The sequence below is a fragment of the Haliotis rufescens genome, unplaced genomic scaffold (genome assembly GCF_023055435.1).
Source record: "Haliotis rufescens isolate VD_foot unplaced genomic scaffold, xgHalRufe1.0.p SCAF_9, whole genome shotgun sequence".
Classification (NCBI taxonomy): Eukaryota; Metazoa; Mollusca; class Gastropoda; order Lepetellida; family Haliotidae; genus Haliotis; species Haliotis rufescens.
This window is the reverse complement of record NW_025964383.1, coordinates 31,375,861-32,371,579: the sequence shown is the minus strand read 5'-3', so window position 1 is coordinate 32,371,579 and position 995,719 is coordinate 31,375,861. Positions and strand designations below refer to the sequence as shown.

Sequence of the window (995,719 nt, the reverse complement as noted above, 5' to 3'; positions counted from 1 at the left end):
AACATTACGTACAGTCTCTTTGAGGGTGTTAAATTATATTTACCCGTACTTAAATTATGATGACTTCCTGAATAGAAGCCGACCGCGTCATTGCCAGATAAATCGATTTTATGAACAGGAGGGTTTGAATTTGCTCTTTCCCGCATATTCGCACACTTTTCTCGTCGATTATATGTACCTTTTCTTCCAATACCGATTGTCATATCGCTCTCACTTTCGGATGCGATTGTTCCGGCTGTGCATTTATCTACCTTCCCAAGCTACATCTATTGGGAACAACTCACTAGCTACTTCCCTCTCACAAATAACGTCAAATTTACGACGTCCTCAAGTTGCGAGTGCATGTGCGAATCTCCATAAATGACGTCATGATAAAACAATGTTTTATCGTGAAATATATATCGCTTCCTTCTTCTTTGTTCTTTGCGATTTATCGCGTAGCTGTCTTGGGTTTTGGACAAGCATAGTCGCCTATAACGGCAAGCATGGGTTGCCGAAGACCTATTCTAACTCAGATCTTCAAAGGTCAAGTGGGATTCAACTGATATATTAAGATGAAAGTTTGTAAAATTGTTACAAAATGTTTGGCCACAGCAAGGCTACCTATTCACAACTTATTGTGGTAGGCACAGTATAACTCATGCTTGTGGGCTGAGGGAGGGCCTTATTACTTCTTGTGGGTCACCTGCTTGGCAATATGGGACGGGAAAACTGCAGGAGGTGAGGGCAGTTAAGTTGATGGTACAGACAGATAACAGAGATCCTTTTACAAATGTGAAACCTCATTCCACAAAGGAAGAGGCGAAAGCTGAAACTTGGTGAGATTTACAGAACAAAGGCAGTTATTTCTAGTTTTTTACTGACTCTCGAGGATACATTAAATAAAACGATTGTGTGTGTGAGTGAGTGAGTGTCTGAGTGTGTGTCTGAGTGTGTGTGTGTGTGTGTGTGTGTGTGTGTGTGTGTGTGTGTGTGTGTGTGTGTGTGTGTGTGTGTGTGTGTGTGTGTGTGTGTGTGTGTGTGTGTGTGTGTGTGTGTGTGTGTGTGTGTGTGTGTGTGTGTGTGCGGGGAGCGGGGGCGGTGCAACGCGGTGGGGGGAGTCAAGGGGGAGCGCACTTTTTAACTGAGGACTTTCGAAATCAGTTGGCCTGTACCTGGCATACTGGTGCGCTCCTCGTTGAAACCGCCCACGGCCGTGCTCCGCGCCTGCACCACGAGGTATGTATTTATGTATATGTGTCTATGGATGTATGTATATGTGCGGTGTATGTTTAGTTCTCTCTCTCTCTCTCTCTCTCTCTCTCTCTCTCTCTCTCTCTCTCTCTCTCTCTCTCTCTGAAAAATGGGACTAGTCGACTAATATTTCTTTCTTAAACACTCTCCGTTACAGGCATTCTAATGATTATATTATAATTTGTTTAGTTTAAAAGTTGAGAAATATTGCATTTCAAATAATGGCAAATTGTGTATCTTTCTACATTATGAATTCATTATAATTTCTGCAATAGAACCTTAACATCAGATAGTGATCTATACTGTGATAAATGAATCTGACCACCCGATTACGTTAGTCGCCTTCGCACAAGCATGGGTTGTTGAAGGCCTATTCTAACCCGGATCTTCACTGGTATTTTTTTTTTATAATAAGGTACAATGGAATTCTGTATATTTCCATAATAAGTGTGTATAAGAAAATGGATAATATGTCCATACACGCGAATTAAATGGGTTAGACTGCATATGGTTCATTGATGAACTCTTTTACAAGTCTATATTTCAAGACATGTATTTGATATTCATAATAACTCCACAATGGCGACAAAACGGTGCCAGCATCACAGATACCTATAATACATTTTTAAACATGAGATAATATAAATACTTTAAAGTTAAGTCATGTATCTAAATAGTAAATTAGAAGGATTAAAAATATACACCCGACATGTTTCGTATTTATTTTCGTTTGGAGAGAGAAGTAGTGACAGTAGTGACTGGTACCTGATGTGTGCAAACAGGTGTCGAGTCGCTGTCTCAGATGTCTCTACTTTCGTAGCTCCAAAGATCACGACGGCGATACAGGCCGTGAAGTAGTTTGTGTCACACTCCCTGAACAATATTATTTTCCCTTCCGCCCAGGCCTTACTGCAATGCTATAGCCCCAAATGAGTGAGTGAGTGAGTATTGTTTTACGCCGCTTCGGCTGTATTGGACATATTTGTTTCGGGGTCTGTATGACAGATAAACCTAATGCTTTTAAGTATAAAGATAAGCCAGTATAGCTGTTGCATACATTCAAATATGTTTGTGATTATCCCGACCTTAAATATATTGAAGGTTGAGTGGTAACTATTTATGTCATTATTTCAAATTAGAATGATAGCACATCAGGAAAGCATGGCACTTCAATATACGTATCTTGTTAGCCCAATAGTGTTTTAAGTAAGAGCAACATGTATATCGAGAATATAGGTTTTGTGCGTGACTTATCACACATTACTGTCAGAAAGTGTGCATATTCTATTTATCGGCAATAAATGACATAGGGCGATTCATGCGGGTAAATACGATTTACTTCAGAAATAGTATAGATTACTTTAGGTTAGGGGAAAATGTATGTTATAAACAGAACTTTGGATTTCGGCAAGCTTCGTGCTCAGGGGTTTGCTTGGGCGGGTTCAAAGGATTCGGGTCCTGGCTTTGGCTTTGTGCTGGACGTGTAGACGGCATTTGGCCAGGTTTGACGTATCAATGACCAAACTGATGTCTGATGTCTGATGTCCGACCACGACTCGCTTATTTCTTATATGAGATATCAACATTACGTACAGTCTCTTTGAGGGTGTTAAATTATATTTACCCGTACTTAAATTATGATGACTTCCTGAATAGAAGCCGACCGCGTCATTGCCAGATAAATCGATTTTATGAACAGGAGGGTTTGAATTTGCTCTTTCCCGCATATTCGCACACTTTTCTCGTCGATTATATGTACCTTTTCTTCCAATACCGATTGTCATATCGCTCTCACTTTCGGATGCGATTGTTCCGGCTGTGCATTTATCTACCTTCCCAAGCTACATCTATTGGGAACAACTCACTAGATACTTCCCTCTCACAAATAACGTCAAATTTACGACGTCCTCAAGTTGCGAGTGCATGTGCGAATCTCCATAAATGACGTCATGATAAAACAATGTTTTATCGTGAAATATATATCGCTTCCTTCTTCTTTGTTCTTTGCGATTTATCGCGTAGCTGTCTTGGGTTTTGGACAAGCATAGTCGCCTATAACGGCAAGCATGGGTTGCCGAAGACCTATTCTAACTCAGATCTTCAAAGGTCAAGTGGGATTCAACTGATATATTAAGATGAAAGTTTGTAAAATTGTTACAAAATGTTTGGCCACAGCAAGGCTACCTATTCACAACTTATTGTGGTAGGCACAGTATAACTCATGCTTGTGGGCTGAGGGAGGGCCTTATTACTTCTTGTGGGTCACCTGCTTGGCAATATGGGACGGGAAAACTGCAGGAGGTGAGGGCAGTTAAGTTGATGGTACAGACAGATAACAGAGATCCTTTTACAAATGTGAAACCTCATTCCACAAAGGAAGAGGCGAAAGCTGAAACTTGGTGAGATTTACAGAACAAAGGCAGTTATTTCTAGTTTTTTACTGACTCTCGAGGATACATTAAATAAAACGATTGTGTGTGTGAGTGAGTGAGTGTCTGAGTGAGTGTCTGAGTGTGTGTGTGTGTGTGTGTGTGTGTGTGTGTGTGTGCGGGGAGCGGGGGCGGCGCAACGCGGTGGGGGGAGTCAAGGGGGAGCGCACTTTTTAACTGAGGACTTTCGAAATCAGTTGGCCTGTACCTGGCATACTGGTGCGCTCCTCGTTGAAACCGCCCACGGCCGTGCTCCGCGCCTGCACCACGAGGTATGTATTTATGTATATGTGTCTATGGATGTATGTATATGTGCGGTGTATGTTTAGTTCTCTCTCTCTCTCTCTCTCTCTCTCTCTCTCTCTCTCTCTCTCTCTCTCTCTCTCTCTCTCTCTCTCTCTCTCTCTGAAAAATGGGACTAGTCGACTAATATTTCTTTCTTAAACACTCTCCGTTACAGGCATTCTAATGATTATATTATAATTTGTTTAGTTTAAAAGTTGAGAAATATTGCATTTCAAATAATGGCAAATTGTGTATCTTTCTACATTATGAATTCATTATAATTTCTGCAATAGAACCTTAACATCAGATAGTGATCTATACTGTGATAAATGAATCTGACCACCCGATTACGTTAGTCGCCTTCGCACAAGCATGGGTTGTTGAAGGCCTATTCTAACCCGGATCTTCACTGGTATTTTTTTTTTATAATAAGGTACAATGGAATTCTGTATATTTCCATAATAAGTGTGTATAAGAAAATGGATAATATGTCCATACACGCGAATTAAATGGGTTAGACTGCATATGGTTCATTGATGAACTCTTTTACAAGTCTATATTTCAAGACATGTATTTGATATTCATAATAACTCCACAATGGCGACAAAACGGTGCCAGCATCACAGATACCTATAATACATTTTTAAACATGAGATAATATAAATACTTTAAAGTTAAGTCATGTATCTAAATAGTAAATTAGAAGGATTAAAAATATACACCCGACATGTTTCGTATTTATTTTCGTTTGGAGAGAGAAGTAGTGACAGTAGTGACTGGTACCTGATGTGTGCAAACAGGTGTCGAGTCGCTGTCTCAGATGTCTCTACTTTCGTAGCTCCAAAGATCACGACGGCGATACAGGCCGTGAAGTAGTTTGTGTCACACTCCCTGAACAATATTATTTTCCCTTCCGCCCAGGCCTTACTGCAATGCTATAGCCCCAAATGAGTGAGTGAGTGAGTATTGTTTTACGCCGCTTCGGCTGTATTGGACATATTTGTTTCGGGGTCTGTATGACAGATAAACCTAATGCTTTTAAGTATAAAGATAAGCCAGTATAGCTGTTGCATACATTCAAATATGTTTGTGATTATCCCGACCTTAAATATATTGAAGGTTGAGTGGTAACTATTTATGTCATTATTTCAAATTAGAATGATAGCACATCAGGAAAGCATGGCACTTCAATATACGTATCTTGTTAGCCCAATAGTGTTTTAAGTAAGAGCAACATGTATATCGAGAATATAGGTTTTGTGCGTGACTTATCACACATTACTGTCAGAAAGTGTGCATATTCTATTTATCGGCAATAAATGACATAGGGCGATTCATGCGGGTAAATACGATTTACTTCAGAAATAGTATAGATTACTTTAGGTTAGGGGAAAATGTATGTTATAAACAGAACTTTGGATTTCGGCAAGCTTCGTGCTCAGGGGTTTGCTTGGGCGGGTTCAAAGGATTCGGGTCCTGGCTTTGGCTTTGTGCTGGACGTGTAGACGGCATTTGGCCAGGTTTGACGTATCAATGACCAAACTGATGTCTGATGTCTGATGTCCGACCACGACTCGCTTATTTCTTATATGAGATATCAACATTACGTACAGTCTCTTTGAGGGTGTTAAATTATATTTACCCGTACTTAAATTATGATGACTTCCTGAATAGAAGCCGACCGCGTCATTGCCAGATAAATCGATTTTATGAACAGGAGGGTTTGAATTTGCTCTTTCCCGCATATTCGCACACTTTTCTCGTCGATTATATGTACCTTTTCTTCCAATACCGATTGTCATATCGCTCTCACTTTCGGATGCGATTGTTCCGGCTGTGCATTTATCTACCTTCCCAAGCTACATCTATTGGGAACAACTCACTAGATACTTCCCTCTCACAAATAACGTCAAATTTACGACGTCCTCAAGTTGCGAGTGCATGTGCGAATCTCCATAAATGACGTCATGATAAAACAATGTTTTATCGTGAAATATATATCGCTTCCTTCTTCTTTGTTCTTTGCGATTTATCGCGTAGCTGTCTTGGGTTTTGGACAAGCATAGTCGCCTATAACGGCAAGCATGGGTTGCCGAAGACCTATTCTAACTCAGATCTTCAAAGGTCAAGTGGGATTCAACTGATATATTAAGATGAAAGTTTGTAAAATTGTTACAAAATGTTTGGCCACAGCAAGGCTACCTATTCACAACTTATTGTGGTAGGCACAGTATAACTCATGCTTGTGGGCTGAGGGAGGGCCTTATTACTTCTTGTGGGTCACCTGCTTGGCAATATGGGACGGGAAAACTGCAGGAGGTGAGGGCAGTTAAGTTGATGGTACAGACAGATAACAGAGATCCTTTTACAAATGTGAAACCTCATTCCACAAAGGAAGAGGCGAAAGCTGAAACTTGGTGAGATTTACAGAACAAAGGCAGTTATTTCTAGTTTTTTACTGACTCTCGAGGATACATTAAATAAAACGATTGTGTGTGTGAGTGAGTGAGTGTCTGAGTGTGTGTGTGTGTGTGTGTGTGTGTGTGTGTGTGTGTGTGTGTGTGTGTGTGTGTGTGTGTGTGTGTGTGTGTGTGTGTGTGTGTGTGTGTGTGTGTGTGTGTGTGTGTGTTTGTGAAGAAGAATTGTACAGCATAAAAATGGCTACGTAGTTCGGGTAGATATGTAGAATGCCCGGCAAGTATGACCTTTGAGACACCACATTTTCAGTCATTAAAATGCGTAAACGATTTATTGAGAAAAAGAAAACGTTATAAGTGAGTGAAACAAAAGACATCAGTACAGGCACATCCCCAAGTCTGCATGTATCAATACTCATACCTGCCATACCCTCAAGCACTTAACTTACTTACACAATCATCTCACTACATGTTCGCCAACCCTCGTATCACAACGCACGCACGCACGCACGCGCACACACATCGCATTCATCTTTCCCCTTTATCCCTACAACCATCTCATTATGTCTACGTCAGCCATCATGGATACATGCGCATGCTTACATACATAATCCATCCTCCCACCATCCCCAACATCCATCGACCTATAACTATATCCGCCCTCATGTATCGGTATTCTAGCTTACATACATACACCCTCCTACCATTCCTATAACTATAACTATAACCGCTTTCATGCATCCGCACTCATGTTCACATTGCATTGCATGCATCGAATTACACGTTTAAAATATCGTAAATATTTTACAATATGTACATATTAAATATCAGCAAACAGAGAGTATTATAACGCAATTGATTTCATCCGTCAAAACATCACAGAAAGAAGGGCAGCCTGGAATTTTACAATGGCATCGGAATGCACTAAGTCGTTCAGCTGGTCAGGAAGTGAGAGTTGCGGAAAATTACTACAAACTTCCGTTACAGATCTCCATTACGAATATCTTAAGTGTGAATAAAGATCAAAGCTTGCTATAAATTGTACTTCATCCCTGCAGATTTAGCAATTTCCTTAGCTGTATAATTTAATGCTAAATGCTCATGTAGACAAAGACCCAAATATTTATAGGCATGATCATATTAAATTCCACGCAAATATCTCCACATTTAAAAACGAAGCTAGATTGAGGCTTTGAAGGCGTTTAGAAGCGATACATGAAAATGTATCGATGTCAACGTCTTTTTGTTATGAGGAACACAACGTTTCGGACTCAAAACTTACTCCTTCATCAGGTGAATTAAAGCTATGAGGCAGAGAAGATATATATGTACCTGTAAGAACAACAAAGTAAAAAGATAGCAAAGGAGGAAACGTAACAAGGGAAGCCAACATGTAATTGGCGCTAATTACTCCGGCCTTCCGTTTGCCCATTATCCATTGCCCATTACCCAATAATTCATAAGTTAAGTTTTGGCTTTAATTTTTCCATGGATAATCAACCCATCATCGTCTATTATCTCAACCCTAAAAAGTACGAGAATCTGTACTTTATTGAGAAAGTGTTATCCAAATATAACATTTGTTACATTTGACCACGTTCTCAATGGCATTGTATGTTCGAAGCTTTCGGCCATGGAAGCCGTGCCATTTTTCACTTGTCAGAGGGGTACACAAAGTACGTGATCTGGACTAACAGTTGTCTGACTTTTATTTTTGGTGGAAGCATCGGTGGCTGGGTTAGATCGCTGACTTTGTGTGCTGGTGATTAGGTGCCTCACTCACAGTGTAGGTTCAAATCCCGGACGGGACTCAACCCAAAAACGTACGAGCATCTGTACTTTACTAAGAAGGGGTTATCCCAATTATAACATTTGTTGTCAAGAAAGCACAATAAATGTATATTCGTCTCTCTCTCTCTCTCTCTCTCTCTCTCTATCTCTCTCTCTCTCTCTCTCTCTCTCTGTGTGTGTGTGTGTGTGTGTGTGTGTGTGTGTGTGTGTGTGTGTGTTCATGCACTTGTGCTCCCTAACTCAAGTTACAAACACACCCTGTTTACACACGTACAAGATATATGTTACGCTGAGGAGAATTTACGAATATACGTTGATACGTCTAACCGCTGGCCTGGTTTGTTTGTTTTGTTTGTTGTTTAACGCCGCACTCAGCAATATTCCGCCGGTCTGTAAATATTCGAGTTTGGACCAGACAATCCAGTGATTGATATCATGAGCATCGATCCACGCGATTGGGATCGATGAAATCCATCAACCAAGTCAGCGAGCCTGACCACCCGATCCCGTTAGTCGCCTTTTACGAGAAGCATAATCGCCATCTACGTCAAGCATGGGTTCCTGAAGACCTATTATGCAATGCCATATTTCTTATCGCCAGGGATCACTGGTGTGATGCCAGTCTCCCTCAAGGAGACGTCTGATTAAACTTTTTGCTTCGTCAATGGTTCGTCTCGCCCAAACTGGTAACTGGTACCACTAGCAACGATACAATGGCGTACAAAGACTTACAATGAGTCAAGCATTCGTCACTCGATTTCCATTTTCTTGCATTTAGAAAGCATGATTGATTGTTTGATTGATAGGTTGTTTGAGTTAATTGATTGGTAGATTGATTGAGTTAGCTGATTGAGTTGTTTTATTAAATTGATTTACTTGTTATATTGATTGTATTGACATACTCTGGTGCCATCTGCAGAACCTTGGTTAGCAATGGCATAGCAATTTATGAGAGTTTGTGAGTGAGTGGGATTTTACGCCGCCTTAGCAATATTCCAACAATATAGGGGGGATTCCCTATGATATGCAGATAATGGAGCCTGGACTTTCGGCACGAGGAGCGAACACTTTAACCACTAGGCAACGCCAGTTGCCTTGATCATATGATCAACTATATGTGTTTCATTTTTCAAATGTTTAAGTTTGCAATCACAGATAATGATAACCACTGTATAATGCAAGGATATCAGCATATCATCACCATCACCATCATCATCATCATCATCACCATCATCATCGTCGTCACCATCATTATCATCACCCCCACCATCAGCATCAGCATCGCCACCGGTATCGTTATCACAGGTATTAACGAAGGGCATCTTTTTGATCAGGGGTTATTTAAATATCTATAATAGCCGTGTGTCAGTATATCCGGTTTCTGTCAGTGAAGAAAAATACCAAGTCGGTCAGCTGTGACATACGGTTCTTCAGCATCGGGGATCAGCTGATTTTCTTACGTCCTTGACACACAAAGACCTCTTGACATAATGTAACTTACCAGGGAGAAGGGGTAGTCGGATTGCAGACACGAGGGGGATGTCGTCCAATGAGTGCTACGAACTACAAGAAAACGTTCCATAGATCATGATTTCTGTCTAGGAAACTATTCATTACTGCTGTACAGTATCACATATATTAGAACAGTAAAAAAAAATAATGACACCAATTCTCAAACTGTTTAAAATTATATTCCCAGGATATTTAATTATATATATACACAACCGGGCAAAAGAAAATGCCTGCCATTCTAATATCACTCCTGTGTACAGTGAATTTGCGACCCCCGTGTTCCTTAAGACGTCATGTGCACGTCACCTGTTGTGAGACACTCATTGATATGATGCATGTAGTATCGCCCAAGATACCCGAAGCAAATATATCTCCATCGAATAACCATTTCTTGTTTGTTTCATTTTTAACCACCATCGAACATGGGTGTATACTTACTTTTGCCCGGCAGTTTACACAAGTTACAATTACTTCCCAATCGTTCGATCACTGAGACGATTTGAACATGGTGGCCGCAATTACAAATAGCACAGTGAGGTGAGGTGAGGTGAAACGTCGCGTCCACGATTATTGCACTTTTATAGCGATGTGCATGCGTGTGTGTGTGTTTATGTCTGTTCTATGTGTGTTTTGTGTGTGTTTTGTGTTTTGTGTGTGTGTTTTGTGTTTTGTGTGTGTGTGTGTTTTGTGTGTGTGTGTGTGTGTGTGTGTGTGTGTGTGTGTGTGTGTGTGTGTGTGTGTGTGTGTGTGTGTGTGTGTGTGTTTGTGTGTATGTGTGTGTGTGTGTGTGTGTGTTGGATATTACATAAAACACTCATCTTGATGGTAGTTCGAGTTGGATAAGCATGTTAACTATGATCTTCTTAAGGTAGAGAATGCCGCGCATGAATGTATCAATGAGATTCCCAGGACATGGGGGTTTTCGGCAGGAATATCCACACAGAGGAGACTTAAATGGGGATCGGGTGAACATAATGTGCTACCTGGTAGATTGTGTGTCATCAAACCGGACAACTTTGGTCTTTGACTGATTGTGGCATAAAACACACTTATTCATTTACTTGTATCAGAAATTGAATGTTCATCTTAATTGTTATTGATGAACACGTAATATATTTTTAAAGAAATAAAACAGTGACATAATAACTACAATTTTATGTGAGAACGAGTAGCTCTATTGGAGATGGAGATGAATAAGTGTTATAAAGCTTCTTCACAACCGTGTAACCATGCATTGACTTTATTGGGTAATCCAAAAAGACATATCGACCTAATATAGCCAAATATCATACGATTTCACTTGTCCACCATCTTGGATGCAAGGCGAAAACATTTCAGCGCGTTTGAAGCTACTGAGAATGCCCCCTCAGATTGGACGAACATTCTGTGGTAGCGCGGCGTGGTTGACCAATATTGGTGAGCGCATTTTCTTATTTGTTGATTAATTACTGATTTACGATCAACGTTCAGTTTGTAGATCCTGCTATATAAGAAGGTTAATTTTCAGTTCATTCACTGCAAAATGGCAAATGCACAGGTGGATATTCAGTTCATTCCCAACAGTCGTGGTGGCAGAAGCCTTGTATATCAAGGTTATAAGTATCGTGTGAAGAGGACCAGAGGTACCAGCATCCACTGGAAGTGTTGCTTATCAACATGCCCAGCTACCATCAACACATCGAACGACTGCATCACCACAGTCAACAACATCCACAACCATGACGCAAACCATACCAAAATTGCTGTTGATAAGTTTGTCGCCTCAGTGAAGAACATGGTTAAGAAGGACAGCAGATCCATTCCTTCAATTTACCTCTCAGAGTTAAATGGTATGCATGAGTTGAGCTTACCTCTTATTATAATGTCCATAATTTTATTTACTAAATATTTCAAAGATTTCAAACATTTGTAATGTGTATTTGTGTCTTAAAAATTATTGTCTTATTGAACTTAATCTGGGTTTTGTCTGATTTTAGAACTGCGGAGAGATGAAGCAGATGTGATGGCAGAAGCGCCAACCTTCTACAGCGTCCAATCCAGTCTCTATCGTGCCAGGGCCAAGGAACTTCCAAAACATCCATTGAGTATGCCGATTCAGTGTCACATCTCATTGGACTGTAAATATGTGTATGAATGTATCAAAATGCTAAATGTAATGTTATTTAATGCTATGATATGAAGTGATATATAGAATAAAATAATGAAATAATGAAATACACTGTAAATATGTGTATGAATGTATCAAAATGCTAAATGTAATGTCAGATTATTTGCTGTGCAATGTATGAATGTATGAATTCTTAAAACAATCTGTATAACATGCAGTATAACATGTGTCTGCAGTATAACATGTGTAGTTATCTACTAATGTGCAATAAAATGTTGAGATGAGCCCTTGTGACTCTTATTGTTCTACCAATCACCACACATGACTGCATCACCTATTCCAAACAATAGGTGGTGGCAAAGTGAGGAGGCCCCGTTCGACTTGGTAGAAGTGTGTAATCAAACCGCACAGCATTGGTCTTTGATTGAATGTGGCGTCAAAACAAACTCATTCATGTACTTGACCTGATTGTTCATCTTAATTGTTATGGATAGTCACGGAGCCGTGATCCAGAGAACAGGGTGTCGTTAGATAAACAAAATAAAGTAATAATAGGATTACCAGAAAAACGATGTATAACACCCAAGCCAATGAGCTTCGCTCAAGAACACCAGAGCAAGTCAGTACAAGATTGAAAACTGCCAATTATTATGTATGACAGGCTAGTCGGGTATTGCTACTTGTATATGTGAAAACAAAGTTATTAAAATGAATAGCAAAACTGAAGAAAGTCACCAATAAACGTGTATAAGTGTTATATCGTCACTGCAAAAATAATGAGTGTTTGTCTTTAGTATTAACATTCAAATACTCGATATCTTTATTAGCGATATCATCTACGTTCCACCGGTGAGTAAGCGTTAGGCTTACTATCTCGTAGTATAAAGGTTGCAAGAAATTGCATTTCTGAAGACATCCCGATACAGTTTTTACGATGCATCACGTCCCGCACTAGTGCTTGATAACAGCCTTGCGTTTGGGTGTTTCAGTAGTTTAAATTGCTGCTCTTGATATTGTTGATTAAACTTTGATACTATGAACAATATATGGTCATATGAGAGTATGACTTTAGAACGGTAACATGCGTTAATGTATATCTATAGGATGACATAAATAGAACAATGAGTAGTACGTCCAGATTAGTGTATAGACAACATCTAATAATTAAATTTAACAACTCTCCTTTTAAGTCTTTTTTCCTGACTTATAAGTAAATGAAAGAACACAATCGTCCGGACTACAAAGTATAATTCTGGTGCACTTCCATGTGACTATAGAGCATACAATAAGTCAATAAGCTTTCGGGTCCCGTTTGGATCGGTTTGGGTGGCAGCTTAGATATCCATAAAATAGGTTCACCTCGGAATCTCCCATATAACGGGGGCTCCTCTTCAATTTAAATGGAGTTACTTGTTTCTTTCAAAACTATACAGTTTTAGAGACTAAGCATTAGTCTGAATAGACATTACCAGTTTGGAATTTGAAACTAATCTGTTTACAGTAACAGGACTTTAAACGCTATGAGTGCAAAACCATACCCGTGGATTTCCTAATGGATGAAAATTCACTTCCCCTAATCGAGCGTACTATACGCAGGATAAATCAATCCCTGACAGATACAAGTGATATAAATCAAATGTATGATGACTTTGTGGATCTGATTCATAAGGAAATGGACCTCAAACTGCCAGTGTTGCAAGACAAGAAACCAAATCGTGGAAACAAGAAGTCTTTCAGGAAGCCTTATTGGTGTGAGGAGCTTCAGCAACAGTGGGGCATTATGTCAAAGTGTGAACGGGACTGGCTGCAGTGCAAAGACAGTACAAATGCCAAGGCCAAATTGAAGCAAACGTATTGTGCTGAGAGGAAAGTTTTTGACAGACTGAATAGAAAGCTGAAGCGGCGTCACCAAGTGGATAAACAGCATAGCTTACTTGACAAGCTTAACCAAGCCGATGGGGACTTTTGGAAGGTTATTGGTAATATTGGACTAGTGAATGACAGAAAGCCTAAGATTCCTATGGAAGTAAAACTGCACGATGGCACGATTGTCAGTGATATAAACTCTGTACTGGATAGGTGGCAAAGTGACTTCGAGGAACTATACTCGGGAACAAATGCTGCTCATTATGATAGCGGCTACCTTCCTGACGTTCAGCGAGAGCTAACACTGTTAACTAACGGTAACGCCATGCAGCATGAGGCGAGTGCGCTTAACAGTCCAATTACGCAAGAGGAAGTTCGCGACGCGGTTAATAGAGCTAAAATCCGTAAGGCGGGGGGAATTGACAATATAAAAGCTGAAGTTTTAAAAAATGACAGTTGTGTAGATATTCTGTTCAGATTATTCACCGTATGTTTTGAGAAAGGTAAAATACCTAGTGCATGGAAGCAGTCGATCATAAACCCTATAGTTAAAATTGACACTGACTTGCGACTGCCTAAAGGTAGGAAAGTTTCCTTTGCCAGTAGTGTTTTCAAACTAGGTGGACAATTACAGATAATGGATATTCTGATATCACCCGCATCCATCAAGAGAATTGTGTCCCAAATTAAACACCGCCTCTACAGACTGGATGAAGAAAAATGGTTTACAGAATTGTGGAATGACCGGAGAAATCCCAATGGTAACAAACTTCGCACTTACAGGCTGTTTAAGAAGGATTGTCGACCGGAGCCCTATCTGCAAACCATTATATCAAGAAATAAGCGACGAAATCTCACTAAATTACGTTGTGGTAATCTACCCCTCCACATTGAGACTGGTCGCTATAACAAACCGCCCGCGCCACTTAATGAGAGACGTTGCCCTTTTTGTAATCATCTAGAATCTGAAGTTCATTTTCTTTTCTATTGTAGCTTTTATGATGATCTTAGGTTTGAACTTGTTAATCTTTTAGATTTTAAATCATCTGATAAGACTTTTACTGTATTAACTGACGTCATGTCAAGCTCTGACGCCTCGTTAATCAAACGAATGAGAAAGTGGAATCCCGTTAATTAGGCGGGGGAACCTTAAAACTATTAATAAACATTAAAATAAGCAATATCGTAAACATGTATTGCATATAATATCTGGCAATATACACCAAGATAACCTTCTACAAAAATAAGTTTTAAAAGCCCGTTGATATTCGTTTGCGTATTTGACGATTATATAACTTTCGAAAGTATAAATCCTTTTCCTATACTCAGACATTCCTGAGCCTTGAGCTTTCCTAATTATTTTGACTAAAATTATTACCGTTATCATTGTATTAGTTAATGGGAAACGGGTGCCGATCAAGTACGTGCCATAAATTAAAGCGACATTGTACGATTCCGAACTTATCACGAGACTTTATGAAATAGTGGTGACATAGTGGAAACAATACGCGAAATCGCGCATACACAGAACGGAAAATTTGGACAAGGCAGTAAACAATCCGCATGCGCAGAACGATTGATTTCAGTACTTCCGCTAAGTGCTTCGAGTACAACGTCAAACTCGGTCCTGTAATCTAACACGCGAGAATTGACCAATGAAATCTGAGAAGTAGGACTACCGGTAGACGCTGTTGCTTGATTGACAATGTCAATCAAGAAAGGGAGGAACTTGATAATATCGTTCTCTCCCAGGAAATTCCGATGTCAAATAACGACGTTATTTGGACGGAAAAACGATGGTTTGAAAGCGTCCAAACAACGTCGTTTTGACCATATACGGAAAAAACGACGTTTCGTGTTTGCAGTGTTTGCTGATGTTGCCAATTCCTTAACAAAGTAAGTAATATCCAAATTATATAGCCTGCACCTTGTTGCCTTTGAGAGAGTCTGTGTCTGTCGAGCTGGTTTTGTCCTTGCCTATTTGGTATTCACTCGCTGGAACACAAATATTGGATATTAGCATGGTATTGTGATGTTGAGCATCCGGGTGCATATATGACATGTAAATATGTTTCCGATTATAGTACTTGTTGTTCATGCATATGTCCCTGGCAATAATCAATTTCATAAATATTCGGTTTGCTTAATTTCTACTTTGAGTGAGTGAGTGAGTGAGCATGGTTTTACGCCGCTTTTAGCAATATTCCAGCAATATCACGGCGGGGGACACCACAAATGGGCTTCACACATTGTACCCATGTCGGGAATCGAACCGGGGTCTTCGGCGTGACGAGCGAACGCTTTAACCACTAGGCTACCCGACCGCCCCTAATTTCTACTTTGAAAAGCTTCGTTGGTCTGTATAATTCAGCACGCGCACGGTTGGGTGCAAACCAAATTATGTTTATGTCTCATAAATTAAACCACCAGCGGCGGTACTGGAGTATATATCTAATACAGAATAGTACATCTAGGATGCAATTTCCATGTAAAGATTATGTATTTCTGAAGCTTGAGTACATGAACTGGTTGAGTGACGTATTTTACGTGATTTACATCATTAATATATAAAAGAATCTACACAGTGATACAGGTATAAATGGCGAGTTGTGATATAATGTTGGTCATGTTTGTTAAGTTCTACATTTCATTGTTATTGGTAATCTGAGGATGTTGTAATTACACAAGGGTTCTGGTCTTCTTTGACGTAGAATACATGAAATGGTTGAGTGACTTCTGCCATCAACGTGAGAGGATTACCCACACATATACCCACAATCCTTTGACAAAGAGCAAAAAAGGTTCATAAATCGTACAGATATCATATCTACCTGGTACTAAAAGTTCACTATCCATCTACTCTGACAACAAACTGTTACATTTTATATCCCCAAGCACCAATACTCAGTATGCTCATGGAGTAATTGTCAAAATCAGAAACCCGAATGAAATCCTGTCTACATGGTCACACCCGGTGATAGTTAAGATCTACAGATCTACTCTGACAACATGGCAGTCTGTATTCATTCATCCCAAATGTTCCCCACCAAACTTCCTCTTATTAATTCTTACAAAAACAAAAAAGTGGTATTTTGGGAGATGTCCTACTGTAAATTGGAAATTGTTCATGCTGGTAAAATATTTTTTATTCAGTAAATGAATCGGGATTGCTAAAATCTGCCCCAGAAACAAAGTTATAGTTATCAAGTGATATTGATATGTGTTGGTTAATATATATATATATATATATATATATATATATATTAACCAACACATATCAATATCAATAAAATTAAAAAATATAATACATATATACATTAAACAGAACACAAACGAGTGGCCAACAGTTTGGTGCGGTTGATGGACAAATATTCAATTAGTCACAAAAGCTATTTAAGTCTTTAATACTTAATACATATCTTAAAATATGAATTAATTCTTATGAACGTAGGATGTACATAGGGACTAAATTCAAAATAGCTAAATTGACAGATTTTGTTCCCTATAAAGAACTGAATTCAAACTCTAACCTTTCGAATAGTAAGATGAATCGTTTCTTAAAATATTGTAGTTAGGGCATGTGAAAAAAATGCAGTATATGTGATAGCCACATGCGTTATCTGAGATGTGTCTTTCAAGCCGATGGAAGTTTATCACTACAGCCGAGTCCGGGGCGATAAAGGATTATGTGACAAAATCTGGTATAACTGAATATTAGTAACATTGTCCAATTATAATAATAGTTTAATAATCCTCAGGTGACTATTCCAATTATTAATGATATCAGGAAGGAATGACTTGGCATAGCATTCTGTTCAGCAACTTTTAGCCTGTAAATTGGTTTGATTTCTTTAAAAGTAATCACTAACAGAACATATGTTTTCAATCTTGTGAAATAGTGTTTTCTTGACCCCTTGTCGCCCCACAAATAGTCCGTAATGAATCTAAGTGTAAACTTTCTAGGATTGATTCTTGTTCTTTGGTACAATTATCCCAGATATGGGAGCAAACACATGGACAATATATGCTTGTATATAACTTCTAACGATTTTAACTTGAAATTGATTAGTTTATGTTTTCTTTGGATTAAATTTTACTTGCTTTAATCCAATTGGTAATTATCTCCAAATTGGCACTATTATTGTACGCAGTAGTATTTGGAGTTGTCCATTTAGGGAATTGTCTGGACCCCATCGCAAACACAGTAAACATAAATTCTAAGGGTGAAAATATATACACTAGTTTGTTGGCTCGACATTCTAAGCTCCATAGTTTTAGTTATAATGTAAAAATAATAGTGATTTTGAATTATATTAATTTTATTTATACATTTATGTATTTGACGTGAAAGGGGTAGCGACACACATATATAAACATGCTTTATTTTATGATAATTGTTCTGAAGACATGTCTGTTCATTAAAAATGTGCTCTAAAACGCACCCGGAGCCTATAGATCGCGCTTTACGTGCACTCGTGTTAGTTTTAAATAAAGAATATGTTCCCCAAAACACACCCGATGCATACCGATCGCATCGCCTGAACACACCAACGTACGGCTGTGACTGCACGTGAAATGTGAGGGTTGTGAGCAAATAGGAGTAGTATTTAGTTTCTATCATTTGAGGTGATTCATCTTTCCTTCACATTATAACAGGTAATCACGTTTAGTTCCTTATAGATCTTCATCGTTTTATAATAGGTTATCACGTTTAGTTCCTGGTTTCATTCAAAAAAGGTAAGTCATACAAATTTTAGATTAGTTTTCATTTTAAGTTAAACCACGCTCAAATATTCAGTTCCACTGCGCAACAATAATGATTGTACAATTTGGGTTGCTTTAAACCTGTTTCGTCAAACAAATATAGGATTTGATGTTGTCATATCGTGAATCAATTTATTTAATATTCACTTGATGACTTTGTTGTGTACTAGTCTTGCAGGGAAATTTTATTTCTTCCAAATATTCTATTGCGAACACATATAGAGTCAGCGCTCATGATTGTCATATCTATTGCACGAATGAGTGAACATATCATCATAAATAAACTTCACTGTGTGTTCTGAAGTCAAATCTCTGTAAGACACAAACACATTTCGATATTAAATGTACTTGATTAACTGATTCTTGTATCATTTTGCTTTGCTAATTAAATCTGAAACGTTTTCATTCTAAACAATTCCGAAAGAAGCTTAGGATACAAACATATTTAGGCATAAAACCCCGTTTAACTCATCGGGCAAGGATTCAACACTATCTACAACGTTGTTACCTATTAGACGTCTTCTACGGATGGAAGTGCCCACTACTATTATAAAGACAGAGATCATTAGATTATTTTATGCTATTTGAGTATCCCAATATCTTCAAAAGTCATTTCACAGACATTGAAAAATAATCATCGTTATTCCAATACAAAATTTACATGAAATGAAGGATACGAGAAAAACGTTTTCTGTTGTGAGCGAAGACTCAACAAGAATGCCAAATTATATGGAACTTTAACTTGAATGATAAAGGAAAACATTACACATCCATTCTGTGAAAGAGTATTCTTAGTTGTACAGATCTGAGTTTGACGGTGAATAAGGTGAGACTGTTGCATGCTAGTAAGTGTGACCTAGAGGATTAAATTGAAACAACACTTGTAATATTGTTACTGTGAGGTACGATGTTACAAATTCACTTATAAGGACATATGCCTCTTTTAAGAATGCATGTAGTTCCCCCGGATAGTACGATACACGTGTGGATTTCAGGTTTGTGCATGTTGTCAGAATGTTTAAAAAGCTGTAATTCTGTACAAACTCCAGAAAAGTCATAGAATGAAACTTTAGGCTTGGTTGGATATTCAACTGAATTTATTCTGAATATCTACCATCCTTTAAAAAGCTTGCATATCATTGTATCGTTCACGGCGGCAATTCCAGCAGATGGTGAAAGACTATGAATTTCCTTTGTAAACACAGACTAGATCTAAAACAAACTATTTGTCCACCGCAAATGAAAATTCATAACCTCGAATTTACTCGGGAATTAAGTTTTAAATATTCTGAGGGTAGCGTATGTCGGGGCGAGGATTATTTATATATTTATGGAAACGTAATTATGTGAAGCATTTCCTTTAAACAAACATATCTGTTCATAACACAACAGTATAGTCATTAGATTATATATAAAGCTTCAACACATAACCAGCATGCATATAAACGTGTGAGGGAGTTAACCCACAAGTTTAAGCATGTTTATAGTTTCAGTTAATCGTTAATAGTATCAGTTAAAAAATAAAGTATGTCATTCCGCTTGGATGGCCAGTCCCTGGTATGTTGTTTGTTTGTCATGCCCATTCTGCTTGAAAAATCAGGACTACCCTTAAGCTTCTTCAAGGTGTACAGCTACATGTAAGAATGTACGTTTTGACTCATTCACATTCACACATTGAGCATGGGAGTTCGAACAAGTGCTTTAGATTAAAGAACGTTTATGATATATATACAATTATATGTACTTCACATTTGTTGATGTGCACTCATGTCCTCCATTACTTAGTATCATAAGCAGCATGTAGTTGTCATATTATAATTATCCTGACAGCCAATATGCACTTATTGTAAGGTGATATGACGTCAAACCAATGGGGCGACTACAACAGACGTCATGTTTGGCTATTTCATAATTTTTTTAAAACAAATGATATTTCATCTTTACCTGGTTATAAGTTTACATAAACTCTCGACTGTATTTTTTACCGAAAACAAACCTCAAAAAGTATTCGAATAATTAAAACAGTGGCATAGATCCACATCTGACACCAAAACAAGTATTGTTGATAAATAGTGTGGGGCGGTCTGGTAGTCTAGTGGTTAAAGCGTTCGCTCGTCACGCCGAAAATCCGGGTTCGATTCCCGACATGGGTACAATGTGTGAAGCCCATTTCTTGTGTCCCTCGCCGTGATATTCCTGGAATATTGCTAAATGCGGCGTAAAACCATACTCACTCGCTATTCATGTACAACGCGTCTGTTAAAATAATATTATGTATGTCCGTTTATATACAGGATTTCTCTTTTACGATTCGTTGTCGGAAGTGACAAGATCAAAGTGGGAGCTTGCGGTAAGTACATTTTTTTGGTTCCCTAAAGTACAAGTAGATATCTTCAAAAAGCACTATGTACTATGGGGGAACAGCGTAAAATAAATTCTCAACAATGATCGGGCTGTTTTTCTTTCCAACTCTTTCTCTTTCATGTTTTATTTCCTGAATGATGAGAATACTTCTCCTGCCTTTTGATTTCACAGAAGTAAGATCAACAGTTACACATGTTGTATGCAGTCTAGCATTGTCGTGTTGAAGGATAACTTGATGGAAACAACATGCGGCTGAAGAGTTTCATCACGATAGCGTTGGGTCGTTCAGTTGCCTGGCACTAGGTATATTCTACCTGTGTGAGAGAAATTTGCCTACATTATTTTGCTGCCAAAGCCAAATCTGTCGATCTGCCGATGTCGGTGCACCCTAGCTTACCCATATTCTCAGTGCGGCATAAATCGCTTACCCAGATGTCGCTGAACAATGTTCCATCGCTGTTTGGGGCATATACTGCTTGCGGCTCAGTTGAGAATTTGAGAATTGCAAATAACGTTGCCGTATGAAGCGGACCTTGGAAGCCATTGTAACACGGGGACGGCTTGACCTGGGTCAGTCAATTGACGTGCCATGCTTTTTGTATCGATACCAGAGGAATTGATGGTGTCTTGGCACACATTTCAACATCCTGGCTACAACTGACTGCAAGTCTCCTGTTTCCTATCGACCTACGAGGCTGCTCCGTTGAGCTTCAGTGAGACGTGGCACGACGTCACAGGTAAAACAGTTGCTACCAGTCAAAACCATCCTACCATGAACGTACATTGATCCTATTGTAATGTGGTGTTACCATTCTTACTTTTGCAATATGCATGTGGTCGTTGTTGCGCTTTGAACGATTAAAATAATGACAATTTAATTATTAAGTATGTATGTGAAGACAACAAGGTATGAAATATATCATGTATATTGTTATAGTTCGGGTAATGATGTCGCTCTGACACTACTTTGGGTCATTTCCATATTATGCTCAATGCATTTGCAATTGGCCAATCAGCCTCAGTTTCAGTTAAAAGTGTTGTCATGTCGTCACATTGTCATACCGCAATTACACAATATCGGTCTGTTGTCATACCATCATATTGTCATATCAAAATATTACTCTATTACCATCTTGTTCTTTTGCCGTATGATCGTATCGCGTGGCCTTTTTGCTTCGAATTCATTGTGATAACATGTCATTTTATCACAATAACATGTCATTCTATCCCTATGTCGTGTCACGCTATCAACTTGTCGTGTCGTACTATCGCTCCATCGTCTAATTCTATTGTTTTGTCATTGTGTTTCGTATTATCGCTTTGTCGCGCGATATTGTGTGGATTTCTCGGAGCGATTTGGCGAGGACCCCTCTCAGTGACCATCTTCTTATAACATGTTGAACAAAATGCAGGAGTGCATGAGAACTACCACAACAGGAATACTTCTGTCACACTGCTACGATTCGATTCCTGATCCGGCTTAAACGTTGTTGACTGCGTTGTCAAAACACTCACTCGCAGGGATGAAATAGAACTTCCTTGTAGCCATCTGACACAAACATGGACTCTGAAACATTCTTTCTGATATATTCTCACTAACAAAACAAGGATCCTGTAAAACAAGAATGTAAAATCTTGGTGTACATGTATATGTAGGCCTTATCAGTGACGGGATGTTCTCTCCCTCAGATGCGGAATGATTTTCCCACCAGCCATCTCCGTAGACATTTAGGATCTTCATCCTTTGTTGTGATAGGAACCAGGAACGGACTATGGAGAGGATAATTTACAAGCTCTTCATTTTTGTGGTTCTTTTGACGGTACTGCAGAGTGGCATGGGAAAGTATCTCTGTTGTGCTTTTATTACCCCAGTATCTGCAATAAAAAAACATGTATCATCCATATGATACGGATTCTTTACCAGAGTAAATATCGTTTTGGAATTTATAGATTAACTGTATTAGTACAAAGAATGACATGCCCTTTAAATCAGCTTTTCACTCAGCATCGAATTTCACACAGTGGGGGATGTCAAGTGAGTGAGTGAGTATGGTTTTTGCCGCTTTTAGCAATTTTCCAGCAATATCACGACGGGGGACACCAGAAATGGGCTCCATACATTATACCCAGTTCGGGAATCGAACCCGGGTCTTCGGCGTGACGAGCCACGAGTCTACCCGACCGCCTCAGGGGACGTCAAGAAACATACGTTGGAGATAATGTTATTAAATAAAATGGAGATGACCAGATAATTGTCAATGTAATATTTCTAACACATTACTGAATGATACGCGAATCTGCATAACTCGTGAGGATCACAATGACTTGATTATTTGTGATTAGTATTTAATATACATATCTTGAATCTAACAATATGCATTTAATTATGTTAAGAGATAACACTTTTACTTTACCAGCTATCAGGTAAATGATACATATATTGTAAATGTTTGTCACATGGGCCTGGGAGTAAGCACAGAGGCTAACGTGGGTGGACTTGGGGGGAAATTCAAAAGCCATGACCAAGCCTGTGACTACTTCAAAATATGTTTGTCATATGTTAGACTTTATCGCAGTATAAAAGGGACCCAAAGCCATGCTCATATTTAAATATCAGAAAAACGCTTGCTGAAAACATTGTATGGATTCACATATACAGTTGATCAAAATATTGAAGAGTAATGAAGTAACAAAACTATTTCGTAGCAAACGTATGTTGTGTAACACAGATAGTTGTCAACGGTATGTTTACCATTTCATCTTCGCATATCCCAGGAATTGGCGTTGTTTCAGTTTTGACGTATAATCTCGCTCTGAAGGCATCGGCGTGCAGAATGAATGGAATCTCTGTGAGGTTGTGAGTATTATCGTCTGTTAGGGTGTACAGTTAGCATTTCGAATCACCAACCTTCCAGAATGGAAACTTCATGTATGTTTTGATATTAACTTTTAGGGGAAAGGACATTTCTTATGAATATGGAAAGTGTTTTGTCTCTTTTATTTACAAGTTGAAACACGCAGACGGTACAAATTATAAGATGGTGTAAGGATGTGTGTGTAATTTATGCAAGCAGCATCACTTTGATTATGAGTATTAGTATTTTAAGCAAAGGGATTTCTTGGAAGGGGAAAGAATGTCGTTAACCATGGCAACATTTAGAATAGCCAGGAATAGAACACGAGCTTTAAAAGAAGATTGTGTTAAGACATCTTAAGAGCAGAAAAACAAATATTGTTTACAGGATACACAATTAACAGATGATATGGAGACACAAATATATTAATGACACTCAAATGAGTGCAGAACTAGTTCATATTCAAAGAAAATTTTGACTTCGATCTCGCAGAGAGAATAACTACGTTGGTAAGGAAAGTTTTCACGAACGCCAGACTTAATTTTCTCACAAAACACCTTCGCTCACACACCACATAATACATAAAGTGCGGTCCAAACCATGAATCTGTCTAGTTTCTGTTGTCGAGGACGTCAGAAACTTTTCTTGTCGAAAGTCCACCCCAAGCTATAGATTAGATCATTCAGATATCGATTTACACTACAACAGACTGATACTGAATACGCAAAACTGCTAAAAAAGTAATTACGGAAGCTGAAATGCAATATACCAAATACATTGACAGTGATAGCATTACTGTATTAAACTTAAATGGAAAACTGTCTTGGGAAACACTTTTACCAATGTTAAAAGTAAAAGTATTAAATCATAATATCACAAAATGAAAACGAAATAAACCAACAAAGATGCACAATGTTTGCTAAATGAACGTGGACTAATTGTTATTTGCTAATTTAAACGCAAGAAATCCCAGACATAAATATAACAAAAACTAAATTAGATGAAATCACTAACACAAATATCGAAGGTTTTAGCATTAGATCAAAAAGGCAATTGGACTGAAAATTGGAGAAACCAACTAAAACCTTTTGCCCCTGAGAGAAAGACTGTTGAAACTTGCGACGTATTAACTTTGAAAAGTATTTGATTCTTTTAAGTGGAAGTCTATAGATAAAGTCCTAAACGTCATTAATGTCGACCGTCCTGTAAAAAGATGGTTAAATACGTTCTAAATAAATAACAGCTCTTCCGAATTTTGGTCAGTAGATATATTACCGACTTATGCATACTGACACATTAGTGACCAAAATTATGTCCGATGCAATTCCATATATTTATTTCTTATTATGGAATGGGTGGTATTGTCACTTTTAGTAATTATGCAGATCTTTTCAGTTACATGATATGAATAATAGAGCTTAAAATATCAATGTAGTTCTCGTTCTGTGCATATCATTAACTGTTACATTAATAGCCAACAATGTTGACTTAACGTAATACCTTATGCTTACGGTTTTACACAATATAATGGAGCCAAAGTGAAAACACATACTAGTGTACAGTGCTACAAAGTTGCATGCCTAGACAGATTCATGTACAATGTAAGCAATTATAGAACAAATTCGGAACAGTTAAATAACAATGACTGCAGACTGATAGCAGACCAGATAAGAAGGGTGTATATTCAATGAGTCAGACCTTAAACACTTGACAGTTGTAAGAGGTGGTATATGCGTCAGGAAATTAAAACAGTTCACAGCCATGCTATTTATTTTCGTAGAAAAAGTCTCAATTATTTACAGAGTTTTTTATCGTCCCAATTACAGCAAAGATTTGTCAATATATATTTTCAATGTTCTGAATATGATTTTTTTCAATGTTTAACTGGGGAGTTGAGAATAGAAATGAGTGAACCCTCCAGATATCAAGGGTTGCTTACGATGTAGTTTACATGTTGAGCAAATGATATATATTCAAGTTTTATATTCTAAGAGAGTAAGCACAAGCATGGATATTTACGACCCAACAAGCAGATAAGACGCCGTACTTTGCAATAATGTTGACAGATTTGTCTCCCTTTCAATCGAGAAATTACAGCCACAAGCAGTGTGTGTGTTGACTGTCGACTGGAGGCCGCTCTCTCTCGCACCTGCTCACTGTCCCGCAGCAGGCGACGGCGTACAATGCAACAGTGTGACGGGGAAATCAATGGATGACGTTTGACCCTTGTTTTACGGACTTCGTTGGAGGATATAATTTTATTAGAGCAACGGAAAGAGGCGGTAATGTGTTGACTGCAAGAGAAGTGACATCCCGACATATTGCTCTCAGCTACAACTGAAGGCTATATATCTGCCTACAGGTCAAATCACTGCTTACTTACACCTGCAGGGTAAACTACAATTGACGATGATTGTCTTGTCTATTAGATAACTACACTTGATGGTGATTCTCCTGTCTATAAGATAACTACACTTGACGGTGATGCTTCTGTCTATTAGATAACTACACTTGACGGTGATTCTCTTGTCTACAAGATAACTACACTTGATGGTGATTCTCATGTCTACAAGATAACTACACTTGATGGTGATTCTCATGTCTACAAGATAACTACACTTGACGGTGATTCTCCTGTCTATTAGATAACTACCCTTGACTACATCAGAACGTCACCTCAATTGTAATTAAGAAGTTGTTTGTTCTTGTTTACAACACCAGCTACTAAATACCACTCAAAGAAAATGTTCACATTCACTGCAAACGAGAGACACAATGTTGTCATAGTTAATAGATGTGTATCATCCTGGGATCCTCCAATGCCCTTAAACTTAGAACATGCTAATCATACGTATTCATTGTATTTTCTTTCCGAAATGATTTCATCAAAATATGAACATCTTTCCTTTGAATAATCATATCAACTCTACTCGTACATACCGCATGCTGACATATTGAATAAAAGAGTAAACACAAGCATGGGTACATCCATCCGAAGAGCAGAGTAGACGCCGTACTGTACAGTAGTGTAGACAGATTTGTCTCCCTTTACACTGAGGATAACAACCACTAGCGGTGTGTGTTGACTGTCGATTCGAGGCCCTTCTCTCTCCCACCTGCTCATTGTCCCAGACGACTGTGTTCAATGCTTCAGTCGGGCGTTGTAGTGAATGCTTGACTTTTGATCCTTATTTTCAGTCAGTGCAATTATACAGAGGATATAGAAGGATATAACTATGTTCAAACAACGAGGTGTGTGAGGTGAAATTGAATGATTTTTGTTTGTTTGTTGTTAAACGCCTCGAGTCTGACCACCCGATCCCGTTAGTCGCAAGTGCCCAAACAGCAAGTATGGGTTGCTGAAGACCTGTTCCACCCCGGAATCTTCACGGGTTTGAAATTGTATGAAACGTCGCATTCAAAGTTATTGCACTTACGTAGCTACGTGCATTCATGTGTGTGCGCGCGTGGGAGTGCGCATGTGTGTTTGCATGGCTGCTTGTTTGTTTGTTGTTTAACGTCGCACTCAGCAATATTCTAGCTATATGACGACGGTCTATCAACAATCGAATCGGGACCAGACAATCCAGTGATTGACATCATGAGCATCGATCCACGCCATTGGGACCGATGCTCATGCATCAATCAAGTCAGCCAGCCTGGCCACCCGATCCCGTTAGTCGTCTTTTACGACAAACATAGTCGCCTTTTACGGCAAGCATGGGTTGCTGAAGACCTATTCTAACCCGGATCTTCACGATTATGGGTGTTTGTACTAGTCCGAAGAGACCTGCACTATGACTGTTCTGCAGCATATATAGAAAATAGAAGAGAGAATTGTATTGTGTAATAAAGGAATTCATAGAGAATATGTTAGTCTGTCATCCGGACCATCATTTACCATCATTTAACGTGTTTTGGTAGGACATCGTTTCCCGTTTTGCTCAATAGCGAATGTACCAACTTCAGAACGCAAAACAGGGCATACTCGACAGATGAAATTCAAATCCCCAGGTAATAATCAGTCTCGAATATCCGCCGAAACCATGCAGCGTAAAAGTCAAAATGGTGATGACAATTACATGTTTGGATCATTTTAATCAGTGGTCAGTGATCTATTCTGTAATACATGTATAGCGAACCAAATACTCCCATCGGCATACACATGTCGATGAATATCTTTGACACAAATCGGAGGGTGGGAAATTTGTTTGGATACACCTCTGTTTATTCTATTTTTAACTTGATTGTTGTCAGAATTATTAATAACAGTTTTAATGAGAATTTGGTGGTATCAAATATATGTTTAATGTGCCCTGAGATATACAGGGAGGAACAATTTTCAAAATGAATACAAATGTGTTTAGTTTTTACCTTGGCTACTTTACCACCAACAAAGAATCAGATTTTAATATCAGTATAGGAATAATTGTTCACTTATATCTCCGTGCACTTGAAGGTGATATTCCTGCCCACTGGTCAACTTCAAATGTAGGTGGGACCCGCGTCTTCTAGTAAATACACAATGCAGGTGATATGTCAATTCCAGAAACAGAGTGAGTGAGTGAGTGAGTGAGTGAGTATGGTTTAACGCCTTTTATGGGAATATTCCAGCAATATCACGGCGGGGGACACCAGAAATGGGCTTCACACATTGTACCAATGTCGGGAATCGAACCAGTAGGCCACCCGACCACTCCCTCCAGAAGCTGATGATTTTGTAGATAAGATCCTTGCCTAAAGGTCAACTTAACCTCCAGGTGAGACAGCTGCCTACCTCCTGTTATTTTAATGAAAATTGTGTGAGTGGCGAATGGTGCTACCAATGATGAAGGCCATGGTTTTACGACTGTTTTGCTTCTTACACGCTATGGGACCTGGTTCGGCATCTATTTGACATTTCTCTTGCATTGTCGTTTTGACTGTATACTACAATTGCAGATTACGAAGATTGTCAATGATATAAAGATATTTACATTCTCTGCGAACTTTGTGTACTTGGCAAACTTTGTTGTCACGTGTGTGTAAGATCCCCACCTTCAGGTCAACAAAATCAGATTCCGCCGACTGTCTTATTCCCGCCTGCTGTACTAAATATGACACGTCGGATGTCAACATGATGCGTGATGCCACTCTATGTTATGTCAGTTTAGTAACGTTTCTTTTGTTTGTCAGTTTACATCGAAGGTGATGCTAATTAACTCCGTCATCCACAATCTTAGTAATTGGAAAGTACATCCCCCCAGTAGCAGTGAGTACAAACATGTCAAGTAGACCAGTTTTCTGTCAATTTGGAGAAAACGTCACGCTTGGTTTTGCCACACATGGTGTTGTGAAACATGGACCCTTTTAAGAAGAAAAAGATCTTAGACCCTAAAATAGAAGAAGAAAAACATGACTCTACCCCCAAAACCCGCCCTCTCACCTAAATATCAAATGGTAAGACATTGTCTCAGCATCCTATATAGCTACATGGCACATGCCAACAAATATATATATATATATATATATATATATATAAGCATGTGACGGTGTTCAGCCATGCCATGTCACTAGCTGCAGCACACCTACTGAAATGTGACGACAACCTCATGACTAACCACATGACTTCATTACATGAAATCTTATACTAAATAACTCAATTTGTGCCTCATGTTGAGTTCCCAGTGTTGAAATAGAAATAGGTTTGTGATCACATGCAACCGCAACTGTTAGGATTGAAAGCCAATGAGAAGTGAATATTTCCTGACAGCTACAGTAAAAGTATGCTAAAACATTTAGTTTACCAGAGTAGACGTTTTGTTCAGGACCTACCTTACATGAAGGCTTACATTAGATCACATTAAAGTTACCCTAATTAACACAATGAGCTATCTGCTACAAACAGTCCAGTAGTCACTATTTGGCTTTCTCATTTCATGGAAGTAGTAGGATCTTTCACCTTGTTCAAAGGAAACAGACTAGGTCGTCTTTAATTGGAACCCAATGCCGCCCATACTTAAAAACAACATTAACCCTGAATGTTTAAATACATGAAATGAAGTATTTTGTTAAAAAAACTTCTCTTACCCGACACTTTGTGATGTTTTTGAACATCGGTGACTTGTCAGTAGGTAGTAAGTTGTCTATCATTATCATTGCTAAGTTTATTCAGACCAAATCGTGTGTGTCTTAGTATTTGATGTCATCTGTCAGATCTTCACATCACCATAGTAACTCAACACGAGGTAAATACCTCACTGGGTGAATGTGTGCTTGTCATCTCGGAGAGGTGAAGAGTGTCTTTGCTTGCAGACAGTAGTAGTCATGTCGTAGGACAAGAGTCATCATTATTTATTTTCCATTTTATTATAATGACTGAGTTTGTATTTATGTTAGGTTTTAAATGCCTATTGTGCAGATATGTTCTCAAATTAAACCGATGCAATAATTCTTGAGTGTTTGTCATTTCAAAGAAGACTAAAGAGGCTTTTCGTACTGGCACTACCCACTTCCATGTTCCCCTAAGTTGTCCGAATGGGGTTTCCAGGGCAGAATAGATCGGAAGTATCCTGAGCTTGTTAAAAGAGAACAATGAGGATTGGATGGTTACAAAGTGTGATTGTGCATCATCCTGCCCCAACTGCATGGATCATTGTTGAGTCCAGATTCCTTATTTACAGTTTGTCATGCATGATATAGCTGAAATATTGCTAATTTATTCACATGCAACATTTATTCATTATACACTTGACGAGGCCTATCAGACTGTGTTATTATCTACAACAGAGTTGCATCCCTTAGTTATTCAATGATCTGCTGACCATTTGTTTGAATACCCTTTTCGCCCTGATACCAACCCTTGGTTTGTCAGTTCATGGTTTCATCAAAGTGTCAGTCATTTCACTTCCCTCGCAAGCTGGTATAGCATATCACTGAAATAATTTTTAATTCACTGAAATGAAATATTCCATTATATTCAAAGGCTTGAATAGTCTCATTTCATTAGGTTTAAATATATATCTTTACATGTTTATAAAAAAACACCTTTCAGACATCTGTTAAAAACTGAAGAAAAAATACAATAATTATGGGAAATTAATTAATTTTACATGTCCTATGTATATAATCCTTCATTGTGATTCCTCGTTAGAATAGGTCCTAAGCAACATGTACTAGTCGGAGGAGGTGGCATGGTGGATTGGGTGGTGGGACGTTGTGACTCTTGATGGCGTGTCAATGTACGCGATAGCTTGGATTGTTGCTCACAATCACTGGATCGTTTGCTCCAGACTCGACATTTACAGGCTGCTAGAATATTGCTGTGTGCGGTATTAAACTGTTTATTTTTAATGTAATGTTCTGCTGTTTCAGTGGAACATGCCCAAATCCGTAACACGTACATGTGGAGTTCATTGTAGATGACATTGTGTCAGCTCTCTCTTTTCTTCGACCACTGCTGTGGTCTTGTGGTGGAGCGTCCAGCGTACAGGTTCAGGGTTCCCAGCCGCGTCATACCAAAAGACGTTACAAGATGGTACTTGTTATTACCCTGTCTGGCGCTCGGCATTAATGGGCTAAAACAAGGACTGGTCTGCTTAGAGTCAGTATACTGTGTCTGAGTCGGGTATTCATGTTAAACTGCAGCATCGTATCTCAGTGGGCTAGCACTATAAATCGGCAACAGTCTGGACTAGCACAAGCAGCCACAAATACACACATCACTATATCAGTGCAATAATCTTGAACGCGACGTTAAACCCCGTGTCCCCTCACCTCTCTTCTCGTCAAAAAGGACCCCTGAAGATCCGGGTTAGCATAGGTTTCAGCAACCCATGCTTGCTGAAAAGGGCAGCTATGCTTGATCAGGTGGTCAGGCTTGCTGACTTTGATGCATGTCATTGTATCTCAATTGTGTAGATAGATGCTCATGATTTCAATCACAGGGTAGTCTGGTACAGACTCGATTATGTACAGTCTGTCACCATAAAGCAGGAAAATTGCTGAATGCGGCGTTAAACAAACAAGCAAACAAATCTGTAAATAACAACATGTGTCCTTTTGGTGTGTCCATTTAACATGGTAAAGGAAACCCATTATGACCATGGACACAGCAGGTAAATGTACAACTGGCAAATGAATGGCGAGTGAATGAAGCACAACTTGGCTACCTTCCATTGAACTGACCTATCGGTTTTGTTTTTATTATATATGATGCTGGAAAATATAGAGTTTTTTTAATAAACAATGACTCTGATTTACACAAATACTGATGACTTCAGAAATGTTATCGAACGTAATTCTGTGTCTGAATGGGGTATTCATGTTAAACTGTGGCATGGAATCTCAGTGGGCAAGCACTATAAATCGGCATATGTCCGAACTAGTACAAGCAGCCACACATACACACACACGTGCTTGCACGTCGCTGTATTAGTGCAATAATCTGGGACGCGACGTTAAACCACATTACACCTCACCTCACCTCACCTCACCTCACCTCACCTCACCTCACCTCACCTCACCTCACCTCACCTCACCTCACCTCACCTCACCTCACCTCACCTCACCTCATAGAGATTCATGTTATGTTTGTTTGCATGGCACTGTAATCTTTACAATCTCCGAATTTATATCTAAGCCAATGTATTTCTTAGTCATACTACAAGTAAGTACATGATTATGAACAATGTAAAATACATCTGTAAGATATAAAAGAAAGACACCAAAATACTTTGAGATATTCACCAGATTTAATTTAAACAAACATTTTTTGTGCAGGTCAGTATTTTATATACCTCACTAAATAAATATTGACTATATAGATTAAATTAAATATGTGGTCTCAATATCTACATGTCACACATGTACATATACAATTGCCGGGGTAGAATATGCCATCAGCAACCCATGCTTGCCATAAAAAGCGACTATGCTTGTCGTAAAAGGCAACTAATAGGGATAGGGTGGTCAGGCTCGCTGACTTGGTTGATGCATGTCATTGATCCCAATTGCGTGGATTGATGCGCATGATGTCAATCACTGGATTGTCTGGTCCAGACTTGATTATTTACAGACCGCCGTCATACAGCTGGAATATTGCTGAGTGCGGCGTTAAACAACAAACAAACACACAAACAAAACAAACATATACAATTACACATATACGTGACTAGGTACAGAACACCACCAGGATCCCTGTATCAAGTACATCACAGTGGAATAATCATTTCTTGTTTGTTAAACATTTTGCCAGAATCAGACATTGAGGTTGACTTTCATTTTCTGTGGCAGTTTAGTTTCCACAACTACATCAACAATCCCATCTAAACAGTATAATGTGTGGTTTGGAAATAATTATGTTATGGCATTAAATCAATATATGCTGAAGAAATCTGTTTCGAAGCAACTTTTTATTTACATTTGGTCTGTGCTCATTTTTGTCTGGGCATAATTTCAGCAACTACAGCAATAATTTCATCGTAACAATAGTCATGTGGGGATTTAAAACACTAATTTTATAGTATTAAATCAATATAAGCAGAAGAAATCTTGTTTTGAAAGAAATTTTACAATTTGTCTGTGCACTCACTCCTGTGTCACATCACATTTCAGAAAGTTGTTGCTGTGACATAATTTCAGCAACTACAGCAATAGATTCATCATAACAATATTACTGTGAGTATTTAAAATGTATTTCAGTCCCATGAGAAACGAGGAAAGTAGTGAAACCAGACATGTGAAGAACTTGGTTGTATTTTGTACACAACAAACAGAACACAAACCGAACACTTCTATGTCCGCTTCACTCACTTTCCTCGCCTGTCATTGAAACAGTTGATAGAAATCTCTGAGTTACACAGACAACTTTACAGAACCAGTTTATTTCCTATCTCAGCGCTTGGTAGACGAGGGCCCTCTTGGTGTCTGTCATGTCGACATCCTCACCGCTGATCAGACTCATCGCCACAGAGCGGAGGGATGACAGCCGCCCAACACCAAACATGGGGACAAGAGGTTCCCGGAACACCTCATCATACTTGCCAAGAACAATCCCCCTGTCCAAGTCAATGAAGGCCACTCTCCCCCTCCCCACATCCAGCACCACGCCATAGTGGAGGGTGGCCTGTGTGCCTGGAGTGGTGGACATGGTGTTCTGGTGACACTCGCCCTGCTTCCTCTCCCGCCACACCGCGGTACAGGGACTCTCCCCGTGTCTGCCACAGCTCTCTACACTGACACACCAGGAGCGACGCTGTAGAGAAACACACGGCGCACTGTCCACCTGTCCTGCCTCGCACACCCCAATCTCCAGGACATACAACGGCACTCTCCCCACCACTCGCACCCTGGTCTCTGTTTCCCAGTATGTTGGTGTGGTGGGGAGGAGGTTGGAGGGGGGTGGAGGAAGGGGGATGGGGGAGCTACAGGTCCCCGGGTACTCCTGTAGCCTGTTCCGCCCCTCATCCCGTGTGTCGGGCGGCGAGTTGACCAGTTCACCGTCTGTAGTTACGTGGCACCATCTTTTGTTGGCCCGAGCCGCGTCCAGGTGAAGTTTAGGACCTGGAAATAAACATTGTATTTGTTGTGTAGCAAGTTTATTTCACTGTTTGTTACAAACTGAGACACAGAAAGAGATTTACTGAAAATATCGGCTGATTGTTTGCTTGTTTCCAAACAGCGCGCTGAATGTTCGTCTGTGTTTTTCATCAGTACAGAATATCTCCCACAACTGCGCTATATTAGCGCGCTAATTACAATGTAAAACTATTACTAAGAGAATTCAAAATGCATTTAATTAAGAAACAAATAGAATAATTCACAGAAAACGGCAATATAAAAGAATTTTTTATACATTTTTTATTTACCCCCATTGTACAGATATCTGCCAGACGTGGACGATGTTCGTGTATGAAATACGACCTCAGTGAGTGAATTTCTCAACAAAAGTGTTTGTGTGTGGATTCTCAACGAAAGAAGATAAAAATAAACCAAAAAATTCCATGTTTTAGGATATTTTTGACATTTTTGTGTTCAACATACACCGCGTGAACAGGTATATTCTATGTCCGCTTTAGTCACTTTCGCCGTTACCCCGCCAAAGTCTGTGTGTCGCGGAATGTTTACAAGCGCTGGTCAGTGATTGATGTCGCAAGTACGTCAACAACGTCAGCTTTCTGAGTTATTCCAGTGTAGAATGAATAATATCCATGATTGTATAATTGTACTTACACAGGAATCGGTTAAGAGATTCAGTCAAAGCTGACCATAGCCTATTGCAATAAAGAAGGGGTTTGTTGTTTAACGCCGCACTCAACAATATTACCGTTACATGGCGGCGGCCTGTAAATAATCGAGTCTGGACCAGACATTCCAGTGATTGCAATAATGAGCATCGGTCCTCGCATTTGGGTTATGATGACATGCACCAAGCATGTTAGAGAGCCTGACTCCCCGATCCCGTTAGTCACCTCTTACGACACGCATTGTCGCCTCTGACGACAAGCATGGGTTGCGGAAGACCTATTCTTATCAGGATCTTCACAGGTGTAAAGGTTTATTTAAATATAACACCTTTGTGAATAGTTCTAAATTCTCCATAATTTCAGGAATGTATCACTGGTAGTGTGAAATTGATAATATTTTTTTCAGATATTTGCTTGATCTTTCAGGCTAAAAGATGATGTAATACTATTGTCTTATCTATAACAAATGTCATGTAAAAGCAATTGAATAACCTTTGATTGAGAACATATATATATCTTTGTTCAGGGTTATATCGTTCTTACAATATCCATCAGTATGTCCTAAAATAATGTGCGACTGATAAAATACTGGTTTAGGGTCCAACGCTTTTTAAAGAGCCTTGCACAGTGCACTGTACAGATCAACTTTGGACAGAAAGATAATTTTTCTCACTCGCAGAAAGAATTTATCATGCATTCAAATTGCTTCTTTATACATTACCGAACGTTCAGAAGTTAAAAGTCAAGAATATTTGTAAATTTTCCCGCCTGGAATACAGTTGGAAACTTTTGTTTTAAGGAAAGATGTTGGCTAATAATTTACGTCCGTTTCAGTCATTACAAAGAATACCACAGGAAAAAGGAATCAGCCTGGAGCGGAGTTTTCAGTTGACCAAAAAAAAAACCTCCAAGGCTTACACCCCCGATAGGTTTGAGTAGAAATATTACACATTCAGTGTGTGAACGCAAAGCTCTCCAGCTACGCCACACGACTGTTAAAGTTGGTTGTTTGTTTGTTGTTTAACGCCGAGCGTAGCAATATTCCATCTATATGATGGCGGTCTGTAAATAATCGAGTCTGGACCAGACAATCCAGTGATTGATATCATGAGCATGGATCCACGCAATTGGGATCGATGACATGCATCAACCAAGTCAGACGGCCTGACCCCCCGATCCCGTTTGTCGCCTCTTACGAGGCATAGTCTCCCTTTTTACGGCAAGCATGGGTTGCTAAAGACCTATTCTAACCCCAGATCTTAACGGGACCGACCCTTAAAGAACCGTATCACACTTATGTATGTACAATCTAGGTTTTAACGATGGTTGGCTGTGCAGAATTGACTCGCCATGACATGACAGTGATGCATTAATCTCAGCCCAACATATTCTGGAAGAGACGAAGTACAATCCATCTTCTGTAAACAGGTAAAGCAATCAGGTATCCCTTTGAATTACACTGTGGTGCATATCGTGGATGTTAGGATCTGTGGATACCGAGCTCGGTCGCTATCAATGATTCCACTAATACAGATATTAGCAGCTATCAGAAGGGAGTCTATGAATACTGAGATCGGTGACTGTCAGTACTGAATCTATGAATACTGAGGTCATTGACTGTCAGTAGGGAGTCTATGAATACTGAGGTCAGTGACTGTCAGTACTGAATCTATGAATACTGAGGTGACTGTCAGTACTGAATCTATGAATACTGAGGTCAGTGACTGTCAGTAGGGAGTCTATGAATACTGAGATCGGTGACTGTCGGTAGCGTGTCTCGAATACGGAGATCGATGACTGTCGCTAGCGAGTCAATGAACACTGAGGTCAGTGACTGTCAGTACTGAATCTATGAATACTGAGGTGACTGTCAGTACTGAATCTATGAATACTGAGGTCAGTGACTGTCAGTAGGGAGTCTATGAATACTGAGATCGGTGACTGTCGGTAGCGTGTCTCAAATACGGAGATCGATGACTGTCGCTAGCGAGTCAATGAATACTGAGGTCAGTGACTGTCAGTACTGAATCTATGAATACTGAGGTCTGTGACTGTCAGTACTGAATCTATGAATACTGAGATCTGTGACTGTCAGTATTGAATCTATGAATACTGAGGTCTGTGACTGTCAGAAGGGAGTCTATGAGTACTGATATCGGTGACTGTTGGTAGCGAGTCTATGAATACTGAGTTCAGTGACTGTCAGTACTGAATATATGAATACTGAGATCGGTGACGGTAGCAAGTCTTTGAATACTGAGGTCAGTGACGGTAGCAAGTCTTTGAATACTGAGGTCAGTGACTGTCAGTACTGAATCTATGAATACTGAGGTCAGTGACTGTCAGTAGGGTGTCTATGAATACTGAGGTCAATGACTGTCAGTACTGAATCTGTGAATACTGAGGTCAGTGACTGTCAGTATTGAATCTATGAATACTGAGGTCAGTGACTGTCAGTGGCGAGTCAATGAATACTGAGGTCAGTGACTGTCAGTACTGATTCTATGAATACTGAGATCGTTGACTGTCAGTTTTGAACCTACGAATACTGAGGTCAGTGACTGTCAGTAGGGAGTCTATGAATACTGAGGTCAGTGACTGTCAGTATTGAATCTATGAATACTGAGGTCAGTGACTGTCAGTACTGAACCTATGAATACTGAGATCAGTGACTGTCAGTGGTCTGTCTATGAATACTGAGGTCAGTAACTGTCAGAAGGGAGTCTATGAATACTTAGATCGGTGACTGTCAGTATTGAATGTATGAATACTGAGGTCAGTGACTGTCAGTATTGAACCTACGAATACTGAGATCAGTGACTGCCAGTATTGAATCTATGAATACTGAGGTCAGTGACCGTTTCTCCTGAATCTTTGAATACTGAGGTCAGTGACTGTCAGTACTGAGTCTATGAATACTGAGATCAGTGATTGGCATCACTTACTCACTCACTCCAGGAAATACTTACATGAGATAGCTGCAGGCCGGCATTCAGCTCCGACAATATGTACAGTGCTTCCAAAATCTGAAAAGTAAATTACAATTTTATGAATTCCTCTTCAACAACTAAGAGAAGTAACCGATAAATCGAGCTTCACAAATTGGAACTTTTCTATGTGACATTAAGCATGAGATATGTTCCGTTATACATGTTTTCAAAGATTCCGACAAGCCGACGTTAAACAGCTCGACCCTTGAACAAAGACATCAATCAGCTTGCTGTGCTCGATAAAGCCCTGCATGCTACTTTATGAACGATCTACCATGCAACAGTGATCGGTAGGATAGCCAGGTGCTTATTTCTCTCCTCACGAAAACGAGCCGGGTTTGATTCCCCACATGGCGTTATCTGGCCCAACTGAGCTGGCGTTAACTGGCCCAACTGAGCTGGCGTTCCAACTGAGCTGGCGCTAACTGGCCCAAGTGAGCTGGAGTGAACCGGTGTGACATTGAAAATGGACCCGCGTTGAAAAGTGACCCGGGAGTCAGTATTCAACGTTGAAAATATACCCGGTCTCAGTTTTCAACAGACCAGGGTCAGTTTTCAACAGTTGAAAAGTGACCCTTTTAGCTTACCAAGTCGTTAAATAGTGACCCGGGCCTCGCGTTGAAAAGTGACTCCGTTGAATTATGACTTGTGGTTTATTCTGCTTCCCAGAAGACTTTGGCAACATGTCTAAATTGGTGCAAATATTTATCAGTGTGTTCGGGATGAGGGTTGGAGGTGACACGCATTTATAGGCATGTGTTAACGTACACATATACAAATTGCCATGGTTCCTGGCTTTAGAAATGGTCGTCACGATATGGCTGAAATATTGCCGATGTTACGTGAAGCATTAACTCACTCACTCACTCAGTCACTTTAGAAATGTCCAGTATTTCAACCATAACGCCACGGTGGTTACAATGGGGCTCCAGCCTTCGGGCTGAACGAAAGCGGTCCGGTGGGTGCATGTGTGTTAGAGCAAGTATTTGGTTGCAGGGTAGTATTATATATATATTATATTATATATATGTATGTGTGTGTGTGTGTGTGTGTGTGTGTGTGTGTGTGTGTGTGTGTGAGAGAGAGAGAGAGAGAGAGAGAGAGAGGGAGAGAGAGAGAGGGTGGGGGAGCAGTGTGTCTTGAATTGTTGAAGTTGATTATCCGAGGATATTATATCTACAATCTGGAAGCTAGATAGAAAGAGGTACACCGAAAACGTCCCCAACCTAAAACGTCCCCACGCATAAACTGTTCATGGGGGTGTTAGGAATAGCGTTTAATGATTATTTCTTTCGATGTGTTAACATGATGTCAAGTATATATCAGTACAAGCATATATAAATGTTGTGATTTGATGTCATTCTGATATTATATGGATGCAAATTTATATTGTGTTGGCACGCAGGTTTGTATATTTACATACAAACTTCAACCCCGTAATATTTAAAAATATGAAATCCCACTTCACAAACGAATAAACGATATTGTGAGAAGTAAGTATCAATAAGATTAGTTAAAAAAACACTGACATTAAAAGCACCTTTCGCATTCGATGTTTGGGGACGTTTTCGGTGGAACTCAATAGAAACCATTAATCTAATGCATGACAAAGGTCTGAAAGGGACTGCAAGTGTTACCAGCTAACAAAAGGACGTCCCCACAACGTTGTAAGAACGTTACTTTGTTTAGGCAAAGTGGCATCCAACGTTACCCTCAACGTGACGCTGTCGTAATATTGCTACAACGTAAAACAGCCAATAAGTCGAACGTTGCACAGACGTTGCATGGTTCCACAGGAACGTTCTTGTAACATTACTGGGAGTCTACATAGTAACCAAATAGTAATCTACGAATGCAACGTTGCCTGGACCCCCTGTGTTAACTGGGTTATTAGCATCTCTGATGGAAGGGTGGATCACATCATCATCATCGAATTAGGAATAACAACGGTTTATACAAGGCGGGTGAAGCAAATCGGAAATGCATAGTTTTGTATTATAAACCCTAGAAGTTTCTGATCACATATGCTACAATGACCACTACCATCATTTGCAACGTGAAACAAAAGTGCAGGCAGTACGAAGGACGTTACCAGACTCGCCAACAGCAAAATACCAAGTTTGTTTTCAAAAGATTAAACTTTTTTTACTATACTGAACAACAAAAATTCCTGTGACATTGAATAAAACTTAATGCAAAGTTATGATTTTTACAAAATCTGAAACAATCTCGGTTTACAGGAGATAAAAGACTCCTGTAAGTGTTCAAGTGTTTAATTTGCCATACTGACTTCAGAAAATGCGTGATTTCATGAAAAACATGAACATGCCAAAATGTCAATTTACAAATCAATAGAGTGTGTGTCAACCTCTGGTTGCGATGCAAGCAACACATCTTCGTCTCATGAAATGGACCAGGCGTCCTGTGGGATATCTGTTCATATCTGATGAAGCATGTTTCGAAGTTCCTGTAGTGTCTATGGAACACGTGGTTGACGTCGAATGCTCCGATCCATTTCATCCCACATGTGCTCGATTGGTGAGAGATCAGAGGAGCGAGCCGGCCAGGGGATGACATTCACGTTGTTTTGTTGAAGATATGCCTGAATAAGTCGAGCCATACGAGGCCAGGCGTTGTCATGTTGAAAGGTAATGCCTGGGCCATGACGACGCAAAAACGGTAGAACAACAGGGCGGTAGCGCTGTCAATTGAGATTTCCCTCTACCACTATCAAACGGGTCCTCTGTCTTGCTGTAATCCTACCCAACACCATAACGCTGGTTGTTGAGTATAGTTTTAAAAATGTCAAAGACGCAATAGATCACACAAATATAAGGCTCAAAGACATATATGCATACTATGGGTATTTCAAGACAAGAAAGCTGAAAACCTTTCAAAAGGGCAATGTTCTATTACGTCAGTGAACTGCTTCCGTATCGGTTTGGCAATGAAGGCAACTCTTCGAAAAACCATAAAAATCAGATTGAAAAAGAGATTGAACTCGTTTAAAAAAATGACAATGATGTAACACTTTACACAGTTCCTATAGAAGCCTGTTTTAATTGTGAAAAGTGGTATGCACAATTAAATGAAAAGAAACCAAACCAGCACTATTTCAAAAACTTCAGAAAACTGTAGTAACATCTGTGAATTTTGCCGAATTTCAAAAATGCACAATGAATTCTGGAAATGTGGACGTTATCAAATGCTTTGAGCCTAAAACAGCATTCTATACCACATTAAGCGACTCTATACAAAACAATGGAGAATACCCAAAAATAGTACCTGTTCTAGATTATCTAACAAAACCACGCACCAGTACGCGCCAGTTGTGTTAAGATGGATGCTGTTCGAGAATGTGGATTCGACCTGTGACCTACAGATTTCCACTTGTCCCCTAAATTGAAAAAGCACCAGATTTGAGGACGACAACAATTGACGGCTGGACTTTATATCGGGCATTAATGACTGACAAACCATATGGAACAAGTGTGTGAAACTGGAATGGGACTATGTTGAAAAAAAATTGTAACTTTAACCAGAATTTTAACTTTAAGTTAGTTAGGCTCAAAACGTTTTGATATCCTCTCGTAAAAGTACTTTGTTTATTAATTAAATCTTAACAAAAATGAAGATTGAAAGGTAGCTGGATTTTTGGTTGTATAGAGCTATAGGTTTGGCCAGGAAATCTTGAATCTGGATTATTCCCGTTTTAATAAAACATGAAACGACCCCATCCTTCTCTCTACCGCACTCAGAAAGACATACATGTACGTAAAACAACTGATGCAAGCTGACAGATACGCACTCAGAAATACCCGGATAAAGACACTAAAAAGATTTCATCGATTAAAACATTAGATCTTTCTATTTACACTAGAAGTCACAATTCAACGGAGTCACGTTTCAACATGAGGCCCGGGTCACTATTTAACGACTTGGTAAGCTGACAGTGTTACTTTTTAACTGTTGAAAATTGACCCTGGTCCGTTGAAAATTGAGACCGGGTATGTTTTCAACGTTGAATACTGACTCCTGGGTCACTTTTCAACGCGGGTCCATTTTCAATGTCACACAGGCCCACCCGAGTTGGCGTTAACTGGTCCAATTGAGCTGGCGTTAACACCTGGATCTGGTCCTGCCGTTGGTGTCGTTCAGTTTCATTTCATACATGTTAAATTGGCTTGAGATCTGGAGAAACAGCCAGCTATGGCAGCGCAGAAATGCTATGCCGCTTCAAAATGACCGTTGCGACACTGTAACATATTGGTGTGTATCATCCTTCTGCAAAGTGATATTACGTCCCTGCATTTGCGAAAAAAATGGAAGAGAATGGTCTCGAACGATGTCGTTCCGTAGGTTACGCAATTTGCCATTAACTATGATAAGTTGTGTTCTAACATAAGTTGTGATGGCAACCCATACCATTACACTTATGCCCCCCAACTGACGACGTTGAGTAACGCAAGCGTTACAAGCCTTGGACAGTATACTGTCCACATATCCGGGATTGATTTGGATAGTTTCCATGGTCGTGCACGGCGTCCAAGAGAAGTTTGTCCTCAGCTATTTTCCCTTTACGCCCAGTGGAATCTGTTTCGGCAGAAAATCTAGGCTAGTTATTCTCTTGCAATGACAATTTATAAATGTGAGTTACGCTTGCGTGCACGACCATCGGAGCTATCCAGATGTAACCTGGACTCATCTGTAAACAAGTATACTGTCCCAAGCCTGTCTTCTGAACCTCAGATGCTGTCTACACCAAGCTAGGCGTCCCTGACGGTGACGTGGAAACAAAAGTGGGCGTGTCGCTGGACGTCGGGGCCGGATGTTGTGCTCCCTCAAACGGTTGCTTTGATTTTCGGCAAACCGTGGCACTGGGCAAGGGTTATTTACGGTAAGATAAAAATGCTTTTTTATGAGCACTTGTTAGCTAACAATCAGTTTGTGCAGTTTTCATTGTGTGAGTAGCAGGCTTCCAACAAACACGCAAACATTCAAATCGTGCGCCGTGAATCTTAATGTTGAGGGGATGTTCATGAATATCTATTGAAAGATGCATTATTTAAATTTTGAATAAATTTAATTTGATTGAACTTTATATGAAGAACATTTACTATTGTTGCTTGCATATAAGCATTCGCGATTTACACGCCCTTTTGCTTAAAAGGGCGTAAAACATATCATTGCAATCCGTTTTTTATGATAGGATACTGTTCTATTTACATGTTTTGTGTGGGTATGGCGATATTAACATTTAAACTCCACATTTGACATACACGTAAATATATGGTTCAAGGTGCCATATAAAAGAATTATTCAAGGTATACTATGAATAATCTGAATGTACAGCTATATAGAATCTACAAACCTTTTTCCAAGGAGGCATTCTTTGCCGTCAGATCCGCGAGTCGTTGCTCGTCTTCTGTCATCACCTAGAAAACATTGAAGAGTACGTTAGGGCGTTCAGAGCCAGTGACAAGCTTCACAGTGTGACATCTCATACATATTTGGATGTTACAAATGCCCTGGCCTTGTTGGGCATCACCTGGTTCTATATCGCATCCACTGGACTTCAGACTCCACATTTGTCCTTTTCTCCTTGTTGTTGTCTAACCTTATCAAACCGCAGGTTATAATAACTTTGTAAATTAGTTTTTTCCATGATTGGTAAACAAATATTAACGCAAACAATTAAAGTCGAAACATGATTTTTTTCTATTTCCGACAGTATCTTTTCAGTAATGTTTTACCTTATGTCCCCATTTATACCTCAAATGTAAGTGTGGTCAAATCTCTTTCCTTCAGGGAGCCCTGCTGGTACCTCCTCAAAAGATGAATAAGACCTGTAGACCTGTAGGGACTGTGACGTTCATCTGTAGATTACACAGAACACAACTTGTTGAGAGAATGTGTTGATACATGTGTTAGATAGGATTATAGACTTTTTGCTGTACTTTTCCATGTTAAGAATGTGTTTAAATACAAGTAAATCACATCCAAATGAGGTTTCACTATACTGACAGGAGTGAGTGAGTTGGGTTTAAAGCTGCTTTTATCAGTATATCGCGGCCTGTCAGCTTAATGTGGGAGGAAAGCCCGAAGTGATGCAGGTCTCAGACGTTTACCACTTCGGTGAAACCCACGGGCACGGGTATGGTGCTGACAAACCTAGAAACATAATCAGGGCAAACCGGGATTCGAACCAACAATCATACGTTTCTAGCTTGCCCAAGGGACGCAACTCTGCACAGCGAATCCCGTAGACGACTGGGCCACCCGTGCCCCTATACTGACAGGAAGATGACATGATTTTGGTTATAATGCCTGCCAAGTCAGCTATGAAACTTATTCCAATCTTTGACAATGATCCATTCATACCTTTTGCAGTGTATCCAGCTTCCCTTTCCACTACAACCAATTTTGATGTTGCGCGAGAGAACTGTAAAAAAGTAGACAACATCTGAACAAATGCAAGGATAATTATTCGGGGTTTTGTTTTGTTATCATAAACGACGCTTCTCGCACATTGTACACATGTTCATACCTCTGCAATCTCTGTTCTGTATGTGAAGCATTTACACGTGGCATCGTGTATTTTCAATTTGTCACCATCAAAAATCTAGAGCTAACATAGCTCTACATTAAATGTTTTTATCTCAATTCTTCCATGACAATATTAACCATGTAGCCATCGGTTTTACTGATGAGAATGAGTGAGTGAGTGGATAAGTGAATATAGCTGAACACCGCCTTAAACAGTATTTATGTTGTATTACAGTCTGTCCGGTTGATGATGTGGGAGGAATGCTGGAACTGATGCAAGTCTTAGGCGTTTACCTGTTCACTGAAGCCCACGAACACAGGTATTGCGCTGACAAGCCAAGAAACTGATTATGAGTGAATTCACATCGGTTGAGTCTAATGTTTGGTATAGGTTGCCGTTAAAATCAGCTGTTGTTATTGTGTTGTGAAAAATCTGAGTAACCAATTATTGAATATACAATGTATCACTGGCTGGGTGATATATGTTCACATATTTTTGCCTACAGATGCAGCTAGAATAGTATAGCTGACACCAATACCCGATACAACTTAATCATAAGTGAGTGAGTGAGTTGGGTTTAACGCCGCTTTTAACAGTATTCCAGTCATATCACGGCGTGTCAGCTTAATGTGGGAGGAAAGCCCGAAGTGATGCAGGTCTCAGACGTTTACCACTTCGGTGAAACCCACGGGCACGGGTATGGTACTGACAAACCTAGAAACATAATCGGGTCGAACAGGGATTCGAACCCACAATCAAAGGTTTCTAGCGTACCCAAGGGACGCAACTCTGCACAGCGAATCGCGGCGCCTTAGACGACTGGGCCACCCGTGCCCCCTAATCATAAGTGACAAATCCTAAATAGCAGGACAGTCACATAGCCACTTTTAGACCCAGTTTGAACTCAGTTGGAATCTAAATATATGATCATATTCTGCTATCCTTAAAGACTGTTCTCAAACTTAACACATTGACCGTTCAGTTGGTTGATTGTGTGGCATCATACACTAACAAGCACCATGATAGAGTTGAAATATTTCTTACAGCAGCGAAAAACAACGAATATATAACCAATACACGTTAGCCTGTATATGAACATATTGTAGCGTATTAAAAGAAGGCAATTGTTACCTTCTGCTTTGAGTCTTTCATGGAGACTGTATTTTGTCTATGAGTCATTCTTCTTTGCAGGTTGCTTTTATCTTGGTCTTCTCGATGGAACATGCTGACACTGTCCAGTCCTGGCAGTTCCACATTAAACAGGGATAGAACTCCTGGGTACCTCATCAAGTAGTCAATAGAGTTCTGCCACTCAACTGGAGGATACAAGGTATTAATCATAACATGTGTTACTAGACACATGGCGCATCTTAAGCTGTTTTTTTCTCCTCAGATACATTTTTATTAAACTCAAGGAATATACAACCGGACTCAAGCTAATTCACCATTAGTATATTCATGTCGTTATCGCTCCGTACTTCATGACACAGTGCTAAATACATGTTCAGAATGTATCTCAATAGTATTTTGCGTTATATGAACAGACCGTCGTTTTCTAACTTGTACCAATATATAAGGGTAACACTTGGGGAAATTAGTCAGGTCCACTTGTGAAACATGTTGATGCATAGTATGAAAGACCTCTGTTAATATAATATAAAATAATAACGCCAGGGAATAACCAGTGTCGATTCGCGAATAGGAAAAGCATGTCCTGCCCTAAGTAAATTTACACTTGCCGTGTGTCAAACCATCAGTTTGTAGTTTGTCGAGTTGTCTCGTTTTGTGATCTCTGTTCTGAAACCAAATGAACTTGCATCATCGTTTCGATCAAGATTATAGGTTTAGTCTCATCATATTTCTCTGTTGAAGATGATGTAAAAGTTGATTATCAGTTAAAACATCTGACATAAATGTAGTTTGAACAATCGACCTAAAAATATTGTTTCTTGTATGGATGGGTAAGAGTGTAAAATTCTTAGAGTGTAGGAATATGGAAATGGTTACCGATTTTAAACTGCCCAATTCTTCATTTAGAGATTCAATCTCTTGCGTACCTGGAGAAGAAACAATTACTGTAATATATACAACCGTGGATATGTTGTCACGTGACTGACTGAATATTTCATGTTCTGTGTGCTGAAATTAAAACTAGAATTTGTATTAGAAAAGGTTTTACCACTAGTGTAGAGAAACAAAATCTTGATTTGTTGATAAATGATAATAAAATCTGATTTAGTTGGTTAATTGAAACTTACGACTCTCTGCCTCGCCAATATCTGTGTCCTGGAGCTCCGGCCTGTCCTCAGTATGGATATCGTTCAGCTTCTCCTGAAATAAGTTTCAATTTTAAACGTCTTTGCTTTGATCCGTGTCAGTATCAACCTCTATATGAACTGTCTATGTAATGCATCTTATCGTCATGATCAGTTTCATGTGTTCAACAAAGAATGTCAGCCGGTTGCAGTATCCAACAGTAACCCAGTGTGTTGTTGCTGTACCCAACAGTAACCCAGTGTGTTGTTGCATGAACCAACAGTGTGTTGTTGCAGTACGCAACAGTAACCCAGTGTGTTGTTGCAGTACGCAACAGTAACCCAGTGTGTTGTTGCAGTACCCAACTGTTACCCAGTGTGTTGTTGCAGTACCCAACAGTAACCAAGTGTGTTGTTGCAGTACCCAACAGTAAACCAGTGTTTTGTTGCAGTACCCGACAGTGTGTTGTTGCAGTACCCAACAGTAACCAAGTGTGTTGTTGCAGTACCAAACTGCAGCCCAGTGTGTTGTTGCAGTACCCAACAGTGTGTTGTTGCAGTACCAAACAGTAACCCAGTGTGTTGTTGCAGTACCAAACAGTGTGTTATTGCAGTACCCAACAGTAACCAAGTGTGTTGTTGCAGTACCAAACTGTAGCCCAGTGTGTTGTTGCAGTACCCAACAGTGTGTTGTTGCAGTACCCAACAGTGTGTTGTTACAGTACCCAGCAGTAACCCAGTGTGTTGGTGCAGTACCGAACAGTAGCCAAGTGTGTTCTGCAGTACCAAACAGTAACCCAGTTTGTTGTTGCAGTACCCAACAGTGTGTTGTTGCAGTACCAAAAAGTAACCCAGTGTGTTATTGCAGTACCCAACAGTAACCAAGTGTGTTGTTGCAGTACCCAACAGTGTGTAGTTGCAGTACCAAACAGTAACCCAGTGTGTAGTTGCAGTACCAAACAGTAACCAAGTGTGTTGTTGCAGTACCAAACAGTAACCAAGTGTGTTGTTGCAGTACCCAAAAGTGTGTTGTTGCAGTATCCAACAGTGACCCAGTGTTTTAATCTAGTAGTACCAAGGCAGTACTGGTGTTTGTTTCCGCACAAAATGTAACTGACTTCAATCAACTATAGATGTGAATTAACACAGCTTGCAGAATACAATGATACTACATATTCATATTTTGCTAACTTAACTGTTAAACCAAACTTCACATTATGCAATGAATGTGGACAGGCAGCAAGCTTATAACAACTAACATGGCACCTACCGTTGAAGAAGATCCTGTTTTATTTTCCGCCCTCGTTTCGGGGATCTTCTCGGGATCTAAAACAATAATATACGCGCACGTTCGTCTTTATCAATGACTGTTCACATTCCATCTTCCTTCGGAAGATATATCTTGAAAACATCCTTCATTTGTTGTAAAAAGGTGCAGAGATAGTTCTCTATTTTGGAAACATAAAAGACAACTAATAGTGTTGACAGATCATTTCCTTGAAAACATTGATTATAGTACCTTAGACGTGAGCTATTCGACGATTCACTGAATCTGAGTTGATCGTACGTTTACTACTCTAACATGATCATGCCTCGAATAAAAAGTAAATAGTAAAATGAGGTCTTTTTTTCAATCGAACATAATCGAACAATATCCCTTTGGATAATGGTTATTGCATATTTGTTCATCCAGTCAATGTGTTGAAAGTAGTGATGAAATGACAGGTACGTACGCCCCTCTGCCTCTACGTTATCTGGGTGCTGTAGCTCCCATCCATCTTTAGCATCGTCCGACGACTCCTGAAATGCACGTGCTGTGTTCTGTTGGTTCCAGAACTTAGATTCAGAACTCTGTGACGAGTCCTTCAGTTTCTCTTCTCCTTCTCTGGAGGCTGAAATTATTACAGTGACAATTTGTTAATTGAACTGGATCTTACACAGGAAGAAAAGTAATGATTTCCAAACTTATTCAAGTGGTACAAGCTTTTGATATATCAAAAATCCAAACTAAAATACCATACAATGGAGAGAAAATTGATGGATAACAATTACTTTATTTACTGTAAAGGTGACGTTTCGGTTTAAATCCTTAGTCCGTTGTCAACTTATGGTGTTGACTGCCACGTCTCAATGTAGACGACACATGAATTGTTTGATAGGCATTACTTAGAAGTGGGCGGATGACAAAGTAGAGAAAATGTATGGATAACAACTTCTTTACTTTAAAGGCGACGTTTCGGTATATATCCTTATACCTTATACCGTTCTTATACCCTCATACCGTTGTCAAGCTTGACAGTATGTATATGTCTGTATACACACACGTATATTGTTTATATTGTCCTATTTTATTGGCGCTGCCATTTTTGTACGTAAAACTATATATTGAATGTGCATTGACAGACAAATCATTACACTGTTTTTAAAGCATTTAGACATTGCTTCTAAACTAGTTGACAAAGGTTTGTAAAATGTACATTCAGCTTTGGATTTATCTGCAACTTACGCAGCATAACACATTGAATGAGCGCAATTTCAATCATCTCGCTAAATGAGCTTAATTGTCTATCTACTAAGATTTAATTCGGGTGGGTTTAGTCGGTGGAGCCTTCTTTCGAATACAGTTCATATCGTCTACATTTCGATTGAAGCAATTTGGGGAAGGTGGGGTGATTCAACTAAATTCAGTCTATCCCATCCCTTACTTCATTATGGGCAGGTCCAAGCACCATAACAACAGAGACAAAACTTAAAAACAACTTTAAAAGGATTTATAATATTCTGCTTAGGAATATCTTAATAGTAAAAAAGGGGAAGCACTCTTTGACGAATACAACAGTTTTTTTAAGAAGTTTAGCTGTCCCTTCTGAGTAGTTTCTCATAAGTCTTTCAGTTATTTTAGTATAAAAACATTAAACCACTGATTATGCCGGAAATGTGGCTTACTAATAACAACAAAAATTATTATTTATTTGCACTTATAGGGGTACATAGCCAAGGATTAAATAACTGCTTTCCTTTGAATAAGCAGAATTCTGAAAAACACACTGCTGAAAATCAATTAATTATCAGGAGATGTGTTTTCAATAACTTACTGTAACTAAAAGTATAAAAAGTCTAAGTGTTTTATTTACAATATGCATTAAGTTAAACCTGGTTGAAATGTTGAACTGTTGAACACTACGGAACACTAAGTATTAGGTTTCAAAATTACATTGATATTATGTACTGGTTGTTATTCTGCAGCTGCAGTAAAGAACAATTATTTCTCAGAAATATTTTTGCTGAAATGATAGATACTAGTGATAATTCTTGATGACACATGGCAATGTTATCTAGAGTTGCGTCCCTTAGCCTTTGTCGACCTGACTCTCGGCTTTCAATCGTTTTACCCGTGTACGTCGTTTCACCAATATGCTCAGTGTCTGCGGCCTGGGAGGAACTTTTATGTAGCCTAGTGGTTCAATACTAACACTTATTCACTTACTCTACGACCTGAGTCACTTTAGATTTTCTTTCCTAAGTTCAGTTTAACACATTGAGTAATATCATTGAAATACTGTTCCACTTTCCTTAAACCTGACTCTCACAGACACTTGTACCTTTAATGTAAGTCACAGTTAAATCCACTCAAAAACATGGACAAATACATGTAACTGATACATGTGTGTAAGAATCAAAACTGCACAGAAAAAAGTGTCTGTCGTCAACAAGATATTTCCACTCAGTTGTTGCAATTACCAAGAGACGAATAGAATTAGAAACATAACAAAACCAACTGATATTACTCTGAAACGCACGTTAGTCTGCAATATTCTGGAAAACGTGGTAAGATGATAATGTCTGCTTACCTAGGTGAGCCAGTTTAATGTCTTGATAGATGAGATTGGTTCTGTCCTTTACCATAACCTGGGACAAAGAAACAAAACATAAAAGGGTGGCAAATTAATTAAAATATTTGTACAAACCGCGTGTTATTGAAACATTATGTTTTGCTATTTGTTTCTCATACAGACTTGGACACTTACCGATCGTAGAAGAGGAAAAACATTCTTTTCTTGTTCCACTCGTTCTTGCCATGCAATCAGCTCCGCTTCTTGTACAACCGCTGAAAATAGTTTTGGAAATAATAAATATACATTGTATGTAACTGTAACAAAAATACATAATAATACGGAAGTAGTAATAGAATGTCTCCTAGATTATTATGCAAATTCTAGTGTTTTATCAATAACTTTAACAATGTTAATTGTATAAATATATGATATACAGTAATTAATATAATACTTGGGGCGTTCGAGTAGCCTAGTGGTTAAAGCGTTCGCTCGTCACGCCGAAGACCCGGGTTCGATACCCGATATGGTTACAATGTGTGAAGCCCATTTCTGGTGTCCCCCGCCGTGATATTGCTGGAATATTGCTAAAAGCGGCGTAAAACCATACTCACTTACTCACCCACTAATATAATATAATACTTATTCTAGAATAGCAATACAGGCAGACGTATGAAATCAAAGGAAGAAACAATACAAACACTATGTATACAGACATGGTCATTGCCACTGACCTGTTTATCGGTGTTACCAGATCCTGTATACAAAATATACGACGGCTCTTTGAGTTTCGACGAAATGTTTTCTGGTATCCAGCGTTTCATCTTTTTGTATAAGTTTGACAACCAAATCAAAGTAGAAAGTAAAGGACTGCAAATCATATTGGCTTTGAACTCCATACTATTTTGATCACATCACGGTATGGTTCAAGAACTAGACACGAAATGGTAAATGACGTTTGGAACCGAACATCTGTAATAACATCCTGGGATGTAGTAAATATTCAACAATACTCACGTCCTTGGTGAGTTTGTTTGCTTGTTGGTTCACGTGGCTTGTTTTCTGAACTGCACTTATTTTGATGAAGCTGAAAATACCAAATGAGAAGTGATTAGTAGAGGATGTTATTCTGTGAATTCTGTGAATTCTGTGAATTCTGTGAATTCTGAAGTTTATTCCTTACGTTCTCACGAGTGTAGCACAATTTTGTTTAGTTGTATCCGTTACGGTATCTGCATGAATGTAGAAAAAGGTATGTCAAAGCTATGTGGCACACGATAGCAGAGATGTCTAACTCTATTGTAATGAATGTTGCAGCGTGAGTGTTCACATTGTCTGAAATGCGAATTTTAACATTAATTTCGATTAATTACTCGTAATAGATTCACTTACAACAATGTTTTGTCTGAGCTTCCCCGACAGCAATATCAGCACATCAAAGTCTCCTTCTAGATATTTCATTCTTCGACTCCACTGATCTGAAGCATATTTATTATGTGATAAAATAACCCAAGGAACATGTTTAAAACGAACATACAATACTTCATACTGCGATCAGCACTGTCGTCATCATTGTCAACCACGTGTAAATTATATAAGTTCATATATATTATTTTACCGTTCGTGTGGTTACGTATACAAAATGTTACCATTAGTAAGTGCATCCATGAGTTTCTCCATTCTGTCAATTTCCTGAAAAAATCAAATTTAAACATGTTTTTGGCAATAAGATTGATAAAGCAACGGTTTATTTATGAAATAAAATATATTATTTATGTATTTATTGCAGAAATGCATTATGTTTATGACTTAATTTCGTTTGAAGAAACTTAAGAAGAACTTTAAAGACGTTTTATAGTAATAAGTACATTTCAATAATGAAACGTCAGTATACATTACCCTCTCTACAATCCACTTTCTGTACTTAAGCTCCTTGATATCAGTTAGATCTGAAGTTAAAAGGAATAACTGTTTTTCTTAAACAAAATTAGTAAAATTGTTTATGTAGTAACATTCAATAAAATGCGTCGTGCATGTTTAAGATACATCAGTGATTAGCTAATGTACCATGGATGTATGTTTTAAACATATTTATTCCCCAAATAAATTTGAAACTCGATTGGCAAACAACCCGCAGGCTTATTTGAATGCCTCTCCAGGAAACAAAATACAAAGATCAAAGCTGACATGGTTATTAGGCTCCGTAGTATAAAAAATAAAAATATTGTCTCTTATCAACATTTAGGCGTTTCATTGATATGCACATAATGCATATCAGAAGTCTGTCGAATGTCATCCATCATTATCATTCAATTATTTAAACATTTAAACTACATCGACCAGATTCCACAATAAAGTTATGGACTGATTCGACAATTTGAAGGTTTCAATTTGCAGACTTGTTAGAATTTCCATGTAAAACGGAGTGTAAGTTATGGTCTTTAGCAAAACAATGCTTACTTCTCTTTGCGTCTCTATAATTGGGGCATATAAAGAGATAACACATACAATGAGATGACATACATGCATACATTCTGGGTTTTTAAAAATTAAACTTTACCTGCCATGTTTCTGCCTAGTGTGATACTCTTTCAAGATCTCCATTTAATTGTGCCACTTTTATGTGGGGATCGTCAATAATAATGTACAAGGACGTATCGTCCGCAAATAATCTAATATTGCCATCAATATCAGCAACTAGATTTAAATAGACTAAGAACAGTAATGGCCCTAATACTGATATTGTGGAACGCCAGCACACACAGATTCTAAAACAGGGGTGTATCCATTGATCACTACACGCTGTACTCTATCCTTCAGGTAACTATTGAACCAGTCCAATGACCTACCACTTATCCCATGAGAGTGTAACTTACGTATCAAATCTTGCCATACTTTATCAAATGCCTGACTAATGTCTAAGAATCCAACTCTTAATTCTTTACCTTGATCCAGGGCTTTTGAAAATACGAGTTTCCGTATAGCACAGTTGGTAAAGAGTAACCATGTTGGTAAAAATACATTTCATTTCGAAGAACATAGTAATTTGTGCACACAAAAAGAAGTGGAAGTAATCTTCGGTATGATATCCACAGGAACAAATTTTTGCATACAAAATATATCTAGCACTCTGATCTGCGTTAAGATCGCTGCAGCCAAGCCTGAGGGGACTGTGAATAATTTGACATATTAACCTGTTTCCATAATTTCAATCCCAGTGCATACCATTATCTCCCATTCCAAAGTGGTGTTATAGCCGGTATAAATGAATATGCATTTGTTTTTACAATTCACTGTTTGAAGATTAGTTTTGTCAAATTTATAATGTGTGCTTTCAAAAACTGTATTAGGAATAAGCCTACAAATATATTCGGCTGAGAGATGATTATTTACTTTGTAAAACATTACCAATTTTGAAATATATTTTATGTCTTTTAATGACTTACATTTTTTATTGTAACGTTTCTGATAACTCGTACCTCAACAGCGCCAAATTGTTCTTAAGAGCATCTAAGTTTATCTTTTTCCAAGAAATTTGCTTGTTCATTAGTACAGTATGGCAACAATAAAAATATAAAAAAGTGGTAATAAAAATTATTTGTACACAGTTTCTAAGATATTTATAACTTCTTAAACAATCACCCATAGGACACCAGTTTGAAATAAACTATCATATCTATACAGATACATAATTCGAAATAGAAAATACACCATGTTAGGCTAACGTTTTTATTTTCTACAAATGAGTGCCACAAAACACCTGTTGCCTGCCTGTACTGTGCAATATCAAACCCATAGTTTTAAAATACAGTCACATACTAAATACTCTTGCAAGCATGCAGGAAAAAGCATGAAGGACAAATCGTGTATTTGTACAACTACTGATGGGTGAACATTGACAGAGTAAAAGTGAATTGTAAGTAGATAATTACAGTTTACCGTTTCTTATCAAAGTTATCAACAACTATTGTATTCAAATAATTACAAATAAGAAGAGCCGGCATTATGCCAGACCAAAGGCATGATGCAAAAATGATCTAAATGATCAAGCATGATCTAAAAATAATATAAAAGCAGGGGTCAGTATTGCCAAAAATATATACTCAACAACAAAAGTTCCTGTGACACCAATATTTTAGTGTATTTTTCAAACAAGTAAAGTTTGGTTTTCGATATTGTAGTACATGTATGGAATCAAGTCACAAAAGCGCAACTGCTACAGAAAACCATGCATTCCATGCAAAAGTTGACTTTTGTGCACGCCCCATGCATTTCACTACCAAAGAATCAAGGGTATAAAAATATGTGCGTTAACGGGATTCCATATGCATTCTTTAGCATCGTGCTGACAACAACCACTCAAATAAACAACAAAATTACGCAATTATTCAACATTACGAAAGGCCACGCCTGTCCGATAATGAGCGTCTGTGAGTCATTGGTATGCTTGAAGCAGGATCTAGTCAACGTGATGTTGCAAGACAATTTAACGTCCACAGAAACACTATTTGGTGTTTATGGCAACGTTGGCCACAGACGAATGCAGTCAGAGACCATCCTCGGAGTGGCAGGCCACGCGTAACCAATAATCGACAAGACAACTGGATTCGAACAACACACGTACGAAATCGATTCCTGCCAGCAACAGTGAGTGCAAGGAGCATCCCTGGCCTTCGACGAATATCTTCACAAACCGTACGTCGCCGCCTCAGTTGTGCAGGGATTGTCGCCAGAAGACCCGCCAGACGTCCCATTTTGACAGGAAACCAGCGTCAAGCATGTCTTCAGTGGTGCAGTGGTGCAGACAACATATACACTGGACGGTCATGCAGTGGGGACACGTTCTATTCACAGATGAGTCTCGTTTTCACCTCAGCCACAGCGATGGACGGATTCGAGGTGAACGCTACGTCAGTCATTGTGTCATGGAAGAAGATCGGTTCGGAGGGGGCAGCGTTATGGTATGGGTTTGGATTACAGCAAGACAGAGGACCCGTTTGATAGTGGTAGAGGGAAATCTCAATGGTCAGCGCCACGGCGACGAGATCATCGGCCCTGTTGTTGTACCGTTTTTGCGTCGTCATGGCCCAGGCATTACCTTTCAACATGACAACGCCCGGCCTCATATTTCTCGTCTTGTTCAGGACTCTCTTCAACAAAACAACGTGGATGTCATCTCTTTGGCGGCTCGCTCCCCTGATCTCTCACCAATCGAGCACATGTGGGATGAGATGGTTCGGCGCCTTCGACGTCAACCACGTGTTCCACAGACACTCCAGGAACTTCGAAGCATGCTTCAGCAGATATGGACATATATCCCACAGGACTTTGTGCGATCCCTGGTCCATTCCATGAGATGAAGACGTGTTGCTTGCATCGCAACTAGAGGTGGATATGCACGCTATTGATTTGTAAATTGACATTTTGGCATGTTCATGTTTGGTTTTTTATGAAATCAGGCATTTTCTTAAGTCAGTATGGCAAATTGAACCATTTGAACACTTACAGGAGTCTTTTATCTGTTGCAAACGGAAATTGTTTCAGATTTGGTAAAAAGAATAACTTTGCTTTAAATCTTATGCAATGTCACAGGAACTTTTGTTGTTCAGTATATTACGTATGCGAGTTTTGGAAGCCAAAGAAATAATGTTTGAGATACATACAAATTGCAAATTGCCAATGGTGACGTCTTGTTTCCGGTGTCACACTGTTTGTTTCATCAACAATGTTCACGTATGAGGACAGATCCAGTTTGCTGAGGTCATTCACTGATACCACTGATGCATATGCTGACCTGAAAGTATGATTGATTAAGTCATTGATTGAAACAAACAGAGATGATTAACTCAGTTCTGGTGTTCGTATTCTGAGGCATTCCAGTAAAAAGTGTGTTCATATTTTTTAATATAGCCCCTTTGATATCTACAAACCTGAGTCTGCGCTCCTCCTTCCGTGACCTACACACCAGTAGAGTGTCCCCCAGTCTGCTCAGTCTCCTGGCCACCTCCAGCATCAGAGTCGTTGCCCCGCTACCTGGCACACATCGGACCTGGACATACTTACTGTTGATGTTCTCTACCAGAATGATACATTGTTCTTTGGTGAGGAATCGTATACAGTTATCGCCTTCACCATTTTCTCGTAGCACTGACTTTGTCTCAGCAACACCCGCCCAAAACGCTGTAAGGACTCTATCATATGTGCTAGGATTCATTAACAATGAACGCATTGGAACAAAATGAGAAGAATCGTCAACCAAAACCTTCAGGCGAGTTTTGAATGCGACACTATCCTTGAGCGTCGACGTATTGATCACTCCATGTATTGAGTTCACATCTTCATCCATGAATCTGATGAGTTTATGTCTCACTCCTCTCGCCACAGACGTGTTGTATGCCAAAGCTTCCCTTGACTCTTCATCACCATCAACGAGTGACAGGACCACAGTTGGCTTAGTTGGGAAGACGATGAACACATCACACACGGAATTACCTGGACGAGGTGATGTGGTAAAATCCAGAGCAACTGATAAGGTTTCTGATAAGAACATGAAACATGGCTCAGTCTTTGGATGGTTCGTACTGTCTACATCTATATCAGTCCTGGTATCCAATCCTAAGACAAATGCATGGTTTTCTACAAGTTCCAAGAGACAGTCTTTCACTTTTGCTGAAGAGTTTTCAAGATTGCGTGGTGTTACCGTTCGGTCGTCTGAAAAAATACAAATATTTAAAGGAACTATTCTCATTTGTATCTAAACTTAAGCCTTCCTGGTGGGATAATAACTGAGTTCCCTGTTTTGTATACCTGTCGACTGAATTGTACTCGAGCATCTATGACTTGGAACAACGGTACCAGTTACACTGCAAACACGAAAACGTCGGGTTTTTTCCGTATATGGTCATTGGACGGAAAAACGACAAAAAAATCGTTAAAATTGATTAATTGGTGAGCGTCTAGAAAGTGTCCAGAAAAGGGTCGAGTTTTTCAAGCGTAAAATGGACGATGCTTTTTGCTCCGCCTTGTACAACTGTTAACGGCCAATCAGAAGGCGCTGGTCCCCCGACGCACGTGATTCCCCTAAGGATTCCTTTCGAAAACTTTAGGTTTCGTATTTCTGGCATGCCTTACTCTAGTATCTGTTGCGCGCAGTGCAGCGAGATTTGCTGATAAGCCAGTTTTAGGATATGTAACATTTCAATGGAAGTCAGGCACGCGCCAAGAAGTCAAACCAAACAATGTTACCAAGTTTATTGTGGTAACATATCCCTCGGCTATGAACAGCTACCCCTATCGGATAATGGGTTGTGTTTCATTTGGTTATAATAATAACTATTTTTTTAATGTGAAGATATACGGTTAGGACGAGAGGTCGGTCACATGACGTTCTTCACGTGACTGTATTCTTGAAATGGCGTAAACACTGATCATGACTAAATTGTTTGATAGGCATTACTTAGAAGTTGACGGATGACAAGATAGACACAATTTTATGGATAACAACTTCTTTAATACTTTCATACAGTATTAAAGAAGTTGTTATCCATAAAATTGTGTCTATCTTGATCATGACTACTTCCACATTCCTGCGGAAAACCCTTGGAATTCCCTCGTACGAATTCATACAGAAGCGTGGTTGCATGCCTGTTTAAGGATACCCTCGCTACAACCCATCCCAGAGAAAAAACAAACGAAAAAACATCCAAAGTATCGTAGTGACAATCTACAGCAATCTATGAATTTACCTTAGTATCTATTTGACACATCTTTACAATCACCTTTCAACGATCGGCCAATTGATCAGTGATGACAAAGGCTTGAAATAGCCACAGGTTGATTAACAACTTCGGAAATATCTCCCGTCACGTTTATTGTGTCGGCCATTTTCGCGTATTGTACTTGATGTAAATGTATTACGACGCTCTGTCATTGTAATTGACTTACTGAGGTAGTTCTGAAAAAAGATCTTCTCATCTAATGAGGATATTGTTTGGAATATATTTCTTGAAAACATACTAAAACATATGTTCCCGGGGTGTGTGGGGGGCGGGGGGGGGGGGGGGGGGAGTATTTTATTCCGGGATGGGCTATTAAAGCTAGCAGTAAGTCAAGGCACCATGCGTGTATATGATCTGTTATTATATGTGTTTAAATTACGGTTTGGGGCGTTACTAAAATACACTGACGCAAGTATATTCTATTCAAATCAATTGGATAATTGAATATGCTTTCTTTTACATATTATATAACAGCACTGCGCAACATTTGAACAGTTGCAGTAACACACTACGGTAATCGCATTAAACACCATTTTCAACTGTACAGTATTTCAGTATTTCAGTTATATCACGGTGTATCAGACTGATGTGGGATTAAAATCCGAATTGGTTCAGGCCATCCAACGGGTGTTCGGGAAAAGGTGAGCGTATCCTGCCACACAAGTGGCACCCGTCACAAACACATGCAAGGACAAGTCAATTGTTCACCTGAACAAAGCACGGAAACACACAATGATGCCCGTCCTCACTTTTACCAAGCATGTTAATTATATTGTCCGTCAAAAACATGGAGTATAAACAATATGTTCATTCCCGTAATACATGTCATTATACATTTTGACAAAATGTATTGACTCGGAGCATTATTTGTTAATCACAACGTATAGACTCGGCATGCAGTTGAACTCATCACCCATCCCATTATTGATAATCCTTCTTAAAGATCTATGAAATCAGAAGCTGTAACACTTTATCTTTTTAATTGGCATGCCAGACTTCTATTTCATAACTCAGTTTTATTTGCACGGATCACTATGGAAGAGACATTGTCGCGTTGTCGCATTGTCGCATTGACGCCCTTACAAAAACAAGCAAAACGTGTCAAAATTAATAAAAGCGCGACAATTGGCCATTTGTCGCATTTTCGCGTGTTTGCATTGTCGCTCTTTGAATAATCCTTTTCTTTATTTTACAAAAGGGCGACGATGCCGTAACGCGACCACCTTCACCCTTTTCGGAATGCAATAAATGGTCCGGCCAGGCCCGTGTGCGAAATACGCTACAGTCGGAAAGCGCACGTTAAATCTCCTATATCAGTCAGTCAGTAACGCGACATTTTCAAGGTCAAAATATGTCTCGTTGTCGCATTGTCGCCCCATCACAAATGTGTATAAAAGGCGTAAAGTTTAGTTAATGTTACAGTTAGGAAGCGGTAACCAAGTTACATCTGTCGTAGAAGTTCAACCTGACACATGTAAGTCTTGAAATGAAAACACAAGCCCGTCCGCGAGTCCATAACGTTTTATTGTGAGCTCTTCTCTAAAAGTGCTTAGTGTTCGACTTCCAGTTCCAAACACGTAGTACCTCATCAACAATCCATATACCTCTAGTGCAGTGGTCTTCCGGAAGATCTTACTCTTGACCGCATTAAAAAAACTGACGAGTGCACGCCTGACCTGTGACCTCGTTGCAACCCTCATGAGGTGTTTGCCGAAGGGAGAGGGGTAGGAAATGTGTGCCCAAGCCCAGCGACGAGCTCGCGACACACTGTATACTGCATGTTGTATACAGTATATTGCAGTTGATATACTGTATACTGCATGTGATACTTATTAGCGGAAATGTTACAACTTTCAAGATTCAAGATTCAATTTGCATGTATTTCATATACAACAGACCGCCGTCATATATCACTGGAATACTGCTGAGAGCGGCGTTAAAACAATTTGTTTTCATAATGGAGCGCTGCAGTCATTTCAAATAGAACCGTAAACATAAGTAGTACCAACTCACTCACTCTGTTTCGAATATTCAGCAGAAAACATGTTATTAACCAGGTCTTTGGGAAGAGATATCAGATTTTTATGAGCAGTCACATAGGGATGATAAAGGAGCCCCGCGCTGATTAGGTTCTTGTTTACTTAAGAGCCATGTTAGATGATATAACCAAAATCCAGGAGCTCTGGCGGGAGGCAATCTGGTCTTGTTAGTGTATGGTATGAGCTGTGGCGTTGACCCAAGAGAATAATGTAAAAAATGAGACCAACTCAAGTCTATCATGATTGCGAAAGTCTAGATTTCCACAGCCCTAGCCTGAAATTAAGAATTGTTCTAGGCTCCATTTTAATTGTATTATGTTCATTTTGTAGACATGGATGGACCAACCAGGAGAGAAATTGATGGAATATTAATATCACATGTTACCACTGATCCAGTTAAATTCATCACACAATAATATATTAGTATTTGACATTACGGCATTTGATTATTAGGGCATGATCATGTACATGTTCACTGTAGTAATGTACACACCAGTCAACTTGATTATAATATATATTATAGTGTAGCGCGGCATCAACGATTACTTTATGATATCCTCACTTGTCATCGATGTATTGACATCGAACAATGGACGACAATTCGAAATTCTTATACATAGCTTCAATAGGGACAGCGCCGGTGTCAGTACAATTTTCCTAGTTAAAAATATGTCTCTACAAAATATAATCTGAAGCAGACAAGAACAATATTTTTTTATTAATGCTTACTTTCATGGATAGAAATGAGTCAATCTAGGCTTGCCAAATCGTTCTAGACTTGAGCTGGATTCCTTTTAAATTTATTCTCTATGGTCTGGGAGACGTACAAGGGCGTCAGTATCGAAAGGAGAACTGGGGCAGCCTGGCTCAGTGTAATCGGATATGTTGTGGAATTTCGGGTTTGGGCTGTTTGCTGAATAGAACAAGGGCTCACGAACAAGGGCACAATGTAGAGATTAAATCATTACCACCTCTCTTTATATCGGATATGTTATTGTGATTTGAAATCTCTTTTGGAGAATTGCGAGTTATGTATACTCTGTATTCTTTCGTAATGGTAGCATATACATTTTCTATGTTGATTTTTTAATTATCCACAAATAATGAGAACTACAATGTAAACCTCTCTTTGGAGATATACAATACTACTACTGAAGGGCATATCTGAAAAATGGGACTTATCAACAAATATTTCTTTCTTATATACTACCTGTTACAGGCATTCTGATCATTATATTATACTTTGTACAGTTTAAAAGTCAAATAGTGGCAAATTGTGTATCTTTATACATTTTGAATCAAGTATAATTTCTGAAATAAAACCTTAGCATCAGATAGGGATATAAACGAATATGATCTATACTGTGATAAATGAATTACCAATTTCGTATTATGAATTAGATAAACAGAAATATGATAGTAAAACAAATTATTTTAATCTGTTCGTGTGAGTAGGTAACGAGAGATCTAGGCAACTCACTAACGTAGCCATTTGTGAAAAATGAAATATTAAAAGTTTAGGGTGTTGAACATGTAAATTGATTGACTGGGAAGAAAGCAACGCAATAATTAAATTATGAATCAAATTATGTTCTAAATATAACAGAATATATAGAAATATAAGTTTAATTTCTCATTGTTGGAAGGTGTTTAATAATAGATTTTGTTTGTTTGTTGTTTAACGCTATCTTTAAGGAGTTATATCTATATCATCCAAATGTCCATACATATATGTCCACATATATATGTATAAAACTTGTCGTCCTGCACTCTTCCTTGATAGTAGTTTTTGTTTGATTGTTTGTTGTTAAACGCCGCACTCAGCAATATACCAGCTATATGACGGTGGTATGTAAATAATCCAGTCTGGACCAGACAATCCAGTTATTTTCACCAAGAGCACCGATCTACGCAATTGGGATACGATGACATGCATCAACCAAGTCAGCGAGCCTAACCATATTTCAAGACATGTATTTGATATTCATGATAAATCCACAAAAGCTACACAATGGCGACAAAACGGTACCAGCATCACAGATTACTTTAATTAATATAATTACTTTAAAGTTAAAACATGTATCTAAATAGAAAATTGGAAGGATACACTTCCGACCTTTTTCGTATTTTGTTTTCGTTTGGAGAGAGAAGTTGTGATTGGTATCTGATGGGTGCAAACAGGTGTTCCCTTCCGCCAAGGCCTTACGGCAATGCTATAGCCCAAAATGAAACAAGCCTAGATGTTCAACAGGTTCAGGCTGAAATTTCCATCCCACCTGGGCTCCTTTTAAATTTAGATATAGTTTCTCGTGTCGATATGTGTCAAAAGAAATGAATTAAATATTACAGCACTGGTGAATAGGTTGTATGCGCATGTCAGCGTCGGTCCTACAATATCCTTTTATGCAAAATACATATATGCTGATGAATTAACGTAGTAATACTACGCAAATATATTTCAAGATGTGTACATCAGTGACATCTCGTGATCTTTATTCGTGCTTTAAGGTCTTTTTCTACCGGAGATTCTGGGGTGTTACATCACACCAGAAAGCCAGGTCCAAATTCAAGTCATAATTTCATGGTCCGTCTTGTATGTTGGAAACCAAAATCACAATATGGCTGAATATTGCTAAACGTGGTATTAACCCGATTACTCACATAATTATTCCATTTTCTACAGTCATCTACGAGCACTTAAGTAGGTATATCTATATCATCCAAATGTACATACATATATGTCCACATATATATGTATAAAGCAAGTCGTCCTGCACTCTTCCTTAATAGTAGTTTTTGTTTGATTTTTTGTTGTCAAACGCCGCACTCAGCAATATACCAGCTATATGACGGTGGTTTGTAAATAATCCAGTCTGGGCCAGACAATCCAGTTATTATCACCAAGAGCACCGATCTACGCAATTGGGATACGATGACATGCATCAACCAAGTCAGCGAGCCTGACCACCCGATTGCGTTAGTCGCCTTAGTACAAGCATGGGTTGTTGAAGGCCTATTCTCACCCGGATCTTCACGGGTAATGTTTTTAATAATAAGGTACAATGAAATTATGTATATGTCCATAATAGGTGTGCATAAGTAAATGGATAATATATCCATACACGCCAATTAAATGGCTGCATATGGTTCTTTGATGAACTCTTTTACAAGTCTATATTTCAAGACATGTATTTGATATTCATAATGACTCCACAATAGCTACACAATGGCGACATAACGGTTCCAGCATCACAGATATCTATATAATTACTTTTAAATCATGTATCTAAATAGCAAATTAGAAGGATTAAAAATATACACTTCTGACATTTTTCGGGTTTTTTTTCGTTTGGAGAGAGGAGTAGTGACAGTAGTGACTGGTATCTGATAGGTGCAAACAGGTGTCGAGTGGCTGTCTCAGATGGCTCTAATTTCGTAGCTCTAAAGATCACGACGGCGATACAGACCGTGATGTAGTTTGTCTTACAGTCCCTGAACCATATTATTTTCCCCTCCGCCCAGGCCTTACTGCAATGCTATAGCCCCAAATAAAACAAAGCCTAGATGTTCAGCGGGTTCAGGCTGAAATTTCCATCTCATAGGGCTCCTTTTGAATTTAAATATAGTTTCTCGTTTTAACCAAAATAATGTATTTTCAGAGACTAAGCGTTTGTCTAACCGTGAAGTACAACTATCCAAAAGATCCCATGCATGTCCATATGTTTTCAGACAGACTCTCCATGTTCCTATCTATATGTATCAAAAGACAAATGAATTAAATATTACAGCACTGGTGAATAGGTTATATGCGCATGTAAGCGTCTATCCTACAATATCCTTTGCGCAAAATACATATATACTGATGAATTAACGTAGTAATACTACGCAAATATATGCCCAGATGTATACATAAGTTTCATCTCGTGATCTTTATTCGTGCTTTTAGCTCTTTTTCTACATTAGATTATGGGGTGTTAAATCACACCAGAAAGCCAGGTCAGAATTCAAGTCATAATTTCATGGTCCGGCTTGTATGTTGGAAAACAATATCGCAACATGGTTGAATATTGCTAAACGTGATTCCATTTTCTTCGTGCATGTTCTACAATCATCTACGATCACTATCTATAAGGAGGTATATCTATATTCATCCAAATGTACATACATATATGTCCACATACATATGTATTAAGCAAGTCCCACATTCTTCCTTAAAAGATAAATGCTAAGCATGTCCAATGTAGTATTTATATAAGTAAAAATCGTTTTTATGTCAACGCTGATGCAGTGAACGTACCACAGACCTGATGCTAGAATAACATCTAATCTCTGAAATGAACATATTTTACAGAAAAAAAAGAAGTTGTTAAACAATAGTTATAAAATATAACAAAAAGGAGCCGAGAGACTTTCTTCATTTTGCCAAATTTTGGGCTGTATTGGACATATTTGTTTCGGGGTTTGTATGACAGACACACCTAATTCCTTAAAGTATAAAGATATGGACATGTAAGTATAGATGTGGTATATATTCAAATATGATTGTGATTAACCCGACCTTGAAAAATATTGAAGGGTGGGTGGTAACTATTAATGTCATTATTTCGAATGAGAATGATAGCACATCAGAAAAGCATGGCACTTTAATATACGTATCTTGTTAGCCCAATAGTGTTTTAAGTAAGAGCAACATGTATATCGAGAGTATACGTTTGGTGCATGACTTACCCCACATTATTGTGTGCATGCTCTGTTTATCGGGAATAAATGACAGAAGGCGATTCATGCGGGTAAATACGATTTACTTCAGAACTAGTATAGATTATGTTAGGTTAGAAGAAAATGTATGTAATTAACAGAACTTTTGATTTCGGCAAGCTTCGTGCTCAGGGAGTTGTTTGGGCGGGTTTAAAGGATTCGGGTCCTGGCTTGGTCTTTGTGTTGGACGTGTAGCTGGCATTTCCAGGTTTGACGTATCAATGACCAACATGATGTCTGATGCAATTCTCTATTTTGACTTGTACCGTGTGTTTCCGTGCCTTTTCGGGTGAACAATTGGCTTGCCTTTGCATGTGTTTGTAGCGGGTGCCACTTGTGGATCGGGATGAGCTCGCCTTTTTGCGATCACCCAGTGTCATCATTTTATAAGGTGAATAATGAAACATGCATGCTCCCGGTGTTGTCGGAATCGTGCAGTTGGCGCTACTTTTGGCAAGGGTTTCTTGTGATGATGGAAGGCCTTATGTCGTTTTTGTCAACTGATATAATCAACTGTGATATAATGTCAGGGTATATGGTCATGTAATTAGGAAACAAACCGCGAGTGGGATTTGTTTATTGTACGATAAACAACGACAACGACTCGTTTATTTCTTATATGAGATATCAACATTACGTACGACCGCGGCAATGCAAGATAAATCCATTTTATGAACAGGAGGGTTTGAATTTGGTCTTTCCGGCTTATTCTCACAATTTATTCGTCTGCACCTTTTCTCCCAATACCGATTAACATTTCGCTCTCACTTTCTGATTTGCATTGCATTTATCTACCTTCCCTAGCTACATCTATTGGGAACAACTCATTGGACACTTCCCTCTCACAAATAACATGAAAGTTACGAAGTCCTCAAGTTGCGAGTGCATGTTCGAATCTCCATAAATGACGTCATGATAGAACAAGGTTTTATCGTGAAATAAATATCGCTTCCTTCTTCTTTGTTCTTTGCAATAGCAAACACAAATAGAGTTGACTTAGAATAGAATAGTGTCGTGATATATAATTATCCTTTGGTGTGCAATATTTCCGGTTGATAAATCTAACATATGCTTACTTTTAAGAATAGCGACTATACATTTTTATATTACTTTATCAGGTCTCTGTAACATTTGCAAAATAAAACAGATTTAATAATACAACTGAACCTAAATGTATGTTGTTATATCCCTTAGTTGCTGAGAGCGGCATTAGACCATAAACAAAACATAATATCTTTAAGAATTGTGTTGATAATGTCGATGCTAAAAAATAATCTCCACAATATCCATACCTCTTTCTCTATGTTTAATGTGAAACATAATAACACTTTTTAATGATCTGAAGGAATAATAATGACAATAATATCAAAATAATATCATCATTATTTATGTTACTTATCCTCAACTGAAGTAGTCCTCAACACTATACGTTCAGAGAAGAAACCCATGAAGATATTATCAATGTAACATACATTAATGGAAATTAGATGAACAGTTGATTGAACAAATGATATTATTCGGTCGAACATCTATCAGCCAATACTACATTATTAAATTGTGAGACTACAGTGATTTTTGCAAGGCTACTCTCATAAATGTCATGACGCATTTGAGGCCAGGGTTCTTCTATACTCGCATTAATGTGCTGACTTATTATTGCGTTAATTTCATGATTTACAGTATTCATGAAGAACATTTCACGTGGGACCAACAGAGGGAAATATGACTATCGACTATTTTTTATTTTGATTTCAGTGGTTTGATTTATTGGTATGGTATCCACAAGTTGGATCCGTTTTTCCGTTTTTGTTGTTGTTTGTGCAACGCCGCGCGTAGCAATATTCCAGTTATATGACGGTTGTCTGTAAATAATCGAGTCTGGACCAGACAATCCAGTGATTGATATCACGAAAACCAATCCAAGCAATTGAGATACAATGACATGCATCAACCAAGTCAGCGAGCCTGACAACCCGATCCCTTTAGTCGCCTCTTACGACAAGCATAGTCGCCTATGACGGCAAGCATGGGTTGCTGTAAATCTATTCTTAACCGGATCTTCAAAGGTCAAGTGGGATTCAACTGATATGTTAAGATGAAATAAAACTGAATTATATGTGCTGTTTACATATCAAAGTTTGCCAAATTGTTACAAAATGTTTGGCCACAGCAAGGCTACGTATTCACAACTTATTGTGGTAGGCACAGTATAACTCATGAGTCGGGACTGAGGGGGGGGGGGGGGGAGGGGGGCGTATTCCTCCTTGTGGGTCACCTGCTTGGTAATATGGGACGGGAAAACTGCAGGGGGTGAGGGCAGTTAAGTTGATGGCACAGACAGATAACAGAGATCATTTTACAAATGTGAAACCTCATTCCACAAAGGAAGAGGCGAAAGCTGAAACTTGGTGAGATTTACAGAACAAAGGCAGTTATTTCTAGTTTCTTACTGACTCTCGAGGATACATTTAATAAAAATTCGTGTGTGCGACACGGCCACCAGTCACTAAATTTGGGTCACAATCATTCTGTCTTCTTTCATTTGTCATCTGAAATACCATCCCTTCGTGCACTTGTGCTTCCTACTCAAGTTACCAAACACATCCTGTTTACGTACACGTGCAAGATATATATTACGCCGAGGAGAATTGACGATTATACGTTGATACGTCTAACTGCTGGCCTGGTACGCAATGTCACATTTCTTATCCCCAGGGATCACAGGTGTGACACCAGTCTTCCTCAAGGAGACGTCTGATTAAACTCTTTGCTTCGTCAATGCTTCGTCTTGACCAAACCGGTAACTGGTACCAGTAGCAACGATACAATGGCGTACAAAGACTTACAATGAGTCAAGCATCCGTCACTCGATTTCCATTTTGATTGATTGTTTGATTGATAGATTGATAGATTGTGAGTGAGTGAGTGAGTGAGTGAGTGAGTGAGTGTTCCACTGGTATGTCCGGATCTTGGTACGGGTCACCGGCTTAGCGTCACCGATCTAGATATATCTATGCAGAAATAGGTCATCCATGCGGATAGCGTAATCTCGATTAATGTATTCAGGAACCTTTCGTGAACAACATTTATTGAAAATGCTACCGGAGAATCAAACGACTTGAATCAAACGATTTGGCTTCTGTGGTGGAATCATTCTAATATTTCACATAACCGTTAACGTACTTCTTGAATGTTGTCACGCCATTCATTCAGACAGATCTCGAAGATATGTTATTATCTATGCGAGGACAGCGGATTAGATATCGCGAGGCCGGTTCACAATCCGTAGAAGCCTGTGATATGCCATGAATAGCCCATTGCATCTCGTATATACGGTACTCCACACAGAGATTAACGAAGGGCATCTATTTGATTAGGGGTTATTTAAATATCTATAACAGCCGTGTGTCAGTATATCCAGTTTCTGTCAGTGCAGAAAAATACCAAGTCGGTCAGCTGTGAACACGGTTCTTCAGTATCGGACATCAGCTGTCCTTGACATGCACATTTCAGCGCTACTGGGAATGCCCCCTGCAGAGTTGGACGAACATTATGTGGTAGCGCTCGCGGCGGTGTTGACAAGAGGCTAACAACAAGTAAGGTCATCTTGAGCGAGACGGTTTTCGTAGGCAATAGATTGATTAGCATTATGAACTATGATTCTCTTTAGGTAGAAAAAGATCCACGATGTTCGACCTGGTAGAAGTGTGTAATCAAACCGCACAGCATTAGTCTTTGATTGACTGTGGCGTCAAAACAAACTCATTCATGTACTTGATCTGAATGTTCATCTTAATTCTTATGGATAGTCACGTAGCCGTGATCCAGAGAACAGGGTGTCATTAGATCAAAATGAAGTAATAACAGGATTACCAGAAAAACGATGTATAACACCCAAGCCATTAACCCCCCCTCAGGAACACCAGAGTAAGTCAGTACAAGATTGAAAACTGCCCTATAAGTATGTATGACAGGCTAGTCGGGTATTGCTACTTGTATATGTGAAAACAAAGTTATTAAAATAAATAGCAAAACTGATGAAAGTCACCAATAAACGTGTATAAGTGTTACATCGTCACTGCAAAAATAATGAGTGTTGTCTTTAGTATTAACATTCAAATATGTGATATCTATTTTAGCGATATTGTCTAAGTTCCGCCGGTGAGTAAGCGTTAGGCTTACTATCTCGTAGTATAAATGTTGCAAGAAATTGTATTTCTGAAGACATCACGATTCAGTTTTTTACGATGCATCACGTCTGCACCAGCGCTTGATAACAGCCTTGTGTTTGGGTGTTTCTGTAGTTTAAATTGCTGTTCTTGATGTTGTTGAATTAACTTTGATACTATGAACAATATAAGGTTATATGAGAGTATGACTTTAGAATGGTAACCTGCGCTAATGTCTATCTGATATATATGAGAAGTACAATGAGTAGTACGTCCAGATTAGTGTATAGGCAACATTTAAAAGTAGATGAAAGAACACAATCGTCCGGAATACAATGTATAATTCTAGTGCACTTCCATGTGACTATATAGCGTACAATAAACTATCGGGTCCCGTTTGGGTCGGTTTGGATGGCAGCTTAGATATCCATAGAGTAGGTTCATCTCGGAATCTCCCATATAACTAGGGCTCCTCTTCAATTTAAAGGTAGTTACTTGTTTCTTTCAAAACTATATAGTTTTCGAGACTTAGCATTAGTCTGAATAGATATCACCAGTTTGGAATTTGAAATTAATCAATCTGTTTACAGTAACAGAACACTGTTTAAGTGTCATGTACAAATGAGAAAGTGGAATCCCGTCAATTAGGCGGACGAACCTTTAAACTATTAATAAACATTAAAATAAGCAATATCGGGAAAACGTATATGCATATACTATCTGGCAATTAACATCAAGATCACCTTCTACAAAAATAAGTTTTAAATCCGGTTCATATTCTTTTGCGTATTTGACGATTATATAACTTTCGAAAGTATAAATCCTTTTCCTCTACTCAGACGTTCCTGAGCTTTGCGCTTTCCTAAATATTTTGACTAAAATTATTACCGTTATCATTGTATTAGTTAAAGGGAAATACGTGCCGATCAAGTACGTGCCATAAATTTAAGCGACATTGTACGATTACGAACTCATCACGAGACTGTGTTTGTTAGTCACTGTCAAATAGTGGTGACATATAGTGGAAACAATACGCGAAATCGCGCATGCACAGAACGGAAAATTTGGACAAGGCAGTAAGCATCCGCATGCGTAGAACGATTGATTTCAGTACTTCCTCTAAGCGCTTCGAGTACAGTGTCAAACTCGGGCCTGTAATCTAACACGCGAGAAATGACCAATGAAATCTGAGAAGTAGGATTACCGGTAGACAATGCCAATCAAGAAAGGGAGGAGCTTGATGATATCGTTCTCTCCCAGTAAATTCCGATGCCAAATAACGACGTTATTTGGACGGAAAAACGATGGTTTGAAAGCGTCCAAATAACGTCGTTTTTCCGTCCAATGACCATATACGGAAAAAAACGACATTTTCGTGTTTGCAGTGTTACAAGTCTCTCAACACATCAAGTTAGCTTCTCTTTCGGCATGAATAAAACTCGAAGTGTTAGAGTTCGCTGCTGTTTTTGGTGAATATTTGACATGACTTTGCATGTGTTTGTGACGGATGTCACAGGTAGGGGAGTATACATTCACGTTTTTGCGAGTTCAATGCTGTGTCAGATTTTAGTTTTATGTCACCAATCACTTCCTTTTAGAACATTACTCTGGCAATATACGCAAGTTAAATTGCTGTCCAATGACCAGAAACATCATCAAAACGATTGATCTTAGAGCATAGCTTGATTACCTTCAAAAATGAAGTGTCTCCTGATCTCAAATATGCTGTTTCCAATGTGCTTCAAGTCAGGTCGGAAGAAATCGTTTGTTGCTAAAGTAAAGTCAAGCTCTTCCTCTTTGGCGATTTGTTTCTAGAATATGGAATGAAAACATCGTAAAAAAGGAATTGTCATTTCAAAAATTCATTTTGAAGCTTGATAAGATATGATTTTAACTCTTGTGGTAGGATATGTGTTAATGGCAATTGGTATCATAAAAGTGTGAATCATTTTTTTGCTTTTGGAGAAAGAAGCCATACACACCAGCAGCTTCGACATTTTGACGAGGACATGGATTGGTCCTGGAAATACAAACCATGAATTTGAAAGCATCATAAGACTAAACACAGTGCTCTGTGCATAACATGGTTTATGGCAGACAATAAATAATAGTGACAAACCCATTTTCATAACAAGAAATATCTGACAAAAGCAGAGTCAATAGTACGATTCCGATTACACCATAAACATGTTTCCATGAATCACTATAATGAGTGAGTGAGTTGGGTTAAACGCCGCTTTTAACAGTATTCCAGTTATATCGCAGCGTGCCAGCTTAAAGTGGGAGGAAAGCCTGAAGTGATGCAGGTCTCAGACGTTTACCACTTCGGTGAAACCCATTAGCACGGGCATGGTGCTGACAAACCTAGCAACATAATCGGGGCGAACCGGGATTCGAACCCACAATCATAGGTTTCTGGCGTGCCCAAGTGACGCAACTCTGCACAGCGAATTGCGGCGCCTTAGACGAGTGGGCCACCCGTGCCCCCCGAATCACTATAATAGTGATGAAGTGTTCACGAAAAGGTGAACGTATCCTAGGCCACAGGTGGAACCCGTCACACACATATTCACCCGAACAAACATGGAAACATATGATAATGCAACTATTCAAGTAAATCCTTCGACATTTTCGAATTATATTGAGGAATATTAGGAATAAGGCGGTTGAAGGATAAGACGAATCTCGACTGTGAGATCACTGCATTTCTTGCCATCCCCTGGTTATTGACTGGTTATTCTAATGGCTCGACAATTATAATTCCATCAAAGTCACATACAAATCTTCTGCTTCAATGTATCCATTAGATGGTCTTGATTATCAATAATTTGATCATAAAACAACTGTCTTATCTTTACCATAAAGTATTGCACTTTTTGACAAAAAAGAACTTCAAAATACATTTTCTTCAGAAATTGGTCCTCATTAACATGGTTAGTCACCACTTTAATGATACAGTGTTTTCAGTTTACAAAGCCTTTGATGAAAGATTTTGTACATCGTATCTAACATATTGAGATTATGAAACATTATTGATTGATAATTGATGTTGATCTCAATTTATGCATTAGGGTTTTAAATAGCATGATTCTGAAGCTTCCGTTTAAAAGAAATCGAAAATAGAAGGTGGAACCATTAATAAACAAATAGGATTTGTTACCGTCTTTGTTGTCCACTGCATCAGCTACGCTTGGCTTTCAGGCAGCTTTGTGAAAGCATGGAACCATTCATGGATATCCATCCGGGTGACTGACTTGTTTGTGGGATCATATTTGTAAGCCAATGGTCCCTGTTGATCATAAAACACTATACCATTCACGTGTTTTACTAAAATATGAATAATAAACTGTTCACCTGTTTCAAACTTGTGATTTCTAAGTTCATCACTGCAACATGGCTCTGTAACATTTGGCGGGCAGGGGATAAAACGTATGTCTACTGTATGTGCATCAGTCACTTTCTTTCCATTAAAGTCACACACAAGAACAGTCTCGTAAATCTTCTGCTTCAACGTATCCTTTAGATAGTCTTGATCATCAACACAAACAGGCTGGAGACGGATTTCCTTAGACTCGTATCCATATTCCGTTTTAAAAACGCATTCCTCTTTTACACCATATAGGAAAGAACCACCCTTTTGAAGTTTGCTCATTGCACTTATGTACTCAGAAAGTTTAAGACTCTTAATAATGTAAGCAACTATATCATGATCTCCTTTCTTGTGAAGAAAGTGACTTTTCATTTGAACTGACCTGTTTTCATGTAAACTTGTAACATCATTTACAGTTTGTATTTCTGAAGGGAGTGAGCTGAATGTTCTTTCGAATTCTCCTTTTTTTCTGATAAATGTCCGCAGTGTATCCGCAGGAATGTCAACAATGCAGTCATCAAGTGCAACCTTTGTATTAAAGTCAGATGTTGTCAAGATGGAAGAAGCACTGACATAAAGAGCTAAGAAGTCATCGAAATTACGAAGCTCCCTGTTGTCACTTAGCTTTACCATCCGGTAAACATCAGTAAATAACTGACCATCATGAATCAAGTCGTAAAGCTTTGTATCCACAAACTCATGGAATGCGCCAGTAAAAGAATCCCCGGGTGCCAGACCTACAAGATGAATCAGTATATATCCAGCGTTTGAGTTGCGCAGCGCCGATACTTTTTTCAAAAAATGGTGGAGTTTGCGATCTCTCTTCTCCCTTTTCTTCTTTTTGTTATCTTCCCTTTGTCCAACACCATACAGGTATTTAACGTGGATCCCTATAGGCAAGATGTTTTCAGAGGAAGACACACACTGTAGAAATTCACAAACTGCTTTCTCGCACCGTGGAATATGTTCACTGAAAGGGAAACATACACAGACTAAGAAGTAAATAGCAGGAGTGTCAGAACTACAAAACAGTTCCTCGGACATCTTTGTGGTCAGTCGACAATACCGATAATTTACATTTTCATATAGTTATACATATTTGGAAATTGGTTGAGTTCCGTACGTGAAATGGAACAAATTCCAAATGCGGAATATAAATAACATAACTATACTCAACAGACAAGTTTCAACAGTGCATATCGTTCACATCAGATGTTTGAAATACTCACGTGAGACACGCTGTGTGAACGATCTATTTAGGTTTTGAATTCTTACTGCAGGATGCGAAATCATTCCTGGCATAAACAAATACAGGGACAAAACCAGTTGGGGCTGTACTTTCCTTAGAATATATTAATCCTTGTTCTTTGGCATAGACAGAGACAGATTCAAAACCTTTTGGTACGTTGCTTCCCTGTCTGGTATATATGACATTGCTTCCCTGTCTGGTATATATGACTTTGTTGCCATGTACCCACACAGTTACATGTTCATACGCTTCTGGTATATCACCACCCTGTGGTACATAACACACTTCCTCATCCTTGTGATACACAGTTACACGTTGTGAGTTTGATAGTATCTCATCCCCACAGTATTCACATAGTAACATGACATCGGGAAGCCTCAATGAAATGATCAAATGAAAATCACTCTAAACCTTCTGTAAGGCTGCATTTGTCAAACTGCGTAATAGCTTAGGTTGGGTTGTTATGTATACATTTGACGTGAAGCATGAAAACACATCATGTGATATTCAGCCAATCACTGCATTGAATGCATGTCTGCCAGTTGAACAACTACACTGTCGTCGCCTCTCACGACAGGTAATAGAGCCCCGGTGACCTATTTAAATCCGGATCCCTACGGAGGTCTAAGTCTAAAATTGCAAACTATTACCTCCAGTTAAGTTTCCTCTCTGAAGATCACGCTCAAAACAAATTTAGAAATAATCAAAACTCTTTTGGGTGAATAATTATTGTATGCAACGAATATATACACATGCACAAAAGTTAAGCGCCACCATATTCATAGTCTCTTGAATTCACGTGTGGGAATCAGAAATACGAAATATGATGATGTATGACTGAATTAGGCTTAAATAGTTTCATGAACCCAAATTTGGCCAGATACCACAAGGAAAGCATGCTTTACATGTTGCTGCAGATCCCCTACCCTATAAATATGGGAAATTCACGTTTCAGACACGTGGTTGCATTTTGCTCCTGTGTGAGATTCCCCTTCCAATAGAGGTTGAAAATCAGCCATGGTGAGGAACAAGTTAACGAACGCTGAAAGATGGCAAGTGATAGGCATGGAAACTGCTTGCATGTCATGCAGGGCCTTTGCAAGACAAATGGGTGGTCATCACAGTGTTATCACTCGTTTGATTGTCAAACATGGTCAAATCAATTATGTCAATGACAAGCATAGGTCTGGCCAACAATACCAAGATGCCGTTCTTCGTCCAGTGGTAGTCCCTCATTTTGACAACCATCCTCTTCAGACAAGACCTGTTTACATGGACGACAATGCTAGACCACACAGATCTCGGGCAGTTTTGGCTTATTTGCGTCAAGAAGCTATTGACACTCTTCCTTGGCCGGCCTGTAGTATCGACGACCCATAGATGCAATCAAGTTGTCAATAACATGCTGTTGGATGTGCTGCCTTTCATGCTGAAGTGTATCAAGCGCCGGAAGTGTTTGGGGTGGTGGATTCCTTCTGCGAACGCATCGATCCAACTCGTCCCACAGATGCTCAATCGAGGACAAATCTGGTGACCGGGCTGGCCAAGGTGACGTCTGGGTGTTGTTGTGCTGTAAGAAGTCCTGCAAACACGTGTAATATGCGGTCGAGCGTTGTCCTGCTGGAACTGTCTGCCATGAACGTTGAAGAACCTAAGGCTGTAGGATCAAGTCTCTGTAACGCACACCTGTCAATGCACCTGCCACATGCACGAGAGGCGTCCTACCACCGTGATGAATTCCGGTCCATACCATGACACTCCCGCCCCCAAATTGGACAACCTGCTGCACACAGTTGGGGGCGTAACGTTCGCCCCGACGTCTGTAGACACGTGCGCGCCCATCAGCACGTGTGAGTAGGAAACGGGACTCGTCAGTAAACAGTACATTTCTCCACCTTGCACGTGCCCATCTAACCCTCTGTTGGCACCAAAGCAGACAGTCTACTGCCGTTATAAGGATTGAATGAACAGCCGTTGATGTGGATTTTTATACCCATTCAGCAGGGGGTCTGCATGCCTAAATGCAGGATCCTGAGTGTGCTGCACGTTTTTTACAGGCGGTCGCTTTCATTTTGTCGTCTCACATCTCACAACCTTCACGGAATACTCCCCCAAAGCCCTGCTTAAGTTACAAATGCAGTGCGGCGATAAAGTAATGGTTAACAACTACGCAACACACACAGGACACCTCAGTCTTCTGTAGGTAGTAGCGGTCTGTGCAGAGCAAAGTGGATGTCATCTCCATGTTACTAATGACCTCATCTCAACACTGATGTGGTTGCTACACAAAAGAACGCGCCCGTTATATATCTGTCGTCAATTTCGAAATCTTCCTTTACCTATGATCGAAAATTTAAGTGCGCATACATCGCGCGATAAATCTTGACCTGGTCATACCAGATTTGAAGGGTAATGAAATCTGTGTCACAATATCTACAACTTTAACTATTATTTTGCACGATAAAAAATAAATGAAAACGATGACCTGTTCACTTACATACCTCTGTAGTATATGTTCATAGTAACTTAAATAGTTCAATACTCATTCGTTCCAGGCCTTAAAGTGTGTAATTAAAAAAGGCTTCATTTCCCTCCTATGAAACCATACAGAGGGCGTTGTCTACTTGCGTCAACAGTGCAGTTCGCCCACAAGGTCATCAAAACAGCTTTATGCATGACTTTATGCACCGGTGCGTCGTCTACATTCACCCACAGTGCATTTTGCACCAGTGATTTATGCTAATTAAAGTAACCCCTGCAGTTACATTGCGGACTCCCCAAGGCAGCCGGTAAAAATAGAGCACAATAAAATACCCCAAAAATGAATTCAAGCTCCATAATACCGAGAGGGTTAGAGCAAATATCGGAATATGAAGACACAAATACATTCCTACAGACGCATTTTAGTACCGCCCCCCCCCCCCCCCCCCCCCCTCCCTTTCAAACACAATGATACAATGAGATACAATGAGATACAAACGGCGAAAACATAAAATATTGAAACTCTTATAATTACAAGATGAGTTGATTTATTTGTGCTAATGTTCTTATTTCTCTCTTTTTAAAATCAAATATGCGTCGTCTGCTAGTCATCGTGTGGAAATAAACCATCTGCTATCATCATGTAAGGCCGAGAACAGGGCATGTAAATGGAACGTACTGTGGTAACTTGAAACTCTACAATCTCAGATCCCAACAGATTCCCACAACTAGAGGACACAGTTGTAAGTCAAAGCACCATGCGTGTATCTGATCTGTTATTATATGTGTTTAACAAATGCAGTTTTGGGTGTTAATAAAATACACTGACGCAAGTATATTCTAATTAAATAAACTTGATAATTGAATATGCTTTCTTGTACATATTACATCACTACAAGTAATTTTGACAGTTGCAGTAACGCATAATACCGTAAGAAAGTTAAACACTACTTTGAACAGTATTTCAGTTATATCACGTCGAAACAGATCTATGAATACAAACCCGATGTGGTTCAGGCCTTAATAACGGGTGTTCGCGAAAAGCTGAGCGTATCCTCCCACACCGCTGGCACCCGTCACAAACACCTGCAAGGACAAGTCAATTGTTCATCTGAACCAAACACGGAAACACAATGATTCCACTCCTCACTATTACCGAGCATGTAAAGCACTCTGTCCGTTAAACAGCACACACAATTTGCTTTCAAAATGGAGCGCTGCAGTCATTTAAAATAGAACCATGTACATATGTTGTACCAACTCACTAACTCTGTTTCGAAAATGCAGCACAGTGTATATATTAACCAGCTGTGAGGTAAGATATCAGACCTTTACAAGCAGTCGAATGAGGATGATACAGGACCCCTCAGTGATTAGGTTCGTGCTTACTTAAGAGCACAGTTGGACATGTTATATGATATAACCAAACCTAAGCTGCTATAACGTACGGGAGTTCCGGCGGGGGGCTTAACTGGACTTGTTATTGTGTGGTATGATCAGTGACGTAGACTGTCTCCCAGACCCAAGAGAATTAATTAAAAAAATGAGTCAAACTCAAGTCTAGAATGCTTTTGGAAAGTCTAGATTGCTCAGCACCAGCATGAAATATAGAATTTGTATGTCCTTCTTTTTAATTTTATTATTTTTATTGTTTAGACCAGGAAAGAAATTGATGTATCATTAATATCACATGTTATCACTGATCCAGTTAAACTCATCACACAATAAAATATTCGTATTTGATATTACGAAGTGAGTGACAATGTACATGTTCATTGTTGTAATGTACATACTAGCCAACTTGATTATAATTTTTATTATGGTGCAGCGCGACATCAACGAAAACTATATGATATCATTACTTGTCATCGATGTATTGACATCAGTGGACGACACTTCAGCCTGGGTCAGTGTTATCGGATATCGTGTGGAGTCTCCGGTTTGGGCTGTTTGTTGAATAGAACACACGAACAAGGGCACAATGTAGAGATTACAGCATTACCACCTCACTGAAATGAGTTAAAATCAGATATGTGTCATTGGATTTGAAACCTCTTTTTTTGAAAAAATGCGAGTTATTGTATACTATGCATTATTTCGTCATGGTAGAATAGTTCTTTTTATGTTGCTCGTTGAATTATCCACAAATGATGAGAGATACAATATAAACATCGACCTGGAGGTATTCAATAATGCTACTGAAGCGCATATCTGATAAATGGGACTAATCGACTAATATTCCCTTCTTAAACGCTGCCAGCTACAGGCATTCTAATCTTTATTTTTACAATTTATAGTTTAAAAGTTGGGAAATATTGCATTTCAAATAATGGCAAATTAACATATGCAGTGAAAACATTTTGATGAAAGAATGGTTGTTATAGGATATATTCACAATGTGAATGACACATATGGAAATTTAAAATGTCTGTTAACAGCACAATCATAATAGTCATCAAAACAGGAACCAATTCTGGACAAGCTAACAAACCACTTCAGGAATATTTACAACACTAAAACAAAGAGATATGCATATGTAACAACTAACCGTCTGCTTATTTGGTTAAACTGTTTAATGTCATTAGTAGTCACTTCCCACAGAGATTAGTCACGCACCATGACTGTGGAATATATTCATTTTATGAAAATGTCCCGGACCATCGGGTCGTACTGTCGTTTAAATATTCTCTTGGAAAGACGTTAAAATGTGATATATATTATCAGTATCCTATATTCTATAATTATACTAAAAGGAGTGAGTGAGTGAGTATGGTTTTACTCCGCGGGGGACACCAGAAATGAGCTTCACACATTGTGCCCATGTCGGGAATCGAACCCGGGTCTTCGGAGTGACGAGCGAACGCTTTAACCACTAGGCTACCCGACCGCCCCTATACTAAAAGGAACATTAGCAAAACAAAAATAGGGATATATTGCATGTTTGCCTCAAAGAGTTGAACCAAAACGATTTCTCAAAAAGTGGTAATAATTCACAATAATTCTTGTTAATGTCGCGTGTAAGTTAGGATCAACAAAAGGGAAAATATGGAAGCAGTGCCACCACTAGCACTTAATGAAGAACAGGAATTGTTTTTTATCGGATAGATATATAGGAAAATGAACTCGTCTTATATATGCCTTCATGGACCATATGGCCATGGAATGTAGGTACGAACTAGTAAATTTGCGACGTATTAATGTTGAAAAGGATTTGATTCAGTTGAGTGGAAGTCCATTGATGAAGTCCTAAACGTCATTAATGTCGGCCGTCCTGTAAAAGGATGGTTAAATACGTTCTAAATAAATAACAGCTCTTCTGAATTTTGGTCAGTGGATATATTGCCGACTTATGCGTACTAACACATAAGTGACCAAAATTATGTCCGATGCAATTCCCTATATATATTTCTTATTATGGAAAGGGTATTGTCGCTTTTAGTAGGACTTTTCAGTTACATGATATGAATACTTAGGGCTTAATCTGTTAATGTAGTTCTCATTCTGTGGATACCATTAACTGATACATAAATAGCCAACAATGTTCACTTAACGTACTATTTAATGCTTATGGTTTATAAACAATATGATATAGCCAAAGTCAAAACATATACTAGTATACAGTGCTACCTAGTTGCATTGCTAGACAAATTCATGTACAATGAAAGCAGTAAAAGAACAAATTCGGGCCAGTTAAATAACAGTGACTGCAGACGGAAAGGAGACCAGATATGAAGGGTGTATATTCAGTTAGTCAGACCTCAAACACTTGACAGTTGCATGAAATAGTATATTCCTTCGGAAATTTAAAAAGTTCACAGCCATTATAACATTTTTTGTTATGTCGTTCTTCTTCTGAACAATCTCATAAAGTGATGAAACAATATTTTATACTTCAATACTTGGATGTCTCATACAAACAACCGTCTGCTATTTATTTTCGTAGAAGTGTCTGATTTATTTACAGAGTAATCGTCCCAACTATAGCAAGTATGTGTCAATATAGATATACTGAACCAAATTAAAAACTTCACAATCCTAAAATTGTAACATTTTGACCAGTTATCATTGTGGTCCCTTATTGTGTATTTAAACAGTAATGGCCACGTATTGTCTTCAGATAACACCCGTTTTTGTGCAGGTGAATCGATCAAAATCATGTGCACAGCACTATAGTGGCAAAAGTGTTTTTTCACGCGCAACTGGTCACGTGGCCATAATACCGCACGTGTTTTCAGCCATACTTGTTAGCAGTCATTAACAAAAAAAAAGAATAATACAAGAAAACAAAAGTCTTTACGGCCATTTGTCATGCCACTCCTTTCAAATGTGCAACGTGAACGTGCCATCGGCAAGTTGCAGACGGGAACGTCCGTAGCTGAAGTCGCAAGGACGATGGGTTGAAGTCGACGGACTGTTTATGATTTACAGACGCGTCTACAGCAAACGGGTACCACCGCTGATCGCCCTCGGCCAGGTCGACCACGTATGACGTCACATGCAGAGGATCGTCAGATTGTCTTACTTCAACTCCGTAACCGATTTTTGACGGCTACATCAACCAGAAATGAACTGTTTAGGGGTAGACTGAGTGCGCAAACTGTTCGAAATCGTCTGAGAACTGCTCACCTTCAAGCACGACGGCCATACTGTAGGCCGATTCTGACTCAATTACACAGACGACAACGTCAATTGTGGGCACAGTGACATTTACGATGGACTCAGAGGAATTGGAATCAAGTCATCTTCAGTGATGAATCCTGATTTAATCTTCGATTTGCTGATGGTAGGGCGAGGGTGTTGAGGCGCAGTCATGAACGTTACGCCCAGTGTTGTGTACAGGAAGTTGACAGATTTCGAGGCGGAAGTGTCATGGTGTGGGGTGCTTTCTGTGGTAATGCAAGTTCCAGGCTTCTTGTCATCCGTGGCAACCTCAACGCTGCTGCTTACCGCGACCAGGTACTGGCACCATAACTTCTGCCTTTTATGGCAGCACATGGACTTCCAACACTGGCCGTCAAGGTCTCCCGACCTCAATCCCATCGAACACGTCTGCGATGCTCTTGGCAGAAGTCTGTGCACTCTCCAGAACCAACCACAGAATTTGCAAGATCTTGGCACCATTTTGCAGCAACAATGGCGTCGTCTTACCAATCACGTGTTCGCAAGCATCACAATGTCCATGCGGAGGTGTTGTGTGGCAGTTATCAACGCACATGGTGGCCATATACGCTACTGAACTTGCGTGCCATCAGATTCTCGTGCTTGGGACATATGATTTAAACTGTTGATGTTATTACTGAATACCGTAGGTGTTTGGAACAAATTATGGTTACCACCGTTAATTTAAATCCTTCTTTGGACATTAATGATTAAAAATTACCTTCTCTGATACATTTGTCCGTTGTCTATCATATATAGAATTACTTTTAAAAATGTGAAGTTTTTAATTTGACTCAGTATATTTTCAATGTTCTGAATATGATTTATTTCAATGTTTAACTGGGGAGTTGAGAATAGAAATGAGTGAACCCTCCAGAAATCAAGGGTTGCTTACGATGTAGTTTACATGTTGAGCAAATGATATATAGTTAAGTTTAATATTCTAAGAGAGTAAACACAAGCATGGATACTTACGACCCAACAAGCAGATAAGACGCTGTACTTTGCAGTGTTGGCAGATTTGTCTCCCTTTCCATCGAGGAATTACATCCACAAGCAGTGTGTGTGTTGACTGTCGACTGGAGGCCGCTCTCTCTCCCACCTGCCCATTGTCCCACAGCAGGCGACGGCTTACAATGCAACAGTGTGAAGGGGAAATCAAAAGATGGCTTTTGACCCTTGTTTTAAGGACTTCGTTGGAGGATATAATGTTATTAGAGCAACGGAAAGAGGCGGTAATGTGTTGACTGCAAGAGAGGTGACATCCCGACATGTTGCTCCCAACTACAACTGAAGGCTATATGTCTGCCTACAAGTCAAATCACTGCTTACCTACACCTGCAGGGTAAACTACATTTGACGGTGATTCTCCTGTCTATTAGATAACTACATTTGACGGTGATTCTCCTGTCTATTAGATAACTACACTTGACGGTGAATCTCCTGTCTATTAGATAACTACACTTGACGGTGATTCTCCTGTAAATTAAATAACTACACTTGATGGTGATTCTCCTGTCTATAAGATAACTACACTTGACGGTGATTATCCTGTCTATTAGATAACTACCCTTGACTACATCAGAACGTCACCTCAATTGTAATTAAGAAGTTGTTTGTTCTTGTTTACAACACCAGCTACTAAATACCACTCAAAGAAAATGTTCACATTCACTGCAAACGAGAGACACAATGTTGTCATACATCCTGGGATCCTCCAATGCCCTTAAACTTAGAACATGCTAATCATACGTATTCATTGTATTTTCTTTCCGAAATGATTTCATCAAAATATGAACATCTTTACTTTGAATAATCATATCAACTCTACTCGTACATACTGCATGCTGACATATTGAATAAAAGAGTAAACACAAGCATGGGTACATCCATCCGAACAGCAGAGTAGACGCCGTACTGTACAGTAGTGTAGACAGATTTGTCTCCCTTTACACTGAGGATAACAACCACTAGCGGTGTGTGTTGACTGTCGATTCTAGGCCCTTCTCTCTCCCACCTGCTCAATGTCCCAGGCGACTGTGTTCAATGCATCATTCGGGCGTTAATGTGAATGCTTGACTTTTGATCCTTATTTTCAGTCAGTGCAATTACACGGAGGCTGTAGAAGGATATAACTATGTACAAACAACGAGGTCAGTGACGTGAAATTGTATGATTTTTGTTTGTTTGTTGTTTAACGCCTCTAGTCTGACCACCCGATCCCGTTAGTCGCAAGTACCTATACAGCAAGTATGGGTTGCTGAAGACCTATTCTACCCCGGAATCTTCACGGGTTTGAAATTGTATGAAACGTCGCGTTCAAAGTTATTGCACTTACGCATGTGTGTTTGCATGGCTGCTTGTTTGTTTGTTTGTTTGTTGTTTAACGTCGCACTGAGCAATATTCCAGCTATATGACGGCGGTCTATAAACAATCGAATCGGGACCAGACAATCCAGTGATTGACATCATGAGCATCGATCCACGACATTCGGACAGATGACATGCATCAATCAAGTCAGAGAGCCTGGCCACCCGATCCCGTTAGTCGCCTTTTACGACAAACATAGTCGCCTTTTACGGCAAGCATGGGTTGCTGAAGACCTATTCTAACCCGGATCTTCACAGGTATCGGTGCTTTTACTGGTCCGAAGAGACCTACACTATGACTGAGAGGATTGTATTGTGTAATAAGGGATTTCATAGAGTATATGTTAGTCTGTCATCCGGACCATCATATACCATCATTTAACGTGTTTTGGTAAGACATGGTTTCCCGTTTTGTTCAATAGCGAATGTACCAACTTCAGAACGCAAAACAGGGCACAGTCGACAGATAAAATTCAAATCCCAAGGTAATAATCAGCCTTGATTATCTGTCGAAACCATGCAGCGTAACAGTCAAAATGGTGATGACAATTAAATGTTTGGATCATTTTAATCAGTGGTCAGTGATCAATTCTGTAATACATGTGTAGCGAACCAAATACTACCATCGGCATACACATGTCGATGAATATCTTTGACACAAATCGAGTGTGGGAAATTTGTTTGGATACACCTCTGTGTATTCTATTTTTAACTTGATTGTTGTCAGAATTATTAATAACAGTTATAATGAGAATTTGGTGGTACAAATGTATGTTTAATGTACCCTGAGATATACAGGGAGTAACAATTTTCAAAATGAATACAAATGTGTTTAGTTTTTACCATGGCTACTTTACCACCAACAAAGAATCAGATTTTAATATCAGTATAGAAATAATTGTTCGAGATGAATTCACTTATATCTTCGTGACACTTGTAGGTGATAGTCCTGCCCACTGGTCAACTTCAAATGTAGGTGGGAGCTGCGTCTTCTAGTAAATACACAATGTAGGTGATATGTCAGTTACAGAAGCAGATGATTTTGTAGATAGGATCCCTGCCTAAAGGTCAACTTAACCTCCAGGTGAGACAGCTGCCTACCTCCTGTAATTTTAATGAAAATTGTGTGAGTGGCGGATGGTGCTACCAATGATGCAGGACATGGTTTTACGACTGTTGTGCCTCTTACACGCTATGGGATCTGGGTCGGCATCTATTTGACATGTCTCTGGCATTGTCGTCTTGACTGTATACTACACTTGCAGATTACGAAGATTGACAATGTGTACTTTGTGTACTTGGCAAACTATGTTGTCACGTGTGTGTAAGATTCCCACCTTCAGGTCAACAAAGTCAGATTCCGCCGACAGTCTTATTCCCGCCTGCTGTACTAAATATGACACGTCGGATGTCAACATGATGCGTGATGCCACTCTATGTTATGTCAGTTTAGTAACGTTTCTTTTGTTTGTCAGTTTACATCGAAGGTGATGCTATTTAACTCCGTCATCCACAATCTTCGTAATTGGAAAGGACATTCCCCACAGTAGCAGTGAGTACAAACATGTCAAGTAGACCAGTTTTCTGTCAATTTGGAGAAAACGTCACGCTTGGTTTTGCCACAAATGGTGTTGTTAAACATGGACCCTTTTAAGAAGAAAAAAAATCTTAGACCCTAAAATAGAAGAAGAAAAACATGACTCTACCCCCAAAACCCACCCTCTCACCTAAATATCAAATGGTAAGACATTGTCTTAGCAGCCTACATGGCACATGCCAACAACAAATATATATATAAGCATGTGACGGTGTTCAGCCATGCCATGTCACTTGCTACGGCACACCTATGTGACGACAACCTCATGACTAACCACATGCCTTCATTACCTACCTTTCAGCCATTGACAGATGCCATCTTTTACTAAAAAACTCAATTTGTGCCTCATGTTGAATTCTCAGTGTTGAAATAGAAATGGATTTGTGATACAACAAATAGAACTGTTATGAATGAAAGCAAATGAGAAAACATGCTAAAACATTTAGTTTACCACAGTAGACGTTTTGTTCAGGACCTACTTGACCACTGATACTCAAGGTCATCTTCTTACATGAAGGGTTACATTGGATCACATTGAAGTTACCCTAATTAACACAATGAGCTATCTGCTACAAACAGTCCGGTAGTCACTTTCTCATTTCATGGAAGTAGTAAGATCTTTCACCTTGATCAAAGGAAACAGACTAGGTCGTCTTTAATTGGAACCTAATGCCGCCCATACTTAAAAACAACATTAATCCTGAATGTTTAAATACATGAAATGCAGTATTTAGTTAAAAAACTTCTCTTAACCAACATTTTGTGATGTTTTTGAACATTGGTGACTTGTCAGTAGCTAGTAAGTTGTCTATCATTATCATTGCTAAGTTTATTCTGACCAAATCGTGTGTGTCTTAGTATTTGATGTCATCTTTCAGATCTTCACACCTCCATAGTAACTCAACACGAGGTAAATACCTCACTGGGTGAACGTGTGCTTGTAATCTCAGAGAGGTGAAGAGTGTCTTTGCTTGCAGACAGTAGTAGTAATGTCGTAGGACAAGAGTCATCATTATTTATTTTCCATTTTATTCTTATGACTGAGTTTGTATTTATGTTAGGTTTTAAATGCCTATTGTGCAGATCTGTTCTCAAATTAAACCGATGCAATAATTCTTGAGTGTTTTGTCATTTCAAAGAAGACTAAAGAGGCTTTTCGTACTGGCACTACCCACTTCCATGTTCCCGTAAGTTGGCCGAATGAGGTTTCCAGGGCAGAATGGATCGGAAGTATCCTGAGCTTGTCAAAAGAGCAGACCAATGAGGATTGGATGGTTACAAAGTGTGATGGTGCATCATCCTGCCCCAACTGCATGGATCATTGTTTGGTCCAGATTCCTCATTTAAAGAGGGGCGGTCGGGTAGCCTAATGGTTAAAGCATTCGCTCATCACACCAAAGACCCGGGTTCGATTCCCGACATGGGTACAATGTGTGAAGCCCATTTATGGTGTCCCCGCCGTGATATTGCTTGAATATTGCTAAAACCGGCGTAAAACAATACTCACTCACCTTATTTACAGTTTGTCATGCATGATACAGCTGAAGTATTGCTAATTTACTCACATGCAACATTTATTTATTATACACTTGATGAGGCCTATCAGACTGTGTTATTATCTACAACAGAGTTGCATCCCTTAGTTATTCAATGATCTGCTGACCATTTGTTTGAATGTCCTTTTTGCCCTGATACCAACCCTGGGTTTGTCAGTTCATGGTTCCATCAAAGTGGCAGTCATTTCACTTCCCGCGCAAGCTGGTAAAGCATATCACTGAAATAATTTTTAATTCACTGAAATGAAATATTCCATTAGGTTTAAATATATATCTTTTCATGTTTATAAAAAGACACCTTTCAGAAATCTGTTAAAAACTGAAGAAACTATACAATAATTATGGGAAATTAATTAATTAATTTCTATGTCATATGTATATAATGCATCATTGTGATTCCTCGTTATAATAGGTCACATGTAATAGTTGTAGCTGACATGGTGGATTGGGTAGTGGGACGTTGTGACTCTTAATGGCGTGTCAATGTACGTGATAGCTTGGATTGTTGCTCACAATATCAATCACTTGATCGTTTGGTCCAGACTCGACATTTACAGGCTGTTAGAATATTGCTGCGTGCGGTACAAACTGTATAAACTGAGTTTTTTTAATGTAATGTTCTGCTGTTTCAGTGGAATATGCCCAAATCTGTAACACCTACATGTGGAGTTCCTTGTAGATGAAATTGTGTGTCAGCTCTCTCTTTTCTTCGACCACTGCTGTGGTCTTGTGGTAGAGCGTCCAGCGTAGAAGTTCAGGGTTCCCGGCCGCGTCATACCAAAAGACGTAACAAGATGGTACTTGTTGTTACCCTGTCTGGCGCTCGGCAATAAGGGGCTAAACAAGGACTTGTCGGCTTAGAGTCAGTGTGCTGTGTCGGAGTCGGAGGGTATTCATGTTAAACTGCAGCATCGTATCTCAGTGGGCTAGCACTATAAATTGGCATCAGTCCAGACTAGTACAAGCAGCCACAAATAAACACATCGCTATATAAGTGCAATAATCTTGAACACCATGTTAATTCCCATGTCACCTCACCTCTCTTCTCTTCAAAAAGGACCCCTGAAGATCCGGGTTAGAATAGGTTTCAGCAACCCATGCTTGCTGAAACGGGCGAGTTTGCTTCATCAGGTGGTCAGGCTTGCTGACTTTGATGCATGGCATTGTATCTCCATTGTGTAGATAGATGCTCATGATTCCAATCACAGGGTAGTCTGGTACAGACTCGATTATTTACAGTCTGTCGTCAGAAAGCAGGAAAATTGCTGAATGCGGCGTTAAACAAACAAGCAAACAAATCTGTCAACAACAACATGTGTCCTTTTGGTGTCTCCATTTAACATGGTAAAGGAAACCCATTATGACCATGGACACAGCAGGTAAATGTACAACTGGCAAATGAATGGCAAGGGAATGAAGCACAACTTGGCTACCTTCTATTTGAACTGACATATCTGTTTTTGTTTTTATTATATTATTTATTTATAAACAGACGACACTGATTTACACAACTACTGATGACTGGTTGCAACTTCACCATTATAATGATTAATCGATTAATGATTAAATAATAATGTATTCACATTCCAATTGTTGCTGTTACTAATGGTTTCAAAGGGATAAAGACCGCCTCCTGGTCTAGTAGAGCATCCGCCCAGAGAGCAGAAGGTGGTGGGCCCTGTCATACCTAACAACGTTAAAGTGGTACTTGTTGTTACCCTGTCTGGCGCTCGGCATTAAGGGGCTAAAACAAGGACTGGTCGGCTCGGAGTCGGTATACTGTGTCTGAGTGGGGTATTCATGTCAAACTGCAGCATGGTATCTCAGTTGGCAAGCACTATAAATCGGCATCAGTCCGGACTAGTACAAGCAGCCACACACACACACGTGCATGCATGTCGCTGTATTTGTGCAATAATCTTGGACGCGAATTAAACCACATTATACCTCACCTCACCTCATAGGGATTCATGTTATGTTTGTTTGCATGGCACTGTAATCTTTACAATCTCCGAAATTATATCTAAGCCAATGTATTTCTTAGTCATACTACAAGTAAGTACATGATTATGAACAATGTAAAATACATCAATAAGATATAAAAGAAAGACACCAATATACTTTGAGATATTCACCAGATTTAATTTGAAACAAACATTTTTTGCGCTGGTCAGTATTTTATATACCTCACTAAATAAATATTGACTATATAGATAAAATTAAATATGTGGTCTCAATATCTACATGTCACACATGTACATATACAATTACCTGGGTAGAATAGGTCATTAGCAACCCATGCTTGCCGTAAAAAGCGACTATGCTTGTCGTAAAAGGCAACTAACGGGATCGGGTGGTCAGGCTCGCTAACTTGGTTGATGCATGTCATCGATCCCAATTGCGTGGATCGATGCTTATGATGTCAATCACTGGATTGTCTGGTCCAGGCTTGATTATTTACAGACCGCCGTCATATAGCTGGAATATTGGAGTGCGGCGTTAAACAACAAACAAACACACAAACAAAACAAACATATACAATTACATATATACGTGACTAGGTACAGAACACCACTAGGATCCCTGTATAAAGTACATCACAGTGGAATACTCATTTCTTGTTTGTTAAACATTTTGCCAGCATCAGACATGGAGGTTGACTTTCATTTTCTGTGGCAGTTTAGTTTCCACAACTACATCAACAATCTCATCTAAACAACATAATGTGTGGTTTGGAAATAATTATATTATAGCGTTAAATCAATATAGGCTGAAGAAATCTGTTTGAAGCAACTTTATTTTTACATTTGGTCTGTGCTCATTTTTGTCTGGGCATAATTTCAGCAACTACAGCAATAATTTCATCATAACAAAAGTCATGTGGGGATTTAGAACACTAATTTTATAGTATTAAATCAATATAAGCAGAAGAAATCTTGTTTTGAAAGAAAACATTTTGTCTGTGCACTCACTTCTGTTTCACTTCATATTTCAGTAAGTTGTTGCTGTGGCATAATATCAGCAACTACAGCAATAATTTCATCATAACAATAGTCATGTGGGGATTTATAACACTATTTTTATAGTATTAAATCAATATAAGCAGAAAAAAATCTTGTTTTGAAAGAATTTTTACATTCTGTCTGTGCACAGTTCTGTTTGACATCACATTTCAGAAAGTTGTTGCTGTGGCATAATTTCAGCAACTACAGCAATAATTTCATCACAACAATATTTGTGTGAGTATTTAAAACAATTGTTTTATCATAATAAATCAATATTAGCAGAAAATCATGTTTTGAAACAATTTTTACATTTTGTCTATACACTCACTTCTGTTTGACATCACATTTCAGAAATTTGTTGCTGTGGCATAATTTCAGCAACTACAGCAATAATTTCATCACAACAATATTTGTGTGAGTATTTAAAACAATTGTTTTATCATAATAAATCAATATTAGCAGAAGAAATCATGTTTTGAAACAATTTTTACATTTTGTCTATACACTCACTTCTGTTTCACATCACATTTCAGAAAGTTGTTGCTGTGGCATAATTTCAGCAACTACAGCAATAACTTCAGCACAACAATATTACTGTGAGTATTTAAAATAATTCCCAACTCCAGGAGAAACCAGGAAAGAAGTGAAACCAGACATGTGAAGAACTTGGTTGTATTTTGTACACAACAAACAGAACACAAACCGAACACTTCTATGTCCGCTTCACTCACTTTCCCCGTCTGTCATCGAAACAGTTGATAGAAATCTCTCAGTTACACGGATAACTTTACAGAACCAGTTTATTTCCTATCTCAGTGCTCGGTAGACGAGGGCCCTCTTGGTGTCTGTCATGTCGACGTCCTCCCCGCTGATCAGACTCATGGACCTAGTGTTGACAAATGGCGACCACCCAACACTAAACACGGGGACAAGAGGTTCCCGGAACACCTCATCAAACTTGACAAGAACAATCCCCCTGTCCAAGTCAATGAAGGCCACTCTCCCCCTCCCCACATCCAGCACCACGCCATAGTGGAGGGTGGCCTGTGTGCCGGGAGTGCGGGACATGGTGTTCTGGTGACACACGCCCTGCTCCCCCTCCCGACACACCCTGGTACAGAGACCCTCCCTGTGTATGCCACATCTCTCTACACTGACACCCCAGGAGCGACGTTGTTCAGAAACCCACCGCTCACTGTCCACCTGTCCTGCCTCCACAACCCCCATCTCGAGGACTGGCCGCCACACTGGCCCCACCATCCGCACCCTGGTCTTTGTCTCCCAGTATGTAGGTGTGGTGGGGAGCGGGGTGAGGGTGGAGGTGGGTGGAGGAAGGGGGATGGGGGAGCTACAGGTCCCCGCGTACTCCTGTAGCCTGTTCTGTCCCTCATCCCGTATGTCGGGTGACGATTCGGCCAGCTCACCGTCTGTAGTTACGTGGCAGCAGAGTGTGTTGGTCCGAGCCGCGTCTAGGTGAAGTTTAGGACCTGGAAATAAACATTGTATTTGTTGTGTAGCAAGTTTATTTCACTGTTTGTTACAAACTGAGACACAGAAAGAGATTTACTGAAAATATCGGCTGATTGTTGGCTTGTTTCCAAACAGCGTGCTGAATGTTCGTCTCTGTTTTTCATCAGTACAGAATATCTCCCACAACTGCGCTATATTAGCGCGCTAATTACAAAGTAAAACTATTACCACGAGAATTCAAAATGCATTTCATAAAGAAACAAATAGAATAATTCACAGAAAAAGGCAATATAAAAGAATTTTTGATACATTTTTTATTTACTCCCATTGTGCAGATATCCAGACGTGGACGATGTTCGTGTATGAAATACGATCTCAGTGAGTGATTTTTTCAACAAAAGTGTTTGTGTGTGGATTCTATATGAATCTTTTACGAAAGAAGAAACAAATAAACCACAAAATTCCATGTTTTAGACATATTTTTGACATTTTTGTGTTCATCACACACCGCATGAACAGGTATATTCTATGTCCGTTTCAGTCACTTTCACCATTACACCGTCACAGTCTGTGTGTCGCGGAATGTTCACAAGCGCTGGTCAGTGATTGATGTCGCAAGTCCGTCAACAACGTCAGCTTTCTGAGTTATTCCAGTGTAGAATGAATAAGATTCATGATTGTATAATTATACTTACACAAGAATTGGTATAGAGATTCAGTCAAAGCTGACAAAAGCCTATTGCAATAAAGAAGGGGTGTGTTGTTTAAGGCCGCACACAAAGCCACAATATTACCACTAGATGGCGGCGGTCTGTAAATAATGATGACATGCAACAATCATGTTAGAGAGCCTGACTCCCCGATCCCGTTAGTCACCTCTTACGACACCGCCAGTTAGGTTAGGGGGAACTGTACACTTGTCACACATCGACAGGACACAGGTACACACTTGTTGATATTTATTGGCAACACTCGAAACGAACCGCGAAACCCAAGCGAGCCTCCCAAGACAGGCGAGCTACCAAGGGGAGCTAACTCTGCTTACATTTATACATGCCAAGCAAACCTGCGTTGGCGTGACTGTCTTTTTTTCTTCATGATAAAAGTTATCTTAACAAACCATAATAAAGGAAATAGGCGTGAAAAACAACTTGGTGAGTAAACAATGATGTAATAAAGATCCAATTTCTGGTTAACCAAGAAACCAATTGGTAAGTAAACCATCATAGGGTAGACTGCCCTCTGGTCGATGGGGATTATTCTGCCCCTCACAAACATAACATTTAATAAACCAACAATACTTCAAAAGTCCAAAACGTATTCATCAAATCGCTTTGGTCGTTGAGGTTGACGCGATGGCCTTGAAGTTGAAGATGACTGTATACCTGGGTCAAATAGGGGGTCAGATTGATCCGACGCAGAACTGATGTCGGTTGGGTGATTGTCATCAAACACAGCATCCTCAGGCAGTGGCAGAGGAGGAGTAGATATTTCTAGAGGAATGTGCGGAGTCTCCGGTGTCTGGTGAAGAGTCTCAGGTGGGTCATCATCGATGTCAGATGTGTCCTCACTGTTCGCTTCATGCACATGTGTCTTGTTCCAAAGGGGGACTTTAAAACATTCTGAGAGCTTAACTCTGTATGAAGTGTTCCGCAGTTGGGTCCAAACGAACTTGCGGACATTGCACCAGAGGCCATCTTTGGCGACTACTAGGTAACGATTCCGTGCACATGTTTTATTGCAATCGTTATGAAGGTACACCAGGTCACCAATCTCAATTTGATCAATTACAGGTCGATGACTCCGAGGAGCCTTGGATTTTTCACTGTGACCGTGGTTTTTTTGGCGATTAACATGTTGCTCTGTGATCAACTGCTTGTCGGACAGAGGCAACTGACAGTTTGTGAATTGGTCTCTCTGGGTCCACATCTCTCGAGAAGACAGGCCTCGTGAACGAATGCGTGTGTTTAGGCGGGCGACAGCGATGGCAAGAACTGTTGGTGTAGTGGGGTCTTGGCGCACAAGCTCGTCCTCTAATTCTTGTATGGCCTTTTCAGCAACTGGGTTCTTGTTCACATTCTTCACTCTGCCTATTTCTAGGGTAATTCTATGTTGCTGGAGACGTTCATCTGTGACTAGACTGATAAAGCCTGGAGCTGGGTCAGTGCGGATAACAGCGTGAGGACCATCAAGTGGACGGAATTCAATGCAAAGATGAATCAATGGAGCCACGCTCATCGGTAATGATGCACGCCGCAGTGTAGGATGTGACACATTCACGTAGAACGAGGATGAGTTGTTGTTCCCTGCGCATAACATCTGACGCAAATGCAAACCCAACAGTTTCAGGTGGATCACTGGTGCTTTGGTCTACAACAACATGAGGTGTCTTACGCAAGGAGGCGCACCGGTGACAAGATTTTGAAACACTGTTTATGGATCTGTCAAGGTCTAAAGCAAAGAAGTATCTATGGCATACTTGCTTGAGTTGGTGTGCAGATGGGTGATCCAGTTGTATGTGTAGGGCAGTCAGGACTCCGTCTAATACTTGTCTTGGGACAACAATGCACTCTCTTGGTGAACCGTGTGGCTCAGATTTTCGAACAACAAGCAATCCATCTTTGGAAATGGTTGCTGCATTTAGGTATCGTTTGACATCCCTGATGTTTGTTACCTTCTTGGATGGTCGGGTACCTTGGAGAAGATGAGCATGTGTTCGTCGAAGGTCCTGGCACTCCTCTTGCAAGGAACGCCAAGCAGACCTGCTTGTGAAAGGAAGGCGGGTAGTTCCATTCATGATGTCCTCTATAGACAGTTGTCGAACAACAGAGCTTTCAGTGCGCTCAATGAAGGAGCAGATTTGGCAAGAGGGATTGTCACATTCTGGTGCATTTCTGCTTGCAAAATCGGATGGCACATTTGCAGAACCAGCGAGGTGTTGTATCGTTGCTTGGTAGCGGCTAACTGTCGATAAGAAGGTAGACACCTGAGGACTAGCAGAATACTCCCCATGGCAGAACTTCTCAAATGCCAAAACACATGGTCTACTGTCGGTAAGGATACATGTTTTGTGTTTTGACTGGATAATGAAAGGACTGAAATGCTTGGTAGCGATAGCAATAGAAAGGGGCTTCCACTTCACATGGTAACCATGCGACCTGTTGTCGCCGAAGCTTGGCACTGAAGAATCCTGCTAGTCGTGGCGAGTCACTACGTGTTACATAGAGTGTTGCTCCAATTCCTGGCTTCCTGACAAGCACCATCAGTTACAATCAAGAGTTGGTCATCGGGGTGGGGCAGTACTATGGATTTGTTGGATGCGAGACCAGTCTGTGCTGTTTTGAAGGCATCGAGCAAAGAGTCAGACCACAGAAGCTTTTCACTGGACTGGCGACCGCCCACTTCAGCATCAAGTGGGGCAAGGAGTGTGGAACAACCAGGTATTACACAGGACAAGACCTTGTAAGCTCCTATAAATGACCATAAGCCAGTCACTGTTTCCGGAGGTGAACAAGAAGCCAGAGTTGATATGCGGTGTTGACTTGCCTGAGTGGATCCTTGGTGCCATTGCCATCCTAGGATGGTTGTTGTCCTGGGAGCAATGACTGTCTTGTTAGGAGATAATCTGAGATTGTTGTGTTTGAGTGCTTCAAGTACGCGTCTCCAATGACGAAGTAACTCATCCGGGCTATCAGCACCACAATAAAGGTCGTCCGCAAGCTTAGCAATCACCCCTTCCTCTAAAAGATCCCCTAGTATGCGGCACATGAGCTCCTCCAACGCAGTTTCAGAGCCCGGCATTCCCATTGCAGACCTCGCATATACTCTCACACCACGGAACGGGGTCACTACACCGCAGTATTTCATCGATTCCTTGGACAGAGGAATCTGATAAAAGGCATTGGTTAAATCTGTGGTTATAATGTACTTCCACTTGGCAATCTGTCTTAGAGTAGAATCGACATCAGGCATTAGGGAAGGTTGTGGCTTACTGTATCGTCCTACATCAGAGAAGGAGGTCACCAATCTGTAACCACCACTGGACTTCTTGATAAGGAAAGGGTTGAGGTATTCTACTTGGATACCTACATCTTCAGGTCGTACAAATACACCGATCCGCTCAAGTTCATCGAACTTTTGTTGGAGCTCAGACAGTTTATCTCGTGAGTATTGCGGGACACGACCCTTCCGTTGTGGAGGTTGTACAGGTCCCATGTTAACAAATGCTTGAAAGGGGCCTGAAGCACCATTATAGCCATCGATATGTTGGTTAAACACATCGTCGAACTCCGTAAGTAGTAACTCATACTGAGATTTGGTATCTTGCGGGAGGATATTGTCTGGGTCTACACAAACAGTGGATGAGAAACCAATGTCCTTAATTTGAGGGGACATAGTTGGTGGTAGCAGATGTGCCGGCTCAACATCATCATCAGGGTCGCAGTCAGATATAAAAACTGGGCGAATCTGGCAAAAGTGCTCATGTTTCTTGAGCATTTGTGGAGTGTCAGACAGATTCGGGATCCTGATTTTGCCTGAGACGCTTGAGATAATTCCTAATTCTGGCCAAGTTGATGACAAGGTAGAGTGTCCAGGTCTGGTATCTATGCGGGGTTCTATGGCAAATGTGAAATCCGCAGGAGCAAAGCTTTCAGGAACCGGCACCTCAATAAAGTCTCCAAGCCATATGGTAGTAGAAGTGTCTGGGGCTCAGAGTACACAAGCTCGTCTCACAGTACACAAGCTCGTCTCACAGTATGTTTGTCACCAGTTGTTTCTGTAGAACCGTATGTGTATGTCGTACCATCACCCAGTATGATCTGATGTTTTGCAGGGCGTACTGCCACATCGTTGGCCTCCAAAAATGGTATGCCTGCAAGGACTTCTACATCCAGGTTTTCCACCACAAGACCATTAAAATCGAACTCCTTGTTGTCGCGTGTGAAAAGGATTCTTGTCTCTCCAACGACCTTCAGTGGGGAAGAGCCATCTGCCTGATGGACTGACTGAGAGCTAGTCTTGATGTCAGCGCCGAAGCCTGTTGCTGTTGAGAGGCGGATCATATTACCAGTAGCTCCACTATCTACAGTGACTCATGCTGTCTGGTGGCCACAGAAACAGTACATATAGGGCGACTGACGGACTTGCACACGAAGAGTGGAGACAGGTTCAGTAGATGGCACTGCACACACATTTTCAACTGTATCCCTAGCATCGTCAGCAGGGTCATCAAGTATACTGGCAATTTGTCTTGCTTTGACCATGTATCTCCTGTCATGATCTGGAAGGAACTTACACTCGCTGAGATAATGAACATGATCGCTGCGTCCTGCAGCTTTACACAGTGGACATGATTTTGGAAACTTTCTACCCGTTTGTTGTGCTTTAGCAAAACGTGAGAATGACGAGTGCTGTTGTGAAGTGTTTGTCCTCATAACCTTAGCATCCTCTGCTGTGCGGATTTCATCTAAAAGTTAATCGAGAGCCTGCGAGATTTCAGGTTTCAAAGAGGAAATTGTTCGTGAGCGAAGATCTGTCCGATAACGTTGTTTGACGAGCTTTGGAAGTTCAACGTGTATTAGCCTCAGCCATGTGAGCACAACAAAATTTTCTAACGATGGTGACAATTCCTCGTCCTCTTCAGGTGCATTGCCATGGTGGGTTATTCCCCCTTCACGGGGGAGTAAATTGTCCTCCACAAAAGCCATTAATCTCTGATACAAATCTTCTGGTCTCTCGTCATTTTCAAGTTTGATTTCGGCAAAGTCAATGAAATGAGCGCCAATTGCTTGGAACCCGAAATGTAGGCGTATGGCATGCCATATGGCATCTACAGACGTTAGGGATTTTAGTATGGTGTTTCTGTGAAATTATCGGACAATAACTGGCAATCTGGCCGAGCATGAGCTCCAAACTGCTAACCTTTTGTCTTGCAGTTCTTCTAATAGCTTCACGGACGTCTTCCCCGTCGTCAGTCATGCCCCTGAGTGGCGTGGCCCTAGTTTTCTTATGCCAGACTGCCCCGTCGGCAAGAAATGGCGTAATATTTGTGTCCAAAGATAATGTAAACAGGAGATTTTGCCTCCAGTTCTCGAAAGAATTGACAGTCTCAATCTTACCGAGGCACCATTGCTTCGGGGCACGTTGAGAGTTGGCCATGACAGTCTTGTTTACTCTGCGTTATCCAGGCACTCTACCGCCTGACCTGTTGGTCACGTTCGGTGAAAGTATGCAAGTACTACAGTTCGTTGTGCCGCCTGCTTCGTTAGACGTGAGTTCAAACCCGCTGCCACCACGCCAGTTAGGTTAGGGGGAACTGTACACTTGTCACACATCGACAGGACACAGGTAAACACTTGATGATATTTATTGGCAACACTCGAAACGAACCGCGAAACCCAAGCGAGCCTCCCAAGACAGGCGAGCTACCAAGGGGAGCTAACTCTGCTTACATTAATACATGCCAAGCAAACCTGCGTTGGCGCACGCATTGTCGCCTCTGACGACGAGCATGGGTTGCGGAAGACCTATTCTAATCCGGATCTTCACTGGTGTAAAGGTTAAGCATATTTAATTATAACACCTTTGTGACATGGTTTTAAATTCTCCATAATTTCAGGAATGGATCACTGGTAGTGTGAAATTGATAATATTTTTTTCAGATATTTGATTGATCTTTCAGGCAAAAAGATGATGTAATACTTTTGTCTTATCTGTAACAAATGTCATGTTAAAGTAATTGAACAACCTTTGATTGAGAACATATATACATATTTGTTCAGGGTTATATCGTTCTTACAATATCCATCAGTATGTCCTAAAATAATGTGCGATTGATAAAATACTGGTTTAGGGTCCAACACTTTTTAAAGAGCCTTGTACAATGCACTGTACAGATCAACTTGGGACAGAAAGATAATTTTTCTCACTCACTGAAAGAATTTATCATGCATTCAAATTGCTTCTTTATACATTACCGAACGTTCACAAGTTACAAGTCAAGAATATTTGTAATTCCCCCCCCCCCCCCCTGGAATACAGTTGGAAACTTTTGTTTTTAGGAAAGTTGTTGGCTAATATTGTACGTCCGTTTCGGTCATTACAAAGAATACCACAAGAAAAAGAAATCCGCCTGGAGCGGAGTAGTCAGTTGACCAAAAAAACCCTCCAAGGCTTACACCCCCGATAGATTAGAGTAGAAATATTACACTTTGAGTGTGAACACAAAGCTCTCACTCAGGAATTAAAACACCAGCTACGCCGCACGACTGTTAAAGTTGGTTGTTTGTTTGTTGTTTAACGCCGAGCTCAGCAATATTCCAGCTATATGATGGCGGTCTGTAAATAATCGAGTCTGGACCAGACAATCTAGTGATTGATATCATGAGCATCGATCCACGCAATTGGGATCGATGACATGCATCAACCAAGTCAGCGAGCCTGACCACCCGATCCCGTTTGTCGCCTCTTACGAGGCATAGTCGCCCTTTTTACGGCAAGCATGGGTTGCCGAAGACCTATTCTAACCCCAGATCTTTACGGACCCGACCGTTAAAGAACCGCATCACACTTATGTATGTGCAATGGTTGGCTGTGCAGAATTGACTCGCTATGACATGACTGTGATGCATTAATCTCAGCCCAACATATTCTGGAAGAGACGAAGTACAACTCATCTCCTGTAAACAGGTAAAGCAATCAGGTATCCCTTCGAATTACACTGCGGTGCATATCGTGGATGTTAGGATCTCAGGATCCTGAGCTCGGTCGCTATAAATGATTTCACTAATACAGATATCAGCAGCTATCAGAAAGGGAGTCCATGAATACTGAGATCGGTGACTGTCGGTAGCGAATCTATGAATACTGAGGTCAGTGACTGTCAGTACTGAATCTATGAATACTGAGGTCAGTGACTGTCAGTACTGAATCCATGAATACTGAGGTCAGTGACTGTCTGTACTGCATCTATGAATACTGAGGTCAGTGACTGTCAGTATTGAACCTATGAATACTGAGATCAGTGACTGTCAGTACTGAATCTATGAATACTGAGATCGGTGACTGTCGGTAGCGAGTCTATGAATACAGAGATCGTTGACTGTCATCAGGAAGTCTATAAATACTGAGATGGGTGAATGTCAGAAGGGAGACTATGAATACTGAGGTCAGTGACTGTCAGTACTGAATCTATGAATACTGAGATCAGTGCCTGTCAGTGGCGAGTCTATGAATACTGAGGTCAGTGACTGTCAGTATTGAATCTATGAATACTGAGATGGGTGAATGTCAGAAGGGAGTCTATGAATACTGAAATCAGTGACTGTCAGTAGTGAATCTATGAATACTGAGGTCAGTGACTGTCAGTAGGGAGTCTATGAATACTGAGGTCTGTGACTTTCAGTACTGAATCCATGAAAACTGAGGTCAGTGACTGCCAGTATTGAATCTGTGAATACTGAGGTCAGTGACTGTCAGTATTGAACCTATGAATACTGAGATCAGTGACTGTCAGTAGGGAGTCTATGAATACTGAGGTCAGTGACTGTCAGTGGCGAGTCTATGCATACTGAGGTCAGTGACTGTCAATACGGGAGTTTCTGAATGCTGAGATCAGTGACTGTCAGTATTGAATCTATGAATACTGAGATCAGTGACTGTCAGTACTGAATCTATGAATATTGAGGTCAGTGACTGTCAGTATTGAATCTTTGAATACTGAGATGGGTGAATGTCAGAAGGGAGTCTATGAATACTGAAATCAGTGACTGTCAGTAGTGAATCTATGAATACTGAGGTCAGTGACTGTCAGTAGGGAGTCTATGAATACTGAGGTCTGTGACTTTCAGTACTGAATCCATGAAAACTGAGGTCAGTGACTGCCAGTATTGAATCTGTGAATACTGAGGTCAGTGACTGTCAGTATTGAACCTATGAATACTGAGATCAGTGACTGTCAGTAGGGAGTCTATGAATACTGAGGTCAGTGACTGTCAGTGGCGAGTCTATGCATACTGAGGTCAGTGACTGTCAATACGGGAGTTTCTGAATGCTGAGATCAGTGACTGTCAGTATTGAATCTATGAATACTGAGATCAGTGACTGTCAGTACTGAATCTATGAATATTGAGGTCAGTGACTGTCAGTATTGAATCTATGAATACTGAGGTCAGTGACTGTCAGTAGGGAGTCTATGAATACTGAGATCAGTGACTGTCAGCAGGGAGTCTATGAATACTGAAGTCAGTGACTGTCAGTGGCGAGTCTATGAATACTGTGATCAGTGACCGTTTCTGCTGAATCAATGAATACTGAGGTCAGTGACTGTCAGTACTGAATCTATGAATACTGAGATCAGTGACTGTCAGTACTGAATCTATGAATATTGAGGTCAGTGACTGTCAGTATTGAATATATGAATACTGAGATCAGTGACTGTCAGCAGGGGGTCTATGAATACTGAAGTCAGTGACTGTCAGTGGCGAGTCTATGAATACTGAGGTCAGTGACCGTTTCTACTGAATCTATGAATACTGAGGTCAGTGACTGTCAGTACTGAATCTATGAATATTGAGGTCAGTGACTGTCAGTATTGAATCTATGAATACTGAGATAAGTGACTGTCAGTAGGGAGTCTATGAATACTGAGATCAGTGATTGGCATCACTCACTCAGTCACTCCAGGAAATACTTACATGAGATAGTTAGAGGCCGGCTTTCATCTCCAACAATATGAACAGTGCTTCCAAAATCTGAAAAGTAAACAATTCCTCTTGAACAACTAAGAGAAGTAACCGATAAATAGAGCTTCACAAATTGGAACTTTTCTATGTGATATTAATCATGAGATATGTTCCGTTATACATGTTTAGCTATCCAGATGTAACCTGGACTCATCTGTAAACAAGTATACTGTCCCAAGCCTGTCTTCTGAACCTCATATGCTGTCTACACCAAGCTAGACCTGCATGACGGTGACGTGGAAACAAAAGTGGGCGTGTCGCTGGACGTCGGGCCGGATGTTGTGCTCCCTCAAACGGTTGCTTTGATTTTCGGCAAACCGTGGGACTGGGCAAGGGTTATTTACGGTAAGATAAAAGTGTTTTTTATGAGCACTTGTTAGCTAACAATCAGTGTGTGCTGTTTGCATTGTGTGAGTATCAGGCTCCCAACAAACACGCAAACATTCAATCGTGCGCCGTGCATCTTAATGTTGAGGGGATGTTCATGAATATCTTTTGAAAAATGCATTATTTAAATTTTGAATAAATTTAATTTTATTGAACTTTATATGAAGAGCAGTTACTATTATTGCTTGTATATAAGCATTCGCGATTTACACGTCCTTTTGCTTAAAACGGCGAAAAACATATCATTGCCATCCGTTTTTATGATAGGATACTGTTCTAATTACATGTTTTGGGTGGGTATTGCGATATTAACATTTAAACTCCACATTTGACATACACGTAAATATATGGTTCAAGGTGCCATATAAAAGATTTATTCAAGGTATACTATGAATAATCTGAATGTACAGCTATATAGAATCTACAAACCTCTTTCCAATGAGGCATTCTCCGCTAGTCGCTGCTCGTCTTCTGCCATCACCTAGAAAACATTGAAGAGTACGTTAGGGCGTTCAGAGCCAGTGACAAGCTTCACAGTGTGACATCGCATACATATTTGTTCGATACAAATACCCTGGCCTTGTTGGGCATCACCTGGTTCTATATCGCATCAACAACTGTCATTATTGCTTTGAATCAGAAATAATGGAATTGATGCGTAGTGGTAACAATATATCGTTTTTTTCGTTATGATCATAAAACTACATCTGCATTTGCATTAATGTCTCATTTATTCAAAAATATTTCAAATAAATGTCAGTATTTCAGCATTGTTCCACTGGACTTCAGACTCCACATTTGTCCTCTTCTCCTTGTTCAATCTTTATTTCACGTACTGAGGAGGCCACAGGCCTATAGTACAATTTGAAGAATAACAAATACAATGAGATAACATACATGCATACATTCTGGGTTTTTAAAAATTAAACTTTACTTGCCATGTTTCTGCCTAGTGTGATACTCTTTCAAGATCTTCATTTAATTGTGCCACTTTTATGTTGGGATCGTCAATAATAATGTACAAGGACTTATCGTCCGTAAATAATCTAATATTGCCATCAATATCAGCAACTAGATTTAAATAGACTAAGATTAGTAATGGCCCTAACACTGATATTGTGGACCGCCAGCACACACAGATTCTAAAGCAGGGGTGTATCCATTGATCACTACACGCTGTACTCTATCCTTCAGGTAACTATTGAACCATTCCAATGACCTACCACTTATCCCATGAGAGTGTAACTTACGTATCAAACCTTCATGCCATTCATTATTAAATGCCTGACTAATGTCACAGAATCCTACTCTTACTTCTTTACCTTGATCCAGAGCTTTTGAAAATACGAGTTTCCGTATAGCACCGTTTGTAAAGTGTAACTATGTTGGTAAAAATACATTTCATTTCGAAGAACATAGTAATTTGTGCACATAAAAAGAAGTGGAAGTAATCTTCGGTATGATATCCACAGGAACTAATTTTAGTATACAAAATATATCTACCACTCTGATCTGCGTTAGGATCGTGAATAATTTGACAAATTAACCTGTTTCCATAATTTCAATCCCAGTGTATACCATTATCTCCCCTTCCGTGTAGCAAATTGAATTGTGTAATGGCGTCCGTCCCCGTTAGGTTTTTTGGTAACATATTCCAAAGTGGTGTTATAGCCGGTATAAATGAATAAGCATTTGTTTTACACTTCACTGTTTGAAGATTAGTTTTGTTTAAGTTATAATCTGTGCTTTAAGAAACTGTATTAGGAATAAGCCTACAAAGATATTCGGCTGAGAGATGATTATTTATTTTGTAAAACATTACCAATTTTGAATTGTATCTTCTGTCTTTTAATGACATACAATTTGTTTCATGGTAAATTTTCTGATGACCCGTACCTTGGACATATGGTTCTAAGAGCATCTAAGTTTATTTTTTTCCAATTAATAAGCTTGTTCATTTGTACAGTATGACAACAATAAAAACAAATGGTAACATAAATGTTTTGTACATAGTTTCTAAGATATTAATAACTTCTTAAACAATTACCCATAGGACACCATATCTATACATACACATAATTTGAAATATACCATGTTCGTCGGAGAGACAATACTCAAGCTATATGACGGCGGTCTGTAAATAATCGAGTCTGGACAAGAACATCAAGTGATTAATATCATGAACATCGATCCACGCAATTGGGATCGATGACATGCAAGAACCAAGTCAGCGAACGTGACCACCCGATCCCGTTAGTCGCCTCTCGTGACAAACTGTCAGTTCAAGAAATACATTTTAAATCTGTGCTAGGATATGTTAAATGTTCTAGAAAGTCGTTTTAAATCTATGCTAGAATATGTTTAACGTACATGTGGCAGTCACACATTTTATGCAATTGTGTCACCTAAACCAGTGTAAGTATGTAATGTAATAAACATTTAGTTATTAGAATTCGTGTGTAGTATGGGTTTTACGGATTTTATTTAAGAGGTGATACTAAGTTGCGCGTGATAAGTCACAGCCCCATTTGTTTAGCCAGGCCAAATATCCCGGTTGATCGACTGCCCCTATTCTCCTCAGGGTTAGCCTTTTCACCCTCACCAGCACCCAAGTCACTGCACTGACAAATCATAGACAGCTGACATCAAGGTGACACATTTTGAAGACATTTCACTTTCAAGGTATTTGATGATGCCGCTAATTAGCTTTGGCTAAGTAGTCTTGGGAGTTTGATATGTAACCTATGCCTATGGACCATCGTCATCGCCTACACCGAGTACACACATCGGTTTTTACTGAGTCATTCAAAAACAGAATTTTATTAACAGAGATGAAAAATACCAGCATATTCCACATTTTAACGAGGCAACAGTTTCACCCTGGAAATACAATGCATGAATTGGAAAACTGTCATAAGATGACATGCATCAAGCTGAGCGTAGACGGGAACATGCCAGTAAGCGAGGTACCAGCAAAACTGGTTTTGTTCATGGGAGACATAAAACGACTGCTTAATCTTTACTTCTTCTATATGACAATAGGAAGACTGAAACGTATTTCATCAAAAATAGGTTCTCAATAACGTGGCTTGTCAACACTTAGCAGTTTAATAAAAATGTCTTTTCAGTTTAGAAACATATCAAATCTCACACTTAAGATTCTGACTTAAACATTCTTGATTGGTTATTAATTTCGATCTCAAATCATGAATTTGAACTTTTTACAGATTTTAAACTGGATTCTTAAAGTTGATTGAAAGAAATATAGCAGCATTTTACCAATCACATTAGAAGAGTAAAGAATAGTATATAACAATGAAATAAAGCATCAGAATATATCACCTACTTTTTAGTCCACAGCGTCAGCTATGCTTGATTTTACCTCTGGCTTTGTGAAAGCATGGAGCCATTCATTGATTTCCATCCGGGTTAGTGACTTGTTTTTGGGATCATATTTGTAAGCCAATGGTCCCAGTGGATCATAAAACATTACACTATTCACGTGTTTTACGAGAATATGAATAATGAACTTTTCCTCACTGCAGGGAATAAAACTAATGTCTACTGTATGTGCATCAGTCACTTTCTTCCCATCAAAGTCACACACAAGAACAGTCTCGAGAATCTTCTGCGTCAACGTATCCTTTAGATTTTCTTGATCATCTATACAAACAGGTTGACTTCGGATTTCTATAGATTCATATCCATATTCCGTTATAAAAACGACTTCCTCTCTGACACCATATAGGTAGGAACCACCATTTTTAAGTTTGCTAAATGCACTTATGTACTCAGTAAGTTTAAGATTCTTAATAATGTTAGTAACTATATCATGATCCCCTTTATTTTGGAGAAAGTGACTTTTCACTTGAATTGATCTGCTTTCGTGTACTCTCAGAGCATCATTTACAGTATGTATTTCTGTAGGTAGTGTGGGAAAGTGTCTTTGAATTCTCCTCTTTTTCTGACAAATGTCCGTAGTGTTTCCGCAGGAATGTCTACAATGCAGTAATCAAGTGCAATCTTTGTTTTGAAGTCAGATGTTGTCAAGATGGAAGAAGCACTAACGTAAAGAGCTATAAAGTCAGGGAAATCAGAAAGCTTCCTGTGTTCACTCAGCTTTTCCTCCCGGTAAACATTAGAAAATAATTGACCATCATGAATCAAGTCTTGAAGTTTTAAATCCACAAATTTATCAAATGCGCCAGTAAAATGATCCTCTGGTGCTAGACCAACAAGATGGATCAGTATATATCCCGAGTTGGAGTTGCGCAAAGCTGACACTTTTTCCGTCAGCTGGTTGAATTTACGATCTCTTTTCTCCTTTTTCTTCTCTTTCTTCTTTTTGCTGTCGTCCTTTCGCCCTACACCATACAGGTACTTAACGTGAATCCCAATAGGCAAGATGATTTTACTGGCAGATGCATACTGGAGGAATTTAGTAACTGCTTCCTCACACCGTGGAACATGGACACTGAAAGTGAAACATACACAGGCTAAGTAAACAAGTAAATAGCAAGAGTGTCAGAACTACAGAACAGTCCCTCGAGCATCTATGTGGTCAGTTCACAATACCGACAATATACATTTTCGTATAGTCATACATTTTTGGAAATCGGTAAAATAACATAACTATACATAATAGACTAAAGTTTCAACAGTGCATATCGTTCACATCAGATGTTTGAAATACTTACGTTAGACACGCTGTGTGAATGATCTGTTTAGGTTTAGATGAATTGATGCAGGATGCTGTATCGTTATCTTCTTTCTTGGCATAAACACGTACAGGGACAAAACCAGTTGGTGTTGTATCTTCTTTAGAATATATTAATCCTTGTTCTTTGACATAGACAGAAACGGATTCATAACCTCTTGGTACGTCGCTTCCCTGTCTAGTATATATGACATTGTCACCATGTACGCACACAGTTACATGTTCATACGCTTCTGGTATATCACCCTCCTGTGCAGGGGGTACATAAAAGACTTCCTCATCCTTGTGATACACAGTTACACGTTGTGTGTTTGATAGTATCTCATCCCCACAGTAATCACATAGTTACATGACATCTGGAAGCCTCAATCAAATGATCAAATGAAAATCACTCTAAACCTTCTGTAAGGCTGCATTTGTCAAACTGCGTAATAGCTAAGGTTGGGTTGTTATGTATACATTTGACTTCAAACATGGATACACATCATGTGATATTCAGCCAATCACTGCATTGAATGCGCGTCTGCCAGTTGAAAAACAACAACACTGTCGTCGCCCCTCACGACAGGTAATAGAGCCCCGGTGACCTATTGAAATCCGGATCCCTACGGAGGCCTAAGTCTAAAATTGCAAGCCATTACCCCCAGTTCGCTCTCTGAAGATCACGCCTTAAACAAATTTGGAAATTTTCAATACTCTTTTTGGATGAATAAGTACTGTATGCAACGAATGTATTTGTAACACATAATATTGAATACATCTGAAACGTAAGCATACAAATCAATAATAAGGATATTCTGTAAAGAGAAGAAGCCCAAAGGCACAAAATCTAAATAACAGTGGCAAACAAAGGGAGTGGGGCTAGGATTTTGCCTTGAGATTAGGTACTTTTTTAGCTTGAGCTGCGAAACCAGATAGTTTTTTATTTAAAACTATGAGCCTGCATATCTTTTACGCAAAACACCTCGCAACAATGTTATTGCTGTGGCAATAAGTTTTTTTTAAGCATAATTATCTTATCATCAATTTTCAGGCACAGTGTATTCTTTTCGATAAGATTACAAACCCCTGGAATAAAAACAGCAAAGATTCTTTACAATCTTGTGAGGTATTAATAGTAATGCTATTTCAAAACTATTGGAGTGATTATTTAATTATTCATTTATGGTTACCTGAAAGTAAACGTGGTTTTCGAGAGTTTCAAGGTAAACGAATCCTCACTTAACCAAATACCTCGTGCATTGATATGATAATCAAATACTGAACACGAAACTGAAGCCAAAGAAAGAAAATAGATATGCTGGATCAATGCATTCCGATCAGCCTCTATACGACACAGAGGTTATTGACCGAGTGTCCCAATCGTAAATGCAACATCTTCGATCATATTGTGTGATGATTGATAACAATCGAATTTTGTGACGTATTTTGTAGCCTTAAGTCATTTTAGGAACCGCGCATGAACACATTGCCTGATTACAACGAACAATGTACTATACAGTGCTAAATGATGTGGAGCCAGGTTTCCAGCACTCTCACATCGGGAAAATCCCTACCTTGTTTTATTGTGAAAGCTATGCACATCGATGTATTGAGGTCATTAAAAGCAGTTCCTGCAATGTGACTTCATTTGCACGTTAATCCTTTTGCGATTAGCAAGTTTATGGGATTAGATTTTGGCATCGATAATATAATTTATTACATGGCAAAAATGTTTATTAACAACTGTTGGATTTATTATCTCTTTTCTTCTTTTCCCTCTTCCCCTCCTCTCGTATTGAAAAACGTTCCCCCCAGGGGAAAAAGCAAGCATAGCAAACTGAGTTTTAAGGTACACACCACTATTCAAGTCTTCATTGCAGTTAAAGGCCACAGACATAGAGGAAAAAATATGTTTGTGTTGTAGATGATTTGTTTGATAATTTCTAAACGTCCTTGCATGAAATATGTTGTTGAGGACAATGATACATTGCTATTTACAGACGACATTAATACAACATTCTTACAGATATTTGGAAAGTGGTACACTGTACATTGTACAGACCATATGTTTATGAATGAATATCAAATATTGATGATACCATGTGTTCTGTGACAAAAATGATGCCTGATGCATTTTCTCATCTTGACTTGTACCATTTGTTCCATATTTATTCATAAACACGTGCTTTTGATATAGTCGGAATCGTATAATAGACTCTGTCCTCAGCGGAAATTATTTATGAGTGTAGAAATGTTTTTGTCTTTTTTTATTGCTTGTCTTTTCTTTAAGGCCACACTCAGCAATTGTCCACTTGTATGATGACACTCTGTCAATGATAGCATCTGGACAAGGTAATGTAATGATTGATATTATGAGGAGTGTCGGGGAAGGATGACACCAAGTCAGCCAAGTCATCAAGTCTGACCACCGGATCATTTTGCATAGCTTGCTAGGGCCCAGGTTAATCAAAAATTCCTAAAGAGTTTCCAAACAATGTACATATTGGCATTGTGTCAATGTACCACAGGAATAATATAGATCAACACGAAGACATCACACTCACCCCACCCCTATGATGTAACTACCCACACGTGGGTCTTCCCTGTGTGACATCTTGAGCCCAGGGTGTTTGCCCGCAGTATATGCTAGTATGTGTAATGATATATTATGTTTGTTGTATCAGATAAAAGAAATACGTGAAAAGTAACCGTGAAAATTAGTTGTCATTTACACACTCATGTTCGACAAAACATTCCATTCGCTCCTTTATTGGTACTCACAAATTAATTGATTTATACTGTTGTGTCATTGTAATATTTTGTTCAACAGTGGTACAATTGAATTCCATTGTATACCATTGTTTCTGCTTAGGTTCAGATGAACGTCATAACATTATGTCGACAAGTAACAATGCTATCATCTCTATTAGCTTTTCGCTATTTAGCCCCAAAACAGATTTCACGCATCAGTGACAAAAATTATGGTCGTTGCATTTCCCTTTCTTGACTTGACCATATCTTCCCGTGTTTTTTTCAGGTGATTAAATGACTTGATTTTGTATGTGTTCGCGACGGGCGGCAACGGAGGAGTAGGATACGCTCACGAGCATACGAACACCTGGTATCATCACTATTTGTAAGTGAATCATACAGTCGGAATTGTACAATCGACTCTGCCTTCAGCAGAGATTACTTGTGGCTATGAAAAAGGGTTTGTCCTTTTACTTTCATGCATGATTAAACAGCATACAAATAACTAATGGCAAGGCGTATGGATATGTGTCCGGGCTAACGCTACTTTGAAAGGTATTTCGGTCACAATCATAGCTGTCGTCTAAATATAGAAGCATTCTACAAGCACGGGCATAGTGCTGAAAGGCCAAGACGCATAACCGAGGCGAGTCTCAACCAATGAGTATAACATTCTGGCACACAAAGGACCTGACACTGCAGAGCAAAGGTGACACACAGAAAGAGAGAAAAATATTTCAATAAAATACTTATTTCTGCGACATCCTATTTCAAAAAGTCAATGTCTTAGTCATAATAATATCAATATTTATGAAGGAGAAACAAAATTTAAACAACATAAAAAATGATCCTCTCAAGTGAAACACACATCATGTGAAATCAACCACACAGCAGCACAAAACAATATACAGTGAAATAGAGACATTTTCCCGAATGGTCGGCCATATAGCTTCACTGTCTTCATTGTGACAAGTTAGGTTTCTGTCAAAGTGTTTATTCAGTATCCAAAGGTCTGGACAGACAGGGATGCATTTTCTTCACCGAGCTCAGGCTGCGCTGATCGCATTTGGTGACTTTCTAATCTCTATTAAGGAACAGGCAGTGGCAAGCTAGGCCTGACGGAAACTGGCCCTTGTTTGGCAGATAGGTTTGATTGATGGTGTAATGGTTGTTCTTGCTTGTTCTCGCAAGATTTGGTGAAACTTTATACGTATATAATTCGATGTTACCCGACTTATAATAATAATCCTTATATGCTCTTCAAAAAAGAAACGCATAGCCAGATGTGTATGAGGTAGGAACATACATTTATACGAGGAACCGTACAAGGTATTGAGCTAAAATGTTGTGGAGAGAACGGTTAGTTATTGTAGTCATCTCAGTTATCGGTACATAGGAAAGGTCCAAGGTGAAGGTCAGCTACTATCTATAACGCTATGTTCCCCGTTGTATGCGAATCACATCCTGGGGAATGGTAGCCCACTCGGCCTGCAACGAAAACACAAACGCCAACTGCTGCAACGTCGGGGGTTGTGGTTGACGTCTATCCAATTCATCCTAAAGGTGCTCTATCGGGTTCAAATCCGGGGATTTGGAGGACCAGGGGAGAACATCAACGTTGTTGTTGTGTAGACAGGCTCTTCTGATCCGTGCTTATGCGGTTGTCCTGCTGGAAAACACCGTTGCCGTTGTCTGCAATTGGGAGGACGTATGGTTGGAGAATTTCGTTGATGTATGTTAATCCGTAAGATTGCCCTGGATATGGACCAAACCTGTCCTGCCATGATGAGAGATTTAAGTCCACATCATAACGCTACCCCCATCAAACCTGTCCACTTCCTGTACGCAGTTTCCGGCTTAACGTTCTCCCCGACGTCTGAAGACCCTTGCTCTTCCATTGCCTCGACGGAGGAGAAATCTTGATTCGTCGCTGAATCAGACATCTCTACATCGCAGTTGAGGCCATACCCTGTCGTTGCAGCCATACACCAATGCAGTTGTTGTTGACGATGTTGTCGACTCAATATGACGCGTGGAACAGGACGTGTTGCTCGTAGACCTGCTGCTTATAAACGGGTTCTTACGGCCTGGTCGGAGATTCTGCTCAGTCGTGTTATTTGGGATGCGGTTGTGGTGGCTGTTGTCGTCCTTTCACATAGGTGGCGCAGTCGGATGTAACGACTTTTGGCGGGGGTGGTTACTCTCGTCCCGACCTTGTTGAAACCGATCCCATAGCCTTGTGATGGTGCTGGGGGCTACATTGAAAACCCTGGGTACAGCTGATCGGGATTCCTCTGCCTGCAAGCGGCCTATGACGTTGTTTCTTTGCATTTCTGTTAATCTTGACATGTTGTTGAACTGTCACTGTTCGACTGACGCAGATGCAAGGCACTCGTAGGCCCTGCACTTAAAAACCGTTCTTAGTGCTGCTGCGCGTGCAGTGCGTGCAGCTCCATGGCTCTTTTGTTAATTCACAGGGTGCGGTTTTTTTCGAATCGTACGTGTTTCCCGACTAATGGTTTGCATGTCCTTGTTGTGATCATTGTGCATATGGCAAAAATATTTCCGTTTACGTTTCATTTTTTGAAAGGGTATACCTTATGTTTATAACGTGTCACGTCAGGAAAGGACAACTATTTGTGACATACATATTATCTCACAATTTATTAATATTTGCACCTCTTTCCTTTCTCACAAGTCAATAGGCTTGAATCCCATTGACTTTTAAATGAACTATTTGGGTTCAACACATTCAGTTATTTTTGACGCTTTAAAAATATATAGAGATATGTGTATATAGATGTACATCGATTCATACATTAATGCCACACCTATATTTTTTACACAATTAACAGAAGCATTTATTTCCTTATTGATATCATATTTATTGCTTCTCTATTCTATGAACATTTACCTAGTCTATTTTCTGTGTTTAGCAGGGTTTATTTTCCGTACTGTTCGCACATTGTTACGTGTCGATTACAAATTGAAACAATAAGTAAACTGTCATAGAAATAACAATTGTATTATAAAATGAATTCGATTTAAAATTCAATACAAATTACTGCAATTTATTTGCAATAGCAATACACAATAGCCTGTCAATACAACATTTCATTAAACTATGCAGAATTTATATAAAATATGTTCCATGCATTAATTGTTATATGATGCAGACATTTCTGATGATTATTTTATGCCCTAACGCCGAGCGTCAGGCATATTATTATGTAGTTGAATGTGTGTCATCTTACCGCGACTGTAGTAGATCGTTCGTAATGCTGTCAATGACTCGTCTGTTTCTAATATTTACAAATCACAAGCTGTCGTAATAAACCTTGCTATTGCAAACTGTCACAAAACACAACATTCTATCACCCAACAATATACAGTAACGTTTCGTCATTCAGTGAAACGTCCGGCCTAGAAATTACTGACCAGCAAAGACTTCATACAGAACATAGATGGCAATGCAAGACAACTCTGTGACGTGGTTACTGACAACCACTCCTGGGATACTTCATATACTGTACCTTATTTTGCGTGACCACAAATGAAAGGTTGCTACCAGTGATATCGATCGAGGTGTAATTTTAACCGAGTTGTGTTTGGACTCCTGTTGGTTTGAATAAAATTACAATGCAGACAGGAGGTTTCTGGCCGCCTTAGGTAAACAGTCAATTCAGTAATATTACGGTTGTATATGAACGACACATAAACTATGTGCATTAACTAGCATGTTGAATAACATGACAGATATGGGTAGACGGCATTATGCAATCTAAACAGACCACTTTATGTTTCATTCAAATTTTGGCACCTGGAGTATTTAACTCATTACCTCTGAGCGTTATTTCTGAATTTAAAAATATATATGTTTTAAATTGTTTGAAAGGCATTACTTAGAAGTTGACGGATGACAAAGTAGACAGAATATATGTATAACAACTTCTTTAATACTGTAAAGGCGACGTTTCAGTATAGGTCCTTATACCATTGTCAAGCAAGACTGTCTACTGTGTCTACTGTGTTTATCAATAACTCGATTATAATATCGTATAACACATATCACTAGTTTGAAATATTGTATCGAACATACATATCCACCTCGAATGCCTTGGTATTCCAACAGCAATTATCACCTGTTTGAAACGTCCATATTGAAAGGGTAAATATCACTTCGCACAGTTCAGTGCAGGCGAGGGGAGCCCATGGGACGATTGATGCATTGTTATTTGATTGCATTTGAGACTGGATCTGCAAAAAAAATAATTCTTGTCTGTCTTATCAATGCAGTTACCATTGGCTACTGGCAAAACCTTAAAATAATGATAAGGGAACAAAGGAAGTTGCTATTGATTTACTCACAGCTTTGATAAAATAATTATGTTATTTTGAACGAACACTGCATGTGGAGAATTACACAATGAAGCGCATGGCTGAATAAGCAATTACTTAATCCATAAATCAAAACACCAAACGGTCGGATAATGGCTGTAAATAAAAAATATAAACTACGTCAAACTTGTCATGTGTGTGCACAGTGTTTAAATCGATATATCTTATACATAAATCAATACATTCAATGGTCTGACAACTATGGAATACTGTAAGGGACATTCTCGCGATCTCGCATTCTCGCCATCTCGACCTTTGGAAACTAGGTAAATATGCCCAAAACACGAGAATGGCCAAAATCTCGCGTTCTCGCGATCTCGCATTCTCGTGCGCATGCGTAATATCATAAGGTCAAGGCCCATGCGCACGTTAGTAATCCTTTGGTCATGCCTCTTTCATGCTCTTCTTACACTGATGTCATGGCTTTCTTGTGTGCCTCTTCTATTTGATGCTGTCTAAGTTGTTCCTACGGTTGAGAGCTCCGCCATTTCTCAGGAATCTGTATGTAACCAGTTCGGCACGACTTATTTTATCATATTTTGCTTCATGGGTAAATAGGTCATTCCCTCTGATCCGCAGCAGGAGAGGCTCATCGTTTTGACGTTGAGCTACTTCGATGACATGCTGCAATCCATCCCAACTGAAGTCTGTGAGGCCTTCTGTTGTCCAGCTTCCTTTTGACTTGAATTTCTTTCATGAATACGAAGTACAAAAGATGCAGTCAGGTTGGAAGATAACGGGCTCATAGGATGGACGCCGAAATGAGTGGCCAGCTAGTTCCAAAGATTCAATTTCAGGTTGTTTCAAACGGTCAAGGTTCATTGTAAACCGCTGATAATATTCTCTGTGATAGCCATGGGTTTGTTCCAGAACTGCCGGCAGGCTTGTACATGACACTTCCATTTGATTTGGCGTTTCTGGAGGTTCTGCCATCCTTCTACGCTTGATCTCTCCTTCAGCTTTTCCATCTTCTCATCAGGATCTTTGGCTTTGCACAGTCGTTGTAGTGGGCCATTCTTCAAGCCAGGTACGTGTATGATGCACACTGGCTCTGGATCACTGGGGATACATTTCCATTTAGGTTGAGATGTCAAAGCTGTCTTCGAGTTGTTCCCGGTTGTATAAGATGTTGGTCTCAGTCACAACAGTTCAACCTCAAAAGACACATAATCACGGTGATGACATTGTTACAAGGTGGGACATTTCCATATATATTAACTTGGGTATTCTGTAAGAGAATCTGAAGTATGTAATTGGAATATCATTTATTTCTGTGAATGCATGGTCCCTGTTCATTTCAAGCCATTCATATACGATTTGGACGATTCACATTTTCTGTAAATTGGAAACTCAAGTAGCTAAGTTATGTATGAATTAAATGTAAGTAAGTGAATTCGTCTTTACCTTTGGTGGTGCCCCCCTTCAAATACACCTTAACTAGTAGCTGTACTAAAGAATCTGAAACTCAACTTGAAATGGCAAAATTTGTCAAAATATCAAGCCTGCGTCCAAGAAATTGATTTGTATATTTGCTGAAATAAATAATATTTACGTCATGATCAGTTTTTTGGTACAGCTTTTTGGTTGCCATCTTGAATATGTTACACATGGGTCCATTTCATTCAAAGTTCTGAAGTGGACTCGAGCATTATACTGTGAACCTCTTATATGCATACAAAAGAGAGTGATATCAGTGTTGTCAAGAAGTATTCTGTATGATTGTCCACAAGAAGATCAATAATCAGCCCACATCAAATTATGGTGTTTATATCTGGTTTCCTATGGAATTTAACACATCGAGGTCGGTGAATAACACACAAGATGACAAGCCAAATCCTGAGCATACATCCAAGCGTTGTTCGGATGTATCTAAGCCGAAAATGCAATATTGGATATCCTACTCTGATATTATAAGAGTAAATTTATTCCAAATTGTGCAAAAGATTTTCACCTGATAACATCAAATGTTAAGAAGTACTTCAAAAGATGAACTGGAACATGTGTTTGAAGATGATAGTGGAATCAGGCACACGTAACTAGAACATATAGCGGATTAAAGGTTTCTGCGAGAAGAATTTGGTTTTGTCGGGATATATGACGTTCGATTTGCCATGGGTTGGTCCATATTCACTCAATACCAATTTTTGATAGCTCATTGGAGAGGTACTTATATATGGCTTCCAGTGGTATATCACACTTGAAGATCAGTGGATCACTAGTGAGATGACAACCCAAAACGTAATGATACCCCCAAGTGATATACGGCAAAACCGGGCGAAAACGCGATATAGGGTACCATTCTTTGAAAGGCTGTAACAACAAGTTCGTCCCAACTTTTTTCTTGTTAACATTCAAAATCATGTTTTGTATGTGTATGGGCTTTAATTAGTGGGGTTTGGATGTGGTGTGTGTGTGTGTGTGTGTGTAGCATATCTATAAATAATTGTTTATAAAAATGTGGATCATCATTATTAGGGCCATAAATATTAGCAATTACCATCAATATTTAATGAAACAATTATTAAATTCGCATTTTTATCCTTTTTATATGAATGTATATCGATTTCACAGTTATTGTTACAAAGAATGGCTACCACTCTAGGAAATTGCAAGCCACTGAAACCGTTTTTTAGTTTTTTAACACATGTACTTCCTTTCATCAGTCTTGTCCACCTATTGGATCTGAAACCTAAAATCCACCTATGAGTATCTGGATATTTAAATCAGGGAAAGGCCAAATCAAATTTACTGAGGCTTCGGTAAATATAGTTATTATGAATTAGCTTATATCTTCCTGCTAATCATGCTAATTATTCTGGGAAATCTACGTTAACTAACCTATTGTATAATAAATCGTTAAATTATAAGATCTAACTAAAGACTGATATGCTAGAATCAGCAGGTATCACTACGTATATTAGATCTAGATAATGATGATCAAAATACAATACCTCACTACAAAAAGGAGAGATTAGCATATATATTAATGCTAATTGTTAAATGCAAACTAAGTTTGACTAGCAAAATAAATCTTACTAAAGATTGACGAGATCTTTTCGTATTAGACCTAGACCTTAACGCCATGGTTGTCAAATTCAAAGCAAAATACGCAAAACACACATGTATTTTGTCATTGAAATAAGAGATGGTCTATGCAGTAATCTATCTTGATATTTTGCGGATTGTCATCAATACGTATATTAGATCTAGATAATGATAAACAAAATACAATACATCACTACAAAAAAGAGAGATTACCACATATATTAATGCTAATTGTAAAATGCAAACCCGGTTTGACTAGCAAAATAAATCTAACTAAAGATTGATGAGTATCTTTTCGTATTAGACCTAGACCTAGACCTAGATCCAAACGCCATGGTTATCAAAATCAAAGCAAAATACGCAAAATATACATGTATTTAGTCAAAGAAATAAGAGATGGTCTATGCAGTTATCTATCTTGATATTTTGCGGATTGTCATCAATACGTATATTAGATCTAGATAATGATAAACAAAATACAATACATCACTACAAAAAAGAGAGATTACCACATATATTAATGCTTATCATCACATTAATACTGATATAAGTTTTTATAAATAATACCGTTAGATCTGTTTGGATATAACTAAAATAATAACCTCATCCATATAAAAAATCCACACTCCATGAATATCGAACTCAAACATTTTCAACGTTAAATAATAAACGTTAATCAAACCTAGATCAGATCAGCGGCTAATCAGCTGTTAGCCTAATATAGTTCCATGCCTTCAGCTTTCAAGTCCAATAAGGATGTAGGATATAGCTTGTCAATCACGAATCACTTGCTATGTATATTCTTCGTTGAGACCCAGAGGTCTCCAGGGAGAGTCAGAATCCTCACGAATCTTGAGAATAACTTGGGCACCTACTACATCGATTCTAGTATGCACCTTACAGTCTTTTCTTAACTTGAAGGCTTTTACTGCAAGCAGACCTCTGTGCTTTTTCATCGTAACAGGTAGATCTGTCCGGATACTGACTTTATTCTCTTTCAGCGGTTTCCACTTCTTATAGCTGCGTTCCAGTGTTTTGTTCCTGTCTTTTAGGGAAGCGAACTTTGCAATAATCGACTTAGGTTGTTTTTCAGAATAGAGAAAAGTTGTCGTCTTCCGTTTGAGGCGATGCACCGCCGAAAATGCTATGTAACTCCGAATCGTTGTCGTCGCTAATCAAGGATAGTACTTCCCTAACTGCTGTCTCAGGTTCCTTATGATCCGGTATCCCATAGAATAAGAGGTTTGGCTTGCGTTGTTGAATTTCTAGGAGAAGATTTTTTTCTTCGAAAGGGCTTAATTCCTGGTCATGTTCGGTTACCACTTCTTGAATTTTTTTCTTGTTTTCTTCGATGCTGTTAGCGTTAAAGTTCAAACTTTCAAAAAGACCGTCCATTCTTGTTTGTAGTTTTTTGTTTTCCATTTTGATCATGTCAGTCAGGAGACTTGTATTGGCTTCGATCGTTTTCGTCATATGACTTTTCATCTCCGTAACAGCCTGTTGGATCAAGTCACTTTGAGCGGTCAGTTGTGTGTTAGTCTTGTCACCCGGCATGGCCGCCTCGTTGGTTTTTTTCAGTGGATTCGGAAGTCATTTATTTTTCGTTTTTGTCCATGATATATTTGTCCAGCGTTTCATCTGATTTACTTTTTTTTGTTTTTGAGAAAGACAGCTTTCGACCACTCCTTAAATTAGATGCCATCGTTGGCCATAACTTGTAGATGTGAGTGGATTTGAGAGAGCGATGTGTTGCAAGTCTCGCCTGTTCGTCGCCATAACCGGAAACTTTGTCTTTGTTGGATAAGGTTAACCAGATTGTTACGTGTGCAACCAACAAAATTAATGGAATGAACCAGGCTTAATAAATACAAATTACTGGAAAACAATTACAATTGCGGTACAAAATTCAATCACAGTACAAAACAGCACAGTATAAAATATAATGGCAGTTGTGTTAACATTCACCAAGCAGCAACAGTGGTCAAGCTTCCAAAATAGGATAAGGCTTGATATACAGGGTGAAAACATTAATAATATTTACGCATGTGGTCTTAGTGTAACGTGATATGTCATAGGCATGCGCTTGTCCAACTTAAAAAGAACAAACTCATTCTAGAAAATTACATCATATGCTAGACCAGTTAAGCTGTTCCAGATGATTAAAAACAAAGCAAGATTGAGTCTTTACAAGGATTACTCCTTCATTAGATGTATGAATGCTATGAGGCAGAGAACATATACTCAACAACAAAAGTTCCTGTGACACCAATATCTTAGTGTATTTTATCAAACAAGTAAAGTTTGGTTTTCAATATTGTAGTACATGTAAGGAATCAAGTCACAAAAACGCAACTGCTACAGAAAAGCATGCATTCCATGCAAAAGTTGACTTTTAATGCAAGCCCAATGCATTTCACTACCAAAACAAATGGGTATACACGTGCGTTAACGGGATTCCATATGTATTGTTAAGCATCGTGCTGACAACTACTCAGAAAAACAACAAAATTACGCAATTTATCAACATTACGAATTGCCACGCCTGTCCGAAAATGAGCGTCTGCGAGCCATTGGTATGCTTGAAGCAGGATCGAGTCAACGTGAAGACAATTTAACGTCCACAGAAACACCATTTGGTGTTCATGGCAACGTTGGCAACAGACGAATGCAGTCAGAGGCCATACTCGGAGTGGCAGGCCACGCGTAACCAATAATCGATAAGACAACTGGATTCGAACAACACACCTACGAAATCGATTCCAGCAAGCAACAGTGACTGCAAGAAGCATCCCTGGCCTTCGACGAATATTTTCACAAACCGTACGTCGTTGCCTCAGATGTGCAGGGATTGTCGCCAGAAGACCCGCCAGACGTCCAATTTTAACAGGAAACCACCGTGGTCAAGCACGTCTACAGTGGTGCAGACAGCGTCTACGCTGGACGGCCATGCAATGGGGACACGTTCTATTCACTGACGAGTCTCGTTTTCACCTCAGCCACTGCGATGGGCGGATTCGAGTGTACCGCCGTCGAGGTGAACGTTACATCAATCATTGTGTCATGGAAGAAGAACGGTTCGGGGGCGGCAGCGTTATGGTATGGGGTTGGACTACAGCAAGACAGAGGACCCATTTGATAGTAGTAGAGGGAAATCTCAATGGACAGCGCTACCGCGATTAGATCAGCCCTGTTGTACTACCGTTTTTTCGTCGTCATGGCCCAGGCATTACCTTTCAACATGACGCTTGGCCTCATATTGCTGGACTTGTTCAGGGTTCTCTTCAACAAAACAACGTGAATGTCATCCCCTGGCCGGCTCGCTCCCCTGATCTCTCACTTATCGAGCACATGTGGGATGAGATGGATCGGCGCCTTCGACGTCAACCACGTGTTCCACAGACACTCCAGGAACTTCGAAACATGCTCCAGCAGATATGGACAGATATCCCACAGGACTGGTCCATTCCATGAGACGAAGATGTGTTGCTTTCATCGCAACCAGAGGTGGATATGCACGCTATTGATTTGTAAATTGACATTTTGGCATGTTGATGTTGTTGTTTATATGAAATCACGCATTTTCTGAAGTCAGTATGGCAAATTAAACCATTTGAACACTTACAGGAGTCTTTTATCTGTTGCAAACCGAAATTGTTTCAGATTTGGTAAAAAACATAACTTTGCATTAAATCTTATTCAATGTCACAAGAACTTTTGTTGTTCAGTATATTTGCATCACATCTCTCTTAGTCCGTAACAGTAGGTCTGTTTATGTTCGTGATGTATCTTCACCATAGGTCAAATTATTGCTGTGAAACCAGATATTGGTTCAGTTAGTCAACTTGTGACGAAGTCACTCAGTATAGATTGTCTGACGGCTAACTCGTGGTATGACTGGATTGTGTGTCAGTTCTAAGTAAGGAAAGTTAGTATTCTGGAGGGACAATATTAAACATTTCAAGTCAAGATCGTTGTGTTTAGACAGTTCCCCTACCAGGTTTGTTTATAGCGATGCAAGTGGTGTAGGTTACGGTGTCTACTGTGTTCAGTTTGGTGGAAGGTTGGCACATGGTGTCTATGGTACTGACAAGTCTTTTCTTGGTTCTCACTCAGTCAAGTGGTTTACGGATAATACCAATGTATGTGCTATTATTAAGGGAAGACACACCTACAAAATTTTGCGTTAATTATCTGGGAATTGTGTTTGAGCTGCTGTATATGTTTGGAAGTAGACTGGATTCCCCGAGAACAAAATGATCAAGCAGATTATCTGAGCAAGCTTACTGATAGAGATGACTGGGCGGTTGCAGACTATGTTTTTCATGTACTTGATGAAACATGAGGACCACATTCAATAGATCGTTTTGCTTCTTACTACAACAAGAAGACCAATCGTTTTGATTCTAGGTACAAGAACCCTAATTCTGAGAATGTGTAATTTTACTTCAGATTTGAGTAATGAGGTGAACTGGATAATACCACCAGTGTATCTGGTCTCTCGTGTGTTGTGCTAAATGCGCGAATACAGAGCAAAGGGTACGTTGGTTGTACCTCAGTGGTACTCGGCGAGTTTCTGTCCTTTGCTATGCAAACAAGGTACATTTCTCAAAGAAGTAAAAGACTTTGTTTATTTGCCGTCTTGCAAAGAAGCTTATGTTCCCAGTCGTATTTGGAGAGCTGTATTTGTTTTCTTCGATCAGTTGAATTATTGCATATTGCACGTTCAGATATCATGTTTTGTGAACATTATATGTCTATACTTATTGAACAGTCCAAGACGGAGATGGTGCATGGGTAGTCATAGGTGTATCCGATTCACTGCTATGTCCTGTTATGCACTTGTAACGTTATTTAACGATGGCAGAGATTGCCGAGGATTCTCATGAAATATGTGTTCAGAGCACGAAGTACTGTTAATGGCAAATATGTTCTGAGGAAAGAAAACAAGCCACTGACTTTTACAAGACTCCGTGAAATATTTCGTATAACTTTGTCACCTTTTGTTGGTGATGTGTCAAGATATGGCCTGCACAGTTTTGAGGTCAGGTGGTACTTCAGCGGCAGCAAACAATGTTCATTGGGTTTGTAATAGGTTGTTTTCCTGAAATCCCTTTCTCTGTTTCTCATGCAGAGTAAATGCCTCTGCGAGTGCCACAGGGGAAGCCACATTGTGTGTTTGTTGTTTATATCTGGCTTGACAGGTTTTGGAAGAGAAATGAAATTTCATCGGTTGAATAGAGTGAATTAGACTGAAATTGATTTCTCTTGAAGGTAAAGCCAGATATAAAGAGAGATTATTCAAGGTATAGGGCGCAACCGTGAGGGGTATATATAGGAATTGTAAAGCCCGGTTAGTTTATCTCTCCTGTGATGTCGCCGTTACAGTGCGGTATGTTAATTTTATGTTTATTATGTCCCGTGCATTATGGTTGTGATCATTTTCTGTTGGCAGGTGTTGGGAGGCTTGCTGCAAGACAAATGTCGTCACAGTGACGAGTATGATTCTGAACCACAAAGCATGGATGGTACCTGGTACATGCATGTATCTTACAGTAAGATGTTACACTGTCGGTGACTGGCGTGGCTATGAAATTATATGGATCAAGGCTAGTGACGCTACTGAGTTTGTAAAAGGAAATTTCAATGCAGAGTAAATGCCTCGGCAAGTGCCACAGGGGAAGCCACATTGTGTTTGTTGTTTATATCTGGCTTGACGAGGTGTTGGAAGAGAACTATCACTGGAATGTTCCCGAGAGCGGCATTAAACAAAACATATATAAGTGTACCCTCGATATATAGTGTATGTCGATCCCAAGACGCCCAGAAACGACATGTTCTATAAATGTCTACAGCGTAGCTTTATATTTTGGCATTCGGAATTCCCGATTATATTTGTGCTCGAGATGACGTAATAAAACTCTGACTGACTGTGTTCCTGAAGCGTCCTCAGATCTGCAGGCAATGAGGTATTGAAAACTTTCCTTTTGGGGTTAATTAATGAAAACAGATACAGATACATATATCGTGGGAAAGTTTCAAATTCTACCATGTACAGCGATCAAATGTCAAATACCGATACAACAGCTAAAGAATTATTTGAAATGATTACATATTTGAAACATAACAGCGAGCGAGCGAGTATGGTTTTACGCCGCTTTTAGCAATATTCCAGCAATATCACGGCGGGGGACACCAGAAATGGGCTTCACACATTGTACCCATGTCGGGAATCGAACCCGGGTCTTCGGCGTGACGTTGAAACATAACAAGGCATAAGCGTCGTTATCGGAAATGAGTTTTTATCATGTGAAGTTCCTATATAAATATGTTGGCCTCTTCAATAAAGTCTTCACATCAGGTATCTCACAACAAGCATGACTCATGTCTTTATTTTAGCCAATATAAACAGCATGACAATTCACTTGATACAAATTCACGGAAGCCGATAACTATCATTAACTGTCCTTAGAAGCATACGGAATATACACGTCGCACACAGTTCGTTGAAACTAAAAATATCATTTTCAGTGAAAATCGTATCAATGTGAGACAACATAGTTAATGTGTATAAATATGTAAAATTTAAAACATTGCGTCGTGTATTAATATATTTGGCAAAGGCACTAGACACCGAATGGTGTGTAGGACAGGTGAGACAAACTTAATTAAATTAGAAAATAAAATATCGTTTTCAGTGAGAAAACAATGGACAACATATTTGTTGTTCATATGCAAATTTTAAAAGTTGGATATTACGTTGAAGCAGGATCACACAGAGTGGTAATACAGGGGGCGCATAACCGCCATGTACCCCGAGTGATCCTGCAACACCGACATGTTTTAATATGACATCGTAAAACAATTCAAACAAATTAAAAAACTGAAAGAAAACAGCTGTTCGGTTGAGGTGAGGTTAACATGCACTATGTCACATGACCTACACTGACTCGGGGGAAAAAGTGGGGCTTTTTGCTTTGAAGCGGGGAAAAGGGGTTTATATTTATTAAAGGAATTGCTCGTAGTGGGGTATAAGGGATTTATTCGGCCGCTGAACAAATTATTTCCTTCCAAGGCGGGATACATCGTCTTTCATTAAGATCACGTCGACCAACCAGATCTCGTCATTCTGACATGGAGGTATGATAACAAAAGCTTTAGTGTGCATTATTAGACTTAGATTATTAGACACATATTTGCAAGTTGGCAGATGTTAATGTTTGACAATCTGATATACCTAGGTGACCATTCAATATAATGACGCTGAGTATATTTCAATTCTATTACGATCAATCTCCAAAACACTTTCGCTAATTCACTTCGTATTGTGTGTAAAATAGACTAGGCTAAAAATAGCCCTCCAATGAAATAGACATTTTCAGGGCAGTTACTCATAAGAGGTATGGTGACGTCCCTTCCTAAACGAAGATATGGTAGCGAATGGGTCCAGGATATTGATCATGACCGAATTGAGATATATCACACTGGGTTATAGAGGATGGGTTGACATGGACGTGTCGACTGCTTTGAGCGCTTCTTGCTCCCCACGTATGTCGTCTATTGGTATATCCGTTGGTACATCTTCCGGAATGAATGCGTTCACCAATTTCTGGGTGGAGGGAAGAAATAAACAATACATTGTGCACTTTTTATTATTTAAACGTGAACTTTATATTAATTATAATTTGTTTCCATTGAATGTCGACGCCTGGGAATAACCAGTCTCGATTATCTGCCGACCTGTATTCTATTATGCGTAAAAGGTAAACTATTGGTGAAATTACCTGAATATTAATGAATCATTGAACATCAAATATTACATCAGGTGTTCGCGAAAAGAGCAGCATGTCCTGCTTATGTGTCTTGGGATGTAATAGGGTACTGTATGTTTTTATATAGGTTTGTAGGACTGAGGTTAATTTGTGTCAATCTCATTTGTACCTGGAGATTAAGATTAAGATATAAGATTATGTCTTATCTTATGAAAACATCATAACCCACTCCCACATATATAGTCACTCACTCACTCACTTAGGACTCAGCTTCAGTTACCTGTTTAAATGTGTCCCCTTCCGACTTCCATACACAGTACACCATCCAGCAAGGCGTAGGTGCAATCATGAAGAGAGATATAAGCCAGCCAATCACAGTAGCCCATTCAGGGTAGAAGTAGTCACCGTATTTTGGAGGACGGTACTCGTAGAAGGCGTACAGAAATATAGTCTGGAAATAGTGAATAGTACAACTGTGGCATATGAACATGAAATCATTGTGATCGTACCTTGAGCGAAGAATACAAGTATTTGGAATGAAAATGATACTTAAAAACAGCCACTCCAATGTGACCGGGATCTAGTAGGAAAACACTATGGGACAGCTCTGTTTAGCGACTAGTCAATATCATATTCGTAGGGAGCAACACAAAGATAGGGTTACCGCAACATTCACCTAACGTACTCAAATAATCACTTTGCTCTCCTGGCCCTGAGCATGATTTGGAATACTGCTATTCACCCATTCCTTGTAATAATAACGACCACAATAACCATTATCACAACAACAACAATAATTATAATATCATCTGAAACGTGGCACGGTAGAAGAAGGAGCATCAGTCAGTCTACTTGGGGAGGAGTTATTGACCATCTCATGGATGGCCAGGCCCACACGTACATGGGAATGCAAACTCCAGAATGCCATATCAAGTACAAATGACAAGGACAGAGGACAAATGTAGACTTTAGAAAATCTGGAACCGCTCGAAATACAGTCTAATTCAAAAATAGTTATGCTGTACCCGTCCTTTCGTATTCTTTTGGTGTTGATTGGACGAAACAAACAATTCAGGATATTGACACTCTCACACGAAGAATCATGGCGGACAATAGATCCCACCACCCTCGTTCTTCCCTAAATCGCTTATACTCGGCTTGATTAATGTGGAGCCTCTTTGTGATATAATATTGAGCACTTTTGCACATATGTATTTGTCTTGTGATCCTCTAATGAAGACATTCCACAGTTTTCTTAAACGAGCCAAGGATCTGGGACATTATCTCAATGTCGGACATAAACGGCCATCATCTCAATGACCCAGAATATGTAGAGGGCGTCGTCGAAAATTCTTTGGAATAGGCCCGTATACAGCCTCAGACGTATCCAGGCAAACAAACCTGATCTTGCCCTTTTTGATAAATCCAATGAAATCATTTATATCATTGAATTTTCTGTCCCTTTTGACACCAACGTGGTTGACAAGATTGAGGAAAAACATGGAAAATATGCGGACCTCGCTTTCGAAATGTCACGCTTGCATCCCAAGTACCAAGTTTTCCGACTCCCCATTGTTCTCGGTGACTTTGGTTTGGTACCTCCCAATCTGTTGACTGACACAGGGAGAGTCCCATTCGCTGTCTGGGCTGTAGAGGGGGAAAGGGTCCTGAGCTGATAATAGTTGCGCCCCCAAAGTGTTGCAGAATTAGGTGATGAAACGTTCAAATCCCACATTCGCTCCAAAAGTGATTCTTGATTTGTCATGATTATTGCCGTGCTCGTGTGATCACTTCGACCTTTCCAGCCACAATACCGTGAGACCAACTGACAAACTGGAAGCGACGTCACTCACTCACTCACTCACTAAACATTAAACATGGATGAACGTCCTACCGTGAGAAGCCCAGGTGTGATGTATTTCATGAGGAACGCCAGCCACTTTGGAATGGTCTGTCCATACATCTCCAACGTACACTTGTCCAGTCTCCTCACACCTGTAATGTACACGTCCTCGTCATACACAGATGCTTTCACAGGACATGAATTGTTTTCTTTTTGTGCTATTGTCAGAAATTTGAAGGTTCTCACTGAGTTTCTGGGTTGGAATAGGTATCTAGCAATCTTTGCTTGTGATCAGACTGGGTTTGTTCCTTTGTTTGATGTTTAACGCCGCACTCAGCAATATTTCAGCTACGTCACGGCAGTCTGTATGCATTTGGGTCTATCAGATTTGGTGACTTGGTTGAACCAGACTCGATTATTTAAAGCTGTGTGCCTGACCACCAGATCCATTTATTCCCCTCTTACGCCAAGCACAGGCTGCCGGAGACCAAGGGACTCCATGGGGGTGTCAAGAATTTCGAACGTCAAGAGGTGCGTGAGTGCCTGCGTGTATGTGTTATGTTTGTTGTTTAGTGCGGCACTGTAGATAATCGAGCCTGGACCAGACAATCCAGTGATTGATATCATGAGCATCGATCTTCGCAATTGGGAACGCTGATATCCAATCCACCAAGTCACCGATCCGGACTACCCTATCCATTTAGTCGCCTCATACGAGAAACACTTATCGCCGGGAATACCCATGCTACGACGAATATATTTACCAAACACCCAGGCCAGCACTAGACACTCCACCACCCCAAACAGCATCACGGGGGGCACCGATGAGTACCAGTCTACGAGGGTCAGGGCGTAGATACCACCCTACAGCGACAGCATGTGAACAAGAGACGTGCTTTAAAACCAATGGAAATACGTATGGTGAAAGAAATACAGGGTTCCATGTGAACACCAAGATCTGAGAAGAAGCCACAAACATACCATGATTTATAATGATATTATTCAAAGAATATTATTCAGATTGCTAATTTAACTATGAGAATGAACCTTCTGTTATATGATTAAGAAAATCCTATAAATTGAGTTTATTTAATATTGTTGACGGCATACACATGATCTCATATTTAACTATCCAAAACAATCCACTTTAACACATATTTGAATTGTTTGGGTCTCCATTCGACTCTTACAAATTATGGACTCATTCTGGTATGCAACATTGTATTTATCAACATTTTGTGGACACTTTCTCCGTATACCGGCATCTCTTCTACAGAGTGAGTATATCGGTTAAACGGGTCATTTATCAATATTCAAGCAACATCACGACGTGAGACACCAATATTAGGCTTCAAATAAGTTGGGAATTGAACTCGGCTCTTCGGCGCGACAAGGGAAAGCATTTACCACGAGGCTAACCCATAACCCGTTTTATGAAGAGAAGTTCTTGTGACACAAGCTCGTCATGAAGTAAATTCGATATGCGTGCCACAATAGTTGACAGCCTGTCCTATGAAAATCGGGATGCAAATACGCCACTGTTGGTTACCGCCGCAAACACTTGCAAAGTCAAGTCAAGTGTCAACCTGAAAACACTCGAACATATGGTACACGCTAAAATAAAGAATTCCATCAAACATAATTTTTGTTACAGATGTGTCAAATTTAGATGTTCGCTGCTTTTTTACAGAAGGCCAACCAACGGGTGGAATACCTAAAGTAGCACGCGACCAAAATAGGTCACAGTGAAATTCTCCTTCTGCTCACCGTCCAACTCCGTGGTGTAGTGGATAGACCGCCTGCCCGCAAGGTCTTTGGGTCGATCCCCGCTCGCGTCATACCAAAAGATGCCCAACGTCGGTACTTGTTACCCTGCCTGCCGTTCGGCATTAAGGGTTAGAATAAGGACAGGAAGGATCTGAGTCAGTATACTTTGTCTGAGTAGGGTATCCATGTTAAACTGCGGCATGGTGTCTCAGTGGGCGAGCTCGGCATTAGTGCGGACTGGTACAAGCAGCCATAACCACACACGCGCGCACGCAGGTCGCTATATAAGTGCAATAATACTGAACGCGACTTTAAAACTATTTCACTTCCCCCCAACTTCCTGCTCATGACGCCAGTGTAACAACTATCAATTTGTAGAAATACATAAGACGCTAAAAATAGACGATAATGTTATTCCACGCTCTTGGATGAAGCGGTGCCTGGCGATCCCTGATCCCTAGACGTTATTTCGTCCTACCTGAGTAGTATAGGGAAGAGCCAGAAGGAAGCAAGGAAGAAACACGATCAGGAGGAGAAGCCACCGCCGCTTGGCCAGTGAAGGGAACTGGTCAGCTAGTGTCTCCTGTGTTATCTCTAAACTCGGTACCTGCAACGAAGGGTTCGTTTTGAATTGTAATTGAATTTATACGTGAACAAGTAACAGGGTATATATCATTACACGCATGTCCATCATCACAATTGGAATCATTTTTTACTTATTGATGCAAAGCATACCACGTTCTTAGTTCATAATTTCTTCTCGTCGATATATGGATGAAACCATTCGTTAAGACCCGGCTTCGAAATGGTCTTCAGGAACCCATGCTTGTCGTAAGAGACAACTAACGGGATCGTGAGGTCAGGCTCGCTGACAAGGTTCATGCATATCATCGTATCCCAATTGCGTAGAACGATGCTCATGATGCCAATCACTGGAATGTCTGGTTCAGACTCGAGTATTTACAGACCGCCGTCATATAGCTTAAATATTATTGCCGAGTGCGACGCTAAAGAATAAATAAACAAGTATGGCTGAGCACTGATTTTGGGACGCATTTTCACTCACTTACGCTGACACTTACGGCACGCATGGGTTGCTGAGGACCAATTGTAACCATGAATCCCTATAGTCTTGTATGATTGCAATAAACTAGCTTCATATACCGTTGTATCAAGGCCTAACGTCATCATCATCAGGAAGACCAACACCGACCATAACTGGGGCACGGGGAGATAACTCACTGCTTCCGGTAACACCGAGAACGCCAGATTAAGACCTGCAGGCAGGAGTGAATTGGTTGCATACGCATATGTGTATGCATCGTACACTGAAGTTATACATTATATAGAGAAAGACATTTATCATCAAAAACTGGCCTGAACAGTTAATCTCTCTGTCACAGAAGCTGGTTAGCTGTACATTTTACACCTAAGACCCTGTTTATTACTGTTTACAAACTGATAAAGAAGAATGATGTTGGATGCTAAATAGAATCTCACCCAAGTGTCTTTTGATATTAAATATATCAACGCTAGGCGATGCAAGTTTAACACTCCTCAGCAAGCCTCGATTTTGATATATTTAATATCAAAAGACACGAGGATGAGATTCTCTATGCATATATGTCCTACATTAATAACAATCAAACAAATCCAACAAACGTATTTGTATAACAACATACAATGTACTTATGTACATGAAGATGCCCAAAGTGAGATGCCCAGAGTTTAACTTTCCAGATTATGGCACGTATATTACGATGTGCATGTGCAGTTCACTGTTATTATTCGTTAATCTGGTGTACCTGATGACTGGAAGTCGTCCATGTTAACCCCGGTCACGTAAGCCATGTGCCCCAACACCGTGAAGATAGACAGTCCACAGAAGATGGTGATCAGAGGGTCCACGATGCATAGAATCAGCGCAACTCTGGGAATTAGCAATACTCAATGACCACTTCTGTGTGTTATGACTTAAGTGAGCCGTGCACATTATAAATCATTGGGCAGTGAGCTTTCTCAGTAAGTAAGCAAAGCAAATGTAAAATGAAGATTTAAGGAGAGATTTTAAAAATCTTAGCTTATAATAATTGGTTATTATTTCTCTGTCTGATATCATCCTTGTTTCAAGGAAACGTTTTAGCAATTTAAAAGTGCTTCCTTCGACATTTCTGTCAATGTGTTTATTATTTGCTGTTAATCTTGAAACAAGGAAAACATCCATTTGCACACATGTTATATGCCTCTAAGATCGTAACATAAATATCGTTACCATTATGGTATAATGGAACAAAAATGTGTTGATATGAACTTATCCGCCAAACATAGGGGATGCAACCTCTCAGATCGTGATTCAAACTTATATCACCATTATGGTATAAGTCGGGGAACACATGTGTTAATATGAACTTACCAGCCAAACATAGGGGATGTATGCAACCTCTCAGAACGTGCACAATTATGTCAGTATTTTTCTGTAAAACTGTAGAACACGTGTATTAAAATGAATGGACCAGAAAAATATAGGCCATGAAAAGGAGAATCCGAACATTTGGTTCAAACACGTTTTTCAGGACATCTCCTGACAAACTAACAATTAATTTTGGTGAGTAAAAACCTTGTATCAATGTTTCCATTATTTTCTGGAACAGATTATTCAAACATACAGGCCACACTGGCATATTAAATATCCAACCTCTTACCTGTAGCAGTTACTGCTTCGCTGATTGTGACTGGAAATTGTGTTGGCGATCCCTGTACTGGTTCCCATCGAGTGAAGGGCATAGCCACATGCTTCGATCCATATCTACAACACATCAAGATCACAGATCATCGTAGTACCATGTCCTCCGTAATGCCATTATTGGTATATGAGTCATTTCAATGTCTGAAGTTTAACCCGCATTCTAATACCATACAATTATACTCTCAGAGAACAGAGGTTTTGTAAAACATGTAACATGGGCTATCTGGAGGACCAATATCACTTCTTGTTAATTTGTAATGTATGTGGTAACCTTCGCAAGCAGTATATTCCAGAAAAGTTTCATGTCCATCCAACGTTATCTGAGTTTAATATTCTAATGTCAAACCGAGAAAAATCTTTAATTAGAAATACATCCAAGTTTGTACATCGCCGTTTGGCCATACTGTTTTCTGAAGACCCTCAATCGTATCATGGGCCGTCGGCCTACACAAGTACAGAATAAAGAATTATTATTATTGTCATTATAAAATACCACACAACCTTCGGAGGGGGCACAAGTAGAAAGAACATTTTCTCCACACGCAATCATGAATAGTTTATGATGTAGCAGCTGATACGGTGAACTTTGCCATGGCACTCACTTTAGGGCTTTTAAGCTGTCCAAAGTCTGGTCTCATGAGATATAATATTCCATCTGTCGCCCCTGGCAACAAGGAACCCCGTATTAGGAAGACGGCACACACAAGCACGGGGCACATGAAGGTGACGTACACGATCTGGAAATGATATATATTTTTTATTTGCTTGTTTGCGTGTAGTTTAACGGCGCATTTATAAGATTTAGACCAGACTACACAGTAATTAACATCATGAGCATGGAACTGCGCAAGAGGGATGATACATGTAGGTTGCTGGGATGATACACGTAGGTTGCTGAAGACCCATGATAAACCTCTAATGACGTCATCCTATTATTTTCACGGGCCTTCTTTCCGAAGAGTTACCGCTCAGAGGGACTTCATCCGGATTATTCCTCTGTCCCGGGGATAGAGTCCCTCGCTAGAAATATTTTTTGCTGTATCTGTGTGCATTTGAGGGCTTTAAAACTTGCAGGAAACAGAAAATATTCATTTGGCAACAAGAATGAGCAGCTCTTTATATGTTTATTCCTCCCGCGATTCGAGTGTTTCCCCTCACAACTAAAAATATTGACCAAATCAGAAAGCTGCTTTCACACCCCTTCTTTACGGTCTGATGGCCATTTGTGCTCATTTGGATTCAAAGTGGCGAGGCGATGGTTTTCGGTCTGTATTATTTCATAGCAATAAAGAATTGGGAATGTCATGCATTGGAATTGATAGAATACTCACCCTAGACAAGGAAGATAGTAAGGTTTTGTGCAGAATTTCGATTTTATTTAAGAAAGGGCAATGCAAATCGAACGGTGTTGTACGGAGTGTCTGGCCTTGTGTAAAGATATAATCGAATAGTGCATGTCTGACATCTGTGATAGTAATTATTCTGAAATATTGAAGCAACGGCACAAGGGCCTGAGGTTCGTACCTCGTATACCGAGTATATCGGCCTGGGAGCAAATAAATATTTGTTTTGTTCCGTTCTGTTGACTATATGTGCAGAATGATGTAAAATCGAACGACAAAATGTCTTCTCTACATTTCAGTTAAAACTTGCAACCTTCGAATCTGTAGCCCATGGAGTGAACCACAGGGCCCTTAAGAATCTTGTTTTCAAGTGCATGTTTGCCAGCAAGGTTGTTTCAAACCTTTCCTTCGATGACATTAGTGAAGGGATGCGTTAAACTGACCGCGCGACCCACTCACAGTCAGTAGATAATATTTGATTTACAAACATTGTGCGGTGCAAGGCAACACTCGTATTTTCGTATTACATCCTTAGCCTTTTCGCGAACACCTGGTGTCATTACTGATTTTCATATAATTGCCATCGTTGTTTTTGCTTTTACACCTTGTGGAATCTGGTTCGTTGGGGTCTGTTTTTTCTCTGGCGTTTTATATGTACTGACGTATGCCTAAATTCGCACCATATACCTTGCCCGTAACACGAATGCCCTTAAACAGCATGATGTACATGGTGGCATAGGTGAAGAGTAGACATCCAAACAAAGGCCACCGAATGGAGCCCGTGTCTTCAAGTCCACTCGAGATGTCCAGTGCATTATACCTGAAACAGATGTGTTGCTTGTTAACAAGTTCTTGGTATCTTCAAGGATGGACTATCATCTTGGTAAATTTATGTTATCATTGCCTACCTTTCTACGTTCAACCACATCAGGAATACCTCGTGACTATCCAAACTGTTATCTTACCCCGATTAACACGAATCAACGTCCATTGTTTCTCACGTTGGTGGTGGCAGAAATGGAAATAATATCAGTTTATATCTTTAGCTTAAACCATTCCAGGAAAGAGTAGATATCCATAATGATCATTAACTTAAGGCATGTAGAAATAATAAGCATCTTTACAAATCACTGCAATATCGGTTTTAAATAATATTTACTCATTTAAATACTTGCCTCCAGAATTCTTCTGAGGCACTAGCAACATTCGCAGTGGACCCATTCAGGTGACCCCACTGTGTAGTGTTTATAGCACCTTGCAGAGGAACAGTGTCATTCTCTGTGGTGTTCATCCCTCCCTGTCCATGCAGCGTCGACTCCACGCAGCTGGGTGTGTTCCAGGGATTGCCACAGGTCGACCAGGGCAGGGGGTTGAAGAAGGAGTTGAAGAAGTAGTAGAGATACCAGGAGAAGTACATAGACGTGTACATGGCGTAAACCCACGACACCAACACCGTGCCTAGGCCAAGACCTGGTCAAAATACACACATGCATCATGTATTGAATACTATTAAGTTAACATACATTATACGCAATTGTATTGCTTCCATCAACCGTTTAAATTCATTTAAATGTACTTTCCATTTCGAATATATTTCCATGGCCATATAGCATATATAGATAGATGCGACCACTGTTTCGTCAGCACTTATGTTGGGAATATGCCTGCACAAACAGATGTAACTACACCTGCTAGGATGTCGATATTCAGCCCGAAGTCTGCAGCAAATGTCAGTGAAATTTATATTTTTGATCTTGTTATTCCCAATACAATGACTTTGTTGAGGTAACTTGCACTCATAAAACGATATCAGTATAGAGAGTCAGACATTAAATATTGCACCGAATTTCAGAAAATATAGATTTTAAACACAACTCTTATTTAAAACAAAATATTATTTATCCACAAGTTGTCAGTGAAAATTTCCAAAGCATTTGATACAGTTACCGTAATCGACGTAATAAGCGCCCCGCTCTAGTAAGCGCCCACGGTGATATTTGGGATCGGGTTGTCAGGCTCACTGACGTGGTTGATGCATGTCATCGTATCCCAATAGTGTGGATGCTCATGATGTCAATCACAGGACTGTCTTTTCCAGATTAGATTATTTACAGACCATCGTCATATAGCTGGAATATTGACGAGTGCGGCGTTAAGTAATAAACAAACAAAAAAATAGTATGGAATTCTGGATAAATCCCCGACAGATACATATATTGCATTTGTCACCTTTCATGGCTGGACAAAACTTCCACACCTCAACAGGGCCTCTCTGGTAGTATTGCCCAATGACGACCTCCAGAAAGTACAGGGGTACAGCACAAAGTCCCACAAACACCAGGTATGGGATCAAGAATGCTCCTGAAAAGAATAAACCAAAAATTCGTTGAGTCGTTGAGAGTATTTCTGAGAAATATAGTTTTTAACACTGTCCTATTTTGTAAGAGACAAACACTTTAAGGGGACTACACTCTTTTTCATAATATATATTATGAGGCAAAATTATTTTGTCCAGTATTTTGGGTGGACAAATGATTTATTTCAAGACGAAGTATACCAGATATATACTAGTAAATCACATAGTTCGTAAGTATTTGTAAAGAACATTATATTTGCAGTTTCATATATCTATATTCTTTTGTTGCAGACAAACAAACTGGTATATATTTACATAGTCAGTGTAGTACAAAAGTGTACGATTGAATCCTAATATAATGAAATAACTACAGAAAATATTCAGAAAATCTAATTTCATATATATTAGTACGGAAGCGTAGTAGGGCCACGGTGAAAATTGTTTTTGTCTAAGTATCTCCTACGTAGGACTTATTATCTTCTACGTAGGACTTAGTATCTCCTACGTAGGACTTAGTATCTCCTACTTAGGAGATAGGAAGTCATACGTTGGGGATACTAAGTCCTACGTAGGAGATAGTAAGTCCTACGTAGGAGATAATAAGTCTTAGGTAGAAGATGGTAAGTCCTACGTAGGAGATTTCTAAGCCCTACGTAGGAGATAGTAAGTCCTACGTAGGAGATAGTAAGTCCTACGTAGGAGATACTTAGACAAAAACAATTCACCGTGGCCCTACTACGCTTCCGTATATTAGCGATATGATGGTTTAAGGCCACTTTTAGCAATATTCAGTGTGGGCACAATTGCAAATCAGAACCTCTTGAACAAATCCAGGAGTATTGGAAGCGCAAAGATCACATGAGGATCAAACTATAAAATGTCGCGAAAAAAGATGTCTTGAGCCACACTAATAACTACACATATACCATATTAAATTACATTTTATTCAAACATGGCCAAGTAATAGTTACATATAGAGCCATATAAATTTTGCTGCCGTGGTGGAGATATTGAAAATCGGGTTTAAACCTCTTAAATAAATTAGGGTGTCAGTTTTGGTTGAAACAAGCTAATGTTTCAATAGTCAAGAGAGTGATGCTCACAGTTAGAAAAATGAATTTTGAGAGATTTTTTTTTGTTGTTAAACACCGCACTCAGCAAAATTACAGCCCGTGTGCGAAATACGTGTGCGAAAGTAAGTAAGTAAGTAATATTACAGCTATATGACGGCGGTCTGTAGATAATTTAGTCTGGACCAGACAATTCAGTGATTGATGTCATGGGCATTGATCAATTGGGATAGGATGACATGCATCAAACCAAGTCAGCGAGCTCGACCACCCGATACGGTTTGTCGCCTTTTATGACAAGCATAGTCGCCTTCTTCGACAAGCAGGGGTTGCTGAAGACCTAATCTAACCCGGAACAAAGGTCAAATACAGATCAAACTTTTAAATATCGCAAAAAACCGAACAATTTGGTTGTGTCCCAACTGCACATATACAACATTTCATTTCATCTTGTAAGACAATGGTTGAGTGATGGCTTTAGTATCATTACTGAGGTCAAAGCAAGGTAAAAAAAACAAATCTCGCAATATAACGGAACAGATATGTCGGGCCGGACTGACTAGAAAGTAGCACTTAATTTACACTGATCATAACAGCAAAAAAATATGCTTTAAAGTCTGAACAGGTGCCCATATTGGAATCAAACTTCTGTAACAAACTGGGGTGTGATATAATTGTCGTGGACAAATATGTTCAGTTTCGGCTTCATTGGTCCAGTACCTACTGATACTTAGATTCATCCACCTTCTGTGTTTTTGTGTCTTCATATTCATCATAATAACGCTTTTTACAGGAAATACAACCTGCAATGCCACGTGTTACCGAGCTACGTACAAGGTGGTGTTTTACTTGCATACATACCTTGGCGGAAACAAACATAAACAATTACTATTTTTTTACCATTTAATGTTGAGACTAGTTTCCCTTATAGAATATTAAACTTATATTTTGGGGTTGCTTTATCTTCTGCTTAAGGTGGCAATTCAACTCGTGTAGTGGATCATCTGGTTGTGTACCTCCGCCGTTTCTTGCGCAGAGATAAGGAAACTTGAGCAGAGTTCCCTCCCCGACACTGTATCCCAACAAGGTGACGATGCCATCCACTCGATGGCCCCATGTTTCTCTTGTTTCTGGAAATAAGGAACCAGTGGTATAATATACGTCCTAGCTCAGGCGTTAGAGGATATTAGAAGTTAAACACCAAATAGCAATGCCAATCGGAGTTGAGACAAGGCGAGGTGAAATGAGGTTTAACGTCAGGTTCAAGTTATTTTCATGTACATCGCGACGTGGATACCCGTCCTCGCGTTCTGATGATTACTGGAAGGGTTTATCCCCCCAAATGCCGAGCGCCAAAAACAGGATCGAACAAATAATCTTCCACTCTCCCTACAAACTTTCTATAGAATTCACCAAAGAATCAGTATCTTGGATAAGAACAGCCGAATTGTGTAGACCTGGTGTACCTGTTTTCTCAGTGTCCAGTTTCCCTTGCTTTGTCATGGTGGAATAGACGCCTCTATGTTAGGTTAGAAGTTCCACTGAGGAGGATGTACTATATATTGTGTTCACCTGTAAAGTAATCAAACACAAAATGTTTTCAAAATAATAACAATCCAAATATAAATAGCGACAAAACCCTTTCCACATTCGTTGGGCATGTCTGCTAAAACCCGAGCCCAAAGTAAGATTCATACACTATCAATAGCGTGTGTACATGAATCACAATAAAATAGTGATCATAATAAAAGTGTTCGCGAAAAGGTGACCGTATCTTGCCCTACCGGTGCACCCATCACAAATACATGCCAAGGCAAGTCAACTGTTCCTCTTAAAATAAACGAGTATATTTGGTAAAACAAACGTTTAGTTACATAGAAATAAAAACTCATACAGTAAAGTATTTATATTTTTCAACATGGTCATCATACCAAAACTGAAATTGTTGTGTATGTGGCTGAACATGAATTGGTGACAGGATAGTTTTGGTTTGGGGGAAGAATATGTTCGAAAGGATTTATGGATGTGTACATCGTAAATAAAAGCGACAAAACCCTTTCCAAAGCCACAAGAAATCTCTGCTGAAGACAGAGTCCACTGCATGATTCATGAGAAGGTGTTCATGAATAGCTTTCGAATAGTGATGATACCAGGCGCTCACGAAAAGGTGAGCGTATGATGACCCACTGGTGCCACCCTACACAAACACATGATCAGGCAAGTCAATTGTTTACCTGGATAAAAACTTCGGGAACATATTGTACAAGTCAAAATAGGGCATTGCAAAGGACATCATGCACGTGTGTGTTTGTGTGTGTGTGTTTGTGGCTGCTTGGTCTAGTCCGAACTGATGCCGATTTATAGTGCTAGCCCACTGAGATATCATGCCGCAGTGTAAAAGGAATATCCCACTCAAACACAGTATACTGACTCCGAGCCGACCAGTCCTTGTTTTAGCACACTGAGATACAATGCCGGATAACACTATTTACATATTTAACTTTCAGATAATGTAGAAACACGATTTGTTATAATACAGAACGGTAAACAGGGGCACCAAATCACACAACGGGCCATTCTCGGGCAATAATAACATCTAACTGAAAAACTATAGGCATTTCTTATAAATAAGGAAATGGTAGTTTTAGAAACTGAAATGTTAGACATATGCAATTTATCTGTGTTGAGAGATTAGCTAAATTGAAAATAGCATCTTTATATCGGGCTTCACAAAACCAGGGGATGATGTGAGGAGGTGTACTTTCATTTCTTTTGAGGCGACTCAGTTGATAGATAAACTAAAATAATATGAGACATTAATTACCTTTTCTGGCGTTGATAGTGTTAAATAAGATGTGCAGTCTGATTGACACAAACTAAAAATCCTGAGCAGTTCCCGACAATTATTGTACTGACTGCCCAGATACATGTGCAGATTACGTATGCCGCGGACATGTGACAGGAAGCGCGTCTCCTATTATTATGCATGTATACAAACGGAAGTCATCATGTATATTCAAACAGCGGATAATTTCGAATCTCTGTGACTAGAGTGTGGTTGGTGGAATGAATCCGGTAATTCCAAACCAAAATGAGCAATGTTATACACAGTGCGATGGGTTTTCAATATGGTTGCCATGTACGTGCATGGACTAATGTCACGTTTCACTTGAATATCGCTAGGTATGTCGTTAAACAAAAATAAAAAGATAGAAAGACGATACATTACAATCATACTTCGATTGTAACTTGTCTGTCCGATCATGTCTTTCTGTGAATCCATGTAGGGGGTTGTTTCGGCCAAGACAGTAATTTACAAACATCATTAAAAAATGTTCAGTAAACTTGGAGGACATTTCTCTTTCAAATCCATCTCTATGCAGTATTTCTTCATGTGGCACAAAAAATGCAAAGCTTGTCCTATTTAGATAACTGATACTGGATTCTTGGTGAATATTATTACCACTGATTTTTGCAGTGAAGATAAAAACACTAAATACACGTTTATTAGTTAATTTTATCAGTTGTTCTCTTCATTTTAAAAAACATTGCTTTCACATATACAATGTAGCACGAGCCGACTCGTCTGCCATACAGACCTATGTGACAGTTTTCAATCTTGTACTGAATTACTCTGGTGTTACTTAGCGAAGCTTATTGGCGAGGGTGTTATACCTCGTTTTTGTAAATAATCCTATTACCGCTGTTGCTGCTTGGTGAATATTATTACCACTGATATTATATTTTTTACTGCCATTGTAATTCTACTGTCTTTGAATTTTGTATTGCCACTCTATTTTGTACTGCCATTGTATTTGTTTTACAGTAATTCGTATGTATTTGTAAACCTGGTTCATTTCATTACACAATTGTTAATTTATACCATTTGTTGTTGATTGTTGGTTTCACACTGAATTCTTTCATGGGTAACTTATTGTTTCAATTTGGAAGTCGACACGTAACAATCTGGTTATTCTTATCCAACAAAGACAAAGTTTCAGTTTGTCACAAGTCACTAATGAAATGGACCAATCCAGAGCAGAAGATTAACACGAATGCTAAAATATGACTAGGTGGACAGTCAAAGTCGATTTTGAATTTCCCAAATCAAAACAGACTGAGACTGCCAATTCTTATGTGGTCTCAAACGGCCTTCAAGATATGTTGATTCTAAATATACACCAAACATCAGAACTATGGGAACTATAAATTACGGCTTGGAGTAATATATAATTGTCTGATTCAGAAACACGATTTAAAGGGTGCCAACGGTTGTGAAGGATACTTTCACTGTTGCGAGAACACCTGGTGTCATCGCAATTTGATAGTGATTCATAAACACATGATCATGATATTCGTTCAATAGAGTCTGCATTAAGATTTGTCTTTTCATTATGGAAAGTGTTTTTTCTGCTTTTATTGAACATCTCGGTTTTGGCCAGCATGAAATTGAACAAGTACCCATTTTTTAATAGCGTATACCATAACACTTTTTACATATTTAACTTTCAGATTATGTAGAAACACGATTTGTTAATATTTAACATACAGAACGGTAAACAGGGTCACCAACACACAATGGATGTCAAATTCGCGCCATTGTCGGGCAATAATAGCATATAATTGAAAAACTACACACACATTTTTCAAAGACATGCTTAAAATATGTTTTCAATCGTAAAAGTGTCTTACAAAATGAAATGAATAAGATATCTATTTCAGTTTGTTTAGAGATAATTGGGAGTCTAAAAAAAGTACATAGATGTAAAAATAGGTAGTGGAGAGGACATCTTACAACTTTTCGCCGCAGTCATGAAAAATGTGCAAGTAGTGAAAAGGGTTTCACAGGTAGTGCAGGATACGTTCGCCTTTTGGCGCGCATCTGTTGCAGTCACAAAAGGCAATATGAGACATTAATTACCTTTTCTGGCGTTGATAGTGATGAATAAGATTTGCAGTCTGATTGACACAAACTAAAAATCCTGAACAGGTCCCGACAATTATTGTGCTGACTGCCCAGATACATGTGCAGATTACGTATGCCGAGGACATGTGACAGGAAGCGCGTCACCTATTATTATGCATGTATACAAACGGAAGTCATCATGTATATTCAAACAGCAGATAATTTCGAATCTCCGTGACTAGAGTGTGGTTGGTGGAATGAATCCGGTAATTCCAAACCAAAATGAGCAATGTTATACACAGTGCGATGAGTTTTCAATATGGTTGCCATGTACGTGCATGGACTAATGTCACGTTTCACTTGAATATCGCTAGGTATGTCGTTAAGCAAAAATAAAAAGATAGAAAGACGATACATTACAATCATACTTCGATTGTGACTTGTCTGTCCGATCATGTCTTTCTGTGAATCCATGTAGGGGGTTGTTTCGGCCAAGACAGTAATTTACAAACATCATTAAAATATGTTCAGTAAACTTGGAGGACATTTCTCTCTCAAATCTATCTCTATGCAGTATTTCTTCACGTGGCACAAAAAATGCAAAGCTTGTCCTATTTAGATAACTGATACTGGATTCATATCTAATTTAACACCTAAAAGAAACTGCACAAAACGTTTTGAAGACCTATCATGTCTTACTAAAAACGTCATAAACGGCACTGAATGTACCTTTTGTGGATTGATATATGTTCGAGGGACACAACAGAAAGTATCGACACCAGTCAGCCAGCATAAATCGGGCATCAACAGAAATGTTTCCAATTGTGTCTACCAACATGTCCTGTTTCCTTTACACATAGATACTTGAGTGAGTGACTATGGTTTTTCGCCGCGTTTAGCTATATGCCAGCAATATCACGGCGGGGGACACCAGAAATGGTCTTCACACAGTGTACCCATGTCGGGAATCGAACCCGGGTCTTTGGCGTGACGAGCGAACGCTTTAAGCACTAGGCTACCCGACCGCCCCCATAGATACTTGAAGTACTTCTCATTGTTCTATTTATGTCATCTAATATATATCAGTTATACATTAACGGCTGTTACCGTGCTAAAGTCAACCTCTTATTTAGCCTTATATTGGTCATTGTATCAATTTTTTATCAAAAATATTAAGAGCAGCAAATTTAAAATATTTAAACATCCAAACACAAGGCTGATATCGAGCACTGTTCCAAACGTGATGGATCGTAAGACTGCATCGTGATCACTTCAGAAATACAATTTCTTGCAGGTGTTTTTACTACTAGTAAGTCTAGTCCTTACTCGCCGGTGGAGAGTAGACAATATCGCTGATGCAGATATCATGATTTTGAATGTTTTTACTAAAGACAAGCACACGTCATTATTTTTGCAGTGAAGATTAAAAACACTAAATACACGTTTATTAGTAAATTTTAACAGTTGTTCTCTTCATTTTAAAAAAACATTGCTTTCACATATACAATGTACATGTAGCACGAGCCGACTCGTCTGTCATACAGACGTATGTGACAGTTTTCAATCTTGTACTGAATTACTCTTGTGTTACTTAGCGAAGCTTATTGGCGAGGGTGTTATACCTCGGTTTTTTAAAATAATCCTATTACCACTGTTGCTGCTTGGTGAATATTATTACTACTGCTATTATATTTTATATTACCATTGTAATTGTACTGTCACTGAATTTTGTATTGCCACTCTATTGTGTACTGCCATTGTAATTGATTTGCAGTAATTTGTATTTATTTGTAAACCTGGTTCATTTCATTATACGATTGTTAATTTATGCCATTTGTTGCTGTTTGTTGGTTTTACACTGAAATCTTTTATGGTCAACTTATTATTTCAATTTGGAAGTCGACACGTAACATTCTGGTTAACCTTATCCAACAAAGACAAAGTTTCAGTTTGTCACAAGTCACTAATGACATAGACCATGCGAGAGCAGAAGATCGACATCAATGTTAAAATATGACTGGGTGGACAGTCAAAGTCGATTTTGAATTACCCAAATCAAAACAGACTGAGACTGCCAATTCTGATGTGGTCTCAAACGGCCTTCAAGATATGTTGATTCTAAATCTACCCCAAACATCAGACCTATGGGAACTATAAATTACGGCTTGGAGTAATATATAATTGTCTGATTTAGGAACACGATTTAAAGGGTGCCAACGGTTGTGTAGGATACTTTCACCGTTGCGAGAACACCCGGTTTCATCGCAATTTAATAGTGATTCATAAACACATGATCATGATATTCATACAATAGAGTCTGCATTAAGATTTGTCTTTTCATTATGGAAAGTGTTTTTTCTGCTTTTATTGAACATCTCGGTTTTGGCCAGCATGAAATTGAACAAGTACCCATTTTTAATAGCGTATACCATTACACTATTTTCATATTTAACTTTCAGATTATGTAGAAACACGATTTGTTAATATTTAACATACAGAATGGTAAACAGGGTCACCAAATCACACAACGGTTATCAAATTCGCGCCATTGTCGGGCAATAATAGCATATAATTGAAAAACTACACACACATTTTTCAATGACATGCTTAAAATCTGTTTTCAATCGTAAAAGTGTCTTACAAAATGAAATAAATAAGATATTTATTTCAGTTTGATTAGAGATAATTGGGAGGCTAAAAAAAGTACATAGATGTAAAAATAGGTAGTGAAGAGGACATCTTACAACTTTTCGCCGCAGTCATGAAAAATGTGCAAGTAGTGAAAAGGGTTTCACAGGTAGTGCAGGATACGCTCGCCTTTTGGCGCGCATCTGTTGCAGTCACAAAAGGCATTTCTTATAATTAAAGGGGCGGTCGGGTAGCCTAGTGGTTAAAGCGTTCGCTCGTCACGCCGAAGACCCGGGTTCGATTCCCGACATGGGTACACTGTGTGAAGACCATTTCTGGTGTCCCCCGCCGTGATATTGCTGGAATATTGCTAAAAGTGGCGTAAAACCATACTCACTCATTCACTCTTATAATTAAGGAAATGGTAGCTTTAATAACTGAAATGTAAGACATATGCAATATATCTGTGTTGAGAGATTAGCTTCACAAAACGAGGGGATGATGTGAGGAATTACGCACTTTCATTTCATATGAGGCGACTCAGTTGATAAATAAACTAAAATAATAAGAGACATCGATTACCTTTTCTGGCGTTGATAGTGATGAATAAGATGTGCAGTCTGATTGACACAAACTAAAAATCCTGAACAGTTCCCGACAATTAATGCACTGACTGTCCAATTACATGTGCAGATTACATATGCCGCAGACATGTGACAGGAAGCGCATCACCTATTATTGTGCATATATACAAACGGAAATCCTCATCTATATTCAAACAGCGGATAATTTCGAATGTCCGTGACTAGATTGTAGTAGGTAGAATGAATCCAGTAATTCCAAACCAAAATGAGCAATGTTATACATAATAACGAAACAAACGCGAGGGGTAGTCCATGTGGTTGCCATGTCCGTGCATGGACTAATGTCACTGGATTATTGCTGACATTAGTTTTTAGTTTGTGTCAATCAGACTGCACATCTTATTCATCACTATCAACGCCAGAAAAGGTAATCGGTGTCTCATATTATTTTAGTTTATTTATCAACTGAGTGTCCTCAAATGAAACATAATAAGGAACTTGTCTTCGTCATAAAATTGAGGACAGTTCCATTGCATTGTTTCAGCAATTGAAAAGCATAATTATCTGACATGGATACCCTTTAAAACCACGTGAATTGAATGCTGTATCATCGCAACAGACTGTACACGTTCTAAAACATTGGCATTAGGGCCATTTTTGTTGGAGGATATGTTTGTGGGGAGTCTGACAACACAGTAAATTTATCAATTCAAACCATCGTGGCCCAATTTTTGTGTTCCCAGTAATTCCTTCATGTGTCATTCTATTATAATCCATGTAACTATGATCAACCAGTGTTTTTAAGCAACCTCATTTCTGAGCATTTTTAAATATTGGCTAGTATTGCGCACAACCACCACTAGCTAAACTGATGGCGTAAATCCTGCTGGTGTATCATGCAGGAAGCCGAGGTACTGATCCCCATGATCCCCAGCGAGGTGGCATAGCTTTGGTTACTGGTGGCCTATAGCCCGTGTTTTAAAACTGTTTACATGATATTGTTATGCTTAAATATGTTTCATAAATTGTTTTTAAATATGTCGTTGCATACATAACTAAATTGTGAATATATTAACTTGGTCTCGTCGCTAAATGAATGAAGTAATGCCGATGCGACGTTTAATTTTAACCCACTCACTCCTTCATGTGTCATGACCACTTTTACTCATAATCAGTCATTGTGTTAACACTATCTACATCTTGGGTGAAAGGTCAATTTAAATGAGGCACATAATCACACATCTTGCGAAAACAGGATGGGGTATATTAGTATAACTTTGCGCTCTTTGGAAATGGTTTTCCTTATCTTCAATCAAAACAACAACATATATGTATGATGTTCACTCCATTTCCAACGTTGGACGCTGAAATAGTGAAATACTGCTATCATGAAAGTGGATATTTGCGGTTGTAATGATATATGTTATCTTTTGAGAGTGTTGGTGCGCATTCCTTCGACTTGATAAACTTCACAGCCTGTGTTAAACTTGTGAACTTTATATGGTATTTGATGTCGCTTTCGGTCGGTCAGATACCATAGCAAGTCCACTCGTTTCGTATTAAATGGTATCTAACGAGAATGAATGTAGTATTCTTTATATATGTACATGTAAGGACAGCAAAAGTAATTAGATAACAAAAGTAAGAAACTTAACAAAATAAGCCAACAGATGACTGGCCAAAGAAAACTACAATAAGCCCTTGACATCAGGAGACCTCAGCCAGCCATGAACCGTGACCAGGGAACATATCTGCCTAGTCCTTGGGTCTCATTGCTTTGATCTCTGTAAGTGCAAATTATTATAGCTTCCATTTGCCGATTTGCTATTTCTATTTCCTATACCTACCAGAGGTAATTACCCCCTGGCATTCCGTTTACCTATAAGTGCTAATTACGGCCGGCATCCCGTTTGCCCATTGTCCGTTGCCGAACGGACTGAAAAAAAGCAACCGTATCGATCAACATCGCAATGGACGCCAGGGACAGACATGGCATATTAGAAACTACTCTGCACAGTGTTATTACTGTCCATCTACACCTCAGGTATGACCATTGCAAACAATGCAAGCTACGTGTGTTCTGATCTGAGTATGTTTGACACCAGAATAAACATTCATATATATGAGTACAATCACACCCCTTTGTGAAGACTACTCTCGAAACAGCTGTATGTGTAATCCATGTGCAGGTATTCTTATATATTTGTCAGGAGCTATAGAGTTAAGCTCTGGGCCATTGAATAAGGATCTCAAATCAGCAATCATTTAGCAAATTAAAGATTCAGAGGATAAACTAACAAACGAGATCAGTTCAATGAGGAACCACATTCAGTTGTTACGTTGTGACATCACAGATCTTGAAAAACAACTCGAGACCAAAGAAGAAAACATCATGAGGTTAGATATTGATGCTGTTAATGATAATGTTGATGAGATCCATAATGGTTTTGATGCTATTGATTCACGCATACGGGATCTTGAGAGACGTAGCAGAAGGAACAACATTATTATCTATGGTATCCCTGGGAGTGCAAACGAATCATATTCGGTTTGCAGAAATAAAACATTGGATGTTCTGAACTCTGCCAGAACTGATGACAATGAACTATTAACACTGAGGGACATCGAGAGGGCACATAGGATAGGACGCATGTCGTCCGATAAACCACGCCCAGTTATTGCAAAAATGGTTCATTGGGACGATAAAATAAAGACTCTGAACTTGAGAAGTTCTCTTAAGTCCAGAGGCTACGGTATAGGAAACGACCTGACGATGACCCAGAGACAAGAGATAAAACAATGCAAAGAGATAGGCCCAAGCAAACATTATTTCTATAAAGGTGGTAAACTGTTGTCTGCTCCTGTACGTGATACGTACGCTGCGCGTGAAAATACCGAGGTGACTCGCCCCGAGTCACGTGACGGAAACAACCCACGTCGGGCCGACAGAGGTAACGCAGGCAGAGGTGGGAGACCGACTCAGAAGAGATAGAGGTGTGGCCAGGGCCCGGATATACAGGGGGCGTCGTTTGAACTACTTGTAGTACCATTAATGCTGTGAAACTCGTGTTTTTGGAATATATCAGGATTGCTCTCAAAGTTATCAGACTGTGAGTGTCTATCATTTTAAAAAAAAACATTTGACATAATTGGTTTGACAGAAACATGGACCCAGAAACTGATTTTTGATGATACGTTCTGCGAATATACCAACTTTATTAAGACAGGAGACAAGATAGTAAATTTTGGAAGACCTTAAGTTGGAATTTATGTTATCGTCAAAAGTAATCTTATAGCTTATGTTAAAAACTTTTGGATCACAGCAAATGGTGTATATCTTTTACTTGACAGGTCACTGTTTGGACTTGAGAAACACGTGTTATACTGCTGCGTGTATATTCGCCCAGAAGGATCTACATGGTACGACAGTAATGTTGGATCTAAAAACGGTATATTGCTATTTCAGGATGAACTGCTTGACAAACTAGGTGATGTTGATGACGTTTCGTGCATTTTAGGGGGCGACTTTAATGCAAGAACTAGCAAAGATTATGTAGAGGATGATATACTTTAATATCTCCATGGCCAGGATACCTCATACTGGGACTTTCTCTTAGACAGGTTTAATCTGCATAGATATGCAAACGATACTGTTCTTAATAACTTTGGAAAATGTTTATTTATTTATGTGCTGTTTTAAATGTACACATCATTATGAATGGCCGCTGTGGAAGTGATTCCGGGAAAGGTGATTTTACATATGTTGGCAATGCTGGGGCAAGTGTTATCGATTACATTATTAGCTCCATAGATATATTTGACTTGTGACAAAATGTTGGTACTGAGTCACGCCACGAATCACACAATCTGCCTATCACAATGTCTTTACGAGCGCTTCATTCATGTGGAAAACCATCATTCGATGACGCCCACCATAGTCATTCAATGCTTAAGTGGGATAACAGCAAAGCAGACATTTTCCAAGAAAGTCTGTTATCAGACACTTTAGCATGCCTCTTGAATTCTGTTTTTACAAATATTGATAAAAGTGAACCATTATTTACAGACGCTATTGTATATGCAGGGAATGTAATGAAAAGGGAAGTAACCCCCAACAGAGAAAGTGAAGAGTGATTTGACTGGGAATGTTAAGGGAGTCGTTAAATAAGGAAACCATTTCAGGAAATCAACGATAAAGATTCTCTTGCTAAATACACTGATTCCAAAAGTAAGTATAAAGCTACTTGCAGAAAATAAGAAACAAAATGTCATGGATTGAAGCAGGAAAAAACTTGAAAAGCATCAGCAAAAAGAAGCAAACAAAAAGTAACATAGTGAGTGAGTGAGTGAGTGAGTGAATATGGTTTTACGCCGATTTTAGCAATATTCCGGCAATATCACGGCGGGGGACACCAGAAATGGGTTTCACACATTGTACCCATGTCGGGAATCGAACCCGGGTCTTCGGCGTGACGAGCGAACGCTTTAACCACTAGGCTACCCGACCGCCCCAAAAAGTAACATAGAAATGCATGAGTGGTTTAGTTACTTCAAAAAGAACTTTTTGGCGGTGATGATTCCACAAATAACTAGCAGTTGAACTCTTTTGATATTAATGAAACCAACTTTGCAACGGAAATATTAGATTGCCCAATCTCAAAAGAAGAATTTAAATACTCGACTGAAAGTTAAAATATTTATTATTACACAAATTGAGACTGCATAAAAACTGTTTTTACGGAAGGAGTTTTTTTTGTTTTTTTTATAGGGACAAGCACATGTCTATGACAACTCACTTTACATCAAGATCAGTTGCGTAAAGATCACTGTTTTCATCTTGGATATCCAGCCTTGTCATGTTTGTTGCTGCTTGGTGAATATTATCACTTATGCCATTATATTTTATACTGCCATTGTAATTGTACTGTCATTGAAGTTTATATTGCCACTCTATTGTGTGTAATGTTTTCGGTCCATTGAGGTATGAATCGAAAAACCGATCTGCGTAGCAGATTCTTACAAAAGTTTGCACATCAGTTTATCGATTCATACCTCAATGAACCGTAAAAAATACACAGTTATGCACATATCTTGACACGCCAACAAAGTCTGTAGCCTATCAACGGAGGGTAAGATCAAAACAAAATTCGTAGAACCTGTCAATCAAGGCAGGAGGCAAGCAGAACAGTCAGACTGTAACAAACCGGAACAAATATGTCCGGGAGAATTAGGCGGCTGTTTTAAATGACATGGTCAGTTACCGCCAGATTCGAACATTAGTTCCCTGAGAACGGGAAGACACAGTTGGAAAAATGCTAGCTAGAAATGAAACCTAATGACTTGAGAGTTGTGGAACCGAGGTGAGTGAAAAACGGGCGAGTGAGCCTGCACGTTTGCTGTTTCATTCCTTCTCGGCCTTCGGTCTCAAAGGGTTGTTGGACAATGAATATGCATGCCCTGTGCATGACGATACACGTGAGCCAAAAGGGTATTCCCTCAACTGTAATATTGGGATTCTCCGACATTCTTTTGTGATAAAAGTAGTCCGCATCGGTGGGCGCGGCTTACATTTTTACATTCATCAATTCAGCTAATTAGAATGCAGGAATTTCAATGAACACAAGGAAAATTTAATCATACATTAGTTAAATGAATACCAGTGTTTGTTGCTTGTTGGTTTCAAACTGAATTCCTTTATGGTTGACTTATTGTTTCAATAAGAAAGACGAAACCTAACAATCGGGTTATCCTTATCAAACAAAGACCACTGCCATCGTAATTGTACTGTCACTGAATTTTGTATTGCCACTCTATTGTGTACTGCCATTGTAATTGTTTTGCAGTATTTTGTATATATTTGTATACTTGGTTCATTTAATTATACAATTGTTAATATATACCATTTGTTGTTTGTTGGTTTCACACTGACATCTTTTATGGTCAACTTATTATTTCAATTTGGAAGTCGACACGTAGCAATCTGGTTATCCTTATCCAACAAAGACAAAGTTTCAGTTTGTCACAAGACACAAATGACATGGACCATGCCAGAGCAGAAGATTAACATCCATGCTAATACATGACAAGGTGGACCGTCAAAGTCGATTTTGAATTACCCAAATTAAAACAGACTACGACTGCTAATTCTGATGTGGTCCCAAACGTCCTTCAAGATATGTTGATTCTAAATCTATCCCAAACATCAGAACTATGTGAACTATAAATGGAGGCATTAAGTGACATAAATTGTCTGATTTAGAAACACGATTTCGCACGGTTGTGCAGGATATTTTCACCGTTGTGAGAACACCCGGTATAATCGCAATTTGCTGGTGATCGAATACGATATTTATTTCAGTTTGTTTAGAAATAATTGGGTGCCTAATAAAAAAAGTACGTAGGTGTAAAAATAGGTAGTGGAGAGAACATTTTTACGGCTTTTCGTCGCAGGCATGAAAAATGTGCAAGAAGTGAAAAGGGTTTCACAGGTAGTGCAGGATACGTTCGCCTATTGGCGAGCATCTGTTGCAATCACAAAAGGCAATATGAGACATTAATTACCTTTTCTGGCGTTGATAGTGATGAATAAGATGTGCAGTCTGATTGACACAAACTAAAAATCCTGAACAGTTCCCGACAATTAGTGTGCTGACTGCCCAGTTACATGTGCAGATTACGTATGCCGCGGACATGTGACAGGAAGCGCATCACCTATTATTGTGCATGAATACAAACGGAAATCATGTGAAAAATGTGCAAGAAGTGAAAAGGGTTTCACAGGTAGTGCAGGATACGTTCACCTTGTGGCGAGAACCTGCTGCAATCACAAAAGGCATTTCTTATAATTATTGAAATGGTACTATTTATAACTGAAATGTTAGACAATCTAAAAATCATGAAAAGTTCTCAACAATTATTACGCTGCGGCCAAGTTACATGTGCAGATTACGTATGCCGCGGACATCCGAATGAAGCAAATCACCTTTTATTATGCATGTATGCAACCGAAAATCATCATCTATATTCAAACAGCAAAAGATTTCAAATCTCCGTGACTAGAATGTGGTAGGTAGAATAAAACCGAATAATTCAAAACAAAATGACCAATGTTAAACACAATGCGAGGGTGTTTCAATATGTTTGCCATGTACGTGCATTGACTAATTTCATATTTCAGTTGAATATCGCTAGGTGCGGCGTTAAACAAAAATAAAAAGATAGATAGACGATACATTACAATCATACTTAGATTGTGACTTGTCTTTCCGATCAGGTCTTTCTGTGAATCCATGTAGGGGGTTGTTTCGGCCGAGAAAGTAATTTACAAACATCATTTAAAAATGTTCAGTAAACTTGGAGGACATTTTTCTTTCAAACCCATCTCCATGCAGTATTTCTTCATGTGGCACAGAAAATGCAAAACTTGATGTGCAGTCTGATTGACACAAACTAATAATCCTGAGCAGTTCCCGACAATTATTGTACTGACTGCCCAGATACATGTGCAGATTACGTATGCCGCGGATATGCGCCAGGGAGCGCATCACCTATTATAATGAATGTATAAAAACGGAAATCATCATGTATATTCAAACAGCAAATAATTTCGAATCTCCGTGACTTAATTGTGGTAGGTAGAATGAATCCAGTAATTCCAAACCAAAATGAGCAATGTTATACACAATGCGATTGGTTTTCGATATGGTTGCCATGTACGTGCATGGACTAATGTCACGTTTCACTTGAATATCGCAGGGTGCGGCGTTAAACAAAAATAAAAAGATAGATAGATAGACGATTCATTTCAATCATACTTTGATTATGACTTGTCTGGCCGATCATGTCTTTCTGTGAATCCATGTGGGAGGTTGTTTCGGCCGAGACAGTAATTTACAAACATCATTAAACAATGTTCAGAAAAATTGGAGGACATTTTTCTTTCAAACCCATATCTATGCAGTTTTTCTTCATGTGGCACAACACATGCAAAGCTTGTCCTATTTAGATAACGGATCCTGAATTCAAATCTAACTTAGCACCTAAAACATACTGCACGTTTTGAAGACCTATCATGTCTAACTAAAACCGTCCTAAACGGCACTGAATGTACCCTTTGTGGATTGATATATGTTGGAGAGACACAAGTCACCTAGACAAGTTTGCAATTGTGTCTACCAACATGTCCTGTTTCCCTTACACATAGATACTGGAGTGAGTGATTATGTTTTTTTCGCAGCTTTTAGCAATATTCAAGCAATATCATGACGGGGGACACCAGAAATGGGCTTCACACATTGTACCCATGTCGGGAATCGAACCCGGGTCTTCGGCGTGACGAGCGAACGCTTTCACCACTAGGCTATCCGACCGGAAGTACTGCTTAATGTTCTATTATGTCATTTTATATATATATATATATACATTAACATATACATTAACGCGTGTTACCGTTCTAAAGTCATCCTCTCAATCAGTCTTATATTGTTCATTGTATCAAATTTTAATCAACAATATTAAGAGCAGCAATTTAAACTAAAACACCCACACACAAGGCTGCTATCGAGCGCTATTGCAAATGTGATGCATCGTAAGACTGTATCGTGATCACTTCAGAAATACAATTTCTTGCAGATTTATTTACTACTGGTCTCAAATGGCTTTCAAAATATGTTGATTCTTAATATACACCAAACATCAGAACTTTGGGAACTATAAATGAAGGCTTGGAGTAATATACAATTGTCTGAATTAGAAAATACGACTTCAAGGGTGCCATGGTTGTGCAGAATACTTTCACCATTTCTATAACACCCGGTATCATTACAATTTAATAGTGATTCATAAACACATGATCATGATATTTCTACAATAGATTCTGCATTTAGCTGATATTTCTTTTGACTATGGAAAGTGTTTTTTCTGCTTTTATTGAACATCTCGGTTAGTGCCAGCATGAAATTAAACAAGTACCCATTTTTTAAAAGCGTATACCATAACACTATTTTCATATTTAACTTTCAGATTCTGTGGAAACCATTTTTTAGAATTTGAAATACAGAATGGTAAATAGGGGCACTTAATCACACAACGGATATCAAATTCGCGCCATTTTGGGCAATAATAGCATATAATAGAAAAACTACAAAAAACAAATTTTCAATGATATGCCCAAATATGTTTTTCAATCGTAAAAGTGTCTTACAAAATGACACGAATAAGATATTTATTTCAGTTTGTTTAGAAATAATAGGGTGTCTAAAACAAAGTGCGTTGGTGGAAAACTACACTCTTCATAAAAAGAAATGCACAGGTTGTATATACTTCTTCGAGCCTGACTACACAAAATATCCGGTATATAAATTGGATATATGTGATTGGAAAATGTTGGTTGCCTGATATTCGACAAACAGTGCGTAAAAACGCAGCTATTGTCGATTTGCAATGTCTCAAAGCGCATTGTTTTCACACTTGTTAAAAAATGTCATGGAGGAAAACAGTAGAGCCAAATCCACGTGCAAGTTATGGCATTATAAGCCAATAATTTCTCATCCAATTCGAAAATGCGCACAGCGGTGCCGATCGGAACATCGCCACATGACGTATCGAAAGAGGGGAATCACAATCTTCTGTTGCACGCCACTTCAACGTCCGGCACAGCACAATTTGCCGCCTTTAGGACCAATTCACACAGTTCAATTCCACTGCAGACCGTTCGAGAACCGGCCGACCAAGAGTTACCACCCCTGAAGAGGATCGCCACATTTGACTGTTCCACCAACGTCATCGCAATGCCACAGCTACGGAAACTGCAGGACGTTTGAGGAGGATATCGGACCAGACTGTCAGAAACCATCTTCGCGAGGCTGGAATCCGACCCAGAAGACCACTTGCGTTGGCGCCATACCCTACAACATCCTTGGAATTTGAGAAACTGGAGACGCGTGTGGTTTAGTGATGAATCTCGGTTTCTTCTTCACCGGCGAGATGGAAGACAATGTGTTTATCGTCGTCGAAATGAGCGTTTTGCCCCACATACACCACGAGATCTGACTTGGTTGTGGTTCAGGGAAATATGACAGCAAATCGCTACATGAATCAAATTCTTCGACCTTACATTCATTCCAATCATTGACCGCCAAAGTAGCTGTTTCAACAGGACAACGCTCCAACGCACACAGCTGGTGTCAAAGTAGACTACCTTCACGGTGCCAACATCAACGTCGACGTGTACGTCAACGTCAGAACACGCCGAGGACACTCCCACAACTGGCCAACGCGTTACAAGCAGAATGGCGGAGTATTCCACGGGACAGAATTCGTACACTTATCCAGTCGGTGCCGAGGAGATCAGAGCCGTGATTGCTGCCCGGGTCAGCACAACGGGCAGTTCAGCGCAACTTCCTGGCCTCATGTGACATGACAATGAACAGTTTTCAATGCTTTTGTACAACGGCAATCGAGCTCCAAAATGTCATACTTGTATCTATGATATTAAATTCAATATATCGACTTTATTAGGTACAATACATTTACTGAACATCAACTATGCGTTTCTTTTTTTGAAGAGCGTAGATGGTGGAGAGGACATTTTACAGCTTTTTGTTGTAGTTATGAAAAATGAGAAAAGTGAAAAGGGTTTCACAGGTATTGCAGGATACGTTCACCTATTGGCGAGAACCTGTTGCAATCATCAAAGGCATTTCTTTTAATTAAGTATTTGGTAGTTTTAATAACTTCCTTTTATGGCGTTAATAGTGATGAATCTGATGTGCAGTCTGATTGAGACAATCTAAAATAATGAAACGTTCACGACAATTATTATACTGACTGCCCAGTTACATATTACATATTACATATTACGTATGCAGCGGACATCCCAGTGAAGCACATCACCTATTATTATGCATGTACACAAGCGAAAATCATCATCTATATTTATCTGGGCTTCACACAACTGGCGAATGATGTGAGGACATATGTTCTTTCTTTTCATATGAGGCAACTCAGTGGGTGATTGAGTTAGTGAGTGAGTGAGTGAGTTAATATTTAACGTCGCATCGGCATTATTTTAGCCATATAGCGAAGAGGCCAAGTGAATATATATTTACAATCTAGTTATTTATGGAAAGCCATATTTAAAAACAATTTATGAAATATATTTGAGCATAACAATATCATGTAAACAGTTTTAAAACACGGGCTATAGGCCACCAGTAACCAAAGCTATGCCACCTCGCTGGGGATCATGGGGATCAGTACCTCGGCTTCCTTCATGATACCCCAGCAGGATTTACGTCACCACCTTAGCTACTGTTGGTTGTGCGCAATACTAGTCAATATTTAAAAAATACTCAGAAATGAGTTGGCTTAAAAACACTGGTTGATAATGGTCACGGCGATTATGATAGGACTATGTGTCACACAGGACACAATAATTTTACGATACTTTAACCTCCTAGACAGAGTCTTCAATAATGTCAGTTGATAATAGCATCACACCAAATTTAAAAACAAGCATGTAATTATTCACATACATATTCAAAATGTATTAAACAGATCAATTTCGTTAAAGTAAATTTAGATGAGATGCCCGTTGACACGGGAAAAGAGATCTTTCACATTTACGCTTTGAATAATGTGAATCCCTTGCGATTGTAAAGTCCACACAGTCAAGCAATATATGCTTGATGGTGAACCTTTCACCACAAGGAATACACAAAGGAGTTTTTTAGTTGGGTTAGAGCGAGGTCTACCTCTAGCTTCACCATCTGCCAGAGAGGAGAAGACAGAAGTCGGGAGGGTGATATTATATTTAGATCTTTTTTAGCTGCCACGATGTATGGTATAATTCTGATTCAAAGTCGTGGAACCAGGTTTGACAGATTTCGAAACAGGTTTTCACACTGAGGGTGGAAAACGCAATTGTATGCTGGATTTGATTTTTTTGAGTGCAATTTTGTGATATATTGCAGTGAAAGGTGAATGCGGCTCTGTTCGAGTGAAGGTTCATCAGACTACACATGAAAACTGACCAGGGGAGAGGTCCTAAAAGCTCTAAGACAGATCATTAGGCCTTGATGGTGTTTTGTATCTAATTTGTCTAAATTGTATTGCAAGTTCCGCCAAAGACAATGGAACAATAGTCTAGTTTGGAGCGTATTAATGATCTGTACAAATGAAGGAGGGTTGTCTGATCCCCTCCACACTCGGAATTTGAAACGACCTTTAATAAGTCGAATGCCTTCAGGCGCTTTGCCTCTAGATATTTAATGTGTGGTAAGAAAGTGTGATGCCAGTCAAATATGAGACCCAGGAATTTGGCTTCCACTACTACCTTGATAGGAGCACCATATGAAAATGAATATAAATCTGGATCCTGGTTGGGTTTATATTTACGACAAAAGTTTGTTTTAGATTTAGAAAATTGGAAGCCGTTTTTGACCATTTCTGAATTTCGTTAAGACAGAGCTGTAGCTGTCTTCCCATTGTACTCATATTCTTACCACGACAAGAAATGTTCACAAAAAGTGAAACATCAACGCTATTGTTTAATACTTTAGTGAGACTATTAATTTTGATGCTAAAAAATGTGACTGATGGTATGCTGCTTTGAGGGACGCCCTGGTCTTGATCAAAATGACCAGACAGGTTAGAGCCCAATCGTACTTGAAATTGTTTAAGAATTAAGATATGAACTGAGGTAATATGTCCCTCAATCCAAATTCAAATCTTTTAAAATACCATGTTTCCACGTTGTATCATATGCCTTCGCTAGGTCGGAAAAGATTGATACAGTATGTTGTTTGTTGACAATGGAATTTTTATTAAATGATTCTAAACGCACCAAATGTTCAATGGTACTTCTGGGTTTTTTTTCTGAAACTACACTGGATGTCACTCGGGAGGTTATTGGTCTCCAAGAACCAGACTAATCAATTGTTGACCATGCGCCCCATGGTTTTACAAACTCAGCTAGTTAATGATATTGGACGGTAATTGGATGGACCTGTATGATCCCGTCCAGGCTTTGGAATAGGAGTAATAATATACTGAACAACAAAAGTTCCTGTGACATTGAATATGATTTAATGCAACGTTAAGTTTTTTACCAAATCTGAAACAATTTCGGTTTGCGACAGATAAAAGACTCCTGTAAGTGTTCAAATGGTTTAAATAGCCATACTGACTTCAGAAAATGCGTGATTTCATAAAAATCATGTACATGCCAAAATGTCAATTTACAGATCAATAGCGTATGTGTCCACCTCTGGTTGTGATGCAAGCAACACATCTTCGTTTCATGAAGTGTACCAGGCGTCGCCCAAAGTCCTGTTGGAAATCTGTCCATATCTGCTGGAGCATGTTTCGAAGTTCCTGGAGTGTCTGTGGAACACGTGGTTGACGTCGAAGGCGCTGATCCATCTCATCCTACATGTGCTCGATTGGTGAGAGATCAGGCGAGCTAGCCGGCCAGGGGATGGCATTCACGTTGTTTTGTTGAAGAGAATCCTGAACAAGTCGAGCATGTTGAAAGGTAATGCCTGGGCCATGACGACGCGCAAAAACGGTAGAACAACAGAGTCGAGGATCTCGTCGCGGTAGCGCTGTCCATTGAGATTTCCCTCTACCACTATCAAACGGGTCCACTGTCTTGCTGTAATCCCACCCAATACGATATCGCTGCCGCCCCCGAACCGATCTTCGTCCATGACACAATGATTGACGTAACGTTCACCTCGACGTCGGAACTCTCGAATCCGTCCATCGCTGTGGATGAGGTGAAAACGAGACTCGTCAGTGAATAGAACTTGCCCCCATTGCATGGCCGTCCAGCGTAGATGCTATCTGCACCACTGTAGACGTGCTTGACGGTGGTTTCCTGTCAAAATGGGACGTCTGGTGGGTCTCCTGGCGGCAATTCCTGCACATCTGGGGCTGCGACGTACGGTTTGTGAAGATATTCGTCGAAGTCCAGGGATGCTTCTTGCAGTCACTGTTGCTGGCTGGAATCGATATCGTAGATGTGTTGTTCGAATCCAGTTGTCTTGTCGGTTATTGGTTGCGCGTGGCCTGCCACTCCGAGGATGGTCTCTGACTTCATTCGTCTGTTGCCAACGTTGCCATAAACACCAAATGGTGTTTCTGTGGACGTTTAATTGTCTTGTAACATCACGTTGACTCGATCCTGCTTCAAGCATACTAATGGCTCGCAGACGCTCATTTTTCTGTAGCAGTTGCGTTTTTGTGACTTGATTCTATACATGTACTACAATATTTAAAACCAAACTTTACTTGTTTGAAAAATATACTAAAATATTGGTGTCACAGGAACTTTTGTCGTTGAGTATAGTATTGCGCCATGAAGGAGGGAAATTTCCGGTTGTCCATTTTTCTTCAATTATATTAAGTATAGTTTCCAAACATGTGTTTCAGGTGCTGATAATGTATGTTGTCGGCTCCTGCTGCAGTGTAATGAACTTGGCCTAGGGCAGTGTGTAATTCATGGAGTGAAAAGGTTCCGTTATAGTTCTCATCATTATCAGATCTAAAATTGACTTTTTTATTTCCTGCTGTTTTTGAAACCTCTGAAATTGAGGATTATAGTTTGATGACGAGGAATGGCTTGTAAAGTTTCACCAAGCTTGTTGGCAATTTCAGATTTACATGTGAAAAGTGTATGACCATCTTTGAGATGGTGCACAACAGATTTGGATCCTTTGCCCTTAATCTTTTGAATCATGTTCCACACCTTGGACATCGGTGTGCGGGAATTGATTTTTGAAACACAGTTCCTGCAGGATGGACGTTTAATCTGTTTCAAGTTACGTCTCGCTTTGGCGCCTGTGATTTTGACATTATTCAAGTTGTGGACAGTTTGATATCAGCGGAAATATTTCTCGGCTTTCTTCCTATTTTTCATAGCTTGTTTACAATCATTATCAAACCGTGGTTTACGTATTTGAGGTTTTGCAGGGGACTTAGGAATGCTTTTGTCTCCAATAGCATTTAATTGATCTGAAACAAGTTGTATAGGATCAGGAACATTCCTGAAACTGTCAGGTTTAAGCCTTTCTGTAGAACGTGTTTGGAATAAAGACCAATTGGCCTTTGTAAAGTTTCCACAAAGGTCATCATGGACCGACCATTCAAATGCGTCTAGAATATTTGAATCTCTCTGTGAAAGATCGAGGGCAGAGAATGTGCCAGTGACATGATGAAGATAGGTATTAGAACCATCATTGAAGATGCATAAATCATTATTTGAGATAAAATCTTTAAGGACTCTTCACTTATTATTTGTTTGAGTAGATCTAAAGATCTGATTGATGGATAGTTGAGGAAGGTGGGAGATACAGTGAACACAGTGTAAACACATGGACAGCAACAGCTTGTAGAGTAGTGTTGAGTGGAGCAGGGTTATGGATTATGTACTGATGGATATCAAATAGATCTGTGTTTTAAAATATATTTCTTGGAGACAAAATGCTGACGGTTTAAAATCTTGGATTAAATGTTGTATTTCATTAAAATTCTTCTTAAGACCTATGCAATTCCATTGTATACTAGCCACATAAAGAAACTGTGCACGGAGAAAATATATTCTGGATTAAAATACAACACAGCAAGAACAAAATGATGCAGACGCTGTAGCAGCTGAATGATGGGACCATAAGAAAATGTCAACGGGACCTGAACAACATCTGTTACGATGACGTCAGAAGATCAAAATTGAGTAGGGGGTCATACGACAAAGTCACAAAGTCAATAACGGGTGTGACCACCCTGTGCGTGAATCACAGCAGTGCATCGGCGACGCATGGAGTCCACCAAATGGACACGGAAGGCCTGGGGAATGGCCTGCCATATCCTCCTCAAACCCTGTGCCAAGTCACGGACGTTATCTGGAGGATGTGGAAGACGACGCATACGGCGCTCCATTTCATCCCACACATGCTCTATTGGGGAGAGATCTGGAGAAACTGCAGGCCATGGCAGTAACATGACATTGTAATGGTGAAGGAAATCCATTGCGACCCTAGCCGTATGAGGACGAGCGTTGTCCTGTTGAAATGTCAATCCCGGACCATGACGTTGCAGGAAAGGAATGACCACAGGCCTCAGAATCAGATCTCTGTAGCCAACACCGGTGAGATTGACCTGAACAACCACCAAAGGGGTTCGGTGCCGTGCTGTTATCCCACCCCAAATCATCACAGAGCCACCTCCAAAACGATTCCTCTCCAGAATACAGTTGCGTGCATAACGTTCTCCCAAACGCCGGTAGACACGTTGGCGCCTGTCACTGTGGGAAATGTTGAACCTCGATTCATCTGTAAAGACAACATTTCTCCACCATATTCGAGGTTGGCGAACATGATTTCGACACCATCTTACTGACGTAAACGATTGTTGTTGGGATGGATACGGCGCAGTCCAGGAATTGTCTGGGACGTCGTTACTGCCGTTTGGAACCTGTGTCGGAGTTGTGTAATTCGAATCCATCTGTGCTGTCTTGGCGTCGTTACTCGGGGACGTCCTGAACGTGGGTGGTCGGCAACGTCATTTGTGTTCTGATAACGCCTCACCAATGCCGATATCGTGTTACGATGGCATTTGAAATGTGTTGCCACCTGTTGTTGCCTCATTCCCGCTCGGATCATTCCAATGGCTTCATGACGCTGTGCAGCTGTCAATCTTGGCATGATTTGCTTGTGATATGCGTGTGTCTGCGCCTGAGAAGTTTTGAATTTTTGAATGACCACAGATCATGCTTTCCAAAGTGACAGCGAATTTTGAGTTGCACATGCTGTGTACAGCTGCACAGGATGCACGTGCAGTAACACATTGCACGTCCATAGGCCCCCATCAATGACGTCATATCGGATGGTACGTGCATGAGCGTTTGAATGTCTCCAATAATTGCTGTGTTCAAACCTATATTTCAGTTGTGGACGGTGTGCCCTTATATCTATATTTTCTCCGTGCACAGTTTCTTAATGTGGCTAGTATATTATGTTTTTTGTGGATTCATGGTGGTGCTTCCACAGGAGAAATGTCACGCGAACGTGAGGAAGACTGCTGCTTTTTTCAAAGACCTTCTTTCCTTGTTTGTAAGATTAACAGGTTCAGGTGCTGTTTTAGGAGTCTGAGACTCAAATTATTTTGACAGGTTTTGGTTTTGGAGGTGTTACAGACGAAGATGGCACAGCTGGTTTTTGGATTGAAGCTGCTGGAAGCGGGTGTACAGACTTGACCCATGTCAGATCAGTCTGGCTGTCGATAGAGGCAGTAGTGACGGGAGGACGAGAGACAGCAGCAGAGAAGGTGATGGTGGAAGTGCTTGAAGTGAGCCCTTAAACCCTCTTCTTTGCTTCGTTGTACGAGACATTTTGTTTGGTCTTGACTTTAATGATTCCGGTAGGTGTTGGTTAGTTCGACCACACCATTTTTGTTGAAAGTAAATTGTTGTCTCCGTGTCCATTCTACAAGAAGGGAGCCAGAACGAAGCTTTGTTACATTTTTAACCTCTCCGCAGAAATCATTGATACCTTTGGAGATGGATTCAGTTTGATTGGTTCTTTGTCTAAAGCTTCTATAACAAGAAACATTGTCGGGTCGAGTGGGCGTAGTATTTTCGTCAGTCTCTATATGTCGTCTTTTTGAACCAGGGTATTGGGAAGCCATGTCCAAAGGAAAATTATACTGCACCCCTTTTCCCAACCCGAGGATAAAGGGATGGTATACTCCAGTAACTTTGACGCGAAAAGCTATAACTATCCACCAAATTAGTTGGAGACGTACAGAATTCGGAGGGCAGCATCACCAGATTGGCCCAAGAGCTACCGCCTCCTAGGCATAGGGCTCTGAGCTAGTTTTAAAGATTGATACATATAGTCTAGTCATTTTGAATACCAAACGTTTGTGCGAGAAAACGTGTATGCACAGGGCATGACATGACCAGCCGATTGATAGAATCGGGCCCATTCTACCGCCCGTCTGGGCAAAGTTAGGGACGAAGTGGTGTGTTAGACTAAGGAGCACTATTGCCGAAATATTTTTGCCCCCAGAATAAAATCTCCCCCCGGCGAATTTATACCGGTACAGTTCCGCCCCTCTCGAAATAAACTCTCGACTACCCTACGAAATAAAATCTCCCCCCAGAATACATCCTCCCCCCGTCGTTTTATAAATACTTGCCATGCAGTTCAATAGGTGAGGGCATTGCCTAAAAGTCGGGCCGGGCCGGGCCAAGACGGGCCAAAGTGTTATTGGCTAATTACTTCATTATTGGCGACCATACCTACATATTATTGATGCAACATACACACATGACATTAGTGAACAATTACCAACCAAACACGTGCACTATAATTAAGTATTTCGGAGTAAATCGCTTGAAAACCAGAAAGTTGAGCTGTGTGTAAGCGTCGCTGATCTAGGTAACATTTAAAAGATCAATCGTTAAACGAAATAAGATTTGAAACGTATCAAATACTTCAAGCTATCGTGTACAAATTTCCATCTGTCGGCGTAGCGTTTATATTTATGGGAACGTACTATATCTAAGTAAATACCACTTTATAATGTCACTGTTCATCATATTTAAAGCAGACACTTTGGTTAAAGTAGACGTCTTCTCCTCATACTCTCAACAGTCTCACAAGTGTTCGGTCCGACTTGGCCCGGGCTGTCAATATCAACTTAAACCTCACAGATGTAACATGAAATGGATTCACACCTATAGATTAGTATTTTATCTACCTATATACCACTTTATAGTGTTTCAGATCGTGGTATTTAAAGAAAACAAGGTGCTCAAAAAGAAACCCTTTTCCCTCTACATTGCAACAAACCGAATAATCAGGGGGGAGACTTTATACTGAGGGGGGGGGGGGGGGGGGCGCGAAATATATCCGCCCGGGGGAGATTTTATTTCAGAACAGATGCTCCGGGGGAGAATCTGTACCGGTATAAAATCTCCGGGGGGAGAATTTGTACGGGGGAGAGTTTATACCGTCGGTTGCCTTTTACGACAAGCAATGGGGTGCTGAGGACACGGGTGAACGGGTCCCATCGATAGGGCATCTCAGTTGATATATAGACTAAAATAATATGAGACGCTGCTTACCTTTTCTGACGTTGATAGTGATGAATCTGATGTTATCTGATTGACACAAACTAAAATTCATGAACAGTTCTCGACAATTAGTGTTCTACCTGCGCAGATGCTTCATTATGTATGCACCGATCACCCGACATGAAGTAAATCACCTATTAGTATGCATGTATACAAACGAAAATCATTCAAATGGCGAATAAGTTGAAATATCCGTGACTGGAGTGTGGTAGGTTATAATGAATCCAGAAATTCCAAACCAAAATGACTAATTCATGTTTCACTGGAATATTGCTGAGTTCGGCGGCCTTAAGCAATCAAACAAACGAAGATAGATAGACGATACATTTCAATCATACTTTTATTATGACTTTCTGTGAATGCGTGTGGGAGGTTGTATGTTTTTGTAATTGTTTACTACTTACACTGCAACATTAAAGAAAGGTATTACCAAATATCACGGATGAATAGATTATTAACTAGGCAATGATGCGACTAAAGGCGTATTTCTAGGACATTGACAAATAGACATAAAAAATGTCCTGAAGATATACTTATAATTATATAGAAGAATGTCCTGATATATCTAGGTTTTCTCCCATTATACGAAATCGATCCACAAATAATAGAGAACCAGAATGATTGTATAATTATATTTCCCCTAATATTCGTTCATAGTAAAGATAATTTCGATAAAGAGAACAAAATATTAGGTTTCATCAGTAGAACAGCACCCAAACAGATACCCGCCTCAAGTCATGAATGTCAAGAAGGTCGTCCCTATAAACGCGCACCTGGTGCAACCTTTAGACATCAATGTTTCGCCAATGAAACAATAAAATACAAATGCAAAAAAATCATTTTGTTCACATTTTTGTATATATTAATAAGAAAGTAATGAGACGATTTTCCTTCAGGTATGCATTGACTTTAAATTAAAAATATGGTGGATTTTTTCTATTAACCTATATACGATTTATATATATATTATTTGCTATAATGAATATTTCACTATTCTCGAAAGGAAATATGTACATGTTGAAATGAGTTACACTTATTGGTTGTGCCTGTCAACGTGTAACAGTAACTATACATAAACTAATGCAGGTGTCATCGTTTATCTGTTTGTCAGGAGTAACGTGTGATCATAATCATAAAATAAGGGAGAGAGAGTATGTGAGAGGGATTACAAGTAATATGGCTCAATTCCACATTCTTCACAGGACACCTTTCATTGTTGTTTGGATACTGACTGACCTGTTGAATTGTTTTCTCTCCATATGTTGAATTAACACAGAGCCCCGTGGTTGTGTATTGCAATTAGTTGTACAAACTGAAGTTCTATACGATTCGGCACTCACACATTCGAGCTGCATACAACTTTGATCTCGTGAAATCTCTGACCAAAAGCTTGTGATTTACTGTATTACCGCGGGAGTACTGGGTACCCAGTGAATTTTCAGACCCATATTTTAAAAAAATGGCCACTGTGCTAGAATTGCCATCGCGCGGCACTGGGTCAGCCTCTGACTTTTACAGTTTCACGGAATTGTATTTTGTTGAATTTCCTACCCCACCGTGAAAAAGGAAAATGTTGTCCAAATTTCTGTTTCGCTTACGAAAAAACCTCCAAAATGTAGCCACTTGTTATTGTACATTGAATAAGTACTGTGCGAGGGTAAGTTTTATTTCACAGCATTATGTAAACTGTGAGCGAACAGAATACTGCCTCATATCTGAACGACATAATGGCATATATACTCTTCCAAAAAAGAAACTTGACATAGATGTAAAACCACTTTTTGCCAAATATCTAAAATAATTACATTAAATGAGAACCGAATAAGTCAAACAGAAAGATGATGTGTCTATAATTCGCGAAAATTCACGCAAAGCACATAAACGTAGCGTTTCGGGATCAATTTTACAGCTTCATCCAAACGCAACCGCCTGTAAGAAACGTGCAGCACAGGATCCTGCATTTAGGCATGCTGACCCCCCTGCTGGTGGGGTATAAAATTCCACATCAACGGCTGTTCATACAGTCCTTATAACGGCAGTAGAGGCGGTGACAGAATGCCAAGACTGAATGCAGCTCAACGGAACAACGCCATTGGGAGATTACAAGCTGGAGCAACTCAGCAAGAAGTGGCCAGGCACTTTGGCGTATCCAGACAGACAATCTCTGCACTGTGGACCCGATACAACAACACCAACAGAGTTGACGACAGACCAAGGTCAGGAAGACCAAGTGTGACAACCCAAGCACAAGATCGATACATACGGCTGCGACACCTCCGAGACCGCACTACCACAGCCACGTCTACAACCACACAGATCCCTGGGGTACGCAGAATATCAGATCAAACGGTACGCAACAGACTGAGGGAGGCTGGACTTTTTGCACGAAGACCTGTTCGACGTCATGTATTGACCCCACGTCATCTGGCGGACCGTCTGCTTTGGTGCTAACAGAGGGTTAGATGGGCACGTGCAAGGTGGAGAAATGTACTGTTTACTGACGAGTCCCGTTTCCTACTCACACGTGCTGATGGGCGCGCACGTGTCTACAGACGTCGGGGTGAACGTTACGCCCCCAACTGTGTGCAGCAGGTTGTCCCATTTGGCGGCGGGAGTGTCATGGTATGGGCCGGAATTCATCACGGTGGTAGGACGCCTCTCGTGCATGTGGCAGGTGCATTGACAGGTGTGCGTTACAGAGACTTGATCCTACAGCCTTACGTACTTCCTCACGTCAACGTTCATGGCGGACAGTTCCAGCAGGACAACGCTCGACCGCAGATTGCACGTGTTTGTCAGGACAACAACAACCAGACATTACCTTGGCCAGCCCGGTCACGAGAGTTGTCCCCGATTGAGCATCTGTGAGACGAGTTGGATCGACGCGTTCACAGGAGGAATCCACCGTCCCAAACACTTCCGGCGCTTCTTGATGCACTTCAGCATGAATGGCAGCACATCCAACAGCGTGTTATTGACAACTTGATTGCATCTGTGGGTCGTAGGTGTCAAGCGGAGATTGATGCACGTGGTGGGCACAACCGATACTGACATTCGTCTGTCTAGGTGACACGATTGATGTTTTGAACATTGTGTACATTGATCTTCAAACAGTGTTTCAATTATGGTTTCTGTGTCCTATTTTGAAACAATCGCATTATATTACATTTTGAAAGTCAGGGAGTGAGTGAGTGAGTGAGTGAGTATGGTTTTACGCCGCTTTTAGCAATATTCCAGCAATATCACGGCGGGGGACACCAGAAATGAGCTTCACACATTATAATCAAACCCGGGTCTTTGGCGTGACGAGGGAACGCTTTAACGACTGGTCTACCCGACCGCCCCTGAAAGTCAGTGTCAAGTTTCTTTTTTTGAAGAGTATATATTAGAATTGTATGGTTATGTTTAACGTGACACATTCGATACGAAAACAATCAATTTTCCGCTATGACGTCACAACACTACGGAAAGGTCAACTGATGTACAAATAAAGAGGGCCATAACTCCGCTATCCGTATCCGCCATATCGTGGTGAGAGTTTGCTGTGGCTCACGACAATATATTCTAGCATTTGTTTGTTCATATGTAACTAAAATGTTCCCACACATCTATGGATATTGATCAGCAGGGTTTTAAATCGATTTCGTTTCCAGGACATTGACAGATTGTCATCCAAAATGTCCTGAGGATATAGTTCTAATTTGATAATAATAAGGAAGAATGTCCTGATACCCAGGGTTTCAAATACTAGGGCATTGACCGATAGTCATCCAAAATTCGAAATATATATCTATAATAATATAGAAGATTGCCCTGATATACACAGGTTTTCTCCCATTTTACGAAATCGGAACCACATAAAGTAAAAAAATAGACTGAGTGTATAATCATATTTCGCCTGAAACACGTTCATTGTAAAGTAAAGTAAACTACGGTTATACCGAACTCAAAGGGACTACTAATTTTAGTTCGTTATAACCGTAGTTCGTTATAAGTACATATACAGCATAACTACAGCAAGTAGTCGGGACCAAAAAGTAAGTTCGTTATATCCGTCAGTTCGTTATAAGCGTGTTCGTTATAACAGTAGTTTACTGTATTTAGATTTAATCAACAGTTCATCAGTTATGTTGTTGTTCATTTTCAATCATGGGGTAACAATATTTTGTATCTCTCTCAAATACATTCATGCCTTAAGACCATGTACCTCACACGGTAAGATATTATTCAGTGACCGCTGGACCCGTGAAGATCCGGATGACAATGCATGTCGAAAGAGGCGACTAACGGGATCGGATGGTCAGGCTCGCTGACTTCGTTGATGCATGTCAACGATCCCAATTGCGTTGATCATTGTTCATGATGTCAATCACTGGACTATCTGGTCCAGAGTCGATTATTTACAGACCGTCGTCATATACCTGGAATATCCCTGAGTGCGGCGTTAAACAACAAACAACAACAGTGACCACTGTCCATTTTCAATTACAGTGTGAAATGATCCACAAAACATAAATATATGTAGCTTAATTACTAATTACCAGTAAACATTCAGATATACGAGAATTTGTAACATAATAAGTGTGCAAATATGTTTCACATTCTGCAGTATATAGCCACTACATATATGTGCAATGCGACTTTGCTTGTCGTAAGAGGCGACTAACGGGATCGTGTGGTCGGGCTCGTTGACTTTGCTCATGCATGTCATCGTATCTAAATTGCTTGGATCGATGCTCATGATGGCATTCACTACATTATCTGGTCCAGACTCAATTATTTACAGACCGCCGTCATACAGCTTGAATATCATATTGCTGAGTGCGGAGTTTCGCAATTCTTTCATTACATTTGCATAATACTGTCCATTGATTGTAGGTTTTGGTGGCATGTAATCAATCAGTAATATGCCCCTTGCATCCCCAAATATGGTGGCCATTATATTACCTTGCCAGCCGATGGTTGAGTGCGAAACTTCCTCGGAGGCTTAGAATTGGGGTGCTTCCATTGCATGGATTCCAATTTAGTTTCTGGATTCCAGTGGTGGATCCATGTTTCATCGCCTGTCACTAGACGAGAAAGAAATCCGGCTTCATCAGCAGTATAGAGATCTAGGAGGTCCTAACAACTTTCAGTTCTCTGATGGCGATCTTGAGCTCTGAGGTTTCTAGGTACCAATCTTGCAGATACCTTGGACATACCAAGATGCTCATGAATAATGGTTCCAACAGTTCCAACTAATAAACTGACGTCCAAAAGAAACTTTACCAACTGAAAATATAAATTTCAGACAAAGTATACATTTCTTTTTCGATGAAGTCTATCTAAAACACATAACCTAAATACAACAATAGTGTATGCAGAAAATGTTAATCGTCTGTTACATGTTTGCGAGATAACACGCGAAAAGTGAAAAACACGTGCACCACGGACAACTGCAAATGCACGTGCGGGTAAGGGTATGAAACGATTGCAACGGCAAGTCAGACATCAACAGTGATAAAAAAAACACACAAAAGAAATTCCACGACTCACAGTCGAACAACGTGAACGAGCCTTGGGTATGGTACAGATGGGAGCCACCCACGCCCATATTGCACGAACCTTCGGTTGCTCCCGTGTTGCCGTTACCAACTTGATGCAACGTTACAGACAGACAGGGCGGACCGCTGACAGGCCAAGAACAGGGAGACCCAGGGTGACCACGCACCATGATGACCGGTACTTGCGTACCTTGCACCTCTGAAATCGCTTCCTGACAGTGACGTCATCGGCGACAAATGCCTTAGGTCACAGGGTTAGTCGACAGACAGTGGCCAGGAGACTCAGGGCTCATGGAATCAGGGCTTTTAGACCATACAGAGGACAGCTATTAACAGCGCAACATCGTCGTCTGCGATTGAGATGGGCCCGGACTGTACGACGTTGGCAACGACGTGACTGGCAGAGGGTTGTCTTCACTGACGAAAGTCGATTCTGTATTTTTAGGGCTGATGGGGACAACGTGTTTAGCGCCGAAGGGGTGAACGAACGGCGGCGTGTTGCGTGCAGGAGGTCGTACCATATGATGGAGGGAGTGTCATGGTGTTGGGAGGGGTCTGTGGGCAGGAGAGGACACCGCTGGTCATCGTTGACGGAAACTTGACAGCTCAGCGTTACATGGATAACATTCTTCGTCCAGTTGTCCTACCATTTCTCCAACAGCAGCCACGTGGTGTCATTTATCAGCATGTAAACGCTAGAGCCCATACAGCCAGAATTGTCATTAACTTCCTCGCAGCCAACAACGTCAACGTCCTGCCGTGGCCTGCACGCTCACCCGACATGTCCCCCATAGAACACCTCTGGGACTTGATGGATCGTCGTGTTCGACAACGACCACACTCTCCAGCCAACCGGCAATAACTGATCTTGGCCCTCCAAGAAGAATGGCGTCAAATCCCACGTGACCTCATCAGACGACTGACTTTTTCTGTCCGTCGAAGAGTTTTTGCGTGTATTGAGGCATTTGGTGGTCACACACGCTACTAATGACTTGTTATTGAACGTGAGCGATTGTTTATGTACTCTGCCTATTGTCCATGATTCTGAAAGCTCGAGTTTTGTACCACACCCAACTTTGGGGGGCTCTGACGTCATTCTCGGTCGCGGTATGATTGTCATTTTCAGTGTTGATTATGTTGATATATTGATCTTCTCAATACACTTTACTTCATGCATGTATGTTTTGTTGTTTTTGAGCAAGTGAGATTTCAAACTCTGGTAAAGTTTCTCTTGGACGTCATTTTATTTGGAATTCCCTTGAAAGTTCAGATACTTTCACTCGTCGGTCAGACAAAATTCTTGTTTCTATAGCAGCAATGGTTTCCGGTTGGCTGGCATCTGAAGGCCTGCCATTACCTTGGGTCATCGTCTATGAGCTCCCTACCCCTTTTAAACTGTAGAGACCAACGGCAAACTGTCAGGAACATCCTTACCCATCACTTTACACATGCGATCATGGAATTCGTTTGCTTTGCATCCCTCCTTGGTAAGGAACTTTATTACAGCGCATGGTTATGTTAGAGAGAATCCATGATTGTGACTACCCTTAGTTGAATGAAGCCAGTGCATCTAACTTATTGTTGTACCTGGAACTTGTTATGACACGTGTCAACCTTATTTTATGACTAGTGTCACACCTGCCATAAGTTGAAATTGTTTGTGTAAACAGACATGCCCAAGTTGCAAAACGTATTTAACGCCCCTCGTATAGGGTCAGTGACAAATTTCCCGGATCAAAATGATCACAACAAGGACATGCAAACCATTGGTCGGGAAACACGTGCGATTCGGGAAAACGCACCCGGTGCATTAACGAAAGGGCCATGGAGCTGCACGTACTGCACGTGCAGAAGCACTATGAACGGTATTAACGAGTTTTTGATCGCCTGGCATCTGCGTCAATCGAACAGTGACAGTTCAACAACGTGCCAAGATTAACAGTTGTGCAAAGAAACAACGTCATTGGCCGCTTGCAGGCAGGGGAATCCGATCAGCTGCAGCCAGGGTTTTAAATGTAGTGCCCAGCACCATTACAAGGCTGTGGGATCGGTTTCAACAGCATGTGTCAACACGTGATCGGCCAAGGTCGGGAAGACCAAGAGTAACCACCCCCACCCAAGATGACTAAATCCCACTGCGCCAACTACGTGAAAGGACTACCACAGCCACCTCAACTGCATCCCAACTACCCGGACTGCGCAGAATCTCCGACCAGACCGTACGAAACCGTTTAAGAGCAGCAGGTCTACGAGCAGGACGTCCTGTTCGACGCGTCATATTGATTCGACAACATCGTCAACAACGACTGCATTTGTGAAGTCAACATGGTATGGCCTCAATTGCAATGGAGAGATGGCTGGTTCAGCGACGAATCAAGATTTCTCCTCCGTCGAGGGGATGAAAGAGCACGGGTCTACAGACGTCGGGGAGAACGTTACGCCAGAAACTGCATACAGGAAGTGGACAGGTTTGGTGGGGTAGCGTTATGATGTGGGCGGCTATTTCTCATCATGGCAGGACAGGTTTGGTCAATATCAAGGGCAATCTTACGCCTTAGCGATACATGAACGGAATTCTCCCACCAAAAGGCAGTACTTTTAACACTTAGGACACTGCTTATTACCGTCTACAAACTGAAAAAGTTGGAAGAATGATGTTGGATGATAAATAAAATCTTACCATCGTGTCTTTTGAAATCAAATATATGAACACTCGTTGATAAAAGTGGAAGAAATCCTCGGCAAACCTCGGAGTTTTCCCACTTTTATCAACTTGTGTTGATATATTTAATATCAAAAGACACTCGGCCGAGATTCTCCATTTACCAAGAACATCTTTTGAACCATTTTGAGCGATCAAAGTATAGTATTAAAAATTCATGATAGAATTTTGTTTTATGAAAAAATCAAAGCCTAAAATCATGGGAGATTTAAATAAGCACTAACTTCAAAACGTTGTTCTATTTAAAAGTCAACAACGGTGATGGGAACATCTGTCTTGAATAAGTATTCCTTTCCACAGACCTTAGTCATTGAAAACTTCAAGACTTAGAATACTAATAGTAGCGACTGAATCCACAGTTGATGAAATATCTATTTTCTCAAAATAACATGAATCCTATGCCAGGTTTTGGGGATGCATCTCTACCGTATAACAATACTTTGTGTACCTTTCTGACAAGTGTAAATTGGCATGGCTCCCATGGCCGAAAGCTATGAGCTCACAACGCCATTTAGAAAATGGTAAAAAAAGACGAGAATCTGTTTTCTACTGAGAAAGTGTTATCCCAAATATGACATTTGCTACATTTGACCACTTTCTAAATGGCGTTGTGTGCTCATACACTACTACTGTATGCCATCACCTGATATACTTCTGGGTTATACTTGTCATGTTTCCATTTGCTCGACCAGTCAACTGTTGATTTCTCTCTATTCATATCATATAGTTTGTACACTCAACCTAGAGAGTTATCCTAAAATGTACGCGTTTTGAGATTTAAGACAGGAACATTAATTTTTCTGAATGAAGAGTAAGCAAAATAATTTAGAAAATATATAGGGATTGGGTGTTGTGAGAAATTACATGAATATGTAAATAAGGAAATATTACAAACTAACCAAACTGTTCGAATATCACTCTTTGGCTCCCTATTAAACGCTTGTTTATTGACTAAGGTAATCAAGGTTGTCTAGCACTTACTATGTTAAATCTTAACTATATTTGGCAATAACTGCACGTTCGTGAGGTTATTTGAACTTATTTTAGATATGCACTAGATATGTAATATTGTTGTGAACATAGTATCATATGTCAGTCGTGTCGTGTTGTTTTGTTTTATGTTAAAATCCAATTATGATTAACATTTACTCTATCCTTTGTGAATGACTACTCGGGTAATGCATTCAAATAGAAGAGAGTGTATTGTGTGCAAATATTATTCAGTCATATAAAAGTGTCGTATTCAAATTATGATCGTGCTATGTATTATTCAATTTTTATGTCATCTTCAGTATGAATGTTCTCAGTTGATTGTAGACCTTTATGTACTCGTTCGCTGTCTAATAAACGCCTCTTTATTCACTCAGGTTTTGTGTTCATGTTTGCGTTGGGCGTGTTTTCAGTGGAACATCGGAGTAGGAAGTTGATCTCGAAATTCCTTTTTGTAAAAGAAATCATACAGAAGACTGGAACCCTGATATAGATGGATATACACTCTTCAAAAAAGAAACGCACAGGTAGTATGTAGTTCATTGAACCTGACTACACAAAACATCCGGTATATATACTCAACAACAAAAGTTCCTGCGTTAACAGGATTCCATATGCATTGTTTAGCATCGTGCTGACAACAACCACTCAGAAAAACAACAAAATTACGCAATTATTCAACTTTACGAAATGCCACGCCTGTCCGAAAATGAGCGTCTGCGAGCCATTGGTATGCTTGAACTAGGATCGAGTCAACGTGGTGTTGCATGACAATTTAACGTCCACAGAAACACCATTTGGTGTTTATGGCAACTTTGGCAACAGACGAATGCAGTCAGAGACCATCCTCGGAGTGGCAGGCCACGCGTTACCAATAATCGACAAAACAACTGGATTCGAACAACACACCTACGAAATCGATTCCAGCCAGCAACAGTGGCTGCAAGAAGCATCCCTGGCCTTCGACGAATATCTTCACAAACCGTACGTCGCCGCCTCAGATGTTCAGGGATTGTCGCCAGAAGACCCGCCAGACGTCCCATTTCGACAGGAAACCACCGTCAAGCACGTCTACAGTGATGCAGACAGCGTCTACGCTGGACGGCCATGCAATGGGGACAAGTTCTATTCACTGATGAGTCTAGTTTTCCCCTCAGCCACAGAGATGCACGGCTTCGAGTGTACCGACGTCGAGGTGGACGTTACGTCGATCATTGTGTCATGGAAGAAGATCGGTTCTGGGGCGGCAACGTTATGGTATGGATTGCAGCAAGACAGAGGACCCGTTTGATAGTGGTAGAGAGAAATCTCAATGGACAGCGCTACCGCGACGAGATCATCGGCGCTGTTGTTCTACCGTTCTTGCGTCGTCATGGCCCAGGTATCACCTTTCAACATGACAACGCCCGGCTTCATATTGCTCGGCTTGTTCAGGATTCTCTTCAACAAAACAGACCCGTGAAGATTCCGGGTTAGAATAGGTCTTCAGCAACCCATGCTTGCCGTAAAAGGTGACTATGCTTGTCGTAAAAGGCGACTAACGGGATCGGATAGTCAGGCTCGCTGACTTGGTTGATGCATGTCATCGATCCCAATTGCGTGGATAGATGCTCATGATATTAATCACTGGATTGTCTGGTCCAGACTCGATTATTTACAGACCGCCGTCATATAGCTGGAATATTGCTGAGTGCGGCGTTAAACAACAAACCAACCAACCAACCAACCAACAAACAAAACAACGTGAATGTCATCCCCTGGCCGGCTCGCTCCCCTGATCTCTCACCAATTGAGCACATGTGGGATGAGATGGATCGGCGCCTTCGACGTCAACCACGTGTTCCACAGACACTCCAGGAACTTCGAAACATGCTCCAGCAGATATGGACAGATAACCCACAGTACTTTGTGCGACGCCTGGTCCATTCCATGAAACGAAGATGTGTTGCTTGCATCGAAACCAGAGGTGGACACGCACGCTGTTGATTTGTAAAATTGACATTTTTATGAAATCACGCATTTCAGTATGGCAAATTAAACCATTTGAACACTTACAGGAGTCTTTTATCTGTTTCAAACCGAAATTGTTTCAGATTTGGTAAAAAACGTAACTTTGCATTAAATCATATTCAATGTCACAGGAACTTTTGTTGTTCAGTATTTAAATTGGATATAAGTTATTGGAAAACGTTGGTGGCCTGATATTCGACAAACGGTGCGTCAAAACGCAGCCATTGTCGATTTGCAATGTCTTAAACGGCATTGTTTTCACACTTGTTAAAAATGTCATGGAGGAATACAGTAAAGCCAAATGCACGTGCAAGTTATGGCATTCGTAACTCGTGGTAGTGGCTATAAAATATGTGGCTATATAATAATTTGTCATTCAATTGACAACATTTTAAAGTTCAAAAATGCCGAGATTCAGCGCTGCCGAACGGAACGTCGCCATTGGACGTATCCAAAGAGGGGAATCTTCTGTTGCACGCCACTTCAACGTCAACCATAGCACCATTTGCCGCCGTTGGGACCCATATCCACAGTTCAAATCCACTGTAGACCGTCCGAGTTACCACCCCTGCACAGGATCGCTTCATTCGACTGTTCCACCGCATCGCAATGCCACAGCTACGTATACGGAGACTACAGGACGCATCCCTGGTTTGAGGAGGACCAGACTGTCAGGAACCATCTTCGCGAGGCTGTAGTCCCTGTTATGCAACAGATCCATCGACAGCGACGGTTGCGTTGGTTGCCACACCTTACAGCCTTAAGAATTTGAGAAACCGGAGACGAGTGTCACGGTGTGAGGGGCCATATCCTACACCACGAGATCTGACTTGGTTGTGGTTCAGGGAAAATTGACAGCAAATCGCTACATGAAACAAATTCTTCAACCTCACCTTCTTCCAATCATTGACCGCCAGAGGGAGCTGTTTGAACAAGACAACGCTCCACCGCACATAGCTCGTGTCACGGTAGACTTCCTTCATAATGCCAACATCAACGCCTTGCCCTGGCCGTCGAGATCTCCAGGTCTCAACCAAATCGAACACCTCTGGGATGAACTCGATTGACGTGTACGTCAACGTCAGAACACGCCGCAGAAACTCCCACAACTAGCCAACGCGTTACAAGCTGAATGGCACAGTATTCCACAGGACAGAATTCGTAAACTTATCCAGTCAGTGATGAGGAGATGCAGAGCCGTGATTACTGCCCGGGGCGGTCACACTAGATACTGAATTCAACGCAACCTTCTGGCCTTATGTGACATGACAATGAACAGTTTTCAATGCCTTTGTACAACGACAACAATACGACTATCGAGCTCCAAAATTTCATATTTGTATCTATGATATTAAATTAAATTTATCGACTTAATTAGGTACAATAAATTTACTAAAAATCTGCCTGTGCGTTTCTTTTTTGAAGAGTGTATATGTAAGTGACATCATGGCGTATTATTAATTACTACAGAGGTTGAGATTTATTTAAAAAATGTGTGTTTTATGTCCTATTTGCTAAAATAAAGCATTCAATTCAATGTTGAAGGTTGCTAGTTCAAACAAACATTATCGATCCTGTACACATCATTACTTCCTGTATCCAGATATTTGAGGGTATTGAAATATTACACATCATGTTAAAACTAAATTTCAATACCCTTTTACAAATGTATTGACAAAGGTTATCTGATGTTTACTAAGGAAACAATATGTCAAAACACGTCCTCATTAATAACGTGCATATGTGTGAAATTTGGCGATAGGATATGTAGGCAACTGGGCACCCCAAGGGCACGACATGTGCTCCTCTCTTTAGCGATCTGTTTCATTATGCATACATTTCTGATCGGGTGACCAAATCAAAAACAGACAATTTGTGCAAGAAGTTTAACTTGAAACGTTTCAGGTACATCGATTATCTGTTGTCGTTCATTAATGGACATTAGCCCATTCACTTCAACTGATTTACTCACCTGGACTAGAAATACAAGAGACCCGTGAAACCCCCTCATCTTTTTCATATTTTGATCTATGCATAAAACACACCACCCACAAGGCCATATGACAAGAGGTATGACTTCAATTTTCGGGGAGCACGGGTGGCCCAGTCGTCAAAGGCGCCGCGATTCGCTGTGCAGAGCTACGTCCCTTGAGCACGCCCAAAACCTATGGTTGTGGGTGCGAATCCCGGTATGCCCCGATTATGTTTCTAGGTTTGTTAGCACCATACCCGTGTTCGTGGGTTTCACCGAAGTGGTAAACGTCTGAGAACTGCATCACTTCGGGCTTTCCTCCCACATTAAGCTGTCACGCGGTGATATAACTGGAATACTGTTAAAAGCGGCGTTAAAGCCAATTCACTCACTCACTCACACCCTTTTATATCGAGCAATATTCCAACAGTTCCAGCTTTTGGCGTGTGCTCTTCACTACTTTTGAGGCATAAACGAGCATGCTCTGCCCACGAAAATATTAAAGAGCGCTAAAGACTGTTGTTAAAATTGTCAAACAGTTTTATGGCAGACGTGTGTGTGTGTGTGTGTGTGTGTCGGGTGGGTTGGGGGGGTTGAGGGGGTTTGGGGGGGGGGGGGGGGGGGGGAGAGATTTCCCATTTGAGGCATTGGGGACCAATATGATGTTTGATGCAAATCCCTAAATTGATTTCGTTTTAGTATGGGAATAATGTTGTTGCTATTCGTCATTATGTAGGTCTTGCAATCACATGGTAGTTCTTTGGATATCAGTAGCTGTTGAATTAGTGACAGTCAACATTCTTGGCTGAACGTTATGCCGGCGTTTTGTAAATAATAAAATGTGGTCAAAGTCACAATACATTGACGATGCTTAGTTGCATGGGGAGACAAATGTGAAATGGCTGAAAACATGTTTCATGTTAAATGGATATGGTCATGGAACACATTTTTTAAATTCTGTCCAGGTTTAACAGTGACTGAAAACTAATAGCAGACACCTTGTATGTAAAAAATAGAATTTCTTTCGTTTGAGGGACGAATTAGAACGAAAATATTTTCTCTTAACGATTTATCAAAGGGAGGTAACTTGGTCTCGTATGGAGTATAATAGTAAAGGCGCGAAGTTGAAACTTCCTTCTCAGGTGTGGTGCAGTCGGGGCTGGCTATATTAAACATGTTCAGTTAAGCCTCAGTCACACAGACAATGCGACAGTGATGCAACCTCCTGGCGACCAAAATATTTGACATTCGCAATAAGGTTTCAGGGATCTCTGAAGGGTTTCACTGAGGTCGCTACAAGGGTTCAGAGCGGTCGCAAAACCTATTCGGTCGCAACCAGTCTTTTCAACATGCACAAAAGACTGGCTGCGACCGATTTGGTCGCTCGGAGGTTCCATTGGTCTCCTAGAGGTGCCCAAGTGGTGTTATTTTAATCGCAGATTGGTTTCCACTGTGCGGCGATCGATTTCGTCTACACAGGGGTGTTGACTCTTTTGCAACCTAGTGGCGACCTATCGGTGATTGATCAGTGATGAGGCGGTGATCGACCCACGCTTCATCGGTGACTGGTTGTCGATCGGTTGTAAAGTGGTTTCCAAGCGTGCGTCGATCTTTCGCCGTTAGTTTTTTAACATGTCACCGTCTATAAAAAGGCCTGTCTGTGCGTAACAGCATCATTTGGTCATACGTACTCAGAGAATTCCCATCAATTATTTCCATCCATCACTATGGTCCGTAAAGGCAGGAAAATTAAAGAACCAGAAATTTTAGCAGATACAATAGAGACAACTGCTGTGGTGCACAGTTTGCTACAATTGAGCCAGAGCCAACAACATCTCAACAAAGGGATAGTAGAGGGAGCCAGATTTACTGAGTGCTCTAATGGCGACATGCTTTCCATCTATGGCCCCAACTGCATGTGGAAAGTTACATCTTGACTCGAATTTGTCACTCATTTGGCGCCACTCTTCAGGTGTTGAAGGTGTCTTCACAATGCCACTCTGAAGGAGAAGGCCAAGCTGTGATAACTGTTTCCAGTTGCCAGGAACCGAAGGGTGACAGCAAGCTTCAGCCCAGGACTCAAAGATCTTCTCTAATTAGTGTCTTCTTTGGTCAGTCTGGGTGTGAGTCTTTGTACGAGTTCGTGAAACATGACAGGCTCAATTCTGAGGCAGCCCACGAAATCACAACTCTGCCATCAGATTCTGGTCTCCTAGCTGTGGCCTTCTTGCGATGCAAGGTCTCGGGCAATACTGCCTTCGCCTTGTCCTTATCATTCTTCTGTACACAATCATGGCATCACAGCATTTTGATTTATTCTTTGCAGGCGAGCAACTGCAACTGCTCTGCTGTTAACATCTTGACAACTTGCCAATACATGATTTGATTCAGAAAAGCACCCTTTTTATATGCATTATGTTTTTATCGGTGATCAATCGACAACTAGTCACCGACCAGTCCCCGATCAGTTGCAACAAGTCACTGAAGATTCGCTGACTAGTCACCGATCGGTCTCAACCAGTTGCAGACATTTCGGCGTATCTGCGGTGAGAGTTGCCGATCAATCAGTGACAAGTTGCAAAACCTATCCCTGATTGATCGGCGATCATACCCTAATTCCAAATATGGGCAGTAGTAGTTGCACCGGTCTCAGCGATCGCCAGTCGGTCGCAAAGGAAATCAGTCACCAACAGGTTGCATCGCGGTCGCATTTTCTGTGTGACTGTAGCTTTAGGTATGATGCCGATTGAAGTACAGGTCTGGTGAATCTTTCTTTTTATTTTTCTGCTGTTCATATGATGATCAAGATGTTATACGTTGTTTGCAAGTTGTGCTGGCGAGCCATGATAAGACGTTGTGAGATGGATCGGTATCCATGGTTTAAATCTCGAGTGAGTGAGTGTGGTTTCACGCCGCTTTTAGCAATATTCCAGCCATATTACGGCGGGGGACACCAGACATAGGCTTCACACATTGTACCCATGTCGGGAATCAAACCCGGGTCTTCGGCGTGACGAGCGAACGCTTTAACCACTCGGCTAGCCGACCGCCCCTTAAATCTCGAACACTCCAGTTGTGAGAGTATGGATTTGGGATATACTCTGAGTATGCGCTGACGAACCATTAGAATACGTGGTAAGGCGTCGATGCCTGTGAATTTTATTTACGTTGGAATATGCAGCATCGAGTGTATAAATTACGATGTGTTGACGGCCATGATGCTGGTGATGTTCGCGATGCGAACGATGCTGATAATCGAAGGTCTGATTCCCATAGCATGCTTAGTTTTTGGGTGCCATTGTACCAATCTTACAAACTAAGTTCACCATGTTTTTTAGCCTGCTTAAACCATTACCTAACATTATTTCTTGGTGTGCTCGTAAAAATTTACTGCGGTCACCCCGAAATCCAAAATGGCGTCCAAGATGGCCGCCCAAGTGGGAAAATTTCTCATGCACTCATGACAAAACAATAACAAGTCAGCTTTTTCAAAATCAGAAATGCATTTATAGGTTCACATATACATTTGTAATGCAAAATAATTCAGAATTCTGCAAAATAGTACTTTTATAAAGTTAAATAATAAATTTTGTAGAAAAAATGCAACATATTTACATATCTGAGATTAGACACAAACTCAAAGGATAATTGTTTTTAAATCAAGGTCCATTTACATGATGTCAAAATGTTTCACACTCACTAGTACTGTATTTGATTCTGTAAATGATGTTTGAAGAGCTTTAATGCATTCAGATGCATCATTTTCATTGGACAAAGTTGATTCAGATATCCCTGTCTGTGTCTGAAGATGAGTTTGACTCCATGTCTGAATCATGGATATTGCCATCAGGTATTTCAACTGAAGAATCTTCTGAAGGAAGTATGTCCTCTTCAGCACCAGTATTTCTTGACTTGTTCTGGCATCCTGAGACACAAGAACACAGTCCTGTAAATTTCAGACTGTTCTTTACACATCCACACCTCTTTGTTCGGCATTCACTTTTGCAGCTGCAGCAGGTCATTGCAAGGACTGATGACGGTGCTGGTTGTACATCCATCCATTTAATTTCCAACTTTTAATCTGCAACAAACCATCCATGTCCATTTGGAGAAGGTGGTTGCTGGTCCTGTTTCAGACAATTTCTGGAGAGGAATGCTTGGTAATTAGCACGCTGTACTTTCTTTCTCAGAACATTCTGGCATGGAGGCAGTTTCTCTGGATCTGATGTACCTGATCCAAACATGATTGTCCGCAGTGTATTTACACTGTATGTCAAAACCGGATTCAGATGTTTGGTTCTGGAATTGAAGCTGTAGAAGATGCAAGTTGCTGCTTCACACGATTTCAATAGATCGTCAGTTACTTCTGAGCTTTTTCCCAGTGAAGCCATTGCATTGCAGAAGATTGCATCATTTTCAAGAAGCCAGAGTATACCCATTTTTCCTTGCCCTTGAAGGCACTAGTACTATCGCAACCAGTGAAAGGATGAGCTCCTAAAAGACCTTCACATGCATCTTCTCCAAGAGTCCTTCCAATTCTTTTAAGATCCAGATAACGTGATTTGGATCCAGAACCAGTGAAGAAAAGGCACTTCGTTTTGATCCATTCCAGTCCACACGCAGCTGTTGCTAACACCATGACATCTGTGTCCGGTGAGTGAATGATAACAACATCAGGTTCGATGTGATGCATAGTGTGCGTGAAGAATAAGCCTCTGATCAGCTTCTTCCATCCTGTATATCAACTCTGGAATTTCTTGGCATTCCATCCGTCCAGAGGACACACTGAAGGCATAACATTTATTTGCTGTTGTTGCAAACAGAGTATGATCGCCAATTATGGATGCATACTTGTGACTCTTCCATTCTTCAGCTAAAAACTGTGTCAAAGATTCTTGGAATTGACCATCTCGTAGAGCTTTTTTAAGCTGTGTATCTACCTTCTGATCCCGGCTGTTTATTGTAGTTGCAAAGCTTTCTTCTGCAGACAGCAAGCGAGACTCATGTTCAGTATATTCTTAATTGACATTTCTGGATATGTATCTGCTACCCAATGCACAGATGCACTTCTGCTTGTTGAAACATGTCTCAGGATCATTGTCATTACAGCTTCAGCAAGGTCACCAAATGTGGCAATCTTAGCAAGTTTCAATCGCTGAATATGTGCCATAGCATCTACAATGATGGATTGGTGTGTCCTTCGGCAGGGAGTCTCTTCTTGTTGAGTCATCTTTTCTAGTTCGTGCATGAGTACAGACTTTGATGTCTTAGCCAATTTTCCTTCAGCAGTTGCTAGAGAATATGGCAAAGGCCCGAGTGGAAATGCCATAACTTCATCTATTGATAAACCTCTCTCCACAGCTGTCTCGAGTATTTCTGAGTCTTGTTGTTTGACTTTTTACTGTTGTTTTCTTTTTTTTGTCATTAAGGCAAAGTTCTGCAGACCAAGTTTTGGCCATGCATCATAGAAACTCTTCTTTACCTAAGTTGTAGGAGTCTGAATTGAACTCATCGTTTGAACGTCCTCATCTGATGAAGAAGTTGAAGAACAGGTTTCTTCTCATCTCTCTTTCACAAAGGTCACAAGCGCAGATTGTCCTTTATCATGGGCATGAAGCATATCTCTTGCAACTTCTTCAGTGGCTTGTCTACCAGATGAGATGTGACAAAGTGGTCCTTCACCTACAAATGGATTGTTCCATTTTGTTATTGTGTTCATGATGTGCTGCACTTTCTCTTCATCTTCTCTGACCCGTATCTTGCCTGCATCATCAGCAATGAAGGGTTTGTCTTTCTCATCCCCAGTCAGAGAAGTGCAACGTCTCATAAACTCAGCTCTCAGAGTTGACAGGATTTCCCATTTCCGTGTTGCTGCTGGTTTCATGCTGATATCTGCTACACCTCCTGGAGCCTTAGAATCTCTGTTAACACCCATTTCAGTTTCTTGGTCAGCAGGAACTCTGCCAAATGTTTGTTTTTTACTCTTCTGGATGGTGAAGAGGGATCCATTAAGAAGCTGCTCTTGGCAATCTGGGTGTGTGTTTTCAAGGTTCAGCATCATGAGCAGGTACAGAGGTTTGTATCGTCCATATACATTTCTTCCACAGGCAATAAACCAGGGGAGCATTTCAATTTCAGAGTGTAGACTTAGTTTCCAGTCACCTGTTCAAGCAGCTCGCACATGCCGCAAGAGTATCCCAACCATTTCGAGATACATTGACCAGAACTTTCCATTTGGTCCAAGAGATTAGATGTATGAGTTGTAGAGTGACAACACAAATCTGAAGGTGTCTGAGGTTGTTAGAGTGGCAAGTCTCTCAGGTGACATATCATGAGGAATACCATCAATTTCAGACTTCAAGATTTTAAGACATCTTCCATGATCAAGGTGTTTGACAAAAGCTTCAAAACGAAGTCTCTCACAAGCTTCAGCAACAAGGCATAGAACCCACGCTCCCAGTGCTCTCCTTGAAGGACCTTGTCAACTGATCCTTCTGCCAAAATTCCTGCCTCAATGAAGATGTCACGCAGTCCAGCACTACCAAAGAGGAAACCAGCACATGCCATGAACCGCATACTGGTATGAAATGGCCCCTGATGCAACACAATTCGGTTCATTTTAGGATCAGAATCCTGTTTGCTGTGGATAACTTCTATGGCCTTGGTCCTTATTCCCATATCAACTACAACTTGGACAGAACAAGAACCTCTGCCATGATCATCATCCATTGTTTTGTCAGTCATCTCAACTGATCTGGTCAGAAACTTATAGATCACACTATGATCAGGGGCTTTGTGGATGGTTTGGCAGTATCCAATTCTGTGAGGCTCCATTGGTGTACAGGGCTTGGTGGCGCCGTTAAATCCCTTCCATCCTGGGACAGCTTGCTCTGATGGTTCCACGTTTTCGCCTAAGTTGAAATCCATTCGGGACAGCTGCCATACCAAATAGACCTGCCTAGCCTTTTTTGCACTTTTTGAATCCAGTGTAGTCAGCAGTTGAGCAGCATTATTATATCGAGGAGGTTCGGGTCTTTTGCTGATGATGCATGATAGAGACAGAGACAGATACGGATTTGCGTTCAGTTCGGGGGTGATTCTCTGATTAACCTGTAGGAGGTTCTCGATTAGCATCATGTCCAGGTAATCTTGCTTGAGCCATGTATCCAGTTGTATCATGGCCCTGTAATGATCCTGAGAAATGACCTCTGTTTTTGTAGTCATTGTTGTCCCAACCAAACAAAGAAGGTACATTTGGAGCCATTCCCTGTGGCATATGGTTGCCAAGATTGTTCTGAGATGTCAGAATCTCTGCATTTGCACTATCCATCTCTTGAAGAAGTGATTTATTTATGCAGTGCTGATGTTTGTTTAACAGAGCTACGAAGACTCTTTTCTGTATTTTTGAATGCACAAATCTGTTGTGTACAATAACAAAGCAATGTACTTACCGACACGAAGATAATTTTGCAAAAATCAACACATTTTGTCCTCCAGTGGAGTCTGTTTGTCCTTGGCAACATTCTCTGAGACAGCACTTCCTGTACTACTTGCAAGACAACTGTTTATAGTAGTGATTATAAGCATAACCACTTTAAATGTTTTTGTTTTTTTATTTGTTTTTTTAACTGTTCAATGATGTTATTCATTGAATATACTGAATGCATGTATTCGTTTACAGTGCAGAAGATATTTTTATGATGCTATTCTTTGTAATTTCTCACCCTTATTGACAGATGAATTCCATATTTTTGGTCATTATTTGTAGTTTTAAGAAACATAATATACCTTTAATGAATATTTACTGAGCCAAAAGTGATTAATTTGTATTATCCTATTCCAAATTGAAGTTCTGATTGGTATATCCATACAAAAAATACCCTGTTTTCTATTAAAGAATATAATTAATTTGAACTTGGCATCCATTTTAAACTAGTAATTCCGTTCTAAAATGTTAAATTTGGTGCCCAAACAAAATATATATATATTACACATCAGCTGTTCATGGTCAGTAGTGATTTATGATTAATATTTGATAAACAAATAGGATATATAGTGAAGTTAATAGGTTAGGTAGAAAAGTGGCGGCCATATTGGCGGCCATCTTGGATTTCAGGATGACCGCAGTGAAAAAAATTGAGCACACCAAAAAATTATTCTTCCTCATCACATAATCTATCAATCTAAATAGGTAAACTTAGTTTGTAAAGCGGGTACAATGGGAGTGTCAGATATGAGAAACAGACCTTCGCTTATGATGATATTGTGGATATATATTGAAGAATAAACTGCGGTCATTCAGTGCACTTTACAGTATCCCAATATGTTGTAGATGTGTATTTCATTGTGTTAAGGGGGAGAAGGAGGAGAAAAGAAGCATATATTCAGTTTATCAAATCGTAAAACCTTGACAGTCGCATGAGATAATATATTCGTCCGGAAATAAACATTCCACATTCTGACATATATTAAGATGGCGTGCGTCTTCTGAATAATCTTCAAATCTGATAAACCATAGTCTTTATGTTTTTTGTAAAAAAAAGTCTTAAATATCTACTGTATTGTCTTCCCATTTATATCAACACATTCGGATTTGCTGTCCTGTGAAATATCAGAGCTTAGTCTCTGGAATATGTTTGCGATTATTTTACAGTTCGGCGAGAGAACAAAGGTATGCACGGTTTTGTTCAATGTTTTATTTGGGAAAAATGAGAATAGAAATTAGTGCAACCCCAAGAAGTCAAGGGTTTCATACCGATGTAGTTTACATATCACGAAAATGATATATCGACCTACTGCATTCGAAGGTAAGATCCCAACCTTCTGGTCAACTACACATGAAGTTGCTATGTCCTCTCACTGGTCAACTATACAGTCGTGCCTCGTTTATACGGACACTTGCGTCATTTCACAATTCGTCCGTATAAACGAATTTCCGTATAACTGAAACCAGCTACTTACTGGAAGAGTTACTTCGCTTCAATTATGCAACTCATGACAGATGACATGGAAATGATATATGCCGCTACTTTTCAACTGCAGATAATATTCACCTGACATCTACATTTGAAGGTGATATTCTGTCCTAACGCTAAACAATATTGTGGTTGTAACCCCCGCCTACTGGTCAACAACACCTGATGATAATATATCCCCATACTGGTCAACAACAACAAAGGATGATATACCCCCTACTGGTCAACACCTAAGGGTGATATACTCCCTACTGGTCAACAACACCTAAGGTAATATATCCCCTACTGGTCAACAACAACAAAGGATGATATACCCCATACTGGTCAACAACACCTAAGGTAATATATCCCCTACTGGTCAGCCACATCAAAGGATGATATACCCACTACTGGTCAACGCCTAAGGATAATATATCCCCTACTGGTGAACCACACCTAAGGATAATGTATGCCCTACTGGTCAACAACAACAAAGGATGATATACCGCCTACTGGTCAACCACACATAAGGACGTTATCCCCCCTACTGGTTATCTCCACATACGGATGATATACCGCCTACTGGTCAACTGCATTAGGATTATGTATCTCCTACTGGTCAACACCTGAGGATGATATACTCCGTACTGGTCAATAACACCTTAGGATAATATATCCCCTACTGGTCAACAAAACCTAAGGATAATGTATGCCCTACTGGTCAACAACACATAAGGATGATATACCGCCTACTGGTCAACCACACATAAGGATGATATATCCCCTACTGGTCAACCACACCAAAGGATGATATACCCCCTACTGGTCAACCACACCAAAGGATGATATACCCCCTACTGGTCAACCACACCAAAGGATGATATACCCCCTACTGGTTATCAACACATAAGGATGATATACCCCCTACTGGTTATCAACACATAAGGATGATATACCCCCTACTGGTCAACCACACCAAAGGATGATATACCCCCTACTGGTCAACCACACCAAAGGATGATATACCCTCTACTGGTTATCAACACATAAGGATGATATACCCCCTACTGGTTATCTACACATAAGGATGATATACCCCCTACTGGTCAACCACACATAAGGATGATATATCCGCTTATTGGTCAACAACACATTAAAATAATACTCCTGGCTACTGGCATGGTTCCATCGTTTGCAGGTGATACACCCGCTCACTGGCCAACAACACTTGTGGCTGTAATTACCGCCTACCGGTGTGAGATCTCACTTCCTGCCCAACAACACTTGCGAATAAGATACCTGCCGACTTCCTGAGAGTACAAAAATATTCACATTCATTAATATGCTTCATAAATGCCTTAGAATCTGCACCAAAACGTCAACCGTAATGAAGTGAGTGAGTATGGTTTTACGCCGCTTTTAGCAATATTCCTGCAATATCACGGCGGGGGACACCATAAATGGGCTTCACACATTGTACCCATGTCGGGAATCGAACCGGGGTCGGCGAGACGAGCGAACGCTTAAACCACTAGGCTACCCGACCGCCCCTCAACCGTAGTGAAGACAATGTTTGTCCAGAGGAGCTTGTTCTTGATCATAACAACATTTAAAGTGCACCCAAACACAATATTCATATCCACTGCTAACTTTGTGCACGCGAGACACACATGCTGCTATAGATTAAAGATGGATACAACCCTGAGATACTCCAATATCTTAAAATTAAATCATATTAATCGCACGCATTTACATTATTTCTTACAGAAATTATTTCATGAAAATATTTACATCTTTACTCTGAATAGCCATATCAACTCTATCCATACGTACCCTTATACCCAATATTATCTGAGAGATTGAATGCTCTGAGACAGTAAATACAAGCATGGATACTTGCGACCTCACTTTACTCAACTGTAGTGTAGACAGATGTGTCTCCCTTTCCATCTTGAGATAACAGCCACTGGCAATGTGTGTTGACTGTCGACTCGTGACCCCTCGTCTCCCGCCTGCTTATTGTCCCACAGCAGGCGCCAGTGTTCAGTGATACAGTGTGGAGGGGAAACAAGTTGTTGACTTTTGACCCTTGCCTTTGCTATCCATGCAATAAACACAGAGTCTGTCAAAGGATATGGGAAATTGTGTTTAACGTCGCGTTCAAGATTATTTCTCTTACGTGCGTGCGTACGTGTAAGCGTGCCTGCAGGGTCACAAGTGACATCTTTTAACGTGTTTTGCTATGACGCGGCCGAGGGGTTTATTTATTATGAATTGATCATTTAAATAAGTGGTCAGTGATCTATTTTGTAACAGTATCTTAACATATACTTCCATCAGCGTACACTTGTGGGTGAAAATCTGTGACACAAATCGGATTGTAGGAGGTTGTTGTTGGGATAATCCTCTGTGAATTATATTTACTTGAAAGAACATTGCTGAAGTCTTGTCAGAATTATTGTTAGTTGTTTGATAAGGATTTGATGGTACATATTTGCTGTACAATGCAATATACAAGGGGTAACACTTTTCAAACAGAATACAAATGTCCTTAGTTTTCACCACATTTATATTTATTTTCTTAGTACCAACATAGAAGCATATTTCAATGTCAAACAACTTTTTATATGCCCGTCACACCTGTATGCGATATTCCTTCCTACTGGTGAACTACAGTTGTAGATGTTGATCCTGCCAACTGGTCAACTGCACAGGTAAATAATGTTCTTGTAGGTGATTTTCCTGCCTTCTGCTCAACTACGCTCGAAGGAGGCGATATTCCTGCCCACTGGTCAACAACACGTAAAGGATGAGATACTCCTGCCTACTGGTCAGCAACACGTGAAGGATGAGATGCTCCTCCCTAATGGTCAACAACACTTGTAGGATGACATAATCCTGCCCACTGGTCAACTACACGTGTAGGATTAGATAATCCTGCCCACTGGTCAACTAGACGTGTAGGATGAGATACTCCTGCCCACTGGTCAACTACACGTGTAGCATGAGATACTCCTGCCCACTGGTCAACAACACGTGTAGGATGAGATACTCCTGCCCACTGGTCAACAACACTTGAAGGATGAGATACTCCTGCCTACCGGTCAACAACACTTGTAGGATGAGATAATCCTGCCCACTGGTCAACTACACTTGTAGGATGAGATACTCCTGCCCACTGGTCAACTACACGTGTAGGATGAGATACTCCTGCCCACTGGTCAACAACATGTGTAGGATGAGATACTCCTGCCCACTGGTCAGCAACACGTGAAGGATGAGATACTCCTGCCTTATGGTCAACAACACTTGTAGGATGAGATAATCCTGCCCACTGGTCAACTACACGTGAAGGATGACATACTCCTGCCCACTGGTCAACAACACGTGAAGGATGAGATACTCCTGCCTACTGGTCAGCAACACGTGAAGGATGAGATACTCCTACCTAATGGTCAACAGCACGTGTAGGATGAGATAATCCTGCCCACTGGTCAACTACACGTGTAGGATGAGATACTCCTGCCCACTGGTCAACAACACGTGTAGGATGAGATACTCCTGCCCACTGGTCAACAACACTTGAAGGATGAGATAATCCTTCCCACTGGTCAGCATCACGTGTAGGATGAGATACTCCTGCCTCCTGGTCAACAACACTTGTAGGATGAGATAATCCTGCCCACTGGTCAACAAAACGTGTAGGATGGGATACCCCTGCACATTGGTAAACTACATGTGTAGGATTAGATACTCCTGCCTCCTGGTCAGCAACACTTGTAGGATGAGATACTCCTGCCTACTGGTCAGCAACACGTGAAGGATGAGATGCTCCTCCCTAATGGTCAACAACACTTGTAGGATGACATAATCCTGCCCACTGGTCAACTACACGTGTAGGATTAGATAATCCTGCCCACTGGTCAACTAGACGTGTAGGATGAGATACTCCTGCCCACTGGTCAACTACACGTGTAGCATGAGATACTCCTGCCCACTGGTCAACAACACGTGTAGGATGAGATACTCCTGCCCACTGGTCAACAACACGTGAAGGATGAGATACTCCTGCCTACCGGTCAACAACACTTGTAGGATGAGATAATCCTGCCCACTGGTCAGCAACACGTGAAGGATGAGATACTCCTGCCTTATGGTCAACAACACTTGTAGGATGAGATAATCCTGCCTAATGGTCAACAACACGTGAAGGATGAGATACTCCTGCCTACTGGTCAGCAACACGTGAAGGATGAGATACTCCTACCTAATGGTCAACAGCACGTGTAGGATGAGATAATCCTGCCCACTGGTCAACTACACGTGTAGGATGAGATACTCCTGCCCACTGGTCAACAACACGTGTAGGATGAGATACTCCTGCCCACTGGTCAACAACACTTGAAGGATGAGATAATCCCTCCCACTGGTCAGCATCACGTGTAGGATGAGATACTCCTGCCCACTGGTCAACAACACTTGTAGGATGACATACTCCTGCCCACTGGTCAACAAAACGTGTAGGATGGGATACCCCTGCACATTGGTAAACTACATGTGTAGGATTAGATACTCCTGCCTCCTGGTCAGCAACACTTGTAGGATGAGATACTCCTGCCTACTGGTCAGCAACACTTGTAGGATGAGATACTCCTGCCTACTGGTCAGCAACACTTGTAGGATGAGATACTCCTGCCTACTTGTCAGCAACACTTGTAGGATGAGATACTCATGCCTACTTGTCAGCAACACTTGTAGGATGAGATACTCCTGCCTACTGGTCAGCAACACTTGTAGGATGAGATACTCCTGCCCACTGGTCAACAACACGTGTAGGATGAGATACCCCTGCACATTGGTAAACTACATGTGTAGGATGAGATACTGCTGCCTCCTGGTCAGCAACACTTGTAGGATGAGATACTCCTGCCTTCCGGTCAGCAACACGTTTAGGATAAGATACTCCTGCCCTTTGGTGAACAACACGTGAAGGATTAGATACTCCTGCCCACTGGTCAACAACAGTTGTAGGATGAGATACCCTTGCCCATTGGTCAACTACACGTGTAGGATGAGATACTCCTGCCCACTGGTCAACAACAGTTGTAGGATGAGATACCCCTGCCCATTGGTCAACTACACGTGTAGGATGAGATACTCCTGCCTACTGGTCAGCAACACTTGTAGGATGAGATACTCCTGCCTACTGGTCAACAACACTTGTAGGATGAGATACTCCTGCCTACCGGTCAACAACACGTTTAGGATAAGATACTCCTGCTCATTGGTCAACAACACTTGTAGGATGAGATAATCCTGCCTACAGGTCAACAACACGTGTATGATGAGATAATCCTGCCTACTGGTCAACAACACGTGTAGGATGAGATACTCCTGCCTAATAGTCAACAACACGTGTAGGATGAGATAATCCTGCCCACTGGTCAACAGCACGTGTAGGATGAGATAATCCTACCCACTTGTCAACAGCACGTGTAGGATGAGATAATCCTGTTTACTGGTCAACAACACGTTTAGGATAGGATACTCCTGCCCATTGGTCAACAACACGTGTAGGATGGGATACTCCAGCCTACTGGTCAACTACACGTGAAGGATGAGATAATCCTGCCTACAGGTTAACAACACGTGTAGGATGAGATAATCCTGCGTACTGGTCAACAACACGTTTAGGATAAGATACTCCTGCCCATTGGTCAACAACACGTGTATGATGAGATACTCCTGCCTACTGGTCAACTACACGTGAAGGATGAGATAATCCTGCCTACAGGTCAACAACACATGTAGGATGAGATACTCCTGCCCATTGGTCAACAACACGTGGGGGATGAGATAATCCTGCCTACTGGTCAACAACACATGTAGGATGAGATACTCCTGCCCATTGGTCAACAACACGTGAGGGATGAGATAATCCTGCCTACTGGTCAACAACAGTTGTAGGATGAGATACCCCTGCCCATTTGTCAACTACACTTGTAGGATGAGATACTCCTGCCTACCGGTCAATAACACATTTAGGATGAGATAATCCTGCCTACAGGCCAGCAACACTTGTAGGATGAGATATACTCCTGCTCATTGGTCAACAACACGTGTATGATGAGATAATCCTGCCTACTGGTCAACAACACGTGTAGGAAGAGATACTCCTGCCTAATAGTCAACAACACGTGAAGGATGAGATACTCCTGCCTACTGGTCAACAACACGTGAACTATGAGTTACTCCTGCCTACTAGTCAACAACACATGTAGATTGAGATACTCCTGCCTACTGGTCAACAACACTTGTTGGAAGAGATACTCCTGCCTACTGGTCAACAACACGTGAAGGATGAGATACTCCTGCCTACTGGTCAACAACACGTGAAGGATGAGTTACTCCTGCCTACTGGTCAACAACATATGTAGATTGAGATACTCCTTCCTACAGGTCAACAACACTTGTTGGAAGAGATATTCCTGCCTACTGGTCAACAACACGTGTAGGATGAGTTACTCCTGCCTACTGGTCAACAACACATGTAGATTGAGATACTCCTGCCTACTGGTCAACAACACTTGTTGGAAGAGATACTCCTGTCTACTGGTCAACAACACGTGAAGGATGAGATACTCCTGCCTACTGGTCAACAACATTTGAAGGATGAAATGCCCCTGCCCACTGGTCAACAAGACGTGTAGGGTGAGATACCCTTGCCCATTGGTCAACAACACTTGTAGTAGGAGATAGTACTGCCTTTTTATAATATAACTTTACATTCACTTGTGAATATATCAACTTGGTCTCGTCGCTCTCTGACGCTATTCCTGCGTGCTGATCAACTACACATGTTAGTAGTATTCCGGTCTACATCCCCGCTTAAATGTCAACCTAACCTGTAACCTATAAACATATTTACATTCATTGCATTCTTTGTGTACTGGACACAGTTTATTGTCACAGATAATGATGCATCAACGCACTGAATCATTCATTGAATATCAAGCGTTATAGTCGTTATCATCTGTTAAAGTAAAATGATCGTACGTATTCACTGTTAGTGATAGCTGACGAGTTAAATATTAATTGTGAGTAAATGCATTGACCGGAGAAATAAGACGAGACACCATGGTTGTGTTGAAAGATGTGTCTCCCTTTCCATCTTGATAACAGCCAATCGATATCCTTCTATGCACCACCGGCTGATCATTGTCCCATATTAAACAATGGCATGCACATCTTCCCGAGGCAAGGAGTTAACTGATTGTAAAAGTCCAGTTTCCGCCCTTTCCGAGATCCCCGTCTTTCGGTCAACTACACGTGCAGGTGAGATCCTCGCCTATAGGTCAACTACACGTGTAGGTGAGATCCCCGCCTATTGGTCAACTACACGGGTAGGTGAGATCCCCGCCTGTTGGTCAGCTACGCGTGTAGGTGAGATCCATGCCTATTGGTCAACTCCACGTGTATGTAAGATCACCCCTTTCGGTTAACTACACATTTAGGTGTGATCCCCGCCTATTTGTCAACTCCACGTGTAGGTGAGGCCCCCGCCTGTTGGTCAGCTACACGTGCAGGTGAGATCCCGCCTGTTGGTTAACTACACATTTAATTGAGATCCACGCCTGTTGGTCAACTACACGGTTTTTTCAAATAAGAGAATCAACTGGCACAGCCAATTTGGCCAAGACCAGCTGGTTATGCCACAATACCACATAAACCTGCCATGGAAACAGTTAAATTTCTGTTCGATGTGGCCTTTATTCAAACACGACCGCCTCAGTGGTCTAATAGTAGAGCGTCCGCCCGGAGAGCGGAATGTCCGAGGTTCGATCCCCGACCGCGTCATACGCAAAGCGTTAAGGGATTAAAACAAGGACTGGACGGCTCGGAGTCAGGATACGGTGTCTGAGTGGGGGCATTCATGTTAAACTGCGGCATGGTATCTCAGTGGGTTAAAACAAGGACTGGACGGCTCGGAGTCAGTATACAGTGTCTGAGTGGGGGTATTCATGTTAAACTGCGGCATGGTATCTCAGTGGGCAAATCGGCATCAGTCCGGACTGGTACAAGCAGCCATACAGGTACATGCACATCGCTATATAAGTGCAATAATCCTGAACGCGACGTTAACACAATTTCACCTCACCTCACCTCACCTCACCTCACCTCACCTCACCTCACCTCACCTCACCTCTCCTCACCTCACCTTAATCAAACTCCTGTACTCGAAGCTAAACATTGACAGATGTGTGTTTAGAACCTATATACTGGATGGCACTCCGTCAAACTTGTAAATCTTAATCCTTACCTCGAAATCAAGTCGAAATATCTCCGACTCTCTCTTTATATTTATTAGTTCCCATGTTTATCATAAGTCCGCGAGCAATCTATTCTGGGTCAACAAGCAAACCGTAATTGCATAATGTTACCAGTTATTTCGATACAGTTCCTATGCATGAAAGCACAATCAGTGATTCTCTTGTCAGGAATAGATCTAATTGGCAGTATACTCAGCGTACATTGAAGGTTAGCGTACATTTTTACGGCTGTTATTGTGGTATTTCCGCCATTTATGTACAATTACTGATACAGTAACACTGCAAATACTGTGCTACTCGCATGACTGTTTCAGTAAGCATGTTCACAAAGATTACTTTAAGAAAAAAAATTGTTTGTTTGTTTCAAAAGTGGTTGATATGAGCAAGGCCTCACACTCACAATCAACCAGGTCAGGAGGTACGGTCGGCTGTACAGAGTTGCGTCCCAGAAACACATGATTGTGGGTTCGAATCCCGGTTCGCCCCGATTATGTTTCTAGGTTTGTCAGCACCATACCCGTGCTCGTGGGTTTCACCGAAGTGGTAAACGTCTGAGACCTGCATCACATCAAACTGACACGCCGTGATGTAACTGGAATACTGTTCAAAGCGCCGTTAACCCAAACTCACTCACTCACTCACTCAACCTAATCACCACGCTTGACCACCCGATTCCAGTTTAAGAAGTGACACAAAGTGAGACACTGAATATCTTAAATCTCGTTTCTGTCCAATCCAACAATATCATCACCAAGAATGGAACAATGTGAGAATGAGTTGACGCCGCTGTTAGTAAATTTCCGGCAATATCAGGAGACACCAAGAGTTATGTTTATTTATGTGTCACATGTACAAGCATATACATTAAAATCGGTATATAATTTTAGACGTATACGTATGGAAATTAGTTCAGCAACACCCGTATAAATAAATTTGTGAAAAGAAAGGGTTGAGGAGAGACATAGCCAAGATTACAATGAAATAATGTGCTTTTTTTGGAAATGTTACTGATTTGGAAAGTGACTTAATTTCATCCCAAAAATTACGAATGTCACTTTTATTGCACAAACTTAACTGTCAGTACCATGCACACTTCTGGTTCATGGAATTGAGGAACAATGTCTTGCAAGTCAAAATATTGACTTCCATCAGTATCCTGTGTAACCTCCCTGAACCCGAACAACTGCTTCAAGACGCCTCCTCATTCTTTGGATCAATCTCTGGATTTGATTCTGAGGAATTCTGTTCCATTCCTCATGCAAAGCAGCAGTCAATTCATTGAGCGTATGGACCGGTGGGTCTCTTTGTCTAAAATGTCCCACAGATGCTCAATGGGATTGAAATCTAGACTCATAGCTGGCCATGAAATTCCTCATGGAAGATCTGAGTGACAGCACGTACTCTCTGAGGCCTGGCATTATCATCCAAGAAGATAGGTCTTGTGACTAGAGGATGATTATCAAAATGGGGGCAACAGCTCTCTCAAGGATCTCCTGTTGATAATGAGGCCCATTAAGGGTACCACGAATGGTGATGAGGTCCATCTTGCAAGACAAGGAAATGCATCCCCATACCATGACTGACCCTTCCCCAAAGGGAACCATCCACCTTATGCAAATAGGAACCGACTCTCATCAGAGAAGTGAGCCCTCCACCATGATGCAAGGTTCCAGCGAAGACGTTGCTTACACCAGCCAAGTCGTGCTAATTTGTGAGTAGGAAACAGTTTAATACGTTTGGTGGGTCTTCTGACACTGTATCCTGCAGTTTTCAGCCGATTTCTGACTGTCCTGGAGGAATGGGCTCTCTCGGGTAACCACTGTTTCCTTAAAGATTTTCTTGAGTCCAATGGACGGTGCCTAGCAAGTCTCAACAATGTTCTATCCTATATTCTTGTTATCTTTCGGGGTCTGCAATGCCTAGGACGATCTTTCACATTACTGGTAGCCATGTGTTTGTTCAAGAGTCTTGAAATGATGGAAGGATTGCGCCCAAGTTGACGTCCAATTTGTCTGAGGGACATTCCTACATTTTTCATGCCAATAATTTGTCACCTTGCAGCCTGTATCAATTTCCGACGTGCCATGTCAATTAGGGTACTGAATACGAAATACAAATTGAAAGAAGAGAGTGTGACGTGTCATGATTCCATCCTTGATTTCAACAATGTTGTCGGTTTGACATTGCCCGACATTGCGAGTCGTTGCACGAGCATTACATGTCTCAAAAAAGTCATGCTATACATCTAGATGCAATATGTCACATTGATCAATCGGTAAAATACTGTTTTCTTAATTCACAGAATTATAGGTCTATGAAGTAGGTTCTGCTTGATTAATTTCCATGTGCATGTAAAGCCTGCACATCCAGCCGGATTTGGCTTACGAGACACAATGACATCAAACACATTATAAAACTATTAAGTTTTACTGAGCCCTGTACTGTATATCTGTTACAGCCTGGGGTGTCTGAGAAAAGATGAAAGTGGTGCAGGTCGTAGATTTTTCTCATTTGGTGAAACAAATTATCCCGGGTATATGTGATGCTGAAAAACCTAGGATCATAAACAGGTCGTGTGAGGGATTCAAAAAGACGAATTAATTAGGCATGCTGCACTATACATTATGACACAGACATGACGCTTTAGACCACCGGGTCACGTTGTCCCTGTTAATGTATAGTCCTTGGTGTCAATACTATAGATATTCAAGAAATATCATTGTAATATTTCACGTGTAAAGAACAACGGGATATTCCCACGTGAAAGACACAACGACATTGACGGTAACGTCAGTCCCCTTTACGTCTTATGCCGATGTCCAAGGGCATACGTTTCGCCCTCGGATGGTAGCTCGGGGTAGAAAACACTCAGGGATGAAGTTTAAGATCTAGACGACAGCATGTTTAGGATGGAGCCGCACAACTCTGTATCTCCCTCCTGCTACATTTCAATCCGGAGTATATTCATAAATTCTATTGGTATGTCTTGTCCAAGCTTGGCTACTTACAGACTGTTTATTGTTGCAGGTTGAAATAGGCCGAAAAGGTACAGGCTGCTAATAACGTGACAGAACGCACACCGGGGCTGAGTGGCTAATGTTCCCGGTACGGAGATCCGCTTCTGTCGATGATCTGGCCCCGTCTCTTGACTGACCATGTCAGTCAGGTTTTCTACATACAGGTATTACGTCGGGCAAGCTCGGTGACCCACGCGTATGTACATACATATGATCCGGCGACGTGAGCAGGTGTAAACTGACATTTATAGATAACGCTTGAGATTAAGGGTTCTGCCCGGAGGGGGCCTATGATTAGGGTGAGTCAGTGAGTGAATGAGTGAGTGAGTGAGTATTGTTTTACGCCGCTTTTAGCAATATTCCAGCAATATCACGACGGAGGACACCAGAAATGTACCCATGTCGGAAATCGTACCCGGGTCTTCGGCGTGACGAGCGAACGCTTTAACAACTAGGGTAGCCGACCGCCCCCTATGATTAGAAGGGAAACGCCAAATGTATGCTGAATATATTAACAAGACAAGGGCATAGAATTTCGGTGCACTTGGAAACATATTGAACCAATTACGTATTTTAGATAAATGAAGTTTTAAATAAAAGTATTGAAATGGTTTGCACTATAACACTGACAACGTCATTGTCAGGAAACAGCAGCAACATTCATAAAGACGTTATGCACTTGTGTCCCACTGAGATGACTTGAGACACTTAACAGTTACTTCTTTCGATTTTTAGATTTTCCATAAGGAAACATTGGTTGTAGATATTTCTACAATTAGGTAAAAATAAATATCATGGATCGTTTAAACCAGAACTGGTTTGCGGTTAACAGCACTGAGGTATTTGGGAACAGTAACAGTCACTTGTTTCTATGTTGCAGTGTTAACGTTATGTCACGACAGTCTGTAAGTAGCTAAGCTTGGACAAGACATACCAATAGAATTTATGAATATACTCCGGATTAAAAAGTAGCAGGAAGGAGATACAGAGTTGTGCGGCTCCATCCTAGTTAAACTTTATGTCATGGAGTCATAGGCCGCGACAGTGTGAATGATTGCTCATAATATCAATCACTGGATAGTCTGGCTAAGACTCCATAATTTACAGGCCGACATCATAAAACTTGATTATTGCTGAATGCGTCGTTAAACAACAAACACAAACACACGCACAAACACACACACAACGACTGTCTCTCTCTCTCTCTCTCTCTCTCTCTCTCTCTCTCTCTCTCTCTCTCTCACACACACACACACACACACACACACACACACACACACACACGCACGCACATTAACCAAGAGTACGTGTTATGTTAAACTTAACAATTCTTGAAATCGTAACAAAGACAAAATCATAGCACAAAAGTTTCAGTGTAGTTACCAATGCTTGTCTCGCTAAACCACCGCTGCTTAGCACTAGAACGGAAAACAGCGACGGACTGTAGATGTTTGAAGTGAAATTATGTGACTATTAATACTTGTCGCTACCGAGACTTGTCCATTGGACTTTCACGATGAAGGGAGTGCTGCTTGTTCTTTGTGTGCTCGGTTTACTCGGTGAGTATTTGGTCATCGGTCATTCTCTGGCGTTAACGTTTTACATTTATTTGAACTGGGTCGATGTTTCTGCTGGTAGACTGAAGTCCTCCATTTTCGTCATAGGCTCAGTAGCATTTATCAAATATGCTGAGTCAACAAAATAAATGTTTGGGTCGAGACATTAAAACATCCCCTACTATGTTACAGAAGTGAACACATTTCTAAAACGTTTTTTAAAACTTATCAGCAGCACAATCTCTGCATTTGTACACAGCAGACATAATTCAAAATTATAATTATATATATTTTATTATCATTTTCACCGCTATTTTGCATTATTACGCCCAGTGGATTCCTACTCGTCGCATAATCGACATGGGTTATTCTCTTGCGTTGATGTTTTATAGAGAGTGAGTGAGTATGGTTTTACATCGTTTTAAGAAATATTCCAGCGATATCACGGCAGGGGACACCAGAAAAAGGCTGCACTCATTGTGCCAATGTGGGGAATCGACCAGGGTCTGAGGCGTGACGAGCGAATGTTTTAACCACAAGGCTACCCCACCGCCCGTTGACGTTTTTTATATTTGTTAATATGATTGAAAACATTATGTATTACAAGTACCCAGAATGACTTACCTTAAAGATAAACTGCTTGATCAAAAATAGAGTCTCAGGTGGATAATGATTTTGAAAAGAAATGTCTCAGTCGTTAGTATCATCGCCCTAAAACATTAGCAAATTAACCATATTTTTGTGCACGGTGCACATATTCAGGAACGCCTCCGTGGTCTACTGGGTAGATCCTTTGCCCGGAGAGCGGAAGGTCTCCGGTTCGATCGCAGCGTCATTCCAAAAGACGTGAAAAGATGGTACTCTAACAGTTACACAAACACAAACACAAGCTCGTTGCTGTATAACTCGACGTTCCTCACGTTACGTATTCAGAAAGAGGTTACTACAAAGTTTATAATCGCCTGCAAGAATACCTGAGTCACAGCACGGAGATAATTTGAAAGAGTGCCAATTGTGGCGCACTTCGTATAGGATCGCACTACGTCCATAAGTCCGATTGGTGCAGACCGACCAAGGATAATAATTCAGTTGAATCTGGATTCTAAGACATATACCCGCAATTTGACGCCGCTAACGAACAACTGCCCATGCGCAGTGAACCTGAGATGACAATATGCTTAAAAACGTCCGAATAGAAGATCACGGTATTAATGCGAGCAAGAGAGACACATTTTCCGCATCAATATCGTGCTCGCATTAATTTCGTGATTTAGGGTAATGATGATGATGATAATGTTGGATATTTAACGAGCGCTTCCGGCCGCGGTGTTGCCGATTTCGCACTCGATTTACGGTATGTTCTCATACAGAAATGTTCAGTAGTGTATTTAGTCTACTCGTGTGGACGCTATGGCCATAGAGAAACAAAGATTGTGCGCTTGATCAGTTTATCAGAATCCCGTGTGAGTATTCACTAAGCATGTTTCGTATCACCAGGTTCAGCGTTAAGCCAGTGTGACGAGCACCTTGCCACGCCCCTTGTAGCTCGTTGCCTGGACATGATGACGACCTGGGCACGAGCCAGAACAGCCCGACAGCTGCAGAGAGGATGCAGGTAGGAACAGATATATGCGTTTATTGTACGAGCTGGACATTAACTATTTAATTTATATAAATAAAAAACGAAGAAATTATGAAATTAATAAGGTTGATAACATAAGCATTGTATGTCCAACGCTGTCGATGTACGGTGACAGATGGACATGTCCACATTTTAGTCGACTCCTGCGATAAGCATAAGGTATTGGGGGCCTGCCTATATCAGGACTACAGTATGGTACCAGGCCATCAGTATAAAAGAACACCAGCGAATAACTTTGGGTCCGTTTGCAATTTGAACGTATGAACCGAGGGATCCAAGAACAATGGATTTAAGACGGTTATAGTGAGTGAGTGAGTGAGTGAGTATGGTTTTACGCCGCTTTTAGCAATATCACGGCGGGGGACACCAGAAATGGGCTTCACACATTGTACCCATGTCGGGAATCGAACCCGGGTCTTCGGCGTGGTGTGCGAACGCTTTAACCACTTGGCTACCCGACCGCCCCTAAGCCGGTTATAAATCGCCTTAGAACTGTTCCAGAAGGTACTGGAGAATGACATTTGCATCACCCCAAAATAGTTGGTCACTGGACATGATGGACATGAGATGAAATGGGTTTAACGTCGTGTCCAAGATTATCGCACTTATGTAGCGACGTACCTGCACCTGTTGTTGTTTTTTGTTGTTTTACACCGCACTCAGCGATATTCAAACTATATGACGGAGGTCTGTATCTAAAAGACAATCCAGTGATATAATGAGCATCAATATACGCAACTGGGATACGATGATATGCATTTACCAAGTCAGCGAGCCTGACTACCCGATCTGGTTTGTCGCCTCTTACCTGAGAGATACCATGCCGCAGTTTAACATGAATACCACATTCAGACACAGTGTACTAGCCGACCAGTCCTTGTTTAGCCAATTTATGCCGAGCGACAGGCAGGGTAACAATAAGTACCATCTTATTTCGTTCTTTTGGTATGACTCGATAGGGGATCGAAACCTCGAACTTCCGCTCTCCGGGCGGACGCTCTACCACTAGACCACGGAGGCGTTCACATGCTGCATGTTCTGAAGAAGATGTTTTGTTTGAAAGTCTAGTGTTTTCCTGAACGCACACGGGAAAATATGGGATTATTGTTTATTGTTTAAGTGTTTAGGTGGATATCAATTTTGTCACGGAAGCGTCATTCTTGGAAGTGTCCACCATACGTCTACCATAAATCGTTTTGAAAGCCTGTTCCATGTAACACATTGTAACCATACAATACTCATAATTTGCTCTTACGACAAACGCTGACCTTTCTACTCCAGAAAGTGTCTTGAATATTGAGTGAATATTGCTGGCTGGGGCTCAAAATACCATTAACACACTCACTCACTCACTCACTCACTCACTCAATCACTCAAGACTATAATATCCTACTTTCAGCGGGGCCTATGCTTATGTAGCGTGTATGGAGACGTACATCTTGGAGTGCAGGGAGCAGTTCTCGAGTCCAGCCAAAACGATAGAGTTGCTGGGAAAAATGAGGGGTCAGAGACTGAGAATTGATACATTCTGTAAGTGTTTTATTCATTTCAACATTTTCGTAATTAAAACAGTATACACTGTTAAAAAATGCGTTAGAATGTAAACATACAAGACATGTTTAGATATAATGGGCTGTCGGGTAGCCTAGTGGTCAAAGCATTTGCTTGTCACGCCGAAGACCCGGGTTCGTTTCCCGACATTGGAACAATGTGTGAAGCGCATTTCTGGTGTCCCCTCCGTGATGTTGCTGGATTATTGTATAAAGCGACGTAAAATTATATTCAATCACTCACTTACTTACATCTTTACATGTTTAGGACTGTGTTTAAATCATAAACGGAATGTACATTTTTGGTGTTCTATCTAAACACGTTTAGGGTTAAACTGACGAAATGAGTTATCGTTTTACAGCCTAAACACCACCAGAACACGTCTTAAACATGTTTACGTCAAAGTGCACGACATACACATATAGTGACATTCCACACACATATAGTAACATTCCACACATATACAGTTGCCTTCCACACATATATAGTGAACTTCCATACATATATAGTGGCCTTCCACACATATATACAGTCAAGTCACGTTAATCCGACATCGATGGTTGCATATGATTATGTCGGATTAACGGGTATGTCGGATAAACGAAATTTAGTAGTATCAACGTTCGTGATCGAAAATCGGACAACTACACGATAGATAAGGATTCAAACACGTAATAAAAAATATCAAATGAATATTCATATTGTTATGTTACATTGCCTTCCACACATATATAGTGACCTTCAACACACATATATAGTGGCCCCCCACACATATATAGTGACCTTTCATACATATATAGTAAACTTCCATACATATATAGTTGCCTTCCACTTATATTGTGACCTTCAACACACATATCGTGAAATTCTACACATATATAGTGACATTCAACACATATATATTGAACTTCCACACACATATAGTGACCATCAACGCACATTTAGTAGCCTTCCACTCATATATAGTGGCCTTCCACACATATATACTGAACTTCCACACATATATACTGAACTTCCACACATATATACTGAACTCCCACACACATACAGTGGCCTTCCACACACATACAGTGACCTTCCACACATATATACTGAACTTCCACACATATATACTGAACTTCCACACATATATACTGAACTCCCACACACATACAGTGACCTTCCACACACATATAGTGACCTTCCACACATATATACTGAACTTCCACACATACATACTGAACTCCCACACACATACAGTGACCTTCCACACATATTTACTGAACTTCCACACATATATACTGAACTTCCACACATATATACTGAACTCCCACACACACATATAGTGACCTTCCACACAAATACAGCTACCTTCCACACATGTTTAGTGAACTTGTTCTCTGCATCTTGTTCAAATATTCAAAGAATTAAAAGTTATTGAACTGTGTATTATTATTTTTTATGTTACAGGTCATCGTAGGCTTGCATCGTGTAAACGATAAACACCACCTTGATCGATGTTACCGGTCTCATCCGTCTGATGGAAAACCGCTATGTTGTCTGTACAATATACAACGATCCGTGTTCTTTCATTCAATATTAAACCTCTTCTTATGCAGTGTTCGTTACTTATTTCTGTGAACTCGTTATTTGGAATTCCCCATCCTCAATGCATATCTAATATATTACTATGAGACATGCAGAATAGGTTTAAGTGTCATTTTCAGTATAGACGCCATGAAGCCATATTTGAAACGTAGATCGAAATGTCCTTGTTCCTGGCATAGTGTCAGAACCACGTGTCAACATTTTTTGCCTTTTGGAGTCAGAAGTGATGACCACAACATACATGAATTACCACACTTAGACTCAGTGTTTGCTTCCTTATAAGTACTCTGCGGCGGAATAGGTATCTGGTAATACATGCTTGTAACAGCCCACTAGTGGGGATCGGGTGGTCACAGTCTATTGGTCTGGTTGATCGGGTGGTCACAGACTATTGGTCTGGGTGATCGGGTGGTCACAGTCTATTGGCCTGGTTGATCGGGTGGTCACAGACTATTCGTCTGAGTGATCGGGTGGTCACAGTCTATTGGTCTGGTTGATCGGGTAGTCACAGTCTATTGGTCTGGTTGATCGGGTGGTCGCAGTCTATTGGTCTGGTTGATCGGGTGGTCACAGTCTATTGGTCTGGTAGATCGGGTGGTCACAGTCTATTGGTATGGTTGATCGGGTGGTCACAGTCTATCGGTCTGGTTGATCGGGTGGTCACAGTCTATCGGTCTGGTTGATCGGGTGGTCACAGTCTATTGGCCTGGTTGATCTGGTGGCCACAGTCTATTGGTCTGGTTGAATGGGTGGTCACAGTCTATTGGCCTGGTTGATCTGGTGGTCACAGTCTATTGGTCTGGTTGATCGGGTGGTCACAGTCTATTGGTCTGGTTGATCGGGTGGTCACAGTCTATCGGTCTGATTGATCGCGTGGTCACAGTCTATTGGTCTGATTGATCAGGTGGCCACAGTCGATTGGTCTGATTGATGGAGTGGTCACAGAATATTGGTCTGGTTGATCGAGTGGTCACAGTCTATTGGTCCGGTTGATCGGGTGGTCACAGTCGATTGGTCTGGTTGATCGGGTGGTCACAGTCTATCGGTCTGGTTGATCGGGTGGTCACAGTCTTTTGGCCTGGTTGATCTGGTGGCCACAGTCTATTGGTCTGGTTGAATGGGTGGTCACAGTCTATTGGTCTGGTTGATCTGGTGGTCGCAGTCTATTGGTCTGGTTGATCGGGTGGTCACAGTCTATTGGTCTGGTTGATCGGGTGGTCACAGTCTATTGGTCTGGTTGATCGGGTGGTCACAGTCTATCGGTCTGGTTGATCGGGTGGTCACAGTCTATCGGTCTGGTTGATCGGGTGGTCACAGTCTATTGGCCTGGTTGATCTGGTGGCCACAGTCTATTGGTCTGGTTGAATGGGTGGTCACAGTCTATTGGCCTGGTTGATCTGGTGGTCACAGTCTATTGGTCTGGTTGATCGGGTGGTCACAGTCTATTGGTCTGGTTGATCGGGTGGTCACAGTCTATCGGTCTGATTGATCGCGTGGTCACAGTCTATTGGTCTGATTGATCAGGTGGCCACAGTCGATTGGTCTGATTGATGGAGTGGTCACAGAATATTGGTCTGGTTGATCGAGTGGTCACAGTCTATTGGTCCGGTTGATCGGGTGGTCACAGTCGATTGGTCTGGCAGATCAGGTGGTCACAGTCTATTGGTCTGGTTGATCGGGTGGTCACAGTCTATCGGTCTGGTTGATCGGGTGGTCACAGTCTATCGGTCTGGTTGATCGGGTGGTCACCGTCTATTGGCCTGGTTGATCTGGTGGCAACAGTCTATTGGTCTGGTTGAATGGGTGGTCACAGTCTATTGGCCTGGTTGATCTGGTGGTCACAGTCTATTGGTCTGGTTGAATGGGTGGTCACAGTCTATGGTCTGGTTGATCGGGTGGTCATGGTCTATTTGTCTGGTTGATCGTGTGGTCGCAGTCGATTGGTCTGGTTGATCGGGTGGTCAGAGTCTATCGGTCTGGTTGATCGGGTGGTCACAGTCTATCGGTCTGGTTGATCGCGTGGTCACAGTCTATTTGTCTGGTTGATCGGGTGGTCACAGTCTATTGATCTGGTTGAATGGGTGGTGGTCAAAGTCTATTGATTTGGTTGATCGGGTGGTCACAGTCTATCGGTCTGTTTGATCGCGTGGTCACAGTCTTTTTGTCTGGTTGATCGGGTGGTCATTGTCGATTGGTCTGGTTGATCGGGTGGTCACAGACTATTGGTCTAGTTGATCGGGTGGTCACAGACTATTGGTCTGGTTGATCGGGTGGTCAAAGACTATTGGTCTAGTTCATCGGGTGGTTACAGTCTATTGATCCGGCTGATCGAGTGGTCACAGTCCATTGATCTGGTTGATCGGGTGGTCACAGTCTGGTTGATCGGGTGGTCATAGTCTATTGGTCTGGTTGATAGGGTGATCACAGTCTGGTTGATCGGGTTGTCACAGTCTGTGGTCTGGTTGATCGGGTGGTCATAGTATATTGGTCTGGTTGATCGGGTGGTCACAGACTATTGGTCTGGTGGTCTAGACGATTCTGCTGATTCAACAAATAGACTGCTAAACCGTGTCCATGTTACAATATTGATATCATGAGTGATCGATTAAATGTTATTTGATATATTCCGTAGGCAATATTACGGATATACAGGTGAACGTATGACTTGCCTTTGTATGTGTTTGTGACGGGTGCCACCGGTGCCACAGACATGCCATCAACCAGGCTAAACACTGTTACCTCCCAACCCTCGTGTATGCCCACACCACATGGAATGCATTTGGTCTTTGAATGGCATTTAGAAGTGATAAACATAAGAGAGAGAATGTAGTGATGTCAACTTTAATATGACGAGCACCACGTTTCGGAGTATATGCTTACTCCTTTATCTGGTGACTGATGATACTCTGAAACGTTGTGTTCCTCATAATGCAAAGTTGACATCAATACAGCCACACATCCATCTGTCTATAATTTGCATTCGGTGCCTCTAGAACAGCTCTCATTCTCACCATCATTTATTAATTAGACGGCTATGTGTTGAGCTTGTTCACTAACCCGAAACGTACTCTATTGATTAACTGTTTCAAGTTGCGTCCTGTTTCTTTACTGAACAGGAACGAACCCATTGTCCTTTTAATGATTGGTGATTTTGCGTCGTGAACTTGGTAACAACCATAGTATGAACACTGCTTTTCCACAGCCTGTCTGAGGTAAGTGTTGTACATGTGTATTACGGTTGCCACATCCTAATAACGAAATTAAATATAAATCGTGGAATGTAGTCCCCATTCTTACTGTACTTACCGTATCCACTCATTCGCTCATCACAATCGGTTCTGTATGTCAATACCCTGTGGTGACCTGGTGCAGGGAAGTCAATGGCCGCCGCATAGTGTGTTCTAGAACTAGTCGTCCCGGTAGTGATGCTTAGTTTAATGATGGTATGCATGAGGTCTGGGGAATCCATATGGAAACTAGATTTACTAATTCCATGTGAGTCTACTTTCCATAAGCGCTTTCCAGATGACTATCACATAACACAACACAATAAGGCGACAACAGTACCCTTATAAGAATGATGATCTCTCTATTTATCACTGTAAATCTAATTTTAATTAACCATTTAAATGTCGCATGTACATAAGCAACATCACTACTGCTGTTGGTATTCTGTAGTTTACCGAATGAGTCAAAGTGGCATCGAAGGCATTGACATGATTTATCAACAGACAAATACCTCCGTCTTCTTCTAGCTTGAGGAAAACTAGTTGAACTCGCTTATCTCCATGAGGCAGTCAAATTTTGAACTGTTCATGATTGTTCACATATTTCGAATCAATGCCTTCAACTTTGCAAACCGTAATAATCATACTTTTATGCTTATCGTACCTTTGACTGATATGATATAAGCAATTCTTGACCACCCGTAGGATATATTTGTAAAGTCACCGTTATAGATGGTGTTCAGTCTATCGGTTATCGGGTTCCAATCTTGGTTTGCCGGAGTTACAGATCAGTGCAGAAATGTCAGTCATTACTTTGTGATTTATGTGCGCAATAAAGTAAGTGTGCGTGTGTGCGTGCGTGCGTGCGTGCGCGCGTGCATGCATGCGTGCGTGCGTGCGTGCGTGCGTGCGTGCGTGTGTGTGTGTGTGTGTGTGGCATGTGGAAATATATTGCATTTAACCAGGTATTTTTAAGGTTATAGCTTTTGACATGTTACAATACCTTTTATTTACTAGGTTTTCGGTGTTGCTTGGAATCAAATCATTGAATTTATGAAGCTTCAAAACATTTTGAGTAATTGATTCCTGAATATTGGAAATAATATCCGAGCCTATTACTTATCGATTCCCTGTGTCGTTATGACATTTGAAATTAAAAAACGCAGAACGTATGAGTAGGCCTATATCCAATGGTTTCTGAGGATGAAATATTTACAGAGAGCCACGACGGACAAGGATGCTATGATTATTAAGTTTTTGACTGAAATATAAAAAAACACGCCTTGCTACTCAATAGAATTGACTACGTGAATTAAAAAATAAAAGGTGTGTGGGTGGGTGTTTTAATTGAAAACATCTTGATTACTCGAAGAACAGATATGAGTTACAACATCTTTATTAATGGTGTCTAATGTTTACTAAACAATGATTCATATGTTTCAGTATCGTCATGGGAAAACTTATCAACATCTTAAAAGCGGGTTTTATGTGGTCAGGTATATTTCGAAAGGTGAGTGTTTCAGACACTATATTGAACTGAGATGCATCAGTATTGTGGCGATTTCTCCCATAACAGTATGCAGAAAAGAGATGAGTGGTTTTGTGTTTTATTGATTCTGATGTATTTCTATCTATTGGTAACCCAGGACCTCTTGATGTTGAGATTACATTCTTTGGGCTTTTATTGGGCCCCTTACATAAACCATTTGTTGGTATAGTGATTGGGCTTTAAAGGCAAAAGTAACGGTCAAAATTATATGATGGATAACTGCAACGATTTAGATCATTCTGATATAGTTTCATGAACATAGATTAAAATCATACTGCATAATACATATTGTCCGTGCGCACTATGAAAAACACTGACTCACCATTCTTTTATCCCTTCTGATCCAGCGCGATAGAAGACGATAATAATAATAATTACTATCATTAACATTAATACACATATTTTATATTGACATATTTTATATTGATATTAGGGGCGGTCGGGTAGCCAAGTGATTAAAGCGTTCGCTCGTCACGCCGAAGACCTGGGTTCGATTCCCGACATGGGTACAATGTGTGAAGCCCATTTCTGGTGTCCCCCGCCGTGATATTGCTGGAATATTGCTAAAAGCGGCGTATAACCATATTCACTCACTCACTTTTTTGATATTTCTAAATCTGTATCATTGTAATTTCATTTTGTTCACTTTGTTACAGACATTATGTCGTCACTGGATGATTTTCACATTAATGGCTGGTGTTATGGTTTGTTCCTACATGTATGCTACGCAATCAAGGACTGAAGGAAAATCAAAGAAAACAGAAGCCAGGAGCAGAGATAACACACATCTGCGTTTTACATTCAGAAAACAAGAAGAAAGGGGGACAATCGAAGACAAATATGTAATTTATACATGTAATACAAGTCACTGTGGAGGGTATGCAGCCAGACAAAAGGGGATGGTAACAGCGTATGTCTTGTCTGAAATGCTTGGACGCAAGTTTGGCATTAGTATGAAAAGGCCTTGTGACCTCTCTGAGTTTATGGTTCCAAAGAACGTTAATTGGACTATAGATATGAACTTATTTGAAGGCAGGAGAAAGGACTGGTTCGTTAGTTTTGGAAATCGCAAGCTTGTTTTATTCGAAAGAAGTGATTTGGAAGCATTGTTTCGGAAAGATGTATTGATGTACACGGGAAACATCGATTATGTCTATTCTCTTATGAAAAACCCTTTGTTTAAAAGAGTACTTTGGGCCAAGAAGTTAAGCCACCTCGATATATTCAAAAACGCACTGGAAAAATTGTTTAAGCTTTCACCTAAAACTCAAAATACACTTAATGGCATACTTGGAAGCATTGGCCCAAATAACCACAAACTGGTGTGTGCGCACATACGTATGGGTAAAAGTCGGACAATTCCAACAGATAGCATAAGGGCGAACCGTCCAAATCGAACAGCTCTGGTCAGGTTCTTCAAACAGAGGCTACACCTGGGTCGTGATAAGTTATTCATAGCAACGGATTCCGATGATGTCAGGGAACTATTTCGTAAATCTTTCCCTGACTCCTATCTAGAGGTAAAAGGGGATGTTCTTCATATTGATAAACCACCGGTGAAATATGAGTGTTCTTCAATGGAGAAGGTGATTCTGGATCAGTATATTCTGTCCATGTGCGACACTCTAGTCACGTCCGTCAGTAGCTTTAGCCGGCTTGCTGCCATTATGAGAGGGACGGATCACGAGTTGTATGTGGCTCGTGGAAATAACATATCACTCGGCCACAGATATGTTCTGACCGGAAAGTAAGTGTTTTCCTTACTTATCCCATACACATCCTTACTGTAATTAATATACATGTACTTCGATTACAAAACGAAAGGTTTATTGTTGAACCACTGCGAAAGCAAATCCTGGGACAGACAAGATGATAAATTTGCATTCACAAAAGGTGTTTTTCTACATTGATCGGCTAAGAAAAACCGGATAATACCCAAGCCGGATGAACTGGTTCTCACACATGTTAAGTGTAGGGTTAGCGTATTGTAATGTACAATATCGTCGAAGGCACACGTGTATCAATAATGTGCAAATTTAACATTTGAAAGTGGAGATGAGTGCATGTGATACAGATATACTGCAATATATATTACGAATCAGTATAAGGTACTATCAAAACAATATTGAGTTTGAGGTTATTTGTACGTTCAAAATTATATCGAATTTTGTTCACACTGTTACACCGACTCTAATTGAACGTAAGTGTTTTTGCTCCTAATGTAGAATAGTTGTTTGTTGTTTATCTCATCCCTATAAATTTGTAATCTGATATTGTAAACTGAGGCGGTGGGGTAGCCTAGTGGTTAAAGTGTTCGCTCGTCGCAAGGACCCGGGTTCGATTCCCGACATGGGTACAATATTTGAAGCCCGTTTCTGGTGTCCCCCGCCCTGATATTGCTGGAATATTGCTTTAAAACGGCATGGAACCATTCTCACTCACGCACTCACTCACTATTGTTAACTGTGTATATAGAGCGTGTTATTGGTTACCTGTTGCTAGACTATCAGGATAGACTACTCCAGTTACAATGTTATAAATATTCAGAATCAACACTAAAACATATATCACTTTCTTATTACGCTTGTATATAAACAAGACAAAGATATATTTTCTTCACAAGGAGTACACAAATCTATACAAAATTAATCCATTTGACCAAAGACCATAAAATAAATATTTCTTTTGGTTTCTGATTTCACCAATAAATGTTGATTGTACGTTAAGATGGTTGATAATGCTTTCAATTACTAGATCAAGATTCGCCTTGTTACATGTGTGTTTGTTATCGCCCTTGCTTTTTAACTTGTTCAGAAATGATTTATTATATACTCTCAACAGTCTTAATATTGGTGTAACTGTAGACAATTTTAATATTGCAGCATTAGCATATGCAGATGATTTAGCATTGCTAGCTGAGAATGAAGCTGATCTCAGTCTACTGTTAGATGTTTTACATACTTGGTGTTGCACAAATAAGATAGAGATAAATAAGGAAAAGTCTAAAATTGTCCATTTTAGAAATCCGTCTGTCATACAGACGAAGCATGTTTTTGATGTCGGAAATATGATTTTAGACATTGCTGCTAAGTATAATTATCTTGGTCTACTGTTCACAGACCACTTAGATTTTATTGCAATGGCACGTGCAGCAGCAAAGTCTGCTAATAGGGCTTTGGGTCTGTTGATATCCAAAGTTAAGACAATAGGCGGTATGCATTTCCAAACCTATTCCAAATTGTACGATAGTATGGTGCGGTCTGTTCTTGACTACGGGGCGGCTATAGCTATCTGGGGTAATTATGATGTGTCAGCAATAAATGCTGTACACCATAGAGCCATTAGATTTTATTTGGGACTCGGCAAATACGCCCCCAACGTCGCTATAAATGGGGACATGGGATGGATGCCGCCTGTTGTCAGACAGTGGAAAAGTGTAGCAAGACAATGGTGTCGCCTTAAGAATATGTCTACTAGGTTAAACAAACACGTGTTTAACTGGGCTGATAGATACGCTGTAAATGGTTGTAAAAATTGGAATGGTAGGGTAAGAAAGAAGTTTAGTAATATGGATTTAGGACATCTATTAAACGCAACAGGTTTTTTTTATAAATTTTCTGTTTGTACACAAGTGGACCAATGGTGTAAAAATGAATATTGGAGTGATATGTTAAGAAAGGAAGAGGGGCGAAATGGGCTTAATAAATTGAGAATGTATCGATGTTACAAACAAGTATATGGGACAGAATACTATGTTTTAAATAAGATGCCCAGAAACTATAGATCGGCACTAGCCAAGTTTAGATGTGGAGTGGCTCCTATTCGAGTGGAAACCGGTCGATACGAAGGTGTACCTGTCAATAATAGAAAATGTTTTCACTGTAATGACAGCGTAGAAGACGAGGTCCATGTTTTGTTTCACTGCGCATTATATGATGATATCAGGGCAACTCTTTTTAATGAATGTATTGCTAAATCTTATAATGTTTTAGATATGCCTGATATCGACAAACTTTGTTTTATTTTCAGTGACTCCAGTGTGTGTTTTATACTTGCCAAAGTCTGCTTTTTAATTCTTAATTGTAGAAAACATCTTTTATATGGATAACTTTTTACTATATCATCTTTATATCATTTATGTATAAATTCTGTGATAATTCGTCTCTAATAATTCTATTGAATGGTTCTGTACATTTTATCTAAGCTGTTTTATGTATGTACAGGAGTGAGACGTTAATAAACTATTGTCTGTGTACTGTTCTCAAACTCGCGCTCCGTCAGTACGTGATGACCTCATTGTGTACATACATCTCTTTGTAACTCATCCATGCAAAGCGTTAGCGTGCAGTTCCTTCGGATACGCTTGTTTATTCGACGATGTTAACAGCGTAGCGATTATCTGGGTCAGTCGGCCATCCCTTAGGTAATGTGCAGGTGTCACTAGGCTGGGTGAAACAGGCCACACGATCAAAGTACTGGCGCATCAACGACATACTTAACAGGTAACCTCCCTGCCAATGAAATTATTATTTGCTGTCTGACAAAAGCACAGTTGTTGCTACTACCTTCCTTTCTCTACTGCGGGGCATATATGAACTAATGGACACCTCAGCTTATAAGGTCACAGTGACCTAAACACAGTGACCCGGATGTTGCTTTGTGCGTTGGCAGTTTCAAAAAGGTGTTTCGTTCCAGGGAGTAATATCTCACGTACAAATTTCCAGTGGATTTTTTTGCCAAGGATATAATTACCATAGCCAGTATCTTACTAACACTGGACTATTTTCCCTTATGGATTTCTTTCCTCAGGAAACTATTTGACCCGGAAACATTAATCTTTTACATATACACCCTGTACGAGTCAGCGCGAAACAGTTTTCATATTATACTGTGTACATTACGAGGTGTTTCAGTGTCATGCTACTATGTGATTATTGTGGAAATGAAATACTACCAGGTTCTGATCGTGTAACTGTGTATGACAAAGACGAAGAAGTGCGTTATGTGGCACGTGGTGATCATATACCACCAGGATTCAAGTGTGTCACTGTCTGTATGAAAGACGGCTGTGTCAAATATCTCAGAGCAGGAAGCAGCGTACCAGTGGGTTTCGATATTGTTTCTGTTTATGAGAAACATCGGGATATACTGTTAACAAAGAGAAGGGATACTAGTCATATACAATCAGGAGTACAATGTGTCCACGTCTGTGTCAGATCGGACGCTGTGCCATACAGCAGGGAAGGTTACATTACAACATCAACTGATATGCGTCTAACAGCTGAACAAGTACTGCACACAGAGTGTCTGTTGTAAGTAGGACACACACTGCGAGGACTGAATACATGTACTTGAATATGGCGCTTAAACACTCCTATTGTGATAATATAAAATTATTATTGTTATTTTTATTTTTATTTTTTATTTTATCATAATTTATATTATAATTAAAATATTACTGTTTTACATTTCTATTTTTTTCTGATGAAATAGTTTGGGTAAATGTGCTATTGTATTAACTGGTGCGGAAAACAACAATAACTCTCTCCTTTGACTTACTTGTCCACTGTCTTGTGCAAGTACATTTACTACAGAATTAATTTTAGAAACCTTAAGCTAGTAAACCTATGCTTATGAATTTATGGTACAGGGTGAGAAAAGACGTTGATATTAATCACAAAATGATATTATATCAAAATATACTGACTTGCGCATCATAATCCCGTTATAGAATCCTAGCAACTGCTTATGATACAGAAATGCAATTCTATACAATATCTATCTTAAAAGAGTAGGGGGGGGGGGGGGGGGGGGGGGGGGGGGGGTAGGGTAGTCTATGGTTAAAGTGTTCGCTCGTCACACCGAATACCCGGGTTCCATTCCCCACATGGGTACAGTGTGCGAAGCCCCTTTTCTGGTGTCCAGTGATATCGGTTGAACATTGCTAAAAGCGGCGTAAAACGATATTCACTCACTCATTCTTGAAGGATTAGAAATATGGTAAGGAGAGAGGGTTTTTTCTTGTCAATATCACAAGTTATTGTTAATGGGTATTCGTTGTGTATGTCCTGCCTGAACTATGCTTCCTGTCATAATTATACTTTCTTATTGTTTACTAAGACTAAGACAGTTTAACTCTTACTTTTCAGTGAACATAGTTCCAGGTGTGAAGAAGCAGTTCGTACTTTTGTACAGCTTGTCTCTTCAGCAAGCAACGTCCTGTCGATGGGAATTGACGTTAGCTACCTGTACGGTGCCGCTGTACACGAGAAAGACGCTAGAAAGAAAAAGAGAGAGAAAAGGGAAAATAAAATTCAGGAACTGTCAAGAAACGTCTCGGCACTGCGTAATTCAAACGGGGGATACGTGCTGATTCATCTTGTTGGTTTAGTATCAGCGGATTTTTTCACTGGCGCATTTGATGAGTTTGTGGACATAAAACTAAATGGCTTGATTCAGGACGGCAACATGTTTAGTGATGTGTATAAGAAACAACGACTAAGCACTCACACAGAACTACAATGTTTTCATGACTTTCTGTCTCTTTTCGTCAGTGCCGCTTCCTCAGTGACAACTTCAAACTTCAATACAAAGATTGCACTTGATGATTGTATAATAGAACCGACGGCAGAAACACTTCGGAGCTTTTTGAGAACAAAAAGACGATTAAGTGAAACCTTCCACAGACTTTCAGGAATCGTAAGTGCGGATGACCTCAAGCATGTGCACGAAAGCAGATCAATTGAAATGAAGGGTCACTTTCTTTCAAAGGAAAGCGATGAGGAACTTGCTTGTTCCATACTTAATAGTTTTAAACTTGCAGAATATATAACCGCATTCACCAAACTTGAAGGTGGGGGTTCCTATTTATATGGAGTAAACGAGAGTTCTTCCACGGAACATGGGTATGCATCTAAAACATCCCGACCCGACCCTGTTGTAATCAATAATCAAGATTATTTAAAAAAGACTTTGGAGCAGAAGATTCGCGATACTATTCTCGTCTGTGACTATGATGGGAACACATTACCAGATGCTAATGTAGCTGAAGTTCACTTTATTCCTTGCATGTCACATTCTAAAGAAACAAAAGACAGACATAATGGTCAGCCTGTTATCATTCACGTTTCTGTCAGGTCAGTTAGTGGGATTGTGTTTTATGATAAAATGGGACCATTGGCCTACAAATATGACAACACACAAAGACTAGTCACCCAAATGGATATCAAGGAATGGATCCGTGCGTTTCTAAAGACGTCGGTGTAGGTGATATGGCAGGTAACCATTCCTGTGTCATCCGTCTCCCTTACAACCATGAGAGCAGTTTCTGTTACACATGTAACATGTACTTTACGGAATAGGTCACCTCACCTCACGGTGGCATCTCCAGGCCGAGTGTCCTGTCTTGTCGTGGAATTTGTTTCGGTGGATAATCGCGTTGGCGTTTTAAATTTAGTAGATGTCTATCTCCATGTATATAAAGTTGCAGCACATACATCGATGTTTGTTATTGTTTTCTTTTTGTCAGAATCTGCACCGTAAAGTCTTTACAAAAGTATTGATGCCTGGAATGACTCGTTTGATAATGAAACCGAACACTTGCTTCGAAATATATGTGTATCTCTTTATATTGATTTTAAGAGGGCTACCTATTGCTGATACGGTGCCGCACTGAGATGATGCTCACACTGTGATAGGTTTTATCACTGCCAGTAATCTCACTGATGTAACGCCTGGGCAAGATGTTAAATACAGTAGCATGATTATGGCTTTAGACAAGGAGACGCATACAAATTATCTAGAAGGGGTTGCAGGGATATCTACACTGTAGGGGTTATTTCAGAACGATAGTTTAAAATGCTTCAGTCTTACGAGTGTTCTCAAGAACCTGATTCGGAAATAGTTCCCACTGTCTCCGTATCAAGAAAAGACAATGTTTTCATAAACCTGTTTGTTTACTGAGTACAACAGCGGCAATATCGGCCATTATTTGAAGTCCTACGTCGCGTGGCTATTGTCTTGTAACATTTGTATGCTAAATATACTAAAATCGCTGAATATACTGACTAAAATATAATGATAATGTGAACTATTAACTAAAATGTATTGCCTAAAATATTATGATAATGTGAACTATTAACTAAAATGTATTGCCTAAAATATAATGATAATGTGAACTATTAACTAAAATGTATTGACTAAAATATAATGATAATGTGAACTATTAACTAAAATGTTTTGACTAAAATATAATGATAATGTGAACTATTAACTACAATTCCAGATGCATTTCTTGTGCTTAAAATCATACTCTGACAAGGATTAAATTTGAAAATGAAAAATTGAGAAGATTTGCTGAATTTATCTGAAGTAATGTCAGGTAGTTGGACCGAAAAGAGCATATTCATCATCACACAAACACGTTCGCCTCTTATTTAGATTCTCAAGCCTTTGTAACTTTACGGGGATGTCATCAAAGATATGTGGTATGACATTCTGAAATGTCACTACTCCCTTGCTTCCCGAGTAGGCCGTCGGTTAGTAAGGTGACAAATCCCTTTCAATTATCATAAGAAACGCCTGCTAAAAGCTCCGTCCATTTTCCTAATCCGAACTATATCATATTAAGCATGTGTCTATGAATCACTATCAAATAAGATGAAACATTGTTCTTTATTATATGAGGCGAAGTTTTACGCCATATCATTACCCTAAAAGCGGTTACGTGTCATTGAACAGAAGCGCATAATGACACAATGTTGTCTGACAATTTACGTCATCATATGCCTGGCAATGATATGAGGCATTTTGCATGATGGAGCCAACATGGATGCGGTCATTAAACAGGGGATGTAATAACCAGACCCGTATTACACCCCCTGTCGGGCTGATATGGCTTGTCAATGCATTTTGAATGGGCGATCGATATCAGCGCTGTGGTAACAAATTAGAGTTACGTCCCTTAGTGCGTCGTCTGCTCAGTTGGCTTTCCCGCGACAATGATTTCCAAACAAGGTGAAGATGTTTTGCATGCATTTGCAAATAGATACATTTTACAATTTTATGTCATGGTTTTATATGATAAAGAGGTTATTATATTGTAGTTTTGATATCATACCCCATTTCAACTCGAGACCCCAATATCAGCTCGAGGGCAGAAGGCGAGGGCGCACTGTATTAACACATATATGACAACAAAGTGCTAATTTAACATTTCAGCATGACAATCGGGGCCTATAGGATACAGGGATCCACTGAAGGATACATAATGTCATGATCTATATAGGGACGATACACCAACTGTGCGATTTGATACATAATTATCATGATAGACCCGTGAAGGACTGGGGTAGAATAGGTGTTCAGCAACCCATGCTTGCCGTAAAAGGCGACTATGCTTGTCGTAAGAGGCGACTAACGGGATCGGGTGGTCAGACTCGCTGACTGAGTTGATGCATGTAATCGATCCCAATTGCGTGGATTGATGTTCATGATGTCAATCACTGGATTGTCTGGTCCAGACTCGATTATTTGCAGACCGCCGTCATATAAATGTAATATTGCTGAGTGCGGCGTTTAACAAGAAACAAAACAAAACATATCATGACACCTTGATCAGATAGATATCACGGTACTTGCATGTGCACTTATCTGTAGTGCGTGAGCCATGTTTTTAATACACAGGATGGCCAAATACCTGCATACTAATGATTTACAGTTGGCAGTGTCAAGTATGGCACAATGGATGAAAATATTTATGTTTTCACTGCTCATTTTCTCCAGTAATAAGTGTTTGGTGTAACATTTATTAAAGAATACATTTAAGGTAAGAATCTAAAATTTTTTACTTAGTGTGCGATTGTGAATGATACTTGAAGGAGAAGTAAAACATCGTGCATCATCCTACTACTATGTTATATATATCTACTTCAGTATCATTAACAACCCTATCAAATTATGATTTGTTAGTTCTACGTTTGTACTAACACAGATAGAGAATCATTAGAATATCGGCTAGAATGTTCTTCTCGATAGGTGGTATGAGGCGATGTGAGGTGAATTTAATGTCTCATTCAAGAGTATTGCATTTATAGGGGAGAAACTGGGATTCAAACTAAGAATCGTCGGATTCTTGCACGTTTAAGGGAATCTGCAAACACTGGAAAGCGAATTATGACGACTGGACCTCCCTTTTACTGCATCTTGGAAACAGAAATAAGACCTGCGTGCATTTGTTGACATAATCACGCTATCGTAGCCCACGGGAGGTAACTCCTGTCACCATACCACAACAGTAAGTTCATACTCGCTGAAAGTGATGGTCATTGTATAACTTGCCGCATATAGGTCACCAGATAACCCATACCTGCGGTGTGAGATGATTACACTGGCCTCAACAAACAGTAGGGATAACCATACTCCGTGGTGTATGTTTGTTTGTTTGTTTGTTTGTTGTTTAACGCCGCACTCATCAATATTCTAGCTATATGACGGCGGTCTGTGAATAATCGTGTCTTGACCAGACGATTCAGTGACTGACATCATGAGCATCGATCCACGCAATTTTGATACGATGACATGCATCAACCAAGTCAGCGAGCCTGACTACCCGATCCCGTTAGTCGCCTCTCACGACAGTCATACTCCGTGGTGTATAGTACACCACATCACAGACCACTCTTATTTTATGTGATATGGTGACTTGTTTTATATATAGGTTATCGCCTGAAATGTCATGGTATATGAAATCTAATTGGTCATTTATTGAAAATCTGAGACCACATTAATCAGCTGTATCAAAACGCATGAGGCAGTGGTGTTGCCGACTCGACCGACTTTTGTTATACGTGCATACAACAGCTTCAACATAGCCGAGCCAACTGAAACGGAAAATTGTGGTAAAAGGGAAAATATACCGACGGAGTATATTAATCGAACAACAGATTAATTATGGCTATGTCTATGAAGTCAGTGACGACGATTGTTTGTGATGAGTGACATCGCGATTGAGATATTTCTGTTGATAAATAAATCATGTCCCTCATTTAAGCAATAAAACATGCATCGGTAAAGTATGTTTTGTTTGCTTTAATTGTACATCGATAACTACCCCGGGACGACATTCCTGCTGCCAAGAATCTTACTATCACATTGTGACCTTGTGAGAGGTACTACTTACAAGTGAGACATGCTCAGATATTTTACAGTTTGAATTGGAGGCCATATGCTTTTCAATTAACGTTTTCTAAACCTGCTTTGGGGTATGACATATGAATTGTAAGACCTAGGTTTTACAATTGAATTCTTAGTGACAGACCTTTTGATATGAATATAATGAATATTTTCTATTGGTTAAAGGTCACAATCGAATTCCTTTAATACCGCGACACACTGTATTGTTTCACTATACATACATACATACATACATACATACATACATACATACATACATACATACATACATACATACATACATACATACATACATACAATCATACATACATACATACATACATACATACATACATACATACATACATACATACATACATACATACATACATACATACATACAATCATACATACATACATACATACATACATACATACATACATACATACATACATACATACATACATACACACACACACACACACACACACACACACACACACACATACATACATACATACATACATGCATGCATACATACATACAATCATACATACATACATACATACATACATACATACATACACACACACACACACACACACATACATACATACATACATACATACATACATACATACATACATACATACATACATACATACATACAATCATACATACATACATACATACATACACACACACACATACATACATACATACATACATACATACATACATACATACATACATACATACATACATACATACATGCATGCATGCATACATACATACAATCATACATACATACATACATACATACACACACACACATACATACATACATACATACATACATACATACATACATACATACATACATACATACATACATACATACATACATACATGCATGCATGCATGCATGCATGCATACATACATACATACATACATACATACATACATACATACATACATACATACAATCATACATACATACATACATACATACATACATACATACATACATACATACATACAATCATACATACATACATACATACATACATACATACATACATACATACATATGAAGCAGTGGTACGAGCACACATTATATTGACATATATCTAAAATGTACAAGTAGGTTCTTAGTGCGGCGTTAAACAATAAGCAAACATTTTTGTTTTGAATCTAAACTTTAACGATAACTTCGATTCGGCAAAGAGACTGTTGAGGTACAATTATAATTGTAATAAACACATATACACCCAATTATACTTTCGATTATGGAATTTTACGACGACTACGATCGTCCAATCTTACATGTACACAATCAGTTTAAGTCTATCGACTCTTTGAATCACTCTTGAATCACAGCCCGACATCTTGAATAAATTAGACATACTCTTTCAACTTTTCTACATCACATTTTGTAAAAACAAGCTTTGATATCCTGGATTGATTTGAAGTTTGTTGTTTAACACTTTGAGTAAAGCAAAACATGTAATGAATTTGCGTCTCGACTCAAAGTCGACCCGTGGGTGGGGGTATGGGTTGGGAAGGTGTCATAACAACAGGTATGACATTTAGCTAAGGTAAATGAAGAAGAGGAAGAGACATCGTTGTGCAAAGCGCTGACCCTTGATACTGGCTTTATTTCAATCATCATGCATACGTTGGTGCGGATTTGGAAAGTGATCACCTATATTTGTTCGAGGTGGTGAGGTGAAATGGGGTTTAACGTCACGTCCAAGATAATTGCATTTATATAGCGACGTGCATGTACGTGTGTGTGGCTGCTTGTACTAGTCCGGACTGATGCCGATTTATAGTGCTAGCCCACTGAGATAACATGCTGCAGTTTAACATGAATACCCCACTCAGACACAGTATACTGACTCCGAGCCGACCAGTCCTTGTTTTAGCCCCTTAATGCCGAGCGCCAGACAGGGTAACAACAAGTACATTCGTTTAACGTCTTTTGGCATGACGCGGCCGGGGATCGAACCCCGGACCTTCCGCTCTTTCTGTTATGTCACGTCGTGTCAGCTTAATGTTTAGTTCGGAAATCCCGAACTGGTGCATCTCATTTACCACTCAGGTGAAACCAAAGAACACGGGTATGGGGCTGACGATTTAAGCGCGATGTTCGATCCCATGGGTAGATATATCTGTACAGCACATTCCGGCGCATTAGACCACTTGGCCACCCGCCCCTCCCCTCTATACAATATGTGAAGCGATTTTAGGTTTCAGAATACAAACATTGTTTAGGTAAAAGATGTTACAAGGCTTACACAGTTTAACTAAGTGGTATGCAGAGTTTGCGTAGCGGCCTGAGATCACAGTATACCGAATATATCCAAAATAGCGCTGTAAAATCAAAGAGTGTACGTCCTTAGAATGCTACAATAGTACAAAGAATGGTAGTGACTGAATGTTATACACCACAGTCAACGACACTCCAGCTTTATGAAGAAGGCACGTAAATTAGAGTCAGGCCCAGGCAGTCACTGGTTGACATCGTACTCTTCGGTACTATCCAGGTACATCAATAGCAAAGGGTACCATATATATTAGGTGTATTCTTAGAGAGACGAAGATACCGTTTACAGAAGGATATTTGGACATATTCAATTCATTTGTTGTACGATGTTCCCCAAACTTCAGCTCCGTAACATAAGATCGGAACGACAACACTGTAAAATATTCTAAGGGCATCTTGAAATGACAGGTATCCATTTTTCTTTTGACAGCAGTTAATGAATCTGAGTGATTTGTTTGCTTGAGCTGTTAGGCTACTGAGTGAGTGAGTTTGGTTAAACGCCGCTTTTAACAGTATTCCAGTTATATCGCGGCTTGTCAGCTTAATGTGGGAGGAAAGCCCGAAGTGATGCAGGTCTCAGACGTTTACCACTTCCGTGAAACCCACGAGAACCCTTAATATGAACACACAATGCCATTAAGAACGTGGTCAAATGTAACAAATGTTATCACTTTCGTAGTAAAGTACAGATTCTCGTACGTACGTTTACTAAGTTTGTCAGCACCATACCCATGCTCGTGGGTTTCACCGAAGTGGTAAACGTCTAAGACCTGCATCACTTCGGGCTTTCCTCCCACATTAAGTTGATACCCCGCGATATAACTGGAATACTGTTAAAGGCGGCGTTAAACCAAACTCCTTATTACTTCCCTTGCATATAGGACAGATTTTGCTCTTTCACCAACTCCTGAACAAAATCAAAAATTTAAACAAAATTAGCTTTAACGAAGATGTCACTTAGAGGCTGCTAAACAGAGAATCGCACCCGAGGGGTTCAATAGATATGGGCACCTTTGGTCAACCGAAGTATGACGTAAATGAGTTAACACTTGCAAACAGTGGTCAAGCATGGTTAACCTGGCGTACCCACTGTTGTTCAACACGTGTTCACCTGGGTCGTCCAGGGTATCGAAATCGACTGTAAGCACTGTGTTCTGAACGTTTAGTTAGAGGTGACGGAGGTGAAACATGACACTGCCATGGAATGAGTGCTTTCCTTTTTGGATTATCTGCATGTGACGCAAGAAGAAAGATTCAAGTCCATGAACAAGCTACACTCTGGGAGCGTGAGAGATTTAACGAAATGAATCACTATCAAACCGAGATGATACCAGGTGTTCGCGAAAAGGTGAACGTATCCTGCTCCATCGACGGCACCCATCACAAACACATGTATAGGCAAGTGAATTGTTCACCTGAAAGAAAACGGGAACATTATTATGATACAAGTCAAAATAGGGAATTGCATTTTCGTAACTGAAGGGTCAAATTACATCAGTTTCTTCGTTTCTGGACTATCTTTTATTCTCTGGCCAACACCAGAACAACGACATAAATATTTTGTTTAAAAATATCTCAAGATCTTTTTTCTTTTGGTAATTATCTAGATACGACAGTAGTGAATGTGTAAGTGATATGAGGTCACGGGCACGTATGTTACAGTAGTAGAAATTTAGCAGAAATTGTCATTGTCGCGGAAAGATTAAATTATATAGACTTTGAAAACGTATTGTTTTCCCCTAAAGTTGCTGGTATCCGTTGGTGAATAGTTTTGACAACCTAACATAACTTTGCTTGTATTTGTGGTGACTTTATTGTGTTGCTGTCAACCCGATGTGCCAGTTAGAATCTGTGAGTTATTCTTAGAGCTGTTCAGAATTGGGTTTACATGTGCATGGTTAAATTATGCTTGGAATTGTTTGTGGTCATTACTGTTCATTTGAATTCGGCAATAATGTTGGTTGACGTTAAAATATAAATTATAATATCTGAAAACAACGCTAATGATTCAACCACATCAACTAATAAGGATCTTAGCAGTGTCAATGTTACAATATTAATTTCATGAGTGATTGAGTGAATGTTATTTAATATATTCCGTCAGCAATATTCCAGATATACCACGGTGGCGTGTAAAGGAGGCAGGCCAGTGTTAAAAGCAATGATCTAAGGTGACAATTAACCAGGCCACATACTCTGTTACCTCCCAACCCTGTCTGAGGTAAGTTCTGTACATAGTGTAATGGTTGGGCCATCCTCAACTCGAAATCAATGTTAAATCTTGGATTGTATTCCTTAAGCCCCTATCTCACATTCACGAATCTGAGCACGACTGAACACGATTTAACGTTTCTCCTTAAATCGTGTTAGAACGTACGATGCAAAAATTTATAACACGATTTAAGCCGAGCTGAAAAGTCGTGTTCAGTCGTATGAAGGTCGCATGAGGGTCGTTTTTGGTCGTATGAGGGTCGTGTTTGGTTAAGAAATTTGCATAAACCACAAGGTCGAGCACGAATCATTTAAGCCGAGCTGAAAAGTCGTGTTCAGTCGTATGAAGGTCGCATGAGGGTCGTTTTTGGTCGTATGAGGGTCGTGTTTGGTTAAGAAATTTGCATAAACCACAAGGTCGAGCACGAATCATTTAAGCCGAGCTGAAAAGTCGTGTTCAGTCGTATGAAGGTCGCATGAGGGTCGTTTTTGGTCGTATGAGGGTCGTGTTTGGTTAAGAAATTTGCATAAACCACAAGGTCGAGCACGAATCAACACGATTTTTCAACTTTTCTTAAATCGTGTTCGCAATTTCTTAAATCGTGTATGCGAGATTGGGGCTTTAGTCTTCAGCTCTGATAGGCTGGTTATTCTCTTGCATTTATTACCACAATCTATATTTACCGTATGCCCTCATTCGCTCATTGTTATCATCAGCGCTTCTATTGTCACTACCCCGTAGTTACCTGGTAGCTTGTCACAGTGCTACCAGCTCAATGATTGACGGATGTTGTATCCTTGACTTGTAGTTCTAGACAGGGAAACCAGGGTCCATCGAGCATCTTAAATTATAATGTTATGTCATGAGGTAGGTCTGGAGAATCCATATGTAAACAAGATTCACTATTTATCTGCTATCCATAAGCGTTCTCCAGATGACTATCACACAACGCAACACAACGCAACACAACACAATAAGGCGGCAATATGAACCTTATATGAATGATGCTCGATTTGTAACTATAAACCTCCTTTCAATTAAAACTTTTAATGCTGTATGGAGAAAAAAAACTGCGGTACTATTTGGTTGAGAAAGACTGGTCATTGGTTATCTCCATGAGGCAGTCAATTCCACACTGTTCCTGATTGTTTACATATTTCGAATCAATGCCTTCAACATTGCAAACCATAAGGGTGTTATAAAATCATTTCTTGACTACTCGCTGGATATATTAGTTAAGTAATCGTTATTAATGGTGTTCCGTGCATCGGTTATAAGGTTCCAATCTTGGTTTACCACATTTATAGATCAATCCACAAATGTCAATCATTTCCTTGTAAGTGAGTTATCAGGTAATCATGTGTGTTGTATGTGCTATTATTTAACTAGGTTTTTTAATGTTTTTAATGTAAGGCTTTTGACTTTCTCACACAACCCTTCATGTACATTTACTGCATCTTCGATATTTGCTTTGAATCAAACCTCTGGATTTATGAAGCATTTTGAGTATATAATCCTTGAATATTGGTGCCTCTAAATTGCTTACATTATACTCATAAAGTTTTGAACATAATCGCAACTCCGGCCATATTGGAAATATTATCTGAGCCTATCACATAGTGATTCTCTGTATCGTCATGCAAAATGAGAATATGTATTACGCATGAGTATGCGCTATATCCAGTGATTTCTGGGGATGCAATATTTACAGCGCACCATGACGGACAAGGTTATTAAGCTTAAATGACTTTCGACTGAAATAATAAAACCAAATCTCGACTACTCAAAAAGATTTAAATGCGTAAATTAACAATATAAAAGGTTTGTTGTGGGTATTTTTTTTTATTCAAAAATGCTTGACTACTCATGGAATATATATTTGTTCAGTCATCCTTATTTATGGTGTCCAATGTTTACAACGATCTCATATTTTCAGTATTGTCAAGGAAAAACCTATCAGCATCAAACGAAAGACGTTGATGTGTTCAAATATATTTCGGTCGGTGAGTGCTTCAGAATCGTTTTATTTATTCTTATTTGTTTGTTTCTATTGGTAACCCATAGTTGATGAAGAGATTAAATTCTTTGAACTAAAATCGGCTTCTCACACTGATAATTGGTTGTCATGGCGACAGTGTGATATATGTTTTAAAACTCATATATTATCAGCCTTCGGTCAATTCAGGGGGATAGAGAATTTGAACCCTGAAGATTTTTCATTTTATGGACAGGGCCCCACTTTTTACATCAATGTCCAATTGCTGTCGTGTCAATGAAGTTTGATGGTTCTGTTGGTTTGTCCCAATCAACAATATTTATGTAAGTGGATTGGTGATGTACTGGGAGTAGATGGGCTAACTGAAGTTATTAGGAAGGGTCCTTGTGTGCGTTAGAGGATAAAATGTGTCTCTTACGAATTAACTACAAAGATACTACAATATTGTATTTAGTATGCATATGGACATATTAAAGTAAAGTGTAAGGATTTTCAAAACATATTTTATTCATCACTTAGCGAGGGTTGGCAGCCCAGATTTCTTCCACATACAGAAACCTGACTCCGTGGAAGTCCTTCATTGACGAACATACAGTGTATTGTGTTCAATGGTGTTTTTGTGTGTCATTGCTTGAATCACATAATGAATAATACACAGAAAATTAGTTACATATACGTAACGAGTAGCAGCACACAGTCAATGAAAGTATGTGTTACCCGACTTATGTTTGTTCCATCAGACAGAAATCTAGAATATGTGTATAGACAGCACTAACTACAGCACTAACTACAGCACACAGTACAATACATACAGCACTAACTACAGCATAGGCACCAAACACTACAGTATACACTACAGCACACACTACAGCATACACCACAGCACATACTACAGCACTAACTACAGGACACAGTACAACACATATATCATACACTACAGCATACACTACAGCATACACTACAGGACATAGTACAACACATACAGCACTACCTACAGCATAGGCATCATACACTACAGCACTAACTACAGCACTAACTACAGGACACATTTCAACACATACAACATACACTACAGCATACACTACAGGAAACATTTCAACACATACAGCACTAACTACAGCAAAGGCATCATACACTACAGCATACACTACAGCACAAACCACAGCATACACTACAGCACACACTGCAGCATATACTACAGGACACATTTCAACACATACATCATACACTACAGCACAAACTACAGCATACACTACAGCACACACTACAGCATACACTACAGCACACACTACAGTATACACTACAGCATACACTACAGCACACACTACAGCATACACTACAGCACACACTACAACATACACTACAGCATACACTACAGCACAAACTACAGCATACGCTACAGCATACGCTACAGCACACACTACAGCACAAACTACAGCACACACTACAGCACACACTACAGCATACACTACAGCATACACTACAGCATACACTACAGCACACACTACAGCACAAACTACAGCACACACTACAGCACACACTACAACATACACTACAGCATACACTACAGCATACACTACAGCACACACTACAGCACAAACTACAGCATACACTACAGCACACACTACAGTACACACTACAGCATACACTACAGCATACGCTACAGCATACACTACAGCATACACTACAGCACAAACTACAGCATACACTACAGCATACACTACAGCATACACTACAGCATACACTACAGCACACACTACAGCACAAACTACAGCATACACTACAGCATACACTACAGCATACACTACAGCATACACTACAGCATACACTACAGCACACACTACAGCACACACTACAGCACAAACTACAGCATACACTACAGCATACACTACAACATACACTACAGCATACACTACAACATACACTACAGCATACACTACAGCATACACTACAGCACACACTACAGAACAAACTACAGCATACACTACAGCATACACTACAGCATACACTACAGCATACACTACAGCACACACTACAGCACACACTACAGCACACACTACAGCACACACTACAGCACACACTACAGCACACACCACAGCATACACTACAGCATACACTACAGCACACACTACAGCATACACTACAGAACACACTACAGCACACACTACAGCACACACTACAGCATACACTACAGCATACACTACAGCATGCACTACAGCATACACTACAGCACTAACTGCAGCACTAACTACAGGACACAGTACAACACATACATCATACACTACAGCATACACTACAGCATACACTACAGGACATAGTACAACACATTCAGCACTACCTACAGCATACACTACAGCACTAACTACAGCACTAACTACAGGACACATTTCAACACATACAACATACACTACAGCATACACTACAGGAAACATTTCAACACATACAGCACTAACTACAGCAAAGTCATCATACACTACAGCATACACTACAGCACAAACTACAGCATACACTACAGCACACACTACAGCATATACTACAGCACACATTTCAACACATACATCATACACTACAGCACACACTACAGCATACACTACAGCACACACTTCAGCATACACTACAGCACACACTACAGTATACACAACAGCATACACTACAGCACACACTACAGCATACAGTACAGCACACACTACAACATACACTACAGCATACACTACAGCATACACTACAGCACAAACTACAGCATACACTACAGCACACACTACAGCACACACTACAGCACAAACTACAGCATACACTACAGTATACACTACAGCATACACTACAGCACACACTACAGCATACACTACAGTATACACTACAGCATACACTACAGCACACACTACAGCATACACTACAGCACATACTACAGTACACACTACAGCATACACTACAGCACATACTACAGTACACACTACAGCATACACTACAGCATACACTACAGCATACGCTACAGCACACACTACAGCACAAACTACAGCACACACTACAGCACACACTACAACATACACTACAGCATACACTACAGCATACACTACAGCACACACTACAGCACACACTACAGCATACACTACAGCATACGCTACAGCACACACTACAGCACACACTACAGCACACACCACAGCATACACTACAGCATACACTACAGCACACACTACAACATACACTACAGCATACACTACAGCACAAACTACAGCATACGCTACAGCATACGCTACAGCACACACTACAGCACAAACTACAGCACACACTACAGCACACACTACACCATACATTACAGCATACACTAAAGCATACACTACAGCACACACTACAGCACAAACTACAGCACACACTACAGCACACACTACAACATACACTACAGCATACACTACAGCATACACTACAGCACACACTACAGCACAAACTACAGCATACACTACAGCACACACTACAGTACACACTACAGCATACACTACAGCATACGCTACAGCATATGGTACAGCACACACTACAGCACAAACTACAGCACACACTACAGCACACACTACAACATACACTACAGCATACACTACAGCATACACTACAGCACACACTACAGCACACACTACAGCACAAACTACAGCATACGCTACAGCACACACTACAGCACATACTACAGTACACACTACAGCATACACTACAGTATACACTACAGCACACACTACAGCATACACTACAGCACACACTACAGCATACACTACAGCATACACTACAGCATACACTACAGCACACACTACAGCATACACATACAGCACACGCTACAGCACACACTACAGCACACGGTACAGCATACACTACAGCATACACTACAGCACACACTACAGCATACACTACAGCACACACTACAGCACACACTACAGCACAAACTACTGCATACGCTACAGCACTTACTTCAGGACACAGTACAACACATACATCCTACACTACAGCACAAACTACAGCTTACACTACAGCACACACAGCACACACTACAACACTACAGCATACCTACTGCATACCTACAGCATACTCTACAGCACACACTACAGTATACACTACAGCACACACTGTTTGATGACATTAATTAGCAGTGTCTTAAGCTTAAAAAGTAACCTTCAGTAACAGAGCCATTAGTGATGACATTTGATTGTGACGCCATGGTAACAATGACGTCACAATGGTCTGCAAAGCATGGGGGGGGGGGCGGCACGGGTGGCCCAGTCGTCAAAGGCGCCGCGATTCGCTGTTCAGAGTTGCATCCCTTGGGCACGCCAGAAACCTATGATTTTGGGTTTGAATCCCGGTTCGCCCCGATTATGTTTCTACGTTTGTCAGCACCTTATCCGTGCTCGTGGGTTTCACCGAAGTGGTAAACGTCTGAGACCTGCATCACTTCGGGCTTCCCTCCCACATTAAGCTGACACTCCGTGATATGACTGGAATACTGTTAAAAGCTGCGTTAAAACAATCTCACTCACTCACTCACTGCAAAGCATTGTGATGCAATTTCATTGCAGCGATATATTCAATGTAGACATTGCTTGATCTCACCCAAGCGGTATCTCCTGTGGGAGCCAGTTTTTTTATGATAAATAGTAACATCATACTGCATTTGACAGAATACTTATTGTCGCTGAGCACTATGGAATACACCGACCCATTTATCTTTTATCCATCCTGATTCTAGCGCTGTAGAAATCGATAGTTATTACTACCATTAACATTCTTACACATATTGTCTGTATATTATTAAATATATATCATAGTAATTTCATTTTGTTCATTTTGTTACAGACATTATGTCGTCACTGGATGATTTTCACATTAATGGCTGGTGTTGCGCTTTGTGCATACATGTATGTTATGCTACCGAGGACTGAAGGAATATCCAAGCAAACAGCAGCCAGAAGCAGACCTAACACTCCTTATCAGCAATTTTCATATAAAAAACAAGAAGAAAGGGGGACAATCGAAGACAAATATGTGATTTATACATGTAATATAAGTCACTGTGGGGGGTATGCTGACAGACAAAAGGGGATGGTAACAGCGTATGTCTTGTCTGAAATGCTTGGACGCAAGTTTGGCATTAGTATGATAAGGCCGTGTGATTTCTCTGAGTTTACTGCACCGCTTCCATCGCTCTTGAGTGTTCGGCTTCCGTCACCATTCGGCAATGTCTAGACTAACACTTAGTCACTGAAAGCTTATATTACACAATATCCTTCTTGACTCGAAAAATAATAAAAAAATCCCTGTGCTGATTTCAGAACTAGCTTGGGCTGGCTAGACTTGCTTTTGTAAGCGTTTCTAGATTACTATTTTTTCATAAAATACATATATTCCACAGTCATGGTGCAGGACAAGGCAATGTCTGGCGGTCGTCGTTGTCGAGTGTCTTTATGTACATTATTAGGGAATCGGTGAACTGTGAATTATATTTTCTTGCTGTATACTCACATACTTTTATCATGTATTGATTTTATATAAGTTATATCATATATGTTTGCTATCTTCTGGGTACTATTACCTACTATGGGTATTGAAAATGTTGTTGTAACTTTGTAACGTTGATTTTCACGCATTAGCGGGATTATCTAGTACTTGTAGATATTTCTCCTGTATGTATGGTCATTTCTTCCACCTCAAAAAGTGTACATATCTAGTTGTAAATCTTTAGTAGTACCGTTGAATAGCGTATGTTCAGCCCTTTATTTTAATACAGTAAACTACGGTTATAACGAACACGCTTATAACGAACTGACGGACGTGGCAGATGAGATATAGGGCTGATAGGAGCAGGAAGCAGATGCTCCTACTCATAGCTTGCGCGTTTTCAGAGCCCTACTTGGGCTATACTTCCATGTGCATACTTCCATACCAGGGAAGTTTGGGCTATACTTCCATGTGCATACTTCCATACCAGGGAAGTTAGGGTTATACTTCCATGTGCATACTTCCATACCAGGGAAGTTAGGGCTATACTTCCATGTGCATACTTCCATACCAGGGAAGTTAGGGCTATACTTCCATGTGCATACTTCCATACCAGGGAAGTTAAGGCTATACTTCCATGTGCATACTTCCATGCCAGGGAAGTTAGGGCTATACTTCCATGTGCATACTTCCATACCAGGGAAGTTAAGGCTATACTTCCATGTGCATACTTCCATACAAGGGAAGTTAGGGCTATACTTCCAAGTGCATACTTCCATGCCAGGGTAGTTAGGGCTATACTTCCATGTGCATTCTTCCATACAAGGGAAGTAAGGGATATACTTCCATGTGCATACTTCCATACCAGGGAAGTTAGGGCTATACTTCCATGTGCATACTTCCATACCAGGGAAGTTAGGGTTAACTTCCATGTGCATTCTTCCATACCAGGGAAGTTAGGGCTATAATTCCTAGTGCATACTTCCATACCAGGGAAGTTAGGGCTATACTTCCATGTGCAAACTTCAATAACAGGGAAGTTCAATTTGTACATAATGTGTTTATTGTAAATATCTTGTGGGTTTATTAAAAGGGTTGAATTTCCGTTTTCAGTTATAGTTTTCATTTGAGGGGTTTCTTCTCCTCGGGCAGTTTTAATCTAGTACTGACGTACTCTGGTTGTATTGAGCTAAACTTATACCTAAGGCTTTCATACTCTAGTTTTTTCTAGTTATCTGTGGATAACCAACCTTCCCAGCGATTGCCTAGTTTAGGCCTAGGCCCTAATATTCACCATTGGGAGTCAAGTTATTCTTTCAACCAAGTACCTTATTAATGATTGTGAGTCTACATACACTTTAGGTCAAATAACTTGTGGGAGTTTAGAATTTCCTTGCCCAGTCAAAGTGACTGAGTCTTTAGTCAATAAGACTAGTTTCATATTCAGGCGTTATCGTCTATTTTATTGTCCAAGAGACTTATTTTAGGGATAGGTCTTCTGTGTTTATTTTCCGCTATTTAACCCATCCGAGGTTATTCACTCATTAGAGTGTTGAATTAACTCTCAGGTGTTAATTTCTCACAGCCTACTTATTTGGCTGTCTTTGCACCTTGTAATATTATCTATGATATGATTTAGCTACTCTCTTTTATTACTGTTACACAGTTGCTTGGGGTCGGTGGGGTTTCCTAGTGGTTCGCTAGTCATGCCAATAGAAAAATACATTATATTCATATCAAAAGGTCAGTTACTAACAGTTCAATTGTAAAACCTAGGTCTTACAATCCATATGTAACACCCCAAAGCAGGTTTAAAAAACGTCAATTGAAAAACTTATGCCTTCCAATTCAAAATGTAAAATATCTCAGCATGTCTCACTTGTAAGAAGTAGTGGCGGTCGGGTAGCCTAGTGGTTAAAGCGTTCGATCGTCACGCCAAAGCCCCGGGTTCGATTCCCGACATGGGTACAATGTGTGAAGCCCATGTGTGGTGTGTCCCGCAGTGGTATTGCTGGAATATTGCTAAAGGTGGCGTAAAACCATACTCGCTGACTCACTATACAGTTGCTTGCCTAATCAGCTTGGGTATTTGCTCTGATTTAATTAATAAGTGATCATTGTCATTGTACATGGGTTTTTCATTCCTGATATTGTCGTCTATTGATACCATTAGCTGATAGTAATAAATTTTGTGAACCTATTACCACGTTTACAGTTATTACTTTCTTCTTGTTTGATGGCACCCTGGTCGCTGGAGCACAGCTCCGTGGCAGTTGAAAACGGTTGTCCAACAGTTACATGTTTTCCCACGCTGTGGACATTACAGGGTGTGTCAGCGTCATGCTACTATGTTTGGTTGGTTGATTTGTTGAAGGCCGCATTCAGTAATATTCCAGCTATATGATGGCGGTCTGTAAATAATCGAGTCTTGACCAGACAATCCAGTGATTAATATCATGAGCATCAATCCACGCAATTGGGATCGATGACATGCATAAACCAAGTCAGCGATCCTGACCACCCGATCCCGTTGGTCGCCTTTTACGACAAGCAAAGTCGCCTTTTACGGCAAGCATGGGTTGCTGAAGACCTATTCTAACCCGGATCTTCACGGGTCTATGCTACTATGTAGTTATTGTGGGAATAAAATACTACCAGGATTTAATACTGTTAACAAAGAGAAGGGATACTAAGCATATACCATCTGGAGCACAATGTGTCAACGTCTGTGTCAGATCGGACGCTGCACCATACAGCAGGGAAGATTACATTACAACATCAACTGATATGCGTCTAACTGCTGAACAAGTACTGCACACAGCGTAATCGATTACTTTATTGTTTCTAGTAATATTTTCCATTGTATTGCAGACCTTTCGGTCGATACTATTTCATGTTCTGATCATCTGCCAGTACTATGTTCCTTCGAAAATGTATTTTATGACACCACTACATTCATAACTGAAGAAATAAGATTTCAACCTGTCCCTAGAATCAGACAATTACGTGAGAACAAGGAACGACTTAAACTGATGGCTCAAGAGAGCTTCAACAAAATTGTGGATGACTTTACAACTGCTTTGGAAACCGATATTAATCTAGCTGTTACCAAGTTAAAGGACATTGTCCTGTTTTGTGCATCAAATATGGGAAAGATATCAACAGGTAACTCTAGACCTCGACAGCAACCTCAATGGTTCGACACACAGTGTGAAGATCTTAAGGTACAGAAAAGCCGGAAATTAACAAAGTTTAGAAAGTTTTCCTGCAGTGAAAATAGACTGGAATATATTGAAGCAAAGGACAAGTTCAAGAAATGTTGTAAAGAGAAAAAAAATCGCTCATGAGAAGAAAATAGCTTCTGATATTTCTGAGGCCGCTGTAGATAAAGACTGTAAAACATTTTGGACAGCATTGAAACATGCTCTCGGCAAACATTCTTTGAACTCAAACATTTCTCCAGACAAATGGTTGTCTTATTTAAAAAAATTATTGAATCCGGAATTAAGTCTAACATGTGAATTTGGGACTATAGTTGAAGACTTCATTGAAAATCACACTTGTGAAAACTGCGAACACTTCCCTTTTACTGACCAGTTGCTGTCAAGTGTTATCACAGATACAGAGATCACTGATGCTATCTCAGGCTTAAAACAAGGCAAAAGTCCAGGCGAAGATGGTATTTCTAACTCCTTCTATAAACTGTCACAGCCATATTTTACACCGTACTTGAACATTTTATTCAATAAGATATTTGATACAGGAATATTTCCTGAAATTTGGAACATAGGCATGATTATCCCGTTACATAAATCTGGAAATACGAAGGACACATCAAATTACAGAGGAATATCCCTTTTGAATACAACTGGCAAACTATTTACTACAATACTAGAGAATAGGCTAACATTATGGATGGAAATAAACAACTTGATATCTGAAGCGCAAGCCGGGTTCAGACAAGAATATTCAACTACAGACAACATTTTTACTTTGCAATCTCTTGTTACTAAATATCTCTCTGAACCAAAAGGAAGATTTTATGCTGCCTTCATAGACTTTAAAAGGGCCATTGACTATGTCGACAGAAAAAAACTACTATATGCCCTACTCCAGAAAGGCTGTCATGGTAATATGTATGTTATTCTTAAAAGTATGTTTAGCTCTGTGAAAGCATGTGTTAAAGTAGATTCTGGTAAAGCAGATGGTGGGTGTTAGACAGGGTTGTATGTTGAGCCAGATATTATTTATTTTCTTTATAAATGATCTTGTCACTGAAATGTACAAAAATTGTCAAAATGGTATATTTATTTCTCAAGATATTGAGGATTTGATGCTGTTGCTTTTTGCGGATGATGTTGTACTCTTTGCTGATAATGTTGTAAGTCTTCAGAGGCAATTAGATATTTTAGAAAGTTTTTGTTTAAAGTGGGGTTTCCAGATAAACTTTAAAAAATCAGAAATTGTAGTTTAAATTAGAAATGGGGGTATTTTAAATCGCTTTGAAAAATGGTACAATAATTAATTAAAAATAGTTCCATACTATAAATATCTGTGGGTAATATTTTCTTCTAAACTGATTTGGACGAAATCATGTGAGAACCTGGCAGCTCAGGCTGTTAAGGCATGCATTCCTGTTTATAAATTATTCCAAAAATATTCATTCTTATCATTCTCCACAGCTTGTAAAATATTTGATTGTAAAATAAGTCCTGTACTTTTATATGGTGCAGAAATTTGGGGGCTAAGGTATTTTGCATGTATAGAGAAAGTTCAAACCTGATATTTTAAATATTTTCTTGATGTAGGTAAATATGCCTCAAACACAGCTATCTTAGATCAGAGCTATAAAATATTGGATAAAATTATTCCACATGGGATCAAATAGATATCCTGTACAATGTTATTATTTCCATAAAAAGCTAGATGAGAAAGGTAAGCACAGTTAGGTGACAGATCTTAAAAAATGTTTATTATGTTAATGGTTTTTCATATGTCTGGGACTACCAAAATGTTGGTGATGTAAATATTTTTTTGTATCAATTTCAGGAAAGACTAAAAGATGTTGCCTCTCAAAATTGGTTTGCAAAATTGTCTGCTTCAAAATATTTATCTCATTATTCAAATGTTAAATCTCTGCTGAATGTAGAAATATATATTGATTCTTTGCAGGATAAATCTCTCAAAGAACCTTTTGTAAATTTAGGATTAGCTTACATAATTTTAATGTTCAGTTTCTACGTACAAAAAAACCTCAGATAATGAAAATAGTGTATGTAGATATTGTAACAAGGGTTGTATTGAAAATGAAAATCATGTCTTTTTCACTTGTGATTATTACCAGACTTAACGGAAACATTGTATTACCCAACTACAGGATATGTATGACGGTTACCTGTCACTTCCAAATATTCTTAACTGCAAAAATGTCAGTGTAATAAAACTGACTTCTGTATACCTGTATAAGATATAAACGTGACTAAATTTATATTGTACTGACACTGTAACATAGGCCATATGGCCCACATTACCGAATAAATCTGTCTGTCTGTCACACACTGTAAGGACTGAATACATGTTCTTGAATATGACGTTTGAACACTCCTTTTGTGATAATCTTGATATATTTTGGTAATTATTATTTTATCATTGTGTCATAATATCTACCATATATTTACATATACATTTCTTTCTGATGAAACAGTTTGGGTAAATCTGCAATCGTATTAACAACAGTTTTCAAAAGAGGGTGACATGCAAGACTGTCTGTTGTATACTGGTGCCTAAAACAACAATAACTCTCTTCTTTGACATACATGTCGACTTCCAAATTGAAACAATAAGTTAACCCAGAAATCTACACGTACAGGAATTCAGTGTGAAGCTAAGAAACAAGGAAGAAATAGTGTACAATTAGCAAGTGTATTCAAAAATAACTAGGTTTACAAATCGATACAAAATACTGCACAGCAATTACAATGGCAGTACACAATAGACTGGCAGTGGTTATAATATCCACATACCAGCAACAGTGGTCAAGCTTTAAAAATAGGCCCTGGCTGGATATCCGGGATGAAAACAATGCTCTTCACGCATCCGCTGGTCTTGATGTAATGTGAGATGAGAGAGGCACGCTCCAGTTATATAGTCTGAATACCTTCTGGAAGGTTCTTTATCATGCTGGTTTGTTCTGTAGCCGTTCTAGAAAATTCAAGGTTTCATTTGACCCCAAATTATCTAAATAGAGTAACATCTACACCACTGCTTACATTGGACAGCAATACATTCCTGACTACTAATTATTGTTAAAACACAATGTTATGAACACAAACATTTTTTTCACAATACATTACACTGCCATATAACACGTGTTAATTGTAGAAGCCTGAGGCTAGTAAACATATGCATTTCTGGTATAGTTGTCAAATGTAGGCTGAAAAAAGACATTGATCTTAATTACAAATTGATATTATATATAAAAAATAATAAAAGAATTTGACAATATATAAAATGAAAATATATTGAATTGCACATCCAAAGCTCTTTATAGATTCCTAAGATCTGCTTGTTTTATGAAACTACAATTCTTTAAAATATCTATATAATATTTCTAGTTGAAATATCAAAAATAAATTGTAACAGATTTTCGTTGTGTTTCTCATGGTTTGTAGGACCTCCTATCGTTGTTGTAGCTGACCTAGTTTAATATTTTGAGTCTGTGTTTGTCTCTTTATTATATAATAGAAAAAGTCATATAAAACCGATGACAAAGTATTGACCTCATATAAAGTCTACAATTGTATGAGATATGTTGTTCAATTAGGGTATCTCCATGAGGCAGTCACATATATTCTGTTCCCGATTGTTCACATATTTCGAGGCCTTCACGATGCAAAACATTAGCATTCCATCACCAACCTGACTCTCATAAGATTGCTGGTATCCTGAGAGAGAAAGTGATCGCTAATATTAAACGTTAAAGTAGGCTTTGTGCTTATGTTACTTGATTCTTACCTGTAATTGAAATTGGCTATTGGTTCGATAAGGCATCATCAGTAATGGTGTTCCGTGCATTCGTTATTAGGTTCCAATCTGGGCTTTCCTTCAGAATTCAAACACCTGACTATCAACACATATGCTATGCATCGGTCTAGATATTGTTATGAAATGGCATCGGAAAACCTATATCAAACATCAAAAGAAAGGCCAATTTCTGGTCAAGTATATTTCCCAAGGCGAGTGGTTCACATAGTATTGGGAACTTTACTGCATCAGCAAAGAGAAGTGCGGGTTGTGGATTCGGCACTGATACTGATTACTCCTCATCCATTAGTAACAATAATGGTTATACTACCCCAGTCAAAAGAATCATTATATTATCTACTAGAATGTTCTTCTTGCATAGGTCATGTGAAATGGAATTTAATGTCTCATTCAAGAGTATTGCACTTATATTGCGACGTGTATGTGTGTGTGGCTGCTTGTACTGCTAGTCCGGACTAATAAACTAAGCGGCAAAAGAAAGTATAGGTTGTCATTTTGTCATTTTCCTAAAAACAGCGATAATTAGTGGAAAGTGGGTATTGGGAATATGACTGCCCAGGAACAGGTACCAAAAACACCTCAACCGAACGCGCCACCTTTGACGGCGCTCGTGCGGTGACAGAACAAGTGGTGAAACAGGTTTCCCGCCTATGGCATAAACTGCACGTGCATGTGAGCTGTATAAGTGCGTTCGTCTGCAGGGTATAACCACACGTGATGAAAGCACACAAAAGAAATGCCACGACTGTCGCAGGAGCAGAGAGAGAGACATCGGTATGGCCGAAATGGGGGCAACACAGGTCCAAATTGCCAGAAGGTTTGGTTGTACACCACTGACAGTAGCCAGGCTGATTCAACGGTACAGCAGACAGGGAGGAAACAGGACAGGCCTAGGCCATGAGTTGACACACTTACGCAAAACAATCACTCTAATTGGAATGCCAGTGACTGGTGGGAAACTGGAATTCAAACCCAGAATCATCGGATACTTGCAAGTTTAAGGGAGTCAACTCTGCAAAGTGAATTATGGTAACGTGGACGACTCGACAACCATTCACACCCTCTCCTCGTTCTCCATACTCTCTGCTATCCCACCCTTTCCTCATTCTCCACCCTCGCCTTACTCTTCACCTTCTCCTCAGTCTAGGAAACAGAAATATGCACATGTCGTTGTTTTGGTAAAACCGTAAATCACAGCGACGATACGCCTTATATATAAGTAAAAGTGATAAAACCCTTTCCAAATCCTCAGAAACGTCATTTGTACGATTCAGAATGTTCGCGAAAAGGTGAGTGTATCACAAAAGGTGAGCGATCACAAACACATTGAAAGGAAAGTCAAATTTTCACCTGATGAAACAAGTCCAAATCGGGAATTTCTTAGAACTCAATGCTCCTGCACATGATTACATGCTAATTCATCTTGACTTTCCTTTAAAAATAAACTAGCCAATGTCGTACACGCCTTAGACATGTATGCGTTAGTTATTTTCGTTTGACATAATCACGCTATCGTAGTCCACGGGAGGTAACTCTTGTTACCATACCCCAACAGTGAGTTCATACTCGCTAATGGTGTCTGTCATTGTATAACTTACCGAATATAGGTCACCCGATAACCCATACATGCGGTGTGTGATGATTACCCGCATATATGGATAACCATACTCCGTACTGTATGTGATATGTAGTGAATAGTGAGTGACGCGGTAGACGTTAGACTCTTCGAGCCACCGCCAGCTGAATATTTGCTGTACACCACCATACCACAGCCAATCCTCCTACATGTGATATGATGACTTGTTTTTATTGCCTGAAAAGTCATGGCACATGCTCATACCTTGAGGTGCTGACTGTGACTACCACACACATTAAGTGTTAAGATATCTATATGTGTGCACATGCACCTTCTGAGAATCGGTTTTCCTTGTAGCGGGTCGAAGATCTCAAGTCAACGCTTTTAAACCCAATGATAGTGCGCGCCAATTTGGTTTCTATGAGTTTTTAAAATAAAATGAGAGTGACTTAATCAGGTTTTAACCAATCGCCTGTCACATTCTGAAAATGTTTAGGGGGAATATACACTCTTTCAAAAAAGAAACGCAACCCCAGTCTGAAAATGTGAGAAAACCCCAAGAAGAAAAAGTATTGATTGTAAATACAATTTTTTTCTGATATGCACTTATACCATATACACTGTTTATTAACGTAAGCACACCAAACACACCAATTTTCGTGCACAAGGGCATTGTATTGTTATTTTTATCATAGTGAGCAACATTTTCACGTGGCCCATGCCAAAAGCCTCATGCACGTGCAATTCATGGATAGAGCAGTAGAAGTATGGGTTTATAAAAGCACGTGTTGGTTAGTGATTCACTGTATCATTTTCACCGAAAGACAAGGTCGAATATGCCACGGTTGAGTGCTGCAGATCGAAATATCGCCATTGGACGTATTGAGGCCGGACAAAGCTTTGGAAACGTTGCCCGGCACCTCAATGTTCATAAAACAACGATTTCCCGACTTTGGAGCCGATACACCCAGTTTCATGCAACTGAAGATCGCCCCAGAAGTGGTAGGCCAAGGGTTACCACACCACCTCAGGATCGATTCATCCGGGTCACCCACCTATGTAATCGGCTAGCCACACCTACCGTCACTGCAACACAGGTGCCAGGTTTGAGAAGAGTGTCCGCACAAACAATTAGGAACCGTCTACGAGAGGCCGGTATACGTGCAATATGACTACTTATTAGACCTGTTGTACGCGACGAACATCGACGCCAAGGACTCAGGGGGTGAACCAACGTTCGGATATGGACCCTCAGAAACTGGAGGCGCGCCTGGTTTAGTGACGAATCACGTTTTCTCTTACAACGCCGTGACGGAAGACAGCGTGTCAATAGAAGAGGAAACAAACGTTTTGCCTCGAACCGTGTTCGGCAGGTCGACAGATTTGGAGGAGGGAGCGTCATGGTGTGGGGAGCCATGTCTTACGACCAAAGATCAGACTTGGTGATCATTCGTGGCAATTTGACAACCCAGCGCTATATCAATGACGTCTTACAGCCTCATCTTCTGCCGATTATCGACCAACAGAGGGAGCTCTATCAACACGACAACGCTCGGCCGCACACTGCTCATGCAACAGTGAATTTTCTCCAGAATTCTAACGTCAACGTGTTACCATGGCCCTCCCGATCACCAGACATTTACCCAATCGAACATCTTTGGGATTATCTGGACCGACGAGTACGTGCACGTACACCGCCGCCGCAGACGTTAGATGCACTAGCCGTTGCACTGCAGGAGGAGTGGAGAGCAATCCCTCAGGAAAGAATCCGGCGTCTAATCCGTTCTGTTCCTTGGAGGTGTAATGCTGTGATCGCAGCTCGTGGCGCTCATACGAGGTACTGAGAAAGACGCCCCCTTGCGTCAAGTGAATCTTAGTGAGAGAACTGTCGAAGACTGGACTTAAACTTGCATAACTGTACCGCCACCATGCTCAATTTCACATTGTTGTCTTCAATAATAAATGTGTTATAATAACTTGAATATTGAGATAAACATCTTGAAAATATAGGGGTTGCGTTTCTTTTTTGAGAGAGTGTATATCTCCTTTCACTAAAGTTAACCGGTCTTTAGTTTGTAAGAATAAACTATTGCGCATTGAGCGATTGTCTCCTTTAGCCACAGGCGTGGTACAGAGCTTCATCACGCACTGACCTTGAAATGCTGTACATCGTATTATATTCAAGCTTTATCAGTGAGAGTGAGTGGTTATCTCCATTACTCGAATAGCTCTACCTTTGCAATGTGTCGGATGTTATTCAGGCAGCCAGCGAGAGTGAGTGAGTGAAATTGGTTTTACGCCGCTTTTAACATTATTCCAATTATATACGGCGTGTCAGCTAAATGTGGGAGGAAAGCCCGAAGTGATGCAGATCACGGACGTTTACCACTTCGGTGAAACCGACGAGCACGGGTATGGTGCTGACAAACCTAGAAACATAATCGGGGCGAACCGGGATTCGAACCCAAAATCATAGGTTTCTGGCAACTCTGCACGGCGCCTTAGACGACTGGGCCACCCGTCACCCCCGGATGCCAGCGAGAAAGGTTCCAGGGAGGATACATACGAAATCAACAGGTTGATCTGTAGTTTGCAAAAAACATAATTCGGTTGCATGATATATTCACCATGTTTCCGGTTGAACATAGTCACATCCTTCTGAACATGCTTGAAATTTGAACCGGAAGTAATCACAACACACACCGAGTTGACCCAACGGAACCGTACACACGAGAGAGTGAGTGAGTTGGGTTTAACGCCACTTTGAATAGTATTATATTACTGATATCACGTCGTGTCAACTTGATGTGGGAGGAAAGCCCGAAGTGATGCAGGTCTAAGACGTTAACCACCTTGGTATCATGATTAAGGATTATTTGTGATTCTCTTCCTTGGTTGTATTTTTTACAAGCCAGTGCATAAGGTTGCTCATCTCCTGCGACATCATCACATGTTTCACAGAGACGTTGTTCCAGTGGGGTTGGTGCTTTTGTAGATCTACCTGTTTCAAGTTTTAGTTTGTGATTACTTAATGTGTCCCATGAGCATGTTTTTTACAATTTGTAAGATAATTCTCAACATTTATAGATAACTAGACCAACCTGTACGTTCTTAACTTGCTGTTAGATAACTGGGAATCCCTCAATGAATGCTTGAACATAGTTTTACATTTAGACTGAAGTGTATTTACAGTGGATTCATTATATTTATTAGTGTTTTACTATTTCAAAATTTGACCAGAAAGATTGATATTTGCTGCCAAAGCATGTTTAGGAATGACATGTGTTGTGTTATCTATATAGGACTCAATTATATTTTTATATTATTTGTACTAATAGTGGGTACATATGAAGTTCTGCCTGACAGGCCCAGTTTTGTATTGTCTTGCCTTGGGTTTCCTTGTGCTGACCATATAAAGACGCTAGTACTGTGTCTTTTATTGTGCTTTCCAAAGATAACTCCATTAATAACAACCAATTTGTACTTCACACCAATCCTCTCCTCTCATAGCTTACACTTCCTTCCTCTGCATATGACATTATATGGCGGGGAACAACTAATACACTGCAGTTGTCTCTATTTTACTTTATTTGGACAAGAATTTGACCCGATCATTTCCAATGGCGTCCACGTGACCACAACTGCAATCGTGTTACTGAATAAATATGGTACCCGAGGTGAAATAGACTAAGATATATTCCTGAAACCTACTCCATGGCAACTACTTACGTCAATCCTAAATAAGAGAATCATATTATGTACAGAAATGGGCCAGTTTTCGGAACGTGTATTCCACTGGAGATTATATATTCACGCCATAATCGACAGTCGAGAAATACATATTGCGACGAAAACATTGACACCAGATCCACGTGTGACTGTATGTCAGAGACGATGACATTAGGTGTCACTTAGAGATACTATACCAGCAGGCTTTGAATGTGTGGATGTAGGCAACTAAGGGGAGAGCGTCCCATATCTCAGACACGGAAGTAAGTTACCAGCTGGCTTTGTATGTGTGGATGTTGGCATCAAAGAGGAGAGAGTCCCATATCTCAGACACGGAAGTAAGTTACCAGCTGGCTTTGTATGTGTGGATGTTGGCATCAAAGAGGAGAGAGTCCCATATCTCAGACACGGAAGTAAGTTCAAGCTGGCTTTGAATATGCAGATGTTGGCATCAAAGGGGAGAGAGTCCAATATCTCAGACACGGAAGTAAGTTACTAGTTGGCTTTGAATGTGTGGATGTTGGCATCAAAGAGGAGAGAGTCCCATATCTCAGACACGGAAGTAAGTTACCAGTTGGCTTTGAATGTGTGGATGTTGGCATCAAAGGGGAGAGAGTCCCATATCTCAGACACGGAAGTAAGTTGCCAGCTGGCTTTGAATGTGCAGATGTTGGCATCAAAGGGGAGAGAGTCCCATATCTCAGACACGGAAGTAAGTTACCAGTTGGCTTTGAATGTGTGGATGTTTGCATCAAAGGGGAGAGAGTCCCATATCTCAGACACGGAAGTAAGTTGCCAGCTGGATTTGAATGTGCAGATGTTGGCATCAAAGGGGAGAGAGTCCCATATCTCAGACACGGAAGTAAGTTACCAGCTGGCTTTGAATGTGCAGATGTTGGCTTCAAAGGGGAGAGAGTCCCATATCTCAGACACGGAAGTAAGTTACCAGCTGGCTTTGAATGTGTGGATGTTTGCATCAAACGGGAGAGAGTCCAATATCTCAGACGTTGAATAGTTTGTTTTAATGCTGCCATAGCCTCAGACTTGTTCTTAAACCAGTGTGGGCTCTGGGATAAGATCGTATCCGATTCACCCCGTGGGTAGCCCACTATTGTCCACGAATAGACTTTCCTCCACCAATGGAATTGTTGACTGTTGGTCTGGCACGTCAGGCGGCTGCATCGAGACGATCTCTTCTTCAGTGCTCGGACTGTGACGGTGTGCGTGGCTTCGCTCTTTTTATAGGAGAGGCACTGACACCCTGCTTCCTGATTGGTCGAAAACGCATCTTGCTGATGAGTCCAATACATGGTCTGAGCCCCGGTTTTCTAAATCGGACCGGCCGTTGTTTTTCTTTTTTCATAAGAAATTGTATGGGTCATGGGGAAAAAAAAATTAGATGTAAGACAAAGGTCATGCTTGAATAGATCAGATGCCTGATGTCAGTCTGCCCGAACACAGGATGGCATCACATGATGATGAAGAGGTCATTATCACCCCTTTGACCCTACGCCATCCTTTTACGATGTTCATTGCAGGACCCACGGGATCAGGAAAAAATTCCTTTGGTGAAATCATGTATGGAACAAATGCATTGCCCCGAGGTGTTGGATACGCCACCCCATCGCATCGTGTGGGTGTACAGTGAATGGCAACCGCTTCATCATGAGCTGGAAGAGATGGCAGACCGCTTAGGTGTCGCTCTTGAACATCCGTGCTGTATCTCACTCAGAACTTGTTTGCTCAATCGCCGCAACATCGCCTGAATGCTCACTACATGGTCATCTTTAAAAATCCGAGAGATATCAACAGTCTGGCTCGCCAGGTGTTTCCAGGAAAAGTTCCTTTTCTGCGTGAAGCCTATGAAGACGCCACCCGAGAGCCTTACACTTACCTGTTCTTGGATTTGAAGCCCACCACGTTGCAAGACCATCGCGTACGTGCCCGCCTGTTTTCGAGATCTGAATTTCCCCTCGTGTATGTGCCAACCCTATGAGATGGAGAGACTTTCATAAAAGCAGGTGAACTCCCAGACCTTCCTTCAGTTGACCTACATCCATTATGGGGCAACAGGTTCATCCTACGAAGGGAAAGAACAAAGACAAAGAGATGATGAATTATGTCTATGACAGTATGGTCTCCCCCTCAACGCTACAGGGACTTGTGACCTCTGCATTTCACAAGACTCCTTCACCATCAGGATCGTCTCCCTCTTCAATGGTACCCGTGAACATGCATCGTCAGCAGCAGCCCCGACAGGGCCGTCTTACTCTTCGATGGTACCCTTGAACAAGCATAGTCAGGAACAACAACAACACCCTTCCTCATCAGCACCCTCGCCCCCACTCGATCTTCAACACTTTCAACATCTGCAGGAGTCCCCACGAAAGAAGAAGAAAAAAGACAAGAGACCGTCTATTTTGCCGACAAGGGATGCGACAACCCTTGCCGTCAAAAGAAGAAATTGTCTTTTGTAGTGGTTAGCGATTGTCGTGCGAAACCTGAGAGCAGGGCACATCCCATTGAAAGCTCAACATAAGACATGGTTGCAGAGAGACAATGACACCCTGACTAAAATTGTCGATCCACGTCTGCCTATGGATGAACGTCTTGGCTACCTGATGCAACGCAGTGGTAGTGGAACACTTGCAGGGGTCTTGACACGCATTCTGTTGCAATGGCAACACTATGTTCAAGCACCACTCCTTAAACAGGGTAACACCAGGCGCCACCGACTTACAACAACAACAACAACAACGATGTCTACAAATCCAAAAGTAAAGGCTCATGAACATCTCATGAATGCGTATCAAGCTGATGCTCTCAGACGATTGGTGTACATGCAGACCCAAATAAAGTCCAAGAGTGAGTGAGTGAGGTAATATTTAAAGTCACATCGGCAAAATTTCAGCCATATCGTGACTTGAACAAGGTAAAGCATATATAAAAAAACTGTCGTCAAAGGAAAGAACAACAACTAGCAATATATCACAGATTATAATTTAAAACTAGTTTAGAAAGTCCAAGAAGGCAGATCAACAGTTGCAACTCCCTCCTGCCACTGCCTGATAAAAGAGAGAAGTTGCAGATCAGGTGCCTCATTCAGGCTAACACCTCCATGCAGGAAAGATGTCTCAGTGCCTCAGGAAACAGAAACACTCTCTGTGTCATTTGTGTGGTGCTGAAGCAAGAAACGTAAACTTCTTCAACATGGAGGAGGATTATTAGGAGGACTCATCCATCTTATTAGTTCTGCCCTAGCCTCTTTGTTTGGAGGAAAGTATTAAATGGTCTGACACCAGGAAGGTTGGGATCAGTATGTGGTGTGCCACCATGAAGTACGCACGCAAGATGGTGTTGGTGCCTGAAGACACATGGCAAAGTCTACAGGCCACCAAACAACGTCATCGTCATACACTTCACACCCCTCTCTTGGAAAAGAAACGTCTCCAAAATTTGGAAGAGATGGACAGGTTGATGCAGAGGTCACAGCAGCCTTTTCACATGCGGGAACAAGAATACAACCAACTGCTGCAACGCATGCTAGAGTTGCAGCGCCAACAGCACAACAACAACAACAACAACAACAACAGCAACAACAACACCATCAAACCACTACTGCCCAAAGTGACGCTACCACTACTACCACCATCACCATCACCGACCCCTCATCAACAAGTGATAGACGAAGTGGTCATGAGTGTTCTTAAAGCCATGTCCAGTAAAGCCATGAATTTGATGACAAGGATTCAAAACAAATACCAACTTGAGTTGGACTCCAGAGGGAACCCTGACCGTGGAAGGGAAACCTGTACCTGGCACACACATGGTGGACTTTAGTGCGTCACCGGAAAACCAAAGAGGGGCCTGCAGGTCGGGCCATTTGGGTCACCATTTGGCCAACAGTCATGTCCCTCATGAAATGATTGGAAATCCTCAACGATGGCAATGAAGAAGAAGAAGAAGAACATGAGATGCCACCCCCACCTCCTTCGTGGCAACTGGATCCACCAGTGAAAGAAGGAAAAGATGAGATGCCAACCTCATGGTTGATGTGACTCCACCTCCATCTGATCCATCCAACAGGACAGATTCATCAACAGGTGAGGTTCATGGATACCCTTTAGCACCACCTAAGAGAAAAATTGAATAAAAATCTCTCCCCTCTCTATAAAAAGGTCATTCATGTACTGAGTGGCATCAGTCTGAGAGAAATGACGCGACAGACCAAGACGCGACAGCGCATTCTTCCCTCTGCTGCTGCTGCAGGGAAGCAAATCAAAGGATTTCCTACTTCCCTTTGGACGGCCTGGTTGGAAAAAAACCTACTTTGATCCTGAACATCCTGCAAGTTTTGGAGGCTGGCGACCTTTGTGGAAAGCAGCACACATCCACGCTCAAGATGCAAGAACCAGTAAAAGCAAGAAGAAAACCATGCCATCGCAAAGTCAAATCAAGCGTACCTACACCTTGCACAAACCAGCCAGACGCTCCTTTCCGAGACACCACTATCGTGTGGGAGGGGTCGATGAATTGTGGCAAGCAGACTTGAGTGACATGATTGCCTTTCAAGACGACAACCAAGGATTCAAATATCTGCTATATGTGATCAATGTGTTTTCAATGATGGTATAACGACTTCGAAAAGATGCTTGTATTTGTTTCTTTAATCATCATAAACCCGTAGTACAAAAAGGGTAAAAAACCTGTACATGTCAGCACTTGAGTTATGGTGATAAGACCTTTGAGTAGGCGTAGAAACCACTGATTTCAAACACGTGCCTTTTCCGGAAGAATGAAAAAAAGGTAAGAAAAGATAACTCTTATTGACTTAGATAGAAAGAGAAGAGTCCGTAAAATATTGCCTCGTAGGGGCAAGATAGAAGGCCAAGAGCAGTGCTGCTTTGACCGAAGGTTTTCAAACCTTGCTGATGCAACAAGCCAAAGGTCGACTCCCTGCTCAATTGCAAACAGACAAAGGCAGAGAATTTGTCAACCGTCCTTTCCAGGTCTCATGATGAAGCATGGCATTCATTTCTACACCAGTCAAAATCCTGAAACGAAAGCAGCCATGGTTGAACGATTTCAAAGGACTCTGAAAAATAGAATGTGGTGATACTTTACACAGCATGGGACCAGACACTATTTGAAAGTCTTACCCCAGTTGATCAAGTCGTACAACCGTCATGTGCATCGGACGATTGGCCTGCAACCTGTGGACGTCCTTCCAGGAGATCCCCTGTCAGAAATTCGGGTGTTAGACGACATGGAGGAACGACAACAACAACGGCTGCAGCGCAAAAAGAAAATAACAACACAAAGACCATCGTCCCCCAAGACAAGAATCCCCTCTCTTTTACTGCCGGGCACTCGTGAACGTCTGAACAAAACCAAAGGGACCTTTGAGAAAGGTTATCTCCCCAATTGGACCACTGAACTGTTTACGGTGGACCGGTTGGTGACAGGGAGAACACCTCCTGTGTATCGGATCAAAGATGATCATGGTGAAGTCCTCCAAGGAACCTTTTACCCTGAAGAAATACAACCCATCTTGAAAACAGACGATGTGTATGCCGTGGACAGCGTGCTGAAAAGACGTCCACGACGGAAACAGGGCCAAGAAGAGGTCCTGGTGAAATGGACTGGCTACACTGCCAGTTTTAATTTGTGGATCCCTGCAGATCATTTACAGATAAAATAAGGGTCATGCTGTCTCTCAGACTCATTCAGAGGCGGGGACACATGCGATGACAGAACCGCCACCACCACCACCGTCACCACCTCTGCAGAGAAGCCTCTCAGCATCCGTGGGTACCGATGAACCACCCCTTGCTGCTCCACCATGTCATCACCAGCGCCGACACTCACCTTGGTGTTGTTTTGGCATGACTTTACCACGCAGTGAAGTCGTGTTTTTTGCTCAGATTATTGTGAAATATGGTGTGATCATCATGAGCATGGTACAGTTGGCCTTGGATCACGGAGAGAAACAGTTGTGGACAGCCCTGCTCTCCAGTTGTTTGGGATACATACTTCCACCACCCACCTTGGCCGCCTCACCAGGCATACCCACGACGACCCCACCCACCAGAAGACTTCAACTTGATACCTCATCTACCCAGAGTTTTCTCCCCTAACTCATCATGGCTGCCACCTTTTTTTCGAAACAAGACTTTTACATGACCCTGTCCAGTGATGCCTCCATGGACATCTATCCAAACAACACCATCAATGCGTATGAAATCAAGTTGCCTTATCCTCTTCATCTGGACCACCAACAGTGGGAGGTGGGCGTCAGCAAAATTCACTTTCCGATGACATGGTACAACGTCACTCCACCCTTTGACTGGTTTGCGCTGAACCTCAAACTGAAAAAAGACACCCTTGTGTATGAAAGCGCAGGGAGGGCTATACCACAGCCACAGTATGGTGTCGTCCATTATGAAAGCAAGAAGATTCCTATCAAGAAAGGCGTCTATTCATCTGAAGATTTGGTGAAAACCCTCAACGGTTTGATTCAGGAACATATTACGGATGTCTTGAAAGAACAGCCCTCAGACAGCATCCAAAGTGATGGGAGACGATTTGTCATTGATGTCAAGTATCCCCAAGATAGTCTTCGATTTGACATGCTTGAAGATGGAAAGGTGCAACTCCGAGCCCCTCAAGAAGTAGCAATCAATCATCCTCTCATGGGAAATGTTGGTTGACCACTCTATTCCACGGAAGAGATCATTCAAAGTCCACTCTCGAGAATGCTCGGATTTGTTCAACTACCACTCCTCGGTGAGGAGGACTATAAATTCTACACAGAGACGCCCGTTCGCTGGAGTGCCTTGGCCCAGTGGCAAATGGGGGCTACTCCCATGACCGGTGGCTATGTGGAAATCACAGGGGACACAAAAGCGAATCGTCTGCCAGGATTTGACACTGTGTACATTTACACCAACCTGGTTGAAGATCAAATTGAGGGCAATATGATGGCTCCCTTGCTGATCTACGTGCCTGTGTCAAAGAAGATGATGCAAGACAGTGTGGTGATTAAAAGCCCTCAGCACATTCACTACCTTGGGCTGCATCATGGTTCCTTTGACGGTATTAAACTCTATGTCATGTGGCGATCCGTGCCATTTCAAATGGGGAAAGCCATCGTGACACTTCACTTCAGACGCCGTTACTAAAGCAGAAAGCAACATGTTGGGACACGCATTGGCACACCAGATGAATCGAGGACAGTTTACATCAAAGTATACAAAGGACGATATCATCAACGTGGCAGTGGTCTCGGAGGTATCTTGAAGATGGCATTACCTCTCCTTAAATCTGCCGGAACATTGGTGCTCAAGATGGGTAAAAAGATCCTGCCTGGGTTGGTGAGTGATGTGGTTGCAGGCAAACGCAAATGGTCAGAGAGTCTGGAACATCGTGGAACAGCAGCCCTGATGGATGTCTTGGAGGAACGTGAGGAGCAGAGACCCTGTAAAAGACGTAAAGTCGTCCCAACCACCACCATCACCCACCAGAAACAGTGTAAAAGGAAAAGAAAAATGGTTTAAAGGTCAGTCCTCATCAGACTTTCAACCTGACCAGATGTCCTTCAAGGCAGAGAAAAGGGAGGAACATCCATGATCATGATGCGCCAAGATGCTTGCGAATGTTCAAAGGCCCAGTTAGATCTCTTTACTGTACCCTCTGAGTCCACCTCGGTGCAAGAGGGTCAGTGGATTCGCTATAGTTCTTTGGCACCACCCTCTGTGGCAGGACCGCTCCAGTTTAACATTTCAAGTCCTGTGAACGCTTACATTGATTTGAAACAGTGCTACGTGAGAGTATGTCTACATGTACGTGCGACGTAAGATGAAGATGGCACAGATACTGTTCTAGCGAATAACCCCGTATCGACAGTCAACAATGTGATGCATTCCCTGTTTCGCGAAGTGCAGCTGCAAGTGGGACACAATCAGTTGGAGATCACGCCCTCCATGGGCACTTACCCTTACAGAGCCTACTTGAAAACCCTTCTGAGTTATGGTACAGGAGCCAAAACATCTCACCTTCAATGTCCTGGATAGTTCACCGATAGTGCTGGTAAAATGGACGCCTTCAATCCTGATGCAGAGGCAAACGCAAGAAACACAGGTGTCAGAACGCCACTCGGTCCTATCATGCCCACCAAAGAAGTGGAACTGACAGGACGTCTACACTGTGACCTGTTTCTTCAAGAACTCTATCTGTTGGATGGTGTCCCTATGAAACTGGAATTGCTACGAAGTCCCGATGAGTTCTTCTTCATGTGTGCTGCTGATGGTGTCTACAAACTAGCCCTGACCAAAGCCGAATTCTATGTCCATTAACTCAACATCGATCCTGCTGTGTCCAGTCTGAATGCAGGGGTGACTGCCAAGTATCCCCTTTCACGTGTGCGAGTGACAGCCCATGACATCCCCACAGGTGGTAGAGACAAGGATCAGCTCATCGGTGGCCATTTTACCAAAAGGCGTGGTCCTGGGACTGGTGGACAATAGTGCCTATGTAGGTAGCAAAGAGAAGAATCCATACAACTTCAAACACAACCATGTCACCATGATGAAGCTGAAACTCAACAGTCAGGAAGTCCATGGGATGGAAATGAAAAGCGACTTCAGCAACAACAGTGCCAATTTGAAACAAATCTACATGAATCTGTTCCGAAACACGGGACAACTGTGGCGACCTGAGACCTGTGAGGTGTCTGTCAAGGACTTTGCTCAAGGTTACACCTTGTGGGTGGTGGATCTCACACCAGACCTTGGCGCTGATGAAGGGATCAACTATCCTAGACACACTGGCAAGCTGGGTTTGGAAATCCAGTTTGGACAAGCTCTCGAGAACCCAGTCACCCTCATCTGCTGTGAGGAATACGAAAATGTTCTGGAAATAGATCGTTTCAGGAATGCAATGATGGTATAAAAAGAGCAGCGACAGACGATCATGGCACACTTTTCCCCCTCCTACAAGGACCATGGATGAACCACTCGGTTGAGCACCTTGGATTTAGAAGCCCTCATGACTGATGACGAACCACTTTATGCCATCTACCGGGGCACCCTGGACAGAGATGACTTTGCCAGACTGGGATGGCAACAGCATGACCCCTTTTACCCCGAAGCCTACGTGGTCAACACAGATTTAAGCGATCAACCTGGCACACACTGGGTGAGCATCTGTCGTCCAGCTCCTGGATCCGTGTACTGTTTCTACATGCTGACCTATCGCGTGCGTGGGTGGACTTTTAATCAAGTGTTAGATACGTTGGACTGGAAGGACACCGCCAAGAATGATGCCACGGTATTGGCATGGTTTCATACCAAAATGTTTACCTCCGTTCCTGTGGATGAGATGCCAGACTTTCGACTGAGTGCCCAGACGCGTTCCCTACATCAAAAGAACCAACCTTTCTGTCCTTATTGACCTGACACTTGTTCACTGAACCTACGATCACCTTACTGTCAACGTTCCTGTTTGAGGAGTGTACATACGTTCACTGCATTTTAGGAGTGTACATACGTTCACATACGTGTACATACGTTCATATTCACAAAAATCACAGGGACGCCCCTAATCCTGTGACTTTTGTTTTGTTGTGTTGGTTCATGTGAGCGGGGGATTAAAAAAAAGTTGAACAAATAGTAGTGTTATGTTGTCTGTAGGATGAAGAAAAAAATAAAACAAGATCGACATCTGACCGTTTCCTGCATTCCTACACCACGTCCATGTCTATCGAATCACCTTTAGAAATTCAGGCAACACCTTTAGAATTCCACACCATGATCGTAGCACTAAGGTGATCGCCACTCACCGACTTTTAACTTGGACGAACGGCTGTCATAGTGGGCTACAATACACGACCGCCTTGTGGAAGGAAACCTTACACCTCAACGTTTACAATCACATCACCATACCCGATGACATGATTTGTGGAATGTTGTTGCAAAATCCTTCGCCGATATGACGTCAACCTAGCAACAAAGTGGCAGAGTCGTCGACTGTGTGTGATAAGCTCGTCTTAGTGAGCTATCATTTCCACATGCCATCGCCACACACACCCTCAAACCCAAACAAAGAACCCACCTCCTCCTCCTCCCTCCCTCCCCCCACCACCACCACCACCACCCACTTACTCACCCACCACCACCCACTTATTCACCCACAACCACCCACTTACTCACCCACCACCACCTCCCTCCAACACCACCACCGCCTTTACTATGTTTAGAACAACAAAAGAGATATTAGACGCGCTTCATTTACCGCTCAGGTGAAACCAAAGAACACGGGTATGGGGCTGGCGATGTTCGATCCCATGGGTAGATATATCTGTACAGCACATTCCGGCGCATTAGACCACTTGGCCACCCGCCCCTCCCCTCTTTACAATATGTGAAGCGATTTTAGGTTTCAGAATGCAAACATTTAGGTAAAAGATGTTACAAGGCTTACACAGTTTATGTAAGGGGTATGCAGAACTTGCGTAGCGGCCTGAGATCACAGTATACCGAATATATCCAAAATAGCGCTGTAAAATCAAAGAATGTACGTCCTTAGAATGCTACAATAGTACAAAGAATGGTAGTGACTGAATGTTATACACCACAGTCAACGACACTCCAGCTTTATGAAGAAGGCACGTAAACTAGTGTCAGGCCCAGGCAGTCACTGGTTGACGTCGTACTCTTCGGTACTATCCAGGCACATCAATAGCAAAGGGTACCATATATATTAGGTGTATTCTTAGAGAGACGAAGATACCGTTTACAGAAGGATATTTGGACATATTCAATTCATTTGTTGTACGATGTTCCCCAAACTTCAGAGTCGTCCACGGTTTCGAAATCGACTGTAAGCACCGTTTTCTGAAGGTTTTGTTAGAGGTGACGGAGGTGAAACATGACACTGCCATGGAATGAGTGCTTTCCTTTTTGGATTATCTGCATGTGACGCAAGAAGAAAGATTCAAGTCCATGAACAATCTACACTCTGGGAGGGTGAGAGATAATTGAAACTGGTGACTTTTAACGAAATGAATCACTATCAAACCGAGATGATACCAGGTGTTCGCGAAAAGGTGAACGTATCCTGCTCCACCGAGGGCACCCATCACAAACACATGCATAGGCAAGTGAATTGTTCACCTGAAAGAAAACGGGAACATAATTATGATACAAGTCAAAATAGGGAATTGCATCGGCCATTATTTTCGTAACTGATGGGTCAAATTACATCAGTTTCTTCGTTTCTGGACTATCTTTTATTCTCTGGCCAACACCAGAACAACGACATAAATATTTTGTTTAAAAATATCTCAAGATCTTTTTTCTTTTGGTAATTATCTAGATACGACAGTAGTGAATGTGTAAGTGATATGATGTCACGGGCACGTATGTTACAGTAGTAGAAATTTAGCAGAAATTGTCATTGTCGCTGAAAGATTAAATTATATAGACTTTGAAAACGTATTGTTTTCCCCTAAAGTTGCTGGTATCCGTTGGTGAATAGTCTTGACAACTAAACATGTCTTTGCTTGTATTTGTGGTGACGTTATTGTGTTGCTGTCAACCCGATGTGTCAGTTAGAATCTGTTAGTTATTCTTAGAGCTGTTCAGAATTGTATTTTACACGTTACATTCACGAATCTGAGCATGGTTAAATTATGCTTGGAATTGTTTGTGGTCATTACTGTTCATTTGAATTCGGCAATAATGTTGGTTGTCATTAAAATATTAATTATAATATCTGAAAACAACGCTAATGATTCAACCACATCAACTAATAAGGTTCTAAGCAGTGTCCATGTTACAATATTGATTTGATGAGTCATTGAGTGAATGTTATTTAATATATTCCGTCAGCAATATTCCAGATATACCACGGTGACGTTTAAGGAGGCAGGCCAGTGTTAAAAGCAATGATCTAAGGTGACAATTAACCAGGCCACATACTCTGTTACCTCCCAACCCTGATTTATGTCCGCTCTCGTGGCATTCATTTAGTGCAGGGAACCTATTCTGCTCGAAAGCTTAAACTGTCTTTCTGATCATCATTTGATAATTTGATGGTAAAAATATACTTGGAGATAACGAAAAAAAATAAATATGCATTGGATATAAAGCCCTCAAGGTTACTGTTACCTTTACTGACACAGAGCCTGCTTTCGTACTTCGTTTGACTGGTGGCTTTGTTTTTGTTGAATCGACAGAAAAAAAACGGATGCAGACATGCTCTCCACACGCTGCTGTTCTACAGCCTGTCTGAGGTAGGTTCTGTACATAGTGTAATGGTTGGACCATCCTCAACTCGTAATCAATGTTAAATCTTGGAGTGTATTCCTTAAGCCCCTATCTCACATTCACGAATCTGAGCACGACTGAACACGATTAAACGGTTTTCCTTAAATCGTGTTAGAACGTATGAAGGTCGCTCACTCATTCGTGTTCATTCACGTGGCGTGGTCGGTCTCGCGCAGACGTATGGTTGTCGCAGCTCGGCTTAAATCGATGCAATGTAAAAAATTATAACACGATTTAAGCCGAGCTGAAAAGTCGTGTTCAGTCCTATGAAGGTCGCATGAGGGTCGTTTTTGGTCGTATGAGGGTCGTCTTTGGTTAAGAAATTTGCATAAACCACAAGGTCGAGCACGAATCAACACGATTTTTCAACTTTTCTTAAATCGTCTTCGCAATTTCTTAAATCGTGTATGTGAGATAGGGGCTTTAGTCTTAAGCTCTAGTTATTCTCTTGCATTGACAATCTATATTTACCGTATGCCCTCATTCGCTCATTGTTATCATCAGCGCTTCTGTTGTCACTACCCCGTGGTTACCTGGTAGCTTGTCACAGTGCTACCAGCTCATTGATCGACGGATGTTGTATCCTTGACTTGTAGTTCTAGACAGGGAAACCAGGGTCCATCGAGCATCTTAAATTATAATGTTATGTCATGAGGTAGGTCTGGATAATCCATATGTAAACAAGATTCAATCTTGATCTACTATCCATAAGTGTTCCCCAGATGACTATCACACAACACAATATGGCGGCAATATGAACCTTATATGAATTATGCTCGATTTGTCACTATAAACCTCCTTTCAATTAAAACTTTTAATGCTGTATGGAAAAAAAAACTTGGGTACTATTTGGTTGTGAAAAACTGGTCATTGGTGATCTCCATGAGGCAGTCAATTTCACACTGTTCCTGATTGTTTACATATTTCGAATCAATGCCTTCAACATTGCAAACCATCAGGTTTCCGTCGCAAACTTTGACTGATGTTATAAAATCATTTCTTGACTACTCGCTGGATATATTAGTTAAGCAATCGTTATTAATGGTGCATCGGTTATAATGTTCCAATCTTGGTTTACCACAGTTAAAGATCAATCCACAAATGTCAATCATTTCCTTGTAAGTGAGTTATCAGGTAATCATGTGTGTTGTATGTGCTATTATTTAACTAGGTTTTTTAATGTTTTTAATGTAAGGCTTTTGACTTTCTCACACAACCCTTCATGTACATTTACTGCATCTTCGATATTTGCTTTGAATCAAACCTCTGGATTTATGAAGCATTTTGAGTATATAATCCTTGAATAGTGGTGCCTCTAAATTGCTTACATTATACTCATAAAGTTTTGAACATAATCGCAATTCCGGCCATATTGGAAATATTATCTGAGCCTATCACATAGTGATTCTCTGTATCGTCATGCAAAATGCGAATATGTATTACGCATGAGTATGCGCTATATCCAGTGATTTCTGGGGATGCAATATTTACAGCACACCATGACGGACAAGGTTATTAAGCTTAAATGACTTTCGACTGAAATAATAAAACCAAACACTGCAAACACGAAAACGTCGTTTTTTTCCGTATATGGTCATTGGACGGAAAAACGACTAAATATTCATTAAAATTGATTAATTGGCGAGCGTCTAGAAAGCTTAAGTGTACGGAAAAGGGTCGAGTTTTTCAAGCGTAAAATGGACGGAAAAACGATGCTTTTTGCCCCGCCTTGTACAACTGTTAACGGCCAATGAGATGGTGCTGGTCCCCCGACGCACGTGATGCCTAAGGCTTCGTTTCGGAAGCATTAGGTTTCGTATTTCTGGCATGCCTTGCTCTAGTATCTGTCGCGGGTAGTGCAGCGAGATTTGCTGATAAGCCAGTTTTAGGATATGTAACATGTTAAAGGAATTCAGACAAGTCAAACCAAACCATGTTACCAAGTTTATTCTGTATTCTTGAAATGACATAAACACTGACCACTTCCACATTTCTGGGGAAAACCCTGGGAATTTCCTGGTACATGTACGAATTCATACAGAAGCGTTGTTATTCGTCACTTAGACCCTTTAATTTTGAATTTAGCATCTTAGCTTATTCTGGGATAAGTCAGAGAGTTTGGTTGCATAGCCCGTTTAAGGTATACCCTCGCTACAACCAATCCTAGAGAAATAAAAACGAAAAAAAACAAACATAAAAACTATCGTAGTGACAATCTACAGCAATCTATGAGATAACCTTAGTATCTATTTGACACATCTTTACAATCACCTATCAATGATCGGCCAATTGATCAGTGATGACAAAGGCTTGAAATAACCACAGGTTTATTAACAACTTCGGAAATATCTCCCGTCACGTTTATCGTGTCGGCCATTATGACGTATTGTACTTGATGTAAATGTATAACGATGCTCTGTCATTGTGATTGACTTACTGAGGCAATTCGTTAATAGATCTTCTCATCTACTAAGGATATTGTTTGGAATTCATTTCTTATAAACAGACTAAAAGGGATGTTCCTCGCTTTTGGGGGAACTATTTTATTCCGGGATGGCCTATTAAAGCTAGTAGTAAGTGAAGGCACCATGCATGTATATGATCTGTTATTATATGTGTTTAAATTACTGTTTTGGGCTTTAATAAAATACACTGACGCCTCCACTAGACGAACAAACATGGCGGACACTCCATGTATTTACTATAGAAAATCGCTAGAACGGGTGGTTAAATATTTTTCTTAGCATTTTCATGAATGCTCTTGCAACGTATATGTCACGAGAATAACGTCCGTTGTTACTTTTAGTGAAGGAAAACATTATTTAAGCTGTTTCGAGACTCGAAAGTGTTCGTCACATCGGTGAAATGTAAACAATGACACACACCACATTTTCAACAGTGATATGTGCGTTAATATTTCGTGTCAGCTCACTGTTATCACGAAATCGTATACATGATACGATCTTCATTTTGTAAATTTGATGAAGTAAATATCGCCGATTATGCCCCGTATTTTCCCACTGTGAAATGAAGGTTTAGCGGAATTATTGAACGCCCAGTATCCTTAACAATCGTGTTTAATGATAGTGTCTGTCATTGGTTCTGATATTTGTCCTCTGGATTTTATTCACATGAAAATCAATTTATTTGACATTTGTTTTCTTATTACCCAACGAAATTAATCATAAGTATATCTAATAATTTTGGAATCATATTGTATTAATTTCAGTCTAGTGTTTCTGAACTAGATCTATGTGTGTTATTGTTAAAATGTCGGGTCTGAATGGGATAATAATTAAGAATATGATCATAATTAATTTGGTACAGTGGCAAACAAATCCATGAGTATTCTATATGATGCAATATAGCCACTGGGGAATCCGTGTACAGAACAACATAAAGAACTGTGCATACCATTATTATTGAAAAATAGTTATGATTATAATTACCATGTTAGATGAAATATATGTGTACGAAATTATCTACAAATAAACGACTCAATAAAAGAAGTTAAGTTACATTACTGTTCAAGCAAAGGACAAAAACCCAGCATGATCATAAAGGACCACTCGCTTATTAGGTTCTTGTTTACTTACGAGCAGAGTTGGCCATGTTAGATGATATAACCAAAATCCAGGCGCTCCGGCGGGGGACTAACTGGTCTTGTTATTGTGTGGTATGAGCTGTGACGTAGACCCAAGAGAATAATGTATAAAATGAGACCAACTCAAGTCTATAATGATTGGGAAAGTCTAGATTTCAACAGCTCTAGTCTGAAATTAAGAATTGTTCTGTGCTCCTTTTTAATTGCATTATTTTCATTTTGTAGACATGGATAGACCAACCAGGAAAGAAATTGATGAAATATTAATATCACATGTTACCACTGATCCAGTCAAATTCATCACATAATAATATATTAGTATTTGATATTATGACATTTGATCATTAGGACATGATCATGTACAGGCTCACTGTAGTAATGTACATACTAGTCAACTTGATTATAATTTTTATTATAGTGTAGCGCGGCATCAACGATTACTATATTATCCTCACTTGTCACTGATGTATTGACATCGAACAATGGACGACAATTCGAAAGTCTTATTTGAGCTATAAATAGCTTCAATAGGGACAGTGACGGTGTCAGTACAATTTTCGTAGTTAAAAATATGTATCTACAAAATATAATCTGAAGCAGCTAAGAACAATAACAGAATTGAGGCAATCTAGGCTTGACAAATAGTTCTAGACTTGAGTTGGATTCCTTTTAAATTTATTTTCTATGGACTGGGAGGCGTACAAGAGCGACAGTATCGCATGAAGAACTGGAGAACTGGGTCAGTGTAATCGGATATGTTGTGGAGTTTCGGGTTTGGGCTGTTTGCTGAATAGAACAAGGGCTCACGAACATGGGCACAATGTAGAGATTAAACCATTAGCACCTCTGTTTATATAAGATATGTAATTGTGATTTGAAATCTCTTTTGAACAATTGCGAGTTATTGTATACTCTGTATTCTTTCGTTATGGTAGAATATATATTTTCTATGTTGCATGTTGAATTATCCACAAATAATGAGAACTACAACGTAAACCTCTCTCTGGATATATACAATAATACTACTGAGGGGCATATCTGACTAATGCACTAATATTTCTTTTTTAAATACTGTCCGTTACAGGAATTCTCATCATTATATTATACTTTATATAGTTTAAAAGTCAAATAATGGCAAATTGTGTATCTTTCTACATTTTGAATTCATTATAATTTGTGATAAATGAATTATTAATTTCGTATTATGAATTAAATAAACTGAAATATGATAGTAAAAACACTCACTAACGTAACTATTTGTGAAAAAATCAAATATTCAAAGTTAAGGGGTTTGAACATGTACATTGAATGACAGACAAGAAAGCAACCCAATAATTAAATTATGAATCAAATCATGTTATAAATATAATAGAATATATAGAAAATATAAGTTTAATTTCTCATTGTTGGAAGGTGTTTAATAATAGTTTTTGTTTGAGTGCTTGTTGTCAAACGCCGCACTCAGCAATATACCAGCTATATGACGGTGGTTCGTAAATAATCCAGTCTGGACCAGACAATCCAGTTATCATCATCAAGAGCACCGATCTACGCAATTCGGATACGATGACATGCATCAACCAAGTCAGCGAGCCTGACCACCCGATAATGTGAGTCGCCTTTGTACAAGCATGGGTTGTTGAAGGCCTATTCAAATCCCGATCATCACGGGTATTTTTTTAATAATAAGGTACCATGAAATTATGTATATGTCCATAATGAGTGTGTATAAGTAGATGGATAATATATCCAATCACGGAAATTAGATGGGTTAGACTGCAAATGGTTCAATGATGGGTTCTGTCCATATTTCAAGACATGCATTTGATATTCATAGCAACTCCACGAAAGCTACACAATGGCGACAAAACGGTGCCAGCACCACAGATACCAATAATTCATTTTTTTAACATGAGATACATATAATAACTTTCAAGTTAAAACATGTTTCTAAATAGAAAATTAGAAGGATTAAGAAGAAACACTTCCGACATTTTTCGTATTTTATTTTCGTTTGAAGAGAGAAGTAATGACTGGAATCTGATGGGTGTAAACAGGTTTTCCCTTCCGCCCAGGCCTCACTGCAATGCTATTGTCCCAAATGAAACAAGCCTAGATGTTTAACAGGTTCAGGCTGAAATTTCCAGGCCACGGGGGCTCCTTTTAAATTTAAATATAGTTTCTTGTTTTGATCAAAATATTATATTTTCAGAGACTAAGCGTTAGTCTAGCCGTGAGGTACAACTATCCAAACGATTCCATGCATGTCTATATATCTTTAGACAGATTCACCATGTTCCTATCGATATGTGTCAAAATACAAATGAATTAAATATTACAGCACTGGTGAATAGGTTATAAGCGCATGCCAGCGTCGATCCTACAATATCCTTTTGCGCAAAATACATATATACTGATGAATTAACGTAGTAATACTACGCAAATATATGTCCAGATGTATGTACATCCGTATTATTTCGTGATCTTTATTCATGCTTTAAGCTCTTTTTCTACAGGAGATTATGGGGTGTTACATCACACCAGAAAGCCAGTTCTAAGTTCAAGTAATACTTTCATGGTCCGTCTTGTATGTTGGAAACCATTATCGCAATATGGCTGAATATTGTTAAACGTGGTATTATCCCGATTACTCACATAATTATACCATTGTCTTCATGCATGTTCTACAATCATCTACGAACACTATCTGTAAGGAGGTATATCTGTATTCATCCAAATGTCCATACATATATGTTCATATATATATATGTATAAAACAAGTCACCCTGCACTCTTCCTTAAAAGCTAAATGCTAAGCATTTCCTCTGTATGTATTTATATATGTAAATATCGTTTTAATGTCAACGCTGATGTAGTGAACGTACCACAGGCCTGATGTTAGAATAACATCTAATCTCTGAAAGGAACATATTTGACAGAAAAAACAGTTATTAAACAATAGTTGTAAAATATAATAAAAAGGAGCCGAGAGACCTTCTTCATTTTGCCAAATATTGGGCTGCATCGGACATATTTGTTTCGGGGCCTGTATGACAGACAAACCTGATGCGTTTAAGTACAAAGATAAGCAAGTACAGCTGTTGTATATATTCAAATATGTTCGTGATAACCCAACCAAATATTGAAAGATGAGTGGTAACTATTTATGTCATTTTTTCAAATTAGATTGATAACACATCAGGAAAGCATGGCACTTTAATATACGTATCTTGTTAACCCAATAGCTTTTTTAAGTAAGCGCAGCATGTATATCGAGAGTATAGGTTTGGTGCTTGACTTATCACACATTACTTTCAGAAAGTGTGCATATTCTGTTTATCGGCAATAAATGACATAAGACGATTCATACGGGTAAATTCGATTTACTTCAGAACTAGTATATATCACTTAAGGTTAGGGGAAAATGTAAAAACTATGTAATTAACAGAACTTTGGGCGGGTTTAAAGGATTAGGGTCCCTGTTTGGGCTTTGTGTTGGACGTGTAGACGACATTTCCAGGTTCGTCGTATCAAAGACCAAAATGATGTCTGATGCAATTCTCTGCCTTTTCGGGTGAACAATTTGCTTGCCTTTGCGGGTGCCACTAGTGGATCGGAATGAGCTCGCTTTTTTGCGAGCACCGTGTGTCATCATTTTTATGGTGGATCATGAAACATGCTCCTGGTCTTGTCGTAATTGTGCAGTTGGCGCTATTTTTGACAAGGGTTGCTTGTGATAATGGAAAGGCTTATGTCGCTTTTGTTGACTGATAAACATGAAAAGATATAATGTTAGTGTATATGGTCATGTAATTAAGAAACAAACGACGAGTGTGCGTTGTTTATTGTACGATAAACAACGACCACGACTCGTTTATTTCTGTATGAGATAGCCACATTATTTACAGCCTCTTTTAAGGGTGTTAAATTAGGAAAAGGTACACGTTATAAAATATTTACCCGTACTTAAATAATGATGACTCCTTGAATAGAATCCGACCGCGGCCATGCCAGATGAATCCATTTTACAGGGGGGGGGGGGGGGGGGGGGGGGGGGTGAATTTGGTCTTTCTTTTGGTTTTTGGTCATATTCTCACAATTTTCGCTCTCACTTTCGGATGCGATTGTTCGGGCACTGCCTTTATCTACCTTCCCCAGCTACATCTATTGGAAGCAACACACAAGACACATACCTTACAAAAATAAGGTCAAGTTTACGACGTTTTCAAGTTGCGAGTGCATGTTCGAATCTTCATAAATGACGTCATGATAGAACAATGTTTTATCGTGAAATAAATATCGCTTCATTCTTTGTTCTTTGCGATTTATCGCACAGCTATCTTATATAATCAAAAATCAATTTCTCATTGCTTTATCACGACGTATCCGTGTCATAGCCAATCATGTAGCAATGACATACACAAATATCGTCGACTTCGACGTAAAATAGTGTCATGAAATAGGATTATCCTTTGGTGTGCAATATTTCTGGTTGATAAATCTAACATATTCATACTTTTAAGAATAGCGACTATACATTATTATATCACTTATCAGGTCTCTGTAACATTTGCCAAATAATACAAATCTAAAATTACAACTGAACCTAAATTTATGTATGTTGTAATATCCTTAAGTTGCTGCGTTTTGCATTAAACAACAAACAAACAAAACATAATATCTATAAGAATTATGTTAACAATTCTTGTGCTAAAAATATCTTCCACAATCTCCATACCTCCTTCTCTATGTTTAATATGAAAACATAATAACTTCTTTTAATAATCTGAAGGAATAATAATGATAATAGCATAATAATATCATTATTTATTTTACTTGTCCTCAACTGAAGCAGACCTCCACACTATATATTCAGTGATGAAGCCCGTGAACATATTAACTATGTAACATACATTAATGGAAATTAGATGACCAGTTGAAGTTAGCAAATGATATTATTCGGTCGAACGTCTATCAGCCAATACTACATTATTGAATTGTGAGTCTACGGTGATTTTTGAAAGGCTACTCTCATAAATGTCATGACGCATTTTAATCCAGGTTTCTATACTCGCATTAATGTGCTGACTTATTATTGCGTTGATTTCATGATTGACAGTTTTCATGAAGAACATTTCACTTTGGACCAACAGTATCGACTTGCTAAATATTTTTTATATTCATGCTAGCTCGAACGATCTATTGGTTTGATTTATTGTTATGGTATCAACAAAATAAGTAGGATTTTTTCCGTTTTTGTTGATTTGCTGTTTACATATCAAAGTTGGCCAAATTGTTACAAAATGTTTGGCCACAGCAAGGCGCCACAACATATTGTGCTAGGCACGGTACAACTGGAATGCGGGAGGGCCGTATTCCTCCTTGTGGGTGACCTGCTTGGCAATATGGGACAGGAAAACAGCAGGGGGGTGAGGGCACAGTTGATGGTACAGACAGATAAGAGAGATCATTTTACAAATGTGAAACCTCATTCCACAAAGGAAGAGCCGGAAGCTGAAACTTGGTGAGATTTACAGAACAAAGGCAGTTACTTCTAGTTTCTTACTGATACTCGATGATATACTAGCCACATAAAGAAACTGTGCACGGAGAAAATATATTCTGGATTGAAATACAACACAGCAAGAACAAAATGATGCAGACGCCGTAGCAGCTGAATCATCGGACCATAAGAAAATGTCAACGGGACCTGAACAACATCTGTTACAATGACGTCAGAAGATCAAAATGGAGTGGGGGGTCAAACGACAAAGTCACAAAGTCAATAACGGGTATGACCACCCTGTGCGTGAATCACAGCAGTGCATCGGCGGAATGGGGACTGCCATATCCTCCTCAAATCCTGTGCCAAGTCACGGACGTTATCTGGAGGATGTGGAAGACGACGCAGACAGCGCTCCATTTCATCCCACACATGCACTATTGGGGAGAGATCTGGAGAATTTGCAGGCCATGGCAGTAACATGACATTGTTATGGTGAAGGAAATCCATTGTGACCCTAGCCGTGTGAGGACGAGCGTTGTCCTGTTGAAATGTCAATCCCGGGCCATGACGTTGCAGGAAAGGAATGACCACAGGCCTCAGAATCTGATCTCTGTAGCCAACACTGATGAGATTGCCCTGAACAACCACCAAAGGGGTTCGGTGCAGTGCTGTTATCCCACCCCAAATCATCACAGAGCCACCTCCAAAACGATTCCTCTCCACAATACAGTTGCGTGCATAACGTTCTCCCAAACGCCGGTAGACACGTTGGCGCCCGTCACTGTGGGAAATGTTGAACCTCGATTCATCTGTAAAGACAACATTTCTCCACCATATTCGAGGTTGGCGAACATGATTTCGACACCATCTTAGACGGTTGACGCGATGACAGTGTGTCAGGATGGGACGTATGGCAGGTCGAATCCCGTACTGACGTAAACGATTCCTGACAGTGTTGGGATGGATACGGCGCAGTCCAGGAATTGTCATGCACACACAAACACACACACACGCAAACGCACACGCACACGCACACGCACACACACGCACACACACGCACACACACATCGCACTCTTCTTTCCCCACCATTATGTCTACGTCAGCCATCATGGATCCATGCGCATTCATACATAATCCATCCTCCCACCATTCGCCAACATCCATCGAACGATAACTATATCCGCCCTCATGTATCGGTATTCGTGCTTACATACATCCATCGCACTATAACTATGACTATAACCGCCTTCGTGCATCCGCACTTATGTTAACATTGCATTGTATGCATCGAATTACACGTTTAAAATATCGTAAATACTTTACAATATGTACATATTAAATATCAGCAAACAGAGATTATCATAACGCAATAGATTTCATTCGTCAAAACATCACAGAAAGAAGGGCACCCTGGAATTTTCCAATGGCATCAGAATGCACTAAGAAGTTCAACTGGTCAGGAGGTGAAAGTTGCGGAAGATTACAATAAACTTACAGATTTCCATTTCGAATATCTAAAGTGTGAATAAAGATCACAGCTTGCTATGACGTGTATTGCATTCCTGAAGATTTAGCAATGTCATCAGCTATAAAATTTATGTTTAAATGCTCAAGTAGACAAAGACCCAAATGTTTATAGGCATGATCATATTATATTCTAAGCAAATATCTCCACATTTAAAAACAAAGCTAGATTGAGTCTTTGAAGGGCATTAAGAAGTGATATACATAAGGAAAAAAGCATGAATGTCAACGTCTTTATTATGAGGAACACAACGTTTCGGAGTATATACTCACACCTTCATCGGGTGAATAAATGCTATGAGGCAGAGAACATATATATGTACCTGTAAGAACAACAAAAGTAAAAAGATAGCAAAGAAGGAAACGTAACAAGGGAAGCCATCAGATAAGCGCTGATTACCCCGGCCTCCCGTTTGCCCATTGCCGATTACCAATCATTTTTGGCTTTAATTTGTCCATTAACGTCTATTATCTCAACCCTAAAAATTACGAGAATATGTAGTTTTCCGACAATGGGTTAGATCGCTGACTTGTGTGCTGGCGATTGGGTGCCTCACTCACAGTGTGGGCTCAAATCCCGGACGGGAGTCAACCCAAAAAAGTACGAGAATCTGTACTTTACTAAGAAAGTGTTATCCCAATTATGACATTTGTCGTCAATAAAGCACAATAAATATATTCGGCTTTTGATGGGTCATAATATCACAGACATGTACGGATATTGATGACGACTTGGAGGAGCTTCGTAACGCACGTCTTCTCAATTCAGGGATTGGTAAATCAAAATTCATCCTCGGCGGGATGGTAGTTCCAGTTGGATAAGCTTGTTAACTATGGTCTTCTTAAGGTAAAGAATGCCGCGCATGAATGTATTAATGAGATTCCAAGGTACATGGGGCCTTTTCGTCACCAGGAACACGCACAGTGGAGACTTAAATGGGGATAGGGTGTACACAATGTCATCTAACCAGACAACGTTGGTCTTTGACTAATTGTGGCGTAAAGCACACTTATTCATTTACTTGTATCGGAAATTGAATGTTGAAGTGACTTTATTGGGTAATCAAAAATGAGACAGCGACCTAAATAGCCAAATTCATACGATTTCACTTGTCAACCATCTTGGATGCAAGGCGAAAACATTTCAGCGTGTTTGAATGCCAACCGCAGAGTTGGACGAACATTCTGCGGTAGCGCGGAGTTGACCAGAGGCTATCAGCAGTATTTCCTGCATATATAGCATATGAACTTTGATTCTCAAAATGAGGATCCACGATGTTCGAAGTGTGTAATCAAACTTCACATTAGTTTTTGACTGACTGTGGCGTAATAACAAACTCATCATTTTACTTGAACTGAATGTTCATCTTGATTGTTATGGATAGTCACGGAGCCGTGATCCACTGTACAAGGTGTCATTACATAATAATAGGATTACCAGAAAAACGTGGTGTAACACCCAAGCCAATAAGCTTCGCTCAGGAACACCAGAGTAAGTAAGTACAAGATTGAAAACTGCCCAATAATTATGTATGACAGGCTTGTCGGGTATTGCTACATGTATATGTGAAAACAAAGTTATCAAAATGAAGAGCAAAACTGACGAAAGTTACCAATAAACGTCTATAAGAGTTATATCGTCACTGCAAAAATAATGAGTGTTTGTCTTTAGTATCAACATTCAAATACGTTATATCTGTATTAGCGATGTTGTCTACGTTCCACCGGCGAGTAAGACAGTAAGACATCACGATACAGTTTGGATCGGTTTGGGTGGCAGCCATAGACTAGGTTCATCTCGGAATCCCCCATATCACTGGGGCTCCTCTTCAATTTAAATTGAGTTACTTGTTTCTTTCAAAACTATACAGGTTTAGAGACTAAGCATTAGTCTGAATAGGCATCACCAGTTTGGAATTGTACGATTCCGAACTTTCACGAGACTGTAACTGAATCATTGTCAAATAGTGGTGACATGAAATCTCGGAAACAATACGCGAAATCGCGCATGCACAGAACGGAAAATTTGGACAAGGCATTAAGTAATCCGCATGCGCAGAACGATTGATTTCAATACTTCCGCTTAGCGCTTCGAGTGCAGCGTCAAAGGCGGGCCTGTAATCTAACGCGCGAGAACTGACCAATGAAATCTGAGATGTAGAAATACCGGTTGACGCTGTTGCTTGATTGACAATGTCAATCAAGAAAAGGAGGAGCTCGTTCTCTCACAGTAAATTCCGATGTCAAATAACGACGTTATTTGAACGGAAAAACGATGGTTTGTAAACGTCCAAATAACGTCGTTTTTCCGTCCAATGACCATATACGGAAAAAAACGACGTTTTCGTGTTTGCAGTGAAATCTCGACTACTCAAAAAAATTTAAATGCGTAAATTAACAATATAAAAGGTTTGTTGTGGGTATTTTTTTTATTCAAAAATGCTTGAATACTCATGGAATATATATTTGTTCAATCGTCCTTATTTATGGTGTCCAATGTTTACAACGATCTCATATTTTCAGTATTGTCAAGGAAAAACCTATCAGCAACAAACGAAAGACGTTTATGTGTTCAAATATATTTCGGACGGTGAGTGCTTCAGAATCGTTTTATTTATTCTTATTTGTTTGTGTCTATTGGTAACCCATATTTGATGAAGAGATTAAATTATTTGAACTATAATCGGTTTCTCACATTGATAATTGGTTGTCATGGCGACAGTGTAATATATGTTCTAAAACTCATATATTATCAGCCTTCGGTCAATTCAGGGGGATAGAGAATTTGAACCCTGAAGATTTTTCATTTTATGGACAGGACCCCACTTTTTACATCACTGTCCAATTGCTGTCGTGTCAATGCAGTTTGTTGGTTCTGTTGGTTTGTCCCAATCAACAATATTTATGTAATTGGATTGGTGATGTACTGGGAGTAGATGGGCTAACTGAAGTTAATAGGAAGGGTCCATGTGTGCGTTGGAGGATAAAATGTGTCTCTTACGAATTAACTACAAAGATACTACTATATTGTATTTAGTATGCATATGGCCATATCAAAGTAAAGTGGAAGGATTTTCAAAACATATTTTATTCATCACTTAGAGAGGGTTGGCAGCCCAGATTTCTTCCACATACAGAAACTTGACTCCGTGGAAGTCCTTCATTGACGAATATACAGTGTATTGTGTTCAATGGTGTTTTTGTGTGTCATGGCTTGAATCACATAATGAATAATACACAGAGAATTAGTTACATATACGTAACGAGTAGCAGCACACAGTCAATAAAAGTATGTGATACCCGACTTATATTTGTTCCATCAGACAGAAATCTAGAACATGTGTATAGGCAACATTAACTACAGCACTAACTACAAGACACAGTACTACACATACAGCACTAACTACAGCATAGGCATCAGACACTACAGTATACACTACACCACTACCTACAGGACACAGTACAATACATACAGCACTAACTACAGCAAAGGCATCGGACACTACAGTATACACTACAGCACTAACTCGGGACACAGTACAATACATACAGCACTAACTAGAGGATAGACATCATACACTACAGTATACACTACAGCACTAACTACAGGACACAGTACAACACATACAGCACTTACTACAGCATAGGCATCATACACTACAGTATATATACACTACAGCACACACAACAGGACACAATACAACACATACAGCACTTCTACAGCATAGGCATCATACACTACAGTATACACTACAGCAAACACTACAGGACACAGTACAATACATACAACACTAACTACAGCATAGGCATCATACACGACAGTATACACTACAGCACACACTACAGGACACAATACAATACATACAGCACTAACTACAGCATAGGCATCATACACTACAGTATACACTACAGCACACACTACAGGACACAGTACAATACATACAGCACTAACTACAGCATAGGCATCATACACGACAGTATACACTACAGCACACACTACAGGACACAGTACAACACATACAGCACTTCTACAGCATAGGCATCATACACTACAGTATACACTACAGCACACACTACAGGACACAGTACAATACATACAACACTAACTACAGCATAGGCATCATACACTACAGTATACACTACAGCACACACTACATGATACAGTACAATGCATACAGCACTAACTACAGCATAGGCATCATACACGACAGTATACACTACAGTATACACTACAGCACACACTACAGGACACAGTACAACACATACAGCACTAACTACAGCATAGGCGTCAGACACTACAGTATATACTACAGCACACACTACAGTACACAGTACAATACATACAGCACTAACTACAGCAAAGGCATCAAACACTACAGTATACACTACAGCACTTACTCGGGACACAGTACAACACATACAGCACTAACTAGAGGATAGACATCATACACTATAGTATACATCACAGCACTAACTACAGGACACAGTACCATACATACAGCACTAACTACAGCATAGGCATCATACACGACAGTATACACTACAGCACACACTACATGATACAGTACAATACATACAGCACTAACTACAGCATAGGCATCATACACGACAGTATACACTACAGTATACACTACAGCACACACTACAGGACACAGTACAATACATACAGCACTAACTACAGCATAGGCGTCATACACTACAGTATACACTACAGCTAACACTACAGGACACAGTACAATACATACAGCACTAACTACAGCATAGGCATCATACACGACAGTATACACTACAGTATACACTACAGCACACACTACAGGACACAGTACAATACATACAACACTAACTACATCATAGGCATCAGACACGACAGTATACACTACAGCACACACTTCAGGACACAGTACAATACATACAGCACTAACTACAGCATAGGCATCAGACACTACAGTATATACACTACAGCACACACTACAGGACACAGTACAATGCATATAGAACTTACTACAGCATAGGCATCAGACACTACATCATACACTACAGCACACACTACAGGACACAGTACAATACATACAGCACTTACTACAGCATAGGCACCATGCACTACATCATACACTACAGAACTAACTACAGCACTAACTACAGGACACAGTACAACACATACATCATACACTACAGCACAAACTACAGCATACACTACAGCTCTAACTACAGGACACATTTCAACACATACATCATACACTACAGCATACACTACAGGACACAGTACAACACATACAGCATACACTACAGGACACAGTACAACACATACAGCACTACCTACAGCATTGGCATCATACACTACAGAACTAACTACAGCACTAACTACATGACACATTTCAATACATACATCATACACTACAGCACAAACTACAGCACACACTACATCAGACACTACAACACTTGCAACAGACACTACAACACTTGCAGCAGACACTACAGCATACATGCAGCATACTCTACAGCACATATTACAGCAAATACTACAGCACACACTACATTAAATCCAAGATTTTGTACTGCCACGCCTTATGCATTCGCTACATTCTGATCAGGTATGGTCTTCGTGGGCATATAGAGAATCTCACTGTCATATATTGTGATATTAAATACATCAACACGAGCATTGCCACTTTTATCAATGAATGTTGATATATTTTATATCAAAAGGCACGAGGGTGAGATTTTATTCATCATCCAACATTATTCTTCCAACTTTTTAAGTTTGATGAAAGTATTAAGCAGTATTTTAAGTGTAAAAAGTAACCTTCAGTAGCAGAGCCATTAGTGATGACATTTGATTGTGACGTCATGGTAACCAATGACGTCACAATGGTCTGCAAAGCATTGGGGGGAGGGGGGCGGCACGGGTGGCCCAGTCGTCAAAGGCGCCGCGATTCGCTGTGCAGAGTTGTGTCCCTTGTGCACGCCAGAAACCTATGATTGTGGGTTTGAATCCCGGTTCGCCCCGATTATGTTTCTACGTTTGTCAGCACCTTATCCGTGCTCGTGGGTTTCACCGAAGTGGTAAACGTCTGAGACCTGCATCACTTCGGGCTTCCCTCCCACATTAAGCTGACACTCCGTGATATAACTGGAATACTGTTAAAAGCTGCGTTAAAACAATCTCACTCACTCACTCACTGCAAAGCATTGTGATGCAATTTCATTGCAGCGATATATTCAATGTAGACATTGCTTGATCTCACCCAAGCGGTATCTCCTGTGGGAGCCAGTTTTTTTATGATAAATAGTAACATCATACTGCATTTGACAGAATACTTATTGTCGCTGAGCACTATGGAATACACCGACCCATTTATCTTTTATCCATCCTGATTCTAGCGCTGTAGAATTCGATAGTTATTACTACCATTAACATTCTTACACATTATTGTCTGTATATTATTAAATATGTATCATAGTAATTTCATTTTGTTCATTTTGTTACAGACATTATGTCGTCACTGGATGATTTTCACATTAATGGCTGGTGTTGCGCTTTGTGCATACATGTATGTTATGCTACCGAGGACTGAAGGAATATCCAAGCAAACAGCAGCCAGAAGCAGACCTAACACTCCTTATCAGCAATTTTCATATAAAAAACAAGAAGAAAGGGGGACAATCGAAGACAAATATGTGATTTATACATGTAATATAAGTCACTGTGGGGGGTATGCTGACAGACAAAAGGGGATGGTAACAGCGTATGTCTTGTCTGAAATGCTTGGACGCAAGTTTGGCATTAGTATGATAAGGCCGTGTGACTTCTCTGAGTTTATAGTTCCAAGGGACGTTAATTGGACTATAGATATGAACTTATTTGAAGGCAAGAGAAAGGACTGGTTCGTTAATTATAAATTAAGTACGGGCGTTTTATTCGAAAGAACCGATTTGGAAGCAATTTTTCAGAAAGATGTATTGATGTACACGGGAAACATTGATTATGTCTATTCTCTTATGAAAAACCCTTTGTTTGAAAGAGTACTTTGGGCCAAGAAGTTAAGCCACCTCGATATATACAAATACGCACTGGAGAAACTGTTTAAACTTTCTCCAAAGTCTCAAAATGCACTAAATGGTATACTTGGTAGCATTGGCCCAAATTACCACAAACTGGTGTGTGCGCACATACGTATGGGTAAAAGCCTGACAATTCCAAGAGATAGAATCATGGCGAACCGTCCAAATCAAACAGCTCTGGTCAGGTTCTTCAAAAAGAGGTTACACCTGGGTCGTGATAAGTTATTCATTGCAACGGATTCCGATGATGTCAGGGAACTATTTCGTAAATCTTTCCCTGACTCCTATCTGGAGGTAAAAGGGGATGTTCTTCATATTGATAAACCACCGGTAGAATATGAGTGTTCTTCAATGGAGAAGGTGATTCTGGATCAGTATATTCTCTCCATGTGCGACACTCTGGTCATGTCCATCAGTGGCTTTAGCCGGCTGGCTGCCATTATGAGAGGGACGGATCACGACTTGTATTTGGCTCATGGAAATAACATATCACTCAGCCACAGAATAATTCCGAGCCCTCCTAAGTGTTTTCCTTACTTATCCCATACACAGCCTTGTCGTAATTCCATTACTGGTTAACCTTCCTGCCAACCCTATTGCTGTCAACTTCTTTTCACTACTGTGGAGCTTATGAACTGAATGCATAGCTGAGTTGCAAAGTCATATGACCCAAATACTTCGACACAGTGACTTGTTGTTTGCGGTGTCTGGATACAGCTAAAGTGGGTCAGTCTAGTCACGGTCCAGTGACTGCACCGCTTCCCTCGCTCTTAAGTGTTCGGCTTCCGTCACCATTCGGCAATGTCTAGACTAACACTTAGTCGCTGAAAGCTTATATTACACAATATCCTTCTTGACTCTAAAAATAATAAAAAATCCCTGTGCTGATTTCAGAACTAGCTTGAGCTGGCTAGACTTGCTTTTGTAAGCGTTTCTAGATTACTATTTTTTCATAAAATACATATATTCCACAGTCATGGTGCAGGACTAGGCAATGTCCGGCGGTCGTCGTTGTCGAGTGTCTTTATGTACATTATTAGGGAATCGGTGAACCGTGAATTATATTTTCTTGCTGTATACTCACATACTTTTATCATGTATTGATTTTATATAAGTTATATCATATATGTTTGCTATCTTCTGGGTACTATTACCTACTATGGGTATTGAAAATGTTGTTGTAACTTTGTAACGTTGATTTTCACGCATTAGCGGGATTATCTAGTACTTGTAGATATTTCTCCTGTATGTATGGTCATTTCTTCCACCTCAAAAAGTGTACATATCTATTTGTAAATCTTTAGTAGTACCGTTGAATAGCGTATATTCAGCCCTTTATTTTAATACAGTAAACTACGGTTATAACGAACACGCTTATAACGAACTGACGGACGTGGCAGATGAGCTATAGGGCTGATCGCGAGATGCTCCTACTCATAGCTTGCGTGTTTTCAGAGCCTTACTTGGGCTATACTTCCATGTGCATACTTCCATACCAGGGAAGTTAGGGCTATACTTCCATGTGCATACTTCCATAACAGGGAAGTTCAATTTGTACATAATGTGTTTATTGTAAATATCTTGTGGGTTTATTAAAAGGGTTGATTGTCCGTTTTCAGTTATAGTTTTCATTTGAGGGGTTTCTTCTCCTCAGGCAGTTTTAATCTAGTACTGACGTACTTTGGTTGTATTGAGCTAAACGTATACCTAAGGCTTTCATACTCTAGTTTTTCTAGTTATCTGTGGATAACCAACCTTCCCAGCGATTGCCTAGTTTAGGCCTAGGCCCTAATATTCACTATTGTGAGTCAAGTTATTCTTTCGGCCAAGTACCTTATTAATGATTGTGAGTCTACATACACTTTAGGTCAAATAACTTGTAGTTTTGGGGAGTTTAGAATTTCCTTGCCCAGTCAAAGTGACTGAGTCTTTAGTCAATAAGACTAGTTTCATATTCAGGCGTTATCGTGTATTTTATTGTCCAAGAGACTTATTTTAGGGATAGGTCTTCTGTGTTTATTTTCCGCTATTTAACCCAGCCGAGGTTATTCACTCATTAGAGTGTTGAATTAACTCTCAGGTGTTAATTTCTCGCAGCCGACTTATTTGGCTGTCTTTGCACCTTGTAATATTATCTTGTCAAAGTGTTGATTTAGCTACTCTCTTTTATTACTGTTATACAGTTGCTTGGGGTCGGTGGGGTTTCCTAGTGGTTCGCTAGTCATGCCAATAGAAAAATACATTATATTCATATCAAAAGGTCAGTTACTAACAGTTCAATTGTAAAACCTAGGTCTTACATTCCATATGTAATACCCTAAAGCAGGTTTAAAAACGTCAATTGAAAAACTTATGCCTTCCAATTCAAAATGTAAAATATCTGAGCATGTCTCACTTGTAAGAAGTAGTGGCGGTCGGGTAGCCTAGTGGTTAAAGCGTTCGCTCGTCACGCCGAAGCCCCGAGTTCGATTCCCGACATGGGTACAATATGTGAAGCCCATTTGTGGTGTCCCCCGCAGTGATATTGCTGGAAAGGCGGCGTAAAACCATACTCGCTCACTCACTATACAGTTGCTTACCTAATCAGCTTGGGTATTTGCTCTGATTTAATTAATAAGTGATCATTGTCATTGTACATTGGGTTTTCCCTCCTTATATTGTCGTCTATTGATACCATTAGCTGATAGTAATAAAACTTATGTACCTATTACCACGTTTACAATTATTACTTTCTTCTTGTTTGATGGCACCCTGGTCGCTGGAGCACAGCTCCGTGACAGTGGAAAACAGTTGTCCAACAGTTACATGTTTTCCCACGTTTTCCCACGTGGACATTACAGGGTGTGTCAGCGTCATGCTACTATGTTTGGTAGGTTGATTTGTTGTTTAACGCGGCATTCAGTAATATTCCACCTATATGATTAACAACAGTTTTCAAAAGAGAGTGACATGAAAGACTGTCTGTTGTATACTGATGCGTAAACAACACTAACTCTCTCCTTTGACATACATGTCGACTTCCAAATAGAAACAATAAGTTAACCCAGAAATCTGCACGTACAGGCAAGGAAGAAATAGTATACAATTAACAAGTGTAATTAAAAATAACTAGGTTTACAAATTACTGCACAGCAATTACAATGGCAATACACAATAGACTGGCAGTGGTTATAATATTCACCTACCAGCAACAGTGGTCAAGCTTTAAAAATAGGCCCTGGCTGGATATCCGGGATGAAAACAATGCTCTTCACACAGCCGCTGGTCTTGATGTAATGTGAGATGAGAGAGGCACGCTCCAGTTATATAGTCTGAATACCTTCTGGAAGGTTCTTTATCATGCTGGTTTGTTCTGTAGCCGTTCTAGAAAATTCAAGGCTTCACTTGACCCCAAATTATCTAAATAGAGTAACATCTACACCACTGCTTACATTGGACAGCAATACATTCCTGACTCCTAATTATTGTTAAAACACAATTTTATGAACAGAAACATTTTTTTCACAATACATTACACTGCCATATAACACGTGTTAATTGTAGAAGCCTGAGGCTAGTAAACATATGTATTTCTGGTATAGTTGTCAAATGTAGGCTGAAAAAAGACATTGATCTTAATTACAAATTGATATTATATTAATATAAAAAATCGAAATTGACAATATATAAAATGAAAATATATTGAATTGCACATCAAAAGCTCTTAATGGATTCCTAAGATCTACTTGTTTTATGAAACTACAGTTCTATAAAATATCTATGTTAAAGGATCATAAATATGGTGATGAAAGTTCTTTATAATACTAGTTTTTATGATATCAAATATAAGTTGTAATAGATTTTCGTTGTGTTTCTCAGGCTTTTTAGGAACCTCCTATCGTTGTTGAAGCTAACCTAGTTTAATATTTTGAGTCTATTTTTTGTCTCTTTATTATATAGCAAAAACAAAATCATATAAAACCGATGACAAAGTATTGACCTCATATACAGTCTACAATTGTATGAGCTATGTTGTTCAATTAGGGTATCTCCATGAGGCAGTCATATTTAATCTGTTCCCGATTGTTCACATATTTCGAGGCCTTCACGATGCAAAACATTAGCATTCCATCACCAACCTGACTCTCATAAGTTTGCTGGTATCATGAGAGAGAATGTGACCGCTAATATTAAACGTTAAGGTAGGCTTTGTGCTTATCTTACCTGAATCTTGCCTGTAATTGAAATTGGCTATGGTTGGATAAGTCATCATCAGTAATGGTGTTACGTGGTTTTTAACACCTGACTATGCATGGGTCTGGATATTGTTATGAAATGGCATCGGAAAACCTCTATCAAACATCAAAAGAAAGGCCAATTTCTGGTCAAGTATATTTCCCAAGACGATTGGTTCACATATTATTCGGAACTTTACTGCATCAGCAAAGAGAAGTGCGGGTTGTGGATTCGGCACTGATACTGATTGCTCCTCATCCATTAGTAACAGTGAACCTATCAGTTCCCGAGTGATATTGATATTTGTGCTGACTTTTCGTGGACCTCCTACATTGACTATGTGTTGCTAATGTGAGTGAGCGATACGTGTTTAAAAACTCACATGTAATCCCCCTATTGAATGGAAGAAGGGGCGGTCGGGTAGCCAAGTGGTTAAGGCGTTAGCTCGTCACGCCGAAGACCCGGGTTCGATTCCCGACATGGGTACAATGTGTGAAGCCCATTTCTGGTGTCCCCCGCCGTGATATTGCTGGAATATTGCTAAAAGCGGCGTAAAACCATACTCAGGCAGGAATGGAGGATCCGCATACCTTTCAGGTTGAAGACACGACTCCACACTACCTTGTAAACTCACGGGTATATTCCGAGTCTCTGCTTACTTTCTAATATATACACGCTTACAAAGGAAAAGACCTGTGAAAACAACGTCCATCGCGCATTGAAGAATTTCCCAACCAAGACGTAGAGAAACAAGAACGAATCCGTTCAAATGAAGGAAAACAAAATGCAAATTTCATAATTACAACCGACCAAATTTATGTGTATAAATTTTAGGTAGCTTCCTTGTTCTCGAGGAATATATCCGTGAATATCCACACAAAGCAACAATATCCCACTCGTCTGCAACTGTACAAAGAAACTTATTCGATGTCACGTGTCTCAGTAACAATCAAATATTTTAAAAGATATATACCGTTTCGGGATATTATAAGCCGTGTTCGTTTCTCAACTGATCACTTGGATTGTTTCAGGTGTTTTACATAGGTGTCAAGTCTCAATGGTCGGCTGAGAAAGCCCACGTGACAACTATTTTCATAACGTCCACGGTTCCTAAAAAATCCATTGAGTGATAGCTAACAATGATCAATCAATCAACGTATTATCAGTTAACCCTTTGAACAAAGTATGTTGTTTTTAGATCGGCACTTCACACCATGATATGAGTGTATTCCCTTTGTTTTAGTAAACCTAGACATGTAAACAATCTCTCTTGACATATCCACTGTGCAAGATAACAGTGATTAATCAATCAACGTATTTTCTGTTAATCCTTTGATGACTAGGAACGATCCGTTGATTTACAAAAAACGTAAATCAACTGATCATTCATCTCTTGCTGGGCTGCCACGTGCATATTACATAACACACATTTCACCTCACTTCAAACCTGGATTTAGATTGAATAATTACCCCAGACACAATAAATGCCAAATGGGAACCTTTGTCAGGTAATCTAAGTGGCGCTACCACTAATTGTACCTGTAATAAATTCATTAACTGAGCATCAAGTGAATGACGACAAATACACAAGTGTAGGGTTATACGAGAAAACGTGGATGACAACAAGGGAGTAGTAATCGTATTATCGCCGCAAGCCGAAATCCGAAAATGCTTTCACTGCATGGATACTTTTTTTAGTATTAAACTATAACCATCTGGGGTATTCCCAAATGACGACATCCGATGAGCTCCGCTGTTCTTTTTGTCTGTTTGTTTAGGCTGAAGAAATTAATTAACGTGCGCCCTTTGTCGAAATCTTTATAGTTCACAGTTAACCAATCAGTGTTTATGCAAAAATGCGTAAAACAAATATTGCCTCCAGCCTCCAAGTTTATTTAGCTCTCCTTGCAGACGGTAGCCCAGTCTCTGGTCACGCTCAGTTGCGTTGCGTATCATCCGGGTACTCACGGGGGAAAAAACAATAACAAAGGCAACAACCAGTCCGGGGAATTGCGTTAGATCAGTGCCCCTTTAACGTCTTTCGGTATGACGCGGCCGGGGATCGAACCAGGACCTTCCGCTCTCGGGGTAGACGCTCTTTTACTGGACCACAGAGGCGGTTCTCGCAAAGGTAACAGTACATATTCAAATCAATAACGAAATGAGTTGACACACTTACGCACTTTAATTGGAATGTCAGTAACTGGAGGGAAACTGGAATTCAAACCCAGAATCATCGGATACTTGCAAGTTTAAGGAAGTCAACTCTGCAAAGTGAATTATGGCAACGTAGACGACTCGACAACCCTTCCCACCCTCTCCACGTTCTCCACCCTCTCCGCTATCCCACCCTTTCCTCATTCTCCACCCTCTCCTCTTTCTCCACCCTCTTTTCATTCCCAACCTCTCCTCATTCTCCACATTTTCCACCTTCTCCCCATTCTCCACCCTCGCCTCATTCTCCACCCTCTCCTCATTTCCACCCTCTCTTCATTCTCCACCCTCTCCTCATTCTCCACATTTTCCACCTTCTCCCCATTCTCCAACCTCGCCTCATTCTCCACCCTCTCCTCATTTCCACCCTCTCTTCATTCTCCACCCTCTCCTCATTCTCCACATTTTCCACCTTCTCCTCCCTCTCCTCATTCTCCACCTTCTCCTCATTCTCCCCCTCGCCTCAATTTCAACACTCTCCTCATTCTCCACCATCTCCCCATGCCCACCCTCTTCTCATTCTCCACCCTCGCCTCATTCTCCATCTTCTTCTCATTCTCCACCCTCTCTTCATTCTCCACCTTCTCCTCATTCTCCACCCTCTCCTCATTCTCCTCCCTCTCTTCATTCTCCACCCTCTCCTCATTCTCCACCTTCTCCTTATTCTCCACCTTCTCCTCATTCTCCTCCCTCTCCTCATTCTCCACCCTCTCTTCATTCTCCACCTTCTCCTCATTCTCCACCCTCTCCTCATTCTCCTCCCTCTCCTCATTCTCCACCCTCTCCTCATTCTCCACCTTCTCCTTATTCTCAACACTCTCCTCATTCTCAACACTCTCCTCATTCTCCACCCCCCTCCCCATTCCCACCCTATCCTCATTCTCCACCCTCTCCTTATTCTCCACCCTCTCCTCAGTCTAGGAAACAGAAATATGCACATGTCGTTGTTTTGGTAAAACCGTAAATCACAGCGACGATACGCCTTATATATAAGTAAAAGTGATAAAACCCTTTCCAAATCCTCAGAAACGTCATTTGTACGATTCAGAATGTTCGCGAAAAGGTGAGTGTATCACAAAAGGTGAGCGATCACAAACACATTGAAAGGAAAGTCAAATTTTCACCTGATGAAACAAGTCCAAATCGGGAATTTCTTAGAACTCAATGCTCCTGCACATAATTACATGCTAACTTATCTTGACTTTCCTCTAAAAATAAACTAGTCAATGTGGTACACGCCTACATGCGTTTGTTATTTTCGTTTGACATAATCACGCTATCGTAATCCACGGGAGGTAACTCTTGTTACCATACCCCAACAGTAAGTTCACACTCGCTGATGGTGTCTGTCATTGTATAACTTACCGAATATAGGTCACCCGATAATCCATACCTGCGGTATGAGATGATTACACGCATTTATGGATAACCATACTCCGTAGTGTATGTGATATATAGTGAATAGTGAGTGATGCGGTAGACGTTAGACTCTTCGAGCCACCGCCACTTGAATATTTGCTGTACACCACCACACCACAGACCACGCCTCTGACATGTGATATGACGTGTTTTTATTGCCTGAAAAGTCATAGCACATGCTCATACCTTGAGGTGCTGACTGTGACTACCACACACATTAAGTGTTAAGACATCTATATGTGTGCACATGCACTCTCTGAGAATCGTCTTTCCTTGTAGCGGGTCGAAGATCTCAAGTCAACACTTTAAAACCCAATGATAGTGCGCGTGTGAGTGAGTGAGTGAGTTGGGTTGAACGCCGCTTTAACAGTATTCCAGTTATATCGCGGCGTGTCAGCTTCATGCGGGAGGAAAACCCGAAGTGATGCAGGTCTCAGACGTTTACCACTTTGGTGAAACCCACGAGCACGGGCATGGTGCTGACAAACCTAGAAACATAATCGGGGCGAACCGGGATTCGAACCCAAAATCATAGGTTTCTGGCGTGCTCAAGGGACGCAACTCTGCACAGCGAATCGCGGCGCCTTAGACGACTTTGCCACCCGCGCAGTGCGCGTGTGAAGGAGGGGAAGTATAATGATTAGTTTAGTTTTGACTGAAGGAGAGCGGCATTATGGTTTCTATGAAAAAATTGGAGTTTTTAAAATAAAATGAGAGTGACTTAATCTGGTTTTAACCAATCGCCTGTCACATTCTGAAAATGTTTAGCTAAAGTTAATAGGTCTATAGTTTGTAAGAATAAACTACTGCACATTGAGAGATTCTCTCCTTAAGCCACAGGCGTGGTACAGAGCTTCATCACGCACTGACGTTGAAATGCTGTACATCGTATTATATGCAAGCTGTATCACTGAGAGTGAGTGGTTATCTCCATTACTCGAATATCTCTACCTTGCAATGTATCGGATGTTATTCAGGCAGCCAGCGAGAGTGAGTGAGTGAGTGAAATGGGTTTTACGCCGCTTTTAACATTATTCCAGTTATATCACGGCGTGTCAGCTAAATGTAGGAGGAAAGCCCGAAGTGATGCAGATCACGGACGTTTACCACTTCGGTGAAACCCACGAGCACGGAAAATGGTGCTGACAAACCTAGAAACATAATCGGGGCGAACCGGGATTCGAACCCACAATAATAGGTTTCTGGCGTGCCCAAGAGACGCAACTCTGCACAGCGAATCGTGGCGCCTTAGACGACTGTGCCACCCGTGCCCGTGCATTTGGACTGAAGTGTTTCTCTTTAGGCTGTTATCAATCCAACCAAATTATATTGTCGCGTTTCATTCTAAATTCAGTACTGATGTGACCATATTAAGATAAAGATATTACGCCGTTCGTATATACCACCAGTAACAGCGCTCTCGTAGTCAACGTGTCTGATGCAGATATATTGTTACAATGTCAGATTTTGTTCGGATGACTCTCCAATACAAAATACCGAATCATTCACATCTTGGTTGTAAAGACTTTATAGTAACGTTCATTCTTACACAAGAATGATTTGAAGAAGTACAGCCATATGTACTTTACACAATTGTATAGTATGTGTTATAACTGACCATCCCATGTCAGTTTCAACCTACATCAACACAGATAAGAATGCGGCCCAGCCTCAAGTGACAATGAGACTGACAACACCAAGGACTTGTCTATAAAGTGTTGCAATGTGATAGGGTTTAACAATAAGCTCCGTACTGATAGCTCTGAGTTTTTTGCATTGATCGCATAGTTTGGTCTTCTCGTATCTGAAACAACTGCACTATGGAAAGCATGGAGATTATGTTCCCCGCGTACAGTGTATTACGAACTACAGAGTTTAACTATCAAGGGGGCGTGTCTGTTTGTATCCATACTTCCCTATAAGGGGGATGGTCGGGTAGCCTAGTGGTTAAAGCGTTCGCTCGTCACGCCGAAGACCCGGGTTCGATTCCCGACATGGGTACAATGTGTGAAGCCCATTTCTGGTGTCCCCCGCCGTGATATTGCTGGAATATTGCTAAAAGAGGCGTAAAACCATACTCACTTCCCCCCTATTAGGCCATCCATATTTTTAAGTGCTACTCATCTCTATTCCTCAACCAAAAGGAGGGTGGGCGAACATTTTTTTTAATTCACTAATTGTGTAGATTGTATGAAATTTGGAATTTTAGAACACCTGTAAAGAGTGCATAAATCATTTTTATGACGTAGATAAAGTGTCGCTTCGGGAACGAATAGTTAAGAAACAGAGCTGAAGAAAGATTAAGCTCACCTGGGTTTTTTATGAGTGTGCAATGGTAGGAGTATCTGTTTTATCACATCGGGGCAAAAAATTCCACAGATGCGGAGAAAATTGAGAGAATAAATTAATCATTTCACATGGGAATGAAAATGCAGGGCGGACGGGAGATGGGAATCACAGAAGAAAATACGGGCGGCCTTGCCTGGTTTATTACCTACTACAAAGACAGTTGTTTCTCTTATTTGATAAGAGTATATTTACACTTCAACGTGATCTACTCGTTGGTTTTGCTGATATCCATTCTGTAAATACTTCATTAATGACTGACAACACAATTCATAAGGATACAGGTTACTAAGATAATAGCTTATCTGTTGTGTTTGCTTGTTTGGTGTTTAACGCCGCACTCTCTGTATTTCATTTGACATTAATTTAGTAACTACTAAGTAGATAAGAAAAATCCCGGAAATCCAGAACTGATGCGTTTCATTTACCTCTTTGGTGAAACCAGTGAACGCGGGTATGGGGCTGTTGAACCAAGACTGATAATTAGGGCAAACCTGGGGTTCGAACCCATGGGTACACACAACTCTGCACAGTACACTCCGGCGCACTGGGCCACCCGTCCCTCTGTACAATACGTGGAGCGATTTGAATTTTGAATAGCGGCCTGAGATCACAGTGTACAGAATCTATCCAAAAAAGCGGTGTAAAATCAAGGAATGTACAGTCCTTAGAATGCTACGATAGTCCTAAGCATGTTGGTGACTGAATGTCCCCCGAGTTTTATCATAAGCTCAGTAGCATTTATCTGTGCTGAGTCAACTACTAAAGAAATGTTTGGGCTGAGACTTTAAAACTGCGCCCCACTGTGTCGCAAAATATATTTCGTAACGTTTTTCTTTACTTATAAGCTGCAAAATATCTGCACTTGTACACAACAAACGTTATTCAAAATTAATATACCGTTTTTATTAGTTTCAATAAAATAAGTAATGTGTCGCAGGATGTTCTGGTTTATCGATCACTTGATAATCTGGTTTGTTTACGGGCTGACGTCGCATGGCAGGCATATATCTGTGCTGTGTCAGAGTGAGTGAGTGAGTTATTATTTAACGTCACATGGGCAATATTTCAGCCATATCGTGCTGTGTCAGACAATAAATCGTGGGTGCTACCGGTAGGGCAGGATATACTCACCCTATGTTATCACTGATTATCAGTGGTCCATTCTTATAATTTCCACAGCAATTATATAGCACAGGGTTAGATCGCTGACTTTGTGTGCTGGCGATTAGGTGCCTCATCCTGACAGTGTGTGTTCGAATCCCGGACGGGACTCAACCCCAAAAAGTACCAGAATCTATACTTTACAAAAAAAGTGTTATCACAAATATATCATTTTTGTTAAATTTAACCACTTTCTAAATGGCATTGTGTGTTCACACTGAAATACAGTGTAAGGGCCAGACAGCCACTAGCTGACATCATGAGCACACGCTCATCCTTTCTATCCGGTCACACCATGGCAATGGGAACTATATACATTTACACTAGACATACATGTACACGGCAGTGTCTTCCTTATTATGGGTACATCTGTACAAAACGCATATACTCACAAGACAAGAATGGTGTCACAGTGGTTGACTCTCACGAGGACAATATGTTAAAGTTTCCATAGTGTTGCTGCAACACAACTGATGCCACATAAGTTATTAGTCACCCACTCACTCACTCACTCACTCACTCACGCACTCACTCATTCTGTATTTTCCAGGTCATTGCGTAAATTCATGCAAAGAGTGACTGATTAGAACGACGTTTGATGTACACAAGAAACGTAAACACACGTAACAGAAACCTTATTACCAAACTGTGGGTAACCAATTTCCGTACTTGTTCACAGTGTGCACAATAATTTATTTTTATTACCCATATGGGCTCAAATATATAATATCTTTTTGATATTTGCACAGTGTGTAATTAAAGATTCTCGAAGCTGATTGGTCAGTTAAACAAAGGTCAATGTTTGATTGGACAACGGGACCATTGTTTTCTCATTCCATTCATTCACAAATCCACGCCTTTCATTCATAATGTTTTACGTGCTACAATCTCACTGATTCGGGATTTGTGAGACAAGAAACATTGTTTCATATCAAAAACATGATTTCACATTATTTGTTTTTCATTGATTTCACATGATTTTCACCTTACAGTAAAAGCATGATAAAATGGTGTATATTAGTACAGTACAGACGTAAAATGAAAAGCTACTTGTGATGGTCAAATTCATAACTTTTGATTACTTAAAGTTCTGTCGTTTTTAATGTGTGTTTTTTATAAACATCGATATATTAACATTAACGATATATATACATTGAATATAAGTACAATGAAATTATTGCTATCGGGCTTTAAAACCCTACACAGTAGTCGTACCCTGCAGTAGTTTGGCGCCATAAAGATTAATTACAGATAGGTACAGAAGTTGGTCAGGCGAATAAGGTATATTATAAATACATTTACTTACAACGGAATGTTATAATTATGTATTCTAAGTTTCCTTTACGTCACAACAAATTTCAGTTTTGTTTCCTTACCAAACCTGTAAGATAAATATTTAACACATCAGCAAATCTGGTGGCTATTCACGTCGAGTGAGTGAGTGAGTTGGGTTTTAACAGTATTCCAGTTTTATTGCGGCGTGTCAGCTTTATGTGGGAGGAAAGCCCAAAGTGATGCAGGTCTCAGACGTTTACCACTTCGGTGAAACCCACGAGCACGGGTATGGTGCTGACAAACCTAGAAACATAGGGCAAACCGGGAATCGAACCCACAATCATAGGTTTCTGGCGTGCCCAAGGGACGCAACTCTGCACGGCGAATCGCAGCGCCTTAGACGACTGGGCCACCCGTGCCCCCTATTCACATCGAAGGCTGTTAATTATGAAAAGTAAATATCTATGAAAAGTGAGAAAATCCAAATGAAAAAAGACTAAATAGTCTGTGAGGAGTTCAGAAAATGTAAACTCTCAAAAAAACGAATAGATTATGTGGAAAGAGATAATCTAATTATTTTTCAGAAACGGTGTTAGATTGTAACATTTTTTTAAAATGCTTTCCGCATACATGGAAAGAATTTAGCGTGCAAAGCACGTGCCACTATTGACCATCTACAGAATGAGAACATTACAGTTCCCATATTGCCTTCCAAGTTGCCAGATCTTAACCTCATTGAACATTTGTGGGGTGATCTCGATAGACAGCTACGTCAAGATATACCGGCACCGAGACGCTTCAGCATATTTTACACGCATTGCAGGACGAGTGGGTTAGGATTCCACAAGTTCGGATCCAAAGACTTCGTCAATTAACCCGGACAGGATACAGAGCGGTTTTGGAGAGACATAGTGGTTACAACAGGCACTGAGAACAACGCCCTCTTGTGAACTGACGTCACCACTGATTGAACTATTGTAGACTTATGTATCATTTCCTACTTTCTCGTTGTGTAATGTGGCTGCAAATGATATTTTATTACACGGGTTATTCCACTTTGTACACAGCAGATTAAAGATGTCGAAATTAACCTGTGCGTTTCGTATCTGGGAGACTATATAATCAGCTTACTTCACTACCAAAAGGTTTCGTTTTTAGCACACTTAGGGTCATTGCTTTTACAGCATTGAAACGGTTAGCCATAAATACCTAAAACTCGAGAACTATACGAAAAGAAAAAACTGGAACAATGTTTGCAAACGAACACACAATGCCATTTAGAAAAGTGGTCAAATGTAACAAATGTTATATTTGGGATAACACTTTCTTTGTAATGTACACATTCCCGTCCGGGATTCGAACCCACACTGCCAGATTGAGGCACCTAATCGCCAGCACACAAAGTCAGCGATCTAACCCACTCAGCCGACGTGGCTTCCACAAAACTGAAAGTCCGACAACTGGTAGTCTAGATGGGTTCGAATCACGGACGGGACTCAACCAAAAAAAGTACGAGAATCTGTACTTTACAAAGAAAGTGTTTTCCCAAATATAACATTTATACACAGATTCTCGTACTTTTTGGGGTTGAGTACCGTCCGGGATTCGAACCGACACTGTTTCCTTTAGCACAGGAAATGGTTCACTTCCCGTGTGGAAAAATCCGAGAGGGTGCAGACTGTGAATGTTTACTAAGACCATTTTCGGTGGAATATGTTGGTGTGACAATATCAGATTTGCCTTGTGATCGTCAGAACGGGGTCCATTATCACGTAAAAGCAGATGACGTCATATGAAACACTATGACGTCATGATGTCGGTCCAGTGCATATTTTCTTACAAGATGGTAACTGACCATTTACAAAGCTGGATTTTCTATCTTTGACTTAAAGTCTGATAAACTATATGTTATAAGTCAGTAAGAGAAATCCACTAAGACGAAGTCACTTCATCCTGTGGTAACTACAAAAATTAATGCGTGAACGTGAATATCATGAAAAATACAACATTTCAACCAACAGTGTATCGATCAGTCTTTCACGCATCACTATCACACATGTGACACGCATCATGCACGAGGTAGGGGCACGGGGGTGGGTGTGTGTGTGTGTGTGGGGGGGGGGGGGGGGGGGGGTGCAGTCGTCTAAGGCGCCGCGATTCCCTGTGCAGAGTTGCGTCCCTTTGGCACGCCAGAAACCTATGATTGTGGGTTCGAATCCCGGTTCGCCCTTTTATGTTTCTAGGTTTGTCAGCACCATACTCATGCTCGTGGGTTTCACCGAAGTGGTAAACATCTGAGACCTGCATCACTTCGGGCTTTCCTCCCACATTAAGCTGACACGCCGTGATATAACTGGAATACTGTTAAAAGCGGCGTTAAACCCAACTCACTCACTCACTCACTCATGCACGAGGTCTGAACGTTCGGGACTATATCTTTATGTTTTTGCAGCAAGAGGCATACACTTTTCGATTATGCTTGTCTTTGTAACAATAGCTCAAGGGTAAGACCTTGTCGCGACCTTTCCTCAAAAATGCAAAGTACAGCAATGTGCTTGACTCTGTTTCTGTTGATACAAAACTCAAGGACAAAGGTTTGTTATCTATCTTGTCTCCTCTGTCATCTTCACTTACAGCTAAAGTCACGTTACCCCGATTTAAAAGTTCATGTTTACTGTTGAATAAAATACGTTTACATACATGGGCATATTGGCTACCCATTACGAACAAAAGACAAGGAAGACGAAATATTATTGCCCTCAAACATTAAGTTCGGTATGTTTGTTTGTTTTGTTTGCTTTTGTTGTTTTGTCGTTTTAGGACAACACGAATAAGTTGCAAGGCATTTGTCACAATACGCGATGACCATAGCTATGGTTACATCTTTGACAATTAATGTCAAACCCTAAAACCATGTGAAATGCTGGACTTGATAGCATCTATGTGAAATTTGGGGATACTACATTCAGACAAGAAGTAGGCATCCCCAGGGAGACCAACTGTACTCCCCTCCCTGCTGATCTTGACCGGTCATTCCGGGGGTAGAATAGGTCTTCAGCAACCCATGCTTGCCGTATAAGGCGGCTATGCTTGCCGAAAGAGGCGACTAACGGGATTGGGTGGTCAGACTCACTGACTTGGTTGATGCATGTCACTGTATCCCAATTGCGTGGATCGATGCTCTTGATGTCAATCACTGGATTGTTTGGTCCAGACTCGATTATTTACCATATTTTCCCGTGTATTTCTTCAGGTGAACAGTTGCCACGTCTTTGCATGCGTTTGTGACGGGTGCCACCAGTGGCGCAGGATAAACTAACCTTTCGAGAACAACTGGTCGCATCATCATTTGATAGATAGTGATTCATAAAGACATAATGTTAGTATAGTCGGAATCGTGGACAATTGTCTTTGCTTTTAGTATAGATTTATTATGATTGTGGACAAGTTTTTGTCACTTTTATTTTATGAATATGGAATGGGTTTTTTTCGCTTTTATTTACAATTTACAATTTTGATTTACATACATACAATGTTCGTTATTGTAAGTTTTTACCATACTAAAGTACGTTTCATCATTTGTTTTGTATAAATGACACTAAATTGATATTTCTTGTAATGCTCTGTTTTGTAAAAAAAATTAATGCTTTGGAAGATTGGTAGATTATAACGATAGTTGAAGCCGCGTAATCTAATTGTCCAACTGAGAATGAATGTGTGAAGTATTATGACTACCAATGTTTTATAGCAATTGATATATATGTGCTTGATTTTGATACAACCGGCTATTATTGCGACTAATGGGATGGTGTAAATCCCATGGTACCAGGTATGGTGACCTATCTTATGTTATTGGCTACCTATAGCTCTAGTTTTAGTGTAAATATGTCAGTGTTTTTTTAATCTTATTATGCTGGTTATAAATACGAAGCCTTCGTCGACACCTTTTTTTCCATAAAATATAAGTATATATAACCATTTCTAGAAGTACAATACGGCGGTCTGTATACACATTTAAGTATACATGGTATTCACGTCATGTCAATAAGTTCATTGACTTTCAAAGCCATTATTTCTCGTGCTGGTAGTTTTCATCAAAGTGGTAAAGTTCTAAGACCTGCCTCTCTTTGGGCTTACCTCCCACATCAAGTTGACGCGCCGTGATATAACTGGAATGTTGTTCAAAGCGGCTTACAATCAAACTCACTCACTCTCATTTCAAAGCTATGTGATATTAATTTTGATTTTAAAAATCCTCTTGGCAGATCCACTTAAGTCGCTGTGTAGATGATTATTAATTATGGTTTAAAATGTCACAACATTTGTATCATGAAAATATCTCTGATAAATTAGTTAATGTCTGCTATATCCTACAATCATGGAAAACCTCTGTCTAAGTGTCAGATTCAGATAAAGGAAAAAAGGGTAGTAACGACGTATATGCTTCCAGTGTCATTATCAGTTTTTATTAGTCATAGATCCCCGTTATCAAACGTCCGAATAGTATACTGGGACTGATAGAAGAAGACTATTTCGGGGGTGCTCTATGGCGGCTTGGGGTCAAAGTCAAAGTCAAAGTCAAAATTAGTTTATTTGTGTGTAGGCCTTTGGCCCATATACAAGAAATGCAGTGCCAATAATACAATGTGAAGCACATTACATAGATTTTACGACTTTATGTCTTTGTTTATACGCATAATATACATAATATTGCAGACCTTCATCCTGAGTTGTACACAATAATGTTTTGAATTTATATATATATCGTTGGAAACTTCCAATACAATTCTGGCAAATAAACTTTACACAGCTCAGTATAATGTTTACAGATCAATACGAAATGATATTACAAACAGGACACATACGTTAACATGGTTCAATAGATTGCCATCTACCCTCGTTCTGCCATAAAGGTAAAACGTTACATCTTAATTTAATAAAAACACTGCGTACATGTTTGCCATTGTAGATACTCAAATATCTTTCAGGTTCAAACAGTGTTTTATATTCTTTATACATCATATATCAGGTACTACTGTTGAGTGTTGGCATCCAGTGTTTTGACGAAATTCATCTACAAGACACGTTTAAAGCACCCCAATGAAAGCTACAAACAGGTTAAATCATACAAATCCCAAACCATGAGAAAATAAAAATGTTACGAACAGATGCTACCCAAGTATTACGACAAATGTTGTCGAAATACATCAACATATTATATACTTTTCTTGGAATACGCCCTTCATGCATTCGGGTTAATTTTAACCAATACTTTATAATGCGGACCTGCGCATTGACATAAAGCGGGGGCCGGTCGGGTAGCCTAGTGGTTAAAGCGTTCGCTCGACACGCCAAAGACCCGGGTTCGATTCCCGACATGGGTACAATGTGTGAAGCACATTTCTAGTGTTCCCCGCCGTGATATTGCTGGAATATTGCTAAAAGAGGCGTAAAACCATACTCACTCACTCACTCATAAAATGGGTCGCGACAACATTCACCATAGACAATGGCATTTGGCTTTTGTTTTCCCACCTTTCAAAAACTTTTACATGCCAAGAGATGAACTCGTTTTATTTGATCATACCGCTGGTAACCCCATACATCTGACCCACATAAAAGTATTGGTAACACCTGTGTATCAAATATTTAAAATATACTTTTGGATCAATCATTCCTATTTTATTAAAATTTATGTTTATTTCCATCAAAGCCCTTTTTCCACGATTTGCTAGATCAGCGATACACTTTGTCATCTTGAAAGTTGAAGAAAATATGTCTTTGTATGTCCATTTCTCCTTGGCAGATTTTTGTATGTTAACAGTTAATCCCCTTGTATCTGTAAACCCCCCAAGGATGTTAAGCTGAGTCTGTAAACCCGCAATAGATTCTGAAACAAGGATGACGTCATCTGCAAATAACAGTAACAAAATTTCATACATATCTGGAAATAATTGTATGCCATGTTTACCGTTTTCATTTATAGTTTTTGAAAGTGCCCCTATAAATAATAACGAAGGGCTAAGTATGCAACCTTGGCGTGCACCATTTGGACAGTCAAAGAAATCGGTATATGCGGAAGTTTGTCGAACACAAGATTTAACAGAAGAGTAAATGGCTTTTAGGGCTGATAACATTTTTCCACTCAGGCAATTACATTGCAAACAGTACCTTAATTTATTTCTACATAGTCGAATACTTTCTTAAAATCTACAAATACAACATATAGTGTTTTCCTCTTTCTAATCAAACACTGTTCTATAATACAGTGAAAAGTAAAAATATGATCGATGGTGGAATACCCAGATCGGAAACCTGCCCGTGACTCTGGTATTTTGTCCTCTAGTTCTGCCCTATTGGAAAGTCTGTTATTGAGAACACCCATATATATCTTACTTATAACACTTAATAGTGAAATCCCCCGGTAGTTGTCTTCGTATCTCCCTTCTTATGTAGCGGTACTATAATAGACTGGAATCCAAACTGAAGGAAATATACCAGAGTTGTAGATCAAAATCTCATCTATGCCCGCAGATTTGCCATTTTGTATATGATGAAGAGCCTTTTCTATTTCTTCCTCTGTAATAGGCGATTCTAGGATAATATAATCAATTTCATCTAAAGGCGGGTCTTCAGTATTAATCTGATCGTCCTTGCGGTTTGTACTGTCGGACTGAAACATTTCACTGAAATATGTCAACCACATATTCTCACTGATAGTGTTAAAATGACGGGGTACTGTTTCCCTCGTGTTGTGACCCGTGTTGGGACCCATACTTGCCGTAAAAGGCGACTCTTGGGATCGGGTGGTCATGCTCGCTGACGGGTTGGAGCATGTCATCGATCCAAATTGTATGGATCGATGCTCATGATATCAATCACTAGATTGTCTGGTCCAGACTCGATTATTTTCAGACCGCCCTCATATAGCTGTAATATTGCTGAGTGCGGCATAAAACAACAAACCAACCAACCAACAAACCCTCGTTTTGTAAAGTCTGTACATTGTGTTTCATGTTTGAATTCATGGTTTATCTTGATAACTGCCCCTGCACGACATGTGAAGAGTTATCTGTAATACCAGACAGATAAACGAGAACATGCGATACTTGGCTCATAACTATGCAATACGTTATCACGAAATGTCAATCAAAATACTCTACTCGACGTTATATAAATCAGCCTCGTGATTAAACCAGAGCAGGTGTTCGTGTAACTTTGATTGTCACAATCGACCACATTTAAGGTCAATCGTCAACTGAGTCGACAAACACATACCCGAATTGATATCTGGACAAAACAAAATACTTTAATACATTGCATAGCGATATAGTTGTGTATCTCTCTTCAGAGGTTCAGATCAATTTGTCCAAAATGAAAGCAAATGTCATCTGAAGTTTACTGAGAAAACACATTGTGAAATGTAGGACTTTTTCATTGATAACATCTGTGTATAATTTGGGAGTAAGGCATTTAGGCTAGAAGTACATATTCAGATTTATGCATAATTGTGAGTGAGTTGGGTTTAACACCGCTTTTAACAGTATTCCAGTTATATCACGGCGTGTCAGCTTAATGTGGGAGGAAAGCCTGAAGTGAAGCAGGTCTTAGACGTTTACCACTTCGGTGAAACCCACGAGCACGGGTATGGTGCTGACAAACCTAGAAACATAATCGGGGCGAACCGGGATTCGAACCAACAATCATAGGTTTCTGGCGTGTCCAAGGGACGCAATTCTGCACAGCGAATCGCCTTAGATGACTGGGCCACACCTGCCCTCCGATTTATGCATAAAGATTCGGAGTTGCAAAACACTCTCCGCAAGACTGTATGACAAGAGGGATGACTTTACTACAGTCAATAGTCTACTTTCCCTTTATGTCGAGCAATATTCCTGCAGCTCCAGCCCTTTGTGTCACCATTTCACAGCGTTTGAGGTACAATCGAGCACGTGCATTCTACCAAGATTTCAAAGAGCGCCATACGATTCTTGCTCAGAAGTTGTTTGATCAAAGTTACAACATCCAAGGCTTCAGTAAAAGTTTTATGGTTGGCATGCGGAGGGCATTTCTAAATTTGACACACCGTTGACAAAAATGACAACTTGTACCTTGTTTTTTTCAGCTGAACAATGAACTTGCCTGTGCATGTGTTTGTGACGGGTGCCATCGTGTATTGTTGTTTGGTTTCGTGGCAATCTATCATGAAGATGAACTTCATTGCCAAAACGTCCTTCGTTATGCAACCGTCAGCAAGCCATAGCTGTCATTAACATTAACATTAATGCACTGCTTTTCCATCATTAGCTAAAATTCCTAACACAACCTTCTCAATGCACCTGTAATGATCATTTTAGTGAGTGAGTGAGTTGTGTTTAACGCCGTTTTTTACAGTATTCCAGTTATATCGCGGCGTGTCAGCTTAATGTGGGAGGAAAGCCCGAAGTGATGCAGTTCTTAGACGTTTACCACTTCGGTGAAACCCACGAGCACGGATATGGTGCTGACAAACCTAGAAACATAATCGGGGCGAACCGGGATTCGAACCCGCAATTATAGGTTTCTGGCGTGCCCAAGGAACGCAACTCTGCACAGCGAATTGCGGCGCATTAGACCACTGGGCCACCCGTGCCCCCTTTTAATATAATGGCTACAATAAACAGCTGCACACGTATAAAATGCGTTCCCCCGTGACGATCCGGGTAAGAATGCCACTCTTCATTGGAAAAGGGAGGGAAATGTGCAACCTTATGATTTACGCAAAAACGACAAACAAATCCTTGTAATAAAACATACGTTTCTACGTTTCAGCTGCGCTGGGTAGGGGAGGTTTCCGCTCCGAATGTCAGAGAGGACCGGTAACGCTGTTGCTAATGACCATTAACGGGCTGACAGCATGTTCAGGCAGTCAGTCAAGATTAATATTATTCTCGCTCCAATTGGAGATACATATCGCTATTATAGTTGTTAACTCTCATGTGGAAACCTGCACTGGGTGCCAAGACGCACCATAATTGAATTTCTAATAACTAAATTGGTGGGATAAAGCTACATTTGAGAGCAATGGTACAAACCAGAATATAAATCAATCTGCACAATCCTTGTAACAGGTAGGACAGTTATTATTTTCATGACATTTCCAAGAGTATAGAATTTTGCAAGATATGCACACGTTTGCAAGGCATGTAAATAGGTATATAGTGCAACTTTTTTCAATTGTTGGGGTTCTCTATTCAATGTTTTCTAATGTAATCAAGTTTAAAGTTTGAAAATTAATCAATAGCTGTTATTGCCTCCCATTCATTGCCCGACTTCTTACATCTACATCTATGTAATAAGCCCTTCACGTGGCTTCATTAAGAGCCTAATGGTGTCCCTCCCCATGATTTTGTTGGAATATACTCGTATTTTGTTTGCCAACTTCTTTGGAATAGGCCCGTATACAGCCTCAGACCTATCCAGGCCAACCTACCTGATCATGTCTTTTCTTCTCGGTGCCTTAGGTTTGGTACCTCCCAATCTGTTGACTGACACTGGAAGAATACCCGGATTTGCTGCAAGGAATACAGCCCTTCTGACAATCTGGGTAGCGCTGAAGGCTGCAGTGTTGGGGAGTCTTGACATTCTCCGAAAGGTTCTGGGTGGGTTTGACAAGGCAGCGCTTCCTGGGAGAAGTCCCATTCGCTGTCTGGGCTGCATGTAGAGGGGGCAAGGGCCCTGAGCTGATGATGAGCCTGGCCAGCATGAATGTGCCAGGTTCACCCAAACCCTCTTTGCTACATTTATTTATTTTAATCTGTATTTAAGAAGTACAGGACGAGTGGGAGTTGTTTATCGTTCAATGGCGCAGCCCCTCATGGTTTAATCTCTCTGCAGTGTTTTATTGTACGATAAACAACGACCACTAGTTGTTTATCTCTTATAGACCGCCTCCGTGGTCTAGAGGTAGAGCGTCCGCCCGGAGAGCGGAAGGTCCGGGGTTCGGTCCCCGGACTCGTCATACCAAAAGACGTTAAAAGATGGTACTTGTTGTTACCCTGTCTGGTGCTCTGCCTTAAGGAGCTAAAACAAGGACTGGTCGGCTCAGAGTCAGTATACTGTGTCTGAGTGTGGTATTCATGTTAAACTGTTGTATCTCAGTTGGCGAGCCTTATAAATTGTGATTCAGAGTGACAAAACACTATCCACAAGATTGTATGACAAGAGGGACTTTAACTTTCTTTTTGTCACTTTTCCCTTCTTGTCGAACAATATTCCAGCAGCTCAAGCCTTTGATGTCTACAATTCACAACCTGCTCTTTCTACGAAGATTTAGAAAGGGTCATACAACTCTTGCTCAGAAGTTATTTGATCAAGGTTACGACATTCAATGCCTCAAAGAAGCTTTCAAAAGGTTTTGTGGTTGACGTGTGGATGATATTTTAAAATTTGACGCATCAGTGACAAAAATGAATGTTTGATGCACTTCCCTAATTTGACTTGAACCATATGTTCCCGTGTTTTTTAGATGAATATTGCCATGTTTTCAAGTTTTTGTGACGGGTGCCACCGATTGGGCAGAATACGCCCACCCTTTCGCGAACACCTGGTATCATCACTATTGATGGTGATTCATGGACTAATGCTCATGATCTGGTCGGAATTGTGGCTAGGTTTCTTATGAATATTTAAAGGTTTTTGTTACTTATGTAGAATAAGTTTTCAATCGTAAAACAACAACGTTTTTTTAATGTAAAGCATAGTGATGTATGCATCATGCTAAAATCAATTATGTGTACCGTTCTTAATAACAGTAAGCATTGTTTGTTCAACCAAGCCAAAATAAATGTCTACTTTGAAGTTAGTGAGTGAGTGAGAATGGTTTTACGCCGCTTTTAACCGCTGGACTAATCGACCGCCCCTACTTCTAATTTAGGCTACATGTATACACAATTATGTAAATGTAGACACAAAAATGTTTGGACAATTTAAATGTGAAACAAATCAGACAAGACGCTTGGAATATACTTCACAATCACTTTGTGTCATTTGTCGAAGTACTGTTTGTTTGTTTTTCATTCTAGAAAATAAACAGGATTCTCTGTTAATGCTTTTCATAAGTGTTCATCGCCATGAAAATTTCTTTTCAAAATTGGTCTAGTTTATCTTGACTTGACCTTGGGTGGTTTATCAGTATTGGTGTGGCCTAATTTCCTTGATACGTATTGGCTGTGAATCACGTGGTGTGTGGACGCATTATCTGCTGTAGGCCTATAAGAATGACTACCGAGCACATTTCACAACAACATTTATTTGTTCTTTTACAAAGTGTTATGTTACCCAAGGTATTGTTCAGATGTCATGTTATTATGCAATTACTGTGGAGATGAAATATCTCCAGACTCACACGTGACTGTGTATGTCAGAGACGATGACATCAGATATGTGACACATAGAGAAACAATTCCAACAGGCTTTGAATGTGTGGATGTTGGCATCAAAGGGGAGAGAGTCACGTATCTCAGACATGGAAGCAAGTTACCATCAGGTTTTACATATGTCTTTGTGTTCGCGAAGGACCAGGACATAATATACAGAAAAGAAGGGGACGACACACTAACAGGATTTGAATGTGTTCGTGCTAACGTCAAAATTGATTGTATACTGTATGCAAGAGACGGTAACACTTCTACATCGTTCACCAAGGATTTAAGAGCTAAAGAAATATTGCACAAGGATTGTCTGATGTGAGTATTTCAAACACCTTATGCGGTCGATTCATACTATTTATTGCTAAAAGATGGTTCTAATTTAACGGTTTTCAATTATGTTATGTAACTGGGTGTAAGTTACTTATCTCAGGATATTTGCACTTTTTGTGAAACATTTAAATTGCTACTGTGTAAGGATATAATTTGGTGTCTTAAATTTACAGTACTTTGTAACTCTCCCTGAATTATTCCTCAATGCGTTTGTGTCTGTTATAACAATACTCGTGTCGAATCCTCAAGACTATATTAGCGTTTGTTGTATGTGAATAGAGGCTTAACCATAATTTCCATTTCCCTTTATATTGTTATCAATCCAAACAATGTGTACTCAATCATGTTCTTCAAATTCCTTTGATGGCAATTAATTCTAAATCAGATGTTTTGTGGTCATATTAAGTGTGATAATTGATAAATACCTATTCTGCTGTACGCATATGTCACATGTCATTGTGAAGACTAAGTCTATTTTTTCTTGAAGCAGATATATGGTTACAGTGCCTATGTTCATTCTATAGATAGAACACTAAATAAGTCACATTTTATCAAATAATGAATATTGCTGAGTGCGGCCTAAAACAACAACAAACAAACAAAACAAACGTACTACAATATAGTGAACACACTATATGCGAAAGTATAGGTTATTTCCTGGAATTAATTATCATCAAAATAAACGTGATGTGAACTGGATTGTTCAAGGGGTTGTTTTGTAATTTGGTCCCGATACACTTGTTATCTACCAGTTTCTAAGTCTATGTATATTTCCTTTTCAGTGAACATATTCCACGGTCTGATGAAGCAGTTTCTAATTTCCTCCAGTGTTCTTCCACTGAAATCATCTTGACTATTGGGATTCATGTTAAGTACCTGTATGGTGTAGGGCAAAAGGACGATAACAAAAAGAAGAAAAGGGAGAAAAGAGATCGTAAACTCCACCAGCTGTTGGAAAAGGTATCTGCCTTGCGCAACTCCAACTCTGGTTGTATATTAATTCATCTTGTTGGCCTGGCACCTGGGGATCATTTTACTGGCGCATTCGATGAGTTTGTGGATGCAAAGCTTCACGACTTGATTCATGATGGTCAATTATTTACTGATGTTTACCGGAAGGAAAAGCTGAGTGGCCACAGGGTGCTTTGTGATTTCGGTGACTTCCTAGCTCTTTATGTCAGTGCTTCTTCCTCCGTCACAACATCTGACTTTAAAACCAAGATTGCACTTGATGACTGCATTGTTGACATTCCTGCGGATACACTACGAACATTTATCAGAGAAAAAGGAAACGTCAAAGGCACTTCCCTCACTCTACCTAAGGAAATACATACTGCAAATGATGTTGTAGGTGCATATGAAAGCAGGTCAATTCAAATGAAAAGTCACTTTCTCCAAAAGAAAGGGGATCATGAAATAGTTGCTTATATTATTAAGAATCTTAACATTACTGAGTACATAAGTGCATTGAGCAAACTTGAAAATGGTGGTTCGTACCTCTATGGTGTCAAAGAGGAATGTGTTTTTAAAAGTGAATATGGATACGAGTCAAAAGAAATCCGTCTCCAGCCTTTTAGTGTTGATGAGCAAGACTGTTTGAAGGAGACATTGAAGCAGAAGATTTGCGACACTGTTCTTGTGTGTGACTTTGATGGAAAGAAAGTGACTGACGCACATTCAGTAGACATACGTTTTATCCCCTGTCCGTCAAATGTTACAGAGCTGTGTTGCAGTGGTGAACTTAGAAATCACAAGTCCGAAACAAAGGAACAGTACATTATTCATATTTTAGTAAAACACGTGAATGGTGTAGTGTTTTACGATCCACGGGGACCATTGGCTTACAAATATGATCCAACAAAAAAGTCAGTCATCCGGATGGAAACCCTTGAATGGTTCCATGCTTTCACACGAGGGAAATAGACGGAGCTGACACACTAGACAAGAAAGGAGGTAATGATCCCATTGAATTATTTATTGTTTGGTAATATTTTCTATTCTTGTTATGAGATTGGTAACATGCTGTTCAATTTCTTTAAAACAGAAGTTTCAGAATCCTGTTGTAATCCCTGGAAAATTCTAATTCATGAATTGTGATAACAATCAATAATCAGTCAGAATATTAGATGTTATGTGTCAAATCTTTCATCAAAAGCTCTACAAAACTGAAAACACACATTTACTCTAAACTCTGAGGTATTTACTAATCGTATTGTCGAAGGTCAAATTCTGACGTAATGCGTTTCAAACTTCCTAGTGTCATATGTTTAAATATATTATGGAAAAGATTAATTGTTTTATGTCTAACATGAACAGAAATATTGCTGCTTGCTAGCTCGCTTCTTTGTATGTTCTTTTCTACACTCAGAGTGCTATAGGTACTCTTATGTTATATTTTAACTTTTCCAGGGCCAATACGTATCCTCGTCAAAATGTTGAAGCTACTGGTATGTTTAGCCTCCATCTTTAACAGCATTAAATTATTATCACTTTTCTGGTAAACATTTCCCTCAAATATAGAAGAAAATGTACATTTAACATATCCTACCATAATATCATAGAGTGTCCAGCTTCAAAATGAATTTCTTGAAATGACAACTGTGGTATACTAAGGATAAGTTTCACGTTTTGATTCTATATTATAGAAACAAATTGCAAAAGATGAGGAGCACGGCTTTGCCTTGGCAACAAACGATTTCTTCCGACCTGACCTGAAGCAAATTGGAAACAGCATCTTCGAGATCCGGAGATACTTCGTTCCTAAAGGTAATGGTGTTAATTACTAAGAGTAAAGAGTTTGTTGATAGTTCTGGACATTACACAACAATTCATTTAATTTAATTTAAACATATTGACTTATATATTGCCAATGTAATGGTAAAAAGTTTCGCAATTGGTCACGAGAGTCATTGGTAAACAATGAATCTCAGAACAAACTATAGCATAGCGATTTCAACTGTCTTATAACCATGTGTTTATGAAAGAGTGATGATGCCAAGTGTTCGCGAAAAGGTGGGCGTATCCTTCCTCACCGATGGCACCTGTGACAAACATATGCAGAAACAATTCAACTGTTCATCAGACACAGCAATGAACACTTATTCTTGGAGGGATATTTTACTGTCAAAAGTTTACTTTAGATGTTTAGTGACATGTAGGTGGTACTTTTGTGCCAATACATAGATTCTTGTGTCAAATTCAGTCAACAGGGGCACAAAAGAGGGAACTGAGTTCTACTACCATCACAGAGCATAATTTCCGACACAAAATTTAAAAGGTTTCCATTATTACTTCTTCTATTTGTTTTCAGAAGGTCGAAACATAAAACCCTTGGAACTTGAAACCACGTTGACAAACGTGAAAGACTGCCTCTTAGAACTTGTAGAAAACCATGTGTTTGTCTTAGGTTTGGATCACAGAACTGATGAAGAAGTAGAGAATACAAACTTTCCAAAGACTAAGCCATATTTCATGTTCTTATCAGACACTTTATCAGTTGCTCTGGATTTTACCACATCACCTCGTCCAAGTAATGCCGTGTGTGATGTGTTCATAGCCTTTCCCACTAAGCAAACTATGGTCCTGTCACTCGTTGATGGTGATGAAGAGTCAAGGGAAGCGTTGGCATACAATACGTCTGTGGCGAGAGGAGTGAGACATAAACTCATGAGATTCATGGATGAAGATGTGAACTCAATACATGGAGTGATCAATACGTCGACTCTCAAGGATAGTGTCGCATTCAAAACTCGCCTGAAGGTTTTGGCTGACGATTCTTCTCATTTTGTTCCTATGCGTTCATTGTTAATGAATCCTAGGAGATATGATAGAGTCCTGACAGCGTTTTGGGCGGGTGTTGCTGAGACAAAGTCGGTGCTTAAAGATAATGGTGACGCAAATGATGACTGTATAAGATTTCTCACCAAAGAACAATGTATCATTCTGGTGGAGAACATTAACAGTAAGGATGTCCAGGTCCGGTGTGTGCCAGGTAGCGGGGCAACGACTCTGATGCTGGAGGTGGCCAGGAGACTGAGCAGGCTGGGGGACACTCTGCTGGTGTGTAGGTCACGGGAAGAGAGGGACAGACTCAGGTTTGTTAATATCATAGTAGCTAAATCAAAGCACTCTCAACAAAGTATACATTGGAATATCTAAGGATTTGAACTCAAGATTGAGTTAATTATTTCTGCTTGTTTCTGTCAATGACTTAATCGACCATACTTCCAGGTCAGCCTATGCATCAGTGGTATCAGTGAACGACCTCAGAAAACTGGATCTGTCCTCATACGTGAACATTGTTGATGAAACAAACAGTGTGACACCGGAAACAAGACGTCACCATTGGCAATTTGGAAACTGTAAGTACATGTATCTTTAAATGTTCTTGTCTGCTTCCCCCAAAACACGCTTATGCTATATATTCCTGGTGTGATACATAAGATAATGAACACACATTTATTTCATGTTATCACATAATCAATTATTACTACTTTCGTTGAATAAGCAAGATCATTCCGTTTAATTCAGATCTAACTGATATCAAGCAGCTTAAGTACAGAAAGTGGATGGTAGAGAAGGTAATGTATACTATAGTTTCATTATGAAAATGTACATATAACAGTGGAATGTACTCCATGTGCCTCCATCAATTAAATACCTTTGATACTGTACGTGTAAACGATTTGCTCTGAGTGGGCCATGTCATTACTATTATGTAGCACATGGCACTGTAAACTTCTTAGATGCATTTTTCTCTCACTTTGAAGTTCCTATCAAAGACATTAACTCCCAGACAACCTGTATCTCTGCAATTCCATTTAATAAATATGGTCGTTGCTTTATCACTGATGTTGCAAGAACATTTCAATTTGATTTTTCAGGAGACTGCCAGAATCGAGAAACTAATGGATGTATTTACCAACGGTAACTTTTTATTTAAGTAAACAAAATAACTCTGAAATAAAATAGTCTATGACAAACTTAAATAATTTAGGTATGTGGAGTGATTGGTGATGATGAGTTGTGAGGATAGCGATGTTCAGTCATTTTATCACATTATAAATCTTCTTCATTAAACTTGTTCAGATCAATGGAGACGAAGGATGAAATATCTCCTTGGAGAGTTTGACGTGCTGGTGTTGATGATGGAGAAGCTTAGACCACATGTGGCTGTAAGTAGATCTTATTGGGAGTAATTACGTTATTAAGAACATAAATATTTTTTCAAAGTCGCTTTGTGACCACTCTGTAACAACAGCAAATGGTGCTAAAACTATCTGCAATTGTTTGTCACATAGTTTGAGCACATACTTTGTATATACATGTAAATACTGTAAATTATTTAACTTAAGATTTAACGAATGTTAAATTTGGGATAACACTTTCTAAGTAAAGTACAGATTCTCTTACTTTTTTGGGGTTGAGTCCCGTCCGGGATTCGAACCCACACTTGCCAGGGTGAGGCACCTAATCGCCGGCACACAAAGTCAGCGATCTAACCCACTCAGCCACAAAAATGAAAGTCCGACAACTGGTAGTCTAGATCACGTACTTTGAGTACCCTCCTGACAAGTGTAAATGGGCACGGCTCCCATGGCCGAAAGCTATGAATACACAATGCCATTGCACAATGCCGGACGGGACTCAACCCCCAAAAAGTACGAGAATCTGTACTTTACCAAGAAAGTGTTATCCCAAATATAACATTCGTTAAATCTTAAGTTAAATAATTTACAGTATTTACATGTATATACAAAGTATGTGCTCAAACTATGTGACAAACAATTGCAGATAGTTTTAGCACTTTCTAAATGGCATTGTGTATTCATTAACAAGATTTGACTGCAATCACGATAAAGTTATAAATAAGATTCAAACAATTTAAAATCCTCTACGGATCACTCGTCATTTGGTGGTTTCAGTTTCACCAAAATAAGGACAGTTTGGACAACAAGCCACGTCAACAGACTAGGGACAGTACTTCAACTGGTGCAGGATGTGAGTATTGTCATGATTTTCAGGGGGATGACTTCAGCTTTCCAATAGTCAACTCTCCCTTTATGTGGACAATATTCCAGCAGCTCCAGACCCGTGAAAATTCCGGGGTAGAATAGGTCTTCAGCAACCCATGCTTGCCGTAAAAGGTGACTATGCTTGTCGTAAAAGGCGACTTACGGGATCGGGTGGTCAGGCTCGCTGACTTGGTTGATGCATGTCATCAATCCCAATTGCGTGGATCGATGCTCATGATATTAATCACTGGAGTGTCTGGTCCAGACTCGATTATTTACAGACCGCCGTCATATAGCTGGAATATTGCTGAGTGCGGGGTTAAACAACAAACCAACCAACCAACCAGCAGCTCCAGCCTTTCGTGTCTACATTTCACAACTATTAAGGTACAATCGTTCTTAAAAAGATGTCAAAGAGCGTCATACGACTCTTGCTTAAAATTTGTCTAATCAAGGTTACAATATTCAAGGCTTCAGTAAGTCTTTCAAAAAGTATTATGGAAGACAAATGAAGGACATTTCAAAATTTGACGCATTAGTGGCAAATATTATTTCCGATGCAATTCCTTATTTCGACTTGTAACATATGTTCACGTTCTTTCAAGAGAACAATTGACTTGCCTACGCAAGTGTTTGTGACGGGTGTCAATGGGGAAGGATACGCTCACTTTTTCGCGAACATCTGGCATCATCACTATTTGATAGTGATTCATTAACACATGTTAGTCATATAGTTGGACTCGTACAAGCGACTCTGCTCTTTTGAAGGGCTGCGAACATCATGTGCCATGTATTATCTTGTTCTGGACACATAAAATAATAGATTAAATGGCAATGAGTTTAAAGCCAATATTATATGAAGTTCGTTCATATCTACTTTAGAGCCTTTCAATCTACTTTGACTGATTTGGTTGTCGAATTTATATGAATTTGATTTTTCTGATTTGCTATTCTGGAAAACGTTTTATTAATTTCTAATTATAGTGTAAAGTTGTGTAGCTAAACTATTAACTATAAAGTTAATCAGATTATTATCCACCATTGCCATTGATAAAATTATTGATAATATACTTGAATAACTGACAATTTGCAAAGTATTGTTTAGGCAATTGCTATATTATTCGTGGTTTTGTTTAAGTTACATATATTTAAGATTTTATTAAATATTTCCAGCATTTTTCTTTGGTAACCAACACCCGGTTCTACAAGAAGCAGAACTGGTTACATTGCGAGAAAAAGTGGAACAAGAAAAGAGTGTTTTTCATCTTTTACGATCGGTAAGAATCCAGGTCTATATTAGAATACAAATGGCAAACCATAATTAAGGCTAAACTCTCGTGAAGCATACATTAGGTTTAAATAACGCACGATTTGTACAAATATTATTAATTACTAGTATTGCGTCACTTTGTAAATGGTTTGTTTCTTTGTCTCAGGTTATGGTAAAGGACAGAACCAATCTCATCTATCAAGGCGTTAAACTGGCTTACCTTGAGAAAGGTAAGTAGACATTATCATCATTTTCCAAAATAATGCAGACTGTGTGTTTGAGATTTATATCATTTGGTCCTATTATGCTTGTAATTGTATTCTTCCGTTGCTAACTGGAACAAACCCTTTTCATTAAATAGTTGATAACAGAAACGTTTGCAGTACCGATTTTACTTTTTGACCCATTCATATTCCAGTTATATGTACAGATGTTTGAGTTGATGTACATGTAACTTAATTTATGTTTAAGTCAATTGGGGCAATATTTCAGTAATAGCACAGTGTGTTCAACTTGATAACTTTCGAAACCTCAAGAGACTCAGGTCGTGGGGTGAGTGATTAGGTATGAATATTGAACAAATTGGCTCCACAAAGGTCCCTCTCAGGCTTACAAACCAAGAGTCAGATCGACCAAGGCTAAGGGACGCAACTCTGTTGACTTAGATCATATTACCAAGTTCGACCCAGATTATAAGTCATAAATTTGTGTTACTTATATGAGCACACTTTATGGGATCAACTAACACAGGACGAAGAACGTTGATATAAAAGCTTGTATCTTCATTTTATATTTCTTGGAATGATTAATATATCCAAAATATACGCATTTTGTAAGATGACAAATGTCAAAATATATCCACAATAATACATCTCTGGATATCTCTGTAAATAAATAGTAAAGGGAGATAATTTACATCAGTAATTTGGTTTTGGTATTAATTGAAGGGAATTTTCACATTCACACTTTCATGATTATTGGTTATGTGGACGAACACATATAAACTAATTGACCACGGACATTCATAAAAACAGGTACACTTTTACAGCCTTTTACAGCTCTTATTAATTATTATAGTATCAAGTTTTTGTTGTTGTTGATTTTATTTTGTTTCTTGTTTAACGCCTCAATTAGCAATATTCCAGCTATATGACGGCCGTCTGTAAATAATCGTGTCTGAACCAGACAATCCAGTGATTGACATCATGAACAATGATCCACGCAATTGGGATACGATGACACGCATCAATCGTGACCATCCGATCCCCTTAGTCTCCTCTTACGGCAAGCATAATAAGCATAGTAAGCAAGCATGGGTTACTGAAGACCTATTCTGATCCGGATCTTCATGGGTCAAGTATCAAATAACAAAAACAAAAGGAAACACATAAAAGAGGACATATATAAACATATAAATTTGTTTACAGAAATGTACATACTTGTATCTATGTGAAGGAAGGTGGAATATGAACAGTTATTGTTTAAGACAAACGTATGTATTTATTGTTGTTTAAGATCCTGAGACGATCTATGTGACACGGGAGAGTAAACGAAATGTGTCTTCTTCAACGGTAGGTGCCATGATGTGTTTTGTCAAAAGACTGCAATATGGTTTGGATATTATCTCAATGTGCTTCCTGGCTGTCCGCTTAAAGTGCATGGTCTAGAGCTTGGTTTAACAGTGATCTACTTGTCAGTTGCATTAGTTTAGGGAGGAAGATCAAACACCAGTACCACCGTGTTACGACAAGGGGCATACATTGGGCTTTTGGGAATTTGCATCCGGCTTCCATATCAACTAACATGATTCGTTGCACACATGATGTTGATCATAAAGAAACGATTCATTACACACGCAGTTTACATAGTGGAACATTCCGACACCGACAATCCTAAACAAACACTTTTGAAGATTGAAACTATTTTCAGGAGCCCCTGGAGGATATCCACACTGAAGACAAGCTGGAACTCCAGGACACAGATGTTGGCGAGGCACTGGAAGTCCAGGACACAGATGTTGGCGAGGCAGAGAGTCGTAAGTATCTATATCACCAACCCATAACAGCTGGTTGAATTACCATTTATAAACAATTGCAATCAACCTTCTATTTCTCAAATGTTGTGGTAAAACATTTCCATATATGTTGTTTAGTGTTAATTTCAGCATAGGAAACATGATATATTCAGTAAGTCACGTGAACACATATCCACTGTTGTATGTACTACAGTAATCCATTTGTTTCTTCTCCAGGAATGCAAGAGATTGAATCTCTAAATGAAGAATTGGGCAGTTTAAAATCGGTAACCATTTACATATTCTTACACTCTTGAAGATTTGTACAGAAATATCGAAACAACTATGAATATCTTTTGGTCGTTAATTCAAACTGCAAATATTTCAAACTGCTTCAAATCATATTCAAGCTTAACATTATCTTCAACAGAGAAATGTGGAAAGATTAATATCATAACATAATCGAAACGGTGAGGGTGGTGACTCTGATGCTACTTTCACTGCTACTGCCAGTTCCTTTGGTTTCAGAACAGAGATTACAAAACGAGACAACTCGACAAACTACAAACTGAGGGTTGGACACACGGCAAGTGTAAATTGATTTATGCTTATATCTAGTCGCCGCCAAAAGGAACGCGAACCATAAAAACCTATAGAGATGTATGTACGTTAAGAAGAGATGTTCCCAGTGTGTACCAATTAATGACAAAACTAACAATCAGTCAAGTGTTACCGCAGCATGACTTTATTCTAACACAATATGCTGCACGTGACATCCAAACTTAACACGCATATCGAGTCATGGATTTATACCATCACATGCCATGCATTCACGAGCGTCGGTTCACACAACATAGCAGTATGTTCGTTTGTGCATCGAACCAATCAAATATCTCTTGAATATGAGTGAGTTAATATCATACATCTATTAACTAACAATATGGTATTCGCGTCTTTTGGCGGTGGGTATATTAAAGTGGTGTTTCACAAAATGCGTCCGATCATCAGTGTTACTCTTACATGGGCCTAACTTAGAGACGAATGTCTGATAACATAACGAAATTTACGATTGCGATAGTCACACAAGTTAGATGTATAATATCTTGTATCCTCTAGTTGAGTGGCAGAACGCTGTTGACTACTTGATGGGGTACCCGGATGTCCTATCCCTGTTTAATGTGGAGCTACCAGGGTTGGACAGTGTTAGCAGTTTCCACCGAGAAGACCAAGATGAAGGCAACTTGCCAAGAAGAATTAAACTCAAGCGAGGGACAGTATTCATGAAAGACTCAAAGCGAAAGGTAACAGTTATCGTCTTTTAAGGCGCTTCAATCAGTTCATACATGAGCACATGTATTGTTCGGTTTGGTTGTTGTTTTACGATGCAGTGTGTCAACTATATCATGGTGCCCGGCATGGCGGGTTACGGTGACACACAGTCAACTCATCCCATGGGTAATGTTAGAAAAATAACAAGCGTTGGTATCACGGTCAATCATTGGTGTCATCTAAATGTAATGTACATAATGTAGTTCAAAGTTGTTTTACAAGATATAGCTCTCTCGAAGGAGAACTGTCTTTAAGGATAACAGGTTATGGTCATATTGATTGTGGTTTGGTGACTGTCCTACAATTTTATCGCTAATGCTAAAGTTGTTTCATGCAAGGTGTCAGTTAAGCTGTGTTTTAAAGTGATTAGTACTGTCAACTGTTGGTAGAAACATGTTTACATCTATCAGCCACACCAGTGCCGTGTATTCAACATTTTTAAAATGGTTAATCAGAGGTTTCACAACACAATAATAACCACTGACTGATACAGCTTATTTGGTCGGCAACCTTTTCCAAACAGTTGACTCAACCGATGTCACTTCATTCAAAATCAGTTTCTTGGTTTGTCAGCGCAATACCTGTGTTCGTGGGTTTCACCAAACAGGTAAACGTCTAACACCTGCATCAGCTCGAGCACTCTTCCCCCATCAACCTGACATGCTGTTATATAACTGAAATAAATACTGCTCAAGGGGGAGTTAGGCCATATTTACTCACTCATTGGTAACATTATAGACTTCGTGTTTAATTTTGTCATTAGATTAAAACTACACGATTCCAAGTGTAAACGCGTGACACAAAGACCAGAGAATGTACAGATATGAAAATGTGTACGGTGTGCTAGAAGCGTCTTTTGTGATAACAAAACCAACCCACATAATAATTACCCTTGTATTTGTTTCAATGTCGCCTACCTAATTACAGTTCCCCGACACAACATCAAAACTGCCTGGAGTGAAAGGGGGAAGTCAATACACTGTGAAAGGTATGAATTGATCATTGCCAAAGCATTGAATAAGTTTCAAATCTGACTTGATATGTATTATAACTAAAACCAAGTTATCTTCTAGTTAGTAAAATATGGCTTCAATTGGATGTGATTAACCAGTATTTACATATTCTTAAAATGGAAACATAGAGTAAATTTGCCAAAAGTATATACGCCCTATACATGATTGTATCACCACGTACTGTCAATAACAAGTTCTGTGTTGTGTAATCTACAGATGGGTGTCACAGCCCCTTCATACCTACAGGTTTGATGCATCAGTTGAGGAGGTACCAGCTGGGCTCCCTGAAGGACAGAGATTTAACTACACTTACATTGAAGGTATAAATGGGGACGAAAGGGAACATGGACGCATGCTTATGAAATGGTCGGAATTGTACACGCGATTCTGGTTTTGGCAGAGATTTCTTATTAATGTGGAAGGCTTTTTGTCGCTTTTATTTTATGTAAAAAAGTAAAGTCGGAAATAGAAAAGAAATAATTAATTTTTGGCTTTTAAATCTTCACGTTAATTGTCTTGTTTACCAATCATGGCAATAACTAATTAACCTAGTTATTAGTGCCTATGGTTTGAAAAGGATAGGCAACGAAAAGGAGAAAATGACAAATTTAGAGTCTGTAGTCCAACGGAACTATATTGAAATAAGCTATAACATTATGTCAATAAGATGTTGGAACGATAAAATAATTTTAACATTTATTTGAAATATTATTGAATAAATGAGGCATTTTTCCAAATGAAGATTAAGTTTTGTGCTCATAACGAACAAACTAATACATTATTAACATTGAATCAATGGTCCCATGAATCCTATTGTATATGTGTTTGGGGACAACACCCTCCATTCTTCATTGCTTAAATTTGGATCACCAGCGTCTTAAAGCCAGTCTTTTATTGGCCTGATTCAACACAGAATCAGAATCAGGTGATTCAGGACATGGTCAGGGCGGTTGGTGTTTGATGACGTACAGACTTGAATGTTATGTCACTTTGTGAAGTTTCTCACTGGCTCTGAACGTCTTGACGTCGTCTTCTTTATCTTCTAGGTGATGGCAGGAGACGAGAAGCAACTCGCGTATCTGACGGCAAAGAATGACTCCTTGGAAAAGGGTTTGTAGATTTATATAGCTGTACATTCTAGGAGTGTAGAAAACCAAAATATACCTTGAATAATTTATATGAAAGTTTGAAACATATATTTACGTGTATGTCACGTTGATGTGTTTTGATAGTATTATCGTCATACTCACAGGCCATGATTAGGAATGGACTTCGCACCAATTGTTCCCTGTCAGTGAGGAATGTGAAAACCAGTTGACTATCCTATTGCTAATTATTGAATAGCCAGACCGGTACACTGTATCAAACAGTATCATACAGTATCATGCAGGGACTAATTTAACACAGTCAGCCGAGCGCAACGGCAACAGTCGTGGAGATTCATGTAACTGTTCAAGGGGTAAATATACGCCAGATATTAAACCTCGGATGGTCTCAATCGTGAAAACATGATTGATATAAACATTAAACTGCTAGGCTTGCGTAACAAGTTGAAGATATGCTTATCGGTTACTTCTTTTACCTGCTGATGACTGCAAACTTTGACCCTATGAAAACAGAAAATATATAAACAAGGTATAAATATATTTAACATTTATCTTTCAGATTTTGGAAGCACTGTACATATTGTTGGACTGGAATGCAGGCCTGCACCTATCTCATGTAAGTATTTCCAGGAAAGTGAGTGATTGAGTGAGTGAGTCAGTCAGTCAGTCAGTGAGTGAGTGGAGGCTCTCGAGTTATCGTATTCCACAGCAAGATTAATGTGCATATGTATATGTTGTCGTAACTGCGTCAAGTGGGACACCACTACAGTTATCTAAACGTATTGTCGTATTGTCAATCCTTGTCGTCATTGTCAGTTAATCCATGACTTTGCAGCTCGCCTTGTCAGCATCGGGTTATCTCAGTCAAGGAGTGATTGGTCGATCGACGCTTAATCCGAATTGTCACCCGACCGCCCCTACTCGCATAATAAAGAAACGCAACACCAGCTTTATACTCACATTAGTTTTACGTACTCTCAGTCCATCTATCAATACACGACAGGGTCAGACCGGCCAGGCTCGTCACTGAGTGGGGAACTAAGAACGATCGGGATTCGACCTGATAGACTGCAAAACAGCGCTCCCTTTTCCTAACGGTAGCGGTATCATTTGAAAGCGTTCGGGACTGACCTTTCTTTGTTACATGTCATCATGGACCATTTTAGTTGATTAAGAACAATATCAGACCATGAGCCTACTGACTGATTAAAGGTGTCTATTGATTAACTGGCGACAACAACAACGAACCTATCCCGAAATACCCTGCAACTGTCATCGCCCTATGGATTTCCTGCTTGTTTGTGCCGACATGGCGGCTTTCCTTCTCCATCGTGTTAAAGCTGTACCCACCAATTTAAAGGTTGAATTTGTAATATGTTTCTCAGGTTTGGGAGATGCATGTTTAGCTTATAACGTTATAACTTGGCACCAGTCCAGCCTCGAACGGTCGTGCGGTGAAACTGGTGTTTCGCGTTCTCACACTGAATGTGTAATATTGACACTAAAACCTATGAGGTGTCTCAGCCAGTACAGCTGTTGTTGGTGTACTGACAGACACACCCCACTCCAGGCGAGGACATTGTCACTTTAATCCAGACCCTCGAAGATCCGGGGTAGAATAGGTCTTCACCAACCCATGCTTGCCTTAAAAGGTGACTATGCTTGTCGTAAGAGGCGACTAACGGGATCGGGTGGTCAGGCTCGCTGACTTGGTTGATGCATGTCATCGATCCCAATTGCGTGGATCGATGCTCATGATATCAGTCACTGGATTGTCTGGTCCAGACTCGATTATTTACAGACCGCCGTCATATAGCTGGAATATTGCTTACTGCGACGTAAACAACAAACCAACCAACCAACTTTAATCTAATGTGTAGTTACTGAAACGGACATAAAATATTAGCCAACATATTTCCTAATAACATTGCCTGTTACAAGTATGGCAAGGGCGGGAAGTTGTGTGAAAGTTTACATTTATTCTTGACTTTGATTTCCAATGGAGGAAGTTGGGTAAAGTATAAGGAAGCAGTTTGAATGTATGATACATTCTGAGAACAAACGAGTAACTGTCTGTTTGTGAAAAGCAATCTTTCTGTTGATCTGTACAAGGCTCTTTACAATTTTGTTGGATCCTGAAGGAGAATTTTATAAACTCACATCTTCCCCTGAACAATACAGGAGATATGTGTTTTGATCAAGGGGTTGTGTAGGACAAATACCGTTATAGTATACCTGTTATTTTCTAAGTCTGAAGAATCATACAAATGTAATTGAAACTATTTAATTGTTAATTACACACAACCTACTCAGATCTCCATTCGTGAAACAATGCAACTACGTCACAAATGTGTTATATTTAACTTCCGTATTGTATTGGTCGGGATGTTCGATGAATCTCTATACGAATTCTTGTGTAAGTACAATTATACAATCATGAATCTTATTCATTCTACACTGGAATAACTCAGAATGCTGACGTTGTTGACGGACTTGCGACATCAATCACTGACCAGCGCTTGTGAACATTCCGCGACACACAGACTGTGACGGTGTAACGGTGAAAGTGACTGAAGCGGACATAGAATATACCTGTTCATGTGGTGTATGATAAACACAAAAATGTCAAAACTATCATAAAACACGATACTTGTCAGTTTTTTTCATCCTATTCTGTAAAAGATTCAAATAGAATCCACACACAAACACTTTTGTAGGGGAAATTCACTCACTGAGATCGTATTTCATACACGAACATCGTCCACGTCTGGCAGATATCTGCACAATGGGGGTAAATCAAAAGTGTACCAAAAATTCTTTTATATTGCCTTTTCCTGTGAATTATTCTATTTGTTTCTTAATGAAATGCATTTTGAATTCTCGTAGTAATAGTTTTACATTGTAATTAGCGCGCTAATATATCGCAGTTGTGGGAGATATTCTGTACTGATGAAAAACACAGACGAACATTCAGCGCGCTGTTTGGAGACAAGCAAACAATCAGCCGATATTTTCAGTAAATCTCTTTCTGTGTCTCAGTTTGTAACAAACAGTGAAATAAACTTGCTACACAACAAATACAATGTTGATTTCCAGGTCCTAAACGTCACCTGGACGCGGCTCGGGCCAACACAAGATACTGCCACGTAACTACAGACGGTGAGCTGGTCAACTCGGAGCCCGACACACGGGATGAGGGGCGGAACAGGCTACAGAAGTACGAGGGGACCTGTAGCTCCCCCATCCCCCTTCCTCCACCCCCCTCCACCCTCACCCCCCTCCCAACCACACCAACATACTGGGAAACAGAGAACAGGGTGCGTGTGGTGAGGGGAGTGCCGTGGCATGTCCTGGAGATGGGGCTATGCGAGGCAGGACATGTGGACAGTGAGTACCGTGTTTCTCGACAGCGTCGCTCCTGGTGTGTCCGTGTAGAGAGCTGTGACAGACACAGGGAGAGTATCTGTACCACGGTGTATCGGGAGAGGGTGCAGGGCGAGTGTCACCAGAACACCATGTCCCACACTCCCGGCACACAGGCCACCCTCCACTATGGCGTGGTGCTGGATGTGGGGAGGGGGAGAGTGGCCTTCATTGACTTGGACAGGGGGATTGTTCTTGGCAAGTATGATGAGGTGTTCCGGGAACCTCTTGTCCCCGTGTTTGGTGTTGGGTTCCTGTCACCTGGCAACACTACGTCCATGAGTCTGATCAGCGGGGAGGACGTCGACATGACCGACACCAAGAGGGCCCTCGTCTACCAAGCGCTGAGATAGGAAATAAACTGGTTATGTCAAGTTGTCTGTGTAACTGAGAGATTTCTATCAACTGTTTCAATGACAGGCGGGGAAAGTGAATGAAGCGGACATAGAAGTGTTCGGTTTGTGTTCTGTTTGTTGTGTACAAAATACAACCAAGTTCTTCACATGTCTGGTTTCACTACTTTCCTGGTTTCTCCTGGGGTTGAAATACATTTTGAATACTCACACAAATATTGTTGTGATGAAATTATTGCTGTTGTTCCTAAAATTATGCCACGGCAACAACTTACTGAAATGTGATGTCGAAACAGAACTAAGTGCACAGACAAAATGTAAAAATTCTTTCAAAACAAAATTTCTTCTGCTAATATTTATTTAATACTATAAAACAATTGTTTTAAATCCCCACATGACTATTGTTATGATGAAATTATTGCTGTAGTTGCTGAAATTATGTCACAGCAACATCTTACTGAAATGTGATGTGAAACAGAAGTGAGTGCACAGACAAAATGTAAAAATTCTTTCAAAAGAAGATTTCTTCTGCTAATATTGATTTAATACTAAAAAACAATTGTTTTAAATCCCCACATGACTATTGTTATGATGAAACTATTGCTGTAGTTGCTGAACTTTTGTCACAGCAACAACTTTCTGAAATGTGATGTGAAACAGAAGTGAGTACACAGGCAAAATGTAAAAATTCTTTCAAAACAAGATTTCTTCTGCTGAGATTGTTATAATACTGTAACATAATTGTTTTGAATCAACATATGAATACTGTTTGGATGAAATTATAGCTGTAGTATCTGAAATTATGCCCCAGCAACTTTGGATGAAATGTGATGTGACACAGAAGTGAGTGTACAGACACTTGTATTGATTTAATAAATGTATTCCTGTAGTTGCTGAAACTATGCCAAAGTAACAAAATGATGAAATGTGTTTTAAAACTATATTTACAAAATCAAAACAAGATTTCGTTCATGTATCAAGATTTCAGACATAAGGTTTGAATCTACCATTGTATAGTGTTTATAGATATTTCTGTTGTTGCAATAGCTATGCCACACTGGTAACTAGGTGATATTTGATCCCCCAAAAATGCTAGTGCATACAAAATCACAGATATGTTTTAAAGACAGATTTTACTTTTCAAGATGTAATAATGTACCGTAAATGTTTTAAATACACAAATATGATTACAATTTTGCTACTTGAACTCTTAATCTCCTGAATAAAACACTTTCAGTTTTGTGATTTTAACTGTTTTTAATTTCACACCATTAACCTTCTACATTAAGTTTCCATGTTTGTTGTTTAACGCCACTCACCAATATTCCACCAGTATGACAGCAGTCTGTAAATAATCAAGTCTGGACCAAACAATCCAGTGATTGACATCTGTATAACAGCAGTCTGTAAATAATCAAGTCTGGACCAAACAATCCAGTGATTGACATCTGTATGACAGCAGTCTGTAAATAATCAAGTCTGGACCAAACAATCCAGTGATTGACATCTGTATAACAGCAGTCTGTAAATAATCAAGTCTGGACCAAACAATCCAGTGATTGACATCTGTATAACAGCAGTCTGTAAATAATCAAGTCTGGACCAAACAATCCAGTGATTGACATCTGTATAACAGCAGTCTGTAAATAATCAAGTCTGGACCAAACAATCCAGTGATTGACATCTATATAACAGCAGTCTGTAAATAATCAAGTCTGGACCAAACAATCCAGTGATTGACATCTGTATACCAGCAGTCTGTAAATAATCATGTTTGGACCAAATAATCCAGTGATTGACATCTGTATAACAGCAGTCTGTAAATAATCAAGTCTGGACCAAACAATCCAGTGATTGACATCTGTATAACAGCAGTCTGTAAATAATCAAGTCTGGACCAAACAATCCAGTGATTGACATGATGAGCATCGACGTTCGCAATTGAGATATGATGACATTTAAAAACCAAATCAGCGACTTTGACCAACATCTCTTAAGTCCCCTCTTGCAATAAGCATGGGTAGCTGAAGACCAATTCTAACCCAGTTCTTCACAGTGGGAGACAAGCATGGGTTGCTGAAGATCAATTCTAACCCGTATCTTCACAGGGGGAGACAAGCATGGGTTGCTGAAGACCAATTCTAACCCAGATCTTCCCAGGGGGAGACAAGTATTGGACTCAACCCAAAAACGTCCTGGAATCTATACTTTACTAAGAAAGTATTATCCCAAATAAAACATTTTTACAAATTTTGACCAATTTCTAGATGGTATTGTGTGTTAATAGCTTTCAGCCATGGGAGCTGTCCCAATTTACACTTGTCAGAGGGGTACACAAAGTACGCGATCTAGACTACCAGTTTTCGGACTTTCATTTTTGTGGAAGCCTCAGAGGCTGAGTGGGTTAGATCGCTGACTTTGTGTGCTGGCAAATTAGGTGCCTCACTCTGGCAGTGCGAGTTCAAATCCCGGATGCGACTCAACCCAACTAGTACTTGAATCTGTACTTTACTGAGAAATTGGTTAAAGTGTTGGCTTGTCACGACGAAGAGCCGGGTTTGAATCTCCACATGGGTACAATGTGTGAAGCCCATTTCTAGCATACCTTGCCTTGACATTGCTGGAATATTGCTAAAACAGCATAAAACCATACTCACTCACTCACGCATGATTATCATGACCAACCAGGACTCTCAAGGCTCTTCTGTAAACCTTCTGAAAACTTATACATTCTGAAATTGCTGGAAAGAAAATTAGAAGTATTCAAGGGTCAAATGTAATTTCATCTTGACCAACAACATGTGCCTTCAGCAGGGTAGCACGTGCTCGCCTATTGCGCAAACCTCTGACGCCATGCAAAAAAATTAACTATGTTTGGAAGTTTGTTGATTAAAGGCCACACTCAGCCAATATCCCAGTCTGTAAATACTCTGGACCAGACAATCCAGTGATTGCCAAATTAGGATACGATGACATTCATCACCTAAGTCACATCCTGATCACCTGATCCGTCGCCTCTTACAAGCATGAGTTGCTAAAGACCCATTCTAACCCGGATCTTCGCAAGGGGAGACAAGCATGGGTTGCTGAAGACCAATTTTTCAAGGGTTTGGAAGTGTGTGCTTCTACCTCGTCATTACCAATTAATAATGAAAAGGGTTTAAGGTTTGTTTTTAGATCCCTATAATCGCAAGTCGGGGGGGGGGGGGGGGTATTCCTGTTTAGAGTCAGAAAATTTGACTTTTAGTAAGGGAAAATTTATACTCAGGAATAAGTAAGGGAGTGAATTGATATTCAGAAAAGAAGTCAGGAAAAGTTGCCCTTTGTCAGATAAAACTGGATTTTGTTGATCGACTGTGTATTTGTCTTTGTCTATTCTCTCCTGACTATTTACTTTGTCAAAAACGTTCCAGTGTTCAGTTTCAGTTCAAATGGGTGGAATGGGAGGATGGAGGTCATTAATCATCTAATGTATTGTGTTTGTGTATTAAGATACAGCAACAATGGAAATCTGTCAGGGAACTGAAAACTCCCTGTGGCTACCATGTACAAGCTTCGACATGCAGTAATAGAGACTGCAACCTCAAAACATTCCATGTTCTTTTTATGTCCAAAATGATAGAATGATGACTTCTTTGTGGTATTGAGTAGAGCTTGTAAACATCAATGTAAGAGAATAACCAGTCTTTATTACCAGTATTCACCAACACAGATTCCATTTGGCGTAAAGGGCAAAACAACTGTAAAAGATATACGAATGGACCACTGAAAATCAGAAGCAAAGTCATTATTCTGCTACCCAAGAACATACAAAAACAGTCTCAAACAATGTTATGTTTTTCCAGCATATTTTATTTCAATGTAAATAGCAAATGTTCAGACATGATTCCATTGTAATAACAATACCACTGACACATGGATATGACATGGACTACAAAATATGTCAGACTGCTTGTGTCTTGAACCTATGGACAGGAGAGACAACATACCACTAGTCTATGTGTACGATGGTGCCAGTCAGTTCAGCCGTGGCAGCCAACACATCAACTCATACTGACTGACAGGTGATCAAGTTGGATGTGGCACACATGAAGCCATCACCATTGGGACGCAATGGCTGCATTCATTACTAAACAAGACTGTCACTTTGACATGTGAAATGCCCCTATCCAACCAGCTGAACGAACAAGGTCACTAAGAAACTGGTCATTTATTGGGGGAAGGGGGGTAGGGGGATGATTGGACTATCATGGTTTACTAACCCACTCACCCATTTTGTGCAACATCTTTTGGCAACACCCACCCCCTGAATTCACCCCTATAATAAATGCCCAGGACGAAATAAATTTGAAATTTATTTAGATTCTATGTTAAAAATTACAACCTGCCATATAGCTGTGATAAATTTGGCCAACTCCCCTCTTTCGCTGCATCATTTTGTCATGACACCCCAATCCCCATAATAAAAGACCAGTCACCACTAGTAATCCGGCCAAAATCACACAATTAAAGGCAGTTGTGTAAAACAATGCAAACAAGAAAAAAACAGGTGACATGGAACACTACAATGGGGACAGGAGGGACGTAGATTTCAGCCTCCATATTCCTTCACTGCAATGCTGTAGACAATCTGGTAATCTGTTCATCAGCCAGGAGGGACGTAGATTTCAGCCTCCGTATTACTTCACTGCAATGTTGTAGACAATCTGGTGAGATGTTCATCAGCCAGGAGGGACTGCTGGAGCAGATGGCATCTGGAAGTCAACCCTGTCCACGTGGATATCACCGCCTCCACATGCCATGTATTACAATGTACAGTAGAGCCAGGACTATACAACACCTACAAATGACTAATCTCTTATGATATATGAACATGTGTACTGATTAAAAGTAATTTTCTAATACTTCAGAGGACAAAAACTCTATAACCCATGAAATAAATCTTGAAAATGTCATCCCAAAATGGTTTCCAGATTAGCAGGGTCCAGTCTTATGAGGTTGAGCTGTATACAACACAAAATGATTCATGCAGAAAATATGCACTGGTGGGATTGTCTTAGACCTTGTTAACTGACAATATATTTCATCAACCATTGTGATTTATTTAGTCACACAAACCACACCACCGTGAGTACACACAAATAAATATGTAAGCATATATTGAAGCAACAATGAGACGTTTCAAGCAGCCAGTGGGCCTTAAACAGATTGAAAAGATTCAACCCTACATGGCAGGAATATCACTTACAAGTACAGTTGACCAGTAGGCAGTAATATCTCCTACAAATACAGTTGAACAGTAGACAGGATTATCACTTACAAGGGCATATGACCAGTAGGCAGTAATATCTCCCACAAGAACAGTTGACCAGTAGGCCAGATTATCACTTACAAGTGCATATGACCAGTAGTCACGTATATCTCCTACAAGAACAGTTGACCAGTAGCAGGAATATATACTGAACAACAATATAGTTCCTGTGACATTGAATAGGATTTAATGCAAAGTTATGTTTTTTACCAAATCTGAAACAATTTCGGTTTGCAACTGATAAAAGACTCCTGTAAGTGTTCAAATTATTTAATTTGCCATACTGACTTCAGAAAATGCGTGATTTCATAATAAAACATTAACATGCCAAAATGTCAATTTACAAATCAATAGCGTGTGTGTCCACCTCTGGTTGCGATGCAAGCAACACATCTTCGTCTCATTGAATGGACCAGGCGTCGAACAAAGACCTGTGGGATATCTGTCCATATCTGCTGGAGCATGTTTCCAAGTTCCTGGAGTGTCTGTGGAACACGTGGTTGACGTCGAAGGAGCCGATCCATCTCATCCTACATGTGCTCGATTGGTGAGAGATCAGTGGAGCGAGCCGGCCAGGGGATGACATTCACGTTGTTTTGTTGAAGAGAATCCTGAACCAGTCGAACAATATGAGCCCGGGCGTTGTCATGTTGAAAGGTAATGCCTGGGCCATGACGACGCAAAAACGCTAGAACAACAGGGCCGATGATCTCGTTGCGGTAACGCTGTCCATTGAGATTTCCCTCTACCACTATCAAACGGGTCCGCTGTCTTGTTGTAATCCCACGCCATACCATAACGCTACCGCCCCCTAACCGATTTTCTTCCATGACACAATGATTGACGTAACGATCACCTCGACGTCGGTACACTCGAATCCGTCCATCGCTGTGGCTGAGGTGAAAACGAGACTCGTCAGTGAATAGAAGTTGTCCCCATTGCATGGCCGTCCATGCTTAGAGGCTGTCTGCACCACTGTAGACGTGCTTGACGGTGGTTTCCTGTCAAAATGGGAGGTCTGGCGGGTCTTCTTGCAACAATCCCTGCACATCTGAGGCGATGACGTACGGTTTGTGAAGATATTCGTCGAAGGCCAGGGATGCTTCTTGCAGTCACTGTTGCTGGCTGGAATCGATTTCGTAGGTGTGTTGTTCGAATCCAGTTGTCTTGTCGATTATTTGTGACGCGTGGCCTGTCACTCAGAGGATGGTCTCTGACTGCATTCGCCTGTTGCCAACGTTGCCATAAACACCAAATGGTGTTTCTGTGGACGTTAAATTGTCTTGCAACGTCACGTTGACTCGATCCTGCTTCAAGCATACCAATGGCTCGCAGACGCTCATTTTCGGACAGGCGTGGAATTTCGTAATATTGAATAATTGCTTAATTTTGTTGTTTTTCTGAGTGGTTGTTGTCAGCACGATGCTAAACAATGCATATGGAATCCCGTTAACACACATGTTTTTATACCCATTCTTGGGTAGTGAAATGCATGAGGCTTGCATAAAAGTCAACTTTTGCATGGAATGCATGCTTTTCAGTAGCAGTTGTGTTTTTGTGTGACTTAATTCCATACATGTACTACAATATTGAAAACCAAACTTTACTTGTTTGAAAAATACACTAAAATATTGGTGTCACAGGAACCTTTGTTGGGTATATCGCCTATTAATATAGTTGACCTGTAGGTCGAAATACATTTTACAGGTGTAAGTTACCAGTCGGCGGCAAGAGCACCTGCAAGTATATTGATCAGTAGACAGATATGTAGCCTTTAAGTGTAGTTTGGCGGCAGTTTACTGGTCGGTCGGGATGTCACCTAACAAATATGCACGAGGTTTACTGTTAAGACTTTCCAAAAGTAGTTGACCAACAGACGGCGGACTCACCTACAAGTGTAGTTCACCAATAAGGTGGACGTTTCACCTACAAAGGGTCGTTGACCAAATAGGCGGGGAACTCACCTACAAGAGTCGGGGATCAACAGGTGGAGATCTCACCTACAAAGGGTCATTGACTAATAGGCGGTGCTCTCACCTACAATTATTTGAAGTGTATTTATATATGAACAGAGACTATATAATAGATCTATTATATGGTCTCTGGTATGAACAATGGGCGGGAATATCAGGAAAGAGTAAAGTATTTTGCGAGACACATACATTCCCAGATCATCAACTAGATTCCATACCGCCTAAAGGTGAAATAGTCGTAAACATCAAAAAGAGGAATCGCTGAAAACCATGTGTTCGCGATAAAGGGTAGCATCCGCATCCGCACCTCACACATATACACTCTTCAAAAAAGGAAACGCACAGGTAGATTGTTAGTAAATTTATTGCACCTAATAAAGTCGATATATTTAATTTTATATCATTGATACAAATATGAATTTTTTGGAGCTCGATAGTCACATGTTGTCGTTGTACAAAGGCATTTAAAACTGTTCGTTGTCATGTCACATAAGGCCACAAGGTTGCGCTGAACTTGAACTTGAACTCGATTGGGTTGAGATCTGGAGATAAAAATTGATTACCTGCCAAACGAAATATGTTTAATATTTCATTTATGACCACATGTGCAAAAAGTTGGAAGTGTGTGTGTCTAAAGCAAAGAGGGTACCGTTGTTATCAGTGACTGTAGTGAGTGAATGAGTAAGTTGGGTTTAACGCTGCTTTTAACAGTATTCCAATTATATCACGGCGTGTCAGCTTAATGTGGGAGGAAAGCCCGAAGTGATGCAGGTCTCAGACGTTTACCACTTCGGTTAAACCAACGAGCACAAACCTAGAAATATAATCGGGGCGAACCGGGATTCGAACCCACAAGCATAGGTTTCTAGCGTGCCCAAGGGACGCAACTCTGCACAGCGATCGCGGCGTCTTAGACGACTGTAAATCAGATAGCCCAATGCGAGTCCGGGTATATTAACCCTCACTTCAGAATGTCCCGGGTTTGTGTTTTACCTTTGGCCTTCGTTGGAACGACCAACCTGTGTTATTTAAAAAGTACAATTCGAACGATACATAAACCCCTGTCGTGTGTCTGTTTTCAAGCTGGCCTTGCTTGCAGGGATTCCTGCCCAAACAAGGGCCCAAGTAACCCACGCTTGTCGTAAGAACCAACTGAACGGGGATCGGGGAACTACAATGTCTGACCTGGCCAAGGGACCGATATTTGATATTCTGGGAGGGGTGCTGGGATTTTATTGAAAAAAAATGAATTGTCCCAGAAATTGCTTCAGAATATTCAATAACAAAAAAAAAGAAGGAAATTGTCTGCCACAAAAAGAACAATTGCAAGGTCTTTTTCTTTTTAAAATATTAAGGCTCATATTTTCTTCTTTTTTAAAAGGTCTGGTTTTGCAGCTGCAGCTGAAAAATAGCTTATCTCCAGACAAAAGTGTCCAGATTGGTGTCCTTTCTGTGCACTGACGTTCTTTTGTGCATATGTTTCTTTCTTTACATATGACGTCTCTTGATGGTGAGTTGTTCATTGGTATTGTTTTGTATTTTGAATTTATTGTTCATATGTAAATAATTACATTTAATTGTAACTTTCATTCTTTATTTGTATAACTTTTAACTATTGTTGCGATTTCTTTTCCTTTATTTCAACTTCGTATTTTTTTGTCCATAGATATGGTCTGACATAGCTGATTTTGAGTCAACTTTAGAATCTGAACTGTGACGTTCATTAATTCGGATTTTGAGAGGTCTTGATATTTGCATTGATATTCAAGTATCAGCATTAATACTGTGTACGAAAAAGTAACAGAAAATCTAGTGATTTGAACAAAATATGATGTCATCATAAGAAAAAACATGCACAAGTTCTGCTTCCTCAGTCTTCGGTTTCAGAGATTTTGTAGAGCCAAAATGTAAAAGCACTTATCATCTAATCACAAAGGTCAAAACAAGGTCAAAATTTAAAATAATGCAAAAACAGAAAGTATGTGTTGAACTCCAACACTAAGAAAACATATAGCAAATCCCATATACATTTCAACAATAAGGACCGGGTACTGGCCATAAATACTTTTGTCAACATGGCTGCTGTGGAGGCCATAATGAAAATCTGATTCGAATCTCTTTGAGCTTCATAGCTCTAGTCTGGTCCTGACTCGATTATTTACGGACCGCCGTCATATGGCTGGAATATTATTAATGCTGAGTGCGGCGTAGAACAAAATACAAACAAAAATATTGCAACGGGCCGTACGAGGGGTGGCTTAAACGTTCTGTGCCTAACTACGGAGTGTGTACAGTACACCCTTAACAGTTTGCATATATTGAGTACAATACTTGTATATAGTCACAGGCTGCATTTGAATCCAATACACGATCAGGCAGCGCACTTTAATAGGCATCAAAAGTACTAGATACTCTCTGGTGGTGAGAATGGAAAAAAATAGGTTTCCATGCTCCCATCGAGTATCGCCAACTGAAATGGCTAACTCCAACAGCCGCTCATGCGGACATGGTGTCAACTTTAGGGGATGATGTTCCGTCCTTTGCCACTGTTAAGAGGTGGACAGGGGGGTTTAAGAGGGGGGGAGACAGCCTCGAAAATGATCAAAGATCAGCAAGAACTCCAACTGCCACCACTAAGGAATATGTTGATAAAATACATGATCAAATTATGTATGATCGACGACTCACCCGATCTCACTTTCTCAATACACAAGGCATCTCCTAGACTTGGGAACATTCTGAAAAACGAAGGGGCATGACAAAGGTTTCAGCACGCTTAGTTCCATGGCTTCTGAGTCCTGATCAGAAACTCACCAGGTTCTTCATCTTTTGTGAAGATTTACGTCGTTTTGAAGCAGACCCAGCTGATTTTGTTGAGTGATCTGTCACCCTGGATGAGTCTTGGGTTCACCACTATCAGCCAGGGACTAAACATCTAACGTCTCCAAGAATTTAGAAGGTAAAGTCTGGTCCTTCACCTGGCAGAGTGATGGCTTCGGTTTTCTGGGATTCAAGAAGAAAAAAGAATCTTGCCGGTGGACTGCCTCGAGAAATGTCAGACCATTAATAGCCAGTGTTATAGCTATTCTGTTCCACTGGAACAAATTTAAGCGAATGCGTACAAGTCTGTTGTTGCCATGGCTGCAGTGCATGACTGTGGCTTTAAACCCATTGAACATCCCCCGTAATCGCCGGATTTGCCACCGTCTGATTTCCACTTCTTCCCAAACTTGAAGAAAGAACTGTCTGGAAAGCATTGTGCAAAGTGATGATGACGTCATTTTTGCTGTAGGTGACTTTTTACACCACCAGGTGATCCAGGATCCGGGCACTCCAGCATCATTGGCAGAAGTGTGTGGTCCTCGGAGGGGATTGTGTTGAAAATTAATTAGCAACCAACTCCATCAACGCTGTTCATAACAGATAGACTCAGAGCTTTTCCGCCACCCATAGTATATAATGAGTCACTCTGCCAACTTTAAAACACATACCACATTTCAATACATTTTGAACATGTTTTTTAAAAATACGGCTGGCATGTTTTATCTGTCCTTGTAAAGAAAGGGAACTGCGTGGACAATCCTACCCACGGAGATCCGTACCTTGTATATTTGGGCGGACTTGTACACAATGTTGGATAGCCCGTACTCTCCCGTACCTAATCAACTGGATGACTCGTACCCATAAACGCGGATTCGTACACAATGAAAATGTATATGATATTAAATATTATTATGAAACAATTGCTTAAATTCCAGAAAAAACGTTTAGTACTTCAAATAGCATCTGAAAAGTATCAGCTCTTCCGCAAAACATTGATTAAATAGCTGATAACGTTGTGTTCCGCATAATACAGAAGTTGACATCCATAAATTCTAATCCTTAAGAGCTTAGTAGTTCAGACTATGTCACCACGAACAATTTAGTTAACTCAAGGCATTTGTTGTTCTTTAATAACAAGGCCGCTGGAAGAGGACTAAGATCACCGACCACTGTGTGTGAACTGCTTGTGAGGGACACTAAATGTGTTAGCTGGTACTTAGTCGAAGGGATAATCACCAGTCATCCCAATCATTGTGCGTGAAACGGGAATTGAATTGTATCAGGAATGATTATTTGTTTTTGTTTTTTTATTAAATTATAAGTTCTCAGAATGTTTGAATGTGTGAATATAGTGCTCTGAAATAAATTGTTAATGATTGCAAATCCAACAAATCTGAAAATAAATAAGTACGGTCCTCCAAATTAGTGTTTTTTAAGCGGTACAGTTCGAAAGGTATATAGAGTTATGCCCCTTGATTCAACATGGCGGTAAAGTCGAAAGAGACTTTTTATGTTGTTTTGTTTTTACCGTTGCTTTGAAATAAGGACTGAGCAAGCAATAAGTTCACTATGTGATCATACAATTTTAATTACGTGTCAGTTGTATCGATTTGAGGTCGAATTATGTTGAAACGCTTTTGCTCAAATAGCTCAGCTGTCAAAATATCATTTTGCAACATTTACCAAGTCACAATGTTTCAAGCCAGACTGACTGATTCACTGGGATAACTGGTTGACCCAGAGCAATTTAAAACGGTAAGTTTCTTTTTGACTTATATATTGTTAATTTGGCGTCTGATGCTCACGTGTACCTGACAACAAACTTTCTGTACATGGTTGAGAGTGTTTTCATAGTTCCGACTATATAAAGTATATTCGTGACAGCTGGTCCTGGGGTAGCCCCGTCTGGCAGTGGGAGTGTAGTAATAGATAAGAATGCAGTTAAACAGGCGTATCGCAGAGAGTTTGATTGTCTGGGGCGCTTGTCTCAGCAAGCTTACCAGTTACACGGAACACATGTAAACCTCAATAAGCAGGTCGGGGATAACCACCAATCGGCGATATATATCCATATATATCGAACATGAAAAAAATAATATTGTGATCATACGTATCTAGATAACTAGACTATCATTTTGTAGGTCAGTATATTGATACATTAATGCATCATGATATAACTAGTTTTGGTAACTAGACTCATATTGTAGGTCGATTTATTGATGCATAACAAAGTTGCCTATGTTATGGCTGTGCACATTAAATGTCAGTGTTCTGCTATTTGTCATCATGCTTTTACACACTGCGATGTCCGACGAAGGTTTCCTTACCCATACAACATTTACAACCTGTCATGGAAAACATGGTAGAAGAAATACACAAGTTTGTCAAGGAACATAATTAACAAAATCTTGATTCTATTTTCAAGAGTGTCCAACATCTGAAAATACAACCATGCAATAGAAATCCATGACCGAGAGTGTGCGACACCTTGACAATGTTGACCCCACACCTAAATTATTAGTGTATTGTTTATCATGAAATAAGATAAGTGTCAGACTGTCATTATCAAGATTATCAGTGTCAGAGTTTCTTTGTGAATGTACTAGGCGACAGCTTGCAGTTGGCAGGTTGGAACAATAATGTGTGATTATGGAAGTGTGCCACTGATTTGACTGTACATGGATGCCCTGCTGAATTGGGTAGAATTAACTGTAACAAAGACTCTGATGGTATCACACAACTTAATACACAACAATGTAAGTGAAAAATCTTTAAGCATGTTTAGATCTCTTTGCCATTCAGCTTCCCTGCTTGTTATATCAGTTTGTGGTACAGAATGTGTTTCTGTTATATTATGAATGTTGTGTGAACATAAATGGTAAAGCATTTGCATGATTTGCGACTTCTTAAATTGTTCTTTATTCCTACCAAAAAGCTGTTTGTGGTTGTTGTATGTATGAACACTGAGTATCTAACATGTTCAGTTGCAGATTAGAAACAATTTGTTCTTGTCTAGCCTGCAAAAAATGATCTGCTACAGAGTTGCTGTCCCCTGAAAGGCTTGTTTGACTGTGAAGATGTTTAATGGACTCTTCAAATATAGTTGCAGGTTGTGAGCTAGACCCTGGTACAGGTGATGGAGCAGACTGTGGCTGTGAAGGAATTGTTTGATGGGCTCTACAACACCATCGTGGGACCAGGTTTTTACACAGTCAGTGGAGTAAAGAGAAAAAGACCGAAAGTTCCTAAATCAAATCTTGAGTGTCCAGGATCACCAGAGGAGAAGACGTCTTTAGTTTCTAGCGAGGACAGCTGTAATGAAGGGAAGGAATGTAGACAGTCCACTGAAAGTGGAGACAAAGATAGAGCTCATAAATCAAGTGCAGGAAGTGATTCAGATATTATTTGTGATTACAATGCGAGTAACGACATTAACACAGCTCTAGTTTCACACAAACCATCTAATCACATACCCAGAACTGAAAACACTAAGACTTTGGAACACAAGAACAAGTGTGACACCGCTGATCCTGTACCAAGTAAACAGACAAAGGATGATCAAGGTGTTTGTGTTTCTATAAAGTCAAAATCTTACGTCACAAAGGAGCAGGGATGTGCATCAAAGTATACCTGCAGTAAAGTACCCCTTGACTTGACAAGATCAAGTCGCGGTAGTGGTGGTAAAAGTAGTGTTGTGTCTGTAGGGAAAGCTGATGGGAGTGATGGGACTTCTAAACAGTCTCAGACATCGCAAGGAGAAGATTCTAATGTGTCAGCTGTAGATTGCTCATCAAAGGAAACTCATGCTTCACAGCAAACAAGTCTCAGAGGTGCAGACCTTACAGTCTCAGCCAGAACTTTGGGGAGACCTCAGATGTCGCCAGAAAAGTCTGTGAAGCGTAGAAGACAGTCACCTGATGAGGAGACTTCAGTCAGTGCAAAGAAACTGCACGTAGAAGAAAAGAAAACTGCTTCCATTCTGACTGATGATGGAAGACGTGTCACAATTCCTGGTAAACATAAATATCATAATCATATTGATGACTGGTTCTATCTACATAAAAAAAACTGGGAAATATTTTGGACCAACAGAATAAATTGGAATTTGATAATATGTACATATATATATTTAATTTATGTACTTTTGATAACCCTTGCAGAACTCAATTAACAATTCACCATATTTACGGAATTTTTGTTTTAGTAAACTTAGAAAAATGTCTTTGGTCCAGTTTTTGCATGTATTATCATGATCAGATGATATTTTTTCTTATTTGAACATGTTGAATAGTGCACATAAGCTTGACATGGCCACAGTTTGATGACATTAAGCCCCCCAAAGCACGACAAATAATATGTGGATTAACTTCTTTGACAGGCATTTAGAAGTTGGAGTACCAAGTAAGGATAAGAATTTATGGATGAACAACTTCTTTATTACAATTAAGACTAAGAGCCACGTTTCAGGGTAGGTTCTAACACCGTTATCAAGCAAGTGATATCATGATATACAGAGTGTGGTTGGCAAGTTTATATGCAAGTAGGAGGCAATGTTTATACAGTAGAGTAGATACAGTAGAGTAGTTATCCAGTATAACAACTTCTACTCTACTGTATAAACATTGGCTCCTACTTGCATATAAACTTGCCAACCACACTCTGTATATCACTTGCTTGATAACGGTGTTAGAACCTACACCGAAACGTTCTTCTTAATTGTAATAAAGAAGTTGTTCATCCATAAATTCTTATCCTTACTTAACATGTGGATTATAGATGTAGTATGTTCATAAAGCTTAGACTTAGAGTATTGACTGTGTTCAAAGATCAATGTTGAGTGGACATGTAAGGGTAAGACACAAATCTGTTTTTTTTACATGCACTTGGAATGCTTGGTGCATGTTGACATTAATATAAGCATGATAAGGTTGCATTACTCAACATGTTCAATAATAGGTAAATCAATTTTTCATTGATATTTTCAAGATAATCAGTTCCTTCATTTATATATTGAACATGTTGAATAGATCGACAGGGTACAGATGCAGAATTTCCATCTTTCCGTCAAGAATATTGATAAATATGCAGAATTAATTACTTTCCCAATGTTTGATAATCATGATAATAAGTCTTGTTGTATGTCCGTAACCATGTCAATATGCTTCAGACTCAGTGTATTCATAGCTTTCGGCCATGGGAGCCGTGCCAATTTACACTTGTCAGAAGGGTACTCAAATACGTGATCTAGACTACCAGTTGTCAGACTTTCATTTTTGTGGAAGCCTCGGTGGCTGAGTGAGTTAGATCGCTGACTTTGTGTGCGGGCGATTAGGTGCCTCACTTTGGCAAGTGTGGGTTCGAATCCCCGACGGGACTCAACCCTAAAAAAGTACGAGAATCTGTACTTTACTAAGAAAGTGTTATCCCAAATATAAAAACGGTTAAATATGCTTCAGTGTGTAATGCCTAAGAGAAACTCATGTTTCACCTGAACAACTCTCAAAGGTGCAGCTGACCTTACAGTCTCATACAGGAGAAGTTCGGGGAAACCTCAGATGTCACCTGAGAAGTATCTGAAGTGTAGGAGACAGTCATCTGATGAGGAGACTTCAGGTGGTGCAGAGAAACTGCATGTAGAAGAGAAGACAACTGCTTCCATTCTGAAGACTGATGATGGAAGACTTGTCACAATTCCTGGTAAATATGAACATCAAATTGATGACTGGTTCTATCCAGAAAAAAACTTGGAAATGTTTTGGACCAACAGAAAAAAAGTTGAAGTTATTTACTTTTCAAATGTTTCCCCAAGTCTCCTTAACCATGTACATGATGTATATGCATGCTAAATGCCCATGTCAGATTCTGAGATCTTGTTAAAGAAATCTACAATCCTGATGGTCCTGACTTATGACTGATGTACATGTGTGAGTGAGTGAGTGAGTATGGTTTTATGCCGCTTTTAGCAATATTCCAGCAATGTCACGGCAGGGAACACCAGAAATGGGCTTCACACATTGTACCCATGAGGGGAATCAAACCCGGGTCTTTGGCGTGACGAGCAAACACTTTAACCACAGGACTACCCCAACGCCCCCTGATGAACATGATTAAGTGCTGCCAGCGTGGTGTAGAATGGGCTCAATAAGAAATTACATATAAGGTACCGTTATCTCTCATTGACTCCAAGTTGAGTGGGCGTTTACCAGGACAGTTTCTTGTTCCAGGAAGCACAGCAAGTGCCAGTAGGGATGCCGATTCCCAGAGTGACATCAGTACCGACTCTCATGCCAGTGGATATTCTAAGTCAAGACCTGGTAAGTATTCTACTATGTCTCCGTGCTACCTATAGGAACTGTTATTAGAAAATTGATATATTACCTTATGAGATTTTGAGTGTGATGTATCATATCTTGAATGGTAACATTTGTCTAAGAAGCATAGTTGTGTCGGACCGCGTCCTTGGTCTAGTTTATGGAGTGTCTGCCCAGAAAGTGGAAGGTCGGTAAGTTTGATCTTGACCAGTGTCATACCAAATAGATATGTACTTGTTGTTTCTCTGTCTGGTGCTTGGCATTTAGGGGATAAAAGAACTGGTTGGCTCAGAGTTAGTATACTGTGTCAGAATAGGGTATTCATGTTAAACTGCAGCATGGGGGGCACGGGTGGCCCAGTCGTCTAAGGCGCCGCGATTCGCTGTGCAGAGTTGCGTCGCTTGGACATGCCAGAAACCTATGATTGTGGGTTCGAATCCCGGTTCGCCCCAATTATGTTTCTAGGTTTGTCAGCACCATACCCGTGCTTGTGGGTTTCACAGAAGTGGTAACCGTCTGAGACCTGCATCACTTCAGGCTTTCCTCCCACATTAAGCTGACACGCCGTGATATAACTGGAATACTGTTAAAAGCGGCGTTAAACCCAACTCACTCATTCACTCACTAAACTGCAGCATGGTATTTCAGGGGGATAGCACTATAAAACCAATATCAATCCAGACCAGTACAAGCAGTCAGTCAGACACACACACCTAATTCATTTTCAAAAGAAGGTACACATTGCAGAAAAGCTTCAAATCATTTTCAGTAACGAAATAGATGCCAATTTGGACTGTTATCATGTATCATGCAAACTTCATAGGTGGCCTGGTCGTCTAAGGTGCTGCGATTCGCTGTGCAGAGTTGCATCCTTTGGGCACATCAAGCTGACATGCCGTGATTCAACTGGAAAACTGTTCAAATCGGGATTAAACCCAACTCACTCACTGATGATCAATAACAAGTCCTTGTTTGAAATGTTTGCTTCACATTATCAGATCTACGGATAAGCAGCGTATTTGCGTAAAATACCCCCCCAAAATATTCAAAACCCAATTACTTTCAATTAACTTGCCTACAGAAACGCATGCACTAAATGAAAAACTCAAATGTATAAAAACAGCAGCGTGTATGCCCAATGAATCTTTGTCAGCATGCTTACAAAGGAGCTTATTACCGAAACACAATTACAAACTAATTTACTTTCCGAGTCAAGCCTATATATTTAGTTGGTTGGTTGGTTGGTTTGTTATTTAACGTCGCACTCAGCAATATTCCAGCAATATGAGGGCGGACTGTAAATAATCGAGTCTGGACCAGACAATCCAGTGATTAATATCATGAGCATCGATCCACGCAATTGGGATCAATGACATACATCAACCAAGTCAGCGAGCCTGACCACCCGATCCCGTTAGTCGCCTTTTACGACAAGCATAGTCACCTTTTACAGCAAGCATTGGTTGCTGTAGACCTATTCTACCCCGGAATCTTCACGGGTCCTATATATTTAGACACTTAGAACAGTTATCATGGTAATGAACATCTAAAACATTATTTCATTTTTTTTTTTAAATCTTAAAATATTCACTCTTTTGGAGAAATACCCAGTAGAGTGATGAATAGATGAGTGAAAAGATATTGGTTACCCAATGAAAAATGTAGTAACCCAAATTAAAACCCTAGAGTAAAAACTCAATTGCTCAAAAAGTTATCTGGAGCTCTGGATTATGACATAGAGAAAATACAATTGTGAGTATTTCGTTGAAAGTCTGTCTATAACCATAGCTAAATACTGGTCAACATGTTCAATGCAGCGATGATTCATTTGGTACATAAAATATTATCAGAATTAAACAAAGTGAATTTATATCATTTGCCTATGTTTAGAAGACAAAAGTCTTTTGATTTAGGTTAATTTATTATCCCAACGGCATATAATGCGGGGCGATATAGTCAACGCCTCGTCTGTCTGTCCATCCATCTGTCTGGCCATAGTCATTTCATTACCGGAGCATAACTCGAAAACCGTTAATACTTTTTAACAAAAATTGGCAGATAAATCAAACAGGTCCTGAAGAGGTGCCTTTTGCTGTTTGCAGATTTTTGGCATTTACATTTTTCTCGATTTCCATGGAAACAATTTGGACTCAGTCTAAAAGGGGTGGGGTAGGCGCATTTCCAAGCACAACTTGAAAACTGTGAAAGACTTCATCCAAACCTGGTACATGTTTTAACCAAGGGCTGAACTGGTGCCTTTTGCTATTTAGGAATTGTTTTAAGAAATATTGTTTTCCTGTTTCCATGGAAACAAGTTAGAAACGAAGGTAGACCATGGGTCTGTTCAATATTTTTCATCCAAACTTGGTACATGTATTAATCAAGGGCTGAAGTGGTGCCTTTTGCTATTTAGGAATTGTTTTAAGAAATAATTTTTTCCTGTTTCCATGGCAACACGTTTGATTTTGATTCTGTTCATAATGGTGTGTACCTCAGTAACTATTCTTATATTCGGACAGACAGATTAGATAGAAATTCTCTCATCAAGTTGGACTTAAAGTAACATTTAGATGATTTGTTGTGATGTACCTACAGCAATGTATAGGGAATGTTTGACAAAATATATCATTCATGTTTTGCTCTTTAAGCTGCAACACAAATCTTCTTTCACCTATAAAGAGCAAATATATCCAAAAGCTAGCACTTTTTATCATGTGACAAGTTTGATTTGCTGCCATTTTGCCACTAATAAGCAATTATTGCCTGTGGTAAAATTGAAGATACTTGTACTGTTTGGAATGTAGAACTACATACGAGTAAGTTTAATCATACTAATTATTTTAGTCCATTATACTTTACAAGTAGATGTGAGAGGCACTGAAAGTGTGAAGCACTGCGACTTTGTAAGCAAACATTAACATGATTAAGTGTCATGCAAAAGATTTACAGTCAGTTACAGAAAGATGTCATATTTCAAGCTATCTGTTGTCCCTAAATCTTGAAATACACATTCTTAGTTGATTTCTATCATGTTTTCTGCCCAAATGTATTACAACATGTAGTAGTAGTCATTGAGACTGGTGTTAGTCATGTTGAAGTGTCTCTGGCGTAACTCGTTATGCTAAATTACCACTGAGCTTCCCTTCATGTATGGCAGACAATACACAAGTACCAGTATATGAAACAAATGAAACTAAATTGTTTTATTGATGACAACTGTTACTGATCAGCTTGTCTGGTCGGTGTGGGCTGGGCTGACGCGAATGTTTTTGCAAATTGCAAGTGGTCTAACTAGGGCTGGCTACCAATATAGATCCCAGAGATCGATAATCGTTAACATCAATTATCTACCAATATGAGAAAGGTAACTTTGAGCAAATATTTTAAAAAGTCTAAAAGAAATCAACATATTTCATGCCACTGGTGAGGGTGGCATATTTGTGCATGGACTACTTTGTGGACATTTGAGAAATAACAAAACCAGTTGCTTTCCGTCTTCGGGATTTGACATAATTGACAATAACAAGTATGTTTCAGTAAAGTTAAACTATATTTCATCACAATAGTTTATATCAGTCATTATCGATGACACAATTTTCATAACGATAATCATTGATATTTTTTCCCATCGATTATTGATCTTTTTAGATTATTGATCATCTCACAAGTTCAGACCATGAGCATGAGTGTCTACACATTCAGCGTGACTTAAGCTTTTGTTCCAGCTGTTCTGCCCCTACCAACATCAGGGGGAACACCAGTTGACAGCCATCGAAAACTGAGACAGAAAACAGCACCTGGAAACCCAAATAGGATGTGAGTAACACCTTCTCAAGGTTGGTTTGTTTGTTTAACGCCGCACTCAGCAATATTCCAGCTATATGACAGCGGTCTGAAAAATAATTGAGTCTGGACCAGACAATCCAGTGATTGACATCATGAGCATCAATCCAAGCAATTGGGATACGCTGACATTCATCAACCGAGTCCGCGAGCCTGATCACCCGATCCCGTTAGTCGCCTCCTACAACCAGCATCGTCACCTTTTACCATTTACTGCAAGCATGTGCTGAGACCTATTCTACCCCAGATCTTCACGGGTCACTTTCTGAAGAAGTTCTCATGATTATTACCACTAATATTAGCATTATCATCTCAGTTTTAGTTTGCACTTTAAAACCATGGAAAAAACAGGGATATAATTCATGGTATTACTAGGAACACGTCCGATTTCCGTTTCCAGAGCAAAACTCCAAAACCATTATATAATTCTTGTTGAACACTTTCTATATAGATCAGTCTAGTTTGGAACTGGTGCCTTTTGATAATTTCTTGTTTTTTTTCTTTTTCTTTTGTTTTGTTTTCATGGTTTTTCATGATGAAAACAAGGTGTTTTCCATTTCCGGAGCAGACCTCTCAAACCTTTGAATATTTCTTGTTGAATCTTGCTATAAAGATCAGTTTATGGTATTTGAATCTAGGGACCCTAAATCAGTAACTTTTAACATTATGGTTATGAAAAGGGCCCCTGCTTAATTTAAACTCTGCATGGGGTACTAAGCTGAAACTCATTACTGTAAGAAATAACAGTCTTGTATTGCTTTTTTTGCTTTTTTCAGATTATCTTCTAGTCCAGTAAAGATTTCAGCTGACAAGTCTGAAACAAAAACTTCACCAGTGAAGAGAAAACTTGATGCTGAATCAAGTGAGGATTTGTGTTGCAAGAAGGTCAAGCTCAAGTCTAATCAAGGAAGCCCAAAGAAAGGTTCAGATTCCAAAAAGAAAACAGATAAACACAAAAAGCAGAGTCCAGAAAGAAACAAAGTCAGGACAATATCAAAATTAGGGAAAGATGACAAAGATGGTAAAACGAAACCTTTAAAGCAGAATATGACAGCATCTGTCAAAGGTCATACAATTCAGTCGATTAGAGGACATATTAATCTTAAGAAGCCCAAACAGTGTTCAAACAATACTCCAGCAAAGCTTCCTAGTCGGAGTAGTTGTCGTCACATTGTGCAGAGGCAGTTAAGAAGTTCCACAAAAAATGTGTCTGGTAAACTTATTTCCCCAGAAGCCAACAAATCATCGCCAAGGAAACCGTGTTTGCGAGGTGTACAAAAAGCTCAATGTTCCAATCTTTCGAAACAAAAAAATAACAGACATCATAGTAGCATAAAGCAGAAAGTGCACGCAAGAAAACCCCGAAAAAGAAGCGATTTAAAGCACAAAAGTAAGCAGGCTGTGACTGTTAAGCAGCGGTCAAACATTATTAAGCATAAAAGTAAGAGCAAAAGACATGTTCGAAGGCCTGTTGAGGCCATGTCAGTGGATGAGGTGCTGGCTAAACAGCAGCAGGTCATTGCTGAGCACAGCAAAGAAGCAGACAAGTTTGAGGATGGTAACATCATTTCAGCTTTGTGTCAGCTTGAGGACAGAGCCAAGGCATTGCATTCACATGACCTTGATCTTCTTATGCCCATGACAGACTTGTTGTCAGCCAATCAGAATACTGTATTGGGTGTCAGGGGTCAAGGACAAAATACTCATCCAGGTGGTGTGTGGAAAAAATTAATTCCTGAAAATTAAGTGAATTCAACTTGATTAACCATATTGCGTTTTTATATATATTTATTTTTGTCATCAAACAACACATTTGATATTCCTTGGTTTACAGACACAAAATGAAATAGATCCTATGTGCTCCTTATTGGTCTATAAGAGAAGCAGGTAGCATCACTGGTCCAGCGGGTCTTGCTTTGGAAGAAAGGAACTCAAACCCATGGACAGCAGATCCTGGCATGGCAAAGAGAGGCAACTCTGTATAGCAAATCGTTTGGTCGTATACTACTGGGCTATCTGTGTTGCCCACTTGAATTTTACTACAGGTATTGCAACAATTCAACAGTAGACTGCATTTGACTGTCATCTGAAATGTGTCTTCAATATGATCCATTGGGATTGTAGGAGAATCTATGACTAGGCTGACTGTGTGTTATTGTACCCCAATGTTTATGAATCCATCTTCAGATTTAGGAGGTCAAAATGTTGTGACTCCAACCACAGTCTTAGTGTCAGCATCTTTATTTATTTATTCATTTATCACCCAAAACTTGCTTCCACAGGAGATTTCACAAGTGATATCTCCTTGAGATGTCACTACAATTAAATTGCACCACAATACTTTGCAGACCAATGTGATGTCATCAGTTACAATGATGTCAAAATCAAATGACATCACTAATCTCTGTGCCACTGAAGCTAGTTAGCTCAATAGGTGTACTATTTACACTCAAGACACTGGTTAATACGGTTTACAAACTGAAAAAGTTGGAAGAATGCTTTGGATGATAAATGGAATCTCGCCCGTGTCTTTCAAGCTCAAATATATCCTAAAACGTACTGATAAAAGGAAATATACCCTCAGCAATGCTCGAATATTTCTAGCTTTTGTCATCTCGTCTTGATATATTTGATCTTGGAACACCCCTTTGTGAGACTTTCTATTTATTTATATATTTATTTGTTTTATCCAAGGAGTGGGACATCCTTGGTTTGTCGCCCGCCATTCCTCATTCTGCACAATGACAGACTAACCGTCTACAGTTAGTGGGACTAAAAATATGTAATGCTCTTCTCAGCATGAAGTACCGGTTTTTTGTCACGAGAGGTAAGCTATCATTATCATTAGGGTGGACAACTGTTTTTACTACCTTACACTGAAAAATGGACTTATTATCAAAGAAGAACTACAGTAAAGATATCAGGGATGGTTGTTATTCAATCAGATGGATCAATTGTTGGTCTGCTCGTGCCAAAGGGAGTGAAACTGTGTTACATCATGTACATAGAATAAAGACTATAATGTATTTTTGTGTTTGTTTGTTGTTTTACACCCCACTCAGCAATATTCCTGCTATATGATGGCGGTCTGTAAATAATCGTCTGGACCAGACAATCCAACTATTGACATTATGAGAATGAATCTACGCAATTGAGATACGACATGCATCAACCAAGTAAGCGAGCCTGATGACCCGATCCCGTTAGTAGCCTCTTACGACAAACATGGGTTGCTGAAGATCAATTCTAACCCAGATCTTCACATATTTTTGTGACATTTGTGCTCTTGTCCGACTTCAATGTGTCTGCATCCCCAGCCCCATCTTCTGTATCACTGGTGGCACGTGGTACTGTCAACACAAATCAGGTGCACTACGCAATGTAGTCCATTCACTGAGAGTAGGGCGAAAACAAGAAACATTAGTCACAGGGAGTAGGTGGAAGAATGACCAGGCACAGCACAGCACAGCACACTGAACCTGTTATATGGGATGTCTGTTCAACCAAGAGTGAGTGGGTACCTAGTAGGTCAAGATGTAATATGACTTTAACCTAATGCCTCACAGGAATTATATGATCCAAAGGGAGCTGACAATGAGTGAGTTGTGTTTAACGCCGCTTTTAACAGTATTCCAGGTCTCGGAAGTTTAGAACTTCGGTGAAACCCACAAGCAAGGGTATGGTGCTAACAAACCTAGAAACATAATCATAGGTTTCTGACGTGTCCAAGGGATGCAACTCTGCACAGCGAATCTTTTTTAGACGACTCGGCCGACTGGGCCCCCCGTGCCCCCCAGCTGAGAATGAAATTCAAGTGCACACTGATCCATTGAGGGGGTAATAATAATGTGAATGGAAGTTGATGCATTCTAAATTACCTTTATCATTATCACTGCTAATGTTCAGTCTTGTCCTCAGAGGCACCTAAAGAGGATTGGGTGGTCAGACAATGACATGGACGATTGCTTGTCCTTTAGCCTTGATTATGTTGATGATTGCTCATGCTTTCAGTCATTGGTTTGTCTGATCCAGTTGATTAAACCTTGGGGATTCATTGTAGAAATAGTCCTGGGTAATGTATGCTTGTGATAGTCGTTACAGTTCGGGTGTTGATTAGATGTCATTGTACAAACCCAGATCTCATGGGATGTTGATCATAATATCAATCACTGGTTTGTCTTGACCCGACTTGATTATTTACAGGTTACCATGATAACAGCAGGGATATTGTTTACTGTTGTGTAACACGATAACTAAATAAACAAATATCAAGAGTCACAACAATGAAATTTAGCGGATTTGCAGTGCACTTCTCAGCGAAGTCAGCACACCACACACAGACACACACGCACGCACATAGAAAAACAAGACAGAATTATTTACAAGAGTTATTTATTGAGGCTAGCAGCTTCATACTGAATATTAAACATGATATCAGTACAGATCTGATTCCGGGGATCCATAACTATGGTTACCCGACAGATTATCAAGTATGAACTGGTCATACAAAACACAGGTGCATCATACATAGCTATAGAGACTGATCCAAATCACATTACACTTATTGAATGCACTACACTGAAAATCATAATTACCACATATACTAGCAAATTCTCAACTCTTTTGCCACCAAATATTTAAAATATTTTACCATGATGTTCCAAATAGAACACATTTTCTAATGAAAATAATTCAAATCCTATGAACAAAGACCTGTCACATGTTATATACAATATATATACCAGCTAAACAAAACCACTTAGAAGTGGACTAAGGCAAGTTTTCATTCAATGATCTTACACATCCACAGACCCAAATTTGACGATGTTGATTACAATTAATATTCTGAAAACAATTTCTTTTCTTCCCATCGAGTCTGATTACTAATGTCAAAGAAGGTTGTAAGACAAAATAGGATGCAAATAATCCCCTCATTATATATTATACACTGCCATACTTGCCTTATTTCACCCGACTAACAATTCTTTCCAGAAATTGCTTACAAAACGTAATTTACTTCAACTTTTACCCTACAATTTTGGAAAAATTCTGTAAGATTCCAAAGAAAGAGGCTTTACTGATGTTAATGAGACACTATGCCAGTATGTGAAACTGTTAACAGTCTTGTAAGTGCAGTCTATGCTTGGAGATGGAGACAGTAGCACCCAGTCAGAAATCTGTATTATGCTATTTACAGTGTAGGATACACGAGACAAAATACATGCAGTGCTCCCTCCATACAACACGGTTTCATCACCAGGCAGCTGAAACACGCGTGACCAAGTTACCACGATGAGTGAGGGGAGACATTTCAACAGTATTTCAGTTTATCCTTTAATGCTAGATTATTGCAGGAGGAAAGCCTAAACTCTGGTGTAGCCCTCAAGCAGAGGCGTGGCGATTACAAACTAAACATTCAAATGGAGGAGGAGAGAAACTTTAGTATTCACTCTCTCAGTTTGACCCTTTCACATAACCAGGGGCGGTCGGGTAGCCTAGTGGTTAAAGCGTTCGCTCATCACGCTGAAGACCCAAGTTCGATTCCCGACATGGGTACAATGTGTGAAGCCCATTTCTGGTGTCCCCCGCCGTGATATTGCTGGAATAATGCTAAAAGCGGCGTAAAACCATACTCACTCACTCACATAACCAGTATAATTGGCCCATGGCCATTTGTATTCAGTCGACCAGCCAGCCAATGAGAGCATCTTGCATGGAGGGAGCACCTGGTTATCTTCAATGACAGCATTAGACTAGATACATAGGACACTGAATAAAGCAGTAGTCTGATATTCCTCAAATACCATTGTATCATTCCATGATAGCTTCTCACTCAAAACACTGAATTATGATCGAAAACAAAATCTCATGATATACATATACCTCGAAATCACACCACCAGCTTACCCCTACAGTACAAAAAGGAGCTTACCTTATAAATGGTCAATGTGCAATAGTCCAATGAAATGAAATCCTAAGTATTTGGTTATCTATTTAAGTAAAGAGTTTGATATCTGCTTAACTTATCAAAACTAGTTAAAGCATAAAAAGTCATGGAATGAAAGAATAATATGTCTGGATTACATGACCAACAAATAACATATTTGATTGAATCTAAATGTCAATAAGGCAATCCTGTAACCCATTTCATGAAATACTTGGACCTGTGTGTATATATGGTCAGTAATAAAGGGTCGTGCCATTGTATGAAATAGGGTATTAACATTGAGACCACCGGCAGTGTTTGAAGGTACAAAACATGTTATCACAAAAAATCTGTTTCTTTTCATTAAGTTACAACAATAAATAGGGATATGCCATGTGATTACAAATGTACTTGTTCATGTAATCATAGTGGTTTAGGAAAATCATATAATCCTTTCACATAAAAATTGTACATAGTGGAAATGAAATCTACAAAATTTAAATAAAACCATTTACAACAAAACAAACAGATATGCCTTTTCAGCTACAATATCAATTATCTGAATTCACTGGTTGCCATGGCAATGGTTTTATCTTGAAACCTTCACCTTGAAAAGGGATATTTTGATATTTCTTCAAGGTCACATAAATCCTAACCTACTGAATGCAACAACGCAAAACTATAACTTGTATAAAATTCTGGTTTTGATCATGGTCTTACACGGAACTTTGTAACTAAAAAGGCATCCAAACCTAACAGCGTTAGCATTGCAAGCTTACCAGCTGTTGCTGGGATACGGCGAAGCAGCAAAACAAGGCTTGTTTTCAGTGTGTAAGTAAAGGAACAGTCAAATGAACAGAAAACAAGTATACAGGTTGTATAACCATGCACGAGTACATCTCCATGGTTACCTCCGCCTAGTCTGTATGGTACTAAACATTGATTAATGTGTCTACATGTGTATGAAGGATGGATCATAACTGACAATAATTCAAGGGTTCTAAATTAAGGGGACTCCTGGGGTCCTTTGAGCTCCCCCAACAGTACTTCATCCAGGGACTCCCTAAATATTGATCTTTTAACATTAGGGCACCAGGACCCCTTGCTTTTCATCCTGAATTTCAAACACTGATTCAGTATACTGATAATGATTATTTCCATGTATTATATTATACGTCTATATTTGGGTGAATATTTGATGGTGTTATAAATCATTTTAAATTGTAATTTATGAACTCCAAAAACAAAATATAAATATTTACACACACACTAACAGGTATATGTCTAGTTTTAGTCCTAGAAAGCAGTCAGTTTATAATAGGGGAAAATCTTTTAATGTACATCTCAAATAAGACTGACAAATGAGGGTAATGAAATGCGGTACTGGAATGTGTGATAACTTGCATATTGTCCTACACATATTAAAGTCGTAACAAGTAACTGTAATAGAAGGTACCAAACTTGGAACAAAATTAGAATATTGCATATCTGATTGTGTTAATTACAATCTGATTTGAGCATCTTGTTTTTGAATGACTTCCCGATAAACACCTTAAGAAAACCACAATGCTGACTCAACTCTTTTGTAAATACAGCACATGAAAACACATCCATGGGTGGATCTCCAGCGTCTGGTTCCGTGCGGGAATTCATCCCAATACACTGCAAAAGTAGGTTCCAGCATGGCTTTTCTTAAGTTTGTTTATAAGTAGTTGTTGGCGAGTTAAGAAAGTGATTTGAACATCTTGTGAAATATCTTCCTGGTTATAATCTGACTGCCTTCTGGGATTAAGACTGCAATACATGATTATTTTCTGATCCATCTAAACAACTGACGATGATGACGACAATAAGCAGTTGGACATCAGTGCTGAGCAACTCCAAGCCAGAACACCAGTAGATACGGATCTACCACTTAACCCCTTAACTACCAGCTTCAATTTACAGCAGTAAATATCAAATGAAACATGATTAAAAAGGGTTAAGGTGGATTCCAACATGTAATATTAATCAATTCTTTACCCTTTCAATGTTATTTGCCACTGAAGTATGCACCTGCTTGGAGGAGTGGTTTCACACTGGTCAAAGCTGAGACAATGCCAAGGCCATGATTCAGTTAACAAGTTCACCATGAGCATGGCAATCCAAGCCTTAAGTTATTGGCAACACTTACAGGTGTGTTCATTGAAAGGGTTAAGAGTAAATCTGGAAGCTCGTGATAGTTGCAATAATGTCAACAGTCAGTTACATACACAGGGGACATATTCAAACTGAAGCAAGAGATGTCATACATGTCTTCCTTAAGTTCAAACATGGCCCAGTTTTGGCCAAAGCCGATGTAATTCAGCTGCTAGGTCGGTAATTTTGTCCAATTGCCTGTTCCTGCTTAACATGTGTCCCCAAACCTTCCCCACTATAAGCTGTCATAGTCTTGACTAGGAATCTGTGTGATGAACGCACTGGCTGGTGATCAGACAATTCCTGGTTGATGTTCACTGTCAGTGAACATGGATTGGATCAAACGATATGAATGACTAGAAGACTCAGGAGGAATTAAGTGTTAAATAGGAATAAACACCAGCTGATCGTGGATGAATTAATTTTAATTAACATGAAATTGGGAGGCTGAATTTTGAAAATTTATACACTGTTTATAATCAACCTTCACAGCACAGCAAAGCTGAGAGCAAGATTAGTTCCTAGCGACATTGAATGTCCTTGTGAGTCCCTCCACTTGAAGATTGTTTACAGCATGTTTGAACACCAGGAACCAAAATGAAGCCACATTTCATTGCAACATGGTGTTATTTTCCTAATTCCCTGACTGTTTGGATTTACCTTACACCAGTACATGATTAGCAAGGCAGTAGAAATGTCAAACATAGCCCGCTGATGTATGGTTCTTACTCACTAAAATAAATCCATTAGTGACCTGGGTCCACAATGTGTCGAATAGCGTGTCATGTGAGTTCCCTGACTATTAGATAGCATGAAGGTAGGACCAAGCTTAACACAGATTCCACACCAAGATATGACCAAGCCCCACCCAGCCCACGACACTGAAGTGCTGTGTACTCCTGTGTGAACGAAACATCCAAGTGCTCCCTAGTCTCAAAGTGGTTGTTGATAAATCATCTGGTTATTTCTGATTAGTTTGGTCTGATTAGTTATCTCAGAAGTCATACACCACACAGCCTCAAAATATAGCCCCTTGAGTGACAGCTATAACAGAATCATCCAAATGCTATGTTACAGGCTTGACAAGAAAATAAACAAAGCAAACATTAAATCATAAACATTTTAACACTAAAGGGGCAAAAATTAAGTTGAAATGTCCAAGGCAAGTTATAGAGAGAATGTAAATACACTGTAGCATCAAATTAAGAAACATTCATTGAAATGTTACAAATTCGAAATTCTAACGAAAATTCTTGAGGCATGTGTGGAAAATGTATGCATCACTTTTTGATTGTGAAGAGACGCTTCAATGTCCAGTAAACCTATTAGCAATAAATCCAGATTCAGTGAATCATTGTGGTTTATAGAGTACTTCGTTGTGAATATGAATAAAAAGTTAAACAACACAAGAAAATCTATGAACTGAGTTTATATCTAATTACTAAAACAGACAACAGTCTGTGAATTTACTGATGGGCATTTATAGTATGACAGCTGTTTTAGTAAAATTTGAAACCAGTTCTCTGTGTTCAAGAATGTTGTCTTTGAAAGAGAACTCTACTTGATACAATGATTCCTCAATAAGAATGAAACACTTAACTTATTACAAGAGGTTTAAAGGACATTGAAGCAAATCCAATATATTATAGAATTCTGTCTTAAAACCAGTGTTATTGCACTTGAAAATAATACCTTATTTTCTACAACTTTGTACAGTCAATCCTGTGCCGCCTTTCAAAGCAAAACCTCGGAATCAACTGATTGGGAAAGGAATGCTAATTCTTCTGTGTCAGTTAGTAACAAACATAGAAATCACATTCACATGTGGCTCAAAGTATGTATTTACACAAATGAAGTAGTTAGAAAAAAAAAAGAATATTAAGGATATACAATATAGAATATGGAATAGAATCAGAATACAATTGATATAAAAACTGATATTCACATAAGGCATGATATTATAGAATCACAGAGTATAAGTGTTTCGCTACTTTTTTTCCACAGAACCATTTCTCATGACTAGATATTTCAGTATGGATGGATATATCAACATAATTGCAATTCTCTCAAGACTTGCAAATGTGGCTTGGCAGTGACTTCTTGGAACAACATGTTCTTTGCATATTGGCTTATTCATATATAAAGTAATAGTATACGTAACTGTTTTTTCTTCTTATCAATTTAATTCAAGGAAATAAGCAAACATCAGTCATAAAAGGTCAAACCCAGCACTTCGGTATTGTCAGTATTGGTCCTCAGTAAAACATCTACTGTCTACAATTATTTTTAAAATCAAATGATACTTGTATGAAAAATGTGACTTGCACTTAACTAAGTACGTCTTGTGGCCATATTTACACATTTACATCCATGTAAGTTACACACGAATATATACAGTTCTTGTAGCATTCCTTTACCCAATCAGTATCTTATTACAGACCCCTATTGCTTGAATGAATACCTAATCAAGCCTAAGGAATTTGTTAAGATGAAGGATTTAGAGCCAAAATGTGCTGTAATACCACTGTCTGACCAACCCTCCATATTCTGAGAGAAATTGATGTATTTAACGAAAACTCTTGCAAAATTTACACAGGAAACTTTGTTTATTATGCTAAAGTATGAGAGATATCAGAGTGGTGTTTGCATTACAAGGCACATTTTGACTCATTTTTGTGCACGTGATTCATAAACAAATGGTATTTATTAATGTTTCAAATGCATATGCTTGACAGTCATTGACATCACATGCACAAAAATCCAACAAAGGTGGACCCATTAATGTCTAACCCCAGTGTATCCTCAAGGGAGATAACTCTAGTCATAGGGGTAGACGGGAACACCCATTTGCTCCGAGGCTGATAGGAAGAGCACCAACACTATAAATAGACAGGCAATGGCCCCTAGCAGCTCGCCCAATTGTCATACGGCCGACTGTTTGGGGTTGGTTCCTATGGCGACAAGGGCAGCAACTGTGATTGCCACACGGGAAATACCCTTCTCTTCAAGAATATCGTGAGCTGAACATATCTGCTCCTGAAAGGATTAAGAAGAATTGAAATAAATAAAAGTGGTATAGCATTGCAAAGCATCACAAAATGTTATTAATAAAACTGTTCATGCAAAAAACAAGAATATGAACAATTTCTGTGTTTGGGTTATACTGCTCATTTAACTAGATGAATGACCTGTATGCTAAGATTAACAACTACCTACTTTATCAATCATTTCAGGGATTAGTATGAGGTCAAAAAAGCAATCTTGATATATTACAGACTTTCAACCTTCACCTTACAGAAAACAACTTGCATGTCAAACATCTCAAGGTAATTGCAGGCAAGATATCTTCATTATTATTGTTTCTAACAAGGTTTATATAATTAGTTTTAGGAAACAACGATGAAGTGAAGCGATTGGCATGATTTGTCATTGTGATGGACTGATGTTTGAAGTAAGAAAGAAGAAGGGGAATGTGCAGTGTATAAACGTCAATCTCCGAAACAGGATCACAAGCAATGAAAACCATAATACTTTCAACAACCAAATTAATGTTCTGTAAGATCTAAATTGCCTTCACAACATCAATACAACAATAAATGCAATGCAACAATGTAATATGTTTAACAAGCACAGATTTTGTTCTTTCACCAAGTACATTCAAGGTATGATTCTTGTTTTATCAAATATCCAAATCAGGGTGTTCACTTAATAAATTATATATATATCAGTGAACATGAACATTGGATGTATGTACGCACAGAAGGAATGTAACAACGTGGTAAGACAGAGTTGTATGTATGTGTATATAGTAGGGATGTAACGAAGTGGGAGTACAGTGTTGTATCATGATACATACTAGCCAATATACAATATGTCAGGCTGAATGAGATTCTGAACCCATCATGGCAAGACATTAACTATAGTAATACAAAGGATTCGGGTGTTCTTGAACTTCTTCAGCAGTATATATACAGGAGAACATGGTTTTAACGAAACAACGGTTGTACTGAACTATTTCAGAAGTCCTGACTGCTTACTATTTAATTAATCATTTAGAATTCACAAAAGGAACAAATTAACAAACACAGCAAACTGATATTTCATCTCCAAGAGACCTTAAACTAAATATTAAGTAAAAAAAGTATGTCAAAATCTAGCACGCTCAAGTTTCATAATTCAGCGATGAATCCAAACTATACTTGTCACTACAACACAAGTCCATATCAAAGATATAAAACCAAACAATTAACTGAGATAGCGTGACTGACATATTTGATTTTGAGGTTCCCAAAAGGTGACCTAACCTTACTTCATACAATGCATCTGTGAGTGAGTGAGTGAGTGAGTGAGTGAGTGAGTGAGTGAGTGAGTGAGTGAGTGAGTGAGTGAGTTTAACGCCACTTTCAACAGTATTCCAGTCATATCTTGGCGTGTCAACTAAGTGTGGGAGGAAAGCCCAAAGTGAAGCAGGTGCAAGTATCAAACAAGCACGGGTAGGGTTCTGACAAACCTAGAAACATAATCAGGGCGAACTAGGATTCGAAACCCATGATCATAAGTTTCTGGTGTGCCCAAGAAACGCATTTCTGCACAGCGAATTGTGGCACCTAAAATGCAAATAAACCGATATTGTTATTTCTTCCTGTTCTAAACGCACGATCAACAACTCATTTAACTTGTGTACCACAATGTTCGTGTTTCACGCTGCAGAAGAGAAACATGACTTGGAGAATAACAAACTATGGATATTTATTTCAACGGTCCCTTGGAGTTGGTTACAACCATGTTCTGCTGTATGTCTCCAAGTTGGGCTTACCCATGACATGAACTTACAATAGTGTCAGCCCTAAGATGTGTTTCTTGGATGAGACTAAGCAGAAGACTTAACTGCATCTTTATAGGAACAATATATCATAACACCTGTATCGGACACCCCAGGCACCATGTCTTATATGAGCACTCATAACTGTTGTATACACTAACACTGACTGCAAAGGCAACACTCCCTTGTCATCCTTTTGTCCACTGTCAATATTCAAACAAGCTATTGCTTTGATTAAGGCTGAGTTTTGATGACATTCAAAAATATTAGGCCATCTGTTTCTACATTATTTTGATGATTGTTCTTGTTGTTTGAAAGCAAAGAAACAGCTGAACACAGCTGGTATAAAATAAAAGGGCTAGACTGAATAAAAGAAATATGAAAAGTATTTCAAATTGAGCACTGAAGGGGAATAATAAAATAGGGTTATAACCACATTGTTGGCAATACATCAAAGGTATGAAATATATTACAAGAATATTTCAAGAATAACAGGATTAAATACAAAACCTTGCATGCCTTGACACACACATATGAACTGTTAAAAGTAAAAGTTCACACCTACGATTAGGAAACTACCTCAGAAATGTTGAGCTTCAACCATGTCTTTAAACAGGATATTAGGACAAGATCATGACATACACAATATTGGAGTATACACTATACATTTTTGCTAAGCTAGGCACACGAGTTATAGTTACAAAACATCAAAATATTTTGATTACAACAACAATCATTTACAGCAGTCAACAAGTCATGAACAATAACGTCACTTGATTACATTGCATATGTCGGACAACTGATTAACAGTAACAAGGATCCAGTTCATCATTGCACCTGTGATATAGACACACTGCAACAGCAAACACACCTTGAATTCATGGCATAATATAATAAGCTATTTATTGCATAATACAAATTAACAAGGTTCATAAGCAGTAAACTGAAAAGCTGACATGCTTAATATTGTTTATAGGTGATACAGCAGAGATCATCGGTATATGGTCTCTGGATACAACGAAAATCCAAATATTTCTCAAATACTGATTTTTTTAAACCAGGACCTGGGTTTGTGTGATACTGAATTCTGAAACTGTAGACAACTGGCCTTCCATAATTATGTCTTATGATTCCACTGTTATTATTTTGATTATGATGCATTCTGTATACGAGTAATGCCACACATTGCCATAGCAACTAATTATACGGGGAGAACATACAGTGAAACCTCAAACATTGTTAAACTCAACACACTCCTGAAGTCTATGTACCGTATTTCCTCTTTTAGGTGCTGCTGGGTCTTCAATACACTCCTTAAGTCTATGTACCGTATTTCCTCTTTTAGGAGCTCAAGATCTCAAGAATAACAGTTTCCGATTTTATACTGTAATATGTTGGTGACTAATAATTAACATTTCCTGCAAATACTATTTAATACTATTCAATAAGACAAAAGTTGTCTGGGAGATGTGTTCTCGTTATCTTAGGATAGCATCTATCTAACAAAATAAACTATAACTGAAACTACTGATATTTTGTTTCTGCATTTACCTATATTATGTATTACTTGCTATTCTATAATTATATGAAATTTTGTATAAATGTTACACCATGATAACTTATAAAAGCGCTTGCTGTGGATCTAATTATTATATGAAAACTTAGTATAAATGTTATATCATGATAGATCACTGGAAATGTCTTAGAAAATCTGAATCTTGTATATACTTGAGTTTGTCCATTTTGTATTTGATAATAAATTTCATTTCCATCATTGGAATTCCTGAAAAACCCCAAATGTGTTTGATGGTCCCAATGACAATGCTGAGGTTCCACTGTAAAATATTTTATGTCGCAGTTTGGTGGGATCTTTTCATTTAAGCTTGCTCACAGCTGTCTTATGCCAGGGCTGACCCAGAGAAATGAAAGCCAGATTGGTATTGAAACAACAGTCTATAAACCATCAACAACATATTACTAGCTAAGGCATGGTGATAATGTATCACAGCTTGCTAATGTTTGATTGGCTGAAATCATACAACAGCTAACTGATTCAACCAATCAAATTTGGCAACATACTGACATAGTTAACGACATCCTCACTTCACTGCCACAAAATACTATTTGTCGGCTGTCATTCACATCTTATACATGGCGCAAAGCAGTGACCAGGAACATTCGGCAAGAGATTTTCTTACATATGCAGGGCTCGATTTAGCTGTATAAAACATGCACCAGTGCAAGCTATTATTGAAAAATGAAAACCTAATATTTATGTCTTCCTGGACCAAGCGCTTGTCAAAATCTATCAGCAATCTTTGAAAACATTCAATACCTCCAAGCTTTATTTACCACTACATCAATAATAAATGTGTTATGTGTATGTGTCAAGCTTTTGGAGGCGTGATGTCATCAAACTGTGGGTACTAAAAGACAATGTTTCAACTGTGATAAATGTAGGGGACAATGGTGCAACCTGTTTCTGTCTTGTGCAACTAGGTTTTCATGTCACCATGCACCTGGTGCAAGTTAAATCAGTTCCTTCAATCGAGCCCTGATATGCAGTAACATGCAGTAAAATTAGTATAATAAATATTGGAATTAATAAGTTTGAGTGAGTATATTATCAAGCATATCACTATGAGTATTGCATGTTTTCTTTCTCTGCAAATACTGTTGGATACATAGTGATAATTTGTCACAAATAGTAACAATTGTCTGTGACCACTCTGAAGACACTGCCATAACGGACAGTCAGGCACCAAAGTCAACATATAAAATCAACACAAGGGTTCCATAGAAGCCTCTGAGCAGGTATTGGGTTGGGCTGTATACACGTATACTCCCCAGGGAGCTGAGAATGAAAATCAAGTGCACACTCATCCACTGGCCGGAGTAATAACGTTAGCACTTTCAGCATGCACCTTGTGTATGCAGTCTATAATTAATATTATTATTAATAAAAATTATTATTATTATTATTACTGAACACATATGAAATCTCTGGATACTAAACATATTGGTCACAGGCTAGTGTAATAACTCAATTTAAAGTATATGGCTCTTGTCCAATGAGAAATCACCATTTGAACTCATGAAGTACATAAAATGATTGATACCCTGATAGATATTGCTGTCTGCTCAAATCATAGGAGTGGGTGCTGCCATGCATTTCATGCAACATATCTGCCTGTGCTTCAAGCAACATAGAAATCTTGTGACAGTGCAGTATTTAGGATACAAAGACCCTGAATCATAAACACAATGACACCATCCTGTCACAGGTCCTCTTCTATTAATCACGGAGTGTGACTGAGTTGGGTTTATGTCTCCCTTGGCAATATTCCAGCCACATCAGGGGACACCAAGACAGGGGTTTCACACAGGGTATCAATCTGAGGAACTGAACCCATGTGTTATGTGTGGCAACCTGCCGCTTTAACCACTAAGCTATTCCACTATCTTGCTATTATTAAGTCAAAGCATATAAAACGCCTCTAATTACACATTATCTTACGACCTGCCACTTTAACCACTAAGCTATTCCACTATCTTGCTATTATTTAGTCAAAGCATATAAAACGCCTCTAATTACACATTATCTTACGACCTGCCACTTTAACCACTAAGCTATTCCACTATCTTGCTATTATTTAGTCAAAGCATATAAAACACCTCTAATTACACATTATCTTACGACCTGCAGGTCACACAAATATATAGAAGGAGGGGTATTAATTCCTTTAGGGCACCTGCTCATGAGATCATGGTACCCTGTGTTGGTGGTATGTTGTAACCGCCATGCTGACTACGACCTTATTTGGACCACATACCAGTAGGCAAGTCTCCAAATTTGAGTTGCCTCCCTTGTAAATTTTTGATTAGCCCATGGTCAATACTGACATGCATGAAAGTGATAGGCAAGTCTCCAAATTTGAGTTGCCTCCCTTGTCATTTTTTCTATTTGCCCAATACGGACTATATCCCATGTGTGAAAGATGCCTGCTGTCTTCTGCAGTAACTACACAGGTGGTTGGAAGAGGAAAAAGCATGTGAGACAGAGGATGGCTATACAGAGGTATGTCACATAATAATCAACAGATGTTAGTCGTGGAAAGGTGACTAAATGTTGCACAGTATTAGCGACGCGTGCAAGTCGAATTTCCTCCACTATATCTTCACATGCACACAGGTCAGCCTGAAAAATAGGACGCAAACATTTGGTCCTAGTCCTAAAATTATAAATAGAATTTAACATTTCAAAACATGATAATTTATAATCACATCATATCAGGACAGCAACTCAACACTCCACAAACAAGACCCAAATACTGTCTGTTTACAGAACATACTAAATTGTCTAATCATTTCTTCTGTTTAAAAGACTGAGATTTTTAGACCTATCTTGCATGTAACTTTCAGTTTTGAGATTCTCCCTGAAGCTAAGACTGTGCAACAGATCAGTCAGCCATTTTGACAACAGCATGCTGGGATTGCAACATAGGATGATGGACAAGTGCAGGCATTGGTAAACTGAAATAAACAATACAATGAGCTATGACAAAAACATCCATCCATGCAGGTCAAAGGTGTTAAGAATTAAACTGGCTTGGCTAAGTGAATTTCCGTAGAATAACCAAGATTTACATAAGCGGCAAAATATCAAAGCATGTTAGTACATATAAATGTTTATTCCCGGGTAATAATAGGTAAAAAGCATAAAATATCATGTTAGTAGAAATAGGCCACAATCTTGATTAATTGCTGAACATAATCTCAACAATGAATAATTTTCTCAAACCTGGACAGTAACCAAGACAACATGTAACAATCACTGTCACATTGGAGGTCAAACACAAATTACCTACGTAGTTACATTTAAAGTGAGAAAATACTCGTGAACAACCATCAACAGGAACAAAAGGGGGGTCCTTCATCAAAAACAGAAGGTTTAAAAAAAAATTCAAAACATTCAAACCCAAATAATTTATGACAAGTCTAGCATTAGCTTCGTACTGATTAAAGCTGAAGCACAGAAAAAAAGACACAAAAAAAGAGAAATTATGACCATGCATATTGACTGTGATGTAGACAACATAATGAAATAAAGATATTTCCCTCCTTACACAATTGATAAAGAAAAAGGAATAAATTGTTTTCCTGCTATTTTGGCAAGAGCAGACAGACCAGTGGTTGATAGAATGAGCAACAATCCATACAGCCAGGGCATGTATCACACCATATCATACCAGCTTGTAATTAGTCAAGTCTGCGGCAGACAAACCAGTGGTTGATAGAATGAGCAACAATCCATACAGCCAGGGCATGTATCATACCATATCATACCAGCTGGTAATTTGTCAAGTCTGGAGCAGACAAACCAGTGGTTGATAGAATGAGCAACATTCCATGCAGCCAGGGCATGTATGGCCTATATCATACCAGCTTGTAATTTATCAAGTCTGGAGCAAACAAACCAGTGGTTGATAGAATGAGCAACAATCCATGCAGCCAGGGCATGTATCACACCATATCATACCAGCTGGTAATTTGTCAAGTCTGGAACAGACAAACCAGTGGTTGATAGAATGAGCAACAATCCATGCAGCCAGGGCATGTATGGCCTATATCATACCAGCTGGTATTTAGATAAGTCTGCGGCAGACAAACCAGTGGTTGATAGAATGAGCAACAATCCATGCTGCCAGGGCATGTATCACTGGGCAAGTTGACTTTGAAGGTAACATTGACATCACAACATGCTTGCATTTTGTAGAAGGAAGCCCAGAATGGAATCTGGTGGAACCACACGTTGGATACGATGCTAATTTGAACAATAATTTTGTGACATCCGATGTCCAGAATGAAACCAATGCCCACAGGTGATGGGTATGGTTCTGACAAACCAAGACTTACAATCTTTGGCAGCTAATCTCTTCATTATGAATTGTGAGATCACAGGAACACTCATGTCCCAAACAGAAAAATCAACAGGTTTGCCGCTGCAGTGAAGACTGCCTCCGTGGTCTTGTGGATAGAGTTTCTGCCCAGAGAACGGTAGGTCAGTGGTTCAATGTCCTGGTTGCGTCATATCAAAAGGTGGTACTTGTTATCCTGCCTGGTGTTACGGGTACAAAACAAGGACTGGTTGTCTCGGTGTGCAGTGTCTCAGTGGGCCTGGCCTGGCACAAGCAGCCACACACATGCACGTCGCTTTATATTTAGTTTAAGAACCTTGATTAGTTCTGATGACACATATATCATGTACATGATCAAGCAGGTATCAGCATGGAAGGGTGCCTGCCAAAGAAGACCAGATCCAATACTGTCCTCACTTCATGAAGCAATAGTGCCCCAATTATAATACTTTAACACAGGGTTACACAGGAGTAACTGTTACTGTCAGTACAAGTCCCATCATTCCAGTCACTATTTCAGTGCCAAAACATCAGACCAGTATCAGATTACAACATCTCTCTGGCTTGACTTAATAAAACCAGTTGGGGTTATTTTAGACTAACAATTATAACAAGTTCAAAATTGATCATATTTGTCTTATACACAATGTACATGTACTAATAATATGTTAGCAAAGTAAAAAGTCACAATAACACGAAGCTTGCCAGAATACAGCTGGTATGTTTTGCCGGAACAGGCAGAATGTTAGTGGATTGTGGAAGACAAATATGGAAAAAAGAAATAAGAAATATCACATGCATACCAGCAAAAGCGTTACACACATTTTCTGAACAAATTAACAAATAGTAGGAGACTTTAGATTTCTTTGAAAACATCCGTTTTTATACAAATATCATGATAAAGCAATCATGCACTTTGCAAAGAGAAATTCTGGAATGGATATTGATTTTCTTTAGTCCATACACATTTCGTGATGTTCAAGCAAAGAAATGATCAAATCATACATTGAAACCTGTGAAAACTGACATCACTTTTTCGGGATTTTAGGTAGAAATGTCCTCTGGAATGACAATTAGGAACCAAATCAGAGTAAACTTTTTTGCACTGTTGCAAGCACCTCTAGTTGTCAGGACACAGTCAATACTCAGCTAGCAGCTGGGCATGGTGTCTGTCAGGGTCACCCACAGTTACTGGACTACTCACACCAGTGGGGCCTCTAGTTGTCAGGACACAGTCAATACTCAGCTAGCAGCTGGCCATGGTGTCTGTCAGGGTCACCCACAGTTACTGGACCACACACACCAGTGGGGCCTCTAGTTGTCAGGACACAGTCAATACTCAGCTAGCAGCTGGCCATGGTGTCTATCAGGGTCACCCGATGTAACAGGACCACACACACCAGTGGGGCCTCTAGTTGTCAGGACACAGTCAATACTCAGCTAGCAGCTGGCCATGGTGTCTGTCAGGGTCACCCGCAGTTACTGGACCACACACACCAGTGGGGCCTCTAGTTGTCAGGACACAGTCAATACTCAGCTAGCAGCTGGCCATGGTGTCTATCAGGGTCACCCGATGTAACAGGACCACACACACCAGTGGGGCCTCTAGTTGTCAGGACACAGTCAATACTCAGCTAGCAGCTGGCCATGGTGTCTGTCAGGGTCACCGACAGTTACTGGACTACTCACACCAGTGGGGCCTCTAGTTGTCAGGACACAGTCAATACTCAGCTAGCAGCTGGCCATGGTGTCTATCAGGGTCACCCGATGTAACTGGACCACACACACCAGTGGGGCCTCTAGTTGTCAGGAGACAGTCAATACTCAGCTAGCAGCTGGCCATGGTGTCTGTCAGGGTCACCCACGGTAACTGGACCACACACACCAGTGGGGCCTCTAGTTGTCAGGACACAGTCAATACTCAGCTAGCAGCTGGCCATGGTGTCTGTCAGGGTCACCCAGCCCAACAGTAATTATACACAACTCCAATTGCTTTGTATCTGTCAACTCTGTTGTGAGTGAGTGAGGTGTTAAACACTACTTTTAGCAGTATTCCAGTAATATCAGCTTAGTGTGGGAGGAAAGGCCCCTGTTGCCATTAGTTTATTGTTGAGTGGGGACGTGGGGAGAGAGACCCACATGTACAAGGTGGGATTCTACAACATCACATACAGGGGGTCGTCCCATGTCATTGTCTCTTCCCTTAAACTTGGATATGAATTCAATAGTCAAAGGAACAGTTTTCCCAGGTTTCAATGAAGTTATAAGAAGAGTATTTGCTTTAGGAAGTGTGTTGCGCTCTTGCTGCCAGTACAAAAGAAAAGATGAAGACAATGCACAGTCTTAGCCTGGTTCTAAATGAAGAAATTAAGCTATCAGTAAATTATTCTAATGACCACGGAAATAAATATGCTATTTTTTTTCTGAATGACTTATTTGTGTCTTTCAGTGAAGTACCTTTGAAGCTCATATTGTCATTTTAGTAGTGAATATTCAAGTGAAACAGGTCTACACAACTGCTGTTAATTTCACAAATTGCATGCCTACTTATCACTGTCACAATCAACAAACACATCTCTTTGATCATGTCATCTGAGTATGTCATTTCTAAAGCAGCGTTACCAAGCCTTAATGACAAACACAACCCTCTTGTTCATAGACTACAAACTTCTTCCAGGAACTGGTTCCACCACCTCCCTCACTCCACCTTTGCCGCACTCAGTATAAAGTTCATAGATACGCTATGTAAGGGACCAGTTATTATTCATTGTGGGGAGAAAGGGGCAGAGGTGGTTGATTGGCAATAAACTGCTGTGACAAAATAAGTGATCCCCTACATAAAAAAGACCACTCACAGTTTCTGCATAAATTACCAGCATAATATTACTTGATATGTATAAGGCCAACATGTGCGACAGTAGGTAATAAAGTTACCAATATTTCTTATAAATAGCCACAACACTAAAAACTTTGTGTTTCCCTTCACAATTTAGTATTACTTTCACTCTTCCTTTATTGTCAAAAAGTATCCAACAGAAAAGGGTTTACATGCCACAGTATTTCTGACATATCGAGTAGAATCTTGTTTTCAACAATTATGGACATAAAAAGGTTGTTTCGAGAAATGATGTACTGATGGCAAAATGGAATGAGGTTGATGTGGACTACAGAGTAGCATTGTCTGTCAACTTATTCTACATGTTCATCAAGACTCTTGCTGGTACCCCAGGCAGAAGCCTCGCCCAACACAGCCCACTTCTTACCTTTCACATAAGACATAAACCTTCCCAGCATCCTCTCTGCCTGTACCCAGGGTATGGGCATTGGGAAAATACCCAAGAGAGGATAACTCCATGAAGGTCAGAATTTTCAACTAAGTAACATGAACTAGAAAGTAACAAAAGTCTTCTTCATTTCAACCAAATGTTAAAGTGCTATTATTAGTAGAAGTGTCCATAAGGCTAAAAAAATAACTATTGTGGTTCTAATTACAACAATTTTGGAATTATGATAAGTCTGAAGTCATAGAAAATTAAATATACACCAGCTTGACAACAGGAATATCCTGTAATGTATTGAAAAAAATATTATTAAGGTTCAAGACTTTGGTCTGGTAATTTGAATCACAACAAGTTGTTTTTCAGCCCACTGTCCTACCCGTTGGCTCCATCATCAAGACTCTAATGAGTATAAAACAACAGCCGATAACCCATTCCTCCAACACCTGTATCATTTGATAGAGCAACATAGTACTTACTTGGTCCACTCCTATCTTCCGACAGGCATCAAGAAAGTTTTCTACATTTCTTCGACATTTTGCCATTGTCAGCTTGGGCTGAAACGGTTAAGGCCATAATTCAGTGATATGTCATTTCAAGGATGGTTATTGACCACTCCATTTTTAGTACCTATGACACTAATGAAATAAGTAGAAATAATCACATGTTTATATTCACGCTGGCATAAATCTTGCATCGACCAAGCACATCTCACCACACATTCCCCGAGTCCCGTTCCCAAAGCATAAGTATGACTGCCGAAAGTCTTTGTGACACATCAATGCACTGGGAATCCTTAAACAGTCTTTCTCGAGGGGTACGGGTGTCCCAGTTATCTAAGGCATTGCAATTCACTGTGCAGAGTTGCCTCCCTTGGGCATGCCATCGTGGGTTCAAATGCCGGTTTGCCCTGATAATATTTCTAGGTATGTCAGCACCGCACCCCTGCTGCTGGGTTTTCTCCTACATTATACTGCCACACGGTGAAATAACTGGAATATAGTTCAAAGCGGCGTTACACCAAAATCACTCACTTAACAGTCTCTATCATTCTTACCACAGCGGGAGACGGGACATGGATGCTGCCCACCGAGCGTGGTCGAATCTGATTGGCTAAGTGGCACAGCACAACGCCATCCTTCAAGGCATCAGGTAGGTTTTCAGGCAACGTCACCTTCAGACGAGACTCGATTGTCTGTGAACAAAGATCATGATGATGACGACGTGAAATCAAACATAGTTTCACAAACAAATATATGCATCACAAAAATCACAAACTTGATCACACTAAAGCCACACACTTGATTCACATCAGACAGGCACAGAGGCATAACAATGTGATACATATTCCAATACTATGGGTGCAATACTTATATTTCATCAGTTGATATTCTTTCTTCTTGCAAGTGAATCACAACCCTGATTTGTTATTAAATGTCAGAGATAGAAGGTGGGATCTTGCAGGGCAGAAACATATAGGCTACAGGGCACTGTCAATGTTATGCTGATTATAGTCAACAGGGAAATACTAGAGAATCTGCGTAAGCTGGTTGTTTCTGTTACTATCTACATGTTTTTATATCAACATAACTTGTAATGTATCACAATACAGGGCATGTGAATCAATGTATTGTATCATGGACCTGGTATCACTATACAAAACTGTATTGTTGAATTGTTACACAGGACAGAACATGGCCTTAAATCACTCATACCCAAGCTGGCAGAACTGAGCTGACCACAGTCTGTCTACAACAAAATGTCCTGTCACAAAGCACAAAAGGACATACTAGTATACATAATCAATTTGTTTGCCAGAGTAGATGATATATTTTAAGTTCAAAATTTTTAATCCACAGTTCAAATGATAATTGTTTAACAGATGGAAGGTGAAAAGTGTTATAAGTTTTAGTAACCGTACATGATTTAAAAATAGAGTTAACAAGCAAAGAATTTCTGTTAGGGGAGACATTTTAAGTAAATGAAAATAGGACCTAGAAGCCATGTGGAAATATCACACGATGTTTACAACATGCCTGAGTTGAATTTTATGCCACCTTTAGCAATATTCCAGTAATACCACGGCAGGGAACACCAGGAATGGGCTTCACATATTGTACTCATGTGGGGAACCCAGGGCTTCAGCATGACGAGTGAACGCTTTAACCACTAGGCCAAACCACCGCCCCTGAACTCACAGTGTGTGACTTGAATTTTAAGCCACCTTTAGCAATATTCCAGTAATACCACGGCGGGGAACACTAGGAATGGACTTCACATATTGTACCCATGTGGGGAACCCAGGGCTTCAGCATGACGAGCGAACACTTTAACCACTAGGCCACCCCACCGCCCCTGAACTCACATAGAGTGAGGGAGGTTTATTAGAGTGAGCAATATTAGAGTTACTTCATGGTGGCCAGAGACGATCGAGAGTTAATAGTGGGAGTGACAATACACCCTCTTGAAGCCAGGGCACTATTCCAAACAAAGATCTCAGCATTATGACTATCATCAGTTTCTGTTGGAGTCTGGGTGTTACCATAGTCGTTGTGTTGACATCAACTTATTGAATGGAGCCCTCACCACTGAAGAGATTTGGTCTGGTCATCCATCCATGTAACCTCCTGATCTCCATTCTGGTCAACATGCCCAGGGCCACTTATATAAAGTTAACGGAAATTGGCCGAGTTGTGTTTATCGACTCTTTAAAGAGTATTTCAGTTACACATCAGCATATCAGCTTCAAGCAGAGCAAAGCCTTGAGTGAAACCCACAGGCATAAGTACAGTCCTTATCAAGGCGAATCTCGGAATTCAATCTTTCATCCTGATGCACCTAAGGGAGACAACTCTGGACAGTAAATTTCAGCATCTTAAACTACTGGATCCCCATGTCCCCAGTTCACTAAGTCAATGGCAGTGAACAGAAACCTTTGAATTGTTGATAGATTCAGTTTCAAGAGAACTGCCAACAAAAACTCTCACATTATGTTTGGTTCATTGGTACATTTACGATTTCAATAATTGGCCTCGTTGATATTTGTCACATCAGCAATATCCTAAATAATCAACTAGGCCTGACAAACCAGTGAAATATAGCATGATCTATGTCCCTCACTGCCGAGGTATGATGAAACACAATCAGCCATGTCAAAGAGTTGGACTCACTTCAAGTGGCTCTTACGATCGTGAAATACAGAGGACATTCTTTTACCCGGATTGCCCACGGAAGCACTGACAGTGAGGTTAGTTCTAAGGAAAGACTTATGTTAGTTTTTAGACTTAGTATTTGAGCAGCTCACACAATACAGCAACCACACTAATGGGGTTAGTTCACAGGAAATACTACAGTACAAATCTAGGATAGACCAACTGACATTCAAGATGACAGGATTAGTTCCAAGAAAACAGTATTTTGGAATAAAAAAAACCACGAACTAATAAGACAAAGTGTTCAGGTTAGTTTACAGCAAATCGTACAAGATATTATACCTACTTGTCTTTATTAAAACCACAAGAATAACAAGATTAGTGTTAGGAATATAGTACATGGTATTATACCTACGTTTAGATTAAGATGGCATATTTATGACTACTTTCAGGAGAACAGTACACAAGTTACACCTAATAATCGAAAGTGCATTTTATGTTTTTGTTAGCAGTTGAAAGAGTCCAGTGTTGAATGAGTGAGATTATATGGTTGGTTAATCCATAATCTTTCAGCTGGATCATGTGATCAGAGTGGAAGAAAGTCAGGAGCAGAACAACACGAGAACATTGGTCCACAGATTTGGGTACAATGACATCTGAAAGTTGGTATTCCAAGGTGGTCACCATACACTATCCTCTCACATTTGATCTGAATATATCCTTGATTATCCAGTGTATTAAATCTCCATTCCATAATAATTACTCTGGATCATTTACCATCATCACTTTGTTGTGAATGAAATGGCATAACACTGAAAATATACATCCAATCTAACTAGGTTCTCGCATGATTGATGCACCAGTATTCAACTTTACTTTTGCAAGCCATGTTAAATGCAACAGCGATTGTCTTGCAGCTTAAGCACTTTTCTCTATTGTCATAGTACTCAGGAAAACATCTTTTCCAGTTAACAGTTCATTCAGAAATCGTCAGATTGGATTATATATTGAAAGCTCGGACGGATAGGGTCATTATTTTTAGCAATGTTGATATCAATAAGAATTGCACTGGTGATGTCACTTCCAAAACAAAGCTATGCTGGGGAATGTGTCTACGGTATGTATCCTATGCTGTAACAGAATGGAGATACAACACACAGAAGAAACAAGGATGTGACAAGCACAGAGCACTGGGGATGGCTTTTACCCCCATCACATTTGGCCCTACATGCAGAAGACTGCTGTCCTGGATGAATCGGACTATTCCTTGCATGGTGTTTTCATAATGCATAAAGTTTGTTACATTTGTGGGTTATAGTGCGATAGATACTGACTGGTGCCTTATCATTCAGACAACAGATCGGTGGTTTCAGAGAAATGGTTCACGGTGGTGTCATGCCTAATATGTCCTGTGGGTGTAACACCATGCTTAAACAGACTTACATCTCTCAGAACCACAAATTCTTCTTTCTGTTGGTGATACAGAAAATACAAAGCCAATACAAAAGTGAAACAAAAAACTCACACAAAAGCATTAAAATTTAGAATAGAAAAAACAAGTTTCTGCTAACAGTTCTAGTTCTCTAGTCCAGGGAATTGTCTATACATAAAATGCTAAAGAGACAATGATTAGGTATTGAATCTTAACCAATGCAAAGAAATAAGCTACCGGGAGTCTGTTGTCAGCATTATTGAGCAATTATCACATACAAGAGAGAAGAAATACACATAAAAGAGAACTTGTACAATGGCTATAGCCAGGAACTCCACATACTATGTTAGAACAGTAGCTAATGAAATCAAGTGGACAGATTCAAGGCAACAACTAAAGACTTTTACTAATGAATTCAAATTTCCGCAAGACAGAATGAGGGCACCATGTTGCAAGGTGAACTCAAGGTCATGGGCACATTGAGGCCTGGAGGGAAGCTTCATGGTCCCCAGTCCCCGAACCTCGGTAGGGGGGTGGGGAGGGGAAAGAGGAATTAATGGGAAGGTCATTTCTAAAATCAAATATGGATTTGGATTTTGAACCCAAAATTATTTTAAATAATTTGTTAAAAATTTGGTCCCAAATCCTCCATACTTTTTTAACCTCGTAGCGGATGTTTAATTCAAGGAATGAAGGTAGTAACATAATCATATCTGGCACCCACTTCTTTCAAGACTCAAAGTGCCCCCATGGAGAATGGATGATGGCAATTAAAGGTGCCTCTTTGACATGTGACTATCAACCATGGTGTCTGATGGCTATGATTGGACCCCGTTCCACCCAGTGACCAGACAACTGGTACTGAGATACCACTGTCTGTAGATGTTACCATGGTTAACAGACACAAGCACATAGCTATAATTTAAGGGAAAGGGTCACTGAATCAATGCTGATGATATGAATGAGTTTGATGGCTGAAGTTTAACTTACTGGTCTTTATGATAATGTATGCAGGCACTGGGCAACTTTCCAATATTTATCAAGTTCTACTTGTCCGATGGATATTATAAAGACGACTAGGCTCCCATTAATTTGGAGTCCTAGCAAACTCAGACCTTCAGTTGTTTGTCTGGGAACTGAAGTTATTTTATGCATAATGATCTAGCAGTAAATGATTACACGTAAAGCACAGAGACAATAGCTAAGATGTCACTGATGACAACATCTAGATTTAGACTGGAAATGTGTTCAAGGCCAAGGAGTACGGGCCCCTTTAACACGTCGTCGTCAACTGGCTGCTTTGTAGATCAGGATGCAGGTCACCCTTGGGTTGGGTCCTGTTGACTCTAAACCAGTGCAGTACCTATTGAAACTCCCTTGCTTCAACACAGACATAATATCAACAGTTGAAGTGTTTCTGCTAACATTTACAAAGAGGAAGCTGAACACAAATTCTTGGCTCCTATTAACAGCACTGTTGGTGCTTTTATGAATAAGCTATGGCACTAGTTTTGTGTGACAAGTCCTTGGAAGAAAAACTGACCTAATTCATTGAGTCTCCACAAAACAAATTTCAACATTATGTTCGACTTGGGATGCAACTAACCGTCCTGAGCTGTTCTATCTGTTCAATTTCCTCCAATCTTTGATCGTGTTGGCGGCGAATTGTGAAGTTGGGGTCGGCATCCTTGTACTCTTCCAACAACTTCATCGACGCCTGAGACAGCACTGAAGCAGGAAGAAACATAAAGCATGCACAGAGCTGTTGGGTGGATCTGTTTATTATCAATGGAGACAAAACATGTAATGGACACTTGAACAGGGATTGCACAATTTCAGCCCCTTGATTCAGCTGAATCAAGTCAGATGACTTACAAAGCCAATCAGAGGATGTTAAAGCATCTGGACTCAAATGATTTCACATGATTTCACGTCAGGCCATGTTTTTTCAGTTTTGTCTTTTACTGCCGAACTCAGCAATATTCAAGCTGTATGACATCAGCCTATAAATAATCAAGTTCCTGTGATTTAAATCGCGAGCAACGATCCAAGCCGTCATGGAACGATGACATGCAATCAACTAAGTCACCGAGTCTGATCAACAAATCCATTTTGTCGCCCCTTATGACCAGAATAAGTTGCTGGGGACCTGTTCTTGCCCGGAATCCCCACTAAGGTTCAAAGAAGACTGACTTAATTCCTTGATGTAGGATTGTTTGTTATAGAGGGCCTCGGAATCTGGACATCCAAACCATTGTACAAACCCTGTTCAATCATCCCAGTCACAGTACATTAGGTGAATGCACCACAGCTATTATCTCATGCTAATCAACATGGCAGGTAATGAACTTGTAAATAGTTGTCATTAGGTCGGGAAATATATTTCAGAACAGTACATCAAAACTTAAAATCATGCCAAATCAAAGTGTTTATGAATTTAATGAATTGTTAAGTATTTATTGTGAAACAAGATTTATATAGATGATATAAAATATAAATGAATATTGACAAGTATGTTAATAAATTACAAGTTATTCAAAAAGTTAGTAAAGAATACATTGGGTACAAAATCTGTTATAATGAATGAGTGACCATGATCTAGGGAAGAATATCAACATGCCCTAAAACATTACAAGTTAGGATTCAGCCAACAGAAAGACAAGGCCTCTTGTCCCAGTTTTCTTGAAGGAAACCTGAGTCCAGGGACCACTCGCACAAAGTGATCTTAGCGATAAGATGATCGTAACTCCCATACTTTAACATAGGCTTACAATAGTCATAGCACTAAGATCACTTTGTGCAAGTGGGCCCAGGTGGTATTAATCCACCCTCCTTCCACCCAAGTCACATGAAATCAAACCCTTCAAAGCTTATATGGTGTGTATAGGTACATGACTTCCTGTCCGTTCAGTCACTTGTTGATGGAGAAACTCAATTGATATGCCAGTCATGTAACAAAGTTTTATCACAACCATTTACAAATGTGTTCCTTATTCAAATCTTTAAGCAGAGGTAGAGATGTAAGAAAGTAAAACTCTCAATACAGCAGTAGAAATTAACATTTTTGGTCCACTAGTCTTTATAATGATAGTATAAAGTAAAACCCTTAAAAATGGCAAATATCCATGTGCTTATGATTCCTTAGCTATTGGGCAGTTTGGCAAGGACTATAGGACTAGTGCCAACTTCTAACCCTGCAATACCCATAAGGGTAGAACGAATGGTATAAATTTCCAATATTTGCACATTCAGTGATTCTCAAAGCTGACACAGTATGATGTGACACAGCCTCTTTGTTGAGAGCTATTATGACATCATCAATTGTTCATGATGTCACATGTTGACGACATGACGCCATTTAAACTATAGGTTGACTTCAGTGAGTTTTTCTGCTGGTTGACATTTCATGCAGCTTTTTTCATTTTCTTTCTTAAAGTGACAATAAATAATAAATAGAATAATCTATTCTAAACCTCAGAACTTTACAAGTTATTCCTGTAAATAAATACTGTAAGACCTGCACCTACCGCCTAGGACTTACAGCATTCATTCACTCAGGGGAGGTGATTGGCAATTCCTTGCTGGGAGTTGGCTTATTTCAGAAATATGACCGTTCTGTTATCTCCAGTCCATACATTTTGGTCTGATAATAAGCCAGATGTATCTGAATGTAACCTAAACCGTATTCGACGTAATAAGCACCTCGCTCTAAAAAGCGTCCACCGCGATATTTGTTAATATACTGGCTTGTGAACAATCCTAATTAGCACCCCTTCCGACCGATAAATATACACAAGGCTATTTATTCGTGCATAATATGTTTGTTATATGCACCCTTAATTATGGGCAATTAAATTCTGGAAAAATATATCTGTCGTTTATAAACATTTCAGCATAAACCACGAAATTTACGCTCTTTGAACTCTATAGTTTTTCACCAACATAATATTCTAATAAGAGCCCCCTATTTCTAATTTTGAGAGCGCCCTGGGCGCTTATTATGTCGAATACGGTATGCCTATCTCTCAAAGGGCATTAGTGGCCTTGCGTTAATATGTTTGGTCATCACAGTACAGATGCAGATTAGACTCCCAACATTGGCCCCATGTGTGAAGGAGGAGAATTCTTGGTTTCCTACACTGTAATATTGCTGGAATATTGGTTGAAGAAACATACAACCCCACTCACTCCCCCATCTCTAAGCATCCTGACTGTGTGATTCTGCTTTGAGCATTACTCATTCACATGGAGGAACAACGGAAAGACTTCACACATTCCACCCATTCTGGCATTTAACCTGGGTTTCATCATGACAAGCCAATGCATTATCCACTAGGCCACCTTCCCTCTCTCTTAGTGTAGGGACAGAAGACGTAATTGCAATCAGAAACAAAGTCATGGTCACTTGTATCTTGCAACATGCTGCAAACAACTTGTGTAGATGGGAATTGACAAGACTATGTTATGGATATATAGGGTGGTTACATTGGGTGGGCATTCTATGAACAATGCAAGGTTATGATTACAAGTAGAAATCTCTCATGCCAAGAGATTGCAAAAAGCAAGACCAGGCTTAATCTAAGTGATAGAAAAGTAAACATAGTATTTTTCAATCATTTACTGTAATAATAAACGTATCATTTAAAAGGAAAAATAATAACAAACTTGGATAATGAGCATCTAATCTTACCAGCACATCCAAGAGTTAAGTTACAATGTATGTATAATTGTATCATGTAGTTTCTCAGTTTTTACTTACAAATATGGTTGCATACTGCGAATTCAAACAGTTTTTAGTACCTCACAGTCGGGGTTTGATAAGGTCTTGTAAGATCAAAGTTACAATTCTTAAAAAAGGCATATTGCCTAAAGCTTCATTCACAAATTGGTAGTTGGGAGTAGTCTTTCTTGAAAATGTGCAACACCAACATCATCAGATGTCCCATTTCAATTAATATTTCAAACAAAATTTGTTGAGAAAACCTTTCACCAGACTTAAAAAACTTTGAAACTCTGTGATCATAAAAAAACAGACAGAAAGAGAGTCTGGAGGCATTCCATTCTAACATTCATCCATGTGAGGTTCACTCAAAGATTGAAGCAAGTTGTCAGTAAAGTAGCAGCAGCAGGACAGAAGCAGTCAGCAGGACAGTAGGATCCACAACCCGGTGGTGCCTTATTGGCTGACATACCTGGTCCTGAGTGTGTGTCTCTGGATTTGGGGTGTCTGTCTGTTTGTCCATTCAGACACTTACCAGATCGCGTACCTCGTGTTGTGCCCACGTTTGTGTTGCGAGGTGTCATTGAGCGTTTCCTGTCCTCAACATCACCTCTCTGTAACAGAGAAAACATTTTTATGATCTCATTCCTACATTGTTAATGTATGTTTGTTCAGATACATTAAAAGTTTACAGATCAATCATTTTAAAATTATAATAGATTGTTGAATTATTGCTCTTACTTGGAACAAAACTGTTTCAATGCTTTGTACACATATCGTAAGTGATGAAATGATTCCAAAACTGTCACATTGTACTTTTAAATTCAAGATGTGGTCATAGGATACAGTATGGGCTATTTTCTACTTAACATATTTTTAACACTGAATAGTCAATAACAACACTTTTTCATTTCTTTTCTTAAGAAAATGACAATTAATCACGTAAACAATCGTTAACTTAGACATGTTTTTATCAGAGCAGTTGATAGTGGTAAGGCATGCATGGGAGAGTAGTACATTTAGACTTTTTACAATACCAGTTGCTAGGAAACAAAAGACTGAAAGGGGAGACAACTGTAACAACAGAATTCAAATGAACATGGAAAGAAAGAGGTGGTGCTCCTTGAACTAGACAATGAAATTGGTACATACTTGAAGACCAATAGTGAGTAAACGTGAAGTGGGAAAAGATGAAGATTGAGATGAAATAAGAAACATTTGGGCAGGGTGTCAGTCCGATTTACAAATGGCACAAGACCTCTCTTGTCATGAAGCTGATCCAATGCTTAAACGTCTGAAAAAGATTCTCATAACCACCTTAGATTCAGATACTAAATTCCAATTTTATGATGACAAAATGTCCCACTAATCAGACATAAGTTACTTTCAATTCCATTCAGAATAAGTACATACCCATATCAGTCTTAAACTGTCAACTGAAATATTCTTCTAAGAAAACAACTCCATGACTTCATAAAGCACTCTATGTACTTACTGCAACAAATGAAACGCCCAGAATGCGACCCTCCTCCCTTTAGTCATTATCCAGTTAAGACAGAATAAGTTGTGCTGATGAATGTAACAATACCAAAGGCTTCTACCCACCACCATTTATCAGAAGTGTCAAACCAAAGTGCTGGAGCTGTGGTGACGTGATTGTGAACATGACTTTCAACAGTGGACACAAACAGAAGCAACAAGGACCCCCCTCCCCCATTTATTTAACCATAGATGAACCTGACTTCACAGACCATTATGCAAAATGATAATCCTTAATAACATTGCAGTAATCACTTGCATTCATACACTAGTTCATCCATTGCAGCATTTAAAACCACCACAAATCCTTGAATATACTTCAAGACTCCTAACACCCAGTATTTATTCAAGGCAGGCATTCTTTTTCTTTAGACAGCTGTTTGCATCAGGGTTTTTTCAATTTTGTTTCAATCCCTGTGGCTTGTGCCTAGCATCTGACCAGGCCACAAAGGAATGGACATAGTAATGCAGACATTTATTTCCAGTGTATCGGTTCACCTGGCATTTAGTCAAGGATTTGCAGTAAGAACATGTTTCACGGTCCTTGTCATAACCCTGATGGTTGTTACAGATTTGGGATCCCAAGGTTGAAATAATATAGGAGAACGCCTCTGTTAACTTCTACCCTGTCTGCCCAACAGCCCCTGCCCTGTGAAGTGAGTGCAGTGAGAGCGTGTACCGAGCGTGCTGCAGAAACCTTGGACACATAGTTATGCACCGCGTCTTTCTGGATGGTCTTCAGCTTGGAGTCCTCCAACTTCTTCTTCAGGTTGTGGGACTCCTGGCTATGCTGGTTCTTCATGGCTTGGTGCTTCTGCTTGAACTCTTCTTCCTGGAAAACATCACCATCGTACTGCATATTCTATTTACAAACACTCGCATCTTAAAATCAGGTGTTCTCTATGACAAAAGGAAGACTAGGCTTGTGCAAATTGGCACAAATAGACTGACAATGAACTCCAGAACCGATTCCACAGTCCCCTCCAAGGCCTAGGAGTTATCTCCCTTTATCAGTGCCCAGTGATGGCCATCGCTCTGCAAGTTCATTTTGACAAGCTAAAGTTTCTCTATGAGTAGAAACAACCTTACACTTGATTACAAGCATCATTTGTAGTTTAAATCGTAGCTTCCATCAATGAATTTTGACAGTTATTTACAGTTGAGTTGAGAGCAGCGCTCCTGATCATAACTACCGGGTCAGAGTTTACATTTGTTTGTTGTTAACGCTCCACTTTTCCAGCTATGTGACGGCAGATTGTAAATGATCGAATCTGAACCAGACAATCCAGTGATTGACATCATGAGCACCAATCCAAGAAATTGGGATACGATGACATGCATCAATGAAGTCTGCGAGCCTGACCACCTGATCCAATTCCTACCATGACATTGTTATCAGGGTCATGGTCAGTTGAGAGAAATGGCAATTAACTTGGCCTGCAACCTCTTAGGACCACTAGTAGTGTAAACGCAACAGAATTCACCAGGCCTAACCTTTTTCTTATCCTACATTGAACTTTTGATCTGGTCCCTTATTTGTTCAGATTTACCAGTACCGCACAGTATTTAATGATAACTCCCTACAGTATGTGCCTTGCAATATTGTTGTTCATGGAAAGCATTGATTAATTAAATCCTAGCAAATAAGGTACCAGTCAAATGTTCAAGTTTTCAAAAATACTCTATCCCCCCACAAACTGATTCTGAAATTGTTGAATGTTTTAATGCTCATAAACACACTGTCATGACCTCTCGGAAAGACTGGATGTATTTCATGACATTCTCCTGACAGTATGTGCCTGGCGAAAGTCATGGTTCATGGAAAGCATTGAATAACTCCTGTAATGACTCCACCAGTAATGAGTTTCCCAACTTACAGAGGTGTTGTGATTCCTCTTGGCAGTACCCTGTAACCTGGATCCTGCAGTTGTCCCACCGGCACGAGTAGTTCCGCGACCAGGCGTTGGACTGGCCACACCCGTTCTGTCGGTAGCCTTGGCACGCCGTACAACAGGGCTCTGGTGGGGAGTGGACTTGTCGGCCGATTCCCGCACTCTGGCGATGGAAGGGATGCCCGAGACAGGCCCTGTGGAGGGGCTGGAGGGGAGGGAATTCTGGGAGCCTGAAGGGCTGGGGTTAGGAGATGGGATCGGTGTTGACGAGCTTGAGTTGTTGACGTTATCATCTACACCACTGCAAAGCAATATTGTTGAACTTCATATTCATTCAGAACTCGAACTTATTTGTGATACTACTTTGAAAATCATATCATGACATGAAAAACTTTCCATGATCATTATTATGTAATTGTATTATTGTTTTCTTTGCCTACAACGCACAAGGAACATCATTGAGTTGCTACAGATAACGTAAAGTCATTTATTTTTGTACAATGAAACATAATTTAATGTTGTCGACAAGTATGAAGAAGGGAGACAATTCTTCATCCTTTTATTATCTCCCTTTACCTGTTTCAGCAAAGATTGGCAAGTAGCAACACACAGAACCAACATTTGAATATCTCTGAATATAAAGTCATCCCCCTTCAACACCACCACTCACTTGTAGTTGCTTACCTGTTTCAGCAAAGATTGGCAAGTAGCAACACACAGAACCAACATTTGAATATCTCTGAATATAAAGTCATCCCCCTTCAACACCACCACTCACTTGTAGTTGCTTACCTGTTTCAGCAAAGATTGGCAAGTAGCAACACACAGAACCAACATTTGAATATCTCTGAATACAAAGTCATCCCCCTTCAACACCACCACTCACTTGTAGTTGCTTACCGGTACCTGTTTCAGCAACGATTGGCAAATAACAACACACAGAACCAACATTTGAATATCTCTGAATACAAAGTCATCCCCCTTCAACACCACCACTCACTTGTAGTTGCTTACCTGTTTCAGCAACGATTGGCAAATAGCAACACACAGAACCAACATTTGAATATCTCTGAATACAAAGTCATCCCCCTTCAATACCACCACTCACTTGCGGTTGATGTAGTTGAGGTTGTCCACATGGGAGTTCTGGTTACCCTGGAGACGTCGGGCAGCGGTGTCTGATGTAGTACGGCGATACTGTGTGTTGTTATGTAGTTTCCTGTCCTCTTTAAAACTGGATGACGAACTTAGAGGCTGTTTCCTGCAACACAGGAAGTACACGCATGTACAAACTAAAATCTTAGCAATACAAACATTCCAATCAAAGTTTTCTCAAAAGAAATGTATGACTCCATATATGAATAGAGGTATTCATTTTAATTAAAGAGTAACATGTTCAAAGCCAAGTTCTTTAAATAGAAATGGTACATAAAACTTTGAAGAGGAAGCTACAATGACACTGGATATCAAAAGTGTAAGTAAGAATAATGATGAGAAACATTTAACTTTTATACTAAAAACATTGGTAGAGCTAACAGGAAAATCAAACGACCTTTGTTGCTTAAACCGAATGCCTCTAAAAATACCATGTAGGATATAGATAATAGAATTATATTCACTGATATTTATATGAAGTACGAAGGATGATACATGTATAAGGAAGATATATATAAGCATGCAAAGTGATGTTTTCTGTGCTGGGTTTTTTTTCAGTAATTTTTAACAAATTTGATGACTCCATACTTCAGAATTTCATTACTTGACAAGTAGAAATTTAAAACTTATCAAAAGGATCTGTCATGATCGCGCTGAATTAAGATGGCATTAGTCATTACTGAGGTACATCATCTGAAGTGAATTGAAATTCAGAAATATAATTTGGTTTGAATATAATTGCTTTAAAGTGGGGAAACATTGTTTCAGGAAGAATTGTTCTCACTAAATCTACAAATGTACAAATATATGATGCAGTAAAATGGAAAAAAACATTATTTCAGGAACAATTGTGCAAACTAAATCTACCATTGTACAAATGACCTGGTGTATGTAATTCATAGAAAAGCACCTGTTTGTGCCTAGATGAGAGACAGAGGTGGAACAGGACGTGTGCAGAATGTGATCACTTATACAGAGGACCAAGTATAATGGATAAAAAAAAACCTTAGATGTCTCAAAAAGGTGTGATGAGGGAAAGGGAAGACAGATATCCACATCCTATCAGGGTTCATCTTAATTTGAATGTTCATGGGATGATGTACTAACGCATGCAAGATGACCTACAGATTTCATGCAATACACTTTGTACAGTTCTTGATTTTATGTCTTAATCATGAATACATATATATAATATACACTAAATGTCTTGATAATAAGTGATACAAAGTAGCCTTCATTCCTGCAAAAAATGGCAATAATTCCAAAATATCTACAAACAGTGAAATTATCTGAAAACAAAGCAATGGCCCGACTCCATCATGATTTCCTTAGCAATGAATATATGATGCACACAAGCATAATTTATAAAGCAACAATACAGGAACTTGTTTTGAACCTGGTGGAACTTTACATTGCAAATCAGTTTTATAAGTTTTGAACACACTTGCATAAATCAAAAATAATTAGTTTTCAGCAAGGTAAACCATATTAAAAAAAGAGAATTTTTTTAAATAAGAAAATTTAGCATAATTTATTTCATTTTGCACACAAAATTTGTTGCCCGCAGCAGGCTGACCTTGACCCCAACAAGTACAAGTATCTAGACTACTTTCAAAAGCCATTAGATATTCATCCAGTTCTTGCTACATGCTCCTTTACCAAGAGGCTGTCAGGAATAAAACCAACTTAACCCTTTCAGCTGTAGTGTAACATCAGGACCATTTAATGAAAGGGTTAAATGTTTTACTCAAGACAATATTGTTTTCATTATGCTAAATTTCCCATTTTCCAGACTAGGCATGACTTGTAATACCAGTTGTATGAAAACATATATGAAGATATGATCATTTTCAAACATAATGCTCCTCTCATATTTGTATTAATAATATATTTGTTGATTATAATTGACTGTAGTTGGAACTGTAAACATGGTAAAATCCTTGTCCAAAAAATATGGAAAGATTGTTTTCTATCATAGCTTTATTTCAACTCAATGATAAAAAATATTGTTTCTTTCTAAAGCATTATTTGACCATTTGACTGGTGAGTGAGTTGTGTTTTCTGCCGCTGTATCAATTTTCCATCAATATCACAGTGGTGACACCAGACATGGGTTTCACATATTGTACCCATGTGGGAAACAGAGCGAAACATTAACAGCTAGGCTACGCACCCATCTGACTGGACCTTCAGGTATTAGTCTTTTCATTTATTATGTTTCATATGAAACACAATATATAGGCCAATCCAACCAAACTGTTCAAAGCTAAAAAAAAATTATCCGTTACTTTACGTTCCTTTATTTCTTCTGAAAGAATCCTATATATTTGGAATTATTTAACTCACAATGCTTCTATGTCATGAGAAGTGACAATTATGAAAAATTTCTGATAATAAAAAAGGAAATACTTATAAAATTACATGCCTATCTTTTTGTTACAGAAACCAATACATCTTCTCGAAATTCCTAGTCCTGTTCAGAATATTTGTTTGAAAAAGTACCAATACAGCCATAGACAAAATCAAAACAATATGAAAATACAAAGTGTTAAGTTGACAACAGCATGATTGTTATGACAAAGCACACACAGATACAAACTCAGAAAGCATGCTACACTAGACTGGCCGATGTGATACCACTGACCTATAGCCATAGTCTGAGATGTAGAAGCCATGGTCGTTATAGTCATAGCTACCGTAATCATACGTTCTACCATAGTAGTCTTCATGCAACGTGGCTGGGTAGCCGAAGCTGAAATAAAAAGGTGCATGCAATCTCAGGTTGAACACTGGTAGGCTGCAATGTTGCATTGGCAAGAAAGTCAGAAGAAGAAGGTGTTAGAGAGTGAGTGCTTGAATGCAGCAAGAGGGAAAGGAATCAGGTGCAACAGTAAATTCATCCGGGTTCATTTCCCTAAAGCGATCTTAGCTATAAGACTATCTCAACTCCAGTCCTGTTTGACACATCATGACATGACCATTTAAAGGCCATGTTAACAATGGGAGTCTCAAGCAGTTGTTGGGGAAACGTTGCGTTGTGGATCATGACTCAGAGCTGTAGACCATGATGCAATTGGAGTGATACAACTTAAAACTAGCTATAGGATACATAATCAGCTTAGTGGCTTGGCGCTAAGATCACTCAGTCTAAAAGGGCTCTGCATAAATATTCCATGACGCCTATTCTTTTAATCCCTACAATCTGTCTCCAATACATGAAGCTGACATTCCCAAGTATTTCTTATTGGGCAATTATAGACAAAGGCAACATTTTCACTGTCTCTTCTGTGTGTCCACTGACAGTATTACAAACCCTAAGTGGCGGTCTGCTTTACTGAGGTATCAAAGCCTATATTTGCAGGGTTAGAATTCAACACAAGCTTTACTAACCCAGGCTATTATTACCTTGTATTAGTTGTCACCTAATATTATACTTTAATGTTGAAATCCATTATCATCATATGTAAGAACTTCATAGCTGATAGATGTAGGCATTAGATACTGGTATGTTGTGGTTGGAACAACAAGATAGGGTTCTTTTTCTTAAAATTAAGAACAAGTAGAACATATTTTCATGGGTTTTCAGAAGCTTCACAAAATGACAATGGTTGCATGTCCAGAACTCATATAATTCCTATACAGAATATAAATCTCAGCTCTGTCCCTGTCTCATGTCACCAAACCAGACAATGATCAAACATCCTATTTTCAGAACTAAGTGCACAGTGCAGATTTCACACTAAAAGCAAGTACTGCAAAAAGCAAGTTATGTTTGCGTTAAGTGCATAGCTTCACAACCATATCTCACACAAGTAGCTGCAAGACAGATAGCATAATCTCCTTAGCATTTGAGCAACTCACCTATCACAAAATTGCAGCGAGACATCACGATTACTCCAAATCAAGACTATCTATCCATTCAGGAAAAACCTGCATGTACATCCGCTCATGCAATATCTCTGATATACTACGCCGTTAGTTTCTGCACATCTCCATGTGATTGGTCCAACCTTCCGCCCCGGGATAACTTGATGCCACATCACTACATAACAAACACCTGCCCAAATACCTGGTCCAAGAAAACGAGATCCAGTTCCTGGCTAAAAATATAACCCACTTTTACCAATTTCTTCCTGTCATTGTCATAACAAAACTAACCCAAACATCATAACCGCATCACAAAGAACATAGCCCATAAAACAAGCTTGGCATTACTTTAACAGGTGCTTGTTAACTTGAAAGACAGGAGGGCTGTGCTCACCCTCCCCTCCTTATCTTAGATACAGCCTACTGCGTGACTCATGCATCTAAACACAGCTCCTCATCAACAATGATGCTCCTGTAAATAGTCCATGTGACCCATCTTCTCCGTCTCAGGGAGCAGGTTATTTGCATCTTTCTGGGATGGTTTAGATGTTAAATAGTTCTTTCAAAACATAAGCAGATCCAACAGAATTCCGAGTTTCTAAGTACATATGCAATGAATTCTACTGCTTTCTGATTGATCAACTGCATTGCAATTTGTTGGTTTTAGTTTGTTTGTTTGCATTCAGTTATGAAATGTGACTGACATTATGTGACTGATAATGTTTGACTAGTTGAATTTGTGATTGAAACAGCACTTTGGCCTGATGAACAAATGATTAAGCCACTTGACAAAGACGTCATCATTATGACACTATTCAACTCATGTAACATTATCAAATATTAATTTTTCAATAAATTACTTATGTTGACAAGCAATTTTCCAAACTTAATTGTGGAACAGTGCAATTTTCAATACCTATACAAGAACCCTTTCCCCCTCCATTTAAACAAGCCAGGTAAATAAGTGACGTTTATATACAGAGTATTAATGTAGACTTTCCCTCTGTGCACTGTGGCTGCATGGAATGTGAGATTCTTAACACATCAGGGTAACATGCACTCCACAGAAGTACTTATACACAGGGACTACTAGTAGACCTCACACCAGCCTCCTGAGACTTCCCAGTATTTTGGAAGCTCATCTGATTCACAACAGGACTGCTTTCTGGAGACGACACTTTTGCCAAAGAAATCTGCATATTTGAAAGTCTTCTTGCTCTGTGCTATGAGTCATCTCCTTAACTTTCAGCTGTCTTACCGTTTTTATTCCTAAGTTGATTACATAAGCATGTCACAGCAACCTGGAGGCCTGACAGAGCCAGTTAACATGGACAGAAATACTGGTGAATATTGTTGTTGAAACTCCCTCTCTTTACGATGTAGGAGTTTATGTTTAGGCTGCTTGATTAGCATGGTTGGTGGGGTAGTAAAGTGTGTTGCTGTCAATCTGAGGACCTGGCTACCCTATTTGGTATAATGAATAATGGCGCTTTCCAGGACTGCCGAAGTAAACGCAGCGGCTTAGATGAGATGACTGGGCCACCCATATAAACATCGCTGTCATTTCTAATCAATTCTACAACCTTGATACCATAAATCCTTTTGTATCACAGAGTCTATTCCTTATCAGCATTGATACCGTACCCATGAGGTAAAATAGTTTCGTTTCTGCTTGTTGATCCTAGTGAAAGCTTAATATAGCTTGGGTGGTGCCGAGATCGTCAAATTAAATGCACATGAGGGAAAGTTATCAGAGGGTTATGGTAAGAACTGCCACACACCATGTTGTGATCGGTGTTTATAGGTTACTATCCATATCTATTCCTTCCTATTCGGCATCTATTCAAAAGTGCAGTACAATTTAGGACACATTTGGACATAACTAAATTTAATCATAAAAGACAAGGATAGGAAAACACCTCCTTGTCCAATCTGTACCAAAAATAATCCAAGATTGTGTTGGAACCATTATCAGAAGATACTAATATAACAGTATGGATTATCAGTTGCAGGGTGGTAAATCAAATACTTTTAATGACTATCACAAAAACTCAGTTTGTACTGAGTGAGACTGATTAACTCTTTCAACACCAGTCAACCAGAAGTGTTTTACTGCTGGGACACCGAGTTCCCAGAGACTCTTGTGTGATAGATGAAGCCAACATTTATCAAAGAAAATACCTACTTGTAAAATATATTTGCTGCTACATGTTATACACCATTTGAAAGGTCTGATCCTATGGTTTATAAATATGAAAGTTATGTTTTTCACATTATTTAAAATAATGCATTTACAACTTAATTAAATTTGTTGTAAATAAAAAATGTACGCTAACACGTTGTTAACATCCAGATTAAGGACCAAGGAAGCGAAAACTTGACGATTTTCGGCAAATATATGATTTCATAATATCCACGTACCTATTTCTGTTTTATTTTCATTGTTTACGTAATTGGAAAATCATTTCAAAAAGAATTATGAACAGTTTCTGTCATCACCCATTTCCCGATAACAGCGACTGTCCGCTCAGTAAAATGAAGAAATACCCCCGTTTTCGAGGTTTCGTATGAATAACACGTTCGTCGAAGAATGGCATATGACACATCGCTGGAAAGCTTATTCCTTCATCTACACGCACGTAACATCAACTGGTTTTTTTTCGTAGTTATAACAAGCGATTTCATTGGATTAAAATTGGTTTCTAATGACGCTTTCTTGCGGAAATCTGCTACAAGTTTCGTGATTGGTCAATTTTGAGCACGTGACCTCAGGCAGCCAATCAAATTACAGCTGTGATACCAAGCTCGTGTTCGATAAATTACAGAAGTTTGCGAAAGAATTTTGTTAAATTGTGTTATTCTGAACGTTTTGAGCAGGAAATCACGATATATATTAAAAATATGGAACTTCGTGAATGTATCGTGCTAGGTTACGAGCTGTGACAAAGATTTTTCATGCATATATTTTTGCATTAAACATCGTGTCCGAGCCGAGAATTCAAGGCGACGAAAGCCGAGATGTCATTTGACTTACATTACACGCGATCGCACGAAAAGATGGAAATAATAACTTAGATTACTTTAAGATATATATTTGTTTATTTTATTTATTACTTTGTATAATATATTTAAAGATTTGTTTAAAACGTCTTTATTTTCCTCTTTGACGTGTTCGATGTGGACCCGTTGTCGAAATTTTATTTTCAATAACATCGCGAGAAATAGTGAATAATTTTTTAATTTAACGATAAAAAATGTTAAATTGATATGGAATATGCATTTCAGACATTGTGAAATGTGATAGATTTACTAAATGAATGACATTACAGGTAGGTCCATAAAAATATATACTATTTTGACGTGACTACAGCTTGGCCGGATAACCGGCCTGCGGTGTCTGGGGACTCGATGCTTCTTGGCCGGATAACCGGCCTACGGTGTTGAAAGAGTTAATATAGTCAGTGACTTTACTGGACGGATATGAAATAATTTTCAGGTTAGGCAACTTTGTCATGTTAGATGGAGAAGCTTCATGTGTGCTAGACTTACACAAGCAGCCTGCCCAAGTGTGAGACACATGATCACAGGCAGTGTTTGAATTAAGGGGGTTAAGAGGGTCCTTGTGGTTTGCTCCTATACTATCTGAACCTAGGAACACCCAGATCTTTTAACTTTTAACAAAAAAAACTTGACTTTCATGCCTAATTTCTAACACTGACAGGCCTCAACAAACCTGCAATGTTTCATCATGACCAGCAGATTGTGGCACAGCTAAGGGAGGCAACTCACACAGAGAAATGGGATGCCTTACACCACTGACTCACTTCCAGCCCATATAGTAAAATAGACTGCAGCTATTCCCAGCAGTGTTAATCCTAGTACTGCCTTCAACAGATGTCCTTCTCATTGCTTTCCACCATACCTGACTCACAGAGATATTTCCACTCTGCCACCTCTGGCTTGAAACTTGGTATGTGGCACTGTAATTCTACCCAATAACCTTTCCAGACAAGTCAAGACTGAAAAGTACAATGTACCTGATCCTTTACTTCATCTGCATTGATGGATGCAGAAGATTAACACTGCTTAAGAAGTTCCACAGTTGATCAGTTTTTAAGACAAGCATAACACCTTGTTTGTTCTTTTACTTTCGTTCCTGTACATGATATTTTTTTTATTCATAAACATACCTATATTGACAAGATGCCATTAGATACAGATAGAGTAACACTACAACCCCTACAGATGCCATTCACATCTACTTCCACTACCTGACAGAGTTGCACCCCTTAGCTGTGTCTGGATCTACTTACTCTGAGCTCGAACTCCGATTCTCCCCATCTATCATCACTTTAGGCTTTCCTACCACATTAAACTGAGAAAAATAAATTTTGTTCAAAGTGTTGTTTAGTCTCATCTTCTCAGTTGAGACCTAAAGACAAGTGCTTAAACTTTCCATATTAAAAGTAAAACTCCTAGTTCCTTTTGAAAGTCATTCATATATCTTAACTATTTATCCAAATTATAAGCCCAATAATCATACACAACAACAACCTACACAAAAGAAAGACCGCCCCCTGTGTGTGGTCCTCACACCTCTGCCCTTCAGGGAGATAAGGTCAGCAGACATAGGCATTGTCTGAGATAAGGTCAGGTACTAGCTTCATATGTTGTGAAGGAATTCTCCACTGGGTGTGTCACTCGACCCCTTATTACCCCAGGACATGGAAACAGTCTTCCATGCAAGTAATCACACATTGTAGGACAACTCTACACATTAAATGTCTCCCACCAATACAACACTGTCAGCTAAGCCAACAGACACTGTATTGACAACAAAGTTTTTGCAATACACCAGATAACAGAAGATGACCTCATGGCATGGTATCTTGAGTTTACACAAACTTGTATGTCACTGACTTAGGTTAATGAGTGAGAGATAGTGAGTGAGTGAGCGAGTATGGTTTTACTTCACTGTCAGCAATATTTCACCAAAGGTTCCACATATTGCAACCATGTTGAGAATCAAACCAGTTCCTTCAGCATGACATGCGAACACTTTAACAGCGTGGCTACCCTAGCGCCTGCTTAAGATAGAGTAACCTGTCAGTTACTGTCTTAAGTCATTCAGGGTTTGGAGTGTCAAGATCATCGATGATACTGCATGTTTAACTGGTTCCATAAACCTAGAGATAGCCTTGCCAATGTTTTTGACAAACTTCAGTTCTTATGGCAAGCATTTAACAGCAGATACATGTTGAATTATATACTGTATATGACCGTAGATGAGCCGATCTCATAGAGGTATTAACTTGACCCTTGAAATATGTATGAACATGATATGCCCCCTACATAAGCCAGACCAGGAAGTGAAAGGTACTATGTTTGACTCAAACAACTGCAACGAATCAACAACCTCCAGTACAATAAGAGATCCATCAGCCCCTGCGGTGCTAACACTGTGAATACTTCAAGACATATTCCCTGAAACTGGGTGATGAAGATTTTCTTGATGTACAACGTCAATTCATATGTGATACCACTGCCGACAATCCCTTCAGAACGTGATGGAGAAAGAGCAAGACATTATACAGTACATTGTTTCCCCTATACCCAAGTGAAGCGAAGCACTGCGCAATGTCTACAAGAGCAATGCAAGATTTCTACACGTCTATGTGATAGCAGAAGCAACATGGCATTGTCTGGCATTGCTGAGATCATGTGGACCGCAGATCAAACAGTACTCAAAGTACACAGCATTTACAACAACCTGTCAACCCTCCACCTCGGCATAAACTCTCCTGTCACAACCTGCTGCCCCTCCACCAAAACATAGACTCATCAAGTGCACAAAATGTTTGTCTGATATACACAATCTCTATGCTGCACTAAATGCAGGTAATTTGGAAATAAAGAGTAACTGATAAAAATGTGGCAAAATAAAAATAATGGAAGGGGTGGAGAAAAAATCTGACCATAACAAAAAAGAATAGTTTCCGACTGAGAACATTGACTCATATGAATTACTATGCACCTAGCTTGATTCTGAGCTGATTCTGCATTTCAGACAGACACTACCCACTGATCATCTACCATAGTATACCTGGCAATGTTATCTACTGTATTCCGTCGCGAGGTCACTCTCGCCCTGATGAGAAACATGGCAACTTGAGTGACATGGCCAAGCAACAAAGAGAGACCATCATGCGACTGTCAGCTCAGAGAGGGTTAATGTGCTACATACAATTCTGTTAACCCCTTGAGTGTTTGGAAATTTCAAAATGTTTATTATCTTACAACTGTCTGTGTAACTGCCCCTCATGTCAGTTAGGTGTCACAATTCAAATACAAAGATTATTCAGGGGAAACAACTCATGTTGCTGGGCACTCGCCTCAATAATCATAAAATATTCACACTCTACATGGCCAAAAGAAATTATTGGAAACATTGCTTGGGCAAGCACATAATTCTGGAATGATTTGATAATGACAAATTCACTGCATAAATTAGTTAAAGTCAATTCTGCAAATTAGACATCTTCAAAAACTTATGATATCTTATCATTGCTGGGGTTAAAAAATCACTTTCATTTTTATTTCACATCCAACTATGTTATCCAAAGCTGACCACAGTTCAATGAAAGTTATCAGATCAAATGACAACTGGATAAATATACATGCACCATTTCAAACACTCAAGGGGTAGCAGTAGGTAACTGTCTGAAATAAATTCAGTTACAAGTGCATTTTGTTAGTAGGTTAATTGTTGAATTACTGTCAATAAAAAGAAAGTTCACATAAAATAATGACATATATTAGACATGGTACTGACATCACCTGTTTCAGTTCTGTCTTAATTCATTGTTAAGTGATTAATTGTCAGTGTCCCAACCAGGTCGTGGCAGAAGTGTCTTAGTGCAGACATAATGCTCAATATCTGAGGCATGTCACAGACATAAAGTTGACATACACAAAAATAAGAAGCATATATGATTTCAATGAGTTAATTTGACTTTATATATCTAAATCAGTTTACATTTCTTCAACATGATTCAAACTTGCAAACAGTGGATCCTGGCAACTTAGGGGACACAACTCTGCATAGTTGTTTCAGCGCTTAGGGCAACTGGGCTAACCATGCCCTTTAGGGTTTTGATCAGATTTTTCCACAAAGAGAATTTTCTTACACCTTCAACAAACCAAAAGTTGACCACTTGTATATTTCAATCAGCAATAAATTTACAAGGACTTTAAGCCATTGATTATACATTTAGATAAAGGCCTTGTAGTTTGTTGCATATTACCTCACTCAGCAGATTCCAGCTATATCATGTCTGTCTGTAAACAATCGAGTCTGGACCAGACAATGAAGCATCGATCTACGCAATAGGGAAACGATAAACATGCATTGGGGTCTGACACAAAGGTCACGAACTGAAATACTCGTGTATTTCGGATGGGTGATAACATGCTGACAGACCAATAAAAAGGAAACCAAAAGGATCCAAAACAGCTGATTTGGAATAGGCAGGGGGGCTTTCAAGATCACTTTTAACCCTATTCAGATGGGGTTGTTCTATGGCTAAGAAATTCAAAATACATAGCTTGCATGTATCATGTCTATATGCAGGTCTGTATGTATCATGTATCATATGGAAGGCCAAGTATCATGAACCATCAGAATTTTGGTGTATCATTTCACCCTCAGACACCAAGTGCTCGTCTGCCTGGATGAGACACTGACAGATGCAACAAGAATCAAACAACGGACGTCATCAGGGCCTTCATTTGTGCATGATGCAGCAGGCAAACATGGTTCTAGCTATTGCAACAGGTACATTCGGATGTCACATGGTAAAGAAACTATAGATAAACCTGTATAGACCTAACAACTATAGTCTGTTGGCATACCACACACCTAGCTATAGCAACAGGTACATTCGGATGTCACATGGTAAAGAAACTATAGATAAACCTGTATGGAACTAACAACTATAGTCTGTTGGCATACCACAACCTGTATAGACCTAACAACTATAGTCTGTTGGCATACCACACACCTAGCTATAGCAACAGGTACATTCGGATGTCACATGGTAAAGAAACTATAGATAAACCTGTATAGACCTAACAACTATAGTCTGTTGGCATAACCACACACCTAGCTATAGCAACAGGTACATTCGGATGTCACATGGTAAAGAAACTATAGATAAACCTGTATAGACCTAACAACTATAGTCTGTTGGCATACCACACACCTAGCTATAGCAACAGGTACATTCGGATGTCACATGGTAAAGAAACTATAGATAAACCTGTATAGACCTAACAACTATAGTCTGTTGGCATACCACACACCTAGCTATAGCAACAGGTACATTCGGATGTCACATGGTAAAGAAACTATAGATAAACCTGTATAGACCTAACAACTATAGTCTGTTGGCATACCACACACCTAGCTATAGCAACAGGTACATTCGGATGTCACATGGTAAAGAAACTATAGATAAACCTGTATAGACCTAACAACTATAGTCTGTTGGCATACCACACACCTAGCTATAGCAACAGGTACATTCGGATGTCACATGTTAAAGAAACTATAGATAAACCTGTATAGACCTAACAACTATAGTCTGTTGGCGTAACTACACACCTAGCTATAGTAAAAGGTACATTCGGATGTCACATGTTAAAGAAAGTAAAGATACCTGTATAGAACTAACAACTATAGTCTGTTGGCGTAACCACACACCTAGCTATAGTAAAATGTACATTCAGATGTCACATGGTAAAGAAACTATAGATAAACCTGTATAGACCTAACAACTATAGTCTGTTGGCGTAACCACACACCAGACACCATGACAAGATCGTCAAAAAGTCAGAGTTTAGTTTTACACTATTTTCGGCAATACGCTTGCATGCCGTGGTGGGGAACACTTAGAATGGCCTCCACCCCTTGTGTACAGTCAGAAGGGCTTCACACTGCTTGTGGCTATATTCCAGCCATGTCAGGTAGACACAAGACATGGATTTGTACCCATGGGGGAATCAAACTCAGATCCTCGCCAGCATTGTACACAAGTGGGATCTGAACCCGGACCTTCAGGGTGACATGACAATGCTTTGCCCATTAGGCTAACCCAAGGTCCCCTCAAAAGGAATTAATATAATGCATATATAGAGAGAAATATTTTATATATTGTCGAAAGATCTTATCATGGTGTCCAGAGTGGGCATATTCTTCTGTGCACAGAGCAGAATCCAGCAGGAAATCAAAGCCAAAGCATAGCATCTCTATGTCTGGTACATAATTCATGTGTTAACTTTGAATTCCATTTATCCTGAGGCTACTTTTGAATGGAGTGTCATCATGGTCCAGTGGCAGGTCACGGTTTGTCTTTAATTTCTTTACCATATAGCGTTAGTCCACTTGCGCAAAGTGATCACAGTGCTATGACAACTGTAACTCTCATTCCTTGAATCAGACTGACAAATGTCATAGTGATACGATCGGCTTAGGCAAGTGGGCCCTGCAATCTCGGACTCATAAGAACCTTCGTCAGTCTTATCAACCAAATTCTCCCCGAACCAAACAATAAACACTTCCATACAATACATACTTGCTCTCTCCTTTAACTCTTCGAACACCTTCTGGCTTCCGCTGTTCTGCTTGCCGACTTTCCTCCCTCCGATGCTGCTCTTCCCTCAATCGAGTCTCCTCCTTCAACCTCTCTTCTTCCTGTCTGAGAGCTTCTTCCTGGGCACGTGCTTCTTCCACAAGACGTGCTTCTTCTCTCTGTTGTTCTCGTTGTCTTTCTATCACTGCCCTCTGTTCTTCCTGTACTTTGATTGCCGCCCGCCTTCGCTCCTCCTTCTCATCATTTTTCACCTCTTCTTCCTCCTGTTGACGCCGAATTTGTTCTGCAACTTTTTTCCGCCGTTCATAATCTGCTTTCTGTCTGATCAGTTCCTGAAAGCAGAAAACATCTCTGGTGTAATTTGCGACACACTAATCATTAATCAAGATGTGAATTTATCCATTTCATAACAAATCGTACACCGCTATTCCTATGAATACTCACAAATTAGAATAAGAAATTCAAACAGCAACATTTCAGAGTAATCTGTACAAAAAAGTTTAAATGGCAAAAGCCTCCTTACAATTAGTAGTAACATTACACTTTCATTTTGAAGTATATTTAATTGAGAAGATATTTAAAAACACATATTTATTAAAACCTGTGCCATCCAGAACAGTATTTTATATCTAACAATTTGCACTATCAAAGTGTATTTTGATTTGAATGACAAATAATGTTATCTTCTCATTGTTACATTAGATTTTTAAAAACAATTGTTTTATCATGCCTTGTCAGTGAAGCTTGAAGCTGATGCCTTGCTGATGTAGTGCCTTAAGCCATAACATGTACATACCACCTGGAGCAAGACCTCAAGTGATTTCAACAGCAATATTGTTTAGTTGAACATTGAAACTTTCAAACAAGGAAGTGGCAGAATATTTAGCTGTTGCCAACTTTTAATTTTGACATTGCCCTCATCGTCAGCAGTCCAACCATTCCCATCTAACATAATGTATCCAAACCCTGGACCTGATCTGGCTACAGAAAAAGGCCACACATTCTGAAACCTGACAGTTTGTAACATGGATGTGACCATGAGATTGTTTGAATATTGTACTATTGAACAACAAGTAAACCAGAAAATGTTTAGATTTCATTCCAAATTATGAGATCATTTCATTTCATACTACTTGTCAGAAAACTAGTCATATTTTCGAGGTGTTTTTGAATTAATCATGTCTGAAGTTGTACCACCAGTAAGAAACACAAAAAACTTACATATCTACTAATGGCAAAATTTGAAATGTTTGGGATTTTTTACAGAGAAATCTTTGCATTCTCTTTAAATCTAGTAACTCTCAATGTAAGATAGATTTAGTTTACTATTATCATATGGTATTTATTGAAATTGATTAACTTTTACAACACAAATAACCACAGTAATTGTATCATGATCCAAAATACTTCCTTGTTTACAAAAAGGAGATTTCTTGTTTCCTACGACAATCTAGCAAAAAAATGTGGCCAATGTTCGCTTAGCACCCATAACGTTTTAAGAATGTCTTAAAATTCAGTACAATATTTCTTCTGACATTTTTTTCACAACAACTAATCATGTTGGTCAACTTCAGTCAAATAAGAAAGACCACAGAAGCTGAAAACACTTGGTTGGAACTTTTGGTTTCAAAACATAATAATTATTATTTTGAAAAATTTATACTAAAACCATAACATGAAGCATGAGAGGCATGTGCATATAAAAGAAAGAATGACAAACTTAATCATGATTCCAGTTTATCAAAAGCATGTTATTTCAGATCTTCATATCCAAAGAAACTATCCACCTTTTCAAGAAACAAGAAATGTGCTTTACTTAGCATTGTTTGTTCATTATTTTGATTAAGTGCAATTGAAAAAAAGCATTGTTAATGTACATGATAAATGTATAGTGCAAAGTGACAACTAATATTCAAAGTCTACTACAATATCGCTGCAAACATTCAAAGCAACTAAAGAGGCTACCTACTAGAAGCAAGAAATTAAAAAGCAGAAAAAAAAATCCCAAAATTCTTGATTGCTGTCAAACATCACATGAACACGATTCAAGGACAACTTTATTATTAGTCAGTGTTACAAAACAAAATTTGTTGGTAATATGCGAATAAGTTTTCCTGATTTGTTGTCTGTTTAGTAGTATCAATAAACAGCATTACAATAGTCATCTGTAAACATATATCAGTTAATGCAATGTTGAGTTTAGTTTGGTGAGTTAATGTTCATGGGCTTTGGTATTAGTGGCACATCTAGTTAGCTACAACAGTGAATCAGGAGAATCACATCCTCAACACCAGGTGTCATGCAATCAAATCGAACTCAATATCCAGGTTCCCATGCTGACAATACCACCTGACAAGTACCTAATACCATCAGACAAGTACCCTATACCATCAGACAAGTACCCTATACCACCTGGCAAGTACTCTATACCATTAGACATGTACAGTAGCATACCATCAGACAAGTACCCCTAACATCTGGCAAGTACCCAAAACCATCAGACAAGTACCCCTACCATCTGACAAATAGACAATACCATCTGGCAAGTACAGTAGTATACCATCAGACAAGTACCCAATACCATCAGACAAGTACCCAATACCACCTGGCAAGTACTCCATACCATTAGACATGTACAGTAGTATACAATCTGGCAAGTACACCTACCATCTGGCAAGTACCCAATACCACCTGGCAAGTATCCAATACCATCTGACAAGTACTCCTACCATCTGACAAATACCCAATACCATCTGACAAGTACCCAATACCATCTGACAAATATCCCTACCATCTGGCAAGTACCCAATACCATCTGACAAATATCCCTACCATCTGGCAAGTACCCAATACCATCTGACAAGTACACCTACTATCTGGCAAGTACCAAATACCATCTGACAAATACCCAATACCATCTGACAAGTACTCCTACCATCTGACAAGTACCCAATACCATCTGACAAATATCCCTACCATCTGGCAAGTACCCAATACCATCTGACAAGTACACCTACTATCTGGCAAGTACCAAATACCATCTGACAAATACCCAATACCATCTGACAAGTACCCCTACCATCTGGCAAGTACCCAATACCATCTGACAAGTACACCTACCACCTGGCAAGTACCCAATAAAATCTGACAAATACCCAATACCATCTGACAAGTACACCTACCACCTGGCAAGTACCCAATAAAATCTGACAAATACCCAATACCATCTGACAAATATCCCTACCATCTGGCAAGTACCCAATACCATCTGACAAGTACCCCAAACACCTGACAAGTAACAAGGTTGTTGCTTTTCTTACAAAATCCTTATTGATGACTGCATTTTCAGTTCAAGAATTAAAAATCAACATTTTCATACCAAGAACTTGATCCTATTTTACACATACAATGGACTGTAACAATTAAAAACGACGAATGCTGATAAAGAGACACCTCGTTAACTTGGACACTCCCCTTTAGGGGAATACTGCTGGGTGTGTCTATATAGGAATAGGACATTAAGACACACAAATAATTCCTTAATCTGGAAATTTGTTACACTCATTATTCATATCACATCTGTGTACGAAAACAATAGACCTGTCAATGACTTTTTGTCAGATGGTCCGGTTTTCTGTCATGTTGGTAAAAAGTGGGATTTCTTCACTTCACTTTGTCACTCCCACCATTCAAAGTACCTCCTTTTTATACATTTGATATATCTTGAATTACCCTCCGATCGCTGGGGCCTGTGACAGGTCTGAACTCTTGTCAAGCTTACAATTACCATCTTGAATGAATGCACACCTGGAAGTACTTCTCCTATAGTCGTACCTACCTCTGCTTATATTACACTTGCTACACCAGAGTTCGGTAACACTATTAACCTTGCTCCCTACCCTACACTTTTTCAAGATGGAAGTAAAAAAATAATCCCTGGCCACTTCCCCCTACTGCTCTTGATCAGATAGATGAATGAACATAGATGAATTTGCAAACTTAACATGAATATAGACCTTTCCCAAATCAAGGGACTACAACACACCAACAACACACAAAATAAAGTTATTTTCTTTGGCCTTACTAAATCACCCCCAGAATCGCCTTCTTAACCCAAAACTTCAATGTTACATGATGCAGTTAATTGTAAACATTGGGACTGAAATATTGCATCTGACTCACAACTTCCTTCACATGATTAAATTTATTTGAATCATAAATTTCCCCCAAACCAGCTCTGACCAGAGATGATACACACTTCTGTGTGTCAGAAACAAACAGGTATAGCAACCCCTCGCTATCATGTGAATCAGAGATTGTGTGCAATTCAAAGTTGTTCTAGTGCTTGAGAAGGTGCACAATGTCACGTCAGATAGGGAAATTGAAGTCAAACAATGTTATGACATGAATACCAATGGGATGGGATACACTCTGTCACCCCTATGAATAATACATTCAGGTGGATCATTTTTCACAATCTTTAAGTTATCCATTGTGGATACCTTAATAAATAACAAAATCTGCTTTTGACAAACTGATTTTCAAGCATCTTGAAATCTGCTTCAAGTGGATTTCGGTAGATACATCATCCACCCCATAACAAACCTTTTCACATAATTATAAGGATGATGGTTTGTTTAACTTATAGGGTGCTCTTACTGAATTGTACAACCAAGTCCTACCTTATCACAAAACAGAATGAAAAAAAGGAACAATATTATCATAATATTCCTCAAGCACCATAACATACTTGCTCTTTGATAAGGTATCATGCTGTGGTGTTACAAATAGAACTTAGACAGCATACATGAAAATAATGTCATTAATGTGAATACCCATACAAAATTATATATTTTAAAACCTAATTTTACATGTCTTTACATAAACAAAATACAAATTAAACGAAAATAAGTGTTGTAAGTAAATTGATGGATGAGTGAGTGAGTGAGTATGGTTTTACGCCGCTTTTAGCATTATTATTAGCAATATCACGGCGGCGGACACCAGAAATGGGCTTCACACATTGTACCCATGTCGGGAATCGAACCCGGGTCTTCGGCGTGACGAGCGAACGCTTTAACCACTAGGCTACCCGACCGCCCCTAAATTGATGGATGAAACCCTACATGACTGAGATGTAGCTGTAGAGAATGACATCACAGTAAGTGAACCATGGTTCCCCTTCCACAAAACGATCTTAGCGCTCAAGTAGGGAGTTACGATCACCTTTGTGCTACGATGATAGTAGCCTATGTTTAAGTAGAGAGTTACAATCACCTTAGCACTGACGATCGTAAGCTTATGTTCAAGTAGGGGGTTACAATCACCTTAGCACTACAATGATCGTAAGCTTATGTTGAAGTAGCAGCATTAGAAACTGGCATTAGTCCTATAGTCCTTGCCAAACTGCCCAATAGTTAAGGTATCATAAGGACTAGTAGAAATTTGCAATTTTTAAGGGGTTTGGCTATATAATATCATTATAAGGACTAGTGGACTATAAATGTAAGTTTCTACCACTGAGTAGGGGATTACAATCACTTTCCTAAGCCGATGTTTAAGTAGGGAGCGCTAAGATCGCCTTGTGTAACGAGACCAAGACACTTAACCCCTATGCAGTGCTGCGATCGTGGCATTAGGTGAATTAGAGGAGTATATTGCTATACATAAACTGATGCTGTAGATATTGTAGTTGTAATGATCCTTCGATCGTTATACTGATGTTAAGCGTGGTGCAATTAGCCAGGAGGCTGAGAGAGAGGGGAGAGAGTAAAGGAAGTGTAGCCAAGTTAGGAGGTAAGCCAATCAGTCCAATCCATCTTGACACATCTATCTTTCCAACTATATTCGTAACTATGGGAACTAACCCTGGTAAACTCATCTTCCAGGGCCGTCGACGAAAGGGGCGGGGGAACTGGGAGGATCATGCTCTGACTGTCGGAGTCGGAGCCTGGCGAGAGGTGGGGAGGGGGTGGGGGGAGGTCGAGGGCCTCCGTGTGTTCTATGGTTGGTTTACGATAAGCTTCTTGGGTGAATCTTCGCTGGAGGTCCATTTCTCGTCCGTGCCTCTGTTCCTTGACAGCCTCCCCGGCCTTAAGGGCAAGAGAATTGGCTTCATCGATGTCTATTGGAACCTGTACAGAGGCGCAGGGAGAAACCAACATGCTCACATTAAACAAAATGGTCAAAGACAAACGGAAGCAACTACAGCAAAAAGACCCTCAAAAGTACCAACTTTGTATCCTTTCAACAAAAATAGTAAATTCAGCACAGGCACTGTTTCATCAATAAATGTCAACCAAATCAGCCTTGACCAGAGATGATAAACACTTCTGAGTGTCAGAAACAAACAGGTTATAGTAAACCTTCACTTCATCTGAGAACCCAAAACAACCTTCAAGTCCCAATTTAGTTATCTTTTATTTGTTATCCTGAAAAGATACAAATGCTGGTAGTTCCTCAGGGAACATTAACAAAGAACAGTGCTTAGGAGCATACTACAATAATATATCATGCATCTATACAGAGTCACCTATGTACTAAGATACAATATTTATAATGAGAGGCTTAAAATGTACCAAAGGCATCTTCCAAAGATACTTTAAACGTAAAATTCCTTAAAGACATATCAGAATAAGATACAATATTATTTCAATTGCACAGGACAGATTTTTTTTACCAGATTTCACTTTAAAAACAATCATTTAAGTAGCTTTAGTAATCAAAGCAAACCAAAATAAAATTCAATTTCCATTCCATTATTTTCAGCATTTGGGAAAATGAAAATAGAAACAATTTGAAAAAGTTAGTTTGACTGGTAATATATAAGTTGGCAGTCTGTGCCTGGATTCTAGCCTGAAGTCCAGTCAAGTACCGGTAATATTTTCTGCCAGGCAAATTAACATTGCAGTTGAAGGCCAACTGCCTTTGTAGAAATTTTTCAGTACATGATCTCAAATTACAACTTGGTAATGACTGCATTGTGAGGGTCGCTGAGTTTGGCACAGACTAAGATGAGGAATTCAGCGAAATAATGTGTGCAAGAATGGACATGGATTGTTAAGAACATTCAAGGGTTAGTGCTATTAATACCACAAAGACAATGGAAGATGCATTTGGTTACAGCAAACAAATCAAAATCAAACAAATAAACAACACTATAAATTCTGTCATTATCAATAAGAAGATTTAGTAATTGAAGAAATATCAAAATTTAATTCAAATTGTAATGTCATACACAACACTCGAATTGGGGTGAAGCGGTGAAGTTAGGTAATAAAATTGAAATATCACACCCAAAAGAAGTGTAGCAAAGATTTAATGTAAGGGAGGCAACTCAAACTTCCAGATTGACAAAGCCCTATAAGATTTGTATCACATTTATTTGGATATTCTCATTATCCTACTCATATTTGCCAAAGAGACAGGAATAGAGTATCATGCCAGCATAGTACATCTTGAAGTAGGGACAGTTATCTACAGGATATATGGACGCGTATACAGAGAGGTGGCAGCATGGATGGGGGAAGCTCCCATCTTATCTTCATGCCTCTAAAATAGTCATATGCCACAGAGAAAGAAGAGATTTGGAAAATATTGGGCTATTTTCAGCAGGTCTAGCAGAGATCATGGGAAAAAAACAATTTAATCATAAAACCTGCAGCTTTATAATCTTTGAGTGGAGTGTTCACATAGAAAATAATTGCAGATCTTATTGCTTCAAAAAACATTTTCTTTAATAACTGGCATATTTCAACAAATTTAGAAAATCACAGACTTCTTAAAATCTTGGTTAACAACAAAAACATCTAAAAGCAGTTCTTAGGACACATGCATATGTAAATATTCAAATAGTGCAGAAATGAGAAAAGGCGGCATCATTTCTCACTCCTCCACTGGGCAACAATGTGAGCCAATCAGCTGACCATGATGCCATATATGGCAGTCACATGACCTACCTCTGAGGGTGACCACCCACACTTTTCCAGACTATCCGTGGTGCTGTAGCCAGAGTCAGCGCTGAGGACTGTGTGCCTCTTCCACCGAGACTCAGGACTTTCCAGCAACATATTGCGAAGTTCATCTGATGTTCTGGAGTTAAAAAAGTCAGTTTTAAATTTTATAGTGGCAGTAGTTGAATCGTACATACCAAACACCAAAGATACATGACATGCAAGATTCATATCGAATAAGCTGATGGGATAATAGTAGCTTGATTAGTGTTAGAAGTCCAACTCGTACATATCAAGTGTTTGTTTGATGTTTCATGTCACACTCAGTAATATTCCACTTCAATGATAGCCACAATGAAACAAATACCAGGTAAAACAGAAATCTGACAGGTGTTATATCATTTCAAGATGTGAGTTTTGATCCAAATTTAATCCAGCGCCATCAAATCTACAGGTAGCATAGCTCTTACTGTTGAGGTGGCAATGACTTCCTGGCAAGTTTCTTCATATCCATGTCATTAAGGATTCCTCGTTTCCGGTCTTCCTTAATTGCTTCGATCTGTAAAAACTTCATGATGTGCTGTCGGCCTCTCGTACAGATCTGGAGGATACGGTCATAGTTACACATGTGATACAAGTCATATTAACCATATAACTCCTACAATGTTAACCAGCAGTGAGCAGGTGACATAGCATAATGTGCTGTCGGCCTCTCGTACAGATCTGGAGGATACAGTCATAGTTACACATGTGATACAAGTCATATTAACCATACAACTCCTACAATGTTAACCAGCAGTGAGCAGGTGACATAGCATAATGTGCTGTCGGCCTCTCGTACAGATCTGGAGGATACAGTCATAGTTACACATGTGATACAAGTCATATTAACCATACAACTCCTACAATGTTAACCAGCAGTGAGCAGGTGACACAGCATACAATGCTACACAAAAAGATTCCATACAATTCCCCAAAGTGTCAGCCTCTCATTTGGTGTGATAACCGATAGAAACATGAGATATTTATGCCAACATGGTACATTTGAATACCCCTCGAGAACCTATATCACCCAACTGTTTCTTAACACATCTCATCATGATATTGTTGTGTGTGAAAGACTGATTGCAATCTCAGACCATCCTGCAATATGTGAGCAAGATGGGTTTAATGCAGTCTTATAATAGTAGACAGTAGGGCTGCAACGAATACACTATGTGGCAATTATGATTCGTATCACGAATATAGGGTAACGAATACGATTACATACACAACCAGCCTGGGCAGTGAACTCCCGGGTTAAGAACATATGTACATCCTATAAGTCTACAAAGTCTACAAAGTGGCAATACTTACATGTGCGGGAGGTAGGGACAAGGGATTATGGTCCAGGACCATTTCTTCTAAGGATTCTATTTTCCGAAAGACTGTGGGAATTTTATCTATTCTGTTACTCGAAAAGTCTAACTTCCTGAGGTTTAATTTACAAATTTCTGAAAAGAAAAGAAAAGAAAAGTCAACATGACAATAGTGAGTATTTACTATGTGAGTAAATAAATAGTTTTTGCTTTCATATCAACAAACAGTACATGTTCTTTATAACAACCTTATTACTTCTGTTTTCTTACAATGAAACACTGTATCAGAGAGAAAAAAGTATTTAATATCAAAACGCATGAAACATTCTATCTACATTTTCAAACCATTCATTAAATCTAAAATCTATCGGGCAACAACACACTGATCACTAATGTGAAATGAACTGAACATTTTCATATACAAACAATGTTTACACTTTGAGAAGTAATATCTGCAAAATACACAAAATATAAGCCACTGAATAAGTTGATTGATCAGTTGAAACCATTACCCAAGAAATGATGAAGCCCCGGGGCCATTCAACCACAAGTCACAGTGAAGGAAATCATGCTACTGCAAGGTAATGAAGCTCACCTGGAGGCAGCTCAACGAGCAAGTTTCTGCGAACATTGAGACACCTGAGAGAACCGAGGTCACCTATCTGGCCCGGGAGATGCGAGATCTCATTGCAACTCACGTCCTGCAACAAACAAGATACATCACAGTCAATTTTCTAAATGAGGAATAGCCCTTCGACCGTGGCAAGTAAAACATGTGAAAGGGCTGGTCAAAAACAGAAGGTCATGAGCTGTAGAATAGTTTTAATGTTCCAAGTGACAAAGAGTTTCGGGGTTCATTTCCTACCTGCTGTGACCTTGAAAATGGGGTCAAGGTCACCAAATCTGACAGGTGTATGCGGTGTCTGTATATACACTATAGTTCCAAATATGAAGACAATCCAGCGATTAGTTCTTGAGATATCGCGGCAACACCGTTTTCCAACTCCAAAAGCAGATTTGCCTGCTGTGACCTTGAAAATGGGGTCAAGGTCACCAAAACCGACTGGTGTCTGCGGTGTCTGTATATACACCATAGTTCCAAATATGAAGACAATCCAGTGTTTAGTTCTTGAGATATCGCGGCAACACCGTTTTCCAACTCTAAAAGCAGATTTGTCTGCTGTGACCTTGAAAATGGGATCAAGGTCACCAAAACCGACTGGTGTCTGCGGAGTCTGTATATACACCATAGTTCCAAATATGAAGACAACCCAGTGTTTAGTTCTTGAGATATCGCGGCAACACCGTTTTCCAACTCTAAAAGCAGATTTGTCTGCTGTGACCTTGAAAATGGGATCAAGGTCACCAAAACCGACTGGTGTCTGCGGAGTCTGTATATACACCATAGTTCCAAATATGAAGACAATCCAGTGTTTAGTTCTTGAGATATCGCGGCAACAAACAGGTGGGACGTACGGACGGACGGACGGACGGACGGACGTACGGTCGTGAATACTATATCCCAAGATAATATATCTCAAGATAACAAGCCAACACCTCTGAGGAATAAAAGTCACCATTTAAAATAAAAGGCTTGATTTCTGTGGCAGAGCCTGTTTACTTACCAAGTCCATGAGCTTTTCTAACTTTCCTATTTCTTCTGGCAATGAGACAAGTTTGTTGTTACTGGCTAGTAAAACCTCCAGCGCTTGAAGATGACATAACGTCGGTGGCAAGACAGACAACTGGTTTCGACTAAAACAGAAAATTAATGAAAAATCTGTACTCGAAATATTCCCAAACACTCTGCAACAGAATATCTGATTTTGATCGAATACTGCATGAAATTACACATTTGTAGTAAATCATATAAACAAGTTACATGTAAGTTTGCCCTATGTTCTTAAAGTATTATCACAATTAATAGATTCAGCATAGTTTTGAATCAATGTTATTATTTGCTAAATCTTGACAAAATGTACATTAAATAAAAATATCTGAGGTCAATATGTTAGAATTTGTAATCTTCAGGCAGTGTAGTCAGAGTTGCTTCCCTTGGACCTGATTGCCCATAGATGCTACTTTCCTCTCCACTTATCACAGTCACTACTAATTCCAGTAGCATTCAGCTGAACTGCTACATGTTTGGTTGAATAGTAGTCCCAAGAGGATTATTACTCTTGCCATTTGTCCTGAAGCATTATCAGCACTGATGAATCTCACATAATTGATACGATCTAATGGTTCAAATTTTACAGAGACATCAAGATAATTTATCAGTTAGCCTCAGATTGCACTGAAACCTTTCTCACATATTTACATTCACAAACTGATATTTTCCTATATCTACAACACTCAGTTCACTCCACATTCCAGTTTAGCCTGAGTGGCAGAACAGGCGGGAAGTAGGTTAATTTTCTTCTTTTCCTTGTTAAGACTATCAGTAGCATATCTTCTGCACGAAAATGATAACATCTGATCTAGTTTTCCATGAATCACCACCATACTGGGGTGCTGTTTTCCCAATAACCACTCTTGTGGGTGTTGTGTTGATAACAACCACTCTTGCAGGTGCTTGTCAACGGAACCTTGTAGTCAAGGAAACCTCCTTTACATGGAACTCTGTGACCTTGTCCTTTGTTTTCGTGTCTTTGAATCACCGAGTGATTTTCTTCTGATGCAACTCAACTTATCCCCATGAATCAGTCACACTTGCACAAAAACAACTTACCTGTTCCACTCCTTACTCTTGGAACATTCACAAAGCTACGTTAAGTCCTTTGCTGATAACATCATGGTAAATGTATGTTTGGTTACCCATTATTTTCTTTTGTAAACAATATTACAAATAACAAGTTTCTCAAAAACAAACAAATAGCTTCACTTGTTGCCTACCTAGAAAATGAAAAGTTTCCTGTATTTGGTCTTATCACAGACTGAACAAGAAAGGTTAAGGATCAGGAATATTTTTGGTGGTGACGACACACAATGAGCACACAATTTCATAAAAAAATATCCCCAAAATTTTCATGACAACATTGTCGTCATTGGTTATCAGCAAAGGGGTTAACCAGCTCACCTGAGGTTTAAATGAGTTAGTGCTTGAAGCTGCACTATAGCTTCAGGTATGACTTTGATCACATTGTGGTAGCAGTTCAATCTCTCCATAGAATGATATTCACATATTTCAAGAGGCACATCTCCCAGACGATTCTTGGATAAATCTGAAACAAGAGGCGAGATAATTATGTCAAGAACACCATTTCTGTACACATCAATAAATACCCACTGTTACACACAAAATAAACATTGATAATAGGATAGATATGCATATATACTACCCAACTTTTGATAGGAATATAAGGAAATGTCAGGGTGCTGTTGTACAAACCAACCTTAGCCCTACGACTGTCGTAGAGACTATGTTAAGCCATAAGGTATGGGAGTTCCGATGGTCACCTTAGAGCTAAGATCGCTTTGTACAATGGCACAAAGGTCTATTCAAATATACACTTCACATGTATTATCATGATTATGAGAATCAGTGTATCATGTCAAGATAAAAATATCCCTCAGTAGGAACAATATATGTTCTAAAAGCCATGTTTTCATTGTTCTTGCCATAGGGTGTGAAGGTATGTTGAACACCTTTTTGACAACCATACTGCACTATCAGAAATATACATTTTGCATCCATGGCAAATTTAATCTGGTCATGGTTGCAGTGGAGTAGCCTGGCAACAGCTCACATTTCTCACCATTACTTAACTTGTGATGTTTCTTAAGAAGTTGTGTACATAAGTTTTGTTTGTTTATGTATGGAAAGGTTAACATAAATTCCATGTCAGTCATAACACACTTGAATCAATGCCTCCAGTCTGTTTGTTCAGTATCAAGCACCACCACTTCCAGGCTGACTCCTAACAGGTTGATGGACTAACCTACAGCATGGCTGATTGAGCTGACAGCAACAGCCACCTGACTTATTATCTACAAGTCCACAGTTGTGCTATCGTGAAACGTGATTGACCACTTGGGCCCACATGAAGACAGCTCCAAGCAAGGCTATTTATCAAGCTGCTACCATTACCTAATGAGGGGCTATCAGTTTTTACCGACTAGCTGATATCAAATCCCAATGGGTGTTGGATACGATATGGTATTCACTGTTAGATATAAGAAATTGGATGATTGACAGCTATTGGACATGATTGATATCAGAAAGAAGCAGGTGTCTTGTTATACTGCAATAAACACTGATATATGTGGTAGTTATGACTGACAGGGGAATATCCCATCCAAAACGCAAGAGTAGGGAAAGTGTTATACTGGTATTTATGACCCATAGCGTAAGAAATAACCGAGTTCACAAAAATCATATGTGCACTAGTGCAAATATCACTTCACAGGCACCAGTGTATTGTTGAAGTTATCCGGGCGGCATTGTTGATGTCAAATGAATCTTATTGTGATGTAAGGTTAGAATAGTGTTACACTAGAAACGTCATAGCTGTAGATTGATGACGTCATTCGACAATTGCATTTTTCTAAGATGGTGGTCGTGATCAGTGCATTTTTCAAAAGGGGAGCTTAAAAGGATTAGGAAATAATGGGTAATAAAGATATTATTACAATTCCATGGGTGTCATACTGATTTTACTAAACTTGTGTGACAATTCATTCTCACTCGGCAAATAAAAGAATTCTGACACTTGTTTCGTATCAGTATGACACACATCCTTGTATAATAATCACTATGTATGACTTATGCTGGGGAAACTGATCCTACTGACAGAAGCCAATCAAATATGCTTTATTCGCAGACCATAAAAATAGGTTTAACAGATCAATTTCAGCGTAGAACTATGAAGTGTTCACATTACAAGACTGTATTTGAACCTTCAGAGACCATAACAAAGAATCCATTGTACACTTTATACACTAGCCACTGTTAATCATTGTGATGAGGAAATATGTTTCTGTGCGTGCAATGTAAACATTATGAAAAATATGACCCACACAATACATGAAGCAAATGAATATGGCTATAAGGCAGTCATTAAATGTGATTTATATATATAATTTTTAAAACTATCAAAGACTATTCCGTTACCAAGATGTAAATTTAACCTTTGCTAACCTTAAGCTTCAAGGGCCAAGCTTATCACTATAGATGATTTAGTTTTCAAGTGGGTAGAGAGACTAGTGCACACACAAAGCACACACCCAAAATCTAAAAACATTCTTTCTGCCCACAAAGCATTAATTTTTACATCAAGCATACCCCGTTATAACTAACTTAAGGTAGCTTATTGTACTGAATACGGTAATGCAAGATCTTAATTTCTGACCTGACCAATACAAGAATTCAGAACTATTTTCCCCTGTACAAAACAAGCATGTACAAAATACAAGGTAATTGCTCTAGGAAATATACAACAGTGACATGTGGGTGTTATGTAATGTTCTGGATCAATTCAGAGTTTTGCCCATGTAATAGCATCGATGTCGGAAGTTCATCTTGTTCACTGCCAGGCTACAGCAATTGAGAAATAATCAGGACCACATGGAGTTTCAACTCTAATATCCTGCTAATGTGGACTTTATTATTGTTTAATGTCAACCTCTCACGTCGCTCCACCTGGTCTAGATACGGTCAGGTTGGAAAAAGGAGGGTTGCCCTTTTGAAAAGAGATGTTTACACCTAGTAATCTAATTAATCGAGTATGTATGTATTTTCAATATCACTGATCCAAGTGCTTGACACTTATTTTTAAAATGACTTCTTAAAGTTGGGTATTGTGCCATTACAACACGAAAAGGGGAATTTATACTTTGAATGTTAAATATTATTTGTATCACGGGCCATATTAACGATCCCCAAACAGATTAGTCCACATCCACACACTCAGCACTGGGACCCGCTTGCATAAATAAACGTAGAAATTGTAGCACTAAAATATGATACGCCCAAATGGACTGGCGTTACAATATTATTAGCATTAAGATTGATTGGTGAAACTGGGTCCCGCCAAAGCCTGTCAGTACAGGGTTTATCTTGACCTGCTCAGAGGCTGATATTCGGCCCCAAGCCTGCAGCAAATGTCAGTAAAACTTCCCAAATTGGAATCTTAAATATCCCAATTCAACTTAATATACTATAATGTAATGGCCTTGTAGAGGTCACTGTATATCACTGATAACAGGACCAAGAAAGAAGAAAAGGTTTTCGTGCTTATTTTTACAGAAGTCACTGTTAAAATAACTCTGAATTAAGGAAATTAAAGAATCTCTAAGAAAATCCAAAATTCTTCAGCTTGTCGTAAGAGGCGATTAACGGGATCGGGTGGTCAGGCTCGCTGACTTGGTTGGTGCATGTCATCGTATCCCAATTGCGTGGATCGATGCTCATTCAGTCAATAACTGGATTGTCTGGTCCAGACTCAATTATTTACAGACAGCCGTCATATAGCTGGAAAATTGCTGAGTGCAGCATTAAACGACAAAACAAACAACCTTAACTTGTTAAATTTCTTAATAATCCTAATCCACTGCAAAGAGATCAGCCAGTCCCCAAACCTACGAAACAGCTGTACCCCATCTGACTCCCAAACACAACAGGACTAACAGCAATATTTGATTTCAGTCCTGAGATCTTCCACTGTTACAATGCTGCAGTTCAACATCTGTTGAGAAAAAGGAGCCAAGAATTGATTTTCTCGGTCTTATGTTCTCTGACACTGTCTCGCTACCTTCAACCAAACAATACCAGGGGAGATAATTCGAAATACAAGAGACAATTTTATTGTATTTCAGGGAAAAATGCAATTATGCAAATTCTTAAAGGGTACAATGTCCTACTTGAGGGCACAGAGCACTGCATGAATCATCCAGATCCACTGTTTTCCATGAGTCACTCCAGCCAAAGTTTTATGCTATTTAAAGCATGTATATTTCTACAAATGTATGGTCAATAGAGACATGCTCCACAATGTACCGTAAATACCCAAAAGGACACAGTTCATACAGAACACAATAAATAAATTTAGATTGGAATTTGGCCCTACAAACTATATTTTCAGAAACTGTTGAAAACTATGGTTAAACAACAGTTTGTCAGAGTGACTACATTACAAAACAGTCCCAGAGGTGCAGAAACTAATATTTTTAGTCCAGTAGTGTTTTCAATTATAACATAGAATAAAACCCCTATAAATGGCCAATTTCAACTAGTCCTCATGATACCTTAACTATTGGGCAGTCTGGCAAGGACTTTAGGACTGGTGCCAATTTCTAATGCTGTGACCCATTCTAAAATATTTCAACTTCAAAAGTCAACTGTACATTGGATGTGAGCATGTGCTGTAATCCAATTGGTTGAAAAATGTTGTAAAATGGGACTGAAACCCAATTCTGGACTTTTCCCTTTGAAAATGAATACTGAATATGAAGCACCTTTTTTTCTCAATTTCAAATTGAAAACATTTCAGCTCAACGAAGTGGAATACTGCAAGAATATTCATCAGAACACTTTCAATTTAGTTCTTCTCCCCTATTCTGCTAACCAGGCCAGTTAGTCTCACAGAAGCATATGATGTTATCAGTTGTATCATAGCATCACAGAATGACTTGATGTCTGTCTTGCAACTGTGAGATTTCACGTAGAGAGAGTGTTATGAAATATCACTCTTTTGTGTGCCAATGTTTGTGTAGTTTCTGATGGTATAGTAAGTCTGGCTGTATTGAGCTCTTATGATATCTCTGGCTATTTATTAGAGGCTCTATGGTATATATCACCATCAGCTTTCCTGTTTCCTTGACAAACTTCCTGACACTTTGATCACAGGGTACAAGCAACATAATGTAAGGTATAGCACCAGGGAACACAATTAGGGTCAACCATCTCACACTGTGTCCTGTTCAGCTGTGATTCAGAATGTGTGTAGCAAACATCTTGTCAACACATCAGTTGAATGCCAAGCTTAAAACATTCTCAGGTTATAACAAAATACACTCCTTCCTCCTCCTCCTCCCAATGTGCCTGCCTCAACCACTCAAACTGTGAACATTAAAGTGAAACCTTCTCCCAGGCATGTGGAGTAATTTCAAAGTGTGTATGACAACACATCTTGGTGTGCTGCTATAGCATACTACTCAACTTCTGATAAGATATGAATATAGAAACTCCTTGTCAAAAGTGGAGCAGTATACTTTTAGTGTGTGTGTGTGTGTGTGTGTGTGTGTGGGGGGGGGGGGGGGGGGTGGGAGGTTGATTGAGGGATAGACTAACATTTAGTTCCTGTAATAATGTTATGTATAACATTAAATATAATAATTCAAAAAGAACACTCAGGTCTCTTAATTTCCATAAGCTGGAAAGGGGATGATTATCAGGATGAGAGTGGAATGGGGTGAATGTTTTATTAAACACACTTGGGTCAGTAGGAGAGACTAACTCTCAAAGTTTAAAACTTTAAATTAAAGGACTCCTTCTTCACCTTCATTCATTATTTTGAACACTAGATTGTATCTTCTCTTCAAAACTCTAACTTAGAACATAGAATTAATGACATGCATGGATAACTTTGAAACTACCAGAAAAGTATTTCGAACACCCAACTGTCAATATGCTGAGTAATCCTGCTTGTTAATGGGTCATAAATTGGTTCCCATGTAATTGAGAATCACAACAGTTGCAGGTCAACCTTTCTGGTTAGTGCTTCCTAAAGACTGAGAACTGAACACTGTAATTAAATCTCCACATTATATTGGTGTCAGCAGAAGTAGTGTATGTGTGCTCGATCTGTTACAATTCTCAGTGAAAGAGTTTAATGTCCTTTAACCATCAGTGCCTTTAGGGACATGGAGCATGCCACTGAATTACATGCACCTAATTGAAGAAGCTTGAAAGCCAAATAAATACATAAACTACAAATGCCAAAGTTTAATTTCACAGAATTAATATCATGGCTGCACCCAATACATACAATAAACATGATGGCGCCATAACAATCTACGATACAGTCAGTGTTTTTGTTTACAAAATCATACATAGCACACGCTTCTTGTTGTACTTCTATTCACACATTCTGCTTACTGTTGTTTGATTTTTCAGTGTTTGACCCTATTATAAGTTCTGTTTGTTATGAAATTCCATGCTACCATATCCAGCAGCACCTACTCCCATCACCCTCTCCTCATCTTCACAACACAGGCTGCTGCAAACCCTGTAGCCATGACTAACCCTGAGCAATTTTAAAGTGTTGCCATCGCTGTCATAAAATATTACTCATTTTCTTCTTTACGGCCTCAGAGAGAGCTCAGATGAGAGGTCATCATGACGTGAAAATCCCAGTTATTATAGCGTAAGTTGAAACATGCAGGGAGGTAATTACTGGCTTGCAGAACTGCTCATACAAACAGCAAAATAACTTCCTTCTTTGATCAGGTTACATCGTGAATAAGGGCAGTGCTAGGAAAGTGTGCATCAAGAAAGACAAGAAAGTCCACCATCCATACAGCACCTCCATAACATGGTCAATTTCCATCACAATCTGGGCACAGTGCATCATCATACTTTATGAAAATCACCAAACATCCAATTACAATTCTTGAAAATTGTGGGTTACAAGTCTTGGAGATGGGTCAGTGTTTCTATGGCAATCAGTAAATCAAAAATGCAGATTACGAGAATCCCCTTAATATGCCATAGTTCTGACCTCCTTGAGTGAGCGAGCTGATGTGAAGGTGAATTACAGCGAGTGCAACAGTATCACGTCAAGGGACACCAAGAATAAGCCCAATTGCGTGGATCGATGCTCATGATGTCAATCACTGGATTGTCTGGTCCAGACTCGATTATTTACAGACCGCCGTCATATAGCTGGAATATTGCTGACCAACCAAACCAAGAATAAGAAAAATCCTGCCTTTTGGCATGACAAGCAAATGCTTTAACCACATGACTTCCCTACTGCAAATATGTCTACCATTCTTTATATATAATTATAAATATAATGTTTCTCTTCACCCGCCAGCCCTCATACCCATGAAGATCAGGGTTAAAGAATTTATCTTCAATAGTCATTTGAGGTGACTAGCAGAATTGGTTGATATATGTCATTGTATCCCAAATGTGTAGATTGATGCTCATTATGTCAATCACTGGATTGTTTGGACCAGACTCAATTACCTATAGACCTCCATCATTAAGCTGGAAAATGGCTAGGTGTGGGGTTACATAGCAAACAAACAAATCTGCCAGCCCAAAATTCTCATTCATGCCATTGTGAACCCTAGCTAGACTATCACTAGAGTACTCGATACAGTCACAAACTGAAGCCTAAAAAACAACTTTACATCATAATGAAAGAGAGATAAATAAAGTCTTATTACAGTTTATCCTCATCAAATAACAATTACCACCATTGATTACCAATCACCTTCAACGGCAGTAAGAATGAGCTTCGTGCTCACTATTGATCAGCAATTGGTGTATTTGTCCGAGGGTGCCTCCCTGTTGAGGAGCCGGCTTCCCAGACAAGTTATCAAGCCCAGATGGGAGTCAAGCTGAAAATAAATGACAGACTCTGGGGAATCCCGATTCCACGCAACATTCCAACTTTTTGTGCTCCCACTGATCAGGTTTCGCAAACATTGCTCTGCCTGCTGGGTTAGAAGTGTAGCGAGTGCTGACTTTGGCACTGTGTCATGTTCCGTAAACTGCTCATCCACAATGTTACTATCTTTGTTGTGGAGGGTTGTGACCAGTGGTGAGGAAAACAGTGTGTACTAAATGCTGATCATCTCCACAGAAAATGACATGACGTTGATGATAGATCGATGATGGATTGACTTTGGGAAGATGAACTTTGTTGAAGTAAAAATGATCTGTCTTGGGCACACAACTTGCCAGATTTGTTTTGACTGTGATTCATCTAAAGATTGCTGTCTTGTCAGGCTGATCATAGTGGAGGCTAAGAAGATGTGAGATGGAAGAAATTTAGAGACATTCTGGAAACAAGTACAACTAATCCTGACAAAGTATGGTTAATCAGCAGGGACAGAATTCTCGTTTTATTTTTGCTAGTTTCTGAAAAGAATCTACTACAGAGTTGAATTCACCTTAGGAAATGTCACTTGTCCTGCCCTACATTTACTGACAGGAAGGTGTATGTCTTGGTTAATTATCAGGTCAAAGGTTTTGAAAGGAATATTTCACTAACAAGTCTATGTGGGATGTCAGAGACTGATTGTCTCTGATAAAAAGAAATTCCCCTGTTCCACAAGGGCTGTGATAGCATCATGCCAACACAAGCCTATCATGGTGGGATCTGCTCCCCAAGACAGCAATTGCTTTGTCCAAGTGCTACGAACAACAAAGACCTCTTTAGGGATCATTTTGAATCTGTTGTACATGTCCTGATAGACACAGCCGTGTTTATTTTCAGCATGATATGCATGATCATGTTGGGAAACTTCAGGATTTATCTGGGATTCCAAACTAAATGCCCTTGGCAGAAAATGTGGGGGAAATGTGGGGGAAAAGAACGTCATGTTGTTCAAAATTTGAAGTCATTGTTGTAAATTCAGGGGCATTTTAACATTTCATTCAGATATGTAAAACTAAACAATACAGCTTTCACATCAAATATAAAACTAAACATTATATAGTTTATACATCAGTTGTAAAACTAAACATTACAGCTCCTTGTTTATTGGTCCTGTATCTATGAGATCCCCTGTGCAAAGCAAAAACCAAAGTGGTAATTCCAATTTGGGAATTGTTACAAACATTTGCTTCAAACTTGGGGCCAAATATAGGCCTCTGAGCAGGTCTAGATAAATCCATTTGAAAAAAAGGATTGAAGTCGTGTCACACATTCACTGATGAGAGCCACTTTTCAACACATGTCTGAGGTACTGCAGCATGCACCAGATATCTTGGCAGCACCTGCAAAAGATCTTCCTAATATTTCAGGGCAGTTATAATGTAATGTCCAGTATACCCAACATGAACACTCCTAGATAATAGACCTTAGCATCTCAGTTGAATTTAGCTACAAAGTAAATCCAATGTGCAAACGGGTTATCTTGACATGTCTCAGAGAGTTAGCATTTATTTCTCTTCATCTTTAAGTGAGGCCACATTTAAGAAGTGACGGTTGATTAGTTGATGGTTCAAACACATATTTATACATGAATTCTCCCAAGTATCCTGTCAATGTTGTCCTCTGGGTATACTTGCCTGCATCAGGGTATTCTCGCCTTCACTGGTGGTGGGTGACTTGACGTGTACAAGTGTCTGGGACATGAAAGCATTAATACATTTCCATAGCCATGAGTGGGAATGGAATTCCCTTAACAAGTGACTAGTTGGCGCTGTTTGAAAAATAACCATGTGATGTCTGCTTCCAAATAATGAAATATGCCAATACACGACTGAAACTGAAATGTCAAGACATCGGGATCATTGAATTAGTAAATCCATCTGTCAATTTGACAGGTCTATGTAAGTTAATAAGGTTGGCCTTCCTTTACCCTAAATCTGCAACTGAGTCAACCATTTGTCAAGACATTTGTTAATGTGACATCCATGTGGTCATGTACAGTGCACACACGTTCGATTTTAAATGACATTTAGCAGAGTTTAACGAACGATGAACTACCTTATAAATTTTAAATGTCATAAAGTCTGCACTGTGACATCATAAGTATTAGGACAACATACAACATACAACATTGTACCATCATCCTACATTGATACATGATATTGTATTATGACAATATACTACATAGTGACATCAAACTACATTGTGACACACTACGTGTGACATGAGATTGCACATAGCAAAAAGACCTTTACTTTTGATATCACTAAGTAATGTTGACACTATAAAACTTCCACTTGTGAGGAAATCATGAAATGATTCACTATATGCTGAGTCCTTTCAGTCCCTGAAACTCCTCCACATCTTGTCTGCAGTCCACATGCTACTGAAACTGGAGTCTTCCGTATTTCAACTTCCTAGGAAATTATCTGCCGCTGAGGATAACAACACATCAAAGTCTCTAAAGTAGTTTCAAACATTTCCTGCTTTTAACCCAGTGGTGGCAAGGTCCATTACAATCTACTGCTGACACATGGCTTGTTGGTGTCTTGGTGAGGTACAGCAAGCCATCATGACCCATAGAACTGCACGGTATTACCAGTATACCGGCATACTGCAATTTCTATATGTATTGCAACATCTTTTCTATGTTCCGGAATGAGTGAGTGAGTGAGTGAGTGAGTGAGTGAGTGAGTGGGTGAGTGAGTGAGTGAGTGAGTAGTGTGAGTGAGTGAGTATGGTTTTACGCTGCTTTTAGCAATATTCCAGCAATATCACAGCGGGGGACACCAGAAACAGGCCTCACACATTGTCCCCATGTCGGGAATTGAACCCGGGTCTTTGGCGTGACGAGCAAACGCTTTAACCACCAGGTTACCCGACCGCCCCTTCTATGTTCCGGTTACCTGGTATATAGGTTTTATTATTATTTGTATAACTTAACATAAAATCTTCACAGAAATTAATTCATAAATGATATTTCAATTCGAAACAGATTGACAAAACAGAGGAAATGCAGAAGAAAATGTAGTGATTTTCTCTTACTTTGTTATCTCCCCTGTATCCATGACTACAAAATGCTGCGACTGACCATGCAGAGTAATATTTATTTCAGTATGTAGAAAATAGGACCTTCATGTTCAATCAGTGTCAGTCACTGTCAAACACTTTTGCTCCCAATATCTCTCAATACATATCACAATCCTGTAGCACAAAATATTGCAATACACAGAAAACATGATAAGATTGGCTTATCTACGGTCATATACGGTATGTTGTATCTCTGCTTTGCATGATACCTGTCTGGCCATCTACAAACACCATTAATACACACTGGTTCACTTTTGTCACCAGCGTTCAACAACACTTCAAGATTGACTTACACCACTACCACCCAAATGATTCCCAGTGTCACCAGCGTTCATCAATACTTCAAGATGGACTTACACCACTACCACCCAAATCATTCCCAGTGTCACCAGCGTTCATCAATACTTCAAGATGGACTTACACCACTACCACCCAAATGATTCCCAGTGTCACCCGCGTTCATCAATACTTCAAGATGGACTTACACCACTACCACCCAAATGATTCCCAGTGTCACCAGCGTTCATCAATACTTCAAGATGGACTTACACCACTACCACCCAAATGATTCCCAGTGTCACCAGCGTTCAACAACACTTCAAGATGGACTTACACCACTACCACCCAAATGATTCCCAGTGTTTCCAATGCTGATTGAGAATCCTTCATCAAGAATAGACCACTGAAACCAATACCACCCAAATATTTATGCGCTGCAACCGGAACAAAAACAGCTTGTCAAGATGTCCGCAGCCAGCGATACTTCAATCTCCTTCCCTGTGATTCATGATCCAGGAATTCCTCAATATACATTATCGGGTCATAATGTTCCACTACATAGGTGGTGATGCAGTCAGATGAACTCAGCAGCTAACTCTATCTTGGAAAATAAAAAAAACGTCACTCTTCAGACTTCAACTGGAGAGCCCAGCATGGGTTTGCTTTCTCATTATCACGTCACATCTGATCTTGTTAAGAATAAGCAGATGTCTATACCTTACTGTAGGAGTCGGAATTAATCAAAAGCTGCAGTCTTCTTGACACCAACTTCCTGTGCAGAGTTGTCTCCCTTGGGTGGACCAGAATGCTATGATCATCGGTTCCAATCCCAGATTTGCCATGATTATAATTCTATGTATGTCGGAGCCATTCCCATGGTAAAACTTCAAACTCTCCTAATAACTATATGACAGCCCAGGCCCCCACAATGTATGGGTCATTCTCAAAAAAAGTGAGTTTTTTAGTCCGAGTTGAATAACAATTAAAATATTTATTTTAGATATGTTTAAACACAAGTGTTTTTCGTAGAACATACCATGGTGTCTGAAAGTTAAGTTTCAGTATTTCTTATTAGGTATTTTATTTTAATTAAAACTGCTTAATTGCGGTTAAATTGAGCTGAAGGGTGTGTCCGTAACCCTATGTTTGCACATCAACATTGTTTAATGTTGCTAAAAATAAAAAATATTATGTAAATAATGTTTATATATTGTACATTACCTTTCTAACTCATGATATAAACTTATCTTTTGAAGATACACTCTTTTATTTATATTGGTTTTTGGTAAGAAACACTTGTACATAAAAAAGTGTCTGTCCTGTTACCAGGATGGATCAAAACTGAAAAATAAATAATCCTTCAAGATTCCCATAATTCAAAATAACAGAAATACAGCTTACTTCCTGTACTATCATGGCAGCAGTGTCCTTCAAGTGAGAGAAGACTTTGGATAATTCTGCTTGACAGGGAAGTTTAGTGCTATCATGAATACTCTTTTCTTATGTCTGTGCTGTTACTGCTCATTTTTGCCAAAACAAATATTTTTTTCTAAAACCATTTTTTCAGAATATTAGAAAATATGAACTGTTCACAATGCCATGTGGTCTCAACATTTCAAGGGAGGTCTCATTAAAAAAAACTGTTATTAATGTCAATTTGTCTATGCTGTTACTGTCTGTGCTGTTACCTTCAAACATGTAAACAGGACAGACATTCCGTGGTAACAGCACAGACTTATCATCATCTTAAACTGTCTTTCCTTGTTTAACCAATCAATAATATAATTACCATAATAACTCAAATAATTCCTTTTGAAATAACACAGACATTCAAGAGGCTATAGTTGTACAAATCTTCCAAGCTGAAAAAAAACAAGTTGCTCAAGACTTAAAAGTAACAGCAGAGACAAATATTGGTAACAGCACAGACATTTGGTCAGCTTTATCTAACTATTCTTGTCCAATCACTCAATATTCAAATTTTATGAAACATTAAGACATATGTTTTCAAATTTATCACAGTTTAGAAGAAAACATATACATAAAAAATAGACTACTTTGTTGAAGATAGTTATCTGATGAAAAAGTAACAGCACAGACATTCCGTGGTAACAGCACAGACTTATCATCACCTTAAACTGTCTTTCCTAGTATAACCAATCAATAATATAATTACCATATTAACACAAATAATTCTTTTGTAATAACACAGGCATTCAAGAGGCTATGGCTGAACAAATCTTCCAAGCTAAATAAAAAAATTTGGTTAAGACTTAAAAGTAACAGCACAGACATTTGGTCATCTTTATCTAACGTTTCTTATCCAATCACTAAATATTCTAATTTTATGAAACATTAAGAGATATGTTTTCAAATTTATCACAGTTTAGAAGAAAACATATATACATAAAAAAATAGACTACTTTGTTGAAGATAGTTATCTGATGAAAAAACAACAGAAGGGTGGAGAAGACAGGTGGTGTGGTGGAAAAGGGTGAGGTTGTGAAAAGTGTGGAGAGGACAGATGGTGTGGTGGAGAAGGGTGAGGTTGAGAAAAAGGTGGAGAGGACAGGTGGTGTGGTGGAGAAGGGTGAGGTTGAGAAAAAGGTGGAGAGACCAGGTGGTGTGGTGGGGAAGGGTGAGGTTGAGAAAAAGGTGGAGAGGACAGGTGGTGTGGTGGGGAAGGGTGAGGTTGAGAAAAAGGTGGAGAGGACAGGTGGTGTGGTGGGGAAGGGTGAGGTTGAGAAAAGTGAGAGTGACATTTTACTATCCGTTCCAGATGATACAGAAGAGTGTCTTGGAAAACGTGTGGTTGTGTTATATGATGGTTTTCCATATCCTGGATACATAGATGTTTCTACCTATGATATATATGTCGAATGCATGCACAAGCCTGGCAAAAAAAGAGATCAAAAATGATTCTTTTGGCCAAGACTCCTGCTGGACAAATGCTGGTACAAGCACGAGGACATTATTACCATCATTCCTGAACGAAAGAAGATTGAAGGCACTGCTTCCCACTTCAGTGTTGAAAACATTTACTGGGAAGCTATTACAGATATGATAAAACAGAAACAATAAACAACCTGTGGTTTCTGGGTGAATGAAAGGCACCATTTAATTCTGGCACTAATCAAATAAACATAGATACAAGTGAATTGTACTTTTAAGGAAACTATAATTCACCTTTTCAGACCTTTTATTTGAGTATTTGCGAATACAATTGCAAAAGAATACAGCTTCAACAGGAAATCTTCTGACAAGTTTTTTTTCTCCAGATTATGTTGATGTTTGACATGGATAAAGTTGGTTATTGTGTTGTTGCTTCATGACAAAAACTGTCACATGACTATTTAGTGTAAGTTTAAATCAATTCAAATTCTTTGTAATTCTAGGGATTAACCCAAAATGCAAAAGTTATTGTCTTTGGCGTTACTTCCGTCTGTGCTGTTACCTACCAGTATCCTACATTCACATTACATAGAAGAACATTCAGTTAATAATATCCATATGATCAGATACTGTTAATTAAGCAAAACATTTTCTTATTTGTCAGAGTTCAAAACTTTGAACTTCTGAACAGGATAGTTGACTGCAAACATAAGTTTGTCCGTCCTGTTACTTTCAATTGTCCGTCCTGTTACCGACCGTTTTCTATAGTTCAGATTACATGCAAGAATATTCAGTTAATTACACCTTATATGTTCAGGTGTAATCAATTGCACATACTTTTTTCGTATTTGTCAGATATTTCAAAATCTTGAAACTCCTGAACGTTATAGTTATCTGCAATCAAAGCCGATTGTCCGTCCTGTTACTTTCAATTGTCCGTCCTGTTACTACGTTGTCTGTCCTGTTACCAGCACTTAAAATAGAAATATACTGATTATTTATTTTTATTTTTCAGAAGAACATATTTGAATTCAAACATATATCATCTAATGAAGCATATGTGTCAAATATATGATGCAATAATCAGGGTATGTTTGTCATATTGGATTTGAATGAATTCAAATGTTTTCATTTGACTCAAATGCTGGACAAATCTGTCCATAAAATAATGTATCCAATCTCTTTTTAATTGTACTCATTGAAATATTAAACAATACATTTAAAAACAAGAACTGACATGATTTGTGTTGAACTTTGAAAAATATTGTTACAGAAAATATAATTGTTAACATGGTAACAGGACAGACATATTTTTCCTATTCAGTGTTAATTAATTATCATAATTAGGACATCATTGATTATTAAGGTGTCATTTTGCTTAACATTATTATTCAGAAGTTACTTTGTGTACTGAGTCAATAAAAAAGGAATTTTACAAAAGACAATTTTGATGTTTTTGCTTAGTTGAAATTCGGACATTTTTTGAGAATGACCCGTATAACTGAGAGTCCCCTGGATGTGACAGAGTAAATCCCTGCATGTTTCAGTTGACCATGATGAGCCTCCATAGGCTTCACGTGGCAGCAAGAGAAACATCTCCTTCAATCCACATCTCCAGCTACTTCAATGTAGCTCTCCCACTGACTCTGTAAAGTTACGGTGCAAGTTCACTGTAACATAAATCGATGATCTGACAGTCTTTTCTTTGTGGAAGTAATGAATAAACAACTACCAATGAGTTTTACTGTCAGCCTTAGCTCATAAATAGTCATGAGACTATTCACCTCCACTTAGTATCAATAACAGTCAGCAGACAAAAATGATGAAAGTGAAAAGTTCTTCTTTTCAAGTCCATAGCAGTAAAATAATTGATTCCCAGTGTGGTTATATGAACTGATATACTTCATACTATATGTCATCTTCCCGAGGCAAGAGAGTTAACTGACTAAAAGTCCAGTTTCCACCCTTGCCGAACTTGGCTGAAATTCCTGGACTCGATCTTAGCGCCACCAGTGGCTATTACAAGTTATGTCCTTTCTATGCCTCTCCTATTGACCAATCAGATTCAACCTCTCGTATCACTTGCATTTGCTTCAAACAAAACGGTGGCACCCAGTCAAGACGATTTGATCGATAATCAAGATCTATATTATGATAAAACGAGTCTTACAATCGCAAAGTGCATCAAATCACGTGAGCACCTTGATTAAAAACATGAAAAGATTTAGAAAATATCTGTTGACAACGAGTTAGTTGTGCACATGCTTTGCAAGTCCTGCAGTCGACCGAAATCTGCATGACACTTTACAAACCGGATTTCGATTTCGGTGCGCGATTTTGATTGGACTATGCAGAGACTCGTTAGTCCAGCCAAAATGACCATCCATAATACCAGCCTAGTTCGGCAAGGGTGGAAACTGGACTTTTATAGTCAGTTAACTCACTTGCCTCGGGAAGATGACTATATGTAACCTATTGTATGTTCACCTAACCCCATCCATACAGGACTCCCCTTTCTTACAAGCACATACCCTCCACTTCCTTCTAGTCTATGCTGGTCAGTCAACACTTGTTCCAGATTCTATGGGAAGAAGCCCCCAGTACTCTATGTTTGCTGCACAGATGGTTAAAATGGGAATCAGTTGGTTACAGTTCAGAACATGGAAAGTTTTTCACACTATCAACCACTAGATAGCTTGGCCCTTACTCCATTGCTTATTGGCTGTTAAGATATAGGCATAAAAGGGTAATATTGCTCAATGGTGCTGAAAACCAATCACTCCCCTGCTTGATCCTGTTACAAACAAGCAGGTCAACGAACAGTTTCACATACATGTACATGAAAATCATCCCACATGCAAGCAAGTTTTTGTTTTTTGTGGCAAATCTTTTGCCTGTAAACATGATGGTATCAGAAAACTTACATTGCTTGGAAATTCAGAGTCATTGTTATTTTCAGGGTTTAAAGGCAATCTGAAGAACTGTAGATATCACCAAAGACGGAACTTATCAAGTGCCTGTCATTATTTGCGCTCACTGTAAAACAGCATTCTCACTGTTGCTATACACATACTTACTTCAATGCACCTGGGTGATTAACAAGGGTGAAATGATACATTAAAACTCTGATGCACTGCAATAAATGGCCATCCTTACTACACACTATACATAAACCTGTATTGAGATACATGACTACGAAATCAATATATCTTGACCTTTCTTAATGATAAAATAACCCAATCCACATAGGAATAAACATGAGCTTGAAAGGCCACCCATGTTCTATGAATTAAGTGTTTGGGATAATTTTGGCTTCCTTGTTACTAAATTGAGTGAGGGACTTAGAACAGTTAACAAGGAAGAAACAATCTGTCCCCATTTTTTTCACTCATCTGAAATATTTCAGGTCATGATGCTTGTAACATTATTCTGGCATATCGTGTTATGTATCATATCGTGGCCAGTGTATCTAAATATGTATCATATCAAGGCCAGCGTATCAATATTTGTATCATATCGTGACCAGTCTATTGGAATTTGTATCACGTTGTGGCCTTTGTTGTCGTTGTGCCCCAGGTGGTTGTGTGCGGTGAATGCGTTGGGTTCATTTCCTTGTAAGGTGATGTAAACTTTTCTGTTCAAGGCTATTCCACCATGCATTGCAGTATAGTTTAATGTGCATGTAAACATGTTTGGGTGTGTTTTACATCTCAGCAGCTACATAAACACTTTAGCAAAATGACAAGATTATAAGTCTAATCACTCTCTGCTCCATTCAGAAGCTGAGACTGTAAACAGCAGGAAAAATGTGCGGGTGAGTGTTTCACCTACAGACAGCAATGCTATGAACCGTGGCAACCTGCAAACTGAAACTTGGGGAGAGAATAGAGAGAGTGAGTAGCTTTTATGCCCTATTGAGCTATGTTCCAGCCATGTCATGTTAGGAAGACACAATGTAAGCAGGAGATCTATGCATCACAGTGTGATCATTGTTTATCAGCCAAGTTAAGATGACATACTAATGATACTATTCCTGGGAACTCAAGGTCAGAGTAGATCCAAACCACCCCATTTTTGTCGTAATGGGGATCAAGTTGACAGTGTCTGACCTGACGTATCGTGTGGCCAACAACAGTTTGGCTAGCTGTTCATGCCATTAACCACTGGTCTGCCAGGCCGTCATGATCTAGCTGATCAACCAGAATGCACCTGAGACACTATTCTCCATCCAGATGGCGATCATGCTGCCTTCATTCAGCAGTGATTGTGACCCCTGGTCTGCCAGGCTGTCATGATCTAGCTGATCAACAAGGATGCACCCGAGACACAATACTCCATCCAGATACTGCCTATCCAGATTCAAACTCTTCTCTTTCTAGGTCGTGTTAGAAATGAAATAAGGCAAAAGTTTTAAGATATATTATAATAATCAACCTACAAGGACACCCATAATTCTAAATTAACAACATAAGAATAATAATGGGAATCTCACAACTTTTATGCATCATTTCAAACACTAACCAAGCCTACTCTGTTAGATGGACCATTTTTGTTGGAAGGAAATGTCTTTCTCAAAACGGCAAACATTCTCCACATCTGTAAGTCTGCTGCATCGAACAATGTACAAACATGACCTACATCAATACAGGAAAGTTTATTTAGTAATTACATAGAAATACCATCCCAGTATATCTATCTGTATACACATAATACAAATCACCATGGAGTCGGGGTCAGGATGAAGTATATTACACTTGAAGCCAATAGGCTTAGTGGTACCATAACATTGATTTTTCATCTAGCTCCACGAGGTGAATTATTTAGCCTTTCTCGATGGTAGACATTTTGACAGGCTCCAATATCCTGGTGGCACTCTTCTAAGAACAAGGCATACATACTGATGAAAATATTCCTCACCTAACTTAGTCAAAAAGCAGAACTGTATGAACTTGGAACCACATACTTCTCAAAAATTAAGAAGAACCCCATCAGCAATGAAGTGTTCGTACAGTGTTTAGTACTAGATGGAGAATGAGCGTCAGTATTAGGATATAAACCTGCAGTCCCAAGAACAAAGGACGAGGAAAATATGAGTTTGAAGACCTTTACACCGCATTTTGCAAAACCCATTCGAAGCAGATTGCATGTTTTCATATAAGCTGTCCGGTTGGTGCAGTCAAGAAGTTTGTTGTTTGAGAATTGTCATGCTGAAGCACGAGAGTTTAAGTCCCTATAAACTGCATACTTTACAGTCCTTCATCAGCATATGCATGTGCTCCATCTGACAAAGTAGTGACCACCCAGTGGACGAAAGTATCTAACTGTGCTCTAACATCAACCAAACAATGGGCAGAGAGGTGTTCATCACTGGCAGGCTGAAACACAACCACATGGGCTACCAACTGCCCCTTAAAAACTCTGTACCGACTGTTGTTGCTGACCTCCTGCATACTGTATCTCACTTATTTTACAGATGCCAACTTCTATATATTTAAGTCTGGATCAAAATTGATATGTTGTTATGATCACAGTGACCTATAAATCTTTGGAGTCTGGATCAAAATTGTTATATTGTTATAATCACAGTGACCTATAAATATTTAAGTCTGGATCAAAATTGATATATTGTTATGATCACAGTGACTTATAAATATTTAAGTCTGGATCAAAATTGATATATTGTTATGATCACAGTGACTTATAAATCTTTGGAGTCTGGATCAAAATTGTTATATTGTTATAATCACAGTGACCTATAAATATTTAAGTCTGGATCAAAATTGATATATTGTTATGATCACAGTGACTTATAAATCTTTGGAGTCTGGATCAAAAATTGTTATATTGTTATGATCACAGTGACCTATAAACATGATAAATCTTTAAGTCTGGATCAAAATTGATATATTGTTATGATCACAGTGACTTATAAATCTTTGGAGTCTGGATCAAAATTGTTATATTGTTATGATCACAGTGACCTATAAATATTTAAGTCTGGATCAAAATTGATATATTGTTATGATCACAGTGACCTATAAATCTTTGAGTCTGGATCATATCCCACATCGTCTGAGTGTGACCATCCAATCAATTTAAAGCATCCCTTACGACAAGAACAGGTTAATTGAAACCAGGACTACACCAGAATCCCCATGGGGTCGGGATTCTTACAGAGCAGAGTGGATCTGGATGAGGCAAACAGAGAAACCAGGACTTGTTACTGAAGCCAGGAAGCCAGGACGGAACTAGCACTTAACACCTTAGTGCAAATTCATCGAAAAGAGTTGCTGTGACATCAGACAACACAAGCTAAAGCATTGTATTCATCGCTGAAATTGTTTCAGAAATAATTTGGCAATCTGGATGATCCAGCAAAAGTATTCTTTTCCGAGGGTCAGTAGGACATGTAGGACCAGTCATACAGACACATATATATACTACTCCACATGTGCTGAGGACCACCACACCTTTGACTGAAGATGACTATTTTGATCCTTAGCAAATGTTGAGTAGTATAGTTGCAATACAACAAAATGAAAGAGAAAGAGAAAAAAAAGAATTAGACTGACATTTCATATTTTCCACTAATCTGATAAGCCTTTTGGCATAGCCATTGCCATCATTGACACTATTGTTAAGAAATAATTTAAAATTATATATAATAATTGTTTATAGTAACTCACTTAGTGGCTGTGGCGGGGTGGGTGAGAATGGTAAGGATGATGAGGGTTTGTAATTTAGCCTTGCTTCAACATGTTCAAGGCTGCACTGAATTATAAGTCCATGGATGCTGAGAAATTCTATCCTTATAACCATGATAACAGGCAAGTCTAGTGGAGCAGGCAGTACAAGGACATGCCAGTCTTTTATAAGGACAACTAAGTTATCATGTTCTTATTATTCAAATAATCTAGAAATTATGGTTTAAGCTATTAACTATTGCCTCAGAGACTAGTCTAGGTTTGAGGGTGAGAATGAAGCTTATCCCTCCCTAATCATGCATGTCTATTTATATCCATCAGTAATCATTTTAATAAGCAAATTGTCTACTTGTCCATGGGATGCAAGCCATACCATCATTGACATAGGAACTGGAGCTTGCAAAACAAACACCCCCTGGATACAAGCCTGATTTATTCTTGCAACACTTGGCAGAAATCTATTATGGTGTAAATATTAAGGTGAAACGATACATCGGTGCACCATGAGTTTTCAGAAAAATATGGCAGCAACATCGGCAATGGGCTTCACATATCATGGGGGGAACAAACTTGTGACCTTGCAGGTAACCTGACTGGGCTATCTGAACAGATCATTAATGCTTACATGAATGACAATTGAAGCAATTGCTGCAGGATTCTTCTCCAGGATCCACATTCATGCTGCAACACACGATCTCATACATTCATACTAAAACACACAACATCTATTCAAGCTGTTTCACACCACCTATCGACACAGTCTGCTGTGTAGGTTTTCTACAAATATTATGACAGTACAGAAAATATTCCTAGTCCTCTTCAGCGGTCTTCCTCAGCTGAAAGGTCAGCTTGACCTTCAACATGTTTTTGTTAAACAAACGGTTTACCGATCTGTATCAGTGCAAACATGATAAATATAGTACTTAGTCGTGGCTTGCTTCCTGTCATAATGGCTGTGATGTTGATATGACACAGATCGCAGGGTAGCATTTCACTGGCTCAAACACACGCCAAAATTACATGCTTAAGTACATATAATTACGACACAAAGACCTGACACCCAACAATGGGTTATACATCTATTAGTATTAACCCAACAAACATCTAACAAAACGTAATGAGCTTGTCTTGTTTGGGACATAACAATACTTTGCTGTTTCTATCAAATGTATGTGTTGTGCTTCGTTGTGTGCAGTTTTTCCAAAATACTGTTGTGTCAAGCTTCAGTGGAATATGGTTATGTGGTACTTTAAGCAGGACAACCCGACTGCTTGAAAAGCTATGGACATTTCATGTAGTTGATGTTGCAGGACTTTCAACTTGCTTCACAAAACTCAGTATCACAAATGTCTTCATGCCACATGATTGGTTGGTTGGTTGGTTTGTTGTTTAACGCAGCACTCAGCAATAGTCCAGCTATATGACAGCAGTCTGTAAATAATCGAGTCTGGACCAGACAATCCAGTGATTAATATCATGAGCATCGATCCACGCAATTGGGACCGATGACATGTATAAACCAAGTCAGCGAGCCTGACCACCCGATCCCGTTAGTCGCCTTTTACGACAAGCAGAGTCGCCTTTTACGACAAGCAGAGTCGCCTTTTACGGCAAGCATGGGTTGCTGAAGACCTATTCTACCCCGGATCTTCACGGGTCTTCATGCCACATGATATCAGGCAGGTTCAAACACTTGTATGGAGCTGACGTCATCATTGTAATTTCTGCAACACATGTAGACATTATTTACATGTCATTTCAATTCTAATATAACTCAGGTCTCGAATCGTGCCTAGCTTAACATATGTTGTATGTTTCCCTGGGCTTTGAGAAACCAGGTTTACTAAATATTGTATTTATTTTTGCCATCTTGATAATCACCCACTCCCTGCTTTTACCCTCCTTAATGTATGTGAGTGTGTCGGGCTTTACCCACTCAGGTATATCACTGTCAACTTGGATGGAAAGCTCAAAGTGAAGCAAGTCAAGTACGTTTACCACTTTGGTGAAATGCACACACACAGGAATGGTGCTGATAGACTAAAGTTGAAGATCAGGACGAATTTGGGATTGAACCTAAGATCAGCTGATCCTGCCAAGGTTAGGGGACGTAACTCTACACAGTGAAATGCCATCCCAAAGATGACAGAGCTACTAGTGCATCCCTACCCAACTCCTGATATGTACAAACATTAACACAACTATGAGCGAGCGAATACTGTTTTAATACTGTATTGAATATGTTGCCTAAGAGCACAGCATGTTTGTTATTTATATTTAATGAGTAGCAATTTGGCTAAGTAAACTGACTGCTCCACCTGGTATTGACAAACTGGAATGATGGACCGGGGAGCAAACCTATTGATTCTGGCAACATGGCAGCCACCTACAGGAGAGAACAACAGGATCACTGAGTGTACCAGTCTACAAGTATGGCGGCCAAGGGATTCTCAATCAAGTTTCCTTCACTCCCTGACACTGGGAGTCTCTTGTGGAATGATAATGACATAGTAATGGGTTGACTTGCACAGCATTCAGTCAGATACGATGTTGTTAAAACATCACATTGTAACCTAGAAACTGTTCTCACCCACTGTCTGGTTAAAACATCATTGTCCCCTCTAAGTTCTAACTTGTTTCATGTCTATAAAATAATGGGGAAAAATCTTTCTACCCTTAACCCATGAAACGTTTAAACACATTATCCATCCCCATAATGATGACATACTATGATTCATATAAGACATGCCATGCACAGTCATATCACTCAAGTGTCTGCCAACTGAGAACATAAGACTGGGGAAACCCTCAGGACGAGGTGAGGACATTTTTCAAACTTGATAAACTTAACGATAGGACAAGTTCTAATTTTTAACTCTGAACTGTGAACTTGTATTTTGGGAGGGTATTCTGACCTACAAGATTATAAAATGTATCATCAGATAAATGTGCAATCATTGAAATTAGGTTAATCGATTAAAACACCTGATAATTATTATCATGGTTAATGATGTACAACGTGTTACGCCTTTCGTGCTCAGCATTTCGATAAAATCAATAAAAAAGACCTAGATATAAATTGATGAGAATGGAAACTGACTGAAAAAAATCAATACATCTACCATGTAACCTAACGGATTTGCTGCCCCAGGAGGATATTTTATTCTCTACATTGAGAAATTATATTGATCATTCTAAAACCTCTAATGTGATGAACAGTGTGACTGTGTCCTCTATCAAATATCAAAATATTCTATAAAGTAGAATCAATCCTTGGGAAAGTAAAAATACTTACATGTTAAGTTCTTGATCCTAATGTAAATTATTTCAAACCTTAATCAAAGGAATAAGCGAGTACTGGCGTTTCCTCAGTATGAGTTAGTTTGGTTCAACTCTGATTTTAGCAATGTTCCCGCTATAGCTTGGTTGGGAATGCCTGGTTTATGCATGGATGTTGTACCAATGTGGCGAATCCATCCCAGATATTCAGCATGACAAATGACGTAACCATTTTGAACAAGAAGGTTAGGGGTCATGAATATTTCTGTAGCATAATTTCAAAAACATATCCCCAAAATATTCATGATCTCTAAGTGTTTTTGGTCAGTGTATAATTATGGCCATTATGGGGTTTATTTACTCCTAACTTCTCTACCATGGCAAATTTCGGTCGCAATCACAGAACAAAACACTACCCACACGGCAGCCATTTAGACCATTCAATCCTCCATGGAATCATGGACCTCTATACCTGCACTCATTGGTATTCATCACACAACGTCCTATAATAGTCTAATCTGTCTGAAGGATGGAGGCACACACTTGTCTTCAGTAAGACTTGTACAGACAGGTAACACTGAAAGACCAACACCTACACTATATCAGCCTACAGAAATCTTTCCACCAGGTAACAGGCTTGCTCTTGGTGAAAGATAAGAATTCCTGAAAACCAAGGGTTTGGAGACTTCAAGCAGTCATAGCCAGCTCAGGTCATCCATAAATATCTGGAGTTTACTCAAAAGTCTTTCTTATCGGATGTTTCTGGGCTGTGTGGAATGATTAAAACAGACATTGAGAGAGAAACTTCTGATACCTGTTCAGGTTTATGTGATGTCTTCAATGGTGCAATGAACTTCATCACAATTACATTGAACATTTTCATCAACTAAATAACTTGAATACTGTAGATTCTATTTGTTACCAAGAAAAATTATTAGGCTCTGTGAAGATCACTGACCAACCAGTCTTAAATCACCAACCCAGGGGTGAGTTAACATTATCATTATCTGGCACCCAGCTCACAGGATCCGTTCATGTTATGTCTTGAAAACACTCGTGATAGGTTATCGGTCCCACTTTCGAATTGCAACTTATTGTAAAAATGATTAAGGTATTGTGATATGTACCACAATATACTGAATGTGTTCTCTTATCCTTAATTTGTTATGAACTTGAAAAAAAATGTACCCATTCATCAGACTTCCCCGCTCATTTTGGACAGCTTCGTAATATACTGGTAGTATATCTCACACCTCTAGAAAACACTGAATGTTACAGACAAAGTCAGACATGTTCTGGAAGAAGTAACTTTAATGACAGATATAAGGTCAGAAATACAAACAACCTTGCTAAAGGGGAGATCACCTACTGTGCACATCGACTCATTAGGTACTCTACCCACTGGGAAGTATGAAGCTCCATCTATCCTTCTCCTGCCGCCAGAAGCTGTGAAACATCCGTCACTCTCCTGGCTGCCTGTTCCACTCCTCACACTCTTTCCCAATTTGCAAACTTCATGTTACAAACGTGATACATGTATACCTCCTGCTTCAGATGACCACTACTGGTCCTAACTGCAAAGGTAGTCTGTCATACAGACCATGGATCAAATCAGAAATTGCCTCTAGTCCTATAGTCCTTGCCAAACTGGACAATAGTTTAGGTATCTTTGCCATTTTTAAGGGTTTTGCTATATGTTACCATTATAAGGACTAGTAGACAAAAACAGTTACATTTCTTTCGCTGCAAATATATCGAATACAGCCCATGCAAGTCTATAATAGCTGGCAAATCTCGGTTACTGTCATACAGACCCTGAATCAAACATATCTAAAACAGCCTACTGCACTTTGTACATGTTGTAGAGGTGAGGTGAAATACACCCGGATTTAACGTTAAACATGAATACTCCATTCAGACACAGTATACTGACTCCAAACCGACCAGTCCTTTTTAGCCCCTTAATCATGTCAATGCTGGGTAACAACAAGTACGATCTCTTAAGGTCTTTTGGTATGACGTGGTCAGGGTTCAAACCTCCGACCTTCCCCTCTACAACTTGACCATGGAGGCGGTCGCAGTTTGAAGAGAGTATCGGGGCTCCTTTTTATTATAATGTATTGAGATACTTTAACAATGTTATTTTCTATAAAATATTTTCATTTCCAAGACCAGATGTTAGTCTACCTAACAGCTGTTAACTTCTATGTGAAACAAACTACCTACTCCCAATCTCAACCCTCAGCTCACAATTTCCAGATAACAGACCCTTTATCCCCTTCAGTCCCTTATCTTCATCCCTAGATTGGCCCGACATTCAATAACACTGACCACCAGTTTGAAATTCCTACTAATCTTCTCCCTACTTTCTGACCTCAACCACCATCCACAGCACAGTAATATTCTTGATAACAATCATCTCATCCCCTCTCGGGTCTGTCTTCCCATTCTCAACCCCAGGGCTGGCCAGATTGTATTACTACCCACCACCAGTTAGTTGTGCCCATCTCCCACCTTCCAACCCTGCTTAACCCCAGGCTGAACAAGATTCTTCATAGAAAATACCACTGTCAGCACCTCCCCCTTTCTCCCCCATCACCCCTAGATGAAACTGACCGCCAACTGTTGGACTCTGCTCTCAACATCCTCTGGTCAGCCTCCAGGCTCAGGTAGCAGTAATTATTTCCTACCTTACTTTCATCTCTGATAGCTGTCCCTCTGCTGCCAGCGCCTGACCATCTACCTGAGCTGTACTGAGGGGTGGGGTTTACAGTGATTGGTTTAATCAAGTCACTTGAAGCCCAGTGAAATATAAATACTGCCATCAAACAAATCTTGGAATCTACTATTTCCTATTTAATGGATGGTACTGTAAATGATAGCTCAGACAGTCCAAACATACTTACCATGTTGTCTAAACCCAAATAAACACAGAGCTCTAGGTATTGTCTTTGAGAAGATGGTGGAACAAGGCAGGTGACTTTTAACATGGACTGGGAACAACACTTTCCCATAAACAGGTTTCACTGCTTCTACATATATAGGCAGAAGGTATCTATATCCAAGATTCCATTTGAATGGATCCTAATTCTTGATGAGCTCTCTGAATGTGTAAAATAATTTGAACAAGGCAAGTTTTCTCTGCGAGAGCAATATTAAGAGATAAAAGGCCACACTGTTTTGGGTAAATGGCTGAGGTATTATGAACCTACCACCAATATCACCTATCGGTTAACGTTACACTAAACAGTTGACCAATGATCAACTTTATACCTCTGTACCTGATACTAAAGTTTAAAGGAGGGTGTTACAATTTGTGGCTTGGATGACTGCATAAGGCTGTACACACCAGTGGCAGGGATCAGTGCTGAAGCCTGGAGCCATTACTGATTGCTTTGCCTGGTCTCAACACTATTTTGGCAACTATGGTGTAACTTTGATACTGCTGACTATGACGCATAACATTCAGTCCAAATCGACAATCCATAAACAATCTGCGACACTTACATGGTGGCTCATCATCATTTTATATGGAGTTATATTATGGCCAAATTCCTCCAATAGTTGTCTACAGTTGATGGAACCTTAGTTAGACAGTTATGTATGTCTTTAAATGAATATTAGAAACATGGGCCAAACAGATATGGAGTTAATAGTAAAATCAAGTTTTAATCATTATGATCTATTGATGATTTTTTGGGAAAAGTGAAAATCTTTTGTCAATCAATAAGTTTACCAAAAAGGATAGTAAGCCCTACAGATGAATTACGAAAGAAAATTCTTTCGATCCAACAAATTAACTTTATGTTGTGCACAGCATCATTTCTGTACTTTGATCTATCACAGGGGCCTGCCCCACTTGACAGATAAGGCTGCAATCAATCAAACATCCTACACAAATGTATACTTCCATCCCATCTGAACTTTCTGTTACCAAGGGAACTAATTCATAATGATAGTATTATACTGTAAGTTATTGAATACATATACATATCCAGTTATTGACATATATACCTCCAAAGACAAAGACAAAGATCAGCAAAATAAATTGGAACTAGTCTTATAGTCCTTGCCAAACTGCCCCATAGTAACTTAAGGTATCATATTCATAAGGACTAGTAGAAATTTGCCACTTCTAAGGGGTTTGCAATATGTTTATAAGGACCAGTGGACTACGAAAGTTAGTTTCCATCACTTAAGATTACTCTTGACGTATGAAACCTAGAGACACTGTGTGACAAGCATCTGTATACAGCTTAATGTTTGACAGAAATATTTACACATTCTGAAACAATCCGGAACTTGTTTTGGACAAATCAATAAGTAGAGCGAGGTAAACTCGAGCCTTATTCAAGAAGAGGATAAACAAACCCATCAATAACTTGATCAAGTAAACCAGCGACTGGCACCATTTATTCAAAAGCCAGCTAAATATAACATAATTTGGTCATTGGCCATCTTGGATGTAGACACGCGAAGAGTTCCACGCTGACAAGGTCAACCTTCAGAGAGCTTCTCATCAATAGAGATGGCCAAAAGCTATTTCGGAAGTGGGATGGAACCATGAAAAGTGACATAATTGCTAAACGGTTCCATAAATAATGTCAGGAGAATCCCCAAAGACTGGTAGGAAAGTAGGGTTTCCATGGCAAGGCTCTGGGAAACTTGTAACAACCATCTAACTCTACTGGTCAAATCAAACAACGTAGGATATAGTGTCCAAGAAATTATAAGACAGAAATCAAAACATACATTAATACTTTTTATTTATAACAATCAATAACGTAATCAATAAAGCCAATAGAAATGCCATCATGCTTCTTATTCCTTGTAATACCATCTACCTAAGAAATTGTAGATAACTTGTCCTTCATATCATGTTTGACAATCAATATTTTTCTTTCTTTCTTTTTTTAAATATCGTTGATTTGCAAAAAGAAATAAAAAAAGTGATTGTTATAATTAATAGTTTGGTGTTAAGGGCTGACTGATTTTAAGACCTCAAGAGTGTTTCTATTTCTAATTGCTAAACTAAATTATGATGCCTGATGAATAAGATGATTGAACATATCGACCATATCTTCCTCACAACTAATCATCGTGCAAACTACACCAAAGCCACTCTTGACATAACCATCAGCTAACAGCTCATGCATGATGCACATCCATTAGGCTTGAATACATCTGATGGAAGTGTTGCCTGTGACTAGTTGTAAGGAAAGCATCAAGATATATTAAGGCATTGTGGGGTTGGCAGACTTCTATTCACTGATGTATGGTAAACTAATCTTGATCAAATTGTATTTGTGATGGGTCTTAGGAAGATTAGGGATGGACTTCTCAACATGGTGTTTAGACCATGAACACAGAATCAACATTCAAGGGGCCTACCAAATCTCATGTTTGTATGAAATATTGTGTTGAGAATTGATAAGATAAAATGAACATCAGCGCTTTTCAAAATTAATATTCCCATTTGGATCACCAGTATACATATTTTGGTTAATGGACAAATTACAATTACAAAATATCAACACTAACTTTAGGAACAGAAAAACAATTGCTTTTAGGTTTTTAGTGACGAAGACAGCTCATGTTAGAACCCTCCTGCACATTTCAAGGACACAATTACACCTAACCCCTTTACTGTTAAATTCCATGACAATCATACACATGTTATAGCAATTTATTGGAAAGAGAAATAGATAACTTAAATCCTAATCCACATTTCACCAAGAAAGAAAACCAAACCATCAAGAGAAATCAAACATTGACAAGACATAAAATCTATTTTGCATTTCTGAACGTACCGGCATGCAAAGGGTTAAAAACAGTGGAGTAGTTACTCAGCATGGCTGACACACGACAAAGTTCAGATTCATTAGCAGAAGACAGACTGTCTCACGACAATGTCAGCTCGACCAATCATCAAACTGATGAACATTGCGAGGGGAAATAGTTGCACAATTATCTGCATCAGGGTCTGTGCCGGCTGCACAATGCATCACCACAGCTCTAGGGTTCTTCAGGCATCTGCCATCTGGTAGTGGTAATTCCATTCCAACATTCACAAAGTCCCTTTGTATAAAGAAAATGGGTCGAAAAAAATAATCACTGGTTTAATGTGGAATTGATATTGATGAATGAACGTAAGCATGTAAACGAGGATTAAAACATCATGTGTTAGATGAAAGGATTTCAAGTACAATTTGATCAAACTGGAACACTTCATGGAACACTTGTAAATTTAACAGTCTTTACTGAATAAATAATCTCCACTGTTTCAATATCTTCAATATGTAATGTTTCAATAAGAACTGAAAAAAATGTAAATTTAACAAGTGAAGTGAATCAATGATCAATCAATGATCAATCAATGATCCATCATGAATGAGAATAGAAAAATGTTAGCATTTATTAACACTATCCTTTACGAGAATAACAGTTGAAATAGATACAAGAGTCATCAGAAGATGACAAATCCCCCCCAGCCACTACAAATTCGAAAGAAACAAATTATCTGCCTGTTAAGTCCACTTGATGAAGAATGTCTGTCTGATCTGTCTGTCAGTATACAAGAGTAGTTATTGAGCTATCAAAACAATACCATGGAATTGGGATTCGGAACTTTGTATTTCCATGTCAGGTACACACCAACATGAACAGTCAAAGTCAAACTTGTTGCCAGGGAAACGGAAAAAATATAAATTCTAACAATCCCTAAATAGCAAAAGGCATCAGATGACAAACTGGTCATATGTGTGCATATTTTCAAGGAAGAATACCTATTAGTTTTAAAAATGTAGTCAAAGTCAAAGTCAAATATTGCTGAGTTGCAGCGGAACAACAAAAATACAATAACAAATATATACACTGCAGGAAAACCAAAATCAAACTGCACTAACAACCTGCCTTGTGAAGTACTGTTCTGAACTTCAATATCTTGATGCTATACACTCAACATTATTATCTTGATTATGATCTTGAAATATTAACATTAACTTACATAATTGGTATCAAGGATTTCATAAATTCCTTGCTTCACAACTGAACTAACCACACATAAATAAAATCCATGAACTGAAGCAGCACTATTCAAATATGTATGAGTAATTCTTAAAATCATTAAAATAAAATTATAAGTCATTAAGACTGATCACTGAATTTAAGTTTGATTTCCTTAGTTTGTGGTTTCTGAACATGCGAAAGCTAATAAAAAAAAAGCAATATCCTAATCAGTCCTTTACTCTCTGCCAAAACATACTTTTAAGTCAAAGAATAACCATTCTAAAAAATCCCATGTGCTCAAAGTCAAACACACACTTTCCCCTCATTAACTGAGACAGCCTACTCCACAAATGTGTTTCAACATGCTCAATGGACTAGCCAATAACCCTCCCTTATTACACACACACTACAGAAACTGATTACTGGGACTCAGGAATTAATGAAGCAACAAATTAGCATGTTGATGGAGAAAGAGACCCCAGCATGACCCTTGTGGTCAGGGTGACCTTGGGATGAGCCCTTCGATCACATGGACTGGACAATAGTAAGATGGTCACTACAACTGGATGGCGCACCTGAGTGAGGGACAATCTCAAAAGTGGCCAGATTGATGAAAAGGTACCCTTTGGATGTAGCCCTCATGGGCTTGTCAATAACAAGATGATCACTAAAACTGGATGGAGCCCCTGAGTGAAGTACCATTTCAAAGGTGACCAGACTGATTGCAGGTCACGGCCTTGCAGTGTTAGGAACTGGCACTAGTCCTATAGTCCTGCCCAATAGCTAAGGTATCATAGGGACTAGGAGAAATTTGCCATTTTTAAGGGTTTTGCTATATGTTATCATTAAAAGGACTAGTGCACTAAAACAGTTAGTTTCTACAGCTGCCTTGCTTTGAAGCCATTACAGAACTGGAGAGTTAACTAACCACTGCATTATCTGTGAAGATGCAATCAACTCAAAGTGACCTCAGTTACCTGGTTCCCAATATCATTACAGTTTTCACCAGGTCACATTTGCTTTCTGTCACATACTCAAACAAATTTGAAACATTGCCTTTTCACAAAAACTTTCAGAAAAAGACATATCATAACAAACAGCCACCTTAAAATGACATTGAGGAAATATTTCTCAGGAAACAAGCGACGTAACATTGTGCAAGATCTACCATGTTGATAAAGGAACAGACAACTCATGAGATGGTCCCTATGATTGACCACAACATGCGCACACAAGGGACAACTTGCTGTATTGACCACTGATCCTGTACTGTCCATCCGTCTTTAATGACTTGTTGGGAGTTTCAATTTCATTACATGCAAGGGACTCCCAGTATCCCTGGGAGCCCAGTAGTGGCAGGCTCACAACAGCAGCTGTGGAAGTCTCACAACAGCAGCTGTGGCAGGCTCACAACAGCAGCTATGGCCAAAAAAAAAAAAAGACTCACAAGAGCAGCTATGGCAGGCTCACAACAGCAGCTATGGCCGACTCACAACAGCAGCTATGGCCGGCTCACAACACCAGCTATGTTAGGCTCATAAGTGTTTGAAATAAGCTCCTGCCCATAGGCCATGGCAGGTAGATTTCTTGTTGGGCCCGTAGATTCAAATTTGCATAGGTCCTATGACCTGCAGTAAATTTACAATCTGCAGCTTCTAAAGTCTGTGCATCCTGATGGCATCTTGGCAATTTTTTTATTTTTATTTTAACACTCCTCATAACCGCATATTGGTGAAAGGTTACTGTAAGTTTGGGGTGTCAGCTTTTGATTTTAGTAACCATTTTAAAAAATATAAATATATATAATTATTTTATGCTAAACACATGACATTGAGGATTATAATGTATATTATTGTTTATGTCTTTGAGATTTATAGAAGAATGTAATAAAGACTTCACATCTTGTTACTGGTATGGAAGCATGAGTAAGACTAGAGAAAAGCCCAAAGTCGAACACACAAGCACAGGTATGGTACCGACAGTGCCAGGACCATGATAAGTCCAAATCTGCAATTGAAATCCATGACCAACAAATGCAGGGAAAGCCAAGGGACAGAACTCTGCACAGCAAGTTGTAGTTCCATAGACAGCAGGGACATCGTAACCTTACTTTCACCCGAAACCAGACATCTATGACGGGATATGGTCTCAGATGCTGAGACTGTGATCATGGTGATGGGGTTACAACGTGTGACCTGCATCATCATGTGGATTGTGTGTGCATCCAATCCTTGTCGCAAGAATTGTTGCTTGTTGTCAATGTCCAGACATGCATGATCAATATAGATTGCATAAACACAACAATCCAGTCTGCACCTGAAGCTTTTGAGTCTAAGAACCCAAAATTAGCATCATTTTTGGTTCATTTGGGTGTTTAATTACTATTATTGGCTGAGCTTACGAACCAAAAAGAATTTTACTTGACTCAGGCTTCGGACTCGTATCAAAAGTATTAGACTGACATTCATTCACTCACTTAACTAGACCTTACAGACAACACATGGTGACTGATTATTTCAAGGATAACCCTTAACGAAATCCAGACAAATCCAATACATAGATTTATCAACATTTCACAACATCCCCGGTATTCAATTCCTGAGGGATTTTAGTTTCGATTAAGACTGATAAGTCCATTGATGCGGCCCACATGGCACACACTACACTACTGCCCTAAACACATGCATATATAAACCCCAACACATTCCTGGGGCTGTTATGTAATAACACATGGAGAGGCCCAATATAACCATTTATTTTCACTTCCGATGAATAGGTGCTGCATGCATTCCCCAAAAGTGCTATTTATCTACAGAGACACTACACACCCACTTTGCTCTTATCAACAATGGATCATTGGATGCTAACCATATGTTCAGTCCAGACTGGAAAACAGTCGTAGACTTCCTAGGATGAATCCTGCGTCAAGTCAAATTTCTTTTGGTCTAGTAAGTTTGTAGATGCACATTCAACAATATTCCAGTTATATTGACCTGTAAACAACCAAGCCTCAGAGTAAGTGAGTGAGTGACCTTGATTCAATGCTGCTTTGAACAATATTCCAGTTAAAATAGTCAGGCGAACCAGGATTCAAACCCACGATCCTCAGACAGAAAAACAATGGTTAATAATATGAGCAACATGATGACCCACTGTCAGGGTGAAATGACATACAATAAACCAAGGCACTAAGACTGACTGCATGATCCAATTGAGTGGCCTCTTTCCAACAAGCACTGCTGAGTACCCCTTCTAACAAAATATTAAACATATATAAGTTTATGGCAGTCCAGTAATCAGGGCAACAACGATTGAACAGGATGCAGAAAGACAAGTTCAGGGTGGTAAACTCAAAAGTGTTTGGTACAGACCGTGGATAGAATTGTTTTATTCTACTTGTATGTGTGCCTCTGGGCAATTCAGCTTAGCGAGTGAGACACTGTGTGTTTATGCAACTTTTAGCAATATTCCAGCAACATCTTGGTGGGGGGACACCAGAAATAGCTCTCACACATTATTATCATTTGATAATTATAATAACTTATTATAAGCATATATCTTTGTTTTCTACGTAACGACACTCATAGCACTCAAAAAATCTAACTACAAATATTTCAACATACATGTACTTCTCTTCTGTCTCACAGTCCCTGAACCATATAATATTATTTTCCTTCCGCCCAGCCCTTACTGTTGTGGTATAGCCCTAAATGAAGCAAGTCTAGATTTTCTTCACTGCCAGACTGGGTCTAAATGCAGTTGCTTGTTTCTATCAAAATCACATATTTTTAGAGACTAAGCATTAGTCTGCATTCTAAACATGCTCAAGGAAAACCTGTTTTGATGCTTGAAAGTTAATGTCACAAAAACAATAAATGGACTGGCTCACAAGTCTAAGGGGGAGGCCAACACATGTTATTACATGTAACGAACACATATTAGTTATATATGAAACATAAAACAATTATCATTAAGTGGATAAACAGCTCTAAGAACATTGCAACCATTTGTCCTGTAATGAAGATAAGACATGCATGCACAGGATGCACGAATATCATAATCAGATGTTTAAAACTGACATGGTGATGCTGCAAGTTGATGACTGACTCACAGTCCATATTATATTCCCTCCCACCAAGCCCTTACCGAAATGTTATTACTTTTAAATCAAGCAAGTCTACATTTTCTACCGCTTCTGTATCTCCCATCTCACTGGGGCTCCTTTTCAATTAAAAGGAGTTCTCTGTTTCTATCACAGTCATATATTTTCAGAGACTTATCCTGCTGAAATGCGCACCATGGTGTAACCATGTTCACCACTGTTTACCATGGAATACCATGCTAAACCATGGTAAACCGTGATCACCTACATGTAAAACCGTAAAAGGTGACTATGCTTGACATAAAAGGCAACTAACGAGATTGGGTGGTCAGGCTCGCTGACTAGGTTGATGCATGTCATCGATCCCAATTGCGTGGATCGATGCTCATGATAATAATCACTGGATTGTCTGGTACAGACTCGATTATTTACAGACTGCCATCATATAGCTGGAATATTGCTGAGTGCTGCGTTAAACAACAAACTAACCAACCAACCGTGGTATACCATGATAACCAAAGTACACCATGATCATCAGAAACCATAGAAGACCATGATCATTTAAGATTTTACCATGGTAGACCAAGGTCATATAAGATTTTGCCATGGTAGACCATGGTAATGAAAGAAATAACCATGGTAGACCATGGTTATTTCAAACAATGTCATAAAATTGAAAATTGAACTCCTGACTTTTTTTAATTTTGCATTTCATGTATGAATTACAAATAATAAGAATATTAAATGAATAATAATACCATTGTATGAATAGCATTGGAAGGAAGCATCAAAACATGCAAGTGGCAGATGAAAAATATTTGTCACTTGTACATAATGTTGGCTTCAATGAATATTCATTACACATGGGCCTGTATCTTACACATCCTTGTACTTGAAGCCCAATAAAGATTGCGTCCATTGAGCCAACCTATAGTTGAACACCTCACTCAGAGACATGTGAAAACAAAGTGTGTTCCAGTACTTCTTTTTAAGTTGGGGACACCATTTGGAACCACCACAGAGATTCAAAAAGAAATATCCCTATTGAACAGTTAATGAGTTTATACGCTTAGGCAAAAATCCTACAAACATCTGAAATTACCGTTTGTGCCGCCCTCTATTTTTGCTGTTTCAGTAAAGTTGAACATTTGGCTGCTTAAATCTCAACTCTTGTGGTCATATTAGTTGTATTTTCTTGCCTATATTTTGCTATTAATCAAAAGAAGATGAGAGAGAGCCGAATCGATTGTAATTCACAACACGGTCGACATTTATTTGTCTCAATAACCGAGACAATTCAGGGTAAAACCTACGATCAATTAACCAGTAAGGAGGCGCGCCAGTTTGCTGATCGTCTTCCTCATTATAATTTTTTGAAAACAAGATAAAAATGTGGGCGATATTAGAAGAATGTTGTCAAAATCGGATCACGTTATTGAACACAACTTATTCCGTGTTTGATCGCTATCGGCCAACGTGCACAGATAAGCAAGTAGGCCCACCGTGCAATAAATTAACGGACACTTGAATGACGTCACAAACCTGTAACTTCACAAACCTGTAACTTTGTTCTATTTCTTGTTGCTCGTCAAAAACAACATTAAAAAAATGACATACCTAATATTTGGTGATGATCGTCTCTTGACTTTGACACTACGAATCAACACACCTCTGTCACGGTCGCTCAGAATCCTCGGTCTACCTTCTCCGAACCATCATAAAGTCAGTGGCAGTCATAGTGAGAAGCGGAGCAGACGACAACAAAGAACGCGCACGTGCACGTATGCGCACGCGCTTAATGACGTCATCAATCTGTGGGCAAAGTTCATTCGTGACCAACTCGTGTTATTCCGGGACAAGCCTTCTTGCAGGTTACGGAAAGGGGCGAGTGGTGACGAATGGGCAAAGTTTCGCCTCATAACATTTCGCGAGTCGAAACTTCAACGTGCTGAGCCGAATGCGATGGTCTCTTGTCAAACTTGCGACGTCTCAGGTGTCCCTTAGAAATGGCATGGTTCGAAATGGAAAGAGTAACCTAACACTGAGAAAAATAATTGATGTCGATATATTTGTGAGACAGATTTCAATTCCCGTTGAAGGCAAATATGCTGCCGGTCACATAAAACATTTCACGATACCTCGGAAGAAGTCATCGTCGATTTAGACCAATGAAATTTATGCCCGGGAAATGAAATTTGCATGAAGCTAGATTCCAAGAAATCGGAGGATATGGAAGGTACCCTATTCCAGCGGTAGAAACTAACCTTTTTACTCCACTAGTCCTTATAATGATAACATATAGGAAAGCCCTTAAACATGGCTAATTTCTACTAGTCCTTATGATACCCTAACTATTGGGTAGGTTGGCAAGTTGGGTAGGTTGGCAAGGACTACAGGACTAGTGCCAATTTCTAACACTGCCCTATTCGCGACTCCAGTCGTTGATAACAATTGTGTTTATGAATTCTATTTTTGATATTGATACCTTAAAATTGTAATTATTGCGATTGCTTGTGCATATACATGATAAATATTATCAATAGCCATTGTCATAAAATAACTCATTGACTTGTCATTGAAAGCACTGCACCGCCTCAATTACACGTTGCTTGACTTGCCAGCGATCAACGTGGACTACTGACTTCCATTATTAGTATTTTACTCTCCCCGACTAACATTAGACCCGTGAAGCTCCAGGATGAAATAGGTATTCAGCAACCCATGCTTGCCGTAAAAGGCGACTATGCTTGTCGTAAGAGGCGACTAACGGGATAGGGTGGTCAGGCTCGCTGACTTGGTTAATGCATGTCATCGTATCCCAACTGCGTGGATCGATGCTCATGATGTCAATCACTGGTTTGTCTGGTCCCGACTCGATTATTTACAGACCGCCGTCATATAGCTGGAATATTGCTGAGTGCGGCATTAAACAACAAACAAACAACACTAACATTAACCTTCATCTGATAAAAATATATTCATATTACCGTATTCGACGTAATAAGCGCCCAGGGCGCTCTCAAAATTAGAAAGAGGGGGCTCTTATTAGAATATAATTTTGGTGAAAGAGTTGAAAGATCGTAAATTTTGTGGTTTAGGCTGACAGCCTGAAATGATACAAAAGAAAAGTCTGTGCGTATAAGATACGCCAGATATATTTTTCCAGAATTTAATTAAGGATGCATATAACACACGAAGGGTGCTAATTGGGATTGTTCACCAGCCAATATATTAGCAAATATCGCCGTGGGCGCTTATTAGAGCGGGGCGCTTATTACGTCGAATACGGTAATTGAAATATGCTTTTTAAAAACCATTGCCATTTCTCTGTTTGTGACTCGTGCCATTCAGGGACGAGCCGAATGGGCATTGTATGTTACGGAAAGATGCGAGCACCTTCCGTCCACGGGCGCTGTTACGGAAAGATGCGAGCGCCTTCCGTCCACGGGCGCTCTTGAGTAAGATGCTCCAAACATGATTTTGTCGTTTCATCGTCATGTCATCGTCAACTGATTACAAGATCCAGGCGAAGAGTATCCCACAAGTTTATGCGGGGACTGATTTTGAGGACTATCAAACGATGGATGTGTCAACAGACGATGTTCTATCGTATGGCCATGTGAAAGTAATGGTCTACCGGTGGCTACATCAAGTCGATTTCCAGGGAAATATGATTAGCTGGAGAGGTAAGTAAATAACAACAAAAAGCTAAGATTGAAACATGATGTTTTGAGTATGAGAATACGCACAGATGAATGTAGGTCAACAAATGTACATCACTCTTTGTGTGTGTGTGTGTAAATGTAAACAAGTTGAATGCATTTGATTGCAGAATATATTTAATTATGAATAATATACTTATAGGCAAGTGATGAAAGGCCAATGTATATTTTAATGTATATTTCAGACTTATTTTTTGTTTGATAGGCAGCACACATCAGGTATTTTAGAATATGCAAGGGAAAACTATTCAGAAAAAAAAAATTATTTGTGTATTTTTTTATGAATATCACAACCATATGTTCAATATTGATAAGATAATCCATATTTGATCTCTGATCATAGCAACAGCAGAAGATAGATTTGCTATTTTACATTTTTAATTAGTCAAAACCAGTTCATAGTAAATTAGAGTTTTATATTGTTACCTTAAAAGTTATTAACATTCATCATATGCAAAGGAATTTTTTATATTTAATATATGTTGTACTTACTAAACTGCTGAAACCTTTTTCTTACAAAAGGCTGACAGAGTTGTGACTTATGGGACAGCGTAAGTGATGATATATGTGATGTGTGTACTATCCTATCTGTGGAAGACAGCAACAGCCAAGGGATGACATGGAGCCTGTTTTTTCTATTGAGTAAAGCAAACAGTGGCCAATCAGAGTAAGTTTCTGAGTTATGGTTATTACAATATCTTACACTGCAGTCAGAAATACTGTTGGTGATGTGAAATGTGTCAAACGACTAAATCTTCAAGTATTTTTTTTTTTTTTTTAAATTTTTTATTGTTCCCAGAGTTGTAGATTAATATAGTCTTTCGTCAAAGACATATTTCGGATTGCATAGAATGGCACAATGCACTCTTTAAAAAATTAAAGGTTTGGAAACAAACATTGTCCTATTTCAAACCAAAATGGTTGCAACACATAGTCAGACTCAAACATATCATGTATCAACAGAGAGCTATGAATCAAATGCTGATAATAAAGGTGACCATTTGTTGACAAAGTTATTTTTGTCATCCTTTTTTATAGCAATAAATTTCTCGATTGAATGTATGTTTTTAAATAGTTTTAAAAGTATATCTAATTTCGGTTTGGTTCCTTTAATTCCACTTACATGAATATGCCTTTTACCCAATAAAACTATATCAGAGCTCCAGATAAGCTTTTGGTGTTGTGGGTATTTTACCCATGCATTTTAAAATCATTGGGTATCAGTAATTCTATCTGGGTATTCAAATATCTGTTACCCACTAGTTTTTACACATGTGGGTATTTAAGTTCAATATTTAAAAACACTATTCATCTAGTCCCTGCAAACTGGTGTTTTGTGGGTTCGAGAGCTTTATAGGACTCAAAAATACCATGATACTTCCACAAGAAAGTGTGATGGCAAATGATCATGATGTAAAGTCATCGTGGAGTTTGGCAAGTTGACGGAATGCCCGTTTATAATTTCAAAATAAGTTGCTGATTTGCCAATCGAATACGCAGGGTTACTTCACAATATTTTGATGATACGCACAAGTTTTATTTTTGTAGCGTATCTGTAATGTTCGTTGCGTATTTGATACACTTGGATATTATTTTACTGCATATTTCTGCATTTCTGATGCGTATTTTAAGCAGATACGCAGCTTATCTGGAGCTCTGCTATATGATTGATTAAAGTATTAGAGTAGTTAGAACCAAACCAAATAAGATATTTTGTTAATTTAATTTTTTGTGAAAGATAATTGTTAAGCCAAAGTTTGAGATCATTCCAAAATTGTTTAGTTTCATTACATTCCCTAAAGACATGGCTGATATATCTTCAAGTTTTATTTCCAACATTTTTTCAATTTTCAGAGCTCAATATGTCTAATTGTATGTCATTAGATGAGGACAGTATAATTCTACAAACGGTTTAGAGTTATATATTTTATGTTCAAATGCTTTTTGTTTGCTTTGTTAGTCTTTGTTTTGTAATGAATTAATGCTGAACTTGTCTGATGTAAATAAATTTGCCTTCTCTTTTATGATGGATGTTTGATTGACAATATCCCAAGAACTATTAAGGATATCTTCATAATTCTGTTTTTGTTTTTGTACTTCCTGTTAGTTTAAGGAAACTAAGTTTGTTTTGTCAAAAAAGTAGTCAAAAAAGTTGTTAAAACACTGGTCGAGTAAAGTATATTTTAGCCAAACACTGTGGAAGTTGAAGGGACTTTGGACCAAGCTTTTACTTTGAGAAAAACATAAGTTCGACACAACAGTGTTTGACTGAATTACAAATCACTATGTTTCATGTGGGATTACCTTGTGAGGACATGGTCAGATAAAGTCTCCAGTTCTCCAGAGTTTGTATGCACTTTCATAGGCAAGACTTTTTTTTAAAGTTTGATTTACAAATAAGGTGACAGAAATGTATAAAAAAAAATAGAAATTAAAAGTAGTAGATTGTCTATTCCACTAACAAGAAATAAGAATTTATTATTATTTTAAAGTCATTTACGGTTGCCATTAATGTAAATAAGTTATTTAACATACTGTAATTAAGACCCCCTTGCTCAACTGAAATTTTGGGCGAAGAAAGAGTTATCTGTAAATACCATCCCCCCAACCCCCAACTCCCACTCCCCAAGATAGAAAGCGTCTGGCCTTATTTTTCTTACAACATGGACAGCCATTGGATCACTGATGACAGAGGTCCTGACTGACATAATTACATTTGTTTGTTTGTTGTTTTAGGCCGCACTCAGCAATATTCCAGCTATATGACAGCGGTCTGTAAAATAATTGAGTCTGGACCAGACAATCCAGTGATTGACATCATGAGCATCGACCCATGCAATTGGTACCAATGGCATGTATCAACCAAGTCAACGAGCCTGACCACCCGATCCCGCTAGTCACCTTTTACGACAAGCATAGTAACCTTTTACGGCAAGTATGGGTTGGTGAAGACCTCTTCTACCCCGGAATCTTCACGGGTCGACATAATAACATGCAACCTTGATATAGCTGTAATATTGCTAAGAGTTGCACTTCATGTACATTCACACACTTATGTAGGATGCATGTGAAAAGTTTGGCATATATATGTGATTACAAAAAGGTAGGGGTTGCAATTGTAAAACTGATACTGAAATAGTTTGAATGTTTGGTGCACTTGAACTGAAGAACTGGAAAGTCTTTTTTATTTTTTTCTTGATATTTTGAGCTTTTAAGATTTATATTAGTAATATATCTGAAACAAACTGAGTCCAGTTTAAATATCGCTTGTACTCTTTGAAATGGAAAGAGAGTGATTAAATGTTTGCTTTTCAGGTTTCTTCCCGACTGGTTGATTTTTTAAGAAATTGTCCTGAATTTGGAGCACTGCAGATAAAGCTCAGCCTGAGTGAGTGAGTGAGTTGGGTTTTACGCTGTTTTTAACAATATTCCAGTTATATCGCCGCGTGTCAGCTTAATGTGGGAGGAAAGCCCAAGCTCAGCCTAAAAGAGTACAGCAAAATAATTTTGTTCCTGGGTCAATTTGGGCATCCTCTGGCATCCCTGCTGCGGTTCTCAGCTGCACTTCCTGAATATTCTTCCGACTTGTAGCATCAGAACACATGTGACGGCTCGCTCAGTGGATACACCTGTCATCCTCATCTTCATCTATTCGCTGCATCAGCTTTACTATTGCCAATTTGGTGAAATACAAGGCTCTATTCTCTTTCTTTTGTGAGAAATTATGCCTCTTGAACAATTTGCAGTACACGATTTCATGTCCTGTCATAATTTCTCTGTTGGAAATGATTTTTCTCATCATTGCTACTACTTAAGAATATATACGAAAGATATTACACTTTCTCATGTACTTTGATGCATGAAATATGGTTTCAGATTGGTTAATTTTGGAGTGTTGACTGATTGTCATTCAAAATGCCATAAACATATTTATGAAATTTAGTCATATGGATAAAACAAGAAAGCAGTGTCATCACTATCCCCTGCCATGCGACACTTTAGAATTTTGATTGTTTATATAAAGTAGTAAAGATGAATAAAAAAATGATTAAATGTGAAATTAATACATACAAAAGGCAATTTCTCAAAAAAAATTAACACAGCCTCGATAAGTATATCTCTCAGATGAACTAACTTCAGTAGTTTAAGAGAAAGCTTGTCCCCATTACAGACACTGTGCACCAAGTGAGTGAGTGAGTGAGTTTGGTTTAACGCCACTTTTAACAGTATTCCAGTTATATCGAGGCGTGTCAGCTTAATGTGGGAGGAAAGCCCGAAGTGATGCAGGTCTCAGACGTTTACCACTTCGGTGAAACCCATGAGCACGGGTATGGTGTGCACCAAGTAAAAAATAACATAGATCAAGGGCCGTCACCAATATTCAAACTCAGTCTTGACAAGTAGATAAGCATGCAAACTTTTGTTCATGTAACTTCAGTAGTTTCTGAGAAAACATTGTGACAGGGATAAAAATGATGGAAATGTCCTAAGCCATTTAATCCTGGCAAAATTACAGGATATATAACTCTAAATGGCTCCAGTTATATTTATACTTAGTTATACATGTATTTATACTTGTTAATTCTCATATCAATTTTCATAATCAATTTTCATACTCATAGTGTATCCCATGGTACACAATGGACTGATCCATGTTTTACCATGCACATTTCAGCTGGGATTTTATGGTCCTTGACCTTGGTCTACCGTGGTCTAGAGACGATGGTATTCCATGTATGCGGTATTTGGTAGTAAATATGGTCATTGACCATGGTATATCTGGCCATGGTATTTACCATGCTAATCGTAGAATAGGTCTTCAGCAACCCATGCTTGCCGTAAAAGGGGACTCTGCTTGTCGTAAAAGGCGACTAACGGGATCGGGTGGTCGGGCTCACTGACTTGGTTCATGCATGTCATCGTATCCGAATTGGGTGGATTGATGCTCATGATGTCAATCACTAGATTGTCTGGTCCAGACTCGATTATTTACAGACCACCGTCATATCGCTGGAATATTGCTGTGTTCGGCGTAAAACAACAAACCAAACCAAAACCATGCTAATCCGTGGTGCCATTTACCCGTAGTGGTGCACCATGTTCCACGGACCATGGAATACCATGGTATACCATGGTGATTCCACCGCCATTTCAGCTGGGAAATGTTAGTCTAGCTGAAGAACAGCACTGATCTCCAGCAGAGGGAGCAGTTCCGAGTGCATGAGTATCTGTATGCAGCATCTGGTGTTGGTGAATCACCTTGTGATGCTCGGCAGGCAGTGCACTTGCTGCGCTAACACTGCGACTTGCGTCATCACTTGTAAGTGATCCGTTGCGCATTATGTGAAGTTACTCTCAACAAAATATCACACCAATTAGCTGATCTGGAAAGCTGATTGAGCTATGACTCATTAACTGATAAATAATTTCAGAAAATTATTCGAAATTTGGTAAAATTTGGACAGTCAATTTCTATTAATTGGACATTATGATCAAATTTTCAAAACACTAATCAATATCGAACTTGTCTTTCTGAATAAATTCTTAGAGTTCATTATTCCATTTAGGAAAGCTCAATGCCAAGTCATACATTTGCACAAGTTTTTAAAAATGCTTTGCATCCACACATTTTCCTTCTGACAAAGTGAACAAAGAACAATCGTTCAATTCTAATAGGTAGCAAGTAATTGGGATGGATTTAAAATAAACATGTCATGTTTGATAGGCCTTTCTGAGAAGTTTGCTGATGAGAAAGTAGATAGATCCTTATACTGCTGTCATTCAGACTTTCTTGACAATGGTATAAGTATCTATACCGAAACATTGCTATTACAGTATATTAGAAGTTGCTATTACAGTATATTAAGAAGTTGTTATCCATAAATTGTGACTATGATAAACATGTCGATGACAAGTCACACATGAAATAAGACCTAATCCGTAAAACTGTGGCATGGTATCTCAGTGGGCTAGCACTATATATCGGCATCAGTCCAGACTGGTACAAGTACACGTACACGTCGCTATATAAGTGCAATAATCTTGGACGCTGGCGTGTGTGTGTGTGTGTGTGTGCGCGAGTTTGGTTTTACGCCGCTTTTAGCAATATTCCAGCAATATCATGGCAGGGGACACCAGAAATGGGCTTCACACATTGTTCCCATGTCGGGATTCGAACCCGGGTCTTCGGCGTAACGAGCAAACGCTTTAACCACTAGGCTACCCGACCACCCTTTGTGAAAGAGAGAGAGAGAGAGAGAGAGAGAGAGATGCAAGCAGCAGGCACACAGGCACTAATACCAGGGCCAGGGTTATGCGAGTGACATTTACCCAGTTGTTTCATGTCCTTGTGGGCAAACGTTGTAACGGAAATGTTGCTCTCACCTATTCCCCTGCCAACCCTACGGCCTGACCTATTAACACATTCAGTGTCAACAAATCCTCAAAATCCAGATAAACAAGCACTTGGATAAATCTACAAGACTTTCAATTTGAATTCCCAGGACAAAGCCCTGAAACAACTTTGGTGTTTGCTGGTGGCTTCAATTTGGGACTACACAAATCAAGGGTTTTTTTAAAATTTCAAACTGATGGTTTGTACTTTAAAAAACTCAACACTTCACAGCATTTCATCATGTTCAAAATTCCTTTGATTCTATTTGATTGATCATGGTGATAACTGCTTGACAAGTCATTTACCCATGGGCTGATTATAATAATAATTTTCATTAGTCAATTTCATATCTATGAAAAGTGTCCTTTTCTCAAAAACTTTCTGACATAGTTTCTGTTTTCTTGAATTCAGAGATATTTCCTTTTCAGTAATGAATAGCAGAGTAATTATGCCTTTTTTTTTCATTTTACTGGTCCTGTTATCAGTGGGGAAAACCGAACTAAAACATTGTAATAAGCTGCATTAGGAATCTTAATTACAAGTTGGGAATTTATAAGGACATTTTGTTGAGGACAGAGGCTAAATATCAGCCTCTGAGGTGTTAAACTTAAGATAAATTCCTGTATATATCTTACAACACTACATCAATACATGTCCTCAGCATACAGCACACAAGGTGACAAACTCTTCACAATTACTTTTCATCACCTTTAACAGTCGCAGACGTAACGTGTACGTGTACGTGTTTAATGATGCAGCCTCAATAGCACAATCTAGTATTCAAAGCTGCAAACAGCTGATCCTGGTAGCAAAGGAACACATCCCAATGTTTTCAGTTATATTTCAGTTATTATACCACTAGGGTGACTTATGTCTATTGTTTTGGAGTTCCTCGAAATGACACCTGCATGCACAAAGGATGATGTGATTCAGATGAAACAGGGTTAGAAACTAACAGTTTTCGTCCACTAGTCCTTATATGATAACATATAGCAAAACCCTAAAAAGGACAAATTTCTACTTGTCCTTATGATACCTCTACCATTGGGCACTTTGGCAAGGACTATAGGACTATTGCCAATTTCTTATGCTGTGAAAGGGGAAGGAGTATCGTTTCACAGTTTTTGCATAATCTCGCAAACACATCAATTCATGGTCCACATGGTAAACGTCTGTTAGTGCCGCCCCTCCCCCTTGTATGATATGGACTTGTCCGCACCTCAAGCATTTAAAGTCCATATCACCCTTGTGGCAGGTGCTAAATTGACTTATATCCCTGTGTGTCTACATAATGGGCATGATGGGTTAGGGAAAAAACAAAACGAGTATGTTGTTATTGTTTACTAACATGGTGAAACATACAAGCAGAGGAGTTGAGGTGAAAATACTGAAATGGAGTTTAACCTCGCGTCCAAGATTATTGCACTTATATAGCGACGTGCATGCACATGTGTGTGTGTGGCTGCTTGTACTAATCCGGACTGATGCCGATTTATGGTGCTAGCCCACTGAGATACCATGCCGCAGTTTAACATGAATACCTCACTCAGACACTGTATACTGACGCCAAGCCGACCAGTCCTCGTTTTAGCCCCTTAATGCCGAGCACCAGGCAGGGTAACAACAAGTACCATCTTTTAATGTCTTTTAATCGAACCCCGGACCTTCCGCTCTCCAGGCAGCCGCTGTACCACTACAGGACTAGTGCCAATTTTTAATGCTGGGTCACTATAGGATTTGAACCTAGTTGGCATACGTACAAAACAGCAAGTTGCAGATTGAAACATGTCAATGTTCAAGAGAAATAGGACAAATTTAATCATCAAGTCATAACTCTTCTAGGTGGCATTACAAGAGAACTTGATCAGTAACAAACAATTTTTGTCTGATATTTGCCAAGCTTCTGACATTTAGAATACACCAAAATCCTGTCATTCATCTGTGATAAAAGCCATGCTAATACTGTCTACACAGCCCAAGTATCCATACCCTAGACCTAACTCACGTAACGTCAAGGGCTCTTGTACTGTTACCGCAAAAGGTCAGCACTAACAAGACAATTATTAGTACGTAAACTGTGCCTAATTAATATATTCCAGGAAGGCCCCAAATGCAAAAAAATACAGGCATAACAGGGCAGGTAGTTCGCCTTTGTTTTTAAGCTACAACTGAGTTCATGGTAAGAGTGAGTGAGTGAGTATGATTTTACGCCGTTTTTAGCAATATTCCAGCAATATCACGGCGGGGGACACTAGAAATGGGCTTCACACATTGTACCCATGTCGGGAATCGATCCCGGGTCTTCAGCATGACGAGCGAACGCTTTAACCACTAGGCTACCCGACCGCCCCTCATGGTAAGAGAACTGCTGTAAAGTTTTACTGTGTTGCATACATACAGTTGTAAAGTTGTGTTGTGTTGGGGATATATTCTCATGTAGCTTCTATCTTATCACAAAGAGTGAGCACCACCAAAAATAAATAGGGTCGGCCTCTTCAAACAGGTTCATCATATAATCAGAACCACACCACTCTTTACGTATAAATTCAGTGTATTACAATAATGTTGTTTGGTTTTTTGTTGAACCCCCCACTCAGCAATATTTCAGCTATATGATGGTGGTCTATACAAAATCGGAGTCTGCACTAGACAATCCAGTGATTGTCATCATGAGCACTGATAATTGGGATATGATGACATGAATTAACCAAGTCAGCGTGCCTGACCAACCGATCCCATTAGCCGTCCCATAGCATCATCCTCGTATCATAATATTGAGACATATCAATTCAGTAGGCTTAAGATAAGCCAAAATGGGGATACAGCTATATAGATAAAATATGTGATATATAGTGTGATAAATGCTATGCCATCTGATTCTATAATGCGGATGCACGTCAATGAGCAGGAGCCTCTCCAGGTGGCACTGCACAACCTCTGCGCATCAAGTCAGAAATAGCTGGCTAGATGTGCAGATGAGTTCACCTGACACCAACACTGTGAAGAGCTTGCTGTCTGGGCACAACACAAGATACTGGGATTTATGTGGGTGCTTGTTATCTTGTATCTCGGCAACCACTTTTGAGCTACCAGCACCAGCACCACCCCCATTAACCATTACACAGAAATTGGATTATGCATCATCCTTTACTGAATGTGACCTCTGTGTGTGTGTGTGGGGGGGGGGGGGGGGGTCGCTGTATTTGTGTGAGACAGGTTTGTGCATGACATGACCATCATTCTATGCGCTCTTACAACGTGCTGCCCATTCATAACACAGAATAGATTAAGATAGTGCGTTGTAAGCTGGGGGTGAAAATGAGAACTTTTCCCTCTGAAATCAGGGCAATCATCAACCATACAATAGATATGCTTTACAAACCTTGAGTTCCCAAATACAGAGAGGTGAAAAGGGGTTCTATGTTGCATTCAAGACGATTGCTCTTATATATAGCGACGAGTGCGTGCATGTGCGTAGCTGCTTGTACTAGCTCAGACTAATGCCACAGAGATATCATGCAGCAGTATGACATCGATACCCAACTCACAGTTTTCTGACACCGAGCTGACCAGTCATTATTTTATTCCTTAATGCCAAGCGCCAGGCAGGCAACAAGAAGATCACTTGACCACAGTTGTCGATTAAGTAGTGTTACCCATACCTAGTCTCTTTCAACTATTAACTAATATCATAGAAGGATTCTTCTGCTGACAGACTGCATCACAAGAACATATCGGTCAAGTTTACACATCATTATCAGCAATTTCACTGTGACCATTTAATATCCATCTTTAGTTACACAAAAGTGAATCTACAGTAAAATATGTTTATTACAAACTTGCTTATAACTGACGGAAATAACAAACAATATATATATGCTGTGTATATGCTTATAACGAACTACGGTTACAACTAACTGATATTAGTGGCCCCTTTGAGCTGGTGATAACTGTAGTTTACTGTATTTTCATATCGTTCCCCATCCCTCATGTAGTGCAACTACCTCCCCTATCAATGGTTACTGGATATTGATTCTTTTCCAGAATCCCCATAAGATAATACAGGAATGGCATTCAATTCACTATTTTGCACTCATTGCTCTAGAAAGTCTTTACCATGAGTCAAACAGGAGTTTGAAAGCCAATCCCAATCACATGATACCGACACACGATCCCAACATGACAAAAAAATAGTGTGTTCAGCTCCTATTCAAAGGTCCATAAACTCTAGAAAAATAGTCCTGCTGTTTATTTCCATATTTAAATACATGAGGATGTTCAAGTGGTTCAACAGAAGTTGTGGGTGTTTTGTTGTATATGTGCTGGTGCTACAGACTCTCACTGTCTCGTGTCTACCGCTAGGTGGGCTTGGGGAGATAGCATGGCGTACAGCTGCACCCAGTCATTGGATGAACATGAATGTAAACGGATTGTTTATCTAGGCAACAGAGTGCACTCACAGGACACTTTCAAACATGGTCTCATGTTTACAAAACATATACGTCAAATTGAAAACTGAATGTAGTCTACAACTTTATCCACAATTCCAAAGCCGGAGTCTAGTACAATTCTGTCTAGTCTAGTAAGCTCTGCTGATAATATTTCTTGAAATATTGAGTCACTATTATTGTCTGTAAGGTCTAATTAAGTGAGTTGGTTGTTTAACAACGCATCCAGCAACATTCCAGCTATATGAGGGCGGTCTGTAAATAATCAAGTCTGGACCAGACAATCCAGTGATTGACATCATGAGCATTGATCAACGCAATTGGGATACGATGACATGCATCAACCAAGTCAGCGAGCCTGACCACCCGATCCCATTAGTCACCTCTTACGACAAGCATAGTCGCCTTTTACGGCAAGCATGGGTTGCTGAAGACCTATTCTACCCCGGATCCTATTGGGTCACCATGTGTTTTCTGTAAGGTCTTATTAAGTGAGTGAATGAATGTCCGTCTATGACTTTAGTTAAAAGTCCAAATCCTGAGTCTAGTAAAATTCTGTTTGGTTCAGTAAGCTCAGCTAGTAATAGTCCATATGACAACACTAAAGTCCATATGAAAACACTGAAGTCCATATGACAACCCTAAAGTCCCTATGACAACACTAAAGCCCATATGACAACACTAAAGTCCATATGACAACACTAAAGTCCCTATGACAACACTAAAGCCCATATGACAACACTAAAGTCCATATGACAACACTAAAGTCCCTATGACAACACTAAAGCCCATATGACAACACTAAAGTCCCTATGACAACACTAAAGTCCATATGAAAACACTAAAGTCCATATGACAACACTAAAGTCCATAAAAATAATGTCAAGAACCATGTTCGGGCTCGTGGACTCCAAAGTATTTGGACCCGTGAAGATCCGGGGTAGAATAGGTCTTCAGCAACCCATGCTTGCCATAAAAGGCGACTATGCTTGTCGAAAGAGGCGACTAACGGGATCGGGCGGTCAGGCTCCCTGACTTGGTTGATGCATGTCATCAATCCCAATTGCGTGGATTGATGCTCATGATATCAATCACTGGATTTTCTGGTCCAGACTCTATTATTTACAGACCGCAGTCATATAGCTGGAATACTGCTGAGTGCGGCGTTAAACAACGAACCAACCAACCAAAGTTTTTGGCACAGACTTCTGAATGGACTTGATATTCTGCCCACCTACAGCAGCCATTCCACATCATGGTTTCATCGATCATCATTAATCCTAATACATCCTATTACTAGGTGCTTTCTATTGTCCCTGATCCAGCTCTCATTGTATCCGAACACTTCACGTCATTTCTTCTTGAGTCAGCACTTCATGTCCACAGCTTCACCATCTCTGTACACTTCAACCCCTCATCCCCAGTGCCTCCATGTAGGTCAATGTACCTCCAATCTCAGGCATTCAGTTGTCTGTATCAAGCCCTATTCTGTCCAACACATTACTACACTTCTTAGTTTACCATTCCATTACATGCAGGGATGGACCCGTAAAGGTCCGTGGTAGAATAGGTCTTCAGCAACCCATGCTTGCCGTAAAAGGCATGTAGGCACGTCATCATATATCGGTACATTTTTAATGTTGATGATGTATTGATACAAATTTTATTTCTGAATATCGATACTAAACAAATAAATAGTAGTGAAATGTATTGGCCTGACTTTCACATTGGCTAGTAATTTATTCATGTATTGCAATATGTTCCACATTATATTGTATGCATTCTTTCATCTGTAAATTGTTTTTGAACGTTGTTCAACCTTGCACTGCATTGCATTTCTAGTGGATGATGTTGCAGTATGTATATCATTATATGTTTTCTTTCCCTCACATATTTATATAGTGTTTGCACACTGCGATGTTATCATCAATTTTCTGATCATTTTCTTTTACAAATCCGAAATGGACCCATACATCAGACCACCCAAGCACAATTTTGGCAACTTTGAAATCGTCCTCCATTTTGTTAAATGTTGCTAGGGTCACAACTAATTTCCAGTGTCATTGATATCACAACCATACTGATCTTATCCTTCTTTTCTACATTCATTCCTTCTTTCTCTCCCAAACACACCTCCCAGCAGCATGACCTGTTCCTAACCATCCCCACCTGGACTTAACCTTTCACCACTAGAAGCCCTTGATGGCTACCACATGGCACAAATGTGTAGTATTCCCCCACCAACTAGTAATATTACACATTCATACCAAATCCCTGTAAGTGAGTGTAGAAATGAGCTCAGGAAAAACAATCTTGTCTGGTCTGTCCCCACCAGCACTGACAAAGTAAATGTTTACAGTTGTTGGGATACACAGTGCTTACACTGACGATCTCCACTCTCGGAGGATGCAAACACAAGCCGTCTGCTTCTTGCTGTGGACAGGGCAAAAGAGTTATTTGTAACAGACACTGATGTACTAAGTGTCACAAAAGAAATAACCTCTGCAAGAAATGTGCCCAGTTTTTACCAAAGTCACAGTCGGAAGGCATATTCATTAGAATCATCACTAACATGACTAAGACACTGAAAATAAACCTAACCAAAACATACGTGGTCGATAGGAGCAAAGCAAAAAAGTAGCTTGAGGCCTCTTCTACACACCAGCAGAAAATAGTGTTCCATAATTAGTTCAAACAATTTTACATGTCGCCCTTATATATTTGGAGAGAGAGAGAGAGGTGAGGTGAAATGGGGTTTAAGGTCACATCCAAGATTACTGCACTCATATAGTGACGTGATTGCACGTATGTGTGTGTGTGGCTGCTTATAACAAGTCTGGATTCTTGCCGATTTATAGTGGTAGCCCTCTGAGATACCATGCCGCACATGGATACCCTGCTCAGACACAGTATACTGACTCCGAGCCAACCAGTCCTTGTTTTAGCCCCTTAATGCTGAGCGCCAGACAGGGTAATAACAAGTAACATCTTTTAACGTCTTTTGGTATGATGCAGCCGGGGCTCTACCACTAGCAGGCGGAGGCCGTCTATATACATGATATATACATGATATATACATGTATTGATACATCACATCACATGGAACAGAGTATCATGGCACACTGAAAGTTTTGTGAACAACTACATTCCCATAAAACAACAAATCAATACCTTGCATGCCTACAGCTATTTTCCAGTTATGAAACATGGTGTCATCTGGCACACATCAAATAATGTTTCCATTTGTTAATGTGTACTATATTTCCTTGATTAAACATACATGTGAAGATTCCGGGGTAGAATAGGTCTTCACCAACCCATACTTGCCGTAAAAGGCGACTATGCTTGTCGTAAAAGGCGACTAACGGGATTGGGTGGTCAGGCTCGCTGACTTGGTTGATACATGTCATCGATCCCAATTGCGTGGATCGATGCCCATGATGTCAATCACTGGATTGTCTGGTCCAGACTCGATTATTTTACAGACCGCCGTCATATAGCTGGAATATTGCTGGGTGCAACGTTAAACAACAAACCAACCAACCAACCAACTTGATTAAACACCGGGTAATTTTTATGCACAGAAATCTCACCATTACATACTTTGCAATTAAACGCTGAGGGGTAAAGAGTGTCAACGCCTGGGCATTTAAATGAGGAAATATGGTATGCTATCTTGAAAGGGTCTGTCACACTGCATGCTTGCCTAAAGTCTGGATCTGTGTAATGTTGTCACTTCCTACAGTGGATCATTTAAGACTGAGGCTATCAAGGAACAATTTATCATTACAATTAGAGGCCGTCAGGCAGCCCAGTAGTTAAAGCGTCATGTCCCCCGCCATGATATTGCTGTAATATTGCTGTAATATTGCTAAAAGCGGCGTAAAACCATACTCACTCACCCACTCACTCATTACAATTATGTCACATTAACAACAATTTAACAATACACACAAACATGATATACATATTCTAATTACTTATATTCTCTCAGAGACAGACGGGGCAGTGGGGTAGCAAAGTGGTTTAAGCGTTAGCTCGTCACGAAAAAGACCTGGGTTCGATTCCCTATTTGGGTACAATGTGTGAAGCCTATTTATGGTGTCCCCCGCTGTGATATTGCTGGAATATTGCTGAACGCAGTGTAAAACCATACTCATTCATCACTCACTCAGAAACAGACTTAAGTGAAGATATTTCTGCTATAGGTGCAACAATGTTTATGAACTTGCTTTGTCCAACGAGCCTTTATTGAAACAAACAATTTGTCTTGCTAAGCATATAATCATAAACAGTTTAAACAAAACAAATTGAGGGACAAAAACATTTAAAATGCCTTTCAGATTCTACCGACATTTTTCCGTCCTCGTTATTATAGCTGCCCACACACACACTTAACTTGATACTTTTCCTGTTTCCATTACCAGCCCTCTTACACTTCATATAAAGCAATATTTCCTGATGAAGCACCTAACTCTGCACAAAATAATACCAGTCATGGCAAGTCTACATCTTTTCATAAACACTTTTAACAACATCTGCCACTGATTTTTCATTGTAAAGAAGTCCACATACAACTAGAAATTCAAATTCACTTTTATTTCAAACTCTGAAGTAACTAACAAGAAATGCACAACGTGTCTTCTTTTATCATTCACATGTGACATAGTTTCGTTGAAAAATATTTCCCTGTAAACAAATGTCATCTTCATATCCCACACGGGTCATTATTATCCAGGCTTTTATGCAACACAGAAATGTGCGTCTAGTAAGCACAACTGAATAGAAAGGACGCAGATAAAAAGAATAAGTTGCATCCCAAAGGACACACAATAATATTTATTGTACCAAATTATGGACAAGATATAGTAGTGAGTGAGTGAGTGAGTTGGGTTTAACGCCGCTTTTAACAATATTCCAGTTATATCACGGCGTGTCAACTTAATGTGGGAGGAAAGTCCGAAGTGATGCAGGTCTCAGACGTTTACCACTTCGGTGAAACCCACGAGCACCGGTATGGTGCTGACAAACCTAGAACCATAATCATGGCGAACCAGGATTTGAACCCACAATCTTAGGTTTCTGGCCTGCCCAAGGGACGCAACTCTGCACAGCAAATCGCGGCGCCTTAGACGATTGGGCCACCTGTGCCCCACACAAGATATATAAAGGTCCTGTAATTAAAGAAATTATCAAAACGTACACCATGTCATTACTTTACAACATCCTCATATTTCCTGTAACGTCGCTTGAAATCAATTTATTGTGGGACCCCAATTTTTTTAGGTCAAGGTAAAACCCTGATTAGCTATGGTCATGTGAAAAAATGGACCTCCCATAATCCAATTTAAAAAAAAAAGACAAAGTTTTTATACGAATATACCTTCATGATGTATTGTGTTATAACATAATTAGATAATAAACTATCACAGCAGCTGCATGAGGATTGGCCATCTGGACTGTGCACCGTATCACCTAGCTATTGATTATGATAATGTGTGTCTGGAACATCGTTGCATTACTTCAATGCTTTTGAGCCCATTGTATCCCATGTAACACACATTTGACTACAAAAACATTATGATGAGATTGGTTATATGCTACGTCAGCACAATAGCAGTGTTGAAGTGTTGAATACTGTCAACTGTCAAACCAGGATGTTACTTACGGCCATTATCACATGTTTGATAAGACATATTTTATTCAGATTTAAATTAACATGCTATTTCATGTCTGACACACTGAACAATATCACTTACACTCTATATTTGTATTCAATTGTGTATATCAATGTTTATAACTTTCATTACAACTTTAGAATTAATATAATCTATAACATAGAACTTTCAAATTATGACCCCAATAATTAATACAATTGTGCTGAGAACAGGAAGGTCGTTATCACATAACATACAGTAGTGTTTAAAATTAGGGAAGAAGTTTGCAGCTGTCCATATTTGGAACATGATCAGGACAGATTTAGAGACAAATTAACTCTCGACAAGTTGAGCCAAAATTGCATGATGCCAGAAAATATTACTCTGTTCAATCTACCTCATCAATGATTCGTACAATTTGTAAGTTTCAAAACTTTTATTCATCATCTAATTTTGTCCATCCACTTGCTCTCCATTGTAAGAAACATTTCACTACATGATATTCATGAATAATAAATGCTAATAACATCATGAATACTGAAATAACCATGAAATGGATTTGTACATATCAATTGTTTTCAAACCAATAGTATCATAATTTTATAACTATCAGTATCATATGCCATGTCTATAAACATACTGTTACACAGACTTAGTTGTAAGGTATCCACAGCACAAAATAGATATCAACATTGTCACAGAGTGAAAACATCCTGTATAGCTGTATATACTTTGTGCTAGTGCTGTGTAGGGGCCATGACCTCAATGGCTGAAGAATTGTAATTCACACCAATGGTTGAATGTAATCTTGAACAAATACCCTCTTCTATGCTAATCCACATGCATGTTACCTTCACAGAAAACTTCAGTTTGAAAAAGGAAAATAGTTCTCCTGCAGTTACTCATGTGGCTTACTTGATGCAGAAGGTAGCCCAAAATGGATAAAATGAATCTTCACTGAGGTTTATTTAATGAACTGTACACCACACTTCACAAGTTGATAGACCTGTACTATGCACTGGTTCTCAAATACCACGAGGGGCGGTCGGGTAGCCTAGTGGTTAAACCCTTCGCTCGTCACGCCGAAGACACGGGTTCAATTCCCGACATGGGTACAATGTATGAAGCCCATTTCTGGTGTCCCCCGCCGTGATATTGCTGGAATATTGCTAAAAGCGGCGTAAAACCATACTCACTCACTCACTCCAATACCAAGACGTAGGTTGTACCAGCATACCACAATATTCATTTATATATTTTAATTTGTGAGCCCAAATTTAAGATAACATGTCTCATTATAACAACCAACTCAACCCAAAGAAAACATTACAAACTCAAGCAAGGAAAAATCATTGACCAAAGAAAGTATTATCCTGAAGGGGATCTAAAACGTCAATAGATGAATCATTAATATTGCCCGTTGCAATTACAGCTGAATTAAAAAATAATCAATATCAATCTTGAATCTATCCCATAAATCAAGACTGTCCCAACTAATATGACGAAAGCAGAAAGCCAAACCATGCACACAAAAAATAAACTGGAAATGGCAAAATGAGTTCTTTTATCACAAAGAAGCTAAATGAGCTGGTTGTTCACAGCTTTGTGAAGCCGAGTGAAAACGGGGCATTCCTAGGTTTCTAAACCCTCCTCAAACGCATTGATCTCAGTCACATGATCAAATCCAATGCTAAAGTCCCCGTCAAATGGTCCTACATCTATTCTAAGATGTTAACCAACAGCAGCATGCTGCATCCTGAGCACCTTAAAATATCACACAAACATCTACACAAGTCCACAGCTTGTCTTGAGATCTACACTGGGGTTGCACTAAGCAGAGTTTCCATCTAGTCAGAGTAAATATTGACTGTCAACCAATACACTGGCTGCACATATCTGGGGACCATCAAGCATCTGTTCACACATTGAAAATCATGACGAGTCAAAAGACCATCACTTGGCAGGATAATCCCCTTAGAAGTTGAAGTCTGTATCTAATGGATTGGTTGGCAACGTCATGGAATATTGTGTTTTTGTTTGTTTGTTGTTTGACACCGCACTCAGCAATATTCCAGCTATAGGACGACTGCTGTAAATAATGGAGTCTGGACCAGAAAATCCAGTCCATGTCATTAAAAGTTCCAAATTTGGAACTAGCAATTTCCCAATCATGTTACAATGTATTAATACATATAACTAATAACTAATTTTATTTATTTGTAGAAGTAACCTGTATTTCACATATCACAAGACCAGTAAATAGGAAGAGGTTGAAACACTTTGTTTTATATCATTGCATTAAATGCAATCTGAAAATAGCCTAAATTTAAGAAAATATTAAATTCTAAAATATACCAAGTTTGAACAAAATAACGATTTTCCCCCCAATTTGAATGCCAGGGGGGGCTTAGTTAAGAATCGTGGTTAACTCCCTGACATGACTATTCCTATGGCACGCTTGAGGTTTTTAGCAACAGAAAGTACCTCCACATTTCCTGCATTGTTGGAGAGCACAGTAAAATATTCACATGAGACAACAAAATATGCACAGACACAAAAGCATTGTCTAACAATGAATGTGAAGCACTAAAAGAAATCTTAATGTGTGGCAGACAAAAATCACAAAATCGGTTTGCAATGTGGAGCCTCAAGCAAAGTATTCCTCAGCACATCATAAACATGCATAAAGGGGCTGCTACAGCAAATTGTTCAACTTCACGGATGCACTAGAACACAATGCCAACACATGTGACAAGGGTAGAGTTTACAACAACTGAGCTGGTTTGTAAAACATTGGCAAATTTAAAAGGATGATTCTAAGCTGAAACAGATGCTAAATGTAATCAGATTTAGTGAAATTTAACTTCTGTTCTTATTCAATCCAACGCATAGATAAAAAAAATAAAGTTTTGTTTATACGAAGCTCAGATCTGGTCCAGATGTGAGCAACATGGGTTTGTAGCTACCTCCCATAAGAATGTATAACTTGTCTGGGGGAAGACATCATCTGGAGAGCACCATTCCTTGGTAACATTACATGGATGCTCATACATTCAGGAAGAAATATGAGCATGTGGATTGGGGCAGAATAATGCTTACTAGTGGCAAAATAGACAAAAACTGAATGGTGCTCTATTCTGTGAATTTCATTTTCTCTCAATCCGGGAATGATTTTTTATTTTAGATAGGTTAATAAGTTGAAACATCATTGACATGAATACAGGAATATTATTGGCATCGTGGCATACAAAAATGGTTATTAGACTACTTACCATAACTGATGACTATATGGCTAACACGACAAAAACAGATGTGAGGAAAAGCCAAGGACGCAACCCAGCTATACATGTGCCCCCACACCTCACTGTCCTATTGACCAAACATTAAAGGCAGCATAATAGAATGTATTCAGACTGATTGTAAATATTTCATATTGAGGTTAATTTCTCTTATATGTGCAATACCATCAAATGCTTCAGACAATCTGAGCATATTCAATACAGCTTGAATAGATAATAAGTTAATAAAGAAGATATGTTACTTTGTTTCATCTGTCTGGATCAACCTGGACAGATACATTAGCATTAATTCCCAAGATTGTCTTGTTTGTTGTTAAACTCTGCACTTTGCAATTTTTCAGCTATATGATGGTGGTCTGTAAATAATCAAGTCTGGACCTGACCAACCAGTGATCAACATCATGAGCATCGATCCTCAAAATTGGGCTACGATGACATGCCATGAAGCAAGTTACCAAACCTGAGCACCCAATATATAAAGTCACTTCTTGTGAGAAGCATGGGTTCTATTTTTTTGTGAAGAATTATTCAAAAGAGTTTGTAAACTGTTTAGAAAAATAACCTTTCTTTTCCTTCCATGAACATTCTGTCTTTGTGAATGATTTCTTTGCTGTCAATTTAAAATTATTTCTGTGTCAATATTTATTGGATGCAGATATAAATCCCAAACAGAAGCTAAACGGTGTGATATATAAAACAAAATGAACTGTCAAAATATCTCTTATTTGGACAAAGGCCCCAGTCTGTCTGCTGTGTTGATGAATCAGCCAATACTCCTCACAGGGCACTTTCTCGACAGCCTGGAGTTCCGCTGCACCCACTGTCAGGGATCAGCTCTTGGAGTAACGGACGTAATGACAACTTATGGGTGGTATTTGTCATGTGGATTAAACATGGTCATATGAGAAGCGTCTAGGTGTAAATGTAAATTCAAAGCTCTTTGACAGAAAACATGTGAAAGTCGGAGCACAGCGGATTCGCTTCACTTCCGACAAGGCTGAGAGAGTCTTACCTGCTACGATTGTGTCGACGAGATCGAATTTGGTTGAAATCTTAGGGTAATCCTTTAGTTTTCTGCCACTTAAAATAACCTCCCCTGTATGCTGCGCCTCCTCGAAAACACGTTCTAACGGCCTGCCTATTACAGGGGGGCTTTGAGAGCCCGACCCGTAAGTGGCCGCCATTTTACAACTTCAGCAGTTCGGCTTGATGCGCATGCCCCACCATGATTCCATATCTGATACTATTTCCCTGCAACAAATTGTTAAACGCGCACCTGCTAGCTTCTGTTTGGGCATCTGGTGGACGAGATAACTCTATATAGCACACAAAATCCCACTGAACGCTGAAACAAAGCTGCAGATAATATATATATTTTTAACTTATCTTATGTAATAAAATTATCATATATACACACTAACTTTCGTAAGTCATACACTATAATGTGCAAGCAAACAAATCATCGGAACGTCCGACGATCATGCAAAACTTTTTAAAGAGCAGTGATTCTTCATTTTAGACGCCAAGCGTTCCGCATATAGAACTTATCCTTTAACACTTTATATTTTTTTATGCAATATATTTCACCTTCATAATTCACGGTCACAACAGAGAGTGAATATTCCGTTGCCTTGTATGGAAGGAAAATGTGCAAATTCCGCAGCAATTAGGGACTGGTCATTTATTAGGGTGGGGATGGCTATGGGGGTGGGGATGGGGTTGTGTGGGTAATAATACATGTGACATTTTTCTTTAAATACCCTCCGCATATTAAATGACCAGTCCCTAAAAATGTTCAAATTTATAACTGATAACATATAACCGTGTCACTTTTTCACGGACCCAGTCCTCTTTCACTGTCATTTTTTCATAACCCACACTTACACTCACCTAACCCCACCCCTCTATAAGGAGTAACCTGTCCCTTACCTGTTAATACTTGGTATCAAGTAGAAAGAACCGATGTGATTTGTGTGTTAAGTGTGTATTGCATGCATTACCTACATCAGTTAACTAACAAACCAACAGGTGAATTATCACGATTATCACAATCTCAAGAAACACGGGTTTGCATATTGGGTGTGTATTGACTGCATGATTATAAAGTCCAATAGCGACGTCACCCACTGACAACCCTTCATACGTATTACCGTATTAACACAGTGTATGAACACGAATATGCTTCAATGGAGTAATACAGTGAGCTGCTACTACCAATTCAAGTTCATACACTTGTAGGCTGTTTGTACCCAAACTTTAGTGGTTAGACATTTGTTTGCTCTGCTTGGAATGGTTACGCTGAGAACCAAGAGTCTGAAACAGGTGGCGATAGATTCCCTGCAACTGTTGTTGTTTATTGGCAGTTGTTAGTTATAACGATCGACTAGCGTATTTGTTTTGTAACCTTTTGACTTTTAATTCTTGTGTGTCCTCGCATTAAAGGACTTTATTCGGACCATACACAAATAAAAATGGTAAACATATTTACCGAAAATCCGAAAAATACCGAAATCACACACAATCCGTCTGTTCGGATGTTTCGTTAACAATCATAGGTGGGTAAAGACAATAACAATTTTTTAAAGATTTATTTTAATTATTTTAATTTTTTTTGCAAAACGGTGTTTGACTATGTTGTCGTGTATGCAGTGTTTTTTAATTGTATCTGGTCGAAAACCAATGTACGCTATGTCGTAGAACCACTGTACGCCATGTCGTAAAACCCACTGTACGCTATGTCGTAGAACCTCTGTACATAACCTATCTTGTTACCCATAAATATTTCCAATGCCTCTCAAATGTCTTGCTTGAAGTTCTTACGCCACTAGATGTTAGTTTCACTAATAACTTCGTCCTAATACGGGCAGTTATTTCCGTAATCCCGAGTTGAAATTCTGTGAAAATAATGTTCAAAATTTGATATGAAATAAACCCTATTGAATATATGTCACTGCCACATATATATCCATGCCTTTTTCGCCATCGTGCAAAGACAACCGTTAAATACAATAACTATAAGAATTCGAAAAATAAGTCTTATATTTGATGATGTGAATATATATATCGAAGAAGGTCACATTTTTAAACAAGAAATTTGATTCACATATTCCTATATTTTAGGTCCGTTTCAAAATATGACATGAAGGTGACAGGAGTAGGCTCCCTTGGACAACAATGGTTTCATTGTTACATTGGTGCACATCACATGTCCTAGAACATTGCACCCAAAAGGAAAAGATACAAATCAAACATATTAATAACTTAGAAAATGCAATTTATTTGCAAAATGAATAATTGTGTCAGATTGTAATAAAAGAAAGGGAATCGATCCATTCTTTGGACACGAAACAGGAAGTTTTTATGAGCCAATCTTATCAACAGAGTTATCTGTCCCTGGTTTATCCAAAAGGTTCTACGAACGTTGACGATTGGGATCTTAAACATTGTGTTCTCTGCACGATTTCACAGGTTTAGTTTGTTTTTAGTGTGTTTTGAAATACCTTTGTTCATGCCTTCATTTCGAATGATAACAGTCAACACACAAGGCAATGATCTCTCGCACGTGTTCTCATCGAGAACTCGTGTGAAAAGTTGAAAGATAGAATGCGGATTGAAAAATCACAATCAATAACACAGAGTTCATGTTTGTGCCTTCCAATGTACAATCGATATCCCCAGATACACACAGCGTTGGTTTGTTTATTACACCATTATTTCTTAAATAAAAATGCACTTTCTTTGCAGAAATGATGAAATCTGTAGTGTGAAACACAGAGAGGTAGACAGAAAAACTAGCCTATGTGAAGTGGTTCTTTTGCATCGCCTTACGATTGATGATTGATGTAAAATGACATATGTGATGCAACGAGATGGCATGTTGTACCATAGATTGTCCGATAGATTGAAAGACAAACAGCAATTATAAAAACAATTGTGTGATATGTTTCAGACTTGCATGTATTTCGGTGACCTAGATTATGCAAGGTGTGAATAGTTTCATACTGAAACATTAGGCCTAGTCTTTTGTCTACATATTCAATAATGACCTGGTTAATTAATGATTACAATTAGGGATATAACAGCATATCAGAGCCCTGGTTAATTGTTGTACATTTGGTCTGATGGGATGTATATTGATAAATCTTGGATAGCATCATTTATTTTTAGGAAATGATATTATTTGTGCTTAAAAGGCAGGTGTTGACAATGTTTTAAAGAATACGGAATCCATTAGATGCATGAAAAAGTAAACAGGTGAAAAACCCAAACAGTATCACAAATAAGACAAAAGACAGTAAACTACGGTTACAATGAACACAAAGGGACCACTAATATTAGTTTGTTTAAACTGTAGTTTGTTATAAACATATATACAGTATATATACAGCAAATGGCCTGGGTGCCGTTGTACAAAACAACCTTAGAGCTACGACTGTCGTAAGTCTATTAAGGTATGGGAGTTACGTTCACCTTAGCGCTAAGATCGCTTGGTATAACGGCACCCTGGACCCAAACACCACATTTTGCGATGTTTGACTGCCAAGATTGCTGGGAGGCCAAAGCAAGTAGTAAATAATGTATACTTTAGCAAGTAAAAAAATGTATCTTCGCATGAAAATTGTGTCCCACAGATGATATCCTTCCCTTGTCAGATTGCTGACGGGGTGAACCTCTTTTGTCATGTGGACAAGGCCCGACCTCGGATAAGAAGGCCTGTGGTTTGAATCCCATCATGGGACTCGGAAACGTGATGGCCGCTACATTGGCGCCCAAAATGGGGCTGAACTGGTCATATTAAATGGAGCAAAATAGGCGTCCCGGGACGTGCGTTCTGTTGAGGGTGGAGTATGTAGCAGGGCGTGGAGTCATCCCACAGATGACATCCTTACCTTGTAAGCTTGCTGACAGGGTTAACCTCTTCTGTCATGTGGACAAGGCATCCGACCTCGGATTAGAAGGTCCGTGGTTCAAATCCCATCACGGAAATTTTATGGCCGCTACACATGGAAATGATTCTGCATATTTTATTGAAAACGATTAGGGGTCACTTGATACGATTGAAATAAATGTACTTGCCCTGTAGGAAGAGTGCTTCTTCACTTCTTTCTCTCGTCACGACGAGCAGACGAGTGGATTTTTCGAGCCCAGCTTTTTGTAATGTAATGTATGGTGATATATGGCATATTGTGGTTGAATGTACAGATATATGAATGTAACCTTTTTAATGTAGAGTACAGTGATGTGTCGTTTGAATGTGCCCATTCTTCTGTAATGTAGCCTTTGGGTGATATGTGTGTCATCTAGGTCTGCACGATGTTACCAGTATTCCGGTATACCACTTTTTAAACGATACATTTGCAATATTTGTCTCTGTTCTGATGTATGGGGTAAACAAAGAGAACAAGTTTTTCGTTATTATTTATATTGTTTAACCCAAATCTACACAGAAATCCGTTCACAAATGATATTGAAGTGATTCTTCTCTTACATTGTTATCTCCCGTGTATCCATGACTACACAGTAGCGGAAACTTTGGTATGTAGAAAAAAGTATCTGCATGCAATCAGCATCAATCACTTTTAAACTCTTTTTATCTCCAAATATATTGCAATACGTATCACAATACTGATACCTGTATCAATATATGGCCAATGAACTGCCCTAGTGCCATATCCTAGTTAGAGAATAGTGAGTGAGTTGGGTTTAACGCCGCTTTTAACAGTATTCCAGTCATATCACGGCGTGTCAGCTTAGTTTCGGAGGAAAGCCTGAAGTGATCCAGGTCTCAGATGTTTACCACTTCGGTGAAACCCACGAGCATGGGTATGGTGCTGACAAACCTAGAAACATAAACGGGGCGAACCAGGATTCGAACCCACAATCATAGGTTTCTGGCGTGCCTAAGGGACGCAACTCTGCACAGCGAATCGCAGCGCCTTAGATGACTGGGCCACCCGTGCCCCCCCTAGTTGAATATCACTATCTATTAATATGACTAATGTAATGTAAGTGTGTGCTGATATATGTCGTGTTGTGGCCGGATGTGTGATATTAGAAATTAATTTTAAACATACATGTTTGTATTCCAGATGGACCAAACTTGTGCGGTGTAAATATCAACTTACTTCCCACATCTGACATATCATGGACAGACAACGTTACCGTGACGACCGCAGACAGTCCAGTCATTCCTCACATCGTAGAGGTAGGCTGAAGATGTGTTTATGGACTTAGAAACAACAATGGTTCTGAGCTTCTTGACATGTAGCGAGCTGATGGATACAGTTCTGGTTCTATCACTTTAATAACTATATTTCTCATTGCATTATTGACTGAGAAATACTTAATGGGATCAGCTGCCGGCCTATCTAGTCATAGTGGGGTACCGTATTCGGCGTAATAAGCGCCCAGGGCGCTCTCAAAATTAGAAATAGGGGCCTCTTATTAAAATATTATTTTGGTGAAAAAAAACAGTTGAAAGATAAATTTTGTGGTTTATGCTGACAGCCTGAAATGTTTATGTATGACAGATATATTTTGCCATAATTAAATGCCCATAATTAAGGGTGCATATAACACACAAGTACGTATTATGCATGAATAAATAAGTCTTGTGTCACTGATTGATCGGAAGGGGTGCTAATTGGGACAGTCACTAGCCAATATCTTAGCAAATGCTCGGTGGGCGCTTATTAGAGCGAGGCGCTTATTACGTCGAATATGGTAATCTTTGTTTGTTTGTTTGTTTGAGTATATTGCTGAGTGCAGCGTTAAACAACAAACAAACAAATAAACGTTGAAGTGGATTGTTGCTATCAATATCGATCACTGGATTGCCTGGTCCAGACTCGATTATTTTACAGACTGCCATCACATAGCTGGAATATTGCTCAAGTGGAGCATTGAAATATATAAGAAAAGAGTTCAATGTACATACGGTTTTAGCTACCCAATGATGTGTGTGTTTGAAGAGTTACTGGGGTGTAATCTAGTTTCCATGGCCAGTTGGTCCTGAATAAATTGAGAGTCATAAACATTGTTTGTATTGTTCAAGGTGGAGTAGCTCCAATCCCTGATGACTAGTGAAGTAAGGTTCCCAGCCATTCTGACCCGTGAAGATTCCGGGGTAGAATAGGTCTTCACCAACCCATGCTTGCTGTAAAAGGCGACTATGCTTGTCGTAAGAGGCGACTAACGGGATCGGGTGGTCAGTCTCGCTGACTTGGTTGATGCATGTCATCGATCCCAATTGCGTGGAACAATGCTCATGATGTCAATCACTTGACTGTCTGGTCCAGACTCGATTATTTACAGACCATCGTCATATAGCTTGAATAGTGCTGAACGTGGCGTTAAACAACAAATAAATAAACAAACAAGCATTTGTAAAATGTCATTTTCCTTTTCCAAGCTATACAAAAGGAAATCTTTGTTCTGTCAGGCTATCAAGAAGAAAGAAGAGGCCCTCGCTATGATGATGACAACTATGATGAGTATGATGACGGCCAGTACTATGAGAGATCCCCAAATAAGCGTAGGAGACGGGATGACTACGACAGCAGATCGGACTATCACGATGACCAGTATGACAAGAGGTATGACATGGAGACTCAGTACTACACGCGCAAGAGCCAACAGTTTGACGATGATGATTGGATTGATGACAGGCGGGGTGGTCATGACAGCTATCATCGCGACGAGGACTATGATGACTCGCGTCACAGACATGGAGAAAGGCGGAGAAGCTATGATAATCATGGCTCCAGAAGAGAGCCTGAAGGATTTCAGAGACGAGGTATTTATCGGGATGAACCTATGAGTAGGAGGGGAAGAGGGAGTTACGAACGGCGTGATAATATTCAACGTCGAGATGATTACAAATGGCAGGGGGATTATCAAAGAAGAGGGAGAGGAAGAGGCAGTTATCAGCACAGGAGGGATGACAGCTACCATCCCCGCCCGTATAGGCGCAGACATTATGAACATCATGACAGAAATCGTGATGATCCGTCCAGTTCGGAATGGAGCGGGATTGAAGATGAAGAGGAGGATGAAGAGGAAGAAAAAGTAGAAACAACCAAAGATGCGGAAGGTGATGAAAAGATGGATGAAAATAAAGTATCGAGTACGCTGACAGAGGAAGTGAGCCCACCAACAGAGGAAGACATCTCTAAGATGGAGAAGAACAACCTTGATGACCTTGCTAGTAGTATTTTGTTGATTCTTTTTGAAAATCTGGACGGCAGCTGCACCCTGAATGGATTACGCCTTGAGCTGATCATGAAGGATGTGGCTGTTTTCAACAGTTCCACAAATCTGAAGGAATTCCTTCTGAAATACAAAAGTGTATTCCTAGTGACAACCTTGTCTGAAGAGGCAGACACCGATGTCAAGGAAGAGCCTGCAGAGGCCTCAATGGAAGAAGTAAAAGAGGAAGAGAAAGTAGAGGAGAAAGTGGCGGAGAAGGTGGAGGAGGAGGGGGAGAAGGAGGAGGACAAGAAAGAAGCAGAAGAAGCAGTGAAAGAAGAAAAGACTGAAGCATCAAAGGAACAGGAGGAAGAGAAGATGGAGGACAAAGAAGAGCCCGGAAGCTCAACCCCGGACATGGACACTGATAAACCAAAGCCTGAAACTGAAGAAGAGGTGAAGAAGCCGAAAGAGGAAGAAGGTGCTGGAGAAGCTGCCGAGGAGACGGCAGACGACAAGGATGACCACCTGAACGTGACCGCTACACCAACACTACGATTGTGTTTGTCTCATTCAACAAAAGCTTCATCTTGTAAAGGGAAGTGCAAGTCTCTTCATGTTTGTCGTTATTTCGTGCTCAGCAAATGTGACATTGTAGATACTGGGAAAAGATGTTTGTTTGGTCATGATATGGACTCCAAATATAACAAGTACATCTTGAGAAAATCTCTTCTTCACAAGTTTCCACCTCGTTTAGCTCAAAAAGTTCTTCTGAATTTGAAGTACCGGAACCGCACCACGTTGCCAGTTGTGTGCAGGTTTTACAACACATTCTGGGGCTGTAAGAATTCCAGAAACAACAGCTGCCCTTTCTTGCATATATGTGAAGATTACATTCTCGGCTTTTGCAAATCAGAGGATAAGAAATGCCGCTTCCGCCATGATATAAGCCATAGTCAGCCTGCTGCTATTCTAGAACGTTATGGCATGTCGACAAGTGAGAAAAATCCCAAGGATGAGATCTTGAAAGCGTTGAAAAGATCAATGATGATGAGCAAGAGAGGTGCTGCTAGCCACAGCAGACTTCCTCCGCGGGCACAGTCAGTTGTTTCGGGTGAAGGCGAGGCAGAAAAGGAGGATGATGATGTGGAGATGGAAACCAAGCTGAAGTGGCAGTGTCGGACGACGCAGCAACGAGGCAGTGCCTGGCTAGACATTGATGAGAGCAGTAAGATTGAGGACAAGTATGCAGTCTACATGAAGGCAAGGAAGTACACCTTTACAATGGCTGAAAGAGAGTAAGTATTTTTTAGGGGTGAAATAGGCCCTGCTGTAGACTGGATGTAACAATGTGTGACACAGCTGATTGTGTGTCTTGTCTCATTCTGTGTCCTTGTCATCCAACATCATGGATCAATGTTACTAACTGCAGGGTAAAAGTAAGCATTCATTCATGGTTTTCTAACCATGCTTACACTTACAATGGTGTTTTGCAATATGGGCTGTTTCACAAGGGTGTCTCACAATAAAGGCTGTTACATATGGTGTATTATAATGAATGGTGTCACACAAGGATGTCTCACATGGTGTCTCACATGGTGTCTACTAAAAAAGGGTGTCTTACAATGAAAGGTGTCACACAAGGGTGTCTCACAATGAAGGGTACCTAACATTGGTGTCTCCTAATAAAGGGTGTCTCAGTGGTGTCTGCTAATAAAGGGTGTCTCAGTGGTGTCTGCCGTAAAAGGGTGTCTCAGTGGTGTCTGCTGTAAAAGGGTGTCTCAGTGGTGTCTGCTAATAAAGGGTGTCTCAGTGGTGTCTGCTACTAAAGGGTGTCTCAGAGGTGTCTCTTCATAAAGGGTGTCTCAAAGGTGTCTCCTAATAAAGGGTGTCTCAGTGGTGTCTGCTAATAAAGGGTGTCTCAGTGGTGTCTGCTAATAAAGGGTGTCTCAGAGGTGTCTCCTCATAAAGGGTGTCTCAGTGGTGTCTGCTAATAAAGGGTGTCTCAGAGGTGTCTCCTAATAAAGGGTGTCTCAGAGGTGTCTCCTCATAAAGGATGTCTCAGTGGTGTCTCCTAATAAAGGGTGTCTCAGAGGTGTCTCCTCATAAAGGGTGTCTCAGTGGTGTCTGCTAATAAAGGGTGTCTCAAAGGTGTCTCCTAATAAAGGGTGTCTCAGTGGTGTGCTGTAAAAGGGTGTCTCAGTGGTGTCTCCTAATAAAGGGTGTCTCAGTGGTGTCTGCTACTAAAGGGTGTCTCAGTGGTGTCTGCTAATAAAGGGTGTCTCAGGTGTCTCCTCATAAAGGGTGTCTCAGTGGTGTCTGCTAATAAAGGGTGTCTCAGTGGTGTCTCCTAATAAAGGGTGTCTCAGTGGTGTGCTGTAAAAGGGTGTCTCAGTGGTGTCTCCTAATAAAGGGTGTCTCAGTGGTGTCTGCTACTAAAGGGTGTCTCAGTGGTGTCTGCTAATAAAGGGTGTCTCAGGTGTCTCCTCATAAAGGGTGTCTCAGTGGTGTCTGCTAATAAAGGGTGTCTCAGTGGTGTCTCCTAATAAAGGGTGTCTCAGTGGTGTCTGCTGTAAAAGGGTGTCTCAGTGGTGTCTCCTAATAAAGGGTGTCTCAGTGGTGCCTGCTACGAAAGGGTGTCTCAGTGGTGTCTGCTAATAAAGGGTGTCTCAGAGGTGTCTCCTCATAAAGGGTGTCTCAGTGGTGTCTGCTAATAAAGGGTGTCTCAAAGGTGTCTCCTAATAAAGGGTGTTTCAGTGATGTCTCCCAATAAAGGGTGTCTCAGTGGTGTCTCCTAATAAGGGTGCCTCAGTAGTGTCTGCTATTAATTGGTGTCTCAGTGGTGTCTGCTAATAAAGGGTGTCTCAGTGGTGTCTGCTAATAAAGGGTGTCTCAGTGGTGTCTCCTTATAAAGGGTGTCTCGGTGGTGTCTGCTGTAAAAGGGTGTCTCAGTGGTGTCTGCTAATAAAGGGTGTCTCAGTGGTGTCTGCTAATAAAGGGTGTCTCAGTGGTGTCTGCTAATAAAGGGTGTCTCGGTGGTGTCTGCTAAAAAGGGTGTCTCAGTGGTGTCTGCTAATAAAGGGTGTCTCACAATGAAAGGTGTCACACAAGAATGTCTCACAATGGTGTCTTATGATGAAAGGTGTCACATAAAGGATGTCTCACAATGGTGTCTTACAATGAAAGGTGTCACACAAGGATGTCTCACAATGGTGTCTCACAATGGTGTCTTATGATGAAAGGTGTCACATAAAGGATGTCTCACAATGGTGTCTTACAATGAAAGGTGTCACACAAGGATGTCTCACAATGGTGTCTCCTAATAAAGGGTGTCTCAGTGGTGTCTCCTAATAAAGGATGTCTCACTATGGTGTCTTATGATGAAAGGTGTCACACAAGGATGTCTCACAATGCCGTCTCCTAATAAAGGGTGTCTCAGTGGTGTCTCCTAATAAAGGGTGTCTCAGTGGTGTCCAATGAATGGTATTACACGATGGTTTCTCACGCTCAGCATGCTGCAGGTCAGAGTTGTTATGGTGTAATAACAGGCTTTTCTGACATAACTGTAATATTGCTGACTGTGTTATGTGACCTCATTCATGTTACATACACAGGTTCTTTATATTCTTGTACTCACCAGAAAAAAAATACAATACATGTCATGCACATTTTGTCTCTTACTGCCAGCCTCAAGCAAACCAAAATGGCTGCCGTAAAGTGATTCCCAAACTCGTTTCGTATGCGAGGGCAGTTTCATATTCAGGGGGAAGTTTTAACAATCCACTCTCTTCATTGTAATGGATTGAAACGTACATTTATGATATGTATTATATGATGAAGTGTCTTTTACAGAAGTGAGATCAACTTTGACAGAATGTCTGGCCACACAACTGGCGGCTTGCACTTGGAGTTCCGTCGGGTCAGTGAGAAAGTTCCGAAGAAGGCTCCCGAGACCAGCAATACAGAACCACCAGCCAAGACCAGCACCTGATGCAGGCTGATGGCGGTGGAAGGATGAAGACCTGGGTGGTTGTAGATAATGTTCTTGTACAGTCATGTCACAGTGGGATGGTCCATGTTGCACTATGATTGTGATGTCGTTGGTACAGCTGTACAGTCCAGTATCACAACGGCATCACAACACACAACTGCCAGTGTGATGTATTGGGGACAGTGGGATAGCCTAGTGGTTAAGTGTCTGGTAAAATTATCTACTTTGAATCGTTCTACAGAATCATGTGTGATATGTTATCAGCTCCTGGCTTACATGTGCTATTGTTTTCACCTCTGTTTGATATAGACGTAAGGAGATTTGTTTGTAGATGGGGAGCCTGTCTTTTTCCATGTTAGTGAGCCACAATGAATTTTTTACGAATAATCTCGTTTTGTTTTTATCAGTACAATGCATTTGGAAATATGTGTCGAAACGGTGTTCTGAGTTTTAAATGATACAATTCTTGAATACTGATATAATTTTGAGACAATCAATCAGGAAGGTTAGAGATGCGAGTGTTTTTGATTAGTGTGATATAGTCAAGTGAGATGAGATGACGCGAGACTCTTTTCTTTAGACTTGGTTGTCTGCGTGTCTTCAGTATGATGTGTTAAAACAAGAAAACCCTTCATCATCCTTTTTATGTCATTTCAGAATTGTGTAGAAAATATGTTATCTCTATGCTGAAAACAAAACATGTTTAAATCTTGTTGCATAATGTCGCACCTTGCATACAGGACAAGTCTAGTGAACATAGAAACCTTTTTGTACTTCAGGGCATGCTTAATCACAAATGCTCACAATAAAATCAAATTTGATTTACGACAGTCTCAGCGCTTACACTATCATAATTCCAATACTTAAACATAGATTTATGACTTAGCGGTGTGATCACTTTGTGAAACAGGGCCACAAAGCCATCTTACTGCAAGTCTTTTTAAGTGTGTGGGAGTTGTGTAGTCGCTAATATTCTCTGTGGAACGGAAGCCAAGCACAGATATGACAATGTAAGCAAATACATGTTTGTCTGTGTGTAGAATACTGGAAGAAATGTGTTTCTAATTGATGCAGGTGGAGTAAAGACGTTTGACTTATGAACCAAGTTTCAGTTTGATGATTGACATGCTTGTGTTGTATAGGGGTTGTGCCTTCTTAGTTTTCAGGGCCGGTTGGGTAGCCTGGTGGTTAAAGCATTCACTCACCACATCAAAATCCCGGGTTCGATTCCCGACATGGGTACAATGTGTGAAGCCCATTTCTGGTGTCCCCTGCCGTGATATTGCTGGAATATTGCGCCGTAAAATCCAACTCACTCACTCACTCTTAGTTGTCAGTGTTAGAAACTCTGCAGACAGCAGCCTTGAACACAGTTGTTTCTCATCATTATCATTACGATTGATATATAGGATGGTTCAGATTGCATGAACTTAATTGTAATGCTACGACGATTGATGCATTATAAATGATTCTAATGAAACTCAAGCAGTGTCTAAAATAAATCAATTCCACATTGACGTTTATTTTTTAAAGGCTTTGTTTTTATGATTGACAGGCAGGTCGATTCTATGACATTTGTAGATCAGGATTGTTATATATATCTTACTTGCATTCAAATCTCAGGCCTGAATGCTCACATATGCAGAAGAAAAAACCCATTGTATTGGGTTGTATATTTTTATTTACCTTCCAAAGCTGGAAACAAATTTCAGTAATAAACCAAACCCTCAAACTTAGGGGAGGGAAAGTAAATCTTTCAATTGTCATTCTAAGAAGCACTGTATGGACCACATTTCATTCACTTATCATAATGATTCAGTTCTCTTTAAAAAGGGGGTTTTACTAGTTTGTTCTGCCACTCAATCTTAGTACACATTGTTAGAAAGTATTTCATGATTTAACTAGATCTTTTGCTGGTGTATTCAGCTGAAATATTTTTAATCAATTAAGTTAATTTCTTTCTTCAGAGAAAACAATGGCCTTCAAAAAACTCTTTGAATGATAATGATTGTACATGGTAGGGACAGCATTGAATGATAATGATGGGACATGGTAGGGACAGCATTGAATGATAATGATGGGACATGGTAGGGACAGCATTGAATGATAATGATGGGACATGGTAGGGGCAGCATTGAATGATAATGACTTTACATGGTAGGGACAGCATTGAGTGATAATGACTTTACATGGTAGGGACAGCATTGAATGATAATGACTTTACATGGTAGGGGCAGCATTGAGTGATAATGACTGTACATGGTAGGGACAGCATTGAGTGATAATGACTTTACATGGTAGGGGCAGCATTGAGTGATAATGACTTTTCATGGTAGGGACAGCATTGAGTGATAATGACTTTACATGGTAGGGACAGCATTGAGTGATAATGACTTTACATGGTAGGGACAGCATTGAGTGATAATGACTTTACATGGTAGGGGCAGCATTGAGTGATAATGACTTTACATGGTAGGGACAGCATTGAGTGATAATGACTTTACATGGTAGGGGCAGCATTGAGTGATAATGACTTTACATGGTAGGGACAGCATTGAGTGATAATGACTTTACATGGTAGGGGCAGCATTGAATGATAATGACTTTACATGGTAGGGACAGCATTGAATGATAATGACTTTACATGGTAGGGACAGCATTGAATGATAATGACTGTACATGGTAGGGACAGCATTGAATGATAATGACTTTACATGGTAGGGACAGCGTTGAGTGATAATGACTTTACATGGTAGGGACAGCATTGAATGATAATGACTTTACATGGTAGGGACAGCATTGAATGATAATGACTTTACATGGTAGGGACAGCATTGAGTGATAATGACTGTACATGGTAGGGACAGCATTGAGTGATAATGACTTTACATGGTAGGGGCAGCATTGAGTGATAATGACTTTTCATGGTAGGGACAGCATTGAATGATAATGATGGGACATGGTAGGGACAGCATTGAGTGATAATGACTTTACATGGTAGGGACATCATTGAGTGATAATGACTTTACATGGTAGGGACAGCATTGAGTGATAATGACTTTACATGGTAGGGACAGCATTGAATGATAATGACTTTACATGGTAGGGACAGCATTGAGTGATAATGACTTTACATGGTAGGGACAGCATTGAATGATAATGATGGGACATGGTAGGGACAGCATTGAGTGATAATGACTTTACATGGTAGGGACAGCATTGAATGAAAATGATGGGACATGGTAGGGACAGCATTGAGTGATAATGACTTTACATGGTAGGGACAGCATTGAATGATAATGATGGGACATGGTAGGGACAGCATTGAATGATAATGATTGTACATGGTAGGGACAGCACTGAATGATAATGATGGGACATGGTAGGGACAGCATTGAGTGATAATGACTTTACATGGTAGGGACAGCATTGAATGATAATGATGGGACATGGTAGGGACAGCATTGAGTGATAATGATTGTACATGGTAGGGACAGCATTGAGTGATAATGACTTTACATGGTAGGGACAGCATTGAATGATAATGATTGTACATGGTAGGGACAGCATTCAATGATAATGATTGTACATGGTAGGGACAGCATTGAATGATAATGATGGGACATGGTAGGGACAGCATTCAATGATCATGATTGTACATGGTAGGGACAACATTGAATGATAATGACTTTACATGGTAGGGACTGCATTGAATGATAATGACTGTACATGGTAGGGACAGCATTGAGTGATAATGACTTTACATGGTAGGGACAGCATTGAATGATAATGATGGGGCATGGTAGGGACAGCATTGAATGATAATGATTGTACATGGTAGGGACAGCATTGAATGATAATGATCTGACATGGTAGGGACAGCATTCAATGATAATATTTGTACATGGTAGGGACAACATTGAATGATAAAGATGGGACATGGTAGGGACAGCATTGAATGATAATGATTGTACATGGTAGGGACAGCATTGAATGATAATGATGGGACATGGTAGGGACAGCATTGAATGATAATGACTGTACATGGTAGGGAGAGCATTGATTGATAATGACTACATGGTAGGGACAACATTGAATGATAATGACTGTACATGGTAGGGACAACTTTGAATGATAATGACTAAGTGGTAGGGGCAGCATTGAGTGATAATGACTGTACATGGTAGGGACAGCATTGAATGATAATGATTGTACATGGTAGGGACAACTTTGAATGATAATGACTAAGTGGTAGGGGCAGCATTGAATGTAATGACTGTACATGGTAGGGACAGCATTGAATGATAATGACTGTACATGGTAGGGACAGCATTGAATGATAATGACTGTACATGGTAGGGACAGCATTGAATGATAATGACTGTACATGGTAGGGACAGCATTGAATGATAATGATTGTACATGGTAGGGACAGCATTGAATGATAATGACTGTACATGGTAGGGACAGCATTGAATGATAATGACTGTACATGGTAGGGACAACATTGAATGATAATGACTGTACATGGTAGGGACAGCATTGAATGATAAGGATGGGACATGGTAGGGACAGCATTCAATGATAATGATTGTACATGGTAGGGACAACATTGAATGATAATGACTTTACATGGTAGGGACAGCATTGAATGATAATGACTGTACATGGTAGGGACAGCATTGAGTGATAATGACTTTACATGGTAGGGACAGCATTGAATGATAATGATGGGGCATGGTAGGGACAGCATTGAATGATAATGACTGTACATGGTAGGGACAGCATTGAATGATAATGATGGGACATGGTAGGGACAACATTCAATGATAATATTTGTACATGGTAGGGACAACATTGAATGATAATGATGGGACATGGTAGGGACAGCATTCAATGATAATGATTGTACATGGTAGGGACAGCATTGAATGATAATGATGGGACATGGTAGGGACAGCATTGAATGATAATGACTGTACATGGTAGGGAGAGCATTGATTGATAATGACTACATGGTAGGGACAACATTGAATGATAATGACTGTACATGGTAGGGACAACTTTGAATGATAATGACTAAGTGGTAGCGGCAGCATTGAATGTAATGACTGTACATGGTAGGGACAGAATTGAATGATAATGATTGTACATGGTAGGGACAGCATTGAATGATAATGACTGTACATGGTAGGGACAGCATTGAATGATAATGATTGTACATGGTAGGGACAGCATTGAATGATAATGATTGTACATGGTAGGGACAACTTTGAATGATAATGACTAAGTGGTAGCGGCATCATTGAATGTAATGACTGTACATGGTAGGGACAGCATTGAATGATAATTACTGTACATGGTAGGGACAGCATTGAATGATAATGACTGTACATGGTAGGGACAGCATTGAATGATAATGACTGTACATGGTAGGGACAGCATTGAATGATAATGACTGTACATGGTAGGGACAGCATTGAATGATAATGACTGTACATGGTAGGGACAACATTGAATGATAATGACTGTACATGGTAGGGACAACATTGAATGATAATGACTGTACATGGTAGGGACAGCATTGAATGATAATGATTGTACATGGTAGGGACAGCATTGAATGATAATGACTGTACATGGTAGGGACAACATTGAATGATATTGACTACATGGTAGGGACATCATTGAATGATAATGACTGTACATGGTAGGGACAGCATTGAATGATAATGATTGTACATGGTAGGGACAGCATTGAATGATAATGATTGTACATGGTAGGGACAGCATTGAATGATAAGGATTGTACATGGTAGGGACACCATTGAATGATAATGAATGCACATGGTAAAGACAGCATTGAATGATAATGACTACATGGTAGGGACAGCATTGAATGATAATGATTGTACATGGTAGGGACAGCATTGAATGATAATGATTGTATATGGTAGGGACAGCATTGAATGATAATGACTGTACATGGTAGGGACAGCATTGAATGATAATGACTGCACATAGTAGGGACAGCATTGAATGATAATGACTGTACATGGTAGGGGCAGCATTGAATGATAATGACTGTACATGGTAGGGATACCATTGAATGATAATGACTACATGGTAGGGACAGCATTGAATGATAATGAATGCACATGGTAGGGACATCATTGAATGATAATGATTGTACATGGTAGGGACAGCATTGAATGAAGTTGGAATTTTGATTTGTGTTTAGTATCTGTTGGCACAGAAATATTTGAAGCTGGTGAGCTATTTTGATTAAGAACTAGTTTTATAACAGCTCTGAATGAACCTAAATTGGCCACTGAGAATAAACTGAACAAGTGTAAATAAGATTGTCCTTTCTTGTGTCTCATCTGTGAATGTATATTTTATGTTTGCTTAAAAAGAGTATATGGAATAGATGTTAGTGTGCTCTGTATCTTTCTTTACTTTTCCTCAAGGAGACATATGGAAACAATAAAAAAGATGAATGTATCCCCAAACATTCTGCTTGTAAAGTCATGTGTATGTATGTGTACAGGGTTTATCTTATGTGTACAATAGATATCACATAAAGTCTCATTGTTGCTTCAATAAATGCTTTCATATTTTTGTGTGTGTACACACTGTGGTGTAGTTTGTGTGACTGAATAAATCACAATGGTAAATGAAATGTATTGTCAGTTGACAAGGTCTCAGACAATCCCACCAGTGCTTATTTTCTGCATAAATCATTTTGTGTTGGATACAGCTCAACCTCATAAGACTGGACCCTGCTAATCTGGAAACCATTTTGTGATGACATTTTCAAGATTTAATTCATGGGTTATGGAGTTTTTGTCCTCTGAAGTATTAGAAAATTATTTTTAATCAGTACACATGTTCATATAACATAAGAGAATAGTCATTTGTAGGTGTTGTATAGTCCTGGCTCCACTGTACATTGTAATACATGGCATGTGGAGGCTGTGGTATCCACGTGGACAGGGTTGACTTACAGATGCCAGCTTCTCTAGCAGTCCCTCCTGGCAGATGGACATCTCACCAGATTGTCTACAACATTGCAGTGAAAGAATATGGAGGCTGAAATCTACGTCCCTCCTGGCTGATGAACACATTACAAGATTGTCTACAACATTGCAGTGAAGGAATATGGAGGCTGAAATCTACGTCCCTCCTGTCCCCATTGTAGTGTTCCATGTCACCTGTTTTTTTCTTGTTTGCATTGTATTACACAACTGCCTTTAATTGTGTGATTTTGGCCGGATTACTAGTGGTGACTGGTCTTTTATTATGGGGATTGGGGTGTCATGACAAAATGATGCAGCGAAAGAGGGGAGTTGGCCAAATTTATCACAGCTATATGGCAGGTTGTAATTTTTAACATAGAATTTAAATAAATTTGAAATTTATTTCGTCATGGTCATTTATTATAGGGGTGAATTCAGGAGAAGGTGTGGGGGTGGGGGTGGGGGGGGGTGGGGGGTGGGGGGTGTTGCCAAAAGATGTTGCACAAAATGGATAGTGGGTTAGTAAACCATGATAGTCCAATGATCCCCCTTCCCCCTTCCCCCAATAAATGACCAGTTTCTTAGTGACCTTGTTCGTTCAGCTGGTTGGATAGGGGCATTTCACATGTCAAAGTGACAGTCTCGTTTAGTAATGAATGCAGCCATTGCGTCCCAATGGTGCCGGCTACTTGTGTGCCACACCTAACTTGATCACCTGTCAGTCAGTATGAGTTGATGTGTTGGCTGCCACGGCTGAACTGACTGGCACCATCGTACACATAGACTAGTGGTATGTTGTCTCTCCTGCCCATAGGTTCAAGACACAAGCAGTCCGACATATTTTGTAGTCCATGTCATATCCATGTGTCAGTGGTATTGTTATTACAATGGAATCATGTCTGTACATTTGCTATTTACATTGAAATAAAATATGCTGGAAAAACATAACATTGTTTGAGACTGTTTTTGTATGTTCTCGGGTAGCAGAATAATGACTTTGCTTCTGATTTTCAGTGGTCCATTTGTATATCTTTTACAGTTATTTTGCCCTTGACGCCAAATGGAATCTGTGTTGGTGAATACTGGTAATAAAGACTGGTTATTCTCTTACATTGATGTTTACAAGCTCTACTCAATACCACAAAGAAGTCATCATTCCATCATTTTGGACATAAAAAGAACATGGAATGTTTTGAGGTTGCAGTCTCTATTACTGCATGTCGAAGCTTGTACATGGTAGCCACAGCGAGTTTTCAGTTCCCTGACAGATTTCCATTGTTGCTGTATCTTAATACACAAACACAATACATTAGATGATTAATGACCTCCGTCCTCCCATTCCACCCATTTGAACTGAAACTGAACACTGGAACGTTTTTGCCAACGTAAATAGTCAGGAGAGAATAGACAAAGACAAATACACAGTCGATCAACAAAATCCAGTTTTATCTGACAAAGGGCAACTTTTCCTGACTTCTTTTCAGAATATCAATTCACTCCCTTACTTATTCCGGAGTATAATTTTTTCCCTGACTAAAAGTCAAATTTTCTGACTCTAAACAGGAATCCCCCCCCCCCCCCCCCGACTTGCGATTATAGGGATCTAAACACAATCCTTAAACCCTTTTCATTATTAATTGGTAATGACGAGGTAGAAGCACACACTTCCAAACCCTTGAAAAAATTGGTCTTCAGCAACCCATGCTTGTCTCCCCTTGTGAAGATCCGGGTTAGAATGGGTCTTCAGCAACTCATGCTTGTCGTAAGAGGCAACGGATCAGGTGATCAGGATGTGACTTGGTTGATGAATGTCATCGTATCCCAATTTGGCAATCACTGGATTGTCTGGTCCAGAGTATTTACAGACTGGGATATTTGCTGAGTGTGGCCTTAAACAACAAACTTCCAAACATAGTTAATTTTTAGGATGGCGTCAGAGCTTTGCGCAATAGGCGAGCACGTGCTACCCTCCTGAAGGCACATGTTGTTGGTGAGGATGATATTACATTTGACCCTTGAATACTTCTAATTTTCTTTCCAGCAATATCAGAATGTATAAGTTTTCAGAAGGCTTACAGAAGAGCCTTGAGAGTCCTGGTTGGTCATGATAATCATGTGTGAGTGAGTATGGTTTTATGCTGTTTTAGCAATATTCCAGCAATGTCAAGGCAAGGTACGCTAGAAATGGGCTTCACACATTGTACCCATGTGGAGAATCAAACCCAGCTCTTCGTCGTGATAAGCCAACCCTTTCACCAATTTCTCAGTAAAGTACAGATTCAAGTACTAGTTGGGTTGAGTTGCATCCGGGATTTGAACTCGCACTGCCAGAGTGAGGCACCTAATTTGCCAGCACACAAAGTCAGCGATCTAACCCACTCAGCCTCTGAGGCCTTCACAAAAAATGAAAGTCCGAAAACTGGTAGTCTAGATCACGTACTTTGTGTACCCCTCTGACAAGTGTAAATTGGGACAGCTCCCATGGCTGAAGGTATTAACACACAATACCATCTAGAAATTGGTCAAAATTTGTAAAAATGTTTTATTTGGGATAATACTTTCTTAGTAAAGTATAGATTCCAGGACGTTTTTTGGTTGAGTCCAATACTTGTCTCCCCCTGGGAAGATCTGGGTTAGAATTGGTCTTCAGCAACCCATGCTTGTCTCCCCCTGTGAAGATACGGGTTAGAATTGGTCTTCAGCAACCCATGCTTGTCTCCCACTGTGAAGAACTGGGTTAGAATTGGTCTTCAGCAACCCATGCTTGTCTCCCCCTGTGAAGATACGGGTTAGAATTGGTCTTCAGCAACCCATGCTTGTCTCCCCCTATGAAGATACGGGTTAGAATTGATCTTCAGCAACCCATGCTTGTCTCCCACTGTGAAGATACGGGTTAGAATTGGTCTTCAGCTACCCATGCTTATCGCAAGAGGGGACTAAAGAGATGTTGGTCAAAGTCGCTGATTTGGTTTTTACATGTCATCATATCTCAATTGCGAACATCGATGCTCATCATGTCAATCACTGGATTGTTTGGTCCAGACTTGATTATTTACAGACTGCTCTTATACAGATGTCAATCACTGGATTGTTTGGTCCAGACTTGATTATTTACAGACTGCTGTTATACAGATGTCAATCACTGGATTATTTGGTCCAGAGTTGATTATTTACAGACTGCTGTTATACAGATGTCAATCACTGGATTATTTGGTCAAGACTTGATTATTTACAGACTGCTGTCATACAGGTGGAATATTGGTGAGTGGCGTTAAACAACAAACATGGAAACTTAATGTAGAAGGTTAATGGTGTGAAATTAAAAACCGTTAAAATCACAAAACTGAAAGTGTTTTATTCAGGAGATTAAGAGTTCAAGTAGCAAAATTGTAATCATATTTGTGTATTTAAAACATTTACGGTACATTATTACATCTTGAAAAGTAAAATCTGTCTTTAAAACATATCTGTGATTTTGTATGCACTAGCGTTTTTTTTTTGGATCAAATATCACCTAGTTACCAGTGTGGCATAGCTATTGCAACAACAGAAATATCTATAAACACTATACAACGGTAGATTCAAACCTTTTATCTGAAGTCTTGATATATGAACGAAATCTTGTTTTGATTTTGTAAATACAGTTTTAAAACACATTTCATCATTTCGTTACTTTGGCATAATTTCAGCAACTACAGCAATACATTTATTAAATCAATACAAGTGTCTGTACATTCACTTCTGTGTCACATCACATTTCATCCAAAGTTGCTGGGGCATAATTTCAGATACTACAGCTACAATTTCATCCAAACAGTATTCATATGTGGATTCAAAACAATTATGTTACAGTATTATAACAATCTCAGCAGAAGAAATCTTGTTTTGAAAGAATTTTTACATTTTGTCTGTGTACTCACTTCTGTTTCACATCACATTTCAGAAAGTTGTTGCTGTGACATAAGTTTAGCAACTACAGCAATAGTTTCATCGTAACAATAGTCATGTGGGGATTTAAAACAATTATTTTATAGTATTAAATCAATATTAGCAGAAGAAATCTTGTTTTGAAAGAATTTTTACATTTTGCCCATGTACTCACTTCTGTTTCACATCACATTTCAGAAAATTGTTGCTGTGACATAATTTCAGCAACTACATGAATAACTTCACCATAACAATATTACTGTGAGTATTAAAAATAATTTCCAACTCCAGGAGAAACCAGGAAAGTAGTGAAACCAGACATGTGAAGAACTTGGTTGTATTTTGTACACAACAAACAGAACACAAACTGAACACTTCTATGTCCGCTTCACTCACTTTCCCCGCCTGTCATTGAAACAGTTGATAGAAATCTCTCAGTTACACGGACAACTTTACATAACCAGTTTATTTCCTATCTCAGCGCTTGGTAGACGAGGGCCCTCTTGGTGTCCGTCATGTCGACGTCCTCCCCGCTGATCAGACTCATCGACACAGTGTAGCCAGATGCCGGGACCCCAGCACTAAACATGGGGACAAGAGGTTCCCGGAACACCTCATCATACTTGACAAGAACAATCCCCCTGTCCAAGTCAATGAAGGCCACTCTCCCCCTCCCCACATCCAGCACCACGCCATAGTGGAGGGTGGCCTTTGTGCCGGGAGTGCGGGACATGGTGTTCTGGTGACACTCGCCCTGCACCTTCTCCCGCCACACCGTGGTACAGATACTCCCCCCGTGTCTGCCACAGATCTCTACACGGACACACCAGGAGCGACGCTGTAGAGAAACACGGTACTCACTGTCCACCTGGCCTGCCTCCACAACCCCCATCTCCAGTCCATACCACGGCACTCCCCCCACCACCCGCACCCTGGTCTTTGTCTCCCAGTATGTTGGTGTGGTGGGGTGGGGGTGGGGGTTGAGGGTGGAGGGGGGTGGAGGAAGGGGGATGGGGGAGCTACAGGTCCCTATGTACTTCTGTAGCCTGTTCCACCCCTCATCCCGTGTGTCGGGCCGCGAGTTGACCAGCTCACCGTCTGTAGTTACGTGGCACCAGACTGTGTTGGCCCGAGCCGCGTCCAGGTGACGTTTAGGACCTGAAAATAAACATTGTGTTTGTTGTGTAGCAAGTTTATTTCACTGTTTGTTACAAACTGAGACACAGAAAGAGATTTACTGAAAATATTGGCTGATTGTTTGCTTGTTTCCAAACAGCGCGCTGAATGTTCGTCTCTGTTTTTCATCAGTACAGAATATCTCCCACAACTGCGCGATTATTACAATGTAAAACTATTACTACGAGAATTCAAATGCATTTCATTAAGAAACAAATAGAATAATTCACAGAAATAGGCAATGTAAAAGAATTTTTGATATACTATTGATTTTCCCCCATTGTGCAGATATCTGCCAGACGTGTGTTGTGGGTGGACGATGTTCGTGTATGAAATACGACCTCAGTGAGTGAATTTCCCAACAAAAGTGTTTGTGTGTGGATTCTCAATGAATCTTTCACAAAGCATGATAAAAATAAACCGAAAAGTATCGTGTTTTAGGACATTTTTTACATTTTTGTGTTCAACATAAACCGCATGAACAGGTATATTCTATGTCCGCTTCAGTCACTTTCACCGTTACACCGTCACAGTCTGTGTGTCGCGGAATGTTTACAAGCGCTGGTCAGTGATTGATGTCGTCAACAACGTCAGCTTTCTGATTATTCCAGTGTATACTGAATAAGATTCATGATTGTATAATTGTACTTACAAAAGAATTGGTATAGAGATTCAGTGATTCCCGAACAATACGAGAAGGAAGTTAAATATAACACATTTTTGGTGTAGTTGTATTGTTTAAACGTGCCATGGAGATCTGAATAGGTTGTGTGTAATTAACAAATTAAATATTTTCAAATACATTTGTATGATCTTTCAGACTTAGAAAATAACAGGCATACTATGACGGTATTTATGCTAAAGTAGTTAAACAACCCTATATTGTTCAGGGCTATATTTCTAATTAGCCCCATCAGTATGTTCTCAAAATTCTCTTTCAGGATCCAACAAAAGAGCCTTGTACAGATCAACAGAAAGATTACTTCTCACAAACCGACAGTTACTCGTTTGTTCTCAGGATCTATCTAACATTCAAACTGCTTCTGTATACTTTACCCAACTTCCTCCGATGGAAATCAAAATCAAGAATAAATTTCTTAAATAAACTTTCACGCCCTTGAGATACTTGTAACAGGCAATGTCATTAGGAAATATGTTGGCTAATACTTAATGTCCGTTTCAGTAACTACACATTAGATTAAAGTAGAAAGGTCCCCGCCTGGAGTGGGGTGTATCTTTCAGGACACCAACAACAGCTGTAATGGCTGAGACACCTCATAGGTTTTAGTGTCAATATTACACATTCAGTGTGAGAATGCGAAACACCAGTTTCACCACACGACCGTTCGAGGCTGGACTGGTGCCAAGTAATAGTGTTATAAGCTAAACATGCATCTCCAAAACCTGAGAAACATATTACAAAGTCAACCTTTAAATTGATGCTAACAGCTTTAACACGATGGAGAAAGAAAGCCGCCATGTTGGCATAAACAAGCAGGAAATCAAGAGGGCGATGACAGTTGCAGGGTATTTCGGGATAGGTTCGTTGTTGTTGTCGCCAGTTAATCAAAAGACATCTTTAATCGGTTCGTAGATTCATGGTCAAATATTGTTCTTAATCAACTAAAATGGTCCATGATGACATGTGACAAAGAAAGGTCAGGCCCGAACGCTTTCAAATGATACCGCCACCGTTAGGAAAAGGGAGCGCTGTTTTGCAGTCTATCAGGTCGAATCCCGATCGTTCTTAGTTCCCCACTCAGTGACGAGCCTGGCCGGTCCGATCCTGTCGCGTATTGATAGATGGAGTGAGAGTATGTAAAACTAAAGTGAGTATAAAGCTGGTGTTGCGTTTCTTTATTATGCGAGTAGGGGCGGTCGGGTGACAATTCGGAGTAAGCGTCGATCGACCAATCACTCCTGAGATAACCCCATGCTGACAAGGCGAGCTGCAAAGTCATGGCTTAACTGACCATGATGACAAGGAACAAAACGTTTAGGTAACAGCAGTTGGGTCTCACTTGACGATCTAACGCAGTTACCACAACAGTGATGGATCGAGAGACAGATTTGATTCAACACTAGCTCAGACATAAACACTTTTAACATATACATGTAATTCATATAAACATTAATCTAGCTGTTGAATACGATAACCCGAGAGCCTCCACTCACTCACTCACTCACTCACTCACTCACTCACTCTCTCACTCACTCAGTCCTGGAAATACTTACATGAGATTGGTGCAGGCCTGCATTCCAGTCCAACAATATGTACAGTGCTTCCAAAATCTGAAAGATAAAAGTTAAATATATTTATACCTTGTTTATATATTTTCTGTTTTCATAATGTCAAAGTTTGCATTCATCAGCAACTAAAAAGAAGTAACCGATAAGCATATCTTCAACTTGTTACGCGAGCCTTGCAGTTAAATATTAAAATTAATCATGTTTTCACGATTGCGACAATCCGGGGTTTAATATCTCCGTATATTTACCTCTTGAACAGTTACATGACTCACCACGACTGTTGCAGAAGCGCTTAGCTTTTTGTGTTAAATGAGGCCCTGCATGATACTGTATGATACTATACGATACTGCATACTGTTTTGGCTATTCAACAATTAGCAATAGGATAGCCAACTGGATTTCACATTCTTTACTGACAGAGAACAATTGAGTTTGATTCCCAAAGTCCATTCCTAATCATGGCGTGTGAGTATGACGATAATACTATTAAAACAAATCAACACGACATACACGTAAATATATGTTTCAAACTTTCATGTGAAAGAATTATTCAAGGTATATTTTGGTTTTCAACACTCCTAGAATGTACAGCTTTATACATCTACAAACCTTTTTCCAAGGAGTCATTCTTTGCCGTCAGATACGCGAGTTGCTCCTCGTCGTCTGTCATCACCTAGAAGATAAAGAAGACGACGTCAAGACGTTCAGAGCCAGTGAGAAACTTCACAAAGTGTCATAACATTCAAGTTTGAACGTCATCAAACACCAACCGCCCTGACCATGTCCTGAATCACCTGATTCTGATTCTGTATTGAATCAGACCAATAAACGACTGTCCGTAAGACACCGGCGATCCAAATATAAGCAATGAAGAATGGAAGGTTTAAAGTACTAAACAATAGGATTCATGGGTCAGTTGATGTAATGGTAATAATGAATCAGTTTGTCTGTTATGGGCACAAAACTAAATCTGCATTTGGAAAAATGTCTAATTTATTCAATAATATTCCAAATAAATGTTATTTTATCTTTCTAACATCTAATTTACATAATGTTATATCTCATTTTAATATAGTTTCTAAGGACTTCAGAATCTAAATCTGCATTTTCTCCTTTTCGTTGTCTATCCTTTTCAAACAATAGGCAGTAAAAACTGCCATGATTTATTGCCATGACTGGTAAACAAGACAATTAACACGAAGATTTAAAAGCCACAAATGATTTTTTTCTATTTCCGACAGTACTTTTACATGAAATAAAAGCAACAAAAGCCTTCCACATTAATAAGAAATCTCTGCCCAAACCAGAATCGAGTGTACAATTCCGACCATTTCATAAGCATGCGACCATGTCCCCTTTCGTCCCAATTTATACCTTCAATGTGAGTGTAGTTAAATCTCTGTCCTTTAGGGAGCCCAGCTGGTACCTCCTCAACTGATGCATCAGGCCTGTAGGTATGTAGGGAATGTGACACCCATCTGTAGATTACACAACATAGAACTTGTTATTGACAGTGCGTGGTGATACAATGATGTATAGGGCGTATATACTTTTGGCAAATTTACTCTGTTTCCATTTTAAGAATTTGTAAATACAGGTTAATCACATCCAATTGAAGCCACATTTAACTTGGTTTTAGTTGTAATACAAATCAAGTCAGTTATGAAACTTCTTCAATGCTTTGACAATCATCAGTTCATACCTTTCACAGTGTATTGACCTTCCCCTTTCACTCCAGCCAGTTTTGATGTTGTGTCGGGGAACTGTAATTAGGTAGGCGACATTGAAACAAATACAAGGGTAATTATAATGTGGGTTGGTTTTGTTATCACAAAAGACGCTTCTAGCACACCGTACACATTTTCATATCTGTACATTCTCTGGTCTTTGTGTCACGCGTTTACACTTGGAATCGTGTAGTTTTAATCTAATGACAAAATTAAACACTATCTCTATGATGTTACTAATGATAATGAGTGATTAAATATGGCCTAACTCCCCTTTGAGCAGTATTTATTTCAGTTATATTGCAGCATGTTCTCCTTCGAGAGAGCTATATCTTGTAAAACAACTTTGAACTACATTATGTACATTACATTTAGATAATACTGATGATTGTCTGTGATACCAACGCTTGTTATTTTTCTAACATCACCCATGAGGTGAGTTGACTTTGTGTCACCGTAACCGGCCATGACGGGCACCATGATATAGTTGACATATTTCTTACTGCATCGTAAAACAACAGACAAACTGAACAATACATGTGAGCATGTGTATGAACTGATTGAAGCGCCTTAAAAGACTGTTATAACTGTTACCTTTCGCTTTGAGTCTTTCGTGAATACTGTCCTTTGCCTGTGTTTAATTCTTCTTGGCAAGGTGCTTTCATCTTGGTCTTCTTGATGGGAACTGCTAACACCGTCAAGACCTGGTAGCTCCACATTAAACAGGGATAGGACATCCGGGTACCCCATCAAGTAGTCAACAGCGTTCTGCCACTCAACTGGAGGATACAAAATATTATACATCTAACTTGTGTGATTATCGCAATCGTAAATTTCGTTATGTTATCAGACATTCGTCTCTAAGCTATGCCCATGTAAGAGTAACACTTATGATCGGACGCATTTTGTGAAATACCACTTTGATATACCCACCGCCAAAAGACGCGAATACCATATTGTTAGTTAATAGATGGAGACTTACTCATATTCAAGAGATATCTGATTAGTTCGATGCACAAACGAACATACTGTTATGTTGTGTGAACCGACGCTCATGAAGGCATCACATGTGACGCTAAAGATCCATGGCTCGAGATGCACCATTTGTCTCGTGTAGGATTAGGTGTAAAGTTGGGAAATCATATGCAAGATATTGTGATATGAATAAAGTCACGCTGCGGTAACACTTGACTATTGTTAGTTATGTCATTAATTGGTACACACAGGGAACATCTCTTCTTAACGTACACACATCTCTATAGGTTTTTATGGTTCACGTCCCTTTTGGCGGTGAGTAGATATAAGCATAAATCAGTTTACACTTGCCGTGTGTCCAACCCTCAGTTTGTAGTTTGTCGAGTTGTATCGTTTTGTAATCTCTGTTCTGAAACCAAAGGAACTGGCAGTAGCAGTGGAAGTAGCATTAAAGTCACCACCATCATTGTTTCGATCATGTTATAGTATTAATCTTTCCACAATTATCAGTTGAAGATAATGTTAAGCTTGTATATGATTTAAAACAGTAAGAAATATTTGCAGTCTGAATAAACGACCAAAGCATATTCTTAGTTAAGGAAGAGAATATATGGATGTCAACTTCTTTATTATGCGGAACACAACGTGTCGGAGTATATGCTTACTCCTTCATCAGGTGAATGAATGCCATGAGGCAGAGAGCATAATATGTGTACAAGTAAGGACAACACAATTAAGAAGATAACAAAAGGTGGAAACTAACAAGGGATACCAACAGATGATTGGCGCTGACAAGTGATTAGCAATGGACAATGGAAGCCAACACTTCACAGTAATAGCGCTGATGGTATTGAAGCTAGTGCTTAAGTCAATAGATAAGTAATATGGATGCTACCCTTTCTAGTTTGTACCCTTTGTTATTTTCCACCTATTGTTATCTCATTAATTGTGTATCTCTTCCTTATGTGTATCTCTTCTAAATGCCTTTCAAAGACCTGATATTCTTAGTTGTTTCGATATTTCTGTACAAATCTTCAAGAGTATATGAATATGTAAATGGTTACCAATTTTAAACTGTCCAATTCTTCATTGAGAGATTCAATCTCTTGCATTCCTGAAGAGGAAACACATGCATTACTGGAGTACATACAACCTTGAATATGTGTTCACGTGACTGACTGAATATATCATGTTTCGTATGCTGAAATTAACACCGACACTACATTTGAGAAATATAGAATGTTGATTTCAATTGTTCGTTAATGATAGCAAAACTAGCTGTTATGGGTTGGTGATATAGATACTTACGACTCTCTGCTTCGCCAACATCTGTGTCCTGGAGTTCCAGCCTGTCTTCAGTGTGGATATCCTCCAGGGGCTCCTGAAACTAGTTTCAATCTTAAAAGAGTTTATTTAACACGGTCCATGTCGAAATGTACCACTATGTAAACTCTGTGTGCAATGAATCGTTTCTCCATGATCAACATCATGTGTGCAACGTATCACGTTAAAAGGCTGGGAAGCCGGATGCAATTCCCAAAAGTTACCCAATGTATGCCCCTTGTCGTAACACGGTGGTACTGGTGTTTGATTCGGCAGAAAATGTTACTGAATATCTTCCTCCCTAAACTAATGCAACTGACAAGTAGATCACTGCTAAACCAAGCTCGAGACCATGCACTTTGAGCGGACAATCAAGAAGAACACTGAGATAATATCAAAACCATATTGCAGTCTTTTGACAAAACACATCATGGCACCTACCGTTGAGGAAGACACATCTCTTTTATTCTGCCGTGTTACATAGATCGTCTCAGGATCTTAAACAACAATAAATACGTACGCTTGTCTTAAACAATGACTGTTCATATTCCACCTTCCTTGTGAAAGAAATCTTTAAAACATCCGTAATTAATTTGAAAGAAGGTGCCTAGGTACTTCTCTAGTTTAGATACACAAAAGAAGACTAACATTGAATGACAGATAATTTCCTTGAAAGCATTGCTATACCGTAGGTTACTTGTGATATTAAATTAGAACGTCACAGTGTCATCATTAGAACCTTAAAACGAATACCTTGTTAGATACGAACATAATTTGAACAGTTCCATTAGATAATAGATATTGCCTATTTGTTTATCCTAGTCTATCAGTCACTAGGCTGAAAGTAGGGAAATCACAGTCATGACAGGTACGTACGCCCCTCTGCATCTACGCCATCTGTGTTCTGTAGCTCCAGTTTATGTTTAGCATCGGTTAGCGTATCCGGAAATACACGTGCTGTGTTCTGTTGGTTCCAGAACTTAGATTCAGAACTCTGTGACGATTCCTGTAGTTTTTCTTCTCCTTCTGTGGAGGCTGAAATTAAAACGACAAATTGTTAAATGGAACATACACAGGAAGAAAAGTTGTGATTTCGAAACAAAATACAAGGTGTACAAGCTTTGGATAGATCATATATACAATAAGACACTTGCTGGATTTGTACATAGTGCATAGATACAAGTGTGTTTATTTCTGTATACACATATATTGTTTATATATGTGTTTCCTTTTCGTTTTGTTATTTGATACTCGACCCGTGAAGATCCGGGATATAATGGGTTTTCAATAACCCATAATTGCTTACTATGCTACCTATGTTTGTCGTAAGAGGCGACTAACGGGCTCGGGTGGTCAGGATCACTGACGTGTTTGATGCATGTCATCGTATCCCAATTGCGTGGATCAATGTTCATGATGTCAACCACTGTATTGTCTGGTCCAGACTCGATTATTTACAGACCGCCGTCATATAGCTGGAATATTGTTGAGTGAGGCGTAAAACAAAAAAACAAACAAATCAGCAGCAACATAAACTTGATACAGTAATAATTTATAAGAATTGGCAGACAAATTATTACACTGCTGTAAAAGCATTTAACTCTCTAATGTTTATAATACACGACAAACAAATTTCCAGAATGGCGAAGGCTGTAAAAGTGTACATATTTTTATGAATGTCCGTGGTCAATTTGTTTATATGTGTTCGTACACATAACCAATAATCATTAATGTGAAAGTTCCCTTCCATTCATACCAAAACCAAATTACTAATGCAAATTATCTCCCTTTACTATTTATATACAGATATATCCAGAGATGTATTATTGTGAATGTATTTTGACATTTGTCATCTTTACAAAGCGCTGTATTTTGGATATATAAATCCTTCAAAGAAGATACAACGAAGATACAACCTTTTTATCAACACTTTTTCGTCCTGTGTTTGTTGATCCCAGAAAGTGTGCTCATATAAGTAACACAAATTTATGACTTAGAATCTTGGTCACACTTGGTAATGTCATCTAAGACACCAGAGTAGCGTCCCTTAGATTTGGTATTCCTGTCTTTTGGTTTTATATCTGCATAATTCTAGGAAATGATGATAATGTCTACTAACCTTTCTCAAGGTAAGCCAGTTTAACGCCTTGGTAGATGAGATTGGTTCTGTCCTTTACCATAACCTGAGATAAAGAAACAAACCATCTTAAAAGTGACGCATTAATTAATAATATTTGTACATACCGCATGCCATTTAAACCTAATGTATGCTTCACGAACGTTTAGCCTTAATTATGATTTGCTGTTTGTATTCTAATATAGACTTGGATTCTTACGGATCGTAAAAGAGGAAAAACACTCTTTTCTTGTTCCACTTTTTCTTGCCATGCAATCAGCTCTGCTTCTTGTACAACCGGGTGTGGTTTACCAACGACAAATGCTGGAAATATTTAAGAAAATAATACATATATGTAATTGTAACAGAACCACAAACAATAAAGCAATTACCTAAACAATACAAATTGTCAGTTATTCAAGTGTATTATCAATAATTTTACCAATTGCAATGGTGGATAATATCTGATCAACTTTATGGTTGATGGTTAATAATATTTGCAGCTACACAACTTTACACTATTCATAGACATTAAATTAATAAAACGTTTTCCAGAATAGCAACGCAGACAGTCATGAGAAAAATCAAATTGATGTAAATTCGACAATCACATCGATCAAAGTATACTAAAAGGCTGTAAAGTAAATGTGAAATAACTGTACATCATATTGGCTTTAAACTCATTGCCATTTAACTTATTCTTTTATGTGTCCAGAACAAGATAATACATGGTACAAAACGTTTGAAATGCGCAGCTCTTAATAAGCGCAGAGTTGCCTGTACGAGTCCAACGATATAATTAACATGTTTATGAATCACTATCTAATAGTGATGATGCCAGAGGTTCGCCTAAAGGTGAGCGTATTCTGCCCCACCGGTGACACCGTCACAAACACTTACATAGGCAAGTCAATTGTTCTCTTGAAAGAACGTCAACATATGGTACAAATCGAAATAAGGAATTGCATCGGACATAATATTTGCCACTGATGCGACAAATTTGGAAACGTTCTCCATTTGTTTGCCATAATACGTTTTGAAAGACTTACTTAAAAGAAAAGTTGACTAATGGAAGCTGAAGTCATCCCATAAAAACATGGCAATACTCACATCCCGCATCAGTTAAAGTATTGCCCCTTGTATGTTGACGTGGCTTGTTCTCCAAACAGTCCTTATTTTGGTGAAACTGAAAATACCAAAAAATTTATAAGTGATCCGAAGTCTGAAGATAATTTTAAATTGTTTGTATTTTATTCATAGTCAAATCTTGTTGAGTTGTATAATTTACAGTATTTACATGTATACACCAAGTATGTGCCCAAACTATGTGACAAACGATAGCAGAGTTTTAGCTCCATTTTCTGTTGTTGCAGTGGGGTAATAAAGTGACTTAAAAATATGTTTTTCTTAATAACGTTATTAACTTCAATAGGATCTACTTACAGCAACATGTTGTCTGAGCTTCTCCATCATCAACACCAGCACGTCAAACTCTCCAAGGAGATAGTTCATCCTTCGTCTCAATTGATCTGAACATGTTTAATGAAGAATATTTATTATGTGATAAAATGACTGAACATCGCTTTCCTCACAACTAATCATCGTCATCATCACCAATCACTCCACATACCTAATTTTTTACGTTTATCATAGACTTTTTTTTATTTCAGAGTTATTTTGATTACTTAAAAAAATGTTACCATTGGTTAATACATCCATTAGTTTCTCGATTCTGTCAGTCTCCTGTAAAATCAAATTTAAAATATTTTTGACATCAGTCAACATCAGTAACAGTAACATCAGTGATAGAGCAACGACCATGTTTATGAAATGGAATTGCAGAGATACAAGTTGTCTGGGAGTTAATGTCGTTGATAGGAACTTAAATGTGTGAGAAAAAATGTATCTAAGAAGTCTACAGTGCCATGTACTACATAATAGTAATGACTTGGCCCACTCAGAACAAATCGTTTACACTTACAGTATCAAAGGTATTTAATTGATGGAGGTACATAGAGTACATTCCACTGTTATATGTACATTTTCATAATGAAACTATAGTATACATTACCGTCTCTACCATCCACTTTCTGTACTTAAGCTGCTTGATATCAGTTAGATCTGAAGTTAAAAGGAATGATCTTGCTTATTCAACAAAATTAGTAATAATTAAATATGTTATAACATTTAATAAAATGCTAGCACTATCTAATGTATCACGCCAGGAATATATAGCACAGGCGTGTTTTGGGGCAAACAGACAACAAGAACATTTAAAGATACATGTACTTACGGCTTGCAAATTGCCAATGGTGACGTCTTGTTTCTGGTGTCATACTGTTTGTTTCATCAACAATGTTCACGTATGAGGACAGATCCAGTTTGCTAAGATCGTTCACTGATACCACTGATGCATACGCTGACCTGGAAGTATGATCGATTAAGTCATTGACAGAAACAAACAGATAAATAACTCAGTTCACATTCTCAGATATTCCAATGCATAGTTTGTTGAGAGTATTTTGATTTAGCTCCTATGATATCTACAAACCTGAGTCTGTCCCTCTCTTCCTGTGACCTACACACCAGTAGAGTGTCCCCCAGCCTGCTCAGTCTCCTGGCCACCTCCAGCATCAGAGTCGTTGCCCCGCTACCTGGTACACACCGGACCTGGACATCCTTACTGTTGATGTTCTCCACCAGAATGATACATTGTTCTTTGGTGAGGAATCTTATACAGTCATCATTTGCGTCACCATTATCTCTAAGCACCGACTTTGTCTCAGCAACACCCGCCCAAAACGCTGTCAGGACTGCACCATATCTTCTCGTATTCATTAGCAATGAATACGTTGGAACAAAATGAAACGAATCGTTTGCCAAAACCCCCAGGCGAGCGTTGAATGCGACACTATCCTTGAGAGTCGACGTATTGATCACTCCATGTATTGAGTTCACATCTTCATCCATGAATCTGATGAGTTTATGTCTCACTCCTCTAGCCACGGACGTATTGTACACCAACGCTTCCCTTGAGTCTTCATCGCCATCAACGAGTGACAGGACCATAGTTGGCTTAGTGGGAAAGGCTATGAACACATCACACACGGCATTACTTGGACGAGGTGATGTGGTAAAATCCAGAGCAACTGATAAAGTTTCTGATAAGAACATGAAACATGGCTCAGTTTTTGGGCAGTTTGTATTCTTTATTTCTTCATCAGTTCTGTGATCCAAACCTAAGGCAAACGCATGGTTTTCTACAAGTTCTAAGAGGCAGTCTTTCACGTTTGCCAACGTGGTTCCAAGTTTCAAGGGTTTTATGGTTCGACCTTCTGAAAACAAATAGAAAAAGTTAAAACGGAAACCTTTCAAATTTTGTGTCGGAAATTATGCTCTGTGAGACATTGTGCACTTTTGTGCACCTGTTGATTGAATTGTACACAAGAATCAATGTATTGACACAAAGGTACCAGTTACATGTCACTAAACATCTAAAGCAAACTTTTGACACGAAACAAACTCCAAGAATAAGTGTTCATTGCTGTGTCTGATGAACAGTTGACTTGTTTCTGCATGTGTTTGTGACAGGTGCCATCGGTGAGACAGTTTCGCGAACACTTGGCATCATCACTGTTTCATAAACACATGCTTACAAGACACCTGAAATCGTATAATGCATGATTTCTTAGGATTAAGGAAAGATTTTGGTCTTAATAATAATGTTCTGAGATTCATAGTTTACCAATGACTCCCGTGATTAATTGGGAAACTTTTCAACCATAACATTGGCAATACATAAGTCAATATGTTTAAATCAAATCAAATTCAATTAATTGCTGTGCAATGTCCACAACTATCAATAAACACTTTACTCTTAGTAATTAACATAATTACCCTCAGGAACGAAGTATCTCCTGATCTCGAAGATGCTGTTTCCAATTTGCTTCAGGTCAGGTCGGAAGAAATCGTTTGTTGCCAAGGCAAAGCCTTGCTCCTTATCTTTTGCAATTTGTTTCTGGAACATGGAATGAAAACGTGAAACGTATCCTTACTATACCACAGTTGTCATTTCAAGAAATTTATTTTGAAGCTGGACACTCTATGATTTTTACCCTTGTGGTAGGATATATTAAATGTACAGTTTATTTGGGAAATATTTACCAGAAAAGTGATAATCATTTAATGTTGTTAAAGACGGAGGCTAAACATACCAGTAGCTTCCACATTTTGACGAGGATACGTATTGGCCCTGGAAAAGTTAAAATATAACATAAGAGTACATGTAGAACTCTGAGTGTAGAAAAAAACATACTAATAAGCGAGTTTGCAAGCAACAATATGTTCATGTTAGACATAAGACAATTAATCTTTGCCATAATATATTTCAAAATATGACACTAGAAAGTTTGAAATGTATTACGTCAGAATTTGATCCTCAACATTAATTCCCCAACGATTAGTAAACACGAAAAAAATGTGTGTTTTCATTTTTGTAGAGCTTTTGATTAAAGATTTGAAACATAACATCTAAGATTCTGACTGAAAGATTCTTGACTGATTATTGATTGTAAATCACAATTCATGAATTAGAATTTGCTAGGGATTACAACAGGACTTTGAAACTTCTGTTTAAAAGAAATTGAACAGCATGTTACCAATCTCATAACAAGAATAGAAAATATAACCAAACAATGAATAATCAAATGGGATCTTAACCTCCTTCCTTGTCTTCGGTATCAGCTACGTCTATTTCCCCCTTGTGAAAGCATGGAACCATTCGTGGATTTTCATCCGCGTGACAGACTTGTTTGTTGGATCATATTTGTAAGCCAATGGACCCTGTGGATCGTAAAACACTACACCCTTCACGTGTTTTACTAAAATATGAATAATGTACTGTTCCTTTGTTTCTGACTTGTGATTTCTAAGTTCATCACTGCAACACGACTCTGTAACATTGGGTGGGCAGGGGATAAAACGTATGTCTACTGTATGTGCATCCGTCACTTTCTTTCCATCAAAGCCACACACAAGAACAGTCTCGCAAATCTTCTTCTTCAACGTATCCTTTAGATAGTCTTGATCATCAACACAAACAGGCTTGAGACGGATTTCCTTGGACTCGTATCCATATTCACTTTTAAAAACACAATCCTCTTTCACACCATAGAGGTAAGAACCACCATTTTCAAGTTTGCTCAGTGCACTTATGTACTCAGTAAGGTTAAGATTCTTAATAATGTAAGCAACTATTTCATGATCCCCTTTCTTTTGGAGAAAGTGACTTTTCATTTGAATTGATCTGCTCTCGTGTACTCTCACAACGTCATTTACAGTATGTATTTCTGTAGGTAGTTTGCGTGAAGTTCCTTCGAATTCTCCTCTTTTGCTGAAAAATGTTCGTAGCTCCTCTGCAGGAATGTCAACAATGCAGTCATCAAGTGCAACCTTTGTATTAAAGTCAGATGTTGTGACGAAGGAAGAAGCAGTGACATAAAGAGCTAGGAAGTCATCAAAATCACAAAGATCTCTATGGCCACTCAGCTTTTCCTTCCGGTAAAACATCAGTAAATAATTGTCCATCATGTATCAAGTCGTGAAGCTTTGTATCCACAAACTCATCGAATGCGCCAGTAAAAGAATCCCCAGGTGCCAGACCAACAAGATGAACCAATATACAACCAGAGTTGGAGTTGCGCAAGGCAGATACCTTTTCCGACAGCTGGTGGAGTTTACGATCTCTTTTCTCCCTTTTCTTCTTTTTGTTGTCGTCCTTTCGCCCTACACCATACAGGTACTTAACGTGAATCCCAATAGTCAAGATGTTTTCAGGGGAAGAACACTGGATGAAATTAGAAACTGCCTCATCACACCGTGGAATATGTTCACTGAAAAGGAAAGACTCGGTAACCTGGTATACAGCAAGTGTATCGGGACCGAAATACAAAACAATGCGTTTAGCATCTTTCTGTTCAGTTCACAACAAATTTATTGTGATAATAATTAATTTTGATAATAACTCACCATACTTGGCTGATGGTGTGTTCAACGTCTTTGAATATACTGTGGTATGTAGTAATATACTTTGCAGTTCTTATCTATTATCAAAACACCGTCACAATTACATGTTAATATACATTTTTGCAAATTGGTTGAGTTTCATACGTGAAACAGAAAAACAAAACAAATGCGGAATGTAAATAACCAAACAATATATTACAGACCAAAGTTTCAACAGTGCACATCGTTCACATCAGATGGTTGATGTACTTACGTTAGACACGCTGTGTGAACGGTCTCTTTAGGTTTTGATGAATTGGTGCAGGATGCGAAATCATTACCTTCTTTCTTGGAATAAACAAGTACAGGGACAAAACCAGTTGGTGCTGTACGTGCTTTAGAATATATTAATCCTTGTTCTTTGACATAGACAGAAACGGATTCATAACCTCTTGGTACGTTGCTTCCCTGTCTGGTATATATGACATTGTCACCATGTACGTTCACAGTTACATGTTCATATGCTTCTGGTATATCACCACCCTGTGGTACATAACACACTTCCTCATCTTTGTGATACACAGTTACACTTTGTGTCTTTGATAGTATCTCATCCCCACAGTATTCACATAGTAACATGACATCTGGAAGCTTGCAGTTTACACTGAACTGAAAATGACTGTAAACCTCATATAAGGTTGCATTTGTGAACTACGTTATAGATAGGGTGGGGTCGATATTTATACACGTACAGATCATGTGACATTCAGCCAATCACTGCATAGAGTGAATGTCTGCCTGGTGAAAAACCACATCGCCGTCGCCTCCTACGACAGGCAATAGAGCGCTAGGGACCTGTTTCAATCCTGACCTCTACGGAGGCCTAGATCTAGCAATGCAAACTATCAACTGCAGATATATCTCCGGTGTTCACTCCACAAACAGATTCGCTTGACGAGGAAATCATGAAAAATTGTGTGTGACAAATAAGTACTGTGTATGTAAATAAGAGCATCAAAAACATTTCCATAATCATAAGTCTATTGTATGATTCCGACTTTTTCATAAGCACTATCACATAGTGATGATACCAGGTGTTCGCGAAAAGGTGAGCGTGTCTTGCCCCACAAGGAGTGGCACAGTCACAAACACATGGAAAAGCAAGTCAAGTGTTCACCTAAGAAAAACATATGAATACACAATGCCATTTAGAAAGGGGTCAAATGTAACAAATGTTATATTTGGGATAACACTTTCTTAGTTTCGTACTTTTTTCATTGAGTCCTGTCCGGGATTCGAACCCACACTTGCCAGAGTGAGGCACCTAATCGCCAGCTCTCAGCAATCGTCAGCGATCTAACCCACTCAGCCACCGTGGCTTCCACAAAAATGAAAGTCCGACCAATGGTAGTCTAGATCACGTACTTTGAGTGCCCCTCTGACAAGTGTAAATTGGCACTACTCTTTGGGTTGAGTGCCGGAACATGGGAACATTTGCTACCATGTCAAAACAGAGAATTGAATCGGAAATCATTATGGCATCAAATATGGAAATGTCCTCCACATGTCTGCCAGAAATGGTTTTGATAGCTTCAGCAAACTAAGATTAGCACCAATTAGGTCACTGTTTCCATTTGACTTATGATTTACTCATACTTCAAGACATACTTTTTTCTCTGGCAAGATGGGACAAAACAAACAATGGAACTCATATCACATTTGTTTAGCATATGCAGTAAACAGTTTCGTAAAACCTTGCCATAAAATAATTTCCAGAACGTTTTGGGACAAATTATTTATACAAACAATCGCAAACACATATATAACAACCTTTGAACACACCTGGTAGCTTTATTTGGATCAAGATAATAAAATGTACGGGGAAGAGCCAGGGTATGAGTGCGTTGTAAACTGTCCTCGACACCAAAGAAGTTATGGCCTCAAAAATGCTACAGCTAAGATATGTATAAAATACAGAATTTAAAAAAATCACTCCTTTACAATATTGGCAAGGCATTAATATTTACTTATAGATATACGACAGTATTGCCTTTGTTATTGTTTTTTCCCAGTGAGTACCCGGATGTATAGCAGAAATCTAGACTAGTTCGCGACCTCTGCTGCGCCATTCGTAAGCGCATTAGTCACGTTTATGGGTACCGGTTGTAATAAGGGCGTATGGTCACATTGATCAACAAAATGAAATACAGTTTTCGAGATAATAAGGAAATGTAGGTATCTTTGTGGGTAGCATCGGTAATGGTGACGAAGTTTTGATAAGTCACTTGCTTGGTAATTTTGCAAATTTCGTTTACACTATTTTGACTTGCAACACTAAGTAAATATTTCACCTGAGCATTGCTTTTTTTATAGTGTGTATATTCTTTTACTGTCAAAATGTGTAACAAATTTATTAAACGTCTAAATATTCAGTTATTTTACAAAGTGACTGAAAAACATTTCCATCTGTATTATTATGATAACGAATTCCAAACATTTTGATGTTTAATGTCATCACCAAGAGACGGAAAATGTTGAAAAGTACATTTCTATGTTGTTTGGCTCCTAATCCTACATAATAATCTGTTGTGATGTGTGTAGGCCCTTTTGATCGTCTTAATCAATCTGGACAGATTTTTTAGTCAAAATGACTGAAATATTTACACATTTTATAAATTGCCTATGAGAATCACATTTTACAAACTGACTGGTAATATATACACGCTTACAAAGAGAAGACCTGTGAAAACAACGCCTATCGCACATTGAAGAATTTCCCAACCAAGACGTAGAGAAACAAGAACGAATCGGTTCAAATGAAGGAAAACAAAATGCAAATACCATAATTACAACTTACCAAATTTATGTGTATACGTTTTAGGCAGCTTCCTTGTTCGAGGAATGTATCCGTGAATATCCACACAAAGGAACAATATCCCACTCGTCTGCAGCTGTACAAAGAAACTTATTCGATGTCACGTGTCTCTGTAACAAACAAATATTTTAAGAGATATATATCGTTTCGGGATATTATAACCCGTGTTCGTTTCTCAACTGATCACTTGGATTGTTTCAGGTGTTTCACATAGGTGTCAAGTCTCAAGGGTCAGCTGAGAAAGCCCAAGTGACAACTATTTTCATAACGTCCACGGTTCCTAAAAAATCCATTGAGTGATAGATAATAATGATCAATCAATCAACGTATTATCAGTTAACCCTTTGAACAAAGTATGTTTTTTTACATCGGCACTTCACGCCATGATATGAGTGTATTCCCTTTGTTTTAGTAAACCTAGATATGTAAACACTCACTTTTGACATATCCACTGTGCAAGATAACAGTGATTAATCAATCAACGTATTTTCTGTTAATCCTTTGATGACTAGGAACGATCCGTTGATTTACAAAAAAAGAGTAAAACAACTGATCATTCATCTCTTGCTGGGCTGCCACGTGCATATTACATAACACAAATTTCACCTCACTTCAAACTTGGATTTAGATTGAATAATTACCCCAGACACAATAAATGCCAAATGGGAACCTTTGTCAGGTAATCTAAGTGGTGCTACCACTAATTGTACCAGTAATAAATTCATTAACTGAGCATCAAGTGAATGACGACAAATACACAAGTATAGGGTTATACGAGAAAACGTGGATGACAACAAGGGAGTAGTAATCGTATTATCGCCGAAAACCGAAAATGCTTTCACTGCACTTTTTTTAGTATTAAACTATAACCATCTGGGGTATTTCCAAATGACGACATCCGATGAGCTCCGCCGTTCTTTTTGTCTGTTTGTTGAAGAAATTAATTAACATGCGCCCTTTGTCGAAATCTTTATAGATCACAGTTAACCAATCAGAGTTTATGCAAAAATGCGTAAAACAAATATTGCCTCAAGCCTCCAAGTTTATTTAGCTGTCCTTGCAGACGGTAGCCCAGTCTCTGGTCACGCTCAGTTGCGTTGCGTATCATCCGGGTACTCACGGGGAAAAAAACAATAACAAAGGCAACAACCAGTCCGGGTAATTGCGTTAGATCAGTGCCCCTTTAAGGTCGCATGTTGACGACGTGCAGGAGTAGGTAACAAACTTGACTTGAGATCGTATAAGGTGGATTAAAGAAAAGCATAAAATTCTACAATGAGGAACCCTACATACTAATAGTTCCTCCAGCGGTTTTCGAATCTACGTTAGGCCAGGCAGTTGCTCTAGGGTTCTTCATTGTAGAATGTTATTTTTTTTCGTTAATCCACCTTATACTGTTTCATTTTTCCACCTCATGGGTAAAATATGTGAAAACTTTTATGGTGTCTCCTGTCGTGATATTGATAGAATATTGCTAAAAGCGGCGAAAAACCACACTCACTCACTCACTCACTCAGTATGGACTAATCTAGATCTTTTATGCCTTTTATTCCAAAACCAGTTTAAGGCCAGTTACGCTTAGATTGTAACCGTTGATGCCTTTAACACCTTTATATATAGATAACTTATTCAGTTCATATGACCTGTTCATCAAAAACCATTAAGACCTATATCAGAAATCAGTCCCACACTGTATATACTGTGACTCCCTCAATCCCATAAGGGATTGGTAATAATGTATAAACTCTGACTAAGACAATGACACCCATCTGACTATATTTAGAAGAATTAGAATGTAAATGGACAAATAATTAGATGCTTTGAAGGATGTGATGTCTTCTATAGTCAGAATATATTCTGGATACTGTGATACATGCCTCCCTAAACAAAGGTACTTGCAGACACAAAAAATAATGCATACTTATAATAGGTTTCAAAATGATTATAAAGTTAAAATACTAAATTAGTAGGTCTATTCACAAAGCATAGTAAAGCTTATTCAATAACATGAGTCTAAGACATTTCCTCACACAATTCTTAACTCCAACTTTTGAACTTGAACAAATTGATGATGACTACAATGAGTTAAAGTCAATGTGATTTGTAAGATATTTTTTATTAATTTTAACAATGTTCATTTTTTCTTTGCATGTATAAAACAACATTCTGAATTTTTTTATTCGTTAACAATTTATTAGTATCTACACTGGGGTAGATTCTGGGAACTCCTAGATCACACCCCCTTTGGGGGGCTGGGGGGTGGGGGTGGGTGGGGGGTGGGGTGGGGGTGGGGGTGTAGATTCTGGGAAAGGGGGTTAGATTCTTGGAAGTCGACAAAATATACCCCGGGCTAGATTCTGGGAGCTCACAGAATCTACCCGGGTATACTCTGAAGGGGGGTAGATTTTGGCAGCTTACACCGGGACTTCGGCGTGACGAGCGAACGCTTTAACCACCAGGCTACCCGACCGCCCCCATTCCCACAAGAGGGCGAGGCAGAATCAGAAAAATCGTGTTTCTGGATCACTTTCAAATAGTGATGTTATCAGGTGTTCGCGAAAAGGTTAGTGTTAGCCCTACTGGTGGCACCCGTCACTAAGACATGCGTCACTTTGGGCTTTTCCACAAACCCCTTGTGATATAACTGACTTACTGACCAAAGAGGCGATAAACTAAACTCACTGACTCATTGTTGGGTACTGAGTTTTAATACATGTTACACTTATTGGTGTTTTTTCCCTTGACGTGTTTGAAGATCGGTAATAAACGAAAAACTCTATGGTCCCTTAATGTCACCGTCACTCGATTTATGGCTCACATGGCCTCTCGTATATTTTTAAACGTGTGCAGTACAACGAGGTTGTCAAAGCCGTAGTCATGCGTTGAGGGTAAAAAATACTGGCCACTTGAGGAATGAAATGTGGCCATATTGATGTATGATACATGGTTGGCTGTTTTTTTTTACTTTTCGTGATTCGTCTGGGGATCCCGAAGAAGAATTAGCTTATGCTTTCATGAGAATCAACGCCAAAGGACAAGATGTCAGTCGTGGGGTCATGGGTGATTTCATGGTTGCCTCGATGGTGTGAATCGTTGATATTGCTTACATGCACTCGATTATTAACAGGCCTCCTCGATATAACTGCGATATTGCCGGCTGTGGGCGTTAACCATCATGCACTCATACGTTTACATGATACTTAAATTTGGTATGGTATGGCAACAGTACTACGTGTGTGTGAGAGAACTGGTTTATAACTTTAAAATATTCCAAAATCAATATCGGTTACAACGGAGCGCAATGTGAAATTATTTCACTCAAAACTTGTTTATCGTTTTTTACTCCAGACTATATATATACTCTTACAAAGAGTAGGGGATCGTTACATATAAATGTTAGCACCAAGTAGCAGAACAAAGATAAGTGTTGACAACAAACATCCTATACAAGAACGTTTGTGTCTGTAAAACGTAGGGTCGGCCGGGTAGCCTAGTGGTTGAAGCGTTCACCCGTCACGCCGAGGACCCGGGTTCGATTCCCGACATGGGTTCAATGTGTGAAGCCCATTTCTGGTGTCCCCCGCCGTGATATTTTGCTGGAATGTTGCTAAAAGCGGCGTAAAACCGAATTCACTCACTCACTGTAAAACGTAACGTTTTCAGGTGCCTCACGCTGTATCTCACCACGTGACTAGGGTGTCATTCCTGATTTTGTCCTTTTCAAGCAAGGTCGTATAATCTTTGTGGACCAGCATTTATGACAATCTTATTGATTCTGGTCATCATACAGTTGAGATTTACTTGATTTCATTCATTGTTTGTTTTAACTTGCGATTCGGCGTCCGCAACGCGCTTCATATTGCCAACAGACATCAATGGTGCACGCAACGGAACGAGGGGTGATCGTCGCTGGTCACGTGTCATGTTTGCAGATGAGTCCCGACTCACATTGCACGTCATTGATAGGCGTGGACGTGTCTGGCGACGTCGAAATGAACGTCAAACCAACGTCAACCTGAAACCTCATGACAGATTTGGCGGTGGATCGGTTATGGTGTGGGGTGTCACCTCTGTGACAGAGCGAACCCCACTCTGTGTTGTGCAAGGAAGGGTCACTGGACAGTATTATCGGGACAACAAACCGACACCCTCTGTTGCAAGGCATGAGGCTCGACGTTTTGTCTTGCAGGACGACAACACCGAGTGCTCACCGTGCACGAAACGTCAATGCTCACGTCCAGCAGCACAAAATCCATGGAATGAACTCCGACCTTTCTCCCACTGAACACGTGGGATATCATAGGGATACGTGTGCGTCTATGTGAGAGGCTGCTGACCACGTTGGCTGAGCGGGGCCAAGTGTCGGTATTACGCACTGCTGATCCAAAAGAGTCAACTTTGAAAATTTCCCCTCTTACCCTTATCGTTCTTCACGACCGTCGGCGGTGTTAACATCTACTGTCATACTTCACTACCGGTTGTAATGTGTTCCCAATTCGTTCATTATTATCATATAACTATTACCAGAAAATAATATCTCTTACAATTTTGTAAATGGTAAATTATTTCCGAGTATCCCTACATGTTTTGAAGAGTATTTAATGAATATTAGATATGCATTTATAATATCAATAAGTGCTTTAGAGAAGTATACATCAGTTTAAATTATTGGCAAATGTACCTGGCACATGTTCAAATCTTGTTTTCGAGTTTCAAGATGTTTTGCAGTAGAAATTTGACAACGTATTTATGATTCAACAGTACCTGATAGGAGAGATTTATGACACCTTGTTTTTAATGTCGAAAGTTAACCAAGAGAGCGTCTCGACAAGTTTATGAGACCCTCAGTAAAGTCTGTAGAACGTATTTATTAACCTTTCTATTTACTCTTCGGGTTGGTTATGTTAAAAAATATCATTGCACATGACTAAATATTACGTTCTTTAAAATTATTTAACCATTCATACCAGTTAATACTTGGTCTAAATGCTTCCACAGTAGCTTAATAACTCCAGATACAAGGAACGTTGAAAAACGAGAACTGTTCGTGTACCTTCAGATAGGACACATCATTTGAAATGTGAAAAGAAACATGTCGTAATGAGTTGTGTTGAGATGAGTAAATATGTAACAACAAACAGGACTTCAATATTCAGGTGATATCACGGTGGGAGACACCGGAAGATGGGCTTCACGTAGTGTACACATGTAGCGAGTCTAGTCCGGGCCTTAAGCGCGAGGAGCGGACGCTTTAGCCAACCCACCGCTCCTTACCGCTAGAGTATATAATTTATAGGACATGTTTTGGCTCAAATTTAGTAGTATTTCTGTCAACTGTCGTAAAATGATACTTCACTTAATGTGTTTAAGTTATTTTAATATCGCGATGATCTCTACCTGTCCGTCCCGAAGACATACTGATATAGTAAGAAGCTGCTTTTAAATGATAATAGCCTAAATAAAAGGAATGATGAGGATGTGAAACTGAGTGTGTGTTCGCTTTTGTGAATCCCAAACTGAAATTCAACAGAAAGCGTCCAGTTAGGGCAAAATGTTACCAATAACTGAAATTTCCCCAATAATTTAAAATAGATATACATATATATGGGGAAATTTCAGTATAATGTATTTGTGGTATGATTTTTAGAAATTTAGCCTTTGTCCTATATAGAATAAACTATATCTCGCTAAAATAATTGTGCTATATGTAACAACTAATCCATGTATATACATATATATCCTTTGTCACTACGTTATCTTTCATTATCATTGCACAATTTGTTCTGTGTATATTTTTTAATTTTCATTACATTTCCCATAATATTTTACGTTTCAATGTCATACATAGAGTTACATGGATTAGTTGTTACATTTAGCACAATTATTATAGCGAGATATGCTTTATTCTATATAGGACAAAGGCTAAATTTCTAAATATCATACCACAAATACATTATACGTTTGTAGCATGGACAGGTCATATGTCATAGTTTTTACAGGGTTTCTAAATAATACATGTCCAGAAGGCATGGAAACTTGCATTATTACAATTTGAATATGCAATAAATTTTGTAATTTCATAATGATAATAAGGAATTTCTTTTGTATTAGTAAAAACTATAGTTTTACTTCTATTAAATATGTAAAGCATATATTTTGTTATCATAAGTACTGCATTGAGTGAATTGTTATTCTTCTCTTTAAATCCAAACAATATGTGTTCATTACTAAAATTAACTTAGCCTACTGTACAGTTTCAAAGCCAATCTGAAAGTTTCATCCATACATCAGCAACATAGTGACAATAACATAATACATGAGTGATTGTTTCATGGGTTGTTGCTTATGCTGTAAACCACTGATTTGCCTAGCCCAGGCATTTACAGGTCGAGGTGTGTTTGTTTGTTTGTTGTTTAACGCCGCACTCAGCAATATTCCAGGTATATGACGGCGCTCTGTAAATAATCGAGTCTGGACCAGACAATCCAGTGATTGATATCATGAGTATCGATCCACGCAATTGGGATACGATGACATGCATCAACCAAGTCAGCGAGCCTGACCACCCTATCCCGTTAGTTGCCTCTTTCGACAAGCATAGTCGCCTTTTACAGCAAGCATGGGTTGCTGAAGACCTATTCTATCCCGGATCTTCACGGGTCCACAGGCCGAGGTAACAGAGCTGGAATATTGTTGAATGCGCCGTAAAGCAACATTCACTCGTTGTTACACTGACAGTTACAGTATATAAAGTTTCTAATGAATGACGTCAGGATCGTCAGATTGTGCGACAGCATCTTCAAGATCGCTTTGTTACTGCTGCGGAAACTGCTCGACAGACCATGGGGACACATCAGCGACGCATTAGTGCGGACACTGTGCGTCGACGATTGATGAACAGACACCTCTACTGTCACAGGCCACACCGAGGACCCATTCTGACTCCACGTCATCGCCGGGACCGTTTTCAGTGGGCAACACAGCACCAACATTGGCGCCACCAGCAGTGGAGAAGAGCCCTCTTCTCAGACGAGAACCGTTACTGTATCTCAACAGCAGATGGCAGAGAGGGAGTGACGACGTGGGGAACGTTATTCGGGTGCTTGTGTTGTTGAGAGAGACTCGTGTGGTGGTCCGAGAATCATGGTGTGGTCTTCCAAAACATCGGTCCAGGGAGAGGCAATGGTGTCACAGCAGCTCGGCACATTGATCAAGTCTTGAGTACCGTTGCCCGTTGCTGGAGCCTGTATATGAGCCTTACGTGGACTTGAAATGCATTGAAATGACGGGTGGTTTGTCCAGCTTGCAATCGTCCAAGGGCTTGGTGTTGCTGATTTCTTGTCAATCTTGGCATGTGGTAGCAATTCAAAAACGAATGAATGTTATCCGATCTGGATGGATTTTTATAGGGCAAGAAATGGGGGAACGCAGGAGCATTTCATTTTGCACGGACCACACTTGCATCGGGTTACCATGGCCGTTGTCGTGATGCGTTAAGGCGATCGGTTTTATCATCTGCTTTTGGTTTTTTATTATCAAATTTCATTTTTCCGGGCAAGGTAATGTTAAATTTTAGAAACTTTTACAAAAAGTACCCAGATATTTAAAGGACAACTTTTCATGCAATGTTACTTGGGGTGACGTTTCTTTTGCGGTTCAGTATAGATGCAAACTAATATTTCCCGTATTCTGGTTTCATATGATATTAGTAGGTGTCTAATCTGACAATCTATCCTCCATCCAACAATATAATTTTTGGTTTGGTTTGTTGTTTTACGCCGCACTCAGCAATATTCCAACTATATAACGGTGGTCTGTAGATAATCGAGTCTGGATCAGACAATCCAGTGATTGATATCATGAGCATCGATCCACGCAATTGGCATCAATGACATGCTTCAACCAAGTCAACGAGCCCGACCACCTGATCCCGTTAGTCGCCTTTAACGGCAAGCATAGTCGCCTTTTATGGCAAGCATGGGTTGCTGAAGACCTATTCTACCCCGGTATCTTCACCGGTCCCAATTAGGGGAATCAAATGCAGATAGCAATGTATTATTAACTTGATTCACATTTCACTGCAATGTAATATGTCGATGTCTTGATCCCCTTCACACTTTCAATACAGAAACACCGAAAAGGTCTAACTGATGAAATCAGTTACACATTTCAATGTTCAAATGTACTGAACTGTAGCCTGCTTTGCTTACATTATCTTGGAAAGAGACATTCACACATACGAAACCACACTTCTAGACACTAAACAACTTACTATACCAACTTAGACTTTTAAATACAATCTGCACTGTTTTTTAACATGCCAATGTACCGTGTATTTTGTGGAGAAAATACTGAAAAATGTTTGCCTCAGGTTTAAGAAAATGATTGTCCATTTGATGTAGTGTAGGACCCAATAACTTGTTTTTCTCCTTGTTTCAGAAATATTTTTCTCCTACAGATAACGTCATTTGAATCAATATATCAAAATGCTTTTCAAGGAGGGTGAGGGGCGGTCGGGTAGCCTAGTGGTTAAAGCGTTCTCACGTCATGCCGAAGACCCGGGTTCGATTCCCGACATGGGTACAATGTGTAAAGCCCATTTCTGGTGTCCCCCGCCATGATATCGCTGGAATATTGCTAAAAGCGGCGTAAAACCATACTCACTCACCCAGGGAGGGTGACTGCATTGCTAATCACATTAAAATATCCAACCTTACGATGAAAAAGAGGTAAGGTGAAATGAGGTGAGACCTGACTAATGCCGGTTTTATGGTGCGCAAAACCATACTCACTCAGGTATGGCATGGATTATATTTCATTTTCAAAATACCTTTTTAATTCTTCGTGATATTGCCGGTATATTGATACAAGCGACTCAAGGTGTTTAGGTGGCCAAGTGGTTAAAAGCGTTTGCACGTCATGCAGAAGGGCTTGGTTCGATTCCAAACATGTGTACATTTTATGAAGCCCATTTCTGGCGTCCCCCGCCGTGATATTGCTGGAATATTCTAAAGGCGGCGTAAAACCATACTCACTCACTACAAGCGACTCACTCCTTACTACGGAACTTTGTGAACCTTCCCGTGGGCGGTGCTTCACATACTGAGGTTAGTTCTAATCTTGTAGTTGTAATCTAGAGTGACAGTCTTGTAGTCCAGTCCGAGTCCTCGCCGTCACTCAAGTCCAGCATGCACTATAATGGCGCCCTTGGAAACCAGCGTTTGGAAAGTACAAGGAGGTGAAGAGCTTACATCCCACCTATGACCACACCAGGCAGGTGGCTCATCGTAGCGCTCTTGTCTGTCTTGTAAACAAAGCAAAAACATTGGATATATCTGGATATGACAGACCCAAAGATTCAGCGCCGCAAACAGGGCCATCCTCTTCATCTGACCATCTGCCTTTGGTAATGTGTCAAAATGTGACCAGGGATGTTTCTGGTGTAGACATCAATTGGCCCTACAAGATAGAAAGGAAACCCAATTTTACGGAAGCCAGTTCATGCCACATTCTAAAAATAATATTATATATGTAGATGATATTTATATCTACGTAGACCATACTTTCATCTACTTAGACCAAACTTAAATCTACGTAGACCATACTTTCATCTATGTAGACCATACTTTCATCTACGTAGACCATACTTTCATTCATCTACGTAGACCATACTTCCATCTATGTAGACCATACTTTCACCTATGTAGACCATACTTTCATCTACGTAGACCATACTTTTATTCATCTACTTAGACCATACTTACATTCACGAAGACCATACTTTCAACTACGTAGACCATACTTTCATCTACGTAGACCATACTTTCATCTACGTAGACCATACTTTCATCTACGTAGACCATACTTTCATTCACGAAGACCATACTTTCATCTACGTAGACCATACTTTCATTTATCTACGAAGACCATACTTTCATCTATGTAGACCTTACTTTCATCTACGTTGACCATACTTTCATCTATGTAGACCATACTTTCATCTACATAGACCATACTTTCATCTATGTTGACCATAATTTCATCTATGTAGACCATACTCTCATCTACGTAGACCATACTTTCATCTACGTAGACCATACTTTCATCTACGTAGACCATACTTTTATCTACATAGACCATACTTTCATCTACGTAGACCATACTTTCATCTACATAGACCATACTTTTATCTACATAGACCACACTTACATCTATGTAGATGATACTTTTATCTATGTAGATGATACTCCCGGGACAGACTTAAGGAAATATTTCATTCCTTGATCCATGGGTTATTTGTCACTTAACATGGTGACCATAGATATAGTTACTTTCATCTACGTAGACCATACTTTTATTCATCTACTTAGACCATACTTACATTCACGAAGACCATACTTTCAACTACGTAGACCATACTTTCATCTACGTAGACCATACTTTCATCTACGTAGACCATACTTTCATCTACGTAGACCATACTTTCATCTATGTAGACCATACTTTCATCTACGTAGACCATACTATCATTCACGAAGACCATACGTTCATCTACGTAGACCATACTTTCATCTACGTAGACCATACGTTCATCTATGTAGATGATACTCCCGGGACAGACTTAAGGAAATATTTCATTCCTTGATCCATGGGTTATTTGTCACTTAACATGGTGACCATAGATATAGTTACTTTCATCTACGTAGACCATACTTTTATTCATCTACTTAGACCATACTTACATTCACGAAGACCATACTTTCAACTACGTAGACCATACTTTCATCTACGTAGACCATACTTTCATCTACGTAGACCATACTTTCATCTACATAGACCATACTTTCATCTATGTAGACCATACTTTCATCTACGTAGACCATACTATCATTCACGAAGACCATACGTTCATCTACGTAGACCATACTTTCATCTACGTAGACCATACGTTCATCTACGTAGACCATACTTTCATCTACATAGACCCTACTTTCATCTTATTAGACCATACTTACATTCACGAAGACCCTACTTTCATCTACATGGACCATACTTTCATCTACCTAGAAGATTCATTTGCGTAAAGCATACTTTCATCTACGAAGATTATACTTACATCTACGCATATGATACATCTAAACTATACTTTCATCTAAGTAGGTGATACTTAAATCTATGTAGATGATACTAATATCTACATAAATGATACTTTCATCTATGTAGACCATACTTTCATCTACGTAGACCATACTTTCATCTACATAGACCATACTTACATTCACAAAAACCATACTTTCATCTACATAGACCACACTTACATCTATGTAGATGATACTTTTATCTATGTAGATGATACTCCCGGGACAGACTTAAGGAAATATTTCATTCCTTGATCCATGGGTTATTTGTCACTTAACATGGTGACCATAGATATAGTTACAAAACTACGTTCAAAGGTTCAGGACAATTTGTCAAAAATGAAAGCAATGTCATCTGAAGTCTTCGAGTAGGACATGTGTGAGAAATTTGGGTTGGGACCTTTAGGCGAGAAGTACCCAGTCCCATGGACACCAATTGTGCTTACCCAAAATTTGATGCCTCAGTGACAAAAATGATGCCCAGATGCATACCCTATTTTGACTTCTACCATATGTTCCTGTGTTTTTTCAGAACATTTGCCTTGCCTTTGCATGTGTTTGTGATGGATGACACTGGTGGGACATGATACGCTCACCTTTTATGAACACCGTGTATCATCACCAGTTGACAGGGTTAAATAAACACATCCTAAGAATAGACTTTTCTAGAGATTTCTGATTATGGAAATGTTTTTTGTTGCCATTATTTTTAACATTCACATAATGCAACGTTGGTAATGTAAGCAGGGATTGTCAATCACTAATTGCCATACAGTAAACCAAGTTGAAAACGCTTATAACGAACAGACCGATACAAAGAACTTATTTTTTTGTCCATTTGCTGTATAGATGCTTATGAACTACAGTTATTACGAAAGTAGATTAGCGGTCGCTGTGAGTTTGTTACAACCGTAGTGTACTGTATATCTTCCTAGGTACCTCACATTGGGGTCTTTTGAGGATACTCTTCTAGATATGTCAATTAGCGAGAAATAATCTCTCTAAAGAAAATTACATCAACAAACACTGGAATCATGAACAAAATGTTTATTAAACACAGCATGAGGCTTCATGAACATGGCTGAATCTATGTGCCGAACCAGAACAGTTATTTGAGATATCTACACTATCTACAACTAAAACAAGCGAATTGACAATCATGAGATTCTTAACTCGTGCCCAAAGTAGGTACCCCGACAACCCTATTTCCTGACACACATGAGACACTGTAACATTAGAGAGCAATGTATTGCACTATTATCATTTTTAATAAGTCTTAGAAGAACAGGTTATCATGGACTACACACTTGTTTGTTTAAACTGAACATCAGGTCAACTTTATAAAAACTAAAAACATACTTGTCTTTATTAAAAAATGTGTTTCAGCAGTTAGAAGTTGGACAAATCTTGTAAAGATGAAACATGAAATTCTAAAGGAAGTAAATATATTTTTAAAATCCACAAGATGTATGTCTCAAAATCAATAAATATGATATACACAACGTTTCCTGAAATCAACATGAAGGCTTTCTAAGTCAGTTTGTAGTTTCTATATTGATAAATGAAACCTCACATGGGACAGATAAACATTGAATTTGTACTGTCATATAAATTGTGAAAATATTCTAAGTTACAGAGAAGCATAGCATCTAAAGTCGATGCACACATGCACAAAAGTATACATGTCAAAACACAAAGTGAAACAGTGACATATATTTGTAAAATAAAATATACAAAAATGTTTATTAACATATGAAAATGGCAACAAAAGTAATAAAATAGAAAAGATACAGAATATACAACCTTCCCAGTGCAAGATAAAGAAGACATCGTAAAAAAGGCATCTAATTAGGGATGAGGCATACATGAAGCCTTTAACATCCACATAGAGTGATTCTACTTGTTAGCACACATGATCAATGGTAGAAAAATACACATTCTCCACACCCTCTGCACCGTCGCTGCCTATATAGGGTTAATATGTTGTGTCAAACTCAACAGGCAACAGGACACACTTTGTTCACTCAAACTGATGAGACATTAAGTTGACTAAATAGTGACCTATTTTCCTCCACCAAATGGATAGGTTTATAAACTTGTGATGAATTGTGCAAAAATTATTGATTTCAACATATTGGAACTAAACTACAGCAAAGTTAGGGTTCTCAGTTCGGTAAGGGTTGACTTGAATTCTAAAACGCCTGGTTAGCCTTTTGCTGACTATCAGGTCCGACAGTCATCCTTGTTACTGATGTTGATGATGTTCCTGTTGCCCGTCTGGTCGCAATATACAATAATATCTAGGTAGGTATTACAGTCATATATTCCTGGTAGCCATTACAGTTGTATATATCCTGGTAGCTGTCATACCATATATATCCTTGTAGCTAATATGGCATATATATCCTTGCAGCTGTTACAGTGATGGCAAGACAAGAAGCAAGGACTAGCAGTCAAGCAGCACTATCACAGCAATACAATACCATCACAAATTCCTATATGTATATACCATGAACGTAGCACACATCCCTCCCTGTAGTAAGGCCCTTATATACCTCCAGACATGGAAACTATGAATGTTTTCACAAGTTCAACACAATACTGGCCATTGGTTAATCAAAGTGAGCAACAGGTTCTACACAATGACCCTGATTGGACAACTCAGAACATGACTACCTACCACCTTCTAAAGGGTCTTGTTTTAATCAATGGATTAATCGTATAATCTTTGGTTCAGTGCCAAAGCTGTAAAATAAAGTGACTGAAGGTAAAAAAGAAATTATTTTATTTTATTTTTAATTTGTAACCTTGAAAAAATTATTTAACAATATTTAATCTAAATGAGTTAGTATCGGGGATATTCAATTACCGGGTACTCAAATGCATTCATCATCTGGACGGTAATTAAAGAATTAAAACTCTATCATAAAATGGTGTTTGGAAAATTAACAATTAACATGAATCCATGCAATAAGACACGGTTAATTTTATTAGGATATCATGCTGGTTGTTTTTTTAAATACCTACATAGTGTATGGAAATATATCCGAGTTTTTACTATTACAACATCACTATTTCACATTACAAGATACAGGGTGCAGAGTGGCTACATTATGTACACTACCTAGGACAACACTACCATATAGATGTAGAGAGGCAAGAAACCATTTGTTCAAATTGAAAAGTACTCTCATGTTTTCATGTATCGTATCCAACACAAACAGTGTGACGAAGCACACACTGATGATTCAAAAAGTTTAAAAGTTAATAAGAATGAGTAACTATTCACATGATGAGACTAACAAGAGAATAAGTTCACATGGAAAGACAGTGGTTTTGTAAAGGTTCACAGGTCCTCAAATCAGCACATAACAACCTGCTCCTTATAAAATTACAAGTTCATGATCCGTTATGAAAACAACCCTTCTGCAGATGACATTGTGGCTAACATATCCAAGCGAGACATAAACTAAAGGTCTCTACTGACAATTTTGGTACCTTCCCTGCAGTAGCTCATTTATAGAAAGTCTAAAAATGGTCATACCCAGCGACAGCTGACCTAAATACCAATCCCACTTCCAGGACCACATCAGGAGTCCATCTTCAGTTTCTTATCACTTGACAAATGTCAAAAGCATTGCTCTGTAAATTATTCCAGAAGACACAAGTAACTGTATTCTCATTCTTTTAAAAGCAGGTACCAGAATAGCCCTAAACTGTTATACTCATCCTTGCCATAGCAGTGGGCCATGTTTATGAAAACGCAAAAGCTTCAAATTTATTACAGTATTTCCTCAATTAAAATTCCAGGCCTCAAATAAACGCCAGGGTCTCCAATAAATGCCAGGGTGTCCTGTAAATGCCAGGCCTCGATTAAATTCCAGTAGTTTATATGCAAAGGATTCTCCCCATCATTATCTTTGCTATTAAATGCTGCCAGGAGCAAGAAAGAAATATATGCCCTGATGTTTAATTGAGGAAATACGGTACAAGTAAACTGCCTATCAGTAACACTGTGAAACAAGTGTTCCACAGTGTGGTGAGTGTAACCACAAGTCTAACAATGTAACAATATTGTGAGCACCAGGAGTGTGATATCAGCAGATAATGTTTAGATTGAGGTGAGAGTCTTGCTCTGCGTGATCTCCACACGGACTTTGCCAGGTCTGGCGGCTCCCTGCTCCTTCTTGCGTCCGACGAGGCCTACTTCTTGTGCTGCATGGGAGCATTCATCAGCGCTCATAAACACATGCTTGCCCATGTACTCGTCCCTTAAGAGATTGTTGTTCCAAATCTACAAATACAATAAATATTTTTTGTTTTATTAATTATCGTTCATTTAACCATGTGTATAATATGCAGTAACATTGTCACATGGTTGCAAATACTGTCTCTATTTTGTTCAAGCCTTTCCAGGAAATATTATTTCTTATACATCTTACAAAGAATATATATGGTCTTGATGTCTTATGCCACTTTCAGCAATATTCCCGCTATATCAATGTGGTATATCAATGCCGGTGTACAGGGGCCGGTGAACAGGGGCAGTGAAGAGGGGACAGGGTACAGGGGCAGTGAAGAGGGGACGGGGTACAGGGGCCGGGGTACAGGGCCCTGGTGTGCAGGGGCCGGGGTACAGGGGCAGGGGTGCAGGGCCCTGGTGTGCAGGGGCCGGGGTACAGGGCCCTAGTGTGTAGGGGCCGGGGTACAGGGGCCGGGGTACAGGGCCCTGGTGTGCAGGGGCCGGGGTACAGGGGCCCGGTGTGCAGAGGACGGGGTACAGGGGCTGGGGTACAGGGGCTGGGGTACAGGGCCCTGGTGTGCAGGGGCCGGGGTACAGGGACCCGGTGTACAGGGGCCGGGGTACAGGGGCCCGGTGTGCAGGGGCCGGGGTACAGGGGCCGGGGTACATGGCCCTGGTGTGCAGGGGCCCGGTGTGCAGGGGCCGGGGTACAGGGGCCGGGGTACAGGGGCCGGGGTACATGGCCCTGGTGTGCAGGGGCCGGGTACAGGGGCCCGGTGTGCAGAGGACGGGGTACATGGGCTGGGGTACAGGGCCCTGGTGTGCAGGGGACTGGGTACAGGGGACTGGGTACAGGGGCCGGGGTACAGGGTCCCGGTGAGCAGGGGACAAGGTACAGGGGCCGGGGTACAGGGTCCCGGTGAGCAGGGGACAAGGTACAGGGGCCGGGGTGCAGGGGCCGGGGTACAGGGGACGGTTTACAGAGGCCGGGGTACAGGAACACTGACCTGGATCTTGATGGGAGCGCCCAGCGGCTTCTTCCTGTAGAAGACAGCACTCTGGTTCCAGTTGGGGTCTGTGGTGTTCTTGCAGCTGGTGGTCCGCACTGTCTCCCCCTCACACTTGATGATAACGTAGGGGTCAGCACCACCTGGAGGCAGAATCAGTTAACTGGAACATTTGCTATTAATTTGTGTTTGTTGTGTTTTACCTGATTACAAGCTTGATACAACAGGGTTTAAGATTTTTTGTTTCAAAGGACGATGATTGTCATTCAAAATGTCCTGAAGATATTTTTTCAAATTTGGTAATGACATAGAAAAATGTCCTGACACACACTGATACACTTACATAAATGTCCCAATGACCGAGATTTTACCAGAAATTTATAAACGAGAGGGAGGTCTAGTAAGCGGGAATTTCCATTCAACCAGTGGGGGAGCGTATGAAAGAGCATAGGTGTGTTTTTTCACATACAAATGGTCTGCATGAAATCTCAAACCGAAAGATACCGATTCCGGTCAAGCTGCCATCAATGTTTCTAAATACATTTCCTGGAATTCTTTCACCTTCAATTTCGTAATAAACAGTTGTGAGGATGACAGACTTTACTTACAACAAGCTAGACTTTGCAATTTCACAACTAATGACAGGCTTCTTTGTGATTTATTTACAAGTTATTACAGTACAAATAAATATAAATATCGCACACTGTGAAATTTCAAATGCAGGTTTGGTTATTTTTCCGCACAAACTTTCACACACAACAAATGTGGGATTATGAATAAATTAGCATGAATCCCGCAGTTGCATGCCCAGGTAAAACCCCTCCCATTCATCTCTCGCAAAATCACAACATGTTGCGATAACTAGTAAAAAAACACTGTCAATACTTGAATCATTTCACATAGACCATTTGAAACAAAATATGTAACAAACTGCTGCTTTCATTACAATGGGCGAAAGCTGATGGGGGAGCGCGAAAAATATCGTTCATTCTCAGAAAAAGACAGGGGAGGATAATTAAGTTGTGTACTCATAAATCCAAACAGAAAGGTCCACTACCCCCCTCCTTGTCACTGAGACAGTTACTTATCAGCAGCCTGAGACATTCTGCCCTACTTACCAGCTGCGTCCTGCTTCTCCAGACCATGGGCTCCGATGACCTTGATGTGTGTGACCATAACTGGCTCACTGCTCAAGCAGTTCCACCAGCTCTTCTGTGGCTGATCTTGATCCAGGTGCCTGTGGGAGAAACACAAATGCCATCAGGTCTGGTACAATCAGGACTAAGGCTAAACTATTGACTGATCCAGGTGTTTGTGGGAGAAACACGAACACCATCAGGTCTGGTGCAATCAGGACTAAGGCTAAACTATTGACTGATCCAGGTGTTGTGGGGAAACACGAACACTATAGGGTCTGGTACAATTAGGACTAAGGCTAAACTATTCATTTATGCAGATCCTAGTATCTGTGGGGGAAACATGAAAATAAATACAGGCTAAAGCTACTGGAAAAAGTTCATCCAGTCTGCATTTATTTTGGAATTGGAGTCATGAAACATAGTGAGTGAGTGAGTGAGTTTGGTTTTACGCCGCTTTTAGCAATATTCAAGCAATATCACGGCGGGGGACACCAGAAATGGGCTTCACACATTGTACCCATGTCGGGATTCGAACTCGGATCTTCGGCGTGATGAGCGAACGCTTTAACCACTAGGCTACCCGACCGCCCCTCATCATCAAACATAGCCAATCATGTATGTTGACTGTGATTGCAGAGACACTGACATGCTAAAGCTAATTGAAAAACTGATCAACTGCACTTAACAGAATTGATTGATATTAGTAATACATTATTGAACAAGAGCCATTAGATCTAAACCAAATTCTTAGAGTAAATTGGTATTGTTAAATAGGACATATATTATTGAACCGTTTCTAAGTTGTAAACTCACTTGAAGTTGTTGACACTGTCTGTGTAGATTCTGATGAGGAAGTTTGACTCGACATCCTTCTCGAAGGTAGTGGGGACGATGACATATCGGCCCTTCGTGGCAGTCGGCCTCATAAAGATTGAGCGGCTGTTCCTGAAGACGGAGGACACCAGCTTCTCATGGTGACTCAAGTCATGCATTCGGTACCGTCGGTTAATCTCAACCTGTAACAGTAACAAAAATAATAATATGCATATTTATAATGTGGCAAATTCACACCATAAAGCATGTGTTATTATCCCGGTCAATCGATCGCTCAATTTTCATTCTCATTGCCATCTCATCCTACCGGGTACCCATTCACTACTGGGTGATTTCATATTTTGGCATATTTCGAACAAAGTCTCTTGCCAATGGAGATACCACATGTGCTTCAGCAGGACAGAAGTCCTAGAAGTCCTAGAAACTCTCCGGAGTCAAGCTGCCGAACACACCCATCCACCTACTCTCTGTGACCACCAGTGCTGAACTACACTTGATTTGTAACCTGCGTGTTGTACACAGGACACAAGTGGCACCACAAGTGATGCTATGGTAAGTAAGCTTTACACCTATTATAGTAGAGGTTCATAGTGAGTGAGTGAGTTGGGTTTAACGCCACTTTTAACAGTATTCCAGTTATATTGCGGGGTGTGGGAGGAAAGCCCAAGTGATGCAGGTCTCAGACATTTACCACTTCGATGAAACCCACGAGCACGGGTATGGTGCTGACAAACCTAGAAACATTATCGGGGCAAACTGGAATTCAAACCCACAATCATAGGTTTCCGGTGTGCCCAAGGGAGGCAACTCTGCACAGCGGATTGCGGCGCCTTAAACGACTAGGCCACCCGTGCACCCGGGAAATCGCATGTGATCTTCAGTGTGACTAGCATATGCTTTAACACAAGACCCCATCACTCCAGTATTAGAGGAACTAAATAATATTAGGTACTGAACCAAAGGCTTAAAGGCAGGAACATTATTGTGCTTTTTAATCAATACACATGCTCTACTGAAAGGTAAATTGAAATGAACCAAAGGTTGATATCATGAGCATCAATCCATCATGGAAGGGTTCAAACTCACACTACGTTATATCAGATAACAGCTGAGAACCACACTACCAGCAGATATGTATCCTAGGCAGCGTTGACTTACTTTGAATATGGTGAAGCCCATAGTTTCGTTTGTGGAGCCTTCCTTGGTCCGAGTGCTCTTCTGACTCAAGTGGACCATAAACTCCTCTTCTTCCCCGTAGATGTCGAACACATACTGCAAACAGATGTCAAACATGTACCACGGTTCACAGTTTCACTATATATGGCATTAAATATGGGAGTGACAAACAAACGCTTATCAACCAGACCAAACAAAAAACAGGCCTGTACACTGTACTTTACACATAGATATCACATAGATATCTCTACCACGTTCCTGACATAGCACATTGTAAATGTAAAACTGTTTGGCCATTGTGATCCCAGATATCCTCAAATACTAATGCAACAAGCAAACACAGCAATATCGAACCATCTCATCCATGACAGTTGTCACACTAGTAGGTGAGGTGAAATTTGGTTTAACGTCGCGTCCAAGATTATTGCACTTATATAGCGACGTGCATGCACATGTATGTGTGTGTGTAGCTGCGTGTACTAGTCCGGACTGATGTCGATTTATAGTGCTAGCTCACTGAGATACCATGCCGCAGTATAACATGAATGCCCCACTCAGACACAGTATACTGACTCCGAGCCGACCAGTCCTTGTTTTAGCTCCTTAATGCCGAGCGCCAGACAAGGTAACAACAAGTACAATCTTTTAACGTCTTTTTGTATGACGCGGCCGGGAATCGAACCCCGAACCTTCCGCTCTCAGGGCAGACGCTCTACCACCAGACCACGGAGGCGGTCTGTCACACTAGTAGTGGGATCACCCTCTAAATTAACCAAAGATCATTTTCGGTATGTGGCCCTGAGGCCAGGGATCGAACCAACTTTCTGTTCTCCGGGGAGACACGCTATGATGAGTGTTACTCGACATGGTCCGGGTATGACATTAGTGAGTATGGTTTTACGCCACTTTTAGAAATATTCCAGCAATATCATGGCAGGGAACACCAGAACAACCGCCAAACAAGATGGAGTAGAAATATGGAGAAACAACTGTTTCTGTTTTCTTTTAACATCAGTTGTCGTCCATACTGCCACTGTTCCCTACCTGTGGGTTGTTGAGGAAGGTGTCCCTGTTGTTGAGGCAGCCCCCGGCCCTGTTTGGCTTCTTCCAGGCCCCGTGATGCAGACCCTCGTTCCAGGTCTTGGTCAGGGTAAACATGGATGTGTTCACGTTACGGCAGATGCCGACTTGCTTGAAGTGCTTGCAGAAGTCCTCGAATGTCATCCTACAGTGTCAGGTAGAGAGAATGTGTGTGAATAGGGTTGCAGTCCTTGTCAAATCCATTCTTGGTTACAAGTTTCGGGAAAATATGCTATTAGGTAGATAGTGCAATAAAACATCAATACACAATATTTACAATTTCAATTGTAGTCATTTTATGCTAGCCATTGTTTTATACTAAGAGATTAAGATTCCCATGTGTAATTGTCTCGTAAGATAAGCTGAAAATAGCTATTGCAATCATATATTTTCTTGCCAAAACTACCACTGATTCTGTTGAAAACATACCCAATATCATAACTGAAAATAAGTTTAATGCAGAAGAAAGAAAGTAATATTTTATCTGGAATAATGTAATCGAATATCTTCTTTTAGTTGCAACTTTTACTAAATAAACCGTAAGACGTAACAAGCGCCTACGGTGATATTGGCTAACATATTGGCTAGTGAACAATCCCAATTAGAACCCATTCCGATTGATCAATGTACACAAGACCTAATATTCTATTAAGAGTCCCCTATTTCTACTTTTGAGAGCGCCCTGGGCGCTTATTATGTTGAATACGGTATTGCAAATAAAATAACTATAAGCAAAGAACCTCGGTCGATTGCTGGATATTTCTTACGAGTCAACATTTCAAGCTTCCCAGGGTTCTATTTCAATTGTAAAAACAGTATGTTGACAAAAATACATTTGTCCAAATAACAATACTTCAGCTATATGACTGCCAGTTAAAAGAAAGTTTGAAAGATATTCTCACCAGAATTCACCGTCATCATCAACTGTCAAGCCGATCTTCTTCTGATCATTCTTGTCAATTTTCTCCCACTCAGGGGATCTGAAAAATAAACATTCAAATGTGAAATATCACAAAATGAATAAAAAAAATTACCCATTGGGATCACTTACATTAGAACTGAGGCAATCTAGATTGGCCAAATCATTCTGAACTTGGGACAACTTTTTTATATCCTCTAGGTCTGGGCTGAGTCCAAATTTACTACCTGGTCACCCAAACCCTATTACCCGACCCTACGCGGGTACTCAACCCCTATTACCCGACCCTACCCTGGTACTCAACCCCTATTACCCGACCCTACGCGGGTACTCAACCCCTATTACCCGACCCTACGTGGGTACTCAACCCCTATTACCCGACCCTACGCGGGTACTCAACCCCTATTACCTGACCCTACGCGGGTACTCAACCCCTATTACCCGACCCTACGCGGGTACTCAACCCCTATTACTCGACCCTACGCGGGTACTCAACCCCTATTACCCGACCCTACGCGGGTACTCAACCCCTATTACCCGACCCTACGCGGGTACTCAACCCCTATTACCCGACCCTACGCGGGTACTCAACCCCTATTACCCGACCCTACGCGGGTACTCAACCCCTATTACCCGACCCTACGAGGGTACTCAACCCCTATTACCCGACCCTACGCTGGTACTCAACCCCTATTACCCGACCCTACGCTGGTACTCAACCCCTATTACCCGACCCTACGTGGGTACTCAACCCCTATTACCTGACCCTACGCTGGTACTCAACCCCTATTACCCGACCCTACGCGGGTACTCAACCCCTATTACCCGACCCTACGCGGGTACTCAAACCCTATTACCCGACCCTACGCGGGTACTCAACCCCTATTACCCGACCCTACGCGGGTACTCAACCCCTATTACCCGACCCTACGCAGGTACTCAACCCCTATTACCCGACCCTACGCGGGTACTCAACCCCTATTACCCGACCCTACGCGGGTACTCAACCCCTATTACCCGACCCTACGCGGGTACTCAACCCCTATTACCCGACCCTACGCGGGTACTCAACCCCTATTACCCGACCCTACGCGGGTACTCAACCCCTATTACCCGACCCTACGCGGGTACTCAACCCCTATTACCCGACCCTACGCGGGTACTCAACCCCTATTACCCGACCCTACGCGGGTACTCAACCCCTATTACCCGACCCTACATGGGTACTCAACCCCTATTACCCCACCCTACGCGGGTACTCAACCCCTATTACCCGACCCTACGCGGGTACTCAACCCCTATTACCCGACCCTACGTGGGTACTCAAACCCTATTACCCGACCCTACGTGGGTACTCAACCCCTATTACCCGACCCTACGTGGGTACTCAACCCCTATTACCCGACCCTACGCGGGTACTCAACCCCTATTACCCGACCCTACGCGGGTACTCAAACCCTATTACCCGACCCTACGCGGGTACTCAACCCCTATTACCCGACCCTACGCGGGTACTCAAACCCTATTACCCGACCCTACGCGGGTACTCAACCCCTATTACCCGACCCTACGGGGGTACTCAACCCCTATTACCCAACCCTACGCGGGTACCCGTTGTAGGCATCAAGAGATGGGTACAAAATGTCTGATTTGGAATTGCTTGACTGTAGCCCTGGCACAATGTACTTAGATACACGTATAAAATGATCTGGTCATGCATACACTGAAGTTGACTGAAGTTTTGTCTTTATTCAAACAAATAGAAGTCAGAAAGAGAGCGTTCATGGTCAGAAAGAAATGCAAACATTAGTGAAATGTAGTGTAACGATGGAGTTCTAGATAATTCTTGTCATTAAACAATATATCACGTGACTAACCACGGGTCTTGGTAGTCCTGTGGGTACCCGGGTCCCACTCAAGACCCACCAGGCCCGAATGTCTAAGTTTCCCGTCACAGCCCTAATTTACATGTTTTTAGTTGGCTCTTGCTACAAGCCCGGGGGTGTTTAATGGGGGAGGAACCTGTCTGGGGTGAACTCAAATAAGGAAAGAGTTTAAGGTTTAAGCACATGAATAATAGCATTGGATTCAAAAGCACTATCGCCATAAACAACACAGGAAACAATACATTATGATAGTTCTACCCTAGATGAAAGACTTGTTTCCACCAGCGAAGTAATGTTGGCATCCAGGGTCAGCATATTCTGGCAGCTGAGAGATGCAAAGCGGTGAGTGGGAGGCCCTAGACCACTCATCGCTGACCCACAAGTTCAGTAATTCTTCAGTACTATCTCCTCCAGGTCTATGAGTAAGTGAGTGAGTATTGTTTTACGCCGCTTTCAGCAATATTCCAGCAATATCACCGCATGGGGCACCAGAAATGGGCTTCAGACTTTGTTCCTGGGTAGGGAATTGAACCCGGGCCTAAGGCGTGACAAAAAACACTTTAACCACTAGGCTATCCCACCACCCCTCATGGTCCATGAAGAGGTTGTTACTTGTCAGTCGTGTCAGAAATTCCATCTCGGTTATTCTTAAACAACTCAACTGAGAGCTCCAGTTCATAAGTCATCGTTAAGTTCCGACGTACCCATCACTGAATGCTCCCTTCCATTCACACTGTCCCCAGGGGTTACGAAGTCGAACCATCGGCAGTTTGGGACGATTGAACATGCTGAACAGCCCGGACGATCCCTCCAGGTGAACGTTCTTCACGCAGGTCACGCCATACGCATGACCTTTGACCAGACCCATGTCTGTGCTGGCTTCCATCTCTTGTGCCGATTCAGCCTGAAATGGGTCAATTCCATTACAGGTGTGTATAAATGTAAAGACATGCTACCAATTACCTCCCTTTGACTAGTTCACAATTTCCCTGTAGAGTTATCCCCCTTTATAGTGTTTGATTTCATTTATACTGAGAATATCACCTGAGTGTCTTTTGATCTCGTCAATAATAGGATCGAGGAAGAAGAGAGAGATGCATAGTGAGAGATAGGACAAGTTTACAAATTAAAAGTTCTAAACTTTTATCGACCAGTGTTGATGTATTTGACCTAAAGAGACACTTGGATGAGATTCTGTTTTTCATCATGGTTCTAACCTTTTCAGTTTGTTAACAGTAAACAGTGTAAACAGTATAGATAACCAGTAGCTTCAGTGGTAGAGAAATGAGTGATGTCATTGTGATGTCAAGGGAACAATGACATCACAATGGTCTGCAAAGCACTGTGATGCAATTTCATAGCACCCAAATCTCCTGTGGAAGATAATGAGTTTCCCTGCTTGACTGTTAACTTCCCTTGCTATCCATTACATGACAAGCAGTTGAAGTGAGTGAGTGAGTTGGGCTTAACGCCCCTTTGAACAGTATTCCAGTTATATCACAGCATGTCAGCTTGATGTTGCAGGAACCCAACTCACTCACCCACTTACGAATGTCGTAGCACATTGAACACTTTGTGGATCAGGATCCAGGGTCTTAACCATGTATGACAGAATTCACTCACTGGAATTGATGCTGCCATCAGAGACTTCCTGTCCATTTCCTTCTGCATCCGGGCAAAGAACTCTGCCCTCTTCTCTGGCTCAGTAGCAACACCCATCTTCTCCATCTCATACGTGTCGGACACACCACCGGTGAAATCCTCCAGAGCCTCGTTCAAGTCCCCACCATCGAGAGACTCATAGCAGCCGAAGAACCTGAGGACAAGGCGAGCATTAAAGTTTGTTATACAGAATATTTTCTTCTGTTTCACTGCCTTAAGATATAAAATGTATTCTAATTTAAATGAGGTTCCTAACAATTTTCTATGGACTCTGCAACTCATTTGTTTTCAAGACATCTGGTGAACAATTTGTTGCTTGGTTGGTTTGTTGTTTAATCCACACTCAGCAATATTCCAGCTATATGACGGCGGTGTGTAAATAATCAAGTCTGGACCAGACAATTCAGTGATTGATATCATGAACATTGATCCACACAATTGGGATCGATGACATGCATCAACCAAGTCAGCGAGCCTGACCACCCGATCCCATCAGTCGCCTCTTACGACAAGCATAGTCGCCTCTTACGACAAGCATAGTCACCTTTTACGGCAAGCATGGGTTGCTGAAGACTCATTCTACCCCGGATATCTTCACGGGTAGTACAGTTTGTAATAACCTGACCCCTCCTGGTGAATACCAACAGGTGCATCCCCAGTAGTTATCGTGGTACGTATTGTTACCTATGTATTGTGATATGTATCGTGACCTTCCTGTATCGTTTCACCTTACAAAATGGTGCACAAAAACCCTGTACTGGGAGAGAGTGGGATGTCAGACAAGGGCCCACTTGCACAAAGCGATCTCAGCAATACGACTATCGTAAACCCATGTCAAAGTATGGAAGTTACGATCATCTTAGCGCTAAGATCGTTTTGTGCACGGTGCCCTGGGCCTACAGCTTTAACCTTTAAGTAGCTGAGTGTAGGTCCTTTTCAGGCCCTAAATGTTCCAGGATAACATTTATTAGTAATACATAATAATCCAACATTGCAGCTAACAAGATCCACTCACTTGGCATACGCCTTCTCCAACAGAGCGCTCCAGAATTCGTTCTTGCTCTGTGAGTGGATAAAGACCAGTTCGCCATTGATCACGGGCAGATGGTCATCAATGACCACTTCGGTCCACTCCCCATAGCGCCAGAACATGAAGCGGAAGATTCCCTGGTAGTTGTCGGGCTTCTGATCATCCCACTCCTGCCCCGTGGCGTCAGGGATCACCTGCAGCAACAAGGGAAGGGGTGAATAGAGTGACAGCAATAGTGGTCAAGTAGTTCGGTGGGTCAGTGATTGACTTGTTGAATGAATATTGCGTAGATGGTGTATTGTTTCATGATAGACAGTAACATAAGTTCAGGCTCAGTATCATTTGTTTGTTTGTTTGTTGTTTAACGCCGCACTCAGACATATTCCAGCTATATGACGCGGTCTGTAAATAATCGAGTCTGGACCAGGCAATCCAGTAATTGTCATCATGAGTATCCATCTACGCAATTCGGATATGATTACATGCATCAAACAAGTCAGTGAGCCGGACCAGCCGATCCCGTTAGTCACCTTTTACGACAAGCATAGTAGCCTACATCAATGAATCATGACATGCCTAGGCCATGTAGGCAGGGTTGGTTGGTTGGTAGGTTTGTCGTTTAACGCCGCACTCAGCAATATTCCAGCTATATGACGCAGTCTGTAAATAATCGAGTCTGGACGAGACAATCCAGTGATTGATATCATGAGCATCGATCCACGCAATTGGGATACGATGACATGCATCAAACAAGTCAGTGAGCCGGACCAGCCGATCCCGTTAGTCACCTTTTACGACAAGCATAGTAGCCTACATCAATGAATCATGACATGCCTAGGCCATGTAGGCAGGGTTGGTTGGTTGGTAGGTTTGTCGTTTAACACCGCACTCAGCAATATTCCAGCTATATGACGCAGTCTGTAAATAATCGAGTCTGGACGAGACAATCCAGTTATTGATATCATGAGCATCGATCCACGCAATTGGGATACGATGACATGCATCAACCAAGTCAGCGAGCCTGACCTCGCGATCCCGTCAGTCGCCTTTTACGACAAGCATAGTCACCTTTAACGGCAAGCATGGGTTGCTGAAGACCTATTCTACCCCGGAATCTTCACGGGTCATGTAGGCAGGGACTAGACAATGCCATTGGTCAATATTCTCAGCAACCATTATGCAAACTCAGTGATACAAATCACAACTGCGATTTCGTCTTTCCTGTTACCCACAAACATCAACATACTAGCTATAAAAATTTATACCTTCAAAAGGAATACTAACATTCACATATATTGTAGTGGTGGGACAATGCATTGGTGGATTGCGATTTTGTACTTCTTGATACAAGTATCGATCACAGTCACACACTAAGTAAAAAATATCGATTCTGACCTTAAATGTTTGCTTTAATAACTGTTCCATTATAAACTCTTATGAGTAGTGCAAGTTAATAGTGAAAACATACATATTTTCATTTGTTGTGCCATACTTGACACTGCTAACTGTAAATCATCAGTGTGCCAGGTATTTGGCCATCCTCTCTATGAAACAGATGGCTTACGCACCACAGATAAAAGCACATGCAAGTATCATGATACATATCGGCTTGTGAGTAAGGTATCGTGATACGTATTGGATCGCACAGTTGGTGTATCGTCCCAGCCCTAATTTATTCCCGAGTCCATGCAGCCCTGGTACATACCTTGTTCCAGATTTCTGAATACTGGGCCAGACAGGAACTGGCTGCCACAAACCAGCAGTTGCCAAGGCGACCCTGGGACACATCGTTTGAGCTGGCACCCTCAACAAACAACTTTGGGTTGTCCACAATTTGCTGAAACAAAATGAATGAAAATAACAAATAGCATCAATATTGTTCTTAAAAATGGGCGTGTCTACATTATACCACATGTTCAATACGGGTTAGTGAGTGAGTGAGTGAGTGAGTTTGGTTTTACGCCGCTTTTAGCAATATTCCAGCAATATCACGGCGGGGGACACCATATAAATGGGCTTCACACATTGTACCCATGTCGGGATTCGAACCCAGGTCTTCGGCGTGACAAGCGAACGCTCTAACCACCAGGCTACCCGACCGCCCCAATACGGGTTAGAAACACAGCTATTCAAATAGTGCCTTCTGGTAACACTAGAGCTAGAGCTAGAGCTAGGTTCGAAGGTAGCATGTCAATCCGTAGTCACAGACTGTAAGCAGAGTCTCTATATATATTTGTCTGTTTGTTGTTTTGGTGCCACACTCAGCAATTTTCCTGCCATATGATAGTGGCCTGTAAAACATAGAGTCTGGACAGACAATCCAGTGGTTGACATCATGAGCATCAACCTATACAACTGGGACACAATGACATGCAATCTTACAATCTTAGATGTGCAAGTAAAAGATATAATAAAACCCTCAAATCGTCACATAAACGGTTCAAGTTGGTTGGTTGGTTTGTTGTTTAACTCCGCAATATTCCAGCTATATGACGGCGGTCTGTAAATAATCGAGTCTGGACAGACAATCCAGTGGTTGACATCATGAGCATCAACCTATACAACTGGGACACAATGACATGCATCAACCACTCTGACCAGCAATCCTGTGAGTCGCCTCTTCCGAGTTGCTGAAGACCGATTCTAACCCAGATCTTCCTGGGGTTACAAGCATGGTATGCTGAAGACCGATTCTAACCCAGATCTTCCTGGGGTTACAAGCATGGTATGCTGAAGATCACTTCTAATCCCGATCTTCCTGGGGTTACAAGAATGGGTTGCTGAATACCGGTTTTATCCTGGATCTTCATTGGGGTACAAGCAAGTGTTGCTGAAGACCTGTTCTAACCCAGATCTATCTGGGGTTACAAGCATGGTATGCTGAAGATCACTTCTAATCCCGATCTTCCTGGGGTTACAAGAATGGGTTGCTGAATACCGGTTTTATCCTGGATCTTCATTGGGGTACAAGCAAGTGTTGCTGAAGACCGATTCTAACCCAGATCTTCCTGGGGTTACAAGCATGGTATGCTGAAGATCACTTCTAATCCCGATCTTCCTGGGGTTACAAGAATGGGTTGCTGAATACCGGTTTTATCCTGGATCTTCATTGGGGTACAAGCAAGTGTTGCTGAAGACCTGTTCTAACCCAGATCTATCTGGGGTTACAAGCATGGTATGCTGAAGATCACTTCTAATCCCGATCTTCCTGGGGTTACAAGAATGGGTTGCTGAATACCGGTTTTATCCTGGATCTTCATTGGGGTACAAGCAAGTGTTGCTGAAGACCTGTTCTAACCCGGATCTTCACGGGGGTTCAAGCATGCGTTGCTGAAGACGTATTCTAATCGTGATTTAACGAGGGTACAAACAAGTGTGCTGAAGACCTATTCTAACCCAGATCTTGAAGGGGGTACATCTATACAATTGCGATATGATGACATTCATCACCCACCCTGACCAGCGATCACATTTGTCGCCTCTGATAACAATCAAATGTTGCTTGAGATCAATTCTAATCATTCTAATAAGGATCTTCACGTGTCCTCCATACATATGGTTTGGCTAATCAGTTTTAGGTCTTTTAGGTTTTTTTTAGGGACGAGGGAGCGGGGATTTCTTTTTTCAATTATGGTTGATTGATGGGAAGAATATAACAAAAAGAGCAATCTAACATTTTTCTTCTGTTCTTCAAACATTATCTGAATATATATTACATGCTCAAGTTGTCTGTGATATAGACTACAAGAATAATTGAGACTAGACCAACCAATCACACTGTAGAGGTGCACAGCATGACTGATATACCATGGTATGAAATACTAATGAATACATATCACAATCCATTTGGAAAATTTCTGTATACTGCTTTTTTCAAAATCATGCATATTTTCATCTTGTTGGAAAATTTAACAGAAGTGACAAGTCAAATTGAAGTTGTGAAATTCAGAAATTAGCCACTGTTTCCAGTGATGCAAAAAGCGAAACAATTTGCAACCAGCTTCCTGCATATAATGTGTCTATTACGCATACACTGTGACCACAGCAACATCCAACAAAATACAAAGTTTTTCAAATTGAAAACAAATTACGTACGAAAGAACGCAATATATTGTGGTACATATCGCAATACATGAATCATTAATGTAATAAATTGCAACATGAAATTCAGGCCCATGCCCATCATGATGAGACTGACATTTATATGTTTTGCGTCAGACACTATGACATTCTATCACTGACAAAACACAACCAACCACATCCACATTCCTTGGGGAATCCCCAGGAACTCTCAGGAAATGGCATCAGCTCTGACACAAGAATAAGTGAGTGAGTGAGTGAGTGAGTGAGGTTTTACGCCGCTTTTAGCAATATTCCAGCAATATCACGGCGGGGGGACACAAGAATAAGCCGAGATAACACACACAGCCATCTCTAAAGGCAGAACAGTCCTAAACACCCTTCCCCACAGGCTCAGTGGCATGTGCTGTACAAATGTCATATCAATACTGAAACTGTTATGTCCAACATTTACTAACAAAGACTGGATTATAAACTTCATGACTAAAACTTTCACTGGAGAAATGTCACATTTGCCAAACAGTGTACGATTATTTACAAACATATTCATGTTTACGAACTGTTCAGCTTTTACAATGACTAACACATTTTACATTCTTGATCTACAGGACAGTCTTTTCTCAAAGACAGTAAACTATGGTTAAAACAAACTCAAAGGGACCACTAAGTTTAGTTCGTTATAACTATAGTTCGTTATAAGCATATATACAGCATATATACAGCAAATGGCCGGGAAAAAAACCAAATTCATTATATCCGCCAGTTCATTGTAAGCGCATTCGGTATAATCTTTTGTGTTTCCACAGAATGGCTATTTATTCAGTCCAATGTAGCCAGATGTTGCACTGTCATGTTAGTTGTAACTCCTGCAAACATTGTGAAGTAACGGATAAGAAGTCTGTGTATTATCAGTGATTATGGAAAACTGTTTGTGTTTGACAACAATATTTCTTGACAGTAATCTCATCATAAATAAAAAAAATACTTGTAGCAAATCCTGCCGTCCCCCACAAATTCGAAAGAACAAATTATCAGACTGTTACTTAAAGTCAAACTTGATGAGAGAATATTTATCTAAACTGTCTGTCCATATACAAGATTAGTTACTGAGCTATCAAAACAATACCATGGAATTTGGATTTGGAACTTTGTATTTCTATCTCAGGTACACACCAATATGAACATGCAGAGTCAAAGTCAAACTTCAATGCTGCCATGGAAACAGAAAAAATACAAATTCTAAAAATCCCTAAATAGGAAACGGCACCAGTTGATAAATTTATCCAAGAACACATTTACCAAACCACTCTGTAACCATCAGGAAACCTTTTCAATTTGTATTAACTTACAATTTTTACATTTATCTATAATTTGGCTTCTGATGGAAGCAATGTCCTGTTGTAACATCACTTTTTGACCATTTCATAGAGAAATGTATTCATAAATCTACTTCAACCATTTTCTTAAGGAAAGTACCAAACAATATCATTCCAATACTTGAAACAATTTCCTTAAGGGGCCAGTGTATTTGTGGCCAAATCTTGGCTCACTTCCCATGGATTACAATACAAACATTTTTCTCATGCCATTAACTTTCAATCCCCTCAAATCTTCAATGACGCACAAGACAATGATGGTATTCTCCCGAACAAGTCTGCACTCATATCCCTCCTCAAAATGATGCAAAAGAAACAATGAAAGAATTTAAGAAGAATTTGTCTTAGATAAATCAGAGTTGAGGTGAACTCTTTGACAGGTTCCAGTTAACTGTACCACTGGCGCCTGTGTAGCTTGTCTGGCTTCTAATTGATCTGGCAACCTTCAGAATTCACAAGCAATGACTAATACACCTACATGTTCTGTACAAGAAATACCAGAATAGCTTCCTTCACTTAAATCTGTGAATGAAATCTCTGATTAGAGGAGGCCTCAGGACCTCGCAGCATGGCCTATGTGGTAAGTCAACTTACACTGTACCTTAGTCCTGTGTTTGTGCCTCGGCCTCACATGTTAAAGTCCCATCTTACAAGTAGATCTCTTTCCTGGATTTTGTCCTGGTTTAAAGAGTTATCCTTATTTACATAAACAAATTTACAGGGAGAATCAAGTAGAACAAATAAACACAAGAGCTCTCAACATGTTTAAAACCTTCCTTCCGTAGGAGTGTCTCGTATAGTTTTTCATACTTCAGCATGAATCTCATCGTTACTAAAACAATTTGACGTACAAAATTCCAAAACACTTGAACCTGACTATGATTTCATGGTTTTTAAAATTGTTGGTACAAAATAATTGTTTAAAATGTATCATGTGAAGAAAATCAGCTCAAAATGTTAAATGGTGTGTTTTTCATGTGTTTTATAAAAAGTCACAAAATGGTACTGTGAAATAAAGCCAGTCAGGTGACTGGAAAGTCTGTGAGGATGTAAAGGAAGCTGGCAAGGCAAACGTCTGTTGCATCGACTCTTCACAGCAGGTGTGGGGTCACTGGGAAACTTTCTTACATGATTATCATTTATTCTTGAAAGTGCATTTTTCCAGTGAAGTACACTTAAAAGTTCACCACAGTGACGTATGGGTAGCTCAATTCTCCTGTCATTTTCACATTCACACAAACTTTGAATGAAAACAATGTACAACTTTGTGGAGAACATCTTCTGGTTTATTGCATGTTGTAACAATAATTTTGCATATTTGCTAAAATGCATGTATAAATTCTGTCCAAAAGAATTGTTTTGATGTCGTGATTCTGATGAATCAATGGAAACACAAACTTGTTCACATGTAATTATTCTGACTGATTCCAAGTGGTGCACTGAGTTGCCTCCCCTGCGGATTGCTAGGCTATAGTATTGATTGTCTACCTGTCACTGAAGAATACACACACATCTGGTCTGACAAGTACTCCTCGATAGATCAAACAAGGTCACATCGACATCAATTATTGATTAGCATTCATTAGTTGCCTCTCATTCAATGGAACTAGAACGTGAATTTCTCAAGTTCACTTGGTGGAATGGGACCATCATTGCAATTTATCACCATAAGAAATTCAACTGATATTCTCAACATGTTTTTGAAGGCAAGGTTTTGCCATATTTTCAGAAAATACACAGGTAACTAAAAACAATGCATAAATAGCAATTCTTCAAAGGAACAAAAAAATATAATTTAAATTTAAAAATAATTAATCTTTTTACATTTCTTCAGTTTTAGCAAATATGATATTGAGAAAAATAATCAGTAAGCAGGGAGTGAGTGAGTGAGTGAGTGAGTGAGTGAGTGTCTCCGTCAAACACAGTAATATTCGACATGTGCAGCCAGGGACTGGGCAAACCAGTAGATCAAGTGCTCACAGGGTAAATATACCATCGACAATGGCAGGGTTGATGAACAATGAGGCATATACGCCGCAGATATATCTAGGCTGATAATCAACCTGAGTCTGCAAGAATCGTCATTAAAGATTCCTAAATTGCAATTAAACACTTCCCAATTCATGTTCACCATTGTGTCAAGCTTTGATGTGTCCAACTTGGATGTGTTGAACTCTGATGTGTCAAACTTGCGATTGTCTCGAAGGTTCAGCTTGGTCCCTGTGTAGTCCTTGTTTATTCATCATTTTCAGTAATGTCGAACCTCGGACAACTCAAAGTATTTTTGTAGGTCCCTTCAACTTCAACACAATGGTGTTTGACCATACATGATATAGTTATGACTGATGGTACGGCTATTAAGCCTTTATACTGGTAACAGGGCTAGGAAAGAGGGCGAGACTTTAACGCAGTTTCACATTATTGCATTGAATGCAATGTTAAAGTTACTCTGAACTTAAAACAAAAGAAGTTTTTCAATCCCAGTTTTGAACAAAAGACTATTTTTTCCCCAAGTCACTGTTTGCAATCCTAGACAAACCCACAACCCAGGACTTCAGTGATCAATACTTACATATGTAAATTCGCCGAAAGTTCAGACAGACATGGAACACTAAAATTCAAGGCTTTTCAAGGCTCTTAACTGTCTTTTTCAAGGCTCTTAACTTTCTTTTTTAAGGCTTCTTAGTTTGGTTATTAGCCCTTGTGTGTCAAAATAATCAATATAAGACCTGAAAAGCCGTATGAACATCACAAGTTTTCCAACAAGATTTATTTTCACAACCAACAAATAAAATTAAATTAAATCTGTCACTAATTTTAATACTTCTATTAACAAGCATATGTCATTTTGTACAAATTTAAGGCTTTTCAAGCTATTTTTGTGATTTAAATTCAAGGCTGTTTCAACCATGGAAACCAGTATAAATGAATGTAGATGGGTGGGAATAAAATAACAAGCAGAGATGCTTCCTAATCCCCAACCACCAAAGTTGACAAGAAACAGGTGGGATGGCCATCCGGACTAGCAATCACACCCTAGATGAGATCAGTGTCTTCTTTGACATACCAAGGATTTGTTGACAAGAATAACCCTATATTCCACTACTATCAGGGATCCAAAGTCCAGACACACACGACCAACGCCCCACACTGAAATACAACCCGTACTGCAGACAACTCATTTTGACAAATGGGAGTGCCCATGGGAAATGCGTCACAGAAAAGAAAAATAGACGATAATATTCTGAATGATGTAAATGTTATATTGTTATGGTTATCATTGTCATTGCTCATACTTGTTTGTCAGGACCATACCCGTGCTCGTGGGTTTCACCAAAGTGAGAAGTTGATTACAAAGCATGTCATTGTATCCCAATTGCGCGCAGCGATGCTCATAATGTCATCACTGGATTGTCTGGTCCAGACTCGATTATTTACAGACCCCGACATATAGCTGGAATATTGCTGAGTGCAGCGTTAAACAACAAACAAACAAAGTATTTGATGTATTTGATGTATTTGAATGTAAGGATCAATAATCTTGGTATTAACATGTTTGCGTCACCTCCATCAGCCTTGTGTTGCCCATGTAGGAGCATCTGTTACTTCAGTTACCATGGTTACTGCAATCTTGTTGAATTATATAATATATATTTTTGGAGCACTAATTCTAACAATATGAATAAGCTTATTTTGTTAATATCAATATCAAGCCTTCAATATTACTGTTCTGACCTGACCTGTCACGTCCTCAGATCTTTGGTGTAGTGGTAGGAAGCACTCAGATCTCTTAGTAATGAGATTGTTAATATTATCAGCTTCTTAATTCACATTCATTAATGTACATTTATTCCAGTTAGGGAGTGCACTTTTAGCAATATTCTAGTCGTCACCCACCCCCCATACAGAATCAACCCATGTCTTAAGCATGGAATGCTGCTGCTTACATAACGAGGCTACCTGAACCAAGGAAAGTGGGTTTGAATCCCAGTTTCAATGTTGACAGGTTTGCCTGAGCCAAACACATGCTAATGAGTTTCACCAAACTGTGTAGGTCATAACGTGTACGCGAGGCGGTTCCCCATTAACCATACAAGTCACGACCGGAGACGGGGTCACTCGTACGCGTGACTGTCAGTCTATGAATCACAGATTTATGCATAGCACAAAAACGTCTCTACAAGTGTTATTTACCAAGATAACAAAACAAAAATAAGCACAGTTGATAATTATACCAGTTTTTGAATGACATGATAGAAAATGTAAATTTAAAAAAATTAAACGTCTTATTTGGAAAAAAATGTGGTATAGTTGTAAGACTTGCAACACTTGGGGCTTTTCTGCCACAGCAAGGCCATCTCACATAAACTAGGCCACCCGGCCTCGAGTCCCTTCCCACCCAGTTACAATAGCAATCCATGACTCAAGAAATAAGTGGACCAACTTCTCCTCCCACTCAATTACACCCCTGTCAGATTACAGTCATTGAATACCCAATGTCTAAAGCTGGTCGTCATTCTAAGCTGTAACGCCATGATTACACAGGAATGTGAACACACATGGTGATGTGCCCCTGACATGATTGATGGGAGTCCCTCCCCTGACCCCAGTCGGCATGGGAGGAGACCCTGCTTCATCAGCCAGACAATATCAGGTCATCATGATTACACTGACAGGAGCACTGTCCACATCATAGTACAGTATAGTATTGACTGTATCCCCCCCTAGAGATTTGGCTTGTGATACTGGCCCGGGAATTACAGTGCTATATATACCTGTATGGTATAAGTCCTCCACGCTCTATAGCCAACATGCTCTGTTTAATATTGTGTGGGTGTGGGTGGAGTACCTACTCTCATAGAATTACTGGGGAACGCATTAAAAAAAGAAGATTATTATTTCATCTCTTATAATCAATTCAATTATCTGTAAATATGAATGAATGAATGAGTATGTTTTTATGCCGCTTTTAGCAATATTCCAGCAATATCACGGCGGGGGACACCAGAAATGGGCTTCACACATCTGTAAATATGAAGAATGTCTCACACATTTTAGGGAGGTGAGATTCAATGGCTTGATATTCAAGGTTATTCCCATAGCGACGTGCATCACGTGCATGTGTGGCTGATTGTACAAGTCTGGACTTAATTCGGTTCATGGTCACTCTGAGATACCATGCCATAGTTTAACATGAATAAGTCACATCATAACGACTCTAAGAAGACCAGTCCTTGTTTTATCCCCTTAATGCCGAGCACAAGGCAGGGTAACAACAAGTACCATCTTTTAACATCTCTTGGGATGATGCAGCATAGGGATCGAACCAATTCTCCAGGCAGATGCTCTATCCACTGAACCATCGGGACAGTCTACGTATTTCAGACATGTAATACTGTGGGTGAGTGAGTGGGTTAATGCTTTACGTCACATCGGCAATATTTCAGCCATATCGTGACCATGTAATACTGTGGGACACAGCATGTAAAACATGGTAAACCTAGTCGATACGATGCATAGATTTGCAAGCATATTATCATGAATCATATCTTTTTATATTGAATACAAAACAAAATTGTGGATCTTTACATGTTTACAAGTTTTACAATAAACAAAATCCGAAAACGGACCATATTGACAAAATTCTTCATGGTTTCAAAATTATATTTTTTTGTAGCTCACTAAGTGCAATTATCCAGTTTCATGTTGACTCAAAATTGGTCATGAACGCTCACTTTGTGCGACGATGCAAAACCGTGAACCAAGGTTTCGCTCCCCTGACGATAAAAAAACCTTTGTTGCGCAACACAGAAATCAACTGAAAATAATTTTGAGAGCCAAATTTGAGCTAGTAGCCTCAAAAGATTTTGGCACAGACTGATATTTACTGCAACATGTCTGAAATATACACAAGAAAATATGGACTGTCATTTATATTTTATAGCTTAGTACTTTGTTTACTGACACGTGAAGAACTGGGTTAATATGGGTCTTCAGCAACCCATGCTTGTCGAAAGAGGCAACTAACGGTATTGAATGGTTGCAGATTGAGGGAATTGTGTAGATCGATGCTCATGATGTCAATCACTGGATTGTCTGGTTAAGAATCGATTATTTACAAACTGCTATCATATAGCTGGAAAATTGCTGAATGCGGCATCAAACAAACAAACAAACAAACGAACAAACAAAACAGGTTTACAAAAAGATTGGAGTGAGTGAGTGAGTATGGTTTAACGCCGTTTTTAGCAATTTTCCAGCAATATCACGGCGGGGGACACCAGAAATGGGCTTCACACATTGTACCCATGTCGGGGATCGAACCCGGGTCTTCGGCGTGACGAGCGAACGCTTTAACCACTTGGCTACCCGACCGCCCACAAAACGATTGGAGTAGAAGCTGGTCAGCTGATGTTTATTGGTGCGGGGGGCTTACTAAGGTGAATACGGTAGGTTATTTGCAAAACTAAATCAAATCAAATTTCTAAAATCCAATAAGAAAATATTTCAAGTTCAGTGAACAAAATATATGACTCAGTATACGACATGACATTCCCTCAGCAGTGGCAACAGGACTGTGACAATAACAGAATCAATGGCCTGCCTGTGTAACATGTGGCAGTCTTTGATCACTTGCGGCAGATCGCTTCATCAATATGTACAAATCCCCAGCCTCCGTGCCGGCAACACGATTCACGGGGTTTATTTCAACCTTCCTTTACCACCTGGATCATAGTGTTCAGGAAAACATGGTACACAAAACTGGAATGTTTCCAAAGCTTCATAAACCATTTCCCCTATAACATGGTTATAAGGTTCATCCTGTACAGTGTTGCAGTGTCAGGCACCTAGGCTAGTCTTAGACCAACTAACATCAACTGTATTGGATATATTTGTTTCAGGGTCTGTATAACAGTGAGTGAGTGAGTGAGTGAGTGACTAACATCTACTGTATTGGATATATTTGTTTCAGGGTTTGTATAACAGTGAGTGAGTGAGTGAGTGAGTGAGTGAGTGAGTGAGTGAGTGAGTGAGTGAGTGAGTGAGTGAGTGAGTGAGTGAGTGAGTGAGTGAGTTTGGTTTTTACACCGCTTTTAGCAACATTTCAGCAATATCACGGTGGGGGACACCAGAAATGGGCTTCACACATTGTACCTATGTCGGGAATCGAGACCCGGGTCTTCGGCGTGACAAGCGAAAGCTTTAACCACTAGGCTACCTGACCGCCCCCTGTATAACAGGCTAAGGCTAGTTTTACAATTGTGCATTAAGCAAACGTTCAGGAACGCAGCCTTGTTTGTGATATTACTTGTTCAGTAAACTCTGCAGCTAAATATAACTTGCCCGGTTGACTAGAGCTTGGGGACATGGCTCAAAGTGGAGGTTTTTTTCTTGGTAGTCATGGCAATGTGTTCGAAGACAGTACAATTTCAAGAGCAGTGAATGACATAAGTCAAAAATCAAAATGAACGAGGTGACCAGTTACCTTTCACAATCCCACAGCATATATTACTGGCCCTTATTTCAGGAGTACAAACTGACAATTACTATAAAGTGCAATATGAGTGCTACAAAACGCGTTTATTTTCTTTGTATTTAGCTGTTCTGATTAGCACATATTTAGACAAAACTGAGGATTTGTGATTTCAAGCCAAGGAGGAAAAATAGTGATTAGAGATATTCCTTTCACGCATTCTTCTTATTGAATCACATTTTTGAACTCTAAAGTTTAAAAAGTTACCAGACAGGCAGGATAGGGGGTTTGAAAGATAATTGCCTCCCCGTAGAAAACTATTGGCCTGAGGTGAGTGGGAAGGCAGAATTTACAAACGCTGTTCCTGGGCAACCAATTTCAAAATGAAACATGACAAAGCAATATAAATCAGACTTTCCTGTAGGCGTGAGAAGTGTGAAAATATGTTGGAAAACATGTTATTTGATAGGCATAATAGCTAATGGTCCCCAGCAAAGATCTCACTCCTATGACTATCATAAGTCCAGTCTGAGCCATACACTTTTGAGAACTAGCCCGAACATGGCTCTTAGCATAATTTTCAGTATGATTTAGTGTTTTTTTACACTATTATTAGTTGAGCTTATAAGACTCAGGCTTCGAATTAGTTGCTAATGTCACAGACTGAAGATCCGGGGTAGAATAGGTCTTCACAAACCCATGTTTTCTGTAAAAGTCGACAATGTTTCTCGTAAGAGGCGATGAACGGGATCGGGTGGTCAGCTCGTTGACTTGGTTGATGAATATCATCGTATCCAAATTGTCTAGATCGATGCTCATGATGTCAATCACTGGATTGTCTGGTCCAGACTCGATTATTTACAGACCGCCGTCATATAGCTGGAATATTGCTGAGTGCGGCGTTAAACAAACAAACAAACAAACAAACAAGCAAAACAACCCCAGACTGTATGTCTATGTTAGAGTATGGGAGTTACGACCGTCATTATGCTAAGACAGCTTTGTGGGACAGGTCCCTGGTCCCTTCATTGTAATAGTATGACTGTTGCAGTCTCATACTGACAAAGCAGTAGCACTAACAGTGCATTGTGGGACCAGTCCTGCAGACTTGTCGCCACAACAAACCCTGACTGATATGTATGTACATGTCAATCTTGTCTAACATCGTAATAATTTTCATAAGGGATCATTAGCTAGATAATGTCTGTTGAATTCAGGGAATCGCACACAGCCCACAGACACGATCAATTTCCCCATACAGCCATCATATCCTCCTCGTCTACAAATGGAAAGAGTTCTACACTATCATCAGTCTAAAACAGATTGCCTTATGTTTAACGATCTTTGCTACAACACAAGTTACTGAATAATCAACTATTTTCCTCATGATATTACTATTCAGGGTGGCAGACAACTTGACGTTGACTTTTCCTTGCATGGCAAAGCGCAAACTAGAAAATCCCAGTGTTGCAGTATTCACGTTGATGATGAATGAGTATGGTCTTAAGCCGCTTTTAGCAATATTCCAGCAATATCACGGCAGGGGACACCGGAAATGGGCTTCACACATAGTACCCATGTGGGGAATCAAACCCGGGTCTTTGGCGTGACGAGCGAATGCTTTAACCACGCCCCTCGTGTTTATGATGTCATGTGATATATCCAATCACTCATACAGTGCCTTGTAACAGTCATAGCATTTACACTACTTCATTGAGCAAGGAACAGTCTGGGCCCCACAACGTATTTAGCACTTCCATTGTAGCCTGCATACTTTAACATAGACTTGCAACAGCTGCAGCACCAACAGGGCTTTGTGAAATACTTCACAGGGCAGGGGGTCATTGTACAAAACAACCTAAGTGCTACGACTGTTGCAAGTCTATGTTAAGGAATGCAGGTTACGATCACCTTACAGCGGTAGAAAGTAACAGTTTTCGTCCACTAATCCTTATGATGATAACATATAGCAAAACCCTTAAAAAGGGCAAATTTCTACTTGTCATTATGATACCTTTACCATTGGGCAGTTTAGCAAGGACACTAGGACTAGTGCCAATTTCTAACGCTGCCTTAGCAGTAATATTGCTTTGTACAATGGCGCCCTGGACTGTGCCACCATTGTTGTAAGTGAGTAAGTTTGTGTTCATGCTGTTTTGAACAGTATTTTAGCAATATCACAGCATGTCAGCTAGATGTGGGAGGAAAGCTTAAACTGATACAGGTCTTAGATATTTACCCACGAGCACAATAGTGGTTCTGACACCTAAAAACAATTGTGGCAAACTGGAATCCTGGTATGCCAAAGGGATGCAACTCTGCAGAACTAACTGCGGTACCATAAACAACTGGGATGCTAGTGCCCCCTATAAGTTTAAACATGGGAATAAAGGTGATGTTAGCACTAAAATCACTTCGTGGAACGAGGCCCTTATAAAAGTCCACTCGTATTTGTCAAGTAGGACAGCATTATTGTGAAACAGGATCCCCACCTTTGGTCGCATCCAAGCCACTCCTGCTAGTTTCCCTTTCGTGTAGAAGAGAGACCTGTCATCGGGAGGGAACTCGGAGTCGATGAAGAGCGTCCCCTTCTCCTTGCACTCCTTCTTGAGGGCATTGTAGTCCTGGCCCTTGTACTTCTTGACGGTGTCAAACAGACCCATACTGGAAGCTCCCTGCTAGCACTGCACCTGAAGGTAACCAGGTCACAACATTAGGCTAAAAACAAAAAATCTTGGTTCTCAGGCACCGCCCGCTTCATCACAAAGTCTGTTTTGTTTTTATTTCCATTTTTAAAAAAAACCTACAAATCCTTAAACATTCCAAATCCTACAGTAATCAAATACTGTATTCTACTATTTTACTCATCAAGGTTGGTTGGTTGGTTGGTTTGTTGTTTAACGCCTCACTCAGCAATATTCCAGCTATATGATGGCGGTATGTAAATAATCGAGTCTGGAACAGACAATCCAGTGATTGATATCATGAGCATCGATCCACGCAATTAGGATCGATGACATGTATCAACCAAGTCAGCGAGCCTGACCACCCGATCCCGTTAGTCGCCTTTTACGACAAGCATAGTCGCCTTTAACGGCAAGCATGGGTTGGTGAAGACCTTTTCTACCCCGGAATCTTCACGGGTCTACTCATCAAGGAATACATTTATGTAGGGAGGCACTTTCCCAGGTTGATTGTTCACAACTTTTCATTTGGTTACACAACTGTTTATTTGTTTACATACTAGTTTGAACAAAAAGAAAAGAAAAAGATACTGCCCGCCCGAACTATATTTTCAAAAACCATTGCCTGAGAACGAAATTCTTTTATTTTATTAAGCCATAGCCATATATGAGTGTTCATGTCATACTATGTTTACGACACGAGTGTCTAAATTCCGGTATTTCCCGAGCAAGAGCGTGTGTCGTAAACATAGTATGACATGAACACGAATATCATGTTCTATTTATTACAGAAGAAGATGTCTACATACAGGGACCAATTTTAATGATTACATACAATGACAGCAAGTCTCAACAGCAGCAGAACCACAATTTGTGCGATGACGTCACAATCTTCAGCTATGACATCGTTTCTAGAGTGATGTCATTCCGACCTCACGTCACAATAAGATTCAAATGACATCAACATTCTGTCCGGATGACAGATACAATACACTGTTGTCTCGTGACGTGATATGACCCTAGGGCACATTTTTATGAACCCCAATATGTATGCCCTCGTAGGGTATGTGCGCATGTTCCTGCACGATCTGCATAAATCATCAGAGATCTCAGATTCTAAAATTAAGACTGTTGCAACTTTGGTAAATTTATGGGACCAGGGTGCATCCTGTTTTTTGTCTGGTGCAACTAGGTTTTCATGTTATGCACCTGGGCCCACTTGCACAAAGCGATCTTAGCGCTACGACTATTGTAAGCCTATGTTAAAGTATGGGAGTTACGATCATCTTAGCGCTAAGATCGCTTTGTGCAAGTAGGCCCTGGTGCAAGTTAATTCAAAGATCCTTAAATTGAGCCAAGAGAAATACGCATGGAAGCCCAGGGTCCTTTCTGTAACTATTACCCTGATGTTCAGGGTCACTGCATGCAAACACCTGGTGCTACACCAGCAGAAGTCCTCCATTTTTTTACTAAAAACCTAGGCAAGTCTAGATCAAACTAACCAAGTCTAGTTTGCTAGATTCCACAATGAAAACAGCAGAAGAGGAAAGGTTCTTTCAGAAATTCTTTTTTAATTATTTTATAGACATGTTTTCATTGACTATAAGTGTTAGTCTACACTAGCAGGTTTCAAACGCCTCTCTTCTCCAGTTTTTTGTGTCTACCCAGAGAGGTTGGGGGTTGGACTCGGGTCAGCCAATATGACATGTCCGGTTGTGTGCAATGCATTAGCTCCTGTGAACTATGTTCACTGGGCCTTTTTGTAAATAGCCTAATTGCAGCACTAAAAAAAGTTATTACTGGTGTTGTTTTGCAATCTGCAGTTTATGATAGAATATGTAACTGTATTTGTTATGAGTAAGGATGGGACATATGGACAATCAACTTCTTTATTACAATTAGGAGTGATGGTTTCGGTGTAGGTTCTAACACCGTTATCAAGCAAGTGAAGTACAGAGTATAGTTGACAAGAATATATACAGGATAGGAGGCAGTGTTTATACAGCTGAGCAGGTTTAAGATCAGTTACACTGTTGTATTTGTAATGAGTTGTGTTTCTGCATGAAGTTAGTCAGTGAATGCAACACCCGTGTCCATGACACTTTTGGAGGAACATACACACTAGACCTATCTATGTGCCAAGTTTGGTGAAGAAATATGGTACGGTTTTCAAGATCTGCTCCGGAAACAAGGACTACCGCCATTTTCAGTCTAAATCAAAGTCGTTGCCGTGGAAACTCGAAAAGTAATTTTAAAAAAAATACCAATCTATCAAAAGGCACCAGTTCACCACTAGACCTATCTATGTGCCAAGTTTGGTGAAGAAATATGGTACGGTTTTCAATATCTGCTCCGGAAACGAAATGTGACGGAAGGACGGACCGACGGATGGACCCCATTCCTATATCCCCCTTCCTGGCGGGGGATAATAACTATTATCATCAATGGGACCATTACATACAAGTCCCTTCAAACCACACAATCTTGAGTCTATCTCATATTGCTATATAGAGAACTGTAATATCATGAATGTTTGTTATGTTGATATGTTTTAAATTATAAAAAATGAGGCAATAATAAAACAATCTTATGTAATATTTTCTAAGAAAGCCTTCATTCACTTCCTCAACTGAAAAGGAGGTTATCAACCAAATAGCACACTCGCTTTTCTTAAAAATAATACCAGTGAAGATCCAGGTTAGAATAGGTCTTCAGCAACCCATGCTATTGGTAAGAGGCAGCTATTGTGACCGGGTGGTCAGGCTCGCTGACTTGGTTGATGTATGTCATTGTATCCCAATTGCGTGGGTTGATGCTCATGATGTCAATCACTGGATTGTCTGGTCCAGATTTGATTATGTAAAGACCGCCGTCATATAGCTGGAATACTGCTGAGTGCGGCGTTAAACAACAAACAAATCTTGTCAATAATAAGTTAAACGAATAAATTGAGAAAGTAATGTTCCAGAGATTTGATGAGATACACACTACAGCATTCCAGACTGCTTTCTCCCCCCCGAGTAGCTGCACCAAAGCCCATACAATGGCTGTGCACAGCTGCAATGATGATTATTACATAATGCATAGCGTTTACCTCATTTCCCAGAGAGGGAGAGATTTGCCTAACAAGATAATAACAGTGTTGGGTCTCTGGTTGCTAGGCAACAGCAACAAAACAAAATGGTAAGAATAGCTGTAAACTCGACCTGCATCCAGCACCATGACTGTGAACTAACAAACACCAAGTAACACAGTCGTGAAGAAACCTTCAACCCAGTTTACAGTGACCTACACGTTATCATGGTAGGAGGTCTGAAGCAATGGTCAGGGGACATTCAGCATTGATATACGAATGTCATATGCTCTGTTTATAATCAGTGTCTACTGCTATTAACATCATTCAGTAATGAATATATTGCGGGTGAGTTTGAGCATTTGATTGTTTAAAAAAAGCAATTATTTGTCATAAACCGAAAACAAAATAGTCCGAGCCCCGGTTAACTTAAGGACTACAGTTTCCTGATTGATAATAGAACGGGCGGGGCATGTGATGACATTATTGTGCTGAATGAAGTCAACGACTTTGTATGTTTTTTTTTCAATTTTTCTTTGTGTTAATGATATAAATAAGCAGACTGTGAAGTTATAATAATTGACGAATATATTTATGAGAATTGACTTTAAAAAGTTTTTGCGTTTTGGGAGTTATAAACGTCAAAACCGATGTGCACACTTTGCATTAATATGCTATGTGCATCGGTTTTATGCTTCAACCACCACATATGGCAGATACATAGACTAACATCTAGTCTCTGAAATGAACATGTCTTACAGAAAAATAAAACAGTTGTCAAATTATCTTAATAAGATATCATTAAAAGGAGCCAAGAGACTCTCTTCATTTTCAGATCCTGATACTGTAGTAATCTAGACTTGCCAAACATTATAGACTTGCATGGGCTGTATTTGATATATTTGTATCAGGGTCTGTATGACAGACTATAGCGTGCTCTCCAAACCATGATGTTTTATGTTGCCTATTCCTTGTGTATTATAGGCATATGACAGTTTTCTGTTGCAGTCTGTCAGTTTTCATTGGTAGGCCTGCATAAGAAGACCAATCTTTACCTCAGACCTAGCAGAACAACTGTCACAGTGACCCACTGACGTAGATCACTACTCACCATTATCATTATAGTATTGATCACCGCTGTACTGTAAGGGTCACTCTGACAATGTTAGCTGTACTTACAACAGCAGGAGGCGGTCAGATAGCCTAGTGGTAAAAGCGTTCGCTGGTCACGTCGAAGACCCAGGTTCCATTCCCGACATGGGTACAATGTGTGAAGCCCCGGTAATTTCTGGTGTCCCCCACCGTGATATTGCTGGAATATTGCTAAAAGTGGCATAGAATATAAAACTCACTCACTCCATGGAGATTGCAATGACAGGTGGACTACGGGGTAATCCTCATCATGCTCATTAGTCAGTAGGAGCTGGAGTCTCCTTCATCTCTAAAGTCCAAGGGTCTTGTGAAGCTTTAGCAGTCATGTCACATTTAGTCATGCTCAACATTTGACAGTCATGAGTATAACACATGAGCAACAGTTCAAATTCCATGTCAGATGGAGAGAGACACGTGTGGAAAGTTTACACAGATTCTGGTCATAAAGTGCATAAAACACTACCTCCGAGATCACAAAAACTAAAGTACATATATACCATAATAAACAAATATGGCGCAAAGATGAATTAGCAAGGTTGTCATTAAACACCATTTAGGAGATAAACATACTGTGTTTTCAATGTAGAGCTAGGTTACCTGTAGATTAAACTGCGCTAAATTGAATTTGGAATCAAATGTGCAGCGTGAGGTTTCAAATGTTAAATGCCGCCGTCAAACCAGCTGTTTGAATCAGAGGGGGTTGATTGTGATTTAATAGCCTGTGATTGACCAATCAGAATCGAGTAATTTCAAAATTCATGGGAGAATAAATGATATATCCATGGTACCTGCATCGGGGAAATACCCAAGATTCTTGTGTCAGGAAAATATCCCCATGACCTCCACCAGGGAATTATTGTGTAAACATGAATATGATTGGTTGCATACTACACTGATAAATTGACTGATACGCAGATACATTGACTGATATGCAGATACATTGCCTGATACGCAGATACACTGACTGATACGCAGATACACTGACTGATACGCAGATACACTGACTGATACGCAGATACACTGACTGATATGCAGATACACTGACTGATACCCAGATACATTGCCTGATATGCAGATACACTGACTGATACGCAGATACATTGACTGATACGCAGATACATTGACTGATACGCAGATACACTGACTGATACGCAGATACACTGACTAATACGCAGATACATTGACTGATACGCAGATACATTGACTGATACGCAGAAACACTGACTGATACGCAGATACACTGACTGATACGCAGATACACTGACTGATACGCAGATACACTGACTACGCAGATACACTGACTGATACGCAGATACACTGACTGATACGCAGATACACTGACTGATACGCAGATACATTGACTGATACACAGAAACACTGACTGATACGCAGATACACTGACTGATACGCAGATACACTGACTGATACGCAGATACACTGACTGATACGCAGATACTGAAGTATGCTCCCAAGTTACACAGTGTTGGCAGGACAGGCATTAACACTGTGCAAGTCTTACTTCAGCTCAATAAACACGAACTTGAGTTATTTATGAAACAAGGCATTAAATTTGACATTTCAGCATCAACTGGCTTGATCTTTGAAAGGTGTCACTGCACATCTGGCGTCAGTTTGTTTAGACATGTGCAAGGAAGTGCCCTCCTCCAATGGACAGTGTGTACACAACAATACACCCATTGTGTCCCTTCTGTCAGGATACATATTAGTTGGAGGGGTCTTGTTACAGGATGCTTGTGATTCGATATGTATCATGATACACAGGTACAAACAACAAATAAATACACAGTCACCCTGTCTGCATTGGTTCAGCTATATCATATGTCTTTCTGCAAAGTACCAAATCTGGGTCAGGCAAATCAGTGGTTGACAGCATGAACACCATACCATGTGCCTGCCCTGTTCATCAAAGCAATCATAGTGCCACAGTTGTGTGCCACAATTGATGCATGTCATTGTATCCCAACAGGAAGCTGTCAGCCTCTTCAACTGGATGCAAAGAGTGAGAATTATCACTGGTGCTATCATGTCTTTAGCCGTTTATAATCTACAAAACCAATTTCAGAATAAATATCCGCAAATATATTTTAGGATTTCCTTCACAAAAGTAATACTTGTCATATCACTTTTATTACGCGCTGCATTTGTTTGTTTGTTGTTTAACACTGCTGCTATACTCAGCAATAGTCCAGCTATATGACGGCGGCCTGTAAATAATGGAGTCTGGACCACACAATCCAGTGATTGATATCATGAACATCGATCCACGCAATTGGTTCACAATGATTTCATCAATTAAGTCAGCGAGTCTGACCACCCAATCCTGTAAGTCGCCTCTTACGATAAGCATAGTGTCTTTTACGGCAATCATACGTTACTGAAGACCTATTCTACCCTGGATTTTCACGGGTACATTGTATCCACAGCTTTGGCATGTTCATATCAACATGATCAAGATCTGATGATGTACATGTGTTATCATTATGATCATGATCATGATGTATTGTTGTTACATGTCTAATATTCATTAATTCAGCATTGGGCATGATATGATAGTTTTTCAGATGTTCTATTTTTGCTATTCCTTTCTGGGTTTTCTTACCGGAAAATATTCTCTTCCTACAAATAGCATATACATCCATGCATTCAACATACTCACTTAAAAAGTTGGTTTGAAATTTCTTCCTTCCAGAAATATTTCAAAATACTGTGAACATGAGGAGGAAAACAGTCACTGAAATATAAGATATTTCAGTGCAAACACACAATTTTGTATTTTTCCTTGTCAAAACACCATTGTTTCCTATTCAAAATAATATGCAAAAGCAAATAAAACAAAACACATACAGGAGAGCCACAGTGACTTGAGTTTAGAATTCCCTAACATTTCCTTGTTTACTCGTTGACAGATCTCCATTTTCACTGATAAGCCTTCATACAAAATAATAATAATGTTGAATAATAATAAGTACACTTTTTTATGCGTGATAACTGGAAAATACCAGGGATTTATCTAGATCTGCTCAGAGGCTGATATTCAGCCCCAAGTTTGGAGCAAATGTCATAAAAAATTACCAAATTGGAAGTAAACATTACCCAATTCTTGCTGTTATTGCAATACTATTAAAACAATGATAAAATACCCCTGAAATTAGGAGAATAAAAACTTAAACAAAAATCCCAATTTTGAACAAAATAACGATTGCTCCAATTTGCCTGCCAAGGTCACAAGTTTGGAATCCTACATAATTCACTGAATACCCAAAACATTTATAACCGATTATATCTGGTTGAGCATGATATAAAGAGTTGATCAATCATAAGTAACAATTAAGCAACTGTCAATCATTTCTTCCTCATTAATAATAATAGCAGTTGGAACCATCTCTCACAACACCTCTGTCACCCGTGAGTGAGTGAGTGAGTTGGGTTTTACGCCGCTTTTAACAATATTCCAGTTATATCGCGGCGTGTCAGCTTAATGTGGGAGGAAAGCCCGAAGTGATGCAGGTCTCAGACGTTTACCACTTCGGTGAAACCCACAAGCACGGGTATGGTGCTGACAAACCTAGAAACATAATCGGGGCGAACCGGGATTCGAACTCACAATCATAGGTTTCTGGTGTGTCCAAGGGACGCAACTCTGCACAGCGAATCGCGGCACCTTAGACGACTGGGCCACCCGTGCCCCCCTGTCACCCGTGAAGATCCGGGGTAGAATAGGTCTTCAGCAACCCATGCTTGCCGTAAAAGGCGACTATGCTTGTCGTAAAAGGCGACTAACGGGATCGGATGGTCAGGTTCGCTAACTTGGTTGATGCATGTCATCGATCCCAATTGCTAGGATCGATGCTCATGTTGTCAATCACTGGATTGTCTGGTCCAGACTCAATTATTTACAGACTGATGTCATATAGCGGGAATATTGCTGAGTGCGGCGTTAAACAACAAACCAACCACATGGATACAATGGGTGAAGCCGTTTCTTATTTCCCCCACCTGGCATGTTGTTGAAGTGGCATAAAATCCACCTCACTCATGCTAATGACAGAGTGAGCATGCTGTGTGAATGCGGCTTAATCTGTAGATCTGAAGTCTGTAGTATTCTTACAACAACAGGCATCAGGGAAATGAGGACATGACACCAGCAAGGCCACAAGTGCCACCTACCCTTAAACTACCCATGAACAACCCCACCGACATCTTCGGGAACACTCGGGGCAGGAGACAGCCTTGAGATAACCAACAACAACTAAGTCAACACATACTTACATCTGTATAAAAAACTATCCATGCTGTATAGAAACTGCAGCGTCAGCTTTCATGGTTGGTATATTTAGCCAACACAGCAACATTGATGATGACTCATTCAAGAAATATCGAATTCAGGAGTTGTTATTTTTTTCCACATGCAGCAAATGACCATGATTAATGGTTCAATTCCAAACTGACTCATATCAGCAGATGTATGAACAAAGAACTTACATCAGTTGTGATACAGAAATATCTCATTCAAAATTTATACTAATGGAATCTGTTCATCAAAAATGCTATTGGAAGGACAACAGACGTTGATTGATTGTTCCACAGTCGTATTGTGCATGTCCCCATGCCCTAGCTTTTATGATGAATACTCCCACGTCATAGCAAAGTAATGAAAACCCTCAAATGTTGACATTTGTCTGAGTCAGAAAGCGTTCCAGTGAACATTTTCAAGAAACTGTGCAGAATTACACATTGTATAATTGTACATTGTACATGTCAGCGATGGAAACTAACATTTTTAGTCCACTAGTCATTATAATGAAAACATGGGAAAACCAACGATGGAAACTAACATTTTGTTCCACGAGCCATTATAATGAAAGCATATAGCAAAACCCTTAAAACATGGCAAATTTCTACCTTAAAATACCTTAATTATTGAGCAGTTTAGCTAGGACTATGGGAGTAGTGCCAATTTGTATTGCTCCTACACATGTTAAGCATCATCCAATAGCTCGCCATCAGGTAAAACCTAGTCCGTTTAAAAATCCCGAAACCTTATTATTTTTCCTTCTGCCCAGCCCTTACTCACAGTAAAGCTATAGCCCTAAATAAAGCAAGTCTAGATTTTCCACAGACTCTGAGTCTCCCATCATCTCACTGAGGCTCCTTTTCAATTTAAATGGAGTTGTTTTATATCAAAATTACATATTTTCAGAGACTAGTTTAGGCAAAAGCCTGTGATAGATATTAAACAGATGACATTACCAAGGAAACAACTTGTGAAAATGTTAAAATACACCATGATACAGCATTACGACTGCTGGTGATCCTCAGACCTAGATTCTGGGTCACCACATTCGATACATTACAAACACCAGATGGAACCGATGATGATCATACAGAATGAGTAATACTATTACTCATGCCGGAGACACATAAAACTTATCATGCTAATAATACTTCGAACATTAAATTTGTTCTAATTTTTAAACCATTTAAAACATATTTATGATATTTCAGGGATGGAAATTATCCAAGAACGTCTCCTTGTAGTTTAACATATACATGATACATGTGTAGCAATAACCCCAAAATGTTTAGACCCGAGAAAATCCGACCCATGCTTGACGCAAATGGTACAATGCTTGTCGTAAGAGGCGACTAACAGGACCGGGTGGTCAGGCTCGCTGACTTGGTTGATGCATGTCATCATAACCCAATTGAGTGGATCGATGCTCATGATGTCAATCACTGGATTGCCTGGTCTAGACTATTATTTACAGACCACTGTCATATAGCTGGAATATTGCTGAGTGCGGCGTTAAACAACAAACAAACAAATCTACTGATTTTTACAAACTTCGTACAAGTATTCAGGTGACAATGATGAACATATTGGTGCCACATTAAAACTCAGCACTTCCTTCCTCAAAGTAGAATACAGTTCAGTTTCCGCCTACCAGTTTACTGGACTGGCAGCACTTACACATACCGGTACTTTCCATTATAATTTTGGACTAATAGGGTTCAATTTTACCAGTAATGGAAACACTGGAATATCCCATAAACCTGTGTCTGATCATTACTGACAGCATGCATGTTGAGACATTATTGTCACCATAATGAAGTCACAATGACCGATATCATTGTGATGTCACTGTGACTTGTGATACCATTGTGATATCACCATGACTGTGGTACCATTGTGAAGTCACTGATCGATACCATTGTGATATCACCATGACTGGTACCACTGTAAAGTCACTGATCGATACCACTGTGATATCACCATGACTGTGGTACCATTGTGAAGTCACTGACCAATACCATTGTGATATCACCATGACTGTTGCAAATAGCATTGTGATGTCATGATTTTGATAGCATTGTGATGTCATGATTTTGATAGCATTGTGATGTCATTGTGACAGAAACCACTGTCACGTCTCCATAATGGTATAATATCATAGATAATGTGATAGCATCACCATGTCACCATGACTGGAAGAGCACTGTAAACTGATGTCACAATGATTGACAGCGTTCCAATGTCACTGTGACCTACATCATTATGACTTCAGGTCATGAGGTTTAAGATGAATAAAACCAATTCTTGGGATGCTATAATGAAAGCATATCATGTATATGATGCAAATCAAGTTCTACATAACATTACCTATATTGTATATAATGTTATATTTCTTAGTGCTTAGTTACAACAATATTGTCAGTCTAATACTCTTATGGTACAAAAACATTTCTAGAATGAAAATATTACACAATACAACCACACTAGCATGATAAAGTTTCTTAGCCAAGAACTCACCTTTAAGTAAAAATCCAATATTTTCACAAGTCCATTAAATGTTTTAACACACTCATGAATCCAACAGAGACGAAGTTGTTTTCTAACAAGTGAACCGCAAAGTATGAATACAGCGACTTTGCTTCTGCATGTAACAAGCATAAATCAGACGTGTGAGACCATCACAAATTAATAACTTCCATACAAGCTGCTTCACGCTCACAGGGCGCAGTGACCTGTTTTGCTTGAGAAAAGATGTTTTCAAAATTAGGCCACATAACTGAAGTAAGCCTATTAGGATCGCACACCGGCAGTCCAACTCCTACTCGTTTCCTGAAATGTGACCCTAGGTTATTTAGAAAGGGGAGGGTCCTGTGACAAATAACTGCAACAATTCAACACTGAAACTAATGGCAGGACAACCAGTGCACTCGATAAACTAAGGTAGGTGACTGATAACAGATTTATTGTATAGTTATTCTAATGAGTGTCCAACATTGTATAAGGCAAGTATTGTTGATGTACTGTCTGATCATACTGAAATATAATATATTAATACACGGTTCTATTGTCATTGTCTGTTTAGACATTCCAAGACCTTACCTGTTTCAATTTGAGATCCAAACAAAGGATTTACACCATAAGCGTGTTAGATCATGTAGATAAAATCTTAAAATCTTTTATGTCTATGTTTGAATGATGATGGAATTACTTCCCATAAACAGTGTGACAACATTATAAATTCCATCATATAAATTCATTTATAACTTTAATCATGTTAATATGAAGGTGACGAAGGTTTCCAAACAGAAAGTAAATAAATTGAGCCTAATAAAAACAACAAACAACTTAAGAAATCAATTTAGTACATATGATACAATTACTACAGTTCTAGAGGGAACACAGATGTAAAACAAGTCTAAATTTGATATTCATTAAACATATTTCCCTATCACAAAACTTATCAAAAAGTGAATCCTGGATATCAAATGGAAAACATATCAGTAAGACTCCCTCAGTGTTAATACATTTTCTTCACAGTAAATTGTTGTAAGTGCTAATAACTAAGCAGACGAATGTGTGTCGAGCTGAACATTCTTCATATATAAACAGGATGTGTTTGTCTTGTACAAGCAGCCAATACAACCCCTATGTAGAGGCTGGTCCCTCCATGATGTCAACTATCAGTGAGTATCACCTCCTCATTAGACTGACATTTAGTCCCAGAAACTTCATGAATAGTTACCACAACCAAGAACATATAAACTATATCACTATCACTTATATATTGGTCAAGGGATGTCAGTTTCCAGTGAATAGACACTTTATTATAATTATTACCTCCAAAACGTTTTTCAAAGAGTTGATTTGGTCACTGTAGTTTCACTGTTTTGTCTTGGAGTCTTATGTTTCAATTCTTGAGTGTCAAGCTGGCCTACGCCATCAGTGCCCTAAAGTAAACAAACTGGGACCAGCTTGACCGTGCCTGCTTCACTGGAGCAGGGGAACAACTGATAAGATCATGGCTAAAGAGTATCAGATTCAGTGAGAGGGGGGATGCTGACAGGGAGAGTTTGGGCTTATGCCACTAAGTGAGAACCCAAATTCGACATTTCTACATACAAAACATATCATTAAGATCAGGATAAATCACTGTTACATTTACAACACAAACATAGTTTCCCATACCATCGTCTTCTATCTCTTGAGAAATCTTGATGAAACTTCTTAACCAGCCAATCAACCATATTATTAACAAATGATTACACAACGTAAGGCTGGGACGGGTAACTCGTGTACCCAGGTTGGGTGGGTACTGATTAGGACCCGGGTACCCACAGGACTACCCGGACCCGTGGTTAGTCACATGATATATTGTTTAATGAAAAAATTATCTAGAACTATATGGTTACACTACAAGTCACTAATGTTCGCATTTCTTTCTGACTATGCACCCATTCCTTCTGATTTTTCATATGGTTGAATAAAGATATAACTTAATTCAACTTCAGTGTATGAATGACCAGATTGTTTAATACATGTATCTAAATGCGTTTTGCCCGGGCTATGCTAAAAATGTTCCCAACTGAGACCTACAGTGGGTACCCAGGTAGGGTTGGGTAATAGGGGGGTGGGTACCCAGGTAGTAAATTTGGACTCGTCCCAGCCCTAACACATAGCCAAGCAGCCCAAATGTGACATATCTATGTACAAAACATATCATTAAGAGGCAACACCTATTTAAACTCTCCTTATCCCCTACAATTACAGACAATGAAAATAGAATCTATAATCTTTGTGACTGCGCAATAGCTATTATCCCGACAATGCCTCCCACTCTCATAATCAGCCAATAGCCCTTTGTGTCCACGGCCACCAATATGTTTGCAGCTCAAACATGGGGCTGCTAATCTGTCAGCATTCAATGCCAAGCAAGCCCTGGTGTGAGTAATTAATCATATGTGCCATCTCAGGCCTATTAATGAATGGAAATTAGCCTTCTTCGAAAACCTCAGACCAAGATGCCGTTTTGTATTCACGTACCCAGGCAAATATTACATGCTTGCCTTGAGAGGCAACTATGCTTGTCGAAAGAGGCACCTAATGGGATCGGGTGGTCAGACTCGTTGAGGGGCGGTCGGGTAGCCTAGTGGTTAAAGCGTTCGCTTGTCACGCCGAAGACCCGGGTTCGATTCCCGACATGGGTACAATGTGTGAAGCCCATTTGTGGGGTTCCCCACCGTGATATTGCTAGAATATTGCTAAAAGCGACGTTAAACCATACTCACTCACTCACTCACTCACTCAGACTCGCTGACTTCGATGATGCATGTCATCGTATCCCAAATACATAGATACTAGATTGATGCTTATGATGTCAATCACTGGACTGTCTCAATTACTGACAGATTGACTTCATATAGTTGGAATATTGCTGAGTGCGGCGTTAAACAACAAAGAACAAAAATTGAATTCTACTGACTGGGCAGTTCGGTTCATCCCTGCAACACGGGCAAAGGGTCTATGTGCTAAATGTTCAGAGGTAGACAATGGCACAATATAATATTTGTCCATAAGAACGCATTGTCCATAAGAACATATTTGTCCATGAGAACGTATTTGTCCATGAGAACGTATTTGTCCATACTCCCTCCTACTCCCAACAAGAAAGGTTTGGTGACTGTCATAATAATTGTGAGTCAGAATGAGCACATTCATATTTATCCTCTCTTCACCTGTGTTCTCTTAAGAACTGACTTCAACAGATTTTTCATTTATGGAGGCATGGAAACTGTCAATCTGCATGTATATTCATACCTCCATAAACACAAATACATATTAAAGTCAATTCTTATACATAAATAAATCAACAACAGTAACTTCACAGACTGCTGGTTAAATAATTAACACAAACAAATGTAGACATCAATACTAAATCACTGACCATGGGGTCATCGTTCAGCACAATAATCCAATCCAAGCCCTATCCGGCCTATAATCAGTGAGTGAGTATGGTTTTACGCTGCTTTTTAGCAATATTCCAGCAATATCACGGCGGGGGACACCAGAAATGCGCTTCACACATTGTACCCATGTCGGGAATCGAACCTGGGTCTTCGGCGTGACGAGCGAACGCTTTAACCACTAGGCTACCCCACCGCCCCCTATAATCAGCCAAGCCAGAAACTGTAGTATGGTAGTGGGCAAAGGTTATTTTTTAAACGCTAAAACAAGTGCTTGGTTAACCAATCAAATGCCAGGGAATCACTTGCAGTTTCTTTATTCTATAAATACTTTATATCAGTTAAATCCATATTGAATAGCTGCATATTGTCTCAGTACTCAAGGAAGTCACTAGTCAAAGGGCGGTCGGGTAGCCTAGTGGTTAAAGCTCGTCACGCCGAAGACCGTGGTTCCATTCCCGACATGGGTACAATGTGTGAAGCCCATTTCTGGTGTCCCCTGCCGTGATATTGCTGGAATATTGCTAAAAGTCGCATAAAACCAAACTCACTCACTCACTAGTCAAATTGAATATTATATATATTCAATATATCTAATATGCATACATAGTTATCATATATCAATGTACTTGCGTACACTCACTGCCTTTAACGATAAATTATATACCTTGACAGGGCATGGAATGATTCTTCTGTGACCTCATAATAACAATATCAAATTTCAAAGATCGCTTTAAAGCTGACGAAAACATTAATTTTGAATGTGTGTAATGACATTATCAATGACACACCAAAGCTCCATATTTCCAGGTCAGGCATACACTTACAATAACACCTACTGGGAATAACAAGGTCTATTATTCAACTGCTATTGTCATCAACACACACTGAGTTCATCAGCAAAGACCAACACCAGGGTATAAACATGGAATAAGCACAGTGTTACTGAAGTCATTCAGTTCATTTCCTTGTTTACAGTTAGTGAAAGTGGCAAAATAAAACAGGCTATTAATAGCATTTATCATACATTTGTTAAGGACCATCATGCTCTGAGAGGACATAAAACATCTATATTACGCCATGATCACAACAAAAATTCTAATGTTTGTACAATGTTGAAACTTACAACATTGAATAGGAGCCACTATAGGCTACATAATAATAAGTTTCTCTCTATTTCAATTGAGACCTGTAAAGACCTGGGGTAGAATAGGTCTTCAGCAACCCATGCTTGCCATAAATGGTGACTATGCTTGTCATAATAGGTGACTAATGGGATCGTGTGGTCAGGCTCGCCGACTTGGTTGATGCATGTCATCGTATCCCAATTGCGTAGATTCTCATGATGTCAATCACTGGATTGTCTGGTCCAGATTCGATTATTTACAGCCCACTGTTATACAGCTGGAATATTGCTGAGTGTGGCGTTAAACAACAAACTATTTCAATTGAAGGACCCAAGGGCTAAGGATAGAGTTTGGGGTAACCTACACCCTACCCTACACAGCTATCACCAAGGATAGAAGAGGCATGTGTAAATATGTATTTTCAGATAGTAAATATTTTTTCTGCAGATCTAAATATTATGATACTGTTTGGTTGGGAACAGATTCTATATCACACATTTGAATATTCAAACTTGTCACAAGCGTGTAGGGAATAGTTATGATAACATCAACGTATTTGACTGAGGGTAGTTGTGTATGCGCTACAAATGACTGATCATGCGTGTGTTGATATATAATATACATGCACGGAATAATTAGTGGCTATAAACATTTAAAATAATGGACTAGTCCACACAATCAACGTATTGTAACACACATTCATGACCTGAAAGTACTCAATCGCTCGATCGTCACCGCCATGGATGACTGATTTCTATCGCCTTGCACTTTGCAGATCAACAAAGCGAAATTGAACACGGCGGTAATAGTGAATGTGATTCCAGTTAGAGACACTATCCCATGGAAATATACCACCAGCTGGTCATATATTGTTCAAATTTCAGTTTAAAATAAATGTAATACGATCTAACTATATCTAAATGGCCGGCAAAACCAGTCAATCAAGATTCATCATCGCGTCCAAAACGCGGTGTTGCACGCATGATTGGCCACCAGTGTTGGGGCATTTCTTTCAAACAACGCAACTTCACCATCTTCGTGCCCAACCTCCCAAAACACTACTACTGACTATTCTCTATCGTGATACAGTGTAACATGCTAAATGGCGGCGGTTATTAGATGACAACTTACCGTGGTCTGACAAGTTGCAGAAATATGCCACTGAAATACCTTGAAGTCTATCCCGCAAGTTCCCGGCTACATTCGGCTAACCCCGCCCATGTTCCGGATATTACCGAAGACTCACGATGACTAACAGGTCAAGGTCTAACACACATCTGCGTAGCTCCCGGGCCTCTTGGAATATACTTTTGATATACAAACAACGTGGTTACCGATTTCCCAATCAGGATTATAACAGACACAATTAACATAACTGTTACGCTTGTTTACTTATGCACAATGTAATACTGTGAATCGATTGAAGGTTTAGAAATATACATAGACATAATAACTCATTTAGCACGCTTCTGTACGGTATTATATGATGTTTGTGTTTGTTTGTTTGTTTGTTGTTTCACGCCGCACTCTTGATTCAGCTGAAATATTGTAAACAAATACTTGAGAATCTACAAGGCATTATAATATTACTGAATACGTAAGTAGTCTTAAAACTATCTGGCAGACAGTCGGTGAGGTGAGGTGAAATGGGGTTTAACGTCGCGTCCAAGATTATTGCACTTATATAGCGACGTGCATGTACGTGTGTGTGTTTGTGTGGCTGCTTGTACTAGTCCGGACTGATGCCGATTTATAGTGCTAGCTCACTGAGATACCATGCCGCAGTTTAACATGAATACCCCACTCAGACACAGTATACTGACTCCGAGCCGACCAGTCCTTGTTTTAGCCCCTTAATGCCGAGCGCCAGACAGGGTAACAACAAGTACCATCTTTTAACGTCTTTTGGTATGACGCGGCCGGGGATCGAACCCCGAACCTTCCGCTCTCCGGGCGGACGCTCTACCACGAGACCACGGAGGCGGTCTGCAGACAGTCGGGCAGGGGCAGGAAAATTTCATGCAGCCCGACAGAAAAGTTACCTGCCGCGGGCAGGTGGGCAAGCAGTTATTTCGGACACTGGTTGTCCCTATACCCCAACGGCATGGAATGTTGCTCATGATGTCAACCACTCGTTTGTCTGGCTAAGATGTGATGGTTAACCATGATTACTGATCATAAACATAAAAACATTATTTTCAAATACAGGGATGGACGTTAGCACTAGCCAAGTCATTTTTGTTCATGTTGAAGGTATTCTCAAGTTTATTTAAATTTTAAACATTTTCGGGTTTGGCTTGGTTTATTTGTTGTTTAACGCCGCACTCAGCAATATTCCAGCTATGTAACGGCGGTCTGTATATAATCGAGTCTGGAACAGACAATCCAGTGATTTGACATCATGAGCATCGATCCTACTAGTCGGGATACGATGACATACAATCGACCAAGTCAGCGAGCCTGACCACCCGATCCCGTTAGTCGCCTCTTACGACAAGCATAGTCGACTTTTACGGCAAGCATGGGTTGCTGAAGACTTATTCTACCCCGGATCCTCAAGAGTGGTATTATGTAGTGATGGGTGTCGTGAATTGAAACAGGTTATACATATCAAGAGGATAACAAATATGTCGCCTCTTTGAACAATTTGGATCAAGGGGGAAAACATTATAGAAAGTAATAAAATATCAAAATCGGGGGCAGTATGGGGAATCGGTCAACAATGACTCAAGGTGACGATAATTAGTTTATGTGTATCATTTCTAAATGCCTTTCAAAGATTTATATGGGTGGCGGTACATAATTTCCACAATGCTATAATTATTTACTGTGTAAATGTCAATTCCCTAGTGATGCATAAACGTCTGTTAGAAATGTACGCATGTTCAAAATATTTATTGGTTATAGTATGTGGTATGAACTTTTTTTCTCTTCATAAAATGATATACAGTAAACTACGGTTTTAACGAACACGCTTATAACGAACTGACCGATATACCGAACTTATTTTTTAGTCCCGACCATTTGTTGTATATATGCTGTATATATGCTTATAACGAACTACGGTTATAACGAACTAAAATAAGTGGTCCCTTTGAGTTCGTTATAACCGTAGTTTACTGTATTGACACGCGAGGGGTAAGAACACAGGGGACTCAGACGTCGTCACTACACCCTCATTACTCCGCCGATGAAGTTGCTTTTTAAATTCATTACGCGGTACATGTTAAATTTCTCCATACTCTACCAACACTAGGAACACTGACTTTATCACGATGAAATATCACTACAATATGGTGAACGCTTCAGTTGCCACATTGATCACACTCCTTTCGAAAAAATACGTTGTAATATTTAAATAACTCAGGACATAGGCTATATTGAAATGAATAAGGACATATAGGTTGTAGTCCACCACGAAAAGGCTTTTGATATTTCCCCTTTGACTGTTATAGTTATACTATCAGTTCAAGAGAAACAATGGGACGATTTTACAGCTGTTTATTTGACGAATGGAAAACTTGCAGAAATGAGTGCAGTCTTTGTAACTTTTGCTTGCATCCTATCAGCCCCTGGTGTGTATCTGACATATATAGTGCTGACTGCAACTTAGACAAGGTATACAAACGTACGATCACTAACTGCAGTGACTTTCGATTTCCTCCACAGGAGGCAATGATGAGTTATCTCCCCTACAACAAATCGAAAGGACGGGAGGTTGAATACAATAACGAATGCAGTGCACGAGACATTTTCTTGTATGGACTGTGAATTACATTATGAAATGGCATATCGTAAATGAACAAAGCACCTTATAATTCTCACATAGACGCCAATATGCAACTATGCTGTACTTGTACGCATAGGTGACTATGCTTGTCGTATGAGGCGAGTAACAGGATAAGGTGGTCAGGCTCGCTGACCTGGTTGATGCATGTCATCGTATATCAATTGCGTTGATGGATGTTCATCAGTGTGTGTGTGTGTGTGCGTGCGTGCGTGCGTGCGTGCGTGCGCGACCGCTTGTACGTGTGTTGACAATTTCGAAATAATTATTAATAATAATAATTAACATTGATGAAACCAATATGAAATAATAATAATACAATCTAAAGACGTCACCCCATCTCACTTCCTGTGAATACTGGTGCACAAAAATATTTTGAAAAGTAGTTTCGCGATGTATGAGATAATATAGAAAGATATGGTATGCGGATCTCTGAAAACCATCCCCAGGGATTAAACACCCATACTAGAAGTAAGGTACAACTAAAGGGGAACCACATTAATTAAATCACATCTCAGTAACCACGGTGACGGAGAGCGGTATACATATAGGATCTATACACAGTGCACGAAATATGTGGTTTTAATGACATTATAATTGTTGCGTTTCGGGAAATGGGTTTCAGCAATGTGTGGGAATTTTACTCGCCAAAAGGTTCACCTGATAACCTGCATTAGGTGATAAAGGCGAAATGTGAATAGGGAGTACCTGTCTTCACAGGTGTTTCTCAACTATAAACACATTTTTTCAATTTGAAATTGTATGTTTCACGTGAATAAATGCCCCCAAAGACGCAGTTTCAACAGAGAGGTTCTTTTGTTCAAGAACAAAAGTCTCTAAAACACGCTGAACAAGTATGTGATATGTCGCCTTATTTCGAGTGAGAGCATGACTGCGTGACGCCATGATCTATATACATGACGTATTTTCCTATGTTGTTGCATCATGTTACTTCCGGTCGATGCGATAACTATCAGAATTAACAATAGGCAATAATAATTCTACGAAGAGAGCTATTGTGAACAGCAAATAGTTGTCAGGCATAAAAATAATTAATTATTAGCATAGATTATCTATGACAGTGCTGTTCCTAACTGCCGTTCAGAAATTATCTGTATCCTTCCCCTCTCGAAAGGAGATATAACACACTGGATAATCGAGGATGTCACCTCTCCCCAAATAATCGTCTAACCCGTGGCTGAAACAGGATGTCGACATACTGTAGACGCCTTGCTGAAAGAAACGACGATGAACGTAACAATCGTCCCATGCACGTAAACTTTAAAGTTCTCATGCAAGTTTATTTAAAAATTCAATTAAAAAACATAATTAAAATAAATATAATTTCTGCAGATTTCCGTGCAAATGCATATAACTTCCATACTTTGCCTATACCCATAAATGCCCTGCTATATAAACTAACGGCCATAAGAAACTTTCTGACTTCAAAAATGAAATTGCAATTATTTAAAAACACAAGTTTAAACTAAAGCAATGCAACACAAATCGCCCAAACACAACAATGCTCTATGCAAAAAAACACTCAGACTGATAAAAAAAAAAAAAACACCACAGAAATGCCACGACTGACACCGGACCAACGCGAGCGGGACCTGGGCAAGAAATTTTGGTTTGCTCCCGTGTTGCATTAACTTACCTGATGCATCGTTGCAAACAGGCCGGGCAGATACCAGACAGGCCAAGAACAGGCAGACCCAGGGTAACTATGCCCAGGGAAGACCGGTACTGGCGTACTTTGCATCTCCGGAATCGGTTCTTGACAGTGACGTAATCAGCGTGTTTACCGCCGAAGGGGTAAACTAACGATAGCACGTTGAGTTCATGAGGTCGTTTCGTATGGTAGAGGCAATGTTATGGTGTGGGGAGGAATTTGTTGGCATGAACACCACTCGTTACCGTTAGCGGAAATTTGACAGATCAGCGTTACATAGGTAGCATTCTTCGTCCGACTATCCTACCATTACTACAACTCCTACAAAGTGGTGTCCTTTATCAGCATGACAACGTCAGACTCCATACAGCCCGAATCGTACAGAACTTCCTTGCAGCCAACAACGTCAACGTGCTGCCGTGGCCTGCACGCTCCTTAGACAAGTCCCCCGTAGAACACCTCTGGGGTGTCATGGATCATTGTGTTCGACAGCGACCAAGTTAATTTTGGCCGTCAGTTTATGTCGCAGGAATCATTCAATGCACTGATGTGAGAGAGTGAAAATGGTTTTACTCTGCTTTTAGCAATATTCCAGCATCATCACGGCGGGGGACACCAGAAATGGGCTTCACACATTGTACCCATGTGGAGAAGGGTATAGAAGTCATCTTTCGAGTTGAAATGCGTTCCGCCTAGAACTGTGTTCGTTTTGGGAACAGATGGGAGTCTGGCTGAGCCAGATAAGGAGAAAGCGGGTGCATGTTGAAGGTATTCAAAGCCACACCGTATTGTAGTCATGGGACAATGGCTGATATGTGCACTGGCGCATTGCCATGACGAAGAGCACACCTTTTCTCAGCTTCCCGCGTCTCTTAGTCTTAAATTCATCCCGTAGTTTCGTCCGGAGTGCAGCATAATATGATCCGTTTATTGTCTGGCCTTCTGACACATAGCCCACCATGACGACACCGACTGCATCCCATAACCTTTCCAACTGATGGGACAGCCTTTGTTATTCTTGGTGGTGGTTATGTCAAGCACTTCCACTGTTTTGATTGCTGTTTGTACTCGGCTGGAAGTGACGAACCAAGGTTTTATCCACGGATACAGATCCTTGAAAGAACCTTTCTGGATCAGCTTCAAACAGAGCTGTATTATCACGAGACATGTTATGACTGGTGCAAGCGTTTTGGATCAAACGTGTGAAGCTTTGGAATCAAACGAACTGATAATTTCTTCATTGTCAAAGTTTCTGTGATAATGGAATGTACTCTCTCCGGGGAAATGTTTAACGAACTAGCAATATGACCCTCAGTCATTCACCGGTCGGTCATCACCATATCTTGGAGTGTCTTCCGTCTTCAAGGCTCTCAGTGCCACGCCTAACCTCTACCAAATTCTGCCGCACGGACACCACTTTTGGGTGGCATTGGATTTGTTTGTTTCTTGTTTGCACTCGGCAATATTCCAGCTATATGACGGCGGTCTGTAAATAATCGACTCAGGACCAGATCAACCAGTGGTTGACATCATGAGCATCGATCCACGCAACTGGGATACGATGTCATGTATCAACCAAAGTAGCGAGACTGACCACCCAATCCCGGTGTCAGAGAGTGGGATTTCCCCCCTAGCCTAAATTCCCCCCGGAAAAGGGGCTATATAGCCTAATTTACCCACGGAAAAAGGGCTATATAGCTAAATTTCCCCCGGGGAAAAATCACTACATAGCCACATTTCCGCTTTAGAGTCAGATTTTCCCCCTTAACACAAGGGGGAAGTATGGCTATATAGCAGAATTTCCCCTATATCCCTCAGATTTTTCAATGCAGTATTAAAAAACATAACCTACTGCACCATTTAACAAACATTGATCAAACAGCAATGGCAAAAGCGAACATCTTGCTTGCCATATTTGACAGAGAAATTGGAGTTAAACGTGTCTCAATTGAAAACAAGCTTTTAGGAATCCTGTATAACAAGTTTAGTGTTGAAAACATAGACGATTTCGACTTGCCACTTGTTATTCATGCCAGAGAACTTATTTATGAACTGTTGCTGGATACTAGTAAATACTTTTCTACAATGCAGTGATTAAGGGTGTGTTGGAATCAACAAACAGCAAAACAGTGGAAGACAGTTATATTTTAGAATTTCGGGACAAAGTTTTGTCCTGTGTTTCTGGCGCAATAGACCAGCTCGAACTCCAACTCCATTAGTATTCAGTAAAATGATTAAAATTATTTTTACATAGTTATTCTGTTCACAAATGTTATGGTTTTAATGGTGCTGAAAATTTCACTGTCGCCTTTATCATGCTGAAGAGCAAGAGGTCCCAGGTTCGAACCCCGTTTGTGTTATTTAGAATAAAGCTTTATTACCCCGAGGGGAATTTGGATTATATTTGAAGTGAAAAGAGTATACATACACTCCTTACGAACAATACAATTACAGACCAACGCATATATCTGCACTCATACATAGCACTCCATGCAAACTTACATAACACTCCGCGCATACAAACATACACACAGATACACCTCAAATACACAACAACAAAATAAAAATAAAAAAGCAACACATACCCTACTAAATAAATATATAATAAATAAAACATTTCATTTCGTCAGTGACAAAAGGCTGATCTGATCTGTCGAGTGACAGATCCGCCATAATTATCTCACTGTACTATGAACTATCCTCTATTTATTAAAATTAAGAATGTATGACTCAAAAAAACACAAGATTCTAATCATGGTTTCTCTTGTAAATTACTCCATCAACCAACTGTACATCTAGGTACTTTTGATAATAGACATATATTTAATTATGGGGAAATCTGACTCCAAAGCGGAAAATTGTCTGTATAGTGTATTTTCCGGGTGGGAAATATGGCCATATAGTGTGCTTTCCGTGGGAAGTATGGCTATATAGCCCCTTTTCCGGGGGAAATTTGGCTATATAGCCCTTTTTCCGGGGGGAAATTGGGCTAGGGGGAAAATTCCACTCTCTGACACCGGTAGTCGAATCTTTCGACAAGCAAAGTCGACTTTTACGGCAAGCAAGGGTTGGATCTTCACGGGTCGGGGTGGCCTAGGAAGGTGCATCCTTCCCCAGTGTTGTACTAATATCTTCATGGATGCCATTTGTTAAGTCCTTATTTCCAAGTAATCTGCTGCAGGCCTCACGGACGCTTGCTTCTCCCTGTCAAGTCTCTTGATCTCTCAAGCGAAATGTCCTGGGGAAGCCAGTTTTGGATGATAAAATGTTTTAAATTAACACATGGCGTTAATTTCAACGTCTAGACCTAGAGGGACACCAGACTTAAAGCAGAGTTTCCATTTACGTCACTTGTGTTCAAACCGAATGACAGTGAGAAATAACATAATCCGATATGTTTTTGAGTGTGTTGATAATTTAACTTTTTATAGACGCTTGTTTGATCTGCCCACATTCACGTAGCTGACATAATTGCCCATTTGACGTTAATGGCGCGTTGGTCCCATTTTCAGCCACTGTTCACGTTGTAAATGAGTACCGAATGTTAAACTGGGACATTATCATTGCGTAATACTTAGTGTGAACATCCGTGGGCATTCCGAGTAGGAATATAGGGCTCCAGCAGCCCTTGCTTGTCGCAAGAGGCGAGTATGCTTGTCGTAAAAAGCGACTATGCTTGTCGTAAGAGGCGACTATGCTTGTCGTAAGAGGCGACTATGCTTGTCGTAAGAGGCGACTATGCTTGTCGTAAAAGGCGACCATGCTTGTCGTAAAAGGCGACTGTGCTTGTCGTAAAAGGCGACTATGCTTGTCGTAAAAGGCGACTATGATTGTCGTAAGAGGCGACTATGCTTGTCGTAAAGGGCGACTATGCTTGTCATAAAAGGCGACCATGCTTGTAAAAGGCGACTATGCTTGTCGTAAAAGGCGACCATGCTTGTCGTAAAAGGCGACTACGCTTGTCGTAAGAGGCGACCATGCTTGTCGTAAGAAGCGACTATGCTTGTCGTAAAAGGCGACTATGCTTGTCGTAAAAGGCGACTATGATTGTCGTAAGAGGCGACTATGCTTGTCGTAAAAAGCGACTATGCTTGTCATAAAAGGCGACTATGCTTGTCGTAAAAGGCGACTATGCTTGTCGTAAGAGGCGACTAACGGGATCGGGTGGTCAGGCTCGCTGACTTGGTCAATGCATGTCATCGGATCCCAGTCGCGTAGATAGATGCTCATGATGGCAGTCACTGGATTGTCTGATCCCGAGTCGATTATTTACCTCGGCCGCCATATAGCCCGAATTTGTTGAGGGCTGTGATGAACAAGAAACACTTTATGTTAGATTCATATAATCTTTTGTTTGCATCAAATTTGATCGCATCACCACTTCTGCCCTTCAAAGCTTAATTCACTCACTCTCAAAAGATTTTTGTTTGTTTGTTGTTTAACGCCGCACTCAGCAATATTATAGCCACATGACGACGGTCTGTAAATAATCGAGTCCGGACCAAGCAGTCCATGCAGTGATTGACATCATGAGCATCGATGCACGCAATTGGGATACGATGGCATGCATCAACCAAGTCAGCGAGCCTGACCACCCGATCCCGTTAGTCGCCTCTTACGACAAGCATGGGTTGGTGAAGACCTATTCTACCCCAGATCTTCAAGGGTCAACTATCAAAAGAAATGTGGAGAGGTGTAATGTTGTTGTATATGAACAATAAATAATTTGGAATATGCTTATTTCTATTGTCGCTTGTAAATCACTTTGTTCCTAAATAAACCCAAGTTGGAGAAATGCATTAGGCCTTCTACATTATAAAACGTGCATGTTCAGCATCGACAGGTCTGTAATTGGTGTTTCCAAACAGGAAGCGTGTTTCATCATGCCTTTTTTCAATTTTCATTGACACTGCTCTTCACCCGCCTATCATCACACAGATGGTATTTTCCCAAAGAAGGATTTCGACAGCCCGGGTGTATTTATAGCTCATAATGCAATAGTTTGCAATCGCAAGTACCCCCTCAATTACTTCCCTTGCAAATTCCCCGTGTATCTCCAAGGGCAAGGACGTTGAGCTAAGAAGGTGAAGGTTAGTAACAAAAAGCATGTACATTCATTTCCTTCCGATCGCACTCGGTTCACTTGTCTGTTTTCCTATTTCGGGTGAGGTTTCGAAACAGTTGTCACTGACTGCTCTACACGTGTGGACATTTTTTGGAGAAAATCAACAGGTCTGATTCTCGTGTCGCCACGTGAGTATATTCCTCAGTGGTGTCGGGAGGTTACCAGTTACCAGAATTAGCAACATCGTCATAAGAATTCGTGACAGTTGATTGAGCCAGGAAAAAAGAAGGCATCAGTAATTCTATAGGGACGGTATTGCATCAACGGCGGGTTGACTCGGGAGAAAATCTGCCCGGTCATATTAACGGATCGGCAGTTTGAGCAAGCAGCAAGAGGTAAAATTATTGATCATTTTTCGGTAAAGTGAGGGTTAGTCGTTATTTGTTTATGTTGTTTCACCGTCAACAACGTCATGCCTGAACGATTACCTATTGTCGAGACGAACACGCCCACGCGAAAGCATGTCTTGCTCGTTGTTAGAATCTGTGGGACAATCCAATAATTATTGCTGTATTGTGCAGATTTCTTTTGGTTTAATTTATATTTTATTGTCACATGTCTCGTTTGGAGGACAATGTTGTTACAATATGTTTTTATTTCTAAAAACGAGATAAAGAGGAATAATATATTTTTAATTAAGAGTCATTTTGTGTATTTTTTCATACTTTTTTTTCTTTATATTTTTCACTCACCAACATCATGTATTATCTATAATTTGTTATAAATGGAAATAATCTCATAGTGTTTTAACATATTTAGCAGTGCTTCTATTTTTGCATGTACATTTCACCATCAGCATTCTGTCCTTGGCCAGTGATAAATAATTTATAACCCCATTTGATTGTTAACTGTTAACTATGTTATACCATTTGATTTAGTCATTGTTGCACATTATTTTACTTTTTTAACTATTTAGAAGAGAAATAGAATGAAAAGTCCTCAAATGGTAATTCATGGTAATTGTTTGAAACTGTTCTTTTTTTAAACAAATGGATTAATTTTTTGTCAGCAGCTGTCATAATAGCTGTTGTTTTATTTCTATTTGTGATTGTTGCGTGCAGTCATGATGAACAATGGTTGTCATCAACTTGTCAGGAAAGTGGTTGATCAGGGGACTATTATTACATCTAGCGAAAAAAAAAAAGAAGATTTTTTTTTATACGAAATGTCCTAGCTGCAGTTGCCCTCTAGCAATCGTCAGTTTTGTCATCAGCTGATTAATAAGTCACAACTGGGGACAACAAACTCATTACATCATTGATAGTTTTGTAGACACGTAAAGATCCGGGGTAGAATAGGTCTTCACCAACCCATGCTTGCCGAAAAAGGCGACTATGCTTGTCATAGGAGGCGACTAACGGGATCGGGTGGTCAGGCCTGCTGACTTGGTTGATGTATGTCATCGTATCCCAATTGTGTTGATCGATGCTCATGATGTCAATCACATGATTGTCTGGTCCAGACTCGATTATTTACAGACTGCCGTCTTATAGCTGGAATATTGCTGAGTGCAGCGTTAAACAACAAACAAACATACAAAATAATAGTTTTACAACAGAAGTACCATTTGATAAGAGCGATTTGGGGGAGGGGTAGACTAACCCTTAGTCTTTTGAGAATATATGATTTTAAATAACTACAATTTTATAACTACATTAAAATTGAAAAGGGGCCCCAGTGAGGTGGGGATTCAGAAAGCTTGTTGTTACTTGTTTGTTTTTTAACGCCGCACTCAGCAATATTCCAGCTGTATGACGGTAGTCTGTAAATAATCACAGTTGGGATATGATGACATGCATCAACCAAGTGGGTGGATGAGTGAGTGAGTTTGGTTTAGAGCCGCTTTAGTGCATCTGGTTGGGTGAGAGTGAGTGAGTGAGTTTGGTTTAGTGCCGCTTTAGTGCTTAAGTGAGTGGTTAGGTGAGTGAGTGAGTCCATGGGTGAGTGAGTGAGTGCGTGAGTGGTGAGGTGAGTGAGTGAGTCCATGGGTGAGTGGGTGGGTGAGTGGTAAGGTGAGTGAGTGAGTCCATGGGTGAGTGGGTGGGTGAGTGGTGAGGTGAGTGAGTGAGTCCATGGGTGAGTGGTAAGGTGAGTGAGTGAGTCCATGGGTGAGTGGGTGGGTGAGTGGTGAGGTGAGTGAGTGAGTCCATGGGTGATTGGTAAGGTGAGTGAGTGAGTCCATGGGTGAGTGAGTGCATGAGTGGTTAGGTGAGTGAGTGAGTCCATGAGTGAGTGGGTGAGTGGTTAGGTGAGTAAGTGAGTGAGTTTGGTTTAGAGCCGCTTTAGTGCATCTGATTGGGTGAGAGTGAGTGAGTGAGTTTGGTTTAGTGCCACTTTAGTGCTTAAGTGAGTGGTTAGGTGAGTGAGTGAGTCAATGGGTGAGTGAGTGCGTGAGTGGTGAGGTGAGTGAGTGAGTCCATGGGTGAGTGGGTGGGTGAGTGGTAAGGTGAGTGAGTGACTCCATGGGTGAGTGAGTGGGTGAGTGGTAAGCTGAGTGAGTGAGTCCTTGGGTGAGTGGGTGGGTGAGTGGTAAGGTGAGTGAGTGAGTCCATGAGTGAGTGGGTGAGTGGTTAGGTGAGTGAGTTTCCATCTGAATTTATAGTCAGTAGAAACTTGTAGAGTAAGTAAGTGAGTGAGTCTGGTTTAGCGTCACTGTTAACAATATTACAGTTATATTACGGTGTATTGTGGGAGGAAAACCTGAAGTGATGCAGGTCTCAGACGTTTACCACTTTGGTGACACCCACGAACACGGGTATGGTGACAAACCTTGAAACATAATCAGGGCGAACCTGGGGGCTAAGTTTGAGTGAGTGAGTGAGTATAGTTTTCCGCTGTTTCTATCAAACCTAAGACCTCTCTATCCATGCATTGTTACTGTGAGTCGCCTGGATTAATAAATAACCCATGCTTCCGTTAAACACAAATATGATTCATATGGCCTTTAAAAAGATACTCAAACTTTGAACTTTCTGTGATGGAACTGAAATACTATTTATCCACAACTACCTAACATTGTGAGTGTTGCAACATTTGACATTAGCGTAAAAAGTGTGTCACACTCAGTAGTTTTGTGTTGGGTAATGACAGCAGTGAGACCCATTAACCAACTGTAGTTAAAAAGAACATACTTACCATCTAGTGCCATCCATGTGAGCAGGGCTCGATTTAGCTATGTATAAAACATGCACAATTGCAACCTATTATTGAAAAATGCAACCCAATATTTATGTTTACATGCACCAAGTGCACCAAATTTTTGTGTGACCAACCCTTACTTTGACCACACAGTATCGACCATTGAACACGCTCTGTACCTCGAGGCATTATTTGCCATACTACCACATGACTAATTGCTGTGTTACCTGAATGTGTAATTCATGACACATAACAGTGTCATCGGAGATCTCACATTTTACTTTTTGGGACTAGTTTAAGCATCTATGTTTTAAATTTGATAAATTTGTGGGATCAATGATCAACCTGTTTTCATGCCAACATGCACCTGGTGTGACTAGGTTTTCATGCCAACATACACCTGGTGCAACTAGGTTTTCATGCCAACATGCACCTGGTGCAACTAGGTTTTCATGCCAACATGCACCTGGTGCAACAAGCCTTTTTTCATGCCAACATGCACCTGGTTCAACTAGGTTTTCATGCCAACATGCACCTGGTGCAACTAGGTTTTCATGCCAACATGCACCTGGTGCAACTAGGTTTTTTTCATGCCAACATGCACACGGTGAAACTAGGTTTTCATGCCACCATGCACCTGGTGCAACTAGGTTTTCATGCCAACATGCACCTGGTGCAACTAGATTTTTTTTATGCAGACATGCACCTGGTGTGACTAGGTTTTCATGCCACCATGCACCTGGTGCAACTAGCTTTTCATGCCAACATGCACCTGGTGCAACTAGATTTTTTTTTATGCCAACAGCACCTGGTGCAACTAGCTTTTCATGCCGACATGCACCTGGTGCAACTAGATTTTCTATGCCAACAGCACCTGGTGTGACTAGGTTTTCATGCCAACATGCACCTGGTGCAACTAGCTTTCCATGCCAACATGCACCTGGTGCAACTAGATTTTTTAATGCCAACAGCACCTGGTGCAACTAGGTTTTCATGCCAAATAGCACCTGGTGCAACTAGGTTTTCATGCCACCATGCACCTGGTGCAACTAGGTTTTCATGCCAACATGCACCTGGTGCAACAAGCCTTTTTTCATGCCAACATGCACCTGGTGCAACTAGGTTTTCATGCCAACATGTACCTGGTGCAACTAGGTTTTCATGCCAACATGCACCTGGTGCAACTAGCTTTTCATGCCAAATAGCACCTGGTGCAACTAGGTTTTCATGCCAACATGCACCTGGTGCAACTAGGTTTTCATGCCAACATGCATCTGGTGCAACTAGATTTTTTTTATGCCAACAGCACCTGGTGTGACTAGGTTTTCATGCCACCATGCACCTGGTGCAACTAGCTTTTCATGTCAACATGCACCTGGTGCAACTAGATTTTTTTTATGCCAACAGCACCTGGTGCAACTAGCTTTTCATGCCAACATGCACCTGGTGCAACTAGATTTTCTATGCCAACAGCACCTGGTGTGACTAGGTTTTCATGCCAACATGCACGTGGTGCAACTAGCTTTCCATGCCAACATGCACCTGGTGCAACTAGATTTTTTAATGCCAACAGCACCTGGTGCAACTAGGTTTTCATGCCAACATGCACCTGGTGCAACTAGGTTTTCATGCCAACATGCACCTGGTGCAACTAGCTTTATTTATGCCAACATGCACCTGGTGCAACTAGCTTTTTGTGCCAACATGCACCTGGTGCAACTAGCTTTTCAGGCCACCTTGCACCTGGTGCAACTAGCTTTTCATGCCAAATAGCACCTGGTGCAACTAGGTTTTCATGCCAACATGCACCTGGTGCAAATCAAGTTCCTTAAGTCGTTCCTGGTGAGCATTTGGTGTCTAGAATGAGAGGGGTATGAAAGGGGTTCTATCATACTTCCATGTCAGAATGAAGAGATCTAGTTGGGACACGTGATCTAGATAAAATACTATGTATCCTGCCTTGGAGGGAAATACTTTTTTGAGTTGGAGAATCAATCCCTTATACCCCACCATGAAGAAAACAGAATACGCGTGGATTTTCGAATGGAATAATAAAGCCCTTATACCTAGCTTCAAAGCAAAAAAACACACGCTTTTTCTTAGTGAATGAAAGTCCTGTGACACAGCACAAGTTAATCTCAACTCAATCGAAGAGCTGCTTTCTTTCTCGTTTCAATCTGTTTTTATTCTTTTACAATGGCAGATTGAAATATGTCAGTTAGATAAATTCGTTGTAGCAGTATCATGAGGGGTACATGGGGTTTTATGTGTCCGTTGTTAGGTTTTATACCACTCGCCTCTGGCTTGTGGTATTAAACCTAACACGGGACACATAACTGCATAAACACCCCTTGTAATACTGCTACAACTTAAAGTATTACTCATTGGATAATATCTGGTGTTTTAATTCAGAATTAAGTCAAAATTCATACTGTCTACCCTAAAATGAAATTATGAAATTTATTATGACAGGGTTTTATCTGGACCTGCTCAGATGCCAAAATTCAGCCCCAAGTCTGTAAAATTTACCAATTTGAATGTAAAAAATCCCAATTTCTCAGAATTTACAAAAATAAACACATGAAAAAAATCTAATTTTGAACAATATCATGATATTTTTCCCAATTTACTTAGTTTGTAAACCTTAATAAATCCTTCTTTGAAGAACATACTCCCTGTCAACTGACCTAGTTTAGATGGTGTTCAAGATAATTTTATATAAGCCTTAACTCTCAGATATATCTTTGAGATCTATGGACTTGTTTTCATAATTATTTCGTTCTTCATTCATAAATAAGAAAGCAATTTTCCGTAAAAGCACCCAAGGGCAACCGGTCTCCATTTCCTTTTGAAGCCTACTCAAAATATGGAATGTTTTCTTAACAAAGAATAATCATCTCCTTTTCTCAATTTTGATTAAATATAGCCACATTCAATGCAGGGATGGATATAGTCAACATGTTCAAGAGAGCATACAAACGCTTTTGGGCCCTGATGACCTAAAAATAGGTCAGGGCTCCACCCTAGCCAACACAAATAGTTTACCCAAGTCCTCTATAGATGTGTAGACTTTTGACACTCTATTATTAGTCATGCTTCAAATGCTTTCATTACTTAAGGGGGCAGAACCCACATGTATGTATTGAATTTTTCAATTTGATTGTATTAGATGGGTGGATTCTATATTAATGTCTGTGTGCAGCAAACTCCTTATAAACCTGGTAGCACACATTTGGATCAGAAGGTAATAGTATTGTGTCTATTGTGGGACTCCTAAATTATGAATGTGATTCAATAATGATGTGTTTGCTGAAATTTAAAATTCTGTTATTTTCCTTCATAAATTTTGGAGTGTGGCTGTGATTGTGTGGAAATTCTTGTTTTGTTTAGAATGTCATGAATAACTATGCTTTGAAACGTGTATATTTTGTTTCTTTTATTATGAATATAATGAGAATTTGGCTGTGTTATTAATTCAATTATTTTACTTATAAATATGATGTATGTTTAGTTTTGGATTATGTTACCTGTGAAGACTCGGGTTGGAATACTGGTCTTCAGAAACCCATGCTTGCCATTTGAGGTGACTATACTTATCGTATGAGGCCAATAATTGATCGGGGGTTCAGGCTTGCTGACTTGGTTAATACATGTCATCATGTCCCAATTGTGTGGATCAATGCTCATGATGTCAATCACTAGATTGTCTGGTCCAGACACACTTATTTTCTGACCCCCGTCATATATCTGGATTACTGCTGAGTGTGGTTAAACAACAAACAAACAATTTTTATAGCATATGATTATGTAAATAAGTATGAGTATACGTGGGTATTTTTCTTTTTAATCTATCAACTTTTATGAGTGTTCGTTTGTTGTTTAACGCCGCACTCAGCAATATTCCAGCTATATGATGGCGGTCTGTTATTAATCCATTCAGGACCAGACAATCAACTTAGCTGAATATTTCAGTGCTTAAGTTTCAAATTAAGCTAAAACTTTACTTAGGACGAATCCACACATGAGCAATGATCCACACATGACCAAGGATCCACACACGAGCAAGGATCCACACACGAGCAAGGATCCACACACAAGCAAGGATCCACACACAAGCAAGGATCCACACACGAGCAGGGATCCACACATGTGCAGGGATCCACACACCAGCAAGGATCCACACACGAGCAAGGATCCACACACGAGCAAGGATCAACACACGAGCAAGGATCCACACACGAGCAGGGATCCACACATGAGCAAGGATCCACACACGAACAAGGCTCCACACATGTGCAAGGATCCACACACGAGCAAGGATCCACACACGAGCAGTGATCCACACACGAGCAGTGATCCACACACGAGCAGTGATCCACACACGAGCAGGGATCCACACACGAGCAGGGATCCACACACTAGCAAGGATCCACACACGAGCAGGGATCCACACACGAGCAAGGATCCACACACGAGCAGGGATCCACACACGAGCAAGGATCCACACACGAGCAGGGATCCACACACTAGCAAGGATCCACACACGAGCAGGGATCCACACACGAGCAAGGATCCACACACGAGCAAGGATTCACACACGAGCAAGGATCCATACACGAACAGGGATCCGCACACAAACAGGGATCCACACACGAACAAGGATCCACACACGAGCAGGGATCCACACATGAGCAAGGATCCACACACGAGCAGGGATCCACACACGAACAAGGATCCACACACGAACAAGGATCCACACATGTTCAAGGATCCACACATGTGCAAGGATCCACACATGAGGAAGGATCCACACACGAGGAAGGATCCACACATGAGCAAGGATCCACACACGAACAAGGATCCACACATGTGCAAGGATCCACACACGAGCAGGGATCCACACACGAACAAGGATCCACACATGTGCAAGGATCCACACATGTGCAAGGATCCACACATGAGGAAGGATCCACACATGAGCAAGGATCCACACACGAGCAAGGATCCATATCACTGGGGCACAACATATTGACACACATGCCCAGGATCCATATCACTGGGGCACAACATATTGACACACATGCCCAGGATCCATATCACTGAGGCACAACATATTGACAAAAATGACCAGGATCCATATCTCTGTGGCACAACATATTGACAGACATGACCAGGATCCATATCACTGGGGCACAACATATTGACACACATGACCAGGATCCCTATCATTGAGGCCCAACATATTGACACACATGACCAGGATCCCTATCATTGGGGCCCAACATATTGACACACGTGACCAGGATCCCTATCACTGGGGCACAACATATTGACACACATGACCAGGATCCATATCACTGGGGCACAACATATTGACACACATGACAAGGATCCCTATCACTGGGGCACAATATACTGACACATGACCAGGATCCATATCACTGGGGCACAACATATTGACACACATGACCAGGATCCCTATCACTGGGGCACAACATATTGACACACATGACCAGGATCCATATCACTGGGGCACAACATATTGACACACATGACCAGGATCCATATCACTGGGGCACAACATATTGACACACATGACCAGGATCGACATCACTGGGGCCCAACATATTGACACACATGACCAGGATCCCTATCACTGGGGCCCAACATATTGACACACATGACCAGGATCCCTATCACTGGGGCACAACATATTGACACACATGACCAGGATCCATATCACTGGGGCACAACATATTGACACACATGACCAGGATCCCTATCACTGGGGCACAACATATTGACACATGACCAGGATCCCTATCATTGGGGCCCAACATATTGACACACATGACCAGGATCCATATCACTGGGGCCCAACATATTGACACACATGACCAGGATCCATATCACTGGGGCCCAACATATTGACACACATGACCAGGATCCCTATCACTGGGGCACAACATATTGACACACATGACCAGGATCCATATCACTGGGGCACAACATATTGACACACATGACAAGGATCCCTATCATTGGGGCCCAACATATTGACACACATTAGCAAGGATCCATATCATTGGGGCCTAACATATTGACACACATGACAAGGATCCATATCATTGGGGCCCAACATATTGACACACATTAGCAAGGATCCATATCATTGGGGCACAACATATTGACACATATGACAAGGATCCATATCATTGGGGCCCAACATATTGACACACATGACCAGGATCCATATCACTGAGGCACAACATATTGACACACATGACCAGGATCCATATCACTGGGGCACAACATATTGACACACATGACCAGGATCCACGACTTAAAGGGGTTTCAGGGTTGTTGGGTACATGGTTCCTCATTACACAACAGGTCTGAAATTAGTTTCCTGGTATCAATACAAATTGTCCAAATGTAGTTTTAGAGCCCATGCTTGCTGTAAAAGGCGACTATGCTTGTTGTAAGAGGCGACTAACGGGATCGGGTGGTCAGGCTCGCTGACTTGGTTGATGCAGGTCAGCGATCCCAATTGCGTTGATCGATGCTCATGATGTCAATCACTGGATTGTCTGGTCCAGATTTGATTATTTATAGCTGAAATATTGCTGAGTGCAGTGTTAAACAACAAACAAACAAAATGTAGTTTTCCTTACACTGACATATAAAACCAATATTTCAAACCTTGCTCACTCATCTGAGAGAGTTCTGTGTTCTGCTGCTGCATGATCTAACCTAATGGCGTAATTTATGTTGTCTTGCCTCCATGTCAGAATGTTGAGATCTGATTGGTTCATGTGATGTATCTTTTTTGAGAAGGGAAATAAATTTCTGAGTGGGAGAATAAATCCCTTAAACCCTGCCATGAAGAAAACAGGCTGCATGTGTTTTTCTGAGTGGGAGAATAAATCCCTAATACACCGTTATGAAGCAAAAAGCTGCACGTTGTTTACAAGTCAATAAAAATCATGTGACAGTGCACAAGTTAATCTCAGCTCAGGATCCATATCACTGGGGCACAACATATTGACACACATGACCAGGATCCCTATCACTGGGGCACAACATATTGACACACATGACCAGGATCCATATCACTGGGGCACAACATATTGACACACATGACCAGGATCCCTATCACTGGGGCACAACATATTGACACATGACCAGGATCCCTATCATTGGGGCCCAACATATTGACACACATGACCAGGATCCATATCACTGGGGCCCAACATATTGACACACATGACCAGGATCCATATCACTGGGGCCCAACATATTGACACACATGACCAGGATCCCTATCACTGGGGCACAACATATTGACACACATGACCAGGATCCATATCACTGGGGCACAACATATTGACACACATGACAAGGATCCCTATCATTGGGGCCCAACATATTGACACACATTAGCAAGGATCCATATCATTGGGGCCTAACATATTGACACACATGACAAGGATCCATATCATTGGGGCCCAACATATTGACACACATTAGCAAGGATCCATATCATTGGGGCACAACATATTGACACATATGACAAGGATCCATATCATTGGGGCCCAACATATTGACACACATGACCAGGATCCATATCACTGAGGCACAACATATTGACACACATGACCAGGATCCATATCACTGGGGCACAACATATTGACACACATGACCAGGATCCCTATCACTGGGGCACAACATATTGACACACATGGCCAGGATCCCTATCACTGGGGCACAACATATTGACACACATGACCAGGATCGACATCACTGGGGCACAACATATTGACACACATGACCAGGATCCCTATCACTGGGGCACAACATATTGACACACATGACCAGGATCGACATCACTGGGGCACAACATATTGACACACATGACCTGGATCCCTATCACTGGGGCACAACATATTGACACACATGACCAGGATCGACATCACTGGGGCACAACATATTGACACACATGACCAGGATCCATATCACTGGGGCACAACATATTGACACACATGACCAGGATCCATATCACTGGGGCACAACATATTGACACACATGACCATGATACATTTCACTGGGGCACAATATACTGACACATGACCAGGTTCCATATCACTGGGGCACAACATATTGACACACATGACCAGGATCCCTATCACTGGGGCCAAACATATTGACACACATGACCAGGATCCCTATCACTGGGGCACAACATATTGACACATATGACCAGGATCCATATCACTGAGGCACAACATATTGACACACATGACCAGGATCCATATCACTGGGGCACAACATACTGACACACATGACAAGGATCCATTGCTGTAAAAACATAAAAGGAACATGTGCACGTAATCGTAAAGCCCAAGAAAGCATGACAAATTACACGTAACACAGGGATTAGTGATATGGTATGGTAAATAAAGCTAAGAGGTAGTGGGTGTGTTCAAAGATCGATGTTGTGTGGAAAAGTAAGGGTAAGTCAGACACAAATTTGAATTTTTTCACGTGTACTTGGTGCCTGTAGATATAAATATCAGGTTGCATTATTAATATTAGGTTGCAATGGCGGCTGTTTTATAAAGCTAATGGATCCCTGCTCAACAATCATGTCCTTCAGTAGATCACCTGACTAAAAGTCAAATGAACTTGTGACATTGTGTGTTGTCTCCCACCCTTCTGTCATTACTTTGTACATTTTCGACATCTTTTTTATCCCTGCTGTGGTTTCTCTAACAGAATTAGGATAACAAAATTGAAAATGCCTCTTTGGTTTATTACTCAGGCAGTTCTGCCTGCATTATTAGGAACTGTGATATGCAGTAAATACCTGGTATGCGAAATAATAAGTATTATTTACCCATGCACAGTATGATTTACCCGAAGTCTCTGTACAGTGTTATTTACACTATGTTTCTGTACAGTATTATTTATGCTATGTCTGTATACAGTGTTATTTACCCTGTCTGTGTACAGTGTTATTTACCCTATGTCTGTATACAGTGTTATTTACCCTGTCTGTGTACAGTGTTATTTACCCTATGTCTGTATACAGTGTTATTTACCCTGTCTGTGTACAGTGTTATTTACCCTATGTCTGTATACAGTGTTATTTACCCTGTCTGTGTACAGTGTTATTTACCCTATGTCTGTATACAGTGTTATTTACCCTGTCTGTGTACAGTATTATTTTTGCTATGTCTGTATTCAGTGTTATTTACACTATGTTTCTGTACAGTATTATTTTTGCTATGTCTGTATACAGTGTTATTTACCCTGTCTGTGTACAGTGTTATTTACCCTATGTCTGTTTACAGTGTTATTTACCCTGTCTGTGTACAGTATTATTTACACTATGTTTCTGTACAGTTTTATTTACCCTATGTCTGTGTACAGTACTATTTACTCTGTGTACAGTATTATTTACGCTATGTCTGTATGCAGTGTTATTTACCCTATATCTGTGTAAAGTATTATTTACCCTGTGTCTTTATACAGTATTATTTACCCTATGTCTCTGTAAGTATTATTTACAGAGAGGACAAGTTAGCTTACTTGTATTTGACAAGTCCAGTAATTTATACATTCAGTGAAACTATTCTGATAATTTCACAGAGAATATCATTTCTCTGCCGTAATAAAACCCTGGATTTGTAACCCCTGATATGAATTGGTAGTTCATTTTAATATCAGATTCTGAAGAATGCCAGAGTGAAAGTTGAATAAGTGGAAAAGTTAAGATTTAATCTTTTCTGATAGCATGGCACTGGACTTGTATCCGATTGCTTGCTTGGGTGTCCAATTTTTGAAATCTGAAAAAACTACAAGCATGTTTGCTATTTCATTTCGATTTCATTAAAGCAGCAATTATGTAATGTACTTTCAACTGCCCCAATGCACTTTAAAAGTACTATGGTGCCTGTAAGTTTAGCTGAGAGAATGGTGATTTATTGCAAGGGGGATGGGATGGGAGGTGGTAGGGGGATGGGAGGTGTGGGGGGGGGGGAGGCAGTTGGATTGGTCTTAGGTCTGTATTATGTTTTGCAGACCCCCTCTTTTTTCATGCCCCCCCAAAAAACATGTAACATTTTTTCTTGACGTCCCTCAATAATTATCCCACATTTATAACTTTTTTATTTGAATCATTAGAACTGCGTGTTTGTTTTCTTGCCCCCATCCCTGATATTGTTGTCATAAATCTTTACAGTATCCCCACAACCCCTCCATAATGACCGGTCCCTAGTGCCTGCTGACATTTTCCTAAGAACAGCTTAAGGCTGGTGCTTTTAATTGCTGGCTGAATTAATGTTTTCCTGCTTGGTTTATCAGTTGTTGAATCAAGCAATACTTAAGGAAATAATTTCAGTTTGTTAAAAAGTTCCACATTGAAAGTGAAACTCCTTGTTTGCTTCCAGAGAGACTAGATGCTGCAGCTTGGCTTGGAGTAAGATGGTATGGATGTACCGACAGAAAAAAAGAATTCTGGTAGGACGTTTCGACGCTCAATCAGTCAGTCATTCGAACGATATGGGTAATTATGTTTTAGTTGAATATTTAATCCTACAACGTGTGCCAACAGGGCATCAATGTGACATTTGGATGTAAATTATTTATGAGACAATGATGAAGAAGAGACAATACATTGTAACCATGGGAACTGATGCATATGCTGATACCATCTCTGCCCTTAAAGGGGGACTCATGTGCACTACATGGATGGCCTGCCAAGATTCTGTTGACATTTGAAGCAAACAGTTACTTTAGACGAACAGAAAGCAGTCCTATGGCACGACTTAAAGGGGTTTCAGGGTTGTTGGGTACATGGTTCCTCATTACACAACAGGTCTGAAATTAGTTTCCTGGTATCAATACAAATTGTCCAAATGTAGTTTTAGAGCCCATGCTTGCTGTAAAAGGCGACTATGCTTGTTGTAAGAGGCGACTAACGGGATCGGGTGGTCAGGCTCGCTGACTTGGTTGATGCATGTCAGCGATCCCAATTGCGTTGATCGATGCTCATGATGTCAATCACTGGATTGTCTGGTCCAGATTTGATTATTTATAGCTGAAATATTGCTGAGTGCAGTGTTAAACAACAAACAAACAAAATGTAGTTTTCCTTACACTGACATATAAAACCAATATTTCAAACCTTGCTCACTCATCTGAGAGAGTTCTGTGTTCTGCTGCTGCATGATCTAACCTAATGGCGTAATTTATGTTGTCTTGCCTCCATGTCAGAATGTTGAGATCTGATTGGTTCATGTGATGTATCTTTTTTGAGAAGGGAAATAAATTTCTGAGTGGGAGAATAAATCCCTTAAACCCTGCCATGAAGAAAACAGGCTGCATGTGTTTTTCTGAGTGGGAGAATAAATCCCTAATACACCGCTATGAAGCAAAAAGCTGCACGTTGTTTACAAGTCAATAAAAATCATGTGACAGTGCACAAGTTAATCTCAGTTCAATTGAACGTCTGGTTTATATCAATTTTCAATTTGTTTTAATTCTTATACAATGGCAGATTGAAACGTGTTGTCAAGATAAATTCCTTGTAGCAGTATCACTCGGGGTATGTGGTGTAATGTGTCTTACCTGTCTTCTGGTATAGAACCACACATAGGACTCATAAAACCACATGTACCCCTCGTGATACTGCTACAACTTCTATAGTCTCTAGGGGGTGGTCGGGTAGCCTAGTGGTTAAAGCGTTGGCTCGTCACGCCGAAGACCCGGGTTCGATTCCCGACATGGGTACAATGTGTGAAGCCCATTTCTGGTGTCCCCCGCCGTGATATTGCTGGAATATTGCTAAAAGCGGCGTAAAACCATACTCACTCACTCCCTCACTCTATAGTCTCTAAACAATCAGAGATTGAAAATGTCTGTGCTATCATTCTGAAGATACATGTTATGCCTGTATGATTTAAGTCCAAGGTAAGGAATGTAAACCATGCAATCATCCTGTCCTTCATGTTTTGGGGTTCAGTGTTTAAATTTTATGTACACAGCCTTTTTCAATACTGTAAATCTGGAAATTTATGTGTCTCCAAATTAATACGACTGCTGATCCCTTTAAATGACATTGTTGTGTACTTGTTACAACTGCTGCTTCATAAACCGTGTTTGTGTTTATATTCATTGGTATTTCCGCTATCCAAAGTGTGCAGTGAGACTGTCTTATTGTTGACAGTCATTTGGAGACATAAATGCGAAGTTAATTAATGCGAGCAAAGACACTCGCATTTTCACACTCACGTTAATTTCAAGATTTACAGTAAATGAATCAATGAGTGAGTATCAGGGTTCTTCTAATATGTCCACCTGTTTCTCAGAAGGGTCAGATTGAGCAATGTGTTGAGAGGCTTATGCAAGTTTGAAGTAATATTATGTGGGTTTTATTCTCTTCAGTTTATGAGATTCTTCTGAAAGCAATTTCGTAGAAGATATATCTATATTCAAATATAGACCAATGCCCTGAGGGACTATACTCCACACAACTGTTCACCTTGATCCTTTATGCATAATGTGTCTCTTCCGGAATTTAGCTTGGAAACTTTTGAAGTTGTCGCTATGGAATTCTTTTTCCTTTTTTTTTCGGTTTTAATAACTGACGGTCCAAATCTGTTTCCTGTTCCTTCACGTTTCTATTGGATGAAAAACTTCGGGGATAAATTTTAATCATACAATAAATCTAACAAACATGTATTAAACAGTCCCTGACCATATCCTCTTGTGAAGATCCGGAATAGAATTGATCATCAGCTGAAAGAGGCGACTATGCTTGTCTTAAGAGGTGACTAACGGGATCTGGTGGTCAAGCTCGCTGATTTGGTTGATGCATGTCATCGATCCCAATTTCGTGGATCGATGCTCATGATGTCAATCACTGGATTGTCTGGTCCAAACTTGATTATTTACAGACCACAAAGTAAACAACAAACACACACATTTATCATGGCTAGTTCCTACTCATTTTTTTCATCTTCCTGAGGCAAGGGAGTTAACTGACTTCATAAGTCGAGTTTCCACCATTGATGAATTAGGATGGAATTTCTGGGCTCGATCATAGCGCCACCAGTGGCAGTTACGAGTTATGTCCCTTCTATTGACCAATCAGATTCTATCTCTCAAATGACTTGCATTTGCTTCAAACAAAATGGCTGTGCCCAGTCAAGAATATCTGATCGATAATCAAGACCTTTATTGTGTAAATGGGTCTTACCCCGCACAGTGCATCAAATCACTTGAGCGCCTTTGTTGAAAACATGGAAATATTTGGAAATTTTTTATTGACGCCCAGTTGACGGCACAAATGCTTTGCAAATCCTGCAATCGACCGAATTCTGCACGGCAGTCGCCATGTTGGTTATGAACTGAATGTCAAACATAAAGTCAGTTTAGCAAGGGTTGAAACTGGACTTTTAAGTCAGTTAACTCCCTTGCTTCAGGAAGATGCATTCTTTTGGCGACAATGATTTCAAGAAATGACCCCAGGTTTTGCCCTTTAGGAGTATGGTTGATGAAATTACATGCTTGGACATTTTGACTTGTTAACAATTATTATTCCATCTATATAAATGAAACATGAATCTATAGCCTGATTAATATTGTTTTTATTTAAACAAACCTGGAAAGTGTGCCCCAAGTCGGCACCAAGTGTCAGTAATAATTCCCACTTTGGAAGTTAGCATTTCCCCGTTGATGCCATTATGTGTACAACTAATGTTAATGTGGAGGTGTCTTGTATTAATAATGAGGAAGAATGAGGAATGAATAGGTAACATTGTTGCAGTGACTTCATCATTAAGATTTGATGTTAAATACTTTTTGAAATGGAAATAAGGCCTTTGAACAAAGTAATTATTTTTCCCAATTTGTCTGCCAAGGATACTTTGTTTGGAATCCCTAGATAAATCTCAGAAAAGTCATTAGGAACCCAATGGCCCTACAGGACACAAGATCTTTTATACTTGAAGCACTTAATTGTTGTTTCAAAGAAATGTCCCTACATTGCTCAAATGTGGACTAACCATTGTCACCTTCTCATTGTGATTGGATTCTTGGGAGTGTGGGATAACTGGTAGTAATGCAGCTGTTCATATCAAGTGTCACCCGACGATATTGCTGCAATATTGTGACCTCGCTCGCTCACTCTGTGTTTGAAATAAGGGCCTGCCCATTGGCCCGTGGCAGGTAGATCTCGTGTCGGGCCTGTAGTTTCAACGTTGTATGGGTCCTTGTGGCCTGCAGTTAATTTATGTGTCGATTTATTTGTCACAATAAGATGCAGTGTTTTAAATGAGGGCTTCAATAGTTTAGTAGAGGCCTGCAGTTTCTATAGTCTGTGAGTTTTGATGGCAGCCTGGTAATTTGTTTGTTTCGAACACACTTGCTCACTCACTCACTCACTCACTCACTCACTCACTCACTCACTCCCATCCACCCACCCACCCACTCACTCACTCACTCACTCACTCACTCACTCACTCACTCACTCACTCAGCAATCGGTTTGATACCCATGATTTACCACGGCTATTTTCCTACTAATCTTTTCATCTTCCCCGATGTAAGGGAGTTAAGTGACTTTTAAGTCGAGTTTCCACCCTTCCCGAATTAGGATGGAATTTCTGGGCTCGATCGTAGCACCACCAGTGGCAGTTACGAGTTATTCCCCTTCTATGTCCCTCCTATTGACCAATCAGATTCCATCTCTCAAATGATTTGCTTCAAACAAAATGGTTGTGCCTAGTCAAGACGATCTGATCGATAATCAAGACCTTTATTGTGTAATTGGGCTCACTCACTCACTCACTCACTCACTCACTCACTCACTCACTCACTCACCACCCAACCACCCACCCAACAACTCACTCATTCACAAATCCTTCTTCCTTTCCTGCAGAATTCGAGACCTGGGTTTCGACAAGGTGCCGATCACCTACAGCAGCTTGCTGTCCCTGGCGACATGCTCGTGGCTCACCCCCATCATGCTGGCCCTCTGTCGACGGGGGGGCGGCGGTCTGACCTCCGTGCTCCGCCTGCAGTGGTGGCCAGAAGACACAACCCAGCACAACATCGACTTGTACGTCACAAATCAATTGTTTAATTATTGTTGTTGCTATTTTGTTATGGAATTATTTTTTTAAGTTTTGAAAATATTATATGCAATATTGCTGTCAAGGGAAAAGCTATGTCTATTGAAACATACCATTACTAATTCAGGTCACTGGAAGGTAGGGAAAGCATTAAAAGAATAGGGGGAAGTATTTGGTTTAGTCATCCATCAATTGTACTCCAACGCTTCAGGATGAACCTTTGAGCACAGTATGACAGGAAAAGGGGGTATATATTTTAACATCCATTTACGCTCAGCAGATATGCTCAGAAAGTGACAAACTACGTACAAACATTCCAAGCCACAATAAAACCCTTAAAAAAACCTCATTTTTGGAAAAATCGAATCCAAATCCGAAACAAAATATTTCCCCAAACTGTCATATCAACAGTTATCATTGGTTAAGATATAAAACTATGCAAACAAATAAGCATAGCATCCCAGATTTATATTTTTGGTTAGATGTTAATATGGTTTATGTGGTCATAAAACCACTGGAATTTTTGAAAGTGAGAAGAATTCATTCACTGATAAAAAAGGCAAATTTATTAGAATTTATTACCCATAGAGTTAGACAATAACTGAGATTATAAAATCATTTGTGCTGTTAGTGTAAATATTACTTGACGCACACCAATGTATTGTTTTTTTTCATCCAGATGTCATTGTTGACGTCATTTGAGTCTTAATATGATTTAAGGTTGGAATGACTTCATACTAGAAACGACATCATGCATGTCATCGTATCCCAATTGTGCAAGTCGATGCTCATGATGTCAATCACTGGATTGTCTCGTCCAGACTCGATATTTTACAGACTGCCGTCATATAGCTGGAATATTGCTGAGTGCAGCTTTAAACAACAATCAAACAAACAAACAAAACATAGAATGCATGACCATGCATACTTTATAAGCACTGTAGCATCTGTGACTACTTAACAGGGCATCTGGCATACCAAAAGGGAGTTGTCACCCTGGTAGTATTACCTAACAACTTAGAACACTGTTGGTGCACGCCTGTCTTATAGTGTCAGTTGTTTAAGCTCTATATAAGTATAGGTTCATGATTCAGGTATATCCAGGGAAACATCATTGCTGTTGTTTTGTATTTAAATCATTGAAATCGGTTTCATTAGAATTCTGAATTATCTCCCTTGACCAGGTTGGAGGAATGCTGGAAGGCAGAGTTGAAGACTCACGGCGAGGAGAAAGCATCACTCGGCCGTGCAATCCGGGCAGCTTTCAAACAGAGACTCATCTGCTCACAAATCCTTGTTGTCATATCCATGGTGCTCTCCTTCGTTGCTTCTGTGAGTAAGAGATCGGGGTATAGACACATCGTGTTATCCGAGTCAATGATTTCATACATTGTGCTTCATGCTGTAGGATCTGTATTTAATAATTCAAGGCATTTTGATGTCATGAATCTCTCTGTTATGAATGTACAAGAGAGATGTTTTAAAAGTGTTTTCAATGAGTTGAAGTGTTTGTCACTGTGGTGATTTCTCCAAATAAGTCATGTTCTCAGGGACAGTTTCTACACTTGTAGATGTGATGACACATTAGTAAACTTGTTGTCAAGTCCTTGAAGATATGTTACGATGTAGTGGTGGCTGTGGGGTTTGTTTATGGGTTTGTCTAGTGAGAGTCGAGGAACCACTGCCTAAGGGGTTGTTCCTCCAGTGGAAACAGTTTCAGGGGATAAAACACCTCAAAGAAGCATTTCAGAGGAGGTTCAAAACTGTTATTATCCTTTTTCAGTCCCCTTTGAAAAGTTTTCTCCATATTGTTTCCAGGCTTGCATCTTGCGTCTGCTCTTGGACCATGTGTCGTCTGCTGCCCCAGTCATGGCAGACGGGGCGGCCATTGTGGTGGGCCTCATTTTATGTGAAGTGTGCCGGAGCCTCACCTTCTCCTGTGCCTGGACGTACAACTACTGGAATGGTAGGTCCACTGTTGTGTTTCGGTATGGCTGGTAGGGGTTATAAAGTAGTGATCTTGACAGTGAAGTTCCCCCTTTATGTATGTAGAGGAGGACAGCCTCTCTTCTAGTGGTAGAGCTTCTGCCCAGAGACTGGTCGACATGGACATGTCGCTATATAAGTGCAAAAATCTTGGACGCGACATTAACCCCATTTCACCTCACCTCACCTAGAGGGACCACAGGCGACCATAGCGTCGAAGGTGCCGCAATTCGCTGTGCAGAGTTGTGTCCCTTAGGCACGCCAGAAACCTATGATAACGAGTTTCAATCCCTGTTCGCCTGGTAGGGGTTATAAAGTAGTGATCCTGATGTACGTACACAGTGAAGTACCCCACCCTCCATGTACCTTGAGGGGGACTTCCTCTCTTCTGGTGGTAGAGCTTCTGCCCGGAGAGCGGAAGGTGTGGGGTTCGATAATCGGCCGCGTCGTACCAAAAAATATTCAAAGATGGTACTTGTTGTTACCCAGTCTGGCGCTCGGCATTCAGGGGCTAAAACAAGGACTGGTCGGCTCGGAGTCAGTATACTGTGTCTGAGCGGGGTATTCATGTTAAACTGCGGCATGGTATCTCAGTGGGCTAGCACTATAAATAGGCATCAGTCCGGACTAGTACAAGCAGCCACACACACACACATACACACACACATGCATGCATTTCGCTATATAAGTGCTATGATCTTGGACGCGACGTTAAACTCCATTTCACCACACCTCACCTCACCTCACCTCACCTCACCTCACCTCACCTCACCTAGTGGGAGCACAGGCGGCCATGTTGTCTAATGTGCTGCAATTCGCTATGCAGAGTTGTGTCCCTTAGACATGCCAGAAACCTATGATAATGAGTTTCAATGCCTGTTCGCACTGATTATGTTTCTAGGTTTGTCAGCACCATACCTGTGCTCGTGGGTTTCACCAAAGTGGTAAACGTCAAAGACCTGCATCACTCCGGGCTTTCCTCCCTCTTTAAGCTGACACCCTGTGATATTTCTGGAATACTATTCAAAACACCGTTAAACCAAACTCACTCACTCCTCATGTACCTGGGCAATCTACTACACGAATCACTGTCTCGTACTTTTCCTTGTAGATTTCATGAACACCATGTATTTCGTTACATTAGGTAAATTGTATTTTTCAGGGATGAAAGTCAGAAGTGCCACCATGGGTCTCTTATACAAAAAAATACTCAGACTGAAGAGTCTTAAAGACAAAAAGATTGGTGAAGTATGTTTTTTGTCGGTGTTGACAAGTCGAATTTGCTCAAATTATTATGTACAGTTTCTTTACAAGATCTTGCTAACACAGTGTACAATTGTTAGGTTTCGCGAAATTAATTAACATGATTCATCTCTCAATTCAAGAGTGTAATATTTCATATATTTGATTCAAATAAATTGTGAAAACACAACCACCATTCAAGCGAGATCTATATGCTGTTATATTTAACTTAAGTTGTTTCTGTAATTATGAACATATTTTTTTCAGCTAGTCAATTTATTCAGCAATGATGGTCAACGTTTTTTTGAGGTGATGGTAAATGGCCCATTTATCATGTCTGGACCAATCATATTCATCGCAGGATCGGTATACCTTGGCTTTCTGATTGGCCCCTGGGCTCTGATAGGATGCGCTACCTATGTTATATTCTTTATTGTGTTGGTAAGCTATTTCTCTGTAAAACCAAGATCAATGATTTACTGATTTATGATTAATTCAAGTTATATTTATTGTGAGTTAAATTCTAACATCACTTCAAAATAGATTAAGATTTACAGAAGTAGTAAATGTATTTCTCCAGGCAACACAAGATAAGATTTTCACATTATTTTTATCTGTTAACAATTTTTGCTTTTTTATTTTATTAAATTCTGAAATAATGCATTGCCTTGTACTCATGTGTGTTCGAAAACTTGTTAAAAAAGTGAATATGATCACTATTTTATCTGTGTTTTATTTACGTGTTCTCAGCCTGGTGTTTTAATTTGTGTTACAGAAGTTTGTCGCTGATTTGAATGGATACTTTAGACAAAAAGCTGTCACACTTACAGGAGAAAGGGTAAGCTGGACACAGTCCAAACAATCAAATAGAACAATTCGTGAATTGGATGCCAGTGTATGCCAATGCAATCAGAGATCAGATTACAAAACTTCAAAACCAGTATTAGCCAATCATATGCCCGGATTCTTTAATAGGACACTAGTGCAAGTCAGTGAGAAACATGGGGATAGGGTCCAATGAAAACAATGAAATGTCAGAATACAGGAATATTATGAAAGTGTTCATTAAATGTCTGAATACCACTGAATATTGGGCTAGGACACCAATATTAGCCAATGAAATGCCAGAATACTTGCATGGCATGCCAGTCTAAATTTAATGTCTGAGTATAACTAAATAGAGGGTAGGACACCAGTGTCAGCTAATCATATGTCTGAATACTATTGAATGTCGGGCTAGGACAATGTTAGCCAATCATATGTCTGAATACTATTGAACGTCGGGCTAGGACAAAGTTAGCCAATCATATGTCTGAATACTATTGAATGACTCTCAGCCAACCAGTCCTTATTTTAGCCCCGAGATACCATGCCACAGTTTAACATGAATACCCCGCTCAGACACAATATACTGACTCCGAGCCGACCAGTCCTTGTTTTAGCCTTTGTGACGAGCGCTAGTGAGGGCAACAGCAAGTACAGTCAAAGCTTGTTATCCCGAACCCCGTTATCTCAAATGTATTCTACGGTCCAAATTGCCTCACTAAATAAATTTGCCTGCTTATCTTGCATTAGAGATAAAAATACATGGTGCTATCTTGAATCTTGGACTTGATCCCAACCGTGACTTCACTATTAAATTTGTTCCCTTATCTCAAAGTTGGGGGGCGGTCAGGTAGCCTAGTGGTTAAAGTGTTCGCTCGTCACGCCGAAGACCCAGGTTCGAATCCCGACATAGGTACAATGTGTGAAGCTCATTTCTAGTGTCCCCCGCCGTGATATTGCTGGAATATTGCTAAAAGCGGCGTAAAACCAAACTCACTCACTCACTCACTCAAAGTTGACATTTGCCACATGAACAGTTTTGAGAAGCGCAAGTATGGTGCCTTTCCCCACACGTCTAATGTCACTGTTCACGTACAGTGCAATTTAAGCCAATAGTACAACCAATTAAATCCAATTGTAATGTAATCTTTATTGGCAAGTAAATCATTGTGAGTAGACATGAGTAAAACCATGGCGGAACTTCCTAAAAGATAATCAAAGTCGGACTAAAGGAATCAAAGCCGTGTGATGCTATTCACAATATCCCCACTGGAAGTTAACAAACTTGAGACTTGATTGACACGTTGCTGTTTTTGTCAAGTGGACAGACTAACTAGTGATTGCTGCTTAGTGTAATCAGGTACTTATACACTGTATATGAACTGTCGCTATTGGTAATCATTAATCAACTGGTCATTACATACGCATACTGTGTACTTACTTTCTTATGTATGCAATTGTATTGCTATGTTTCTATAATACTCTTACTTGATATCTCTGGATGTTCAGCCTTGTTATCTCGAATGTTCGGATATCTCGAAGTTACAACACGGTCCCGCGAGGTTCGAGACTACGAGGTGTGACCGTGTGTATCAACATCTTTTGGTGTGATGCTGCTCTGAGATTGTACCACGGCCTTCTCTCTTCGAGCAGATGCTGTATTCCTCACACAACAATCTTTGGGACAATAATCTCAGCAACTTGAATCATGTATAAGCTGTATTTTTAACCTACTTCGTGAAATCATCTGTTGAATATTTGTCTCATCTCTGATCTACTTTCCAGGTGAGCCTGATGACTGAAGTGTTGACCTGTATGAAACTTATCAAGATGAATGCATGGGAAAATGCGTTTTTTGGCAGAATCAGCAGTAAGTTATGTGATGTGTGTATACTTATGCTCATGATGTCAATCACTGGATTGTCTGGTCCATACTTGATTATCTAGGGACTGTCATCATATAGCTGGGATATTGCTGAATTTGGCGTTAAACAACAAACTTGACTTTATGTAACAAATGTTATATTTGGGATAACACTTTCTGAGTAAAGTACAGATTCTCAGACTTTTTTTATAATATATATTTTTGGGGGGGTTGAGTCCCGTCTGGGATTCGAACACACACTGCCAGAGTGAGGCACCTAATTGCCAGTTTGTGTTCAAACTCAACTTGATATTTGTTCCTGGAAAAGTACTTTTTGAAAGCTTAAAATTAAGATTGTGTCGTATGTAATCACATGTTTAGTGACCGCCTCCGTGGTCTTGTGGTAGAGCGTCCGCCCGGAGAGCGGAAGGCTTCAGGGTTCGATCCCGGGCCGCGTCATACAAAAAGACGTTAAAAGATTGTACTTGTTGTTACCCTGTCTGGCGCTCGGCATTAAGGGGCTAAAACAAGGACTGGTCGGCTCGGAGTCAGTATACTGTGTCTGAGTGGGGTATTCATGTTAAACTGCGGCATGGTATCTCAGTGAGCTAGCACTATAAATCGGCATCAGTCCGGACTAGTACAAGCAGCCACACACACACATACACGTGCATGCACGTCGCTATATAAGTGCAATAATCTTGGACGCGACGTTAAACCCAATTTCACCTCACCTCACATGTTTAGTATGACATGACAATAGCGATGAAAACATAACTATAGGCATGTGTGGACTGCATTATGCCTTGAACAGATGAATGAACAGATGTATGACATGTACAGACATTTACGTTGATGAAATTCTGATGAAATTCGGGTTCAATTCCCGACATTGGTACAATGTGTGAAGCCCATTTCTGGTTTTTCCCCGCGTGATATTGCTGGATTATTGCTAAATGCGGCATAAAATCATTTTCAAGAAACATAACTCCAATTGACAGACAAATCAGAAATTAATATTCCTAAACAGCCTGATTTCTGAGGTTTTCTAGTAATTTTGTACATTGTCGATCATTACATTAAACATTTTTCAGATAAGCGTCTTGAGGAACAGAGGGCTCTGGAACACGCTTACTTCCTGCAGAGCGTGATGACATCACTAGTTCCCATGATTCCCGTGGTGGCCTCCGTGTTCATGTTCCTTTCGTACATCATGGCGGGCAATAATCTCACAGCCACACAGGTAATGAGCGATCTCAGGAGATTTGATTCGAAACTGTTTCAGTTACAAAATGTCAGCCGTGAGAAATGACTGCTCCAGAGATGTGTTCAGCGGCTTTATCAGTCATTTGGATTCAAGACCGCCTCACTAGAGGTAGTGAAGCCTCCCTCCATGTACCCTGAGGGGGACCGCCTCTCTTCTCGCGGTAGAGCGGAAGGTCCGGGGTTCGATCCCTGGCCGTGTCACACCAAAAGACGTTAAAAGATGGTACTTGTTGTTACCCTGTCTGGCGCTCGGCATTAAGGGGCTAAAACAAGGACTGGTCGGCGCGAGTCAGTATACTGTGTCTGAGTGCGGTATTCATGTTAAACTGTGGCATGGTATCTCGGTGGGCTAGCACTATAAATCTGCATCAGTCCGGACTAGTACAAGCAGCCACACACACACATACACTTTCATGCACGTTGCTATATAAGTGCAATAATTTTGGACGCGACGTTAAACTCAATTTCACCTCACCTCATTTGGATTCCTGTCAGTCAAGTAAGATATGTGACCCTTGTGGAGAGTCTGGATACATGAAGTCCCTCCAAATCCATATTTATTGTAAGAGACATTTGAAATGAAGATGGGATTTTTACAAAGTGATCAAGTCTTGTGGTTAAAGCGGTTGCTCAACACGCCTATTCCCCACATGCGTACAAAGTGTTTAGCTAATTTCTGGTGTCCCCCTGTCGTGATATTGCTGGCATATTGCTAAAAGCAGTTTAAAATCATACTCACTCACACTTGTACCCAACCTGAAAGGGTGGGGGTATTAGAGTCGAAGTCAGGGGTATTAGCAGTGTTCCTGTTGGGTTTTGAAACTGACGTCCTGGTGGACTGGCAACTCATGGGGACTGGTAATTTTTAGTCAGTCGCAACTTTCAACAAATAAATGCAATGACGTCATCTCTGAAGTAACTTAGTTAGATTTACACATCATTCACACGAAGTTCAGTCACAATTTTCTCGTTTTTGTTTTGGTATTCGAGACTAAGTCACTACAAATATATATTTAACCTCAAAGCAAAGCGAAATTTTCTTTCCTTGCACAAAAAATAGACAACAGGAAACTCTGATGGTAACAGACAAGCTGACTTTGTTCGAAAAATATACTGAATATCACCAATGTTTTGTTCAACAACAAAGATGTATAAGGTACTTTATTTGCCAGTCCAAAGGGACTTGCGGTCACATGAATTACCGGTCCAAGCCTAATTTTACCAGTAAAAAACTGGTAATTACCGGTAAATGGGAACACTGTATTAGTTAGCCCTGCTTACTTTTTGCCTTGTTTCTTTTGCTTTTAATCACTGGTTTGTCTGGCCCAGACTCAATAATGTGTGGGCCACAGTGATATTGATGGAATATTGCTGTCTGCTGCTTGAAGCAGCATTCACTCACTCTGATGATGCAACAGTCTATTTATGGCGGTGTTCATTCCAGGCGTTCACCCTCATCTCCGTCCTGTACTCCATCAGCCTCTCCCTGGCTCTGATGGCCCACGGTCTGCGCACGCTGGCCGAGGCGTCCGTGTCTACGGGCAGATACAAGGTAGGCTAGAATCAGATATACCAAAACATTTCATAGATTCATAGAGGACATTTCATGTGTCGAGTGAAATATCATGTTATCATGTTTCTCTCATCGAGTGAAGCGGGGAAAGGAGATATTTTCACGAGTATTTTCATCCTCGTCCTACGAGTTAAATGAAATTAATAGTTTATAGCGAAACATTTTCAAGAGAATAACAAGAGGCATGAAGCGATATTAACTCCATAAATGATCATCTGTCATTATTTTGCCTTGTCATTTAACAGCCATACCTTCCCTACTTTAGGGAGCAAGATTTCCAAAGTGTTAAACATCTAAGACCTACATCACTTTGAGGTTTCCTCCCAAATTAAGCTACACATGATATACCGTATTTCCTCTATTAGAAGCCGGGCCTCTAATGGACGCCGGGTCAATTTTGTGTTTGTAGATATCAGTAGATATATCTCAATCAATTCTCGAAGTCCGTAGTTGAATCTTATTCGTGACGATTTGGGACATTCGTGGTCATAGTGAAATGGGGGTATTGATAGATGCCTGGCCTCTAATTGACACCAGGTCAAAGGCTTGTCTGAAATAAATAGAAGCCCGGGCATCTAATAGAGGAAATACGGTATCTGGAATACTGTTCAAAGTACTCCCTACTCCTAGTCCCAATTCTCAGGATAATGATTTCACAACATAGAACACACAGTTCACTTTGAATGTAGCTGGTAAGCCAATATTTAGGTTTTGAGATTTTTAGGATGGGCATCGAATGCTCAATAACATCTGAAAATCTGAAAACACCTGACATTGTAATTAAGAACAGATCCTGGTACATTTCTCTACACACTCCAACCATTGAGACAGACATGATGGCACTTTTGGGAAACTATGCGTTGAGATACAATGGAGGATGTCGTATGTTTCCATGACAACTAAATAAATTATTTTGTGTTTGTGGAGTTATATATCTAAAGCACAGTGTGCACACTTTATGTAAATCTCTTATGTGGATTTACACTGTATGCACACAGGTTTTGGTGTTTATACCTCCATAAACAAAGAAGATATTGAAGTCAATTCTGAAACAACTTAACATTTGCTTTCTCTAAATTGTTTGATAGGCATTACTTAGAAGTTGACGGATGACAAGGTAGACACAATTTTATGGATAACAACTTCTTTAATACTGTGAAAAGCGACGTTTCGGTATAGATCCTTATACTGTGGGAGGCTTTTCCTATGAACGGGAGGGCGATGCGGAAGGGCGCTGATTTGGGTTAAGGGTCGAGCCCAAAACCAAACCAAACGAGCCATCACCTTTCTTCTGCTGACCCCAAGGCTGAGATCTAACACTTCCGCCAAATCTTCACCCACTTCAACAATTATCCACCCAATCTCATCGACAAAGTCATCGCCTCTGTACTCCATCCCACACCTAGACCTGCGACCCTTAAACCCGAATCTGCGCCCTTCCGCATCGCCCTCCCGTTCATAGAAAAAGCCTCCCACATCATCAGTTTGCTTTCTCTGTTATCAACCTGTAATTAATCTTAAGACCGCATATATTTCCTATTTTACCTCTCAATGTTTGAGTCTGGGCACATGGTCAATAGTGGTGTAACGATTTGGCGATGCAGTATTGTATCACGATACAAGTCCCTCGATACAATACATTGATTGACATTACGACCCCTGTATCACACGATACATATGATACATTTCATGACCCGTAAAAGGCGGCTATGCTTGTCGTAAGAGGTGACTGATGGGATCAGGTGGTCAGACTTGCTGACTTGGTTGATGCAAGTCATTGTATCCCAATTGCATAGATCGATGCTCATGATGTCAATCACTGGATTGTCTGGTACAGGCTCTAATATTTACAGACTGACATCATATAGCAGAAATATTGCTGAGTGCGGCATTAAACAACAAACAAACAAACATTTCATGACAAGTTGTATTGACGTAAGACATGTGAATAGTAACAGAAACTGTTCAACCACCAGTTTTTGCATGAGTTTGACATAAACAGCATCACTGTCACAGTGCCCTCTACTAATATGTTTCTTCCCTACAATAATCCATCTTTGATTTCTGAATTTAAAAATAAACTGTTCAGCAGTTATTCACCTGCAAAATGAAACAATATCAACTTGTGAAATATAAGTACTGTATGGGGATATGAATCGTATCGCACCCATAGTATCAGGATATGTGTCGTATCGCGACCCCTCCATATCGTTACACCTCTAATGGCCAAATAAGAAATGACCAATGACCAGACATTAAGCTGTCCGTCCACAAGGTGTAAGTACAGAGGATATGGTTGTCTTGATACCTTCCTAGTTCTACCGGCTTGGAAGTCTTTGATAGGCATGTACAAGTTGGAACAGCAAGAAGATTCTCCTGTTGAAGGGGAAAGAAGTAGCCGTGGAACATTGTCACAATCAATAAAGAAATAATTTGTGTTTACCCTCCAGGAAGTCCTTGTGATGGAGGAGATTCAGAGCGTGTGTTCTCGGGACCTGAGTGACGAGGGGGCCGCCGTCACCTTCCACAACGCTACTCTTGGATGGGAGTCCGATAATGACGATGACGGTATGAGTTATAAATTTCATAAAGTTTTTGTCAAATACAACTCTCTGTGGAAGAATTTATTGGATTTTTGTTCTCCTTTATCAAAACTTAGCAGAATACTTTGTTGATCTCATTGAAATATGTTATGTGTGACATGTGAAAGGTATTATTATAGGGAGTTGCTTGGGGCAGCAGATAATTGAATTTGGCATGATATTGTATAAAAAACAATTGTAACAAGTTTCTGAGCCCATGATGGGATTCAACCACAGACCTTCTGATCCGAGGTCGGACACCTTGTCCACTTGACCAAAGAGGTTAACCGTCAACAAGCTGACAGGGTAAGGATGTCATCTGTGAGAGATGACTCCATGCCCTGCTACACTATGATGTGTCTCTATATAGTATGGTCACACTGGACGATACAATATATATTACTTCTGTGGGGTTTGTCATATTTGTGATTTAGGGATAGTTTAAGGACCTCCTGTGTTGTGTTTTAGATGATGTATCTCAAGTGGAAGTGATCCCTGGCATCAAGACAGAGGAGATGCGGGAGTCAAAGCGCCTCAAGATGGAGAGGGCAGTGTCGCCCACGTTTGAAACTGTGGAGGAGGAAAATGGGGACATAGTAGATGGCAGCACGGTTGGTCTGTTGGAGAGCGTGTCTGTTATAGAGAGAGCCTCCCAACTCTCACAAGTGTCACTCAGGATTCAGGAGGTAATGATACTTTCATGATGATGATGATGATGATGATGATGGTGACAATGAGGATGAGGATGAGGATGATACTGTAATAGATCCCTGTATTTATTGATTTTTAGATAATCATTTTTTGTTTGATTGTTCTCAAAAGTTAGAGTCAAAGAGTTAGCAGATGAGCAGGCTACTGTTGGGAACACTTGCTTCAAACTAACTGGGGCTAGACTGCTAAATTGACTGAAACAAGTCCTTGATGAATGATTACCTGATTGGATGATGGCCATCAGCTGTTGTAACGGATGATGTTTTCATGTGCCACCATGGCGATTCTGGGGCAGAGGAGGCCCTCTGTACCCTATGCTTGTTGTCAGAGATGATTCATGAGAGGGTAACAATGGGTGTGTGATTGCTCATACCCGTGAAGATCCGGGGTAGAATAGGTCTTCAGCAACCTATGCTTGCCGTAACTATGCTTGTCATAAGAGCCGACTAATTGGATCAGGCTCGCTGACTTGGTTGATGCATGTCATCGTATCCCAAATGCTTGGATCGATGCTCATGATGTCAATCACTGGATTATCTGGTCAAAACTTGATTATTTACAGGCCGCCATCTTATAGCTGGAATATTGCTGAATGAGGCTATAAACAATAAAAAAACAAACAAAACCATCAAGCATTGGTTTCACTGTCCCAGACTCCATTGTTTACAGAAGACTGTGTATTGCTGATTGAGGCGGAAACCCACTTTCATGTCTTCCCTTGTGCTTTAAGAAGACATAAAGTGTGTATGCAGCAAGGAATGTTTTCTCCTGCTGTCTGTGTTTCCAGGGCCAGTTGATAGGAATCTGTGGCATGAAGGGAAGCGGGAAGGGTTAGGGTTAGGTTTAACTCACTCACTCACTGTTTTCTCCTGCTGTCTGTGTTTCCAGGGCCAGCTGATAGGAATCTGTGGCATGAAGGGAAGCGGGAAGTCATCCCTCCTGTCAGCGCTGCTGGGACGAGTAAGGAAAAAATAACTCCTGTCTCTTCTTTTGTGTCTTTCATATCCATGTATTCCTTCACACTTTCATTTAGAAGAGAGATTATATTGAAAATGGAGAAGGCAGTAGGCCTTATGTATTAGTGTGGGCGCACTTGTGGCCCTGGCATCTAAGGCGTTGCAATTCGCTGTGGAGTTGCATCCCTTTGCCTTTGCCATGTTCATGGGTTTGCCCCGACTATGTTCTAGGTTCTTCAGCACCATACCCATACCAGTTTCACCTATTTCACCCATTCCACCCATTTCACTAATTTACCTGCTTCACCCATTCCACCCACTTCACCTGTTTCAACCATTTTCAGTTTCACCCATTTCACCCATTTTCATCTGTTTCACCCATTCCACCCATTTCACCAATTTACCTGTTTTACCCATTCCACCCATTTTCACCTATTTCACCCTTTCCACCAATTTTCACCTGTTTCACCCATTCCACCCAGTTCACCTGTTTCACCCATTTCGTCCGTTTCACAAAAGTGGTAAACGTCTGAGACCTGCATTACTTCGGGTTTTCCTCCCACATCAAGCTGACAAGCTGATATAACAGGAGCGCTGTTCAAATCAGCGATAGACCCATCTCACTCACTAATGTATTTGTGGTTGTCTTCAAGACGATGATGAACCATTGAGACCTCCAGTGCCTCTTGCTTGTCATACAAGGTTACAAGATGAATCAAGACCCGTGAATATCTAGGATAGAATAGGTCTTCAGTAACCCATGCTTGTCGTAAGAGGCAACTAACGGGAGCGGGTAGTCAGGCTCGCTGACTTGGTTGGTGCACGTCATCGTATCCCAGTTGCGTGGATCGATGCTCATGATGTCAATCACTGCGTTGTCTGGTCCAGACTTGATTATTTACAGACCACCGTCATATAGCTGGATTATTGCTGAGTGCGGCATTGAACAACAAACAAACAAACGACCAACATGTAGGTCATCATTTATTGGTTATAACATTTCCTTTGTTAAACACGGGCACTGGGTGGAATAGATCTTCAGCAACCCATGCTTGCCGTAACAGGCGACTATGCTTGTCCTAAGAGTCGACTACTGGGACTGGGTAGTCAGTCTCGCTACTTTGGCTGATGCATGACATCGTATCCCAGTTGCGTGGATCGATGCTCATGATGTCAATCACTGGATTGTCTGGTCCAGACTTGATTATTTACAGACCTCCGTCATATAGCTGGAATATTACTGAGTGCGGCGTGAAAAAACAAACAAACAAGCAACAAACATGGAATCAGTTTTTATGGTATTTTTTTTGTCTGCCTAGGGTAGCAATTTTCTTCATCTTTGATTTTTAATGAAATCCATTCTTATGTTCATAGATGCAACTACAAGGCGGAAGGGTTGGGGTCAAAGGTCGTGTGGCCTATGTGAGCCAGGAACCCTGGATATTTAATGGCACAGCCAAGGATAATATTTTGTTTGGAAATCAATATGACAAAGAAAGGTAACATCTTTGATTTACATTGTCCACTTTTTTAAATAATTAGTACAATAATGTTAAACATTGTTATTTTCAAATTTCAACACTTCAGACATTACACTGACAATTTGGATTTAGATTTCTTGGGATTCACAGCTGATGCTGCAATTAATACAGCCTAAGACTTGGTTCGATTCCCCACATGGGTACAATGTGTGATACCGCCGTGATATTGCTGGAATATTGCTAAAAGCGGCGTAGAACTCACTCGCTTTCCTATGATAGTGAAAGAGAATGTACTCCTATGTTCCTAACCCGTGAAGATCTGGGTCTTCAGCAACCCATGCTTGCCGTAAAAGGCAACTATGCTTGCTGTAAAAGGCTACTATGCTTGCCGTAAAAGGCAACTATGCTTGCCGTAAAAGGCAACTATGCTTGCTGTAAAAGGCGACTAACGGGATTGGTTTGTCAGGCTTGCTGACTTGGTTGATGCATGTCATAATATGTGTGGCGTTAAACAACAAGTAAACAAACAAACAAACTATCATATGTCCCGAAATACCCGATGCTGTTGTCAGATCCTTATGATGATGCTCAAGTGGTTACAGTGTGTGACATGATGGATTGTGGGTCATCATGATGTGGACAGATGCTCATGCTGTCAACCACTAGTTTGCCTGGCCCAGATTTTCTTTTCCTTCTTATCTTTTTATTGTTTTTCAGTCACCATGTAATAGCAGCAATGCAGCAACATCCACTCTGTGAAACCAGCCCCTCACTAATTCCAACTTCTTTCTTGTGTTTCTACAGATATGACCATATTATCGAAGTCTGCTGCCTTGAGAAGGACTTTGAAACGTTTGGTGCTGGTGATGGAGTAGAGGTAAGAAGACTTTCAGAATAGGGCTGGGACGGGAAACTCGGGAACTCAGGTCAGGTGGGCCCTGAATAGGACCTGGGTACCCACAGGACTACCCTGACCCGTGAATAGTCACGTGATATACTGTTTAATAACAATAAAATTCCATGGTAACACCACAAGTCACTGATGTTCACATTTCTTTCTGACTGCACCCACTCCTTCTGACTTTTATATGTGTGAGTAAAGATAAAGCTTCAGTGAACTTCAGTGTCTGCATAATCAAATCATTACATATGCGTATCTAAACAGTAAGTATCAGGCTCCGGTAAGACAATTCCCAATTGGACATTTTGTACCCAACTCTAAAGATCTACAGCAGGTACCCGGGTAGGGCCGGGTAACAGGGGGTTGGGTACCCGGTAGTAAATTTGGACTCGTCCCAGCCTTACCTTACAGATGGTAGCCCAGTCTCTTGTCGTGCTCACCTGCGCCAGCAAGCACTATGACTAATGGCAGCTATTCAGCCCCAGCGTGCAGTGTTAGAGATTAGTGCCCCTTTGAGCTGTCGGTGGTATTTGTTTGGTCGATCAGAGGTTTCAAATTAGTAAATGGATACCCAGGTAGGATCGGGTGAAAGGAGGTAGAATAGAACATTTGGACTCGTCCCAGCCCCAACACAGAAGATATTTCAGTTGCTTTATGGACTAATGTATTTGCAATGAGTGGTTTCTTAATTTCCTAAAATGAGATTTTTCCTTTCAGTGAGGGTATGTTTCAGTGGAATAAATATTTGTTAGGCTAACATTCTGTGTTACAACCATATTGAAAGTATGCAATATTTGTTTTCCAATCACTAAACTGTCTTCACCATAAACATGATCTCTCCTCATAGAATGTGGGATTTGTTATTTAAATAATGTGTGTATTTGTTAATACATATTTAGCATCACGTTTAACTTTTTGAAACCATTTTTATCTTTGATTGTATAGATCCTAGCATCTTCTGTTGTTTGTTTGAATTGATCAGTTAATTTTAATATACTCTCCATTCACATATTGTTTATATAATTTGACATATCAGATTGGAGACCGAGGTTTGACCTTGAGTGGTGGTCAAAAACAACGACTGAGTCTTGCCCGAGCGTTGTACAGCGACAGTGACGTCTATCTCCTTGACGACCCAATGTCTGCTCTAGATGTCCAGATTGGCAGACACATATTTAATCAATGTATAAAGGATTTGCTGAAAGACAAGACAGTGTTGTTTGTTACACATCATTTAGAAGTAAGTTGATTGTATTTAATAGATGTAACCTTAGTGTATTTGAACTTTTGTATCTGACTCTTTGTCTAAAAACATAGATAGTTAATTTTTGTTTTGTTTAAATAAGTGTGTTTATTTGTCCATATTAATACCTGTTAATGCCATGCCAATGAAGTGCTTAGAGTTGCCTGCCCTTGCTTTTAGAGAGCCTATTGTATTCCAGACACATCTAGGTTCAGAAGGTGTAATTCAAATTCAAGATTTAACTGCAACATACAAATTTAGTAAATTACTGTCGCATGAATCCAATATGGAGTCTGAATAGATTTCAACAGTCTACGTATGTCAGAGAAAAACACCTAAAATGTTTGGGTTGGAAAGTAAGTAAGTCGGATTTAAATCTAGCTGTTTGGAAAGTTGAGGAGGGAGGCACTTATACCAACTGAAGAAACAACTTCAGAAAAAAAACCAGATGTCTTATCTATAGCCAGTCCTTCCTGTATTGGGGCAGGGGTCTAAGGCGCCACAATTCACTGTGCAGAGTTGATTCCCTTGGGCACGCCAGAAACCTATGATCGTGGCTTTGAAATCCCAGTTCGCCCCGATTATGTTTCTAGGTTTGTCAGCACCATACCCGTGCTCGTGGGTTTCACCGAAGTGGTAAACGTCTGAGACCTGCATCACTTTGGGCTTTCCTCCTACATTAAGCTGACATGCCGTGATATAACTGGAATACTGTTAAAAGCGGAGTTAAACCCAACCCACTCACTCACTCATTGCTGTCATGTTGTATGGTTTTCCTACCTTACTCTTTTCAGTATCTGTGTCGCTGTGACTACGTCATCTACATGAAATGTGGGCGTGTCTCTGAAGCTGGTGTCCATGGCGACCTGATGAGTGATGGTGGCGACTATGCCGATCTACAGCAGCTGTATCAGAGCAAGTATGATGAGATTCAGAGGGAGAGAATTAAAGCTGCTGTCGCAAACAGACAAGGTGAGTAGAGACAAGAATGTGCGAATAAAACCCTATCAACAGGACCATAGAAACTCGCATTCATTCACACAGACTTGGAGGGGGCGGTCGGGTAGCCTAGTGGCGAAAGCATTTGCTCGTCATGCCGAAGACCCGGGTTCGTTTCCCGACATGGGTACAGTGCGTGAAGCCCATTTCTGGTGTCCCCCGCCCTCATATTGCTGGAATATTGCTAAAAGCGTCGTAAAACCATACTCACTCACTCACACTCTTGGAGTACAAGACAACAGGTCACCAGGAACCTATGATGGCGGCAAGAGCTGACCAAATGGATCGGGGGTCAAACTCGGTGACTTGGTTGATTGTGTGTGGATTGTTGCTCAAAATACCAATTACTCGATTATTTACCAGCTGTGGTCAAATGCCTGGAATATTGCTGAGTGCAGAGTTAAACAACAAACAAACGAACAAACAAACAGTTATATTGAGATTAGTTGTTACAGCGAATGAGAGTTACCTCCCCACAAGGGCAGTGTTGAAGTAAATTTATATCCCTGCAGCTATTACTTCAATTTGTGTGTCGCCTATCGGGTAAAGGTTCAGATTGAGGAACATTACAATATCCAATTCTCTCGCTGCTAGTCAGCTGATTCTCTCTGTGTAATGTAAACTTTTAAGTCACTCACTCACTCATTGAAGTGACAGCCATCAATCTCTGACCCATGTTCTCACTACTCTCGTCTGTCAGAAAGAACTACTCCACAACGAGGGTTTTCTCGGGCTTCCAGAAAGTTTCTCAATCGCCACCTGAGTCGGATGTCCACTCGGGAGGGCCTACAGCCTCAGTTCAGTATTATATCGAACGTCTCACATGGTCTTGACGACTATGAATATGGTATGTATTGGTCAATACACTTTCTAGAATCTTCTTCTTGGTCAGCTCTCGCCTTGTTGCAGACTTGATGTTTGCAGGGGGCTGGGTAGTTTTGTTTTGGTCACATTATATATTTCGTCACCTTTTGACATAAGCAAAATGTTTTCCCTCTGAGAGGAGAAGGATTTATTTTTTTAAAAGAATACAGCAACATGTATTTAGACTTTACTGGACCTCATGACACCTTCTCCCACACAGGAATATTGACCTGGAATTACACTCATGATTACTGACCTTATATTCTGCTCAGGAATATTGATAATGCCTCACAATCAGGAATATGGACCTTATATTCCACTCAGGAATATTGATAATGTCTCCCAATCAGGAATATGGACCTTATATTCCGCTCAGGAATATTGATAATGCCTCCCAATCAGGAATATGGACCTTATATTCCGCTCAGGAATATTGATAATGCCCCCCAATCAGGAATATTGACCTTATATTCCTCTCAAGAATATTGATAATGCCTCCCAATCAGGAATATGGACCTTATATTCCGCTCAGGAATATTGATAATGCCCCCCAATCAGGAATATTGACCTTATATTCCTCTCAAGAATATTGATAATGCCTCCCAATCAGGAATATGGACCTTATATTCCTCCCAATTGATAATACCTCCAAATCAGGAATATTGACCTTGAATTACACTCATGAATATTCATGTTTCCTCCCACTCAGGAATAATACATATATATATAGATATATATATATATATGTTTTTCTTGACGTAAAATTTGTTAACTAATAAAAAATAAGTAGTTTATTTTTGTAATTTCCCCACCAAACAACACTTTTACAAGAAGCCATAATTTCGTTGTTTTTCCAGTGGACATTGATGATCTAGTCTCTGCACAGGATGTAAATGACAGCAAAGTGTCGTTGCACATCTACCACAAGTACATCATGGCCGCAGGGGGGTACTGCGCCGTGATGCTCATCTTCTTCAGTTTTATCCTGAGTATCGGCCTACAGACTGCTGCCACCTGGTGGCTGTCCTACTGGCTGGATCAGGGAGATGGGGTGAGTACCATCCCATCGTACATCAACCACAACTCGATTTAGAGAACTTGGTTTAACTTGCACTGGTTGCACTAGTCGAAATCAGGTTGCACCCTGGTCCCATAAATTTATCGAAGTTGAAACATTGATGTGATACTAGTCTAAATAAGTAAAATCTCAGACATCTGATGACTGTGTCATGTGTCATGAATTAGACATAACACAGCAATTAGTTGTGTAGTAGTTTGTTAGATAACCCTTCGAGGTACGGAGTGTTCAAGGATCGATAGCCTGGTGGTTAAAGCGTTCACTCGTCATGCCGAAGACCCGGTTTCGATTCCCGACATGGGTACAATGTGTGAGGCCCATTTCTGGTGTCCCCGCCGTGATATTGCTGGAATATTGCTAAATCAAACTCACTAACTCACTCAAGGATCGATACTGTATGGACAAAGTAAGGGTTCGTCAGACAAATATTTTAATTTTGTGCATGTAGACTTGTTGCACTTGTGCAGGTCTTGTATAGGTAAATCAAGCTCTATTTTGTCATAAGTCTTAGTCACTCACCAAGGAAATTTCTGATCTGAAGTATTGAAATTATTCTATTGGCAATCCCATGACACAATTTGTTTATGTTTGCAGAACCACACTGGGCTGTTTGACAACTCCACAGTGTCCATCGGCAATGTGTCTGAGAACCCAGATATAGATATGTACGCACTTATATACGGGTTGTTTATAGTCTCCCTCGTTGTAGCTGTGGCCATCAGAGGGATCATCTTCATGAAGGTTAGTGTCGGGCGTATATCTGTATCCTAGCATCCCTTGCTTGTTGTAAGAGGCGACTAATGGGATCGGGTGGTCAGACTCGCTGACTTGGTTGATGCATGTCATCGTATCCCATTTACCGGTATATAGATCAGTGCCCATGATGTCAATCAGTGAATTATCATTCCCAGACTTGATTATTTTCAGACCGCTTATATAGCTGAAATATTGCTGAGTCCAGTGTTAAACAAACAAACAAACAAACAAACAAACAGGTTGCTTGTGGTCTCAATAATATTTCTAAATTCTGTGAATCAGGATATGTATCATATTGTGTCTTTAGCATGCGACTAATTTTATTATCCCCAGCCGCGCGAAAGCGCGAAGCGGGGGATATAGTATTCACGACCGTCCGTACGTCCGTCCGTACGTCCCACCTGTTTGTTGCCGCGATATCTCAAGAACTAAACACTGGATTGTCTTCATATTTGGAACTATGGTGTATATACAGACTCCGCAGACACCAGTCGGTTTTGGTGACCTTGATCCCATTTTCAAGGCCACAGCAGACAAATCTGCTTTTAGAGTTGGAAAACGGTGTTGCCGCGATATCTCAAGAACTAAACACTGGATTGTCTTCATATTTGGAACTATGGTGTATATACAGACACCGCAGACACCAGTCGGTTTTGGTGACCTTGATCCCATTTTCAAGGTCACAGCAGGCAAATCTGCTTTTAGAGTTGGAAAACGGTGTTGCCGCGATATCTCAAGAACTAAACCTCTCGATTGTCTTCATATTTGGAACTATGCTGTATATACAGACACCGCAGACACCAGTTGGTTTTGGTGACCTTGACCCCATTTTCAAGGTCACAGCAGGCAAATCTGCTTTTGGAGTTAGAAAACGGTGTTGCCGCGATATCTCAAGAACTAAACACTGGATTGTCTTCATATTTGGAACTATGGTGTATATACAGACACCGCAGACACCAGTCGGTTTTGGTGACCTTGATCCCATTTTCAAGGTCACAGCAGGCAAATCTGTTTTTGGAGTTGGAAAACGGTGTTGCCACAATATCTCAAGAACTAATCGCTGGATTGTCTTCATATTTGGTACTATGGTGTATATGGCGGGGGATATTTCGTCACTCTGTGACAAATACTTGTTTTATTTCATTTCCACATTCTGCTTCCTTCTTCCAGAGGGGCGGTCGTGTAGCCTAGTGGTTTAAAGCGTTCGCTCGTCACGCCGAAGACCCGGGTTCGATTCCTGACATGGGTACAATGTGTGAAGCCCATTTCCGGTGTCCCCCGCCGTGATATTGCTGGAATATTACTAAAAGCGGCGTAAAACCATACTCACTCACTCACTCACTCCTTCTTCCAGATCATGCTGAGAGCCAGCAGTCGTCTCCATCAGCAGTTGTTGAAGAAAACCATCAAGAGTCAAATGAAATTCTTCGACACGACCCCGCTCGGCATAATACTCAATAGATATGCCATGGACATGGATGAGAGTACGGCTAGTTCATCTTCTCTATGTATTACAGCTGCAGGCTCCGCGTGGGGTTGCAGGGACAGGCCCTAAGACAGCACATGCTAGGTTGGAGACAGGGAGGCACTGGGGGTTGTCTCCCTGTTCACAACCAATCCCTCATCATCACTAGATTAGGGATCCAGAGATATCATTCGTGACCAACTCGTGTTCTTCTGGGACAAGCTGAATAGCGACTAGAGCCCCTCTCGTGGCTATTTTTATGACTGGGTCCCATCTAAGAGCAAACAGGCATAGTTAAAAGAATTATCAATTCGTTATGTAATGATTCTCATATTTTTCCCCCATGTCATATATATTCCAGATGCTATTAAAACACACCGGGACTTACGGTATTTATACAGTATGATCTTAATGTATCTAGGGTATATATTTAGATGCAAGACGTATAAAATCAAAAATTATTCCTGAGGGATTCTTTTACTGAAGAACTTGAAGTCATACGCACATTCTGACTGGTTTGTAGTATATTTGCACATAACATTCATCGATAGGTAGACCAGTCTTCTTGCAGGTTACGGAAATGGTCGAGTGGTGACGAAAGCCTTAGATATGTAAACACAGGCACCTGCAAGATTTCCCTCCCCTGAATGATAAAACACTGATAGAAGCTAACCCTTTTGACCCCATTCGTCACCACTCGCCCCTTTCCATAACCAACAAGTAGACTCGTCCACCTATCGATGAATGTTATGTGTGAAAATACAAGCCAATCAGAATGTACGTATAACTTCAAGTTCGAATTGTTTGATAGGCATTACTTAGAAGTTAATGGATGACAAAGTAGACACAATTTATGGATAACAACGTCTTTAATGACTGTGAAGGCAACGTTTCGGTATACTTTGGTACTTTGGTGAAACAATCCCTCAGGAATAGTTTTTAATTTTACACTTGTCTTGCATCTAAAAATGTTTTCAAGATACGTTTCAATGTGTTTAATCATACTGTATAATACCTTAAGTCCAGATATGTTTTAAATAGCATCTGGAAAATCTATGATATATCAGGGATTTATACGTGAATCATTACGCAACGAGTTGACACTACTTTTAGCTATGCACTTTTGCTCTTAGACGGAACCCAGTCATAAAAATGGCTGCAAGAGGGACAGGAGTCGCTGTTCCTCTTCTCTGGGAAGAACACGAGTTGGTCAAGAATGTTTTGACCCCTGGCTCATAGGTTATGGTGACAGCCAGGTGACAGCATTAATTAACTTTGCATTTATACCTCCAAAATAACCGTCATTAATAAGACGGCCTCACTGCACACTTTGGATAGCGGAAATACCAACTTGAATATCAACACAAACACGGTTGATTGAGCAGCAGTTGTAACAAGTATATAACAATGTCATTCAAAGAATAGGAATTACACAATGGGCATCTGCTGAGTTATCACTGCTGGGGTCAAGAGTTCTACCCACTCGTGTCAAGCTTGTTGAAACCTTCTCTGCATACCAATCAGTGAACTGTTGTTGGTTCAAGTATTTAATTACCTTTGAACTTCCTTAATGCCAGTCAACAGAGTAAACATATAAACTGTGTGTTGTTTTTAGGAAAACACTGTTTATTGTTTTTACGGAAGTGCTCTACTCAGTGCTAATAAGGGGTGCTATTTACTGTTTGATTGGATTAAGGTAAGGTATGCATCATTCCACGGGGACTGGGTGGGGGAGTCGCTTGATATTTAGTCGCATTTTTGGCTAGGGGTCAGCAGTCATATTAAGTGGGAGACGCATTAATTTCCATCTTTACAGTAATGGAATTAATTTTTCCAGGAGGGCCAATTTGCAAGGGGTCAGGGTCAAGGTCCCTCGTACATTAAATCTCTCAAGATAGGTGCCCTTCCTCTGGATTGTGGATGTCAGACCTTTGTTATGCCTGCAAGCATGTTTTATGTGTCTTCATTTGTTTTAATAACATCAGTATATATTTTTCCTGAATGGGTATGTTATTATATTTTTTGTCTAACATAAAGCTATTTTTGTTACGATTCTTTAGCCTTATACTTTACGTTCTGTATGAAAAGCAATTCAAATTTTATTTTTTGCATCTAAAGCATATTAGCCTCTAACCAATATTCCTCTTATTCGATTACTCTCCTTCATTTCAGTTGATGTTCGGTTGCCGTCTAACTGCGAGCTCTTCCTGCAGAATGTATTCCTCGTGTTGTTTGCCCTTGTGATGATTTCTGTGGTGTTTCCGTGGGACTTGCTTGTGATTCTGCCTCTTGCCATTGTGTTCATAGTGTTGACTGTTATGTTCGCTCCAGTCTTGCAGCGACTCAAATATGTTGATAATGTCACCCGCTCGCCATACCTTAGCCATCTCGCTGCTACCATTGACGGAATCTCAACTATACACGTGTACGGGCAGTCACAGCGCTTTATTAGACAGTAAGATATTTAGATCTCCTCATTATGTCATTTGTGGGTGAGACCTGTGAAGATCCGGGTTAGAATAGGTCTTCAGCAACCCATGCTTGCCGTAAAAGGCGACAATGCTTGTCGTAAGAGGCGACTAACGGGATCGGGTGTCTGACTGTCTGACTTGGTTGATGCATGTCATTGTATCTCAGCTGTGTAGATCGATGCTCATGAAGTCAATCACTGGATTGGTTATATACAGACTGCCATCGTATCGCTGGAATATTGCTGAGTGTGGTGTTAAACAAGAAACAAACCAATAAAAGGTTACCAGTGAGAGAAAATGTTTCATCAGATGGATCAGTGTGCTTATATACATGTAGAATGATACTCATGATACACGTTCTCCGTGTTTTGCATGACAAGTACATATGGATGGTGGAAAGGGCGAAAGTTACACTGACAAATGTATTTCTTTGAAGAGACTTTCTTCAATTGATTTCATTTTTCGTTTCAGATTTTGTGATATGTTGGATAAAAACTCATTACCATTCTTCCTGTTCTATGCAGCCAATCGCTGGCTTGCATTGTTTCTTGATCTTATGACGATCGCTGTCATTGGTGCTACAGGATTTCTAGTCGTATTTACTCTGGACTCTGAGAACTCAGCAAACGCCGGCTTAGCCCTTTCTTTTGCCATTCAGGTGAGCGCTCCAAGTATTCTGTTATCATATTTTCTGGCACTTTAAGGTAAAATTACTTTATACCCATAAAGATCAGGTTTAGAATTGGCCTTCAGCAACCCACGTGTGTAAGGCTTAAAAATAATAGTCTTGGTTCTCAGGCACCGCCTGCATCATCATAAAGATTGCCGCACATTTCGTTTTATTTCCATTTTAAAAAACAAAACAAAAGTCTATAAATATTCCAAGCTTAACGGTAGTCAAATACTGTATTCCAGTATTATATCCATCAAGGAATACATTTATGTAGGGAGGCCCTTTTCCTTGTTGATTGTACACCACTGTTTATTTGCTTACACAACTGTTTATTTGGTTACATACTAGTCTGAATAACAACAACAACCCCAAAACACCACCCGCTCGCACTAAATTTACAAAAGCCATTGCTTGAGAACAAATTCTTTTATTTTTTTAAGCCTAAGAGGCGACTATGCTTGTCATAATTGGCGACTAACAGGATCGGGTGTCCAGGCTCGCTGACTTGGTTGGTGCATGTCATCGTATTCCAATGGCGTGGGTTGATGCTCATGATGTCAATCACTGGATTGTCTGGTCCAGAATTGATTATTTACAGACTGCTGCCATGTAGCTCAACTATTGCTGAGTACAGCGTTAAACAAGAAACAAACAAGCAAACAAATCATGCCATTTGGAAAGTGTGTTATCACAATGTACGACATGACATCAGTACCACCTGAGTGAAAATATCCTCCTCAACTGCCACCCTAGTGTGTGGGGAACAGCTTGTCATGGCTTCCAAAACCCACACTAGCCCTGATATGATTCTATGTTGGTCAACTCTATACTAAAGTGATCAACATCTATGACTTGCGTCCCTAAGAGCTTTTCTCCTATGTGTCTTCTTCTTCTCCTTCTTCTCTTTCTTCTTCTTTGTCTTCTTCTTTGTCTTCTTCTTTGTCTTCTTCCGTTGGAGATTTCATGAGCATTTGGTCTCCCACTCTACACAGACACACTGGGATATGACTGAAATACAGTTTAAAGTGGTTTAAAGACCTCAACTCACTCAAACATGACATTTTTGTGTGTGAAAAACAGTTTTGATTGACATTAAAATCCAAACCAACTCCTTCCTAACTGTAAGTTATGAGTGAGTGAGTTGGGTTTAACACCGCTTTTAACAGTATTCCAGTTATATCACGGTGTGTCAGCTTAATGTGGGAGGAAAGCACAATGTGATGCAGGTCTCAGACGTTTACCACTCCGGTTTTCGAACCAGGATTCGAACCCACAATCATAGGTTCCTGGCGTGCCCAAGGGATGCAACTCTGCACTCTTAGACGGCTGGGCCACCCATGCCCCCTGTAAGTTATGACTAACATACAGTTCAGTGTTAACACCCCAACTGACTCCAGCCCTAACTCTGTGTACAGATCACCAGCCTGCTGCAGTACACACTGCGACTGTGCGTGGAGACCAACTCCAGGTTCACATCGGTCAAGAGGATCCAGGACTACATTGAGGTGGGTCTTTAAGTGGCCAGATTGTTAAAGGGCAAGTTCACACGGAAATGAACCTATTTTTCTTGTACTTTTTCCACATTAAAAGTGTTAACCTAGAAGTGTCATAGAAAAAAATATAAAAATATCACAATTAATTAACATATTTTTCGCATTAAAACTATTTAAAAAAAACTAAGTGTTCTATTTCCATAACAAAAACACCATGGCTTATGCCCCTTGCAATATGACGTCATTGGTGCCAATTGATAAACATTATGACGTCATCATGCTTTGTTAGAGCCGCTTCACGTGGTGTGGGTACCGGTGTGTGATTCTTGCGTCTCAGATGCCAGCCAGCAAAGTGTTATGCTGAGTCACCACTGTGCCGGAGTGTGTCGTAGGCCATGTTGTTTTACCGCAAACTGGTACTTGATATCTTTTGCGTTGAGAATAGACAGGGACCCAGTTGAATTGGCACCAATTACGTCATAATCTAAGGGGGATAACTCAGTCCTGTTTAGCTCGAAAAACGAAGGCCTCATAACGACATATCAATTTCACACTATTGTGATCTTCCTTCTTTCACTGTGTAAAAAATGAGTGTATATTTTCAAACACAGATACTAATTAATTCTAAAATTGCGTTTTGTTAAGAAAAAGAAAGAAAGTGATTTTTGCGTGTACACTTCCCCTTTAAGAAGACCATGAAACAGTGTCATGTCCTCAATACGAATAACATTAGCCCTTTTAATATTTGATTTACCAATTATGACACATACATCAGAGTAATGTCCCCGTCGTCAGTATTTAACACTGGAGAATTTAGTGAAAACACTTTAAGTTCACCAAAGCAGTATTCAGGCTGACTGGACTTGTAACAAAGTTCTTGATTACGTTTTTTCGTCTGAATAAGTCTATGAACCATCACCTTGCCATGCCACAGGTAAGAAGGGAGATAACTCTCAAGTTAAAGGATAACTCTAAAGAAGTTAAAAGGAATTACGGTAAATTACCTACCTTGACTGTGTGTCCAGAACCTGCCAGAAGAAGGCAGCACTCCGGCCGGGGAGAACGGAGACATTCCCGATGACTGGCCTTCACAGGGCCAAGTCCGGTTCCGCAAATACAACATGAAGTATCATGAAGGACTTCAGCTGTCCCTCAAAAACATCTCCCTCAATATCTGTCCCCATGAGAAGATTGGCATTGTCGGCAAGTCAGGATCTGGTAAGCTACTCTGTTGACACTGTATTTCTCTGATTGGGCAGAGACTGAAGTAGAATGATTTGGATTAGTGCTGTATCGATTTAAGACAATTTTGTTAGCTAACTTTCTTCCATGTAGGAAGACAACATTTAGGGCATAAGATGGTTCTCAGGCATCAATGAAACAAGAAATTTTCTAAAATTGAGCTGAATACACCACCTGCCTGCAGATATCTTTCAAAAGTCAATGTGTAATGCAGCCATTTTTTTATGGATCGATATTCGGCTATTTATGTAAAATATGCACATTTTTTTATGAAAAGGCTTAATTCAGCCAATCAGAATAAAGCATTCATCGATTTCATTGTAGAGTTCTTGCCTCTAACCAGTCAATGACATTTATTCCCAAATAGGAAAGTCCTCTCTGGGTGTGGCTCTCTTCAGGCTTTGTGAGACAACCTCCGGAGCAATTGAGATTGATGGCAAGAATATCCGGGATGTCAAACTGTCTGACCTGAGGTCAAGGTTGTCCATTCTGGTGCAAGACCCTGTGTTGTTTGTAGGAACTATCAGGTGAGGACAGGAGGAACTACCCGTTGTCTTGTATTGTAACAGATAGGTGTGGGACTTTCTGTGAGGACAGGAGAGACTACTTGTTGTCTTGTATTGTAACAGATAGGTGTGGGACTTTCTGTGAGGACAGGAGAGACTACTTGTTGTCTTGTATTGTAACAGACAGATGTGGGACTTTCTGTGAGGACAGGAGAGACTACTTGTTGTGTTGTATTGTAACAGACAGATGTGGGACTTTCTGTGAGGACAGGAGAGACTACTTGTTGTGTTGTATTGTAACAGACGGGTGTGGGACTTTCTGTGAGGACAGGAGAGACTACTTGTTGTGTTGTATTGTAACAGACAGGTGTGGGACTTTCTGTGAGGACAGGAGAGACTACTTGTTGTGTTGTATTGTAACAGATAGGTGTGGGACTTTCTGTGAGGACAGGAGGGACTACTTGTTGTGTTGTATTGTAACAGACAGGTGTGGGACTTTCTGTGAGGACAGGAGAGACTACTTGTTGTGTTGTATTGTAACAGACGGGTGTGGGACATTCTGTGAGGACAGGAGGGACTACTTGTTGTGTTGTATTGTAACAGACAGATGTGGGACTTTCTGTGAGGACAGGAGAGACTACTTGTTGCGTTGTATTGTAACAGACGGGTGTGGGACTTTCTGTGAGGACAGGAGAGACTACTTGTTGTGTTGTATTGTAACAGACAGGTGTGGGACTTTCTGTGAGGACAGGAGAGACTACTTGTTGTGTTGTATTGTAACAGATAGGTGTGGGACTTTCTGTGAGGACAGGAGAGACTACTTGTTGTGTTGTATTGTAACAGATAGGTGTGGGACTTTCTGTGAGGACAGGAGAGACTACTTGTTGTGTTGTATTGTAACAGACAGGTGTGGGACTTTCTGTGAGGACAGGAGGTTCTTCTTGTTGTGTTGTATTGTAACAGACAGGTGTGGTACTTTCTGTGAGGACAGGAGGGACAACTTGTTGTGTTGTATTGTAACAGACAGGTGTGGGACTTTCTGTGAGGACAGGAGGGACTACTTTTTGTCTTGTATTGTAACAGACAGGTGTGGGACTACTTGTGGGGTCTTGTATTGTAACAGACAGGTGTGGAATTTTCTGTGAGGACAGGAGGGACTACTTGTTGTCTTGTATTGTAACAGACAGATGTGGGACTACTTGTTGTCTTGTATTGTAACAGACAGGTGTGGGACTACTTGTGGGGTCTTGTATTGTAACAGACAGGTGTGGAATTTTCTGTGAGGACAGGAGGGACTACTTGTTGTCTTGTATTGTAACAGACAGGTGTGGGACTACTTGTTGTCTTGTATTGTAACAGACAGGTGTGGGACTACTTGTGGGGTCTTGTATTGTAACAGACAGGTGTGGGACTACTTGTTGTCTTGTATTGTAACAGACAGGTGTGGGACTACTTGTGGTCTTGTATTGTAACAGACAGGTGTGGGACTACTTGTTGTCTTGTATTGTAACAGACAGGTGTGGGACTACTTGTGGGGTCTTGTATTGTAACAGACAGGTGTGGGACTACTTGTTGTCTTGTATTGTAACAGACAGGTGTGGGACTACTTGTGGTCTTGTATTGTAACAGACAGGTGTGGGACTACTTGTGGGGTCTTGTATTGTAACAGACAGTAGTGGGACTTTCTGTGAGGACAGGAGGGACTACTTGTTGTGTTGTATTGTAACAGACAGGTGTGGGACTTTCTGTGAGGACAGGAGAGACTACTTGTTGTGTTGTATTGTAACAGATAGGTGTGGGACTTTCTGTGAGTACAGGAGCGACTACTTGTTGTGTTGTATTGTAACAGACAGTAGTGGGACTTTCTGTGAGGACAGGAGGGACTACTTGTTGTCTTGTATTGTAACAGACAGGTGTGGAATTTTCTGTGAGGACAGGAGGCACTACTTGTGGGGTCTTGTATTGCAACAGACAGGTGTGGGCCTTTCTGTGAGGACAGGAGGGACTACTTGTTGTCTTGTATTGTAACAGACACGTATGGGACTACTTGTGGGGTCTTGTATTGTAACAGACAGGTGTGGGACTTTCTGTGAGGACAGGGGAGACTACTTGTGATCTTGTATTGTAACAGACAGGTGTGGGACTTTCTGTGAGGACAGGAGGGACTACTTGTTGTCTTGTATTGTAACAGACAGGTGTGGGACTTTCTGTGATGAAGAGTTACTGATTTTTTTTGACATGGCATTGGATATGTGTCCTTAAATTGGGGTATTGCCAGTGTAGTGGCCATAAACCTTCCCCGTCCAGTGATGGGGATTTAAACCTTGGACCTCTTCTGATGCCTTGTCCACATGACCAAAGACGTTAAACCTGTCAGCAAGGTGACAAGGTAATGACGTCATCTGTGGGATGAAGCCAAACCCTGCTGAAACTAGGAAAGTTGTGAGGTAACAACTGTGATATCATCAGTTGTTGATCATGCAGTCTTGGGGGGTATATGTAGTAGTGTATCCTGTGTGTCTATGTACCCAGAGCTTATGATCAGCCATAAACAAAGACATAACCAATGTATGTATCTTTCAGATACAACCTTGACCCTTCGAGCCAGTGTCACGATGACGCGGAAATGTGGGAGGCCTTGGAGAAATGCCACATCAAACAAAAGGTCAGTCATGTGATGTCTCACGTCATTCATGTGATGTCTGAGGTCAGTCATGTTATGTCTTAGGTCAGTCAGGTTAAGGTGGGAGGGCGAGGATGAGGTGGAGAGATGTGACAGCAGGGAAGCTGGGAGGGAGGGGAAGAGGTGGAGAGATGTGACAGCAGGGAAGGTGGGAGGGAGGGGAAGAGGTGGAGAGATGTGACAGCAGGGAAGGTGGGATGGGGAGGATGAGGTGGAGAGATATGACAGCAGGGAAGTTGAGAGGGAGTGGATGAGGTGGAGAGATGTGACAGCAGGGAAGGTGGGAGGGAATGGATGAGGTGGAGAGATGTGACGGCAGGGAAGGTGGGAGGGAGTGGATGAGGTGGAGAGATGTGACGGCAGGGAAGGTGGGAGGGAATGGATGAGGTGGAGAGATGTGACGGCAGGGAAGGTGGGAGGGAATGGATGAGGTGGAGAGATGTGACGGCAGGGAAGGTGGGAGGGAGTGGATGAGGTGGAGAGATGTGACGGCAGGGAAGGTGGGAGGGAATGGATGAGGTGGAGAGATGTGACGGCAGGGAAGGTGGGAGGGAATGGATGAGGTGGAGAGATGGAGAGATGTGACAGCAGGGAAGGTGGGAGGGAGAGGATGAGGTGGAGAGATGTGACAGCAGGGAAGGTGGGAGGGAATGGATGAGGTGGAGAGATGTGACTGCAGGGATGGTGGGAGGTAGAGGATGAGGTGGAGAGATGTGACAGCAGGGAAGATGGGAGGGAGTGGATGAGGTGGAGAGATGTGACAGCAGGGATGGTGGGAGGTAGAGGATGAGGTGGAGAGATGTGACAGCAGGGAAGGTGGGAGGGAGCGGATGAGGTGGAGAGATGGAGAGATGTGACAGCAGGGAAGGTGGGAGGGAGTGGATGAGGTGGAGAGATGTAATGGCAGGGAAGGTGGGAGGGAGAGGATGAGGTGGAGAGATGGAGAGATGTGACAGCAGGGAAGGTGGGAGGGAGCGGATGAGGTGGAGAGATGGAGAGATGTGACAGCAGGGAAGGTGGGAGGGAGTGGATGAGGTGGAGAGATGTAATGGCAGGGAAGGTGGGAGGGAGAGGATGAGGTGGAGAGATGTGACTGCAGGGATGGTGGGAGGTAGAGGATGAGGTGGAGAGATGTGACAGCAGGGAAGGTGGGAGGGAGTGGATGAGGTGGAGAGATGTGACGGCAGGGAAGGTGGGAGGGAGCGGATGAGGTGGAGAGATGTAATGGCAGGGAAGGTGGGAGGGAGCGGATGAGGTGGAGAGATGTGACGGCAGGGATGGTGGGAGGGAATGGATGAGGTGGAGAGATGTGACGGCAGGGAAGGTGGGAGGGAGCGGATGAGGTGGAGAGATGGAGAGATGTGACAGCAGGGAAGCTGGGAGGGAGTGGATGAGGTGGAGAGATGTAATGGCAGGGAAGGTGGGAGGGAGTGGATGAGGTGGAGAGATGTGACAGCAGGGAAGGTGGGAGGGAGTGGATGAGGTGGAGAGATGTGACGGCAGGGAAGGTGGGAGGGAGTGGATGAGGTGGAGAGATGTGACAGCAGGGAAGGTGGGAGGGAGTGGATGAGGTGGAGAGATGTAATGGCAGGGAAGGTGGGAGGGAGTGGATGAGGTGGAGAGATGTGACAGCAGGGAAGGTGGGAGGGAGTGGATGAGGTGGAGAGATGGAGAGATGTGACAGCAGGGAAGGTGGGAGGGAGTGGATGAGGTGGAGAGATGTGACAGCAGGGAAGGTGGGAGGGAGTGGATGAGGTGGAGAGATGTGACGGCAGGGAAGGTGGGAGGGAGTGGATGAGGTGGAGAGATGGAGAGATGTGACAGCAGGGAACGTGGGAGGGAGTGGATGAGGTGGAGAGATGTAATGGCAGGGAAGGTGGGAGGGAGAGGATGAGGTGGAGAGATGTGACTGCAGGGATGGTGGGAGGTAGAGGATGAGGTGGAGAGATGTGACAGCAGGGAAGGTGGGAGGGAGTGGATGAGGTGGAGAGATGTAATGGCAGGGAAGGTGGGAGGGAGCGGATGAGGTGGAGAGATGTGACAGCAGGGAAGCTGGGAGGGAGTGGATGAGGTGGAGAGATGGAGAGATGTGACAGCAGGGAAGGTGGGAGGGAATGGATGAGGTGGAGAGATGTGACGGCAGGGAAGGTGGGAGGGAATGGATGAGGTGGAGAGATGTGACGGCAGGGAAGGTGGGAGGGAGCGGATGAGGTGGAGAGATGGAGAGATGTGACAGCAGGGAAGCTGGGAGGGAGTGGATGAGGTGGAGAGATGTAATGGCAGGGAAGGTGGGAGGGAGTGGATGAGGTGGAGAGATGTGACAGCAGGGAAGGTGGGAGGGAGTGGATGAGGTGGAGAGATGTGACGGCAGGGAAGGTGGGAGGGAGTGGATGAGGTGGAGAGATGTGACGGCAGGGAAGGTGGGAGGGAGTGGATGAGGTGGAGAGATGTGACGGCAGGGAAGGTGGGAGGGAGTGGATGAGGTGGAGAGATGTGACGGCAGGGAAGGTGGGAGGGAGCGGATGAGGTGGAGAGATGTGACAGCAGGGATGGTGGGAGGTAGAGGATGAGGTGGAGAGATGTGACAGCAGGGATGGTGGGAGGTAGAGGATGAGGTGGAGAGATGTGACGGCAGGTATGCACTTTGGTTATGTATATGTGAGGATGCTCAGGACTACTTCAGCGGTCCCAGGCATGTGAATGTCAAAACTCTACAGTGTGAATAACAGTATGTAATGTTGCTGCAGATCGCCTCCCTTGACAAGCAGCTTGACACACAAGTGGATGAAAATGGCCGCAACTTTTCCATGGGAGAAAAACAGCTGCTGTGCTTGGCTCGTACTCTACTGAGACATACAAAGGTGGGTTTTGTCAAACATTTGACATACAGTTTGAATACGCTTATCGGCTTGAGACTTCACCATTCTGCTTTAGATTTTAAACAATTTTTTACAAAATGTACTACTTGTTCACAACTATTGTTTTATATTATGATTTGAATCCATGAAGTTGTGTTCAAATTTGTTATTTGTTGACTGTGACTGGGTCAGCTTTTTCTTTTCCACTTTTTCAATTTTGTATCAATTTGTTTGCTCAATATTATGCAAATGTCCCTCATCAAGTAATTAATATGAATTGTGCAGGTATAATAACACGGAAATAGCTAATTTGTTTGCATGTTTCAGATATGTTGGCTACCACTTGAGTGTTTTAAGTCAATTTATTTGTACATTTCTTGCCATGATTTATTTCATCAGGTGATATTAAAATTGAATTGTTTGTTTACTTCAAAGTTGACGGATGACAAAGCAGACACAAATTATGGATAACAACTTCTTTATTTACTGTAAAGGCGATGTTTGTGATTAATTCCTTATACCGATGTCAAGCCTTGCCTATACCGAACGTCACCTTTACAGTAAATAGAGAAGTTGTTATCCATAAATTGTGTCTACTTTGATATTTTAATTATCCAATAGCTTTCACACACCTCGGTATGACCTGATGAGCTTGAGACAGGAGAACCCCCACTCATTCACTATTACAAGAAGATATGTTGTATGACTAGCACTATTGTTGTGACGTATTGTGTTCAGATACTGATCCTGGACGAGGCTACTGCTGCAGTGGACACACAGACAGAGGCTGTGGTGCAGCAGACAATCAAGAAGGCTTTCAAGGACTGCACCGTGCTGACCATCGCTCACCGACTCACGACAGTGCTGGACTCCGATAAAATACTGGTCATGGACAGCGGCAAGGTAAGAGTGAGTGAGTGAGTGAGTGATGCTGGACTCCGATAAAATATTGGTCATGGACAGTGGCAAGGTGAGTGAGTGAGTGAGCGATGCTGGACTACGATAAAATATTGGTCATGGACAGTGGCAAGGTGAGTGAGTGAGTGAGTGAGTGAGTGATGCTGGACTCCGATAAAATATTGGTCATGGACAGTGGCAAGGTGAGTGAGTGAGTGAGTGATGTTGGACTCCGATAAAATATTGGTCATGGACAGCGGCAAGGTAAGAGTGAGTCAGTGAGTGAGTGAGTGATGCTGGACTCCGATAAAATATTGGTCATGGACAGCGGCAAGGTAAGAGTGAGTCAGTGAGTGAGTGAGTGATGCTGGACTCCGATAAAATATTGGTCATGGACAGTGGCAAGGTGAGTGAGTGAGTCAGTGAGTGAGTGAGTGATGCTGGACTCCGATAAAATATTGGTCATGGACAGCGGCAAGGTAAGAGTGAGTCAGTGAGTGAGTGAGTGATGCTGGACTCCGATAAAATATTGGTCATGGACAGTGGCAAGGTGAGTGAGTGAGTGGGTGGGTGAGTGAGTGAGTGAGTGGGTGGGTGAGTGATGCTGTACTCCTATAAAATACTGGTCATGGACAGTGACAAGGTAAGGGTGAGTGAGTGAGTGTTATGTAATATGTTAAGTTTGTAATAACCGTAGTTTGTTATAAGCATGTATACAGCATATGTTTAAATGGCTGAGACCAAAAATACAGTTCGTTATATCCATCAGTTTGTCATAAATGAGTTCGTTATAAACGTGGTTTACTGTATCTCTTGCTTTATTGGTATATAAAAATAAAATATACCAGACATGGAAAAAAAGACTTGCCAATTGGCTTGCTATTCATTATATTTGTCAGCTTGAATTTTTCTGCTACCATGTTGAAAATTGTTTTCAAAATTTTTCAAACTGCAGTGAAGAATGATTTGTATTTTGTCCCTTGTTTATGTTAACTTCATTAACAAAATCAATTTGGGTTTCAGAATGTAGAATTTGACGCTCCTTCCATGCTTCTCCGAAGGAATCATTCAAAGTTCAAGTCGATGGTTGAAGCTCTGAAACCACAATCCCGGGATTCCAATATGGAGGAATCGCTAACAGAGCAGCTGATCCGAGCAGAACTCGCTCGTCTGAAGGATGCGGATGCAAATAACCACATATCAGACTCCTATATCTCGCTCTCGCCGATGGAGCAGGCAAGGGAGATAACTCCCGATCCTGAAGTTCATATTGTTGATGAACGGACTAGCTAGTTAACAGTGCATTAGGAATGGGGGGCTGATCGTGATGTTCTGCTTTAACTGTGAAACCAATGAATTGTGTACTGTTCTGACGTTTTACCCTTCGTGTTGGTGTTTACAGTTCACTTGTGAAGAGTCACCATCATGGATTGGTGATATCATGTTAATTGGTCACATATGTGATTTCTCCATCACAAGTTGTTTTTTGTCACATATATGAGTTTTCATCGATATGTGTTTTGCTGTCACACAAGCCTGCATTTTTTAATCACAAATTTTGTCACAAGTTGTTACTTAAATCAGTGGCTTTCTGTCACTGTTAATCGAAAGTGCTGTACTCATGGTGATATATATTTTTTCAAATACACATAAAATGCTTTTTGGTCACAAATAGTAACTTTTGGGTGACAGCTATGTGGGTTTGTGGTGCTGATGTGTGGTCACACGTCTGTGGAATGGTAGATGTATGTTTGTATGTTGGACACAAAGTTTGTACGTCAGCATCCTGACAATCTGCTGATGGATCTCCCACACCAGATTTCAGACAGTGTTCTTCTATGTCGGAGGATGCCAGGCATCCGGCATACCACATTATTTATCTTGTCATATTGATCTTCGTGTCATGTCAGTGTACACAGCTGGTACAAGCATGGCCTTAATATTAATATTAACTGTCCATGGTACAAGTTAATCAGACTGGGGTGTTTAGGTAGAATGCATGACCATCCATGATCATAAGCTCAGGGTTAAAAAATTTATTGACATTCACTCTATGCTAAAAAAAGAAGGAAAATAAATTTGATCGTACGATAAAATTCATGGCACTGCACTGCGGCATCTGGAATACCACTTAACAGGGCTCGGCATCCGGCATACTAAAAGGGGGTTGACGAGTCCAAATTTATTTCTCAGGTACCCACCCCCCTATTACCCGACCCTACCCGGGTACCCGCTGAAGGTCTCAAGAGATGGGTACAAAATGTCTGATTCGTTCTGTTTGACCATAGCCCATTTAGATCCACTAATACAATGATTAGGTCATCTATACCCTGAAGTTGAGTGCTTGATAAGTTTTGTCATTAAACAATATATCACGTGACTAACCACGCGTCCGGGTAGTCCTGCAGGTACCCGGGTTCTACTCAGTACCCACCCAACCCGAGTACCCGAGTTACCTGTCCCAGCCCTATTGGCTCCCTCTTGTAGACTCAGTCTTCATATAGAACATGACTCTTCTACTAAACACTGACCACTTGCATGCTCACAGATTCTCCCGTCAGTAGTGATAGCTCATGACAATGTTGATTAATAGAGTAAGATCATTTGACAAGGTGGTGACTAACTGTCACATTAACTGCCTGTAATACATTATGGCCAAATGTCCGACAGCTCTATCGCCTGGTGGAGTGCTTGCTCGTAGTATGACTGCTCACCTGGGCCTGGTTTCACAAACTGACCTAAGCATTAAGACAATCGTAATGCTGAGATCGTTTTGTGGAATAGGCCCTGTGCCAGACTGTGTCTAGCTGTACAAATTACATGTAGTCATGACAACAATTCCATATGTAACATGGACTTTGATAGATGTAGCACTAAGATGGGTTTGTGCATGTGGGCCCAGGCTAGTCTAAGATACCTTGATTGTTAGCTGCGGTAACTGTAGCCCAGGCTAGTCTAAGGTACCTTGATTGTTAGCTGTGGTAACTGTAGCTCAGGCTAGTCTAAGGTACCTTGATTGTTAGCTGTGGTAATTGTAGCTCAGGCTAGTCTAAGGTACCTTGATTGTTAGCTGTGGTAACTGTAGCTCAGGCTAGTCTAAGGTACCTTGATTGTTAGCTGTGGTAACTGTAGCTCAGGCTAGTCTAAGGTACCTTGATTGTTAGCTGCGGTAACTGTAGCCCAGGCTAGTCTAAGGTACCTTGATTGTTAGCTGTGTTAACTGTAGCCCAGGCTAGTCTAAGGTACCTTGATTGTTAGCTGTGGTAATTGTAGCTCAGGCTAGTCTAAGGTACCTTGATTGTTAGCTGTGGTAACTGTAGCCCAGGCTAGTCTAAGGTACCTTGATTGTTAGCTGTGGTAACTGTAGCTCAGGCTAGTCTAAGGTACCTTGATTGTTAGCTGTGGTAATTGTAGCTCAGGCTAGTCTAAGGTACCTTGAATGTCAGCTGCGGTAACTGTAGCTCTGTGTAGCAACAAATCAATATCAAAACCATTTACACAAAGTAGGTCAGAGACATGGTTACCATCCCATAGAGTTGTCCTAATAGATCCCCGATCCAAATCTGCATCTCACTCTATATGGCCAGCAAAGTGCAAGCTTCATGATCTAATGACAAATGCAACATAATTCACGTCCAAATACACCTTAAAAAACGAGTACTTATATTTTAGATCGTGCAAAAATATATATACTTACCTTGATGGAAACGAAACCGATAGAGATTTATTATCCGTCATTGCATTGCGCAATGTTGACCCAAAATCCTCTCTATGGTTCCAACCCCTGAAGTACAGAGAAAGTTGCTTGAACGAAAATATAAGTACACATATTTAAAGGCGAGTGTTTTAGGAAGCGAATCACATTGAAGTTTTCGTGGGATTACAATTCATGTACAGGGGGTCAGGGGTCATGCAGGGTTGTGAGGAATGCTTGGAATCGGGGAAACTGTCAGGAAAACACTGAGGACAGCCCGTAGCTCCGTGTAGCGGCAAGTCATATATTTATATCTAAATCGTTTATAGGGAGGAACACAGAGGTACAGTTTCCACAGTTTCTTCATTGGCAGACTTCCAGCATTTGGAATGACTTAAAGCACTGATATGATGGTAGTGACTGCAATAATGATGATAATATGTCATTTTGTGGTGTTCAACATGATGAAGCCAAATGTTTTTTTCTTACTTGGATCAAGCATCTGCCCACCCACCTCTGTTAAGGAATTTCGATAATTGACTTGGCTAAAAGTTTGAAACTTTTGTCAGTAAGTGTTAATGTATTCATACCAAAAGACACAAGGGTGAGATCCTATTTGTCATCCCAAATTATTCTTCCAACTTTTTCCGTTTATAAATAGTAATTACCATTAACCAGTGAACTCAACGAAAAGAAACACATAAGCTTCAGAGGCAGAGACATATGTGATGTAATTTGATTGTGATGTCATGGTAACCGATGGTGTCATAATGGTCTGCAAAGCAGTGTGATGCAATTTCATAGTTGAGATATCTCTTGTGGAAGCCAGTTTTGGATGATAAACCTCACTCACTCACTCACTCACTCTTGTTACACCCACCCGCCCGCTGGCCCACCAACCCACCTACTCACTCACTCACTCACTCTTGTTACACCCACCCGCACGCTGGCCCACCAACCCACCTACTCACTCACTCACTCACTCACTCACTCACTCACCAGACTTGCTCTTGTTACACTGTATAAATGTTTGATGTTTGACTGTGACGTGCAAGGTTTCCTCAAACTAGACCTGTTTGTTCAATGTAGTTAAACAATTGCCCAGCTTACATCACAGCTCATGTGCGTGTGGAACAATACCAGGTATGTTATTCGCATAAACACCCTGGTTGCCAAGGATGATCTGTGTTTTGAGGGATGTCTTCTTTGTGTAGGGGTAGAGTAACCCGAGACGACACAATACAATGACCATGACGATGGTATTATTGAAGTCATTAATTACAATCGAATCATCATGTCATAGTATTACATCATCATCATCATCATCATCATCATCATCATCATATATCAGGGGCATGGGTGGCGCAATTCGCTGTGCAGAGTTGCGTCTCTTGCGTACGCCAGAAACCTATGATCATGATTATGATTCTAGGTTCGGCAGCATCATACCCCTGATTGTGGGTTTCACCAAAGTGGTAAACGTTATTTTGGGCTCTCCTCTCACATTAAAGTGACACGCCCTGATATGAGTTGAAAACTGTTCAAAGTGACGATAACCCAAATTATCAATAGTTCGGTATGAGTTTTCATTATTCAAGGTGGGAAATAAACCTAGTAAAACCCACTTTACACAACTGTGGCATGTTGATATTATTTCCATCTAGGGTATATAGCGATTTAGTACGTGGCTGATATTAGTTACAGTGTTCACTGCCATATGCTTGCATTTATCATAGTGATAGTCTGTTTATACCAGGTAACTGTACATCCTTGTTGATACAGCTGAACCCGCTATTCCTGTGCTATGTATTTACTGTGACCCAGCTTTCAGCTTCAGATCTACAAGTGTGTTGTCGGCGGTGATACGTTAGACAAGGTTTTAGACAGGTAGAAAGAGTCTGCCCTTAATAGATGCTGACCTGTATAAGTCTCAAGCTTTTGTTAAGGCAGATCTTTTAAAAAACCCAATAGGTTTTTTGTTCATTTTAAAAAACACTGATTATATGGCTCTCTGCATCCTGCCGTGAATTTGGAAGAAAAACATGAATCTATAGGACACTGGTTATGTCCTGGTGTTAAATGTATATTTGAGTTCTTTGCTGGTTGGTGTTCATTAAACTGGTTATATTTTACACTTTCATTCTATCAGATGTTATGGCAATTCTCAGAACTTACATTGTATTTCCAACTCGTTAACCAAATTTACGTCCACTAGTGGGATTTGGGGGTCATACTTTCCCCAAAAGTTTGGAAATTAGATGCTCTTTTCTGCATTTTGGGACCGGTATATTAGATTTTATATGTAACAAATAATGTTTTGTTGTTATTTTCTTTTTAGTAATACCGTATTCGACGTAATAAGGGCCCAGGGTGCTCTCAAAATTACAAATAGGGGCTCTTATTAGAATATTATTTTGGTGGAAAAAACAGAGTTGAAAGATAAATTTCGTGGTTTATGCTGACAGCCTGAAATGTTTATGTACGACAGATATATTTTTCCAGAATTTAATTGCCCATAATTAAGGGTGCATATAACACACGATTGCGTATTATACGCGAATATAAAAGTCTTGTGTACATTGATCAATCGGAAGGGGTGCTAATTGAGATTGTTCACTAGCTAATATGTTAGCAGTTATCGCCATGGGCGCTTATTACGTCGAATACGGTATTCCAAAAACATCTATGAAGACAAATGAACTAAAAACGAATAAATAATATATTTTATTTGTTTTTACATGTTCATTCATTGTATGTGTTGGTTATTTAGTTTTTCATATTTTAACACTAGCCGAACTTATCATTATGATGAAAACAACTTACAGCCAGGTTACAGTAATATTTCAAATATAAGTTCACTGTGTAAAAAGATATGTTGGTACACATTATTTATTCTAGTCATACACATATTGTTGGTTTGGCAGTGGCTATGTATTATAGCCCTCCAAATAAACACAGACGATAAGCTGCATTAATACCATGTTTACTCTTTCGAAGGTAGAGCGTGAATGCCACAGGTCAAGGTGTCAAGGTCATTGCCTGTCTCGTGCACGATAATGTGACGTCTTCATGTGATGTCATATCTGCACTCCTAGAATGGCGGGAATTCGTTATACTTGACAGGTGGAAATACCAGAATCAGTTGGATTCTATCCTGTGGCAGTTGATTCCAATGCCAAAAATTAGAATTCTGAATGATGTGCATATTTGATGGCATTGTTGACATTTACGCCCGATTTGTTGTTGTTTAATTGTTCTGCACTGTTTTGGGTTAATGTTACTTTTAAAACAACTACCGTATTCGACGTAATAAGTGCCCCGCTCTAATAAGCGCCCACAGCGATATTTTCTGATATATTGGCTAGTGAACAATCCCAATAAGCACTCCTTCTGATTGATCAATGTACACAAGACTTATTTATTCACGTATAATACGCACTCGTGTGTTATATGCATCCTTAATTATGGGCAAATAAATTCTGGAAACAATTATCTGTCGCATATAAGCATTTCAGTGTGTCAGCATAAACCACGAAATTTATCTTTCAGCTCTCTTTTTTCCACCAAAATAACATTCTAATAACAGCCCCCTATTTCTAATTTTGAGAGCGCCCTGGGCGCTTATTACGTCAAATACGGTATTAAGCAAATGAATGTTTTGTGGAGTGTTTTTAGTGCCCACTTACCTTTCAAACTTATTCTTTTAGTTCATCGTGTTTGTAGTTTGTCTGGATGTCCATTTCGCTTCGGTTGTCATTAGCCTTCTTATTATGTAGGTGATTTGAAAAGTGACACATATTACTTTCTCAAGTTCGTTATGTTTTGACTACCATTAAAATTATCTATATCTCCTTTCATAACTTGTTCAACCTAGATGGTGACATCCATGTTGTTTGTAAGTTGCTATTAAACAAAAGACCCGACCATTTTTATCTTTGAATATACATGTCTCTAGAAATGGCTGCTTGTTTGATTGTTTTTAGATAGTATTTTTTCAAATTTCTTGGTCAGTAAGCCAAGAGGCAGGTGACAAAATAAATAAAAACTGTTGTTAGGGGTTAAACTGGTCATAAAAATGTACAATTCTGTATAAAAAACCCAGTTTCAATTAAACACGTTTATTTTATTTTTTATAGTGTTGCATAATGTGGGTAGACATGTCCAATAAACAACAAAACATATTGGTCTAGTCTAATTGAGCTATTTCCAGAGGGTTCCAAGTATTAAGTGGGTGTTCATGTCGACTGAGACACAGAGATCACTGCACAGAGTTGTCCCCCTTGGTATTGCCAGGATCCATGGGTTCGAAGCTGGATCAGGATCCTTGGTCAGTAAGAGCACAATACCTCTGCTCCTAAGTTCCACCACGGTGGTAAACATCAATGGTGTCTCACCGCCTGATACAACTGATGAATGTTAACAATGTGGTGTTAAACAATACCCCTCCCTCACTGTCCACTGATGTACACACTCCTTCGTCAATCTGCATAATGAATGTCTACAGGCATAATCTTGTTCAAAATAATCATCATTTCTATGTTCAAGCCTCATGAAAAATTATTTTATTTTTTAAATTTATTTTCTGTTGCATATTACAATTTTATTATTTCATTATGTTCTAAAACTAAGACATTTCTTTGTTGTGAAGTATGCTGCAAGGTAAAATAGTTTCTGTAACACCTTTCACATGAAGGTTCATGAAAAACTTTCTTTGTTAGGCTAAAAAAATAATAGCCTTGGTTCTCAGGCACCGCCTGCATTGTCATAAAGTCCGCCACACGTTTTGTTTTTTATTTCCATTTTAAAAAAATCAATAAAAAAATCCTAATACTTAAAAACAATGCGAACCAACATAGCACGCAGTAACTTCCCTTTACATGTGCACTGTTTTGCTGCGCATCTCGTGTTATGGTCATGGTGGCAATAGGAGTTTGTATGCTTTATTTTGTAGGGAGGCCCTTTCTCAGGTTGATGGTACACAACTGTTTATATGGTTACATACTAGTTTGAATAAGCCTCCCAAAAATAACCACTACCCACCCGCACTTTATTTTCAAAAGTCGTTGCTTGAGAACCAATTCTTTTATTTTTTTAGCCTTAGGGCACACTTTTTTATTACTTGCTTTACAGATCTGCCAACATTACGTCTTTCTACCGGGTACCCATTCACTGCTGGGGCGGTCGAGTAGCCTAGTGGTTAAAGTGTTCGCTCGTCATGCTAAAGGCCCGGGTTTCATTCCCTACATGGGTATAATGTGTGAAGCCCATTTCTGGTGTCCCCCGCCGTGATATTGCTGGAATATTGCTAAAAGCGGCGTAAAACCATACTCACTCACTCACTCACTCACTCACACCAGTGTGCCTGCTTGATTCAACAAGTTTGAATTGCTTAAAGGAACAGCTGTGTTGCTGACTCTCCTTCCACATTAAACCAGTTTCATGTTTTTGTACCAACCGAATTGTAGTGGAGCAGAAAACTAAAAACTAAATGATTTTTGTTAAGAAATCTGTAAAGCAAGAAACAAAAAGTGTGGCCTTACCAGGCTTGTTTTTTATTTGGCATTTCCCTTGGCAACTTCTTTATACTGTGTACTGAGTTGTTTTTTCTCGGTCAGTTTCTTGTAGATTGTGATAAGACATTCAGTTTAGTTTGTGTATATATGGCAACTATCTAGTCGACATATGGTATTGTATGTTTTTAATCCCTATAGGTTTGATTTTAGAGTTTTGAGAAAGAGATCAAACAAATTTCCTCTGTGTAATTATTTAATGATTGTAGTATGTTTTTTACAAGTGTAAGTAATGTTTCATATATTTTTTGCATTCTTTTCAAGATACATATTTATTGTCTTGTATTTTTAATCCTTAACTTTTGATATGAAAGAAAATCTTTTTAGATTTGATCTTGCCTTCATTTTGTAATTCTATTTTGATGAATGTTTTTAATGTAAATTTTAAGCTGGAATGTTTGATACTCTAGATGTTGTTTAAAATTATTCTAACCATTACATACATATATATATATATACATATATATATATAAACTTTTCATGAACATTGTTGGAAATTAGTCAAATGTTGATATTAGGAAATATATGATTATATCATCGGTTCAGTGGTGAAATGAGGGTCTATATTAATTTGTCAATTATTATGATTTTAATGTCTCATCTTTCCTATTTATAATATTCTTTTATACAAATAACAATTTACTGGCATTTTGTTTGTAAAAAGGGAATTAGAATTGCTTAGATATTATTTTATCTACTCAAAAGTATGATGGATGTTGATTCTGTTTAGTAGTCCTACTGTTGTGTATATTACATTACTTGGTAGGACATCAGACCTCACAGTGTCTGTAAAATAACGTCAGTTGTTGAAAAATAAGATGAATAGTATTAGAAAACTGGCTAGACTTGTTCTAACTTTCAGATAGAATAGTTTGTTAATACCAACTGCTTGTAGTAAGGGACTGAGACATTGCTTTGAGAGCATGGCAGTCATGACATTGCTTTGTATGGTGTTCGCTCTATCAACCACTGGTTTCTCTGCACCTGAGTTGATCACCACAAGCACATGTAACACTGCTTGTAGGATGGGACTGATGCTCATGAGCGTTTGCTCATCATGCCGTTGACCTGGGTTTGATTCCCCACATAGGTACAAAGTGTGAAGCCTGTTTCTGCTGTTCCTCTGCCAAGATATTACTGGAATATTTCTAAAAGCGGCGTATAACCCAACTCACTCGCTCACTAAGTATTTGAGTTCCATGGGGTAAATGTGTTTTTAGAAGTATCTTTCACTCAGTAAATAATCACAAACAAACGAACATTGCAGGAGTGTCTTGGGCTCTATGTCTTGGTGTATGAGGTGTGTTTTAGTGTATGATAGACCAGAAGCAATGATGTATTACATATTTTGATGTATGCATCCTTAATAGTGAGTGAGTGAGTATGGCTTTACGCCGCTTTTAGCAATATTCCAGCAATATCACGGCGGGGGACACCAGAAATGGGCTTCACACATTGTACCCATGTCGGGAATCGAACCCGGGTCTTTGGCGTGACGAGTGAACGCTTTAACCACTAGGCTACCCGACCGCCCCTCATCCTTAATATCTCCAAGGCTTGCATTGTGCTAAACCTACACTCTCCCCAGGATCCATTCCCGTGGTTCCCGCCATCTAAAATTATCTGCCCTTGAATTTCATTAGCCAATTTGATTTGCTATGCTACGCCGTCTATTGGACTAATCAAGACTATGAGTTCAAGCCCTCCTCAATGTTGGGTTTGCGATATCAACATCATGACGACCAGTCCCATTTTTAAAAAATTTATCATTGAAAAACTCACTGACATGTAAAAGAAAGCCCTCCATAATCTTTTTGATGGAAAGAATATCTTCGTGTCCATTAAAACTGGCGGTGGCAAGTCACTTGGCTACCAAGAATTCCCTGTCATATACCCATTTCCTTTGACCTTATCCCAAACCCGTGAAGATCCAGGGTAGAATAGGTCTGCAGCAACCCATGCTTGCCGTAAAAGGTGACTATGCTTGCCGTAAGAGGCGACTAACGGGATTGAGAGGTCAGGCTCGCTGACTTGGTTGATGCATGCCATCGTATCCCAATTGCAAGGATCGATGCTTTCGATGTCAATCACAGGTTTGTCTGTTCCAGACTCAATTATTTACAGACCGCCATCATATAGCTGGAATATTCTCACACTTGATTGTCTGGTTCAGACTCGATTATTTACAGACACTGTCATATAGCTGGAATATTGCTGAGTGCGGCTTTAAACAACAAACAAACAAACCTTATTTCGACATTTGATTGGTCGGTAAAATGTTAATGAAAATCAAGGGCAGGTAATTTGAGATCTGAGAACCATGAGGATGGGTCCGAGGGTTAGTATAGGTTTACGGAAATACAAGCCCTGGCGATACGGAGGATGGGATGCATCTGGATGAAGATGTTGTGGATGATGTAATGTATTGTAACACGTATGGTGCTCTATGCAACAATAGCATGTGCCTGGTTGTATATTTTGTCCTATTGAGGTTTAGTGTGTGATACACATGCATATGTTCATTTTTTTGACAATACTGTCACCAGAATAAATGTCACATGATTGTTACGGGAAGTTATTTATTTGGGGTGAGACACTAAGGTTTCCAAAAGCCCAATGGTTTCAGAATACATGTATGTTCATAACAGATATCGATAGTTTATAAACTGCTGCAATACAAGCGTAATAATTTTGTTTTTATGATTCGTAACATGAATAGACTAGTAATATGAAATATTATTGCCAAACAACATAATAGCAGTAGCAACAAAATATTTTATACTGCCACATTATGAAAATGCATAGTGGATTTTGGGAAATAATTTTCAGCGAACTGACTGAAAAAGGAATTGGTACGTGGTAGTGAGGCCTGAAGGCTTGTGACATTGCAATGTCTGAGTTTGAATCCTCATTCACATTGTCATACCTGGACATAAGCTTCCATAAGCTTCTACATACATGTACTTGTATATCAAGAGTCAAAATCCACTATCTATAGGTGCGAGGTGTTTCAGTATATGTGATGTTTTACTACATTAATTTATTTTACTGACACAATATTACATTTATAATCATCTAATAAGTACATTATGGGTGTATGGTGATCAGATATCTTACTCCAAACCCCTAACTATATATGGAAATATTGTCATATTCATCGCCAGAGTACATTGATTCAATAATGTTGATGTTATTCTTATCATATGAAGAAGCCCAAATATATTTCTTCCCAGGGCCCCATTCCACAAAGCAATCGCAGCTTTAAGATGATACTTAAACATAGAGTTATGACTGTCGTAGTGCAAAGATTACTGTAACTCCCATGCTTCAACAAAGAGTTATGACTGTCGTAGCACTAAGATGATCGTAACTCCCATATTTTAACATAGACCTTTGACTGTCGTAGCACTAAGATGATCGTAACTCCCATATTTTAACATAGACTTATGACTGTCGTAGCACTAAGATGATCGTAACTCCCATATTTTAACATAGACCTTTGACTGTCGTAGCACTAAGATGATCGTAACTCCCATATTTTAACATAGACTTATGACTGTCGTAGCACTAAGATGATCGTAACTCCCATATTTTAACATAGACTTATGACTGTCGTAGCGCTAAGATGATCGTAACTCCCATATTTTTACATAACGTCATGACTGTCGTAGCGCTAAGATGATCTGTTGGATTGATGTAGAATTGGTAAACAAATTGTGTTGTTTTGCATTTGCATATTAATAACGTCACAGATTCTACCCAATCCATGTTTGTGTGTTTCACTGGAAGGGTTGACAGTACGTTTGGATTATATAGAAGTGGTAATTGTGCATAATTATTTGACTTTGTTGGATGGCATATTTTCTGTTGTGTATGAATACATTATGTTATTGAAGTTGATCTGTGCTAGCTCCGCTTTTTTTCAACTTCCTGAGGCAAGGGCGTTTACTGACTACAAAAACCTAGTTTCTACCCTTGCTGAACAAGACCAGAATTTTGTGGCTCGATTGCAGCCCTACCAGTGACTATTACAAGCTGTGCCCTTTCTATGTCCCTCCAACTGACCAATCAGATTCCACCTCTCATATCACATGCATTTGCTTCAAACAAAATGGCAGCCCCAAGTCTCGACCTCTGATCAATAATCAAGATCTATAGTGTTATAGTGGTGTAACAGGTCGTACCTCTTGAAATGCATCAAATCACGTGAGCATCTTCATTAAAAACATGAAAATATTTGGAAAATATCTGTAGACATGTTTTTGCAAATTCTGCAATCAACTGAAATCTGCATGTTGAAATCCAAGTTGTTTACGAACCGGATGGCTATTTTGTTATGCAATTTTGATTGGCCAATGCATAGACCCGTTAACGTTAGTCCTCTCAAAATGTAACTCCAGCTTTACAGCCTCGTTTGGCAAGGGTGGAAACTGGACTTTTATAGTCATTTAACTCCCTTGCCTTGGGAAGATGCTATTTCTGCACAAAGTATGCTACTAGTAATAAGTTAAGGACCACCCAATTCTTTCATAATACTCCAGTTAATTTGTCATCTCATGACCGATTATCTATAGTAATATGAAACTGTCAGGTGGTTCTTAACTTTTTTTGAGTAGTACATATGCACTACATAAGTTGTGGTCACACCTGTGAACAGTATTATTTACAAGAGGGACAAGTTAGGTCCTCACAGGTACTTGACCAGTGTCCAGTGATCTGACCAGTACAGTCAAGCCAATACAGTTTTAACGAATAGGAAGAAATAATCTGTTCATTCAGTCAAGATTTGTTAAAGTAAGCTCTCCATTCAGAATGTTTATAGGGGGCACCCAGTCGTCTAAGGCGCCGCAATTCGCTGTGCAGAGTTGCGTCCCTTGTGGATGCCAGAAACCTATGATTGTGGGCGAATCCCGGTAAGTATGTATTATTTGTGAATGGACAACCACCTTTGATTTCCCTCTCTAATCTGAAGGGTGCATGGTCAAGTCTTACCCAGAGAACATGAATGCTAATTTGGCTTGGTTATGGAACCATTTCTTGTCGTGATTGTGCAGTGTCACTGTCACCAGTCCTGAAGCTTTTTAACAATGTATGTATGCCTTATTCTTTGGATTCAAATTTATGCAAATTTATGTAAATTTTAAGCAATTTCTCATGTAAATGTAACCTCTTTATGAAAAGAAAAATACTGCCTTTGCTTGTGCATAATGAAAAAAAGGATGAATAGAGTAAGCCGGACTGATTTTTTTTTCAATTTAAGAAAATATTTATTTCAAATTTATCTTTTAAAATATGTATAACTCTTGATTTAATGCATAATGTAAAAGATGCTAATGTAATCCTTTGCACTTTCATGATAGTGGACCTGAAGAAAAAAGGATTATGACCCATCAGTTATTGTTGAACCAGTTCTATGGATATTCCTACAAATGGTTATGTTTAATAATGTTTATGTTATTGCTATGGTTATTTGCACACTTGTGTACGAAATAGAGATCTATTATCTGTTTGAGGTGTTGTTGACTGTTGTTGATTAAAGATGGACCAACATATACTATGCTCACATTTTGTGCCTTTAGAAATAAATATGGAAAATAAAGTTGTTTCTGTCTTATTAGTTCCCAATGTCTCAATATGCTGAAGCTGATTGTCTTTGTTGGTGTGTAATTTAGTAATAACCAGCCTGACTGCCAGGATCACCCAAACCCTCTTTGTTGCATTTGTTATTTTAATCTGTGTGCTAGAAGGTTACATCTTTCTACCGGGTACCCATTCACTGCTGGGGCGGTCGGGTAGCCTAGTGGTTAAAACATTCGCTCGTCAGGCCGCAAGACCCGGGTTTGAATCTCGACATGGGTACAATGTATGAAGCCCATTTCTGGTGTCCCCTGCCGTGATATTGCGGGAATATTGCTAAAAGCGGTGTAAAACCATACTAGCTCACTCAACATGCTGATGTGTTATCAAGTGTACTGAACCTGTTGCCATGCAACAAATCATTGTGCTTGAAAAACAGGACAGTGGTCTGCGTAATTTAATAATAATATGGGGGCAAGGGCCCTGAGCTGTTGATGAGCCTAACCAGCCTGACTGCCAGGACCACCCAAACCCTCTTTGTAATAATAATTATGCACCAAATCCACACCCTAAAACAGGCTCAGAGTGCTATATGAGTACCCCTGTCAAGGCTCAGAGTGCTATATGAGTACCCCTGTCAATGGATCAGAGTGCTATATGAGTACCCCTGTCAAGGGATCAGTGTGCTATATGAGTACCCCTGTCAATGGATCAGTGTGCTATATGAGTACCCCTGTCAATGGATCAGAGTGCTATATGAGTACCCCTGTCAAGGGATCAGAGTGCTATATGAGTACCCCTGTCAAGGGATCAGTGTGCTATATGAGTACCCCTGTCAAGGGATCAGAGTGCTATATGAGTACCCCTGTCAAGGGATCAGAGTGCTCTATGAGTACCCCTGTCAATGGATCAGAGTGCTATATGAGTACCCCTGTCAATGGATCAGAGTGCTATATGAGTACCCCTGTCAAGGGATCAGAGTGCTATATGAGTACCCCTGTCAAGGGATCAGAGTGCTATATGAGTACCCCTGTCAAGGGATCAGTGTGCACTCGATTTTCATCATCACCTCCCTGAGGTGTATAGAAACCAACCTGCCTGTGAAGTGCTAGAAGGTGACATCTTCCTACCGGGTACCCATTCACTGCAGTGGCGGTCGGAAGTCCTAGAACACTCTCAAGAGTCCCGCTGCTGAAGGGGACGAATCCATCTAACTACCTATTCAGACCGAAGTTGGTTAACTTCACCTGATATGTGACCTGTGTGATGTATACAGGACCACATACCACTGGTTTGTTGTGTCTCTTAGCAACACCGCCGTCATATAGTTGGAATATTGCTTAATGCAGCGTTAAACAACAAACCAACCAACCAACTCTTAGCAACCCTGATGTGATGGTTGTGGATTGTGTGCCAAAGTTTCGTAATTCTGTTATGAAGGAAAAACTGACAAAGACAGAATTGAGAATATTTAGTAGCTAATTGAGGAGAATTTCGTCAAATTCAAAAAGAGGTAATGAAACATGGGTCTACCACTATGATCCCGAGTCAAACGTCGAATCCATGGAATGGCACCATTCCAGCTCTCCGGCACTGAGGAAATTCAAGTCTTCAAGATCGGTGAAGAATGTTATGACCACTGTATTCTTGGATACAAAGTGTATCCTTGTTGATTACTTAGAAAGTCAAAAGACGATGTGTGATTTTTTTCTATACAAATATTTAATGCCAAACACGCAATCATCGAGGTCTTGTTTGCCTGTTATACTGATTTGCTTTATCGCCAAAGTGATTCTATCAAAGAAAAGCGTCGAGGAATGCTGACTACTGGAGTTCTACTACTTCATGACAATGCCTTTTCTCACACCTCTCGACTTGCAAAGGCTGCAGTGCGACAATGTGGGTCCGAAGAGCTTCCTCACCCTCCACACTTGCTAAACTGAAAGAACACCTTCGTGGAAGGCGCTATGACGACAACGATGACCTCAAAGCTGCCGTGAGTGGGTTTTCCGGGGTGGCTTCAGAAAACCCCTTTCTGACTGCAATTGAAAAGCTTCACAATCGATAGGAGAAGAGTATTGAAAAGCAGGGAAATTACGTTGAAAAATATAATTAAAAACACGTTCACAAATGTAGGTTTTGTTTGATAGGCTTAGAACGTTTTGACAAGCCCCCGTATATGATGAATCCTTACAATGCGAAGTCTGGTAGTATGCGGGGCGGTCGGGTAGCCTAGTGGTTAAAGCGTTCGCTCGTCACGCCGAAGACCCGGGTTCGATTCCCAACATGGGTACAATGTGTGAAGCCCATTTCTGGTGTCCCCCGCCGTGATATTGCTGGAATATTGCTAAAAGCGGCGTAAAACCGTACTCACTCACTCACTCTGGTAGTATGCCTCGGGTGGAATCTGTGAAGGTGCTTTTGTGTCCCTGTTTTGTTTTCCCCGATGCCCTGATTGAAAAGGTACCCCTCTATCTACATTAAATAATCTATTATGAACGAAGAATGTCTATAATCAACGTATAATTAAGATTTTGTAGATGAATGTAACGGTTAAGTCAGGTTCATCTTTACACTAACAATTCGAGACGATTCACTTGGAATTACATGCGGTGATATAACTGGAATACTGTTAAAAGCGGCGTTAAACTCACTCACTCACTCACTCACGGCACTCACTCACTCACTCACTTGGAATTCCTTGAAAAGTGTTCAATTCCCAGTGTTGTCCGTGCAGGATAAAACACGCCAGAGTGTTTTAATTCTCATAAAAACCCTAGGGAAGTGTTTTATCTTAATTAAAACAACATTGTGTTTGATCTTACTTAAAACAACATTTATCAACACTTATGTGTTTCGAACACACAGCCCATGAACCTTAGGAAACGGACGTAAAATATCTATTGTCGGCATCCGTATACTTGAAAAAGAGAGAAAAAGAGATTTACAGAAAACTTTAAATATGGGATTAAATCATTTATAAAGCATCTTAAAACAATTGTCTTGAAGGAAATATTTTTAAAGGCATTATTTGTGATAAAAAACGTTAAAACCTACTCGTATTCCGGAAACTAATGAGAAAGAATGAGCAGCATTGTCATCACGCGAGGTGACGTCACAGTGGAGAGTGGACTTGCAGAAGATCACTGTTTTTGTACAGTATTTGGTAGATTACTAGTGTTCGCCATGGCATTACATGATAAAGCCATCGATGAAAACGTTGGATTTTCGCGCAGTGACCTTACATATATTCGTTTGTATCGATATGAGCCGGTGGTTAGTCAAAATAGACAGCAATCTCATTAAAATCAGATCTAAGTTCTCGCTACCGCAAAACAAAGATCTGAGAAACCCCATTACGGGTCACGTCAGACCGTTCTTGCGCGAACTTTGACCGACCAATTGAATGACTGACAAGAAGTCGACATTAGCCAATCAGAAGGCAGCTTTCTCGTGCTTTACGGCACTAATTTAAAATTGGCGACTACGCTTCGAAACATATTTTGAGAAATTCTCGATTAAAAATTTGAAACCTGAACAAAAGAACATTCTCGAATGGCTAATAGATGGTCTAGATTGCATGGATTCAGTCGTTAAGCCCGTTACTATCGTTCGGAATTCCCGTGTTAAAGTTTTCGGGACTGCATGATAAGGAATCACATTCCAACTGTCACTTTCATGATCTGGTAAGCGACACTCTGATTGGTCGGATGAAAGGTCGTTCTGACTTGACCCGTAATGGGATGTCCTCAGATCTTTGTTCAGCGGTAGCGAGAACTAAGATCTGATTTTAATGAGATTGAATAGACAGCAGCAAGGAAGATCTATCGAGTGAAGACGATCAGTCAGATGTCAATACGGAAAGACTCGGGAACACAATCTGGCGTTAAACGCTTTCGCGATTTTTTAAATTGTGATTTATCAGCGCCTCTGTAGTATATGTAGTATATACATGCAGGATCTATTACTGTATAATACCGAAGTTGTTATCCATAAACTTTTGTCTACTTTGACATCCACCAACTTCTCGAAATACCTATCAAACAAAGAATCACGGGTATTGCACAAGTTCGTGATTTTATGAGATATAAAGACAACTGACAGGACAATGCTATGACGTCATTGAAAGTTTTGAAGATGGAGAACTTATGGAGATTATATATTATACACGTACTTGACAAACAAAGCTCCTTCAGTTTCACGTGCCGTTGCGTACAGAGACGACTGTATTAGCCTGCTATTTATAAAATAATGACTGCATTATCAAATCGATATGAGGTATGGACCGCCTCCGTGGTCTAGTGGTAGAGCGTCCGTCCGGAGAGCGGAAGGACCGGAGTTCGATTCCCGACCGCGTCATGCCCACAGACGCTTAAAAATGGTACTTGTTGTTACCCTGTCTGGCGCTCGGCATTAGGGGCTAAAACAAAGACTGGTCGGCTTGGAGTCCGTGTACTGTGTCTTAGTGGAGTATTCATGTTAAACTGCGGCATGGTATCTCAGTGAGCTAGCAGTATAAATAGGCATCAGTCCGGACTAGTACAAGCAGCCACACATACACGTACATGCACGTCGCTATATAAATGCAATAATCTTGGATGCGACGTTAAACCCAAATTTCACCTCAGGGAATAAGGTACAGAAAGCTGCATTATTCCTGTTTTTTCAAATGTTGTATACATCATTAGTGTCGGATAAAGCCGATTGTCGGATTAACGAGTGTCGGATTAACGAGACTTGACTGTACGTGACAGTGCGATAACAGCTTAGATGTGAAAAATATATGCTGAACTGAATGGCTAGTTGACACGTTTTTGTTCCATGAGTGTATTGACTACAGATATAATCTTAAGGGCTCCGAACGCACGGAAGCCTCAGCATTTCAGCCTGAATGCGTTGCGTGTCCGCGAGTCTCCTGTGAACATCCTTTGAAGATTGGTTCAATCGGCAGTAAAATGCCCCATGCGTTACCATTTTCATTCGATCAAGATAATTTGAAGCACCCACTTTAAATGTACGAGTGCAATAAACTATCAATCACTATGTTAAGTGCAGCTTTGACAAAGTAGATTAAGAATTCTGAGTTAAATGGGACTTTCCCCTCAATAAATGTGAAGAAAATATATAAAAAACCTGTGATCTTAAAGGGGAATAACTGTGTCAGCTTTAATTTGTATGTTATCCCGACAGGCTATCGACAAGCGGTTCAGCTACTGTATATATACGGAATAAGGAATGGGGTTCTTTGATGTGGAGCTTTTAACAAATGTCTTTGATGAATACAATTTACACCTGAAAGTAGACATTTGCTGTAATGAAAGGGCCGGGTCGGGTAGCGATGCGCCGTCTCGACAGTGATGAAAGACTCTTTTTAAAAAAAAATGCCACAAGTAGGTTAATTATTTTTTATTTATTTACCCAGAGGCAACGTGCAAGGTATAAAGCACTGTATTGGCCGTTACTACTTCTTCTTTAAGTAACTCTTCAACTAATGTCTTCCTCATATATCGATGCATCAGACTGCACGGGCATCTGGTGAGAGAATTGATCTTTGCTCTTAACGGTGTAGCAAGCGTATATATTCAAGCTAAATAACGGTGAATGTGTGTGTTGAGTGCCGACACTGTTATGTCGAAACTAACGGTTTTAGAGCCGAATTTTACTGCAATGACACAAGCCGCAGATGGGAGTTTGTAAGTTTGTTTGTTTGTTTTTGTTGTTGTTTAACGACGCACTCAGCAATATTCAGCTTCATGACGGCGGTCTGTAAATAAGTCTGGACCAGACAATTCAGTGATTGACATCATGAGCATCGATCTACGCAATTGGGATACGATGACATGCATCAACCAAGTCAGCGAGCCTGATCACCCGATCCCGTCAGTCGCCGCTTACGACAAGCGAAGACCTATTCTACCCCTGATGTTCACGGGTTTGTGGGTACGTTAGTGCAGTATACTATACTTGCTTTGTTTTGTTTAGTGACATCACCAACGAGTGAAATATAGGTAACTATGTCGGGGTCGAGCCTGGATCTTCGCGTGCCAAGCGACCGTTATAATCACTAGGCTGGTCCGCTGGTTTTTCCTTGTCATTTCCCTTGTGTTGTGCTTGTCACAGAGGTATTTCGGGGGCACGGGTGGCCCAGTCGTCTAAGGCGCCGCGATTCGCTGTGCAGAGTTGCGTCCCTTGGACACGCCAGAAACCTATGATTGCGGGTTATGTTTCTAGGTTTGTCAGCACCATACCCGTGCTCGTGGGTTTCACCGAAGTGGTAAACGTCTGAGACCTGCATCACTTCGGGCTTTCCTGACACATTAAGCTGACACGCCGTGATATAACTGGAATACTGATAAAAGCGGCGTTAAACCCAACTCACTCACTCACTCTCTCACAGAGATATTTCAGAACCCCTTTAGCATGTACACTTTGAGGTTACATATTTGCAGGCTTCGTGAAGTATAGAAAATAAAATGCTCCTGTGAAAAACAAACAAACAACCAAATTACCAGCAATGGTATTGAACAAACTGGAAAATTGTGGTTGCCTAAGATCCTTTACAAAAAGCACAAATCAGGTGAAGTTCAGTAACTCTGGTGGCGGGAAGTAGTTGGATTGGTGGTCGGGATCGGTCAGTTTGACTCATGGGAGTTTCTAGGGCTTCGGTCTTGTCCCTCAATCCTATGTTGAGAAACATGAGGTCTCCTTAGACATGTGACTTCGTTCCAATTGTGCTTTTGTTACAAGCGCAGTGACTGGGTACCCGGGAGAATGTATGGTAACGTGAATCCAAGCCTAGCGTCTTTAGGCAGCTCGACTTCTGTACGCCACAGTGAGTTGAAATTAGCAACCTGAACCTATAAACTTATCCGTTGATCGAAAAGATAGCAGCAGCAGCAGCAGCAGCAGCAGTAGTAGTAGTAGTAGTAGTAGTAGTAGTAGTAGTAAAAGTAGTAGTAGCAACGGTAGTATTAGTAGTAGTAGTTGTTGTAGTAATTATGATAGTAACTTGATCTAAATATAAAATAAATCAAGATATTTCAGTCGGAAGTTATATAGTTATTAGATCAAATGTTACAGTAAATCAGGACGATTTGAAAACGTATGCCTGGTGCCTTTTTTGCAATCTCAAAACTAAGGACACAAATTAGAAGACAGGGGCGTCTGGTATATCTGACATTTCCGTGGAAGGTACCACGAGGGATTGGTCAGTGGTGAAAAGTTGAGTGCCCCCTGGAAAAGAAGTAGTTTGGCCAATGCATGATGTATACCCTGTGTCTCGTACTGTCGCCGCAGTTCTCGCCCAGACTGCTACAGGGATGCGTTATTCACTGTGCCATTAGGGTTGCGTTTTTCATCTTCGTGTTTCATCATTCGATCGATTTTGTTCTAGTTGCCAATGAAAATATTATTTTGCCCGCCGAATCAAACATGACCTGACCCACAATGTCAATTATAAAAAATAAAATAATTAAGAGTGACGTTCCTGTTTCAATGGTGTCCTCTCGCATCCTGCTACTGTAGAATAAAGAAATCAATGCTTAAAGTGTTTTTTATCTTTTTTCCCATTTTGTCCGACTGCTCGTATCTTTTTTTTAAAACCTAATATTTATGGTGTCTGTACTGACTGTAAAAAAAATATGCGATGCCCGTAATTTGAGGTAGTCCTGTTATTCTGATTGACCTTGGCTTGAGTTCGCAGGGAAGACATCGTGTTCAAGTTTTTAAATTATTTAACAGTTTAGAATAATTGGTGAATATAGGAGAAAGTAATATTGTAGAAGATGTATGGCGGCGGCATCGGCGGTCTGACTAAACACATGCCCTCCTCCGAAAACTTCTACATGCTAAACCTTCTGTTGAGTCGAACGATGAACTGCATGGATTAAAGTAAACTTCATCCCTTGTCCGTTACAGGGGCTTGGGAGTGGTCTAGTATGTTCTGATGATGGTACTGTATATTTGAAGTAGCTTATCCCTCTGCCACGGGGGCGAGGGAGTGATAGTACTGTTTATTTGAAGTAGCTTATCCCTCTGCCACGGGTGTCGGGGAGTGATGGTACTGTATATTTGAAGTAGCTTATCCCTCTGCCACGGGGGTGAGGGAGTGATGGTACTGTATATTTGAAGTAGCTTATCCCTCTGTCACGGGGGTGAGGGAGTGATGGTACTGTATATTTGAAGTAGCTTATCCCTCTGCCACGGGGGCGAGGGAGTGATAGTACTGTTTATTTGAAGTAGCTTATCCCTCTGCCACGGGTGTCGGGGAGTGATGGTACTGTATATTTGAAGTAGCTTATCCCTCTGCCACGGGGGCGAGGGAGTGATAGTACTGTTTATTTGAAGTAGCTTATCCCTCTGCCACGGGGGCGAGGGAGTGATGGTACTGTATATTTGAAGTAGCTTATCCCTCTGCCACGGGGGTGAGGGAGTGATGGTACTGTATATTTGAAGCAGCTTATCCCTCTGCCACGGGGGTGAGGGAGTGATGGTACTGTATATTTGTAGTAGCTTATCCCCCTGTCACGGGGGTGAGGGAGTGATGGTACTGTATATTTGAAGTAGCTTATCCCCCTGTCACGGGGGTGAGGGAGTGATGGTACTGTATATTTGAAGTAGCTTATCCCTCTGTCACGGGGGTGAGGGAGGGATGGTACTGTATATTTGAAGTAGCTTATCCCTCTGCCACGGGGGTGAGGGAGTGATAGTACTGTTTATTTGACGTAGCCTGTCCCACTGTTACAGTATGTTCCGGTGATGGTACTGTATAATTGAAGTAGCTTATCCCACTCTTACAGTATGTTCCGGTGATAGTACTGTTTATTTGAAGTAGCCTATCCTACTGTCACGGGTGCGAGAGAGTGATAGTACTATTTATTTGAAGTAGCCTTTGTCATTGTTTAAGGGGGACACTGGTGGCCAAGTCGTCTAAGGCGAGTCGTCAGCGATTCGCTGTGCAGAGCTGCGTCCCTTGAGCACGCCAGAAACCTATGATTGTGGGTTCGAATCCCGGTTCGCCCCGATTATGTTTCTAGGTTTGTCAGCACCATACCCGTGCTCGTGGGTTTCACCAAAGTGATAAACGTCTAAGACCTGCATCACTTCGGGCTTTCCTCCCACATTAAGCTGACACACCGCGATATGACTGGAATACTGTTAAAAGCGGCGTTAAACCCAACTCACTCACTCACTCACTGTTTAAGTTACTGTTACTGTTTAACGCCGTACTCGGCAATATTCCAGCTACATTCCAGGGGTCTGTACATAATCGAGTCTGGATCAGGCAATCCAGTGATTGACATCATGATCATCGATCTACATCGATGACATGCATTAACCAAGTCAGCGAGCCTGACTACCCGATCCCGTTAGTCTCCTCTTTCGACAAGCATAGTCGCCTTTTACGGCAAACATGGGTTGCTGAAGATCGGATCTTCACGGGTATAATGTTTTATCATTCTAAAAGCAAGAACATTCAGTACAGAGAATGTCGACACTGTTGATTTTGATTATAACTTTAAATATGATCATACATGTGACATCTTTATCAACTGGTCATGACATTACCGTCTAGACTTGTGACATTTATAACATTAAATATCTTCATGTAAACACCAGCAAAAAATAATAAAAGTAATTGCACGAATATAATCTAAGACAGAATTTGTTTTCATGCGAAATGCATTCCTCTACTCTACCGTCTTGAGCCTAGACGACAAATTCAAACATATGGAATCTGTTTCGGTAGCTATTCACTTAAAATTCACTGGCGTTGGCGTTTTGAATTATTCTGTCTTATCAAATATAACTTGTAACAATGCCATTTAGAAAGTGGTCAAATGTAACAAATGTTGTATTTATGATAACACTTTATCTTTGTAAATAACAGATTCTCGTACCTTTTTGGGTTGAGTCCCGTCCGGGATTCGAACCAACCCTGCCAGAGTAAGGCACCTAATCACCAGCACACAAAGTCAGCAATCTAACTCACTCAGCCACCGAGGCTTCCACAAAAATGAAAGTCCGACAACTGGTAGTCGAGATCACGTACTTTGTGTACCCCTCTGACAAGTGTAAATTGGCACGGCTTCCATGGCCTAAAGCTATGAACACAAAATGCCATTTAGAAAGTGGTCAAATGTAACAAATGTTAAATTTGGGATAACACTTCGAATCCCGGACGAGAAGTACGAGAATCTGTACTTCAACAAAGAAAGTGTTCTCCCAAATATAACATTTGTTACATTTGACCAAATTCTAAATGGCATTGTGTGTTCATAATCAAATATATCCACATGAAAATAATGAGTCAGTGGACCAGTGATAATTGACGGGGAAGGAGTGAATTGACACAACAATTACCACAGCTTTGGCTGTGTAACACACTGACGTTCAGCCAATGAGAATGAAGCTCTGCGTTCCATGGCAGTCACAGTTGAACTTATACCAGGAACAGTTCAAATTGTCCCTTGTGTAATTGCCATGAAAAAGCTGTTGCAACCAACGGGCATACTTAACGCGTTCCAGTGTTTTCAAGTCGCCTACACGACTGCTCTGTTCTCCTGAAGTGTACGACCGCCTCCGTGGTCTTGTTGTTAGAGCGTCTCCCAAAAGACGTTAAAAGGTGGCACTTGTTGTTACACTGCCTGGCGCTCGGCTATTAAGGTGATAAAACAGGACTGGTTCGCACGGAGTCCGTATATCGTGTCTGATGTTAAACTGCGGCATATTATCTCAGTAGGCTAGCACTTTATAACTGGCATTAGTCCGGAGGAGTACAATTATCCACACATGCCCATACATGTCGCGAAATATGTCCAATAATCTTGAACGCGACATTAAACCGCATATCACCTCACCTAATGTAGCGTACACGTTCATGGAGCGCGAAATGACAATAAGACAATTTGACCTTACCATTTCTTGCGCCCGTAAATGCGTTATGACAGGCAAGGCACTAAAAGATATCAGCTCTGTTGAGATGTCACCTGCCAGGCACGTAATCGAGATTGAGTGTTCTCTGGTAGATGACGTTCATTTACCAACTAAACGAATAGCGACATTTATGTTTTTAAAGCAGCACAACTATTGAACGTGACATAGAAGGACGGCAGCGCGGTACTAGATGCCACAGTGGTATGGTCGCCTGGATTGTCAGACAAGTACATGGCTGTCCCAGTAGATGGCTGTCTACCGTTGTTTGTTAAGCCCCCGTTACACTATCAAAAACTTGGATAAAAACTTGGTCACAGAAAACTTTGACAAAGATTTCTCGGTCCAAGTTGGGCTGTTTACACTCATCAAAGTTTTTGACAGGCTGTCAAAGTTTTGGCGGGAATTATCTTGCCAAGATGGATGCTACTGATGAAGAATGTTTCGCTGTTGTGATATGTGTATCGCCATGTTGAAAAGGCGACGTACGGGTAGGCAAAGGCATATATGGTCCCGAGAATGGCTGCCCATTGTTGAACCAAATCAATTAATTCTACCGACATCTCGTCAGTCCAAAATATTTTGCTCATTTTGACTTGACTCTTTGCACTTCTGGTTGACAGGATCAGTTTCTATTCCATCAAAGTCAGTCAAAACTTTGTCAAAGTTTTGACAGCATTTTACACTATCAAAAAAGATTTTGATCAAAGTTCTTGATAGTGTAACTTAGGCTTTACAAACGATGCTACCTAGCTCTTAACGTGTATATCCCAGATGTATTTGATTATAACGCAATGCCTTACAATGATCAATGTTAATCCCCCATAACACAATCAAAAACTTTGATTAAAAAACGTGGTCCATTTTCACCATGATTTTGATAGTGTTACATGCCGTCAAAAGCTTTGTTAAAGTTTTTGAAGGCCTTTGATGGAACATAGAAACCGACCCTATTTCTCATTAAACTTTGATGAACTTTGATGTAATTTGGCAAGTCAGAATGCATGAAACATCGAGCAATTGAAACCCTCAGTCTTGTTCCCGCCTTTGAATGTACGCCCTCACATTTTCCAAGAAGAAACCTGAACGTTTCCTTGTTTAGTTTTAGGTAGTTGACATTGGCACTGGAATCCTCTCTATCCAACTCTTGGAGAAGAGTAGTGTAGGCACTAAGCTGGTGCCTCCTCTGCAGCCATTCCCACATGGTCGTTTGCCAACGGACGCCGTCTTCTCAATATGACAATACACAAAGTACGCATAAGAGCAAAACATTCTTCCTCAGCAGCATCCATCTTGACAAGATAATTCCCGCCAAAACTTTGATGGGAGTAAATAGCCTAACCTTGACCAAGAAAACTTGGTCAAAGTTACGTTGACCAAGTTTTTATCAAAGTTTTTGATAGCGTAACGGGGACTTTAGAAAGAATGGTAGTTGTCTTTCCTTGCTGTATGATTTGAGAAAATTTGATTACAACATGACGTTAGCACATAAATACGTCTACAAGTAACTTTCGAGGAATATTGATGTTGATATTTCCGATGTAAAATATATGCCTGAAGTGATTAAAATGTCTTCCCTTCACTTCTGTATAAGACAGTTTGGACGCTACTTTCGCCCACCAGCTGCAGAGCTAATTATTTTAATTACATTAACGTCAGCGAACCTAATAAAATGAAACATGGGATATATTGAGCAAGTTTCAGTTCACCTGCATCGCTAAAATAGACTGATCAACATCGCAACGAAATGAAAGCGCTGCCGTACACAACATGGCGCATTCGTGCCATACCGGGATTAGACGAATGCAGGTTACGGAAATGGTCGATTGGTTACGGATAAATATATCAGCTATCGGATAAAAGTCGGCTAGCGAACTTCCGACTGTAAGTTCAGGTGATTCATCAAACCTCCACCTTTGCCATCTACATTTCATTGATCTCTTAATTGAGTTTATTTGGCAATCAGAGGCTACTGTTAGTAAGCTGCGATTCCTATTTGCACATGCGCCCCATTTCGTGCCGGTCCGGCGAGATTTGGATATGTAAATATAAAAAGCATCGCGTAAATGCCGTTTCATCTTGCTGTGCATTGTTTCCCGATGGCGAGAGACTGAAAATTGTTCACCAATAGTTATATTCCAAGTTCCTTTGCCACTGTCACGTTATTTTGTTTGGACTTGAGCGGTTGTGTGATGTATCATTAATATGTATTGATTTCATGTTATATTTTTGCGCATATCATATTTACATTGGTTTCTATGACAACATAGAGAGGCTACTTAATCGGTAGCCCCAAACCGATGAATTACTATCGATTTTTGAACAAATATTGTATCGGCAAGTAAATTTAAGCATGTGTAAAAGTGTTTATAGAAAAAGGATGTCCCTCGTCAATATCAACACGATGTGGATGTTAACAAGCCTCTGTGTAATAGGATGAAATCATTAGCGTGATGCACTGGTTATATTCAACTGCCGGGAATATTTACACTGTAGGCTTTTACACCGGCTGATCGAGTGCATGTCCTCTGAATAAATAGTACATCTTCAAACGATCACAGGAAAAATTCTGACTCTTTCATAATTGTAATACATTTCAAATAATGATGATGAATTATCTCACTATATTTATTTTTCACTGGCGCTGCTTCATGAAGAGTTGACACTTTCAGGGTGTTGTGAGTGAGGAAGGAAGAGGGTTTTTTGTAGACGAAGGAATCGGGTGATGTCCAATGTACTGTGTTGTCTATCAAAATCAGAGTGAGTGAGTGAGATTGGGTTAACGTTGCTTTAAACAGTATTCCATTCATAAAATATTTTTTATTTCACATAAGGTGCCACGGTTTCAGACGTGGCTGGCGACCCGTGAAGACCCGGGGTAGAATAGGTCTTCACCAACCCATGCTTGCCGTAAATGGCGACTATGCTTGTCGTAAAAGGGGACTAAAGGGATCGGGTGCTCAGGCTCGCTGACTTGGTTGATGCATGTCATCGATCCCAATTGCGTGGATCGATGCTCATGTTATTAATCACTGGTTTGTCTGGTCCAGACGCAATTATTTACACACCGCCGTCATATGGCTGGAATATTGCGGCGTTAAACAACAAACCACCACTACGTGGTGGCCTAACGGGTTGTAGTACGTGCAGTAGTAGTAGTTATTACATGGGCAGAGCTTCTGATATTCGCTCTATCAATACACGGTCCATTTTCTGATGTTTGTTAATAATTTGTAACATGTAAATGTACATGTAACTCTATCTCCTAAACAGTAGACGTAGAAGTCGTTGTAGTAGCAGCAGTAGTAGTAGCAAAAGAAGTAGGCGTAGTAGAAGTAGTAGTAGCAGCAGCAGTAGTAGTAGTAGTAGCAGTAGTAGTAGACGTAGTAGTAGTTGTAGTAGCAGTAGCAGTAGTGGTAGTAGTAGTTGAGTAGACGTAGTAGAAGTAGTAGCTGCTGTGGTAAAAGGTGCAATAGCAATAGAAATAGTAGTAGTAGCAGTAGTAGTAGACGTAGTAGTAGGTGCAATAACAATAGCAATAGTCGTAGTGGTTGAAGTAGTAGTAGCAGTAGTAGTCGCAGTAGTAGTAGTAGTAGTAGTAGTAGTAGTAGAAGTAGTAGTAGCAGTAGTAGACGTAGTAGAAGAAGTAGTATCAGCAGAAGTAGTTGTAGCAGCTGTAGTAGTAGCAGTAGTAGTAGACATTACTTGTGCAGAACTTCTGATATTCGCTCTTTCGATACACGGTCCATTTTCTGTTGTTTGTTTATAATTTGTACATGTAAATCTATCTCCTAAACATAGTTATCAAATGTACAGATCTTTTCAAGAATTTTACATTTATACACATAATATTTTGCCGTAGGTGGAAGTTAATTGAGTATCGTTTCGTCGGTGGACACATTCTTTTTCATTCATATTAATACTTTATCTCTGAAACTTTCAAATATCCTATCATTTATATTCACTTTCATCCAACATGATTCCTGTTATATCACGGCCTGTCAGCTCAATGTGGAAGCCCAAAGTGAACCAGGTCTCAGACGTTTACCACTTCGGTGAAACCCATTATCACGGGTATAGTGCTGACAAACGTAGAAACATATTGGGGGCAAACGGGAATCGAACCCACAATCATAGGTTTCTGGCGTGCCCAAGGGAAGCAACTCTGCGCAACGCATTGCGGTACCTCAGACGACTAGTCCACCTGTGCCCCCATTAAAATCACATCGTGAGTGTCATGTCATTATATAATAACAGCTCTGGGGGAGGGTCGTGAAGAAACAAAACATAAAAATAAGATCCTTCATTCCTCCTCACTTTTAAGAAAAAAATGCCAGAGAAACATTTAATTTTCTAAATCAGCTAAACCCTCGTGTCATTCCGTGAAATGCTAAAAGCCTTCTTTGGAAAAAAATCAAGTGATGACTAATGGCATGTCAGATACAGTTCCGATAACTGACGAGATCAGACGTTTGCTGTCGAGTGTTATTTTCAATCGAGATAACTCTATTACCTGTCCGTATTACTTTCATGTGGGCGTGTTAGAAAACCTACTTCACGATCGTGTACAAGCTTTGATGCAAATTGTTTTACGTATTGACTGTCGGTATTGAAACGTTATCATCTGAAGTGACATAGTAGGACTCTAATCCAGATCAGACCTTAAACGGTGATTAGTCATCAACGACATGTCAGAAGTTGGGGTAATTAAGGTAATCCTTTATGTATGTACCTGCCTGGGAGTTGATTACCATCGCGATTAATGGCGAGTCATAAAGGACGACGGGGTGGTGTCGTTCCTGTGTTATGAACTTGACTTGAGGAGTGTCCTGATGTATGATAGTACATTGATTGGTGGCGGTGTATTTCAATACAGTGTTGGTGGCCATAGAAGAGAGATACAGAGGCGAGTTCCACTAGTGCTAGTATTACGACCACCAATAAAAAACTACATCACTACAGCTACAGGGTACTACTACTACTACTACTACTACTACTACTACTACTACTACTACTACTACTACTACTACTACTACTACTACTTGGGGCACGGGTGGCCCAGTCGTCTAAGGCGCCGCGATTCGCTGTGCAGAGTTGCGTCCCTTGAGCACGCCAGAAACCTATGATTGTGGGTTCAATTCCCGGTTCGCCCCAATTTTGTTTCTGGATTTGTCAGCACCATACCCGTGCTCGTGGGCTTCACTGAAGTGGTAAACGTCTGAGACCTGCATCACTTCGGGCTTTCCTCCCACATTAAGCTGACACGCCATGATATAACTGGAATACTGTTAAAAGCGGCGTTAAACCCAACTCACTCACTCACTACTACTACTACTACTACTACTACTACTACTACTACTTCTTCTACTACTACTACTACTACTACTACTACTACTACTACTACTACTACTACTACTACTTCTATTATTATTACTACTCTTTCTACTATTATTATTATTATTATTATTACTATATGTTTATGATTATGTTTCTCAGTTTGTCAGCACCATACCCGTGGGTTTCACCGAAGTGGTAAACGTCTGAGACCTGCATCACTTCGAGCTTTCCTCCCACATGAAATTGACATGCCGTGAAATAACTGGAACACTGTTAAAACAGCGTTAAATCTAACTCACTCACTCATTCTTACTACTACTACTACTACTACTACTACTACTACTTCTTCTACTACTACTACTACTACTACTACTACTGCTACTACTACTACTACTGCTACTACTACTACTACTGCTGCTACTACTACTACTGCTACTACTACTGCTACTACTACTATTACTACTACTACTACTACTATTACTACTACCACTACTATTACTACTACTACTACCCACTACCTGCATCACTTTGGGCTTTCCTCCCACGTTAAGCTGAGACACTTATATAAGTGGAATACTTTTCAAATTGGTATTTACCCGAACTCACTCACTTACCCTGGTACAAATACCATCTATACTTGTACAAAAACCGTCAACACTGCTACTACAAAAGACGTTAAAATTTGTCGCTTTCTTGGTATTGAAGACCTTGAATAAACAGATGAGATAGAAATTTAAAAACCCACCTCAATGTTTTGTGGTCTGCCAGGTGCACGGCTTCAAAGGGCTGTAACAAAGACTGGTCGTTTCGGAGTCAGTAAAATGTGTCTGAGTTGGGTATCCTTGTTTAAGTGCGCCATGGTATCTCAGTGGACTAGCAACACACACACACACACACACACACACACACACACACACACACACACACACACACACACACACACACACACACACACACACACACACACACACACACACACACACACACACACACACACACACACACACAAAACAACAAAAAAACAACAACAACAAAAAAACAAAAAAACAACAACAACAAAACACAAACACACACACTCACTCACACACACACAAACACACACACACTCGCGCACACACACGCACACACAGACACACACACAAACACTCACACACAAACACACAAACACACACACGCACACACAGACACACACACACAAACACAAACAAATACAAAGACAAAAAAGCACGCACGCACACACGCACGCACACACACAAACAAACACGCACGCACGCACACATATACACAAAAACAAACACGCACGCACACACGCACGCACGCACAAACATACACATACACAAACACACACACGCACACACACACGCACGCACACACTCACGCATGCACACACACGCACACGCGCACACGCACACACACACATGCACACACACACGCACGCACACAAACACACACACACATGCACACACACACACGCACGCACACACACACACACTCACGCACGCACACACAGACACCATATAAGTACCATAATCCTGAACGCGAAGTTACATCCCATTTCACCCGTCCTCAGTAATACGATGCTGGGGATTTTCAGAACACCAGATTAATAATTAATCAGTTATATCAATGTTGCATTTCTAAAATAACAAAAGTCCTCCAATACGTCTTTCGGTGAAAACGTTTCCATCAAAGCACACGTTTATCATTAGAACAAAATCCTCTTGGAATATTAATTTCGATAACGTGATAGATCCTTTAACATTATCGTAATTTGCAAAAGCTCTATCTTCGTGAAAACAATGAACTTCTGCATTTGCAGAATGTGTATAAAATTGCTCAGAAATGATCACATCCTTGCTTCGTGAGCTGAGCTGATGAGGTGATCGCAAAGATACCATCTTTGAGAAAAATACCTTTTTTGGAGTTGTGTTGTCATTCCCGATTAACGATGATTTCCTTGTAACGTCATTTTGTGCATTAACCCTGCGGCCAACACTGCAATTTGTCCTCGGGAAAACATCATGTATGTATTTCCTGAAGTCAATTTGTTAAACTGTCAGTTTTTACAAAGTTTCGCTTAACAGAGAAATCTTTGGTCAGGGAGTATGGCTACTTTAGTGTTCAATAATTGCTTCGAATTTTTGTTGCAATAAAATTAATCACAATAAACATTTTTCAGGAATTTTCACTGGCGAAGCACGTAACACACGGACTGGTTACTGCAACAACACAACCGGAATCAATAAATCGTTTTCTTGGAAATGAATGCCTTGAATGAGTGAGTGAGTGAGTGAATATGGTTTTACGCCGCTTTTAGCAATATTCCAGCAATATCACGGCGGGGGACACCAGAAATGGGCTTCACACATTGTACCCATGTCGGGAATCGAACCCGGGCCTTCGGCGTGACGAGCGAACGCTTTAACCACTAGGCTACCCGACCGCCCCGCCTTGAATGAAAAGATGAGATACAAATGAAAAAACTCCATTTTTTATGTCGCGTTCTTCTTCATCATCAGCATCAGCATCAGCAGCATCAGCATCAGCATCGTCGTAGTCGTCGTCATCATTATCATCGTCATCATTATCATCATCATCGTCGTCGTCATCGTCGTTGTCGTAATCATCATCATCGGCATCATCATCATCGTCGTAGTCGTCGTCATCATTATCATCATCGTCGTCGTCATCATTATCATCATCATCGTCGTCGTCATCGGGTAAAATGACGATTTATGTGTCTCCTTTTGGCTTTCTGATTGGTCAATCAAGCTGTTCGGGTTTAGAAAATACATTTGACGAGTACTCTACCTCCTCTACATAAACAGCCTGCTGGAGAATCTTTCATCCTCCAAGAAAGGGGCAATGGTACTCGATGTCCACGTGACAAGCCCAACACAAGCAGATGACATCACATTCTAAGTCCTCTAAACTCCAACCTCCAGACAATGGTGGACGCATGTGAACATTATAGAACGCTTTACGTCGTCGTGGCGCTTTACCTTTTCTGCCTCAAAGAGCAAAGTAATCTCCTTCAAGAAGTCTTCACCTCTACGGCAGTGAGATCCAAAATGTGTCTGAACTAAAACATCTTGGAGTAGAGCTTCATGAATCATTTGATTCGTGGAACAGGACAATAACAGCTTGCTCGAAAATGAAGTATACAGCATTTGTATTAATGAAATCAGGCTGTCACTCTAATGCACTGAGTCCCCTTACCAGTCTCAAGTTGTTCCAGACAATATGCCTGATATGCCTGGCTGTGGTCAGATTTGACAAAGAGTGACCTACTTGCAATTGAACGCTCACAAAGACTAGCCCTAAAGATGGCACATGGACTTCCCAAACATACCAGAACTGACCTATGTAACTCTCTTTTGGGAACCTTACCTCTAGACGTAGCAAGTGATAAAAAGAAGCCGTTGTTCTTTGGAAAGCTTTGTCATACAAAGCACACCTGATATATCCAACTGTGTCCTCATAACCCGCCTGGTCTGCGACAAGAACAGCTGAAGTCCAGTTTCACATGGATTCATCCCGGACGTCTCTCGACTCCTGAAGAAGTACAGACTAAAAGAATATCTTGAAATGTTCATAGACTCTGGAAGTTTTGTGAGTTACATCTCCTGGAAGAAGATCGTCACAGAAGCTATCTTCAGTTTTGAGAAAGAGCAGTGGGCCTGTAGAATCGGCACTCATAAATTGTGTTAGAAATAGCCAAAGCAATCCTTAACTGTCGCGCTGTTTACAGCATATCGAACAATTATTTAAGCGTGCGATGTCATACAGCCTAACGATTGCAACCTTCTATTTCTACAGCTACAGATACCACTACTCCTAGCCCCCATCTCCATCCCTGTTCCCACGAGCTTAGTACTAGCAGCAGAAGCAGAAGTAGTTGATGTGGTAGTAGGTGCAATAGCAATAGAAATAGTAGTAGTGGTTGTAGTAGTAGCAGTAGTAGTAGACATAGTAGTAGGTGCAATAGCAATAGCAATTGCAATAGTAGGAGTGGTTGAAGTAGTTGTAGCAGTAGTAGTAGACGTAGTAGAAGGTGCATTAGCAATAGAAGGAGTGGTTGTAGTAGTAGTAGCTGTAATAGTAGAAGTATAAGTAGTAGACGTAGCAGTAGTTATAGTAGCCGCAGTCGTAGTAGCAGTAGTAGTAGTAGTAGAAGTTGTATAGTAGACGTAGTAGTAGTAGCTGCTGTGGTAAAAGGTGCGATAGCAAGAGAAATAGTCGTAGTGGTTGAAGTAGTAGTAGCTGTAGTAGCAGCAGGAATAGTATTAGTAGACGTAGTAGAAGTAGTAGTAGCAGCAGTAGTAGCAGCCGCAGTAGTAGACGTAGGAGAAGTATTAGTAGCAGCAGCAGTAGTTGTAGCAGCAGCAGGAGTAGTAGTAGACGTAGTAGAAGTAGTAGGAGCAGCAGCAGTAGTAGTACTAGTAGTAGTAGTGGTTGTAGTAGACGTAGCAGTAGTTATAGTAGCAGCAGTAGTAGTAGTATAGTAGACGTAGAAGTAGTAGCTGCTGTGGAAATAGGTGCAATAGCAAGATAAATAGTCGTAGTGGTTGAAGTAGTAGTAGTTGTAGTAGCAGCAGTAGTAGTAGTAGACGTAGTAGAAGTAGTAGCAGCAGCAGCAGTTGTAGCAGAAGTAGTAGTAGTAGACGTAGAAGTAGTTATAGTAGCCGCAGTAGTAGTAGTAGTAGCAGTAGTAGTAGTAGAAGTAGCTGCTGTGGTAATATGTGCAATAGCACGAGAAATAGTCGTTGTGGTTAAAGTGGTAGTAGCTGTAGTAGCAGCAGCAGCAGTAGTAGCAGTAGTAGACGTAGGAGAAGTAGTAGCAGCAGTAGTAGTAGACGTAGTAGAAGTAGTAGCAGCCGCAGAAGTAGTAGCAGTAGTAGGCGTAGTAGTAGCAGCAGAAGTAGTAGCAGTAGTAGACGTAGTAGTAGCAGCAGCAGTAGTAGTAGCAGCAGTAGTAGACATAGTAGAAGTAGTAGGAGTGGTAGTAGTAGTTATAGTAGCAGCAGCAGTAGTAGTAGAAGTAGTAGTAGACGTGGTAGAAGTAGTAGTAGCAGCAGCAGTAGTTTTAGCAGTAGCAGTAGTAGTAGCAGCAGCAGTAGTAGTAGCAGCAGTAGTAGACATAGTAGAAGTAGTAGGAGTGGTAGTAGTAGTTATAGTAGCAGCAGCAGTAGTAGTAGAAGTAGTAGTAGACGTGGTAGAAGTAGTAGTAGCAGCAGCAGTAGTTTTAGCAGTAGCAGTAGTAGTAGCAGCAGCAGTAGTAGTAGCAGCAGTAGTAGACATAGTAGAAGTAGTAGTAGCAGCAGCAGTAGTAGACGTAGTAGAAGTAGTAGGAGTGGTAGTAGTAGTTATAGTAGCAGCAGCAGTAGTAGTAGAAGTAGTAGTAGACGTGGTAGAAGTAGTAGTAGCAGCAGCAGTAGTTTTAGCAGTAGCAGTAGTAGTAGCAGTAGTAGAAGTAGTAGTAGACGTAGTAGAAGTAGTAGCAGCAGCAGTAGTTGTAGCAGTAGTAGACGTAGTAGTAGCAGCAGCGGTAGCAGTAGTAGCAGTAGTAGTAGAAGTAGTAGAAGTAGTAGGAGTGGTAGTAGTAGTTGTTGTAGTAGCAGAAGCAGTAGTTGTAGTAATAGTAGCAGCAACACAGTACATTGGTCTAAGTACATTATAGTGTTCGCGGTACAGACCCACAGAGGCAGATAATATAGATCTGATGCTCTGATACGCAGACATTTCACACTTATTTCACTGATCAATCTTTAATTAAGTGCACTATCAAGCACCCAAAATGGTTTCCGCAAAGTTTACAAGTTTAAAGAGAAATATTTACGAGTGTCTGAGAAATGTGCCCGTGAAGTGCTCACGGCTGGTTTACGCGGAGCCCACTAACGTGATGTAGTGCCAACGTCGTGGCCGTAGGTAGCCGGGCGCCATTCCTCAACCTTCAGCGGCGCATGCTAAGCAATAAATACGTGATTTATTTATCCGCATCCCTCATATCGTAACTTATTTACTGCCGGGAAACTTTGTAGCAACTGAAATAACCAACGCCTGAATAATTTCATCCCTACGAAGTGAGAGTGGCGTTATATTAATGATCAAGCCCTACCCTTAACGACTGTGCACTTTCAAAAATTGCTTGACACCTCCGCAATTCTTTCGACATTAAATCAAAGACTTGTCGCTGGTTGATATAATTGATGGCATTAGCTAATATTTAGAGTCAGGCAGTGGATTTGTATGCTATAAATCATTTCCGAAAATTAATTCATTTACTAATTTTGTAGTACGAGCAAACAGATAAGGAAAGATACCGGCGTGGGTCGGGCAAAGGTGTACATTAGTCTAGTGTAAAAGATAAGGACAGCATCCCTATGTGAGGCTGCAGCTGAACGCCAGATGGACTAGACGCTGTCTGGGCGGAACCACCAGGGCTTTGCTGTTGACATTGAGGGAATAATCAAAACCTGTCATCTTCTTGGCATATTTTCGACAGTTGTATTAAACTTTAGTCCAAGTAAAATTATTTCGATAATTTCAAATTGCATAAGAAACCAGAGACATGTCCGTTCCTGAAATTGGCCACGATTGGTACCGATCTCACAGATTTCGTTGTTGATTAAGTAAGTTTAACCTATAAGTGTCGAGTAAAAGTATGTGAGGTCACTTAAAATGGGAAACATTTTGAAAATGGATAAACCTGTACCGATATTTTTTATCGATCCATGACCACATCACTTTACGCATGAAGTTCGTGTATTTACTTACTTTAAAAGTTTACCCCGTATCTCAATATGCATGTTTTTACTCATATATTATATTCATCGGTACCAGGGCAGTTTTCTCCGATAGATATTAATCGGAAAGAACGGTCTTAAACCTTTTTAGCACCAAGGACAATTTTAATATCGAATTCCTGACGAATGTTATTACCATAAATGCACAATATTGATGTGAGGGGGAATTAAATGTCCCAAACTAGGCTGACATTTATCTGACACATTATTTAAGGTATCGATGTTTGGTGTGTGTGTATGGGACACACTTCAGGCACTTAAGTTGTAAAAAAGTTTTCTTTTAGCACATTCGATACACATGCTATATTTAACACTCAATAACGTCTCCGAAGAGAGTTTGCATGTTTTCGCGTTTCAGAGGACATTATGAAGTCCATATGGCTTCAAAACGCGCTTGAACATTTTTATATTTTACACCGAATCCATCTACATCACAGCGGAAACCAAAGTAGTCGAACACGGAACAAGCAAACTAGTCATCACCAATACATGGTTTATATACGAGACTATATAGACAACTGTGGTTTAATCGATATTATTTTTATAAAGTTTCAAATCGTATATGTGCCTTACATAATATGCTTACTACATGTTGAGTGGATTCTTTCTAAATTTTAGGAGTTTAGGTGAAAAATACTACACATTATATTTTGAATAATCTTATTAAGAATTGTTCATAATTTCATCAATAGACCAGACTGTTGTAGTATGATTTTAATAAGCAGTTGTGCATTTGGTGTTAAAATACTAAGGTTGGTTTATATCAGTGTTAGTTGTGCAAATTTTATAAATTAAATTAATTAATTTGTCCTTCAAACCAGTGGGTGTTACAAGAATCAAGAACAGTATCGTACATCCGCCATTACCTTCAAACACAAACACATTTTAGTTCCAAATCTTTTGAAACGTTTATTCACAATAACTGTAAGTGCGTCTTTGTGATCCATGTGTTTGTACTGGTGACATGCAGAATAAAACCACGCATATTGACACAACATACCAGGCTTTTGACATCACACATCTGCCCTACCAAGTAATAAGTTCACGTGGCTATATCGCATTTGTTCAGCAGAATTAACACTACCATTGGGAATACCATCAAATACCACATTTTTGGATAATATTTGTAAATAGGTTTATGAACATCTGTCTGTGGAATACACAATAGAAGGTGTCGAAGCAAATGCCTAAGCTTACACCGAAGCTGACGCTCGCCGAATCTCTGGGGTACGAAAAACGCGAGGACGCTCTCTGCTTTAAGCCATCTAGAATTATTATTGAATTTATACACAAGTAATTGTACATCATCGTGCTTCACAATAATGTCAAAACAATCGCTGTGGCCAAAAGCACTCAGCGTTTGATGCTATTTGTACAAATGGTTCCAATATATGTTGTAATTTTACTGGTAACGCTGGAATAATTGCATCATGTATATACGCTTCGTGACCACGGAGATCGCTCCCTGTCGATACGGCGTCAATGCAGTCTCAATACTAGGTTAACTTATTGCAATGCCCGCAATATCACGCAATCTCACCCAATCTACAAGCAAAATCACAACGTGGATAATTGCTGGAATGCTTCTAATTTGATAGCACAGACTCGCTGGAGTGTATTCTGCTTGTGAGTGACAAGCATGGCCGATTTGAGACAAATGTCTATGCTTTATTCAGGGAGTGTAATATGATATATATTGTCCTAATAGATGGCGAGGTTTTATAGTTAGCGACTGCGGCAGTCCATTGAAGCAAGCTGGGCTTAATTGTTGCCTTTTCTGTCTTTATCCGTGGAGAAATATCGTTATAGACAAGAGTTCGGCGCCGTAACGGCACGGTAACTGTATTGTAGAGACTTAAAGCCAAGCGTATAATTGATGACACAGGCCGATATTTAGTGGTTGAAGATAAATTTGTCTACGGGGTATCAAAAAAGTATTAGTCATTTAAAGCTTGGTTGGACCATGAGCTGCTGGTCAGAACAGATAAGAGTGTCCTCCCTTGACACGTCGGATAAAGTAACGTCGTTGCCATGGCGATGACGAAAGTTGCCAAGGGGATAGAAAAGGGATGTTCACCTTGCGTGCAATGGACGGACATGAGATCCGATTCAGGAATAAGATTATTAGAAATCCCATCTTCCGCTTCTACTAGTTCAGTTCTTATGAGACTGTGATAGTCGCGATTCATTTACAATGACTAACGAGGGCTATTTTGAGTGACGGATGTGACGGACACGAGTGTCTTGAAGGAAATAAGTACGGAGACAGATGGATAAGTAAACCGAAATGTTCCAGATTGATCCCGGTGATGGGGATACACATTTCACGCCGTGTCATCGCCAATTCCCTGATCTGCTTCTTGATTTATCGGCTGTCTGCAATGGCGGCTGTTGTGTAGTGAGGGCGTTGTGAACTATGGCTGTCTACCACCGATGGATGCAACATGTCGCTGTCATGGCTGACGATTATCGATTAACGTTGTCACCTATCGCTTCATATTTCGAGACAGATCGATGGAAACTTCTACAGTGTAATTATTGTAGAAGCATAGATGAGCTTGTTACATATAGATTGCAAATGTGAATACGAAGATTGTAATTGTAAGCTTTGTTCGATATTGCTATGTTTCGGTTACAACAACGTTGTCATAATTCCCAAACAGTATTAGGTGTATCCTAGATTATCCAGAGTGTCATATCTCCATTACTTCCGAATTGAAGCTATAGTGGTGAATGGGTCCATGGTACATGCAATAATAGAATAAAGATAACATACCTTCGGTAACCGTGGATGTAATGGTTGACTCTTGTCTTTGTTTGAATGTAACGAACTCACATAATAGTTCCACTTGGTCTTCGTTGTACTCAGGGAATTGACAAACAATTGAGTGTTCTTTGGCATGTTATTATTGCCAGCTTCCAAGCCTCACAGGTGTGTATTTCTATTTCTGTCACATCATTGGAAAACGAAGTTCATTCTTTGCAACAAAAAAGACTTAAAGAATAGTTGATGGATTTTCCTTATATTTTGTGTGCTTTGAAGGTAAATCTGGAAGGGCGAATACAATGTTGTGGGCAAATCTCCCCATGTTCGAGGAATGGTTAAGTAATGATATCAGGCAAATAAACTAATATTTCCCTTACAACTATTACATCTTTTTAATTTTCTAACCTTAAAGCAGTGCACTTCTCAGCACATCGGGCCCGTGTCAAATGTACAGACTGATTCTAGCATCTATTTAACCATGTCTGTATCGGGTATTGTGAATGCCACACTCAATACCTCTGAGCAAATATACTCCTGGGATTAATCCCATATCGGCCAGTTTTCAATCAGGCGTTGCAGAATGTAAGTAAAATCCTGATAGAACCAATATTATAGAAAGAGACACATGCAGACCCGATCCAGACTTTGAGGGGTCGCACAGTTCAGCGCTTAACATGGACGGAGAGAGATGGGGTTAAATCTCAGGCGTGTGGCTTTAGTTGTTGGTCTATGAATTGTAAGCTCGTCACAATGAGCTCCAACGTTGTTTGAACAAGCGTGTTGCACATAGAGATGAAATAAGTCTGCAGGAATACAGATGAGATGCTCCAACGTGATCCTACCCAGGAGCTTAGACAGACTGGTCTGTCCGTCTCCGTCTGGTGTTGCAGGGGTATCGGATCACTCCATGTTGATGACTTTGGTTAGAATATGTCTACGGGGACGTTGTGCGTCGTTCAAGTCTTACCATAAACCGAAAGTGGAAACTATATGTAACGTTTTTATGTGTATTCAGTTCAACCACCTCTTGCCGAGTGAGTGAGTGAGTAGGTAATGTGTTACGCCTCAGTCAGAAATATCAGAGCCTTGTTCCAGAAAACGATTTTTGTGACAATCAAAACTTCAATATTTTAACGAGCGTATCGTTAAGACCGCCTTGTCCCGGCAGGACTATATTGTACGATCTGAAAAGAATTGAATGGGGGCCTGGAATACAGCTTTAGTCTTGGAGCCATGACTGCTCCCAGTGTCACAACAATGTAATGGCATATTCAAGTACAGCTGAAATATTTGCAAAGTAAGGATAAGATTTATGAATGAACAACTTTTTTTATTACAAGTTGTTCATCAATAAATCTTATCCTTACTCAGAACTGCAACTTGTAAATGCTTCTAAAAGAAGGATATATTCACTCACTCACGCACCCACTCACGCTCACACACACCAATGGAAGCACGCACTCACCCAGTTCCAAATTGAAACAAGATTTCTCTAATCTTCTGTCGGACAACATCCAATTTCAAAACACAGAAGGTTTATCTCCAAACTAAGATCTGGGTAAGAAAGTTCACTGAGTATGTTAGTTCGCCAATTATAGATATTCCGCTGTTGGTAGATTGGTACTTAAAGGATGGGCTCAGTTGATAATAATAGTTAAAAGAAGATGAAGAAGAAGCTACAGATATAAGAGTGTATCCTCAGTCCCGATACGCCCGACATACGCTATTTATATTCAAACATATTAAATCAATATTGCCATTTTGCTTTTCTGTGACTTTATGCCTGTGATTTTCAGGGGATCGCATTCATGCAAGCAAACTAAAAGAGATTCAGCATATATCACTGAGTTATAGGCTCGGAAGGGTCAGTTTGACTTTGTGGATCGATATTCCTATTTCGACTTGACTGTATGATAGTGTGACAATCCCCTGTTGAACATCCCTGTTGTGTATCACATCCCCTATAACATTCACGTGAACGATGGAAGAGCCAGATCTTTGTGATAAATGACCCCCATCACCACTGAACTTAGCGGGACAGTAGAAAGACACGGACATGATTAATGGATAAGATATATGAAGTGTAACAAGTTTAAACTTTAAAGTCGTTTGTCAGGAGAAAACTCAATCTAATATCGTACTTGGCTTTCCTGGTTATCACTCTCGGGGAACAATGCAGTCTTGCGAAGAAAACGAAGCCGACGTAATTTACGACATCGTAATTACGACTTCGACGCCAAGGCTGCGCCAGTTTTTGGCATGATACTCACGAGTTTAGTGTGGCTGAGCATCAACGCGGTTATCACAGATGAACGTTTTGTAAGCCCATTCAGTATATCAATTGTGAAATGACAAGGCAGTCTTCAAACCGTCGTCCTTTGCCTCAGTGTTGAGTTGGAACGCCAAGCAAGACGATAGCACTTCTTACGTCTTGGTTAGTTATTTGTCAAAACGTCTGTTCGGTCTATTTTTTATCATCGTTTTAATCTAACTTCCCGAGGATGTGCCATGGAACGAACGCTTCCGTTTTAATTTTCTAAAAAGGAAACGCAAATTTTTTGTTAAAAGTTGAAAGCTTCATATGATCTTTGAAAAAAAAACCTGACCAGTTACATAAATAAGAAAGAAAAGGATAGAATCGTGTTATTTTATACTCTCTTCAAAGGCTGCTACATCGCATGAGATACAGTTAGGGGCTTTGTCAAAATCCTGAATAAGATTTTTTGTATGGTTTCCTGTAAGTATGTGCTGAATGTTGAAGCTCTTCGATCCACTCTTTCACAATGGTCCTTTGAATTGACACATTGAGCGTGTATCTGGAAGTTGCACATTAAAATATTCGTGAAACACGAAGTAATATTTATTCATAATATGAAATGGAAAATAACCCAATTTTACACTACATATAGATTCTTCACATAATCTTATCATGGGGACCACTCAGCATTATATCAACACACTACTACATTTTTTGTTAAAAAGTTAAAAGCTCCGTATGCTTTTTGAAAAAAACCAGTTACATAAATAAGAAAGAAAAGGAGAGAATCGTGTTTTTTTATACACTCTTCAAAGGCTGCTACAGCACATGAGATACAGTTAGGGGTTTTGTCAAAGTCCTGAATAATATTATATATTAATAATATTATTTGTATGGTTTGCTGCACATGTGCTGAATGTTGAAGCTCTTCGAGCCACTCTTTCACAATGGTCCTTTGAATTGACCCATTTTTACACTACATATAGATTCTCCACATTATCTTATCATTGGGACCACACAGTATTGTATCAACACACTACGCTTCTTTTTTACTGTACCACGTCATTGCACTGTAACAAGTTATTATGTCCCTAGGCCTGTACTTTAGCATCAGTCGCTGGGACTGCCATGGGGACCGGGATACATGTGTACAAAGCGATCCTGGCGCGACGACTATCGTAACTCTCATACTTTAACATACACTTATGATAGTCGTAGTGCAAGATCGCTCTGTGCACGTGGGCCAGATCATTGACTCCTCGAAAAACGATATGTAGTATATTTCTGAGAATAGTATACTTTAAGTTCGTCATACCATGCTGCTAGTACTATGTGTGCCAGATATGGTATTATACCGTACCACTGAGTACTGCATACCATGCTGCTGGTACTATGTGTGCCAGATATGGTATTATACCATACCACTGAGTACTGCATACCATGCCGCTCCACACGCATGCAATTTAAATACCACTATATATGCCAAATATGATATCATAGCATAACACTGAGTACTGCATACCGTACCTCCATGTCGTAACAGGAATAATTCACAAGGCGGAAACTATCATATCAGATATGCCAGATGCGATGTAATACGACTGCATGCAGCAAAAGGTGTACAAAATACATGAATCACACCATCATATATACAGGTTTTTTTTATTTGGTTATGGTGTAACATCGCACTCAGCAATATCCAAGCTATTTGACGGCAGTCTGTAAATAATCGAGCCTGCACCAGACAATCCTGTGATTGCTATTGTGAAGAACGATCCACGCCGTCGAGTCTGATCACCCGGTCCATTAAGCCTTTCCTTACGACAAGCATGGGTTACTGGGACCTATCCTAACCCGGAATATCCATGAGGTGCAGAAAGATTGGGTTTTCCGTACAACACTCCAATTGGAGACATACCAAAACTACTAATGCGACTGCTACTACTTCTACTACCTCTACCACTACTGATGCTGCTGATGCTGCTGATGATACTACTACTAGTACAACTACTACTACTACTACTGCCAACACCCCCACCATCACCACCACCACCACCACCACTACTACTACTACTACTACTACTACTGCCAACACCTCCACCATCACCACCACCACCACCACCACTACTACTACTACTACTACTACTACTACTACTACCACCACCACCACCACCACCACCACTACTACTACAAAACTACTACTACTACTACTACTACTACTACTACTACTACTACCAAACTACTACTTCTGATGCCACTATTACTTATACCACCACCACTACTACCCAACTGCTACTGCTGCTGCTGCTGCTGCTACTGATACTACTACTACTAAAAATCTTTTGAAACGTTTATTCACAATAACTGTAAGTGCGTCTTTGTCATCCATGTGTTTAAATTTGTTACTGGTGACATGCAGAATAAATACACGCATATTGACATAACATACAAGGCTTCTGACATCATACATCTGCCCTACCAAGTAATATGTTTACGTGGCTATATCGCTATTGTTTAGCAGAATCAACACTGCCATTTACCATCAAATACCATGCTTCGGATAATATTTGTAAATAGGTTTCAGAACATCTGCCTGTGGAATACACCATAGATAGTATCGATGCAAATGCCTAAGCTTAAACCGGAGCTGACGCTCGCCGAATCTCTGGGGTACGAAAAAAGCGAGGACAATCTCTACTTTAAGTAATCTAGAATTATTATTAAATTTATACACAAGTAATAGAACATCATCGTGCTTCACAATAATGTCAAAACAATCGCTGTGGCCACAAGTACTCAGCGTTGATGCTATTTGTAAAAATGGTTCCAATATATGTTGTAATTTTCCTGGTAACGCTGGGATAATTGCATCATGTATACACGCTTCGTGACCACGGAGATGGCTCCCTGTCGATACGGCGTCACTGCAGTCTCTACACTAGGTTAACTTATTGCAATGCTCGCAATATCACGCAATCTCACCCAATCTACAAGCAAAATCACAACGTGGATAATTGCTGGAATGCTTCTAATTTGATAGCACAGACTCGCTGGAGTGTATTCTGCTTGTGAGTGACAAGCATGGCCGATTTGAGACAAATGTCTATGCTTTATTCAGGGAGTGTAATATGATATATATTGTCCTAATAGATGGCGAGGTTTTATAGTTAGTGACTGCGGCAGTCCATTGAAGCAAGGTGGACTTAATTGTTACCTTTTCTGTCTTAATCCATGGAGAAATATCGTTATAGACAAGAGTTCGGCGCCGTAACGGTGCGGTAACTGTATTGTAGAGACTTAAAGCCAAGCGTATAATTGATGACACAGGCCGATATTTAGTGGTTGAAGATAAATTTGTCTACGGGGTATCAAGAAAGTATTAGTCATTGAAAGCTAGGTTGAACTATGAGCTGTTGGTCAGAACAGATAAGAGTGTCCTCCCTTGACACGTCGGATAAAGTAACGTCGTTGCCATGGCGATGACGAGAGTTACCAAGGGGATAGAAAAGAGATGTTCACCTTGCGTGCAATGGACGGACATGAGATCCGATTCAGGAATAAGATTATTAGAAATCCCATCTTCCGCTTCTACTAGTTCAGTTCTTTTGAGACTGTGATAGTCGCGATTCATTTACAATGACTAACGAGGGCTATTTTGAGTGACGGATGTGACGGACACGAGTGTCTTGAAGGAAATAAGTACGGAGACAGATGGATAAGTAAACCGAAATGTTCCAGATTGATCCCGGTGATGGGGATACACATTTCACACCGTGTCATCGCCATTTCACTGATCTGCTTCTTGATTTATCGGCTGTCTGCAATGGCGGCTGTCGTGTAGTGAGGGCGTTGTGAACTATGGCTGTTGACCACCGATGGATGCATCATGTCGCTGTCATGGCTGACGATTATCAATTAACGTTGTCCCATATCGCTTCATATTTCGAGACAGATCAATGGAACTTTGTACAGTGTAATTGTTGTAGAAGCATAGATGAGCTTGTTACATATAGATTGCAAATGTGAATACGAAGCATCTACTTTGATTGCTATGTTTCGGTTACAACAACGTTGTCATAATTCCAAAACAGTAATAGGTGTTTCTTACACACCTGTGGGTGAGAAACCCATTTGAGATAACTGGTATCAAACCACTCTCCTACCCTGAGTTCCATGCGGCCGGCAGCCAGCTAGCATAGTACCTCTGCCATAGGCCAGCGCCATGTGACGATTCGTCACATCTTTCACAGTCCATTCAAGATATTGCATATGGTTTTCATCCGTTTCATGTTTGACAAGTCACACATTTTCATAAACAAATGTCAAAGAATGGTTTACTTTCATTGAGAAAGTATGCAAATACGTAAAAATCTACTTGTTTTTGCGAAGTTATCCTATGTTTACATTGGTTGTACGGCTCCACGTGCTGTCATCGAAGCCCAACGGAGAGCTAGCGACACGGTCACTTTGATGCATAAATATATATTGTCATGCAACTCACTGTCGCAGTTGTAGTAGCATATCTATATAGTTATGCAAAACAATATGTAAAGCGCCTCCAAATACTTGCATTAGTCCGTTCTATACTGATTTCTGAAAAAGCGCGTTTGTTTACAAACAAGAGAAAAGTCCGGTCACGTGATATGCAAATTAGCCTGTGGCAGTGGTGTTATGCTGAGTCACCACTGCGACGGAGTGTGGTATCAAACATATGTGTGAGATCGAATTCCAGGCCCGTGATTGGCTACTCCATGGTGATGACCTGAGGTCAGATGATGACGGACTACTTTCCTGAGTGTAAGTCATTCATAAGTTGCTCGTGCTTCAGTCCAATGTTCACCTACGTCTGCCGTGAACAACAAGACCGTGTAATTAATAATAAAAATAAACAAACTCGTCCTCGTCTGTGAGTTTGTTTGGTATTATTATCAGTTACATTATCTGTTGTTATGTCAACATTATCGTTTTTTCAGAGTGTAAACCCCCTGGATGCAACAGCGACACATATGTCCCTCCTCTTCAACCCTCACTTCGAAATGGAATAAAATTTAAAATACATCACGCAGACTAATACACTTCTTGTGCACAGTTTTGAATTCCCCCTTCTGTTTATCATTTACTGTCATTTTAGGCATTTCAAAATTACTGAAAGTGACTTCTGAAAATTAGATTCATTGTAAACCTCGCCAAATCACAATTTCACAGCGTTATATAGGCCTAAATATGTATTGTGTGTTTAGAAATCCAAACATCGGATGTTTACTCGAATAATTAAAGAAGAAAAATAGCATATTAGCGATCACGGGTATCAAATCACTAATGATAATTTTGAAACGTCGCTGATAATTCTCCATCCCTTTGTCTCTTTCTATCTCTTTCGTTTTCTCTCTCTCTCTCTCTCTCTCTCTCTCTCTCTCTCTCTCTCTCTCTCTCTCTCTCTCTCTCTATTTATTGTAATATTGCTTAAAATCCCTCTGGATTCGTTATATACGAAGTTGAATTAATTCCATTTATCTAACTTATTGAGAATTACCATGAGTTGTTATATTGTACACCTCACTGACATGAGTGATTGTTAGGGTCCGTTTGACGCGTGAACCGATTTTGAAGATCGCTTGGTGTTTGTTACATGCGAAGGTGATGATCCAAAGATATTACGAACTAATCCTTTTGTGTTCCCTATATTCAGATTATTATTATTATTATTTGATTTTACGAACTGTGAATCTGTAACTTAAGATTTTAGGCCTTGACATATGTCATCAGGGTGTCCCCAGGAGCCACGTCTTGTCACACTCTGAAATGAAAGAATTATTCCTGTTAATAACGAATCTCGATATATTTCGAACTTTCGACAAAGATGCGTCCCTGGGGTACGCCAGACACGTATTATTGTGGGTTCGAATCCCGGTTCACCCAGATTATGTTATTAGGTTTGTCAGCACCATATCCGTTCTCGTGGGTCTCTCCAAAGTGGTAGGCATCTGAGGCCTGCATCTCTTTGGGTTCACATGCCATGATATGACTGTAATGCGTCCACGTTCAAAGCGACGTTACATCACTCGAAATATAATCACTCGAAATATAGGTGATAGCTTTCACTTCATTACGTCCACAGTTGGTTGTTTGTATAAGCGCTGTTAAGTCTTAACCACCTCTTGCCGAGTGAGTGAGTGAGTGAGTGAGTGAGTAGGTAATGTTTTACGCCTCAGTCAGAAATATCAGAGCCTTGTTCCAGAAAACGATTTTTGTGACAATCGAAACTTTCATATTTTAACGAGCGTGTCGTTAAGACCGTCTTGACCCGGCAGGACTATATTATACGATCTGAAAAAATTTGAATGGGGGCCTGGCATACAGCTTTAGTATTGGAGCAATGACTGCTCCCAGTGTCACAACAATGTAATGGCATATTCAAGTACAGCTGAAATATTTGCAATGTAAGGATAAGATTTATGAAGGAACAACTTTTTTATTACAAGTTGTTCATCAATAAATCTTATCCTTACTCAGAACTGCAACTTGTAAATGCTTCTAAAAGAAGGATATATTCACTCACTCACGCACTCACTCACGCTCACACACACCAATGCAAGCACGCACTCACCCAGTTCCAAATTGAAACAAGATTTCTCTAATCTTCTGTCGGACAACATCCAATTTCAAAACACAGAAGGTTTATCTCAAAACTAAGATCTGGGTTAGAAAGTTCACTGAGTATGTTAGTTCGCCAATTATAGATATTCCGCTGTTGGTAGGTTGGTACTGAAAGGATGGTCTCAGTTGATAATAATAGTTAAAAGAAGATGAAGAAGAAGCCACAGATATAAGAGTTTATCCTCAGTCCCGATACGCCCGACATACGCTATTTATATTCAAACATATTAAATCGATATTGCCATTTTGCTTTTCTGTGACTAAAACTTTATGCCTGTGATTTTAAGGGGATCGCATTCATGCTAGCAAAATAAAAGAGATTCAGCAGATATCACGGAGTTGTAGGCTCGGTAGGGTCAGTTTGACTTTGGGGATCGATATTTCTATTTCGACTTGACTGTATGATAGTGTGACAATCCCCTGTTGAACATCCCTGTTGTGTATCACATCCCCTATAACATTCACGTGAACGATGGTAGAGCCAGATCTTTGTGATAAATGACCCCCATCACCACTGAACTTAGCGGGACAGTAGAAAGACACGGACATGATTAATGGATAAGATATATGAAGTGTAACAAGTTTAAACTTTAAAGTCGTTTGTCAGGAGAAAACTCAATCTAATATCGTACTTGGCTTTCCTGGTTATCACTCTCGGGGAACAATGCAGTCTTGCGAAGAAAACGTAGCCGATGTAATTTACGACATCGTAATTACGACTTCGACGCCAAGGCTGCGCCAGTTTTTGGCATGATACTCACGAATTTAGTGTGGCTGAGCATCAACGCGGTTATCACAGATGAACGTTTTGTAAGCCCATTCAGTATATCAATTGTGAAATGACAAGGCAGTCTTCAAACCGTCGTCCTTTGCCTCAGTGTTGAGTTGGAACGCCAAGCAAGACGATAGCACTTCTTACGTCTTGGTTAGTTATTTGTCAAAACGTCTGTTCGGTCTATTTTTTATCATCGTTTTAATCTAACTTCCCGAGAATGTGCCATGGAACGAATGCTTCCGTTTTAATTTTCTAAAAAGGAAACTCAACATTTTTGTTAAAAGTTGAAAGCTTCATATGATCTTTGAAAAAACCCTCAGTTACATAAATAAGAAAGAAAAGGATAGAATCGTGTTATTTTATACACTCTTCAAAGGCTGCAACATCGCATGAGATACAGTTAGGGGCTTTGTCAAAATTCTGAATAAGATTTTTTGTATGGTTTCCTGTAAGTATGTGCTGAATGTTGAAGCTCTTCGATCCACTCTTTCACAATGGTCCTTTGAATTGACACATTGAGCGTGTATCGGGAAGTTGCACATTAAAATATTCGTGGAACACGAATTAATATTTATTCATAATATGAAATGGAAAATAACCCAATTTTACACTACATATAGATTCTTCACATAATCTTATCATGGGGACCACTCAGCATTATATGAACACACTACTACATCTTTTATTAAAAGTTAAAAGCTCCATATGATTTTTAGAAAAAAAACCAGTTACATAAATAAGAAAGAAAAGGAGAGAATCGTGTTATTTTATACACTCTTGAAAAGGCTGCTACAGTACATGAGATACAGTTAGGGGTTTTGTCAAAGTCCTGAATAATATTATATATTAATAATATTATTTGTATGGTTTGCTGCACATGTGCTGAATGTTGAAGCTCTTCGATCCACTCTTTCAAAATGGTCCTTTGAATTGACCCATTTTTACACTACATAAAGATTCTTCACATAATCTTATCATTGGGACCACTCAGCATTGTATCAACACACTACGCTTCTTTAATTTTTTACTCTACCACGTCATTGCACTGTAAAAAGTTATCATATCCCTGTTCTTAAGCATCAGTCACTGAGACTGCCATGGGGACGAGGATCCATGTGTACAAAGCGATCCTGGCGCGACGACTATCGTAACTCTCATACTTTAACATACACTTATAATAGTCGTAGTGCAAGATCGCTCTGTGCACGTGGGCCAGATCATTGACTCCTCGAAAAACGATATGTAGTACATTTCTGAGAATAGCATATTTTGAGTTCGTCATACCATGCTGCTAGTACTATGTGTGCCAGATATGGTATTATACCGTACCACTGAGTACTGCATACCATGCTGCTGGTACTATGTGTGCCAGATATGGTATTATACCATACCACTGAGTACTGCATACCATGCTGCCTGTACTATGTGTGCCAGATATGGTATTATACCATACCACTGAGTACTGCACACGATGCTGTTAGTACTATGTATGCCAGATATGGTATATATTATATCATACCACTGAGTAATGCATAACATGCTGCTTGTACTATGTATGGCCGATATGGTATTATACCATACCACTGACTACTGCATACCATCCCGCTCCACACCGCATGCAAATTAAATACCACTATATATGCCAAATATGATATCATAGCATAACACTGAGAACTGCATACCGTACCTCCATGTCGTGACAGGAATAATTCACAAGGCGGAAACTATCATATCAGATATGCCAGATGCGATGTAATACGACTGCATGCAGCAAAAAGTGTACCAAATACATGAATCACACCATCATATCTGAAGAAGAATGCTTTTTATTTGGTTATGGTGTAACATCGCACTCAGCAATATCCAAGCTATTTGACGGCAGTCTGTAAATAATCGAGCCTGCACCAGACAATCCTGTGATTGCTATTGTGAAGAACGATCCACGCCGTCGAGTCTGATCACCCGGTCCATTAAGCCTTTCCTTACGACAAGCATGGGTTGCCAGGGACCTATCCTAACACGGAATATCCATGAGGTGCAGAAAGATTGGGTTTTCCGTACAACACTCTAATTGGAGACATACCCAAACTACTAATGCGACTGCTACTACTTCTACTACCTCTACCACTACTGATGCTGCTGATGCTACTACTACTACTACTACTACTACTACTACTACTTCTACTACTACTACTACTACTACTACTACTACTACTACTACTACCACTACTTCTACCACTACTACTACTAATACTACTACTACTACTACTAATACTACAAAACAACTACTTCATTCATTCATTGGTACTGTTACTACTACTACTACAACAACAACAACTACTACTACTACTACTACTACTGCTGCTGCTGCTGCTGCTACTGCTACTACTACTACTAAAAATCTTTTGAAACGTTTATTCACAATAACTGTAAGTGCGTCTTTGTGATCCATGTGTTTAATTTTTTTACTGGTGACATGCAAAATAACTACATGCATATTGACATAACGTACCAGGCTTTTGACATCACACATCTGCCCTACCAAGTAATATGTTCACATGGCTATATCGCCATTGTATAGCAGAATTAACTCTGCCATTGGGAATACCATCAAATGCCATGCTTCGGATAACATTTGTAAATAGGTTTCTGAACTTCTGCCTGTGGAATACACTATAGAAAGTGTCGATGCAAATGCCTAAGCTTTCACCGGAGCTGACGCTCGCCGAATCTCTGGGGTACGAAAAGCGAGGACACTCCCTACTTTAAGTAATCTAGAATTATTGTTGAATTTATACACAAGTTATCGTAAATCATCGTGCTTCACAGTAATGTCAAAACAATCGCTGTGGCCATAAGCACTCAGCGTTTATGGCTATTTGTACAAATTGTTCCAATATATGTTGTGATTTTACTGGTAACGCTGGAATAATTGCATCATGTATACACGCTTCGTGACCACGGAGTTGGCTCCCTGTCGATACGGCGTCACTGCAGTCTCTACACTAGGTTAACTTATTGCAATGCCCGCAATATCACGCAATCTCACCCAATCTACAAGCAAAATCACAACGTGGATAATTGCTGGAATGCTTCTAATTTGATAGCACAGACTCGCTGGAGTGTATTCTGCTTGTGAGTGACAAGCATGGCCGATTTAAGACAAATGTCTATGCTTTATTCAGGGAGTGTAATATGATATATATTGTCCTAATAGATGGCGAGCTTTTATAGTTAGCGACTGCGGCAGTCTATTGAAGCAAGCTGGGCTTAATTGTTGCCTTTTCTGTCTTAATCCATGGAGAAATATCATTATAGACAAGAGTTCGGCGCCGTAACGGCACGGTAACTGTATTGTAGAGACTTAAAGCCAAGCGTATAATTGATGACACAGGCCGATATTTAGTGGTTGAAGATAAATTTGTCTACGGGGTATCCAGAAAGCATTAGGCATTTAAAGCTTGGTTGGACCATGAGCTGTTGGTCAGAACAGATAAGAGTGCCCTCCCTTGACACGTCGGATAAAGTAACGTTGTTGCCATGGCGATGACGAGAGTTGCCAAGGGGATAGAAAAGAGATGTTCACCTTGCGTGCAATGGACGGACATGAGATCCGATTCAGGAATAAGATTATTAGAAATCCCATCTTCCGCTTCTACTAGTTCAGTTCTTATGAGTTTGTGATAGTCGCGATTCATTTACAATGGCTAAGGAGGGTTATTTTGAGTGACGGATGTGACGGACACGAGTGTCTTGAAGGAAATAAGTACGGAGACAGATGGATAAGTAAACCGAAATGTTCCAGATTGATCCCAGTGATGGGGATACACATTTCACGCCGTGTTATCGCTATTTCCCTGATCTGCTTCTTGATTTATCGGCTGTCTGTAATGGCGGCTGTCGTGAAGTGAGGGCGTTGTGAACTATGGCTGTTGACCACCGATGGATGCAACATGTCGCTGTCATGGCCGACGATTATCGATAAACGTTGTCTCATATCGCTTCATATTTCGAAACAGATCGATGGACACTTGTACAGTGTGATTGTTGTAGAAGCATAGATGAGCTTGTTACATATAGATTGCAAATGTGAATACGAAGCATCTTCTTTTATTGTAATTGTAAGGTTTGTTCGATTTCATACCTGAAATATCACTTGAAACAAAACTCCTTATCAGCTTCGTGTTTGGGAATTTTAGTTTATGGCATGGTGGATTATTCCAAGTTACATACTGTAAGTTCTTATTGCTCATTGCTGTTTGTCAATTAAACCGAATGGATATGAAAGGTGGCCCAGAATCAAAAGTGTTGTCAACAAAACAAGTGCAATGTCGTGTATACTCTTGCGCAGTTTGATTCCTCTGATTGTCAACGTCTCCAAAGGTCCATAGAAGCTTCGGAGGTGATGTCCAGAAATATTTGACAACGTGCATTTCTTGAACCTTTGTCAGTGTCTGAATGTGCAGGGGCAGCTTGGTAGCCTATTGGTTAAAGCCATGATATTGCTGGAATATTGCTGAAAAATTAAAAGGGGTAAAAACATACTCACTAACTGAATGTGCAGCCACGTTGACAATGAACCATGTGTATTCGGGTCCCCAGTTTGATTAAAAATATCGAGAGCTCACTCGTACGAGGCCGCGATGTTAAATGGTGACCAGAATAAGCATTTTCATTGGTTGTCGAGTTCAAACTCATGAACCATTTACGTATAGAAATATTTGTCACCGTGCATTTCTTGAACCTTAGGCAGGGTCTGAATGTGCACCCGCATTGACAATGAATCATGTTCACTCGGGTGCTCAGTTCGTGTACACTGGGGGAGTCAGATATTGCTATGTTTCGGTTACACCAAGGTTTTCATAATTCCCAAATAGAATTAGGTGTATCCCCGATTATCTAGTGCGGCTTGTTGTTGAATCTGGTATGAAAGTCACGGCTCTAACATTTATCTACCAATCATATTGCATTGTTCTTTCCATAGTTGATAAGCGCGATCAACTGCTAACCTCTTGTAGCATAAGACATCCACCCCTGTCTTTGTTCTGGAAAAAAGATTTTCCAGCTGGTAGTTCATTCAAAAGAGTCATGTGGTTTGATTAAATATGTCAAGAGGTAGCTCGTTCGAGGTCGCAACTTTTAATGTTGACCAGAAGAAGCATTTTAATTGGTTGTCGAGTTCAAACTCACGAGAGAGAGAATTTTTGTGCTAGTGCTAGAAGTTAGTGATAAGGGAATTTAGGTATTTAGGTTACTTCCGACACAAAGCTATGATGGTTATGGGTCCATGGTACATGCAATAATAGAATTAAGATATAATACCCTCGATAACCGAGGATGTAATAGTTGACTCTTTTCTTTGATTGAATGTAACGAACTCACTTAATAGTGCCACTTGGTCTTCGTTGTACTCAGGGAGTTGACAAACAATTAAGTGTTCTTTGGCAAGGGATCATTGCCAGCTTCCAAGCCTCGCAGGTGCGTATTTCTATTTCTGTCACATCATCGGAAAACGAAGTTCATTCTTTGCAACAAATAAGACTTAAAGAATAGTTGATGGATTTTCTTTTAATTTTGTGTGCTTTGAAGGTAAATGTTGTGGGCAGATCTCTCCATGTTCGCGGATATAAGCGAATGACGAGGAATGGTTAAGTAATGATATCAGGCAAATAAACTAATATTTCCCTAACAACTATTAAATCTTTTTAATTTTCTATCCTTAAAGCAGTGCACTTTTCAACACATCGGGCTCGTGTCAAATGTACAGACTGATTCTAGCATCTATTTAACCATGTCTGTATCGGATATTGTGAATGCCACACTCAATACCTCTGAGCAAATATACTCCTGGGATTAATCCTATATCGGCCAGTTTTCAATCAGGCGTTGCAAAATGTAAGTAAAATCCTGATAGAACCAATATGATAGAAAGAGACACAAGTAGACCCGATCCAGACTTTGAGGGGTCGCACAGTTCAGCGCTTAACATGGACGGAGAGAGATGGGGTTAAATCTCAGGCGTGTGGCTTTAGTTGTTGGTCTATGCATTGTAAGCTCGTCACAATAGGCTCCAACGTTGTTTGAACAAGCGTGTTGCACATAGAGATGAAATAAGTCTGTAGGAATACAGATGAGATGCCCCGACGTGATCCTACTCAGGAGCTTAGACAGACTGGTCTGTCCGTCTCCGTCTGGTGTTGCAGGGGCATCGGATCACTCCATGTTCATGACTTTGGTTAGAATGTGTCTACGGGGAAGCCAAAAGTTGAAACTCTGAAACTATATAAAACGTTTGCACGTGTATTCAGGAGAACGAATCGTCGACTTATTGTCAACCCTCACCTGTCACAATGAGAATTTGTGTGTATGTGAACACCAAGTTAAGAGTATGAGGAAACTATTATTGGTCTAAGTTATCATTCATGATACCATTTCCAATGCGCCTCAGTCTTAAAGAACGGAAAATATGTTTGTTGTATTTTACATAATATAAAGTGATACTCAAAATCCCTCATTCGTTATATCCGAAGTGGAATTAGTTCTATTTATCTAACTAATTGTCTGGGTCACTTGTGGGAATTACCGTGAGTTATTGTTGGGATCCGTTTGACTCGTGAACCGATTTTGAAGATCGCTTGGTGTTTGTTATATATCCGATTTTGATGATCCAAAGATATTACAAACTAACCCTTTCGTGTTCCCTATATTCAGAATTCTATTTGATTCTACGAACTGAATCTGTCACTTGCGAGAGTTTAGATTGATGGCCTTGACATATGTCATCAGGGGGTCCCCAGGAGCCACGTCTTGTCACACTCAGTACAATCAAATGAAAGAATTATTCCTGTTAATAACGAATCTCTAATATTTCGAACTTTCTACAGAGTTGCGTCCATGGGGCACGCCAGACACGTATTATTGTGGGTTCGAATCCCGGTTCACGCCGATTATGTTTCTAGGTTTGTCAGCACTATGCCCGTTCTCGTGGGTCTCTCCAAAGTGGTAAGCATCTGAGGCCTGCATCACTTTGGGCTCACACGCCATGACATGACTGTAATACTTCCACGTTCAAAGCGATGTAAAACCTAACTCACTCACTCGAAATAAAGACGATTCATGACGTCCGTAGTTGATTGTTTGTTTTAGCGCTGTTAAGTCTTAACCACCACTTACGTATACTGATTGAGTGAGTAAGTAATGTTTTATGCATCAGTCAGAAATATCAGAGCCGATTTTTGTGACGAGCGTATCGTTAAGTCCGGCAGGACTATATTATACGATCTGAAAATAAGTGAATGGGGGCCTGGCATACAGCTTTAGTATTGGAGCAATGACTGCGCCCAATGTCACAACAATGTAATGGCATATTCAAGTACAGGTGAAATATTCACTCACTCACGCACTGACCAAGGAAAACACGCACGCACGCTCTCACTCGGTTCCAAATTGAAACAAGAGTTCTCTTATCTTCTGTGGGACAACATCCAATTTCAAAACACAGAAGGTTTATCTCCTAACTGAGGTCTAGGTTAGAAAGTTCACTGAATATGTTAGTTAACCAGTTATAGATATTCGGTTGTTGGTATATTGGAACTTAAATGATGGTCACAGTTGATGATGATGATGATAATAATAATAATAATAATAATAATAATAATAATAATAATAATAAAAATAAGAAGATGAAGAAGAGGAGGAGGAGGAAGAAGAAGCCACAGATATAAGAGTGCATCCTCACTCCCGATACGCCCGACACTAAGGCCATACGGTATCTATATTCAAATATGTTAAATCGATATTGCCGTTTTGCTTTTCTGTGACTAAAACCTTATGCCTGTGATTTTCAGAGGATCGCATTCATGCTAGCAAAATAAAAGAGATCCAGCAGACATCAAGGAGTTGTAGGCTCTGTAGGGTCAGTTTGACATTTGGGGATCGATATTCCTATTTCGACTTGACTGTATGATAGTGTGACAATCCCCTGTTGAACATCCCTGTTGTGAATCACCCCCCCCTATAACATTCATGTGAACGATGGTAGAGCCAGTTCTTTGTGATAAATGACCCCCATCACCACTCAACCTAGCGGGACAGTGGAAAGACACGGACATGATTAATGGATAAGATATATGAAGTGTAACAAGTTTAAACTTTAAAGTCGTTTGTCAGGAGAAAACTCAATCTAATATCGTACTTGGCTTTCCTGGTTATCACTCTCGGGGAACAATACAGTCTTGCGAAGAAAACGAAGCCGACGTAATCTACGACATCGTAATTACGACTTTGACGCCAAGGCTGCGCCAGTTTTTGGCATGATACTCACGAATTTAGTGTGGCTGAGCATCAACGCGGTTATCACAGATGAACGTTTTGTAAGCCCATTTAGTATATCATTTGTGAAATGACAAGGCAGTCTTCAAACCGTCGTCCTTTGCCTCAGTGTTGAGTTGGAACGCCAAGCAAGACGATAGCACTTCTTACGTCTTGGTTAGTTATTTGTCAAAACGTCTGTTCGGTCTATTTTTTATCATCGTGTTTATCTAACTTCCTGAGAATGTGCCATGGAACGAATGCTTCCGTTTTAATTTTCTAAAAAGGAAACTCAACATTTTTGTTAAAAGTTGAAAGCTCCATATGATTTTTGAAAAAACCAAAACACTTACATAAATAAGAAAGAAAAGGATAGAATCGTGTTATTTTATACACTCTTCAAAGGCTGCTACATCGCATGTGATACAGTTAGGGGGGGCTTTGTCAAAGCTCTGAATAATATTATTTGTATGGTTTGTGATAGTAGGTTTTGCTGAACATGTGCTGAATGTTGAAGCTCTTCGATCCAGGCTTTCACAATAGACATTTGAATTTACACTTTGAGCATGTATCAAGAGTTTGCAATGACTAAAGTCTATATTCAAATACTCGTGGAACACGAACTAACATTTATTGATAATCTGAAATGCATAATACCCAAATTTTACACTGCATATGGAGTCTTCCCATAATTTGATCATTGGGACCACACATCAAAGTATCAACACACTGCACTACTGTTATTCTGTACCATGCTATTGTTGTCATGTCACCGTACTTTAGCATCAATCATTCAGACCGTCATGGATCCAGAGCCCCGATCAAGTAAGCGTTTGTAGCGCTATGATATTCGAAAACCTATGATGGACTATAGATTTACGATAGGTTGATAGGTCGTAAGACTGAGAACGCAATGTGGATCGGGACCCATGGTCTACGTGCACATAGCGATGCAAGAGCTACGACTATCCAAACTCTCACCCTTTAACACAGACTTATGCTAGTCGTTGTGCTAAGAGCATCCTTTGAGTTCATCATACTTTGTATGCCAGATATGGTATTATACCATACCACTCATTACTGCATACCATGCTGCGAGTACTATTTATGTCGGATATGGTATTATACCATACCACTGGGTACTGCAAACCATGCTGCTAGTTATATGTGTACCAGATATGGTAGTATACCAACCACTAAGTACTGCATACCATGCTGCGAGTACTATGTGTACCAGATATAGTATTATACCATACCACTGAGTACTGCATACCATGCTGCTAGTACTATGTGTATCAGATATGGTAGTATACCATACCACTGATTACTGCATACCATGCTGATATTACTATGGATGTCAGATATGGTATTATACCATACCACTGAGTACTGCATACCATGCTGCTAGTACTATGTGTATCAGATATGGTATTATACCATACCACTGAGTACTGCATACCGTGCCTCCATTTCGTAACAGGAATAATTCACAAGGTGGTAACTATCATATCAGATATGCCAGATGTGGTGTAATACGTGAGGCAAACGATGTAAAATTTACTTAATACATGCATCGGGGGCGGTCGGGTAGCCTAGTGGTTAAAGCGTTCGCTCGTCACGCTGAAGACCCGGGTTCGATTCCCGACATGGGTACAATGTGTGAAGCCCATTTCTGATGTCCCCCGCGGTGATATTGCTGGAATATTGCTAAAAGCGGCGTAAAACCATACTCACTCACTAATACATGCATCAAACCATCATATGTGCAGAACGATTGTTTGTTCGTTTGTTTGAGGTTTAACGCGACACTCTAAATGACGACAGTTTGTAAATAATCGACAATGAGTCAATCCAGTGGTTGATATTATGAACAATGATCCACGTCGTCGGGTATGATGACACGCTGTCCACCAAGTCAACGCGTCTGTCCACCCGACCCATTAAGCCATGTCTTACGACCAGCACAGGTTTCTAGCGACACATGAGGTGCAGAAGGATCGAGTTGTCTTCCACCGAGATTAACGTACAACACACCACAACATACCACAACTACAAATGCGACTGCTAGAACTTCTACTACCCCAACTATATCTAATACTGCTACTGCTATTATTTCTACTACTGCTGCTGCCTCTGCTACGGCTACTACTACTACTACTACTACTACTACTACTACTACCTCTGACACTACTACTTTTACCACTCCACCACTCCAATCACTACTACTGATAGTACTACTGCTGCTGCTACTACTACTACTACTACTACTACTACTACTACTATTAATACCAATACAACTATTAATACTACTACTAATAATAATACTAACACCACGACAGATTATGTCAACGACGACGATTATGACATAATATGCCATGCATCATATCGTGGCAGCTGGCACTGAATACCAGAGTGGTGTCTGTCATATCAGTGCGTGCGACAGAATTCAAGAAGCGTATCGTACATACGTCGTTACCTTCAAACGCAAACAAATCTTTTGAAACGTTTATTCACAATAACTGTAAGTGCGTCTTTGTGATCCGTGTGTTTGAACTGGTGACATGCAGAATAAATACACGCATATTGACATAACATTCTGGGCTTTTGGCATCATACATCTGCCCTACCAAGTAACATGTTCACGTGGCTATATCGCCATTGTCTAGCAGGAATGAACACCCCAGTTGGGAATACCAACGAATACCATACTCCGGATAATACTTGTAAATAGGTTTCTGAACATCTGTCTGTGGAATACACTATAGAAAGAGGCGATGCAAATGCCTAAGTCGACTCCAGAGCTGACGCCTGCCAAGTCTCTGGGGTACGAAAAACGCGAGGCCGCTCTCTGCTTCAAGTAATCTGAAATTAGTATTGAATTTAAACACAAGTAATTGTACATCATCGTGCTTCACAATAATGTCAAAACAATCGCTGTGGCCACAAGTACTCAGCGTTGATGCTATTTGTACAAATGGTTCCAATATATGTTGTAATTTTCCTGGTAACGCTGGGATAATTGCATCATGTATACACGCTTCGTGACCACGGAGATGGCTCCCTGTCGATACGGCGTCACTGCAGTCTCTATACTAGGTTAACTTATTGCAATGCCCGCAGTATCACGCAATCTCACCCAATCTACAAGCAAAATCACAACGTGGATAATTGCTGGAATGCTTCTAATTTGATAGCAAAGACTCGCTGGAGTGTATTCTGTTTGTGAGTGACAAGCATGGCCGATTTGAGACAAATGTCTATCCTTTATTCAGGGAGTGTAATATGATATAAAGTGTATATTGTCCTAATAGATGGCGTGGTTTTATAGTTAGCGACTGCAGCAGTCCATTGAAGCAAGCTGAGCTTAATTGTTGCCTATTTAAAGCAACGGTTGGACCATGAGCTGCTGGTCACACTGCAAACACGAAAACGTCGTTTTTTTCCGTATATGGTCATTCGACGGAAAAACGACGTTATTTGGACGTTTTCAAACCATCGTTTTTCCGTCCAAATAACGTCGTTATTTGACATCGGAATTTACTGGGAGAGAACGATAGCGTTAAGCTCCTCCCTTTCTTGATTGACATTGTCAATCAAGCAACAGCGTCTACCGGTGTTTCTACTTCTCAGATTTCATTGGTCAGTCCCCGCGTGTTAGATTACAGGCCCGCGTTTGACGCTGCACTCGAAGCGCTTAGCGGAAGTACTGAAATCAATCGTTCTGCGCATGCGGATTACTTAATGCCTTGACCAAATTTTTCGTTCTGTGCATGCGCGATTTCGCGTATTGTTTCCTAGATTTAATGTCACCACTATTTGACAATGGTTCATAAACACAGTCACGTGAAGGTTCGGAATCGTAACGAGTAACTCCATTTAAATTGAAGAGGATTCCCAGTGATATGGGAGATTCCAAGATGAAACTATTCTATGGCCATCTAGGCTGCCATCCCAACCGATCTAAACGGGACCCGATAGCTTATTGTATGCTATATAGTCATATGGAAGTGGACAAGAACTATACATTGTATTCCGGCCGATTGTTCTTGCATTTACTTATAAGTCAGGAAAATGGACTTAAAAGGGGAGTTGTTGAATGTAATTATTTTAATTATTAAATGTTGCCTATACACTAATCTGGACGAACTTCTCATTGTTCTGTTTATGTCATCCTATATACTATTAGTATGTTACCGTTCTAAAGTCAACCTCTCACATAACATTATATTGTTCATAGTATCAAGTTTAATCAACAATATCAAGAGCAGCGATTTAAACCACTGAAACACCCAAACACAAGGCTGTTATCAAGCGCTAGTGCAGACGTGATGCATCGTAAAAACTGTATCGTGATGTCTTCAGAAATTCAATTATACTACGAGATAGTACGGCTAACGCTGACTCACCGGTGGAACAAAGACAATATCGCTAATACAGATATAACGTATTTGAATGTTAATACTAAAGACAAACAATCATTATTTTTGCAGTGACGATATAACACGTATACACGTTTATTGTTAACTTTCATCAGTTTTGCTCTTCATTTTAATAACTTTGTTTTCACATATATATGTAGCAATACCCGACAAGCATGTCATACATAATTATGGGGCAGTTTTCAATCTTGTACTGACTTACTCTGGTGTTAATGAGCGAAGTTTATTGGCTTGTTTGTAAAACCCCGTTTTTCTTGTAATCCTATTATTACTTAGTTTAATTCTATCTAATGACACCCTGTTCTCTGGATCATGGCTTCGTGACTATCCATAACAATTAAGATGAACATTCAGTTCAAGTAAATGAATGAGTTTGTTTTGACGCTACAGTCAGTCAAAAAACCAATGCTGTGAGGTTTGATAACACACTTCTACCAGGTCGAACATCGTGGATCCTCATTTTCTGCCTAAAGAGAATCATAGTTCATATGCTAATCCATCTGCGAATACCCTCCCACTCAAGATGACCTTACTTGTTGCTAAATCTATCATCTATCCCCCTAATCTCACCCGCCCCCACCCCCCACACGCACGCAAACACGCACATACGCACACACACACACGCACGCACGCACGCACGCACGCACGCGCGCACACACACACACACACACACACACACACACAAAAACACACACACAAACAACTGACCTAAATAACCTGGACAGGAAATACTGCTGATAGCCTCTGGTCAACTCAGCCGCGCCACCGCAGAATGTTCGTCCAACTCTGCAGGGGGCATTCTCAGTGGCTTCAACCGCGCTGAAATGTTTTCGCCTTGCATCCAAGATGGTGGACAAGTGAAATCGTATGAAATTTGGCTATTTTAGGTCCTATCTCTTTTTTGATTACCCAATAAAGTCAATTCATAGTTACACGGTTGTGAAGAAGCTTACAACTTTATAAGACTTATTCATCTCATTCCAAAAAAGCTACTCGCGCTCACATAAAGTTGTAGTTATTATGTCACTGTTTTATTTCTTTAAAAATATATTACATGTTCAACAATAACAATTAAGATGAACATTCAATTTCCGATATAAGTAAATGAATAAGTGTGTTTTACGCCACAATCAGTCAAAAACCAACGTTGTCCGGTCTGATGACACACAATCTACCAGGTAGCACATTGTGTACACCCTATCCCCATTGAAGTCTCCACTGTGGGTATTCCTGGGGACGAAAAGGCCCCATGTACCTAGGAATTTCATCAATACATTCATGCGCGGCATTCTCTGCCTAAAGAAGATCATATAGTTAACATGCTAATCCAACTCGAACTACCATCCCGCTCAAGATGAATGTTTTATGTAACATCCAACAGGCCCACATTTACGCACGCACGCACGCACGCGCACACACATATTTGGATTTACCAATCCCTGAATTGAGAAGACGTGCGTTACGAAGCTCCTCCAAGTCATCATCAATATCCGTATTTGTCTGTGATATCATTACCCATCCAAAGCCGAATATTCATTTATTGTGTTTTCTTGACAACAAATGTTATAATTGGGATAACACTTTCTGAGTAAAGTACAGATTCTCGTACTTTCTTGGGTTGAGCCCCGTCCGGGATTTGAACCCACACTGTGAGTGAGGCACCCAATCGCCAGAACACAAAGTTGGCGATCTAACCCAGCCACCGAACCAAAAATGTTAGTCCAGATGACGTATACTTTGTGTACTCCTCTGACAAGAGAAAAATGGCACGGCTTCTATGACCGAAAGCTTTGAACCAACAATGCCTTTAAGAAAGTGGTCAACAGTAACACACATTATATTTGGATACCACTTTCTCAGTAAACTACATATTTTTAGGGTGGAGATAATAGACGTTGATGGTTGATTATCAATGGACAAATTAAAGCCAAAACTTAACTTATGAATGATTGGTAATGGGAAATGGACAATGGGCAAACGGGAGGCGGGGTAATCAGCGCCATGCCAGTTATCTGTTGGCTTCCCTTGTTGCGTTCCCTTCTTTGCTATCTTTTTACTTTTGTTGTTCTTACAGGTACAAATATATGTTCTCTGCCTCATAGCATTTAATAATATGCACCTGATGAAGGAGAAAGTATATATTCCGAAACGCAGTGTTCCTCCGTTGACATCCATAAATAATTTTCCTTGTGTGTATCAGTTCTTAATGCCCTTCAAAGACTCAATCTAGCTTTGTTTTTAAATGTGGTGATATTTGCGTAGAATATAATATGGTCATGCCTATATACATTTGGGTCTTTGTCTACATAAGCATTTAGACATACAATTTAGAGCTAAGGACATTGCTAATTCTGCAGGCATGAAGTACACGTCATAGCAAGCTGTGATCTTTATTCATACTTTAGATATTCGTAAAGGAGATCTGTAACTGAAGTTTACCGTAATCTTCCGCAACTCTCACCTCCTGACCAGTTGAACGTCTTAATGCATTCAGATGCCATTGTAAAATTCCAGGCTGCCCCTCTTTCTGTGATGTTTTGACGGATGAAATCTATTGCGTTATAATAATCTCTGTTTGCTGATATATAATATGTACATGTTGTAAAATATTTACGATATTTTAAACGTGTAATTCGATGCATATGCAATGCAATGTGAACATAAGTGCGGATGCACGAAGGCGGTTATAGTCATAGTTATACTGCGATGGATGTAGGGGAATGGTAGGGAGGGTGTATGTATGTATGAAAGCACGAATACCGATACATGAGGGCGGATATAGTTATAGTTCGATGGATGTTGGGGAATGGTGGGAGGATGGATTATGTATGAAAGCATGCGCATGGATCCATGATGGCTGACGTAGACATAATGGTGGGGAAAGAAGAATGTGATGTGTGTGTGTGTGTGTGTGTGTATGTGTGTGTGTGTGTGTGTGTGTGTGTGTGTGTGTGTGTGTGTGTGTGTGTGTGTGTGTGTGTGTGTGTGGCGAACATGTTGTCAGATGATTGTGTGAGTAAGTTAAGTGGTTGAGGATGTGGCAGGTATGAGTATTGATACATGCAGACTTGGGGTTGGGGGACTGGTTGTGCCTGTACTGAGGTCTTTTGTTTCACTCACTTATAGTGTTTTCTTTCACTCAAATACTGTTTTACGCATTTTAATGACTGCAACTGTAGTGACTCAAAGGTCATACTGGCCGGGCATTCAACATATCTACCCCAACTACATACGTAGCCATTTTTATGGTGTACAATTCTTCTTCTACCTCTCACACACACACACACACACACACACACACACACACACACACACACACACACACACACACACACACATTAATTGTTTTATTAAATGTATCTTCGAGAGTCAGTAAGAAACTAGAAATAACTGCCTTTGTTCTGTAAACCTCACCAAGTTTCAGCTTTCGCCTCTTCCTTTGTGGACTGAGGTTTCACATTTGTAAAATGATCTCTCTTATCTGTCTGTACCATCAACTTAACTGCCCTCACCCCCTGCAGTTTTCCCGTCCTAAATTGCCAAGCAGGTGACCCACAAGGAAGAATGCCGCCCTCCCTCAGTCCAGTGATACTGTGCCTAGCACAATATGTTGGGGACACGTAGCCTTGCTGTGGGCAAACATTTTGTAACAATTTGGCAAACTTTGATATGTAAACAGCAAATATTATTCAGTTTTATTTCAACAAAAACGGAAACAATCGGATCCTACTTATTTTGTGGATACCATAACAATAAATCAAGCCAATAGATCCTTTGAGCAGGCATGAATATAAAAAATAATTAGCAAGTCGATAGTCATAATTCCCTCTGTTGGTCCCACGTGAAATGTTGTTCATGAATAGAATAGATGGCTGATAGACGTTCAACCGAATAATATCATTTGCTAACTTCAACTGTTCATCTAATTTCCATGAATGTATGTTACATAGTTCATATGTTCATGGGCTTCTTCACTGAATGTATAGTGTGGAGGACTACTTCACTTGAGGATAAGTAACATAAATAATGATGATAATTATGATAGTATTGCCATTATTATTCCTTCAGATTATTAAAAAAAAGTTAATGTTATGTTTTCATAGAGAGAAAGAGGTATGGAGATTGTGAGATTATTTTTAGCATCGGAATTGTTAACATAATTCTTAAAGATATTATGTTTTGTTTGTTTGTTGTTAAATGCTGCACTCAGCAACGTAAGGATATTAAAACCTTACATTTAGGTTCAGTTGTATTTTTATATTTGTATCATTTTGCAAATGTTACAGAGACCTGATAAGGGATATATAATCATGTATAGTCGCTATTCTTAAAGTAAGAATATGTTAGATTTATCAACCAGAAATATTGCACACAAGAGGATAATCATATTTCATGACACTATTCAACGTCGAAGTCAACGATATTTGTGTATGTTATTGCTACATGACACGGATACGTCATGATAAAGCAATTAGAAATTGGCATTTGATGATATAAGATAGCTACGCGATAAATCACAAAGAACAAAGAAGGAAGCGATATTTATTTCACGATAAAACATTGTTCTATCATGACGTCATTTATTGAGATTCGAACATGCACTCGCAACTTGAAAAGTAAAAATCGTAAATTTGACCTTATTTTTGAGAGGTATGTGTCTAGTGAGTTGTTCCCAATAAATGTTGCTGGAGAATCCGAAAATGAGAGTGATATGACAATCGGTATTGGGAGAAAAGGTACAGATGATTGACGAGAAAATTGTGAGAATATGCGGGACCAAACTCAAATCCTAAAATGGATTTATCTAGCATGGCCGCTGTCGGATTCTATTCAAGAAATCATCATTATTTAAGTACGGGTAAATATTGTAAAGCGTGTATTTTTTCCTAATTTAACACCCTAAAAGAGGCTGTACGTAATGTTGATATCTCATATAGAAATAAACGAGTCTCGGTCGTTGTTTATCGTACAATAAACAACTCCCACTCGTCGTTTGTTTCTTAATAACATGACCATATACACTAACATTATATCTTTTCATGTTTATCGGTCAACAAAAGCGACATAAGCATTTCCATTATCATGAGAAACCCTTGTCAAAAGTAGCGCCAACTGCACCATTGCGACAACATCAGGAGCATGTTTCATGATTCATCATAATAAATGATGACATAGGATGCTCGTAAAAACGCGAGCTCATTCCGATCCACTTGTTGCACCCGCCACAAACACATCCAAAGGCAAGCCAATTGTTCACCCGAAAAGGCAGAGAATTGCATCTGACACGCCAATCCTACTAATGATCATGTAAATTATGTTGAAGATGAATGTCACTTTTTAATAGAATGTCCATTTTATGATGATTTAAGATACAACTTAGCTAAAGAAGCAACTTCTGTAGATAAAACATTTCATTATATGAGTAGTTTAGAAAAGTTTATTTTTATTATGAACGAAGAATCGCTCCAATGTATTTTAGCCAAATCAATTTACAACATGGTTAAAAGAAGGCAATTTCATTTTAAGCCAAGTATGTATGTATGACTTGTATGTATGTATGTATGTATGTATGTATGTATGTATGTATGTATGTATGTATGTATGTATGTATGTATGTATGTATGTATGTATGTATGTATGTATGACGTGGTGTGTGGGCGGCGCAACGCGGTGGGGGGAGTTAAGGGGGAGCGCACTGTTTAACTAAGGACTTTCGAAGTCAGTTGCCCTGTATCCTGGCATACTGGTGCGCTCTTCACTGAAACCGCCCACGGCCGTGCTCCGCGCCTGCATCACGAGGTATGTATTTTTTATTCTGTTTCAACTGAATAGTTTTATGATTGATATGTTTTATAGTGTCTCGTAGGTCATATTTGGCCGGATGTTATATTTTACTGTTTTGTATATATCGTATTACGAAGTGTATATAACATGTGACACTTTAATAAACAATATTCTCTCTCTCTCTCTCTCTGACATCATTTTTGTCATTGATACGTCAAACCTGGAAATGCCGTCTACACGTGCGACACAAAGCCCAAGCCAGGACCCAAATCCTTCAAACCCGGCCAAAGTTCTGTTAATTACATACATTTCCCCCTAACCTTAAATAATCTATACTAGTTCTGAAGTAAATCGTATTTACCCGTATGAATCGTCTTATGTTATTTATTGCCGATAAACAGAATATGCACACTTTCTGAAAGTACTGTGTGATAAGTCACGCACCAAACCTATACTCTCGATATACATGCTGCTCTTACTTAAAAAAGAATATTGGGCTAACAAGATACGTATATTAAAGTACCATGCTTTCCTGATGTGCTCTCATTCTAATTTGAAATAATGGCATAAATAGTTACCACTCATCTTTCAATATTTTTTGCAAGTTTGTGTTAATCACGAACATATTTGAATATGTACAACATCTATACTTACTTATCTTTATACTTAAAGGCATCAGGTTTGTCTGTCATAAGACCCCGAAACAAATATGTCCAACACAGCCCAATATTTGGCTCTTGGCTCCTTGTTCTTATATTTTATAAGTATTGTTTAAACAACTGTTTTTTTCTGTAAAATATGTTCATTTCAGAAATTAGATGTTATTCTAGCATTAGGTCTGTGGTACGTTTACTGCATCAGCATTACATTAAAACGATATTACATTATATAAATCCATACAGAGGAAATGCTTAACATTTATCTTTTAAGGAAGAGTGCAGGGCGACTTGCTTTATACATATAAATGTGGACATATATGTACGGACATTTGGATGATACAGATATACCTCCTTAAAGATAGTGTTCGTAGATGACTGTAGAAAATGGAATAATTATGTGAGTAATCGGGTTAATACCACTTCCAGCAATATTGAGCCATATTGCGATATTGGTTTCCAACATACAAAACGGACCATGAAATTATGACTTGAATTTGGACCTGGCTTTCTGGTGTGATGTAACACCCCAGAATCTCCGGTTGAAAAAGGGCTCAAAGCACGAATTAAGATCACGAGATGATACTGATGTATGCATCTGGACATATATTTGCGTAGTATTACTACCTTAATTCATCAGTATATATGTATTTTGCAAAAAAGGATATTATAGGATCGACGCTGACATGCGCATATAACCTATTCACAAGTGCTGTAATATTTCATTTCTTCTGACACATATCGACACGAGAAATTATATTTAAATTTAAAAGGAGCCCAAGTGGGATAGAAATTTGAGTCTGAACCTGTTGAACAAGGCTTGTTTCATTTTGGGCTATAGCATTGCCGCAAGGTCTGGGCGGAAGGGAACACCTGTTTGCACCCATCAGATACCAATCACAACTTCTCTCTCCAAACGAAAACAAAATACGAAAAATGTCGGAAGTGTATCCTTCTAATTTTCTATTTAGATACATGTTTTAACTTTAAAGTAATTATATGTATCTCATGTTTTATTGGTATCTGTGATGCTGGTACCGTTTTGTTGCCATTGTGTAGCTTTTGTGGAGTTATTATGAATATCAAATACATGCCTTGAAATATGGACTTGTGAAAGAACTCATCATTGAATCATTTGCATTTAAATTAATGCATATACCATTTACTTGGCGTGTATGGACATATTATCCATCTACTTATACACACTTATTATGGACATATACAGAATTTCATTGTACCTTATTATTTAAAAAAATACCCGTGAAGATCCGGGTTAGAATAGGCATTCAACAACCCATGCTTCTACGAAGGCGACTTGGCTCGCTGACTTGGTTGATGCATGTCATCGTATCCCAAAAGCGTAGATCGGTGCTCTTGATGATAATGACTAAATGTTTGGTCCAGACTGGATTATTTACGAACCACCGTCATATAGCTGGTATATTGCTGAGTGCGGCGTTAAACAACAAACAATCAAACAAAATCTATATAATTATTAAACACCTTCCAACAATAAGAAATTAAACTTATATTTTCTAAATATTCTGTTTTATTTATAACATAATTTGATTCATAATTTAATTATTGCGTTGGTTTCTTCCCTGTCATTCAATGTGCATGTTCAAACCCCTAAACTTTTAATATTTCATTTTTCATAAATGGCTACGTTAGTGCGTTGCCTAGATCTCTCGTTACCTACTCACAAGAATAGATTAAAATAATTTGTTTTACTATCATATTTCTGTTTATCTAATTCATAATACAAAATTGATAATTCATTTATAATAGTATAGATCATATTCGTGTATATCACTATCTGATGCTAAGGTTTTATTTCAGAAAATATAATTAATTCAAAATGTAGAAAGATACACAATTTGCCATTATTTGACTTTTAAACTGTACAAAGTATGATATCATGATCAGAATACCTGTAACGGGTAGTATTTAAGAAAGAAATATTTGTCGAGAAGTCCCATTTTTTTAGATATGCCCTTCAGTAGTATTATTGCATATCTCCAGAGAGAGGTTTACATTGTAGTTCTCATTATTTGTGGATAATTCAAAAAGCAACATAGAAAATATATATGCTACCATGACGAAAGAATACAGAGTATACATAACTCGCAATTCTATATATTCAGCAAACAGCCTAAAACCGAAACTCCACAACATATCCGATTACACTGATTAAGGCTGTCCCAGTTCTCCATGCGATACTGACGCCCGTTCGTCTCCCAGACCATACAGAATAAATTTAAAAGGAATCCAGCTCAAGTCTAGAACGATTTGGCAAGCCTAGATTGCCTTAATTCTATCCATGAAAGTAAGCATTAATAAAACAATATTGTTCTTGTCTGCTTCAGATTATATTTTGTAGATACTTATTTTAACTAGGAAAATTGTACTGACACCGGCGCTGTCCCTATTGAAGCTATCCATAAGAATTTCGAATTGCCTCCCATTGTTCGATGTCAATACATCGATGACAAGTGAGGATATCATAAAGTAATCGTTGATGCCGCTACACTTTGATAAAAATTATAATCAAGTTGACTGGTGTGTACATTACTACAGTGAAGATGTACATAATCATGCCCTAATAACCAAATGCCGTAATGTCAAATACTAATTTATTATTGTGTGATGAATTTAACTGGATCAGTGGTAACATGTAATATTAATATTCCAACAATTTCTTTCCTGGTTGGTCCATCCATGTCTACAAAATGAAAATAATACAATTAAAATGGAGCATAGAACAATTCTTAATTTCAGGCTAGAGCTGTGGAAATCTAGACTTTCCCAATCATTATAGACTTGAGTTGGTCTCATGTTTTACTTTATTCTCTTGGGTCAACGTCACAGCTCATACCATACACTAACAAGACCAGCTTGCCCCCCGCCGGAGCGCCTGGATTTTGGTTATATCATCTAACATGGCCAACTCTGCTCTTAAGTAAACAAGAACCTAATCAGCGAGGGGTCCTTTATCATCCCTATGTGGCTGCTTATAAAAATCTGATATCTTTTCCCAAAGACCTGGTTAATAATATATTTTCTGCTGAATATTCGAAACAAATAGAATGAGTTGGTACTACATGTACATATGTATACGGTTCTATTTTAAATGACTGCAGCGCTCCATTATGAAAACAATTTGTTTTAACGCCGCTCTCAGCAGTATTCCAGTGATATATGACGGCGGTCTGTTGTATATGAAATATATGCAAATTGAATCTTGAATCTTGAAAGTTGTAACATGTCCGCAAATAAGTATCACATGCAGTATATAGTATATCAACTGCAATATACTGTATACATCAGTATACAGTGTGTCGCGAGCTCTGCGCTGGGCTGGAGCACACATTTCCTACACCTCTCCCTTCGGCAAACACATCACGAGGGTTGCAACGAGGTCACAGGTCAGGCGTGCACTCGTCAGTTGTCTAATACGGTCAAGAGTAAGATCTTCCGGAAGACCACTGCACTGGAGGTATGTGGATTATTGAGGAGGTACTACGTGTTTGGAACTGGGAGTTGAACACTAAGCACTTTTAGAGAAGAGCTCACAATAAAACGTTATGGACTTGCGGACGGACTTGTGTTTTCATTTCAAGACGTACATTTATCAGGTTGAACTTCCTAACTGTAACAATAACTGAACTTTACGCCTTTTATACACATTTGTGATGGGGCGACAATGCGACAACGAGACATATTTTGACCTTGAAAATGTCGCGTTACGGCATCGTCTCCCTTTTGTAAAATAAAGAAAAGGATTATCAAAGAGCGACAATGCGAACACGCGACAATGCGACAAATGGCCAATTGTCGCGCTTTTGTTAATTTTGACACGTTTTGCTTGTTTTTGTAAAGGCGTCAATGCGACAATGCGACAACGAGACAATGTCCCTTCCATAGTAATCCGTGCAAATAAAACTGAGTAATGAAATAGAAGTCTGACATGCCAGTTAAAAGATAGAGTGTTGCAGCTTCTGATTTCATAGATCTTCAAGAAGGGTTATCAATAATGGGATGGGTGATGAGTTCAACTGCATACGCTGTGATTAACAATAATGCTCCGAGTCAATACATTTTGTCAAATGTATGACATGTATTACGTGAATAAACATATTGTTTATACTCGTCCATGTTTTTGACGGACAAAATAATTTACATGCTCGGTAAAACTGAGGACGGGCATCATTGTGTGTTTCCGTGCTTTGTTCAGGTGAACAATTGACTTGTCCATGCATGTTTTGTGACGGGTGCCACTTGTGTGGCAGGATACGCTCACCTTTTCCCGAACACCCATAGGAGGACTTGAACCACTTCGGATTTTTATCCCACATCAGTCTGATACACCATGATATAACTGAAATACTGAAATACTGTACAGTTGAAAATGATGTTTAATGCGATTACCGTAGTGTGTTACTGCAACTGTTCATATTTTGTGCAGTGATGTTATGTAATATGTAAAAGAAAGCATATTCAATTATCCAATTGATTTGAATAGAATATACTTGCGTCAGTGTATTTTATTAACGCCCCAAATCGTAATTTAAACACATAAAATAACAGATCACGCATGGTGCCTTGACTTACTACTAGATTTAATGGGCCACCCCGGAATAAAATAGTTCCCCCAAAGCGAGGAACATATGTTTTAGTATGTTTACAAGAAATATATTCCAAACAATATCCTCATTAGATGAGAAGATCTTTTACAGAATTACCTCAGTAAGTCAATTACAATGACAGAGCGTCGTAATACATTTACATCAAGTACAATACGTCAAAATGTCCGACACGATAAACGTGACGGGAGATATTTTCGAAGTTGTTAATTAACCTGTGGCTATTTCAAGCCTTTGGCATCACTGATCAATTGGCCGATCATTGAAAGGTGATTGTGAAGATGTGTCAAATAGATACTAAGGTAAATTCATAGATTTCTGTAAATTGTCACTGCGACAGTTTGGATTTTTTTTCGTGTTTTTTCTCTCTGGGATGGGTTGCAGCGAGGGTATCCTTAAATGGGCTTGCAACCACGCTTCTGTATGAATTCGTACCAGGGAATTCCAAGGGTTTTCCCCAGGAATGTGGAAGTAGTCAGTGTTTACGCCTTTTCAAGAATACAGTCACGTGAAGAACGTCATGTGACCGACCTCGCGTCTAAGTCGTATATCTTGTAAACTTCACATTTAAAAATTAGTTATTGTTATAACCAAATGAAACACAACCCATTATCCGATAGGGGTAACTGTACATAGCCGTTACCACAATAAACTTAGTAACATTGTTTGGTTTGACTTCTTGGCGCGTGTCTGAATTCCATTAACATGTAACATATCCTAAAACTAGCCTATCAGCAAATCTTGCTGCACTGCGCGCGACAGATACTAGAGCAAGGCATGCCAGAAATACGAAACCTAAAGCTTCCGAAAGGAAGCCTTGGACATCACGTGCGTCGGGGGACCAGCGCCATCTGATTGGCCGTTAACAGTTGTACAAGGCGGAGCAAAAAGCATCGTTTTTCCGTCCATTTTACGCTTGAAAAACTCGACCCTTTTCTGGACACTTTCTAGACGCTGACCAATTAATCAATTTTAATGAATTTTTAGTCGTTTTTCCGTCCAATGACCATATACGGAAAAAAACGACGTTTTCGTGTTTGCAGTGTCAGAACAGATAAGAGTGCCCTCCCTTGACACGTCGGATAAAGTAACGTTGTTGCCATGGCGATGACGAGAGTTGCCATAGGAATAGAAAAGGAATGTTCAAGTGGCGTGCAATGGACGGACATGAGATCCGATTCAGGAATAAGGTTATTAGAAATCCCATCTTCCGCTTCTACTAGTTCAGTTCTTATGAGACTTTGATAGTCGCGATTCATTTACAGTGTAATTATTGTAGAAGCATAGATGATCTTGTTACATAAAGATTGCAAATGTGAATACGAAGCATCTGCTTTGATTGTAATTGTAAGGTTTGTTCGATATTGCTATGTTTCGGTTACAACAACGTTGTCATAATTCCCAAACAGTATTAGGTGTATCCTCGATTATCCAGAGTGTCATATCTCCATTCTAGTACCTACTCACCACCACAGTTTGGTGTTGAATCTGGTGTGAAAGACACGACCCTAACATTTACCGTCCAGTCATATTACATTGTTCTTTCAATATGTAACAAGCGCGATCAACTGGAAACGTCTTGTAGCACTAAGCATCCACCCCTGTCTTTTTCTCTGGAAAAAGGTTCCAGCTAGTAGCTCATTAAAAGCAGTCTTGTGGTTCGATTAAATATATGGAGACGTCGCTCAAAAGAGGCTTCGATTTTGAAAGTTCCTCAGAATAATAGTTTTGATTGGTTGTCGAGTTCAAACTCACAAAAGAGAGAATTTCTGTGCTTGTGCTAGGAGTTAGTGATAAAGGAATTTAGGTGTTTAGGTTACTTCCGAATTGAAGCTATGGTGGTAAATAGGTCCATGGTACATGCAATAATAGAATAAATATAACATGCCTTGGGTAACCCAGGATGTAATGGTTGACTCTTGTCTTTGTTTGAATGTAACGAACTCACATAATAGTTCCACTTGGTCTTCATTGTACTCAGGAAATTGACAAACAATTGAGTGTTCTTTGGCATGTTGTTATTGCCAGCTTCCAAGCCTCACAGTAGCGTATTTCTATTTCTGTCACATCATTGGAAAACGAAGTTCATTCTTTGCAACAAAAAAGACTTAAAGAATAGTTGATGGATTTTCCTTATATTTTGTGTGCTTTGAAGGTAAATCTGGAAGGGCGAATAGAATGTTGTGGGCAAATCTCCCCATGTTCAAGGAATGGTTAAGTAATGATATCAGGCAAATAAACTAATATTTCCCTAACAACTATAACATCTTTTAATTTTCTAACCTTAAAGCAGTGCACTTCTCAACACATCGGGCCCATGTCAAATGTACAGACTGATTCTAGCATCTATTTAACCATGTCTGTATCGGGTATTGTGAATGCCATGCTCAATACCTCTGAGCAAATATACTCCTGGGATTAATCCCATATCGGCCAGTTTTCAATCAGGCGTTGCAGAATGAAAGTAAAATCCTGATAGAACCAATATGATAGAAAGAGACACATGCAGACCCGATCCAGACTTTGATGGGTCGCACAGTTCAGCGCTTAACATGGACGGAGAGAGATGGGGTTAAATCTCAGGCGTGTGGCTTTAGTTGTTGGTCTATGAATTGTAAGCTCGTCACAATAGGCTCCAACGTTGTTTGAACAAGCGTGTTGCACATAGAGATGAAATAAGTCTGTAGGAATACAGATGAGATGCCCCGACGTGATCCTACTCCGGAGCTTAGACAGACTGGTCTGTCCGTCTCCGTCTGGCTTTGGTTAGATTATGTCTACGGGGACGTTGTGCGTCGTTCAAGTCTTACTATAAACCGAAAGTGGAAACTATATGTAACGTTTTTATGTGTATTCAGTTAAACCACCTCTTGCCGAGTGAGTGAGTGAGTAGGTAATGTTTTACGCCTCAGCCAGAAATATCAGAGCCTTGTTCCAGAAAACGGTTTTTGTGACAATCAAAACTTCAATATTTTAACGAGCGTATCGTTAAGACCGCCTTGTCCCGGCAGGACTATATTGTACGATCTGAAAAGAATTGAATGGGGGCCTGGCATACAGCTTAAGTATTGGAGCAATGACTGCTCCCAGTGTCACAACTATGTGATGGCATATTCAAGTACAGGTGAAATATTTGCAAAGTAAGGATAAGATTTATGAATGAACAACTTTTTTTATTACAAGTTGTTCATCAATAAATCTTATCCTTACTCAGAACTGCAACTTGTAAATGCTTCGAAAAGAAGGATATATTCACTCACTCACGCTCACACACACACCAATGCAAGCACGCACTCACCCAGTTCCAAATTGAAACAAGATTTCTCTAATCTTCTGTGGGACAACATCCAATTTCAAAACACAAAAGGTTTATCTCCAAACTAAGATCTGGGTAAGAAAGTTCACTGAGTATGTTAGTTCGCCAATTATAGATATTCCGCTGTTGGTAGATTGGTACTTAAAGGATGGTCTCAGTTGATAATAATAGTAAAAAGAAGATGAAGAAGAAGCTACAGATATAAGAGTGTATCCTCAGTCCCGATACGCCCTACATACGCTATTTATATTCAAACATATTAAATCGATATTGCCATTTTGCTTTTCTGTGACTAAAACTTTATGCCTGTGATTTTAAGGGGATCGCATTCATGCTAGCAAAATAAAAGAGATTCAGCAGATATCACGGAGTTGTAGGCTCGGTAGGGTCAGTTTGACTTTGTGGATCGATATTTCTATTTCGACTTGACTGTATGATAGTGTGACAATCCCCCGTTGAACATCCTTGTTGTGTAGCACATCCCGTATAACATTCATGTGAACGATGGTAGAGCCAGATCTTTGTGATAAATGACCCCCATCACCACTGAACTTAGCGGGACAGTAGAAAGACACGGACATGATTAATGGATAACATATATGAAGTGTAACAAGTTTAAACTTTAAAGTCGTTTGTCAGGAGAAAACTCAATCTAATATCGTACTTGGCTTTCCTGGTTATCATTCTCGGGGAACAATGCAGTCTTGCGAAGAAAACGAAGCCGACGTAATTTACGACATCGTAATTACGACTTCGAAGCCAAGGCTGCGCCAGTTTTTGGCATGATACTCACGAATTTAGTGTGGCTGAGCATCAACGCGGTTATCACAGATGAACGTTTTGTAAGCCCATTCAGTATATCAATTGTGAAATGACAAGGCAGTCTTCAAACCCTCGTCCTTTGCCTAAGTGTTGAGTTGGAACGCCAAGCAAGAAGATAACGCGTCTTACGTCTTGGTTAGTTATTTGTCAAAACGTCTGTTTGGACTTTTTTTTATCATCGTGTTAATCTAACTTCCCGAGAATGTGTCATGGAACGAATGCTTCCGTTTTAATTTTCTAAAAAGGAAACGCAATTTTTTTGTTAAAAGTTAAAAGCTTCATATGATGTTTGAAAAAAAACCCGTTACATAAATAAGAAAGAAAAGGATAGAATCGTGTTATTTTATACACTCTTTAAAGGCTGCTACAGCGCATGAGATACATTTAGGGGCTTTGTCAAAATCCTGAATAAGATTTTTTGTATGGTTTCCTGTAAGTATGTGCTGAATGTTGAAGCTCTTCGATCCACTCTTTCACAATGATCCTTTGAATTGACACATTGAGCGTGTATCTGGAAGTTGCACATTAAAATATTTGTGGAACACGAAGTATTATTTATTTATAATATGAAATGGAAAATGACCCAATTTTACACTACATATAGATTCTTCACATAATCCTCTCATGGGGACCACTCAGCATTATATTAACACACTACGCTTCTATTTTACTGTAACATGCCATTGCACTGTAAAAAGTTATCATGTCCCTGTACTTTAGCATCAGTCGCTGAGACTGCCATGGGGATCGGGCAAAGCGATCCTGGCGCTACGACTCTCATACTTTAACATACACTTATGATAGTCGTAGTGCTAAGATTTCTCCGAGCGCGTGGGCCAGATCATTGACTCCTCGAAAAACGATATGTAGTCCATTTCTGAGAATAGCATACTTTGAGTTCGTCATACCATGTTGCTTGTACTATGTATGTTAGATATGGTATTATACCATACCACCGAGTACTGCATACCATGCTGCTGGTACTTTGTGTGCCAGATATGGTATTATACCATACCACTGAGTATTGCATACCATGCCGCTCCACACGCATGCAAATTAAATACCACTATATATGCCAAATATGATATCATAGCATAAAACTGAGTACTGCATTCCGTACCTCCATGTCGTAACAGGAATAATTCACAAGGCGGAAACTATCATATCAGATATGCCAGATGCGATGTAATACGACTGCATGCAGCAAAAGGTGTACAAAATATATGAATCACACCATCATATATACAGAAGGGTTTTTTTTATTTGGTTATGGTGTAAAATCGCACTCAGCAATATCCAAGCTATTTGACGGCAGTCTGTAAATAATCGAGCCTGCACCAGACAATCCTGTGATTGGTATTGTGAAGAACGATCCACGCCGTCGAGTCTGATCACCCGGTCCATTAAGCCTTTCCTTACGACAAGCATGTGTTACTGGGACCTATCCTAACCCGGAATATCCATGAGCTGCAGAAAGATTGTTTTTTCCGTACAACACTCTAATTGGAGACATACCAAAACTACTAATGCGACTGCTACTACTTCTACTACCTCTACCACTACTGATGCTGCTGATGCTGCTGATGCTACTACTACTACTACTAGTACAACTACTACTACTACTATACTACTACTACTACTACTACTACTACTACTACTACTACTACTACTACCACCACTACCACCACCACCACTACTACAACTACTACTACTACTACTACTACTACTACCAAACTACTACTTATGATGCCACTACTACTTATACCACCACCACTACTACCCAACTGCTACTGCTGCTGCTGCTACTGCTACTACTACTACTACTACTAAAAATCTTTTGAAACGTTTATTCACAATAACTGTAAGTGCGTCTTTGTCATCCATGTGTTTAAATTTGTTACTGGTGACATGCAGAATAAATACACGCATATTGACATAACAAACAAGGCTTTTGACATCATACATCTGCCCTACCAAGTAATATGTTTACGTGGCTATATCGCTTTTGTTTAGCAGAATCAACACTGCCATTTACCATCAAATACCATGCTTCGGATAATATTTGTAAATAGGTTTCAGAACATCTGCCTGTGGAATACACCATAGATAGTATCGATGCAAATGCCTAAGCTTAAACCGGAGCTGACGCTCGCCGAATCTCTGGGGTACGAAAAACGCGAGGACACTCTTTACTTTAAGTAATCTAGAATTATTATTGAATTATTACTGTGGCCACAAGTACTCAGCGTTGATGCTATTTGTAAAAATGGTTCCAATATATGTTGTAATTTTACTGTTAACGCTGGGATAATTGCATCATGTATACACGCTTCATGACCACGGAGATCGCTCCTTGTCGATACGGCGTCACTGCAGTCTCTATACTAGGTTAACTTATTGCAATGCCCGAAATATCACGCAATCTCACCCAATCTACAAGGAAAATCACAACGTGGATAATTGCTGGAATGCTTCTAATTTGATAGCACAGACTCGCTTGAGTGTATTCTGCTTGTGAGTGACAAGCATGGCCGATTTGAGACAAATGTCTATGCTTTATTCAGGGAGTGTAATATGATATATATTGTCCTAATAGATGGCGAGGTTTTATAGTTAGCGACGGCGGCAGTCTATTGAAGAAAGCTGGGCTTAATTGTTGCCTTTTCTGTCTTAATCCGTGGAGAAATATCATTATAGACAAGAGTTCGGCGCCGTAACGGCACGGTAACTGTGTCGTAGAGACTTAAAGCCAAGCGTATAATTGATGACACAGGCCGATATTTAGTGGTTGAAGATAAATTTGTCTACGGGGTATCCAGAAAGCATTAGGCATTTAAAGCTTGGTTGGACCATGAGCTGCTGGTCAGAACAGATAAGAGTGCCCTCCCTTGACACGTCGGATAAAGTAACGTTGTTGCCATGGCGATGACGAGAGTTGCCAAGGGGATAGAAAAGGGATGTTCACCTTGCGTGCAATGGACGGACAGGAGATCCGATTCAGGAATAAGATTATTAGAAATCCCATCTTCCGCTTCTACTAGTTCAGTTCTTATGAGACTGTGATAGTCGCGATTCATTTACAATGACTAACGAGGGTTATTTTGAGTGACGGATGTGACGGACACGAGTGTCTTGAAGGAAATAAGTACGGAGACAGATGGATAAGTAAACTGAAATGTTCCAGATTGATCCCAGTGATGGGGATACACATTTCACGCCGTGTTATCGCTATTTCCCTGATCTGCTTCTTGATTTATCGGCTGTCTGCAATGGCGGCTGTCGTGTAGTGAGGGCGTTGTGAACTTTGGCTGTTGACCACCGATGGATGCAACATGTCGCTGTCATGGCTGACGATTATCGATAAACGTTGTCTCATATCGCTTCATATTTCGAAACAGAACGATGGACACTTGTACAGTGTAATTGTTGTAGAAGCATAGATGAGCTTGTTACATATAGATTGCAAATGTGAATACGAAGCATCTTCTTTGATTGTAATTGTAAGGTTTGTTCGATTTGATATCACTTGAAAGAAACTCCTTATCGGTTTAGTGTTTGGTAATTTTAGTTTATGGCATGGTGGATTATTCCAAGTTGCATTCTGTTAGTTCTTATTGCTCATTGCGTTTTGTTAATTAAACCGCAAGGATATGAAAGGTGGCCCAGAATCAAAAGTGTTGTCAACAAAACAAGTGCAATGTCGTGTATACTTTTATGCAATTTGTTTCCTCTGATTGTCAACGTCTCGAAAGATCCATAGAAGCTTCGGAGGTGATGTCCAGAAATATTTGTCACGGTGCATTTCTTGAACCTTTGTCAGTGGCTGAATGTGAAGGGGCGGTCGGGTAGCCTATTGGTTAAAGCGTTCGCTCGTCACGCCGAAGACCCGGTTCGATTCCCGACATGGGTACAATGTGTGAAGCCCATTTCTGATGTCCCCCGTCGTGATATTGCTGGAATATTGCTAAAAGCGGCGAAAGACCATACTCACTCACTCACTGAATGTGGAGCCACGTTGACAATGAACCATGTGTATTCGGGTCCCTAGTTTGATTAAATCAAGAGCTCGCTCGTACTAGGCCGCGATTTTAAATGTTGACCAGAATAAGCATTTTGATTGGTTGTCGAGTTCAAACTCATGAACCATTAACATATAGAAACCGTGCATTTCTTGAACCTTAGGCATGGTCTGAATGTGCACCCGCATTGACAATGAATCATGTTCACTCGGGTGCTCAGTTCGTGTACACTGGGGGAGTCAGATATTGCTATGTTTCGGTTACACCAAGGTTGTCATAATTCCCAAACAGAATTAGTTGTATCCCCGATTATCTAGTGCGGCTTGTTGTTGAATCTGGTGTGAAAGTCGCGGCTCTTACATTTATCGTCCAATCATAATGCATTGTTTTTTCCATAGTTGATAAGCGCGATCAACTGCTAACCTCTTGTAGCATAAAGCATCCACCCCTGTCTTTGTTCTGGAAAAATGATTTTCCAGCTGGTAGTTCATTCAAAAGAGTCATGTGGTTTGATTAAATATGTCAAGAGGTAGCTCGTTCGAGGTCGCAACTTTTAATGTTGACCACAAGAAGCATTTTAATTGGTTGTCGAGTTCAAACTCACGAGAGAGAGAATTTCTGTGCTAGTGCTAGAAGTTAATGATAAGGGAATTTGGGTGTTTAGGTTACTTCCGACACAGAGCTATGATGGTAAATGGGTCCATGGTACATGCAATAACAGAATAAAGATAACATACCCTCGATAACCGAGGATGTCATAGTTGACTCTTGTCTTTGATTGAATGTAACGAACTCACTTAATAGTGGCACATGGTCTTCGTTGTACTCAGGGAATTGACAAACAATTGAGTGTTCTTTGGCAAGGAATTATTGCCAGCTTCCAAGCCTCGCAGGTGCGTATTTCTATTTCTGTCATTGGAAAACGAGGTTCATTCTTTGCAACAAAAAAGACTTAAAGAATAGTTGATGGACTTTCTTTTTATTTTGTGTGCTTTGAAGGTAAATCTGGAAGGGCGACTACATGCGACCAATGTTTGGGCAAATCTCTCCATGTTCGCGGATATAAGCGAATGACGAGGAATGGTTAAGTAATGATATCAGGCAAATAAACTAATATATCCCTAACAACTATTACAACTTTTAATTTTCTAACCTTAAAGCAGTGCACTTCTCAACACGTCGGGCTCGTGTCAAATGTACAGCCTGATTCTTGCATCTATTTAACCGTGTGTTTATCGGGTATTGTGAATGGCACGCTCAATACCTCTGAGCAAATATACTCCTGGGATTAATCCTATATCGCACGGTTTTCAATCAGGCGTTGTAGAATGTAAGTAAAATCGTGACAGAACCAATATGATAGAAAGAGACACATGCAGACCGGATCCAGACTTTGAGGGGTCGCACAGTTCAGCACTTAACATGGACGGAGAGAGATGAGGTTAAATCTCAGCCGTGTGGCTTTAGTTGTTGGTCTATGAATTGTAAGCTCGTCACAATGAGCTCCAACGTTGTTTGAACAAGCGTGTTGCACATAGAGATGAAATAAGTCTGTAGGAATACAGATGAGATGCCCCGACGTGATCCTACTCCTGGGTTTAGACAGACTGGACTGTCCGTCTCCGTCTGGTGTTGCAGGGGGATCGGATCACTCCATGATGTTTACTTTGGTTAGAATGTGTCTACAGTGACGTTGTACGTCGTTCAAGTCTTAGACTAAGTAAGAAGTTGAAACTCGTATGTGTAACTTTTGCATATGTATTCAGTCCTGATGAAAAGAACTCGTATAAAACGAATATATGTGAATACCAAGTTAAGAATATGAGAACTTTTTTTCTCTCTCTCTCTTGCTCTCTCTCACTCCCTCTTTCTCTCTCTCCCCCTATCTCAATAACTTATTTATTTTATATAAAGAACTGATATCTAAAATCCCACTTCGTTATATCCGAATTATTGTGTCTTGGTCCCTTGTGAGCATTACCATTAATTAAATAGTGCATTGCACTGACATTTTTGATTGATGGAGTGCGTTTGATTTCCGAACCGTCTTTGAAGATCCCTTGGAATTCGTTACATCCGAAGTTGAAGATCCAAAGATATTACAAACTGATCGGTTCGAGTTCGCTATATGCTGAATTGTATTTGATTTTACAAACTGAATTAAGTGAGTGAGCGAGTTGGGTTTAACGCCTCTTTGAACAGTATTCCAGTTCTATCACGGCGTGATGCATGTCTCATACGTTTACTTCTTCGGTGAAACCTGCTAGCACGAGAAACCTCGAAACAGTGCGTGAGTGAGTATGCTTTTACGCCGCTTTTAACAATATTCCAGCAATATCACGGCGTGGGACACCAGAAATGGGCTTCAAACATTGTACACATGTCGGAAATCGAACCCGGGTCTTAAGCGTGACGAGCAAACGATTTAACAACTAGGCTACCCGACCGCCCACATAATCCAGGATTCGAACCCATGATCATAGGTTTTTGGCGTATCCAAGGGACGCAGTCCTTCACAGCGAACAGTCAAATAAGGTAGTATTCATGTTAATATCGAGCCTCGAATAGTTCGGACTTTAGATGATAATACCCTTCACTTCGTATCGTCCCTAGTTGTGTGTGTTAGGGTTCGTAAGTCTTACAGTTACCCCGTGTTTCTGTTGTTTGACTGTGATGGAGCGTATTGTGGGGCACAGACGCTTTCATACGCTTATTGCCACACACCGAGTTCTGGTTGTTTGTTGAGCTATTGGTTATCAGGTTTTTTTATAATCTCTCGATGTCATTCATAATTCATGATGTAATTTTGCACGGCCATTAGCAGCTAATGGTATTTCCCCCACATCTGTCCCCTGTGGCTGCCGAGAAGGGTGCTACGTTTAGTATGTAGGGCTGTAATACAATATAGGAAAATTACGCTCTTTGTATACTGAAATTATCATTGGATGATGGTGTAGCGTATCGGTTAATGCGTTGTCTTGTTGTACTGGAGACACGTGTTTGATTTCCTATGCTCTGGCGGCTGTTTGTTTTCCCCCCCTACTAAGTGAGGGTGGCCAAGTAGTCTGAGGAGCCGCATTTCGGTGAACGGTGAGTTGCGTCCCTTGAGTACGCCAGCAACCTACGATCATGGTTTCGAATCCCGGTTCGCCCCGATTTTGGTTCTAGGTTTGTCAGCACCATACCCATGCTCGTGGATTTCACAAAAGTACACTCTTCAAAAAATGAAACGCATAGTTAAAAAATAAGGATATTTATTAAGCGGATGTAAAAGTATCTACACAGAATATGCGTGAACACAATCAAATGAAATTAGACACAAAAGCATTGTCGTCATTGTCAGCATTAATTCAGTTCAGTCATTGCACATGTGTAGCCACAAGGGGGCGTCATGGTCAGTACCTGGTCACACCACCTCTTGCAGCCGTCACTGCTCGACACCTCCTTGGCAGAGATTGCACAAGTCGTCGGATTTTTTATTGGGGGAATTCTTAGCCATTCCTCCTGTAAGGCGTTGGCGAGTTGTGCCAGTGTGTGGGGACGCTGGTGACGTTGACAGACGCGTCGATCAAGTTCATCCCACAAATGTGCAATATGGTTGAGATCAGGCGATTTGGACGGCCATGGAAGGACATTGATGTTCTCATTAACAAGGACATTAACTGTTGCACGTGCTGTGGGGGGCCGAGCGTTGCCATGTTAGAACAGCTCCCTCTGGCGGTTCAAAGTTGGGAGGAGGTGAGGACGCAGATTTTGGTCTATGTATCGGTTTGCTGTAAGATTGCCCTGGACAACCACTAACTGTGATCTACCCGTGTAGGATATGGCTCCCCACACCAGGACACTCCCTCCACCAAATCGGTCCACCTGTCGAACGCAGTTCGGCGCAAGACGTGCATGTCGACGTCGGTATACACGTTGTCTTCAATCCCGTCGTTGAAGAAGAAAACGTGACTCATCGCTGAAACAAACGCGTCGCCAGTTCCCGAGATCCCATGCCTGTACTCTGTTGCACCACCGGACACGTCGTTGACGGTGTAGACGTCGCAAGACAGGTCCAACTTTTGGTTGTCTCGCTCAAATTCCCACTTCTCTCAGACGATTTTTGATGGTTTGGTCGGAAATTCTTCGCATACCAGGCACTTGTCCTGCAGTGTCCGTTGCTGTAGCAAATCGATTCCGAAGGTGATGCAACCGGATGTACCGATCCTGAGCAGGGGTGGTCACTCTTGGTCTTCCACTTATAGGATGATCTTGAGTCGAATTAGTGCGGGTATATCGATCCCACAGTCGAGATATAGTACTTTGGTGAACGTTGAAGTGTCTTGCAACGGAAGACTTGGACTCCCATGCTTCCAAACGTCCAATGGCGATATTTCGGTCAGCTGCAGCTAATCTTGTCATTTTTCGATCTCCGTTCACGTCAGAAAATTCGTAATGAACTGATAAATCTTGTACGGTCTTTTATAGGCAGTGTCTCTACTCTTGTTTCCAAAAATTTGCACGTGCATTGTGCTGAAAACTTCTTCTGAAAGCAATTTCCGTGCATCCTTTGCATTTTTGCAATTTTAAACGTTTACAAAAACCATTTTGAGATGTGTTTGCGCGCAGTGTACAATAAACATGACATGATTAACGGGAATCAAACATAAGAATTGTCTTTATGACGATTGCTGGGAAAAAAATCTGATTGGAATTCTCAAAACACCTATGCGTTTCTTTTTATGAAGAGTGTAGTAAGCGTTTAAGACCTGCATCACTTCGGGCTTTCCTCCCACAGTAAGCTGACACGCCGTGATATATCTGAATACTGTTCAAAGCGGCGTTAAAACCAACTCACTTGCTGAGTGAGTGAGTGAGTGGGTAATGTTTTACGCCCCAGTCGGAAATATCAGAGCCTCGCTCCACAAAAGATTTTACCTGACGATCGTAACTCCTATATATTAACACTCGTAGCACTAAGACGGCCTTGCGCCGGCAAGAATGTATTATTTGGCCTGAAAATAATTGAATCGAAGGAAGACATTCAGCTGCCACCACTAAGGGAAATAGTGATGGAATACATGATATGGTAGTTGAAGGTCCACGTCTCACCACAAGTCACAATGCAATAGGCATCTCTCATGAGAGAATTGAGAACATTCTGAGGACAAAACGGGTTTCAGCCTGCTGGGTTTCAAGGTTCATGACCCCTGATCAGAAACGTTCTGGTTCATTAGCTCTCATTACAATTAACATCGTTTTGAACCACAGCTGCTTGTTTTGCTTGAGTCTTAGGTTCACCACTATCAGTCAAAGTCACAAACGTCGAAGCAGGGGTAAAATCTTACGTCTCCTACTCCGAAGAAGGCAAAGTATATTCCATTATCTCACAAGGCGATGGCTTTAATATTTTCTGGGTTTCCAAAGGAATTCTACTGTGGACAACCCTCTAAAAGATCATTAATGGCCAATATTATGGTAATCTAGTTAGGCAACTGCGAGAGAAATCAAGGCTAACCGTCGTGGAAAACTCACTGAAGATGTGTTGATCCTCCAGGCGAGTCCACAAGCCTGGTGTCGCCATGGAGTCAATGCATGACTGTGGCTTGGAACTTATTGAACATCCTTCGCATTCCCCTGATTTGGTACCGTCAGATTTCCACCTCTTTCCAATCTTGAAGACAGAAATGTCTGGTAAACATTATGCAAATGATAAAGACGTCATTTCGGATGTGGAGGCCTAATGTCAGCACCTGGAGGACACAGCTCTAGTGAGATCCAGTTACTCTAGCATCGTTGGTAGAAGGGTGTGTACCTCGGAGGGGATTCTGTTAAAAAATAACGAGCAACCAACTTCCTCAACGCAGTCCATCATAGTTCATAACTTTTCTGCCACTCCTCGTAACGTGTATGTAAAGTCCATGATATCCCAACTCTACGCAAAATCGCGTATCATGAGGAACTGTGATACAAACTGATATATGTTCCTAATTTTCATAGGCACACCATCTTCGTGAGGCAAGTAAGCTACCTGACCATAAAAGTCCAGTTTCCACCCTTGTCGAACTAGGCTGGAATTTCTGAGTTATATTTTGACTTAACTAACGTGCATTTGTAAAGATAGAGCGGATGACTATTCATATGTGTTTGAAACCTACCTACGAGTACATGTACCAGACCACCAACCAACCTACCTTGCAAGAACCTTTCTGGATCAGCTCAAAACAGAAATGAGATTATCACAAGACATGTGTCTTTTTGTGTTTTTTAGCGAATGTCAGAAGCTCTGGAACCCGACGAGCTGATACTTTCTTCATTACCAAAGTTTTTTTTGTGGTAATGGAGTGTACTCTATGCTGGGAAATGAGTGAGTGAGTGAGTGAGTGAGTGAGTTGGGTTTAACGCCGCTCTTAACAGTATTCCAGTTATATCGCGGCGTGTCAGCTTAATGTGGGAGGAAAGCCCGAAGTGATGCAGGTCTCAGACGTTTACCACTTCGTTGAAACCCACGAGCACAGGTATGGTGCTGACAAACCTAGACACATAATTGGGGCGAACCGGGATTCGAACCCACAATCATAGGTATCTGGCATGCCCAAGGGACGCAACTCTGCACAGCAAATCGCGGCGCCTTAGACGACTGGGCCACCCGTGCCCCCCTGCTGGGAAATGCCTTCTGAATTAGCAATATGACTTTCAGTCATTCGGCAGTCGATTATCACCTTATCGTGCTTCTCTGGATCAGGGGCGGTGGCGTAGACTCGTGGTTAAATCGTTCGCTCGTCACGCTGAAGGCCCGAGTTCGATTCTCCACATGGGTACAATGTGTAAAGCCCATTTCTGGTGTCTCCCATCGTGATATTGCTGGAACATTGCTAATGCGGTGTAAAACCACACTCACTCACTCTCTGGAGCACTTCTAGTGTTACATGCAGAAGTGATCCACTGACAGTGGTGTTCTCACTATCTATCTACCCAACCATCTAACACCTTTCAATCTCTATCGACAAATCTATGTCCCTATAGACCTATCTCTTTCTCTACCTCCATCTATATCTTTTCATATCTATATCTCTACATCTGCACCTATCCCTCTATCGCCTATCCAGTACTCTATCTGTGACCTATCTATCATCTATCGCCTATGTATAACCCATCAAGCTCCCTATCTACCACCTGTCTCTATGTAGGTATATATCCAGACAGACAGACAGACAGACAGACAGACAGACAGACAGTCAGTCTGTCTGTATATCCAACTTTGAAGCAACTTATCGCACTATGCTTGACGTAAGAGGCGACTATCGGGATCGGGTGGTCATGTCTTAGTTGATGCAGGTTATCGTATCCTAGTTGCATAACAGACCTAGAAACATAATCTGGGCGAACCGGGATTCGAACCCACAAACATAGGTTTCTGGCGTGCCCAAGGGACGCAACTCTGCAGAGCGAATCGCGGCGCCTTAGGCGACATGGCCAACCGTGACCCCCTAAATTCAGAAAAAGATAGGGAACCACATTGGCTGCTATAATCTGTTTTAAGGAAGAGGAACGTCACAACGTGATCCCAACATGGATGCAATACTTGCAAAACACGTTTAAAATTCCACAAAAGCAGCCCAAGCTTTGAAGCAGCGTCCGCGATGGGAGCAGCTCCTCCATGCGAGATGTAACAAGCAACATTCCCATTGATTTAATCACAACCTGTCTCACTAGTAAAGCCCTCCATAATTCTTGTTTTTGATGATGACATTCATTTCAATCTTACACTGAAAAACATTTTTTTCTATTTGCCCGAGTGAAATGTTTTGATATGTATTAGTCCGTTACTTCTGGTGACTGACAAACACGATTAGGGCAAGCAGGTTATACCTTGGTTTCATGATTTCAAGCTATGTACAATTAAAACTACTACATTTCCTTCTCTTATTTTCCACTATCCCATTCAAATTATATATTGTAAAAAATAATTGACAGCGCAATGCTATTACACATGGAAGTTGAAGCTCTGACTTGCAACACGGAAGACCATTCTTCACATCTCTCGATGTGATATAGCTGGAATATTGCTAAAAGCGGCGTAAAACCATACACATTTTATCCTGGCGTGTCTATAAAACCAACCACACCAATCTGGTCGTAGTGTAGCCATATTACTCTATGGTCTAACGACATAGCCAAACATACAATATTTGTTGTTGTGGATACAGCGTTTTTTTACCGTGATAATGTTTGTACAATAGCAAAATTCATAGTGTATGGCGTTCCGCTAAAATAAAGTGCAACCAATGTGGGAAGTCGAACCTAGGATAACTTTACCTTTGCCTTTGTTTGATGCGGTAATTATGTTCTTGGATGAAATATAAGCTCCCATCGCGGCATTAAACGATATAAATTTACCGCTTATAACGAAAAAGTCTCAATATTGGAAATGTGAAATCTAGAGTGTTCCACATGTATAAAAGTCTAGTTTCTACCCTTGCCAAACTTATTATAGTTTAGCTGGGCTAACGAGTCTGTGCATAGTCCAATAAAAATCGCGTGACGAAACCGACATCTTACATCAGGTTCGTGAACAAGACGGCAAGATTTCGGTCGATTGCAGGATTTGCAAAGCATGTGTATCGTCAACTGGACGTCGACAGATGTACTCCAAATCTGTTCATGTGTTTTTAATTTGACACGCAAGCGGAGACACGTTTTATTACAACACAAATGTTGTAAATCGAGCAGTTCGTCTTGACTGGGCGCCGCAATTTTGTTTGCAGCATATGCAAGTAAAATGAGAGGTGGAATCTGATTGGTCAACAGGAGATATAAAACGGGACATAACTCGTAATAGCCACTGGTGGCGCTACGATCGAGCCACGAAATTCCAGCCTACTTTTATAGTCAGTTAACTCCCTTGCCTCGGGAAGATGAGTGTTTCCAAAGCTCGTCGTGTGTTGTTGCGAGTTCCAAACCTAGATTCTTGGCGGATCCATACGATCAGTCTCATTGAAATCCGATACGATCCGAGACCTCCTTAGCTCTTTCATTGGCAGCGTCGAGGCTTCTATATTTTCGTTATAAAAGAGCGAAGCATTCAGACCAGCACATCTGATTTCTGTATCTCGAAAACGAGCCTAAACGACCTTTCAGGAATGTACATAACGAAGGCCGAGCAGTAAAATCGTTGTGGATAATTTTATGCCCTATTGTTTCTGACAAAAGTGTATCAGTACGGAAGGGGATTATGTTACCTTATTTAACTGTCTTTAAAATTTAGTTCAAGTGTTCCGATGTGGGGTTCAGAACTTATCGGCGCGGTCGGGTAGCCGAGTGGTTAAAGCGTTCGCTCGTCACGCCGAAGACCCGGGTTCGATTCCCGACATGGGTACAATGTGTGAAGCCCATTTCTGGTGTCCCCCGCCGTGATTTTGCTGGAATATTGCTAAAAGCGGCGTTAAACCAAACTCGCTACTACTCGCTAGCCATGCCAGGATTCGATGATGGTGCCTTCGTTATTCAGAATCATACTGATGATGATTCTTAAATTGTTAATTCCGTACCCACGTTCACAGTGTTTACTAAAACAGTAAACATTCGGTGCCGCGTCATACTAAACTACGTTAAAAATGGTACTTGTTGTTACCCTGGCGCTCGGGAATAAAGCGAGGACTGGTGAGTGGGTTACCCATATTAAATTGCAGGATACATGTAGCTAGCACTATAAGACCGGCATTAGTTCGGACAAATACAAGCTGCCACACACATAGACACACACTTATTCAACTCACTTGAAAACCCACTCACTCACTCACTCACTCACTCGGTTCTTTTTGCAAATTGTCGATGGACATCCCTTTTCATCAGCCGAAGTAAACTGGCAACTTTCTTCAATCAATTATGACCGTATTGGTGACTGTCATTCAGGCCGACAGCCTCATAATGGTACGATGCCTATGTAGCCTGCACCAATAGGTCGGCATGATTAATAAACCTCCCCGGCAGATTATAAGAATACACACAGGTTTTCATAACGCTAATCAGTCAATATGGACAGACCCTAATGGGAGTACGGAAGCGACAGAAAGACAGTCCATTTTTCCACATTATTACGCTCAAAGGATTTTCGATTGAGCTTCTCCTGTTCTGAAAAGGCTTTTAAACATGGATGCGTGTATGTGTCTCGGTGGTTCGGGAACAATGCTGTTTGAGATTAGTGTGCCGTATTTCATGAATATTGAAGTCTTGTAGGAATCCTGATAATGGACTCCGAGGGGACGATCTGGGTGTGGCCATATGTGGCAACTCTAGACGCATGTGAACGGTAAATTAAAAGTAGTTTGATGGCCATGGATAGAGCTTAAAAGAAAATACAAAGTAGTGACTAGTGAGTGAGTGAGAGTTAGGTTTAACGCCGCTTTTAACAGTATTCCAGTCATATCACGGCGTGTCAGCTTAATGTGGGAGGAAAGCCCGAAGTGATGCAGGTCTCAGACGTTTACCACTTCGGTGAAACCCACGAGCACGGGTATGGTGCTGACAAACCTAGAAACATAATTGGGGCGAACCGGGATTCTAACCCACAATCATAGGTTTCTTGCGTGCCCAATAGACGCAACTCTGACAGCGAATCGCGGCACCTTAGACGACTGGGCCACCCGTGCCCCCGGTGATTAGTGAAACATAATGAAGACGATTTAATAAATAACTCATATACTTATACAAAGTCCGGATCTGGCGGTCAGACATGCTGTTGATGCATACCACCGTATCCCAATTGCATAGATTGATGGTCATGTCCGCTATACACAGTACATCAAAACATTATCCGTTATACACAGTACACTTAACTAGTGTCCGCTATACACAGGACAACTGACCAGTGTCCGCTATACACAGTACACCTGACCAGTGTCCGCTGTACACAGTACACCCGACTAGTGTCCACTTTACACAGTACACCTGACCAGTGTCCGCTATACCAGTGAACCTGGCGCTTGATTTGTTCTCAATCTTTTGCAAAGGTATCCAGTTGAAGCTCTCAATATTCATTGAAACCACTCTGCTTTAACATAAGAATATCAATTTTGCGGAATTACTCAGGTGATTTTCATTTCCGTTACGACAGTAATATTATAAATGCCTCTTTGTAGTTCCGACTGATTAATAGTTGATTGAATTTATGGAAATATGAATCCATCAATATTTTCTACATTGTCACTACAAGTACTGTCTACAAGTACCCGAGTATTGGGGTGAGCTACATAACCTCGAACCACAACTTCCTGTTATGCTCACCGGGAGTGCCGGAACAGACGACTACGGACCATCTTCCTCAATATGTCCCTTATCCCGTGATGAATTCATGTTGCCAGTGTTGCCAGTGTTGCCAGTGTTGCCAGGATATTGCAGGAATATAAGTGGGGTAAAACTCAACTAATAATATGCTAAGTCTACATAAGACATGAAAAACAAGAACCTCGTAAATAGGACCTCTGTTAAAACCGGACAGACATTTCGGTCAAACATTGAGTCCTCTGTCTACACCGGACAGACATTTCAGTCCTACATTGTGTCCTCTGTCTACACCGGACTGACATTCAGTCCTACATTGAGGCCTCTGTCTACACCGGACAGACATTCAGTCCTACATTGTGTCCTCTGTCTACACCGGACAGACATTCAGTCCTACATTGAGTCCTCTGTCTACACCGGACAGACACTCAGTCCTACATTGTGTCCTCTGTCTACACCAGACAGACATTCAGTCCTACATTGAGTCCTCTGTCTACACCGGACAGACATTCAGTCCTACATTGAGTCCTCTGTCTACACCGGACAGACATTCAGTCCTACATCGAGTCATCTGTCTACACCAGACTGACATTCAGTCCTACATCGAGTCATCTGTCTACACCAGACAGACATTCAGTCCTACATCGAGTCATCTGTCTACACCAGACAGACATTCAGTCCTACATTGAGACCTCTGTCTACACCGGACAGACATTCAGTCCTACATTGTGTCCTCTGTCTACACCGGACAGACATTCAGTCCTACATTGAGTCCTCTGTCTACACCAGACAGACATTCAGTCCTACATTGAGTCCTCTGTCTACACCGGACAGACATTCAGTCCTACATCGAGTCATCTGTCTACACCGGACAGACATTCAGTCCTACATTGAGTCCTCTGTCTACACCGGACTGACATTCAGTCCTACATTGTGTCCTCTGTCTACACCGGACAGACATTCAGTCCTACATTGTGTCCTCTGTCTACACCGGACAGACATTCAGTCCTACATTGTGTCCTCTGTCTACACCAGACAGACATTCAGTCCTACATTGAGTCCTCTGTCTACACCGGACAGACATTCAGTCCTACATCGAGTCATCTGTCTACACCGGACAGACATTCAGTCCTACATTGAGTCCTCTGTCTACACCGGACTGACATTCAGTCCTACATTGTGTCCTCTGTCTACACCGGACAGACATTCAGTCCTACATTGTGTCCTCTGTCTACACCGGACAGACATTCAGTCCTACATTGTGTCCTCTGTCTACACCAGACAGACATTCAGTCCTACATTGAGTCTTCTGTCTACACCGGACAGACATTCAGTCCTACATTGAGTCCTCTGTCTACACCAGACAGACATTCAGTCCTACATTGAGTCTTCTGTCTACACCGGACAGACATTCAGTCCTACATTGTGTCCTCTGTCTACACCGGACAGACATTCAGTCCTACATTGTGTCCTCTGTCTACACCGGACAGACATTCAGTCCTACATTGAGTCCCCTGTTTACACCAGACAGACATTCAGTCCTACATTGAGTCCTCTGTCTACACCGGACAGACATTCAGTCCTACATTGTGTCCTCTGTCTACACCGGACTGACATTCAGTCCTACATTGTGTCCTCTGTCTACACCGGACAGACATTTCAGTCCTACATTGAGACCTCTGTCTACACCAGACTGACATTCAGTCCTACATTGTGTCCTCTGTCTACACCAGACAGACATTCAGTCCTACATCGAGTCATCTGTCTACACCAGACAGACATTCAGTCCTACATTGAGACCTCTGTCTACACCGGACAGACATTCAGTCCTACATTGAGTCCTCTGTCTACACCGGACAGACATTCAGTCCTACATTGAGTCCTCTGTCTACACCGGACAGACATTCAGTCCTACATGAGTCTTCTGTCTACACCGGACAGACATTCAGTCCTACATTGTGTCCTCTGTCTACACCGGACAGACATTCAGTCCTACATTGTGTCCTCTGTCTACACCGGACAGACATTCAGTCCTACATGAGTCTTCTGTCTACACCGGACAGACATTCAGTCCTACATTGTGTCCTCTGTCTACACCGGACAGACATTCAGTCCTACATTGTGTCCTCTGTCTACACCAGACAGACATTCAGTCCTACATTGAGTCTTCTGTCTACACCGGACAGACATTCAGTCCTACATTGAGTCCTCTGTCTACACCGGACAGACATTCAGTCCTACATTGAGTCTTCTGTCTACACCGGACAGACATTCAGTCCTACATTGTGTCCTCTGTCTACACCGGACAGACATTCAGTCCTACATTGAGTCCCCTGTTTACACCAGACAGACATTCAGTCCTACATTGAGTCCTCTGTCTACACCGGACAGACATTCAGTCCTACATTGTGTCCTCTGTCTACACCGGACAGACATTCAGTCCTACATTGTGTCCTCTGTCTACACCGGACAGACATTTCAGTCCTACATTGAGACCTCTGTCTACACCAGACTGACATTCAGTCCTACATTGTGTCCTCTGTCTACACCGGACAGACATTTCAGTCCTACATTGAGACCTCTGTCTACACCAGACTGACATTCAGTCCTACATTGTGTCCTCTGTCTACACCAGACAGACATTCAGTCCTACATCGAGTCATCTGTCTACACCAGACAGACATTCAGTCCTACATTGATACCTCTGTCTACACCGGACAGACATTCAGTCCTACATTGAGTCCTCTGTCTACACCGGACAGACATTCAGTCCTACATTGAGTCATCTGTCTACACCGGACAGACATTCAGTCCTACATGAGTCTTCTGTCTACACCGGACAGACATTCAGTCCTACATTGTGTCCTCTGTCTACACCGGACAGACATTCAGTCCTACATTGTGTCCTCTGTCTACACCGGACAGACATTCAGTCCTACATTGAGTCTTCTGTCTACACCGGACAGACATTCAGTCCTACATTGAGTCTTCTGTCTACACCGGACAGACATTCAGTCCTACATTGAGTCCTCTGTCTACACCGGACAGACATTCAGTCCTACATTGAGTCCTCTGTCTACACCGGACAGACATTCAGTCCTACATTGTGTCCTCTGTCTACACCAGACAGACATTCAGTCCTACATTGAGTCCTCTGTCTACACCGGACAGACACTCAGTCCTACATTGTGTCCTCTGTCTACACCAGACAGACATTCAGTCCTACATTGAGTCCTCTGTCTACACCGGACAGACATTCAGTCCTACATTGAGTCCTCTGTCTACACCGGACAGACATTCAGTCCTACATCGAGTCATCTGTCTACACCAGACTGACATTCAGTCCTACATTGAGTCATCTGTCTACACCAGACAGACATTCAGTCCTACATCGAGTCATCTGTCTACACCAGACAGACATTCAGTCCTACATTGAGACCTCTGTCTACACCGGACAGACATTCAGTCCTACATTGTGTCCTCTGTCTACACCGGACAGACATTCAGTCCTACATTGAGTCCTCTGTCTACACCAGACAGACATTCAGTCCTACATTGAGTCCTCTGTCTACACCGGACAGACATTCAGTCCTACATCGAGTCATCTGTCTACACCGGACAGACATTCAGTCCTACATTGAGTCCTCTGTCTACACCGGACTGACATTCAGTCCTACATTGTGTCCTCTGTCTACACCGGACAGACATTCAGTCCTACATTGTGTCCTCTGTCTACACCGGACAGACATTCAGTCCTACATTGTGTCCTCTGTCTACACCAGACAGACATTCAGTCCTACATTGAGTCCTCTGTCTACACCGGACAGACATTCAGTCCTACATCGAGTCATCTGTCTACACCGGACAGACATTCAGTCCTACATTGAGTCCTCTGTCTACACCGGACTGACATTCAGTCCTACATTGTGTCCTCTGTCTACACCGGACAGACATTCAGTCCTACATTGTGTCCTCTGTCTACACCGGACAGACATTCAGTCCTACATTGTGTCCTCTGTCTACACCAGACAGACATTCAGTCCTACATTGAGTCTTCTGTCTACACCGGACAGACATTCAGTCCTACATTGAGTCCTCTGTCTACACCAGACAGACATTCAGTCCTACATTGAGTCTTCTGTCTACACCGGACAGACATTCAGTCCTACATTGTGTCCTCTGTCTACACCGGACAGACATTCAGTCCTACATTGTGTCCTCTGTCTACACCGGACAGACATTCAGTCCTACATTGAGTCCCCTGTTTACACCAGACAGACATTCAGTCCTACATTGAGTCCTCTGTCTACACCGGACAGACATTCAGTCCTACATTGTGTCCTCTGTCTACACCGGACTGACATTCAGTCCTACATTGTGTCCTCTGTCTACACCGGACAGACATTTCAGTCCTACATTGAGACCTCTGTCTACACCAGACTGACATTCAGTCCTACATTGTGTCCTCTGTCTACACCAGACAGACATTCAGTCCTACATCGAGTCATCTGTCTACACCAGACAGACATTCAGTCCTACATTGAGACCTCTGTCTACACCGGACAGACATTCAGTCCTACATTGAGTCCTCTGTCTACACCGGACAGACATTCAGTCCTACATTGAGTCCTCTGTCTACACCGGACAGACATTCAGTCCTACATGAGTCTTCTGTCTACACCGGACAGACATTCAGTCCTACATTGTGTCCTCTGTCTACACCGGACAGACATTCAGTCCTACATTGTGTCCTCTGTCTACACCGGACAGACATTCAGTCCTACATGAGTCTTCTGTCTACACCGGACAGACATTCAGTCCTACATTGTGTCCTCTGTCTACACCGGACAGACATTCAGTCCTACATTGTGTCCTCTGTCTACACCAGACAGACATTCAGTCCTACATTGAGTCTTCTGTCTACACCGGACAGACATTCAGTCCTACATTGAGTCCTCTGTCTACACCGGACAGACATTCAGTCCTACATTGAGTCTTCTGTCTACACCGGACAGACATTCAGTCCTACATTGTGTCCTCTGTCTACACCGGACAGACATTCAGTCCTACATTGAGTCCCCTGTTTACACCAGACAGACATTCAGTCCTACATTGAGTCCTCTGTCTACACCGGACAGACATTCAGTCCTACATTGTGTCCTCTGTCTACACCGGACAGACATTCAGTCCTACATTGTGTCCTCTGTCTACACCGGACAGACATTTCAGTCCTACATTGAGACCTCTGTCTACACCAGACTGACATTCAGTCCTACATTGTGTCCTCTGTCTACACCGGACAGACATTTCAGTCCTACATTGAGACCTCTGTCTACACCAGACTGACATTCAGTCCTACATTGTGTCCTCTGTCTACACCAGACAGACATTCAGTCCTACATCGAGTCATCTGTCTACACCAGACAGACATTCAGTCCTACATTGATACCTCTGTCTACACCGGACAGACATTCAGTCCTACATTGAGTCCTCTGTCTACACCGGACAGACATTCAGTCCTACATTGAGTCATCTGTCTACACCGGACAGACATTCAGTCCTACATGAGTCTTCTGTCTACACCGGACAGACATTCAGTCCTACATTGTGTCCTCTGTCTACACCGGACAGACATTCAGTCCTACATTGTGTCCTCTGTCTACACCGGACAGACATTCAGTCCTACATTGAGTCTTCTGTCTACACCGGACAGACATTCAGTCCTACATTGAGTCTTCTGTCTACACCGGACAGACATTCAGTCCTACATTGAGTCCTCTGTCTACACCGGACAGACATTCAGTCCTACATTGAGTCCTCTGTCTACACCGGACAGACATTCAGTCCTACATTGTGTCCTCTGTCTACACCAGACAGACATTCAGTCCTACATTGAGTCCTCTGTCTACACCGGACCGACATTCAGTCCGGTTTATTCAGATTGCCCCGTCCAATGTATACTTGTGTATACAAAGGTTTCTCAGACCGTATTAATAACTCAGACTGGCAATGATACGCATTTGTGTGTTATAAGACTTATGCCGAATCTGAAATCTATACTTTTAGTGCTCGCAATTCATAAAATTAATTTTCGGGAAAGAGGGTTTCCCTACACGGTGATGCTCCAATGATTAAGAGAGGTTGTTTGATGAAGAAATATAAGAAGAAATCGCACCCCCACTGGGATCTTAGTTATTTATTACATAATTCTTATGATTAGGCTGGAAATCATTAGGAGGATACCGATGGCATTTTCTTGTGATTCGTTTATATGCCATTTCTTGGCTATGATTTCAAACATTTATCTATGTAAAAACAATTCGCATTTCTAGCAAGAATGGAGGTCGAACAAAAGTATGAATCCAATTTTGACCTAGATTAATATCTGTCTCTTCGAAACAAACATGAACAAATTATTTATCCCTTCAAATATAAGCATAAATTGGAATATATTTTTTAAGTCAGATGTGGATTACGCGACGGCCATGTTACGTGTTTGGGACAGTCTTAACTGTCTGCAGACCCAGTGACCTGGCTTTAATACTGCCGACATCGATGTTCCTCATAGGTGGGTTGGAGGATTGAGGTTGAGGGTTATTCAGAGATCGGAGTAGGGGTTTTGGAGGAAATGAGATTAGTGTTAGAGGTCGAAATGCAAAAAGAGAAATTGAAGGTAAAGAATTGTAGGTCGGTTGAAGTAAAGAGTAAAATGAAAGTGAAGTGGTGAATATGATTCCTATATTGATTGATTTGATTAATTTCTGATTTCAGGTGATAAACTCGGCGAAAAAACAAACAAACTATATAGAAACAAATAATGTGAATTTCAGCTGTCCCAAAAGCAAAATTGAAAAGAAACACATCGTCATAGGATATCATTGTGTATATCGATATGTCGAGTTAAAAGTTATTAAACTAAAAAATACACTGAAAACTTCATCGAGATATTGTTAAATAATGCTTGAAGCGGAGCAACTTCACTCACTCACTCACTCACTCACTCACTCACTCACTCACTCACTCATTGTCGGCTGTAACACAGAAGCAGCTGGTCTTTGGTCATCTGGACACTCGTTTTCATGTAAACTGCCACCCAAAAGAAAGTATACATTTATAATTGGATTTTACCAAAATATTCCCAACATTACTTGGCTGAAAACAGCCGCCTGTTGTGAGATAATAATAGATATAATGCATATAACATCGTTTATAATAACCGTATCAAATACACCACCATCGAATGACCATCTATTGTTTGTTTCTTTTCCCCGTCCGTTTATGTTGGCCGGATAAACGAGTTCCTTTACTAAAGAAATATTTCTTTCCTTAAGTTAGTAGTTTATTAATGCTTGTTTCGGAAACATAATTAAATTTAAATACATTGTTTTCTTTCACCATAAACACCCTTAAAATTATGGAAAATAGACTGAGCCAAAATAAGACATATTTCTAACTGTATCCTTTACGAGTTGTTTTGTACAATCCACGCTGGAAATATGAAATACGTCTTGCGGATGAGTTTTAATTTGACAGGAGGCATGGTCTTGATATAATTATGACAGATCTATATCCCTTCTGCATACTGGTCATCGTTAATGGGGCTAAATAAGGAGTACTTGACACCTTAGCCGTAATGCGAGCTGCTTGAGACATGTCTAATGTGTCAATAAGGCGTCACGTGTTTCGAACTTTACGTCTAAATGTAGTATTTGTTTGAATTGGGATATGTCACAGTTGACAGCGAGGATTAATTAGCTTATCATATGGTCAGTTCTGTTTTCTGTTCCTGGCTAGTATGCTTCATGATACTGTCATATGGACTAACATTTCGCGGGTTAGCATGGTAGTTAAGGCGCTTGCTCGTCACAACAAAGACCCCAGAGTGAGTCTCAACATAGGTGTGTGCAAATCTCCTTGCTGGCGTCCTTTGTTAATGGTGTAGAACTGTTTTTAGACAACACTCGTGCAACTTGGGTCAGCAGTGATAACACGCATACCGGCGCTGTCTTAAGCCGCTTGCAACGTTGATAATGATAATCATTATTTGCACACTCCTATATCACATGGGGAAACGCTCTCCATGCCAAACCGGAAACTGGTTGGAACAACTACAATTGTCTTGCTCGACAGTCAAATTTGTGATAACACCCGAGCAAATGGAGCATAGTTGATTTAAGTAAAGTTTTTACCCCTTTTAACTGATATTTGGAATAAAATCTAACATAGCGTGCACCGAAGGGCTTAAGTATTTAAAAACGACACTCAGTAAAAAGTTAAATATTTTTCTCTTTGCCATTGATGTCATTTGAGGCGATAGAGACGAGTTGAAAACTAGACGCTTTTCAGTGTGAGTGAGTATGGTTTTACACCGCTTTTAGCAATATTCCAGCAATATCACGAAAGGGGGCACCAGAAATGGGCTTCACACATTGTATCCATGTCGGAAATCGAACCCGGGTCTTCGGCGTGATGAGCGAACGCTGTAACCACTAGGCTACCCGACCACCCCTTTTCAGTAAGAAATCTCATACTCAGGTACGATACATCTCTGTGCTAAGATCTTACGACACCTCCATAGAAGGTCACGTCAGGTGAGCCAAGAGCGACCTTTGACCACCCAATCAAATGAAGGATGCTCGGGTTCTTACGCCAATCATATTTCACCTTTCTAAACGATTTGTCACCATTTCTCTATTCGTTTCGGAAATTTCGATTTTCAAAACCATACAGAATAGCATTGTGCCTTCGATTAACCCCTTTTGGGATAAGATACCACAGAGCTCAGAAACAAAAGGGTGTATTAATTATCCACTACAATATAACAGCACGGCCTTCATTATGTACATTCGCGAAAGGTCGTTTAAGCTCGTTTTCAAGATACACAAGTCGGATATGATAGTTCACTCGTACCGTACTCGTCGACTCTGATTGGCTGATCAGCAAACCTAGATCCTCGTGTCAGAGTATATATTGGATTTGAATAAGATTGGTTATGGCTGGAATATGGGTGATGAGGTACCAAAGGATAAAGCGTGATAAACTTTATAAAGGTCATACAATATAAGATACCCAAACAACATTCATTGACAGGCAATTCATCAATTGAACGACCCTACCGACGTAATTTTGAGAGTGGAAGCGTTATATCAGAAACTGGCCGTTTAGTAACCATGTTTTATTACACATTACAACGAACGTCAGTAATTCAAATACGATTTTAAAATGACAATTCTGACAAAATTATTGCACTTACAGGTCGTTTGAAGCCTTAAACGTATGGCTTCGAATCAATATTTTATATAAAGATGTCCAAGTCTCATTTTTGAAGAAATATTCAAATTATTCATATGTACCAAGCAGTGGGCGTGAGGGTTATTCCTTCTGATGACCTGCGTCGGATCAATTGATCGACAGGTTTCACGCGTGTAAGAATGTTCAAGAGCACTTTTCAAGCCTGCCATGACAGCGTTGTACTTAGTCTATCAAAAGCCGCTTGGAAAATCACCTGGCGATTCTAGTTTATTCCAGAGCCCCATCCTTCCTGGATGAAAGATGATGGTGCGGTTAAAAGCATTTAGAAACAGTTGTCTTCCCTTACCCAACGAAGACGCAATTATGTGTTGATTTACTCACAAATGGAACTATCCCCGAACAATAATAGCCTCAGAAGACTCTCTCAATTCATTATCATGTTACCAGTTTGTGTAAAACACGACGTTTCCCCATAGTAGAAGGTCACTGTCAACTACAGATTAAAGAAGGAGGAATGATGTTTTTATAATAGCTTTATGGTTTTCTTCTGAGATCAAACGTCCACGTCGTCCATGGTTAAGACGGGCATGGCGACCACAAAGAAACAACCTCCTTGCTTTTCAGGTCAAACTTTTTCCCGAAATTAAACAGAAATATTCCATATCACAATCCCAGCGTGGTCTGTGGCAAGATGGTCTAAATTCTATTTTGAAATCTCCGAAAAAATGATCTGAGTTATTATTTAACTTTAAAAGGATGCTAGGATATTAAACATTTCAAAGTGAGAGTAAGGAAATACATCAGCGATCACCGTAGGTGTGCGTTCTTTGTGGCCTGGATGACAAACCTTCACAAACCTGTACGCTCGTTTCTAAAGGAGTTGAAAATAGATAGGGAGTGTTTTTCACAGTGAACATCATTGTCGCTGTCTACGTGACCCGACTGCTCGACGTGCGTTAATAAAACCGCTCTGAAATAGATTCTCGCGTGGGTGACATCATTCGGATGACGTTATCCAATTGCTAATGACATCAACCTCTCTGTTTGGTAATCAGAAAAGACCACATCTTGGTAGGTATTATAGTATATTTAGTGGTTATTCTATTCCACACATATGATTAAAACCGCCCACGTAATTACAAGTAATAAGATCTCTAATTTCGAAATCTTCATTTTCACTTAAAAGGAATGTATGATTAACAGAAACAGACGTCAGAGATGGGAACAGCAATTTATCTACGCAGTTTGATTTTTCACGCTTAGAATTGTATTCCATTGCAAAATTGCTAACTTTAGTGAATTAGGCTAATGAGGCCAACTTGCTTTACATGTAAAATTGAGAATATGTGTCAGCTTGAACATCTAAAGACAGCTAACAGATGACACAGAATATGCTCCAATTTGATCTCCACAGGGAGTAAAGGGAGTGGGCTGAAGGAATGTCGGTCACCAACTAACATATTTAGTTGGTATTCTATTCTATACACGTGTATGTAATTAAAACCGCCAACGTAAATACAGGTAATTAAATCTCAAATTTCGACATCTTCATTTTCACTTAAAGGGAATATATAATTAACAGAAATATACGTCAGAGATGGGACAAGGAATTTATATGCGCAGTTTGATTGCGGAAATGTGTCAGCTTTAACATCTAAAGACAGTTAACGGATGACAGAATATGCTCCCGTTTGATCGTCACAGGGAGAAGAGGGAGAGGGATGAAGGAATGTGGGTCACCATGTTATGTCCCCTCCCCCTCTCCCATTTCTCTTGGTGGTTATAGACGCTGTGTGGGATCAGAGAATTAGGATTATATTGTTGTTTTCCTCCCTCATAACGTTATTATTACCCCTTATTAACATCTTGGGGTCTTTGCATTCTTCCAGAGTTTCAATAAATCTTATCTGTAAGAACTGGTTTGGTACGAAGTATATACGTGGGAGAGTAATGCCCTCATGAGACACCCAGCGTATGTGATTTGTATCTGCCCCAACACCACTTACCATCGATTCGAATGAGGTCGATTCCATCAGCGTTTTGATTCACTTCGAAATTATTGATAATAAAAATAGGTCTGTTTCACGTTCACATTTAGCCAAATTCTTGTTGATAATGTTTGTGTGTTGTTTACGCCGCTCTCAGCAATATTCCAGCTTCCTGGGTCCCGTTCCACAAAGCAAAAGTGGCGCAAAGATGACCATAACTCCCACACTGTAGCATAAACTAACGATAGTCGTAGCGCTCAGATCACTCTACGGAACAGGGCATTGAACACAATCAATGGAGTCTGGACAAAACAAAACCAGTGATTAACATTATGAATAACGATTAACACCATCAGATCTCTGTAATAATGGAATGTACTTTCTCCTGGGAAATACCTAATGAACAAGCATTGTGACTCTCAGTCATTCACATGTCGTCAAGCACCATGTCTTGACTTCTCTGGATACTTTTTGGTGTTGGTAATGTGACAGACCTTTCAGAACTTGGGTGGTCTACAAGACTCTCCCTGCCATGCTTTAACCCAGTTGTCCACATCTTTACAGTGTGATAGGAAGGGGCATCCTACCCTTAAGTTGTACTCATAACATCATGAATGGCTTTTGGTGTAAAGCCGCTTTTGCAAGAGCACGTTGTACAAGTTGTTTCCATTTACCAAAGGTCACAGACCCATGTATATTTTACTGACTTGAACCGCCTCTGTAGTCTAGTGGTAGAGCGTCCGGCCGGAGAGTGGAAGGTCCGGGGTTCGATCCCCGACCGCGTCATACCCAACGACGTTATAAGATGGTGCTTGTTGTTAACCTCCGTGACGCTCGGCACTAACGGGCTAAAACAAGGACTGGTCGGCTAAGATTCAGTGTACTGTGTTTCAGTGGGTATTCATGTGAAACTGTGGTATGGTAAACGACGTTAAATCCTCACCTATCTTTCACTTATATATCTATCTATCTACATATCTATCACATATTTCCCACATAATTATAATTACCCTCTCTCATCTATATAACTATATCTGTATTTATATCTATATTTATATCTATACATCCATCTCCCACCCTTTTAAATCACCTATCTATCTCTCTATCACCTATCTATGTGTACAACCTTTCTCTCAGAAACAAGCTGGGGCGTCAAATTGGCTGCTGTAATCTACTTAAAGGAGGACCTCAGTCACAACGTGATCCCCCACACGGATCCGACACATGCAAAGCACGATTCAAATTCCACATAAGCAGCCCTAGGTTGGAAGCAGCGTCCGCGACGACAGAAACTCCTCCCTGCGAGAGGTAACAAGCAACATCTCCATTGATTTAATCATAACCTGTCTCACTGGTAAAGCTCTCCATCAAACTAGTTTTTGATAATGAAATTTTAATCTTACACTGAAAAGACTTGTTCCTTCAACATTAAGCTGGCACGCCGTGATATAACTGTAATACTATTCAATGCGGCATTAAACACAATTCACTCACTCTCTCCATATTAAAACCAATCTGACCAATACTGTAGCCATATTGAACTATAGCGAATCAGCATAGCCTAACATAACTGTAGCGGCTACAAGTACAACATTTGGCCAAAATAGAAGAGTCGAAGCCAGGACAACAAAACAATTATCATAAATGAAAAATCCAGTCTTTAATATCAGTTAAAGCCATCCCTTGATTCATGCAATAATTATTTTCGTGTGTGAAATAAACATTATTTATTGCTACATAGTGATATATCACGGTTTATATAAAGTCGCTATCAACGTTGTATGGAAAATGTTAATCTGGAGCAGTAAACACTCCGTTCGTTGATGCGAGTTCCAAGCCTGGTTATTTGAATGACCTCTGACGTGAAGATCTGACCCTCATACGTCAAGTGGACGTTCACTGGCATCAGTGTCAAGGCTTCTAAATTTTCGTTATACAAATGAGCGAAGCATATAGACCAGCATATCTGACTTCTGCATTTAAAAAACGAGCCTAAACGGCCTTTTCGGAATGTACGCAATGAGTGAGTGAGTGAGTGAGTTTGGTTTTACGCCTCTTTTAGCAATATTCCAGCAATATCACAGCGGGTGACACCAGAAATGGGCTTCGAACATTGTACCCATGTCGGGATTCGAACCCGGGTCTTCGGCGTGACGAGCGAACGCTTTAACCACTAGGCTACCCGACCGCCCCTTATACATAATGAAGGTCGTGCAGTTGTTGTTGATATTCCATAAATCCTGCTGTTTTAGAGCGTGGCACCTATTCCTAAACGGGATTACTACCAAATACATATTTTTGTCCTGCGTGGTTTTCTTTCGGTAAGTTGGTAGTTTGGTAGGTCGATGTGTGTATGTCTAGTAGGGTAGGTGAGCTGGTTGGTCGGTAACAGGAAGGTAGACAAGGGAATACATGGGTAGATTGGAGAGGACGGTCAGATTGTTAGTCGGTAGGTTGATAGTTGGTAGTTGGTAGTCGGTGTGTGTATATGTAGAAGGTCAGGTGGTATCGTTTGTAGGGTGGTACTTGTAGGTCGGTTTTAAATACAGATGTATAGTCACCCATTTTCCCTTTACAAAATACAAGATCATCAACGAAGCATTCAGAAAAGCACATACTTCTGTTTTCCGAAAACGACCATAAACGGGCTTTTCGGAATGTACATAATAAAGGCCGTGCTGTTATAATGTTGTGGATAATTTATAAATCTGCTGTTTCTGAGCTCCATGACATCTACTCCCAAAAAGGAGTCATCGAAAGCATACTTGTGTCCTGCGTTGGTCTTCTCTTCTTAAAATCGGAATTTTCGAATCAGTGTGGTAGAGAAATGAAGCCAACTCGTTTTTAGAAAGATGCTATCTCTTTGGCTGAAGAACACGTGCATCCTTCATCTCAAGTTCATCTCAATCGGTATGTTTTAAACACATATAAATAGTCATACACTCTCCCTTTACAAAATACATGATCATCAACAAGTCAACGAAAAAAAAAATCAACATCCTAAATTACAACAAGCGAGTTGTGATTAATGGCATTATCTTCTCGTCTCCTGTCTTGGCAGTGCTGATGAGAAATTTAAGCAATACATTTGTATGGATGACCAGAGGGGGAATATTAACCAGGTTATTATGTTGCACACTGTCACACAACAACATATATAGCCTGGCTGGGTGATAAGGCGCTGCTGGGACCACGGCAGTTGTGGCAGGGGACAGGAGAGTTATGGCGTGGGGTGTCTCAATGAGGGGTTGGATTTCAGACCTGATAGATAGGATAGCAGGGCCAATAAACATGACCGAACTAAAGTTCAACTGGTGTTGTACAATACTCTTTTATTAGATTATAGTCCACAAATACATTCGCATAAAATGATTTTTTTGCATATAGGTGTGTGTACAAGGCTTCTAAATTTTCAGTATCGGAAGGAGTGATATCTGATCCCCGTCTCAAAAACGATGGAAATCGGCCTGTTCCCAATGTAAATGAAAAAGGCTGAGTCATTATTTTGTACATCCTGTCGTTTCTGATTGCCACTATTTCATACACCCAACAGGGAGACCATTGAATGAATGGTTGTATTCTGTGTGGGTTTTCTTTTGTATCTTTGAAATTCCACAAATTGCTCACTCACCTTCCGGACTGAAGAAATATTGTGTTGTTTTCTTTGTCGTAATGTAAGCCTCTTTTCCCCATATTTCAAATCATCATTTTATCACAATGCAATCCTATTAAGAAACGAAGTGAACAAATAAATCTTCATGATTGTGAAACAACAAACGCTTTCCCCACACTGTTCGTGTACCAAAAAAATAGGCTACGATTGATATTAGGATTCCGTTTTTAGAAATAACTCAAGGGGCATTTGAGGCCGCCTAAAAAAAACAAATATCCGTGATTTATCTCATGACGTCATTTCCTTTGTCATGCACATCTCCAGAGAAAATGGAAGAACCCAAAACGAATGTTGTTCATGTATTTCATTTAAAAAGTCATACATTTTTGAAAAACAAAAGGCGATAAATTATTGAAAAGCAACCTTTTAACACCTTTAATCAAATTAACATGTGAGAATACGCATCTTCTATTGATCAGACAACGTTAACTTGATTTTAGTCCGACTGAACTTGCCCTGATGAGGAAAATGTTGTTAAAAACACATTGATCATTGGCATGTCTTGAATGAATTACACTGACACCAGTAGCAAGACACTTGGCTGTGTCGGCTTATAGGCGTATCAGGGGGAATAAAGGCTATGTAATGGGAAAAGTATTGGTTTGTTTAAGTTAAGCAATAATGTTGGAATAAACAGTCATCAATCATTCTCTGACCCTTTGTGAGGAGACGATACTATTCATGGTATTACTTGCAGGGATAACGTAAAAGGTACAAACGAAGGTCTTTGGTTCGGTCTATTGACGGGTCAGTTGATTCCACAGCGGGTATAGATTAAATAGTTTATGAACGCTTTCTAATATACAATAAAGTAAATACGTTTCACCAGTAGCACCATCGTGGGTAGCTGAAAACAAACAACAATCTCCTTTGAATTCTGTGTGTGCAAAGTTGCATCCCTTTGTCACCCCACGATTCGCCGATGGTACCTTCGTTTTCATTCTGGTGATGACAGTTTAATTGCCATCACTGTACCCACGTTCAAGCCTTACACAAGAACAGTAAAGGCCTAAGACGTGCATCACTTCAGGTTTTCCTCCCACATCAACATTGTTCAAAGCTTGTAGGTTCGATCCCCTGTCCAGATCATACAAAAAGACCTTAAAGACGGTACTTGTTGTTACCCTGCCTGCCACCCACACAACACACACACACACACACAATCGTGCACATGCACCTCGCGACAAAAGTCAAATAATTTTGAACGAGGCCGCATCAAATTCACTGCACTCTCTCACTCACTCAGACACCGATCTCTTCACTCACTCGATTTGCTGCAAACTGCCAATGGACATCCCTTTTCATTAGTCCAAGTAAACTGGCGTCATCTTTCAATAATGTTTTGCTTTCTTGGTGACTGTCAATCAGACCGACAGCCTCATAATGCCTGTGCAGCCTGTTACAATTGGTGGGCATGATTTTTAAACCTCCCCGGCAGATTGTAAGTAGACACAGGTTTTCATAACGCTAATCAGTCAATATGGACAGACCCTAATGGGAGTACGGAAGCGACAGAAAGACAGTCCATTTTTCCACATTATTACGCTCAAAGGATTTTCGATTGAGCTTCTCGTGTTCTGAAAAGGCTTTTAAACGTGGATGCGTGTATGTGTTTCGGTGGTTCGGGACAATACTGTTTGGGATTAGTGTGCCGTATTTCATGAATATTGAAGTATTGTAGGAATCCTGATAATGGACTCCGAGGGGACGATCTGGGTGTGGCCATATGTGGCAACTCTAGACGCATTTGAACGTTTAATGAAAAGTAGTCTGATGGCCGTGGTTAGAGGTTAAAAGAAAATAGAAAGTAGTTTTGTCAGTAATGTATTAAAATTTCATTTCGCTGAACGGAAATGTGTGAATGGATCGGAAGAATTTACCAAACCCAACCCTCCACTCCCCCACCGCTGCATGCGATGGAAGTGAAAAATATTGAAAACCTTTTTAACTAAATAACCCAAATTTCTATAAAGTCGGGATCGGGTGGTCAGGCTCGCTGACGTGGTTGATGCATGTCATCGTATCCCAAAATGCGTAGATCGATGATCATAATGTCAATCATGCTTCACTATTGTTAGTTACTGGATTGTCTGGCCCAGATTCGATGATTTAGAGATCGCCACCATACAGCTGGAATATTGCTGAGTGCGGCGTTAGAGAAGAAACAAACAAACTTGTAGAAGACATTAGGAAGACAAAATGAAATATCTGAATCGTGACCTGTCCCGTATACGCAGTCCATCGGTGTCTGCTGTATACGTGACAACTGATCAGTGAACCTGGCGCTTGATTCGTTCTCAACCGTTTGCAACTATAAAGAGGAACCTTTGAACCTTCATTTGAACCACTGTGCTTTGGAATAAGAATATCAATTTGGCGGAATTACTCAGGTGATTTTCATTTCCGTCACGTCAGCAATACTATAAATGCTTCTTTGATGTTCCGACTGAAAAATAGTTGATTGAAGTTATAGAAATATTGATTCATCAATATTTGCTACATTGTCACAAGAACCCGATTATTCGGGTGAGTTACATAACCTCCAAATACTTCTTCCTACTGTGCCAACGGGGAGTGCCGAAACAGATGACTGTCTGGTACACTTGTTGCGGACGATCTTCCTCACTCAGACTTCGATATATCCGTTATGCTTCCAGAAAACCATATCCCACTTATATTTATCCTATGATGGTTTTAGGGGGGCACGGGTGGCCCAGTCGTCCTAGGCGCCGCGATTCGCTCTGCAGAGTTGCGTCCCTTGGGCCAGACACCTATGATTGTGGGTTAGAATCCCGGTTCGCCCCGATTATGTTTCTAGGTTTGTCAGCACCATACCCGTGCCCGTGGGTTTCACCGAAGTGATAAACGTCTAATACCTGCATCACTTCGGGCTTTCCTCCCACATTAAGCTGACACGCCGTGATATAACTGGAATACTGTTAAGAGCGGCGTTAAACACAACTCACTCACTCGTGATAGTTTTAATGTTACCAGTGGTGGAATATTGCTTAAAGTAGTGTAAAACTCAACTTATTATAACCAACTTAATACCATAGCTGTATAAGAGCCGCGAAACTAGAGCCTCATCAACACGGCCTCTGATAAAACAGGACAACATTTCAGACCGACTGGAAACCCCGCGTCTAAACCGTTCTGATATTTCTGTACCAAATAACGGCCTTTATCAAAACCTGAGAAACATTTTAGTGACACACTGAGTCCATTACATACAGATTACCTTGACCGTGTTGTTATCGTGAAACTCTGGCAATGATACGCATTTGTGTGTAACAAGACTTATGCTGAATCTGAAATCGATACTTTTAGTGCTCCCAATTCATAACATTAATCTTCGGGAAAGTGGGTTTCCCTACATGGTGATGCTGCAATGATTGAGAGAGGCTGCTTGATGAAGAAATACAAGAAGAAATCGCACCCCAACTGGGATCTTAGTGATTTATTACATAATTCTTATGATTAGGCTGGAAATCATGGGGAAGATACCGATGGCATTTTCTTGTCATTCGTTTATATGCCATTTTGTGGCAATGATTTCAAACACTTATCTAAATAAAAACGCTTCACATTTCTAGCATGAATTCTTTTGTAATCAGTTGATGGTCGAAATGAAAATTCTGTCTCTTCTAAAACGAACATCGAAAAGTTGTATTTTTGTAATCAAATAATAAATTGAATTATTTTTCTGAAGTCAGATGGTGAATTATGCGACGGCCATGTTCCGAGTTCGATACTATTCTAGGTACAGTTTTTTCCGTCTGCAGACCGCACTGTCCTGGCTTAAGTACTGCTGACGTCGATGTTCCTCAAGGGGGTTTGGGGTTGGTGTTGGGGTTATGTGTTATTCGGGAATAGGACCAGTGGTTTTGATGGAAATAAGATTAGGACTGAGAGTCGAAATGATAAAAGATTACAAGTTTTATTTAAAATAAAATTCTTTTTCTGTACAGAATTGTAGCTAGCTTGAAATAAATATAACCATGAACGTAAAGGGGTTAATTTGCTTAATATATCGACGGATGTTTTTTATTACTGAGTGTAGCTAACTAAAAGAAAAGAAACAAATTATTGCCTATTCGTGAACTTTTAATTGACCCGAAAGCAAAAAAGACCAACTTCACTCACTCACTCATTGTCGGCTACAACAAAGACTGTGTCAATATTAATCCCAGTTGCAGTTGGTCGTCGGTCATCTGGACACTCGTTGTCGATGTGAACTGCCGTGCAAAAGAAGGTATACAATTAAAATGGGATTTGACCTAAATATTACCAACGTTAAGTTACTGGATCGAGAACAGTCGCCTGCTGTAAGACAGTAATTGATATGATGTCTGTAATATCACTTATGATAACCTTATCACATGCACCACCATCGAATGACCATCCCTTGTTTGTTTCATTTTTAGATATCATGGAACAAACATAGGTGTATACTATATTTTCCGTTATATTATTTTATTGTCCTTTATGTTGGACAGATATACGAGTTCCTTTACTAAAGAAATATTTCTTTCTGTTAGTTAGTGTCTAATAAATGCTTGTTTCGGTAGCTTAATTAAATTGAAAAACATAGTTTTCTTTCACCATAAACACCCTTAAAATTATGGAAAATAGACTGAGCCAAAATAAGACATATTTCTATCTGTATCCTTTACGACTTGTTTTGTACAATCCACGCTGGAAATATGAAAGACGTCTTGCGGATGAGTTTTAATTTGTCAGGAGGCATGGTCTAGATATAATTATGACAGATCTATATCCCTTCTGCATACTGGTCATCGTTAATGGGGCTAAATAAGGAGTACTTGACACCTTAGTCGTGATACGAGCTGCTTGAGACATGTCTAATGTGTCAATATGGCGTCACGTGTTTCATTTTAGAACCTCACGTCTAAATGTAGCCTGATTTTGAGGTGGGGTATGGCAAATAACTGACAGCGAGCAATAATTAACTCGTTCTGTTCCTGGGCTGGTATGCTCCATGTATATGACATTCAGACAATGCCAGTTCTCTTCCTAGCTAGTATGCTACTGTCATATGCTGAGTTCAGTACCTGGGCTAGTATGCTACCTGGTACAGTCATATGGAGAGTTCTGTTCCTGGCTGGTATGCTACATGTATGTGACATTCAGACAATGCCAGTTCTCTTCCTAGCTAGTATGCTACTGTCATATGCTGAGTTCTGTACCTGGGCTAGTATGCTACCTGATACTGTCATATGGAGAGTTCTGTTCCTGGCTGGTATGCTACATGTATGTGATATTCAGACAATGCCAGTTCTCTTCCTAGCTAGTATGCTACTGTCATATGCTGAGTTCTGTACCTGGGCTAGTATGCTACCTGATACTGTCATATGGAGAGTTCTGTTCCTGGCTAGTATGCTACATGAAACTGTCATATGCTGAGTTCTGTTCGTGGGCAAGTATCCTATATAATACTGTTATCTGGACTGTTATGTTAATAGGCTAGTATGCTACATGTCAAAATGGACTGTATATTTCCATTGACAAGTAGGCGGGTTAGCACGGCAGCTAAGGCGCTTGCTCGTCACAACAAAGACCCTAGTGCGAGTATCAACATTGGGGGGATTGCTGGCGTTGTTAAGGGTGTAGAAGGGACCACAATCGTTATAACATTTCTATAAGACACTCACAAAATAGTTCAATCTTACTTTTGATGCCATTTGAAGGGTATAGACGAGTTTAAGACTACAGGCTTTTCAGTGTAAAACGGCGTAGAACGTATGTTTACCAATGGTAGTTGCAATCTAATTAAAATCAGATCTTTTTCTCAGATTCGATACATCTCTGCGTTAAGATCAAACGACGACGCCTTAGAAGGTCACGTCAGGTGACCTTTGACCGCTCTATCTAAATGAAGGATGCATGGATTCTTCAACCAATCAGATTTCACCTTTCCTGGCTATTTGTCACAATTACTCTCCCAACTCGATTCGAAAATTCGATATGTTCTGTTTGGGAGTAGATGCCACGGATGATGCAACTTTGCCTTCGACGACTCCCTTTTGGGAGTTGATGCCATGAAACTCAGAGGGGTTAATATATTACCCACGGCGCGGCCTTCATTATGTACAATCAGAAAAGGCCGTTTAAGCTCGATTTCGAGATACAGATATCAGATATGCTTGTCTGAATGCTTCGTTCACTCCATCGTTCAAACCATCGACGCTGATTGGCTGATAAGAAAACCTAGACAGTCGCATCGGAGTAAATACCTTATGTGAATGAGATTGGTTAGAGCTTAGATATAGGTGACTGCGGCGTAAAACAAACAATGATGAGTTACCAATGGATAAAACGTCATAAACTCTATAACGGTCATATTTTATAAGATTGACAGGCAATTTATCAATTGAACGACCCTCCCATCGATGTAATTCTGAGAGTCCAATTCGCCGCATGTCAAATTTAAATGGAAGCGTTTATATCAGGAACTGGCCGTTTAGTACCTAAGTTTTATTACGCACGACAACGAGCGTCAGTAATTCAAATACGATTTTAAAATGCCAATTCTGACAAAATTATTGCACTTACAGGTTGTATGAAGCCTTAAAAGTATGGCTTGGAATCAATAACAATATTGGAATGAATATTTTTTTATAAAGGTGTCCAAATCTCAATTTACAGAAACAAATAAATTATTCGTATTTACCAAGCAGTGAGCGTGAGGGTTATTCCTTCTAATGACCTGCGTCGGATCAATTGATCGCCATATTTCACACGTGTAAGAAACGCCGCTTTGAAAATCACATGGCGATTCTAATTTATTCCAGAGCCCTAGCACTCGCGATGACAATTTGGACAAAAGATGAAGGTCTGAACGGTTAAAGCATTTAGAAACAGTTTTCATCCCTTAACCAACGATGACACAATTATGTGTCGATTTGCTCACAAATGGAACTATCCCTCCGTGGTCTAGTGGTAGAGCGTCCACCCGGAGAGCGGAAGGTCCGGGGTTCGATCCCCAGTCGCGTCATACCAAAAGACGTTAAAAGATTGTACTTGTTGTTACCCTGTTTGGCGCTCGGCATTAAGGGGCTAAAACAAGGACTGGTCGGCTCGGAGTCAGTATACTGTGTCTGAGTGGGGTATTCATGTTAAACTGCGGCATCCTATCTCAGCACTATAAATCGGCATCAGTCCGGACTAGTACAAGCAGCAACACACACACACACACACACACACACACACCTATATAAGTGCAATAATCTTGGACGCGACGTTAAACTCAATTTCACCTCACCTCACTTTAATAACGGGTTTGCTTGATCAAGACCCGGTTTCGTCCAGGCAACCGTCATGGAGGTGGAATATAGCAGAGCGCGGCGGCGCAAAAAACAACCAAACAAACATCATGAACAAGAATTTGGCAAGATTTGTACGTGAAACAGACATATTTCCATAATTCAAAATTTCGAATTGAATCAAAACGCTGATGGAATCGACCTCATTCGAATCGATGGTAAGTGGTGTTGGGGCAGATACAAATCACGTATGCTGGGTGTCCCATGAGAGCATTACTCTCCCACGTATATACTTCGTACCAAACCAATTCTTACAGATCAGATTTATTGAAACTCTGGAAGAATGCGATGACCCCTAGATGTAAGTGGGGGTAATAATAACGTTATGAGGGAGGAAAACAACGATATGATCCACATTCTCTGATCCAACACAGTGGCTATAACCACCAAAAGAAATGGGAGAGGGGGGGGGGGGGGGGGGGGGGGGGACATAACATGGTGACCCACATTCCTTCATCCCACTCCCTCTTCTCCCTGTGACGATCACATGGGAGCATATTCTGTGTCATCTGTTAGCTATCTTTAGATGTTAAAGCTGACACATTTTCGCAATCAAACTGCCCATATTAATTCCTTTTCTCATCTCTGACGTATATTTCTGTTAATTATGCATTCCCTTTAAGTGAAAATGAAGATGTCGAAATAAGAGATTTAATTACCTGTATTTACGTTGGCGGTTTTAATTACATACACGTGTATAGAATAGAATACCAACTAAATATGCTATCAATCACTATCTACCTACCAAGATGGTCATTTCTGTTTAAGCATCAGTGAGGTTGATGTCATTAGCAACTGGATGACAGCATCCGAACGACGTCACCCACGCGAGAATCTATTTCAGATCGGTTCTTTAAACGCCCGTCGTGCAGTCGGGTTACGCAGACAGCTACAATGATGTTCACTGTTACAAACACTTCCTATCTATTTTCAACTCCTTTAGAAATGAGTGTGTGGGTTTGTGAAGGCATGTCTTCCAGGCCACCAAGCACGCACACCTTGGTTTCTACAAAGGGCATTTCCTACGGTGATCGCTGATGTATTTCTTCACGCTCACTTTGAAATGTTTAATATCCACGCATCCTTTTAAACTTAAATAAGAACTCAGATAATTATTTTGGAGATTTCAAATTAGAGCTCAGACCATCGTGCCACAGACCACGCTGGGATTGGGATATGGAATATTTCTGTTCAATTTCGGAAAAAGGTTTGACCTAAAAAGCCAGAAGGATGTTTCTTTGTGGTCACATTGTCCGTCTTAATCATGGACGACATAGATGTTTGATCTTAGAAGAAAAACATAAAGCTATTATAAAAACACCATTCCTCCTACTTTAATCTGTAGTTGACAGTGACCTCCTACTACAGGGAAACGTCGTGTTTTTTACACAAATTGGTTGCATGATAATGAATTGAGAGAGTCGTCTGTGGCTATTATTGTTCGGGGATAGTTCCATTTGTGAGTAAATCGACATATAATTGCGTCTTCGTTGGGTAAGGGATGAAAACTGTTTCGAAATGCTTTTAACCGAACCGTCATCTTTCATCCAGGAAGGATGGGGCTCTGGAATAAATTAGAATCGCCAGGTGATTTCCAAAGCGGCGTTTGATAATACAACACTGTCATGGCAGATTAGATAAGTGATCTCAAACATTCTTACACGCGTGAAATCTGGCGATCAAGTGACCCGACGCAGGTCATCAGAAGGAATAACCCTCACGCTCACTGCTTTGTAATTACGAGAAAAAAATTCTTTAAAATGAGATTTGGACATCTTTATATAAAATATTGATTCGGAGCAATACTTTTAAGGCTTCAAGCGACCCCTAAGTGGAATATTTTTGTCAGAAATGTCATTTTAAAATCGTGTTTGACGTAAGTGTAATGCATAATACAACATGGGTACTAGACGTCTAGTGCCTGATATAAACGCTTCCACTTGACTTTCAGAACTACGTCGGTAGAAGGATCGTTCAATTGATAAATTGCCTGTCAATGAATCTAGTTTGGGAATATTTTATAGTATGACCTTTATAGAGTTTATGACGCTTTTTTCCATTGGTACCTCATCATTGTTTGTTTGTTGTTTTACGCCGCAATGTCCCAGCTATAATGAAACTCATTCAGATCAGATATTTACTCCTAGGTTTTCTGATCAGCCAATCTGCGTCGATGGTTCTAAATTGAATCATTGAAGGCACAGTTACATTCTGCATGGTTTTTGGTTCAAATCGAAATTTTCGAAAAGAGTCGAGAAATGGTGATAAATCTTTCAGAAAGGATTGTCATGAGATATTATGCAAGCTTTTTCACGGGTGCTTTGGGTCAGTCACAATATAGGTAAATCTACGTTCTGTCTATGCTGAAAAGCGTCTAGTTTTCAACTCGTCTCTATCGCCTCAAATCACATCAAAAGTAAAGATTAAAAATATTTAACTTTTTTTAATGTCGCTTTAAAATACTATAACGATTCGGTACATGACATGTTAGATTTTGTTACAAATTTTAATTAAAAGGGCTAAAAACGTACCAAAATCAAGCATGCTCCATGTGCTCGGGTGATATCACAATTGTGAATGTCGAGAAAGAAAATGGTCCTTACGCCACTGTCATGTAACATACCAGCACAGGTACAGATCTGTCCATATGACAGTGGTATGTAACATACCAGCCCAGGAACAGTTCTGTCCATATGACAGTGATATGTAACATACCATCCTAGGAACACATCTGTCCCTATGACAGTGTCATGTAACATACCATCCCAGGAATAGATATGCCCATATGACAGTGTCATGTAACATACCATACCAGGAACAAATCTGTCCATATGACAGTGGTATGTAACATACCTGCCCAGGAACAGATCTGTCCTTATGACAGTGTCATGTAACATACCATCCCAGGAATAGATCTGCCCATGTGACAGTGTCATGTAACACACCAGCCCAGGAACAGATCTATCCCTAAAACAGTGTCATGTAACATACCTGCCATTGAACAGATTTGTCCAGATGACAGTGGTATGTAACATACCAGTCGAGGAACAGATATGTCCATATAACAGTGGTATGTAGCATACCAGCCCAGGAACAGATTTGTCCATATGACAGTGGTATTTAACATACCAGCCCAGGAACAGACAGGAACAGATCTGTCCCTATAACAGTGGTATATAGCATACCAGCACAGAAACAGATCTGTCCATATGACAGTGGTATGTAACATACCAGCCCAGGAACAGATCTGTCCATATGACAGTGGTATGTAACATACCAGCCCAGGAACAGATCTGTCCATATAACAGTGTCATGTAACATACCATACCAGGAACAAAACTGTCCATATAACAGTGGTATGTAACATACCAGCCCAGGAACAGATCTGTCCATATGACAGTGGTATGTAACATACTAGCCCAGGAACAGATCTGTCCATATGACAATGGTATGTAACATACTAGCCCAGGAACAGATCTGTCCATATGACAGTGGTATGTAACATACTAGCCCAGGAACAGGTCTGTCCATATGACAGTGGTATGTAACATACCAGCCCAGGAACAGATCTGTCCATATGACAGTGGTATGTAACATACCAGCCCAGGAACAGATCTGTCCATATGACAGTGGTATGTAACATACTAGCCCAGGAACAGACCTGTCCATATGACGAGTTAATTATTTCTCCCTGTCAGCTGTTACATATCCCATTTCAAACAAATAGTACATTCAGATGTAAGGTTCTAAATTGAAACGCCTCGAGACACGTGACCCCATATTGACACATGAGGCATGTCTCAGGCAGCTCGTATCACGACGAAGGTGTCACGTACTCATTATTTAGCACCAGTTTAACCAATATGCAGAAGCGATATAGATCTGTCATAAAATTAAAACAAGTTCATGCCTCATGTCAATTTAAAATCATTGTGAAAAAAAACACGCCAAATCGGATGCATTTAGAAATAGGGCTTAGTTTTGCTCAGTCCATAGTATATACTTTTTAGGGCGTTTGTAGTGAAAGAACAAAATGCATTTCAATATAATTACGTTTTCGAAACAAATAATGAAATACTAGCTGAAGGAAAGAAATATTTCTTTAGTAAAGTTACTCGTGCTCCCGGTTATTCCATGGTGATGTATTTGACACAGTTATCATAAGCGATAGTACATGCATCATATCAAATATTATCTGACAAAAGGTGACTGTTTTCAGCCTTGTCACTTTTTGGTAAATCCAATTTTAAGGGTATACTTTCTTTCACCCGGCGAGGTTTACAATGTAATATCTTTTAATTCCCTACTTGATATATCAATATACACATTGATATTCTATGGTGACGTGTTTCTGCTTACCGGTCAGTTTAAATTTCATCAATAGACAACAGTTTTCTGTTTTCTTTCTATTTCTTTCGCCGAGTCTGTTAACTAAATTCACTCATAAAAACCACAGCCCACAGCACAGACAAAGAAATGTCACAGACGAATGACAAGAAAATGCCATTAACACATGTATCTTCTAAATTAATCATAAGAATATTGTAATAAATCACTAAGATCCCAGTGGCGTAGCAATGTCTTCTTGTATTTCCAAGCAAGCAGCCTCTCTTAAGCATTGGAGCGTCACCGTGTTCGGAAACCCACTTTCCCGAAGAAATATTAAGAATCGTGAGCACAAAAGTATAGATTTCAGATTCAGAATAAGTCTTGTTACTCACCAATGTATCGTATGGACTCAGTCTAGGAATAAAATGTCGGTCCTGTTTCGACACAGGTTTACTTGTCGGTCTGAAATGTTGGTCCGGTTTAGACAGAGGACGTAATGTCCGACCGAAATGTTTGTCCGGATTTGATAGTCCGTATTGACGAGGTTCTTGTTTCGCGTGTCTGTGTGTAGACTTAACCTTGCTAATATTCAGCTGAATTTTACACTTCTTTTAGCAATATTCCTGCAACAGCACGGCAACACTGGTAACATTGAAACCACCATGGGATAAATATAAGTGGGATATGTTTTCCCGGAAGTAGAATGCATATTTTGAAGCCCGAGTGAGGAAGATCGTCCGTAACTTGTCTTCTAGACAGTCGCCTGTTCGGCACTCGTCATGTGCACAACAGAAGTAATGCCTCGAGGTTATGTAGCTCACCCCCGTAATCGGGTACTTGTGACACTGTAGAACATATTCATGGATTCATATTTCCATACATGCAATCAACTATTAATCAGACGTAACTTCCAATATATAATATTGCTGTCGTGACGTGTCGTGAAATAAAACAAACAACCTGGGTAATTCCTCCAAATTGATATTCTTTTCTAAAGAACAGTGGTTTCAGTGAATATTGAGAGGTTCAACGAGATATATTTGCAAAAGTTTTCAAAAGTCATTTTTTGGTTCGTTTGTTTGTTTATTTGTTGGTTGATTGGTTGGTTTTCAGCAATAATACAGCTATATGACTTCAGTCTGTAAATAGTCGAGTCTGGACCGAAAAACCAGTGGGTGACATTGTGAGCATCGATCTATTCATATGGGATACGATTACATGCATCAATCAAGTCAACGAGCCTGACATTGTATAAGAATATGGGCTATTTTCAGCATCTGCACATACATTCACACCTCTTCCATTTGACGATGTGAAATTTTAATACATTTCTAAATAAACAACTTTCTATTTTGCTTTTAACCTATATCCGGATATAAGACTGCATTTCATTAAACCGTTCACATGCGTCTAGAGTTGCCACATATAGGCACACCCACACAGTCCCCTCGGAGCCCATTATCAGGATTCCTACAAGACATTGTTCGCGAACCACCGAAACACATACACGCATCCATGTTTAAAAGCCTTTTTCAGAACACGAGAAGCTCAACCGAAAATCCTTTGAGCATAATAATGCTGAAAAATGGACTGTCTTTTTAGCGCTTCCGTACTCCCATTAGGGTCTGTCCATATTGACTGATTAGCGTTATGAAAACCTGTGTGTACTTACAATCTGCCGGGGAGGTTTATAAATCATGCCCACCTATTGTAGCTGGCTACACAGGCATCGTGCCACTGTGTGGCTGCGCTTCTGATTGACAGTCACCAATGAGGTCAGAACTGATTCCAAAATGATACAAGTTTACTTCGGTTAATAAAAAGGGATGCCCATTGAAAATTTGCAAGAAAAACAGAGCCAATTGGTGGAGTAAGTGAGTGAGTGAGTGAGTGAGTGAGTGAGTGAGTGAGTGAGTGAGTAAGTGATTAAGTGAGTGGATGTGGGTTTAAAGGCCGCTTTTAGGTGAGGTGAAATTTGGTGTAACGTCTAGTTCAAGCGAAACAAACTTACACAGCTTGGTGCATGCACCTGTGTGTGTGTGTGTGTGTGTGTGCGTTTGCGTGTGCGCGTGTGTGTGCGTGTGCGCGTGTGTGTGTGGCTGCTTGTACTTGACCAGAATAATGTCGGTCTTATAGTGTTAGGTCACTGCGATAACATGGATACCCAACAGCCTTCATTATTTGCATTGGGAACAGGCCGATTTCCTTCGTTTTCATCTTCCTACACACTTATATGCAAACCCATCTCACGCGACTATCTTTGTGGACTATAATCTGATGAAACAGTATTGTACAATACCAGCTGAACGTAAGTTCGATCATGTTTATTGACTACTGCTATACTATTTATCAATCTGAAATCCAACCCCCATCGAGACACCCTACGCCATAACTCTCCTGTCCCCTGCCACAACTGCTGTGGTCCCAGCAGCGCCTTATCACCAAACCAGGTTATATATGTTGTTGTGTGACAGTGTGTCACATAATAACCTGGATAATATTCCACCACTGGTCATCCATACAAATGTATTGCTTTAATTTCTCATCAGCACTGCCAAGACAGGAGACGAGAAGATAACGCCATTAATCACGAATCCCTTCTTGTAATTTAGTATTATGATTTTTTGTTAACTAATATGTTTAAAACCTACCGATGAAGATGAACTTGAGATGAAGGATGAGTAGGTTCTTCAGCCAATCGGATATCATCTTTCTAAAACGAGTCGGCTTCATTTCTCGACCACCTTGATTCGAAAATCCATGCAGGACACACGTATACCTTCGATGGAACTCCCTTTTGGGAGAAGATGTCATGGAGCTCAGAAACAACAGGATGTATAAATTATCCACAACAATATAACAGCGCGGCCTTTATTATGTACATTCCGAAAAGGCCGTTTAGCCTCGTTTTCGGAAAACAGAAGTCTGTGCTGGTCTGAATGCTTCGTTCACTTGTACACCAAAACCCTTGACTTTGATACCAATGAAAGTCTACCTGACCAAACCTAGAAATATTAGCTAGATTTGTCCCTACGATCATAGGTTTCTGGCACGCTCAATACCCGCAACTCTGCACATAGAATTGAGGCGCCTTAGACGACTGGGCCACACCTGTCCCAGGTTCATATAGACATGCCAGGAGAGAGTGGTTGAGTACGCCAATGATTTTTACGTCGTTTTTAGAAATGTTCCACCCATATCACATCGAGAGATATCAAGAAAGGTTTTCTATGTTGCAAATAAGTACTTCAGCAGCCAGCATGAGGAAAATAATGCCACAAATGCATTTTAAGAATACATACATATTCAAACGTCTTCACATTTGGAAACCCAATATCAATGTGTAATAACATCGGGCCATCAATTATTGCTACGTTTTTTTAAGTATATAATTTGAACGGGATAGTGGAAAATAAGAGAAAGTAATGCAGTTTTAATAGTACATGGCTTGAAATCACGAAACCAAGCTATAACCTGCTTGCCCTAATCGTGTTTGTCAGTCACCAGAAGTAACAGGCTAATACATATCAAAACACTTCACTCGGGCAAATAGAGAAAAAAAACATCTTTTCAGTGTAAAATTAAAATGTATGTCATCAAAAACTAGTTTTGTGGAGAGCCTCACTTGTGAGACAGGTTATGATTAAATCAATTGAGATGTTGCTTGTTACAGCTCGCAGGGAGGCGGTGCTGCCAACGCGGACGCTGCTTCAAACCTAGGGCTACTTGTAGAATTTGAATCGCGTTTTGCATATATCATATCCGTGTAGGGATCACGTTGCGTATTCTTTCTCCCAGTTTTCAAGAATATTTTTTGTTAAAGTTGATTTTGTATCTTATCTTAATGTATGATAAAGAAATTTCGTGACCTTAAATATTTTTTGTTACATTTGTTTATATATTTTTACGATTTAGCAAACACGAAACTACTTTTTATATGGCAAATATAAGGGGTGGTGAACCGTCCCTGTGTGTTAGGTAGGGAGAATTTACGTTTCAAGGTTTTACATTTGTAATGAAATAATTTAATTTTCAGTAACTACATAAAAAACATATAATAAATAGCCACGAGTGACAATATCTCCTTTTTCCCCGCCGCGAGATGTGGGAAACATGATTTTTCACTCGACATGAAATATCATATATTTACTCTTCAAAAAAAGAAACTCAAAGCCAGATTTGTGTGAGGTAGAAAAATACATTTATACGTGTACAAGGTATGGAGCCAAAATGTTGTGGAGAGAACACGTGGTGATTGTTGCTATGTCAGTTATCGGTACATCAGTAACGCGTATGTCCCCCGTTTGAATTGATAGCGACCTGATAGCTCCTGCCCAGAGAAAAGACGAGTATGCGAATCACATCCTGGGCAATGGTAGCCCACTCGGCCTGCAACGAAAAAGCCAACTGCTGCAACGTCTGTGGTTGTGGTTGACGTCGGCGTAGCCGTCGATTCAATCAACCCATAGGTGCTTTATCGGGTTCAAATCCGAGGATCTGGAGGGCCAGGGGAGAACATAAACGTTGTTGTTGTGAAGACAGGCTCTTGTGATCCGTGCTGTGTGTGGTCGAGCGTTGTCCTGCTGGATTACACCGTTGCCGTTGGTTGCAATTTGGAGGACGTGTGGTAGGAGAATTTCGTTGATGTATCGTTGAGCCGTAAGATTGCCCTGGATATGGACCAAATCTGTCCTGCTATGACGAGAGATAGGCGTCCACATCATTACGCTACCCCCACCAAACCTGTCCACTTCCTGTACTCAGTTTCCGGCTTAACGTTTCCCCCGACGTCTTTTGACCCGGTCAAGATTATTGCACTTATATTGCGACGTGCATGTATGTGTGTGTATATGTGGCTGTTTGTGCTAGTCCGGACTAATGCGGATTTAATAGTGCAAGCACACTGAAATTCAATGCCGCAGTTTAACATGAATACCCCACTCAGACACAGTATACTGACTCCGAGCAGACCAGCCCTTGTCTTTAATTCCGAGCAGGCAGGGTAACAACAAGTACCATCCTTTAACGTCTTTTGGTATGACAAGAGCGGGGATCGAACAACGGACCTTCCGCTCTCCGAGCAAAAGCTCCATCACTAGACATTGTAATCTTTTGTTGTGCACATTATATGACGTCATACAGGCAAATCCTCAAAAACTTTGTGTACTGAGCAAGTTGTCGCTGTGACAAGTAAAGTAAAATATGCATGGGTCTGTGGCCTTTTGAAAATAGAAACATCTTGTACAACGTGCACTTGCAGAAAGGCTCTTTATACCAAAAGCCATTCATGATGATATGAGTACAACTGAAGGGTCGGATGCCCCTTCCTATGCCACTGTAGAGATGTATGCAGCAGGGTTAGAGAACCTTGAAGACGACCCAAGGTATGTCACATCACCAACACCAGAAATGACCCAGAGTCGAGATGTGGTCATAAACGACTCGCGAATGAATGAAAGTCCTACTGCTTTTTCAGTAGTTCCCAGGAGAGAGTACATTCCATAATTACAGAAACTTTGGCAATGAAATAAGTATCAAAGTTCCAAAGCTTCTGACAACTGATAGAAAAGGCACTAGGCACAAACATTTCCATAATTTTGCTCTGTTTGAAGCCGATCCAGAAGATTCTATCCACGACTTGTTACTATGGCATGATACGATAGAGGCTTGTAAGTAATCGAATCTTGACTACACAAATATGTTCACAGGATGAGCAGGAAACCACGCCTCTACCCCTGCCCCACATTGCAACCACGTGTAGAGGACCCAAACGTGAGGTATTCGACCTTTTCGGCACACACATATATTTTCATAACGTAACAATTATTATAAGAAAAACCCATTGGTTTTCTGGTTTATAACTGGTCCCAACAACCTTTGGTCGTAAGGCGATTTAATGGATCGGGTTTGATTGCGTGTCATCGTACCCCGACGGTATCTATCCTTACTCATAATGTCAATCATAGGTTTGTTTGGTCCAGACTTAGTTGTGTTCAATGCCCCGCACAACAAAGAGATCACAAAGCTACGGCTATCGTAAGTGTATGCTAAAATATGGGAGTTATGATCATCTTGACGCTAAGACTGCTTTGTCGAACGGGACCTAGGCAACTGGAATATTGCTCAGAGCGTCGTTAACAACACACAAACATTATGAATTTTTTTTGGGCTACATGTGAACGTGCAACAGACCTATTTTCATTATCAATAATTTCGAAGTGAATCAAAACGCTGATGGAATCGACCTCATTCGAATCGATGGTAAGTGGTGTTGGGGCAGATACAAATCACATACGCTGGGTGTCTCATGAGAGCATGACTGTCCCACGTATATACGTATATTCTTACCAAACCAATTCTTACAGATCAGATTTATTGACACCCTGGAAGAATGCGAAGACCCCAAGATGTAAGTGGGGGTGATAATAACGTTATGGGGAGGAAAACATCAATATAATCCACATTCTCTTATCCCACGCAGTGGCTATAACCACCAAAAGAGAGGGGGAGGGGACGTAACATGGTGACCCACATTCCTTCATCCCACTCCCTCTACTCCCTGTGACGATCAAATGGGAGAATATTCTGTCATCTGTTAGCTGTCTTTAGATGTTCAAGCTGACACAATTTTCAATTTTCCAAGGAAAACAGGTTGCTCTAATTAAACTAATTTACCAAAGTTAGCAATTTTGCAATGGGATACTTATTCTTAGTATTGAAAAATAAAACTGCGTATATGTGCACTCTCCAAAAAAAGAAACGCACAGGTAGATTTTTAGTAAATATATTGTACCTTATAAAGTTGATATATTTAATTTAATATCATGGATACCAATATGAGGTCCAATAGTCACATGTTATCGTTGTACAAAGGTATTGAAAACTGTTCATTGTCATGTCACATAAGGCCACAAGGTGGCGCTGAACTCAGTATCTCGTGTGACCGCCCCGGCAGCAATCACGGCTCTGCATCTCCTCGGCACTGACTGGATAAGTGTACGAATTCTGTCCTGTGGAATTCTGGTCCATTCTGCTTGTAACGCGTTGGCCAGTTGTGGGAGTGTCTTCGGCGTGTTCTGACGTTGACGTACACGTCGATCGAGTTCCTCCCCAAGGTGTTGAGATCTGGAGATCGCGAGGCCAGGGCAACACTTTAATGTTTGCATTATGAAGGAAGTCTACCGTTACACGAGCTGTGTGCGATGGAGCGTTGTCCTGTTGAAACAGCTCCCTCTGGCGGTCACTTATTCGAAGAAGGTGAGGTTGAAGAATTTGATTCATGTATCGATTTGGTGTCAGATTTCCCTGAACCACAACCAAGTCAGATCTCGTGGTGTAGGATACCACACCAAGACACTACCGCCACCGAAATTGTCGAATTCACGAACACAATGTGGGGCAAAACGCTCATTTCTACGGCGATAAACACGTTGTGTTCCACCTCGCCGCTGAAGAAGAAATCGTGATTCATCGCTAAACCACACTCGTCCCCAGTTTCTCAAATTCCAAGGCTGTAAGGTATGGCACCAATGCAAGCGTTGCTGTCCATGGATCTGTTGGAAAACAGGGATGATAACTGGTCTTCTGGGTCGGATTCCAGCCTCGCGAAGATGGTTCCTGACAGTCTGGTCCGATATCCTCCTTAAACCAGGGATGCGTCCTGCAGTCCCTATAGCTGTGGCATTCGATGACGAAGGTGGAACAGTCAAATGTAGCGATCCTGTGTAGAGAAGGCAACTCTTGGTCGGCCGGTTTTCGGACGGTCTGCAGTGGAATTGATCTGTGTGTATCTGTCACAAAGGCAGCAAATGGTGCTGTGATGGACGTTGAATGGCGTGGAAAAGAAGACTGCGATTCCCCTCTTTGGATACGTCCTATGGCGATGTTCCGATCGGCAGCGCTGAATCTCGGCATTTTCGAACTTGAAAAATGTTGACAATTGAATGACAAATTATTGGCTTAAGCTTGCCTTTTTATAGCCACTACCACGAGTTACGAATGCCATAAATTGCATGTGCTTTACTTTACTGTTTTCCTCCATGACATTTTTAGAACAAGTGTGAAAACAATGGCGTTTAAATTATTGCAAATCGACAATGGCTGCTCATTGACGCACCGTTTGTCGAATATGATGGGCCACCAATCATTTTCCAATAACATATATCCAATTTATATACCGGATTTTTTGTGTAGTCAGGTTTAATGAACTACATACTACCCGTGCGTTTCTTTTTTTGAAGTGTGTATTCCTGTTCTCATCTCTGACGTTCATTTCTGTTAATTATGCATTCCCTTTAAGTGAAAATGTCAAAATTAGAGACTTAATTACCTGTATTTACGTTGGCGGTTTTAATTACATACACGTGTATAGAATAGAAAACCAACTAAATATGCTATTAATAACTGTCTACCTACCAAGATGTGGTCATTTCTGTTTAGGCCACAGTGAAATTGATGTCATTAGCAATTGGATGACAGCATCCGAACGACGTCTATTTCAGATCAGTTCTTTAAACGCCCGTCGTGCAGTCGGGTTACGCAGACAGCTACAATGATGTTCACTGTTACAAACACTTCCTATCTAATTTCAACTCCTTTAGAAATGAGTGTGGGAGGTTGTGAAGGCATGTCCACACCTTGGTTTCTACAAAGGGCATTTTCTATGGTGATCGCTGATGTATTTCTTCACTCTCACTTTGAAATGTTTAATATCCACGCATCCTTTTTAAACTTAAATAAGAACTCAGATAATTCTTTCCCATATTTCAAATTAGAATTTTGACCATTGTGCCACACACCACGCTGGGATTGGGATATGGAATATTTCTGTTTAATTTCGGAAATAAAGTTTGACCTGAAAAGCCATAAAGATGTTTCTTTGTGGTCGCATTGTCCGTCTTAACCATGGACGACGTAGATGTTTGATGTCAGAAGTAAAAAAATAAGCTATTATGAAAACACCATTCATGCTTTAGTCTGTAGTTGACAGAGACCTCCCACTACACAGAAACGTGGTGATTTTACACAAATTGGTTGCATGATATTGAATTGAGAGAGTCTTATGTGGCCGTTATTGTTCGGGGATAGTTCTATTTGTGAGTAAATCGACACATAATTGCGTCTTCGTTGAGTAAAGGATGTTTCTAAATGCTTTTAACACCAATGTCATATTTCACCCGAAGCAGGAATAACCCTCACTCTTACTGCTTGGTAGTTACGAAAAAATGTTTTTTCTTTAAAATGAGATTTGGACATCTTTATATAAAATATTGATTTAAAGCAATAATTGGGGAATAATATTGTCAGAAATGTCATTTTAAGATCGTATTCGACTTTGGTTGTAATGGGTAATAAAACATGGGTACTAAACGGCCAGTTCCTGATTTAAACGCTTCCACTTGACTTTGACATGCCGCGATTTTGACAGTCAGAATGACTACATTAGAAGGGTCGTTCAATTGATAAATTGCCTGTCAGTGAATCTTATTTGGGAATCTTTTATTGTATGCCCTTTTAGAGTTTATAACGCTTTATCCATTGGAATCTCATCATTGATTGTTTGTTGGTTTGTTGTTTCACACCGCAATGTCCCAGCTATAATCAATCTAATTCAAACCAGTTATTTACTCCGATACGATGATCAAAGTTTTCTTATCAGCTAATCAGCGTCGATGGTTCGAAATCCTCGGTACGAGTAAAAGAAGCATTCAGACTACCATAGCTTACTTCTGTATCTCGAAAACAAGCTTTAAACCACCTTAAAAGACGAGCTCAAACGACCTTTCCCATATGTACATCGTGAAGGCCGTGCTGTTATATTGTTACATTATAGGTAAATATACATTCTACGTTGGTCAAGCGTCTAGATTTCAACTCCTCGTCTCCATCTCCTCAAATGACATCAAAAGAGAAGATAAAAATACTGAGTGTCGTATTTAAATACTTTAACGATTATGGTTCTGAAGCTCTTCGGTGCATGATATGTTAGATTATTTCCAAAAATATATTAAAGGGGCTAAAAATTTACCTAAATCAATCATTCTCCATGTGCTCGGGTGATATCACAATTTTGACTGTCGAGCAAGAAAATGGTAGTTGTTCCAGCCAACTTCCGGTTTGGCATGGACCGCCCTTACCCCTTGTGAAATAGAAGCATGCAAACGCACGTGCAGCATGCATGTCATCACTGCTGACGGAAGGTGTGCGAGTGTTGTCTGAAAACTGCTTCCAACAGTTCTTCACCATTAACAAAGGTCACCAGCAAGGGATTTGCACACACCTATGTGGAGACTCGCATTAGGGCCTTTGTTGCTGACCCGCCTACTTGTCAATGGTAAGAAACAGTCCATATGGCAGTGCCGTGAAACATACCTGCCCAGGAACAGAGGTGTCCATATGATGAGTTCATTATTTCTCCCTGTCCGCTGTTACATATCATTTCAAACAAATACTACATTTAGACGTGACGTTCAAAAATGAAACACGTCGAAACACGTGACGCCATATTGAAACATTAGACATGTCTCAAGCAGCTCGCATTACGGCTAAGGTGTCAAGTACTCCTTATTTAGCCACATTAACGATGACCAGTATGCAGAAGGGATATAGATCTGTCATAATTATATCCGGGCCATGCCTCCTGTCAAATTAAAACTCACCCGCAAGACGTCTTTCATATTTCCAGCGTGGATTGTACAAAACAAGTCGTAACGGATACAGTTACAAATTTGTGTTATTTTTGGTCAGTCTATTGTACGTAATTTTGAGGGTGTTAATGGTGAAAGAAAAAATGTATTTCAATTTAACTAAGCTACCGAAACAAGCATTTATTGAATACTAACTAAAGGAAAGAAATATTTCTTTAGTAAAGAAGCTCGTTTATCTGTCCAAATATGTCTCATGTTGGCTCAGTCTTTTGTAAATAATTGTTGGTTTATGGTGAATGAAAACAATGTATTTCAAGACAATTATGTTTCCGAAAGACATAATGAAAAACTAACTGAAGGAAAGAAATATTTCTTTAGTATAGTTACTCAAAATCCAATTTTGAAGTGTTTACTTTTTTCACCCGGCAGTTTACATCGACAACGAGTATCAACATGAACGAGGACAAGATGCTGGGAGTGGCATAACATTTCTTGCGGCCGACAATAAGTGAGGTTTGTTTAACCCTGTTTTATAGTGGGGCGGTTAAGGCTACAATTGTGGACTTTGGCCTCCCTGGTGGAAGAAAATCCAAGATGGCCGTCTGGTTGGTTGGACTCTCTCATGATATCAATTACATCCTCAATATATCATACTTATCTGATCCATTTTAACGGGTGCACGGGTGGCCCAGTTGTCTAAGGCGCCGCGATTCGCTTTGCAGAGTTGCGCCCCTTGGTCACGCCAGAAACCTATGATGGTGGGTTCGAATCCCGGTTCGCCTCGGTTATGTTTCTAGGTTTGTCAGTACCATACCCGTGCTCGTAGGTTTCACAGATGTGGTACACGTCTAAAACCTGCATCACGTCAGGCTTTCTGCCCACATTAAGCTGACACGCCATGATATAACTGGAATAATTTTAAAAGCGGCGTTAAACCCAACTCACTCACTCACTACATTTATACATATAACCATAATAATGCATGAGGAATGAATTGCAGCAGAGCTGTATTTGCAGCGCCCCCTTATGGTTGAAAATACAAGATGGCCGCCACCATGACAGCAACCTCTATAGTTATCAATCGATACTCAATATATCATAGTTATCTGGCCAATATATACAAATTATCATTGTAATGTATTTCGAAGTAATCACAACATTTCTGTATATAATTCAAACCTAGTATGCAGCACCCCCTGGTGGTGATTCAAGTCCACGATGGCCGCCGACATGGTTGAAATCTCTAATGACTTTAATATATACTCATTATATCATAATTATCTGGTCAATTCATTCAATTTATCAAAGTTTCTTTTACAGGATCAATTGAAACAATGCTTCATATAATTCAAATCTGGTATGCAGCGCCCCCTGGTGATGACGAAAATCCAATATGGCCTCCAACATGTTTTAGTTTTCTGAAATTGTCTATTGCTACAGCAGATATAGATATCATTTGATATCTTTGGACTTAGGATAAGTTGATAAGTTTTGATATAATAAATCATTATTAAATGAAATTGTATCAATTTATATGTATTGTGTATGATCAATTCGTATGGTGGCTCGGCATATTATTTCATAAATGGTCTGCTGAGAAATATTCTACCTAGCTTATATTAGATCACCCTAAAATCACTCATAATCATCTGGGATTTGATTCACATCTTAACAACTGGAATGTTTGTGTAAGCATTATTTACATTATTGCCATGAACCTATGACATCAACTTACTTCCTACTTAAGTATGACCAGGAATATCGGTTCAATGTATGTGTTTACGACTCTATAATTCAGTTACAGTGAACACTTTCCTTCAAAATATCACATAACACTGTACTCAAGACCGGCAGTGTACAGTTTACAAGGGGTTGCAAGACTTCTTACAGGTGTGGTGTTAGTTTATAACACTTCTTTGTGCCTGACTAAGTGTTGTCCACTTGAGTATCTATATACTAGTATTACTGCATGTCTCTCCCAACCCCTGACTACAAGATTCTGAAGTGTGGAAGGTGTGTCAAGCACCTGTCGCCAAACATGCATTGGTGCTGTCTTAGAGCTGCCTCTTTGGGTTGAAATGTTGTCAATTGTCAGAGATCTTCATGAACAGAGATTTTGCCTTTCTTTGACTTTCCAAATAAACTAGTGAGATCGAAAAACCGCTCCAGCATCTTCATATTGTTGTCAGAGATATCTGCTGATGATGGGAAAGCAATGGTGACTTCAGGAAATACTTGACACGTATCCCAAAACATGAACCGGTGAAGGCATTAAATAGCGACAATGTCTTTGAATTCCGTGGGCCTCAGGAAGAAAACTCTCGGCTGTTTCAGTCAATCCAACTGCACCTCCATCTCCTTTCATACGGCTATTAAAGTGTTCATGTGTCTGACCTTGTGCCACACCAGAGAATGTCCGTTTAGTCTTGTGTGTCACTAATCCACCAGAACAATATTCCTGGTACAGCGGTGCTTGTGCTCTACTGTAAGAGGGACATCTCTGTGAAATGCAAGCCATTATTATGAAATGTGAAGCTGCAAACTTTGGGGAATCTGCCTTTGGGATTGCACCCACCAGGCACAATATGCAACGTTCTTGTTCAAGAACAAGGGGCCAGTTATGAAACTAGGGCTGAGCAGCTTATTTCGGTGCTCTACATTTCCTGAAAGGATCTTCTGTGTTCGCTTTATTTCCTTATATTGCCCATATGCCGGATGTTGTAGCAAGGTGGGTACGCATGATGAAGGAATCAGCAAATCTGCAATTCCAACAGCACAGATTGCAGTTTCCAATCTACTTCCTTCGGGACAGTTTATGACAATCCTGAAAGCAACTATTTTAATCTGCAAATCTACCAAACATGATAAGGAAGTTCATCATATAATTCAGGACAGTTCCACTTGATTGTTTTAGTAATTGTGTATGGTGGTTCCTCCTTGGCAAGTACATGCATCTGACCGGGATTCTAATGCCCAATACCCTTATTTTACCTTTATACCAAATTAATTGAATGCTGTATCATAGCAACAGACTGTGCACATTCTAGAACATTGGCACATGGGCAATAGTTGTTGGAGGATATGTTTGTCTTGTTTTCTCAGTACTTCCTTCATGTGATGTGAGCAGTTTTACTCATGGCCAGGCATTGTGTAAGCACTATCGACATCTTGGGTGAAAGGTCCTTAAAAATGAGACACATAATTACCCATCTTGCTAAAACAGGATGGGGGTACATTAGTATATACTGTGGGCTGTTTGGAAATGGTTGTCCGGGTTTGTGTGCAAAAGAACAACATGTGATGTTTCCTCCCCTTCAGCTGTTGGACGCTGCTGCAATAGTTAAATGCTAGTACCATGAAGTGAATATTTTGCTCTTGTAGAGCAGGGATTATGATAGATGTTACCTTTTGAGAATGTTGGTGGGAATACCACTGCTTCGTCTTCATTAACACCACAAACTGTGCTACATCTGTTGAAATACACCAGACAGTCAAGCAAAATGAACAAACCCATAGTGGTAAATGTGTCAACAAGGTCACGTTTTCTTTTTTAATACCAAGTAAACTGTTACTTGCATTTCATGGTATCAGGGGTTTCTTTGTGATGACGTGCTGGTGCACCGAGACTTCACGCTTTGAACACAAGATGTTCTAAGATAGTTTGGGATGCTTGAGGATTGTTTTGTTTTACTTGGTCCTTCAAATGTCATACTGACTTGAGCTTTCAAAGAGGCAGGTACAGACTGTTTATGGCAGTCAGAAGGAAATGTTCCCCTGAATGTCTGTTTCAACCTTGAAACATTTCTGCGGATAAGTGCTGCTCGTTGAGTTAGCCTTAATGATTCAGAATCAAAAAGGCATGTTTCAGTGCTGGTCCAATATCTTTATCAAATTCCAATATGACGTTTTTGCCTTGATTGTAATCTCTCAGAATTGCTGGCAAGATTCTATTCCAGTCTTGTATTGTGTTCAGTTACAGAATTTAAAGTTCATGCAGTCTAATATATTCCCCAGATCTGCCTTACGGAATACAGATCTTGCTTCAACTGAATCATTTTTAGTACCAAAAGCTTACACATTGAGTAAAGCATTACTTGTAAAAAAAATTAAGCTAAATTTTATTGAAATGGTTGCAATGAACAAATGATACTGATATTATATGATACTGAAGATTAACTCATTTTGGATTTTCTTCGCTACCAGTGACTGCTGCATATTAATTTACATTATATACATTGTTTCAATTAATTTTGCATGAAGTACTAAAATTGCCAAAATGATTATGATAAATTGAATATAATTTGACATCATAAGAGATTTTAACCATTTTGGCGGCCATCTTGGATTTTCTACCACCAGGTGGCGCTGCTGAGGTGGATCCATACCCAGAAATGATTCAATGTAAAAGTGTGTCAAGTTTGGTGCTTTTAACCCAAAGTGCACAATTTTGACAAAAATCCAGCCTAAACCGCCCAACTATTAAGCATGTTCAACCATATGACGGCAATGTGTTTGGTTTGTTTAATATCTTTAATTTCCCTACTTGAAATATTAATATACAAAGTGATATTCTATGGCGACGTGTTTCTACCTACCAGTCAGCTTAAATTTCACGAGTGGGCAATAGTCTGGTTTCTTTCGAATTTTTTTCCGATGAGTCTGTTAACTTAAATCCCTAATAAAAAAATCAGCCCATATAGTAAGCAAATAAAACACGTAACGTTCATTATTTGCAGAAGTCAATTTTATTTTTTAAAAACAACATTTTTCATTTCGACCTTCAACACTGCTTTTACTTTATTCAGCCTCTATGAGAAACATCAATGTCAACAGACAGAAAAGATTGTAATATATCAGAGCCCGAACTCGGAACATGGCCGTCGCATAATTCATCCTTTGAAATCAGAACAATATTTCATTTTATTATAATGTAAGAAGAAATATATAACTTGTTCATGTTCGTTTCTAACAGACAGATATAAAAGTAGGTCAAAATTGTATTTATTCTTTCATTTCGACCTTCACCTGTTTACAAAAGACGATTTGCTAGAAATGCGAATTGTTTTACAAAAATAAATGTTTGACATCACAGCCAAATAAATGTCATTCAAACGAATGACCAGAAATGCCATAAGAACGTGCATCTTCCAACCTAATCATAAGAATATTGTAATAAAGCACGAAGATCCCATGGATGCTATTTCTTCTTGTATTTCGAAGCAAGGAACCTCTCTTCATCATTGGGGCATCACCGTGTTGGGAAACCCACTTTCCCGAAGATTAATGTTATGAATGGTGAGCACTAAAGCATCGATTTCAGATTCGGCATAAGTCTTGTTACACACCAATGGGTCGTATCATTGCCAGTCTGAGTTTCACGATATCAATGTGGTTGGAGTAACCTTTGTATATATACACTGGATGGTGTAATCTGAATAAACTGGACTGTTGGACTGAAATGTCTGCTGGTTTAGAGGACTCAATGTCCGGTTTAGGCACGGGTTTACTTTACGGTCTGAAATGTTGGTCCGGTTTAGACAGAGGACGTAATGTCGGACTGAAATGTTTGTCCGGTTTTAATAGTCCATATTAACGAGGTTCTCGTTTCGCGTGTCTTATGTAGACTTACCATAATCTTGGTAATATTTAGTTGAGTTTTACGCTACTTTTAGCAATATTCCTGCAATATCACGGCAACACTGGAGACATAAATAACATCACGGGAAAAATATAAGTTGGATATGGTTTTCCGGAAGAATAAGGAATATATCGAAGTCTGAGTGATGACGATCGATTAGACGTAGTGTACTAGACAGTCGTCTTTTCAGGCATTCCTGATGTGCATAATAGGAAGTAGTGTTTCGAGGTTATGTAACTCACCCCAATAATCGGGTACTTGTGACAATGTCGAAAATATTACTGTATTCATATTTCCATAAATTCAATCAAAGGATATTCCTATCAATTCACACCTCACCTGCTTGACGAAATGAAATTTAACCACGGCCATCAGAATACTTTTTTCATTAGACACTCCCCTCCCAGCCCATTGTCAGGATTCCTACAAGACTTCAATATTCATGAAACGCTAATCCCAAACAGCATTGTCCCCGAACCACCCAAACACATACACGCATCCACGTTTAAAAGCCTTTTCAAAACACGAGAAGCTCAATCGAAAATTTTTTGAGCGGAATAATGTGGAAAAATGGACTGTCTTTCTGTCGCTTACGTACTCCCATTAGGGTCTGTCCATATTGACTGATTAGCGTTATGAAAACCTGTGTGTACTTACAATCTGCCGGGGAGGTTTATAAATCATGCCCACCTATTGTAGCAGGCTACCCAGGCATCGTACCATTATGAGGCTGTCGGCCTGAATGACAGTCACCAATAAGGTCATAATTGATTGAAGAAAGATGCCAGTTTACTTCCACTGATGAAAAGGGATGTCCATTGACAATTTGCAAGGTAAACCGAGCGAGTGAGTGAGTGGAGTGAGTGCATGAGAGTTCGAGTGAGTGAGTGGATGTGGGTTTTTAGGCAGCTTTTAGGTGAGGTGAACTTTGGTTTTACGTTTCGTTCAAGATTATTTCAATTATACAGCGAGGTGCATGCACGTGTATGTGTGCGTGTGCGTGTGCGCGTGCGCGTGCACGTGCGTGTGCTTTGTGAGTGTTGCTGCTGAGAATATTGACGGTGTTATATTGTTAGATCACTGTGATAACATGGATAACCTACTCAGACAAAGAACACTCCGACTCCAAGCCGTCAAGTCCTCGCTTTATTTACACCGAACTTCCACTCTCCGAACTTTGAACAGTGTTGATGCGGGAAGCAAAGTGTTGCAAGTGTGTACTGTTTTTGCGAATGCCATGAACGCGGTTACGGAAGTGACAATTTAAGAATCATCATCAGTACGAATCTGAATAACGAAGACACCATCGGCGAGTCCTGGTTTGACTAAGGGAGGCAACTTTAAACACACATTTTTGTGTCCTCTGTGTGGGTGGTTTGACTGGGCGTTCCAGTGTATCGGTAGGTACATGGTTTTGTGAGAGAGCGTCTGCGTGTGTGAACGAGTGAATTATCAATATTTCAAATGAGTTGTTTGTTCACAGCTAAACATGAGGGTGTCACTGGTGAAAAGTATTTACTTTGTCGGATCGTACTGGAAAGCTTTAATAAACTATTTACATCTACACCTGCTGTGGAATCAAATGATCCGTCAATACTCCGAAACAAAGACCTTTGTTTGTACTTTTTACGTTATCCCTGCAAGTAATACCATGAATAGTATCGTCTCCTCACAAAGGGTCAGAGAATGATTGATGACTGTTTATTCCAACATTATTGCTTAACTTAAACAAACCAATACTTTTCCCATTACATAGCCTTTATTCCCCTGATACGCCTGTAAGTCGACCCAGCCAAGTGTCGTGCTACTGTTGTCAGTGTAATTCATTCAAGACATGCCATTGATCAATGTGTTTTTAACAATATTTTCGTCATCAGAGCAAGTTCAGTCGATCCCCAAGACGATGCGTATTCTTACATGTAAATTTGATTTAAGGTGTTTAAAGGTTGCGTTAGTCTATTATTTTGTTGTTTTTTAACAAAAAATGTGGGGAAAGCATTTGTTGCTTCACAATCATGGAGATGTTTCGTAACAGGGTAGCATTGTAATAGAAAAGAGGATTTGAAATATGGGTAAAAGAGGATTACATTACGATAAAGGAAACAATGCTGCTATCAGTTGATCACAATATTTCTTCCGTCTCGAAGGTTAGTGAGTGATTTTTTAGATTTCAATAATAACAAAAGAAAACACTCAGAACACAATAGTACTTCCTTTTGGATGTATGAAGTAATGCAGCTCAGAAACGACAGGATGTACAAAATAATGACGCAGCCGTCATCATTTACATTCGGAAAAGGCCGATTTACTCCGTTTTCGAGACGAGGGTCAGATATCGGTCCTTTCGTTAGGGAGAATTAAGAAGGCTCCTACACACACCTATATGCAAACTCATCTCATGCAACTGTTTGAAACAGTATTGTACAACACCAGCTGAACGTTTGTTTGATCATGCTTATTGGCTACTACTATCCTATTTATCAAGTCCGAAATCCGACCCCCTTCGGGGCACCCAACGCCATAACTCTCCTGTCCCCTGCCACAACTGACGTGGTCCCAGCAGCGCCTTATCACCCAAACAGGCTATATATGTTGTTGTGTGACAGTGTGCAACATGATAACCTGGTTAATATTCCCCCACTGGTCATCCATACAAATGTATTGCTTAAATTTCTCATCAGCACTTCCAAGACAGGAGACGAGAAGATAATGCCATTAATCACGACTCCCTTGTTGTAATTTAGGATGATGATTTTTTTATTGTTGACTTGTTGATGATCATGTATTTTGTAAAGGGAAAGAGTATGACTATTTATATGTGTTTAAAACATACCGATGAAGATGAACTTGAGATGAAGGATGCGTGGGTTCTTCAGCCAATTAGATATCATCTTTCTGAAACGAGTCGGTTCATTTCTTGACCACCTTGATTCGGGAATTTCGGTTTTAACAAACGAAGACCCACGTAGGACACACGTATACCTTCGATGACTCTCTTTTTGGAATTGATGTCACGGAGCTCAGAAACAACAGGGTGTATAATAAACAGCACGGCCTTTATTATTTTCATTCCGAAAAGGCCGTTTAGGCTCGTTTTCGGAAAACAGAAGTCAGATGTGCTGGTCTGAATGTTTCGTTTAGTTGTATACCGAAAATTTAGAAACCTTGACGCAAATGCCAATGAAAGTCCTCCTGACTTGCGGGGGTATCCTCAGATCCTCACGCCAGAGATCATCCCAAGCACACGACTTTTTATAAACCGTAACATATCACCATGTAGCGACGAGTGATATGTATTAATTATCGCATGAAACCTGGGATTGCTGCAACTTATTTTGAGACTCGAGGTTTACAATTTATTTATGACAATTTATGTTATGCTGGGATAGACTTTCCGCATTTTGGCAAAATGCTTCACTAGTAACGACTACAGCTATGTTTAGCTATGCCGCCTCGCTATAGTGTAATGTGGCTTCACTACGACCAGATTGGTCAGCTTGGTTCATATAGAGACAGAGAGTGAGTGAGTTGAGTTTAACGTGAGTGAGTGAGTGAGTGAGTTGGGTTTAACGCCGCTTTTAACAGTATTCCAGTTATATCACGGCGTGTGAGTTTAACGCCGCTTTGAACAGAATTACAGCTGTGTCAGCTTAGTGTGGGAGTGATGCAGGTCTCAGGCGTTTACCACTTTGGTGAAACTCGGGCACGGATATGTTGCTGACAAACCTAGAAACATAATGGAGGCGAACCTGGAGTTGAACCTGCGACTTTAGGTTCCTGGCGTGCACAAGGTCCGCAACTCTGCACATCGAATTGCGGCGCCTTAGACCACTGGACCACCCGTGTCCCAGTACCATATACACATGCCAGGAGAGTGCGGTTGAGTATGGTTTTACGCCGTTTTTAGCAATATTCCAGCCATATCACATCAGAGATATCAAGAATGTTTTTCTGTGTTGCAAATCAGCGCTTCAACAGCCATCATGAGACAAATATAAAACCGCAAATGGGCATTTTCAAATAATACATGCATATTCAAACGTCTTCACATTTGGAAACCCAATTTCAATGTGTAATAGCACCGGGCCATCAAATATTGTCACGGGTTTTTGATAGTATACAATTTGTACGGGATAGGAGGAAAATAAGAGAAAGAAAACAAGTTTAATAGTACATGGCTTGAAATCACGAAAACAAACTATAACCTGCTTGCCCTGATCGTGTTTGTCAGTCACCAGAAGTAACAGGCTAATACATATCAAAACACTTCACTCGGGCAAATAGGGAAAAAATCGTTTCAGAGTAAGATTAAAATGAATTTCATTACAAAAACACTAGTTTGGTGGAGAGCTTTACTAGTGAGACAGGTTGTGATTAAATCAATGGGGATGTTTCTTGTTACATCTTGCAGGGAGGAGCTGCTGCCATCGCGGACGCTGCTTCAAAGCTTGGGCTGCTTTTATGGAATTTGAATCGTGCTTTGCAAGTATTGCATCCGCGTGGGGGATCACGTTGTGACTGACCGCCTCATTAAAGTAGAGTATGCCAAGGTGACGCCCTAACTTGTTCTGACTATAGAGAGAAATGTTGTAGACAGAGATAGATAGGTGATAGAGAGATAGATAGGTGGTAGAGAGATAGATGGGTGATAGAGAAATAAATAGGTGATAGAGAGATAGATAGGTGATAGAGAGATAGATAGGTGATAGAGAGATAGATAGGTGGTAGAGGGATAGATAGGTGATAGAGAAATAGGTGATAGAGAGATAGATAGGTGATAGAGAGATAGATAGGTGATAGAGAGATAGATAGGTGGTAGAGAGATAGATGGGTGATGGAGAAATAGGTGATAGAGAGATAGATAGATGATAGAAAGATAGATAGGTGGTAGAGAAATAGATGGGCGACAGAGATTTTATAGTGCAATCCCACTGAGATACCATGCCGCAGTTTAACATGAAAAACCTTCTCAGACACAGTATACCGACACCGAGGGTAAAAACAAGTACCATATTTTAACGTCTTTTGGTATGACGCGGCCGGGTATCGAAAACCGGACTTTCCGCTCCACCACTAGACCACAGAGGTGGTCAAGATAGATAGTGGTAGAACAATAGATAGGTGCATAGAGAGATAGACATGTGGATAGACACAGAGATAGAAAGGTGATGACGGGATTGACTGATAAAGATATTGACATATAGATGGATAGAGGGAGCAGGTGTTGTGCACATTACCTGATGTCATAGAGGCAAATCCTTAACTGAACAAATTGTTTCGCTGTGACAAGTCAGTAAACTAGGCAGGGGTCTGTGACCTCTGGAAAATGAAAAATGTTATTCATGAAGATATGAGTACGACCTAAGGGTAGGATGCCCCTTCCTTTCACACTGTAAAGATGTGGGCGACTGGGTTAAAGCATGACAGGGAGAACCTTGAAGACGACCCAAGTTCTGAAAGGTCTGTCACATCATCAACACCAGAAATGATCCAGAGAAGCCAAAATATGGTGAGAAGCGACCCGCGAGTGACTGAAAGTCCTGTTGCTAGTTCAGTAGGCATTTCGCAGGAGAGAGTACACTCCATTATCACGGAAACTTGGGCAATGAAGAAAGTATCAGTACCAAAGAAGGCTCATTTCGCCTCGAGTGATGACGTCATAGCTGCTGTTGAGAACCTGTGGACAGCTAAGAGAAGGACGTCTACGAAAATCGGATCCTTCGTTGGCAATAATGTTTCAATGTGGAAGGGAATAACGTTGAAATCTAAATCAGCTGTTCTGTGTGAGAGTGGATCTTTTCTGCCAACCATACCCATGTATCTGTGCCATGAGTGTCACCCCACTAAATCTAACCACAAGCTCCCATGGTGGGGCACACTGCAGGGTGCTGGCCATGGGTTCTTGGTCCTAAGCCAAACCACATGTGCTGTTGTCTATATTGAAGGGCATTAAAATAATCAGAGGGTAGAACCGCGAGTCTTATGACAAGACGAGTAACATGCCCTTGATTGCACGGTTGGTTGCCCATATGTGCGCATGAAGCGCCAAGTGAGCCATGGTACAGATACTTGGACATGATATATATTTCCGGAGCGCGACAATCATTATGAACAAACCACATTGTTTTCTGGGTTAGAATTGGTCCCCAACAACCTTTGCTTGTCGTAAGACGATTTAATGGATCGGGTTTGATTGCGTGTCATCGTGCCCCGACGCTGTCAATCCTTACTCATAATGTCAAACACTGGTTTGTTTGGTCTAGACCCTGTTGTGTTCACTGACCCGTTCCACAAAGCGATCTTAGCGCTACGACTATCGTAAGTGTATGCTAAAGTATGGGAGTTACGATGATCTGAGCGCTGCGACTATCGTAAGCGTATGCTAAAGTATAGGAGTTACGATTATCTGAGCGCTGCGACTATCGTAAGCGTATGCTAAAGTATGGGAGTTACGATGATCTTAGCGCTGCGACTATCGTAAGCGTATGCTAAAGTATGGGATCTTAGCGCTTAGATTGCTTTGTGGAACGGGACCCAGGCAGCTGGAATATTGGAATAGACAACACACAAAAACTATCAGCAATCATCCACTCCTTCGGGTCAGCAACGACCCCCTCCTTCGGGTCAGCAATTATCCCTTTTTCGGGTCAGCACTGATCCTCTCCTTCGGGTCAATAATGATCCACTCCTTCGGATTAATCACTGGATTGTCTGGTCCAGACTCGATTATTTACAGGCGGCCCCTCCTTCGGGTCAGCAACGATCCCCTCCTTCGGGTCAGCAACGATCCCCTCCTTCGGGTCAGCAACGATCCTCTCATTCGGGTCAGCAACGACCCCCTCCTTCGGAGTACAGTCAACTATGTAAAAGATTGAACGCTTCAAACAATTTGATCCCCGACTATTGCAATGAGTACGTTTGTGTATAGTGTATAGCCGCAGTCAGCAGTTATAATGCGGCGGGCTGTAAATAATCGAATCTGGACCAGGCAAACCAGTGATGGATATAATTAGCATCGTCCCGGGCTGTCAGTGTACGGTGGCACGTACTCAATCAAATCACCGAACCTGATCATCCGATCCAATTAGTCGCCTTTACGACAAGCAATAGATGCTGGGTTCTTATTCTGACACCTGGGCCCCGTTTCATGTACCAGTCGTAGCGATACGACAGTCGTAAGTCTGTGCTTAACTCTGGTAGTAACAGCAATCGTAGCGCTACGATCGCGTAAGTGTATGTTTAAGTATAGGAGTTACGACCATCATAGCGTTACGATCGCGTAAGTCTATATTTATGTATAGGAGTTACGACCATCGTAACGTTACGATCGCGTAAGTTTATGTTTAAGTATAGGAGTTACGACTATCATAGCGTTACGATCGCGTAAGTCTTTATTTATGTATAGGAGTTACGACCATCGTAACGTTACGATCGCGTAAGTTTCTGTTTAAGTATAGGAGCTACGACCATCATAGCGTTACGATCGCGTAAGTCTATATTTATGTATAGGAGTTACGACCATCGTAACGTTACGATCAGGTAAATCTATGTTTAAGTAAAGGAGCTACGACCATCATAGCGTTACGATCGCGTAACTCTATATTTATGTATAGGAGTTACGACCATCGTAACGTTACGATCGCGTAAGTTTATGTTTAAGTATAGGAGTTACGACCATCATAGCGTTACGATCGCGTAACTCTATATTTATGTATAGGAGTTACGACCATCGTAACGTTACGATCGCGTAAATCTATGTTTAAGTAAAGGAGGTACGATAGTCGTAGCTTTACGATCGCTTTGTGAAGCTCGGCCCTGGTCCCCACGGGGGTCCGTTATATAAGGAGCAAAGACAGGTACATTTACTTCAGCCATACTTATGTTGTCTGCATGTCAGAGTCTCAGAATAGGCGAATCCCATTTTCGTCGCACCACAAGTGTCAATGCCGTTCATCACAAAATCATAGCCATCAACTGGCCTTGAGTAAATTACTAATAATCTAATCAGGCACTCCTTGAACCGGCGGGTTGATCAACGCGGTCATCATCAGATCCCAGGCATTGATTTACCCCTGATTTGCGTCTGTCTAGTCACGAATAGCAGGCTTCGGTCTCCCACACCTGAGAACAGGCCAATTAAACCGAGATCACACTAGTTTAGGATATTCCGATTGCTGGACAGCTGAGTTCGGACTGACAATCAATGAGCCTCGGGAATTGAGGTAACAAAGTCGTTTGAGGCGTTCCGAACTACCGGACATCTGTGTTCAAATTGTCAATCAGCATGGACCAGGAATAGCAAGGATTCCCTTTGCTTCAAATTGACTATTATATTCCACGGAACCATGGACATATGTGCATAGACTCACAATCAGCGGAATCATGAAACCATTTGATGAAATTACAGGTTTTTATTTACTGAACGGTTTACAGATGTGTCAAGGACTAAGGAAATTTGCACAGGTTCCTATCAGTCTGTTGATGACTTCCGTTGTCCGTATTATAAAGATTTTGCTGCTTTTCCGGACCAAACCATTATTGAAAACATCCTTGGTGAGGTATGGTTATTGCGTAGTCATGTCTAGGGTTCTCTAAAGTATCAATTAACGACATCAGTAGTGTACCGGTAGGGAAAAATCTACACTGAGGTTGTGTCAAAGGAAACTTGTACCCTTGCAAGTTGATTTGTCTCGAACACGTCGGAACCCGGACTGGATTATCGAATTACGGAAGTCCGTTTGACAACCGGCATCGGTTACTTCCTTTTCACGTTCTTCCTTCTGGCCCGAGTAAGTGAGTTGAAACTAGCGTCGCATCTCCATTGTTTCAGCCGTCATCAATATAGCAATAACATATTTAAAAGTAATCTGTCAAACATATGTTAGCTTAGACTAACGTTTAGTCACTGACAATTTTCATAATTTTGATAGAAACAAACAATTCCATTTAAAATTGAAAAGGAGCCCCAGTTTGAAGGCTGATTCAGACCGATGGAAAATCTAGACTTGCTTTATTTCTGGGTTTATCATCACAGTAAGGGCTGGACGGAAGGGAAAATTATATAGTCCAGGGACTGTGAGACAGACTAATGTTAGCATAGAAACAACACTAAGATTGTTTAAAACACTTGCTACAGGTTGTATTTCGAGAGGATAATATGTTTTAAAGGATCATATGCCTGAGCCTTCGTTTGGCTTTGCATTAAAATCACTGTGGAGAAAAAATCGCCGTAAATTCGTACCTGTATCTGTAATTCTATCGATACACGACATCCATCGTTCCCTGACTTTCGGATCCGTAGTTCTACCGATGTCCCACATCCATGATGTGTCGTAGGCGTACGTCTATTGTACGTATAGATCAACCATACCCTTTATCATCGGTAACTGTCCATCGGATTTTTGATCCACCGTAACCATCTTTAGGAACTGTGTGGTTGTACTCTTAAATACAGAACCCGCCTGTCCTATATACACCACGGCTGGATGTCCACGGCTCCCACAGTACAATTGTTTTCTTTTCTTTTTTAGATACAATCGAGCATGCTCTTTCCACCAAGATTTTAAAGACCGTCATACGACCCTTGCTCAGTTGTTTGATCAAGGCTATAACATTTAAGGCCTCAGTAAAGCTTAAACAACTTTTTATGGTAGAAATAAGGAGGACATTTCCAAATTTAACGCATCAGTGAAAAAAATGTCCGATGCAATACCCTATTTTGAACTATTGGCTTGCCTTTGAATGTGTTTGTAAGGGGTGGGACAGGAAACGTTCACCTTTTCGAGAACACCTGGCATCATAACTATTTGATAGTGATTCATAAACACATGCTCATGATAAAGTGGGAATTGTACAATCGACTCTGCTTTATGCAGAGATTTCTATTGGATATGGAAAGGGTTTTATCGCTTTATTTATATTCGACCGCTTTGATATTGATGGAATATCGGGGCGGTCGGGTAGCCTAGTGGTTAAAGCGTTCGCTCGTCACGCCGAAGACCCGGGTTCGATCCCCGACATGGGTACAATGTGTGAAGCCCATTTCTGGTGTCCCCCGCCGTGATATTGCTGGAATATTGCTAAAAGCGGCGTAAAACCATACTCACTCACTCACCCATTGTTGGAATATCGCTAAAAGCGTCGTAAAATCCTACTCACTTATTTACTGTTTTTTAAGAAGTCAACGACAGATGGAAGTTTATCGTACAATAAAACACAGGGAGAATAAACCATGAGTGGCGCAGTACCGAGTAGTTTATTCTCCATGAAAATGTTTTATTATAAACAACGACCACGAGCCGTTTATTTCTCATATCAAATATTAACATAAGGTGCGACCTCTTTAAGGATGATGTAATGTACACCTCTATTTTAATAATGATGACTCCCTCAATAGAATCCGACCTCGGCTAAGTCTATTTTAGGCTCAGGTGTATATTTCTCGTATATTCTCATAATCCTCACATCGATTATCTTTACCATTTCTCCCAATACCGTTTGTCATATCTCTCATGCCTTTCTTTCGGCCGTCGGGTTTATCTGCGTTGCCAAACTACATCAATGGGGATCACCTAACCAGACACTCCCCCCTAAAAATAACGTCGTCCAATATACGGCGTCATCAAGTTGCGAGCGCATGTTCGAATCTCCAGAAATGACTTCATGATAGAACAATGTTTTTTTGTGAAATAAACCACACATGTTCTTCATTGTTCTCTGCGATTTATCGCGTAGCTATCTTACATATTCAAAGTAACAATGATAATAGTTCTCCATAGAACGTACCAGAAAGCCTATCGTTGGCCTCCATCCATGCAAAATTCCGTTACCATTGTCCCCGTCGTCCCATCGTTGTCGCAGATCCACCGTGCCCTTACTTCGTGGCTGTAGTTCTATCAATACTCTACATCCACCGTGCCCTTACTTCGTGGCTGAAGTTCTATCATTACTTTACATCCACCGTGCCCTTACTTCGTGGCTGAAGTTCTATCATTACTCTACATCCACCGTGCCCTTACTTCGTAGCTGTAGTTCTATCAATACTCTACATCCACCGTGCCCTTACTTCGTGGCTGAAGTTCTATCATTACTCTACATCCACCGTTCCCTTACTTCGTATCTGTAGTTCTATCAATACTCTACATCCACCGTGCCCTTACTTCGTGGCTGAAGTTCTATCATTACTTTACATCCACCGTGCCCTTACTTCGTGGCTGAAGTTCTATCATTACTCTACATCCACCGTGCCCTTACTTCGTAGCTGTAGTTCTATCAATACTCTACATCCACCGTGCCCTTACCTCGTGGCTGAAGTTCTATCATTACTCTACATCCACCGTTCCCTTACTTCGTATCTGTAGTTCTATCATTACTCTACATCCACCGTGCCCTTACTTCGTAGCTGTAGTTCTATCAATACTCTACATCCACCGTGCCCTTACTTCGTGGCTGAAGTTCTATCATTACTCTACATCCACCGTGCCCTTACTTTGTATCCGTAATTCTATCAATACTCTACATCCATTGCTCCCTTACTTCATATCTGTAGTTCTATCAATACTCTACATCCATTGCTCCCTTACTTTGTATCCGTAATTCTATCAATACTCTACATCCATTGCTCCCTTACTTTGTATCCGTAATTCTATCAATACTCTACATCCATTGCTCCCTTACTTCATATCTGTAGTTCTATCAATACTCTACATCCATTGCTCCCTTACTTCGTATCTGTAGTTCTATCAATACTCTACATCCATTGCTCCCTTACTTCATATCTGTAGTTCTATCAATACTCTACATCCATTGCTCCCTTACTTTGTATCCGTAATTCTATCAATACTCTACATCCATTGCTCCCTTACTTTGTATCCGTAATTCTATCAATACTCTACATCCATTGCTCCCTTACTTTGTATCCGTAATTCTATCATTACTCTACATCCACCGTGACCTTACTTCGTATCCGTAATTCTATCAATACGCTACATCCACCGTGACCTTACTTCGTATCCGTAATTCTATCAATACTCTACATCCACCGTGACCTTACTTCGTATCCGTAATTCTATCAATACGCTACATCCACCGTGACCTTACTTCGTATCCGTAATTTTATCAATACGCTACATCCACCGTGACCTTACTTCGTATCCGTAATTCTATCGCCATACTACATGCTTCGCGCGCTTACTTCGTATCCGTAATTCTATCGTCACACTACATCAATCGGCCCCTTACTTCGTATCCGTAATTCTATCGTCATACTACATCAATCGGTCCCTTACTTCGTATCCGTAATTCTATCGTCACACTACATCCATCGTGCCCTTACTTCGTGTCCGTAATTCTATCGTCATACTACATCCATCGTGACCTTACTTCGTATCCGTAATTCTATCGTCACACTACATCAATCGGTCCCTTACTTCGTATCCGTAATTCTATCGTCACACTACATCCACCGTGACCTTACTTCATATCCGCAATTCTATCGTCAGACTATATCCATCGTGCCCTTACTTCGTATCCGTAATTCTATCGTCACACTACATCAATCGGTCCCTTTGCTTCGTATCCGTAGCTCTATCGATGCCCCACATCCACGAATAGTTCCCTTATCATCGAATCCGTAGTTCTGTCCTTGCCCTACGTCCATCGTCTCACCCTTACAATCGCAGCCGTTAATGTAGCATTGCTGCATATACGGCTTACCCATACCGTCGTGGGTCGATCATCATCCATCGATCATCTTTAACTGTAGTAATGGGGAATCTATCGTGATATCTATAATCTTTTTATCTATCGTTGTCCAATATCGATATACCGACAGAGCAGTGAGTGTATTGATTCCCTGTTACATCCGCCGCTACGTACCGTTATCTTTGTCACCTTAATTGATCGTCGCCCTATTTCTGTATTACCTCCAGGCCGGAGCCTCATATCTACCGCTGCCCTATTTCCGCCCTATGCACCCAACGTAGCCGTGGGTCTATCGCTTCCCAAAATAGGCCTACCCAACTCTTACCACCATTGCCATAGTTCATGGTTACCACCCCCGCCCCCTTACCGTAGCCTTACATAAGTCGTCGCACAAGATTTGCCATAACTTAGGTTCAATGTAATTAAATCCATCGTGACCTGGACATTGACGCGCCATAGCCTTTGATCTATAGCTCGATCTGCTCGAGCAATGTTTTTTTTATAATCGTTCATGAATAAACCCAAGAAATCTTAATCTGTGTGCAACTGTGCTTCACACTGCACGAAAAGATCAGATGAAAGCAGAAATTGCTTCTTCCAGTTGAGTGAGTGAGTGAGTTTGATTTTACGCCGCTTTTAGCAATATTCCAGCAATATCACGGCGGGGGACACCATAAATAGGCTTCACACATTCTACCCATGTCGGGAATCAAACCGGGTCTTCGGCGTGACGAGCGAACGCTTTAACCACTAGGCTACCCGACCGCCCCTTCTACCAGTTGAACCGACAGCCTAATAACTTTTTCAGCATATGTTTACAGACCTCCTGACGTTTATCGATGCAAAAAGTCATCCCACTAAGCATTCTAAATGACGACCACATCGTTTAACGTTAACGTGGCTTACAAGTTGACAGTAAAGATTCTATGATTCTGAGTAAAGAAAGTCGCAAATACTTTCCAGAATCACGAAGGTGGCATTCTGTCGCAATTTCTTCTTATTTGTATTCATAGTGTTTGTAGAATTGCCAAATAATTCAATTCAGCAGGTATCCCTACATCACTGTTAGGATGTCACATGTCCGGGGAATTCATCCAACCCCCGTGCATGCTGTAGTCATTTTAATCCGACACATCAACTTCAAATTATTGGCTTTAATTCAACTACGTGGCTGGACTATCAGAAACAATCGGCTCACCGTGAGTGGATCTTTAATTCCTCTTTGAATTCAAGGACTAGTTTCCCATGATGAGGAAACGTGATCAGTTTGTGTAGTGAAATGGTTGGGTTTGTGGCGCGTGCCACCGGTGGGGCAGAATACGCCCACCTTTTCGCGAACACCTGGTATCATCACTATTTGATAGTGATTCATAGACACATGTTCATGATGTAGTTGGGAACGTACTATGGACTATGAAAAAATCCGTGGTTTATGCAGACAGCCTGAAATGTTTATTTACGACAGATATATTTTTCCGGAATTTAATTGCCCATAACACACGAGTGCGTATTATAAGCGAATGAATAAGTCTTGTGTACATTGATCAATCGGAAGGTGTGCTAATTGGGATTGTTCACTAGCCAATATATTTGCAAATATGGCCGTGGGCGCTTATTGGCGCGGGGCGCTAATTACGTCTAATACGGTAGTCAGAATCGTACAATGGACTCAGACACACACACACACACACACACGCTCACACACACGCACACATGCACGTCCGCACACACACAAACTCGCACATGCAAGCACACACAAACACGCACGCACGCACACACACACACCAAAAAAAACCCGCACGCCCACAGACAGACAGACATACATACAACCCTGAAAGATGTTAATTCGAACAGTCATCCTGGATTCACGAGGTGTTCCTGTAAATAGAAAATGTCAATGCCAGAGGATACTCAGTCTCGATTATCTGCCGAAACAGTTCCCATTGGGCGTAGAAGCCAGAACAGTGCTGAAACTAATATGAACGGATCACTGGTATTGATGATTCATGATTGTTCAACTATTCAATCCGTGTAATGACGCGGATATCGTTCATGTTGATAGACACGAAGAATGTTACTCTCCCTTCAACGTTGACCACTGCTTACAATCATGATGTCAGGCAATGACAGGGTTCGAACCTGAAGCATTAAGTCGTTTGACATGCCACAATCCGCTGTGCCAATTGCTCAGGCTCCGCCGCACAATTTGGCCACTAATTCACAGACAGGTGACTGAGAGTGTTGGGAGCTTGACATAATGTGACAGATATTCTATACAGAGGCTTGGTATGCCGGAATTCTCACCTTGTGGGCGGTTGTTTAGGAAATTATGTCCCATCAATGGAATTTTAGGTTAATTTGCTGTCCACGCGAGTACGCATAACAAGTTTGAGACCCAAGCTAGTTTAATATTAACTGATAAGCATTAACAAGTTCGATAGCTTCACATTAACTAGTTCTGGTTACATCGTCTCAAGTAAAAAAGGGCACCAGATGACGGAGACTATTTTTTTTATAATAACACACACGTACGCACGCACACGAGGAAAAAGGACCACTTTGGAGTTTTCTTCTTTGTGAGGTTAGTATTTAATTTGTACAAACAATATTAGTGATGATAGAGTGAGTGAGTTTGGTTTTACGTCGCTTGTAGCAATACCGGGTCTTCAGCGTGACGAGCGAACGCTTTAACCACTAGGCTACCCGACCGCCCCTTTTAGTGATGACACATGGCTAGGTTTGTTATTCTATATCAAACATAATCTTAGACGCGACTTTAAACCACATTTCGCCTCACCTCACCTATATCAAACACCTGCGAAAGTCCTTATTCACAAACGTTTACAACAATCGAAACACCACGCGCGAGTGTCCCTATCTACCTTTATTCATCACAAGTGACCTAGATTTGCTGCAAAAAAAAACACAGCGACTGAATCAGGCAACAAAGCTGTGACGTGCAAGACCAAATACACGGTACAGTTTCAACATCTGCAACATTGTAGTCTGAAGTAGAACAATTATATCTAGGTACCCAATATATGTCAACATTTACACTACACTTCACAATAAAACGCCGCACAACGATTTATATATTGACATACGCTTTTACAAATCGCTATAGTTTTGAATTGACTTGAAAGAATTATACAAAGTAGAATATTTAAAAAAATGTTTACCACATTCTTCAAAGAAACAATGAACACAAAACGACGAGTGTGTATTAATGATTTTACGCTGAACTCCAAACAGTGTTATATATAAGCCTGACAACTTCATTTAGTTGATGTCGAAGATGTTTGCCTCCGTTCAATCGATACCTCTAACGCTGTCTGGAGCCGAGGGGAAAATGTTGACGCAGACAATACACCATTGTCCATAGCTCTCACTAAATCTTGCGCCAGATCACCATGAAACCGTTAATTATTTTTGCATTTCCAAACCTCCATGCAAGAAGCGGAAGTGCATCATCGGACTCGTACGCCGGACCGGAAGTTGTAAACAAAATGTCGGAAAGAGCCCAGAGATCTCAATGGTGAATCAATGTCTGTTTTTACCTTATCTCAACACGATGAGTACATAACGAGGCCCTAATAAGTGCATCAAGCCGAGGAGTAGCTCACAGCGCTCCGCACAAGTCTAAATAGCCGACAGTCAATGGCGAATATTGATTCGACGTGATATTATGTCAAAAACTCTTGGAGCATAAATCTTTGTTCTTTATAGAGAATATCCCACGCTCTCTTGTGGTAGGTCGAGTGTGAAAGATGAGAGTCGAGATGTTGCTAAAGTGTCACGAGGACGGCGTTTCCATGGTGATGAGATTTATTCCACCAGGGTATCACGTATTGCTGAAAATCAAGGACATCGGGTTTACAAGACCTTGTAAAATAGTGAACTCATCCAAATGTCCTACGGAACGTCTTCAAGACAATTAGGCGAAAACGAAATTAAAACAACTCTGAAACGCCATTACGCGTTACAAAACTTATTTTCAGTCCAAAAAACCCTCATCACAGCCAAGCGCTTGGTGCAAGAGACGAGTGGACATCTTAAATCAAGAAAGGAAAGAATTTCAACCATCGTTTAAACGAGTTATCGGCGAAATGAAATACTGCATTCATTAGCATTCCTCTTCAATAAACCCATTTGTAGATGAATAGTTTTGTTCAATAAGGAAAAGGCCCAATTAACCTTTGTGAATTATGAAAAGATTTTGTTAATAGGGAAGTTTTAAGGCTTAATATCTTTTTTACTTTTGATGTTTCATAATCGCATTCTGAAGGATTTCAAAGCGTTTTGATGGTTTGAAAAGATTTATCAAGTCGATATTTTCAACGATTTTTATCATTCAAACAAGAATCTATTAAGTGTGTTCTTGAAATGTTACTTTGCGGAAGCGAGTCCGAAACCTGTATGTCAGCCATTGCTTTGAGGAAACGGGCATGGGGCTCTTCCACAAACAACGTATAGCGACGGAAGCGCTCAGCGTGTGAAGTTAATCTTCGAAGGAAACTATAAGAGGCGTTTATGAGCATTTTTAACAGTGACACTTTAAATCTTTCAATACAAATTTATAGTTGAGTACAAAATCACATTTCCAACCGTTCAACCGAAATTTCAGATTCCAGCATGATTTGAAAAAAATGGCTATTTAATAGCAATTTTAACAGTTTCTAACTCCTTGAGATGGAGTGTTTAGTTCGAGATGCGTTTTTTTATTGATGTGGTGTTCATATATGTGGCTTGACGCATAAATGGGTATTGATGCCACTCGTTGACTCATGAAAGTAATGCCTATGGTTGTGTAATCCACTTCAAACAGCAACAAGTTAATGTTTCTATAACATCGTATTTACGACAAATGATGAGAGGTTTATGAGCGTTTACAAATCTGATACAAACTGTGTGTACACATTTCACTGGAATTTAGAACTTTCGATAACAATTAGGGACAAATATACTGCAACATGAGCAATATAATGTTTAAATAATCAATGGTCCGCTTATCTGAATAATTTGGATGGAAATCGAAACGTCTCGCATCTGTAAAAAAAGTCATTTCTGCGGTATAATTTAATGTTAGATATAAGATACATTTTAACGAACACATTTAAAGTTTTTAGGTAGATGTGCTGTAATTTGCTCCTGTTGATACTATTCGTGTTTTGTTTTTTTGTTTAACGCCGCACTCGGCAATATTCAAGCTTAATGGCGGCGTTCTGTAACCAATCGATCCTGGGCCAGACAATCCAGTGATTAACATCATCAGCATCGATCTACGCAATTGGGACACGATGACATGCGTCAGCAAAGGCAGCAAGCTTAACCTCACCGATCCTGTTAGTCGCCATTTACGACAAGCAGGGGTTGCTGAAGATGAGTCTTAACCCTGATCTTTACGAGTTTGAACTGTCGGTGAATTAATGAGGTTGCAGCTAAGTTTCTCACGTTTATATAACGAACTGCTTCCAGTGTTAACTGTCTTTCGTCAGTTTTGAACGGAACTTATGTTAGAGTCTTATTTACAGTTATTTTATAAAAAATGTAGATCTAATAACATGTTTCCATACGTCGATTCATGTGTTCAATCTTCAATACCAAGAATTATACTTAAACCTTAAAGGGGTGAATGCAGTATGTATTCTTGGTCAAAGGGGTCGTTAGCCTATTTTATTTCCGTTGAGATTTGTAAGATGGCAGCGCTTTGATTTCAAAATGTCACGCCGACGTCAGAGAAAACGTAATTACCAGAACGAGGCTCTCAGTTGTGCAAATTCAAAACGACGTAATAACCTTAGTTCAGGTAGACTGTAGCAAATTGGCGTGTCCCGTAAAAGTTGCTACGCCTTTAGGGACTCCAGATTCTAAGCCTCGTTAATCAAGGAGCCCTCTTCTGTAACAAGGTCTAATTCGACCCCTTTAGGTATTGACAGATTCGTGCTTTTTGTTCATCATTGTCAGCGAAAATTCAAGAATGAAGGAGAGAGCGTATTTTCGACCATATGAATGTTCCTGGGGATTCATTACCAGTATGCCACGAGGGCTCTGTCGTTTACTATTGTCGTCAATCCGAGATATAAAAACAATCCGCTATAAAAAAAAATAGTGCGATCGCTTTTCGCATCGATTTGGATATTTTCTGAACGGAATTTTTACACGGCCAACGATAAGCAGGACTATTTTTTCGTATTTTAACCCTTTAGCTGCCAAAGAGGACATGAGTCAGTTATATCGATCTTATCGTTGATGAAGAAACTTGTCTCCCTCGTGGTGACTGAAAGGAGGGCAGTTTAAGTCAAACAGTGTGAAATGTGTGCATTTGAAATCTTTAAGGGTTCGTGTATTTGGGCATGTAGCTACACGTCCCAGAAAAGACGAATTAAATCGAATGCTTTGGGTTTTGGATATCAAGGCTAATTATCATCTTTGATTTTATTTTTTAATTCAAATTTCATGAATAAACATCTTCCATTTCCTGGGGCCTATCAGCAAAACTACAAATTACAAGTAATCCAAAGACAGTAATAATAAACCCTGGATAGCACTCTATTATAGCAGACGTTTCTGAAAAGCAAACTATATATCACAATACTGTACAGATTGGATTTTGTATTTTCTTCTCTCTAGGTTTGTAATATCTAGTGAAAAACACAATGACATATTTCTCAGTCTCAAGATTTTTGTTACAATGTATGCTGCTTACGCTTCTATAGTGAGTGAGTGAGTATGGTTTTACGCCGCTTTTAGCAATATTCAAGCAATATCGCGGCGGGGGACACCAGAAATGGGCTTCACACATTGTACCCATGTCGGGAATCGAACCCGGGTCTTCGGCGTGACGAGCGAACGCTTTAACCACTAGGCTACCCGACCGCCCCTACGCTTCTATAACTCTTCGCCACATGGTCCTTCCGGGTATCCTTTACACTACCTCCGCTGTAGGGCATTGGCGGTTCTCTACTCTGTCGCCACATGGTCCTTCCGGGTACCATTTACACCACCTCCGCTGTAGGGCATTGGCGGTTCTCTACTCTGTCGCTACATGGTCCTTCCGGGTATCGTTCACACTACATCCGCTGTAGGGCATAAGCGGTTGTCTACTCTGTCGCCACATGGTCCTTCCGGGTACCATTTACACCACCTCCACTGTAGGGCATTGGCGGTTTTCTACTCTGTCACCACATTGTCCTTCCGGGTATCCTTCACACTACATCCGCTGTAGGGCATTGGCGGTTCTCTACTCTGTCGCCACATGGTCCTTCCGGGAATCCTTTACACTACCTCCGCTGTAGGGCATTGGCCGTTCTCTACCCTGTCGCCACATGGTCCTTCCGGGTATCCTTTATACAACCCCTGCTGCAAGCAGTCATCCAGTAGTTATTTAAATAATGAGACATCAACAATAATGTTGAAAAGTTGAATCGTTGTATTGTCTCCAGTGTCATGTGACCAGATACCAATCATACCCCCTGGTCTTTTGTGCCCGAACGAAGTCAATAAAATTATGACAACGATTCCCCATATAAGATCAAGGATCTAAATCATGATTATTTCTTTGCAATGTTTGATGGTTGTCAGGAAAGTGTTTCAGTATATTCTAACGATGAGCAACTGTCCCTATTTCAAAGAAGTACAAGAGTACAAACTGAACCATTGACCTGCAGTTAAACACAGTACACGCCCGGCTCGCGGTGTCGCCACAAGCTCTATTCCGGAAAAAGATTTAAGTTAGGAAGTCCTTTTTATTCAGAAGTTTTATTTTAGCCTTCTCCAATATACTTTTATTCAGCAGCTGAAGTTAAATAGTTAGACTTGAAATCGTATTCAGCAGTATTATCAAACACGCAAATTGTAAATTGTCCTTTCGTCAAGATTGGATGTTAATTCATCACAAAATTCAAATAGATAAAATTATTATGAATTGATTGATAAACGTTCATGATGAAGAACAGCATCTGTTCAATTCCCCTGGAGTATTGCTTCTGGAGACCCTGATTCAGCACCCTTGTATTAACCCCAAACCCTTGTGTTAACCCCAAACCATTGTATTAATCCCCAACCCTTGTGTTAACATCAACCCTTGTGTTAACCTCTAAACCTTTGTGTGTACCCCAAATCCTTGTATGTACCCCAACTCTTGTGTTAACTTCCAAACCCTTGTGTTAACCACAAACCCTCGTGTTTACCCAAACCCTTGTGTTATCCCCAACCCTTGTGTTAACCTCTAAACCTGTGTGTGTACCCCAAATCCTTGTGTGTACCCCAACTCTTGTGTTAACTTCCAAACCCTTGTGTTAACCCCAAACCCTTGTGTTAACCTCTAAACTCTTGTCAACCCCAACCCTTGTGTTAACCTCTAAACCTTTGTATTAACCCCAAATTCTTGTGTTAACCCCAACCCTTGTGTTAACCTCTAAACCTTTGTGTTAACCCCAAACCCTTGTGTTAACCTCTAAACCTGTGTGTGTACCCAAAATCCTTGTGTGTACCCCAACCCTTGTGTTAACCTCAAAACCTTTGTATTAACCCCAAATTCTTGTGTTAACCCCAACCCTTCTGTTAACCTCTAAACCTTTGTGTTAACCCCAAACCCTTGTGTTAACCTCTAAACCCTTGTGTCAACCCCAACCCTTGTGTTAACCTCAAAACCTTTGTATTAACCTCTAAACCTTTGTGTGTACCCCAAATCCTTGTGTGTACCCCAACTCTTGTGTTAACTTCCAAACCCTTGTGTTAACCCCAAACCCTTGTGTTAACCTCTAAACCCTTGTCAACCCCAACCCTTGTGTTAACCTCAAAACCTTTGTATCAACCCCAAATTCTTGTGTTAACCCCAACCCTTGTGTTAACCTCTAAACCTTTGTGTTAACCCCAACCCTTGTGTTAACCTCTAAACCTTTGTGTTAACCCCAAACCCTTGTGTTTACCCCCAAAACTTTGTGTTAACCCCAAACCCTTGTGTTAACCTCTAAACCCTTGTCAACCCCAACCCTTGTGTTAACCTCTAAACCTTTGTGTTAACCCCAACCCTTGTGTTAACCTCTAAACCTTTGTGTTAACCCCAAACCCTTGTGTTAACCTCTAAACCTTTGTGTTAACCCCAAACCCTTGTGTTAACCTCTAAACCCTTGTCAACCCCAACCCTTGTGTTAACCTCAAAACCTTTGTATTAACCCCAAATTCTTGTGTTAACCTCTAAACCTTTGTGTTAACCCCAAACCCTTGTGTTAAACTCTAAACCTTTGTGTTAACCCCAAACCCTTGTGTTAACCCCAGCCCTTGTGTTAACCTCTAAACCTTTGTGTGTACCCCAAATCCTTGTGTGTAGCCCAACCCTTGTGTTACCCTCACATCTTGTGTGAATCCCCCAGGCCCTTGTGAATTTAGTAAGTAGAAAACGCTAGACCTTTTTGTCAGCGATATTACAGGTTTAAAATAGGAGTTCATGCAAGCTTAACGTTTCCGTATCGGTAAATTTACTTAATGATGGCGTTGGTATATATAGATAAACAATTCAATATGGGAAATCAATTAAATCTCACAGGTCTCGATCCTTAGCTCAATCACCAGGAGACATTGAATTTCAAGTTGCAAAGTCAATTACAAAGATTTTGCCGTTTTCCTGTTTCTGTCATTGAGACAACATTTTCATTCCAGCGTGATACACGGACGTGTAATTATCACGGATTTATTGGAAAACGTTTATTAAAGCTGAAAGCTGACTCGTGACATTAGGAACAGGTCATTGCCTGGCAATATACGGCAGCTTTTTATATACCCCGTGACGTCTATCACTGAAATATCAACCTGTTTAAAGGACAAAATTACTGCATTCGGTTCTTCAAGATTTCGAACAAAAGAATCCCAGTCCCCTGAGCCGCTCTGATTCAATGTATAGAGTTATGCCCCTTAGTCATGTCAGGATCTCGTCTGTCCGAATCGATGGGATTCCCAAAAGTGGTAACGCCTAAGACACGCATCGCTTCGGTTTCTTCCTATATCAAGATGTTGCACCGTGATATGGCTGAAATAGAGAGCGGCGTCAGGCGTCTAGATGTGTGTCTGCGGTATTTGAGGAACATAGGACCAAAGTGTAGGTCCTCTTTCCTTCGATGACATGTATTCCACCTCCACATTGTTCAGTGTTGGTGTTTCTGTCGTAGTTGACGGCTATGAGGTTACTTTGTACGTGTGTTATGCTATAAAATCCATACTTTTGTGCTTAATGTAACCAGAAAAGTGTTTGTTTCCATTACTGCAAACGCCTGGCACACTCTAAAACTCAACGCGAAACTCAATAATAATAAAATGATGCTTGTTAGATTTATTTTTCACTAGTCCTGCACGTGCGCTCTAGAAAGCACATACACTTCAACATTCACACGCACAAACATACACACTTCGCAAAAATAAGTTTTCCATTTAATAATTATTTGTTACGTGGAAAACTATTTTTCCAACCAATCAATACACTAATATCAATTTGAACAAACAACTCAAACCAATCAAATTCTTGGAAAATATTACTCCGTGTTTTGAAGTATGCTTTGAATTGACCGTCGTTTCCAGCAGTCGGAAAACAAGAAAAACAAATCAATATGAAGTTAGAATTTAACGATGATGGCACAGTGACGTCTGTGTATTCACATGGCACGGAGGAAGCTGAATCTAAGAATTCACCATTTCATTCTTTTAATGGCATCATACCATTTGCAATGGAGGCACGTTCTGCGTGTCTTAATAAACCTTTGAATTCTTAAAGAGGTTTTCATACTGCAAGCGATCAACGAATCTGAAGAGATTGCTTGTATAAATTCATTGCGGATCTTTATGGATGACCTTCCGGTTGGATGGAAGTTGATGGCTTCATTAAAATTCATAAGGAAAACTGGCTTTTAGTAAAGCTAGACTTTGATATATCGTAAGAGATCCGTCGATCTGTTCGACACAGCTTCCATCTGATTTGCAACTCTCGTTATAAAAGTTCAAACAGATAGGCTGTACCCGGACGTTGGATGAATACAAATTCCTTAGCAATGGAGTTGTAGGGTTTAAGAGTGAGGTTGATGTTCCGACCTTTTAAAAGGATATCCATGCTACACCAAATGGTTCACATTGTTAATGATCTGAGGATAAAGAAACAAATCTGTGCTGAAGAGAAAGGGTTAACCTTTGGACGGTATGTAATGACGTCGTTCAACATGTTAGCCACTAGTTGGTCTAGTACCCTCAGAGAGTGCTGCCATGATTGACACTCAATTTAGTAATTTCCACATAACTGCTCTGCGCATCAATCACGTGCATAGCATTAGACACTTTTCTACGAATCAATAATTTCAAACACATTTGGATTTTTATTGCGGAGCATATGCCAGTTTACAAGGAGCAAAAACTCCATTAAAGGTAGGAATATAATGGCCACAGAAATAATTGTAAATTCTTCCGCGCGGATTTGAGGGATGGGGCTGCGAAAGAGTGCGCGTCGTGTGCGCTAATGTAGGCTTTTGACAGCTGGGACATAGAACAGGTCCAACCTTTGATGTCTGTAACAGGAAGAGAGGGGGTTATCTTATTGGAAAATGATACACATGGCGAGCTGTAATTGAAAGTGTCCCAGCTCTGCCAATATTTTCGAAATTTGGCGGCCATGTTATTTACAGCGAGACCTGGAGAGCATCAGTTGGACGTATGTTAAGACTGGTGTCGGTATGATCAGGAAATAGTGGATGTGATATCATGTAAATACATAATACATCATTCATGCTTCGTGCGTGCGTAATAATTGAGTTTGTCGCGTCTTGCAAAGACAGGAAGTCGATAGAGTAGGACAAAATGGGATTTTGTATTATTTTAGTAGTTTCACTTTTGAATCTCGTTTAATGTGTTTGAGTGGCGTGCAAGAAACTGCCATAGATACTTTGTTTTGAACTTCGGTATTGTGACAAATGATAGCACCAGTACCATAGGCGGCAGTGTCAGATACATGTCTCCAGAAGATCCATCCTTGATCCACTCTGTGTATGACGGCACAGTGTCAGATACATGTCTCCAGAAGATCCATCCGTGATCCACACTGTGTAGGAGATCCATCCTTGATCCACACTGTGTATGAAGGCAAAGTGGCATACATCACTGCACAAGATCCATCCTTGGTCCACATTGTGTAAAGGATCCATCCTTAATCCACACTGTGTAGGAGATCCATCCTTGATCCACACTGTGTATGACGGCACAGTGTCAGATACATGTCTCCAGGAGATCCATCCGTGATCAACACTGTGTAGGAGATCCATCCTTGATCCACACTGTGTAGGAGATCCATCCTTGATCCACACTGTGTATGACGGCACAGTGTCAGATACATGTCTCCAGGAGATCCATCCGTGATCAACACTGTGTAGGAGATCCATCCTTGATCCACTCTGTGTATGACGGCACAGTGTCAGATACATGTCTCCAGGAGATCCATCCTTGATCCACTCTGTGTATGACGGCACAGTGTCAGATACATGTCTCCAGAAGATCCATCCGTGATCCACACTGTGTAGGAGATCCATCCTTGATCCACACTGTGTATGAAGGCAAAGTGTCATACATCACTGCACAAGATCCATCCTTGGTCCACATTGTGTAAAGGATCCATCCTTGATCCACACTGTGTATGACGGAACGGTGTCAGATACATGTCTGTGGAAGATCCCTTGATCCACACCATGTAGGAGATACATTCTTGATCCACTCTGTGTATGAAGGCAGAGTGTCAGACACATGTCTTCAGAAGATCCACCCTTGATCCACACCATGAAGGAGATCCATCTTTAATCCACTCTGTGTATGACGGCACAGTTTCAGATACATGTCTGTAGAAGATCAATTCTTGATGCACACTGTGTATGAAGGCAGAGTGTCAGATATATGTCTCCATAAGATCCATCCTTGATCTACATTGTGTAGGAAGGCACAGTCTCAGATACATGTCTGTAGAAAGATCCATCCTTGATGCACACCGTGTAGAAGATCCATCCTTGACCCACACTGTGTAGGAAGGCAGAGTCTCAGAAACATGTCTCCAGAATATCCATCCTTGACCCACACTGTGTAGGAGGGCACAGTCTCAGATACATGTCTGTAGAAGATCAATCCTTGACCCACACTGTGTAGGAGGGCACAGTCTCAGATACATGTCTGTAGAAGATCAATCCTTGACCCACACTGTGTAGGAGGGCACAGTCTCAGATACATGTCTGTAGAAGATCAATCCTTGACCCACACTGTGTAGGAGGGCACAGTCTCAGAAACATGTCTCCAGAATAGCCTTCCTTGACCCACACTGTGTAGGAAGGCAGGATGTCAGATAACATGTCTGTAGAAGATCCATCTTTGATGCACACTGTGTAGAAGATCCATCCTTGATGCACACTCTGTAGAAGATCCATCCTTGACCCACACTGTTGTAGGAAGGCACAGTCTCAGAAACATGTCTCCAGAATAGCCTTCCTTGATCCACACTGTGTACGAAGGCAGGATGTCAGATAACATGTCTGTAGAAGATCCATCCTTGATGCACACTGTGTAGAAGATCCATCCTTGACCCACACTGTGTAGGAAGGCACAGTCTCAGAAACATGTCTCCAGAGTTTCCTTCCTTGATCCACACTGTGTACGAAGGCAGGATGTCAGATAACATGTCTGTAGAAGATCCATCCTTGATGCACACTGTGTAGGAAGGCACAGTCTCAGAAACATGTCTCCAGAGTTTCCTTCCTTGATCCACACTGTGTAGGAAGGCAGAGTGTCAGATACATGTCTGTAGAAGATCCATCCTTGATGCACACTGTGTAGGAAGGCAGAGTGTCAGATACATGTCTGTAGAAGATCCATCCTTGATGCACACTGTGTAGGAAGGCAGAGTGTCAGATACATGTCTGTAGAAGATCCATCCTTGATGCACACTGTGTAGGAAGGCAGAGTGTCAGATACATGTCTGTGGAAGATCCATCCTTGATCTACACTGTGTAGGAAGGCAGAGGGTCAGATACATGTCTGTAGAAGATCCATCCTTGATCCACACTGTGTAGGAAGGCAGAGTGTCAGATACATGTCTGTAGAAGATCCATCCTTGATCCACACTGTGTAGGAAGGCAGAGTGTCAGATACATGTCTGTAGAAGATCCTTGCTCAACATAGTGAATGAAGACAGCGTTAGATACATGTGTGTAAGGGACGTTTTTGTCCAGACCTTGGCTTGGGAAATGTGAAAGGATCTGAAATGATGAACAGTGGCTGTTAATGATAATCCCACTGAAGCTGGAGTATCACGGGCAGAGGTTAGCGGTATTAGTTCTACGGCTTCTCAAGCAGGAGAATTACTACATTTATAGCTCTAAGACTCACCTCACGACAGACATTCCGCTTCATCAGCCTGGCACAAACCATCGTTAATTACGCCAGCACTTTACACAATCACTCGATCAATGCTAACCTTAGTGCATATGCTAGCTATGTATCATTGAACAGGAGTGAGTGAGTGAGTGAGTGAATGAGTGGGTGAGTGGGTGAGTGAGTGAGTGAGTGAGTGAGTGAGTGAGTGAGTGAGTGAGTGAGTGAGTGACTGAGTGAGTGAGTGGTCGGGTTGGTGGGTTGGCTGAGTGAGTGAGTGAGTGAGTGAAAGAAAGAAAGAGAAAATCATTACTATTAAAATATTAAAATTTGACCATGTGATCAGGGTACGGGACATTGTGTACCATTCCCGCACCATTCCGATGCGTTAGAAGGAAAATGTTCTGCTCCGGAATGATGCCTTGAACACAATTACTTCCTGTTTTACGGTTTTCAAAGACTCTTGCTCAAAAGTTGTTTGATCATGGTGACAACATTCAAGGCATTAGAAAGCTTTCTCACTGTGGAGGACATTTCTACATTTGACGCATCAGTGACGAAAGTTATCCGAAATTAAAGTCTGACAAATGACTTGCCTTCCCATGTGTTTGTGACGGGTACCACTCATTGGGCAAGAAAAGCCCACACCTGGTATCAGCACTATTTGATAGTTATGACATAACAAATGCTCGTGATATAATCAGAATCGAACTATGGACTCTGCTGAAGAAGAGATTTCTTCTTATTGAAGGGGACCCAGTCGTCTAAGGCGCCCCAATTTGTCCCTTGTTGCGTCCCTTGGGCACGCCAGAAATATATGATTGTTTCTAGGTTTCTCAGCACCATACCCGTGGTCGTAGGTTTCACCGAAGTGGTAAACGTCTGTGACTTGCATCACTTCGGGATTTCCTCCCATATTTAGTTGACACGCCGTGATATAACTGGAATAATGTTAAAGCGGCGTTAAACCCAACTCACTCACCCACTCTTCTTATAGAAAGCGCCTTGTCGCTTTTCTTTTCAAGGTTACACTTCATCGCCAAAACTTCGGCACAATTCCAAAGTGAGTAAGTGAGTTGAGTTTGACGCCGCTTTTAACAGTATTCCAGTTATATCGCGGCGTGTCAGCTTAATGTGGGAGGAAAGCCCGAAGTGATGCAGGTCTCAGACGTTTACCACTTTGGTGAAACCCACGAGCACGGGTATGGTGCTGACAAACCTAGAAACATAATCGGGGCGAATCGGGATGCGAACCCACAATCATAGGTTTCTGGCGCGTCCGAAGGGACGCAACTCTGCACAGCGAATCGCGGCGCCTCAGACTACTGGGCCAACCGTGCCCTCCACAATCCCAGAGAACCAGAGAGACTCATCCACTCCCCACAGCCCACAGCGACATCGACGTGCCAGCTGAGGTAGGCTAACGTTATGCATTTACAGAGTAAACCAATTTTCCTCCTAACTTCACCGTGATGTGGCTAAAATTGCTTATACAGTCAAAGCAAACAGCCCGGCAAAAGCCGTTGTCTGATGTTAATAACAAACTTTATATAGTCACGACTGAATAGGTCTTCAATTACAACACTTACGGTATATTGAGTTTTTCGTCTCCCAAATCCTCACTCTATTACAATATGACATTCAGTTTCCGATTTCTTCCGGATCCGTTGATGAATGACAGCATGGCGGAAGGGATGAAGTTTGAAGTTTGTGTGGAGTGAGAGACGCTGATAATGGCCCGTGAGGTCTGTTTGGGCGGTCTACATGGTCTGTCGGACCACCATGGGAGATGAAATGAATGTCATGTGTTGACTGATTCCACAGTAACGCCGCCACGAGATGAGCTAGTGAGGAAATGCATCTCCGTCTTCAAGGTACAAAAGAATAAATGAAAAGCTCTGTTAAGGAACAGTCGGCTCGTAAGCCTACTGCGATAGCACGGAATATAGGAGACAGTGGGACTGATAACGGAACAAATTAAAGAGAAATTGTGGCGTTGAGGTGGGAAATGAAATAATAAGAGTTTGGCGGATTGTGTAAGAGCGAGAAAGACAGGTTAACATTATGAAACGGTGATGATTCAGGAAGAGATTCGTAGAAGGGGGATAGGAAGTGATTAAACTGATGTTTGAAGAGAGCGAGAGAGAGAGAGAGAGAGAGAGAGAGAGAGGGAGAGAGAGAGAGAAAGAAAGAGAAAGCAAGAGAGAGAGGGAGAGAGATATAGGGGAAGGGAGAGAAAGAAAGAGAGAGAGAGCAAGATAGAGAGAGAGAGCAAGAGAGAGAGAGAGAGAGATTGACGACGTTCTAACGGATGTAGTCATTATATGAAGAAGTGTTTCTTTGGCCGCATCGTTTCAATTTCAAGACGACAACAACATATGCGAAGCTTGCACAGAACACCGGGAGACACATTACAGCTGTCTAAAGAGTCGCCATATAACAGATATCTCTGTTCGCAAGCAGATTCCACTCTTTGCGAGACACGCTCAAGACAAAGGGCAGCGCTGGCTGAGACAACCTTGGATATATATATATCCTAGTTGGGTTTTTTTATAGTGGCCATATTCTTACTCTCGTATTGCTGTAATGAATGCTTACATGAGAGTTTCTTGTTTGCAGTCAGTTTCTGATCTGAAATTTGATCATTGCGCCTCATTAGCGTACTACAAGTCTGCCGGTGTCGTACATCACACCATGCCGGTGTCGTGCATCACACCAGCCCCCAAACATCACCAGCAGCCTTGCGTCCGTTTGTCTGTCTCGCATACTGGCTTACGGAAAACCACCCTTCTGTAATGAGACACTAACCTATCCATAGGTTCACATATTTGTAAGGAGAAAAACTTTTAATAACATCTTGTTTAAGCTTGAGATGATCTTTTCATCGAACAAAGTTCACTAACTGTTCTGTCTACAAAATATAGCAACACGGGAAGATCGTTCATCTGGAATGATTAACGTCATTGCATTCGCTGATAAATAAATATCGCACATATCGTATGTGAAAAACCATAGTGCCACAACATGGTTAATTAAGGCCTCTTTGGAAGTCGCCACCTGACTCTTAAACCATACAACAAAAGGGTATAGACGCTTCAGGTGTCAGATGGATAACACCTTTCTCAAATGTCAACGTATCCGTAAACCAAGAAAGATTTTGCCTATCGTTACTGGGCTTCGACACATCCATCACAACACGTGTACATACCCCTGGGGTCTCCTAATGGTCCGGCAGGGTCTTTGTGGACAGGCATATGTTATGACCTCCAAAATGTTCAAACAGAGAAATTGATATGTGAGACCGTTGCCACACTTCTACAGAAACCATTGCTACCGACACGACCATCTGTTATGTTGGAGATATCGTTGCAGAAGCTGACGTGTTAGATCTGTTATGCCGTCGGGATGACGTTCAGGACACTGTCAGATGACTCTGTATTTCCTTTGTACAGCGTTATCATCAATCTGCCTCATGTAACCTATTTCCGGGTAATTAGCAGGGTGTAATGGAATTCTGTCATTTTGAAGAATGCTTTTACGAAATTTGAGCTTTAAAAAGTTTCCTGTGACATGGAAAGGCTGACGGCGATGTTTATTCATGGGGATGGCGAACTGGTTATCCTTCTGTAATAGCCATGCTTTTGTTATTGATGTATGTCATTGTATCTGTATGTCATTATGAGGTCTTTAATAACCTTTTGTAGAATTTACATAAACTAAACTAAACACAGTTATTATCTGTAGTTCACATCCAAACGGTTTCTCGTTTGATGAATTTAACATTTCATCTAATCAATATCAATTGTTTAATCCCTTTCAATATAATACCATTAAAGGTGTTATAATCGTGTGGGTAATTTAATATATGCCAAGATTCATTTATATGTCTGCAAAAAGTATTTAGGTGTTAAAATAAACACTTCCAGCTTGGTGGTGTATGGAGAATGTGGAAGATTCCCTCTCTATGTATATTCAAATATAAAAGTTATTAAATACTGGCTGAGACTTATTGACATGCCCTCATATAGATTGCCAAAATAGTGTTATAATATGATGATATTTTATGATAATAATTGGAAAAGAAACTGGGTTACAGGTTTTAGGGAATTACTTTTCAGTTGTGGCTTTGGTGATATTTGGCAAAACCAAAATGTGTATTCCAAATCAATGTTTATACTTTCATTAACCCAGAGATTAAAGGATATTTATTTACAATCTTGGACTGCATCACTGACTCTAACAAACAAGTGCTTTTATTACAAAATGTTTATATCAGAAATAATAATGGAAGATTATTTATCAAAAGTTAATGTTAAAAAATTTCGAACGGCTCTTTCACGTTTTAGATGTTCTTCTCACGACCTTTTAATAGAAACAGGGCGCTATGTAAACATTCCTCGTGAAGAAAGAATCTGTAATCTATGTAGTTTAAACTCAGTAGAAGATGAATTTCATGTCTTACTTGTATGTCCAGTGTATTTACACCTTAGAGAAAAATACCTGCAAGCTTATTATTACAGGTACCCTAATATTACTAAATTTGTTACACCGCTTTCAAACACAAAAAGAAGTATCTTACAAAATGTTTCCATGTACATATATTATGCCTCTTTATACCGACAGAACCTTATGAAAGAATAATCTTAGCTGCTTGGTATTAGGAAACTATTGTGTATATACATTAAGTACATATTCATAGATATTTGCCATCTGAATAAACTACAAACAAAAGAGTTAGAAATGGTATTAAACTACTAGGCTGTCATATGATTTTGTGGGACGTGATATTACAAATGGTTTAGTATAGTTATATGTATATGAAATGATATGATGTGACATGACATGATGTGATATGATATGATAAGTGTTGTGGTGTGATATGATACATGAGGGGATATGATGCAATATGTTATGTGTATTATAGAAATTGTGTAAATACTGTTTTTTAGTGTACATATTATATGGCTTGCGGTCTTCCAGTGTTGAATAAATATTGATTGATTGATATGAAATAAATTGGCATGGAATGACATGGCATTATATGGTATGATATGATAAGATATGATAGAACAAGCTATGAAATTGCTAATGTGTTGTGTGATATGACATGTTGAAATGTGATATAATATAGGTGTGATATATGGTACGATGGTATGTATGGTATGTTATGATATGATAATGGTATATGAAATAATACTATATAGTATGATCTTATAATAATGATACAATATGATATGGTGTTATAGAATATGTTGTATGATATAACAAGTTGTGATATGGTTAAATAGAAATTATGAAATTACAGGGTATGGCATTGTACTGTATGTGTGAAATTATGCGACTGCGTTGAGATGCGAGGTGGAATGACGTGAGGTGATTTGGTGAGATATGTACATAAATGGTATAAAATTGTATATTCTTCAAATTGTACTATAGGCCTGTGGCCTCTTTAGTATGTGAAATAAAGATTGATAGGCCAATTTCAGGCAATCGGTAATGTTTCGATTTAGCCGGAATTAGGCCGGTGCTGATTAATTGTAAATGTAAAGATTGTCCGGATTTTAACATTGGAGTTATCTTTCCTTACCTTAACTATGCTGCCATGATTGCTTACAAGTTCAATCAGTTTTCTGCATACGGAGTGAAAAATGTCAAATTACCTGGTCCTCAGGTCAACAATGTTTCGATATAAATTTTACAAATCCGGTTTTATTATTACTTAGAAATGTTAAGAATGATCGGATTTTAACATTGGAGTTATCTTTCCTTACCTTAACTATGCTGCCATGATTGCTTACAAGTTCAATCAGTTTTCTGCATACGGAGAGAAAAATGCCAAATTACCTGGTCCTCAGGTCAACAATGTTTCGATATAAATGTTACAAATCCGGTTTTATTATTACTTAGAAATGTTAAGAATGATCGGATTTTAACATTGGAGTTATCTTTCCTTACCTTAACTATGCTGCCATGATTGCTTACAAGTTCAATCAGTTTTCTGCATACGGAGAGAAAAATGCCAAATTACCTGGTCCTCAGGTCAACAATGTTTCGATATAAATGTTACAAATCCGGTTTTATTATTACTTAGAAATGTTAAGAATGATCGGATTTTAACATTGGAGTTATCTTTCCTTACTTAAACTATGCTGGCATGGTTGCTTACAAGTTCGCCATGTCAATATATTGTAAAGATGCTGAAACCTGCTGAATCCTGCTGAATCCTGCTGAAACTCAAATAACTATGTCTTTGTTGGTACAGTGCAATATCGGAGTATACTATTAACAAAGAACACGCTTTTATCCGAATGCAGCTATTTCATAATAACTTGATGGAAATGTATCCTTCCGGATTAACGAGTTTTTGTATTGTGTTCTGTATTTCTGTTTCATGGCCATTTATTGCGACTCGAGTGGTTTATTCTCCCTGAAGAGTTTTATTGTACGATAAACGACAACGAGTCGTTTATTTCTTATATGAGATATCAACGTTACAGCCGCTTTAAGGGTGATGATAAAATGTACAAGCCTTCAAAATATTTACCCGTATTTTAATAATGACGACTCCCTGAATAGAATCCGACCTAAGCAATGTCAGACAAGTCCATTTTATTAACAGGTTGGTTCGTATTTCCCAGAAATATTCACAATCCTCACGTCGATTATCTGTACCTTTTCCACTAATATCTCTCCCACTTTTGGAAGCGATCGTTCGGCCACTGCATTTATCAGCGTTGCTCAGCAAAATCCATTGGGAACAACTCACAAGACTTTTCCCTCTAAAACATAACGTCGTCCAATATATGACGCCATCAGTTTGTGAGCGCATATTCGAATCTCCAGAAATGACGCCATGATAGAACAATGTTTTATCGCGAAATAAACTACGCTTCGTTGTTCATTGTTCTTTGCGATTTATCGCGTAGCTATCTTATATTTTACAATCACCCTCTCTTACCAATCATCCATCCGTCATTAAACGCTCGGTTCCACCCCAGTCTTGAGCGGTCGGGTAGCCCAGTGGTTAAAGCGTTCGCTCGTCACGCTGAAGACCCGAGTTCGATTCCCGACATGGGTACAATGTGTGAAGCCCATATCAGGTGTCCCCCGTCGTGATATTACTGGAATATTGCTAAAAGCGGCGTAAAATCAAACTTGCTCACTCACTCACTCACCCCATTCTATCCCCGTCTTTCAAGCAGTGATATCCCCCTGTTACTAACCTCATATTTACCGAGGCTTAAAGTTCTGCCCATATAGCCACGACTAGCCTTAGCGGGTATCGCAATCACTCGTCAGTTCGATCTCTATAATTCAACAGCCATTGTTTGCGTATGATATAAACTGAGGACCAAAAGAAAGTTTCCAGAGGTTTGTTATATATTTAAATTGAAATGTCAATTTCACCATCGCTCATTCCTGCAACAGTTTGTAAAACGTTATCTGTGGATGGGTGTAAAAATGAATTGGTTCAACGAGGACTGAGGTGAGGTGAGGTGAGATATGAATTTGCAACCACAAGGCCTCTACCATTTTAAAAATATTGTATTTTTTGCGAAAAAAACCCAAATTCATTGATTTTCAAAGATAAGATGTCCAAGATACATATGAGCAGTTGTGTATTATGGGTTTTAAATTAAATTATAGTTTTAAAAATATAGCCATGTTCAACTATTCTTTGAGTGCTAAATAAGCGCCAGTACAATTCATTTTTAGATATAATATCGGTAAGTTAAGATATGTTCAGTTGAAAACCAAACATATGATAAAATCAACTGAGAGGTGAAGTATCTTTTGCTCCTCAGAACATCATAAGAGAGTGACTCTCGCTTCATCCTCAACCATTTACAACTGATTGTCACCAATTCCACAACACACTCCATCAATGTAAAGTCAGTTTCTTTCGAGCGACGGCGGGTACCGCGCCGTGTTTCACGAGAAGGAATAATTCATTTCCACACATGATATGTTGAATATTAGTGGATGGATGAGTAATGGGGTTTTGTTCACTGTTGGAGATAGATCAGGCTAGAGGTTTGGTCGCTAATCAAAGCCACTGCAATGTAACGAAATGTTATATTTTGGTTAACTGATCACCACTGTCGTTCATGACGTCACGCATGTGCAACTTTGTACATGTAAAGGTTATATTAAAGAGTAAATTTTATATTATGACAAAATCACCAATATTACAGTTTATTACACATATGGATACTATTAGGAATAACAGAGTTACTAAAAATAGTAAGTGCTCCAGTGCAAATAACACATCACGCGCAATTATTGTTTTTTTATCATCCGGACGGCATTGTTAACGTTATTAGAACATTATTGTGACGTAAGGGCGATAAAACGTCACATTGGAAACGACGTCATATTCGACATTCGACAATTGTGGTTTTCGAGGACGGTAGTCGTGATCAGTGCATTATTCTAAAGGGGACAAAAAGGATGAAGAAATAACTGGAAATAAAGAAATTATTACACTCGCACTCGTGTAGTATTCATTTTTTACCCTCGCTCTCGCTCTGGAAATACTAGAATTCTGACACTCGTTTCGTACAATCAGTGTGACACACATGCTCGTACTCTAATCTCTACGTAGCACGACAGACTTACACAAGGAATGTGGACAATCACATTAAGGTTACACTGCCCTATACCGGCACCCTCCGGGGTGGAATAGGTCTTCAGCCACCTATGCTTGTCGAAAGAGACGACCATGCTTGTCATAAGAGGCTACTAACGGGATCAGGTGTTCAGGCGCGCTGACATGGTGCATGCATGTTATCGTATCCAAATTGCGCAGATCGATGCTCATGCTGCCAATCACTGGATTGTCTGGTCGGATAAGAGAGAGAGAGAGAGAGAGAGAGAGAGAGAGAGAGAGAGAGAGAGAGAGAGAGAGAGAGAGAGAGATTGAAGACGTTTTAACAGATGTTGTCATTATATAAAGAAGTTCTTCTTTGGCCGCATCGTTTCAAATTCAAGACGACAACAACATATGCGAATCTTGCACAGAACACCGGGAGACATATTACAGCTGTCTAAAGAGTCGCCATATAACAGGTATCTCTGGTCGCAAGCGGAGCCCACTCATTGCGAGACACGCTCAAGACAAAGGGCAGCGCTAGCTTAGACAGCCTTAGATATATATATCCTAGTTGTAGTTTTTTTATAGTGGCCATATTCTTTCTCTCGTATTGCTGTAATGAATGCTTTCTTGGGAAACGCTTTTCCGAGGTTGAACTAGCATTTCAACGCTGTGCAGAGTTGCGTCCCTTTGGCACGTCAGAAACCTGTGATTGTGGGTTCGAATTCCGGTTCACACCGATTATGTATCTAGGTTTGTGAGCACCATACCCGTTCATGGGTTTTTCACCAAAACGGTAAACGTCTAAGACTTGCATCACTTTCCCCCACATTAAGCTGACACGTTGTAATTAAACTGGAATACTGTCCAAAGAGGCCTTAAACTGAACTCAATCTCTCACTGTTCGGTCAAAACAGTGAAACAGTATTCTCCATTAGAAACGGTTGCTTAAACTCGGAATTTAAGGTGAACCACGCATATGTAGCATTATTTACAAAAATAACTTTCAAGGTTGTTTAAATATATAGTTTATATGATTCATGGAGAATAATAATTCCAGATGTAGGTCCATGCTTCGGTTATCTGGTAGTCAACGTTGTCGCTGCCCTCTTCCTCGTCATCGATGAGTCGTCGTCGTAGCATTATGATCTCTCCCGAAACATTACTGTGAAAGGTAAACTGGAGATTCCGGCATGTATTCAAATGCCTTCAATTGGATTTCCAAAATGTCCGCCTCGGCTATAAATGGAAATTTTGATATGTGGAGTCATTTCTTAAACCTTTTTCTTTGGTTTTAAGCAATAGAATCTCTGCTCCAGTTTACAGCAGACGTAATTCAAAATTAGCACAAATTTAGTAAATCATGTCACTGAATTGAATGGTCCATCAATTAATTGCCTGGTTTTTTTTCAGGTCACCATCATGTGGCATCAGGCATGAAACAAACACATATGTTTTTGTGCGAATCGTGTGAGTTTTGTTTGTTTGTTTGTTCGTTGCTTAACACCACACTCGGCAATATTCCAGCAATATGACAGCGGTCTTTAAATAATCGAGTTTGGACCAGACAATACAGTGATTGACATCATGAGCATCGATCTATGCAATTTGGATACGATGATATGCATCAACCAAGTCAGCGAGCCTGACCACCCGATCCCGTTAGCCGCCTCTTATGACAAGCACAGTGGCCTCTTACGACACGCATGGGTTGCTGAAGACCTATTCTACCCCGGTGGGTGCCGGTCCAGGGCAGTGTAACCTTAATGTGATTGTCCACATTCCTTGTGTAAGCCTGCCGTGGTATGTAGAGATTATTGTACGAGGATGTGTGTCATACTGATTTTACGAAACGAGTGTCAGAATTCTAGTATTTCCAGAGGGAGAGCGAGGGTAAAAAATGAATACTACACGAGTCCTGTGCATGAATACTACCCTATTCTTCACGGGTCGAATCCTGTGAGTGGTGGGTTCTAGTGGTGGTAGGGCAGGACATGCTTACCCTTTTCGATAACACCTGGTGTCATCACTGAATTTCAGTGATCCATTCATATAATTTCCAACTCTATTTTGCCTTTAACCCCAATTGAATGTTTCGGCGGATAATCGAGACTGGTTATAGTCTGACGGTGACAGTTTATACTTACTGACTATGTAAGGCATTTATTTAGGAGTAATCTCTGACGGTGACAGTTTATACTTACTGACTATGTAAGGCATTTATTTAGGAATAATCTCTGACGGTGACAGTTTATACTTACTGACTTTGTAAGGCATTTATTTAGGAGTAATCTCTGACGGTGACAGTTTATACTTACTGACTTTGTAAGGCATTTATTTAGGAGTAATCTCTGACGGTGACAGTTTATACTTACTGACTTTGTAAGGCATTTATTTAGGAGTAATCTCTGACGGTGACAGTTTATACTTACTGACTTTGTAAGGCATTTATTTAGGAGTAATCTCTGACGGTGACAGTTTATACTTACTGACTTTGTAAGGCATTTATTTAGGAGTAATCTCTGACGGTGACAGTTTATACGTACTGACTATGTAAGGCATTTATTTAGGAGTAATCTCTGACCTTGACAGTTTATACTTACTGACTATGTAAGGCATTTATTTAGGAGTAATCTCTGACGGTGACAGTTTATACTTACTGACTATGTAAGGCATTTATTTAGGAGTAATCTCTGACGGTGACAGTTTATACTTACTGACTATGTAAGGCATTTATTTAGGAGTAATCTCTGACCTTGACAGTTTATACTTACTGACTATGTAAGGCATTTATTTAGGAGTAATCTCTGACGGTGACAGTTTATACTTACTGACTATGTAAGGCATTTATTTAGGAGTAATCTCTGACGGTGACAGTTTATACTTACTGACTATGTAAGGCTTTTATTTAGGAGTAATCTCTGACCTTGACAGTTTATACTTACTGACTTTGTAAGGCATTTATTTAGGAGTAATCTCTGACGGTGACAGTTTGTACTTACTGACTATGTAAGGCATTTATTTAGGAGTAATCTGTAGGATCCCTCCGCCTTGTTGTGTTTTAGAGTTTTGAATTTTTAAAACGTTATCATTAGCCAGTAACAAATGTCATTTTTTAAAAATTTGCAATATATTTATATCGATCGACAATATGATTGCTCGTAGATTATCAGTTGCTCTGACCTAAAAACGATTTTGTTTACATTACAAATTTTGAATAATGGGTTTAAGAAAAAGTTAATGGAAGCCATATACAGTCTCTGATTTATGTGTATGTGTGTGAGTAAGCAAATGTTTTATCAATAAATTTATAAGGCTTGGCTAAAATATTTTGTTGGACATATTTCCAATCAGTAAAAAATATACAATTGCATAACCTGTTTAAGCCAAGGATAACCCAGTAGCTTGCAATAGTGCCATCCGTAAAGGTTTATCACGTGCAGGGGATAATAAGCAGGGATTGTAATTGGGACCATTGTCGAATCCATACCAACAACAGCGGATCCTGCAGCTCTCGGAGTGATTTGTGACTCGTGAGAGAGTACAGTTTTACGCCCCTATTAGCAATATTACAGCAATGTCACGGCTGGGGACACCAGAAATGGACTTCAAATGGGAATCGAACTGGGGTCTCCGGCGTGACGAGCGAACGCTTTAACCACTGGGCTACCCTAACGCCCCGTGACTCGTGAGATAAGATAACAGTTTCTGAAGCACTGAAATCCCTGAGAGATGCCAGAATCGTTACATCCGAAGTTCGTTATTCACATGAAGAAGAACGAGAGTAACCTCACTTTGGGGATTAGAAATGGTTTATAACCGACCTTTCGTTATAACCGAATATAATCACATAAAATTGTTATAGGATCATCTGGTCGTGAACTGCTTAAATTTTATGATAAATATTCCAAACGCTCATGCGGAGCCTGAACCCGTACTTTCCAAGTAGTAGGCAAACACGCCTCCCCTTTGCTTATCGCAATATGTAAGATGCAAAGAATGAAGCGTGGTTTATTTCACGATAAAATATTGTTCTATCATGACGTCATTTCTGAAGATTCGAAAAGGCTCGCAACTTGATGACGTCATATATTGGACGGCGTTATTTTTTAGAGGGTTAGTTGGTTTGTTGTTTTTCGCCACACTCAGCAATATTCCAGCTATATGACGGCGGTCTGTAAATAATCGTGTCAGGACCAGACATTCCAGTGATTGAGCATCGATCCACGAAATTTGGATCGATGACATGCTTCAACCAAATCAGCGAGCCTGAGCACTCGATCCCGTTGGTCGCCTCTTACGACAAGCTTAGTCGCCTTTTACGGCAAGAATGGGTATCTGAAGACCTATTCTACCACGGATCTTCACGGGTCTTTTGAGAGGGAAAGGTCTAGTAAGTTGTAAGTTCTATAGATGTAGCTGAGCTACGCAGAATATCGCTGTGGCCGAACGATCGCATCCAATAGTGGGAGAGATATGACATTCGGTATTAGGAGCAAAGGTACAGATGATCGACGTGAGGATTGTGAGAATATGCGGGAAATACCAAACTTAACCCACCTGTCCAACATTTCCGAGGAGTCATCATTATTTAAATACGGGTAAATATTTCTAAAACTTGTATATTTTAGTAACATCCTTAAAGAGGCTGTATATAATGTTGATATCTCATATAAGAGATAATCGACTCGTGGTTTATTCTTCCTGCAGCGATTTATTGTACGATAAACAACTCCCTCTCGTGGTTTATTTCTTAAATATCAGGGGGGCACGGGGGGCCCAGTCGTCTAAGGCGCCGCGATTCGCTGTGCAGAGTTGCGTCCCTGGGCACGCCGGAAACTTATGATTGTCGGTTCGAATCCCGGTTCGCCCCGATTATGTTTCTAGGCTTGTCAGCACCATACCCGTGCTCGTGGGTTTCACCGAAGTGGTAAACGTCTGACACCTGCATGAGTTCGGGCTTTCCTCCCACATTAAGATGACACGCCATGATATAACTGTAATACTGTTAAAAGCGGCGTTAAACCCAACTAACTCACTCTTAAATATCCACTGGTGAGTAAGTGAGTTGATTTACCGCCACTTTGAACAGTATTTCAGTTATGTCACGGCGTATTAGCTTTTGACGCAGGTGTTTGGTGGAACCAGCGGACACGGGTATAGTGCTGACTAACCTAGAAGCATAGGCTTCTGGTACGTCTAAGGGACGCAACTCTACACAGCGTGAGTAATGGTGACGTTCAAACATTAATACCATCTACGTTTTGAGATGTAATGGTCTGAACTTTAAATTACTTGACAAGTAATATTTAGAATTGACAAATGATCGTTGTTTTCACCAAGAGGGGACATAACTCCAAGAGGGGACGTAACTCTAATTCGCATTGTGATGTCTACTGTTGGGCTAATAAAGATACGTAAACTCTAAATATGAAATTACTTCACTTGTGATGTTCAGTATGCCTTTTTGACCTATTTATTTACATTAAAGAGTCATAAAATATAATATTGTTTGAGATATTTAATTTTTTAAAGTTGATGGTATTAGGATGTCGACATCAACAGGATCAATTATAAGATGATATTTTCTCTTTTTGAGATTATGAACCAATCGTTTGAACTATTTCAACTGAGCACAAATCATAGCTCATTTCTGTTTTCCTTTGAAACTTTACGATCGATGTCCCTTTCTTTGAAATTATTTCTCTCGAACCATCCATTAGAATAAGACGAAATTTTACTAATGGAATGCGACGAGATCACAGTGAGAAGACAAGCAAATTAATGTCTCTGCATCCTCTTTGTATTTAAAAACTTAACTGAACTCTGATGTTAAATGAGGAAATTTGGAAGAAACTGAATTTAGAAGATCGAAATTAGAAAATGCGCATTAATGTAAAAAGTACCTGATGGGAAAATTACTTCATAATAAAAAATAACTAAAACGGCTATCGATCACATGAATATGCTGGCATCATCGGTGATAATGTTTGCGCTGTTGTTGGTTACAACGTACCTCATTGTTTGTTAAGTCATCATCAGAAAATCCAGAAACTTCTATATCACAATAAGGCCGCTGCACTCATATTTGTCACTATCACTTTCATTAGTGGTTAACATGATGTTAATTTAATTGGTTACTGAGTTGTCGTCCTTGACTAAGATGGCCTCTTGTGTATTCGTGTGGGTAAACTGGTACACGTTGACTGTTGCGCTGACTGTTAACGCAGTCTGTGTGGGGCCTCATCGAAGGCCAGAACGACGAACACCACGAGTTCTAAAGTGTCTTAATCGATTTACAATCGATAAAAGCTTCCTATATTGACCCACTTTTGAGAAATAATGTTACTGAAATTAGCTAAAAGCCTCAACGGGAGGGACCAGGATTTGCTTTCAGCGGATCCGTGAACCAAGTGAATAAATACACTCATTTTATATGTTATTTTTCTTTAAATGTTTCAATATTTGAAATAATTAAATAACATATATTTCACTTTATAACCTGCCCTTTGTGTCTTTGTCTTTAGAAACTCATCACTCATTTTGTCTGCCATCTACCACTGTTGTAAATGTAACCGAAACCCAGTCTTCTGGGAGTTTCATGGTTGTACCCGTATACCCATGGTGCCACAATTGTCAAAAAAACAAAATCATTGTTCTTTCCCTCGACTCTGTTACAATATTTCAGAAAATAATTATCGCTTAAAATAGATTGCTATCAATTTACAGTAATGAAATGAGTTTAATCCAAAATGGCCGAGCCACACAACAAGCTCCTGATATTTCACACTGTTCTCGGGTTCGTTCAGCCTGTTGAGCCCAAAGGCATCTGTTTCGGCGGATGACGGAGGCTGGGAACCAGTATTCTAGTCTATCTGCACTGTATAACTGTGGTGTGTGGGGTTTTGTTTTCACTAATAAGGACTTTAAAAGGCAAAGAGTGAATGAGTGAGGAATTGCATATAAACCTCAGATGCTTTAGCCACAGAAAGAAACATTTAAGACATACTTGGCGACAACTACTATCAGGCTACACGTACTTCCAAAATATGTGATTTCAACGTCAAGGACAAATGTCTGTTATCGCTTTTCTGACGAGAAATCAATATTCTAATGACATTTGCAACCCTCTTTGAACTTCAATTTATTACTAATGTTTTGATACCTAAGTAGGTAATTAAATCAAACAGAGCTCCGGATTAGACATAGCGCACGCGCCTTCTGGCATATCCAGACTGATATCGGTCTAGAGAAAACTGGTATCGGTCTAGTGACGTATGTTTTTTGTTTAATTTAGTTAGGAAAAAATCAATTTGATTCGTTCATTTTAGAACGTAGGGAGAAATGCGATCTGCGTCCGCCATTAACCATTGTAATGAAAGTCTCATCAGTTTGAATTCTGATATCACGGAGGATGAAAGGACCCGATGTCACATTACAATTCCAGTTACCCGAGGGCAGATAACCGTTAATATGTCATTCGGTTTCTCCACTGAAGCCATTTAAGGGACAAATACCGCCAGCGCGGTGTTTATTCTAAGGGCATATGGTAAATAATTTTCCGTAAATCCGTGTTATTTTGTTCAGCTATCTTCTTTAACGCCATAGTCATCGTTTAGCGGTAAAACCTTATGTGTTTTAGATGTGAAGTGGTTGTTGATTATTTGATGTGAAGGTGGCGCAAGGGAACTGAGGACGGTGGGAAGTATTCAGACCGAGACGAGTTCCGAGGTTCCAATATATGAGGGGGCACGGGTGGCCCAGTCGTCGCGATTCGCTATGCAGAGTTGCGTCCCTTGGGCACGTCAGAAACCTATGATTGTGGGTTCGAATCCCGGTTCGCCCCGATTATGTTTCTAGTTTTGTCAGCACCTTACCCGTGCTCGTGGGTTTCACCGAAGTGGTTTACGTCTGAGACCTGCATCACTTCGGGCTTTCCTCCCACTTCAAGCTGACACGCCGTGATATGACTGGAATACTGTTAAAAGCGGCGTTAAACCAAACGCACTCTCTCCAATATAAGATTTCAATGTCTGTTCACGATCCCCTGCCGTGTCATACCAAACGACGATAAAATATGGTACTTGTTGTTACCCTGCCTGGCGCTCGGCATTAAGGGACCAAAACAAGAACTTGAATGCGACGTTAAACCCAATTCATTATATCGCTGTGTGGCCGAAACAATGCCGTTGCGAACAAAATGATAGATCGTTTGAGATGTTATCATTATCACAAATAATTGTGTTCTCAGGGCAAGGGATAACTTCAGTGAGTGAGTGAGTGAGTATGGTTTTACGTCGCTTTTAGCAATATTCAAGCAATATCACGACGGGGTGGGGTGGTGGGGGTGGTGGGGGTGGGGTGGGGGGGGGGATGGGCTTCACACATTGTACCCATGTCGAGAATCGAACCCAGACCGGCATGACCAGCGAACGCTTTAACCTCTAGGCTACCCCAACGACTGTAAGCTTCAGGCGCAGTAGGGTAGCCATCTTCTCCAGACAAGCGTGTCCCCTAGCCTGTAGCAAAGCCTAGTTTCTATCCTTGCCACATTATAGCCGACCCGTGAATATTCCGGGGTAGAATAGGTCTTCAGCAACCCATGCTTGCCGTAAACAGGTGACTATGCTTGTCGTAAAAGGCGACTAACGGGATCGGGTGGTCAGGCTCGCTGACTTGGTTGATGCATGTCATCGATCCCAATTGCGTGGATCGATACTCATGATATTAATCACTGGATTGTCTGGTCCAGACTCGATTATTTACAGACCGCCGTCAGATAGCTAGAATATTGCTGAGTGCGGCGTTAAACAACAAACCAACCAACATCAAGGCCACTTTTCTTGGCTCGACCCTGGCGCCACCTCGCGTAGAACACGAGTTGTGCCCCTTGTAAGAAAAACGCGATGTCCAATCAGATCGCTGTTCTTATCTCGTATAACTTCACAAAGATGGCGACTACCTAGTCGGTCAGATAACGGAAACATTCGCGATTTCATCCCATACACAAAAACATAGGCAATAGTTTGGGGGTTTAAAAGTTGCAAAAGACATATTCGTGTCAACAAGGACAGGCAGCAGTAAATCACTTAAAGACGAAGTTGTAGCAGTCGTGGATCTTGATTTTGTGAAACGTTCTCTGATTGGACTATCGATATGTGCGATAGTCCAATAATATTTAGCACAGGAAAGTGGGCTTGAGTAAGTGTGAGAGAGTTTGGTTTTACGTCGCTTTTAGCAATATTCCAGCAATATCACGGCGAGGGACACCAAAAATGGGCTTCACACATTGTACACATGTCGGGATTCGAACCCGGGGCTTCGGCGTGACGAGCGAACGCTTTAACCACTGGGCTACCCGACCGCCCCTGAGCTTGATGTGGCAAGAGTGGAAACGGGACTTTGATAGAAAGGCTAGTGGACACTCTTGCCTCGGGAAGATGTGGGGTAGCCTAATTATATGTGAAGCCTATTTCTAAAAAATAATATGGCTGGAATGGTGTTAACATAGGCGTTAAACCATAATTGCTCACTCACTCATTCGCGAAACGTGAACCTCTGTTAGAACCTCGGTCTTGTTAAGTACCCCTAGTTGAGAGGATGTCTTGATGACAGGCCATCAGAGACCTGAACAAAGGGTCAGCTTGTACTGCCTGGCTTTGTGTTGTGTCTTCTCCCCTCCCAAGTCGGGTGTCATTTGGAGGCAGTCACTGCCGGGTAGAATGACAAGGGGTTGACATAGATACCCAGTAATTGGCAAGATAGATACATGCCACAAAGGCAGGAAATTCCACACTGGACGAGGGATTATTTCAGTTCTGGGGTGTTGTTACCCAAATCTCAAAACCATCGACCTTTACAAAGGAACACCAAAGTAAACACATTTTCTCGAACTGACCTCACCTCTTTACTCCGTGTTCCCTTGTTGGGACTCCTAGTTCGTGTGATTTGGTTAGCCGGAGCCCAGTCAGGGATTTCTCGAGGAGATAACGTCTACTCCCTATTTTGTAGATTCTGTCAACCTGGCGTATGTAATGGTTCGTTGCTAGTGCGTGTTTCATTAGTGGTTGAGCTTATATAGAATAGTTGATTTTATCTTGTACTTGGATGGGATATGAGGGAGTTTAACGTCGCTTTGACCAATATGCCAGTTATATCACGGCGTGCAGCTTGATGCAGGAGGAAAGATCGGAGTGATATAGGTCTCAGACGTTTACCACTTTGGTGAAACCCACGAGCACGGGTATGGTGCTGACAAACCTAGAAACATAATCGGGGCGAATCGGGATTTGAACCCACAATCATACTGTTTTTGACGTGACAAAGGGACGCATTTCGGCACAGCGAATTGCGGTGCCAAAGGGCTCAGTCACACATTCAGAATTTTTACCGCCGTCCTTGATAGGACTATTCTCGATTAAAATTTGTCAAAAGTCTTATCAAGATGATGTGATTCGTGGCGGGAAATCAGATATTGTGTATGAAGCGTCCCGATTCAGCCGTTTCCAGCCGAATTCGTCCCGATTCTCCCGTTCTCAATCCGAATCTGATCCGATTCGTATCTTCCGCATGGTAAAAACGACCGAATCTGTCCCGGCAGCACCCCGATTCTCCCGAATGAGATCCGACAGTGAACCGACAAAGACGGTTCGCATTCGGCAAGGTCTGGACGCAACCTGGACTCAATCGACAAGAAACGGTAATGAACAATTCATGCCCGTTCATCACGACAGCGTCCCGATCCACAGGACGCCGTCCAGACAGCACAGGACATTGTTACGATTTTGATCCAATACAGCAGGATCCGTCACGACATAGTCACGATTGTAATCCGACTAGACAAAATCGGCTGAGTTTCCCGAATGTTTTCATACATCGCGGAAAACTGTTACGCTGTAACAGCACAGTAGCTATGTAGAGATTCGAACCCAATCCTTCCGCGTAACATGCCAATTAACATTCCGAGAAACAGGGAATTCATAACGATTTATCACTACCAGCAAAATACTACAAAGACCAACCTATCTGCACTGGCATAAGGCTATAAATTGTAACCATTATCTTTGCAAACGATGGTGTTTTTGGACTCGCATGGATAGACATAAATATATGCCCTTCTCGATAACATTTGATCTGAAAGGTCATTCGCGTATCTTATTTCTTGCGTAGCACGCTTTTACTACGTTATTTTCCTTCATATCATCACGATTTGTTTGTTCTGGTCTAACTGAGCTGCTCAGGAAGGACACTGCACGAAAAACAATATTTAGATGTGGCAAATCCTATTTGAAGATACTTTTGACGTAATAGCGACAGACCGTAGGTCACTGAGAAAGATACATTGACAAAATCGAAAAAGTAAAAATAGCAAGGAAGAGTTTGCTTTTATGAAACATATTAGATTTGAAACCTAACTTAAACATGGTCGTTTTGATTCGAAAAGCACAAAACACATAAAAACGAAGGTGATGAGGAGTACGGCTTTCGTTACGTCACAATCTTCATCACATAATATACTAGACTTAAACGTGCTGAATGCATGCTCACAATTAAGTAAGTTGTGATTGTTCTAAATTGTCCGGTTGATACAAAGTTTGAAACGATTTCTAAACTGTTGAAAACTTGAACTGTGTGAGGTGAGGTGAGGTGAAATGGGGTTTAACGTCGCGTCCAAGATAATTGCACTTATATATGTGTGTGTGTGGCTGCTTGTACTAGTCCGGACTGATGCCGATTTATAGTGCTAGCACACTGAGATACCATACCGCAGTCTAACATGAATACCCCACTCAGACACAGTATACTGACTCCGAGCCGACCAGTCCTTGTTTTAGCCCCTTAATGCCGAGCGCCAGACAGGGTAACAACAAGTACCATCTTTTAACGTCTTTTGGTATGACGCGGCTGGGAATCGAACCCGGACCTTCCGCTCTCCGGGCGGACGATCTACCATTAGACCACGGAGACTGTCTTGAACTGTGTGAGATAAACCAACTGCATTCACCATGCAACCAGTGTTACCTGATGATTTGAATTTTACACTCACAATTGCAAAGTTGTAGACACTCTACAATTGGAAATATCATTGTTTGAAAATACCTGCATACCATGTGTGGGAAGTACGCATTGTTGCCGCTCTGATCCGGTCGTAATTAGATCAGTTTCAATCAGAGGTTGTTATTGTGATTTGAAACATCTGGCGTGATCAATCAAAATCGAGTATTTCAGAAGGTTGTTTAAAGCGTCACCAGCTTAGTTCATAAACAGAGCTGTATAGTGCCGATTGCACTTCACACTGATGAGGCATTCAACAGATACAGTCATCACCTCCTCTCTTCGGAAAAGTGACTCCCCCCCCTTCTGCGCCTGAAGTTATGTTCCGAATCAAAGTCGACTGTACGCCACAATGAATGTTGATGACATGAGCACAAAAAGAATCAAAGGTTGCTGTCAAACATGTTTAGTTATCGACATCAAACATGAAACTATCGATGATTCAAACGATTTCCTGAATCAAGTTTAGTTATTCTAAATGGTTCAAAACCTTTGCCAAATGTCGTTTCTTTACATAGCTGAATCACCGAACATTTTGTCCATTTGCTTGTGTTCGTGCAGGAAGTTTCTGATAATATAAAAAAAGAAAGAAACTGGACGTATTCGAAAACGGAAGGTGTGCACTTATGTATGTACTGATGAGTAGTTTGTAAGGGAATGACCATTTGATATTCGGGGGAGAGGCGGGCTCAGAGCGGTGGAGTTCGGGTGGTATGGGGGGGGGGGGGGGCAGTGATGTTGGGGTGTTGCTGGGATTTAGACATTTTTCAGCTTCGGCCGCAAAACCTGATTAAGAAAAAATAGAGTTATGAGCCTAAATTATGTTTTTTTAATAATATCTTGCAACAATGTATTTTTGTTGGCAGAAAATATATTTATTTGAAGCATATAATTTTTTTCAATCATATCCTTGGACAAATTATTTTGGTCGATTAAGTCCCAGGCGCCTTGACGAGACCAGTGGAGGATAACATTCGAAACTTTCCACGCTATTGGGTATGTAACTTACAACACACCAGGTCACAGAAAGAAACTACACGATTCCCGCTTTCATGATCAACATTATTATACACAGATTAAAATAAATAAATGCAGCAAAATGGGTGATCCTGGCACAGTCAGGCTGGTTAGGCGCATCATCAGCTCAGGGCCCCTGCCCCCTCTACACGCAGCCCAGACAGCGAATGGGATTTATCCCAGGAAGCGCTGCCTTGTGGAACACACCTCGAACTTTTCGGAGACTGGGAAGACTCCCCAACACTGCAGCCTCCTGCCGTACCCAGACTGTCAGAAGGGTTGTATTCCTGGCAGCAAACCCGGCTTCTCTCCTAATGTCAAACAACAGATTGGCATCCACTGACAATGTGTTGGACAGTCTCAATAACGTTATTGCATAATCTACGTTTCATGTTTACATTTTGATGCAAAATCATACTTTGACGGTTTCGAGTGGGAAGTGACAGGTCCTGAGCAGCAAACAAAAAACCTTCTGTTTCACTTTTTAGGCCAGCCGATACCATCCACACACTGGCACACTGCACATAAACTCAATGCAGTGGTCGTTCAGACAGCCTCTCCTTGAAAAACTGAGTCTGGGCCGATTTGATATGGCACTTCGCTTGGTTGACACTCGTATCTGTACCGTCCAGCAGTACAGAACCATCATCAAAATCAACACTGACTTTGAGATTATGTCCCACACCCTTGGCAAAGAACAATGAAGAATGTAGTGTTGTAGTGCGCTCGCAACTTGATGACGTAAATTGGACGACGTTTATTTTGAGAGGGAAGTGTCTAGTGAGTTGTTCCCCATAGATGTAGCTGGACAGCACAGAGGAACGCAATGGCCGAACGATCGTATCCAAAAGCGGGAGAGATGTAGACAACATGTGTTTTGTTGTACCAGTTTGAGCGCTATATATGTTACAGTCTATGTGCAAAATGACTGAAGTTTTCACTTAGGAAAGTTACAGAACGCCAAAATTATTTTACAATTTATTATATCATCATAACAAATTCGAAACATTTGTATGCCCATGTCATCACCTAATGACTGAAAATGATTGGATTAAAAGAAAACGAAAGTGAAAGTATATTATTCAATTATTTTTGGCTTGTAATCCTAGCAAAATAAGTCTATTGTGGTGGTTTTATAAACCCCTTTGAACTTCTTAATAACATTTAGTCAATCTGCCGAAAAAAATATTTTAAAATGACTGAAATATTTTGGTGTTTTGTAAAGTGCCTCAGTGAAAATTTCTGTAAATTTACATATTGTCTGTAGACACAATAACATGTCTACGAATACATATACGCTATGATAAAGTCCTTCTGTGACAATAGCGTTAATATTGATTGTGTTGTAAATGAAGACAATATCTCTCATCCTTCACCCAAGCACATGAGACTAACAAAGTTAGTCGTTGCATGATGAATATTTCATATATAGCCGTTATAACAAAAAACTCCAGACAACATAATTTAATCAACAAAATCATCTTATCGGTGTCAGCTTGTCAGGAACGGTTTTCACAGCTGGGGACTTCAGTCTTGGCAACCCATAGACAAAATACCTTGGAATCGTTGGGGTTTAATTAACAGAGTTATATACAGTCTGGCTGCACGAATAGCAGGAATAAATCCGTCTTCCCGTGTGATAGTATAACCTTATGTTTATTGTGGGCCCAAGCTATAAACAAAATATCACACCAATAATTCAAAGGTCAGGCACTGACAAATTAATTTCAGATGTTGAAAACATGATCTTTCCCAAAGTTATATAATCTGAATTTCTTTTAAGTGAGGATTTATTTGTTTGGTTATTGCTATAGAAATGGTGTATTTGTGAAGGAATCATCCGTTTCTAATGATTCTGTTTTGACAATTTGACATTCTGAATGATTCATCGTGAAATGTAACTGACATATCCGTTTACATTTTCGAGCACAGCATCTTCCATTACCATGTCCGAGCAATTGGATAGATTAAATTAGATTCGTTAGAAAGCCAGTTCCACTTTTGCAAGTAACTCTCACATCATAACGAGTTGGGTTTTTTTATTTATCGAACACTACATTTACATAACGTTAGTGTTGAACAAGTTCCAAGGTTTTGTCCTTGAATCTTTACATTATATCCGACTTAAATTTCTTTTTTATAGCGATCTTTTTTTTCATAACGGTAAAAGGGACACACATGAAACCAATGTAATCATACACGAAGCCATTAAATATCTGCCATCACGTAATGACTCTACTCTGATAACCTACAATTAGTAATAAAGTAATCCGTTTATGTGCTGGTCTGTCACATTTTGCAATCAATTTTCGGATCTGAACAGATTCCAATTTTCAGTGTTCGAGAATAAACACGTTGGCAATATTAACGAAGGGCAGTCACTAACAAGGTATAAACGCATCATAAAATTTCTGCCTTATTACTCTTCTCATAAAATATTTGCACTGCTCTCGCGATGAATATTACATAAGGGTCCCAACGGTCATAACACAAAACGCCACATTGTAAATGGCATTTCATTAATTGCTAAACCTTGAATCGAAGAAACTTGGCAACTTGTTCTTGCTATGCCATTCTTTTCCTTATAATGGACTGTGGGATTACCATCGATACTGTGACAAAACAAGATGGACGCTGGTTCGTCTTAAATATATGATCACAAATGCGTGTAAAACAAATTTCCTCGCAAAATGAGTCTTTGCAAGTCGAGTCGAGTCACAGTCATATTAATTGATATAACAGCCATTCCCCGTTTCCACTCTCAAAATGACACTACTGCAACAGTCGAAATAATTGTTTTGGTCGATCAATTTTCTTCCATTGGCGGGTGTTGCTTTCACACAGTATGGCGGCTCGGACGGAGATTTATAGCGGCTGCATTTAATGAATACTGACTGTGAATCTGAAATGAATTACAGCGTGACAAGAGCTTTATTGACAACTGTAACATTAAGCGATAGCACACCCTCTATTAATTCCTACGATATGGAAATATTGATCACTGTCGCTAATGATCTTTAACGCTGGGTGGTCCAGCGGTCACAGTGTTCGCCCATTAGAACTATGCCTATGTTCAAATCCCAAATCAGGATTAGTGAAAAGCCCGTGACACTGATTAAAGACGGGTCAAGAAACGGATTTGGTGAAAGTCTAGTATAGACTATTTACATAGGTGTGTTGAAGGTGAGTGGGAAGCATTAAAATGGGCGCCACGCTTTGTAGGAACGATACCAGTATATCGACTGGCTGCTTGTCTTTGCACGCAGGGCACGTGCTCGATGCGCGCAGGTGGTCGCCACGTGCTTGAAGCAGTTACATGGGACATCGCCTCCTTGGTCTAGTGGTAGAGTGTCCCCCCGGAAAGCGGAAGGTCGGGGGTTCGATACCCGGCTGCGTCATACCAAAAGACGTTACAAGGTGGTAATTGTTGTTTCCCTGCCTGGCGTGCGGCATCAAGTGGCTTAATTAAGAACTTGTCGGTTCGGAGTCAGTATACTGTGTCTGAGTGGGGTATTCATGTTAAACTGCAGCACTGTATCCAAGTGGGCTAGCACTATAAACTCGGGATTAGTACGGACTAGTACAAACGCACGCACGCACGCACGCACATCGCTTTAGAAGCGCAGTAATATTGAACGCGACGTTAAACCCCATTTCGCCTCACCTGTTACAGGGGACACGTCTACTCTCACTTCAGCAAAATGTTTTATCGAGCAGGTCATTTATATTCATTCGGCGCATACCATAGGAAACGATAAACTCCGGTTATGACGAACACCCGTGAACCCGTTGGATCCGTGTCTTAAATATGAAATTCATTATTCCCGGAAACATTCCTTACTGCAAACAGGCTATTCAAATTTGGATCGTTATAACCGAATCTTCCCAATGTTCATCTCCGTGATGTACGTTGACTGTCTTCTGGATTTTGAGGGGGCAAGGGTGGCCGAGTTGTCTAAGGCGCCGCAATTCGCTGTGCGTGGCACGTCAGAAACCTATGATTGTGGGTTCGAATCCCGGTTCGCCCCGATTATGTTTATAGGTTTGTCAGCACCATACCCTTGCTCGTGGGTTTCACCGAAGTGGTAAACGTCTGACACCTGCATCACTTCGTGGCTTTCCTCCCACATGAAGCTGACACGCCGTGATATAACTGGAATACTGTTAAAAGCGACGTTAAACCCAACTCACTCACTCTGGATTTTGAATTCCGGGTTAAAGCCATTTTAAAACTTCCTTGTATTTTGATATAGCCGGCGGATGTGGTTGTCATTACTCTCTTGTCTCCTTTCAGGGTTTGGTAAGATGGCCCAGTGGACGTTGTGTTTGCCACTGACGATCCAGGTACGGGTTCGATAACGCATGTGAATCAGAATTGTGCATCCTTTGTTACAGCTTTCATTTTCGGACATTCGGAAATTGTCGACTTCGTCCCGAAAAGATGTCATACGTTCGTTAAGAGAGACCTCGGAATGTTTTTCATCATCGGAACTTGCATCCATTGATCTACCTATGGCGATCGCAACCCATTTCATCGATCTGAGGAAAAAACAACCAAATTCAGAAAGCTACTGATACACACACACACAGTGTGCGAAATAAACATCGGCCCGTAGGCCCGAGGCCGAGAGATTTGTTCTCGGGCTGATAGTTTTAAATTTCAGCAGGCCCTTACGCCCTGCAGTTTATTTAAGTAACTACAGTAGACTACGGTTAAAACGAACACGCTTACAACAAACTGACGGATATAACGAACTTACTTTTTGGTCCCGACTATTTACTGTAGTGATGCTGTATATATGCTTATAACGAACTACGGTTATAAAGAACTAAAATTAGTAGTCCCTTTGAGTTCGTTATAACCGTAGTTTACTGTATTTATAAAGTATCTCAAAGTAATGTGATAAACCTAACTTTCATATTTATAAACAGTATGATGAGACCTTTCAAATGGTGCATGACATGTAGTCGCAAAGATGTTTTGCAAGCTGATAATTTCCTTATAAATGTAGGCTTAATCTATCACCGCTGAGTCTCTGGGAACTCGGTGTGACAGCAGTAAAAGCTTCTGGTTGACTGGTTGTGTTTTGTTATTTATATTGCAAGAGTATACCTCTCTGCTTCAGCTACAATGTTTGGGCTACAGTTTTTCCGATGGGCCTACAGTTTTTTTTTAAATGTGCTTGAGCGTACGGTTCTCAGTTTACTCTGTTGAGTGTCAGACACGGCGACGAACCTATATGTAAACATCGTCATACAATTAGTAATAACATCATACACTCGTGTATTACACGCAATTACATCTATGAAATAATAATTTTCGTATTTATTTCACGTTTCAATATTTATTTTCACCATGAATTGGTCTTAATTGTAAGTACATTTTTTAACTAAGCGCCGTGTAATGGCCATTTCGATCGTCTCTTTAGATGAACATTTGTTGGGAAAATAGCTTCTGGCAATATTTGCATAACGGTTTCGACTCTTGTGACAGAGTTCGGACTTCAAACCTTCAGAGAAGTATTGATCGTTTTGGAATTTTGCAAAATTTAGTATTCCCTCGTTTATTCCACTGTAATCGATATTTATGAGTGTGTGAAGCTGCGTCACCATCGTTCAAATCTTAAACGAAACCTGTACACTGACACATTGTCGCTCCTTTATGTTGTCAGCAGAAATATAAACGTTCGTATATAGTTCCAGACGTCAAAGAAATCTTAAAGAGAAGTGAGTGAGTGAGTGAGTTGGGTTTTACGCCGCTTTTAACAATATTCCAGTTATATCGCGGCGTGTCAGCTTAATGTGGGAGGAAAGCCCGAAGTGATGCAGGTCTCAGACGTTTACGACTTCGGTGAAACCCACGAGCACGGGTATGGTGCTGACAAACCTAGAAACATAATCGGGGCGACCCGATATTCGAACCCACAATCATAGGTTTCTGGCGTGCCCAAGGGACGCAACTCTACACAGCGAATCGCGGCGCCTTAGACGACTGGGCCACCCGTGCCCCCCTTAAAGACAAAGACTATGGAAACGTGTACATAACATAAGCGCTAAAGATTTCATTTTATATATTTTATTTTATTTTATATATATACTTAAAATAGTAGTCGTTAACATATCATATTATACATTCAAATAACGCGACGTATTAAGATGTAAGGCCAAATGCATATCTGGTTAAATTTGGAATAATATAATTGTTCAGTCATTTTTTTATTTTAAGAATAGATACTTCTTTTTTACCTTCAAGGTCTGTGAAACATCCATGCACAAACGACCATAAAAATACGTCTTCTCGCTGACATACGATATGACGTATTGAAAACGCTGAAGATTTAAGAGCATCTGTTGGTATCATGTTTATCTAACTCACGCAAACATTATATACAGTTGAGCTATTTCTCCTTGTGTTTCAGAAAAGTCGAAGCCATAATGATAGCCGATGCCGACTTTGAATGTGAAATTCTTAAATACAGTATATATATAAATATTATGTTTGAACACGGAATGATATTAAAACGGTTTTTTTGTTTAACGCCGCTCACAGCAATATTCCTATCATAAGAGGGCGGTCTGTAAAAAAGCGAGTCTTTACCAGACAATGCAGTGATTGACATCATTATCATCGATCGACGCAATTGGGATATGATGACATGCATGAAATCAAGTCAGCGAGCTTGACCACCCAACCCCATTAGTCGCCTCTTAAGACAACCTTGGGTTGTTGGAGATCGATTCTAACCCGGATTCTAACGGTCATAAAACACTTGTACCTGTCGGAAGGTTATGATAAACGCGCACGGAAAAAAACTGAAAATGTCATTCTGAAACATCATAAATGTCTCCATGTGATATTTGTTTTAACAAAAGCAACAAGACGAACTTTATCAGTGCAAGTGAAGACGGGCGCCACTGTTCAGATTGCCGCCGACTGAAGGCGGTACTTCTCTGCGCCGCCAGGCAACATAAAGATATTTACATTGTTATGCAGACATCTGGCTGGTTGTTTGGTTGGTTTGTTGTTTAACGCCGCACTCAGCAATATTCCAGCTATATGACGGCGGTCTGTAAATAATCGAGTCTGGACAACACAATCCAGTGATTAATATCATGAGCATCGATCCACGCAATTGGGATCGATGACATGCGAACCTGACCACCCGATCCCGTTAGTCGCCTTTTACGACAAGCATAGTCGCCCTTTACGGCAAGCATGGGTTGCTGAAGACCTATTCTACCTTGGATCTTCACGGGTCGCAAACACCGGCTGTCATCACTGATTTTCAGTGATCCATTCATATAATTTTCACCTCTATTTTGTCTTTTACGTCCAATGGAATCTGTTTGGGCGGATAATCGAGCGTGATTATTCTCTGGCGTTGAGGGGACCGTCGGGTAGCCTAGTGGTTAAAGCGTTCGCTCGTCACGCCGAAAACCCGGGTTCGATTCCCGACATGGGTACAATGTGTGAAGCCCATTTCTGGTGTCCCCCGCCGTGATATTGCTGGAATATTGCTAAAAGCGGCGTTAAACCATACTCACTCACTCTCTCTGGCGTTGACGTTTCACATGTATATCCGTCGACTTCATCTACGCCCTCAATGGAAGGGATCTACCTCCGGGTACACGTTGTATGTTTTCGTATACTTCACACTGACACATATTTGGCATAAAGGTGACGTTTAGTAACACGATCAAGTTACAGCAGTGAACATTCTTTAACCAAATAAACTTCTATCGACTGTAATTACTTTTAATTGAAGGAACCAAAACCCGTGATCTAAAGTTTCAATCCTAGGGCAAGTTTCAGCAGTCAGACCATCGCCTATCTTATTCCTATTAATTACATGCTTAAGGCAAGTGGAATCAAACTTGGGGTAATCCGGCACCACTGTGATGCGTGAGAATATGAGTGTGGTAAGTTCGTGTGGTTAAAGCTATATGTGGGGAGAATGCTTTCTACTTATATTCGCCACAGGATGTTACCACCGACTTGTTTGTCAAATGTAATGGACACGAAAATTATACGCGTAATGGTTTTCGTCATTGTCAATATTTGCTGGGATATCACGGCTGCTGGTCTCTCTCACAGTCCCTGAACCATATTATTTCCCTTCCGCTCAACCCTTTCTGTAATGCAAAAGTGAGTGAGTGAGTTGGGTTTAACGTCGCTTTTAACATTATTCCAGTTATATCACGGCGTGTCAGCTTAATGTCGGAGGAAAGCCCGAAGTGATGCAGGTCTAAGACGTTTACCACTTCGGTGAAACCCACGAGCACAGGTATGGTGCTGACAAACCTAGAAACATAATTGGGGCGAACCGGGATTCGAACCCATAATCATAGGTTTCTGGCGTGCCCAAGGGACGCAACTCTGCACAGTGAATCGCGGCGCCTTAGACGACTGGGCCACCCGTGTCCCCCGTAATGAATGAAACAAGTCTAGATTTTCATCAATCTCCCATTTCACTGGGACTCCTTTTCAATTTAAATGTAGTCATTTGTTTCTATCAAAATTATATATTTTCAGAGACTAAGCGTTAATCTACACGTATGCCTTTAAGAATTGAAGAAGATTAAGCATGTACGAAATAATCAGTGTCCAAAGCACGGTTGGCAGTATGAGTATGAGAAACACTTTGTAGCCACACGTTCCCTCACCGCTCGTTCGACACGCATGGAGTAACTGGGCCCATTATGGCCCGGCAATTCTTCAGGGAAAATGAATGAACAATCAGGATTATTAAGGCGAATTAACGTGATGTGGGACGACACAAGCGGGTAGTCTTTTGTATGGAATCGTAGAAGGGACATTGTTGTGTTGTTGCGTTGTCGCCTTTACAAGACCAAGCAAGAAAAGTGAAGAATTGTTTGAGAGGAAAGCGCGTCATGTCCCCTCTAGTATTCCATACTTTTGTGATAATAGGTTTGGGCTTTTTACTTATATGTGTATTGGTTCATTGAAAACATGGAATTTGTATGGCGTAAAAAACGTTTTACTCACACACTTTCTTCAGTGGACACTCGAGTGGACGTTATTCATACAAGACCCCAATGAGTTTTACGATATTCCTTGACAATCAAATATAAATTACGACCCAGCAACCGTCTGGCATGCGTATTTTGCGAATACTGTGTTGTTTTCTTGTGGAGATTTTGATTGTGATAACCAGCGACTGACTGAGTGAGTATGGTTTTACGCTCGTTTAGCAATATTTTAACAGTATCAAGGCGGGAGTCACCCGAAACGGGCTTCACAAATTGTACCCGTGTGGGGAATCGAACCCGGGCGTTCGGCGTGACGAGCGAACGCTTTAACCACTAGGCTACCCGACCGCACCTGTAATAGCCAGTGGCTTTCGGGTCCACTCGCTTCATTCCGTGAAGCCAGTGACGGAGCGAGGCGAGAAGTGATGAATGTACCGGTGAAAGTGAAACGAAGCACTTGTATACTTCAAATGGATTACTGTCACAAAACAGTCACGTCTTTAAATTCCTCAGAACTAAAATGAACGTAACGTACATGGTAATACCAAGATCGTTTTCAAACACATACCAACCCGTTGAGATCCGGATTAGGAATAGTCTTAAGCAATCCAGCTTGTCGTAAGAGACGACTAACGGGATCGGGTGGTCAGGCTCGCTGACTTGGTTGATGCATGTCATCCAAGAATGTTGCTCATGATGGGAATCACTGGATCGTCAGGTCCAGGCTCGAATATTGACAGACCGCCGTCATGTAGCTGAAATATTGATGAGTGCCGAGTAAAACAAAAAAAACCACAAAAAAACATAAACCGAGATCGTTAACAGACAACGATGGCATAGCCAAATTGATAAAGCTTTAGCACGTCACACCAAATATCCAGGTTTGATCCTCACATCGGTACAGTTTGTAAGGACCGATTTCTATTACTCCCGTTGGAATAGTGTTTGTTTGTTTGTTTGTTGTTTAACGCCGCACTAAGCAATATTCAAGCTATATGACGGCGGTCTGTAAATAATCTGGACCAGACAATCCAGTGATTGACATCATGAACATCGATCCACGCAATTGGGATCGATGACATGCATCAACCAAGTATAGTCGCATAGCACAGTCGCCCTTTACGGCAAGCATGGGTTGCTGAAGACCTATTCTACCTTGGACCTTCACGGGTCGCAAACACCTGGTGTCATCACTGATTTTCAGTGATCCATTCATATAATTTTCACCTCTACTTTGTCTTTTACGTCCTGTGGAATCTGTTTCGGCGGATAATCGAGCGTGATTATTCTCTGGCGTTGACGGGGCGGTCGGGTAGCCTAGTGGTTAAAGCAAGACCTATTCTTCCCCGGATCTTCACTGGTCCCCGTTGGAATAAGGCTACATTAGAGATAATACTCATTCACAGAGTACCAAGATAACCAATTATTCCATTTACCAATGAGACCTCGAGTGACGGAATGAGAAGCCCGATGACGTCATGGAACGATCCTCTTGCGAATACCCGTGTAAGTGGTTGAAACTCATAACCGATCTCATAACCGAGTTCCGGGACAGAATTGGTCCCCGCTGACCATTGGCTATCGTATGATGTGTCCAGGGGATGGAGTGGTCTATGCCTGCATACAACCCTAGACGGCAATAAGACTCACTGTCTCTGTCTTAGTGGGCCGTATTGATGCCCGTGATCGATGCTCACGGTTGGCAAAAATTAATTGGTTTGTCTGCTCCCAGTTCCCGAGACTTGTGGAATATATGAAATGTTGGTGACGGAAGCATAACGTGAACTGATGCCATCGTATCCGATTGCGTAGATCGATGCTCATGATGTCAATCACTGGATTGTCTGGTCCAGACTCGAATATTCAGAGACCGCCGTTATATATAGCGTGAATTTGCGTGCGGCGATAAACAACAAACAAACAAATAAACAGACACAAACTAAATCGTGAGACAACAACCAAACAAACATGGTACTGGTGAGTGCGACACCCGGCTCAGATACCCTAAGGTTGAGGCCATATTGCACGTGTGCCTAATAATCGTGGAACCAGTAGGATATTCGTGTCTTTCTTGCTGTCATTCAGTCTCCAATAAAAATCCGAATCAATTTACACAGTATTAGTGAATGACCCGTCTTTTTTAGTACACACACACACACACACCACACCACACCACACCACACCACACCACACCACACACACGTGGAAGCACGTCGCTATGTAACTGCAATAATACTTGGACGCTACGTTAAACCCGATTTCACTTCACCTCACTTTCTGAATGGGAGGAAATGTTTCATGTGTAAACTATTTTGAACATTACTAAAATGACTAGGGTTGTGTACTATACAGTCAGCTGAGGCTGGTACGTGGCTGCGCACAGGTAGGATCCTAATATGTTATTTGAAGTTGCTGTGAAGGGTTATGCGCTGTGGTTGAAAGTGATACTCATGATTACCGAGTATAATCATAATCATTACTGATTAAAAAAGAACATGAACAGTATTCTTAACATGAAATTGAAAGAAAAAGAACATCATTTATTTAACAAATTACTACAAAAACATTCAGATCGTCTATAAATTCTCGTCGATTCTACTGAGAAACAAAAGCTACAATGAAAACAAAGGACGTCTTATTAATACGGGATAACGAAGTATGTTATAACACGTGAAAACAAACCCTGCTTGCTATAAGACGAATGATCACTATGCGGTGACTATTAATCCTAATCTAACGTATTAATACAATGCTCAATGAGTGTGAGATTAAACACAGTTCCCAATAATTCATCTTAAGATAAAGTACAAAGTGACGTGGATACTTCAACACAAGTTACGAACAAACCCCAATATGTTTGAGTAAAAGCTAATTAGTGTTTCACCAAGCATACAAACGTTATTTTTGCCTCCAAATCGCAATTAACTATCTCTAAATAGAGACACAAGAGAGAAAAAGAGACCCACTGTTATTGATTTGGCCATACAAAATAATTACATTAGATAATACAGTCGATAAAAGACAATGCCAGTTCAACATTAAAGCAAATACTATGTTTCTATCAAGAAAGGCAATGTCGCTATTCGTTTGAAAGTGTTTTTACAAAGGGAACACGGTCGAAAGAGAAATATTAAACTAAAGACTCCACAAAAGTGTTATTTTGCTCTTTTATAATAGTTTTTGCATTAAGCGGGATGAGCGTTTTCCTGAAAAAGTAAATAGTACTTTTTCATCGTCATTAAAGACAGTTCTTGAAATACTTTAGTCGAGATAAAATAGTTTCCCCGTGGATTCCGCGTTTACAAATATATTGATTTGCAAATCTCGTGAAGTCTCGTGCATCAATCTCTTTCCCATGATTTTCCGGGATCTCTCCCTCATTGTAGGAGACCAGATGGCGCTGTGATGTAAAAATAGATTAAATTACCCGGCGTGCATCCGGAACGGAAACCAGGAATATGGCGATCTCTCCAGAGTCTTGTTAGCCACACTATTCCCCCCTACACTATGCGCGGTCCATTAGTTACAGTGTATTGCCTAAATGAAGGCTTGATGGCCGCTACAACAGGTAGTCCTTTGAGCTCTCGCCGAGGAATCCGCGTGTTAAACAAACCTGTCTGCTATGCCAGAAAGGCCGTTAAAGCCATCAATAACATGGATTTACTTCATATGTTTATCGTGATTTAACCAAACAAATATGCCCGAGTTTAGCACGCCTGGATAAAAGTAAAATGTCGAAATGCGAGAGATATTTCACTGTAGGAATAGTTCAATTGAATGATCATTGCATTCTTTGGTATTGCTGTAAATTCTACAGAAAAGGGAGGCTTGTTTTGATCATGCTCTGCTCGGTATTTTAACAATTCGGGGATAATGCGTATTTATTATTATTGGGGGGGGGGGGGGGGAGTGTGTGTGTGTGTGAGAGAGAGAGAGAGAGAGAGAGAGAGAGAGAGAGAGAGAGAGAGAGAGAGAGATGGTGGGTGGGGAGAGATAGTTTCTTTTTCCAATCAGCTTCCAATCTAAGATTTGATTATTTAATCTTGCTTACTCTTCAGATGATGTGTTCATAGAACAAAGAGAGAGAGAGAGAGCACACATAATTAAATATGCCATGACGTTTGTAGTGGACAGTGACTGTTCAGTTACTCATTCTTAAACAAAATGTATAAAGTTGGCCGTCAAGTTGGTTCGCCAGTGATGAGCGACATGTATTTATTGTAATGAATTACGTTTTTTCTTTTTCATAAAGTTACATAAGTAAGGAACATATTTTTACGCCGTTTTCAGATCATTGCCAGAAATGATCCAATACTGTAGTCAGGAAATAATGGTTAACCTCCGTGACGCTCGGCATTTTTAAGGGACTAAAACAAAGACTGGTCAGCTCGAAATCAGTATACTGTGTCTGAGTGGAGTGTTCATGTTAAACTGTGGCATGGTATCTCAGTGGGATAGCACTAATCTCGGCATTAGTCTGGACTAGTACAAGCAGACACACACACGTAGATACACAGATACACAGACACACACATGCAGACACACACACACACACACACACACACGCACACACACACACACTCGCTAAATAAGTGCAAAAATCATTTCACCTCACCTGTAAGTGACGAATAGGACCCAAGCACTACATACGTATAGTAAACGTCGGTTGGGCAGTCCCATGGTATAATAAGTTGTCCATGTGGTATCTTACGGTGTAAATCGTTGCTAGTTTTCCATGACCAGAATCGATTATTTACAGTCGTTATATAGCTGGAGCAATGCTCTCTGCGTTGTAAAACAACATCCCATTTGTAAGAGCCTGCTCATATGTGTATCAGTTGGTTACAGTGACTACTGTGTAAGAATAGTACATGTATATGAATGGGTGACCACTAGAATCGTACAGCTTTCAGTCTAATCTGAATGACTGCATGTCAGTATACTGTGTCTGAGTGAGGTAATCGTGTTAAACCGAGGCATGGTATATTAGTGGGCGAGCAATTATGAGGCCGGCATTAGTCGGGAAATGTACACGTACACACGCGCATGCACGTCGCTAGATCAGTGCATTAATCTTGAACGCGACGTTAAACCCCTTTTCACTTCACCCCGGCTCAGGACCCGTGATGATCCGGGGTAGAATAGGTCTTCCGCAACCCACGCTTTCCGTAAAGGCGACTATGCTTGTCGTAAGAGGCGACTAACGGGATCGGGTGGTCAGGCTCGCTGACTTAGTTGATGCATGTCATCGTATCCCCATTGCGTGGATCGATGCGCATGATATCAATCTCTGGATTGTCTGGTCCAGACTCGATTATTTACAGACCGCCGTCATATAGCTGGAATAATTGTGAGTGTAGCGTTAAACAACAAACAAACAAACCTCACCTCATACATTCCTTACCAAAGAGATCACGCCTCATTAGTAGGTCGGAATGAACTCGACGACAAAGGTACACTTCCCTTCCGATTCTACTGTCAAGTAGTTACATTATGGAGATATTTTCAGATAATATTTGTACTCTGAGAACGTGTACGCTGTCATACACATGTAGTTTAATATCTAACATGTATCGGGGGCACGGGTGGCCCAGTCGTCTAAGGCGCCGCGATTCGCTGTGCAGAGTTGCGTCCCTTGGGCTTGGGTTCGCCCCGATTATGTTTGTAGGTTTTGTCAGCACCATAACCGTGCTCGTTGGTTTCACCGAAGTGGTAAACGTCTGAGACCTGCATCACTTCGGGCTTTCCTCCCACATTAAGCTGACACGCCGCGATATAACTGGAATAATGTTAAAAGCGGCGTTGAACCCAACTCATTCACTCACTCACTCTAACACGTATACTCAGTATTTATCATGTAATTGCAGTGTACTGAAATATCGGTTTCTCCATTAGGATACAAAGGTCTGTTAACCAGATAGTACTGAATGGATGTTGATGAAGGTCAATGACCGCGAAATGGATGCCGGAACAATAATGACAACGAAAACAAATTTCTATTCCCCATTTTCTTTCCGACCGCCTCCGTGGTCTCGTGGTAGAGCGTCCGCCCGGAGAGCGGAAGGTCCGGGGTTCGATCCCCGGCCGCGTCATACCAAAAGACGTTAAAAGATGGTACTTGTTGTTACCCTGTCTGGCGTTCGGCATTAAGGGGCTAAAACAAGGACTGGTCGGCTCGGAGTCAGTATACTGTGTCTGAGTGGGGTATTCATGTTAAACTGCGGCATGGTATCTCAGTGAGCTAGCACTATAAATCGGCATCAGTCCGGCCTAGTACAAGCAGCCACACAAACACACACACGTACATGCACGTCGCTATATAAGTGCAATAATCTTGGACGCGACGTTAAACCCCATTTCACCTCACCTCACCCATTTTCTTTCCTGTGTGTACGCTTTCTTATGTCACAGAAGTAGCTTTGTGTTAGACAAATTAACAATGGTGTCACATGAATGTTTCCCCAGCAGTAGGAATCTGTTCAACAATACGGTGGTCTACACAAACACAGATATAATCTGACATCACCAAGGAGATGGTAAAAGTAATTGATTGAAAATAATACTGCCGATACTTGATTGAAGCCACTGTCAGATATCTACCGAAGTACATCATCATTAAAAACGGTGGCAGTATTAGGGTATTTCCTTTGTGAACTGGGTCAGTCGATGGCATCTCCTGCTTCATCTCCAGCTCCATCTCGTGCATTATCTCGTCAACGTCTCTCCTCAGCTGTGTTCACTAAGCTGATCAAACTAAGTCCCTAAACAGTGCAGCAAACCCATGTTAACTATTGATGTACAGTAAACAAAGGGGAACTCAGAGACTATTGTTTTGTGAGGTATAATATGTTGACCTCTATCCATAAATGCATATAAACAGAACAGTCAAAGATAAAAATGAAATCATATCAATACACGAAAACAGAAATCATAACAATTCAAAAGACAAAATTTCTAGGAATATTAAAACTCGCAATAGATGTCTGTACCCTACACATGTATCCCAAAGAGGGACAGGTCAGCCGAAATTTCTAAAGCAGAAGGCGACCGCTTAGACACTTAAAAAAACAACAACATCAATGCAGTAGGAACAAAACTTACACCAGATAGAGGCATGGTTATGTATAATGCAGTTCAGTTGCGAGTCTGCTGTGTCTCTCGTGCAGAAGAAAGCGTTATATCGTTTAATGAATTCTATTGACTACTTTGATGGACCATGTTTCTTGACTAGTTGTGCTTTTGTACTGCATCGTGCCATCATCCGCCAGATTATCTCTGCGTTAGGTGTATCCTGCCCAAGTACCATCTACTTTATTATCTATGTACATATCTAACATGTGGATTATTTACAAAGGACTTGGGACAGAAAGCATCGTAAAGACCTGGGAAGCAAATTACACAAAACCCGGCGCGTCTGAATAAGATATCATATGATTCAGACCTGGATAGTTTCAACGATTCCGCATGGAATATATGGTGATTCATATTCATTTTTCTATTTATACCCACAATGCAGATCACATAAAAATATTCGTGAAACTAGGACTTCCAGGAAACCAAGCAATATATATTATATATGAATTTAAGTTTATCATTTTGCACTTTTAATCTATGGTACAAGCCCTTTCTGTTCTTCATCCACTGGGATGGTTGACGGTTGTCATTTTTATGCCCTCATAACATTATGTGTGAGTACTTTGAGCAAGGGAACACGTTTTGATGCCGTGGAACAGCATACCATAATGCAAGGCGAGCGTATCTTGCCCCACCGGTGACAGCTGTCCCAAACACACGCAAATGCATGTAATTTGTTCAACTGAAAAAACCCACAGGAATAGCGCATCGGATATGAATTTTGTGACTGATGTGTCAAAAATGGAAATTCGTCCACATGTCTAACATAAACCTCTTTAAAGGCTTACTAAGGCCTTCCTTTATCAAACTAGAAAGGCGTAGTCAGTATTTAACTTGTATTCATACGCCGACATAGGAAATCGTAGTTAATCAGTATTTAACTTGTATGCATACGCCGACATAGGAAATCGTAGTTTGTCAGTGTTTAACTTGTATTCATACGCCGACATAGGAAATCGTAGTTAATCAGTATTTAACTTGTATTCATACGCCGACCTGGAAAAGAGTATAGTTAGTCAGTATTTAACTTGTATTCATAAGCCGAAATAGGAAAGCGTAGTTAGTCAGTGTTTAACTGGTATTCATACGCCGAAATAGGAATGCGTAGTTAGTCAGTGTTTAACTTTTATCCATACACCGAAATAGGAATGCGTAGTTAGTCAGTATTTAACTTGTATTCATACGCCGAAATAGGAATGCGTAGATAGTCAGCGTTTAACTTGTATTCATACGCCGAAATAGGAATGTGTAGTTTGTCAGTATTTAACTTGTATTCATACGCCGACATAGGAAAGCGTAGTTGGTTAGTTTTTATCTTGTATTCATACTCCGACCTTGTAAAGCGTAGTTGCTCAGTATTTAAATTGTATCCATACGCCGACCTAGTAAAGCGCAGTTGGTCAGTATTTAAATTGTATTCATACGCCGACCTAGTAAAGCGTAGTTAGTCAGTATTTAATTTGTATTCATACGCCGACATAGGAAAGCGTAGTTGGTTAGTTTTTAAGCTTCGGGCATTGTATAACGTGTATCCCTACACCTGCTAGCTCATATACCCATAAAGCAAAGGGTAGTTAACCGACGTATCACTTGTAGCCAGCCATTGTATTAATGCGCCTTCTTTGCAAACGGTTGTTTGACGTGTATCCATACACCGGCACAAGCAGGCAATCTGTTCAAGCAAAGATGTTCTTGCGCCAGTAATGGAAAATGAAGATAATGGCGTGGATAGTGTAATTGGTTCCATGTGGCGTTTTTCCATTCTGTTGAATGACCTTTTATGTGTCGCAATGATTGTTGCTGGTGGTTTGAACATTGTTCTTTGATTAAAGGAAGCTATGTCACGGAGAATTAACGTGATGAGATCGGGGGACGTCTCTGTTGTTTTAACGTGATGTGGACGTTTTGCTTTACTAATGGTTACTTCAAGTGGTTAAACTAGATGTGAGCGTACGAGGTATGGCTGGAACTCTGAGCCTAAATACGAAGGCTGATTTTACACCAGGAGAAAGTTGTCTACACCACAGGGATCCCGGGGTACTCCAGCATCGTTGTCATACACAATGTGAGCGTGTGGTCCTCGGAGGTTGTGTTGGTGGTGACGGTGTGTGTGTGTGTGTGTGTGTGTGTGTGTGTGTGTGTGTGTGTGCGTGCGTGCGTGCGTGCGTGTGTTTGTGGTGGGTCGGGGGGGTAATGTTGAAAATAATCAACTCCATGAATGGCATCCCTTCATGGTTAGGCTCCGAACTTTTCTGGTTCCTGAATCCTAGAAATCTTGTCGTCTTTTCCGATTGGTTCCTTGTCGTAAGAGCAAGCTAAAATCTGGTGGTTGCGATCAGGGATAGGTGATTTAGTTGTTGTCTTTCCCCTATGTCGTGAGGTTTCTAAGCTCTGTGTGGTCAAGATATAATATATAATATAATATATATAATATAATATTCAAGGGACATTTTACGAGCGTGTCCTTTTATTGTGCTATGACATCATCCAATGGTGGCCATTTGGTCAACTCTGTGCGACATCGGTATCCATAGTTACATGTATTATCTACAAAATATACTATAATCGTGGTTCGAATCCAATAATCACCTCGATTAGGATCATTGGTCTGTCAGCTCCATAAACATCAGCGGTTTACGTCTACGACCAACGTCACTTTGGATATCCATCCAACATTGACCTGACATGCCGTGATATAACTGAAGTACTGTTAACGTTAAACCAAACTCACCAGTTAACCCTAACTCGACGCATTCCTGTTCGGATGATGGCAAGGTGCCTTTAAAAAGAACAGGATAACCCCTTTTAGAGCGGGTTCACCTTTACCACGTCACGCCACATGTACGGAGTCTTCACATCTGAGAAAGTTCTTGGCATGAAACGTCAAAGAAAACGTGAAGACATGCGTGATTCCGGTGAATTTTGAAAGCGTGAGACTCCAGCGTGGTAAATTAAAGATTACCCAGCCCGAAATAATCAGCGCTAATCATTGGAAGTTAATTGACTGTGATCGGAATTGGGTGGAAAGACACACGCGAACTTTACCATGGAATAGGGTTCCTGGCGTCGAGGAATTAAACCATCACGGCACCTGGGGCCATCATTGCAGTTCATTTGCCATTCACTGAGGAAAATGGTAGGAAAAGGGATTTGAAAAAAATGGACAGACAATCAAATATTTGACCCAAGAAAATTTCAGCGCCAAAACGTACAGAGGAAGTTAAATAAAGCAGAAACGGAAATTTCAGACAGAAAAAAATTAAAATAGCATCAGATGCTGTTAATGTACTATTTTCAGCACAGTTCACAACTGATTTGATAAATACTATCGTTTTATGAATGTCTTTTTTTTATTAAGAACAAGCGTGGTCAAAAAGGAGGATTTGGTATTAATGAAATGTACAAATGTTTTCATCTAATTGCATTGATCTCAGAACGACAGACTGCCCAGCATTTTTTTTAAGCCAGCAAGCATTATATTTTATTCGTTGATAAATTGAAAACAGTTTAGAGATGACGTTAAATTGATATCATGGATTAAGATCGATTATAAGTTTGAATCAGGTGTTACCCTTTTCTAAAACAAAACTGAATCTTTCGTTAACTTGTACATTTTTGGTAACTCTTGACGCAATCTAAAAATTTCCCCTTGATAGTCCGTAGTACCCTTAACAGTTGACAGAACGTACACGTAACGGCGCTGCAATCTCCACACAACAGCTGTTGTTTTACATTTGCTCACTTCATGTTCAAACCCTGCCGTGCGTAAACACGCTAATGGCAAACAAAATATATTGCCTACAGTGACCACAGATTTCAAGAAAGAAAAAAACCCGCATAATAGAACTGCCATACTCTGGTAACGTTTGATCAATCTCGTGTTACGTCACAATCACATGATATATGAGCCCTTCCTGTTTCAATGCATCATGGGAATGTAGTTCCGTACTCAAGATGGAAGCGTGTGTTATGTTGCTTTTCTGCAGTTCATTTGTTTGAAGAAAACTCATTACTCTAAGACCAGGTTACTCGTAAAGACGTTGGCCCCAGCAAGTGGTAACGTAGCAGTTCCTTGATGTGAGGGGACGTGGCAGACAATGATCAAGTGGGGTCGTAATCCTGTACCGTACACTTGAAATATGCTTGTGTTTCACGTGTATAGAGTTCTTGGCAGGTTGACGGTGAAAAGGCCGTTGATACTCCAGCTTCAGTTGACTGTCAACATTGGCAGATGGGGAACAGAACAAGATATGCAAAGGCCTGACAAAGATACTAATCTATATTATTCAAAGGCTTGGCAAAGATATTAATCTACATTATTATTATTATTATTACGTATGAAACGGGAAGTAACGCAGAACCGCTGCGCTGGGAATATTAGCCAATAACGGCACTGTGAGGTGATGAGCATATGCCTATTTGAAAAATGTGTAAAATGATTTACCGGTTTTTAATCTTGGAGGTTAAACGTCAAAGACTGTATCTAATTTTCACACATCTCATACTACAGATAACCTAGCAGTTGTATTGTCAATCAAAAGAAGTTGTTGTTGTTGTTTGTTAAATGAGAGAGTGAGTTTGTTTGGTTTTTACGCCGCTTTTAACATTATTCCAGTTATATCACGGCGCGTCAGCTTAATGTGGGAGGAAAGCCCGAAGTGATACAGGTCTCAGACGTTTACTACTTCGGTGAAACCCACGAGCACGGGCATGGTGCTGACAAGCCCTTTTTTAAAAGAAAGAATTCCCACCGACCAACCACACTCTCTGAAGCTGAGCATGGCGATAAAAACACACCCTATAGTCCACTTTTGGATCCGATCGTCTGGCCATAGCGTCGTCCATCAAGTTGCGAGGGTTTGTTCGAAGCTCCAGAGATGACGTCATGATAGAACAATGTTTAATCTTAAAATAAACGTTCTTCATTGTTCTTTGCAATTTATCGCGTAGCTATCTCATATATCACAATATACCACTAACATAAGGTTAAGAACCACTCTATCATCCTGGTATAAAGAACCCTGCATCCCGGTATAACAGACCCAAATACCCTGTTGTTTAAGAAAACTAGACCCTGGTATAATACATTGATCCGATCTGGTGCAAGAGCCATCTTGACACTGACAAAACCAGGACGCCAAACTCTGATATGACATATGACAAAGGTCATGCAAGACAGATCACCCGGTCAATCTGTAACACATCCCATGAGCCTGTCATGATATTCCACTGTAACCTGAATAACAGAAAACTGTAGTATAGTATAATGGAACATCGTAGCCTGGTATAACAGATCACTCTAACCTGGTACTATGGATCACTGTAACCTGCTATTATAGATCACTGTAACCAGGTTTTAAAGAACACTGTAACCTGGTATTATAGAACACTGTAACCTGGTATTATAGAGCACTGTAGCCTGGAATTATAGAAAATGTAACCTGGTATTACAGGACACTGTAGCCTGGTATAACAGAGCACTATAGCCTGGTAATATAGATCACTGTAACCTGGTATTATAGAGTATTGTATCCTGCTATTATAGGACACTGAAAGCTGGTATTATAGATCACTGTACCCTGGTATTATAGAACAGTGTAGCCAGGTAATATAGGACACTGTAACCTGGTATTATAGAACATTATAACCTGGTATCACAGAACACTATAGTCTGGTATTATAGATCACCGTAACCTGGTATTATAGAGCACTGTAATCTGGTATTATAGATCACTGTAACCTGGTATTAATGGACACTGTAACCTGGTATTATAGGTCACTGTAACCTGGCATTATAAAACACTGTAACCTTTTATTATAGAACACTGTAACCTGGTATTATAGAATACTGTAACCTGGTATTACAGAACACTGTAACCTGGTATTGTAGAACACTGTAACCTGGTATTATAGAGTACTGTAACCTGGTGTAACAGATCTCTGTGGTCCGGTCACAGGTGTAACCACCCGACCCTGAACTTGACTGAACAATACCGAACGTCTATAAAGGAATATTGTCTTGGTTTGTTTTTCCCAAGTCTGAATGTTAAAACCTCCCCGACAAGATTCACTTTCTCGTTATTTTCAGGAGCAATTGATTTTTGGCCTTTTTCAAAAGCGAGAGAGAATGTTGGTTTTAATTTCACAGACACTCGGGGGGGTGGGGGTCTCAAAGGGAGAATATGTCGGGGAATTCTTTATCTGCAGGCAATAGTGTGGGTGAGGGTGGAGGTGGGGTCTTCCTCAAAGTGTGTGGGGGGGGGGGGGGGGGGGGGGAGGGGGGGGGTGTCGGAGGGGTGTTTGGGGAGTGGGGGTATATTTGGGTTTTCTTTATCTACAGGCAGTGGTTGAGGTGGGTCCATTTACAAGGAGGGGTAGTCAGGGTATTCTGGTCAAGGTAAGTTCTTGAATGGGGTTAGTCTTTATACGTTTCCTCTGCAAGAAATTATGTAAAACTATTCGCTTGTTAAAGATTAATCTAATATCGATTTTAAGTCATATAAAGCACGTCTAAACAGTCAACCCTAAAATACAGATCCTGAAAAACAGAACTGGACATGTTACGTGGGTCTACAGTAGAACCTTGATAATGAAGATGCTACTAATGTCTTCGAATACGTCCTAGTTCTGTATTAACCTGTACACAAATCTTGATCTAAATTTCAGATCTCCATCCCGACTATAACAATCAGTACCATCGTCACAATCAGACGATTACCGCCGCCGCTATCACCAGAGAGTATGTGGATAATGATATATACAAGGACCGGTTTCGGGCCAAGGTCATGAACAAGATCGTCATTCCTTGGGAGAGTAATTCTTCTGCACAACGCGGTGTTGTCATTTAAAGGGTTAACCGATGCTTTTAACAAATGTGCAATGGACTTTACGGGCTATTCTTCAGTTCAGTAATTAAAACACTTTCAAGAAGTAAATAGGGGTACAGGGGTAACACTTTGACTTTTCATTCACAAACATATTTTTCAGTTTTGATCTATTTCTCCCGACCGATAATTTTGACACTCCTTAAATACTCATGTTTTTTAACATTAATATTTACTCTAGTCTACAGTTTTAAACAATTCGTAAATCACGCGATTTTGAAAGAGACGTCCAACTACAACTGTTACCAATTTATACTGTTATAACTAGTGGTAGTGCTACCGGGGTAGACTAGGTCTTGCATGCTTGTCGTAAGAGGCGACTAAGAGGGGATTGAGTGGTCAGGCTAGCTGACTTGGTTGATGCATGTCATCGTACCCCCACTGCGTACATCGATGCTCATGATGATAATTACTGGATTGTCTGGTCCAGACTCGATTATTTACAGACCGCCATCATATAGCTGGAATATTGCTGAGTGCGGCCTTAAACAACAAACAAACACGTGCTGCTTGTACTGTTTCTGTCGTCACCTCTGCTGCTAAACCTCAATTGGTGACGCTTCCATTGCTCGTGTAATCTGCTCATTGCAAGAAGGAAATTGGGTCGTGTAGTAGTTTACAAAGAATAAGGTTTGAGTTCCCACATGTCCATTTCTGATGCCCCCTGTCGTGGTATTGTCGTGTTTGATACTTAACATTGCTAAAACTGTCGTAAAACTCCCGCTGATTCCTCAATTCAGTCGCAATCACAACTTCTCCCCACTGAAACATCCCACGATTTAACCCTACCGCGCTTACAAACTTCAGATCAACTAAACTGATTCGTCCTACCACCTTATGTACGCTTACTGGCGAGGAAAGACGCATTATACAGGCGACACGATGCACGAAATTGCAGAATATGAAAATAATATCAATCGTCCCAAATCAAAATAATAACCTAATAAAAAAACATATTTGTGATGTTTCAATCCATACTTGGACGCTCGCGATGATGGCCGTGATTTCTACGAGGGGTGTTCAGCGTTCCCGGGAACTTTAATCTCGGTGCGTTGTTAGCTTAGCACCACTGTAAAATGCGCCACACTGTAATATCGCAACTAATCTGGTTTTATTCATCATCCACGCAAGGCGGCGTTTGTTCAAACATACTGCGGCTGAAAGCCTTTCATCCCTGGTGTACATTTGCACCAACAATACATTCAACAGTCCAACATTTCCCATCCGGCGATATTACGATGAGGACAAAGTTTGTGATGTTGGATATAAAACCGATACCCAGGGGAAGTATTAATCAACACATATGACAAAAAGAAGGATTTATGTTAGCAGTAAACGTTGCTATATCTAACTGTGGTCAAACAGCACTACAGCGTCCACGGGCGTCCTCTGATTAAAAGTATCGATCTGTGATTTGTTGTCATTTTCCTATTAGTAGAACCTTCTCAGTTTTACGTGCTTTTCACTGTACAGGTAAATTACCTGAGGAGCGTGACGTTAACAGTTGTTACCAGATCACTGGGTCGCAGTACCGGCATTGCAACCTTGCTTTTGATGTAGCATCGATCGAATGTATTTTGTTGGTTGACCTTACCGCCATCACAAAATGTTAAAAGGACCCGCCCAGTGATGTTTAGTGCATCGCATTCTATGACAGTGTTAATTGTGGGATATACGAAGGACCCTGTTAGATGTTGTGATGGTGGTGAGTGATAAGGATAGTCGTGGTTGGAGTCGTGGTGCGTCGTTGTAGCAGCAACACCGGCGTCCCCAAGTTAACTTTAAATGCAATAGTAAGAACTACAACATTTAGTAATTATAGTAGCACCAGTAGCAGTAGCAGCAGCAGTAGTAATGGCAGTAGTAGTAGTGGCAGTGGTAGTAATAGTAGTAGTGGTAGTGCCAGTGGTAGAGGTAGTAGTAGTAGTAGTAGTAATAGTAGTAGTAGTAGTAGTAGTAGTAGTAGTAGTAGTAGTAGAAGAAGAAGAAGAAGAAGTAGGAGTAGCTATTGTTGTTATTCAAAAGTGTCAGTGTCAGTAGTAGCAGCAGCTGTACTGGTAGTGGTCAATTAACAATCATTCAAACTCACACCCCACAGTCACCTGACCCTACCTACTCACAACCACCAGTCATCTGAACCTACCTAATCACACCCCACAGTCATCTGACCCTACCCACTCACATCCAACAGTCATCTGACCCTACCCGAGCACACCCCACAGTCATCTGACCCTACCCGAGCACATCCCACAGTCATCTGACCCTACCCGAGCACATCCCACAGTCATCTGACCCTACCCGAGCACAACCCTCAGTCATCTGACCTGACCCACTCACACCCCACAGTCATCTGACCCTACATACTCACACCCCACAGTAATCTGACCCTATCCACGCACACCTCACAGTCATCTGACCCTACCCACTCACACCCCACAGTCATCTGACCCTACCTACTCACATCCCACAGTCATCTGTCCTGACCCACTCACACCCCACAGTCATCTGACCTGACCCACTCACACCCCACAGTCATCTGACCTGACCCACCCACACCCCACAGTCATCTGACCTGACCCACTCACACCCCACAGTCATCTGACCTGACCCACTCACACCCCACAGTCATCTGACCTGACCCACCCACACCCACAGTCATCTGACCTGACCCACTCAAACCCACAGTCATCTGACCCTACATACTCACACCCCACAGTCATCTGACCTGACCCACTCACACCCCACAGTCATCTAACCTGACCCACTCACACCCCACAGTCATCTAACCTGACCCACTCACACCAATCAGTCATCTAACCCTACCCACTCACACCACTCAGTCATATGACCCTACCTACTCACAACCCTCAATCTTCTGACCCTACCCACTCACACCCCACAGTCATCTGACCCTACCCACTCACACCCCACAGTCATCTGACCCTACCCACTCACACCCCTCAGTCATCTGACCCTACCCACACACACCCCACAGTCATCTGACCCTACCTACTCACAACCCTCAATCATCTGACCTGACCCACTCACACCCACAGTCATCTGACCCTACCTACTCACACCCCAGTGTCATCTGACCCAACCTACTCACACCCCACAGTCATCTGACTCCCCCTCCACCCCCAACCTTTACATCCTACCACACAGTCAGTTGACCACTACCCAATCACATCCTTCGACACTCAATAGACCACCACACCATCACTCGATTATTAGCAGACCGCAGTCATACAGCTGACATATTAAACAAACAAATAAACAAACAAACTAACATCCTACCACACAGTCAGATCACCCCACCCAATCAAATCCTTCAACAGACAGTTGACCACCACCCATCACATCCCACCTACCAATCACCTGACCATCTCCCCCAACACAATCCGACGTTAAAACAAACACACCCATGTATATCCTTACTAAATATAAAAGCTGTACAAACCCGTGTTGAAATGATAAAACATATAGAACAGATATGAAGGTATATAATGTTTGGTAATTTTACTAATGGAATTACAACCCCCGTGATTAATGCCCACAGACTGCCTGATACTATTCCCCGCTGTGTTGTACAATCGACCACACCTATTCATCCTTGTCACGGAGTGCTCGTGTATGGATTGAGGTGCTTATCAATGCTTTCTGTGTTCGCTTCTGTGATTTGCTGATGTGTGTTTTGTTATAAGCCACTTTGTAACTTATCAACGCAGTATAGAGCCACACTAATTAACACTAATATTTAATTCATCCAAGTCACAAAGATTTTTGTTCGTGAATTATAAGGTAGGTTACTAGAGGTAATGCTGTTGTCGTTTAGTTTGACCCGTGTGTTGTAAAGTCAGAATTACCCAGTACAATTCAATAACGGAATGTGAGTGAGTGAATGCGGTTTTGCGCCGCTTTGAACAATATTTCTGTTTTATCAGCTTGTGATGCGGTCTTATATTTTTACAATTTGGGGAAATTGCGTATAAACCTTAAAACATTATCAGGACGAGTTTAGGATTCGAACCCGGTCATAGGTTCCTGACTCGCCTTCTGTACGGGGGGTTTGCGACGCCTTACACGACAGGGCTATCCGCGCCCTGTTACGAAAGAACATGAAGTAGGTGAGTGAGTTGGGTTCGACAGTTATACAGTTCCATCACTTCCGTTTGTTGTGGAAGGGAACATGTATTCGACGAGTGAAGAGCGAGTTTTCCTTTGCGTTAATAAAAGCGACAAAACCAGTTCCATATTCACAAGAAATCTACGCCGAAAGCAGAGTCGATTGTACGATTCCGAATATATCATGAGCATGTGTTTATGAAATGAATTACGGGTTCTGGGAGCTACCATACCTTGTGTCAAAACAGGCGCATGACAAACTTTATCTATATTGAGTTATTTGGAGTTCTTTGAATGTGAGCGGGTAATGATAATGCTATGATATGGCAATGATAACGAAGGATTTGACAATGATAACGCTGTGGTATGGCAATGATAACGCTGTGGTGCTGTGGTATGGCAATGATAACGCTGTGGTGCTGTGGTGTGGCAATGATAACGCTGTGGTGCTGTGGTGTGGCAATGCTAACGCTGTGATATGGCAATGCTAACGCTGTGATGTGGAAATGCAAACGCTGCGTTGTGGAAATGCTAACGCTGTGATGTGACAATGATAACGCTGTGATATAGCAATGATAACACTGTGATGTGGCAATGCTAACGCTTTGAGGTGGCGATGATACCGCTGTTTTGTTGCAATGATAACGCTGTAATGGTGCAATGATAACGCTGTAATGGTGCAATGATACCGTTGCAATTGTGCAATGATAAACCTGTGTAGGAATGCGTTAACAGAGTGTACATAGACGTGCAGGGTGCATCTGACGAGAATAGCGACAATAAAGCCGTACACGTTGGATACATCTTCAGCCTTCCGTCTGCTGATCTACAATATCCCGAAAACCCGAAATATCCCGAAACAACACTAGTGTCAACAACACCAAGGATTCTACACTACATGATTCAATGCCTGATCCCAATTGTTTACTTCATCCTTTCCATAGGTCATTAGAGGTAGCACTGGTCCTTATTGAGAAATTCTAGCTGTATCGTTATTCTTTTGGTCACTATTGCATAGCTACATATTGTTTCTTCTTGGACGCCATTAACGTGTGCATTGAAGCATGTTATAAAGTAATGTGCGAAACCCTCTAAACTTAAATACAGAAAAATATTTCGAATAATTACGTCTTCAGTTTCGCAATGAACCGGTTAACGCAAACGAGTCGAAATACACATTTTCGGACACTATTTGATTTTATAGAAGACGGCAAAAGGGACACTCTCAAATCGTTCGTGTTTTCCAGTTGATAACTCTTATACAAACAATTTTCCAGAAAGATTTAGCTGTGTTCAAAGGTTCCTGGTCTGGAAATGTGGAGATATAAAACGCTTCACCATATTCTTTAATAATATTGACGTAGCTTGGAAAGACGCAGCACATCAACCACGGAGTCATTAAGTGGGTGAGGGCAGTGTGTGTGTGTGTGCGTGCGTGCGTGCGTGCGTGCGTGCGTTGGAGGGGGAAGGGTGTATAGTTATAGCTACGATTTTGCAGCCATTTTTTTCCTCAATATCAGACACATTTTTTTAAAACTCATCTAACCCAAATAGCTCCATCAATCACGATCGTTCATATACATGTATACAGCATGTGATGGCAGATCGTCCCATAATAAGATAATGAAGTTATTGATCAAAACAAGTATGCCTTTTGCCTGTAATTAGACCCAGCTATGTGAACCGATATTAGGAAGGCTTCCCACACATGAACTGGGCGTGCCTATGGATTATCACCAAGTTCATGTCGGCATGCTATGAATTCCCCCTTTACTGGCATCAAGCGTGGTCAGCCGCTGTATCCAGATTTAATCTTCCTTCCGTTGGCCCATTTTATGGTCTGGCTAATTACGTCGTGTCAAGTTACCTGACTTTAGGATCAAAGCTAATTCTAAATTCATCTAAAACGTACATAAAGAATAGGATATGAAAAACTTCTTTTAAATTCATCACCTAAATTCGAAATTCCACACCTTCAACAAAATAACTCCCCTGATGCTGCACTATATTGTTGTTGTTTATTGTGAATTTGCACCATTCATGATGTTTGTAAAGGGAGAAATGTGAACAGTGGCCGACTCTTCTTTAGACGGTAAGACGTAATGTCGCACCCAGATCCCAGAAGTACACAGTACATATTATGTTTCGGTCGATGTGAGATCACATTCACATCTGAAGAAGAGTACTTGAAACAGAACCGCTACATCAAGTTTCACATTACTCATAAATGCTTGGCAAGTCAACAGAAGGACAATCGCCTGATTTATGTCACACAGTGAAACATCAAGACGTGTTGCTCCATAAAACTTTTATCTAACCTGAGGGAAACTGAAAAAATAAATGCGAAATTAATTACCTCAAGTCGTCACACAGGAGATCAAATATAACAAACACGATCACGAGCAGCGCTAATAATGTTGCTAGTCTGGCTAACAGTGGGTAACAATTTTGTATATTTAATGAGCATGTTAGCTTTGTAGACCAGAGGAGCATCGAAGTGTTGCACAGGAACACACCAGAATTTTAGATTAAAAAGTAGTGTAGCTCAAAGATCACAGCGGTAATGAAGATCGGAGCAGTACAGTAGATCGCAGAAGCATAGCATTGTTGTAGAGAACAGAGAGGTGTTATAGATCAGAGTGGAAGGGGAGTATTGTAGATCAGCAGAAAGAAGGAGTATTGTAGATCAGCAGAAAGCAGGAGTATTGTAGAACAGCAGAAAGAAGCAGTATTGTAGATCAGCAGAAAGCAGCAGTATTGTAGATCAACAGAACTGAGCAGTATTGTAGATCATCAGAAAGCAGCAGTATTGTAGATCAGCAGAACTGAGCAGTATTGTAGATCAGCAGAAAGCAGCAGTATTGTAGATCATCAGAAAGCAGCAGTATTGTAGATCAGCAGAAAGCAGCAGTATTGTAGATCAGCAGAAAGGAGCAGTATTGTAGATCAGCAGAACTGAGCAGTATTGTAGATCAGCAGAAAGCAGCAGTATTGTAGATCAGCAGAAAGCAGCAGTATTGTAGATCAGCAGAACTGAGCAGTATTGTAGATCAGCAGAAAGCAGCAGTATTGTAGATCATCAGAAAGCAGCAATATTGTAGATCAGCAGAAAGCAGCAGTAATGTAGAACAGCAGAAAGCAGCAGTATTGTAGATCATCAGAAAGCAGCAGTATTGTAGATCAGCAGAAAGCAGCAGTATTGTAGATCAGCAGAAAGAAGCAGGATTGTAGATCAGCAGAAAGCAGCAGTATTGTAGATCATCAGAAAGCAGCAGTATTGTAGATCAGCAGAAAGCAGCAGTATTGTAGTTCAGCAAAAAGCAGCAGTATTGTAGATCAGCAGAAAGGAGCAGTATTGTAGATCAGCAGAAAGGAGCAGTATTGTAGATCAGCAGAACTGAGCAGTATTGTAGATCAGCAGAACTGAGAAGTATTGTAGATCATCAGAAAAAAGCAGTATTGTAGATCAGCAGATAGGAGCAGTATTGTAGATCAGCAGATAGGAGCAGTATTGTAGATCAGCAGAAAGGAGCAGTATTGTAGATCAGCAGAACTGAGCAGTATTGTAGATCAGCAGAACTGAGAAGTATTGTAGATCATCAGAAAAAAGCAGTATTGTAGATCAGCAGATAGGAGCAGTATTGTAGATCAGCAGATAGGAGCAGTATTGTAGATCAGCAGATAGGAGCAGTAATGTAGATCAGCAGAAAGCAGCAGGAATGTAGATCAGCAGAAAGCAGCAGTATTGTAGATCAGCAGAATGCAGCACTTTTGTAGATCAGCAGAAAGCAGCACTATTGTAGATCAGCAGAAAGCAGCAGTAATGTAGATCATCAGAAAGCAGCAGTATTGTAGATCATCAGAAAGCAGCAGTAATGTAGATCAGCAGAAAGCAGCACTATTGTAGATCAGCAGAAAGCAGCAGTATTGTAGATCAGCAGAAAGAAGCAGTAATGTAGAACAGCAGAAAGCAGCAGTATTGTAGATCATCAGAAAGCAGCAGTATTGTAGATCAGCAGAAAGCAGCAGTATTGTAGATCAGCAGAAAGAAGCAGGATTGTAGATCATCAGAAAGCAGCAGTATTGTAGATCAGCAGAAAGCAGCAGTATTGTAGATCAGCAGAAAGAAGCAGGATTGTAGATCACCAGAAAGCAGCAGTATTGTAGATCAGCAGAAAGCAGCAGTATTGTAGATCAGCAGAAAGCAGCAGTATTGTAGATCAGCAAAAAGCAGCAGTATTGTAGATCAGCAGAAAGCAGCACTATTGTAGATCAGCAGAAAGAAGCAGTATTGTAGATCAGCAGAAATAAGGAGTATTGTAGATTAGGAATCAGGGGAAGGACGCAGCATTGTGGAGCATATTTCATATGTGGTTCGTTGATACGTCCCCACAGCACTGTCCGAGACGGGATGGCCTTGTTTCGGTTATAGCAATTCCGGAATATTGGCAGTAGAGACCTGATTACTAATGAGCCCCAATTACGCTCATCAATACACTCATTATTGATTCTGCCCAGACAACAGACGAGGGTTTGTGGACAGGACTATATACTCTTGATATGGAAGTATAATGACGAGACAGCTTTTAATCACAATAATCTGTATAGAGACTGATCATACCATGATCATTGATGAATATTGCATGTCATGGTTTCAGTCGGTAATGACGTCTTTTTTTCCAGTCATGATGCCGTAACTATGGAACCGAGCGGAAATTGAGAACACCATGTCATACACAACTGCTCAAATATTTCGTTGAGCAATCAAACATGAACAAAACACCCAATGTATTGTGAGGTTAGATAGGGCCGATGAAATACTTCTTGCACCGTACGAATACATCATTAAGTTTTTAAATATACACAAGTTGTTCCTCTGAAAATCGATACAGCCTTAGGCTTGTACAGTAAACTGAATCCTGCTGACTATATGTACATGGATCTATGGCTTTATTTCTAATAAGAATGAAGACAAGAAAAGGCTTGAGCCTAAAGGAAAGACCTCGTTAATCGGTGTAGATTTGTCCAAACAGTTCTTCATATAATTTTCACTACTATTTTGCCTTTTTTGCCCAAAGAAATGTGTTTTTTCGGATAATCAAGACTGGTTATTCTCTTGTATTTTATATTTACGAGACGCACAAAATAGAACGGATGAATAAAAGTTAAATCGAGATTATTTATTTCTATGTGGGAATACTTCTTTAAAAAACGTATTATCATTTGCTTAAAGGATTTCTACTGGAACAATACGTGGAATCTGTAGGAGAAAGAGTCGTAATTTGGCTGGAAATATGACGGGAGGCACAAAGCTGAATTGTCTCCTTATCAACTGTATTCCCTGGCATTACTGATATTTTACTGAAATAAGCAATGTTTTCACCAATCAAACATTGGTGAATACGAGACCTATCATCATAATCTTAGCAGCGTTTGCCAATGACGTTGAGTCAAATTCAAAAGATTCTCTGCCGTCGACGTTATAAAGTGTTCAAGCAGTTCAATGTATGGAACAACTTGCGATGAAATAATTTATCTATCTGTGGGGGCTTATTTGATCATCAGTCAGTAAAAGAATTTGATCTTGAAATTGAATAATATGTATTACGCTTTACAGTACGTGTGACCCTTTGGACTGTAGTTAAACGTTCCTAAAGACTATCGTTTTTAAAACGTTCTCGCCGTTATGGTAGAAATGTGTTTCGAAATTTGAGGTGGTCTCGCTGTAGATTAGATACGTGTTATTTATACATTTGAAACCTCGCGCTAAAGCTACACTGGGACTACCTCAAACTTTGAAAACATACGCAGTGAAAAGTTCCAACGATTCCCAGCGTCCAATCCCATTTAACATCGTTTTTCAACCAATCAGATTCAGCACACGCTTCCATTCCTTTCACAATCAGCTATAATTATGTCAGTAAGGAGTAGATGAACAGGTCCTACTATCATTGCGTTGTGCAGATTGTGCAATTTGTGGTTATCAAATATTGTCTATATTATCCAGTCTTTGTATGCCCCAATCCATTAACATAGTCTCTGTAACATTTTCTTCCTCATAATCCCCAAAGTGACTAAATACGTCAAGTTCATTGATTTTTTAGTCTCAATTTTTAAAGCTATTTCACCCACCCACAGCCCTGTCTCATCCCCCTGTAAACATAATAAACTAAGATTAGCTTTTCATCCATCTGTTACACGAGGTGTGCTAAAGGGATAATGTGACCTTCAACTCGTTCAAGGCCAGGTGTGCTGTAAGATAAGACCAAGCAATTGCGTGGCTTCCGCTAAATCCCGGAAGTGGTGGTAAATTATAGCCTCAATGATTAAAGTAATAATCGTTTCTGCACACATTATTGAGTGCCTTGAATCGATGCGGAAATATAAACGCAATATTGTCGAAAATTATAAACCTTTCAACGATGTAACTTGCTTTGTTGGCAATGGCGTACAGATTATAATTGTTAGTGACCATGTTGAAGTATCGATGGCGTGGTATCCACGGCGACTACCTATCATGTGATATCAATGCCTGGGTGTCCCTGGCGCACTATCAACGTCTGCGTATCCATGTCGTAGTATCAATACTGTAGTATCCATGGCGTCGTATCAATACTGTAGTATCCATGGCGTCGTATCAATACTGTAGTATCCATGGCGTCGTATCAATACTGTTGTATCCATGGCGTCGTATCAATACTGTAGTATCCATGGCGTCGTATCAATACTGTAGTATCCATGTCGTAGTATCAATACTGTAGTATCCATGGCGTCGTATCAATACTGTAGTATCCATGGCGTCGTATCAATACTGTAGTATCCATGGCGTCGTATCAATACTGTTGTATCCATGGCGTCGTATCAATACTGTAGTATCCATGGCGTCGTATCAATACTGTAGTATCCATGTCGTAGTATCAATACTGTAGTATCCATGGCGTCGTATCAATACTGTAGTATCCATGGCGTCGTATCAATACTGTAGTATCCATGGCGTCGTATCAATACTGTAGTATCCATGGCGTTGTATCAATACTGTAGTATCCATGGCGTCGTATCAATACTGTAGTATCCATGGCGTTGTATCAATACTGTAGTATCCATGGCGTCGTATCAATAATGTAGTATCCATGGCGTCGTATCAATACTGTAGTATCCATGGCGTCGTACCAATACTGTAGTATCCATGGCGTCGTATCAATACTGTAGTATCCATGGCATTGTATCAATAATGTAGTATCCATGGTGGCGTTTCCATCCTGTGGTTCCCATGGCGTATTATCAATGTCTGAGTATACATGGCGTATTATCAATGTCTGAGTATCCATGGCGTAGTATCAATGTCTGAGTATACATGGCGTAGTATAAATGTCTGAGTAAACATGGCGTAGTGTCAACGTCTAGGTATCCATGGCACAGTTTCAATGTCTGAGTATACATGGCGTAGTATCAATGTCTGAGTATACATGGCGTAGTATCAATGTCTGAGTATACAGGACGTTGTATCAATGTCTGAGTAAACATGGCGTAGTATCAATGTCTGAGTATCCATGGCGTAGTATCAATGTCTGAATAAACATGGCGTAGTGTCAATGTCTAGGTATCCATGGCACAGTTTCAATGTCTGAGTATACATGGCGTAGTATCAATGTCTGAGTATCCATGGCATAGTATCATTGTCTTAGTATACATGGCGTAGTATCAATGTCTGAGTATCCATGGCGTAGTATCAATGTCTGAGTAAACATGGCGTAGTGTCAATGTCTAGGTATCCGTGGCACAGTTTCAATGTCTGAGTATACATGGCGTAGTATCAATGTCTGAGTATACATGGCGTAGTATCATTGTCTGAGTATACATGACGTAGTATCAATGTCTGAGTATACATGGCGTAGTATCAATGTCTGAGTATACATGGTGTAGTATCAATGTCTGAGTATACATGACGTAGTATCAATGTCTGAGTATACATGGCACAGTATCAATGTCTGAGTATACGTGGTGTAGCATCAATGCCTGAGTATCCATGGCGTAGCATCAATGTCTGAGTATCCAAGGCGTAGAATCACTACTTCAGTATCGAAAGCACAGTATCGATCGCACCAGTGTCCGAGTATCCAAGGCGGAGAATCAATATTATCCCTTTAGTATTCCTTGAACAGTACCATAACTCCAGTATCAATTGCGCAGTATCAGTACTTTCGTATCCATAGAGCGATATCAGTACTTCAGTAGCCATTGCGCAGTACGGATATTTCAGGAATCATAGCGCAGTTTCAGTGCCTGAGTGCTCATTGCTCAGTTTCATTGCCTGAGCATTCATGGCTAAGTATCAGTTCCTGAGCATTCATGGCTCAGTATCAGTGTCTGAGTATTCATGGCTCAGTATCCGTGCCTGAGTATTCATGGCTCAGTATCAGTGTCTGAGCATTCATGGCTCAATATTAGTGCCTGAGCATACATGGCTCAGTATCAGTCCCTGAATATTCATGGCTCAGTATCAGTACCTGAGTATTCATGGCTCAGTATCAGTGCCTGAGTATTCATGGCTCAGTATCAGCGCCTGAGTATTCATGGCTCAGTATCAGTGCCTGAGTAGTCATGACTCAGTATCAGTGCCTGAGTATTCATGGCTCAGTATCAGCGCCTGAGTATTCATGACTCAGTATCAGCGCCTGAATATTCATTGGTCAGTATCAGTGCCTGAGTATTCATGGCTCAGTTTCAGTGCCTGAGTATTCATGGCTCAGTATCAGTGCCTGAGTATTCATGGCTCAGTATCAATGCCTGAGTATTCATGGCTCAGTATCAGTGTCTGAGTATTCATGGCTCAGTATCAATGCCTGAGTATTCATGGCTAAGTATCAGTGCCTGAGTATTCATGGCTCAGTATCAGTGTCTGAGTATTCATGGCTCAGTATCCGTGCCTGAGTATTCATGGCTCAGTATCAGTGTCTGAGTATTCATGGCTCAGTATCAGTGTCTGAGTATTCATGGCTCAGTATCAGTGCCTGAGTATTCATGACTCAGTATCAGTGTCTGAGTATTCATGGCTCAGTATCAGTGCCTGAGTATTCATGGCTCAGTTTAAGTGTCTGAGTATTCATGGCTCAGTATCAGTGCCTGAGTATTCATGACTCAGTATCAGTGTCTGAATATCCATAACACATGAAGTGATATCCATTCTGCATTTGCCCTTTTCGCGAACACCTGGTGCCGTCACTGATGTTCTGTGATCCATTCATATAAGCTTCACCGTAAATTTGCCTTTTAAGCTCGATGTAAATTGTTTCGGTGGATAATCGAGACAGGTTATTCTCTGGCGCCGACGTTTTATCTTTAACTGCGAATGTGTGATGTTGTGTCTGTGGCGTAGTATCCGGTATATGTGGTTTCCGGTTTTGAGAGGTCTCCACATTCTGGTATTGCGAACCTCAAAAGAGGGTAAGACCGCCTCCGTGGTCTTGTGGTAGAGCGTCCGCCCGGAGAGCGGAAGGTCCAGGGTTCGATCCCGGGCCGCGTCATACAAAAAGACGTTAAAAGATTGTACTTGTTGTTACCCTGTCTGGCGCTCGGCATTAAGGGGCTTAAACAAGGACTGGTCGGCTCGGAGTCAATATACTGTGTCTGAGTGGGGTATTCATGTTAAACTGCGGCATGGTATCTCAGTGAGCTAGCACTATAAATCGGCATCAGTCCGGACTAGTACAAGCAGCCACACACACACATACACGTGCATGCACGTCGCTATATAAGTGCAATAATCTTGGACGCGACGTTAAACCCAATTTCACCTCACCTCAAAAGAGGGTAATAACTGTGAAGTGATGTATGTGTTGCTGAAGCTGATGATGAGATGATGTTTTCAAGGAGATAACTTAGATAACGACAGTGATGAGAGTGAGTATCCATGACAACGCGCCATCGTCAGCAACGCAGGGAGAAATGATATCTCTTTATTTAAAACCCAACATAAAATTGGTATTTTATCATTTTATCTATCGATTTTACACACTACACAATGGAATGACATTAACCATACAGCTTACGACCCTGGTGCTGAACTCTCTAACAGACATAGTCAGAGACCAATACCATCTGTGATCACCATTCATTATGAGAGACCGCCACTGACCATGATCTATGCTGTCTTCGTGTAGACACACATCACGTCTCCACTTTTTTAGACCTTCCTATACGCCATAACAAGGACAAAAAAAGACCAAAAAAAGGACCGAAAGCATATCACAAAAAAACATGTCTGGGAAACATCGTTAGATCCGAACAGAATTAGCCACTAATAAGAATGATGACACCAAGCATCTTCGTGTTGTATCACCATCAGACAAGTTGTGGTCTTAACGTCTTCGGTTTCCACTAATAGACTGACCAGTAGACACACTTTAGACAGCACACGTCATGGTGGTCTGTTGGAACTACATGAGCATGAAGGGTCGGAAAGCGGATAAATGGATTTTGATGTGTAAATTAGCTTTCAACGGCACGAGGTCTTGATCTGGCCGAGGTAATGCGGTTGAACCAATTAAACTGCCTACTTGCAATTGATTGGTCAGCATTTTCTGCGAAGGCTTCAACGAAGCATGAGGTTCCCCCGTCTGATTTCGGAGACAAGCCTCGTCTTTAAAGAGCAGTGCAGCCGCAGGGTGTTCCACAAGAGTGGCTGGAAACTAGGTCTTCCATATGTAGCAGTACGTACCAGTCTGGTAACATTTTGAAATATCTGTACAGAGCACCGCTAATGTCACGGGGTCTGTAAGTCACATAGGTTGTCAGGGTACCTTCATCACCAGGTCACATGTTGTTGGGGCACCTTCATCACCAAGTCACATTGGTTGTCAGGGTACCTTCATCACCATGTCACATGTTTTTGGGGCACCTTCATCACCAAGTCACATTGGTTGTCAGGGTACCTTCATCACCATGTCACATGTTTTTGGGGCACCTTCATCACCAAGTCACATTGGTTGTCAGGGTACCTTCATCACTAAGACACACGTGTTGCGAGGGCACCTTCATCACCTAATCACATTGGTTGTCAGTGCACCTTCATCACCATGTCACATGTTGTTGGGGCCCCTTCTTCACCAAATCGGGGGGCACGGGTGGCCCAGTCGTCTAAGGCGCCGCGATTCGCTGTGCAGAGTTGCGTTCCTTGGGCACGCCAGAAACCTATGATTGTGGGTTCGAATCCCGGTTCGCCCCGATTATGTTTCTAGGTTTGTCAGCACCATACCCGTGCTCGTGGGTTTCACCGAAGTGGTAATCGTCTTAGACCTACATCACTTCGGGCTTTCCTCCCACATTAAGCTGACACGCCGTGATATAACTGGAATACTGTTAAAAGCGGCGTTAAACCCAACTCACTCACTCACTTCAACAAATCACATTGGTTGTCAGGGCACCTTCATCAACAAATCACATTGGTTGTCAGGGTACCTTCATCACCAAGACACACGTGTTGCGAGGGCACATTCATCACCAAGTCCAAGTCACCCATTTTGTCAGGCATAAGTATGTCCAAGTCACCTATATTGTCAGGCATATGTATGTCTAGGGCACCTGTATTGTCAGGTATATGTATTTCCAAGTCACCTGTGTTGTCGGGCATATGTATGTCCAAGGCCCCTGAATCGTCAGGTATATGTATTTCCAAGTCACCTGTGTTGTCGGGCATATGTATGTCCAAGGCACCTGTATTGTCAGGTATATGTATGTCCAAGCCACCTATATTGTCAGGTATATGTATGTCCAAGGCACCTGTATTGTCAGGTATATGTATGTCCAAGGCACCTATATTGTCAGGCATATGTATGTCCAAGGCCCCTGTATTGTCAGGCATATGTATGTCCAAGGCACCTGTATTGTCAGGCACATGTATGTCCAAGGCACCTGTATTGTCAGGCATATGTATGTCCAAGGCACCTGTATTGTCAGGCATATGTATGTCCAAGGCCCCTGTATCGTCAGGCATATGTTTGTCCAAGGCACCTGTATTGTCAGGCATATGTATGTCCAAGTCACCTGTATCGTCAGGCATATGTATGTCCAAGTCACCTGTATCGTCAGGCATATGTATATCCAAGTCACCTGTATTGTCAGGCATATGTATGTCTAAGGCACCTCTATTGTCAGGCACATGTATGTCCAAGTCACCTGTATTGTCAGGCACATGTATGTCCAAGTCACCTGTATCGTCAGGCACATGTATGTCTAAGTCACCTGTATTGTCAGGCACATGTATGTCCAAGTCACCTGTATTGTCAGGCACATGTATGTCCAAGTCACCTGTATCGTCAGGCACATGTATGTCTAAGTCACCTGTATTGTCAGGCACATGTATGTCCAAGTCACCTGTATCGTCAGGCATATGTATGTCTAAGTCACCTGTGTTGTCAGGCATATGTATATCCAAGTCACCTGTATTGTCAGGCATATGTATGCCCCAGTCACGTGTACAGCCAAGCCTTCTTTACGAACGGTGATACCAGAACAAACTATTTATATTCAAATAGTTTCCAGCTCGTTTTATTCCTGCAAGTAACGTTTCTAGACAATGTATATGGAAGCTAACCTGTCACAATTTATGAGATTCGGGTACTGGTTAAAATCACAGTGTCCATAAAGAAGACATCAAGCTACGTTGCCTTCCAGTGATGTAGAGATTCCCCCTTAAAACATTAAACATTGTTCGCTTGCGATGTTGGGTTTATGGGAACAGAAGTAAGCTCGGGGGCTTTGAAGAAGATGAACGGCGTCCATGTTATGTAGCTTGTTGTCACCTCAAGACATAATTTCTAGTCTTTATTCCGATAAGTTGTTATGAAGGACTGAGAGTGTTTTTCGGTCCTCATCCATAACAAACAATCTTTACTGAGCTCATTTTCACGCAAACGAAATATTTTTAAAAAAAACAGAACTGCCTTTTAATATCTTTCCTGGACTGATTTGATTTTGTAATATTAATTCGTCACTCACACCCAAACCCATCACCACTTTCAGAAGCTAGAACCCCTTCCGTGGCCTTGTTGTAGAGCGTCCCCCTGGAGAGCGGAATGTCTGGGGTTCGATCCCCGGCTGCGCCATACCATAAGCCGTTAAAAGATGGTACTTGTTGTTACCCTGCCTGGCGCTCGGCAATAAGGAGCTTAAACAAGGACTGGTCGTCTCGGAGTCGGTATTCTGTGTCTGAGTTGGGTATTCATGTTAAGGTAGTGGGCAAGCACTATAAAACCAGTATTAGTCCGGATTAGTACAAGCAGCCACACACACACAGACACACACACACACACACACACACACACACACACACACACACACACACACACACACACACACACACACACACACACACACACAAAGGCACGCACGCACGCACGCACACGCGCTCGCGCGTTCTTTCACGTCGCTATATAAGTGCGATAATCTTGGACGCGACGTTAAACCCAATTTTTACCTCACCTTAGAAGATAGTCCTCGTTTAGCAATATGAGATCAAAATAAAAAGCCCATATCATTTAGGATTTTATAATCGTTTTTAGATATTAAACATTCCTAAATGAAAGCATAAATATTTCAAACTCACATCTAACGTCCAATTTGTACCAAATACTGACAGTTTTAAAAGCATAAATCAGTTACGACACGTCAGCTAAGGCTGAAGGCATTTCCTCATATTCAGCTATCAGTAGCATGGTATTGACCACTCTCCGTGCCACCAGACTGTTTCCAAAGAAACCCCAGTCCAATATTGAAATAATGCATCTCAGTAATGGACGATGGTTATTCTAGCATGTAAACCACTTCAAAACATTTCCTATACGTGGATGATTTAGAGCAAGAAGATGCTGAAGCGATCATGTTTGAGTCGATTATGAAGCACTCTCATAACAGTTGTTGTTCTTGAGCCTGATAGAGGCAAGTATTATGCAACACTCTCCAGTGGGAGTTGTTTGAGCAACGGAAATACATACAATTGCGTCCTCTTTGAGAAATATTGACAAGGAATTGTTTGGTTCGTCTAAAAAGTCGAAATGGTAATATAAAATTAACTTATTCATACCTGTTGACCTGCTAGTCGAGAAGATATATTGATTATACTGTGTTAAGTCAACGGCTTTAATCGAAATCAATTAATTCGTTCTTTATGATGTGGAATGGCAATGGTGACACTTTTTTGTTTATACTTTATTAGATAGTGATATTGGTCTGACTTAAAACTCAAATATCACCCGCAAGTTACCCAAAAGCGGTACATTCGCGATTTCACTTTATCGAAACTTTATCTCTGTCAGAGTAACACAGGAAGTTTACTGTATTAATGTATTTGGGCAGTCAATGTAACTTTTGGAATAGATTGTTTTAAAATATTCAGTAATACCACAACAGCATTTGAAATGAAATATAAGGTTCGTGTGTGGCTAATTTCTGAAAACAACACCGGGGATTTTATTATCCAGTCAATTATATTATCAATTCAAGCATGAATTCTTGTAATAATAGCAACTGTTTAATGATTTAAACAAAAAGATCATATTTCGCAAAGCAAAATGTAATTCAACCAACATGCAACGCAAGCAAGTTTCTTACTATCAAACATTTTCCATAAGACAAAGGGTAAATATCGACAAGGTCACAACATTTGGATATGATTTACAAAATGACGAAAACAAATCAATAGATAAACGCCTGACAAGCGACCAATAATGCAAACAATTCCTTTCACCTTAAATCTCCTTGCAACAAGAATTGCATATATTGTGATCTAAACCTTTAACTGCAGGGAATTAATCCTGGAGGAAGCGCATGCAGCCATGCGAAGAAGCGTTACCAGGTAGCCATTGGTGATTCAGCAATGTCAGCAGTGATGCAGAAGCAAGGAAATACCACTGACACTGGGCGACAATAGTCCTGTGCTTGCGTTCCAATCACTTTGCCAAATCCTGGAAGGTTGGGTATTATCGCGATTGTTCTCACTTGCTGGAAGACATCAGCTAACTGCAGTCTGTTATCGGCATTATATAGAACACCATTATCACATAGACGTTGCCTGTTGACGCCGAAAAGTGGCCAATTATTTTACGGTAAGTTAGAGGTAGAGTCTGGAATCTGTAAAGTAGAACTGTAGTTAGTTAATCATAATGAAGCTTTGTGAGTGACGAAAAAGAATATCATGCGAAAAATTAATAAATGTTCCAACGGTTTTTAGGGTGCAGTTAAACAATGTTTAGGACAAACAAATATATCAAAGAAGGATTTGAGACTGGAACGCTCCTATTTGTATTTCCACCTACCGCCTCCGTGGTCTTGCGGATAGAGAACTCTGTGGGCTAGCACTATAAAATGGGCATTAGTCCGGACTAGCACGCACACACACACACACACACACACACACACACACACACACACACACACACACACACACACACACACACACACACACACACACACACTAGCATCGTATGCAAATCGTATTATAAGTGCAGTAATCTTGAACGCGATGTTCACCCCGTTTCACAATCACATCAAATCAATTTTCCTACGACTGTGGTGCTGTTGGTGTGCATTATCAGAGTGAAATATGTTAGAGACATATAACAAGAGATATTATTGATTGTAATGTTGACTGAAAACATTTTTCTTTTTTAAAATATATGTTTGTAAGAGAAGAAATACATGTAGATATAAGTGCCATGTAGCAAGGATAATCATACAAAGTTATTCTTCGCTAAAAAATCCGGGATAGAATTTATCTTCAGCATCCTATTCTTGTCATCAGAGGCGACTAACGGGATCGGGTGGTCAGGCTCGCTGACTTGGTTGATGCATGTCATCGATTCCAATTGCGTAGATCGATGCTCATGATGTCAACCACTGGATTGTCTGGTCCAAACACGATTGTACACATTTAGCCTAAATATTGCTGAGAGCGGCGTTAAACAACAAACAAACAAAACATACCCTCTTACCCCCACCCCTGTTAATTAATTTAATAGTTGTTAAGTACATGTATAAAAATACTTTGCTAATAATACGCTATGCTTATTAATTCGATCATTATCTTGGAAATCAAAGAATATATTCACTGTATTAACGTGAATCTTGTTTTGCAGTATTATGTTCAGTTGGGGTTGTGACATATTCATAACGTCTGTTGTAGCTTGACGCTCCAAATAAACATGTGTAATTTTTTCTTAAGAAGTCTAGGATTTCAAAGAGCTTCAAAGGTTGTTTGATCAGGGTTAAAACATTCAAGGCCTCAGCAAATCTTTCAAAAGGTTTTATGGTAGACATGTGCAGGACATTTCTAAACTTGGTGCATGGGTGACAAAAAATTATGTCTTATGCAATTCCTTATTTGACTTATTTGATTTGTTCCCGCTTTGTTTCAGGTGAACAGTTGACTTGCCTTTACATGTGTTTGTGATGGGTGCCGCCGGTGGGGCAGGAGATGGTCACCTTTTCGGGAAGACCTGGTATCATCACTACTTGATGGTGATTCATAGACACATGCTTTTAATATATACTCTTTAAAAAAGTAGGTAACCATGAAACATAAATCTTAATACCAAGTATTAGAACGAAGATGAGTGTTAGCGACAAACATCCTATGCAAGAACGTTTATGTCAGTAAACCTTTAAACCAAAATACGTCCTATAATTTGCACGTGCCTCACGCAGTAGCGCCACACACATGTGTAGGGTGTCTTTCCTGATTTTGTCACTTTCAAAGAAGGTCGAGTAAACTCTGTGGACCATTATTTCTGTCAATCTGCTCATCATACAGTTGTGTTTCACTTTATTTCAATTATTGTTTGTGTATAAACTAGTGATGCGGCGTCTGCAACGCGCGGAGCGTCTACGGGCTACTGGTACAAAATGTATGCTGGAAACCATCTTCCCGAGGCAAGTGAGTTAACTGAGTATAAAAGTCCAGTTTCCACCCTGGCCGAACGAGGCTGGTACTATGGAGTTACAATTTGGCTGGACTAACGAGTCTATGCATAGTCCAATCAAACGAAATCGAAATCCGATTCCTAAACTGTCATGCAGATTTCGGTCGATTGCAGGATTTGCAAAGCATGTGCACCGCCAACTCGTTATCAACAGGTATTTTGCAAATCTTTTCATGTTTTTAATCAAGGTGCTCACGTGATTTAATGCATTTCGCGATGTAAGACCCGTTTTATCACAATATAGATCTTGATTATCGAGCAGATCGTCCTGAGTTGGCGCCGCCATTTTGTTTGAAGCAAATGCAAGTGATCCGAGAGGTGGAATCTGATTGGTCCATAGGAGAGGCTTGGAAGGGATATAACTGGTAATAGCCACTGGTGGCGCTACGATCGAGCCCAGTAAATACAGGCTAGTTCGGCAAGGGTGGAAACTGGACTTTTAAAGTCAGTTAACTTTCTTGCCTCGGGAAGATGACTGGAAACTGGCAGAAGTCAGCGTGCAGTGGCCAATACTTTTAATGTTTCACAGTCATTTATCAGCAGACTACGGAACAGGTACCAACAAACTCAAAATGTTGACGACCGACCACATACAGGCGTCCTAGGTCAACGACAAGAGTACAGGATCGATTGATCCGAAACTAGGCACTACGAAATCGAGCTCTACGGCGAATCAAATTGCTGCAAAGTTTAACATTCATCCGGCTACTGGAGCACGAGTTACGGGTCAGGCGATTAGAAATCGTCTAGATGCAGCTCATCTCCATGGTCGACGGCCACGTGTTGTGTCGTCCCTTTCAAATTGTCAAATTGTTAACAGATGTCAATGGTTTATACAAAGACCACATACCGGTATATGGTCTCTGGTTTATACTAAATCGAAACTGGGTAATCGTCGCTGGTCACATGTCATGTTTTCAGATGAGTCCCGATTCGCTTTGCGATTTCTTGATAGGAGTGGTCGTGTCTGGCGACGTCGAAATAAACGTCAAGCCTATGTCAACCTGAGACCTCAAGACAGATTTGGCGCTATATCGGTTATAATGCGGGGTGGCATCTCTATGACTGAGCGAACCCAACTCCATTTTGGGCAAGGAAGGGTCACTGGACAGTATTATCGGGACAACATACCGACACCCTTTGTTTACCTGTGTGCAAGGCGTGTGGGTCGACGTTTTATCTCTGAGGACGACAACGCCCGTGCTCACCGTGCCCGAATCGCCAATGCTCACATCCAGTAGCACACAATTCATCGAATGCCATGACAAGCAATGAGTCCATACCTTTCCCCCTTTGAACATGTCTGACACATGTGCGTCAGACGCCAGTCCAATGAATGACTCCTAATCCCCCCCCCCCTCCCATCCACACACCCCTCCCCCACCACCCCCGCAAACGCGTCCCCAATACCCACATCCACACACATCCACAAACACACATCTTACCCCTCCCCACCCCCAAAAACCCCGAATCCCCTAACACCCACACTCCTATTCCCCCCACCTCGACACCCATAATCTCCACCCCCATACCCCTTCCATGTCACCCCGCCATAATCCCCCTCCCCCCCACACACAGTTAACCTAATCCACACCCACATCCTCACCGACAGCCCTAATCCTCCACCAACACTTCCCCCCCCCCCCCCCCCCACGCTCCCCCCACACACATCCGTAACCGCCACACCCACACCAATAATCCCAACACCCACCGACACACATACCACACACACATACCCACACACCCACCCCACTCCACACACACCCTAATCCCAACCCTCCAACCCACACCCCACCCACATACCCCCACCACATCCCCACTCCTTCACCTCCACACCTCCACACACCTCCACACCCATTCCACTCCAAACAATCCCCATCCTACCACCCACATATCCCCCCAACCCCCACCCCCACACATATATACCCACACCCTAATCCCCCTCCCATACCCCACCACCACCACCACCACCACACACACACACACATACCCACACTCTACATCTACCCCCTTCACACACACATATATACCCACACCCTAATCCCCCCCCCCCCCCCCACCACCACCACCACCACACACACACACACACACATACCCACACTCTACATCTACCCCCTTCACACACATATATACCCCACCACCACCACCACCACCACACACACACACATACCCACACTCTACATCTACCCCCTTCACACACACATATATACCCCACCATCCCCGCACCACACACGCCCACACACCTACACCCACCCTCCACACCTATCCCCAACCCACCCACCACCCACCCCCCACACCCCCGACCCCTACACACCCTGATCCCCACATGTGTTTGTTAAGACAGACATTGACACTTCGTTAAAAAGTAGAAGATAAATATTCAAAGGTATGTTAACCTCGAGAATTCTACCATGTTTCTGGTAAAATATAACCCTTACTAAGTTGGATAGTCTTACCATCTTCCTGGAAATCGTATTTTCCAGCTAATAATTGAATCGCTATCCGCTAATTATCTGATAATGATCACCTCAGTCAGTTTCACAACAAAGAATTCCACGATAACCTCGTTAACACATACAGGTCATGTCAATAATACATACATGACGGTGCTCTTGGCAAGGGAGGTAATTACCTGGTGTGCATTAACACCTAATCTTTATCCTGGTAATTAAGCTGGCTATCTCTGCGTTACTGCCTGTGGTATTCGTGATCTCATAATTGATTACTGATTCTTTAAAAGCAACAGTATAAAGAATTTCGATAAGGAAAGCCATTGAAAAGTTCAAGATCAGGAAGAGTTCTTTGGGAGTTCAACACAGATATTTTAACTTTATATGCTATGTCCGCAAATGCGAAACATACATGTAGTTATAACTTGAACACACAAAAATAGGTATCGTGATTTTTTTGTTGATATTTATTGTAGTGAAGACTAAGAACACATTGTCATAAAATATCTCCAAAATATTCATGATCTTTAACATGTTTAGTGTCTTGAAACATTGTGTGGCAGCTGTTTTTTGTTGATCATGTTTCTGTGAAACTCGCTGCAGGTGCTATGTGAAACTCGCTGCAGGTGCTATGTGAAACTCGCTGCAGGTGCACTGTCAAACTCGCTGCTGGTGCACTGTCAAACTCGCTGCAGGTGTAATTTGGGAAAACAAATCCTCAATTTTCAAACAAGCCTTTTATCTAATTAAAAACTCATACACATCCAGCATATTTTTACCTTTCAACATGTAAGTAATTGCTTCCCTTATGGTTTAAACGCCAATGCTAACACAATTTTAAACTGCTCCAGCTCAAGCAAACAACAAGAACACGTGTACACATATAACACACGTATGAATTTCAATTAAGTACTTTGTCATATACATCGACCAAAAACGAAAACAGTGTCAGAATACGATATAAAACAATTCCTACACTTACACATTTAAGAAAGCTTCAAAGGTGTTCTGAACAGACGTTCCTTAACTTCTTTTGTTCAGTATATAAATGTCAGGGGCATAGCGAATGTTGCTTGTAGACCTTCTGCGACTTGGGGCGTTAGACTGCACTTTCGTCTTGGAGATCCCTTTGTCTCGCAACTGGTCCATGTACTGCTGAGACACAGAGATGTAACTGATCTTTATATATTATTATGTACTGTACTAGGACTTTGTCTTGTAACTATCACATTGCAGTTACCTGACCTCAAAGTCTACTGTCAGACATAGCGTCGATTTCTAATTATTTTTGTGTACCCAAGTTTCCCTTGACTACCATCTACGTATGGACTATTACATAAGCTGAACATTGTTTTGTAAGTTTAGTCAATAACACACGGTGCCATCAAACGAAAATAACATGTTTAGTGTTTTGAACCATTGTGTGGAAGCTGGATTTTGTTGATCATGTTTCTGTTAATGTTCAGTGATGGATATCAAAGCGGTGACATGACCACATCATTATCGATAAGTAGACAGTAATCGAACTCCAGTGGGGCTTTGATTCTGCCCGTGCAGACAAGGTTGTATGGTGATGCACATATAGAGTATGGCTTAGATGACGGTTTGGGTTATGGGGTGAAGAGACGTTTCAAAACTACAAGTATCTATGTATATTACACAAGTAGGAGTTTCTTTGAACAGCACAGAGTAGGTATGTTGATCTGTGAAGATCTGGGGTAGAATAGGTCTTCAGCAACCCATCTTGCCGTAAAAGGCGACTATGCTTGTCGTAGAAGGCGACTAAGGGGATCGGGTGGTCAGGCTCGCTGACTTGGTTGATGCATGTCATCGTATCCCAATTGCGTGGATCGATGCTCCTGATGTCCATCGCTGGATTTTCTGGTCCAAACTCCATTACTTACAGACCGCCGTCATGTAGCTGTAATATTGCTGAGTGCGGTGTTAAACAACAAACAACAACAACAACAATAGGTATGTCAATACAATGCAGCTAATATCGAGGAAGTCCCAAAGATCAATCTCATTCAAATCAGATCTTAGTTCTCGCTACCGCTAAACAAAGATCTGAGGACATCCCATTGCAGATCATGTCAGAACGACCTTTGTCTGACCAATCAGAGCATCGCTTATCAGATCATGAAAGTGAGAGTTGGAATGTGATTTTTGATCGTGCAACCTCGAAAAAAACCACACAGGGTATTCCGAACGACAGTTATGGGCTTTATGTCTGTATTCATACAATCTAGACTATCTATTAGCCATTCCAGAATGTTCTTTTGTTCAATTTTGAATTTTTTAATCGAGTATATGTCAAAATATGTTTCGAAGCGTTGTCGCCAGTTTGAAGCTCGTGCCGTAAAGCTCGATTAAGCTGCCTTCTGATTGGCTATTGCCGACATCTTTTCAATCACTCCATTGGTCGGTCAAAGTTCGCGAAAGGTCGGTCTGACGTGACCCGCAATGGGATGTCCTCAGATCTTTGTTTAACGGTAGCGAGAACTACGGTCTGATTTTAATGAGATTGTCCCAAAGATACGCCTGTTGGACACGCTTATCAACTGGTTCTTGAACAAAGTGATTTGGTGACCCCCTCCCTCCTTCATAAAACCCCGGCGATAAAGCACCAAAACGGAACTAATATAATATCATCTCAATGAAGACATAGATGACATATGGTTATTAAATTTTATATTCTTTCAATGCGGCGTTTCATAATTGATGCCAGAACCTTTATCAGCAAGTGACTACCAAGGTTTCAAAGAGCGCCATACGCCTCTTGTTCAGAAGTTGTTTGATCAAGGTTACAACATTCAAGGCCTAAGTAAAGCTTTCAAAAAGTTTAATGGTAGACAGTGACAAAAAACAGATGTCCGATCCTGTGGTTTTCCAGGCGAACAGTTGACTTGCCTTTGTGTGTGTTTGTGACCTTTTCGCGAATGCGTGGTATCATCACTATTGTATAGTGATTCATAAACACTTGCTCATGATATGGTCGGAATCGTACCATTTCTTATGAATATGGAAAGGGTCGCTCTTGTTTGTCTGATGAATGTACTAGCCAACGTATCATTGATATGTACTACAGCTTCTAAAATGTCATGCTTTAATATATGTAATATCTGAATGAGACAACTAAATAGGGACCAGGAAGACAACGGTGAGGTGAAATGGGGTTTAACGTCGCGTCCAAGACTTTTGCACTTATATCGCGACGTTAGGAAGACTACGGAAATCTTTATTGTCCAAACCTTCTGAAACTTGAGTTGAAAGCTCTTCCATTGGCATAAAACGTCGTATCTCAGACTACAGATATTGACGAACCGGAGAACGCGCGCGGCAACGAAACAACGTATGGGGAGGAAGATGGCTGCCATCATGGCGACAAAAACATGGCGGACGAAAGGAAATAGTTCTAGTAGATGAATTATATCTTTATATGTCAATATCATGAGGTATATGATGACAAAGCACCATGCATCCCCATATCAGATGTGGCTGTGGGTGCAATGTCAAACTCACTGTAGGTGCAATGTGAAACTCGCTGCAGGTGCTGTGTGAAATTCGCTGCAGGGGCACTGTGAAACTCGCTGCAGGTGCACTGTGAAACTCGCTGCAGGTGCAATGTGAAACTCGCTGCAGGTGCACTGTGAAACTCGCTGCAGATGCACTGTGAAACGCGCTGCAGGTGCAATGTAAAACTCGCTGCAGGTGCTCTGTGAAACTCGCTGCAGGTACTATGTGAAACTCGCTGCAGGTGCACTGTGAAACTCGCTGCAGGTGCAATTTGGGAAAACAAATCCTCAATTTTCACATTGCAGGTACTGTTTAACAAGCCATTTATCTAATTATAAACTCCGACATTAAGACACGGACAGCATTTTTTTACCTTTCAGCAAGTAATTCATTGCTTCCCTTGTGGTTAAAACGCCAATGCTGACACATTTTTAAAAGGATCCAACTCACGCAAACAACAAGTACACTTGTACACATATAACACACGTATGAGTTTCAGTTAAGGATTTTGTCATCTACATCGACCAAAAACGAAAAAAGTGTAAGAATACGATATAAAACAATTCCTACACTTACACATTTAAGAAAGCTTCAAACGCGTTCTGAACAGATGACATTACCAATAAAAAGGTGGCAACGTTGTTAGGCCAATTAGCCTACGTTGGAAACGCATAGTGTCATGAAAGAGGTTTATCGATGACTGTCAAGGACTGGTCACCATTCATTGTGGGTGTAAAATGTTATTTGCCTGGAAGCAACCTATCAATACCTTCACTGTCATCAGTGGTTCTTGTGGCGGTTTAACCTGGAGCTAGTTGTATGGTAAAGCTTCTCTTTTTAGTTGTCATAATGTGAGGCATTCATCCGAGCTAAAACAACAATTCTCGATAAATCGATTTTCGTCGTTTACGACATGTGTCGGAAATGGGCAAATTGCTATCGGATAATACGCGAAATATTCAGTCGTCGCCCCTACAATAACAGTCGGAGATAGTGTTAATATCCTTAGAACGTTTATAGATTCCGAGGGGGTATAAGAGTGCCGAGCAAACCAAATACCCTCAGGTGCTCTCTATAATCGCAGTAGATCCAGTGATCAGACTAAATCAACCATCGTCCGATTTTTTCCTGATCTCCAAAATAAATAATCATGGTATGGTGTCGCGGTTTGATCAGTGGACTAATTACTGGGTAAGAATACGACCGCGGATCACTACAAAATAAAGACTGGGCGTAAAAAGGCTCAATGGGAAACATTTATATAAGTGATTAGAGACGGTGGCTGAATATATGGAATTCTACGTCACTGGACAATGGGTAATGGCGTGTTGGCGGTAGATAAGACTATCTACACATGTCTTCTATAGAAAATGTTAAAAAATCTTTAAATCGCCGATACCAAATCTAATTTACTCTGTTAAATAGAGCAAGCGAATTATCGATAAAATAATGTTATTTTTAGACTGGAACTTTATAAACTAGATGCTAGCCAGTGCTTCTATGTTCTTCAAAAATGAAGTCAGAATACTGCAAACAAAGTGCGTGTATGTATACACTTAAATCGTGTCGAATATTTATGAGGATAAATAGAAATTAGATTTTACAAGAGCTGTCTTTCAGAAATACATCAATGCATAATAGGTATAGAGTCAAACACTGTGTCGAACTTTGATCTGTCGAGGTAAAAGCTTGGTCACTGCATTTTCCTTTCTTATTCATCATTATTTCACCTCCGATGTGTCGAATCGGATGTGTCGAAGTAAAAACTTTGTCCCTGCGTATTCCTTTCTTATTCATCATTATTTCACCTCCGATGTGTCGAATCGGATGTGTCGAAGTAAAAACTTGGTCCCTGCATTTTCCTTTCTTATTCATCATTATTTCACCTCCGATGTGTCGAATCGGATGTGTCGAAGTTACATTTGTCGCGAAGTGTTTTGCAGTCACAAACATGTATAGAAATAATAAATTATGGGCTGCACCGCAATCCTATCTCGCTCCCGGGGCTTGAAAATGATTGCCCTTTGCCGTCCTTTACAGCCAATTGTAATAATGATTGTTAAAATGTAGTATCAAGTTATTAAATATGATGAAATGCTATGAATAAATATACGGATCAATCGATCCTTAAATAATTCCTTCATACAGTGAAATGACATGAAACATATTAAGTTTAATGCGTAGAATGTAGGGTTATCATTGATCAGGGCCAAGTCAGTTGAATTGGTTCAGCGCTGATGGAGCAGGCATGTTTGTGTTCATGTATTGATCTATGTATGTATGTGGTGTGTGTGTGTGTGTGTGCGTGCGTGCGTGCGTGCGTGCGTGTGAGTGTGTGCGTGTGTGTTAGTGTGCGTGTGTTGCTTGTGTGTTTTGTCTGTGTGTGTGTTGTCTGTGTCTGTATGTTGTCTGTGTGTTGTGTATGTGTGGTGTTTGTGCGTGTGTATTGCCTGTGTCTTTGTTGTCTGTGTGTGTGTATGTTGTCTGTGTGTGTATCTGTGTGTATGTTGTCTGTCTATGTGTGTGTGTGTATTTTCTGTGTGTTTTGTCTGTGTGTGTTGTCTGTGTCTGTATGTTGTCTGTGTGTGTATCTGTGTGTGTGTTTTCTGTGAGTGTATCTTTGCGTGTGTGTATGTGTGGTGTTTGTGCGTGTGTTTTGCCTGTGTCTTTGTTGTCTGTGTGTGTGTGTGTGTGGTGTGTTTGTGTGATGCCTGTATGTTTATTTGTATGTTTCTGTGTCTCTGTGTGTGTAGTGTCCGCGGGTGTGTGGTGTGTGTGTCTCCATGTGTGTGTATCTATGTCTGTGTGTATGGGTGGTGTGTCTTTGAGTCTATGGGTATGCACTTGCATGATACATACATGCCAAAAAATGCGACAAAAACGTTTCTCTAATCTCTTCTGAAAGGTCGGATTATTCCACCAACGTGAGGGAGGTCTGTAAATAGCCAGACAATCCACTGATTGATATCATGAACATCGATCCACGCCGTCAGGGTACGATGCCACACTATCAACCAAGTCATCGGGCCTGACCACATTGTGCATCCAGTCGCCTCTTGCGACAAGCATAGGCAGCTGCATGGATTTGACACCTTTTTGCTTGTTTTCGAAAGGGCGACAATGTCCCTTTTAGAATAATATTTGTTCCAAACTGCTGCGACCTATTCTAACCTGAGAACGTCACGCCGAAGACCCGGGTTCGATTCCCGACATGGGTACAATGTGTGAAGCCCATTTCTGGTGTTCCCCGCCGTGATATTGCTGGAATATTGCTAAAAGCGGCGTAAAACCATTTTCACTCACTCTAACCTGAGACGAGGTGAAATGGGGTTTAACGTTGCATTCGAGATTATTGCACTTAGATTGTGACGTATATGTACGTGTGTGCGTGTGTGTGTGGCTGCTTGCGTCGGTCCGGTTTTATGGTACTAGCCTACTGAGATGCCCTGCGCAGTTTAACAACGATAGCCCACTCAGAACCTGAGTTGTCCTTGTTTTGCCCCTCAATGCCGAGCGCGATAACGACAAGTACCATTCGTCTTTTGAGGTGACGCGGCCGGGGCTCGAACACCTCCTTTCCGCTCTCTGGGCTATCCGTCAGACCACGCAGGAGGTATTCTTATCCTGAACCCGGCCTAATGACATGTGTAGTCATACAAAAGAGTACATATTAACACTGAGTATTAACACACATTGTTGTTTGAACTTTCGTCATTGCAAATTAAAAAGAAACATTACCTCGCCCGGAACACTGGTGCACGGCCGAACCCACAACTCGTGAGTGCGTCATGCCACGGAGTCATCATGAAGGCAAGAGTCCTTGCTTGATGAAGCGGTGCTAGATGTACTTCGTTGTTTCTAGACTCTCATCGCCCTGGACATACGGTCAGTAGATACTGCTTGAAGTTATATATGAATAATGCGTGAGTTCCTGAGCAGGTGCGTGCAGATTGATATACAGACGTGCCAGTGTGAATGAGATGTGGGAGAGAGAGTGAGAGAGAGAGGGGGGGGGGGGGGGGGGGGGGGGGGGGGGGGGGGGGGAGAAGCAAAGGAAGAGAACTCTGAGATAGTGAGTGAGTGGGTTGTTTTACGCCGCTTTTAGTAATATTCCGGCAATATCACGGCGGGGGGACACCAGATATGGGCTTCACACACTGTACCCATTTTGGGAATCTAACCCGGGTTTGTTGGCGTGACGAGCGGACGCTTTAACCACTAGACTACCCCACTGCCCCTAAGAGAGGGAGGGGGGGGGGGGGGGGGGGGCGGACTCTGTCCCTTGAGAGAGAGAGCATCTCCTAGTTTCATGTCCCGTTGTCCCAGGTCATCGATGGCATTGATTCAGAAACTTCCCCTAAAACAGACATGTCTACGGTGGTGAATTCGGTCTCGCAACATACACTCTGTATGTATGTACATGTAGGCCAAAGATGAAGGGGTTGTACACAATTCTGATGTGAATATCTGTTGATAAAAAAAATATGTGTGTCAGGACCCCCTGCTGGTAAGGACCTGCAGGGTTAGGGTTTGGGGTGAGAGAATAAGGGGATGGTCGTCGAAGAAGGACCTAGCGTCTCGACAGTCATATCCCCGTACTCTATGGGTGCTTATTAAAGTGTTCTCCTCGTGAACATCTCGATCCTTCGTCCATCATCTCTAACCCGATGAAGAGCCTCTGAAATAAAACACCACCAGATCTTTGTTCAAATTCTCACTCTGAGTCACAAGTGTAACCTGACCCTTCTCAAGATCAAGGCAAATCACCGACTAGTGACAATGTTGATCCAAAGTCCTCACAAAATGTTTTTATATTTCACATCTCTTTAGGGTAGATCAATACAAGGATACGAGGGCCCTATTCAAATTAGGAACCAGTATTAATGACAAAAATGCCATCTTTTCTTTTACTAGGTACAGCGGACCCCTGGAAGTCAATAATGGCCACATCAGTATAAAGCCGAACGTAAAACGTTTCTTTCAATGTTGATACCGTCACATCTTTGAGAAAAGCAGCTTCCTGGAAACCAGTAATATCATCTAATACCCTTAAAGACTCGTGTCAACATTGTCAAAGAGAAAAAGTCACTCTACCGAGCGTTATCGTTGACGATGCTGTCACTCAAAGAGAGGTCTTCACGAATCTGCCCGGAGGCAATGAAGGGGATGTGATTGTGCACAGATATTCCTAGGAGTACCAGATCTTTCACAGAATTTTGTTCAAATAGGATATCATGATTCAAGGATATGATACCCCCATTACGAAAGTCGAAGCGGGACTGATGTTTGAAGGTGGTTTCTTATGTAGGGCTCTTGGAGGAATTGAAGTGGTGATGTTACTGTCCTCTGACACGCGAATCAATTGTTTATTAAGTATTTAGGCCATATTGTATATCAGACTACTGAAGACAGGGTATCTCATTTCCCTACTTCTGCACACAGAAACCGGAAGCGAGGTCAATTAAGATTCACATGATCTTTGAAGACGGAAGCCATTTTGGATGGGGCCACGCATTGCTGGAGTAAAAAAAGGATCAGTCTTGTGAATTTGTGTTGCATGATATCTCAGTGGGCTAGCAAAGTAAACACTGCCTTAAGTAAACTCGCATGCATGCATGCACAAAAGTGCGCACGCACGCACGCACGCATGCACGCACACACACACTATGGCGGATCCAGCATTTTTAAAAGGGAGAGGTCCAAAATATCAAAATCCTATTTCTAGATATGTTTGCTGCCTAGAACATACAACAGTTAGTCAAGAAACAGGGGAGGGGGGGGGGGGGGGGGGGGGGTGTGCACCACACACACACACACACACACACACACACACACACACCCCACCCCAAGGTTCCGCCGATGCAAACACGCGCGCGCACGCTGCTCGCGCATGCTACTCACGCAACTCCCGATATAACGAAGTTATATACGAACATTTGTATAAAGCAGAGAGGGAACTATGGACAAAGCGAACTCATATAAAATATTTAATTAGTTGGTAATGTTTGTTTGTTGTTTGAAGCCGCACGCGGAAAAAATCCAGTTATATTACGGCGGTCTGTAAATGATCAAGTCTGGACCAGACAATGCAGTGATTTAGATTATTAGCACGCAATTGGGATACGGTGACTTGCAATCAGTGAAGTCACTAAGACTGATCATCCGATCCATTAAGTCGCCTGTTAGGACAAGCATGGATGCCGAGGACTTATATCCTTACCTAGAATCTCCACGGTTCGTTGGGGATGTAAATATAGTGGGCGCGTGTAGTCGACTGGACAATAGACCCTTAACTCGCTGGGTAGTGTAGTACCCCGTCGCCACATGGAGCGTAAATTAACGTTGAAGTTCGGGTAAATAACGAACTCGACCGGCTCCAGCGGAACTCCGAGTTCGTAACAACCGGAGTTATGTGTTCTGTATCTGAAGCATCTTGTCGTATCTTCTTCTGACATCATGTTACCAAAATTGCAATATCTAGTTAAGTGTTCTCAACAATTACACCCTATTTTTTTTTTAAATAAATATAAAAATTTGTAGTTGATTTTCCACTTAATCACGTATAGTATAACTAATAAAGCCCGACGTAATATGTGTGCAAAACGATATGCAATCTCAGCTAACGATGATTAGAAGGAACATATCCTCAAAAGTTTGAATCAATGACCCTAGTCATTGATATTCCGTTTGTTGATGAGTCTGACATTTGCCAAGAGCAAATATAAAAAAGGAATGTCCTCATTTTACCCCCCAAATACAAATACGAACTGTTACGGGGAAATCCGAATGAATTTATGGCGCAGTCTAATTTAGGAATTGGTATCTCTACAACAAAGTCGCGGCGGTGGACACGAGTATATCGACAAGCACCGCTTACTCAGAGTGGGAATCGAACTCCGGCCGCGTGAACGGGCGATAGCAATACCCACCAGGCTACCTCGCCGAACAAACAAACAAACAAACAACGTTACGTTACGGGGAAGAATGGTCTTCAGTATCCCATGCTTGTCGTAAGAGGCGACAAACCGGATCGGTTGATCAGGCTCGTTGACTTGGCAAATGCATTTAATCGTATCTCAATTGTGTAGATCGATGCTCATAATATGAATCCATGGATTGTCTGGTAAAGACTCTACTATTTACAGACGCCGCCAAATAGCTGGAATATTTCTGAGTGCGGCGTTAAACAACAAACAAACAAGCAAACACCTCGCCGCCTACTCAATGTCAGCAGATACCGGCAGGAGTCGGATAGTCGGGTTGTCTGAGATGTCAAAATACTATTATTCTGACCTACGAATTCGATTCCTAGATCGGCCCTGATAAGGATTTTGAACATATGTTAAATTTAGGATTTACACGTTCTTACTAAAGTGTGAGCGAGTTGGGTTTAACGCCGCTTTTAACGGTATTCCAGTTATATCATGGCGTGTCAGATTAATGTGGGAGGAAAGCCCCACGTGATGCAGGTCTCAGACGTTTACCACTTCGGGGAAACCCACGAGCAGGGGTACGGTGCTGACAAACCTAGAAACATAATCGGGGCGAACTTGGATTCGAACCCACAATCTTAGGTTTCTGGTGTGCCCAAGGGACGCAACTCTGCACAGCGAATCGCGGCGCCTTAGACGACTTGGACACCCGTTCCCCTCTTATTAAAGAATGAGTGAGTGAGTGAGTATGGTTTACACCTTTTTTTAATAATATTCCAGCAATATCAGGCGGGGGACACCAGAAATGGGCTTCACATATTGTACCCATGTCGGGAATCGGCGTGACGAGCGAACGCTTTAACCACTAGGCTACCCGACCGACCTCTTACTAAAGAGCAATTCATAGTTTGAGTAAACCAAGTGTGGATTCGAAACCAGGATGGAATTTAACGCCAAAAGTACTAGAATTGTTACTTTACTAAGAAAATATAACTTTCAAAAAGGCTTTGTGTATTCACATTACTATGAATGCCTGCATTTGATAAAATATCTAATTTAATAAAAAATAAAAAATAAAATTGATTTAATAAATATAGATCAATCAAGCTAGGGATTAGAATTATAAAAAATAAAAGAGGGGAAAGCATTGTGTAACGAAAGTTTGCATAGACTCCACAGTAGTCTAGGACCCTCGGTTTGTCGCCTCAGTGTGCTCGTGGGTTACGGAGTGGTAGACAGCCAATAACGGCACCACTTGGGCTTTCCTCACACGTTAAGCTGCTGAACCGTCACGCGAACTAAAAACGATGTTCAAGGCAACGTTAAATCCACTTCGCTGACTGACTGACTGACTTGCACAATACCGGAAGTCTGTTGACGACGAGGAAGTGAGAGTACGTGACGTAACGCCGCAGACGGAGTAGCTACGCCGACAACGTGACCAGGTAGCCAAACTGAAGCCATGATTAATTATGTTAGAAGTGATGTAAAACGAAGGGGAGTGTATGACACTTTCTGATTTTTCAAAGCTCGGAAATCAGCAGAAGCATTCAGTGCGTGTGAATATTTCCCTGATAAGTATCATGGCCTAAACTTGAAGTACGCGGTCCTAGACAGGGCAACAAGAATACTGTATTCGTGATTAATCACACTTCGATTAAGTTGAATTTTCCTTTGATTTTGTTTGTATGTTTGTTGTTTACACCGCACTCAGCAATATTCTAGCTGGAGTCTGGACCAAACAACCCAGTGATGGATATCATGAACATCTATCCACTCAACCGGGATACGATGACATGCATCAACCAAGCCAACCAGCCTGACCACCTGATCCCGTTAGTCGCCTCTTACGACAAGCGTGGGCTGTCGATGGCCTGTTCTACCCCGGATCTTCACAGGTCGAATTTTCCTTTGAACTCTGCAAACAAAGCGAATTCAGCACTCTCCTACCCAGAGTTCCATGCTAAGTCACCACTGCGCCGGAGTGTGCGGATTCAGTTGTCATGAACAATATGACGTCATACATTGTCATCGTGACGTCATAGTATTCCAAATTTACGTCATTTATTACCCACGTGGTGAAGATACAGGTGGTAAGATACATAGAGAATACTACACTCATTCTCGTTAGATACCATTTTTACGAAACGAGTGGACTTTCTATGGTATCTGACCGAGCGAAAGCGAGGTCAGATACCACAGAAAGTTCACGAGTTTCGTAAAAATGGTATCTAACGAGAATGAGTGTGGTATTTTATTTATTACCCACGTTAAATATATATTTAAGTGTAAATACATAACAACTTTCGTTCTTTGACAGACCAAACTGAAACCGGTTGCAAAATCTGGTTGCGCATGAATATTGATATATGACCAAATATGGGCATTGTTGACATGTTTATGCATACGCATTAACAACATGCGCCTGCTGTTCTGTTTGCAAACAAACCAGCACCGACGCTCAAGATCCTTTTGGAAGAAAGTCTTCAACTTATGGTAATTCAAGCGCCATGTTGTTAGTACGCAGGACACCGATAAGAAAATTTGAAATGTCACATTAGCGCCGCGCTTTGAATATCGGACCAACAGTCACACGCATCACACTGCGGGGGTCCCGTCTGTGCAATCAAAATGGTTGGTTTCCTTGATCTATCAGCTGAATTTATATCATGTCCGTACCATTTTGGAAGAGGGAAATCAGACTGTTCGCCAAAGACATTCATGTAAACTGTACCACCCTATATACTGAAGACGCGAAAATCAACAAACTCAAATCTGCTTGCATGTCAGTGACAGCTTCGAACGATCGAAGGGCAAGGTCGCCACCAGAATAAGAAAAGACAACCGCGATCCACTCACAGCGTTTTACGCTAGAGATAGGGAATGTTACTGTTCACATTTGGGATGTTTGGGGCCACAAAATCAGAAGTCAAGCACACTTCCACGGAGTTTTCGAATGATTTGTATCGGAACTGTGAACTTTAAGTGATCTGGTCGTGCTGTCGTGTTCGTTCATTCATGAACAACACCTCCCGAAACAGCGCCACAAAATACGCTTCAAGGGGGACACCGATGGCACAACCGGATCATCCCAAGTAAGTCTAGATATCTGTCCAGATAGTTTAAACAGACTGCATTTCACCACGCCTATCCTTTTACGTTAAATCAAATTGAAAGTTGCGAAAATGGTCGGGTGCGTCACGCTCAAGGGACGCGCTCGATCGGCGGTCGTACATTGTAAATCGATTTATAGATCTAGCTCGATTATATGTCTGTAGGACCTCTATGCATAACTTATATAGAATGCAAACCGAATTTGATGCGTGTGACTATCTTGTTTGGTTTAATAAAGTGTTTGTAAATATCTCTCGTTCTCATGAATTTCTTCAGTTCTGCCTTGTAATCGCAAAATGAATGACGTCTCGCGATTTTTTATGAATGAAAAAAGTAGTCCCGGTGTGACAGAGGTCACGGTTATCCAATCAAAACGAATAAAACAAGGTCAACCTTGTACGACACACGTGTGACGTACAGATTTAGTATCTTACCACCTGTATCTTCACCACGTGGGTGCATATGCATAAACATGTCAACAATGCCCATATTTGGTCATATATCAATATTCATGCGCAACCAGATTTTGCAACCGGTTTCAGTTTGGTCTGTCAACGAACGAAAGTTGTTATGTATTTACACTTAAATATATATTTAACGTGGGTAATGAATAAAATACCACACTCATTCTCGCTCGGTCAGATACCATAGAAAGTCAACTCGTTTCGTAAAAATGGTATCTAACGAGAATGAGTGTAGTATTCTCTATGTACGTCTCACAGCTATTTCAGCTCTCTTGATAAGAGAGTGCAAAGACAAAATATCGATAACGTTTTTTACATTTTTGACGGTTACAAATTAAATATAACAATATCTTTTACAAATCACATAATACATAATGCTTATTAAGTGAATAGTGTCAAAGGGATGTTATAAGGACTTGCCCCGGATTGCAGAAGAGATCATTCCCTAATCTGATGTATGTTGTGTTCTACTGGTGAAACTGGCCAACTTTATTAACACTGTCTTGTGTGTGTTTTGCTCGGTTAGCAATCCATGGTGTATGTGTTCATGGCATTAATTCCATGTACAGCATTCGTCTGTATCACGTCAGTGATTCATGAACATATACTTGAAGTTCCTAATGCCCACAAGAACAACTGCTACATCTTGTAATGATTATAATATTCAGATCCACGTTCCTCCAGACATGGGGACACAGGTGGGTCAATCGTTTAACGTACCGCATTTCACTGTCAAGAGTTGCGTCCCTTAGACGTGCCAGGAAACATGGGCTCTAATCCCAGATTCGTCCTAATTATGATTAAGCTAACGGGTTTCACTGAAGCGGAAATGATGACAGCAGAAAGCCCATTGTGGTCTGTTGCTAGTCGGTCGCCCATCGCGGACAAGACCTTCATCACTTCGGGCTTTCCTCCCACACCGAGCTGACGATGAAATACTGTGAAAAGCAGCTATACTCACTTACACGTATAATGCCCCGTTATAATTTTTTTTGTATGTCTGTTGACAGAATTTTTTATTTTAGGGACGGCGCAAGTCAGATAACTAAAAAATGGACTTGTTTAGAACATTTTGAAAACTTAATTCATAAAAATGATGTACACATTTTTATATGAAGCCAAATTATCATTTAAAGAAATTGAGCTCACGTCAATTTAGAGAAACAGATGATTGGGTAATATAGTAGTCAGAAACCCAGTCTCCAATCACAAACAGTTCAGAAACCCAAATCCTATTTTATCCCAGATCAATACATTCATGCATATTGATATATCCTAAACAACATTAAAGGGATAGTGAAAACGAAGCCCTTTAAAAAACACGGGCAGAATGTACTACAATCCAATGTTCGCAAAACATCAGTAAACTTAAAGCCAATTCGCTAAAATGCGCCCATGCATGGAGTAGAGCATGTATATTGCCAACGTCAATCCAACGCCCGCTTTTGTAGACAGAAGCCTAGTCTCTTTTCCAAACTTCTGTTATCGCGTGTTCGACGAAGCGTAGGACGGAGCAGTTTCTCCGTTACCGTCACAGGGTCTTAATATTCCCATCGGCTATTCTCCCCCTTGTCGGTGTTATTCGATACATTTGATTGAGTGGTTTATCTAACAGGCGTCCTTCCTCCCGCAATAAACCCCATACCTTGACACACGAAGCGAGTCCTCTTCGCTGCAGCGATCAATGTTGTTAAGTAGACTTTCAGCCCTGAAGGCGAATTGGTCTGTGATGTAATACTCCAGTAATGGGAGTCACATATCGCTTCAACTATAGATTGTTGGAGACGTCGCTCAATGTATTGATACCGGGAAGCAGAACTATTGATGCTGATATTGAGACGATCATACCAAGTCACTATGCTGCGGCCATGATGTCCTCTGATATTAACGGGATTTCTAATTTTTTTTGCTCTCGAATTATGTTGTAAATTGGTTTATCTGATGGGCGTGCGAGTGTTGGCCCGGACACGTTTTGAATAGCGTAATACCAGATGCTAGGGCTTTGGGAAACTATGAAATGATTTTCAATACTTTTATTGCCCCGTGGTGTTATTGTGCCATACAGACGCTGTCTTGACGATACCTCTAATAGCTGTGGATTAAGTAGAGGCTATTACTGAATATGACGTCATGTGAACAGGATGTTGGAAGCCCTAAATTCATTTACATCATTGCCTTAATCTTTGTTTACATCAAATCGAAATGTTAGCTAAAGCACTAGATGGTATGTGTTCGTCCAAGTATTACATGGAATCGCTGAGTATCGCTTGTTGTGACATCGTCATACATGCGCCGCGCAAAGTCAAGCTTACCCTCAGCGCCATTCCAGCCCCAAACATCACCACAATAACACCATGGCACCAACCCGCAATACTATGCTCACACCCACACGCAATACCATCCTCATACACACCCACAATATCATCCCACAATACCATCCTCATACACAGCCGTAAAGACATCCTCACACCTCCCGCAATACCATCCACCAACCACCCGCAATACCATCCACCAACCACCCGCAATGTCCTCCTCACACCACGCGCATTACCATCCACAAACCCCTCGCATTACCATTCACCAACCACCCGCAATACCATCTACCAACCACCCGCAATACCATCCACCAACCACCCGCAATGTCCTCCTCACACCTCCCGCAATACCATCCACCAACCTACCGGAATACCATCCACCAACAACCCGCAATACCATCCTCACACAACCCGCATTACCATCCACCAACCAGCCGCAATACCATCCACCAACCACCCGCATTACCATCCACCAACCACCCGCAATACCATCCACCAACCGTCCGCAATGTCCTCCTCACACCACGCGCAATACCATCCACCAACCCCTAGGAATACCATCCACCAACCACCCGCAATACCATCCACCAACCAGCCGCATTACCATCCACCAACCACCCGCATTACCATCAACCAACCACCCGCATTACCATCCACCAACCATCCGCAATACCATCCACCAACCACCCGCAATGTCCTCCTCACACCACCCGCAATACCATCCACCAACCACCCGCAATACCATCCACCAACCACCCGCATTACCATCCACCAACCACCCGCAATACCATCCACCAACCACCCGCATTACCACCCACCAACCACCCGCAATACCATCCACCAACCACCCGCTTTACCATCCACCAACCACCCGCATTACCATCCACCAACCACCCGCAATACCATCCTCACACCACCCGCATTACCATCCACCAACCACCCGCAATACCATCCACCAACCACCCGCAATACCATCCACCAACCACCCGCAATGTCATGCTCACACCACCCGCAATACCATCCTCACACAACCCGCATTACCATCCACCAACCACCCGCAATACCATCCACCAACCCCTCGCATTACCATCTACCAACCACCCGCAATACCATCCACCAACCGTCCGCAATGTCCTCCTCACACCACGCGCAATACCATCCACCAACCCCTAGGAATACCATCCACCAACCACCCGCAATACCATCCACCAACCAGCCGCATTACCATCCACCAACCACCCGCATTACCATCAACCAACCACCCGCATTACCATCCACCAACCATCCGCAATACCATCCACCAACCACCCGCAATGTCCTCCTCACACCACCCGCAATACCATCCACCAACCACCCGCAATACCATCCACCAACCACCCGCATTACCATCCACCAACCACCCGCAATACCATCCACCAACCACCCGCAATACCATCCACCAACCACCCGCTTTACCATCCACCAACCACCCGCATTACCATCCACCAACCACCCGCAATACCATCCTCACACCACCCGCATTACCATCCACCAACCACCCGCAATACCATCCACCAACCACCCGCAATACCATCCACCAACCACCCGCAATGTCATGCTCACACCACCCGCAATACCATCCTCACACAACCCGCATTACCATCCACCAACCACCCGCAATACCATCCACCAACCACCCGCATTACCATCCACCAACCACCCGCAATACCATCCACGAACCACCCGCATTACCATCCACCAACCACCTGCAATACCATCCTCACACCACCCGCATTACCATCCACTAACCACCCGCAATACCATCCACCAACCACCCGCAATGTCATGCTCACACTACCCGCAATACCATCCTCACACCACCCGAATTACCATCCACCAACCACCCGCAATACCATCCACCAACCACCCGCATTACCATCCACCAACCACCAGCAATACTATCCACCAACCACCCGCATTACCATCCACCAACCACCCGCAATACCATCCACCAACCACCCGCAATACCATCCTCACACCACCCGCAATACCATCCTCACACCACCCGCATTACCATCCACCAACCACCCGCAATACCATCCACCAACCACCCGCAATACCATCCACCAACCACCCGCAATGTCATCCTCACACTACCCGCAATACCATCCTCACACCGTTCACAATCTCTCTTTCAGCTCTATCAAATCAAGTAGCGTGGCGTTAATTAATACTCATGTGTTACTTAAAAGAATTATCTATTTAACCTTATGTATTACTTTATTTCTGGACATATTAGTCTACCCAACACGTACCCCACCTTTCTCTCTGTCTCCTCTCAACGGCCAATATTACATTAATAAAACTCATCATCGGACGGTTTGCTTAACATTTGATCGTCTTGTTGAGAAACATTCTCTTGAGGACGAAGGTTTCGTGAACGGTTCGATGCGAAGCAAGAAATCGGCTTAATCTACGCGTTCCGTTGATGATAGCAGAAAGCCCGGTGTGGCCTGTTGTTTGTGCGTTCGCCCATCGCGGACAAGACCTGAGTTCTATTCCATATATCGCGTCAAATTGTCTCTGAGTGTCATTAAACCATTAAGCTGCAGTGCCAAACTAGGAGTTCTGTTTACGGTAGACTATCATCTTTTATCTGAAATGAACATATCTTACAGAAAAAAACAGTTGTTAAATTATCTTAATAAAAAAATAATAAAAAGGAGCCCAGTGACTCTCTTCATTTTCAGATCCAGACTTGATCATTTACAGACCTAATACTGCAGTAATCTAGACTTGCCAAACATTATAGACTTGCATGGGCTGTATTGGATATGTTTGTATCAGGGTTCGTATGACTGACTACGTTTAAGGGTAACACCAGTTTCGGGTTTCAGCTCGGGTTCGTGTTTTAAGGTGATTAAGGACACGACAAGGGCGGGTGTCTCTGAACTCACTTCAATCCCTAAATAAGCCTTGTGTGTGTGATTGCCTCCTCACTTCCCCATGCTATATGTATTTTATCATTGTGAGAGAAACCGAATATTTTTTGGGCTACAGAAAGCAGAGACAAATGAACCTTTTAGCCTATAAATGTTTGGTTGGTAGAGATTCCCCATTAGCCGCACGTACGAAAGTAGGGTTGTTGAGGCAATACATGGTCTCGGGGCACATCGGCAGGAGATAAAGAGCTCCTTTCAACAAAGCGGTCATTGGACAATGCTGCTAGCTCGCGACGGTAGAGATCGCATGGGGTCCTTTTAACACTAGAACTACACGTTGATAACTCTAGGGCTGTACGACTAATCGGCAACCCAAGGATGGGGTGTCGGGGTGGGGTGTGGGGGTGGGGAGTGGGGATGGGGAGTGGGGGTGGAGGTGGGTAGGGGGGTTGTGGGGTTGTGGGGTTGTGGGGTTGGTTGACCTGTAAAGTATTCGGGCTTTGAGTAAACTACCAACGCTCACACTGTTGAGTATGTTAAGTACAATACCGTTAGTCAAATATTATTCATACAAGTTAAACAACCTAATAGTTATCTTAATGACCATTTAACAATGAATCCATTCCCTTTCGTCGTGTCAGGCAACTATTTTGCGGGTGGACATATGTGATCATTCATACTATCAGTTCTCTATCTTCTGTTTTGACACGCTTATTGTATATTAATGGGACGGAATTCAGCATGCTTTTGAATGCTCATGGTGCTTTAGAAGTCGCAAAAACTGAAAACACGTAGACAGCTGACCCTGCAGACCGTTCTCAACCACTCTTTGACCGCCTCTAGTGGCGAGGGCGCCTGCCCGGAGAGCGGAAGATCGATGGTTCGATCCCCTGGCCGCGTCAAACCAAACGAGGCTAAAAGATGGTACTTGTTGTTACACTGCCTGGCGCTAAAACAAGGAGTGGTTGGCTCGACGTCAGTATACTGTGCCTGAGTGGGGTATTCATGTTAAACTGCAGTATGGTATCTCAGCTAGCACTATAAAACCGGCATTAGTCCGGACTGGTACAAACAGCCACACACGCGCGCGCCAGCATGCAAATCGCAATATAAGTACAATAATCTTGAACGCGACGTTAGACCCCATTTCACCCCGGGTGTCTATACAATTTAAAATTTTACACATACTCCGTGTTTCATGCAACTCATAGCCTACCCGGAAATGTTGACGATGAAGACAACTTATCATCACGACAATGTCAATGATTCAGACAGAACAAAGTCCACTACTAATAAAGCGCTTTAATCATTTAAAAACAAACAGAGTAATCGCGGTTTTCTTTGAAAATGTATCAGTCACGTGACACCTAAGTTTCAAAACTGATCCTTTGTCTTGCATCCCCTCAAACAAGTAGTGCCTTCCTTGCCGTCAAGCCAACCGAAACGCCTTTGTGCCGGGTATTTAGCACGCAACTGCCTCTCGCTCAGGGACAACGGCAGACGGCCGACGTGCTTCGAATCGGACAAAGGCGCGTGAATTGTGATGTCACTTTATGTAAGGTCGGGTGCACGTGAGGGAGGGGAAATTTTTCGGGTGAAGGTCAACATTCGTTTAAGGTCAAGGTTGATTATCAACAAAACGAAATGGATGACCTTTCAACTGAAGGGGTACTTTAGCTCTCAATGTTAAGGGTCTTTTAAACTATCTTTTGTTACAGTTGTAATAGCACGTAATGATCATATACCTGTCGAGGGATTTTATAGTGTTTTGTGACACTGGGTTTAGAAGTTAATTAAATGAGCAGGTGTTTAAATTAAACCATGAAGAATTGAATACTTAAAACACTTGCTGACGTGTCACATACTCTCGAGTACATGTGATGCCAAGATATAAGATGATTAAAAACACCTTTGCGTAACGATCCATAGGTGGTCATAGAAACGCGCCAAGAGTATTCTCAATTTCACGCACTGAAACGTACAGTCTACAATAAACACTAGTTCCCTCCTATCGCGGTCACGCTGTAGACACCTAGCGGCTAAACGGACGGCTCTTTGTCCTGGACAGGGGATTTGATTGTACATCTTAATAATTAGCGCTTATTGGAAAAGCGAGGTGGAAGGACAATAGATATACATGAAGTCCGCGTCTAGTTTTACTATTCCATTAAGATCATTTTTCAGGTATTCTCAACAGACGCTGCAGAGACAATTTAATGCATATGTTGAGTGAACACCGAGTACACAATGGCCGTAATAGCTTCAGGTCTCCTGGGGTGATTGTAGGGCGGGGTTGAAGAGCTGAGGACTCCGGACAGGGCCGAACACTTCTGAGAGTCCGTTGAAGGAAAGTTCAAGCAGTAATCACAGCTCTCGGCAGCTTTGTACAGCTACTGAAAGAAACGCAGGATTTACAGCATCCGAAGGAGGTGTGTAGATCGCCTTTGTACTGTGCAACAGTCTCTGATTAATCCAGAGTTAGACATGTTCAATAAAACTTTGATCTGATGTAGCGGGGACGGCCACGATATACAGGAAGGGCAGGCTTTGATGATTGGAGGCCAATTCTTGTTCACTGTTAGACTGAAAACGTGAACACTTCACACCTACAGACTGATAGCCTCCCGCCAGTGAGCGCGGCAAACTCTCCATGTCGTCTGCTCGGCTATATGTTGCGGGGACGCTCGCCTCTCGCGAGCCCATCATTGATCAATAGACAGAGTTTGTTATGTATGGAGGTAACACCGATATGATTTAGAGCTTTAAAAGTAGCCAAGCTGGAACAGCGGACGGGCGCTTTAGCCATTCGGTATCGTCTGCTGCAAGGGCGACCACTTGCTCTCCGCTCGCGGGAATTTGAACGGGCGTTTATCTCGCTGCTACGTCACAGGGCAGGAGAGTCGTCAGCTTGTCATGTGTTCGGTTGAATGTCACATCCGACTGGAGCACTTCTTAACTAGGTCAAATTCCGACTACACCATATGAAGCGAAGCATGTTGTGAACTGATCACGGATAACGGTGGAGTTTACTTTCCGGGGATTTTCCAATGCCTAGTGAGCGAGTGTGACGAAATCGGTGTGTCCAGTCATTCAAGTTTGTCAGCGACATGGCCACGAAGTCGGAAAAGTTAGCTCTGTCTATTTTCACCGCAGTTCTGTTGCTTGTGGGGTTTGGGCTAGAACTTTCGGGCTCGTTTGTCCCGATGTGGACAGCCCCTGTTAATAAAACAGAGGGCGATGTGAGATTTAGTCTGTGGACTCGCGTGGAGTGTTTCGATACTATTTGTACAACAAAACAGCTTAGAATAAAGTGGGAGACAACCGAGTGTGTGGAAGAAAATGGACAGGAAAATTGCAAGAAAACGTCTGGATACAAAACCAAGCCCAAAACTGAGTGCAGGAAGGCAGACTATTGTAACAGTACTTGGCATCACGAAGAAGGTAAGCATTGTTAACTTCTCTCATTATACAAGGATTTGGACATTTAACCGAGTCCTTTGTTCAAACAAAGGAGACAGCCTTGTTCAAACTTTATAGGATGTTGTTCGAGTTCACAGAGTTTGTTTACAGTTCAAGGAGGGAGGGAGGGAGGGTCGAGACAGTAAGGGGGTGATCGTGGTAGAGATTAATTAACTTCATATAACTGTCCTGTCCGAAGGGGGGGGGAGGGCGTGTATTGTGTCCGTTGGGGTGGATTTGTGGGTGCCGTGTAAAGTATAAATTTACAAATAATTTTAAGAAGTGAAACGCTTTATCACTTAATTACTTGATTATAAGTCTAAGAACTCTCTAAACCCATCTTCATGTCTTAAAATTAGGATGACAGTGATTGCTCAATCGTTGTGAAGCGGATGTCTATCGCTTATATTAGCGTACGTATTTCCTAAATTCGTACAAATAAGGACCGAAGCGAGTGACTATCCCAGTTTAAGTAGAAATTCCTGTTTGCGCAATCGTGAACTGATAATAGTAATATTCCTTGTCAGGTTTAAAAAAATTTGGTTTGAAGTTGAAATATTATTATCATTAAACTGAACTTAATAGTCGCTATGTTAAAAACTTGCACCTTTAGGTACGAGTTTTGGGTAAATGAAACAAATTATTTAATATATAGGTAGATATGTTACGTAAGCCTATTTGGTCACATATGTCTGTTACAGTATAATATCCGTGATAACTTATCTGTGTTTGTCTAATACCATAAATTTATATTGATTTGAAGTAGCCTTTAACAAATTATACTAAATATGAATCTGTATGGTACGAACCCGTCAAACACTACCGACGGTACATCATTCGTTAAAACTCAGGCGAACATTAGTGTTTGTTGAATCTAAGCAGAGACCATATAATATACTATTATATGGTCTCTGATCTAAGGTAAATGTTCAGAAATAATTCTGAGAAATACCACTGAGAATTCTGCGCTGGGCAACAGCATCTTGTTTGAACAGGACAAAAGTCTGTCTTCCCTATACTCGCTATCAACTCACGTTCACAAATGAACACGAAATGAGAAGACCGAATATCTGGTTAACTCGGCCCGATTATGGCCGGCGTATGAATAATCATGCCCCTGATCTGTGGTTGGGGCGCTTGTGGGATCAAGGAAAAGCCAATTTTATGAGCCCCTCAAAGCTGTGGGTACGCGGCCCCTTTGAACTGCGAACACGCACCCCTTCCCACCCAAGCATAACGGCTTTTAACACTATCACAGAGAGCAGCTTCGTCCCAGACTAGTTTTTGAAATAGGAATCAAACAACCGAGGTGTCGGCCGACTCAAGACTGTCTTAATTCAGACACTCTGCTATTTTTGGGGGTGGTTGTTTTTTTGGTTTTTTTTGTGTGTGTGGGGGGGGGGGGGGGGGGGGGGGGGGACAGACAAACAAGAAGATATGCAAATCCTGATTTTCGCTTCTTTGTTTTGTCGTATTTAGATTAACAGTTCAGAAAGTACATGTGACATTAAAGAAAGTTTCTACCCATATATATAGAGCGATGTCATCCGTCGGCAAGTTAGATGGCAATTTCAACTTGTCACACATCTTTTTGTCAATATTCCTACTTTCATATAAAATGAAACGCTAATGCTCCCTGTCCTCTTCTACAATAATGATTATCTGTCGTCTTTAATCTTTGAGGAGGAGCGCCATCATATCCTAGGCAATTTGGTAATGTGTGTGTAGGCATTATACCAGCAGATGGAATACATGAAGTGAACGTGCTTCCTTTTCAAGTTGAAGATCTTAAAAGGTGTTCGCCCGTCACTCAATCTTAGGTTTGATTTCCCGAATGTCTATGGTACCGTCACTATTTCACGAGCCACCTTTGCTGACTTTATGCCTGACAGATTCCAAACAATAAGTTCTCGTTACATCATCCGTTCCTCGGAGACTGTACCTGCCTTTGATTGAGAAGTATAAGAGGTCGATTTCCTATGTTTCATGCAGTTAATTTATTCATGTCAGTAGACGGTCTTTACTGGCCCGAGACAAATTGAACTATTTGATGATGTTCTCAGAAGCAGTGTAAATAATTGAACTCAGTCTACCAAACGGAAATAATCAGAAACAATCGGTGATGCAGTTAGGCAAGCAAATTAAGATTCGCTCTGAATGAACGACCGACGAATGATGAACAGGTAGAAGTAACGTCGATCGAGGTTAGACTTAGTTGAGAGTGATATGTACACCAAGATAACGCTATGCCCTTGGGGAAGAGTCGAGGCACATAGCGTCCTTGTCACCTGTGCAGTATCTGAGTAGACAGGTGGGACATACCTGTAGGGCAGGTGTGCTCGTTTACCTGGGGCAGACTGGGCCAGACAGTCAAGGAGGAATGTATTGCTACGAACATGCCAAATATTACACACCTGAGCGAAACAATGGGTATTTTGACGAGGGTTCGCGTGTAGTGTTTCTGCTATTGTTATTTCCGATTCAGAATGTTTATCAAAGCATTACCTTCATGTCTGTCTATACACGAGTCGACATGTTGCAAATCAACACTGAATACAATGGTAAAGTTAATACTGCATCGAAGACTGTAGAATATATTATTTTATTAAACCAAAGACAATCTAGATTATTTAAAACAAGTCGTGCTAGGTCTATTCCTCATATGAATTCAGCACCAGCAAACAAAGTATTGTTTCAGGGGAGAGAATTTTATTGTGAAAAGTGATATTTCATAGACTTTACAGTAAACTACGCTTATAACGAACTGACGGATATAACGAACACATTTTGGTCCCGGCCATTTGATGTATATATGCTTATGACGAACTACGGTTATATCGAACTGTAAAATCAGCGGTCCCTTCCATTTGCTGTATATATATATATATATATATATATATATATATGCTTATGACGAACTATGGTTATATCGAACTGTAAAATCAGTGGTCCCTTTGAGTTCGTCATAGCCGTAGTTTACCGTAAATGTTAGCCTATAGTGAAGTAAACTAATTTCGTGAGGGTTTCAACTCCCGATGTATAGTAAATGATACTATCTAGTAATATTACTATTAAGGAAGTACAATAATTTACCTTAAAAAACGAATCTTAAATTAAGCCAAAATGTAATATTTGTTTAAGTTGTTTTTGTAAAAAAGGTTTTTCACAAACTCAAAGACATGTGACAGATCTAGAGTTTCTGTAAGCCTTTGCCCGGAACGTTCCCACACTCAATGCAAGTCACCCGTGCCTCCAGGTCGCATCTCTCGACCATGAAACATCAACTTTCCTGTTTACTAAACAGCTTCTCGGGCTGAGTATCAAATATTCATGCATTGAAAACAAATTAAAATAGAGATCGTGGATTCAGCACCAACTGCCTCCGGAGTTCTTGAAGTGCAAATTCAGAAATATTTAAACAAGCATATATAGGAAAAGATAGAGCTTAAAGTTCGTACTTTATAAAAACAACAACAATTGTATAGATTATGTTACATAGTTTCATAGCATATTGCCCTCACTACGTGCAAAGCTGTAAGTGAAACATTTGTTTTCATCTAAGCCGGAGATAAGGCATATTTGTCAGCAGTTTCCTCGTCCTCCGATATAACGAATCATGACGCTGACACTTACCACTTGACCTCTTTATAAGGCGATAGGCTGTCACGACAGCCATGTCAGGAAGCACGATTTGAATATTTACACTTGATCGTAAAGTGTATACAGAAACCGGCGCAAGTGAGCGGGGATTATTAATAAATAACCAGTTTAAGTAGCATCCGCAAACACTACGTTTACCGATGAAAAATAAATCTCAACCCACATCGCTGATTAACTTGTAATGACCAAGGTTTGATACTATTGTTGTGTGTAGCATTCGTTGTTTTTTTGTGATAAGAGAAGACAGACATCAAAGTGCAGGCAAGTGCAGCTGTTCGGATCAGTGTGTGAGTGAGTGGTTGTTGTGTCCGATGCAGTCAGCGATGTTCTGGTATGGTAATCTGGTCGAAGCTAGACAAACCAATGGTTGCCACACAGCCAGAGCCAGCGATGACTATCGTAACTCCCATACTTTACCGTGGACTTAAGGCCTTACGACTAGCATTGGGTGCTGGGTGTCCATTCTGACCAGAACCCCATTTGTTTCCGGGTTGCGACCTATTCAAATCGTCACTGTTGGATAAACCAGTTGTTACCTTAATTTGAAGGAAGTCTTTCACTGACATACAACAAAATTACAAAATACCGAAAAGAACAGTAACAACCCCCCCCCCCCCCCCAAAAAAAAATAAATAAAAAAATAAATAAATAAAATAAATAAATAAATAATAATAATAATAATAATACATAGAAAATAGACCAAAACGTAATAAAACAGATTAGCCTACCCTATTTGTGGATGGGCTGAAATAGGAAACTCCTATGTATATATATTATTTTTTGAAGTGAGAAGTTGTGACACGGTAATAAACTTTGCATCTCGTCATCTATATTATCTGATGATTATTAATTATGTCGAAGACATTTCTGTCGTTAAATGACGAATAAACATTCGTTCAGCTCCCTCAGATTGGAAACTTGGTTCATAACCTCATTACTGTCCAACTAAATAGTATAATTAGCGTATACGCCCACACAGGACTGTTAGTTCGGTGGATAGAATGGGTGTATATTCAAGTACAGGAGTTTGGGGCCCTGATTAATCGGACTGTTCATGTCAAACCATGTGGCGAATTAACCACAAAGTTAGCAGTGCTGATTTATCGGGCTGTTGAGTAAGCTACTTCATCGTGACCCCCGTATTGCTCGGAGCTGTGGGATGATGTAACCGTTTGGTCAATATCGACAAATACACTTAGATCATGTAAATATACACAGGGGAAACTGATTATCTGTAGAGAGCCGTGTGAAATATGGTTTACGATCTACGGGGTCAATAGTGAGGGTTGCAGAGGAATTAACACCGAGCGTCCGTCGAGCATGCAGCAGTAGACTGGAATACCACATCTGTGACGTCCCTCCCACCCACCATCGACCTTTGGCTACGTATTGAGGTGGAAAACCCGCAGAAAGAACTCGCCAGATTTCTGAAGGTGTCATATTACTTATTGTGGTATCTGTCGATGGGTGTTTCCGGGATATAGTGTCAGAGTATTCACGATCGAAGCACTAATTATTTCCCTAATGAGGACGCGCATGCTGTATTTAGTTGTGTACCAATATTTGGAATCGATCTCAGAGTGTGCGCGTGCTACCTTCGCTGCAGCACAAGGCTACATAGGACTAGGATCCTAGGATCCTGGGTTCGAATCCCAGATTCACCCTGATTATGAACCTGGGTTTGTCAGCACCTTACCCGTTCTCGTCGGTTTCACCAAAGTCGTCATGCCTCAAAAGGTCGGCTTGCCGTAAAAGGCGACTAACGGGATCGGGTGGTCAGGCTCGCTGACTTGGTTGATGCATGTCATCGTATCCCGATTGCTTGGATCGATGCTCATGATGTCAATCACTGGATATTCTGGTCCTGACTTGATTATTTACAGACCGCTGGAATATTGCTCAGTGCGGCGTTAAACAAACAAACAAGTCAGGCTGTCTCTCGCATAAACTGACACGCTGTGGAAATACTGAATAATGTCCAGCAATGTCCAACATGAACCCCAAGCTGACCTTCTCTCATTCTCTTTGATAGCGATAGGTTTAGATACTTGTAGTACACTGGGTACAATTTGTGAATCCCATTTTTCAGTGTCCTCCGCCTTGATATTGCTGGGATATTGCTAAAAGCGGCGTAAAACCATACTCACTCACCCACTTCTGTAGTACACACGTACTCCACACCAAGACACTCTGATATAGCCGAATTACTTATCAGGGATGGGTCAACTCACTCCGTCACTAAACTCCTGTGCGGCGACTAAAAGCAATGTTATGGGTTTTTTAAAAAGATACAAAAAAATAAACAAACTCGAAACATATTTTTTTATGTATCACACTACGCATACGTATTTTATTTTCTTGTCCATTATTTCCAGGGAAGCCAAATAGTAGAGCAATCCCCTGAGGATTGCGGCGACAAATCGAGCAGGAGTAGGGAGAGATATTTAATCTCTTCCAGCTGAAATTTAAACGTGTTTTAGGAATTCAAGACCAAGTTCAGCCAGGAATTAAATATGTCCGAACAGGATGTATTGCTAAGTTAATTTCAATGATTGCATTGGATGTAATTGATGGCCAAAGTCGGGACTTCCGTACAGGGCTTAATGAGATTAAGGCCATGTTGTGGCCGGTCTCAACTCCTTTATTCAAGCAGCTCCCTAACACTGACTTACACAAAATACAAATAATGGCTTCTTTATGCAACGATGTCTTTGACGCATAAAGGCAGAGGTAGTTGCCCTCAGAGAATTGGTGGATGCATGTGTTTAATACTGGAGGATCAATGAGGACGTGTTGGGCAGTGACGACCCTGGGTGATTTGGTAGCCCTAAGTTACGTCCATTGTAACCTCATGTTACATCTACTGTAACATATGTTGCAGCTGGTGTAACGCAGACAGGGTCCTTCCCCTAACACCAGCACTATATAGTTCCAGCCTGTGGCACTTGCCCCATCGCAGACCCATCAGAATAGGTCCGCGTGAAGTAATTTAGCAATCTTAGTGGGTAAAAAAATTGAAAGTTTGAAATGTCAATTTATTTTGGCGCAAAATTAATTTTCACACGTGTAAACAATGAGATTGGGAATCCCGGCTCACTTTGTTTACCTTACGACCAATGTTGATCTAATCTGACCAAGATTGGACTGTTTCACTATTATCTCCCTTGAGAATGTATCACGTTGTCCCGAATGTGATGGAATCCTTATGAAAGTAAAAACTAATAACATATCACAATGGCTAGCAGATACACATCAACGAAATAAAACTGTTGCTTCGAAATGTCGAACAAATTTTGAACAAATTCTATTTTAGAAAAGATTATGGTAGTCTGATAACAGTGTCATAAAACAAAGAATTAATTAATTATCATACTATGAGATCCCTTGTCGTACATCGTTGATTATTGACACCTTAATGACAAGGTTGGTTGTTAAACGCCGCACTCAGCAAAATCCCAGCTATATGACAGCGGTCTGTAAAAAATCGAGTCTGGACCAGACAATCCAGTGATTGACATCATGAGGATCGATCCACGCAATTGGGATACGATGACATGCATCAACCAAGTCAACGAGCCTGACCACCTGATCCCGTTAGTCCACGTTTACGAAAAGCATAGTCGTCTATTACGGCAAGAATGGGTTGCTGGAGATCATTTCTAACCCGGATCTTCTCGGCTGTGCTCCTTGTCTTTGAATAGACAGCTAGTGTCTGGCTTTAGAATAGAAATGGACCCAAGACTGTGGATCACATCCCTCCTTTAAGACAACGCCCTATGAAGTGGTCGCTGCCTGAACGTCTTCAGCCAGAACCATCTACAATCCCCAATATACATACCATCAGGATGAACAGTGGACTGTTTATTTAATACAAGCGTCCCCAAACTGCCCCATCCCATAAAGACACGCAGAACAAGCAGGACGGTAATTGGGTTGGTTGTACACACACGGCATGCAGAGTCGCTATTAAGTAATAACGCAAAACATACAGTAAGTGTTTGATGGGCGAGATTGGGCCATTGCTGAGACAATGTAGGCTGGTAGTAAACTGATCACGACACTTACATTGTAGGGCTGGCTAAACGCTGCGTAGAAGTCCGTTACAGAGCCAAAGCACATTGTACTTAGTCCTGATTTTATATTTTGGTTATTGTAATTATCGTAACGTTCGTTGGTTTGCCATGTTGTAAAAGAGCACGATTCATAGTCTGTCTCACAGTCCCCGAACCATATTTTCCCTTGGACCCAGCCCCTTCTGTAAAGCAAAAGCCCTAAACTGAAGCAAGTCTAGTTTTCCCCCAGGTTGAGGATCTCCCATCTGACTGTGGTTCCTTTTCAATTTTAATGGCGTTATGTTTCTATCAAAATTATACATTTTCAGAGACTATGAGTTAGTCTACATGATTCATTATCCAGTCTGTGTGAAAACCACTTTGTCTTGTTACAGGCTTTCATTTTAGTAGTAAATATTGGACTTTCATTTTAGTAGTAAATATTGGACTTTCATTTTAGTAGTAAATATTGGACTTTCATTTTAGTAGTAAATATTGGACTTTCATTTTAGTAGTAAATATTGGACTTTCATTTAAGGGATTGGGATATATTTGAACGTTATAGCAATCAAGATACACATTATAGGAAAGTACAAGTAAAATATTTGCTCAAATGAGTAAATGACACCTTTCCCCCCTCCTCCGATAGTTACCGGCAATATGTAATGTCACTGCTTACTACTGGGGGTGTCCCTGAAATGCCAGAGCGCGTAGGCCTTTTTTCGTTGGTTGCATTAAGTCCTGAAATGCAACATTAGAGATTTATTGCGCTGTATGTATATGGTAGCTTGAGTGGTCAGTGGATTCGTCATAGCTCGCGAACCTTCGTGAACTCCATGCAGGCAATTCGGCTTCTGTAGGACGTAACGAGTCTTCACGAAAGTAGCCGATCGCAACACTGATCTCGATAGTACAGCCCCGTGATTACATAGGCCAATCGATAAAGTAATTAGTTTAGAGGAATAGTCATTATCTTAACTCTGCGGGTAATTAAGATCAGTGGCCATGAAGAAAAATGAAACGGGAATGTTAATATCCATCACACGACTAAGAAAAAGTCTATATGAAACCAGGGTGCACGGTACCGGAAATACTCAAATTAATGTACGGAATATTAATACAGTGATCCATTCCACCCAAGCTTTCATGTGTGGTTGGATCGGGCGGCCAGATCACTGATCCAAATGTTCATCCCGTCTTTGAAAGTTTGGCTAATGGACGAATGTTACGATTACCCACAGCGCTCATCAGTCATGCGATGAGAACGCGGGTTTGAGGGTGACCCTAATGATTGTTTTGTTGTTTAACGCCGCACTCAGCAATATTCCAGCTTTATGACGACGTAAATAATCGCGTCTGGACCAGACAATCCAGTGAATGACATCATGAGCATCGATCCACCTAATTGGGTGACCCTAATGAAACGACTCGACGTCCTGAACGAAACAAGAAAGAACGGTTTACATGGACCGCTTTTGCACATTCGTCACCGTTCGCATCGTTCCGTGGCATGCATCACGTGGTTCCGGAAAGGTACGAATGGTCACGGAGAGTTGACACCGTCCAGACACTGACCCGTTATGGGGTAGCCTTGCATACAGTGTCCTGGGGTGGTGTTAGCCTAGTGGTTAAAGCGTTCGCTCGTCACGCCGAAGTCCCGGGTTCGATTGCCCACATGCGTACAATGTGTTAAGCCCATTTCTGGTGTCCCCCGCCGCGATACGGCTGGAATATTGCTAAAAGCGGCGTTAAACCATACTCACTCACTCTCTCTGGCGTTGACGTTTCACATGTATATCCGTCGACTTCATCTACGCCCTCAATGGAAGGGATCTACCTCCGGGTACACGTTGTATGTTTTCGTATACTTCACACTGACACATATTTGGCAAAAAGGTGAGTAAATTGAGGATCGGGTGGCTGCAAAGTCTGACCTGACTGAACACATTAAATCGTACTCGTGAATCGTAATCCGAGATTCAACCATTGGTTTGGCCCAGACGCTTTTTTCCAGCCCTGTTCGATACATATGCGTAAAACAACACGCCTTTATTTATCTGGGGAGTGTGAATAAGCCTTATACATATTATATTCCCTCCTTTGTCACTGATATAAGCTGCATGTGATATTTGTGGTCACAACGATACACGCAGGGTATCCATTTCTGCATCCATAATTCATTAATCAGATAACATCCATGTTCCATTTATGCGTAGCAAGCAGAGCCACCTTCGTACTAATGACATTGTTTACTTATAGATTACACCGTAAGTTGAGATAGGTGTATATGTTTACACTACGCGCTGTAGCTATAGATGTTTGCTACAGGCCCCTCGGTGAGATGCTCAGGTGTTGCACAATGACTGTGGAAGTTTTAGTTTTTAGGTATTTGTTTTTACTAAAAGCCTAGGCAAGTCTAGATCAAACTAACAAATTTTAATTGCTTGTGTGAAAACAGCAGAACAGGAAAGGTTCTTTCGGAGAATTTAAAAAAATATATTTTAAAGACATGTTTTCATTGACTAAGTGTCTAGTCAGGTGTCTTTTTTGGTATTTAAGCGTACCAGCCTTCACCACCTGTGAATCTCATTTTATAGTGTGTGGGTTCGAATCCCGGATGGGACTCAACCAAAAACTAAAAAAACAAAAAACAAAGTACTAGAATTTGTACTGTACTAGTTAGTGACTGAATATGGTTTTACGCCGCTTTTAGCAATATTCCAGCAATATTCCAGCAGTATCACGGCGGGGGACACCAGAAATGGGCTTCACACATTGTACCCATGTCGGGAATCGAACCCGGGTCTTCGGCGTGACGAGCGAACGCTTTAACCCCTAGGCTACCCGACCGCCCCTTGAACTGTACTAAGAAAGTGTTATCCATAATAAAACATTTGATACTCTTTACCGAGAAAATTAAGAAAGTTTTAGATTAATATTACCCTTTTTCCATTCCTGATAAATCATCAGTTTGTTTTGTGAAGCGTACTGTTACGCATGTTCATAGGATCACTTACCATGAATATGTCCACTTTGCTTTTATCACTGGCTTCGGCGTCATCTGATTCTCAGTGGGCCAATCATATCATCACTGTTTTGCCTTTTACGCCCTAAAGGAATGTCTTTCGGCACATATTCGAGACGGATTATTCCCAGCGTTCACGTTATGAAGTCACAGAGAAAACATCGTCAAAAGTTATTTTTGTTGGAAAAACATCATTTCCACATGGGTCCTTCAGGCACCAAGAACTTATTGTAGCCATTTCATGGACCTCTGACGCAAGGCATGTGGAAAACTATAACACCCGCTGTTCCAACACGTACAAGGGGATGTAACACTATGATAACATTCATTTGTTACACACAGGTTCATTTATTGGTGACCCGTGAAGATCCGGGGTAGAATAGGTCTTCAGCAACTCATGCTTGCTGAAAAGGCGACTATGCCTGTCGTAAGAGGCGACTAACGGGATCGGGTGGTCAGGCTCGCTGACTTGGTTGATGCATGTCATCGATCCCAATTGCGTGGATCGATGCTCATGATACTAATCACTGGATTGTGTGGTCCAGACTTGATTATTTACAGACCGCCGTCATATAGCTGGATTATTGCATAGTGCGGCGTTAAACAAAAACAAACAAACAGTAAAAAGTCTGTTTGAAGTATAGAGGTACGATTGTCATCAAGTTACGAGCGTGCAGTGGATCAGAACCCAGTCTACGTTTAATGAGATAGTTACCATTGTCAGATCTGCGTTAACGTTCAGGAGTTTTCTTTGTCAACGCTCTTAAACCAATGACACTCCTGTACAAAACACAAGCCTGAGTAGGTAGGAGTGTTAATTGCACTGTGAAACTGTCCTGGGCCCACTTGCACAAAACGATCTTAGCGCTACGATGGTCGTCACTCCCATACTCCCAACAACCAGCCAATCATTTATTGGTTATAACATTTCCTTTGTTAAACACGGGCACTGTATTGTATAGGATTGTGGACGTGTTAAATCAAGTACGATATACTGTCTCATTGTTCATGGGATCACACAGTGACCTTGATTATTGTTCTTTATCTACCTCACCACTTATGGTAGACTCTATGTAAATACACTTTGCTGGATACTTACGCCGTGAGAAAATTGCCTTGGCTATCCACTCACAACTATACAAATGCACAACAATTCGCGCATTTGCTAAGCATTTACGATGTCGGTGGATACATAGACTATTGATTTAAGACAATTTCTTCATTATTATTTTTTTCTAAATCCATGTACAGCTAGGAACATATGCTTACTCAAGGGCCGCACTTTATAGTTAAATGCCCAGAACCTGTATCATGTCGTGCTTCTATGTTAAGCTGACATGCCGTGTTGTAACCGGTCACAAGTCGGGGTCAGGCGTACGTTGATGGCGGAGTGGAGTTGGGTGAGGGCCCGTGTTCCGCAGCTTCGTGCCTGAGAGTTACTTGAGCCACGGACCTATTAAAATAAGTCCGTGCTTGGGCTTACGTCCTGGCCTTCACCGAAGCACATCTTACACGTGTGTGTCACCTTGGGTTACTGACTTTGTTCCCCCCGCAGTGAATGGGTACCCAGTAGGATTAGTGTTCGTTACAAACGTAGTTAGAAACAAAGCAAATCTACAATACTTTGGCAAGTTGATATTTCCTCAATTCCTTCTGTGTTTCTCTTATATATATATAAAGACAATTTAACCCAAACAATCTAAATGTTAGTCTAGCAAGAACTCTGGAGTTCTTGCGTGAAGTGATGGTGGTCTGAACGTATCAGGGGAGCACGGGTGGCCCAGTCGTCTAAGGCGCCGCAATTCGCTGTGCAGAGTTGCGTCCCTTGGGCATGCCAGAAACCTATGATTGTGGGTTCGAATCCCGGTTCGCCCCGATTATGTTTCTGGGTTTGTTAGCACCATACCCGTGCTCGTGGGTTTCACCGAAGTTGTAAACGTCTGAGACCTGCATCGTCTCGGTCTTTCCTCCCACATTAAGCTGACACGCCGTGATATAACTGGAATACTTTTAAAAGCGGCGTTAAACCCAACTCACTCACTCACTGAGCGTATCATACCTTGCACTAATTGCATCCTTTGCACGAACTTAACGCAATCGCAAAACGCACCACGATCATACTGGCCTTCAGACGCATTATGGGTGTATTTTAAACGCATCAATTCTGGCTCGTCAGGGGCCGATCTACTACACATGAACCAGAAAGTACTCTACTTGTCTTCTCGAATGCTTATCAGACACAGTTTCGCCCAGCAGTATCGTGTACTTGATGAACCCTTTAATCTAGGAATCATTCGCTTGGTAATGCCTAAAAGGAACGGATGGTATCGGGTGCAACGCAGACGGATGGTTGCCATGGTAACAGTATCTGGCAAGATCAAGTATCTTTGGTCACTGAAAGGACACAGATGTATATTTACCGATTGCATGCAGCATTTAATTAAACTCAAGTCAATATCCTTTTGTCTACATCAAGACAGTCCACAAACCAACCAGCGGCGACAAGACACGACCGCAGCGCCCACGTGAGTCGGTCACCGCCATAACTTCACCGCCATAACTAATTGCAATGTTTTGGGGGAGAAAAGACGATCATGTTTATCATGACTTCCTAATGATGATTCATACCGAATAGGATATTTATTGTGACATAGAATTTATTTTTATATCTACCTGGCTTTGAAACATAACTAGTTCGTCTGGTACGCGGGGCTAACGATGACAAATAGCAATGCTGCCACTGTTAACTGACCTGGCTTCAAATTAGAGCTGGATACGTTGGTCTGATGTTATTTCTCATCGTCAAATGTGACACAGCAAACGTCAATAAAATGATGAAATATCCATTTTAGGATTTTATGTCCTGGATGTCGGTTGATTAAAAAGTCACCTTACAAACTCCGAATAGGATTCGTGACTCTTCCGCCTTACATATATAGATAAACTCCAATGCTGTCACTACTTTCGTACACGCTCGGCACTTCCTTTTCGCGGAATACATAATTTCAAATCAAATAGATGGTTAAATGCATATTTTTCTATGCAACATAGGTTATTTGGTATAATGGTTTGGGGTATAAAGTTTACTCATGGCGTGATGGTACGCCAAGTTTCGCGCTAATCTATTAAATGGAGTAATCAGGAGAATCAAAATATTCGAATTATTTCTCCGACTTTAACCATGTCATGATTGTTGCGAATTTATCTACAATTTTGCATAATGACCTGTAGTTGCGTCAGCTTTACTTGTTAATGCACGTTCAGAATGGCCAGTGAATTTCCTGGCTGAGAATCAACCATAGCGTGACGTCTTTACAATTGTTAAAATGCTGGGCTTATTTCCATCTACGTATGGTCTGTTAACAAGGAGGACGGTATTCCGGTGCACACGCTGCATGGTAACATGTATGTCCATTCTGACCCCGTCCTCTTGCTGACCACACTGACTAAATTATGATCTTCCTGGTTTGGAGATGTTATCATGCGAAGAGGATGCGATTTGGGCTGGACTCACACATTTGAGTGAACTTCCGACTCATTTTGTCGTCGTATTGTCGTCGTTTTGGGCGATAAGTAAAGCATGGGGGGGGGGGGGGGGGGGGTCTAAGGCGCCGCGATTGGCTGTGCAGAGTTGCGTCCCTTGGGCACGCTAGAAACCTAGGATCGTGGGTTCGAATCCCGGTTCGCCCCGATTGTATTTCTAGGTTTGTTAGCACCATACCCCTGCTCGTGGGTTTCACCGAAGTGGTAAACGTCTGAGATTTGGATCGCTTCGCTCTTTCCTTCCACATTAAGCTGACACGCCGTGATATAACTGGAATACTGTTAAAAGCGGCGTTAAACCCAACTCACTCACTCACTATTCGTTCTCCAATCATCCTGACAGATGGACCCCACATCTGGACACTCGGAATATATAGACTTGTCCACTATTATAGACTTGCATGGGCTGTTTTAGATATATATGTTTCGGGGTCTGTACGACAGACTTAATTTCCCTATCAAACGTTGAGCCGTATAGAAAAATAAACAGCCAAGTGTTCTCTTTCCGTAATGGCGTGGGCGTTCAAGTTTCGCGTGAGTCACGTGATGTCAGCGCCTCTCGAGCACCAGGGTTTCAAATATCATATCATAAAGTTTTCCAATACGATCACACAGTTCACACCAAGTGTAGCTCGATAAGGAAGTGTTGTCAATGTGTGGCAGTTTCATACACTCGGTCATACAATGTGACCTAGACTTGAACCAGGTTCCCCTATATTTTTCTTAAGTACCATGCAGTTACAAAATACTATTTAAAACAGTCAAACTATTATTGTAAAGAATTATTAAGTAAAGGGTATGGAAACTGGTAACTTCTAGGTGAAAGTTTGATCTTACATCTAAATAACTCCCACATACAACTGTCTCAATGGAGACGAGAGCAAGTCTAGATTGGGTTCCCACAGCTCGAGATTGTCAACACCGGCCATGACACATTTCCGAAAGCCAAAACTAAACCAGATGTTAAGTTGAAAAACACCCACACGCCCAACCATGGCTCGTAAAATTCGCGTCCCCCGAAATCTCTCAGAAGAGTAGACGCAGGGTGAACACTAGTTCATTTGTCGTGGAATTAATAAACCACATGAATATGAGCCTTGGAGATAACGCACGGTTTAGTGGTAATTATCAATCAACCGCCAAAATTAATATCAATCAATCATAAACATGTCATAATTGTCCGGCCTCTGAAACGATACGGGCTTAGTTTATAAATAGACGGTACGAGTATTGACCGTTGGTAAAAACACCTTTGTCTGGAATGAAAAGGTTTTGGTTAAGGGCCCGTAAGCTGTTCGATGAATGTCCCTTGAAAGAGTATTTGCATTATATTAACTTACTGTATATAGTGTGCCTTCTATAAATTCAGGTGGTACATTATTATCAGAGTTACAACGTTTTGTTCGAGTAATGGATAGCCTGGTTGCTATTGGTCGTCATTCATCTCGAATTAGGGTGGAATTAAGGAACGGCCATTTTGATGCTGAAAATCAGGCACGTGAGACCGCACGAGTTCAAGCTGAATTATTTTTTTCAGTTGTGAAATAGTAACATTTGAAATGTAATGACCTGAATCAAAGGACTTTGTTAGTTGTTACATCGTTATACAATGAATGAATATATCAGGAAGTTCTTAAGGTTAACGTTGCCCAACCATCCAGTGTGATACACGTGGTCGCCATGTTGTTGTATAAGTTTACAATGCAAGGTCATCTGTCTCGATTCCCTGGGAAACTTTGTAATGTAGAATACATTTTCTATTTCTGCATCCAATGAGGCATTGTCAACTGAAGACTGTCTCACGAGGGCGTAGGGGCGGTGGGATAGCCAAGTGGTTCGTCACGCCGAAGACCCGGATTCGATTCCCGACATTGGTTCAATGTAAAAGCCCATTTCTGGTGTCCCCCGGTGTGATATTGCTGGAATTTTGCTAAAAGCGGCGTAAAACCATACTCACTCACGAGGGCGTAGTCTGTCGTACAGACCCTGAAACAAATACATCTAATACAGACCATGCAAGTCTATAATATTTGGAAAGCCTAGATAACGGCAGTATTTGAAAATGACGAATGTCTTGACTCGTCTTGTAAATATTTTATGACTATAATTTAAGAATTGTTTTTCTCTCTGTAAAATATGTTTATTTCAGAGAGTAAATGTTAGTCTACACGGGGAGGTGAGTGGGTGAATACTATATAATGCCGCACAACCGGTATAACAACTGCATTGAATTGGCTGCAGACGGAACAAGATGCCATCAACACATTTTGCTGTTTCGTGTTAGCTCGGCTGCGGTTATGAAATCATGTGTGATTATATTTCTAACGAGGAAACTTCGTCACTGAACCCTTTTCAACAAACACTTTGTAACATCCTGTCCTGAAAACACGTCTAAAGTATCTTGTGGATACGAATGATTTACCACTGCATTACGACTATGGTAAAACGGCACAACTACCGTAAATCAGAATGTCGTAATGGATGCTTCCGATCGCCCTAGCGCCATACCAACCGCTACTCCAAAAGAGTTTCGTACTGCAAAGGTTCAGCCTTAATGCTATAGGAACGTGTTCAGTTGGAAGTCAATAATCCTTAAAATTAAGAAAGTCCTTCAGAAACCCGATGACACTTAAGATAATGAGCTAATGGTGAAGCATTATGATTACCTTTGTTAGCAGTAATCCATGGATAGCCTCATTATCCCGGCCGCCATGTTTAGTAATGAGAACATGCTGATGCCATGCTGATGCTGATGCTGCAAATGGATGGTTAGGGCGTAGCAATTTGTTACAAACACAAGATGAAAACATAATTAGAAATTGGAATCTAATTTTCATTCCCCTCACAGCGATAAGGCTCCCAACAAGATGAAATTAGTCTTTACTGGGCCCACATGCACAAAGCGATCTTAGCGCTACAACTATCGTAAGGCCATGTTAAAGTATGGGAGTTACGACCATCGTAGCGCTGAGATCGTTTTGTGCAAGTGGGCCCAGGACAGTTTCACAATGCAGTTAACACTCCTACCTACTCAGGCTTGTGTTTTGTACAGGAGTGTAAGTGGTTTAAGAGCGTTGACAAAGATAACTCCTGACAGTTAACGCAGATCTGACAATGGTAACTATCTCATTAAACGTAGACTGGGTTTTGATCCACTGCACGCTCCTAACTTGATGACAATCGTATCTCTATATTTTAAACGGACTTTTTACTGTTTGTTTGTTTGTTTGTTTTTGTTTAACGCCGCACTTAGCAATATTCCAGCTATACGACGGCGGTCTGTAAATAATCGAGTCTGGACCACACAATCCAGTGACTGATGTCATGACCATTGATCCACGCAATTGGGATCCGATGACATGCATCAACCAAGTCTGCGAGCCTGACCACCCGATCCCGTTAGTCGCCTATTATGACAAGCATAGTCGTCTGATACGGCAAGCATGGGTTGCTGAAGACCTATTCTAACCCGGATCTTCCCGGGCGACTTTTTACTGTCCATTCGTAGACTAGTCTTAGTCTCTGAAAATATATAAGTTATCTGGAAACATATTAATGTCGAAGGCCCGGATGATATTCGTAGGATTTAGATATAGATTTTTTCAGTTTGCGGATGTTTCAGTTTTGAAAACTTTCATTGTTTTACAGTTGATCTGCGTTTGGAATCAGAATAGCTACTGTCGACATAGCCATGCTATTGTGAGTCAAGGTAGAACTATATTAAGCTGTGACGTCAACAGAAACAGAGGAAAGGAATACTCTTTGTCGCACCCATTCCATCGTCTGTACTAATCGATAAAGTTATCATATCTGATACAATATTGTCATTGATCTTTGTAGCATAATTAATCTGTTGTATTTCGAACCCGACTGAATTCGGTTCATGCGTAAGTAACATTGAAATAGATATGACTGTTTTAGATTCTATTTATGTTCGTGTTTAATTTATCGACATTGATTAATTTAGTATTGCAAGGACGTAATGATGCATGTTGAAGTATGCTTGCTTGCCATGCCAACAGACTAACTGAAGTATTTATATAAGTGCACCATTTCGCGAGATAACTGATCCTCGATTCTCCAGTGTATTACGTCAATTTATATTACTTGGATTTTTCGTTTTCGGAAGTGACGTCCCCATCTCCATTTCTTTTATCACCAACTGCACATGATTTCTCTCGCTCAGGCGTGTAATCTGATTGGATTTCTTGTGTTAGCGACATGTCTTTCGAATATGGTTCAAAACGAAGCAAGGGGGCACGGGTGGCCCAGTCGTCTAAGGCGCCGCGATTCGCTGTGCAGAGTTGCGTCCCTTAGGCACGCCAGAAACCTAGGATTGTGGGTTCGAATCCCGGATCGCCCCGATTATGTTTCTAGGTTTGTCAGCACCATACCCGTGCTCGTGGGTTTCACCGAAGTGGTAAACGTCTGAGACCTGCATCACTTCGGGCTTTCCTCCCACATTAAGCTGACACTCCCTGATATGACTGGAATACTGTTAAAAGCGGCGTTAAACCCAACTCACTCACTCACTCACTCACTCACTCACTCACTCACTCACTCAAAACGACGCAATACATGGTAGCGAATGGGTTACACTGGTCAATAGTAGATGGTGACAAGGCGTGACGTTTGGCTATGCATCACGGAGACTAACATTTTGTCCATGAAAACAGTTCTTTAAAACATTTGTATTTTTGTTTCAAAAGAACTTTCCTACTCTGCTGTGATATCAAGAGAAGTAGACTTGGTTTAGTTTCATCTAGACTTGCCTAGACATTTAGTAAAAAAAGAAAAGGAAAAAAAAATAATTTCACATTCATGGCGCAGAGCTTTGTATCTCCCACACAAGCGATCACGGTCGACACCCTTCTTCTGTGGAGTGGCATCAAATACCATACGAAATGTAAGACACATTTATGTATTTGTGTCAAAACCAGCCAAGGCTGTGTCCGGAGAACGTCATGAATCTGGAAATCAAATACGAAACAGAATTACGATTTGTCTGCCTTACAACAAAATAAATATCCTCATCAACCATCTTAAGCTTCAACAGGACCGGAAGTCGCGATCAGCACTCATGAATATTGCATGATGGGAAGAGAGTAAATCACCCCATAGACATTCCTACTTTGCTAAGTGATCTTGCACGCGAGATTATATCGTGGCACTAAACCGGCCGGGCACTAAAAGCATGAAGATCGCCCATAAACAATGTCGATGCTATCATTCATAGTGGTATTTACTTTGCTTATTGCAGTCGGCTTAAGAACTTTGACCCAAAATATAGATGTGTATCGTTCCTAAACAATGAGATTGCTAATGCTGTTTTGACGCTGTTGAAAGGGGTCGGTGCTTTGTAAGGTTTATGTTGTTATTTGTGTTATCGCGATCTATTTGGGTTTCCATTACGTAACACAACGGTTACATGTACTCGAGGTGGTCGACGACGCCCAGCGAAGAAAAGGCTACGCACATTTGGGATGAGTTTATATTATCTCAATTTGTTTAATTCGTCCAGTAATTTGAGATTTTTTGTAAACTTTTGGCTTGAATGGCCGATACGTCACTAATGGGCTCACACGTGAGTGAGTGAGTATGGTTTTACGCCGCTTTTAGCAATATTCCAGCAATATATCGGCGGGGGACACCAGAAATGGGCTTCTCACATTGTACCCATGTCGGGAATCGAACCCGGGTCTTCGGCGTGACGAGCGAACGCTTTAACCACTAGGCTACCCAACCGCCCCTGCTCATACATGACGCAACTCTATACATGTTAGAGGTAGTCATCGGATGCCAATGTCAACCGCTGCTTAATGCGAAAACGAGGCTTTTACTGTCGTATTATGTTTTTTCAAGCTACCAATGACAACCCCTATTTCCCTATTCCGCCTCTTATTCCTAACCCTACCCTTTGCTCAAACACTACCCTACCCCCACTCTACACCCCTACCCCTACCCCTACCTACACCACCCCACCTACCCTACCCCACACCCGCCAAGATAATGACACCATGGAGACCTCAGTATGTATTGAACATATCCCCCCACCACTCCCACCCCGTCCAGAGCGTCACTGGTCTTGTAGCAGCGCTGCGCATCCACCAACCTATGTAAATAGCCAGCAGACAAACGCCCAACATAAGACTAAACCCATTAAGAGTAAATCTGCATACACCAAACCCCTTATCCTCCATTCATAGGAAATGACCTGTGGAATATTAAGACGCCAGTCCCCACCGTGTTGAACCGATGGCTTTTGTTTACCACAAACACTACAGCCGGACGGTTGGTCATTTTAAATGACCTGGTCAGAGATTAAGTACCCCCCATAGGCAATGGTTATTGTAGGTCAAGAACGTATCAGTCGTAGGTCAAAGGTCGTGACGATAGACAGGAAAACCCCGTGAGCCTTGGTTAACAAAATGATATATACTGAACAAAAAAAGTTAGGGATCATGAGTATTTTTCGGGATATTTTTTGTAATGAAAGACTGAGCACACAGTCTCATACACATATCCAATAAAATATTCGTGGTCCTTAATTTATTTTCTTCAGTATATTACATACAGTTAACTACGTTTATAACGAACACGCTTATGACGAACATTTGCTGTTTATATGCTGTATATATGCGTGCAGCAAACTACGGTTATAACGAACTAAAATTAAGGGTTCCTTTGAGTTCGTTATAACCGTAGTTTACTGTATATAGATATATTCAGATTATGAAGGTTACTGTAAACCAGTGTTGTTGTTTGAAATCTAAGCGTGCTGGTTGTTACAGTTAAAACAACACCACGTAGAAAACCTCAACATGTTGTTTTTCATTCGAGAACAGATGTTCTTGCTGTAACACGTTGCAGATTCTAACAACTATATTGATTGCCATTTATATGAAACCAGGACAGTTTTGAAATATGGCGTGCATTAATCATGGGTGGCCCGTCCTCGCGCTGAGCTAATTATATAGTGAAGGTTTATACCTCATGTCATGTATACTGTGTATAATGTTCTCTGATAATCCGGTTTTATTACGTTTTGATCAGTACTGGGATCTGAAGTAGGCCACAGCGATGTCCTGTGTTAATCGCTTATCGACGTTTTATGTACAACATGTTGCATTTTAACACTAGCTGCAGGTCGTTTCCAATCGTTATCTAGAAATATTGAAACAGGTTTTTTGTTTCAATCCGTATTGTGTAAAACGTACCACTACCGCGTGCATTGTACATTTTGTCTGTTCATATGTGAACAATATCACCACTTCATTTATTTACGTATTTTCGTGTACGTGACGTACATGTAGGTCACTTTTCTCGGTTCAACAAGAGATATGCCCCGAGGAGGAAACGTCTCGTGGCGCACGCTGGGTGATTATCTGTCGAACCATCAAATCCAAATATAAATAAGGAAATATATATAAGGAAATATTTTGTATGAATATAGTTTTATAACATATGCACGAATGTGAAATAAGCCCATAATTACATATTTGCCTAATATGTCTCCAAGACCCTATGGAATAAAGTAAATAAGGAGTCCAACTCAAGTCTAGAATGATTTGGCAAGTCTAGATTGCCTGTTAAGGATTGTTCTGGGCTCCATTTGGATTTTCTATAATTTGTAGATATATATCTTTAATAAGATAACTGGGGCGGTCGGGTAGCCTAGTGGTTAAAGCGTTCGCTCGTCACGCCGAAGACCCGGGTTCGATTCCCGACATGGGTACTATGTGTGAAGCCCATTTCTGGTGTCCCCCGCCGTGATATTGCTTGAATATTGCTAAAAGCGGCGTAAAACCAAACTCACTTACTAACTAATAAGATAACTCTATTTCTTGGACTAAATTCCAGTTGTAAAAAATTTCAATCAGGTCATGAAACTTGAACAGAGCAAAGTAGCCATGGTTTCCTTGTTCCTGTTAGATATCCTTAAGTACTTCGGTAATATTGTTATTCGGAATCCGGGGCGGTCGGGTAGCCTAGTGGTTAAAGCGTTCGCTCGTCACGCCGAAGACCCGGGTTCGATTCCCGACATGGGTACAATGTGTGAAGCCCATTTCTGGTGTCCCCCGCCGTGATATTGCTTGAATATTGCTAACTCACTCACTCACTCACTCACTTATTCGGAATCCTTTTATTCATTGCTGCTTGCCTGTTTGTGACATCCGCGTCCATATACTTGGACAGTCCAGCGCCTTCGGGCATTAGCTTGCCGAAGAATTCAGTGTTTATATAGTTAGACAACTATGAATCTTGTTCTCTGAATTTATTTACCTGAGTTATATAACTGACATCGAGGAGCGCCGTGACATAACGTGACGTGACTTACGGTAACGTTCGTGACATTACTCATGTAAATGCATGTGCACTTGAATCACAGCCCCGAGGGGACGTTTAGGTTGGGTCGGTTACGACACTGTGACGTGACGGGAATAGATGGGGTTCACTGTGCGTTACGCGGAAGTGGTGTTTAAATTACTGCTGCATACATATATATGTCTCAAGTTTTGATTGAGTTGTCAGCGCGTGCGTGTGTGTGTCTGTGTACGTCTGTGTGTCTGTGTGTGGTGAGATGAAGACGTGTCAATTGTTTGTTTCTTTGTTGTTTAATGTCGCACTCAGCAATATTTCAGCTGTATCAATGCGGTCTGAAAATAATCGAGTCTGGGCCAAACAATCCTGTGATTGACATCATGAGCATCGATCTACGCAATTGGAATACGATGACATGCATTAACCAAGTCAGTGAGCCTGACCACCCGATCCCGTTAGTTGCCTCTTACACGACAAGCATAGTCGCCTTATGTGGCACGAAAGGGTTGCTGAAGACCTATTCTACTCCGGATCTTCACAGGTTGATATGGAAAGATCTGGATCTGTGTAGTGGTAGTGGAGGGGTGACTAGTAGGTGTGTGCCTGTGTCTGTGTCTCTGTGTGTTTGTCTCTGTCTGCTGTGTCTGTGTCTCTGTCTGCTGTGTCTGTGTCTCTGTGTCTGTGTCTCTGTCTGCTGTGTCTGTGTCTCTGTGTCTGTGTCTCTGTCTGCTGTGTCTGTGTCTCTGTGTGTTTGTCTCTGTCTGCTGTGTCTGTGTCTCTGTCTGATGTGTCTGTGTCTGTGTCTGCTGTGTCTGTGTCTCTGTGTCTGTGTCTGTGTCTGCTGTGTCTGTGTCTTTGTTTATTCGGGGAGAACAGTATTCCAGCTTAATGACGGCGGTCTGTAAATAATCGAGTCTGGACCAGACAATCCAGTGATTAATATCATGAGCATCGATCCACGAAATTGGGATCGATGACATGCATCAACCAAGTCAGCGAGCCTGACCACTCGATCCCGTTAGTCGCCTTTTACGACAAGCATAGTCGCCTTTATCGGGAAACATGGGTTGCTGAAGACCTATTCTACCCCGGATCTTCACGGGTAACGTCGCATAGCGTTAAATCCACATGGTCGCATTGTTTTTCTTATACGATACAAAACAATTTAAAGTACCTTACTTCCACTCTCCATTGTGAACGATCTGATTTTGTAAACTTGAGCCCGTTTTTACAAAGCCTTAGCAATAAGACTATTAACCCCCAACATCGTCATAGCACAAGACAACGTCAGGTTCTCCTTGTGTCGATGGTATAGGCTTCAGATTCCGTCGCTACACAATCAGAAGGGTTAAAAAGGGAAAAAGTTAAGCCTTGGTTTGACACATTAAAAGCCAAACATACGAACAAGACTGATCGATAAGTACACATTCCATTATTTGGTCAAAACGTTACTTTAAAAATGTTTTGGGCTGAAACTAGAATATCTAGTGTCTGAAATTAACTATTTTACAGGAAAAAAATCAGTTGTTAAATTATGGTTATAAAATATAATAAAAAGGAGCCCAGAGACTTTCTTCATTTTCTGCAGTAATCTAGACTTGCTAAATATTATAGACTTGCATGGGCTGTATTGGATATATTTGTTGCAGGCTGAAACGAGCACTGAGTATAACTCCTCACCAATTCTATATCGTAAGATGCCCAACAGAACATATGCTACACACGGGTCAATAGGTGCATATTGATCTTTATCGATGCAAGTATAACTGAGAGTTCAATCTTTTGTTGGATGTAGTCAGCATTGTGATTTAAGTCCTCGTTACGGTAAGTCAGGATACACAAGACTATTGGAGTCGATAAATTTACTTTTATTCCTGTGTCGGTATAATTGATTAGGATGAATTATTACCATTAGCGTGATAGCAACACGTGTACCATTTGTATTTGACGGGCAGCTGTTGCGGGTGATGCTGCTGGCGATGTTTAACATCAATATGTTGGTGGGAGAGAAAAAAAGACCATACCATGTGCTTGATAGTAAATGTCGTGTGTATGTATCGAGGATGATCGGAGATTTGTTTTATAACTGTAGCGATATATCTGTGTTTATTTGTGGTTTAAGGTCGCTTTGATCAGGAGTTCATTTATAGTACGCTTTGATCAGCCTTTCTGTTAAAGACCGCCTCCGTGGTCTAGTGATAGAGTGTCCGCCCGGAGAACGGAAGGTCCGGGGTCGATCCCCGGCCGCGCCATACCAAAAGACGTTAAAAGATGGTACTTGTTGTTACCCTGGTTGGCGCTCGGCATTAACGGGCTAAATCAAGGACTGGTCGGCTCGGAGTCAGTATACTGTGTCTGAGTGGGGTATTCATGTTAAACTGCGGAATGGTGTCTCAGTGAGCTAGCACTATAAATCGGTATCAGTCCGGACTAGTATACAGCTGCACGTCGCTATATAAGAGCAATAATCTTGGACGCGACGTTAAACCCCATGTCACCTCATCTCACCTTTCTGTTATAACTTATATCGCTAGTGTCAGCCTATTGTGTGGGAAAGCTCAAAGTTGTCAGGTCTGACATGTTTACGACTTTTGTGAAACACAACATGGGTATAGTGCTGACAAACCGAGACGCAATCATGTCGAATCCAGGATTCGAACCCGTGATGATGTAATGCTTTCACGCCCAAGGGACGTAACTCTGAATATCGAATTACCCCGTACCCCTGCTTACACTCGTAATGAACCCGACAGTCAATATTTCCATCTGTTGGATCAAGTCTATTTTAAAACCAGTGAGTAGACACTTCTAAAAATATTTCTGCTCAAAATTCTGTTTCAGGTAACATTAATTTTGTATGTGTTCGTGTACTGCCCTAGAGCTGCAAGGAGCGAGGTGTCTCCACTTCGTTCAATACTTTGTACAGTACTGTAGCTGCAGTCCATCAGTACATGAACACGAGAAAAGATATTCAGGTACGCAAGTTGAAAAGGCGACGTTAGTTAATTACGCACAGTGCTATTTAGTCTTTCGTGCAGACCCTGAAACAATTATATCAAATACAGCCTATGCAAGTCTATATTGTTTGGCAAGTCTAGATTACTGCAGTATCTGAAAATGAAGAAAGTCTTTCGGCTCCTTTTTTTATATTTTATGACAATAATTTAACTTCTTTTTTTCCCCTGTAAAATATGTTCATTTGAGAGACTAGATGTTAGTCTAAGTGCTGTTATACTATTGGGTTTTTGAAATGGTCAAATTCAAAGTTGCTTGGGCAGTTTCTCTGAAACCATCTGTACCTTTCTGGGGGCCATTCAGACAGCCCGACACATGTAGAGATAAATCCGGGTTAGAATAGGTCTTCGGCAACCCAAGCTTGCTGTAAAAGGCGACTATGCTTGTCGTAAGAGGCGACTAACGGGGTCGTGTGGTCAGGCTTGCTGACTTGGTTGATGCATGTCGTCGTATCCCAACTGCGTAGATCGATGCTCATGATGCCAATCACTGGATTGTCTGGTCCAGATTCGATTATATACAGACCGCCTTTTACCCTCAGATTAGAAGTGAGATTGATGTTCTTGTATATCTTCCTGTTCCAGTTTAGTCTTGGGCGTTTAATGAAAACTTGCAACACAAAATGTATAATATATTATCGTCGTCACCAACAATTTTAGAACGAACCTGACAGCTGCTGTAAATCTATTTTTTAAACGAATTAATGTTTAAAAATAGAGGGATTGTATCGTAATCTTTTTGATCATTTATTATAATCTATTTTATTCAGTAACACCCTGTGGGGATTCGGGACAGACTGGTCCCCTAACACCACAATCTAAATGAAAATCGGCATGTGTGACCTGTTTGTGTCATCGTACCCCGTTGTCGCGGGTCGTTGTTCGCCAGTGAGCGTCAAATATTGCTCTGAGCGTGGTCAACATTTTGTATCTATTTTGACGTTATTCATAATATCATCCGTTGGTGTGTGTGGACCGGACTCGAGTTTTAACAAACGGCCGTACTATAAAGTGAATATTCCTGAATATGGCGTCAAATAATATTTACTTCCTCATTGTAAGGACACACAAAGAGAACAGTGTACCCATTCGACATGTAACCATTAGACCATATAATAAAGTTAAACGTTATAATTGGTTTTGATACTGTCCCCGGACGAGTCGAGCAGGTGGCCTGGGCTCGCTTGTTGCCGTTGCGAGTGATTCTATCATGTTTTTTCCTTGCTTACGTTTTCCTTATAGCCCTTAACATGTGTTCAGTGAACAATGAAAGCGCCATCAAACTCAATCTTACTTCACTTAAAATCTTTTTATAATTGGCCTTAGAGACACGTGGCCTTTGGGGTTCTCATTAGACGAGAAACCCAAACGTTCTTTTAGACTTTTTTTCGGGGTTTTATGTGAATCCGAAAGTCATGGCCGTCGTCGATTTTAAATATTTTTTTCTTGAACATTCAACGTGATTAGACCTGCCTGGCAATTATTAATGGAAAGGATTGTTTTCTTCCGATTTATCCCTTATTTATGTGTTTTGTAGCAATTTTGAAATCGATAATCGGGAATTTTGGTAATACATTAATAATACGTGAAGGAAACTAGTAGATTTCTAAGAGTTTATTTCAATTGGATTTGAATAATGTACTAATGTCAATTTTTCCCCCTTTCATGTTGGTACGATCAATGTAATCAGGGGACGTCAATGTGGCTGATTTTGTGTATAGATTTCAAAACGTTTTGAAAACGAATTCCAAAATCTATAAAAACGATAAAAGAGATTGTCTGAATAAAATTATAGATAAGTCAATACATTGTTCCACGACGACAGATAAAACATGTCACGTGTATCGCGAAACTACCGATTTTTATTATTAAAATAATTTTTATGTTATTCTCCTTAAGAGCTTCCCATCAGTCTATCCTGCAGAAATGAAGCAAATATCAAAATTCCTTTCCCAACCTTTGCCCTCTCCAAGGCAACCTTCACCAACCCCTGCTGGTTTAACTTCGGTTCAAACCTATTCAATGGCTTTCTAAAAAACACATCCTTTGTCCCGTGGATCTCGCTTTGTTGTATCCAAGGTAATTTCATATTATTAATTCCGGTGTCGATCGCTTCCCTTGTGTCGTATTTATTCACCGTGGCAGCTGTTGCGTCTGACATCCACGTAGACAAAGACTGTACTACCCCCTAACATTAGACAACCCCCCTCTTCCAAACCTTGTTCTGTCTGAGACAATGACCCCACTCCCCAAAACTTCCCGCTTGTCATAGGATAGGGTGAAGGCAATTTACAGATACAATGCCAGAGCGAGACATTTTACCAGGCCATGTAATGTTAGAATGTTCTGTTGATGTCGGCTTAATGTTATCAGTAGATGTAAGGATTTTTTAGAAATAGAGAAAAAGAACATTCCCTGGAGATGCTCAGGCGAACATGAACAGATCGTCATTGACGTGAGTCCGGAGGCTCCTGGGGTCTTTTATTTCAATATTTATGTCATAAATTTATGCAGCGCCTTGTAACATGTGTGGGTAGTTACAAAGTTATATGCATGAGAAACAGTACAAGAAACAAGTTTGTTGTTGACTACTTTTGATGAAGGATTTGGTAGAGAATACATTCATTAGCCTGTTAATGATGCAGCCTAGACAGGTAGACCAGCGGTTAATAAGAAAGTTGTAAATTAAGCTCACACGCAATCAGTCAGGGGACAGAGTCCGACTCTCTCTCTCTCTCTCTCTCTCTCTCTCTCTCTCTCCTCTCTCTCCTCTCTCTCTCTCTCTCTCTCTCTCTCTCTCTCTCTCTCTCTCTCTCTCTGTGAAGTCCATTTCTGGTGGCCGCCGTGATGTTGCTTAAATATTACTAAAATACGGCGACCACGCTCTTTTCAGTTTCTTTCAGTCTCTCTCGCTTGCAGTCTCTATACATGTATAGGTCTCTCAGCCATTATATTAAACGCCGATCTCACTGGAAATCTGTAACACAGACAGAAGAAATCAAAGGCGTGTTCTCAATGGTCCCCAATGTTGTGTTCGTCCCCCATTCACGTTGTGCAGCCCAACCTGTCGACATCAGAAACTAGACAGCCGACGCTACTCAATAGACGCTAAAATATTGATGTTCCACAGTTCGAAATTTATTTCAAAGGACTCAATGCATCTATGCAGATCGAAAATACCGCTGAAGTGAATCACTACCTGTCATCGAAATGTAACCTTGCATTATTCATGGTTGTTCAGGTGCGAAATCCCCGCGTCTCAGTATAATACACTCAGATGAGGTTCTTGGAACTTTTTAGTGTAATTTATATATTCACGAGTGCGACAGAACCCACTGTTCCAGAAAATATGTCTTGTGTACAATTCACTACTTCAGCATGGGAAAACGCATGAGTTTTAATGTTATGGGCATTAGCGTTGTCAGTTAAGAGTATACGTTGGTTTCTACGTCAATCTATCAACAGTATTGCATTAAAAACCTTCAGCGATGTCCGCGTCAAGAATGCTACGTGTTAACTGTAGAACTACTAAATGTAGAAACGCCTACATCATGCACATGGAAGCTCGGACACAGATGGGGCTGTGGTTAAAGTGTTCGCTCGTCTCGCCGAATGCCGTGGTTTGGTTCCCTCCCAGTATGTAGGGTTCGTTCTTAGTGACCCTATCGTGATAATACTGCAGCGACAACTCATTTAACGCGCGCGTGCTCGACACATCAACCTTATTTTCATATGAATATAAATATATGTTTTTCCGTTGTGTATTAACAATCATTGGACGTGACTTTGTGAAATTATCAACAGCTGTGACAGTGGCGCTGGGTTGATCTGTTAAAACTGAACATATGTAGACTTTCAGCGACAGATGGCGAAATATCGGCATTGATGATACAAGTAGTTTGGTTTCAATTTGTTCAGCGAGTTATGAATATTAAAGAATAGCGACAAATGGGTTTTGTAAAGTAATGGTAGTTTGAACTAACGAGCAACGGTACACTGAGTTCAGTAATGGCATTGTTATCCTAAGTGTCTTTTTTAGTGTATTCTTTCAACTGTATACAATTTGATTTTCATCAGACATTGTATGTTAAACCTCCATTGTTCAGAACATGGATGGGCAGTAGGGTAGCCTAGTGGTTAAAGCGTTTGCTCGTCACGCCGAAGACCCGGGTTCGATTTCCCACATGGGTGTAATGAGTTAAGCGCATTTCTGGTTTCTAAGCCATGATGTTGCTGGGATATTGCTAAAAGCGGCGTAAAACCACACTCACTCAGAACATGTATCTGATTAGTTGAACTGCTTGGGGTGGTGTAATATGATAGTCGACTGAGGTCTGACGACATGTCAGAGTGAGTGAGTTGGTTTAATACAGGTGTATAGAGTTACATCACGGCGTGCCAGCTTAATGTGGGAGAACCGCCCGAACCGTTTCTCCGAACCCACTTTGGTGGGACCCTGTATGGTGCTGACAACCTAGAAACATAACTGGATCGAACAGGGATTCGAACCCACGATGACAGGTTTCTGGCGTACCCAAGGGGACTGCGGCGCTTTAGACGACTGGGCCACCAGTGCCGCCCCCATGACCATAGAGATTATCCCGTCAGGAAGTTGACATGGCAAGGTTGTCATCTCTACGCCATGTTATTATCGATACATTTTGCCCAGAGGAGGATAATACACTCTCCCACTAAATACACTGAAGCCACGTGCACCATTAAATATTGATTTACAAAGACAAATTTTGCGAAGTCACTCGCGCATTCGGACACGCACACGATGAAGAACAAACGCCTAAATGGACAATTCTGCCGATGTCAGAAAATGAGTATGGCAGCTGGCGTTATGACAACTCGCGTTGTGAGGGCGTCACAATAATGACCTCCAGAACATGACCTTGGTGTAACGGTGAAACGTGATCCACCACGAGCAGGAACAATGGCAGAATTCCGTCACCATGGTGTCACGAGGGGCTTCCGGGATTAGAATGGTGACAGCGAGCGTCATTATGTAGTGGGAAAGTGCCAGTTTTGTCAAAGGTGATGCAACCCCTTGGATGAAAAACTGAGCTCCCGTCTATCGAATTTTAGCGACCCAAGTCATATAATCACGCAGTACACCACAAACACCAGTCGTTGATGCCATCGTAGTTACGAAATTTGCCTTGATATTATAATTATGTAAGACTGATTTGTCGTATTTGTGTTATTAAACGTCGTATATCCTGTATACAGCAAAACATTGTGTTGGCATGGCAACAATGGGCGTTGTGACTTTACTGACATGAATTATATTTCACACCAGAAAAGACCAGACGTAAACCGAGCCGCCAGGAATTACGACGTCCACTTAAGGAAAGTAGTATCAAAAGAATTTAGGCTGAAAATAGCCATTGGAATTTGAGGACTTTTTACATGAAAAGTGGGAATTTATTCTTGGAAAGGATGTCTGTCATTGGCGGTAGACCGACCAGTCGTTAGCAATTTGTAAATAATGAGTCGATTTCAGGTTAGGAAACGACCCGTGAAGATCCGGGTAAGAATAGGTCTTCAGCAACCCATGCTTGCCGTAAAAGGCGACTATGCTTGTCGTAAAAGGCGACTAACGGGATCTGGTGGTCAGGCTCTCTGACTTGGTTGATGCATATCCCAATTGCGTGGATCGATGTTCATGATGTCGATCACTGGATTGTCTGGTCCAGACTCGATTATTTACAGAACGCCGTCATGTAGCTGGAATATTACTGAGTGCGGCGTAAAACAACAAACAAAATCAGTTTAGGAAACACTGAAAAGCCTGGGCAGAATCCTTTTATTATTGCTTTCTTAAATGTAATGTAATATTAGAGAAAAAGAAAAAAAAAATTAATGTGTCACACTTTGCACTGAAACAAGACTGGATACAAATGTAACAGAATTATCATATATAAGTAGAAATGCAAAGCCCAGCCTTTAAAACGCAACCCGTAATAGATAGGACAAATCATAGTTGTACAATTCTTAATCTACAGGAGGCACGGGTGGCCCAGTCGTCTAAGGCGCCGCGATTCGCTACGCAGAGTTGCGTCCCTTGGGCACGCCAGAAACTTATGATTGTGTACCTATATGATATATATAAAATCCCGGTTCGCCCCGATTGTGTTTCTTGGTTTGTCAGCACCATACCAGTGCTCGTGGGTTTCACCGAAGTGGTAAACATCTGACACCTGCATCACTTCGGGCTTTCCTCCCACATTAATCCTGCACGCCGTGATATAACTGAAATAATGTTAAAAGCGGCGTCAAACACAACTCACTCATTCACTCTTGATCTGCATTGCAACAGCTGATGGTATACTGCCTCTGAGCCGATCAGTCCTTGTTTTAGTCCACTGAGATACCATGTCGCAGTTCAACATGAATACCCCACTTAGACACAGTATACTGACTCGGAGCCGACCAGTCCTTGTTTTTGCCTCTCAATGCCGATCATCATTATCACACCTTGTAGCTGCCCTTGCAACGCCATTGATCAACGACAACATGATGCTGGTTGTGTATCTGGTTGTGTATCAACAAGTATCTGTTTTAACGTTTTTTGGTATGTCGCGATCGGAGATCGAATCACCGACATTCCGCTCTCCGATCAGACGCTGTATCCACGAGCTCTTCACGTTTTGAGAAAAGTATTGGCAGTCAATCATTCTTATGAATAATGTACAATACGCGGTGAACGGAACGTGATTTTATGACGCCATGGAGGAATACAACCCCGATCGATATACGTGAACGGTCTTCGCAAAGTAATGAGAGCGTATCATTATATACCTTCTGTAGGACACCGCAATTATATGTTGTGATGTGTTGATTCCATCGAGACTGCTTAGATATTAAACTTTCTACGTTTCAACGCCAAATCACAATATCCGACGTGAAATAATTGATACAACGTGTCAACTCGAGAAATAATATTCATCGATATTACAGCTACTAAAATACGCTTTGATAAGTCAGTTAATATTTGATAGATACGTGACTTGATATTGCTATTGTTGGTGGGTGATCTGCCACGCGTGAGGTCCGGGTTCAATTCCCTACTGAGGAATAATGTTTGAACCCATGTCTGGTGTCCCTCTTGTGGTGTTTAGGGGGCACGGGTGGCCCAGCCGTCTAAGACGTCGCGATTCGCTGCGCAGAGTTGCGTCCCTTGGGCGGGTAGCCTAGTGGTTAAAGCGTTCGCTCGTCATGCCGAAGACCCGGGTTCGAATCCCGACATGGGTACAATGTGTGAAGCCCATTTCTGGTGTCCCCCGCCGTGATATTGCTTGAATATTGCAAAAAGCGGCGTAAAACCATACTCACTCACTCACACTCAATAGCTTTGTGCTAGTGGGACCTTGTTTTATCTACTGATTACACGTCATGCCTGCTGTTGCAAGTGTATTGTAATTATTCTGCTCATCCAGTCGATATGATTGTAGGAATGTCCCTAGAAACGTGTAATGTGTTTAAAAATCAAAGTTAAATTTCCCTTAAACGTATGTTCGTTGGTTCGTAATGCGTTGTCATGGTTTTGTGAATTGACATTTCGATTTATGACTCTGTTATCGTGAAGTGTTTATCAATTTAGAAGCCCGGCTGTCGCATTATGGAGCAGGTTATGCCAGCTGCTCTGAGCGCATTGAACACTCTACATTTCGGTTATTCAGATTGTCTCCGTATCTTTTAGCTCTTGAGGATTCCTAGGTGGAGCAGGTCCCCGGAATCCAATGCATGGCACATGAGCCGACTTAAGTCGGTCTCGTGTAGATGAGGATGAGGATGTGGATGTGGATGTAATGTGTGACCCAGCTTGAATGTGTGTCATTGTACCCCACGGGCGGTGGGTAGCCCATTGGTTAAAGCGTTCGCTCGTCACGCCGAAGACCTTGGTTCAATTCCCGACATGGGTACAATGTGTGAAGCCCATTTCTGGTGTCCCCCGCCGTGATATTGCTTGAATATTGCTAGCAGCGGCGTAAAACCATACTCACTCACTCTACCATCACCTGTTTTAACCTAGCTATTTTTCATTTACACGCGTGGTTTTATTGAAAGATAAAGTTTAGCGTGGTACTTTCTTCTCTCTGACTCTCTAAGACTCGATTATCCATCGACTATGCCCAGCTGTGGGATAGCCTAGTAGTGGTTAAAAACACTGGCTCGATTCCCACATGGTAAAGCCTATTCTTGATGCCGCTACCGTGATGTGAATACCGCCTCCTTGGTCTAGTGGTAGAGCGTCCGCCTGGAAAGCGGAGGGTCGGGGGTTCGATTCCCGGCCGCGTCAAACTAAAAAAAATTAAAGATGGTACCTGTTGTTACTCTGCCTTACGCTCGACGGACTTGTCGGCTGGGAGTCAGTATATTGTGTCTAAATGGGGTATTCATTTTAAACTGAGGCATGGTATCACAGTAGGCTAACACTATAAAATCGACATATATTAGTCCGAACTAGTACAAGCAGCCACACACGCACGTACGCACAAACACGTGCTATAAAAGTGCAATAATCTAGGACACGACGTTAAACTCCATTCACCTCACCTCACCTCACCTCACCTCACCTTCATGTGACAGGACAATTGCAAAAGGCGTATATCCAAACTCACTCACTCAATCCTGTACCATGACTTGAAAATATGTACTTTATGAAACCAAAACCAATCTTGATATTAAAAAAGCATGTCTAGCCAGCTATTTTATGTTCAGTAATATATATTCTCGAGGAGGGAATTATGTTGTGTTATAACAGATTTCACAGACATATGGTTAGTCTATCACGCACTATATACTGTCTATATTTCTGCTACCACAACGGCACTCCAACACACCGTGTCTCCGTTTCCCTACACCTATACATTACCCCGAATACACCTACCCAACATACACAAAGCTACAGAAAGACACACTTACAGTTCTTTCACCCCTCCTGTGTTATCTAAGTAGCTGGCGTTGAACCTTGAAGTCATAACACTTTGATGAGCACGATATCGGCCTTCACATGAATAGACCCAACGTGAAATTACTTACCTCCGCCATTCACACTGCAGCCCAGCAAATTCTTTTTAAACAAGCACAATATGTACACTATAATAGAGGCTCACAAAGTCACTGAAGCGATCAACAAGTCAGTTAATATCTATATACACCTATACAAAGAACTACGGAAACATATAGAGGGTGTAAGACAGGGGGGTGTCCTTTCGGGTCAGCTTTTATGCAGTTGTTCAGAATTTTGTAAGTAAATATCTACAGGCGGTTTAAAAGCCTTTGTGTTACAGTTCATAAATGTTAGCCCCAGTGATCCCATGGTTGGTCCTTTATGTAGATATTACAGATTATTAACAGCCACGGGGGTACATTCATTTTTTTCTCTGGCAGTGATCAGCGCCTGTGCCTTGTTCGTTACAGTAGGTGACAGTTTTATTGCTTGTGGCCTGATATACTGCACATGTAATTATATATTCCTAATGCCATGTTATATTGTCAACGGAATCGTATATTACATGTTCATTGAGTTTATTGATCACCCGTATAAATATGCCATGGTTGCATCCGGGATCGATATTGTTTCGTTGATTTATTTCTACTCATTCGTCATTTTATTATTCGATCATAAATATATTTTTTGTGTTTGAAAAAACAACCATTTATACTTTTTCCTTCATGTGATAATGTTAATAATTATTATTATTATTTTATATTATTTTCTTTTGGGAGGGGGGTAGGAAACGGGTGATATTGCTGGAATATTGCTAAAAGCGGCGTAAAGCCCAAACTCACTCACTTATTCGTCATTTCATCGCGGCTCCTCATAAAGAGAGTTCCTCGGTAGGACTCGTGATTATTTATTTAAATCAAACATCACTGCTTGAATATTCAGCCTATTTTATTCCAGGCTATTTTTGTAGCGGTTAAAACATAACTCAAATGTAGCCTCTGGCACAGTCACGTTGTGGCGTTTGATACCAACAGAATACGTAAGAGAAATTATATACGTTCATAGACATCATTCTGAAACATGACTCAGGTCCACTGTTTAACATTTGGTATTGTATACGCACCGTGTACAGCTGTGCCAAGTTGGGATAAACATCGCCCCCTTCGTGTGAGCCTGTATCACTTGTGTCAACGTCAACCATTGTGTATGTAAAGGATTGAAACACTAGAAATACGAGCTTCCTCGCTGTACACGGTAACAATGTTTCACGGACGTTCGATTTGGATATATACTATTGCACGAAGTTGGGGTTTAACAAGATTAACAGGTGATAGACCAGTACTTGATCAGTGAAGCCTTGGCGGTACGCCTGTTGCCTGTGTGGTCGATGGTGGAAAAGTGTAATATATAAGGACGTATTACAATGGGGATCGAATGGTCACAATGAAGGACGAGTATAAAACAACCTTGACAATCGAATTTCCGCCACCAACTAGATTCTTTAAAACCGTTGTGAAATAATGCATTGACATCAACGTTAAACAACTTCTCAATTCTCCAGTATTTCTTTTGTTCGGGAACAACACGTGCTCGTTCAGCCTTGAAATGTTTTTATCAATGTTAGTTGAAGCATGTGTTATTTTAGAATAGCCTGCTTCCTGTCATGTATTGATCATGTTTCAATACGCGGAAGGGCGGGCTCCAATTCTCAGATGGTTGTATGGGAGACATGGCTTTTGCTCGGAATTTCTGCTCTCTCCCACCTTGGCCGCAGATGTGTTAGACCTTTTTTGCGATGGAAATTTGTAATCTATCATCACATCTTTGTGCTTATTTTAAGTACAAATCGTTCACCTTAGGAAATATTACCCGTGCGAGTCGAACCACTGCATGTTTAAAGGACAGCATATCCTCCCTGCAACAAAGCAGTTGTAGAAAGTGCTGTGCACTCTGCAATCTTTCGGAAACGTCAACTTTCATATGCATACTATGAAGTCGTGCACCTGAGACTTTCTAGTGATAACCTAATTCTGGATTGTGTTTGTCGGCATATCCTATATACTACATGACAGATCAAATGGTGCTTGCTGAGTGTACCCCAACCATACTCTATGCTTAGAGGGGTACACTGCTCGGTGGCTGGTTCCAAATGCTGTCATGGTCCAGACAAAATTGTTGAATGAAACTCGTCAAATTCCTTCAGATATTGTATAGGAGCGTTCCGTTCACTGGGTAACGTGTCGATCAAAGTCCGGGTTCGGCCCTAAATCAGTACACCGCCTCCGTGGTCTAGTGGTAGAGCGTCCGCCCGGAGAGCGGAAGGTCCGGGCTTCGATCCCCGGTAGCGTCATACCAAAAAGACGTAAAAAGATGGTACTTGTTGTTACCCTGTCTGGCGCTCGGCATTAAGGGGCTAAAACAAGGACTGGTCGGCTCCGAGTCCGTGTACTGTGTCTGAGTGGGGTATTCATGTTATACTGTGGCATGGTATCTCAGTGGGCTAGCACTATAAGTCGGCATCAGTCCGGACTAGTACAAGCAGCCACACAAACACACACCCGTACATGCACGTCGCTGTATAAGTGCAATAATCTTGGACGCGACGTTAAACCGAATTTCACCTCACCTCACCTCACCTAAATCAGTATGCTAATACGTGATGCACCCTTCTTGTTAGTGTATCGTTGCTTTATATGTCGCATATCAGCGATACAGGATATTTTAAGGGTATTGCTCGAGTCTAATGTACGCACCTAGGTCTGCCAGAATCCTTTGATCGTGCGTTCGAATCCTAGACTTCCCCTGTTAATGATTTTTGGGTTGTTAGCACCATAACGAAAGTGGTAAATGTATAAGAACAGTAGCACCCGAGGCTTTGCCAGCCCCCCCCCCCCCCCCCCCCCCCCCCCCCCACACACACACACACACACACACGCGCGCGCGCGCACACACACACACACACATGTGAAGCTGACACGACGTACTACTACTACACACTCGACTCCAGCAACCCATGCTTGCCGTAAAAGGCGACTGTGCTTGTCGTACGAGGCGACTAACGGGATCGGGTGGTCAATCTCGCTGACTTGATGGATGCATGTCATCGTATCCCAATTGTGTAGATCGATGCTCATGATGTCAATCACTGGATTGTCTGGTCCAGACTCGATTATTAACGGACCGCCGTCATGTAGCTGGAATATTGCTGAGTGCGGCGTAAAACAACAAACACATGACCATAATACACCCACACATGACCACTGACCGCAGTACAGGTCACAAAACAACCCAAGTACATCCATGTCAGCACTGGACGTAGATACACCCATGGACGAAAGACAGACGTCAGCGATTCTGCTTGCCATATGCGTGACCGGAGCACAGCCCAAGCATGTTGGACGCGACAACACCTAAAACATGCTTATTCCAAAAGTTGTTTTAGAAGTAATCATTAGCATTGACTTGCATGAAAACATCCAGCAAATGTTCCTAATGGAACAAACATATGTACAGAATGTTGACAGAACTCACTTCCTGCGCAGCAAAGCAAGAATATCGTGGGAAGTTATGTTTTTTGTCTTGCGTTGCATTCAGTACGTTAACTTAGACAGTTTCTGACGCGTCATTATACTCTCGACGATTTTCCTGCTTAAATAGCGCGGCGGGTAGCCTAGTGGTTAAAGCGTTCGCTCGTTTCGCCGAAGGCCCGGGTTCTAGTCCCCACATGGTTACAATGTGTGAAGCCCATTTCTGGTGTCCCCTGTCGTGATTTTGCTTGAATATTGATAAAATAGGCATAAACCCATACTCACTCATTCACTTTGCGATTCTGCCCATACCTTTACTTAAAGAATCAGTCAATACTGACGTTCTTACCGTATCAAATACTTATTGATGATGATGAACTATTCCAATGCAATTCACCGCCCTTTGTTGTCAAAGGGTAATATTTATCAAGGTTGAATAAAAAAAAGGAATGGCACGGAGAGGAAAAGTGATATCACATCCTCGACCTCTCGATAGATCACTTGTTGGTTTGTATTCATGCTCCAAAGGGCGACAACTTTCGGATCGATGACCAAAAGAAACCTCCACTCCTGAAGAGTTCCAAACCGTCCCATGGGAGCAGTCATTTATCGGAAAGGAACAAATCATGCTCACAGTTTATTAAACACATCCAATATTCCGCAAGTTTGGTAGCTGATGTGATGAATTGGTTGTAAGCTTCGGTAGCTGCGTTAGTTAAATTGACCCCTCACGCGACTCAATTAAGTTTAAGGGTCACGTGGGTTAAATCTCGCGATTTCACGTTGAAAGCATCGCTGCATGATGACGGACGACTGGGCTTAAACATGTCAAATCAGAAAAGTTACGATTTTACTGGTACTTTGGAGATCCAATTTCTGTTATTCAACTAGTCTTATTTCCAATCCTCTTGCTATTTTATGTTCGGTCCTAATTGTCCAGTTGGAAGAAATAGCCTTTAACCAGCTATTGATGTACCACGAGCCTTTTCAGAGCTGACGCCTCTTACTCCCCTTCAGTGTCAGTGCTATCATTTGGAGGCCTCTCCTCAAAGACTTCATTGCTTTGCTGAAACCTTAAATATCTGATTTAAGATTCGGGACGAAACGGAATATTATGCTTTCCCATCATAAATGATGATTTGTTTTGTAACTTCAAATTCAAATGTCGTGTGTACAGTTTGTTATTTGTAAAACTCAATTTAAGAAAAAAATTAAAACACGAAACGGTTCCATGCACCCAAAGCTCTCCGAAACGTTCTTGTGCTCTGTCGAGATGTGACCTAACATGTCATTAAAAATTCAGATATTACATGTATCGATGAAGGCCGAAATTATTTGAGAAATTAAAGTAATTTATCATTTCGCGGAAAATTGTAGACGTTTAAGTGTGATTACTTGACGTTGAAAGTCGTTGCTGGAACCGTTTCTTTCACAGACTACAATAAGCGTATAAAAACCCCACTGTATGATTACATACAATCATTTGTGACAACCATTGATTATGAAATTAGGAAATTACTTAATAATTTACTCCTACTCTGAAGATGCGTACTGGTTTGAAGAAATCTTACGAATAATTATATGTATCAAAATAGCAACGATCGATTTCATTAGTTGTGTGACGCACAGTATGCTAAAGGATGACTAAGCATGACTGTGTGTCCGGTTGAGATGTGGAGAAACATCCTCCTTCTGCCCTGTATGCAAGTAGGACGTGACTATGAACTTTGTCAACTCCGAATGTCAATTGTTGACGGGTTGTCACTACCGATTCAAAGTCTACTTGCTTGACCGAACATCTAAGCCGCCGTTTTGCAGAGTTGCGTCCCTTAGACGTGCCAGAATCCTATGATCGCGTACCAAGTTTGACATGACTATGATAATTGTTTTTTCACCTCCTTGGAACATCATCTCTTCGGGCTTTTCTCCCACACAGTACTAATATTTGATTGAAAACCCTAAATAAATAATTTAGACAGAAGGATCCTAGTCATGGCATTTCAACGACATCTGACAACTATATTTTAAATATAAGATGTACAGTCATACGTTATTTCATAAATTATTTCAGAATGTAGCTCTATGTAATGTTTGTGGTCACTTGCGAAATCTATTAGACGGACACATCTATGATGAATACTGGCTTGGCGGAAGCACGTGACCGGAAGCTACGGGCATGTTTAACCCGTCATTTCCGCCCAATCGGGAATAGTGCAGTGAGTCAGCTTTGACTGAAATCGTGAATAATGAAACCAACACGCGCAGCTCATCTAAACTATTCTAGTGAGTGAATGAGTTGTGTTTAACGCCGCTTTTAACAGTATTCCAGTTATATCACGGCGTGTCCGCTTAATGTGAAATGCTTTGATTTGGTACATGTCGTTTGTATTGCAATGATGAAACGTTGAGGTGACATTTTTTAAGATATTTTACCTTATTCTATTCAAACTGAGTCCATGGTCTAGTGGTTGAGCGTCCGCCTGGAGAGCGGAAGGTTGCGGGTTCGATCCCGGGCCGCGTCATACAAAAAGACGTTAAAAGATTGTACTTGTTGTTACCCTGTCTGGCGCTCGGCATTAAGGGGCTAAAACAAGGACTGGTCGGCTCGGAGTCAGTATACTGTGTCTGAGTGGGGTATTCATGTTAAACTGCGGCATGGTATCTCAGTGAGCTAGCACTTTAAATCGGCATCAGTCCGGACTAGTACAAGCAGCCACACAAACACACACACGTACATGCACGTCGCTATATAAGTGCAATAATCTTGGACGCGACGTTAAACCCAATTTCACCTCACCTCACCTCGGCTTTAAGGAGATAAAACAGGGACCATGGCTCGGCGTCAGTATACTTTGTCTGAAAGTAGTATTCGTGTTAAACTGTGACATGGCATCTCAGTGGGCTAGCACTATAAAATCTGCATTATTTCGGACTAGTACAAGCAGCCAGAAACACAAACATGCACGTCGCTATATAAGTGCAATGATATTAAACGCGGCGTTAAACCTCATTTCATCTCACCTCACCTCACCTCACCTCACCTCACCTTACCTCACCTACCTCACCTCTATTCAGTCATGGTTACCAGGAACAGATGATCGTGGGTTCTAATCCCAATTTCGCTATAATTACCCTTTGATTGTCATGACCATGACTGGTTACGTGTGCGCGCGCGCGATGATTTCACGTGCGAACGTGTGGTCACGCAGGTACCGCGAGGGCGTGGTCCTGTCTTCGTGCACGTATAACGTCACTGTCTGCGTTGATGTAAGAAATTCTAAGCATGTCTTAACCCATTTGCACTCTTGTCTACAAAACATTAATTTTTACTCTAAAATATCCCACCATACGGAGCCCTTTGTGAGCTGTTTATGTGAACTCGATGCTTGTAATAATGGCAGTTTATTTTTCGTTCAACATGTTTCTCTCAGATAGCAGTTAAATGCATTGTCAAATGGAAAACATCACCCAAGCCTAATATATGGAAGATAATTACTTCTCTCCATGTTTATTATGTCGCCGTCCTCCATTTGACATCGCTTAATAAATTGCTTAGTCCATCGTTCCCTCGAGACATACCGGTTTAATTCAGCATAGTGGTAATAAATTACAACCGGAGGTGGCATATAAGAACGATCCCAGTTTTACCCAAAGCTAAGACCTTTCATTAAACCCACCTAGTTCACTAGTCCCTACAGTAATTACATAATTTCCTGATTGAACGCAATTTGCTCGATGTGATGATAAACTGACGTATCTGTCGTATTTCCATATATCGTATTATCTCATTAATCAGCGTGATTGAAGCCCACAGCAACCAAGTCCCGGGGAACACTGGATAATTGTTGAAACTGGACCCTCGCTGTCCTGCCATCGCTAGAACAAGTGCATACACTATTCTTATCTGTTCATCACTTTCCGACTAATCTGTTCCGTGTCTGAGGGTACTTGGCGGGACCGGATTAATCGTGTTAATCGCTTGTGTATTGTGGTTGTCATGGTTTAGTGTCGATGCATTAGTGAAGAGTTTACTCAACGTCTCCTCATCGATTAATTGCTGGAAGGTGTGTGGGACGTTCAGAGAATTCATGATTGAGCAGGTATTCAGGAGAGCCATTTACTTGAAGTTTACAGGTTGCGTTGAGTGATTTGAACGTGTTCCGACCAGAATAATGAAGTGCCCGTTAGATGTCTAAGTACCACTGTCAGGGTCGTGTTTGATTTTATTGTCCTTTGCCCACGAGTACAACGAAATCGTACAATCCTCGTAGCCCTAACATCGCTTTGTGCAAGTGGTCCCTCTTTGATCTGTGAGTCAACCATTGTGATGACGTCACGCTATTGTTGTTGCAGTTGATTCTGAGCCAGGAATTCACTGGCTATCTGAACGAAATTTAAAGAGGTAAAACTGACACTAACTGCAAAATTATAGAGATTATATATGAACCATGACATGGTTAAAGTCGGACAAATCACTCGAATCTGTTAATTGCGGAATTAGAATCAACATGTTCTTATGATTTCCCCATTACATAAGGTCCAGGACAACCACTCACTCACCCACTCACTTACTCACTCACTCGCCAGGTGGCACAGACTCACTTTTCCATTATCGAACACGTGTTTACTTTTTTTAAAATACGAATATTCTAAAACTTTTGAAAGTGAAGCTCTGCGATCGACGCTGTTTTGAAAATAATTACCCACTATAGTTTTTCCAACAGGAAATCATTGGTTTGTTGAAATTGTCCCCCTTGACCATTTCCAATAACCAATAGAGTTCTCCTTTTATTTCGCCTCGTAATTGCATGTTATGTCATCGATATGCCACTTAGACAAGCCAACGGATCTGTCGCCGCAACAGCGAAATCGAAAACCCATGTCCACAGCTCATTCCAAACACTGATCCTCGAAACGCGGCGAGCAATTGAGTAAAAAGGAAGTGACGTGTATGAACAACGGACAGTCAAAGGAATAAACTGGTTCCCTGTTGGTACGCGCATTGAAAGTAACCCTTTTTAAAGATATGTACAGACGGTAACCCAGTGCAATAAGTTTACGCTTAATACAGGAACCCTTAGACGGTATCCCAGTCGGTGAACTTTACGCTAAATAAAGACTTTGTAGATAGAAGTCTAGTCTATCAAAAGACTACCCCAGGCGCTCGGAGAAGGGCAAATAAGACTACCTGTGCAATTGTTTGTTCTTACAATACAAGCGTCTCTTTCTCTTCGCTATTGATCGATGCCCGATTTGGGAGATCAACCAGTTGGACTATGCAGGAGTGTCAACTCAAATTGGATAAATTGGCCCCACATTGATCTCGAGGTTATTCGAGAAGGGTTGATGCTGTTTGGGCAATCATCGCATTCATCATGTGTTACAGTGGTGGCCATGATATGCTAATACGGTTATATAGTACGGCATTCTTATCTGAGATGGAAGTATCTTCATCACCCCACTTCTAAGGTGAATTAGACGGGTTGAGGTTAGTTGATACGTCCTCTGCGTTATCGATGGAACTAGACTGGCCCAGTCTTCATTTCACTGTGATAAAACCACTGTATTGTCAGAATAACTGATAGAGATGTGGTGTTAAATCGGTTAAAATGTCAAGTTTTTCTCTCACGTTAGGATGGCACCCTGAGAAATAATTGAACTGCAAACGGCGTATCACCTAACTTACTCACTTTAACTCTCTAGGCATGGTGTTTGACACTGGTTATACTGTCCCTGTTATTTCCAGTGGTTGTGATGGGAATGAAATGTAGTGTATCGTAATGGTTATAAGTCTCTTACGCTGTACACGTATCATTATCGTCTCCTACACAATACACGTTCTTGATGTACTTTGCAATAAACGCGCTTAATGTCTTTTTGACGATACATATACTTTACCTACCCTACGCTACATGCGTACTTTAGGTCTCCTATGCGATACACGTACTTTAGGTCTCCTAGCTGCGTAATACACGTACTTTGGGTGTCCTACGCTACACGCGTAATTTAGGTCTCCTGCGTAATACACGTACTTTAGGTCTCCTACGGTACACACGTACTTTAGGTCTCCTACGCTACACGCGTAATTTAGGTCTCCTGCGTAATACACGTACTTTAGGTCTCCTACGCTTCACGCGTACTTTAGGTCTCCTGAGTAATACATGTACTTTAGGCCTTCTACGCTACACGCGTACTTTAGGTCTCCTACGCCACACGCGTACTTTAGGTCTCTTGCGTAATACACGTACTTTAGGTCTCCTACGCTACACGCGTACTCAAGGTCTCCTACGCCACACGTATACTTTAGGTCTCCTGCGTAATACACTTACTTTAGGTCTCCTACACTATTCGCGTACTTTAGATCGCCTACGCGATATATGTTTTTTATCTTCTTGCACAATACACGTACTTTAAGTCTTGGCACCACACTTGCTTTAAAATTCCTTTCAACTGATTGAAAGTGGAAGATACGCATCACCAAGCTTCTGTTTCGTTCAAAGTTTAAAATGCATTTGAATTTAGACGGTGTTTCGTTCCACCGTGACGCCCAGTCTGTCGTATTAAAGAAAATGGCCCTGTCATTTCACATAATGGCTGACTACAACGTGCCCATGAGTCTGGCACAACAGACATGTATTTGATTGCGTGCGTCGACCACACAGTCTGACGTCGCTGTCCACCACGTTGCAATCTATACAGCGTTACACAGACAACTTGAGTTGATCTTCGCCAGACCTCCATTGATCCCTGAGCTGCGTAAGTCGGCGCTTCTGACGACGAACATAAGTGAAATGATTTCAAATGGCTAGAATAATATCCGGCTTGTTCACCGAAGTCGTGATTAAACAGTCTCAACAGTCCAATTCCGGCGTCCAAAAAGCCCCTTGATTTATTTTTTAAGCTAGTGGAACCTTCGCGTGCTTGCTTGCGATTAGGAGTAGGTATGTAAGTATTTGAAAGGATAACTAGATTTGAATGTTCGTCGAATATGCAATATATATGAATAAGCTTATATGAAGGTAGTGGCGCAGGGCAATAAAACAAAGCCAGTCTGATTAGCCCTCGGTACAACAGTGCAGTACTTGCCCCATATTGCTGAGCAATCTCAGACAGCTAATATTAGCAACGGTCTGAGAGCGAAATCGAGACACGTTTTCAAATTATCCTTCACATGTCTACGTTTACTGCCTTTATATTCTAACTCACTCACTCACTCTACGTCAGTGCTAAGAGGGGTGAAGATCCTATTTATATACGGGTCTGGTCTTTTATTAATGGGGGGGGGGGGGGGGGGGGGGTAGCCAAAGGGGATCAGAGATGGGTCATTAACAACAATGATAGTCTCTAGGGGAGGGTCATAAAAAATAATATTCGGGAGGGTCATGCAAAACGGACAGTTTGTCATAAAATATAAAATGCTTGTGCAGTTTGTCTTCTCTGGGAAGGGCATGAAAATTGTACAAGGAAGGTCATCCAAAATATGACACATCTCTAGGGGAGAGTCATTAAAGTAATATTCGAGAGGGTCATGCAAAACGGACAGTTTGTCATAAAATATAAAATGCTTGTGCAGTTTGTCTTCTCAGGGAAGGGCATGAAAATTGTACAAGGAAGGTCATCCAAAATATGACAAGCATTATGGGAGGGTCATTAGGCCTTATCCCCTGGACATAAACCTCGGACTAGGTGTGCGCAACGTGGAGTTTTTGATGTACTTATCTTAAGAAGTACATAGGCTATTAGATTATCAGTTTGTGGAATGGCCAGCTTCAATTTTCATGGCTGCAAACCGAAACAATATATAGACATGACTTCGTTACTCTCTCTCAATTGGTCATCTTGTATACAAACAACACAATGACGTCACGACCAATGGCGCACGGTTACGAATCCTGTTGCGTGTAATTAAGTTTTTTATTTAGCTTTCAGCCGTATTACGATCTAATATAGTTGAGTCTGTACACGATACATTTCCGATGTGAATGTGCAAGAAAAAAACCAAAAATTGCGACTAACGTAATTCATTGAATTAGCCATATTTCAACACCACGCCTCTCAACACTGTCAACGCAAGGCTCGTCTCATTACGGCGGCGTTCTGTAAAGATACGACATATCATCTTCACACAACATACGTTTGACAGATGAAGACATGTATCGAATAAAGGTAACATAAAGCTTTCGCCTACACAAATGACATTTAACGTCGTTGTCTCCAAAATATATCCATAAGTAGCCAAATTATTCGTATTAAATCCAAACAGAGATTGATGACGAGGCTTTGGTCCGTTTTACCCCACGGTCGCCAAAACGCCGATATTTGACCTCGCAGTGGTCTCAATTGGCTCCTCATTGATCTCATCTTCCATCTGCAGCTCGTTTGAGGTTACGAAGCATATTTAGCCCGCAAGATTGGCCTCCGTGTCTAGGGTATCTTCTCTCTTCCATCACGAGGGTCTGAAAAGCTATTCTTATGCTTCAAGTGATGTATGTATGGTGTGGCTTACTGAGGGGGCTAATGCGAGCTCGGCAATAACCTCGGCTTAAGTGTTTAGTTTTGGGTACTGGTAAAAGGTTTCCATGTTATCTGTGGGGATGATATGACGGGACGAGGTTTAGGATGTTGAGTGTCAGATGTGATGTACCAGAGCTGTTTATTGGCTAAATTTTCCGTATGATGTACGTGGTATTTACAAGGTGCAGGGCATCGAAGTGGAATTGTGTTGAGAGTGTGAGTGAGTTGGGTTTAACGCCGCTTTTAACAGTTTTCCAGTTATATCGCGGCGTGTCAGCTTAATGTGGGAGGAAAGCCCGAAGTGATGCAGGTCTCAGACGTTAACCACTTCGGTGAAACCCACGAGCACGGGTATGGTGCTGACAAACCTAGAAACATAATCGGGGCGAACCGGGATTCGAACCCACAATCATAGGTTTCTGGCGTGCCCAAGGAACGCAACTCTGCACGGCGAATCGCGGCGCCTTAGACGACTGGGCCACCCGTGCCCCCTTTTGTTGAGAGATCGATGGACAAGTTGAATGAGTGTTACCTGGCGTCGTATGGTCAATACATCTATGACAACTGTACTGTTAGTAGCCACGCCTGGAAGGCCAACTACTAGTTAGCAGTGTAAGCGGCCGTGATAGAATAATATACAATAATCTAGGCCACATGTCGTAACACCCTGATGCAGTATCACTCGGCTTTTTGTTTGTTTGTTTAACGCTGCACTCAGCAATATTCCAGCAAAATAATGGCGGTCTGTAAATAATCGAGTCTGGACCAGACAATCCAAAAATTGACATCATGAGCATCGATCCACGCAAATGGGATACGATGACATGTATCTACCAAGTCAGCGTGTCTGACCACCCGATCCCGTTAGTCGCCTCTTACAGGCATAGACGCCTTCAAGCAAGCATGGATTGCTGAAGACATTTTCTACCCCGTATCTTCACCGGTCCAATAACGTCAAGCATGAGAATGACGATGATGACGAGCTATCGGGAAGCCTCTCTGCCCACACTTCCAAAGAAGGTGTTGGAGGGTTGGGTTTTTGGCTATCTCGGGTTTTCTGTTTACCATACGCGGATAAGAGGATAATGATGCTTTCATCATTTCGATTCGCGAAGTCCCTCAATGCAGCGTGGCTTATCGACTGCTAAACGTATCGCTACTCCAACGCAACGCCTACGCAACTCCCACGCTACTCCCACGCTACGCAACATAGCAAACTGTTTTACCTACCAACGTTTTGTAAAAGTAAATTTAAAGTTTCTATGAAAAATACCCCCGGGAGCGGAATCATGCACTGCAACCTAATACTCTATTATCCCCCAAGTCGCGTAGATCCACCAGATTATATACAGTAAGAGCGAGAACAGGATAGGTCAGTGATAAGCATCAACTTTCACATGGAACCGATAGTTACCGTTATTTACAACCTCTGAAAACACCTGTTAAGATTATCGATAGGAAATTTATGCAAGACGTTCCTTAGTTAAGAAAGATTGCTCTGAATGGCTGAAATGTGTGAACCTGGCTCAAGAATATTTACGTTACAGTTTCTTAAGAAACAACGGTTGGTGCGAAAATGGCTTTGTGTCGATAACAACACACCTGTCAATACGTGATATATTGCTGGAACGAAATCTGATCAACTTAAATGTGTAAGATGATAAATTCAATACCACCTTTAAGTGATAATGAATTTGGAATCCATAATGCAATTCTCATAGCATTACAACTGATGGCAATTATATTATCTCCGCGGGATCCATCTATTTTCATCTGTAATTAATTTCGTATTTGAACTGAAATTGACATTGCAATTCCGTTGTCGTTGGTGAAATTGACACCTTATTCAGCCTGTATACAACCCACGATGGAGATAAGAGATTATAACCGGAGTGAAATAAATTCCACTTTGCACTGAACGTGTAATTAGTGCTATTGTAATCATATCAGCCGAATCAGCGTTGCTGTGAGCGAAGCAACCCTAGTGATTCCTGCAACGCTGAGGCCAATTACCATACCGGAGATTCCAGTGGGACGGTCGCCATTACAAACGGAATTGGAGAAGAAAAACAAAACTCTTCGCTTGATCACAGTTTCAAAAACATTTTTTTGAAGTTTCCCGGGTTTTTTAAATCGTACTGTTCTCTAGAATTATAAATATACTACGCTTGGTTACCCGTGAGACTTTGTAATTGTCACGCGATGCATACAAATTACATGCATTATGCAATTACTCTTAGGTTTGAAATACACGAGCCATAATCACTCGTGCTGATCACACCCTGTGATAAGTGTTTTGTGAAACGTAAATCTGTATTAATTATAGGAGTTTGTTATTACGCTGTGCTGATTGATACCGTTAACTGGGAGAGCTCGATTGAAAATGTCACGCACATATGTAATTTGTCAGCACTGATTTCCAGATCGTATTGTGATGGAATATATTAAGTCTTGATAAAACTGATGTCGGAGAGCCTAGTTTCCATAGCTTTGATATCAATCGAAAGAGTTATGATTTTCAAACGAATATTTTGCTTTGGCCCGGACACTGTAATTGAGGTGTGCTCAGAACAATGGCAGTGTTAAGAAGCTTGTTCGTTTGTTTGTTTGTTGTTGAATACCCCACCCTGCAATAATCCGTCTATACAGCAATAAAACATGTTATCCTGTAAAAGACAGACCACAACAGATGTGGTCAATCACTTTAATACCAAATAGTGGATTATCTCTAGCTAACGATAGGGATCTTCACATGTTCATGGAAAAGTAGTAACTAACCCTATTTAACTTGTAAACTGAAGATTTTCCATTCCATGTGTTTGTGACTGATGTCATCGTTGGCAGGATACGCTCCCCTTGTCGCCAACACCTTCCTTGCAGCATTGGGGGCACGGGTGGCCCAGTCGTCTAAGGCGCCGCGATTCGCTGTGCAGAGTTGCGTCCCTTGGGCACGCCAGAAACCTGTGATTGTGGGTTCGAATCCCGGTTCGCCCCGATTATGTTTCTAGGTATGTCAGCACCACACCCGTGCTCGTGGGTTTCACCGAGGTGGTAAACGTCTGAGACCTGCATCACTTCGGGCTTTCCTCCCACATTAAGCTGACACGCCGTGATATAACTGGAATACTGTTAAAAACGGCGTTAAACCAAACTCACTCACCCACTGATATAGTCGGAATCGTACAATCAACTCTGCTCTTAGCAGGGGTTTCATGTGGCTGTGTAAAGGGTTTTGCCGCTTTTATTCACAAAACCAAATAAGATATTTTACCTCAAATGAAGTGAGAACTAAACGGTGTTAAGTACATTCTTCATACCCGTCGGCCATGTAGCAATGGCGCTAATGTGAGTCCTCATCAACATCGAACAATAATCAGAGAATAACTGATTAAATCACTAGCTCAAGGACCTCATTCTCCATTAACACAACAGCGTCACAATAACGTGGCATAATCGTCTGACCAACATGTCCGCCATCTTGGAATCTGCGGCCCGCTCCGGACGTGACCGGCCATTCCGGCTTGATTCTCCCGGTGTTTCCCGAATGTCACTTGTGTTTGTTCAACATGTTTACTCCCGATAAAGGTGGGACACATGAAAGCGGGACTTGTTTGAGGATGTGATGGGTTATTACTGCGTACGGACAATATTGACACTTTTAATAATTGGAAATCGAAAACAAGAGACTGGTTTGTTTCCTCGCGGCCATTTATGCACACAGTTTGTGAATACCAGCCTCTCTCGGTCTTTCAGTTTAACCAGTCACGCGTTGCAAGTGCGTCTTTTTGAAGCTTTGTGTGAGCTTGTGGGCATTGTCCTTAACATAATCTTCATTTTTGCATTGCAATGGTTGTTCGTAATGTAGGCATATACATCGGTCGCATAATCAAAGGTCCGTGGTCATTCCGGTTAGAATTGGGGGCACGGGTGGCCCAGTCGTCTCAGGCACCGCGATTCGCTGTGCACGCCAGAAACCTATGATTGTGGGTTCGAATACCGGTTCGCCCCGATAATGTTTCTAGGTTTGTCAGCACCATACCCGTGCTCGTGGGTTTCACCGAAGTGGTAAACGTCAGAGGCCTGCATCACTTCGGACTTTCCTCCCACATTAAGCTGACACGCCTTGATATAACTGGAATACTGTTGCGGCGTAAAACCCAACTCACTCACTCACTCACTCACTCCAACAATTTATTGATACTTCAGGCTATGAAACCCAGGAAGTGGCAGGGTGTTTGACTGTGGCACATAGTTCTAGTCCATACAACGGTACACTTCTATAAGCCCATTAAGCCTCTAATTGGCATAACACAAAGCTTGTGGAAATCACTCTCTCTCTCTCTCAATCTTTCAGTTTAATAAGTGCGTGTTTTTTGTCTGAAAGGGAAAAGCTATCAATATTTTTCACTATGCTGTTCATCAAATGATAATCACTTGTGATCTTTTGTCCATGAAAGCTTAGGCTAGGTATTGATAATAATAATGATATGTACATTTGTATAGCACTAATTCCATTCAACGCATGCTAATAGTGTAGCGATTGTTCCCCGGCCAACGTGGCGGTGTGCGTTCCAATTGTATTCTCAACTCCCTGGGAAACCATGATACTAAGGAGTTATAAGTTGTTTTTGAAAACAAATCGTGTCCATTTGCTGTAAATAGGTTTATAACGAACTACGGTTATAACGACCTGGAATTAGTGGTCCCTTTCAGTTCGTTATAACCGTAGTTTGCTGTAATTGGAATGCGTTATGAAACAGTTTCTTTATTGAATGCGGCGAATAGAAAATGACAATTAAATTAATGAGAATACTGACGCCACCATAAGCAATACAATATAGTAAACAAGTAAATAGAGTAAACAAGTAGTATTTGGAACACTTAAGCTGGGCCCACTTGCACAAAGCGATGTTAGCACTAAGATGATCGTAACTCCCATACTTTAACATGGGCTTACAATAGTTGTAGCGCTAAGATCGCTTTGTGCAAGTGGGTCCTGCACAGAACATTACAATGTGACTAAAAGGTGGATTAGTTGGTCACAATGACCGTGGAGTATGGATACAAATTTAATTTCTTGAAAAATCTGCAAAAATAAATATTTACCTTTCTCAAAATATCTGCAAAGGTAAGAATTTACCTCACTTGAAATATGTGCTATTTAAAGTAAACATTTACCACTCCTGAAATATCTACAAAAGTAACATCCCGGTTCGCCCCGATTATGTTTCTAGGTTTGTCAGCACCATACCCGTGCTCGTGGGTTTCACCGAAGTGGTAAACGTCTGAGACCTGCATCACTTCGGGCTTTCCTCCCACATTAAGCTGACACGCCGCGATATAACTGGAATACTGTTAAAAGCGGCGTTAAACTCAACTCACTCACTCACTACAAAAGTAACAGACACGAGGTTATAACTAGCCGTGTACATGTACATACAAACGCAGTAGACAAATGGGTTAAAGATACATAAAAGATGACAGATTTATGTTGACATGGTTCTGGACATTGTCGGATGTTCACACTATCCATCACCAGTTTGTCTGATCCAGACCTGATAACGCTGTACATACCGCCTCTATGTCTGGGTAGCTGACTCAAACATCAAGCTTCAGATTCTGTTGATCTAACGCACTAGACTAGTGCTAGACTGTGTCATAAATGATGATAAGTGTGGACAATCACACATTGATAGCTGTCATAAACAGTTGCATTAATGGTATCCGAGGAAACAGTAACGGCTTTGATTCTCAGACGTTACCCATAAAGATTTAGATAAGTAGTTTTAGACAGGGGTTTCTTTGATTGACTCAACGTCACATGACGTCATGATTCGGACAGATCCTTTAGTTGAGACTGCCTCCGTGGTGTAGTGGATAGAGCGTCTGTCTGGAGACCAGAGGGTCGATGGTTCGATTCCCTTGCACGCTTTGGTCAGTCTTTCTGTAATAGACGCCTCCGTGGTCTAGTGGTAGAGCGTCCGCCCGGAGAGCGAAAGGTACGGGGTCGATTCCCGGCCCCGTCATACCAAAAGACGTTAAAAGTTGGCACTTGTTGTTACCCTGCCTGGCACTCTGCATAAGGGATACAAGGACTGGTCCGATCAGAGGCGGTGTAATGTGTCCCAGTGGGTATCATGTTAACTGCGGCTTGGTATCTCAGCGGGGTAGCGCTATAAAATCGGCATTAGTCTGGACTAGTACACGCAGACACACACAAACATGCGTGCACATCGCTATAAAAGTGTAATAATGTTCATCGCGACGTTAAACCCATTTCACCTCACCATTGGATGGTCCTAGTCCCGATGCACCGAGGCTGTGGGATGACACAGCAAAAATCGCCTGAAAAAGTACTTTCGTTCCACTTTTCATGCAACCAAATACGTTTAACATAATATTATTACAGTAGAGAAAGTGTTATATTCTTATTAAATAAAATGTTCACCACGTATCTATTGCACTTTAAGTTATTATGAAGTACTAATCGTTGTCTGATTTCCTTATACGATGCGTAAATCAAAATTAGCTGGTAACTATTTTTTATATGTAAGACATCCTAATCCTAATATTGAATTATAAAGTAATTTGTTAATTTTCATATCTACTGATCAAATAATGAAAAACAATAATTACTGATTTGTGTGTATGTATATTATTCTAAATTTACACACAACAGTTGTCTCCCTTTGCTAAATAGACTTTACATGATGTAACGGAGATGTATTTACTGTTTCCCAATTATTGTAAAAAAAAAATATTAACCACTTAAAGAAATATTGTGAAGTGTTCAATTATAAGCTTGATTTTTTATCAGCTCATCTTAATTTGGTCCATAGTCATTGGCGTTAAAAATGCGTAGAAAGATGGTTGAATATTTCACGATCATCATGAGATTGACAATGCCCAGACGCCTCATTAATGATAGTAATTGAAACAATAACATAAGTACCGTTTTGGAGCATTGGGTGAACCAATGGTCTTAGGAGCCACAATTCGCCGTACAGAGTTGCGTCCCTTATCCGTGACAAGATCCGCTCGTCATTTTCTCATCCACCCGTGAAGATCCGGGTAGAGAATAGGTCTTCAGTAGCCCATGCTTGCCGTAAAAGGCGACTAACGGGATCGGATGGTCAGGCTTGCCGACTTTGTGCATATCATCGTATCCCAATTGCTTGGATCGATGCACATGATGTCAGTCACTGGATTGCCTAGTTCAGACTGAATTATTTACCGACTGCCGTCATATAGCTGGAATATGTGCGGCGTTAAACAACAACCAAACCAACAAACATTTGTCTCACCCAAAGTAGTACGTGTGTTTTCTTCCGTATATGCAGACAAGCCGTTATTAAACTGAAATACTGTTAAAAGTGGCGTTAAGCCCAACTCACTCACCCAATCGTTGTAGAACCAGAGATGCAAAGGATACAGTCAGTGAGTAACGGTATCGTTGTTGGCTTCATCACTGGGGTATTTGTGGATATTCAAAGAAAATCCTAAGTTGTCTCGTCCACCTGGAAACGTTTTAACGGAATATTCCAAAATAACACATAATTTGCCTCGAAGATTGAAAAATATGCCAAACCCCCAAACATGATAGTTAACTTGGAAATAGCCCTTTGAAGTTAATCCATCGAATTCTCCCTACGTCGATGGGCTTAAGTGTGTTGCTGCTTCTGGTGCTATGTTTTAGGTGCGTTGTGTGAAGTGGCGGTAACAGGGAAATAGAAAGTAGCGTCACTGTCCTTGATGGCGTCTTAAGATAACAGTGAACACTTTGACCTACCCTTAAATCTGAGCCGTCAAAACTCCATTAACGAATTGGGGAAGGGTGTGTGAAGACCAAAATATTTTATTTGAGTCTCACCTTGTTACATATATAATACATTGGGAGTAAATTCTTTAAAAATATCTTAGTATGAAAGCATATAGAGTAACGAGCTACTCCCTACGGAGATACGAGAGACCATATAACATGTATACATTTCACATATATTACACACGATACAAAGGACTGTACCAGGCTATTCACGAAAGAGTGAGTGAGTGAGTTTGGTTTAACGCCGCTTTTAACAGTATTCCAGTTATATCGCGGCGTGTCAGCTTAATGTGGAAGGAAAGCCCGAAGTGATGCAGGTCTCGGACGTTTACCACTTCGGTGAAACCCACGAGCACGGGTATGGTGCTGACAAACCTAGAAACGTTATCGGGGCGAACCGGGATTCGAACCCACAATCATAGGTTTCTGGCATGCCCAAAGGACGCAACTCTGCAAAGCAAATCGCGGCGCCTTAGACGACTGGGCCACCCATGCCCCCTATTTACGAAAGAGAATAGTCTATAGTACAACATGGTGTCAAGAATCCGATCTGGTTGTTAAAATATGTTTGCAGGTCTTGGCAGTTGTAAAAAATCCATTTTGGGCTGGACAGTAGAAAACAGACTTTCTGGAAATCAAAATCAGAACATGTAACGACATATGGAAATAAGATAAAACCAAAGAATGTTGGTTGGTTGGTACTTGACAACTTCCCGTTGGTACTTCCCGTTTTGCAGACACGCTTTGTTGAATTTCAAATAGGAGGTTGTGTATGTTGCTGAAATTAAGGTAACATGAAGCAGAGTGTACAGTCAACGCCGCCATTGTTTTCATTATCCCACTGAGATACAATGCCGCAGTTTAACATGAATACCCCACTCAGACACAGTATACTGACTCCAAGCCGACCAGTCCTTGTTTTAGCCCCCTCAGATACCATGCCGCAGATTAACACGAATACCCCACTCAGACACAGTATACTGACTCCGAGCCGACCAGTCCTTGTTTTAGCCTATTCAGATACCATGAGTACCCCACTCAGACACAGTATGCTGACTCCGAGCCGACCAGTCCTTGTTTTAGCCCACTGAGATAACATGCCGCAGATTAACATGAATACCCCACTCAGACACAGTATACTGACTCCAAGCCGGCCAGTCCTTGTTTTAGCCCCCTCAGATACCATGCCGCAGATTTACACGAATACCCCACTCAGACACAGTATACTGACTCCGAGCCGACCAGTCCTTGTTTTAGCCTATTCAGATACCATGAGTACCCCACTCAGACACAGTATGCTGACTCCGAGCCGACCAGTCCTTGTTTTAGCCCACTGAGATAACATGCCGCAGATTAACATGAATACCCCACTCAGACACAGTATACTGACTCCAAGCCGGCCAGTCCTTGTTTTAGCCCCCTCAGATACCATGCCGCAGATTAACATGAATACCCCACTCAGACACAGTATACTGACTCGGAGCCGACCAGTCCTTGTTTTAGCCCCCTGAGATACCATGCCGCAGATTAACAAGTACCCCACTCAGACACAGTATACTGACTCCGAGCCGACCAGTCCTTGTTTTAGCCCCTCAATGCCGATCATCATTATCACACCTTGTAGCTGCCCTTGCCCAATGACAACATGATGCTGGTTGTGAATGACATCCTGAAGGGAAGTAAATAAGGTTCGTAAGTCCATGGCTCATCTTCATCTTCATCCTAAATGAGACGTCTTCCTTTGTCACGTTATTGCCACCACATTATTATTATACATGCAACCTTATTTACTAGAACTACCAATCACCTTACGCATCTCTCGTGCTCGTTTTAGAACAGCAAATCATAGATTACCCATTGAAACAGGAAGATGGTATAATATTGTAAGAGAGGAAAGAAAATGTACATTGTGTAAAAATTTGATATGTGATGAAATGCACTTTTTATTAGAATGTCCAAAACTCTCAGAAACTAGAAACAAGTTTTTGCCTCAATACTACTGTATGTATCCTTCTGCCATAAAATTCTCTCATTTGATGTCCATTACTTATAAGCCAACTCTATTAAAACTGGCAAGTTATATAAGATCATGTATGGAAATGTTCCACTGACATGTTTTCTCCTATTGTATCTAATTCCTGTATCCAATTACATCTCTGTATCACTGCCGTGATTTACGAGAATAAACATCATTCATTCACATCAATCCGCGTTGCCTGGACCATGCATTTGCTCTCTAACGTCAGATGCCATGTCTGACACATCATTATGACGACATGCGGGATATATATAACCCCTTGTCTGTCTCGCATCTCTGAACCATTGAACCATGTCATTTTCCCTTCCGCCCAGGCCTTACTGTAATGCTAGAGCCCTAAATGAAGCAAGTCTATATTTTCCACAGGTTCATCCCCTTCTCATTAAGGCTTCTTTTCATTTAAATATATAACCCCAAGTCTGTCTCGCATCTATGAACCATTGAAGCATGTCATTTTCTCTTCCACCCAGGCCTTCATGTAATGCTATAGCCTTAAATGAAGCAAGTCTATAATTTCCACTGCTTCACGCCCTTCTCATTAAGGCCTCTTTTCAATTTAAACGTAGTGGCTTGTTTCTATGTTTCTACAAAATTAGATATATTCAGAGACTATGCGTTTGTCTGGCAAATTCCCTTGCAGCAAGTGCGTTTTGCTACAGCCGTCGACAGAATTAAATACATGCTTAAAAATCAAGTTTTATTTCTTAACTTGTCTACTCATGTCTGGGGTTTCAGTTTCAAGTCGTTAGAATCTATGTTAGTTCCAACATACGTAACAATCACGTAGTTTATAGTTCAACAAAATATTTATGTTGTTAATCCAATATTTTTTGTAGTGTCTCGTCTTTGTGTCTTTTCATAGACGCGCCTTGACGTCAGGATTCCGCGAACGCCTTATACAGTCGTGTATATGTCAGCTCTTTTGACATATGTGGGTCAAATACGTCCTCAACAGAATGAAAATTCATATCTATATCAATCCATATTTTTTAGCATGATTGGTATACGTGCCATGAAGGAGATGAATTGTTTTAGCTCGTGGCACCATCCGTCGTCATTGCAGCTGTAGCTTCGCCACCGGTGTAATAGATATCAATCAATCATACCGGATTGTGATTAATATCACATCGATTTCAATATGAATATACACTTTGGCTTGGATGGATATCACAAACAACAAGTCAATAAATATTTATTGTCTTTTGACAGTGAATTCCCCCGGGAGTGAGCACTATTCAGTGCATGTTTGATCCCCAGTTCTTTTGTAATATTGTAGCTAAGGGAGTTATCGCTTCTCGTTATGATTGATAGCGAGTCTCTCAATAAAATCAACAGATCAGAACAAGTCTTCTCGTGTTGACCCATTACATATCATTAGTTCTCAGGGTAATATCTCGCGTTGCTAGGATGCTCCGTTTAACAGGTGATATTGTCCACATGACTACAATTAGTTTAACAAAGAACGAGGCTTTGGAGTGAGACTCCATTAGCAGGTTTTTTGCTCAGTTAGGGAGAATTGAGCAATAAGGAATGAAAGCGTTGACAGATATGAGGAAGTATTACTTAGAGACGCCGATATTCTTGTGATTTATTGCAGTTTGCATCGTACCTTACACCTCTAAACCTGACAAGCGGTGAGATTTGAGGGAGTATTTCTTTGGCGAAACACATTTCACAGACATTTGCATATTCAATAGAGTTTATTCCGACAATAAACGTCACTTGGTTAGCGTACGTTGGGGTTAGTTTATGACTTTATATTGATGCAAACTTTTAACGTTTAGTTTCAGTAAGATACTGATCAAAGGAGAGATAATGACTAAAAGTTTGGGGTTTTTTATTACTAGGAACATGAAACCTTTGGAGTGTCCTGTAAACGACACAGCGTGATAAGACTCGGATGTAACCGATAAATATGTCCGCTAAAATTATTCGAAACAGAAACTTCTTTTACCATATTCATATATCCGACACAGATTCTGTGGGCATGAAATTGTTGAGTATATTAATCTGCGTGGCCGTTATGATGAGTGAGGGAGTATACTTTCACGCCGTCATAGTGCAGTTATATCACGAAGGCCGGCGTTTGGCATGATGAGCGAGGAGTAAGCATGATATATGTTTCGCCTATTTTAGATACTGCTAATCTCTTGGGCACATACGGGGCGGTCGGGTAGCCTAGTGGTTAAAGCGTTCGCTCGTCACGCCGAGGACCCGAGTTCGATTCCCGACATGGGTACATTGTGTGAAGCCCATTTCTGGTGTCCCAATCCGTGATATTGCTGGAATATTGCTAAAAGCGGCGTAAAACCATACTAGTATATGCCCCAATCGTCTAAGGCGCCGAAAATCGCCGTGCATTTTCGTCCCAGGATCCGCTGATCGTGAGTTCGAATCTCTTGTTCGTTCCACTTTTAATCCTTGGTCCGTCAGTACCTATCCTGGTTGGGTTGACCGAAGTGTTTAACGATCTTCATCTATTTGGGCTTTACCCACAAATCTGACCGCCTCTGTCTCTTGTGGATAGAGCGCCTGCCCGGTCGGTTGTTCGATCCCCGGCTGCGTCATACCAAAAGACGTATGATACTTGTTGTTACCCTGCCTTGCGCTCGGCATTAACGGGCTTATCAGTGGGCTAACACTATAAAACAGACATTAGTCCAGACTAGTACAAACAGCCACTCGCGCGCGCGCACGCACACTCACACACACACACACACATACACACGCACGCACGCACGCACGCAACCCCACCTCTTCCCACCTCACCTCACCTCACCTCACCTCACCTCACCTCATGTCCAGATACTGTTCAAACCGTCGATTAACTCACTCTCACAAACATGTACATGCGCAATGTTAACAAACGAATGCCCTGGTTCATCGTGTTCACGTGTTTAGTGCTCCGAACTATTTACTTCATGGAAATTGCGTTGTCGCTGTAAGCAAGGAAGATTTCCACGTTTCTGATTTATATTAAACTGATACTTCTAAAGGTATCACCCATCGCGTGATTATTCCTAGCCCGTCTCAATGTTCCTGAACCATTTTATTTTCCCTTCTGCCCAGCCCTTACTGAAATGTTATAGCTCTCAATGAAGCAAGTCTAGATTTTACACAGGTTCACTCCCATCTCACTTGGGCTCCTCCCAATTGAAATGTAGTGGTTTGTTTCTATCAAAATGATATATACTTAACAAAAAAGGTTAGAAATCATGAATATTGTTGGGGTTATTTTTTGTTGTGAAGAATGAGCACAACAGTTCATAAATATATCCCCCAAACTTTTTTGCTGAGTATCTTTTCAGAGACTACGCGTTAGTCTAGCATCTTATCAGAGACTACGCGTTTGTCTAGCATATTCCTGACTGACGTGCACGAGGCAATGGTTAATGGTTTCAAAGAAAGTAAATATTTCTCAACTAAGATGCATTAATGACTCTAGCTCCGTAATGACGTAAACAAATATCCCCTGTGTGGCGTTGAAAACAATGCTCAGCTTCTAACGACTTGCCTGTTTGGTACCTGAAACTCCCATTGGGGCAGAGGTTACCGTACTTCGTCTAAATTAAGATCATGGATGGTTAATAACTATTTAATACCCTTTCAATACCACATCAAAAGAATCATCATGTTTGCCATATACACGGTGCTTAAAGGGTATCTAATCCATATATCGTATTTCTACGAGCAGATTTAATACCCTTTTAAAGGTTTTTACAACCTTATTTTGTTTCACAATCTATATAGGTTTTGCCGTGAAGGAAGAAGGCTTTTCTGCATCTTGTTCCAAAACGTCTATCGTACATTCAAGTTTGGAACTTTATTTTTTACTTTTACACGAACCCCTATATATAGGAGAGACTGGCCTTGGTTGATTTAGTGTGACGTCATACCCTGACCACGTGAATGGATGCCAACAATATCAACCCTGTATTAGTCTTTTCTATGTCGTCAGCTAGTGCAAATATTGCTGTCTACTCTTATTTGCCAACTCACTCAGTCAACCACCCACTGCACTCTATTTCCTCGCTGACTCATCCTACAATATATGCCCCCTTGATTCAACTCCCTCAATCATTCGCTGGCTGACTTGGTTGATGCATGTCATTGTATCCCAATTGCGTAGATGGATGCCCATGATGTCAGATTGCCTGGCCCGGACTGGATTATTTACGTATACGGACCGCTGTCATATACCTGGGATATTGCTGAGTGCGGCGTTAAACAACAAACAATCACTGGATTGTCTGGCCCACACTCGAATATTTACAGACCGCCGTCATATAGCTGGAATATTGCTGATTGCAGCGTTAAACAACAAAGAAAACACTCTCTCAACCAATAAACAATTTAAACACTCTTTCAACCACTAAACTCTTCAAGCACTCTCTCAACCACAAAATCTTTTAAACACTCTCTCTCTCTCAACTCTCTCAAACACTCAACCGCTCAATAAACAAACCAGTTCTCCGCCAGGCTTCGCTTCTCTGACAAAAATGACGTTTGCCTTTACAGAGGGACTACGTCACCTTCGTCTCTTTATGAATCAACAAATCGGCGATAAGACATCCGACTCCTATATCAGTTGTTGCATGCTTAGCACTACTTCCATACGACATTTGTAATTAAAATAATATTATTATTCCTCAGGGTAATAGCTTTTATTTTTCATCAACAAGCACACGTCAGCTTTTGACCTTTCTAACTGGTAAATATCAAGTAACTACGCTATTGGGAGGACAATTAACAGAATCATTTACCTAATGAAAGCTTAATGAGTGCTAGGTTGGGTTTCGACAGCTGTGGGTTTGGATCGTGACACGATAAGGAATTCTGAAGTTGTTTTGTGACGGGGTTGTGTACGTGGGGACAGGCTGATTGAACGACTTTAAGCGTCCGCGACAGAAGAGTCGAGTGTGCACGGATTGGTTACACCGACTGTCCGGTGATTGGAGAAGATTGACCGTGGTAGAAAACATAATTGGGATGGGATGAGTTTATGGGTGTCGGGAGAAGTATTATCCCTTGCTTCGTCATCTCTGGTCATTGTGCGTCTTTATTATCGGGATTTGCCTTGAACTGCTGATGTCCTGTGGGTCAAACGATGATCCTCCAAAATAAACCCTATTACCTCCCCTTCCTTATATCCCATAATAATTTGCCACATGATAAGAGTTATCTCCCCTACCCCTACAAAGACGCGACTCGTACGTCTCTGCAACGCTTGTCCAAAACAACCAAGGTTTCAAACATTATTTTTTCATCCAAAAGGTCATTTACCCAAAAAAAGATAGAAGAATATATGACCTTTCAGACGTCCGTATGTCGCCACATTGCGTAAAACAAAAGATCACGCTGCTATTTTTAAACTTGGTTCAAAAGGGGAGGCAACCCTGCATGTGTCAAAACCTTCTAATTCCAGAACGTCTGGAACTGTTTACCCACTACTGCGGAAGACGAGCGTAAGCAGAAGTGGGGCTATTTGATTATGGAACAAAAAGAGCGATTGTGAGGCGAGAGTAAATCTATTATGGAGCTCGCTCACGCCCAAATTGAATTGTTTGTACACGAGGCGACTAGCTGAAAGCGAAACATGTCCCCAAACTCGTCAATTTTCATTTTTCGCGGGTAATCACATCATGGAGCATTGGGTAGCCTTCTTGTTGGTCAAATAACATCCCCCCCCCCCACACACACACACACCTTATCTGGAATACACTCATCTCAGCACGATTAGCACTTGCGACGAATGCTTGTAAATGCGTTTGACAAATCTCACACCGGTTGTCTCCCTTTGTTAGACCCACCAGAACTCGTGCATAACACTCTCGTCCCACCAACATATTGTACAGTATTCGATGATCGGTTGTGTTTTTCGTGTTTCCCAGCTCTCCCGTTTTGTCTCCAGTTTCACGTTAGGAATACACTGGACAGGATCCAACCTTGTAAAAGAGAAACATTTAGACACAAACCAACAACTGTTACCGTTGACGCGAACGACGAATCAATGTTGCAACGATACAAGCGGGTTTCGCTGACGTTCAAGAATGAAATTAGTTTATAGACACATTGTGGGCATTGATTTGGAACATATTGCACCTATTCATGTTTATTGATTTCTGTGTTTTTCTAAACAAGCCGTTGTTGGCGCCCTGTCCTCGGTCAATCAGGCCTCCGGCCCTCTGCTGAAAGCGCAATATCGTTAACTGGTAACGGATGCCTTCTAAGCGTTTACTAGCCTTTGAAATCTTCAAGATTTTGACAGTAATGTATTTTATGCTTCACATTTTGTTCGAAATACGGCAATATCTAAAATTGGGATTGACAGCATTAGGAATCACTACGCTTAGCGGGGAAGTGAATCGATGAACAAAGTGATATTTGTGATTATGGGACTTGGAGCAATATTTTGAAAGAAAGCGTGACAGGAGTATTTGAGCTTAGAGATGACTGAATCAGTGAGATTTAGTTTAACGGTCCTGCTGTAATGTAACACTGATCAGTCTGTTGGTTATTCAACACTTTCCATGCACATAGAACTATTTATGACATGGTTGATCATTTTATCGCGTACAAGACTAAAAGCAAACCTTGTTGTCAGGCTTCCGTTTACCAGTACCCTATTTCATACTGAGGCGATATTGACATGACGTGGGATGGCGAATATACGCCATTGAGTACAAACGGACCACTTTGTCAGACAGTTTTTGTATAGCGTTAAAAGGGATGGCGGGAAACGGTGTGTGACTGGAGGTTGCTACCCTTTGTAGTTAATGGATGTGATATTAAGTTATTAATATGACTAGTTATAAATATGGATATTATTCTTGTTCAATATGGCTGAAATGTTACCGAATTAATTTTGACTCACTAAACCACTACTTACTGAACTCGAGTTCAAAGTAGGAAGTCGAGATAGTGGGGTATTCGAGCTGTAAGATCGATAGCCGTAGATAGTTCTCGATCAGAGACAGAATCAATCAATAAGTCAAATGGGGGTCAGGTTTAGGTAATAGGGACCACCTCCGTGGTCTAGAGGTAGAGCGTCCGCCCGGAGAGCGGAAGGTCCGGGGTTCGATCCCCGGCCGCGTCATACCAAAAGACCTTTAAAGATGGTACTTGTTGTTACCCTGTCTGGCGCTCGGGATTAAGGTGTCGGCTCGAAGTCAGTATACTGTGTCTGAGAGGGGTATTCATGTTAAACTGCGGCATGGTATCTCAGTGTGCTGGCACTATAAATCGGCATCAGTCCGGTCTAGTACAAGCAGCCACACACACACACACACACACACACACACACACACACACACACACACACACACACGTGCATGCACGTCGCTATATAAGTGCAATAATCTTGGACGCGACGTTAAACCCAATTTCACCTCACCTCACCTTTAGGTAATAGAGCCTCAAGTTGATCGGAGAGGCTCCATACAAGAATATATTTTTCGCAAAAGTGAAGAGGGTGATAGGATTTTTATATTTTATTTAAAACAAAAGTGATGGCATGGACTGTTTTTCCCACCAAGAAAACTATCAAACACAACTTGGCATACACTGACCTTGGCCCAATAACACAATGTCAGTTATCAAGAAATCTGTTATATTGATAACAAGGTATGCTTCAACTGACACAGGAAATTGGAACAATGTTGTTTTATTGGAAGTAAAAATGTCTAATGCACAGGGTTTAAAGCGACACGTCTATACCCGAGAAACACTCCGTCATCTTACATCTTATCATCTTCCAGTGTAACAATATGTCCATTAGAAGATTCTTGAGCGAAAACGTAATTGTTTGAATTTTTGTTTCAGATTTCGACAGGGTGCCTTCTTTACTTATGGTCTCCAAGTGTTTCGTGACGCCAGGATTTGTGACGGGGTTTATCGCCCTGATATTATACATCATCAAAATCATCCTCATGATGCGGACCCAGGTCAAAACGTTACATCTCAAGGCCGCGTACTTGACCTTCGCAGCTGTTGGAGGTAAGTACCGTGCTGTCTTCTGTTTCATGAATACCTGTGCTCGGGGGTTTCACCGAAGTGGAAAACGTCCGAGACCTGCATCACTTCGGGCTTTCCTCCCACATTAAGCTGACATGCCGCGATATAATTGTAATACCGTTAAAAGCGGCGTTAACCCCAACTCACTCACTCACTCACTCAGTGTTTCATGAATATGTTCCTACGGGAACTGAAAGACTCACAACAATCGAAAGTCGGGTCTGATGTGTCCTCATTATTAGATTCATGCCTGAAAAAAGGCGTCTTATAAAGACAACGAATTGTGGGAAAACAGATCTGAGAGAGAGAGAGTAAACGTGGCGTTTTGCGTCGACACCGAATCGTCCAGGAATAGATCTGGGATTGTGTAAGTTAGTCAGTGGTGTTTCACGCCGCAGTAATATTGCAGCTGCATCGCGGCAGTCTGTAAGTAATCTTGCAGCTGCATCGCGGAGGCCTGTAAGTAATCTTGCAGCTGCATCGCGGAGGCCTGTAAGTTATCTTGCAGCTGCATCGCGGAGGACTGTGAGTAATCTTATAGCTGCATCGTTGAGGTTGGTAATTAATCTTACAGCTGCATCGCGGAGGTTGGTAATTAATCTTACAGCTGCATCGCGGCTTGTAGGTACCCTTACTGCTGCATCGAGGTGGATTGTACGTAATCTTACCAAAACAACGAGGCGGTTTGTAAGTAATCGTACAGCTACAGCGAGGCGGTTTTTAAGTGACCTTACAGTTTCATCGCGGCAGTCTGTAAGTAACGGGATCGACAAGAACACGAACAAAAACATCCTGGCAGGACATTGTCGAGTGACACCCTCTCTTACAACGTAGTGTTACAGCAACATGTTAGTACACAACCACCTCCCCCACTCCAGTCCAGGAAGATCGCCTCCCACGGTTTTTGTGCTATATCGATCATACCGCAGCGTTCCTCCTCTAAAGGTATTCATTGCAATCGTTTAATATCAACCTTTTACAAACGTTTTAAAGGATAATCCTTTTGAAGACGGAGACCACGGGTGGTCCAGTCGCCTTAGAGGCCGCAAATCGCTTCGCAGAGTTGCGCCCCTTAGGCGTGCCCGAAAACTATGTTCGCGCGTTCGGATCCCAGTTCGCCCAGATTATGTTTCTAGGTTTGTCAGTTCGAGGCCCGTGCTCGTGGGTTTCCCAACAGAGGTAAAGTGTAAGACTTGCATCACTTCAGGCCCCCCCTCCCACAACAAGCTTCGTGATGTAACGGAAATAGTGTTACAAAGTAGCGTCAGACCAAACTCACCCACTCACTCATCATTGTAAACTGGGGACACGGGTGACCCAGTCGTCTAATGCGCCGCAAACGAAAAAAATATTCGCCGTTGGGCACGCCCGAAACCTATGATTGTCGGTTCGAATCCCGGTTCGCGCTGATTATGTTTCTAGGTTTGTCAGCACCATACCCGTGCTCGTGGGTTTCACTGAAGTGGTAAATGTCTGAGACCTGCATCACTTGGAAAACTGGTAAAAGCGACGTTAAACACAACTTGCTCGCTCTCTCACTCACTCACTCATACCACTCACTCACTCACTCACTCATACCACTATCTTCTTCCATTTCAGGAGCTGCCGCTGGAGTAGGAGTGATAATATTCTGTGCCATGCTTGATAAGGATGTGTACAAGCTGGAATGGGGACCCGCACTGCCAGGAGTTGGCGGGATCCTGCAGTTGGGTGTGGCGTTTGGAGGATATCTCAGCTGGAGAGATAAATATGGCGACGATTTCGATGACATAAGTCTGTCATCCGATCGCCCCATTGAGAAACCAACAAAAAGGAAAAGGGATTACATTGATTGGGAAACGTCCAACAATTCCGAAATATACCCCGCGTCTACCCCGCTACCTGTGACTTCAAACGTATGACGTCAGGGGTCATGTTACGTGTAATACGCCATTACATATGTGATAAATCACTGGACTACAGAGGTCGTAGTTGAAGAGAGGATACGATGGAATGTATCTGATATTGGTGCTGAAGATGGACCCCGCATCAAATGCTTTTACGGGACCATTATTTAGACGCCAAAATGTGTACAGGAGACGTATTTCTTCCGTTCAGAACCGGGAGTTGGATATATGTGTTTAATGCTGCCAATGAAAAGATGAGGATGATAGTACAATCAAAGGGACCAAAGACGTCATAAAAGCAGGAACCGGCAGTTCTTCGACCTCTACCAATCGGTGCCTCCCGCTACTCGGGCAAATACAACAGCTCATCCATAGTTTTTAGTGGCCTGCGATCCCGAATTTTGACAAGAACGGTGCACCATACATGTCTTCCACTGCCCCCAAACGCACGGACATTACGTGCGCGCAATGTCTTCCTCATTTCGAAGACATTGACAGTTGACTGGTGGCAAGGTTAGACTCTGAAGTATGCAGAGCTCAGATGGTGGATATTTTTCAAGAATATGTGTATAATAATATATCTGATGTTTCAAAAGAACGTGGAATTTGTATCTGTTAATGCTTAATGGGTGTTTTTGGTTCACATTTTGCCTTATATGGAAGCTGTTTTTGTCGTAGCCTTAATGTGAGAGAATTTTACCGTCCCGTGTCCATCCGGGTTCCCTGACTCTGACAGAAGACCCAGAGTACCCGGATGCCCCGTGTCTGAGATGCTGCTAGTCGGCCAACTTGTAATAGCTTTAGTCCAAACTTTGTATTGATATGTCTCCGCTAAGTCTGGCAGTAATCATCTTGGTTAATAACCTTTTGGAATACACATCCTGGCTTATCCTGGCATATCCTGGCTTCATACTTAGTGCGGGGAATAAAAACTGGTGGAATGCGTTATAACGAAGAATTCCAGAACAAATCCCCGATATAAGGCATTGGTACAGCAATTGTTATCAAGCCCGCAATGAAAGCAGTAAAGGCACTTTAAGCGATGTAGGAAATACCTTTAACAGTTTTTTCCAATCTCTGGGTCTTAAAAACGGATAATTTATCCCTTAATTTTTTTAATTACCCAATTTATTTTCCAATTTAAAACTTAAATTGCCGCGTGAGCTGGAAGGGTAGTGTTTTGTGTCAGAAGTGTGAGAGAGGGAACCGCGATTCGAAGGCAATTCACGTTTCAACTGTCATCTCCTTGGCTATTAGAGAAGTAATCGAAGAAAATCGACATTCCCCTTGCTGAGCAAAAGTAAATATTCTTGCTGCGTTTGACTGTCTTGAAGCTAAGCTTCTGTTAACAACCAAATCTCCACACAAATACTATACAGCTCATGACGAAGGATCTCAACCTGATTAAAGCGAAGAAGAGACATTTGGATCGGGTTTTTTCGTCAGTAAGATACCAAAAGGTCATTTGAGTATTAATTTGGTTCATTTGAACAACGAACACGACTGCCTAATCCCCAACAGTGACGCATCGTTGCTGCCCTCTTTCATATCTACATTACATGTAGCACGCGCAGCAATGGAGCTGAGCAAACCTGATAAAGGTCATGGCTGTAAGGCAGGATAACTCTTGACAATCGATTGGATACCACTGTCTGTTATGTCTATGAATGTAATCGAAGGTTACCTAGTCATTAACCATTCATCGTTGATTTCAGCGTTCGAAATACCTGCCTGCCCGACCGTCCGAGACGGGTTGATTTCAACTCGGGCTGTCAGATTTTCAAATCCCCCTGCCCGACGGTCGGGTTATATTTCATAGGTGAAAATATTCTAAATATTTCCCGATGATAAGCATTATTTCACATGTAAAGATGAATGATAAAATGTAACCAAAAAGAAACCCAGTTAGCTTTTAGACAACCTAACATTTAGCGATGCGCTTATGCTACAAGCAATCAGTTTTCATATTTTTAATGAAATAATCCTGAGAAACATATGATTATAGTGGGCAGGCAGGTTTTGGTCAGGGCTGGCAAGTATTTCAGCTAGCCAGTCCTGTGGTCTGGCTGAAATTTTTGGGTGTTTCATACCCTGTTGATTTACAATCTACCACCTAGCAATTCTTGCCATTACGCACGGAACCACAGGTAATACTGTCAGACAGGCCAGGCATATGGTTGCAAGTTTGGTAGAAGTCACGTGATAAGAGAATCCCTTTATAATACCGGAATTACGTAGATCTAGTCCTCGTTTTTTTACGTTTTCATTAGTACTGGTCACCTTACACATCATCTCATTTATACAATTATTTGGTTCCCGATATGTCTCATTTTCAGTGTTTGAAATTATATAATTATCATGCTGCTTTAACAATCACCATGTCACCATCAGTCATTTATACCAGCTTCTCCAAGACCAAACAAAAGTCTTTTGTTTCTCGCATTTTCCGTGGGGTCAGTCAACTCCATTTGTTTCCCCACATGGGTACAATGTGTGAAGCCATTTCCCACTCTCTCCAACGGTAGGAAGGCGTCAAAGCCAGGCCACAGATATCAAGGGCGTGCTTGTAGATATCTCCTTGTCAGTTAACCTAAATCTGTTCTCTTACTAGATTCTCTCATCGCATCGATTGTGCTCAAACATTGAAAACGAGAGACAATAGATTTGTATTCTGGTACACGAAAGATGCACCAAAATACTCCTACGTTGTCTACTTCATCTGCCGTAAGAGAACACCTTTGATATTTGTAACTTATACTCACGTGTAAGAGATAGTACAGTAAACTACGGTTATAACGAACTCAAAGGGACTACTAATTTTAGTTCGTTATAACCGTAATTCGTTATAAGCATATATACAGTATTACTACAGCAAATAGTCGGGACTAAAAAATTAGTTCGTTATATCCGTTAGTTCGTTATAAGCGTGTTCGTTATAACCGTAGTTTACTGTACATTCATTTACCTATCAGCAAGCAATGAAATCTGCCATTATTTCCATCGTTCATATTACCGAATATTTTCAGTATTTCCAGAATTGATAGACATGGGAATGTGAACCCTGCAGTCTGTATACCGATTTGTACCCCAGTGTAATCGTATGAATAGTTATTTTGTTATTGATTTCAGATTTACGTTGTTATGACAATCACAGTGAATCATCTTACTCGTAACGTACTGTACAAATCTCAAGGGCTGCCTGTTTTCATTCCTATACATTTGTTCCCTCTGATCACTGTAATATGTTTCCATCACGCGATACCTTCCCAGTTTATAACCGTGTGAAGATAATTAACTGTTTTGATTGCATCCCTGGCAGAACCAGGATGCAGATTGCGTCATAATACCTCCTTAAATTTCATGGCGTTGAGGTTTGGAAACAGTTATCCCCGGTATTGCGAAAACCACTGTCAGAGGGCCCTGGGCCGAGCGAGCGAGCGTCAACGCGTTCCGATTGATAATGGACTCACGAACACGATACAACCAGCTGATTATAAACAGTAGGAAGTGTTTCGCAATTCCATAAGATAACGTCAATACGATTTATACATCCTTCTAATATTTGGGCGGTGGGGTAGCCTAGTGGTTAATGCGTTCGCTCGTCACGCTTATGCCCAGGGTTCTACACCCTACATGGTATACGTGTGAAGCCTATTTCTGGCGCCCCTCGTCGTGATTCTTTTTGAATATTGCTAAATGCGGCGTAAAATGATATTCTCTCACTCACGCCTATTACTACCGATTTCATCAAACTGACGCGTAGGTTAAATATATAGGCGGGGAAAGTTACTGTGAAGATCAAATAGCCTTTAATTTCCTTTTTGGCTTCTAAGAATCCATTTTTAGATCTTCTTTTCAAAAAGGCGGTCAGTATATTTCAGGAAAGAACGAGGTTTCACATATGTGCCTCGGTATGAGGAAAGGTAGGATAATTTTTCTGATTTGTATATTCATTCAATAACGCCCGGGACATAATTATGTTTGAGGAAACTAGAAAGATAAACTCCGGGTTAAACGAACTCATAGTTCGAATTTGCCAAAGACAAAAAGTTGTCGTCTTTACTCAAAGGTGTGATCCTCAGCAAAAGTTGAGTAGTATAATTTGTTATATCCAAAACTCACTGCACGCTCGAACAAGGAAGTGAGTTCGCGTTATTTTTTTGTTCGGCTCAGGCCGCTGTATCAGCCTTCATTATGTCCGGATTAGACAGCTTTAGTTACATGTTGTTTCTACCAGTAGTGATTGCAGGAGTTTAAAGAATAACATCCCTTGTACGTTTTTCTTAAGAAACTCGCAAAGAAAGAAAAATGCATTTAAGTAACTCTTCTGTTTGTGTTTGTACATAGGAACTCTTAGCCAACATCATGTCCGTCGAATCGAACAAAATTTATGAGCACTCATTATTCATGACATGACGCCTTTTCCAAATATTTTACGTGCGCTTCAATATATTATGCTGTATGCTTGAACTTACTAACGACTCAGTAGAAATTTATTAACATGTGATGTCAATAAAACGAGCAACGTACTTCAGAGCTGTATGGATGGAGTATAAATTGACCATAGTTAGCTGTATAACTATCAGCAGTGACAAATGATATAAAATTGTCTTAACGGAACTGAGGTAATGACTATTATTGAATGAAATATGACCCGAGAAGATCCAGATTGCTGTTCTTTTAATACGAACACATTATGCAGCCTTTTTGGACACTATGAAAACTAATTATCCTCGGGACTTTCAGAGCGAAATCTCTATTTTCATATTCCTGATATGGCCTACAGACGTTCCGTTTTCGTTTTTGACATCCCAATATTAACTTTCGTTACTTTATTAAATACTTCTGAGATTACACATTCCATATATTAACTTTACATTTGTCGCCTATATGCTTATTTAAACAATTAATCATATTTGTTTGTAGCTTTGATCCTTGAAGTCTGTCTTCATGATCGCCGGTTTATTTGAATATGACCGCAACATACCGACGCTATTGCGCATGTCATTGGGTGTGTCAAATGTGGAATGTTAGATATCCGAAACGAAACCTATGCATTCATGTCGCTCGTTGGAGTGGCGTCTCAGGTGATGTGTTAGTTTTAAAGAATTCGGTCAATCTTTACCACCCCCTGCAGGTGTGAAAAACCCTATGACACATATGGAAAGATCTATTTTCCGTTAAATTAGATTGTTTAGTTTAATCGATCATTTAGATAAGGCCGTTGTGGTTTTTTAAAACTAGAATTTACGAAATAAACCGAAATATGAAAATATGATGTAATAATAATAATATAACCTTATTGAACCGTATTTCTGTAATCAAAACGTGTAGGACTATTTATAGAGACGTCAATGATCTAATCAAAGACATGGATATTTTAATCTGTAAATAACACACGTATATTGTCATCATCATCATGAATGTACTGACGTCATCATCATAATGCTGTACAGTACCAACCAAAAGTTTGTTTACATAGCATTGTTTTGTTACAAATTGTTTACATCTCAAAGGGACCAAATGTCCGTTGTTTATTTGTAAATATTCATTGTTATACACTGTATAAACAACAGGATTTGGCATTTCGTGAGACAGTTTTCTTTATGTGAATAAAATGACGTATTTACCAACGCTTTGTGTATACAGTGGGCATATGGACTCGTGAATACCGTGCGCTGAGAACATGTGGAGGAGTGGTGCGTCAAACACTACTCACTCGCTCACCTATCTAGATGACGGACTGGAGAATATTTGTCATTTTGATATATTTGATATTCTGTTTTTGTTTCATTCTGAGGGACCGTTCATTTTATTTCTGTTGGGTGGGGTGGGATTTGAGTTGGGGGCCGAATAGGGGTGGGGTCGGTTATGAAACTTAGGATTGTTTTTGAGAAAAAAATATTCTTTGTCACGTATATCTGTTTTACCATCCAGGTGTGACCGTTTTTATATTGCATTTATTTTGAGAATAACTGATTTCCTCAACACTTTTGTAGAGGAATCCAGGTTCCATTACGTTTAATGAAAATCCTAGAAATCACCCCAACACGAACATAAAATGGTGGGTCTTCAAATGTTATTCGCTATTTTCCAGCTTGTTCAAATCTGTTCACCGAGACACGGAGATGTTCACTCCGTGTTGTTGGGTCATAAGTCCAAACATGAATTTCAATGAAATAGTCGTTCACAAATGTCACAGTGTTCACAATCAGTCACAATCGCAAGTACGATTAAAACAAATAACAATTTACGAAGAAACTACACATGGAAACCTGTATTTATTGAAAGCTTGTTCAGGGCCGTTGATTTGGATATACAGACCCCAAAGATGTATTATTAAACTTACCCAGTCAGTCCGTTCCACTTGCCACAGTCTATGATATCGCGATGTACTTTACTGGATTTTGTTTTGTCAATGATAAAGTGTCATTAAGAGAATGTTACAGTATATTTATCTGATTTTGTACATGATTTTTTTCCTGTTTCTGTAACTGATTTCAAGACTGCGCAAATAAAGCTGTATGACCTATTGAATGGAGTATTGTTTGTTTTGTGGGGCAGAAACGAGATGAGGCTGAGTGTACCCAACAACAGCGATGGTGGAACTTATTACGTTGACGAAGATGATGATGCACCGACAGTGGTGATGTTGGAAATGCTGCTGCTGAGATCGACGATTGTTGGACGATGATGTATTTGATTAGGCGATAATGGCGTTGCTCCTTGTGACGTAAATGATTTAGTGGTTACATGAACGGTGGTCATTGATGATGACATTGACGTCGTCGATGTGGATTATGGTGTTGATAATGATGACGTCGACGATAACAACCGGTTATGTCACGCGTGAATGAGTGGTGTAAGCTTCGAAGCTTTGGCGAGCAAACTACCCGATTAGGAAAGGGTACATTTTTGGCTATGTGTTCGTATAACGTAAAGCTGCGTGCCAATCACACGTACGATCCATGTACAGGAAACCATACAGAACTAAACACAACTATCCCAATTCATACATGGATTGTGTATTGCTTAGACCACGGGGATCAAATATTTCACATGGATTATGTATTGCTTAGACCACGGGGATCAAATGTTTCACATGGATTATGTATTGCTTAGACCACGGGGATCAAATGTTTCACATGGATTATGTATTGCTTAGACCACAGGGATCAAATGTTTCACATGGATTGTGTATTGCTTAGACCACAGGGATCAAATGTTTCACATGGATTATGTATTGCTTAGACCACGGGGATCAAATGTTTCACATGGATTATGTATTGCTTAGACCATGGTGATCCGATGTTTTACATGGATTATGTATTGCTTAGACCATGGGGATCCGATGTTTTACATGGATTATGTATTGCTTAGACCATGGGGATCCGATGTTTTACATGGATTATGTATTGCTTAGACCATGGGGATCCGATGTTTTATATGGATTATGTCTAGGTTAGACAAGGAGTATCCAATGTTTAACATGGATTATGTATAGGTTAGACCAGGGGATCCGATGTTTAACATTGATTATGTATAGGTAAGACCAAAGGAGTCCGATGTTTAACACTGATTGTGTATTGTTTAGGCAATGGGGATCCGATGGTCAACACGGATTGTGTATTGCTTGGACCACGGGGATCCGATGTTTAATATGGATTGTGTATGGCTTAGATCATCTGGATCCGACGTTTATCATGGGTTATTTACAGGTTAGACAACGAGGATCCAACTTTTAACACGGATTATGTAAAGGTTAGTCCACGGGGATCCGATGTTTAATTGTTTCAATCTTAAAGAAACTTACACAATGAATCAACTTAGAATCTGCACAATTTAAAATGTGCAGTTTTATATGATGTGCAGATTGGGTATATTTCAATAAAAATTGTCACCAACACAGTTGTTTGAAGAATGTGTATTATATATATTTCAAACATTCATTATTAACTCTTCTTTTTGAATACGGTTTCGTGTGACAGCCATTGGGGTATTTCTGTTCTCGACAAGTTTAACATTAATTTGTTAAATCCGAAACTGTGTGTCCAGTGAGGTTTGTATTGAATTTACATCTATCAAAACCTGTGCCAAGACGCTTTGTTTGAACTGAATGTTTACTAGATTCCGTCGCCTTTGTCTTCCCTCTTCAGGAATATCTTTTAGTTGAAAATCGTATCAGGTTTTATACCCGGTGCCGATATGTCTCTTTGTGTCTGTAGGAGAGTCAACACGCAATGCGTCCGTGTTTGTTCAGCATACGAAGCTCGTTCACCAGTTCCTATGATGTACACTCAGAGAAAAAGGGACGATGCGGGATGCTCTTGAATGTCCCATAATGCCGTACGCTTTGCCATACACACACCACTATGGGTATCTAGTACCATGGGGGCGGTCGGGTAGCCTAGTGGTTAACGCGTTCGCTCGTCACGCCGAAGACCCGGGTTCGATTCCCGACATGGGTACAATGTGTGAAGCCCATTTCTGGTGTCCCCCGCCGTGATATTGCTGGAATATTGCTAAAAGCGGCGTAAAACCATACTCACTCACTCACTCTGGTACCATGAGTATCTGTCAACACCATTAACGACAACAAGGAGTGGGTTCAGCCTCAATACGCACGGGTACCGAAAATATAATCAGGATTGGTCACTTTAGAGCTATGACCATTTATACGTCTAGCTGCCTGAAACTATCAAGGAAATACGTATACGTGTATTAACCGGCAGCAGCCAGATCTTGTAAGTTATGCATTGTGCGTCCTTCAGTATGTAGCAGGGCGTGGAGTCATCCCACAGATGACATCCTTACCTTGTCAGCTTGCTGACGGGGTTAACCTCTTTGGTCATGTGGACATGGCGTCCGACCTCGGGTCAGAAGGTCCGTGGTTCGAATCCCATCACGGGACTCGGACATTTTACGGCCGCTACATTGGCGCCCAACGTGGGGCCGAGCACGTTCAAATTAAATTTGAGCAAAATAAGCCTCAGTACCCTACTATGCGGCCCGGGACGTGCCTTCTGTTGACGGGGGAGTATGTAGCAGGGCGTGGAGAATGTGTTTCACAATTGATTCGCAATTCGTAATAAAGCGCTACTACTTGCATTCGGATAACAGGCGGTGGTTCTATATACTGAATTATAAACATTGAACATTCTGCCTTGTGAAATATTTGTATCCGAATATCCCTGTCGCAGACTATAGTAAGCCAGCCACGAACTATGATCAAATTGATCGAAATGACTCAGAGTGAGTGAGTTTGGTTTAACGCCGCTTTGAACAGTATTTCATTTAAATCACAACGTGTCAGCTTGATACAGGTGTTATACAGTCAGACATTCAACCTATTCTAGTCTGAATATAAACAAGGTGCTGTATAGTTTGTGCGAATCCATTACACGGTACATAATACGAGGCAAGATTTACATTATCAGGTGAGGAAATATGACGCATCTGAACGCTAATGTATAACATTATTATTGAAGAAATGAAACTTGTTGTTACTAGGTTGTGTGGTTGATAGCATGAGTAGCGAGACATTCAGACAAGCACATCAGATTCTGTATCTCGAAAACGAACTTTAAAATACCTTTCCCGAATGTTCGTAATGAAGGCCGCGTCATTATTTTATTGTGGATATTTTATACACCCTGTCGTTTCTGAGCGCCATTGCATCTGCACCCAAAAGGGAGTAGCACTCTACGAACATTAGTATCCGGCGCGGGTTTTCTAGTTTTTTAATCGAACTTTCCGAATCCAGGTGGTAAAGAAATTAAGCCAAATCATTCCAGAAAGCTGACATCTGATTGGTTCAAGATCACACGCGTCCTGCATTTTGATTGGGTGGGGAAACTTTGCTGGGGGTTAACCTGACGCTACCGATCATGCTGGTGTCCTCAGATCTTGATTGGATTTAACCGTTGCCTGGAATGTGGAAGGTCGGCGGTTCGATTCTCCCGCAGCGTCAAGCATGCACGTCGCTATAAAAGTGCAATTGTCTGTGACGCGACGTTAAATCCCATTTCACCTCACCTCACAACGGATTTCGACGCAGTGAAAGAAATGAAGCATTTGGAGTATTTGTATGGCGTATGATGCATATTGTATGATGGAGATCACTCTAAAAGTCTGCTTGAATATGCTTTAGTCGCCATATATATTCTGTGCATCCATAACTAAATGGCGCTTCTAGTTAAGCCTGGGGTCACAGGTGACCCAGTCGTCTAAGGCGCCGCAATTCGCTGTGCAAAGTTGCGTCCATTGGGCACGCCAGAAACCTATAATCGTGGGTTTGAATCCCGGTTCGCCTCGATGCCGCTTTTATGTTTGTCAGCACTATACCCGTGCTCGTGGATTTCCCAAAAGTAGTCAGCGTCTAAAACCTGCATCACTTCGGGATTTCCTCCCACATTAAGCGGACACACCGTGATAAAACTGGAACACAACTCACTCACTCGCTATAGTTACACATGCGCAAACGAAGGGATTCGGTCGTGCCGATGGGTCGTCGCTTTAGGCAGTTTGGAATCGATGCATACAAATCAATCATTGCCAAAGATCTCTATACTGTTCAAGTTGTAATGAAAACAATCTTGAAACCGTTTCCCATTATATTGCGAACCCTCTGTCCGTGTTACTCCCAGCAAGCAATCTATATGAGACACCGCTCCTGGGCGTGATATCAGGAATGCCAATTTCCCTTTCCATTTTGACTATTTTGAGCCCAAATGTCTAACCCGGGTCGGTTCAAATGTCAATTCTTAACTTTGTATAACTTGTTGAAGAACATCAGGTTTTTCATTTGAATATACATACTACGTTTATAACGAACACGCTTATAACGAACTGACCGATATAACGAATTTATTTTTTAGTCCAGGCCATTTGTTGTATATATGCTTATAACGAACTACGGTTATTACGAACTAGAATTAGTGGTCTCTATGAGTTCGTTATATATATAGCTGCAATGACCGTTACAGATTAACTACAGTAAACTACGGTTATAATGAACTCATAGAGACCACTAATTTTAGTTCGTAATAACCGTAGTGCAATAATCTTCACGCGACGTTAAACCCCTGTTTTTCATTGACTACACAGAGTACTTGCTTGGGTCCAGGTTTATAGGGTCTCTGTTGTTTTAAAATATATTTATCCTGTCATAAGTCTAATCTAGTCCTATTTTAGTATTTACAGGTTTCATATATTTACAAGCTGCTCGTTGTTTTTTGTGTGTTTAATTTCTGTGTTGATATAAATTACAAATAATTACCCATTTCGATTCTCTCTTAACTTTTGATCAGTTAAGGACTGAATAATAACTTTACCTTGCGAGACAACGGACCTAATTTGCTATAATTTCATCTAGATGGCTCTAATTACAATGTCTACACCTGCTTGTGGAGTTGGTGAGGTAGCCCAGTAGTTCAAGTGTTCGCTCGTCAACGTCGAAAGTCTGGGTTCGATTTCATTCAGTGGTACAATGTTTGAAGCCCATTTCTGGTGTCCCGATAATGCTGGAAAATGACTGAAAGCAGCATAAAACTATACTCGCTGTCGTCGCTGATCGCTGCACCTACTATGGACGTGGACAGGCCGTGGAGTAGTCTATCTACCAGACCCTAGAGAATAAATTAAAAAACGAATCCAACTCAAGTCTAGAATGATTTGGCTAGTCCAGATTGCCTCAGCTCCTGAAATTAAGCATTGTTCTCGGTTATATTTCGTTTGAATTTTTTATTTTGAAGATATATATTTTAAAATAAGATTACTTTATTTCTGGGAATAAATGTTAGAAGAGCGGAGTGTTCCTTTAAGAAATCAAAGTTTTGTTTACGTAGCCCACTGTTAATTGAGTTGCACTGGCCGCGCCAAAACCATTTTTCCTTATAAGGATATTAATTAGTATTGATTTCCAAATTTACTCCACAAAACTCACTAAAGTCAAGAAAATTGTAAAATATCAAAGGCACAACACTCGAAATTTTACTCGTATTTCTTTCCTAATTGGGTTGGATTCCGATGTCGATTTGACTTGATTTCGAATCGATTGGAATAAAAATAAACTTTTTGTATAACTGTCCGTTAAAGTTATTGTCTTTATTCCGATCACAAAAGACGAAGTCATGTAAAAATTACAACAGTTAAAGAAATAAGTATCGTGAAATGAAAGTCATCCAATTTTTAACTGACGACGCGAGTATGGTGACCGCGTGACGACAGCCACGTGACCAGGGACGCCATGATGACAGAGTTAAACTCCGACCACAGACGCCAGAGGAATTAATAAGCAAAACTGCAAGTAGGTTAGTTCACGGCAGGCAGAACACAGCCTGTCTCAGTGTCTCTAAGCCATATTATTTTCCCTTCCGCCCAACCCTGACTGTAATGCAAAAGCCCTAAATGAAGCAAGTCTAGAATTCCCTCTGAATCTCATCTCGTTGGGGCTCCTTTTCAATTTAAAGGAAGTTATGTTTTTCTATCAATAGTATATATTTTGATTGTCCTAGCGTTAGTCATAGAACACAAGTTAGAATACTGGAACTGTAATATCTCACAATGAAGGTGATAACTAGTTTCAAAATAACGCACTATTAGCAGGTATGTCTCGAGCAAACTTCTTTTCAATAAACAATAAGAAGTTGGATAGTGGTGTGTTTTTAGTTACGCCAATCAATCAAGTATCAAAACTCTAAAGCGTTTTCAACGCGCTACATTACTGCCCCCGTCAATGGAACAGTGTGCACTCGATTTTCATTCTCAGCTCCCCGGGAAGTATATAACCTAAGCTGCCTCTGAGGCGCTAAAGTCACCAGTCACATTGTCATCTCACCCTACCGGGTACCCATTCACTGCTGGGTGAACAGAGGCACATTTCGAACAAAGTCTCTTGCCTAATCATAAGGAGACACCATATGTGCTACATGTGCCAAAGACCCGTGAAGATTCGGGGTAGAATAGGTCTTCAGCAACCCATGCTTGCCGTAAAAGGCGACTATGCTTGTCGTAAGAGGCAACTAACGGGATCGGGTGGTCAGGCTCGCTGACTTGGTTGATGGATGTCATCGATCCCAGTTGCGTGGATCGATGCTCATGATATCAATCACTGGATTGTCTGTTCCGGACTCGATTATTTTCAGACCGCCGTCATATAGCTGGGATATTGCAGAGTGCGGCGTTTAACAACAAACAAACAAAAAAACATGTGCTACATGTGCTTCAGTGTGGGGCAGGACCAAAGTCCGAGAAAGTCAGCCTGTTGCTCAAAATACATGTGCTACAATTTTTCATTCACACTATTGATAATCCAGAATTCTAAAAAGTCACTTTATAAGTTTTGTACAGATATGGCAGATAGTATAATAAACATATCAATACGCATTTCCCAAGCGTTAAAATATTTCACATATTTCCTGACTACTTTACAACAGACCGGCATGGCGGACTAAATACACTGGGATTAAAACTGGCAAAACGGAGTATTTTAACCTGTGTATACAAGTAAATAAATACATTGTGTACATGTCATCTGCGCAGGGGGGCTGACCTGCTTAAAGGAAACTCAACCGAATGTCTCGAGGTGTTTTAACAACACCCCGGGGGGCCACTCGGAAGCGCCGATATTCCTGCTGCTGTGTATACCCCCTCGGGGCAAACAGTGAGCACAATTTTATGAAATAACTACACACTCGTTGCGAGTTCACTTCATCTCAGAGGGTCAAAGGTATATGGCATGGTGATTACAGCGACTGATTTGTGAGTACATTTACGTGTCTGACACTATACGAGGACTAGTTTGGATAAATTGAAGTTATGCGCTTTTTCTTATCTTTGGTCAACTTTTTTGCAAGAGTTTCGTCTGGTTTGTGTCGGATGTGCAAGATTATCGGGAGGTAGACGGATTGATTCATAATTAATACTTAGTAATAACTACTCTAACTGAGAGAGGAATGCTGGAACTGGGTTCAATCACTATAATAATAATAATAATAACAATAATGATAAAAATAATAATAATAACGACAGTAGTAGTAGTAGTAGTAGTAGTAGTAGTAGTAGTAGTAGTAATAGTAGTAGTAACGATAAAGACCCTACGTTCATATACACTGATGTATGGGTCAGTGATAGAAGTACTAGTAATTGTACGGTATACACTGGCACACTTCGCTTATTTTGTTTTCGACATGACATAACAACAAATTATTTTGACAATATTATGTTATCATTGTAATTATGATTATTGATACCAAATTTGAAAAAATAACATGTTGCAGTCAATACGTGTAGTAGTAACAGCGACAGTAGCAGCAGCCAGCAGCAGCAGTAGTAGTAGTAGTAGTAGTACTAGTAGCAGTAGTAGTAGTAGTAAAAATAGATGTAGTAGTGTGAGTTAAACGGTTCAAATCCGATTCGAGAATTCCCTTGTCTAGATAATGTGTAGGCTAATTCGTTCTATATTTACAGAGGCAAGTTACCCCACGTCCTGATTCAGCATTACTCTTTGTGACATATCTAAACCACTGGGACTAATATACTGAAACAAGCCAAGACCTCTGATGAAAACCATGACATCAATTCATTAGATTTTATTTTCACCTTAACTATTTCTTCTCGAGTTTAATTGATTATGGATAGAATGGCGATAGTATAAGTACTGATGCGATAAAATATCTTGTCACCTTTAATATTTTGTTTTGAGTTTAATTGATTGTGGATACAATAACGATAGTATGAGTAGTGATGCGATACATATCTTGTCACCTTTAATATTTTGTTTTGAGTTTAATTGATTGTGGATAGAATGGCGGTAAGTACCCGTGCGATGAAATATTCGTTTGTCTCTTTGTTTCTGGCCAAGTTGATAATCTAGGTTATCTCCTAATCAGAGAAACTAGGCCACGCCCCTCAGGCAATCTTGACACATTGTTTGTTTTACCTTTTCCTTTGATCTTCCGATAGACCCCGTTCCGGACGAGTCGATTCTATTCAGAAGGGAGGCTGCATGAAGCGCGCGGCATCTACCATTGAAGTAAAAAAAGTGGTAAGGTCTATTCCTGACCACTCGGGTCTTTCCGTAAAGAGAAGGTCGACGTGAATATCAGATTGAGATATGAGACGATTAGCGGTATGATAAACGTAGTCTTATTGTAATAACTTTAAATTAGTTAGATAAAAGCATCTGATCATCTGATTATTTACAGACTGCCGTCATATAACTGGAATATTGCTAAGTGCGGCGTTAAACATCAAACAAAACAAAACAAAAAAGAGTATGGTTTGACGTAGCTTTTGGCACAAGGAGTACAACGTTCGCTCGTCAAGCCGAAAATCAGAGATCGATTCCCTGCACTGTTACACTGTGTGGAGCCCTTTTCAATGTCACCCGTGAAGATTCCGGGGTAGAATAGGTCTTCAGCAACCCATGCTTGCCGTAAACGGCGACTATACATGCTTCTCGTCAGAGGCGACTAACGGGATCGGGTGGTCAGGCTCGCTGACTTGGTTGATGCATGTCATCGATCCCAATTGTGTGGATCGATGCTCATGACATTAATCACTGGATTGTCTGGTCCAGACTCGATTATTTACAGACCGCCGTCATATAGCTGGAATATTGCTGAGTGCGGCGTTAAACAACCAACCAACCAACTTTTTAATGTCACCCGTCCTGCACGATATTGCGGAATAGTACTTGAAGCGGTGTAAAATCATGCTCACAGAAGCGCCAAAACGGCGCTGTCCTCCATTAGCCCATACTGTTCCTCTCAAATGCAAGGCATAATTTCACAATGTATTAACTTGTGGGGATTCAGGGTGAGAATATTGGTCCCCAGCATCCCATACCTGTCGTAAGAGGCGACTAAATGAATCGGGCGTTATATGGCGGTCGCCTCAAAGTGATCGAATCTGGATCAGGCGAACCCGTGATTGAAAGCATGAAGAATCATCCGTGTCATCGTAGCACGTTGACAAACAATCAGCCGAGTCTATATGGTATTCTTTCTTATTTGTACAGTACTTACAGTTCTTATGCAGTACCCTGTGAATGTTTGTTTGTTTTCTTTTGTTTAAAGCCGCACTCAGCAATATTCCAGCTATATAAATAGTCGTCTGTAAATAATCAAGTCTGGACCAGACAATCCAGTGACTGACATCATGAGCATCGGTCTACGATGACATGCATCAACCAAAACAGCGAGCCCGACCACCCGATCCCGTTAGTCGCCTTTTACGGCAAGCAAAGTCGCCTTTTTATGACAAGCATGGGTTGCTGGAGACCTATTGTAATCCGGATCTTCAAGGGTAGAACATTCAGAGTGACGTATTTAGATTTTAATCCAGTTTTAACACTGCCTGCAGTATTATCATGGAACAGGAACCCAAAGAAGTGGGGAATCGAACCCGGGGGCTCAGCATGCCAAGTGAACACACTAACCACGTGGCTATCCGACATCTTCTTAACTGAAAGAGTCACTTTCAATAAACAACCATGTTTTAACCCATACCTATGGAATACCATAAGGGGCGTCGAATTTGACGAATTTTGGTGAAAAGTCGAAAGTTCGAAAACGCGAGAAGGTGACAATGTCCAATACATTTGTTCGTATCTCAAATCCGATGTATACTACCAGCTTTATCAGAACAATTGACTATAATAATATTTTTTTCTTTATTTCGTGATGTCAGAAGATGAGACGCCCCGTGTTGGTGGTGTTCCTGCCTGTAGCGGCCTTCATACTCCACCTAGCGGCGTATTTCGTGCCAGTGTGGTTCACCTTCCGCCTGCCAGCTATGCACAAGGACATCGGGCTGTGGTTCGGCCGCTCCTGCTATCGCGGCAAGTGCCACACCCTGGGCTATACAGATGGTATGTAAAGCATGTTTAATATATTTTGTAAACACCTTTAAGAAAAAAATTGAGTTAGCGAGTGTTGTTTTACGCCATTTTGAACATTATCAATTATATATATTCCGGCGGGTCAGCCAAATGCGAGGGGAGAGAGGTGTTACACGTTAACCACTTTGGTGAAATCTGCGAGCATAGATATGCATTGGCAAACTTATTATCATAATCAGTAATTTTGGGTTAGAATCCATGATCATAGGATCATGGCACGCTCAAGGGACGCAACTCATCAGTTTGCCGCGCTTCAGGCGATTAGGCCACTCGTGCGCCCGAAAAAAGAAAAACAAATCGGTATTTCTTTTTAACAACGTTTTCGGGCACGGGTGGCTCAGTCGTCTAAGGCGCCGCACATATGTGGATGAGTTTCGTCCCTTGGCCACAACAGAGACCTATGATTTTTGGGTCGAATTCCGGTTATCTCCGATTATGTTTCTAGGTTTGTCAGCACCTTACCCATGATCGTGGGTTTAACCAAAGTGGTAAAGGTATTACCTGCATCACTTCTTGCTTTCCCCGAAAGCATGTGCACACGCCGTGATATAACTGGAATGCTATTAGAAGCGGCGTTAACCCAATTCACTCAACACCGATTTTATTCTTTGCAGTCGGTAGACGAATTCAGGCTTAATTCAGGCTTCACTCCATAGTCAGAAATATATGAATTTCATCAATACGACCGTCGATCCGTAAGTCGGAATACGGACATACTGGATTCCTGGTTAACATTCGCTATCAGAGGCATAGATCGTTGCTCAATATAACCATCACTGGGTTGTCTGGTCCAGGCTCGATCATTTACAGGCCGTCTTCGTCTAACCGGATCGGGTGGTCAGGCTCGCTGACTAGGTTGATGCATGTCATCGTACCCCAACTGATCGATGCTCATGATGTCAGTCACTGGATTGTTTGGTCCTGACTCGATTATTTACAGACCGCCGTCATATAGCTGGAATATTACTGAGTGCGGCGTTAAACAACAAACAAGCAAACAAACGAGACCGAGGAACACCATTCATTTACTCTCCAAGCAGACTTTGGGTGTTGTTATACATATTCTGTTATTTCACATATTCCCATTTCTCGCAATCAATAGTTCCATACAGAAACGTTTATTAATGTATCAACGATGTTTTGTTTCAGTTGAACTTTTGTTTGACCTACCCGTGTGGTTCGACGTCGTCCGTTGCCTAGAAACGGTTGCTGTGGTCGTGGGCTTCACCGTCATAGCGTGCTCGGCTACACTGGCAGTCTGCTCTCGAGAGTACGACGTCTTCAGACGCACGTCACAGTTGATGTTTTGTGTGGCGTCATTCATGACAGGTACAATCTTACACAACGTGATCACAAGTAGCTACAGTGCTGTCAGACCAAGGATAACAGTCGGTGCGAATCTTGGATTCGAACCTACGGTTAGCGGATCCTGATACGGTTAAGGGACTCAACTCCAAGTCGTTGTGATATCATTGTGGTTAAAGATTTAGTTCGTCACGCCCTGGACATGAGTTATTGTTTCTTTGTTTGTTGTTTTACGCCGCACTCAGCAATATTCCAGCTATATGACGGCGGTCTGTAAATAATCGAGTCTGGGCCAGACAATCCAGTGATTGATATCATGAGCATCGATCCACGCAATTGGTATTGATGACATGCATCTACCAAGTCAGCGAGCCTAACTACCCGATCCCGTTAGTCGCCTTTTACGACAAGCATAGTCGCCTTTTACGGCAAGCATGGGTTGCTGAAGACCTATTCTACCCCGGATCTTCACGGGTCGGACATGAGTTGATTCCGAACATAGGTACAGTAAATGAGTTGATTCCAAACATGCATATGGGTACAGTAAATGAAGACAATTTCTTACGGAAACATTACTTATAGCAGCGTAAAACTCACTCACTCACGCACTCTGTTAAATATATGTTAATAAGTATCAATGGTGCTCTGTTCAGGTGTTGCAGCCCTGCTGGCCGTGATCATCTTCTACGCGGAGTCCAACATGGATCTGCTGGTGTGGGGGCCGTCCCTGTCGCTGCTGGCGGCGTCTATCTCCATCGCTGACGGCACCGCTGTCGGCTACCACATCTACCGCTACGGCTATGAGGGGTGGTAAGGTCTAGGACGTCGTCAACGTCTGACTGCATCATCTCCAACAGTGGCACCGCATGAACGACGCCGACTATCTCACCTTCCTGGTTTTCAATACCAACCCAAATTTTGTGACACAAATAAAAAGTATTATGACAGAAAGTGTCAGGTTGTCAAGTGCGTATCGAAGACGTATCGTGTAAATAACTTAAATGCAGACATTTTCGAAAAAGTGATTGTTTTTTGGTTGTTGTGCGACTAACCTGAGACCGGATGTAAAACATGTTGTTATCTTTAAGGGGCAAATAAATGATTTTTTTTTACAAAAATGCGAATACCACCTGGTAAAAAACTAAGTATTGAGTGCACAACATCTCAATTCTAGGGCAGGGCCTGAAATATTTTGTGTGAAAAAAGGATATTGTTCGTATGTGATTTCGGACAAATTCTGTGATAGTCCTCAGCTTGTGTAAATGAGTTAGAAGACTCTAAATACGATATTTTTACTTTCGCAAGTAACAACAATCTTAAAAGAGCGTGTGTTACTTTAGAGAGACACTGGATATATTTTCCTATATATTTGATAACTCAAAGTGCAATAAAATATATTTCTCGTGTTTGTTTGTACGCGTTGTTATTGAGACACACGGCTCAGGTTGTGATCATTTTACGGCCGCTTCCCTAAGTAGTTCGAAGTGTTGCGTGAAATCCGTCGGATCATTGAAGTGTCTGCATGTTGTCATTAAATTTTACCCATGAAGGAATATAAAAGACTTTATTAAACATTAGGTATTGATTTAATAAACTCCACATGCTATGACAGTTAATACATGTGAAGCTACTGTTTCCAAAACTCATATATATTAGTAACGTTACCTTTTGTTTTGTCACCTCTACTGCGACGCGACGACATCACAACAGCCACGAAAATGTCTACGGTGCGAACAAAAACAAAATTTTGGCGTGACGTCGTTCGGTGCTGTCGTGCTATCGTGTCGTTGTCAAACGTTGACGTGCCGTCGCTGTAGTGAAAGTGGTGACTTAACACAAGAGCGATGCGGCAGATCACGATGTCGCGGTCTTGTCTCATCAACTTTAAAAAAAATGTTTTTTGGCTGTTAGCCATACTGATCCAAGGTTCGTGCAAGTTGGTCCTTTCATTAACTGCACGACCGCCTCCGTGGTCTAGTGGTAGAGCGTCCGCCCGGTGAGCGGAAGTCCCGGGGTTCGATCCCCGGCCGCGTCATACCAAAAGACGTTAGAAGATGGTACTTGTTGTTACCCTGTCTGGCGCTCGGCATTAAGGGGCTAAAGCAAGGACTGGTCCAAGTCTGTATACTGTGTCTGAGTGGGGTATCCATGTTAAACTGCGGCATGGTATCTCAGTGAGCTAGCACTATAAATCGGCATTAGTCCGGACTAACTAGTACAAGCAGCCACACACAAACACACACACACACACACACACACACACACACACACGTGCATGCACGTCGCTATATAAGTGCAATAATCTTTGACGCGACGTTAAACCCCATTTCACCTCACCACCTCACCTCATTAACTGCACATTGCGTCATTGCGTGCGTATGCATCTGAACTTCAACATACTATTGATACCTAAGTTCCAAAACAGACACCGTTTTATACCCCGACTATGATCAGCAGCTGAAGTAACAATAATGAAGTTCTTACTAGTATACTGTGTCCCACAAATTTGCAAGTCGTGAGGGATTCCGGGTTAAAATTGGGGGCTAGCAAAAGAAAGTACTGATCTTCCAGCAACATCGGCTGGTTATAGAGGCGTCTCAGTGGATCGGGTGGCCACTGCCCCGTTTCACAAAGCGATCGTAGCTCAACAACAGTCGTAAGTCAATGTTAAAGTGTGGAAGTTACGATCACCTTAGCGCTACGATAGCTTTGTGGAACGCTGCCCTGTCTCGGTGACCTGGCTGCGGGGATAATTGCTCATGTTATCAACCACTGGACTGTCCGGTCCAGACTATTATATACAGACCGCCGTCACATAGCTGGACTATTTCTAAGCGTGGCGGTAAGGAACACGCGCACACTTTACATGTACACGTATTGGAGCACTTTGTAATAATCACTAATCAAAGGCGTGTCTGCATGTATTACATATGAAGGTTAACCAAAAGCTTCATCTACTGATGATAACAAAAAGCGCAAGATAAAGCTTTGACATATAATAGATGCAGTCCGTTTGCTTTAGGGGTTAGTCACGAGTAACAAATAAACTTTGAGCAGGATACTACATGAATTTATTAGAAGAGAAAATAGTTTTCTGTATTGAAATACATGTGCGTATAACATATGGTTTGAATTGAATACGGCTGTATGCTTAGTACATGGCACTAAACTGAATGAAAAGACGACCATGTAGTGGTATTCCGCAGATGTATGCGGGGGTGGTTGGATGTTTCTACAACATACACGACACAAAGGGACAGTCTTGTCTTCTGCATCGTTGTCATCCACTTATTGTATTGAAAAAAATTAAGTCTAGATCATTTTCGAACTTCACTATTATCAACTTCATATTTTAAATATTTTCTAAAAAAATGTCCAGTGTTGAAAATACAACCTTAAAAGAAATAAGGGGGGGTCCATCGTCTTTCAGTCTGGTAGTGGTGTGTGGGTGTCACCTCAAAATTCCGTTAATAATGGACGTGTTTACCATATAGGCTGTAAAACACGTTGTTTACGCTTACATAATGATTATAAGGGTAGTAGGATACACTGAGTGAATAGGAATAGGTTACATACGCACAGCCAGTACATTAGAAATATCTACAGTCGAACCTCCTTAACTCGAACTTTTTTATCTAGACATATGTGTCCCGGTTCACAACGCGATCGCAGCCTTACGATTAACGTGACTCGTATACTTTAACAAAGACTGACAGCATGCAAAACGTCTCGGATCCATGGTGTATCTGGTTGTATCGATGTACGGATAACTCGATATTTTATATAGCCTCAAGGACTTGGGGTTAATAAGGTATCACTGTATTTCCTATAGGCCAAGATAACTTTACCGTAAAATAAAAAAACAACACATGAATTATACTACTGACTTGAAGACATCTATACGTCGTGTCAGCAGGGTTAGTGAAGTGTGTCAGCAGTCGTTTAATCATTGGTTGGTTGGTTGTTTTACGCCGCACTCAGCAATATTCCAGCTACATGACGGCGCTCTGTAAAATAATCGAGTCTGGACCAGACAATCAAGTGATTGACATCATGAGCATCGATCCACGCAATTGGGACGGATGATATGCATCATCCAAGTCAGCGAGCCTAACCACCCGATCCCGTTAGTCGCCTTTTACGGCAAGCATACCAGGTTGCTGAAGACCTATTCTACCCCGGATCTTCTCGGGTCAGTCGTTTTATGAAGTATGTACGGTATACGAAAACGCATGGGTGGAAGCAGCTGTTATTAAGTGACCTATTTTGTGAAACACCCATTTAGCCTGAGAGTTTATATATTAGTGTTTCCCATTTAGCTTAGTATGCACAATGACATAAAGCATTACTGTTCCATAATAACAAGCACGCACTGACCCATTCCGAACGAATTCGAAATGAAATCGACGGGTCGCCATGACAACGAATTTGCTGTCCAACAACGCCAAGGCGACGTTAGAATGAAGTCTGCTCCATGACATAAGTGGGGGTCCCGTCAGGGGTGTCGTGAGGATCGTATCTACAGATGACGAGGGTGAAGACTCCACACATAAAGAACAGCAGGCCCCCAAGAGCTGGGAGAGACGGAGCCCACATCATGTCGGTTCTCGTGATGGTGGCGATGAAGACGAGGACGCCGACAACCGCCATTAATCCTAAAACCACAATTTTTTAAATTTCAATTTGAAGATACCCTTGAATATAGCATTTAATGACAAGAAACTAACTACACAAATGAATACTGATAATAATAATAATCATCATCATCATAACAATATCAAAAATAATAATAATATTTAATAATGAAATATAGGAGTTTTATCATACAAACTAAGATCGCGATATAACATACACATAGAGAAGGCGGAATAAATGTGATTCAGTTAAAGAAAACAGGCTTAAATAGGCGGTATGGTTCACTGGTCAGTGTTTGAGATTGCTGGCAACAATCCACGCCTATAGTTCCTACTTTCTGGTAAAGTTCATTATCCAGCCTTACATATACACTCTTCGGAAAAAGAAACGCACAGGTAGATTTTAGTAAATTTATTGTACCTAATAAAGTCGATATATTTAAGTCAATATCATAGATACAAATATGAAATTTTGGAGCTATATAGTCACATGTTGTCGTTGTACATAGGCATTGAAAACTTTTCATTGTCATGTCACATAAGGCCACAAGGTTGCGCTGAACTCAGTATCTCGTGAGACCGCCCCGGGTAGTCTGTCTTACAGACCCTGATACAAATATATATCAAATACAGCCCATGCAAGTCTATAATGTTTGGCAAGTCTAGATCACTGCAGTATCAGGAAGAGAGTCACTGGGCTCCTTTTTATTACATTTGTATTAAGATAACTGAACAAGTGTTTTTTTTATGTACGATATGTTCATTTCAGAGACTAGATTTTAGTCTACGCCCCGGGCAGCAATCACGGCTCTGCATCTCCTCGGCACTGACTGGATAAGTGTACGAATTCTGTCCTGCGGAATTCTGCGCTATTAACGCCTGTAACGCGTTGACCAGTTGCGGGAGTGTCTGCGGCGCGTTCTGACGTTGACGTACACGGAGAAGGCTCACCTTCATTTTACCCTTGTTGATTTCCAACCTCCATCATGAACACCATCGTGGCTCTCCAACATTCTCTGCAGTGACAGTTTCGTCTGGAGCTATGCAAATAGTCGTCAGCCTGGAGTAGCAGTGACAATAGTACATCACTTATATCTGTGCCACATCCCAGCTGTTTAAACACCTTCCGCCAGGTGTTTTACATACATGGCGAACAGAGTTGGCGATAACTTGCAGTCTTGTTTCACACCATCGTATACTGTAAACGTACTCGTTCTAAGTTATTTAATCGCACTGAATTCGTGACGTCATCATATTGTTAGTGATTGAGTGTATATTGTCTAACTCCTCTTTTAACAATATCACGGCGGGTTAACCAGAAATGGGCTTCACGCGTTGTGCCCATGCTGGGAATCGAACCCGGGTCTTCGTCGTTTAACCACTCGGGTATCCCACCGTCCCTGATAATATTTTGACTCCAATTCATAACAGTCCTGCTACTGTTATACCATAAACAATTTATATTTACAGTGTCAAATGCTATACTGTCTGACTATATCCGTCTGACTATTGTGTGTTCCAATTCAATTAATATGCATCGCCAGCAGGTCTACTACTTTTTCGTACAATGTAGGCCTATCCTGAGGCCTAGACGCTGTGATGTAGGCTTCAGTAACGCACATTAAGATACGACTGCATGAGTGAGCTGCACATTGTGAATGCAGGAGTTATGGCATGATACTCGATTATTCCTACAGCTGGAGTATAACACATGGGGTGTTTGTGTACTGCTCCTGAACAATGACGTCGCTGAATCTGTCAACAATATGAATTCAACAGAACACACAGCACGCAGCCGCATGTTATACACACAATGTATTCACACTGTGTCAGGTTGACTCTAGAGTGCTATTAATAGAAATTATCAATGGGATACTTTCTATGACATATCCTATTTAAGTTCGTTCGTTCGTACGTTGTTTAACACCGCACTCCGCAATATTCCAGCTATATGACGGTGGTCGCCGTCTCATCGATGTCGTCATCCCTCATACTGTGAATCCGTTGCCACTCGTCCCTCAATGCGACCTCTAGCTGTAGACGGTCCCGTGGTCCTTTGATGAATGACGATCCAGTTGATCCCACAGGTGTTCAGTGGGTTTATGTCAGGAGAGCCAGCTGCCCATGGAAGAATGGCGATGTTGTGCGCAACCAAGAATTCTTGGACGACTCTTGCAGTGTGCGACCTAGCGTTGTGGTGCTGCAGGGTTGTTCATTGTTGTTGGCGAAGGAATGTTAACGTCCCGGGATTACGAAAGCCATCCCTGTAAATCTGGCAGTTGAGGGTGCCACGGATGATGAAAAACTTCTCCCCAGATTATCACACCACCGCCACCGTATGGATCGCCACCCCTACCCCACAGGCCCACACATCCACACCCACACCCACTCGGGACGATCAACCCGAACACGACAACCATTATGGAATAAACAGAATCTGTTTCGCCATTAAGAAGCACTCTCTGCCTGTCATGGGTCAAGGCCATTCCACAGAAGGGACGGCGGGCTCCAACACCTGCGGAGAAGACTGACGCGGCGTCCTGACCCAGTTGCTGCCGTTTCCGTGGGGAATGTTTTTAGAAATGAAAAGTGCGCAAGTTCCGGTCATCCTAATAAATATATATCACGATTTATTGTTATTATTTTGAAAACCAGGAACCAATATGATTGTTTGATAACCGCTAGTTTTGATTAAGTACTGTCCTGTATTGTACATCCCTTCTTGGAGAGCTATTCTCAGTTTGATTTCATATACGCGGCATATGACATTGCAGGACCCGTGAAGAGCCGGGGTAGAATAGCTCTTCAGCAACCCATGCTTGCCGTAAAAGGCCACTGTGCTTGACGTAAGATGCGACTAACGGGATCGGGTGGTCGGTCTCACTGACTTGGTTCATGCATGTCATCGATCCCAATTGCGTGGATCGATGCTCATGATATCGATCACTGGATTATCTGGTCCAGACTCGATTATTTACAAACCGCCGTCAGATAGCTGGAATATTGCTGAGTGCGGCGTAAAACAACAAATGTGTAAGATACATTTAGTTTCCCATCTGTGTTTTTGCATAATCAGGAAAGGAGTTAGAGCAAAGGAATATATTTGCTGGGCCATGCACTAAACATTTTCTCCCATGAGAAATGGGAGAAATATTTTAATAATAGTTTTAATTGTCATGGATATAGTCTGATAGAGCCATAAAACCCGAATTAAAGAACATCAAAGTTCAGACTCTAAATCGGCCATATCCGTCACAACCCAAGCCACAGTATCAAGAGTGACAAAGTAAAACCCTTACCGCCAACCTCAAAGACTTCAAGATCAGAAAACTACAAGAAGCCATCAACATCAATGGACTCCAACCATCAATCAACCGTGACCAAGGCTGCTACATACCCCCGGCGTACCACCAACTCATCAAAGACCCCAATCAGTCATAGTCCTCTTTTATACATTTGCAAAACGAAAACATGCGTTTTGAGCAAATGAAAATATGCTCGCCCATGGGCGACATAATTTAAATTTTGAGTTTTTCAAACCTTTTTTTTTTTTCATTTTTTCTTCCTAAATATGTACCCATGAAAACAGCATGATGAATAGTGGGAATACTCTTGACCGAGACTGACCGCAGCATGGAGAGTCTCTGGACAAATGGGTTTCAAGGATTAAAATGGGACGTGATTGTTTAACGCCGCACTCAGCAATATTCATGTATATTGCTGTATTCATGTATTCACGTATCAGTATTCATGATACTGATGAGGCCACCGGCCTATAGTGCATTGTCTGGGGCATGTTACAAATTCATAATTTCTATAGTTTCATGGCATGATAAATGAACATTGATAGATTTCTCATAGTTTCTGTACAATCACAAGTCATTAATTTACAAAATTTGTTACCGTTTGGGTTATGGTGGACATAGTTATTTAGATATTTTGCACTTAAATAATTTTACACTGGACAATCCATCTTCAATACAATCAGTTTACAAATCCTACAAAGTCCATGCAATACCTTCATATCTGCCTGTTTCAATAAATAGATCATGTGAGCGACAACGAAATCGAGAAAGAGTTGTTCTAAACTTATGTAAATTTACACTTCATGGATAAGGTACTAGTATAATAGTAGTCTTAAATGTAGTGTAATAATTTGCTTTTCTAGAACTGGACAAAGAACCATGCCATTTATGGATGTACATATCTTTTAAGGTCTGTGTCAAACGGGGGAAGAAATGCCGTGGCATATGTTGCTGAAACCAAATATAACCATATCCACATTCGTATAACATGTTTTTAACTTTTGATGCCCAATTTTGTTTCCCATGGCTGTTGTAGAAAAGCATCATATTATAACATTGTCTAGTGTATCTTGAAGATAACATATTTAATAACTTGGCCCAGTATTTAATAACCTTTAAATAACTATTGACATACATGGGAAACCTTCCGCAATCACCATATACCCTTGCGTTTTCTGTGCTAGATTTTACAGCCAAGAACTTTTTACATGCATATAAATGTAGCATATCGTTTGTTTGTTTGTTGTTTACCGCCGCACTCGGCTATATGACGGCGGTCTGCAAATAATCGAATCTGAACCCGACAATCCAGTGATTGACATCACGAGCATCGATCCACGCAATTGGGTTACGATGACTTGCATCAACCAATTCACGATCCCGTTAGTCGCCTTTACCAACAAGAATAGTTGCCTCCTACGACAAGCATGGGTTGATGACGACCTACTCTAACCCGGATCTTGACGGGTATAGACGGCCGATGATTTGGTTGGTTGGTTGGTTTGTTTTACGCCGCACTCAGCAATATTCCAGCTTTATGGCGGCGGTCTGTAAATAATCGATTCTGGACCAGACAATCCAATGATTGATATCATAAGCAACGTAATTGGGATCAATGACATGCTCCAACCAAGTCAGCGAGCCTGACCACCCGATCCCGTTAGTCGCCTCTTACGACAAGCAAAGTCACCTTTTACGGCAAGCATGGCTTGCTGAAGACCTAATCTACCCCGGATTCTGACGGGTATACACAGCCGATGAGCTATTACTCATACCTATATGCATATTATGCTTATACTTAGTAATGTAAAGTTGTGGTTAAGAATACACTTAGTTACTTTTACCTGCAAGCAGAGACGTCGCGAAGAACAGTCCTTGTGTCACGTGACGACTGGTCGACGTTTTATGTCGCGTCGTTATCATCAGCACGCCAAACACAAGGGAGAAGACTCCAGCTATCACGGCCAACGTTTCAAATGCACGTACAACATCCCATCGCTCGACTTCCGGTATGCGATCAGCTGAATTTACAAAGCATAAACGAACGTTATACAAAACATCAGGCAACTTTTACAGGACCTGTATAAACATTCAACATACGACAAATCAGTCATTCAAAGTTGTGTTGTCACCAGTGCCACGACAGTGACGACACAATGTAAAATATCAGCTTGCACGACGATAATTCGACAAGTTATTGCCCAGTTTGTCGCCCTACCATGTGCATGACGAAACAAGCGTGTCAATACGATATGTTTCACGATATACATACAAGTAGTGACAATTTCCGGATTATATACCATACATACAAACAGTAGCATTACACGGGTGCCGATATCATACATATCACGATACATACAAGTAGTTACAATTCCCGGAAGATATATCATACATACAAATAGTAGCACTAAAGGGGTGCCGATATCATACATAACACGATACTTACAAGTAGTGACGACACACGGGTGTCGATACGATACATATCACGATAAATGGAAGTATTGACGATACACGGGTGTCGATGCGATACATATCACGATAAATGGAAGTATTGACGATACACGGGTGTCGATACGATACATATCACGATAAATGGAAGTATTGCGGATACACGGGTGTCGATACGATACATATCACGATAAATGGAAGTATTGACGATACACGGGTGTCGATGCGATACATATCACGATAAATGGAAGTATTGACGATACACGGGTGTCGATGCGATACATATCACGATAAATGGAAGTATTGACGATACACGGGTGTCGATGCGATACATACCACGATAAATGGAAGTATTGACGATACACGGGTGTCGATACGATACATATCACGATAAATGGAAGTATTGACGATACACGGGTGTCGATGCGATACATATCACGATAAATGGAAGTATTGACGATACACGGGTGTCGATGCGATACATATCACGATAAATGGAAGTATTGACGATACACGGGTGTCGATGCGATACATATCACGATAAATGGAAGTACTGACGGTACACGGGTGTCGATGCGATACATATCACGATAAATGGAAGTATTGACGATACACGGATGGCGAAACGTTTTGGTTTGGTTTGTTGTTTAAACACTCACTCAGCAATATTCCAGCTATATGACGGCGGTCTGTAAATAATCGAGTCTGTACCAGACAATCCTGTGATTGATATCATGAGCATCGATCCATGCAATTGGGATACGATGATATGCATCAACCGAGTCAGCGAGCCTGATCACCCGATCCCGTTAGTTGCTTCTTACTACAAGCTAAGGTCGCCTTTTACGGCAAGCATGGGTCACACAGAAGCATTTAAACCCCAGATATCCCAAGTTCAAAGCTTTCACGGTATTCCTGATCAGTCCTCTAATATCCGGTTTATTATTTATCCTTTCCTTACCCTTGAACCTTTATATCCACCGTAGCTTCATTTCGGAAATGACGTCATTATCTCGACCTCTCTAACTAATTAAGCTCAGCAATTCCCTCGTTCATAAGTGTGATTTAGTTGGACGGTTATATTTAGGGTCCTGTCACTCGAATCCGGCTAAAAATAGGAAGCTATAGTCTAGATACTCCTCATCCGTTTATAGTTCAGTATCAGCTGTGCAAAGCGTCACTTGTGTGGACTACAGATAAACTGGTTATAAAAAAAAGTTGCGATATGCAGTTTGATTTAGAGCGCACTTCTCAGATTGGTTCCAAAATATTTTGAAAATATATCAACCAATCTCTTTATTTATCATGAACATACAATTATGCATATTTTTTTCACAGAAAATGACCTTTGAATAAGGATTCCAGATCAATTTAATTAAAATCATCTCTCTTACTGCGATACGATACCTTCTGTTTGAAAAGAACACCTGAGACATTTCAATATACTGTTGATGTTTTCAAAGTAACAACATTATAAATTTACATGACAACGTGACTTACCGTGATTAATATACCACAGATTCTGACAATCCTGCGGGGTACATATTCTCACGAACCACAGGCCATTGTAGACACCTAAAGTGTCGTTACCAATCCAGTACGGCACGAAGAAGCCAGTGACCAACAAAGCATAGGCCACAAACGATCCTATTACGAAAACTGGAAACGATTTGGATTCAATCTGGGGCTTCTCCATTTCGGCGTCTCCCCGTTGACCTTGACCTTTTTCTTAAGCACGTTGCAATTATTGTCAACAAATTTGCACCAGAATCCTCTCTCGTCGATTGTGTTGTAACGGCAAATGGAAGCAGTAGTTGTTATGTACACTTGTAATGTGCAGTGTTATTGACACAGAAATAAACACTGTTATAACGTCGAGCTTGAAAACTGTTCGAAGATTCTCTCCAGGTTGAGCAACAAATATAGCAATCCCGAGGTCCAAGACCAACACTAATCCAAAAGAATCACACAAATCCCTCACATAAACGTAATGGAGTCACACAAGTCAAATATGTGAAGCCAGTTGAGCCAGATTTCAACACTTATGATAATCTGTGCCGAGGGCGTATCCCGATCAGAAACTTTGTATGCCCATTAGGTGAAATCATCCTTATGGGAACAACCACATCAACAGTAACGACGTCCATGTAACATTATGTTTGCAATAAGTACTTCACAAAGCTTGTCGCGGGATAGTGATGGCAACTGTTGCTGTCCTTCAGATTGTGCACGTCGTTGTCTTCGGGAAGAATCTGACGACGCCGTTAAAATAACTCAGCCGTGTCATTCTTCTCTTAAGAGAAAAGAGGTGAATATTTGTGTGACGTTTAGCTGCAGGTTAGGTATGTCGCCATTTGCCGCCTGGGCGTCCGCGTCTGTCTGGTAGACAGATTGTGAGATGGTCGCGTCAGCCTGACTCGGTATGTCCTCAAGAGGGATAATTTTGCATGTTTGACGTTGTCTAACGCCACGCTCAGCAATATTACAGCCACATGACGGCGGCCTGTAAACATACGAGTCTGGGTCAGACAATCCAGTTATTGACATCATGAGCAATAAATAATTCACGTCGTTGGGGTACGATGACACGCAACCAAGCACTTCATCCATTAAGTCGTCTCATTGCTGGGGTCACTACTTTATGTACATCAATAAAAGATATGTTTTGTAAATTTTAACTCACTCACACACCATGCATGACATGGAACTTGGTGAGAAGCATTTTCTATCGCTAGTACTCAATAACGTCGTTTATTGTGAGCTTTCTAATAAATATATTATTGTTTCCACCCATGTGCTATGTTGTTTGTTGTTTAAACACTCACTCAGCAACATTCCAGCTATATGACGGCGGTCTGTAAATAAACGAGTCTGAACCAGACAATCCATTGATTGATATCAAGAGCATCGATCTACGCAACTGGGATACGATGACATGCATAACCTAAGTCAGCGAGTCTGACCCGATCTCGTAAGTCGCCACTTACGATAAGCATAGTCGCCTTTTACGGCAAGTATGGGTTGCTGAAGACCTATTCTGCCCCGGATCTCCACGGGTCTCTCATTTAAAAAATAAAGGACTCGTGGTCGTTGTTTATCGTACATAAAACACTGCAGGGAGTATAAACCACATAGTTTTTTTGTACGATAAACGATTCTCACTCGTCTTTTCAGTCTATTTCTTAAATAACAAACTCGCAGAGGAGGTCGAAATCCGAGACAACATGCAACGGAACTTCACCAGCCTCCAGGAATAGGTCTTAGCAACCCATACTTGCCGTAAAAGGCGACTAACGGGCTTCTCTGGTCCAGACTCGATTATTTGCAGCCCACCGTCATATAGCTAGAATATTGCTGAGTGCAGCGTTAAACAAAAAAGAAGGAAGGGTTTCTAGCGAAAGATAATGCTTCTCACCACATCCCACGTCATGCGTGGTCAGTATGTTGTCACAAGGTGTGTTGTTAAACGCCGCACTGGGCAATATTCCAGCTATATGACGGCGGTCTGTAAATAATCGAGTCTGGACCAGACAATCCAGCGATCAATATCAGGAGCATTTATCCACGCAATTGGGACCGATGACATGCATCGATCCCGTTAGTCGCCTCGTACGACAAGCATAGTCGCCTTTTCCTTGGTAGACCTACTCTACCCCGGAAATTTTCATGGGTCTATTCAAGGTTATATTTAAAAACAATTGTTTCAAACATATTTGGACATGACAATATTATTTATACAGTTTTAAACACGGGCAATAGGCTAGCCAGTAACAAAAGCTAGGCCACCTCGCTGGGGATAATGGGGACTTTCAGTACCTCGGCTTCCTGCATAATATCCCAGCAGGATTTACGTCATCACTTTAGCTACTGGTGGTTGTGCACAATGCTAGCCAATATTGAACAACATTGCAAATTACTCAGCAATGAGTTGGCTTTTTTACACTGGTTGATGATAGTTACATCGAATATGATAGGATTACGTGTCACACAGGGTGACAATAATTTTACTGTACTTCAATCCCCTGGGTTGAGCCTTCAATAAAGTCAGTTGGTAATAACATCACACCAAATTTAAAAACAAGCATTTAATTATTCACATACATATTAACAATTTATAATACAGACTATGTTTTAGGTGTAATTATATTGCAGTGTTAATGACAAAACTACTAACCCACAACTCATGATTGCAAATATATATATTTCACAATCCTCTTCCCAACATTCAGGATTTACTTTTGTGACAAATGCCTAATTTCCACAATGTGTTTTCACTACTTTCAGCTCTCGAGTATTTGTGAAATATCAGAGGTGCAAGGAAGTTCCTAAGGCTGCCTCACCTAACAGGAGATGGCAGAGCTCCAGACCACACCCTTTTTGGAGCCTTTCTTTTCAGAAATTGTTTCAAGTTTTCCTGATGGAAAGCACCCCCAAATCTTCATTTCTTTATTATCCTTTGTTGGCGTTAATTCATATTGATGAAAAAATGTTTTAGATATTCTCATGGATGAGTCTAAAGGGGCAAAATGTAGACATAAAAACTCTCACATGGCCATTTGGAAGACTCGTTTCCCTGCAATCTAATTTTTCAGAAACTCATGTTTGTGTGGGTCAGTTCATTGTCATGCCTTCAGGCACTTAAAAGTGTCCCCTATAATCCAAGATATTTTACAATTTTTCAATTATCTTTCTACTGGCCAATGCGACATCGACTTTTGCTGGTTACCAAGTCATGAACGCATAATAGGTAACTCAAAAGCCGATGCTGCAGCTAAAGCAGCTCTTGACAAAACGTTATCTCCACTACTTATCCCGTACAGGGATTTCAAACCAACTATTAAAAGTTATACTCGAGATCTCATGCAATAGAGGTGGGACACCCAGATAGGAAGCAATAAACTTCACGAAGTTAAACAAACAATCGGCCAACTTGGGTTTTCAGTCAAGACATGAGGAGGTCGTATTGGCTACAGTCGGTTTACACACGAGTACGAACCTCCTAGGTGTATCCCTTGTGATGAAAGGTTCACCGTCAAGCATATACTGCTTGACTGTGTGGACTTCGCAATCGCAAGGGATTCACATTATCACAGCGTAAATCTGAAAGATCTCTTTTCCCGTGTCAGCGGGCATCTTATTATCAGCTATTATGAAAGAAATTGGTCTGTATGATAAATTTTAAATATGTATGTGAATAAATAAATGCTTGTTTCTAAATTTGGTGTGATGCTATTATCAACTGACATTATTGAAGGCTCTGTCCAGGGGGTTAAAGTATCGTAATATTATTGTCCCCTGTGTGACACGTAATCCTATCATAATCGATGTAACTATCATCAACCAGTGTTTTTTAAGCCAACTCATTGCTGAGTATTTTGTAATATTGGCTAGCATTGTGCACAACAACCAGTGGCTAAAGTGACGACGTAAATCCTGCAGGAAGCAGAGGTACTTTAAGTCCCTATGATCCCCAGCGAGGTGGCTCAGCTTTGGTTGGTTGGTTGGTTTGATGCTCGTCGTAAATGGCGACTAACGGGATCGGGTGGTCAGGCTCGCTGACTTGGTTGATGCATGTCATCGATCCCAATGCGTTGATCGATGCTCGTGATATAAATCACTGGATTGTGTGGTCCAGACTCGATTATTTTCAGACCGCCGTCATATAGCTGGAATATTGCTGAGTGCGGCGTTAAACAACAAACCAGCCTGGACTGTACCATGATTGTGGATCCAATCCCAACTATAACCAACATAGGACAGCTACCAATAGCATTATACTCGGCCAATGCACCATTTCCAAGAAATCAATTGCAGCAACACGGACAATCTCGCAAACTGATGGAGCACTGCCATTTATTCATTAGTGCAAGAGACCCGTGGAGATCCAGGGTAGAATAGGTCATCAGCAACCCATGCTTGCCGTTAAAGGCCACTTTGCTTGTCGTAAGAGGCGACTAACGGGATCGGGTGGCTCAGTATTAAGTATACCTGAAAAATCTGTAAAAGAAAACTTCAGGACCATGATTATTTTTCATAGATAACGAATGCATGTCATGAATAAACTCAGGGCTCAAAAGTAAAATAAATGCATTAGCGATGAATCAGGAATTAACGGTAAATTAGAGCGTCTCGTTTTATCCAACAAGCTGCTTGAATCTCCTCCGGGGATGACACATGTTCGTGTCTGTGTGTCAGGGCAGGGAGACAGCTGTACATCACACTGCCGTGTTCACGGTGCCCTCCCTGTTAAGGCTGTAACCCTTGCCCACCTGAACAACAAAGCTTTTCATAACTGGGGAAAACAACTCAGGGACCGACGATTTTAAAATGCTTTTAAAGTAGCTATTTACTTGTAATTCTTCTTTTCGTGGTGAAGAACAAAATTATTTTTTTTAATTCGTAACAGAGCGTGATTTGCTTCTAAAAAAACCCCTTTCATTCATCAATCCTTTTCAACACAAATTAATCTGCCCATTTCCTTCTCTGCAGAAGAGAGCAACAGTGTCTTTCCTGTTTAGCATTTGTTTCTGCAACATCCTTGACCCTACAAGAACATAAAATGAAGTGGTCAGGCTCGCTGACTTGGTTGATGCATGTAATCGTATCCAAATTGCGTGTCGCGATCAGCATGTCAATCACCGGCTTGTCTGGTCCAGACTCGATTATTTACAGACCGCGGTCATATATAGCTGGAATATTGCCGAGTGCGGCGTTAAACAACAAACAAACAATTAATATATTATATATGTTGGTCTCTAATGTTGCAGCTACAGTTGTGATGCGCCACAACAACAAACAAACAAACATTTGTGCAAGAAATTGAGAATGTAACATGGTAAATTTATAGTTAGTAAAAGTGCCGACAATTTTGTTAATTGTTCCACTTAAAGTACACAGATAATAAATGTCCTTAATAGCTTGTAATTTATCATCCATCATGCCTAGAGCATTTACGTCAATAGCACATATATTTCAGTAAGTATCCTAACAAAGATAACTAGGAAAAGTCATGAAATCATCCTATAAACACTTCGGACAATGCCATGTCCAGACTCGATTATTTACAAACCGCCGTCATTTAGCTGGACTATTGCCGAGTGCAGCGTTAAACAACATGTCAACCAACCAAATTGTACGGAAGCCTTTTAGGGACATGTGTTGTTGTTTTTTTAAAATCGATACTATCTTGAAATTTCAAAATACTAAGTTGAAATTTCAAGATAGTATCTTGATATTTCAATTATACAGACTGCCGTTAAACAAACAAACAAGATATTATCGGGGGAAAAAATGGCCCTAAAAGGCTTCCGTACAATTGCGTGGATCGATGTTTATGATGTCAATCACTTGATTGTCCGGTCCAGACTCGATTTTTTCTCGGGGGGGGGGGGGGGGCCTTCAGTGTCATCAGTGACATCTGCATCAGGTACTTAAGGGAGAAAACATTGCGAACGTCCCTTTGCAGTTGGAGCTAGGGGTTCTTGCAAAGGCGCCTGACGAGTGTTTGGCAGTTAGCTAACCAGACTCTCGGCTCATTTACAACTTCAGTCGCCGGAGCTGGTCGCGAATATTCTGCTGCCTGGTATGCATATATATTGGCAAGGCTTTTAAGCGAAGGTCTGTTTCTCATATCTGACACTCCCATTGTACCCGCTTTACAAACTAAGTTCACCTATTTAGATTGATAGATTATGTGATGAGAAAGAATGATTTTTTGGTGTGCTCAATTTTTTTCACTGCGGTCACCCTGAAATCCAAAAAGGCCGCCAATATGGCCGCCACTTTTCTACCTAACCTATTAACTTCACTATATATCCTATTTGTTTATCAAATATTCTACCATGAATTTGGAATTTACTCGATTGTGATTGGTCAGTCAGAGGCTATTAAATCACAATAAAACCCCTCTGATTGAAACAGCTGGTTTGACGGCCGCATCACCGCGGAAGCTAAAATTCACAGAAAAGTACTATTTTCAGTCTTTGTCGGTAGGCATATTTAAATAGATATATCTACAATTACAGGTTACAAAATGCACAGATGTGGTTTCTACAATATTCAATGGATGTGTGGCAATACATGTCGTGCAGAAAAACACGACAGAAATCAACAAAGGGAATGTATTTACGTTCTGGAGACAACATAGAGCTTGGAATTTTGGCGCTTTTCTATATACGACTGTGACGGCATATCTTTTGCGTCACAATGAGCGATATGACGTCATAATGGTGACGCGCGATGTAGAGCGAAAGCCTTGCAAAGCTTGCTTTGTTTTCTTTAGGGATGCCCACCTCATGTTAGCTAACCATGTTGCCGTGCTTTTATGCTTTCATTGCCTGTCATATGTTCAAGTGAAGTATTACGGTGTAAACAAAATGCTTGAGTATATACAGCACCATATTTAGTTCGGTGATTCCGTAATTCAGATCGATAACCCACTCAAAACACTGAACTCAACCCATGCCGCTTCAGTCAGTATATTTGCTAACACCAAAGAGTTCGCATTTTATTTAGTCATGGTAGAATGGAGATAAACATACTGTGTTTTCAATGTAGAGCTAGGTTACCTGTAGATTTAACCCCGCTAAATTTACCATTTGAAACCTCACGCTGCTCGTTCGGTTCCAAATTCAATTTAGCGGGGTTAAATCTACAGGTAACCTAGCTCTACATTGAAAACACAGTATGCTTATCTCCTAATTAATAATAAATCACTACTGACCATCAACAGCTGATTTGTTATATATATATATTATGTTTGGGCACCAAATTTAACATTTTAGAACGGAATTACCAGTTCAAAATGGATGCCAAGTTCAAATTAATGATATTCTTTAATCGAAAACGGGGTATTTTTTGTATGGATATACCTATCAGAACTTCAGTTTGGAATAGGATAATACAAATTAACCACTTTTGGCTCAGTAAATATTCATTAAAGGTATATAAGGTTTCATAAAAATACAAATAATATGGAAATCATCTTTCAATAAAGGTAAGAAATTAAAAAGCATAGCATCATAAAAATATTTTCTGCACTGTAAACCAATACATGCATTCAGTATATTTAATGGATAACATCATTGAACAGTTGGAAAAAAACCAATAAAAACAAAAAAACATTTAAAGTGATTATGCTTATAATCACTACTATAGACAGTTGTCTTGTAAGTAGTACAGGAAGTGCTGTCTCAGAAAATGTTGCTAACTACAGACTCCACTGGAGGATTTTTGCAAAATTATCTTCGTGTTTGAAAGTACATTGCTTTGTTATTGTACACAACCGATTTGTGCATTCAAAAATACAGAAAAGAGTATAGCCTAGCTATTAGTAATCTCTACACCAATGGAGCCTCACAAAATTGGATACTGCCAAACCATCCACAAACCCCTTGATCATAGTGTGATCTATACATTTCTGACCAGATCAGTTGAGATGACTGACAAAACAATGGATGATGATCATGGCAGAGGTTCTTGTTCTGTCCAAGTGGTAGTTGATATGGGAATATGGACCATAACCATAGAAGTTATCCACAGCAAACAGGATTCTGATCCTAAAATGAACCGAATTGTGTTGCATCAGGGGCCATTTCATACCAGTATGCGGTTCATGGCATGTGCTGGTGTCCTCTTTGGTAGTGCTGGACTGTGTGACATCTTCACTGAGGCAGGAATTTTGGCAGAAGGATCAGTTGACAAGGTCCTTCAAGGAGAGCACTGGGAGCGTTGGTTCTATGCCCACATGCTTGTTGCTGAAGCTTGTGAGAGACTTCGTTTTGCAGCATTTGTCAACCACCTTGATCATGGAAGATGTCTTGATATCTTGAAGTCTGAAATTGATGGTATTTGTCATGATATGTCACCTGAGAGACTTGCCACTCTAACAACCTCAGACACCTTCAGATTTGTGTTGTCACTCTACAACTCGTAGATCAAATCTCTTGGACCAAATGGAAAGTACTGGTCAATGTATCTCGAAATTCTTGGGATACTCTTGCGGCATGTGCGAGCTGCTCAAACAGGTGACTGGAAACTAAGTCTACACTCTGAAACAGCTGAGTTCAATTAAGACAGGAACTCCTACAACTCGGGTAAAGAAGAGATTCTATAATGCATGGCCAAAACTTTGCCTTAATGACAAAGAAAATGAAAACAAGAGTAAAAAGTCAAATAACAAGACTCAGAAATACTCGAGACATCTTTTACATGATGACTGTCATTGCTGTGGAGAGAGGTTTATCAATAGATAAAGTTATGGCATTTCCACTCGGGCCTTTGCCATATTCTCTAGCAACTGCTGAAGGAAAATTGGCTAAGACATCAAAGTCTGTACTCATGCACGAATTAGAAAAGATGACTCAACAAGAAGAGACTCCCTGCCGAAGGACACACCAAGCCATCATTGTAGATGCTATGGCACAGATTCAGCAATTGAAACTTGCTAAGAATGCCACATTTCGTGACCTGGCTGAAGCTGTAATAAAAATGATCCTGAGACATGTTTCAACAAGCAGTACTGCATCTGTGCATTGTGTAGCAGATACATATCCAGAAATGTCAATTAAGAATGCTGAACATGAGTCTCGCTTGCTGTTTGCAGAAGGAATCTTTGCAGAAGGAAACTACAATAAACAGCCGGGATCAGAAGGTAGATTCACAGCTTAAAAAAGCTCTATGAGATGGTCAATTCAAAGAGTCTTTGACACAGTTTTTAGTTGAAGAATGGAAGAGTCACAAGTATGCATCCATAATTGGCGATCATACTCTGTTTGCAACAACAGAAAATAAATGTTATACCTTCAGTGTGTCCTCTGGACGGATGGAATGCCAAGAAATTCCAGAGTTGATATACAGGATGGAAGAAGCTGATCAGAAGCTTATTCTTCATGCATCACATCAAACTCCCGAACCTGATGTTGTTATCATTCACGGACACAGATGTCATGGTGTTAGCAACAGATGGGTGTGGACTGGACTGGATCAAAATGAAGTGCCTTTTCTTCACTGATTCTGGATCCAAGTCACGTTATCTGGATCTTAAAAGAATTTGAAGGACTCTTGGAGAAGATGCATGTGAAGGTCTTATAGGAGCTCATCCTTTCACTGGTTGCGCCAGTACTAGTGCCTTCAAAGGACGAGGAAAAATGGGAATACTCTGGCGTCTTCAAAATGATGCAATCTTCGGGAATGCAATGGCTTCACTTGGAAAAAGCTCAGAAGTAACTGACGATCTATTGAAATCGTGTGAAGCAGCAACTGGCATCTTCTACAGCTTCAATTCCAGAACCAAAAATCTGAATCCGGTTTTGACATACAGTGTAAATACACTGCGGACAATCATGTTTGGATCAGGTACATCAGATCCAGAGAAACTGCCTCCATGCCAGAATGTTCTGAGAAAGAAAGTACAGCGCGCTAATTACCAAGCATTCCTCTCCAGAAATTGTCTGAAACAAGACCAGCAACCACCTTCTCCAAATGGACATGGATGGTTTGTGGCAGATAAAAAGTTGGAAATTGAATGGATGGATGTACAACCAGCACCGTCATCAGTCCTAGCAATGACCTGCTGCAGCTGCAAAACTGATTGCCGAACAAGAGGTGTGGATGTGTGAAGAGCAGTCTGAAATGTACAGAACTGTGTTCTTGTGTCTTAGGATGCCAGAACAAGTCACAAAACACTGGCGCTGTAGTGAACATACTTCCTTCGGAAGATTCTTCAGTTGAAATACCTGATGGCGATATCCATGATTCAGACATGGAGTCAAACTCATCTTCAGACACAGACAGTGATATCTGAATCAACTTTGTCCAATGAAAATGATGCATCTGAATTCATTAAAGCTCTTCAAACACCATTTACTGATCAAATTCAGTACTAGTTAGTGTGAAACATTTTGAGATAATGAAAATGGACTGATTTAAAAACAATTTTCCTTTGAGTTTGAGTCTAATCTCAGATATGTAAATATGTTGAATTTTGTCAACAAAATTCATTATTTAACTTTATAAAAGAACTATTTTTGTAGAATTCTGAATTATTTTGCATTAAAAATGTATATGTGCATCTATAAATGCATTTCTGATTTTGAGAAAGCTGACTTGTTATTGTTTTGACAGAGTAACGATCGAGTGCATTGAGAAATTGTCCCACTTGGGCGGCCATCTTGGACGCCATTTTGAATTTCGGGGTGACCGCAGTAAATTTTTACGAGCACACCAAGAAATAATGTTAGGTAATGGTTTAAGCAAGCTAAAAAACATGGTGAACTTAGTTTGTAAGACGGGTACAATGGCACCCAAAAACTAAGCATGCTACGGGAATCAGACCTTCGATTATTTGTCCCAATGTTGCTTCGATCAGTAACTTGCCATTTTGTTCGTGGTGTGTCTGGACTGTTGAGTTGGTGCGTCTAAGATATTCTTGGTTGGTTGGTTTGTTGTTTTACGCCGCACTCAGCAATATTCCAGCTATATGACGGCGGTAAGGGTCTACTCGGACGGGTTCTGTGCCTCCCCCTGGGGCAAGTCCCATCTCCATTTTGGTTGGTTTGTATAACGGAGGGAGGCTGCGGAGTTGAAAGACGGATTTTCTTCTTGTCGTTCTGAATCCTAGTTTTAACCAGCCGTAAAGATCCGGGATAGATTAGGCCTTCAGCAACCCATGCTTGTCGTAAGAGGCGACAAACGGGATCGGGTGGTCAAGGCCCGCTGACATGCATTGTCATCGATTCCAAATTGCGTGGATCGATGCTCATGCATGGTATTAATCACTGGATTGTCTGGTCCAGACTCGATTATTTAATGCAAACGGCCGTCATATAGCTAGAATTGTTGAGCAACAAACCAACGATATGTTTGCTAACACTTGGGCATTGAATATTAGGGTCTCGAAATCTGCTGTTTGAGTACAGCGACTCTATCTTTTAAGCCCATGCCGGTTTCACCTGTGTAGTCTTCGCTGCATCCCGAACATCTCCTAGCATACACCACATCTTTGCTGCGGCAGTTCATATCGGCTTTCACACTGAAACTCTTGCTATTTGCAAAAAGGAAATTAGTACCTTCTCTTAAGATGTTACACGTGCAGCATCTTACACATGGTACTCTCTCTGTACGAGAATAATTGGATGAACAAAGAATTTGCTTGAGATTTTGGGGTTGCCTGGTACTTTTTTTAATTTTAAATTTATTCAGCCCGTGTTTAATTTTATCATTCTGCTGTAGAATTGGAAGGTTGTCCCTTATGACTGGCATGATAATACAGTTAGTAGGAGGATTGAAAGTTGATACAAACGGAATAATTTTTATTCATTAGGTTTCAAGAGAGTATGTCTTGGAATTTTAACGACTTTTCTATGGCGTCATTTATGACGCGAAGCGGATATCCTAGATACTTTAGATATCTCATCAATTCTTTCAATCTTGAGTCTATTTTATCCGTTTCCAAAATGGTGCATGCTCTCCGCGCAAATGTATAAGGAATGTTAGTTCTTGTATGCTTGGCTTGACATGAACCGAATTATAAGTATTGATGGGTGTCCGTTGTTTTGTAGTAGATATCGGTTTTCATGAAATTTCAAGTTATTATCTTGAAACTTAGCATCTTGAAATAACAAGATTTCTTTTCTTTTTTTAAAATGGCCCCTAAAGGCTTCCGTATATATCTTCACGAGTTGAGAGCCAAACTTAAAAAAACAATTGTCTAAGAAGTTTCGCGCAAATGTTTGACATGGAATCTTGTACCTTCCTGTAAAGAATATCCTATGATTAACCCATCACAAGCGTGTGTTGGGGCGACTTTTGTTCCCATGGCCGTTCTGTTTCTTTGATGACTGGATTTTCCGTTGAAACAGAAGCTATTATTTTCAAAGACTAATTTTAAAGATTCCATGATGATGATACGGAAGCCTTTTAGGGCCATTTGTTTTTTTATTTTTTTTCGATACTATCTTGAAATTCAAAGATACTATCTTGAAATTTCAAGATATTAAGTTGAAATTTCAAAATATTAAGTTGAAATTTCAAGATACTAAGTTGAAATTTCAAGATACTAAGTTGAAGTTTCAAGATAAGAAGTTGAAATTTCAAGATACTAAGTTGAAAATCATCGATCCACGCAATTGGGATCGATGACATGCATCAACCAAGTCAGCGAGCCTGACCACCCGATCCCGTTAGTCACCTTTTACGGCAAGAATGGGTTGGCTGCTGAAGACCTATTCTACCCCGGAATCTTCACGGGTCAGGAGAGCTGGTAATTTCGATATACTCCGTATTCTGTTCGGCAATGACACTATTTATCAGTTTACTTTTATGGATCTTAGGTAGTCCGTAGAAAGATCCGGGAAGATTCCGGGGTAGAATAGGTCTTCAGCAACCCATGCTTGTCGTAAAAGGCGACTATGCTTGTCGTAAAAGGCGACTAACGGGATCGGGTGGTCAGGCTCGCTGACTTGGTTGATGCATGTCATCGATCCCAATTGCGTGGATCGATGCTCATGATATTAATCACTGGTTTGTCTGGCCCAGACTCGATTATTTACAGACCGCCGTCATATAGCTGGAATATTGCTGAGTGCGGCGTTACCCAACCAACCGTAGAAAGATACGGGGTAGAATAGATTTTCAGTAACCCATGCTTGCCATCATTAAAGGCGACTATGCTTGTTGTAACGGGATCGGGTTAGTCAGGCTCGCTGACTTCCGTGGATTATTATTATTTTAATACCAATAACAGCCTTTCAAAGACACACAATGAAGAGAATTTATTTATCTGTAGTTTTGTTTAACGTCGCACTCGGCAATTCCAGCCGTATGACGGCGATCTGTAAATAATCAAGTCTTGACCAAACAATCCAGTGATAACACCATGAGAAATTTCATACCTCATCATCACTGGTTAACTGGATGTTATATTAATGTATTGTATGTTGTGTGTTAACGGCATTAATATATGATGCATCACTTTAATAAATCAAAATGGAGACTGATTTCAGAAAAAAACCTGTTACCTTTGTGATTCAGCCAGTGGGATCTGTCAACAACAAACCAGTTTTTTTTATAAAAAAACAACAGGATCCCTGTGTATACAAATTGCATGCATTGTCATAGATGACCATCTTGGAAGTTGTGAATATAGATATGCTGATAATATAATTTGGTCATTTTAGGTATTAAGACATTGGATATGATTTTGTTTGTCTGTTTGTTGTTTAACGCCGCACTCCGCAATATTCAAGCTATATGCGAGGCTCCGGGGTAGAATAGGTCTTCAGCAACCCATGCTTGTCGTAAGAGGAAACAAACGGGGTGGGGTGGCTCGTTGACTTGGTTGATGCATGTCATCGATCCCAATTGCGTGGATCGATGCTCATGTTATTAATCATCAGATTATCTTGTCCAGACGCCGCCACATAGCTTGAATATTGCTGAGTGCGGCGTTAACCAACCAACCAACCAATCAATCAATCTTCCGGAGTACCTCTTGTGAATCCCATTAGTTACACATCACATTAAGTTACATATTTATAATGCATTGATGCATGTCATCGTATCCCAGTTGCGTGGATCGATGCTTATGACGTCAATCACTGGAATTGTTTGGTCCAGACTCGATTATTTACAGACCGCCGTCATACAGCTGGAATATTGCTGAGTGCGGCGTTAAACAACAAACAAACAAATTTATACATACATACAACTACGTTGGCAACAATGTAGAACGCACATTAAGAACTCTGCTTTAATTAAGACTGATCTTCAGAAATATTCCGGCCCAGACCACTATGTTCACTGGGACGGTTGTGACTATTGTCGTCACTATTGGTCAGTCACTTACTCCAGTTGGAGAGGGTCGTGTCTTGTTCACACGTTGCCTCATGAATCCAGTGAATGCCATACCTCGAGGCTCCAGTACATGGGCCTTATAACTGGAGTTTCCTGTCAGAAAAATATATCATGTTCTAAGGGGATATGCCCTTAATTCTACGTTATGTTAGTCGGTGATCGGTCTCATCTTCTTACCGCACGATCAGCTCTTAATAATACTGATTTCAGATGGACGGTAAGGACTGCACAGCCAATAGGTACAGAATCCCGCTGCAGAAGCTTTTGTCGCCACTTTACAGATCTGAGAACAGTCTCAGCAGCCTCGTGGTATTGCATTAGGATGCAGTAATATCTCGCACTGTGTGCAGGGATGCCTAGGACCGATAACACTTTGTAATTCCCAGGCCACCCTAGCGCCGAGCAGCAGCCCGAAGACTCTATACTGGGTTGCCTCCATCCGTTCGAAAACGGCCTGCATCGGCAGTCAATTCTTTCTCACCTTCGTGTTCGCCGCTGCAGCGAGTACCTTCCTTTAGGAGACCCAAAAAGGGTCACATCAACCACTACCGCCGTCCCTTCTTTGACAAAGATGAGGTCAGGCATAGGATACTCTGAACCGGGGTTCAGTTAGTACCACCCAACCTTGGGCTTTGGCAGCAGCCGATATGTCATTGCATAACTTGCAGTGACCGCTGATATGTCCTAACGTTTCAGTCGGAAAACCACACCGCCTACATTTCACGGACCCTGCCCTGCCACGATTGACTGCTCCCTTCGTCGGATAGGTGTTAAATTCGGATTCACCGAGGGTCTCGCCTCTCAGACACGTGTCCCTGCCCTTTGGGCTCCTCAACAGATGGTGGGTGCGGTGGGTATTGTGGTGAGGCTCGCCTTTGCTCGCCCCTCCACCATCGCTGGATCGCCGATTTTTTGGGCTTCGTGGCTCACTCAAGAGCCCCTACTTTGTTCTGAGCTGAGTGAGGGACGCCTCTCTGTCCAGTCCCTCGCTGATTGTATGCAATACAGGATCGTTAGAACCGACAACTCTGCTCTTCATTCACACAATGCTGCCGGGCACCATATCTCTCAAACAGGGAAGGCCGGAAACAGGGAAGGCTCCGGCCCTCAAGCAGATGTACAGAGTGGTGGAGGTGGAGCCACTCTTTGACTGTCCCTCGGATGAGTATATCCAAACGGCAGTGCAGGCTTCACTGTGGAGAAGGCGTATTGTAGGCGGGGAACTGCGTACTTGGTAAGGAGGCATACCTTCTGCCGGGGCTCCAGGGACGCTCTGAGTCCCCACATAACCAGCCCTTGTATGTGGCTTCGACCCCCACAATTTAAATGGTGGGACATGAGGTACCTGTTTCCTCGGCTGCCAGCTTTGACCAGTTGAAGCTCCAAAGGTTATGAATCCTCCGGTACGTGGCTGCCTTCCCCTTCTATGTAGGCTTTGTTTCCTACTGCGTTTTTCAGCTCTGGAAGGCACCCGGCTTATTTGAACAAGCATGTCATTATAGTCCTTAGATGTATCTAAATCAGTCAGACAATTACGGAGAAACGCGACAGCAGGGTTGCCATGTGGGTTGTTGGCCATCATCTCAACCATCGTACAATAGAGGAGAAATTGCTCTCTTCTCTGGGCGTCCCTCCTCATCACCCTCCGATGAATCGTCCATGACAAGGTTAAAATCACCAAAGGCGACTCTTCCTCCTTTCCACCCCCTGTCGCTTGCTATCCTCTTTGCCCGTGTGCTCTTTTACTGCGTACCTGTCTTTCTGTACGACCAGGTATATGTTTAGCTTGCTACTCCCCTTGAACATGCGCTAATACTTCTTCAGAACCAGAATTTCATGACTTGTCCAAAACATAGTGCGATTGCCGGCCATGTTGCCTCCTTTTCTCACGTCTCAGTAAGACTTCTGCAATTTGGTTTCCATGTTGTTGCCTGTTCATTAGTGCCGGATGTCTTGACGTTAAAAGACATTTGCCATATCCCACATACATTATTCCCTGGCCTCCTTTGTGCTCTGATTCCTTTGAATTTGGCATAATGACAGACCTTAGTGTGTAACGCTTCCCTATCCGTCATGCATGTTTTACAACGGAATTTTAGCGGTAGATGGGTTGGATCTGGTTACCGTGTTTAACCAGTTTACATCCGACAGTGAAAACCTCCGGGCAGATACAAAATGTTGGCGAAAAAGGGATCGTGACTATGGCCGCCTCTTCCTCGATAACTAGCTCCTGTTGTACCGGGTGTGGGTTGCCAGCTCCAGCATCAATATTCATAGCCTCTTGTGGTTTTTCAATCTCTTGGTTTTCCTCAGTATCCATTGGCAAGTGCGGCTCACAGGAACATGACAGATCATCAAGTAGATCTGGGTTAGACCCCCCCCCCCCCCCCCCCCCCCCGGCCTTAAGTCTATTAACAACGGTTGGTTGGTTGTTTAACGCCGCACTCAGCAATATTCCAGCTATATGACGGCGGTCTGTAAATAATCGAGTCTGGACCAGACAATCCAGTGGTTGACATCATGGGCATCGATCCACACAATTGGGATACGATGACATGCGTCAACCAAGTCAGCGAGCCTGACCACCCGATCCCGTTAGTCGCCTTTTACGGCAAGCATGGGTTGCTGAAGGCCCCTTCTACCCCGGAATTTTCATGGGTCTATTAATACCGGAGGTCCGTGTTAAGTATGACGGCTTGAATAGCATATTTCTCAAAGCACCCCTCCCAACAGAAGGTACATTCGCAAAGTTCGGGCCCCTGGCATCAGCATTCAGCAATAATTTGTTGCGAACACTCATTGCGTTTTTAGGTTGGTTGGTTGGTTTGTTTAACGCCGCACTCAGCAATATTCCAGCTATATGACGGCGGTCTGTAAATAATCGAGTCTGGACCAGACAATCCAGTGGTTGACATCATGAGCATCGATCCACACAATTGGGATACGATGACATGCATCAACCAAGTCAGCGAGCCTGACCACCCGATACCGTTAGTCGCCTCTTACGACAAGCACAGTCGCCTTTAAAAGGCGACTAACGGGATCGGGTGGTCATGACGTCAATCACTGGATTGTCTGGTCCAGATTCGATTATTTACAGACCGCTGGAATATTGCTGAGTGCGGCGTTAAACAACAAACCAACAACAACCTTTTACGGCAAGTTCGAATCCCAGGACAATACACATACATCACTTGGGGATTTCCTCCCACAACAAGCTGACAGGCTGTGAAATAACTGAATTTTTGTTCAAAGCGGCGTTAAACCACAGGTCACGTCAGTCACGGGGACTCCTTGGATGGGTTACCGCGTTCGGCTGCTTGGCTCCTGAGAGTTTCAAGGGCCTCGGTCCTGCCCCACACTCAAGCACACGTAACGCATGTGGTGTCTCTTGGGGCAAGTGACTTTGCTGTTCAGCCAGCACTGAATGGGTACCCGGTAAGATAATATGACAACGTGACTGTTAACCCTTATGCACATCACAGGCAGCTTAGGTCGTATATATACTCCCCTTGGAGATGAGAATGACCTGGATAATAATGTGCTTAGAGCATGATATTCAGCATGGTAAAAATTGTTGAGAGTGAGTTCGTTCACTGGGTGCATTCATCTATTACCATGGATCGTGTTTTGTTAAAGATTTAAGAAAAGTCAGTCCCTGCTGAAAGCGCGACAACGCGACATTTTGATGAAATGTCGCGCCTTGTTAAAATATTAAAATATGCAGTAATTATATCTAGCGCGACAATGCGACAATTTTGATGAAATAAGGATACGTATTAATTAGATCAACTGTCATTTGATTGGTTGTATTTTAAATGGTTTTAAACCCTAAAATAGACTATATATTAAATTGAATTTATGGTTTTAAAGTTTTATATCTTTATGTGTACCGGATCATTTTAATATTTGCTGTGTCCCTGTGTTTTATCCTTTGTAATCATTTTCCAAAGCTCATCTTTCTTCACTTCTCGTCACGATATGGCTGAAATATTGCCGATGTGACGTAAAGCATTAACTCACTCACTTTTACAAATATCAATGTTCGTTTAATTCTCAATTTTTTAAAAGAAATAGAGCTGTTTGATAAATTTTGATTTTTTTTAAATAGTGTGATGTTATTTACAACTGAGACTATTGAAGGCTGTGCCACTCAGGGGGTTAACGTAGTGTAAAAGTATTGTCCCCCTGACAGTGGCACGTGAGTCCATCTTGTTGAAGTGATTAATATCAACTAGTGTTTTAATGTATTGATTGTGCTTCTATTTTTGATATTGGTTAGTATTGCACACAACCACTGGTGACCAAAGTGATGGCATAAATCCTGCCGGGAATCATGCAGGAAGCAAAAGCACTGTAAGTCCCCATGATTAGGTGGTCTAGCTTTGGTTCCTAGTGGTCTATAGCCTGGTTTTAATTTATGAGAACTAATCTCCTGAAAATGTCTCTGTTTTATTATTGCTCAGGTTTGTTTTATATCTCAACTGTGATATTACCTTACTGTTTTCCGTCGACAGGTCTTAAATTTTAATAACTACCTTGTTCTCATCGCGATATGGCTGCAATATTGCCGATGTGATGTAAAATTTTAACTCACTCACTAACTCACTCTTTCTTCTGACGACCTATCATACCATATATATTTCTAGATCCACTACTTGTTTTGAAGAGTATATATCTAATACACAGACAATGTAAATATAAAATGTCAACGCTAGAGAATAACCAGTCTCGATTATCCGACGAAACATATTCCATTTGGCCTAAAAGTCAAAATAGCTGTGAAACTTATGGGAACACCAGGTGTTCACGAAAAGTGTAATCATTTCCTGCCTGTAGAACATGCAGCTTTTAGGATGGATATAATTCACCTTCACCACCTAATTGATACCTTCTTGCCACCAAACCATACTTGTGATTTACATCCCGTTGTATGCAAGAGAGAAAAAACCCAACACATTTATGAACTAGCACTTTCAAAAGCCCGGGGGAATACAGGCCTGCGACCTTTTGATTTATATAGTCCTACCACATGTGTGTGTCAATATTTCTAGTCACTATTATCTTGGCTTGGGTCATTTGTACAGTATTATGTAAATAGTGTACCAAGTTCGTTGTAAGTCCTGTGGTATATATGTGTTATGCAAGGGCCTGTGACGGTACCGAAACCCAAGAAACTCTCAGGCGCCAAGCAACCCATTCAATTAGGACTCCCGGTGACTAACGTGACCTGTGAAATAACTGAAATATTGCTGAAAGCTCGCTCACTAGCTCAAATATATTAATTCGCTGTGCAGAGTGGCGTCTCCTTAGCGTAGCAGAAAACGTCGGTTCGAATCCCAGTACCTAACACGTGCATCACTTTGGGTTTTCCTCGCGCATCAAGCTGACAGGCTGTCAAATAACTGAAACAAAGCGACGTTAAACCAAACTCACTCTCACTCCCTCAAATCGATTAATCGCATCTACAGAGTGGCGTCCCCTATGCGTACCAGTAACCTCTGATCGTGAGATCGAATTCCCTACTAGCCCTGATTATGTGACTTGCTTTTCACCTGCGGTATATCCTCGATTAAGTGCCCGGCCGAATATTTGGTTAAAAATTGGAAATCCGGGGTAGAATAGGTTCTACGTTTGCCGTAAGAGGCATCTAACGGGATCGGGTGGTCAGGCTCGCTGACTTGGTCTAGACTCGATGATTTACAGATCTCCGTCATATAGCTGAAAAATAGCTGAGTGCGGCGTCAAACAACAAACAAACGTCTTTGCGGACGTACGTATGCGTATATGAAATTGTTGTGACTGATTTCGGTCCCTGAGCGCATACACCTAAAATCAAAGATCACGTTCTGTTAAAAAATTTAAAGTAAGCAGAAATGGATAATAGCGCGACAATGTGACAACGCGACATTTTATGAAATGTCGCGTTGTCCCTTGTCGCGCTTTAGAAATATATTGAAAGTACGCATAGATGTATAATAGCACGACAACACGACAACAAAATGTCGCGTTTTCGCATTGTCGCGCTTGTTATGATTACTTTATATTTAATAATTCAACAAAGCGCGACAATGCGACATTTCATCAAACTACGATTAAGTTTATACGATTCAAATATAGACATCGCAAATACATTGAGAGAGAGAGTGAGTGAGTTAATGCTTTACGTCACATCGGCAATATATCAGCCATATCGTGACGAGAAGTTACACATTTTTAATACGTATATTTAAATCAAATATAAAACCTGTCATTGATGGACAGTAAAATTACTGAAATATCACAGATTAATGTTTAAAACTAGCATACAAAGAGAGAGAGAGAGAGAGTTTATTTAATATAATATCATAATAACAATCCACTTTATGTCACTTTTTCCATGTTGAATATCATGCTTTAAGCACATTATTAACCAGGTCATTCTCATCTCCAAGGGGAGTATATATACGACCTAAGCTGCCTGTGATGTGCATGAAGGTTAACAGTCACGTTGTCATATTATCTTACCGGGTACCCATTCACTGCTGGCTGAACAGTGGCATTTTTCGAGCAAAGTCACTTGTCCCAAGAGACACCACATGCGTTACGTGTGCTTGAGTGTGGGGCAGGACCGAGGCCCTTGAAACTCTCAGGAGCCAAGCAGCCGAACGCGGTAACCCATCCAAGGACTCCCCGTGACTGACGTGACCTGTGGTTTTACGCCGCTTTGAACAAAAATTCAGTTATTTCACAGCGTGTCAGCTTGTTGCGGAGGAAATCTCTAAGTGATGTATGTGTATGGTGCTGGGATTCGAACACGCGGCCATAGTTTTCTGGTACGTCTAAGAGACGCACAGCGAACTGCGCCATCTAAAACGACAGAGCAATCGGTGTGTCATTGAAAAAAAAGACCGTTCTTTTTTGGTTTTTGTTGCGAAAAAACGTTTGGTTTATGAAAGCCGACACAGACAATAACGATATATGAACTAATTTCTAAAGCAACGATGAACGATTTGTTTTTATTTTGAAAAAGCAAACCACATTGCCTTTGCTACTTTGGTTTTAGAACCATTGGAACTAACAAACGACCAGTGGAGTTTAAGGAAAGAGAATAACCATGCGTAGATTAATTCACTTACTACGCATGCGAACCATTAATCGAAAAGGGCGACATCGCGACATAATCAAATGTCGCGCATATTAAGCGCCTTTTTTACACATGGGGCGACAATGCTATATATTTTGACCTTGAACGCGACAAATGGGCAAACTGTCGCGTTGTCGCAAAGTCGCGCTTTGGCTAATTTTGATATTTTTTTGCTTATTTTTGGAAGGGCGACAATGTCCCTTGTAGTATTCCATACATTATTGCAGTTATATTTCTGTCTGATTTACACAAGTTAACTATCAAGCATTGATAACAAAAGACAAGTTTCGAAAAGGGTTCATCAAGGTTTGTTTTGACAAGATCTCGTCACTGGCAGACAAGCCGCCATCGTGCATCTACAAATCAAATATATCAGCACGAGTTGATATCAAAAGACACGAGTGTGAGAGTCATTCTTCCAACGCTTTCAGTTGGTAGACAGTACTACGCAGTGTCGAAGTGCAAAAAGTACTGCTCACAGCTTCAACAGTAGAGCCATTAGTGATGTCATTTGATTGTGACGTCATGTAAGCAATGACGTCACAATGGTCTGGAAAGCATTGTGATGCAATTCCATTGCAGCGATATCTACAATGTAGATATCGCTTGATCTCACCCTCGCGATATCGCCTGTGGGAGCCACTTTTGGATAATAAATTTTGATGTGTTTTTATTTAGTTCAATATCTGACACAGGATCAGCTTGTTGGGGTAAGTTTCTTTTTCCTTGTATTTTTAATTATTTTTGTCTTTATTTCAAAACCTCTCCGAGTTCAAATAAGGGCATCGATTTCGAGAGTAGATGTTCTAATCGTGTCGCTAAGGTAACACTCCATGCATGCTACATTTGATCCCCTTCATAATAGACATTTCGAATGTCCCTTGACAGTTTATGTGAAATAATTGAAAAAATAATAATGTGAAGTCATGTTGCTGATATGAAACTGTTTCTTGTCTTAAAAATCTTGAATCACTGAGATTGTAGCACGTAAAACATTTGAATTAATGGCGTGGATTTGTGAATGAATGCAATGAGAGAAAAATAGTCCTGTTGGCCACTGAAAATTGATCTTTGTTTAACTTACAAATCAGCTTCGTGAATCAGTAATTACACACTGTGCAAATATAAAAAAGATATTACACTGCATATTTTCGCCCATATGGGTTTTGCTTGTTTGTTGTTTAACGCCACACTCAGCAATATTCTAGCTATATGACGGCAGTCTGTAAATAATCTAGTCTGGACCAGACAATCCAGTGATTGACATCATGACCATCGATCCAGATAAATGGGATCGATGACATTCATCAACCAAGTCAGCGAGCCTGACCACTCGATCCCGTTAGTCGCCTGCAGCTGAAACAAAAAAGACCAATTCATATGAACTGGTGCATCACAACTGGATATGAAACAAAAGAGAACAACTCATGATATGAATTGGCGCGTCACAACAGGAGCTGAAATAAAAGAGAATAACTCATCATATGAAGTGGCTTTTCACAATCGGAGCTGTAACATTTGAGACTAACACATTATTTGAAATGTTTGTTTGTTTGTTCGTTCTTTAACGCCCCACACAGTAATATTCCAGTGTATGACAGAAGTATGTAAATAATCTGGAACACACAAACCAGTGATTGACATCATGACCATCGATCCATGCAATTGGGATCGATGACATGCATCAACCAAGTCAGCGAGCCTAACCACTCCCGTTAGTCGCCTCCTACGACAAGCACAACCTCTTACGACTTATTCTACCCTGGATCTTCACGGGTGTTATGAAGTGGTGAGTCACAACTGGAGCTGAAACATTAAAGAGCAACTAATTAAACGAAGTGGCGCATCACAACTGCAGCTGAAACAAAAGATAACATCTCATTATATGAAGAGGTGCATCACAACTGGTGCTGAAACAAAAGAGACCATCTCATTATATGACGAGGTGCATCACAACTGCAGCTGAAACAAAATAGACCATCTCATTATATGAAGAGGTGCATCACACCTGCAGCTGAAACAAAAGAGACCATCTCATTATATGAAGTGGTGCATCACACCTGCAGCTGAAACAAAAGAGACCGTCTCATTATATGAAGAGGTGCATCACAACTGCAACAAGAGACCATCTCATTATATGAAGAGGTGCATCACAACTGCAGCTGAAACAAAAGCTTCTCAAATTGATCTCAAACATTGAAAGACCAACTCATTAAAATATGTTTTGCACGTCTGAACTGGATCTTAAACATTAAAAGACTAAATCATAGATACTGGAGGTGGTACATTTCAATAAAGACTATAGAGGCTTGATTTTGTTTTCACAATGATCCTTTGGTAGTGATAAGCAACTCGTTATAAACCTCTACAAAAGTTACTTGCTGGAACGGGTACACACCACAGAGGTCTATAACTCCAAATCTTTGCACTGACTATTGTGCTTAATTAATGGTCGAACCGAGACAGGGTATCTTTTCATTGTAACCTGAAGCTGAGAGCTTTTTAATATATGTCAGTATATGTGCTCTAGATATCAGACTTCCAGACGACCTCAGCTGAAACTACAACTGCCTTTCTACGGTAACTGGGGTATCATTGGGTGTGGACAGCACCCGCAACTCATTCTTACACTTCACCATGAATGCGGAAGGTTATACTTTCTCTACTACTCGGAACATTCGGACCAGAAAAATACACCCCTATATCTACTGACCACATTCTTCACGGAGAAAGTCCAGCATAGCATGGCTTTCTCAGAATGGAGCCCACATGACCACGGACAGTTGCAGTGTGTAACCCATGTCCAGGCACCTTGGTCGTCTAGGTATAACCTACAATTGTCGAAAGACATGCTTACATTCAGTCAAAGCCACCGAGTCTATAGACACTATGTGGAGTTAAAGTAGCACCGAGTTTACACCATAATATTAAAAAAATGATTCTGTCTGGAAAAAAATATCTGCTTCGTCTAAGTGATGCATCTCAAATGGCGACAATCATACAAAAACAGCTCATATAAGTAGGAAGTGGTACGTCACAACTGGATCTGAAACATATGTGAACAACTCATTATATGAAGAGGTGCATCACAACTGCAGCTGAAACAAAAGAGACCATCTCATTATATGACAAGGTGCATCACAACTGCAGCTGAAACAAAAGAGACCATCTCATTATAAGACGAGGTGCATCACAACTGCAGCTGAAACAAAAGAGACCATCTCATTATATGAAGTGGTGCATCACAACTGCAGCTGAAACAAAAGAGACCATCTCATTATATGAAGAGGTGCATCACAACTGCAGCTGAAACAAAAGAGACCATCTCATTATGTGACGAGGTGCATCACAACTGCAACTGAAACAAAAGAGACCATCTCTTTATATGAAAAGGTGCATCACAACTGCAACTGAAACAAAAGAGACCATCTATTTATATGAAGAGGTGCATCACAACTGCAGCTGACACAAAAGAGACCATCTCATTATATGAAGAAGAGAATCACAACTGCAACTGAAACAAAAGAAACCATCTCATTATATGAAGAGGTGCATCACAACTGCAGCTGAAACAAAAGAGACCATCTATTTATATGAAGAGGTGCATCACAACTGCAGCTGAAACAAAAGCTTCTCAAATTGATCTCAAACACTGAAAGACCAACTCATTAAAATATGTTTTGCACATCTGAACTGGATCTTAAACATTAATAGACTAAATCATTGTTACTGGAGGTGGTACATTTCAATAAAGACTATAGAGGCTTGATTTTGTTTTCACAATGATCCTTTGGTAGTGATAAGCAACTCGTTATAAACCTCTACAAAAGTTACTTGCTGGAACGGGTACTCACCACAGAGGTCTATAACTCCAAATCTTTGCACTGACTATTGTGCTTAATTAATGGTCAAACCGAGACAGGGTATCTTTTCATTGTAACCTGAAGCTGAGAGCTATTTAATATATGTAAGTATATGTGCTCTAGATATCAGACTTCCAGACGACCTCAGCTGACACTACAACTGCCTTTCTACGGTAACTGGGGTATCATTGGGTGTGGACAGCACCCGCAACTCATTCTTACACTTCACCATGAATGCGGAAGGTTATACTTTCTCTACTACTCGGAACATTCGGACCAGCAAAATACACCCCTATATCTACTGACCACATTCTTCACAGAGAAAGTCCAGCATAGCATGGCTTTCTCAGAATGGAGCCCACATGACCACGGACAGTTGCAGTGTGTAACCCATGTCCAGGCACCTTGGTCGTCTAGGTATAACCTACAATTGCCGAAAGACATGCTTACATTCAGTCAAAGCCACCGAGTCTATAGACACTATGTGGAGTTAAAGTAGCACCGAGTTTACACCATAATATTCAAAATATGATTCTGTCTGGAAAAAAATCTCTGCTTCGTCTAAGTGATGCATCTCAAATGGCGACAATCATACAAAAACAGTTCATATAAGTAGGAAGTGGTACGTCACAACTGGATCTGAAACATGTGAACAACTCATTATATGAAGAGGTGCATCACAACTGCAGCTGAAACAAAAGACACCATCTCTTTATATGAAGAGGATCATCACAACTGCAGCTGAAACAAATGAGACCATCTCATTATATGAAGAGGTGCATCACAACTGCAGCTGAAACAAATGAGACCATCTCATTATATGAAGAAGTGCATCACAAATGCAGCTGAAACAAAAGAGACCATCTATTTATATGAAGTGGTGCATCACAACTGCAGCTGAAACAAAAGAGACCATCTCATTATATGAAGTGGTGCATCACAACTGCAACTGAAACAAAAGAGACCATCTCATTATTTATAGAGGTGCATCACAACTGCAGCTGAAACAAAAGAGACCATCTATTTATATGAAGAGGTGCATCACAAATGCAGCTGAAACATAAGAGACCATCTCATTTTATGAAGAAGTGCATCACAACTGCAGCTGAAACAAAAGAAACCATCTCATTATATGAAGAGGTGCATCACAACTGCAGCTGAAACGAAAGACACCATCTATTTATATGAAGTGGTGCATCACAACTGCAGCTGAAACAAAAGAGACCATCTCATTATATGAAGTGGTGCATCACAACTGCAACTGAAACAAAAGAGACCATCTCATTATTTGTAGAGGTGCATCACAACTGCACCTGAAACAAAAGAGACCATCTATTTATATGAAGAGGTGCATCACAACTGCAGCTGAAACAAAAGAGACCATCTCATTATATGAAGAGGTGCATCACAACTGCAGCTGAAACAAAAGAAACCATCTCATTATATGAAGAGGTGCATCACAACTGCAGCTGAAACAAAAGAGACCATCTCATCATATGAAGAGGTGCATCACAACTGCAGCTGAAACAAAAGAAACCATCTCATTATATGAAGAGGTGCATCACAACTGCAGCTGAAACAAAAGCTTCTCAAATTGATCTCCAACATTGAAAGACCAACTCATTAAAATATGTTTTGCACGTCTGAACTGGATCTTAAACATTAAAAGACTAAATCATCGTTACTGGAGGTGGTACATTTCAATAAAGACTATAGAGGCTTGATTTTGTTTTCACAATGATCCTTTGGTAGTGATAAGCAACTCGTTATAAACCTCTACAAAAGTTACTTGCTGGAACGGGTACAAACCACAGAGGTCTATAACTCCAAATCTTTGCACTGACTATTGTGCTTAATTAATGGTCAAACCGAGACAGGGTATCTTTTCATTGTAACCTGAAGCTGAGAGCTTTTTAATATATGTCAGTATATGTGCTCTAGATATCAGACTTCCAGACGACCTCAGCTGAAACTACAACTGCCTTTCTACGGTAACTGGGGTATCATTGGGTGTGGACAGCACCCGCAACTCATTCTTACACTTCACCATGAATGCGGAAGGTTATACTTTCTCTACTACTCGGAACATTCGGACCAGCAAAATACACCCCTATATCTACTGACCACATTCTTCACGGAGAAAGTCCAGCATAGCATGGCTTTCTCAGAATGGAGCCCACATGACCACGGACAGTTGCAACGTGTAACCCATGTCCAGGCACCTTGGTCGTCTAGGTATAACCTACAATTGTCGAAAGACATGCTTACATTCAGTCAAAGCCACCGAGTCTATAGACACTATGTGGAGTTAAAGTAGCACCGAGTTTACACCATAATATTAAAAAAATGATTCTGTCTGGAAAAAAATATCTGCTTCGTCTAAGTGATGCATCTCAAATGGCGACAATCATACAAAAACAGCTCATATAAGTAGGAAGTGGTACGTCACAACTGGATCTGAAACATATGTGAACAACTCATATATGAAGAGGTGCATCACAACTGCAGCTGAAACAAAAGAAACCATCTCATTATATGAAGAGGTGCATCACAACTGCAGCTGAAACAAAAGAGACCATCTCATCATATGAAGAGGTGCATCACAACTGCAGCTGAAACAAAAGAAACCATCTATTTATATGAAGAGGTGCATCACAACTGCAGCTGAAACAAAAGCTTCTCAAATTGATCTCCAACATTGAAAGACCAACTCATTAAAATATGTTTTGCACGTCTGAACTGGACCTTAAACATTAAAAGACTAAATCATCGTTACTGGAGGTGGTACATTTCAATAAAGACTATAGAGGCTTGATTTTGTTTTCACAATGATCCTTTGGTAGTGATAAGCAACTCGTTATAAACCTCTACAAAAGTTACTTGCTGGAACGGGTACACACCACAGAGGTCTATAACTCCAAATCTTTGCACTGACTATTGTGCTTAATTAATGGTCGAACCGAGACAGGGTATCTTTTCATTGTAACCTGAAGCTGAGAGCTTTTTAATATATGTCAGTATATGTGCTCTAGATATCAGACTTCCAGACGACCTCAGCTGAAACTACAACTGCCTTTCTACGGTAACTGGGGTATCATTGGGTGTGGACAGCACCCGCAACTCATTCTTACACTTCACCATGAATGCGGAAGGTT

The 995,719-nt window shown here is 40.5% G+C and overlaps 16 protein-coding genes and 1 long non-coding RNA gene across 40 annotated transcripts; 10 read left to right on the top strand and 7 right to left on the bottom strand.

Annotated features, from left to right (window-relative positions):
- Positions 1-32,336: 32,336 nt before the first annotated feature.
- Positions 32,337-493,252, bottom strand: LOC124151408. 5 transcript variants are annotated; one of them, XM_048390973.1, is made up of 23 exons: positions 492,801-493,252; positions 491,243-492,414; positions 490,738-490,775; positions 490,421-490,541; positions 489,075-489,858; positions 488,817-488,947; positions 488,595-488,644; positions 488,224-488,266; positions 487,967-488,052; positions 487,634-487,709; positions 486,744-486,847; positions 486,527-486,590; positions 485,284-485,442; positions 484,849-484,904; positions 484,393-484,471; positions 484,149-484,198; positions 483,430-483,493; positions 482,704-482,888; positions 482,085-482,145; positions 481,757-481,860; positions 480,992-481,055; positions 480,368-480,424; positions 32,337-34,165 (listed from the first exon to the last, which is right to left on the bottom strand). In XM_048390973.1, the coding sequence occupies exons 2-23, from the start codon at positions 491,301-491,303 to the stop codon at positions 33,492-33,494; spliced, it is 3,111 nt and encodes a 1,036-aa protein (XP_048246930.1). In that variant the 5' UTR covers positions 491,304-492,414; positions 492,801-493,252; the 3' UTR covers positions 32,337-33,491. The 5 variants fall into 5 exon arrangements, with proteins under 5 accessions (XP_048246930.1, XP_048246926.1, XP_048246927.1 ...); XM_048390969.1 differs by lacking the exon at positions 32,337-34,165 and adding an exon at positions 476,370-478,114; XM_048390970.1 differs by lacking the exon at positions 32,337-34,165 and adding an exon at positions 476,370-478,114 and having other exon boundaries at positions 483,436-483,493.
- Positions 89,664-106,279, bottom strand: LOC124151427. Its single transcript, XM_048390985.1, has 5 exons — positions 105,802-106,279; positions 104,451-105,578; positions 101,534-101,585; positions 100,670-100,726; positions 89,664-90,991 (listed from the first exon to the last, which is right to left on the bottom strand). Exons 3-5 carry the CDS (start codon positions 101,580-101,582, stop codon positions 90,312-90,314), a joined length of 786 nt encoding a protein of 261 aa, XP_048246942.1. The 5' UTR covers positions 101,583-101,585; positions 104,451-105,578; positions 105,802-106,279; the 3' UTR covers positions 89,664-90,311.
- On the bottom strand, positions 122,492-128,631 carry LOC124151425 (sodium- and chloride-dependent glycine transporter 1-like). Its single transcript, XM_046523891.2, has 6 exons — positions 128,541-128,631; positions 127,855-127,983; positions 126,374-126,473; positions 125,661-125,761; positions 124,047-124,217; positions 122,492-123,603 (listed from the first exon to the last, which is right to left on the bottom strand). Exons 1-6 carry the CDS (start codon positions 128,568-128,570, stop codon positions 123,484-123,486), a joined length of 651 nt encoding a protein of 216 aa, XP_046379847.2. The 5' UTR covers positions 128,571-128,631; the 3' UTR covers positions 122,492-123,483.
- Positions 135,886-149,827, bottom strand: LOC124151430. Its single transcript, XR_006863366.2, has 3 exons — positions 149,810-149,827; positions 136,358-136,463; positions 135,886-136,021 (listed from the first exon to the last, which is right to left on the bottom strand). It is a non-coding gene; the product is annotated as an uncharacterized LOC124151430 (long non-coding RNA).
- On the top strand, positions 197,122-202,031 carry LOC124151426. The gene is made up of 4 exons (XM_046523893.1): positions 197,122-197,244; positions 198,739-198,856; positions 200,283-200,413; positions 201,884-202,031. Exons 1-4 carry the CDS (start codon positions 197,202-197,204, stop codon positions 201,913-201,915), a joined length of 324 nt encoding a protein of 107 aa, XP_046379849.1. The 5' UTR covers positions 197,122-197,201; the 3' UTR covers positions 201,916-202,031.
- LOC124151424 lies at positions 203,741-229,663 on the top strand. 2 transcript variants are annotated; one of them, XR_007219653.1, is made up of 3 exons: positions 203,741-205,233; positions 224,449-224,515; positions 229,339-229,663. XR_007219653.1 is itself a non-coding variant. In XM_046523890.2 (3 exons), exons 2-3 carry the CDS (start codon positions 206,699-206,701, stop codon positions 208,546-208,548), a joined length of 1,155 nt encoding a protein of 384 aa, XP_046379846.2. In that variant the 5' UTR covers positions 203,746-205,233; positions 206,692-206,698; the 3' UTR covers positions 208,549-210,756. The 2 variants fall into 2 exon arrangements, 1 of the variants encoding a protein (XP_046379846.2); XM_046523890.2 differs by lacking the exons at positions 224,449-224,515; positions 229,339-229,663 and adding exons at positions 206,692-206,758; positions 207,454-210,756 and having other exon boundaries at positions 203,746-205,233.
- Positions 211,119-214,292, top strand: LOC124151418. 2 transcript variants are annotated; one of them, XM_046523881.2, is made up of 2 exons: positions 211,119-212,109; positions 212,947-214,292. In XM_046523881.2, the coding sequence occupies exons 1-2, from the start codon at positions 211,715-211,717 to the stop codon at positions 214,061-214,063; spliced, it is 1,512 nt and encodes a 503-aa protein (XP_046379837.2). In that variant the 5' UTR covers positions 211,119-211,714; the 3' UTR covers positions 214,064-214,292. The 2 variants fall into 2 exon arrangements, with proteins under 2 accessions (XP_046379837.2, XP_046379838.2); XM_046523882.2 differs by having other exon boundaries at positions 211,134-211,299.
- On the top strand, positions 254,546-274,789 carry LOC124151429. The gene is made up of 3 exons (XM_048390984.1): positions 254,546-254,621; positions 267,814-267,880; positions 271,780-274,789. Exons 1-3 carry the CDS (start codon positions 254,584-254,586, stop codon positions 272,929-272,931), a joined length of 1,257 nt encoding a protein of 418 aa, XP_048246941.1. The 5' UTR covers positions 254,546-254,583; the 3' UTR covers positions 272,932-274,789.
- LOC124151432 lies at positions 296,263-306,019 on the top strand. The gene is made up of 13 exons (XM_048390983.1): positions 296,263-296,711; positions 297,509-298,679; positions 299,136-299,173; positions 299,372-299,492; positions 300,037-300,820; positions 300,957-301,087; positions 301,257-301,306; positions 301,610-301,652; positions 301,815-301,900; positions 302,645-302,726; positions 304,177-304,240; positions 305,526-305,581; positions 305,940-306,019. Exons 2-11 carry the CDS (start codon positions 298,619-298,621, stop codon positions 304,218-304,220), a joined length of 1,440 nt encoding a protein of 479 aa, XP_048246940.1. The 5' UTR covers positions 296,263-296,711; positions 297,509-298,618; the 3' UTR covers positions 304,221-304,240; positions 305,526-305,581; positions 305,940-306,019.
- Positions 324,821-336,535, top strand: LOC124151415 (serine/arginine repetitive matrix protein 2-like). 3 transcript variants are annotated; one of them, XM_046523874.2, is made up of 6 exons: positions 324,821-325,110; positions 326,459-327,368; positions 328,861-329,052; positions 329,580-329,669; positions 333,392-333,482; positions 334,286-336,535. In XM_046523874.2, the coding sequence occupies exons 2-6, from the start codon at positions 326,492-326,494 to the stop codon at positions 335,253-335,255; spliced, it is 2,220 nt and encodes a 739-aa protein (XP_046379830.2). In that variant the 5' UTR covers positions 324,821-325,110; positions 326,459-326,491; the 3' UTR covers positions 335,256-336,535. The 3 variants fall into 3 exon arrangements, with proteins under 3 accessions (XP_046379830.2, XP_046379832.2, XP_048246939.1); XM_046523876.2 differs by having other exon boundaries at positions 326,340-327,368; XM_048390982.1 differs by lacking the exon at positions 324,821-325,110 and having other exon boundaries at positions 325,489-327,368.
- LOC124151409 (DISP complex protein LRCH3-like) lies at positions 337,885-455,058 on the bottom strand. 12 transcript variants are annotated; one of them, XM_046523855.2, is made up of 20 exons: positions 454,845-455,058; positions 395,428-395,572; positions 393,974-394,103; positions 392,944-393,049; positions 392,347-392,483; positions 391,461-391,591; positions 390,997-391,129; positions 388,906-389,172; positions 383,021-383,370; positions 379,492-379,536; positions 372,166-372,273; positions 369,475-369,627; positions 368,352-368,667; positions 367,154-367,306; positions 365,408-365,549; positions 361,822-361,943; positions 360,227-360,253; positions 356,689-356,826; positions 356,111-356,188; positions 337,885-350,633 (listed from the first exon to the last, which is right to left on the bottom strand). In XM_046523855.2, exons 1-20 carry the CDS (start codon positions 455,014-455,016, stop codon positions 350,457-350,459), a joined length of 3,030 nt encoding a protein of 1,009 aa, XP_046379811.2. In that variant the 5' UTR covers positions 455,017-455,058; the 3' UTR covers positions 337,885-350,456. The 12 variants fall into 12 exon arrangements, with proteins under 12 accessions (XP_046379811.2, XP_046379815.2, XP_046379816.2 ...); XM_046523859.2 differs by having other exon boundaries at positions 337,885-344,649; XM_046523860.2 differs by having other exon boundaries at positions 365,471-365,549.
- LOC124151413 (sarcoplasmic reticulum histidine-rich calcium-binding protein-like) lies at positions 457,220-468,136 on the top strand. 2 transcript variants are annotated; one of them, XM_046523869.2, is made up of 4 exons: positions 457,220-457,300; positions 459,922-460,037; positions 461,274-463,317; positions 465,872-468,136. In XM_046523869.2, the coding sequence occupies exons 2-4, from the start codon at positions 459,977-459,979 to the stop codon at positions 466,008-466,010; spliced, it is 2,244 nt and encodes a 747-aa protein (XP_046379825.2). In that variant the 5' UTR covers positions 457,220-457,300; positions 459,922-459,976; the 3' UTR covers positions 466,011-468,136. The 2 variants fall into 2 exon arrangements, with proteins under 2 accessions (XP_046379825.2, XP_046379826.2); XM_046523870.2 differs by lacking the exon at positions 457,220-457,300 and adding an exon at positions 457,323-457,525.
- Positions 493,253-507,571: 14,319 nt separating the features above from the next.
- Positions 507,572-554,029, bottom strand: LOC124151407 (calpain-5-like). Of its 2 annotated transcripts, none has more exons than XM_046523845.2 (13): positions 553,888-554,029; positions 536,938-537,135; positions 523,221-523,352; positions 521,501-521,709; positions 520,447-520,639; positions 519,528-519,727; positions 516,921-516,998; positions 515,983-516,163; positions 514,921-515,034; positions 513,742-513,944; positions 512,908-513,026; positions 511,790-511,932; positions 507,572-510,833 (listed from the first exon to the last, which is right to left on the bottom strand). In XM_046523845.2, the coding sequence occupies exons 2-13, from the start codon at positions 537,106-537,108 to the stop codon at positions 510,651-510,653; spliced, it is 1,926 nt and encodes a 641-aa protein (XP_046379801.2). In that variant the 5' UTR covers positions 537,109-537,135; positions 553,888-554,029; the 3' UTR covers positions 507,572-510,650. The 2 variants fall into 2 exon arrangements, with proteins under 2 accessions (XP_046379801.2, XP_046379802.2); XM_046523846.2 differs by lacking the exon at positions 553,888-554,029 and adding an exon at positions 548,187-548,407.
- Positions 548,482-618,093, top strand: LOC124151406 (ATP-binding cassette sub-family C member 5-like). 3 transcript variants are annotated; one of them, XM_046523843.2, is made up of 31 exons: positions 548,482-548,609; positions 576,930-577,045; positions 581,422-581,601; positions 582,799-582,946; positions 583,433-583,580; positions 584,763-584,848; positions 585,110-585,283; positions 585,618-585,680; positions 587,453-587,537; positions 588,626-588,774; positions 590,242-590,349; positions 592,821-592,938; positions 593,421-593,638; positions 594,552-594,623; positions 595,994-596,118; positions 596,905-596,977; positions 598,038-598,241; positions 599,039-599,216; positions 599,944-600,090; positions 600,965-601,158; positions 601,780-601,926; positions 603,296-603,425; positions 605,579-605,861; positions 606,349-606,535; positions 607,966-608,055; positions 609,069-609,261; positions 609,653-609,812; positions 612,375-612,456; positions 615,222-615,335; positions 616,071-616,235; positions 617,253-618,093. In XM_046523843.2, exons 2-31 carry the CDS (start codon positions 576,969-576,971, stop codon positions 617,520-617,522), a joined length of 4,368 nt encoding a protein of 1,455 aa, XP_046379799.2. In that variant the 5' UTR covers positions 548,482-548,609; positions 576,930-576,968; the 3' UTR covers positions 617,523-618,093. The 3 variants fall into 3 exon arrangements, with proteins under 3 accessions (XP_046379799.2, XP_046379800.2, XP_046379798.2); XM_046523844.2 differs by lacking the exon at positions 548,482-548,609 and adding an exon at positions 563,311-563,468; XM_046523842.2 differs by lacking the exon at positions 548,482-548,609 and adding an exon at positions 563,311-563,675.
- Positions 618,094-869,532: 251,439 nt separating this feature from the next.
- Positions 869,533-938,982, top strand: LOC124151405. The gene is made up of 3 exons (XM_046523841.2): positions 869,533-870,732; positions 935,051-935,224; positions 936,842-938,982. The coding sequence occupies exons 1-3, from the start codon at positions 870,399-870,401 to the stop codon at positions 937,141-937,143; spliced, it is 810 nt and encodes a 269-aa protein (XP_046379797.1). The 5' UTR covers positions 869,533-870,398; the 3' UTR covers positions 937,144-938,982.
- An 11,866-nt stretch (positions 938,983-950,848) lies between these two features.
- On the top strand, positions 950,849-956,768 carry LOC124151393. The gene is made up of 5 exons (XM_046523817.2): positions 950,849-950,889; positions 952,093-952,174; positions 953,821-954,001; positions 955,181-955,360; positions 955,990-956,768. The coding sequence occupies exons 1-5, from the start codon at positions 950,867-950,869 to the stop codon at positions 956,148-956,150; spliced, it is 627 nt and encodes a 208-aa protein (XP_046379773.2). The 5' UTR covers positions 950,849-950,866; the 3' UTR covers positions 956,151-956,768.
- A 1,622-nt stretch (positions 956,769-958,390) lies between these two features.
- On the bottom strand, positions 958,391-968,084 carry LOC124151404. The gene is made up of 3 exons (XM_046523840.2): positions 967,224-968,084; positions 965,120-965,296; positions 958,391-959,991 (listed from the first exon to the last, which is right to left on the bottom strand). Exons 1-3 carry the CDS (start codon positions 967,417-967,419, stop codon positions 959,792-959,794), a joined length of 573 nt encoding a protein of 190 aa, XP_046379796.2. The 5' UTR covers positions 967,420-968,084; the 3' UTR covers positions 958,391-959,791.
- Between the last annotated feature and the right edge of the window lie 27,635 nt (positions 968,085-995,719).

Bases quoted from the DNA above. Each gene is read 5' to 3' on its own strand.
- LOC124151424 (XM_046523890.2), top strand. From the start codon at position 206,699: ATGGGAAAACTTATCAACATCTTAAAAGCGGGTTTTATGTGGTCAGGT. The intron at 206,759-207,453 runs GTGAGTGTTTCA...ACTTTGTTACAG, and splicing joins GGTCAGGTATATTTCGAAAG to ACATTATGTCGTCACTGGAT.
- LOC124151393 (XM_046523817.2), top strand. From the start codon at position 950,867: ATGGTGATTACAGCGACTGATTT. The intron at 950,890-952,092 runs GTGAGTACATTT...ATCTTCCGATAG, and splicing joins GTGATTACAGCGACTGATTT to ACCCCGTTCCGGACGAGTCG. The intron at 954,002-955,180 runs GTATGTAAAGCA...GTTTTGTTTCAG, and splicing joins CACCCTGGGCTATACAGATG to TTGAACTTTTGTTTGACCTA.
- LOC124151408 (XM_048390969.1), bottom strand. From the start codon at position 491,303: ATGGTTCCATGCTTTCACAAGGGGGAAATAGACGTAGCTGATACCGAA. The intron at 484,199-484,392 runs GTAAGTATCTAT...TTTCCTCTTCAG, and splicing joins TGTTGGCGAAGCAGAGAGTC to GAATGCAAGAGATTGAATCT. The intron at 481,056-481,756 runs GTATAAATTGGG...TTTATCTTCTAG, and splicing joins TAACTACACTCACATTGAAG to GTGATGACAGACGACGAGGA.
- LOC124151406 (XM_046523843.2), top strand. From the start codon at position 576,969: ATGGATGTACCGACAGAAAAAAAGAATTCTGGTAGGACGTTTCGACGC. The intron at 592,939-593,420 runs GTATGAGTTATA...GTTGTGTTTTAG, and splicing joins GTCCGATAATGACGATGACG to ATGATGTATCTCAAGTGGAA. The intron at 601,159-601,779 runs GTGAGTACCATC...TTATGTTTGCAG, and splicing joins GGCTGGATCAGGGAGATGGG to AACCACACTGGGCTGTTTGA.
- LOC124151427 (XM_048390985.1), bottom strand. From the start codon at position 101,582: ATGGCAGAAGACGAGCAGCGACTAGCGGAGAATGCCTCATTGGAAAGA. The intron at 100,727-101,533 runs GTTTGTAGATTC...TTTACTTTTCAG, and splicing joins GAATGCCTCATTGGAAAGAG to ATTTTGGAAGCACTGTTCAT. The intron at 90,992-100,669 runs GTAAGTATTTCC...GTTTATTTCCAG, and splicing joins CCGGCCTCTAACTATCTCAT to GTCCTAAACTTCACCTAGAC.
- LOC124151418 (XM_046523881.2), top strand. From the start codon at position 211,715: ATGCTACTATGTGATTATTGTGGAAATGAAATACTACCAGGTTCTGAT. The intron at 212,110-212,946 runs GTAAGTAGGACA...CTTACTTTTCAG, and splicing joins CTGCACACAGAGTGTCTGTT to TGAACATAGTTCCAGGTGTG.
- LOC124151432 (XM_048390983.1), top strand. From the start codon at position 298,619: ATGGTTCCATGCTTTCACACGAGGGAAATAGACGGAGCTGACACACTA. The intron at 301,653-301,814 runs GTAACTTTTTAT...AAACTTGTTCAG, and splicing joins AATGGATGTATTTACCAACG to ATCAATGGAGACGAAGGATG. The intron at 301,901-302,644 runs GTAAGTAGATCT...GTCATTTGGTGG, and splicing joins AGCTTAGACCACATGTGGCT to TTTCAGTTTCACCAAAATAA.
- LOC124151413 (XM_046523869.2), top strand. From the start codon at position 459,977: ATGGACAGACAACGTTACCGTGACGACCGCAGACAGTCCAGTCATTCC. The intron at 460,038-461,273 runs GTAGGCTGAAGA...TTGTTCTGTCAG, and splicing joins TCATTCCTCACATCGTAGAG to GCTATCAAGAAGAAAGAAGA. The intron at 463,318-465,871 runs GTAAGTATTTTT...TGTCTTTTACAG, and splicing joins TTTACAATGGCTGAAAGAGA to AAGTGAGATCAACTTTGACA.
- LOC124151409 (XM_046523855.2), bottom strand. From the start codon at position 455,016: ATGGCGGCCACTTACGGGTCGGGCTCTCAAAGCCCCCCTGTAATAGGC. The intron at 369,628-372,165 runs GTCAGTGGTATC...CCTGTGTTGCAG, and splicing joins ATCTCAGACTATGGCTATAG to GAAACAGCCTCTAAGTTCGT. The intron at 360,254-361,821 runs GTTAGTTGCATC...TATCACCAACAG, and splicing joins AGATAGAACAGCTCAGGACG to AAAGAAGAATTTGTGGTTCT.
- LOC124151407 (XM_046523845.2), bottom strand. From the start codon at position 537,108: ATGGGTCTGTTTGACACCGTCAAGAAGTACAAGGGCCAGGACTACAAT. The intron at 513,945-514,920 runs GTAAGTCAACGC...TTACTGTTACAG, and splicing joins TGGGCTTCACCATATTCAAA to GTTGAGATTAACCGACGGTA. The intron at 513,027-513,741 runs GTGAGTTTACAA...TTTCTCCCACAG, and splicing joins GACAGTGTCAACAACTTCAA to GCACCTGGATCAAGATCAGC.
- LOC124151415 (XM_046523874.2), top strand. From the start codon at position 326,492: ATGGAGCAGACTGTGGCTGTGAAGGAATTGTTTGATGGGCTCTACAAC. The intron at 329,670-333,391 runs GTAAGTATTCTA...CTTTTGTTCCAG, and splicing joins ATATTCTAAGTCAAGACCTG to CTGTTCTGCCCCTACCAACA. The intron at 333,483-334,285 runs GTGAGTAACACC...TGCTTTTTTCAG, and splicing joins CCTGGAAACCCAAATAGGAT to ATTATCTTCTAGTCCAGTAA.
- LOC124151425 (XM_046523891.2), bottom strand. From the start codon at position 128,570: ATGATGATGACGTTAGGCCTTGATACAACG. The intron at 126,474-127,854 runs GTAGGACGAAAT...CTGTCGCTGTAG, and splicing joins CTCTTCCCTATACTACTCAG to GGTGGTATCTACGCCCTGAC. The intron at 124,218-125,660 runs GTAGGACGTTCA...CACTATTTCCAG, and splicing joins TCACACCTGGGCTTCTCACG to ACTATATTTCTGTACGCCTT.
- LOC124151426 (XM_046523893.1), top strand. From the start codon at position 197,202: ATGAAGGGAGTGCTGCTTGTTCTTTGTGTGCTCGGTTTACTCG. The intron at 197,245-198,738 runs GTGAGTATTTGG...TCGTATCACCAG, and splicing joins TTGTGTGCTCGGTTTACTCG to GTTCAGCGTTAAGCCAGTGT. The intron at 200,414-201,883 runs GTAAGTGTTTTA...TTTATGTTACAG, and splicing joins ACTGAGAATTGATACATTCT to GTCATCGTAGGCTTGCATCG.
- LOC124151429 (XM_048390984.1), top strand. From the start codon at position 254,584: ATGCTCTCCACACGCTGCTGTTCTACAGCCTGTCTGAG. The intron at 254,622-267,813 runs GTAGGTTCTGTA...TCATATTTTCAG, and splicing joins TGTTCTACAGCCTGTCTGAG to TATTGTCAAGGAAAAACCTA. The intron at 267,881-271,779 runs GTGAGTGCTTCA...ATTTTGTTACAG, and splicing joins GTTCAAATATATTTCGGACG to ACATTATGTCGTCACTGGAT.
- LOC124151405 (XM_046523841.2), top strand. From the start codon at position 870,399: ATGGCCACGAAGTCGGAAAAGTTAGCTCTGTCTATTTTCACCGCAGTT. The intron at 870,733-935,050 runs GTAAGCATTGTT...TTTTTGTTTCAG, and splicing joins TACTTGGCATCACGAAGAAG to ATTTCGACAGGGTGCCTTCT. The intron at 935,225-936,841 runs GTAAGTACCGTG...CTTCCATTTCAG, and splicing joins GACCTTCGCAGCTGTTGGAG to GAGCTGCCGCTGGAGTAGGA.
- LOC124151404 (XM_046523840.2), bottom strand. From the start codon at position 967,419: ATGGAGAAGCCCCAGATTGAATCCAAATCGTTTCCAGTTTTCGTAATA. The intron at 965,297-967,223 runs GTAAGTCACGTT...TTGTAAATTCAG, and splicing joins TCTGTGGTATATTAATCACG to CTGATCGCATACCGGAAGTC. The intron at 959,992-965,119 runs GTAAAAGTAACT...TTGTGGTTTTAG, and splicing joins CGCGACGTCTCTGCTTGCAG to GATTAATGGCGGTTGTCGGC.